This window comes from Molossus molossus, unplaced genomic scaffold, assembly GCF_014108415.1.
Source record: "Molossus molossus isolate mMolMol1 unplaced genomic scaffold, mMolMol1.p scaffold_m16_p_10, whole genome shotgun sequence".
NCBI classification, from domain to species: domain Eukaryota; kingdom Metazoa; phylum Chordata; class Mammalia; order Chiroptera; family Molossidae; genus Molossus; species Molossus molossus.
This window is the reverse complement of record NW_023425345.1, coordinates 52,828,991-53,784,608: the sequence shown is the minus strand read 5'-3', so window position 1 is coordinate 53,784,608 and position 955,618 is coordinate 52,828,991. Positions and strand designations below refer to the sequence as shown.

General features: G+C 36.8%; 3 protein-coding genes, 2 non-coding genes and 2 pseudogenes across 13 annotated transcripts; 3 read left to right on the top strand and 4 right to left on the bottom strand.

Annotated features, from left to right (window-relative positions):
* Window positions 1-47,832: 47,832 nt before the first annotated feature.
* Window positions 47,833-196,477, bottom strand: LIN7A (lin-7 homolog A, crumbs cell polarity complex component). Of its 2 annotated transcripts, none has more exons than XM_036252719.1 (6): window positions 196,388-196,477; window positions 148,364-148,456; window positions 89,968-90,039; window positions 87,457-87,666; window positions 58,877-59,092; window positions 47,833-51,781 (listed from the first exon to the last, which is right to left on the bottom strand). In XM_036252719.1, exons 2-5 carry the CDS (start codon window positions 148,454-148,456, stop codon window positions 58,877-58,879), a joined length of 591 nt encoding a protein of 196 aa, XP_036108612.1. In that variant the 5' UTR covers window positions 196,388-196,477; the 3' UTR covers window positions 47,833-51,781. The 2 variants fall into 2 exon arrangements, with proteins under 2 accessions (XP_036108612.1, XP_036108611.1); XM_036252718.1 differs by lacking the exon at window positions 196,388-196,477 and adding an exon at window positions 149,085-149,159.
* A 110,435-nt stretch (window positions 196,478-306,912) lies between these two features.
* ACSS3 (acyl-CoA synthetase short chain family member 3) lies at window positions 306,913-464,548 on the top strand. The gene is made up of 16 exons (XM_036252870.1): window positions 306,913-307,440; window positions 338,659-338,803; window positions 364,341-364,529; window positions 369,212-369,346; window positions 373,148-373,288; window positions 381,937-382,017; window positions 382,098-382,193; window positions 403,938-404,089; window positions 414,159-414,262; window positions 428,580-428,675; window positions 431,439-431,502; window positions 447,013-447,094; window positions 449,277-449,399; window positions 462,066-462,165; window positions 462,251-462,426; window positions 463,265-464,548. The coding sequence occupies exons 1-16, from the start codon at window positions 307,133-307,135 to the stop codon at window positions 463,331-463,333; spliced, it is 2,061 nt and encodes a 686-aa protein (XP_036108763.1). The 5' UTR covers window positions 306,913-307,132; the 3' UTR covers window positions 463,334-464,548.
* On the top strand, window positions 329,474-330,328 carry LOC118624512 (annotated as a pseudogene).
* LOC118624898 lies at window positions 371,722-371,786 on the bottom strand. The gene has a single exon (XR_004958553.1). It is a non-coding gene; the product is annotated as a small nucleolar RNA SNORD64 (small nucleolar RNA).
* Window positions 464,549-466,326: 1,778 nt separating the features above from the next.
* On the bottom strand, window positions 466,327-903,550 carry PPFIA2 (PTPRF interacting protein alpha 2). 8 transcript variants are annotated; one of them, XM_036251326.1, is made up of 34 exons: window positions 903,519-903,550; window positions 902,702-902,808; window positions 898,398-898,648; window positions 826,351-826,404; window positions 646,657-646,758; window positions 643,478-643,642; window positions 635,867-635,941; window positions 596,813-596,929; window positions 578,259-578,480; window positions 569,471-569,617; window positions 568,326-568,460; window positions 563,421-563,504; window positions 563,038-563,169; window positions 561,209-561,271; window positions 556,794-556,885; window positions 552,394-552,529; window positions 550,185-550,405; window positions 545,519-545,756; window positions 541,769-541,798; window positions 539,471-539,601; window positions 537,186-537,340; window positions 526,693-526,786; window positions 512,212-512,220; window positions 506,250-506,331; window positions 501,522-501,722; window positions 493,490-493,552; window positions 492,126-492,155; window positions 489,982-490,157; window positions 488,578-488,675; window positions 475,538-475,713; window positions 474,590-474,658; window positions 470,935-471,094; window positions 469,670-469,761; window positions 466,327-467,695 (listed from the first exon to the last, which is right to left on the bottom strand). In XM_036251326.1, the coding sequence occupies exons 3-33, from the start codon at window positions 898,644-898,646 to the stop codon at window positions 469,703-469,705; spliced, it is 3,765 nt and encodes a 1,254-aa protein (XP_036107219.1). In that variant the 5' UTR covers window positions 898,647-898,648; window positions 902,702-902,808; window positions 903,519-903,550; the 3' UTR covers window positions 466,327-467,695; window positions 469,670-469,702. The 8 variants fall into 8 exon arrangements, with proteins under 8 accessions (XP_036107219.1, XP_036107220.1, XP_036107221.1 ...); XM_036251327.1 differs by lacking the exons at window positions 826,351-826,404; window positions 903,519-903,550 and having other exon boundaries at window positions 489,982-490,175; window positions 902,702-902,831; XM_036251328.1 differs by lacking the exons at window positions 469,670-469,761; window positions 826,351-826,404; window positions 903,519-903,550 and having other exon boundaries at window positions 489,982-490,175; window positions 902,702-902,956.
* Window positions 903,551-912,966: 9,416 nt separating this feature from the next.
* LOC118624580 lies at window positions 912,967-913,700 on the top strand (annotated as a pseudogene).
* Window positions 913,701-915,128: 1,428 nt separating this feature from the next.
* Window positions 915,129-915,290, bottom strand: LOC118624909. The gene has a single exon (XR_004958562.1). It is a non-coding gene; the product is annotated as a U1 spliceosomal RNA (small nuclear RNA).
* Between the last annotated feature and the right edge of the window lie 40,328 nt (window positions 915,291-955,618).

The following is a 955,618-nucleotide window of genomic DNA, read 5'->3' as shown; positions in this document are numbered from 1 at the left end:
TTGGTTAATCTACAAATTTTATTAAAATCTTACTTTCAACACCAAAGACTATCTTTCCAGCCCACTTCCCTTTTGAACTTCGGTCTTCATTCTTTGATTAATAAATGAAGATATAATTTTAATGTTTTCACAATACAAATTAGTTTCTGAATATTAAATATGTGTGAGAATATAATACAAATTGCGATGAAAACTATTTTGTAATCGTCTTTATTTATTTATTTTTTTTTCTTTTATTGATTTTAGAGAGAAAGGGAGAGGGAGAGAGAGATAGAAATATCAATGACAGAGAACATCAATTGGCTGCCTCCTGCATGCCCCCCCACTGAGGATTTGGCCCACAACCTGGGGGTGTGCCCTGACTGGGAACCGAACCAGTGACCTCTTGGTGCATGGGTCGATGCTCAACCACTGAGCCACACTTGTAATCATCTTTAGAGAAAAACATTTGAGTTATACTTTGAAAGTATGTTCCAGTGATTGGCATACATGATCTACAATTGTTGTTTCAAATACAGTGCTCTTCAAAATATCTACTTATATGGCTATTTCAGCATATGAAAGAAGACACTTTTTAATTCTTGAGTGTGGCAAGCAAATTCATCTTTTTTTTTTTTTTAAATCAATGTATAATAAAAGTAGAATGGCAAGACATAGCTCACCAAAACTTACATATATAGGATTCTAATTGTTAGCATAATCCTCTCTGGAGGTTAAATCTTAAACTGATGGCTATTAAGTTTCATGTGTTATATTTACTGTGGCGCTTGGGAACACTGACAAAGGATTGAGTGTCTCTGGTATGTCCATTCTAGCTTTACTCACTGAGCAACATCACTTGCTGGTAAGTTATATCAAAGACTTCTATTTTTATGGGTGGTGTGTTTTTCAATTACTTTGTATATTCGCTCCCAGTAAATGTCCAGTCAGAAGTAATGACATTTTCTATAATGTTCAAATCCTTTCTGCAGTACTTGAACTATACACTCCCAGCTATTAAGGGACAAAGAATGACAGTGTATATGGATGAGGGTGTTATGAATATAATTACCCCATTTTTACTTTTTCTAAATTTTCTAAATGGACACTTTTACAAAGAAGATCAAACAATGCATGGCAATTTATACAAACTCTGCTTGTATAACTATTATCCAATCTGTAATTTCTTTTTTAGCTAGCTAGTTGACCTTTGAAAGCAGCTCTAAAGATGCACATGGGTGCATCTACTCTCATTAGATTTGCCATAAGAGGGAAGGATAGGTTGGGAGAAAAGGGAGATGTGAATGAGGGCAGGCACTGGGATACTTACCACACTTACAGTGCTTAGAAAGAAGCCTTTGTGAACGCTAATGTGAGTGTGTCTCTTCCCTCCTGCCCCAGGGACCATGCAGACCATCCCCTATGGAATTGTTCCACCCCACTTATATTTACACTCAAGGCCCCTTTAAGAAATAGCACACTAATTTAAAGACAGAGAAAAAATACTGATCTCAATGAAATAACTCCTTCCAAGTCTATTTCAGGGCCAAAAATAGGTACTGATAATTGTAACTCCAGCATCTCTGCTAGACTTTTAATACAATTATGGGTTTTAACTTACTATAGTATAATAGTTCATGTTACTCCCCTTTGCATAATTTTAATTTGTATTAATTTTTGAAATTTAGGACATTTATTCATAAATCGAATCAATATTAATTAATTAATTTATTTATATATTTATATCTTTTTAGAGAGAGAGGAAGGGAGAGGGAGCAAGAAACATTGATGAGAAAGAACATTGATTGGCCACCTCCTACATGCCCCCACTGGGGACCAGGCCCACAACCTGGGCATGTGCCCTGACCAGGCATCTAACTGGTGACCTCTTGGTGCATGGGAGGACTCTCAAGCACTGAGCCACACCGGCCAGGCTCTAATCAACATTTAAATGTTGGTTTATTACTAATGTATCTCTAGTATATTTTTTTGTAGACAAAGCTTTGTCCTCCTGTAAAACACAGATACTTAGAGTCACTTGAAGAATATCCCAGAGGTCCTAGAAAAATATTACTCTTTACTGAAGGCTAGACATGAATGACTTCTAAAGCTTTAATAAAATCCACAAAATAACACGAGGACACACACTTCATGTGCATTTTCTAATAGATGTGCAGAAATTTTTCTTTCTAATGAAAATGATAGTCTGGCTATAAGTGATGAAGAGAAGCTAAATGAAGAAAATATTTTAGTGAGATGTTGCTGAAGCACAAAGGTACCTGGAACACATTCCTTTATTTTTCCTCTCTCCCTCTAAGTCCCACTCTAGTTTTTTTGCTCTTGTTATTATAGAGGCATATACCTTCATATTTGAAATATTCTCGCAGTGAATTATAAACCCCAAATAACTCTGAGTTATGTCTGTAATGCTTACCTCCTAAAGGACTTCAGCCGGGCTGCATAGTTTATAGCTGATAAACTGGGAGTCAGTCTTTCACTGCAATGATGTATTCACTGCACTAAGAACCATTTCCACTGTAAATTAATTCTTGAAATGCTGGGCCATAAATGTCATCAGTATCATTACCCAGTCTGCGCCCAGAAGCAGCGACTCTGTCATTCCGCTGCAGGTGCTAGCGTCTAAAAGTAAGGTGCTCCGAACCAAACACATTAAACCATGACTCTGTTCTTAAGGGCAACTCCTTTCAAAGGTCTCTTTACTCTACGCTGCTTGGCAAAGAGATTAATGGATGCCATTTCTGATATGCAACTTGCTTCAGGGTTTTTCTTTTGCCCTTTTAGAAGGAGGCAGCCTTGAGTGCCTCTTACAAATATATTTCCCAAATGTTCCTCCTTTAGAAGAAGACGCTAGTTCAGTCAGAATTCATCCTCCTTATGCCTCTGTTTGGAATATTTGGACTTAAAATTTGTCAGGTCTTTATTGAGTAATCAGTGTGCAGAGAATTTACTCAGGATTATGTGCAGGGATAAAAGAACCAGACAATACTGGGCTGCCCTTGAGGAGCTTAGGTTTTCTTTTCATAGGGTGAGAAAGAATCCTATCACGATGAATCAGGGAGCAAATAAAGAAGTAAAACAACTTTCAGGTGTTAGTTACGTAGGGCCCTCATTGCACATTTTCATGTTTATTGGGGAAAAATATTCTTGAGGAAATAACATATTGGCTTAAATCCTTGAGATACATTTTGTTGAATAGTACATCATTTGAAATATTACATTGATTCCATAATTGCTATACAGAGCAGAGAAGAATTTTAAAAATTGTGTTGTTTGTCTTGATATGTTCTCTTTTTTTTAAACTGTCTGAGTTAACTCAGTGCATAAGATCTAAAGTTCGGGATGTATCTCCCTGGCGAAGAACCTTTGGAGCTGCCAAAGAAAACTGTCATTTTTTTTCATTTGCCTCAGATTTTGTACTCAAGGAGAGTACCAAAAAAGTGTTTTGCTCCTTTAAGCATTCTATAATCTTATGATTAAGTCTCAATCTCTGGGTTTGCCTATATCCCTGGGCTGTGACCTAATTCTTATATTTTTTTACTTTGTCTCCCTTCCACTTAGGTAAGACAGCTAGAGGAGGCTAGAATTGGGTAATTGTTCTTCAGCCTACATGGAACACAGCTCTAGAAACTTATTTTTCACTAAAGAGTAAGCCTTTGCATGGAGCATTCTCTGAGTACATTTTCAAAAGGTAACACAGAGGTAGATGTGGGGCATTGAGGGGCTTGAAATTGCCACTCATTTGTTAAACTGAGTGAACACCAATTTAAAATTATTCAGTCAACATAATAATGTCAGGTGAATGGCTTCTAACATTTCCCTACTGACTGCTTAAAGAAGCAGAACATTGCTTTAGTGTCCTTGTTTTTGCTTCTTCTATTGTCATATTTCCTGAAGAATCCCTTCTTAAATGGGAACTGAGCCTCTGCACCTGTTAGCTGTCCACCGAAGGTAAGGTTTCTCTCTCTCTCTCCAGTTTCTTTGAAGAGTTTCTCTTCATCTTTGGTTTTCTGCATTTTGAACATGGTATGTTTAGACATTGAAAGTCTGAGCTAGCTGGATCTGTGTTTTGGTCTCTGTCACTAATTTTTAGAAAGTTCTTGGCTATTACTAATTCAAATATGTCTTGTGTTCTATCCTCCCTTTCTTCTCCTGGTATTTCAATTACATGCATGTTCCACCTTTTGAAATTGTCACAATTTCTAAGACAATCTGCTCTTTTATTACTATAAATTTATAATTATTTTATCATGACAGAAAGAATGAATGAGGAATACTCTGTTATAAATTATCTGCATCATCACTACCTATGAATTAAAATACCGTTATTTGAAAATACACTTAGATTAGTTGTAAATGTATATTGCAGAATTTAGGGCAGCAACTAAAATTTTTTAAAAGCATAATTGATATGCTTTTTAAATAAAGTATAAATGGTATCAAAAGGGAAAAATTACAAATACAAAATTAGGCATAAAAGCAAATATTTGTTTAGAATGAGAAAATGAATTACAATAAATTATGCAAAAAGCTGACAAATGCAATAATTATCACTAAAACCAGAAAAATAACACTATTTCTGTCAATTAACTATCTTATACTTTTTATAATATATTTTTCTGACATGTCTTTGGCTGCACACATTTTCATTCTCTTCTCATTTGTCAACAACTTTGTAAAACAAGCCTTTGTAGAGAAAATAGAAGACAATTTACTCTTTCTTTTATTATAGCTAATAGAATTCTTCATCAATTGATTACAGAGGAGCCTAAAAGATATGACCTTACACACACAGATGGGCTCACCAGTTGTAGTGTGACAATAAGTAGTATCTTTCAACATAGGGATTCTGATAAATTCTGCTATACTTATTTTAAAATATAGTATGTATTTATTTTCTTTTATCTTTACCCGAGGACATTTTTCCATTTTTTGTTCAGATAGAGTGGGAGGGAGGGAAAGAGAGAGAGAGAGAAACATCGATGTGAAAGGAACACATCGAGTGGCTGCCTCCTGCACGACCCAACCAGCACCAGGGACAAACTGCAACCGAGGTACTCGCCCTTAGCAGGAACCGAACCCAGGTCTCTTGGGACTGCAGGCCAATGCTCTAACCACTGAGCAAAACCGGCCAGGGCAGTATGTATTTTTAAATTGTATATAATGCATTTCTATGTACATTCCTTACACGAGAGAACTTCTGTTTTGTGTAGGTCTCGATGAGAACTGAATCTTCCTGACAATTTTGCTGGTCCAATGAGTAAAATAATTTTCTGCACTGAATATTTCCAACTTCGTTTATGCTCCACTGTCTGTTGCATCTTCTACTGGGACATCATTAACTGTATGACACGCTAGTTGAACCTCTAGCCTTGGACCTTTGTGTGACTGTGCCAGGTAATTTGGCATAATAAAAGCCTGCATGGGGATAGCAAACAATAATGGAACTATTCCCCAGTCCCAAATTAAGCATATCTCCACCTCAAATTTCCATTAGCCAGATCATACAAGTATCAGCAGACACTCCAACTTACCCCAAAGGAGGGGCAGTAAGATATTGTAAACGTCAAAATAGAGACAGCAATCTTAATGAATTGTAGTTAAGATAGTTTACTTTTGCGAGTGACCATGTGAACACATTGCAATAGCGTGTGTTAGGACTTTCTACAGGACTTATGCAAGGGAAAGGCTTTGAAACTTTAACTTCATTGTCTTCACTATAAATCTACCTCTGAAGCAATTATTAGCTGCTGATATTAAAACCTTGAAGTTCTTGTTTGAATCTTCTTATTCGCTCTTTGCCTCAAAATTCCAGTCTACTGCCATGTTCTCCAATTCCTCCTTTGAAATATTTCTTGCAGAGAGTAAGTCTTGTATCTACAGGTTCTAGTGTATAGGCCCATTTGTCATCTCTGTCACCTTATTGTAGCAGCCTAATTTCCCGGCACCCGGTATTCTCCTAATCCTAAGCATCCTTTAGTTTTTAGCTGAGCTAACCAAAAAGTCTGGCAAATCCTTGGAGTCTAGAAGCAAAGTAAGAATCAAAATCCACAGAATTCTCAGGTGACTGAAGAGTATTTGGTGATCATTGCCATCTTGCATAGAAGAGAGAATGATCTGGTAAGAGAATGAGCAAATCAAAACAGGGAAGGGGAACAGTCCATGAAAGCATGTGATTTCTGCTAGAGCTCTAGCATCAGCCAGATCCCACAGGGAACTCTGGAGTATAAATCCTAGCTCAGACTCTGTCCTTAGAAAGGAAAAAGAATTGAGCTTTCACATTTATCAAGACAGTCACTGCCTAAGGGCCCCTCTGGGGACCTCCCAGAAATGTCCCGCTCTCTGCATTTGTAGGCAAAGTGGCTCCAAGTGCAGCGTTTTGCATGGTAACAAGGCACACGGACCCTGGACATGCACCCACAGATGAGATCAACGGGATGTGAGGGGAGCTTTCTCTCAGTAGGAGACAATGCTGTCGAAAGAGCCAGTTAGGGTCTGTCAGAGGGGTAAAGTGAGCATAAACAAGATGGTTCCTCTGGTACATATATACAATGGAATACTACTCAGCCATAAAAAAGATGAAATACTGCCATTTGCCACAGCATGGATAGACCTTGAGAATATTATGCTAAGTGAAATACGTCAGTCAGAAAAAGCTAAGAACCATATGATTTCACTCATATGAGGATGTAAAATTGAAACTCATAGACACAGACAACAATGTAACGGTTAAGAGAGAGAAGGGGTAAGAGTGTAGAGGGGTGAAGGGGTGGAGGGGCCCAAATATATAGTGATGGAAGATGGTTTGACTTTGGGTGGTGGGTGCACAGTGCAATATACAGATCACATATCATAGAAATATACATCTAAAACTTAGATGGTCCTATTAACCAATGTCACCACAATTAATTTTTAAAAACTAGAACCAGAACTAGAGGTTTTTGAGATACATCATTGTAGTGTTCTTCATTTTATTTACTGTTATAGGGATGAAATAACTTTGGCATGCCAGTCCTATCGAATAAACATGCTTTGATTAAATTGCACTTTACAAAGTTTAAGAAGGAACTCTTTGGCATAATTCAGAGGGCAGGGGAAGATATAGAGAACACATTTCTTGAGTAACCTGAGCCTCTGCTATGCTGATTCTGTCAGTTTACTGACTATATCTCTAGCTAATGGAAAAGAGCATAAGTACAAATATGTGCTTTTCCAGGTTTACTGAGGCATAATTGACAGATGAAATGCGCAGATACACATTTAAGGTGTACCACTTGATGTTTTGAGATAGGTAGTCATTGTGAAGTGGTCACCACATCAGCTAATTAACGTATCCATCAACCCATCACCTCACATAGTTACCATTTTCTTTGTTTCTTTTTTTGTAGTGACAATGCTTAAGATCTACCCTTTTAGTAGATTTCAAGTATTTCAATGTTTCTTGGCTGCTGTCAGCACCAAGTGAAAGAAACACATCTAGAATTTAAGGCTTTATAAGAATGCAGATATAAAAATGAAATACCAATGAGCGTTATGAACCAGTAAAGAAAAAGAAGTAAGTAATAATGAACAGAGAAAGATGAGAGTAAATAGCAGTTTGATGGAAAGGTTTAAAAACTCATTTTCTTTGAAAGGCCCAACTATAATTTTAAAGTGACCCAAGTTGATCATTTCAGTCATATATTAAATAGAAATGCTTTGGGCAGAAAGTTTAGTAGTTAAACAAATAAGATTGCACGGTGGTTAGAGAATAGTTTCTGAAGACAGATTTATAGATTCAAATTTTAGAAAATAAACTTGAGCAAATTATCTATTTCTCTGTACCTTTATCTATTTAAAAAATTATCTTTATTGCTAAACGTATTACAGCTGCGCTTCCATTTCTTTCTCCCATTGACCCCCTTCACATTGACTCCTGTTCCCTCCCCTCCACCACACTATTGTCTGTGTCCATTGGTTATGCATATAAACCAAAGAACTTATTTCTCTGTACTTTTAAATATAAAGCATCTATTTTATAGTTACTTGTGAAAATTAAAGTTAATATATGTAAAGTATCTGAAATATACTTGCACAAAAAAAATGTAACTGAAACACAGTAATATATAAATAAATAACTTAAAATTTGTTTTGAGGTTACATACGTAAGACAGAAAGATGATTTTATTGTCATGGATTTTTATTAATTCCCTAGAATAATTTACCAAAGAGGTAGAGACTGACTCTCCAACAACCCAGGCTTTATTTGTAGTAGAGGGATAATTAATTTTGTATCTATTTATTTTTTATGCAAGTGGAACACCACCTGTTTTTTCTTTGTTTTGTACCCTGCTTTAAACAAAATTCAGACATCTTTTCATATGAGCACATGTAAGTATCCCTCATGCTTTTAAAATTCAGTGTAGAGTCCCATTATGTGACTAAAGCATCATAGAGTTTACACCACCTGTAACACATGGGTGAACATATAGGTTGTTGACAAACAACACTGCGAAGAATGTCCTTGCATATGGAATTTTGAGTATTAAGTGAATACATTTGGTAGATATATAAGGTAAAATTAAGAGGTGAAGCATATGATGTAGCCTTGCTCTGTGTAGACCATTATAGCAAAGATTACAAAGGATTCAGGAAGATGAGAAAAATGATAAAACATGTTAAAGCTAGGCATTTAAATATACTTCACATGGTTTTGAACACTCTGCAGTTAAATCTAACTGTATGTGTGTTAAAAACGGGGACTGAATATTTAAAATTCTATTTGACTAATCCGGTAAAAGAAACCCACTGTCAACAAGTTCTGCCTGTGTATATAAAGCATCTGATTAGAGGCTTTTAAATAAGAGCAGACAACCAAGAGTCAGCAGATGTACATGAAAGAAGCCAAAATAAATAGAAAACAAAAATCTATAAAAATATCCCCAGAGAGATACGTTTGACAAATATATGAAGATCTACTATGTGCCAGACACCAGGGATTCAGTGGTAAGTAGAACAGACAAAAAGCTCAGCCCTTGTGGTACTTAGCAATTATTGTATCATGGAATAAGAAAGAATTCTATTTTTTTTTTTTAAAGAATATTTGGACAACAAAAAGGAGCTCATGGAAATAATGAAAAATTTAAGAGAAGAGCTGAACAGTAAAGTTCAAGATACATCCTAGAAAATAGAAAAGAGAGAGCAAATAGCGGAGGAAAGATAAGACATTTTATTGGATCGGGCCAAGTGGCTTAATATTCGAAGAACAGGAGTTCTAAGAACAAAAAACTAAAAAGCAGTGGAGAGGAATAATTCAAAAAAATTCAAAACATTTCCCAAAAGTTAAGAACAGGATTTGTCAGATTAAACGAGTACACTGAATGCCCAACACAATGGGTTAATACTGACTCAAAGCAAATAACATTAATGTGCAATTTCAGAAGATTGAGAACAAAGAGAAGATTCTAAAGCCTTCCAGAGAGAAGAACACAGATTTTGTACACATGACCAAGATCATAAACCTCTCAAGTGCAATACTGAACCATAGAAGGCAGCAAAACAATGTCTTTATAATTGTGTGCAAATTATTTCAATGTATACTTTCTTTCAATTAAGTGTGAAGGTAGGAGATTAAAAAAATGTCCTGTTAAAAATAAGGATGTTTTTAGCAGAAATGCATGGTTTCAAAAAATTTCTTAAAGAAAGTTACTGGAGGATGTATTTCACTAGTAGGAGAGAGTTTACAAAGAACAAGTGAGAGCCCGGCTGGTGTGGCTCAGAGGTTGAACGTCGACCCATGCACCAAGAAGTCACCGGTTTGATTCCCAGTCAGGGCACATGCCCAGGTTGTAGGCCTGATCCCCAATGGGGGGCATGCAGGAAGCAGCCAATTGATGTTCTCTCTCATCAGTGTTTCTATCTTTCTCTCCCTCTCCTTTCCTCTCGCTCCAAAATCAATAAAGAAAATAAAATTGAAGAACAACAAGTGAGACAGAAAATCCGTGAAGCAAACACAGGAGTAGGTTAATGGGAATTTTAAAGGGACAGCTAGCTATTTAGCGGGCCAATCAGATTGGAATAAGACAGAAGTCTCCACAAGAAACATGTTCAGGAAGAGAAGACTGAAGAATAGCCTCACTTTTAAAATGTATCACGAAGAGAGTAACAAAACATTGGGGAGAGTTAGGGGATGCTTTAATATAAATGTCCAAAAACTCACAATAAACAAAGAAAACAAAAATTAGTTCTATGGGGAAATAAAAAAGGTTGTGCAGGAAGGAAAGAATAACCCATATAATAACACATGGCTCCTCTGTGAGTGACATTTGCAGAACCCTGACCTAAGACTGGGAATAATCTGGAGCAGGATGACATTATAGGCTGGCTGGTGGATTTTGATTCATATACTTGAGGTCACTCAGTTCTCAACTAAATTGGATCACAAAATCTCAAAAGCTTATTATTTCATTGGGTGGACTGAAAAATATGGCCATAATAGTTCGCTGCATGTTAGCCATGGGCTGAGCTTGTGGGTGGCGTTGCCAAATATAACGTGGTGTAAGTCATGTTGCCTAGGTTCTTAAACCCAGGACTCAAGAAGCCTTGTAGTCGTTGCACATGGAACACTGAGACAATCATGCTGCAAAGAGGCTCAACCAAACCTTCTTGAGTGCAAAAGAGTACGCAGAGAGAGACTGCCATTCCTGCCCCAGCTGAACACAATCCCCAATCAACATACCAGCCCCACCAGAAAACTCCAGTGAAACCAGCAGGAGAGCCAGCCAACCAACGCACAGAGCCATGAAAAATGATAAATTGTTTTAAGTTACTAAGATGCTGGGCACATTGTTGTGCAGCAATAGATGATCGATACAATGTACAATGTTTATTTGCTACTTCCAGTAGCGCCTCTTCTCTTGGCAGCTCATTTCACCATTCTTATCATGAATACTGCTAGCTGCTGCTTTTCCTAGGACACTAAATCTTTTCCTCATTAAAACATATTTTTAAAACTTGTTTAGTTGCATGTCTCCTTCTAACATATACTTGGTACCTACTATGGATCAAACTTTTTTTTAAAATTCTCACCAGAGGATATTTTTCTATTTTTATCTTCAGATAGAGTGGAAGGGAGGAAGAGGGGAAGAGAGAGAGAGAGAAACACTGATGTGAGAGAGACACATTGATTGGTTGCCTCCCACACAACCCCAACTGGGGCTGGGGCTGGGGCTGGGGCTGAACCACAACCGAGGTACATGCCCTTGGCCAGAATCGATCCTGGACTCTTTGGTGTGAAGGCCTATGCTCTAACCTCTGAGCCAAACCAGCCAGGGCTTGCTTGTTTTTTGTTTTTGTTTTTTTAAACATAAGATCTGGCCTCTGACTTTATTTCTGGCCATTGCCCGATTCCATCACTTGACCTAGTGGCAATCCTCCAATTGTGACATTTATCTCATGCTTCTTAGTCTTGAAGACACCTTCCCTCTCTCTGAGAATAATTCTTCCTAATCAGCCTGACAAATGCTTGTTTAGACATATTGTAACACCTATTGCCTTGCAGATTTTAAAATTTGCAGTGTGGCTCCCCTGTGACCAGGTCTTACTTGTTTTTATTCAGCATCTTCAAAGCTTCTTTATCTTCATCTCCTGCTAGAATCTGTGCTTCTTATGCTGTGGCTGTGCATTAATTGACAAAACCTTCACTTTCTCCTGGGTACAAGTTCAGTGACTGCTCTCCTGGCTTTTTGTTATGTTATTTTTTAGGCTTGTGAAAACAGCGTGCTTGGGAAGGATTTCACTAGTCTCCACATTTGCTCAGCTGTAGACTCACCTTCAGCAAATTTCTGGGCTGAAGACTATATCTCATTATTGCAATTTTGAAGCCTGTGTTCCAGGGTCCAATAAAGACCAATACTTCTGCTGTGTGCTCAGCAAGACCTTGAATGTTTCAGACTGTTCTTGTGCATATTTTTTGCATATGTTTCTTATTTCCCTTTGATGTTCCTTTACTTATTTTATTTTATTTATTTATTTTTAATTTTTTTTTTCTTTATTGATTTTAGAGAGAGGAAGTGAGAGGAGGAGAGAGACAGAAACATCGATGAGAGAGAACATTGATTGGCCGCCTCCAGCATGCCCCACACTGGGGATCAGGTCCACAACCTGGGCATGTGTCCTGACCGGGAATTGAACCGGCAACCTCTTGGTGCATGGGTCCACACTCAGCCACTGAGCCACACCGGCCGGACTCCCGTACTTATTTTAGAAAGGTTCAATTCAGCTTTAACAGCTTATCTGATTCTTAAATTGCTCCCTTTTCTAGTTTAGGCAGATAGAACTAACACTATTTGCTGTTGGATTTTTTTGTTGTTGTTGTTTGTTTTTAAATCCACATCTGAGGATACCTGAGAATATTTTTTATTGATTTTTAGATAGAAAGGGAGGGGGTGGTGAGTGTGAGAGAGAAACATTGATGTGAGAGAAACATTGATTGGTTGCCTCCCAAATGTGCCTAACTGGGGATCAAACTCAAAACCTAGGTATGTGCTTTGACCAGGAATAAAATCCTCAGCCTTTTGGTGTGACCCAGGATGACCCAGGAGATAACCTTCCACTGGACAAACATTCAGGCCAGGCATGGGTTCTGCTGTTGATCTGCCTGGCTTCCTTTGGAATGCCTCATCATGTGTGTGCCTTCCCTGGGTTCCTAATGTCAAAACTTCCTCTCGAATATTCCTTCAACACATTGGCAATACACATGCAAGCCTGTGGCAGTCACTGTCACCTTGAAGGTTCTTGATATCTCCCTGGCCAGTTTGGCTCAGCGGTTAGAGCGTCAGCCTGCAGACCTGAGTGTCCCGGGTTTGGTTCCTGCTAAGGGCACGTGCCTCGGTTGCAGTTTGTCCCCAGCCCCAGTTGAGGTCGTGTGGGTGGCAACCAGTCAAAGTGTCTCTCTCTTTCTTCCTCCCTCTCTCCTCCACCTCTATCTGAAGATAAATGCAAAAATGCCCTCTGGTGAGGATACAAAAAAATAAAAATAATAAAAAAAAGAAAGTTCTTGATATCTAGATCAATCTTCTTAGTTTTTCTTTCTCAATAGGTCCAAACTTTCTATACTAAACTGTTTGATATAGTTGTCCTTTTCTTTTCTTTTTTATCCTCACCTTCCATTTTTTTTTTTTTTTTTTCAGATAGAGTGGGAGGGAGAGAGAGGAAGAGAGAGAGAGAAACATCGACGTGAAAGGGACACATCGAGTGGCTGCCACCCGCACGACCCATCCAGGGCTGGGGACAAACCGCAACAGAGATATGCGCCCTTAGCGGGAACTGAACCCGGGTCTCTCTGGACCGCAGGCTGACGCTCTAACCACTGAGCAACCCGGCCAGGGCTAGTTGTCCTTTTCTTTCAGAGGGTTTCCCATATGTGTTCACGTTGACTCAGCAGCTTTACTTGAATTGACTGCACGGTTCTAAGTCAGGAATTTCCTGGATTTTGCTCTTTGTGGAGCACGTCTCTGTAATCTGATTTTTAAGGTCTGGCTTCTTTTCCTCCACTAGACATTATTGGACCTTATTTACCCTTTGTGAACAACTGAAATAATTCTTCTAGTTTATATACTCTCTTTAAAATAGATGAGATCTGGAAGAAGCATTTTCTTTTCTTCCTTTCTATCTGTTTATTGTGGTTTTGATGATCTAATGTTATTTTCCTCTTCGTATCTGTCTCTAATATCATCTAAGATCTGAAAATTAAAGAATGCTTTCTCTCCCTCGAATTTCATTATTTGCTTCCCTTTATTTATTTTCATTCTTCTCCTGCTCCTTTCTGAGTGTATGGCTGAGACCTACATTTTTCAAATAATTTCTTGGTTTCCTGGAATCTGATTCTATGAAGCATGTTGTTGCAGGCATACATCTCTGTAATTTCTTTCACAGACTCCAGTTTCGTCAAAGTTTCATTGGGTTGCTTCTGTTTCCAATCAAGAAGAAGGGACATCCTCTTTATGATAAGGAACTACATAATTTTATTTTCTCATAATTATCAAAATTGACCATCCTAATGTAAGTAAAATCATAGCTTCTCTGACTATAACTTGTGTAGTGAACAGAGGCACAGCTATTTCGGGACCACATGGTGATAATAGTGAAGAGGGTACATGGACGGACATGTGGACACAACACGTGAATCAAAGATGTTAGCTCTTTGCCAAGAACGCAGTTTCAGAGAACAAAAAGAACAAGAAAATTTTAGGCAGCTGATGTTTGGGCCTGGAACTAGTAACATCAAGTTTGCAAATCACTAGTAGAGTCTACTTGCAACTCAACAGCTTGTGCTGTTTAAAGTCCTGATCTGAGAGCCTGGCTCAAACTCATAGCATAAGCAGCAAATATTTGTCTCCCTAGCAATGTTCAAAGGGAATGAATCCATTTTTCTGTCTCTTTTGCAGGGTCAAGTCAGAATACAGTTTACCATTAAGCTACTACAGCTTGCATTCTAGAGCCCAAGCCGCCAACACCTGGCAAGGCCATTATGGCCCATTTCTTGCTGAGATTCAGTCAAAGCCTGAAGATAAAGCTACCCTAAGCTATGATAACCTGTTAAAGTCAAAATGACCATGTAGCTTGCACTCACAAAATTCCAAGTCCTAAGGCCACTCACTTAAATCATACATTTTAAGGAACTACAGAACCTTAAAAGTATGCCATGTAGCCTGGCTAGTGTGGCTCAGTAGTTGAGCATTGACCCATGTACCAAGAGGTTGCTGGTTTGATTCCTGGTCAGGGTAGATGCCCAGGTTGTAGGCCAGATCCCCAGTGAGGGGCATACAGGAGGCAGCCAATAGATATTCTCTCTCATCGATGTTTCTTTCTCTCTCTCTCTTCCTCTCTCTCTTCAATCAATAAAAGGGGGAAAAAGCTAAATAAAAAAGTATGCCATATAGTACAACTTTGACCATCATCTAGTTTTTATGTATTTATTTATATTTTTAAAAATCCTCACCAGAGGATATTTTTCCATTTATCTTCAGATAGAGTAGGAGGGAGGGAGGGAAAGAGGGAGAGGGAGAGAGAGAGAGAGAGAGAGAGAGAGAGAGAGAGAGAGAGAGAGAGAAGCATCGATGTGAGAGAGACACATTGATTGGTTGCCTTCCGTACAACCCTGATCAGTGCCAGGGACTGAACTGCAACAGAGACACGCCTTGACCAGAATTGAACCTGCAACCCTTTGGTCTGCTACAGCCGATGTTCTACCCAAACTGGCCAGGGCAGACCATCACCTAGTTTTTAAAAAAATAAACACTTGATTAAGTAAACCACCATAAAAACTTTAAGGTCCAGGTAATATATTACCAGAAGCCCAAGACCAGACAATAGTATCTATTTACTGGAGGCAAACAGATCGCAAAGGGCCCAGAAGGTGCTGGGCCATACCAACTCAGTCCCTTCCTTCACATTCTCCAAACACATGCCACTGCTCCATCACAGAGGCCGCGCATTTTACTCTCGGGCAGTCCACTGAACTGCTAGTTCTCCACTGGGGACAGTTTTGCCCCAGTGGCAATGTTTGGAAAAAATTTTGGCTGTCGTAATTGGAGGGGTGCTACTGGCATCTAATGGGCAAAGGCCAAGGGTGTTGTTAAACATCCTACAAAGAGGAGGAAAGCTCCCACAACACGAAATCGCAGGCTCAAAATGTCAGTAGGGCTGAGGCTGAGGAAGACTGCTCCATAGAGAAATATAAAAGTTGAAAAGAATATTTTTCCTTAACACCTAGATTCACCATCACACCAAAATTAAATACGAGGTAGGTAGACGTGATATCCCATAGGAGAGCAGTGCTGATAGGCACGGGAAAGATACTAGAGGATAAAATGACAGATGTCATTTTGAAAATGATGTGCATCTGTGTGTATGTACATGTATTTGGAATTGTTAAGAGTAACTGTCTACATGGCAGTATTTTAGGTGATTACATTTTTTTTTTGCGTTTTGCTTTTATTGATTTTAAAGAGAGAGGAAGTGAGAGGGAGAGAGAGATAGAAACATCGATGAGAGAGAACATCAACTGGCCATCTCCTGCACGCCCCCCACTGGGGATCGGGCCCACAACTTGGGCATGTGCCCTGACCAGGAATTGAACCAGTGACCTCTCGGTACATGGGTCGACGCTCAACCATTGAGCCACACTAGCCAGATGATGATTTTCAATTTAATGTCTTCTTTTTATTTCTTTTTTAATGTTTTATCAATGCTCAATTAATATTTCTGCAGTGATCCATTTTAAGGAGAAATGACTTTGTTTATTTGAGACACCCAGCCTGAGGCCAAGTCAGGAGAAAGGAACTATGTCCTATGACATGATTCTGAGCTTCCCAAAGACACCAGGGACTCTGTGTCCCTCAGTTGCAATATTACAAAAAAATACTCTTCAGATTCTGACAGTCCTGCTGGGAATAGAGCAGAACTTGTTACAATGATCATTATTTATCTTTCATGTGGCAATGGACTTCCTACTGCTCTGTAGAACAGAAAGGAACACATGACTCGGCAACTTCTTTGTCATGAGCTCTCTGGCCCTTGACTTCTTCCCTTTGTGTCACATGACAGGGAAGACAGAGTTGCTTGACTCCTGCCATATTATTATCTCTAAATCACATCTGAAATGGGAGCCCAGCAAGGAGGATTTAGATAATGACACATCAAAGAAAAAAACACGGTCTAAAAATATTTGGTTTAAAACCTCATTCACAAAGTGCCAAGTATTATTTTCTTTGACATGCTCTCTTGCCTGCCTTTGCAAAACTATAATCAGAATAATTTCCCACTGGGAGAGAGCATGGTGGTTTTGTGACCCAGCTGGCAAATTTATAGAAATTGAGGAAAGTGTAGTTCAAAAAACTGGAGCATCATAAGATTCTGGAATAAAAAGATAATCATTATGATCATTCAAACTAACTTTCCTATTTAAAAAAAAAAAAAAAACACGCAAAAAAAACGCAGAAACTGGAACTTCCAAATAGAGGTATATCTTGTTGAAGATCATATTGTGTGTTAATGAAAAACCAGATATCCTAACTCTTGTCATCAGTCCTTTCTCTGTGTGGTGACACTTTCTCATCTACCGCATTATACTTTCATCAAATATTCATTGAGCATTCATTATAGGCCCTTTGGTAATCCTAAAAAGCACAGAATTCTTAAAGGGCTAGAAGTTGAGTAAGAAAGGACTTGTATATTGATATTTATAGAACAGACATAAAGTGATACATGCCCTAAAAGACATATAGTCACGGTAGAGGAGGTCAGAGAAATGAAACTCGAACTCCTGTTGAAACTGCACAGATCACATACACACGTGAAAGAGGCTGTGTGTGATGAAGGGATGAGCGGGGACCAGGGAGAAGAGCGAGTCCAGGTCAGCTCTCGCTAATTACTATCAAGAAGGTGTACAAGCCCATTTCTTTCCAAGAGCAACTATGACTCTTAACTTTTTTATAAAATGGTTATAATTTTGAACGGTGTCAAGTGAAATTGTTTTCAAGTTCCTACTTTTGTATGTGCATTTGTGAGGAAATGGGGGAATAAGGAGAAGAAAGAAAAGGGAGAGACTAGAAAGATGACGAGAGGCTTTGGGGTTGAGATGGTGGTCAAGCTAGAAGGCCAAATGTTATGTAGGTTTGCAACCGATAACCTCTCTCCTTAGGATCCTGTTATATTCTATATGATTTTTTGGTTTGGTTTTAGAGGGAGGTAATAATTATTGAACTATCTATTTTGCATATATTTTTGTTATCTCAATAACTGGTACCTTTTCTGACTCTAGCAGGCTTTACATGTACCCTGGGTTCTACCATTTGCATCTTTCTTACAAATTGAGATGTGAAATATCTCTGCAGCTTTTGTGCTGCTCCTTTGAATCTCGTAGGGCAGTGAATCTCTTTTGTGACAAGGTTGTATTGAGACTACAAAACAGATGGGAGTTGGCCAGAAACCAGAAAGAACAGAGAAAAGCCAGCCATGAATTACGATTGCCAAGAAATGATCCAAAGTTATTCTGTATTAACTAGCATGGAATATACTGAAAGACCCAGACTACTGAAGGCTAAGTTCTTTTTTTTTTTTTTTTTTTTTTGCCAAAGAGTAGTGAAAGCTTCTTGATAAATTTTAAGCACCTGCATTTCTTCTAAAATAGGAGGGGGAGGATTTCCTTTCAGACTTGAACTGGTACAGAACAGGGAGATGGTTGGTTCTTGGGTCATTTTCCTATCCACAGCAGAAGTTGTTGTGCCACTAAAATAGAAAGTGATGGGCAATAATGACATTGCATAGAAGATGTAGATTGTCTTTTAAGGTACTTAAAACACACTATGTGTAGGAATGAATACTATTTCATCCATATACTGATGTGATAGGAGAGAGAGATTATATTGCTCTTAGATCAAGTAAGGAAAACACAGAGCTATTCATTATGGATGCTTTTTCTAGTTTTCATAATTACTCTGTTTACCAGTGGGATAAACATTTATTCAGTACTCACTTCGTGCAGGGCATGGTCTCCTCGCTGGGATTTGTCAGATGAACAATGTAGTTGCTAACATATGCCAATGCCCTATTTTAGCTTCTAAGCCTGGGAAATGCCATTGCTTCTTTCTGAAATGCAGTTCGCTCTACTCATTCATTCTTCAGATCTCAGCTTAAAAGTCTCTTCTGTCGAAAACCTTTCCTGACTTTGCAAGGCTGAGTTAAGAGCCCCTCCAATACACTCTCCTAAAAGTCTGTGCACTTCTCAATCTTAACTCTAGACTTCCTGTCCCCTCCTCTAGGCTTAACATGAAGGCAGAGTTTGATTCAGTCTTATAGTTTCAATGCCTCTCTCAGTGCTTCGTGTACAGCACACACCCAGTGAATGCTTGTTGCATGAATATAGAAATGAATGAAAAACCAGATGAATGAATGGATGAATATACTCCCAAGTACAGTGTAAAGGAAGTGACTAATTTCATGTAAAGGAATCAGGAAGGACTTTACAAAGAAGGTGAAATATTTGTTGGAACTTTAAACATTCTTTAAGTGATTTAGTAAAGAGTTCTTGAGGATCTAGGCAGTCTATGTGCTTTCTAGATAGTAAAAACACAGTCTAGATCAAAACTGTCAAGGTCTCTATTCTCAGATTTAGAGAGTAGGGCCAGTGAGACTATAAACAACAAAGAAGCAAATAAATAATAAATTAGTTAATAACATTGTAGATAGTAATAAATGTTACGATGAATACAAAACAGTGTTATTTGAAAGGGTGTGAATAAGGGTAACCATGAGTACAACATTTCCAGAGGTTAGCTTAAACAAAACTTCATAATTTTAGTAACTGATTCTGTTCAACTCTCCAACTTCTGGCTTATGAGAGGCGTCAAGGCTGTCTTCTGGAAGGCACATACCTCTGGTTGGGAAAGAGCTCTAGTCCTGTGCTGCTCCTTCCTCTCCACACTCAAAACTTCTGCCCTGTTCCATTGCACACTCAACAAGACCCCTTTCTTCTGCTCATGTAAGTTGAAAATTAAAGTCTTAGCAAACAATGTGAGCCCCCTTCTGTCTCCCTAGCTAATTTATTCAAGGAGAATGAGAGGAAACAGAGAAAAATTGGTGTGTTTTGTTTGAAGGTAGAGTGCACAGTTTAGGTTGTAGGGGCGGGTGGAGGTCAGCAGGCACGGGTGGGAAGGGCAGCGCTGTGAACAGCCTTGTCTCTGAGGGTTCCACATGGCTGTGTAATGAGTCCTTGGCTAGCAGGAGACAAATCCTGTAAACCTACTTCACTGATAAGCAAGGAATTTAGATACTCGTCAACTGAGAATATATATTACAATTAAAAAATATCCAGTGGAGGCTTTGAAGGATCAACAGAGTTGTCAAAATTCTTTCTTTGATTGAATGTGAGCATATCCAGTTCAGGCATTTCATAGCTCATACCCATAGGCATTATGGCTATGTTCCCCCAAAATCCCCACATTCATCAGAGGAACTATGTATGCTTAATGAGTCAAATCCCATTCACATTTATTGCTTAGTAAACTGTGCTCTTCCAATAGTAATACATAGGTCTTAGATATTAAGAATAACAACAGGTCACATTTGTCATCTAAAACATCACTAAGCATGAATTATAATTTCCATTATTCTAGCATCTGCATCACTATTGCCCCAAATTCAGTTTTATGGTAAATTTAAGATGCAGAACTATATCACTGGCAAAACTTCTCAATATAACTTGAGTTTTCTAACTTGGATTTTTTTTAAACTGAAAATAAACACCTTAAAAAGCTGCCCTGTTCCACTAGAACCTAGTGACAAGTACTTTCTATTTATTGATTCACTTAACAAATAGAAATGAAAACCTACTATGTAATGGCATTGTGCTAATTGATGGAATGCAACGGAGTGTACTTTCTAAGTAGAAAGATGTTAATCAAATAATTATACAGAGAAAAATAAATTACAAATGATCCAGTAGTTGCAAAGGAAAGATGTATGGTGCTTTAAGAGTAAGTGATAGGGACCCTGATGTAGTCTAGAGAGTCAGGGAAGGCTTCCCTGAGGAAGAGATAAATAATGTGAAGTTTAAGGGAGTTAACTGGGTGAATGGGGGATAGCTGGGGAGTAGGCTTGAGGAAGAGAGTTCCAAGTAGATGCAACTGTATGCAAAGTCCTCTAATTGAACAGGCATTCAATCAGAAGGGCCGCTGTGGGTGAAGACAATCGCTTTGAGATAAAACTCGGAAGGTGGGTTGAGATCAGGCCTGTAGGACCCAGGTGGCTATTTTAGATAGTTTGGTCTCTATCTTAAGAGCAGTAGGAAGCCCTTGAAGAATTTGAAGCAGAAGAATGATGATGTCAAGCACGTGTCACATCTGAAATAAATTTAGTTGAGTATGCCTCATCCTTCATTTTAATAAGAATGAATGAAAACCTGTTTTGCTATGTTTAAAGGTGGTAAAAATAAAAAGCTTTCCTACCAGATGTGTTCCTTTACATGTAAACATGTTTTTCTTACTAGTTGTTAAAGGCATAAACATATTTATTCCATTTTGGATACACGTTAAACACCTCACTCAAAGGAGCTAAACACCTGTTGTGCCTCAAAGATATAAATATATTTTGAAAAGTAAAGAAAGTTCTGGTACATATTCATGAGGAATGGCATAACTTGCAAAAATATGATCTAATCCATGATGCAATGGTTTATGGGACTTTGGGTCTAACTACTCAGATTGAGGTTGACACAACTGCAAACCAGTGTATGTCAGGCACTTTCAGAGTGCCCAGGGCCCCAGGTTAGCACGAGGCACATTGACTCCCTGTATCCTTGAGTGTGTGCAGAGCTGGCTGCAAATTGCCGCAAGCAAACCATTCGGTAGCTTGTACTCTCAGCAAAGACATCTGCAAATGAGACCATGGGACACACCTGCTGGTGGTGAGCAGTGATTGCACTAATGAGAAGGACTGTCAATCACTGTGCATGCAGCATGTGCCTTCCCTTCCCATCCCATCTTGCTTGCTTGAAGATGTCTCTTAGTTTCTTGAGAAAATTAAAAAGTGAGAGCTGTTTAAGCTAAGTGGCATTTATGTACAGTGTTTTGTGAGGGGGGAGGGTATTTTCAACTCCTCAAAACCTCAAACTTAGATTTTTGTTTCGACCTGCTGTGTATTTCAGTAGATCAAAACAAACAAACAAACAAACAAACAACAACAACAACAACAACATGCTTTTTGAAGTAGGAAACTGCCTCTCTGGATACCTTCTAGCTTTTTTTTTTTTTTATTGCCAGCTAGCTACCTAGTCTACAAATGTTAGTGCGACTCAAGCATTAGTTCTTGGGTGTCTTCTCTGATCTTGTTCTACATGTTCCCTTAGTGAACCTATTCAATCTCATGGCTTTAAATATTGTCAAATGTTGAAGACTCCCAAATTTATATCTTTAGCCTAGATTTCCCCTGTGAACTATACACTCATAAATCCAACTGTCTGATCAATCACTCTACTTAGATGTTAATTAGTCATCTCAAACTCCACATGGACAAAATTGACTTTTTTATCTCTCCTTCAGTAAATGACAATTCAATATTTCAGTTTCTCTGGCCAAAGCAAAACAAACAAACAAAAAAACCCACAAAAAACCTTTGTGTCATCTTTGACTGTCTTTATTTCGTGCACTATTACAATTTATCAAAAAATTCCATTGGCTCCTCATTCTTTGTAAAAACCAAAGGCGTCACCACCTCCACTGCTACCACATTTGTTTACCACCAGTTTCTCACACAAGGTTAGTGCCAGACTCAGCTGGTCTTCCTGCATCTGCCTTGCCCCTTTCAGTCTCTTCTCAATGCCCAGAAAGATCCTGATGAAATACACGTCTGATTGTATTATTCATCTGCTCGAACACTTTATTGTGTTTCATCTAACTCAACACAGAAGCTGAATTCCTTAAAGTGATCCACAAAGCTCTATAAGAAGTGTTTCAATATCATTTTCCTAATCTCACCTCTAATGTTCTTCCCTGGTTCACTCTTCTGTAACCTCATTGGACTTCCTGCTGTTTCTTTTCTTTTTTCTTTTGTCCTCACCCAACGACATATTTTTGATATTTTGTTCAGATAGAGTGGGAGGGAGAGAGAGAGAGAGAGAAACATCGATGTGAAAGGGACACATCGAGTGGTTGCCACCCGCACGACCAACCAGGGCCGGGGACAAACTGCAACCGAGGTACGTGCCCTTAGCGGGAACTGAACCCGGGTCTCTCCAGATTGCAGGCTGATGCTCCAACCGCTGAGCCAAACAGGCCAGGGCTGTTTCTTGAACACATTTTTCCATTCCTACCTCAAGACTTGAACCTTGTTCACTCTTTCTGCACCTGCAATGCTTCCTCTACATATCCATGTGGCTCACACCCTCATTGCTCAAATTCACCTTCTCTGAACACAGAGGGTTAATTAACCATCCCTTATCCTTGCACACTTCTTACACCTCTTGTCTTTCTCTTGTGATTACTACCATTCAACATAATCTATGTTTTACTTATCTTGTTTATTACCTTTTTCTACTAATAAAATATAACCTCCTGAGAACTTTGATTTTGGTCATTTGTATTTCTTATTATCTCCATAGTTTGGATATTTTCCTGATCCCTAGTTCCTGCTCAGTAAATACATTCTGAATGAAAGAATTCATATTCATGGCATGATGAGTAAAAATGTAGTGACTTCATTCAATAAAATAGTAGGCAGTGGGCAGAAGTACTTACTTAGACATACAAAGAGTGTCAAAGATAAATTTTAAGAGCATATGTTGAGTGAAGATAAAATAAGATACAGAGTATAATTTTTTGCATTGTAACATTATATAGCTTTTAGAGCCATTATGCTTGAATAACATTTTTCTTACAAGTATATCTACCAATACTAATAAGCAGAATGAAAGGAGAAAAGAAGGATGATGGGGAGTACAGGCGGAAATTAATAAAACAAGAGAAGACATTGCACAGACTGATGAGGACAGCATGCCATGAGTTAAGAAATATGAATAACCTGGCACTTGAGGTCTGAAAATAAGCACACATATACACACAAGAATCATTCTTGCTACAATGTGTAGAATGACTATTAAAAGGGTAAGAGTCCATGTGGTATTAATCCACTGTGATTGTCTAGGTGAGATATGGTAGTAGATTGAACTGAAATAACAACAAAGATGGAAAGAAATGGATACATTTGAAAGATGCTGGGGAGGTAAAAATTCCTAAGATTCGATGCTGCATTGGTATTGGATGACAGGAAAGATAGAGAGCTTTCAAGGACAATCCCTAGGTTTCTTGTTCTGATGTGATCATTCACTAAAAAGGGGAATATTAGTATAGGAATTTCTTTATAATTTTTGGTTTAGTGTATTTTCATAAGTTTTATGATCTAAATAAAATATATTCCGATAGCAGTGTTCATAAAGCTAACACCACAGTATTTTGATAGCTGAATTATGTTTTATGGAATTCATAATTCTTATTTTCTGGTTCATTTTAACTTCAGATAATAAAATGAATTGAGTCCAGTTAGTACTCCAGATTATGTCAAGTTTTCTAGTTTTAGAAAATAATCTTTAAAGCTTCAAGATTCAGGGTTTTGTACTTTGCAAAGCATTACTCAAACAAACTGAGATAGCGACAAATTAAGAGCAGAGAGTCTGATAACATAAAAAAACTAAAAAAAAAAAACTATAGCAATTATTTGCAGTTGGCTGAGGTCAATTTAGTTGAAGCATTTTGCAAAAGATAAACACACATAAATTTAAAATGAAACTTAAATGTAAGTATCTCTAAGTATTGAAATGAATCATTCCTATTCCTGTCTTTCTATTGTGCTCTGTACCTTTATGATAACACTTATCACATTCTGCAGTGAATTATAATTATTAGTGTTACATGTCTTGTGTCTCCTACCTAATTATAATCTCTTCCTGAACAAAGACAGTATCTCATTTTTTTTTATCGACACTCACATTGCTTAGTGCATACTGTTCACTAGATATATGTTTGTTGAATTTAGTTATCTTTTAAATAACCAATTTTCACTTCTCCTGAGACTTTTTATAATACTCTGGATCCAAACCAGTTTTCCTAAGAAAATTACTTACAAGCATCAGCATATATTTGATGAACTTGATTGCTAGACACTAAAGCATTGTAAGGGCTTTACTTGCATACCTTCTGGAGCATCATTGAAAGAATTTGCCATGTTCTTTTCTATCTGATTTCCCCCTATGCTTATTGTTATTGTCCTGACTCAATTATATGCAAAGGGGTAATGATATGACTATTGTATTTCAGCATCTACTCCTGGCATCTGAAAAGCAACTAGTAAGCAAGAAATGATGATACAAGCCTGTGGTAACAGAGGCTTGATTTTTTTTGCCAATTTCATACAAAAGAAAAAAACAAGTAAATTTGTATGTGAAAGTGCTTAGAACAGTGACCAGTAGATCTTCAGTATATCTTTATTCCTATCTACACACTTCTTTTCTTCTCTCTCTCCAATTTAGTCATTCAGCAAATATGTATGGGCACATATTAATGAATAAAACAGCCCAAATCCCTGCCCTGGAGGAGCTCATATTCAAGTGGACAGAGACAGACAAAATAAACAGCGTAAATGATAGAGAGAGAGAGATGTTGGAAGGTGATGAGTACTACGGAACACAAGATTCAGTAGAACAGGCTGACATGGGTTGGGAGTGTGAAGGGAGTGGACAGCCAGGTTGCAATGTAAGGTGCGATGGTTGAGGTAGACCACATTGTTACAATAAGACCTGAACAAAGCTTTGAACGATCTGCAGGAATTACAACGTTGCCTTGGGGAGAGTAGTCTGGCAGAGGGAAGAGCTAGCTCAAAGGCCTGAAGAGGGACATGCCTGGTATTTTTGAGGAACTGCACAGAGGCCAAGGTGACTGGAGGGAGTGAGCTAATGGAGTTTGGTAGGACACAAGGCAGAGAAGTCAGCGAGAGCTGGGTCACAGAAATCCTGAAGGACGTTGTATAAATCTTGGTTTTTAGTCCAAGTAGAGTCATTACAGAGTTCTGAGCAGGGGAGGGACACAATCTGACATATTTTTAAATAATCTGTCTGCTGACAACAGTTGTCTAGAGTAGACCAGGGGTGAGAGTGTGGAGTAAGGGAGACCAGTTAGGAACATTATTGCGATAATTCAAGGGAGAGATGGTGGCTGAGAATTAGATGGTGGCAATGTAATTAGTGAACAGTGGTGTTTCTGCATATCTTTTGATGGTCGAGGCAACAGAATTTCCTGACACACTGGATGTGGGATATAAGAGAAATAGTGGAACTGGAGTCCATGCCAGTGAATATTACTGTCAGCATGAAGCTGCCACTAGTTGAGATGAGAGGATGCTGAATATGGGGGTGCAGTGGGGTGGGGGAGGTGGGGTGGTCAGGAATTCAGATTTGGATGTGCTGGATTTGTAATGTCTATTCGTCATCAAATATTATCTTAGAACTTCTGAATTGAGAAAGAGCTTTGAGACTACACAAAGTACAATATTTGTCTGTCTATCAGTAACATCTCTCCAAAGTAAGAGGAGTGTTTGTAGAAAGGATAGGATGACTTGCACAGGGCTACACAGCATGACTATTATTGTCATAGGAGTGTTGTTTTGTAACTACAGTCCAGGCATTCAGTCTTAGACAAGCTCAGAATCTTCTGGTCCATTTCAAAGAAAAACCTACCAGGGATAATTATTCCAGTCACCTGAGAAGAGGCTTATTACAAATCTTCCTGCCCTGGCCAGTGTGGGTCAGTGGTTAAAGCGGGGGCCTGCACACTGAAGGGTCATGTATTTGATTCCTGATCAAGGGCACATACCTGGGTTGCTGGTTCAATCCCTGCTCCAGTTGGGGTATATGTGGGAGGCAACCAATAGATGTGTCTCTCTCACGTTGATGTTTCTCCCTCTCTCCCACTCCTTCCCTCTCTTCCACTCTTTCTAAAATTCAGTGGAGAAAATATTCTCAGTGAGGACTAACAAAATACAAACAAACAAATAAAAAGGAACCTTCCTTGTAATGAAGATACACACTTAACCATCATTCAGAGTGTGCATCGTGTCAGACACACTGTCCCATGACCTCACTTAAGGCTCACAGCAGCCCCATGCGCTGAGTCTTCTAACTGTTTTCCCTATTTTTCAAAAGAGGAAAATAAACCACACAGAGGTTGAACAATTGCTAGTAAGAGGCAAAGCTCAGATTTAAAGCCAGGTTTCTGATTTGAGTCTAAAGTTCTGTATCTTCCCCCTTCAGCTTAAGCATTCAAGCCCTAAAAATGCAGTCAGTTCTTGGAAGGATAACTTTGAAAGCCAGTCACTATTGTTATGGCAATTAAGATCGTGACAACAGGTGTTGGGACAGGGAGGGAAGAGCAGTCGTGTGTACACTTGGCTCCCAGGAAAAACGGGGGCTGGGGTTACAGAGTGCATAACATTGAAAGAATAGGAGGGGGAAGATTAGGACCCCCAGATTTCAAAGACAACTTTTCCTGCTTCATGCTACCTAAGACTAATTATCCTTTGGAGTAAGCCTGTTTAAATATATCCCCAGGGAGGTTTTTACAACATTAAGTGATTACTTTAAATTAAAGAAGGTATATATTATGTTGATTTTGCATATTAAATAATAATTTGTTTAAAGTTGCCTACCAATAAAATGTTACACTGAAATTTTATTTATTTTCCTGTTGATGGACTAGGGTTTAATTTAAAATGTGCCAATGACTATAAAAAAGAATGAAATCTTATCATTTGTGACAACACAGATGGACCTAGAGGGTATTATGCTCAGTGAAATAAGTTAAACAGAGAAACACATACCATATGATTACTCTTATATGTGGAATCTAAAGAACAAACAAAACAGAGACAGTGAACAAACTGAGCATCTCCAGAGGGGAGGGAGTGGGGGATGGGTAACAAAGGTGAAGGGAGTAAGACTTTACAAAATAGTCATGGAGATGTAAAGTACAGGTAGGGAATATAGTCAATAACATTGTAATAACCATGTATGGTACCAGGTGGATACTAGAATTATCAGGGGGATCACTTTGTAAATTATGTAATTGTCTAACCAATGTGCTGTACACCTGAAACAAACATAAAATAAAATAAATGAAATATGCCAATGACTAAACTAAACTCTTTATTGGCACTTACTAAGTTAAACTGAAAACTCACTTGCCTTTTTTATAGCTAGCTTTGCGATGACTGAAGAGAACTTCTAGGACAGTCTGTCGTAGATTAACTATGGTGATGGCTCACAATGTTCACTTTCTGTAGTCTTGTCAAGTAATTCCAGGAAGTGGGCAGGATACACATGTAATCTTTAGTTTCATTAGTACTGGCTCACTTTCGGAGAGAGGAGACATTGCCTTCTCTGTCCAAACCCACAAAGTAGTTGACAGTTGATAAAATCTTTAAATATACTGAGTTGAAAAATGACTGAGATGTTTTCTTTTAACATGTGCCTTCTGGCATCCTTTATTCTTCATACAGAAGAACCATTGTGTTTATCAACACAATTTATTTCTTTGGCTTTATTTATGTTCCCTTTGTGGTAAGTTGCTATGTTCGTGTCTAAATGATTGAAGAGCCTTTCTTTCAAGGCATTTGTCTGCTACCTGGTGGTCAGATGGAAAACTGCACATCCAAGCACCGGAAAACCATATGTAATTTCCTGGCCACGTCAAAGAAACAATAAGAGTATTTCAAATTTGCATTCAAAAATCCAGTGTCTCTCATTTTACTAGCAGATGGGCCTGGCATCAGATTAAATAATTGGTTTCTTAATACCATTGAGGTTTCAAATATCCCTTTTTTTATAACATAAATATTCTAACACATACACAGAGAAATTTCTATTTGTTTAATTTCTTTTGTACAGAGCTATAGTCTTCAAGGTCATTTGTTAGGCAACAAAAATAAGGAGAAAAAGCAAGATTAAGAGTCATTCTTGGAACTAGGAGGAAGACTGGTGTTTCCCAAGATGCTTCTGAATTGCTAGAGTGGTAAGACGATGGCTTTCCCCTGGTTCCTCTTCTCTTTTTTCTTTAAAGCGTGCATGAGTGCACACACACACACACACACACACACACACACACACACCAGAAGAAAAGGATAGGCTTCCCTTGGTAGTGATTGTTCACTTATCATAATTTTCTATTTTGATACCCAAGCCCAGAGCAGCATGGCTACTGTTCAGTCTAACCCGGAATGACAAAAAAGTCTGCATCAGCTTCTCTTTCCAGTTTTTCTCTTCTGCACATTAAGTCCCCAAATCCCTTAAAATATGTGCCTACCCCACCAGAGGAAGGTTTACCTTATCCATCTGCAAATTAACTCAGAATGAGCCTAAAGCTGTGGACCCCTCGCCTCCAAAGCCCCTAGAGAGGCCCCAGCAAATGTTTTCATATTATCATATGTTTTTATACAATTTACACACACAAATTTTTTTTTTTAATTTGTCAAAACTATTTTTTTTTAAATATTTTTTCTTTATTGATTTTAGGGGGAGAGAAATGGAGAAGGAGAGAGAGATAGAAACATCAACGAACAAAAACATCGATTGGCTGCCTCCTGCATGTCCTCCACTGGGGATTGGGCCCACAACCTGGGCATGTGCCCTGACCGGAAATCGAACCAGTGACCTCTTGGTGCATGGGTCGACGCTCAACCACTGAGCCGTACCTGCCAGGCTGTCAAGACCATCTTTTACTGTGAAGGACCCAATTCATACTTCCCCTACAGTACCCTTGGGCACTTCGAGTTTGGGGCAAGAGAACATTGAGTTGCAGATACTCCACTTTAGTTGCAATTTAGAAAGACAGCTCAGAATGTTTTAATAAAATAAGTGAGACATAAAGTCTTTATGTGAATATATATGAATTTTTTAGCCATTTTAAAATGTATTTACTAATGAACTAAAAGAACATTCAAATTTACATGAGTGAAATATGAAAAGGTCACAAAATAACTGACCTTTATATAAATAGAAATTAATCCTATAGAGAGAAGTAAATTATAACAACAAAAATAAGATAGTTCCCAAAGTGTAGCTCATTAAGAAGAGAAGGAAAGCTTGGCAGGAAGTCCTGGTGGCTCTGGGCTTCAGAGATAACCGAATCAACAGGAAGTGTTTCACAAACCCACTTTGTCCATGTGTAACACTTTGTCTATGTAAATTTCTTGTTGGTTTTACAAGAAATACTAACAGAAGACATAACATTAAAATCACTCATAATGCTGACCTGGCCAGTTTGGCTCAGTGGTTAGAGTGTCAGCCCACGAATCCATGAGTCACCAGTTCAATTCCGGCCAAGGGCATGTACCTCTGTTGCGGTTCCTCCTCAGCCCTGGTGTGGTCATGCGGGAGGCAACCAGTCGATGTGGCTCTATCACATCAATGTTTCTCTCTCTGTCCCTTCCACTCTATCTGATGATCAACAGAAAAATATCCTTGGGGGAGGAATAAAAACAAAACAAAACAAAACAGAAAACACTCATAATGCACTACCACTACAGTGAGAATGTCAGTAATAAAGTGTTTAAAGTCTATTGTCAATTCAAAGACAATTAATATTAAGATAAGTTATTGAGCAAAAATAGTCCTGAAAACTTATGGCTTATATATGACAGTGGGTTTTCCAAGTTTAGCCACAATCCTAAAAAATTAATTTGACATTCCAAATAGCAAGTTATGAAGTTGTTAAAAAAAAAAAAAAAAAAGGCCCTCGAATGACATATCAGAAATAAAAAACACATTGGAAAGTCTAAATAGCACAGTAGAGGTAGCTGAGGACAGGATCAGTGAATTAGAAGACAGGGTAGAAAAAACAACCAATCAGAAAACCAAAAGGAAAAAATAATTAAAAAACAGAAAAACAGCTTAAGAGAACTGTGGGACAACTAGAAATGTAATAACATTTACATCATAGGAGTCCCTGAAAAAGAAGAAAATGAGCAAGGGTTAGAGAATATATTTGAAGAAATAGTGACAGAAAACTTCCCTAATTTGGTGAAGGAAGAAGGCATTCAAGTTCAAGAATCACAGAGAGCCCCAAGTAAAAAGAACCCAAACAGGCCCACACCAAGACACATAGTAATCAAAGTGCCAAAAATTAAAGACAAAGAGAGAATCCTAAAAGCAGAAGAGAGAAGCAACAGGTTACCTACAAAGGAAACCCCATAAGGCTCTCAGCTGACTTCTGAACAGAAACACTACAGGCCAGAAGGGAATGGCATGAGGTAATCAAGGTCATGAAAAACAAGGATGTGAATCCAAGACTACTCTACCCAGCAAGGCTATCATTCAAAATAGAAGGTCAAATAAAGACCTTCTGAGAAAATAAAAAAGGCTAAGGGATTACATTAGCACCAAACCAGCACTGCAAGAAATGTTAAAAGGACTGCTGTAATTAGCAGGAGAAATAGGAAGAAAAATTGAACCACAATAAACAAAAATGGCAATAAATAAATACATATCAATAGTCACCTTAAATGTAAATGGACTGAGTGCCCCAATAAAAAGACACAGAGTAGCCCTGGCCAGTTTGGCTCAGCGGTTAGAGCGTCGGCCTGCGGTCCGGAGAGACCCGGGTTCGGTTCCTGCTAAGGGCACATACTTCGGTTGCAGTTTGTCCCCGGCACTGGTTGGTCGTGCGGGTGGCAGCCACTCGATGTGTCCCTTCACGTCAATGTTTCTCTCTTTCTCTCCCTTCCTCTCTCTCCCTCCCGCTTTATCTGTACAAAAAATGGAAAAATATCCTCGGGTGAGGATAAAAAAAATAAAATAAAATAAAAGACACAGAGTAGCTGATGGGATAATAAAGCATGACTCATCCATATGTTGTTGCCAAGAGACCCACCTCACAACAAAAGACTCACATAGGTTGAAAGTGAAGGGATGGAAAAAAATCTTCCAAGCAAACGTAAAGAAAAAAAAAAAGCTGTGGTAGCAATACTCATATCTGATAAAATAGATTTCAGAATGAAGGCCATAACTAGAGACAAAGAAGGCCACTACATAATATTGAAAGGATCTATCCAACAGGAAGATATAACCTTGATAAACATATATGCACCCAATATAGGAACACCAAAATATATTAAAAATCTTCTGGAGGACTTCAAAGGAGAAATCAATAGCAATACAATCATAGCAGGGGACTTCAACACCCCACCGACATCACTGGATAGATCCTCTAGACAAAAAATTAGCAAGGAAACAGAGACTCTAAATGAAGCACTAGACCAAATGGATTTAATAGATATCTACAGAGAATCACACCCCAAAACTACAGAATTCACATTCTTCTCAAGTGCACATGGGACACTCTCCAAGATAGACCACATGTTAGGGCACAAACTAAGTCTCTACAAGTTCAAGAAGACTGAAATCATATCAAGCATCTTCTCAGATCAAATGGCATGAAACTAGAAATCAATTGCAAGAAGAACACACAAAGACATTTGAACACATGGAAGCTAAATGGCATGTTATTAAACAATGAGTGGGGTCACCAAGGAGATCAAGGAAGAAATCAAAATCTTCCTGGAAACCAATGAAAATGAACACACAGCACCACAAAATCTATGAGATGCAGCGAAAGCAGTTCTGAGAGGGAAGTTCATAGCACTACAGGCCTACATCAAGAAACAAGAACATTTCTAATTGACTGTCTAACCTCACAACTTAAAGAATTAGAAAGCAAACAAAAAGAAAACCCCAGAGCAAGTAGAAGGAAGAAAATAGTAAAGATCAGAGCAGAAATAAATGACATAGAGACCAAAAAAACAATTCAAAGGATCAATGAAACAAAGAGCTGATTTTTCGAGAAGATAAACAAGATTGATGGACCCTTAGCTAGACTCACCAAGAAACAAAGAGAGAGAACCCAAATACACAGAATCTGAAATGAAAGAGGAGAAGTAACAACTGACACCACAGAAATACAAAAGATCATTAACAACTACTATGAACAATTATATGGCAGCAATTTCGACAATCTAAGCAAAATGGACAAATTTCTAGAAACACATAGTCTCCCAAAACTGGACTGGGAAGAGATAGAAAACTTGAACAGACCAATAACAACAGAAGAAATTGAAGATGTAATTAAGACTCTCCCAGCAAACAAAAGCCCAGGCCCGGATGGCTTCACGGGGGAGTTTTACCGAACATTCAAAGAACTAACACCCATTTTCTTTAAACTATTTCAAAAAATTCAAGAAGAAGGAAGACTTCCAAACTTGTTTTATGAAGCCAGCAAAATTCTAATTCCAAAACCAGAAAAAGACTCTACAAAAAAAGAAAACTATAGGCCAATATCCCTGATGAACATAGATGCCAAAATCCTGAACAAAATACTAGCAAATCGGATCCAGCAATATACCAAAAAAATTATTCACCATGACCAAGTGAGATTTATCCCAGGGATGCAAGGATGGTACAATATTCACAAATCAATAAACATGATACACCACATAAAAAAATTAAGAATAACGACCACATGATCATATCGATAGATGCCGAAAAAGCCTTTGACAAAATCCAGCATCCATTTCTGATAAAAAAAAAACTCAGCAATGTGAGAATCGAGGGATCATATCTTGACATAATAAAGGCCATATATGAAAGACCTACAGCCAACATCATACTCACTGGGCAAAAACTAAAAGCATTTCCCTTAAGAACAGGAACAAGGTAAGGATGTCCACTTTCGCCACTCTTATTTAACATAGTACTGGAAGTCTTAGCCACAGCAATCAGACAGGAAGAAAAAATAAAAGGGATCCAAATTGGAAAGGAGGAAGTGAAACTGTCATTATTCGCAGATGACATGATGCTATACATAGAAAACCCCAAAGACTTCATAAAAAATTTACTAGACTTAATAAATGAATTTGGAAAAGTAGCAGGATACAAAATTAACATCAAGAAATTGATGGCATTCTTATACACCAATGATGAACTCACAGAAAGAGAAACTAAGAAAACAATCCCATTTACCATTGAGGCAAAAAAATTAAGATACATTGGGATAAACTTAACCAAAAAAATAAAGGACCTATCAAAGAAAACTACAGGTCATTGAAAAAAGAAATAGAGGAAGATATAAAAAAGTGGAAGCACATACCCTGTTCTTGGATTGGAAGAATTAACATCATTAAAATGTCCATACTACTCAAAGCAATCTATAGATTCAATGCAATCCCCATCAAAATACCAACGGCATACTTCACAGAATTAGAACAAATACTTCAAAAGTTCATATGGAACCAAAAAAGACCTCAAATAGCCACAGAAATCTTGAAAAGGAAGAACAAAGTTGGAGGGATCACAATACCAGATTTCAGGTTATACTACAAAGCCACTGTAATCAAAACAGCCTGGTACTGGCACAAGAACAGGCATATAGACCAGTGGAACAGAACAGAGAACCCAGAAATGGACCCAAGGCAATATGCTCAATTAATATTTGACAGTGGAGTAAGGACAGCCTCTTTAACAAATGGTGTTGGGAAAACTGGACAGCTACATGCAAAAAAAATGAAACTAGACCATCAACTTATACCCTACACAAGAATAAACTCAAAATGAATAAAAGACTTAAATATCACTCATGAATACATAAAAATCATAGAAGAAACTGTAGGTAACAATTTCAGACATCATGCGCAGCAGAATTTTCACTGATACATCACCTAAGGCAATAGAAACAAAGGAGAAAATGAACACATGGGACTACGTCAAATTCAAAAGCTTCTGCACAGCGAAAGATACAATCATCAAAACGCAAAGGCTATCCACTGTATGGGAGAACATCAATGCCAAGGATATATCAGATAAGGGGTTAATTTCCAATATATAGAGAGTGCTCATACAACTCCACAAAAGGAAGACAAAGAACCCAATTAAAAAATGGGCAGAGTAACTAAATAGACACCTCTCCAAACAGGACTTACAAATGGCCAAGAGACATATGAAGAAATGCTCAACATCACTAATCATCAGAGAGATGCAAATCAAAACAACAATGAGGTATCACCTCACACCTGTCAGAATGGCCGCCATCAACAAATCATCAAACAACAAGTGTTGGCTAGGGTGTGGAGAAAAGGAGACTCTAATACACTGCTGGTGGGAATGCAGACTGGTGCAGCCACTGTGGAAAACAATATGGTGTTACCTGAAAAAATTAAAAATTGAACTTCCATTTGACCCAGCGATCCCACTTCTAGGAATATACCCTAGAAGCCTGAAAAACTAATCAGGAAGAATATATGTACCCCTATGTTCATAGCAGCACTATTTACAATAGCTAAGATCTGGAAACAGCCAAGTGTCCATCAGTAGACGAATGGATAAAAAAGCTGTGGCACATATACATGATGGAGTACTATGCAGCTGTAAGAAAGAAAGATCTCTTATCCTTTGAGACTACATGGAGGGACCTGGAAAGTATTTTCCTAAGAGAAACAAGCCAAACAGAGAAAGACAAGTATCATATGATCTCACTTATTTGTGGAATATAATGAACATAACAGTCTGAGGAATGGGTTAGTTCCAGAGACATGGAAGTGGGGTACAGACTGACAATCCCCAGAAGAGGGGGTGGTGGGGGAGAGATAAACCACAGAACTTATATGCATGTATGCATGAACAATGTACATGGACAACAAAGCTGGGGACAGGGCAGGGAGGGAGGGGGAGGGGGGAATCAGTGGGGGGAAAAGGAGAAACATTTGTAACAAAAATAAATTAATTGATAAAAACAAACAAACAAACAAAAAAACAACTCTCTCTTATGAACTACCAAACATAAAAAACAAATTTTGATCTACCAGTTTAGAGAAAACTACTACATTATTGCTCTATTTTCTCCTTCAAAAATATGATATTTTACTAAAAAACGTAGGAAGAATATGTACATTTTCAGGTCATTAATAAATAAAATTATGTAGCACATCTAGATTTTGTGGTATTTGTCACCTTCTAAAAATTTATTATTTCTTGTGATTTCTATTTCTATTCTAAATAAATATTCCCTTTCACACCTTTGTAAGAAATTACCTTTGTAATTTTTTTTTTTTTTTTTTAAGTATTAAGGCTTTGGGTCTGTCAAAACCAGAATTTACCCATATATATACCTGCACTGTAACTACAGTATTACCAATTGTGGGTCCCTTCTCAATTCTTATAAAGCAAGGTCTCAAGTATAGGTAATGGCTTCAGATTTATCTAAAAGTCCACCCTCTCACCAGTCCATCTTCAGGGTGAATTTGTTAGTGGAGGCAGATAATTTAGGAAAGAGAGGGGAGCTAGACTGGCTGGGCCTATTTGAGTCTGGAAATTACAGTTCATCTGGCTGAGGTCTGGGAATTATAGCTTCAGACACCCCAGGGGATAGCCAAATCCCTGCCAAGGGGATTAACATCCCTCCCCTGCCTCCCTGCCCACCCCCCAGTAGGGAGGAAGGATGGGCTTTCCAGTTTCCCCAGGGAACCACTGTTTGTTCCCGCAGGTTACCAGGGGCAGGAAGACCAACAGATAGGAAACTCCTCTCTGGGTGCATTCACAGTGAAATCATGATGGCACAGGGGAGGAAAGTGCTTGCAGTGGAAACCAGTTGTCGCAGCAGAATTCTGAGGCATGGGTACTAGGGTCCAAGATGGCAACCATAAAGGGGAGGAGTCTAGCCTGGGAAAACCTGCGGAAAGGATCGGATTGGAGGAGGACATGGAACCCCTGGAAGTTCCAGGATTGGTTGGGACGGGGGTGGTGATGGGCTTGCATAAGCCTGCAAATAATTAGGAAGAAGGTTGCACAGTTTGAAAGGCAGCTTGCTGGTTCCCCCAAACCAAAGAAATATATGGAGGATAATCAGGATCAGCATCAAACTGTCTTAAGAGCAAAGCCTCAGATCTGTTGACCACAGAAAGAGTTTTTATGTTTTGTTTTGTTTTTTTAATCCTCACCCGAGGATATTTTCTTTTCAATTTATCTTCAGACAAAGTGGGAAGGAGGGAGAGAGAGAAACATTAATGTGAGAGAGACACATCAATGCTGCCTCCCGCACAACCCCGACCAGGGCTGGGATGAACTGCAACCAAGGTACGTGCCCGAGACTCTTTGGTCCCTGGGCCGAAGCTCTAACCACTGAACACCCAGCCAGGGCAAAAAGACTTTTAATCAAGCTAAAGCTAACATGTTGACTTGAGTTCTGTTTCAGCCCCAGGCCCATGAAAGCAGGGCCACCCTACAGACAAAACCCTCACAAAACCAAAGAGAACACTGCCATCGCTGACACCAGGACCTGATACAATAATCAACTACTCCCCATCCTGCCCCAACCAACAGTAAAGCCCATGATCCAACTCCTTTAGCCACCATGATTAATGATTTTTCCTTATTTTCTGGAAGCCATCAGGGAGTCCGGTCTCTGAGCATTACCTTACCCGTGACTCTGGGTTTGGCAGTTTCCTCAATTAATAAACCTTTACTTTCTTGGCTGCAAATTCCTGTTGAAGTTTGATTGGGCTTTGATGCATGCAGGCAACTGGACCCTCTAGTCTGGTAAAGTCATTGAGAAGGTATGGGCCTGGAGAGGGCCTGTAGTGTGTGGGCTCTCGACGTCATACTGGAGAGATTTCACAACACGGGTCCAGAATATTTTGAGAATATGTTAATTAACGCTGAGGACAGTGAGATAAAGGAAGGCTTAGGTCAGAAGAAGCAACAGGACAGAGCCCATGTGGTGCTGCTTTGGCTCCCTCGAAATGTTATAGTGAAGAAGCGGGGGGCTGCATGGACTCACTGAGAAGTAAAGGTCACAGTGACAGAAGTGAGCCAAGGCGGGGCTGCTTTTAGCTCACCAGGAAGTCAGAGAAAAGAGGGCCTTACAGACAGGTTTGGGGCGTAGCCCAGGATGAGCTGCCACTTTTGGCTGCTCCCATGGTTGCAAGTTTTGTGGAGACCACTAGAGTTCGAGAGAAAGAAAGCAGAACTACATGCCCAAGAAAAAGAAGGGGTGAGGGGGTGTTCCAACGAGAGTGTGAACAGGCTACTTTTATCTTAAGGGTTATTATGTTTTCTAAAGGCAGGAATATTAGGGGAGGTCTTAAGGGAGAATCTCAATAGAGTATTCATCAGGTGTGCCCTTCAATATGCTGATTTATCAAAGTGAGCCTATAGAGGGGTCAGAGTCATTCTCTGGTCAGTTTCACCTTCAGAGAATGTCACTGAAAAGGGACCAGTGGGACCAAGGTGCATCTGCCCCAGCACGGTCTGGAATATATAAGCCATTTGCTCCATGTTGTCCTTGGTGAGGGAACATATGACCTTGTGATTTATTATCTGGCTGTAAATTGCTTGACCAGTTTGTTCAGGGATCTGCCTCAGTTTTCCCATTCCACTGGCCAAGGAGTTTTCTTAGCTTCTTACTAACCTGCCTCAGAAACAAATTCCCCCTTGCAACCCTTTTTAATAATATCATGGACCACTCTTGGTTGCTTATATTTATTGAAATTAAATCCAGTTCTATTTAAAATGGAAATCTTTATACTTGATTCAAAGTTCTTCTCTAGAGTATACATAAACTGTGTTATTCAAAGTGTGGTCCACAGACTTTCTGGCCTATGAATGTGCTACCAAAGAGAAAGAGTTTGTACACCCAGTACTGGCAGATTCAAACACTGGACACTAAGAATTTCACTGGAGGAATATAGGCTATTTTGTTATGAATTGTGTCATCCAGGGGAATGACAAGCTGATGTTCAAAGCCAAACTCCCAGATGGGGTGTAGATTACAGATTATATAGAGCAAAATCACAGGACTCGTGGGTTCAGGGGTTTGGGTTTGTGCTGGGAGTTGATTGGTTGTAGGTCTTGAGGATAGTTCTGAGGTGTGTTCTAGCATTCCTATTTGGTTTCTTGGGAAAGTAGCCAAGGGATTGTTTCACCTTAGGGCTTAGGAGCTAAAACATAATTTACAGCAAGATGTTATCTTTAGCCTGCCAGAGGTTCTGTCTTTGTGACCATTAGTCAGATCTGAGCTACTGTCTTCTGCTGCCTAGGGGGTTGCTGAATATCTGGGGGAAGGATAGGTCTCTGAGAGATTCATACAGAGAAATATTATTTCTAGAGCTAGATTTTAAAGATAAATTTATTTATTTATTTTTATTAAAATATTTTTGTTACAGATGTTTCTCCTTTTTCTCTCATTGACATCCTCCTCCTGATCCCGCCCCTACCCCCATCATTGTTGTCTGTGTCCATTGGTTACGCAGGTATGCATATAAGTTCTGTGGTTTATCTCTTTCCTCCCCCTAGTGTCCCTCCTCTGAGGTTTGTCAGACTGTACCCCACTTCCATGTCTCTGGGTCTATTTTGTTCATCAGTTTGTATTGTTCATTATATTCCACAAATAAGTGATATTATGTGATATTTGTCTTTCTCTGACTGGCTTATTTTACTTAGCATTATACTCTCCAGGACCCTCTATGTCATCTCAAAAGATAAAAGATCTTTCTTTCTTGCAGCTCCATAGTACTCCATTGTGTATATGTATCACCGATTTTTTATCCACTCATCTACTGATGGACACTTGGGCTGTTTCCAGATCTTAGCAATTGTAAATAGTGCTGCTATGAACATAGGGGTATATGTATGCATTCTGATTGGTGTTTCAGGCTTCTTAGGATATATTTCTAGAAGTGGGATCACTGGGTCAAATGGCAGTTTTTAATTTTTTCAGGTAACACCATATTGTTTTCCATAGTGGCTGCACCAGTCTGCATTCCCACCAGCAGTGTACTAGAGTCCCCTTTTCTCCACACCCTTGCCAACACTTGTTGTTTGATGATTTGTTGATGGCAGCCATTCTGGCAAGTGTGAGGTGATACCTCATAGTTGTTTCAATTTGTATCTTTCTGATGATTAATGACGCCGAGCATTTTTTCATATTTCTCTGGGCCAATTGTATGTCCTGCTTGCAGAGGTGTCTATGTAGGTCCTCTGCCCATTTTTTAATTAGTTTATTTGTCTTCCTTTTGTTGACTTGTATGAGTATTCTATATATTTTGGAAATTAACCCTTTATCTAATACATCATTGGCAATTATGCTTTCCCAAATAGTGGGTTTCCTTTCCATTTTGATGCTTGTTTCTTTGCTCTGCAGAAGACTTTTAGTTTGATATAGACCCATTTATTCATTATTTTCTTTGTTTCTTTTGCCTTAGGCATTGTATCAGTGAAAATTCTGCTGTGTGTAATGTCTGAAATTTTGTTGCCTACAGTTTATTCTAGGGCTTTTATGGATTCATGGGTTGCATTTAAGTTTTTATCCATTTTGAGTTTATTCTTGCGTATGATGTAAGTTGGTCTGGCTTCATTTTTTTTACATGTAGCTGTCCATTTTTCCCAACACCATTTATTAAAGAGGTTTTCATTACTCCATTGTATGCTCTTGCCAACTTTGTCAAATATTAATTGAGCATAATGTCTTGGGTTAATCTCTGGGCTGTCTGTTCTGTTCCATTGATCTATATGCCTGTACTTGTGCCAGTACCAGGCTGTTTTGATTATAGTGGCTTTGTAGTATAACCTGATATCTGGTATTGTGTTCCCTCCTACTTTGTTCATCTTTTTCAAGATTCCTGTTGCTATTCAGGGTCTTTTTTGGTTCCATATAAACTTTTGTAGTATTTGTTCTAGTTCTGTGAAATATGTCATTGGTATTTTAATAGGGATTGCATTGAATCTATAGTTTGCTTTGGGTAATATGAACATTTTAATTTTGTTAATTCTTCCAATCCAGGAACAAGGTATACACTTCTACTTTTTTATATATTCTTTTATTTCTTTTTTCAATGTCCTGTAGTTTTCTGAGAACATGTCCTTTACTTCTTTGGTTAAGTTTATTCCTAGGTATCTTAGTTTTTTTGCTGCAATGGTAAATGGGATTTTTTTTTTAGTTTCTCTTTCTGTGAGATCATTATTGGTGTATAAGAATGTCATTGATTTCTTGATGTTAATTTTGTATCCTACTATTTTGCCAAATTCATTTATTAGCTCTAGTAGATTTTTAATGGAGTCTTTAGGGTGTTCTATGTACAATATTTATGTCATCTACAAATAATGACAGTTTCACTTCTTCCTTTCCAATTTGGATCTCTTTTATTTTTTCTTCTTGTCTTATTGCTGTGGCTAAGATTTTCAGTACTATGTTAAAAAAAAGTGGTGAAAGTGGGCATCCCTGTCTTATTCCTGTTCTTAAGGGAAATGCTTTTAGTTTTTGACCATAGAGTATAATGTTGGCTGTAGATTTTTCATATATGGCCTTAAAGATAAATTTAGTCAAAGTGATAAGGATGTTTGGTTTCAAATGGTATGCTACTGGTCAGAGATAAGTAAATTTAGGGGAGAATAAACATTTAGAAGTTTGCATAGTAACCTGACACTGATGTAATGTCCAAGCCTATCTGAGCCCCTTCTCCAAGTTCTTTAGTTCATTTCATGGACCCCTGTGCATTGCTGAGGCCCTCTTCTGTGAACCCTGAGAGACAAAGGGAATTGAAGTGATGATTGGTCCCCATCTTTTTCCCAGGCCCACAATCCCTTTAAGCCCTGCTGTCACAGGCTCTACAAGAGGCTTCCCATCTTTTGCCTTTTTGCTCATGTATGCCCTCACACCTCAGGGACACATCTCAAAGCTCTGCTATAAACCTTCTCATCGCCTCAGCTACAGAAGCAGTGCTGTCATCCAGGAACAATAGATTTCTGCCGTTTAGCAAGCATTCAGCTAGGGAGTGAGTTCCTAGCAATGTTTTCTAATAGTTACCCCTACATGTCTATGAGAGATTGTCTTGAAGCTCCCCCTCTCTTATGTGGTTTCAGATGAATGAAAGTGGAGGTGCAGAAGGAAAACTTTCTCTCCAAAAAGCTGCATTCCTTACACCTCTCTCACTCTCTCTCCCATATCAATCTCTATGTGTATCTCTCTCTGCTGTTGTGATGCTTGGTGGTAGAGGAGGGGCTGAAGAGAGTGAGGCCAGTTGCACTATCTTCTAGAAATTCTAAGGCTTTCTTTAGATTATGTAATTATAAATTCTGATTCTAGTCTCTGGTCTTAGCCATAATTCTGGCTGATAGAAAAAGAAATTATTTCAACATTATATAAAATCTACCTTAGATTGCATTCTGTTTGGGAGAATAAGATTGAAACCATCTGTGATGGTTTATTTTGTGTGTCAACTTGACAGGGGTAGGAGATGACCAGATATCTGGTAAAACATTATTTCTGGGCATGTTTGTGAGGGTGTTTGTGGAAAAAATTAGTATGTAACTCAGTAGACAAGAAAGTAAAGAAGATCACTTTTATTAATGCAGAGGATGGGCATCATCCAATGCATTAAGGGCCTAGATTGAATAAAAAGGCAGAGGAAGGGTAAATTTGCTCTTTTTCTTTATCTAGGACATTTATCTTTTCCTGCTCCTGGTTCTAAGGAGGCCTAAGGCCTCAGACTAAATTACATTATCAACATTCCTGGTTCTCCAGTTTGAAGATGGCAGATTGTGGGAGTTGTTGGCCTCCATAGTCACATGAGCCAATTCCTATAATAAATCTCCTCACATATATCAATTTCTATATAGTATCATCTATCTTTATACTGTCATCTATCTATCTATCTATCTATCTATCTATCTATCTATCTATCTATCATATATCTATATCTATATCTATATCTATATCTATATCTATATCTATATCTATATCTATATCTACCTATATCTATATCTGCTATTGGTTGTTTCTCTGGAGAACCCTGACTAATATACCATGCTATTAAGTGTTGCATTATACACGAGCAGTTAGAAAGCCAAACAGCAACTATGCATAGTGGTCTGAGTTCAGGGAATGCCTGACCTTGGACTCAGCTGTGTTTCCTTTACTTCTATGTGCAGGTGGTCTATTGCTCATAAATAAAGGATGTTGCAAGAATTAAAATGTGTTGATATACTTGCAGTTCTTAGAACAGTTCTTGGCACATAATACGTAATTAATGTTAGCTATTAACTATAGCTTTGACTACCCATCAAGAAATAGAGACTCTGTCCCCAGTCCTTGAACCTGAGCTGGCCTTATGACTTGAATTGGTCAATAGAATGTGGTGGAAGTGACATTGCGTCAGTGTGAACCTAACTCTCAAAAGGCTTTGTGAACCTTTGCTCTTTCTTGAACTCCTTCTTTAACCGTAAGAACAAACTCAAACTAGCTTGCTGGAAGGTAAGAGACCATGTAGATGCTTACTGAAGCATATCACTTGGAAGTCAGTCAGCCCCAGAAACTGAGCTGTTGAGCTGATGTGCAAATGATTATGAACACATGGAGAAGCCCAACCAGCCAAACCCACAAGAACTGCCTGTCTGAGCCCAGCCTACATTGGGGAGCTTCAGAATTAAGAACTAAGTAAATATTCCTGTTTCAATCCGAGATTTGGGGTAGTGTTCATTCTCCAGTCAATATCCAGCTCAATGTTATTCCAGACTCTGTCTATACCTGTCAAGTCCCACTCAACTTTCAACACCCATTTCAATTGGTATCTCTTCCAAGGAGATTTTTCTGATTTCCTCAGATAATGTGTTACCTCACCTGTAACTGAACCCTCATTTTGATAATTGTGTCCTTTTGTAGTTGTTTTCTTATGTGCCTTGTTGAACAACTGTTAGTGTGTTTCTCATCTTGGTTTCCCTATAGCTAGTAAGTGGACAATCAGTAGGCATGAGAATGTGACCCACGCATAGCCAATCATGTTATTTTTCTCATAGTGATTTGCCTTAAGAAGTGAATAGCAGAGCCAAGCAGGACCATTCAGAGTTTGCCTGTATGATATCGACTCTGAAGAAGAGACTCTAATTTTCCTTTTTGATCAGGAGCTCTAAGGATATAAATCGGGTGCTGCAAGACACTAGGAGAGGAACAGAAAAGGGAGAGAAACTGACTGTAGCCTAAATAACAAGGGCCACAAACAAAAAGAACAGAGACAAGTGGAGCTGAGGGAGAGAGAGAGGTAAGAAAAGGCAGAAATTGTATTAACATTGAGACCCTGAATCTGGCCTGCTTTGGTGGTGGTTAATTTTTGTTTTTTCACCCAAGTTCTACTGAGTTATGTGCAACAAAAAAAGAATGCTTCCAATTATCTGGTGAATTGAAGAAGGTTAATGTGAACCATCATCCCAGTGCTTTATCATTTCTAGGCAGGTTGACACCATAATGTGTTTTCTAAATTGAGGCACTTCTGAGAGTTAAAGAGGGTGCTATTAATAATTATTCTGAGAAAACAGATATTAACTGAGACTGTCTCAGGGTTTCCTAAAAAAAAAAAAAAAAAAAGTAAAAAAAAGAAAAAAAATAAGAAAACAAGTGAGCTTGTATGTATAAAGCTGAAATCCAGCTGCTGGAAAGTTGTATTTCAAAAAATCCAAGTACAGGCCCTCTATGGGTCTCCAGTTGCAACTAGTCAACTTCTAACCCTTAAAACCCTTTTAGATACAACAATGCCGTTTTAAAAAATACTCACAGGAAACATGATTTATTGAACAGGTAGCAATTAAACCCTGAAACTGTGTTGTGTTCATGTAGATTATTTCTTGAAGTTCTATTTGTAATTATTCTAACTTAACAAGTGAAAATAAGGACATCTTAGTTCATGTGTAGGAATTTTCCTTTAGGATATTGTGTATCCTATCCTTGCAAGGGAGGGGGGAGAACTAAATTAATATTATGTTTTTGTTAGATGTTGAATTCGTTTGGTTTATAAATGTCACATTCAGATCAAACTTTGTGTTGGCCACACAATAGAACACAATGCATGGCTAAGGCTGGTGAAATGTTTTCATTACTATTAACTTTTATTTTTCTATATAGGCTAAGACAGTTGAAATAATAGTGATTAGTCTCCCAATCCCCCATTCCTGATGTTAAGACCTCAGGGACTTGGGGTTAGGAGAGGACTTACGAAAGATAGATGGGTCTGTGTTCCGATGGAATGCAGCAAGAAACAGTACCATTAACACAATTGGAAGTAACATTATGATGCCCAACTTGCTTGTTTAGTTGCTAACTGGAAACCCAGTTTTACTCTTTACAGTTTCTCCCATAGCATAAGCAACCAAATATATGGAGACAAGTCAGCAGTAAAGTCTTGGTGTGTGTGTAGATGAGATAATGGTGGTTGTCATCTAAAATGTTTACATCAACCTTCACATTCACCCTCAGAACAAAAATCATACTAGGAAAGCCTAGGAAATAGATGAGTTACCACTTTTATCTTTTCATTCTTTTTTAAAAATAAAAATATCCGATAATTAAAGCTCTTTTCTCCTTTAAAAATGTCTAGTATTGAGTTCTCTATTCTGATGAACTTCCTGAGTGAGCTACAGAGAACTGAGATAGACCTTAAAATACTCCAGAATCCATTCTGTGAAGTTGACAAGTGAAAGGTAATTTTATTTAAGAAATATTAAGCACTCATTCCATGTATATTTAATAACTATGGGGGGACTTGAGATGATAAAGACACAAATGGGTATACTATAAGACAAGCTAAGAAAAGACCTAAAGAGGGGTTCAGCTATCATAATGAGGATTAATGATGAGATAGATAACATCAGGCCTGGACAAATTAGAAAAGCTTCTTGGAAGAGATACCATTGGAAATGGGCCTTTAAAATTTAAGATATTTGGGGAGGAGGGCATAGGTAAGGAAAGAGGTAGTTTGAAAATAATCAAATCCCCAGGGGAAGGAAAGTTTGGACAGTTTCCAGGAATAGGTGGTGGTCAACTTGAACTGAAAGATAAAACAGGAAGAACGGTGCTATATGGTGGAGAAATACCTCTTCCTAATGTTAGCACATTTGCCCACCCCCATACATTCATACACGTACACATTCACACACACACACAAGCAAATGCTTTGGAATTGGTGGGTCATAGTAAGATGCAGTCTTGATATCTTCACCACTACAACACTATTCTCTTTGTATTTAATTTCATATTGAAGAACTTGTGATATTTTCAGTGTTATGGAACCTCATGATTCTATTTTATAGTCCAACAACCAGATTTCAATATCGCATTTCACGTTTTGTATGTTGACTTGTGGATCGGAGGGCACTATAATGTCCTCCTTCCCGAATACTATACTAGTGTTTTGGTTCAAAGAATCTTGCCGAAGAATCCAATGTGTGTAAAAGAATAGCTTCAGGGCAATTTATCTAGAATTAATAAATAGAAAAAAAATGGGGAGATGAAGTTTCTGGGAAAACAGTTAAAAGCTCACAAAAGTCCTAGTAGGGTCTATGCCTAGGTAGGAATAGTGAGAATAAATAAGAGAAGATAGTTTTATGAGATTTTGTCAAGGTAAAATGTAGACTCTAAGAACTGACGTGAATGGCAAGTGAGAAGGATGACTACATTCGTACAGGGAATGGTAATATTGGTAGAAACAAATGTGTCAAAAGGGAGGTAGGAAGAAGTTCCCAAGTATGATTTTGACCATAAGGCATTTGAATTTTTTCTCCTGGTATATTATTGGTAAAATTAATTCTCAACATGTCAGTCATTTAGGAGGATCTCATTGGTAGTAGGAAAGAATGAGATAAAAGTTTTTCTTAAGATGATCCCTTGCTTCCACCAATATGAAACATCACTTAAGTTGTGTCACATGCCCACTTCACTGGGAGGGGCTGGGAGAGAACAAATGTAAATAATGCCTGTGATTCTTCTTTGTGAAACGGGAGCCGTGAGTTTACGGTTCCACAGCAGGTGTCAGGTCCTGCTGGGCTCTGAAGATACAGACACTGAGCTACCAGGTTGTGGTCAGAACAATCTCAAATTTGCCTTAGAATCTAACCTCTAAATACTATGACCCCACAGTGTCATCTGAAATAGAGAAACACACATGCGAAGATATTCAGGTGCCTTCAGCATCTAGAAATCCTTCCACGTGCATGCTCTAAAATCATGTAAAGTCATTTGACAATGAAGACAATACTTCCAGTCTGGTGTTCCATATTTTTACTTCCCAGCAGCATAATACCACTTTGGTCAGGTTAAACCACTGCACATTTTGCAGGTCTTTCAAAATAAAAAATAAAAACAATTGGAAAGACACGATCACATGCAATGGGGAGAAAATACTACTACTGCCCAATCTTTCCCTGTAAATGTGAAATATCCTTGGTTCATCTCCACACTGTGTATTTATTATAAGCCCTTACAGCAAGGGATTTTGTTTATTTTAGTTCTTTTCTTCTTTTTTTTTTTGTAGCACCAAATAGACACAGTGGCTAACAAATAATTCCGAAAAATCTTTAAAATATTTATCACATCAGAAATTGTCTGGATCTGTACTTTTATCCACGTCTCTGGCTTGATGTGTTCTTCATGAGAGTAAGCTACAACATAAGATTGTGTTCTGTTTCTGCCACTGATGTGGTTTGTTGACTGTTAATACTTTACACATATCTTTTTGTATACTATACAATTTCAAAGTACTTTTATATACAGTGACTCATTTAATGTAATGGTGTCCCCCGAACCTCGGATGATGGTTAGATACATGGGCTCGTGTGTTCCACGCCATGGGTTCAAATCCTAGTTCCACCTGCTAGCTGTATGACTTTGAGCAAGTCACATACATATCTATGCTTCAGCTTTCTTGCCTATGAAATGGAATCTATTAAGTTGTTGAAGGCATTCAATGAGATAGTCTATGAAAGTACTGAGCACAGTAGAACTCAGTAAGAGCTAAATGTTGGTTATGTATAAATTATCACTTACATACTTCATTGGGATATAACTATGATGTATGGAAAAACTAAGCATTTTTGAGGCATGTGTTTAGAAAAGCAAGCTCATATAAATAGATGCATGGAGTCTTCATGATTTCCTAGGGGTTAGGTATTTTAGTTCCTTTATAAGCTGTGAAAAGGGAACTGATGAACAGGAAACTCTAGTTACTGCTAGAGTAGGTGTTGAGTAGTTCCTCCCACTATGCCCCATGAGGGCACTGTGTCTGTCTTGTTTGCCATTGTATTTCCAGAACCTAGCACATATTAGGTACACAATAAATATTTGTTAAATGAATAAACACAGGGAAAAGTCTTAATAGCTATTTGATTAATCTTAAACTTGGGTACATTCTAGGATTCAAATATGAGTGATCTTGTGAAAGCAAGACAAGATTTAGAGATGGTAACTCCAATTACTATGAACTCCTTAAAAATAAATATCTAAGGGAGAATTAATAATATGCTTGATGATATGACTTTTCTTCTTTTAAAAAATAAAAACATTTATTTTATAAAACTTATTAATGAGGTTCCATTTTGGATGATCCTTGTCAAGGAGCTTTCGTAAAGAACCAGAAAGATTGGATGTTATTCACTGTGAAAACTCTGAATCCCCAAAACATTACTCCTTATGTAAATGTCCTCAAACCTTTGAAGACTTTGAAGTAATTGATTCCAAACTCATAGATCTAGGGAGTGTTTATAAAGAGTCAGTTTCTAGTTCTCACTATAAAATTCAGAAATGATAGTGCCAATTAGCATAAGTTGGTAAAAATTTCCAAGTTATCAGAAGGCAAATTTATTTCTTTGTGTATTCACCTGTTCTGTCATTCATTCATTCAACAAATACTAATTGGCCACTTACATTGTGCCAGATATTACATCAGATGCCAGGATACCGCAGTCCACAGGACAGTTAGTCACAGCCCTCTCTCGTTGAGCCGGTGACAGAGAGAGGGCTGAGATGGGTAGGACTATCCCGAGTCTGGGGAGATCTTGCCTTATGTTGGCCCCCCGAACCTGTAGAGCATTGATTTTCACTTCACAGTGCTGCCTAATGCTTGTCTAACAAGCTGTGTCTGCATGATAAACACAAACCAGCTAGGAGATGAGAAATTCAGTATTATTCACATATCCACAATAGATGTTTAAAATAATGTCGACAAAATGTTACAACATCTCAGAGTCCTACAGGCACAGCTGAGTAAAATACACTGTGATCAGACCTGTTTGGTTTGTCCTGGTTGAAAGCTGCATTTGTAAACTGGTGAGATTCATCTCTGAGCAAGTTCTTGAGTCAGCCTCGAAGTCCCTGGATGCTAGATTTTGTATTTAGATCTTAGCATTGTCTTCCAAAATAGCAGTAATTCACATAGAGAATTTCCTATTGATTACATGATGAAGCACGGAAAACCTGTTATTCTTTCTAAAGTCAATTGTAATTTAAACTCATTATCTCCCCTGAGGATCTTCTATTTCCATTTCAAATGGTACCAGAGTCAAAATACAAATGCCCAATGAAAAGTTTCGGGCATGTGTATTTGCCTTCAGTATCATAGCAGGAGTTTAGGAAAATCTGTCCACTAATCTAACCAAGAGAAAGAACTAAAATTCACCAAGATCACTGGTGAACAGTAACAACAGATTTTAACACCTAATTTGTTTATTGTATTAAAGACTGAGCTTCATGTAGGAGAACTGATATGTCTTTAACATGATTTTGGACATGTGAGTAGCTCTAATGTGATCATTAATAATAAAGAGCATTAAAACAAGTTGTAGTAATTTTTCCCATTCTCTCTGAGTTCAGGGAGACTTGAGAGAAACACAGGTGTCATTTCTAGGTTTTAGGAATGGTTGCTTTTGATAAAAACTTTAGGGGAAGACTTAACATTTCAACAACTAGATTTTACCGAAGAAAATTGGCCATTTGACTGGTCACTTGTATGCAGGATCATTGTGACAGGCTATCTGTCCTTAGGTGTCTTTGGTGCCCCTTTGCTGTGACAAACGACCTGGCTTACATTTATTAGCACTTAACAATATGCAAATGAAACACAAAAATACAAAGACTTCTAGAAAACACAAATGTAGGTATCTGCTCATTGGATCATTGTTCTGTAATTCCATAACAATATTTATACTGATGATAAAACATGATCATTTAACAAGTAACAAACACGGCTAAATAAAAACATACTCACCTTAAGCTCCAAATTTATACAATGTATTAAAATGTGTCGAAATGACCATTTTCTCATTACAAGGGTTCGATGAGTTTCCCTTTCTGAGAATCTGTGGCATCGCCTGAATAGCTTTAATATTTCTTTGTTACATGATAACTAAAATATATGTTTTGTTAACTTTTTCTTATAAAAATGAGAACCACCTCTTTCAAACTGAATAATACTCAAGCAGTCTCTATTCGGTCCTTTAGTCATGCTTGCTCTCTTGTAAACCTATTTTACAGAACATTCAGGGTCCTCCCCCTTTCCCTCCCCCCAGTTCTATCTAATAAAAAATGCTAAGTTTCCAAGGATGAGAGTTTGTTACCACAGTAGAACCTTGTTGAAACTGACGTACCTCCTAGATCCCTTGCTGCTTATACTCTGCTGGGTGATAGACTACCAAGAGTAGGCAGACTTGCCATTGACAACAGGATCACCTGACAGGGCCAACAAAAATGTGCTGGATGATTCTGATTAGTTTTCAAGAAAACAGTTCCTACACTGAGCTTTATAAATTTTTAATTTGGAGGGTTTCCTGAAATGTACAATTTACTATACCTTGGGGAATCAATTTCTGCATTTGAGAAAAGGGAATATTCAAATATTTGCCTCAGTTTCAATGGTCTATCTAGAATGTTTCAGGTGGACATTTATTCTTTGTTCAGGTACAGTTGTAGGTTTAAAGTATTTAAGTGCCCAGATCATTATTACTTCCTATTCATTCCTTAGAGTAAAATCAGATTTATGTGCCTAGATTTACCGCCAGTCACAAGTTACAATCTGTATGTGTGGCTCTCACAGGTCATTTTTCAGTAAATGACACTTTGTGAAAGATGGTTATCTCATTGTCTGTTTACCTACATGAATCGTGAAATGAGTGAGGTTTCCTTACCCTCTAGAAGCAGCAGTATCTTTTCACTCACAATATTAGTATCACTGGTTTATGTATGCCTAATTTTGAAAGGGATAATACTCCTGATCTTAGATTGCCCAAAACATTGATTTTATATTTGAGAAAACTTATCTCAACTTTGTATGACATACGTATTTGTATATACACGCACACATATCATAATTTTGTTGTGTTTTTTTAAGCCGTAAGCTTTAAAATATCAAATAGACTTCTATGACATCACATCAGGGTAGGTAGAAAGAGCTTAGATTTCTCTAGAGCTTATTAATCAAAAATATAAAACAAAAAAAATACTGAGAGCAGGGTTATATATAAATATATGAGCATCCGTTCATGAAGTTAGGTCCTTTGCTAATTGTTCTCTTACCAGATTCATAACACTTGGTAAGAAAAGACCTAAGTTTGTAACAAATACACTCTCATAATATATATTTTGTGGAATAAATATACATTATATTCTGTTAGACTTAATAATAGATACAAGCAATACTTAAATTAAAAAATATATACAGTACTAGAGTCCTCTATCCTTGCTTCTAGCAAACTAAAAGTTGAGCTATATTGCCCCACTTCTACAAATGCATAATAAAATTCATGGAAACAGAAAATAAAAAGCCAATTGCTTCAGTTACTTGAAAAGAGTATAAATATAGCATATTACTTGTTTTCAAGAGGGGAAATGACCTTGACTCTGCAATTAACAAACTTTCTAATTCTGACAGCTCAGCAGTATGGACGTGACCCAAGTCAGGGTGGGGGACGATGTGCAGGTCTAAGTGGCGACAATATTGAACTGATGCAGTTTGAACTAGAGCCTAATGAGGGATTTGTTCAACTCTGGAAAAGCTAGCGACCCAAGATTCACTTAATCCTGGCCCTGGTGATTTATCTGAAAGTCATGGACTTTATTGTTACACTGTTTCAGTCTGCAGACTGGAAAACATCTCTGGTGGCGCGGAGAATTCCCACCGCAGTGAATGGAAGGTCTGTGTGTGTACAGAGCAGTGAGCAGTGGGCGTTCAGCCCCAGAGAAAGAAGGTGTTGAGTTGCCTTGGTAAAGAATTTATACACCACGTATTCACAGCTTCTTGACAGGTATAATTATCAGTGTTGTCTTTTTTCTTTTTACTAGGTGCTGGGATTCAGAAGCACGGTTCCAAATTTGTGACTATCAGATGTTGGATCGAACAGCTTTTCTTCAAGAACCTGGAAGGAGAAAAAGAGTGAAGAGAAATCGGTGATTAGCATTCATTTGTCAACTACAATATGCTAAAAATATCACAGGCGCATGTGCTCTGTGAGAAGAGCAAGGATTATTTTGGGCGCTATCATTCACGCACAATCTTCCACATGTGAGGAAAGTTGTTTGATGTTTGCAAAGGAAGTAATTGCTGAATGAGGATGGGAGAGACACCGGTTATTCCCTAAAATAAAAAATACAGCACCAGTTTGGAAACATTTTAAATGTAAAACATGCCTTCCTCCCAATTCCAGGCAACTCTGTTTTTCTTTATGAAGGTGAAGAATAGATAACCTTCATGTGGTGCGTAGGGCAGTCCGTAGGACTCTTGTTGAGGTACAGGCAGCAAAGTCTCTCTGACAGGCAGGAGGCACAATATTTCTTCTCCGAAGCAGAGAGGAGGCCTGTTTCTTCTCCCACAAGGTCAGCCGGACATCAAGTTCAACACAGCAGGCGGCTGCCCATAGGGTCAGACGGGGGGGAGCAGCCTCCCCAAACACTCCTCTGAGACCTGTCCCTCTTCCCCCATGATGGAGTCATTTCTTTCAGAGAGAATACTGGTTTTCAGTCTTTGATTTTAAAGCTGCAGATATTTTCATTTAATTGAATGCAGAACACCACATACAAAACAGATTTTAACAACTGTTCTGGGCGATGTGAAAGTGGGGGGCTTGCCCTCTCAGCTGCCATTCAGCAGATGTGCCTAAAAGCCCGGGGCTCAGGGTGGAACCGAGAGCCATGCACAAGGCCACTGTGCTTCTTCAGAAGACGCCCAACAAGACATCGCACATGACATCTGTCATGAACATGTTAACACGACGACACCGGCGACCACGATGACTACTACGTCTGAGTGCTCACTAATTGCCACGTATCTTGTTAAGAGTTTTGCAGGCTTGTTCTACACAAGAGGCTGTTTAACTGAACCTCCGATGAAGTAACTTCCTATTGGTCCCAAGTGACAGAGTTCTAGAGATTCTGTTTTTAATAAATTCATTTATCCTACATGTAGTCACATGTCCCAAGGGGATGGGTCTCAGAACAAGTACATTTCAGTAAGGATCTTGGGTCTCCTCATCCGCCAAGAGGGGGCGTTGGCCAGTGGGACACGCCAGCAGCCAAAGAGCACCAGGCATCCACAGTGTGGGTCACTGCAACTCCCACGGGGAGAACCATCTGCTCCAAGTGATCTCGTTATTTTCTTTGCTCCCAGGACTTAAAATTCAACAGGTTAGTGTTTTGTTTTGTTTAAAAAAAAAAACAAAAAAAACAAAAACAAAAGTTTTTTATATTAGTATAAATGTTATCAGTCATATTGCTTTGTCAACTTTTAAATTGAGCCACTGTGGCAGGCAAAATAATGGACCCCAAATATGTCCCTATCCTAATCCCCAGAATCAGTGAATATGTTAGATTCTATGGTAAAGGGAAATTGAGGTTGTGGTTGGGATTAAGGTGCTAAACAGCTGATGTTAAAATAGGGAGATTATCCTGGATGGTCCCGGGGGGCCCAAGGCCATGAAGGGGGAGAGGGAGCGAGAAGGGAGTCAGGGAAGGGGTGGCGGATGGAAGCAGAGGTGAGCCATGCAGTCTGAGGACTCGGCAGGTTTGAAAGAGTGGATGATGCGACCACAAGGCAAGGAATGTGAGCACCCTCTGGGAACGGGAGAAGACAAGGAAATGAGCCTCCTAAAGCCCAGTGAGACTGTGTTGAACTTCGGTCCTACAGAATTACACAATCACTAATTTGTGTTCTTGTAAGTCACAACATGTGTGGTAACGTTCCAGGGCAGCTGTGGGGGACTGATATGGCCATGATAATGAAGTTCTTTCAAGTATGGGGCACTGCTCTGAAAGTAAGCGGTGAGGGGAGGTGGATGACTCCAACTCTGAGCAGTGTGACAATGAACCTCTGGGACGCTCACGTGAGCGAGTCTGTGAGGAGGGACAGAGGAATATGAGGCAAGTGCCCTGGAGAGAGGCCAAGCAGCACAGCTGTTGAGAAACAGAGGCTCCGAAGGCCGGGTTTCTAGGTTGGAATCACTGCCCTATGCTAATTTCGAAACACTGTGTCAACTTCTAGAAATCCTACATGACTCAGTTTCCCTCTTTAAAATGAGATTAAAAATAGTACCTAATATTTATACGATTATTGTGACGGTTAAGCAATTTGATATATATGAAGTTCTCAGCAGAGTTCTTGGCACAGCCTAACTGTTTAATAAACTGTATTCAGCATTATGATGATGATTTCTGGTCGAGTTTTCCACTTGGTAACCCTGGGTCCCTTGGTCCTCCCTGTGCTTGGCTGGCAGCTCTGGCAGGCAGGGTTGCCTGGATGAGATCATCCAGCCACGGCCATGGGAGGAGAAGGTATAGAGCAATCAGTAGAGGACAAAACAAGGAAAAGGAGGACCTAAAGGGCGGGAGGGAAAAGAGTCGTGAGGCCTCTGGCAAATGCCAACTGCTTCGTACATCTGCTGAGATCCTGCCCGGGTTTGAATGTGAGTGGATTCTCTATCCTTGTTCCAGCAAGAGGACAGAGGAACGAAACAGGCTTGTGGTCTCGACGTGCTCAGAATGCTGGCATCTCAAGAAGTAGTCCTCTTTCTTTCCTCTTTTATTCTTTGGGAATCTAGGTAAAATATAAAATATATCTTTCCATAGTTTATGGATGTATATAAAGTCAGTCTTTAAAAAACGAGATGCCTGAAGCTGAATGAGTGTAATACTCTCAAAACACTGATTCAAAAGAGTGTATGCACCTCTATGTTTATTGCAGCAATATTTACAATAGCCAAGATATGGAAGCAGCCCAAGTGCCCATCAACAGACCACTGGTTAAAAAAGCTGTGGTAGATATATACAAATATTACTCGGCCATAAAAGAGAATGAAAGCTTATCATCTGTGGCAGCTTGGATGGACCTAGATGGTATTATACGAAGTGAAATAAGTCAGAGAAACACAAATACCATGTGATTTCACTTATATGTGGAATCTAAAGAGCAAAATAAATGAAAAAATAGAAACAGACTCATAGATACAAAGAACAGACTGATGGTTACCAGAGGGGAGGAGAGTGGGGAGCTGAGGGAAAAAAGATGGAGGGATTAAAAACTACAAATTGGTAGTTACAGAAGAGTCATGGGGATGTAAACTACAGCATAGGAAATATAGTCAATAATGTTGTAATGACTATGTGTGGTGCCAGGTGGGTACGTGAAATATCAGTGGGACATTTTGTAAAGTATAGGACTGTCTAACTATTATGCTGTACACCTGAAACTAAAACAAAATAACATTTAATGCAAACTGCAATTGAAAAATAAAAAAGGGGGTATAGCATAAAAGAACCTATATTTATATTCTCCACATACTAACTGCATGCAACATATTTTTCCATTTTCATCCAGCAGTTACCATTGCTAATTACTCCATAATTTATATCATCTCAGATTTTTTTAAATGTTCTTTCTAATTTAGAGAATATGAAATTATATATTTCATGATACACAATAATATAATATCTGACAAGTATTTGCTTTACCTGGTCTTTGCGTGACTTGTCATTCTTAAAAAATAAAAATCAGAGATCAGTTCAAAGTAAGTATGTCAAATTAGCTTCAAACGTCTTCACAAAAACAACTGGCATGAATTAGCAAGTGTAGCAAATCTCATTTAATCCTTAAAAATCTTAATTAAAAGTTGAAGAAGAGCTAATGAAAGTCTCTTTGACTATAAATTCAACATAAAATCCATAGGTGACATGGCTTGGCTGTATTCAACTTGTACTTGGAATGGTCACCACAGTGTTAATCTCAGGGGCCATAACTGTGCTGATTGAAAGTGTTGTCTTGGTGGGCATAAATATAAATTTAAAATTCACTCAAATACAGCTTTACCATACCCTGTGCAAGAAAAAAACATAGTTTGTAAATCCCATTTATTATAAATGTTAGTCTTTGGTGGTGAGACAGTGGGGCATTCTGAAGTGCTTTAATGAGGGTGGATGGAACAGAGAAATGGAATTGAGTGTACGGCCCAGCAGATATGTACGGCCATGCTGAATGCTGCCAAAGATGACTGAGTGAGCACAATGGTGTAAGTTTTTAGTAAGACCTCAGAAGTCAGATGGCAATATCTTTTTTTAAAAATACTTCAGAAAAATTTTACTATGGGCCAGTGGCATATCAATGTAATACTGAGGATAGAGGGAAAAAATGGCCTGTGTTGCTCAGTGGTTACAGCATCGGCCCATGCACTAAAGGGTCGTGGACTCGATTCCCAGTCAAGGGCAAGTACCTGGGTTGCAGGTTTGATCCCTGGTCCCTGTTGGGGCTCATGCAGGAGGCAACCAATAATCAATGTGTCTCTCTCACATTGACGTTTCTTTTTTTCTCTCCCCCCACCCCCTCTATCCCTTCCACTCTCTCTAAAAATCAATGGAAAATATATCCTCAGGTGAAGATGAACAACAACAAAATGAGTCAGTGGAACAAGTGTCAGTGTTTGACCAAAAAATAGTGAGTTGTTATTATTAGCAAAAAGACCTTGGAAAGGACTCTGAAGGTACACATGTAAAGTACCTTTACATTTGGAATGGATGAGAGAGAAGAATATGGACAGAATGACTTCTCCACAGCCATCCATATCATTCCCTCTTCATGGTATCATCCTATTGCAAACCACCATATCTCTTGCCTGAACTTCTAAATAATAGCCTCCTAATTGGTCTCTGTTTTCACTCTTACCCTGCAATGATCTGTTCTCCCGATAGCAGCCAGAGTAATCTTTTCTAATACCTAAATCAGATCATGTCACTCTCTTGCTTAAATAACTTGAGTGGCTCCCACTGTAATAAAATCTAACTTTCCTCAGTGGTTTAATCAGCTTTCTGCGACATGGCCCCCATCCATTCCACTGTCCTCTTCATTATTCCCTAACGACCCTGGCTTTCCTTCTGCTCCTCCGACACCAAGCAGCTCGTCAGCCTCAGAGCCGCTGCACCAGCTCTTTCCTCCTCTTCTGCTCATTGCCTGGCTTCGCCTAATCATTCAACCTCAACTTTCATGGCACCTCCTTTGAGACGTTTTCCCTGGTCACCTAATTGAAAGTCATGATCTAACCAATCTCCATCAAAGCACTCTGTTTGAATTCTGTGAAGTCCTGGTCCCTGCAGGATATTTAAACTTACTTGTTTACTGACTACCTCCTCTCACCAGAATGCAAGTACCATGAGAGCAGGACTTTGCTTTGCTCACACTGGGTTCTACAGCCCATTGGACAGTACCTGGCCCACCACAGTGCTAAATATTTATTGTTGAATAAATATAGTATTTAGAGTGGAATGAAATTTTAAATAAAGGCACCAAAGTAAGGTGTATATATAATAAGACTAGCAGGCTAGAAAAGAAAGATTGTTAAATTCCTGTCTCTCAAAGGACAAATCCCATAATTTTTTTTTTCCTTATTGATTTTAGAGAGAGAGAGAGAGAAACATTAATGAAAGAGAACATTGACTGCCCCCCTCCTACATGCCCCCACATTGGGGATTGAGCTCACAACCTGGGCATGTGCCCTAACTGGGAATTGAACTGGCGACCTCTTGGTGCATGGGTCGACGATCAACCACTGAGCCACACCAGCTGGGCAGATCCCATACTCTTAATTTCTCCATGTTGCTTCTGCGTTTCATAAATGTCACACACAAAAAGTGAAAGTCTCATTTCATATTCAATGTTTCTGGTTGTGCAAATAATAATTTGACAATGAATGAGTTAAAATCACCACTACTCATTGTCATTGTTCTAAGAACATATTTGAACCTCATTTTAAACACACATTTGCAGAAACCATAGCATAGAGAGATGACTTGTGGCTTCCAAAAGATAGCAAGAAAAATATATATGACTCCAGAATATCTGATGTTGGCAGATGAAATACCTGGCAGAGTAAGATGGAAAATAATTCTGTGCTGGTTGTAAATATGGTTGTGGGGAATCTGCTGAAGTGATTGCAGCTTCACCTAAATTCTAAAACATGGGGTTTTAACTTACCTTAAAATGTTCTTCTGAGGATGAGGGATAACAGGTCAGAAAGGCCTACCACATAGCAGACATTTCAAAGATGGCAATTCTTACTCTTAAGATTTTTTTCTTGATTTTTCTTAATATATAGAAAAATCTAACTTAATATTCTTTGCCATAAAGTGGAATTTAGAAAAAGGCAGGTGCATCTTAGACATATTCTAAGTGACATCCAAAGAGAATTTCAGAATCTTTCCTAGTATGGAGACTGACAGGTGTATATTCATTCTGTTCAAAGAAGTTGTTTTCTAATAAACTGTATCCTAAAGGGGATCTTCCCATGATCGGCGCTCTGTGGTTGTTTAGTCTGTACACTGTGCTAAGACAACTGGCCAAGGGAGTGAGTGGGGAGCTGGATTTCAGCCCCCACTTTTGTCAACTAGCTTTGCGCCTGGGGATCTGGGTTTGCACAGAAGCTGCATTTTCCTAATTTGTATAAAGGCATCCAATAGTCTGTACCTGGCCCTCCCAAAGTACACTATTTTCCAAAATATCTTACCATTGCAAGGAATATGGCTGAATTACACACAAAGCAAGCATCTATCATGTTTACATTTTCTTTTTTTTTTTTTTTTTATCCTCACCCTAGGACATTTTTTCCATTTTTTGTTCAGGTAGAATGGGAGGGAGAGAGGAAGAGAGAGAAAGAGAGAAACATCGACGTGAAAGGGTCACATCGAGTGGCTGCCACCCACACGACCAACCAGGGCCGGGGACAAACTGCAACCGAGGTTCCCTTAGCGGGAACCGAACCCGGGTCTCTCTGGACCGCAGGCTGACGCTCTAACCGCTGAGCCAAACCGGCCAGGGCATGTTTACATTTTCTGAGATCATTGTTTTCATTTGTCTAATTGTTTTTTTATTATTAAATCTAATATTTTTGTTCCAGATAATAAATTATATTAAAACAACAACAACAACAAAACTCTACCAGGTAATGGACTTTCCCTGTACAGAAGAAGGCACTTCTCACCTATGACATGTGGTTTTGTTGTGTTTGCTGCTGCTGCTGTTGCTGCTGCTGAATTAGCAGTTGCTGCTGCTGCCGGCGGCGGGCTGTCCGCAGCTTCTCAAAGCGAGCCTCCATTTCTTCCAGGACTTTCGGGGTGTACCGCACCACCAGCTTGACGCTGTCCTTCGCAGCCTTGAGTAGCTCCACAGCTTTCTCGTGGTGTTCGCCTTCCACGCTCTGAAAAGAAGGTGACATTTCTTAAACGGAAGAGCTCCCATGTTCCTTTTCCTGAGCGACATATCTGAAATTAGTATCCTATTAAAATCCCCAAAATTGAAATTTCATGAAGGCATGGCAAATAGGATTTATTACCATCATCATTTTTCTTTAGTACTTTTGCAGCTGAACTCTAATCAGGTTAGGATTCACTAGGGTACAGAAAGGATTGAAGGGGCTTCAAGTGAAGAGGGTGAGAATAATGAAGGCCTAAAATATAATGCTTACATTTAAAGAGGGATTTCTGCATTTTATCTGGGAGAGTAAATGTACTGGTCCAGAAAATTTTGGAAAAAAAAAAAATAGTAATGAAGGGTGACTTTCCCATCAGATACTAATATTGATTAAGAATCTACAAAGAGTCAAGTTGAGTCTTACTGGTGCAGTGAGAGACAGAACAGAACAGAGTCCAGAAGCAGATCCATTACAGGTAAATTTCATTATATGATAAAGGTGGAATTTAGATCCAAGGGGAAAGAGATTATTAAATAACGATGCTGGAACAAATAATTAAGTGACTCCAAACTTATAGTCAATGCTAAATATAGCAGATTGATTATAATTTTAAATGTAAAAAATAAAACTATAAAACAACTAAAATACAGCATAAGTGAATAGTCATCATCTAGCAATGAAAAAGTAATTAAGTAAAAATACCAAAGATTAAAATCTCAAAATCAAATTTAAAAATTGTAAGTTTCTGTTTCTCACACACCATAAAAAGGTAAAAAAAAATTCCCCCAGAAAAATGTATTTTCAACATATGACCATCAATTTGTTAATATTATTCAAATGAAAAGCTCTTAAAAGTCAATAAAGTCTGGCCAGTGTGGTTCAGTGGTTAAGCATTGACCCATGCACCAAGAGGTCACCAGTTAAATTCCTGGTCAGGACACATGCCCAGGTTGTAGACCAGATCCCCTGTGGGGAGCATGCAGGAGGCGGCCAATTGATGTTCTCTCTCATTGGTGTTTCTGTCTCTCTCTCCCTCTCACTTCCTCTCTCTCTAAAATCAATAAAGGAAAAAAAAAAAGTAAAAAGTCAATAAATTGCTGAGCAAAATGGGCAAGTGAATTCATAGACAAATAGTAACTTAAAAAACCTGTATGTTCAATAAAACTATGAAAACATGTTCAGGTTCCCTAGTTATCAAACAAATATAGATAAACACAAAATATTTTATTTTTAATTTAAAAATGGTAAATATGTATTTTTTAATATAATGTATTGACAAGAATGTAGGAAAACTGACTCTCATACACTGATGATAATTTAACAAAAACCAGCATAAGTTTTTTGGAGGGTACTATTGTTATACATTGAATAAACCTTTTATAATAAGTAATTTTCCGAGAAATTTACAAAGGATATAATAAAAGATGCAAGGCATATCTATAAAGTAGTTATAATATAACAGGAAGCAAAAAATAAATTGATTCTTGACTTTTGAATTTCAAAATAATCATTTGAACACAGTGGCATACACAGTAATTGGGGAAACTATATTCACTCTAAATAATCACAAAGAAACTTCTCCCAAACCTGTTAATACTTCTCCGGGTTCGAATTATGCAGGAGCAAGACCAGGAAAGTTGTTATCAGACATTTTAGGGCCCTAAGAAAAGGAGACAATGTCCTTCCCTCCCCTCTGTTCCCCAGGGCACATGACATAACACCCAGTTTACAGGATGGACGTCCAAAGGCCTTTCTGATTTGCTTCCTGGATAAAGCTCAGAGAAGAAACACCTCTGTGATGAGACAAACAGGGACTGAGACGGGTTTAAAGACTCCCAGCACACCTCAGAGTGGCACTGAAGTGGCAGAGAAGGTCACCCCAAATTGGCCGAGGTTACATTTTCACAACCCAAGCAGAGGGGGAACTAAGAATGGATATCATAGTGAGTTACAAAAAAATAAAGTCGTTTGCATTTCAAGGCCACTTCATTTATATTTTGAGATTCATAATCTTATTAGTACACAGATTTGTTTAAAAGTTTTAAGAGGTTGTGTTCCATTCTGCGGTCTGCAAGGTGGATGTGGACTGAGATAAAAAACAAAAAGGTTGAATTCGGCAGTGAGGCCGTCAGTCATCGGTGACCCTTAAGAGCACTGCTTCAGCCATTTGTCAGCAAACAGGCAGACATCAGAGGGTAAGAAATGACCATCAGGAGCCCTGCAGGCACCTTATATAACCGCTCCTTCACCAAATCTGGGTTACAATGAGAGCAAGGGGTTATAAATAACTGATGGGGAAAATGAATTTTTATCTGTGGCTGAAGCCTAGGAAACGAGGCTTGTCCCCTGATTAATTCATTCTTTTAATTATTCGCTCCATCACTAACTTGGTCACTCAACAGATATTTATTAAGTATTTATTTTTACTAGTTACAGTTATAGTTCTTTGGAAGAACATGAAGGACAGGAGACATTTTGTGCAACAGAAACTCTATTTTCAGCGTGCCTGTAATTTCTGTCATGTGCCTCAACATGAATTGTTAACGTATGGGATTCTCCCTTAAAATAAAACACTGGGTGATTTGGTTGTCCATTCCCATCTCTCATTTCTTTTTGAATATTAAAACTTAGGTGTTTATATGTTTCAGTAACAATGGCTCATTATTTTCTAGGCCTGACGATGAGTCTTGAGATTTCTTTTTGGCTTTTGTTCTATTTGCTTTCATTGAATAGGGTTGGAAATTCTAGGCCAGACCTACAGAGGCCCATTATCCCACTTAGGCTCTATGCCTGCAATTTAGAGTCACCACAGGAGGGCTGTGGTACTAATATGTGGGACCATTAGGCTCTCACCACAGTGAACAGCTGAGAGGCACATGGCCAGTGTGTCATACCCAGCCCTGCAGAGTGTCAGGGTTACCCTCTCCCACCCCCAACTCTGCTGTCCCCCAAACACAGTTAGCAATTTATGAACAGCAGACTCCACGGTCTCTGAATGCAAAGGTTTTGCCCGGTGCTCTATCTTTGGTTTAAACAATGACTCGGATCTTTCTGGCTCAGCAGGTTAACAGGTCTCCTGTTTTAATCTACCTTTTACTTTGTCTTCTTCATCAGAGCACAGAAACACCACCTAAGGTCTGGGCAGAGTGGCACACTTCTTCATTTCTACCACCGAAAATGCTTTTTTAAAATAATATAAATTACTACACGGTTTAAACAGCATAATAGAAACTAAGAGGTATCTCTTACAGAGAGATATGAAGAAATATAAACATGTTTGTAGAATGTATTATTTCTAACACTCTTTAAATTTGTTTTTAATTGTTTTCTGAAAAATGCTCTAACTCTTGTCTCAAAAATTGTTCTGGGTGCCTCACTTTTTCTGTTTGTTTACTGGCTTTGCCTATGTTAGGAATATTTTTGAGTGCTTATGCTTGTCTCCTCAATCTAATCTATTATTAATCTCCGGAGTGCTATCAGTCCCTCGGTATAACTTTTTAATAAGAGAGAAAGTAAGTTTTCTCTCTTCTCCCTTTCCCTGTTGAGGTAAGAACCAAAAAGCAGACTACAGAACCAAAAAGTAGACTACAGAACCAAAAAGCAGACTACAGAACCAAAAAGCAGACTACAGAACCAAAAAGCAGACTACCTCTCCATGGAGTTCCAGTTCCCTGCGTCAGAAGAGGCCAAAGTGCGTGTTCAGTTACGGTGTCCACATTGATACACAGACACTTGCCAACAGGACTTCCTTCAGCCCTGAAAGTTTATCATTTATTCCTACTGTTGGCTTAGTCCATTTCTCACTCTTAATAAAAGTATGTCTTATCTCAAGATAAATATTTAAAACATGTCTTGAAATACAATAGTGTCTTTGTAAACAGTTAGGTTATTTCTATCACACCTGTATTATTTCTCTCACAGCTGCGTTGTGTGCCAACGGGCTGCTTCTGAGCACTCACCGAGAACTCGGAGCACCGCCTTTCACAGGGGACCCCAATGCGGCCCTTACGCGACTTGAGGGGACCCAGGAAGTCTTCTAATTTTGTCGTGAAAAACCTTCCTCCATTTAAAACCTGAAAGTCTATACTTTAAGAAATGTTCCCACTTCCTAGAAGAAACTCTGTGCTTTCAGATTGTATCCCCCAAGGTCTGGGCAGAGCGGCACACCTTCTTCATTTCACAGTTTTATTGCACATTCTACGGTCTGAGCAAGTGTCGGGCACGGGTTGACTTGACAAGACTTTCCAACAGGCATCTGGTCAAAGTTGGATGCTGTTAAGGAGGTAAGGGATGGTGAAAAGGCTGGTGGTATGCTAGGCACCCAGGAGTATTTAGAACCAAAAGAAGTGTGGTCTTAAAAAGGAAAAGCCCTGAAAAGAAATATAACCTACCTCACAGTTGTGCCCAGTTTTCCCGTGAGCATTCACTAAAATACATTAAAACACACCAAGAAGACTAGACATTCTTATCCTGAAACTATTTCTATCTTTTCCTGCTAATTAAAAAAAAAATACACATAGAAATCCATATGGGCAGAAGAATTAAAATAAATTTACTACCATTTCCAAATGCATAAATACAAACTAATAAAATACTATACTGATATGAAACCATAAGAACGGAATCTTCTGTAATAATACTATATAAAAGAATATGTTTTCACTAAGGAAGCTTGGAAAAAAATAGCTCTGTAAATAACCAGATGGATTTAATTAGCAATCCCATGCAAGCCTAGGACGCTTTAAAGTTAGTTAACTTGATGGAAGTTTAGCAAATCAGTGGCTGGTAAATTAATCATGGACACATTTTGATTTTTCAATCTTTTTTTGTTGTTGTTGTTCAGCTAGAGTAGGAGGGACAGAGAGGAAGAGAGAGAGAGAGAGAAACATTGACGTGAAAGTGACACATTGAGTGGCTGCCACCCGCATGACCAACCAGAGCTGGGGACAAACTGCAACTGAGGTACGTGCCCTTAGCGGGAACCAAACCCAGGTCTCTCTGGACTGCAGGCCGATGTTCTAACTGCTGACCCAAACTGACCAGGGCGATCTTTCAATCATTTTTTTCTATCTCCACACATTGTGAGATATCAAATGGATGGTATTTCTTGGTACACCCAATTTTCTAGTTGATTACAAATCCTCTTTAAGAGAGAATTTTGGATTGTGCTGCATATGTGAATTTGTTCATGACATGTGCTCTCTCCCCTCTGATAGCTGTTAAATTTTGACCCTTGCTAGACCTCAGATGGGAGAGATGCCTGCCCTGGGGAGGAATATTGTTATCTGTGCACAATCACTGCACAAGGGCCTATGCCCAGGTCTACATGCAGGTCTTTCTCTGTGGGATTACACGAACACAATCCTGACCTAGCTTGCTGATACACTGCTTCAACACTGTGTTGAGTAACCAAGAATGGGCTATACCTATCAGTTCTTCTAGGCATATCTAATCTAGGTTTCTGCACAGGCTCCTAAATGACCCTAGCCAGTTCTTTCAATTAAGGGCCAAAAGGTGTTATCAGGGAATGAATGTCACACCAAGGGTACTTGGATTATGATATATCTTTTTTTTTAATCCTCACCTGAGGACATTTTTGCATTTATCTTCAGATAGAGTGGGAGGGAGAGAAGGAGGAAGAGAGAGAAAGAAACATCGATGTGAGAGAGACACATCAACTGGTTGTCACCCATACGACCCCAACTGGGGCCGGGGACAAACTACAACCAAGGTTTGTGCCTTTAGTGGGAACCGAACCTGGGACTCTCCTGTCTGCAGGCTGACACTCTAACTGCTGAGCCAAACTAGCCAGGGCTATGATATATCTTAATGCAAATAAGTAGCTCAGAAACTCAGAACATTATACTTGTAAAGGCCCTTAGAAACACTCTTGTTTTTCTCCTGGCAACTTACTGTATAAGGAAACAAAGACCAAGAATGGCTGTGACCTGGTCCATTTTATAAATGTGTTAGTTGTTAGAAGTCATGATTCTTGATGACTACTCTTTCAACAACCTCATTCTGCTTTTCTAGATTAACTCACCTAGACCGTGGTAGGTTGTTTTATGAGTGATGTGGAAGCATGACAATGAATGACAAGGACAAATCTGTCAGCTCCCAGCTCTGACCAGTAAGAGTTGGCTGGTGACAGAGCAGCGTGCGGCTCCCTGCCGGGCTCACTGTGAGTGGGTTATGATTTCCAGCTTTGACAAGGTCCGGAAGAGCCAAAGACAGACCTACTTCTTTCCCACAACGGTAGTGGTGATTGATCATTTTGTTCTTCATGATAGTTTGGCTTTTAGTCCATCAAGGTGTTCTGATATTATTTTAAGTGTGTGTGTCTAAGCATATAAATGTGTGTGTGTGTACCCTAATGTTTACTGAGTGCTTACTAAGTGCAAGGCACTGCTGGCGGCTGTGTGTGCATTATATCTGATCCTCATAACAACACTATAAGAAACATAATGGGGAACTTAAGAAATTTATACTCGGTCCCCGAGTAGTAAGTAGAGCAGATGGAACTGAACTGGAGACTCTGCTCTTACCTACCAATCCACAGCCTTCAACAAAATAATAAAGGGAACATTAACATCCTGTGATGGCTTTCCCTGTTCTTGTTTTTTTTTTTGTTTTGTTTTGTTTTGAGAGTAGAAAGAGGGCTGGAGAGGTAAGAAAATCTTATAATTGTGCCTTAGTGTAGCTCTACAGTCAACATTTTGGGTCATTTAAAAAACATTAATTGGGTGTTAAATTAAGAATGAAATATCTCTGCACAAGGTACAGGATATATTCAGGAAAAAAAAATCCTTTATGACTCTGATCTTTTCCTAAGCTCAAATATGTTAATTTCCTGTTCTAAATGTTCTGTATTATCTTTTGCTGAAGAAAAGTGGCAAGTGTATAACAAGTATCACAATGATTGTTTGGAAAAATGTGCTAATGCTCTTTCATAGTAATTTGTTCCTGCCTAAATATTAATATCTATTTCAGTGCACAGTAATTTATCGGTTTATAATCATTCTGCTGCCATTGGACTGTCCAAGGGAAGGATGAGTCTTATTATTGTGTGCTCAGTAGTCAGCGAATAAGCCATCTCTCTCTATACAACCCTGGGTTTGCATTTGGGCTCCTTCACTTATCAGCTTTGAGAAACAGACAAGGTGCTTAGTGTCTCCAAGCTTTAATTTGCTCATTTGTAAGATGGGTATCACAGGGTATCTACTTAATAGGATCATGATGGGCATTAAATTTCATGTGCACAAAGCACTTTGGAAGAGCATCTGCCCCTTCAGAAGGGTCCAGTAAATGCTAACTCTTTGTTGAACAATTTCCTCTCTGATAATCTTGCTTTAGGGCTTCAGGTGCTCAAGGACAACAGGAACCACAAAATGCAATTTGCCTTTGCAGTAGGAGAAAGTTTCCTTTGTATTTTCTAGGAAGCAAAAGTTTACTAAATAAATCAATAGCTTATGGAGTTCAATGGAAGAAGGTTAAAACTGCTTAGGTAAATCAACTGCTTCTAATCACAGTCAAGTAGTTTAGAAGCATCATTTCCAGACATACAAGTGATGTGCTAATTACAAATGAGCATTATTTGTTCCTGGAAAACTGTTCCTCAGTCTCTCCAGTGTCGCACTCAGTTAAGGAAAGGAGCATGCACAGGAGGTTCACTTGATAGATCATGCAGAATGTAAGCAAACTTGAGAGGGGAAAATCATCAAATAACCAAACACTGCAAAAGAGCAAAGAGGTTAATGGGGAAAAAAAGCATATTTAATCACACATATTTTTATCCTGTGGGAGTAGTTATAAATATAAAAATGTGGAACATGAAAGTGGAGAGTAGCAGGCCCAGGGACAGAAAACCTAAAGGGAGCAAAAGCTTTAAAAAAACAACAACAAAAACAACAGTGCCTGAAATCACAAATCTAACATTCGGTTGATCTCAGCCCATCTTTCAGGTCAGGAGACTGACATGGGAAACAGATACAGCTACATCTCAGTCTTAATGTAGGGACTCTGCTCACCTCCAAATGTTGTAGCATCGAAAGAATGAGAAACAATTCCTGGTTGTTGGAGGTGGTTGCATGCTGTGCCCACCCACTCTCTCCCAGCTATGACACTATGTGACACACACACACACATATGCAAATATACACACATGTGCATATGTGTACACACACATTCGCATACATACATACACATATGCACACACATGCATATGTATATGTACATACACACATCCACTTACACACACACAAACCATTGTCAGTAGTACAAATGTGAGCACTCGAGATTTAAAAACAGAACAAAGCTGCGTGGGAAAATATTCCTGGAAAATAAGATCTTTACATCAGTTTCTTATTTTTGAGTGGTAGGTTTCATCTTCACTCATGATTCACACTGATTTGTGCCTCTAAAATGCATGCTGTGCCCGCCCACACTCTCCCAGCCATGACATTGTGTGACAGTACACCCCCAAGAGCAAAGCCTCTTGCAAATGTTCCGAAGTGGGAATGTTGAAATTGGCAATCCTCAGCATTTGCTTGCAGGTCTGGTTCAGCACAGGGGAGGGGTTGTGGGGGTGTGAGGACCACCATCCCCCACAGACCCATGGGGAACCACCTGTCCCATACTCCTCACTTTTACTGCTCCGCTGAACCATGCAAATACATCTCAGTCACTAAAATTTAGTGTTATTCCTTAATCAAATCAATCATCAAACTGACCCTTAGTACAGCCAGAGTGACAGGACAGAAAGGCCATGATAGGGGTCAGGAGATCTGGATGGGATCAGTAGACAAGTCACTGAAGAAGAGTGTGACCTCTAGAGTATGACCTCTGCATCAGTTCATCGAGACTGGAAGTCCCAGGAAATGCCTCAGTCCTGGGGAAACCGAGAGAGTGGGTCACCTATGAAGACACAGCAAAGATTAAAGAGTGCAGAGTAGTGACTGGAATGTGATATTTGTTTTTAGTGAGGTTTTTTTTTTTGTTTTGTTTTTTTAAATCAGCAGCCCTTGTGAATTTTGAATTTTCAGGGGACATGAGGGGAAACAATTTTTTCGAAGAAGGATGGGCCCTGGCCAGTGTGGCTCAGTTGGAGTGTTGTCACACACTCGGAAAGGTTGCGGGTTTGATTCCCAGTTCCCAATCAGGGCACATAACTAGGTTGCAGGTTCTAGCCCGGATCAGGAGGGAGGCAGCCAATCGATGATGTATCTCCCACATTGATGCCCCGCCCCCTGCCCGTCCTCCTCCTCTAAAATCGATTCCAAAAAAAAAAAAAAGGGATGGAATTTGTTGAGCTCCAAAAGGCAGCATGAGAAAGGGGAAGGCACGGAGAGATTGAGAGAAGAGAAAGGTCTGAAAGAGTATCTCTGAGGGAACCCACTTCACTTTTGCTCACTGGGTTCTGCCGAGGCCCTGGCAGCAGACCTCCTACCGGCGAGCATCATCTCCTGCCACTGCAGAAGCCCAGGGCGGATGGAGCTGGGATTAAACTGCAAAGCTCATTTACAGGAATTACCCAGACTCGGAGGCTTTTAAATGCTGATGAACCAGTGCTGCAAACCGGGACACCGGCTGAGATGCCCGAGGACCAACTCCCAAGCCCACCCTTCAAACAGTCCCCGTGGTTTTTATGGCAGGTGTTTTTTATCGTGGTGGGGACAGGCCTAATGCTGGAAGGTTCTATGAAATTTTTCAAATTACAAATACGCAACAACAAACGCTTAGCTTACACGAAGTTTGTGGGGAAGCTTATCTTACTAATAAGCATGGAATTCATTTTTTTTTCCAGAGTAAAAATAGTTATCGATCTAAAAATTGACAGAAGAATCAAATCTCCACACCCAATTAAGATTTGCACAAATCTGACCCGATAGAATTGGAGTTGACAGAAATCGTGGCCAGAGTGGGAAGTCCACGGGGAAAAGTTGTCTCGGATCCTATCCCCTCTCCCTAGACAGTGTGCGTTCTGCTGCAGGAACCAGAATTCTGTCACCCAGAAGAGTTGCTTGTGTATTTTTTCCCCTTCAGCATCTTATTCTAGTCATCTCACAGAGACCATCGTTTTCTGAGGGCTGTCAGAGAGACATTAATAGGTTCCTTAAATTATTCAGCCAAACCCTTCAAAGGATACACTCTATTACTTAACCTGCTTCAGAATCCCAGGTGCTCAGTCAATTAACCTAAAGAATATGGGAGAAACCCCATAAATCTAGGCAGGCGTTTCCGAGTCGAGGGCTGTCAGATGTGTTTCCTGTGAAGTGTAAAGCAGCAGGGACCTTCATGTTGCTGTGTGCCATAAACTCAAGACGTTAATAATAGCTATAGCGTTTAATTAAATTGCAGAGACTCAACCTTACAGGTGCCTCCTTGCAGAAGAAGTGAACATTAAAAAAAAAAAGAAAATTCAGGTTTACTGTCCAATCTCTCTCTGGCTCTGCATATAAATGACTTTTCCAATTACAAGCACATCCACAGAATATTCTCGAGATTTGTCACCAGTGACTTATGCTACGATGTTCAGGTAGATCTACAAAATAAACTTAGTTACTTTAAGCGCTCTAACTGGACCTCAGCTGCAGATTTCTGTCACCCTTCCTCCCTGGTTCCTGCTAGCACTCGCCATGCAGCCACCCCCACTCGACACCTGGGGATATCGTTTTTCCTCCCTTGGGTGCACAGCCAGTCAACCACAACACTGGCTGCTATTCATTTCCCATTGACTAGCTCATCCTCTTCTTCTTCTGCCTTATAATTTCTTATCTGGATTTTAAAATGCCCTCTTGCTTCTCTCTTGTCTAAACTCTCCTCCAGATTGTGGTCTGAGTTGCTTGGCCTTCCCAGGCCCTGCGTTATAATCTAGTGAAGAGCAGAAAGAACACAGCGGTGGTGGACACTGACCTTGAGGGCAGGGCCTGCACTACCTTGATTGTTTCTCCCCAGGATCTACCACAGTGCACAGCGTTTACTTAATTACTCTGGGGAGAGCTGGCCTTGAGGCTTAGACCCACAGATTACCAGCTGTATGATTTAGGACACGTTATGTCATCTCCCTGAGCCTCAGTTTCCACACATGCAAAACAGTGGAGTAACATTTTCTTCAAAGATGTCCTTTAAGATTTAATGAAATACCCATGTTAAGTGCCACGTACTAAATCCGGCCCACAGATTTCACCCAATAAAGGCAGGTTTCTTTACCCCTTAAATATTTCCTTATTTTCCAGAAATGAAAGCTAATAGAATGTCATTTTCTTGCTCAAAATAAACTGCTTACACCTTACAATGGCCTCCAAGGACCTTCACAACCTTCACGCTCCATCCCAGCCACCCGCCCTGCAACTTCACCTTCTAAGACTTTCCCTCTCATTCATGCCCAGAATCACACTGGAGGGTGGTTTTTGTCGTTTGATATTGAACATGCCTAGGTCATTCCTGCCAGAATTTTGTAGCACTCGCTCCCTCTCATGAAGTTCTCAAATAAAAGGTGCTCAACTTTGCTCTTAGTTAGGGAGATGAAATCCAGAATGGAATAAAAATGATTCACCTATTTTTAAAGAGTATAATGCATTGCCAAGGATTTGGTGAAATTTATATTATCAGACAATATAGAAATAGAACTTGGAGTTCAATTTGGTAGTATCTATTAAAATAAAGTATGCTTATGTCCTCTTATCCTGGCTAGCCACAGACCAGTATTTACCCCAGAAAAATAGTTATTCATACACATAAAAATTTTCATCGAAGCAGTGTTCACAATAACAAAACACACCAGGAGCCAATTGGGTAGCAAACTAAATGTCCATCAGTAGAATGGTTAAATTAAATGAGGTAGCCACATACAATGGAATACTATAGAGCAGACTGCATAACCTAGCTACGTACTGACTAGGCACAATATCCGAGACATACTTCTGAGAAAGCAAGTCATAGAATAGGTATATGAAAATATCTGTATTTTTAAAACGTACTTAAACCAATAATAATAATAACAACAACTAACATTTGTTGAGTGTAACCTATCAGGTACTCCTCTATCTGCTTTAAATGTGTTAAAATTTATCTTCCTAACAACCTGGTGGAGGACATGATGCTGTCACCCCAGTTGCGTAGACAAGGAGACAGGCACAGTAAGTTTCAATGAGTACACCATTAATGCCTAAGGTATCTGTCTCCAAGCTCGACCTCTCAATCACTGTTGTATCATAAGTTTACCTCGAAAAGTTAATAAGTAACTGAATAAGTGCATGTTTGTGAGTGAGTGTGCGTGTGTACTTGAATGCAGAGAAAAATGTTTGGATGAAAGCACACTATGAGCACGATTCTTCATGGGGGAGAGGAAGGAACTGGAACAGAGTGAAGGAGAAGCAAGTGGTTTAAGGAACTTTACTTTTTCATTGGTTTCAGTCATTTTACCCCGAATTTTATATAGACACGGTCACACATTTCTTGCATAATTTGTTTTAATACAATAGAGCAGTATCATCATGAGGAAAATGAGAGGGAAAAGTCTTAGAACAGACTGGAGAAGGGGACAAAAGGTAATTTTCTTAAGAAGCGCTTTGAGGCACAACTTTGAAGTGATTTGAGCAGAAATCAATTATAACTGTAATTGCCCAGGTAATTTAAGTGAAATGAAGGGATTTTCAGCTGTATTACCTAAGAAGTTATGAATGTGGAAGTGTGGGCTGTGAGCTCTACAACCCCAATTACAAGGGAATGCCGCCGAAATCCTGTCGGAACAGTCGTGACCGAATGCTTTTCTCCTGGCATCCTTAATTTGTTGAAACTTGACTTTTCCTTTCCTCCGTTTCTTCCCATTTGTTTATTTACCTGTGCTCGCATTTCAGCGATATGGCCTGGTAGATCATTCATGCTTAAGTGTGAGCCCTATAAATTCGGGCTTTCAGGGAATGATGTTTGACCAAGAAATGGGGAGAAAGAATTATGAAATACTGCATGTTTAAATTCCTGCTTTTCCTCTAATGGCTCCTAAGATGAAAAACTGCAGTGACTTCGAGCGTGATCAATGTGAGATCCCAGAGAGAGTTACAAATCAGTCAACTTAGGAATAGTTTTGAAAATGAAATGAGTTGGCTTTCTATTTCTCCTTTGCTATGATGATTATTGATCCTCTCTGTCCTTTCCCCCCAAATAAGTGTTGTAAGAAAGAAATAGCTATTCCCTACATAATGAGATCTGTTGCCTCTCTCACTAAACATTAAGTTATACCTATGCCTGGTTTCCCTGCCTCTAGTTCAGGCCCCTTCTAAACCACTTCACACTGCAATCCCAATAAGCATTCTACAATGTGATCATGTCACTCTCTTGCTTAAAATCCTTCTGAGTCTCTGTATAGCTCAGAAACAGCCCAAAGTCTCCAGCCCAGTGTGCCTCATTACAGCCTGGCTCCTGCTTCTATTTCTGGCCTTATTTTCCAACTCTTAAGTCTCCAAACAGAAGAATTTCCAATTTTCTGTAGTGTCTGGACTCTGATATTATTTCTTCTTAATGTGGCTCTTTCAACTCCCTCACTGCCTCCCTTCACCTACTTAACACCTGCTTGCCAGCTTCATTTCAGACCCATTGGTGAACTCAAGAGTGGACTCCAGTTAGACTTTAACTGGTCAAAAAAAAAAAAAAAGTGGTGAGCACTTAGCATATTTCTGTTTATGACATCGGTACAATATTTCTACAAATCACCCAAAGCTAAAGCTAAGGCAAATTATGAGTAACGTAACCACTTCTATTTATGAAAAACTTAACAATGTTTCTAGGAGAATTAGATAAAACTAAGCCCCTTTAGGATATGATCTGTGTTTTGTTTAAACTGTTTCTTCCTCAGTACCAGGCATAGGGCACATTGATAATTATTTTTTGACAGTCTGGTTAAAGCCTTTAAGGTGGTATTCTTAAAATACTGTTTGTGCCCTGGCTGGTGTGGCTCAGTTGGTTGGGCATCATGTGCACTGAAGGGTTGCTGGCTTGATTCCTGGTCAGGGCACATGCCCAAAGTTATGGCCTCAATCCCAGGCTGGTGGCATGTAGGAGGCAGCTGATTGATGTTTTGCTTTCACATCAATATTTCTCTCTCTCTAAAAGAAAAAAAAATCAATTAAAAAATCTTTTAAAAATTACTGTTTGCCTACAGAGATAAATTCAATAGTAAGGAGCTGTCAATCTCTTGGCCTTTGCCATTCATAGCAAGTAAGGCCACTGCAGGGCTCTTTTCCACAGACCCCTCAATGCAGAGACAAGCCTGGAAGGAAGGCTCTCCCGGAATGGGCCATCTGTGCAATTCCCTATGTGCTACAATTTTGTAGAAGGCTATTCTAGTCGCATACACCATACAATGTATAATGTATGCAATCCAGATGTTAACAGTGCAGCTCCTGTTTGGTTTGTGTCAGCCTCCATGAAATTGGACTAATTTAGGTTAAGGTAATGGTTCTCAAACAGGCATGATTTTTTCCTCCTCAGAGGACAGTTGACAACATCTGAAGACATTTTTGATGTCACCATTGGAGCAGGGAGTAGCACCGGCCAGGTACGCTGCTAAACATCCCACAATGCACAGAACAGCCTCCTCAAGAAAGAATTATCCAGTTCAAAATATTAACGGTTCCAAGAGAACTCTGGTTAAGACAAATGCAATTTAGTGAGGAGTTTACAGAGTAGAAATTTAAAAAAAAAAGTTTCCTGCTTTGAAATGCTCTCAGTTTGCTAGAACTCAGTTAATTCATTTAAAATTAACACCTGTAAAGCTAAATTAAAACCTATGCCCTTATCCAAAACCAAAGGAAATCATTCAGTATTGTACACTTTCACCTGGATGACACACACATACCACAAACTACTAAGTATCAAGCTCCTCACTTTCTCACCTGAGCTCTCTTTTCTCCTGTATCAACAGGAGATGGGATCCATGCCAGGAACTTGGGATTGCCTTGGTAATTCTCTCTCCTTTATCGCATATCCAATCAATCACGTGGTCTTGATTATATACCATTGTCTCCAAAAGAGTTTTCATATCTCTTCCTTCCCCTCCATCCTAATTCCTCTTCTTTCACTTAAGACCTTCACCATGTCTCTCCCAAACTCCTAGAGAATTCTAGTTGGTCTCCCCACCTCCAGTTTTCCTACACTTCTACACCCCCACAAGCTGGCAGTTGCCGGAACAAAACCATTTCTGTTTGCCATTTCCTACCACCTTCAGTGGTAAGTCCAGGCTCCTTCTCAAGGCTTAGGGGGCCTGCTGTGACATGGCCCTGTCCACCCCTCCAACCTCAACTCCACCACACCTGGCCTTCTTCAGCTACACATGACATGCTGTTTTTTAGGTTTGTGCACACCTTGTCCCCGTTGCCTGCAGGATTCCTCCACCAGCCCACTCACTCTGACATGTCCCTGGATGACCACTATTTAACCTTTAAGATCCTACCTATCCTGTCATCTCTTCTACAAAGCCAGAAGGTTTTTGTTTGTTTGTTTGTTTGTTTGTTTTTTAAATTCTGAATCATCTGCCAACATTGTTCACATGCCTCAATGGCAATAACTGGCTAGATCTGGTGTTTCCTCTTGAGATGGACACAATTCCCACTTGGTCATCTCCACCCTTTTATATAACCTCCTCTTCGACCCACGGTAGCGAAATGTATCACTGCTGATTCAAGGACAGCCCTTGGCAAAACCAAATCCAGTGAAGCATTACGCTTCCTGGGCTTTCAGAAATAGAAGCTCAGAGACAGTCTAGAACCCTCAACATTTCCATCATCACATTTTACTATATTTCTGAATATGTAATGACTAATGGAGATATAGCAATGAGTTCAGAGTGAAAAGGCTGAGCTGGGTGATGAACTAGGCTAGGCCAATGCTAGGGGATCAAATCTGGTGCATGCCAGCCTTGCCACTTGATTCAAAAATATAATGACAACATACGTAGATGGAAACTCCAGGATGTAAAGTCTCATGCCTGGGTTTGTATTCAAAGTTACATTCTTGAATCTTAAGCTATGCTATATTTACACAGTTGTTGGTGATAACAGGCACACCTATGAATAGAAATATCACTTCTCTTGAGAAGAGTTTAGATGCCACCAAACGACTGGAATGTAATTTACATTTTAGAGTAAAGTCAACAGTGATTAAAATTACCAACTAATGATTCTGCATCTGACAGAAGAGAACAAACCAAGCAGGTAAGGCCTATGGTTCAAAATGACACACCATACAACCATTTTTAAACCTAGATTTATATTTTATTTTATTATTTGTATGATCAAGTTTTGTTTGTTTGGTTTTTGTTTTGTTGTTTCAATTATTTTTATTAATTTGTTTTTGTTACAGCTGTTTCTTTTTCTTTTTTTAAATTAATTAATTAATTTATTTTTGTTACAGATGTTTCTACTTTTCCCCCCACTGATTCGCTCCTCCCCCTCCCTCCCCGCCCTGTCCCCAGCTTTGTTGTCCATGTCCATTGTTCATGCATACATGCATATAAGTTCTGTGGTTTATCTCCCCCATCCCATCCCCTCTTATGGGGACTATCAGTCTGTACCCCACTTCCACGTCTCTGGGACTACCCCGTTCCTCAGAATGTTATGTTCATTATATTCCACACGTAAGTGAGATCATGTGATATTTGTCTTTCTCTGCTTGGCCTGTTTCACTTAGGATAATACTTTCCTGGTCCCTCCATGTTGTCTCAAAGGATAAGAAATCTTTCTTCCTTACAGCTGCATAGTACTCCATTGTGTATATGTACCACTGCTTTTTTATCCATTCCTCTACTGATGGACATTTGGGCTGTTTCCAGATCTTAACTATTGTAAATAGTGCTGCTATGAACATGGGGGTACATATATTCTATCTGATTGGTGTTTCAGGCTTCTTAGGGTATATTCCCAGCAGTGGGATCACTGGGTCAAATGGAAGTTCAATTTTTAATTTTTTGAGGTAACACTATATTGTTTTCCATAGTGGCTGCACCAGTCTGCATTCCCACCATCAGTGTACTAGAGTCCCCTTTTCTTCACACCCTTGCCAACACTTGTTGTTTGATGATTTGTTGATGGCGGCCATTCTGACAGGTGTGAGGTGATACCTCATTGTTGTTTTAATTTACATCTCTCTGATAATTAGTGACATCGAGCATTTTTTCATATGTCTCTTGACCATTTGTATGTTCTGTTTGGAGAGGTGTCTATTTAGTTCCTCTACCCATTTTTTAATTGGGTACTTTGTCTTCCTTTTATGGAGTTGTATGAGTACTCTATATATTTTAGAAATTAATCCCTTATCTGATGCATCATTGGCAATATGGTCTCCCATATGGTGGGTTCCCTTTTCCATTTTGATGATTGTTTCTTTTGCTGTGCAGAAGCATACAAAATTAATGTCAAGAATGTATAAGAATGTATAAGAATGGCATTCTTATACACCAATGAGGAATCACAGAAAGAGAAACTAAGAAAACAATCCCATTTACCATGGCAGCAAAAAAAATTAAGATACCTAGGAATAAACTTAACCAAAGAAGTAAAGGATCTCTTCACAGAAAACTAAAGGTCATTGATAAAAGAAATAGAGAAAGATATAAAACTGTGGAAGCACATACCTTGTTCATGGATTGGAAGAATTAACATCATTAAAATGTCCATACTACCCAAAGCAATCTATAGATTCAATACAATCCCCATGAAAATACCAACGACATATTTCACAGAACTAGAACAAACACTCCAAAAATTTATATGGAACCCAAAAGACTCCCAATAGCCATAGTAATCTTGAAAAAAAGAACAAAGTAGGAGGGATCACAATACCAGATATCAGGTTACACTACAAAGCCACTGTAATCAAAACAGCCTGGTACTGGCACAAGAACAGACAGATCAATGGAACAGAACAGAGAACCCAGAAATTGACCCAAGACAATATACCCAATTAATATTTGACAAAGGTGGCAAGAGCATACAGTGGAGTCAAGACAGTCTCTTCAATAAATGGTGCTGGGAAATTTGGACAGCTACTTGCAAAAAAATGAAGCTAGACCACCAACTTACACCATACACAAGAATAAACTAAAAATGGATAAAAGACTTAAATTTAACTCATGAATCCATAAAAATTCTAAAAGCCAGGCAACAAAATTTCAGACATCATACACAGCAGAATTTTCACTGATATCACACCTAAGGCAAGAGAAACAAAGGAAAAAAATGCACACATGGGATTTTATTGTTTTCAAACTAGTTGCTTTTATTCGTTTTGGGTCCTTTAAATTTTTTAATAGAAAATATATTTATATTCAATATTGTTTTGTATTAGTACCACACAACTTCTTTAAAAGTGGCCACGCCCCATGGCTGAACTAAGAAAGGCGAGGTTGTGGCAATATAACTGCCAAGACTCTCACTGCGTTCCTCGCATCTGAGGCTCAGCACCTTCCAGTGAAGTTAGAGTTGGGGCATCTCATATGAACCTCCTAGTAAGCACACATGATGTCTGATATGTTATTTGAGTCCCATTTGTATCAGTGTCTTTTCTCTTTGAGAAAAATCAAGAAAAAAACAAGATCAAAATCCATTATAGAAAACTGGAGCCTTAACTCGGTTTGCATTTCATTAGGCATACTTATGCAGCTGTGGTATAACAACATTGCAACTCTGCTTTAGGTGGGTGCCGGCAGTCTGTAGGCCAACTTTGAATAAGTTAGAAGAATGTTCCTTCTCCAGCAAGTTAGGCATCAGCTGAATCATAAAGCATAGCTTTCAGGTGATAGAAGTTGGCTTCTCTACCAAAGGTTAAAGCAATAACCAGTAATTGGTTTTGGTGAGTTCTACAAAGCATCAAGGATGCCAGAACTTGACCTAGCACAGAACTTGAAGGCAAACACTGTATTCTCTGGAGATGAACCACATATTTCTCAGCCAACAGAAAAAGGATGATTGCTATATTTACATTTTCTGCTTTTGTAGATTGAGTCTTTGTCGCAATAGTAAATATAGAGAGACCCATCTGGGAGTGCGACTTAAAAAAGCTGTTTAAGAATAATATACAGTAATACTGCTGTGTTTTGTAGAAATATAAGGTCTCATTTTTGCCAATGGTATATTTATTAATTCTCTCTTTTATCCTCATAAGTGTTAAGAAAGGCACATAGAACAGGTGTCGTTACATCAGTTTTGCAGGTGTAAGGATGCCAAAGAAATCAAGGGCTTGTCAAGACCTTCCAATAAATGGGATCCAACTGCCTCTGAATTTGAATATTCAATGGGGGATTTTAATAGTTGTTAAGTCTAAACTTAGTGAACTGGTTTAAAGTATAGAAAGAACATTTTAATATACAAAATAATAATAAAACACTAAAATAGAGGAAAAGTATTTTCTCACTACTTAATGAACAGTCATTGAAGGTATCAGAAATTCTTAGCACATCACCAGATTTAGAGCTGATGGACAACACTGAGATTCATTTTGTATTTAAAATAAATAAAAATGGAACCTCTTTGGTAGAGCCTATATGAATGTGCCTCATCTGGCTCCCAAACAACTCCTCAGCTCTCATGTAACCCTCCAGTCACTCTCCAGTGATGCCCCAGTCACTCTGTTCTTCATTCAGCCACTCCTACAAGGCCAGCCATGGACTTCCTTACCTGGGGAGCTTCTCACAGGCTCTTTCTTCTGATGATGCCTGGCTCTTTCTTGCCCTCAGTCTTGGCTTAAATTTCACCCCTCAGAAAAGCCATTCCTAATGCTATTAATAGCATGCCTCTTATTCTTTTACATGACACCTTATTTCCTTCTCCTTTTCCCCTTTGACACTTGCCATAGCATTTAATTTTAAGGCAGTGTTATATCCTAACGTGTAGATTTGTGTTCTTTGTGTATTTCCCCTCCCCCATTGCTTCCTTCAGCCCACACCTAGGGAACAACAACAACAAAAAAGGACTCAAAATTAATTGAAAGCCTGTGGCTGTAAGCTAAAAAGAGATGCTTGCCTTTTTTCACCATCCAAAGACTAGACAAGGTTGGGGCTGCAGGAAGGAGGAAGATGAGGCTGAGGGGCTTCATTGACTATAAAGGAGAAAGATACCCAAAGCAGGAGGGGAAGAAAGAACTTGCATTGTCAGAACCAGGAGCAGAGTGGAAATGCTCAGCATGTGCTGTCATCAGAGTGGAAAACCAACGTGTCCATGGTCTGTGGACAGCTGGTCCCGTTTGTTGTCCTGGACACTTGTAAACCCTCTGGATTTGGGGTATTAACACACTAGGAGGCTGGATAATGGTCCTTAAAGACATGGGGTCTTACTTCCTGGAACCTGTAAATGTTGCCGTATGAGGAAAAAGGGGCTTTGCCAATGTGGTTAAGTTAAGGATTTTGGGGAGATTATTCTGTATCATCTTGGTGGGCCCTACATGCAATGACAAGTATCCTTACAAGAGGGAAGTAGAGGAAGATGTGACACAGAGAAGAAGGTAATATTCCTGTGGAGGCAGAGATTCGAGTGAAGAGGCCATAAGTCAAGGACGGCAGGCAGCCACCTGCAGATGGAAGAAGCAAGACAGGGATCTCCTCTGGAGCTGCTTGAGGGAGCATACTCCTGCTCAAACCTTGAATCTGGGCCATTCAAACTGATTTCTGATTTCGGGCCTCCAGGATGGTGAGAGAATAAATTTTTATTGTGTAAGCTAATAAGTTTGTGATAACTTGTTATAACAACCATAATAACCTAATACACACAGGGAGTAAAAATCTCATTACTTTGGCCAATGTAGAACTGAACTGAATCACTGAAGGACTTTCCTTTAGGGTGGGATAAGGGGTGGATATATCATGTTACATATACATTCATATGCATATATTTATCATCATTGTCATTTTCTTACCCTTGACCAGGCAGAACGTTCCAAGAGGCTTAGAACCTTTGCTGTTCTGTTCACCATCTATAACCAGGGCTTAGCTCAGCAGCTGCCACATAACAATTGCTCTACAAATAATTGTTGAAGGAACAAAAAACTTTGTGAAAATAGCACAAGATGAGGAAAATGCAAACAACAAATGGTAAGAAAATGATGGTAATAACTATGAAAAAGACTGCACCAGCAACTAAATTGAATAGTCAGATATCCATGATCAGTAATCTAAAGAGAGATTGAGGTCAGTCTGACCCCATGTGTGAGACTGCTCCCTAGCATCTAGAGATTTGTACTTTAACAGTAGCTAAATGTGAATGTGTTCTGGCAGTGATACATTTTCAATCAATTTTATCAACACCATCTCAGTGTGTTGCTCAAAGCTCGAGTTGGTCTAGCAATGTCCAAGAGCTAATATACCTGGTGCTCACTGCTGCTGGCTGAAATCACAGGGTGAGAATGTAGCACTTCCAGCCGGTGAGCTATTGTTACTGGTTCTATTAGGATAGCACAATATCTTCCTGTTCCATTTTTTTAAATGAAAAGAACTCTTATCATGAGCGAATTTAGAACGAAGGGGACTCGATGCCACCTGCTCAGCATTGCAAAATATACCCGAGTATGCTGCCTTGTCTGTTCCATTTCAAAAGTGAATGGAATAAAACAACCTAATTGTACTTGTCTTGGCTCCTTCATAATCTGGAGTGGAGTGTCACATGATGTCATTCAGTGAACAAAAATTTTCAACACTTAACTGCAATTCCAGTTTGCACTTCTATTTAATTATAACCCAAACAACCTCCCACTCAGATGCCAAGAAAGGTAAAGGATCTGGGAATGACTCCTAGGCAGAGAGAATCTGAGGGGTATTGCTCTATTTTCGACCTCAGTAACGTTTTGAAACATCTAGCACAGGTGGGATGCTCACCCCAGGCCTCTGGGGCAACCGAGGCTGTGGCTTGCCTTCCTCCTCTTTATGTCTGCCTGTGTGCCCTTCTAAGTCAGCGGACCTGGACAGTGAGTGTGCACCAGGGCTCTGCCTGGCTGTTCAGGCCACTCTCTGGTCCCTGAGGTTTCTGTGCCTGGCTGTTCAAGCCACACTCTGGTCCCTGAGGTTTCCGTGCCTGGCACAAAGTGGAGAGATGAGTTAGGTAGACAAGGCACAACTCAAATGCATTCAAAACAAACTCTTTATGCCCTCTCCGTATTCTGAGCCTTTTGAATGCTGGTAATCTCCTCCTTTTTCAAAACGTTACTATTTTTTTAGACTATTTCTCAACTTTTTAAAGGTCATAGCCTCTTATGAGAACTTGAGAAAAACAATAGACCCTTTCCCCACCCAAAATGCTCTTATGAAAACCCATAAAGGTGAAGACACCTTGATCTTTTCTACGCCATACATGAAAAGTCTAATTTATGAATGGCTAAGATACTGATTTACCCTTCAAGTATGACGAATAAGGCCAAAATGCCTGGGTTAGAATGTCCAGCTCTGTCATTCAGTAACTGTTTAACCTTAGGCAAGTTGCTTGATCTTTCTCTTCCTCAGTTTCCTCATTTGTAAAATGAGAGTGCTTATAACAGAACCCACCACAAAAGATCATTATGGAGAAATAAACTCATTATGTAAAATGTTTACAGTGGAGCCTTGAGTTAAAAACTGTATATGGAGCTTCGACCACGTGCAGGGACTGGTCTAAGACTAAAGACAAGGCAATGAACAAACAATTACTGCTGTCAATGGGGCAAGCATTTTAATGTAATATTTTCCATCCTCGCTTCACACCTGACCGTCTTTCTCCATAAACAATGTAGGCTGTGAGTACTCACTCTTAACTTGGCAAAGATATTTATAAAACGGAAAAAGGCTAGATTCCAGGAAAACAATTTATTCTGTTCTATCCCCAAATTTTTACTCATTTGTCTGTTACGCTTAAAAATCAATTAGCACTGTGCATACACTGTATCGAAAGTTTTATTTAGGATTAACTACAGAGCTGGGCGAATTTAGCAGCAATTTTCCCACCAGTGATGCTTTAAAACTATGTGTGGGTTTCAAATGCTAATGAAAGACTCTCTGCTCTAGGACATATTTTTAAAGTTCTTGTGATTTTATTTTATCTTTCTGTCCTCTGCTTCCTGCTCCCCACCTGCCTCTCTCCCTTCAGTCCTGGTAGGATGTCATATTTCAGGTTGATTCTTTTCGGCTTTCCTCCTTAAAAAATTATCAGAAAACAATGATAAATACACAGGAAGTTGAAAATAAATGTATGGGGAAGTCCCAAGCACCCTTCACACAGATTGCCCGAATATGAACATCTTATAGAACTACTGTATAATAGTGAAACCAGAAAACGGACATTGGCACAGTCCACAGAGCTTACAGACTTCAGTGGGATTGACTTTTCAAATAATAATTACATTTGGTAAGCATCAATGATGATCATGATAAAGGTTGAAATTTACTTCATGTGTATATAATTGGGTGTGGGTTTGTGTGCACATTTGTGTGTATCCGAGAGAGAGCGAGAGAGAGAGAGAGAGAGAGAGAGAGAGAGAGAGAGAGAGAGAGACAGAGCGCGCGCGCGTGTGCAGGCTGTGGCCCTACCCATTTCATGAGACAATTTTGAGAACAAATGGGAGAATCTCTTGTGAATATTGCTCATAAACAATAAAGCACTAAGTAGCCCTGGCCGGTTTGGCTCAGCAGTTAGAGCGTCGGCCTGCGGTCCGGTGAGACCCGGGTTCGGTTCCCGCTAAGGGCACGTACCTTGGTTGCAGTTTGTCCCCGGCCCTGGTTGGGTCGTGTGGGTGGCAGCCACTCGATGTGTCGCTTTCACGTCGATGTTTCTCTCTCTCTCTCCCTCCCACTCTATCGGAACAAAATATCGAAAAATGTCCTCGGGTGAGGATAAAAAAAATAAAATAAAGCACTAAGTAAATAAAAAGTATTCTAAGTATTATATTATAGTGTATTTATAATCTTTCTGTTCAGAAAAAATGTCTCAGTAGTGTGTACAGAGACTAGGTAGAGCCTCCTTAACTGTATAAGGGGTGTGTGTGTGTGTATGTGGGTGTGTGTGCGTGTGCGCGTGTGTGCGCGTGTATAGGAGTAAATGGCAATCTCATCAAAATCTCATCTGAAGACATAGATCAGAGTCACAGGGTTAGACGGAGCCTTGGGCCCACTGTTTCAGCTCTACACAGTACACATATTTTGAAATAGTCTTGCCAGTGGTCTTCTAATCTCTGATTAAAACCTCAGACGATGGATGCATACTATTTCATGCTTCAGTCTTTCCCTATTTATAGAGCTCTAAGTGCTTAAAGACCCTTTGTTATAATAAGATGAAATCTGCCTTCCTTGTGATTTTCATGCATTGGTCTTGGCTCCGCCATCTGGTGCCTCACACAACGTAGGAAGACTGGAGACAGCCATCGTTCCCGAGGTTTTCTTCTCTCTCCCAGACAGCTCCAGTCCTTCTTTAACAAGTTCATCGTATGTAAGACTTCTCATCTCTGAACTAGCTTATTGTTCTTTGTAAGAATGGAAGCAGGGTCGCGTAGCACCCTGGGCTGTGAGCTGACAGAAGGGTCAAGAGCTGGACCCACCTCCTCCCGTATCTGTGCACATATTTGTATTCACGGCTCCTACTATCACATTAACACGTTTTTTTGTTTTGTTTTGTTTTTTCCAGGGTTTGATATTTAGCCATTCCTTCCTAATTCTGCACATAAGTAGCTGGTTTTCTGGGTGTAAGAGCAGGACTTCATATGGATTCTCATTAAATTAAGCCATTTGTGCAATTCTATTGAAATACTTTTATATCTGGCCCTGGCCGGTTTGGGTCAGTGCTTAGAGCATCAGCCTGTGGACCAGAGGGTCCCGGGTTCGGTTCCCGCTAAGGGCATGTCCCTCACTTGCAGTTTGTCCCCACCCCAGCTGGGGCTGTGTGGTGGCGACCACTCGATGTGTCTCTCTCCCATTGATGTATCTCTCTCCACCCCCCATCTCTCCCTTCCACTCTATTTGAAGGTAAATGCAAAAATGTCCTCTGGTGAGGATAAAAAAAAATACTTTTATATCTGGACTCTATCACTAAATGCATTTACTGTCCCTGCTGGCTCCACCTTGGCTGTTGTCTTTATGAAGAGTCCTTTAGTCTTTCCTCAAAATTGTTGATAAAATACTTGGACATAAAAGGGTGAAAGGAGATCATTCAAAAGCTATAAATTCTACCTGTAACATCTTGACTTACTGTTAATGTTAAATTTTCATTGAGAATTCAGCTCTAAGTTTGTACTGAGGGTTGACTTAAGCAGCCATACACAAAAGGCCTCTGTATTTTCTATAAAATTCAATTGGGTGATTCAATGTCTCATTAGTGGAAATCCCATAGGAAATTTCTCTTGGAGCTCAGGGATAGGAAAAAATAAATTTCTCCCAAGGATAGCTGAGGTGTTATGAGTTTCCTTCTTTTTGACTTCTAAGATGCTCTATCTTTTCAAATGTTTAGAGATGCATGGAATTATTTCTTTACTTTCTAAGTAGGGCATTAGAAAGCTTTCCCTAGAGTTCTGAAGTAGTTAAGGTTTTTTTTAGCCCTACAGATCACGTCCTTCCAGAATTTGTTCTCAGTTTAGAATGGTATGTTCTGAAAATTTTCCATATTCACTTCCATAAATGATTCTTTATTTTAAGTGTAAACAGTAATAATTTGATCATCTGCTAATGTTTTCTCTCTTTATTTATTTATCTTTTGACCCTTTCATTAAAGAGTAATTTTTTTTCATTAAGTACTTGTGTTTGACTGGAATCATTTATACTGAAAACACTTCTGAGCTGGGTGTTAGAAGCCCAGGGTCTTTGCTTAGATTAACTACTCTTTGTGTGACCACGGGAAACACACTGGGCTGTACAGTTTCTCATCTGCAGAAAGAAAACTACCTCTTGGTGAACATCTGATAAATATTAGACACTTAAAATGTATACAACTAACTTTTAAATATTTAAAAATAGGTCATTTATAATACATGGTCTGAGTATATGGATGTGCAATATTTTAAACACCAAATTTAGGAGCTTTTAAAGCCAATCCAATGTGGTCAGCAAGCATTATATCAGAAAGGCAACACTTTAGAGGTTGGCCATTATAAAAATATTTGTTATACCTATTTCAATGAACAAATAATGTTTTGCTTACTAGCAAAAATATGGCAGAAGTGATTCTCATTGGCGAAATTAGTGACTCATCAACAAGAACGATAAATAGAATTTATTTAATGAATATTCTACTTAATCTCGGTGGAATACTAAAGACTTCTGGAGACATTCCCCACATGAACAGGGTACAAAAATCATAAAGAGGCCCATGGCCTGTACCATAGGATTAGTGGCATAAGTTTGATTGCTAAACTTTCCTATTAACAATGATCAGTTTAATACAATTTCTGGTTGTCTGATGCTGAACATAGAGATACCAAAATTCTGGTCTTGAAATGTTTTATCTGCCTCCAGAAAACCTTCTTTCTAGGGTAATGATTGGAACATCTGAATGGACAGGAAACTATGATTTCATCTAACTTATGGAAGAGGCTGCATGAATCCATTTAATGCCTTTTTGCGAAAAAAGTATTTGCTAAAATGTGCCTGTAAGTATAGCAGAAGTTGCTTTAACATAATTAGCATGAGCATCATCATAGGAGGACTTCTAACCCTCTTCAACCTGCATCAGTAACCTCCCTTACCTACCAAAGATGTGTCTGACCAAACTATCACTGGATAGTTCTCAAGCGACATTTTGTCTTATTTTAATTGTCATCAGCACCCTTCAAGTTACTATCCCCCTTATCCCAATTAGAAAATTCAAGTTGAGGGGATATTAATCCATAATCATATGGATATTGGGTGGTAGAGTCATTGCAAGAAATGGATGGGTAATTATTAAATGCCTACAGCTGTGTTCCTTGCAAATGTGTGGGTTAAATAAAGCCTCTTTAGCTCACCTTGACAGGTAGCTAAAAGTTAACTACCTATTAAAGTGATTTAATATATATTCATTGTTGCTTTATATAACTACAATTACTATTAATATTAATATATTTTTGGTTCCTTTTTGTACTTTTCATGTTTTAAAATCTCTAATTTGTTTAGGCCTCCCCAATATATTCAGAAAAATTGTAAATTTATACACTAAGGCACAGATTAATTACTTTGTGACATAATTACATGACCAAGCTCTAGAGCAGTCTACAAGAAAGTTTGACTCTGAAATTATCAGTTGAAACATGTTTTGAAAAAGTCATAGTTATCTAAAGGTCAATAAAGAGCTCATCTCAAAGCATTGTTACATAGAGAAAAGTAACTGAAATGGTAATTTTAGAATTGGAATGCTGAAATGATAGAGATAATATTCACGGACTGACTATTTTCATATACATCAGAGATCAGCAGAATTTAATGGATAGTTTGGGGGTCTATAAAACTACTAAAAAGAAATAAAATACAAGATACAAATACAGAACAATTCCCCTCCATAGTTACCAATAAAATATTACATTTTAAAGTAAATTTTATTGTAGATAGTCTAAACAGAAATCATATGTCGACAAAAAATATCTAGTTTATTAAAATCTTAAGTTCTTAGGAAAAAGAAAGGTAATAGAAAAGTAATCGACATGTTACTATTTATACTTCTGAAATGTGTGCTTTTAGGTTATTTACTTTTGCTGTATGTAGAAGATATGAAGAGAAAATTATTCATTTTATAATAAGGTATTTCTTTGGTAATTCATTATTACATGCAGAAGTAATGGCATCCAAAGAATATAAGGTTATAAAAAAAGTATGTTCCAGCTTTTAGTTTGAAATATTATACATTTTAATTTACTTTAACTTCATATGAATATTAAAATATATATTGAATAACAGATAATGTAATCAAACATTTTTGTGGGGGAGGCTGACATTTTTATTACACTATAGCTGCCCACTAGGCTTAAAAATGATCCGCGCAGTAGCCTTTTCCATATGTATTATATATACATTAGAATTATCCTTTTTCTTTAATTAAAATAAAAAATATAGGGTAATGAGTTTTATCTTTATTTTGAAAACGTATTTTCTTATAGCAATTTTGAATAAAAACTGCCTAGAAATAAATATGTTTTTCTAAACATTAATTCAATTAAAGTATATATGAGAAAAATTCTACCAGTTGGGATGATTTTCCAGATAGTTCACACATACTGTATCTGAACAAGATGAAATGAGACATAAAACTGTAAAATTACTGCTTTGGCTGGTTTACTATTCATCAAAGCTTAGCCATTTGGAGCCCAAATTATGATTCGTTCCAGGATTTCAGCACTGACTTCAGGAACAGCGGGGGCGGGGGAGGATGTGCTTAAGGAGCACACCTTGGGATATTTTATGAACATACCACTCCGTTCACCGATAGCAGCTGGTCTCCTCTTTTGAGGCCTCCGTGTCTTTCCGCCACCCCTCCGGGAATGATGCGAGAGATATAAATGGGGGAATTTTGCTCCTTTCCTCCCATCACGTTAAAACCAAGGCCTTCATCAGTCTTTGGCAGTTCGACTACCCGAGGGTGGGAGTGACCTTCGCTAGCAGCAAAAGCTGCAACTGTTGCCTGAAAGAAAAGACGGTTACTTGGTAATAAAACGAGGGAAGTAAGGCGAAGCATAGGCTTTGCGGTGGGGAAATCAGGCAACTCCTCCTATTTTTATAGCCTTCTCCTGTGAAGGAAAGAACACGAAATGGAGCGGTGTTCTTCATCCAGATGTGAGTCCTTTTCTTTGGTAAAGCGCAGCCCAGCCCAGCTATTTATTTCTAGCTCTCTAGACATTATTCATTACGATAAAAACGTCCCTTCTTCAAAAAAAAATTTTTCCAATTCCTTCAGTTAGATGGAATTCCTCCTATTCTTGTTCTCCAAATAGGTTTGGGCCAAATGCTACCTACATATGGCACATATACTGTAATTATTATGTATGTACAGTGACCACTGTCACCTGAAGGGCAGAGTTTGTGGCTTACACTTCTTTGTATGACATAGTCTACCCTGGTGCTTGTACACAAATCTTTATAAATATGTATTCAATACACTGAGAAGCACTTATATGTATATATACTGGTAAATACATCTATAATTTTGCTATTGCCAGACCACTGGCTTAGCAAAAATTATTTTCTGAGGATGCCTAAAAAAAAAATAAAAGCTATAATACAATAATAGATTAAAACAGATTATTATTACATGTCAATATTTCATATTATTTTGAGAGGTCCTCTTCTCTCCGGTTCCCCCCCCACCCCGACATTTTACATTACTATTTCAACGACTATAGCAATGTAGGCACAATGAGCAGTCTATAGTTTTATACCTAGACTCACAAAATATGGACATAATTTTATTTTAAAATTCATACATTAATTTTTAAAAAATATGTTGAAGTCAACAACTTACCATTAGTTCCCACCCCTCATGGAAATAAAATTACAGCATTTAAGCAGTTTCTATCAAGAAAAGATTCTCTGCCTGCTCATTTTCCACCTCGATTAACCTTTCTTAAGCAGAGTTGATTAGATGCCTACTATAAAGTGATTTAACCAACACTATAAAAATATTGATTCCCAAGTACTGTACATTCTTTTCCACACACAGCATTATCATGTCAATTTAGCATTATGCTACTGTCTGCATTTAGTGGAAGACAGTGAATGATATGGAAATAATGGCTTATTTTCAGCTACATGCATTTGCTCATGCAAACCTTGTCATCATGCATAGATTTTAATGGCTGACATGGATGCAATGCAGACAGCCCAGAAACAACCAGAAAATATTGTGCTATTGCAACATTATGCTGCTCTCCTGCTGTTCTACATGAATAAGAAATGAGAATGTTAAAACACTACATAATTCACTCTCCCCTTAATTAAACCATGTAGGGATCATTTTTTTTTCTGTGTGTGTTCCACTTCAGTACAAGCAAAGCATGATATAAAGATAATAATACCCTCTTTTTTGCTTAGGTTAAAAAAAAAAAAAAAAAAAAAAAAAAAAAAAAAACCCTTACCAATCTACAGTGTTCTGTTGCAGGATGATATCTAAGACATCAGGAGGGAAACCAAACAAGGGGTGATGTAACACAAAAAAGAATTAAATTCAAAATTCTGACGATTTTCACCAGTTCTTAGTTCTCATACATTATTAAAAACAAAAACACTTTAAAAAAGTAAGTGTCTATGTGTTATGACATTTCTGTATTTGTACAATAAGAACTGCACTGGCAATTTTAGCTTAAAACTATTATTTCCTAATGGACTATTTTCCAGATAATTTCCTGATCCTGTCGCTGTAACGTTTCCATCAGTAGGGTCTCTACAATATCTGGATTTAAGTTTTTAAAGAGCAAATGTGGTTACTACCACAAAAGGTGACAGGCCTTCCTTTTGGGTTAGCATCACATTCTTTCAGCTACGCACTACTCTGCTGGACACCTGGAAGAACCTGTATCACTGAGTGTCAGGTCAGTTCTCTTAACGATTAACTTAAATCAAATCTTTAGATTTGTGCAAATGAATCTTCATGCACTGAACAGGGAACAGGTTCTTTTGGATCAGAGGAATGTGTCAGAAAACCAAGTAGTATTTCATAGAATGAATCAGTAGATTTGCTTGTGCCAAATGGACATTTAGTGAGTTTAATGAAATCATTCTCCTTTCTTAAGCTACAGAAGCAGCAGAAACGTTCAATTTTCCGTTAGGATTTTTACCTGGGAAGTAGTACTGGTTCTAGACTCTGGGCTGCCACTGATGTCTAAATTCTCTTACAGTGTACACACGAGAATACCTGAAACACACACGCGCACAATCAATTACTAGATCACTGGGGTTAAATATATTTTTAAAGTTACTCAAGCCTTACCTTTGCTGTGGCCCTGGCACGGAATTCGGGACAGCCATTAACAGTTATCGTTTCGTGCATATATTGATACACCTAAAATGTTCACATAAAAAAAAAAGAATGTGTAAGACATTAAGCATATTAATTCTTTCATTGAAGATAGGACGATACATTTTCATCGCAATACAAAAGTTTCCCATTACAAAGTGAAATAGGCCTGAGTCAATTATTCTGATGATTTGGACCAAAAATCCCTTGTATTTTTTTTGAGGGGGGGAGTTTGGGGCAGAGAAGGCAATCACCTTTATTCATAAGTTTTTAATTTGGCTTTCCATGTTTATCAAATGTAGAAACTCAGTTTTCTTACATATATTATACAAAGTACTTTGGTGGTAAAAATATTTTAGCATCCTATATAGCTCTGTCTGTCAAATATGTGATAAAAATATTACTTCCTGGATCCATATAACACTTTAGAAATAGTTTTCTGAATTAATATTCCACAAAACCAGGATGACTATCTTTTCTTTGCATGTTGGAGAGTATGTTACTATTCATAGCATACTCATAATTTATAGATAAAAAAAAGTATTCAGGAGCAAAAACAAGACAAGTAAGAGATTCTTAAAAGCAGTAACACACTAAGATATCAACTATGGGTTCATGTTAACATTTAGATGAAATAGTAAGAAAGGGGGTGAACTCTGGACCCAGAAATCATGATGTTGTCGAAAGCATACAGGTTATACTGACTAAGGGACCTAAGTTTGAGCCTTATATGAATACAATTGGGCCAATTATTATTATTATTTAATGTTTCCCACATTATTTGACTTCAATCTTTTGGAAAGAAATCTTCTAGGATTGTAAATTCATCGACACTTTTCGTGAAGAAGATTGAAAACTGTAGTGCTCACCTGGGGCCAAAGCTCCCCCCAACCCCCAGGCCGCATTTGGCCACGTCTGGAAACATTTTGTGTGGTCGCAAACAGGGAGGAGGGCAGTGCTCCTGGGGTCTGCCCAGTGCTGCGAAACACCCCACAGTGCTCAGGGCATCCCCGCCACAAAGAATTGTCTGCCAAAATGTCAGGCGTGTTGAGACTGAGAAAGCCCGAACTAAGGAATTGTTCCTTAGTTCCTTCTCATATGCAGTAATTCGTAAAAACACACTTGTATAGCACAGAGTAAAGGGTCTTGGAAAAGTTCCATAAATAGTTTTTGGAGTAAATGTATCATGATTCTGGTGTGCATTTAATGAGGGCTTACTCTAAGCCAAGTGTACTGCTAAGCACTTTATATCTATGAGCTCATTCATAGATATGTGATTCAGGCGCTCTACACCCAAGGAAACAGCCTGTGATCACACAGCTACTTAGTGGCAGATTTAGTACAGAGATTCACACCTCACGGCCTCCAACATCTTTCCTCTTTCAGCCACGGCAGACTTTCTTCTATTAGGACAGCATCAGACCATTTGCTATTCTGGCAGCATGTGTGGAAAGGAAACCTTGCAGGTGTCAAAAGTATTTATTTCTATTTTGAATAAAGGTATTGAGGTTTCATATGGCGCCTGCCCTAACAGAAGTGGTGGTTGTCAATGTGTGATACAATTCTGAAAACAACACATTCATCCCCCCGAAGGAAAGTGAAGTAGGATTTTGATCCTCCTTTAGGAACACAATATACAAAGATTAAGTGAAATAATTCCAATATTATTGCCGGTGTTCTTTTTCCTTTTTTAATGAAATAGTAGATTCCAATTAGTTGATTTTCCAAAATGGGCTGAAGGGGACAAGGTCTGGTGACAGAGTCAAGTCAAAACGTAGAGATATTAATTCTATTTCTAATAGTTGTATCACCTTATGAGAGTTTTGTAGCCTCTCATTCCCTAAGGGATAAAATATATCTTTGCCTCTCTTACTTTACAAGGACAATTGTAAAAGTGTTTGTGAAATATTGAATGCGTTTTTTCACGGAAAGCTAAAGTATCTTACCAGATATCCTAAAGGATTTCTTACGGGGAAAACTAAAAGTGAGCTAAACAAGGGACAGTGGGGCTTACAGTCTACAGAATCCTTTGGGTCCCCAAACTTCTGGCAATCTTTAGCGACAGCGTTTCTAAACACATTCCACTGGTTAAGATGGGTTTAGTTCCTAGTGAAAGTCCAACAACTGATAGACACTCTAACAGTTTTACCTGACATTTTAGTGTTAGTAATTTCCTAACTTTGAGTAATTACCACAGATTCAATGGCACTTTGCATAGTTAGAACATATTGCAAGCTATTGAAAATGTATAAATACATATTAATTCAGTAAAGGCAATGGAAGTGTAGTGAGTTGGTTCAGAAGGTTCATTCATTCATTCATTTGTTCTGCTAACATTCTAGTTAGGATGTTAGGCACCTAGGCCAAAATAGGAAAGAATACTTCTAAAACTTTGAATTAACATTAATGTTCATGATAGAGCGGGTGTCGTACATTAAAAAAAATAAATTATTTAAATTTTATTTTTCTTTGTATTCGAAAGCAAATAAACTCCTTTTCCTGGATGGAAATTTTATCACTGAGAGAATAACAAACACTAATAAAGTAAAAGCTTTGTTTTAACTTCAATTTATTTACCAATTTTACAATAGAATTCCCATTTAGATAGAGTTTAAGGCAAAGAGCTAAAATTCTAGTGCAAGAGGATTTTTGCTTTTGATATTTCATTTATACATGTATATATAGGCTATGTAGACAGTGTCTCAATATAAACTTTACACTAAATCATTCTTGATTTTGAAAACCTTGATTGCTACAAAAAGGAAGGTAAAGCATAACAATTCTATATCATGAGTTTCTTGCCCTGGATCCCTTTTTTAAGTGACTTTAAACTCCCTAAAATCTATGTATCTTACTTTCCAGGTATATAAAGCCCCAAAGAAGCAAAGAAGATAAAGCATGTGGCCTCATAAGCCATAACCCATTATTCTTATAATAATAGCTACTATATTTCCATTATTACTTTTATATCCATGCTTAAGATGCAGTTGGAACGATGCTTTTAGAAGTTAGCTATTTGGCCAGCAAAGTGTGGAAAAAAATCCCTGTGTTAAAACCTAGATTTTGATTGTTATGTCTTCTGCTCTTATAGTTTTATTATCTTTCATATTTTGATGTTATTTCAAAACTGTGGTGGGAGGAAGACGTTAGGCTGGCCCTCTTAACCCAACCTGCTCGGCTGAGCATCACCTGGCCCTGTGACCCAGTTCTGCCCAATGAGAATTCAATTAGAAATAGCAGAGAGGCTTCTGGGAAAGCGCTTCTCTCTTGGTACAAGTTCTGTTCTTTTTCCATGTCTACTTCTCGTCCTTAGTGTGGATATAATGAATCCTGGCAGGTAGCTGCCTTCCTCTCAACTTGTAACAAGGAAAAATCGTCCTATTTGTTTAGGCCACAAAGTTAGATTTTTTTCTATTTTCAGCCAAGAGAATTCCTGATTGTTACATTATTCAAGTAAATGTTATACAGAACCATGCTATCTTTAAAGTCAGGTATCTTCTAACCCCATACATTCCAGAAGTTATACTGTAATTTGTTCATTAAGAATTGGTGCAAATTTGTTAATCTGAGGGCTTAGAAATGGAAAGAGGATAGACTAAAATTGAAGTTTAAAAAAAGGAGACAGAGACGAACTCTTAGAAAAACACTGTTAAAAAAATAAAAAGACAAGCTGACTGGGAGAAAATAATTGCAAAACACATATCTCATAAAGACCTCATACCCAGAACATACAAAGAACTCTCAAAAGTCAATAATAAGAAAACAATCCAATTAAAAATTGGGTAAAGTATTCGAACAGGCATGTCATCAGGAAAGATACAGGGATGGCAAATATAAAAAGATACTCAACATAGTCACTAGAAAAAAATTGAAATTAAAACCATAATTAGGTATATCTATACCTAATTATGGGTATAGAATGTCTAAATTTAAAAAAAATATTGACAAGACCTAGTAAGGACAAGAATGTTGAACAGCTAGAACGCTCATATATTGCTGGTTGGAATGAAAAACTGCACAGCCACTTGAAAAAACAAGATAACAGTTTTCTACAAAGTTAAAACCTATATTTACATTAAGATTCAGTTATCTACTTTGAGCTACTGATCCATGATAAATACAATGTATACGCATACAGAAACGAGATGCAAACACTCAGAGCACCTTTATTTATGATTGCCATAAACTGGAAATAACTCAAATAGCTTGCTACTGTGAATGAAGAATCAAATGTAAGTACAGCCACACCAGGGAACACTGCCAGACAATAAACAGGAACAAACTACTCATATTTGAAACCTGTGACTGAATCTCAAATGCATGTTTCTAAGTGAAAAAACAAAACAAAACTCTATGATGATTTTATTTACATGACACTCTAAAAAAGGCAAGTAATAGGGACAGGAAACAGATTAAAGGTTGTCAGAATCTAGGGGTGAGGATGAGTTTCTACCAGGAATGGTGGAATTTTGGGGGGGCGTTTGAACTGCTCTATATTTTAATAATGGTGATGGGTACATGATTTTATGTGATTATTAAAGCTATACACTGAAAAGGGGAAATACTACTCTATGTAAGTTATACTTTAATAAATCTAACTTTTAAAAAAGCAAAATATATTTTTTATCCTCACCCGAGGACATTTTTTCCATTTTTTTTGTTCAGGTAGAGTGGGAGGGAGAGAGAGGAAAAGAGAGAGAGAGAGAAACATCGATGTGAAAGGGACACATCGAGTGGCTGCCACCCACACGACCAACCAGGGCAGGGGACAAACTGCAACCGAAGTACGTGCCCTTAGCGGGAACTGAACCCGGGTCTCTCGGGACTGCAGGCTGATGCTCTAACCGCTGAGCCAAACCGGCCAGGGCCAAAATAAATTTTTTAGAAGTGAAAATATTTATAAACTTAATAATGATTTTAGAAAGTAAAAATAAAGAATATAAAACACAAAGACCTACATATAATTAAGAAATTATTTAATATCATTTAAAAATGACATTAGCCCTTGATTTTCAAAGTTTGTAAATAGACAAAGCAACAGATATACTTTAATGTATGGTAACATCTCTTTCAAACATAGGATGGTCCAGAGATTTTGTAGTGCTTCATTATGAATAGGCGGGTTGCTAAAATGTCAATGAATTACAATTAGGATATAATAAACCCTCCATATCGGTGACTGGCAAAAAAGAAATAAACCTTTTGGCAACATTGTGAAAAATGAAAATAACATTAGACCAAGTTACCTCAAGAGAGAAAAAACAGGAAAGGCATATGATCAAACTTATTAGAGAAAATGAATAAGAAACAAAGTCCAAATGGGAAAATGATATGGTCCAAATCCTACCACATTACAGTGTAGATTAAGGTTTATTAAATGTATGGCCTTTATTAAAAAACAAGCAAGTCTTGGCACATTGGCTCAGTTGGTTGGAGTATCCTCCTAATGCACTAGGGTTGTGGGTCTGATCCCAGGTCAGGGCACATTCAAGAATCAATCAACGAATGCATAAATAAGTGGAAGAACAAATAAACGTTTCTCTCTCTCTCTCTTTCTCCCTCCCTCCCTTTCTCCCTTCCTCTCTCTCTCTAATTCAATCAATACTTTTTATAAAACAAGTAAAAATGAACTTTATGTTAATAAGAAAACAATGTAAATATCTGATATCTATCAGATATCAGAAAAAACTGATATCTATCTTTATCTATACTTTTTAATGGATTTCTTGTTTTTCAGACTTGGAAACTCAAAAGTTATTTGATGTAGTATCTGACTTTAAAATATTTAAGTATTTTCATAACAAAAGTAAAGACTGAGCTCTCCCTCACCCTTTTATAATTATAGTCAACTTGAGAGATCAGACAACATTTACAATATTATGCCACAATAATTTTATCATAATATGATAAATACATGGCAATTTCTGAAAGCCGGGTTTAGGCCAGGACAGTTATCTAAAATGAATTTGCGGCTCTAAATTTCACTGCATTCAGTAGATTGAAGACTAGTCATGCAAAACCAGAAGGCTCTGATGTGAATGTGCCAATTGCACTCGACATGACCTGAACGACGTAGAAATAGCACTTGATTCACTGAATACCTGCTTTCCTTATTTTATTTTTTTTAATCCTCACCCGAGGACATTTTTCCATTTTTTTACAGATAGAGTGGGAGGGAGAGAGAGGAAGAGATAGAGAGAGAGAAACATCGATGTGAAAGGGACACATCGAGTGGCTGCCACCGCACGACCAACCAGGGCCGGGGACAAACTGCAACCAAGGTACGCGCCCTTAGCGGGAACCCAACCCGGGTCTCTCTGGACCGCAGGCCGACGCTCTAACTGCTGAGCAAAACCGGCCAGGGCTGCTTTCCTTATTTTAGAAGGTTTTGTAGAAATAAGTCCAGGTCAACTGAAAGTTGATTCCTCTATTAAGAAAGATATATTTCAAAAACATCAAATTTTGCCTTGAAATTTTCTTCCATTTATTGAAAAATAGCAGCCAGAGAAATTTTGATGTATTTAAAGCTATCACTATCTATGTATTTATCACATATATTTTCCATATGCTTTTGTGACTGTGGAAACATTCTGTTCAAAATTTAGTGTCACAATTTATATAAACTAAGTAATTTGGGATATGAAATTTAATGTCTAGAACCCACTATTAATTGTAAAAAAAATTTAAAGGCACGTACTGGTTAAAAGTCATGTCTGCTATAGTAAGACCATCAAGGATCAAATCAATCCTGTAAAAATAAAAGAAGGTAAAATTTCCAGAGTAAAGTCTTTTTCTACATCTCTATATGGCCATCAACTTTGATGACAACATGCCACCACAGACAAGGAAAATATTTATGGGTGTAAAGAAGCAAAGGACAATAGATTTCTGTTAGGTTGAAATGATTTACAGAAGAGGATTCAGTCAGTAAAGCAGACATTTGATATTACTGGTAAAATCAATATTGTGACTGACATTTCTTTCAGGAATCAACCATGGACTTGAAGAGGAAGCATTCCTTCTTTGTTCAGTGTCAACTGTGCCATGGGAAGTATTTTTTATTTTATTTTTATCTTTATTGTTGAAAGTATTACAAATGTCCTTCCTTCTTTTCCCCCTTGACCCCTCCTCCCCCTCCCCCACTCCCGCCTTCACTGTACTATTGCCTGTGTCCATTGGTTTTGCATATATGCATAGGACAAAGCACCCAAAAGACCTTTTAGGCAGTTAGTTTCATTACTTTATTACTATTATTTTCAATCATGCTGATGCAGAATATAGTAAATGCCTTTGACAAGACAAAGAAAGAAGAAGAAACCTCAGTTAACATTTCTTGATACAAGTATTGTCTTCAAGAAATACATTTGGTCATACTACAGTCTCCTACGTCAACTATATCTGGACAGAATACATCTGACAACCAAGTCATCACAATAAAATGGCATTACTTATTTTGTTTTGTTTTTTATTTTTTACTTTAAATATATTTTTATTTTTCAATTACAGTTCACATAAAATATTATATTAGTTTCAGGTGTACAGCCCAATGATTAGACATTATATAATTTACTAAGTGATCACCCTGATAAATCTAGTACCCATCTGGTACCATACATAGTTATTAAAATAGTATTTATGGGTTTTGTTTCTTTAGATTCCACCTGCAAGTGGGTGCTTCCCATGCTAACATCAAAGTGGTCATTGTTTCCTATTTGGTTATTATTCCTTCACCTAGCTTCCTTGGTTGGTAGCTCCCTGAGAAGGAAGGACAGAATGAAGACGAGGATTGAGCACTTTAGACCTCTAGAGATACAAATTTTTTGTTGTTGTTGTAATTTTATTTTATTATATTTCTTTTTATTAACCAGTGGGGTGACATATAATAGGTTTTTATATATATTATAAAATATATATATTTTTATATATATTATAAAATATATAATAGGTTTCAAGTGTACATTTCTATAATACATGATCTTCATATTGCATTGTGTGCCCACCACCCAAAGTCAAATCATCTTCCCTCACTATATATTTGATCCCCTTTGCCCTTTACCAAGCTTTCCACCCCTTTTCCTTCTGCTAACCACCATACTGTTGTCTGTGTCTATAAGTTTTATTTGTTGTTTCTTGTTTGTTCATTTATTGCTTCAAGTTTTATATCCTACATATTAGTAAAATCATATAGTTCTTAACATTTTGTGTGTGACTTATTTCACGTAGCATCATATTCTGAAGATCCATCCATGTTGTTGCCAATGGCAGTATTTCAGCTTTTCTTGTGGCTAAGTAGTATTCCATTGTATATATGTACTACATCTTCTTTATGCAATCATCTGAAGCCCAATATTTTAAAGAAATAAGACAAAAAATTATGAGCTTTGTGTGGAACCATAAAATACCCTGACTAGCCAAAGCAATCCTTAAAAAAAGGGACAAAGCCAGAGTTATCACACTCCTTGACTTCAAATAATACTACAAAGTGACAATAATAATTAAAGAAAAACACACACACAGCATGTTATTGGCAGAAAAATAGATACATAAACCAAAGGGATAGAATTGAAAGCCCAGAAAACAACTAACATGTTTACAGAAAATAATTTTCAATAAAGGAGCCAAAAACATAAAATGAAGGGGAAAAAAGCCTCTTCAGTAAATGGTGCTGGGAAAATTGGAAAGTCACCTGCAAAAGAATGAAACTAGACTACTGTTTGTCCTTACATACAAAAATAAACACAAAATTAATCAAAGGCCTAAATATAAGAGCTGAAACAATAAATTACACAGAAGAAAATATAGGTACTAAACTTATGAACCTTGGTCATAAAGAACATTTTATGAATTTGACCACAAAGGCAAGGGAAGTAAAGGCAAAAATAAATGAATGGAATCGTATCAAATTAAAAGCTTCTGCACAGCAAAAGAACCACCAACAAAACAAAAAACAGCCAACCAAATGGGAGATAATATTTGCAAACAACAGCTCTGGTAAGGGTTAATATCCAAAATATATAAGAAACTCATACAACTCAACACCAAAAAACAATCCAATTAAAAAGTGGGCAGAGGAACTGAACAGACACTTCTCCCAAGAAGACATACAGTTGGCCAACAGATATATGAAAAGATGCTCAAATTCACTAGCTACTAAGGAAATGCAAATCAAAACTACAATGAGATATCACCTCACACCTGTTAGAATGCCTTTTATCAACAGGACAAATAATAACAAGTGTTGGAGAGGTTGTGGAGAAAAAGGATCCCTCATTCACTGCTAGTGGAAATGTAAACTGGTACAGCCACTACAGAAAACAGTATGGAGGTTTCTCAAAAAATTAGGAATAGAGTTTCCATATGACCCAACAAACTCTATTCTGGATATCTATTCCCCAAATTTGAAAACATTTATTTGCAAAGACATATGCACCCTCTACGTTCATTGAAGTGTTATTCATAGTGGCCTAGACATGGAGACAAATGGTCCTTCAATATCTTCTTAACAGCACTGAAACCTCTATTTATCTCCCACAGCCCACATGTGTGTTTCCAAGATCAACTACATGAGTCAAACTTTCTGCTGCAATGTGGTAAATGCCATTTATAAATTGCTTTATGGATATTAAGGAGACGACAGCAGTAGAAAAGTTGAACTGAAATGGTCGATAATTTTTGACCAGTCTCATGCCTTAAACTAAATTTATGTGAAAATAGATTCAAGGGAAATATAGTCTCAAATTGGAAGTAGTCTCCAATGCTTAGATTTAGATGAAGATGAAGAACATTTTGGACAAAGTGATGCCTTTAAATATCTACCCATCTACCTAGCCAAGTTACAAGGGAACAGGGACTCTTCTGAAATGTGGTTTGTAGGTTAATTCTAATGAAAAGAGCACATTAAGAAAGTTGTTTGTTACTCTACCTCCTAAATGATGTGAGAGGGATGAGAGGACCTTTAAGGAAGGTATTCTGGAATCATTTAACAAGGTGGGTTTAATGACAGTATATTGTACATTCTTTTTTTTTTTTTTTTTTTTTAATTATTTTCTTATTCTATTGTTGACACTATTGCAGATATCCCCCTTTGCCCATCTCCACCATTCTTTAATTTGTTTTTGGTTATGTAGGAACTCAGTAGAAAAGCATCAGGACTATTGATATGTTACATAACACAGTCCTCAAAATTTCTATCAATTTTGAAATTTCCAGAAGTTATTTATATCACTTGTTTTAAATGAATTAAAGTGACTATGCCATATACTTAATTTTTCAAAGGGAACAGAAAATATGCTGTTCAGTGTTATCATTTCATAACTAATTAATATATTATATAAAAGCAGAATAATTAGTTGTGTAGCTATAAAACTAAATGACTATAATTTTTAAAGCTGTGTCATTAAGCATTAATTTCTCTGCTTATTTTAGTAATTGGTTTATATTACCTAGTGGATTAACGCATAGAATTTTCATAAGGCAGTACAAACTAAATAGTTTTTGCAAATCATTTAATAACCACAAGGAAAAAGATCACAAATAACAAAGCATTTCCACAGGGTCCACATAGCAGGTAGCCAAGACACCAGGGAGAAATCTCTTTCCTTACAGTTGTCTAAAAAAGAATTCCCTTAAGGCAGCTGTTCCCATCCTGTCCTTGTTACACAACCAGAGTCTCCTGTGAAAGGAAATGCCTGAGCAAAATTTTGGAAAGATGTCATTTCCAATTAGTATAGCACCATTCAAAGGGACTGGGCTATCTGTATTTGCTTATTTTGGGTAAAATTCAAACAAGGTTTGGGGCCTAAATTTGACTCTTTTTCTTATTGGATTAAGATGATGGGAAATCTCATGAAGGATCCCAGTGTAGGACATTGGCTCAGCAGGGATTACCAGTGTAGCTAAAAGTTTGCAACAGTTGTAAAATAAGTTTCTATTTCTTAAAATAAGTCTTTATCTGGAAAATATATTAATCATTTTCAATCAATTAGGTTTATAATGTCATTGTCATATTGGTCATATCAGCTAAACAATGAACACTAAGGAAAAATTTAGCTCACTCATTAAGAACCAACCTGATTAGTCCATTGATTGAATCAAAATGATAATAGCTAATAATAAGGTTACCAGAGGCAGCAGTAAAAATACAGGATGGATAATTAAATTTGAACTTCAGACAAACAATGATACATTTTTAGTTTAAGTATGTCCCACACACTATTCCGGATATCATGATGGATTATGGTTGAAGGGAGACTATTTTGGTTTAGTGGGCAGGAGCTGTTGGATACAGTTCAGCACAGAACAGTGAATATATATTTTTTTAATCCTCACCCGAGGACATTTTTCTATTTTTTCTTCAGAAAAAATGAGTGGGAGGGAGAGAGAGGAAGAGAGAGAGAGAAACATTGACGTGAAAGGGACACATCGAGTGGCTGCCTCCTGCACAACCCCAACCGGGGCTGGGGACAAACTGCAACCAAGGTACATGCCCTTAGCGGGAACTAAACCCAGGTCTCTCTGGACCATGGGCCGATGCTCTAACCACTGAGCCAAACCGGCCAGGGCCAGAATAGTGAATTTGATTAAGGAGTAAACTGAACAGAATTTGGTGATGGTAAGCTGATGGGATGAATTTTGGTTTGGTCATGGGAGCAGAGATGGGGGATAATAAGGTTGACTTTGGATAATGCTGTTTGAGTTGTCTTATCATCTCCAAAAGATGTTCAGTATTCAGCCAGATACACAGGCCTGAAGATCAGAAGAATATAAATTCATGAGGTATCTATTTAGTTGGCAAATGGAGGCCATTGTATATATGTTATTCTCTAGCAGAAATTTAGAGTGAGAAGAAGAGGGGTTACTGTAACTTATGTAACTTATAAGCCAAGCCTTACTCTTATATTTAACCTACAGAAAGCCAAGGCATAGTTTTAAAAATTTAAATAACTTACACATACTTCTTTTTAAGTTAAATATATTCAGGAGAAAGAGAATACAAAGAAATAAAATTTTTAAGGTGATTTGACAATAAAACTAATTCATACACACTACAGAAAATTTATATAATATAGAACTATTTACAAGCAAGATATTTTCAAAACTGTATAATTTCATACCAGGATACAACCACTGTTAATAATTTCGGGGGTTTATTCCTAGTCTGTTTTATTGATTTTTAAAAAATCAGTATTAAATCAGTCATTATATACTTTTTATAATCTTATCTTTCACTTAATATTTCCTCATGTATTAAATACTCTTCTATATTATTTAATGGTGCCATCATATTTAATTTTATAAATGTGCCATAATGTATTTATGAAAAGATGATTGAGAGATGAGGGTGCTCATTGGGTGACTCAAAGTTTTCATAGCTCTGCACATATTAAAGAATGACCAAAAAATAAAATTTAGCAAGTAGGTGAATCATACATATAGAATCCATGAATAATGAGGACTGATGATATAAGCTTAATTCATTTAAGAATCTACAGAATGGAAGACTTCCAGTCAAGATGGTGGTGTAGGTAAATGCGGTATTGCGTCCTCCCACAACCACATCAAAGTTACAACTAAACTACAGAACAACCATCATTCAAAACCACCTGAAATCGAGTTGAATGGAAGTCCTACAACTACGGATTTAAAGAAGCAGCTGCGTCGAGACTGGTAGGAGGGGCGGAGGTGAACGGGCTGGCCCCACACCCACATGTGGCGGATAAAAGTCAGGAGGACACCTCGGCTGGGAAGGTCCTCTCTGAGGACTGAGGGGTCCCCATCCCACACCAGATGCCCCGCTCAGGGTCCCAGTGCCAGGAAGAGAAGTCCCCATAACTTCTGGCTGGAAAAACCAGTGGGAACTGAGGCTCAGGGAGGCTGAGGCAGCTGGAGGCCCAGGCAGCTCCTCTTAAAGGGCCTGCGCACAGACTTATAGGACTTGCTCCCTCTAGGCTTGGAGGGGAGGCAGCTTGAGGGGCACCAGAGACATACAGGGAAGGGCTAGAGAGGTGGCCTTCTCCAGGACAGACGTACTGTCAGAGGCCTTTGTTTCTTTGATGAGCCCTTTCTTGGGGCGGCAGATAGCCACCATATCTGGGACTCTAGCAACCTGGCTCACACTGATTGCCCTGCCCTGGTGATTCCCTAGGGCCCCGCCCCACCCAACTTTCAGGCCCACTCAAGCTGTTGCCAGTTGCTTAACCATAGGATTGGCCTGTCTTGGATCCTGCTTCAGGTTTTCCTAAATTCTTTCAAACAAGCAGCATCTTGTTTGATAGCCCCATACCTCTCGTTAAGTAATACACAGAAACAAACACAGGGAGGCAGCCAAAATAAGGATACAAAGAAACAGGTCCCAAATGAAAGAACAGAACAAAACTCCAGGAAAAGAACTAAGCAAAATGGAGATAAGCAACATAACAGATGCTGAGTTCAAAATACTGCTTATAAGGATGCTCAATGAACTTAGTGAGGGCCTCAAGAGCATTAAAAAAGACCAGTCAGAAATGAAGGAGGCACTAACTGAAATAAAGAATCATTTACACATATTCAATAGTAGAGTAGGTAAAGCCAAGAAGCAAACCATTGATTTGGAACACAAGGAAGCAAAAAACACCTAATTAGAACAGCAAAAAGAAAAAAGGATCCAAAAAAATGAGGGTAGTGTAAGGAGCCTCTGGGACAACTTCAAGCGTGCCAACATTTGCCTCTTGGGGGTGCCAGAAGGAGAAGAGAGAGAACAAGAAATCGGAAACCTGTTTGACACAATAATGACAGAAAACTTTCCTAACTTGGTGAAGGAAACAGACATACAAGTCCAGGAAGCACAGAGAGTCCCAAACAAGATGAACCCCAAGAGGCCCACACCAAGACACATCATCATCAAAATGCAAAAGGTTCAAGACAAAGAGAGAATCTTAAAAGCAGCAAGAGAAAAGCAGTTAGTTAGTCACTTACAAAGGGAGTTCCCATAAGACTGTCAGCTGATTTCTCAAAAGAAGCTTTGCAGGCCAGAAGAGAGTGGCAAGAAATATTTAGAGTAATGAAAAGCAAGAACCTACAACCAAGATTACTCTATCCTGCAAAGCTGTTATTTAGAATCAATGGACATATAAAGAGTTTCCCAGACAAGAAAAAGTTAAAGGAGTTCATCACCACCAAACCATTATTATATGAAATGTTGAAGGGTCTTTTTGAAGAAAAAGATAAAACATATGAACAAACAAAATGGCAATGAATACATATCTATCGGCAATGGAATCTACAAAATGAACAGGCAGAACAGAAACATTCTCATAGATAACAGAGACTATTTTGTTGGTTGCCAGATGGGAAGGCGGTTGGGGGAATGGGTGAAAAAGGTGAAGGAATTAAGAAGTACAAATTGGTTGCTAGACTGACAAACCTCAAAGAGAAGGGGGTTGGGGAGGTAGGAAGAAATAAACAAAAGAAGTTATATACATAACCAATGGACATAGACAACAGTGTGGGAAAAGGTGGGATAGAGGTGGGAGTGGGGAGGAGGGAGTCAATGGGGGAAAAATGAGGAACATCTGTAATACATTCAACAATATAGATAAAAATAAATAAATACATAAATAAAATGTAAAAAAAAAAAGAATCTACAGAATGAAGAGTAGCAGAATGGCTTGCCTTTCCTGACAATGTCCTGGCTCAATATTATGAAAACACCAGACTATACTCTTTATGGAGAGGTGTTTTCCATTTCATCTTTTCTCATGTGTTCTGTTAAATTAACTTGGTTTCAAGGCATCAGGCTTGGTTCTGTATACGTAATCTCATAAAGTGCATGTTATGACTAAAACAATCACTAGGTTCTAATTTGTGATCAAAGGTGACCTGTAGCTTTTAAAATGTGCAGGTTTTATAAAGAGAAAGAGGGAGAAAGAAAGGGGATGTAAAAGCTGCTGGCATAAGGCAGACCTGTGTTAAGGGTTCTATTTCAAATTCATTCATTCAAGGACTAAATAGACACTCAGAAATAATGACTCTGTTCTCTACTTTCTTAAGAGTAAAAAGGTAATTGAAGTAGGGCAAGTAAATAAACATAATTAGACATACTTATTTATCAAGGTAAAGCCTAAAAATGTTCTAAGGTTGGAAATACAAAAGGGCAGACAATGTATCCTCTTAAAGATAAGAGACAGAGCAAAATCACCTATCCATAAGTGGACATAAACTTAACCACACTGCTATTAATGACAGATTTTCTTTGGCTTGAATTTTCCAGATTGCTCAGTCCATTCCTTCTCTAATTTGATGAACTGTTTACTCATATGCCCTAACACCTCTGATGGCACAGTCTTCCAAGAAGGAGAGAGCAGAGGCTCATAATAACCGCCAGGGGTTAAATAAGTTTTGAAATGAGAATATTTTGATGTGGCCTATGTCATGTGGCATTTGATTCAGTCCTCTTAACACATACAAGTATATTTAAAACACTACTGTTTTACAACCAAGCAATGGGTACAACAAACATCTCTTATCCTCACCCCATTCTGTACCCCATCTGGTGGTGGGGGTCAGGCTTTCGGTGAGGCTCAGGACTAAGGCTGCCATGACGTTTAGGGCATACATGATGCTTAAGAATAGGGTAAGTGAGGGGATGTAAGTACACCATAAGGAATATGGTCAATAATATTGTAATAGCTATGTACAATGCCAGGTAGTTACTGGAAATATCAGGGGAAACACTTTGTAAGATAGGTGATTGTCAAACCATTATGCTGTACACCCAAAGCCAACACAAATAATATTGGAAGTAAAAAAAAAAAAAAAGAATAGAGTAAGTGCTAATATCTCTTCAAGACTCTGATTTCAATTCTTTTGGATAAATACCCAGAAGTTTCCTCCATACTCTTTTCTACAGCAGCTGTACTTTTTTGCATTCCCACCATCAGTGTGCAAGGGTTCCGATTTCTCCACATCCTTAACAACTCTTGTCTTTTGTTTATGCTAAGTAAAATAAGCCAGTCACAGAAAGATAAATACTGCATGAATCCCACATGAGGTATCTGAAATAATCAATCTAATCGAATCAAAGAGTGGAATGGTGGTTGCTTGGAGCTGGGGGATGGGGACATGGGCAGTTACTAAGCAATGGGCATAAAGTTCCCATTAAGCAAGGTGAACAAGTTCTAGATTTCTGCTGTACAATACTGTACCTGTATTCAACGATACTGTGTTGCACACTTAAAATGAAATCTCATGTTAAGTGTTCTTACTAAAATACACTCAGGATTCCGGTAAATATATTTCTTCTCCATATCAATTGGAAATTCTTTTATAAAAGCTAACTGATAAAAGGCTTGTTTTGGGACTACATTAAGCAAACATTCTCTTAAACCACCAAATATATTTATAGTTTAGTTTTGCAAAAATCTCAGCTGCATTTTTGCAAAATTTCACATTAATAAAATAATTTGTTAAATACATGTCAATTATACCACAACTTACAAAATATCGATTAAATATTATTTACACAAATCTTTCATTATTTCCATCTATGTGAATCTCAAAAGACAAAATTACATTCATAAATTTAAGGGTACTGTATAATAATTATAGCAACTATATTTATTTATTTGTTGAAACCAATTCAGCTGACCTAGACATATGATTCAAGATGACATGACAAATCAGTTTCAAGAATCACTTTATAAGGCTTCACCCCTCTGCTCTGAATACCCCAGCTCTACTTGGACCTGCTTAAGATTTTGTGAAAGTTGGATTCATATCAAGACCAGAAACAAAAAAGAGGTCAAAGAAATGGATCACTTTACTCCTGCAACAGAACACAGCAAGAAAATAATGCACTGTTTACATTTGCTATCTTAGAATGAAAGTATTTGAAGTTTTTGTTTTCAAGAATGAGTTTTGTTATTTGCCAAGAAACAGGCCTGTGTTTTCATTAGGGATATTGTTGGAAGATCCCTACAAAGGAAAACATCTGCATCATTATCACAACTGTCAGAAAAATTATCTGGCAAGCCAACGCTGTAAATGCCACTTGTCTCAGGCAGCAGAGATGCTAATGCATTCAAAAGCCCAGACCTGAACGTGAACTAAAGTTCATTTAACTTCTGAAAGTGATATGCCAGGTTTGATTATGTAAGAAGTAAGACGTCAAAAATGCAACATTTTTATATGAAAATATTTCAAAAGACATTTTCTCTCTGGAAGGAAAAAGTAGGTCAGTTTTATCAACATGGAAGATAATATGAATTCGAATGTATTATTAACCTGTCCTCAGGCATGACAAAAATCTGCCTTTGTATTTCCATATCCTTCAAATTCTATCTTATAAGAACCTATGTTTGGAAGGGTGGGGGGGAGGGCTCAGAAAGTTTTAATTAGGTTGAAGTGCTTCATTACTTCCTACCCTCAGTCAGGTAAATGCTATCAGTCCAGATTGATGCAAAGAATCTCTCTCTCTCCTGGTCAATAATTATGCCTGTCACATTGCCCATTTATTTTTATCAGAGATAATTGTCAGCATAGCTCACATTAAAAAAAAACAAAAAATCTTCTGAGTCCATGCCTCTTTCTAAGTCTATAGTGTTCTCTTTATATCCTTACTGCCTATGTAAATGCATATTTTTTAGTCTTTTATTTAAAGAACAAGATTAGGTTGTCACTTTTTTCCATCTGTTAAGCAAATTATCTCTCTGTATTATAAGATTAAGGAAATTCTGCACTGATATGACCAATGAACTGCAGAGCCCATTCACTTGTCAATTGCCCAGGCTTGCGTTTTAAACTGAGTGGCCTATCTTGCTGCCTGCAAAACTAGGGATGCCTGTTTATGTAGCATCTATCTAGCTTTTATCATCTTGCTTGGAGACAAAATAGGAAATCAAAGTCCCAGTCCAGCGACTGAGCAGTGGAGAAGAGGAATGTGGTCAAAGAGAGCTACATGATACTGAGAACATTTCCCCCCAAACTGGAAGTTTTCTTCGGTAGCTGTCTTATTAGATCAGAATGTAGTGTGATCACAAACAGCCTCAGGACTCAAGGCACCAAAACTATCCCCTCTTGGACTATGAGGTGACTCAGATTCTCAGCAAGATCCAGAGTCCACTGCATTGTAGTTTATGAAAGTGCGAGAAGAAATAGGCCATTGCTCTCTGGCTATGGGCAAGGGGTCAAACTGGTAGGTCACGGCTCTCTGATGATGACCCTTAAGAGGTGGATGAAGAGAAGGTCCCCTTCTCAAAGTAGGAGTATAAAATGTTTCTCCTGTAATTTGGTTGAGTCATAGAATTGTTGCCAGGATTCACGGGGAGCTATTAGGTTTGTTGCCGGTGTTTCCCTATGTGGGGTCAAAGTCGCTATGGACCATTTCTTAGGTCAGAGATTTTCACCTGGTGTACCATGGCAGACACCGGTGTGCCACAAGAATTTTGAAAACATGCAGTACCTGACTATTTAGTCAGGGGCACTGACCTCTTTTCCCTTAGATTGTTAAAAAAAAAAAAAATTACAACAGCCAACACAACAATAACCATTCAGTGAGAATGAAGTAAAATTATACCTACTTTTTTTTGTCAGATTGGCAAAAGTATATTTTTCAGTGTGCCGTAGAATTTTAGTAATGTGCTGTGTTATGAGAAGAAAAAGGTTGAAAATCACTGTCTTACATGGTTTCCTAAATTCAATATTATAATAATCACGAACCAGGCAAGAAGTTTAGATAGCAGAGGGTCTTAATATAGGATTCACCAGTGGTTTAAAAAAAAAAGTGTGTGTGTGTGTGTGTGTGTGTGTGTGTGTGTGTGTTTGCAACATGTGACAAGGATAATAAATCTTCCTTTCTTGATATTATGCATAATAGAAACCAATATTTGTTTCTATTATGTCAACACATTCTTCAAACAGCAAATTTTATAAAGATAGAAAGATTCTCTTTGTTTTATGTAAATTAAACTTCAGGTTATTAAATAGATACAAAGCTTTACAAGAGAAAATAATCAGTAAGACTACCAAGAGTAGTAGGTACTTATTGTATTTGAATATGGTTCAATTAGATTGCTAAGTAACTGACTTAGAGTTCCTTCAGAAAACGATTAAAGCATTTTTCTGATTCTTTATTGTTTCTGCTTTGTTTTAATCCAGTGTAGTTACTCACACAAATAATGGTTTTAGTTCTTTTTTTTTTAAACATTAAATTCTTTTGTTTCAGATAGGATGCACTCAGATGGAAATACCAACAATAAAATTCAAAATGGCTCATACCAGATGGTTTGCAAATGTTGCTGCATAATGGAATCACCTGGGGATCCTTCAAATACACTGATGTCTGGCTCCCACCCAACATTCTGATCAAATTGCAAATGGGTGAGAGCTGGGCATCAGGGTTTTAAAAGCTCTCTCATGTGCAGTAAAATTGGGGAACCACTGGCTCAAGCTCTGAGAATAGCTAATAGCAAGAAAATTCAAGGTAAAGCAAATCAAGAGAATTCATTTAGGGGCTTAATCTTGTCTTCCAGGACCCAGGTTTTTCCTCCTCTGAAACACTCAGAAAGTCAGCTTTGTCTTTGGAAGCCTGTTCTCTTTGTGGCCCTCAAAGACTGTCATAGTTCCAAAAGTCACATCCGGACAGGGCAACATCCAGTGGAAAAGGGGAAATTATGTTTCCATGTCTCTTCCAAATAGCTCTCATATATTTCTCAGAAACGTGTTGGGACGTCCACATCATGGCAAGATGAAAGTCATTTATTTTCCCCCACTCTCTAAATTAATCTCTCACAAGGCGATTGGACTGACACCATGGCACCAGCCTTATACTAAACCAATCAAGATTTAGCTGAGGTTAGGGTCACCCTTCCTTGAGTCATGTGGAGTGTAGGGATGAAGAGGTAGTGGGTGTAGGCACCTGAATAAAATCATATTTCTTTCTGTTAGGAAGAAGTGAAAGAATCTATTTGGTAGGAAATCTAGAGTACCTATTTGCTCTGTTCTCCTCTCTGTTCTGCAGTTTGCCATCTATTTGGATAGGTTCCTCCTATGCAAGACTTCTGTGTATTTTTTCTTACACTCCTGTCTTCATATGAACAGAATACTCCATAGAAATGAGAAATCACGATGATGTCAGGGCTCAGAGGAATATCAACTGCAAACAACCCCATTCTCATAGCATCTTCTTAGTGGTAGGGCTGATAGTGAATTTTAATTGTTTTTAATTTACAGTTTGCTAGTATTTACAATCCATCCAACTCAGGCCCAGAAGTGTGTTAAAAAGTTTCTTTTGCAAGTGTTTTATATTGCCAACTTAATATATTCATATTATTTCTATTTACATTTAAGTAGACTTCAGATTTAGAGTCCACATAAAAATACTTATCCCTGAGGTGTTACTACACTAACCAGAAAGCAAAGGGAGAGTTGCAAGCAGCTATTTTGGGCCTACTGCAGTGAAATAATGGATGGTTAGCAACCTGCCTGCATCTTGGTAGAGTTTCTTCTCCCTAGTAGTGCAGAGGTGGCCTCCAGAAGAGTGCAGCAGTAATGATGGAGGCCATCTGCCTACACCAAGGTCATCATTCACAAAGTTCTTCCAGCATGTCAGTGCTTGTCTACTCAAGGATAAGGAGACATCAACACTGCTGGTAAGGGGAAAAAAACTGACAGGCGTTATACCGCTCTTCACAGCTGTGTGTTATTTGTCTTCCGGTATAATTTAGGTAAAGTTCCCAGGAACTAATCAAGTCAGAAACCAGGAAGTGGTGAGTATCTCACTGAACTGTCCCCTGAATGAAGATCTGAAATGCTGCCTGCCAAGCTGCTCAGCCGACTTTAATGAACAAAGTGAGCATAGACCACCTCTCGGAGAAAATCACTGGAGGCCAGTACTGGCATCTGGGCTGGTTCTGCAAGGGGCTCCCATAAGTTATAATCACGCGGGTGGCAGGACAGGCTCACCCTCGAGGAAATCCTTCAGAAGAGACTGTCTTCGGTGTTGAGAACCAGACCCATTACATTGCAACTGCTCTGCATTCCACACTTAGAAGAGATGGGTCATGATGGGACCCCTTTCTAAACAACGACACAATTGCCAGCAAAAAGCGACAAGGTGAGGCACAAGGTGAAGGTAAGGTGGCTCAAGTTTTGGCTTAGATGGAGAAAAGGCGTCAGCATTTAGCAACTGAAACCATGGCATATTAAACTTCACTAGAAGTGTCATATCGTTCATGAGACAAATGAGCAGAAGCCCACAAAGCTCACGTGAAGGCTTCATAGCAACTGGCTTTGGTATTTAACATGCATGTATTTTCTGGTCACATATAAATAGAGTATTTCAACCTGAATGAGAGAATTCCTCAGTGGAGGCCCTTCTGTGGACACCTGGACATGTCTGTCCCTCCTCCCCAGTTCAGCAGCTTGGGTAGACTGCCTAGCTAGCTGGGCGAGATGTGGTCTTCAGGCAAAGGGCGCGGCGCCCCATCAGAGCACTGTGGGAGAGCCTCGTAAACCCCGAGATCTGGGCTGAAAACAATGTCCACTGTCACCTTCCAAATTTATTTTCTTATCACATTGCAGAAATAATTAGAACAGACATATCTTTAATTTTTAAAGGGTTGGGTCTGGCTGGTGTGGTTCCGTGGTTGAGCATCGACCCATGCACCAAAAGGTCACCAGTTCGATTCCCAGTCAGGGCACATGCCCGGGTTGTGGGCCTGATCCCCAGTGGGGGCATGCAGGAGGCGGCCAGTCGATATTCTCTCTCATCAATGTTTCTATCTCTCTCTCTTTCTCCTTTCCTCTCTCTCTAAAACCAATAAAGAAAAACAAATTAAAAAAAAATTCTTTTCAAGGGTTGGAAATTATTTCACTAAAAACATATATTTTTGAAGATTCTAAGTAGATGGCCATACAATTATATATATATGTTGCTAAAACTTCAAATGACTATATAGCTACTAAAAGCATAACTCAACTGCATTATATCTAAGGTAATCTATGTATATACATGCACGCATACACACACACACATATATATATGCATGTGTGTGCACACATACACACACACTTTTTTTTTCAAATTGTCTTCTTTTCAGTCTAAGAGGAAGCGACACTTGAATACTGTCACATCTCGCCCATGGGGAACTGAGAGTAAGTGGACCTGAATTATGTAACAGTATTACATGCAAACCAATACAAAAAGTATAAAATGACAGAATCAAAAATTTTCCGTAAGCATTTCTTATGAACTGTGTAATTTGTTAAGAGGTCACCAGATGAGTCAAAGAATGGGAAGCCACCCTGCATGAAGGAAATGAAGGATAAGAGAATGATTAAGTCAGAGAGAGGAACCTTGCCGAAGTGTAAGGCTCTGGGAACTCCTAATAGATTTGGGGTCTCTCTTAGAATTTCAGCGTATAAAGTATTGCCCCTCAGTTATAAATGTACAAAATGATAAAGAATATGCTATGGAAATCCAGTCCTGTACTTAGCACTTTGGTGCCTCTATGTGCAAAAAAAAAGGCCGATCCTTCCTCAAGATACAACCATCTCTCGGGAAGTTGTAATTATATATATTCAAATCTAGATGACCATGAAAATTGTGGTCCTAAAGCGTGCAGTGCTCAGTCTTGCTTGGGGCCCTTGAGAACTTCCAGAGGAATTACTAAAGTAAGCATACTCTTCTTTAATAAGAAGACAGATAAATCCTGCAGTTCAGGTGATCAGAACTGCTGCTACATGCAAGTACTGAACAAGTCCTGGGCAGAGGGGGCAGGACACTCAACTGCAGTAAAATAAACAGAAGGGGTGAGCACAGCAGGCAGAGAGGACTGAGGACACGTTCCAAAGATGCCCAAATCACCACAAACACCTGCTAAGAGTTTGGCACCATTGTCTATGGCTCACTGGGAGACCACAAAGGAAGACAATGTCTCTTGTAACTAGACATTATGAGGAGAAAAGGTGTTGAGCCAAGACTAGAGCCAGACTATGTTCCTCAGAGTCACGTCCTTCCCAAAGAGCTCCTCCAGGTGCTCGCTGCCAATTGAAAATTAGTATTTTTTGCATAGGGGAAACTATTTTTGTTGCACTATCATAGGTACATTCAGATTCACTAATTTGGGGCCTCATTTACCACTATTGTACATAAAGACTACATATGATATATTTATATTATTTTTAAGCAGCAAACAGGACTCTAAAAAATTACACACACACACACACACACACACACACACACACACCCCACCCTTAGGAAAGGTCAATGGAAAATTCTGCTATGGAAAAAGCATTCTCATAGAAATAATCTAAGCCCTAAGGTCATTTAACTAGCAACTGCTACGTTTCTAAAAGAACCAGTATCATAGACAGAATTAAGACTCTGAGGCTGAAAAAAGTGGGGGCAATACATGAATCCATCTCATTCTCCTTCCAGACACACTGGACATAAAAGCAGTGGGACGAGAGAAGGTAGAGCGAACACATCAATGGTTACTTGGTTTTTAACGGCCCTATGAAATAGAAGGTAACAACGAAGGTATTTTAATGGAAGGAAATAAATAACTTACTACATTAAAATAAAAAAAATATATATTGAATTGCAGTGTCTGAAATCATATCCCTAAAATTTTACATGTCCATTAGCAGAGCAAGTCAATAAGCTTAATTACAATGCAACTGCCTCTAAATCCAATGAAATTGTTTTATATATGTGTGTGTGTGTGTGTGTGTGTGTGTGTGTGTGTGTGTAAACTTATAATCCTCACCAGAGGACAGTTTTGCATTTATCTTGAGGTAGAGCAGGAGGGAGAGAGAAAGGAAGAGAGAGAGAGAAATATCGATGTGAGAGAGACACATCGACTGGCTGCCACCCACACAACCCCAACTGGGGCCGAGAACAAACTGCAACCAAAGTATGTGCCCTTAGCGGGAACCAAACCCAGGACCCTCTGGTCTGTGGGCGGACACTCTAACCGCTGAGCCATACTAGCCAGGGCTGAAATTATTTTATATATTAAAAAATATTTAGCTACTGTATTGAGAAAAACAACTCTCCTTTTACTTTTTTTTGGCTGCCGTTATGTACATCAATATCAAATACAATGAAATATAGTTCATTAAGCATATCTTTTCTAGCAGTTATAAATACTGCTTTTAAAAAAGGAAATCAGTATTTGTGAACACCTAAACATTGGCAGTGAATAAACAAAATAGTCAAATGGATATTTAGCTTATAAATATTTTGCTTGTGAACTCATGTTTAATTAATCATCCATTGTAAAACATCTTTCAAATCAAATATAAGTAATGGTCAAAACGTTCTAGAACCTTTTAATAAATGAACAAATATAAACCTTTTATTACTGGGAACTGAATGACAGAAAATTTTTATTTTATCATCTGCAAAATTTAAATGTTTTAAAAAGTATCCTATTTTTCAACATTTATTTTTCTCACTAGTAGGTCATTATAACTATTTAGCTAACTAAATTAAAAACAAAATAAATGTTCTGAGATTTTTACTATTTTTATTAAGGTATAACCTAACAGGACCCAATTTTCAGTATATAGAAGTTTAATCTGAGGAAAATTCTTTTTCAAATTCATAACTTCAAATATGAATGTGCTTCAATTTGTCTTTGCACTTGGCAATGCAAATATTATAAAGCCATAATTCTAATAATGCTCAATTTCTTTGTTTTTATTTTTATACCATGATGATTAAATCAATATTTTAAATGGACTCTTTATTACTCAAGTTTATCCTTTCTAACATGAAAACCTGAGTGTTGTGTATGATTCAGTGGTTCTATTACTTTCAGTCCATAAGTCATGAAGATCTTGGACATTTCTCCCTCAACTGTGATAGTGTGCCAAAATTAATTAAGGCAAATGAACATTCCAAATGACCCTCTTACTCTGAACCACTATTTGAGTAATTGCCTATGCTTGACAAGGTATTTTGCATGAACTACTAACAATGTGATTTGAATTACACTCCTAATTTTAAAATCTTCAATCATAATAATTAGTAAATTATTGTCCTCTCATGGAACTATCTTCAAACACTTAAAATATTTATTCTTGAGATGTTCTTTTGAACTAGTATGGTGTTTTTATAGTTTCCTAAGACCTTGAATTTCTTCCAATCTTATTTGGATATTTTAATTTTTATTGAAATGAAATTGACACAAATCTATGTCATATCTGTAGGAAGGACATATTTTATGGCTTATGTAGGGATGTCTAATTTACTTAGCAATCACAATTCTCTCAATGTATAGTGGCAGTTGGTTACACTGTGTCCTGGACACTGAAGTAATTACTGTTTCATCTGTGAGGAAATTGAATGATTTTCAATGAAATTTTAATAGACTCCAGTTACAATTCACTTTCTGAAATAAAATGTCACAAATATCTGGCAGTCAAGCAGATGCCATTGAGGAAATTGAAGGGAATATCTTTCCGATCAGAAATTCCAGGAGATAGGGTTCTTTAATATTGTTACAGTCTCAGTAACCTTGACTCCATATGGCTTTATATTCCTCAGAATAGTTAGCCCTGAAAATTCTTTAGAGATATGTATGTGGCACTGTCATTCTCGTATGGCTGCATGCCTGTTCATATTTAGAGTAGGACCTGAAAATTGTTTAGAAAAGTGTGAGAAAAGAGTGATGTCAAGGAAATCAGTAAAAGAGAAATTAACTATTTAATTTTAGAAAGACTAATTTCCCTCTCCTTTGCTGACTTTAAAGGAAAGGGAACATATTGCAGTTAACATAAAAAATACACATTTGCCCATTGTCATCAGGGTGGCTATCCAATCCTCCAAGCTATCTTTGTCACTGGTGTCCCTGGTCACTGGCCCCATATTTCCAGAAGCAAGACTGAGGAGAGGAGAAGTATCTGTCTCTGTTGGCCCCTAACCCCTCACTCAATGACTCTAAGGTAAATGGTTTGTTGTGTTGTTTTTGTTGTTGCTTGGTTGGTTCTTTGTTTGATTTTTTTCTATTTGTTTATTTCTTTGCATAGCCTCTGGAAAACGTGGAAAGATGCTTTTCAAAATGACTGCCATCTCTTGCCTATCAACTCCTAGGTCTAAGTGCTCTGACTACACCTCCAGGTGCTAGGCAATGAAGAAGAGACAGTCAAGTAATTTTGGGCTGAACTGAGGACAAGTCTGAGATGAACCACTGCTGACATACAAAAAACAGCAGCAGAGAGAAAATACAGTTCAAAAAGTTTCCAAGTATCGGGCTTAATACATATTTGGGGTCCCTCGTATGGTCAATAAGTAGATGTGGAAGGACAAGGTAGTTGGAGAAGACAAGTTTACCTATAACATATCTCTTTTATTTCTACCAACGAGACCAGGCCTTTTCCCTAAAGCTGTGCTTATGGGTTTAAAAAGTTTCCTTGGCTGTAGAGCTAACTTATCAAGAGAAAGACTATGGGTATTTTTGAATAGACACACATATTTGTAATAGATCCTGAAACATACTTGCTAAAGTTTGGTCTTAAAAATACTAAATATTGCAGAAGGGGCTGAAATTTTCTAGAACTGTCATAACTTGTTTTGATGATATAATGACAACTATACAGTAATTAGTAATTAATTTTTTTACATTGCCTCCTGGAAATTTGAATAACAAATATATGAGAGAATATATTACTAAAACACAATACATTGTTTTGTGTTAAATGAGGAGAAGAAAAACTAGAGGGCAAAAATTCAAAATAATGCTGTTGGCACACATGAGACACTGACTGACATAAATAGGAATTATGGAAACGGGAATCATCATGCAATTTTTCAATTATTTTAGCTCAAAACCGATCAGTGGTAAAATAGTATTTCATTGTTTCCACATTTCAGAATGTTCTGTTTTTGCCACTCTTCTTAGCAGGTGGAACTAGAAAGACACCTTCCAGACCTTATTTTATCATCTGTAAAATTAAGAGGTTATAATAGGTCAAGATGCCAAGTGAATCAGTTTCCGAAGATTTTCCAAACCCCTAAATTAAAATTTAAAAAAAAGCACATGTACATATCCCAGGAAAAACAGACCATAATATAACCTGATTTGTAATCATCAGATTCAGAGAAGTTTTTGACTCCTAAAAGGCTAAGAACCACAGGGCTGGGTGCTTTCTAAGGTTCCTTTTCCACCCTTTACACATTACTAGGTTTTATTTCAAATATGATATTTACACACTTACATGAAAACCCGTGTGTTACATATTTGCACATTCATAACAATGTATACAAATACATAAAACCTAGAAATTTTTATTCTAATTACAGGTCAAATTGTCAAGGTTAGGAACAATGTTTATTTTATTTTTTCTTTTAATAAGTTCATTGGGGTGACATTGGTTAATAGGATCACATAGGTTTCAAGTATGCATTTCCCTGATACATCATCTGTATGTTGCATTGTGTGCTCACCACCTAAAGTCAAATCATCTTCCATCACCATACATTTGGTCCTCTTTACTCTTTACTGACCACTTTCCCTCTGGTAATCACCATGCTGTTGTCTGTGTCAATGAATTTCAGTTTTATACCCCACATATGAGTGCAATCATATGTTTTTCTGGCTGACTGATTTAGCTTAGCATAATATTCTCAAGGTCCATCCATGTTGTTGCAAATGTGGCAGTATTTCATCTTTTCTTATGGCTGAGTAGTGTTGCATAGTAAATATGTACCATGTCTTCTTTATCCAATCCTTTATTGAAGGACACTTCGATTGTCTCCATGTCTTGGACACCGTGAACAATGCTGCAATGACCATAGGGGTGCATATATCTTTGCAAATACATGTTTTTGAGTTTTTCTGGTAGTTAACCAGGAGAAGGATAGAAAGGTCATATGGAAACGCTATTCTTAATTTTTTGAGGAACCACCATATTGGTTTTCATAGTGGCTGTACCAGTTTACATTCCCACCAGCAGTGAATGAGGGTTCCTTTTTCTCTCCAACCTCTCCAACACTTGTCATACTTGTCTTGTTGATACTAGGCATTCAAACAGGAGTGAGGTGGTGGTATCTCACTGTAGTTTTGGTTTGCATTTCCCTTATAGCTGGTGAAGTTGAACATCTTTTCAAATATTTGTTGGCAGTCTGTACGCTTTTTTTGGGAGAGGTATCTGCCTATTTTTTAATTGAATTATTTGTCTGTTTGTTGTTGAATTGTATGCATTCTTTATATATTTTGGATATTAATCTCTTTTTGGAGCTGTCATTTTTAAATATCATCTCCTATTTGGTTGGTTGCCTTTTTGTTTTCCTGCCAGTTTTTTTTTGTTTTTTTTTTTTGCTGTGCAGAAGTTTTTAGTTTGAAATAGTAGGAATAATTTTTTTTTAAGATTTTAAATTGATTTTTAGAGAGAGAAAAAGGGGGAGGGAGGGAGAGAGAGAGAGAAACATTGATGTGAGACTGAAACATCCATTGGCTGCCTCCTGCGTGGCCCCTACCAGGGATCAAGCCCATCACCCAGGCATGTGCCCAACCAACAGTCATACGAGCCAGGACAACAATTTTTAAATGTAATAAAATTTTGATTATAATTACTATCACATTTCAAGTTTAGAAGCCATTTTAATGTAAGTAAAATCTTATTCTGAACTAGAGCTGTTTTAGGTTTTGTCTGGGATTTGTATGAGCTCAGAGTCCCATTTAAAAGTAAAAGCTTATGAGAAAAATTTTGTTTGCTAATGAAAATGAGCCATTTTAATGAATTTCTTCATGCATCCAACAAATATTTATTAAATGCTCATTATTTGGCAGACACTATGCTCGGTGCTAATTTTGCTAAGATGATTGAAATACTCTCTACCTTCAGTCAAGTAAGATAGATGACTTTACTTAAAACATTAATTAACCTTGATGAGAAAAATTGAAAGAGGCCACAAATCAAGAATGTGAAACTATTCTCTATTTGAAACATTAGACTAGTTCTTTTTTTTTTTTTTCTTCCCCGATTGGACCTCAGGCGCAAGAAAAACATAATTGGAGTTATCATCGTCTTTAGTTTATAATACATATTCATCATTGCTCATTAATTCATGGATGGCTTGCTTGTATTTACTTACTTTTACACACACGCACACACACATACACAATCACACAACGAACACCCACAAATCTTCTAATGAAACAAAAGCTAGGATCACAATTAGCTAGAATTAGCACTGTGCTCCCCACCCCTGACTCCACACTCATTGCCTTGGCTCTCCCAAATGATACACATAGGGCAATAAAGGAATACATAAATTAACCAATTTATCAGAAAACCCTGAAGCAGATTTGTGTGTATAGTCTTTGGTGTATTATTAATGTGACAGATCAGGGAGGAAATTACGGCTTATTCCATAAATAGTTATGCTTATAGATAAAAGCCAAAACTGAATCCCTACTTTATACTCTGTACAAAAATCAACTCTAGGTGGGTTAAGAACAAAACTATCCCAAATAAAGTTTTTTACTTTTAGTCAAAACATAGGTGGATATCTTTTAAAACATTGGGGTAGAAAAATATTTCTTAAGTGATATACCAAATAAGCATTGATTATTTTTAAAATGAACAATATAAATATTTAAAATTAAAAGTTGCATTCATAAAACACATATTAATGATAAGTTACAAAGTAGGAGAATGTGTTTACTGTACCACCAGGAGAGAATTAGTTACAAGAATACATAAAAGAAATATAAAAATATATATAAAAGCACAAACCAGTAGAAAAATACATGAACAGATATTTTACAGAAAAATAAACATACATGAATAATAAGTAGAAGATAGTCAACAATTTAGTAACCAATGAAATGCAAATAATGACTACAGTAAGATCATTTTATTATATTCAATTGGTAAACGATTCAATGTCACATATGTCAAGTGTTAGTGGTAATGTGGATACATAACTTCTATATTGCTTGTTGGAGTATAAAATGGAATGGTTGAGTTTGCAACCACTTGACAGTATCTTGTAAAGCTGAACATCTTTACACCTAATGATCCAGAAACTCCACATCTAGATATGTACCCACTGGAAGGTTCAGTCATCTAAAAGAAATGGATGAATCTTAAGAACAGCTCCGGTGACCACCATGTAAACCCAGAAACAACTCAAATGCTTATCAGTGGGAACACAAATTAATTTTGTGGTATATTTACACATAAATGGAATTTCATCCAACAGTCTAAACAAATGAATTACAGCAATACAAAAAAAACAAAAAACAAAAATACACCATGATTGAATCTCAGTAGTATGATATTAAATTTAAAAGCATATCCCCAAAGATTTCATCAACATACCTTTTTGTAACATTCTAAACAAATTAAATTAAAATAGTATATTTGAGGAAAATATACAAGTACACAGACTATATAAAAAGCAAGGAAAAGATGAATAGAGATGAAGCAGTCAGTTTTCAGCCCTAAATCTTGTATGAAAGAAAAAATGGAAGGAGGTTAAGAAAGAAAAGGAGGAAGGCAGAAAGTTAATAACTGCCCTGAATATATTTTAATTATGGGTGATACTAATTTCATTTTCTTTCCCATGTACAAATCACACTGAGAGAATAACAGCAATCTTGTTAAAAATGCCTATTTGTAACTTAAGATTCATTTTAGATGCCTTGTACAAAACAAGAAAAGGTTAAATGCCTTGTTTACTGGAAAAAAAGAAAATCAGTTGTCATGCATGCACCAAAAATAGAAGTTCTGACTTCCACTTCTGTGATGTCAGCAGAAGGCAGAACATTCACTTTATCAGACTGACACAAAATTCAACTTCTCTGAGAACTCTATTATTTCAAACTACTGTGTAAGTACACGTAATTACAAGCTTCTAGAAAGATGTACTGTTTATTTTATCGTTTGTAATAGCAAATTGAAAAACTTCAGCTGAGTATTTACCCAACAGAAATGCTAACAGCCTTCAGAGTCATTAAGACTATTTATGAAGGTCCGTTTGGATATTTTTAAGATCAGTGGCCCATTAGTGCAATTATAGTCCAGGATGGTTCCTGCCACCAAGCACTGTTCTTGCTACCAGAAAGTGACATGTTGACGATATAAACATGCCTCACATTGTAAAAATGTGTCTTTTCTCTGAAAATAAAAAAGCTGCAGAAATAAGAATATAACTATGGTATAAAAACTCTGTTTCCAGTGAGTGATGTAGTCATTTTGTTTTTGCAGTTTCCTCTCATAAAATTAAAGATTATGCTCTCCAAAAGCTCAATAAAATTACTACATTTACTTTTTGTTGTTATTTTTATCAGTTTAAAAAGATTCACAGCATCTATCTTCCCTTCCCATTCATACAGTCTTACATAGTCACATGTTCCTACCAGCCATACATGCTCAGCTTTAAAAAATACTATGTAATCTACGTGAAAAAAACAAACCAACAAAAAACACATGGATTACTTGCTATGTAACTACAGATTCATAGAATTGGAAGGAGCTTAGAGAAAGAATCCAACTATTTGAGCAATCTTTCTCAATTGATACCAGAATCCCTTATTAGGAAGTAGTCTTCATTTTAGGGTTTTGGGTAGAGATGGGAGGACATATCACAGATTCTTGACAATCTAATGAAGTCAAGGTGTTATTCTAAGAAAAATACACTCATGTCTAAATATTCATGACATTTTTTTGCCTTTGACATTGAGTAATTACACACATTACAAAGGACTATGTGACTTTTTTTGGTAAAAATTAATGGCTGCTTCCTGGAAAAAAAATAATTCCAAATTAACTAAATCACATAAAAAAGAAAATTCTGTGTCAGCTTAAAATATATTTCAACGAGAAGGCTATTTTATTTGGTTTGAAAGAAATTAAATTTTGGAGTTACCTTTTACATGGAAATAGTAATGTCATTTTTAGTGCTCAATCAGTTTTGAGTCTATTGTAATAACATCAAGTGTTCAAAGTTGTATCTTACATCGCTTTCAATAGCAAACAGAATTAAACTCCCTGTCAGAGCGCAGTAGGCTTGTGTCAAGACACCTGCACTTTCTCCAAGACACTTTGAGCTGAATTGAGATTCTACCAAGAGCGGAATGAAGTTTGCTTTTTTGGAGAGGTTGGCATAACAATGCAGCCCATATCAGCAAGGAAAGGCGTTTGAATCCCTTTCTCAATTTTAAATCATTCTCAGCAGAAGTACCATTTAAAAGAGTTTTACAGTCTTTCCAGTGGTAGATATCACCCATGGATAAACTGACAAGGCTTTCTCTATTCTGACTCTCTTTCCGTCACAGGTGTCCACCTTCCAGCACCGGAAAGGTCAGCATGTGGGCTCCAATCTCTCCCTCCAGAGTGGCAGGTCTTTACAGCAGCAACCACATGAGATCAGCAAATCTGGGATCTCACCACTAGCCTCCTAATATCTACAAGAAAGTCAAGCCACTAATAAACTTATCTAAGATATTGTTCTCACATTGTTCTACGATATACAGCAATATTTTAGTTAAAAAATAAATCAAGTAAATTTTTCAACCCCAGTTCAGCCAAGCACATTGTCATATTCTCTTGGAAAGCCAAGCAACATTTGACAGTAAAAAGAACACACTTTACTCTATTTTTAAATAAAAACTTGAAGATACAAGTTCCAGGTTCTGGCTGTAAAATTACTAAACCAGTTTTCACAAAGCAGGCAAGGCATCTTTTGGGATAATTTTCAGAGTCTTTGCCACTAATGCATTCTAAAAGTAGTAAGTTTCTATGAAAAGTAGAACCTCTGTCTGCACCAGAGGAATCAAGCTGGATGTTAGACCCAGAAACTCCATGTGTGCTTTCCATGTACATATAGTATCAAGATTATTCTTCTATTAGGAGTTCTGATAGACCAAAAAAATTCACTTTTGGAACAACTTGGCCTTTAAAGTATCCATAGGGTCTTCTCTCTCTCTCTCTCTCTCTCCCTCTCTCTCTCTCTCTCTCTCTCTCTCTCTCTCTCTCTCTCTCTCCCCCCACACACACACTAAGATATCAGCATTCACATGAGAGATAAAAATCAGTTTTACTGAAACAATCATAGTTTTCATCAAATTGCATGACAAGTGGAAATGGCACTGCTTTTATTTTGACCGTAACTGGCTTCGAAACATTAGCAAAATGTCAGAGGTCAGAAGTAGGTTACATCAAGTGAACAGAGGCAGTCTTTTATTTTTGTTTTGTTGTTGTTCTGAGCAACCAACCAGTTGAAACACTTCTAGGGCACATGATTTAATCAAGTTTTCTCCACTTATTTATGGTACTTTTGCTAGGAAACATCTCAAGACATGTTGGGGCAAATGTAAGTTGTGGTAAATTTCTACGCTCTTAAAATTGGACTTTTTCCTCAAGAAAATTAAAATTCTATATATTGTGTGATAAGTTTTCAGGATTTTCAGAAATAAGCTTTTCTGACTTCTTGTTGACAGGAGACTTAGCACACAAGGAAACAGTCTGGCTTTTGTGTCAAATTACGTTTAGCAAAGCAAATAAAATCAAAGGAAATATAAGAGCCATCAACCTTTCTTTTCTTTGTCATCTCCCAACTTCATCTAAATTCAATATGAACAAAAAAGAGGTATACATAAATGTACTGTTTGATACATTATTGTTAATTCTGATGACTGCAATGCTATTCTAGATGTCATTCTATAACAAGGATGATAATTTTATGTAATGGATTCATGCCACTATATTCATGTTTAAAGTAAGACATTAAAAACATATTTTGCGGCGAAAAAAATTTTGCTCACAGAGGGGAAAAAGCAAAAATAAAGCAAATATATACTTGCTATACACACACACACACACACACACACACACTCACTCACATATTTGCTTTTACAAATATATATTTACTTGTACTTCACCTACAATATGAAGCCTATATATGACCAGAAGTTAAAAACTCTTACTCTTAGGAGGTTATTCTACCTGAAACAAAGAATAAAATGCCACAAAACTACCACAGAAGCAGGATATTACAAACCTTTTTTAGGATAGGGTACTGTACACTTAAATATTGCATAAAGGCTAAAGGAGGTAATAGTATTAAAAATGAGGAACAAAAAAAAAAATAGTGATTGCAATTTGGAAATGAACTCACAGCATAACCAGGGATAATTTGTGACAACAAAAAATAAAAGGGAAGGAAGTAAGGGTCTGAATTTACTAAAGAAATACAATTAGATGTATTCAGAAAGAAAAAAAACCTTTCTTTTACATAAACCTAATGGTAACCACACACACATACACACAACCCCAAAACGAAGACACAGAGGGAAAAGCATAGAATACCACCAAACTAAAACAACAGACAGAAACACAAAGGAAAAGAACAAATGGAGGCACAGAGCTACAAGAAAAAAAAGATAAAATGGCTATAAGAAATCCCCATACACCAATAATTACCCTAAATGTATACGGACTGACTTCACCAATAAAATGGTACAAAGTAGCAGATTAGATCAAAAAACAAAACCCACCATACGCTGCCTTCAGGAGACACATCTAAGCTGCAAAGACAAATATAGACAAAGTGAGAGAATGGAAAACAATTTTCTAAGCAAATGGCATCCACAAAACAGCCATATTTATATATGACAAAATAGATCTCCAGATAACAAAAGTAACAAGAGACAAGGATGGACATTTTATAATAATAAAGGGAACACTACATCAAGAAGACATAATACTTCTCAATATATGCACCCAATTAAGGAGCACTGAAATATATAAAGCAACTATTAACATAACTAAAGAGAGAAATTAGCAACACAATCATAGTAAGGGACCTAAAAACTCCACTGACAGCTCCAGATAGATCATCCAAACAGAAAATCAATAAAGAAATATTGGTCTTAAATGACACATTAGACCAAATGGACATAATAGACATTTACAGAGCCTTTCATCCCAGAACATCATATTATACATTTTTCTCCAGTACACATGGAACATTCTCAAGGGTAGACCATACGTTGGGACACAAAACTAGCCTCAACAAATTTAAGAAGACTGACATTATACCAAGCTTATTCTTCAATCACAATGCTTTGAAATAGAAATCAACTGCAAAAAGGAAGCAGAAAAACCCGCAAAAAATGTAGTGATTAAACAATATGCTACTAAAAAAATGAAAGATTCAAAATAAAAGTTGAAATTAAAAGATATACAGAGATTAATGAGAATGGCAACACAACATATCAAAACTTCTGGATGCAGCAAAGGCAGTAATAAGAGGTATGTTTATAACATAACAGTTCTGTCTCAAAAAGATAGATAGAAAGAAAAATCCCAAGGAAGCACCCTAACATTACAACTCAAATACTAGAAAAAGAACAGAAACAGCCCAAATTCAGAAGCAGAAAGGAAATAATAAAAATTGAGGAGAATTTAATGAAATAGAAAAAAAAAAAAAGACTATGCAAATAAGCAATGCAACAGAGAACTGGTTCTTTGAAAAGATTAATAAAATTGAAAAACCTCTATTTAGACTCACTAAGATAAAAGAAACCCGGGTGGTGTGATTCAGTGGTTGAGCGTTGACCCATGCAACAAGAATTCGCTGGTTCGATTCCAGTCAGGGGATATGTCCAGGTTGTAGGCCAAATCTCCAGTGGGGGACATGTAGGAGGTGGCTAATTGATGTTTTCTCTCATCGATGTTTCTATCTCTCTCTCCCTCTCCCTTCCTCTCTCTCTCTCTAAAATCAATTTAAAAAAATGAAAGAAAAAAGATAAAGAATTCAAATAAACAAAGTTACCACAGAAATACAAAGGATCATATAAGAATATTACGAAAGAATATATGCCACCAAATTTAATAATCTAGAAAAAATGGATAAGATTTTAGAAATATATAACCTTCCTATACTGAATTATGAAGAACTAGGAAATCTGCCCTGGCCGGTTTGGTTCAGCGGTTAGAGCGTCAGCCTGTGGTCCAGAGAGACTTGGGTTCAGTTCCTGCTAAGGGCATGTACCTCGGTTGCAGTTTGTCCCCGGCCCGGTTGGGGTCGTGTGGGTGGCAACAAGTTGATGTGTCTCTCTCACGTCGATGTTTCCCTCTCTCTTCCTCCCTCCTTCCTCTCACTCTATCTGAAGATGAATGCAAAAATGTCCTCAGGTGAGGATAAAAAAAGAAAAAAAGAACTAGGAAATCTAAATAGACTGATCAACAGTGAGGAAATTGAAACAACCATCAAAATCTTCCCAACAAATAAAAGCCCAAGAACAGATGGCATCATTAGTAAATTCTATAACCCTGAGACAAAAATCTGGCAAGGATAACACAAAAAATAAAACTACAGACCGATATCTCTGATGAATATAGATGCAAAAGTCCTAAATAAAATACTAGCAAATCAAATACAATAACACATTAAAAAATAATACATCGTGATCAAGTGGGTTTCATTCTAGGGTCTCAAGGATGGTTCAACATATGCAAATTGATCAATGTAATCTACATTAACAAAATAAAAGATAAAAATTATACGATCTTATCAATAGATGCAGAAAAAGCATTTGATAAAATACAACATCCATTTCTGATTAAAACACTCAAGAAAATGGATATAGAAGGCAAGTACCTCAACATAATAAAGGCCACATATAACAAACCCTCAGCTAATATCATACTCGGTAGTAAAAATGGAAAGTTTTTCCTCTAAGATCAGGAACAAGGTAAGGGTGTTCACTTTCACCACTTCTATTCAACATAGTACTGGAAGTCCTAGGCAAGAAAAAGAAAGAAAAGGCATCCAAATTGGGAAATAAGAAGTAAAATTTTCCCTTTTTGCTCATGACATGATTCTGTATATAAAAGACCCTAAAGATTCCAACAAAAATCATAAAAACAATAAAAAAATACAGTAAAGCTGAGGATACAAAATCAATGTACAAAAATTCACTGCTTTCATATACGCTAACAATGAAATTTCAGAAAAAGAAATGCTAAAATAATTCCTTTTGCAATTGCAACAAAAAGAATAAAGTACCTAGAAATTAACTTAGCAAATGATGTGAAGGACCTATATATCCTAAAAACTACAAAGAGTTATTAAAAGGGATTGAAAAAGACACAATGAAATAGAAAAATATTCTGTGTTCATCAATTGAAGGAATCACCATAGTTAAAATGTCCATATTACCACAAACAATATTTTGTTTGTCACAGATTTAATGCAATCCCCATAAAGATTGCAGTGATATTTTTTAAAAAGATATGGAATTAAAAAATCAGAGATTTGTGTGGATCCACAAAAGACCCCATATAACCAAAGCAATCCTGAGAAAAAAGAATAAAGTTAAAGGTATCACACTCCTTAACTCCTAACTTCAAATTATACTACAAAGCAACAGTCATCAAAATATCATGGTATTGGCAGAAAAACAGACACACAGACCAATGAAACAGAATTGAGAGCCCAGAAATAAAACCACATGTTTTTGGGCAAATACTTTTTGATGAAAGAGCCAAAAAATACAGTAAAGGAAAGAAAGCCTCTTCAATTAATGGTGCTGGGAAAATTGAAAAGCCACATGCAAAAGAATGAAACTAGACCAATAATTTCAACTGGTGTTCCACAAGAATTTTAAAAATATGCAGTACCTGACTATTTAGTCAGGGCCACCAATCTCTTTTCCCTTAGATTGTCAAATTTTTTTAAAATGACAACAGCCAACACTATAGCTATAGCTGTCCAGTGTGAATGAATCAAAACTATACCATTTTGTTTTTGTTTTTTTTGTCAGATTGGCAAAGAATATAATATATTTTTTGGTGAGCAACAGAATTATAGTAATTAGGTTATGTGTTCTATGAGATGAAAAAGCTGAAAATTGATGAACTAGAGTACTGTTTGAACCCATATACAAAAATTAACTCAAAATGGGTCAAAGAACTAAATATAAGACCTGAAAAAATAAATTACGTAGAAAAAGACATAGGTATTAAACTTATGAACCTTAGTCTCAGAGAAGATTTGGGGAATTTGACCCCAAAGCAAGAGAAATAAAGGTAAAAATAAATGAATGGGACTATATCAAACTAAAAAGCTTCTACACAGCAAAAGAAACCACCAACAAACAAAAAAAAGCAACTAAACAGGAGAAGATATTTTCATTTAACAGCTCCAACAAGGGGTTAATATCAAAACTACATAAAGAACTCATACAACTCAACACCAAATAAACAATCCAGACATTTAAAAGATGGTGGCAGGCAGGACCAGAGGGAGGGTGAGTGTGTGAGAGAGTGAGCTAGTGTGTGAGAGAGTGTGAGTGGATGTAAAGGTGGATGACCAAACTCCTGCAGTGCAGAGACGCGGAGCAGAAGGTTCCTGTGCTGTGGACAGGAGCAGCCAGCTACCTCGGTAAGTGGCTTTTCAGGGTGCTTCTCCCCGCACCACGGGGAGGTCCCACCATTTTGGAAGATCCCAGGTCTTCCCTGGGAGGAGGCAGTGGGAGCGGCTAGGGCCCAGCAACCTGAACCCACCAGCGCATCTGGCACCATCAGACCAGTGGACACTCTGTGTCAACACAGATCAGTGCACAGTAGTGGAGCTCCCAAGGTGCCGGTTGCAGAAGCCGCGGAGAGCCTGGAGCCCAGCACCATTCCCCATAGTAGCAGTCCAATCAGAGTTGAGATATACCCCCAGAAACAGAGGCTGGGGAGCAGACATCCATTCCCAGGCAACAGAAGCACAGACCAGCAGCTGAGACCCATCCCCAAAAACTACAGCAAAAGCTGAGCAGAAGTTGAGCCCTACAGGACAGCAGCACTCCCCAGCTGCCAGCTGTGGGACCTGGGGCTCCACAGAGGCCTGTGCAGTCCAGTAGCCCACAAGAGCAGTGGAAAGCTGGAGCTCGAGAGAGACTAGTGAAATCCAGCAGCCCGCCCATGGGACCTGCAGGGTGCAGGGACACCAGAGAGGCCTGTGCAACCAAGCAGGGATGGTGCCATTCAATTACCCACAGAACCTGTGGGATGCTGAACCACCAGAGAGGCCTGTGCCACCCAGCAGGGACTGTGCCATCCAGTTACCCACAGGACCTGCGGAGTGCTGAAGCACCAGAGAGGCCTGTGAGACCCAGCAGCCCATAACATAGGCATAGAGCTGGGTCCCCAAAGGGACTGTGCAGTCGAGTTACCCGTGGGACCTGCAGGGTGCAGGGGCACCAGAGAGTCCTGTGCAACCCAGCTGCACACAAGATAGGCATAGAGGATGTGAAAATGGAGGCAGAGTGAATAGAAGCTACACAGATGATCTCCCAGGACAAAACAAGAATTACAACTAAAATAAAGACAAATCATCAGAAAAAAGCAACAGAAAAGCAGCAGGACAAGACCATATAACCAGGGACACTGGTAGGATCTGCAGAGGTGCAAGAGGGTGGCAGGCTGGGAGCCCATGGACAGCAGCAGTCTTAGCTGTGAGCAGCGCCCTTAGGGAATAAAGACCAAGCCTGCTCCATAGCACAGAGAGCTGAGACAAAGTGCCAAAATAGCCACAGCCACTCACCTGGGGGCTATGGCAGAGGAAAGGCAGACTGGGCTGGAACTCTGAGGGGACACCCAGGATTTGGAGGGCACTCGAGTTTTTGCTGAGTTGCAACCACAAAGGACAGTGGCCAGTGTGCTCCTTCCCCAAGCTGTGGGGAAAAGCAGCAGCTCCCCCTCCCTCCATCCCGGAGATTCAGCCTTTCCCAGGTGAGGCAAAGAAATGCAAATTGAAGCTCATTAACAACCAGCATCTATCCCACCCTCTGGAAATCCTCTTATGCAGAACACCAGGGCTACATTCCAAGGCACTGAGTAATGGAGACTACTAGCCACCAGGAAAAAGCTAGAGGATAACTAAACCTTTCCTGGGCTTGCAAATCTCCCCAGGAAAGTAAGACTTGATAGTGGTGTTTAACATGGGCCCACCCAGGCCCATCCAAACCCAGTAGAGAGAGCCACAAACAGTAGAACACCAAGACCAACAGGGAAAATTTGGCACGCTGCAAACCCAATGAGATAGCCAAAATGGTGAAACAAAGAAACAAATCCCAAATGGAAGAACAAGAGAACTCTATTGAAGATGAGATCAATGAAATGCAGCTAAGCAAATTATCAGAGGTAGTGTTTAGAGCCATGATCTGGAGGAAGCTCGACAGCATGAGTAAGAACATCAGCACCATGAGTAAAGATATACAAACATTGAAAATCAACCAAGTGGAAATGAAGAATGACATAGCAAAAATAAAGAACACATTGAAAGTACTAAACAGCAGAGTAGAGGAAGCTGAGGACCAGGTCAGTGAATTAAAAGACAGGGTAAAAAAAATCAACCAATCATAAAACCAAAAGTCAAAAACAATTAAAAAACAAGAAGACAGCTTAAGAGAATTGTGGGACAACTGGAAACGTAATAATATTTGCATCACAGGAGTCCCCAAAGAGGAATAAAATGGGCAAGGGTTAGAGAATGTATTTGAAGAAATAGGGACAGAAAAATTTCCTAACTTGGTGAAGGAAGAAGGCATTCAAGTTCAAGAAGCAAAGAGAGCCCCAAGTAAGAAGAACCCAAACAGGCCCACACCAAGACAGATAGTAATCAAAATGCTAAAAATTAAAAACAAAGAGAGAATCCTGAAGGCAGCAAATGATAAGCAACAGGTTGCCTACAAAGGAAACCCCATGAGGCTATTAACTGACTTCTCAACAGAAACACTACAGGCCATAAAGGAGTGGCATAAAGTAATCAAGGTCATGAAAAACAAGGATCTGAATCCAAGAATACTCTATCCAGCAAGGCTTTCATTCAATATAGAAGGTCAAATGAAGAGCTTCCCAAACAACAACAACAAAAAAGGCTAAGGGAATATATTAACACAAACCAGCACTGCAAGATATGCTAAAAGGACTGCTGTAATTAGTAGAAGAAATAGGAAGAAAAATAGAACCATACTAAACAAAAATGGCAATAAATAAGTACATATCAATTATGACCTTAAATGTGAATCGTTGAATGCTCTAAAAAAAAGACACAGAGTAGGTGACTGGATAAGAAACCATGACTCACACATATGTTGTTTACAAGAGACCCACCTCACAACAAAAGACTCACATAGGTTGAAAGTGAAGGGATGGAAAAAAATCTTTCAAGCAAAGGGAAAGGAAAAAGAAGCTGGGTTAGCAAAACTCGTATCTGATAAAGTAGATTTCAAAATGAAGACCATAACTAGAGACAAAGAAGTCCTATGTCCAACAGACATAATATTGAAAGGATCTATCCAACAGACAGCAAGATATAACCTTGGTAAACATATATGCATCCAATATAGGAGCAGCAACATATATTAAAAATCTTCTGGAGGACTTCAAAGGAGAAATCAACAGCAATACAATCATAGCAGGGGACTTCAACACCCCACTGACATCACTGGATAGATCCTCTAGACAAAAAATTAACAAGGAAACACAGACTCTAAATGAAGTGCTAGATCAAATGGATTTAATAGATATCTACAGAAAATTACACCCTAGACTTGCAGAATTCACATTCTTCTCAAGTACACATGGGACATTCTCAAAGATAGACCACATGTTAGCACACAAACTAAGTCTCTACGGGTTCAAGAAGATCGAAATCATATCAAGCATCTTCTCAGATCACAATTGCATAAAACTAGAAATCAGTTGCAAAAAAACATGCAAAGACATTTGAACACATGGATGTTAAATAGCATGTTATTAAACAATAAAGGGTTTACCAGGAAGATCAAGGAAGAAATTAAAAACTTCCTGGAAATGACTGAAAATGAACACACAATACAAAATCTATGGGAAGCAGTGAAAACAGTCCTGAGAGGGAAGTTCATAGCACCTCAGGTTTACTTCAAGAAACAAGAAATATTTCTAATTGCCTATGTAACCTCACAACTTAAAAAACTAAAAAAGAAATGAAAAGAAAACCCCAGAGCAAGTAGAAGGAAAGAAATGGTAAAGATCAGAAAAGAAATAAACAACATAGAGACCAAAAATCAATTCAAAAGATCAATGAAACAAAGATCTGGTTCTTTGAAAAGATAAACAAGATTGATGGACCCTTAGCTAGACTCACCAAGAAACAAAGAGAAAAGACCCAAATAAACAAAATCAGAAATTAAAGAGGAGAAGTAATAATTGATACCACAAATATACAAAGGATTGTTAACAAATACTATGAACAATTATATAGCAACAAATTGGACAATCTAAGTGAAATGGACAAATTTCTAGAAACACACAGTCTCCCAAAACTGAACCAGGAAGAAATAGAAAATTTGAACAGACCAATAACAACAAAGGAAATTGAAGATGTAATCAAGACTCCCAGGAAACAAAAGCCTGGGCCCAGAGGCTTCATGGGGGAGTTTTACTGAACATTCTAAGAGGAACTAAGACCCATTCTCCTCAAACTATTCCAAAAAATTCAGGAATAAGGAAGACTTCCAAACTTGTTAATTTGAATTCCAAAACCAGAAAAAGACACTACAAAGAAAGAAAACTACAGGCCAATATCCCTGATGAACATAGATGCCAAAATCCCTAACAAAATATTAACAAATCAGATCCAGCAATATATTAAAAAAATTATTCACCATGACCAAGTGGGATTCATCCCAGGGATGCAAGGCTGGCACAATATTCACAAATCAATAAATGTGATACACCACATAAATCAAAGATAAGAACGACATGATCATATCAATAGAAGCTAAAAAAAAAGCCTTCAACCAAATCCAGAACCCATTTCTGATAAAAATACTCAGCAATGTGGGAATAGAGGGGTCATATCTCGACATAATAAAGGTCATAGGTCATATATGAAAAACCTACAGCCAACATCATACTCAATGGGGAAAAACTACAAGCATTTCCCTTAAGAACAGGAACAAGATAGGGATGCCTACCATCACCACTCTTATTTAATGCAGTACTGAAAGTTCTAGACATAGCAATTAGACTTGAAGAAAAAATAAAAGGGATCCAAAGTGGAAAGGAGGAAGTAAAACTGTCATTATTTGCGGATGACATGATATTGTACATAGAAAACCTAAAAACTCCGTCAAAATCTACTAGATTTAATAAACAAATTTAGCAAAGCAGCAGGATACAAAATTAAAATCAAGAAATTGATGACATTCTTATACTCCAATAATGAACTCACAGAAAGAAAAACTAAAAACAAAACAAAACAAAAAAAACAAACAAACAACCCAATTTACCACTGTGGCAAAAAATTTAAGATACCTAGGAATAAACTTTGCCAAAGAAGTAAAGCACCTATTTGCAGAAAACTACAGGACATTGAAAAAAGAAATAGAGGAAGATATAAAAAAGCGGAAGCACATACCTTGTTCATGGATTGAAAGAATTAACATAATTAAAATGTCCATACTACCCAAAGCAATCTATAGATTCAATGCCATCCCCATTGAAAATACCAATAACATATTTCACAGAACTGGAACAAACACTTCAAAAGTTCATATAGAACCAAAAAAAAAACAAAAAACAAAAAACAAAAACCCGAATAGCCACAGCAATCTTGAAAAAAAAGGACAAAGTAGAAAGAATCATAATACCAAATATCAGGTTATACTACAAAGCCATTGTAATCAAAACAGCCTGGTACTGGCAAAACAACAGGTATATAGATCAATGAGACAGAACAGAAAACCTGGCAATTGACCCAAGACATTATGCTCAACTGATATTTGACAAATGTCGCAAAATGGAGTAAAGACAGCTTCTTTAATAAATGGTGTTGGGAAAATTGGACAGCTTCATGCAAAAAAATAAAAGGAGACCACCAACTTACAGCATACACAAGAATAAACTCAAAATGGATAAAAGACTTAAATGTAACTTGTGAATAAATAAAAATTCTAGAAGATGTAGGCAATAAAATTTCAGACATCATATGCAGCAGAATTTTCACTGATACCTAAGGCAAGAGAAACAGCATAATTGCCAATGATACATCAGATAAGGGGTTAATTTCCCAAATATGTAGAGTACTCATACAACTCAACAAAAGGAAGAAAAAGAACCCAATTAAAAAATGGGCAGAGCCCTGGCTGGTTTGGCTCAGTGGTTAGAGCATCGGCCTGCAGTCCAGAGAGACCTGGATTTGGTTCCTGCTAAGGGCACGTACCTCGGTTGCAGTTTGTTCCTGGCCCTGGTTGGGTCATGTGGGTGGCAACCACTCGATGTGTTTCTTTCACTTTGATATCTCTCTCTCTCTCTCTCTCTCTCTCTCTCCTTTCCACTCTATCTGAACAAAAAATGGAAAAATGTCCTTGGGTAAGGATAAAAAAAGAAGAAGAAAAAAAAATGGGCAGAGATCCTAAATAGACACCTCTTCAAAAATGACATACAAATGGCCAAGAAACATATGAGGAAATGCTCAATGTCACTAATCATCAGAGAGATGCAAATTAAAACAACTATGAAGTATCACCTCACACCTGCCAGAATGGTTGCCATCAACAAATCATCAAACAAGTGCTGGCGAGGGTGTGGAGAAAAGGGGACTCTAGTACACTGCTGGTGGGAATGCAGACTGGTGCAGCCACTATGAAAAACAATATGGTGTTTCCTCAAAAAATTAAAAATTGATCTGCCATTTGACCCAGTGATCCCACTTCCAGGGATATACCCTAAGAAGCCTGAAACACCAATCAGAAAGAATACGTGTACCATTATGTTCATAGCAGCACTATTTACAATAGCTAAGATCTGGAAACAGCCCAAGTGTCCATCAGTAGATGAATGGATAAAAAAGTTGTGGCGGAAGACCGAAAAATGGCGGCGGAGTGAACGGAGCTACAAAGACCGTCTCCCAGAACCAAACTGGAATTACAACTATAACACAGACAAATCGACGGGAAAAACCAACAGAAAAGCAGCTTGCGAGGACCATACAACGAGGGACACTGACTCCATCCCGGTAGGCTTGCGAAGGCGCGAGACGGGGCTGGGAGCCCACGGTCGGCAGCTCGGCAGCGGCCTCAGCTGTAAGCGGCGCCCTCGGGTTACACTCCCAGGCGGCTCCACAGCGCAGCCAGGACAGAGGCTGAAACAGCAACAGCCACTCGCCTTGAGCTCCGGCGGAGGGAGGGCGAACTGGACTGGAACTGTGTCGGGACACTCGGGGTTTGGAGGGCGCTCAGAGCTTTGGCTGAGTGCAGCCACTCAGGACGGTGGCCACATTGCTCCTTCCCAGGGCTCTGAGGAGAGGCAGCAGCCCCTCCCTCGGAGATCCAACCCCACCCTGTGGGCCACTGAAGTGCTAATTGAGGCTCATTAACAACCAGCATCTGCCCCGCCCTCGGGAAAGCCCCTTGGCTGAGCACCAGAGGGAGTTTTTCAATCAACTGATAACCCAAAACTCATCAATTAACCTAGACTGCTAGCCTCCAGGCAAAAAGCTAGAGGATAACAGTACCTTTCCTGGGCTGGCAACTTTAACCAGGAAAGTAAGACTTGACAGTGGTGTTCAACGCAGGTCCTCCCTCGCTCATCTAAACACAGGAGAGGGAGCCACAAACAGCAGAACACCAACACCCACAGGGAGAACTTGACAGGCTCCAAAGCCCACAGTGATAGCTAAAATGGTGAAACACAGAAACAGAAGCCAAATGAAAGAGCAAGACACCTCCACCAAAGATGAGATCAATGTGGAGCAATTAGCATGTTAACAAAGCTAGAATTCAGAGCCATGATCTTGAGGAAGCTGAACAGCATGAGTAAGGACATAGAGACACTGAAAATAAGCCAAATGGAAATTAAAAACCAACAAGAAGAGATAAAAAATGACATATCCGAAATGAAAAACACATTGGAAGGTTTAAAAAGCAGAGTAGGGGAAGCTGAGGACCGGATCAGTGAATTAGAAGACAGGGTAGAAAAAATCAACCAATCAGAAAAATAAAAGGAAAAAACTATTAAAAAACAGGAAGACAGCTTAAGAGAACTATGGGACAACTGGAAACGTAATAATATTCGCATCATAGGAGTCCCCGAAGAAGAAGAAAAGGAGCAAGGGATAGAGAATATATTCAAAAAAATAGTGAGAGAAAACTTCCCTAATTTGGTGAAGGAAGAAGGCATTCAAGTTCAAGAAGCACAGAGAGTCCCAAGTAAGAAGAACCCAAACAGGCCCACATCAAGACACATAGTAATTAAAATGCCACAAATTAAAGACAAAGAGAGAATCCTAAAAGCAGCAAGAGATAAGCAACAGGTTACCTACAAAGGGAACCCCATAAGGCTCTCAGCTGACTTCTCACAAGAAACACTACAGGCCAGAAGAGAATGGCATGAAGTAATCAAAGTCATGAAAAACAAGAATCTGAATCCAAGACTACTCTACCCAGCAAGGCTATCATTCAAAATAGAAGATCAAATAAAGAGCTTCCCAGACAAAAAAAAGCTAAGGGAATACATTAGCACCAAACCAGCACTGCAAGAAATGTTAAAAGGACTGCTGTAATTAGCAGTAGAAATGGGAAGAAAAATAGAACCACACTAAACAAAAATGGCAATAAATAAGTACATATCAATAATCACCTTAAACGTAAATGGATTGAATGCTCCCATAAAGAGACACAGAGTAGCTGATTGGATAAGAAAGCATGACTAATCTATATGTTGTTTACAAGAGCCCCACCTCTCAACAAAAGACTCACATAGGTTGAAAGTGAAGGGATGGAAAAAAATTTTCCAAGCAAATGGAAAGCAAAAAAAAGCTGGGGTAGCAATTCTCATATCTGATAAAATAGATTTCAAAATGAAGGCCATAACTAGAGACAAAGAAGGCCACTACATAATATTGAAAGGATCTATCCAACAGGAAGATATAACCTTGATAAACATATATGCACCCAATATAGGAGCACCAAAATATATTAAAAATCTTCTGGAGGACTTCCAAGGAGAAATCGACAACAATACAATCATAACAGGGGACTTCAACACCCCGTTGACAGCACTGGATAGATCCTCTAGGCAAAAAATTAGCAAGGAAACAGAGACTCTAAATGAAGCACTAGACCAAATGGATTTAATAGATATCTACAGAGAATTACACCCCAAAACTACAGAATAAACATTCTTCTCAAGTGCACATGGGACATTCTCAAAGATAGACCACATGATAGGACACAAACTAAATCTCTACAAGTTCAAGAAGATTGAAATCATATCAAGCATCTTCTCAGATCACAATGGCATGAAACTAGAAATCAATTGCAACAACAACATGCAAAGACATTTCAACACATGGAGGCTAAATAGCATGTTATTAAACAATGAATGGGTCACCGAGGAGATCAAGGAAGAAATTAAAAACTTCCTGGAAACCAATGAAAATGAACATACAACAACACAAAATCTATGGGATGCAGCGAAAGCAGTTCTGAGAGGGAAGTTCATAGCACTACAGGCCTACCTCAAAAAACAAGAAAAATTTCAAATTGACTGTCTAACCTCACAGCTTAAAGAATTAGAAAGCAAACAAAAAGAAAACCCCAGAGCAAGTAGAAGGAAGGAAATAGTAAAGATCAGAGCAGAAATAAATGACATAGAGACCAAAAAAACAATTCAAAGGATCAATGAAACAAAGAGCTGGTTTTTCGAAAAGATAAACAAGATAGATGGACCCTTAGCTAGACTCACCAAGAAACAAAGAGAGAGAACCCAAACACACAAAATCAGAAATGAAAGAGGAGAAGTAACAACCAACACCACGGAAATACAAAAGATCGTTAACAACTACTATGAACAACTATATGGCAACAAATTCGACAATCTCAGCGAAATGGACAAATTTCTAGAAACACACAGTCTCCCAAAACTATTCCCGGAAGAGATAGAAAACTTGAACAGACCAATAACAACTAAGGAAATTGAAGAGGTAATCAAGACTCTCCCAGCAAACAAAAGCCCAGGCCCAGATGGTTTCACAGGGGAGTTTTACCGAACATTCAAAAAAGAACTAACACCCATTCTCCTCAAACTATTTCAAAAAATTCAAGAAGGAAGACTTCCAAACACATTCTATGAGGCCAGCATAATTCTAATTCCAAAACCAGAAAAAGACACTACGAAGAAAGAAAACTACAGGCCAATATCCCTGATGAACATAGACGCCAAAATCCTGAACAAAATATTAGCAAATCGGATCCAGAAATACATCAAAAAAATTATTCACCACGACCAAGTGGGATTCATTCCAGGGATGCAAGGCTGGTACAATATTCGCAAATCAATAAACGTGATACACCACATAAACAAAATGAAGAATAAAAACCACATGATCGTATCAATAGATGCTGAAAAAGCATTCGACAAAATCCAGCATCCATTTCTGATAAAAACGCTCAGCAGTGTAGGAATAGAGGGATCATATCTCGACATAATAAAGGCCATATATGAAAGACCTACAGCCAACATCATACTCAATGGACAGAAACTAAAAACATTTCCATTAAGAACAGGAACAAGACAGGGATGTCCACTTTCGCCACTCTTATTTAACATTGTACTGGAAGTCTTAGCCACAGCAATCAGACAGGAAGAAAAAATAAAAGGGATCCAAATTGGAAAGGAGGAAGTGAAACTGTCATTATTTGCAGATGACATGATATTGTACATAGAAAACCCTAAAGGCTCCATCAAAAATTTATTAGACTTAATAAATGAATTTGGCAAACTAGCAGGATACAAAATTAACGTCAAGAAATCGACGGCATTCTTGTACATCAATGATGAACTCACAGAAAGAGAAACTGAAAAAACAATCCCATTTACCATCGCTCCAAAAAAATTACGATACCTAGGAATAAACTTAACCAAAGAAGTAAAGGACCTATTTGCAGAAAACTACAGGTCATTGAAAAAAGAAATAGAGGAAGATATAAAAAAGTGGAAGCAAATACCCTGTTCATGGATTGGAAGAATTAACATAATTAAAATGTCCATACTACCCAAAGCAATGTATAGATTCAATGCAATCCCCATCAAAATACCAATGACATATTTCATAGAACTAGAACAAATACTTCAAAAGTTCATATGGAACCAAAAAAGACCCCGAATAGCCACAGCAATCTTGAAAAAGAAGAACAAAGTTGGAGGGATCACAATACCAGATATCAGGTTATACTACAAAGCGACTGTAAACAAAACAGCCTGGTACTGGCACAAGAACAGGCATATAGACCAGTGGAACAGAACTGAAAACGCAGAAATGGACCCATGGCAATACGCTCAATTAATATTTGACAAAGGTGGCAAGAGCATACAGTGGAGTAAAGACAGCCTCTTTAATAAATGGTGTTGGGAAAATTGGACAGCTACATGCAAAAAAATGAAACTAGACCATCAACTTATACCATACACAAAAATAAACTCAAAATGGATAAAAGACTTAAATGTGACCCGTGAATCCATAAAAATTCTAGAAGAAAATGTAGGCAACAAAATTTCGGACATCATACGGAGCAGAATTTTCACTGATACATCACCTAAGGCAACAGAAATAAAGGAGAAAATGAACACATGGGACTACATCAAACTAAAAAGCTTCTGCACAGCAAAAGAAACAATCATCAAAATGGAAAGGCAACCCACTGTATGGGAGAACATCATTGCCAATGATGTATCAGACAAGGGGTTAATTTCCAATATATACAGAGTGCTCATACAACTCCACAAAAGGAAGACAAAGAACCCAATTAAAAAATGGGCAGAGGAGCTGAATAGACACCTCTCCAAACAGGACATACAAATGGCCAAGAGACATATGAAGAAATGCTCAACATCACTAATCATCAGAGAGATGCAAATTAAAACAACTATGAAGTATCACCTCACACCTGCCAGAATGGTTGCCATCAACAAATCATCAAACAAGTGCTGGCGAGGGTGTGGAGAAAAAGGGACTCTAGTACACTGCTGGTGGGAATGCAGACTGGTGCAGCCACTATGAAAAACAATATGGTGTTTCCTCAAAAAATTAAAAATTGATCTGCCATTTGACCCAGTGATCCCACTTCCAGGGATATACCCTAAGAAGCCTGAAACACCAATCAGGAAGAATATATGTACCCCCATGTTCATAGCAGCACTATTTACAATAGCTAAGATCTGGAAACAGCCCAACTGTCCACCAGTAGACGAATGGATCAAAAAGCTGTGGTACATATACACAATGGAATACTATGCAGCGGTAAGAAAGAAAGATCTCTTATCCTTTGAGACGACATGGAGGGACCTGGAAAGTATTATCCTAAGTGAAAGAAGCCAAGCAGAAAAAGACAAATACCACATGATCTCACTTATATACGGAATATAATGAACATAACAGTCTGAGGAATACAGTAGACCCAGACACATGGAAGTAGGGCACAGACTGACATCCCTCAGAAGAGGGGATGGGGGGTGGGGGGGTGGGAAGAGATAAACCACAGAACTTATATGCATGTATGCATGACCAATGGACATGGACAACTAAGCCGGGGACGTGGCGGAGGTGGGGTGGGGTGGGGGGTGCCAATGGGGTAAAAAGGTAAAATATCTGTAACAAAAAAATAAATAAATAAATAAAAAAGTTGTGGCACATACACACAATGGAACACTATTCAGTTGTAAGAAAGAAAGATCTCTTATCCTGGGAGATGACATGGAGGGACCTGGAGAGTATTATGCTAAGTGAAATAAGCCAATCAGAAAAAGACAAATGTCACTTTATCTCACTTATTTTTGGAATATAATGAACAAAATAAGCTGATGGACAAAATAGACCCAGAGACATAGAAAGGAGTATGGTTCAGACTGACCTCAGAGGAGGGGGACGAGGGGAATGGATGAGAGAAACCAAAGAACATACACACATGTATGCATGACCAATGGACATAGACAATAATGCTGGGTCAGGGGAGGGGAAGGAGAAACATCTGTCACAAAAATAAATTAAGGTATCTGGCGGAAAAAAAAAAATGGGCAGAGGAACTGAACAGACACTTCTCCCAAGAAGAAATACAAATGAACAACAGATAAATGAAAAGATGTTTAACTCAGCTATAAGAGAAATGCAAATTCAAATTACAATGAGATACCTCCTTATACTTAGAATGGCTATTATCAAGAAGACAATTAATAACATGTGTTGGAGAGGTTGTGAAGAAAAATGAACACTCATTCCCTGCTGGTGGAAATGTAAACTGGTACAGCCACTATGAAAAATAGTATGGAGGCTCCTCAAAAAATTAAGAATAGAGTTACCAGCAACCCCTCTTGTGGGTATCTACCCGAAAAATTTGAAAACATTTATTCACAAAGATATATGCACCCCTGTGGTCATTGCAGCGTTATTCACAGTGGCCAAGACATAAAAACAACTCAAGTGTCCTTCCCTAGATGATTGGATAAAGAAGATGTGGTACATATATATAATGAAGTACTACTTAGCCAGAAGAAAAGGTGAAATATTGCATCTAGAACAACATGGATTAACTTGAGAATATTTTGCTAAGTGAAATAAGATAGACAGGAAAAGTTAAGAACCATATGATGTCACTCATATACGGGATATAAAGTTGAAAGCAAGAAATGAACAAATAAGAATAACAAATAAATAAAAACTTATAAACACAGACAACAGTGTGGTGGCTACCAGAGGGGTAGTAAAGGAAGAGCAAAGGGGGTCGAACATATAGTAAAGGAATATGTGCCTTCAGGTGGGCCCAGAATCCAATATACAGTTCTTGCATCATAGAACTGTATACTTGAAATATATCTAATCTTACTAACCACTGTCACCCCAACAAATTTAATGGAAAAATAAAACACGCCAAAGCAAATAACAAAACAAACAAACAAAAAAACCCACTCCTGCTCTAAAGTGATCCAAAATACGACGATCTAACCTCTACTGTTGTTGTAGGAACTTCCTACATTACAAGTGAGCCCCTTGCTGAGTATTGATAGTTATCTTTAGTTGTCTGCATTTTTCTATTTACAGTACAGTTGTCTAGCATGGTTACTTCCCTTTCCCTTTATCCTACCAAATAGCAAATGACAAATATCATATTAAACACTATTTTTCTCTTTTTGTGGCTAAATATCACCAAGTCCTTAACTTCTCGTCTTATAACAGGTTTCCAGATTCCTTACTATATGGAGTGGCCTGTTTTCTTTTATTTATCTTATTTTAAAACCACTTCATATTGTCAACTTCATTCTTAAAGTTTAGAGCCTCCTCAGAAGAAATAAAATGAGAAAAGGAGCAAATGGGAGATAATCTAGAAACAAACAAAAATTATGATCCAAGTGCCTTAAAAGTAAAAAAAAAAATTATGAACCACCTGATGGGCATGGGTATTTATATTGGTTGGCAATTTCATATAGTTTTAAAAAGATTGATCACAGCTTACTAAATATATAACAGTTTTTAAAAAATTAATTTTGCTTTATAGCAGTTAAAGGGTTGATTCTGCTTATAACCTTTATCCGAAGCAAATGTGGCTCGGTGGTTGATTAGCGTCTGTCAGAATAGCTTGGGTTACAACAACCCCAATATCTTGGAGGCTTAGATGAAAAAAGGTTTACTTCTTGCTCAGGTAACATGTTAATGAAAGGTTGGCTAAAGCCTACAGTTCTCATTTTCTCACTCTGCAACCCAGCCTGATTGATATTTATCTTATAAAACGTCACTAGTCAGATGGCTAAGGGAAAGGAACATAGCAAAGCATGCACTGATTCAAAGGTGTCTATGAGAAAGTGGCACAGATCACTGCCACTCATATTTCCTTAGCAGAAGCAGTCGTCATCACCACATCTAGCTTTCAGGAGGATGAGAAAATCCGATTATAACATGTGCGCTAAGAAAAGAACTGTAATATTTTTAAAGAATCCTATCACAGAATGATAGATTCCATATGGAGTTGGTTTATTTTCTTATTTTTCAGTTCTACTACACTATAAAATACGAACAGACAACATCTGGTCATTGCCCAAGGAAGGCAGTTTTTGGTGACTGTGATTCAGTTCTGCATTTTTGGGTTAAACGTGCATATGACAGTCATATGTGTGGGAGCTAGTCCTCACCACAGACCACTCTTAGCAGTACCTCACACACCAAATCAATGAGCATATCACCCAAGAAAAAGGAAGCCTTGATGTTTTAAAAGTTGAAAGATGATGAGAGTAAATAGACTGCTCGTTCTGTTTTAATTATTTTAGTTTCAGAAAGAACGTCTTTGTATTCTTTTGGAGAAATTAGATGTCCTCTAAAAATATGACGACTCATATACTATTGATGTTTTTTCTCTGAGGCCCAAAGAACAAAGTGTCAGGAAAAGTCCGTCTCTTGGCCATAAAGCCATTTGAACGGCAATTCAATTCTCTTACAAAATTCTTTTATCCAAAATCAACATTATATAATCTGTATATTTCAATCTTTAAATTCCCTTATTATATTCAATGTATAAGTTTGGATCATTCAAGCTAATTAACACAGTGATAAACAGAAACTTAAGGAAGCCACTTAAAATCACAGAAATGGTCATCACTGGGACAATCAGTACCATTTTTTTATCTTCACCCAAAGATATGTTCATTGATTTGAGGCGGGGGGAGAGAGCAACATCAATCAGTTGCCTTCTATATGCGCCCCAGCCAGTGCTTGAACCCACAACCCAGGTATGTGCCCTAACTGGGAATCAGACCTACAACCCTTTGATGTATGGGGTGATGCTCCAGCCGATTGAGCCACATGGGCCAGGGCAGTATCATAAAAATGTTTTATTTCATCTTTCATTAAAAAATTTGTCAGTCAGTACCTCTCACTATGGGAAAGCAACATTGTCAGCCCATTTATCTGCTGTGCTCCCTGAAATTACCTGCACAGAATGGGAGCGATTTAATTATTAATCAGGTCCTTTCTAGCTCCTTCAGCAATAAAACACAAGCAATATAAGAACTGCCTACTATTATCTATATTCTATGAATAAAGCTGTGTGTGGATTGGCATTTAAGTGCAACATATTCATTAATAGATCAATGCACAGATGGTTGTGCTTCGATGCTGATCTCCACAAAAAATGATTTCTGTCTTTATTACAGATTACAGAAAAATAGTTAAAGAGACAAAACATCTCATCTCTTTTAATCATGCATTTGCAGTAAAAAAATAAATAAATAAATAAATAAAATTTCATTAAATTATTCTTCCCACATAAGAGCTGCACCTATGCCAAGAGCTGATTAAGTGGTTTCATCAAAATGTAAAACAAAATATGGGATTGCTTCAATATGTAACAATAACTACTGTTATGCTTGTGTAAGGCAATTACAAAATTGGCATTTATTGCCCTACTTGCTTTTTGAGCGTAATTTGAATTTTACAGGCTTGTTGGCAATGCCATGACCTGTACCTGTTTCTGCTCTGGTGAATAAAACTAAGAATAATGCCACTGTAAGTTCTTGTTCTCTTCTCCGCCTGTCATGAAAAAATTCATAACTTTCACACTGGAAAGTATTAACTTGCAAATATTTCTGGAAAACTCAAATAATTTAATGACAGATTCTGAATATTACTTGAATAAGAAACCAAAACTTCAAAGGTTTCATGCCAACATAAAAGTACCTAAGAGACCAAGAATAAAAGGATTCTTGGATCAACAGAATTTAATTTTCAGATATTTGCCACTGAACATGATCATATTTCCTAATTATACTAGAGTGATTCCTCCAACTTTGTTCTTCTTTCTCAAGATTACTGTGGCTATTTGAGCTTTTTTGGGTTCCATATAAGTTTTTAGAATATTTGGTCTGGTTCTGTAAAAAACACCACTGGTATCTTGATAGGAATTGTGTTGAATCTATAGACTGCTTTGGGTAGTATAAACATTTCAATGATGTCAATTCTTCCTATCCATCAACATGGCATATGCTTCCACTTATTTGTATCTTCTTCAGTTTCTTTCTTTAGTGTCTTAGCATTTTCCAAGTATAGTTCTTTTACATCCTTGGTTAAATTTATTCCTCTGTATTTTTTTTTTTTTATGAGATTGTAAATAAGATTGTTTTCTTAGTCTCCCTTTCTGATAGTTCATCATTGGTGTATAAAAATGCAACTGATTTCTGGATATTTATTTTGTATCCAACTACTTTACTGAATTCATTTATCAGTTCTAGAAAATTTTTGTGTGGAATCCCTAGAGTTCTCTATATACAGTGCACACACACACACACACACACACACACACACACACACACATAATCTCATCTGCAAATAACGACAGTTTTACTTCTTCCTTTCCAATGCCGTTGAATGCCTTTTATTTTTACTTCTTGTCTGAATGTGGTAGCTAGGATTCCTAGCACTATATTGAATAAAAGTGGTGAAAATGGACATCCCTGTCTTGTTCCTGATCTTGAGGAAAACATTTTTAGTTTTTTCCCATTGAGTATGATGTTGGCTATGGGTGCATTTTTCTTTATTGGCCTACAGATTCACCTGCCTGACAACATGTATTCATATTTTATGTTTCTATTGAAAAACTTTGACTACATTGATTCAGAGTATTTTATGATTCAGAATTGTTGTATACATATTGCTAATTTTACCATTACTTCCCACAATTAATGTAAAGTGACACAAAAAAATAATAAAGGAAATTCCAAACTTAATGAATATAAATAATACCATGCAACTCATTTGAAATGTTAGCCAAGATGAAGTCACCAAAATAATTTCTGTATAACATGCATTGCCTTGAAGAACAAAATAATTATAAGAACATTACACTGCATATAAAATTAACCTTACTAGTTCAACTTTTAAAAATGTAAGGCAGATAAATTGTATCATCTTTTTCCCTCTGACACTGTTGGACTGCCTATGCCTACACGTTTTCACTGACCTCTAATGACACTCATACCCCACTTTAACACAGTGTTTGTAAGGTATATTTATAACTCCTATATAATGTCTCTATATTTATTTTTTACTCTCATTCTCTCTTTTGAAAAAGGCTTGTGTGTTGATTTGAACAGGTATCTATACCACAATTACAACTCCAGACCCAACTTTCCCCCCAAGCTTCAGACTCAGATGCCTGCTAGATATCTCTACATGGGTGTCTGAAAAGTACCATCAATTCATTATGCCGCAACAGAACATATTTGATGTGTCCTATTGTTTAGTTAGTCCTGTGGAAAGTAAAAGAGGTGACAGAATGTCTAAAAATGAAAAGCTGGATACCAGAGCTCAGGGAAGTAGCACTCTGTGGAGAAAGAAAAGAATGTATGAGAGATTTAACCTTTGTCTGCAGAGTGGCTGCAGCAGTTTGACCAGGAGGAGACCCACAGACTTTCCACACATCTTTTACCTTTCCTACTGAGTAGCTGGTGGCCAAGAGTTCACACACTGAGAAATTTCCCTGTAGCCTTTGTTCAACTTTATACATTAGAACTTGGAGACACAATTATGGTTATTTACTCAAGCTGTATTCATTATAAACAAAAATTAAATAATCAGTAACTTCATATGACAAAGATTTAGCACAAGTACAGCCTAAAGCTGGCAAAAGCCAAATGTAACCTCATTGGGTAGGCTACAGTTTAATCTACAGTGAGAGAGGTGTTACATGTCTCCACCTTAGTCACCTGGGTCTTTCCCACCTAGTGACTACACATAAACTAACATTGTTGCAGTAAAAGAATGTGCGTTGCCCTGGCTGGGTGGCTCAGTTGTTTGAAGTTCATCCCTTACACCAAAAGTTTGCAGGTTCCATCCTCAGCTGAGGCACATGCGGGAGGCAGCTAATTTATGTTTCTCTCTCTCTTTTTCTCTCTCTTCCTCTCTCTCTAAAAATCAATGAAAATATATCCTTGGGTGAGGATTAAAAAATAAAAATAAAAGAGTGTGCATTAGCTGCAAGCAGAGTTGCAGAGAGGGAGGTTGATACAAGCATTCCCTCTGATACAAGGAACTGTCCAGGCCGTCACTAGGTTCAACTCTTTGGAGAAGATGATGGTAGGTAATTCATTATTGGAGACTTCTAGCAAGGCAGATATACTAGATTTATGGACTTTAGGTTCAAATTAAGAAATAATTACTTAGTACCTGATGGGGAAGAGGTGATGGGCTTACTGAATATTATTTTATTCAAAAAGCAACATAGCATATATCTCTCATATGAATTTTTTTGTAAACAATTCAATTCATTCATTGTCAAGTCAATTCCACCACATAAGTCAATACAAAATTCAAATAGTCATTACTATATACTGTTTTCACCTTAGGAATCTTAAAACCATTAGCCAGGAGAGCATTACAGAGATGTGTTAGAAGGGCACCTGTCCAGATTTTCCTTTATTGCACTAAACCAGTGATTTTTTAACCCACGTGCTGTAAGAATTTTTAACACATGCAATACCTGATTATTTAGTCAGAGGCACTGACCTCTTTACCCTTAGATTGTCAAAATGAAAAGGACAATAGCCAACACAACAATAGCAATCCAGTATGAATGTCCTGTCTTGAACAATAAATATATAGGTCATAATAAAGTTGAATCTTATTTCAACTTTATAAGTCACCTCTCATAATAAGGTTGTATCTCATTGGTTAATTCTTACATACAAGTATAGGCACTTAATTTTTTTAAAAGTCACGTTGGAGAAATAAGGGTAGGTAATTACCACTATTATTATTATTTATTGTAAACCCATCAAAATTATACCTATTTTTTAGTCAGATTGGCAAAAAATATACTTTTTGGTGTGTTGCAGAATTTTAGTAGTTAGTTTGTATGTGCCATGAGATGAAAAAAGTTGAAAATCGCTGCACTAGACAGTAATGTTTGGATAACTATAACTAGTCAGTAGGAGGTTACTCTTTCAGATTTGCTTGTGAAAGATTTAGCTGAATGTTTTTTTTTAAAAAAATCTCAGCCCTCATTAATTATGACTATTTCTAACTGAATTTCCAGATGACTTCATGTGACCACTGAAAAGTTTAAACTATATGTAACAGTTACCTGCTAAGCCAGTCACTTTATTGGTACCATAAGGTCAACATTTGGTTTTATGTGAACATACAAATCCTGATTGAATCTAATTCAAGAATTTAGCAGACTAAATTATATTTTATCATCTGTCCAAGGAGCTAAAAACAGAAGGCAGAAATGTAGTTCCAATCTTAAGCATTTCAACTGTTTGTGTGGAAAAGACATGTTTTCCACTCAGAAGATATATGGCTGAACATAGTTATTAGAATCTGAGTATCATACCTCTCGAATAGCAGTACAAAACTCACTCTGAAGCACTTTTTTAAGGGATTGTAGCTTGTGCACTGGAACTTCTCCAGACTCCTGTAGTTTTTCCAGTAATTCAATTGCTCTGGCAACATCTGAATAAAAAAAAGAAAATCAAAATGAAAAGACCTAGAGTAAACTGTGTCTCATCAGCAAAGCACCATCACTCCAACTGAATTGTGATGATGACAATTAAGTGGAATTAACTATAAAATCAGAATTTACAATTCATAGTTTATTGATCTACTACTCTTTTGCTAAAAAGCCATTTTATTCTATTTCACACATTTTGTCACTGAATACATCTTCTTTGGTGTCATTTCATACATAATATATATGGATATATAATATAATATATGGATGGGCAGTTTGACTGTTCTTTCAGACAAAGAGCAGGAAATGTGTCTTTTATTTATTCTGATACCCCAATAAGCAAATGAGTCCTGTCAATTCTATTTCTCAGATGGTTTTCTCAGTTTGACTTTTTCTTAACCATACCACATTTATCACATCTGCAATTTTACATTTATTAGTATAATGATTTGATTAATGTACATCTCTTCATCTTGTCTATAATCTCCTACAGGGTAGAACTTTATCTGGTTTGGTCATCACTGCATCCCCAGAGTTTGGTATAATACAGTGAATAAATGTTTGATAATGAATGAATTAATTGATGGGCTCTCTCCATTTAACTGCCATTGAGTTATTCCAGGCCCTCACCATCATCTCTGTTCTATCCAACTGGAATCATTTTTTCTCCTCCAGCCTCTTCACGGGTTCACAAAGTTATCTTCCTAAAATAAGAAAATGATCGTGTAACCACCTACCAGCTTCTAGGACAATACCAAGCAAACGAGTTTTTAATAACAATTAATATAAATGCTTCTCTTTCACTGAACAGTATCAAAGGTTCATGCATCAAGAAACACAGTATTTTATTGCCATAGCTTCAAAATTCCCAAGTTGGTTTTGCATTGCCAGGAGAAAATGTTATGATGAAAGGCCATTTTAATAATGCCTATGGCGATCTCTTCTACCTCTGTGGCTGTGTACAGTCAACACCCACTGAACGTTCTCTTAGACATTTATGTATAGACCAGAGGTTTTCAATTCCTAAGTGATTAGTTCCAGAAAGTATTCCATAGCCCTGCCATCAGATTATAAATTCATCTGTCCATCCATCCACTAATCTGTGTTCCTAGTAGCTGTGGCACTAAATTTAATAAGAAGAATAAGACACTTCCTTTCTGAATTCACCATCAGACGAGAAAGGAATACTACAGCCTAGCTACCTAAAATAAAATCGTTTCCACCCCAGAATTTGGGTGGGGTTTTCATAGGTGAATGTATCTAAACAATGAACATACGCAATAAGTGACTTAAATGAAGATTTTTCCTTGATGTATTGCCAAACTGATTGCCAATCGTGGCCAAAAGAAGCACAAATCATGAAATCAATACGACACTGCCATTTTCAAAAGTTTGTCTTTTTGTACATAAACGGGAAGTCAACATAGTCAATTGGACAATACCAGCCACATCCACAATCAATAAGGTACCAAGCTAAGAATTTTATGCATATCTAATTGCACAAAAGACTCTACACTTAGATGTCCTCAGTTAAATGAAATTCTCATCATGTTTAACAATGAGCTTTTTTTTTTTAAAAAAAAAAATCTTGACACTAGCTCTTCTCTTCCTATATTCCTATTTCCACTACAGCATCCCCAGCTTGTCTTTTAAGCTAGGCCATGGCATCCTCTTTCACATTCACCCTTGCAAGCAGCTAGTCAGCAAGTACTATAGATTTTATCTCAAAAATGCTTTTTGAATGGAGCCTCTTTGCTTCATTATACTTCAGGGAAGCCTTTATTATTTTTTAGCCATAGTATTGGAACATTCCCTAACTGTTCTTTCAATTAATCTTTTTTCTTTTTCAGTCCATACTCCATACTGCTTCCAGAATGATTGTTTTGAATGATAAACCTCATTGTTATACTCCCCCACATAAAGCCTTCTCTGGCTTCCCACTGCCTACAGGGTGAAGTTCAGAACACTTCGGGTTACACACAAGGTCCTTAACAACCGGCCTCTTCTGACTTGGCTCTAGAAACCTCCTCCTGCCCATCTTATACTTTGTCCGCCCGACATTTTTGTTACTCTAGGACATGCCACAGAATTTCATGCCTCTATGACTCTGCACATGTCACCCCCTGTGCCTGGAATACAATTCATTGACTCATCTAGGAGTGGCAGGAACACATAGTGTCCCAGGAGACAGCTGGTTGCTCTTGCTTTCAAGAAATTTACAGATTTAAGGGGTCATAGATGTGCAATAAAGTGGGTGTGTGCTGTAAAAGAAGTACTGCAAGTCAGTGCATGGACCTATACCAGACATTTATCATCATCCGTGAGGTCAGAGAGGACCTCTTTGTGGCAGTAACAACAGCTAAGCAGAGTCTAGGTAGGAGGTGCAAGTGGGGAAAATGGAAGAATGTTCCAGGAAAATAAATGCAGATTGAAGTCTTATCAAGAGAGTGTGGGCATTCAAAGAACTGAAAGGAGTTCAGTATGGCTGAAGTTGCAACCAGGGCAAGAGAGCAAGAAAGGAAGTGGAGAGAAATCACATCATGGAGGGTGTTTTATAGGTCATGTCGGGAAGCCTTGGCTTAAATAGCACCTCCTTAGGCATGTCTTCCCTGTTTCTTCAAGGCAGATTTAGCTGCTTACAGGCCTTTTTTCATTCATCCACAGTAATCATGTCTTCTCTCTGCAATACCTGTTTGCAAAAAAAAAAAAAAAAAAAAAGAAAAAGAAAAAAAAAATACCCTTGCAAATCTATAAGGCTCTTGAGGTGTCAGAACAATATCTTATTTGTCATTGTATCCATAATATAGTGCAAGTACTTAGCAAATATTAGGGGTTTAATATATGTTTGTTGAATGAGTGATAGATTAATGAATGAGAAAGGCTCAGAAAGGAAGGGGTTAGAGATTTATGTCTAGGTAGACACATAACTTCCCATGAGACCAGACCTATCAGCCTTGGTCAAAACTGACTTGGGTCTGGTGTGGGGCAACCCTGGAGAAAGTTCAGAAAGGTGAAAACCTGTGATATTCATCACTTTTCAACCTTGGCTGCACATTAAAACGATCAGGAGTGCATTTAAAAATGATTAATGCTAAGACCCACCCCAAACAAAATGAACCAGAATATTCAGAACATGGTTTTCACCCTTGGTTACAGATGGGTATCCCTGGAGAGATTTAAAAACCATAGATGACTGGGTTCCACCCCTAGAGAGTCTGATGTGACTGGCACAGGGTGGGGTCTGGGCATGAGGTTTTGTAAAGCCCTCCAGGTGATGCTCAAGTCCAGCCAGGGTTGAGGACCACTGGCCTAGTTGGCATGGCGATTTTTATAGCCTCCATGTGATTCTAATTTGCAGTCGGGGTTGAGAAGCTCCTGTACAGAGTAACGGTTCTGAATCATGAATGTGACAAAGAACAGTCTAGGTGAACTTACTAAGGTTCCTGGTGCCTCAATTCCACCTCAGAGAGATTGATTCAGGAAGTGTGAGAATAAGACTCAAAAATGTGTCTTTTAAACAACTGCTTGGTGATTCTGAAGTTGGTTCACACACCCCATTTGGAGAGAAAGGAAACAAAACGATCCTTCAGGTTCTTTCAGCCCCAACATTACAGGAACGCTTGCATTTCCTCTGACTCTATGTAACAGGACACTAAATGGGATTCTTCCAGGAGAAAAATTAAAAGCCCGTGAATAAAATTAATTAGACTGGTTACCACCCACATTCGGAACCAGCATTCCTTAGCCAAGGCTACTCATAGACACACTTGTGGAATTCTTAAACCAGCCTGCTGCTCCAGACCAATTAAATCAACATTTCTAAAAGTGGGATCTAGTCAGCAGTTTTTTTTAAAAGCTTCCAGATGACTCCTATGGCATCCAAAGTCTAGAAATATTGTTTAAAATAGAGTCATCAAGGAAACCAGACACACCCCATGAAGACGTATTAAAAGCCGGGCCAGACCTGTTATATTATACTACAGGCCTTTTCCAAACCTTATTAACACATTGTTGTAAGATGAACAAAAAATTTATGGGGAATTGCTAAGTCATTAGCTTGGGACAGAGAACGAGGTCTTTTGTTTCCCTTCCATCCACTAAATGAGAAGTGTTCCTCCAGAACAAATTGTAGGCATTGGGGTGCCTGCACGGGGCAGACAGATCTCTTTCCTGGTTGCACAGGCGATGGGCTTGATCTGCCTGCCCCTCTGCCCCTCTGATCAGAGGCACAGAACTGAGGAGCAGTGCCCACTTGGGCCTGAACCATCTTGCTCGTACCTACCCAAGGGAACCTAGCACGATGAGGTTATGGAATATACAGCAGGTGCTAAAAAGCCAAAAGAAATCTAAAAACCAAAAGTGATTTTCAGGTCCGTCCAGCCCAGACCTGGCTGGCGCTGCAAACAAAGCGGTGGTGAGTGAGAAAACAAAGATGCGACGGCAGTTTTAAATGGAATTCACATTCCCTTTAGCTCGGTACAGGTGCCAGAAACCTGCAAGGCCTGAATCTGGAAGGCAGCAAAAGAAACCTTTGAGTCAGCAAAAGATTTGTTCTTAAAACTATTGCACAAAGTGTGTGTAGTGTATTCGTGAGTTCCCATGAAGTTCTTTTTTTTGTTTTTTGTTCAGGTAGAGTGGGAGGAAGAGAGAGGAACAGAGAGAGAGAGAAACATCGACGGGAAAGAGACACATTGAGTGGCTGCCACTCGCACGACTGGCCAGGGTTGGGGACAAACTGCAACCGAGGTACGTGCCCTTAGCGGGAACTGAACCCGGGTCTCTCCGGACCGCAGGCCAACGCTCTAACCGCTGAGCCAAACCGGCCAGGGCTCCCATGAAGTTCTTATTCAGAACTTCCTTACACTTACTTTATGAAACTACCAAGTTTGGTTGCTAATGTATAATAGTCTGGGTTTACTGGTATGGTTCAGATTATAAGGAATATGAGGATAAGGACTGGGGAGGCTGATTTACAAACACAACAAAAGCATGAAGATCTCAGAAACCAACTCTTCTCATCCACCAACTCTCAGGTTCATACCGCTACCATTCATTCCATTATCTAATCAAACTACTTGGGTACTGCCCTTGACTCCTCATGCTTTTTTTTTTTATCCTCACCTGAGGACTTTTTTTTTTTTTTGCATTTATCTTCAGATAGAGTGGGAGGGAGAGAGGGAGGAAGAGAGAGAGAGAGAAACATCAATGCGAGAGAGACACATCGAGTGGCTGCCACCCACGTGATCCCAACCGAAGCCAGGGACAAACTGCAACTGATGTACGTGCCCTGAGCGAGAACCGAACCAGGGTCTCTCTGGTCCATGAGCTGACGCGTTAACTGCTGAGCCAAATCAGCCAGGGCTTCTCACTCTTTCTTACACTCTGCACTCCACTTCTAAGAATCCCCACTTCTAAAAGCAACAACAACAATAAACGTTTATTTAATGTCTACGAAGCAGGGGCCATTGTATGCTAAACACTTCCCATCTTTTAACCCATTTTATCCTTATGACAACTTTATGGATAGTAAAAACCCATGACATTAGGTGATGAAAAAAATGGAGGCTTATAAGAATGTAAGTCTCTCGTTAACAAACAGGAGATGTGGGCTTGGGAATCTGAATCTAAGTGATTCTAAGCCCGGCGCCTTTTATTTTCATTCCGATCACAGCGTTCTTTTAGCAGCTTTTCCCTTCAGCATTCAGTACTTTTATAATTGCCCTGTGCTCTGCAGGCTTTCTTGGTCAGAGGCTGAGCTCTTAATCTTTCTTAATATCCCTCAATAAAGATTAACCCCTGTTCCATTTACCGGTACAGGCATGCCTCTGAGATATTTCGAGTTAGGTTCCAGATCATTGCAATAAATCGGGTATCACAGTAAAGTGAGAGTTATCATCGTTTTGCCGGTGGAGGTCCTTGCCTTGTTGGTAAAAACACCGATATCTGCGAAACGCAATAAAGTGAAATGCAGGAGAACAAGGGATATATGTATCCCTTTCTACAATCGCCTGGAGAGTTTTTCAATGATATGGAGGAACGGTTCTCAGCCTTGTCTGTCCACTGAAATAACCTGTGAGTACTGGAAAAATAAAAATAAAAACAGATACCTAGATCCTTCCCACATATATTTCTGATTTCATTGTTCTGAGATATGGTCTGAACGTTAGGCTCTTCAGAGTTCTCAGTGTTTATAATGCGTGACTATGTTGAATCACTGATATGGACTCTTGAGGTACACCCCGGGGTTCTAATAACAGTGCCACTCATAATACTAATTGCTGTCCATGTAATGTTCAGTATGGCATTGATCTAAACATCTTCCTCCTCTTAACGGCACTATGAAGTAGGTACTATTATTATCCCCATTTAATATAAAAGGAAAATGAGGGCCATGGAGTAAAAATTACTTCTCCAAGGAAAGAGCTAGTAAGTTGGAGAGTTAGTATTTGAATCTTGGCATTAGGACTCTAAAATCTGGGCTACATTTGAGATGTGGCTCAGGAATCCATATTCTTCCAATCATTCCCAGCACCTGTTCTCCAAGCATCTTTGTTCGCAGAGATTAAGTGAATCTGATCAACAAATCCTTGCTTGAAGGCTGAAAAATAGTGGTTCTCAAATTTTAGTCAACACACAAATTTAGCCCTGGACTATTTACTAAAAATTCAGATTCAAAAGAAAAGCAGCAGCAGCTCTGGTCAGTGTGGCTCAGCTGGTTGGCATGTCATCCCTCATACCCAAAGTCTGAGGGTTCAATTCCCGGTTGGGGCACCTGCCTACGTTGTGGATTTGGTCTCCGGTTACGGTGTGCAAGAGAGGCAACCAATCGGTGTTTTTCTCTCACATCAATGTTTCTCTCTCTCCCTTCTTCTCTCTCTAAAATCAATAAACATATCCTCAGGTGAGGATTAGGGAAAAAAAGAAGCTGAGCACGGGGCCTTGAAATCTGCTCTTTACTAGTCATCGCAGATGGTTCTGAGGCAGGAAGCGGCTCCCAGATGCACTTTTACAGGGTGCTGACAGTTTAATGTATGACCCAGAACAAAGTAAGTTGATAGGCATCATTTATTCAGTGCTTACTTGCCTCATTTAGATCATCTTATAAAATTCTCACAGTATATAAAAAGATTACTACTGTTTCCATTATATAGTTAAAGTAAAAAAAATAAATGAATAAAAACAACAACTAAGGCTCAGAAAGATGAATGATCTGGCCCAAGGCTACACAACTAGTAAATCGTAGGGCCAGGATTCAAAACTATATGTGTTTGACTCCAATGCCCATGTTCTGATTTATTTCTCTATTCTCTCCCACAAAATGGATTAGAAATAAAACAATATGGCAAATTTAAGTTTTCAATAGAGCATCATAGACCATTGTAAGCTGGGGCAATCAGTCATAACAGTGTCCAAAGTCCCATACAGTAAACTTTCAATACATGATGGTATAATCATTGTGTTCATATTGATAACACATTGAAAAATGATCAAATCATCATCAATTGCCTATGATGGCAAGATAACATATTTTGGAAAGATTATCTTTAAGATGTTGAATGCTGTAACCAGAAATAATGACAAAATGTTGCAACTTAAATGAGATGAGCTTCCAGAGATATAGAATAGTTCAACTATCATCTTCTCTTTCCTTAATGATGAATTTTGATTAACTTGATTGACGTTCAGACTTCCAAATTGAATCCATGACTCATCTGAATCTGGAACTTGGATGAAGATGGAGCTGGGTCACTTGAAACATATTGCTTATTAATTTCATAAAAAATATCAAATACTATGGCAAACAATATAAATTATCTGACCCAAAGCCATCTAAAACCATAGTATTCCTTGCTTTCTTCTACTGCAAAAGCTAGAAACCAAACATACTTCTGTTTCCAGACTCTTTTGCAATTTAGCTAAGCTGTTGCAAGTGTAAAATGTCACTGGGTATGGCTTCTAGTATAGTTTTTTCTTTCTTTTTTTCTTTAATTTATTGGAGTGACATTGGTTAATGAGATTACATAGGTTTCGGGTGTACAATTCTATGATACATCATCTGTATTGTACTGTGTGTTCACCACCTCAAGTCAAGTTTTCTTCCAGAAAGTTATTTATTTATTTATTATTATTATTATTATTATTTATTTTTTTTTATCCTCACTTGAGGACCTTTTTCCATTTTTGTTCAGGTAGAGTGAGAGGGAGAGGAAGAGAGAGAGAGAAATATCGATGTGAAAGGGACACATCGAGTGGCTGCCTCCTGCACGACCCCAACCGGAGCTGGGGACAAATCGCCACCGAGGTACACGCCATTAGCAGGAACTGAACACGGCTCTCTTTGGACCGCAGACCAATGCTCTCTAACTGGCCAAAGCCAGAAAGCCTTTTAAATGGACAAAATGCTGGCATATGCCTTCAGCATGCTGGTCTTTGCACCCTTCTTGTTTCCCCTTTCTTTTGCCAGCTACAACATCTTAAAGTGCCCAGAGGTGAAAGAGCCATTTTGTAATTATGACAATGACCATGGTATGCTAAGAAAGGTGGAGCAGGAAGAAGGAAGAGACCTAGACCTTGATGTCATCACTGAGCTGCTATACTGGCTTTGAACTTCTCAACCCCATGACTCTCGTCTATGAGACAAATATATGCTTTATGATGTGATTTTTTTGTGGCTTGAAACCAAATATACGCTGATACAAGAGCACATGATTTTAAAAGCACTATTCTAGGCTGTAGGGACAAAGTTAATGTTATAGAGAAACTGGAGTCACATATGGTGGTCCTTTGACAAAGGGAGTCATGGGAAGTCTCTTGAGAAGGTGACATTTGGACTTAGAATGATGAAGAGAAGCCACAGTCATATGGAAGTCCAAAGGAGGAAGATCCAAAGAGAATAGCAAGAGCAAAGGCCCCACAGAGAGTAGCATGCCTAGATGTTGGAAGAATAGACAAAACCAGGGTCATGGAACATGGTGAGTAAGACAGAGAGCAACAGCAACAGTGGTGTGCTGGTAAATGATTAACAAACAGATCTCCTAAATACAAAAAAAACAAAGTTTTTTAATTAAAAACCCTGATTTGTAGTATTTGCTGATTTCTGTAATGTAAACATTCCCACCATGGTCTGTTTCAATCTATCAACATGACATCACTCGCTTACAAAATTCTTGACTGTTTAACAATTAATTCTTACAAACCAGAAAGTACCAGTCCCAGCACATTGCCAGATAGGAGACAAAGTCTGAGAAGTAAACAAGGGCCAGAGTTTGTGCAAATATTTCATAAGAAGGTTACATTTTAGTACAATTGCTAAAGAAAGCCATTGGAGAATTTGGGGCAGGAAGATGAAATGATCTGATTCACATTTTATAAATATCACCATGACTGCTATTTGGAATATTAATTTTAGTGGACCAAAGGTATATAGAGGAAACCAGTTAGTAAGAAGGTTATTACATTAGCCTTGGCAAAAGATGGTGGAATCTTAGACTGGAATGGTGGCAGTGGGGATGGCGGGACATGGGATGGCGGAACATGAACAGGTTAGGTAGGTAGAAGAAGAGTCATCATCACCCTGAGGGGTGCACAGCTATATGGTGAGATCTCAAAAGAATGCTTCTTCAGTACAAAAAGATGTATTAGTAATACAGTCAAATGCCTTAGTGTTTCATCAATAACTGTGGCTCTTACTTCATGTATATGCAAATGGTGTCAACAAACATATCTTTAACTTTATTTTTATTGTTGACATTATTACAGATGTCCTCATTTTCTGCCCCTTTAAGTGCCCCCATCCCCACACTGGCCATCACCACACTGTTGTCTGTGTCTACGGGTCATGCGTATATGTTCTTTGGCTAAATTTGATAAGTAGCAGGAATAATCACTACCCTGAAGCCAAATTATTTTTAAAAAAATAAGAGGGTGGTCCTGGCCAGTTTGGCTCAGCAGTTAGAGCATTAGCCTGAGGTCCGGGGAGACCCGGGTTCGGTTCCCGCAAAGGGCATGTACCTCAGTTGCACTTTGTCCCCAGCCCTGGTTGGGTCGTGCGGGTGGGAACCACACGATGTGTCCCTTTCACGTCGATGTTTCTCTTTCTCTCTCTCTCTCTCTCTCTCTCTCTCTCCCTCCCACTCTATCTGAACAAAAAATGGAAAATGTCCTTGGGTAGGAATTAAAAAAAAAAAAAAAAATAATAGAGCCCTGGCCGGTTTGGCTCAGCGGTTGGAGCGTCCGCCTGCGGTCTGGAGAGACCCGGGTTCGGTTCCTGCTAAGGGCACGTGCCTCGGTTGCAGTTTGTCCCAGGCCCTGGTTGGTCGTGCGGATGGCGGCCACTCGATGTGTCCCTTTCACATTGATGTTTCCCTCTCTCTCTCTCCCTCCCACTCTATCTGTACAAAAAATGGAAAAATGTCCTCGGGTGAGGATAAAAAATAAAAATAAAAAATAGAAAAGAGGGTGGCACTTTCCCCTGTTAATCTTTTTCTGTCCATATAAAATCCAGGAATTCAGGGTTGATAAGGGATTATATAAAATGTTTTATCACTGCACCAAGTAGTTGGAGTATGTGGGTATAACCTGAAAGTCAAAGTGACCTGGGAAATAAAATGTGGCAACGATGACTTTATGCACTACAGTCACTGTGAGGTCTAAATGAGAATGTAATGCTCATTTTAATAGAGTGTCTGGCATATGATCTACATATAAGACCTATACCATCTTTTCTCCGAAGCCTTTCTTCCTGCGAGTGCTCACTTCTTATTCTATTTGTGACCATGTTTTGAGAGGAAATGTAAAATTATAGAAAGGAAATTATGCTGCCCAAATTTCTTTTGATGAGATGACCAGATGTCCTCTTTTGAAAGACATAGTCTTACATTTTTTTCAATTACAGTTTATATTCAATATTATTTTATATTAGGGGTACAGCAAAGCAATTAGATAATCATATACTTTACAAAGTGTCCCCCCTGATATTTGCATGACCCAGTGGCAGCATAGTTATTACAATATTGTTGACTATATTTCCTATGCTGTACTTTACATCCCCAGGACTATTCTGTAACCACCAATCTGTGCTTCTCAGTCCTTTCACATTTTTCACCCAGTCCCCTAACCACCCTCCCCTCTGGCAACCATCAGTCTGTTCTCTGTGTCTGAGTCTGTTTCTATTTTGTTTGTTTGTTTATATTGCTCTTTAGATTTCATATATAAGTAAAATCATGTGGTATTTGGCTTTCTCTGACTGACATATTTCACTTAGCATAATACCCTCTAGGTCCATCCATGCTGTTGCAAATGGTAAGATTTTGTTAAAAAGCACACTCTTATATTTGAGCAACCAAAGTTTAAGTGGAACGGCTATAAACACTAAATCTAGCCATAAGTCAGAATTTCATGTATAGTATTATAGAAGCCACTATTAAGACTACAGTTTAAATAGGGTACATGAAATATTGACTCATCACTAGCTTTTTGGTATATATAAAAAGTGGGCCAAAGGATGCTCAGTTTAAAAATCTAATGCTGTAGAACGGAGCATGTGTGTCAACAAAATAAAATAAATGGCCAGTAATGCTTTGCACCCCCATTGCTGCAATATGAAAGGAAGCTCTGTCAATTTGCAGGTTACTAATGAGACATAACAATCAGCCTGTCCCTCTCATCAGACACTCATCTCTGCTTTGATCTAACAGCAACTTGCCATGTTCCTTAAATGCAGACTAATTGGTATACCCTAAGAGGAATGGCTCCATTTAAAGGTGCTCAAATGGAAAACACAAAACAAAAAACAAGCAGAAAAAAAAAAAAAACTTGACTCATTATGCTGTTAAAATTATCCCAATTTGTGCTTATCAAAATCTGAGCAACCTTTCCTTTCCTTCATGGGATTTGGGACAATGACATATATCATAAAAAAAAATTTGACCATGTTAGAATTTTTAAATTATAAATTTATAGAATAACAAAAACCCTGCTCTACTCAGTCTTTCCCAAAACCACACCCACCAGGAGAACCATTTAGCTACAAAATGAAAGGCTGGAGCAGCTAAGAGATTCTCTTCAATGGAAGGTGGCTATTTCATTCGAAAGTGATCCTTACATAATAAACAAACCTTTAGTTATACAAAGCTTAAGCTATGGCTTTCTTTGGTAAACAGTCCTTGTTATGTTATGTGGTTGGAATGAGTAATGTGTTCCTAGTTTTTCTAGAAATTGTATTCAGAATTTTTTGCTTTTTTCCCTTCCTTAAAAAATGAAAACAAAAAATCATCTAATTTTCCCAAGCAGCTACAGTCGAAGCTTGATTTGCCTATCATTACCTGAGACCTTAGGAAATCAAAGTTTCATCTTCATTTTTGTTTGAGCTTTCTATTATCTCTATTATATTTGACGTCTTTTCTTCTCTTCTATAGTTTCACCTCACTTTTCTATTTAATCTTGCATCTATGTCTTTATAGCATGATAGCCAACTATAATCTCCCTGATCACAATTAAGTTAGCTTATTTCATTTTCTCTTGTTTCCAGACTTCATGGCATCCATGCAAACTGTGTTTTGGGGAGTCTATGAGGAATTAGACCTGGCCAAAATGTAATTTGTTTCTTCATGCCCAAAAGGAGTTGCCCTTTTTCTTTTCTTTTTTTGCTTAATACTGGAACACCCATGTCCTATTAATTTTTGTATATGTCACTGTTTCCAATACAGAATAATGACAACTGTAGGTACTTAAAAATATTGTCCAACAGAATTAATTAATTGTATGGAATTATATTTTCTCATTATATTTATATAGGTATTTGTATTCACTAGTTAACAATGATATTTGTTTAGCCCTATTAGACAAGATTTGGATTTCTTACAAAATGTGAATTTTGAGAAAATGAGAATTTAAGGGACTGGCCTCCATTTTACTGTAATGATCAAATTTTATCTACAAAAGTGAGAACTTACTGGTATGATTTGAAAGTGAATCAGAGGTCATTTTAGCACCCGTGAATATTTTTAAAGAAGTCTTATTTTCAGCTCTCTGGGCAGGTATTTTAAAGTACATTGCCCAACTACAATTTGTATGCAGACACATTGTTTCTGAAGTTTTTTTGGGAAAATATGCCTATAATGAGCACTAACTCATTAGCTAATTAAGTACACTGGAGGTATTTCCATAGAAATACAATAAAAGTACCTCATACAGACTAGCAATATGATACCTCAATAGAACACCACCAGCTACGCAGCCTGTTCATCCACGCTATTCCTTGTTTACTTCATCTATGAGCTCACTTGATTTTACATACAGCTGGATAAAAAACAAAGAAAGAAAGAAACACCTTACACAGAGCTTTCAGTTTAAATTGAGGTCTCTGTATTATATCTTTCCTTCCGTAACTCGCTATCTAATGGCTTCTCACTAAAGGTTCGTAAAAATTTTATTATCTGGCATCTTAAAATATCAGACATAAAAAGATGCACACCTTTAGGCTTTGTGAGTTGTGATATTTCCCTCAGTGAAAAACAACCCAGCTTTTATACCAGTAGTGATTCCACCTGTGCATATCATAAAAATGGGAGTTTTTACTTGTAATTATTATTAGTAAATCCCAATTCCCTTTCTCACAGTGCTTGGGAAATTGGAAGGCAAAGACTTTCTCAGGAAATTACCAGAGAGACAACCAAGCAAGTTGGGTGTTTTCAGAGAGTCATTAAAAAGAAACCTTACAGATTTAACTTGCATGTCCTCAAATAACTTTCATAAGTCCATCTACTATACTAGAAAATGAATGAATGTTTTTTATCTAAACTGACACTTTGATGTATTATTCTGCTATCAAACTACTTAATAATATGTTTCCTCTTTTACCTTATCACTACTATATCTTACTGTCATCCAGTTTCTTAGTTTCTTCGAGAATTGTGTGGTGAAGTTAGTGTGGTGCTATCTACATCTTTAGAAGATGCTGAGGAAACAAACTGGAGCTTGGTGTTTGCAGAAATTGTTATGGTGAATATTTATATATTTTGTCGAGAACATGATTACCATCAAGTTGAATAGAAGATGATTTAAAATTCCAAGTACAGATCATGAAATAATGAGTTTCTCATTATGTTAGAGTCCTAAGGGCTGTTTTCTCAGACTTTCTATTGATGTTTCTTTTATAAACCAAACATTGAGGACAGAAAAGGAGGAAAACCCTGGCTTATCTGGCTCAGTTGATTGGAGCACCTTGAGGTGGTGTGTTTGATTCTCGGTTGGGGTGCTTTTGGAGGCAACAAATTAATGTTTCTCTCTCCCCCTTCCTCTCTCTCTCAAATCAATAAAAACATACACTTGTGAGAGGATTAAGGGGGGAAAAAAAGGAGGAAAAGGAATTTTCATAGCAAACTATTGGTAATTAATGAAGTGTTATTTGGTCATAAGTACAGTTATATGATGGATTGAATAAATGTAAAGATCATCAAAAACAAGCTTGAGTACTTTTTTTAAATTAGGAAATTATTCCATCTTGATGAGTTTATAGGGTAAGTATGAATCCTAGTTCTATGCTTTAGATAGCTTTTTCTTTGCTTAAAAAAATCTATTAACACTTTTTGTATGTTATCAAGACTATTACTAATCATTTCTTTCTATATTTAAAATAAAAATTTTCAAAGATGATTCAAAATGATTTAACTAAATGAATTACTTTAGCTTAAAATTGAAGTAGCTATTATATTAATTTTCTCTAAGTCCCAAAATTAATTATTTTACTAAGAATTATAATCATGTATATACAGTGATTCCATTTCTTTAAAATTTTCATTTTATGATAATTTTCTTTGTTATAAGATTATTCTTTATATTAGCAGTAATAGAATTCTGCCTTATGAGTTACCAAATATTTTTCTCCTAATTTTAGCATGTGCTCTGGAACCGTAAAAATATTTTAGAAGTGTCCATTCTGGACCTGGGGCCTTTGTTAGGGATACATTCAGCTTTCCTTTTCAACTTTTGTTTTGGGGTTTTCCTCATACTCTACCACCTCATAATCAATTTTAACCATTTCTATGGTCTTAGAATGTGCATTTCACCTCAATTTTTTTAATATACTCTCAAGTAGTATATACTTTTATACTTTTTTAAAAAAACCTCTTTTTGCCCAGCTGGGGTGGCTCAGTGGAATGAGTGTCATCCCATGGACTGAGAGGTCCTGGTTGGATTCCCAATCAGGGCACATACCCGGGTTGTGGGCTCCATCCCCAGTGCGGGGCATGCAGGAGGCAGCCAATCAATGTTTCTCTCTCACATCGATGTTTCTATCTCTCTCTCTCCCTAAAAAAAAAAAAAAAAAAAAAAAAAAAAAAAAAGCCTCTTCTATATCTATAGCTATTTTCTAGTTCTCATTTATTTCAAAGCTGTTTATTTTTATCAGTGTTCTTTTTCTTGATTAAATATGAAAAAATTTTATTCTTCTTACTGGTCTTTTCAAAGACCCAGCATTTAGCTTTATGATATTAATTTTGTTTCATGGTCATGAAACAAATTTATTTCATGATAATGTATTTTAATTTATTTCCTGGTACCTGCTTTTATCTATATTACTTTCTTCTTTGTAGCCTGCTTATGTTTATGTGTGTGTGTGTGTAAATGAACCTACATTTTCCTCAGAATCCCACTGTAGCTACATCTCGTGGATGATTTCTCTTTAGTCTACCACTTGATTTTTATTTCGTAAAGTAAATGCTTTTTAGAGGGAAAAAAAATTGCAAGGCAATGGTTTTTAGAGGATTATACTTTATTTCTACACTTTTTGATTAGAAAGTATTACTTGTGTGATTTCTCATTTGATTTTAACACCATTTTTGGATTCATACATGGCAAACATTCCATAGATGTTTGAAAATAATAAAATATGTAGTATGTGTGTTCAAGTTTAAGTGAGTTATTGAAATCTTAGTCTTATTTTTTATTGTCTATTTGAACTGTCACTTTCTGAGAAGTTGTGTAAATTGCTAATTTCCCCCACTAACAATGCTTGCCTCATGAACATATATTTCTGAACTATCATGCTAGGTACATCAAGGTTTAGGGTCCTGATAGATTCTTGATGATTTTTCTTTGTTAAAAATCATCCTTTGTCACATTTAATTTTGGCTTGAATTCTATTTTGACTGGTATTTTAATATTATTCTGTTATAGATTTGTGCTAACTTTCCCCCGGTATTTCATCTCTTTATTTTCAAACTTTTCCTTTATGATTGTCTCTTTTTCAGGATACCTTATTATTTTCTTTGATATTTATTTTTCAAAGCATGTATTCTTTCTTTACCCTCACGCAAGGATATGTTTTTATTGATTTTAGAGAGAGGAAGGGAGAGAGAGAGAAACATTGATGTGAGAAATATCGATCAGTTGCCTCCCCTACGCATCCCAACCAGGGAGCAAACCTGCAACCTAGGTATGTGTTATGATGGGAATGGAACCTGCAAACTTTTGGTGTATGGGACAATGCTCCAACCAACTGAGCCACCCGGCCAGGGCATCAAAGCATGTATTCTGTTTGCTCTATTAATTCTATTTTCTCTGTGATAATTTTTTTTTGAGATAACCACCTTTAAAAAGATGCTCATTCTCAAAAAGTTAGTGGTATTTTTTTATTTAATATTTATACTTAAGGATTTAGATTAAACTGTATGCTTCCATAATCAAAGGTATTTCCATCCAGCTGTCAGTGAGTACAGTTTTTAATAATAAGAGCTTATTTCCAAGACTAGGAGGTATGCAAGTAGCAAAGGAATAGCCAATTCAGCAAGGAGCAATAAAACGATGGTTTGTCACCAGGTTTGATGGTTCAGTCACTCCTGGTCTTGAACATTTCTTAGTAGTCTGAAATGTCAATGAAGCCAGAACTAGGACTAGGGTACTCTGAAACCCAGGTCAGATCTATTTCCTTTACACTACTTAATTGAAATTGTTCAGACTTGCTTTTGTCATTTGGTTCTCATTAAAAATAGCTTGCTGTAATCACAAATGTGTATCAATTATGATTCCAGCATATTAAAAATCAACATTCACATATATACTATATCAACGCTTATGTTTTATGAAATTCCATTATATCAGTATGTAATAAGAGTTACAATAAAATTTTTGACTCATGGGGGGAAAGTAATGAAAATTATCAAAATAAATGCTATAGTTTTAATATGCTCAATTGTATGTGGAGTATGTCTCACCAGAATAGATAACTGTATGCATCTATTGATGCCACAGATAGGTCAAATGTAAATGAAACATGCTCATTTTGCTTGACTTCTATCAAAGAGTCATCAAATGTAGGAAAGTGACTAGAATTACAGAGTTGGAAGGGACTTCATATTCCAGCCTCTACTTTTTAAGTATAAGGAAATTGAGGACAAAGGACATCAAATGATCTACCTGAGATTTCGATCACAGAGATAATTTAGGGAGGGTGAATGTTTATTATCAAATGAGAAATAACTGCAGGAGAGAGAAGTCTGAAGGCATCGAGACCAGGTAAGAGATCTTAGAAAATGAGAAAAGAGCCCTTTCTGTCCTGTTCTGTCCTGTACTTAAGACAGTATGATGCTGAGTAAAGTTTGCTTTTTAAAAAATCATACACAGAAACAAGGCCTTTAAAAAACATTCTAATAAAGGTATCTAAGTGTATTTTTAATTGGCTTTTCCATAAGTATTAATGATATTGAATATCTTTTCATACGATTATTTACCATCTATTCATTTCCTTGGTGGAGTGTGTATTCAAATCTTTCATTTTTTCAATTGGGTCATTTATTTTGTTTAATTATTGAGTTTTATGAGTTCTTTATATATGCTAGATACAAATTTTTCATCAGACATTTTGTAAATACTTTCTCCTAGTCCTTGGCTTGTCTTTTAATTTTCTTAACACTGCCTTTCAAAGACCAATAATTTTAAACTTATGATAACTTTCCATAATGGTTCTTGCTTTTTACATTCAATCTAAGAAGTCTGGATTACCCCAAGGTCTCAAAGATTTTCTTCTATAAAGGTACTTTCTTCTAAAAGAATATATTTTAGGTCTTACTTTTAGATTTATGGCCCATTTTGAATTGATTTTTGAGTATGCTGTGAAGGGTTGAGGTTCAATTTTTTTTTTTTTTTTTTTGCCTATGGGTATCCAGTTTTTATAGTACTATTTATTGAAAGAACTAGCTTTTCTCCATTGAGTTTCCCCAACACAATTGTTGAATATCAATTGGCTACATATTTATGGGCCTATTTCTGAACTCTATTCTATTTCATTGATCTGTATATTGATATTTACATTAACATTATACTTTCTTGATTACTCTGTTTCTAGTAAGTTTTGAAATATAGTACTATAAACCCTCCAACTTTGTTCTTGTTTTTCAATTTTGCTATTCTATATCTTCTTCATTTTCATATAAATTTTACAATTAACTTGTCAATTCTTACAAGGAAAAAAAAGTGCTGACTTTTTAACTGGAATTGTGTTGACTCTCTGTAACAATTTAGGAAAAACTGACATCTTTACAATATTGAGTCTTACAATCCTATGAACATAGTATACCACTTCATTTATTTAAATCTTTACTTTTTCTCTGCAAGACTTTGTAGTTTTCAGTATACAATTCTTGCACACCTTTTGCAAAATTTGACTCTACATATTTTAAGATTTTGATGCTATTGAAAATATTAGTTTTTATTTTAATTGCCAGTTGTTCATTGCTGGTGTGTAGAAATAAAATGGATATTTTTATATTAGTCTTTTATCTTCTCTCCTTACCAAAGTCACTTATGAGTTTTAGTAGCTTTTTGTAGGATTTTCTACATAGACAATCATTTTGTGAATAAAGATAAACCACTCCAGCTTCCTCTAGCACCAAGTTCTCTTTTTGAACTCTTACTACAGGCTCATTCTTTTTTCTGTCATGCTCTATCTTGACATAAAGCCTTGTTTTTCTTTTCATTTGGGACCTTTTTCCTACACTCTTGACCAACTGAATGCTTACTCATGCTTCAGATTGCAGGTCAAATAATACTTTCTTAGGGAAACTTTCTCTAGAATACTTCTCCATGATATCCTTTTCATTATTATTTTTATTAATCCAGCCAACAAATATTAACTGCCTACTATTAAATGCACACTATGTGCCATGGTTCTTTCACAGTGCCACCTATCTTTGCTTCCTAGTATTTGTCATTATTGTAACTTTACATTGATTTCCATGATTATTTGACTATTATCTCTCCTGTAGATTGTAAGTTTCATGAGACCAGGCCATGATTATTTCTCATTCTCCCCTGATGTCCCTGCCCAGCTGAAGGCCTGTCACATGTCAGGCCTCACTAAATACTTAGTGAATAAATAATGAGCCAAAAGAAAATACCAGTCCCGAAGATGAAGAAAATATTTTGAGGTAGGGCTGGCTGGCTAAATGCTATTCAATGCACACTGCTCAAAAGATTGTTCACCAGCTGTATAGTCATAATTGAACCTCTTACATAAAAATGTATCAGAATAATTTTTTAATGTAATTTTTAATAAGTTCTAGAAGATGGAAATTTAGAGGTTGGGTTGTAGACACTAAGCATGAGGAATTAATTTTAAAATTCAGAAGTAAAACATGTATTTGGGTAAAAACATACTGTAACTTCATATTAGATTTTTGAATAATTTTATATTTTCTTGTCAGATAAAATAGATCTAATCCCATGACCACTAGATGTCCTTATAATTATACTTGTACCTTTTCTAGTTCATGAACCATTAGGATCTAATTGACTCAAAATAAACAGGCAAATGCAATAAACTTGAAATGATTTGTTCAACAAGGTCTTGAATTTATAATAAATGGTTTGGTTTTGTTCTATTTTAGAGAAGATTAAATAAAATAAGCTTAGCTTTGTTTTACCTTTTAAACATGAGAAGCAAGATCCAAATGCTTAAATCTGAGTATAAATTCACATTTTTAAATGCACGACAAATTACTCATACATAAACAGGTTGAATTAGAAAGGCATTATTTTTCAAGTGTTATTAACATAAATATCTCCTGCCATAATTTACTGAGTAGTTTTATTTTATCTTTAATTATATATTCACTGAATGAATACCTTATCTCAGGTGCAAGTGCTTCATCGTATTTTATTAATGCCTTAAACACACTTATTTTTCTGTTACATTTATCAAGGGTATCTCTAACAGATATGGGAATAAATTAATATGTCTCTCTTAGGAATCCCTTTTTTTCTGTATACATCTCAAAGTCAATACTTATCAATGCATATAAACAATGCAAAAGAAAGAAGAAATTATTGGGCTGATTTATTAAGCACTGATTGAGGTAGCAGTACTATTTTTCTGACACTTCAAGAATAGAGTGCTGGTTTAAGTGCCATAGAAGTTCAAAAGTAGTGAGTGAGAAGAGCACAGTGTGCATCTGAGAATCACTGTTTATTTAAAAGCACTGTTCTTCTCATTTATGGGGGTAGATGGTGTACCTACATGTGGCTATTACATTCAAGACATTTTAAACAATTAGATATGAAATCAATATGACTATTCTTATAATGAAGGATAGATCTTTCAAAAATACATTATAGAAAACTTGTAATATCCATATTTTTAAATTAAACAAATCTTAAAAATTACTCAAACCAGTATCCTTAAAAGGGCAAAAAGAAATATTCTGCATGAATTGAACATCTATACTTGGATTTCTGTTATCACACCAGCCAAAAAATTATAAAATTTTAATACACATTTTAAAAATTCCCAAATATGAATGTGTTATTGCATTCCAAGAAAAAAATAAGACTAAAAACATGGGGCTTTTTGTGGGGGAAAAAAACCAAGGCTTATTGTTTTTATTTGCAATTAAAATGTCAAATGCAAGAATTCGCATGGCGGGAGTGAGTTGAAGAAAACACAGGTGCCTAATTCACAAGCTACAAAAAACAGTATAAAGGTGACCATCTGGGAGAGCTGGCTGACTTAATTTTCCTATGAGCCTACCGTCTGCTCCATATTTATCTTCCAAACTCCACATTCTGACCTTGAAAATGCATCTACATGTTTTGTGACATGGATTTCCTTATAAGCATAAATGCCTGTAGACCTAATTAATACAATGAAGGATATTAATACAATGAAGGACATACTACGGTGTATTTTATTTCATCTCCGTTTGCTGATTTGTTGAAAAAGTTTTGTTTCTGGTGGTGATGCCTTTTCAGCCTTCAGCCGTTCTGTACATTCCCACACTTTCCATGACACACCTGCACACCCTCACAAGCACACTTCTGAGAAACAAAGGCCTCTCTGAAAATGGTGGTTCAGGACAAGGCCCAGAAAGCAAACCCCTGAGAAGGTCAAGGAGAGGAGACGGGAACCCAGGACGATAATCCCGATGTGCACGCAATGAATCATCGTGAGCAATACTCAGGGGAGGAATGACAAAACTAAAGCAGTGAGTGGTCTCTGGCCGGTCACACAGCACTGACTACCCAGGCATCCTGAGGGTGTCAGGATTTCTGAAGGATGTGTCACACTTTCCTGCCTTGGCGAATTAATATACCGAGCAGAAAAACATTTTTTTTACACCAGTTTTCTTTTTATATCTCAACTTGAGTACTGAAAATTATACTCCTCATTCTAACAAAAAAGTACTTATTTTCAGGGCCTTGTTGCCTTGCCTTTTCTAAAACCAGTCTTTTGTTTGATCCTGCATTTTTATATGTATATTAAAAGTCTATAGCTATTACTTCTGCAATATCCTCAATATACTCGTGCTGTAATCATTTCAAGACTGTTCTCCAGCACTAAATACTTTAATAGCATCTGTGCTTCTGAAACTCGTTTCCGGCCTTACATTCTCCCAGGTCAAAGCTCCCTACTTTTTACTTGTTCATCCCCCAGCATCCTAAAGCTCATTACGTGCTCAGCTAAACTCATCGACTTCTAGAACAACATGTTTCCTTTCTGTTTTTTTTCTTTCCTTATTTCACCACCTATTAGTCAATAAGGCATGCCTATTATTATTTCTTCCTCCTTTTCCGCTCCCACAACTCCTCCTCAAGTCCAGGTCAAGTCATCCCGGTTACAACAATAATACAGTACAAAATTGTCAAACTGTTCCAAAGAATAATAAGGTCCCTGGAACAGAGTTCCATATGCCACAGGACTGGGAGACTCACCAAGCATATCATAGGCTACAGTGAAGGAACAGCTTTAAGTTTGTTTAACCCAATGTTGATAAACCTGGTATTTCCCACTTTATTTACCATGGAATCTTTTTCAAGGAGCACCCAATAAAATACCCCAGAGTAAGGTTTGAAAACACTGATCTTCCCCATTAATTCAATTCTGTAACCAGTTTTCATACTAGTTAATACATGGCAACTCAGATCATTTCACTTTTCTGCTCAAAACTTTCAGACACTCTCATTTACTCATCAAAGAAAGCTAAGCACCCCTATCTATCTGCAACCTACATGTTTCATCTTATCTTTCATGACTTCATCTCTGTAGTTAGCCAGATGTCAACTGTGGGCTCTGTTGTACTGCAACTGCTCATCTCCATATCAAATAAACATGCAGAAACAAATAAATGTGTGCCGTCTCTTAGCAATGAATCAACATCTCTTTAAAGACTTAATGGTTTCCTGATGCTCACCAAACCTAAATCAAAGTCTACTTTACTGAAGAAAAGTATATTTACTTCATTTTCTCCAGTGTTTGAAAAACTCTGCTATAGATAATTAAAGCTACCTGCACTGAATATTTCTAGCAAGTTAATTTGTCATATTGCATGGCTTTTGTGAAATAAAGATGGCATGTGGCGCTTAGCAGAATTGAGTCAGCTGGGGACCTGGTGAGTAGGTGTGGACCAATCATATTACCTGCCATCACTTCAGGCTTTTACTAGTGTCAAAATACATATTCTTGCTCAATTAAAAAAAAAAGTAACATTTACTGAAGATATTTCTAAACCATAACAAATTTTAGGTAATAATTTTAGCAGAAATGTTACTGATTTGTTCAAGAAATATTTCATTGCTCATAAGCTTTGGGTCAAGCATTGTACTAGGCAAAAGGCAGTCAGCAAGATGGACAGAGTTGTTACACGGTATGCAGTTCTTACTGTTCTTATAGACACAGGAGTTTCAAGCATGTTGATAATTATCTCTCCCTCCAGCCTAGATACTATTTCCACACTCCCTTTAAAAGCAAAAGTTCTTGAAAAAGTTGTTCATACTGCCTTTAAAATATCTGTGTCTATCCCTTGTTGAACCTACTCCAGTGAAGCTCTCATCTGCTATTTCAACAAAGTGTCAGGAACACCAAGCACCTTTGCACTGCTAGACACAATGACATCAACTCCCAGATGACATCTTACCTCACTACGAGCATTTTGCCCAGATAATCCGTCCCATCTTCTTAAAAGGCTCATTGACTTGGTTTCTGATCACTACTCCTTTTTGATTTTTCTTCCTGGCTGTTGCTTCCTCATCGTCTCTATCTTTAAATGTTAGAATTACCCAGAGCTGAGTCATCAAACACCATGTCTTTTCATCTTCCAGATGGCTTTAAATGCCGTCTATATATGTTGATAATTCCCCTATTTATATCTCTGTCCTGGACTTTTCTCTTGAGTTACAGAATTTTATCTCCAGCTGCCAACTCAAACTCTTCATGTTGGTGTCTGGTATCTTAATATGACCGAAATCTACAATCTTCCTAGACTATCCCTCCTTCCCCCCATGCTCGTCTATAACCTTCCCAATCTCAGAATCCTAAGTGAAGCTTCACCTTTTTAGATGCTCAGGCTAGACACCTGCTTCATCTTCAACGGCTTTGTTCCTCTCACATCCTATATTCAATCTTTCATCAAATCCTGCTGGCCAAGTCTTCCAAATGTATCCAGAATTCTCCACTTACCGTTACCTCTCCTGCTACTTCTACGCAGGTCCCAACCACCTTCGCCTCTGATCTAGATTCTTTTCATTACTTTCTAACTAATCTCCCTGTTTACCCTTTATGTTTTGGTCAACATAGCAGAGTCTGCTCAAACTAAAATGCCCTCTTGTGGCTTTAATATATTAGCATAAAATTCAAAGTCCTTAAAAGAGCAAACCCCAGCCTCATCCAGTCCGTGGGCACAATGGCCTACCTCGAGTGCTGGGTTTAACTCTACCAGAACGTCCACACTGTCTTCCAGGAGGCCCTGAGGTGGCCCTGAGCAGCCACAGTCGAAACTTCTGGAGGCAGATTATCCAAGGCTTCTGCATGGCAACCCCAATGCATGGAGCCCTCCCTGCCCAGACAACTGCAGCAGGGTGGGGAAAAAGCTAGGTGCTGACCCTCTGCTGGGGTGGCGGGGCTGGACCCAGCTCCCAGCCCTGGACCCAGCTTCCACCCTGGACCCAGCTTCCACCCTGAACCCAGCTTCCACCCTGGACCCAGCTTCCACCCTGGACCCAGCTCCCAGCCCTGGACCCAGCTTCCACCCTGGACCTCACTGCTGGAAGCTGCCCGTGCAGCCTGGCTCCACCTCACAGCTGTTGCTGGGGCTGCACCTTCAGGACCTGGGGCTCCTAGGACCATCCTGCCTAAGCCTGCAACCTGCCCCTTTCCCTCTCCCCCTGCCCCTCCCAGTGAGAACTGTGAAAAATAAAATGACATCACTTGTTGAAAATCAAACTTTAAAAAAAAATCTCTCTTTGACTTCATCTGTCACTACCTACCATTATCCTTATTCACTCTGTTCCAGCCACACTGGGCTCATTCCTATTCCTACAACACTTTTAGAGCTTTATTGACTCTGCTGTTCACACCTTCTGGTTTTCTCAGTTATCATCGGACCAACCCCTCATTCCCTTACAGTTTCTCTTTTAAAACATCTAATACGTGACAACTTCCCTGGTGCTCCACATAAAAGGGTGACCCCTCATGTTCTTGGCTCCCTCATCGCACAGTGCTGCTTCGTGTTTTCTTACGATACTTAGGATTCTATGAAACACTACATCCTTAACTTGTTAATTTACTTCTTGCCTGCCCTCCGCCCCTGCCACACTAGAAAATAAGCTTCATGAGAGTTGAGATCATGTCTGTTCTGTTCACAGTTACATCCCCGGGGCCGAGAACAGGGGTGGAACACAGCAGTCACTCAATAAATATTTGTTGAGTGAATGATTGAATGAATTTCAAAGAAGGCATTGTAAGGTGCTTCAGAAGCATAAAACAACGAGATCTAACCTAGGCCGAGGGAACAAGAACAGACTTCTTGAGGAATCAGAAATCTGAATGCTAAGAAGACAAGGAGGAGTTTGCCAGGAAAAGGGAAGAGGAGGAGGTGAAGAGAACAACATTCCCCAGAAAGAGAGCACCTGTGCCCAGACCCTGAGTTTATTTGTTCATTCAACAAGTATTTATTGAACACGTATGATGTACCAGGCTGTGTTCTAGGCATTTCAGACATATGGAATAAACAGGAAAGGCCATATGCAAATAAATATTGCATCTATGGTCAGTTAAAAAAATGCTATAAAAACAAATGTGGACGGGAAAAATGGCGGCGGAGTGAACGGAGCTACACAGACCGTCTCCCAGAACCAAATGGAATTACAACTATAACACAGACAAATTGACAGGAAAAACCAACAGAAAAGCAGCCTGGAGGACCTTACAACGAGGGACACTGACTCCATCCCGGTAGGCTTGCGAAGGCGCGAGACGGGGCTGGGAGCCCACTGTCGGCAGCTCGGCAGCGGCCTCAGCTGGGAGCGGCGCCCTCGGGTCACACTCCCAGGCGGCCCCGCAGCGCAGCCGGGACAGAGGCTGAAACAGCCACAGCCACTCACCTTGGGCTCCGGCGGAGGGAGGGCAGACTGGACTGGAGCTGGGTCGGGACACTCGGGGTTTGGAGGGCGCTCAGAGCTTTGGCTGAGTTGCTGCCACCCAGAACGGTGGCCACATTGCTCCTTCCCAGGGCTCTGGGGAGAGGCAGCAGCCCCTCCCTCGGAGATCCAACCCCACCCTGTGGGCCACTGAAGTGCTAATTGAGGCTCACTAACAACCAGCATCTGCCCCACCCTCGGGAAAGCCCCTTGGCTGAGCACCAGAGGGAGTTTTTCAATCAACTGACAACCCAAAACTCATTAAGTAACCTAGACTGCTAGCCTCCAGGCAAAAAGCTAGAGGATAACAGTACCTTTCCTGGGCTGGCAACTTTAACCAGGAAAGTAAGACTTGACAGTGGTGTTAAACGTGGGTCCTCCCTCGCTCACCTAAACACAGGAGAGGGAACCACAAACAGCAGAACACCAACACCAACAGGGAGAACTTGACAGGCTCCAAAGCCCACAGTGATAGCCAAAATGGTGAAACACAGAAACAGAAGCCAAATGAAAGAGCAAGACACCTCCACCGAAGATGAGATCAATGTGGAGCAATTAGGCATGTTAACAGAGCTAGAATTCAGAGCCATGATCTTGAGGAAGCTGAACAGCATGAGTAAGGACATAGAGAAACTGAAAATAAGCCAATTGGAAATTAAAAACCAACAAGAAGAGATAAAAAATGACATATCAGAAATGAAAAACACATTGGAAGGTTTAAAAAGCAGAGTAGAGGAAGCTGAGGATCGGATCACTGAATTAGAAGACAGGGTAGAAAAAATCAACCAATCAGAAAAACAAAAGGAAAAAACTATTAAAAAACAGGAAGACAGCTTAAGAGAACTATGGGACAACTGGAAACGTAATAATATTCGCATCATAGGAGTCCCCGAAGAAGAAGAAAATGAGCAAGGGATAGAGAATATATTCAAAAAAATAGTGAGAGAAAACTTCCCTAATTTGGTGAAGGAAGAAGGCATTCAAGTTCAAGAAGCACAGAGAGCCCCAAGTAAGAAGAACCCAAACAGGCCCACACCAAGACACATAGTAATTAAAATGCCACAAATTAAAGACAAAGAGAGAATCCTAAAAGCAGCAAGGGATAAGCAACAGGTTACCTACAAAGGGAACCCCATAAGGCTCTCAGCTGACTTCTCACAAGAAACACTACAGGCCAGAAGAGAATAGCATGAAGTAATCAAAGTCATGAAAAACAAGAATCTGAATCCAAGACTACTCTACCCAGCAAGGCTATCATTCAAAATAGAAGATCAAATAAAGAGCTTCCCAGACAAAAAAAGGCTAAGGGAATACATTAGCACCAAACCAGCACTGCAAGAAATGTTAAAAGGACTGCTGTAATTAGCAGTAGAAATGGGAAGAAAAATAGAACCACACTAAACAAAAATGGCAATAAATAAGTACATATCAATAATCACCTTAAATGTAAATGGATTGAATGCTCCCATAAAAAGACACAGAGTAGCTGATTGGATAAGAAAGCATGACTCATCTATATGTTGTTTACAAGAGACCCACCTCTCAACAAAAGACTCACATAGGTTGAAAGTGAAGGGATGGAAAAAAATTTTCCAAGCAAATGGAAAGCAAAAAAAAGCTGGGGTAGCAATTCTCACATCTGATAAAATAGATTTCAAAATGAAGACCATAACTAGAGACAAAGAAGGCCACTATATAATATTGAAAAGATCTATCCAACAGGAAGATATAACCTTGATAAACATATATGCACCCAATATAGAAGCACCAAAATATATTTAAAATCTTCTGGAGGACTTCCAAGGAGAAATCGACAACAATATAATCATAGCAGGGGACTTCAACACCCCATTGACAGCACTGGATAGATCCTCTAGGCAAAAAATTAGCAAGGAAACAGAGACTCTAAATGAAGCACTAGACCAAATGGATTTAATAGATATCTACAGAGAATTACACCCCAAAACTACAGAATACACATTTTTCTCAAGTGCACATGGGACATTCTCAAAGATAGACCACATGATAGGACACAAACTAAATCTCTACAAGTTCAAGAAGATTGAAATCATATCAAGCATCTTCTCAGATCACAATGGCATGAAACTAGAAATCAATTGCAACAAGAACATGCAAAGACATTTCAACACATGGAGGCTAAATAGCATGTTATTAAACAATGAATGGGTCACCGAGGAGATCAAGGAAGAAATTAAAAACTTCTTGGAAACCAATGAAAATGAACACACAACAACACAAAATCTATGGGATGCAGTGAAAGCAGTTCTGAGAGGGAAGTTCATAGCACTACAGGCCTACCTCAAAAAAACAAGAAAAATTTCTAATTGACTGTCTAACCTCACAACTTAAAGAATTAGAAAGCAAACAAAAAGAAAACCCCAGAGCAAGTAGAAGGAAGGAAATAGTAAAGATCAGAGCAGAAATAAATGACATAGAGACCAAAAAAACAATTCAAAGGATCAATGAAACAAAGACCTGGTTTTTCAAAAAGATAAACAAGATTGATGGACCCTTAGCTAGACTCACCAAGAAACAAAGAGAGAGAACCCAAATACACAATATCAGAAATGAAAGAGGAGAAGTAACAACCAACACCACGGAAATACAAAAGATCGTTAACAACTCCTACGAACAACTATATGGCAACAAATTGGACAATCTAAGCGAAATGGACAAATTTCTAGAAACACACAGTCTCCCAAAACTATTCCCGGAAGAGATAGAAAACTTGAACAGACCAATAACAACTAAGGAAATTGAAGAGGTAATCAAGACTCTCCCACCAAACAAAGCCCAGGCCCAGATGGCTTCACGGGGGAGTTTTACCGAACATTCAAAAAAGAACTAACACCCATTCTCCACAAACTCTTTCAAAACATTCAAGAAGAAGGAAGACTTCCAAACACGTTCTATGAGGCCAGCATAATTCTAATTCCAAAACCAGAAAAAGACACTACAAAGAAAGAAAACTACAGGCCAATATCCCTGATGAACATTGACGCCAAAATCCTGAACAAAATATTAGCAAATCGGATCCAGGAATACATCAAAAAAATTATTCACCATGACCAAGTGGGATTCATTCCAGGGATGCAAGACTGGTATAATATTCGCAAATCAATAAACATGATACACCACATAAACAAAATGAAGAATAAAAACCACATGATCATAGCAATAGATGCTGAAAAGGCATTAGACAAAATCCAGCATCCATTTCTGATAAAAACGCTCAGCAATGTAGGAATAGAGGGATCATATCTCGACATAATAAAGGCCATATATGAAAGACCTACAGCCAACATCATACTCAATGGACAGAAACTAAGAACATTTCCATTAAGAACAGGAACAAGACAAGGATGTCCACTTTCGCCACTCTTATTTAACATTGTACTGGAAGTCTTAGCCACAGCAATCAGACATGAAGAAAAAATAAAAGGGATCCAAATTGGAAAGGAGGAAGTGAAACTGTGATTATTTGCAGATGACATGATATTGTACATAGAAAACCCTAAAGACTCCATCAAAAATCTATTAGACTTAATAAATGAATTTGGCAAAGTAGCAGGATACAAAATTAACGTCAAGAAATCGACGGCATTCTCGTACACCAATGATGAACTCACAGAAAGAGAAACTGAAAAAACAATCCCATTTACCATTGCGCCAAAAAAATTACGATACCTAGGAATAAATTTAACTAAAGAAGTAAAGGACCTATTTGCAGAAAACTACAGGTCATTGAAAAAAGGAATAGAGGAAGATATAAAAAAGTGGAAGCACATACCCTGTTCATGGATTGGAAGAATTAACATCATTAAAATGTCCATACTACCCAAAGCAATCTATAGATTCAATGCAATCCCCATCAAAATACCAACGACATATTTCATAGAACTAGAACAAATACTTCAAAAGTTCATATGGAACCAAAAAAGACCCCGAATAACCACAGCAATCTTGAAAAAGAAGAACAAAGTAGGTGGGATCACAATACCAGATATCAGGTTATACTACAAAGCGACTGTAACCAAAACAGCCTGGTATTGGCACAAGAACAGGCCTATAGACCAGTGGAACAGAACTGAAAACCCAGAAATGGACCCAAGGCAATACGCTCAATTAATATTTGACAAAGGTGGCAAGAGCATACAGTGGAGTAAAGACAGCCTCTTTAATAAATGGTGTTGGGAAAATTGGACAGCTACATGCAAAAAAATGAAACTAGACCATCAACTTACACCCTACACAAGAATAAACTCAAAATGGATAAAAGACTTAAACGTGACCCGTGAATCCATAAAAATTCTAGAAGAAAATGTAGGCAACAAAATTTCGGACATCATACGGAGCAGAATTTTCACTGATACATCACCTAAGGCAACAGAAATAAAGGAGAAAATGAACACATGGGACTACATCAAGCTCAAAAGCTTCTGCACAGCAAAAGACACAATCATCAAAATGGAAAGGCAACCCACTGTATGGGAGAACATCATTGCCAATGATGTATCAGATAAGGGGTTAATCTCCAATATATAGAGAGTGCTCATACAACTCCACAAAAGGAAGACAAAGAACCCAATTAAAAAATGGGCAGAGGAGCTGAATAGACACCTCTCCAAACAGGACATACAAATGGCCAAAAGACATATGAAGAAATGCTGAACATCACTAATCATCAGAGAGATGCAAATTAAAACAACAATGAGGTATCTCCTCACACCTGTCAGAATGGCCGCCATCAACAAATCATCAAACAACAAGTGTTGGCGAGGTTGTGGAGAAAAGGGAACTCTAATACACTGCTGGTGGGAATGCAGACTGGTGCAGCCGCTATGGAAAACAATTTGGTGCTACCTCAAAAAATTAAAAATTGAACTTCCATTTGACCCAGTGATCCCACTGCTGGGAATATACCCTAAGAAGCCTGAAACACCAATCAGGAAGAATATATGTACCCCCATGTTCATAGCAGCACTATTTACAATAGCTAAGATCTGGAAACAGCCCAAGTGTCCACCAGTAGACGAATGGATAAAAAAGCTGTGGTACATATACACAATGGAGTACTATGCAGCGGTAAGAAAGAAAGATCTCTTATCCTTTGAGACGACATGGAGGGACCTGGAAAGTATTATCCTAAGTGAAAGAAGCCAAGCAGAAAAAGACAAATACCACATGATCTCACTTATATACGGAATATAATGAACATAACAGTCTGAGGAATACAGTAGACCCAGACACATGGAAGTAGGGCACAGACTGACATCCCTCAGAAGAGGGGATGGGGGGGTGGGGGGGTGGGAAGAGATAAACCACAGAACTTATATGCATGTATGCATGACCAATGGACATGGACAACTAAGCCCGGGACGTGGCGGAGGTGGGGTGGGGTGGGGGGTGCCAATGGGGTAAAAAGGTAAAATATCTGTAACAAAAAAATAAATAAAAATTCATATAAAACTTAAAAAAAAAAAACAAATGTGGATCTTATTGATCTTATGAACCAATGTCACCCCAATAAATTTAATTAAAATGAATTAATTGATCCATTAATTAATTTAAAAACCCAAATCTGGGATTGAGAATAAAAAATGGTGGGAGTAGGAAAAGAAGGCTGTTTAAATATTGTGGATAACATTTCTGAGGAGGTAAAGTTTGGGGCCACAGGCCAAATGAAGTTCAAGAGAAGTTATTAGCTAAGGAAAAAGCATCCCAGGCAAAGGAATAGCAAATTCAGGAGGGTATGTTTATAAATGGAGGAACTCTAAAACACTGGCCATACAGGGTGGTAAGAAAACTGAAGAAGAAAACTCTAGAGCCCCTCTCTAAAAAACCCAGCGCGCCAGTCATATTAAGAAGGTTGGACAATGGGAAGCCACCAAAGAGTTTAACGCCCTGAATGGCATGATCAGATTAATATATCTTAGAAAAATCAAAAGCAAACATCAGCCTCACGACTGGTTCCTGGATATTTTAATACTTAACCTACTACAGCTTCCGTTCAGGCTCAACAGTCATTTCTAGTGCAACCCTATAAGCATCAGATAAAGCGAAAACGGTGCCATTACGTGATTATTTCCCTGTGTGCAATGATCTTGTAAGTAAAAGTTTTTAAATTTTTCAGAATTTTAATATAACTGAATGTCATTTTAAAAAAATCTTTTTTTTTAGACTTCTGTCCCCATATTTTCGATGATCTTTTTAAAATTCACCCATTTTTTTTGTGTGTTACATCCTTTTCTTATAGTTTCTATGCTCTTGAAACATATTTTTAATAATTATACTAATTATTGCTTATTTACATTGCTTATTTATAGCTGCTTTCTGATTTCTTCTTTGTCAACATTTTTTTTTTTCATTTTTCCGACATACCCTCTTCTCTCTCCATTTCTCTTCCCTCTGCCAGAAAGGCGGGGCTCATTCCCACTCTAGTCCATTGTGGGCTCCAGTGTTCTCTGGCTTTCTGTCTCCAATGTGTAACTGACTGCGAGCAAGCTTTGTGAGGGATTCTACATTCCACAGGAATCCAGCGTAGCTAGAAGTTTCTGAAGAGTGTTGTCTTTCGTTTTACTTCCTTTCGTCTGTCCTAGTTTAGGATTCACTTTATGTAAGTTTCTTGAGAGAGATTTTCCTGAACCAACCCTGCACCGTACATGCAGACCTCAGGCTAAGGAGTGCGTTCGGGGTGTGGGGGTGTGGCGATAGCACAGGTCTCACCCCCTGTTCCCGCACTGCCCCCAGCCTCGGGCGTGTTTCTAAGTAGGGGACCATTTGGCACCCTTTTTACCGCCCTCCCTCCACTTCTACCAAGGTGTCAGCAGTCTTCACTCCCCTTTTCATTTCTGACACCTGGAGATTGCACGTCTTCATTTGCAATCTAAAGCTGTAGATAGTTTTTTAATTGTTAAATTTTATCTAGCACATCATGATGTTTGTAATGAGAGAGGCTCTGTGTTAGCTCAGTCTGCCATGTTACAGATGCACTCAAATTAGTCTCTAAATTGGAATTTAATTTGAAATGTGAGCAACAACATAAAGACAGTCTGCCTGACCAAATAGTTGCTCAGATGTGCAAATAAGTAGCAAAAATTAGTCAGACTGCATAAATGCTTTCCAAGTCTGTCTTCCCAACTGGGGACAACATTTCTTTCTCAACTAGGTTAGTGTGAAGTATACAGATCACACAGGATGAGTTAATTTTGCAAAACAGTAATAGTAAACCATATAGAAGCCGGTCTAAGCAGAGAGAGAAGTGAGTATGTGGCAGAACATGGGCAGAAGAGACACGAGACGCCATATAAGTTGGTAAGAAGAATTCAGCCAAAATTTTAAACAAGTTGATGAAAGTCCAAATGTGAGCTAGCATGAGAGTACACAACCTCTGTGAGTAGCACTTACAGGCTTTTTCCCACCAACTTTCACTGTGACCTCATGAGAAAGAATGGATCAGGGCGAGACTAGAGGTGAAGACCCATTACAACTGGGAGAAAGTAAAAGAAACACCTTCTATCCCACCAGCAAGGAAGAGGGAGACAGAAAACAAACCTATTTCCAGGATCCTATACCAGTACCATTGGAGGTCCCCTACCACTGGCAAGGGGTCTCTCCCACACAAGGCCCTCCAACCACGAGGGCTGATGTTGGTCGAGTAGACCAGATGGAGGCAGGATCACAAAGAAAGCCACATCCTTGTGTCCCAGGCATAGGGCCTGCCTGAGATTGAGGTTGAGGCAGGACAACAGAGAGGCCCCTTTGTCCCCCACCACCTGGCTAGTAAGTACCAAGTGATAAGCACCAATACTCCACCCCCGGGGGAAGGCTGAGAGCAGAGAGAGAGCACCATCTGGGACACAGGTACTCAAGGAAGAATGAAAGGGGAGCATGGAGCTCCTCAAACAAATTAAAGGTAAATGGACAAGAGACTTTCTTTTCTCACTTTTTAATGCTCAAAAAGTAGGGGTCGGTAAGCATTTTCTATGAGTAAAATAGTACAGAGTTTAAGCTTTACAGACCAAATGGTCTTTGTTGGAACTGCTCAACTCCACCATTAAAAGCAGCCACAGACAATATGTAAATGAATGGGCATGGCTAAGCTCCAATAGAACCTTACTTATGGACACAGGAATTTGAGTTTAATGTAATTTTCATGTGTCACAAAATATTCTTCTTTTCCTTTTTTCAAACATTTGAAAATATAAAAAGCATTCTTAGTTCATAGGTGGGATTTGACCTGTGGACTATAGCTCATGACCTCTGGTTAAAAGCAAATTAGTAGCAATGAGTGATGGGTTTACAGACTGAGTACAACAATAGTGCAAACGATGAGAGGACACAAGTGAAAGTTTATTGTTGGATATAAGTAATATCTGAAGGGAGACTTTGGTAAACATATATACTCCCCACCCTAGGTCTACCACTACAAACAACCAGAAAAAGACATAGCAAGATTAGGAAGGTTCTACATCAATATTAGATGAGCAAAGTATTAATTGAATGTAAAACAATCAGTTCTTTTACATGATAATTTACAAAAGGAAATGTCATCTTGAAAAATATTCAAGAAAAAAATTAAATGTATTTTCTTTTAAAGCTTAAAACAATGGAGAGCAATCTAAATGAAGAAGTTTTGAAAACTTGTTAGTACATATAAACAGAGAATTGTAAACATGGGGGTGACTCAGGGGGGGAGTAAAACTAAGCAGGAAGTTAGGCATACTTTAATGTGTATCTACGACTAATCTTGTTTATGGCTAATTTGTTCAACTACTTAAGGTATAGGACTGCAATGGCCAAGATCAGGTTGTGATTGCTATAACAGAATACCACAGACTACATGGCTTCAACAGTAGACGTTTACTTCTCACAGGTCTGGAAGCTGGGAAGTCCAAGATTAGGGAGCCAGTGGATTCCGTTTCTAGGGAAAACCCTGTCCTGAATTGTAGACTTCTGCTTTCTGAAAGTGTCTTGACATGATGGAGTGTTCATCCATTCTGTTTTCTTCTTTGTCCAAGGACACCGATCTCATCACTAGGGCCCACCCTCATGACATTATCTTAAAGGTCCAACCTCCATATTCCATCACACGGGGACTTAGGGCTTCAACATGTGGATTTTGGAGGGGTGAGGTGGGGAGGGGCACACAAACATTTACTCCATAACACGCACCCAGTCTTAACACTTTGCTATTCCCAGTTATCATTTGGATGCCAAACTGGCAGCACTTGGGAAATGTGTGACATCAGAAGAAACAAGTGTCTGCATGGCCAGAGAAGACCTAATTTATCCAGAGGCGTGTATCTGTCAACCTCAGGCGTAAGGTAGGTCTGAGAAGCTGAAGTGAAGCCGACTTTCCCTTTGAGCAATCACAGTAAATGTCCCAGCATTCCTTCAGGAATATGCAGTAAGTTTTACTGCCTTGTTTGTTTTTTCAGGTCCACTATTCCTTTAGAAAAACCTATTTTCTAGAGCACATATGCTGTACCAAAGAAGGAAATGGATAATCTATTTTTAGGTTAAAATGTTTTAAAATTAATAACTTTTGGCTTAAAGAAGTAAGCTTTAGTTATCTGTCGGTTTTAAGTGGAAACGCTTTCTACATTTAATGCTAGACGAATATGGAATTACTTGGCCCACTGAAATCTGTGTTGAAACCTCATGGTGGTTATTTTAATGGTGATGGGTAAGCAAAGAGTGTTCTGCCATTCAGGACATTTAGAGCTAATCCTTTTTGTTTTTAATCCTCACCGGAAGATATGTTTTTACTGATGTTCTGAGAGAGACAGAAAGAGGGAGAAACATCAATGTGAGGAAAAAAACATGACTGGTTGCCTCCCCAAAGTGCCTCAATGGAACCCACAACTTAGGTGTGTGCCCTGACTGAGAATTGAACCCACAACCTTTTGGTGTACGGGACAACACTCCAACCAACTGAGCCACCCGGCTAGGGCAAGAGCTAATCTTGAAAGAAGCCAAACATTTCTATTCATGCCTGATGTTTGGGTTCTGCTATATTCCCAAATCCCTCTCACTTATCCTAACATAAGGCAAAGATTGTAGGGAAAGGGGATTTCGGGCACGGTTATCATTTTTTCACTCCTTACGTCAGCCTGTCGAAAGTCCAGGTTTGTGAAGTTCTGCCTGTGCATTACATATCATTGAAAGGGAATCTGAATGTCACAGTCATTATCTTTGGGTCACTGGCATAGCATGGGAAGAAGGAACAAAATATTGCTAGTGCTTTCTTATAATTCTATCTGTGGGCGTTTTGATTTTTAGTACTAACAAATTAAGTGCCATGGATAATAAGCACAACCATTTATTAAACACCTGCTATTTTCTAATAACTCCACTAGACTTTTCAAATACATCACTTAAATTAATCTTTACCAACACTTAATATACATTCCTTTTACAAGCACTGGACAAAGTTCTTTCCCTTTCGTCTTGGCAACATGCTGTCCTGTTGTGCCTCCTACCCCTCTGCCTATCCTCTGAAGCCTGCATGCAAGCACTTCTGTGTCTGCTGCCCTTACAAGTTTAAGTTCTCCAAGGCTGGTTACAGACCCTGCTACAGACCTATGTACTGGCTGTCCACAGTGCAGTATGGTGATTAAGCCCAAGGCCTCAAGAATCAACCAACCTGAGCCCCAACTGCTTCAATTGCTTTTATTTAGCTTCTTTATGCCTCAATTCCTACATCTTCAAAACACTAATGGCATCTGCCTCAAAGAATTGTCATGAGGACTAATTGAAATGAAACATGAAAAGCACTAAGCACAATGCCTGGCATGTAGTACATGCAGATTATGCGTGAGCTGTTGCTAAAATACTCAAACTATGTTATCGTAAATTATCTGTTTAATGTCTATCTTCCCTAGACTTCAAGCTCTACCCTAGCCCTTGATGTGAGACGTGACACACAGTAGAGTCTCATTCACTTGAATGGCTAACTGAAGGAAGAATCAGAGGAGTGTATCACCATGCAAAGTGGGTGTCTCAATTCCCATACAAAGAATGAAATACAATGTGGAGAGAGTACGCAACACTCTGAGCTTCCCTAGATAGCAAGCAGCAGAATTGCAATTCAAATCCATGTCTGTCTATTGCACTTTCCATTTATTGCTCTGGGGGAAGCGCATGCTCTGGGGAGAAGTGGTGAGCATCATCACTCATTACTGAGCTCTTACTGTGGACCTGGCAGTGCTCCTAAGCACTTGCATATGTTTTCTCAGTTAATTCTTACAGCAACCTGAAGAGGTACAGACCATTATTACATTCAGTTTTACAGCTGAAAATGAAAGGGCAGAGAAGACAGCAACAGGCCAAGGTTAAATAGCTAAGGAGAGGCAAGGATAGGTAGGATTTGAATCCAGACGGCTGGATCCAGAGCTCACACCCTTGACTGGCACACGTCTGCTTATTTTAGCATCTCATGATTTTTTTTTTCTTTTACTGATTTTTTAGAGAGGGGGAGAGGGAGATAGAAACATTGATGAGAGAGGACATAGACTGGTCTCCTCCTGCATGCCCCCAACTGGGGATTTGGCCCACAACCTGGGCATGTGCCCTGATCGAGAATTGAACTGGTGACCTCTTAGTGCACGGGTCAGTGCTCAACCACTGAGCCACACCAGCCAGGCTCTCGTGATGTTTTGTAATTAAACCATAATGGAGAGAAAAAAATCACTCCATTATATTTTTCCCCTTCAACTTCTTAGTGCACTTTTGATATCTGCATATAAATAGAATAAAAACACTGAACATCTACCTAAATTCTAATCCCCATCCTAAACAGTTACTGAATCTTAAAATCTATCTGTAACAACTTTCCCAATTTGTCATTCAACTTTTGCCTTTATGTTCCCAGTAATCCAGTAATAGGATGTTCACTAATTCCTGGAAGGCACTCACTCTAACTTTGAAGAGAATAAATGTAGAAAATGTTTTCTTGAGCTAAAATCTGTCATCTTGTATATTCTGCTCTCTCACCTACTTTTAACCTTAAAATGATGCGATATTTGAAGACAAACCATGAATATGTTCAGCACACATTTGAGGCACTGCGATAGGCAATGGGTACACAAAGATGACATTAATAACTTAGGGTGTTAGGATGACAGCAGTGTAAAAGAAAAATTCAATCTTGGGTAGTAACTGCTTTCCTAGAATTATGAAAAATAAAAATATTATTGAAGCATCAGGGAAGAAGTGATTTTGGGAAATGGTAAGTTGGCAAATGAGGTGTGTATACAGGAAAAGTTTTGTTTTGAATTCCAAGCATCTCCAAATGCTTCCTGCTTCTAGACAATACAGTGATACCTCGGTTCTCGAACGCCTCGGTTTTCGACCAAATCGGTATTCGACCAGGAGATTCGAGAAACTTTTGTCTCGGAATCCGAACAAATATTTGGAACTCGAACTTCCGAGATGAGCCGAGTTGAGCCGAATGGCGTTCATTCGGCCCAGCGCGCCTTGCTCGCGTCATCAGTGTGCGTGCAGAGAGAGAGTCACGCTTTGTGGAGTCACGCGTTCCTATTGGTTTCATTGCTTCGGTTCTTGAACAATTCGGTTCTCGACCGTCCTCCTGGAACGAATTATGTTCGAGAACCGAGGTATCACTGTACTAAAATAAGCAGTTCCCTGCTTCTTAGTATGTCTGAAGGCAAAAGCATTCCCTGTCCCTGCCCTCTGGCAGGAGGGTGGGAGAACAGGGCTTCTAGGACTCAAGGAAGAAATCATTTTCATTGTTGAGTAGTTACCATGGCAAGCCTGTTCCAAATACTTTATATACATTAACTTATTTAAAGCCAACATCCTATGAAGTCTGTCCTATTTTTATCATTTGCCATTTTACAAATAAGAAAACAGATTAGCAAACAGTCCAGTAATGTTGGAAGTTGCAGAACCAGTAAATGGTAAAGCTGTGATTCTGATCCAGACAGGCTGGCTCTGGAGCGCATGTTTGCCATTCTAAGTCACCCCTGCCCCGACCCAGGGCTGGGTGACGATGGCCTGACCTAGGTCCAGGGCCTGCCCGAGGTTTCTGAGGCGCGTGAGTGGAGTCCTGGGGGGCGGTGTCCACCTGGCACTACAAACGAGGGAAGTGAATAGCCAGGGCTGGCTCCCTTTCCCCGACGAATGAATAAATGAAGACCACATTAATTTCCACTAAATTTTATCTCTTTTATTGTAACCTGCTGTTACCAAAAAAAAAAAGGGGGGAGGGCAAAATAAAGGCAGTTTCGCTAAACTATGTCACCAAACAAACACTTAATAACTAACCTAACTGCAGCTTCAGCCTCTCGCAGAACTGGCATTTTAAACCAATCAATCCAGAATTTCCTGATCAACACTAGGGCGGTAATCTGCCTGGTTAAACCCCCTTCCTTCCCTTAAAGGAAGCTGTCCCTGCCTAAAATAGTCCACTCTTTTAACTTCTTAGTCACCCTCTTTCTGCTTATAAAGACTTTCCACTTTGAACTACTTGTAAGGGTGCTTTTCTAGTTGCTACATGGGATGCTGCCCGATTCATGAATTGCTTAATCAAGCTAATGAGATCTTTAAATTACCTGGTTGAATTTTGTTCTTTAATATTGTCATTCAAGTTAGGCATTATTTTAGAATATTAATATGGTTGGTCAAAGCTCTTGCTATTCCTTCTAGTTCTAGGTCACCTGTAAACATCTTCTATGGCCCTCACACATGATTCTGGCAATAGTGTTAAAGAAGGCAGGGAATGAAACTGCTTTGGTGTCCTGTTTCAAGCACTTGAAGCCCAAGAGTGCGCCCATCCCCTTCATACACCTCCCCCCCCCCCCCATTTTCCACAAGGCTTACACGAGTTGTGATGTCAGGAGCATAGTATGGCTATGGCATGTGTTTCAGATTTGACAAGACCTGTTCTTAGTGATCCCATGTAGGCTCTGTGGGATTACCAATTTCTTTTCTAAATGCAAACACCCCACTCTTCTATTAATGTGCCTTAGATTTTTCTGCCAGGTAGGTCAAACTACAGTGTCCTAAAGTAGCTTTCTCATCTGCAGGGAAGCCGAATATTTTCTATCAACAATTGCTGCTCTTCTCCAACACGCCTCGGAAATCACTTTCGGCAGTCTCTCAGCCATGTTCTCCAAAACTCAGCTGTGATTGGACTTTTTCCCATCTAATTCGGGAGTTTAAATTTTATTACAAGTCTGTGATTCCCACCATTCTATCTTTTTTTCAGGTTAAAGATAACTCTCTGTTAGAAAACAACAGATTTTACACTGAAATATCTTAACTATTACCACACAGGGGGAATAAACAAAGATAACAGAACCAGTGGGTCCTGAAATAGCTATAGTGTTTTTAGGGGGAAATTACCATCAGTTTAAATTAGAAGTCTTAGTTTTCTGTCCAAGACAAATAACTATCTGCAAAATAATTTTCAATCCACGTGATTTCCAAGTCGTCTTTGACCATACTTATTTTTATTAGGCAAGACTTCAAATCTGGCTAACACATTACTTAGTAAAACTCAATCATAAAGCATTGATGTGATCGATATGACTTGAAGGTTAGGTTCACGTTTGCAAACAAAGAGTGATTTCAAATTAAATCTGCTTTTGCTTATCAGGACATAACTTTATTATTCATCTGTATGTGGTTAAAAAATAAATAAGATGAGGCCAGCCGGTATGGCTCAATGGATTGAGCATCATCCCATGGACTGAGAGGTCCTGGTTCGATTCCTGGTCAGGGCACATGCCTGGGTTTCAGGCTCGATCCCCAGTAGGGGGCGTGCGAGAGGCAGCCAATAGATGTTTCTCTCTCATATCGATGTTTCTGTCTCCTTTTCCCTTCTTTTCTCTCTAAAAAATCAAATGTGTGTTGGGGGGAGGAATTCTGCTGGAATCCTACCCACCTACTTTTTTTTTTTTTTTTTTAACTTTTTCAGTTGTATTCAGGCATTAACTTGCTTGATTTAATGAACAAGTTAAGATAGCATGGGCATTCAGGCGCTGGAAGTCGAGCTACAAATACCAACACCAGCACCTCACCTCTTTTCTTGGCCCTGGAAAGCTTTCCACTTTTAGGAGTCTGCTGCTATGCATACACACAGAGGCAAAATGCTAACCTAGATAGATAGCCATTGCTTTCGCATTATTATAGATTAGAAGACTTTATTACTATTATTATTATTATTTGCTGTAAGAATGACTCTCTGGATACTGGATCCAACTAAATCAATTTCATTCATTCATGCAACCAATGAATAAATGTTGAGTGTGCCAACCATATGCCAAACAATGTGTTGGGCTCTACACATTTCTGACCTGATGAAAACTGTATCTTAATAGAAAGATGTCAAGGCTTAAAAATAAATAAATAAATAAATAAATAAATAAATAAATAAATAAATAGATAGATAAATAAATGAGCAAATCTCTAAGAGGTATTGGCTTTGCACCTATAATATACTACTTAATGTCCAATATGCATCTCCGCATTTGATACTACTCTCTAAATGCTCCCTGTGAAAAGGCTAAGCCAAGCTGTGATCCCTGAAAAAGCACTCCAAAAGCAAAAGCATTAATTTCATAAATGACCAGAGCACAGCAAATCCATCTCAGGACTTAGATAACGGACACACCGAATTAGAAGGTATTCACTAGATTTCTATTTCTTTTTCTGGAAGCTCTGTCATTAATCTCTCAATTTCTTTCCAATTTCAAAGCTGTGTATAAGACTCATTAAGTACAAAATACCTTTTCTTCTAATAATCAAACCACTTCGGAAATCTGGGTGTTTCCCTTTCCAACTTTCCATTATCAAAAAGAAAGAAAGGGTAAATGTGACAGAATTCTGACTCCTGGAAAATGTCCTAGAACTATATAGGGCAACGGGAAACACTCAACTATTGGTTGGCGAAAATATGTTCAATAATTGTTTTGTACTGTTTAGTGACTCCTACCACAAACATGAGAATGCAGGCAAGCACGTACTGTTTGTAGACTACAATATCTCTGACTGCTGACGTGAGAAGGCTGTAGGGCAAGAGCCATCCAATATAATCAGCCCCTCTCTCTTTCCTGCCACATCACAATCACCAGAGGACACATCTTTAAAACAACATAAGAACTAGCTTTAATTTTTACTTTCCTTCTTCCTTGATCTCTCCTTGTTTTATATATATAACAAGGAAAGAGAGAGGGGAAGAAGGGGCAAGCCCTTTTGGACTGTGAGCAAAAGCAATTTTCAGGTAAATACAGGTTTTATAAAAACTAGTGAATACAGCTTATTAGGCAAGCTAAGGGCTGTCCAAGGCTTGCATTCGGAGATACATAAAGTAATAAGCGCTGCATGCCTTGAAAAGTGAAAGGAAGAGAGAAAAATTGTAATGTGTCACAAAGTCTGTGAAAAGGGTGGCACCGTGGGGTCTTTCATTTGCGTTCAATGTTTGCCCTTATGTTGTTTTGTCCATGAGGTTGCAATCTACAAAATTAAAGCTCTTGGTTTTAGTGTAGAATATTTAAAGGACAAAAGTTTTATTTTTTAAAAGGGGAAACACATCAAGGGTTGTTTAATCAATATTTTAATTTATGACATTTTAGAAGCCAAGAAATCAAGATTTACATTTACATTTATGAAAATTATCCAAGTTGAATTTAATTCACAGAAAAGTTGACACCAACATTTTCTCTTATATAAGCACCAAATGCAGATTGTAAGCTACTGATCATTTCATAAACAAAGTCTCAAATATTTGAGATAGCACAATATTAATTACTCCTGGAAATTGCTTTAATTATACATTTCTCTCCAAAAATTGGCTTTGCATTATTTCATTATAAGCCATTTGCTTTTAAAGCCATTCTGCCTAAAATTAGAGGAACATATCAGCAGAAGTGTTGGAGCTACTGGACTTAAGAAAGTGCCTGAGCCCATGAAGTCCTTTACATAGTAAAGTATACCCATGCTCTTTGTTATGAAGGTGTTAAGTGTCATGGATTGCACCCTGTTTATTTCCCTTGAGTTTAACTGAAGGTCATTTCTGATTTCAGAGACTAAAATCTGGGCAAGCTAACCTCTGCTGTAAGGAAGAATTGCTATGAACATTTTAAATTCTGGAAGAGAATATCCATACTAATTTACTTATCAGCATCTTTTCTTTGCCACAAGGGTAACTTTCAAGAGCTACTTTCTGCATCACTGTCTAATATAAAATATTAAACTGAAAATGAATATATCTCATATTCTGACCGCTTGGATTCAACATGTAAATTTATGCACAGTGATAGATATGTAAATTATATATCAAATTACATTAGAAAATCTAAATATAATAGGAAAAAGAAGCAAACTGATGATCTATAGATTTTCTTGGTATATTTATAACCAAATTTCTATCGCAGGATACATAGCTAGAGTGTTATTATTTCTTGGTAATTTTTTTCAATCATTCGTTTGGTTCTAAATGTATTAACGGGATGGTAGCCAAGTTGTACATGTGAAACTGTTTTCATGTGTATTCTTCCCTCTTTCCAGGATACTTTTTTCCTAGGGATCTTATTAATCAGCAGAACTTCTTAAATTTTGCTTTCTCGCCCTGGCCAGTTTGGTTCAGCGGTTAGAGCGTCGGCCTGCGGTCCTGAGAGACCCGGGTTCGGTTCCCGCTAAGGGCACGTACCTCGGTTGCAGTTTGTCCCCGGCCCTGGTTGGTTGTGCGGGTGGCAACCACTCGATGTGTCCCTTTCACATCAATGTTTCTCTCTCTCTCTCTGTTCCTCTCTCTCCCTCCCACTCTACCTGAACAAAAAATGGAAAAATGTCCTCGGGTGAGGATAAAAAAAAAAAAAATTTTGCTTTCTCAGTGAGCCTTCCTTGACCAACACTATCTAAAAAGATCCTCCCTATTTTTCTCTATTCTCATGCTGTGTTTCTTGTCTTGCAAGAACTTCTTCTTTTCAATGAATCTGAAAGCCTATGTATAATTTACAATATCTAGCCCCATCCTGGTTTCTCTAGCACTTCTTCAGGCCAACATACTTGACGGTCCCAGTATGCCCATGGGAGGTTCTTCTCCTGAGCACTCTGCAAAGTCTGCTTTCTGTTTCTTCAGCTCTCGTTCTCCAGTGTCACCAACAGCAGCTCTGACTGCTTTCCTTGATGTGGTCCTCTTTTTCTCACTAGCACTTACAGTTGTATATCTATGTGTTCAGTGTGCAACACTTTCATTAGGATGTAAATTCCATTAGACTTTATCTATTTTGTTTATTAGTACTACCACCTTATTGTTTAAAACAATGCTTGCCACAAGCTGTCACTCAATACTTATTTGTTGAATTAATTAAGTCCTTACTTATTACCTGTTTCTCGCACTAGACTCTGAAGGACCATTAAAGCAGGAACATTGTTTCTGGTATTCCTATAGCATCTAGAATAACGTAGGTGATAAATAAATACTGAATAAATGAATGAATGAATGAATGAATGAATGAATGAACTGTTGTGCGTGTGTGTGCGTGTGTGTGTGTGTGTTGTGTGTGTTTAGTCTTTCTCTCCTGATAGACTCTAATTACAACAAACACTAAAATTATGTTTGTTTAGCTCACCAATGTATGCCAATCCCACAGTAGGGTCTTGCACATAGTAGGCATGCAATAAATAAAAGACAAAAATCCCCAGGATTGGGACCTGATTGAATAGAATCTACTCAGCCAACAGCCACCTAGAGTTCTCCACAAGGTTAACCTGAGGTCTTAATGGCAGATGGAAAAGAGTTTAAAATATGCACAGAGCAGTGAAAATCTTAAGCTACCACCCTGTTTACCTTTCAGGGCCCAGCCTCTTCCTTGCAAAGGCTAGTTTTCCAGACAAAATGCAAGAAACATGCACATACTTCTGAGCATTTTTCTTTCAGGTAATATCCTTTGTATTCTGGGAGAAGTAAAACTTAATTTCAATCCATATCTTTGATTTGTGTGCTTAAAACCTTTGCCATGAAGATTCCAGATAAGTCAATTTATGGTGCCAAAGGGCATCAAATAAGAAAAAATTAGACTGTAGCATAAAATCTCCCAATACCTAGAATAGTAACCTTGAAAACACCTCTTATCATCCTGTCCCTTCTTTCATGTTTTACATTTGAAAAATGAAGATGCTAAAAAAGAACTGGTTCTCAAATTATGGATTATGGATTCAGGCTTGCTGAGATGTTCTTGGTAAGTTTTGTCAAACATCTTCTTTCCTTCCTCTCCTTTGCCCAACTGCTACAATCCCCCTTGGCTGATAATCACAGCTTTGTTGAGCTATGGTAACTGATAGAAATAATCAAATATGTAGGGGACAAAAAAGGTTAACAACTACTGGCATAAACTCTCCCTACCATCCTTCCAGGGCCAAAATGCTGTGAATCCATAAACTGTACCTCAGTTCACTACTAACTCTCTATATGTTAACAGTGCTAAGTTACTGCAGACCTTAGTTCACTTACACTAACTTACATTAATTTGTGATTTTTCTACTGTGATCAGGGACTATGTTAGGCACTGAAAATACAAAATGAGTTTAGAAATGGTCTCTTCCCTTGAGGAGCTCTATTTAATGAGGAGACAAGATGCAACAGAGTGTGAGAAATGTTTTGATGGGGCCAAAGCAGCAGGTGACCTCAAAGCACATCAAAGGACATCCAAACAACCTGCAAAACTGGAGTGAACTTAAAAATCTTCCAGTAGGTGACCAGAAACTGAGTCCTAATTTTAATGAATCAAATTAAAGCTGCACAGTGTCAGAATCATCTCAGCCAAACTCCTTATGTCACAAAGAGGAAACCTGATGCCCAAAGAGACTAACTCCAAAGTGAGTATCAGAGTTACAACTAGGACCCAGATAAGTAGTATTGGGCTTCATCTTTTAAGAAACTCTTTTTTTTTTTTTTTGGTAGGACAATTTTCACAACTCTTTTATTTCATCAGTTTAATGATGCAATTAATTATATTTTAATAAAAGGGATAGTAAAATGCTCTTATATTGACTTCATGCACAGCAATGCTGCCAATAACCCATCATCAGTAAATTACAGACTTTGCAGAGAGCAGCTGGTGAATTTATTCAGCTACAGTCACTGTCTCTCCCAGCTTGCTTCTTGAGCTACTTAACTGCAAGAAACTAATCACGCTGAGAAGGATGGTACAGTCTGGGTGTGAACAAGAACAAACTTTAAGAATAGATCTTGGTCAGATTGTATTTCCTCTCCACAACTGAGGGAGGCATCTAAGGGCTAAGATAAAACCAAAACGTGAAATTTTTTTCAGTAGTATGTAGTATATAAAATTGCTCAGGAATACAATTTTCTTGGAATTTTATTTATTATTATGATGTTTGCTCCTACTGTAGTCGTTTCACTTGAGATACTTGAAGACTGATTTAGTAATGGGACAGTATAAGCGTTCATTATATTAAAACAGAAATACTTAGGAAATCCATCATTTCTTGTAGCTTGCCATCTGTTTGGCTCTTAGTGGCAATGGAGTTATCCTGCTTAGTGCAGATGATGATATTGGGGTGAAATCATAGATTAAAGAATGGATTTCTGAGTTCCTTAACTACTGTTATTAATTTACTAGCTTACAAATCAATATTTCCCAACATAAAATCATTTTTTTCAACTCTTACCCCCAAGTAAGGTTGCTAGGAGTGCCACATAACATCTCTTCTAGCGCCAACAGATTGCGTTAAAGTCACCCACAATCTCTCCAAATAAAAACCTCACTGGCTTTTTCACTGTACTCGCAGCAGGATGCTCTTTTGCTTTACCCCACATTCCAGGTTAATTCGCTAAAAAGAATATTTTTGGAGGCACATCGAACTAAATCATTTTTGTCTGAACACACCATTTCCAAATGGCCGCCCAGGGTCCTAAATCCGGCCGCTGCGGACGGGGACAAGCAGGTGTCCTCCGATGCAGGGTCGTGGGACTCCAGCGCCTTCGCCACTGGACACTGGCTGCCAGAAAGAACACCCGAACACTCGGGGACAGGTATAACCGCTCACGGGTGCAGCAGAGAGGCCCGGACCGCAGCGGAGGACTTCATCCTGAGGCTTGGGGAGGTCTCAGGGGAGGAAGCAAACACTGCTTCCCCATCAAGTCAGAGCAGAGCGCACTAGGTCGCAGGTCAGAAGTTGAATTTCAGCCCAGCCTGCGCTGCGTCCCAGCGCGCCCTGCAGCCAGGGCACCGCGGTGGCAACGGGTGGAAGAGAACGCGGCTGGCCGGGGCAAGGGAAACTGTGGGTTGCCACTGCAGAAGAGCACTCGGAGGCAGGGACAGACTCGACCCCCTCCGCCTTCGGAGCGCGGAGCCAGGAAGAACCGGACTCGGCAGCCGCGACGATGCGCCCACGGCCGGGACACCGCGCTGCCCGCGCTCCGCGTTGCTCTGTTGGCCGAGAGCAGCTCCCCGCCGCCGCAGCCCAGCCAAGTGCGCCCTGGCACCGCTGACCCCGGGCGCGCCTCGCCCGCCCCCGGGCGGCTGCCTGGGCTCCCGCAGCGGGACCGCCCATCGCCCCCAGCGCCGGGACAAACTTCCTCCTTCCTGGGCCCCCGGCCGCGCTTTCCTGGTCTCCGGCTGCAGGCACCCGCCCGGCGCGGCGAGCTTCCTCCCTGCCCCTGTGCAACCCCGAGCCCCGGGCGCCTGGCGGTCGTCGCGCATCCGCTCCAACAAAGCCGGCCGCCCGGAGGCGACCGGGCGAGGGGCTGGGAGTGGTGGCGAGGGCGCCACTGCCCGGCCAAGGCACCTCTAGGCCGGGCGAGTGCGGCGTGAAGGGGCAGCAAGGACGTGGCGGGCAGAGAAAGGGGAAGAAAGTATCCTGCTCTCGGCGCGAACGCCTCGCCTGCTCCGCTCCCCCGGCTCGCCCGGCTGCCCTGCCCGAGCGCGTCCGCCTGTCCCGGGGGCAGTTGGCAGGGGCAGAAGGGGAGACAGAGGGGGCTCGGTGGCCTGGCGGACGAGCCGCTCCCTTACCTCTGTCCAGAGTGAGCGGCTGGACCACTGTCAATGTCGCCATGTCTGCCGTGGGAGCCGAAGTGACGCTCGGCTTCAGCAGCAGCAACCGCTTGTAGTGAGAAAAAGAGGAGGAGATTGGGGGCGGGGGTGGAGAGGGAAGACGGGAAGGAGGGGGAAGAAGGGGGAAGGAGGGAAGGTGGTGGTGGTGGAGGAGAAGAAAGCTTGGGTGGGTTGGCAGCCAGATGGAGACGCAACTGTTTCGCTGCGGACAGACCTTCGGAGTCGGCGTGAAGCTGAGCAGGTATCGGAGAGCAACTGCGCCGCCGGCTCTGGGCAGGGAGGCGCTGCCCGGGAACTTCGCTCTTCCACCCCAAGGAGAGCTACGTGGGTGTAGCTGGTGTGTGGCTTTCTTTCAACTTTCCAGTCAAATAAAAACGGTCAGAGTATATAAGATTGAAAGGGGATTTGGGGTGGGGGGAGGTAGGGAGATGAATTTTTTTTTTAGGTTAATGGAAATTGTCAAGCCTTGAATCCCATTCCCTGGAGAGAAAAATGCTTCTAGCTCAGAAATGCTGGGATTCAGATATAGTTGCTGTTAATTTCTGTTGAAGTTTTTTTTTGGAATGTTGATTTGTAACGGTATGCAAGATAACTGACTCTAACACCAGGGTTCCATCACTAGGTCTCCATTAAGGACCTGAGTATATTGCCTAGAAAATAACTGACTTCAAAAGCAAACGTCTTTAAGATGCTTTTAAGTAAAAAATACACAAATGACTTTCATTACTAAGTTTGTAAAACATACGTAGCACTTTTTCAGGTTGATCTAAATAGCCAGTGGTTATGTAGAGTTGCCACTATTAATATGTATATTAGGAATTGAGCTAGGAGTGTTGCATGCCATGTGCCAAGACCCGATTTAAGAATTCAGTACAGTTCCTGTTTTCCTGGAGCGTATGATCTAGTGGGACGTGATGGTATTAAAAGGGTGACTTTAGAGTCAGTTGATCAGGATTCAATTACTCGAACCTTCAAATACTGGCTGCGACCCCTTCAACTGCTTTCACTATCTTGCTACTGTAGGACTCATTTCCTGATGAAGAAATTAAGTATATAGAAATCTTGTAACAGCAGAATGGTGATGACTGTGGCTTTAGGATTGCAAAGGACAAAGCTGCCTCCATTCCCTCCCCTATGACAGGGCAGAATTGTTTTGGCTAACAATACATTCTGTTTTACAGTGAAATAAATGGTATATGATCTGTACCATTGTCTGGATGGATGACAATATGGATGATTTCTGGAGATCTTTTTGATCCATGGTCTATATTTTTTAAAAAAGGAAGCAAGATTTCACCAATGATTTGAAAAAGTAACAATGATTGGCCATACATCCAACAGACCTTAAAGATATCCCTGAAATAATTCAATATACCTATATTTTCAGAGTGTTTTAGAAAGAAATTGATGTTGAAATTCAAGTCTTAGTTATGTGTTCTTTTTTTTTTAATCCTCACCTGAGGACATTCTTGCATTTATCTTCAAACAGAGCGGGAGGGAGAGAAGGGGGAAGAGAGAGAAACATTGATGTGAGAGAGACACATCAAGTAGTTGCCACCCACACAACCTCAACCGGGCCGTGACAAACTGTAATCAAGGTACATGCCCTTAGCGAGAACTGAACCTGGGACTCTCCAGTCCGCAGGCCAACGCTCTAACCACTGAGCAAAACCGGCCAGGGCAAGTTATGTGTTCTTGAGAAATGGTGTAATTCCTCACTGACCCCCAGTTTCTTCATCTGTCAAACAAGGGAATAACCCTCATTCTTATTGAGAGTCTCTCAAACAAGGAAACAAATTCTACCCTTCAATCTTGCTGAGTTTTGTGAGAGTCTGAATGTGCTTTGCAAACAGTAAGGAATATATACATGTATTCATACAACAAACATACATCCCACCTGAACTGTGTGGCAAGCACTCTGCTAGGCACTAGCCTTGCAGAAATTCATGAGATGCAACCCTGTGCCTGGACAGTGTTGGGTCCAAGCTAGGAGACAAATGAGCAAGCTATGAGAATTTCATGCAGTAAGTGTTCTAAGCACCACAGAAAGGAAGTACTATGGGACTGAGAAAGAAGCCACAATTTTGTTTGATTATCTTTATTCACATTCCCTAAATCAAACAACAGAAAGAAGTTGAATTGTGCACAATAAAAGCAAAGTATGTTATAAGGCTTTGCACAAAATATCAAACCTCATTCAATAATTGAGGATGAAAAGAGCATGCAAATCCTTTGGCCACTAATGTAGTTCTTATAAGAACATATTTTATTATGAATATGTATTTGAGCAGCTTCATTCATAACTTTAAAAGCCATAATAGTGCCTACTTCAACACAAATCTGCAAATATGAGCTCCATGAAGGTAGGCTTTTTGACTTTTTGTTTCCTGATGTATCCCCAACACCAAACATTTAATCGCATGTTTCTGGACTTATGTGTTGAGTTCCTTAGTTGAAAATCTGTTCTATCATTCTTTCTGTGTTGACTCTGTAGGGTTTTTATAAGAATTAAAATAGAAAGTAAGAGGGAGCACAAATTACCATATATTTGTCGATTATTATTTCTAATAGTGGCAACTTCAGTGCCTTTAGTTTGTGCCTATGCAGGTGTAGAAAATTAATAATAAACAATTCATTATGTTAGAATTTTTTTTATGAAGTATGAATAACAACTATTGTCTCTTCAAAAACACATGTGAATTTCTATGTAAGACATACAGAGACAAAAGAAAACTTCCGAAATCTCTTCTTTTGCTTAGGTAGATGTGGCCCTGCTTAGGTCTCTTGAATAATTACCTGGACCACTCCTATGCCACCTGTAGTATTTCAAGGTCAATATTCTTGATCTATTCATGTGCGTGTTGATTTGTTGATTGTGTATTAATCAGATAATTATAAAAACATCTGTGGTTATACTTTTAGCTATTTGGTTACACAATTACTACAACTTTTCATTAAATGATATATAGTAATTTAGTTCTTGGCACCTGTATTTTTAATAGAATTCATTAATTCAACATATACTTACTAAGTACTTTAGATGTGCCAGGTTTACTATTTCCTCCTCTTTTTAGCCCAGAAAATGTAGGTATTGTTATTTCATTTTATAGGTAAGCAAACTGAGACTCAGAGGTTAAGTAACACCTGCTTAGTAGCGCTTGTGCTGTTCATTAAGAAACAGACTTTATTTTGTACTTTTGAAGACTTAGTGATTTCAGCATTGTATTCCAGAGTTCCAGATATATAATCTATATACCTATATCTATATCTCCTTTCTCTTTTTTGTTATGCCTGAGATAAACTCAAAAAAAAAAAAAAAGGAATGTATAGAGAAAATTTAAGTCAAAGTAGAAAAAAAGAAACTATGATGCTGGTTTCATTTTGTAAAAATATAGGTTAACATTAAAATGACTACCTACTTTGAAATATAAAATCTGTTCTTGTTAAAAATTTTCATTCAAAGCTACATTAAGATCTGTTTCACTTCATTGAATCTTTTTTAATTATGTGACAAAATCAAGAGAAGGTTTGCATAAAGCATTAGCATACCAAGAACATGTGTTTAGTTAGATTATAAATGGATTATAATAAGCACAGTTACATATGAGGAAAATAGCACCTTCAAACTGGAATTCTTTCAGCCTTTGGTGTTAGAAATTATTTTTGACTGATTCAAAGTATCATGTTATCTTCCTTTATTCTCACAGCTTTGTCAAAATAGCACTAGATTAAGCTGAAGTGCCAACCTATACTTTGGAACATAAATGTTTGTGGGTTTTCAAAAAATCATTATCTATAGAGAATCTTACTGTATTTATTTTATCCTTAGATTAGTTTGATAACTAATTTGTCTGCTCATTTAACAAGTACTTAATGTACTTAGTACACATGCACTGTTCTAGGTACTGGGATTTCAGTGAATAAGAAAAGACCCTGAGTGTGCTGGGGAGAAAGAGGCAGTAAACAAAGTAATAAGCAAGCAAGAAAGAGATTAATACATAACTAAGTACTATGCAAAGAGTGAATAATTTGACATTTAACTGGGGTCTAGAACAATGTCAGAATTACAAAAGACAGGGCTAAGAAGGACATTCCCAGGAGCAGGAGAGCAAAGCATGGTGCATGTTTGAGTAAAACAAGCAGTTCAATTTGGAGTATAAGGAAAACAAGGCTAAAGATACCATTGAGAGTTGGGTTGCGAAAGATAATATCATTAGCAGAAACACAATGAACCTTTTCATGAATAACTTTGTGTCCATCACACCACCAAATGTACAAATACAGTCTGTGCTGAGAAAAATAAAACTGTTGTAGCATCTACATTAAAAATTACTAACATCAGAATGAAATGAAGAGTTACTAATTCAGATTTGGATGGTAGAAAATTAAAGATTAAATATAAATATTAAAAGTCAATTCTAATTATTTTTTATTTCTTTCAAAAGAAATAGAAAATAACTTTGAGAGAAGAAAATCTGTAATCTGAATAATTCCTCAGCTGTAGGGTCTTATTTGCATTATTTTACATCATCAGTTATCATGCAAATCATACATATAATAATTTACTTTGATTCTGCCATATGCAATAGCACATATAATAAGCAAAGTCTTTCTGATATTGGGGTGTTTTATTTATGCCTATTTAACTCATAGAATATAAAATGATGTTTTTGTTTCCATTTGAAATGCACATTTTCCTATTTTCACAAGAAGTTATGATAGATCCTTTAATAATGAAATTTGAATTTGAAGCTTGCAATTGTTTTCTTATTCTTTATGCATCCCAGCCTCATATTGGCAGCATTGGGAAAGCCCAAGTGATACAGGAGAGGCAAGATAAAATGATTTTTAAAAGTGATACTGGACTCATTATTTTTCTCACATATACTCAGGAGGTATGTCCAAACTTACAGAACTCACAATTTTAATGGTGTTAGAAATATTTTTATTGCCATTGTACATTAAAAATTAAAGATATAAGATATTCAATTTTGTGTCAAAATTTGTGCTTTTATCCAACAAATGTTTATTATGCATGTGCTATATGCTAGACGCTATTCTGTGCCTGGAGAGATTTAGTGTTAAACACGGAAAGAGTGCCTGTCCTAATGGAGCTTAGTTTTTATGAAGGGAGACTTAAAATACAAATACACAATAAATCAGATAATCTTAGTAGTAAGGACCACAAACAGTGATATGCTGATGCCTGTTTACACTGTTATTCAAACCCCAATTATGTGCATCTTGTCTCAACATCACTTTTAGTGATATCACATTGCTATTTTTAGATTGCCCATGATGGGAGTATTTACACTATGGCTATTGGCAAATACTATATATTGAAGTCCCCACCCCCCACTCCTTGTCCACAGAAAGCCAGTTGTTAAACCTTTACCAGCACTCCACAAAGACAACAAAGAAAATGACATAAGACGTTGTGATGAAATATGCAGCAGGGGAGGAAGCTACTTTGGAATGGTCAGAAAACAAGTCACATTGTACTTGATAGAAAAAAATCTACACTCTATGTGATGAAGTACTGACTAGGATGCTGTACCTGAGACAGTGAAGAAATAGAGACATGCATGTGACTTTTGAGAAGTTTATAAAATATTTGGAAAGGAAATAGGAGCATCAATGACAAGGCATAGAATTAATTTTGAAATGATGTATCAGTAAGAGTAAGTGAAGTTATACATCTCTGTGTTAAAGGTATATAGAAATAAAGGAAAGTCTGGATTCTGTGAAGGCCTGATGGAGGCCGCTTATATTCACCTGCAGAAGAAATTTGGAGATATATATGTCTTTCCTGCATTTAGATGACAAAATATTAAACCTTAAAGCAGACAGTTACTTGTTGCAATTTTGAATCGAACGATTGCTAACCAGGTGAACTAAAATCTTCAAAGAGATTTCATAAGAATCTAAAGGAAAAAGAGGGACATGATCATGATCATTTTATTTGAGTGTCTGTGTTGCTAGAGAATCTTACCATGGTGAACTGAGAACTGGTACCCTGACCTTGAAAAAAAAATGATGGGCATTTGTTTGGGATTTTAGCTTCCTTCACAATATGGATTAAGTGGCTTTTTCTTGAAAATCACCTCAATTCCTGACTTTTATATATATTTTTAAACATTTAAAAAAAGTTTTTTTTCTTTATTGATTTTAGAGAGAAAAGAAGGGAGAGGGAGAGAGAGATAGAAACATTGATGAGAGAACATCGATTGGCTGCCTCCTGCATGCCCCCCACTGGGGATCAGGCCCACAACCTGGGCATGTGTCCTGACCAGGAATCGAACCAGCGACCTCTTGGTGCATGGGTTGATGTCGATGCTCAACCACTGAGCCGCACTGGCCGGGCCTGACTTTCATATTTTTAATGCAGCTGAATTTATCTATTTCTACTTCTGGTACTATGAAATTAATTAAGGATATTGAGGAGAAACAGATGAAAAGGCCATCTTCGCATTCTTCCCAGATTGTGACACAGCATAGGAATTGAGGCTAGTAACAGAATTTAGCGGTGCTGACAGACATGCCTGTCAGTAATTAGTCAGTTTAAGAGCAAAATGCATCATTAGTATGGACAGCACACTCAGAAGAGATTTCCAAACTCTTATTCCCCCTGTTGCTCTAATTTAAAGCAAAACTTACTATAATTTTAATTAGTGTGCATTTAAATATGATCTGTGGGGCCCAACCTGAAGCATAAATTGTCTTTTTTTCTTAAAACTTATCAGTGGAATCAAATTATGCTGTTAAAATAAGTTCCTCACTCTCACCTTCTCTGCCTTCCCTGCCTCTTGGTGCTTAACCCCTTGCGCATGGAGGTGGACCTCTCTGAGGCTTTTGCTCTTATGCCATTCCCCACGTCGCAGTTATGCCAGGTACGTCAGCTTCTTGAAATACGTTGTCTCTGAGAAGTTTCCTTTTTCAACAATTTCTCAATTTTCTTCATGCCAAAACCATTTATTTACACAATACATGAAATCACGGCTTTATTTTGACCTCTTGAGGATTGAACTGAAATGAGAAAAACGGAGACAAACGAGGATGGTTTAGACACTGACTGTCTTCAGGTTCCTGCCACCTGGGATTTTGCATAGATCAGTAGTGGTAAATCAAGACAAACATTTTTATCTAACCTCCAAATCAAAGCAGTGTCAAGCAAATGGAGAAAGTGAGCACATCTCTGTCATTTTTACGTAGGATAGGCAAGTAAATTATTGTATTAATCTTCTATGTGTATAGTTTATATATTCTCTTTTTAACAGGATATTTTTTAGATGTTTTAAGTGTAGAATAATGCACATGGAAAATGATTCTCAAAAGGTATTACAAAAGCCCACTCAATACATGTAACCAGTGTTAATAGGGTTCTTTTTGTGTGTGTATTTCTTCAGAAAATCCACACATGCACATAACTTTTAAAAAACTCATAGCATTACCATACACTATATTTTACACCTTGGTTATTTTATCTAGTGATATTTTCATGTCAATACATAGAGATTAAATTATCCTTCTTAACTTCATAAAACTCCATCAGAATTGTCTCATGCAGGTATACTTTCAGGTGGCTTGTAGGTTATTGCCATCTCAAACAGTGCTACAAATGAAAATTTTTCATTGTTTACATCATCTTTAAAAGCATGAATTCCATTCAGTTCTGGCCTTGTACTTTTGTGTAGTCCAGTGCAAATATGGCCACTTTCAATGATATCTTCCAGATTATAATGCCTGTGACCATTTTATTTCTGCCTTATTAATGCATTCTGTCACATTCCAGTTGATAGATCAATAGAAATGTGATATTTAATTGAGGTTCGAAAACCTAAAATGCCAAAGTGATTAAAAAAAACAAACAGCCCTGGCTGGTTTGGCTCAGCGGTTAGAGCGTTGGCCTGCGGTTCTGAGAGACCCGGGTTCGGTTCCCACTAAGGGCATGTACCTCGGTTGCAGTTTGTCCCTGGCCCTGGCTGGTCGTGCGGGTGGCAATCACTTGATGTGTCCCTTTCACGTCGATGTTTCTCTCTCTCTCTCTCTCTCTCTCTCTCTCTCTCTCTCTCTCCCTCCCTCTTCCTCTCTCTCCCTCCCACTCTACCTGAACAAAAAATGGAAAAATGTCCTCATGTGAGGATAAAAAAACCCCAACTAATTCCTATACCACTTTATTGTGTTTAAATATGTGGTGTGATACACCATCTAGCAATCCAGTATATCAACAATGATTACCATATTTTTCAACTAGGAAGCCAACAATATATATGTCTAAAGCAAGTTAAAATGTTTTAAAAAAAAAAAAAAAAAAAACCTAAAAATTCCACTTTTAGATATTTGATTAGCTATTTTATTTTCACCAAATGAAATAAGATAGGAACACAACAAAACACAAGGAGATGTTTAAGTACTTTATTTTTCAAATAAAATAACATATTGATTGCTAATTGTTGCAAATATAAGTAAAACTTAAAATAAGAAACATTTTTAAATTAAAAATTGTTACTATTTAGTACTTGAAAGAATATTTTTTAAATGCATGTAGTGCTCTCTACTGGTCTTATCTTTATTGCAACTACAATCAACATCACACTTTTATTTACAGGGCATTCATGAAAATGGTCTCTATCCCAAAAGACTAGTATTTTTATATTTATTTGACTTATCCTTTAAATGCGTGTGTGTGTGTGTGTGTTCACGTGTACACAAATATTCACTCTTGAATTTCTATATTGAAGTCAGTTTTGAACTCTGCAAATGAATTGTTGCAATGCATTATGACCAATAATTATACAATAAAATGTTAATAAAAAAGATGGATGTTGACCTTTAACGTAAGGCGTAATGTTTTTCCATTCAGTTAATAAGCAGTGGCAGCATGTAAGGTTCTTGCTTTCCCTGGTCCCTGCAGATGACAGGTGAAGTCCTCCCAGGAGGAAAATAGGTACATGTGTGTACTCTGTGATTCACAGGAGACAGTGGCCACCATCGGGGACCCTCTCTTTCTTTTTTCTCTCAGTCACTCCTTCCTGCACCACTCCCCAAATAATAAAAAATTAGCTTACTGTTGCTTCTTCATAACCAATAGTTATGAAAGCCATTTGTTTTAGAAAAGTTTGTATGGGGTGGAGGGAGGAAGGGAGGGAGGGAAAGAGAGAGAATATACATTCATTCATTTTTTTCTATGGTTGCATGTCAAGTGGCTACTGGGTACCAAGTACTACACTTGATAAACACCAAAGATAAAACAGTATTCAAGACCTTCAGTACTCTACTGCAATTATTGCCATTTGTGGAATTATTTCTCAATTAAAATAGTTACGTGCTCCATTAAGGAAAGTAAATTATGCATATAACTGAGATACTTAAATTAATCCGGGAATTCAGAAAATAGTTCTCCAAAAATGGGACATTTATGGTGTGTGTAAGGAGACACTTGAGCATGTTTACATACTGGGGAGAAGTAGCTAGCAGGAGTGAAGGGTTGAAGATACAGAAGAAGCAGTAAGAGAGAGCATGTGCTGACCAAGAAGGCAGGTGAGGGTAAGAGGGATTTGAAGAACAAGCGGCACCACAGGCCTTGGTAAGAGGAGGATGCTTTCCTAGGAGCCCGAAGGTGATTGACAGGACTCGAGGTAGGACTGGGATGAGGTTGAGAGAGATTCCATTGGAAGGCTTCTGTAATTTTGATGATGTCCTACCCGTGCTAGGACCAAAGAACATCTGAGAAGAGTAGAGAGTGTTTGAAATAACTATTGAATAGAGTTAATAAATGTGGATCAAGGTCCAGGTTTAGTCAGCCTTTCAGGGATTTTTCTCCTCCTGAGGTGACTGATAACGCTTCAGTCATGTAACTTCTCGGGAAGCCCCAAAATACTGAACTATGGACTCCATGAGTGACTTTGTGAATAACTCTCTTTAATATTCCTCAAAGTAAAAATGACACTCTAGTTTAAACAATTTTTAGTGTCTTCAGTTTCAGGAACACTGAACTTATTTGGGGAAAGTTGTCTTTTTTATCACGACGCCTGGCTGAGTGAACATGGATGGAGAGAGCACTCTCAACTCTGGGGACATCCTGGCCAGGGTTCTCCAGTGTGGCCCTCGTTTACCTAAAGCAGATATTTTCCACTGATGGCTGCAAGAATTTTTAAAACATACAGTATCTGACTGTTTCGTCAGGGGCATTGACTTCTTTTTCCTTAGATGGTCAAATGAAAGTCAACAGCTAACACAACAATAACTATCTGGTGTAAATGAATCAAAATTGTATCTACTGTTTTGTTTTGTTTTTGTCAAAACGCTGTGTGCCACAGCATTTTAGCAATTAGCTTAAGTGTGCCAGGAGATAAGATTAAAAATCGCTGATCTAAAGCAATACATTCTATTCCTATATTTTGTAGTATTAACTTTTAGTAAATAATACTAGGTATATTAAAATACTTGTTTAGAGTTTATTTCTATTTCTTTATGACTATTTGATAATACTTAGTAAACACCTACATGTGCTTTTACCATATTTGGTCTGCACATAGAGAAAGTAATTTAATTCTTTAAAAAAACCAGCATTGATATTGACATACATATAATTGAACAGTTTGCATCCACCCAAATATGTTTTTCTAGAGTGAGAAATAGGGCTCAAACTCAAACCCAGGTGACAATCAGTCCAGTGCTTTATATGTTATACTATATTATTACACTAGATTGTAAATTTCACGAGCAGACCATGTTTGGTTTGCCACTGAATACTCACTGCCTGGCATATAATTGATGTTTAGTAAGCATTAATGAATTAAAGAATGGGTAAAATAACTACCACCAAGCAGATAATATTCATTTTCAATACATTTTACAATGGAAAATTAGTTCAACTATATTTATTGGTTGCTTACTTTGTATAAGCATATTTGTACATTCTATTGAGATTTACAATAAAAGAGCCCTGGCCGGTTTGGCTCAGCGGTTAGAGCGTCGGCCTGCGGTCCTGAGAGATTTACAATAAAAGAATAAATAACATGTGGACCCAGACCTACATGAATTTACAGCTGTCACAGTGATCTGCAAAACAGGGCAGGGCATGGTAAATGCCATAACTTACAGGCTTGTGAACAAAGTATTACGTGGAATATGGAAGCCATCCTGCAAAGGTGGCATTTATACTGCATCTTTAAAAACAAGAGGATATTTTAGGTGAAGGTAGGATTGAAAGACATTTCAATCTAACTGAACAGACTGTATAAGTGTGTGGAGTCAGGAAACGATGGTTTGTATTTATTTTTGAGATAGTCCACTCAACTGAAAAGTAGGAAACATGAGGAAGTAACAAAATATTAACACTAGAAAGAAGCTGGTAAAGAAGCGGGGTACTGTAGGAGGCTTTGGGTGTCACCTTACAGAGTTTGGGATTCATTCAGAAGACCTTTCAAGCTTTCTAGTCAGGAAGACACTATAAGGTTCTTTTTGAAATAGTATATTAAAATATAAAATAATGATTATAAGTCTTAAATATATATTAACAGAAGGTCAAAATTATTCATATGAACTGATGATGTTCTAGTCACATCTGAAGAGAACAGATCCATTCTGAGGCCATAGAGATAGGTCTTCACATCAAAAACTTGGTTCCTTGGTTTTGGGGCACCATTTTCTTCAATGTTTATCATGGTAGACATGAAAAAAAAATTACTTTTTTTCAGAGCTGATGACTTTGGCTGTAAAAGAATGTTAGCATACAAAGAAAAAGCATACAGTGGCTTAGGTTTGAAATTCTGAGGACTCAAGATTTCTTAACACCCCACGTTATTCTTAAAATGTCATGTATATACCCTCAAATAACTCTGCTAATTTCTGAACTAATAGTTGTAGTAGCTTATTGTATCTCTAAGCAATATAAAAAGAACAATGGGGGGGAAGGTGAGTGATGTTTATGTGACTAGGATATAAACAGATACTGGTATTACATCAAGGATGAGATGTTAGGGGAGGCTTTCAGGAATTATTGAGGAAACCTCTTCATTCCAAGATAAGTTTTAAAATAATGATGATTTGTTAATTCAGTTGGAATGTTTTAAAGAACATGAACTAAATGAGGACAGAGTGGTTCCAGAGATTAAAATCGTGGCACACTGAGTCAATCATGTCCTTTCTGTTATAATTACTGTTAACAACCATTTTAATATTAGAGATGAAGCTTGGAAAAAAATGGAAAATGTCACTGAGCCTACAGAAATTATACAGGGGTTGGCAAAAGTAGGTTTACAGTTGTAGGTACTAGAAACACAAAGTTTGTTCTTGTGTTATTACTTATTAAGTATTATTTATTTGGCCCTGGCCAGTTTGGCTCAGTGGTGAGAGTGTCGGCCCAAGGACCAAAGAGTCTTGGATTCGATTCCAGTCAAGGGCACATGCGATTCGGTCCCAGCCCTGGTCAGGGTCGTGTGGGAGGCAACCAGTCGATATGTCTCTCTCTATCTCTCCCTCCCACTCTGTCTTAAGATAAATGGAAAAATATCCTAAGGTGAGGATTTTTTAAAAAGTATTATTTATGTGTATTACAAGGGTAAACCTACTTTCGCCCACCCTGGATTATCAGGAGGGAGGAATCTCCCCTTACCTCGTGTCTCTATGTATACAACATTCCCACTAAACATTTTCAGCATCATGACGTGTTTGTACAACGTGACTGGCATTTTCATTCAGACTAGTGGATGTACAAAAGACGGATTCATATGTGTGTAAGACATTTTAATCATAGATGTGAGATTCATCTTTCATGTTCATGTGGGACGTATAAAAATGTTATAGCTCTTACAGCAAAGTATTTGCATTCGATGTCAGTGGAACTTTCACATTAGTAGATGAGATAAAATATTCAGGGAATAGGAGAGATGGTAAATGAGCACGTTAACAATTTAGTGTTATGTGCTGCTCGTAATTGTAGCTCTGTAAAGAGCTCCCACTGAGTCCACGGGACGTGTGGGTGGAGGTTAGTGCCAGGTTAATCGTTGCATTCAACACATTCAGGAGAAAAAGTGGAGATAAAATTGCAGCATTTATATTTCTGCCCTCCAATTTTCCTTCATCGCTGTGCTTGTTATATTTTCTTCAGTTGTTATTATTTATATTCCGTGTCTGATTATTTTTCCCTCCCCTGACTCCTTGGGTTATTAAAGAAATATATTCTATAAAGTTGACTTCCAAGGCACTTTCAAAATAAAGGAAATATCATTCATCTATTCATGTTCAATATAGACTAAGGAATATCGTTCCATGGAAAATATTACCAAGTAACCTCATTGAAAAATAGATTTGGGGGAGGAAAGAGGCATTTTACTAGATGTTTCCACCGCATGCCAGGGACTGTGGTACACCACCCATGCTAAGCCTGCAGGTAATTTTAATTATCATCTGACAGGTCATCTTTCTTTTTTAGTAGTTTTCTAGTCCTTTGGGAACCACCAACTCAATGATTAGAGAAGTTTTTTTCTATGTAAGGAACAAACTTCTCATTTTAAATACGCAGCTTCAATAACCTGGTTTTCATATTCCGAGTCCTCATCTTTAGGATGTGGTTTAGATCTGGGTTATAGTATAATACGTTAAAATAATAACTTATAGTATAATAATTTAAACCTGGAGTTGATAACAGTTAGGTAGTAGTAACCTAACTATTATCAACTCCAGGTTTAAATTATCTTTAAATTGGAAGCTGCAGAATATTATCAACACTTTTTCAGTACTATGTTCATTTGGAAAGTTAATATTTATGTAAATTAAAAATGCCTGTATTTTGTTTCTCAGCTGCTGATATACTCTTTTTTTCATGCTATCATTCTTCAAATTGTCCACTTCTGTGTTGGCTTTTATTTTCATCCTTTTTATCAATCTTAATATTGCCTTTCAAAATTTTATTTTTCAATATATTCTTTTGTTAAATTTGGAAAGCATTTACACAAGTCATGAAGGAACTGAAGCTAGCAAAAATAAATATAAAACAACCATTTGTGGACTATAAACTGTCTTGCTTATTAAATGCAAAAATCCTTTTAAAAAAGGAACACACAAAACTTGACTGTTGGTCTTCAGTTTTCAAAGAGAGTTCTGTAAAACAACCTTCATCATGTCACAAATTTTATTGAATGGTTTAGTGAATCAAACACAAATTAAATTTGTAAGTTTTTGTCATCACATATACATTTAAAATTGTGGGCAAAGGAGGGGAAATGGGGACATATGTGATAGTGTAAACAATACAAATAAACAAATTCACTTTAAAATTGCCATTGCCGCCCTGGCCGGTTTGGCTCAGCGGTTAGAGCGTCGGCCTGCGGTCCAGAGAGACCCGGGTTTGGTTCCCACTAAGGGCACGTACCTCGGTTGCAGTTTGTCCCCGGCCCTGGTTGGGTCGTGTGGGAAGCAGCCACTCGATGTGTCCCTTTCATGTTGATGTTTCTCTCTCTCTTTCTCTTCCTCCCACTCTGACTGAACAAAAAATGGAAAAATGTCCTCAGGTGAGGATAAATAAAATAAAGTAAAATAAAATAAAATAAAATTGCCTTGATTACTCCACTTAAAAGGTTTTTTTTGACAGAAAAAGCCTATTTTGTTTTTAAAAATCACTTAATATTGTCTTTTGATTTTTACAAATTCAAATGCATTCTGTAGTAGAAAGGCTTCATTTTGTTGTTCATAAGCTTATTGATGGTTTGGATTTTTCTTTTTAAAAATATGTTTTAATTGATTTTTTAGAGACAGGAGAGAGAGAGAAACAATTGCTACCTCCTGCATGCCCCCTATTGGGGATCAACCCCCCCAAACCCAGGCATGCACCCTGACCAGGAATCAAACTGAGACCTCTCAGTCCATGGGACGACACTCAAGCCACTGAGCCACACTGGCCTGGCTTGATTTTTCCTTTTTTAATAGAAATCATGACTTATACATTCATTTTTCTAGATATGCCAAATATATGTCTTTATAAAATTTAAACTAATTAAAATATGTTAAGATGTCTTTCTAAAACTTGGCAACATCCTTATCTTCATCACATGAACTCTTCTCACTGGGCAATACCTTACTGCATTGAGGGGACTATAAATGTGTTTGCTTTAGAATGAGAGGTAGGTTGAACTTCTTCATCTTCTTGGCCTGGAATCTCTACCTCCTATAGGATTCATTTAATAATGTTCTGGTGTTACTCATGACTTAGACATTTTCATTTAGACAGTAGTGGTTAGGCATCAAATTTTTCTGTAATTCTATTGGTATCATTGGATTGTTTAAAAGTTAACATCCAGGCCTGGCCAGTACTGTAGCTCAGTGATTGAGCATAGACCCATGTACCAAGAGGTTGCTGGTTCGATTTCCAGTCAGGGCACATGCCCAGGTTGTGGGCCTGATCTCAAGTAGGGGGCGTGCAGGAGGCAGCCATTCGATGTTCTCTCTCATCGATGCTTCTCTCTCTCTCTCTCTCTTTAAAATAAATAAAGAAAAAAAATTTTTAAGTTAACATGCAGGAATTCTTTTAAAGAAAATTTTAAATGTGGAAATATAAAAATAGAATATAGACCACTGTGATTGATCCCCCAGCTTTTATCTAGCAGTAAAAGAAAGTTTCATGCCAGGCCTGAGTGGTGACTCAGTTGGTGAGCATTATCCCGTGCACCGAAGGGTAGCCAGTTTGATTCCCAGGCAGGGCACATGCCTGGTCTGTGTGCTCAGTTCCCGCTTTGAAATCAGTCTGTGGATCCATTGCTTACTCCTTGTGTGGCCTTGGCCAAAGGACCTAAGATCTCTTGCTCTGTTTCCACATCTGTAAAACTGGATTATAATTGTACCTATGGAATAGGTTGTTGTGAAGATCGAATAAGAGAATCTGTGTAAACTGTTTGAAACAGTGTCTGGAATACACTGACTTTATGTTGACTATAAAGTTCCTAACAGAGAACAAATGATAGATGAGAATTATAAAATGTTTCTATTTGCCTGAAGGATTTACTCAATTCTGCTTTAATAAATCAGCTTCTGTAAACTTAATAAATATAAGTAAATTGTTCCCCGGGAGGAGGTAACAAGATTAAACGTCACCTGTCACACAGTAGGTAATGTGCATTTCCCTCTGAGTGTGTGTGATCAGGTGGATTTTCAGACTCTTCTTGGAAGAGACATGGAGGTGACCTTGACTTCCTGCATCTATCTTTTTAGTCTGTCAGTATATTTTAAGGCCCCATTGAAGAGAAATCAGTCTCATGTTCTTAAGCTTTAATTAAAAGTTAAATGAGGATTAGGTTCTAAATCCAGCTGAAAAGTTAAATGTATGATGGAAGTCCACTGTACTAAGATCTACCTACCAGTTTATTTCTACGGTATAAAATTTTTTTGCTACTTGGCCAAAAATACTCCCTGACCATTATACCTAGCCAAGTTTCAATTGCATATCTAACCCAGATAAGCTGGCATTCCCAAAGGAATGGTTTCTCTAGATGCTCAGCCTTAAAACCCCTGGTTCCATTTTCTACCCTGCCCTTCCCTAAGGCGCGTGCACACACACACACACACACACCACCACCACCACCACCACCACCACCACCACCTCTGTAACTCCAATTACTTAAACATCTAGCCCCTTGTCGCCAGCCCCTCCATTGAGCTTTTGGCTAGTAGAGACATCAGATATGGGCAGTCCTTGTTCCTGCTTGTGTAAGGGAAAGTTGTATCCTTTTCTACTGAAAAGTGGTGGCATATGGATTCCTCTCATTCCCAGTCTGAATATATCAATTATTCAACCAATATTTATCTAGTATTATAGCATATTAGAGATGGTGAGGACACTTAGGATACTAATAGGTAAAGAAGATACACTGATTTCATCACACTTCTGAGTTGGCAGAAAATAATGAAAATTTTCTGTAATATATATCACTGATAAACTCGAGCTAACTTTCCTCTGTGGGATGGCCAGACCAGAATACATCCTACATAAATATGAAAGACTAGTGAGAATTCAGATATACGTACTATTGTATCTGAGTGGAAGTACAGTTGTTTGAAAACAGTCTCTTTTTCCTATTCTACTTTTCATCTGTGAAGGACAGAAAGTACAAAATGGTCTGATATTTTTTCTTCATTTTTCTCCTTGTTCTACAGTTGCTGTATGATCTCATTTGAGGTTAATCTTTTATTTTTAAATTAGAAAATGAGGGAAACAATTTCATAGGCACTGCATCTGTGTGCCATATTTAAACAGAGATTATTATTTTTTATCACCTTTTCTCAAAGCTTATTATAATGATTTATAAATATCTGGACATTTTATTATATCACAACAATGTTGCTTTTTTCCTAATGTTTTCATTGTTATAATATAAAGTAAATTCTATAATAACAAATATACTGATAGGTACTGGAATTGAGAGCCTTATTATGTGCCAGACACACATAGAGTATTTACTAACTTTTTAAAATTTTTTTTTCCTTTATTGATTTAGAGAGAGAGGAAGTAAGAGGGAGAGAAAGATAGAAACATCGATGAGAGAGAACACCGATTGGCCGCCTCCTGCATGCCCTCCACTGGGGATCGGGCCCACAACCTGGGCATGTGTCCTAACCAGGAATCGAACTGGCGACCTCTTAGTGCATGGGTCGATGCCCAACCACTGAGCCACACCGGCTGGACTTTACTAACATTTTAAAATTTAATCTCTCCTGCATCTCTACGAGGAAGATATTATTACACTCTATTCACATATAAGAAAATCAATACACAGAGAAGCTAGAGAGTATAACTACTCTCTCTCATAAGCCTGATTTCAAAGTCCACTTGGCCTTACCTATAACTCTCAAAAACTACATTTAAAAACCCACCATGGACCATATCAGCTTTTCATGTACTGTTCAAAAGCTAAGTCACTCATCACGAACGCAGTCTGTTCCTTGTTGGTAGTTCTGATATTTGCATTCAAGGCTGGGAATTGTTTAAATGCCATTGGGCCAAGATCACTTCTTTGAATAAGACTCTAATGTGGACAAAGCAAGATAGAGAAACTATAATTATATAAAACAATGTAAATCAATGAGGAGGTTGATTTCTTTGATGCTACAATATATTTCTTGTAAAAATCATCACACTCAAAATGTTCACTTTAGCTTTTCTTGCAAATGCATGTAATTGGCCCTAAGGATTGAGTAGTGATTTGAATGGACCATATTTGTGAAGTAAAATGTTTCTGTTTCATTTAAATCTCTTTCCTCTTTTCATATAAACTGTGCCCATCTCTAGCTTCTCTTGATTAACCTTCAAGCATTCTGAAGGCACAGAACCAATGTCTTAAACACTATCTGCCTTTTACAGTTGGCTCTTTCAGTGACTATGAATAGCTCTTTTTAGTTCTTATTGTCTTATGCTTTGTCCTGTTATCCAAATGCCTTTGAGAACTTTAGTAGTTTGGGAAACAGCAAACTACTTTTTTCTTTAATCTTCTTAGCTGGCAGCTTTTCTTTTAATAGTATTTCTTGATTGGTTTAAAAGTAACTTTTGCATATCTGTGTTCTTTGACACGAGAACTTTAAACCAGTGTAAGCCAAGGACATTTATGCAATACCTCTAGAATGTTCCCTGCAATCATTTCCTCATTGAATCTCGAACCCCAACTCTCTCTTACTTTATTTTTTATATTCATTTTTGAAATTGTACTCTGTACCTTTATTATTGCTATGGACTGAATGTGTCTCCCCAAAATTCATAAGTTGAAATTTGAACCTCCAGTGTGATGGCGTTTAGATGTGGGGCCTTTGGGAAGGGACCAGGCGATGAGAGTGGAGTCCTCATCAGTGAGAATAGGGCCCTTATGAAAGAGATTCCAGAGCGCTCCCTCACCCCTTCCACCTGTGAGGACAGAGCCAGAAGATAACCATCCAAGAACCCGGGAGCAGTCCCTCATCACACATAAAATCTCCTGGTTGCCTTGACCTTGGACTTCCTGGACTTCAGAAGTGTGAGAAATACATTTCCGTTGTTTGTAAGTCACCCAGTCTATGGTGTTGTGTTATAGCAGCCTGAACTAAGACAATTAGAAAACTTTCCACTACTCAACATATTTAAAATAGTGACAGAAAACTTTCCAACTTGCATCCAAAGGTATTATCCTCTCTATAAACACCAGACATCCAGGTTTACTATTTCATCCTTTTTATGTTTTTTAACAACTTTGTTTAGATATAATTCACAAGCCGTAACACTCACCCACTTCAAGCATACAATTAATTATATTTACAGTCATCACTGCTGTATAAGTTTGTAATAGTATAATTGTCCCTAAAGAAAACATCACACCCCACCTCCACTTCCTCAAATTCCTAGCAAACACTAATCTTCTATGACATAGTCCAGACGTTTAATATAAATAAAATCAAATTATATGTGACCTTTTGTGTCTGTATTTTTTGTTCACTTACCATGATGTTTTAACGTTGATCCATGTTGCAGCATATATCAGTACTCAATTCTTTTAAATGGACAAATACTAGTCCCTTGTATAGAGATATATTTTTTATCCATTCTTCAGCTGATAGTTATTTGGGTGTTTCTGATTTTTTGCTGCTTTAATTAATGCTACTGTAAATATTCATGTATGAATTTTTATGTGGATATAGGTTTTCATTTCTCCTAGGCATATATCTAGGAGTGGAATTGCTGGATCTTCTGATAAATTCATGTTTAACAATTTTTTTTTTTTTATCCTCACCCGAGGATATTTTTCCATTTTTTGTACAGATGGAGTGGGAGGGAGAGAGAGAGAGAAACATCGACGTGAAAGGACACATCGAGTGGCTGCCACCCGCACGACCAACCAGGGCCGGGGACAAACTGCAACCGAGGTACGTGCCCTTAGCGGGAACCAAACCCGGGTCTCCCCGGACCGCAGGCCGACACTCTAACCGCTGAGCCAAACTGGCCAGGGCCATGTTTAACAATTTTAGTACCTGCTGAAGTGTTCTCTAAAATGGCTGCATCACTCTAAAGATCCCACCAGCAAAGTGACTTCCTTGGGCTAATTCAATGGGTTCTTTGTTGTGTGCAGCCAGTGAAGTCTCTTCTCCGTTAACTTAGGGATCAGCTAATGATTAGACAGAGATTTTTTTAAAGGCCCTGAACCAAACAGTCTCCCAGTCTTTGCTGAAGGTCCCTGCTTGAATGTCAGGTAAAGCCTCCAATGCTCCAGCATACAGTTAAAACTCCACCTCAGTCTTTACTTCCTACTTGGGCACAGCATCAGTAAAATCACATATAAGTATGGCCTTCTAGATGTTCAGGACTTTACAAGTCCTCCAATGGACATCTCATTCTCCCATTTCTCTTTCCAAGAAATTTGATCAACCTCTTGTTATATGCAACTAGTATCCCTGCCTCAGTCAGCTGCAATGTTGAACAATTACCACAAACTGTTTTCCACAAATTCACTTGAGATAAGACACACAAGGGAGTTGAGAGTTAGGTCAAATAAAGGCCAGTCCTAAGAATGTAGCTTCATTTTTAGCAGCTGCTAGGAAGGTCAAATAATAACTATTCTCTGGAAATAGGGCTTTAGGAAATTCTAAACCCGCTCTGTCCTGTCCAGTGTCTGCGAGGCTGCTGCTGGTTACAGCTGTGAAATTGTGAGCCTAGGTGTTTTCTATGCTACTATGGAGCTAGGAAGAGGGTGACAGGAGTAAAGCGAGTTAAAATGCCACAGAGCTCATTATTCTTACTGTGATTTAGCCATTTTTCTTTCATAAACTCTTCTGTAATTGTTGCAAGCCTTTGGTTAATTTCCAGTTTAAAATACGTTAATTTTAACAATCATTGCGGTATTCTGGTTGTTTTCATAGGAAGCAGATTTTCAGAGATTCTTACTCTGCCATTTTGGTAATGCTACTTGGGTCATCCCTTTTTGTATGTCTCAGTGATATCTTAAGGTCAGCATCCCAAAATGTCCTCATTCTAACTCTACATAATCCTTCTCCACATTTTAATCTTCTTTTCTAGCTTGTCTCAATGAATAGTTCTACTGCCCTTTAGGTTGCACTAGACAGAAATCCAGAGGTTAATTTTTATACTTATTTCTCTTTTTTTCTTTTATCTCCCAACTCATATTCAACCCATCACCAAGACCAGTGTGTATTACTTCCTAAATGACTCTCAAATTTATCCATGTTTTAGTATCTCTAGAAAAAGCATCCGTTCTCAAAAACTGACTCCTGGATTTTATAATAACCCTTTCACTAATCAACTTGTATCCAATCTGGACCCATCTATCATTTATCTACATAATAGATAGTAGACTGCATGCCACTTTTTAAATGCAAAAGTAGTTACATCACTTTTGGTCTAAACCCTTAAATGCTTTCCTACTCTCTTACGATTGAAGCAAGCATTCTCCCTATGATCTTCAAAGCTCATTCATGGCCCAAACTATGTTCTACTATAAGGCAGTAGTATACATTCTTCCCTCTATCTGGGAAATCCTCCTTTTTCTTTTGATCTAGTGAACTTTTATTTACTCTTTTAATCTGGTCTCAAGTGTTGCTCTCAGAGAAGCTTTTTACAACTCTCTGGCTAAATCACAAAGTACCACAAATTTTTCCTCCCCAGCAATTACTACACAAGCAATTTCACATTTGTTTATACGATTATTTATACAAATCAATATATTGTTTATTTGAACATTAGTCTGTTCTATCAGCCTATAGGTTTTTTTTTTTAATTGTTTATTATTTATTTATTTTTGTTACAGATGTTTCTCCTTTTTTACCCTATTGGCAGCTCCTCTCCATCCCTCCCCCGCCCCGTCCCCGGCTTAGTTGTCCATGTCCATTGGTCATGCATACATGCATATAAGTTCTGTGGTTTATCTCTTCCCATCCCCCTACTGCCTCTTCTGAGGGATGTCAGTCTGTGCCCTACTTCCATGTTTCTGGGTCTACCGTATTCCTCAGACTGTTATGTTCATTATATTCCGTATATAAGTGAGATCATATGGTATTTGTCTTTTTCTGCTTGGCTTGTTTCACTTAGGATAATACTTTCCAGGTCCCTCCATGTCGTCTCAAAGGATAAGAGATCTTTCTTTCTTAGAGCTGCATAGTACTCCATTGTGTATATGTACCACAGCTTTTTTATCCAATTGTCTACTGATGGACACTTGGGCTATTTCCAGATCTTAGCTATTGTAAATAGTGCTGCTATGAACATGGGGGTACATATATTCTTCCTGATTGGTGTTTCAGGCTTCTTAGGGTATATTTCTAGAAGCGGGATCACTGGGTCAAATGGCAGTTCAATTTTTAATTTTTTGAGGTAACATCATATTGTTTTCCATAGTGGCTGCCTACAGGTTTTTTGAGAACAGAGACCCTTTCTGATTTTGCTCACAGTTTTATCTCCAGAGTATTAGAACAATGCCTGGTGCAAATTTTGCGATCCATAAACTTTGTTAAATAAATGAATCTTGATAAATAATCTATGCTAAGGAAAAGCATAATTAAATTCTTACCTTTTAGCCAAGCAGTCAGACAGGATAACTGTCAAGCAGTCAAAAGAATCAGTCTACTTGTCTGTTTCAACTTTAATGTTTTACTCTTTATTGAAAGAAATAGTAGTTGCTTTGAAAAAACATCTAAACTGTGGACATCAAGCCAAAGCAAATATGGGTAGAATTTATATACTCAATTTGAAGTTCATCAGTATATCAGATTTTGAAAGTTATTTTGACAGTGGAGTTCTTAATAGCACATTGTATTGATTTTCTATATTTAAGTATTAACATAGAGTACCAATAAGCTAATCAATATTTTTCTATTTAACAGATATTCTCTGATCTAGAATAATGGAATAGATTAGTTAAATTACTTTATTATCTTGAGTTGTTTGTGGACTCAGTTTAAAAATTATTTTCTGAGCAAGGTTGGAGTGATTCTTAATGTTTTTCTATTATATCAGGGTAAACCACTGAAATAATTGATTTGTGGTTAACTACATTCACAATAATGTGCCTTTTGAAGGGAATATCATCAGTCTTCTAAAATATTGTATTGTTTCCTTAAATTTGAATAGATTGAAAAGAATATTTTCTGAAGATTGAATCAGGGTTTATTAATTTGCTTCTAGCATCAGAGGCCTAGTGTATCAATAATAACTTATCCCAACATGACCTGACCCAGCCCTTGGAAAATATCAGTTTCTCTTTCAGCAAGATTCTCTTTCAGCAAGATTGCCAGTATGGTTTAATTTGACTTAGAACCATCATTTTATAACTAAGCATTTTCACAAAATGCTTCAGATGACAGCCTGGATTTCTTTGCTTAACTTTTTAAAACATTCAAACTTGAATAATCTCTAGAATAAACTGTGTCCATTTTAATTTCTTCTTGGCATAGAATTGCCCTGCGGTATAAGCTGCACATTTTCTACCTAGAGATAGTTCATTTCTTTGGAAAGTATGTTTGTGGTTTGGAGTATCTTTTCCATTGAATAACAGAAAAACTTGTCTTCTTTCTTAGTATGCCGAGTTTTCCCTCCAAGTATACAACTGAACTGCCGTTCTATTGTATTGCTCACTCTAATCTCCCAAACGTTGTGCTAAATCTCTTACTGTTTTTGGGTCATTTCCAAAATACAACGCCTGAATTAAATATGTCTCCAGTAGATTTTATCCTTTAACTGTATCCTTCTCTCCTTTGTACCGCTATTACATAGAACATCTGAATGACTTTATTATATGAGCATGACTGTTATTTTCTGCTATTTTGTCTCTTCTACTTGAAATAGTTTCTTATTTCTCTAGTACTTTTTAAGATCAGAGCCCATCAGTTACAAATGCAAAAGTTGCAAAAATTTTCCAGTAAAAGTACAGCATATTACTATAAGAGAATAAACATATTTGGAGCTCTTTTGTTCATTTTATTCTGCTTTCATTAATATGGTGAAATAATTTCCACATCTAAATGTGAAAGATATGATTATCTAAATACAACAACTTTTCAAGTGTATTCTGCCAAATCTTCAAATAAACATTATATTTAAGAATAGTTTTATATTTACACAAAAATTACTAAAATAGAACAGAGTTTCTATATACCCCAAACTTAGTTTTCCCTGTTATTAACAACTCATATTTGTATATTTGTTAAAATTAATGTGGCAACAATATTGATACATTATCATGGACTGAAACCCATAGTTGAGTCATATTTCCTTAGCGTTTACCTACTGTCCTTTTTTTGTTCTAGAATTCTTTCTAGTAAACCACTTTATATTTAGTAGTTAGGTCTTCTTAGCCTCTTCTTGCCTGTTATGGTTTCTCCGAGTTTGCTTGTTTTTTGATGACCTTGACAATTTTAAGGAGTACTTTTTTTGGATGTTTTTCACATGATTAGATCTAGTTTACACATTTTGTGGAGGAAGATCACAATGTAGCTTTCTCATCCCATCACATCAAGGGTACTTACTCTCAACCTGACTTATCACTGTCGATGTTGACTTTGATCACCAGGCACAAGTAGTGTTTGTCAGGTTTCTCCACTATAAACTTACTCTTTTTTCTCATTTTTATATTGTACTTTTTGAAAAAAGTAATTATGCACAGCCCAAGTTAAGGAGTGAACAGGTATGTTCTACCTCCTTGAGGGCAGAATATCTACACCGATTATTTGGAATTCTTCTCTGTTGGAAATTTTTTTATTCTCTCCTGTTATTTGTTTATTCAATAAACTATGCATATTTATATGGACTCATGGAGATTTATTTTAAACTTTGAGTTATAATCCAAAAGAATTATTTATTTACTCAAGTTGTTTCAGCTTTAGCCATTAGGAGCACTTTTATACTTTTGAGCACAGTAGATGCTCCAGGTTCATCCTGTATATTTCCTGCTCCAGCCCTAGAATCAGCCATTTTTCTAAGGAGTTCTGGTTCCTTTATGCTAGAAAATGGTATTAGAAACCAAGATCTGGGCACTAGATGTTCTGTCTTATTTTTTCAAGCTAAAAGGATGGAACTAATATTTCTTGGGCTTCTACTATAATCTAAGCCAGAGCTCAACAAATTTTTCTATGAAGGGCCAAAGAGTAAATATTTTAGGCTTTGCAGCTATATGGTTTCTGTCACAACTACTAAACTGGCTTTGAAGTGAAAAAGCAACCATAGACAATATATAAGCAAATAGGTATGGCTGTTGACCAATAAAACTTTATTTCTAAAAATAGGTGACAGGCTAATTTTGCTGAACCCTGATATAAACCATATGTGTGGCTCATGTGTATGGGAGGAAGGTGAAGGGGAAAGAGAAAGTGAGAGAGAGAGAGAGAGAGAGAGAGAAAGCACTATGAATTAAATGAATTAATCCTTAGAGTAAAAGAGTTAAGAATTGATCTCAAGTGGTCTGAATATAAAGCCAGGGTTATTTTTAGTTCACCTTACTGTCTTTCAGTTGACTCTGCAAATTATATCCCTGCAGTTCTTTGTATTTTCTTTTTCCGGTTTCCGAAAGCAGTAGACTGTTTCATGTATAGACTAATCAGGTGTCAGAAGCAATGTAACTGTGACAAAGAGGTTGGTTCTACATGTTGTATTTGGATATTAATCTTATTTACTTTTGATCAAATGTTGTATAGTTATAAACTCTAGGTTATTAATAAATAGATCAACCTAGACAACAAAGCTGTTTGCTGAAATATGCTGTCGAAAAGAGTCATTCAAAGTAAAGACATTTTCCAGCTAACATAGTTTTTGGCCAGTTATGTATCAGTGTTATTCTGTAATGAGGAGCCTCTTGTTTGCCAGTAAAAACCAGCATGCTAAGATGACAAACTCAAGAACAGTCCTCTCCGGAGACTAGCAGAGGAAGACAATGAGGAAAGACGGATAGGACAATATCAAGATAGACTTAAACCATCAAAGAAAGGGAAGAAAGAGAACCAAAGAAAAATGAAGACACCCTAATGTGAGCCAGATTGATTTCTTAGAACATTTTAAGTCCATTGCTGAGCCAGATGCTTTTCCTGTATATGTTATGTCATTTCCAGACCATTTTATTTGAATTGTTCTCTAGTGTTAAGCCCTCCCATTCACAAATTTTTTTATGAATTTATAATTCTGGATGCAAAGTTTCTCTTACCAAGGCAGTCCAGCTATTGAAAATAAACTACATTTACTTCAACTCTGTAACAACATTACCTGTGTGATGCATATTTACTTCCTCAAACTATTATAAGTCATGAGTAATCAATAAAGAGCTGGAGAAAGATAATATATTAAAGGCAAATCACACAATATTTCTAGATTTATTTGCCTTGTACAGAACATAAAACTCTACTATTATTGATTACACATTTTTCTAATTGTTCAAAATCTGTTCTTCAATATATCAATGATATTTCCTAGAATGGTATCAAATGAAACAAATTTCTCCTCCCACTAAGCCATTAATCAGGAATAAATACAAACTGATTGTAGTGTATTTAAATGACACACCAGTTTGTATAACTATTGATCATTCATTATGTATACCTCTGGGTCAAGGACAAAAAAAAAGACTAGAATAGTAGATTAGAAAAGATGCATAGGAAGGTCACATGGTTAGATTTTTATTTTTTTGGTTCCTAGATAATGTTTCAGAGAATATTAATAATATTATTAATACTACAACTGATATTAATAACAAATAATATTTAAAAAATAATATTATAAAATGTAAAAATAATAATAATTGTATTCACCAGTCAGGAAAACATAAACCACTCTAGACATTTCAAGTGCAAAGGGATTTGTGCATAGAATTAATTACAAAGTCATTGGAAAAGCTTGGTGAACAAAAGAGTACAAAGGATTGCCCTTTGATCCAGAGCTGGCACCACTCTGTGCTGACACACATCCTTACTCTGCTGGAGCTCTGTCCCTGGAGTTATTGCAACTGAGGGGGAACCTGGGGACCATATTCCCACAAAGAGCCCCTAGGAAACTGCTGGTGCCACTTCTGCTGAAGGCACCCCAAAGACAAGAAAATGCCACCTCTTTTCCTCCTGCTATCCAGTCTTCTGAACCTATGTAGAAAAGAAATATAGTTTGCAGGATACTACTCTTACAATTCAAAAGTGAGTATAGAAAGGCAAAACTAGAGCTTATGTCAACAGGAAAGAACTAAAATACATACAATATGATAAGCAAGAATTTTAAGATAGATAGATAATTTATGTAGTTCTCATAACTGTGTGTAGATATGCTTTATGCCTATTTCACCAATGAGGAAACTGAGGTATAAAGAAGCAGAGTGATATCAAATTCCCATAGCTATTAAGAGGTGAAATTTAGATTTGAATCCAGGAAATATGATTTTACCTGCAATCCTTCTACTATAACTTAACTAGCACAGGTGCTCTGGACCCTCATTCATTTGTTCAAAGGAAATAAACTAGTTTTTTCCAAAGCCCCCTTTCTGAGTGCACATGACCTGTTCTTCATGTGCCACTGGCATTGGCCAACTTTGGTCTATATAGCTCCTCCCCTTTGTTTAACTAACAATCTCAATGATAAGTAATTTCATATAGGTTTTCTTGCCAGGTCAGCTTCTTTTGAGCCCCAGCTGCTACCACTATACTGGCCTCAGCATGAGGGAAAACACTACCCCTTCTCTTTTTCATACTTAACATGAGCACCTCACCCAGACATGGAGCAGTCCACTTTTTCCCACAACACCGCTAAAAATGAGGCTATCACTTGGCAAGATTTTATCGAAGGCTCTAAATAAATTTAAAAAGGCTATCAAAACACAGAATAAATTACAAATATAATGAAATGAGGCTATTTTTGGAGTGCATCAGTCTAGGCCAGTGGTTCTCAACCTTCCTTATGCAGTAACCCTTTAATATAGTTCCTCATGTTGTGGTGACCCCCCCAACCACAAAATTATTTTTGTTGCTACTTCATAACTGTAATTTTGCTGTTGTTATGAATTGTAATGTAAATATCTGATATGCAGGATGTATTTTCATTGTTACAAATTGAACATAATTAAAGCATAGTGATTAATTATAAAAACAATATATAATTATATACTGTGAAATATTTATTTCTAATTACAAATAAATGAAGTTTTGTCTTGAAGCATGGTGTAGCATGGGTAACAGTCTTAATACAACAACAGTAAACTACATTGCTACATTTTGCGTCAGTATGCATAAAAAGCCAACGTCAGTACAAAGGTCGAGATTGCTTCTTTCTCACCAAATCAGAAATTTGGGGGGCAGTCTCTGCAAGAACACAATGAAGATCATCTTCCACAAATCTATTTCTGTATTTAGACTTGATAACCAACAAGCTGGAAAACCCTGTTTCAGCTTGGAAATGGAAGAAGGAGTAATACAGTCTCAGACAGAACAGGATATGATTGCAAACACTTGATCCAGAATTTTGTAACTGGCATTGTAGAGAAATCAGTTCTTGCTGCATCACTGTTAGTAAGTTCAATGAACTCCTCTTGTGCTCTCTCAGTAACATCTTCACCTTTGACTGTGAATGGGCTTCTGGCAAGTACAAATGGGGTGTCAAGTAGATTTTGAAAGTATGATAAAATTTCATCTGCAAGCATGTGCAAGTGTTCTTTCACAGAAATGATCATTGTAATCCTTTTGTCTGGTTAAATGTCATGTTCCTCAAAGAAAGCAGATAAGGTAGGCAACATGTAAATTTTATTTTCATTTAATTTTTTTTTTTGCCAAAGCTGAAGTTTCATTTGGAATGATTGGATCTTTTCAGACAAATTGAGGCATCTTGCATTTGGTCCTTGCAGTGATAAATTTAACTCATTCAAGATGGCAACCAAGTAAGCTACTTTCTGCAGTTCACTTTTATCCCTGAAAAGTGCTTCGAACTGCGGTCTTGCTTTCTGATTAAAAAGTGTTTTGAGTTCATCACGAAGCTCAAAAACACGTTTTAAAACTTTTTCTGTCTACAACCATCTCATTTTAGTGTGAAATAGCAGAGCACTATTTGGTGCATCCAACTTGTTGCACAGTTGCGAACAGTCAACTGTTTAAAGTGCTCGCCTTTACAAAATTGACAGAACTTATGACGTTTTTCATTACTTCTTATAACTCTTGTGGCAGGCAGCATCTTTGTTGCTAATATTTGCCAATGAATCATACAGTGAGTTCTGACAACTTTTGGTGACTCATTCAGTACCAAACATTGAACTCCAGATCAACATCCTAGCATAGCTGGAACACTCTCTGTGCAAACATCACAAACCTTTCCCAAGAGAGCTTATGCTCTTTCAGAAATGAACCAACTGTGTCAAACACATCACATGCAGTAGTTGTCGTTTCAAGAAGTTTGCAAAAAAGGTACTCATCTTTTAAGTCACCATCATTAATATACCTCACATAAACCAGTAACTGTGAACAGTTTGCAACATCTGTAGATACATCAAGCTGGATGCTAAATATTGGAAGTGGAGCAGATTTAATTTCCTGGATTACCTGATCAAGAATATTAGCAGACATGTCATCTATTCTTCTGTGGACAGTGTCATTAATAAGGAAATTACACTCAATTTCATAACAAATTCATCTCCAATCATAACTCGAGCAATATCTTTGGCCGTTGGCAACAGTAAATCCTCAGCAATGGTATGAGGTGTCATAGCTCTAGTGATGCTAAGTGCCATCAAATATGAAGCTTCAACAGCTGCTATGTTTTGTTTGTGGTACTTGCCACCAGTGTCAAGTATGGCTTTCTTGAATTCAGCTTTGCTTCTAAAGTAGTTGGCATCCACCCTGCCCAGTTTGGCTCAGCGGTTGGAGCATTGACCTGTGGACAGAGAGTCCCGGGTTTGGTTCCCCCTAGGGGCACGTACCAAAAAAAAAAAAGTTGGTATCCTTGCCAGCAAAGCTCAAATGCTTGATATCAAAATGGCATTTTAGTTTGTTCAGCTTCATAGATTCAGCTGATAGATCTTCACAACAAATAACACATTGCAGTTTCTCAATTCCTGCTGTAATTATTGAGGTAAAACCATACTCTAAAAAATCTTCACTATATTTTCTTAACCTTCTTCTCTACACAATCCATTGTCATGGGATGGTTTGCTAATGAAAATAATATATAACAATAGCTTTAATAATACAAAAGATGATACATGGCATAGTTTAGTCAATGCAGTTCATTAAAGTTTCCTATGATTTACCATTCTGTGTTGTTTTTTATATATACCTGTTACTATCACAAGAGGGCAGTATTCACATCAACCACAGCTGAATATAAAAAGACCGATCAGTATCCAGATTAAGTTCCCATCGTACAGATATTTTTTTTAGCAGTAGTTGATGATTTTACAGTACGTGATTTTACATTTACCCTGTAATTATAATTCATGACATGTCGTTTTACCTTTAATACTGCTGCTTTCAATACAGTAGCTGATTTTAACAGAGTAGTTGCTTTCTACACAGTAGCTGCTCTCTACATATGTGTGACTGGTTTGCATAAGTACATTATAGCACCAACCCTGTCACATACACAGGCATTTGTATGGAGTGTATGTGATGGGGTTGGCGCAATGATGTCATCACGCTGGGTACTCGTATGTGGGCGTATTTGCATGTGGATGGACCTGCCTGGAGATGGATAGAGGAGTGGTGTCTCGGTTCCTAAGACCATTGAAAATATGTGTTTTCCTATGGTCTTAGGCGACCCCTGCGAACAGAATTTGCCTGGTTTTATTTCCTTTCCCTTACTAAGAGAAAGTATTCAAAACTTGGGATGCACTGGGGTAAGTGTATAGTCTTTCTGTGGTATACTTGAACGCTGTCCAATGGGTCTGTACACAGCTTACTTAATTCTTTAAGATGATTCAATTTGATTTACTATTGATAACGTTTCGTTCTCTGTGCAGATAGATGTTAACCTTTAGAAGACTGTTAAATTGCCAATGACTTTTATCCAATTAAAATACAAAGTATTTCTGTCTGATAGAAAAGATAATCCCAAAGGTTATATTTTATAGTCCTGGAAGATATTAAACAGTTTAGTATTTAATTTAACAATGTTATATCAACATTTTTTTTTTCTTTCTGTTCTTATTATACATACTTTGGCCTTTCCTATACTCCATTGGACTGGGTTCACCTCTGGCTTAATTCTTAAACAAGGTTTTCAACATGAGCTTACTTTATATTTTTAAGAGTCTACTCACTTTGGTAGCACATATACTATTTTTCTATGAATTATGTTTTTAACTTCTAGAACATTATATTTTCATACTCAGATTGGCTTGTTCACATGATTAGTAAAAATAGAAGGGTCCACTGGCAAATCTTACCACCAGATCTATGCCTAACTTGTGGATGCTAGAAAACATTACAAATATAGGTTCATACATAATAAGATTAAATATGTAAAAATTATAAATCAAGATTACAGACAATTAAATGAAATATATTCTACCCATCTACCTTGACAAGTGTTTCTTCATAATGAATACATTGAGAAATATAAATTAGGCTTCAGTAATTTTTATTATTGAAGGCCAGAAAAATATCAAATAATAAGTAAATTTAATTACTACAGTACATGCTGGGTTGCTCCATTCAAAGAAGTAAGTATAGCCCTGGCTGGTTTGGCTCTGTGGTTAGAGCGTCGGCCCACGGACCAGAGAGTCCCAGGTTCGGTTCCTGCTAAGGGCATGTATCTTGGTTACAGTTTGTCACCACCCCGTGTGGGTTGCAACCAGTTGTGTGTCTCTTACGTCGATGTTTCTCTTTCTCTCTTCCTTCCTCTCTCCCTCCCGCTCTATCTGAAGATAAATGTAAAAATGTCCTCCAGTGAGGACAAAAAAAAAGAAAAAAGAAAAAAGAAAAAAGAAAGAAAGCATTTGGGTGAGTAGTACAGCAAAAGATACATAAAATATAAATTATTATATATTCATTTCAAATGTATATTTCTAGACTTCATGTCAGCAAAATCACTCATTATGGTGTTATAATCAAAGTTCTCACATAATTTGTATTCTATTGACAGTAATGTCAAATTAGACAACCTCTGTTGAATCATCATAGTGTTTAAATAGGGTTTATTTGATGTAGAACTTGAATTTTAGTAAATTTGTCTGGAATTGTTTATAAATTTATAATGTGATACTTATATTTGTGATTATTATATAAAGTTATATGTTCAAAAGTTGTAATGGCTGTAATATTTGAAAAATTAATACCTCACAGAAATTATATAAACTAATTTTATATAGAATTTTATATTACTTATGTCAAGAATTTTACGCCCTGGTCAGTTTGGCTCAGCAGTTGGAGCATTAGCCCATGGACCAGTCTTGGGTTGGATTCCAGTCAATGGCACGTGCTTCAGTTGTGGTTGGTCCCCGGCCCTAGTTGAGGTCGTGCAGGAAGGCAGCCAGTCAATGTGTCTCTTTTCACATCAATGTTTCTCTCTCTCACCCCCCTCTCTCCCTCCCTCCTTCCCTTCCACTCTATCTGAAGATAAATGGAAAAATATCCTTGGATATTGGATATATGTATTTCACATACTAGGATATGTGAAATACAGAAATTCCACAAAAGTTTCCCAAAACAGAGTAAGATCTTCAAACATCCTTTTCTCAGCACTCCTTGAGCATAGGGTGTGGTTTCATCATTCACTTCTTATTTGAGAACCTCACTGTTTTCCTTAACTCCCTCCTCTAATGTATCTGGTTTTAACAGCATGTGAAATGTACATCCCTCTCAAATGCTGCGCCTAGCATTCAATTCCTGGTTAAAGGTCAGATACTTATAAGCATGACTGACTGAGACTCAACTCTTTTTATTTATCAGTAAATTCCCAAAGAAGAATACACAATCTTTACAAAGGCAAAGACTTTGCCATTGCAGGACATCCTTTGTAACCATATGGGGGTGGGGGGTGAGAGAGAGAGAGAGAGAGAGAGGAGACATTTTGGAAAAAGAAACAAATATTCAGATATAGAGCTTAAAAGGGTCCAAATAATTGCCCCAGTCTTTGTCAAGGACAAAAACGAAGAGGCAGAGCACTTGTTTTGTTTATGTTTAATTATATAGCCTAAAAGGTGTTCCTCCTTTCTAACAAAGCAGACTGTGCTTTAAAGGACTACTCGAATTCCACCATTTTCTCTCAAGTTCCTTTCTGAGCCCGTTTTTCTAACTTTATCTGACCTCCGAATACAAGTAACATTTTTCAAAATTGAGATTGAAAGTGGTTAGTGAGTATTTTTTCAAGGCATTCATTTATTCATGTAAACATAATTTATAGTACATCTGTTCCATTCCAGCCACTATTCTAGTTGCTTGGGGTAAAAGTGCACAGTTCATGCTTTTGGTCTTTCAAGGGATACATGCAATTGTCTAGCTTATTTATTTGTCCAAGCGAAAATATTTCTGTAGGCAAAGTGCCTTGGGACCAGAGGAGAAAGATCTATTAGACAAGTAGGCATAGTATCCATTCCCAGTGCTATTTCTCCAGAGTAATGAGAATTAAATTCAATTCCCAATATTAATCTATATTCATTTTCTGACTGTTGATGACCTTGAAACCATGAATAGCCACAATTTAACTGGGGAACTAGATTGCCCAGCTGTGACTCCCCTCCAATGATATACTAAAGCCATAGAAAAAATAAATTCAACCCAGTTACAGCCACATTTTTTCAATTGCCACAACTGTCCCCATTGCACACAACACAGTTTATTCTGCTGGAGGGAATCAATGGATTATCTGTTGTTTCTAATAACTTGCATCATTACTCTTCTCTATTTACGGATAAAATGGTGGATTGAAAATAGCACAATTAAGATTGAAGACAACACAAAGGCTTCTAGAAATGAATGTGAAGAATATAATTTGTTAACTCCAGATGGCAATTGACTTAACTGTTTATAGTTGTAACACAGGGTAGGGGTAGGTGTGTTCCTGAGTTTAGTAAACAGATCAGAAAATATGCCAGTGAGTGTTGGTTCATGAGGAGTTACTAGAGAAATAAAAAATAATAAAGTCAAAAGGGAAAAATCAATAGCACTTAGTCTAAATCACCTGAATCATAGGATGTGGTAAATCATTGATTTCTGTATTGAGAATATATAGAATATATTTATGAAATTTTATTTGAATTAAAGTATTAAAATATTATTAAATATTCATTATATAGTTCCTCAAAAACAATTAATGTTAGCCAAATTTTAATTTATACATATATTCTTTCAAGTCTCTCTATATATACTCTTTCAAGCAGCCCAAAGCATGCTCACATGTATTATCCCATTTATCTTTATAATGGCCCCTATGAGATACAGGGGGTTTTTATTGTCACCTCCTTGGAGATAGGAAAGTGAGGGAACAATAGATTAAATGAATAGAGGCAGGCATAAATTGATTTATGGCTTCAAAGCCCTGCAAAATAAAATCATGCTTAGTTTACAATTTATTTTTTTAAATTATGGTCTCCCAGGTGTTTTAAAGGCAGCATTTATTATCTTAGACTTTATCTGATACTTGTAAAATGTAGTGGTTTTTCAATTACCCTGGAGGCTCACATTTTATCTCTGGAGTTATGTTCCACATAAGAAAATAATTCCTGAATAATGTGTATCTAAATATTAATATTTTGGTCAATAATTAATATATGAAGAAAATTCAATAATTTCTACTTATACAAAAATACTCGAGTAACTAATTTATGGATAAATATCAACAGTGCAATTTGCATTTTCCTGTATGGGTTTTACTATTCTAAGTATACCTCAGATAATCACTCACTTTCAGGTGTGTCATATTGAGAGATTTCATGAGGATGTAAAATGGCTAATGTACAATTCAGATCACTTTTATAACCTCAGTTCAAATGAAAATATGGGGTGGGATGAGTCCAATATACTTTAGTTGCAAAAAGGAACACTAAAACCCAGACAATAAGAGTCTCTAAACCTTGCCTTAATAGGCAGTCTGCTCTTGTGCCAGCTCTGGGGAATGTTTTAATGTATGTTCTAGCCTAAGGGGGTGCTCCACAGAAGCACCCAACTTGTGTTCCACTATTTGCCTCTTCCCTTCATCTCCTTCCAGTATTGACATTCTTTTTTTGTCGTCGTTGTTGATCTTACCATGTAAAAATCTTTTTTTTAAAAAATCAGAAGCAAGAAATTAGAGTCCTTTATTTACTTTCTACTCTTTTTTTACTATTTTTTTTAATGGAAGGTATTGTGTATGTATAATTTGAATACAGTGACAGCATAGGTTCTCCATCTCCTGATGATAGTTTCTAGAAGGGGGTTCAATCAATATGCACCTCTAGCCACTTAATCTTGCATTTACTTCTTTTATCAGGATATGCACACTGTTCTCTTGTACTGATAACTATACCTATAGCTGCGGGGTTGTCTATACCCTGCTAAATGCTGCAGAATGACTTGAACAGAACTGAAGAGTGTACATCAAGGGCAGAGGTTGTTGCCCTGGCGAAGTATTCCAGCTGGACATGAACAGCACCTGCAATGAGGAAGTACCTGTAAAGGAGTCAGTACCTTGCCTGAGCAGCCATCAAAGGCACTAAATAAACCATGGTTACCTTTTCTTCCTCCCCTTTCAGACTGTAGGTGGCAGCTGAGCCATTGTCCAGTTTTCGGTGTGTCAGCCTCTGCATTAGCATGTGTGAACATCTCAGAGGGAGAATTGTTAGCTTTCTGTGCACTGAGGCTCAATAATGACCCTTCTAGATGGCAATGAAAGACTCAAATCCACTGTGCATTAAGTCTTGTTGACCACTTAACTACACACTCTTAGTTTCTCTAAATGACTGTTTCATTTGCTGTCAACAAAGAACAAATGTCTTTGGTACTACAAGGCACTTGAACTTCTCATTGACTCTTTTTAAATTTTGGTGTTGATAAGAATAATTCTTTTTTTCGTATCTGTCAATAAAAGCACTGTGATAAAAATAAGGCTGTTGAGTGAGTATAATAGTGATGATATTTTCAGATCTGAAATGAATTGGATCTATGTGTCTTCATGCCTGGAGCGCCACTGGGAGCCAAATACAGAGTCAGATGGCGGTCTGATTCACCACTCTCGTAAGCCCATCTTCCTCCAGTGGAAATGCTTTGTCTGGATTTAGACCAGGCCTGAATATTGGAAGGGGCTATGTGTGAATGGAAAAACAGAGGGAGTGGATCAGGCTCTCTGAGGTCAATTTGGTCATCTTCCTTCCCAAATTCACTAATATCTTTGAGGGCAATTTTCTGTTTTCTGCTACTTTTGTTTTTGTTTTGCAGAGCACGTAGGGTAATTTGAGCTCACCCAGAAGAGCAAACTGAGCTCTCACTAATAAAAAGGAGTCTCCCTGACCACCTACTCTAAATGACCCACTTCCCCAGCCATTGACAAGCCCATCACCCTATTTATTTGTAGCCCTTATCATAATGCAGTATGTAGAAAACTGCCTGAATTACTACCTTCATAAGGTAAATATTTGTTCAATGAATACAGAAATGAAAAATACTAAGGTTTTTAAAGGTTTCTTCTTCAGGAGAGTAATTACTGTTGTCAAGCTGACCTGTTTAATTTAGTTTAGAACTATCCATATGTCCTTGGGAAATAATGAACTAGTTTTGCTTCTATCTCCCTTCATTCTCTGAAACAGAGAAAAGGAAATCAGAGTGATCCAGCTTCCTGCATTTCTTAAACTCTATGAGCACTGTGAAGCCAAAATCAAAAGAACTCTGGACTGTGTCAGTTATTAGGTGAGAACTGAGTCAAATTAGGAACACAATGAACAAATAAAATTCGATTAATAACTATTATGTTGAGGAGGTAGAACTGATTTTGTAAGAAGGGTGCTGGCCTGGGAAAGAATAGAGTCATTAGAATTTATCTTTTATTAGTATAAAAATAAGAATAGAAGTAGTCGTTCTCCTTGTCAGAATCATCTACTGTAAGCCAGAGACGATTATTACTGTTTCGCATGGGACATGGAGCCTGGAAGCTCTTTCTTTTTATTCATAAGTGTAGAGATCAATAAAGAACTTCTGCCAAGACACTGAGATACAGACCAATAACATTATGAGTTCAGATAGAAACTCATTGTAGATAATGACCTGTATAGCCACAGTGATCAACCTTATGACAAAAAAAGAAAAGAAAAAAGGTGTATCTAGTAAGTTCTCTTCCTCTGTGGTGAGGTTGATATAATTGGATCTTTTATTGAACTAAGAGGAGTGACATCTGTTTCCATGTGTGTAAAGAAAATGTGTGTTTGTATTATTCAGAATAGACAAGGTTATGTTGCAGTTGTAAAAACACTAAGATCTTAGTCACTTAAAATGCCATTTACTACTTTTATGGGAACGTGAGTTAGTCACTTAAAATGCCGTTTACTACTTACATGTGAACGCTGAGAGCTGCATGATGTGGTGACACAGGATCCCGACTAAAAGACCTGCAGGCTTAGGAGTGAAGTCACTCTCTCTTTCTTTCTTTCTTTCTTTCTTTCTTTCTTTCTTGTTTTTGTGTTTTTTTTTTTAATCTTTACCCAAGGACATTTTTATCATCACCCGAGGAGCTCGGTGAACTCTCTCTCCCCTCTGAAATGCTTCTATCCAATGAGACAAAGGCACTCTACTGTTGTTCACATTTAATGTACCCAAGCCAGTCACATGGGTTTTCTTAATTGTAAGAGCATATATTTTCTTTTTGTCCTTCCAGGGAAGCTTTAGTTATGTATTCCACAATAGCTTTGAGTATAAAAGCACGGTGACAATAGAAACTGGTGGGAGCAGGGCAAGGCAAGTAAGTGTGGAGATAAATACGTTTTAGCAGAAAACAGTCCAGAGAAATAGGCGGCAGGAAAATGAAAAATGGGTTTGGTATAGTCACTAAAAATGAGAAACTTTACTTCCAACCCTTCCTTCCTTTTGCTTTCTTCCCATTTCCTTCTTTCTCTCCTTCCTTCCTTCCTCCCTTCTCTCTCTCTCTCTCTCTCTCTCTCTCTCTCTTCCTCTCCTTCTCTTTTTCTTTCTTTCCTTTTATCTTGTACACAGTGTCTGGTATGAGACAAAAATACTGCTAATGATTTGTGGTAATAAAGATAAAAAGTGCAGCCTGGCTGGTGTGGCTCAGTGGACTGAGCATCGTCCCATGGATTGAGAGGTCCTGGTTCAATTCCCAGTCACATGCCTGGATTGCAGGCTCGATCCCCAGTGGGGGGCCTGCAGGAGGCAGCTGATCAATATTTCTATCTCACATGGATGTTTCTATCTCACCTGGATATTCCCCTCTCTCTAAAATACCAATAAAAACATATTTAAAGAAAAAAAAAGATAAAGCGCATGACTAGTGCCTGAGGGTGTCACTCCGATCACAGACCTGACGCCATGCCTGTCTGGTTCCTTTCTGTTTGAGGATGACAACAGACACAGTCACATATTCCCACTTTCAGTTTCAGAACAGGAGGCCCCTTCACAGTTGTGTCTCACTGAGATCCCACTGTAGGAACTATGCTGACAGAGGGTAGGAAGGAATTAGACGCATGTTGTAACAGTCTGTCTCCCCCTCCCCCGTCTGTGGAGAGCTGGCATCTTCATCAGCACTCACGGCACCAATGGAGCAGGAAAGTGTCTGTGTGGATCCGCAAATGAAGGCCCAGCACCACCACCTGCTAAGTAGTTGAGCGACGGAAACTACGGTTCTTCTCTATCATTACCAGAGATTCTCAGCTGGTTCACTTCAAGTTTGTTGTTGTTAACATTTATTTTGCAGACTTTTGCAAGGCAAAGTTTTTTGTTTTTGTCTTTTAAAGACCTAGAGAGTATTATGTTAAAGGAAATAAGCCAATCAGAGAAAGACAAATATCACATGATCTCACTTATTTGTGGAACATAATGAACAAAATAAGCTGATGAATAAAATAGACCCAGAGACACAGTAGTGGGGTACAGACTGACAAACCTTAGAAGAGGGTAACAGCGGGTAGGGGATGGCGCAGGAGGGAAGAGATAAACCAAAGAATTTATATGCATGTATGTGTAACCAATGGACATAGACAACAATGTTGCAGGGGGTGGGGATTGGGAGGAGGGTGTCTGGTGGGAAAAAGGAAAAATATCTGTAACAAATAAATTAATAAAAAATTTAAATTCATTGAAATAAAGAGATATAAAACATAGAAAAAGAATAGTTTATTGATTTTTAGAGAAAGGGGATAGGAGAGGGAGAGAGAAAATCGATGTGATGCATCATTGATTGGCTGCCTCCTACATGCCTCCTACAGGGATCAAGCCCACCACTCGGGCACATGCCCTTGACTGGGAATCAAACTGACGACCTTTCTGTGCAAGGAGAAGAGGCCCAACCAACTGAAACACACTGGCAAGTGCCACTTGAATTCTTTGCAATCAATTACACTATTTAAATACAAAGCAACATGTACATCATTCTAAAAATTACGTTTATTTTGGGCCCCAAAAAGTTTTCAAATTTGTTCACTTACCAACTAGACAATCTCAGCCAGTAAATATTATCTTAGAATATTTCAGGATTTTCTTTGGTCATAAGCACAAACACTACCTAGAGGATTTACAATATAAAAGGTAGAACAGTAAAAAATGGAAAGCTATAATAAAAATAAATAAAATTATAATGTGCTATGTTTATATATTTGGATAATGCTTGGTAATACAAGTAAAAAAATAGTTAATATTTTAATGTGCATTTCCTGTGTGCTGGGCATTTTGTTTAATCTTTTACAAGGACAATTTTATTTAATCTTCACAGCACATCTATGATAGAGGCAGACTTTGCCAACACAACAATGAAAGAAGCTATGAGTGCAGAGGCAAAGTTCTGTCCACATCTTCCCGAAGAAATCAAACCAACAGAACCTTCACATATGGTGATGTTTGGAGGCCAGACTTGAAGAATGATTAGGAGTTTGCCAGACATATAAGCATTCCAGGCAGTGGGAAAAACAAGTTAAAGAGAAAATATGAAGGAAGTAGAGGTACAAAGACTCAATAGGTTCAAATTATCACATCACAAAACTCCTTTTGAGCCATGCCAAAAAGTATAGATTGCACAGTGTAGGAAACCATTGAAGAATTATGAGCAAAGGTGACTATTATTTGATTATATTAAAAAAAAACACACACACAACACACAACACCCTGTGGTAATAGAGGGTGGATTAGAATAATGCAGAGGGAACTACAAACTTCTTTAATATATGCACAAATATAGGTCACAGAATTGATTAGTATAAAACATACAAGCTTCAGGGCCACACAGAACTGGATTTGACTTCCAGCTCTGCTACCCAGCAACACTGCGACCCTGTAAATATCATTTACCTTTTTTTGAGTGTATTTTTTCATCAATGAAATGGAAGTGATAACAGTGCCTACCTCTAAGACTTGTTTAATGATTTAATAAGGTAATGGTTATAAACTCCTTAAACATAGTATACACTAAGACATATTATCTTTTATCATTTAAAATACATCACACAGTATCTGACGCATAGTTGTTTCTCAGACAATAGAAGTCTTTACATGTGTATTTAGAGAGATCGAGTCTCCGTCAATCTATTTACTTACACGTATAGTAAGTAATCTATTTACTAAAACATATAGTCTATGACGTCGTCGGCACTGTGATGGTGACCCTCAGCCAGGAGCACAAGTGGAGAATTTTCTGTGTGTTGTAGATATCCCAGATGAAGCCACAGCAGCGCCAAGGCAAAGGAGAAGGCAGCAGGAGAAAATTGCTTATGCTAGTTAATGTTTCAAAAGGAAAGCTCTTGAATGTGTGAATATAATTTTGACTCCCTAGTACTTGAAAAAATATGTGTGTGGCATATCCTCCAACATAAATATATCACTTAGGTTTTAATAAGAGAAAACAAAAAGTATTCTAAGTAATCCAAGAAGGAAAAGACGTAATATAAGAAATTATAAACCTCAAAAAAACATTGGCTATATTGGAAGAGTAAAGGTGGGAAAAAACCATCGTAAGGCTCAGGTTTGCTGCTAGCTGTCTGAGATGCAGGCAATTTCAGGAAACGTAGGGATCCACTTCCGTATGTCTATGGCCACCTGGAGCCCCAAAGTGGATAATTTGCAGGGGAATTCTCAGGAGCTATTGCAACACTTCGCATTTTCTGCTGAAGCTCACATATATTTTACTGTTAATCCAGGAGCAATGCTTTTCATTTCTCACATGAGCGTTTTTCATTGGTAAATCTAGGCCATAATCCTGTTGGCAAAGAAAACAGAGAATGGAATGATTCAGAAATGGTGCTAAGTTGCTAACAATCAGAGATGATAATGAAAAATAATTTTTTTATTGGTCTAGGTAAGTATATGCTAATGAGACAAATACATTCATAATAATTTTAGTTTGGATTCTTTTTATTTTGTTAAAGAATAGAATTTATTTTATTTGGGTACTTTTAGTATATTTATTTATACTGATTTGTTTCATAGATGAGTTATAAGCAAATAGAAATGCTAGTTGTAGGCATTAACAACCTGGATGGTCTTTTCAACAAACAGTGCTGGGAAAACTGGATATCAACAGTCAAAAGAATGAAGTTGAATCCTTACCACACAACGTATACAAAAATTAATTCAAAATAGATCTAAGACCTAAATGTAATGATTAAAACTATAAAAATCTTAGAATGCAAAAGAGTAAATCTTTATGAATTTGGATTAGGTATTGGTTTCTTAAATATGACACCAAAAGCACAAGCAACGAATGCAAAACTAGATACATTCATCTTCATCAAGTTAAAAACTGTTGGCTTCAAAATACAGCATCAATAAAGTACAAAAGACAACTCAAAGGAAAAAAAAATGTTTGCAAAGTATATATTTGATGAGGGACTTGTATCTAGAACATAAAAAGAATTCTTACAATTCAACACTAAAAAGACAAATCTTTAAAATGGGCAAAAGAGATATCAAATAGAGATATTCCCAAAGAAGTTAAACAAATGAAAATATATGACAAGAGGCTCAAGATCATTTGTAATTAGGAATATGCAAATTGAAACCACAATTGACTATCACTTCACACACACCAAAATGACTAAAACAAAACAGACAGACATTACCAAGTGTGGATTAGAATGTGGAGAAATGGGAATTTGCATACATTGCTAATGAGATTGTAAACTTGTGCAACCACATTGGAAAACACTTTGGCATTTCTCAAAATGCTAAACATAGAGACACCATATGACACAGCAATTCTACTCCTAGGCATACACCTAACACAACTGAAAACTTATGCCCACACAAATATTAACTTATATGTTAATGTTTATAGCAGTAATATTCATAATAGCTAAACTGTGCAAGGAAACTCAATATCAATCAACTGATGAATGGATAAAAAATATAGTCTGTTCATACAGTCCTAGTTGTCCATAAAACAAAAAAGTATTGTACATGCTACAACATGGATAAATCTTTATTTATTTATTTATTTATTTCCTCACCTGAGGACATTTTTCCATTTTTTGTTCAGGTAGAGTGGGGGGGGGGGGAGAGGAACAGAGAGAGAGAGAGAAACATCGATGTGAAAGGGACACATCGAGTGGCTGCCACCCGCACAACCGACCAGGGCCGGGGACAAACTGCAATCAAGGTACGCGCCCTTAGCGGGAACCGAACCCGGGTCTCTCAGGACCGCAGGCCGACGCTCCAACCGCTGAGCCAAACCGGCCAGGGCTAACATGGATAAATCTTTAGAATATCATTGTAAGTGAATGAAACTAGACAATAAAGACCACATATTATATGATTCCATTTATATGAAATGAACCGATCCAAGTAGGCAAATCCATAGAGACAGAAAGTAAATACTGATTTCTAAGGACTAAAGTAAAGGAGGAATGAGGAATTGCTATGGGGTTGCTTTTAAGGGTGATAAAATATTCTTAAATTAGATAGTCATGAATGTATTAAAATGACTCAATCATATATTTTAAATGGGTAAATTTTATGATATGTATATTATATCTCAATAAAACTATAAATAAATGAAGAGTGAAATTTGAAACAAAAATAAAACCCAAAAGCCTAAGAGTAGACTGTTAGCCATTTACCTTATGGTAACAAACATGTAGAAGTATAAGTTATAAAACACAAAACAAACTATAAAACAATGAAATAAGATCAAATGTTTTATTCACAGAAGTATAAAATAAGTAGGAATTTGGAGTGGTTTATGAAATTAGATTATAAATTACCAGTTGACACAGCATTTTTGCTTTGTACTATAGCAACATGATGGCAATTTTAATACAAGATAGATTCCTAATACATACTTTTAATAATAAAACATACTTGTATTAATATAAATAATATAAATGTTAATATAAACATACTTTTATTAATAAAATGTTAATAAAATAAACATTTTAATAATGTTTCTCTATCAATTGTCTTCCAGCATTACAATATTAAGAATGTGTTATGTGCCCTGGCCGGTTTGGCTCAGTGGTTAGAGCGTCAGCCTGCGGTACAGAGAGACCCGGGTTCAGTTCCCGCTAAGGGCACATACCTCGGTTGCAGTTTGTCCCCGGCCCTGGTTGGGTTGTGAGGGTGGCAGCCACTCAATATGTCCCTTTCACGTCGATGTTTCTCTTTCTCTCTCTCTCTTCCACTCTATCTAAACAAAAAATGGAAAAATGTCCTCTGGTGAAGATAAAAAAAAAGAATGTGTTATGCTAACACTTTAGACTCAGTGAAATTAAAGAATCTGAAAATATATTCTGACTTTTAAAAATCTGTTGTATGGTCTGAGGAATACAGTAGACCCAGACACATGGAAGTAGGGCACAGACTGATATCCCTCAGAAGAGGGGATGGGGGGTGGGGGGGTGGGAAGAGATAAACCACAGAACTTATATGCATGTATGCATGACCAATGGACATGGACAACTAAGCCGGGGACAGGGTGGAGGGGGGTTAGGGTGGGGGGTACCAATGGGGTAAAAAGGTAAAATATCTGTAACAAAAAAATAAATAAATAAAATATTATTCAAAAAAATAAAAAATAATAAAAAAAAAGAAAAAGAAAAAAATAAATAAATAAATAAAAATCTGTTGTATGTATCACCATAAAATAAAGGTAATAACATGTGAAATTTAGAATGCTAAAATAATTATTAAATAATGTTATTAGAATAAATTTTGGAGAAATATAAGTTTTTGTAAATATTATGTTTCAATTGAAGCAAAGAAAATTATTTCTAGAACCAGAAATATTGTTCTAATTTATTACAGTAGCATGAAGGTGACTAACTTTACAAGGTAAGAATGATGAATTATTCAAAAGAAATACATAATTTTTTTCACTAAAATGCCAACTAAGGAAACAAAAAATAATAAATCAGCATTTAGAATTTTAAATATTTACATAAAGATAAACATCGGGCACATTTAAAATTCAGATAAAATCCATTCTTTTCCTGTGAATTGTCATTTTTCTTGTATACCAGTCATACATTCTTTTACCACTTAGGATATTTCTCTTTCATATTTGCTAATTTAAAAATCAAAATAATTAAGGTAGATAGAATAACACACCTATGGATTACCCTAGCATTCTATATAATCATTGCTTTTTAAAATCTGTACTCATGTCTCACTCATTATCTCTCTAAAATTTGTTTTTTAATTCTTACTTGTTCTATCTTATGATTTATTTCATCTTGCTACTTCTTATATAATTATGTGCTTTTTAACATAATAATTCTATTCTTAGAAATCACTTTTATTCATCTGCTTTGTTATATAAATCTGCTTGTTAGATATAAAAGTATTTCCCTTTTAATCCAATTTTATGTTTTTTTTAAACCACTAATTCACACAAATAAAAAACCTAGAGCTGGTCTTTGAAGTTAAACCTATTAAGTACTATTACTAGTAGAAGTTTTCTCTTACTTACCAGAGTTATTTTAATTGTCCTCCACATGAATCTTAGTCATTTCTCCAACCCACAGGATTTGGGGATTACTACATTAATGACATCCTCTTTGGACCTGTTTGGCAAGAATCAACAAATATCCTAGACACCTTGGCATGTCACATAACATGCCGGAAGGTGCAAAGTCATCTCCATGAAAATTCTGGAGCCCGCAACCTCAGTAAAGTTTCTCAAGTGCCAAGTGCCAGTGGCCCATGTCACGTTACTATATTCCCTCCAAAGAAAAACATCAGTTTCTACACCTGGTACTCTGCTACTGTTGAGAAAAAGGCCCCTTTGGATCCCTCAGGCAACAAGCATTACCTCTTCCTCAGCCTATAGCTGTGACCCCGTGGGGAGTTTCTTAAAATCAATAGTATGAGAAAGAAAATTTTCAAGGCTGGCTTACACATAAAAAAATTTTGCAACCAAACAAAACTACACAATTATAGCATAACCACTCCACTCAGTTAGGATCTGGGAAGACAGTGAGAAAGAGAAATCTTCCTAGTAGACAGAACCTTGAGCAGTGTCTACATATAGTGTTTTATTTTGTTGGTAAAGAAGCTGGCCAGATATATGGATTAGATACTAATAGAAGATGATTTCCATGAATGTACTGGATAGTGGTGAACACGGAAGGGTCTTAACTAAGCATGAGTGACAGGGAAGTCAGAGGAGGAGGTAAATGGGAGATCAGCAGAAGATACCTTTTAGGTCATTACTGAGTGTGAGGATATTTGTATCTCATATATATACTGGTTCAATAAAGGGTATACACAGCAAAAAGACCCTCACAAATGAGGTGGAGAAGATGACTGATCTGCGGATGTTAATCGGTCTCTTTCAACAATTACCCCAGTGTTTGCTCAGTGATTTCAAAAACAAAGTGTCCAAGACAGTTCATATGGGAATTATGCAAAAGTTAAGTCACATGGATATAATTTCTCCAAGATGAAACTGGTCAATGAACACTGTTGCTGTATATGTAGTTTATCAGATAAAAGCTGAGTCCCCAGTATGACACCGTACCCTAAGAACAGCCAGTCACCAGGCGGCGAACAGATACATTGAATGTTTATATCTTATGAACTGCAGCAATTTGAACTCTGTGGAACAGACACTATGGATATGGATTTCCCTTCCCAGTCCCATAGACTTTTGCCAGCAACATCAACCTTTGACTTACTGCCATGGGATCCCAAACATTGTTTTTCACCAAGAAACTCAGTTACTGGGCTACAAGTGAGGAAATCAATAAATACCCATGGGAGTCCCTGGTCTTGCCAGGTACCCAATCATCTAGAAGTACAATGAGAACAAATGCATCTGGAACTAAGCAGAGAGGCTCAGCTCAGCACTGATGTCCCGTTTTCTGTACTAACAGCATTGGCTCCCTGGTTCCTGAGGGAGGAACGCTTCTACCAAAGGACAACATGAAATTTCAATGAAACTGGAAGATGAGATTCCCAGTGAACCAATAAGCAAAGAAGGAGTTTATTAACAGTTTGGAATGAATGGTTTGATTATTAAGGAAAAATAATGTCTCTGCTAACCAATGGAGTGTTGTGTAAAGCAGACACTCTGGAAGTCTTACTGTGTCCATCTATGGTGGGAGGTATTACTGAAGGACTATAACAATGAAATTCAGGTGGGACCATTAAGGTTTACAGACCATTACAAGCCAACTGAGCATAAAGTTGACATTGAATAGGTAGCAGAAAAAAGAAGTTATTGTTATTAAGTACTGGTTCCTATTTAGGTTTCGAAATCACTGTCTCCCCAGAATTACTTTCTTGCTTAATTTGTTTTAATATACAGGGTGGGGCAGAAGTAGGTTTATAGTTATTTGTGTGGAAAATAATACAATAATTAATAAATAATATAAGAATAAACTATTTTGTGTACTCACAACTGTAAACGTACTTTTGCCTCACCCAATAGTTGTGTATATTAACATATCATTTTTTCTTTCTCATACTATTTTATATAAAATATTTTGGAGGTGGAAAGCTTTATAATTGTTTAGGTTAAAGTTTATCTAAAAAAAAATTGTGACCAAACTGGAAGGATAAGTAACATCATCCTGATACGAATAAAGTAACTAATGGAATTTGCGATCTTTATAGGGAGAGAGTGATCACACTTGTATTTGAATAAGAAATAATTGCAACATGCTAGCTTTAAGAATGTTTTTTTGTTTGTTTGTTTTAAAATTTCAATATGGATAGAAGGTCTACAGGGATGCTGAACGACCAAAGGAGTGAATATATTGCATACTATTGTTTCTAGAGCAACCAGCATGCACCCTTATTTCCTTTTCTTGATGTCTTCACATCACAATGACTGGAAGTTTAGAAAATACATTTCCCAGAATCTTTTGCCAGCATGTTTCTGGTTTAGAGTCCACCAAGTAGAGGCCACAATGTTTGCAAGACGCAGAAACCATTCTTCTTTGTAAGGAAAATGTATGCTTTTCAATAGATGTGATGCTTTACAGCTCCTCTGGATGCCCAGGACGGTGCATCTGGAGCAGTGTCGAGCTGAGCTCACTAGTTTCCTGTGATTCCTGGAATGTCCTCATCCTCTTATGGTTGGTGGTGATAGTGAGTAACAGTGAGTGACAGTGAGTGCTCTCCACTGTTGCCGCGCCTCTCACCCTACAGATGTATGTTTAAGCCACTAATTCACTGCATTAAATTCCCTCCTGCTTGAAATACCAGAGTGGTTGCTTTATTTTTCTGTCTTCTCATTGATACCATGAAATGGTTTAAATCAATTATAAACACTTAAGATTTGACAACACTACTTATTTTAGCCTGAACAGCATATGAAAATGTGATCAAGCCCTGGCTGATTTGGCTCAGCTGTTAGGGCGTCGGTCTGTGGTCCAGAGAGACCTGGGTTCGGTTCCCGCTAAGGACACGTACCTCAGTTGCAGTTTGTCCTCAGCCCTGGTTGGGTCATGCAGGTGGCAGCCACTCAATGTATCCCTCTCACATCGATGTTTCTCTCTCTCTCTCCCACTCTATCTGAACAAAAAATGGAAAAAATGTCCTCGGGTGAGGATAAAATAAAAAATGTGATCAACTCTTACCACACTGAGCAATATTATCTAGTAGGCTTTACTGAGTTAGAATGAGAGAACCTTATTGATTTGGGGGGAAGAAAATCATAAATCTATGATTGTGTATAACAATTACATTAAGCTAATATTTCTTGAATGTTCACCTAGTGCTAGACTCCGTTCTGAGAACTTTACATATCTTATCACAGTTAATTCTTACAACTCTATGAGGTAGGCACTATTATTACCCTTATTTTAAAGATGTAAAAACAGAACTTCAGAGAGGCAACTTGTCTAACATTGCATAGCTCAGAACATTTGTATCCAGGCATTCTGACTCCAGTGACTTCATTCTTAAACACTGCAGTGTGCTGCATTGTAATGCAATAAATAAAGGTCAATCAAAGATGCATAGTCAATAAAAGTGGTTAAAATGAATAATGTAGGTGAGCATAGGTTTCATATAAATTACAATGTTTTCAGAGGCTGCCTATGTGACATGAATATGCTTCTTTCCTCATATATCTTTCTGTGCCCCCCAGTGTCCAGTGCTCTCCTGGTATTTGCTACTTTTGAGAACTATGAGGATGGCTATGTTAATAGCTAACATTTATTGAGCAGATAGTGGCCAGGCAATGTGCCAAACACTTCTGAAATGTATTTCACCCACTCCTCACCAGAATCGTATTATTGCTCACATTTTACAGACTGAAAAGCTGAGGCTTAGATGATTAAGTGATTTTTCCATGTAGGTGACAATAATAATAACTTAGCCTACTCACTTCAGAGCCTGGCACTTAGTCACCAGGCTACCACGTTCAGGAAGCTGGCACTACTAAGGAAGTGCATTCATGTTCCGTAGAGAGAGTCCTGATATCCTGAAGGCATTGGAAACATTCAAATCTAAACTTCTCTCTTTTCTTCTTCTCTCTGTAAATATCTCTGTGAAAATAAACATATGCATAGGACCTAAATTAAACTAAAGTGGCAAAGAAAATGAGGCCACGAGTCTAAAAGAAAATTTACTTCTTGTTTTGTGGACAGTGGATTTTTACGGCCTCTGCTTCTCAAGGAGAATTCTGAACTGATTTTCTGCACGTTGAAACCTTTATTCTCTTCGTTTGAAAGGAAATGGAACTAAGGAGGAGAAAAGGCTGTGTACGTGAAAGGCTGAGGCTGAAGACATCTTGATGTTTGAAGCAGCCAGAAGATATTTATTTGCCTCTTCATTACTATCTTTCTCAAGTGACATGAACATCTACTTTGGACGAGGGAGGGGAGGAAAACTAGATTCAAGCCCTTTGAGGTTGCAGGCTCCAGAACTCCAAGAAGAAAAAAGGATTAATAATCATTTTGATGTCAGCAGGCTGACACACCACACTTGATCCTGTACTTCATTTTGATCTGAATTAAACACATCAGCTAGGGAACAGCTCTGTGCCCATCAGCGGCTAGACTTAACATGATCCAGATTCCATCTCTAACACACCTCTGAAAAATACACCTGCTTCTCTAGGGCAGCTACCTGCCAGGTGTCTCGCTATGTATTCTCATAGCACCCTATTAGACTCTGTGGCACGAAACACAATGGTGATATATTTGTAAAAGTATTCCTTTTATATTTGTCCTCCTCTCTGGCACAGTGTTTATGTTATATTATAGACTAAAGAGGTTGGCTTAGTTGCAATTGTTGTAAATTCATAATCAAAGTCTATAGCCACATGGTTTAAAGAAAATAGGAAGAAACACTTTTTTCAGGAGATAAGCTAGTGAATGTGGTTTTATATTTTAGAACTTTGGTGGATATATCACTGAGCAGAAAAATTAAAACACACACACACATTCAGAGCAGGCTTTGTCAATAAATCTAATTCTGTTGACATGAATAATTGGGCTGGGAACTGTCAAACCACTGGGTTAAATATAAATTTAGTTTGGAGGCATTTACTATATGTAGATTCAATTAAGATATAAAGAATCAATCCAAATGATAGTCAAATACCCTAATTTTACAAGTGAGGAGGGCGAATGCTCAAAGCCACACAGTTATTTAGTTTCAAAGCTCGAACTAAAACTAGGCTTATTCTCATCAAGTCAGCACCCTTTCCAATAAGTGGAAGACATTACGAAGTTTCATAAATGCATATCAACTAGTGAGTGCTGTCTGTTGCAAGTAATAGAAATGAACTCTGGTTAACTTCAGCAGAAATAAAATTTATAGAATAATTTCAGGAATTGTGAAACAAAATCACTACAAATTAGGCTTCCATTGAGTCAAGCGAGAAGTGGACTTTGGTCAGAGCTCCACCAGCTTTCTGACTGCAGTCCACTGTCCAGACCACAGGGCCACCGTGTGATCCTGGGAATTACCTGGACTTGCTGTACCAATTCCATGAGAGTCTGGACAAGTTATGTGGGTAATAGTCACGCGTCACTTTAGGAAAGCGAATAATTAGAACCCTGTCTGCTGACTGAGCTAACACACCGAATCAGGAATCTATGGGAGGTGTGTTCATATTGCCTCCTGCAGCTCAGTTTCAAATTATATCACTCCTTTTTTTCTCCCTCTTTTGTTGAGCAGCGTTAGAATCTATTTTCATTCATGTTTTTGTACATTTACAGACATAAATATCAAGTTCGGAAATCAGTTAAGCTTGTAGGAACCATGTTGATATGCGGTTCTGATTGGAAGCCTGGAGACTATGAAGGATCGACCACTGGATATAAAGGAAATCAGTTTAACTGTCTGTGGAACACACTCATGCAAGAAAGTTACTGTGTTTTAAGCAAATGGTAAGGGTTTTTTTTTGTTTGTTTGTTTGTTTTTGTTTTTTTCAGAGAGAGAGAGAGAGAAACAAGTAGGAGAGAGAAACAAGTAGGAGAGGGAAACATCAATCGGCTGCCTGCTGCACACCCCTTTCTGGGGATCGAGCCCACAACCCAGGCATGTGCCCTGACCAGGAATTGAACCTGGACCTCTCAGTCCATGGGATGATGCTCAATCCACTAAGCCACACCGGCCGGGTAGGAAAGGGGTTTCTTTATCTGGCAAGAGAAGGTTATTGTGATTGGAGAATGAGGTATTCCAAGTCATCCCAAATCTCATCTGTCTAGCTATCCCTATCGTGTCCTCACTCTTTTTCAACCAATGCCATAACCTGTGAGCCAGATATGTGAGTCATATGCAATTTAATTTTTTTCTAGTTCTCACATTTTAAAAAGTCAGAAGAACCAAATGAAACTAAATTTTATATTTTATTTAACCCAATATACCCAAATATATTATAATTTTAACATATAAAGGACATGCATATTAATAATGAGATAATCTCTCATTTTAAGCAGTAAGTCTTTAATATCCAGGGTTTATTTTGCTATATGAGGCTAATGGTATCATAATAAACAGCAGAGGTCTTATTCTGTTTCTCTTTCTTTAAGCTTTCTATAATTATATGTAGTCACCTCACCCTACAGTCTTGAATTCTTCATGCCTTGCGTAGATGTGTTGCCAGATTCTACCCTTTAACAGTCTTTAGGCCACAACCAATTCAAGAATCCTCATTTCTCGAAGCATCTGCTCTCTACCATCTATTCCCAAATACCAATTTCTTCACCAGAGTTTCTATCGTAAGCAACAGCACCAGCTCTGAAGAACTTAAGAAGAAATTGTGTTCCTGAATGAACAATGATTAGTTCAAGAATGTACAGAAAGGAAGGAGAGTACGTATCAGAAAATAAGCGGGCACTAAACGGTCAAGAATCAGGGAATACAGTCAAGTTCAGGCTAAGGATACCATTCTTGGCACTTCTTCAAGGTTCTCAGTACTGCTCATTAAAGGCTTTAACTGTACCTGTGTCTTTGCAGATTCAAGATCAAAGCTGAAGAATTTCATTGGTCCCATATGGCGAGCTGGCACCCTGGGAGTCAGGGGGAGGTGGTTTGAATCCTTCTTCTCTCATGAGTTGAATCAGGAGAATTCCTCCCAAATAAGATGGATGGCAGGAGAATAAATGGTAGGATGATAGGATTAAGACACAGAAGTCACTGTCCGTCACACAAACACCCAGGAATAAATACAGTGGGATATGTGTGTTTTCTTGCTTATGACAAATAAATGTATGACTCTCATAAATGTACTCAATAAAAATGAAGGGCTTACTACATAATTTGAATTGAGAGTTTATTATATTTTGTGATCTAATTTATGATAAATATTTTAAATTTCAAAAAGTAATATTTCTGATTTTAACGTCAAATTTTTTCAAAAGGCATAGTTTTTTCTGAGGTAGTCATTGTTAGTAGTTTGAAAGTTTTTAGTTTGTTTTTTTCTGTGCCAGTAGTGAAATTTTAGAGGCTTCTCTGACTAAATTATTTTGAAACGATAAGGAAAAGTCTCCATCAACAATTATTCTTTTAATTTTGATGTTGTCAAAGTCTTATTGTCCCTAAGAAAATAAATCACTTAGTTCTGAGAACAGCTTTTAAAATGCACGAAAAATTTTTGTTATGGTATCAAGGCAGTAGTATTCAACATTTGTTTTTCATTTTATTTTATTTCTCCCTTCACCAGTTGTCCCCTCTATGCCCTCTTCCACCTCCGCAATCACCACACTGCTGTCCATATCCAAACCCTCCACACTCCTGTGAACACCAACATTTTTTAAAATATGTTTTTATTGATTTTTTTTTTTTAGAGAGGAGGAAGGAAGAGAGAGAAATATCTATCAGCTGCCTCCTGCACGCCCCCTACTGGGGATCGAACCTGCAACCCGGGCATGTGCCCTGACCAGGAATCCAACCGGGACCTCTCAGTCCATGGGACTGGTGCTCAATCCACTGAACCACACCGGCCAGGCTCTTTTTCATAAAAGAGGGAGACAGTCACAGAACTCACTATTTACATAAATTTTAATGTTACTATTACTAGGATTTAAAATGCATTTTTGTTGCCATTTGTCATGTCATCCATTTCAAAGTTTAGAAAAATGATGTATATTCTGCCCAATCTTGCCTGTTTCATTTTCTCAATGTAATGAAATGTGAAAATGGCAAGATAGCAAACTCTCTGGGATCAAGGGACTGTGTGAAACCTCTTCGCAACCAGCCAACAAACCTCTTAATGAAGAGGAATGTGTGCAGGACACAGCACAGCTGAACTGCCATGAGGAGCTGGCCAACTCATAGCAACGAGAACTACGGAAGTTTAAAAATAAGGTCTAATCTAATTTTGATGGATTTTAACAGGAGAATGACACAAGAAAATTCAGTGCTGAATGTTATAGTTTGCAGTCTATTTTTCTTGATTTTCTCAGTTGATATCTCAGTACTGATGTTAGGCTAATCAAAAACATTCATTGATAACTAACAGAGTTTATGATTAGGACAATGTTCCAGGGTTAGAATGTAAAGATAAGTCTTATATTAAAAAAAAAAAAATTCAGCTATGATTTTAATTGTTCTATTTTTTCCTCCAAATATAGTAATTAACATTTTAATTAAGTGCCTACTATGAGCACAATATTAAGCCATATAACTAGGTAATTAATTCAACTTCTTTATAATGATTTGAAATGCCAATTTGGTAAATGTGTCCCGGCTGATTATATTGGAAGCTATTTGATGTAATCAGCCAGCTAAGTAACTTATCTCCACCAGGCATATTGCTACTTTCTTCATTCTACATTAGGCACTGGTGCCAAACTGAGCTATGAGTTCAGCTGCTTTGATATTGTTAGCCATAGCTACTCAGTTATAGGATACTTTGCTCCATTAGACACTAAGAAGCACCTTGACTAGTAGAGAAACCAACTATATTGGGAGTCTTTATTTCCTAGACCACTGTGTATTCCAGCCAGAAGATAGGAGGAAAAAAAAAAATCAAGAGACAGAGTTGTCTACTATTTTACATGCAGAGTATTCTTGGCAGTGAAAAGCAAGTCACAGCAAGGACAACTGAATGAGACACAGCATCTGAGGGGAAATGGAGAGCAAGCCCATCGCTAGCACATCTGGTTCAGTTTTCTAGCTTCTACAATATTCGCACTTCTCACACCATATGCTCAGCTCATCATTTAATATCTTCATGGTAAACATGAATCCAGACTACTGAGAGCTTCATTCTTATTTCCTGTCTCAAGAGTCTGCCAGGTATTATTTCTAAACAACTGTATACATACAACGAGGCAATACAGAAATTCCTATAAACTGACTTTTGCTGGCAAATCTTACTTAGATTATTAAATAACATATTCCATAATATAAAAACACATTTTATTAAAAAACAATCTCTATTACTCCCTGTAACCTGATACTTTCTATATATCTTCTCTTATAATGTCCTTATTCCAGGTTCTGTTTTTTGTTTATTCAACAGATATTTATTTATTGAGAACCTACTATATTCCAAGAACTATTCCAGTAGCAATGACTACAGTATGAACAAGGGCACACAGCATCCCTGACACCATAAAGCTTAAATTCTAAAGAGGGGAGGCAGACCATAAACAAATAATACAATATAAAATATCAGAGTATAAATGATATGCAGCAAATAATCAGGTTAGGGAGCAGGGGACATTGGAAGTATATTTTTAAACAGAATGGCCAGGGAAGTCCTTGCCAAGAAAACATTTTAGTTAAGACCTGAAAGAATAGAAGGATAAAACTATGTAGAGATCACAATTAAGTTATTAATAAGGAAATGGGTTTGTACTATTGGAGGTGAACTACATAAAAATGCATTCATGTAGGTATCAAAATTATTACTACAATAACCACAATGTTGTCATACTTTTGACAGAAATATTCAGTTTAAATTTCAAAGTGGATTTCATATAGCACCTGTAAACTATTAAATAATAATGGAACATTGAATTAAAACTGTGAAATAAGAGTGTATAAAAAACACACACAATATGCTGTGTTAAGATTTGCAACCAAAATTAACAAACAGAAGATAGCAATATTTAAAAGTAATAATGTAAGATAGTTTGAAATACACATGCAGCATAGCATCATGAGACAGGTTAGTCCTTATTAATATAAATATACCACTAGAAATTTTAGAGACAGTTTTGTTAGCAGGAGGAGAGACTATGCAACTGTGATAAATAATAAGTTTAACCCAGCCAGTGTAGCTCAGTAGATTGTTATCCCATGGACTGAGAGGTCCTGGTTCCATTCTTGGTCAGGGCACATGCCCAGATTGTGGGCTTGATTCCCAGTAGGGGGCGCCCCATGGGGGAGATGCCAATCAATGTTTCTCTTTCACATCGATGTTTCTATCTCTCTCTCCCCCTTTCTCTCTCTCTAAAAAAATCAATAAAAATGTATTTTTAAAAAGTCTTTAAATGATAAGCTTAAATGTAGAAGGCTAACGTGCAGCTTGGATAAGAGTGGATCTTGTATATTGATCATTATTTAAAGCTTATTACCAAAAACATGAAAATTAAGAACTTGAAAAACTTTTTTATTGAGATATTTTATACTCACATTAATGATATTAATTTCCTTCGTCATTTAAAAAATTGAATAGTCTTTCATTTTCTATTTAAAAGCTAACAGAGTCCAATATACAATTTTTATTTGATCATATAATTCATACAAATTAATTGGATCAATCTCATAAAAAAGTCATAGAATAGTTCATTAGGTCATATAAATGGTAAGTTGATGATAAAAAAAAATAGATCATTCTAGTAATTTATTTGTTTACTAAATTCACTGTGTTTTTCTTTGGATTTATTTTACTTTTATCATTATCCTACAAAATACCTTCTAATCCAGCTACCACTGTTGGTACAATTCCCTAGGTATAAACTCAATTCATCTTTAAAAATATTAATCACTCATTCTTTGAACAGACACAGGATGCCTGAACATTGATTAACTTAAATTTAGATTAGTTGATGAAAAAGTTTAATTTAACATTAACTTCCGTAGTGATGAGGTGCTATAAAAAGTACATTCCTATATTTAATGAGCAGAGACTTTAGTGGAGAGAAAAGATCCTTTCTGTCATAGCAGATTTATTGAGTCACTATAAATATTTTATATATTCAGTCTCTAAAAAAAGAAGCAATGGCTTATTACTTATCTTCTCATTGCTCTGCTAAAAGAATCAAGGGGAGTGAGGAGGACGGGGTAAATTCGCACACTATACATTCTACAATACATTCTAGAAAGCACGGAAGTTCTGGAAACTGTGTGTACGTATAATAAAGCACATGAAACCCACAGAACTTGCAGGAGAAATTGCCGTTGTAGGGTGTGAGCATTCTAATGGGCAAGTACCAGACATAAACAGGAGGTAATCTTTCTCAGGAGAAGTAAAAATGTAAAACCTTTATTTAAAAGAAAATCCCCCTGCCCTGCTGGTGTGGCTCAGTGGTTGAGCGTCGACCCATACACCAAGAGGTCACCAGTTCAAATCCCAGTCAGGGCACATGCCCAGCTTGTGGGACTGATCCCCAGTGTGGGACATACAAGAGGTGGCCAGTCAATGTTTCCATCTCTCTCTCTCCTTCTCCCTTCCTCTCGCTCTAAAATTAATAAAGAAAAATAAATAAATAAATAAATAAATAAATATCCCCTAAGTAACTATTTATTAAAATAGAAAATAAAATTTCCATTAATAAAATTCTTATCTATAAAGAAAAGAAAAATGAGAATATCCTTGTGGGATACTACCAAATAAATACTCAGAGGTAAGTCATATTCATCAAAGTGGGAAGTATTTTAAAAAGAAAGAAGAAATCAATAAGGACTACAGAAGGGATAGTTTACAGAATGTATCAGAATGGAAGTAACTGGGAACAAAGCAGAAAAGTGGTAATTTATAAAATTTTAACAGAGAAACATAATTCATGAATAAGTCCAAAAATTGTGTTTCTATTTTGTTTGTTTTTTTGCGTGTTTTTTTTTTTTTTGCATGTGTGTGGAATATGGGGAAGTGTGGGGGTGTGAATAAAATATAAACTTTCTGATAAATGTAATAAAAGAAATAAATAATTTTAGGCATAAAACAGGAGGTACAATTGAAATGTTAATTAGTTTCAAAGACTACTTTTCATAAACTTAACAAAAGATTTGAAAATATTACTGAAATAAAAAACTTTCTGAAAAATTGCCAATATTGACTCTAGAAGTAAAAATGTAAATTCTGAATAAACTAATAACCACGAATAAAATGAAAATAAATTGTTAAATTTATTAAAGAACTTATTAAATATGTTAAGGAATTCTTCCTTTACTAGTTATAAATACAGATGCAACTGACACTATATAAACTACCAGGGGCGAGAACAGTGGTACATTTTTTTCTATCATTTTAAAGTTAACATACTTCTGAGGTCAAAATGTATTAGAGATCTCTCTCTCTTCATGCATACCTGCTTATGAATATGTACTATTGAATATCCTTTGGAATTGATTTAAAAAAATCATAATACACTAATAATCCTCTTCAACCACATAGTTATTTACAGGAATTCTAGGAAATATTAATATTAAGAAATATACTGATATCATAGATCAATATATTATAGAAAAAAATACAACCACCATTTCAACAAATGGCCAAAAATGGATAAAATAAAATTACATACCTAGAAGCTGATGAACTAGGGGGAAAATTAGACAAGGGTGATCATAGGAAACTAGATTAAAAAAAGAATTTATTGATCAAGTTAGGTAATGTTGGTAGTAAAAGTTGGGATATAATGAGGACAGAAAGAAAGTCACTGTATTCAGTAAATTGGAAATCATTTTGGCCTTGATAAATGAAGTTTTAGCTGAAGGTGGGGAGGAAAAGAAAGACTAGAGAGAAAGGTGTTGATTGGCTATGAGGTCAACACCATATAAATTATTATATTGTGTGACAATATAATATTAAAGAAATTATGGCCAATTTCTTTAATATCAACTTTGGAGTAACTAGAATTTAAAAAATTATACACCCAAATAGTGACTCTATTATTTAAAATTAATTAATTCTTTCTTTGATTCACCAATAGCTAAGCAGCTATTGGGTAGAAAGCGCAGTACCAAAGGATCCCAAGAAAAACCAAATTTCACTGTATTGACGAGAAGTTTGTATTCTAGTTTTGAAAATTAAGACAATTAGAATACAGAATGGAAAGTTTAGGACTGTAATAAATGTTTTTCTTGCAAAAAGAAAACAAATAAAAACAAAAACAAAACAGCCACTCTAGAATATTGCCAATAATTTTTTCTTGCAGGCCATAGTTTAAACCATATCCCAGAAAAATGCATGTCAATACTTTTTAAATTGTATGGTGTCTGGAAAATAAAGGTAACACTGTTTAGATATGTTATACCATGATAATGTTCATTGTCTCTAAACAAAATGAAATTACTTGTGTGCTTCAGGCAGCAACAATAAGAAATCCCAACTCTTTCAAGGAAAAGAGTTGGTTATTCAGAATTTCTGTTTGGACACAAGAAAGTCTCATTCCCTCTCTCAATACTGACCAAATTTTACTTAAATTTCTAGAGAAGAGAGCTAATCTTTTGTCAGAATCCTCAATTGCCAGGGAATACAAAACAGAACCAGATAAACAAACATTGCAAAAGTAACATTGGAGAATGAGGCATTGATAGCTCAGATAATTGGTCCAAAAGTTTATTTTAACATTTATTAATTACAAACAGGAATTTTGAAAAACAAAATTTGATTGAGCACTACCTTTTACAAGGTATTGTGACATGCAATGGGAGGAACGCAGAACGGAACAGGCACAGTCCGCACAACTGCATTTTAAAATCTGTCTCCAACATTTCTTGAAATTCAGACCTCTGAGATTAATTATCTCAGTTTGGGCTGATCTGAAAAATGCCTTGTATTTTATCTTTATTGTTAAATAATGGTTTTGCAAGACATAGAATTCTGATTTCTATTAATACATTAAAGATGTCATTCCATTTAGTTATTTTTTTCCAGTGAGAAATCAGTCCACTTCATTTATATTGCTGTTTTCCTGAATGCAATACATTGTGCCCTGGCAGGTTTGGCTAAGCAGTTAGAGCATCGGCACATGGTCCAGAGAGACCCAGGTTTGGTTCCCACTAAGGGTACGTATCTCGGTTCAGTTTGTCCCCAGCCCTGGTTGGGTCGTGTGGGTGGCTGCCAGTCGACGTGTCTCTCTCACATCGATGCTTCTCTCTCTTTCTTCCCCCCTCTCTCCCTCTTGCTCTATCTGAAGATGAATGCAAAAATGTCCTCGGATGAGGATTAAAAAAAAAAAATGAATGCAATATATTGTTTTTTGTTTTTTCCTCTTGCTATTTAAGACACTGCTTGTCCTTGATATTGATTTGTGGTTTGATTATGTTGTCCCGCAGTGTACTTTCTTAGCATTTATTCCATGTGGAGTTAGCTGAATTTCTTGTTATTCACCAAATTTGTTAAAAAAAAAAGTTCTCCAAATATTTTCTGCTCTATACTTTCTCTTCTTTTTCTGGAACTCTCTTCACATGCATGCCAGACCACTTTTTCTTTTCTTTTCTTTTCTTTTTCTTTTCTTTTCACAGTTCACTAAATGTCTGCTCATCTTTTTTTACACAATTTGGATAATTTAAATTGATATGTTCAAGTTCAGCGGCACGCTTCTATTGTCTCCAATCTGCTGTGAACCCCATTGAACAAATGTCCTGACAATGTTCCTGCTTCATTGAAGTCTAGTACTTTCTATTACATTAGACACTGTGAGCAGATTTTGTAGAAACTGTGCATTGTTATTTTCCTCAGAAAATGTTTCTTTATGTTCTAACAGTTAAATTACTGGTCATTCTTCTTGACCTTGTGGAGGCTTGGTTTAATGCTTTGCTTATAGTTTTAACATCTGAAATGTATTGTTTTAATAACTTGCATTTCAGTAAATCTAGCTGAGATATTGTAGGGAGCAAATATAACCGACACCAACAACAAAAAGCAAAACACTAATGAATTCATACATAGAAGATAGATTTAAGCAGCAAGAGAGAAAAGAAGAAAGCAAGCCAGCTGCCCCCCCCCCCCATTGCCCATAGAGTTGAATGCAATCTCCTGAAATTGAGATACATTGCCCTTCATTGTGGCAACCCAGATGAATTTACCAGTTTCGTCATTTCTACTATATTCTACCAACACCCAGCAGTAGAACCCAAGTCGGTTCAAGACAGGGCTTTTGCAAATACTGTTTTCTATACCAGGAATACCTTATAGCTAATATCTTTAAATACTATTCACACGTTACTCATAAAACCTGCCCTAATTCTATCAGGCAAGATTAGGTCCTGCATCCTGAAACCTTCTTTTCAAGTCTCAATTACAGATTCTATCTCAGCATATCACTTCTCTAGAGGAATTCTACTTGAGCAGTCTCTCACTTAGTCAACAATAGCTACTCTGTGTATAAAATGTACCAGGCATTGGTTTGGGTGCTCAAGATGTGTGATAAAAACAATATAAATGATTTCTGGCCTGAGAGTTTCATGAATGTTGTATCCTGATTTTATCTTGAGAAACAGTTCTAGATAGTAGTTAAAGGAAAGGACTTTGGAACTAGATTGCATCGTCAAAGCTCGTCTCTACCATTCTGGAGCTGTGTGCCCTTAAGCCTGTTACCTAACTTCTCTTTGTCTCATTTTCCCCATTTGTTAACTGTAGATAATATTTCATAGGTTCCTTGAGAAGATAGAATTAATTCAAATGTGTAAAACATTTCAAATGGTACCTAGCATATAAGAACTCAATAAATATTTGATATTATTATGTTTGTTTTTCATACCTAATGTGATGTCTAAAAATAATAGTTATAAATGACATACTATTGAATGAATAAATAAATGAATATCTATGCTTCTGAATTTAAAAATTTATCATAGATTAAATACATTTTATACTACTTTTCTCTTTTCTAACTATGTTTTATATAAAAGTTCTGGCTAGGAAATGTTACAAGTGTTAATGCAATAACTGTATTTACCCCTTCCCTACAACCACTTTGACTTTCTTGTTCATTCATTCAACAATTTTGTGTGTGTGTTCTTCTTCATTAAAAAAAAATAATGTGGCATTACTGTTCCTCAGACATTTACCAGCTAGATGGTAAAATGATATCTATTTAATTACATATAATAAAATGCAGTATATGATGAGCACACGAGGGAATGAAATGAATCACACATTTGAAAGCATATACAAACTGTTTGGCAAATGTTAATTTGAACTACATAAAATTGCTAATATTTTAGTGGTTTTGATCATTTAAATGGAAATTTCCTATGGTTAAAAATAATAGTCGATAATACAAACACATATTCCATGTCTCAGAATAATATGTCAGTTTAGAAGAGGAGAAACTTTCAATCAAGATGACCAAATAAAACTTTAGAAAAGGAGGCAAATGGAATTTGAAGAAAAGGTAGAGGCAAGTCAAAGCAGTGATTCTCAAAATTTGGTCCCACAATGTTAGATGAGTATAGAAATTAATGACCGAAATATAGATAACCTGAAAGAACAGTGGTGAGATATTTTTGAAATAGTTATTTCATTTATTTTATTCTTCATACACATCCCATTTTCTAAAGTTGGAAGGTTGAAAGAAAATTGCTCGAGACAGAGTATCTCTGATAAACATTCTTAGAATTAAATTTTACAGATATACTAATTTCATAGATCTAATAATTTCAAACCTCTGAGTCTATGTACAATTTGATATTTCCCCCCACATACTTTTTACTTAATATAACTTTTAAAATTCCATGTGACTTCCCTGGCCAGTGTGGCTCAGTGGTTGGTGCATGGCCCCATGCACTGAAGGGTCTTGGGTTCCATTCCCGGTCAAGGGCACATGCCTGGGTTGCATGTTCAATTCCTGCCCCAGGCAGGGTGCATGCAGGAGGCCAAGGATCAATGTGTCTCTCCCACACTGATGTTTCCTTCTTCTTTTTCATCCCCACCCTCTCTCCCTTCCATCTCTCTAAAAAGCAACAACAAAACAGTGTCTAAATAGTCCTATATCTATTGTAGAAATTGAATCTATAACTTAAAATCTTCACAAAAAATAAAATAGCATCCTTTACTGGTGAGTTCTTCTAAACATATTAGGAAGAAATAATATCAATTAAAAACAAACTTTATTGGCATATAAAAAGAGGAAATATTTCCCAACGTATTTTATTAGAACCAAATTAATTTGATATCAAAATGTGACAAGGACAATATAAAAAAGAAAAATTACAGGCCAGTATCTCTCACGATATGTAAGCAAAACCTTTAAATAAACAATAGCAAATTAAACAAAGTAATATATAAAACATATAATGTATTATCATGATGAAGAGTAATTTCTATCAGGAAAGCTTGGTTGGTTTAATATTAGAAAAGTTGTCAATATAATTAAATACATTAAAAGAATAAAAAATAAAACCAATCATATCAATATATGCAGAAAATTATTTTATAATATTCAACACTCAATATGATTAAAAACACAGACTTTTCACAAATTGCAATGAAAAAGAAATAAACCTACTCAATTGGTAAGGGATATATATAGAAAATATACAGTTAGCATCATACTTAATGGTGAATTTAACATTTTCCCCTTAGACTAGGAACAAGACAAGAATGCCACTATTACCACTTCTATTGAACTTAGTACTATATGTTCTTTCTGGTGAAATAAGCATGAAAAAATATAACAATGGGGGGTATTAACTAACATGATTGTGTATATATAAAATTTAGTAATATTTATAGATAAACTAGTAAAAGTTTTTTTGTACATTTACCAAAATTGCTGGATTCAAAATTAATATGCAAAATTAACTTTTATGTCTATATGCTTAAAACAAGAGTTAAAAAGTAACATTAAAATATAATAGTAAAAAATACATAAAATAACTCCTAGGAATAAATCTTCCAATAGAGGTGCTAAACCTCTGCAAAGCAAATTACAAAATATGTCTAAGGAAAAGTTTTAAATAGCATAAATAAACACAGAGAATAAAATGTTCCTGGATTGGAATATTTACTGCTTTGTACTGTGTAGAATTTTAAAATGAGCCCTAATGATTCACACTTTTTCATGATCTTCTCCTCTCGACTTTGGGCAGGACCTTTAACTTGCTTCTCCCACAGACTATGGCAAAGGTGAAGGGATTTTACAGGTAGAATTAAGGTTTCTAACTATTAAAGTTAGGAAAAGGGCAATTACCCTAGGTGGGTCCAATTCATCACATGAGCCCTTTAAAGAGGCTCTCGAAGCAAAGGAAGAACCTAGAGATTCTCCTCCTGGTCTTGAGAGGCAAGCTGCCATGAGATCTACATAGTCAGGGAACAGATGCTGACATCTGATCTCTGAGCCAGGCCTCAGATTAATTGGAGAGAAGTCACATAACCAATGAACTGGTACAGATCTTCATGGCCCTTACCATGTTTAATGCAGGGGTCAAGATAAATTCATACATACAATGAACCAGGCTACAACCAACTCCAGGATTCACCCTGCACAGACAGACTAGGAGATCCCAGAGCTGCTCGACAACATTGTGGCTGATGACTGCATCCAGCTCCACCTGTTGTGTGCCTTTAACCCTGACTGTCAGCTCTTCGGCCAGTCAGGTCTTAGACTGCCAACTGCTCCCCCAGTCATATAGTCTTTCTTCTGGAAGCCAATATTGTTCTCCGGGTACTTGCAGTGTCAACACAGACAGCAAACTTTACCACAGGCATCAGCTGGTCAACCCCATCTACCTCCAGTCTCAGGCTTCAGCAACATTAAAGGAATCAATGAGAAAATCTGAGTCCAAGCCTACAAGCCACAGGTGAATTTCACGTTTGAGTTTATCCAGAATGCTGACACAGACCTAGGTCCAGGTTTTCACCTACACAAACTGTGAGGTTGAGGAGCCAGGTGGATTAGGTGTGTCTGACCTGGGGCCAGGACTCACCCAAAAGGGAAAACCAGTGTTGATGAAATTTCGGGTAAAAACTACATTGTAACACATTGCACACCTACCTTGCTCACTCCTAAACTCAGCAAAGAACAAGGCCAGGGGGTAAGAAAGAGCCAACAGGAATGTGGTTCTCCCTTCCTCCCAACATCTCCATCCCTCTACCAACAACTCTTGTCCCTACTATCTTAGAAGGTATCTAGGTTGTCTGTCTTATGCTGGTTATTTAACTAATACTCCTCCATCCAGGCCTGATTTACCGAATGCAGATTTTAAAAATCTCTATCAAGTTTTACCTGCTGGAAGTGTTTAATTTAGGGCTGCATCCCCCTGGGCTTATCTATTTCTTCTTGCTGTTTCTTCCTTTCCTCTTTCCCACTCTCCTCTTCTTGGATTATTTAACTGTCTCTTCATCTTACCTTTTATGTCCCACAACCCTTTCTTTAACCTCCAATGTATTTTACATCTGGAGCAGGACGTAGTCAAATTGTTGTGCTACCATGATTCTCACAACAATTAATCAACCGCTCTGTGCAGTAAGAAAAAGGCACAGACACGTCAGACATCAGACCCCACCAACAGTTTGACTGCAACCTTGTGAGCCCTGGCTCTGGACAGAAAACTCCCCAAAAGACATGCCTAGACTTGGGAGTATGGAAAATGGGATAATTAATGTATTGTTTTAATTCCCAAAATTTGTGGCAATTTGTTAGGCAGCAATAGAAAACTAAAACATTAAAGGTTTTATATCCTACCAAATTAATCTATAGGTTAAACAAAATCCCCAAATCCCAGCATATTTTAAAATAAAAATTAACAAGCTTATTCTAAAATTTATAAGGAAATGCAAAGGATTTATGAGTCAAGGAAATGTTTAAAAAAATTTTTTTTCTTTATTGATTTTAGAGAGAGAGGAAGGAAGAGGGAGAGAGAGAGGGAAACATCAATGAAAGAGAACAGAGGTTGGTCACCTCCTGCATGCCCCCCACTGGGGATCGGGCCCACAATCTGGGCATGTGTCTTGACTGGGAATCGAACCAGTGACCTCTTGGTGCATGGGTCAACTTAACCACTGAGCCATAACAGTCGGACAAGTCAAGGAAATCTTGAAGAAGAATAAAGCTGGATTACTTTTTTACTATATATTAGACATATTATAAAGGTACAGTAATTGTGAATTTGGCACAGAAATAAACATATAGACTAAGGAAACACAATAGAGAGTTCAGAGATGGATTCACACATATTTATTCATCAGTTTTGTGATAAGAACAACCCTGGCGTTTGTAACATAAAGATGGTCTTTTCAATAAATGGCACTGGGTCAGTTGGATATTTATAAATAATGCGAATGAACCTTGACCCATATATATGAACTTGAGATAGATCATAGGTGTAAATATAAAAGGTAAAATAATAAATCTTCTGGGATAAAATATAGTAGAATGTCTATGTATGCTTGAGGTATGCAAAGATTTCTGAAACAGCTCACAAAAGCAAAGTTTAAAAGAAAAGATTGATAGCCCTGGCCAGTTTGGGTCAGTGGTTAGAGTGTCAGCCTGTGGTCCAGAGAGACCCAGGTTCGGTTCCCACTAAGGGCGTGTGCCTTGGTTGCAGTTTGTCCCAGGCCCTGATTGGTCGTGCGGGTGGCGGCCGCTGGATGTGTCCCTTTCACGTCCATGTTTCTCTTTCTCCCTCCCTCTCTCTCTTCTTCTCTCTAACTCCCACACTATCTGAACAAAAAATGGAAAAAATGTCCTCGGGTGAGGATTAAAAAAATAAAAATAAATAAATAAAAGATTGATAAATTTGTTTTTATGAAATTAAGAATAGCTATTCCACAAAGGACACAGTTATTAGAGTGAAAAGATAAGCCAGTGGCTGGACCAAGATGAATAATTTACATACGTCCATCAGAAAAATTGTGTAAATGGGATTTTTCATAGCCTCAAAGTATCTCCCTTCCCAAATATTTATTAACTTTCAAGGGAATACAGTAACATTATATTGAAGAAACCTGCCAGACACTACCTTACCTGAATGATTAAGTTTAACATCCCCAGTAATAAGACAGATCGACATTATGCATTCACTGATAGGACCCACTGAGTAGGGCACATCCCCTCTGTGGTAAACTTCCCCTAGGTCCATAGCTTCACCCTAATCATGGGAAAACATCAAACAAACCAAAATTGGAGGAGATTCTACAAAATACCTGACTAGCACCTCTCAAAAGCTTGAAGGTCAAAAATGACCAGGAATGACTGAAAACTATCACAGACCGGAGAAGACGAAGGAAATCCAACAATTAAATGCAGTGTGGTATCTTGGATTAGATGCTAAAACAACAAGAAAAAGGGACATTAGTGGAAAGATTGGTGAAATCTGAACAAAGTCTGTAGTTTAGTCAGTAGTATTGTGCCAACATTTATTTTTAATTTTTTAAATATGTTTTTATTGATTTTAGAGAGAGAGAAAAGGGGAGAGAGAGAGATAGGGAGAGAAAGAAGAGAAACACTGATCGGCTACCTCCTGCACAGCCCCTCCTGGGGATCGAGTCTGCAACCAGGGCATGTGCCCTGCCTGGGAATCAAGGCAGGACCTCTCAGTCCATGGGACTATGCTCAATCCACTGACCCACATTGGCCAGGGCTATATTTTTTATTTCTAATAATTGTATCATGGTCATGTAAAGAAAGCTGGATAAAGGGTAGACAGTAACTGTGTATGTTTGTAACTCCTCTGTAAGTCTAAATATTTTTCAAACTGAAATGTTAAAAATCAACTAATAAAATTTTTAAAAATGCCTTCAGAATATAAATATTTTTCAATAGGTAATCAAGAAAAATATTGTGAAAATCAATAAGGAAAACATAAATCTCAAGGTTATAAATGAAGGAAAAAAAAAGGCATAGAGCTCCGCCAGTGTAGCTCAGTGGATAGAACGTCCACCCATGGACTGAGAGGTCCCAGTTCAATTCCCAGTCAGGGCACAAGAGAGGGTTGCATGCTTGATCCCCAGTAGGGGGCGTGCAAGAGGCAGCTGATGAATATTTCTGACATTAATGTTTCTATCTCCCCCTTCCTCTCTCTTTAAAAAATCAATAAAAACGTAAAAAATAAAAAACAAATAAAAAAGACAACGGCATAGAAAAGAGAGAGGATTCAGTTGGCCAAAAAACATGAAAGCACATTCAGCAACATTAGACCCCAGGGAAATGCAAATTTAAACTGCAATGAAGTATCATTGCACAGCTACTGGAATTGTTAAAATTAAAAGACTGATAACTCCAAATGTTGTCTTCTTACAATTTTCCTTTTAAATGAACCTGGATATAATGTACAATTCAAATTCCTGATTTGAGATGAAGTTTGAATTGATAATGCGGGGTTCTATTCTTTCCTTTACTCTACCTGTTAAAATTCACAGTGGAAATTACAGATATTAACTAGTTAGCTTCTTGAAAGAAAATCTGTGGTTCTTCATAACAAACAAAACTATGGTGTTCTCCAATACTCGTACTTCTGGCATGAGTCCTTGGTTTTTATTTTGTTTTGTTTCTATATTCGCTTTCACTTCTTTGCTTACAGAAAGAACATTTTTTAAAAGAAGTGTAACAGCAGAATACTTCCACACAGCAATGTCTCATTATGGCAGTATTCTGTAAGACTTGCTAATTAATCTGGTCTCCCCTCTCTGAGTATAATCATCTTAACTACAACTTCTGATTAAAGTGCCTATTCCCTTAATAATATTAGGAAGGTTTCTTTGACTCAAATTATAAAAATTTGAATGAGAATGATTCAACTCACAGTAGAGAAAACCAAGTACTCCATGGAGTTAGACATAATTAAATAACTATAAATAATTCATAAATTTTTCATGTTCAGACCCTTAGACATAAAGCCAAAGAACTGTCTCTGTAAAGTATCTTTTCTTTTTCTTTGTTCAGCCTCTGCTGATCTCTGTATGTCCCAAGGTCCTCCAATCCCACTAGCACTGATATAATGCTGCTTCCTTCTGTTAGGGAAATTATTACTAATAGCAAAAACAGATCAGTGTATGCCACGTTTTATCTTTCTCCCTCCCTTTCTCTTCCTTCTCCTCCTTCTCCTTCTTTTAAAGTATAAGATTCTCTCTCTTGAATGAATCATTTATGGACATTTAACCCTAGTTGGGCCCATCAGATTCTCTCTTTCAGGAATGTGAACCGATGACTCAGAGACAGGAGGGCCGTCTTTGTGTGTCCAGGAACATGCCACTGTAAACTCAGGAGCTGGGGAGCTCCTGTGCATGAAGACTCAGGATAGTTGAAGAGCTCTAGATTTATCACATAGCAGTGGTGTGTGAGAGTGTGTGTGTGTGTGTGTGTGTGTGTGTTGAGGAATGATAATATAAGCATTCTTTCTTGTGGTGATTTATTCAAACTATAAAAACAACTCCTTGAAGAGTAAATTGCTATAAAAGAGACTTACTCAAGTGTTCACCATAATGTGTGCTACTACATAAAGGACCAAAGCAGTCCTGCCACAAGAAATGTCTCTATTTTGAGGCTGAACAGAGTTAATGCATATAAAAAATTTAGAATGTTGTCTGGGAAATAATGAGAACTCAATAAATGTTACCTATTATTACGGTTATGAAAAGATGAGTTTGGTGAAGTGACATAGAATCACTTACAATTAAAAGAGAGGTGCAGGGAAAGGAAAATGTGAAGAAAAGAGGAAAAACAAGTGTATCAGAATATGTGAAAACTCTGTCTTGAGAGTTCATGAAAGTGTGGTTAGAATAGGAAATAAAACCACACAGTGGTTTAGTTCTGAATAGGATGGTTGAGTAACTGTACAATGAGGAGTTTTATTCTCTTGAATGTTATGAAATGTGTATTTTTAAAACAGCCATCCTTTAATCCATTTAAGTATTCAGCCACACTTGATGCATTTGAAAATGTATGCCAAATACATGCAGCTTGAGAACCAATGAACTAGTTAATGAAATGAATGTAGTTTTTGTTGCCAGATCAACAGTTGCTGAATGATTAGTTTAACTCAGAAATCATTTTCATGGAAAAAGTGTGCGAGAGTAAGAGCAAAGACTGTTTGAATCAAGTTATATGATTTGGGTCTCTGGACAGGCAAATTCAGCACATAAAATACAAACAGTCCAATCCAATCCTGTATTTTAGAAAAAGTATTTATTTCTTTTTTATTTTTATTGTTGAAGGTGTTACAGATGTCCTCCCTTTTTTAGAAAAATTATTTCTAAGATGCTATATATAATCTTGCATTCTATATTTTATTTTTTTCTGCTAATAAAATCATCAAATGAAATAAAAATTACATTCCAAAAGCATTACAATAATGTTATCTAATGTTTATGTATATTTTACTGTGTGTCAGCAGCTCCGGTGGGCTTGTAACATAGAGTATTACTTTCCATTCTTTGACCACCCTGTAAGGCAGGCTGCAGGGGGCACTGCTTCTGGCTTCCCCAAACACTAGTCCTGTCTTTTTCCTCATTATGAAGTCACTATGTGGTTTAACACGGAGCCAACCCAGCTCCACACATTGGCCTAAATCAGTAAGAGTACTCTTTCCCATTCTTTGTGCTACAAAATCACTTTAAAGGGTAGGCATGGGCACCTAAGCTGGTTGAATCTGGATGAAGCTTAAAGGGCTTGTATTTGATGTGTATGAGAAGAGAAAGGCTCTCTTACTTTGGAGGGAACAGTGTGAGCTGGGAGCTCACAATTAAAGCAGCCATTTGGTTACCCTGAAGTGAGCTGACATTGGCACGAAACCTTGGAAAAATGGAGCCAAAGCTATGATAAAAGCATTCTTGAAACTTCTGAATTCTTCATTTTCATGAGCCACTAAATTTTGGTTAAGTTTGTTTTGAGTAGTTTTGTGGAACTTTTATAGACAAGCATCTTAAATGATTCATAGGCATATCTTATTATCCACATTACATGAGGAAAATTAGATTCAGAAGTGTTACATCATTGCCTAAGAAAATATTTTCTAGAACTTGGATTTGCATTCTGGAAGTCAGAACTATAGAGCCCTGGCATTTGACTGGTAAGATAGATGGCTTTCCTAAATGATGAATGGAAACATTGCGTTTATTATCAGCACAGTCAAGAAATTTTTTAAAAAGTGTTTATTATTTTTCATCTAATTGAAAAGGTTTCCATGGTGGGTTTTCTTTTTTTAATTAATTTCTTTGGGCAAAGTGAAACAATTGAAATAAATATTTGGATGCTTTGGAATCCAAATATTTGCATTACTCTGTATAAAAAAGGAATTTTGGAAGTTTGAATAATCACAAGAATTGTTTCACTTATCTAACTTTATATTTTTTCTTTATTGTTGAAAGTTTTACAGATGTGTCCCTTTTTGCCCCATTGACCCCTACTTCCTGCTCCCATCCCCCACTTGCCTTCCCAGCCTAATGTCTGTGTCCATTGGTTGTGCATATATGCATATCAGTTCTTTGGTTTATCTGTTTCCTCCTTCCATGATTCTGGATCTCTTTTTTGTCGACAGCTTATTTTGTTTATGTTCCACAAATAAGTGAGATCATGTGGTACTTGTCTTTCTCTGACTGGCTTATTTCATTTAGCACAATACTCTCCAGGTCCCTGCATGTCGTCTCAAAAGGTGAGAGATCTTTCTTTCTTATAGCTGCATAGTATTCCATTGTGTACATGTACCACAGCTTTTTTATCTACTCACCTACTGATAGACACTTGGGCTGTTTCTAGATCTTAGCTATTGTAAATAATGTTGCTATGAACATAGGGGTGCATATGTCCTTCCTGGTGGGTGTTTTAGGCTTCTTAGGATATATTTCAAGAAGTGGGATCACTGTGTCAAATGGCAATTCTATTTATCTAATTTTAAATCACAGTTGGGCTCTTGAGTCTCCTCTGTCTCTAATGTTTTGAACAGTCTGCCTGGGGTAGTGGGAAGAGTAAAAATTTAGGAAATCAGAAGTTTGGAGACCTTGTACTAAACTTGGGAATTTCCTGAAGGACTCTGTGCTATTGGTCAGTATTTGAATCTCAGTGTTTTCTTCTATAAAAATTGGTTAATAATACTTCCCTTGCTGGCTTGTTGAACAAATAAAATGTGACAATAGAACCATGACTGGCAGAAAATAATCCCTTAAAATGATATCTAAATTATATACAATATTTTTGTAAATTCTATAGCATTATAGAGCCTATTAGTATTATCCAATGTTCTGTACTTTTCCAAAAATTGGATTCCTTAGATAAATGGTGTTGGCAATACATTCATTCCTCCCTTACAACATAGAAGAGCACTAAAAGTAAACTCATAGTTCAATTGGATATTTGCACATCTTATGATCCTTAGTCAAAATTCCCTGTTTACTGCTTGATGGATTGTGTGTTGGAAACAATTTTGACTCTGAAATCTTGACCTTGACATGGCAACCATACAAATTGATGTTAACATCTCTCAGGTCATTTGGCAAAAACAAAGTAGAACTTTTTTTATTGTTGTTGTTTTTAATCCTCTTCCAAGGATACTTTTCTATTTATCTTCAGATAGAGTGGGAGGGGGAGAGAGAGAGAGAGAGAGAGAGAGAGAGAGAGAGAGAGAGAGAGAAATAGTTATGGAGAGAGACACATCAATTGGTGGTGGAACTGAACCGCAACTGAGGCATGTGACCTTGACCGGAAGGGAACTCGAGACTCAGGTCAGCCGGCTGACACTCTAACCACTGAGCCAAACCAGCCAGGGCAGAAGAATGTTTTTTTAAAAAATGCAATAAGCCCTGGCCGGTTTGGCTTAGCAGTTAGAGCATAGGCTTGCGGTCCAGAGAGGCCCGAGTTTGGTTCCCGTTAAGGGTATGTACCTCGTTTGCAGTTTGTCCCCGGTCCTGGTTGGGTCGTGTGGGAAGCAGCCACTCGAAGTGTCTCTTTCACAATGTCAATCTCTCTCTCTCTCTCTCTCTCTCTCTCTCTCTCTCTCTCTTCCTCTCTCTCCCTCCTACTCTGTGTGAACAAAAAAAAATGGAAAAATGTCCTCGGGTGAGGATTTAAAAAAATGCAGTAAATGAGTGAGTGGATTACAAGAGATAACATCAACCACAATAATAATATAAATAATATATGTAAAGTGCCTATATAGATTAGCCACTATTTTAAGGTTCATTGCCTTTTGTCTCTCTTGCCTATGTATACCCTTCTGTCATCTCTTGGCCTGCTGGGATCAGTGCAACACAATGAACCTACAACCACACGCGGGTTGGAGTGAGAGGGAGCTTTGCAAAAGAGCAAATGCTGCAGAGCTCTGGATGTAGTCCTTTTTATTTGCAGATTGGTACCCCCAGGTTAAAATTATTTCCTTAATGCCAAAAGATCACAAACCCTTATTCACATGAAAAGGAAGCACCCAATACACCTAGGCAGGCCAGGTTCCCCCCCAACCCTGGGTCAGGTGAGAGTCCTTAACATAAGGTTACAAAACGTCCATCTTCCAACCTCCCAACCCCATACTCTTCCTAATTATCACCTGAGCACCACATCAGTATTTTGTTGTATGAGTGAAGAACCAGCACTTTTCCACTTTAATGACTGAAATTTATTCTTTTTGAAATCAGAGGAAATTTAGAGAGTACCCATCTGAAAGTGCTAAATATAATTTAAAGTGAAATTTAAAACTAAATCCAACAATATTTTCCCCTATGTTTCATTCAAATTAATGAAATCCTTTTAAATACCATTAGAAAAATATTACAATAAAAACTTCATCTGGCTTAAGAAATTTAGGGTTCTTCAAAAGTTTCTAATTTTTACTGTAAAATAAAGACCAAATTTTTCATGAACATTAGAATATCTTATAATTCCATGTATTTTGCTGTGTGCACACACACACACAAACACACACACACACATGCACACACAGAAACTGTACACAAAATAATGTGTCTAAATTATACAGATTCAAATTCTTTCTTTTTATTTATACATATATTGGAATTTTTAATCTGAAAAGTATGAATAATTGCTTTAGTTTTCTATTTTTCATGGGCTTCATAGATCAGCTTTAAATTTCACTCTTTTAAATTAACTTTGCTTGCTGTCCCAATAGACTAGCACTAAAGAGCATATATTAAATATGTTAAAAATAAAAAGGTGCTTCATAATGCATTATCTTCACCAAAGCAAATTAAGGGTGTCTTTCAAAGAAAAACAATGTCTGTGTAGAATGTTAATAAGTCAAATGTTTATTTTTATGGCATCCCATTTCTATTACAAATAACAATGGTTCTTTAAAAAAAAAAAAAAAAAAAAAAGGAGGAAGAAAAAAGAGAAACAGAACAAAGCAAGAGTTTAAAATAAAACCTGAACAGGTGCAGAGTAAGGCAGTATCCAGAGTAGAGTAATGGCAACCTCTCCCTTTGGGTATTTGTCATTTATATGATTAGCATTTGTGTAGTGTCTGTAGATGAATTTACACAAAGTAGACCAAATAGGAAGTACAAGCTTCTCTAAAGGAGATGTATATTGTGGGAGGACTATCTATCATCTTGTGCTTCTGAAATTGGTTCTAACAAGGGGCCCTATTAGTATGCAGGCACTTGTGTTATATTCCTTTTCCAGTTTTTGTTCTTGGAATGAGGTATCCCCATGAAACTCATTAAACCTCCTATTTCTGCAGCTGACACTCCACTCAGGCATGAATAATCTAAGGAGTAAACAGAAAGTTGATATAAATATGCAGGCATTTTTGATGAAACACTAAATAATAGGTAACTAAAGAACTGAAAGTGGCTCATCAACAGAAAAAATTGTTTTACTACTTTTATTATGTATAGTTATGAGAAACTCTAATCTGAGTTTTAAATGTTTGTTGAAAATTACATTAAAATAAAAATTGTCAGGTGTTCATACATATCTAAGGTATTACTAGTATTATGAATATTTAAAGCACGGTGATGAGAAAATTCAAATAAATAATTGTAAATTTATTTTCCTTGATCATCTTTAAGATGGTGTCTAACATACAAGGCAACAATGAGAGGAAGGGATCATTATTTAATAAGTTCTTTGGGGATATTTGATTATCACTCTGAAAGAAATAATGTAGGAATCACAAATCATGAAACTCAGAAAACAGGTCATCCACTTTGAACAAGTAATTGTGTAATATATCCCAAGTAAACAAACTGAAGGGAAAGTATCTTTGTTAAATGACTACTGATAGAACAATTAACATTCATCAGATTGGTACAAATTAATGTTTGATGATATTTGAAAGGAGGCAGAACTCATACTTTACTGTTGATAGTGTCAACTCAAAAATTTTCTTAGAAGAATAACTTGGCAGTAGCAAATGAATACAACAATGAGCATATTCTTCACCCCAGTACCTGCACCTCTAGGTGCTATGTTGGAGAAACACATGCTCCTCCTGTGCACAAGGATGCAATTTGCTGTATTGTTTGTATTAGTGAAAAATTGGTTTCAATGTGGTTATTGATACAGCAAAAATAATTAGAACCATACCTCACATCATTTCTCATAAAATTGAGTCCGCATGGATTAAAGATTCAAAATAAAAGCAAAACTTTATAAAATGTTAAAGAAGGTATAGGATGATTATTTTCCTTATTGGGACAGGAGAGAGAAGACAACACAAAAATATAACACTGCAAACAAAGTATTAAAACTTCTTGAAATACATACTACATTAAAATGGCAAGTTAGGTTTCAAAAAGAGACACTGAAATCTAAAAACACGTATCTTGAATTTACAAGATACCTAAACATGCATATAGCAGAGAACTGTTTTTCAGAGCAGATGAAAGAGGTATTATGATCAATAAAAAGAAAATAACCAACCCAGAAGGGAATAGGTAAAGGATGTGAGTAGATAATTCAAAGAAAATATGATAAAAATCATATTTAAAATTCTAAACCTCATTAGTAATCACAGAGATAAAAATTTAAACACAAAACAGATTGGCAAAATTGTAAGTCTGACCATAAATATGTGGGTAAGTATAAGTAGAATGGTTGACTCTCTTAAAATACTGATGTGGATGTAAATTAACATAACCATTTTATAGCAACTTGCCAACATTTGGTCCATTTAAAGATGTGCACACACTTCGATGAAACAATTGTATATCTAATCATATACCTCAGTGAAGCTCTAGTACATATGTTCCAAGTTACAGGCACAAATATTCCTAAGAGCATTTAAAAATAAAATATTAGTTTTAGTTCTATCATCTCATTTTTAAAATTTTTTTGAAGTCAGCGTTTATGTGATATTTCTATATATTTATTTCTTCTGTAATTTTCTTGATACCTTTTATCTCATTTTGAGATACGTGTGGTTTTAACATATATTTGTTTATTTGTCTATTTAGAGCATGTCATTTCTGAGGTTCCTTCACTGTATGGGAGTGCCTTTGATCTTTATTCTCTTTTTACTTACGGAATTCAACCTTAATATTTTTCTCATGCTTATTTTTGTGTGAATCAGTGTTCCTAAACTTTCAAAGGGCGGCTTGATTCAGACGCGTTCTCTAATTTCACAGAGCTTTCTCTTCTGTAGCATCTCGTAGGAGCTGGCTTCCCGACATCCCTGGCTCCACTCTCTCCCCCCCTCTCACAGGACACCCCTTTGCCTCCTCTCTGCTCCCTAGGCCATGCTAAATGTGCGTCATCACTATAAACAGTTGCTTTCTGTGATCCTGCCCTGAAAATCGGCCTTGGCAGGTCAGTCTTGAGCCTTGTTAGGACTAAAATGTCCCTACTCCTTTAAGCTTCCCGCTGCAAGCCCTGCATTTACCTACCTCTGGACCGTGCCCAAACCCCTCCCACTGCCAGCCAGGTTGTTACTGTCTTGCGGTGCTTTCTAGTGAACATATGTTGGCTGCTCCACTGTTCTCTTTTCACATCAGTGCATATGCATCTATTATTTTATTTCCTACTCTTTGTAGCTCTCTGTTCCTATTGGATTCTCTCTTTCCCGGCGCCCTTGCGGTGGAAGAAGCAAGCTGCCATGTTGTGAGCTGCCCTATGGAGAGGCCCCTCTGGCAAGGCAGTAAGGAAGGCCTCCAGCCAACAGCTGGTGAAATAGAACACAATGCTGCACGAAGAAAGGACAGAGGATGCTCTTTATGCACTGATGTGAAAAGAAAATCCATTTCTTATAAGTTTAAAAAAGCAATGTACAGAACAGTGCCTGGCATGCTACCATTTATTTACACATTTAAAACATTTCTGGAAGGATACACAAGAAACTAGTAACCATGGGTACCTATTTTTGGTGACTTAGGTGGGTGGATGGAAACTGGGTGGCTAAAGTACAGAGGTGGGAGGGAGACTTCAAAATCTGTAAGTAGTGTTTTACACTTATTGACTTTGAAGGCATGTGAAAGGATTAGCTATTCCACAAATTAGTTAATTGTTAAAATGCTTAAAGGAAAAAATAAAATACGTTACCAGGATGCATTTACTTCTTTGTAAAGAAAACTAAACATAATTTGAATAAAAAAGCAAATTGATTCCCTGGCTGGTTTTCTCAGTGGTTAGAGCATCGGCCACGGACCAGAGAGTCCCAGGTTCAGGTCCCACTAAGGGCACATACCTCTGTTGCAGTTTGTCCCTGGCCCCAGCTGGGGTTCTGTGGGTGGCAACCACTCGATGTGTCTCTCTTATGTCGATGTTTCTCTCTCTCTCTTTCTCTCTCCCTTCTGCTCTGTCTGATTTAAAAAAACGCAAATTGAATTCTGTATGGTGCACATGTATGTTTCTAAAGCAGGCAAATCACTAATATGTAACTTATTGATACTTGCTTATTAGTAATAATTCAAAAACATGCATAATAATGATAAATTTCAAATTTAGGCTAATGGTTATTTCTGGAAGGAGAAAGAGATAGAGATGACTAGAATTGGGGGAGGGGCACTGGCCGGAGGCTAAGTAGGTTAGAGCATTGTACCATACCCAAAAGGTTGCCAGTTTGACTTCCAGTCAGGGCCATACCTAGGTTGCAGGTTCAATGTCTGGTTGGGGCATGTGCAGGAGTCAATCGATCTATGTTTCTCTCTCACATTGATGTTTTTCTCTCTCTCTCTCTGTCTGTCTCTGTCTCTCTCAAATCAATAAAAACATACCTCAGGTGAGGATTAAAAATAATAGTAATAAAGTTAGAGTTGAAGAAAGGGAAGCCAGGAGACTTTAACTATATATTTTACATAGTTATTTCATATTAGGTTATATAGACTCCAAAAGTTCAGAGATAAGCAGAAACATGGAAATACTTGGTATTTTCAGGTAAAAATTATTTTAGGAAAGTCATTAAATATATTTTCATAATAGCATTAACTGGGATTCTCTAAAAATTATATAAAATGTAAAGATGACAGAAAAATTGATTAGTCATTGAACCTATTAAGAAGGTTCATATAAAACATAAATAAAAGCTCATGTATCTATCTTCAATATTAGTTACAATAAAAGTAAAAATACCAGCATTATTAATCCCTATTGATTACTAATTACTTTACCAAGGCAGTTTCATTTTACATTCATAACAACCTATCAATTTGTAACATGGCTGAAAATCACGTTGAAAAAACAAAATGTTGTAAGTCACTGCAACAGTAAAAACTAAGCCAAACCACAATAAAACAAATATATTTCAAGGAAAGCAGAAACACTCACATATAAGATGAGTAATTTTTTTTATAGCACCAACTTAATAAAATCCAATAACTTTTCTGGAATTTAGAAGTCTTCTAATTCAACCTATTAACCTAAAGTAAGAATAACTTCTGTATGTCCTGGAAGATGGTATTTCAGTTGTTTTTATCCAGTTGGTCCTAATTGACTCTCCAAAGCAAGGCAAAGAAAACTCAAATCCTTGTTGCATAAACCCTTTAAAGTATTTCGACATTATTTAAAGTATATTTCAAATCTACCATTTCTACGCTGTACATTCTTGATTACGTCCATTTCTTTTTTATTATTATTACAAGCAATTCAGGCCTTGGTAAATTAATTTTTAAATGCTTCAGTTTCTCAAATTCCTTTGAAATTTGATCTCCAAAATTTACTACATTACTACCCTGGCCCTGGCTGGTGTGGCTTATTGGTTTGGGTGTCATCCTATGCACTGAGGGGTTGCCAGTTTGATTCCTGGTCAGGGCACATGCCTGGATTTCAGGCTAGATTATGCACACAGGCAGGAGCCGATCAATGTTTCTCTCTCATTGATGGTTCTCTCTGTCTGGGATTCAATAAAAAATCTTTTGAAAGCGTGGCCAGTGTGGCTCGTTGTCCCATGAACTGAGATGTCCTGGTTCCATTTCCAGTCAGAGCACATGCCCAGGTTGCAGGCTCGATTCCCAGTAGGGGATGTGCAGGAGACAGCCAGCCGATGTTTCTCTCTGACATGGATGTTTCTATCTCTTGCTCCTTTCCTCTCTCTTTAAAAAAATCAATATTGAAAAAAAAAAAGAAAAAAATTTTACTACATCCCTGGCCGGTTTGGCTCAGCAGTTGGAGTGTTGGCCTGCAGACCAAGGAGTCCGGGTTCAATTCCAGCCAAGGGCACGTACCTTGGTTGCAGTTTGTCCTTAGTCCTAGCCAGGGTTGTACAGGAGGTAGCCAATCGATGTGTCTCTCTCAAATCAATGTTTCTCTCGGTCTCTGTCTCTCCCTCTCCCCCTCCCACTCTATTTGAAGATACTTGAAAAAATATCCTCAGGTGAGGATTTTAAAAAATAATAATAATGATAAATAAAAATTTTTACTACATTACTACTCTAGATGCATAATTTAAGTCAAAAAGTCAACTTCTTACCAGAAGTAGGAAGATAAATTGGGCTTGATGGAGAGCATGGTGAACTAGACTGCCTGTCCTTGTCTAAAGTGGACATATCAAATGTTAGTGCAAGTTTTATAAATATATTTCCTCCTTTTGGTAACTACAAAATAGCAGTTATTTCTTTCATATGAACTGGCCAAACTTATTGTCTAAAATATCCACATACATTTATTTGTTTCTGAAGGAAATAAATCATCTTCGATGGCTGTAAAAAAAAAAAAAAAAATGACAAAATGGGCTTATCAATCAGGTTAGGTTAAATGATGTAACCAGGAATCCTCAAATCCTTATAGGGGATAAATAAAGGTTTATTTATTGTTTATGCAATGAAAATTAGCATGGGCACTCTACTCCATATAGTAGTTCAGGGATCCAGTCTTCCTCTATGTAGTACCTCCATCATCTCTTCTGACCTTGAAGTCTTCCATCTATATTCTCTGTATCAGTTAGACATACAGGGTAAGAACCTAAGCAATGAGCAACGTGTCATATGGACAATTTTTTCAGCATTCATTCCTTGAAGTTGCATTCATCACTTTTAACTGTATTTTATTTGTTGAACTCAGTCAACCACTTATACCTAATTTATTAAAAAATATGAGATGGTTATATGCCCAGAAGAAAGAAAGAAGAAAGGGAAAGAAAGATTGATTTAGTGAACACATAGCATTGTCTCTTCCAAAGGGATGACAGGTACTCAACGCATGTCTATTAATCACATGGGCATGTTGGCCCAAGTTGCTAGATCTTTGAATTGTTCAACAGAATCCACAAATTCAATTTTTTTAACATGACATCTCCTGATTATTTTTAATCCTTACCCAAAGATATTTTTCCATTTATTTTAGATAGAGTGGGAGGGAGAGAGGGGGAGAAAGAGAGAGAGAGAGAGAAACATCAATGTGAGAGAGGCACATCGATGGGTTGCCTCCCACGTGACCCTGACCAGGGCCTGTATGAACTGCAATCAGGTACATGCCCTTGACAGGAATTGAACCTGAGACTCTTTGGTCCACTGGCCGATGCTCTAACTGCTGAGCCAAAACTGGCCAGGGCCATCTCCTGATTTTTAAATGTTGGCTACTAAATCATTTTAATGACCTAGTATGAACCAAACAAATTAAGTCTGAAATTAGATCAAGTCTATAGGCCAACAATCTGAAAACTTTGACTTTATTAAAACCTCATGTGATCCTGTAGAGAGGATTACAATTCAAGATTTCTTCTACCATGCATCTTGGCTACACAGTGTTCCAAAGCTAACGTGTTGGTTAGCATTCATCAGAGTTACTGTGTGGTTCCACAGGAGCCAGATGGGTAGAATGAGTTTTGGTGAACAACCCAGGAAACCAGGATGAAATCTTAAAGGTCATTCAATGTAGCAAATAAGAAACTAGGGCCAGCTACAACTCTGTAGTAAAGTTGTGCTCCCTGGGCTCTTGGAATCTGTAGTGCAGATGCAGAAAGACTACATACAAACGAAAGGCAGTGTCTGCTCTACAATGTAAACCGGACTCTGTGGTTTAGATGGAATACATCACAATTCAAAGGGCTAAGTCATCATTCTTAGGTAGGGTAGTTAGGAAAAGGTTTGTGAGGTAGGGACGACTAGAAGTAGGGCATGACAAATTTAATAATGGGGAATTTGAGAATATTCACCTAATAAGTGGAAATGGAGTAAAGAAGAATTCTAAAGAGCTTAATTAACTTTTAAGTTCTGCCTTAACTAGCTTCCTGAGTGGCAGAGGCTGCTAATGATCTCCTAATCACTATTCCCACTTTCTTCTTAATTTTTAGCTGGGCACATACCTTCCTTGCCTTTAGGTTTGGCCATATGTCTACATTCCAGCTAATGAATATAAGAAAAGTAGGTTGTGCAACTGCCAGAAAAAATGCTCTTTTTTTAAAAAAAATCCTCACCCCAGGACACCTTATTCCATTTATCTTCAGATAGAGGGAGGGAGGGAGAGAGAGGGAGAGAGAGAGAGAGAGAGAGAGAGAGAGAGAGAGAGAGAGAGAGAGAGAGAGAAACACCGACGTGATTGAGACACATCGATTGGTTGCCTCCCCCACAGCCCTGACCAGCACCAGGGACTGAACTGCAATGGATGTACATACACTTGCGAGTCTTTGGTCCTCAGCCCCTGACACTGAGCCAAACCAGCCAGAGCCAGAAAATGGTCTTAAAGAGCATCCTTTCATCTCTCCCTCCTTGTTGCTGGTTAGAATGAACACCTGAATGCTGAAACTGCAGAAGCTCTTAAGGGACCATACGTGGCCTTGGAACAGAAGCCCTTTAGGGTGTTAACAAGGTAGAAGCCTGGGCTGAAAATCTTTGGGCCCCCTAAATGGGAGAAACAAACAAAAAATCGTCTCATATTTCCACCACAGATACTCTGTCTATTATTGTTTTATCTTAATTTCTGCTTTCTTTTCCAATACTCAAATTTGAACATATTACTTTTCCTCCTGAGCTAGACTTTCCTTAAAATAAGAGAGGTACATTTATTAAATGATCCCTTTGACATGTTCATACTTTAACATTCTGTATGATTCAGAAGGAAATTTTTAAATAATTTATTTAAATAATTGTATCATGTCACAATTTGCACCAACACATTTCATATAGAAATGTAAATAATTCACTCATTATCTGGGTGCTCCCTCCAAAAATAAAAAATAATAATAATAAAAAAGGAGAATTCAGTCATTTACTCTATTTTAAATGTAGGCATTTCTGTTTGAGAAAATGAGTGATGATATGCATCATACCTAAAATGAAATAGACTATTTTCCAATAGAAATTAGAATAAAAACATATTCCAAAGTTGCTCATTTATTAATATGGCACTCAAAACAAAAACATATACCATTAATGAAAGTATTGAAATTTTTGTAATTGATTCTTTAAAACAAGTGATTAACATTAGTTTCTACTAAGCCAACATTTCCCAACATAAATCTTCATAAGAAATCAACAAAATTCATATGCTGGGGTGAAATAACAGTTTATACTGCTTTCATCTATATTTCTTTTTGAGACATTCACCAAACATTAGAACAGGAAAAGCTTCGAGCCATCTCAAACAAGCAGATAAACAAAAACATTTATCTTTGTTTAATCAGTTATTTCTATAATGTATTTGACCACCACGATATTTATCTCCAGAAGAGGTTTTGGGAAACAGTTCTGGAAGGTATTCTTTTCCAGAATCCTTTCTTTATATCCTGCTGCGTCTCCATTTAAGAAAGGAAACAAAGCCCCAAGGTAACAGATCGGTTAAAATCCATTTGCTATTTCACAGCACTTTCTGCAAGAAAACTGTTCGTAAACCACAGCTTGAAGTTCTCGGAGGAAAACCAGAATGAGCAGGGAGCTCTGTTTAAACACTGCACATATAATTTTGCCTTTTGGGCTGTGCCTTTTGTAGCAAAACAGCTTTGAATCTGAAGACTCATTATCATGTTATGAGCATCAATCAGACATTTGACATACAACCCTGGACTTTATGTCCTTGGAAAGAGATTTTAAGAAGATAATTTTAGTGCTTGCTTCTAGGCCTTTCTGTGGTCGTAAACCTTATAAGTTCATGTAGGCAATAAATATTTGAGTTTTTTAATATTGGTAAAAAATGGAAGCAAGGGACTAACTTAAATGAGAATAGTACAGGACAAAAATAAGCAGTTAGTAGTTGCAAACATAATTTTTGGTGTAGAATGATTTTTGTTGTTGTTGTTCTTTTAAGTGTTTTGTCTACCAAGAGAACAGACATCTTCTACAAAGACCAGGAGATGCCATCTGGTGATTTTATACAATATTACTATTTAAAAAGCTCTATTTTAAATCCTCAACCCAGGACACTTTTTTCCATTTATCTTCAGATAGAATGTGTGTGTGTGGAGAGCGGGGGGGGGGGGGGATTTTTCCCAATCGTAAAACATTTAAAGACTCGTTCTTTTGAGTTTTTGTGATTGTGCCTAGGGAAACAGATTTTTAATTTCTTTTTAGCATTAAGAAAAATAGGCTAAAAGCTATTTCCATTATTTAAAACACTTCCATAGATTTGTAACAGAAAAGTAAGGAGAGAGAAGAAATACTGACACATATCAAGATCTGGAAATCCATAAAGTTGCAGAGTCCAAAGCACATATTTTGAGAAGTGCTGTCAAAAATTATCTTAATATGTTTCCCCTGGAATTATAACTATTAAAAGGCTACAGAGGACCATGTTATAAACATTTGGGTTTTGAATAATAGAACAGATGACAGATTATCATTTTATTCAGTTGCTTTACAAATGGATGATTCAAACACTTGGTAGAATTGTTATTTTTATTTAATTTGCACTTATAAATCTCATTACATAAAATGGGGTGCTAAGAACAGTTAACAGAATGCTTTTATAGAAATATAACAATGACAACGAAGGATTATTGACTTAAAAAACTGCCATTCCTGGGGAAAGCCCGGAAATCAGTAAATGGCAAGTAAACTATAAAACATTTGCTCAGAAATAATGATCAGCTTTACATTTCAAAATATATGGCGGGTCACGCATAGTTGTTTTGGGTAGTGATTGGCATTGATGTATGTTGATAGGTCAAAACAAAGAGTAGATTGTACAGGGAAGAAAGAACATCTGTAGGAGCTCAGACAAGAGACGACCAATTTTGGTTGTTAGGCAAATTGAATGTCACTGGGCTGTTATCTTGATTGGAGGTGACCATTTGTGCTTAGTTTTGAAACCTGTGCATTTTATACGATAACAAAATGCGATAGTGCATATGTAACACAGACTGGAAAATACATTCAGTCATAAACCTGAAGGTTGGGTTGTATTTTCAATTTTGATTGAAATGTGCACTTGCCCACAGCAGTATTTCATGAAGCCCTTGAACTTGTGAACCCATGGGATTCTACATGGCTGTTTTAACATGTGCAATGTTTGATTGTTTCCCTGACTAACCACTAATATTAATTTGTGTACATAATTCACAATACTCTATTTTGGAATTCAGCATAATATTTTGTTTCTATCTACAGATTTAGTCCTCCAGAGAGGACAGAGACTATTAAATTTTCAAAGCTCCTCAGTGCTATTCCTGTATCTAACAGAAATAACCAACTGAAAATAACCAGTGGGGTTTCTCCAGGGAATCTAACTGTACCTCATTACACAGTGTCCATTTTCCGAGACATGATGCAATCATAATTAATCTCCAGCTTATTAAATTGCTGTCCTGGCCTTTAGAGATGACTATTTTTATGAGAAGAAATTCAAGAAACAGAGAGGTACTAACGGTTACTATTGCCATATGCCTGCTGCTATTGTAAAATACATTGCTTCAGTAAATGCATTTCAGATAAACTGTTTCCTTTTTTTTAACTTATTTTATTATTGAATGTATTATAGATGTCTCACCTTTTTTACCCCCATTGACCCCCTCCTCCCCAATCCCACCACCTTCCTGCCATCCCCACACTATTGTCAATGTTCATCGGTTATGCATATATGCATAGAAGTTCTTTGGTTTACCTCTTTCTGCCCTCTCTCCCCTCTTCACTTTGAGGTTCATCAGTCTAACAACCAATTTGTACTTCTCAATTCCTTCATTTATTTCACCCATCCCCTCATCCCCCTCCCATCTGGCAAGCAACAAAAAATTCTCTGTATCTATGAGTCTGTTTCTGTTCTGCTTGCTCATTTTGTTTGTAGATTCAATTACTGATAGATATGTATTAATTGTCATTTTATTGTTTATATTTTTGTTCTTCTCCTCCAAGAAGACCCTTCAACATTTCATATAATACTGATTTGGTGGTGATGAACTCTTTTAGCTTTTTCTTATCTGGGAAACTCTTTATATGGCCATCAATTCTAAATGATAGTTTTGCAGGACAGAGTAAGGTTGCAGGTTCTTGCTTTTCATCACTCTGAATATCTCTTGCCACTCCTTTCCGGCCTGCAAAGTTTCATTTGAGAAATCAGCTGACAATCTTATGGGAGCTCCTTTGTAGGTAACAAACTGCTTTTCTCTTGCTGCTTTTAAGATTCTCTCTTTGTCTTTAAACTTTTGCATTTTGATGATGATATGTCTTGGTGTGGACCTCTTTGGGTTCATTTTGTTTGGGACTCTCTGTGTTTCCTGGACTTGTATGTCTGTTTCCTTCACCAAGTTAGGAAAGTTCTTTGTCATTATTTTTTCAAATAGGTTTTGAATTTCTTGCTCTCTCTTTTCTCCTTCTGGCACCCCCATGATGCAAATGTTGGTACGCTTGAAATTGTCCCAGAGACCCCTTATACTATCCTCGTTTTTTTTGAAGATTGTTTTTTCTTTTTGCTGTTTTGATTGGATGTTTTTTACTTCCTTATATTCCAGATCAATGGTTTGCTTCTTGGCTTTACCTACTCTGCTATTCATTCTCTGCAAATTATTTTTTTATTTCAGTTAGTGCATCCTTCATTACTGACTGGTCCTTTTATATGTTGTTGATGTTCTCACTAAGTTCCTTGGAGTTTTCCTTAAGTTCCTTGAAGGTCTCACTAAGTTCCTTCAATGTCTCATCAAGTTCCTTGAGCAAAACCTGTGTTTTGAACTCTGAATCTGATTGATTATTTATCTCCATTTTGTTTAGCTCTTTTCCTGGGATTTTCTTTCATTTTGGACATGTTTCTTTGTCTCCTCACTTTGGCTGCTTCCCTGTGATTGTTTCTATGTATTAGGTAGAGTTGCTATGTCTCCTAGGCTTCATAGGGTAGCCTATTGTTGTAGGTATCCTGTAGGGTCCAGTGGCACAGCCTCCATGGTCACCCAAGCTGGGCCCTTGAAATGCACCCCTCATGTTGCACCCCTTGTGTGGACTGTCCACCCTTCTCTTGTGATTGAGTCTTGATTGCTGTTGGAGCATCAATGGGAGGGATTAACTCAGGCTGATCAATTGCAAGGACTGGCTATGTTCACTGACCACTGGCCTCTGATGACCTTGCAGGATCAGCTGTGTAGAAGCCCACCACACAGAGCAAGACGTATTTCAGCAGGGTTCTGGTACCCACTGAGTCCACTCATTGAGTGTGTCACTTGTGGAGGTGCTTGGGTGGTGGTGTTTCTGTGTAGCCTGAAGCTGTCCACTGGGTGTGCTGGCTCTGGAGCAAGGTCAGTCACTGCCTGTGTTCTACCTGAGGCCACCAGCATAAGCTATAAAGTGATCTGCAGGTGGCTGCTTCTGTGCTGGGCTTGGAGGTGCAGGAAAAGCCAAGTTGTGAACCAAGGCTGGCTGCTTCTAGTGCCAGGCCTGGGGCTACTTAGTGAGAGGTACAGGGCTTGCTGAGACCAAATGCTGCTTGTTTGAGGAATTTTAGGAAAATCTGAAGCAGGATCCAAAACAGGACAAAGCCATTGGAAACAGACTGGGTGGGCCCAAAAGTTGGGTAGGGGAGGGCCTTAGGGAATCACCAGTGCAGGGCAAAAAGTGTGAGCCAGGTAGCTGGAGTTGGAGGCCTCTGACAGCAAGTCTGTCCAGGAGAAAGCTGCACCTCCAGCTCTCGCCCCAATACCAAACAACTCAGTTCTTCCCTGTGTGTCTCTGGTGCCTTTCAAGCTGCCTCTCCCATGCTGGAGCCCAGAAGGAATGAGTCTGAGTAAGTCCATGAGCAGGCCCTTTAAGAGGAGCTGCCTGGGGCTCCAGAACCCTCGGCCTCTCTCAGCCTCAGTTCTCACTGGTTCTTACAACTACGAGTTATGAGAATTCTTTTCCCGGCACTGGAACCCTGAGCTGGGAACCTGGTGTGGAACAGGGACCTCTCACTCCTCAAGGAGGATCTTCACAGCCGAGGTATCCCCCTGATTTTATCTGCCACACGTGGGTGTGAGACCAGCCAGTCCGCACCTTTGCCCCTCCTACCAGTCTGGGTGTGGCTGCTTCTTTAGTTTCATAGTTGTAGGACTTCTGTTCAGCTCAATGTCAGGTGGTTCTGAATGATGGTTGTGCTGTGGTTTAGTTGTAATTTTGATGTCATTGTGGAGGCGATACCGCATTTACCTACCCACCATCTTGACCGGAAGTCTAAACTGTTTCTTTAAGTATCAAAGGTAATATCTTCAACAATATGTATTTTAAGTTACAATCCTATTAAAGTGAAAATTTAAAAATTTATACTAAAATAAACACACTTACCTACTTACCTACTTACTTTCAGAAACAGAAAATATCAAGCATAATTTAGCTCTTCTTTTAACACTTTAGAGTAATTTTCATGATCATCAATTTTATTCCTGGCTTTAGTATGATTATGTTTTTATGTCCTCCCTTAATATTATTTATTTATTATATAGTGTTTTAGTTTTCCAGTGCAGTGCTAAGCACATAATTAGTTTTTTTTTTAATACTTATGAAATGAATGCATGCATTTTCAAATGAAGCTTTCAATTCTTCACTTTCGAATTTAATGTGGACAGAACTTTTCAAACTTGTTGGAAAAGTGCTTTCATTACATCTAATGTTAAATCACAGGTCTAGCCAATAAACAAAATCCATGAATCTTAGAATACCAGATATTTCAATGGACCAAAACATTTCCCACTTATTATCAGTTCTCAGATTGGTTACAGATGTTGAAGTTGTACCAAGATTGACCACTAAAAGAAAAAAAATATATATATGTTCTTATCAGTGAACAAATAACATGGATAATAATGTATTGTGTTCTTGGGCAATCTATTATGCTAACAAATATAAACATCACCTTAAGTGGTTTTTATATTCAGTTATAATATAGAGGAAATGTCACATATAAACTTTAGAATCTGCGATCTTTACACATGTAAGGCCAGAATCAGCCCTAAATAACAGTGCCCTGTGCAGATAATAATTGAGAACTGTAAGATTAGTGAGCATTCCCTTGGGAACTCTCCAGGGCATGTTATATAATCCCAAACTGTCATCTGTGATTTTATTTTTACCAATATTACCTGAGCTGACTATATTGATACTGTTATCTACATTATAGAGAACCAAGATTATCTCTAAAGTTCATTTGTTTTCATGTACTCCAAGTCTCTTCCTAGCCCTCAGTGATGTTGACTTGATTAGGTCAGTGATAAAGTAGAAAAAGGTGATCAAAAAGAAACAAAAAATGAAGCAATGTTGTTAGATAATAATTTTTAGAGATTATCTGGATACTGGGGCAATGGTCTTTACATCCAGATTGTTTAAGTCCTTATAAAAATATAATTTCATTGATATAATTATTGTATTTCTTCTTGTGTGTTTTTTCTTTTCTTTTAGTTTTGGTACATTTATTCTGTAATAGTTTTAAAGAGTTGATGCTAAAATACTAAAAATGTTCTTAATTTTAACCTACAATGCTGATTGTGATCATCTTAATTTTATTTCATGATTTTTTTTCCAGAAATTTCTAAATTAAATGACAGATAATTTAGAAATGGGCATATGTATTTTGATTTTTTAAGTGGATCTCAGTGAAATTTGTTTTATGAAGTATAGGATTATAGACATTCTGTGGTGTAGATATAATCTCTAGTCGACAAATTGTCTTAGATTTAGATGGCACCTGTCTAAAAAAAGCATACTGCTTATAGAACCTCATTTTGGTGTCCTTGGCCCCCTAAATCTGTGGATGTTTTTTGTTATTTTTACAAAATCTACGCTTCATTCTCTGTGTGGGTGCTGAGTGTTGATTTGCTTATTAATAGTCTTCCATTCGACAACTAAAAATCCAAGACCAAGTAAAAAGGGGGGTCAATTCCCTGCATTCTAAAGAATGCTAAAAATAATGAAGAGTCCATGATCTTCCTGAGCTTACTACAAGGCAAATAGCTCAGTCATTCCAGATTACTGCCCTAGTGTTGATCCCAACCTCACTTCCTTTGAAGCAGAAATTGAGGGAGTAGGGAGACCTGGAATTTATCCAAGTTATGAATTATTAACCCAGGGAAGATACTGGTTTTTCACTTCTTTGTTTTAAGAGTAAAGAAATGGTGGTGACCAAATCCAGGAGAGAGGCCTGAGGAAGCGCCACCCCCAGAAATGACATGTCAACACTGGTGTCTCATTGCTCAGCTGCACGTGTTCTTGTGCAGCATGCTCATTGACCTATGCCTATCTGTTCAGGTGCAAGTGAATTAGGTTATGGATATGAATTGAATATGATCTATTAAAAACATCCTATAACTATAGATCTAATATGTATTTTTTCTGAACTGAGTTAATTCAATAGGATACACAATTCATCAAAAACAACATATTCAATAAATGTTATCCAAAAAACTAAAAGTAGACTTCTATTAGAATTATAACATAATTTATTAGAAATGAATCTACTAATGAGATTAAACTATTTAAAATAAACTGATTAATATATGCAGAGATGTATATTACTTAATGTTAGAATGCAACAAGTTCAGGATTACCTTTATTTTTATTTTTCATTTTTTTAAAATTTTACAGACCAAAATATGGTTTCATTAATATCTTGATGAGGATGACAGTATTTTTAAATATAACTCAATTTTTAAAATTATTTCTGTTATAAGTAAAATCATAATAATCTATCATCAAAAATCATTATTGCCCTGGCTGATGTTGACAAGTGGTTAGAGCATCAGCCCTTGGACTGTAGGGTCTTGGGTTCAGGTTCAATTCCTGGTCAAGGGCACATACCTGGGTTGCAGGTTTGATCCCTGTCCCGTGTTGGAGCAGGTGAGGCAACCAATTGATGTGTCTCTGTCACATCAAAGTTTTTCTCTCTCCCTCTCTTCCACTCTCTCTCTCTCTAAATAATAATAATAATAATAATAATAATAATAATAATAATAATAATGGAAAAAATATCCTTGGGTGAAGATTAACAAAAACAATCATTATTAATAATCTATTTCCTAGTAGCTCAATTAGGTCCTCCAATTTTTTGAAAAGCAAAGAGTTTGAAAACCATTAACTTGCAAAATAATTTGTCACACAGTGGTCGAAGTCATTAACTTTTTTTATTTCTGGAAAGTATTCTGAAATGGCTTTACCAGGATTTATTAAGCAACTATTATCTGTAACTGTTACACTCCTTAATGGCATCTAATTTAACTGAACAAGAGCTAAGAATTATACAGTGTAGTCTTCCCCATAAGCCAGGTACCGTTTGTTCCAAGAAGTTTCTATATTAGTTCGAAACATATAAAACTGCTGTCTCTATTCAAATGGTTGAACATAGAAATGTCATACAGTTTAATCTATCTATCAATCACTCAATCCTCATCACAACTTTATGGCTAGGTCTTGTTGATATCCCATTTTAAAGATGAAAATTGAAGCATGAAGACGTTAAGTCACTTGCCTAAAATCTCTTGGCTAGAAACTGGTGAAGTCAGAATTTGAATTCAGGTCTTCGCTCTCTGGGTGATCTCTTAACTACTAAATTAAAGCTAGCCCCAGCCCCAATGTACTCAGCAAGATTTGGAAAATAAAAACATTCCCAATTTCAACACATATTTGTCAATATAATATTTTTAATAATGTTTTTATCTTGCCATATGCTTTAAATAAAATTTATAAAAACTTTGGAGCTACAGATTTATCTAAATTTAATTACCATACAATTTAATTGGTAAAGCCAAAATGCCATTATCAAAAATACTTTCTGACAAGGAAAGTCTAACTTCATTTTTCTATTTAAATAAGCATGTTAATACTCATTTTAAAATGTATTACAAAAACTACTGAGAAATATAGTATAAAACATGTCTTCTTAATAAGAGGATATAATGAGTCCTCTTAATCAAGATGTGATTAGTCATACAATATTATAATAACTTAATAAACAAAATTATAAATCAATATATTTCTCATTGCTTATTTTTAATAATGCAATGTAATACATAACTCATATAATACATTATTTATTTACCCAGAATTAATTTGATCATTAAATATGTTCACATACATGGATCAAACTCTCATGCTTGGTCACTGGGAATAATTAGATTAAAATAATATATCAAGTCAGAAGGAACTCTATTAATTTTGCTAGAGGATTAAACTTTTCTTATATTTAAGTAAAGAGAAACTTTTCTGTTACCCAAAACTGAGCAGTTGGGCAACTAGCATATGTTTTTATTTTTTTTAATAAAAAATAGAGAATGTAGTTATTTTAAAAGATGAAATAAAAGGTGGATTAAATAGAGTATTTCATGATATGACTTCATAAAATTTCTCAACTGCTTTGTTGAATAATACATACCAAATCAGAAATGAATTATAAAATTTTTATCCATAAGTTTTACCTAATGTATCTTGAAATTTTTGGTGATTTTAAAAAATATCCATTACATTAAAATGATGTCATTCATTAACCTATACTGCTTCAATTCTCCAAAGTTTTTTTCCAGATACTTACAGCTTCCAAGGATGTGTTAAGAATAGTCGAAAATGCCCTGGTCGGTTTGCTCCGTGGTTAGAGCGCCAGCCTGCGGTCCTCAGAGACCCGGGTTCGGTTCCCGCTAAGGGCACGTACCTCGGTTGCAGTTTGTCCCCGGCCCTGGTCGGTTGTGCAGGTGGCAGCCACTCGATGTGTCCCTTCACGTCGATGTTTCTCTCTCTCTCTCTGTTCCTCTCTCTCCCTCCCACTCTACCTGAACAAAAGATGGAAAAATGTCCTCAGGTGAGGATAAAAAAAAAAAGAAGAGTCGAAAAGGCCCTGGCCAGTTTGGTTCAGCGATTGAGCGTTAGCCTGCGGGCCAGAGAGTCTCGGGTTCGGTTCCTGTTAGGAGCACATACCACAAAAAAAAAAAAAAAAAAAAAAAGCTGAAAAGAACTGCTTATATTTAAATAATATTTAAATTCATAAAAAAATTGTTTTCAATATTCCATATTTCTTACCTATATGTTATTTGCTTAGCTCTTGTGGAACTCCCTCAAAGTTGATGAATTTTTTTTGACAATAGTGGGAAGATTGAAGAGATGAGATATTTAAACCACAATCTGTTTTAGATGCCAGTGTTTCATCTTCAACAGAAATAGCTATTAAAAAAGACACAAGTCCTAAGATGGCTTATTCCTTCTTGATTATTTATTGACAATGACTTGTTTTCATTCACCAATAATACTTTGAAGTTACTGTGTTTGATGTCCACAGAGGTTTTTGAGGTGTGCATCTTTCTTTTGTGAAGCAGAATAGAAAAGATAGGGAGAGGGAGGTGGTTTAGGGGAACCTGCTTTTACATTTCTTCCACAGATTCACTCTCAGCGAAATCAATCTTAGAAAAGAACACATATGGAATTGAGTAACTGGAAATCAATACTCTTTAAACTATCCTTGCTCCTTTATTCCTTTTAAGGTCTTAGTGTTATAATGGTTTACATATCTAGGTTGAAAGACTGTTCCAAAAAGTATTGTAAGGCAGTGTTTAGAGAAAACTAAAACTCTCTATTTGTACCAAGCCAAGACCAAACCCTTCAATAACTTAATGAACAGATGGATAAATAGATATGCATGTGTGTATAAACATATTCTATACTGAGTTCATTCATTAATTGTAGTATTTCTCAATCAAGTGTCCATAGATCCTTAGGGATTCATAGATACATTCTCACCAGTGTATTAAATTCTCAGGTCTGAGAAATTCTGATTAAATTTTTATCTGGGTCAAATTACAGCTCCCCACTTACTAGCTGTGGATCCTTGGGCAAGTTACCTCCCCTCTCTGAATTCCAGTTTTCTCATCTGTAAATTAGAAATATAATGTAATGTAAAATGCTCATTTCCTCCTAGGTTGAATTAATTAAGAGAAACATTTCATTCACCCATAAAGTTGGTAAGCCAAAATGTTATTTCAGAATAACAGAGACTCCTTTTAATTCTGATGTTTGGATTCTGGGTATAATTAAATAAAAATAATGAACAATACTTCAGAAATAATTGTACTACTTCTGTCAGCCATCGTGATCCAACTTTTTCTGTGCACTTAAAGAATGTGAAACTTTATATTGCTAAAAGCTAATTAGTCAGGTAGCTAGAATATAATTTTGGATTCTTAAATAGAAAGCAAAAATATGTATTTTATAAGATGAAATACAATGAGAATTAACTCTAATTGGAATGAGTAATTCATGACATGATTTGATAAAATGGGTTTTAGCTACCAATATAGATTTTTATTTAATCAGACTCCCTAGAAGCCCAAAGTGCCAGTAGAAATACCTTAGCAGGAAATATAGAGCATGTGGGGGAAGAAAATATTACTAAGCATTAATAAAGGTGTGTTAGTGTTTTGTGGGAAAAATAATATTTTAGCTATATGGTAAGCACTGTATAAGTCTAATTTAAACTCATATTTCTTACTGTAAAAATGCAGTACGCAACTGATAAATAGATTTTCAACAATATTCAGAGCAAAACCACCTTTATCTAGACCAACTGGTACACAATTAATGATAATTTAATATACATCGAGGTAGAGCATGTTGGGTGGTATTAAGAGAGGAAAGAAAGCACGAGACAAGTTTGGGGATTTCCTCAGATTCTCAGTCCAGGTTAGACTCCCTAGTGTAACACAACATCCCTAAATTTTACTGGTGTAAGACAATAGAGATGTATTTCTTACTCACATCACATCTCACCCAGAGGGTGGGAGACTGTTCATTATGGTTATCAGGGACCTGGGCTCCTGACGTGCAGCTAGCTCCACCATATTCTAGAGTCCTGGAGCCTTCCACAGGATTTTCTGAAGCCAGAAGCAGAGGAATAGAGAAAAGAATCTGCAGTACAGTATCTCATTCAAGGGTTTAGGGGCCAGGCTAGGACAGCACACATCATTTAGGGCCACATCCACAGGCCAGAGCTTGGACTCTTCATCCCACCTCATAAGGAGTTGGAAATGTAGTCTCTCAATGCACCAAAAAAGAAGAGAACATAGATATTGGTCAACAACCAGCTGGGCTCTGCTAATTCTCTACAGAAATGCAGAAGACTGGGTTTAAATTCACAGATTCTTGCTATGTTAATGACATTATTTTTGCAAATGTTTCGGTTAGATTCACATACTACTTTTATTTAATCATAATGGACATTAATTCATTAATTCCTAACTTCACGAGACTGAACAATCGTGTATACATAGTGACTTAATTCTATTGTAAAGAAATTGAGTTAATTATAATAAGAACAATTAAATGATTGCCAGCAGAATAAATTTAAATGCTTTTAATCTCAATTTTCTAAAACAAAACAAACACTCCACAACAAATAAGTACAGTTTTACATGACAAACATAAAAATCTTGAGGTTTATAATAAAAATAACAATCATAAAACTAAAATCACATAGGTCTTCTCACAAACAAATGATTAATTTATGGGTGATAAGATATAAATCTTATGATGACAAGAACTAACAAGAAACATCACCCAAACCTTGCTAATGTTACATCGTACTGTCCTCGACTATATCTGACTTGTAATCATTCTTCAACCTTCTATTCTATTTTTTACTAAATGTTAAAGCTTGGCCCATTGCTTTGTATTTTCAAAACACTTATCAATAACTTTAAGTTTCTTATTCTCTCAAAATTCTAGTTACTCAAGCTTGGTCTGTGTCACTTTTAATTTGATTTAATTAATGCTGCATTAAAGACATTGAGATTTAAATTTTTAAATTTCAACTCCAGTACTATTTTTCTCTGGGAGAGCCTGGGCAACCACTGCTGGTCCTAAATGCTAATATGTAACAGCAGATCCAGGATGCTTGGAGCTGAATTTTCAGCTCTCAGCTCTTCTAAAATGAAACAAATCATGACCACATGTCCCAAGCAGAAAAGTATACACTTTATCCAAGCTTCAAATATTAGTTAGGCCACCATACTTTTACACCCAAAATTTCAAACATTAAGAAAATTCAGTTATTACGTCAAGTCAATAAAACTGCTGAACATCAGTAAAGTTTTTACTAACATCAAAGGTGCCCCTATTGTTTGCCTGCAAATATCCAGACTAGTGAGTCTATCCAGTAATCTATCTTCTACAACCCTTTAAAAATGTCTCTGTGTTTTCACATTACTCTCTATCTCAAAGTCTTATAATTTCTGATTTGGTTCTCCAAACTCTTCTATATACTACCAGTTTATATTTTAAAAGACATTAGTTTTTCTGAGCCTTTAATTCTTTGCTTATAAATCAGGGATAATTATTTGGATTTAGCAAGGTTTTGTGAGACTTAAATAAGATAATAATTTGAGTGGTAAATTCTTTATTATTTTATTTATGTATTTATTTCGTTAATCCTCACCTGAGAATATTTGTCCATTGATTTTTAGATAGAGTGGAAGGGGGAGGGGACGAGAGAGAAACATCGACATGAAAGAGACACATCAATTGGTTGCCTCTCCTATGACCTTGACTAGGGCTGGGGATTGAACCTGCAACCCAGATATGTGCCCTTGACCTGGAATCAAACCTGATTTCCTTCAGTCTGTGGGCCCATGCTGTAACTGCTGAGCCAAACCGGCCAGGGCAAAAAACTCTTTATTTTTATTACTAATATTTTTAATCCTCACCTGAGCATATGTTTATTGATTTTAGAAAAGGGAAGAGAGAGAGAGAGAGAGAGAGATTGGTTGTCTCCCATACACGCCCCAACCAGGGGACTGTACATGCAACCTAGGAACCTCTCCTGACCAGGAATCAAACCCTAGCCTTTCAGTGTATGGGACAAGGCTCCAACCAATGAGCCACACTGGCTAGGGCTAAACTCATCATGCATTTATTTTTAGCTTCTTTTTAAATTTTTTACTTATATTTATTTTTATTTTTTTAATTTATTAATTTTTTTATCCTCACCTGAGAACATTTTTGCATTTATCTTCAAATAGAGTGGGAGGGAGAGAGGGAGGAAGAGAGAGAGAAGTATCGCCGCGAGAGAGACATATTGAGTGGTTGCCACCCACACGACCCCAACTGGGGCCGGGGACAAACTGCAACTGAGGTACGTGCCCTTGGCGGAAACTGAACCTGGGGTTCTCTGGTCCTTGCCTACGCTCTAAGTGCTGAGCCAAGCCAGCCAGGTCTATTTATATTTTTTATTGAATTCCCTGGGGTGACATTAGTTAACAAAACCATATAGATTTCAAGTGTACAACTCAACAAAACATCATGTGCATACTGCATAGTATGCTCACCACCCAAAGTCAACTCTCTTCGTCCCATTTATCCCTCCTTTGCCCACTTTCACCATTTCCTCTGGCTGTCACCATCCTGTTGTCCATGTCACTGTGTCATATATATATAATTTTTTTGCTTAATTCCTTCACCTTTTTTACCCAGGCCCCCAACTCTGCTCCCATCTGACAACTATCAATCTGTTCTATGTATCTATGCTTCTGTTTCTATTTTGTTTGTCAGTTTATTTTGTTCATTAGACTCCACATGTAAGTGAGATCATATGGTATTTGTCTTTCTCTGATGGGCTTACTTCACTTAGCATAATAATTTTCAAGTCCATTCAAGCTGTTGTAAAAGATAAGAGTTCCTTCTTTTATATAGCTGCATAGTATTCTATTGTGTAAATATACCACAGCTTTTTTATCCTCACATCTACTGATGAGTACTTGGGATGTTTCCAGATCTTGCCTATTGTAAATAATGTTGCAATGAACACAGGGGTGCATATATTCTTTTGGATTAGTTGTTTTGGGTTTCTTAGGATATATTTCCAGAAGTGGATCGCAGGGTCAAAAGGCAGTTTCACTTTTAATTTTTTGAGGAAACTCCATACTGTTTTCCACAGTGGCTGCACCAGTCTGCATTCCCACCAACAGTGCAGGAAGGTTCCCTTCTCTCTACATCCTCGCCAACACTTATTGTTTGTTGATTTTTCAATGATTGCCATTCTGGCAGGTGTGAGTTAGATCTTATTGTGGTTTTAATTTTTATCTCTCTGATTACTGATGTTGAGCAACTTTTCATATGTCTATTGGCCATCTGAATGTCTTCTTTGGAGAAATGTCTATTCAGATCCTTTGCCTGTTTTTGAATTGGGTTGTTTGTCTTCTTGGTGTTGAATTGTATAAGTTCTTTATAATTTTGGAAATTAACCCCTTATCAGGTGTATCATGAGTGAATATGTCCTCTCATGCAGTGGGTTACTTTTTCATTTCTTTAATGGTTTCTTTTGCTGTGCAAAAGTTTTTTAGTTTAATGTAGTCCCATTGTTTATTTTTCCTTTGTTTCCCTCACCCAAGGGGATATATTGGCAAAAATATTGCTATGAGAGATGTCTGAGATTTTACTGCCTATGTTTTCTTTTAGGATTTTTATGGTTCCATGACTTACATTTAAATTTTTATCCATTTTGAGTTTATTCTTGTGTATGGTGTAAGTTGGTGTTCTAGTTTCATTTTTTTGCATGTACCTATTCAATTTTTCTTACATCATTTATTGAAGAGATGCTCCTTATTACATTGTATGTTCTTGCCTCCTTTGTAAAATTTTAATTGACAATAAAGGCATGGGTTTATTTCTGAGCTCTCTATTCTGTTCCATTAATCTATATGCCTGTTCTTATGCTAGTATGTACCAAGTTGCTTTGATCACAATGGCCTTGTGGTGTAGTTTGATATCAGGTAATGTGCTACTTCCAACTTTGTTCTTCTTTCTCAAGATTGCTGTGGCTATTCAGGATCTTTTTTGGTTCTATATAAACATTTGGAATATGCCATTGGTATTTTAATAGGGATTGCATTGAATCTATAGTTTGCTTTGGGTAGTATGGATGTTTTAATGGTGTTAATTATGCCAATCCATTAACATGGTATATCCTTCCACTTATCTGTATCTTTCTCATTTTTGTTTTCAGTATCCTATACTTTTCTGAGTATAGGCTCTTACTTCCTTGGTTAAATTTATTCCTAGGTACCTTACTTTATTTTTATTTTTTGCTATATTAGTGGTAAACTCTTTATTACCAATATGGGTAAAGCATCAACACAGTATCCCTATTTTCCTTCTTTTTTCTATGCATGCTCTTGAGGTTTATTCTTGTTTTTCTGATTGTTTTTTTTTCTGTGTGTTTTGTCATATGCACTCACTCACTAGGGCAACTGGCAAATCAGGTACAGTCTCCACAAAATATTTATTTATTTATTTATTTTTATTTTATTTTTTCTATCACCATTTGTCTCTTTATACCGTCTTCCACCTCCACCGGCCCCTCACCCCTCAATCACCACACTGTTTGTGTCAATGAGTTCTTTCTTTCTTTTTCTTTAAAAAAATTTTCTTTTTAATCCTCACCTGAGGATATGTTTTTATTGATTGTAAAGAGAGAGAGAGAGAGAGAAAAAAACACATCAATGTGCAAGAGAAACATCAATCAATTGCCTCCTGCATGTGCCCTGACTGGAAATCAAACCCGTGACCTTTTGGTGTACAGGATAATGTTCCAACCAACTGAACCACACCAGCCAGGGCTTTTCTTCTTCTTTTCCTCCCCTCAATCCCTCCTCAAAATATTTATTAAATACCTACTATGTAACAGTGCTATGCTAGATATCATGGATACAAAGGCAGGCCAGATGCTTACCCTCACAAGTTGAAGCATAGGGTAAAGTGTGATAAGTGGTAAGAAAGTCAAATAAGATACACAGAGGCGCATACTATGTTTAGAAAAAGCTCCCTGGAAACTCAATGTACAAGGAAAGATCTGAAGGTTGTAGAGGAATTATCCAAGCAAATAAGTAAAGAATGCACCAGCAAAATGAAAACAATGTGTATAAGCAGAGGTGAGTGAGAACCAGTCATAAAGAAAATGGGTAGAGATGAAGAAGAGAAAACCATGCCAACCTGAATCTCTGAAAAAAAAAAAAATTAAAGCCATTTCATATGTTTTTCTTGTGTCTGGAACACCCTTCTACCTCTTTCTTGCTCAACTCCTACCTATTCCTGAGTTTCTAATAAAATGTATCTCCTCTAAGGAGGCTTTTCTCTCTCACCCTTTTCACAGTACTTTCTTGTAATTAATTGCTAAAGTTAATTTTCTCTCCTTCTTACTAAACTACAAATTCCACGACAATGGTCTTGCTTTTGTATTTCTATTAGCAAGTGGGATGCCTGGCATATACTTGATGCCTAATGTATACGTTGCATGAATAAATGGAAATGACCTCCTGTTTAATACCAAGTATGCATTAAGCACTGTACCAAGAACTTTGTATACATTATCTCACTTAAGCTCCCCAGATTATTTCCATTTTCTATATGAAGAAACTGAATCTTGCAATAAGAGATTTGCCCCAAATCAGACAGCTAATAAGAAACAGAGCAAGAACTGAAATCAAGGACTAACTCAAGAGCCTGAACTCCTAACCTATGTATGATAATAATTTTTCCTCGGTTTTCCCTATTATATTTACTCTTTTGTTTTTGATGACCTGAGATTTACAATTTGGCTCACATAAAAGGTTATAATCGCAAGAAAAAAATTATACAACTTTAAACATCCTTAAGTTTCTTTTATTTTTCACATGTGTTTTGACCAGATGTATTTCCAAATGTGCACTTCAAATTTTGTTAATTTGACTCTGCAGTATAGTTAAAAGGCCAGTTGGGTCATTTTTTTAAATAAGAGGTGAGGTTACAGATAGGTCTAAAGTAGAGTTGAAATAGCTATGCTCTTTTGTTCTTAATACATCTGTTAGATTGCATGACAATGGAACCATTGTGGGTTTTTTTAATGTCACTTTTAAAAAAACTGTGTTTCATCTCTAAACAAAAATTTGAAGTGCGTGTGTTCTTTCCTTTGCAAGCTCATTGATTGTTTTCTAACCTAAGCTGATTAAGTGTATTTTTTAGAGGTGGAGGAAGAATATTGCCTACAAAATCCAAGTCTCCTAGATCTAGATCTTGTACAAAATCTTCATCAGACTACTGAAATTAAAATTGCAGCAGTTCAGTTAAACATTCACATGATTTTTTTGTTCTTAATTTATTTAAATATATATTACAAGAAGTCACTTAAATGTTATTTTCTAATAATATTTATAGAGAAACAAGTAAACTTGGGTGTTATCATAACAATGATGAATGAAATTTGATTGCCATTCAGTTATATACAACATAACCACATCTCTAGGCAAGATTTAATTTAGTTTTTATTATATTAGTCTTTGCTTTGTTCTAAATAGTTATGCTGGCTTTCAGAGAATTTTAAGAATTTGTTACATACCTTAACTATAACAACAATTTGGTCTTTTTAACTGCCAGATGCATTTACAATATTGAGTCTTATAGAATGCTATTAGGTGTAGCACTGTCAAAATCCAAGGGCAATGCACAAAAGGTAGATAACAAAGTAGCATATAGGAGCAAAAGTCAGTCACTTTTCTATTAGTGCTTGTCTAATCCTGACAAGAATGAATGTTCATGTGTAAGAAAATTTTGGTATTTTAAGCTAAATCTTTGACCCAAATATTGATCGTGGGCTGTGTTAGTACTGAAGTTCCATGAAAGATAAAACAGACAGTGTACATGTTGTCGGCAAACCCAAGCCACCCGTACCTTTGGATGCTTCGAAAATCTTTTGTCACGGTTGTCAGATTCAGGAGCTAATGATCATAGCCATGATTTTCAACCCTTTTTGTCTCCCGGCACACATAAACTAATTACTACAATTCTGTGGCACACCAATAAATATATTGTATTTTTTGCTGATCTGACAAAAAAAAAGGTATAATTTTGATTCAATCACACCAGACAGCTATTGTTGTGTTGGCTGTTGTCATTTTTTTAATTTGACAATCTAAAGGAAAAGAGGGCAGTGTCCTTGATTAAAATATCAGTTATTGCATGTTATAAAAATTCTTGTGGCACACCAGTTGAAAATCACTGGGTTATAGTAAAGACCATAATAAAAGGGTCAAAACTCCAAAACTTTATAAGCATAAATCAGATACCATTTTTGTTTTGGAAGTTCATTCAATGACTGTCAACTGTATTTAAAGTAAAATCTAAACTCCTTTCCACAATCTATCAGGTCCTTCATGATCTAGCTCCTCTTATCTCTTTTTCTAAATCTCTCAACCTTCTAACGTTTCAACATCACTTGTTAACTTTCTAACTCCATGTACCCCGCTTGTTCCAACCAGAGACCTTGCGCTTCTGGTTCCCTCTGCTCCTGCTCTTAACGGAAGTCACTCACTCACCCTTTACTTTGTTCAATTTTCTATAAAATGATATTTATCTGCTATTATAATGTGCTAGGATATACATATTTATTTTTTTAAATTATCTTGAGATGTGAGTTATGTGAGGACAGATTTGCACCTTAATAGGAAACAATGGATCAAGCAGACTCTGGGTTAAAACAGAGCAAATCAATCTTTTATATTCTACAGTTTTCTCTTAAATGGCACTATCCTTGAACACCCATGTTCACAAATACGTACAACATGGCACTACTTTTATTATTCATTCAACTAACTTGTATTAGGAAGTGTTTACTATGTGCAAGGACTGCGTAATGTATGGGGCACTGAGATTAAACTAGGATTATAAATATAGTCCTGCAGTGGTTCAGAGTCTTCTTGGGGAGAAGGGTTGGGAAAGGAGTAATTACAGTAGTATAATAGAGCTTTAGCAAAGATATGAATAGAGCAGAGAGAAGCAAGGGCTCATCTGTTTAATGTGTTCAGGGAATGCATCCAGGAGATGAAGATATTTGTACAAAATCCTAAAGAGAGTGTTTGAAAGATTGCCAAGGCAAAGAAGCCGCTGAAGCCAGAAGGAAGATCTGTGGAGATCAAAAGGAATTGGATTTTACAGGGTATTGTGAGAAGCCAGACATAGACAGAGCACAGATGTGTGCGTGCAGGAAGAGCTAGTGGGCACAAAGTGCGGAAGAGCTATTTGGCAACACTGTCGGTGACTTGGTGGGGGGGCTGCAGTTCTTTATTGTGCAAGACTTTGATATCCTTGGACCCTGCTCATGCTGGTAGCAATCTCCAGTCATTATGACAAACCAAAAGTAACCTCGCTTTTGGTAGCCAGCTTCCAAGCTGATTGCCAATCAACCAGACACTCCTACATTGTACAAGAGTTTGTCTGTGTTACCAACAGACAAAGCAGAAATGATACATTGCCCTTCCGAGACTGGGTTATAAAAGATTGTGGAGTCTGGTGTGTGTTGCTCTCTCTCTCTCTCTCTCTCTCTCTCTCTCTCTCACACACACACACACACACACAGGCACACTACTCAACCACTCTTGTCAGTCTGAGAGCCAGCTGGCTCTCTGAACAGCCCTATGAAACTGAGGCCTCCTGCCAACAGCCACATGAGTGACAGTGAACCAGGTTCTCCTGCCCATTCCGATAACGGTAGTTCTGACCAACAGTCTGACTGTTCTCATCAGAGCCAGAACCACCCAGCTAAGCCATTCTGATTCCTGATCCACAGGAGTTCATATGAGATAATAAACATTTGTTGTTTTAAGCTGCTAAATTAGAGTATGATTTATCAGACAGCAATACCCTACTCACTTGCGAATGGCCCTAGGGGAGCAGTGTAGATATCAAGTGAAACCAAAGGTCTATGCTAAGGGCTCTGGACTTTTCACTATAGGAGGTGGGGAATGATGAATAGATTTTAAGCAAGAGATTTTGATTTATACTTTAGAATGATTCCTTTTGTTTTGAACATAGTGTCTTCTATTCCACTCCTTGGTCCTCCACTATTGCATTTTCATCTACCTCAAAAAGGCCTAGCAAACTACATGGTATTTTTTGTATTGTTCCCTCTTACTTAGACCATTTGTTTCTTGCAAACAGAGATGGATTCATTGTTATTTATAAACCATCCTTTGTGTTCCTGGAAACCTGTTGAGCATGGTGAGAGATAATCAGTAAATACTTGTGATTAATTGATTGATGGGAGGTAGGCGAACCTGCAGAAAGGGTGTTGGGTTAGCAGGCTATTATATTAGTTCACTGGAGAAGTCCTAAAGAAATGTTCTTTAGAGATAGTATAGAATGAGAAAGCAGAAATCAGTCATTTTACACACACACACGAACATTTACAGTTAGTTTCGCAGTTATAATCATCTATCAAAAACAAAACACTAAAATACTTAACCCTTTGCACTGCTTGCTCGTGTTGTCACAGCTCTTAAGCAGAGGTAAAAAAAGGAGAGTCTAGTGGACGAAATAGTTTGACAGAGCCCAGTGATATTACTTGAAGTTTATTGTTACAAAACAACAATACAAAAAAAGAAGAAAGAAAGAAAGAAAGAAAGAGAAAGATTAAATAACCAGTAGATTTTCTCACTCTTTCAAATGTGATGAGTTGGTTCATATTAGGCTGCTATACATTTCAGTGGGAATAGCAATCAAATGTTATATAGAAATAAACTCCATATCTACACAGAGTTAAAAGTACTAGCTATAAAGAAAGAAGCTTTAGTCTAGCCAGTGTGGCTCAGTGGTTGAGCATCAACCCATGCACCAAGAGGTCATTGGTTCAATTCCTGGTCAGGGCAAATGCCCAGATTGTGGGCCCAATCCCCAGTGAGGGGCATGCAGAAGGCGGCCAATCAATGTTTCTATCTCTCTCTCCCTCTCACTTCCTCTCTCTATAAAATCAATAAAGAAAAAAATATATTGTTTTTAAAAAGAAGGAAACTTTATATTCATATGAAGATATTGCAGTATCTCAATTAAACAACAATGAAAGTTCAAGCAAATATCAAAGAGATGTCAGTTAAAATCTCTCTCTCTATATATATACACACACAAAAATTTTTTTACTAGAAAATCTGAATACATTCTGAAGCACTTGATAAAATGTACAAAAATCTATTTTAAAATAAGTATCCTAAACAAGTGTAAATATGTACTTTTTCAAATCTAAAATCAGATAGAAAATTGTATCAACAGATAGAACATAAAGGTATCACAAAGGTCATCTAGCGTCTTATCATTCAAAATAATGCAAAAAGGTGTCCAAATACCCAACACATATTTCAAGATTTTTCTTTTCTTTCTTTTTTCTTTTTTTGTCTAGAGTGCTTCCAATATATAAATGAGACACCTGATTTCATGATCTACCTAAAGTCTTGTCTTTATTCCTATATTTTATTTCATTTTATAAGAGTACTTCAGTTGAAGTCCTTGTTTTGTCTTTAAGACTCCCAAATTAATGCCCACTTTCTTGTTACATAAGAGTAGCTCTTGTTTTGACAAACGGGCCTTGAGTTTCATTTTGTAGTTTAATTTCATATCTTTGCACCACACACACATGCACACACACACGCACACACACACACACACACACACACACACACACACACAGAAATTGGCAACCTAAGGTGATGTTAGGCAATCAACTACCCTTCATGAAAAATATTACAAAACATATTTTTTTTTTCTTTTTGTTGTTTGTTCCCTAATAAGAAGCTCATTTGCTATACTTAACATATTATTACAAATATTTAAGTGCCACATAGTGGTTTTAGTTTAGGAATATGAAAGAGAAAAAGGGTAATTTCTTAGGAATTATCTATGCAGAAAAATTAAAGTGATCTCTCAAGGACTTTGATGCTTAGATTAAAATGTTATTAATTTTTATTGGATTCTTTATCACAACTGCATAGATGAGATATTGTTTCCTCAATGGTAAATTGCTATGCTGATGCAGAGAAAAAACCCCAAGAATTTGGAAATCTTTGCGTGTGTTGTTCCTTTCCAGTTTGTGTGTGTGTGTGTGTGTGTGTGTGTGTGTTTTAAAGGAGCAACTAAATACTTTTTTTAAACTAGAAATAAATTTTAGCTACTTCTTTTCAGAAATAACAATAAATTTGGTGGATGAGTTCCTTTCCTTACTTTTTTTGGTCTCTAGAATAAACTGAAGTTGTACATAGTCTTCTAATCAGTTGGAATATGATTCGTTTTATTTAAAAAAATTTTTTTACACACATGCAATTCAATTTATTTATTTTTATGGCTTATAATTCCAAAGGCTTAACTTGTTTCTTGGTATAACAGCTTTATTAGTTCAAATCAAAACATCACATGTTCTAGCCTATCATGATGATGCAACATGATTTAGCTCTTCTTTGTAGCTGTAACTCAGTAATCCGTTTCATTCCGATGATTCCTGAGACACTCTCTTGGATTCCAATGGCTCCTGCTCAGCAGTGGTATGTTCTGTCAGGGGCTTGCTAGAAATGATTTCACAGTCCTCCTTTCTCTTCAACACGCAAATCAAAGGCTGTTCTCATATTCAGCATACTTATTCTTGCTGTTATTCTTATTTCAGGAGGGCCAGACAACTTGGAGATAAAGAGAGCTCTCTGACAACCTAGTTGCCCTGCACACCTTATAATAAACTCTTTCTTTAGAACCCAGACTGCTAACTTCTTCAAAGGGTCACTCTGCCCCAGATAATTCCTCAGTGGCAGGAATTGTGCTGGATTATAACACAAAGGGAATATAGGTCTTTGGTTGGGTGTAGGGGGTAAAGGGGAACAAAGAAGCCAGTATACTCACTGGACACCCCTGGACATAGAAAATACAGATTTCCTTTTCAGAATCCTGCCTAGTTAGGAACAGAGAATGAATTACAGGCAGGATTCTGGTACCAGAAACTTGGGTAAGGCTGCTGGGCCATGCCTTCTAAGCAATAAAAGAGTCTAGAGTTATTTATCTCAAAATGTGTGGTCTGGCCAGTGGCTCAGTGGTTGAGCATCGACCCATGCACCAAGAAGTCGCCGGTTCAATTCCAGGTTGTGGGCTCAATTCCCAGTGGGGGGCATGTAGGAGGCAGCCAATCGATGTTCTCTCTCATTGGTTTTTCTATCTTTCTCCCTCTCCCTTCTTCTCTCTCTCTAATATTAATTAAAAAAATAAAAATGTGTGTTTTCTTCTCAGAGTTCACTTTTTAGGCTGCTCTAGTTCAAAGTCTGCAACTGGGGGCGTCTACAGTGGCACACTGACCTGCTTCTAGCCTGACCTCTGCAACTCTGAACTTCCTTCAGAATGTAGACTGTTTTGAAACAATTCTTTCATGTGCCCTTTCCTCCTTGCCTTTATTGCAATTACTATGTGAGCAAAAGGAAGTTTTAAAATAAGAGTTTATAGTGACATTATTAGGCACCATATCACTTTATAAAAATTTTAAAAATATTTTTTAGGCTGTGAAAATCAGCACAGTTTCCAGAGTCCCTTTGTTAAATGGGAATAAATGTACAGTGTTTCTGGAGGCTCAGATTTCAGCTCAGCGTGCCTTTGCTGCAGAGATAAAGTACTTGGAGCAAAAGTTTCCTTGTTTACTTGACACATTTTCACAATAACCAGGAAATTAGATGTATAGGAACATTCTTGTTTTTGTTATAAGCAAAATCTCAGGAACTCTATTATTTACCTACTTACTCAAAGTCAAACATTTGACCCTTAGCAAAATTATGTGAAAATATGAATTACATATGAACAAGGTAATCTACAATTCTTTTAAAATTGTATCCTCTTTAATAACGTTGCTTCTCTCTGGTAAGAAGGTTTGCTTGTACTGGGGATGACCAAACATAGCAAAATATTATAAAATGGGAAAAATAAATTGTGGGATTTCTGTATCATTTTGTCTCCTTTAATTCTAATTTCAGTCTGGTTTCCTCCTATTATTCTCAATATCTTTCTCTTAGGCATTAAGTATTTTGACCCCAGCTTCCTTCTTTCTTAAGCAGGCTTCAAACCTTTTTATCCTATACTCTAGTTTCTCTGCATCCTCTCCATCATATGCTTTTTCTATTTACTAGAAAGCTCTTCTCAGATAATCTGATTAATTAATATTTGCTCACGGTGTTTAAAATGTCATCTCGAATAGCATATTAATATATATCATTTATTAAAATACAATAAAATAAATATTGTATATTTAAATGCTGGAGTTGTATAATGCTTAAACTTTTAAAAGATCATGATTCTCTATCCCCAAATTAATTTAAAATGTAATACTATTTGTTTTGAAATAGTACAGATACACATGCATGGTTAAATTAAAATAATTCCTTTAGAAATTATCTGATTGTCTCATTTTAAGTATGGTAAGATAGCTGAAGGTTTTGGGGGGCTTATTTTTTGGCTCAGTTGTTTGTTCACAGGCTTTGCCACTGTCCTAAATTAGCTTGTTTTGCTACTGCCCCGATGCTAAGCAATTTACAAATATTTAAACTGTGCAACAATCCTGTGAGATAAGTGATCTCAGAATACAAGTACTGAAATGCCAGTGTAGGGAAGTTCATCTATTTTCCAAGTTTTCCCACTTATTAGTTACTAGGATTCAAATGGAGACTCAATGAATAATGATTTTAAGCTTCGCATATGCTTAGTGACCAGTCAACAAGTTTTTTGTGTTTTAATTTATAGGCCAGTGATCTACCCTCAGGCCCCGCAGTGCTGACGCTGTTTTGCTCTCCCTGTCTGGCTCCCAGGAAGGTTTCTAGCCCCACTGCGCACTCCTGCGCTGCCCCTGCACAGCAGCCTTGCCTCTGCCGGACGGAGCCCGCACGCACGCTCTTCCCCGCCTGCGACGGAACTTACATTAACAGTCTATTTTGTACAATTACTTAAAATAAGACAATGACAGTAGCCACCGCCCCCATCCGTGATTTTGCTTTCTGGGGTTTGTTCCCTACATTCAAAAGTAGCCAAAGAAGATTACGTGGGAAATTCCAGAAATGAGCAGTTTGTAAGTTTTGAATTCTGAGCTGTATGATGACATCTCACACTGCGGCTCCGTGCTGCCTGGGATGTGACTCATCTCTTTGTCCAGAGTATCCATGCCCTACATGCTTCCTGCCCCTTAGTCAGTCAGTTGCTATCTTGGTTATCATGATTGTCTCGGTATTGAGGTGCTGGTGTTTCAGTAACCCTCACTTGACTTAATAATGGCCCCAAAGTGCACAAGCAGTGATTCTGGTGATTTGGATATGTCAAAGAGAAGCCAGAAGGTGTTTCCTTTAAGTGAAAAGGTATGTATGTATAGCAAAAACATTGCATAGATAGGTTCGGGGATCATCCCAGGTTCCAGGCATGCCCAGTGGACTACTGCACTGCTGAGTCCAGAGAAAATGGTTTCATCTGACAATGTGGATGGGGGGATGGGGGGTGTCTAACTTTACCTTAACCTTCCATTTGAACCTTGACAAGAATCCCAGGCCTCAAAATCATGAGACATTCCAGGTTTCTAATGAGAAAATAGTTTTCTCCTCTAAAAGCAGTTAAATTCAGCTCCTACCCTTAAGTCATAGATTAAACATCCACCTTTTCCCCAACCTCTTATTTGGTTTCTTCTCTCCGTCTCTTTGTCTTTGTGGGTTTTTTTGTTTTTGTTTTTGTTTTTTTTTAACCATCATCACCACCACCACCATTCCTCTTTGGTTCTTTTTCAGTAGACTTTCTAGATAAAGAGAGATCCATCTGCGTATTCAGTTTGTCATATTTCATTGGAAGTCTGAACATTTTTAAAATAAAAAGATAATCAGCCTGGTGGGGAAATCCTGGACTTTGGAGTCAGATTCCCCATTTTATTCAAGTCAGGGCACAGAGAGAAAGAAAATGGTACTATTTGTGCAGTCCGCTGGGGTAAATGACAGCACTGAAGTAGATGTCCCCCAGCAAACCCTCCACCTTGAGGCAGTGGTGGTCCCTTTCATGGCACACGTGGCTCACAGGGTGGTTGGGCTGCCAAGCTCTGAGCATCAACAAGGTTTCAATCCTGTTTTGCTTGGGAGCTGCACAGCCTTGAGCAGGTTAACCTCTCTCAAGCTCCATTTGTAAACACAGGAATTATAGTTCGCACTTCTTAATACTCCTTTGAGAATCAAGAGGGCTAACATATTTGAAAGTGGGAGCACAGTGTGTACACATAGTAGGTCAATAACTGTCTGCTTCCTTCCTTCATAGCTCCCCCAACAAACCACACCTTGCAGTGTGGGTGCTCACATATTTGTTAAGCAAATGCCTGAGGTGAATGTCACTGTAATACAGTAGGGAATAATTTGGGGTCAGGGGATCATGTATACCAGAGAGAAGCATTAAGCAACTTGGCAGAGTAAAGGAGGGTGCCCAGTAGGTTAAATGGCTTCGTAACTTTCTCAGGACTCCAGTGGTGACAGATGTCTTTGTTGCTGGAAATCATTTGATCCGAGGCCTTTGGAAGGAATAGAGTAGGCTGCAGGGGTCAGGAAAGTCTAGTGCCTTGTTTCTCAGTTGAAAGGAAATAGCCCAGGTGGTTAGTTAAAGACATTTTCTTTGTTTTACAATGGATTTATCTCTGTTCTGCTTAACTTTTATCTCCACATTCTTCTTTTCCTGAAGAATAATCTGTTTACAACTTCTCAGGTTTACAATTCTTCCTAGGGCCAGGGGCATTCCACTAACTCTCACTTCAGATTTGGGAATACACATTTTTGTTGTTGTTGTTGTTAATCCTCACCCAAGGATATTTTTTCCATTGATTTTTAGAGAGAGTGGTAAGGATGGAAGAGAAAGAGAGAGAGAGAAAACACTGATGTGAGACACACGTCTATGGGTTGCCTCTCACATGCGCCCCTATCTGCAGAATCAGCCTGCAACCCAGATACATGCCGTTGACCTGGAATTAAACCAGAGACCCTTTGGTGGCACCGACGCTCTAACCATTGAACTATACTGGCCAGGGCTAATGCACATCTCTACATTTAAACTGCAAATGCCGCCACACCAAAATAGAATGTTTGGCATACTCCTAAGGCAAATGAGATTGACCCTGAATTTCACTAATATGTAAAAAACAGGGAAGGAATGTGAAGAACGTTAAATCCAGATACTAGTTTATACCGCCCTTCTCTTTTAATTTTCTTCAGCTTCCTCTTTTTCTATTTTGAGTCATTTCTTTTTTCGAGTCAAAACAAACAAAAAAATCCACAGAAACTCCAAAGAGGCAATTGGAAGGAGGATATGTAACAAGTCCATTCTTCTCTCTGCCTCTAGTCCTGGGGGAGTCCGGTCAGCCGGTGAACCCCTTATCTCAGTGGGTTACCTACCCCACAGGCCGGCCCCAATCGCCCCGGGACGCTTTTCCCAAGTCTGCCTGCGAAACCTCCTTCCACGCCTCCTACTCTCTCAGCTGTCAGGAAATCCTGGAGCAGTCTTTGCCCTGGAACCTCTTGTGTTTTCAATAATCAGGTTTTGAGCTGAGTTTTAAAAATACGTAAATAAAACGAGCACTTCGGGGACCTCGCAGCGAAACCTGGGGTTGCTGGTTCCCGCTGCAGGCCGGAGGCGTCGCCGCCCCCGGCTGGCTTTCCAGAGGTTTACCCCGAGAAGCTGTCACAACTTGCTTGAAAACAGTGACATGGGTCCTTGGGGCTCATCCTAGGTACTTGTGTGTGAGAGACAGGAGGACGATCTGCAGTTTGAGGGCGCTTTTCGGGGCAACCGCTGGGTGGGCAATGCGTGGAGGGACTGATGTCTTGCAGGGCCCAGGGCCCCGGCGCAAGGGCGCTGTGCGCCTCACCCTCCGTCCCCCCCTCCGGCCTGTTGCTTCCCCTGCAGCTCCAGGTCGGTTTTTCCCGGCGACTCTAGTGTGACTTCCGAACTCCTAGGCTCTTGGCTCAAGTCGGCATTTGCCCCCGCCCCCCGCCTGCTCCCCCAGAGCCTCAGGAGGTCTCCAGCACCCCAACTGTCGCCTGAGAAGTCCACTCGGGGGCCGCAGGTCTCAGAGCTGCAGGAGGTGGGGGCAGCTAGCGGCGATGAAGCCGTCTTGGCTGCAGTGCCGCAAAGTCACTGGCGCCGGAGGACTCGGGGGACCTCTGCCCGGGTCCTCTCCGGCTCGCGGGGCAGGCCCGGCCCGCAGGGCTTATGTGGCCCCCGGCCCGCGGGGCACTCTTGGGGGCCGGGGCTGCCGCGCGCTGTCCTCGGGCGGTGGCGGCGAGTACAAGACCCACTTCGCGGCCTCGGTGACTGACCCCGAGAGGTTCTGGGGCAAAGCTGCAGAGCAGATCAGCTGGTACAAGCCCTGGACCAAAACGCTAGAGAACAGACACCCTTCCACCAGCTGGTGAGTGACGCCGACCCCGATCTCTGGCCTCGACGTCCCCTGCACCGGGTACCTGGAGTTCTGCTAGGAATAAAATCGAGACTGGAGATGTGTGCGCAGATCTTTCCATTTGTGTTTAATTTCCTTTTCACAGCTCTCTTGCCTTCTCTTGAGGGATTCGGTTATCTATTGTGAGTCCAGTTTTCCTATAGACAGAGATTTACCTCTAGGACAGGGCTCTGCTTGGCACTGGGGATGTTAAACGGACTAAATCAAGGGCCTGCTCCAGCGACAGTACAGCCTAGTGTGGCAGAAAGCCACGTTAACGAAGGCAAGCAGTTTATTAAACTAGGGAAGTTTTGCTAAGTTTTGCTGTGGGGAAGAAAAGGGTAGAGGAAAGACGTCAATAAAATCACACCTAAGTAGGGTTTGGAAAGACGGGTATGTCTTCTCAAAGTCCTTGAAGACCTAATTATTGAAGATCAGGAGGTGGAAAACAGGTTGAACTTTGATTGTTTCTGTGATTGTGAATAGTTGTGTTTTCCGGAGAGATGGGGGAGGAGACTGTCAGTCAGGGGCTGGGTCCAGAAGGGTTTTGTGTGTCATGGCAAGGAGCTTGGATTAGGTCCATTGCCCTGTTTTGTATATGAAGCTGGAGTATGCCAGGTGGTGCTAGAAATGATGGTAGGAATAAAGGCTTTCTCCTACAGTTGCAATTATAAGTAGTTTTAAACATTATTTTTATATTACAACAAACAGATACATTAGAAAATAAATGCTCAACTTGTTAGAATATTAAGGGTGAGGCACAGTCTGTGAGAACTCAGAGTTGTGGTTACTTTTTGGGCTCTATGCCTAGCCCTTAGAACTGTGGTTGCTCTCATCTGCCAGCCATTAGGGAGAGATGTTTCCTGTAAAAATTCAAAAAACACTGCAGTAAGGTTTCCCATCCCCATTTCTAAGTTCCCAGCAGTGAGATGGGGAAAATAACCTGGTCAGGTTTGCATCTGACAAATGTCTTTTTGTTGAGGCCAGGGAACCTAGAACAGGAAGGGCAAGTCGACCAGAGCGGATCTGTGTTGCCACCATATCCTGTCCAGTCCTGTCCTGTCCGAAAATGTTTGCACGGGGTTCCCTTTAGAACTGTAGTGTCTTTCCTCTTCCAGTTCTTTTTTGTGTATGTCATCGGTCATGTTTGACTCACTTTCTTTTACGTGCCTGGCAGTGACCCAAGCACTGTGTGGCCCCTGCCTCGGGGATCATGATAATGAAGAGTTGGAACCAGAATGCTGGGTTCGAGTCCTGGCTTTCACAGTTACTGTCCGTGTACACAGGCATGTTTCTTAATCTCTCTGTGCTTCAGTTTTCATATATATAAATGGAGAAATAGTGTGAGGATGGACTGCGTAAAGAAGTAAGACCATGTCTTGAATGAAACAGACCCTATACATAGATGTTAGAGAAAGAAGAGCTGTCTTCACACTCATACCACAATTATTTTAGGAGCAGGCAACCCTAGGGTTTCTCAGATCAAAACACAGATTATTTCCTCTCCTAAGAGTGTGTTCTCAAAGTGCTCTGTCACATATCTGTCAATAGTATGGTATTGAAATGATTTATATGGCTATCTCTCCCACAAAACTGTGTGCAAATAAATCAAATAAGAAGTCACTGGACTATTCCAAATAAAACCAATGAGAGCCAAATCCAAGGCAGTAGCCAAACATATATGGAAGAAAAAGGGCAGGTTGCTGGGGTTTGGAGGGCCCAAGGGAGGGCAGGGGATGTGGATGACAAAATGTCCATCAAATACACACTTAAGTCCTGAAGATTTTCTCTCTAATTTGTTTTTCTTCTTAAACTCTGGTTGCTTGCCTATACAACTGAAGTAAAGATGGTATCTTTAGCTTGAGGTAAAGATCTTTAGTTTTAGTAAACAGACCTGAGGCTTTGTTCTTTTCTTTTTTTTATAATATGTTTTTATTGATTTTAGAGTGAGAGTTAGGGAGAAGGAGAGAGAGATAGAAACATGGATGAAAGAGAAACATCCATCAGCTGCCCCTTGCATGCCCCCACTGGAGATACAGGTACCCTGACTGGGACGATGCTCAACCAACTGAGCCACACAGGCCTGGGCATGAGGCTTAGTTCTCAAGACACATTGATATTGACCAGAATCTGATGTCCTAAGGACTTAATGATTCAGGAAGGGAGTAAACAGACAGAAAGGAGAAAGGACCATGTTAAAGAAATGGACTTTCTGCATGGTTACAACCCTCGCTCTGCCACATACCCTGGGCAATGTTCAATATTCTCATTTTTTAAATGAGAATAATGGTAGTATCAATTTCTTAGGATTATGGGGATGGGGCTTATGTAATGACCAGGACTGTGTCTGACACACAGTACTAGAAATTATTGTCTTTTGACTATGGGAGAGAGAGTCTCATAAGCTAATGTGGTTTGGGAAGTTTTCAGATAAATGGTCGCCTTTGAACTGGATCATAAAGTGAGACTTAGGAGGAAAAAAAAATTTTTTTTTTAATTTTTTATGTGGGGAACAAACATGACAGACATAGAGTAAGCAAGAACCATGGGTGCTTGGAGGATAGTATAGTAGAGTGGTTAGCTAGCCGTGGTTACTTTGAATTACTGGTTCTGGAACCCAGAAGGTAGCTTCAGGATGGTTTCAGAAGGCTTGGCATCGCAGGCTAAGGCGTAGCATTCACTTTTCAGGCTCCATGGTCCAGTCTGACTGGAAGACTGCAGACAGGTTTTGTTTGACCCAGGTGCTGGGTGTTTCATGTTTGCTTATAAAAATTAGTTGTCAGTATCTAACTCTTGGAAGAGTTTATCTAAAATCTAAATTCCCTTAACAATTAATTTTTTGGGTTTCTCTTGGAAAAAAGAAAAAAGGCAGAATATCTGTCAGCAATGGGTCAGCGGTCTTCTGTGGCAACACTTGGCTGGCACCGAGTAGCTGCTGTCCCAGGCTAAATTAGACACCGTGACCGCCTGGCTGGGGTAAAGGGAAGAAAAGAGGTTATGTTGACTGACTACAAGAATATGAGTCAAATGTCCAAGTGGAAGAACTGATCATGGAATTAAAAATAATGGACCGAAACTGTGAGAAAGCTTGACGTAGAATTATGGATTTGACTCTAAATTGCAAAGAGGTGAGAGTTAAAGCCTAGTGAACATTGAGTGTGGGGAGGGGGAGAGATGGAGAGGGAGGGAGAGAAGAAAGTGAAGGAGCGGGAGAGACCAAAGGGAAGAGAAAAATACAACGAACTAAACTTTGGAGATACGTAGAAGAGGAAAAAACTGTGAGAATGGTTGGGAAGTGTTCAAAGAAGTAGGAGAAGGAAGAATAGGATATTTTAGTGTCACAGAGTATGACAAAGAGAAGAGATAAAAATAGGGAAAGTCAGTAGAGGTCAAGGGCTCTAGAAACGTTTTGAGGCCATTGAGGATGGAAAGATCAGTTTTGACTCAGTGACTTTTAATACTGGGATGTCAATGGAGAGATGAAGGCCAAGGTCAGAACAATGCATTTCAGAGTGGGCTAATGGTGTGCAGAAACATCCCACGATGTGTTTGACAGTGACAAAGGGGAGACAGGATGGCAGCATGTGAAAGTGCCTAGGTTACCCGAAACAGCTTCTCCCCTCCTCACTGTCCCCTCTGCTCCCTTTGAGAAACCCATGTTTAAAGGCAGAAGTGAAGAAATCTGTGAAACAGGAATAAAGAGAATTTTGCTGATTTGAAACTTATGCCTCATCAGCAGGACTCCCTGTAGCTGCAAGTTGAACTTTGTGTAGCTTTTTTTTTTTCTTTACATAATAGAAGATCATGAAAAAAGCAAGATGGGCAAGTTTAAAAGGTAGAATAAAGAGCTACTCAACACATCTATATGTCCCTATTATAAACTATTCAGCTAGATAGCTAAACATCTGACTGTGAGATGGACAGCGAAGATGAGACAGTGGAAAGGGGATGAACAAATATTTGATCAATTATTCTGAGGTTATCAGGCATCATGTCTGTAAGTTGTTCAGAGGGGAAAAGTTCTTTATCTTGAACCGGCAACTTTTCTGTGAGTTTGACATTGCTTCAAAGGAAAACAAATAAGGAAAATATAATGTGAATTTTATATAACCAGAAAGTAGTTTAATCCCCCTATTGAATCTTGGTTCTTTGGCAAATGATTAGTCAGGCACATTAAACTGGGAAATTCAACCTTTTTTTAAAACTTAAGATTCTGTGAAATGTTTTTGTATGTCTCAGATTTTAATAGTTATATTCAATTATTTTGAAGGTGAGAGTTTTAGCTAAGGATGAAAAATATGTCCCCTTTTGACAAACTCTAAAGGAAATGAATTTATTTATAATATTGTGTACAGTACAGGTATATATATATATATATATATATATATATATGATCATTTTTGTATAAATATAAAAAATATTTTAAGAAAGTACATGGTCAGCATGGAAATGGTCTGTTGGAAACACAGTTCCTCAAAATAACCTCATCAAAAAGACCCATTGTAACAGATGGGCCTGATTTTATTTCCGAAGGTCAGCAGCTTGGTGCTGTGCTGCATCTAATTTTCTCAGTGTGTCGTGCACCTGAGCCTCCGGGACAGAACAGAGCGAACTACAGGAATGCGCGATTACATAAGCAAGGGTAGATCACCTGACAAATGGCACAGTCAATGAACAATGGAAATTCAAGCAGCTCCTATCAATCCACTACCAGGGGTAGGGGAAAAGCCAGGCTCTGAGCACCTGGAAGGTGGCTTACTTTTCGTTTGGTCATGCCATATACTGTTATTGAGAAAAAAATCCAGTGGTTTAAGTTACCTCCTCCTTTTTCTCCTCCTCCTTCCTAAGAGAGCAATTTCCACTTTCATAAGCAACAGCAGCAACTTCACAAAGGAAAGTACTGTTTTCCATTGTGGTATTACATTTGCAAGAGAAATGTGTGGGAAACTAAGGCATCTTCGTGATAACGTATATGATTGTAATAACTTCTTAAAATTGCAATAGCAGGAAGCACCTCTGAATGTGGAACTCAAATGCTTGACCTAAATTATGTGGGTAGAGAACTTCTTATAAAAGGTTTAATTATATTTGCTTTTTATGGTATTGTGGCTGAACAAGGGAAGGGTCAGTGAATAGAAAGGAGAGGCGCTATTATATAATGTAGAAAAATTGAAGTTTAAGAATTTTGAATTTAAACAGTCCAGTTGACCATCTCAGAATAGCTAAAAAAAATAAACTATTTTATGTTCTAACTTAGACAGAGTTTAATTTATGACTTATAAACATTAAATGGTGAATTTTACTAATTTAAAATATGACTTGCTAAGTGGGAGAAAAACAATTGAAGTGTATAGGGGTTTGTTTGACTTAAGAACTAACTCTGGAAAATTAGGAACTCCTTCTCCTTAGATTTTGATGTTAGAACAACATTTCCCAATCTTTCAAGATTTCTCTCCTAAATTGATACATTAGTTAAGTAAAATAAATTTGGGGAGATTAGGAAAAAGAAAGAATGCTAAGTATCTACTGTGGACGTAACCAATATAGATATTTGTAAAAAAAACAAAAACAAAACAAAACAAAGAAAACAAAAACAAAAAACAACAATTTAGGATGATAGATTGCTTTTTAAAAAAAATTTAGTAGCCAAAGGGATATAAAATCAGTTCTAGTGACATTTAGCTAAACAACTGTAAGCAAAAGCATTGGAGCTTAGAAAAGTCTACTTTTGCACTAATTTCACTTTGCTTTCTCTACAGTTTTTCTGATTTTTATAGAGCTTCATTGATTCTCAATTGAAAGTGCTTTTCTAAATCACAAATGCCCTGACCTTGCCTTTCTCCCAACTCTCCCCTTAATCAAGGCTGAGTGAAATTAGCCACTATTACCAATGGAAATTTGTCAGAGCCCCTATTTTGGTGAGTAGAAGAAAAAAGTTGAGGATCATTACTTGTAGAGAGAACAAACTGATTTCTGGGTTAAAATATTGGCTTCACTCTTTGAACAGTACCTTGCCTCAAATAATCATAAAGTAGGGGAATTATAAAATGTAGACTGTGATGGGTATTATTGTTAAGCAGTATCTGTTCTCTACTTCTGAGCACATGGGAGGCTCGGGTTTGCACACATAAGCCTGGTTATGTGGTTCGCTTTGGTGGATGCAGTCGGAGGAGGAAGGTGTGCCAGTGCTTCCGGCTGTACTGCACTCTGGTGGGTCACAGCTGCGGTGAAGCATGTGTAGGATGGAAGTAGTCTGGATTGCTGGGCAGAGATGTATAGGTGACAATGCTTTGGGGAGTCAACTTGAACCCACAGTGAAGTTGTATAAGTGAGAAATGAACATTTATTTTTGCGAGTTACAGAGAATTTGCAGTTTTTATTACAGTAAATCCAGTCCATTCTTTTTTTTTTCCAACTTTTTTCTTCTTTATTGATTTTTAGAGAGAGAATAAGGGAGAGGGAAAGAGAGATAGAAACATCAATGAGAGAGAACATCGATCGGCCGCCTCCTGCATGCCCTCCACTGGGGATTGAGCCCAAAACCTGTGCATGTGCCCTGACCAAGAATCAAACTGGTGTCCTCTTGGTGTATGGGTTGACGCTCAACCACTGAGCCACACTGACCTGGCAAATCCAGTCCATTCTTACTGATTGACAAGAAAATAATAACTTTATAGTATATTTGAAAGGATTAAGTGCTAATGTACCTAAGTAGTGCCCAGCATATTGCTAGAACAGTGTTGTTTGTATCCATGCTATGAGCCAGGTACAATATTTAGTTCTTTAACTTATTTAATATTTATAACAACCCTCTGAGGTAGGGTCAATTTTTATTCTCAGAATGGGGGTAGAAATGAAGGTACAGAGAGTTTAGGAAACTTGTCTAAACTTATAAAACTACTGAGTAGCAGATCTCAGATTTGAACCCAGGCTGTCTGAATTTAGCATCTATATTCTATCTAAATACTACATTATTTTGTTCTATAATAATAGTCTCAGTTAATTTTAATTTTTCTTTGTTTTCTGAACCTTTCTCCATTGAAACCACTAAAAGTAATTTAAAAAAAAGCAAACTAGACTGCATCTTAGTAACATTTGGAAAGCATCCCTAACAGATACAGAATAATAGACTGATGTTTTTTGAAAAAAATAAACTATATTTTATACTATATATATATTTAATCCTCACCTGAGGATATTTTTCCTATTGATTTTTTTAGAGAAGTAGAAAGGAGAGAGAGAGAGAGAGAGAGAGAGAGAGAGAGAGAGAGAGAGAAACAGCAACATGAGAGACACACATTGATTGATTGATTGCCTCCTGCACTCTCCCCGACTGGGGCAGAATAGAACCTGCAACCCAGATGTGTGCTCTTGACTACCAAATGAGCCCATAACCCTTCAGTCCACAGGCTAATGCTCTAACCGCTTAGGAAGGGCTACATAAAATATTTAAAATGTGTATAACAGTCCCAAAGGTGAAGTGAGGGGATGGAAGCTTTATATTAATTATTATTTTAAAAATGTTTCCTGAACAGTAGAAAGCAATATTAATCTCCTCTTTTAAAAATGCTCTGTTTTCTGGCTTAAGGAAAATCTATAATGGCCACATTATTCATTGCTTTCAGTAAGCTTTAATATTATTAAATATTGAGAATATGGTGAAACATAACCTAATTAGTTCATCTAATTATGAATATTTGAAAAAATTTTTTTTTCTTCCAACCTCTTAATAAAAAAAAAATACTGGGAATTGTTGCATGTTTGTAATTATGGAGGCTATTGATTTTATTTACTTTTTTATCCATTCATATACAGTATTCTTTTCTCTCTTCCTTTCACTACATTTCATCTTGATCCTTGTGCAGGTGGACAGACCTGCATGTGTTCAGTACAGAGATTAGGTTCTTAGGAATCATATTGTGTGTAGTTTTCTTACTTTGAATATGAACATCTCACTTTTTGAAATTCAGTATAAGAACAATGAGTTGTGGGCTCTCTCACTTTTCTGTATTGTTCCATAGATGTTGCCAAACTTTGGGGAACAAATGATCTAAAAATGTTCAATGCTTTCTTTGAGTGTTCAGGAGGTTAGCCACAATAAGACTTGGGATATTTGCAGAAACTATACTGGATTAGGGAGGAAACTGGTCTGTGATTGTTCTGTAGTTTATGACAGAGCTATTCCTTTCTTTAGAGCTGATTCCTTGTCTCTCAGTAATGATAATGACAACAGCAACAATGACAACCATGGCAATGACAATCGCAGTTATTAATTGTGCACTTGCTCTGGGTTAGGCCCTATGCTAAGGCTATATAAGCATGTTTCTTTCAATTCTTCCAATGCCTTATGAGATAGGCATAGTGAAAATGCATTTTTATAGCTGTGTAAACTAAAACAGAGAGATTAAGTGATTTGTCAAAGAGTGGTGGACTTAATTTTTCAACCCGTTGGGTCACATTGTACAGCTTAATTTTTGTATTGAGCTGCAACTACACTTTTAACTTCTGTCTGGTGTCATACGACTATTTAGGTGCCAGGACCTAGAGGATACAGAAGAATAAGAACAATGTTAGAATTCTACACATTTTTAATCAGAGATGCCACTTCTCTTCATTTGTTGTCTGTGTTTCCATGTGTCTTCCACTCCCCTCTCATTTTAGAGAAGTCTGTTCTCATTGTTTTCCCAGAGTCAATTTAGTCATGTCTTCTTGACAAATGGGTCTTTCCTAAAAAGCACATCACCTTGAATCTTATTTCCCTTTGAGCTAGTTTGTCAAAGAATGCTCAGTGTTCATCTCCATTTTGTCACTATGCATCCGCTATAAGAGCTTACCCCCCATGGTGTTTTGTTCTTACCAGTAACTTAACAAATCACCATGAGGTCATGGAATGGCCAGGATCAGGTCGCAGCCACCTCTGTTATTTCCATAATGGAACGCACGGAACTGTGTATATGCATTGATCTGATTTTAAAACTTCAGCACATGCAGATTAACCTTCTTAATCTAGCTCCTTAATCTGGATTTGTACATAAATTGCAGCTACATATTATTTGAATTATCCATCCCACTAGAACCCAAAATAACCCATAAGTCTTTGTTCTAGCAAGGCATCAAAGGGTTGGAAATTCTTTTGTCTTCATGGGTCTAAATTTCATTACAAGGCACTTGGATCCCTTTGCTCTTCTTTAGCTCATTTGTCTTTAAATTGTAGAGTACTTTACATCAGCATGGGTTTCTAGTCAACAAGCCAAAGACAAATGTACTGCAAGGAGGGAAATACTTTGTTTCTATGGGACAGACCAAGCACCCATGTGAGTGTACACTGGAAAAGTTGTCTCTTTGGTACATATCAGATTCTAAAAATTTCAGATTTAAGAGTTGGATCAATATTATGTTACTAGATTGTCATTTTGTAGTAAATATGTTAACCAAATATATCAATTTTTATTAACTAAATGATGATCACTGGTGAAAAGTGATTAAAAGACAAATACCATATGATTTCACTTATATGTGGAATCTAAAAAGTAAAACAAGCCCCCAAAAAGCAAAACAAAACAAAAAAAAAACCAAGTTTATAGATATAGAGAACTGATCTATGATTGCCAGAGGGAAAGAGGAATCTGGGGTGGGGGAATAGGGTGAAGGGGGTCAAAAGGTTCAAACTTCTAATTATAACATAAATACATCATAAGCTCTGGCCAGAGTGCTCAGTTGGTTGGGGTGTCGTCCTATACATTAAAAGGTTCTTTTTCTCACTAAATATCTAGTTATTTCAAAGACTGTAATTGAGGGAAATAACACTCTTACATTAACATTTCTAAACTCCTAAAGGATGGTCTCTCTCTATATGTCTCTATTTATATGTGTGTACTTTTTTGTGTTTGTGAGTATGTGCTAAAATGTTACAGGATACCAAATATATTATCATGATAATAATAGCTACAACAGTACCCCTTAAGATAGTTTTTTAACTTCTCAAGAACATGCTTTCTTAAAGAAGAATTTAGGGAAGGTTAAGTAACTTGTTCGTGTTCGCTTGGAATGCAGGGGACAGATCTGGCATGAAAAACCAGATCTGTTAGACTTCAGAGCATATTAGCTTCTCATTGTGTCATATTTCCTCTCTAATCAATCCTGTTTTATCCTCGTACTACCAGTGTTACAGATTTAAAATCAAGCCACACACACAGACACAGATATGTGTTGATCTGTTATATTTATAAAAGTGAAGTTTTGGTTATAGAGTTTATTCATTCATTAATTCATTTGTTCCCTTATTCATTCATTCTTTCTTTCTGTTGGTCGTTCAGCAAATGTTTGCTGACTGTCTTCTGTGAGCCAGGCACTAATCCAGGTGCTGAGAGTCTAGATAGTGTATACCTTTAAAGAACAATGCCATACATCAGAGGAAAAAAGTGTTTTTGCTTGTGGTAAAACCTGTTTTTGTTTTCCTGTTTAATAAGAGAAGAGTAATCATGAGTGGCATGGACCACTTAGCTATTATTTTCTGAATATATGGGTTATAACATTTCTTTTATTTTACAATCAACCTTACTTCGGGTTGTCTTTGTCAAGACATGAATGACTAGAGCACACAGCCTCACATTTTGGTGAACAGTGGCTGTTCTCTAACTAATGAATCCTTTAATAAATAAAAGAGGCAACCAATTTAATTTTATCCCTTTATGCAGACTCTCATTTTCTCTCAGAGGTGCTAACACACTGGAAGGTGAGGAAAAGACAAGGAACAGACTAACAAACAAAAGAGTGAAAGGAACTGATGGGCTGGTTAACATTATCTAGATAATGCACTTTCGGATAATCAAGCAGGCTGCCCTGGTATTCAAGTTTCAAATTATTGAATGTTATGGAAAATGGTTAATTTGTTAATGCGATGTGTAGGCAATGGGGGAATTGGCAAAGAGAGCAAAGATGTATTCTGTGACATTTTTCTCAGATTAGTTTGAGGATGAGGCCAGGAAAAAAAGGCATAATAAAACTGTGTCTACTTTGTTTAGCATTTTAAGTTATGCTCAGTGATATCTACTTAGTTATGTAGGTTTATCTTTGTAGATATGTCTATCTTATGTTTGTATCTGTGTGTACGGCTGTTTGGTGAGAGGTGAAGGTGTGAAGTTGGATGAGAGACAGAGTGTGGTTTAGTTGAAAGAGCAGAAGCATAAGACTTAGTTTGAGACCTAGGTTTGAATTACTTTTCATTGACATTTATTTATTCAAAAATAATTCAGATTGAACTTTAGGTTCATGTTTTCGTTTTACAAGGAAGCAGTATTACTTTATATTTTAATTAACTAAACTTAGCAAGCCAAAATAGATGGAAAATCAACTGTAGTTTAATATTTAAATACATTTTCTATATCTTGGTATATTTCCCTTCAATCTTTCATTTAAAATTTTTATTTCGGAATAATTACAGACTCACAAGAAGTTATAAAAGTAGTACAGGGATGTCCTCTGTACCCATCACTCAGCTTCCCCCACAGTAACATATTTTTTTTTAATTGATTTTATAGAGAAAGGGAAAGGGAGAGAGAGATAGAGACATCGATTGGCCACCTCCTGTATGCCCCCCACTGGGGATTTGGCCCACAACCTGGGCATGTGCCCTGACCAGGAATCTAACCGGTGACCTCTTGGTGCATGGGTCGATGCTCAACCACTGAGCCACACTGGCCGGGATCCCACAGTAACATCTTATATAACTATAGTACCTTATCAAAACCAAACTTGACATTGGCAATACAATTCACTAAACTACAACCCTTACTCAGATTTACCACTTTTTAAATGCACTCATATTTTTTGCATGTGTATATGTTTGCCTTTTTAAAATCTATAATCTATGCTTATTTACCAGTTTGTTTAACTCTCTAGGTCTCTATTTTTGTTCGTACAGAAAAATAAAATTATATTGCCCATACCATGTGCTATCTCACTTTTTTTATTTGTAATAAGTTGTGATTTTTAATGTATGCAGAATATTTTAACATATTCTTTGGTAAATGTAAAAGTATTTCACAATCCTATTATGTTGATATTTAAGTGGTTTTTCTTTATTTGCTATTATGAGCAGGCAGATAAACTTGCATGTTTGGATGCAGAATTCCAGATTTCTCTCTGTATCTGTCTTCTGTTTGTCTGTCTCTTCCTCTCACTCTATTTCTTTCTTTCTACTGATAAATTCTTATATTTCTGGGTCAAAGATAATTTATATACTTTCTCATGTACATTGTCAATTTTTTTCTCCAAAAAGATGAATAAATATTGTAAATAAGGTCCTACAGCCTTTATATGTAGAGAATCCATAAAAGCAATAATTTAGTGGGCATAGAACACTAGAATCTGTAAAATCTTAACATTGTGTCATATTTTCTTCAGACCTTTTTATTTTAAGCAATAAAACAAAATTGATGCTTCCTTTGTATTTTCCCCAATTACATAGTCTTTATGGAAATAATCTCTGAAGAATTTAAAGGGCTCAACAGGAAGAAAAAGCTCTTCTTAGATATTCTAAAATGATTGATTGTGTCCCTCCTCTTTAATAAGAGCTTGTATTAAACATCTCTCCGTGGACATGAGCTAAGTGTTCTACAGAATGAGTTAATGAATGATGTGTCTGCCTTCTGGGAGCCTCCGCTGTAGAGGAGAGTTTCATCAGAACATAGCAGTGTGTCATTCTGCATAAGTTATAACCTTAAAGACAAAGCACTGGATAGCTAAGACAAAGATGCCATATGAAAATAGAAAATACACACCCAGCCGGTGTGGCTCAATGGGTGAGCATGAGCACCAAGAGGTCATCAGTTTGATTCCCGGTCAGGGCACATGCCCAGGTTGTGGGCCAAATCCCCAATGGGGTGCATGCAGTAGGTGGCCAATCGACGTTCTCTCTCATCAATGTTTTTATCTCCCTCTCATTCTCCCTTTCTCTCTCTCTAAAAATCAATCAATCAATCAATCAATCAATCAATAAAGAAAACATGCAGTCCTAAAGTCCTAAGGTTTAGAGCACCATAGTTTCAATCTTGACATATTCCTCCCCTTTCTTCCTGTTTCTCCTTCACCAGAGGGAAATGACACCATGTCAAAAAATTGGCTTCCTCCTCCCCTGCATGGTGCTAGAGCTGCTCTTTCTTTTCCTTTCTCCCTCTCTTCCTTTCATTTTTGTTCTTTCTTCATCACTTCATTATTATTTTCATCAGGATTATTTCTTCTCTCCAAGAAATACCAGTTGACAATGGAGAGTGTGCCTCCTCTTTGCCCCTCTTCTAGTTCTCTGGATAGCTTTGAGGTTCGCGGGGTTACCTCCTTGGGCCTCTGTGGGCATTCTGGTCCGTAGGCCTGGTATTCTAAGAATCTGCTCTGGTTTGGAGTGTGTTTCCTTACGAGCTCATTGTAACTTCCTTCTGTGTCGGTTGATTGAGGACCACTGCTCCTTAGAGTGTCTTAAGTTCTCTTGAAAAGGGCTGACTAATGAAGTTTACTTTCTCTTAAGATGTACTTTTTAAGTTCATATTTACTTAGGATTATACTTAAATTTTATTAAATGTATCCTTTGACATTTAAATGTGTCTTGCTCTTATCTCTTACATTGATCTTTAATATTAATTTAATTGCAGTTTTATCCTTTTCTTATATTAAACCAAGTCCTGTTTACTTCTGCTTCAGTTTTCTGTTTCCTGCATTTTCTCTAGAATAAAAGTAAAACAAACAAGATAAAATGGTGTTCTCACCTCCTGCTTTGAATGGAACTGTCAAGCATGACTCACAGCTGGAGGATCCTCATGATGATTCATGTATGCCTTTTCTCTTCATTGACAGTGCATCCAGTTCAGATAGCAGGTATTGATTTCCTGAAAGCCTTTCTTTCCTTTCTTTTTCCTGTTGGCTGCATGTCTCACTATTGGCAGTTCACTCAGTTTTAATCCGAGATGGTCTGGCCAGGGTGCAGATGCCTGGGCGGTCCTTTCTTGTCGAGATGGGGCAATCTGTGCCCAGAGCTGGTGGGATAGGGCCAGGTCCTGAGTGTATGTACTCATGGATGCAGGATCAGTGGGGCTAAAGAAGTCTCTCTCTGTGTTAGGTTTCTCTGTTAACATAATTGTCCTATGGAGAGATGCGCTTTCCAGGTGCTTTATCAAAAACAATATCCCTAGTGGTTAAATTACCATAAGGTTATTATGCTGCCCCAAGTAAGCAATTACCCAATTTGGAGGATTTCCTGGAACAGTCAGTTGATACTGTCCAAGGCCAAGTATCTAATTTAGATGGGATGTCATTGTGTGAATAAAGCAATATGATGCCCTCTTAAAAATGTTTAAAGCCTCCTCTGTTTGTGGGCAATAGTAGTCTTTTGAGCTAGTCATTGTTTTTGCTGAGCGTTTACCTCATGAGACTTTTCCCCTTATCTGTGTCAATGTGTCAGAAGAGTATTATTTCAATTCACGTTCATTCACACTTGCAGACATTTATTTAAAAATAATTATTGAACATTTGCTGGGTGCCATTAATGAGCTAACTCATGGTCTCTGGCCACAGGAAACAGTGTCCAGTGAAGGTATAAGAATTTCTCAAATAAGCCCACAGTCATATAGAATTGGAGATTCATTACATTTTCCTTGGAGTTAAAAAGCACTAGGTTCCAGTCTGCCATGTGTTAATTTGATAATTCTGGGAAGTTACTTGACCTCTCTGAGCTTCATTTCTTAAGGTAACATGGGAATGACATTCTTTTTCTAAATGGATGGGGTGTAAATCAAATGATTTGGTGCATATAAATTACCAGACTCAGAACCTGGCCCATTGTTGGTGATTTAAAAATGTTAGTTCCTCTTCTATCTCAAAACTGTTTTTTTCCTTTCTTTTTTGCACATTTTTAAATCTTTATTGTTGAAAGTATTACAGATGTCCCCCTGTACTTTCCCCCATTGGCCCCCTTTGCCCCACTCCCACCCCCTCCTGCTTTCCCCAAACTATTGTCTGTGCCCATTGGTTGTGCATATGTGCATGTAAGCTCTTTGGTTTATCTCTTCCTAATACCCCCCTGCCCCCTTTTCCCTTCCCCCTGAGATTTGTCAGTCTGTTCCTTACTTCCATGTCTCTGGATCCATTTTGATTGACAGCTTACTTTGTTCATGATATTCCATAAGTAAGTGAGATCATGCCGTACTTGTCTTTCTCTGTCTGGTTTATTTTACTTGGCATAATACTCTCCAGGTCCCTCCATGTCATCTCAAAGGGTAAGAGATCTTTTTTGACACTCAGAGGTGAAAAAAAAAAAACTCCATTCCTTTGATAGCATCCTTCGCCCTACTTCTAGTTCCTTTTGTTTCGTTTCTCTAATAGTTCCCTCTCCCCACCATTTCATTATTTACCACGACTTCCCAGGCTTTTCAGTAGGTCATAACTGATTCAATTTCCTTGTTTGCCTCTCAGGTGCCTCTCAAGTGCCTCTCAAGTCTGACTTGAAATCCATTTCTGAGCAGGGCATTCCCCTGCCAAAACCCTTCAGTGTCTCCCTCCCCTTAACAAGGCATTCAAGGCTTTTAAGACAAGGCTTGCACTGGTCTTTCTTGCCTTAGCTCATGCCATGTTCCCACCCCAAACACACATCTCTCATTTTAACAGCACTAATGAACCTGTACTTCCAAAACAGAACCTGAACTTTGCCCTATTTTTGTACTTGTCTCACTTGTCATTGCCATTGATAAAACGAGCAATATTCTCATTAATTTGCCACCCCCCTTCCCTTAGCTACCTTCACTTTTCATCCTTCTCTTTTAATAAAACAAAACAGTTGAAAGATTTGCACAAGCTAAAGAGAAATCAGAGCATCCTCCTTCTTTTTCTATCCTAACTTCTTGGCCATATTGTCTGTACTCCAGGTCCTTTCTCCCTGATACTCCTGCATCCACTACAGGGTCACTCTATCCAAATTGCTCTCCCAAAGGCCATAAATACCTATTTGTTGCTTAACTCAATAGATTGATTTGGGTCCTTCCCTTAGTTTATCTCTCTTTCGTATTTGACTCTTCGGAGCATCTCTGTGTCATTGAAATTCCTTGGACTGTACTCACCATCCAGACTGGTAGCCAGTAGCCAACGTGGCTATTTAAATTTAAGTTTAATTTATTGTGAATTAAGTAAAATTTACAATTCAGTACTGCAGTGCCGTCTGTCGGCCTGCCGGGATGGGTGCAACGCAATGAAGCTACAAGCACACGCTGCTTGGAGTGAGGGGGAGCTTTACAAGGTAGCAAATGCTCCCGATCTTTGGACACAGTCCCATTTATTTGTGGATTGGTAACCCCAGGTTACAAGTGGATTTATGTAAAATATTTCCTTGAGATGGCGTCTCTGTCAACTGTACATCCTAGTTTTGTCTCTTGCTTTTTATAGTGGAAAGAGACTTTGAAACTAAAAGATAACAAACACAGACATTCTTGAGTCCTAGAACCCATTAGTCCACTCACGCAAACCTTATCTTAGTCACATACAAATGAAGCACTCAGTTGTACCTGGGCTGGCCAGATAGCGAGAATGCATTAATTCAAGTTTACAATTCGTCCATCTTCCAAACCCCTAACCCCACACTGAAGTCACCTTAGTCAAATGCGGCTCTTGAGCACTTGAAAGGTGGCTACTGTGATTGAGGATGTAGATTTTAAATGGTATTTACTTTCAATTAATTTAAATTTAAATTTTGCCAGCCACCTGTGGCTAGTGGCTACCCTACTGAGCATGGAGATATAGAACATTTCCATGATCACAGAACTTTCTATTGGACAAGCCTCTGGAGCAAGGTTTGCTAAAGTTTTTAAGAGGCTAAGTAGTAAATATTTTCTTTGTGGGCCAGATAGGTTCCACAGCAGCCTCTCAGTTCTGCTGTTGTTGTGCAAAACCAATCACAGACAATATATAAACAACTGAGTGTAGCTGTGTTTCCATAAAGCTTTTTTTATGCATGAAGGTGGTGGGCCAGATTTGTCACGTAGCTGTAGTTTGCTGGCCCCTCTCAGAGCCCTGGTTTCTTCATATATACTTATTTCATTTTCTTCCTGATTTTGTCTAAAATTTTACTTTTTTAGTCTTCCTATTTCTCAAATCCCCCCCTTCTTTTCATCTTTATCACAACACGTTATTGTTGTGAAATATCACTAGTCACACTCTCCTTGTGTCACGTTCCAGCTTATTGTACCCGTTGCCTGTGCTCTCGTATCTTGTTTAAGCCAGTTTCCTCCTTTGTAAATGAGTCTAACAGTAAATGCCTGATAGGGTTATTATATAGGTAATACCTATCAGGAGCACAATTTTATACACAATGAAATGTGTATGCACAATGCAATTTCATACACAATGAAATGTGTATAAGATTGTGCTCACAGTAGGTATAAAGTACACTCACATTAACTCATCGACATAGAAGAGGGGCTGAGACTTGGAGCTTGACTGCCTGACACCCAGTCCCAGCTTGTCACACAGCCTTGTGGACCTCGGGTAGGGCCACTCACCTCTGTACCTCAGGTTCCTCATCTGTACAATGAGGATGTTATTAGTAGACACACCGAGTTTGTTAGGAGAATTAAATGGATTAATTTGTATTAAATGCTCATAACATTGTCTTGGTGCAAAGCACTACGCTGTTGGTTTTTATTTTATTTTACTAGTTTTATAGATGAGGGAAGAATGCTCAACAGTCGCACAGCTAGTAAATGACATGTCTGAGATTTGAACTCTGGTCCTTTGACCTTAAAACCCAGGCAGGTATACTTCCCTATATCCCTTTCAACATCTACTGGCTCCTTACCATATTCCCTTAGTCAAAATTAATCTCTTTTTTGCTTTGTGCTTTCATTATATGTTGTTTACACCTCTACCAGGACATTGGCCACATGTTCCTTTTTATTATAGTTATTACAAATCACTCTATTTTTGAGTGAAAAACATGTTCCCAGTTATATTTTTCTCCATTCCTTCACAGTCTCAAATTTAATCAACAACAAATTATGGTTAAATTTGTTGAGTAGAAAAACTTTCAAAGAGAAAATCAGTATTGTAAATGTATCAGTAGATAAGGTGTTGTAATCTGCTGAAGCCTGCTAATAAAGTAATTAATTATTTCTTTTAAAGGTTACATATTTATCACTAGTATAAAGATTTAGTATGTAGATAACCAAATGTACTCATCATCTTTTTCTTGACCTTTATTAAATTTTGAAAAAGAACTTGACATTTGTTTTTATTTTTTTATGAAAGTGTGATGAAATGAATATCTAAATAGTAAGTCATCAATGAAGGAAATTATAATATGATCCAGAGAAGGAAGATCCTATTCAAAGGTTAATTATGAGTCGGACTTTCCAGTTATTTAACAATAAATATGTGCAGACGACAGAAGTCAGTAGCTGAGAATACAGAAAGGGTTTAACCCTGTGACTACTGAATGTGGTTGTGCTGGAGGAAGCTTTGGACTCTTATTTCATGCAAATTGAAATATGACCATTTGTGAAAGAGTTACATGGGCCACACTGTTTAAAATACATTACATTTTATTCTTGGAATAGCAGGAAATGGTGGAATTGAGAGGAACGTTGTAGATTTTATTAATTCAACTTTGCTTAGCTGGGTAATCAAATGCACAGAGTAAATGCTATCAATTTCTCCTTCTAAAAGAAGTAATATTAGTTGAGTGTCATGTTTATCTCCTTTTATAGTGTTTAAATATTGATATCATAAACATGTGCTTAAATAACAACATGTTAGCTCTCAACAAAGAAAAAGTTGGTGGTGATGGGAACTGATGAAAACAGAAGAATCATGTGCACATTTGCCCCAGCTCCTTCTGGCACCCAAAGACCAAGACTGTGGAACTTATCAGGCCCCAAACTTCTTAAAAATCCTTCAGACATCTACCACATTCATTGACCTAGCCCAGTATGTGGGCCAAATACACACTCCGGTGTAACTTGACGAACAAGGCCAACACAGAACGGGTTAGAGTCTGGCATTAGATACTGTGAAGTTTGAATCAGGGTAGGCTAAGGTGAAGAAGAAAAGAAACCAAATGCAAACAAGATTCCAGTTCCTCCAAAGATCTGAGTTTAAGTTTTTATGTTGGATATAAGCTAGCAGGGGTTAACGAGGAAAGGCAAGGGAAAATAGAAAATTATGTACAAGAAGAAATGCATGTAAGGAATTTCAAGAACTTTGGAATTTCAAGAACTTTTCTTCTTTTTTTTATCCTCACCTGAGGACATTTTCCCATTTTTTTGTTCAGGTAGAGTGAGAGGAAGAGAGAGGAACACAGAGAGAGAGAGAAACATCGATGTGAAAGGAACACATCGAGTGGCTGCCACCTGTACGACCGACCAGGGCCGGGGACAAACTGCAACCGAGGTACACGCCCTTAGCGGGAACCGAACCCTGGTCTCTCAGGACCCAGGCCGACGCTCTAACCGCTGAGCCAAACCGGCCAGGGCAAGAAATTTTCTTCTTTACGAAGCTCCTTCTGAAGACCCTCAGCAGTGCCTTTGTGAGCTCAGACCTTGCTGATGGCACATCTTGCCTCCTTCCATAGACATCTGACATTACTGCAGTGACTATAGACTAGTTGAGATTCCTCCCATTGCATTTGCTCCCATTGCATTTGCCCTGAAATGTATTCCATTGCTTTTCAAACTATGATAATTCTAAAGTTTGTTTCAATTTGCTAAAATTTATGGATCTTAAGACTTTTGTATCAGTCAGGATAGACTATATTTTGCTACAAGAAAAACCAACCTTCCAATCTCCCTGGATTAAAAGGTCCAGGTATGTGTCACTCATCCGAGTTTATCTTGGGTTACCTGAGAGATTTGTTCCATGTCATCCATCCTTAAGCAAGGATGCGTGCTGATAGTTACCACTTGGAATGTCACTCATTCTTGTCACAGAGACAAGGGAATGTGGTAAACATGCATTAGATCTTGAAGACATCCTTGATTATTTCTGTGGTCATGTCATGGGTCACAGCAAGCTTCATGGCCATGCCTTATTTTAAGTGAGTATGAAAGTGCACTTTTGGAAGTTCCTGGAAAAAGGGCAACCAAAATCATAGTAGACAGCAGGAGCAATGATGACAGATCTATAGCAAATCTCTCCATGTTATTTGAAGTTTCTATGTAGCCCTTTTTTATGACTGTTCATTGCTTAAGGTTAATTTTGATTTAAAAAATATAAAGAAGTAAAAATTTTATGGTCCAATTTTTAGTTTCTTGAACCTGAGTTTAGATGTTGTCATAAGTATAGAAAATGCTCTTTTTTACTAGATGAAAATTGAGATGTTTTTATTTAATTAAATTTTTTTTCATTAATGATAATTATACTGATAGTTTATATTTAAATCACCCATTCAATACACATACATGTTCATAAAAGTTAAATAACATAGAAATATTTATTCAATAAAAATATAGACTAGCCCTTCTCCATACTGTCTCTCAATTTTTCTCTTACCAACACTTTACCACTACTAACATTTTCTTCTCATATTTCCAGACTCCTTCTTGTTCTTTTATGCAACACAGACATTAACACACAGGCACCTTGCTTTGAAAAGTACATTTTGGAGATATACATCTCCTCCTAAATTGTTGAACTAATTTATTTGGTCATCAGCATTATATGAGAATATCGGTTTCTCTTTACTCTCCCCAACACTGTTTATTATACCTTTATATCAATCCAATGGTGGAAAATGGCATCTCATTATTGCTTTAATGTTCATTTTCCTGATTTTCTATAAGGCTGGGCATGACATTTTGTTTGTTTCTTTATTGGCCATTATTTTCTTTTTCCTCTATAGATAGTGTACTGAGATTCTTTGCCTATTGGATTTTAATTGTTTTCTTATTGATTTTTAGGTACACTTTAAATGTTATTGAAGTTGCAAATATCTTTCCCCTTGTTATTTATGTTGACAATATGTCCTTCCCACAGCTTTATGTTCTTCTATTTCTCATATATATATAATGTCTATATATTATCTATATCTACCTACCTACCTACCTACCTGTCTATACACACATGAACACGCACTCATCTAAGTGTGAAATGCAGATAGCTGAGTGGAATAAATTTCAGAACCCAAGTAAGAATCCCTATTCACTTGTTAATTAATTCAGATTTTGATGACCAGAGTCTTTCTTATGGCTTAATTTCCAGGGATTATTTAAGGAAGAAGAGGGGATTTCCAGGTGGCAATGGTATACAGGGATTTTAGGTCCCCTGGAAGTTATGTAGAGCCTGTTCCTGTTCTAAGGTCTTAAAACTCCTAGAGGGTTGTCCATGCAGAAGCTGTCTCTATTTCAGAAAGTTAGAATCCAGGCTGTTAAACGTTTGTCTGATATGTATGTGTGTATATATGTGTGTGGGGGAAGGTGGTGTTATGTTTCAATTTTATATCCAAACATCCATGGCCCATTGTTTATTTCTACCTGCCTCTGATCTTGGAGTTATTTCAGAGTTTTACTGAGTGAAGTTTTGTTTGCTTTTGTTTGTGAGTCGTTTTATTTCGTGTTTAGTTAGGGTTGATTGGTTTCTCATGAATGTATTCTGTGGTATGGCTGTATAAATTCTTCCACACATATCTTCTTTGTTATATTTTGACTTTACAGTGTATAAAATGTTACGGAAATCTTTTCATATTTGTATACTCAGATCTACCATGTTGCTCATGACTTCCAGACATAGTCATTCTGCTCCTGTCTGCTTTATATTCCAAAAAGGTGCCACTGTCTGACCAGTGGAAGCACCATTTCTAGTGGTTGCACTATTGTTAACAATTTAATTTGTTTTGTTTTTGTGGTTTTTTTTTTTCCGTTTTCAAATGGGCTATAGGGTACATTTCAAATTACCTAAAATTTTCTGCAGGAGGAATTTGGGGCAGGATGTGTAGGAAAAAGAATATGCAATTGTAACCTTCAGCAGGGCAGATACCACCATGTTTTCTCAGGCAGGCATTACTGGGGTTTTGGCCTGGGCTGTGCAGATGCAATGGATCCAAGTTCGAAATATGGCAACTTTGAAAGATATTACCAGGCAACTGAAATCCATCAAAACATCCAGAAAATTGTCACGCCTATGAAAATGATAGCAGCAGCAAAATATGCCTGAGCTGAGAGGGAGCTGCAGCCAGCTCAAGTGTATGCAACACGATCTTTGGCTTTGGATGAAAAGGCTGATGTGAAGGTGCCTGCAGACAAGAGGGCACACTTCCTTATCGGTGTGTCTTCAGATAGAGGACTTTGTGATGCTATTCATTCCTCGGTTGCTGAACAGATGAGAAGTGAGGTGGCTATACTCACAGCAGCCGGGACAGAGGTTAAGATTGTTGGAATTGGTGATAAAATTAGGAGTCTACTTCATAGGACTCATTCTGACCAGTTTCTGGTCACGTTCTAAGAAGGGCGAAGAAAAGCCCCACATTTGGAGATGCGTCAGTCATCTGATGAAGGATCTATCATGTTTAATCCATTCAGATCTGTCATCTCCTATAAGACCGAAGAAAAGCCCGCCTTTTCTCTTAATACCACTGCAAGTGCTGAGAGCACGAGTATCTATGATGACATTGATGCTGACATGCTGCAGAATTACCAGGAATATAGTCTGGCGAACATCATCTACTGTCCCCTGAAGGAATCTACCACCAATGAGCAACATGCCAGGATGACGGCTGTGGACAATGAGAGCAATAATTCTTCTGAGATGATTGACTTTGACCTTCAACAGAACCCGCCAGGCTATCATCACAAAGGAGTTGATTGAAATCGTCTGTGGTGTTGCAGCTCTGGATTAATGAAAATCAAGTTTATCCTCACACAAGAGGCAAAGAAGGAAAATTCAGCCAGCTGATTTTGTTTTTAGCTTACTGCTGCCCTGGTCAGAAGATATTATTGGTCCATTGTTTAAGTTACTAATGACAGCAAGATATTTGTAAATTATCTTACAACAAACAATTTAGAATAAGAAGAATAAAGCATATGAAATTGTTTTGTTTCTTTCCTCAATAGAAGTTTAATTTAAAGAGTCATTCACAAGATTATATTGACCGAACATTCCAGTAGTATATCTAAAAACTGAATAGCCTTAACAAAGATTCTGATCTATCCATCCATTCATCCATCCATCCATCCATCTCTCCATCTATCTGCAAATATATAATGCTAATAATACATATGGGAAAATAGAACATCACAATCAAATGAGGACAGTAAGGATTAGTCAAAAAATGATGCTTAAAAAATTGACTACTGATAAACCAACAAATCTAATTGTACTGCCACATTGCAATGTGTATATACACACATATATCATACAATACATATGTGTAATATATTGTGTACATACATGAATAAATTATTGGCACATTTAAGAGAGCATTAAAAAATAAACAAGAAGAGAGTAGAATTAATTATGTTAGAGGAAAAACTTGCAAAGGAAAAAGATGAGTTTATTTCACTACATAAAAGTTAAAAAATATTTTATCTTGAATATCATGAATTAAAATTAGTAAAAAAAATTAGAAAATAACTTTTTAGAATGTAAGACTTAAGTTCAATGTCCTATATAACAGTTTTAAAATACTGGAAAGACATTGTTCTTAATACTGGTAATCAAAGAAACCAAAATTAAAATACTTTTTACTTCTCAAATTGAAGACGATTGAGAATGATCTGTGTTTAGAGGAGTGTGATGAAATGCATTTTCAGGTAATGCTGCTGGTAATATAAATTGATTCAGTATTTCCAGGAAGCAATTTGCTTATTTTATTTGTGTATGCATGTGTGTGTTATTTGATTGTAGGAATCTAGCCTGCAAATATAATAAAAAACAATGTGACCAATATTTCTCTACAAGAAATATCATCCCAGGTTAATTTAAAATAATGACAATGTTGTTAAAGGCAGTTTGAAACAATGTAGATTTAAGTGGAATGATAGAAATTCATTGGATATTAAGATTATTTCCAAACAAGATAATATACTGAAACATTCACTACAAAACATCGATAAATCCATTGTTTACTTTCTTTTATAGAGAAATTAAAGCTATTTTGGTCTATTAGTAAACATGTTTTGTGCCATGCTCAGAGATTTTCTATGAAAAAGCCTTGCTTTTAGAAATCATAAAAAATATTTACGTCTGCCAGTCCACAGAATGTTACTGTAAAAGACACTGCACAATTGCTTAACTCTTAGTTTTCATTAGAAATTGAGGTTTCTAGGGGTTAAGCATTCTGACTAATCATATATATATATGTATATATACTATATATATACATATATATATACTATATATATATTAGCAATAATACAAAGAACATCTTTGTGTGCAAGGAAAGTAAAACACATGTTTCAATAAAAGACGCTATAAGGAATGAAATACATTTTGTTGAGGGAAAATAAAGTAATTTTGTCCTCAAGAAAGACAAAACCAAAAAAACAAAACACCCAGAAATCAAAACCAGACACAATTTGAATATGACAAAAAAAAAATAAAGGTATAGAGGTTTATGAAAAAATAATCTTTGGATAGGAATTTATACATGGACAAGTTGATTAATTTAAAATAAATTATTATTTTTTAAAATATCAAAAGTACCCTGGTATAGGATTCGAGTTGGCCCTCCGTCTTTGTTGAAAGAACAAAGCTTTGCTGCACTTTCGATCTGCTTTTGATAACAAATTGAAAGTTCCTTTATCTTTTAAGTAGCCTACCTGAAAAACAAAGGTGTTGTGTTTTATCAGAATAATTTCTGTGCTTCATGGTATCTCTATCATCAAGTCTTTGATTACTTGAGTAAACCTAGTCTCCTCAATATTAAAGGCGCTATCAATTTGCTAATAATTATATAACCTTTTGTATTCACCTTTGAAATCTTTTATTGTCACTTTGGTTGTGTAGATGATTAGGTACTGGTTTATAATGATCTGTGACCCTATTTGGTCTAGTGTTTTAACCTCTTGTATTTTTGACAAATTAAATTCTAAATTAAGTCCTTTGGACTTTTAGCTAACTTTGGGATTTTTAAGAGGGTCCCTAGAACATTTCAAGAGATTTGTTCCTTCACCTTATAGAAGAGAGATATCAAATCAGTTAGGCGTACTTTATATGTTAGATTACATGGGGAACATTGTCAAATAAATGATGATTCACTTTCCTAGGTTGTATTGCATTGTGAACACTCAGCCTTGTATTCCCTGACTCTGGTGATGAGGATATTTCTCTCAGTACCTAGGTGCAGGGACAGCACCTTTCATAGGGGAGAGCTATTTCCTGCTTCCGGGAGGCAAAGGATGGTTAAGGTATCTTTGTATTGACTACTTTTCAATTAACTTTAATTCAAAATAATCAATATGCCAAAGTGGTATTATTTTGGAGTTGTCTGCCTTATGCTCCAACATTTCTAAAATTCTGATATGTCCTGATATCATATCAGTCATAATTCCAGTTATCTTCTTATAATGGGCATATTACAGAAATAACCAAATTTGTTCATTTAAATGTGATGAACACTCATCAGATCTTTAAGAATGGGCATTTTTAATCTTTGTCATTTATAGACAGTTACTGTTTTACTTTGATGCTTCATCATTAGGGACATTCTCGGAAAGGACTCTGACAAATACTTCAGAATGCACAACTCGGGGAACTTTCAGGTCATACCACTGAATTCCATTTAAGGAAACTTTCTTTCTTAAGCTCTCTATGACTTAGTAATTTGTTAAAGTATATCTTTGTGAACAAAGGTGAAAGAGTCATTTTTCACTCTACCTTACCCTTCCAGAATTCAGAAATTGTCAGTTAGTGTTTTTATTTTCATAGCAATATTGTCATTTGAGTGAGTTCAATAAGAATCTGTTCTCCTCATAGAAAGGCTACTGCCTCTTCTGTGGCTCAAATTCTATTGCAGAAAAGTATTTCTACCCTCTTGTACTTCATGACTAGTGAACCCATTTCACCAGTCAAGTGATTCAACCGGTCTACTAGTTCTGCAACATTTCTGGCTAGTTTTACAACATTTTTACTGTGCCTACTATCTTCAGATCTTTGGTTCAGGCAATCTCATTATCATAACTGCATGACTTGTACTCCATTAGGATTTATTTTCACTTGCACTTGGTGGAAAAATCTATGGGGGAGTTGCTTAAATTCTCATCTATTGGGAAGTTACTGCACAGCTGGATTATTGGTTACATCTATTTCATTACGTAGTCAAACAAGGACTCAGCACTGGTCATCACCCTTAAATTTACATCACAGAATAAAATGAGAATTGCCAGGTGATGTCTCTGGCAATAAAGGAATAAGATTTTTCAGAATTTTACTTCAATGATGGGGTATCGATATATATTAATATATGGTCAGAAATGTGTCTAACACTTGAGGGGAGACCAGCTAGTGTGGCTCAGTGGACTGAGCATTGCCCCATGGACTGAGAGGTCCTGGTTCGATTCCCGGTCAGGGCACATGCCTGGGTTGCAGGCTCAGTACCTGGTGGGGGGCATGCAGGAGGCATCAATGTTTTTAGCTCTCTCCCCCTTCCTCTCTCTCTAAAAACCAGTAAAACCATATTAAAATAAATAAATAAAAATAAAACTTTAGGGGATATTGCTGAATTTGTCACCAAAACCATGGCTGCTCTAGAAATATCTTTACATTTACTTACTCAAGTTGTTTCAGATAACTGAATTGCTTTCAACTATAGTCTAGCAAAACAAGGTGGTGTCTGTGTCACCACTTGTGTATTTGAAATAAGTTCTTCAGGATTGATTGAAACACTGTGCAAAATCATAAAATAAGCCCACTGGTTATAAGTACCTTTAGAAAGTTTTTGGTCTTTTGACCTGTTTAAAAGGGATAGCTTTATGGTTTAGAATTATCCTACAATTTGGAATTAGTGTCCTGTTCTTAATATTAGGAATAATCACTATCATTGTGCATCTACTGTCTTCATAATGCTGTACGAACTCCACAAGAGTAATGGTAGTACAACGTTTTGAATGTATTTCTAATCCATATAGGACCTTAGATGGACAATTAAAAGACAAATTGAAAATTACTTGAATACCTATGATGAACTTCACTAGCTTTTGTTTACTTTATAGGACTGGAAGGCAAGCCTTCCTCTGTTCTGGAGCTCTTGTTGCTCAAATGTGGCCTAAAGCTACCAAGAAAACCACTTTTCCTTCCTACATGGACTATGACATACCAGGAATGAGTCTTCCCGGTGACAGGGGATCACAATGTGAACACATGAGAAAATCCACTCCAATGATTGATCAGTGATGCTTTTGAAAAAAATACCTGATCTAAAGAGAGAAATATGAAAATTGACATAATTGGAGTCATTTTAAAATGTAGCTGGAGGAGCCACTACCGAGGAACTGCCTTGCATGTCTGCTTTCTGAACCTCTGAACTGGGCCAAACCACTCACATTCCATATCCACCAGAATGAAAGTTTCCTGTTGATATGACTGATAGAAGTGAACTTTTACCTAGTGACCACTTCACCCGACTAATCAATGAAGTACAAATCTAGCTTTGTCAGTACCAATGGACTCTTTTAAAAACAACTTACCTCAACTTTTTCTTTTCTTTTCTTTTTTTTTTTTCATAAAAAAACATGATTCCCTCTTCTGTAATCCAGACATTATTTGTGTTTCTACCTAAATCTGTTTACCCTGAAAACTGTAATGCTTGCATCCCAAACAAATACTTTTGCCTCTTGAACTGGTTGTTGTATTTTAGACTGACAGGATGGGTTGTGAGTTGGAGGCTGGCTGAAAATGATTATAATTAGGACATATTCTTTCCAAGGATAAATGTCCAGCAGGCAATTGGCTATAAGGGTACAGAACTCAGAAAGGAGATCAGGGCTAGGGCTAAAGTTGGAGGTTGAAACCTTTGAAGCATAGAGATCACTTAGAGAATGTATGTAGAGTGAGTAAAAGAATGGATATAGAATGTTGGAACGTACTATTGAATTTGACTAAGGAAGAAGATTCCATGAAAGATATTGTTGGTTTGCAAACCGACTCCTACACACAGAAGGCAGGGAGAAACCAAGAAAGAGGCAGGTCATTCCAGATTGGTCGGTGGCAGGTTTAATAAGCAAGGGAACTTACTTACCAGGCTTTTCTTAGGTAGCTCCAAGATGAGTGGATCTCTACACCCATCCACCAGAATCTTAAACATGTATATAGAAGCATTAACTGGGGTCAGTCATGTATTTAGTACGAATGATCTCAACACCCTACTTTCTCAAGGTTATGTCCTTAAAAAGTTTCTCTCAAGCTTATGGCTTTGAAAAGGCTGCTAGTTTGGGAATAGTAGGTGTGACATACATCGCAGAGACAGGGGAGAGAGTGAAGAGCCTCCGATTGTCTTGGTTGACCTCCAGAATCAACCAGCAGTCTTATCCTCTTGATGACCTCCTCCAAAAGATGTTGATAAGGAGCAGGTGAGAGATAGGAGAACAATAAGGCAAATGATAAAGTAAATTTTTCATGAATATTTGGGTTTGAGAGGGCCTCTTTTTGTGACATGTCATAAACATGATTAAATATTGAGCACAGCCCAGCCCTGGCCAGTTTGGCTTAATTGTAGAGCATCAGCCCATGGACCAATGAGTCTCGGGTTTGATTCTGGTTAAGGGCACGCATCTCAATTGCAGTTTGTCCCTGGCCCTTGTTGGGGTTGTGCGGGAAGCAACCAGTTGATGTGTCCCCCTCACATCAATGTTCCTCTCTCTCTCCATTTCTCTCCCTCTCTCTCCCTCCCACTCTATCTGAAGGTAAATGAAAAAAATAAAAAATAAATAAAATATAAAAATAAGTAAATATTGAGCACAAAGAGTGGTAGTGTAGAAGCTGTAGATAAAGGGAAAAAGAATAATGACATCAAGGCATGTTCCAGCAAGTCAGTCTTCCATGTGTTCTTATCTGAAACAAAAGCAAAAAATAAAGAGAAACCACATAAATATCTTGTCGGAAATTTTTATAAAGCATCTTATCTTACTTTTGCCATAGACATTGAGTAAACTTTACTGTTTTCTTGGTGTATTAGTTAATTATGGTTACAATCATGCTGCATATCAAATAACCATAAAAATCTCCAAATCATGAAATGTTCAGCAGTTATATCCACATAGCTGTAGGTAGTCATGGGGTCAGCTGATCTAGGATACGTGTAACTGAAAATTTTGCTCCAAGACATGTATCTGGCTGGGTGAGCTCCCTGCTTCTTTTGGGCACTGTTTCCAACTGCCAATATTCATTCTGGGCTCCAGGCTGAGGAGGAGTCAGCAGTAATACCTGGAGACTCTTCTCCTGGAGAAAGCAGAGGTGCAGGAAAGCAAACTCAATTGTTCACGTGCTTTTAGGTCTCTGTTTGCTGATTAGCCAAAGCAAGTCAATGGATGAGCCCAAAACCAAGGGAATTGTTCTTCACTCCAGGAGGTGGGGTGAGGGGAAGAGAATAGTTTTGAACAAATAGAGAAGCTCTCACACTTGATAATTCAGAATGATTTTATTAATTACTTCTTGTGCTGTGCTGTAAAGTAGTCATATTCAGTATTATTCAAATATTTAGTGTCATTTGATTGTGATGAAATGATCCCTCCTCCTGTTGCCTTCCGAATCTATTACTTCTTCATGCTACTGCTGTGTCTGTATCTGTTCTTTTTTTATTATTATTTTAAAAGTATTACAGATGTTTGCCCTTTTACTAGTTGTTCTTAATTCCCTGCTTAAAGTCATACGAGACTCTTTGAGTGAAGACCAGAAGGTGACGCTCAGCTATTTAACAGGACTTTTACTTGTTGTTTTAATATTTATTTCCTGTTATTTGGCATTGTTATAATGTTTGCTAGTCTAACAAATAGATCATTGTTGTGCTTGTATTTTCATTCTAATCCCCACTGCCTCAAAAAGTAGTAAATAATTAGTTTTTCTTTTCATAAAAATGAGTTATATTTTCTTAAAAAGTATCCCCATCTATCTACAGGATGTCTGTATTTTCAAAGGAAGGCATTGGTCAATTAACAGGTGAAGAGTACTGAATTGCAAAAAATTATTTTAATTAAAATTGTATGTGCATATCCATTCTTTATTCAAATTACAAAGCATTTCCAACATGTGGAGAGAGATAGAATGGGAGGGAAGGAGGGAGAGAGAGAGAGATAAATATCGATGTGAAAGAGACACAACAACTGGTTGCCTCCCACACAACACTAGGGCCAAGGAAGCACCATAACTGAGGTATGTGCCCTTGACCGGAATCAGACTCATGACTCATTGGTCCAAGGGCCAATGCTCTAACCACTGAGCAAAACTGGCTAGGGCTGGAGGCAGTGTATTTAATTGAAACTAATGTATTATCTGTCTATCTATCTATCCACCTATCAATATAGATACTTTTCAAAGAAGACTTGAATTTTCCAGTAAGTTGTTTTTGTTTTTTTAAACAACAGGTACCCAACCTTCAGTCATACATCTACCATTTGTTTGCTCCCTCAGCCCACTGTTTCTGTGCTACATTTATATATCGCTCATTTCATCCATGTAGGTAATTTTATTGCTCTATACTCTAGTTTCATCCAAGCAATAAAAACCACAAAGATGTCACCTAGATATAGTAGGTGTTTTTTTTTAGTGCCCATCAAAATAAATACCTATTTATTAAAATAAAAATGTCACTTTGGTACCATCTTACCTATCTAGTTTATAGCTATCATTTCCTGCCGTAACATGCACAAGGAAGCACTGTTTTAAGGGCAGTTCTGCCAAACTAGAAATATACAAACCTAGTTAAACAACTACATTTTTTTTTTTATATCCTCATCTGAGGACATTTTTCCATTTTTGTTCAGGTAGAGTGGGAGGGAGAGAGGAAAAGAGAGAGAGAAACATTGACATGAAAGGGACACATCGAGTGGCTGCCTCCCGCACGACCCAACCAGGGCCGGGGACAAACTGCAACCGAGGTACGCGCCCTTAGCGGGAACTGAACCTGGGTCTCTGTGGACCACAGGCCAACACTCTAACTGCTGAGCCAAACCGGCCAGGGCGCAACTACAACTTTTGAAAAGAGTCATTTACTTTTACTTTCCAATTATTTTTCAGGTTTGTGGAAGGGATGCTTAACATTTGTTATAATGCCATTGATCGTCATATTGAAAACGGGAAAGGAGATAAGATTGCTATCATCTATGACAGTCCTGTCACAAATACGAAAGCAACTATTACCTATAAAGAAGTCCTGGAGCAGGTAATGTCATACATTTTCTGTACAGTATATGTTATTCAGTAGTCCTACAGAAATAATTTAAATAGCATACAGGATCGTTGTATAACCTTTAATTATCTAAATCCATTGACATGTTACCATATGTTTCTGTTCATGCACTTTGGACACAGGACTGCAACTCATTTGAAGTGCTTTTATCTCTTCCATTGATATGTTACAGTACTGGAAATCTCTAAGAAAATGTTCAGTTCCTCTCTGGCCTCTGTTTTCCATCTGCACTGCCATCGCCTTCATCCAGTCATTCTAAATTTAGCTCTTGTACGATTGAAGCTGTCTCCTGACTTCCCTGTTAGCAGGTCTGCTCATGTCAGGTCTTCACCAGAGACTTTTCTCCCTAAGCAACAACATATTTCTGTACCCCACTTACAATTTTTTTCTTAAAGAATTATTGTTATTCAGAGAGTAAAGTGTGAACTTATGTGATGTATAAGACACTTTGGATTCTGAGCATAGCATTTTTTATAGTTTTATTTCCCAGCCTTTGTGGCTATGGACACAACAGTGTTCACCCTGGGTGGCCCGTCACTCCCTCGGGTCACCGGACCCTTCCCAGCTCTTTGCCCATGCTCATTCCTTCTCCTTATTTATTCTTATTCAGTTTGTTTCCCACCTGTGTAGTTCTTAGGTGGATTGTGATATTGACAGATGCATTCTGAGACTCTCTTTGCACATTCGGGTAGAAATGCGGTTTCAGAGGCAATTAGAACAGTATTAGGTATTGCGGACTCTGGGAGAGTTCTAGCTCTGGGCAGCATTTATTTACACCTGCTTTAAAGGGAGATAATTGTGTAGGGCAGGGTTTTCCAACCTTGGCACTATTGACATTTTCAGCCAGAGAATTCTTTGTTGTGGGGTGCTGTTACGTATATTTAGGATGTTCAGCAGCATCCTGGTTTTCTACTCATTAGATGCCAGCAGCACCCTCCTCCCAGCTGTGATGATCATCAAAGACTCCACATGTTGCTCAATGTCGCCTGGGTGGCAAAATCATTACTAGCTGAGAACTACTGGTTGCGCAGAGCCTCTCATACTTGGGTTTGCAAGCATTTGCTTTTAAATTAAGGCCTTTTGAGTCACATTGTCTTCTTTTGCTTTTTTTTTTTAAACTTATTTAGGGTTTCCATTCAGCTTTTAGAAAGTTTCATTAACTTTCCCTGATTCTCTGAAATTACATCCTTTTGCATCTGCAGTGTTCCTGTTTAGCCTTCTAAGAGAATTCAAGAACGGCAACTGAGACAAAAGAGTGAACTCCCCATCCTGAGTTATTGCAAATAATCAAGAGACAAAACAGAAGCCAGTTTTGCTCAGACTGGGTCACAATCCCAGCGTAAGCTGATTAAACATTGAAGGATCTATGAAAAGGGAAGACTGAAGAACCAGACTTAGAAAAACGGCATACCTATTCCCATTTCATTGAGTGGAGAAAAACAATTTTACTTGGCTAACCAAAGTTATAATTATAAAAACAACAAACAAGCCCTGGCCGGTTTGGCTCAGCGGTTAGAGCGTCCGCCTGCGGTCTGGAGAGACCCGGGTTCGGTTCCCGCTAAGGGCACGTACCTCGGTTGCAGTTTGTCCCCGGCCCTGGTTGGTTGTGCGGATGGCAGCCACTCGATGTGTCCCTTTCACATCGATGTTTCCCTCTCTCTCTCTTCCTCTCTCTCCCTCCCACTCTGTGCAAAAAATGGAAAAAATGTCCTCGGATGAGGATTAAAAAAATAAATAAATAAATAAAATAAATAAATAAATAAATAAAACAATAAAAAAAATAAAAACAACAAACAAACAAACAAACACAAAAACAAAACAACCACAGAGTACCGTGTTCACTGTGTCATAAGCCTCTATACCTAAGTTTTTGATATGCTAAGATATCAGTTCAAATCACTGTAAAAAAAAATCAATCATCCACATCATTTGTCACCTAACCAACATAACTATAATTTTAACTAAGTTAAACATCAAATCTCTAATTTGTCCTTCTTTCACATTGTTATTTTAAATTTTAATTCCTTTTTTCTTTATTGATTTTAGAGAGGAAGGGAGAGGGAGATAGAAACATTGATGAGAGCCCTGGCTGGTTTGGCTCAGTGGTTAGAGCGTTGGCCTGCGGTCCAGAGAGACCCGGGTTCAGTTCCCGATAAGGGCATGTACTTTGGTTGCAGTTTGTCCCTGGCCCTGGTTGGGTCCTGTGGGTGGCAGCCAGTCGATGTGTCCCTTTCATGTCGATGTTTCTCTCTCTCTCTCTCTCCCTCCCGCTCTGTCTGAATAAAAAATGGAGAAATGTCCTCGGGTGAGGATAAAAAAAAAAGAAAAAAAGAAACACTGATGAGAGAGAACATCAATTGGCCGCCTCCTACATGCTCCCCACTGCGGCTTGGGTCAAACCTGGGCGTGTGCCCTGACAGGGAATCGAACTGGCGACCTCTTGGCATATGGGTCAACACTCAACCACTGAGCCACTCTGGCCGGGCTATATTCCATGTGTTATTTTAGCTTTGCATTTTTTGCTTTTAGACAAGGTTTATTTTATTTTTTTAATTAAAATGTGTTCCTATTTTGGCATACTGTCACTCTCTCATTTTAATAATTTTAAGGCCTAAGATACAAGTCAATCTTAATTGGTATACAGAAGCTAATTTATGTATTAGAAAAATGTTATCGGTATCAACATATTATATTTAACATGTAACCAACGTCAGAGTCACGGAGAAATCTTGAGAGAAACCCCAAATCAGGAAAGTTAAATAATGGTTGTTGCTCTTCTCATTTTCTTTTTAATCAGGTACGTAAGCATATATGATACATGCACATCCACATTTGGCTTAGGAGCTGTTTGCTCACTCATCTTGATTTTCTAAGTGTGGATTCAGACCCTTCTGAGGTTTGTGCTGGTTCATCGGTTTCAGTTTAGCTTGTCATCAAGCACTTAAAAGGTCGGCTTCTCTCACCTGCTGACAGACAGCTGACGCCCTGGGCTTTTCTTCTCCAAAGTACTAAAGGAGGAGCTGCTAGGAGCGAGGAAGGCATTGTGCCCCACTTTGATCACCCACTCCCGCTGGTTCCCTGTGGCCTTCATTTTATTGAGTAGAGAAGACAAAGAAAGATTTAATGGATGATGCCATTGCGAACCAACAAAAAGTAGTGCCTTGGCACTTGATTTGTTTTACTCTGCCCTGTCTTGTTTCTACTGGGAGTTTCTGGCTAGGTAAAACTTTAGTTAGCATTTCTTATTTAATTATCGAACCAACTAGTTTTAGGCTAAACTGTTTCAGTGACATGAAAGAACTGGAGATTTTACAGGATGATTCAGAATTAGAGCTTTTTCTAAAATGGCCGTCTTTTATGTAGATCTAGTCATTGAAATGACCCTTTAAGATTTTTATAGAGAGATTTGAGCCTGGTTTAAGATTCATGTGTCATTTTCAAGCGGCTAAAGTAACAGGTAAACAGTAAAGAATATGATGGGGGCTGGGCTGTATCTGTGGGAACACGGGAAGCCCCGGCTCAGCCAGGGGTTAATAGTGCTGGCGGTGGTGAGAACAGCTCCAGGTGTTCGACCAGAGGGTCAGACCAGACCTGGGTTTAGCAACCGCAGTACTTGAGCTCCAGCTAGGAAAGAATTCAGAGCCAAGACTCAGACTGTAAGAGAACATTTATTTAGAAGATCACAGAGGTGGAAGGCATGAGTGGTAGAAGAAATGGGCTCAGGGAAAAGTTACAGAGGCAAAAGAAGGGCCTTGGGGGAAGTGGAGGGGATGGGGTACCGGGAGGGGATGGGGTACCGGGAGGGGGAAGGCGTGAGGGCACTCCCGCGAGGAGCAGTGTGCTGGGTCCTCTGTCCTAAGGGTTTAAGGGGGAGATTTTAGGGGAGGTCCCAGGGGAGGACCTCAATAGAATATTCAGCAGCTTTCCTGGTGTGTCCTTTCAGGGTTGGGGTCTCCACTGATTGATTGGTCAGCGCCAGGGCAGGGGTCATGATTCAGTGCTTCTGGTTCTTTGCCTGATTTTGCTGCTGCTCTGGGCCTGGAGCTGAAACACAACTGAGCCTAGATGTTCTCTCTAGGGAGGAAACGTCAGGAGGTCTAAAGCATATGCTAAGGGAGGGAAGGTTACCTTGGGGGTGAGGACCTTCTTTTTCCAGTTTTTCCCATTGTTAGGCACCTGGGGCTTCCCGCCCCGGTGACCTTCTGTACCTGGGGCCTCCCGCCCCGGTGACCCTCTGTACCTGGGGCCTCCCGCCCCGGTGACCCTCTGTACCTGGGGCCTCCCGCCCTGGTGACCCTCTGTACCTGGGGCTTCCCGCCCCGGTGACCCTCTGTACCTGGGGCTTCCTGCCCTGGTGACCCTCTGTACCTGGGGCTTCCTGCCCTGGTGACCCTCTGTACCTGGGGCTTCCTGCCCCGGTGACCTTCTGTACCTGGGGCTTCCTGCTCTGGTGACCCTCTGTACCTGGGGCCTCCCACCCTGGTGACCTTCTGTACCTGGGGCCTCCCACCCTGGTGACCCTCTGTACCTGGGGCCTCCCACCCTGGTGACCCTCTGTACCTGGGGCTTCCTGCCCCGGTGACCTTCTGTACCTGGGGCTTCCTGCTCTGGTGACCTTCTGTACCTGGGGCCTCCCACCCTGGTGACTCTCTGTACCTGGGGCCTCCCGCCCTGGTGACCCTCTGTACCTGGGGCCTCCCACCCTGGTGACCTTCTGTACCTGGGGCTTCCCGCCCTGGTGACCCTCTGTACCTGGGGCTTCCTGCCCTGGTGACCCTCTGTACCTGGGGCTTCCTGCCCCGGTGACCTTCTGTACCTGGGGCCTCCCACCCTGGTGACCTTCTGTACCTGGGGCTTCCCACCCTGGTGACCTTCTGTACCTGGGGCCTCCCGCCCTGGTGACCTTCTGTACCTGGGGCCTCCCACCCTGGTGACCCTCTGTACCTGGGGCCTCCCACCCTGGTGACCCTCTGTACCTGGGGCCTCCCACCCTGGTGACCTTCTGTACCTGGGGCCTCCCACCCTGGTGACCCTCTGTACCTGGGGCCTCCCGCCCTGGTGACCTTCTGTACCTGGGGCCTCCCACCCTGGTGACCCTCTGTACCTGGGGCCTCCCACCCTGGTGACCTTCTGTACCTGGGGCTTCCCGCCCTGGTGACCCTCTGTACCTGGGGCCTCCCGCCCTGGTGACCCTCTGTACCTGGGGCTTCCTGCCCTGGTGACCCTCTGTACCTGGGGCTTCCTGCCCCGGTGACCTTCTGTACCTGGGGCCTCCCGCCCTGGTGACCTTCTGTACCTGGGGCTTCCCACCCTGGTGACCTTCTGTACCTGGGGCCTCCCGCCCTGGTGACCTTCTGTACCTGGGGCCTCCCACCCTGGTGACCCTCTGTACCTGGGGCCTCCCACCCTGGTGACCTTCTGTACCTGGGGCCTCCCACCCTGGTGACCCTCTGTACCTGGGGCCTCCCACCCTGGTGACCTTCTGTACCTGGGGCCTCCCGCCCTGGTGACCTTCTGTACCTGGGGCCTCCCACCCTGGTGACCCTCTGTACCTGGGGCCTCCCACCCTGGTGACCCTCTGTACCTGGGGCCTCCCACCCTGGTGACCTTCTGTACCTGGGGCCTCCCGCCCTGGTGACCCTCTGTACCTGGGGCCTCCCGCCCTGGTGACCTTCTGTACCTGGGGCCTCCCACCCTGGTGACCCTCTGTACCTGGGGCCTCCCACCCTGGTGACCCTCTGTACCTGGGGCCTCCCACCCTGGTGACCTTCTATACCTGGGGCCTCCCACCCTGGTGACCCTCTGTACCTGGGGCCTCCCACCCTGGTGACCCTCTGTACCTGGGGCCTCCCACCCTGGTGACCCTCTGTACCTGGGGCCTCCCACCCTGGTGACCCTCTGTACCTGGGGCCTCCCGCCCTGGTGACCTTCTGTACCTGGGGCCTCCCACCCTGGTGACCCTCTGTACCTGGGGCCTCCCACCCTGGTGACCTTCTGTACCTGGGGCTTCCCGCCCTGGTGACCCTCTGTACCTGGGGCCTCCCGCCCTGGTGACCCTCTGTACCTGGGGCTTCCTGCCCTGGTGACCCTCTGTACCTGGGGCTTCCCGCCCCGGTGACCTTCTGTACCTGGGGCCTCCCGCCCTGGTGACCTTCTGTACCTGGGGCTTCCCACCCTGGTGACCGTCTGTACCTGGGGCCGTCCCGCCCTGGTGACCTTCTGTACCTGGGGCCTCCCACCCTGGTGACCCTCTGTACCTGGGGCCTCCCACCCTGGTGACCTTCTGTACCTGGGGCCTCCCACCCTGGTGACCCTCTGTACCTGGGGCCTCCCACCCTGGTGACCTTCTGTACCTGGGGCCTCCCGCCCTGGTGACCTTCTGTACCTGGGGCCTCCCACCCTGGTGACCCTCTGTACCTGGGGCCTCCCACCCTGGTGACCCTCTGTACCTGGGGCCTCCCACCCTGGTGACCTTCTGTACCTGGGGCCTCCCACCCTGGTGACCCTCTGTACCTGGGGCCTCCCGCCCTGGTGACCTTCTGTACCTGGGGCCTCCCACCCTGGTGACCCTCTGTACCTGGGGCCTCCCACCCTGGTGACCCTCTGTACCTGGGGCCTCCCACCCTGGTGACCTTCTGTACCTGGGGCCTCCCACCCTGGTGACCCTCTGTACCTGGGGCCTCCCACCCTGGTGACCCTCTGTACCTGGGGCCTCCCACCCTGGTGACCTTCTGTACCTGGGGCTTCCCGCCCTGGTGACCTTCTGTACCTGGGGCTTCCCGCCCTGGTGACCCTCTGTACCTGGGGCTTCCTGCCCTGGTGACCCTCTGTACCTGGGGCTTCCTGCCCCGGTGACCTTCTGTACCTGGGGCCTCCCACTCTGGTGACCTTCTGTACCTGGCCCTCATCCTTGCTCTGCTTATGAGTAACTGCCTACCACAGCAGGGCCTAGGAAGGATTTCTGGAAGACTTCGTACCTAAAGTTAGCCCAAGGGACCAAACGTTGGAAGGGAAAGACTGTGGGGAGAAGGAAGCCTTGCAGACGGAAGGAATAGGACCTGCAGAGGTGCTGTGGGAAGGCAGAACCTGTGTCCCCTCAGTGGCTTCGGCTGAAAGTCCAGCACAAGGGGCGGGAGAGCCCGAGCGGAGGGCCGAGAGTGCCACACGCTGCTTGAACTTTCTGCTGTGGGCAGTGGAGACAAAAGAGCAAACCCAGCTCTGGCCTGTGGGTCGTGATCTGGCTCCTGTGACCTACTCCTGTGACCACCACAGGGCCCCGCCACTGCAGGCCGCTCTCCTGGCCGCTCCAGTCCCCCTGCGAGCTCGGCACACCCCTGCTCTCTGCTGGGTGGAGTTCGCACTGCTCTCTCCTAGAGTGTACGTCCGTGTGGGCCGGGCCTTTGTCTTGTTCACAGGAACAGTGTTTGGTGCATAGTAGACATTTGTTGAATGATGAAGGGATGGATGAATGAAACTCCACTTGAAATTTCTAGGGGACTCTAGTTTCCTCCACCGCAGAAACGTCTTGTTTTTAAATTGTATCAGTAATAGAACGTGATCTTTCCAAGTAAATTCTAACTTCTTAATATCTGTAAAAGGTTTTAGTTTTATATTTGGCTTGAGAGTTCAAGATGAATATCTCCTTGAATATCCCACCTATACAACGCAGATCTGTATTCCAGGGGACAGGCACACGTGTGCTGTGTTTTTCTCTTCTTAGGTCTCTTCAAGTTAGTAGTTATGTAAAATCTCAGTGAAATAAAAGGTGTGTGTGTGTGTGTGTGTGTGTGTGTGTGTGTGTGTGTGAGAGAGAGAGAGTTTGTTTGTTTGTATGTATTATATGTAGTGTTTATCTTTTTTAGAAATTCCTACATTGAATTTAATTTCTCCATCTCTAATTTTATTTAAAATTTCTCTCTCTGTATATGGTAAATTTATTTTATTTATAGTCATACAATTATACATTTTTATTTACTAAATAAGAATACGATTCCCTAAATAGCCTTTGAGAAATTTTCTTGAATGTATGTATACAGGGAAAAATTGATGAAGCCCAGTGTGTGCTAAATTTTCCTGATTTAATTTAAACTGATAGAATCTATTATCTCTACTAAAGGTAATTTTTGGAAATATAATTACAGCAGTTGTTGTAATTATGAAGGTTGAATAATTTAGAGGAAAAATTTACTCTGATATCTAGGGTCATGTCTCATGAAAAGTCCTCCTTCCACACTGCCCTTTGGGCTGCTCTCTTCAAAGTATGAATGCCATTGTGTCAGAAATATGTCAGGGTGAGAGAATATGATATTCCTCTGTCTGTCACATCATCAGTATTTCCTCAAGTAAAAACCTAAAACACAAAAACCGGATGATGCAGAAAATCAGTCCTGCCAGTGGGTGCTGTGTTGAGAGGAAAACACAACAGTGCCTATTAACAGTTTCCTTTCCTTCAAGTTCCTGAAGAAGCAATAAAAACTTCATTTGTGTTACTGTCAGCTCCACTAAAAACTACCTCTGTAAATTACCCTTTTCAAGCTTGGTAAACAGGTGAGTGATGCTCATATGAGATTGAATGTACAGTGGTTAATATATGATTTTTCCTAACATAATTTTAAAAACCCTTTCTTTGAAAGGTAATATACATTCAGATTGGTGCATAGACCCTAAGTACAAAGCTTGTTAGAGTTCCACATAGAACACCCCCATTCGACAAGATCTGTCACATACCCAGAGACAATTCCCAGCCCTTACTATGCCTCCCTTTAGTCATTTTTCCTCACCCTCATGTAATTTTATGCGCAGACATCAAAAGACCATTTATGATGAGGTTTACCTGCTTTTGTATCTGGCTTTTTTCACTCAGTCTTTGTCTATAAGGTTCTTTCATCTCAACAAAAGAAGTTGTTGTTTGGTCATTTGGGTCATGACTAGTTCGGGGCTGTTACAAATGCTGCTGCTGTACATATGTTTGTGCACTGAATTTTGTGATGAAACGTATGCATTTCTTTTGGGCATGTGCTTAGGAGTGAGAGTGCTGGTTCATGGAATGTGTACATGTTCAATTTGAGTAGATAGTGTCAAACAATTTTCCAGAGTGGTTGGACCGATGGGTTTCCCGCTTCTGGTATCGTGTACTTAGTATGGAGAATCCCGAGCCTTAATATTGGCCTTTCTGATGAATGTGTTGTGATATTGCATTGTGATTTTAAGTTGCTTTTTCCTAATGACTAGTGAAGCTGAGCACCTTTTCCTGTGCGTCTTGGCCAATTTTTGCTGCACTTTTCTCAAAGGCCCATTCAGATATTTTGCCCATTTGTTCTTCTATTGCTTTGTTACCATGTTCCAAGCTAAGGGGGGAGACTTTCTCACATTTAAAGAAAATACCTTATCAATACCTGACAACCTTAAGAAAAAACGATGATGATGTTGTAACGCAAGTGTTGATGAATTAAGTGGTTTTTAAGAAACTAAAGCTGAGAAGACAGTTTCCCCTATTTAAAATATAATTAATGATAAAATCGACCCTGTACTCATCTATCCTGGAAGGAAATTGGGAAGCAGATGTCCTCCAGTGGAACAGCTTAAAGCAGTATTGAAGCCCCAGTCTTGAAGGCTGGGAATGATCTACTGAAGACGGGGCTGTGCAAGTATTTTTATTTTAGATATGTTGATTTTGAGTGGCCTGGCTCAATCTTATTTTTCCATAAGCCTCACTATTTTTTGTGATCTATTTTGTGTAATACAAGGTTGCATAATGAGTTTGAGCAGAAACACTTGTATTTAGTTTGAAATGGGAGATGAATGTATACCAACCATTGATTAAATTTTTTATCAAAATTGTAACTGGAACCTTATTTTGAATAACTTTTAGACTTAATAAAATTTAAGTTCGATTCTGAGAGTACTCCATGTTAAAAAAAATAAGTATTAGACCAATTTAATTAAAAAATAAAACATTTTAGTAATTCTAGCTTCATTTTTCCATGTTTAGAGCTGTGTATTCAACAATAAAGTTGTCTAAAGATAATTTTTACATCAACCCAAAACAACAATGCAACCAAATCGTGGTATTTTTAATGGTGCACTCCAAGGGAAGGTTTCTGTATAATTTCCACATAGAATCCCAGGAAAAGTGCTTTAGTTCTCTTTCTTTCAGTCATATGATATACAAAATCTACTTGGATGATTTTCATCATTTAAAATTGCCTAATAAATGATGTAATGCTTTTAAAATTTTTTTTAATTTTTGTTTTTTAAATTTATCATTATTTTTGAAAGGATTACAGATGTCCTTCCTTCCCCCCACAACCTCCTCCCCACTTCTACCAACCCCTGCCTTCACCTCACTATTGTCTGTATCCACTAGTTATGCATATATGCATATAAGTTATTTAGTTTATCTCTTCCTGCCCCTTCATATGATTTTTTTTTAATTCTTTTTTTTTTTTTTTATCCTCACCCGAGGACATTTTTCCATTTTTTTTTTATCCTCACCCGAGGACATTTTTCCATTTTTTTGATCAGATAGAGCAGGAGGGAGAGAGAGGAAGAGAGAGAGAAACATCTATGTGAAGGGACACATCGAGTGGCTGCCACCCGCACGACCAACCAGGGCTGGGGACAAACTGCAACCGAGGTACGTGCCCTTAGCGGGAACCGAACCCGGTTCTCTCTGTACCGCAGGCCGACGCTCCAACCGCTGAGCCAAACCGGCCAGGGCTTTTTTTTTTAATTCTTAATGTTTAGGTTGAAGGCTAGGCTGCTAAAACAAAGGTACCCAATAATATAGTGGATTAAAATTTTTAAAAAGCATTTCTCATTCAAAAATAGTGAGATTTAGTTTGCTATGACCCCCAGATAAAATCTTTTTGTCTCTTCATCCCCAACTTCATTGCTTTCATCTTCATCTTTGAAGTTGTGATAAGGTGCATGTGAGATGCCAGAAGAGAATGCAAAAAATCTGAAATGCTTTTTTTGAGGCCTGTACTCAGATTTGTTCTACATGACCTCCCAGCACATCCCATTTGGCCATCAGCTGCAAGGAAAGCTTCTACCGTAGGAGTTTCTACCATAAATATTCCTACATATCATAAGCAAAATAAATACCAGATCTTACACATAAATGAATGTAACCCTTTAATGTCAATACATAATGAGTCTAGGGAAGCAAATAAAAACTAAAAATAAAGTCTTATAGGTAGTGTGCTAGAGATAGAGAAGGAAGACCTCCTCAGTGACATGTACTCCTCAGACACATACTGAGTGTTTATGGTGTACCATTTACTGTATTAAGAAGTGGGGTCAGAACAGTAATAGCTCTCTCCTTGGCAAGCTCCCCTTTCAGATGTAATTGTAGGTGGCTGAGGAGGGAAGAAAGAACTTTTCCTAAGTCTGCTGGATTTTTATTTCTTTTAGCTCAAAATAATCCTCATTCCAAAATGACATATTTTGGGGTGGTCATTTCTGGTCCTCTTCACTTGTACACAGAAAAGCCACAATCTGCATTGTATTTGAAAGCTCCATCGTCAGCAAGGTGATTTTGGAACCAGGCTAACCAGAGAGAGAGAGGAAAGGAGCAAGAGAGAGAGATAGAAACATCAATGAGAGACTTCCGGTCAAGATGGCGGGTAGGTAAACGCGGTATCGTGTCCTCCCACAACCACATCAAAGTCACAACTAAACTACAGAACAAGCATCATTCAAAACCGCCTGAAATCAAGCTGAATGGAAGTCGTACAGCTACGGAATTAAAGCAGCAGCCACATCCAGACCGGTAGGAGGGGCGGAGGCACAAGGGGCGGCTGCTGCGGCGCGACGGGCTGGTCCCACACCCACGTGTGGCGGATAAAAATCAGGAGGCTCCCGCGGCTGGGAAGGTCCTTCCTGAGGACTGAGGGGTCCCCGTCCCACACCAGGTGCTCCGCTCAGGGTTCCAGTGCCAGGAAGAGAAGTCCCCATAACTTCTGGCTGAAAAAGCCAGCAGGAACTGAGGCTCAGGGAAGCTGATCTGGCTAGAGCCCCAGGCAGCTCCTTAAAGGGCCCGCGCACAGACTTATCGGACTCTCTCCCTCTAAGCTCGGAGGGGAGGCAGCTCGAGGGGCACCAGAGACATACAGGGAAGAACTGAGCTGTTTGGCACTGGAGCGAGGGCTGGAGAGGGGGCTTCCTCGGGGACAAACGTGCTGTAAGAGGCCTTTGTTCCTTTGGTGAGCCCTTCCCGGGGGCGGCAGACAGCCTCCATATCTGGGACTCCAGCAACCTGGCTCACACTGGTAGCCCCGCCCTGCTGACTCCCTGAGGCCCCGCCCCACCCAACTTTCAGGCCCACCCAAGCTGTTGCCACTTGCTTAACCATAGGATTGTCCGGTCTTGGATCCTGCTTCAGGTTTTTCCTAAATTCTTTCAAATGAGCAGCATCTGGTCTCAGTGAGCCTCATACCTCTCATTAAGTAATACACTGAAACAAACACAGGGAGGCAGCCAAAATGAGGAGACAAAGAAACAGGTCCCAAATGAAAGATCAGAACAAAACCCCAATAAAAGAACTAAGCGAAATGGAGATAAGCAACCTAATAGATATTGAGTTCAAAATACTGCTTATAAAGATGCTCAATGAACTTAGTGAGAACCTCAGTGAACTTAGTGAGGGTCTCAAGAGCATAAAAAAGGACCAGTCAGAAATCATGGATACACAGTTAGAATTGAAGGAGGCATTAACTGAAATAAAGAATAATTTGCACAGCTTCAATAATAGAGTGTGTAAATCCAAGGAGCAAACCATCGATTTGGAATATAAGGAAGCAAAAAATGCCAATCAGAACAGCAAAAAGAAAAAAGAATCCAAAAAATATGAGGATAGTGTAAGGAGCCTCTGGGACAACTTCAAGCGTGCCAACATTCGCATCTTGGGGGTGCCAGAAGAAGAAGAGCGAGAACAAGAAATCGAAAACCTGTTTGAAACAATAATGGCAGAAAACTTTCCTAACTTGGTGAAGGAAACAGACATACAAGTCCAGGAAGCACAGAGAGTCCCAAACAAGATGAACCCCAAGAGGCCCACACCAAGACACATCATCATCAAAATGCAAAAGGTTCAAGACAAAGAGAGAATCTTAAAAGCAGCAAGAGAAAGGCAGCTAGTTACCTACAAGGGAGTTCCCATTAGGCTGTCAGCTGATTTCTCAAAAGAAACTTTGCAGGCCAGAAGGGAGTGGCAAGAAATATTCAGAGTGATGAAAACCAAGAACCTAAAACCAAGATTACTCTATCCTGCAAAGCTGTCATTTAGAATCGATGGCCATATAAAGACTTTCCCAGACAAGAAAAAGTTAAAGGAGTTCATCACTACCAAACCATTATTATATGAAATGATGAAGGGTCTTTTTGAAGAAAAAGATAAAATATATGAACAAACAAAATGGCAATGAATACATATCTATCAACAATGGAATCTACAAACAAAATGAACAGGTAGAACAGAAACATTCTCATAGATACAGAGAACATTTTGTTGGTTGCCAGTTGGGAGGGGGGTTGGGGGAATAGGTGAAAAAGGTGAAGAGATTAAGAAGTACAAATTCATTGCTAGACTGACAAAACTCAAAGGGAAAGGGGTTGGGGGTGGGGTGGGAAGAAATAAACCAAAGAACTTATATGCATAAAAAAAAAAAAAAGTGCGGTCAGAAAGACGAGTAAGACACAGTTTCTTTATTCAAGGAGTTCATAGTTTGCCTGGTGAGAAAAAGACAAGACCAATTGTGTGATAAAAGGGCGAAAAAGCATTGAGCATTTGTAGCATGGAGGAAGAAGGGACAGACTGGGCCCTGACAGGTCAGAGAAGGCTCTGCTGAGGTAGTGCTGTATTAGCTAAGACATGAAAGAAAGACAGAAATATGTGCTGCGGTGTCCCCAAAGGACTGCAGCAGACCTGTTTATTCAAGAGAGTTGACATCATTATGATGAAGGTGTGCACTCTGAAGACAAAACTGACTATCTTTGCTGGCCAAAGTTCTAGGCCAGCAAGAGAAGTTAAATGGGAAACAAAAGAAGATGGTTGAAGGGTAAAAAAAGGAGACAGGCAGTTTTTAATAATTTTTTTTGGTTCTTTTTTTAATTGATTTTTTGAGAGAGAGAGAGAGAGAGAGACATCGATAAGAGAAAACATCAACTGGCCCCCTTCTACATGCCCCCCACTGGGGATCGGACCCACAACCTGGGCATGTGCCCTGACCAGGAATTGAACCGGTGACCTCTTGGTGTATGGGTCGATGCTCAACCACTGAGCCACACTGGGAGGGTGAGACAGGCAGTGTTTAAATTTTGGGAGGAAAGAAATAGAGAAAGAAAACAATTGTTCCTACAAGTGGAAGTGGAAGGAATTGGCAACATTTATTCTTTGTTCTGTTGACTAGCATCTGAACCTGTTATACAGTCAGCAACTTTGGGACAGCTGAACACACTCCACTTTTAGTTTCTGACCATTGATAATGTATGAAACTGAAGTTATTGGACCTGACAATTTTACAGCAGTAGGAGGATAAAGCTAATTAACATCAATTGAACACATAGAGTAGCGCCTTGAGTGATACAAATAAAGATTTAAGGGTAGAATCATATTTTGAATGTATGAAACAAAATATTTTCCATATAAAATTTTGAAATCAATAAATATGTAGATATGGGAAGTGATGCTGGTAACATTTTTATTTTATTTGGCAGTTTTATGCTCACATATGTGCACTTGTAATAGTTAAGTAAAATAAATTTAAATAAATCAATGGAGGCTTACATTCAATAGAATTATTGTCCAGATTAGAGAACTTGGGGAAACTATTTATTTTCTCATGCCATACTTGATTTAAGATAATTTTGTTTCTATTACAAAACTGAATTACATTAACTTTATCATATATAGTTTTCACGGGAAATTTGATCTATTTTTAAATATTTATTACACATTCTTGGCATGTGTGATGAACTATGTTTGCTTTGTTTATTAGTTACTAATGTATGCATTATATTTGGGAATTTTTCATTTTTATAAAGATGTATGGCTCCTTTCGTTGAGTGATGTTAATGCTATTGGAACATACCCAGCTACTGCAGTGATCTCATGTCCTTGTACCCTCTTGGGCATTTCACACGCTGTCTGTGAGTCCTTTATATATATTGATTGACTTTCAGGATATATTGACCAACAAAACCATAAAGGCTAACAGGAACATAGCCGAATGCTGGGAAGTATGGTTGATGTAGCTGGAGTAGTTGTCATCTTTTATGTACTGTTTGTAAAAATGCCAGAAGTGTTTGCTTAATTAAAGCTTTGATTAAGTAATCAGTGCAGAATTGATGTAAATGATGCGCAGTTCCTGGTGACATCCTGTGCTTTTTCATATTTGCCTTACTTTATGAGGAAAAACTCAAAGAAACCATGGTTTCTCAAAATTGTGAAATGTACAAACACGTCCTAAAGGAAAAACGTTCTTACATAGTTTTTGTATTGGCTTAAATTGTTTCTATTTTAATGTACAGTTAAAACTAAGCCTTGATATTCTCTATAAGCTCAATAAATATGCAAACCATATCCGATTTATGAACAGGATAAAAGCAAATCTAACAAAGTCAGTCAAGCTTAAATTGACAATATTAATTTCATTTAGTGAGTGATGTTTTGCTGGAGCTGAATGACTTATTGCAAAGAGCTTATGTTTCTGAGTGCAGATCCTTTAAGTCTGACAACATGTTTCCTATGATGTCCTCATTCTCTTGTCATAGTGTTAGAGAAATGTGTGGATGGTCTTTCTCTGTTGCTAGTGGGAGTGGGGTCCTTATGATATCTTGAGAAAAAGAATTTTCTGAGACTCTCATGGGAGGATGAGTGATTTTTTATTTGCATAGAATTACATCCTTGGATTTTCAAGGTCCCATTTGCTTTAATCCAGTCCTGGAAGAGGTGCAGCTGGGGATTCAGTAGAGCTAGAAGCAAAGCCAGTGTCAGAGTTTCTGTTCTATGTTGGAACTGGGTCTGGTTTAGGATTAGGCTACTTATAGACCATTGTGTGTAGGGGGACCACATGGCTGTGAACCACATGGGTGAATGCAGGAGCATGAGAGCCCCCTTAAGCCAGGAGCACAAGAGAGCAACCAAGCAAGGGAGGAAACTCCTTTGTTTAGCAGCTTAAGTATCTCAAATCTTCCAGAGTTTGCAGTGGCCACCCCCACTCTGGCCAATGACATGTTCCCAGGTGTGACTGACAGGCAAGTACCTTCCCTGTGTCACCTAGACTTCTCTGGGCATATGTCCATTCTTCTCCTGTCCTGCCCCGTGGCTCCCTGGGGAGTGTTCAACTGCAGCTTCCTGGCAGAGCTGCACAAATGACATGCCTCTGGTATGTGGCCTTCCCTTTGCTCCTTTTCAGTTTTTCATAACTAGGTTAAATTACAATGGTATCAATAGTAGCACTGGCTGGTAAAGCCTTTTATTATACAGTGCACCATGACATCATCTGGCCTTTATATGAGATTATAAAAACAAGTACAAAAATACAGTGAAATTGTATGGGTTCTCCAGAATATGCTGTATTAATTTTTTAAATTGGCAAAATGAAAACACAAAGTTTAAAAATTCTCATGGAGCCCTGGCCGGTTTGGCTCAGCGGTTGGAGCGTCCGCCTGCGGTCCGGAGAGACCCGGGTTTGGTTCCCGCTAAGGGCATGTACCTCGGTTGCAGTTTGTCCCCGGCCCTGGTTGGTCGTGCGGGTGGCAGCCACTCGATGTGTCCCTTTCACATCGATGTTTCCCTCTCTCTCTCTTCCTCTCTCTCCCTCCTAGTCTATCTGTACAAAAAATGGAAAAATGTCCTCGGATGAGGATTAAAGATAAATAAATAAATAAAAATAAAAATTCTCATGGAGAACTCATGGACCCTGAAAATATCTCCATAGACCCTGGATTCAGAAACACTACATTAAACAATGTATTAGATAAAGTGAAAGGAATTTGCCTCTAATTGACAGCATGGATTAATGCTGCTTTAAAAAGGATATTCTCCATTTAGCCATTTAATGTAGTAATTATAGCAGCCACACTGTAATTGTTTTAAAATAATAACTGTTTTTCATTTTACGTGTTTATTACTATATAAACAGATATGCAGGGAAATATTAATTACCACAGCCTTTATGTTTGTGGAAGGAATATAGCCATATTTAGATGACTTACTTATGTACCAACTGAATTCTCTTTATTAATAGTATGTAGTAGATTCTGTAACTTGAAACGAAATTTGAAAAAATTTGCATATTAACCATATTATGCTAGACTTTTATTTTTTTATTATTATTTTAAAAATAATTTTTCTTTATTGATTTTAGAGAGAGAAGAAAGGAGAGGGAGAGATAGAAACATCGATGAGAGAGAACATCGATTGGCCGCCTCCTGCATGACCCCAACTGGGAATCAGGCCCACAACCTGGGCATGTGCCCTGACCGGGAATCAAACCAGTGACCTCTGGGTGCATGGGGCGATGCTCAACCAGTGAGCCACAGTGGCAGGGCTATGCTAGATTTTTAAAGATATCTACATAAAGATATTTCCATGCAAAGTTGTGAAAAGTAGCTTCTGTAGTAGTTGAACTTTGTTTTATTTTAGTCCGGGTGGGTTATATTTTTGAAAATATAATAAAATTTGCTTAGGGACTTGGAACATTTTCTTCAGAAACACTCTAGGAAACATAGTAACTAATAACTTTGAATTGAGCTATGTTTTAAACATCCATGTGAGAACTGTTTAATTGGAGTTTGTACCGTATTTCCTCATATATCTGTGAATAGTACTTTTCTGAGTGGTGCTTGGGTTCCAATCCAGCCACCAAACTGCTTAACACACTTAATAGCTGGAATAAAGTGCATTACAAATGAAAAATAATAAAGTTAACATTCTTGCAATGTTCATAATTAAGGGCAGAAGGGAGGGAAATAAAATGAATACAAGTGAAAATGTATTGGAAATATTGGTGCTAGAGAAAACCAGCTTCAATTCGAGGAAAGTGCAGAGATAAAGACCAATGAGGAAATTCTGAGAGGCCTTTCTGAGCATTTTAGAGTTACAGAGATTGATGTCACTGTGAAGGAGGCACGTGCAGGTGGTCTGTGAGAAACAGATTGCCTGAGGTGGTGAGCGATGGGGTAAACAGTTGAGGGAAAAGGGGAACATCATAGTGTAATTTCCCAAGGACGAAAGAAGGACGTTTGAGGATCAGCCCGGCACAGGTGCATGAAGTAACCTTAGAGCTTGGTCTTTCTGTATATGGAGGTGGGGAAAGAGTAAAGACCATGTGTAAACTGGAGCTTATAACTTTCAGCTATTTTAAACCTCAATTCTTACACAATGTAACAAAACCACGCTTTCAGACAGCTTGCATTTTTAGACACAATATTCACTTAAATACTATAGTTTGAAATGGTTCTGCCTTTGTGCAGTCACCCCCTAAGGGTCCCTTCTGTTTTCACCTCTCTACTTACCCTGGTTATTGGAGAAATGCCTTCTCTGTTGCTGGTGGGAGTGGGATTCTTGAGGTGTGCCTGGACTAAGCACTGCCGATGTGGCCGTGCCGGGAATGCAGGGGCAGGACAGCGCCCGCAAGCCAGGAGCGGGAACCAAGAGGCAAGAGAGCAAAAGCGGCAAATTCCTTTGTTTAGAAGTTTAAGTATCTTAAATCTTCCCACGCTTGCAGTGGCTACCCCTACTCTGGCCCATGACCTGTTCCCAGGTAGGACTGACAGACAAGTACCGTCCCTGTGTCACCCAGACTTTACTGGGCATGGGTGTATTTGGTCTTCCCTTTGCTCCTTTCCAGTTAATTAACAACCAGGTTATTTACAAAGGTGTCAGTTAGATTCTTCAGTTGAACAGCATGACTGTCGTGCTAATCTCTTCACCTGTCTTGCACCCGTTACCTTACCTCCATGCCAGAACTCCAAACCTGGATCAATCCAGTTCTTTCCTTCCTTCATCCCTGGACCTTAATATGCTGAATCCTGTTGGAGAAAAACAAAAATAATTTAACATCAGATATAGGTTTACTATAAATTCATGGTTTGCCATATCCACTGGGACTTCAATGCTGCATTTTAGTTTTACCTTTAGCACATTTTCAATATGTCTTATGTCTGCCCTCCAACAGCTATTTTGCACTTCCAACCTTTCCACCTCCGTGCTTCATGCTTAAGAGGGAAACATTCATTCAAACCAAGGAACCAACTTTGTGAAAGGCCCTACTTTTCCAACCTGTCCCTAAAACCGAAAACCTGGACTCCAACTTTCCTTCCTCCCACTACTTCCCTGTGCCCGTCAATCAACAGCCTCTCTACAGTCTGAGTATTTCTCAAATCATACCATTTATTTTTATCCCCATTGTCACAATCCCATGTCTTGAAATAATTATTTCATTGTAAGAATATGGAAAGTGCCTACTTCTAAAGAGGACTTAACACATTTACATTATTACACATTGTTCTTAGATGAATCTAAGGGCTTAACAAAGTTCTAAATGATATGTGATATTGAGTATCTTTATACCTGTCCAGCCCATCTCACAACCTCCTTCACCCTGGATTCTCGCTCTGTGCATTCTGAACTTCCTGTTTTCTCAGGCAAATACCTGATTTAGATGACAAATGCCATGAGAATTAAGAATTTGGTGAAATTATCAAATGAATAAAAGCAGGAGAAAGTCATTATTATTTGACCATTAACACCTAGAAAATTAACTGTTCTGTTTCCTTCTTCTCACACACCCTGCACCGTCACGTGCTGATGATAGGCATCAGTTACATTCTTCATTTTCATTCCTTCAGACCTTAGACTTCTCCTTGATGTAGGATTATTTTCTCTGTCAACAATGGCCGGTCTGTTGAAAAAAAGTACAATATTAAAATTAACAAGATGTTCCTTTCAAGATGTGATAAATTCTGATGACCTATTCACAACATATGAATCTTAAAGAAATGGAAGCACACATTCCTTACCAAGTCTCTGAGCTCATATTCTTAGAGAAATGTAGGATTAGACTAATATTCTATGAAATATAGTCTGAAAATCACATTAGTATTGAAATTATACAGATTATTGTGGTTATTTTGAGCCTGAACTAAATGGATTAAACAATTCTCCTTCATTTTGCTTGCAAATACATAGTCTTAAAATGACCAAATATTGATTGAAACCCACTTGTGAAGAAAATGGAAAGAGGAAAATGATTATCCTGAGTAAAGGTATTTACTCCTCCATTTGGAGAAAATTATTTGATCAGAAGTTTGTTAGTAAATGTATTCTAGTGCACTGGCAGATAACTGTTTTGAACATAAGATAAAATTTTACAATTTTTCCCCCAAATTTCATAGAATTCCATTTTTAAATATGAAGTATATTTTCCTTTGTGTTTTAGATAGTAATAATAAATTTTACTCTTGAATATAAAGGAAAGATTTCTCTTCTTTTAATAACACCAACTCTACTTTTCTGCTGTTGAACAGCTTATCTCACAATTGAATTACTTAGTATAGTATCATATTTAAATAAAAATGATCTCACTGTCATCCCCAATAAATGGTCACTGTCTCTAAAAGTTACTTTTCTAGAAGCTTCGCTATAAATTTTTGTCTTTTTGATAGTTCTGTATGTGTATCCAAGTGGGAAAACCAAAACGTGATATGATGTGCCTGTGTATACATAAAGACATGATTAACTTAATATATTTAAAAGTAAAATGCAGGTATTTTAGGTAATAATCTCTTTTTATGGAAAATTCTATACTTCTGAAGAACGGGTCATTTATCCCTAATTTTAGTAAATTCTTTTCTCAGATATTATTATTGATTTTTAAATCGTCCTTTTTCCCGTGATTAGACCAGGGTTTGCAGCGTGACATCATTGCAGCTTGAAAATATGTGTTCTCTTTCTTCTCTTTCATATAGTTTTCTTTGACATGGCTCTGAGGTTGCCCATCATTGTTGTCTGTTTACTATAATTTGGACACCAACATGATCTTCGTCATACAAACAATTTTCTTTCAAAGGACACATTTGCTGTTTGTGAAGCAAGTGCTAATATTCTCTATAGAACATAGTCTTTGGTCTGTTTCCACTAATGTTTGTGTTTGTGTTATGGACATTTGCTCATGAAATTATACTAACCCACAGACTGCTTTTGAATGGCGATTTTGCAGAATGAATAAATAAAAATCTATTGAAATCCTTTTCATTATTTATACCAGTATGTTTTCACTTTATTATTCTAAAATTTAAAGTTGTACTTTGTATCTAAACCAAATATATATGTATACCATTTTCCATTACATGAATATTTATTGTTACATTGTCTTATTCTGTCATTATTATATTTATGTCTGCTATTGTCAGTGTAAGAAACATCCAAACCTATAAGAATGTTTATGAGTTTATTTGAGCCAAACTGATGACAACTGCCAAGAAGCAAGATTTCAAAGGATTGAGAAATGCCCCCCAGAATGGCAGTTTCACTCCTTATTTTATACATCAGAATCAAAGGAGGAGGCCCAAGGAGGGCTCCAGGAAGTCCACTGGTGGCAGATGAGGGAGGTAGGAGAACACAAAGCGGGGACATGTCTGAGACTGGATAAAACATAAAACGGAAATACTCATACTTCCTTCACATTGGTGGAGACAGCATAGAAAACAATGAGCATTTATAGCAGATAGAGATGGTATGAGGGGAACAAGGTAACAATGAGAGGTTCTGTGGTCTCCTGCTTTGGTGGGAGATTGTGCCTTGAAGGGTTTGGAAAGAAGGACATTACTCTGGCACTTCAAAGGTGTGTTATCATAGATGTAAAAAGACCATAGACAGGTTCAGTTAAAGTAAAGATTGACCTTTGTCAAGAAAGATACCAGCCTAAGATAAAAGCTTGACTGCTTTTAGTTAGGAAGTGTTAGTTTTAGACCATCCTATGAGGTTACTTTAGGTCTCTGAGTTTGTAAGTCCCCCCTGAGGCCTCCGCAGAGCCGATCATGTTTAGTATGCGCCTCCTTTTTTTGGCCACATTATTTTTTTCCTGGACTCTGAATTTCTTGGCTTTGGGGATTATGTCTTCTTTATTTTTGCATCTGCAGACTTGACTTCCTATAGGACACATAGCAGATACTACATAAAAAATGGAATCCATGACAGGATACTTCATATACTCATTAGTGAAAAGAAGCAAACAGTGTTGCATCCACCTAAATGAATATACACATTTGCTTTGTTTCTCCAGCTTCCTTCACAGCTCAGTCATCCTCCCCCCGGCAGAGTGGCATGGCCTGGCCTTGACTGCACAGCATATGCGTTATCTTTGATGTCAGAATGAAAACCAAATTTAGTGGTGTACTATTAAGTATTCTGCTCTTGGGCTCTCATATTAACCAACTCTAGATTTAATATTCATAAGGAATATTGTAATGAAACATTAAATATTTTAATATTAAATCAATTTCCATTTATTTTTTTCTTGCTGTACGCTAATGTTTTGTTTTTCATAAGCCTATTTATTAGAAGTATCATCAGAAACATTTTTTCCCATACATTTTCTAATATGTATACATAATTTAGGAGATACAATGGGTAATTTTACTGGAGTGACATTTAGCCCTAGAAAGTGCTACCAAATAAATGTCCTCCATTGATCATATAAAACTTTTGTCTTTAGCACATCTGTGGTGTGGTTAGCCAAGTATCAAAATATTTAGGAGCATCTGCAAGAAGCAAGGTAAACTAGGCCTAATTTCCGCCATCTAGTGGTTTTCTAGATCTAGTGCAGCCTAAATTGACAAGGTTGTCTCCAGGGCCCTGGTTAATAACTCAGATGCTTACAGGAGCCAAGCAGATAATATAAATGGAAGAAGTGGTTGGGAGAAAAATAAATTAATGGCATATATCTTATTCTGTGGTTGTGGAACTATGGTGTAAGCACATAACATAAACAGGATGTAGAATAATATGTCTTAAATTCAGAATAGAAAGAAAAATGCAAACTCTGTGATAAAGGCGAGTTGTATGTCAACTAAGCAGCTAGCGATTATTATCAGGTTCAGTTGGTTGTTGTCATTTAAGAATACAAACCCAGTGCTGTGTTCTTGAAAAGCCTTTCAGTTTACAAAAACTAGGAAGCTGGATTTGTATATGGAACCATCTAGTTTTAATATGTTGGCTCATTTTTTTAAAAAGTTGCCATATGACCCTACCTTAAATACATTTTAGAGTGACCTTTAACCATTTTGAGATCTTTCGTTCAAAAGAGGTCTTGAATTTATTCATTTTATCTGTTTTAGAGGACAGAAAAGAATTTGGCATCTTTCAGCAACGTTGTGAATGAAGTAGGACTGAATATAAAGTTACTGAATTATTGCTAGCTTGGGTCTTGTCGAAGATTATTTTTTATTCACGAACACACAGTATCGAGACGCGGAGGTTATAGCTGTAAATAGGATACTCTTCTCATTGGCCTCACCCTCTGCCGTACCTACAATGGGATACCCAGTAATGTGACCACGAAGCAGGGCCACTTTCTGAAGAGATTGCACTCAGGTGTTTGGATATGACTTTCCAGTATTTATCTTGGTTCTGAACTCCCTATAGAATTTAAGTTCATAATTTATATTACTTTGATGTGTCTTCCTTGTAACTTAACACAGGGCAGCTCTGAGTTCTTAAGAAGTAACACTAAATTATAGTTTACAATATAGGGAGACGAAAACACCTGGCCAGTTGTTACTTTTTTTCACTCGCATTCTTAACCTTGACTACCTCTCTAAGCTGCACAGAGGAATTGAATCAAGAGAAAAAAATAATAAGAATGATCAGGATTCAGATCCTTTAAATGTGTACAAAAAGCAGGAGATGCAGAGTGAAATGAAAGGAACTACAAATAGCTGTGTGGCCTGATTCCTTCTCTCTGGCTTTCTCTGTTTATTATCTCGAACAGCCTATTACCTGCTACAGGCCCTTTAGCTCTCTGACCTGACCTAAAACCATATTTTAACTTGTTTTTTTTTTTCTGTTCTAGATCCCCTAGTCTCTCCACCATTTCCTTTTCACATCATATAGGATCCCCCTTACACTTTTGTACTGCTGCTTTCTTTGCCTGAAATAGTAGACTCACCGATACCCACTCATTCTCAACCTGCTACATGTCTTTGCTAAAATGTCACATTATTAGTGAGGTCTGTGCTGTTCACCCCATTGAGAATTATATCCCCTGTACTTCTAATCCCTCTACTTTGCTCTACTCCCCCCTACTCAATAGCACTAATTACCTTTAACATAATGCATAATTTACTTATGTGCATTATAAATATTTTCTTTGATAAAGCACAAGCACTCTGAAGATAGGGGCTTTATCTTATTCTTTTACTGATGTTTCAGAAAACAGTGTCTGGCATATACAGTACTTTATACACACACACACACACACACACATACACACACACACACACACATATATATATACACATATATATGTACATATACATATTTTTTTAATGAATAGAGGGGGAATGTCTTATTCACTTAGGTCTGGGCATACGTCCCACAGTCGGTTATAATTACCCATGGAAAGGTTTCTTGCAATAAATTATAGCATGTGTGTAGGCTTATGATTTATTTTGTCTTTATTACTAGAAATTGCAAGAAATACATGTTAAGAGAATAAACACATTTGTATGTTTGTTCTCCAAAACATATGTTAAAAGTAAAAATAAGTTTGTATGTTTGGTCTCAATATAGAGGGCAGTCACTTTGTATAGATAATTAGCATAAAAACTGTAAAGAAAAAATATAATTGACCTGAGGTGGTAGAAAGGGCAAAGAACCCGAAGCTGAAAGAACTGTGATGGTACCTTGGCTACACCAGTTTCTAGCTCTCTCACCTGTGGTTAGCTATTTATTATCTCTGAGCCTCAGTTACTTCATCTTTAAAATAGGAATAATAATAATAGACTGTCTTTCTACCATATAAGTGTGTATTAATATTTTTTTCGAAATACCTACTTTTTTCTTCAACAGTTAACCCAACATATATCCAATGTATAATCGTTTTATTTTTCTGTTCATGTGATGGATTCACCCTTTAGAATAAAAATTTCACAGAGACATGTCTGCCTTCATTTTTCAATGTAGTGTTCCAACTCTAAACACAGTGTATGACATGTAATAGTTGCTCAGTAAATATGTTGTTGAATGAGTTATTAGGCAAATTTAAGCTATGATGTTTGTATGGTATAATAATAGTAAGCTGGTTTGTAGTCCATGATTATAATACAGATGTCTGTTATTATTGTCACTGTCTAAACCCTTATCATCATCATTATCAAACATGTGTTACTCAGGCTTCTTTAATTCACTACCAAGACGGTGATCACCTTCTTGCATTACTGACTTAACATTTTAGTGAAACAACACAGAAAACACTTTGCTGATATAATGATTTTGTTGTAGGTCTCTAAGCTGGCTGGTGTGTTAGTCAAGCATGGTGTCAAGAAAGGTGACACTGTGGTCATCTACATGCCCATGATCCCACAGGCGATATATACCATGCTGGCATGTGCAAGGATAGGAGCCATCCACAGTCTCATATTTGGAGGATTTGCATCCAAAGAACTAAGTACCCGCATTGACCATGCAAAGGTAAGTACTTTATTTGGAGAAATCAAGCAGTAGTATGTATATAGTGCAGCCATATCTGTGGATGAATCAACCAAGAGTGATCCGTACTTATTAGATCCTCCAAGAGTGATCCATACTTATTAGATCCTCCAAGAGTGATCCGTACTTATTAGCTCCTTCCAAATAAACACTTAAAGTATATTTTCTCTTTAACATATATCTATTAACCAAAATTTTATTTTTGAGTCAGTCCCATGTGAAAGGCACTTTGCTAGGTGCTGTGAGGAATATAAAATGTAAGTTAGCCTTCCATGTATTTGGGTGTATAAGACTGGTAAAATAACTAATAACTACTTTATTTATTCAACATAGATTTATTAAGCCCCCATTATGTTCCTGGTACTATCCTTGGAATGGGCTAATAAATAATACTCATCAAATGGGGGTGTGGGGGGACATCTAACGAGTTTTATTATCTACACGATTCCAGGAATGGTGGAATAGTACAGAGGTGAAGAGGGTGTCAGTGAGGAGTGGAATCACGTGTTTAAATGAGATTCTAAAATAAAGTTGATAAGGTTGTTATGAAATATCGTTGAGATATTCAATTTAAAACACTTAATGGAGTGCCTGGCATGGAGGACTCATTAAAAAAAAAAAAAAAAAGGTTAGGTATTATCATTCTATGAATTTAGAGTAGGGAACAGAAAATAATTTTTCGTACGTCACCAGATAGTGTTTCAAGCATTGTGGGCTGCATGGTTTCTGTTGCAGCGCAAAGGCGGCCTTGATGCTCCATGAACAAAGGCCACGGCAGTGTCCCAGTGAAACCACGTAGAAACATGCCTTGGGCAGGGTGTGGCTTTCAACCATGGTTTGCAGACCCCTGATTTAGAGGAAGGAGAGATTTCTTTTAGTTGGGTGGCCAAGGATATGAGATTATAGTTAGAACTTGGCTAAAATTCAGCTCATTGAAGAGAATGGCATTGTGGGATTCAAAAGGAGAGAAAAACAACGTAAGTTTAGCATTAGAGGTAAGAAAGGTTAAAATTCATTTGGAGGCCAATGAATAGACAGATGTGACTGTAGAGAGCCAGAAGATGACTTTGCAAAGGAGTTTATGTCTGAACTGGATCCTATAGACCTTGAGCAGTCAAAGTTTCTGAACAGATGAGTGTCATATTTTAAGCAGTGTTAAGAGGTTAAGAGGAGGCAAGTCTTTCAATATGTTGTGAGTGGGTCAGAGGCTAGAGGCTGGAATAAGACCCTCTGGTAGGTGGTCTGCTTGCGAAGCAATGGGCCATGTGTAGGAGAATAAAGATGGAGGAAGGAAGGTTGTTGTAAGAGTGAGATGATTACTCCGGCTGGTGTGGTGCAGCTGGTTGGGTGTTGTCTCATGCACTCAGAGGTTGTCAGTTCAATTCCCAGTGAAGAGCACATGCCTGGATTATAGGCTCGATCTCCAGTGTGGAGCAGGCTGGAGGCAGCCAATCGACATTTCACTCTCACATTGATGTTTCTCTCTGTCTCTCTCCCTCTCCCTTTCTCTCTGTCTCAACATCAATAGACTATTCTTAAAAAAAAAAAAAAAGTAAGAGATGATTGCCGTTACAAGTTTTATAAATCCACAATGAAACATTCTTTTTTATTTTTTTCTCCCCCATTTCAGGAGACATTCTTAACAAGGAAGGGAACTAATATACATTGAAGGTTTCCTGAGTGCTAGGCATTTAGTGAGGTTTTGCATGTCTGACTTCATTTGGAATAGATTATTTATTAGAACTAGAAGCTGGTTTGTGGACTAACTGGCTGGATTTCTCTCTTTCTCTCTCTCCTTCTAACATGTTGAGTTAGTGCTTTTGAACAGAAATCTAGGGGGAAATATCAGTCAATCATTGACCTGCAAATCAGTGGGCAGTGGGGACCTCTCTGAGGAAGGCATAGACTCCAGTTTTTTACCTGCAGAAATCTAAACATCATTTGGATAAAGGTATGAGATGTATTCTTTCCTTTTTGTAAAATTTTATGTGCTGTGGGGAAATTGAGCTATTTAAAAAATAAGTATTTATAAAACTTATGATGTATCAGTGGAGGAGTTTTCATCTAACACACACATTCAACATTTTTAAGGAGTTTGGGTAATAAATGCCTTCTTTTGGGGGCAGGACCTTTAATCACATCAAATTAAAGGCAAGATGATGGAGAAAGAGATGTATATCTGAGATATTTGGATACAATTAATAGTTGAAATCACTATTTTCAAATAAATAGGTCGAATGAAAAGTTTTATTTTAACAGAAGATAAGAAGAATATAATGTAAGAAGTCAATTGAGACCAAACAGTGATGTCAGCTCTCAGTTCTTGAGTTTGGCAAAGAAAGAATTCAGAGCCAAGAACTCTAGTGCAAGAGGAAGTTGATTTAGCATGCAAAGCAAAGGCACTCTCCAAGAGAAGACTTGAGTGGGCTGCTCAGAGAGCTGCCTTGGTCTTTTGGAAAGAAAATCACAGAGGCCACAGAAGTGAGCCAGCTGGGCTGTGTGGACTCAGGAAACATGTTACAAAGGCAAAAGAAGAGCCCTTAGAGACAAGTTCGGAGGGTTAGCCTGGGACAAGCTGCCGCTGCCCACCGCCCCACTGGTTGCAAGTCTTGTGGGGACCCTTAGAGCTTAGGAGATAGAAAGCAAAGATACCTGTCTGAAGAAAGAAGGTGCGGGCACGCTCAAGAAAGAGAGCACCCACTGGATCCTTTGTTTTAAGGGTTCTTTAAAATCTGTTTCTAAAGGCAAGAATTTTAGGGGCTGTCTCAGGATGATCTGAATAGAATATTCAACAGCTTTCCAGGTGTGTCCTAAAATGTGCTGATTCGTCAAAATGAGTGTATCAGGGCCATTTTCTGGTCAGTTTCACCTTCAAAGGATGTCACGAAGAGGGCCCAGGTAACGTCCGCCTCAGCACAGTCTGTAATGTATAAGATAAGACCTTGCAATTTATTATCTGGCTGTTAATTGCTCGGCTAGTTGGTTCAGCTATCTGCCTCAGTTTCTCCATTCCACTCTCAAGGAATTTCCTTAGCTTCTTACTATCCTGCCTCAAAACTTCCAGTAAAAGGCCAATAGAAATGTGAAAAGGGTTTATTTCTGTAGGGGGAGAGTCTAATTCTGACTTTATTAAATTATCCAAGTTTTGATATGTTCTAGATGCTTTTAATTTGATAAGTAACTTTTATTTATTCAGAATTCTAATCTTAGGAAATGTTATATAGAGTTATTTTTGTAAGTATTACAGATATTAAAATGTGAATTATATTCAAATGTATGACCTTTAAAAATATAATCAAAGGAAACAAGGCTTACTTTTTTATTCTTTTCTCCTCCCCACCCCTTTTAAAAGGCAGCTTGATAGACTAGAAAGAGAAAGTTTCTGTAATCAGACAGAAAGAGCCTCTCTCATTTCACCACTTGTAACCTGGGGCAAGGGATGTAACTGCATGAAGCCTCAGCTCCATGAATATTAAATGATATTCAAAAAGCAGAAAGTACTACAGATGCATATATTTGGCATAATATAAACCTTCTCTAGATGAAATGTATTGTAACCAGAAATCAGAATTCAGGAATAGATGCACTATCTCGGATTGATTACCTATCTCCTGAATAATGTATTATCCGTTTCCTTTTCTATGGATTTCTTGGTGAAGAAATAGTGTACTTAAAAGAATAATGACACATTTGTTTTTGCAAATGAAGGAGAATTTTGGTTCAGCTCCACAAATCCTTAGTGAGAGCTTATGGTATGGCAAGCATTGTACCTGCCTAGGAGACAGGAAGATGACTAGAACCCATGTGCAGCCTGGGAGAACTTCTGTGCAGGTGCGGAGGAAGGAACATCGACGACAGTCAGGCATCCGAGGCTTGCCCAGAGTGTACCGAGGAAGGGAGATGAGCCCTAACTTCTTCAGCCCCTTTCGGGGATGTCTTTTGACTTCATTTTTGTACATCTTGAATAATGAACAAGTTGTCAGGTAAAGGAAAGTGCCAAGTGTGTCTTCATGACAGAGGCGGGTTTAGGTTTTGGAGGGCTTGCGATCTAAACCATTTGGGGACCCTTTTTAAGAAAAAAAATATGACAAAATTACAAATCTTCATTGAAAATGAATATGTATTTAGAATGAAAAAAAAATCATACAAGAATGATCAGAGATTCGGGTTCCTTCCTTCTGTGGTTTCTAAGCATTTAAGCAGAGACGCTTACATGAAAAACCTCAAAGTTGCTTCCTGATAGCAAATGGGCTGGTCCTTACCTTCCCCACCACAACCCCAAGAAAACGCTCCAACTTCAGCAACAGCAACTGTTCTGGGGCCTCCGCAAGTGAGGGGCCCCTGGACTTACATTTTATTGGTTCACAGCAAATCTACCAGCTACATGAATTCTTTGAAAAGTATTTTTTAGCAGCTCATACTTATTAGCCAAAAGCATGTTAATGTGTAATTTTGGACAGGCAAGTGAGATTTATGTGGAAGTGGTTAGGTTTGTAACACTTTGAAGGGGCTTATTGGTCTTCAGGTCCTTTATTCAATAGAGAACAGAACTATTCAAACATTTCTTTAGAAATGTTAAACTGCTTGTCAGCACCTGAAATACTGTGATTACCTTAATTAGGTTTGTTAAACTTTCTAACTCTTTTTTCTTTTTTAAATTGTAGCCCAAGGTGGTTGTCACAGCATCATTTGGCATTGAACCTGGAAAGAAGGTAGAATACATGCCACTTCTAGAAGAAGCGCTCAGAATAGGACAGCACAGACCAGATAAAGTTCTCATTTATAATCGTCCGAATATGGTAATCTGAGTATTGAACTTGGTTCTTGCTTATAGTGATGGGCTAAGGATGATTCTAGTTTTGACAATTTAACACAAACCCTTAATTTATGAACCATTAAATGTACTTCCCAAATGTCAGAGTTTTGGGGGAAAAAAAAAGATATTAAATATGAATGGTATTTTCTCTCTTTATAAAAAAAAAAAAATACTAGCTTAAAACAAAAAGATAGAAACACAGAAATAGCCACAATATTAATGAGTTGGATTCTGTGGATAGTCTACTGTGATGCCATTTATTAATTTGCATCATCATAATAATAATAGTACTAGCAAACACTTACTGACTTCCTACCATACGATTTTTAAGACACTCCATTAGTGGATCACTTCAAAGAAAATCATCTGGATAACTCTGTGATCTAGGTGATAGTGTTACTCTTATTTTAGGGAAAAGGAGTCTGATGAACGGAGAGAAGCTTGCGCAGCGAGTCAGGGTCAGGATCTGAGTGCACGCACTCTGCCTGCCTGCTTCATCCCTGAGCTACCCTGCCTCGTGGAAAGGTGTGATTAACTTGTACGGAAATACCTTTTAAAGACTTCAGGAAAGATATGTAGTCCAGAAGTAAAAACTATGTTCAGGAAAACAAACTTTGAATATTCTAAACAGATACATATTCTGTGATCCATAAAGGAAGAAAAAGCAGTATAATACATCAATGAACATATTTTACAATTGCTTTCTCTAGTAAATTGGACCTAATTATCACCTTCTTTCTGCACTCAAGTAAGTATCCATGTATTTATAGTAGAACCAACTTGAGTTTCTAGCAGATTAAGATTTTTTTGCAGAAGAAAAATTACAAGAGTGGAAATAATCATGTATAATTTTGTGGAATTCTTGAGAGCTTAGCTGCAGAAAATGCTTAAATGACAAGATAAAAGAACAGAGAACATTAAAACTATGTCATTTTGATCACCACCTAGCAATTTCCATCACCACATTAAATTCCCGTGTTAAGTTTTAGTTGTCTGGGGTTCATGAACTGCTGCACTCAATGATTTTAATATTCTTACTATCTCAAAAAAAGAATTTTGAGTTTCTTTTAGATTACCTCAAGCATATTTTTGAAAAGGGTTTGTTGTTCTTAAGTCAGGGAGTGCAAAGTCAGCAATAAAGAAGGTTTTGGGTGGGAGAGGGTTAGAGAAGGGTGGGACCACACACACACACACACACACACACACACACACACACTCACAAACACGTGTTTATGTGGATATGTGTGTGTATGAATTCATGTAGAATTTATGAAGAACTTTTACCAGGCCTGATGCTAAAAACTTTCAAATACCTTTTTTATTTAATTTTCATAAACCCATAAAGTAGATGCTATTCCTGGTTCCATTTTGCAGATGAAAAAAACAAGGCATTTGCAGTCCGGAGAGACCCGGGTTCGGTTCCCGCTAAGGGCACGTACTTCGGTTGCAGTTTGTCCCCGGCCCTGGTTGGTCGTGCGGGTGGCAGCCACTCAATGTGTCCCTTCACATCGATGTTTCTCTCTCTCTCTCCCTTCCTCTCTCTCCCTCCCACTCTATCTGTTCAAAAAAAAAACAAAACAAGGCATTGAGAAATCATAAGTAAAAGTCATACCTAGTACATGCTGGAGTCAAGATTTGACCTTCAGTTAAATGACTTAACCAACACATTTCTTTTACTTTATAACAGGGTGGTATGGATATGAATGTTTACTATTCAGATTTTTCTAATGCAAATATCTTCTCTTTCCTCTTAATACGTAGAGATACATTCACCCTTTCCCCTTCCATATATGACTCTCACTCTCTCCCTGTTCCTTTTTTTAAATACCCTTCCTTCTGTTTTGACATATTTTTATTTTACACATGAGGGCTTTGGATGTCTCTTGTCCTTCATGTTAGAACTGCTGTGCAGGCAGTAATTAAGCCCAATGGACTGGCTTTGCTTTGACTTTATAGAGACACAAATTGAAGCTAAGTGAAGTCTTTCATTAACCAGATTTGCATTTTTGCCAGAGGAGGCAAAAACCTGGCTGCTATTCCTAAACTTCAGGCAAGCAAATCAAGAGAATATCACCTCAGTCAGCTCCAGTGCTGTTCCAATTATTGCCTTTTAAGAATGATAACAACCAGAGAGGACATGACTATCGAAGTAAATGTGTATATGTAAAAGCTATTTTCCCTCTCTTCCTTTCATCGAATCTTCTTTACACACATGCTTATATTTCTTAGCCTGAAGAATAACCATTCATTCAAGTCCACATTTCACTTAATCTATAATTACTTTTGTGATGACTCAATTGACATTTTTAATTGTGCAGTGTGATGATATTTATTTATTTATTTATTTATTTATTGCCTGGACTTCAGAGTATTCAGTTGACCATCATGTCATGCTGCTCAGGAAACACGCTCATCATAAGTCTGTGATGATTTTTTATAGGTCTGTAATATGATGTCAAGGCTTGATCATTTGTAATTTTTATGTTTGTCTGATGCATAAAAACAAATAAAAATATACAATTTGGTCATAGTTAACTATTTTCATTTACCTAAGTGGCATATCTAGAGCTCGTCAAAGTGAGGCTGGAGATGCCTACAAGTTCACCTTCATGAAAGTTACTCCGATTATTATCGATCACTGTGTGTATTCATACAGGCCTTGAACTTGTGATGTTACATTGAAATGTTAATTTACAAAAGTACACATTGAAAAATATGACCATTTTTTTATAGCCCTGATCAATACATTAAAGAGCCTGACAAATAACAATGACCTGGCTTTTGTAAACCTCTCAGAGTCTCTGGGCTTAGCTTTACCTTGATGGATGAATGGTTACCTATACTGTCTAGGTGGTAAATCTTACTAACTTTCACTGAGGAACATGTAGCCTTGTGCCTATGCTAACAAGTTCACAACTATAAGCTTTCTAAAGTGTCACCTTGAGCTTAGTCATCATTTCAGAAAATAACTAGACATGTACTGGGTCTTCACTCTATTAAATAGATGTTACTCTCCCTTAGAGAAATTTTCCCATAAACCACTGCCTTTCTCTTCCCTTGTCTGGCCTATTTCACAGGTACAAGTTGTAAGAGGTCTGTCTACCTTCCTTTAAGGTGTGTCTGTCTAACTCATGACTCTGGTGTCATAAAATTTATGACACAGAACTTGGTTCTATGAACAAAACAAAACTCCAAGCATTTATACCCTATCAATGGCCTAGATGGAGGGAAACTTGGGCAGCATTTTAGATATCACACATACTTTCATTAATTTCCAAAATGAATTTTCCTTGAAAAAGCAAAAGTAGATTTTCCTTCCACTCTGGAAAATGATTTAAAATTATTTTATTTGGAAAGATGGCCACCATATTATTCCTAAATGGCCCTTGTATAGAGAGAAATTTTAATGGGTTAGTTGACATTTGATTGTAAAAAGGATAGTTCCTGTGAAAGAAATTGGTTACAAAAAAGAAGAAATGAGTTTATAAAGTTAATAGTGTATGTACATTTATGAAAACATGAACCTCTGAGTTAAGCTCTGACTGTTGATGAAACCATAACAGCATCACGTTGAGTTTCTTAAGGAGAGGTCCAGATTTTCAGTTCAGTTGAAGCCAATGTCAAACTGTTGGAATTTTTATGAACGTTTATCTGAGATATTTATAAATCTGATATTTAATGCTGTATAAGTAGCCTAAATTGTAAGTCAGATGCTCAGACTAACATTGTTCTCCGAATTTAATCTCCTCTGTTCACTGTGTATACCCCAATGTTTGCTCTGCAGGGGACAGTTCCTTTGGCTCCGGGTCGTGACCTTGATTGGGATGAAGAGATGGCAAAAGCACAGTCACATGACTGTGTTCCTGTTCTTTCAGAACATCCGCTATATATTCTTTACACATCTGGGACAACAGGTTTGCCGAAGGTATTCACTCTCTTAGGGAAAAGTACATAGTGGCAGATTTCTTTTGCATGGGAAACATTTGATTACTGACTGACAATGCTGCAGACTTTGCCTTGAGGTTTAGACTTAGGTACTTTATATTGTTGTGTTTTTAAACAGAAAAATATGAATGATATTTACGGGCAAGGGCTTTGCCCCCATTTCTTCTAAACTCTGCACATATATCAGCAATATACAGTTGCTTAAGTAAGCTATTAAAATTAGACATTTGATTGAAGATCAGTTGGTTTAATAAAATTGTATAAAAATATATTTTAAATGGAATATTTTTAAATTTGAGATATAACTTTCATACAGCATGGGATTGATTTTTGATCTAAGGGAATTTCATTCTCTGTTATAAATGCAAGTTTGAGAATTGGTTTGGACAGTATGAACAACAGGCAATTTATCCTGAGTACTGAACCCTCTGATTTGCAGCACAGAAGACACTCAGGATTTTTAAATCTGCTTACCATGAAAGTTGTCTTCACCAAACGAAGTTAAAATCATCAATATTTATGAAGGTGCCAGATAACAAATTCCACTCCCTGGTATCTCCGAACAGTATTGTTTCTTTACACAATTTCATAAAGGCTTGCAATATCATGTTCCCATTCATCTTTATTAGTGGGTTCAATATTCATTGAGTCACAGAATTTTAGTGGGGGAGGGGACTTTCAAAATCACTCACATCCTAGAGGGCAGTGGCCTCTTTATTAATATTAGATCTCTGTAGCATCCGAGTTCTGAAAACACAATCAGTTAATAATCTTAAAAAAGGAAAATGAAGATGTTCCATATAAAACTCACTTGCTGTGAAAAAGAAAACATTTGGTAGGGGAATGTAAGGTTACCAAAGAGAGAGACCATGTCTTCTGGCACGTTAGACTCCCTCTGCGCTTTGTGTGTAGTTGGTGCTCATAAATGTCTGTTGAGTGCATAAGTAAATAAATAAAGCTATTTGTGTCACTGTAGAATCAGAGCCTTATGTTTCTGTTTTTGTTTTAATTTGGTCACAGAAAAATGAATGTTTGTTCTATTGAAGACTCTTTAGACTTATCTAAGCAGTCCAAATGATCTACTGGGCATCATCTTATCCTCCAATTTTTGCAATTTTATACTATGCACCAGTTACATAGAGTTCAACTGAATGCTTGACTAGTAAAAGTAAGTCTTAAGCTAACATAAAATTTTCAACTTGAAAGGAAATCCCTGACCCTGAAAAACAAAACACACATGTGTGTACACACACACACACACACACACACACACACACACATGCGCGCCAGAAAGTAATTTAGCTTCTTAAAAGCCTGAAGGAATTTTATAAAAGTGTTTACATCACCTCAAGATTTTAATTTACTCTGAAATTCACTGTGGCCTGGATGGGGATCTTTGTGGGAGGATCAGAAAAAGAGCACATCAGAAACTCAAAACCAACTCAGCCAGTGAAGTAGAAAGAAAAGAAAATAATAGAGAGCGTTAGCGCTGACAAGTGGTGGTTCCTAACAAGGGAACATGCTGGCTATTCCAGGACTTCTCTGGGTCAAGAATTTCTCTTTTAGATTCCTAGGTGCGCAAACTGAAGATCATTTGAAGTTTTAATTATTCCCATTTTCTTCTTTTGTACTATACTGAAGATAATCTAGTTCAGTAGATTGGCGAAGGCTTTAATTGTTTGGTGATCTTTAGTCACGTTTAATTTAGCTCAATTCAATATCCATTCATTGAGTGTTCATTCCGTGCTAAAAGAGATAAAAATATGAGTAAACCACAGTCCATTCAGTCTAGTGGGGTTGAAATACACACACACACACCCCTAATGACTGTGATCTTTTTTTATTTATTGGTTGATTTTAGAGAAAGAGGGAGAGAGAGAGAAAACATTGATTTGTTATCCCATTTATTTATGCAGTTCATTGCTTGATTCTTATATGTGCCCTGACTGGGACTCAAACCTATAGCCTTGGCATTTTGAGACGATGCTCTAACCAACTGAGCTACCGGCCAAGAGCTAGACTGTGATACTGCTCTAAGAGGGCAACACTGTTTCTCTCAAGTAAAAAATGAGATCCAATGGTATTGGAAGGATTAAATTCAATTAATTCATCAAATATTAGTGAGCACACACATGTGTGTCTGACTCTCTTTTTAGAAGTTTATACTCTATAGCTGGGCCGCAGGCACTAAAATAAAGAACTCTAATATGTGGTAAGTGTTATGAAGGAAAGTACGGCGGGGTAAGGGGCAGAGTGATGGAGTGCTGTTCTATAAGGGAAAGCTCTTGATACGGCGACAACTGAAGGATGAACAGAACTTCAGACAGTGACTTGCAGGCGGGAGGGCCTTGCAGGCAGTGCGGATCAGCATAAGCACAGGCAGGAGCGTGGGAGGGAGCTTCCAGGACAGCTAGTGCATGTGGTACAGAGGAAGAAGGAATGGCTAGATATATGGGCAAGAGCCAAAGTTACAATTTAAGTAAGAAACTTAGGTTAATATTTTGTATGTAAAGGATGAAGGGCACTACTACTTTTTAAGGAGGAGAAAAAAATTTAAGGAAGGTAACACTTGCAACATTTTATTTGGAATGTAAGCATGTATAAACTACGGAGGCAAGAATGCTTCAGGTTGTTTAATTGGTTTAGAACTTAGCACACTTAATAGGGAGGAATCAAATTTGGCTCAAGGATAAGAGTGAGGCAGAGGAGGAGTCCAAGACTTTGAACCTGAGAACGTGGGAGAACATTTGAACACTGACTGAAAAAGAAGCACAGTAGGAAGGTTTAGTGCTGGGGAAACTGAGAACTTTTGAACACACTGAGTGTGATATATCTTTGGGACATTAACATGGAGATGCCTAGTCAGTAATTGGAGGTGAAGATCTGGATTCAAGGAGTACATCTGGGTTTGTAGATAGACCCTTGTGGGTCATTATTGTGAGGTCTGGTGTTTAAAACATGGAAATAGGTAGATTTTGCAAAGTTGGATATGTAGAATGGCAAGAGAAAATAATCGTCTCTCACCATCCCTCAGAAATACTTCCCTCGTCTCTTTAGTGGACTTTAGAATCTCAAGTGCCTTGAAATTATACATTGTCAAAAACCTTTATGACACTTATTTTGTTCTACCTTATACATATACGTTTTTATTTACTATCTTCTTAACATTGCATGTTCTCTGAGGTCTTACAATATGTTCCCATACTGTATCTTTAAATCCACTACGTCACTAACCTTAAAGTTGGGCCATGGAAAAGCCTCAGAATATTTGTTAAATGATCTCTTACTTCTCCATTTAGCTCCCAGCATCCTCTTTATTCATAAAATGCTCACTTCAATTTTGGTAGGTATAATCAGGATCAATGGGATCTGAAAACTCAATATTGGGATTCCCAGAATAGAAGTACAGGGAAGATGAGGCCACGTTTGTTTATGCAGCATTGAAATAAAAACTTTATGTCATCATATAGTTCCTTTTCTCAATCTTTAATCTTCTTCATGAGGGAAAATAATGTTAGCCTATAAAAATATTCTGCTTAAAAATGCTCATTTCTTATAGGCACGTGTAAGACACGCATAAGACAGTCTGTTCTTTGGTTAGAATTTGCAGCTATATTTAGGGCAAATTTGCATCTCGGCATCTGCCAACCCTGGATTTGTCGGGTTGCTGTATGACAGGTTAATCTGTTAGTTGCTGCAAGTATTCCAGCAACCGCAGCTGAGCGGCTTTGCATACATTTAGGCCCTGTTGTGGGCCTCTGTCCTGCTTGGTTTGGGTGCCAGCATTTAAGATCCTTCAAAGCACTTCATAACAGAATAACCCTTCATCTGGATGGGGTGCCCTTTGGGGAGTGGGAGAGTTAGTGACGGTCACATTTATCTTCCTGTTTGTTACCATGGGGGATAGTGACCCCCCTTCCCAAATGACAGGGAGGTGTAGGAAAGGCCTTTTGCCTTACCCATTTACACACATCATGTCACTTTTATTCCTGCATGTCAGGTGACTTACTCATAGTCCCTACCCAAAGGGAAAAAAAGAAAAAGTCAAATTAAAAAGCAATGAACGTTTTTATCTGTGTTCCAGTTACTGCAGTTAAAATGCTGGCCTTGTTCCGCCTTTGCGATGACCTCACGGTTGTCCAGATCAGTGAACGTGTATACTGTTGCTGAAGTTCCCCCACAGAGGTAGCATCAGAGCTTGTAGCTGGAGATGTTACATTTGATGAAATATCCTAAGTGGAACCATTCCATTTCTACTGATATGATTCACTAAGTTCTACAAGTTTCTAAGGTTTCTCCTGAACAAAGAAGAGCATTTGTAAGAAGAATATTTTTCATACATGGGCTTAGTTAACTGTTTAGTCATCTACTCTGTCAACAAATGTATTAAAATATTGTCCTATGCCAGTCACTGTGCTGAGGAGACAGAGGCATTGTCCTCACAACACCCCAATGATGAAGAACTCCCTAGGCTGGGTTGTGGGTGCTCGGAGGAGGTGTGCAGGCCCTGGGCCCTGGGGAGCGGGCGGGACACGTTTGCTGTGGGATCCTGGCCGCATCCCGCAGAGGTGATACTTTCATAAGGTCTTGAAGTATTTCTGCAAAGAAATAGGAGCTAACCAAGCTCAGAAAGGGGTGAGGGTGGGGACTCATTCCAGGAAGAGAGACTATCGTCCGTCAAGCCCTCCTAAGACAAGAATATTGTTGATGTGTTAGATTGTTTAAGTTACCAGAACCATACATTTTACTTCTCAACGCACTGACTTCAACCATTGTTTAGTGCATTGTTATTTTTCTTCAGGCAAAATATTTATTCTTTCTTCTTGCTTTATTTTTTTCTCAACTTGTCAGGCTGAAATTTATATACTGTGTATGAAATACATATAAACACACAATACATGTAGACCGATAAACGTATTTACATTTATATGTGTGGGAATAAATATAGATCTTATGTGTGTGAATATGTGCATTTGTCTTGTGTAAGTCTTGTGTAAGTCTTGTGTAAGACTTGGATGACTGAGGAGCTCAATTTAGGAAGCATAGAGTTTCACCACAGATTCCAAACTTCTGTTACCTGAGTAATTCGAGATTTTTCTTTCATATTTTTATAGAACAATTAAAAACATTTTTAGAGTGAAGTATTCCAAGCTCTTATTCTTATTACACACCTCAGTCTCTCTTTCTCTTTCCTTATGACTGGTATTGTTCATAGTGTTCTACCGTATTTCTCTTAAGTTGTGGCAACCAAAACTGTACATGGCACTTGACGCTGACTTGTTTTCAGTTTCACTTTAGCGGCCCCATTTGCAATGTTTTGTGGCTGTTCTCGTCTCAAAGACAGCTCATTAAGCTGGATATCATAAAGAGCCATCTGTGACATCTCTCTGGTCCTGTCCCTGGGCAATTAATGATCAGCCTTTCATTTTATTTGTGCGGACTGAATTTTTGAAAATACCCTTGTATGTTAAAAGTGGGGTTTATGGTTTTGTTCTTTTCTTCTTTAAAGAGAACCTTCACATTGTTTGCTTTCCCGTTTCTGAGGTCGAACTCATATTTGTGTCTTTATTTGTGGAACAAAGTGCTATTCCCACCTGGCTGTCTTCCAAGTTCTCCAGAAGACTTTAAGTATAATGGTGATTCCACAAAAACCAAAGCAGTATATTGGCAGGTGGCAGGGCTTTTCTGAGAATATATTAGGTCATCGACTGTCTTTAATTTTGAGGTAAATAGAGCTTAAGTACATAAAAAAAGTAATAACAGATTCACAAGGGTAAAATGCAGCCAACTTGTGTTTTAGGGTTAAGCATTGATATTAAATAAGTATTTTTATCTCATCCTCAAGTTTCAAATATGTTTTAAGATACCATTTTTAGTTTCTGATTAATTGGGTGTACTTAGAATATAATGATTTATTTAAAGCATGACTTATCTGTTTTCAGAGGCTGAACAAGCGTTCTCTTTTGTATTTTAAGTAGCATTACCTGGAAAATAGAATTATAAACCCAAAAATGCTTTATTATTAGTCGCATATTAATATCAATATTATAATAAACTCATTTTAACATGATTTTTTAATTTTTTTTAACTTTTAAACTTGTAAAAGATCTACATGGAAAATATGAAATGATGAAGTTATTTTTTCTGTACCATATCAAATACTCAGAAAATTGAAACTATTACCTGAATATTTTGGAGGCAAAACCAAATTTCAGATCTAGAGTCTAAATTAATAAATTGTTAAATGATGCTAGATGGAAATTTTTACATTCATCTTTTAAAGAAAAAATTAAGTGGGCATTAAAGACCAATAAAAACCAATACAAATTTTCCCTCTCCTTTAGCTCCATATTAATTGTTTTTGATGATAATCTTAGTTATTTTGACACTTCTGCCTCTTGTGTGATATTAGCATGGGAAAAATAAAAATCAATAATTGCTAAGTCTAAGGAAATAATTTTGTTACTAAAGTTTAAAAGTTTAGCCTTGATAATTTTAAATGTGTTTCCATGCATGGTCTCATTTTTAAGCCTTACTTTTTGGGGATCACGTACATTTAACTATCTTCTATTTTACTGGCAGAGCAGCACTGGTAAATATACTTTAAAGAAGTGTTCACTTGAGAGGTAAATAGAAATTTGGTAACCTACCCTTTAAATTATCTTCCAAGTTTTCCAAATGAACTACTACTTATTTATGTTCTCCCAAGCCTTTAATTCCCTTTTAATCATGTCCAGTTGATTTACTTCACCCTCCATGCTACATAATCTAAAATTTAACCCGGTTATGATAATATTTAGACTAATTGATAAAAATGAGCTCTAAATGCAGGGACAGGGGGTGGAGAGAAAATTCTAAAACATCTTGAGTGAAATCATTACTGACATTATCTCTGCCTACCATCATATATGGATAGCATATTTTCTATGACAAAAAAATCCACTTTTTTTCTACAAAACAAATAAAAATTTTTTAGAAAAGAATATTTGCAAATTGATTGATATCTAATTCAACAAGGTATTAAACCATAGGAAATGACCCTCTCAATCGGACAAAGAAATTAGCAAAGTACATGAAAGAGCTGCCTGGTTTGCAGGGGAAGGTGCTCCGGGTTTCTCGTGCTCCCGAGGTAATCAAGAGAGCCAGCTGCATGCTAACTATGTCATACAACCGAGAGAGTAGCTGTCAAATGCCAAGGCAGTGATATTTGCTAAGAGACCAGGTGTTGCTGCTGGTAGATAAAATGTGTTCCACAGCTTGATACCTATGTTTTATTAGTGGTACCTGAGGAGAGTAGAAATTTTAGTAACTGAAAGAAAGTCAATTTCTTTTTATTTCCACTAACTTATGTATGTGTGTTACAGAGGTACAACTAGCAGCACATTTATTCACTAGGACCACATTTGCCCTTTGGGTAAAGTATTTCCTACACAGAGTAATTTTACTGCTTTACTAAAAAACGCTTCAAGCCCTGGCCAGTTTTCTCAGAGGTTAGAGCATGGGCACCTAGGATGGAAGGGTTGTGGGTTTGATTCCCAGTCAAGGGCATGTACTTGGGTTGCAGGTTCTATCACCTGCCCTGATCAGGGTCATAAGGGAGACAAGCAGTTGGTGTGTTTCTCTCACATCGATGCTTCTCTCTTTCTCTCTCCCTCCCTCCGTTCTACTCCATTTAAATATCAATGGAAAAAATTCCTCTGGTGCATATTACGAAACAAACAAACAAATGCTTCAAAATACATCTAAGTGAAATACTAAATGTTTCTTAGCAAGGATTTACTTTCCTGCTCTAAATACTCACTTCAAATGTTTTTAGCCAATGATGATTAATGTTTATAGTGAAGCAATAAACAAAATTATTAAATTTACCATCAGTTCTTATTTATCATGACCCTTATGCCCAGTTTTCAAGTATGACTCTGCATGAAAGTTGAATATGTTCAATATTGTAGGAACTGATTCATGAAAGTTGTAGTAGAACAATGTAACAATCCCTACTTTCGTCCCAAATGTAATATAAGGGAAATCTGTCAGCCTTAGATCCAGCTCATCAGAATTGATTCCCCAGAGTTCCAGAATTCACCATTAAAGAACTGTTCAGCTCAGACCTTATACTAGCATGGCCCTCAGTACGGCATTACAATGAGGCCCCCCGTTAGAAAGTGGCTTTGTTTCTCCTAAGCATCCTAAAATTTAATGCTGTTGGGGAATAAACAATCTTATGTTCATCTGTATTTTAGACACACAGCTACCTTTGATCTTTCTGTGCACTTAATTTTGAGTTTGCATTTTTGTTATGGGAATATTTCTGAAAATGTAATGTTAATTTATGTGACCACTGGAACACATTTTTATTGCATGTGATTCTGTGAAATTGTAAGTTTTCTTTAGAAGGTCGGGAATGGTCTGTGAGAATGGATTCTACAAGTGGACTCATGTGGAAAATTTATTCTGTGTTTATTATTGGAGGAGTCAAAGAAATAATGATTCAGATACAATTATATAAAAGTCAAAATGATTTGTAGCTTATAAAATATAAGATATTTTAACCAGAAACATTTTTTAGGTAGATAATAGAGAATCTTTTAACATGATGTTGATTCTAGCTTTTCTTTTTTTCTCCTTTAGGGTGTGGTTAGGCCCACTGGGGGGTATGCTGTGATGCTGAACTGGACAATGTCTTCTATATATGGACTTAAACCTGGAGAGGTAATCATGGTTTTAAATTCACTTTACATGAGATTTCTCTGTTTACAATATATGCATTTTATTATTTGCCTATTTTTTAGGTGTGGTGGGCAGCTTCTGACTTAGGCTGGGTTGTTGGACATTCCTATATCTGCTATGGACCTCTTATTCATGGGAACCCAACAGTTTTATATGAGGTAATAAAATATAATTAATACAACATGTATATAACATTTATTTTACTAAAATATTTTTGAGAAGTAGTTCTAAGTAAGAATAGAAAAATTAGAATGGGGGCAGGGGACATTTTTATATCTTCTTCTTCCAGTTACAAATATGATTCCAAAAGAGAAAGGAATATATAGAAAATAACGGTCAGCTAATTAAATATGTTGAACAATGCCATGAAAATTGTATTCTGAAAAACATACATTAAAAGCTTGATGTCGCCCGGCCAGTGTGGCTCAGTGGTTGAGCATTGACCCTTGCACCAAGAAGTCGCGGTTCAATTCCTGGTCAGGGCACATGCCCAGGCTGTGGCCCAATCTCAGTGAGGGACATGCAGGAGGCAGCCAATCGATATTCTCTCTCATCAATGTTTCTATCTCTCCCTCTCTCTAAAAATCAATAAAGAAAAAAAATTTTTTTTAAAAAAGCTTGATGTCTATCCCTAACAGATTTCTACAAAATGTTATACTGATACTGATTTTAGAATCCTAGTAGAGAAAATAGTTATCATAAAACAAACAATATAGATTCACCATTTTGTTCTTATGGTATTAATGGGTTTCCAAGTGTCTTGATTTTAGCTAGATATTTTTGGTGGTTTCTGATTACAGCTTTATGTATAAGGAAGAGAATTATAAGCTGACCAGATTAATAGCTAAATAAATAACAGCTTTAAGATTCTGTTGCATGGGTTAATGTCACCCAGGAATAAGATTTCTGTGTGGACACCAGAAAATTTTGCTCACATGTTCATTCTGTTTAATTTTTCCAGTGCTTTTTATGAATACTTGAAACACATACTTGTCAGGGCTGTAGGAGGCCAAAATTTTAGAGGAACAGCAAAATGATAGTTTATTAAATCAGTGTTGAAGATAAAATTGGACTTCTGGTACAAAAAGCACAAGATGGGAAAGTATGGACATCTTTAGTCTTATTTTTATATTAAAAATAATTGCAGGAGTGAAGTATGGGACACTTGAGTTGGTTGCACTCTATGTGGTTAAGTCCCTGTGTGTTCCAGTTGTTCATAGGGCGAACATAAGCAGGTGGTAAGTTTCTTAAAAAAAAAAAAAAAAAAAACAGAAAGAAAGAAAAGAAAACCCAACCATATACAGTGTTATAATCTTATTTTATTCTTTCACATTTGGAAATTTGTGTTCAGTTTAATGGGGAGGAGGAAGAGTAACTAACTTAGAACACATCTGGAAGAAGAGGGCTATGATGAAAATAATGTCATGAGAAAGGAATGAAGGATTGTGAAAGGCTAGTTTCAAAAACAATATATTTAGTGTGCATAGATGTCCAGTACCTTTTACTATTTAAAGAATTATGTATAGCCTAGCTAGTGTGGCTCAGTGGTTGAGCATTGACCCATGCACCAAGAGGTTGCCTGTTCAATTTCCAGTCAGGGCACATGCCCAGGTTGTGGACCCCATCTCCATCCCCAGTGGGGGGCATGCAGGAGGCAGCCAATTTATGTTCTCTCTCATCAATGTTTCTATCTCTCTTCTCTCCCTTCTTCTCTCTCTAAAATCAATAAAGAAAAATTAGTTTTGAAAAAAAGTATTTCTATATATAAAGAAAATAGTGTAGCAATGCAGAGTACAGAGACCAATATTTTGGGAATAATTAGATAAATTTAACTGTCCAGTAGTAGAATAGGCAACTTCTCAAGTAAAAGGTTCTCTTTCATTTAAAGTCTCTCAATATCAGTCAAGGAATGTGGAGAAGGGAATTTTATATGTGGGGTGTGGATACTAGTATTAGATTATGTCAAGGTTCTTTACCACCTTAAAATCCTGAAACTTAAAGATTCTGAAAAAAATTCGAGACTATTCTTTTTCTTTGTGGAATTCTTCCAATCATCACTTGAAGACATCGATGTTCCTTTATTTTTACTTGACCTGACTGATTTTCTGTCTCTAAATGGTGGGAGATACTAAGTCAGAATATGACACATTAAACCACTTCATAGTACTCTACATCTTTGTATTATACCTTTTTACTTTGTAGTCTTAATATGTAGTGTGGTGTTTGTAATACTTAAAACAAAATAATATTGACAAATCTGTTCCATATAGAAGTCCTTGCAAAGAATAAGTATTTTTATTGAAATAATCATTTCCTGTGAAGTAAAAGAACTTCAACACAATACTTACAAATTGTGATAGTGCTAACATACATGTGACAGCAAATGGTGTCATTATATTTATAAGTATTAAGCTGCCTTTGAAACTGAAGTACACACCACTGAGCATTTATCATAGGCCTTTTGCTATTTCCTAAGTTTATTTAAAACATAATCTTAACACCATAAAAGGGACTTGGCTGTTTGTCTTTATGCAAAATGATGTGCTCAAGAATAATATGGATGCTCCCTAAACATTTGTTTTGCAGAAGAGTGAATGAAGTAAGCTACACTTTTAAACTTTTCTCTCAGCACCCTGGTTTCTTTCCTACGACTTATAAACATACTCAATTCTCTGTAATCACAAAACCAACCCTGTTAGACCTTTTTCCACTTCTAGCTAGCCCATCTTCATTTTCTTCTCTACTACAGTCTTTGAAAAAGCACTGTACCCACACTGTCTGAACGTATTCTTCCAGCTACTCCTCATCCCACGGTAGTCCAATTTCTCTCCACATCACTTCACAGAAGCTGCTAAAGCAGAAGCCAACAGTGACTTCATAAGTCAAAGGGCCTCTTGGATCTGATTTTATTTTCCTCTCAGAAGGACCAAACCTGACAGCTCCTTGCATGGAATTCTCCCTCCTCTCCTGTGCTCCATGCCCTTTTGCTATTGTTTATGCTGTTTCTGTTGCCTGGAATGACTTTCCCTCCTTTTTTTTTCCATCTGGTTAATTCCTACTAACCTTGAAGACTCCGCTTATAAGTTGACATCTCTCCAAAGGTTCCTCTCACAGTCTTTGGCTGTACTTAGTGTCCCATTCCATTGAGTACATTCTGTCACTGAGCTGACCACATTGTACTGAAATTACCTCGTCGAATGTGAAAGCCTCAAAGACCAGTCCCTTAGCACAGTACACAGCACACACTAAGCACTCAACAAATACTTACAGAACCAAACTGAACTCCAATTTTCCTAACTTTTTGAAAGAGTAGCTCATCCTTCTTATGCTGTCTTGGATTCTCTTACCTTGATCCTAAACATTGGTTTATTAGAGTCTTGTTTTTAGTCTCCTTTTCTCCATCTGCCTGTATGTCCTTGTTATCTCCATGCAGTTGGATTTGAGTATTACTAATAAAACCAAGGCTCCTCATTCCCTATGTCTGACCATCTTGCTGAGCATCACCTTGTTGTTAGATAGCTTCAGAAGGTCTGTCCTCATCTTATGCTTATGCTTATGAGCTCCCTGTCACCACTGTTCCCTGCAAAACATGATTCTTGTTATGTATTCTGTAGTTTTGTTGATGCTACTTACATCCACTCAGTCCTCAAAAATAAGAAACTTGTAGTGATTCTATCTTGATTATCTTAATATATTATACTCTATTTGTCATTATATTCTGTTGAATCTACATTTTAATACCCATCAAAAGTGTTCTCTTTTTTTCCCAACCCCTCCTGCCTTATATTCAAGGCTGATATCAGCTGATATGCACAAGTATGTCTGTCATGTTGACTGATGTCCTTCCTATATTTGGGAATTGGATGTGATTTGTGCCTGTGTGTTACAGAAGCATATTTTAGATTATCATCAGATAATTGATCTAGAACATTTACTAAAAAATTCCCCTGCCTTTAATGTCACTACCTCCTAGGCCATCTCTACCTCCATTCCAGTTTCCTAGCTCTCCTCAAGTACAGTTTGTTATCTTTCCAAAATGCACAGTCTGACATCGAACTTTGTTGCTTAAAATCCTTCAAACGGTTGAGTTCTGCTTTCAGGACTATGGTGATGACATACTTTTCCTTATTCCTTCTTCAAGTATAACGAAATAACTTAGGCATTGTGTCTAAGACATATATAAGAAGACCAAAATATGGAGAGAAGAAGGAAAATAGTCTTTAGGGATCTTTGGAGTCAATGAAAACCATGGCAGTGAGACCCTGGGTTTTATTTTTTCCTATTTATCCTGTATTTGTTGCTGAAGAAGCTGAAAACCTAGAAATGACAACAAATGCAATCATAAATAAATACAAACCCTTAATCTTTTGAGCCAAAGGAGTAGCAAGGAGGCAGCCTAAGCAAGACATAAAACTTTCAGATCACTCTACTCCAGACAAACACTATAGAAATATCTATCTTCCTACTCCCATTCCCAACAGCAAAGGTTGAGTGGGCAGCTTAGACTTCCGCGTTTGTTAGTCAGTAAGGAGAAACCATAACCCTCTCCCCACAAGTGGTATCAGAGAAAATAGACTAGGGAGCCAAGACTTTTATCCCTGCCAGGTGATACTGAAGACCTCTCAAATCTGTAGTAAGAGTAGAGCCTAGACAAGGAGCTGGACTTATGTGTTCCCTCATCAATAATGGCACACTCCTCCACCTTCCCATTGGGATGGTGTCCCAGTAGAGAGTCAGTGTTTTCACCATTGATAACAAGGCCACTTTTACCCCCTGCAGTGTCTATGGAGGCCATGTTGAGAGCAATGACAAGATACTCTGACCTCACCAGCCAGGGAGGTATTATTTGGAGCTGCATTAATGAAGGACATCCTGCCAATTGGGTATCAATGGAGGTCAAATGAGGAACCTGTGTTTGTTTTTTTTGTTCTTTCCATCTCTCTTTCTTGCTAGATTAGAATTGAGGTAAGTCATCTGAAACAAATTTAAACATGAGATGATCTCATAATATAATACACAAAATGTCCAGGATTTGATGAAAAAAAAAAAAAATTCTACCATATACCAAGAACTAGAAACCTCAAGCTGCCTGAGAAAAAACATTTGATGGATGCCAACACTGCGATGACAAAGATGTTAGACTTACTTGACAAAGATTTTGAAGCAGCCATGTTAAAGATACTTCAATAATTAATCATGAACATTCTTGAAACAAATGAAAAAATAGAAAGTCTCACCAAATATATAGAAGCTCTAAAGAAAAACCATATAGAAATTTTAAAATGGAAACTTACAATAACCAAAATAAAATCTCAGTGAATGGGCTCAATACCAGAATGGAAGAGACAGAAGGAAGAATTAATGAACTGTCAAACAAATCATAGAAATTACCCAATCTAAACAATAGAAAGACAAATTTACAGAGCCTCAACAACATGTGGAATGGTAACAAAAAAATCTAACATTTGTGACATCAGAGTCATGAAAAGAGGGGGAGAAAGAGAGTGGGGCTAAAAAGTACTCAAAAAAATAATGAAAAACTTATGAGCTTCTCAAATTTGGCCAAAGATATAGTCTCAAGCTACAAAAAAATCTGTAGATTCAAGAAAGTCAGGCCCTGGCAGTTTGGCTCAGCAGTTAGAGTGTTGGCTTGTGGTCCAGAGAGACCTGGGTTCCATTCCCGCTAAGGACATGTACCTCGGTTGCAGTTTGGTTGGGGTCGTGTGGGAGGCAGCCACTCGATGTATCCCTTTCATGTCGATGTTTCTCTCTCTCTCTCTCTCTCTCTCTCTCCCTCCCTCCCTCCCACTCTATCTGAACAACAACAAAAAAAATTTTTAAAAGAAAAAGAAAACAAAATATTTTTTTAAAAAGTCAGTAAACCCTCAAATAAGATTAAAGAAATTCACACACACCAAAAACATCATAATTAAACTTCTGAAAACTTAAGACAAAGATAATAATCTTCAAAGTAAAAAGAGAGACAGCATACCTTATCTGTAAAGGAAAAAACAAAACAAAAAACGTTGAGACAGTATTTTTCAGTGGAAACTAGGGAGATCAAAAGGAAGTGACACATTTTTCAAGTGCAGTAAGAAAGACATTGTAAATTCAGAATCTTATATCCAACCTATATGTCAGGGATGGAGAAGTTATAAAGACATTCTGAAGATGAAGAAAAACTTAGAGAATTTGTCACCAGTAAGCCTCCCATAAAAGAATAGCCATTGGCCAGTCCTTAATGATAAAAGACTATTACTTCACCCTATGTCTGAGAACAAGGCAAGGGTGTTTACTTAGAAGTCTAACATAATTCTGGATATTCTAGCCAGTTTGATAAAACAATGTCTAAAAACAAAAACAAAAACATTTCAGAAAGGAAGAATAAAATTTTTTCTATTTGCTGATGGCATGATTAACTATGTAGAACACAAAAAATTTCATAGTTAGTTAGTTCAACCAGATCTCAGGATACTAGATAAACACACAAATAGTAACTGTATTTCTATATACTACCAATGAACAACTGTGGCTATAAAAGGACAACATGAGGGACTTTTGTGGAGATAAAACTGTTCTATAGCTTGACTAAATCAACATCCTGATTGTGATATTAAACTATAGTTTTGCCAGATGTTACCACTGTGAAAAACTGGGTAAAAGGGGAGGATGTAAAGTTCAGCATAGGGAATATAGTCAATAATATTGTAATAACTACATACAGTACCAGGGGGAATCTTTTTTAAAGTATATGATTGTCTAGCCATGTTGCTGTACACCTGAAACTATTACCAGATTGTATTAAATATAAACTATAATTTACAAATTTTAAAAAACTAGATAAAGGGTACATGGTATATCAACATTAGTTCTTCTAGTTGCATGTGAATTGATGATTACCTCATATAAAACATTTATTCAGAAATAAATAAAAACCCTTCAAAGAACTCCTCTCTCTTGAAGAACATCATTCAAAGTCATTTGGATGATACAAATGATCTGCCTTCTGCCCACTTTAACATTTTGTCTCCGGTTAACATTTTGTCTCCGGTGCCCGTCTCTGACTGAGCTGCTAATCCTAACACCCTTATTATTCTGGCACTTGTACCAGCAGTGCCAACGATTAAATTGTTCTCACTCTTAAAATCCCAATCCTGTTCTAATAATGTAGCAGAGTGGGTTTTTTTCCTTAAGGGGCCAACTTAAATTTGTCTTTCTCTCTTGCTATTTTCTTTGCTTTCCTCAGGTTGATTGAAGTGTTCTTTATACATCCACTACACTATCTAGATTCCTCTTATTTTTGCAAATACAGTGCTGAGATATGCTGAAATCTTTGAGAGCAGAAGATCTTTCTAATTTTTGTACCCCCAATGCCTGGCATAGTACTCTCCAGGAGGTAGGTAAAATTTGCGTGTAAATGAAGCATTTCTAAGAGGGTTAATTGACAACTTGAACATGCAAAATGCAGGAGAAAAACTTGCCTGATTGATTAAAACAAAAAAAGTTCTGACTCATCACTAGATCAGCAAGTAAAAAATTAAAATTATTCTGAACAAACTAATTGTCCCACTTGTGACCCAGTTTTAGGTGGATTGTCAAATTAACATTTATTATTATTTTATTTTAGTATTAATAGTATTTTCTCTTTAGGAAGCTAATCTTTTTCTTTAAGAAATAAAAATGAAATTCTTTTTTTTTTTTCCATTTTTTTTTTTTGTTCAGGTAGAGTGGGAGGGAGAGAGAGGAACAGAGAGAGAGAGAAACATCGATGTGAAAGGGACACATCGAGTGGCTGCCACCCGCACGACTGACCAGAGCCGGGGACAAACTGCAACCCAGGTACATGCCCTTAGCGGGAACCGAACCCGGGTCTCTCAGGACCGCAGGCCGACGCTCTAACCGCTGAGCCAAACCGGCCAGGGCATGAAATTCTTTATATAATGAACAGAATAATTAAGCAAATCATTTATGTACTTCTCATAGGATTATCTTTTCTAAAGAGAAATAAAAGTATATACATCTCAGTACGATCAAAGTTTTAGTTTTACTCTGAATAAATTATAATATTTCAAAGCTATAATATGAGGTAGTTAATTGGTATCTACCATTATATTTTTTCTTAATGATGCATTTTTATTCATTTAACAAAAGTTGATGTTCTGAAGTGCTAGGAGATTTGCATTTCATTTATGTGCCAAAATTATATGGAATGAGACGATAAGTTCATAAAACATTTCTCTTCTTGAGTGTAAATGGATCATTGTATATTATGAATAAATAATAAATGAATCCTTTTTTCTCAGCAAAAATAAACAATTTATATTCTGCAATTTCATACAAATCTATAACTTGAAAAACACTAGGAAGATGGTAATAGATACATAGGATATTCAGTTTAACTTCTAGATACATAAGAGTCACCCACTTAAGACAGTCTATGTTTCAGCGTGAAAGCATACATGGATACCTAAATAAGATTTTATTTTCTGCCCGAAAAGAACATACACCTCTACATCCGCAGGGTGAAACATATCAGAAATCTTAGTTGTCTGCTTTGCCTTTCTGTTCCTGATAATCACCATAATTTTAAACATATTTCTATTTTTTTCATCAAAGCAACAACAATTAAACACACACAGAGAGAGAGAGAGAACCTTGATTCCCTTCTCTCCCTCTGAAGGCTTGCCTGCACCCAATAGCTGTTTTCTAACCTGCAACTCTGCAGTCCCCTCATTTGGCCTTTGTCATAATCATTCCATGATGATAGCTTTTGCTGATATCCCAGTGATCTCTATTTCTCCAATTAGGACATGTTCAGTCCTAATCACACACACTTGGCTTCTCAACCTTTGCAAGTTGACCGTTTTCTCCCTCATAATCATTCACTTTCCTCCTAGAGGACACAACAGGCTCCTAGTTTCCTGACGTTCTTTTTTTTTTATCCTCACCCGAGGACATTTTTCCATTTTTCATTCAGATAGAGCAGGAGGGAGAAACAGGAAGAGAGAGAGAGAGAAACATTGACGTGAAAAAAACACATCGAGTGGCTGCCACCCGCACAACCCAACCAGGGCCCAGGACAAACTGCAACTGAGGTACATGCCCTTAGCGGGAACTGAACCTGGGTCTCTCCAGACCACAGGCCAACGCTCTAACCACTGAACCAAACCGGCCAGGGTTCCTGACGTTATTCTTAATGCTCATTCCTCCAACAGGAATTTGCCAATTTGTTGCCTGAAATCAATTCTTTTAGATCTCAGCTCCATGTCACTTCCACAAGGAAGCCCCCCTTCACCTCTCTAACTAGGTCAAAGTGTCTCTGAAGCACCTTGATCTTTTCCTTCTTATTGGTGTTACAGTTGCCGTTTCTCATCTGTTTACAGGATCTCTGATTTGTTTTGCCCTTTCCTGCTCTAAACTCTTCCAGGGAAGATCATCTTAGTTCATGCTCACCATTGCTTCTCAGCTCCCAGCCTTGTTCTTGACACATATTCGGCTCTCGATAAATATTTATTCAATAAATGCCTGAGTGAAAATAATCAGAAAAAAACAACTTGATTTTTACGTATATACTTTTTCCCTGAAGGAGGAGAAAGTAATTCTAATTTTCTTTTTACCAGAGAACTTCATAAACAACTTAAGTAACAAGTGATCTATATTTTTAATAAGCAAAGATTTAATTTTATTTATTGAACTGGACATATTTAAAGTATGCCATTCTGGAAGCCAAATTGGACTGACCAGTTAAGACATGCAAACCAATTATGAATAATTCAGTTCTTACTTTTGAGAGGAAGAAAATAAACAGTACCTTTGGAGAAATTTACTTTATTAATGGGGCACTGATTTACTTTATTAACAGCACGTGGACCAGGGCATATTTAGTACAGTGGTTTTGTCAAAGTGGAGAAAAGAAACAACACTTGAATATAGGAACTTTAATGTATGAACAAATTTAGCAACCAGGTGTGTCTGTGAGGGTATTTATTTGTGTGTGATGGTGAAGGGTGGTCATACACAGATGAGCTTTCTGGCCTCTCTCCTGTTTAGTGTTTGACTCCTTTTTCGAAAAGCCTGCTATCTTCAGAATCAAAAGCCAACACTTCTCAATGGCAAACAAATCGTCCAGGCCCTCCCTTTCTCTGTACCTTTGCTTGGGTACCAATGTACAAATGTGTATGTTGTACACACACTTCAGTTACATAATACTGGAGCCCAGGTTCCCACAGTGGCAGTGGTGTAGGTAAGGAAAACAATCGACTTACTTGACAAACACCTCCCATGACAGTCCTTTCTGATCCTTTTTATTTCTGAGGCATCCATTATATGGTGCCCTCTTTCATTTCTGATTTTATTTATTTGAGTCTTTTCTTTTCTCTTTTTTTCCTAATTAGTCTAGGTAAGGGTTTTTCCTTTTGTCTTCTTAAAACACCAACTCTTGGTTTTTTCTATTGTTTTTCTGTTCTGTTAGATTTATTTCTAATGTTTATTATTTTCTTTCTTGTGCTAAATTTGGTCTTAGTTTTTCTTTTTCTAGTTCCTTGAAATGTAAAATTAGTAAGTTTACTTACGATCTTTTTTAACTTAATGTCAGCATTTATCACTATAAATTTTCCTCTTAGTATTGTCTTTTGTTACATCCCCTAATTTTGTATGTTTTGTTTTTATTTTTATCTGTCTTGAGACACTTTTAAATTTTTTCTTTAATTTCCTTATTAACCCAATAGTTATTAAAGAGTGTTTTGTTTAGTTTTCATGTATTTATGGATTTTTCTGTTTTCTTACTATTACTGGTTTCTAGTTTCATTCCATTGTGGTCAGAAAACATACTTGGAATTATTTCTTTCTTTTTTTTTTAATTTAAGACCTGTTTTGTGACCTAACATGTAATCTATCCTGGAAAATGTTTCATATGCTCCTTGAGAAGAATGAGTATTTTTCTTCTGTTGAGTGGAAAGATGTTGGTTAAAAGGTACAAAGTTTCAGTTGTTCAATGTGTATAAATTCTAAAGATCTAATGTACAGTAATGTGATATAGTTAACAATAGTGTATTGTATATTTGAAATTGGCTGAGAGGGTAGATTGTAAGTGTTGTTCCCACCAAAGGGAAAAAAAGGAAGAAAAAATGCTAACTCTGTGAGGTGGTGAATATATTAATTAGTTTGATTGTGGTGATTATTTCACAATGTACACATATATCAAAACATCAAGTACTACATCATAAATATATCCAATTTTTATTTGTTCATTATACTTCAGTAAAGCTCGGGGAAATGATGTAAAACACAAAACAAAATAGATTTTACTTCAAATTAAAAAAAAAAAAATCAGCTTACTGCTTTTTGCCTAAGTTATTACCTAAAATGAAATATTAGGTATTGGTCACCTTAAATCTAGCTTGACATTAAGTCATAAACTGATTGGTATACTTGATCTTGATATGGCAAATGTTATTTCTGTGCAATAAAAAAGTCTTTTTGAGAGTCCTCAAGGAATGAAAGCTTGCTTTCATTTTACATTTGTTTGCATTTCACAAATTGTTAACTTCAAGCAGCAAACCATTTCAATAATCTCTTCAGAGTATGCTCACTAGATTAACCAGGGCAGATGGCTGCCTGTTAATAATTCAACAATTAGCTTTGAAGATATATACTACATCTGCCTTCTCAGGCAATAAATTAGTTAGAGGAAGTAGAGGATTTAAGATTCTGAATTGCAGTGTGGGAGCGTAGTCACTGGACTGGAAATGTCAATATTTGTGTTATTTGTCTCCCTCTGCTTTTACCTACCTTAGGCAAGCTAACTCAGCCTCTTCTGGAATCCATGCCTTCATCATTAACACTAGAGGGTTGCACGGTTTCTCCCAGTTCAGTACTTCTGTAAATCTGCTCCAAGTCCATTGTTTTTCTTTTTCTAGAATAAATCTATTATTTGATAACATGTTTTAATTTTTTTTAACTCTGGAATTTATTCCAGTTTCTTTTTATAGTAAGTGAAGCTGACTCTCCAAATACATTTAGTGAAGAACATTTTTATTCTAAATGAGTGAAAAATTTTAGTGTTTGAGAGGAAGCAGAGCTGTTAAGACGTCCATACTATGACTCCTGAAATGTCCACATATTGTTTGGCCTCAGACAAGTTACTTAACTGCTTCTCAGCCTCAGTTTCCTCATCTATAAATATCAGTACTAATTATACTTTTCTTATATGGCATTGAATTGGTGAATCCATGAAAAACCCTTAGAAGTACTGCCAGGATATAATAATACAATAAACAATATGAGCTACTGTGATTATTTTTAAAGTATGAATTTATACTTTCCCAGAATAAAATTCTACAATGTAAACACCAACCATTCATTCCCATGTGATCCAGTCACTGTAACGTTTGAATTTCCAGGTACTCGACATTTCTTCTTTCAAAGTCCGTTTGTCCTCACAACTCGAAGCAGTCCTCACAGGGCAAGAGTAGCTCCCTCTGCAGCTCACTGGTTCTCTTCTGAGCACCGGGCAAATGAATCAGCACACAGGCATGTGCTGATCCTGCCCCTTCCAGCTTTGAAGCATGAGCATGTGGAAAGTAACCAGTGGTCTCTCCCCTCAAGAATCTGTTCTTTTAGAGTAGAACTTGTGAGTGAAATAATAGTGGCCTCGAAGTCTTTGATCCGTGAATAACACATTTCATGGTTCACCATTATCCAAACATTTATAACCTTTCATTTTTATATTTTGATAGACTTTATCATTATTAGTTTTTATTTTATTTTACTATTATTTTTATTTCAGAGAGAGTAAGGAAGAGGGGGGGATAGAAACATCAGTGAAAGAGAAACATCGATCAGCTGCCTCCTGCGTCGCCCCCTACTAGGGATTGAACCCACAACCTGGGCATGTGCCCTGACCAGGAATTGAACCAGCAACCTTCTGGTGCATGAGAAAATGCTCAACCACTGAGTGACACCAGCTGGGGTCATTACTAGTTTTTATACTGTACATATATTTTAAAACTTCAGAATATTCAGTTTGATAATATCTTATTGAATGCTCTTTTCCTGAATTCATGGGAGGAAGAAATAGTTTAGATAGTCCTGTCTTTTCTCTCTTTATAAATGATTAGTGTGAGCCCCGGCCAGTTTGGCTCAGTGGTTATAGCATTGGCCTGCGGTGCAGAGAGACCCGGGTTCAGTTCCCGCTAAGGGTACATACCTCGGTTGCAGTTTTTCCCTGGCCCTGGTTGGGTTGTGCAGGTGGCAACCAGTCGATTTGTCCCTTTCATGTTGATGTTTCTCTCTCTTTCTCTCTCTCCCTCCCACTCTATCTGAACAAAAAACAAAAAAAAATGTCCTCGGGCGAGGATTAAATAAATAAATAAATAAAAATAAATGATTAGTGTGAAAATTACACTCTCTTTTATTTGCAGAGGAATCTAATAAGATAATGTATATGAAATGAGTTTGAAATCTTCAAAGAAATATAATATATATGCATATTATATATAGCAGAATATGACAGAATAATTTATACACACATATTTGCAAAATATTAATAATTATTATCACTTTGTATTCATGGACATAACTTTCAGCATTTCCAAATTTGGACATTTCATGTTTCAGAACACTGAAGATAAGAACTACTTTCAAATTGTTTTTTATTGAATACTTTTGTTAAATTATCCCCAATGTATCTTGGATGAAAAGTCATCTATTTCTGTAGCTGCTGCACCAGCTTTCTAATCTCTATGAAGTCATCCAACATGGACCCTCTGAGTTCTTAGCTCCTCCCAGACATCATTTTAACAATTAACTTTACCTGTCTGTATTATAGTTATCTTTTTTTACAAGAATTTTACAATCACACTTATGTTTACCTGTTTTGTCTAGTTTGATTATCCCTTTTTCAAGGTCAGAGATTTGTCTTTTTCAGGCAGAGGGATGTGTTACTTCATTTTAAGCCCAGTAGCCACAAGGTTGCTAACTAGTGCTCTCAGTAGGCACACATCACAGTCCTTTGTTTCGCCCTTCGGGTAATGGAAAATTATTTTTTAAAAATCTGGTATATCAGCAATGTCCATTTCTGTATGTATGGAATGAGAAAAAAATGATGACTCAGTTTTTCCTATGATTCAAGCTATATAATGTGATTTTCTCAATTGGGAAAGACTTTAAGCTGATGCCAGCATCTTCTAGATTTCTCTCTCACACGACCAGTTGTTCAAATATATATATTTTTTAGTTTATCTTTCTCTCTGTGTGCCTGTGTTTTATGTTGGAGCAAGCAAGTTCAGCTATTGTCATAGCTCCATCAGTAATATTTATTGGTGCCTAGTGTAGTTCAACATCTTGCTAGGGGCTGGTAGGGAAACAGAATAAATATCAGATGCACTCCTTGCACTGAAAACGCAGATGATATAGTTAGAGAATGAAGATCAATGTAGAGGACAGAAAGCAAACAAATTAAGACTAAGAAAAATTTTACTCTGTGTAAAAGATATGAAAACATCTCAGAAACTACAATGAGCCATGGCCTCTGAAAAATATTCTACTGTTTAGTCTTTCCCTTGTTTGGATGCAGTTTTCTGATGATAGAACTGAGGACCAAAGGAATGCAATACGTTGCTTTAGATCACATAGCTGGTAAATGGCAGAGTTGGGATGCTACCCTGGTTCACAGATATGTCCACCAGTCCCTTAAGGGAAGTTTAGGACTATAATAGACAGAAGAAACATTGTGGCTGAGACAGTACACATCATAATAATAGCTGCTGTTGATTGAATATTAGGTAATAGGAACACTTCTCAGCACTTATATACAAGGCATTAATTAATTCTCTCTATAAACCCATGGGGTAAATATTTTTAGCCCCAGAAACTGAATATCAGAGACATTAAATAACAATCTGTAGCACAGGAGTGATGGAGCTGGGATTTGAGACAAGGTTTTCTTTATCCAAAATCAGTGGTCTTGCCATGCTGTAGAGGCAAACAATTGGCAAGCTGTTAAGAAGTGCAAACTACATGGCCATGATCTGAACATTAAGGAGAAGGCAGGAGAATAGGGCTTCCGGTGGATATTGCAAGACAGAGGTAAGCAGGAAGTTGAACATAGTTATGATGTTTCCAGCTAGGACAACCGGTATGATGATAGTTATCTACTGAAGTACTGCAGTAGAGCCACAACTGTTGTGCTGGGAAAATGGCACTTTTAGTTTTGGTAATATCGAGTTTAAAGGTACTACTCAAACATTTGCATGATGCTGTGAACCAGGCTTGAAGCTCAGAAAAACTTTCAGAATTAGAAATGTAGAAGAGTTAATAATTTCAGGCACTAAGGTGGTGAAGACACCCAGAGAGGTGACGGTTGAGAAAGGGACACTATATAAACTGAAAATGAGAACTGGAGAGGCAGGAGGAGAATCAGAAAAGCAAGGTGTCCTGAAGACCAGTGGAGAGGAGGTTTTTCAGATGATGAGGGATCTGCAGTGCTGAGTGCTACAGAGAGAAGTCTGTTCGGGCAGCAAGGGGAGAGAGTTTTGGAGATTAGGTGTCATTAGCCGCCTTTATGAGAGCAATTTTATAGGAAGGTTTATTGTGTTTGTTTTGTTTTTTAATGTGGGGATATATGGCTATGTTTAAAGTCTGTTTTATGTAAAGGATTTGATGGTATGGAGGAGCCAGGCTTTGTACAACTTCAGGCTGAATTGCACTGTACGCATGGAATGGCCACACTTTATTTTCTGGGTGGAAATCTGGAAATGTAAAAGCAAGAAGCCATTTAATTTCTCTGGTTACAGCTTAGTCTCACTATTCACTATGAATAAAGAAAACCTTAACTGGTCCCTCTAGCAGAGGATAGCAGAGAGACTATGCATCGGCGTGGAGGAGTTCAGAGATGAGAGCTAGAAGCCACGAGCTAGCAGCTCTCCTAGTGATAAACTCTCGTTGTGACCGCTGAGAATGGTGAGCGTGAGTGCCTAATGAGCCCAGCACTGGGTCTGCAGAATTACCAGTCCCAGTGTTCTGCTTCATTTACTTGGCATCAATACTTCAGAGTTAAGCATCTTTTTAGTGGGACAGGTAAACGTATGACCGAGGTGGAAGCAATGGCCTGTTCACTGGGAATGGCCTCATCACGAGGCCCAATATGGTCAACTCCCAGAGCTGGGAGAAGCAGGGGAAGAACTGAAGTAAGAGGAATAGATCTATTTTTTCTTTTAAAATTTTCAGCTTCATTGAGGTATAATTGACAAAAAAAAAAAAAAAAATTGTAGAATATTTAGGGTGTACACCGTGATGATTTTATATACATGTACATTGTGACAGCATTCCTTTCATCCAGTTAGTAAAACATCAATCGCTTCATTTATTTATTCATTTAGTTTTGTTGAGAACATTTCAGGTCTGCTGTCTGAGAAAGTTTCAATTATACAAGACAATGCAAGAGACAGTAAAGAGAGATTATCAGAGTAGAAAGCTTGTACAAACTATTAATTCAAACCATGTAAAATGGCTGATATTTAACTGGTTTTGTTTTACTAAAATGGCAATTTCATAATATGTAATAGGAAGGAGAAGAAGACAGGCTGGTTAGGGAACTCAGCTTGGCCACCAGGTCTTTAGTTTTTCAGTCTATTTGTAGCCCTTTGTTAGAAGTGGGTCAGAAAGGTCCTACTACATCCATCCTGTGGAGAAGAAAATGAACAGATGTTACGGTCTGCCTATCCACCTGCATTCTAGCATCATCCAAGCTGTTTCTCAGAGTTAAACACGAAGAAATGTTTTGGTAGGCTTTCGTGTACCTAAAAAACTTTAGGTTACGGAATCCCTTCCAGATCTGACAAAGCTATTGACTTCTCTCACTAGGAAAATGAATATGTACACGTTTAAAACAAAATTCAGAATACTCATGAACTCCCTTGAAGTTTAAGTCAGGAACCCTTCATCTAAAAGATTAAGATGAAATCCTACTGGACAGGGATACAACCATACTAAAACCCCCAATGAGAATGATGGGCAACACAGAGGAGCTGCCAGGCCAGGCGAAGATGGGAAGGTTATTATGTCTTTGGAGAAATGGCAGGTGTGCTCAGGGCACTAGGTCCTACAATTCATATGTATGTTCAGTCTAGTCTGGTTTGTAGATCAAGGCATAAAAAATGTGAAACAATGAGGCACTTCTCCCAGTTTATTTTCTCAGAACATGGCCCCTATAATCAATTTGCAATTATCAGTATATTCTTTTATCAATATTTAGATTGGCTCACTTATTTATAACAGACAGAGAAAACCAGCAAAGGCTAGTGTTAGATTCTAGGCTCATCCACTAGGGCAAAGGCAGGTGGGTATTGGAAAATTTAATGTAGTTTCAGTCGACACATTGGTTCTCAATCCTGACTGCAGATTAGAATCACTTAGGCACACATAAACCACAACATTGCCCAGCTTCAACTCAAGGCCAATTAGATTAGAATCTCTGGGAGTGGGGACTGGGCATTGATACCTTTCAAAAGCATCCTAAGAAGTACTGATTGATGTATATTCAGGGGTGACCATCACTGGATTAGATGGTGGTATGGATAAGATGAAGGAAGTTAAAACAGTACAATATCCTCACAGCTGAGGCCAATGGAATGATGGGAAATTTTTAGCAAATAATCAAGGAAGTCAGTCTGGTAGAAATTCTTAGTCATCACATTGTACTTATAAATGAGTTTTTACCCCTTGAAAGGGAGCCTGCTTTAGTAACACAAAGTCTAGATCTGGGAGTCCTAAGGCTTAGGGTTATTATCCCTTCTAGCTTTAGCAGGGGAGGAGGGGGTGGAGGCAGAAGAGGGCATAGAGGGAATAAATGGTAATGAAAAAATAAAATAAAGCAGCAATAATGTTTTCAAAATTGGACAAGTTAATGTGAATTATTGAGAGAGGAATGTCAGAGAAGAAAAAGCTCATTTTTGAAACAGGTTATATTGGGTTCATATTTAAAAACTCACAAAAGAGTGAAGAGTGCAAATCTCACTCCACTGTTCCCAGCTATTTAATTTCTCTCACTGGGAAGCAGTGAATCATATGTATTCAATAGTTAATTCATGCATAAGCACTGTCTTTTCTCCTTTTTTATACAAATGGCATTGCACAAATGGTACGCATACTATTTGCATTTTGCTTTTTCCAGTAAATAATACATCCTCAAGTTAGATGCTGTACACCCAAACTCTTATCTATTGATAAAGGCACCAGGCATGTAGTGGGAAGTCAACAAATGCCATTACTGATTTCCTAAATAAACAAGCCAATGCTGCTGCACCTGTCTGCTGAAATGAAATTCAGTACTAGTCCATAAGGATGTTGCTGTCTTCACCTTAGAACTGCTGTAGAAACATGCAGTTGGTAACATTCTCAGAGGTGTTCTAAAAAAAGGACCAGATGTGTTATTAATCCTGCCACAAAAAAAAAGGCAAAACCCTCACTGGCTTGGCTCAGCCGTCAGAGCGTCGACCCTAGAACCGAAGGGTCAAGAGTTTGATTCCCAGTCAAAGGCATGTATTTGGGTTGCAGGTTTGAACCCTGGTCCTGGTTGAGGTTGTGTGGAAGGCAACCCATTGATGTGTCTCACATCAATGTTTCTCTCTCTGTGTCTCTCTTTATCTCTCTCTCTCCCTCTCTTCCACTCCATCTAGAAATCAATGGAAAAGTTTCCTCAGGTGAGGATTAACAAACAACAACAACAAAAGTCAAAAACTGCAGTTGACTCAAAAGTTTTTATGTCAAAATTTGAGAAACCACAAGTAGCTTTGACTCCAAATCTTAGATAAAGCCAATGATTTTTTGCTCAAAGGTTTAGCTCTGATGTTTTACATCTTTGTTTTTGCTAAACTACTATATTCTGTTACTGTCCTGTGTTGAAAACTTAACCTCATTGGGAATTATAAGAGAAGGCAAGACATTACCCGGTTTTGTAACTCAGGACTTGTCATCTGTGGTACACTAATATTAACACATTGAATCATAAGTAGTAGAAAATTGTAAGTGCAAGTTAATTTTAAGATATTTGGTAACTGTCTTGTTTTCTGTGCTTTGTAACATCACTAACCATATTATAAATATTAACAATTGATATTTTATGAATCTCTGATATAAAAAAATTATGATTTATAACAGCTGAAAGCTTATAATCTCGCCATTGCAGGGATTGCTCTCTGCCTTTGTTTTCTGGGCAGCAACTAACAGGGTAGAGTTTAGAGGGAGAAAATCAAAACAAATGGTAAGGACATGGACTTGAGTTTTAATGGTATGTTATGAGATTTTTATGCTCAATAAATATAATATTGATGAAATTTTTTGGTTCTGTGTCAAAATTGCAACAGTGATTATAATTTATATTATTTATAAAAAGTATGATAATGTTTTTAACTAATATTTCTAATACTTACACCATCATTGTTGTTATCATTAAACATCATTAATTAATGTCACTGTAAAATACATCTAATTGTGCTCTCTATGGAGGTAGTTATTATGGGATAGCCTTTTCATTATGACGCTCGCATCATCTTTTAGTGAGTATATATTATCATTGTCCCATGACGCTGGCACTGTAGTGGAATTCAAGTTCAATTGGCTGTAAAATATCTTTTTTCATTGGAGGTCAAACTACTTTAAAATATTATCTCAGTGCTTTTAGCTTATTGAGGAAATATTGGAAAATTGATTTATTCTTATTTAGCAGGCAAGAAAATGGCAAGTCAATTGCATAAAGCCAGCTAACAAATCATTTTTATGAGATTGAGATCAAGTTTCCGAAAGTCACAATTTAGCACACAAGGAACTGATCAGTGCCTAAGACAGATCAAAGAAGTAAAAGTCAAATGTTTACCTTGCTTGGTTAGAAAGAATAAAGTTGCTGATTCATTTATTCATATTTGTTTATTTATTTATTTATAATCCTCACTGAGGATATTTTTTTCATTTATCTTCAGATAGAGTGGCGGGGAGGTGAGAGAGAGAGAGAGAGAGGGAGAGGGAGAGGGAGAGGGAGAGGGAGAGGGAGAGAAACATCGATGTGAGAGAGACACATCTATTGGTTGCCTCCCCCATGACCCTGTCTGGGGCTGGGGATCAAACCTGCAACCTAGGTATGAGCGCTTGACCAGAATCAGATCAGCAACCCTTGGGTCAAAAAGCCTCTGAGCCAAACCAGCCTGGGCATTGATTCATTTCTAGACTGATGTGCTTAAGGCTTCAAAATTTGTTAGTCAAATTATGTACATGAGTTGTCAGATTGTATACTATGTCAATGTGTTGATCTATATGAGGTGGTAATGAAATAAATTGTGATCAAGTGTTTTGGGATAGTTGGGATAAAAAATAAATTTCTAATTGCAAAGAGTACTTTCTTTGGTATTAAAAGAGCAAAGGAAAAAGCAGTAGAACATACAAAAGTCTTAAAGAGTTTTTTTTTTCTTTTCTTTATGAATGTAATTACATTAAAGAATATTAAAAGCAATCATGAAAAACTAAAAGTAAAATCGAAATCATGCCCTATCAAAGATCCAGTTAGAAGTTGATAGTGAATCTCTATTATAGAACAGTTATGTTGTGCCCCAGATGATTATCAATTCACTTATTATTCTCTATGGGGAGATCTCTAAGTTTACTGCCAGCAAATTCTTCCCTCTTTTCACTTTAGTTCAGTGTTTCCCAAGTTCCAGAACGTAAGATCCATGGGGTGTTGAGATGAGTGATGTGGTCAAAGATGTTTAGGAAACAGAACATATATAACATATAATAGCATCCCAGGCACCTTGCTTTAGAAACACAGAAAGAAGCAGCGAAGATGAGAATGGATAGAAGAATAAAGAGTATGGCTGAGCCAAGATAGATTTTTGTGGGTCATTTCAAATTTTTGCAGAATTACTGATTTGTGTAAATGACATGCTCATTTTCCACTTTGTAGAAACATCAATTAAAAATGCTTTGTGTCTTTTTAATTGCATGGTTTGTCAAAATTGTTAGATTTGTATGCATGATTTTCCATTGGACATGTATAATGTCATTTTTAGGCTGCAGAAAACATGCATTTGGGAATATCTAATTGGATTTCTTTAATTCATAGAAGTTGCTTTCCTTGGAGTGAGACATTTAATTGAAAAGGCCATTGCTCAGAAATCACTGTTATTCCAGAGTTTTCTCTCTTCTCAAGTATTTTGAGAATTTTTATTGTAACTTTTAATAGTGATTGATCATGAAAAAAAGATGTTAGCAGTTACTAGCACCTGTATTTCTCATTTAGCCTACCATACAAAACCATATGTTTAAATTCTTGTAAAATAGAAGGCTGTTGGATACTATGAATTTGAGTTACATATATATACATATAGATATATATGTGGCTTTTATCTTTCAAAACTTGAGAAAGAAAACATTGCAGTTTGTAAAGCTTTTAGGCCCTGGCCAGTTTGGCTCAGCGGTTAGAGAGTCGGCCCCTGGACCAGAGAAGACCCTGGTTTGGTTCCCACTAGGGACACGTGCCTCGTTTGCAGTTTGTCCTCAGTCCCGGTTGAAGTCATGTGGGTGGCAACCAGTTGATGTGTCTCTCTCACATCAATGTTTCTCTCTCTCTCTTCCTCCCTCTCTCTCTCCCACTCTATCTGAAGATAAATGTAAAAATGTCCTTGGGTGAGGATAAAAAAAGCTTTTAGCATGCTGTAATGGGACAAATGTCCTTTCTGATGCCTGGGCATTTGCTTTGTTGCATTTATGACAGAACATGGGAATGTTTTGAAACTAAGATTTGTTGAGAATCCCACTTTATTAACATTTCTGTATTACATGTATAAGTATTGACCCGTCAATGAAATATGAGGCATTTTATCCAGTGACATCTTAAATGAATCTCATTGTAGGGGAAGCCTGTGGGAACACCAGATGCTGGTGCTTACTTCCGAGTGCTGGCGGAGCATGGAGTAGCTGCCTTGTTTACAGCGCCGACTGCAATTAGAGCTATCCGTCAACAGGACCCTGGGGCAGCCTTGGGGAAGCAGTACTCACTGACAAGGTGAACAGGATGCACAAGGCAAATTACGTTAAAAACTGCAATCAGAATGAATAACTGAACATTTTATTTTTTTTCTGGCGCTGCACTATCTCATATGGAAAGAGCCAAACGATTCTGACCATTATTAAGAATGACTGCTCTATACATATCTTTGAAATACTTGGCATTTTAACTATATCATGGATCCTGTAAATATCATATCATGTTTATTTCAGTTTAGATATTACCCAAATATTTCTTTTTTAAATTTATTTTATTTTTAAAAACATATTTTTATTGATTTTTTTAGAGAGAGAGTAAGAGAGAGAGATAGATAGAAACATCAGTGTGAGAGAAACATCAATTGGCTCTCTCCTGCACACCCCCTACTGGGGATCAAGTCCAAAACCCAGGCCTGAACCCTGAACCAGAATCGAACCAGAACCTCTCAGTCCCTCAATCCACTGAGCAACACTGTTCAGGTTCAAATATTTATTTATTTTTTAAACTATGCTGCTTATATTTTTCCTAAAGTAAAATGCTGACTATGATTTAAAATGCATACACACACACACACACACACACACACACACACATTTTATATCTATATCTATAATTATACCTATATCTGTGTGTGTGTGTGTGTGTGTGTGTGTATCTTTTGAAAATAAAAGAATGGTTTAAATAGAAAAAAATATTATTTTATTTCACATATACAGAAAAAATTTTATAGCCCAAATTACCTTTGTTGAAAAAATGAAGGAAATTATTTATTATTGTTTTAAACATGCTCTGAATAGTTTAGATATTTTTGTGTTCACTTATTGACATCTTCTTTAGTTTAATGATATGTATATCCAAAGATAATTATAGCAATTTGTATCTTCAACACCGTTTCCAGCATCAATTCTCAGTGAACCTCCTTGAAACAGGTCACTGCTATCATAAACTAAAGGAAGATTTTATAGTTTTCTCAAGTCAGAAAGTGTGTTTGAATTAAGCTGGTTTGAATTTTTTAAATTAAAAGCCAGATGTTATGAGTTTTATGTTGCAAGGGCCCAACAAAGGAGTTAGAAATAGATATCACACACCCATTACAGAGGTAAGAAAGAAGTTTTCAGTTGGGGCGGGGTCAGTGGTTTTATTTGTTTCTTTTTCCTCTGTTTTTCATTTTATAGATATCTACAGATGCAGATATATAGACATGAAAAATATAGATCTGGATTTACATCTAAATTTGCCTATCATCTAAAGAATTCTCTCTTACTGCCCCACCAGTGTGGCTCAGTGGTTGAGCTTTGACTCATGTACCAAGAGTTCCCGGTCAGGCAAGTGCCCAGGTTGTGGGCCCGATCGGGGGCATGCAGGAGGTGGCCAATCGATGTTCTCTCTCATCGATGTTTCTATCTCTCTCTCCCTCCCCCTTCCTCTCTCTCTCTAAAATCAATAAAGAAAAAAATTTTTAAAAAGAAGTCACTCTTATTAAGATAAAAAGTGTTCATAAAATGAATCTTCTGTTATAATATTTCTATTCACTCTCTATTTCTTCATTCAGTTACAACATTTCAATTACATTTCCATCAGTTTAGTCAAAAGAATAGACATATAAACTTTGGTAATACAGTTGAGGCTGTGTATAATCTTTATGTTGTAAGACAGTTCCAGGGCTTTTGAAGAAACAGTGATTGCAGTTTCTTGCAGTGTCTTTACTGACAAACGCATTCTGATTGCAGGGCATTCAGTTGTGTGACCAGCAAGCTAAGGTTTCTCATTTGCTGAATCAGCTTCTTTTCCCATTTGTATGTGGGTTTTTGATGCTATCTTTTCTGTAAAGGCAGGAACTGTTTCTAGTTCACCTAATGTACAAAGCATCAAACAATACTAAATGGCTCTTAAGTCATCATTTTTCAAACCAACACATAAAGACATGAAGTCCGATTTTAGCGGAAAAGAAATTACAGCAAGTTCCTCCTGATTATGGTCTTTTCTCTTTAGGCACGTAAAATATTTATGATGATGTGCACATGTGTTTCCTTCAGGTATTTAGGAATGAAGACTCTACAAACACCCTCAATTATTCAAGTTATTACTACTAATAAATGCACATGTTTACTGAAAGTCTCCTATGCTCCAGGTATAAGTGGTCTACAGTTATTTTGCTTTGTCATCAAATAAATAGGAATTGTGATTATCTTCATTTTACAAAACAGCAACATCAGTCCCAGAGAGTTTAAGCGACTCTTCAGAAAGAAACTAACTCAGGCGATTTGACTAGACCCCCACACTCTTAACTAAATACCACAGACATTCTTTTACTATGAGAGGTAAATTAGGAAGCTAACAAAACCTAGAAAAGTTTGCCATTTGTGGGATAAAGGCAGCTTTTACTTTTCATATGTTTTTAGTCTATTCAGAGATAATACCCTCACTGAACTACTTTAATGGATTCTCACTTGTGGACTATGAAAACGCTAGAAATAGAAGGGACCTCAGAGATTCAACCATCTTATTTTAAAAACAAGGAAACTGAGGTCCAAAAAAGGTTAAGTTTGGTCTGGAGACAGAATAAGTACCAGAACTCAACTCTTTTCATACAACTATATCTTTGTTTTATATTTTTGTTCAAGACATTTCGTATTTACACATCGAATTGACATCCACTAGATATTTATTTGCAGGATTTATTTTTCTGTTATAGAACACTCCAAGTGATTAATTTTTTTCTCTTTAAATGTATTACATGTCTCATTAAAGACTGTTTTAAAATAAGTTTGGAAATTTTCCAAAAACTTCAGCTCTCAAAACAAATTTAAGAGGGTTCTCTGAAATAGGAAACTAACCAAAACTATAAATTCATTTTATCACAGATGACTAAAGTTTGGAAAAATAGATTAGAGGTCATCTCATATAATCACTGTATTTCACAGTTGAGAAAACTTTGTCATCAAGAGGTGAAACAGCCTTCCCTGGATTTCAAAACTACTCTGGGGCAAAGCTGGAACTTGGCAGTACAGTATGGAAGTTAAGATTCTGACTCTGCAATTAGACAAACTGGGTTCAATCTACCATTTACGGGCTTTATGAGACCTTGGAGTAGTTAAATAGACTATCTCTCTCTCTCTCTCTCTCTCTCTCTCTCTCTCTCTCTCTCTCTCTAAAGATAGTAATAGTGCAAGAATATAATAAAAATAAAACGTATCCAATTCATGCAAAGCACCTGAAACAGTTCTTAACATAGACTAAGTCTTAGCTATTATTATCCTCTCCTTTCTAATTCACTGCTCTTTTACATCATATCACAGTGGTTTATTTTCCCTTGATTTTCCAGTTCAATCTTAAGTTAATAAATGCAGGGGTGGGCAAAAGTAGGTTTGCAGTTATGTTGAGTAGTATAGCAAATAGTCTACAAGGATGTGTAAATAATAAAGGCCAGCAATTTGAACACTCATGAAGTTTTATCTAAGTGCACTGTGCCATTGTGACATGCATTTGAATTCATGAGGCTATTGTAATAATCATGCCCTGCATGTCTTTTTCCATACTGACAACTGTAAACCTACTTTTGCCTACTCCTGTATTCAGTGCAGGGATTGCTGTTTAAGATATCACAGTACCTCACACTTAATACAGCCCTTCTTTTCCAACTACACAGCAGTGAGAGCTAATACAAAAGAGGAAAAGCAGAGCATCAGCGATGAGCTTTAAAAAAAAAAGAAATTTATGTGGACTGGAAATAGAATAGATTTGCCAAGTGGTAAGGCTGGTTATAGTCCGATGGATCCCGGAAAAAGTGCCATCCAAGTACTAAGCAGGTGAAATAGAAGTAAATTCTCATTGGGCATGCCATTCAGAAATTTTAAAACCGAAGTTGAGGCTGTAGATAAAATCTATAAAGTACCAGAGAATTAACAGCACCAAAGAGGAAAATCAAACTGATGCCAATAGATTTCAGATGACAGTTGTGAGAGATCTTCAACGTGCTGAAGGAGATTGTCAAACTAAAAAATTGTGATTAAAGACTGGGGGCAAAATAGACAAATGTTCATATGGACAAAGCTGAAAGAACTTAAACTCCAAAGACTTGCATAGAAGGAAAAGTACACATGGGGAAACGGTGTGGGCTATATAGCATAAGCAGCTGCCCAAACTGACGAAATGTTTTGTTGAATGTATATAGTTGGCATAATCATCATAATGGGATATTGTGTGTAAAGAGAAGCCAACATTCAGCCGATCCATGTTTCTCTCTCACCTCGACATTTCTATATCTCTCTCCCTTCCTCTCTAAAAAATCAATAAACAAAGAAAAAAATAAAGAGAAGCCAAAATTAATGTGGTAAATAACAGTAACAAAATGGTGGAGAGTTTTTCCAAAAGGTAATTTGAGCTTTCTATTGGGGAGCAGTAGGAGAAAATAAAGCAAAAGAAATGTGGAGGAAACCATAGGAACATTGATGGCAAAAATATAATGATGTTCTGTCATGTGAACTAGGAGTTGATGAGGCATCACTGAAATAATCTATTTTTATGTTACTTCTTTTGGCACAAGTAAGGAGTAATTTTCACTTGTTTGGTGGTTTATGAACCTTGAATAAGATATTCATTTCGTTTTCTCCTGTCCATATTTGATTACCTGGAAATTCTTTACCAGAATTTATCTTTAGCTCTTTATCCTTTTCTGTGCAGCTTCCTGTCCATTTTGGACTAAAATTAATTTAATAACACTACCATTTTCTGTTTCTCTTATGCTTAATTTTCAACTTTATTTCAGTCTTGAATTTTACACAGTTTTATATAAAATTAGGGAAAGGTATATAGGTATCATTCCCATTAATGCCCACTCCCCCACCTTTTTTCCTACTCTGAATATTGTTTATCATTTTTGTTTACCTTTTTAGTATTATAAATTTGCAAGTAGATTCATTTTTCTGTGTGTTACCATCATCAGAATATCACCTAGATATTTAATTAGTCTATAGTAATCCAGGGTTGCACTATCCAATAAAACTAAATACTAGCCACAGGTAACTACTAAACTCTTGACAAAGGATTAATACTACTAAGAAATTGATAGTTTTAATTTTTCATTTTAATTTAGTTTTAAATAGCCACAGGTGGCTGGTACCTACCATACTGTACAGTGCAAATATAGTACACATGTAATTATTATGGATAAATGTAACCTTCACAGAGTGTCAGATTCCTACGAAAAAAGGGCTAACTTTAACTTATAAATATTTTAAACAAAAATATAGTTTTGATTTTCATATTGCAAAAATATGTAAAAAATGTTTTTTGAATTTTCAACATGGATATTTATCTCTTTGTATTATAATAAAAATAATCGCAAGGTCATTGGTGATAAATTAAACTGCTGAAAAATATTTGTGTTTTTTTTTGGCAAACCAATAAAGTGCCCTTTAAAAGATAAGAAGACAACTCATACCCTTAGGCATCAGTTTATCTTTAAATTATCTTATAATTTATCTTTTAATTATGGATTTATACTAAGACATTTTTAGTAATAATTTTATTATAAAAATATCAAATTATATAGCATGGCTATGTTACTATAAGGAATTAGGAGTTAAATAATATTGGTTAAAATTTATTAAATGATTTAAAATTATTTCATTAGTCATGTCTTATTCCTAAACCTTATCTTTGTTTATGTTCATTAATATTATATAGTTCAGAGTCTGTAATGGATAAAAGGAAAACTTTGGGGCAGTTTTGAGAATTTGAATACAAAAATTGAATGATAGTTTGTAATGTATTTGAGAAAGGAATCATCCATACTTTGACATTTTTCTAAATCACCAATGATTTCAAAATTTTTTCTCATTTTAATTTTAATGGAAATGGAAGAAATTTTTTAACTTGTAAAAAAGCCAGCGGTCCCTTTTACCATTTTTTTTTATGGAATAGCAAACATTTCTATTTTGCTTTAGTGCCAGCATAAAGATTGCTACCATAATAATGTTAATGTAATTATAATCTAAGAAAAAAGTAATAGAATTATAACAACCATAATAATAAATACTGAGTTTTAAGATATGTTATGCTAAAATTTGCCATCAGATACAAATTCATTGCTAATGCATGGTTTATTATTGTAATCAAATAATTAGTTAATTGTGATTTACCTGGCTCAGAAATAATGCCCAAAAATAGTTAAATAAAAAATTATAATAAAAAAAACTTGTAAAAATGATGGCTAATATCAAGGTATTGTTTCTTCATTAGCCAAAAGTTATTTTGTATTGTGTGCTAACATTTTTTAATTGAGAATACTTTGAATATTTTTTTCAATCTTTATTAATTTATTTTTGTTACAGATATTTCTCCTCCCCCCCCCAGACATCTTCGTCCCCAGCATCATTTTTATTAATAAAAATGGCTCATCTTCTATTAAAGTTCATGCCATTTATGTAACACTTCCTCTTCAGAGCTCTCTTCAGCAACTTTAGTTACACAGTCCTGGACTTCCTCTCTCCTCTTGACTGCTACTATCATTGAGTGATACTTAATATCTTGACAATAAATTCTTCTATCAATACACTCTTATTTTTTCCAGCGTCTTTCAATGTTAGATTCTCTCTGCTACCATAAACACTATCACCTTTCAGAATAGACACATTTTTTTTATATTGAATTTATTGGGGTGACATTGGTTAATAGGATAACATTGGTTTCAAGTGTACAATTCTACAATACATAATCTGTATATTGCATTGTGTTCCCACCACCCAAAATCAAATCATTTTTCATCACCATATAATTGCCCCCCTTTACCCTTTATTACTTCCCCACCACCTTCTATGAGTTTCAGTTTTTGTTTAATTAATTTATTTATTTTTGTTACAGATGTTTCTCCTTTTTTCCCCACTGATACCCCCCTCCCCATCCCTCCTCACCCTGTCCCCAGCTTTGTTGTCCATGTCCATTGTTCATGCATACATGCATATAAGTTCTGTGGTTTTTATCCCCCCAACCCCCTCTTCTGGGGATCGTCAGTCTGTACCCCACTTCCACATCTCTGGGACTACCCCATTCCTCAGACTGTTATGTTCATTATATTCCACAGATAGGTGAAATTATATAATTCTTGTCTTTCTATGTTTGGATTGTTTCACTTAGTATAATACTCTCCAGGTCCCTCCATGTTGTCCCAAAGAATAAGAGGTCTTTCTTTCTTACAGCTGCATAGTACTCCATTGTGTATATGTAGCACAGCTTTTTTATCCATTTGACTTCTGATGGAAATTTGGGCTGTTTCCAGATCTTAGCTATTGTAAATAGTGCTGCTCGAACATGGGGGTACATATATGCTTTCTGATTGGTGTTTCAGGCTTCTTAGGGTATATTCCTAGAAGTGGGATCACTGGGTAAAATGGAAGTTCAATTTTTTAAAATTTATTTATTTATTTTTGTTACAGATGTTTCTCCTTTTCCCCTCACTGATATCCCCCTCCCCATCCCTCCCCGCCCTTTCCCCAGCTTTGTTGTCCATGTTCATTGTTCATGCATACATACATATAAGTTCTGTCTTTACCCCTCTACCCCCTCTTCTAGGGATTGTCAGTCTGTACCCCACTTCCACATCTCTGGGACTACCCCATTCCTCAGACTGTTATGTTCATTATATTCCACAAATAAGTGAGATCATATGATACTTGTCTTTCTCTGTTTGGCTTCTTTCGCTTAGGATAATACTTTCCAGGTCCCTTCATGTAGTCTCAAAGGATAAGAGATCTTTCTTACAGCTGCGTAGTACTCCATTGTGTATATGTACCACTGCTTTTTTATCCATTCGTCTACTGATGGACACTTGGGCTGTTTCCAGATCTTAGCTATTGTAAATAGTGCTGCTATGAACATGGGGGTACATATATTCATTCTGATTGGTGTTTCAGGCTTCTTAGGGTATATTCTTAGAAGTGGGATCACTGGGTCAAATAGCAGTTCAATTTTTAATTTTTTGAGGTAACACCATAGTGTTTTCCATAGTGGCTGCACCAGTCTGCATTCCCACCAGCAGTGCACTAGAGTCCCCTTTTCTCCACACCCTCGCCAACACTTGTTGTTTGATAATTTGTTGATGGCGGCCATTCTGACAGGTGTGTGGTGATACCTCATTGTCAGAATAGACACATTTTAAAGATCTCAAAGTTTGAAATTGCCCTCTCACAACTGATCCGCTTTTTCCTAATTCTATGGGGCCTTTGCTTTCACTGAATTTTTAATTTATTCTGTAACACCACTATAATCATTTTTTTTTAATTTCTCCTAGTCTCTTACCCTACTAACTCATGGTAATTTCCTCCATGGTGATTATTCCTACTTTGCTTCCCCATTTCTGTTGCCTTGTCTAGATTCCCCAGCCATCCCTTTTACCATTGATTTGCCATCCCTTCTTTTCTGTACTGCACACAACATGTGCTATCTTGACCTAGCCTCTTAGGTTATTAGTTGAGTTTATAAAAGCCAAGTGACTGCTTTCTACTTCTTTCACTTTTATGTAATACATTTAAAATTTCCTAAAATAGCCAGGACATTTCTCCCTTCAAGTCATTGTTCCTTTGTCAATTTTCATGCTCATACAAAACAACATACCTCCTCTTTGACCCAGTAGAATGAGTCAAGCTGACAAACTTTGCCAACTCCCCACCTCTGCACTTCATCTTTCTAAGCTTCTGGAATGTTTCAGTACCTAAAATTCCCAAGTATTTTTTACTGGTATTTAGGTATAAAGATGAATGCTCCTAAGGAGCTCACAGTTCACTGTGGGAAATAAACAAGAAATAGATTAATTATAGAAAGGGATACGGCCTTGGCCGGTTTGGCTCAGCGGTTAGAGCATCGGCCTGTGGTCCAGAGAGACCCGGGTTCGGTTCCCGCTAAGGGCGCGTACCTTGGTTGCAGTTTGTCCCTGGCCCTGGTTGGTTGTGTGGGTGGCAGCCACTCGATGTGTTCCTTTCACGTCGATGTCTCTTTCTCTCTCTCTCTCTCTCTCTTCCTCTCTCTCCCTCCCACTCTATCTGAACAAAAAATGGAAAAAAAGTCCTCGGGTGAGGATAAAAAAAAAAAAAAGAAAGGGATACATATTCATAGAAAAGATAGGAAATACATGTTGTTAGAAAATAAAGGTAAGACTATTTGAATCTCCATGAATTTTCATGAGATAAGATAAGTTAAAGGAATGCTAATGTCTTCTGTGGCTGTATTACATTGTTCAAGGTGCGTGAGCAGGTTTTCATTTGTTTGATTGTCCTTTTACTTTGATGATAGTGAATTAACTGTTTGTACACACATTGCTTTTACTTGACAGGTCATGGGCATTGAGAATGGAAGAAAAACAGTCATTCTCTCAATGAAGCACCAATAGTATCAAAATAATCCTATTTCTTTATTTCATACTTTTTGTTTTGTGGCATGTTGCTCCCTGCCAAAAATTTCGCATCTCTTAGTCACCTTGTATACCTTTCCATAAGAGCCTTTTTTTTTTTTTTTTTACTTTGAAGGCCATCATGTTATTTACTTTTTAGTCACCTATCTTTCCAATATATGTACTAGGAACAGGGGAAATATGTGCTTGAAATCAGAGTACTCTTTACCAAAGGAACTCAGGAGAAGAAACAAGTGCATCAAATTGATGAGCATATGTGTTGTCTTAGCTGATACTTGAGAGCATATTTTGTGTATGGACCTATGTAGAACATAGCCATCAAACTTGGATAGCGGAGATAATGTCAAGAAGGAAAAAGTTTTCATCTTGGATCATTAGATGAATATGACAGATATATTATAAAGATCAACTCAATAGCTTTCTTCCGAACTGAGAAGCTGTAGCCATGAATTACACTTTTGAAATACCTCTCTTCAATGCCGTGATGCATAGTCAGTTACTCTTGGGTCAAAACAAATCATGCCTCTAACCACTTTGTGGTATGACATACTGCCATCACGGCTGCTTTCCTCGGAGAGAATTCATGTGGTTAGATCCCACAATGTTTAAAAGAATGTACATGAAATTGTTTAGATTTATTTTCCAAGAATAATTTAAATTCACTCTCCCTCTCATATTTAGGTTTAAAACATTATTTGTGGCTGGAGAACGATGTGATGTGGAGACCCTGGAATGGTCCAAAAAGGTCTTCAGAGTACCCGTCTTAGACCATTGGTGGCAAACCGGTGAGCATTTTCTAAGCAGGTACATAAATATTGCAGACATGCTCAAAAACACTGCAAGAATTGGAGGAAATTCTCAGGATTCAGGTAGTTCTGATTTCAGTAGAAATGAGCAATTGTTTGATTATACTATTAAAAATGCCTCACAATCGAGATTGATGCCACCATTCTCTTGGTCCCCAGGTGTACAGCACTGAAGACTTCTTTTGCTTCTCTCCCTCTGTATTTCCTATATCCAGTAAGTCACTAAGTCTCTGATTTTTCTTTGAAGTGTCTGTTGCATTCATCCCACCTTCAGTAGCCCCATTGCCTCTGAGCTGTGGAAGCCTCATTATCATCTGCACTGATTTAAATTATTCTCATCACTCATCTGTTCTCTCTGCTTTCCTATGCACCCTGCACACTGCTCCAAGAGTCATTTTTTTTACAAGCGCTGTTTCTCTCATGGGATTTCCGATGGTGCTCTGGCTCCCTTCATATGTTCTATAATATTGAATATTTCTGCCCAGCATTCAAGAAGGAAAAATGTATGTTCTTTTTTATCAACACACACACACTCTCACACATATATATATATATTTATTTATTTATTTATTTGGTTTATTCTCGATTTTCCTTCCACTAAGTGATCCTTGGGAAGCAATTTATCATATTAAGTGGATAGAGTGTAAGCTTTGGGAAAAAGAAAAGACAATCCTTTCTGCTTCTTCTTTTGAAGAACGATTGTGTATATATGTGAAAGTAAGCAGATTGTTTGGAATCTGTTTTCCTCCTCACTGAGAGTAGCTTTGAGCCATGAGAACCTTGTAGTTTTCATGTGTACATGTTTCAGTTCAATTCTACCTAGATCAACACATCTGATAAACCCTTTATACTAGTGTTTTCAGAATTACCATCTTACGAGCAACCAGGGAAGAATATCAAATTTAGCTTTAAAATTTATAAAGTTTATTTGCACAGATTAGGTCTGATTTTAAAAATGTGTATAATGCAGAAGACCAAGTGAATGACTAAAACTGGGATTCAGTGTTTGATATTTTAGAACTCTTTCATTCTGATAAATTATACTTTTTATATTATCTTCTTGGATATCAGTATTTAGAAAAATGTGTTTTTTGTATCCTTTGTAATGTGTAACATAACATAAATGATCAGAGCAGAATACACATTCCTTCAATAAAATGAAAATCAGAAAGAGTTTCTATTCCCTTTAGTTTGATTTGCTAACTAAAGGAGAAATTTCTTACCTAAATTTAGATTTCTAACTATTTAAGAAATAAAAAAAGGATAACTGAATTTGGAGAAAGAGCAACGTTAGGTATAGAAAAACATAAAAACAAGTAAAGAATTGTTGCCTCTGTAAGGAAGAGTATTTATCGAATTGATGCATTCCTGATTTACCAGGAAAGTTCTAACGGTTATTTTCCTAAGCTGAGAGACAGAAACATATTGTCAGCTTCGAGATGTCCTTTCCTGGTCAAATGGAAGTGTTATTTCCAACTGACAGTGACTTTACACAAATGTTTGCAAAGGGTTTTGTTGTTGTTGTTGTTTTTCTCCATAAATTTGACTATGCCAAGCTTTCTAAAGGGAAGCAACACATTAATAAATAAAATTATAATTCTTTTACTTTTTGTTGTCATGTGTGTGTATAACAGGCTGTGCAGATGGATGTAGTTAGTGCATTCAGGCTTACAGGAAAGCTCACTCAAGCCTGAGACACAAGCATATGAAATCCCTGGTGGGTACTGAGTTCCCTGTGAATTCAAAATTTTTCTTTAATGTATTGTTCAGAGGGAATTAATAGCCACATTATGTCAGTGTGCTGTCACTTTAATCAGATTTGAATGGCTGCTCATTACTGTGGAAAACAGAGTGGGTTTCTGCTTACTAATGACTGATTCTTTCCATCCCCCTGCCTCATTCAACTGAACGGCGTTTGATATTGTGTCCAATTAAAGCACACAAATACATGCATATGGATAGGTAGGTAGGTCATTTGCTGGCTAGCTGGGTAGTTTTGTACTTTACAAAATAAATTCATCCAAGGTGATGCAGATGTCAGCTACTAACATAATCTGGTTAGAATCTTTATTTATTTGCACTGGGAAAGAAGTTGTTGTGGTGCATAATTGTGGAGTGATGCTGAAGTTGGCCATCGCGGCTGTTCACCCTTCCTAGAGGTGAAAGAGACAGCAACAGTGTGAAACCACGGGGTGGGGGACACACACACTTGGTGGGTTAGTCTTAAATCTTAGGAAAAAGAAAGAAAAATTCAATATTTCTAGCACACTCATGAATTTCCTAACGTTTTACATATCAAATAGTTGGTGGAACACTTCCCCAAGAGGTGTGCCAATGAAATTGGATAACATTTGAGGGAATGTTAAGCTTTTCACAAAGGAATACTTTATTTCCAATTTCAAGTTTTTTTTAACAAGGTCTCTATCTTGTTATTGACTTAGAAATTGATTTTTTAAATATAATGGCACACTTTCATAAGCCTTCCATACAATGTATAATTTATGAATTGGTCCTCTTATTACATTAATATATATGTACACATGAGCTGTTTAGAAACTGATGTGTAATTGGAATTAGTAAGGGATATATTAAGTAACTAAGCTGTATGAATAAAAATTGATTAGTTCCTGTGACTTGGATTATAAGAAGGCATACCACCATCAATCCATTTTATTACTGTGTTGGTTTTGTTATACATTTCCAGTGACTAACATCCTCTTTTGGCCCATTAATATCAACTTTGATATCTGATTTGAATAATATCTAAGATTCTAAATTGAGAACCAGTCTATGGAAAATTCAAAAGCAGATCAATTCTTCACAGGAGCATTTTAATAAAGAATCATCCCTGTCCAGCACCACTGAAGCATTAGCCCTTGTTCTGGATTGTAATGATGGAAACATTCAATGCTCTCATGAAGGAAATTTGTCTTGCTAAGTGTAGGTAGGTGGGATGTATCTGTTTGATTCATAAACCTGGATGAAAGATGAATTGTTGTCACTCATTCAGATGTTTACCTCCACAGTAACTTATAGATAAGGTGATTGAAAGCATCTGGATTATTGAATGAATTTTTCATTTTGTTTTTTACATAGAGAAGCAGAGATGCTACGATCATAATTTAAAAGGGGGAAATTAAGAGAAGAGATCATTGTTCCATCAAGATATGGCCGTCCATCTGCCAAAAAATAAACAGACAGAGCTTCATTATCCTCAGGTAGACACTGTGCTGTTGTAGATCATTTTCAGTGCTAAGTGCTGCTTTTCCACAAGTCAGACAGGAAGCACAATTTTAGAAAGGAAAAGCTGTCAGTTCAGTGCACAGTGTCCTTCAAAAGAATTGTTTTTTCTTATTTAAGATGACTCTAAAGGAATTGTTTTTCTTATGAGTGAATGACCAAGTGCAAAAAAGGATTAAATTTCAGAAACTAACTACTAAAACTGAAAACATATTAGAATTTATTCTTTTTTAAGGTTTCATGTTTTTCTTCCTTCCTTTCTTCCTCTCTCAATCTCTCTCTCTTCCTTTCTCCCCCTCCCTCCTTCCTTCCCTCCCTCCCTTCCTTTCTTTTTTTTCTACCGATTTATTGTACGACAGGTACTGGTTTAGAAATGATTGTAACAAAACAGTTTGACAGCCACTTTTTAATGTTATTTAATCCTAGGTAGAAACGCTTCATTTATTCACTTGCTATCAGTTAGTTAATCAAAGACAACGGCTACAAAGTGAGAATATTCAAGTTCCATAATGACATTTATAAGGGACAACTTGGTAAATGGTTTAGATCAAAAGAATCCATGATTCTTTCTACCTTCTGGCAGGACATATCTGTGTGATTCCCATGAGAAGATATAAAGCTTATGTTGAAAGTGTTTCCAATGTCCTTGTGACCAGGTAGCGATGAAGTGATTGATCGTTTGTTTTTATTTTTCGATGAAGTAATTGAAATGACCACCAAGTTGAGCAGCACTGGGTGATTTTGTTGTTGGTTTATTTGTTTTGTTTCCATCACTTCAATGGAGGACTAAACTTATTCATAGAATTTTTAAAACCCTGTGTAGGGATTTCAATGAAAAAAACATAGTCACCTAATGGATTGAGACATTGGTGACGATTGAAGTTATTGATCTTACTTTATCTGCCTTGAGCCTTCTTTGCAGTAATCACAGTATTTCTCACCCTGTTTGATTGAACTGCTGCAGTTTTAATTGCAATGGGTAGTTCTGAAATATCTGTATTCTATATATAGCCTAAATCCTCCTCCTGTGAGGAGGAATCTGATAATTTTGGATTTTATTAAGTGGACCCAAAGGCTCCAGCAAATTCAATCATGCCAGTTTTAAATCAAAATCATTGATCCTAGAAGCACACAGATCCTAATACCATGCTATTAAAATGTGTCAAGGTTACTTGACGTGATAATCCTTATTTTTGCAGTTTGGTAAGATATATTTCCTGAGAAGGGATAACTGGGACAATAATTGTGAACTCAAAAATTGGTTGGGATGGCTCAATTTAGTCCTCATCCTTTGGTTTTTCTGTAAAAATCCATTAGCAAGGAATTTTTTAAGAGACAACAATAGATTTTATTTACTATAATCAAAACCACAAAATGGAATAAGTAACCAAAGTTGAATAATAATTGTCCTATGCAGAGATCTCTACTGGAAATGGAACAGACTCAAATATAGTACTGCCTCATTCCACCCTAAGTAGACTAATTGAGAATACTTCACCAGGATTTGAATATTTGATAGCTAGGGTATCAATGTTTAAGCTGCTATTTTTTTTCCTGAATCATTCTTTTCCTTTGTTACCCTTCCATTCTCTGACATTCCACTTTGGGGCATCTCAGTTGATATACTTATTGCAGAAAGGTTTCAATCTGTCAGTCTATAGTTCTAAGTTTCATCTATAATAGGGAATGTTTTTCATCCCTGATATTCAACATTGGAAGCTTTAACACACTCGTTACTTCTGTCTTTTTAAAAAAAAAAAAACACAAACATTTTACAACTATGTGCTATGAGACTTCCTTCTAACTTATACATGCTTAGCTTGTGCCCCCTGCAAAGTCCTGTAGATTTTCCTGCAAAATGCCTTCGTAGGGCGAACCCACAAGAGGCTCTGTATGACTCACAAGACAATAAGGAAAACATCTTCTTGATGACTTTACCTTTAAGTCTCTATATTTAATGATTTAATATCTTTCCTCTGTGGTTTGGGGTCTAATAGTCACTAATAAATGTTCCTCTGTTAGCAGATCCTGGAGTAAGTATTTCTTGTACAATTAAGTTCTGCCTTCCTAGGTTTTACTTTCCAACTCTTGGTCATTCCTTGCTTCTGGGTTTTATCTAATTTCTGAGTCCATCAAATTTGGGCTAAGGCAGTAAGTTTTAATTCAAGTATGTGCCTGAATTTTCAAAGATGGTGGCTGGAATTATACACTCTGGAAATGCACACTGTGGAACTCAAAGGGCTGGGTTGGCCTGGACTGGCAAGGCATTGCCCCAGGAACTGAATTGTTCAGAATATATAGCTTCCTAATAGTAGAATACGGTTTTGGTAATATGAATGAATCACTGCTGAATTTTTCCTTTTCTCAATGTAATGGTCAAAAATAAATGGATCTCTTTTTTTATTCATGGATAGAAAAATTTATATAGTTTAGCATGAGAAGTTATGATTGAGAGAAAGAGTTATATAGACGCAGTGTCATCTCAGCAATGGTCAGCTAGCGATGCCGACAGTATCCATCTGGCGAGAGAGAAAAAAGACCTGATGTCATCTTTGTTGCCTGGCAACCACTTTTTTTATTTTATTTTTTCATTTAGAGCATTTTTTTTGTGTGTTTGTTTTTTGTTTGTTTGTTTGTTTGTTTTTTACTTTAAAGCAGGAAAGTTTTACTGATAATTTGAGAGGCAGAGTTTAGAGGTAAGCTATGTGAACTTGGTTTGTAGAGGGAATAACCTTTTGTCATATATAAGGCGGGTTTGATGAGGCTTCTCTTTTTGAAGGTGAATAATTGTTTACAAATTGTTAATCTATCTGAAAATAATTCTCCACGTTGAATAGCAGTCATTGAATCAAACATTTTCATCTTTATAGCATCACAACATAGAAATAACTTTAAGTGAGCTATTTTTCAAATGTGGTTACCATACACAAAGTAGTTAGGCTACATATAGTTGCTTTAAAGAATCTTTGTTTGTGCTCATTATTATATCAGATAATGTTTAAACAACAGACTAAACACTGGGACATCAAATAATAATATTGTTGGTTTGGTCTTTAAAGGGTCGTCTATTGTTCTTCCCCTGCCTTTGGCAAGAATCACATTTAATCATACTCTAGAAAGATAAAAGAAATATGTCATGTTTTTGTAGATCTTTATCAAGAAGAATTCCTAAACCCTTCCTTGATAAACCTTACTCTCTGAAAATTTGGTTTCTTCCCATTGCATATACACTCCTGCACTGTGGGTCTATTTGGCCCCCACGAAATAGTTCCTGATTTCTCTTCTGCTGTTAGTTCTTATTTGGAAAACAACACATGGCTATTCTTGGAAAAGTGAAAAAGTAGTGAAATGTGATGCTGAATCCTAACAGGATTGTGCATAACTCCTGGTTCGACCACATACGCTGTACCCACAAGCAAGTCCTCATCTGCTCGGGTCTTTTCTCACAGGCCTGTAGAAAATCGATGTGAAGTGCGCTATGTACGGACCATGCAGCAGAGTTGCTGGTGTCCAGTAACACTCAATAAGTATTTTTCTTTTACTTTCCTCTCTGAGTAACCCTTCGTGGATGTAAAGGCCATTTGAGCATCCTGGTTTGTCAGTATATCAGACTCAAGAAAACTTGGAACGTAAGAGCTCAAGTTATAGATGAGAAAAAGTAGCCATAGATAAAGTTTCCAATGTCCACTAGCTAGTTAAGATTAGAACCAGAACTCTCCGTGTTCTGTGTTGTCAGGAGTGCTCTCTTCATGTCTTATCCTGTGCCTTCATTAGTTCAGTATTCTTATCTAATCCAACTGCAGGTTATTTATGAGTTTCACCTCCATCAGAAGCAGTGTGCTGGTAAGGGGTGGGATAAACCCAGTGTCTCACAGTTTGAATTAATGGTCTTCTTCCAGAAGGAAAAGGTAGGCTGCTTTGAATTAAGTATTTTAAACTGTAATCGTACCATCTCATGAACACAAAGATTAAATTGATTTTCCTTCACTGGTACATCTCATTTTTTCTGCTTTCTTTTTGCTACCACCATTCAAGTTATTTATAGCTCACTGTATAGATTCAGAGGTGGAGAGAATGGTTTCTTTACAAATAGTTTCTATGCCCATCACGATGCTGTGATTAATGTGACTCGGTGGTGCTAGGTTGCTGAATTGATTTTTTTTCTAGGACTTCAGCTCTGCATGTGCCACCAAATTCTAAATCTATATTGCTTAAATGTAGTGTTTTTAGGACCACAGTGGGGGCAGATGGCAGATTTCCAGATGCCACAGGAGCTCTTATTTACAGAGCTGGACTTGGGGACCTGCCTCCACTTTCTTCTTAACTGTCACTCACATGTACTCTTCTTTCTGTGTTAATTCTTACTTGTAGACCAAAGCCTGGGGCTCTTTTCCCCATATCTAGACAATCACCAAGACCTTCTGATTCTGAGTATGCCTCCAGTTTAGTCTCATCTTCCACTACCGCTCACCTGCATCAGAACAGCAACACCTAACTGATTTCCTGCTCTGGGTTGGGGCCCTTAGTCTAGTGCTCCACTTTGCAACTGAAGAGATTTTTCTAAAGTGCAATTCTGAGCAAACTGCCTCTGCTGAACCCCCCGGGTTTCCTATTGTTCCTGGAATTACATCCAGATTCCTTAGTATTGCACAGAAGGCATGTCAGGATATCTGCTGCTGTTCATCTCTCTCACTTGTTTCTTATTAACGTTTAGTCCACCCACCACCCCCAGGCTTTGCTCTGCTGAGTGACTCGCAGGCATTCCCTTCACGGTCTAACTTCTCTACCTTTGAACAGGCTGCTATTTCTGTTTACCATATCTTTTCACCTAGAACACCCCCTTATGAGATTGGATCTGTGATTTGCTGGATTTTTTTTTTTTTTTTTTTAAGAACCCTGATCTCGCCTGGCCTGTGTGGCTCAGTGGCTGAGCGTTGCACCAAGAGGTTGCTGGTTCAATTCCAGGTCAGGGCACATGCCCAGGCTGTGGGCCCGATCCCCAGTGGGGGGCATGCAGGAGGCAGCCAGTCGATGTTCTCTCTCTTCGATGTTTCTATCTGGCTTTCCTTCTCCTGTCCTCTCTCTCTAAAATCAATTAAAAAAAAATTTTAACAAAAAAAAAGAACCCTGATCTCAATAATAGGAACTAAAGCCTGAACTCATCTAAAAAAATATGTATTTTCTTGTCAGCAAACATGTCCTGAGCATAAAGTATCAGGGACTGAACTGTGTTTGGTTTTGCTGATACAAATGATTTTCAAGCACACAGGATAAATCTGGTTTTATCTGTAGGCTAGGAGAGTGTTTTTATATAATTATATGCACAGTTGTTTTTGAGAAGGCCACTAATTCTTTTTTAAAAGATTTTTTAATATTTGTTATGGTAAGTGTCCTAAGTATTATTGTGCAGAAAGAAAAAAAAAAATCCGAAACCTAGTGTCTTCAAACAACCGTATCTCATGATTTTGTGTATCAGGACTAGGGGCAGAGATCAGCCAGGGACTGTGCTCGAGGTACTACTGTTGGTTGAGGCAACCCAGATATACTTAGCAGTGAATGGGCTAGGCTGGTAGATCCAAGGTGGCTTCACTCTCCTGCCTGGGAATGGCTGGAGGGAGGGCTGTCCTCAGCTAGGACTGTTGACAGAAATACTTGCAAATGGCATTTTTATCTTAGAGGATTCTGAGTAGGGGGCCATCTTACATGCTACTCAGAGGTTCCAGAAATAGCGTTCTAAAATTCTGAAGGCCTGTGCCCGGAAACAAAGTAGCACTTCCATTATTTTCTATTAGTCAGATCCATCTAAAGGTGACCCAAATTAAAATAGAGAGGACAAGGGTCCCCTGTGTTAGGAGGAGTATCAGAAAGATTACAGCCTCTTTAATCCCCACTGTGGACAAATTTCAGTGTTGCGGGAATAGCCTTTTGAACTCTTCAGCATAATATCCCCTTAACTTCTGTTAAAATTTTAATGTGTGTCTTACCCGGATGTTTATTTTTGCTCAATGTATATTATTTACAAAAAAAGAAGAGAAGAGAAGAGAAGAGAAGAGAAGAGAAGAGAAGAGAAGAGAAGAGAAGAGAAGAGAAGAGAAGAGAAGAGAAGAGAAGAGAAGAGAGGAAGGAAGGAAGGAAGGAAGGAAGGAAGGAAGGAAGGAAGGAAGGAAGGAAGGAAGGAAGGAGAAGAAAGAAAGAAAGAAAGAAAGAAAGAAAGAAAGAAAGAAAGAAAGAAAGAAAGAAAGAAGAGAGAGAGAGAAAGAGAGAGAGAGAGGGAAGGAGGGAGGGAGGGAGGGAGGGAGGGAGGGAGGAAGGGATTATACTGGGTATTCTGTTTCACAAATTTTCTAAACAACATTTTATGAGAATTATTTCCACTCAGATATTTTTATCATATTTAAAAGGCTTTGCATTACTACTTAATATGGACTATTCCCTATTTTTGACAATCTTCTAAACTTTAATGTAAGTAATACTGTGATTAATGTCTTTGATGATTAATATTGGTGACCTACAAATGTTTCCTTATAACCCTTAAGTGGAACAATGGGTTAAAAGGTATGTTCAATAAATAATTGCCAAGTTGCCATTCAGAAATGTTCTATTGATCTATTTACACAGTAACACTTATATAACAAGAATGATCATCTTTGGTTTGTGTGGGCTGTCTCCCATATACCATCTAACTGGGCCATAGTATTTCTGGAAATCTAGTGATTTCTCATGTGACTTGGTTCCTGATGTTGAGGAAGCCACAGGAATCTCTACCAATGATCAACTATTCTATTACAGCTTATGTCTGTCCATGAATTTCTTCCCATACATCTCCCTCAAAACCCCAAATAAAATAAACCTGGTCATAGAACCCAAATGATGTGCAAATGTTTAAGTAAATATTATTTGTTTTGTTGTGATTCATTAGCTTCTTTGTCCAAAAGTCCTCACTAGCTTGTAACATCACCCAGACTTAAAGCTTAAAGTCTTACAAGGACTTTGAAGTAGTCTTATGATCTGTCTCCTCATTACCTCTCTGGCCTTTTTTCTTGTTAACACTTTCCTCATTTATTCTGCCTCAGTCACATTGGCTGCCTTACTGTTCCTCAAATCCCCTGGGAATAAACCTGTCTCAGGACCTTTACAATTACAGTTTCTTCCTGTTGGATTCCTTGATCCTTGATACACAAATGAAACATGTCCTCTGTGTTTGTTAGGTCTTTGCTCAAATGTCACCTTTTCAGGGAGGTCTTTTGTGGCCACCTAATCTAAAACTACTGTCTCCATTACATCTCATACCCTGTCTGTGCTTTCTTTATATTCTTAATGCTTACTCTCTTTAATGTGCCTTTGTTTTACTTTTGTATGTTTTTTATTGTTTATTTCTCCAACTAGAATATGAGCTCCATGACAGTAGAAATTTTGGTGACTTTTGTTTATTGCTGTAGCCCCAGTGCTAATGACAGCACCTAACCTATAATAATTGCTCAATAAATATTTGCTAATAAATGATATGTGCCACCATGACTCCATTTGCAAATGTGAGAGACTGGGCTCACTCTCTGGCACAAGGACTATTCTTCCCCTGAGACACTGTCTAAAAGATTTTCCTTCTAATTCTCTTCATTCTACATTAGAACCTCAAGAGATACACTTGTCATGTCCGTTCTTCTCTGAAAGAACTATGCAAACCACGGCAAATGGTCTAAATTTTCTTGCTTAGGCCTCATTATGTTTATATGCATATTTACACAGCATAATTTATGTTTGAAAATATAATATATATTAGTTCTCTTTCCTTCCCTTCCTTTAGAGTGACAAGTGTTAAGGGAAATTCATTTAGGTAACAACTCACTAATGCAATGAGGTAAAGTGAGGCAGTAAAGACACATACAAAAAAGTGAAGTATTTTATTGGCTTTGAATGCAGTATGAATATAAATGCACCAAGGTAACTTATCCTTCATATTCTTCTCCCTGGTTGCCTCTTGTTTAAAAAAAAAGTGCTGGTAAATTGCTAAGCATTGTGTATTTCTAAGGTTAGGGGTCTTTGGAAAGATTTCTCCAAATGTAGTACCCTATTCTCTTCTTCAAACTGAATGTTCTGGTTTGTTTAACATAGCTGTTTCCCAACCACAGTGTCACATCTGGATTTCCTGTCTCCCTAAACAACTGCTCACCTGCTCATTGTAGCGTGGACAGTGTGAAGCAGAAGTTTTAAGAATATCTTTTAAATGGGGCTTTTGGAGACCTTTGGAGTTTGGTTAAGAGCTGCAGCTCGCCTGGGGGCTTTCCCCGACCAGAAGTCTATTCTCCACGTGCACCAGCCTGAGAGCTAAGGTGGCTACGAAGTGTGTGCATGAATGTGTGAGCACATGTGTGCATGCTTGTGTTACGGATGGGTCAGTTTGGGGGCCTCAGAGCAGTCAGAGGTATAAAGACAGAAAACCAAAGTTTTCATAACAACCATTATGGTCGTTCTCTTCTAACTTTTGTCCTAAGAGTATGGCTCCTTATTATGCTTAGAGTCCTAGGAACTGTCCTTTTGTCTGATTGTATCCTTTGCATGTGAGTACCTACTGCTTTTTCTAATCCCCTAAATGCATATCCAAATAAGGTCAATGAGATACTCAAATTGTGAACGTTCAAAGTATAAATATTATACATATACTTTAAGTAACTGACTGGATAATTCTTTTCACTGTCTTTACAATTCATTGAAAATAATCATAGTTGTCTTATAATCGTAAACTATAACAAAACAACTGAAGGTTAAAAGATTATAGGTGTGTAATCACTATACAAAGATGCTTAAGAATCTCAGGAAGTATGTAAAGCGTCAGCTTACTCAGGCCGTCGATATCGACAGTGCTCCACTAACCCGTCCTTGTCTTTAAGACAAGGTTTCATTGTCCCTTCCTGTCCCCACACTCCCTGATCTTGCAGGAACAACAGCGTGTTGACATGTCTGTACGAATCCACAGTAGGATGGGCGGAAGCAGGGTGCAGTTGTAGTTTTGCTGCGGTGGTTCTGTGCTTGCTTTTCTGTTAGGCGGCAGGTACTAGAGCCGTTGGAATGTAGGACCATTTGTAGGGTCTATGGCCATGTGTTGTCAAGTTGCTGAGAAGCCTTCTGTTGTTAAGAAATGTGGTGAGCTTGAACTTCATGTGATTGGAAGTACCCCTGCTGATAAACTAAACTTGATAGAAGCATCTTGAAGGGGATCTCTCCTTTTCCAAAGTGGTCCAGCAACTCTTGTTTCCTGTTGCTGCGTTGCTCTGTGGACCTGCCTTTAAGACCCTTGCTCTACGGGGTTGCTTCCCCTGCTCTTGTCTCTCCCATCAGTTTTGAAGGACAGCGGAGGTGAGCAATACGTCAGTTTTTAAATTTTTTTTTCTTTATTGATTTTAGAGAGAGAGGAAGGGAAGAGCAGAGAGAGAGAGAAATATCGATGAGAGAACATTGATTGGCCGCCTCCTGGCCGACTAGGGATCAGGCCCACAACTTGGGCATGTGTCCTGGCTGGGAATCAAACCGGCGACCTCTTGGTTCATGGGTTGATGTTCACACTGAGCCACACCGGCCGGACAGCAATACGTCAGTTTTTAAAAATCAAAGGGAAAGATGCTATTATCTCTTCTAAATACGTGGATCTCCTCCGATGCTCCGCCTGTGCTGGAAGGGGACTGGCCAGGCATTGCATGGCTGATGAAATGCCATTTCATAAAATACATTCCCATTTTCTATCGTGCTCTGAAAATATTTGAGAATTCTTTGTTAAACATCAAAAATGTCTGCTCTGGGTACTTGCTGCTTCTCCTCAGTGGTGACCATATGGCTTAGGACCTTAAGCACTGGGCTGTGACTTAGGGACTGTGTTTTAATGTTCAAGAGTGCATCTTCTGTTATCGATGCCAGCTGAGCACCATCCATAAAATGTGCATAATAAACTGAATGATGCGGGAAAGTAAAGAACGGTAGTAAATTCTTCCCATCGTTCCAAAGTGATATAACTGTGTGATAAATTATGGCGGAGACCACAGCGGAAGGAACACATTCTGAGTGCTTAGGAAGATAGATGTTTTTAATATTTTGGATTACTTTGGATCCAGTTGTTTTGGCAATTAGTCCCTTGGGTGTATGCATGTGTATAATATTAAGCTAGTAGTTCTGAAAATTTTCACTATTAATACCCTCTCATCCTGCCCTTCCACAGACACAGATCTTATACGTAAAACATTCTGTCAAATTTAAATTTGTATTTACTAATAATAACAAATGAATTCTTTTATAAAATATTCATTTTCATAACTATGGCTTTATGTCATAGCTGCTATTTTTCTGACTGTTACAGCTGGACACAGAGAAAACAAATTTAACATTTTTGTTAATCAATGCAGGCTAATTGTGGGTAAGTCTCTGGTCTTGCTGAAATAATCAGCATAGTATAAATATCTTTCTTCCCTTGTCCTGGGCCTTCTCAACGTCCAGGAAAAGCAGACGGAGAGCAATTTGATAAAGCATTGGTGAATTCAGCTTCAGATGCCAGGGTCTCCGGGCAAGTGTAATTCTTCAAAATATTAGAGTATGCTATTGTTCATATTGTTTTAAACATTGTTGGGTTACTTATTGCGGAGACTAAGCTATGCTTAACAGAAATACTTTGCACATAGCTGTTATTTACCACGATAAAATAACTTTAGGTGAGTTAAAAGCATCTTTTCTAGAGACTTTTTCATTTTTAACGTGTGTTATGAACCTCTCCCAATCACACAACTCTGTTCTTCACGCCTGCCATTCACAACTGAGAGCACGAGAGAGGACTTCGTTTTCTTTGAAAGAAGCACTACTATATATAGTATTCTAAATGTGTGTCCTTAAGTTTTAAAACTGTCAGTATGGCATGGATTGTGTTTCATTTTTAAATATTGCATTTGCACTGTTGATCTATTTCTCATGCATATAAATTCTGTGACAAACTTTGTGGAGAGGGACAGTGAACACACTGAAGAAATCATGATCTCACATTGAAATATTAAATGATACGTAATATTTCTTTTTCCAGAGACTGGATCCCCAATTACTGCATCGTGCATTGGATTAGGTAATTCTAAAACACCTCCTCCAGGGCAAGCAGGAAAATGTGTTCCAGGATACAACGGTAGGAAATGACCCTGACTATAAAAACTATGTGAGGCTACTAAATTTGAAATTTTTGTATGTGTATAGTGTGAATGTTATTGCATGAAATATGTTATGTGCTTAGTAAGTATTTCATTGAATGAATACCTGTATTAATAAGAAACGCCTTAATTTTATTAGCCAATTTGATTTTAAAAATGAGATTGTAGACGTCTAAGAATATGTTCTAAATGACATCATAATCAAGAAAATAATATCATTTATAAGGCATGTTGAAGATATGGATATGATAGACACAGAGAACAGACTGATAATTGCCAGAGGGGAGGAGGATTGGGAGACTGGGTGAAAGAGCTGAGGGGATTAAGAAGTACAAATTAGTAATTATAAAATAGACCTGGGAATCTAAAGTATAGCATAGGGAATATGGTCAATGGTATTCTAATAACTATGTATGGTGCCAGGTGGGTACTTGAAATACCAGGGGGAATATTTTGTAAAGTGTATGATTGTCTAACCGTGATGTTGTACACCTGAAACTAACACAAATAATATTGAATATAAACTGTAACTGAAAAATCAAGTTTCAATTTAAAAAATATACAGATGTGAAATTAATATGTACGAAACCTGCTAGGTATCAAGTACATAAAGAGTAAGAATTCTAAAAACAAGGATCTTTTCATCCCGATGGACACTGTAGGACAATGGGATACCCTATCCATCAGTATTCGTTAAGTTGTTGGTAGTGCTTACAGTGGTTCAGTAAAATCCCTTGGACTCCATTCCCTACTTGCATCATTACAGAAGTTGTCTAAGTTTTCAAATCTTCCATTTCCTTACTCAAGCCCTGTGTCTCATAGGGCTGCTGTGTTGTGATGTCACACAATGAAGCAGTAACACAAGCCACTGCCCGTTGAACGACTGCACTTAGTAACTAGTAAGCTAGTAATAGCAGAGAAGCCAGGTGCATGGACTTGATTTAGACTCACGTATTCATTTTATAGACAAGAAAACTGAGGCACAGAAGTTATTGACATTAACTTAGCTTCATGGATTTATCCCAGTTCTGTGGGACAGAATATGATTCCTCCATATAGTTCCTATTTGCATGGAAATTATACAATTTAGACATTTGTCTTTTGCTGCTCTAACATTAAAACATTGTATTATCCTCCTAGGACGATGACTGGTTAAGAAAATGTGGATCATTTGATTTAACCCAGTAGACGATATTTATAAAAAGACACTTAAAGTTTTTTTAAAGGTCAGAAATAGATACTCTGTGCCGTCAGTGACATCTCCAGGCATGGAAAGGCGAATCCCGTGTCAGTGAAACCCTCCCTTTGAACAGTTCTGTCATCTCTGCTCCTTTTGTCATAAAAATTGCTTTTGTGTTGGGCCATTTTTAGGGGCTGATGATTGTGGGAGATGCTGAACGTTTTCTTTTCAGTGGTTCGGTGCCATTTTTATATCCAGTTGTAAGAAGAAGGCAAGCTTTGATGCCTTATGGAATTTCAGGACAGAAGTGTCTCACTGTCTGAAAGCCATTGTATGTTAGACATTAGAGCTAAAGTATTTATAACCAAAGAAGTAGTGACTTTATGACTCTTGATCTTTATATGCCTTGTGGCTTTTCAGAGATTCAAAAGTGTAATGTTAAATGTAATATTAGAATTAAAAACATAGTATTCTTTTGAGAAAAGAAAGAAAACCATTTTCTGAGTGTGAAAAACATTTAATATACTATAACACAACCTCACATTCATGGAATACCTTAAACAAATGTGTCGCCTTATTTATTTATTTATTTTTCAAGCAATTTTTATACCAACCCTATGAGAAAGGAATTACACTCAGTTTTTAGATGGGGAAATTGAAGGGGTAATAGATTGTGCTCAGGGGCACATAGTAAATTGGCCACTGTACTGGGAGTCAGGAAAACAAAGATGAATTAGGGTTGGCCTCCACCCTTAATGAACTCACAATGGAGTGAGAGACAGATAGCTACCCTGCTAATAATTGTCAGAGTAGAATTTTAAAACAAAGTGCTCTGGGCACACGAAGAAGGGAGTGATTAGTTTTTTTCTGGGGATAATGTTCCATTCTCATAGCTTCTTTCAGTAGAATAACCTGGATGGATGAAGCCACATAAAGGATCTATTAAAGCTTAAAACATGATGATATATTCTCATTTCCAGTTGGTGCTAAGGGTTACTGAATGTGGATACAAGCTTTGATCTCCCCGAATCCTGCAGGATTTAAACAGTGTAACCGAAAGCCCTGGGATAATGTTTGGGAAGGTTAAATTGACCTATGAGGCGGATAAGTGGATAGGAAGCCTTCAATCAGAAAAACGGGGTTTCCAGGCTTTTAAATACTTTATTTTTAGTGTTTGAAATATTTTCTGGTGTATTTTAAAACGTGTTTCCTTTAATTTTTGAAAAGCTGAACATATTTCTAATGTTTTTTGATGGAGTGGAAGAATATGTTTAAATGGATATGAGCATAGATTTTGAAATTACTAGCATGTTTGAAATATGACGTCCTTAAGGGTGAGCCTACTGAAAGTACATGATCTTGTTAGAAATCAAAAGCATGTACTCTTTATATTTTTTGTGAGATATTTTAGCTTATTTATATATGTTTATGGTCTCACAGGAATTACAAGACGCCTTTTTAAAGCTTGAGTCTTGAATGTTGAATAGAGAAAATATGGAAACATTGAAGCTTTGAGGTCATGCATTTTTATTCAAAGTATTTATTTAATTTTATTTTGTAGTTATGATTTTGGATGACAACATGCAAAAACTGAAGACTCGGTGTTTAGGAAATATTGTGGTAAAGTAAGTAAAATTTGCTCTCCTAGCAAGAATTGATATATAATTTGAAGAAAATGAAATGTTCACAATGAATGATGTTAGCAGTAAGGAAGTTGCAGAATGAGCTTGTATAGTGTTTGAGAACACACATTGCCAACTCTTATAATTTATACATGTTTAAGTCCCATAAAGTAAAACAAATTTGGATACAATTTTTTAAAAAATAAAATTTGCATCTTTTTAATAATACTTTTCTGATTATATAAGTAATGCATGGACAATAAAAGTAATTTAAATACCAAAAATACAAAGAAGTAAATAAAATTTATATTCTCTTGCCCTTCAACGATCCATTGTTAATTTTGTAATATATATATACATATATATATGTATATATATATTTGACTTTCTTCTTTGTGGCAACTATTTTAGGTGGTTGAAACAATTTGGTTCATCCTTGTGTGTTGCTGTTTTTCCTTAACCCTGTTTCATGAGCATTTTTAACTTTTACTCTGCTTCTTTAAAATGTTTATCCCCATTCTAAGCCTCTTAATCATTTTCAAATATTTATAATTGTATATAATTCTGTATTGAACATCTTTTTTGTGTTGTCTTTTTTCTCTTTCAGATAATTATTATAGTGTTGAATGCATTTCTAAAAGTGTAATTACTGAGTCAAATAGTAGCATAATATGAAATCCCTGACTCATCAACTATAATTTGTTGCTAACAATTTTTGTCATTATTCATTTGCTAGACAAAGTGCTAAAATTTGAAAATATTTTAATGGACTTTGATTAAATCAATTGTTATGCTTGATGCCAGCTGAAATGGAAGCTGACTAAGTTGTGAGACACACAGAATGTGCCATTTTATTTATTTATTTTCTTTTTTTTAATCCTCACTCAAGGAATGTTTTCAGTGATTTTTTTTTTTTTTTTTTTTTTTTTTAGAGCGAGAAACATTGATGTGAGAGGTACACCTCAGTTGGTTGCCTTCTGTACACATCCTGATCAGGGATCAAACCCACCACCTTTAGGTGCCCAGGAAGATGCTCCAACTAACTGAGCCACCTGCCCAGGGCATAATGTGTCATTTTAATAACTGACACAACTCAACATGCTACATAGGTTGCTTTTATTAGTGCCTCTGATTTTGGAATTTTCAATAAATGGTTTAATTAGTAGAATGTACTGATATAGTTTAAGTAGAATGAACTTCTATCAATAAAGGACATGGCATGTCAAGTCTTATTAACAGGTTTCTTTTCCCATTTATGTGAAATAATTTTTATTACTGGCATTCTCATATTGGTAGAAGATTGTCTCAGAGTAGTAAAACATTTTAAATTATGTAAAAATTAAATAAAATAGTAATTTTTTTAAAAAGTATTTTTCAGGTAGAGATATTTTAACATTACAAAAAGCTAACAGAGGAGATACGCATTCTGATGCAATTCTTTTCAGATTTTTATATTATCAGTAAACATGTAACCACTATATTACTTTTTTTTATTTTTATTTATTTATTTTTCTAATCTTTCAGATTTATTTTATTTTTTAAGTATTTTTTTATTATTATTATAATTTTTTTTTTGTTACAGCTGTTTCTCCTTTTTTACCCCATTGACAGCCTCCTCCCTATCCCCCCTGCCCCGTCCCCGGCTTTGTTGTCCATGTCCATTAGTTATGCATACATGTATATAAGTTCTGTGGTTTATCTTTTCCCACCACCCACCACCTCCTCTTCTGAGGGTTGTCAGTCTGTACCCTACTTCCGTGTTTCTGGGTCTACCCTTTTTCTCAGACTGTTATATTCATTATATTCCATATATAAGTGAGATCATGTGGTATTTGTCTTTTTCTGCTTGGCTTGTTTCAATTAGGTTAATACTTTCCAGGTCCCTCCATGTCGTCTCAAAGATAAGAGATCTTTCTTTCTTACCGCTGCATAGTACTCCATCGTGTATATGTACCACTGCTTTTTTATCCATTCGTCTACTGATGGACACTTGGGCTGTTTCCAGATCTTAGTTATTGTAAATAGTGCTGCTATGAACATGGGGGTACATATATTATTTCTGATTGGTGTTTCAGGCTTCTTAGGGTATATTCCTAGAAGCAGGATCACTGGGTCAAATGAAAGTTCAATTTTTAATTTTTTGAGGTAACACCATATTGTTCTCCATCGTGGCTGCACCAGTCTGCATTCCCACCAGCCGTACACTAGAGTCCCATTTTCTCCACACCCTCGCCAACACTTGTTTGATGATTTGTTCAAGGCGGCCATTCTGACAGGTGTGAGGCAATACCTCATTGTTGTTTTAATTTGCATCTCTCTGATGATTAGTGATGTTGAGCATTTCTTCATATGTCTCTTGTATGTCCTGTTTGGAGAGGTGTCTATTCAGCTCCTCTGCCCATTTTTTAATTGGGTTCTTTGTTTTCCTTTGGTTGAGTTGTATGAGTACTCTATATATTTTGGAAATTAACCCTTTATCTGATGTATCATTGGCGATGATGTTCTCCCATACAGTGGGTTGCCTTTCCATTTTGATGGTTGTTTCTTTTGCTGTGCAGAAGCTTTTTAGTTTGATGTAGTCTCATGTGTTTATTTTTTCCTTTGTTTCTGTTGCCTCAGGTGATGTATTAGTGAAAATTCTGCTGTGTATGATGTCTGAAATTTTGTTTCCTACATTTTCTTCTAGAATTTTTATGGATTCACATTTAAGTCTTTTATCCATTTTGAGTTTATTTTTGTGTATGGTGTAAGTTGATGGTCTAGTTTCATTTTTTTGCACGTAGCTGTCCAATTTTCCCAACACCATTTATTGAAGAGGCTGTCTTTACTCCACTGTATGCTCTTGCCACCTTTGTCAAATATTAATTGAGCATATTGTCTTGGGTCCATTTCTGGGTTCTCTGTTCTGTTCCACTGGTCTATATGCCTGTTCTTGTGCCAGTACCAGGCTGTTTTGATTACAGTCACTTTGTAGTATAACCTAATATCTGGTATTGTGATCCCACCTACTTTGTCCTTCTTTTTCAAAATAGCTGTTGGTATTAGGGGACTTTTTTGGTTCCATATGAACTTTTGAAGTATTTGTTCTAGTTCTGTGAAATATGTGGTTGGTATTTTGATGGGGATTGTGTTATATCTATAGATTGCTTTGAGTAGTATGGACATTTTAATGATGTTAATTCTTCCAATCCATGAACAAGGTATGAGTTTCCATTTTTTATATCTTCCTCTATTTCTTTTTTCAATGTCCTGTAGTTTTCTGCAAATAGGTCCTTTATTTCTTTGGTTAAGTTTATTCCTAGGTATCTTAATTTTTTTGCCACAATGGTAAATGGGATTGTTTTTTCAGTTTCTCTTTCTGTGAGTTCATCATTGGTGTATAAGAATGCTGTCAATTTCTTAACATTAATTTTGTATCCTGCTACTTTGCCAAATCCATTTATTAGGTCTAGTAGATTTTTGATGTCGTCTTTAGGGTTTTCTATGTATAATATTATGTCATCTGCAAATAATGACAATTTCACTTCCTCTTTTCCAATTTGTATCCCTTTTATTTTTTCTTCATGTCTGATTGCTGTGGCTAAGACTTCCAGTACTATGTTAAATAAGAGTGGTGAAAGTGGACATCCCTGTCTTGTTCCTGTTCTTAAAGGAAATGCTTTGAATTTCTGCCCATTGAGTGTGATGTTGGCTGTAGGTCTTTCATATATGGCCTTTATTATGTTGAGATATGATCCCTCTATTCCCACATTGCTGAGCGTTTTTATTACAAATGGATGCTGGATTTTGTCGAATGCTTTTTCAGCGTCTATTGATATGATCATGTGGTTTTATTCTTCATTTTGTTTATGTGGTGTAACACATTTATTGATTTGCAAATATTGTACCAGCCTTGCATCCCTGGGATGAATCCCACTTGGTCATGGTGAATAATTTTTTTGATAATTTTTTTGACTATGTGTTGCTAGAAATTTGTCCATTTCACTTAGATTGTCGAATTTGTTGCCATATAATTGTTCATAGTAGCTGTTAACGATCTTTTGTATTTCTGTGGTGTCAGTTGTTACTTTTTCATTTCTGATTTCGTGCATTTGGGTTCTATTTCTTTGTTTCTTGGTGAGTCTAGCTAAGGGTTGGTTCATCAATCTTGTTTATCTTTTTGAAAAACCAGCTCTTTGTTTCACTGATCTTTTGAATTGTTTTTTTTGTTCTCTATGTCATTTATTTCTGCTCTGATCTTTACTATTTCCTTCCTTCTACTTTCTATGGGGTTTTCTTTTTGTTTGCTTTCTAATTCTTTAAGTTGTGAGGTTAGACAGTCAATTAGAAATTTTTCTTGTTTCTTGAGGTAGGCCTGTAGTGCTATAAACTTCCCTCTCAGAACTGCTTTTGCTGTATCCCATAGATTTTGTGTTGTTGTGTCTTCATTTTCATTGGTTTCCAAGAAGTTTTTAATTTCTTCCTTGATCTCCTCAGTAATCCATTCATTGTTTAATAACATGCTCTTTAGCCCTCATGTGTTCAAATGTCTTTGCATGTTTTTGTTGCAATTGATTTGTAGTTTAATGTCATTGTGATCTGAGAAAATGCTTGATATGATTGCAGTCTTCTTGAACTTGTAGAGATTTAGTTTGTGTCCTCTCATGTGGTCTAGCTTTGAGAATGTCCCATGTGCACTTGAGAAGAATGTGAATTCTGCAGTTTTGAGGTGTAAGTAGATATCTATTAAATCCACTTGGTCTAGTGCTTCATTTAGAGTCTCTGTTTCTTTGCTAATTTTTTGTCTAGAGGATCTATCCAGTGGTGTCAACGGGGTGTTGAAGTCCCCTGCTATGATTGTATTGCTGTCAATTTCTCCTTTGAAGTCCTCTAGAAGATTTTTAATATATGTTGGTGCTCCTATATTGGGTGCATATATGTTTATCAAGGTTATATCTTCCTGTTGGATAGATCATTTCAATATTATGTAGTGGCCTTCTTTGTCTCTAGTTATGGTCTTCATTTTGAAATCTATTTTATCAGATATGAGTATTGCTACCCCAGCTTTTTTTTGCTTTCCATTTGCTTGGAAATTTTTTTTCCATCCTTTCACGTTCAATCTATGTGAGTCTTTTGTTGTGAGGTGGGTCTCTTGTAAAAAACATATAGATGAGTCATGCTTTCTTATCCAGTCAGCTACTCTGTATCTTTTTATCGGAGCATTCAGTCCATTTACATTTAAGGTGATTATTGATATGTACATATTTATTGCCATTTTTGTTTAGTTTGGTTATATTTTTCTTCCTATTTCTTCTACTAATTACAGCAGTCCTTTTAACATTTCTTGTAGTGCTGGTTCGATGCTAATGTATTCCCTTAGACTTTTTTTGTCTGGGAAGCTCTATATTTGACCTTCTATTTCGAATGACAGCCTTGCTGGTTAGAGTAGTCTTGGATTCAGGTCCTTGTTTTTCATGACCTTGATTACTTCATGCCATTCCCTTCTGGCCTGTAGTGTTTCTTGTGAGAAGTCAGCTGAGAGCCTTATGGGGTTTCCTTTGTAGGTAACCTGTTGCTTCTCTCTTGCTGCTTTTAGGATTCTCTCTTTGTCTTTAATTGCATTTTAATTACTATGTGTCTTGGTGTGGGCCTGTTTGGATTCTTACTTGGGGCTCTCTGTGCTTCTTGAACTTGAATGCCTTCTTCCTTCACCAAATTAGGGATCTTTTCTGTCACTATTTCTTTGAATATATTCTCTAACCCTTGCTCATTTTTCTCTTCTTCGGGGTCTCGTATGATGCAAATATTATTATGTTTCCAGTTGTCCCACAGTTCTCTTAAGCTGTCTTTCTGTTTTTTAATCGTTTTTTCCTTTTGGTTTTCTGATTGGTTGATTTTTTTCTACTCTGTCTTCTAATTCACTGATCCGGTCCTCAGCTTCCTCTACTCTGCTCTTTAGACCTTCCAATGTGTTTTTTTATTTCTGATATGTCACTCTTGATCTTTTCTTGGTGGTTTTTAATTTCCAATTGGTTTATTTTCAGCATCTCTATGTCCTTACTCATGCTGTTGAGCTTCCTCAGGATCAAGGCTCTAAATTCTAGTTCTGTTAATTTGCCTAACTGCTTAACATTGGTGGAAGGTCTTCGGTGGAGGTCTCTTGTTCTTTCATTTGGCTTTTGTTTCTGTGTTTCACCATTTTGGCTATCACAGTGGGCTTTGGAGGCTGCCAAGTTTTCCCTGTGGGTATTTGTGTTCTGCTGTTTGTGGCTCCCTCTCCTGGGTTTAGATGAGCGAAGGAGGACCCACGTTAAACACCACTGTCAAGTCTTACTTTCCTGGTTAGAGTTGCTAGCCCAGGAACGGTACTGTTATTTTCTATTTTTTTTGCCTGGAGGCTACCAGTTCAGGTTACTTGAAGAGTTTTGGGTTGTTAGTTGATTGAAAAACTCCCTCAGGTGCCCGAGGGTAGGGCAGATGCTGGTTGTTAATGAGCCTCAATTTGCACAGGGTGGGGTTGAATCTCCAAGGGAGGGGCTGCTGCCTCTCCCCAGAGCCCTGGGAAGGAGCAATATGGCCACTGTCCTGCGTGGCCACAACTCAGCAAAAGCTCTGAGTGCCCTCCAAATCCTGAGTGACCCCACACTCTTCCAGTCCAGTCTGCCTTCCCTCTGCCGGAGCCCAAGTTGAGTGGCTGTGGCTATTTTAGCCTCTGTCCCAGCTCTGCACTGTGGAGCAGCTTGGGAGTTTAACACGAGGGCACTGCTCACAGCTAAGGCTGTTGCCGAGCTGCCGACCATGGGCTCCCAGCCCCCCGTCTTGCGCCTTCGCAATCCTACCAGGATCGAGTCAGTGTCCCTGGTTATATGGTCTTCGCAAGCTGTTTGTTGCTTTTTCCTGTCGATTTGTCTGTTTTAGTTGTAATTTCAGTTTGGTCCTGGGAGACGGTTTGTGTAGCTTCCATTCACTCCGCCGCCGTTTTGGAATCTTCTCCTATATTACTTTTTTTAAAGTTTAAATTTTAAGACATCTTTTTGGCAAATAGAAAAGTCAAGTATTAAATGTACTATTTTTTGTCATATTTTTCTGAATCAGAATCCATATTAACATAGAGCTAGTTGAAATGTGACCTGTACGGGAGGGAAATGCTAGCGTTGGCTGGCGGGCTTGCAAAAGAATTAATCTGAACAAGATAGAAAGTGGATGTTTAGCTTGCTTAGGGAAGCACGTGGTTTTTGAGAGCCTCTAACAGCACTCTAGAAGCATATATCTTTATATAACCTCCTAACTACAAGTGAGTCATCTATTTCATAAAAGCAACTTTTGTAAGTTCTCAGTGGTGGCATGTGATTTGAGCACAGTTTTAAACCCTGCATGTGCTCTGCCCTCTAAATTATTGGTAGCTTCGCCCACATCTGTTCAAAAATAATAAAAATATAATAATACCCCACCGAAACTATAATTTTTCTTGTAGCCATTAGTGTTCCTTCAGCTAATTGAAAGTAACACAACTACTGCCAGAAGCATTCTGTGGTTTGGATTGTCACCAATTCAGAATGATTTTTCTCTCTCTTTGTTCCAAAACAAGGAATGGTATTGTTCAGATCTGGGATTTTGAGATTTCATTCTAAACTAGTTGAGGATAGAGTATATTATGACATGCAGTGGACTTTGATTCCTTCCTTAAGTTAATAGTGAAACTAGTCCTTTGAAAATATTATCTGTTATGTATATGTAGTATATATAAAGTATTAAATTATATTTGAAAGGTAAGGTAAAAGTATTCAGAAAAAAAAGTTATTACCAAGATATTTCTCTCTCTCTCTCTCTCTCTCTCTCTCTCTCTCTCTCTTTTAATAGAAAAGTTCTTCAAACCTTGTTTTAGGGACTCATTTTTATCTGTGAGCAAGGATTTTGTTTTAAATCCACTGGTCCAATATCCACTCCACTCTAACTCATTGACCTGACAGTTACCCCTGCCTCGCAATGGCTGCTTGCAGTATTCATAAGATGTTTTCCTATTCAACATCTACCAAGAAGACTTGATTGCGTCAGTCCACTAGTTGTTTGGTATGCCTTTTCTAAAATGGAAAATGGCCAATGAATTCTTTTTAAAAGTATATAATAAATAAATGCTTAATTGAATTAAGTGAAAGGAAAAAGCACACCTTCTTGACCTAATAAAAAATATTGTGATTTAATAAACAAACAAACAGTATGTAATTTGAGAGCTAATCATTCTTTCCCTGTAAACCACATTGTAAAGAAGGAGGCCAGCTACAGAACCACTTGGCCTCAGAACCACTTGGTGGCCTGTAAACGGAATTTGATTAGGGATTATATACAGTGTCCAAGGTTCCCACAACATCTGAGATTCTAAACTTTAAGAAACCTATTGATCCCCAAATTTGAGAAATGTATCATCAACATGAATACATGCATGCTTAAATACCTATAAAATTTTATATCATAACAACTTCATTGTCAATGTAGTCTTCATCAATTTTCTTATTTTATTTGTGAACAGTTTTTAGGACATGCTTTCTCACTTCCCATGATTCCTGAATATGTCCAATGATAACTGGGAAATAATAACCAGTGATAAAGTATATGTGTGGCTTCTTATCATATGATTTCAACAGCAAAATTACAACCTTTTTATTTTTCAGAAAATGTTCTAGTTGATATAGTGTATTGCTATATTTTATTTTATTTTCATGGATAAGGGGCAGGGCCACTAGTTATAAGAGTACTCTGTCCATGAGGGGGTTAAAACAAGCTCGCATCAAAAGCTACCGCTGGGTCTGTTCTGTATAATAATTAAGTGCAATAGTCTTTAAAAGAGCAATATTTCGTAATGCCAGTTATGTTCACTAATTATACTTACAGTGATTAGAAAGAATAGAGGGAAAAAATCTGCATGGAATATTTGAAAAATATTAGGCTCAAACTACAAGTCAATAAAACATAAGGACTCATTGTTTTAATCCCAAATTTGTTTGCCTTTTGTAGGTACAGCTGTAGCTTTTTATTTTACTATAAAATCTGTTGTAAATGGTATAAAAACAATGGAAATTATCTCTAGCAGTCTCTTTATAACCTGAAGCTATAGTCATATTTCCATGCTTAATAAGATACTAAGTGTAGTTAATTCATTTTATTATATTAAGATGACTCATCCCTAAATCAGAAAAGTGTTACATAGTAATTTTGAAAAAAAAAAAAAATACTCTTGATCCCCTTTGGATTTTCAAACTCCTTTGTTAAGATGTCTAGAAAGCCCAGCTTTGCTCTCCTGGGGAGTCCTTAACTGGAAGGTAGGCATTTTAGAGATTTATAAACCACTATTGACTTTAGGGTGCAATAAACATGCATCTTGCAGTTTTCATAGATACCTTGCATTCATAGGATTGACCTCTTTAGTAGAAAGCTACATGTCTGCACAAATGTTAGAAAAGTCCTTTGATTTTGAAACTTACTCCAGGCAGTTAATTGAGTGGGAAAGTTATGATATCAGAATTGCTATGAATACAACATGTTCATGAATTTTAGAAGCTGCTCCTGCAATTGCATCCAGAACTCCAAACTGCAGAAATAAAAGTAGGGTCAGTAATTTCCAATGAATACTGGGCACGAGAGAAAAGTTTAACTGCAATTGCCTTCCTCAGTGCCATAGTGCTCACTGTTATTGAAGCCAGAGGTCTCTGGCTCTTCCTCTCCTGGGCATACATTTTCTCTGACCAGATCCAGTTGTTGCTATTGCAAGTGTGGCTTGTCTGCCTCCTGTTATTTCAGTGGCCTGTGGCCTGCGGGCAGTGATGGGGTGAGAGGGAGCTGTATGCAATTGTCCACGTGCCTTTCACTCTGGTGCCTGCCAATTCCTCGGCCTCCAGATACTGAACTCTTGGCCCTTAAAGATGTTTGTTTACATTTTTATAGTTTAGAAGAGTGATTCAGTCACTGTGCTGCTGCCTTGGAAGAGAGTCAGGACAGCTTTCTTTCTATCAGTGTATCCTTTGAGCAAAATCAAGAATGTCATATAATCGTAATGGCATTCTTTTCTAAATCTCATATACAGATTTTGGTACAATCTTTTAAAGGCTTTTACAACATTGTGAGGTGGGCAGTGGGACAGATACTATTCTCATTTTAGACATGGGGCTCTAAACATCATTAGTTGTTATACAGCTAAAACTCACATTTATTACCTTCTCATTTGTCTGCCCAGAGAGAAAGAAAGTATGGCCTAGTTAGTTTCTTCTGGGGAGATTAAAAATTGCTTCGTATGAAAACCTCAAGCAAAGCCTGAAGACACCAGAGGAGATGCTGGGAGTGCAAAGTCAGGATCTAACTTCAGGATTCTCTAGGAAACAGGAGTTATGTGTTCAATTTATTTGTTACCACAGGGGATCCTGACGGAGCAGTGAATGTAGAACATCTTTTATCTGGTGTCTAGGGTTTATATTTCAGATTGGTAAAGAATGTGTTACCTTTCACAGTGATAGACGGTCTCCTTCCTCAGCTATTTAAAGATTTCTCTGCATTCTGATGCCTCCCCCTCACCACACACACACACACACACACACACGTCACTGCTGCCTTAGTTATTCCTCTTTCCCCTTAAGATTGGTCTGTTTGGAAAGGACCTATGCTAAGAGGAACTGATTCACTGCTGGACCAGTTGTAACAAAATTCCCCTTTTACTTTGCTTGGAAGATTGGAAGAGCTGGGTGGTAACATTTGATCTTGGATTGGAAAGTTGAATATAGACATTAACCAGCATATTTCATAGTATTGTCATAAATTTTCCTTCCTTCTCCCAGTCCAGTGCATTTCTGTAACTACAGGGGAAAAAAAATGTCCTTTTTCTGTCACGTGCACCCACTATTCCAGAAGGAAGGCCTGCGCTTAATACAAAATAATGATTCGGTTGCCATAAGGATAGTGTTCACTTGGAATACTCTAAAAGAGTTCTGCTGTCTGCTCCAGAGCTCATACATACCTCGCTTCTGTCTGGAGCAATAGTGCTTCTCTCCTCACATGTTTTTCTACTTCATTGATATATGTTCACAAATACTTCCAATTCTGGAATGCTCTCTTTTCTGCTTTTCTTTAGGACTACTATGTAGCATCTTCCAAGAGTTTTCCTTTAGAGTTTCTTTTCCACATTCAAATAACAACATCTGGATTTTTAAAGATACCAGAGTTTATTCGTGAAGAACATACAATGTTTGTTTATTTTATATTACCAATTACCAAATGCAATTTCACATCTTGCTTTCCAGCCTGTTCCTCAGGGGATAATGAAGTAATTATCCGGAGGTAACTTAAAAATTACTTGGAACAGACACTTAATGCCATTTCCAGCAGGTTTATACCTTGGCTAGTGCTAAAATCTTTTCTTCAAAGAACTCTTGGCGGTACAGGGTTTAACCACCTGCTGTGAAACTTGTGTGACAAACATCTTAAATATTTACACTTTGTCGTTATTTCATTAACTCGATGGAATAAAATGACAGTCATCTCCCTATCTATATTCTAAAGAATACTCGTTGTTTGTAGTGCACAGTATACCAGGATCTTCTTGGGTCTGAAGCCAGAGTTTATATCTTTGTATCATCAATGTCTAACACAGTGACTGGGGAATACCAAGTACCCAATATTATTGATTAAATCAAGGATATAAATGCATGGGTTAATGCATGAATGAATAAATGAATGAATGAATGAATGAATGAATGAATGAATGAATGAAACCATTGAATAATTCCTCTGCTGTTTTCTTATCCACCTTTCATATTTTTTCATCCTCCCTCCACTGGCTACTTCTACTCAGATCTTTGTTGTTCTTAGTCACCCTGCCTCTCTGCATTAAACCACTGATTTATATCTCTCATTCCAGTAACCCACACTTTTCAAAAGTATAGTCTAACCTCACTGCATCCACTTCCTGTTTACTCCTTAACCACTCCAGCTACTGCTTCTTTCAGTCTATTGAAATGGGAATACTGAGGATGTGCAAAAGATCTCAATTACTGAGTGCCATGACCTCTGTTGAACCCACTACCAAACAATATTTGCACTTCATTTGACCTTGTTGAACACTCAGTCAGTATTAAAACTCTAGTGGCTCCTAAGATACTGTTTCTCTTAGTTCTCATACATCTCTGACTTTTATTTTACTTTTGCTCAGTGGTCTTCTTTTTATTTTTACTTCTTGGTTCTTCTTTAATATCAGTGTTTAACCTTAGTTTTCTCCTTCTCATTGCTGACTGTCTCCTTAGATCATACCTTTGGTACATTAATGTTAATTTCCAAGGTCTACAGGTATATATACTTATGTAGACCTTTCTCACAGGAATGAGGGATGGTATAAAAAGCCATACTATTCCTGTTCTTCAGAAAATTTATGCAGATATTTAAAGTTTGGTGTATAAGCTAAGAAAGCCTGTGTCCTTAAAGCTTATTTTTGTCTGAGGATGGCTACCTATACTTTTAATCCTCTATGCTTTTATTAATTATAATAATATAATCTATCCGTTACCAATTCTTAGTACCATATTTTTCTCAGGAAGAGAAAACACAGATTATCAGGCACCTTCTTTGAAGAATAGAGATTACAAATGTATCCAATTTCTGGGAAGTATAAGATATTCCCTTTCTCACCAATAAGACTTGTACTGGAAAATGTTAAAGTCTTGGTCCCATGCATACTCACTGAATTAGGTACATACTAAACCACCAGGAAGTGTTCAATACACTATGTATTAATTATTGCATACACTTAGGTATCTCCATTTACTGTGAGGAGACAGTGTGAGGATAGCTGGTGGACTAAAGTCTTGAATTTGGGGTACAGAAAATGAAAGAGAAGCTTGTTAGACAGTGTGCCCTTCTATATACATCGCTCTTAGTATGGACAATAATCCGAATGTCTGTGTACCAGCAATCATGTGGAACTCAAAACAGCTGCTCTCATTAAACCTGCCATGGATATTCTAATTTGCCTCAGACCCCACTACTCCCTGTTGTCCCCAATCCAGCCTGTCAGTTGCCATTCATGATCACAGTTACCTTTTATTTTTCTTATTGTAGGGAGATATTCTTATACTCATGTGTCTGTTTAAAAAATGTCACCAAGAAAGACAGAATGAACTCTATATGATGATATATTTCTTGAGAACAGCTGAAAATTATTTCTCACTTAATGTGCAAGCAGAATGCCTCTCCATCAGGTTTATTGTTGTTGTTTGCATATAGTTGGCTTCGCTTATGAGCGATATTTCTTTTAGTTCATATAATTTGTCACCTCTTCTTAGCGTCCTCTTCACTTCTTTATCCTCAGCATCTTGAAACTGTGGCTAATAAATTTAGAATGATTTTTAGTGGTCGCCATATTCCTAATTTAGTTCTGTGTTTAATAATTAATGTTTGCCCACTGGTTTGTAGAATGTTAACAGTTCAACTGATGCAGTGAAATTATTTGCATGGTGATTTAGAAGGATTAACATAACAAAGTCAGTTAAAAGGGCCTGAGGGGATTACCTACTTTCTCCTGCTGCCTTCAAGCAGGTGTCCTGGTGAAGAATAATGCTAACAAGGCAACAGCAACAACACAGCGGCATCTCTAGGTTCTGAGCAGATTACAAAATGCTTTCACATACATTTTTAAATGCTACAAAAAGAAGATCTAACAAGGGAGGACCTACTGGGACGCTGGACGCGGTGGAAATGGGCAACTGCCGCTGGGCTGCTGGTCCCACTTGTGAGCTGCTCTCTTCTGCCTGGCAGAAGGTGAGAACGCCAGGTCTGACCGGTGGAGCACCTGTGCCGTTGCCTCCTGTGAGCAGCAGCCCTGCTGCTTCCTGTCCAGTTTTCTCAGCAGCAGCACTGTGATGTAACTGTTTAACTTAGTGGTTTTATTGTGTGAGTACAGGAGGAAAGGTTTTTGAAAATCCTTAAGTTTTACAGTCTCTAAACTCACAAGCTATAAAGCATCTAAAAGGCTTCTGTATCCAAAAACTCATTAGGTGATTGTTTTTTGTTATTTGGCACTTCCTCCAGGGAACCGATATAAGAATTTATTACAGATAATAGATAGATGATTGATAGATAGATAGATAGATAGATAGATAGATAGATAATAGATAGATAGATATTAAGCCCTTGCCATGTGCATAATATCTGTTTGGTAATATGGAGGGAAGAAGGAAATATAGGCGTACTATTGGTGGAAGTGGGGTTCGTGGGTGCCACTGGATAAGAATTACAGAAGCCCTCCAAGGAGGATGAAGTATCATAGAAAGTTTTGTTCCTGTGGAATTATACCTCTGAGTTTCCAAGGTCCCATTTCCCCCAGTCCCAGCACCGAAGAACTGTCGCTGTGGCTTCAGCAGAGCTAGGACTAAAGCCAGCGTCCAGAGTTTCCGCTCCATGTTGGAGCACAGGTCCAGTCCAGCATCAGGCTGGCATAGTTTGTTTTCCCTGCTGCAGTTCATCAGTCGATTGCTTGTGGGGTCCGCGTGGCCATATGGCTGTGGAGGGAACACGGGCAGGAGCAAAGCCACAGCAACCGGAGAGCCAAGAGCTGAGAGGCCACAAGAGACACAGAGAGAACAAGTTCCTTTGTCTAGGGCATTATATAGTCTCAATTTTTTGCAGGGTTGTAGTGGCCCTGCTTCCTCTAGCCAATAATCTCTGTTCCCAGGTTTGACTCTCAGTCATTTTTCCTATGTTACCCCAACTTCACTGCACACATGCCTGTCTCTCCTTTGTTAGACCCCTTCCCCAGTAATCTGCAGGGAATGGGCTGGTGGTTCCCTGGGGAGTATGAAATTGCAGCTTTCTGGTGAAGCTGCCCAAATGACATGCCTATAATGTCTCGCTATCTTTTTCTCCTTTCCTATTCTTAATAACTAGCTAATTATAATGGTATTAAGAGGAAACTGGTTGGAAAAAAAGAGATGTATACTACCACTCTGTTTTGTTCATCGGAGTGAGATATCACATAGCTCTGTATGGTCATGAAAAGAAATAATTGAAGAGGGATCAGTGAGAGAGAATTCTCAGAGTGGGCAGGCACATTGATTGTGAAGATACAACTGTTCATGAGATGTTTAATTGGAGCATTCAATTACACAGGCAGTTGGTACCTTAATATTTTAAAAAGAACAGAATTGATTTGCCCATGGTAGAAGGAGATTTCTCTTAAAAATAACTCAGTGAAGCATTTTGGTTTCTTTTTGCCAATGTTATGCTTCCTTTTGAAACAAGTGCTGCTGATAATTATTTGAAAGCCAAATGTGTGTGCCTTGTGTGCCCTTTGCAGAAACTCCAGTCATCCCTCAAGGGCTCTGCAATGTAGAGGTCAACTGCTTCAGCTTCCATTCAGCATGATCCATCCAGCAAATTTAGGGGTTACATTTTAATGACAGGATTTGAATTGTAATTATCTATCACACTAAAACGTTATTCTAATCGATGTGCCTTTTTACCGCCTTCATCGTAACCCTAACTGCTCTGTGTTTATGTAAGGTTGCCGTTACCACCTGGGGCTTTTTCAGGACTCTGGAAGAATCAGGAAGCCTTCAAGCATTTATACTTTGAAAAATTTCCTGTAAGAATTTTATTATACTTTTTTTTTTTTACCTTTGTATAGACTTCTCTATAGTTCTTGGCAACTTGCTCCTAAAATTATAGATGACAAAGCAACTTTGAAAGGTTACCGGGACCTGTTTCCAGACTTCAGGGATAATAATACCCAAACCACATAAATAAGTCATTTTTATATGTATTTTTAGAAGTCTCTGGACATAAAATTTCTCAGTTTGTTTTAGCAGCTTTTTCTGGAATTTAACAGCCCTCAGTATCAGGAAAAATTTTGTGAAAGTGAAACTTCTTTGGGCTTTTCATATTACTCTCTCCGTTGGACGCCACAGACTGCGGGCGCCACAGACTGCGCGCACCTGATCAGAATTCTGCACTGTCATCAAGACCCCTTCACCTCCTTGGCTCCTGGTTATGTGAGCAAAATTCAGTTGGCCTATCAGAAGTTGTATTTTTCCACCTTTTCACATATTTTTTGACATTTTTTCTTGAATGTACTCTGAGCTCTTTATTTTAAAATCCCATTTTAAAACACAGATACAGGAAAGAGACAGTGTTCTCAATACCCAACAAACAGTGACCTGGATGACAAAAAGTGTCTTCCTGTTTTCTGTCTTATAACGGTACCTGTTCCCCTGAGCCACGGTCACGTGTCCTGTGCTTATAACAGAACTTGGTTGATGATGCTCATCAGGATCCCACAATCATCTTTTTGCTGTCTTTTTACTTCTGTTTCCTGCCATGAGAGAGAGACCTGGTCCTTGTGCACTAGATAAAAAGAAAGATCAAAATTTCATTAAAAAGAAAAAGTGAGTCTAAGTATTAGCATTCTATCTTCTTTATTTGTGAGTGAAGGACAGCTAAACCTAATCAACTAGACAAATGACAAGAATTCAAATAGCTTCCTTTAGAATGAGATCGCATAGTTAAATGACCTCACTAGCCAAGATTAAACCTGCCCCTGAGGATTGTGGCAGGGAAGATTTGTCTTACACTTCAGTCAGCCCAGTCTGCCTGCCTGCGGGGCCAAGTTAAATCATCAGAATATGAGGATGATTAATTACAACCTGCCAATGGCAAGTAAGATGTGCTTGTGGATTTAACATGATCACCTTTCACACCGAAAGCTCTTCCATGTCCCAGTTTGTGTTTAAACTAGAGGAAGTGAATCTGGACTCTGCCTCATTGCCCGGACCTCAAAACTCTCATCTAAGGGGTTAATAACAGCACAGGAAGATTTAGTAACTTGGCCATAGCTTAGAAGTAACAGAGCTAACATTTGAACCCATATACTTTGGCTCCAGAGTCCATGCTGTTGAACGGATACTACACAATGTCTCTCTAATAGTAATTGCAGTAGCAATTGCAATGAGTGCCAATTATTGTGGGCTCATGTTGTCCAGGGTCTGCCCTCTTTCTATACACTAACTCCTTTATGTTTCATAAAAGCCTTATAAAGCATAGTTTGTTACCCCATACAATAGATGAGTATACTGAGTGTCGGAAAGATTAAGAAACGCAAATCGTGACTCACTGGGATTCGTCCCAAAGCCCATGCTCACAAACGTAGGTATCAAGGTAACTCAGAAGCATTTGGGAAGTAACATGTCTGTCTTTCTACTTATCCTTCCTGATTCTTCATTCTGTTGTGACTTCTGGACCAGTGAAGATGTGCTGCTCCTTTGAGTTGATTAAAAATTTAATTTCATACTGACTAATTAACTATGTTTCACTGAAGCTCGACTTCAGTTCTAGTCCATGTTAATAAACTGTGCGCTATTTGGTAATTATTCATAGAGAGCTTTAAAGCTTTTAAGTATTAACACAATTAGAGAAGAAATCTACCAAAGAATTACTCTGCAATACCAAATTGGAAATACTGAGCTATTACTTTTCACTTTAAAAAACAAACTAAAGTAATTTGGTTCACAAACTTTACAAATCTAAGTTCAAAATGCTTACCTCGAACATACATAAGAACACTTTCATTTATTCCTGGTTATTAGAGGAGCAAAGAGTTTCTATTAAGCTTTAAAAATCAAAAGTAATTTAATTCAATAAGCTAGTTATGAGAAAAGTCAAATGTATACAGTAAATTTATTTCTATGACATTTTATATTTTACCAAGATTAAAACTGATTATGTTACCCAATAGTATAGCCTAATTAGACATTATTTATTCTTATTTTCAGGGGTATTATGACACCATGGATGCTGGTTACATGGATGAAGAAGGCTATTTGTATGTTATGTCTCGAGTTGATGACGTGATCAATGTTGCAGGTCACAGGATTTCTGCTGGTGCCATTGAAGAGGTACTGACAAATATTAGTCGTCTGTGCTAGGGAATGTTTAGGAACAGAGCTCAGCTGACGTCAGTATTAAGGTTAAGTCATTCAACCTGGAACATCACCACACCCTTTACGTGAAGCAGAGGCTAGGTTACTCTGGCATCTCACCTCTCCCGTAGGTTTTCATGTTTCCCACGCACTCTCCCATTCCTGTCCGGGTGGCAGTATGGAATTCTAAGCACTTACATATATCTGTTATTTATGGGACAGTACATATACCATTACTTCTTCCTACTTGCTATTTGACTGCTTCTAGCTTCCTGATTTGCTCCTGCTTGATATAGTCTTTAAGTGGTGAACATTTAAACATTTTATTGTACTCTTAAGTCCTGAGAATTTTCTGCCAGTGTAAGTTATACAAAGTCTCCAGAAGAATTTTTTTTAAATGTCTTTAATTTATCATCTCTACATGGAGTAAAATCCACTTTTTCATTGTATAATACTCTGATTTTTTTACTTGTATAGATTCTTGTAACCGTTACCACAGAGAGGATACAGAAAAATTTCAGCACTGTCAGAGAATGTCCTCATAATGTCACTTTTTGTATTCTGACCCTCTCTATCCTAACCCCTGGTAATCACTGGATTTTCTTTGTTTCTGTGTTTATGTCTTCTCTAAAATATCATATACAGAAATAATACAGTATGTAACCTTCTGAGATCAGGTTACTTCATTTAGGAAAATACATTTGAAGTCCATCCGAGTAACTGTGTATATCAGTAAGTGCAGTATCCCATGGTGTGGATGTGTTAACCAGCTTATGTATCCATTCACCCATTAAGGGATATTTGGGTTGTTTCTAGTTTGAGGCAATTATAAATACTGCTGGTATATATATTTAAGTACAGGTTTTCTTGTGTGCAAAAATTACTTTTTATTTCTCTATCATAAATACCTATATGTAGTTTATGGGGTTATATGGTAAGTACATGTTTAGGTATATAAGAAACTGCCAGACTTTTCTACAGTGGCCCTGCCATTTTACGTTCCCACCAGCACTGCCAGGGTTCCTATTTCTTCCTATCCTCATAAGCACTTGGAATTGTCATTATTTTTTATTTTCATCATTTTAATAGATATGTAATAGTATCTCACTGTGCTTTTAATTTTTCTGTTCTATAATGACTAATATATTGGACATCTTTTCATATGTTTATTTGCCATCTACATATCTTTTACTGGTGAAATATTTGTTAAAATCTTCTGTCCGTTTTTTTGTTTCTTATTACTCAGTTTTGAGAATTCTTCATATATTCTGAATACAAGTTATTTGTCTGATATGAAATGTACAAATATTTTCTTCCAGTCTGTGACTGGTCTTTTTATTCTATTAAAAGTGTTCTTAACAGGTCAAAAGTGTTTTTCATATTAATATGGTCCGATTCACCAATTTTTATTTTCTTTTATAGATAATGATTTTAGTGTTGAATCTAAGAATGATTTCCCAATCCAATGTCATAATATTTTCTCCTTTGTTTTCACCTAAGAGTTGTATAGTTTTACATTTTACATTTTGCTGTATTGGTTTACATTTTAAATGAGTTTACATTTGTGTTTATAGAATTTTTTTTATATATGATGCAAGATTTTTAAATTTTTATTTTTATTTTTTATGGATGCTGATTATGTCAAGCATCATTTGTCGCAAAGACTGGCCTTCTCCCATTAAACTGCCTTTGCACTTTTGTCAAACATCAGTTGACAATATTTGAGTGGGTCTATTTTTAGAGTATCTCTTCTGTTTCATTGATCTATGTGTTTATCTTTGTCATCAATACTATTCTGTCTTCAGACTGTAGCTTTATAGAATGTCTTAAATTTGAATAGTATTCACATTTGCTCTTTTTTTCCACAAATGTTTTGGGTATTCTGCTTTTCATATATATATTAGACTGAGCTTTTGACTTACAATAATTTCTGCATGGATTTTGATTGGGATTATGTTAAACCTGTATAGATTTATTTGGGAAAAATTGTTATTTGAATTATACTGAATCTTCCAATTCATAAACTTTGCATGTCTCTCCATTTATTTAGGTCTTTTAGATGTTTTTTCAACATTTTATACTTTTAATTTACAGAGTCTCATCGTTTTTTGTTAGATTTATACCTATGTATTTAATATTTTTAACTATTATAGATTTAAATTTTTGTTTTCAAATTTTCATAGCTAGTTCATAGAAACATTATTGGCTTTTATAAACTGATGTATATATACTGTGATCTTATTAAATTCTTATTACTTTTAGGATTTTTGGTTGTTGTCTGTTTTTGTAGATTTCTTTTGATGTCCTGTGTGGACAATATGTTTGTGAATTGAGATGGTTTTAGGATTTTCTTTCCGATTTGAATGTCTTTTTATTTTTTGCCTTCTTGAAATGGCTAGAATTTCCAGTATGATATTACATAAGAGTGGTGAAAGCGTACATCCTTGTCTTGTTCATTATCTCAGGGTAAAAGAATTTAGTAGCTTAACATTAAGAATGATGTTTTTCTGTAAGAGATGACCTTTATCAAATGTGAAAGTTCCCTTCTGTTACTAATTTTCTGAGTTTTTTAAAAATCTTAAATGAATGTTAAATGTTGTCAAATGCTTTTTGTGCCTCTATCGATATGATTGTGTGACTTTTATTTTCAATCCTGTTTACATGGTGAAGTATATTAATTAATTTTCAACTGTTGAACCAGCCTTTCATTGCTGGGATAAACCTCACTTGGTTATAAGGCATTATTGTTTTTGTACATTGATTTTTTTTTAACTATGGTAATTTTTTTTGTTCTGAAATCAGCTTTGTGTGGTAATCTTAAAGCAATTTCATCTTTTACAGATAATATTTAATCATTTATCGGTTTCTAGTCTTTCATTTCTAATCTATCTGGATCATTATGCTTCCTGTGGATTTCCTGTAGATATGAAATAGTTGTGTCTTCTTTTTATTTTTATCCTATCTGACAATATCTATCTTTTAACTGGTGTTTTTATATCAGTTACATTCTAATCAATTATCGATACATTCATGTTTATGTCTACTACTTTATTAGGTTTATTTATTTGTTTTTTGCCATTTCTCTTTTTAATTCCCTCTATATCACCTTTTCTCTCTTCTTTTAAGTCATTTGGTTCTTTATGTAACATCTGCTTTTTTTCCCTGAGAAATTTGGTTTCTATTTATTCTAAAAGTGTATGTCCATACTTCCTGGGCCGATTATTAATTTTATCCTGAATGTGCAAAGATGGCTCTGGGTAAAATATTTCTTCACCCAGATCTTATTCTTAGGTGACCCGTGAGAGCCGATGGACAATTCCCTGCATCAGTAGCCAGACACTCCTCAGATGAGAAGAAAAACGGTTCCCCTCTGCTTACAAAGAGGAAGTAGGCAGCTCCCCCCCCCCCCAAAAGTCTCCTTGGAAACCCGATGGTGGGCTCCAAACTCCAACTCTTTGATATGTAAATAAAATCTCTCTAGGAGCCAGATAACCCCATGGGTTCAACGTTTACAACCAAGGAATGTTTCCGAGGCTTCATCTTTTTAACATGTAAATATCTAGGAAAATAGTGAGCCTGTCTCCCTGGCACATAGGGATCCTCGGTGGGCTGCAAGCACTTTACTCTCCCAGGGAAACTGGAAATTTTATTATCTTGTTAGATAACAGCAATTAACCAGACAAATAACTATAGCTCTAGTTCTCATAATTTTTGGAAATTCTCCGGAGGTTACGGCTTTTTTAGAGGAGAAATTCCGAAAAGTTGTATTTCCCCCACAGTTGTAATAGCGACATTAAAATATTTCGTGATTCTAATGTTTGGGTCACCTTGGGTTTGCATCTGTTGTTTGTCTTTTTTCTTAAGCAGTATTTAGTTGTTCCTCGTTTTTTAGTGTCCAATAATTTTAGATTTTATCCTGGACATTTTGAATATTACATTATGAGATTTAGGATTCTGTTGAAACCATCTGGACTTGTGGTTTTTTTTTTGTTTGTTTGTTTTTTTAATTTTAGCAAGTGGTCAACCCAGTGAAGATTAGGCCACATCTCCTTACCCACTTTCTGTGGACTGTGGTTTCAAAGTCAACTAAGTGTTCAAAGACTTTGTAGAGCTACTCAGTTCATCTCACGTGTGTCTCTCTCAAAGGTCAATGTGAAAGTCCAGTTAATGTGAAAGTCCAGTTAATAAGTGTTCTGAATCTTCTCTGTGCCGCTTCTGTTACTGAACTAAAGGAGTCTGTTGGCCTGTGCACAAAGCCCAATCAAATGTGAACAGCAGTTTGCAACCAAAAAAGTAAAGTTTTATTTTTAAGGAAATGATGCCAGAGTCACAGGTGAACTTGGCTCAAAGCCCTGGCTCCCCGGTGGCTTCCTGGGATGGGTTATTAGGGAAAAATTATTAATTGTGGTGACTAAGAGAGTTAGGGTCATGGTCTCTACTGCTCAGTGCTAGGGTAGGGGGCAGTGATCATTGCATCTGGTTCTGATGTCAACCATGGTGTAGCTTGTCTGGTTTTGCAAAGACGTGGTTAGTGGGGTCGTTCCACTTTTCTGGATCTGGAACTGAATTTCTCCTGAGGCCTAGATGTTTTCTTTAGTTTGATTGAAACAGTCTCTATGGTCAGTTTTATTGCTAAGGCTGTCCTGCGGGCTTAATGATGAAGGGCGTGAGCCTGCAGGGGAGAAGGGGACGGGAGTCAGGGTGCTGGGTGAGGCCAGTTGGAGTCAGAAAGAAAGAAAGGAGAAAAGGTCATATTATAGAAATGTAGTTTCTGCACAGGGTTACAATTCTGGTTGGATTCCTGCATACCCAGATTCTGGGGAGGGTCAGGACTTCATACACAGAGATCAAGTATCTTTTTCTCTAGCTCCTGCCTTTACCTGACCTATTTCTCAGTTCTTTATTCCCAAGGCTCCCCTTTCTAGTGCTCAGTCCTGCAAGGTCTACCTGTACAGTGTCCTGGGGAGAGAAAGGGAGTCTGTCTCCTTGCTCTCGCGCACCTGGGACAGGGCCAATGACCCGGGTCCGCTCTCAGGGACGGGGAGCTGCTGTGGGGAGGGCAGGTGGTGCCGAGTGTTCCCAGGCTCTCTTGGTGCAGGTGGTGGAGAGCCAACAAGGTTGCCACAGTTCCGCAGGGAGGAAGAGGGCTTCCTTGCTGTGTTCACCCAGGGTAGGGAGGATAAAAACAGAATGATTCTGTGTCCCAGCTCCTCTGCTGCTTTTTCCTGGACCTCTGGCTAGACACAGTATGCATTTCTTGGGGCTTTTCTGTCTGTATTCATTGGCCAGAATATAATGGAGGCAAAACCAACCAAACAACAAACTGTAAAAGCAACAGAAGTTTAAAACTCTCCAAACCAACCAACCAAACCGGGCACTCACTCTCAGGTTGTCTCTCCTGTTCTGACAGTTCTGACAGAATCTTCTGATCTGTAATTTAGCCCAGAGTTTACTTATTGTAATTCGTGGAAGTGATGAGGTGGAATGTATTTATTCTATCTTTTCCAGAACCAAACCCAGGATAGTTTATTCCTCACCTGAGGATATTTTTCTATTTATCTTCAGATAGAGTGGGAGGGAGGGAGAGAGAAAGAGAGAGCGAGAAAAAAAAATATATATATATATGTGAAAGAGACACATGGACTTGTTGCCACCTGCACGACCCCGACCAGGGCCAGGGATGAACTGCAACCGAGGTACATGCCTTTGACCGGAATCGAACCTGTGACTCATTGGTCTGCAGGCCAGCGCTCTAACCGCTGAGCCAAACCGGCCAAGGGAAACCCAGTTTAAACAGAGTGGCACAAACTTCAGTTTAAATGAAAGCAAATACCTAATGTAGTGTGATTTAAAATGCAGTGGGATCAGAGTGTACAGAATCCAAGTTTAGTTCCCTCCCTCTGATTAAAAGATGGTCACCTAACTTAAAGGAGGTACTTATCTTCAGCCTAAATTTAACAGCTTAACACTTCTTGTCATATTTTAAAAAATATGACAATGAGCCCTGGCCAGTTTGGCAAAGCGGTTAGAGAGTCGGCCTGCGGACTGGAGAGACCCGGGTTCGGTTCCTGCTAAGGGCACGTACTTCGGCTGTAGTTTGTCCCCGGCCCTGGTTGGTCGTGCGGGTGGCAGCCACTCGATGTGTCCCTTTCACATCGATGTTTCTCTCTCTCTCTCCCTTCCTCTCTCTCCCTCCCACTCTATCTGTACAAAAAATGGAAAAAATATCCTCAGGTGAGGATTAAAAGAAAAAAAAAATATGACAATGAGATGTTATTTGAGTAAAAGGAAAGAATTTTATAAAAATGTTTTGGAATATGTGACTTTTATTTAAAAAATATGTTTTTATTGATTTCAGAGAGAGGGGGAGAGAGAGAGAAACATTGATGTGAGAAAGAAACATCCATTGGTTGCCTCCTATATATGCCCTGATCGGGGACTGAACCCAACACCTGAGCACATGCCCTGACCGGGAATTGAACCAGTGACCTTTCAGTGCATGGGACAATGCTCATGCACTGAGCCACATCGGCCAGGGCTGAAATATGTGACCTTTATGTGCAGGCATAATATTATCTTGTTTTTAACTGACTCTGGATTTTGCGATAACCTGAAATTGAAATTTATGCTTCAGGTATTTCAGTGTGTTGGCAAAAGATGGTTCTGGTTGCATGAACTTTTAATTTCTTGCTTGTAGGAGATTCCTTCTAATATTTGCTTGCATTTCTCACAGAGTCAGCTAATCAAAATATGGAGATTGCATATGCACAGACCTTCACGTCAGCCAAAATTCTTTGTTCTTTCTTCTATTTTTAGAATGAAAGGAGAAGTGTTAGCCTATTTAAATATATATTGTGCTTTAATATATTTCTACTGACACTCTTATCATAACATGTAACAGCAGAGTGAGGCAGTTAAAGTCGCAAAATTGAAAAACTGTGCAGGAATCAGTGGCATTTAACAGCAATGTTGTCACCAAGTCTTGGAGTACTTACAACACATTACAGGATACCTCTCATCCTTCAAGGCTTTATATGAATTAAATGATCAAATCTGTATAGTATATTTATGTCTAATAAGAAAATTAGTATCTCAGTTCATATCAGGTTTATTTTTTCCATATTGGAATCAATTAGAGAGATGTACATCAGAGATGTTAATGTCCATTAACATTATTGTTTTTTCTCAACTCCTAGCACAATTGCTTACCACAGTGATAGTATGTATGTGAAATGTTTATGTTGATGCCAAATCTTACTGGGTAGTTAAATGCTTTTCCAAGGTTCTCAGTAGTGGATACTAGATTTCATCCTGACTTTTTAAAATAGGACTTGAGAGGCTTAATCTGTTGAAAGTCTCTTTTGCAGAAATTAAAAGTAGATGGAATGTTGTTTTATATATAGTTGTTTTATATAATGTTGTTTTCCTATATATATATTTTCTGTGCTTTTCCAATTTCTAAAGTAAAATTTGACAATGGCATTACCTTCCATAAGACTTAATCAAACAGAAATTCTATTAAAATTATATCCAAAACATTTCAGGAAACCCTATGTTATTTTCTGTTCTCATGGTAAGAAAATAGAGTCCAGGGAGAGCTTTTATACCTTTAAGAGGACAGATCCCTACACATGCGATGGCCTTTTGTAACTATTAAGTAATAATCATATTTATTTGAACAGTTGATTAATCTTTAAAAGCCTAGCACCTAGCTGGACATTTGGGACTCTTTGGTGGGAGTTCAAGATGTTCTTAAGGAAATTAGATCTGAAAACTGCTAGTTCAGGACTTCTGGGCCAAAATGACTAGGAGTCAATGTTGTCCTTCATGCTTGGTTCTCTTTCACAGTTGTGAGCAGACCTTTTCATGCAAAGAAATATCTCCAAGGAACAACAAATTGGGCTTTCTGTTTTATTCTTTTTCTGGTCGCTTAAGTTTCAGTTTGTTAAATAATCCTGGAAATAGCTTTGGGAACTTGGAAATTTGGTGTTAAATTATTGCATTTAAAGCCCAGGGCAGTGTACACGTATAATTTGCCCTTTGAAGGTTGTTCTGACCAATATGACATTGTTTGTTTGCCAAGTAAGCTATTTATTTTAGGAATGATTTCTTTGAAACTGAACATATTTCTATAAAGTGCATGCTCAACAAAGATGCTGTGCAGTTTCAGTCTACCCAGTGTTAACTGATTCCTGGGTTTACATAGTTGTAAAATAGCTGAACATTTTCCATAGTACATCAATGTGACTGTTGATGAAGGTGTGGAATCTGGCCATTTTCTAGATAACTCTAAGGTCAAAAGAGATGGAAAAAACATTTCTCTTCTTCAGCTCTTTACATCATCGAGGGTGCTTGATTTAAATCATGTTCTCTAGCCCGGCTGGTATGGCTCAGTGTTTGAGCATCGACCCATGCACCAAGGGGTCATTGGTTCGGTTCCTGGTTGGGGCACATGCTGAGGTTGTGGGCCCAATCCCCTGTGGGGGGCATGCAGGAGGCGGTCAATCGATGTTCTCTCTCATCGATGCTTCTATCTCTCTCTTCCTCTCACTTCCTCTCTCTCTAAAAATAAAATAAATAAACAAATCATGTTGTCTTATATGAAAATACTTCGAAACAGAATTAAGAAGCAGATATAATGTAGCCCACTAAAGGCACAGACTTTAAAATTCATTAAAACATACACAAAGGTGACAGTACACCTGTAACAATGAATGGCAGACATTTGCCAGACCTGTTCCGTAACCTTTATACGCTCACTCTTGGTGAGACTATTACAGTTTAAGTTGTATCTTTTTTTGTGACGGAGAGGGGTATTTGCCTATTGTTAACCACAGATGCACTATGGAATTTATATGAAGGGAGTATACAAACATGGCTTTTAATTGTTTTTCTCCACAAGACATTTGGCTGGCTTCTGTCCCTCAAATGCTGCTAAGGCACATTTTGATGCTTTCTTTTTTTAACGACTCAGTTGTTGAAATCATTGTTTGGCATGCCAGCTTTGTTGGAGGGGCCAACATAGAAAGTTGCCTCCCTTCCTTGATGGTATCTTTTTAACACTGACAGATCAATGTAATTTTATCCACTATAATAATGAACCTCATTTACAAATGACATGCAGTTATGGAAAGGGATTGTTTCTCACAGATTTTTAAGAATTTATGCAGAGTCGGCAAAAAATGGGAACATTTGATAGCAAAGATAGCTGTGTTATGTATTAATTCTGATTTTAAAATACTTCCTACCCTTACAGAAAGCCAGTCAACATTTTCCCATTTACTTCTAAAACACTAAGACTGAGGATGGAAACATGGTGAAATTAAAATAACAATGTGAGCTCAGCTGGTGTGGCTCAGTGGTTGAGCATCGACCCATGCACCAAGAGGTCGCCAGTTCGATTCCTGGTCAGGACACATGCCCAGGTTGTGGGCCCCATCCCCAGTGGGGGGCATGCAGGAGGCAGCTGATTGCTGTTTCTCTCTCACATGAATGTTTCTATCTCTCTCTTCCTTCCTCTCTCTCTAAAAAAAAAACAAAAAAAAACAATAAAACATATTTAAAAATTTTGTTTCTACACTCCACCCACAAACCTAAAAAAGTAAATAAGACGTTAACAAATGGGAAAGCTGTTGGAAGCATCGTGAGAGTTCAAGTTGCAGCAGTGGGACAAGGTGGTATTGCAAGGTCTCTGCAGTCTGTGTTTTGCAGAAGCTTTTTAGTCAGGCCTGACTTATGGAAAGAGGGCATGGATGTCATTACCTTAGCAATGAAGCTGATAAAACAAAAATTATTTATTTAACACATCCTACTCGCGGCACTGCAGAAGTCAAAAACGGTGGATGAGAACCCTTACAACTCAGTACTTCACAGTGGGTGCTAGCGATAGGGTAGAAGAGAAATGTTGACTTGTATCATTAATTAGGGCCCTGTGAGATGATACACTGGGTTTGTATCACATTGTAGCAGTTCATTGAGTTTTTCAGGAGTTAAGAGGAGAAAAATATATTTTCAACTTGGCTTAATCAAGAGAAAAAAAGTTTCTTTATGGAAAATTTGGGGGTTGGAAGTGAAATGTCCCAGACTGCTGATTTTTCTCCTACCTGTCTGGTTGTGCCTTCTTTAGTCTAGTTTGCCAGCTTCTTCTGTGTGTGTGTGTGTGTGCGTGTGTGTGTGTGTGTGTGTGTAGGCATCAGGTACTGGCGTTCCTTCGCTCATTTCTTCTCACTGTTTTCTCCGTAATCCCATCCACGCCCACAGCTTTCACGAGCATCTGTACGTTAATGACATTCAAATACGCGTCCCCGAGTCGAGACTCTCCTCAGCTCCAACTGCTTCGACTCGGATGTATCAAGGGAGCTTCAACAAAACATGTCCAAGACTTATTACGTGATCTTTCCTCTCAAGCTCAGCCCTCACTATCATTTTCTTGCTTAGAAAATGACACCACTATCCAACCAGCTGCTCAAACCAAATACACAGAATCATTCTTAACCCATGCTCCATCTCCAGTTTATCACCTGTATCCATTTTACTTCACCCACTACCGTCCTTGGTCTACGATAAAGCAGCCTCTCAGATGGTTTCACTGCACAGAAGGTGATACTCTAAGCAACCCTCTGATTATTCTCCACAATGAAACAAGTTTGTGTTTTTCAAAATCCACTCTAAAGTGAAAGAAGCCAATCTGAAAATGCTGTACACTGTATTATTCCACCTACATGGCATTGTGGAAAAGGACTCTGGAGACAGTAAAAATCATTGGTTGCCAGGGGTTAGAGGGAAGTGAGTGATGAACAGGCAGAGCTCAGGGGATTTTAGGGCAGTGAAGCCTGCCTATCAAATATTATAATAGTGGATACATGTCATAAAGCACATGGAATGGCTGGGCCAGTGTGGCTCAGTGGTTGAGTGTCGACCCATGCACCGAGAGGTCGCCAGTTTGATTCCTGGTCAGGGCACATGCCCAGGTTGTGGGCCAAATCCCCAGTGCGGGGCATGCAGGAGGCGGCCAATCAGTGTTCTGTGTCATAGATGTTTCTTTCTTTTTCTCCCTCTCCCTTCCTCTCTCTCTAAAAATCAATAAAGACAAAAAAACAATAAAGCATACATAATGTACAACACCAAGAGCGAACTCTAAAGTAAACTATGAACTAAGGTGATCATGCTGTGTCAGTGTTGGTTCATCAGTTATAACAAATATACCATGATGGTGAAGGCTTTGATGGTGGGAAGGCTGTTCTTTGCAGGGGCAGGAGGTACACGGGAACTTTCTGTACTTCTGCTCAGTTTTCTGCGAACCTAAAACTACTCTAAAAAATTAAAGTAGATGTAAGAAGTCCACCTGATCTTGCATCTCTTCCTGAACTACGGAAAGTGCGTACTACCTTCCCAAAGCTGCTAGAACTGCAGTTGGAAGCTCTTTGCGCAGCCTCTCATGACTTCTGCAGCTCCTTTTTCTCAGTCTGGCTCTGGCTTTCTAGCCACACGAGTTTCTTTCAGGCGTGAATGGACACGCACTGCCCTTCCACAGGGCTCCTCCTCCTCGCCCAATCAGCGTCTACTAATCCTTTAGACCTGAGCTTGTCATATCTTAAGGGAAAGCTTCTCTGACATTCATATCCTTCTGCCAATTTGGTTACTTTTGTTCTATTTTGCACATGAAAACCCAAGTTATTTCCCCAAAGCCCTCACCACTCTTATATTTAGACATTTATAATAATTACATATTTATGATTGATTAATATTGGTCTCCCCTGTTAGACACTAGGCACCATGAGATCATGCTCTGCCTATTTTGCTCACCACGGAGCCTGGCGCAGTGGTTGGAACACAGGAGGGATTTAGGAAATCTTTGTTGAGTGAATACCTGGAAGGAAGAATGAGAACTGCTAAATGAGCTGTTGGAGTATTACTGTTTTCTCTAGCCATTAGAGATTTGCAGTCACTGAAATATGTATTTTTCAGATAAAGACTTTCTGGATATGCATTTACAAAATCCCATCACAGCAGAAATGGCTTTTTATATCCTCAGCCTGTGTTTCTTGTGGTTACTCTGCTGGTTCTTGTGATCGCAGATAGGTAGCTGCTTTGTTCTGGAAGACGCCGAGAGCTCAGGGTGAGCGACATGAAAAGGTGCCTCGACCATGGTTATTCCTGACGCCAGGACTTCACCCCATGTCCAGTCTCTTATTTTGCTTTGGAAAGTCCTCTCTGGTTGGGTGGTCACTCAAGAAAATAAACGCTCTCTTCTTTGCGTAGTAACAGGTGCAAACATAAAAGCACTATGCATTTAGTCCTGGGCTGCCATGGGCTCCTCTGGTGGGCCTGTTGCAATTTGTTTACATGTGGTATCCACTGCATATTTTCCCTGACTTCATTAATCAATAATTGAGATGAAAAAAGCAAATCCATTACTTTCCAGGTAAGCTAAGCAATTTTTCTTAATTACTGTCAGCCTTTCGTGAGTGACCACCTTGGGGCTCCTAACCATTCACCCCAGTGGTAATGATATGAATTGTGACTTAGTCATCTTCACACAGACAGCTATGGGTTTTTAAGTTCTCTAACATGTACTTATACTCCCAACTGAAATAATTTACACACAGGCACACGCTAAATGAATGCCTTTCCTTATTGCAGTCGGTGCTTTCCCACGGCACCGTGGCCGACTGCGCCGTTGTTGGCAAGGAGGATCCTCTGAAAGGTCATGTGCCCTTAGCCCTCTGCGTGTTGAGAAAAGGTAAGGGAGCTTTGTCCTCTCCGTTTGGGTTCTGAATGATTAGCTAGGGTTAATTCCATGCTTACCATCTTAACTTTCCCCCTAGGTATAAACACAACCGAGGAACAAGTTTTGGAAGAAATCGTGAAACATGTCAGACAAAGCATTGGCCCCGTGGCTGCTTTTCGAAATGCAGTTTTTGTCAAACAATTACCCAAAACTAGATCTGGCAAAATTCCCCGCTCAGCTCTGTCTGCCCTCGTCAATGGCAAGCCTTATAAGGTAAAGTATCAAGGAGGTTTAGTGCTGAGTTCTGAAATGGTTTATCCCCATTTCTTGAGCATCAGCAAAGCTCTCAAAAATGGTTCCTAAGCATGACTTTGTATCCCTAAAATACACATAATAGCACTTTTTAAATGTTGAATGAGAAACTGCATAGATACTCTCTCTGTAGGAATAATGGTTTGGGAGAAACACAGATTAATTGAAACCATATGCTTTGAGAAGACAAGAATCAGTGTGTGAAAATATTTTTACTATTAGTAAATATGTCAGTTAAATTCAAACAAACTTGTGAAAATGCAGTTTTATTGAATTAAAGGTACATTTTTCTTCATTGTAATTATTAATGGCTATTAGTGAGAAAGCATGTAATTGAGGCTGGCTGTATGTGTTTCAACACTTCTAATCAATACACACGCTAATTGTACTATTTTAGAAAACTTTAGGCTGATGCAAGCATCTGTATTTTTAAAATTTGTTTGCATATTGTATACGCATAGATATACATATTTTAATAGAGCAGTTGCACGAGCAAATGAGAAATCCTTTCATTGTCTTTTCATAGAGGCACTTGGAAAGTCTCATAAGAGGAATTCTGCAGAAAGTAGCATTGAGGACCAAGAGTTTTGCTAATAGAACAGTTTATTTTATCATTCTGGAAAGCTGTAGATACACTTTTAAATATTAGGTCCAAAGTTTCCTATTTCTAAACACTTCCACACGAGTATTATAAGGTAATATTCATATAAGATAAAGGGCGACACAACATGGCACGTGATTCCTTATAGGGAGAGTGAGTTTCTAGGAGGGGCACTCATATTTCTCATTTCCTTTCCAGGTGACGCCCACAATCGAAGACCCCAGCATTTTCAGGCACATAGAGGAAGTGCTGAAACAGGCATCCTGACTCTTTTCCAAGTCAATTTTCTAACCGAAGCCAAGTTTTTTGAATTATTTCCCAGAAATAAATATTTAAATAGAAAGTACTTGCAAAGTGAAATGTGAATTGTGAAGCTTGGTCTAAAAAATGCACTGGAAGAGTAGCGATTACACCCAATTAGCATTGTTATCCATTACCTGAAACATGGCTCATTATAAGTTGTCTGGCACTTTGCTTTTAGAAAAATAGATTGAATGTATAATTTTTTAAATAATTGTACCCTCCCCTAATAAAAGCATTTTCATTGAAAAGGACATGAATATAGAGCCACTTCCTAAAAATAGGAACCTGCAGGTTTGACCCAAAACCTGAAGCTCAAGTTTAAGTCAGAAAACAATTACAATTTTTCTTACGGAAATTTGGAATGCTTTCTAATACTCTTGAGTTGCCCACATGTGTGGTAATCACCTAATCAGCCGATTCTCTCGGTAGCAGGGCCTGTCTAGTCATTTCCTGAGGGAAGGCTGGCTTCCTGGGTAGAGCTCTGAGGTCAGGTCATTTGTCACTTAGGGGAAAGCAGGTGCCTGGAGGTCACCTAATGCTTTCTCTTTGTCATGGAGATGAGGGCCTTTCATAGCCGCTCCTCCTGTCGCAAGGTCTTAGCTGACTGTGCACTTGGTGATTTCAGCTTCTATGGAAACAAGGAGATGGTGTGGAAATGGGGTAGACTGGCAAAGAGAGCTCTTCAGGAGAAAATGTTCAAGTTTTTATTTTGTGCTATGAGAAACCGAAAAAATCAGATTTTTTAGGTAAAATCTCTCATTTGTAAATAACCCACTAAGAAAACATGGTGACATCTGAGCACACCTTTCCATTTAACCTTCTATAAAACGATTGAGAATTTTTAAAAATGGAATATGAGTCTTTGTTAATAAGCTTACGGTCCTGTGCCAATTAACCAAAATAGATATAGATAATTAAATATTTGATTTGCATAGTGTTGGACATATTATCAGTAATCAAAGAATAAATAAATTTAAACACAAAAATATTAACCATGCCCATTGAATCTTTGAGGGGACTCAAAGTATCCCTTAGTCTTTCAGTGCATCAGGAACATTACTTTGAAGAACCGCTGTCCTGATATAATAGTTTGGGTATAAGAAATATGTCTAGATAAAGAGAAGATTTACTCGTTTCTTTTATAAAATTGCTTACAACCTGTATCAAGACATTTTGAAAATGTGTGCTTTTTACTTGGACCATAGGCTATGAAAATAAATGACTTCTTCAAGTAAATCTCTATTTGCTTAAACTGGCTTCTTGATTGTTACACCTGGAAAAATTATATTTATCTAGTTGTTTTCATTAATTATTTTAGTAGGCTAAATTAAATTAGATAGACATTCAATTTATAATTTGAGCCTGTAGGGTTCCTTAAACTGTAGCTTCTTTTGGGCACATTTAATCCATTATCACATCTGTAATCTTAACAAATAATCTATTTGTTATATCTTAGCATTCAATAGTATTACCTTACTTTTTCATATAGAATTCAGTTCATTTGAGATGGCAAATTTTTCAGCTGAAAGTGTATCATTTGTAAGGCATAAATATACCTATATTTACCTATACCTATAAGGTCTACTTGAGGTATATTACACAGGAGCAAGGAGTGTGTAGAGGTTATATCTTTGGTCCTCTTGCACATTTTTCCTGGTACTCACATCTAAAGTGACACTTTGGCAAGCAGGCTTGAGCTATTTTCCAGTTGAGTGAGAAAAAAAAACAATGCACAAGCCAGGAAAATCAGCTTTTTCTTGTATCTGGTTGAGGAAATTCATCTCTTTTGCAGGGTCAAAGGATGTCACTTTTATATTAATAAATGTAGGGTAAAGGATACACTTAAGTCATCAGATTGCTTAAATTTTGGAAGAAAAAACTGAATTTTCTATTTTAATACTTTTATCATAAAGCACTTTTACTACTTAGTACCTAAAATATTCAGAATAAACGTTCCTTTATTTTTATTTTTTTCATTAATTTTGAGAAAGAGGAAAGGAGAGAGAGAGAGAGAAAGAGAGAGAGAGAGAGAAACATCCATTGGCCGCCTCCTGCATGCTCCCCAATGGGGATCGGGTCCACAACCTGGGGATGTGCCCTGACTGGGAATCCAGCTGTCGAACTCCTGGTGCATGGGTCGATGCTCAACCACTGAGCCACACTGGCCGGGCTAAATGTACCTTTAAAAATGACAGTATAATGTTACTAAAAAATGCAATCACATTTAAATTTGCTGAAATTAATTCTGTATTATCATTCATATTTTCGTAATTTTTTTTTACTGTAAGACATTGGAAAAATTAAAATATAGAGATTTTCTTTAAAAATCTATAAATGTGTTTTTCGAATTATTTTGCTTATAAAAATATACTGCATGTATACAATCAAGACCTGTTTTGCATTTAAAAAGCAGCTTGATTTATATAAAATTTTATTTGTAAAGGCTTTGACTATTAAATATGTGAAAATTCATAATATTACTAGATGGTCATTAAATGGTTTAAGTGGATTTTAGAATCGGGCAGATATTATTCTATACATTAAAAGGTACTTTATGCTTTGTTGAGACACATAGCTGGCTCTTTTTACCCCTATATATTTGAGTCTATTATAAATTATTAATATTTCTTGCTGGTGATCTCTAACAGGGAGAAAATTTATGCCATTAAATCCTGTATAAGAGTAGACACAAATCTAGGTTATATTGTTATAATATCATAGTTTCTACATTACATTTGACTTCTGTAGGTCAATATCCCCATGTTTAGATGAGCTTAAAAGGCTCTTTGCATCTTTCCTGCCCAGGCAACATTCTAGCACATTTAAAGTCACTCTCATCAGCAAGGTGACTGCTCCCTCTTGTGGCCAACTCACTAACCGAGACAGTCCCTAAAAGAACAAGTTTAAGTCAATTGTTAAACTTTATGTGACCAGAAAACAAAGCTTAAACAGAGAACTGGAAGTATTCCTTTTTTATTGACAATGGAGAGAGTTTCTGTTACCATTATCTTTTGACTGAATCGGTTCAAACAAAAATAGACATCAAAACAAATGTCATGTACGTGCAAACATAGTAAATTAAATACAAAAAAATGAAATTACCAATGACAGGTCTTGCGCTTAATAAGATTAAACAGCAGGAAATCAGCAGATAGATAAATGTATTTTTAAATAGGTTTTACTTTGAAATCTTCCATAGAAACAAAGAATAAACAACAGTAACACCACCAAATAAAGCCACAGGGAAGAGATTACTCTTCTATACTTTATACACTATATATGTTAATCATTCTGTCTTTCATTTATTTCCTCTGATAAGATTGACTTCAGGGAAGTCGAAACAAGGCCATCTCGGCTAAAAGCTCATAACGTTAGACATGACTCTGGCTAGTGCCCTGTCGCACTGACAAAGGGGAGGGTGCGGGGTTTGTTTCCTTCCAGTGGACATGAACCTCAGACTCTGCAGTGGTTGGCGTTCACTGAGCAGTGCTGGCTGGCGGTTCAAGATATTTGAATGAACATGTGGCTCTTAGGAAAGAAAAAAAAAATTATATTGGTCCACAGGTAACAAGAGAAGATCATGATTTTTCTTTATAAATGTTTTTAAATAGTTGTTTTGACTCTTGTAAACAGTTTGGCTTTGTTTTGTCTTGAAAAGGAGATCGAGCCGTCACAGTGCTATTTCTAAAGAGAGAGGACATCCCTGATTGCCTTTAAAGGTCTGTTTTTGGCTCCGGTTCCAGGTTAAATCATTCTTTTTTACACGATCAGAGGCAGGTTTTCAGCTTTAAGTATTGACAGACTGGAAGGTGAGACGTGGAAGCATGAAACATCCATTTGACCTTTAGAATTCAAAAACTGTAAAAATGGCAGAATGGTAAAATACAAACAGTACTTGGTATTGTCAAATGTTTGCACTTGAGACTCCATGAACCATATATTTTATTTTTTTAAAAATCATATTTATATCCATTTACATAAGACTTAGACATTTAAAAGGAAATACATACACAGTAATACAGAAATGCCTAGTATATTACAATAAAACATGAAAAAAACAGGTGGCTCCGTTTCATAAAAGCATCTGTTGTACAGAATTTATGATGTGGATGATGTCTATTATTCACATGACTTAGCATTTTCTTACAATTGTAGTAAACTAATCAAACTTAGTATCTGACTTCCCCCCACCCCAAATCACATTTTCAGTTTAGTGAACCATTACTCGTGGTTATTTCCTTAAAATTCAGCCTCCGCAGAGGTGTTCTCTGCTCGTCTTCTTGGATGGTAGTGCACTTTAGGTAGGGTAGACTGAAAAGACGACGTCTAGAATATTTAAAGGACAGCGTTAGTTTACTGCAAGGTTGCAGACTGGAAGTCCCCCTCCCTGGCTACCCTCGGTGCCCAGCCATGCAGCCTGCCTCTTTCTGTCCTAAGAGAGGATGAATAGGATATCATCTAGCATGTAACCAATAGCTGTATGTAATGAACATTTGCTCTTCTCCAATTTTGTGCAGGCAAGCTTAATAAATAATATTTGCTCAATTTTGTGGAAAGCATGGCAGTAATTTTTAAAAAAGGTGTTAATAGAAAATATCAGCAGTCCTTTTCAGACATTTACAGCTTGCTTATCAATGAATTGGGTGTAGTTGACCTATTCCTTGGAGTAGATTTGTATTCTAGCTCATACAGTTTAGAGCTTTTATCAAGATATGTTGACAAAAACATAATAATAATAACTAACCTATTTTAAAGAATCTGGGTCAGTGATGTGGCATCACTGATTTTTTTTTCCAGTCATAATATATTTAGGAAAAGTTCCCAATTACTATTCCTGACACAAAATAAAAAATAAATAATATGTTCTAAATTGTTTTAATAACAAAAGTGCTAGTGTTATATCAAAATAAAAATTGGTTGTCCTAGGTTAACTTATTGTAAATGAATATCTGTATCTCATTGAATGGTGAAAACTAGGAAATATGAACTTGAATGCCATGCACAAAATATAGATTGCAAATAGTTAAAGAGTTATTCTACCCATCAGTCAAGAACTAAGAAGCAAGTACTACCCAACATATTAAATAGTCATTTGTTAGTTAGTGAAGTATTCATTTCTGGAAAAATCATCATGTTATGTGTAGAAGCTGCTACAAACAGTACTTCGTAAAGCTTCTTATTTAGCCAAATTAGCCAAATTATTATATACTTTAGATCATGTTTAATTAGATGCCAAATTGTATATTGAAATTAAAATGTAATGTTAAGGTTTTATATTCTGAAATTAAATCTCTTATCTGAAGGCTTTTTGTTTTATCAGCAGCAACTTCAAAGGGTGACCTCAATAAGGCCACACCAGCTCCCATATTAGGCCCCAAAGACCAACAATAAATTGTGTGGAGCTTTTAGTTCAAGACAATGAATAAACAGCACAAGATGAGCTGTTCCTCTGCCGGTAACTGCTTCCTCTCCCCCTCTCTGTGCGCATAGTTCGTTCTAATCATTGCTCTACAAAGTATTTCTTCCAAAATATTAATTCATTGTAAATGGTAAAGTACTTTGCTACACCACAGTTTTACTAAGACTGCCAATGAAACTCCAGTTTGGTGCGGATTTGCACGTCAGTTCCACCGATTGGTATTTCTGTAAATACAAATGCCTTATAGCTTATGATTATGCATCAATGCTTTCTGTTAGTCCTGTCTGCCATCCTTACAAAGTATTTTTAACTTTGTTCCTATGCCAAAACCCCAAGATATTAAAAATTCATATTTGTTTTCAACAACTATAAGCGATGTTGATGAAAAACAACATACCAAATGTTCAAAATTTTCAGTTATACTTTTGTTTTTTAATACAAAATCACCTCCAAATCATTTTCCTGTCTCTGCCACTAAGTGACTTTGAAAATCACTCTCTGCCTATTTCAGGTTCCCCTATATCAAATACCCACTTAAAAGGGTATTATTCTGAAAGTGCCAAATCTCATCAATAAATATTGCTATGCAGGCTGATATAATATGCTACCAAAGAGTAGAAGACTGTGGTAGCAGCCCATTGATATGTACTCAGGTGGTGACAGGCCAACAGACAGACCTTCAACCACAGCAGACGGATGGTGATAGCAAGTCCTAGATTAAGTGAAAATAGAGATTCCTTTCCACCCTCTAGCAATTCAAAGGGGTTCTCTCACTTCCGTTCCGCTAGGCCACACCAAAGGGTACTGTGTCCGTTTACTAGTCTATGTAGCTTCCATTTTTGTGGTGGGTTGTTTTTTGTCAGCCAAGGAAAACTACTCACAGCAAGTCAGTGCTGCCTCCTTTGAGTGGCTTGTCAACATGAGTATGTGCGAACAGTGGAGTTGTCTAACCTCTGCAGTCTTGAAGACGCAACTGCAAATGGAGAAAAGGGCTTTAGAGGGACTTGGATGGTCGCGTACAAAATTTCAGATGAGAAAGATTTTTTTTTTTTCCTGCATAAAGGGATCCTGAACATACTAGTAGACATTCTTTCTCTCAGATATAAGCCACTCACATTTTTTTTCTCTAGACCAAGTTACTAAGGAAAATGTATTCCCATGTGATGCAACTGAGCTTCAGAGCTGTGTGTTCTCCTGAGAGGAGATCTGTAGCAAGAGCAGCTCTCTGGGGTGTTTCTGCTTTTGAAACAAAGACAGCTCTTAGAGAATGTGGTGGTGGTGGGGGGGGGATGTTGTCCCCTCCGAGGGCTGAAGAGCTTCTACACTAATTTTAATCATGTTAAAATCCTCATACATTTTGTTAGCATGTCCCATAATATTAACAAGTAGGGAGAAATGTAAATCAAAGGTCACAGTTTATTATATCAGGACGAGTTTTAAAGGCTGTGATAACTATAAACTAGAAGACAAATAATGATTCTAAGTGATAACCATAATAGAGTGGGGCTGTTTGTTTTCTTAATGCTTACCAAACGGAAATAGCTTTGTGGCTATCATGTCTGACCGTCTCTCCTCTTAGGCCATTTTCCTTGGGAAGCACGTGACACAATTCTAATGTCCACAGAAGGAAATACTAACTGGGAAATGACTGTTGGCTTTGTGTTTGTTTAATTCTCTTCTCATGGTTGTGCTTGTTTATTTAAGGCCTTCTACCTTGGTCCAAGGGGAGAATATCTGATGCTCTGAGTTTCGGAGATGAAGTATAAAATTTTAAATATTCAAATATGTGGGATGACAGCGGAGTTCATTTCCATTTACTACCGCTAACTAGACAAATTGTTCAGGAACAGAAGAGTAAAGAAACACACATCATGCAGATGTTTATGGTTCTTCCTAGATGTGGACATTAGCCAACACTGTCCTCTTTAGGATAATAGAGATCATTTTTTAATGTGAATAAAGTGCCATGAATTCATGCATTAGCAGTTTACGTAAGAGACTGGTCTGATGAAAGCAAAGTAAACTTCAAGCAGAGCAAACCAACTCAAGAAAACAATTCCAAAAAGCTATGCAAGGGCAGACTATGATACCAGCATTTGCTAAACAAGCTTTTCACTTTATAAGCAGAAATGAAAAACTTTTGTACCCTCCGTTGTCATTTTTCTTGATTGCCCAGATGTTGTGGTTAACCTAAATCCAGCCGGTAATGTTTCCGAGGACCCGGGCATCATGCTGATTCCATGCACTTCGCGGGGAGGGAACTGCCTTCTCCAGGTTGACCCACGCCGGAAATTCTTGTCATCGCTCTGCCGAGAGAGTTAAAAACATGTAATATTGATTACTTATGTTCAGCCTATCAAGTATACATATAGAATATTATGCTTTATTTTAAGAATTCTATCAATTACAAAATGAAAATGCAGAAAGTTTAAAACAATTGTTTTTATTAAAAAATTTTCATATGATTTCACATGTAAAGGTTGTCATCTATAAAAGTAAACATTTTTGAAAACTTAAAATAAAACCCCAACATTTTCCCAAAAAGTTTATATTGGAGATACTTTATTGCACTTTAAGCAAACTGGTTTTATGGTATAATATACTTAGTGGAATAAGTGTCGGCTCATACACTTGAATAACTGTTTCATAAATTTTCCTTCTATGTGCACAAGAGATATATGTTATAGAAATCTGTATCTGATATAGCCTGGCTCATATAGGATACTATAATCTATATTCTCTGTAAGAAACTCAATTTGTCACATGTTATATTTTAGCTGATATAGAATTCATTTTTAATTTGTTGAAAAACCTGTGCAGCCTGGACACATCCTTTTAATAAACACTTGTATTCTTTAGATGCCACTAAAAGCATAATGTACCTGGTTGCTGTTTTATCAATGTAATTGCTTATTCTATTATGTATTGATGATAAATTTTTTCCCTGTCTGGACATACACAAAGTACCTACACAGACACAATTATTTTCTCTATATCAATAAGCAGCAATTTGTAATTTAGCATTTAATTAATATTGTTATTACTAATTCTAAGGAAAATTATTAATCATTCCACATAAATCTTATCTTCTTATATTACTAAGTTTCTCATCTAGAGAAGAACTGTCTATTTCCTGAAGTTATAGCTAAGTATGTGTGGTTGACCCTACTAACACAGGTGACTTAATTTTAGCATACAGAATGATTGATATTCAACTCAAATTATCACTGTTATAAATAAGTAACACTATAGAGGATTCTCCATCATAGATTGCTAATTTAATTAAGTGACACACAAAGTCACTTGTAATTACATCTATCCACTGTTCTCTTAGAATTCTTATTATCAATCTCTAAATTTTGTTCAGATTTGGTAGGCATTTTACAGTTTAAGAAAGGTCTGCTACTCCTCAATTGTTTGGTTTTACATTACACTAGATCTCCAAATGTTTACTGATACAGAAAAGAAGCAAAATTTCACAGTTGTAGCCTCTCTGCCTTCTTGAACCTTGGAGAAGTTGTTGCATAAACACAAATATTCCTCAGCTCTAGTAACAGTACATTACATCGTAGGGATATACAACTCCTACAATATATGAGTTAAGGGCTCAAAAATAAGCCAGAAATTTAAGAATTTAAATCATGATTCCTGACTTCTGCTCTTTCAACATAGTGTTACTGCAGAGAGTTTATGGGAACTATAAAGCAGCAACATCATGGGGAAAAGTTTCCATGAGATGAGGCTAAAATATATCCTCTTAATTAAAGTCAAAGTCTGTAGAAACACATGTGCTCTCAATTATTTTAGTGGCATCTGAAGGTGATCAACCTCAGAAACAAGTCCACTCTGGTTCTGGGCACGATGTTTAGTTATTTTTATTTACACTAAAAAAAAAAAAGAAAAGAAACAAAAAGTAGGACAAAAGGGAATAGAGTGCTTGAATGATGAAATCATTTGCTGTGTTTTTAACAATAATAAAAAGCTGTGTAATTTAAAGGCAGATAGTTACACCCCATATAGAACTTTCTGCTTGTTACTTTCAGGAAGCAACACTATAAATCATATAGGCTTTGTCTCTCGTTGGACAGCTCCTTCAGGTCAATCTGCATTTTAGAATGCAGCAGTATGACAGATCTTTAATAATTTTTATTAAATTTTTTTGCAATTTTTCAGCAAGGGGAATATTGTATTTAAAAGTGTATGTGGGTGTATGCAGACTATCATTCATTCAACAATTAAGAATACAGATGTAGCCCTGGCCGGTTTGGCTCAGCGGTTGGAGCATCGGCCTGTGGTACAGAGAGACCCGGGTTCGGTTCCCGCTAAGGGCACGTACCTCGGTTGCAGTTTGTCCCCGGCCCTGGTTGGTTGTGCGGGTGGCAGCCCCTCGATGCGTCCCTTCACATCGATGTTTCTCTCTCTCTCTCTCTTCCTCTCTCTCCCTCCTGCTCTATCTGAACAAAAAAATGGAAAAATGTCCTCGGGTGAGGATTAAAAAAAAAAAAACTATAAAAAAAAAGAATACAGATGTAAAAGATCGTCAAACAACGTATACAACTAAAATCAGTTACATATTAACTGACTTTAAAAATACTACTGGTGCCCTGGCTGGTGTGGCTCAGGTAGTTGAGTGTTGACCCTTGCACCAAAAGGTCACCAGTTCGATTCCTGGTCAGGGTTCATGCCCAGGTTGTGGGTTTAATCTCAGGTCAGGGTACATACAGGAGGCAACCTATCAATGTTTCTCTTACATCCATGTTTCTCCTTTTCTCTGTCCCTCTCCCATCCTCTCTCTCTCTAAAATCAATAAAAACATACTAAAATAAAATAAAACATTGCACATTGTCCTGATTATACAGGAGTATGAACTTATAGGAAGTTAGCCAAGGCCAAGACAGTAGAGTTTATCTGCCTATAACTTCCTCCACAAAGGACAGCTTGGTTTTATAATGCCAGGATCACTACACATTTGAATGTGGAATTATTGCCTCATTTTAGGATTTCCTGGGTTCATTCACAAAACTATTTTAATCAGCTTTTCTTTATAGCCAAGAAACAGCTGCATTTTGCAACACAAAATTATGCATCTCTTCCTGCTCAGGTTGCCTTCTTGCTATTTCCAAAAAGACTGTGTAAAACCTCGGACGGACTGTTGAGGTCCATTGCGTCTATCGAACAGAGTTTGCTAATCTCTCCTCTATTTCTTCATCTCAAGAGGCTACTTACATGCTTATTATTTTCAAAATAACTTAAACATGCATGTGTGATGTACCAGGATTCTTACCCTCAAGAGAACCTTCAAATCCTACAACCGGTAAAATTTTATTCACATTTTTAAGGAAGACTCAATATTGCTATAAAAAATAATAAAAAGCTTTTCATTTGTTGAAAGCAAGTTTCTTTTCATTTTAATATCATAACATGTCCTGTGAAGATATATTGCTATTTAAGAAATAAGCACATTTCTTATTAAAAAGCTGAATTTATTAGGATTAGTGTTATCATTACTTACAGTTTAAAAAAAAAAAAAAACCTTGCTCAACATTATGTTGCATTCACAGCTCGTGACAAAAGTCTGTTTTTGAATTACATCTTAGTGTTTCTAACTGCTGATATGACAATGTTTATGAAGTTCTTTCAAAAATAAAATGAGTAATAAAATGTAATATTTTGGAACAACACTGGAAAAATGTCTAGATTCTCTCCATCGAGCAAGCATCTGATTAATTTTTGTGAACTACTCCTTGAAAGTCGTTTTGCTTGAACCCTCAGGTTCTCCTGAGAGATAGAGAAGGACTTACTTCGTCCAGTCGCCGTTCTGTTCCCAGCGCCAGGAGGTTATTGTATTCCCGTTCAAGAATCTGCCTGGCCTGTCGACATCAAATAATAGTTACCAACACGGAAGTCACGTTTTATTTTTAAAAGAACAGAGATTGTATTTATCTGAGAAAGCATTGCAAACCCCGTTTTACTTATGATGTCTTAAACTTTTTAGTCCTCCCTATCTGCAAGCCACTGCGAATTTAACCTATAAATAAAAGGCAGGGCAATTTGCTCTCATCTTCGAATAGTAGAGAAATAGACTCATATAAATGTCTGAGATCTAGGGGCTTTGACCTCACTTTGCTACTTTATTCAAATGGAATATTTTCTATACAATTTGAAATACACAGAAACAAAATAAAAAGTGAAGTTAGACTGCCAAGTCTATGCAGGTAGTTCTCAAACCTGTCAATGATCGCCATTTGGGGAAACTTTAGATAATTAAGATTCTTATGCCCTATCTCTTGATACCTGATTTCTTAGGCCTGTGATATATACATAGGTTGCCGGTTTCATTTAAAAATGTTTAAGGACCTCTGGTGATTCAAATAATTATCCAGATTTGGGAATCAAGGGTATACCCAATGCTAAGTGTCTGTATAATTCAATATGTAAATAGAAACAGCTGTCTCTCAGAGAGGCAGAAACTAAAGGCCATCTGTCAGAAATATTGTTTTGGGGAATCTGGCATTCAGGTGGGAGGTTGGACTACATAACCTCTAAATCCCTTCCTGCTTAATTTCATGATTTTGTTTTGGCTAGAAAATCAGTAGCTTGAAACGAAAGCCCCAGTGACATATTTCAAAGGTTGAGCTAACTCTAGTTAGGAATCGTTAACACACAGCTAAGTTTTTTTCTCCCCTAGAAGTTGAGTTAGTTGCTATATAAATTAGGACACAGGGCAACGGCAGCACAGAAAGGCTTGCCTGGGTGTTCTGTGTTGGAATCTGCAGCAGTAAAGCTAAGCTGCTGTAGTCAAAGTTCTCATCCAGGGCTATCAGTGAGCCATGCACGCCACTCTCAAGAATGTTATTTGCATATTCTCGAAGTCCAATTGCTTGGATCCAGCGAATAACTCGATCATTGCTCCACACCAACACATCTAGGAAAAGAGGTGCAAATTTTAGGCTGCAGTATTTTGCATAATAAAAAAATAATAACAATAATAATGATAATAATGGTTGGAATGGGCCACAGGCATCTATCTGGCCAGGCCAGCATTTATGCTGGCTTTGTTACGCACGCTCCCTAACGCACCTGGACCCCCTATGTGCATGTATGTACTGTTCTGAGAACTAACCTTTTCTACTTTTAGCTCAGAAAAAAAGTTGTCATTTTGATTGTTTGTTATCACTGAAACGAGAACACAATGTCTCCAAGTGTTGTTTCTTGTTTTCATTTAGAAGCTCTGGGGTCTGTCTGAAGTTCAATATTTTTACCACCAGATGGGGACATTTCTTATTTGTGTCTTGATGCATAGCTTCAATAAAGAGAGCAAAATGAGAATCTTCATCAGTGTTTTTTAACCACTATTTCAATATTTCACATAGAGACGTTCAGTGGAAGAGACTTTTTTTTTTATCTGAAGTAATAAATCAAAGACCAGAACAAGTAAGATAAAACAAGGACTAAATAGTTTAATAGTTCCCTACTATTTTGGCAATTCATTATTTTAAATCACACACTAATGCAAAAATCAAGCACTTAGCCAAATCAAGTTGATTTTTCTATTAGCTTATAAAGTAGTATTTTATTGAGGTATGAAACACATTAAATTTTATTTTCCGAAACTAAAACATTTAGGGAAAAATATAATGTATACCTTTTCTTAGATGAAGACATACCAATGTGTTTTTCCCCCATTTCTTTTCATTATGAGTTGACAGAATGCTACATAAAAACCAGTAAAATCAGCAGAAAAACTAGAATGTTTTATAAAAAAGAATTTTAAGGAATTTAAGAGAAAACTTTAAAAACTTGAAACATTTTCCTAATCCTATAGAAAGAAAAACAAAAACGCATAATTTGTTATTACAGTAAGAAATACTTACAGTAAAAGTAAGTATTTCTGTTAATTTTTTGCTTTCTAAATAAAATTTATACTTCACCAGAAAAAGTATAAGGAATATTTTGGGAATTATTCTTCAGCTTCAACTGTTTATTTTCTCCCATTTAATTTATCTCTAAAAAACAAGATGGTATTTTTGGGGGGGAAGTGGTGAGAAAGTGTATTTATATACAATATTTTAAAAAAGTATTACTAATTTGTCTTAATGCACTCATTTAACCAAGTTAGGTTTTCTTGTGTATAATGTTAAAGCAATAAAGTGATACCTCAGCCCCACAAAGTTCCCCTCATGCCCTTTCTTGGTCACTATATTCACTGCAACAATAACCAATCTAACCAATATACTGACTATTCTCACCACAGATTAGTTTTGCCTGATTTTTTTTTTTTTATCCTCACCCGAGGACATTTTTCCATTTTTTGTTCAGATAGAGCAGGAGGAAGAGAGAGGAAGAGAGAGAGAGAGAAACATCGATGTGAAGGGACACATCGAGTGGCTGCCACCCGCACGACCAACCAGGGCCGGGGACAAACTGCAACCGAGGTACATGCCCTTAGCGGGAACCGAACCCGGGTCTCTCTGTACCGAGGCCAACGCTCCAACCGCTGAGCCAAACCGGCCAGGGCTGCCTGATTTTTTTTAGGTGTTCATAAGTAAAATAATACAATATGTATTTTTGTGTCTGTCTTTACTCAATATGGGATTCATCCATGCGGTGGCAAATAGTATAGATTGTTCATTTTCATTTCTATTTAGTAGTCCATTGTATGATTATGCCACAATTTAGCCATTCTGTTGATGGGCATTTGGGTGGATCCCACTGAAAATTATTAAGGATAGTGCTGGTTTGAACATTCTTACATATCTATTTTGTTTTATATATTGCTATTGAGTAAGTAACAAGGAAGAGAATTGTTGAGTCATTTTTTATACATACATTTAACATGAACAGATATTGCTAAATAAATTCCACTCACAATTTAAAGCTCAGTAGCAGTGTATGAAAATCTGCAGCTTTACCAATATTTGGTATTTTTTATTTGCTTTGTTTTGTTTAATGTGCTTGTTTTTAGCCATTATGGTAATTTTGTGTCATTATGGGTTGAACTGTGTCCTCCCTGAAATCCGCATGTTGAAGTCTTAATCTCCTGTACTTTGGAATGTAACCTTATTTGGAGATACAGTCTTGATAGAAGTAATCACATTAAAATGAGATTATTAGGATGGATCTTAATCCAATATGACTGCTTTCCTTCATAAAAGGGGAAAATTGGAAACAAAATATGTATACAAGGAGAACACCATGTGATCATGAAGACAAAGATGAGGTGATGCTTCTGTAAGTCGAGGAACACCAAGATGGCCAGCCAGCCACCAGAAGACAGGGGAGAGGCCTGGATCTGTATTGCCCTTAAGTTTATTTCATTTTACTTTTCATATTTAAATCTACATTGCATTTTGAATTAATGTTTGTTCAGCAGAAGGTAGGTAGGGTCAGTGCTCCTTAAAAAGAAAGTGAATACCCAACTGATTCAGCATTGTATACTGAAAAGACCACTCACAACATAGTCATCTCTGTCATAAATTGAGAGTTCCTATAAGTGTGAGTCTGTTTCTGAACTTTTGATTCTATTCCATTGCTATTAATCTATTCCACCAGCATCACTCTGTCTGATTTACTGTAGCTTATTTACTGTTTATAGTTTGCAAAGGTATTAATTTTTAATAAATGAGCTTTTCTTAATCTATTTGAGAAACTGATTTTTTTAATGCTGTTAATCTGGTCAAGTACATTGATGAAATTATCAAATGTTAGTCATAAAATTCTTGATATGCAGTAGCCTATGTCCTTGAGTTTTATTTTATATTTTTTTTTACTCAAGACTGTCTTGGCTATTTGTGGCCTTTGAATCTCAATGTACATTTTAAAGTCTGATATAGTAAATTGATTTTATTTTTTTATTTTAATTTTTTTCCTTTATTGATATTAGAGAGAGAGAGGAAGGGAGAGTGAGAGAGAGAGAGAGACACTGACAAGAGAGAACATTGATTGGCCACCTCCTGCATGCCCCCACTGGGGATCAAGCCCACAACCTGAGCATGTGTCCTGACCAGGTCGACACTCAACCACTGAGCCACACTGGCCAGGCTGATGTAGTAAATTTGAAACTCCCCTCTCTTACCTAATTGGGTTTTTGTATTGAATCTATAAATCCATTTTAAGGTTTTATCTGATTTCCTTCAATAACTTTTTTAAATTTTCTGTGTAGGAGTCTCATAGTTCTTTCATTTTATTTGATGCTTGATTTTTCTATTCTATTTGATGTTAATATCTTGTATACTAGAAATATTATTGATTTTTCTGTTGGTATTTAATTTATTTTTTAGAGTATTTGTAAGTTCATAGCAAAACTAGGCAGAAAATAAAAAGTTTCTGTATGTCCCTTGACCCGCATAAGTGCCTCCCCCACTATAAAGTCCCTCACCAGAGTAGGACATATGTTACAATGGAAGAAACTTACATGACACAGAGTCCATAGTTAACAGTGGGGTTCCCTCTTACTGTTGTACATGCTACAGGTTTTGACCAATATATAGTGACATGGACCCATCATTATCGTATCACACAGAATAGCTTCACTGCCCTAAATATCCCTGTGCAGTCTGTTCATTTCTTCATCCTGCTTAACTGTAGGCAACCAGTGATCTTTTTACTGTCTCCATAGTCTTACCTTTCCCAGAACACCATGGAGTTGGAATCATACAATGCAGATTTTAACATTGGCTTATTTCAGTTAGTAACATGCATGTAAGTTCCCTCTATGTCTTTTCATGCTTTGATAGTGCATTTCTTTTTAGCCATATTGAATTTTTATCTACAGATTTTGCTAAAATCCCCCATTCAAATCATTTATCATTAAATCATTTGGATTTTCTGTGTATCTTTTCTAAGTCTTAAAACTTTTTAAAGAGTTTATTTATTTGCTTTTCTTTTTTATTACACTGATTGGAACTTGTAGTTCATCTTGAATAAAAGTCGTGGTAAAACTCTCAATATTAACATTAAGTATGGTTTTATGATTTTTAGTAGATACTCATTTATTAGATCAAGAAAAGCCCTTCTGTTTCTACTTTGCTAAGGTATTGATTTTTAATAAATTAGCTTTCTTCATCTATTTGAGGAAGTCCTGATTTTTTTCTTTATGCTGTTAATTTGATCAGTAACATTAATGGAATTACCAAATGTTAACCATAAAATTCCTGGTATTAAACCATCTTCTTCATGGTACATTATTCTTTTATTTATTCTTATATTTTGTTTACCTGCAATTATCCTTTTTTTTTTTTTTTATAATGCCCTTATTAGTTATTGCTATGAAGTTTATGCTGGTCTTATAAAATGAGGGTGGATATATTTTCTCTTTCTAATTCCTGAAATAATATGCATAAGATTTGTTATTCTTCTCCTTAAAATTTGGAAGAACTCATTGGTGAAGTCATCTGCCCATGACATTTTTTTCATAACATTCTTTAAATGTGATTTCAATTTTTTTTATAATAATTGAAGAATTATTAAGATTTTTTTCTTAAGTAATTTGTTTCTTTTCTAGGAGTTTGTCTATTTCTAATTTTTCAAATATTTTGCCATAAGTTTCCCTAAAATCCTCTAATCATTTTAATATGTAAAGGACTTGTAGCTATATTGCCTTTTTACTTCTTATATTTGTTATTTGTACCTTTTCTCTCTTCTTCTTATCTTCGGCAGAAGATTGCCAATTTTATTAGCCTTTCACAAAACCAGCTTTGGTAGTGTTCATTTGCTCCATTGTGTGTTTTTTGTATACAATAACTTCCACTCTTATTTATTATTTCCTTCCTCCCATCTTAAATTAATTTCTATTATTTTTATAACTTATTGAGATGAACACATAAATAATTAATGTGTAGATATATTCTTTTTTTAAAAATTATATTTTCTTTATTGATTTTAGAGAGAGAGGAAGAGAGAGAGAGAGAAAAATTGATGAGAGACAACATCGATTGGCTGCCTCCTGCATGCCCCCCACTGGGCATTGGGCCCACAACCTGGGCATGTGCCCTGACCGGGAATTGAACCGGTGACCTCTTGGTGCATGGGTCGATGCTCAATCACTGAGCCACACCGGCCGGGCATAAATATTTTCTAATAAATGTAGTCATGACTCTCATAGAGTTAGCTGTAGCCCCCAAACTTTGATACCTCAGTTTCACTATCATTCAGTCAAAATAGTTCCCAATTTCTTTGTAATTTCTTCTTTTGATTTCTATTAGCTTTTAAAGCTTATAATATGCATCTTTGATTTATAATCTACTGCAATAGAATGATTTTATCATTCCTAGATTATGCAAAGAACGTCAAACAATTTAATTCCATTTATGCCCTTCTTGCCTTCTGCATTATAGTAGTTATATATATTATTTTCACATAACATTTAAATGCCACAGACATTATTATTGCTTTTCTTATCATTATTAAAATTTCCCACACAGCCCTGGCTGGTTTGGCTCAGCGGTTAGAGCCTCGGCCTGAGGTCCAGAGAGATCCGGGTTTGGTTCCCGCTAAGGGCACCTGCCTAGGTTGCAGTTTGTCCCTGGTTGTGGTTGGGTCGTACAGGAGGCAGCCACTCGATGTGTCCCTTTCATGTTGATGTTTCTCTCTCTCTCTCTCTCTCTCTCTCTCTCTCTCTCCTTCCCACTCTATCTGAACAAAAAAATAGAAAAATGTCCTCGGGTGAGGATAAAAAAAAAATTCCCATACATTCCTTCCATTCTCCTTATACTGCCTGCATTGAAAACATTTTCTGTATGATGATTTTCTTTTGGCCTGAATAATTCATTCTAATATATTGTTTGTCTTTGGACTTTCCGGTAATGTAATTTCTCAGATTTTATTTGCCTGAACCTGTACTGTATTACTTTTGCCTTCAATATTGATAAACATACAGTTATAACTTTTAGGTAAAAGGTTAGTTTTAATAAACATTTTAAGAATGTCATTCCATTTCCCTCTTGCGTTATTTTAATTGTGGAGTCAGATATTTCAGGCTGCTTCTTTGAAAGTAATGTGGAGTTTTCTCTGGCAGATTCTAAGAATTTTTTGTTTGTTTGTTGTATTTTTTTGGGGGGGAGGGTCACAGTTTTCAGCTTTACCACAATGTGTCTAGATGTGTTCCCTCCTCACCTCCTTTCTTATTTTTTCTTCCTTTATTGATTTTAGAGAGAGAGGAAGGGAGAGGGGGAGAGAAATAGAAACATTAATGACAGAGAACATTGATTGGCTGCCTCCCGCATGCCCCCTTCTGAGGACTGGGCCCACAGCCTGGGCATGTGCCCTGACCGAGAATTGAGCTGGGACCTCTCGGTCCATGGATGATGCTCAAGCAGTGAGCCACACCGGCTGGACACCCCCTTTTCCTTTGAACCTTGTTTGGCTGCATCGAGTATCACGAACCTGTGCCTGTGGCTTGTTTGATTCTTTTTCCCCCGACAAATTTCCACCATTATCTTCAAATATCACTTCTTCCTCATTCTCTCTTACCTCTTTCTGGGATTCCAATTACACCGGCACTAGACTCCTCAATGCATTCAATTGTCTCTCAGGACCTCACCCATCCTCTTGTTTCTTTTCATGTTTCAGCTTTCAGGCCATAAATTTTCAAGGATGGGTCTTTTATTTGATTAAAATTCTCCTTTATTGTTCAAACACCTATTGAATTCTTCATTTCAGTTTTAAGCTTTCTGCTTCTTTAAATTTCTAGGTATTTCTTTTTTTTTCCATTTTATAATCATTTTTATTTTTCAATTACAGCTGACATACAATATCATGTTAGTTTCAGGTGTACAACCCAGTGATTAAATATTACATAAATTACTAAGTGATCATCCCAATAAATCTTGCACCCATCTGACACCATACATAGTTGTTAGAATAGTATTGCCTATATTCCCTAAGCTGTACCTTACACACTGTGACTATTCTGTAACTACCAATTTGTACTTCCCAATCCCTTCACCTTCTTCATCCATCCCCTCAACCCTCCTCCCATCTGACAACCATCAAAATATTCATTGTATCTATGAGTCTATTTCTGTTCTGCTTGTTTATTTTGATTTTTAGATTCAATTGTTGATGGGTATATATTTACTGCTATTTTATTGTTCATATTTTTTTCTTTACTCTTCTTCTTCTTAAAGATCCTAGAACATTTCATATAACACTGGTTTGGTGGTTATGAACTCCTTTAGCTTTTTCTTGTCTGGAATGCTCTTTATCTGTCCTTCAATTCTAAATGAGAGTTTTGCTGGGTAGAGAAATCTTTGTTGTAGCTCCTTGGTTTTCATCACTTTGAATATTTCTTGCCAATCCCTTCTGACCTGAAAAGCTTCTGTTGAGAAATCAGCTGACAGTTTTATGAGAACTCCTTTGTCATTCAGATAGAGTGGGAGGGAGAGAGACAAAGAGAAACATTGATGTGAAAGGGACATATCAAGTGGTTGCCATCTGTACGACCCAACCAGGTCTGGTGACAAACCACAACTGAGGTACGTGCCCTTAGCAGGAATCGAACCCGGGTCTCTCCGGACCGCAGGCTGATGCTCTAACCGCTGAGAAAACCAGCCAGGGCATTCTCTTGTTGCTTTTAAGATTCTCTCTGTCTTTCACCTTTTGCATTTTATTTTACTTATTTATCTTTTGAAATATTTTTTCTTTATTGATTTTGAGAGAGAGAGGGAGGGAGGAAGAGGAGGAGAGAGAAAGAAATATCGATGAGAGAGAATATCAATCAGCTGCCTCCTGCATGCCCCCCCACCAGGGTTTGGCCTACAATCTGGGTATGTGCCCTGACAGGAAATCAAACTGGCGACCTTTTGGTGCATAGGTCGATGCTCAACCACTGAGTCATACCAACCGAGCTAACCTTTTGCATTTTAATTATGATGTGTCTTGGTGTGGGCCTCTTTGGGTTGATCTTGTTTGGGACTCTTGATGCTTGCTGGACTTGTACGTCTATATCCTTCACCAAGTTAATGAAGTTTTCTGTCACTATTTCTTTAAATAGGTTTTCAATTTCTTGCTCTTCTTCTTCTCCTTCAGGCACCCCCATTATGTGAATGTTGGTAGTCATCCCAGAGGCTCCTTAAATTATCCTCATTTTTTTTTTATTATTATTCTTTTTTCTTTTTGCTGTTCTGATTGGGTGTTTTTTGCTTCCTTATATTTCAAATCACTGATTTGATTCTTGGCTTCATCTACTCTACTGTTGATTCCTTATAAATGATTCTTCATTTCAGTTAGTGTATCCTTCATTTCTGACTGGTCCTTTTTTATGCTGTTGAGGTCCTCACTAAATTCATTGAGCATCGTTATAACCAGTGTTTTGAATTCTGCATCTAGTAAATTGCTTGTACCCATTTTGTTTAGTTCTTTTTCTAGAGTTTTGTTCTGTTCTTTCATTTGGGACATGTTTCTTTGTCTACTCATTTTTGCAGGCTTCCTGTGTTTGTTTCTATGCATTAGGTATAGTTGCTCATGTCTCCTGAGCTTGGTAGAGTGGCCTAATATAGAAGGTGTCCTGTATGGTTCAGTGGCACAGTCTCACTGATCACCCAAGTTGGGTACTCAAGATGTATCCCCCATGTGGGATGTGTTCACCCTCCTCTTATAGTTGAGCCTTGATTGCTGTTGGCAAGTCAGTGGGAGGAATTTATCCCCAGGCCAATCAGCTGCAAAAACTGGCTGTGACCACCAATCTCCAGCCACTGGGGGATCAGCTGTGCAGGGGCACACCTCACAGAGCAGGACTTACTTCAGCAGAGTCCTGGTGCCCACTGAGTTTGCCCCTTGAGTATACTGCTTATCAGGTAGTTAGGTGATGATGCTTTGATGTGGTCTGAAGCTGTCCACTTGGTGAGCTGGCTCTAGATCCTCTTGGGAGGTGCAGGCCTGCGTTCTGCCCGCGGCCACCTGGCATGAGCTACAGTTATTTGCAGATGGCTGCTACTTGTGCTGGGCTTGGAGGTGCCCAGGTGAGACCAGGCTGGGAACCAAGGCGAGCTGCTGCTACTGCCAGGATTGGGGCCACTTAGCAAATGGTATGGGGCATGCTGGGGCCAGATTTTAGGAAAATCTGAAGCATAAGCCAAGACAGCCATTTGTATGAAAAGGCCACTGGGAACAGCTTGAATGGGCCTGAAAGTTGGGTAGGGCAGGGCCTCAGAGAATCACCAAGGCAGGGCAATAATTGTGAGCCAGGTTGATGGAATTTCAGCTATGGTGCTCACCTGTGGGCTATTGCAGGGGAGGGGGCGCTCATTCAAAGGAATAATGGTCACTGTCAGCAGTTCTATTTGGGAGAAAGCTGTCCTCGCAGCTCTAGCCCTGATGCCAAGCACTTCAGTTCCTCCCTGTATATTTCTGGTGCCTTTCGAGCTGCTGCCCCATTGCTGGAGCCCACAGGGAGTGCGTAGGAGTATGTCTGTGAACTGCCTGGTACCCTGGAAGCGCTCTGTCTCACTCAGCCTCAATCTCCTCTGGTTTCTACAGCCAGAAGTTATGGGGACTTTTCTCCCTGGAACTGGAACCCTGGGATGGGAGCACCTGGTGTATGGCTGGGCCTCCTCACTCCTCAGGAGAAACACCTGCAGTTGAGGTAGCTCGCCTGATTTTACCTGCCACATGTGAGTGTGGGACCAGCTGGTTCCGAGTCTCTGCCCCTCCTATCAGTCTTGATATGGCTTAATTCTCCAGTTGTAGGACTTCCGATTAGTCAGATCTCAGGTAGTTCTAAATGACGGTGCTCTGTAGTTTAGTTGTGACTTTGATGTGCTTGTGGGAGGAGGTGAGAACCCTCTCCACCTGTGTGGCCATCTTGACCAGAAGCCTCCCATTTTTCATTTCTTACCATTTGATTCTAGCTATATACTACATTTTTCCACTTTGTCACTTATTTTTTTTTATAACATTAATCACAATTGTTTTAAAGTTCATGTCTGAAAAATAATTATTCAGGTTCACCTGTGGGTATGTTTCCATTTTTTTTCCTTAGTTTTCTTTATTTTGCATATATATGTGATTGAAAATGTCTCGAGAGGAAGGTTGTGTAAAATGTCAGGCTTACTTATTTCCTTTTTGTCCAGGACCTTGGTTCCTTGATGCCTGACAGCTTTGGTAGTTCTAAATCACACAGTTTTTCTTTCTTGTTCTGTGAGACAGGGACAAGCAGTAGAGAATGACAGGCTTACCTCTACATATTTCTCTTTTTTCCAGGACCTTAGCCTTCTAGTCATAGGTGTTTTGGGTGCTTTCTGCTGCCCTCAAACAGCTGTTTGTTGATTTCTCTAGCCCTTTACTTGTTCTGGTTGAAGATTGGTCTGATTTAATGTACTCCGTAACAGTCAGAAGTAGAAGATCCTCAGATTAGTTTATGCCCTTTTAGTCTCTGCCAATTCATAGCAATGGTAAAACATCTGCATATGAACCTGGACGCTATATCTGCCTCACATCTCTCTCCTGAACTGCTGTGGCTTGAACAACCCTATTGCAAAAGAAAGACCTTAAGTCTCTCTTTGGATTTAGTTAATGAGGAACATGTGAGGAAAGACTCAAACTGCCCACTTCCTATAGTCTTATTACTGTTTCCTGACGCAGCCAAAGTAGAACGAATTTCTTCTGCAAGTAGGAGAGTTATTGTCTCCCTCAGAGTTTTGGCTCTTTCTCCATGTTTTCAGCAAAGAAAAACTTCCCTAATAATCTAAGATGTAAAATATCTGAAAATTTTACATTATATATTCACTAGGTTTACCTGGGTCAGTCCTAAAGTATACATTTTCCTCTGAGTTTCCATTATCTTGTTCTATTGAGGGACAAAGATCTCAGCAAATAGAATGTAAGTTGGTTAGTATTATACTTCAGTTATATGAATCAGCTGCTGTTGAGAGCAACTGATTAGTTCTAACCCTTGGTTATAGTACACTTTTACTTCAAAAGTTGGACAGGTGTGTATAGCTGACAGCAATGGTTTTCTAAGTGTTTTCTCTAAATGCCACATTTTAAAAATCTAATGGGTTTGCTCAAGAAAACAACAAAACTGTCCAGTTTTCTTTGCATTAAATGGATTTGTGAATAGGAAGTGTTTGTTCTTTTCTAGGGCTGGGTTTATATTTTGATATAGTCTAAGACATATTATATGGTCACCTTTTTTTCCTGCAAATATATTGAGATAGGGTATGCAGCAAAATGGCTGTAACCCATGAGGGCTACAAGGACTATGGTAGAGATAGTAAGACCAATCCCCCAACAGATCTATGCCTTAGAACAGGCAGAAGACCAGCTCAATCCAACGGTGACTAATTTCATCTTGTGGTAACCCCGGGCCTCATTATTTGCTCATTGTAATACATTATTAGCATGCTAAACGATACATCCCCAGCCACCATGAGTGGAAGCAGAAAGTCCATAGAAGGACACAAAATGGCTGGTGGGGCTGTTCCGAGAAGTCTCCGGCCCTATCCCAGAAAAATCCTGAATATTCCTCCCCGTTACTGAATGTCCAACCCCTCAAGTAAATGAGCCTCAATAAACGAAGTGAGTCCCCCTGGGCAGGGGCTGTCTGTCTGTGGCGTGGCCTTTCTCTGTCTCACCACTTCACTAATAACTCTCGCTTTAAACTCCACCCTGGCTCGTCTTTGAATTGTTTCCTGTGAGAAACTAAGAACACACAGCGGGTTGTGGACCTTTGGGCCCCTGGACCCATGGAACACCTGGACCACTATGTCCAGTCAAAAATTCCATTGCCACACCCATAGTTAAGAGTCATCAAATATATAAAATAAGCCATTTATTCACAGGGTGAAGAGAAATAAGTTACTGAACCAAACTTTCTTCTTCAGAATAGCAACATATCTCTCTTTCCATTTTGTACATCTGAACTCCTTTTATAAATCTGTTTCCAAGCAAAATGGACGCCCTGACTTTAATCTTTGTAGAGATCTTCTGGACCTAAACAATTAATGGCCAGAGACCAGTGTTGACTATTTCCTAGCAACAAATTAAATGTTAGTACATTCTTGATAGTCATGTGGCCTCTTACTTTAGAAAGCTGTTTATTAAGGTCAAAGTTAATTAACACTTCAGATAATTACAGAGATCCCCTAGTCACAGACAAGAGTTATTCCTGTAAATGTCGTCAGATCAGTTATAGGAAACAGGGGCTATTTATAACCTCACTCACAGATACTTATCCTATGAAGTTGTCCGTCTTTAATCTTAGTGAATTATGGAAGTTTTTTTTTTTTTCTCAGAGCTAGACTCCAAACAGCAACTGTCAAATATTAATAAAATATTTGATGTAGGACCAAATGTGTAATTCCTCTCCTTCCAGGTGGTGAGATCAAGCATAATAAAATCTAATTGGAAAACATACTTCAGGAAGAAAACTACAAAGTGGTATCCCTTAAATCCAAATGATAGAAGCTAAAGATGAGCTATAAGAAATAAATTATACACCATATTTCTCTGAATCATGATGAGAATATTCTATTAAATATTTGACGAAAAAATCTACATTGAGGCATTTCTAGAACAAACAGAATGTATAATTAATAGGTTCAGAGGAATACATTTCAATATTAAAGATCAAGAAGATGCCCCAAATGAGATGTTTACCTTGCAAAATGATGATCTTCTTTTCTGTGTTTTAATAAAAAATGTAATGAAAAAGAAATAAGGATGACATGATTCTAGCCATATACTTATGTTACTTAATGATCATTGTAACACACATAGCATTTTAGGTTTATAAAACTGAGACCCAAACCCCACTCCCAAAAGGCATTTGATATGAAAGAAAGAATATTACCTTTTATTTCATGTTGGCTTGCTTCTCGTCTTCTTTCCAGTTCTTTTCTGTCATAATTCAACCTTTTTAAGCACATAATTCCATACTGTAAACTTGTTCTGTTGTTGTTGTTTGTTTTTTTTAAGAAAAAAAAATTAAATTGACTCAGCAGATGAAGAATGAAGAATGTTCTTTGATTAAGCACATTCATAATTGTGCACTAACACTTAGAGACACGGGTTAATAAGTTACATTTGTAATTAAATCCTTTAGTATTGGTTAATCCAGTCTGACTGGTGTCTTTATAGGAAGAGGAAATTTGGAGCCAGGGATAGAAACTACGGAGGTGCACGCACACAAAGACAAGGTAGGGACACAGCGAGAAGGTGGCCATCTGCAATATGAGGAGAGACCAGTCCTGCTGCCACGTGGGTCTGGGGTGTTATGATTCAGAACTGTGAGAAAATAAAAATCTTTTGTTTAGGCCAACCAGTCTGTGGTATTTCGTTATGGCAGCCCTGGCAAACCAATTAGTTTAACCCAACAGTGTTAATAACTGTATTAAGATTCAAAGTATCTGCATAAGTTTGATTAAACAGCCCCAATTATTTTCTTTTTATCCTAACTTATGTCATCATCATATCTGATTTTTATGCCATTTTTATTTTAGTCCCTAGTTTAATGTTGGACAGGATGTGACCAAATATTTCCCAAGCCAAAATCACCAAGATTTATCTGTATTACTTTGCCATCATAATCTACTATAAATAAAACAATCACAAAGCAACAATTATTCACATAACCTACAAAGATATCAGGCTACAGCATAACATTTGTGACATGGTATTAAAACAAGCCTTTTTTTACTGCCTAAATGGTAAACAACTTGAAAAATAAGTTGCATTTTATTCATCTGTGTCCTTAGGGCTGTCTCAAAACCCATTCAGGTTTTTTTCTGAAAATTAATGTACAAATAAGCAAACACACTAAAAGATTTATACAAAAACAAAAATACAAAGTATTCTTCAGAGAAGATTTCCTTCTCAAATTTTTTTCTAGTATATCCTTACATTATATAATTTATAACCACGTATATTTATACTTAAAGCTGAATTAATTTTATTCTTAATAAATAATTTTCTATTCTAAAAACATACACAGATACAAATCACAAACACAGGATTTCTTTATGCTCTATAAGAATTTTTTGAGTGTATAGTTTTACAAGTTTTGGGCACCTAATATGCACACAACTCTACATTGGAGAGGCCCTGTAATTTGCTCCATGGAAATATTTTGCCAAGTAGATATTCACAAATGTTTTGAATAGTACATATTCTCTATTTCCTAAACATCTTTTCTTTTATTTAGTTATAGGCACATTATTTATTATTTTACTTGAATGACTCTTTGGAGGAAACCTACCGATGGAAACTATCCACCATTTTTAAATGAACACGGAGATCCTTTTTTGTTAGGTGATCTAACATTCTTGCATCTACCAAGCATTCCATAAAATAACTTCTGTACTGAGGTAACCCCAGGCTGGGAAGCCATTCATTTCCAATCCACTCGTGGTTCATATCTCCATATGCCAGGGTCTGTAGAAAAACCGGACACTAGAATTGTTTTATAGCAGTCAAGTTTCTTAGCCAATAAAATAAGATGGTAAATGGGGGATATTGCCTATTATTACAACTGATACTTAATTACTATGATATATGAAAACAAAGCAGAAATAATATTTAGCCTCTAAAAATTTTGTTTACTTTGGTACAAAATGGGACTCTGTATATGTATCAAGGTATTTGTCTATAGAAAAGGATGATATTCATTTTGTATTCTTAGAGGAAACTAATTTTATGCAAATATGCATTTTTAATAAAAATTAGAATTAATGGTATAATACAAATGCTGAGCTTCAATATTCTTTATGTCAATAGATTTAATGTATTTTATTTTTATCTGCTAACTAATATTCCACCATTTCCTTCTCTTCAGTTGTATGACATTACTATGGTATAATGGCAAATCTTGAGGTAAAAATAGAAAGTAGTAAATAAATAAAGGAGCCACAGGCTAGAGAGAGAGAATGGTGAAGCTTTATATGGACGATTGTCATTACCCAGTGAAGCATGAGCCATATTTTATAAAGATTTTTGGGAAGAATCTTTTTTTAGAAATCAATCAATAGAAACGCCATACTTAAAGAAGTAGGGCATGCCCTGGCCGGTTTGGTTCAGCGGTTAGAGCGTCGGCCTGCCGTCTTGAGAGACCCGGGTTCGGTTCCCGCTAAGGGCACGTACCTCGGTTGCAGTTTGTCCCCGGCCCTGGTCGGTTGTGCGGGTGGCAGCCACTCGATGTGTTCCTTTCACATCGATGTTTCTCTCTCTGTCTCTGTTCCTCTCTCTCCCTCCCACTCTACCTGAACAAAAAATGGAAAAATGTCCTCGGGTGAGGATAAAAAAAAAAAAAAAAAAAAGAAGTAGGGCATGATCAAAAACTAAGAATGATCATCTAATTCTTTAATACAATATAAACTGGTCTCATCAAACGCTGTTCGTAACAGCCAAAATGAAAAGTAGAATCAGCCATCACCCCTAAACCAATTTTTAAAAGGGATTATTACTCTTAATTTTATAGTGTTGGTCTTTATCAAATGTGAATTGCCATTATAATATATATTTCTAATGAAAATCTAGGTACTTCCCTTTTTTGGTGTGTTCTTAAAAATGATAAAATTCTTACCAAATCAAAACCTAATGCAATGCTAGTTTACTGAATGAAATATAAATCTTAGTAATAACTACTGAAATTTTCCTTACAGTCCAAAGTTTGCATCACATTAACTATAACACACATTTCAGGCACACACTGCTTAATAATAGGTATATGTTCTGAGAAATGTATCTTTACACACTGTGCAAATATCACAGAGTACACACTTACACAAACCTAGACGGTAAAGCCTACTATATATACACCTAGGCCATGTCGGGTAAGCGGGCCATCATTGACCAAAACATCATTATGAGATACATGACTGTAATTCTCTCAGTTTGAAACATGTGGAAATGCTAGAAAATGCACAACTTCCTTGCAAACATGTTTGCTCAGAGTGTGTATGTGTGTCTTGTACTGCCATCTCAATAAATGGTTGTAACTTTTGACTAGCAGTCACAATGCTGACAACATCCGTCCGACGCCAGTCCTCACACACTGTCCATTATACTTTAAAGCAAATGTGACTGCAAATAAATTTTTTAAATACCCTTTTATGTTCAACTTGTATGGTTCCTGATTAAACATATTCAGGGATGGTTTTAGAGAAATTTAAGTTATAGTTGATTCTTTTGAAGAAGAAAGGAGAGTTCCCTTTAAAAGAGGCCAGGTGTAAACTATGGTGATTTAAAAAGATATATATAATTAAGCATAATAAATTTAAATATACATATTAGTCTAATCTTAAGCAAAGGGAAAATTTATAGTATTGTGACATAAAACAGTTTTTTACTTTATATCCTCGTAGCATACTAATAATATTGTTTTAAAGCATTTGAATTTCCTACCTGGGCCCAGCTTCCTTCCTCAGATTCTTTCTGTGTTAGCAACAGGGAATGATTAATAAAGCAGATAAGTATAAATTAATTTCAAATGAATATAGTGAAATTTCTAGCAGAAGCAACATTGTTATTGAAAGTGTTAATTATACATAGGAAGCTAAATAAGCAGATTCTTATTCAGATCCACAGGAATCAATTTAGCAATTCAAAGGCAACTACATCATTTTTAATTAAACACACACACATGACACATGGAATTTTCATGATACATCTCATCTGGTAATTCTAATGTTTAAATGTGTAATCTTCCAAATGTAATGAATTACAATGAAAATTTCTGATTATATACACAAAATCATATAATATACAAATATGTATATATACATATATTATAAAATATAAATCATATATGTTTAGCCTACTATCCCCCTTGGCTACATGGTACATCATGTTGTGTATATGGTCCCTTGTTTTACATACATACACACACACACACATGTACACACACATACACACACATGATGGCGTAATCTTACACAAAGTAAATTAATGAAGTGGAAATGTAATTGCATTTTTCTAAAAAAGTTGTGTGGTAATCAATTAAATTTCAACAACAGCCAAAACAAGCAAAACTAAAAAACACAAAAAACAAACAGAACAAGCTAATCCAGAAATGCAATTAGTACACAACATGGGCATTTTTATCCATCATAAACCAGATAATCAATTTTTCAAATAGAGATAAAACTGAAAGCACAATTAATTTTTTAAAAAAAAAAGTTGCTAAGAATAAAATGCATGCCATGCTCAACTTTGCTACTTTAAATAAAAAAAATTTATGTAATATTATATTTTTAAAAGTAGACAATTACAATCTGAGTCACTAACAATTTTTTAAGCCTGGTTTTTGAAGACCAAATCAACAGAACATTTTTTTGGAAGGAGGGGGGGGGAGGGTAAAGCGCCCTATCTGAAATGCTAAACTACAAGAAATGAAATGATTATATTAAAAATGCGTATTCAACTTACACTTTTCTATGACAAGTTTAATGAGTTTGGTAATATGTATTACTGGTGAACGTGCAATTTGTTACCAATATTGCAAAATGGATACATAAGTTGTTACTGATTCTTGTTTGCATATTACAGATGCTTTGGGCATTAACCACACTATCACCATCTAGCACTGCTTCCCTGAAGAATGTCCAAGTGCAGTAAACTAAAACCATAACAAAAAATGTTAGTTATCATTGCATAACACGGTGGAAACATAGCCCATTACTTCCACCTATTGTAAATGACACAACTTTATCATTCAAATAGCAGCAAAATAACTTTTCTTCATGTTCAACAGAACTGTAAGGACTAACCGTTTTCGCGGGAGCTGCGAGATTTTCCATTTCTTCGTGGGTCACCCAGACGTTGCCTGAAGGCTGTGCGGAGGCCCCAGGGCGGCCAGCCATCCAGGGAGGGAAGCAGTGGTAGAAAGAAGAAAGCGCCAAAGTAAGTAACATCCTCACGGCAGCACGTGCCCCTGCCTCTCCAGCATGCACGGAGAGACAGCCTTGCTGGCTTGCTCATCGCTCCCTTTTCTTCTACTTAAAAAGATTAAATAGAAAGAGGCAGTCTGTGAAGCTCATGTGAGATCGGTCCAAAATAATACTTCTGTGTTTATTAACTAGAAAAAGGCTGAATCAAAATTTCCATTTCAAAGGTATGTGGCTATTGGATCCACGGGAGAATGGATTCAATTTGAACTGCAGGAGAGTGTTTTTTCTTTTTTTTTTTCCCTTCAGGAAACAAAGGCATAAAGATGTTTTCTTGTGTTACTACCTGTATTTCATTCACAGAGTTTTGATTCTTCAAGGTCCTTGGAAAGAGAACATTGGTGGTCCATACAAAGCTAAAAGTGCTGTGATAACCTGTCTGGGAACTAATGTCAGCTCTTCCCAAAGGTGTCCTGCCTTTCATCATTCAGTAAATATGCTGTTTTCCTCTATTCTTATAGAGAAAAAGGAAGTGAAATGCTATTTTTATTAAATAAAAGGTATTTTTCAGCCTTACTAAATACTGTCAGAAATGACAAAACCCAAGTTTCCTAATTTTTCAGCAGTTTCCTATATCATTATAGAGAAGAACAAGATGTAAAAGAAAATTTTCCCTCCAACAGGCACCATTCTATTATGACACATCATTTACTTTCCAAATGAAACAACCCATGATATTTGTTTTATACACTGAATAATGTACAATTTCTAAGCCAAAGTCTACTTAGTAACGCAAAACATTAGGCAAATTGTTGGTGGTAATGGCCAGTGGGAACCACCTCTCATCACATTCCACCCTTTCACTGGGAAATCTCTATGAACCTTGCAAGGTCGTCCAAGTACATCAGTCCTACAGTTACAATGGAGTTTATATCCTACCTATTGCTTCTTACTTTCTTGAAATGTTTCAAATAATTGAAAGTAGCAAAGTAGATACCCTAACATAAGTCAACAACATGATTTTCTCTAGTCTTTGCTACCATTCACATAAGTACCATGTTTAAATTTCCCTCTATTTATAAACAATACAGTTTAATATAATTTAAAAAGTAACTATAAAGAGAATTACATACATAAACTAAAAAGAGAATTATACACATAATTGAATAGCAAAAGGGAGTTGAGTAGTAAATATCCATAATTATAAATAAATCATAGGGGCATGAAAATCCCCACAATTATTCATCATATGTATGTTTAGAATTTTTATTCTCCTACTGTTTGGAAACGTTAGTACATCTGATTTTTTTTCTATAGGATATAAGTGTGCACATCTATGAAATATACTTAGAATACAAGAGCCATCCATGTCCTTAAAAGCCTCTCCTTCTTCCCCCCCAGTTTTTGGAAATGATCTTCATTATAAAGAGAAAGTGACACACAGATATATGAATCATTAAATGATTTGGAATAAAGCCCAGCTGGTGTGGCTCAGTGCTTGAGCATCGACCCCTGCACCAAGAGGTCGCTGGTTCAATTTCTACTCAGGGCACATGCCCAGTTGTGGGCCAAAACCCCAGTGGGAGGCATACAGGAGGTGGCCAATCGATGTTCTCTCTCATGGATGTTTCCATCTCTCTCTCCCTCTCCTTTCCTCTCTCTCTAAAATCAATAAAGAAAACATTTTTTTAAATCATTTGGAATAAATTGCTTTTATTGACTTTGTGAGGAGTATTGTGCTAACAAGAACTTTCCACTCATTTGTCACATTCTCTTTACCCCCAGTGATCACAGAACTTTGCCTGTTTTCAGAGTGAACTTCAGTGATGACCCGAGAGGAACTTCACTAAGCCAGCCTGAATTTATAATGATTTCTGTAGCCTCTACTCTGATTGTGAATTCAAATAATAATCTCCCTTCTTGTGTAAAACTTAACCCGTATTATCTCATCCTAAAATGTATACAGATATAATTTCTTTCACAGGTTATCTTAAAGTCTACATTTGCCTGTCTGCTACCGCATTCTGAAAAGGACAAAGTCCTGGAAGCTATGGTTTGAATCTATATCTTTATATGCAAAATGACTATATATCCAGGGCAATTTTCTACAGTATGGTTGACCAGCTTTCTGAAATTTTGTTAGTTGCTCACCTTTAATCTTTAGTTTTACATGTGAGGAGCACCACCTACTCTAGAATCTGGTCAAGTTACTCTAAAATAGTTTTACACAGCTCAATCAATTAGTCATTTGTTAAGGTTTTAACAAGTTTATTTTATAAGCAAACCCATATGTAGTAAACTATTCAGATTTCTTTCTTTTCACCACCAATTTAAGGGATGGAACTTCCATCTAGGTAATTCGTAAAGGGGTGATGCAGGGCACGAGGGTTTCAGCAAAGAGCCTCGCTTAGAACAGAGCCAGAGTGGGAGCTTAGAGCAACCACAGGTGGTGAGCTCACCGGCGCTTCAGCCCAGGGCAGAGAGTGCAAAACATAGGCTGGAAAACATGAAGGACAAGTGCCACTTTAGTTGTGGGTCTCTGAGAGGCACTGAAAACCACCTACTCACTGCCCTTGGAGCTGGAGAACACAAACCAGTAGTCATCGTGTGTGTGTGTGTGTGTGTGTGTGTGTGTGTGTGTCTAATACCATCTGAGTCTAAAGGTGATTTATACAATTTCAACTATCTGGTAATTTAGCAAATTATAATCAGGAGGCTTGAGTTCCACCAGTTTTACTTCTTAGTAACTACCCTAAACATTTCCTAAACTTCTCTAAATTTTAGATTTTACTTCTGTTAAGTGGTTAAAACTACATACTTCATACTAGAAAAGCACTGGAAAATGTACATGATGATATACTATATTCTGAAATGTGCTGGGACTGCGATGAGGCAGGTGAGTGCCAAGTGGACTGAATTTAAGGAAGCCTCACCTTCAGGGTTCTGTAAGTGCAGGGTTGGCACCTGACATTGAGGTGCCTTAAGTTGGGTGTTTGAGGTGCCCCCTTGCTTCACCTTAGTCCAGATGGAGTAGAATATTTAAGTAGTAGTATCAAATGAGAACTGGGAGAAAAATTCTTAAAGGAGTAAAAGACTCACCTAATTAAATCATTCAGAAGGAAGTTATGACATAAAAAGAGATATCAACATGCCCGGCTGGTGTGGCTCACTGGTTGAGCACTGGCTCAATTCCCGGTCAGGGCACATTCCCAGGTTGTGAGCCCAATCTCCAGTGGGGGGCATGCAGGAGGCGGCCAATTGATGTTCTCTCTCATCGATGTTTCTATCTCTCTCTCCCTCTCCCTTCCTTTCCCTCTAAAATCAATAAAGAATAAAATCTTCTTTAAAATAAATATCAAAATGAACTTAAGAATTAACTCATAAAAATTAATTATGGGAAAAGAATTTATTCTCTTGCTGTCAAAAAATAAAATAAAATAAATAAAGCAGCCAGACCTCAGAACAATCCTTAACCTTATCCAGTGGGAAGGAACCTCTGTTACTACTTATGTCATTTTGAAGTATTTGTTACTTTACGCTTGAATTCCAAAGTGCATTGAATCAAAATTTACTTTCCACAGTGAATGGCCTAGATCCACATTTTTCCCTTTTCTAAATTTATGTTTCTCGTGATAAGAAAATAAATAGTTCCCATTCTAACAAGACTAGTATGTATATAGTTCTGCCTCACCTATTTACACTACACACTGGGGTTTCTGAGGCTAACAGTAATGAAAGGGGGCCACAGCAGACTGCTTCAATGCTGTGCAAGGGCAGCTGGGCGAATACAGGAAGCAGAAGATGTACTTGTTGGATCATAGTCTCTGGGGCAAAACCACGTAGGAGTGCGACCTTGGACAAGTCAGTACCTATTTCACAGTGTTGTTAGGCGTTTATGCTTGACACATCTGCTCAAAATTGCCGAATTATATTTTTACCGAAGATCATATTTATTTGTCCCCAAACTTACTCATTTTCATTGCACTTTTTAAAATCCATTCATTGAAATAATATTAATTAAAGAAAAAATAAAAGATCTTTGGCTCACATATGTATAAAACTAAGTTAAATTATTTGGAAAGACTAGATATAGGCAAATCTTAAAACACACTGTCAAGGAGATACAATTGGGTCTAAGTCAGGGAAGAAACTGTAAATGTCCAGGAGTTATTACTTTAAAAAGAAATTCAAACTAGTGAAATTGAAGATGTTTTATGGATGAGGTTATGAAAAAATAATAACGTGGATCTCCAGGCAATGGAATCATATTCAAAGAGAGTCTTAGGTGTTTCATCTAAATTTGCAAGTTCCTGAACATTTATATATTTTTACTTAAGAAAAAATATTGAAAGAGTGTAACTTATTCTTTATGACATCCTTTTTTTAACCAAATATTAATTGAAATTAATTATGGAGAGGTTAATTAACTGACATCTCCACCCCTATTCTATCAGGTAAGAGGACTTCTAAAGTAACACCAGTTTAGGAGGAAGAAAGAAAGCTGGCCCTGGCTGGTTTGGCTCAGCGGTTAGTGTCAGCCCGCAGACCAACGAGTCGCAGGTTTGCTTCTGGTCAAGGGCACAGACCTCAGTTTTTGGTTCCCCCCTGGCCCTGGTTGGGGTTGTATGAGAGGCAACCAGTCGATGTGTCTCTCTCATGTCAACATTTCTCTCTTTCCCTCCCTCCCATTCTATCTGAAGATAAATAGAAAAATATCCTCGGGTGAGAATTTAAAAAAATAATAAAGCTGGAAGATGAAGAAGGGACAAAGAAAACAATCAATGTAAGCTTTAGATTTTCCTTTTGATGGTTTAGTCCATTTTATCTTCACAAAAACGGAGCAGAATCAGGAAGAAGTTCCCAATCAGTTGGGGATAAAAGAGCCCGAGAGCCTTGTCGTTTTCTCTCGAGAACGTGTGTGAATGGACAACACACCTGGCTGAGGGACCCAAACCCTGACCTGCACCTACAGAAGAACTCGAGTGATCTGGACTAATTGCACTTTTCTGGAAGACATGCTAGCATTTCTTTTTAAAAAAATGCTTTTGTACGTTTTCATCTTCACTTGGTGCAGTGGATTCATTACTAGAAGTTTACATGTAATTTCTGTTTTTCAAAGAAAATCATATATGAAATATACTAGAAATGAGTAAATATTTCCATGTAGGTGGAACAAAAGGAAGGCAAAGCATTCAGTGGGTCATTTTTAAAGCAAATAGACAGAACTTAACTCTATCTCACATTATGAACCAATATTTGGCAAAGAGCATATGCCTGTGGATAAAGAACTCTTAGACATTACTAACGATATGAAAAATTTTATAATCCTACAGAAAAATGGAAACGATTATAAATAGGTAGTTCATTTAAATACTAAATTAATAAACATATAAAAATTTAACTTCCCTGGTAATTTTTAAAATGTAGATTTAAACACTGTGATAATCAATGTTAACAAAGGGAGGAGAAAATGCTATCTAATACAATTTGGCATAAAGGTTTAAAATTAATAAGAATATAAATGCCCTATACTCAAATATTGCTTTGGTAATAAACACAGTTTATGTATAACATGGCTCCATGCATATCCACTATGGTATTGTAAACACAATAAAATTGTTAAATAAGCAAAATGTCCACTATTAGTAATCTAGTTACATAAGTTATGGTATGTCCGTGAAGGAGGTATATAACAATTAAACATGATATTAGAACTATATATTTATTAAATTGAGGAAAATCTTTATGCTACATCACTAAGTTTTAAAAGAAAAGTACAAAACCATTCACTTTTATAAAAATATAAAGCAAACAGACTGGAAAGGTCTCTATCAAAAAGTTAGCAGTGAAAAAAAATGTAATAGTTAACTAACAATATATGATCAGTCTTTCAAATGTTAATTCGTCTTGGAAGCCAATTGAACCATAAGTGATTTCTCCTCTCTTGGAATTCCACAGCACTTTGCTTCCATCTCACGTTTAGAAACTGAAATATATCCTCTCCTACTAAATCTGCTGGGAAGCATGTCTTAGTCCCTCACCATACTTGCCCTCTCCGAAGACAGGGTCATACTTATTCCAGATCCTCTGCGGTGACGGGTGGGGTGACTTGTACAAGCATCACTTTTAAGAAGAATATTTACTCATTATCCGCAATTTGCCAGGCACTGAGTTAAGGCTCGGGGACTATGGATAATCTGTTAATAATCTTGCTTGGCCTAGTGTGAGATAATTTGAGCAGAGAAAATTCTAGAACGTTTTTTATGCGTGTCCAGAGTGCTAACGCAAAAAGGGAAGCAGATGCAGACGTGAGAGCTTAGAAAACAGACATTCAGGAATCAAATACAGGGCGAGCTGGAGAAGGGTGGTCATCCTGGAGCAGGAAGACTGTTCCAGGCGGAAGAAAGATCAGATACAGAAGCTGACAATCAACCAGGAACATAACAGTTTAGGAAACTAAAAATAGTTCTGTGTCTTTGGGACCCTAACCTGAGGGAACAAAGCCTTTGAGCTGAACTGAGGGTAGATGAAGTGTCTCTTGAGCTCTTTTCACATTTGTCCTTTAAACAACTGAGCACTCTCCCTTAATTGTTTTAAAATTCCTTTAGTTCGCTTAGACCTTGTTAGAGAAATAGTGCTTAACTATTTAATTTTCCATTCATGATAAATAGGATGCTAAATAGAAATGGTAGAGCATATCTGTTTTCCGACTTGACGCTGGAACTTCAAATGCTCTTCATTTTGCAAGGCTGGACATTTTGAGTAATGTTGTAGGCATTTGCTCTTGGGAAGAGAATGTTGACATAAGCCAGTTGTGATGCTTCTCTCAGTTAGAAATTGTTCAGGAAACTATCAGATTGGAACTTGACTTACAATAACTATTTTAATGTCCTGCTCAGTTTCTGTTTTGAATTATTTTTTAACTTGAGTAGTCCTTCAGCTATAGTATACAGCCTTTTATACAGTTGAAAATATGTTATACATGCGGTTGTTAAATTATATTTTTCTATGTGTTATTTGAAAAGAACACATTATTTAAAGTGGAATTATGACAGAAAGATAAGCGTTTTTAAATTGGATGTATTTCTGGCATTAGAATCTAGTATACTGGGAAGGAATATTAGGGTAGATAGAGTAAAAATGAAAGAAATTCTCTAAAACTGTTTTAAGACCACATGTACAAATTGCATTAACACAATATCCCTTTTCTATCTTTTATCCACTACTCAAATTTATCTCCTTCTTCCACATTTTATTATTCTGTATAAGACACAGGGCCAGAGAAATCCAGTTAACATCTGAAATTGTATCATTTATCTGCAAAAAGATATAATTTAGGAACAGACAAAAAAAAGAATGAATATCTTTCCGGACTTTTTCTTAGTATTTACATATGTCATCTGGTGTGCATTTTTTAAAGACATTTTGTTGTTTCCTAATATTAGCACAGGGCAAAATTATGAGGATAGCTATTCCACTTGGTATTTACAAAACATCAGATATTTCTGTACTTGCATAAATATGAAAACTGCTTCAGAAGTTGTGAATTAGGCATCCCATCTTCAGAAAGCACTCATGCCAACAGCTAATCACCTGAGATGCTGAATTACATTAAAAAAAGAAACATACTGAAAATGAGTAAGCTTGGAATCTTATTGCTTGGGAAGAAAAAAAAAATTAAACTGTAGTCTAAAGACTAGATCAAAGTGTATCTTGGCTGCAGCCTTGAAATCTGATAGGAACCACAGCTCCTCGTTGAAACCCTGTTGGAAGCAGCAGCAAGGTTAACGAAGAGCTAAATCTCTCCAGGAGAATTCATGCTGACAGGACGTGAGCTGCCCCCATTCCGCTGTGTGGACTCAGAGGTGCCGTTACTCGCCCAGCCCGTGAGAGGGAAGGAGACAAAGTGACTCACAGTTCGCGATGTTGGAGGAGCTGAAGGACTTGTTAGGGAAACCATCTCCTGGATTGCTAACCGGAGCTTTAAGCGATGCAGAGGATTGCTGATTCCAATTTCTCTCTGAATCTCCGTGTCTGACAAGGCAGACATGATGGCACCGCTCTTCACGTTGGCTCTGCAGGCTGCCACATACCAGGCAGGCATTCCCAACCAGAGCTGTTGCACAGGGGAAAAATACATACACAGATTACAATAATAATTAAAATGTCAGTGTCTCTTGTGTACTAGACACTGATCTAAGTACCTTACATGTATGAACCCTTTTATTGCCACCATCCCATGACACAGATGCTCATTTTCCCCAGAAGAGACAGAGGTACAGGGACATCAGTAATTTATTTAAAAATACCAGGTAGACAGTGAGGGAGACAAAGATTTAAAATTGAGTTTCTGGGGTCTGCAATTGAACAATGGATTTTTATGATTAGGCACAAAATTAATAGTTGTGTAAAACCAAATCTCCCCTTGGAGTTAGGACAAGTACAGCTACAAGCTGCATTTGGTAAAGGCTCAATCAATGTTTGTTGAATGAGTGACCTTGATTTATAATTCTCCTTTGGAATTCTGAGTGTGAGGAATTCTGTCACAGAAGGGCCAGCTCTATCACCTCCAGCTTCATGATTTTGATCAAAGCCTGCAGTGTAGCTAAGTCACTTTTTTTTTTTTTATCCTCACCCGAGGATATTTTTCCATTTTTTGTACAGATAGAGTGGGAGGGGGAGAGAGGAAGGGAGAAAGAGAGAGAAACATCGATGTGAAGAGACACATCGAGTGGCTGCTACCCACACGACCAACCAGGGCCGGGGACAAACTACAACCGAAGTATGTGCCCTTAGCGGGAACCGAACCCGGGTCTCTCCGGACCGCAGGCCGACGCTCTAACCGCTGAGCCAAACTGGCCAGGGCGCTAAGTCACTTTTATCACGTACCAACCTACACCATGTGATACTTGTGTGAACTTAGTTTTGCCCTGGCCGGTGTTGCTCAGTGGTTAGAGTGTTGGCCCGTGCATCAAAGGGCTGCAGGTTCGATCCCCAGCCCTGGTCAGGGCACATGTGGGAGGCAACCAATCGTTGTGTCTCTTTCACATTGATGTTTCTCTCTCTCTCTCCCCCTCCCTTCCTTCCACTCTCTATAAAATACAATGGGAAAAATATCCTTGGGTAAGGATTACAGAAAAATAAATAAATAATATCAACTGGTATGGCTCAGTGGTTGAGCATCAACCCATGCACCAAGAGGTCTCTGGTTCCATTCCCTGTCAGGGCACATGCCTGGGTTGTGGGTCCTATCCCCAGTAAGGGGCATGCAGGAGGCGGCCAATCGATGTTCTCCCTTACCAATGTTTCTATCTCTCTCCCTCTCCCTTTCTCTCTCTCTAAAAATCAATAAAGAAAAAAAATTAAAAAAAATAACAAACTAGAGATTTCAATTTTTCAACTTTGCTGTGATGTTCTTGAGAGACAATCAGTTCAATGGTGCAAGGAGCACGTGCACGACCGGCACGCACCTGAAACTCTGGATGAATGCCAATGCACATGTGTGTTGTGGCGTCTGAATCACACATAGAAAGGAATGTCCTCTCCACTCTCCCCATCATGAGTTATGGGTAAGAAGCTACACTTTTTACTTAGCTATGAGTATGCCAGTGAGTGGTCTAAACCGTGTTTTTTCAACATGCAAAATACTAATTTTCAAGGGCTATTTATTGATTGATGTGAACAGACTGAGCAAATGGAGAGCATGCGAATGAGAAAAGCGAAGAGAGGAAGAAGAAAAACTATAAATCAGCAAAATACAATGCCAAGAATCAAAGGTCTTATACTTTTTACAGTTTGTATGTGGATAACGGGTGTGTGAAGCATCAGACTTCCCTTTCCACATCGCTCTCAGAAGACCCTGTAACCCTCTGAACTTCAGCTTTACTTTTTCTCCTTTGTAAAGTGAAGGGATTCAGCCTTACTCTTCTAAGGCATTGTGTTGGATAGCTTCTAACACAAATTCCAATTAGCCCCCCTCCTGATATCCCTGCCCTTGCATAATCTTGTTTCCTTGAGTCTGGGCTGGACTCAAGAACAGACTATGATAACAGTGAAGGGATGACACTGTCCAGATTAGATTGCAGAAAGACTGAGGCTCCGTTCCTGCGGATCCTCTCCCCTTTTCTCTCGGAGCTCATTCGAGGGAAAGCCAGCTGCCCTGTTGGGAGTAGGCCCATGAAGATGCCCACGTGGCAAAGAAAAGATGTTTCTGGCAAGAAACCAAACCATGCCTGTGAAAACACGAGTCAGATAGAAAGTGTATTCTCCCCAAGTCAAGCCAAGAGAACTCTGCCACTCTGGCTGATGCTTCCATTTACAGCCTTGGGAGAGACAGGACAGAGATCATAACTAGGCCATGTCCCGATTCCTGACCCACAGAAGTCATGAGGAAAATAAATGCTCAGTCTGGGGACCATTGGTTATATGGTAGTGGATAACTAATGCAAATACCCTCTATTTTAAAAAAAAGTCTGCCATACTGGAAGGCTACTTGTCTCTGTAGTGAAAAAAACAAAAAGCCAAATCTTTGAGTCAATGTGGACTGGGCTGTGACTGAAATAAGAGAGAAGAGAGAGGGGATCTAAGTTCAGTGCATGACTGAATCTTTTTATTTACTTTATTTTATATCTTCTTTATTGATTTTAGAGAGATAGGAAGGGAAAAGGAGAAAAAACATCGATTGACTGCCTCCTGCATGCCCCCCACTGGGGATCGGGCCCACAACCTGGGCATGTGCCCTGACCGGGAATCAAACCAATGACCTCTTGGTGCATGGGTTGATGCTCAGCCACTGAGCCACACCGACTGGGGTTGAGTGAATCTTTTACATACTCTTCCAGCAGGTTATGCACAAGAAATTGATCTTACCTTGACAGGTATGATTAGATATGACTGAAGACAGGACTTGACTGTCTTGGTTTATAAACACAAGTGGTTCAAATAACTAAACATCTACATATACCTTCATTGGACTCTAATTATTTCCTACTTCCTCTCTTTTAAGTAAGTTATTTGGATTTCTACACACACACACACACACACACACACACACACACGGAAATGTTTGGATTTACCCAAATGCTTGCCAACACATTGTTATCAGCATCATCCCTGATTAGACTTATTAGGGTTTTTATGTGGGTAAACGGTGTCGAAGCATCAGACTTCCTTCTCATCACTCTCAGCAGGCTGTGTGCGCAGGAGGTGCTGATGGAGGTGAGAGCTGGGAGCTCTCATGCACTGGTCACCTGGCTCATTCGCCCTGCTTATTCCAGTGCACAGTGTCAGTCATTTTAGAGAGCACCTTGTGAGCAATTTTTGTGTGCTCAGGATAGGTTTACTTTGCACAAATTTTACTGCCTGTCATTTCCTAGCCCTTAATGTTAGTACATAATTTTGTTTGTTTTTAATTTCCATTTTTTTAAAATCAAAAGGATTGTTCATCACTTGGAGAAATAGCAGCTAACTCTCTGCCCAAGGGTAGCTCATTTTATTGGATTGAAACTGCCCTAAGAGTGCTATCAAATTTGAAGTATGCTTCCTTAAGCATTTTGTCTTATAACTTATTTTTAAAATATAGTAATTTTAAAGACTTGTTTGGAAGCAGCAGCTCCGATTACTAAAATGCTAAAAAACCCTGCTAAATACAATAAAGGAAGACACAGCTTCTTCCCCCGAGTCCAAGAAAAAAAGCAAAGCATGTTTTTATATTTATCTATATAGGGCCATTTTTAAAACTCATATGGATTTTAATTTTTCTTCATTGGTCAACTCTTCCGCTCTGGATAGGATATGGCAATGAAGGGGGGTGGGTTTTTAATCCCAAACCATTTAAAACAATGAATCTAATCGCCTCTGTCAGGCAGGAAAAGCTTGCAATCTTCGCAAGCTCTAGAAGCCCACCCTAGAAAACTAAATGGAAGGGGCAGTGAACACTGCTGATAAGTAGCATGAAAGTCCCTTTGTGGTCAAATATGTATTTCCTTCATTGTCCGAGTCGGCCCTGGATGCCCTCCACCCTGCTCAGGTATACCTGAATTTTTCCAGACCCCTGTATTATGCAGGAAATAGTGAATGTGGTTGTTGTTTCATTACCACATTCAGTTAGACACAGAAGGGAACATGTCCCGCTTTATTCCAAGTGTTTAAACCTAGCTGGCCCCTAGGTGTTCGAGAATTAAGTTCAGGAATTGTACTATAAGCAAAGGGACAGTTCTCTATGCCGTTAGGGGGTAGTGATATCTTGCAAAATGCGGAAGTGTTAACTATGGAGAGGGCTCATTGCTGACACCTGCTGATGAGAAAGGACCGATGGACTGGGACAGATGTTTTCTTGCAGCAACAGAAGGGTAGCTCAAAGATTGATTCTTCTCTTCCTCTAGACATAAAGATGGTGGAATTTAGAGAAACTTCCTTGTATCCCACTGGGTGTGTCCTTCCGTCACAATCACAAGAAAGCAATAGAGTAACATCACCATGTCCACAGGTCCCTAGATAAAGCAAATACTTTCTTTAAGAGCTATTGCAGGCTATTGGAAAACTATGCCTTCAGAGACTGCTTTTACCTGACTCTCCCTCTCTCTAAAAAAAAGATCAAATTAATAGTGATTGAATTAAGAGCCTTCTGGTTTAATTCTCTTACCTCTAGCCATGCCACAACCGTGGGCCCATCCCACTGGGCAAAAGGTAATCCCTTTCTTCGAGCTTCTTCTAGAAGTTCATGCCTGAAGTATATAACAAAGATCATCAGTCAGGTAATGTGATAATAGATGGACGTGATTATTTTTAATTACATTATTTTTTAAATTAATTAATCCTTTATAAGCCTTTTATGAGCTAATAGCAGAATTCTTCCTTCCTTTGAGTAATACATGTACATCAGTCACTGATTTTATTAGAAATTAAACAGTGACATCTAAAAGTAATTTTCCCTAAAATGTATTCACTAAAATTCAACCATTAAATGTTAATGGACTAAGATGCTAAATAATATCATCAGCAAATATCTTATCCCTTTAACAAGAAAATGGCCCACATATGCATATCCAAGAATACATTATGGATTTAAATGCGGCTGCTCCCATCTGCATTGCTTGTTTTTCATTGTTATTCCAATGGTAGGGGAAATGTCTATACATAAAGGCAGAAGATAAATTTGGGCACTTTAGGCCCATTCAAAAGATGTGCTTAGCTTTACAATTCTCTCTGGGTTCTGTGGCTATCTTAGGAGTTAGTTCTTTGTCCAGACAACAAAATTACTTCTCATTTGAAAATAACGCTAAGGTAAAGTGACTTCTGTCACAACAAAGCTATGTAAGGTGTGAAATTAAATAGTACACTTATGTCCATTTATAATCACTCCTGTTGTTAATAAAAGTGAAATACTTCAATGAAAAACAAATGTTTCTGACAATAAAATGTTTCAAACAGCCCTGGCAAATGCGTGTTTAATCACTGTCCCTGCTACTGAGCCTTTAAAATCGACATCCATTTACAAAAATAATTTCAATTTGTTCATTAGTGAAATAGCAAGTTTGTTTTCTTTATATACACCTGGACAGGATTATATTTAAAAATGTATTCTCTGTTCCTTAGCATACTTTGATCTTACACACAAATAATAAAAATGTATATAATAATTGTTTTAAAATGTATTTTGTGCTTAGGAATCCATAATTAATTTCATATATAAACACCAAAATAAAGTATTTAATTATTTTCTACTATCAATAAATTACTTGCTTATGATGTTGGACTATAATATGTTAAAATACATAATCAAAAATGCCTTTCAACACGAGAGCTTTTCGTGTTTGCAAAGGATGTTATCAATACAAAAAACCATTGAGAAAAATAAGCAAGAAGACAAAACAAAAATTGAAGTTATAGTGGTTGAAGATACACATAAATCAACTGTTGTTTCATGTGATGGGATAGGAAGAAAATCATGGGCAAGTTCTGCATGTAGGATATTCAGCACCTGCAAAAGGGAACAGCGACCTGATGCCCAGAATCCAAAACACAATAGACTTCCTCTCCTGGCTTGTTCTCTCTCTCTCCTCCCCTCAGGCTTCCCTCAGCCATCCCTTCATGGAAACCCAATTAGCCTAGTCTCAATGTGAAAGATATATTGATAGAAATAGGGTGAAGAGTCAAACAACCAAATATCAGGTACTTATTTAACACCTGCTGTGAGAGACCCGAGGAAATAGCCATTTTCCAGGAGATCCCTGGTTAGACAAAAAACAAAACAAAACACATCATGCAATATACAAATACATGCTAAAAATCAGTAACACACATTCTGAGTGTGAGGATTTTAGAACGAAGACTAATAGCAATGGAAATAATTGGTGAAGTCTTTGCAGCAACTAAGCTCTGGGAGGCAGGTGGGAAGGAGATGGGGATGGTGTTCCAGGCAGGACAAGCACGCAGTGAGGGTGGAGAGGCAGAGCGGGGACTGAGCATAAAATATGTGCAAGAAAATTTAGCGTAGACCTCCGTTATAATAGACCTCTACAGAGGTGAGGAGCATTATTGAGAGTTGTCATGTTGTATCCATTATGGAAAGGAACACTTTCACTTATGTGACAGGTGAGCAGCATTAAAGTTGAAGTAACAAGCATACATTTATAATTTTTTTCCACATTTAATAAAAAAGCAAGTAAATGTGCACTAAACACTTAGAAAGCACATAACATTTTCACAAGTGAAGTATATGAGTTTTCCAAAGGCCATTTTTAAAAGTTAGAACATATTAATTGCAAAAGTTCTAGTTCCCGAATAAAAAATGCACCACACAAGCTAGAGTGATCCTTTAAAACTTAAGTCGAATGACGTAACTTCTCTGGTCATAAATTTTCAATTATTCCCTGTATCACTGAAAATAAAAGCTAAAGAAGTTCCTAGAATCTACTCTACTCTATTCATCTCTTTGATTCAACTGCCATGTTACCCAACAACATTGGTGTCTTTGCTGTTACCTGAAAACATCCCAGGCCTCTTTCTGCCTCAGGATTTTGCACGTGCTGTTTCCTCTGTCTGAAACTCTTGTCCCCTCCATCTCCACATGACTTACTTCCTTACCTACTTTAAATCTTTACTCAAATGTCAACTTCTTTCTGAATCTTTCTTACCCTCCTTCCCATAACCCCCACCAGATACTCCTTATCCCCATTCCTTGCTTTATTATTTTTATTTTCTAACATAGAGTGTCATTTATTCCTCTCTCTCATCTCCCAATAGAAATTAAGTTCAGAGAGGACCGAGGTTCCAGATATTCTGTTCAGAGGTAACTGTGGAGCATCTAAAACAAAGTCAGGCACAAAAGAGTTGTTCAGTAAATAACTGTGAGTGTTGAATACATCAGCCAGCCAGTGCTTACATTCAGGTACTTTTGTTTCAGTAAATTGCAACCCATAATGTATTTTTGTAGTTCAATTCTGAGCCACTTTGTCAGAATAGTACCCATTCCACATGATTTTAAGAGACAGACCTGGTTTGGGATTCATGATGGAAATCTGGTTAAGAGTCAATTCAATGTGCTCAAATAATTCAGTTATCTTTCTGAACAGTTATTTAACCATATAGTTTTTTGAAAAACCATTGGACAATGTGGCCCTTCAAAAAGTTCATCTGTTTGTTTTGTTTGTTGTGTTTTAATCATAGACTCTCATAACAACTTTAGCAAGAGTATGCACTTCAACTTTCCTTTTAACATCTGCAAATTGAAAATGTATATCTTAATTAACATAATTATTCCAAACAGAAATGTGTTATAAATCTCATTCAGTAGCTTCAGAACATTGATTACCTAAATATACATGTTTAGCTCCATAAAATTAAGGGTTTCAAACCCAACATTAACACTTTGACTTGATTTGGAAAGCAGAACATGCTGTGATTTTGTGTGTATTCAAGTGTGTGTGTTTGTGTACCAGATTATGGGCCATTCTTACGTACAGTGTGTAAAAAAGCCCATTACATATTTCAGCAGTGTTTTATTTAGAATCTAGGAACACATGCTAGAATGTTCAGAATTGCAATGATGTGATTACATTAAAACCAAAGTTCATTCATATGGAAACCTTTTCTCTTCAAGCTGCTTTGAAATGAAGAGCATAGTTTCTGACAAGAAATCTGATTTATTTGTGAATTTGAGTTGGGATTTACATAATTTTCTTCCTCCCTTTAGTTTGAACTTAATCAAAACCATTAAAAAGGTATAAACACACACAGGCACACATGTGATGGAACAATACAAATACTCATGCTGTTATTGAAAACCGAAGGGGCTTGTTACCTTCCCTTACACACTTCCACTTTTGCAAGACACTGTGGTCTGTTTCCCCTAGTGGCTTCCTGACGGTGAAGGGGAGCCTGACTGGAGGAACACTGGTGATTTTTTTAGGTTATTTGCATCCCCGTTAGACTAGATTGCTTTTAGTTCTTCATCTAATTTAAGCCCTCTTAAACTCAGATCTGAAGTTTATAGTTTCCATACTTCAAGGTTATTAATATTTTCTTATATTGCTGTGAGGAGTGGGAATTTGAGAGTTACATTGGTGCGTACAGAGAATATATGTCAGTCACTCAAGGGTATGCAGCATACAAGAGCAGACTCTTGTCTTCTGATCCCAAATTTTCACACATCTTCACTTTGTTTTATCTCCTCCAGACATTTTAACCTCCTAAACTTCCTTCTGGCAACTGTACTAAGGAGATGACCGTGAGATACAAAATGGTTAAGTTCCAGGAGCATGTACAAGACAAGAAACTGCATTTTAGAATTAAGGTAATTATGTTGGTTCCTTAAAGTCCATAAGTAACAATGCATCATGCATTTCTTATTTTTCAAATTTCATTCAAAAGGTATACGAAAATGAAGTTTTATTTCTTGGGATTATTTTCCTCAGGAAACTAAATAATCATTTATAAATGGAGGACTGATTTTAGGTAATGACATGAAAATAATGCTTTAAAACCCAATGCCATGATATTTATTATTTAGAAAATGTAAGTTCATTCAACTTGCATTTGGCCAGTCTAGTTAAATAGTACGCGCACCATAGCTTGCCTTGCATTTTCAAGAACACTAATTCGAACTTCCACTGGTATCATGAATTATCCTAACTGGAGTAAATATTGCATGTTACATAAATAGTAGTAGTAATTATAATGTGGAATTAGAGTAGGAGGAAATAAAACAAATATACACTGTGCTAGAGAACTCAGTAATATTATAAAGCATATGACCTTATATCAGTATAAAAAATATCCATGTAGCCAATTACTAACATTCTCCTTAGCTTCTTGGATAATTGCATCTCATTGGAGCCATTTTATTTACTCCCGCCCCCCACACACACACACACAACTTTTGGTTTTGAATTTAAGAGCAATACATCTCCCTATCTAAAGTGTTTTTTTCCCCCTATATTGATTTTAGAGAAAGAGGGAGAGAGAGACAGAAACATCGATGAGATAGAACATTGATTGGCTGCCTCCTGCATGCCCCCTACTGGGAATCAGACCCACCACCCGGGCATGTGTCCTGAATGAGAATTGAACTGACGACCTCTTGGTGCAACCACTGATCCACACCGGCCGGACTAAAGTGTTTTAAATAGTTCACCATGTTACCAATGCAAAAGTTTACACCAATGTAAATATTTTATAAAAATGATTCATAGCCCAACTAGTGTGTCTCAGTGGTTGAGCATTGACCCATGCACCAAGAAACGGTCACCGGTTCAATTCTCAGTCAGGGCACATGCTCAGGTTGTAACCCGATCCCCAGAGGGGGGCATGCCAATTGATACTCTTCTCTCTTATCGATGTTTCTATCTCTCTCTCCCTCTCTCTAAAATCAATAAAGAAACAAATATATATTTTTAAATAATGCATAATTTGTTTTACTTTGAAGCCCAATTTGTTTTAGGAATAAGTAATATACTCTAATTTTAGGCCAAAGGGCAAAATTTGAAATTTGAAGCTATAATCTGAATAGTATCCATTTATAAAGCTTTAACAATTAACCCATGTACAGGAAACAATGGAAAGAACACAAAATGAAAGGGTTCAGTCGAAACCAAGATTGGCTCTGGAGTCTGAGTGCAAAGTTCTACTGGGGAAGGTTTGGTACTTTACCCTCTTCATGTAGGTGCCATTGTAGTAATTGTTAAAAATTGTTTCTTGAATACATTGTTGGTGCAAAAATGCAAAGCACTAGGGAACACACAGGCAGAGTCTGTCATGCAGCACAGTCAGAAGTACCCAAACGGCTAGTAACTGTTACTTAGGTCTCTCTGAGAACGACTTGAGAACTAGGGGATATGATGTCTGGAATGCCTGTTGACATGTGTCTAATGGAATGGAAAACACAGAATTGCCTGGAAGGCCAACATCATTCCTTTAAATATGAACATTTCTCTGAACCAATGATTCCTTTGATGATGTGGAAATAAACACACTTCGCAATTTTTGTTTTAGGTCAGAGGCAGTGCAGCTTGTGTTACAACCAAAAAGAGAAATACTAAAGAGAAAAGAAAAAGAGGATGGTGCTGAAAATAAACATGTTCAGCAGCCATGGTGATTCAACTTACCCCGATGTGCTTTTCATGAGATGGAGAAGGATGGATGGAAAAGAAAAGCCCACACATGTTAATGAATACATTTCAATCCAAAGAAAGCCGTGGAATAAAACAAGAGCATTATTTCAGATGTGTAAAAGCTCAGATATGAGAAAGATGTGGTGTCTTATTTTTATTTCACCACAACACACATACTCACTGCGTCCAAAAGCATGATCAAACTGAGGAGAGTTCTTATAGTTGACTAATAATTCTGTCTCTTGAAAATGAGCCACTCTGAAACATGCTTGGTCACATTTTCCCAGCCTCTAGTGTACCCCGGGAGGCAATCAGGCACCTGTTAAAGGCCATTCTTTGCCTCAGGGCACTCCTGAGTTATTTTACAAATAGAAGCAAATGACTTTCTCAGTGGCACTCAGATTCTCATACAGCCACAGAAGCCTACTGTTAGAGCTCAAGCCAAAGTAGAGCAGACTTCTGGAGAGGCAGAAACTTGAAGAAGGAACTGGTTTTAGTGTCAGAATATCTGTACTGTTTTCATACTTGATTTGGTCACAATTACTAGCAGGTTCTGATTTTGAATTTCCTCAACTTAATTTGGGGCAGAAAAAAAATTTGTGCATTCCAGGTTCATAATTTTATTATTCTAACAAGTCCTGTCATGGTAATAGTATTTTTATTTTTGTAACTATGTAAGTGCCAGCGATCAGCCGGTGAGAAAGTATAAACGAATTCAGGCTTCTTTCTCTCCTTGCCACACTACTTCTTCCTTTATTTGAACTGGAAAATAAGTGTTGAGTGTGTGCCAATATAATCTCTTTCAATAGAAACATTTATGTGAACAGACCTTTATAAATGTTGCTACGAGGAAAAATAATGAATGTGATTGGTTCACCAACATTATCAGAAACCATCAGAGAAACAACACTGATTTAACTGTAGTGTTTGAAGGAGCCTGCTTGTTCCCTGGATAGAGTAGAGGCACTGGGAAAATATGGAATTTAAATAATTCATCCAAAAGCCATGGGAATATTATTGAACATTTTCTAGACAAGCATAATAGACTAAATCTTAGAAAAAGAAAACTTTCACTTCAGCTCATAAAATATGTTCAATGTAACAAAATATGAAGCAGAAATTCCTATCTCAGAAATAAGGCAAATCAGCTAGTTTTCTTGTTTATCGCATACTCGTTAGAAAGAAAAGCTTGACGTTGCAATGGAACACCCTGCACATGCCTCCGCTGAGTGCATTCATTCAGAGAAACCTTGTATCATCTTATAAAATGGGCATCACAGAGAAAAGTCTATTCTTTGACCTTAGTACTGGAACAGCTGTGGCAAGCTCTTTACATTTTCAAATGAACACAGAAAATAATTGTCCATTCAAATTGGCATCAAACTGTCCTAAGAAATGTAAGGTGTACTTTTTACATCATACATGCAACAGAAAGAAAACTAAGACCAAAAAGAGATAGCTTTTAAGTGATTAAGGTGGTTTTCCTGTCAACATACCTGTGAACATTTTTATGACCTTTGAAAACAAGGCAATTTCTAAACTTTACACAAAAATTGCCCAAAGAATTTGGGCCAGTTATTGCAATGGATAAAAGAGTCTTTGTAGCCTACCAATTATCTAAGAATTGTTTTCCAGTGAAACAGGTGGATTAAATCTGTACAAAGTAGAATGTTAATATTCTTCACATCTTCATTTATCATTTTTGAAAAAAGGATATTTGTACCAGGAAAAAAAACCTTAAAATAAAACATGAGAAATGATGAAAACAAACAGGAAACACAAATAAAAAAAGGGTTGCTTTAAGTTCTAATATATTTGTTATCAATTTATGTAAGTTATCTGTCTTCTCATAGTTTTAATAAACTTTCTTCTCCTCCACAGTCAATTAATTTAAGGGCCACAATGAGGAGGTATCCCACTTCAGAATATTAAGTATTTCAGCTTATGACTTTCTAAAAGATATGCTCTGCAAGAAACAGAAAGCTATAGGCATAAGTAACTCAGATTTCTGTGGTAATAGATTATAAATTTGTATCAAAGTTGTATATATGCAAAGATTTATTTTTGTTTGGATCTGTTGTTTAATTTTATTATAAAAATTAATACAGTCTTTCCTACAAGCAGTTGTTTCCAGTTAAATGTAACCTCATTATTCTCTTCCTCTCCAGTCCAGACTGTCAAGGTTATGATAATCGCAAGAAAGATTCTGTCAAGAATAATTGTTCTGCCCTGGCTGGTTTGGCTCAGCGATTAGAGCGTCGACCTGCAGTCCCGAGAGACCCAGGTTCGGTTCCCGCTAAAGGCGAGTACCTCGGTTGCAGTTTGTCCCCGGCCCTGGTTGGGTCATGTGGGTGACAACTACTCGATGTGTCCCTTTCACGTCGATGTTTCTCTCTCTCTCTCTCTCTCCCTCCCACTCTATCTGAACAAACTATCGAAGAATGTCCTTGGGTGAGGATTAAAAAAAAAAAAAAAGAATAATTGTTCTTTAGTTACAGACTATCGTAAGTAATAGGCAAATAACAAATTTTAATTGACATAGAAAAGGACAGGTTAAGTTACCATCTAATGAATAACATCAAATCCAATTGGCATAATGTGTTCCTTGGGAGCATCAGCTCAACAAAAAGACACTACCAGCTAACACGTCTTATATTTCAAACAGGGGCCTGAAATTTTCAGTTGTCTTCCTTTAACTTTCCAGATCTCCTACTGAATGAATGGGCCTTCACCTGTTCATAAACTAGTCAACTGTGGATGTAAAACTTTGCATGAAATAATTCACTAATTGAACTTTAAATGTAGAATATAATTGCCTCTTGTTTTTGAAGCTTCAAGTTGATAACTCAGAAATAGTTTGAAGTCAATTACCACCCCAGACTGAGGAATGAATGGGTAGTAACTGAAGGAAAAAAGTGGAATAAAGACAGAATTTCTTTTAATATGTTAAAATTGAGAATATTTCAATGGTGATGGCCCTGACACAGAAGAGAGCAGAATTTGAGGCTATAAAAGTAAGTAAAAAAAGAAAAAAGAAAAAAAGTAAGTGGGAATCAGCACAACATAACTGAAAAAAATGGGATGGGGTGGTCTTCAATAAGAAGACAAAAACCTAGTTGTCTGTAATAATAAAAAGACAGAGGAGGGCAAGTGGTAATATGTATTGGACAGTATATAATCCAGTGTTCTCTTTACTCTCTCTGTCCAAGGTAGAATGTGAGCTCATGCTGTACAAGATGCAGGTTTAAGGAGAGTGGAGTTCTCTTACTAAAGTGGGGGAGGGCAGTCAGGAAGAGATCAACCAAAGAATTATATGCACATATGCATAACCCATGGACACAGACAATAGTGAGGTGAAGCCTAGGGCAGGGCAGGGACCAGGTAGATGGCAGAGGAGGGGGTTGGGGGGAGAATCAGACAAGAAAGGGGGAACATCTGTAATACTCTAACAATAAAGACTGAAAAAACGTTGCAGAGACTAGAAGGGAGTTTGGAAAATTTTGAGGTTACTGGGCAGTGTTGAAATCCCAGAAGAAACTGGTGCCGATTTCCCTGCTGTACTTTTCTCCCGCAGCACAGAAGAGCCCAAATATAGACACGGCAAACAAAAATTCATCGGTGGCTGTGGTTATGACACATGGGTATGAGCAAATGAAAGAGGGGTAGGAAAATTTAGAAAATTTTGCTTGCCTTGAAATTACGGACATGGAATCTAAGCTAGATCGGGAGAGAGGAGAGGACAGGAAAGGGCTAGTGGGAGAAGCTGACAAAGCACGTCGAGAGAAGACTCCAGTTAGAAAGGAATGATGTACTTCAGTCAGTAATTTTGGAACAGGAGAACTTGGGGTGGTGACAAGATTCGGAATATGACCATGGGAGGCATCTGAGTTGGAGTAGAAACAACATTGAAAGCTGTGAAACTTAAAGGTTAGGCTGTGACGGGGTGGGCTCCGTGGATATGAGGGCGCCCCAGGGTAACTGGCAGGAATGGTTTTATATAGGAAGTCAGATGATGGGATTCAGATAAAAATAGACAGCCAGGCACACTTATACTCGTTCTGACAAATGAAAGCAAATGGTTCAGAAGTTTTAAGTGTGGTTCATCATGACATTACTTTAGAAATAACTTTTCTTTAAAGTTAATTCTGACTTCAAATCACTTTTGGAGATATTTTTAAAAGAGATTAAGAATCTTGATTCTTCCAAGAATTTCTTTATTCATTTGCCTAGCAAACTTAACCCAGTGAGGCAGTGAGGCCCTAAATGAAAATTTTGACAATGTAGAATCTGAAAGAAGCACATTTAATTGTATGTTTGTATATGCATATGCATAAAATACACACATGTACACATACATTTTTTAAAGAAATATCTTTTGGTAAAGACTATTTTTTTATATTTTTTATAAAACCCTGCAATAAGACATGGATGATCACTGCCCTTTTTGAAAAGCAGAGACAAGGAAAATAATCTTGCTTCATGAATGGCTGATTTTAAATAACTATGGAAAGAGCCCTGGCCGGTTTGGCACAGTGGTTAGAGCGTCGGCCTGCGGTCCGGAGAGACCCAGGTTCGGTTCCCGCTAAGGGTATGTACCTCGGTTGCAGTTTGTCCCCGGCCCTGGTTGGTCGTGCGGGTGGCAGCCACTCGATGTGTCCCTTTCACATCGATGTTTCTCTCACATCGATGTTTCTCTCTCTCTCTCTCTCTCCCTCCTGCTCTATCTGAACAAAGAATGAAAAAGTGTCCTCGGGTGAGGATAAAAAAAAATAAAAAAATAAATAACTATGGAAAGAAACCATATCTTCAATGATCTTATGAAAAATACAATATGAGCTAATGCAACATCCTATTTTTATGAAACAAATATGGAGAATTCTTTCTAGATTAAGATGTCAGCGTTATATTTAATTAATGACTTTTTTTTATTTTTGAAAAGGAACTAAATCATCCTTGTTTTTAGGCACTGACTTTGTAAGTTTAACTGGGATAATGTTAGATTGATTCAAGCACACATTTAAATTTTTTATATTGCTTATTTATTAGTGATCATTACTACTGATATATCAAACTTTGGAATATTATGTGAGGTTAATTATATCAGGAAAAGTCAATTTTATAATGTGGTTACATCTTGTGCTTTGAAATTACCCACCCCTCCCAGTCGTAAACAAAAAATGTACAGTATTTGGTTTGAATATATTTGTTGCTCATTTTGAAGGAAGGAATGGGTTTAGATAAGAAACTATTCTCTAAGGAAAAACATATGCTACTTCTTTCAGAGTATAAAGAGAATGAGGAATTCTTTTTTTTTTTTTTTTTGATTCCCTATTTAAAACATTTAAAATTATATAGGTTATTCAAGGTCCAGCTGAAAGACTAAACTATATACTCTTTAAGTTGTAGCCTCATCTGAAATCCTAAATCATTCAGATGTAATCTGGGCTCAGGAGACCTGCACTTTTGTACACCACAGTGCCTGGAAAGTGATATGGAAAGGAAGTGTGTGGAAGAAAATAGCAGTTTCTACCTCAAAGGTGTTGTGAAAATTAAAAGCTATAATACAACATAAAATGTGTAGAAGAGCGGCTAGTATACTATAATTGCTCATTGTGATTATTAAATAACTATATATAAAACAGATTACTATCATTACTCTACAAAGGATGAGGAGGAAGATGGACTAGAATACATGCATGCTAGAATACAGGAGTAATCATAAACAAGAACTAGAAATTAAGTATATTAAGACCATAATGTGCATGGTGAGAAATAGAGAAACAAAGCTGGTGAGATAAATAGAGACTAGATTATGTAGAAATTTATGGGCTGCATAAAGGCATTTGGCATGTATCCTAGGGTTGCTAGGGAATGATTGAGGGATTTTAGGCAGGTTCCAAAATATGATTTAGATAGATCTCTTTAGCAGAAGTGTGAAGAATGGGTTACAGGAAGGCCAGCCTGGAAGTCTGCAGATTGTTTTGGATGGTCTGAGAAAGGGAAGAAGAAAATCAACACACTTAGAGATTTTTACAGAGCTAGTACACGAAGGGGGTGGATATACAGAAGTTAAGAGTGACAGCGTACAGTAGGTGAGCGTGACAGTGGTACGTGAAGGTGCAGAGAGGAGGAGGGAGAATATGGGCAGAGATCAAACCCAGGTTTCCGGTTTGGTTTTCTGGGTAGAGGTCACTGCCTTAGTCCCTGTTCCATTTTCTTAGGTTTTCCTTTTTACCCTAGAGTTCTTTCCCCACCGAGCTTCTAATCACACACTTAGTTATTCAGAAAACATAATTTGAATGCCTACAATATGTCAACACTGCAAGTGTTTTAAAAAGCAGAGGTGCTCCTGAGTTGAGTTCTCTAAACTATATAGAAGATCACAGAATCCCAAGGCAGGGACAACTTAAAGAGCATGTGATCCAATCTCGCAGCTGAAATGGAATCTCCTATATATAATCTCACATACATATGCTCAACAGGTCCATACTGAACAGAATGAGAATCCATTCCATGTGGTCAATTCTTTCTTTTTTGATCTGTGATCACGAACAGTTCTCCCTTAGACTTAGCTCGAATTTATTTGTAACAACCTCTGCTTTGGGCCTGAAATCTTATCACAAGCTGTAAATAACATGTCTGACTGCTCTTTTGCTTGGCAGCATCTGGATCTTTGTTGTCTACACTCTACATATTCCTAAGTAGTTCTTGCACTCTGTGGAGAAATGATTTGGTGTCATTTTGCTCCACTGGTCACATTCCTGTGACTATATGCTGCCTCAAATACATCTTCTTCAAGTTTATTTCCCAGAAATTAACATAATGTCCAGTCACGACCTGGCCAGTGCATAGATTTCTGGCCTTATTAACTGCTTTTATGGATATTGAAAATCATTAACTTCTTTGTCAGACATTGCTAATTTTTCCTTTTTGCAGAAACATTTTTCTTAGGAGCAGAAGTTAAATTATACACATCCTCCTGCACACAAATAATATGCATAGTAATGAAGTTGGATGCATACTTATATAAATGCCTTTATTAAACTTCATCTTGTTAGATTTGGATTTCTCTATATAGGTCTTCCTTAAACAAAAGGATTTACCTAAAAACTTAATGATATCTCCCAGCTTCATGCTTTCACGAAACTGTTATTCTAATTCAAGTCACTTATAAAATGCTGAGCTGGCCACCCAGCTTCTATTTCACTAAGTCATCGACTCATTTCTTCAGTCCCTCTGATTACAATGGTTCCATTCATTATAAACGCATTTTGTTAGTCTCATTCCAATGTTATGTTTAGAAATACCTTTTAAAAAGTATATGAAATACCTTGCTGAACTCAATATATGGTATTTCTACAGCATTTTCCCTCATCTGCATGTCTAAAACACGTTTGAAAAATTTAAGGGCACAGCTTATTGTTAAGGAACTCCATTTACTCTTGCTGATCATCTAATACATGTTTTACATTTACTTTGAAAATTAACAGTGAAGTGACCAGTCTTAAACTTGGGGAACATCTTTTAAATAAGAACATTAGGTGGCTTTCGGCTTGTGGCACTTTTCTCCTCTGTTCGAAGACGAGTTAGAGACGAGAAGACGTCTCCTGAAAGATGAAAGTGCAATAATCTGTCTTCATGTCTGTCTCTCTAATATTAATCAAGACAAACAATATAAATTTATTTAGAAAAAGAGGTCTTCATTCTAGTACCTGTAACCATTGTGAGTTTTAATTTCCTATTACTAATTCTTATTTTACAGTTTCTGTGGACAGAAAGTATGGAGACTCTCTAGGGCTTCTGTTCTATTTACTCTGTGATCTATTAATGGTGTACTGTGGATTCAAAACAGAAAGCCTATTTCTTCCAAATAGATGAACTATGTAGGGAGAACACTTTGGTTTTCCTTAGCTTTATTTTTCCTAATAAATTTCAATGCATCTTGACCTTTAGCCTTTGGGTATTGTTATTTTTTAGGTTCAAGGAATTCTTACAATGTCCTTGTTTGGAGTGAGGCACGGCTAACGGTGATCAGATGGCAAGGCCACGAGAGCCCCAGCTCAGTGTGGGCAGAGGAGACACACTCCCAGAGTTCCAAGTAGGGAACTGGGACACATTTTACGAAAGAAAGATTGAGAACCTTGTGTTTAGGTTCTGAAATATTCTACACTATTACATCCTTTTGAGTCATTGGCCAGGAGTGTTCCCCTATCACATTGCTTATAATTAAATGAACTCTTGACTCTAACTAATTGACCTGAGTACACATATCTTTTATACATTAGGCCAATTGGATGCTTTCACCTAGGAATTTACAAATATGAAATAGACCATATGAGTTACTGACAATACTCCAGAGAAATATATTTCATAATTAGTTATTACTGAAATTTTGAGGTTGTCCTGGCTCTGTTGTTTCTGCAGTCTCTAAGATCTCTAATATCCTACCAGTGAATCCCCCTTTTTGCTTAATCTAGCAAGATTTAGTTCCTCTAGCACGCTCACACAATGGATATTTGTAGGGGGAGCAAAGACATTTACCTTCCATGTATATAGCATTACTTAGATGGGAGAATGTATTCAAAGTTTCTAACATAGGTCTTACAAATTAACCTCTGAAATACAACCTGTTTTTAAATTTAACTTGACACATAGGCCCTTAATAAATATTTATTAAATGAAAAACTGTTGTGGAAATTCTGTGATCGCTTTAATTATGAATATTTTCTGTGACATTTATTTGCTAAGAGGTGGGCAATCTCTGAACCTTCCAAATGCCAAAGATTAAAAGTGCAGAGTCTCAAAACACACTAAAGATTGTGCACTGAAGAAGACCCTTAAAATTGCAATGGAAATAAATTAACTAAATCTTCAGAGTTTCACTTTTATGCCTTTGAAGTTCTAACATAAAGATTCATTGGTAGTGATTAACTGTGACTGCCATGCCCCACAGATAGAACTTCTCTAGAGGATGCTGCTGATAGCTGGGTTGAAATGTTAATTTTGCTTTAATGATGTCGAAAAATTTATTTAAAATATAAACCCATTTTTATTTAGCAGTGATATCCATTCAGGAGAACACAGTAAATAAAACATATAATAATAAATTATCTATATTATAACTAAAGATCGAAAATGATAAGTTAGTCAATACATTACTAGTCAATGATAAATGTATTTCAATTAATCTCAAGATACAGATTTCAGCATGAATATATGTTTTCATAAAAATTTATACAGTGTTAAAAACGCAGGAGTGCCCTGGCCGGTTTGGCTCAGCGGTTAGAGCGTCCGCCTGCGGTCCGGAGAGACCCGGGTTCGGTTCCCGCTAAGGGCATGTACCTCGGTTGCAGTTTGTCCCCGGCCCTGGTTGGTCGTGCGGGTGGCAGCCACTCGATGTGTTCCTTTCACATCGATGTTTCCCTCTCTCTCTCTCTCTTCCTCTCTCTCCCTCCCACTCTGTCTGTACAAAAAAGGGAAAAATGTCCTCGGATGAGGATTAAAAAAAAAAAAAAAAAACGCAGGAGGAAACAATTATCAGATAAAAATTGATATAAAATTTCAGAATTTAAATTTCTGGAGATAAGTAACCATTCACTGGATATTCATGAATTTTAATATGTTCACTGCCTGTCAAGGGCTGTTATGAGTGTTAGACAGGTGTAACATCATTAATGTCATAGTAGCTGTAAAAACTGGCTACTTGGAAACAAAGTTGAGTCTAGAAATAACAGTCCTTTGGGTCAATACATGTAAGACAGTCAAGTCAAACACATGAAGAGTATAAAATAGACAAATGAAACAAAACCTATTTGACTAGAAACACAAATTATAACATTTCTGAACCCCAAAGATCAAGAGAAAAATCTTAAACTATCAGAGAGAGAAGGAAAGTGTCTAAAGAAACCCTACATGTTGCATACGAAAGATGAAATCAGTTGACAGGGGACAACACTGGAAGCAGGAAGAGAGGTATTTTCAACGTTCTGAGGGAAAATTATTTAAACCAATACTTTCACACTTTGAGCAATTATCAATTAATTTGAGGTATGAAATATATGTTCAGATCTGTAAGTATTTAGTAAGTTTGCCACACACCTGTCATCACCTTTCTAGAGAGGTGATACAAGTAACTGGCAGTTAAATATATTCCAGGGGGGGAAAAAAAGGTAAGAAATCTGGTGAGATAGCAATACAAACATATTTCACATGGATATTTCAAAAATTCTTCTTTAGGCAAAGATGCTAATGACCTAAAATTTCATTTTCTTCCTTCTGAGTTGATGGTTCTTGATTACAGAGTAACATAGTTATGAAATCAGAATATTGTAGATGCTATTAAAATTTATTTTTTCTTTATTGATTAGAGAGAGAAACATTGATGAGAGAGAACATTGGCCGCCTCCTACATGCACCCCACTGGGGATTTGGCCCACAACTTGGGCATGTGTCCTGACCAGGAATTGAACCGGTGACTTTTTGGTGCATGGGTTGATGCTCAACCACTGAGCCACACCAGCCGGGATGTAGATGCTATTTTTAAGAAGTGGTGGGGCTTAACTTGTGCATCCTGGAAACCTGTGACTATCCAGCTCCTTCTGTGTCAGGCAAGTTTATGTAATTTGGGGGCTTCAGGTTTAGGAAACCCCCTTTTTCCCATATACCTGAGTCATATTCTAGTAGCCCTTTCAGTAATAAAGCTGACATTTCGATCTCTAAGTGTGTGACTCAAATAGATTAGAAACTTAGTCAAAGAGCAGAATTCCTATTTACTGAGTTCTAAAAATACTCATATCTATATTCTACATGAAAATCAGAGATTTGGGGAGTCAAAGAACAGTCAGAAATTGGGGTTTAAATTTTGGGCCAGACCATATAAGTTTTGGGCTTTGCAGTAGCTTCTACTACATCATGCAGTTATTTTTTGTGGTTGTGGTTTACGAGGCTGAAAGAGTAGCTTTAGGTTTTAGCCTAAAACATTAGCTGGAGAGCTAAGAAAGGGAAATAAGGTTAAGATCAGGTAGCAAGTATAAAAGGGAAGAGGTAAAGTTCTCAGATCTTGTTTGTAATGTGAGCCTCAGAAATAGGGGAGATGTTTAGTTTGTGTTAAATCAGAAAAGGCGCTTGTAGTCCAATTAAATCAAACAGAAGCTGATGGACAAGACCTCAGAGAGTAGTGACACCCTAGAGGGAGCCCACATGGAGAAAATTGTGGGAAATAAGAACAATAAGTGACTTGATCCTTAAAGATTAGGAAAGCTATACCACGAAGCACAAAAAAATTGGTCAAATTTTAAGGGGGAAGACCAGAAAAATTAATGTAAAGTACTCAAAGGCATACTCTCAGTTCGACACAATTCTAGGTATTAACAGCACTCTATATAAATCTTCTGGAAAAAAATTAAGGAATTGAGGCTTAAAAGAAAGTACAGCAGAAATAAGGCATAGTGAAAGTGAACAGGAAGAACAATAGTAGATTGACTTTAGGCCCAGGTTACATGTTCTGATGAAGACCAGCACCTGTGTGATCACACACAACTTAGAAAGGTAAAGGTTGATAAGACTTTTTTTGAACAGTAGGTGCTTTAGCAGATCCAGTATTGCTGATTTCTCATTTCTCATCATAGGACAATAGCTAGAAACATAAGAAAAACACATGCCTGTACCAGAAAGTAAAGTAAAAGTATAATAAGGCAGGAACGCAGGTCTAGTAAGCTGCCCTGACTCTTGTGCGTTCAATTCGCTGGATAGTAAATGTACCTCAAATTAGACCTTCTTTGCGACTGGCAATATTACAAACTGCTGAACTTTACAAAAATATGGGATGTCTTTAATGCTGTTCTGGGAACGTATGGTTTTTTAAAAATGTGTCATAACTAGCGTCTTTAGAGAAAATTATTCCCAATTAAATTTAAAATCACAGATTGCCAATTGTAAACACCCTGATATTCTAGAAAAGTTAAAAACAATTTTTTTTTTCTCTAGATCTGCCAATTCCCACAGAGACTAATGAATCTCTGATATTAATTTTGGGATAGTGACTATAGATATAAGTTAAATACTGTGTCCTGGAAACATTAATTTTTTGGCCAAAGACTAGAATAAAAATCTGATAGGAAACCATAGTCATTGCAACTAAACATGTTCAACTTATAGTGTTCAATTTTTTTTTAAAGAAGACGTTCCATTTTATGGTTTTGTTTATCCATCTAATAAAATATACTTGGATTTTTTTTCATCCTGAAAGAAGATGAGTATAAAAACTTAACACAGAAAATAGTATTCCTTAAAGCACATTTAAAGAGAATAAGGTGTCTTTAGAAAAACAGAAAAATAGACTTGTTTAAATAAAAATTTAAATACTTTAGAAAAACTAAGAACAAGTGGCCAATGTTTAATAATTGATAATAAAAATTGATATAAATGCATTTTTAAATTATATAAATAAAAAATAATTTATCTGTGTATCTTATAAAACTCATTACATGAGAACACTTCACAGTTTGGTAACCCAGAAACCACGATATAGGGTCATGCATGTCCTGAATAAGTGTTAGCACTATGTATACATCTCACAAATCCTGGTTACATATTTATGCTCAGACAGTTCTTGGTTGGGGATAAACTATAATAAAATAAATACTCTGTGTTTTCATTAATTACCTCTTTTGGGTACATTTTAACCCAAATACTGTTATTTAGTATAGGAAATAATTATACTAAGAAATGTTAGATTTTATTATATTATAAATGTCCTTAATGTTCTTCTTATATTAAAGACAAGCATTCAATTTAATACATACTTTTAAAATCATATTTTGCCTAAATATATTGCAAAATGAAATTCAAAAGTCAAATATCATAAGACTTTCAAACTCAATCCACAACTAAAATCAGCTCTGACTGTGAGAATACATGGATTTAAACAATAATTCCATAACATTAATATCAAATCAATCTAACAGAGTGTGAAGTTAATACTAGCTAAATGCTACCTCTAAATGTTTCATTTAAAAAATCATTCCATAATTAGGATGGTAGCTGTCAAAAAGGACATTTAACTTGGTCTCATAAACAACCAATGAACTATGTAATGCCTGCCTCGATATGAGCCTTGTATGCAATGTGAAAGCCAGCCAGATTGCCATTTTATGTAACTATTTCATTGAGGGAAAAACAAAAATTAACTTTTGAGACAAATAAACCAAGTCCATTAGCCAGACTGGGTTTTGACTATTCTTATTTCTTTAGATGTAAAGTAATTTTCAGGAAATAAAATAAAAGTCCTTTAGACTTGAAATAAATTTTAAAGAATCTATCAAAGGAGATTAAAACAAATTTTTTTCTCAATAAATAATCATAAAATTGAATATAACAATCTTTGATAGTGATAAAAGTAAGACATTTCAAGCATAGTGTGATAATTAAATATACATTTTGAGTGATAATTAACTAAAAAATATTTACAAGTATGGAAAGTTACTGAACATTTACTTGTATTTAAAAATTAATGCTCTCAATATTACTTCTATTTTCTGCACAGTATTTCTACTGAATTTGGGTAAATACCTAATTTTTGTAAATAGAAAATTAATGAAACAATTTGGCAAGGGAGTTGTTCTGAAACTTTTAAGTACACATTTTCTCCTTAGTAGTAAACATTTGCAAAGCAAGTGAGATTACAAAATAGTAAGTAAATTCATTAGTTTGAATGCTATAACCATGAGAGCATCTATCTCTGTTACAATAATGACAACTAGAACCATGAACAGTTGAGAGGGAGGAAAAGAAATAACCAATAGACTCTGGAATAAAAAGAAATTCTTTGGCTTTTAATAACATGTTCTAACGGTGCTAGTTTGTCACTAAAAAAATGTTACTACGTATTCAAAAAATGTTATTTATGGATCCACTTGCATTCCAATAGTTGCTGAGACTCAAAATTTGCCAATTTTGCAAGTTATTTGAATGTTCCATATTATATGTGAATGAAAAGATGCACTATCAGTTTCCTGACAGATGCAAAACAATCTGTTGTGGGTCTAAAATAACTTTGCATTCAGTCACTCAGAGGAATTTCTCCTTTTAAATACTCCATTGTAAGGGGAGATACTTTAACTGTCCTGAGAAGAAATACAGAGATGAATGGTATACTCTCTCATTTTGTCATACCAACACAGTACTGGATTTCACATCAAATAGAATATAACATTATTTGTAAGGCTGCATTGAAATATTTAAATATATTCAGAGAAACTTTATATCTACTACAGGTAAAATATGTCAAATACTCATTTCAAATGATTGCCTATCAGAAGTATGAAACTTGAGCACTGAATAGTTTTAGGAAACACCAGGGCAATATCTGCATCAGTCTGCTGTTTTCTTTCCAACTAGTCTTTTTAAATTTCCTACAAGCAATGACAAAGTGTAAATTAAAGTTAGAAAAAGGAGAAAAACAATTTCCAAACCTACTTTTTCTTCAGTCTTCTATCCTTCTCAGCTTGAGTTCCAAGTTTGCCTAACCCCAGGGACTCCTGAGCCGCAGCCTCAGTCTCCATGAAACCTCCTGTGAAGAAGTAACTTTTCACATCAGGTGGAATGCGGTGTGTCAGTTCTGAAATTAAATTCTTAAACATTTATTAGGGCAACTGTTTAGTATCACACCCCCCCTCCTTTTTTAGTGTGATAATACTTCCAAAGGAACACAATGGCATGGGTACACACATAAACATACACTGAGAGAATGAAAAATATAGTGGCTACTCTTAGACTCTTCAATGGCACCTCATAGCAACATAAAATATGTGGCCTGTACACTGATAAACCTGTGAATATATACTTTGCAAGTCTCATGGTTTCCTTTCCTGCATTTTTAAATAAAAAATAAGAGTATATTTCTGTGGAGTATTGGGTTTTTTCAACATTTAAAAAATTTTAAATATTTTATATATAATGGAATAATTGATCATCCAATGAGTAGAAACTCAGGTGCATGTCTTCAATTCCAAGTCAAGAGAATGGAGAGGCATTCTCTGACTTCTAGAAACTTTTCATATCCAGCTTCTGGAACCTTCTTTTGTTCACCTGTATGACCCCTGTATTGAGAATAAACCTTACTTTCAGAATCTCATATATTCTGGCAGGTTATGTTTTGTAAATGTTTTAATACCTGAAAAAAAGTCTAAATCTTTTTTCAAAAAGACCCTTGTGAGAACTGTTTTTACCCATAAAATCAAAAATTATTTGGGTTAGTGGCAATTTTATTGACTTTGGAATATACACAATATATGTAACCTTGGCATGAAAGGAGAAAGAAAGAAAATGTTAAACATCAAACACAGAATTAAATATTTTTCAGTGTAATTATTTAATTCAGAATCCCTAAACATAATTAATTCATACATAATTTGTTAGAATTGAAAAATGAGAACTTAATTCTGGGTTCTGTATTCTCTTTGTAATTTATTATTCTATATGAAAAATACTATTTTTAAGTGGGTTAAGGTATGTGTGTGTGTGTGTGTGTGTACTTGTATATATAAATATATACACAAATATATTAAGGTATTATATATATTTTTTTAAATGGAAGAGATTTAGACTCCTATTAAGCTCAAGATTAGGTGCAAATATTTTTTTAAAATATTTTTATTAAATTTTAGAGAGACAGGAAGGGAGCAAGAGAGAGAAACATCGAGGTGAGAGCATCGATTGGCTGCTTCTTGCACTCCCTCTACCTGGGATGGAGCCAGAAACCCAGGCACGTGGTCTGACTGGGAATTGAACTGACAACTTTTTGGTGCATGGGACAATGCCCAACCAACTGAGCCACACTGACCCGGGGCAGGTACAAAGATTTAAGTTAATATGAACTCTTACAAAGGCTACACACACAAAAAAATTTACCAATAAATCAACAAATAAGAACTATTAAAGACAACTTTTATTCTCAGTCACTGTAATGGACATTTTCTTACTTAACATTTGCAGGACTTGAGCAGAGGCAATTTTGTTGTTACTGTTTTTCATAATTTATTTTAGTAAATAATTTATAAATCTTGATACTCTTAATTTTGGAGCATTGATATAACAAGTTACTCTCATAACCTACTAACGCTATTACTGAACTCTATAATTATAAGAAACTTCCATTTGATTGAAAGCACATTGATTGCTATCTAAATCTTATGCATGGCTTTATAGTTTGGGGACCAACATTTATTTTATTCAATTATGCATATGGGCAATTAATACTTAAAGAACTTTTTTATTATGGAGGATTTTCATTGTTGGTGTCATTACAAAAGACATCCAATAGCTAACTAAGGCACTCTTGGGGATCATTTTCAAATGTGGGGTTTTCTGTTATGCACAGTGAGTGAATATTTTCATTTTATTTCTCTCATTGGTATATTTGCCTTACTGTACATTCATAAATTATTATTCACAATTTGCAATTAATGATAAAATTGTACTCTCTAAATGGAAATGGAAATGATAGATTCGCTTTAAAATTACAAAAAAAATTCAGCAGTACAGATGGGCACATAGAAACTGATGAGGTAGAACCATTCAAAACAGTGAGACATTTTCAACCACCAGGTGGTTGGATCAATTAGGCTTCTTAGTTTCCAGAACAAAAAATAACAAATTCTGATTTTGAAAACTTAATACAAAAATATATAGACAATATCTAATTAATAATTTTATATTGATTACATGTTGAAATGATAAAGTTTTCATATATTGGTTTAAATAAAATATATTATTAAAATTCATTTCACCCATCTCTTTTTACTTTTCTTAATGTGGCTACTAGAAACGGAAAAACTACATATATATGTGACTCACATTTGTGGCTTGCATTATATTTCTGTTGCCAGGACCATATACTGGTGGTCTTAAACTGGACATAGTACTCATCCTCCAGAGAGTGCAAATATTTACTTATGTTGGTGGAAAGAAGAGGCGACATATTTAGATGTCACTATGGCTGCAAGTGTAACTGATATATAGTAAGTAGGGGGAAAGGATCTAACATCCTCAAAAAATACAGAACCCTTTAGTTTGTCCTTCTGAAAATAACAAGTGCCCCTGATGAGGAACATGGCTTGTGGGTGACTCTTTCTCTATAGGATCCATTGGGAATGTGGAGAGAACATTAACTCCACCCGCTTCATGGCATAAGATACTTAGGCATAGAAGAATTGAGTCTCATGACTCGGTGAATACTCAGATAATACGTTGTGTATCACCTTGCCCGTGACCCCATAGTAGTTGCACATACAAAAGCCGAAGCCCATATCCTTGCCCTTGAAGTTCTCCGGGCTATTTATCACCCAGGTATACTTTTGTAAAGACTTTAGGACTTGGAACTGTAGCAGGAATGATCACTCATAGAGTGTGAGGGGCCTAATTCAGTATTTTGCTTTCAGCCCACTTTCTATATAAATATTTTGAGTAACCCCAAATCAATGTGACAACAATCTACCGGTTCAATCTCATAGGATAGATATCATGTTGGCCAGTGAAAGTGAATGATTGACTTGCCAGAGCACCTTCTGGAGCCAGGGGCATCGTGCAAGTCTCAGGCTCAACATCTTGTCAACAAGAGGCATGGGGTGGAGAAGTAGGGAGCACCCTGCTGGGGAGAAGCAGGGACCCAGGTCCACATGGTTTGGTTAGATTAGATAATACTGCCTCCCCATCTGGTTGCAAGGTCTGAAATGTAACAGAAATTTCAACGCTGCCGCCATTGGACCAACACAGGTCTAGAGCATGGCTGAGGGTGCCCTGCACGGATAGTGATTCCAGCCCCAGCCTCTCCCGGGCACCAGTGGGAAGCTCTTAGAGAATTTAAGTGAAGGTTCTGAAAAGTGTGATGCTTCCTAAGACCCAGACTGAGGAATTCAAGGAAAGGCCCTCTTATGCCGAGATCTATGGGTAGTACTGGTTGGAGATATTTGTTCATTTTGATTGTGAAGGCAATTATCTTTAAGTTGCCTGGGCCTTAGTCTCCATTCAAAACAATGTATGTCATGTTGGCCCTTGAGGTACACATCTGGAGAAATTTCTGGCCCAAATCTACATTTTAAGATCTCTGCTTCTCTATTTTTCCAACAGAAGAATCTATTATTGTATAAAAAAAAGGGGGAGCTCTAACTCCAGACAGATTAAGGTGATATACTGCAGCTGATTGGTTGTTTCACCTTTCGTTTTTTGGACCCCTCTTCAGTATTATTTTATACCACTCATTTCTGTTTACATTTGAATTGATAAATGGTCACTTAATTGTTTCCATGTCTGTTAGCTCCCTGGAGGAGGCACCTAGGCAGTGCCAGGTCCTAAAGACTACAGAATCTGTAAACAGTACACTCATAACTGAAGCTAACTGCGGCTTTCTCCAAAGAAAGCCTTTCACCATGCAGAGAGTGAGTCATCCCTAATTGATACCTTGTGGAATTTAGATTATATCAGTTGGTTCCATAGCATCTAGGAACAATCTAATGTTGGGGGCGAGCACAGCCACACCAATTTTATGTGCAGAAAGGTGCTTGCTAAATAATGCTGGTGCAATGTTGATTCTGTTTTTGTCACAATGAAATTATTTTCTTTATTATGCTAATTATAACAGGTCAGTGAGTTCAGACAATTGTAATACAATCCGATAGCTGACCATAAATAAAAGGACTATGCAATTCAGTGGGCAAAATAATATCTTTGAAATGTATTGCCTTTCATATGCATTTAAAAATATATATAATCATTTTTTAAAAAATCAATAATATATTCATTTTATATATCTTTAATTGGGAATTCTGCCTGTTCAAAATTAATATAATTTATGCTTGTATTTTTACATTAAAAGAGAAAGTTTATTTAGAAAGTTACAGAGATAGTAGAGTGAGCCTGTGAGCTCAGGAAACAAGTTAACAGAAGCAACAGAAGGGCCCTAGGTGCTGGGGAGAGGGAAAGACCAAGGTAAGGAGCCTGGGGGGGAGGGGGAGGAGGCACGGCTGTGCTCCCGAGAGGGACAGTACTCCTTTTTACTATTTTTTCATAGCTTTGCTGTCTTTGGTTCTATTTGTTCAATTCTCCATACTCGAAGATCTTTTTGTTTCTGATTTTGGTTCCCTCTCTTGCAATGACTGTCAATGCCCTCTTTTCTTTATCATCACGGTTCACTGTTAGCATCAGCTAGGCTGGCCATGTGTGTGCTGTTCTGTTTTCCTGTGTAGCCATTATGATGAGGGCTCTCTGAAGACCTGGGAGAGCTGATGTTTCCCATGAAGTAAACCAATGAACAATGAACGTTAAGATCATATGGAGCAGAAGGTTCCCCCAGAAACAGTAAATGTCTTAACACCTCTATCTTGTCTCCACATTCTATCACCATTTTCATAAGCTGTGGGAAAAGTGCCCCCTAGCATGGTATTTGGTTGTTCTAACTCCTAGCTTCTGCTTAGATTCTTGACCCTGGAACTTAGATCATTTCATTTGTGTGCTTGTCTCAGCTTTAAATTGCTGCCTTCTGAGCTCTGCATTTCCAATCTCTCCACAGCTAGGTAACTGGATCTTTTGTCCTGATAATTTCCTGGGCTTGAAAATTGGTTTCACATTCCTGACCCCAGCCCATAACCCACTTCCAGACTAACCACAGTAAAGACCTAAGTTCCTTTCCAGCGTGTTCCCTCTGGAGTTTGTTCTTTCATTTGCCTTCAGTACCTTTTCCTCAGGCATCAGTTCTAGTTGAAACTCTAACTTGACACCTTTCAATTCTGTAGAAAATCTGCATTTAGATGTTCCTAATAGAATCAAATGTATCCATGGAGAAAAATTTTAATAATCTGAATTCTTTACTTATATCATATCCACATTTTTAATAAGAAAATTTATACTGTATTCTGTGATGTCTTTTATACTGTTGCCTTAAATTGGGTTTTAATTTTTATGCATTTTTGTGTAATATCCTCAAAAGTTATGGAATAATCATGTTTTTAATTTGTTAACTTATGAAACTTGTCCCACAGGACTAAGAGCTCAATGAGGGTTTTTTTTGTTTGTTTTTTGTTTTGTTTTTTTCAGATAAAGTGGAAGAGAGAGAGGGAGGGAGAGAGAAAGAGAGAGAGAGATGTGAGAGAAAGACATTGATGGGTTGCCTCCCACTTGAACCAACCAGGACCAGGGATTTAACCTGCAACCCAGGTATGTGCCTCTGACTGGAATTGAACCCTCGACCCTTCAGTCCAAAGGCCGACACTCTAACCAGTAGCCAAACCGGCCGGGGCTCAATGAGGTATTTTTGATTAAAACAGTTCCAAGAGTATATTGTCTGGAGCACCAGACAGGAAGTGAGAGCGGGGAACCAATACCAACTATCCTACCAAACAGCTGCTTTGCCTTAATCATTGTTAAACTCATCTGCATTTCTATATGCCATAGAATGTGGACCACTACATGATCTTTAGATATTGTCTAACTCTGAAAGTCTGTAATTTAAAAATGCAAATGCATCTTAGAAGAAACAATTCATAGTCCATGTTTTATAGAAAAAGGAAAAAAGAGTTGCTCAACATAAGCTTAAATATTCGTTTCACAGATTCAGTATTACTAGGGTTGAAGTACATTTTAGAAACCATCCAGCCCAAACAGGTCTTTCTAGCATTTACCTTGCTTTTGCTTTATAAGTTACCTAGTTTTCAGTGACAAAGAAGGCATTACCTCATAAGCCAGCTCATTGGACGTAATTCTGACACTCCAGTGTTCTTCTTTACACTGAGATGAGTCAATCTTTCTACAACTTTAACACTGGTTCTAGTTTTATATTCTCACTCAACAATGAAAAAGCCAACAGTTCTTCCACATAATAGCTCTTCAAATATCTATAATCAGCCATACTGGTGTGCCAGCAAGAATAAACACGCTCATCTACGTATCTACTCCTCACATGAGTTCAGTCTTCTACATCAGCTTAATCCTCCCCTCTGGCCTTCCTCCAAGGTTATGATATGTCTCTAAAGTGCAGTGAACAGAAACAGACACTGTTTCTTGGCTGATATCTTACCACCGTGGAGTAGAATGAAAAGTCTTCTTTTATCCTAATACTATGTCCATAATGTGGCCAACATTTATAACTAACATTGACTTTAGAGTCACATAAAATTTCTAAAATTTTCTTATAAAAAATGTTTAGAGCAGAGTATTTTGGAGTCTCTATTTTTCGCTTTTTTTAAAAAAAAATATAGTATTTAGGAATAAGACTAATTTTAAAAATTTGTGATTCCTACCCATATTTGCAATCCATAAATCAGACATCTGTGGGGTTGAAAAGTTCATGAAGTGATTGGCAGACGTGCTGACCAAGGAGGGAGTGAGTCCTAAGTAGGCCGTGAGAAACCTTGTGCGAGGTGGCCTCGCTCTACTCATTGGCACTACTACAGTCCTATCCAACCAATTACCACTCCCACCTAATTTTTCCATCACCCAGGCCCCATTTTGATACCTTATCCACAGGGATGTCATGAGTCACAGCTTGTCCACTACCTTTCCTGTTGTGTTACTGAGCAACTCTGTCAAGGAAACAAAAGAGCTTTTTGCTTGATGTGGCTATTTTTAACACAGCTTAATTTGTTTTGTTTCCAAATTGGCTGATGCTTTCTGATAAAATTAAAAATCAAGCCAGTCAGGATTCTAATTACTCTTGCATAGTCATGGATAATGGGTTTCAGAACCCCTGTTTCTAGCTGTTTGGATAGGAAAGAAAACATAGCAGCAAACTTCTCTGGGCCAGAAACATACTGAAGGTTTTGTTTTGTTTTAAATTAAAGGCTGTATATGTTTATGTGTAGGGGTTTCCATATTCATATTGTCCCTGCTAATCATCCTTTTGTAAAATATATATTATGTGTAGTATATTGAATTTGGTTCTTCATGGGTTATCAATGTAGTCACATTGACTGATCTGTCACATCTGAAGTTTACCTTATTAACCTAGATTTTAGTTATATAAGTCAATAATGCCACCTTTACAAATATTCTTCTTTATGAATTATTAAATATTCTTTCCTTGTTGTTTAACATTTCTGATGAAACCAAGTGAACATTTTCATAGTTTTATTTAGACAGTTTTACTCCTGCATACCATGTTTTGTTTAAAGACATCTAGCATAGTTCCTTGCAGGTTAATTTGTATTTCTCTTCCCTTATGAGATAAACTCTTCAACTAAGAGTTCCAAATCTTAGGACATGATTTAACATTTCCATTTGGTTCTTCGACACTATCATTCCTCAACTATGTTACTTTCTATGCCGGCCTTTCTTATCTTCCCTTTTCATTGGTAAAAGATTGGCACACAGCTGTGTCTGAGTTTTCCAGATCAAGATATTAAAAATCATAGTCATTAGAGGTGCTTCCCTAATTTCTATTGATGCATGAATCAGCAGCACCAAGTGGCTGTGCCTGAGGTCTTTCCCTCACAACCTGGATTTTCCTTCCAGGTTAAAAGTAGACTGGAGTCCATACCCCTCAAGCAAAATACTAGTGATACCATGTGCCATTTTCTTTGGAAGAAATATGGTTTCTTGGAACCTATTTATGCCGTGTTGTCTTCATGGTTACTCAAATCTTATTTTGAATAAAGGCTTTTTAACTTTGATTCACCTTCAGTGTAGCATATCTATAGCTCCAGAGGTGTAGGTATTGGTTCCCATCTTCTTTTCCAGTACTGCCGTCCTGACCATTGCTGCTAATTCTGACTTTGTTTATACTCGATCTTTGTTGAGCTCAGGAATCTTATATAACTATTGCCAGTTTCTGATGCCGATGGAGTGGATAAGAATGTAATTGTAATTGATTTCCTTTTGTTCTGACAGACACACACCACCAAAAGTGGGTAAAAATATCTAGGTTCCTAGAAGAATCTTTATTTTTTTAACTTTTTTTTTTAATCTTCACCTAAGGATATTTTTTTTCCATTTATCTTTAGATAGGGTGGGGGAAAGAGAGAAAGATAAAGATAGAGAGAAAGAGAGAGAGAGATCAATCTGAGAGAGACACATTGACTGGTTGCCTCCTGCATGACCCCAACCAGGGCCAGGGACCAAACTGCAACCAAGGTACAGGCCCTTGACCGACATCAAACCTGCAACACTTTGGTCCTTGGGCTGATGTTCCAACTGCTGAGCCAAACTGGCCAGGGCTATTTTTCTAACTTTTAACTATATCTTGGATACCCTAACTTTAACACACTATTGTTGGCAAAACTTCTAGTGATAAAGTAATTACTCATCTAAGTTAAATGTAAAATAAAAAATCTAAGTGAAAATGCAATTAAGTACATTTTAAAAGGCAAAAATAAATTATGAAAACTAAGATGAACATCCATGTTGGAATACAAATATATAAAACTATTACTTTGTTAGTAAAATAAATATTTTAAAACAGTTAACTATCAACACTATTGTGAATTATACTATAATATACGGGGAATGACACATAATTTGCTAAGACTATAAACAGTTGTGAAATTAGAAAAAACAAAATTTAAAACAATGTCTTGAAACAGACATTTTGTATCCCAAAAGTAATCTCCTTCATTCTTCATTCATTATGCAATAATATTTTTTGATAGTTTAAGGGGGTCCTCTTTTAAGAAATGAAAATCCAAGAGTATTTAATTCTCCTGCTAAGTAACAGTTAACCTCCCAGCGAGCTCACATCAGCTTCCCACAGGTTCTGATGCATTGAGTGGGTTTCACACTGTGAAAGTTGGAAAAGGCATTTTTAAATAACATACAATTACAGTTGTATATCTGAAAACACGAAGACTTTCTCAGCAATCACGTTGGTGCCAGGGCAGGAAACGAACCCTGGCAGCTGAGGCATTGCTTGTTAATAGTCATTCCTTTATTCGAAAACCAAATGGAGTCCTCAGAAATTTGTATTATTCTGTTTAGCACTTACTCCTCAAGGTAGGAACTAAATCTCTTCCCAATAATTTAAGTTAAGTTAAATAGGAAGAGAAGAGGAGAAAATGGAAGATGTAATCATGAGTTACTAAGACGATGGAAAAAAACTTCGGAAGAAAAAACAAATATATAAGAAGGACACCAAAAAAGCCAAATGTATATATTATCATTCCAGAAGCTATATTTCACATATTATTTTTGTTTCAGACAATTATATATATGTATATCTTTCTTTCTCTCTCTCTCTGTATCCATTCATCCATCCAAACATATATGTTTATATAATAACCTAAGGTCATTTCAAATGTACTGATCTATATTTTTATTCAATTAGTCATTGGCAATAACTAATTCTAACGCAATCTCTGTTGCCTATTCCTCCTACCTACATGCTGCAGAGTGTTAGTGAAAAGCTGCGATAGCTTTAAACAAAGAAACCCTGTCCTTTATATTTTATGCCCTACATATAATAATGCTTTATTTTGACTTAAAAATTCTTTTTTTTTTTGTATGCTTCTGAATTAAAAAAAAAAAACTTTTAAATTCACATAGCTAAGCTTTTATACACATCCATGCTCTAAGCGGCAGTGTACTCAATGGTTTTTTTTAAAGCTGGTTTTGAAACACTGGCATTGGATGACTGTCAGTTTTGCAAGGTACTAAGACATTGTTTACTCATCAATAAATAAGAATGGCTGTAATTACACTTGCCCACAGGATTCTTGAGTCTGTCACAGAGTTTGCACTAAATAAATTCTCACTATGCTTATTATTAAAGAAATCATACGGGTTGAACATTTTACAATACACTATTTTTGTGTGTGACTTTTGTCAAGCATTTTTCAGCTAAATTGGATTTACAAAGCTGAGTAAAATGAAAAGTTTGTCAGGTAAGAAAAAAAAATAGAAAAACTGGGAAATGAAATGAAATAAAACGCAGGTGGACACTCGGCGTGACTGGACTGAGCAGCAGTGGGGAGTCGAACACGCATACTTACGGAGCTGCCCGAGCCGAGCTTTTTCTTTTTTACCAAACAAACGTCCTATTGAAGATTTGATTCCCTTCTTCTTGGGGGCTTTGTGAAGAGAGTCTTGGCTGCTGTTGGCACTGCCAAGCCCAAGGCTTTCTGGCTCGAGGGAGGCAGCTAAACTACTGCAAAACACAAAAGAGGGCAAATACGTATTTTGATGCAACATCCACCAGGGACATGAGACTTGTTTCCTTCATTAAGGTATGAAAGGAGAACCAGGTAGAATTTGGAAGTTATGTTGTCCCTTTCTGCCTACTTTCCTCTTAAGCATATTAAAGTGTGGTTCCCTCAGTAGTAGGGCCTTGAGCCTCTAAATTTTCTCTAGAAAAAATATATTTTTGTTCCAAATGATTTTTCCCATATTTTGTATAATCTCAAACTAATCAATGAACATAGGTGGTCTTATTAACTACATATTAAATGGCCTTCTATTATTTAGCACATGGCCCTTTTTTTCCCTCAGAGTGCTTTTAAAATCTTGAACATAATGGCCTATGATAAAAAATATAGATATAACTAATCATGAAGTCTAGCCAATGATTTCACTGGATTTTCACTAGCCATCTTTTTCTCTGTTTTGGAGGTAAATTCACTTAGTTTAAAATCATCTGGTTGGGATTCAGAAGTAACAAACCGTATACCCTAGTGATCACTGTATACTTTTTCTATAGTCCTCAGGTATTCTTTTATGAACATGATATGCTAAAATGACTTTCAAGTAGTTGGTCTAGGTTCCATTCCTGGTCACTGTATTTGACACTGTATTAATAGCAGACGTTCAATAGATATGGCTATGATTCTTTTCCCACACCTATTAAATTGACAATGACATAATTAATTATTTAACTTTACTTACTGCTCTTCATAACTTGAGTTCACATTCCCCGAACTTCAAAAGGTATTGTTTTTTATATATTACAATGTAGTTCAGTCTTTTTTAGACAGGAAAGCTGGAGTAATTTTTTTTTTCACATTAGAAATTAAAAATAAACAAAACTAAAAGAATGCTTGCCAGAACAAAAAGCTCTTTTTTCAAAATTATTTTTTGTAAAACACATAGCATTTAGAAGACAGATTCTTTAAGTATCACTCATTGTTATATTCAGTTATATCAATTAGGTATGTAGAGATGCTGCAATTGATGACAGTAAAGGACATACATTTAAGATTGCATTACATGCTTAGATGCATTTATGTCATTAATTATTATGGAGAACTGCTTGCAATTTTTCAGGTGGATGGAAAGGACAGTGTGGAGGGTCATTATAACAGACGGGATATTTCCCGATGTAACCTTATCTTTTCCATTAGTATTTTGTAAATGTGTTTGTTTTTTCCCTTCTAAGAACTTTCTGAGGAGCAGCAGTACCCAAAGGATTGTGCACCTACCAGTCTGCTAAAAGTAAATGGGGCACAATCATGGACTTTTCAGACATTAATTACTCTTACACTCCAAGTCAAATATATATGTCCTTGAGGGAAGCAGAATACGCCACCTTGGAATGCGCCTCTTGGCATGTGGATTATTTTAAGCTGAAGACAGTCTGAGTCGAGCACTCTCAAAAGAAACATTATACCTCCCCTTTAACTGCCTAAAAGAAGGTGGATGGTGGAAGGTACTAGGAAGAGAGAGAACATTCTATACTGATCTGCACAGCATGGTAAACATTTATGTACCAAACAGATGATCTTCTCATTTTTCTATGAATTGTCTCCCTCCCCTTTGAAGCCACGGCCCCTTAACCTTGTTTTAGCCCAGGATGGTATATAAGCCTCAATATGAGCCTGCTTGCCAGGGAGTCGCATAATTTTATGGGGCTCCCATATGAATAAAATGTGTTTCTCCTGTTAATCTGTTTTATGTTGACTTAAGTAAGAGCACCAAGGAATTATAAAGGGGAAAAGTTTTCTGCCCCTACATTCTAGAATCCCTTTAGTTTTTCTTACCATTCCTACTAAGTTCTTCCTCTAGCCTGATTAATATCATTAGGAAATATACACCAACAGTAGAAGAGCTATTCTTATAAATATTGGTTAGCAACAAGACCACGGATATAAAGTTAATTTTAAAACTAAAAATTTGATTTCAGAATGAAAATGTATTCTTTTCACAATTAACATTGCTTTTATATATTTCACAAGTTGAAATACAAAGTTTTATACAAAAACTTAAACAGTCTATTTGACCACACTGAAAGGAAGAGGGATGTTTTCAGGAGCGCATGCACTGTGCAGGGTGCTGGGAGTCATACCTCCTGGCCTCGTTGTGGTAGGAAGAGGGGAGGGTGTGCGTCATCCTAATGGCTCTAGGTGTCGGGGGAGGGGAAGTTTCACATTTAATTGTTGCTTTATCCTCCCGACCATCTTCTTCCACAACTGCAATCTAGAAATCAAAACAATATATTCAGATGAACTCTTTCTAAATTTCAACAGAAATTAATAAAAATAGAGAATCATCAAAGCAAGGCTGAGTAAAGGTAAGACAGACACAAAACAAAATACTTGGCGCATATAGGTTTTACATGTATAAATTTACATTATTAAAGAGTGTTCATTTAATAACTCTTCAAAAGGGAAGACACTCCAATTAAAGTAACCATGAACCCACTACAAAAAATACTTAAGAATAAATAAACACCAAAGAACAATATGCAGGGGCCAGGCCATCATTGTAAGTAGATAGCCAACATTAACAATAGAAAAGGAAGTTCAATTTTTAATTTGACCCAGTGATCCCACTGCTGGGAATATACCCTAGGAAGCCTGAAACACCAATCAGGAAGAATATATGTACCCCCATGTTCATAGCAGCACTATTTACAATAGCTAAGATCTGGAAACAGCCCAAGTGTCCACCAGTAGACGAATGGATCAAAAAGCTGTGGTACATATACACAATGGAATACTATGCAGCGGTAAGAAAGAAAGATCTCTTATGCTTTGAGACGACATGGAGGGACCTGGAAAGTATTATCCTAAGTGAAAGAAGCCAAGCAGAGAAGGACAAATACCACATGATCTCACTTATATACGGAATATAATGAACATAACAGTCTGAGGAATACAGTAGACCCAGACACATGGAAGTGGGGCACAGACTGACATCCCTCAGAAGAGGGGATGGGGGGTGGGGGGGTGGGAAGAGATAAACCACAGAACTTATATGCAGGTATGCATGACCAATGGACATGGACAACTAAGCCGGGGACAGGGTGGAGGTGGGGTGGGGTGGGGGGTGCCAATGGGGTAAAAAGGTAAAATATCTGTAACAAAAAAATAAATAAATAAAAAAAATTTCAAAAAAAAACCCAAAACAATAGAAAAGGAGCGAAGGGGAGGCCAGACATTACAAGCACGGTCATCTGAGCAGCTCTCCCAGGAAGCTGCAACTTCGCACTCCCCAGGGAACCACCAGTCCGTCCCTGCAGATCCCTGGGGGAAGAACGCTGACAAAGGGGAAGATGGACAAATGTGCAGTGAGTCGGGGTGATGCACTGACCCATGCACCAAGAAGTCGTCGGTTTTATTCTTTCTTATACCCACTGAAATTCTACTCAGATTTTTTCTATGCTCCCAGAACTGGAGTCCATTTGTTCCCTATATGTAATGTTTATACTCTTGATTTCATTCTGAACAGTAAAGCAGTGTAATTACTACATTTGCACATTTTCTATGGGCTTGATGCTCTGGTATCTGGGGTCATGCTGAGCCAGGGGAGACTGCCCCTTCCAGGGCTAGCTAGTTCCCAGAGACAGCAAACCCCTCCCTGGAGAGTGTCTTCCACAGGAAAATCAATCAATCCAGACCTGGATCCCAAACCATCTACCTGTCTGGCTGTGACCCCTAGGAAGAAATATTCCTCTGCCATAACCATTCCAGGACAGGTGTTAGACAACCAGAGACAGCCCCTATACCTGGAGCCCGCTGAAATGATTCAAAACAGCCAGTTCCAGTCCCACCTACCTTGCCTTTCCCACAGAAAGCTATAACGCCTCCTGCCCATGCTTCCCCTCACTCTCTCCGTCTCCTGGCCATTCTGCCTTCCCTGTGGCCTGCATAGCATGGTGAGCCCAGTCTTCATGGGATAGTTAACAAGTTATCTTTTGTTTTGTTTTTAAGTTATCTTTATTGTTGAGAGTATTACAGAGCTTCTCCCTTTTTCCCCATTATCTTTTCATTGCAGTTGTCTCCTGATCTGTTGGCCTCCCTATACCTTCGTAACAGTAAAACCTACATTTTAAAACATGAAACATTGTTCTAGAAGAGAGTGTAAACTATCTCATTCTTTATATTAACAGTGCTCTATATAGTCTGTAGAAAATCAGGATACTTAGTCCCCATGATCTAATCATTGCTCCAAAAAGCATCAAATATTTTTGTTTTTAAATCATCTGCTCTTATGATCATATATAAAGAATTCAATGACACTTAAATACTTTTAATATTTCCTTTTTATATTAATAAAGTATTTCAACTACAGGGAATATCATTTTAAAGCTTTGATAGGAAAGAAAAATATTCAACTAGTAATCACAAGTTATTTACAGTACCTTTCTCCGGTGTTTCCTTAGGTCACTTGGCTGTGATTGGCAGTAATAAAAGCAACATAAAACAGAACTAGTTAATGATTATCATTTGACCATGTTACAAGTTTAAATAGTATCTATAACTTGGTTATTTTTTTTATTCCATTTCTTTTCTAAGTAAATGTGCTTATATTCATTTGTTTGTAAGAGCAACCCTCTTGGGAGTTACTTTAGAGAGGGAACTCCCTGGACAGCCTGGGTGGAGCACATCACCAGGGTACATGCCTGAGCTATGAGACAGGGGCCCCAGGGAATAGTCAAATATGATGGTAACAAAAAGATTATGCATAAACAATGATCCAGTGCATGTATATGGAGTTTATAAGCATTGCCAATTGTTCATCTCTGCAGAGCCTTGGGCCTCCTTGGGGCAGGAAGACTGTTCCTGAGGATCTCCATCTTCCTGGAATCTAACAGATCCCCCATCCCCAAATGCCAAAAGCTCCGCCCTCAGTATAATGTGTTTCTCAGCTCCTGTTTTCTTGTCAATGCTCTTTTACTGAATTTTTAACAAAGCCAGTTATTTATAATTCCATATGAACCTTATTCATTTAATATCTTTGTTTATTTTTATGTGAATAAAATAATTTTTGTTAAATGATTCCATTATACTTTACACATTAGTTGTTATCACAAAATGGGTTGATTTACCCATCCACTATTCTAACTAGATATTGCTAATATGTCATTTATGCTTATATATTTGTGGTGAGGTAAAAGTTTAAACACAAAAACAAAAAAAATCACAAAAATGTTTGCAAAATATATAAACGTATACAACCTAACAATTACAGTATCTTTGCAATCTGTATTTTCTGTCCCTAAAATTTTCAATGTTACTTGGACTATTCCAACATGAAATGTACCCAACATTATTTTTTCTCCAATATTTTTTACATGTGAAAGAAAATCTACCTGTTTCACTATAACAATAGTGAATTTGATGACAAGGTTTCATTAGGTGATAAGGACTTTCTTGATTTCATTTCTTGTTTTTCTGAGTCAGATATTGAACATTTTAAAAACTTTTTAACCCTCAGAAAATATTCTAAATATTTTAAGTACTCTAATTATAGTGCAATAATGTTTGTTTACCTCTGATTTATTTATGGCTGACTACTCAAGAAAATGCGTAAAACCACTGGTATCCTTGTCTCTCTCTCTCTCTCTCTCTCACCCCCACACATACACATACACACACACACATCACATTTATTTTATTAATATAGAAAAAATAACAATGTTGTCAAAGATTATGATGCTAATGTTTATAAAAATACTTAAAAGTTCAAAACACTATGTTGTGAAAATGTAAGGAAATAATAGTAGTACAGAAATAACCAGTTTCCTTGCCTTGAAAGCTGACTAAATTATGCTCTGTAGACCAAGATTCTCACTTTGCTTTAGTGACAAGTAGGTCATCACTATATGTAGCATATATTAAATGTGCATAAATTAAGCCAGACACAATATCATTTTAGTTAATAAGATCAGAAGGATGGTTTCTAGGTTTCTAAAATAAGTAGATCATAACGTAGCTGAGTTATTGCCTTTGTCTATCTCAGTACATTGGCTAAAATCTTGTGCTATATCTGGGTGGGGTCCATTATGATTAGTTGGTCTTTTTTTCTGATTGGACATTGTGCTCTCTATTTTAAAAGCATTGTTAACATCAAATCCGGAAATTAGCAGAGTAGAGGACTCATTGGCCTAATGGCTTCAGGAGATAAATACCCCCCCTTTTTAATTTCACCATTTATTACATGGAAGTGCCATAACCACAAGTCTGCTGTGGGAAGTACTGCCTCACCATGTGAATAGTTTCCTGTTTCAGGTCTCAATGTCATAAGCCAAGGAAAGAGATACCTAAATTTATACACATAACAGAAATGTGTGAAGATAAAATTAAAAACTTTAAAAATCAATTATTTTCAAGGTAGTTTTTCTCTATATAATTCATTACCATGTCACAAATTATCGCAACACATTTATTTTAAAAGGTCATTTAGAAAATGAATTAAACTTATTTGAAAGATACTACACACACACACACACACACACACACACACATAAACACATTGTGAACTTTTATAGAAGCTTCACAACCTTCTCACCAGAAACATACTATACACCAGATTTTTTGTAGTATTATTAATTTCTCTGTCATTTGTTATATTTGCACTACATTTTAGAGTGTATCAACTATTATTTTACCTGTTTGCATTTTAATTAATCTCATTTTTAGATAAATGTCATTGTTTCAATAATACAGTTTTAATATTCATTGTAAAAACAGAATTTTACTTCCATAAATAATTCAGAATATTTAAATTGTCATTATTACTGTCAATTCAACATATGCCCAGCTAACCACAGATTTTAAAACAAGAAGAAGAAGACTATGTGCTTTTGAGTTAGCAAATTTGAAGAAAAATCCAGCTCCACCTACTAGCTGTTTTGACATGGGCAATTTACTCATACTCTCAAAGCCTCAGTTACCTTTGCTCTCTAGAGATGTAATACCACCAGAATTTCAAATGTCATGAGAATTAAATGACTAAACATAATGGCATTTAATAGTTATTACAACCAGGTTTTCCCAAATTATTTTTAGCAAGGGGATCTTTGATTCTTACCAGTTCATTCTTTCAATATTTAATTCCAAGTATGAAGCTAAATAAAATAAAGAATTAAATAATAGCCCTGTCTGGTTTGGGTCAGCGGTTAGAGCATCTGCCGGCGGACCAGAGAGTTCTGGGTTTGGTTTCTGCTAAGGGCACATGCCTCGGTTGCAGTTTGTCCCCGGACCAGTTGGGGTCGTGTGGGTGGCAACCAGTCAATATCTCTCTCTCACATAGATGTTTCTCTCTCTCTCTCCCTCCTGTAATAATAATAATAATAATAATAATTAATTATTATAATAATAATTATTATAATATTTATAATTATTAATAATAATTAATTATTATTATTATTATAAAGATGTGCCTGGCTAGTGTTGCTCAGTGGTTGAGCACTGACCCATGTACAAAGAGGTCGTTGGTTCGATTCCCGGTCAGGACACATGCCCAGGTTGTGAGCCAAATTCCCAGTGGGTGGCATGCAGGAGGTGACCAATTGATGTTCTCTCATTGATGTTTCTATCTCTCTCTCCCTCTCCTTTCCTCTCTCTCTAAAATCAATAAAGAAAAAATTTTTAATAAAAATATAATAAAAAAGGTGAAATTATTGACATCAAATTCTAAAACAAAATTGGGAAATTGCTGCTATTGCCCTTGATGGTTCTTCTTACTAAAATAATTTAATAGTATATATACCTAAAATTATAACATTCTATGTTAGTGTATTGAAGCAATTATAACAAATAATTTTTGTTATTTATTATGGTAGAGACAGTCTCACTGTACTTCATCAAGATGTCATTAATAAAAATGTACTGCATGGTTTAGGTGATACAGATTTCTAATGTGCTATTTAGATTACTATTCTTCCAGTTGCTTATTACATGACCTTGGGAAAGTTACACCTATGTAGCTTACACATCCTCATCTCAAAATAGGATTAATAATTGTACCTACCACATAGGGTTATTGTGAAAAAAAGAAACAGTAAAACACACAGAAAACCCTTAGACTATCAACTAACCCAATCAGTATCAACTAATATATCATTAATCCTAGTGGTAGCAAAGTTTATCTGGACACATCATCATACCAGTGTCATGACTCCCATCCGATCCATTTCCCGGGCAGGACTCCGAGGGGTGAGCTTTGGCGTTGAATGCCCACTCGGGGGAGACGAGCTGGCCAGTGAAGAGGCTGTCACGGAGGCAGTGATGGAGGTACCTGGGTGGACTCTTGCTAAATTCAGGCCTTCCAGGCTCACACTAGCTACTCTATTCTCAATTTCTTCAGCTCGTAACTCTGTCGATTCTTTTTCTTCCTGAATTAGCCTGAAAGATACAGTTTAATTTTGATCCATTATATGCTCCAATAATGCTGTAAGTCAATAAAAACTTCTCTGTGAGCATTTTATATCAAATCTAATAGTTTCATCTTTATTTTTCCCTGGGAAATATAACTTTCAATAAATTCAAGGGACTTCCTGGCTCAGATTTAGAAAATCCTTCTTTCCAAGTGATACGTAATTCCTCTCCACTTTCAGTTTGACACTCTTTCTATATTATAACCTGAAAAAAAATCCTTGCTTGCCTAATTAACTTATGCCATTAATCCTAAACTTACATTTGAACTCGAGTGCTGATAAATGAGAGTTTTAGAAACTCAGATTCCAACAAAGTTATTAAATCTTACCTCTGACCCAATAACAAAGTTTCATTGGTAATCCTCAATAAATGGTCATTCATCATTATCATTTGGAAAAATAAATCCCTGAGTCCTTTTTAAAACATTAACATGTGTTTAGCCACATCACCTTTAAATAAGCACCATCCAGTTAATAACGTGGAGATGATAGAGAGATAGACAGACAAAAAATTAAACTGTTGCTATAGAACCTTTTAAGATGACAAAGCATTGCTCTTCACTTTAAATAGAAACAAGCTTCAAGAATGTGTATATATTAGGTATACAAAGACTCAGAGAATAAAGAGCTTTAGCTGGGTTACAGAAAGTTCCTATTTAAGTTGAATCTACATATATTTTACATATTGTTATAATAAAACTGTGTACCAGTATAGTTTATTTGAAAAAAGGGGGACAGAAATCTCCTGAGAAACTTTCTCATAACTATAAATGGCTTACTGGGATCTCCTATGACATATACTTTTTAACATCAAGGTTATGATCATTGTAAAGTTTCTTTTTCCATTTTTACTTTGGAAGACAATTTGGCAATTCCTTACAAAACTACACATACCCTTACCATAGGATCCAGTAATCATGTTCCTTAGTATTTATTCAAAGAAGTTGAAAATGTATGTCCATACAAAATCCTGTACATGGATATTTATAGCAGAATTATTTAAAATTCCCAAACTTTGAAGCAACCAAGATGTCCTTCAATAGGTAAAGGGATAAATAAACTGGAATATTACTCAGCACTAAAAAGAAGTGATCTATCAAGCCATGAAAAGACACTGAAGAACATTGAATGCACATGACTAAATGAAAGAAGTCAATCTGAAAAGTCCACATCATATGTGATTACAACTATATGACACTGTGGAAAAGGAAAACTATGGAGACAGTAAAAAGATCAGGGGTTGCCAGGGGCTGAGATGAGAAGAGGGATGAAACAGGCAGAGCACAGTGGATTGCAAGGCGGTGAAAATACAGCCAGCCGGTCCTCGTTTATCGCAGTCAATCAGTTCTAGGCTGTACCGTGATAAATGAATTTCCGCGAAGTAGGACTCTTTATTCATTTGAAAAAAACCGTGATAGAGTGAAGATGCGAAAGTCAAAGCACAAAGTGCGAGGGATGACTGTACTTTATTTGATACTATATTGATAGATGTCATTATACATTCTTCCAAATGTATAGAATGCACAACAGCAGGACTAAACCATAATGTACACTATGAACTTTGGGTGAATATATGTCAGTCTAGGTTCATCAGTTGTAACAAACACACTACTGTGGTGGAGGATGTTGGTTATGGGGAAGACATGCATGTATGGGGTCAGGGGATATTTGGGAAAATCTCTGTATTTTTCCTCAATTAAATTTGCTGTAAATCCTGAACTGCTCTAAAAAATATAGTCAATAAAAATATTGAGAAGCACATTTAATCTTAATTATAATTTTTTACTTGCACAAAGAATTTAAATTCTGTTACTTTGAAGTTTATTTTCATGGGTGTGTTTTATCTTGAGCCAAAGATCAGAAATCTAAAGAAAAGCTTTATCAGGTATCAAAGTATAGCATCATTAACGTTTTAAACACATGCCAATGGAAAAACTTTCTCTTCAAAAAAATATTAGAATTTTTTGTACACTTAAAATGATTGCTGGAAAATAACTGCAGAAAATCTAGTAATGTGGTTCTGTTGTACAAAGAACTTGTAGTTACTAACTCTAGTATTTGATTCGTTGTAAAGGAGAGTCAATCAAACCTAGAGGAACAGTTGAGTAAGAGGTAAATCAAAGTTTAATCAAACAAGAAATTCAATGTTTTCAATTTATTTGGAAAAAAATAAATGACAATCCATTGATCTTTTGAATCCTGATGTAAATATGGAAAACAAAGAAAATAACAAAATATATTCCTTTTAGAATGTTGCAGAGTGTTGGGGAGGGATTCTCATAGGAATCATAGAGAAGGCTGAAAGAATAAATAAAACTACGAAAGTAAATTGGGCTAATAGTAGCTAACTATAGATGAATAGATTAATGAATGTTGCAGCAACAAATGAGTTTTAAGTAATTTGATCTCTCCCTTTAAGAGAATCAATGAACTTCAAGAAGCCAGAGAAGAGGGATTTTTTTAAAAAAAATAATTTTGTGCAATAATTAAATTAATTTGTGAAATAAAAATATCTTAATCAGAGATAAATACTGATTAATGTTAGCATATTAGCACAGTTTATATCAAGATGCCTATTTCTTTTAAATGTTGTTATGTACTCAAATCTTATGTATTTCTTAATTTCTTACAATCATCCACAATCTACAGTAAGGGGGTCAGTAGTATATAACATATTGAAAGATAATAGTTTGAATTTATTATTTGGGTATCAATTTAATTAGTCTAGGTCAAGACTGTTATTGAAAATTACTACCCCAGTGCAAGAAGGCTAAGTGTTCCTGGAGGGACTTAGGTTGTTATTGAGGGTGTGTGTATTTGTTTTTTCGTGAAAACAAATTTCACAACGGTGTATATTTGATTTCCAGTCCATTTAGTGAGTTTAACCATTAGCTGCACAGTATCAGGAAGTGTTATTCATTTGGAATTCATGTTTTATATACTTTTCTATTTACAGTAATCAAATATTTATGAAGCACTTTCTATTTATCGAGCAAAGCACTAAGTTCTGAAAATAAAACAGTGAGCAAAACCATATATACTTCTTGGCTCTCATATAACTTATAATCTAGTGAAGACAGAGAACTAAAGGGGTAGAAAACTAAATTGAAGGACAGAAAAAGTGATGGCGGACCTGTTCATGGTGAGTAAGTGTACAGCAGGCGGAGAGTTAGGGCAGAACAGTGTGGATTGAGGAGAATGCTTGAGAAGAAAGAAACAGCTACAACAAAGGGGACAACGTGGAACGTTCAAAGAACTGGAAGTCACATATAATGGGAACATGGACTGGAGAATGTTCAAGTAAGTGGGCATTGCAGGCCATCAAAGGATTCTGATTCTTAGCTTAAGAGAAATTGAAGGGCTTTAAATGGAAAAGTACATAAGTACATTTGGGTTTTAAAAAGTCTGCTGTGGCTGCAGTGTCAGTTTGGACTAGCTTGGGAATCCAAACAGTACAAAGAAGTCAGATAAAACTATTACTGTCATCCAGATGAGAAACTATTACAATGTGCAATATGGTGAAAACAGTGGAGAGCCAGATAAATTTGAATCAAAGTACAAGGTCATCAGATTAAAGCTAGAGTCAGAAAGAACAAATAAAGGCATTGTTCAAAATAGTAAAAATTGCTCATCAGTTGAAAAGCAAGTTAAAAATAGTTTCCTGACATTTGAAAGAAAACAAACCCACCTGACACAGTAGGGTTCTTCCCTGGGGTTAGTCAAATTAATGACAGAAAAAGGCCATAGATCTCATTGGAATGCAATAAAATACATATGTTAAAATTTAAGTTACCATAGTGGAAACATTACTCAATATTTGAAATGTTAAGCTGTACAATTTCTATTCTATAATGTTATCTACTTTTTTGAAATCATCTATTATCTAGATACTGTGTAGTGATAGACCCTTTTTCAGATCTACTTTGAATAATTTAGTCATAGTTCATTTCATTTCAATGTCTAAATACTTTTAAGAGGCTGGTTGCACAATAATCTGCACGCTATTTAGTACCTTTACTGCAGTATTAAATATGCCTTAAGAATGTGTCTTATCACCACAAACACCATCTAAATAGTAAATTTCAATTTAAAAAGTGCTTTAAAATCCATTGAAGATTTTATCTTTACCCCATTCTTTCTTATTCCTCTCATATCATGTCTGTATGTTTCATGTATGTTCCTTCCAAAAGCTACCCTCATTCTGTATAGGACATATACAGATATTCAGGGACTCTTGTGAAAATGCACATTCTGAATCAGTAGGTGTGAGGTGAGGTATGAAATTCTGCAGTTCCAACACCCTCCTAAGTGATGCCAATGCTTCTGATCTGATGACCCTGTTGTTAGTGTCAAGGTCTTCTAATTCCTTGAAACCATGAGTAATAATGGAACTCACCTGATTTCTTTGTTGATGGCATCTAATTGTTCCTGAAGCATCATAGCTAGAGTCTGGGCATCAGAATGGCCACTTGGAGAGAGAAGATCCATTGAGCTAAAAATTGTTTCTCTGTCATCATCATCAATATCAGATATTTCTGTGTCACTTTCAAAAGGGTGGCTGCTTAGGACTCCAATTTGTTGAGTTCTATTCCACTCATGATCCCCAAGAGATTTTACCTGAACAATAAAGGAACAATTATAGCATTTATCATATTGTTCATTTTCAAAGCAATATTCTGAAAAACAACAAAAAAAGCACACATGCTTTTATAGATTATTTGGCAAAAGCTAAACTGATTATTAACATTTTAATGTACTGGTTCAATAAAATAGTTCCTTGGCATTTTATGCAATGGGAGGTATTGTAAGCATAAATATCAAGATTTCAATTGAAATAAAAACAATGAATTAAAAACTTCTCCATGATTTCTAGCTTAATCTCAGATATAGGTAACAATTACTTCAAAGCATTTGTATGTGCAACATTTCTCCTTGTTTACAAAGTAACCCTTTCTATCAACTTGTACTCAAACATTCTCATTTCTTGTAGATAATTAGTCTTATATACACTTTTGTATTATAGACTGGGACTATGAATATTGTCACACAACAAATTATACAAGAATTCTCTCTCCAACAGTCATTTACATAAATTCTAATTAAGTGTTATTTTAAAATATTACAATGTAATTTCATTTCATTTCCACTGGTCCAGTCATGTAAATGCCCAGTTGATTTTTTTAAGCCCAAGGTATACTAATTTACATGGATATGTTTTAACTGGTACAATAAAACTTCATTTGAATGCAAGTCTTGATAACCAATAGACCAGTGTGTTTCAAGCTGTAATCTCAAAGTATGAGAGGTTTCAGAGTAAAAGGGAGTTCCTAGAGTTCTCTGCTATTTTTTAAAAACAAATTTTTCATTTTTGTGATGATGTAAATAATTTTTTGGGGGGGGAATCACATGATATTGCCTTGAGTATTTATTTAATATTTGAAAACCTTAATTAGCTTATGTGTTAAAAATTGTTTTGGTACAAAGTAGCACTAATTTATTTTTCATTAAAAAATAAGAAAAGAACTGAGGTGAACTTAATGTATTCTTCATGTGTTCATTTATCTATCCATTCAACAGCTACTGAATGACTACTGTAGGGAATTAATTTGTACGTGGCACATCACATAGGTGCCAATTAAAAACTAAAGGGTTAAAAGAAAAAAAAAAGAAAGAAAGAGTTTGTTCAAATAAAGACAAATAGGTTATATAGTATTCTGTACACATACAAGTGGTTGGGAGAACAAACTATGCTTAGGGTACCAAGGAACTGTATTTTCTACAAAATACAATGGCATACATATTGAACATGCATAGCTTACAAAGTCTAAGTTATTGAGTGAATGAAAGTCTGATACTGCAGTTGATCATGGACAGTTCTCTACAAACACCTTCAATGGTCTGTGTACATTTTCCTCAAAGTGCTTTTAAAGTAATGATTAAAAATAAAATAATGAATTAATTTCCATCAACGCTATGAATGCCATTGCTTAGGTGCCCAAGCAAAGCAAAAATACATTTGTTTGGCAAAATAACATAGTGGATAAAAGCACGGAATTTGAAATGACACAAACATAGGCTCACGTTTTTATTCTATTAGTACTTTGCTGGCTGGGTAGTTGAACACTTAAAATTTCTGAGCGTCAATATTTTCATATCTGAAATTAGCATAAAAATAGTACCCAATTCACAAGGTTATATGGATAAATACATGAGAAATGCTTAGTTGAACTTCTGGCATATAGTAGCAGCTTTATGTTAGTTATAGTTTTTTTAAACTATGTTTTTATTGATTTTTTTAGAGAGAAAGGGAGAGCGATATATAAATACTGATGTGAGAGAGAAACATCGATTAGCTGCCTCCTCACGCCCCCTACTGGGGATGGGCTTGCAACCCAGGCATGTGCCCTGACCAGGAATGGAACCAAGACCTCTCAGTCCCTGGGACGATGCTCAATCCACTGAGCTACACCGGCCAGGTATTTTAGTTATAATTTTTAAAATATGTCACACTTAAAATTTTGAATCTTCTCGGTATTGTAATTCTATCGAAAATGGAATAGTGTATTTACTTAAACCCATCAGAGACTTGAAATAAAACATTTAACCTTTGGCTCGTCTCTTCGCACACCCATGCGGCCCCTCCTTGGTCTCCGTATCACTTTAGTTGTTCTGTAGTCAGACTGGCTGTCCACGAGGGATCCCACTGAATAGCGCAACTCTGCGGAGGTGTCAAGATGAGTCCTGGAAAAAAGGAAAAATATGAAATAGAGCCAGTCTCCAAAATTAAACTTAGCAGCAAATTATTACCCACTGCTTAACTGGCAATAAAGCATTAACCCTCAAGGAAAGAAACTTCGAGAAAGAAAACTATTCAATTGTAATGACCCTCTGAGGTCTCTTCAGGGGTTTATGTCAGAAATCCCAGGTTCAGGTTCTTTCCTGGTCTTGTGTACCTTCTCTTTTTAGAATATAAAAAACCTTACTGCTCATGAATTATTATTTTCAAATACAGTAGCACAACAAAACATGTTAAGATTGACAACCAAGCTTCAAAGGCTTAAATTCTGGCAATTCTATTTAGTTTGAGCTGGTTAGTAGATATCCCAAGGCATGTTATTTGTTACTGTATTTGCTTTAAACATTCCTCATTAATCTAACAGAAGAAAAAAGCATAAACTTTTGTTTTCCCAGAATTCTGTTTTTCAACTTAGAAAATCAACAAAATGCTTAAAATAAGGTTGACCCAAGGTTAAAGGTATTTTTAAAATAATACAGGATATACTATCAAAATAATTTCTTAGCTTTTAATAAGACATTGATAAAAAAAAAGAAAATTTTTTCATAAGCGCATCTGATTCTAAAATCTACTTACAGATGAAACAGAACATTCCAATTGAAAGATATTGTCACACTGTTCTTCAATAAGCATGATAATAAAGTACACTGAAATTAAAGTGTAGTAAAAGTTTCTCCAGGAACATTATTTATATAGAGATTTACAGCAAATTCAGTTTATTACTACAATAATAATGATAACAGTGGCAATACGCTGTCCTACAAAATAATTTATTATAAGTAGCAAATACACTTAAAGCTCTGTTTACTTTTGAACTCAGGGCTCCTGCTGATCTATGTTTTTGCCCTTAGTTCTCTTTGCAAATGAAGCATTTCCAAATATTTGGCTAGATTAAACAAAAGAGGGTAGATGAAGTCTGAGTGTTTACAACAGAAGACACTGACCTAAAGTCCTTGTTTTACCAAATAGGACATTAAAAAAAATGAACTAAGGAATCCTCCCCGGGATAGAGGGCGGCAATTGTTTTCATAGCAGTGACGAGACTTAGTCACACAAACTTGTCTTCACTGTGGATTAATCATATATAAAAACTAACCAACAAGGCCATGGTTATAAATGGTACAATTATTTTTGACAGAGGATATAAATTTCATGAAAACAAATATACTTTCGTCACCCTTGTATGTTCAAGAAGTTGGTGAGTACTTAAATATCTGGTATTTAAGATAATGAATGAAATTGATTGTAATACATTCCAAACTAGCTCAGAGTATTCTAGGTTCCTTTTGTCTGTGGCTACTTCAGGCAATGTTTCTTTGGTCATCTGAGTGGGTTTTCTAAAATGACAACCTATCATCAGAAGAACATTGTTTTTCTGTTTTATCTCTCAACTCTAGGTCATTTATATAAAAACAAACAAACAAACAAAAAACATGAAACAAAACATAGATCTGGTCCCATTGACAATCTGCTTAAAGATCTGCAGTGTCCTTAAAAGGCTCCCTACAATGAAGGCCCTTTCAACTTTCCAGCTTCCCTCTACTTACTCTCTGCATTTCTCCATCTGGCTGTACTGACTTTCAACTCCTTCAATAACTCACACTGTTTCACTTCTGAGCCCTTGAAAACAGTCCCTGCCCATTTACATGGGTAGCATTCTTGAAGTCTGTTTAAAAGTCCCATTGTCATATACTATTCCAGCTCCTCACACCCCTTCCATTAAAATAGTCCTCAAACTCTTATCCCTCTATTTTACATCTGGAACACGACCTCTTCCTCAAAATCACCGTTGTGTCTCTAATGTTATAGTGTCTGGCAAGTGGAAAGTTCTTAAATGATCTTGAAATAACAAAAGACCTGGGCCAAGAGCAATTGTAGAAGACCCCATTGCTTATACTTTATCCTTTATTCTTTCATTCAACTTTGTGAGCTAGTTCTCTAACAATTGAAATCAAAGGTAATATTTCTATACATTTAACTTTTTAATCATTTTGCATTATTTTGAGAAGCATGAGGAGATCTAAGTTACAAGTGTATGCAAAATCACCGATTCATTTAGACAAGGAGCCATCATGTGGTTTTCCCTCCTGAATCTCCTGTGACACTTGCACATAATCTCACGGAAGAACATCCATAGATACACCAAATATGAATTTTCTTAGAGTAAGCTTGCAATCCATCCCTCTGCTTCTGGAATGTCCTCCATTGTACTTTTCAATTATCCACATCCTACCTTTTGTTCATAGTTCAGCCAAATCAGCCACTCAAACTTATTTTACTTCCTTCTCAGATGAGATAATAGTAAAGGATATTAGTTTCTGATAATCGCCAACTTTAGCTCATCTCTTCCTACCTCCCCAACTGGAAGGTCAGAAACAAGTTGATGAAGTTCTCATGCACTATTTTTTCTATTGTATCTTTCTTAACTATGTGCATTCAAAAGCATGGATGTTCAACAAATCATTGTCATTTAACATAAATTCAGTTATCCTGTAACTTACTATAAATTCCATCAGTTTAGCTTAATAATTCCGATACTACTTTATACTTCTGGTGTGATTTACTGTTTACAACATCCTTTTGCTTACTTATTTTATCTGCAAAGTAAGCTTGTGAGATAGTTAGGAAAATAGTATTGTATACATAATTCATGTAAAATATATACAAAATTAGAATCGTATTAAGAAAATGGGTTTTCCAAAATCAAACAGCTAGTAATTGTATGTCTAATACCTATGAATGTCAGGTTTATTACACTTGGTGTTGTGTTGTTTCTACTGCATTCTGATGCATCAGAGAAATTGTGCTGTGTGCAATTCAGTTATTGTGGACAAATGTCACACTCTTAGGTGGCCCATGATGACTCACTGTTGCTATGAACTTTTAGACAGCATGCCCAGAACTCTGCATTTCTGAGACTAAAGGTCAAAAAGACCACAAAATAGCCATTGGTCCTATTAAAATATATTTAATTTGTTAACTTAATAATGTTTATTCTATGTATTTACTCCTTTGATATTGTATTAGCTCTTTTTCTCCTTCTCCATCATCATGATCATCATCATCACCATGTGAACACATGGACTTGAATTAACATTTTCAGTTCAGATATATGTCAGAGTAATTTTTTAAATAAACATGATTTTCTAAATTAAAAACCTACCTATTTTTAAAAATTTAGATGTATTTATGGCTGTAGAAATGTGTTTCTTATGCTCATCAGAAGAGAGAAATACTCATAATATTGAATGTTTTATCAGTACTCATACTGAAAAATACAAGCTCCTTCAGAATTGTTTTTTTTTTTTTAGATTTGGATTTTTAATCTGAGCATCTGAAAAATACTTTATCAAATATTTATTAATTCAACAATATCTATTGAGAGAACACTACATGCCAGTTTTTGTAAGGTGCTGAATTTATAGTAATTAAAAAGACAAAAAGTTCTAGCCCTTGTGAAGGTAATATTCTTAATATAAGCATAAGACCATGAAAAATGAACTTCTAGAAATTTGTGGTGGTCAGAAGTTTTAATTACCTAATATCATTGTATTACTTAATAAATAAATGATCAAATGAGGAGTCCTTTTAGGGTTTCTTATTGAATTTGAATATAAGGCTTAAGCAAAAAAGATAATTATATGTGAATTATTGAAGTCTATCTTGAGAGAGAAACAACTGTCTCATTGCTTCTTTTTTTAAAGATGAGGTATTGAGTCAAAGTAGATGAGTATGGCTACATTTATTTGAATTTTTTAACAAGTATAATTTCTCTTTTCCTCTTTATTTGCAATTACTTTACCAACATAGCTATAAGTCCTTTGGACAAGAGTGACCATAATCGATGAGGTTTCCTTAATAACATTAAGCATTGCAAACATTTTTGCATGTAGAGAAAAGGGCTGATGTAATTTCCTACTACACAGTTCTATTTCTTCATTTAAGATCCTTTTTACATATTTTATCTGTGCAATTAAATGCAGAATATGAAAGGTAGTGATTTCGATTTTTATTGCATATCTGCGAAAGGACTTCTGAATTAGAGAATTATTTTTGAGTGTTGAAACTAAATTGGTGAGGAGTCAAAATAGGGCAATGATGGCTGAGCAATAGGAGGTACTTGTTAACTTTATTTGAGGAGATATTAACCATAAGGAAATTCATACTGATTTTTAATCAACTGGAGATAAGCTTTTAATTTAATGTTACCTTGATATTGTGGGTTCAATTAAAGAGCCAGTTCTCATTTTCAATTGGTCAAGTTCAGATCTCAGCTTTTCAATTTCTTCTGCTAATCTTTCCTAAAAATCAAAGAATTGTTATAAAATGATATGCAAAACCCAATAATACCGACACTCAATTATGATAAACCAAGATACCAAGTTTAGTGGCTTTTTAAAAATGAAAAACTAATGGATATAATTTCATTAAAGATTATTAGTCATGAAAGTAAAGCATCCGTGTTTCCCCCCCTTATAATGAAAATGTGAATAATAGAAAAAAATAAAAATCCTGGAATTCATTAATCCTAAATTAAAAAAAAAAAAAATACCGGTGTAACTCACTGGTTGAGCATTAACCTATGCACCAAGAGGTCACTGGTCAATTCCTGGTCAGGGCACAGGCCCAGGTTGTGGGTCTGATGCCCAGTGCGGAGCATGCAGGAGGCGGCCATTCAATGTTCTTTCTCATTGATGTTTCTACCTTTCTCTCCCTCTCCCTTTCTCTCTCTCTAAAATCAATAAAGAAAAAATGAATAAAAATAAAAAATATGGGAACACTAAGGTCATGACCAACTATGTATACATCACGTAAAAATGTGGAGTAGAAATCATAGCCAGTTTAAAAACTAAAGCAAAGGTCTCATTTATGCAGTAAGTGAAGGATTTCGATTATTCTGTAAGGGTTGAAGGACACATGGGTGAAGGAGAAAGAAGACTGAATTCACAGGATGAGGAAAAGTCATCATCTAATATGAGATAAAATTATTAGTTTGATAATAGTACAATTATTTATGTGACTGATAATTTTCTCAGATTGGCATTGTCAGTTTCAGTCTACACATTTATGAAGATAAGGGCTGTCTTATAGCCCTTAAATGCTCATGGAAGCGTTTACTTTTGTTTTCATAATTATAATTTTTATAATATTATGAATGTGTAAACATGTCCTGCTGGATTTTCTATTGCTGTTTTTCCCTCTCCAAGTGGCCTATGCTTGACATTTTATTTCATTCTTACTTCTTTTCTCAGCACACTATTTTTTTGTCAATGTGATCTTTGTAAAGTTTCTCTTATCTGCCCTTTTTATTCTTACTACCACCCTTTTTACTTCTTTCCTGAATTATTTTACCAGCATCCACAGAGGTGATGCTCCCTTCAATCTTTTCTCCACATACTCTTCTGTCAAATCTGTCAACATTGTTAAAAAAATATATGTATGATCAGATCAATCCTTTCCCTAAAAATATTCAACAGTTTCTTATTGTATTTTTTAATTCATTCATTTGCTATGACCACAAATATGCATTAAGCACCTCTTGTGTGCTAGGCACCTAAGATATAGTAATGAACTAACAGATTTTCTGCTTTCCTGTAATTTACAATTTGGTAGAAAACACAATAAACAAATATGGTCTAAGGTTGCTGATAGAAAGGAGAAAATAGGAGAATTGTGGAAGGACTCTTGAATTAAGTGATATTTGTGTAAAGACCTGAAGAGAGGGAGGGAGTTACAAAAACTGGAATATTTTAGGAAAAGGCATGGCAGAGAGAAGGAACAGCAAATGCAAATGCCCCTTAGTGGGAGTATATTTGGCGAGCTAGAGGGCAAGGAGGCCAGTGATGCTGGGTTGGAGAGGTTAGCAGCAAAGGCAGATAAGGGATGGATTTCCTCATGGACCTTGACAACAGAGTGGTGATTGTGGGGTGGGGGGAGTGGAAGTGGAAGAGGGCATAGAGTAGAGACACAGTGATAAAAAAAATAAAATTTAATGAAATTTTAAAAAGAGAGAGAAAAGTATGATTGCAGGGTTTTAGAAGCGTAGTCCTAAAAGGCTGGCAGACCATTTTAAAGCTGTGGTTTTACTCTGAGTGAGCTGGGAAATGACTAGAGGGTTTCTGAGTTGAGAAGTGGCATGCTTGTTCTAATGGCTATAAAATGAACTGTTGAATGGGATTAGGAAGAAGGGAAGAAATAAAGTTATTTGTGTTCTTTCAAAAATAGAGGCAAGAGAACTGTGGCTTGGACGACAATGTACTAGAAAGAGAATGGCTGGAACTTGGGTACATTTTGAAGATAGAATTAACAAGAATTTGCTATTGGACTGAAGGTGGAGTATAAGATGAGAGGGGTTAAGAATAACTCCAAGGCTTTTAACCTGAGTAACCAAAAGAAAGAAGTTGTGAGTTACTGAGAAAACTGCTAGTGGTGGTGGTCAGGTTAGGTGGTGGTGGTGTTTGGGAGGAATTGACCTGTTAAATTTGAGATACCTAGGTGTCCAAATAGAGATATAAAGTGGGCTCTTGAATACATGAACTTCCTCAGGATAGAGAACTCAGTAGGAGATCTAAATTTGGAAATACTCAATTATAGATGGCATTTAAACCCATGAGATCAGATGAGTTCACCAGGGACTAAACACAGAGAAGAAATCCAAGGACAGTCCTTCGAATTTCAAATTTTAGAGATCAAGATGAAGAAGAGAAACATTGAGAGAAGAGGTTGAGTATACAGAGGATTTCAAGTAGAATGCAGTATAGACAATTGAGTGGAAATTTTAGAAGTTACAGGAAATATGTTTAGATTAGGAAATATGTTTAGCTGCAAGAGATGATATTGAGGAATGAAGTATGACCTGGGATTTGCTTCCTTCTGGCAACTGACATGAACAAGGATGTGAAGCATGGAATGATTAGTACTGCTGGTAGCTTGGGCAGATTGTTGATGCTACAAGGGTAGGTTGGTGGTGGGGGAGTGGGTTCTGGGGATCTTGCCAGGAACACACAGAGTTTTGGATACCATAACATTGCACAACAGAATTAAATCCAGAATTTACAATCTGGTCAAAACCTAGTTCTTTTTACACATATCCCAGTCTCAGCAAACTTCTGATGATACAACCAATCAACCACCTTTATTTTTTTTCACTGTGCTATTGCATAGGCTCTGTCTTTGGTTCTCCCTTCTCTATATAAGAACATATCTGCCTTCAAAAGCCTGAAGAAGTGTCCTGTCCACCCTCCATGTAGACATTCTGAACTACTTCAAAGAGAATCTGATGTTATCTTCTAGGCACCATATTATATTAGTATATATATCTTTTGGGAGACTGTGTATGCCAAAAAGTTTTCATTGAAATTAACATCATAATGCATAGTATTCAATAGGATTGAATGTATAATTTTCTTTTTTCTGGTTTGTTTTTTATAGGCTCTGTCATCACTTGGATTGTTGTTAGAACAGACATTTTAAAAGGAATATTTTGGTATGACTGTATTTATTTGTTTAATTTCTTTTTACTTATTTATTTTAATTGTTCACTCTTATCTTTATTCTTTTGTCTTTTCAAATACCTTTTATATGCCATACTTTGTCCTTTCCTTCTCTTAGTCTTTACTCTTTCTCCCTTCTCTTTGTCTATTCCTTCCATCTTTTGTTCAACACACATTTATAGATCACTCTGTAAGTTAGTAATTTTATACTATTTCATTTGCCCATGCCAAACAAAATGAAATTAAGACAAAATTGCTAAAAAGCATTAGAACAAAAGAGGACAAAGATATATCAGCGATCACAGCTTTTAACATTTCATAATCTGGTCCTGCTCTTCCTCTTCTACCACATAACTTACAACAGGGGTAACCAATTCAAACTGAACTATTATGCTGATTATTATTTAAGATATCAAACTCATTAATCACACCCTCCCCCACAAAGCACCTGCAATCATGTTACATGCACTGTATTTGAAAGGCTTGCAACACAGTCTTACTTTTTCTTAAAATTTTAGTAAAGATTCATTTCCCTGAAAACTTCTTAATAGCAATAATGTATGGTGGTCGTTTCTACCTGTAGTTCTTATTATCTATTTTACTCATTCAACACTTTGCATCTGCTAATTTTCAACTCATTTGCTTTGTCAAATGTGTGTTCTCTCTTCTCAGTTAGATTTTTCAGCTACTTTGGAACTAGGATCATGTTTGAAAATATATAACTTAATACAATTCTTATGCATAATAGGTATTTAATAGATTTCTGCTAAACTGATATATCAAACTAGACACAAATTAGTACATACATTTTTACTCCATTTATATCAAGCACAAACAAGTCAAAACCAATTATATTTTTCTGTAAGAAGTCAGGATGGTGATTAGCTTTTAGTATAAGTGTAGTGATTATATATTAACAAAAGGGGGGCTTCTAGAGTGTTGATTTCTAATGTGTTTAATTTATAAAAATTCATCAAGTTCTCCCTAAAAAGTAAACTCTTTGTATGTATAACATAAAAGTTAAAATTGTTTCAAAAAGAAAATGTTCTAAAATTATTTGTATTTAAATTTATTTTATAAAATATTTACCAATGTGAAATAGACAAATGGGCAAAATGTGTTCCATAATACCTTATCATGTAGAGATTCTTCCAAATTCTTTCTGAAAGTTTCTGATTCCTGAATTAAAACATTCTACAGAAGAGAAAAAAAGAGAAATATTTAATAAACTAAACAGAAAATAATTAAATATGAAGATTATTTTTATCACTCAAGAATCTTCAATGATTTCTTCCATGATGCATCTATGTATTGATTTCCACAGAAACCAAGTTTCAATGGAATCTTTAAACATGACACTTTAACATTTTGAGAAATATATTATTTAAATGAGATATGTTATTTTGTAACATTTGAATTGACAGGTAGACTGAATATTATCTTTATATCTCTGTTTGCCTCCTCTCAGCCTTTTAAAATGTTAAATAATTAGGTTACTTTTCAAATAAGAAAAGTTTTATATTAACCAGAGGTATTATTGACAAATAATTCAGATGAAATGATTATTATTATCTGAAAAAGGAAGAAATGATAAGAACATATTTTTAAAAGTTCAATTTCTGGACTTCTAGTTCAAACATAGAATTAACGATTTCTATGATAGTTCAATTTTAGAGAAATACAAATATAACTTTAGTGATTAAAGAACAAATGTTACACATCATGACGTGAAAATAAGTTGCATCATAAATATTTTTTTTAAAATCCTTGTCATAAAAGTATTATTGTTGTAAAAGCTTTATAATTTTCTTATAGTACTACAAAACATGATTTAAATAATGTATTTTTGCCCTGGCTGGTATTGCTCAGTGCTTATAGTGTTGGCTCTCGCACCAAAGGGTCAGGCGTTTGACTCCCAGTCAAGGGCATGTACCTGGATTGCAGGTTCAATTCCCAGCCCCAGTCAGGGCACATTTGGGAGGCAACCAGTTGAAATGCCTCTCTCATATCAATGTTTCTCTCTTGCGCCCCACTCCCTTCCACTGTCTCTAAAAATCAATTTAAAAACTAAAACAATGCATTGTTTTCAAGTTTACAGAGTAAAATTAAATTAAGAATGTAGTGATTGGCATGGCAGCCATGCACTTGGAGTTGAATAGAAAGAAGTCATGCCTTATGATTTCTTAATGGGTATATTAATCAAAATAATTTAACTTTTTTTTCTATTTTGGTTTATTGTATGGGGCAGGGAAAAATTTCTAGCTTAAGTAGTGACTGGCATTTAGCCTAAATTTTGAAAATGATTTGTGCAACGAGGTTTTAGCCCCTCCTTTTGTTTATACCTTGGAATTGGAAACCAGCTCACATAACTCTTGTTAGTTGGTAGCTACCAACTATCAGTGAGACACATGTAAGTGTGAATGAAATTGCAGAATGTACAGAAGTACTTTTTTAAAACAATGCAGCTAAAAACATTGCATGCCTAAAGTATGTAGTAGGAGTGTCATTATTGGTGATATATACTCACTCACAATTTGAGTTTTAGACCAGTGGTATTGCTCAGTTACTTAAAACATTTGAATAGTTCAAAACAAGCCTCCTGTACACCCCACATATTCATTTTTCTCTGAATCATTATTTTTGTTGCATGCCAGGCAAAGAATAAATGAAATATTTTTATCACAAAAGTACAGCTTATTTTCATATATTTGTTTCATATGATCATGTTAATATGCAAGATTTATATACTATAAAGAATATTTTATTCATTTAAAAATTGATTCTACACATTTTTATAGAAACTGTTCATTCACTTCTAAGAATATCAGGCTTTTTTTTTTTACTTAATAAGGAAAGTGAATGACTCGGTTGACCAATGTAATGGTTACAGCAGGTATAAAACAAACATGATCATAAGAACACTGTTAAATGTTCCTGTGATTTAACTTCTGTTATTTTACCTTCTCTTCTAGGGCCGCCATCCTTTCCTTTAGGTGTAACTGTAAACGTTCATTGGACTCCGTGAGAAGTCTGTCCACAGTGTCGGATAATCTCTTGTTGTGCTCCTCGTTCATTTTCTCTCTTTGCCTAGCCTTACGTGCAAGAAAAAAATATAATACATTTGACATAAAAACCATTTAAAAAGTATTTAAGTTTGTTTTACATTTATTCCGCTTTAAAATTGGATGCTTATTTTGATTAAATTGCTAGAAACTTTTTAATGCACAAGGCATATTCATAACATTTTAAATATAATGCATAATCAAGAAAGACATCCATTTCTCATATGTAGAACATAAATCTGTGAACAGATAATTGAGGGAGAAATTCTTGGTGTACATACTCTTTGAAGTTCTTGATTTTTCTCTTCAAGTTGACCTTCTAGATGTCTCATCCGTTCTTCAATATTCCCATGTCTCTCTTCAGCCTATTAAGAAATATGAAGAATGCACCTGACATGTAAGATTTGATGAACACTTTTCCTCTAAATAAACTGAAATAAAATGTAAAGCAAGCTACTACCAACCGCAAATGTAGTTTTCAAAAAATAAATTTTCTTTAAACAGGCAGCTGAACAGCATTGCTTGAAATGTGTCAGCTACAAAGGCCTGTTACATCCAAGCATCAGCAAAACATTGGAGTTATTTATGAGCAATGAAATCAGCCAAATGTAACATGCAGACTGTGCATGGTTTGAACACAAACCTGCCATTGTCCAATCTTAAGCTCCTGAAGCACTGAACTGCACAGATGGTCGATTATCAATAAATAAAAGTAACATAATTTTTATAAATGAAAAGAAAAACTTAGATGGATTCTATTTAGCAATAGAAAGTAAAGTCCAGTAGGACTACCTTCCTACGTATGGAGATCATTTCTTGTAGTTTAGCTTCCATAACATATTGATAATCATCAGATGAGGTAGAAGAGGTTGGATCAGACTAACAAGTCAAGGAAAGGAGAAGGACAAAATTGAAAAATCAGAACTAAAGACACTGACACTGAACAGAACATAGCACAGAATGCTTAAAAGAAAAGTGTGACGGCAAATTTAATACTTTAATAGACAGAACTTTATGTGGAAAGATCTACACCGGTATCTGGTGAACATGATGCAGTTGATGGTTATAATTGAAAAACAATGGTATGTTCAAATAAAAGGCTACCAACCTAAGGTATGGGAGGTTAGTGATGGCTGGCGGTGACAGACTACAGAATGAATTAAAGCAACTCTGAGAGACTCATGTAATAACTGGAATTATGAGAAACCAAACACTAGAACATGTCTCTGATAGACTGTTAAAAGTTTTGTATTTTAGTTTGGCTGTTTATCATATTACTTAAGAATAATGGAAACAATGTATCTCAATGTTGAGGAATATGCAAAGGCAATGGCTCAGGTGAAATAAATTTGGAATAAAGTTGATCATAAACCCAACTCTGTAGAAATCAGAGAAAAGCTAAGCCACTGGGTAATTATTAGTAGTGCTCTTCCATTCAAGCAGGACTGCGTTTCCTCGGCAACAGCAGAAACTTCCCAAATGACCTGTGGTCTCTGAGTCATCTTATGGCTGTATGTTCTCAGATAAAGTCTTAATTCGAAGTTTCAAATGAATATTATTAAAAGTCCTCAAATTATCGAGGTGACAATAATGCTGTGAGGACAAGAAAAATGACTTGTGAACTCTCCTGAATGACACTAGTGACCACTCCAGAATAGTTTCTGCATTGATTTGTTGCTAGGGAAACAAAATCATGCCCTAAAATGTATAGGCAGCATCTTGCCTTTGTGAACTTAAGTGTCCCAGTGCCAAGGTTAGTTACATGTCTTAGAGGTGACTGTTAGGCTACCACAGACGCAGACTTTTTAACACATGTGACATTGCTGATAGCTGAATTGGATTGGTATGCTATACACAGGTTACATGTAAAGTTACATCAACATTTTCATGATAATTACAAGTTAAGTAATTATAGCATCAACAGTATATATGTCAGGATGACAAATTTTAACTCTAGAGCATATTTTATTACATTTTATAAGTTCATTCTAAAACTGTAAAACTTACTGTATGCAAATATAAAACTATATATAAATATGTCATGCAGTACCTGAAAAGAAATAGTGACCTATTCACATATTGGTTCACATGCATATGTACTATTTTATGCAACCAATTCCAATTTAATCTATCAAATAACATTTAACATTTGACTGGAGTGCTTATGCAAGTTACAGTTCAACATTTACTGCTTTTTATTTTCCTTCTGATATTCTTATTTCATAAATAGAAAAAATTATGAAGAAATAACAAATTTTCTCCCCAAATTTCCAAGCAGAAGCAACACAAAAAGCTGTCATAGTCCCCAAATGCCATAAAGTTATTTTAAAAGAGCATTTAAAACTTAGAATTGAATTAAGAATATAGTAAATGGGTCGAAATGTTGAAATTATATAGCCTATATTCCACAAATAAGTGAGATCATATGAAACTTGTCTTTCTCTGTTTGGCATGAACAGTGGACATGGACAACAAACTGGGGAAAGGGTAGGGGGGAGGGGGAGGGGGGAATCAGTGGGGGGAAAAGGAGAAACATCTGTAACAAAAATTAATTAATAAAAAAATAAATTAAAAAAATTATATAACCTAAATTCATAAAGGGATCTGTAATCTCTCAAAAGTATAATTTAACAGACAGTGGTGTGAAAATTAATCAGGTGACTGATTCAAGGTTGTCAAGACATGAACATTTCAATTTCTAAAACCGTATCTCCAAAAATACAAGCCAAGTTCAGTAGGTCTTAAACTTTCTACCTGTTTCCATCTTAACTACTGAAAAGACACCAAAACATTGTGAATAGTCACTTCAGAGAATGAACAAGAATTCTGTCATGTTTAAATTATGTTATTGCTCATCTTTTTTGGGTACTAAAAATAAATAAAATACATTATGGAATTTAAGACAAATTATGTCCTTGCTGAAGGAATATGCATTATAATTAAAGAAGCAAACATCATAAATCATAAGATTGGGAACACAAAACCTTGATTAGTTAATTATGTATATAATTACAAAAGCCACATTTTTAGTTTATCCATAGTCATTCTTCTGACGTTCTAAAAATCTTAAATGAGATTTACCTATCTATCTAAACACACACACACACACACACACACAGAGAAACGTGGCTGAGATAGAGCCTGCCAGAACAGAAATCGTAAGAAGAAGCAGAGTAAACTCTAGCTTTTAAGCTTAAAAAGAAAAATAAAACTCTACTGAAAAAAGAAGAAATCAAAAAGGTCCAGAACAAATGAAATTTCAGCAATATTTTATTAGGTAGGAGCAAACTGAGGAAATCACTTGGGGTACACAAGTAAATATATGTATCAAAATAAGAGCTCAAGAGGATAAAACAAAAGGCAAAAAAAGGTGAGATACCTATTTCACGTTTTAAAAAATATATATCCTAGCTCTGGCTAGTTTAGCTCAGCAATTGGAGCGTCGGCCTGTGGACCAGAGTCCCGGGTTTGGTTCCTGCTTGGCCCTAGTGGCTAGGGGTACATAAACAAACAAACAAAAAATATATGTGTGTGTGTATTCTAAATTAAGAATTCTCATGAATATTTAAAGTCTTACAAGTAAAGTATTATATTTTAAATTATGTGTTGTTTATTTCAGTCTATCAGAGGTTAATTTGGGACAATCATTTGCTGAATTTTAAATCGTGTTTGTTTGGAAGAGATTCTAAACTTTCTTATATTTTACTCAGGATAATATTAATGATTATTTCACACTAAAATTTTACAAAAGTTATTTTTATTATTTAGCCACTTAACTACCTGTAAAATAATTCAATTCAATAAAATAACTCTTTATAAAAGTTTTTCATGTTCAAAGAATAAAAAGACTAAGTATACATATCTTAATCTAGATTATAATAATTTAAAATATCTTCACAAGAAAAAAATAGAATACTATTACATTTGCACAATTTTGTATACTTTAGAATTTTTTTCTTAATTAAATAACAAATTTACTTTTATCTTTAAAAAAATACACTTGTAGAATTGCCAGAGGTATTTATGGCATGATATGTGATTACAGAAGGATCCTGATTGTAACATTACTCTAATCAGACTAATGTTTAATTCAGCTCGTTACTCCAATACTGTATACATAACCAACTAAACCAATACTTTCTAACCCTGCAATACATTGCCAATGTCTGCCTTTTTACTACCCTATTAACTACTTCCCTATTTTAATTAATAGGCATCATTTTACTATTCTTTAAATACTTACTTTTTCAGGAAAGCAAATGTCTATGCCTGCTTTTATATTGCCACATCAATTGCTTCGAATAATCCCTAATGCCAGAATTTGTACCTTGCAGTTCACCTACCTATCTTTCCCACTTCCTGCAGTGGAGTGGAGAACTTAGCACAGAATAATGGCTGTGTGAACATCTAAAATATATGTACATTTTGAGTGGATATTGAAAGTCAAACATGCTTTTAGTAAAAATCTGGACTTTTATTCTAGAGACTTGCCTATATACTTTGAAGCAACGCCATTTCCATTTGACTGTGAAAGGTAACAGTCATTTTTTAAAATATTATAATGATTGTAAAATTATAAAATATGTAGATAATTGCAGAATCTAATGGCTATAACATGGCAGATAGTATTGAATGTTCTTCAGACTACTATGAATTTTAGTTGGTTCAGCAGAAATTGCATCTACTGAAAGCATGGTCTATTTAATTGCTGGAGACTTTAGTCTTCTACAAATCAAACTTCCAACTTCTAACAAATTTTTTTCATGCTGTAGTCACAAAGGAATCAATTGCTTATGATAGTTCCTATATTTCTAATACTAATTTATGTTAAGCCTATTAAATTATGTCTCATTTATATACATATTAAATATCAACATTGTACGTTTATATCAAGTGATTATTCTTATGTGCAAATATTACCATGAAATATTAATATAAGGACATGAAATTTTGTTTGTTTTTTCAATGTTTAAATAGGCAAGGGAATCATCACAGTCATATATTAATCATTCATGCCAGCATAAATATGCAAAATATGAAAAATTCACCTAAATAAGAAACCAATGTAATAAAGATTAAATGGACTTAATTTTCATAAAGCCTAAAGAAAATCTTATGGATTCCATTTGGGTTACTGGTCATTTCTAGAAGTACATCTAGGTTGTTCAATTGTTTTATTGCAATACCTTTGTCAGGGCTGCAATTCTCTGAGCCAGTTCAGCCTCTACTTCAGGTAAGGTCTCGGCTTTTCTCATAGTCTGTTGCAACTTTTGTTCAGCCAGCTCAAGGCGCTCTTGTAACTGTCTGTTCTTCTCTTCCATCTGAAATAGGGATAGAGAAAGAGACACGTAAAGGGCCACAGTGAGGATAGCAAACAGCAGTCACTAGGGGTTTGGACTTCAGCCATTATCTCAGACCTCAAATCAGCAATTCCTGCCACACCTACCATGAAAAAGATTGTTGTCCACAGGTTTTACTGTTACTTATTCACATTTCTTAATTAAATCCAACACATTAAAAGAAACAGAAACGCTCTTACCAATGGCAGCAAAAATAAAAGAAGTTAATAGGGGACATATACTTGGACAAATGGAATACAACTCAGTACTAACACTTCAGATGTACCATGATAGCAAAATACTGAAAAGCATAGCATTAGCTGGAGAGGGACGGTAATGTATCATAATGGTTAAGAGTGCAGGCTCTAAAGATGGGGTTGGCAAACATTTTCTGGGAAGAGCTAGATGGTAACTATTTTACGCTTAATGTATCATATAGTTTCTGTTCTAAAAATTTGAACTGTGGTAGCACAAAAACAGTCATAGACAATAATTAAATAAAAAGGTATGACTCTGTTTCAATAAAACTTTATTTACAAAACCAGAGCCATAGTTTTGGTACATGGGCCATAGTTTGCCAACTCCTGCTCTAGAGTGGAATAGATTTCGGCTTCCATTATAGACTCTGGCAACTGTCAGATGTATGACCTTGGGAAAGTGTTCAGGTCTCTGAACCTTACTGTCTTCCATATAATAAATGTGCTTGCTTCACGGGTGGTGGTTAGATTTAAGTGAGGAAATACATGTAAACTGTCTAGGGCAGTTTCTGGTTCATGTCTAGATCCAAAGTAAATATTAGTCGTTACTTTTATTATTATTAAGACACACTTCTAAGTGACACACTGAAAACCACATCTTTTAGTTCACTCCATTCTAAAATTTAGAGAATGATCAACTGCCAAGAAAGAATATATTTTATTTACTCCATATTTTGTGAGAATGATGAGAACATCCACATGGGCCAGAACAAAACCAACATAGAGATACTGAACCTGCCGTAGGATGGCCTCTTTATTTGCTAACTCATTTTCTAATTTATCATTCATGTCATGTATGGAGGTAGATTCTCTCTGAGCACTGAGATAACGCTTCTCAAGGGTTGTGATCCTTTCTTCCATATCTTCCTTCTGTGCCATGGCCTACGATTAAAATAATAAAAACATTCAAATCAGATTCTCGGGTAGTTCAATGTTATTCAAATAAAATGGTGAGACATAAAAACCATTGCATTCCTGAAGGAAATATTAATGTCTTTCTTTTCATGGAAGGAATGTAAGATTTCTTGTGAGTTTCCCTACTGTACCTGTTAGAATTCTTCCTAGATCTTGGGCTAACCAAGAGCTTTCTTTCTCTGAGAATGTAGTAAGTACATTTCGAAACTGCCTACTGCAGAACTGGCATTCTCAGAAAATATGTGGCAGATAAGTTCATTCACTACACAATAAAGATAAGTATAATTTGGGGTAGAGTTGCATACAATACAATTGGTGAAATGGTGTCTACAGTTCAAAATTACAAGGTAATCTTCAGATAAGGATTCTCATTTTCACATATAAGTGTAACTCAATGGTTAAAAGAGGAGAAAAATTGGTAAATTTGAATCTTATATGCAAATAAATTGATCATTTGACTTTGGAAATTAATTATTTCCAATTTTCCCTAGTTGCATATATTCTAAAAAATAATAATTTAAAGAACTCAGTGAACACATAACTCTAGCAAGAAAAATTGAATATCAGTGCAAATGCAGTAAAACCATTGCATTAATAATATTTCAACCATCTAATTCATAAGTAATTCAGAGCTCATTGTACCTTCCTAAAAGATCACATGGGAATGAATTAGTTGGTCTATAATCTACCTTTAGACATGATGTTGGCAAAGGTCGGCTGCAGAAGTGAGCCTCATGGGCCTGGTGTGGTTTCCTGATAATGTGGGGGGCTACTTTGCAAAAAGAGCCAGAAATTGAGGAGATGTTGTTGTTTTTCACGTATTATCCAGATTCCTTGATCACTCATTCCTAAACCCTTTATTACTCTCCTCCAGGATCCAGACCAACCCTGCCATACCCACAGAACAGATACATTTTTCTCCAATATCCCAATAGAAACAGAAGCTCCTAAATGGATAGACCTTCAGCTTCCTGATCTCCCTTACCACCATGTGGAAATCTAACCTCATGTACACAGATTCTTCACCTTTAGCTTTTAGTTTAAAATAGGTGTTCCACCTTTACTCAAAGTTTAATAGTTATCTGTGCTCTGGGTTTTATGCGTCTTCTTCTTTAGGGTACTTGATCACTCTTCTCTCCTGAATTTTCAAGGTAATAGTAGAAGTAAATTCCATAGCAACAGCTGAAACAATGAAAGAAGCTCATAAAGAAGCTGGTACAGATCACTGGTAGAAGGCAGAGGAAAAAGGGATGATTCAGAGAAAACAAAAATAAGAATGATGAATTATCTGCTTGACCACTGACCATAATTGAATTGAAATTATGGAATTTTGCCAAACTCTTGGAGTGGGTGGAAGACTTCCCATAGTTTTAAAAATAAGTAAGCAAATTAATATATTAGGCAATTAATAAAATCATAGAAAAACAGAAAGCTGTACAACAAAAGAAAATACTATCATAAGAAACTCTTACTTGGATGAGTTGTGGAAATTACTTACATAATCATACTAATGGCAACAATGAATGTGATTTTGAGATCATTGTAGTGGAAGAATGGGAAGAGAAAGTAAGGGAGAGAATAAGAGAGCTAACATTCCCATATAATATAAACAAAGGTTAAGTTTAAATAAGAGAGAAAATAAAAAAAGTAATGGCTAGAAAAACTGAGACTCTTGGGGAAGTGAGATGGAGGTGGGTGGGCTGTGTGTGCGTGTGTGCGTGTGTGTGTGTGTGTGTGTGTGTGTAAGATTTATACTCTCTAGATATGATTTGACTTTGAAAAATTATATAATATCAAAATTAAGTAAAAAGTAATATACCATGAAACGCATCATGCTGTCCTCAGTCAACCTAACCACAAATCAGCTCTTTTTTATTACTTAGCCATGGAATGACACCACTCTCCACAGAAATTTAGAATCATTCTTGAAAATTTCTTCTCCCTAACTCCCACTTTAATAGCCTAACCTGTGGTCTTGCTATTGGTCTTTTTTCCCTGATTACTGATTCTCAACCTTACTGTCCAAGAGAGAATTCTAAACGCCAATCTGATCATATTGCGTCTTGCTTTGTGTTGTGCTCTGTCTTTAATGTAAAATCTGAGCTACAAAGTCTAGGAAAGGAGTAGCTTTATGACCTGACACTTCTCTATTTCCATGTACTGGGATGAATCATGTCTCCCCTTCCTCCCCTCAAATTCGTGTCTGTGAATTTAACCTTATTTGTAAATAAGTCTTTGCAGAAGTAATCAAGTTAAGATGAAGTCATACCACATTAACAAGGACCTTAAATCCAATGACTGGTGTTCTTCTAAGAAGAGGGAGATCTGGGACCCAGAAACACACCGGGGAAAAGGCAATGTGAAGAGGGAGGCAGAGATTGTAGTTATACTGTGACCAGCTAAGAACACCAAGGAATCCCAGCAACCACCAGAAGCTGGAAGTGGCAAACGTTCTTTACTAGATAAAGCCTTCAGAGGGAATGCGGCCCTACTGACACCTTGATTTTGAACTTATAGCCTCCAAAACTATGAGAGGATGAATTACTGTTGTTTTAAGCCACTCAGTTTATGGTAATCTGTTACAGCAGCCCCAGGAAACTAATACACTCCATGACTTCATTTCCACCTGGAATGTATTTTTTTTTTTTTTCCTTTATTGATTTTAGAGAGAGAGGAAGTGAGAGGGAGAGAGAGACAAAAACATCAATGAGAGAGAACATCGGTTGGCTGCCTCCTGCATGCCCCCCACTGGGGATTGGGCCCACAACCTGGGCATGCGTCCTGATGAGAAATCGAACCGGCGGGCGACCTCTTGGTGCATGGGTTGACACTCAACCACTGAGCCACACTGGCTGAACTGAAATGCATTTTTGTTGCCTTCTTTGTCTAGATCAATCCTGCTCACCTTCAAGTCCCAGTTAAAGATGACTCGCTTAATTATGTTATATTAATTTCAAATTTATAAAATCTAATTAATCCATCAATTTGGCAAAAAAATATATATATACATATCCAGTAAATATTTTGACATTAGGTACACATCCATAGATTTTAGCCATCACAAACAACAGTTACTATTTAAAAAGCATTTATTTTAAATTTTGACTTTTTCTATTTTATATGTATTTTTAGTCCAATGATGGTAGGGTATTTATCTCAGAGGATCTCTTCAGAGTACATATAATTGTTAATATTGCATTCTGTTAGTTTTGTTTTCTACAGAACTCTGGGAATATCTTGTCAATGTTTCAGCTCAAAGAGAAAATTCTGAATCTAGCCTGCATATATAAAATTTTTGCTAAATTTTAATAGCAATGAATTCAGTAACATATATATATTTCTTCACAACATGAATTCTGGAGTAGTATATACTTGTGCCAAATCCTAGTTTTAATACATATTTTCTTTGTTATCATGTAAATGTTGCTTAACCTCCTTTTTTTGTGCATGAGATATTAATACTCACCATACAACATTGTTGGAGTATGTTGTAATGTTTAAGTGCTTTGCATGGTGTCTCATGCAGAAAACACACTCAATAATTAATAGCTAATTTTTATTATTAATTAGTATTAAGGCTACAATTAGCTGATATGACTGTGCCATACATTAAATGCACGAGTTCTTGTACGTGATTTTCGTGTTGCATTTTTAAGTCAGTGATTCATGTGGGAGATTCAATTTTTAACTGCAGGCTGTGTTGACAAAAATAAATTTTGAATTTACAAGTTGAAGTATCTTTTCCCTGTGTGTCACTTAAAATTTCTAAAAAAGAAAGCTTTTTCTTGTCCCTGAAAACTGCTGTATAAAAAAGGAGAAAACAGAAGAAAGATTCAATTATCTCTTGACCTGAAGTTTATGTATAAACTGCATGTTATTATATCAAATAAATATAACCCTATACATCTAGCAAAGTGAAGAAGATAACTCCATGTTTAGATAATAAAAAAGACAAAATTTATTTAATCACTTGGCAATCTTTTGAAGAGCTTTTAATGGGATGTTGGAAAGATATGCTGGTTTTATTCATAAAACAAAATATAATTTAAATACTTCACAGGAAATTCTAATTCTTTCCATATTTAAATATTTAATGAGCTATTATGTCCAATACCTGTAGTAGCCTTCTTGATTAAAAAGTGGAGAGCTATACTTCTGTTATAGACTGTCTGTTTACTTTTATTTTTTTTCCTGTTTTTTTTTTTTTTTTTTTTTTTACTTTTGGAAGCTAAGGCTTAAACAGATAACTTCCCTCCCATTTTTATGTGTTAGTACATTTTTGGATTTGTTTGACCATTTCCTTTTCAAATATTTCAGGAAAAATAGGTTTAGCTGAACTTTCAGGCTGTGCTTCTGGATCAAACACTTGAAGATATTCTATAATAGTTGCTCTTAAAAACACTTTCCCAACACAAAGAATCAATTCTAAGCTGCCTGTGTTTTCCAATGCGTGTGATGTGCCTTGACTGAGCCCCTCAACTCCACTAGGTCACAATCCGTTTGTAAGCAACTAAAACTAAACTTTAAATAAAAACCAATGTTAGATAGATTTGTTTCTTGACAAAGAATAATTACAAAAGCATCATTTGAAACCACTAATGAAACACACTTTTAATATTCATTTTAGATAAATTACACTGTTCTCACATGCAAAGCAAAATACATTTCAGTTTTTAATGATATGGTTAGTTTTTCCTATTTTTATAATTTTTTTAAATTTAATAAATATTTATTGCTTACTCAATATATAAATCATGCTGGCCTGGCAATGCTACAAAGGTGGCAAGATAAATCACCTTAAATTTTTTCTACTAAAATACTTACAATCTAGTAGATTTTATGTGTCCACAGACCAAGAGTATATTATTACTCAGGAAAACAAAAGCTAAGTCTGGGGCTTTGAATGTGAGTAAATTTTTTTTTTAAGTGTGTGATTTTTATATCTTCATGCTGATTGGGAAAAATGATCAAATGATTATTTAGGGGGCAGTTATATTGCAGCCACGTTTTTATGACAGTTTCTATCACTGAAGCAATGCTGTATCGCACTGATTTTGGAAGCTGCTCAAAGTGGAAAAGTACAGGTTTGATATCAGGCTTGTCCTTGTCTTCCTGGTACTGGAGCCTGAGGGGGTGGGGAGGGCAGTGCACAGGCCTTGGACAAGTCACTTTACCTCACTCAACCTTAGAATGTTCACAGAAAAGTGGGGATATGACAAGCACAGTTCTCTATTGCACAGTTGTAAGGACTTGGAGGAATTAGATATAATGCACCTAAAATAGTTTTCTTCAAGAAATTCCTAGCAGCAAACCAGGAGCTTGTGGCCTGTGAGCTGAATCTTTCTGAAAGTCAATCTTTTTGACTTTCACGTTGTCTCTCTCTCTCTCTCTCTCTCTCTCTCTCTCTCTCTCTCTCACACACACACACACACACACACACACACACACACACACACACACCACATGTTACATCCAGAAAGGCAGACAATGTATAGGCTCCTTGTGCAGATTTCATTACCTCTGTCACTTTCTACTACCCTGCACCTGGCGCTTCCTACTTCTATACTGCCGGCCTGGCTCTGAATGTATTGGTTTTTGCAACCTCCTTTCATAGGTGAATGATGACAGATATTCTTTTCTCATGAAACTCTTCTCAGGTACAATTATATAGAAATTATAGAGCTGATAAGAATACTTGTATTATGAAAGAATTCATGTGAAGGTAGAGTACCTTACCCATTAGGAGAAGGGATTCCCAATAAAAGAATACCTGGTACCAGGTGATTACAATTTTTTGTCACCTGTATCTAAAGACTATGAGAATCAATGAACTATTTTTTTAATCCTCACCAGAGGATACTTTTCCATTTATCTTTAGATGGAGTGTGAGGAGGAGAAAGAGAGAGAGACAGACACAAACAGACAGAGAGAGACATTGATGTGAGAGAGACATATCGACCGGTTGCCTCTTGCACAATCCCACTGGGGAGGGGGACCAAATTGTAACTGAGGTACATGCCCTTGACTGGAATAGAACCCACATCTCTTCGGTCCATGGGCTGACGTTCCAACCACTGAGCCAAACTGGCCAGGGCTCAAGGAACTATTTTTACATCAGCAGTAAGTCAGAGAGAGCTGGAGACACTGAGCTCTAACTGTGACACTGGATTAAATAAGTATGAATACAAGAAGTGAATGTTCAATGAAAGGAACACACCTAGCTCTCTAGACTAAGAGAATAAAGAAATATACAATGAGTAAAACGTCAAGAAATCTCCTTGGTGGTTTCCTAGTCAGAAATCTCAGCATTCCTTAACAGCGATATAGGAGAGGTTAAATTCATTTACTTTATACATTCTCTGAGTTTGGGCTCTGAGGAGGAGTTAAGATAAGAGATATGTCTGTAGACTCTTAATTCATATCAGGGTGTAGACAGCTCGATATTCTTATCAGTGCAGTGATAGAGCAATATACTACTTCATGGGTCATGTATCTTCTTCTGAGAGAATACTTATTGTTTTAGTGCTTATTCTAATCTCACCCATGACTTTTGATGTTCAAACATCTATAAGCATTCATTGTATCAACAAAGATTTTCTGAGTGTCCATCATGTCCTCAGTAGTTATGTAGGTGACTTAAAAGGAGTAGTAAACAAAGCAAGACAAAACAGATAATTCCATCTCTTATGAACTTTTATGTACAGCTGGAGAGGGAGGCATATAATACACAAGTAAATCAGCAAAATACATACTGGTGCAGGTGGCAGTAAGTGCTGAGAGACTTAAAAAATGGGAGAAGAGGGAGGGTGTATATGTGTAAACAGCATGGTGAGGGAATACTTCACTGAGAAAACATATGAGCAAAAGGCAGAGGGAAAAGAAAAAAATAGCAGAAGAGGCCGGGCTTGCTTAACAGGCCACCTTAACTGAAGAGTGAAATAAAAGAAAAGACTGGCAGATGAGTCCCAAGAGGCCAGTAGGAGGGAGTGGAGACAGGACATGGCTTGTCGGTACTGCACAGCATTTGATTTTAGTATAAGTAGGATAGGTCGCGATCGAAAAATTTTAAGCAGATAAGTGACTTGAGCTGACTTAAATTGTAACCAATTACTCAGGCTGCTGTGTTGAGTAGAAACTATTATGATAACCCTCTGAGAGATGATGATTCGGTGGAATAAGACAAGCCATGAAAATCACGAGACGGGTTCACATTATGGAGATACAGTGATGTTGGAAGGAACAGGATTACCACTGAATCAAATGCAGTGCGTGAGTGGAAGAGGCACCACGGAGAGCTCCAAGGCGTTTGGTCTGAGCAACAACACTGGAGCTGCCCTCAATTGAGATGTGTAAGACTTCAAGTAAATTTGGCTTCCTGGCAGAATAGCAGGAAAACAATCTTGAGAAACCTAATATTGAGATACACACGGGAGATTTCAATACAGACATTGAAAATTTGGAGAGAAGAATAAGTTGGAGATTTAAATTGGGAGTCAGAAGTCACTGGGTGCTTTCTGAAGCTATGACACAGCATGAACTTGCTCGGGGAGTCAAGGTAGATCCAGAAAGAAAGGCCCTCCAAGATTGGCACTCCAGGACTGGGGAGGGAGTTAGCCAGTCAAGGAGGCTGAAATGGGACGAGTAAGTCAGCTGGGGGGAAACCAGGACGGTGTAGTATGCTGTTAGTCAAGTGAAAAAGTGCTCCAGGGAGTGAGAACTGGATCAGGTGCTTCAAAGAACTGAGAAGTAATCCCTGGACTCAGCAGCATGGAGATCAATGGCAGCATGGACAAGAACAGTTTTGATGGGACAGTGAAGGCCAAGTATGATGAAATGGGTTCAAGAGAAAATGAGAAGAAAAGAACTGACTACATAGAGTAGGGTCAACTCCAATAGCAGCTAGTAATTATATACAAAGGGATAAAAATTTATGATTTAAATGAACATGTAAAACTGGAAACAATATGTCACAAAATAAAATGTCCATAAATTAAGATAATTTTCTTTTTAATTGAATAGAGTGAGAAAGTGAAAACATTCTAAATTTTTACATTAGCTGGTAAGATGATTTGGCAATGTTACAAATAAATGATCTTGCATCTTTTGTAGTAATTTTCCAGCACTCTCTTTTTAAAATAGATAGCATGATGTTGAGTGTGGCAAGAACTGGATATATAGAAAAAAAGAAGGTCCCCACATTCAAACATATACATTCACATTCATAGTCACAAAACCAAAATGAAAGGGGACATTTTTAAATAATGTCTTTGAGTAGTCCCATATCTAAGAGCATTGCAATTCATTATACATACATATATCCAGGGTTAAAATTAACAGCTCAAAAAAATTTGTTTTACAGCTTTAAAAACTGTCAAAACTTTTTATTATATCTGAGATTTGCTATCAAAATTTCTTTCCATATGTATTTAAAGGGATCTTGAAGTGAACAATTTTTGCCTTAGTGAACAAGTTTCATAACTAAAATAATGCATCCCGAATTATGGTCTTTTCAGATGTAAAGAGGATTGCCACTAGGGGAAATTATGGAAAAAGCATCTCAGATATAGGGTTCAGGAAGTAAAGATTGACAGTATTATTAATCACTTACCTCCCTGATGTCCCTTTGATATTTAGTGTTCATTTCTTCTGTTTTAATGAGATCCTTTCTTGCTGTCTCTGCTTCTTGTTCCACCTCTCCCACTCGGGAGGAAAGTGCTGCTAAACGTTCTTTCATTTGGGCCATTTCATAGTTTTGCTTTTCAAGCAATTCTTGTAGTTCAACTATTTGACTAGTTTCATCAGTTGAGTCTATAGAACCATTGGATAAACGCTGCAGGGGAAAAAAAAAAAAGACATGGCACTTAGGATTTTCTCATCTTTAACTTAAAATTCACAAATGTAAAGAAATGAAACTGGCCTGGCCGGTGTGGCTCAGTGGATTGAGCATTGTCCCATGGTCTGAGAGGTCCCGGTTCCATTCCTGGTCAGGGCACATGCCTGGGTTGAGAGCTCAATCCCTAGTAGGGGGCGTGCAGGAGGCAGCTGATCGATGTTTCTCTCTCACATCGATGTTTAAAAACATATTTAAAAAAAAAAAAGAAGAAACTGACATGGCTTTCACACTGAGAACTAAGAACTCTAAGAGAATTCATTTAAGAGGAAATCTAAGTTTCTGAGAAGATCTCTTAATTGACATTAGAGTATAGAGGTGGATCCGTTATTTTCAAACAGGTTAACAGAGGCATTTGAACTAAAGGGTATTATCTATTTACTACACGTAGTTTCACACCAAATCCTGGTATATCCTAAACATTTCATAAGTGGCAGCTATTATGTTATCAACTATACATACAATTTATTATAATATTACATTTATGTAACAATATATTATTATTAAATAATAAGTAAGGGTACAGAAACTATGTAATATTTTCAATTTTTATTCAAGATCCTGTGTGCATCTGATTTTCAATGATGCTCAGATAAAGAACTGATGCATCATTTTTCTTTTAAAGCAGGTTATTCCAGCTGTGAATGTGACCTAGCTGGGACAAAGGTGTAGAATACAAAAGTCTGATCTCTATATTGCTATCAACATAAAAGTCATGAGTACACACAGCCCATGTGAAGGAGGCTGAAAAGAATTAAGTACTTTGAGACTGAGTTTTCCCTTTCCGAAGGGGCTGCCTAGAAGCCAGGGTGACCCATGTCTTCAAAAGCATGCCCTACAGCCTTGCTGCACTGAAGAAGTTTTGTGGTGACAGAAACAACTGGGCAGAGATAAGTGCTAAGAGAGAAAGAGCACAACCAAGTTGAAATAGCAAAATGAGAAAGAGCAAAAAAGTACAATCAATTCCATTGTAATGCTTGTTTGGAACATATGAATTTGTTCCAACACAATAGATATATTAAGAAACACTTTGAACATACATAAACTATGTTTTCTTATGCGTCCTTTCATTTCTGAGAATCACTTGCTACACACAGAATATTCCATTTACCAGAACCAAGCCAGGTAGAAACACATGCACAGTCCCCAAACATCTAGCGCCGACCTCGGTTCATCGTTTTGAGACAAACCTTCTACATCTGTGTTAGAAGTTTCTGTCTGATTTCAGAGAGTCCTCTTTCCATCAGCTCACAATAGTTCACAGCTATAACTTTTCTGACAACCATCCCATAAGCAAACCTCAGGTCTTTTTCAAGGTAAAGAGTTCTGTTTATGATTATATTCATACTATGCTTGACCATGTACCATTTTATTAGTTTTCTATCTCTTTTTTATGTCACTGATAAAGTTTTTAGTGTGTGCTGCAAACCCATTTCCCTCCATAGACCTGTATTTTTTTATTGTGCAATTTTGTATAACTTAAGATTTTTAGGAATGAATGAAGGGCACACAGGATATCTTTTTATTATTTCTTTCAACAGCATGTGAGTCTACATTGTCTCAAAATAAAAAGTTTAATTTAAAAAATGTTATGGTTCTGGCAGGGTAGCTCAGATAGAGTGTCATTCGGATACACCAAGGTTGGGTGTTCAATCCCAGGTGAGGGCACATACAAGAAACAACCAGTGAATGTGTAAATAAGTGAAACAACAAATACATTCAATGTTTCTCTCTTTCAAAAAAAATTAATGTTACAGCTACTGACTAATGGAGAAAAGGGGAGAGCAGAAAATATGTAAAAGCAGTGAGAAAGATGGGCAGAAAAAGATGGAGTCAGACTTAGGATAGTATTTAAAGATGCCAGTCAGCTCTACGGACCTAATACTTTGAAGGCATTATTGAACTTTGGTATTGCAGATACTGGGCCTTTAATTATCCAGCAGAATGATAAGAGATATTACAACTGCGTAGGAATCTGGAAGGACGCTTCAGTAGGTTGACCAGATTTCCCTTCAATGTCTGTTCTCGTCTGAGATTGATGCTAGCTGCAGAAGCACAGCTGAGAATGTCCCCAGGATCACTCTTAGAGGAAGGGAACTGCCTTTCCAAAGTTATGCCCCTCCCCTCAGGCTACATATAATGTAGCACGGTATTATTGTGAAGCTAATGAAAAACATTTTTGACAGCTTTCATGGATACAAAACTGGAAAACATTGATAGTGACTTTTATGCAGGTCACAACTATCTGTACATTGAACTGAGAAAAGCCAGCAATTGAGAACTGGCTCAGGGAGGAAGGTGAGAGCCAATTTCCAGTCAGTTATGTGCAAATTGGAGGTAACTAAGCTGTAATATTAAGGGTTCTTGTCATAACAGCAGATATCCTCTGACTCTGAGCACTACTTACAGGTAACTAGGCAAGCTTAAGCTTTGCTAGAACTCCTATCCTCTCACACTGAGAACTTTCTGCCATCAACTTAAAAAAAAAGCAATTTTTAGAAACTACAAACATTACTAGAAAACAAACCTTTACTTTGAAAAACTGTTTCATATAATTTAAAAAACATTTAGAATTTTAGTGCCTTAAAATACTGGGGAGAAATTCAGACTCAGATAATCATACAACACTGATCTGAATTAAAATGCAGAACTTTGACTCCCCAGTTCAGTTCATCTACTCTTGACTAGATTGCCTGTAATCAGAACATATAAACCAACATGCTGAAGTCATACATGCTGTATGTTATGAACAAGTACCAAGAATGTAATGTGTATCTGTGTGTGTGTTTATATGAATATACATACATATACATATTCAACAAATATTCGTTCAGTGCAACTGAATGATGTTAATTTTCTAATTAGAAAAATGATTATTTCAATTCTGTGCACCTGAAATCTATTAAAATCTTGTTTAAAAATTGCGTATTTTCTAATGGGCTCAAGGTAAGAAAAATTTTAACCAAATATAAACAGCAATCAGAAAACTAAAATAAAACACTTTTAAAATGTTAACCTCCTTAATTCCTTTAAGGAACAGATGTGTACTGCAGCTTTTATACTACTTTGGAATTTGGGACTTTTCCACGGGAAAATTTTTAAGCTCAATTTGTTTCTGAACTGTTTATGAATCTTTTGTTTAAAAATGTGTAACATTTCATTGGTTCAAGTCACTTTCAATATATTTTTAGTGGGCTTAATATGTTTTCATAATTTCAGAGTAGGAAGGCCATATAAAAACTGTTTTTTAAAAAAAATCCTCACCCTAGGATATTTTTCCATTTATCTTCATATAGAGTGGGCAGGAGGGAGGGAGAGAGAGAGAAACATTGATGTGAGAGCCACATATTGACTGGTTGCCTCCTGCACGACCCTGACCAAGGCCAGGGACTGAACGGCAACCAAGGTACAAGCCCTTGACCAGAATTGAACCCTCAGCTCTTTGGTCTGTGGATCGACGCTCTAAGCCAAATCAACCAGGGCTAAAAAATGCTTTTTATCTTAGAAAAGGAATATATAACTTCTTTATTATTATTTGTAATCCTCACCCGAGGATATGTTTTTCCCTATTTTATAAAGAGGGGAAGGGGGTGAGAGGGAGAGAAACATGAATCAATTACCTCCTATATATGCCCAAACCTGGGCTCAAACCCACAACTTAGGTATGAACCAGCAATCTTTTGGCACATGGGACAGTGCTCCAACCAACTGAGCCACAAGGGCCAGAACAAGAATATATAACTTTTGTTCCAGATCATTTTTATGTAGAATTAATTTAAAAATAAATTGTGATACTTTAACCTAAATGAAAGTGACTTAATTAGAGGAAAACCCAGTGCTTATTTAAAGTAGCTTCATTGAAAAAACAAACAACCTTGCTGGTGTGGCTCAGTGGATGAATGTCAATCCATGAACCAAAAGGTCGCTGGTTTGATTCTTGGTCAGGGCACATGCCCAGGTTGTGGACCTGATCCCTAATGTAGGGCATGCAGGAGGCGGCCAATTGATGTTCTTGCTCATCAATATCTCTATCTCTCTCCCTCTCCCTTCTTCTCTCTCTAAATCAATAAAAACAAACAAAAACATAACATACCAAAACAAAAAACAAAAAAAAAACCAACAACAACAACAAATAGTATATTTAGAGTTGTGCAACTATCAAAACAATTTAATTTGAGAACATTGTCATCACTTCAATAGAAACATCTTACCCATTAGCAGTCATTCCTGTACCACTAATCTATTTTCTATCACTACAGATTTGCCTATTTGATACCTTTCACATAAATGGAAGCACAGAATAGATAGCATTTTGTGGCTGACTTTATTCACAAAACACATGTTTTTTGAGATTCACTAATGTTGTAGCACATAAACAACATTTCTTTTATTGCAGAATAGAGTTGCATCATGTGGATGTACTACATGTTATTTATATATTAACCAGGTAATGGACATTTAGATTGCTTCCACCTTTTGGCTACTATGAATAATACTGCTAGGAACAGCATATGAACATATGTGTGTAAGTCTGTGTGTGAACATATGTTTTCAATTCTCTTGGAGAGAATCTTAGGAGTAGAATTGTTGGATTATGTGGTATTTCTAAGTTTAACATTTTGAAGAGCTGTTTCCCATAGTGGTTACACCCTTTGACATTCCCACCAGCCATGATGAGAGTGCCAATTTCTTACATCCTCACCAAAGCTTATTATCTGTCTTTTTATTATAGCCTTTATAGTGGGTATAATGTGGTCTTTTCCTTATGGGATTTTTTTTTTTTCCAAAGGTACTTCACATTTATTTATACATTTGTTTCAAAGAGTGTAAAAGATTTACTTTTCCTATTTGTTCAGGTCTGCACACTGGATTAAGAAAATGGGAATTAGCCTTGCTGGTGTGGCTCAGTGGTTGAGCATCGACCCATACACCAAGAGGTCACTGGTTCAATTGCTGGTCAGGGCTCATGCCCAGGCTGTGGGCCCAATCCCCAGCGCAGGGCATGCAGGAGGCGGCCAATCGATGTTCTCTCTCACCCATGTTTTATCTCTCTCCCTTTCCCTTCTTCTCTCTCTCAAACCAATAAAGAAAAAAAAATTAAAGAAAATGGGGATTAAAATATAGAAAGATGTCAAAGCTTCTCCAAACCTGCTCTGAGAATTAGCTGCTTAGAGAGACAAACATGCAGCACCCATAGCTCCCACTAGCCTGAAAGCATCCATTCCCTTATATTTTATCTTAATAAAATGCCTGTAATTATGCTTCCAATAGGAGGCAAAACCAATTAGAAAAATATTGTAACATTTCACTGGCAGTTGAGATGAAATATGAGTTCAATAATCAGCTCCTGCAAACACTCATGAACAGTGACAGGGAGAAACCCGTCATCCCAGGCTGCTCAGCCGTGTGGGTGGGCTGCTGAAGTCAAGGTAAAGCAGCGAGGATGAACAGGATCACATTTTCAAAACGCTTTTTCAAGGTGAGCTGACAAAGGCAGATGTAAGTAAACATTCCCATATATCCCTGCTGTTACCAGTATTTATTCATATTCCAACAGCTTCCAAAGTGTTCCCAGCCACCTGGTTGACTTTTGCCTTGGAGTCCTCCAGAAAAGCATCATTTATCCTCCTGTGCTCAGCTGGTGAGTTTTAGTTCTTTCTTCCTCCTATTGCGATTGCTTAAATTCCAGTAATTCACTCTTCCGTGTTCCTCTGTCACCTTTTGAAAATCTCTCTTTTCTTTTTCCCTTAGAGAATCATAATAACCCTGGCTCCTGGCTCAAGTTGAAGACTGTGGGTCACGGAAAGCAATTTGACAGGGACTTCTGTTAGGCAACTCTGTCTCCAGTCTGCCCAAGAACTTGGTCATTTTATATTCTTTTTTTTTTTTTTTATTGATTAATTTTTGTTACAAATGATTCTCCTTTTTTCCCCCACTGATTCCCCCCTCCCCCTTCCCTCCCTGCCCCTTCCCCAGATTGTTGTCCATGTCCACTGTTCATGCATACATGCGTATAAGTTCTGTGGTTCATCCCTCTCCCACCTCCCCACTCCTTAGGGGATTGTCCTCAAACTGTTATGTTCATTATATTCCACAAATCAGTGAGATCATATGAAATTTGTCTTTCTCTGTTTGGCTTGTTTCACTTAGGATGATACTTTCCAGGTCCCTCCATGTAGTCTCAAAGGATAAGAGATCTTTCTTTCTTACCGCTGCGTAGTACTCCACATTTTATATTCTTGAGGCTCTCTAAATGCATCTCTTCTGAGCTTTCCTTAAAGTCTTTTTTTCCTCCTCTAGTTTTTTGCTCTTCTCTTTCTGAATTGCCTTCAGTTTTTAGATTTCAGCAATCTCTTGTATCTGATGTATTCACTTTTCACGTGGTGCTATCAAAGGTCTGCTCCTGTGTGTCTCAGGTCCTCTGTTCTCCCATGAAGGGCTCTCAGAAGTTGCCTTGGAACCCAATCTGGGGCCATGCAGTGGGTTCAGCTCCAGGATGCCACCCAGTGGGGTCCAAGGCCCAGCAGGAGGCTGAGGAGGTGCAGAGCCTGGAGCTCACCACTCTCCTGCTGGGGCACATGGTTTAGAGCCCGTGGGACCGGCTGCTAACGGTATGAGAAGGATGGGGGCTCACCTTCTGGTTCTGACTTGCATATCCTAACATTAAACATCTTTTCATGTGCCTATTGGCCATTTATAGATCTCCCTTGGAAAAATGTCTATTTAAAATTTTTAACCATTTACTAATTGGGTTATTCATCTTTTATTATTGAGTTATAAGAATTTCTTATATATATTTTGGATATGAGCCCCTTTATCAGATATATGACTTGCAAATAGTTCTTCCCAGTCTGTGGAATATCTTTCCACTTTTCTGGTGGTGCTGTTTGAAATGCTAGTGTTTTTCATTTTAATTAAGTCCAATTTATTAAATATTATTTTTTATATTGTTTGTGCTTTTAGTGCTGTCAAGAAATTATTTTCTATCACGGGTTATAAAGACTTTCAATTATTTCTTTCTTTTAATCTATAAAAGTATATGTTTAAATTATTACTTTTACATGTTGTGTTTTAATCACACAGATTTTGCTTCATTAAAGAAATACTTATTGAGCACTTACTATGTGCCAGGTGGGTGGTATTTGGCTTTAGTGTGTTTTTTGTTGTTGCTGTGTGATGATACATTCCTGACATCAGAGAAATTCTCAGCAAGCAGAGGAGTGACATACAGATAAGCAGCTATTAAGAATTGCAATGCAATGTTCTAAAGTCATCTTTTGATTACACGTGTATGTTATGGGAGCAGAGAGAAGATGCGTGCTGTTTGAGTTGTCTTTAAATATGAGTAATGACACACTGCATCTCAAGTACAATAAGGATAAGGGAGGGGATAGTGTTCCGGAAGGGGAAACAGCATGAGCAAGGGCAGGGAGGCATTTTCTGCAGGGAAAGTACACATTGTGCCATATGCAGGGTGTAGACACGTGCTATGGGGAAGCGGGGAGACACGAGACTTGAAAAGGAGGACAAGCAGAGATTGTGATGGCCTCAGCTTTTCATATGAAAGAGAATGAACTTTGTGTGTTAAATAGAATGACAGAGAGTCATCAAAGGTTTCTGAAGAAGAAAATAACAACAATCTGCTGTCCAACTACTCATTTTTCCTCATAACCCTGGTAATCTATGTAAATATTTAGATGTAAATATTATATTTACAATATATATGTAATCAATATATATATTGATTGATTAGAGAGAGAGAGGAAGGGAGAGGAGAGAGAGAGAAACATTGATGAGAGAGAACATTGGGCTGCCTCCTGTATGCCCCCCACTGGGGATCGGGCCCACAACCTAGGCATGTGCCCAGGTCAAACCGGTGACCTTTTGGTACATGGGTCGACGCTCAACCACTGAGCCACACTGGCCAGACTAAAGCCCTTCTTAACTTCCTGTAAGAGGCAAGTTTTGCTTGCCTGCTCAGCATCCATGTTCCTTTCCCTTTCCCTGCAGCTTCAGCTGCTAGATGAAATACAGGATGTCCCGTTATGTTTGAATTTCACATAAACAATGAGAATGTTTTCAATACAAGATATAACATGCAGTATTTGGGTAAAAGTTTCACAAGGGCAAAACAATGAGCCAAGACTAATAGCACAAGTCAAATGTTTATCTGGCAGAAGGGACAGAAAAATCAAAGGTTGGGATACACAGTGAGTTTAGGAATTTTAAGACCAGTGTGGCTAGAAAGGAATAGGCTTGTTTAAATGGGAAACATCTGCAGAGTTTTGAGCAGACGATTGACATGTTTAGATTTGTTTTAAAACATCACTCTGATTCATGTGTTGAAAATAGAACATAGAGTGTCCATCTATGGGAGATGCAGAGGGACTGGGTGGGAGGTGATTACAAAAATCCAGGTGAGCCCTGGATGGTTTGGCTCAGCGGTTAGAGTGTTGGTCCGCGGACCAGGGAGTCCTGGGTTTGGTTCCTGCTAAGGGCACATACCTTGGTTGCAGTTTGTCTCCGGCCCCAGTTGGCGTTGTGTGGGTGGCAACCAGTCGATATGTCTCTCTCGCATCAATGTTTCTCTCTCTCTTCCTCCCTTTCTCTCTTCCGCTCTATCTGAAGATAAATGCAAAAATGTCCTCAGGTGAGGATATAAAAAAATATAAAATCCAGGTGAGAGGTAATAGTTGTTCATATCAGAGTGATTAACAGAGTTAGTGAGAAGTGGTCAGATTCCAGATATATTTTCAAGGCAGAACAAATAGAATTATGTATAATTTCATGTGGGGTGTGAGAAATAGGGAAGTCCTTAGGATAACTCCAAATTCTTTAGCATGAGCAGCTGGAAAGGCATGGATTTTATCCTCTGAGATGAAAAAGATATAGCAAGGTTTTGGGGGGAATTCAAAAGGTCAGTTTTTCACATTTTAAGTGTGCAACTTTCCTTAGATATACAAGTAGAGATGTTCCGTAGGCAGTTGGATATATGTATTTGGTTGTAGGGTCCGAACAAGAGGTAGATTTGTAAGTCATTATCATATGGATAATATTTAAAGCTACGAGGATGACTGAACTCACTGAGAGAAGGTATAGAGGACTGAGCCCTGAATCACTTCGACGTCAAGAAGTCAGGAAGAATAAGACTGACACAGAGCCGCTGGTGAAGAGAAAAACAAACGGGAGTATGGTTTACTGTAATGCTGTAATGCACGTGGAGAAAAATGAATCAAAGAAGAAAAAATGCTCAACTATGTCAAATACGGCTCAGACATCGACTTCCACCGGGACTGAAGATCGCCCATCGCATTCAGCAATGTACATGTAGTGATGACAGAGATGGGGGGGAGGGGGGGGTGTTCTGTGGCACAGTGGTGCGAGGACCCAACCCGCATAGGTTTGTAAAAGAATGCAAAGGAAGTGATCGGAGACAGTGGGTCGACGACCCTTTGGAAGAGCTTTGCTGCAAAGAGGGGTGGAACATGGAGTAGGGTCAAGAGAGAATTTCTTAAGTTGGAAAAACTTGGTATGTTATAGGCAGAATGAAAAAGAAAAGAAAATATTGATGACAAAGAACTCAGTAAGAATTGCTGGAGAAGTATACAAGATGACTGCTGAATACGTCAACACAGGTGTAACAAAGTTTGCTTTGTGTAAGTTGTTTTTGTTTTTTTTTTATTTTAAGGCGCATAGCTAGTCATCAGCTCTTTCATCCTCTTAGAAACATGGGAAGATTTAAGACTTTTCTTAAAGTCAATACGCTTACATTTTGAAATCCATGAAATCGAGTATTCTATATTCTGCTTGATTCCTCCCATCTTCACTTCCACTGTGGGTATACTTGGTGCACTACTTATCTTGGTCCCTGCTTTCATGAGCTAGATGACTTTAGGCCAGTCATCTTCGCTCTACACATCTCACAAGGTTATTGCAGGGATCAAATAAAACAACTTTCTTAAAATCATTTTGGAAAACTGTAAAGGACTTTCTACCAATTACTTATCTTGTTCTTATGGGCGTGCAGCCCCTTTGTTAAATGAGGTTTCCAGACAGGCTTGAAAAACGGTTTGCCTAATCCGAAAAAACCGAAGCCAGCATTAAGAAATAGTCTGTATAATACTCATCCTGGAATCTGAAATTCCCCTTCAAATAAAGGGAATTTCTGGTCCTGCATGTTTGGGAAATACTACGTACTATGTTCCCGCTTGGGGCTTGACAATATTAACAGATAAAAATTCTAATCAATGCTAAAGTAAAAATGCCAGTTCAAAATTGTATAGCAAAAGATCCTAATATTCTTGTCCTGGGAATTTTCTATTTTGCAGGAGCTGGTTCTGTAGAACACTCATTAAATTCCCGAGGAACTAGTGCTTCATGAGAATTGATACATTCTACCAAAGTGAAAAAGGAAATTAAGTCAACTGCAGAATATCTGAATGACAGACATGGACATTTTCCTGAATTGGTTTAACAGATCAGACAAACCAATACACGAGGAAGGACAAGTACATGTTCTTCTCTGTGTCATTCCCTGGCATAAAATGACACTCACATTATGCCCATAGGATAGAGATAAATGAACCAACTTCCTGTCAAACTCATGTGAATCAGTCAGTCATCTTTTTTCCCTCCTTAATTTTATTTTATTATTATTTTTCCCATGACCATTTATTCCTCATATGCTCAATCAGTCAGTCTTTTAACGTCTGAAGACATCCTACATCAGCAAAGATGGGCTTGTTTTGCTTTCCTCAAATGTAAGCTAATGGTATAAATGATATTGAATCTAAATTCATAAAGATAGATGAGTCAATTCCACACCTCCTATCTAGTAGAGTCATTATAAAGCATAAAAACCCAGTCACTGCATTTAGAGAGATTTGTTTTGAATTTAATGCATTCCCACACAACATTAGATTTTTATCACTTTTGTCATTGCATATAGAAGATGGGTGACTTTTAGTCACAAGCTTCCTCTCCAGCTCAGCTCCTATAAAACTGACATGAGATCACTCTGTGCACATAGGGATGAACCACAGAGCAGCCTAACCTTGTCTCTTCGGAGCCCTTTTCTAGCCGTAGACCTCCAGGCCACTTCAGCCATGTATCTAGGGCTCCGCCTGGATATTCTCTCTCCTGGGACATGCACCAATCCCAACGTGGCAAAATCATAAATACCATCCTCTTGTGTGGTTACATTGCTTGAAAATTCAATTGAAGAATAATAAAAAAGAAGTACACATTTTATTATGAAAAAGTAGATCACAATATGTGGGATCAATGCACAGAACAAAATATTGTTAGTGCTATTCAGATGTAAACAAATCCAAACAATAAATATCTCTGATATAGAGAAGAAATTAGAGGTTAATCGATAATGCATAAAATAAGCTACAGTTGACAAAGACTGAATTTTTGGCAGAACAGCTGTTGGCAGTAGTTAACATGTAGTGAGGAGAGCATATAAAAATGGGCAAAATGCAGTTAATACACTGGACACAGCCCCATGGATGATGGCTTTAAGCTGGAACTTACCAGAGGTTTTTAAAGGAATGGTATTTGTAATTAATTACGTTTGTTAGAATTTTTAAACAGAAACATGGTATATTCATAAGTCAAACATTTGAACGTATGGTTAACGTAATTATATGCAAGATATTTATTATGTAAGCCTGTACAAACCCTGGAGGCCAGCTAAGGTCTGTTTGGGCAGAAAGTGTAAGCTTCTAGGTACCTGGCATATGGATACAGTAAGAAGGGGTGGTGGTGTCGATCATGGCTGTATAATTTCCTTTGGTCCCATGAACTTCTCACCCCCTAGAGAGAAGCACACAAGGCTAAAGCAAGGCTCCATAAATTGTGGGCCCAGAGCATGGACCCTCTTGCCCAGGTTTAAGAGCCATATTCATAGAGGATGAAAATGTTGAATGCCACTGACTTGGAGAATTGGTTCAGAGTAAAAGTTAACTGGGAGAAGTTGTGGGAAAAATTAAAGAATTTTCTTAAAAAGTATACTCATGTCCTGGCAAGTTTGGCTCAGCGGTTAGAGTGTCGGCCTGCGGTCCAGAGAGACCCAGGTTCGGTTCTCGCTAAGGGCACGTACTTCGGTTGCAGTTCGTCCCCGGCCCTGGTTGGGTCGTGCGGGAGGCAGCCACTCGATGTGTCCCTTTCACGTCGCTGTTTCTCTCTCTCTCTCTCTCTCTCTCTCTCTCTCTCTCTCTCTCTCTCTATCTCTCTATCTCTCTATCTCTCTCTCTCTCTCTCTCTCCCTCCTGCTCTATCTGAACAAAATATGGAAAAGTGTCCTTAAAACAAAAAAACATATACTCCTGACCCAGTCGGTGTGGTTTAATGGTTGAGCATCAACCCATGTACCAAGAGATTTGATTCCAGGACAGGGCACATGCCCAGTTTGTGGGCCAAATCCCCAGTGGGGGGCATGCAGAAGGCGGCCAATCAATGTTCTCTCCCATCGATGTTTCTATCTTTCCCTCTCCCTTCCTCTCTCTCTAAAAATCAATAAAGAAAAAAAAAGCACACTCTTGTATATAATAAAATAATCAACCCTAGGAAACAAATAAATATGCATAGTTATGAAAGAATAAATGATCCAAAACAATCGGATTGGGTTAGAATGAATTTTTTAGAACCAGCAAAAGACCCAGAGAAATCGTCCTGGCATGAAGGCATGTGAGAGCACACTGCTGTCTGAAAGTGGGAAGACCAGCATCCCTGTCCTGCTTTAGCCAGATAAGTCATTTAATCTTCCTAAGGACCAATCTCATTATCTATGAAATTAAGAAAAAAAAATATCCACCTAACTTGGAATTCTGATATGTGAAAGAAATGACAAATCCACATAAAACTGTAATGTAAATGATAGCTTAAAAAGTATTTAATCAGAATGCTTCTCTGTTTAAAACACTATGTCTTCCCATTGCTCTGAGGATAAAATCGGACTCCTTACCACAGCCTAAAAGAAACGGAAGGATCTGGCCCCTCTCGCTGCTCTGTCCTGTCCCCTGCTGCTCTCTCCCCTGATCACTAAGCTTCAGTTACCTTGTCACCTTTCCTTCCAGAGAATGTGACAAAGACACTCTTTGCTGTCCTTAGTGCACCTTGGTACATTTTGTGTTTCCTTTGTTTCAGAAACTCTAAGGTTTTCCCTACAGTTGGCTCCTTGCCTTCTTTCAAGTCCCAGGTCAAACCCCAACTTGGTCCTAAAGAAAGTTCTTTCTTGCCATGACTATTTAACACCCACCTTGCGCTTGCCCTTCGATCACAGTCACTCCTTTTTGAAACACATTTTTTTTTTACCCCCTTTCCCCATGTATATGTATTTGTTTATTGGCAATGCCTTTATCTGTCTTGTTCATTACTCTGACCTAACCTAGAACAGGACCTATTTCCTAGCACCTTTAATGAGATCATCACTAAATATTTATTTAAAAATGAATGAACATAAAAACCCATATTATAACCACACTATTCAGTGCTTGTCATCAATGTGCCAAGACTTTTGTCATTCATAGTTAGTGTTTTTTATTCCTTGCAACAAAGCTGTGAGTGAGACGTGTATTTCCCTGTAACTGATGCTCGGGGAGGCTGAACCCTAAGGTCACACACTGCTAGTAATTGGCAGAAGTGGAATTTACATCCAGGTCCACTGACTTCAAACAAATTACTATGCCTCACTGTCTCTCTGGTACCCCCTCCCCCCGAATCAGACAGAATTTATCTCTTCTATAAGCTCATTTTGACTCCAGTCTATCATTTTTTGCCATATTAATCTGGGCATGTTTATTTCCCAGTCTTGTTTCCTGGTGAATTTATTACAGGGACTGTGTCTTCTGTGCCTCCACCACACTGTACCATTCTACATATCCACATCACTTAGCAAACATTTGCAGCTGGGAAAAATCATTGGAAATGCAGAATATACAAGTCAGGAGCATTATTATCTCCTTCATGAGAGCAGCATGTTTACTGAAAAAAAAAAACTCACAAATTAACTGTCCTCTAGGAAGCAACAGAAAGGAAATTGTTGAGGTCAGTTCTGAGCTCTTAACGAAGTAAAGTTCTGTGTTCAGCAAATTCTTGTTACCCTAGGAATACGTATGCTCTTCTAGAAGAACTGATTGAATGCATGGCATACAGAAACACTTAAACTTGTTTCAGTTCAGCTTATATTTTCTTTTCATGTTTTGTTTTTAAATGTTAATAATTACACAAGTTTTCCATGAGCAATAAGGCCCATCTCTGAGTGTGCTTTTATGAGACTATTTTTATCAACTATTTTGTCAGCAAGGTTCTTAAGTCACTGACATAAAACATTTCCTGTTGGCTAATAACCCACCCAGACTATGTAATTTAAGGAACTTCACTGCCCTAAACTAAGGGCAGTCCATGTGACCGGGATTTACAATCACTTCTGACAGCTCCAGGGCACCTAACTATAGTTTGGTGCTTCCCCCACAACAACCTCCTTGCAGTTTACACACCAACAGGCAGTCATCCTACACTGATAACTTTCACTGCACAGACACTCCCGAAAATAATATGCTCATTTGCTTTGTTTGAACATACTTTTGAAGCAGTTCTCAATAAAAACTAAGGGTTAAGGACTTAAATTACAATTCTATGATATGTGTTATTCAATGGTATTGACATACTTTAAATAATCATGTTATGAGGATAATTTTGAGAAGAAAAGATGCTTTATACTGTTATATGTGTATAATTGAGGGGTATTTACATAAGGATGATAAAGTAATAACTAGGATATTATTTCATATTTTATTAAGAAATGTCAGCAGTTAGGACTTGAATAGTACTGGGAATCTAATATACAACATGGTGATTATAGTTAACAATAATGTATCATATACTTGAAAATTGCTAGTAGAGTAGATCTTAAATATCCTCATCCCCCTGCTCCCACAAAAGATAACAATGTGGGATGATAACTGTGTTAACTGATCTTTTTGGAGTAATCCTTTTACAGTTTTTCCATATATCAAATAATCAAATTTTACATCTTAAATTTATGCAATGTTATATATCAATTATGTTACAATAAAGCTGAAAGAATGTCAGGCAAAGAATTATGATATAAGTAAAGCTTTTGAAGTACTTTCTTGAATCATCTCAGGTGTAATACACACTGAAACACAGTTCACTTTAAAAAATTTTTAAATATATACACATGACATTTTAGGTCCACTTGGAGGATAGGGGTATAGTATATTAAGCAATATTAGTGTATCATATTCCAAAGCATTTAGAAATCACCCTTCCTACAATTCTGGGAAATTGAAAGAAAAAAAAAAAGAATATCAGTAATTAAAATTTTTTTAAATCTTTACTTATATCCCTAACAAAAAGTGAGAGAGTTTATTTCTGGGCTATGTACAGCCAAGTGCCCATCAGCAGATGAGTGGATAAAAAAGCTGTGGTACATTTACCCAGTGGAATACTACTTGGCTGTAAAAAGGAGGAACATTTTACCCTTTGTCACAGCATGGATGGACCCAGAGAACATTATGCTAAATGAAACAAAGCAGTCAGAGAAAGACAAGTTCCATATGATTTCACCCATATGTGAAATTTAATGAACAAACTGGACTAACAAGCAACATAGAGACAGACGCATAGACAGAAATCAGGCAGACAGCTCTGGGGCGGGGTGTTGGGGGTGGTGGTGAAGGGCTTGAGCAAAAAGGGAAAAAAAAGGGAGAAAGAACTCATGGACAAGTGTGGAGATTGTGCGGGGGCAGGGGGTTGGGTGGAGGTGGAAGAGGGTATAGGGGATAAATGGTGATGGAAGTAAAATAAAATTAAATAAAGAGGGAAAAATTGAATGAGACAACAATATCACAGAGTTTCTCTTTCACACTGGTTGAAATGCCTTCACTAAAACCTGGAAAGCAAAGAAAGTTATAGACAAGTGCTTCAGGTCACCACCTGCTCAGAATCATATATATATATATATATCTGTGGAGTCCAAAAGACACAAACATCAATTGTACACAGATCTTAGACCTAATTCTGTAGCCCATTTCTGAAAATTAATCTGACATGAATTCTTACCTTCTATAATGCCTGGATACTTAGGATGTATATCTTAAAGAAACAGTACTTGAAAAAACAAAACTTGTATAAGCACTCCTCCTACTCAGAAATACTAGACGTGTTCTTTAACATCTAATAGTTTTTCATAGTAAACTAGTTCTCAAGATTTTATGCCTTTGAAAGGCATGTTTCTTTCATTCTTGTCTGGATGAGCATAAATGCAGCATTGTTATAGAAAACAATAATTTTTAGATGTCTAATAAAATAAACTAGATGATTATAAAGTCCGTTTTTAAACACAAATGAGTGTGATTCTATTATTCTCTGAGGAAAGGTATGGGGAATGGTACTGTACTATTGATTATATAATTAAAATAAAACAGCAATGAAATGAAATGAAATAAACATAAAATAAAACAAATATAGCATTCATAAAATAAAATGAAACAGCAATAGAAAATTACATATTAGTTTCCTAAACTGATTTTCATGTGCAAATGCCTTTTTCTAAAGAGCTTGGTGGTTTTTTACTGAGTTAATGTCAGTTTATTGATCTGAAGAAAAGATAAATAATATTTATTCAGATTTGAAATACAGTTTATGAAATCTAGCTTTCAAATTATAGTTTATTTTCAATACTTAGATTAAGATTTTTATAAAACACATAGATAAAGATTAAATAATTAAGCCTTAAATAAAGACTTGTTTGATTCTCAGTCAGCAGAATTGATGGCAGTCTCAGACATTAGTTTATTAGTTGATTTTGCTTCCTTTGCTTTTTTATCTGAATTTAGAAACAGAAGAAACCCCAACATTTGTTTCAACTGGATAAGAGAGGAAGTGCTCAATTTATTTTCTAGTAAAAAGTCTAGTGCTATTTGTTTTGTGGCTTCTTAATCTCTGTTTTAAAACCTCTTGACATTTACAATGGCACCAATTTATCTACCTGATTCATGTGATCTTGATGATTAAAGAGTTCAACCACCCAAAGATAAAACTTGTTAAAGGCAAATACCCAGGAGATTGTCTGAGCCTCATGCACAGAAAGAGCACATGACTGTAATCTTTATCTGATTCCAGGTCTACCAGCAGCTAATCTTCTTCCTCTTGCACTAGGTACAAGTGGGTCAGCACAGAAGAGGGCCAGATTGCTGGTTTCCCTGGCCTGGGGCTAAGCCCCACTGGAAAGGAGAATCACCCCCCTCTACCCCACCCTCAAAAACCTATAAAAATGCCATGACTTCATAGTCTTTTATGTAATTTATCATTAATAGGAGTACTGCTAAAGCCTTCCCAAACAAACAGAAAATACTAAGTCAAATAAGAAATGATCAAAAAGTTTTTGTAGTGATAAATCCCAGATTATTCGACAACTGTACACAATATCACTTATAAATCAAAATTAATCGTTTGTGTACTTTAAGAAGTCCTGGATATGTATAATTGATATATCTATATGGGTATATTTATTCAATTACATGTGTTCAATTGAATACACGATTGAAATATTTTTAAGAGAATCGAGTTAACAGTAAGTAATAAGAAGTTCAAATATGTATATGCCTAAACACAAGCATATTATTTTTAATACTCATCCTAGGATGCGTTTAGAGAGAGAGAGAGAGAAATATCGATGTGAGAGAGAAACATGGATTGATTGCCTCCCATATGTGCCCAGACTGAGGATTGAAGTCACAACCTAGGTATGTGCTCTGACCAGGAATTGAATCCACAAACTTTTTGGTTCATGGGACAATGCTCATCCAACTAAGCCACACCAGCCAAGGCATAAACACACAGACATATTTTTAAGAGAATCAAATTGAGAACAATAAATGAAAAGAAATCATCATGAACTTTTTTTTCTTTATTGATTTTAGAGAGAGAAAGGAAGGGAGAAGGGGAGAGAGAGAGAAACATTGATGAGAGAGAACATCGATTGGCCATCTCCTGCATGTCCCCCACTGGGAATTGGGCCCACAACATGAGCATGTGCCCTGACCAGGAATCGAACTGGTGACCTCCTGGTGCATGGGTCGATGTTCAACCACTGAGCCACACCAGCAGGGCATCATGAACTTTTGACAAACAAATCAAAATATAATAATGTTTATTACACGGATTCTATATTTCATATTCCTGTCAAATAATATAGTAAGTAAACATTTTCCTGTAAGAGCATGGCATATGGGTCGTACCTTTTCATGAACTTTCTGGCTTGGTTCCATCCCGTCAAGATGTTCTGACTCTGTGGATCCCTCACTTGATGCCATTTTTCTTTGAATATGAACATTTTGTTCACGCAAGGCAACAATCTGTAAAATAAAAGCATAGGCTTTTAAAATCTAAAGTACAGAATAAAATATAAAAAAATAAAATTTGCTTGAATGTGGTTAAGAACTAGTAAACACAATCAGAAAAAAACATTAAATTTTACTGATTATTTCAAAAAATATTTTAAAAATTATTATTTTGAATAATATTTATAGGAATTTAAAATTTACTTTCAAATTTTTCTGGTTGCCAAAGGTATCTATCAGGTTGGAAATATATCCAAATCAAGAGTATGATCTATGTGTTCCTAAATCAGAAATTACCTTCAAAATTAATTTATGAAATGTAATAAAATTTGCACTGGGCTGTATTTTAACGTATAAAAGAAACATAAATAAAAACATTGAAGGCTGAAGGCTAATTAGTAGCACATTTATTTACCCTAAGAAATAGTGTATCTGCAATTTAAAAACTAATTAACAAATAAGCTGGACTTAAATAATTGTGGCTCTATCGTGGGTACTTAAAATTAAATTGATCTCACTCTGGTCAGTTTTGCTCAGTGGTTAGAGCGTGGGCCCACCTACTGAAGAGTTGTGAATTGGATTCTGGTCAAGGGCACATACCTGGGTTGCAGGTTCCTCCCTGGCCCTGGTCGGGGTCGTGCGGGAGGCAACCAATCAACATGTCTCTCTCACACTGTTGTTTCTCTCTCTCTCTCTCTCTCTCTCTCTCTCTCTCTCTCTCTCTCTCTCTCTCTCCCTCCTTCCACCCTATCTAAAAATCAATGGAAAAATATCCTCAGGTGAGGATTAACAACAACAAAAAATTAAGTTGGTCTCATTGTCATTATTTTAATGACCATTGTCTTAGCACAGCTAGTACAAATATAGTAGTTAATTTACAAAAAATGTCAATGAATGCAATTAATTTCTGCAAATATTCAGCTCAATTTTACAGATATACTTTCAACTAAGCAAGACTCTCTGATAGTTGTAGATTAACTGATCTTGGTAATATACAAAGTAAAAAATAACATTCTAGCATTTTTTAATGGTGTTTTAAAATATACAGTTGACCCTTGAACAACATGGATTTGAACTACATGAATCCACTTATATGCAGATTTTTTTCAATAAATACTGTAAATGTATTTTCTCTCTTATGATTTTCTTAATAACATTTTTTCTCGTTTACTTTATTGTAAGAATATAGTATATAATGCATATAACATACAAAATATGTGTTTATCAACTGTGCATGTTACCAGTACGGCTTCTGATCAACAGTAGGCAATTAGTAGGTAAGTTTTGGGAATCAAAAGTTATACACAAATTTTTTGTTTGCTGGTTTACTGTTCAGTGGTCAACACCCATAACCTCTGAGTTGATCAAGGGTCAATTGTATTATCAGTTCAGACACTGAATCGGTATTGGTTCTAGTCAATGTCCATAGTATTTAATACACAACAAATAGTGAATCATATAAAACTTACATGTTGAAATTATGAGGCTAATTTGTCATACAAATTATAATCATCAAATAAACAAAAGACATAAGGGAAGTGGGTGTTTATCCTGCTGCCTGTCACTGCTTCAACACCCAGGTGGACCAGGATGTGTTCACAAGATCAAGTGACCTTGCATATGAGTTCCAGCGTCTGAACACATGGCTTGTTATTTTGTAAGGGCATGTCACCACATACCGAAGAACAATGATGTAAATGTTCTTTCTGGTAGTACTGCAATCACCAACTAACGTGTTCCCTTGCTCCCATTCTTGGTCATTTGCAACCTATCATCCATGAAGCAGCCAGCTTCCTCTTTTGAACATTATGTCATTCCTCAGCTTTCTACAGAACTTCAATGTCTTCCCAACTCATGTAGTACACACTGAAACTTCTTAACAAGGTCTATAACATCCAACATGATCCCTTTGGCTACAATGACCTCCTTTCTGTCCCCTAAATGTACCAGGCAATTTCTTAGCCAGAACTGAGAAACTTGATCTTCCTGCCTGAAACAGTCTTCCCCAACTCAGACCTAGCTGACATAATCCCAGCTTTTGAAACTCAGTTTATTTGTGTGAGTGTTTAATCATCAAAATATAATATTTTATTCCTTATTTGCTTATTTATTTCATTAGCAGAAGTACTAATATCTCATGGAAAAATAATTTTCAAAGGAATACCTTATTGGAAACATTTTCATATGAATCAATACAGTATATTATTATGTGCATGGTAGTCAATAAAAATGTGTTGAGTTAAATAATGAGTGGGCATAAAAAAAAAACAAAGAGAGTAAACCTAACTCATTTAGAAATAACAAAAGATAAAGATTTAAAATGTTTGGGAACTCCTTCAGAGACACTGCTTTTATGTTAGTGTGGACGTGAATTAAATCAAAGGAAAAACAAAATAAAACAGTTTCTGCATATATAATTTTATATTACATTCTTAAACTGTTTATTTTGCATAAAATAATATTACCATCAATACATAATAAGATTTTATTATGAGCTTTTAAAAATTTAATTGTATGCCAACATTTCACTAAGATAAATTAATGGTTTAACGGTTTAACAGATACATCGAGACAAAGGTAAAAATACAATTTTAATTCTATGCATACTATTTCATTTTTTAATCTACTTAGAAATAAAGAGAGACCTTTTCAGGAAAAAAAAACCCACAAAATTTAACTTCCAATTTAGAGATTAACTTTCAATTTTTTAGTAAGTCATATAAATGTCAAGTACGTCCTACTGCCTAAATAAAGAGACCATCTATAAAAGTTTACTGAATGAATCAATGAAAGATGAATTAAGATTCTTATTTAAAAAATGAAAATACCAAATTCATGTGGAAAACATTATTTGCAAGCACACATTACAAAAATATGAATATCAAAGTTTCACAAAGTATATGCATGACAATCAGTTCCAAGAAAGAGAATTTTTAACTATTAACATACAAACTATACTTCTAAAAAAAAATCTAGCCCCCAAATCACATTTTTGAAACAGGAGACTGGATGTATGCATGTTATTCTATATTCTCTGTCACTCTAATATAATTTTATTCCGTTCTATTTTTGCCCACTAACAAATTAGCTTGGGTAGTTATGAAAGCACAGTTTCAGCATCTGATTTAATTGCAGGTGTTAATAAGCTTGATTCTTCCTTTCACACTAGGAAGAGTGAGAGCTTCTCTCCCAGAAATGGGACTTTGGGGGTTGGGCCATGTCTTCAATGTGTTCAAATGGGTGGAGAAGTTCACCTAGAAATCACGGGCTAAAGGTGGCACAGTCCTCTTTAGGAAACCCTAGTTGCTGACTGAGCAGTAAACACAGGGGATGACTTGAGAACCAGTCTGCACTAGCAAGCAGAATAAAAAGCAGCTGATTCTCTGAAAACATTCTCTGGGCTCACACTGAGAGAGAAGGCTGTCCAAGGGAGGGCCCAGTGACTTCTCTGGAATGCCAAGGTAAGCGCGGATTCCTTACTGCTAAATAGCATGAAGTACCACTAATAGGAGGTCATGGCAGGTAGAAGGAATCACTTCTGGGTAGTCTCTGTTTCTTACCCAGTTAGTTACATAACCAGAAGTAAGTACTGGAAATGCTCTCTGTGCCAAGCACTGTGCTGAACTATTTTAAACTGTGAATTAGGTATTATGACCCACATTTAACAAGTGATTAAACAAAATAAAGAGAGTTCCAAAATACATAAAGAACTCATGCAACCCAACAAGAGGAAAACAAATAATCCAATTTAAAAATGGGCAAAGAATCTGAAAAGACACTTCTCCAAAGAGGACATACAGATGGCCAGGAGACATATGGAAAAATGCTCCAAGTCCCTAATCATCAGAGAGATGTAAATAAAAAGCACAATGAGGTATCACCTCACACCTGCCAGAATGGCTACCATCAATAAATCAACAAATAAGTGCTGGTGAGTATGTGGAGAAAAGGGAATCCTAGTAAACTGCTGTTGGGAATGCAGACTGGTGCAGCCACTGTGGAAAATTGTATAGAATTTACTCAAAAAATTTAAAATAGAACTGCTGTTAAACCCAGCAATCCCACTTCTAGGAATATATCCTAAGAATCCTGAAACACCAATCGGAAAGAATATATGCACCTCTATGTTCATAGTAACATTATTTACAACAGCCCAAGTGTTCATCAGTAGATGAGTGGATAAAAATGCTGTGGTACATTTATATAATGGAATACTATGCAGCTATGAAAAAGAAGGGTATCTTACCCTTTGCAACAGCAGGGATGAACCTGGAAAGTATTATGCTAAGTGAAATAAGCTTGTCACAAAAAGACAAATATCACATTATCTCACTTATATGTGGAATCTAATGAACAAAATAAACTGACAAAATAGGTCCAGAGGCATGGGTGCATGGAACAGACTGAGAGCTGTCAGAGGGGAGGGGTATGGGGGAGAGGATGAGAAAAGATTAACCAAAGAATTTATATTCATAACCAATGGACACAGACAATAGTGTGGTGAAGGCCTGGGTGGGGCAGGAGTTGGGTGGAGGGAGGCAAAGGGGGGAAAATGGGGCAGCATCTGTAATACTGTCAACAATAATATATATATATATATATATATATATATATATATATATATATATATATATATGAACTAAGTAGGAATCCAGTAAAATTCAGCTCCTTATCTTTACAATGTCTGCTCTGTCAAATTGTCTCACATGGGCTTAGCATTTGGGCTCTATAAACTCAGAGGAAGTTACTGGTGGGTGAGGATGGGGAGGAAGCAATTCCTTTCCAAGGGCTGCTGTCTTCCCACCCTGGAATCCTCTGTGCTTCATTAAGGAATCGGCCCTCCCTGGAAAAATTCACATATAGACACATTGTACATTCTTTTTCAATCCACTGAAGGCCCATGGAGCTGTAGTCAAGACACATTTCCACAATCATTTTAGCTGATCAGCCAGGACTTGTTAAGTGTTGGCATTTGTTTCTAAATGCCCACCATCCCTTCATATTCCTTTTGGTAACAACATCTTACATTTTCAATGGGGATTTCTGAATTTCCCTTTCAACTCTAATCCTAGAGGGGCTGTCAATCAGGTGGCCAGAGCTGATGGCAAACAGGTGGGCACATGATCCAAGCCAGGGCAACTGGCACACTCCTTGAGATGTTTCTGGCAGAGGTGTGGGGGAAGAATCTCTCTAGTGTGGAGGAATAGCGAGTAGGGTAGGGTCAGGGTGCTGTCTGTCATTACCATATTCTGCCTCACGGAGAAAGCAGGGGGAGGAGATGGAGCCCCATGAACTGCTTCCGCTCCTGATTCTAGCCATTTTGTTTTCTTTCGACATTTCTTTATCATCCATGTTTTCTCCTAATTTCTTTTTAAATCTTATTTTTCAGTTACAGTTTACATTCAATATTATTTTGCATTAGTTTTAGGCCTACATACAGCATAGTGGTTAGACCGTCACATACTTTTTAGTGTTCTGCCTGTTATTTCCAGTACCCTCCTGGCACCACACATAGTCATTACAATAGTATGGATTACATTCATCTCTACCTCTGGCATTTCAGTAATAAAAGCCTAAACTTTCCCTTTTGTGCTCAAACTGGTTTTGATTAGTTTTCTGTCACTTGCAAATAGAAGTGTCCTTGCAAAGATAGCAGGGAACGTGGAAGGCAGCACAGCACACGCAATGGCTACGTGGAGATTTGGGAGAATTACTAAGAATTTACCAGAGACACAATGGGAGAAAAATCTTCAGACACATAGAAGAGTACAGCTCTTTGTGTTCCTAGTAAAAAGTATCTGGAAGAAGATGAAAGTATGACTGAAGACTGCAGAAAGTAAAGTCGTTCAACTAAAGCTCCGGTCTCTTGGTGCTTCTATCTTCCTGGCGTTTTGCTTTGTCTTGACCCTTGTCTGTGTCTCCTGTTTGCGCATTAAACTTTTGATGGCCTGACCCATGGCTTCTAGTCATTCCCAAACACACTGTATTTACAAGCAAATCTTCCAGATTTTGTTCTTGCCTTTGCGTCTGCCAGGTAGTTGTTGGCTCTTAGGGATATCTGACCAGCTCTGACTTCTGGTGGTCTTTCCAGTCTGGAAAATTCCCCAGCTCGCATTCTTTTTTTCAGCCAGACTCTCTCTGGGATCCTATCCTGTCTTCCAACAGGCCCTCTGCTCTCCCTTTGTCACTGAAACATGGTTTCCCTGCTAGCTTGGAGAGCTTTATTCATTTCACAAGTATTCGTTGAGCACAGGCATTAGAAATACAAATGGAGGGAAAAGAAGAAATCCTTGCCCTAAGAAAACTTTAATTCTTATTGGGGGAGAGAAACTATAAACAAAATAAGGAACATGCACTTTTAAATGGTGATAATTGTACAATGAAAATGAAAGCAGGGGAGAGGTGTTGTGAGGTGCAGTTTCATTAGAAGTTAGGTGCTTTCTGAGTAAAAAGGACGCAGTATGGCTATGTGAGAGAAAAACTTTCCAGGCAGAGGGTGGGGAAGATGTAAATTCTTATTGAAAACAGAGTTTGAGATTCATGAAAATGCTTCAATGAGTTCTTCAAATGATGTAAAACATCCTCTTAAAAAAAAAGCTAAAATATTAGTGAAAATCGAAGTGTCAGGAAATGCACAGAAGCACATGATTCTTAAAAGAAACGTAATTTTGGATAAAATAAGAGTCTATTCAATATCTTTATATTCCCAAATTTGGGAAGTTCTCAAGAGTTTAAGATATATTAATCTGTCTACTCAAATACTCATTAATCACTGTTCTAAATATCAGACACCACTGGGGAAAATGCAGATTAAGCAACGAGATTGCATTCTAGTAACGAAGGAAAAGAGAAAAGGGAGAAAGCAGTAAAATACCAAAATAGCAATTATTAAGCTCTTAAAATGGGCTTGAAATTGTGCTAAGCACATTATAGAAATTTGTATGTTTACAACTGTTCATCTGTGCTTTCTAACCAAGTCTGAGACTTCTTCAAAGCAGATTTGAGACAAGTAATAATGTACATGCAGTTTATTTATCCTCAAATAATCTTGAAATGCCTGGGTTGAGTCCTGGCCCTTTTAAGTGTAACTGGATGTAGGATCTTGTACAAATTACTTAAACTCAAGTTCATGCTTCTCTGCTATAAAATGAGAGAAGATAATACCTACTTTTTAGTGTTTGTACTGTAAAGTATTTAATCAAACATTATGTACATTAAACATTCGTTACTTAATGACAATAACAAAGACCTCCATTCACCTCTTCAACTTTATCTTCCTAATTACACTTTGTGCTCTAGCTTATTGAAGGAATTACAGTCACACACACACACACACACACACACACACACACACAATGCTATCTTGGCTGAGTTTTTCACCTGGGTTGCCCTTTATGAGATGAGAGAAAAAATATATATATTGGTCTCTGCCTCCAATGTCTGGCATAAAGGTCCTAAAACCCTTGTAAATTCCTAAGTGATAAGAGCACTAGGAACATCTTATGTTCTACTGAGGTGGCTCTGGGTGGGCTCCTGGATGGCTCCCGTGTGGAGGCTGGTCCCCAGAAGAACTAAGCTATGATTGGAAGCTTGGAATTTGCAGTCCCATGCCCCATTCTCCAGAGAGGGGAGAGGGACTGGAAATGGAGTTGTTTGATCATGCCTATGTGATGAAGCCTCCATAAGAATCAAAAACTAGACCTGTCCGGATTGGCTTAGCAATTAAAGTGCCGGCCCATGGACCGAAGAGTCACAGGTTCAATTCTCATCAAGGGCATGTACCTTGGTCGTGGTTCGGTCCCAGCTCTGCTTGGGGTCATGCAGGAGGTAACCAATCGATATGTTTCTCTCACCATCGATGTTTCTGTTTCTCTCTCTCTCCCCCCCCCCCCTTCCTCCCTCCCACCTATCTGAGGATAAATGGAGAAAAAGCTTCCAGTGAGGATTAAAAAAAAAAAAAAAAGAATTCTAAAACTACAGGTATCAGGGAACATTCAGGTTGGTGCTTATATCCATGTTCTGGAAGGAAGATGCACCCCAGTTTCACAAGGACAGAAGCTCCTGCACTCAGGGTGCTTCTAGATATTGTCCCATGTATTTCTTCACGTGGTTGTTCATCAACATCCTTTATCATATCCCTGCATAAACTTGTAAAAACCTAAGTTTTAACTGCTTTCCTGAGTTCTGTGAGCTGCTTTAATACATCCATCAAACCAGAGAAGGGGGTTGTAAGAACCTCTGATTTAAAGCCAATCAGTCAGAAGGACAGGTGTAATTTAGACTTGCCAATGGCATCTAAAATGCAGTGGGACTAATTGTGAGACTGAGCCTTTACCTGTGGGATGTGATGGTGTCTCCAGGTAGATAGGGTCAGAACTGAGTTAAGTTGTAGAATACCCAATTGTTGTCTCAGTGAAGTGCTTGGTGGAAAAAAAAAAACTCCGAGAAGTGTTGTGAATGAGGTAGGAATGCAAGGGTAAAGTAGAAACACAGGAGGTAGACTGTGGTTTCTCTACATACCTTTCTACCTTTTAACTGCCTTTTAATCATCTTTTAGGTCTTAATTTATATGTTACTCACTTTGAGATGGGTTCTAGCACCATCCTACTTTCCAGGGATTTAAGTTATATAATTCTTTAGTATTCTTCAATAACTGGTGTCATACAAATCATCAATCTTTATCACAATTGGCTGTTATTTTTCTTTCTGCCCATTTTGACATTGAGACCAGAAACTGCATCTGATTGATTATTTATTCCAGTTCTTAGGATAATGGTTGACAAGTAGGAGGCACTCTAGAAATATGATGATATGCAGACTATGTGAATGAAAAAGACCAGAAGGGAATTGGATAAATTAGATGCAAAAATACTCAAGAATTTATACATGAAGAAGAAAATTAGTCATCCACACAGAAGACTATGTATGTAAACTTAAAGTATTTCTCAAAGTTCATATTACATGATTTAAGGTTAAAAGGGAGCCATGAACATGGAAGGATTCATTGGGGAAATTAAGAAAAAAGAACATAGTCGTGTAGGATCAGGAAAAAGCAACTTAATAAAAATCAGCAAGAGATATGATGTAAATACAAAATAGCAGGCAATTTTATTGTGTCTTAAAATTTTTATAAGTATATTGCAGCCCAGTTAATGTTTTAGGTGCATTGAATTACATGCTGTGTTTGTACACTTTAGATTTAGAGTAGATTCATGATAGATGGAAAAATGGAATTCCAAGGGTCTCTGGAAATTTATTTCTGCTAACATAATTCTTAAAGTGGAAAAAGAAAAGCAATGTAAGTTATTTTAGTTTTAAATTTTCCCCCTCTTCTTTATTTTTGAAAATATTAATGTACAGGACATTTCATGAAGTTAATTAAGGAAGAAAGAAAAATAAGAGACAGGAGTTTAGAAAATAAATGAACTACTAGCAATAATACTAGCTGATATTTGTTGAACACCTATGATATGCCACATCCATGCAAAGCAATTTATATGTATTATCTCATTTAATCCTCCCAATAACTTTAAAATTGGGGATTTTGTTTTTATTTACAAATGAGGAAACTACCATAGAAAGAATAAGTGAAATACTTGCTGTCATTAAAAAAAAATAAATTACTGAGACAGATTTCCAAACCAGGTCTGATAGCTTCAAAATTTATGTTTATAAGCATTACACTAAAATGCTATTTTTAAAAATAATAAAATAATTCACAGGATACACAATCCAAATATTTATCTAGTCACGACTACAGTTCTGTGATCTGATAGCAGGGCAATTTACCTGCCTTGATTTGGTAAAATAATTTAGACATGGTTAGAAGATGTCTTCAATTATTCCTAGGAATCAAAATCATACTGTTTACATTATTTATTATTTTAATTTATAACTTATGTGCCACAGGCATTTCAATTTACCTTGCAAATGTCCCAACTACTTTTAAAATAAATCATGTCTAGCCCTTATTTTAATTCTTCAGGGATCTTCATTCTGAGGTCTTTAAATTCATATTTGCCTTTCCTATTTAACAATGACTTCCAGACATACCCACATCCAATTAACAAATATTCTTTTCATCTATTTTTACCCCAAGCTCAATTAACAATTCCAAGAGTGAGACTCACAGAAGTCTCACTACACCAACACATAATTTGCTTCTACACACATACTTATTCAAATTTAGCTGAATTCCATGCTTAGATTACACTGAGGTTGCAATATGAAAAAAAAAAAGCAACTAGAAAAACAGTAGGGATTTATAATTTCCTCTTAAGTAACTCTACAGACACAATAATTTGGATTTGTGTTGTTATATATTAATTGAGAATCTATAAAAATTGAGAAATTTATTTAAATAGAATTAAAGACCCCAAGCTAATAACTATTTCACTTTCCATCTCTGGCTTTCAAACAAGATTTGTAAGCTTCACTGAAGCATATTAAAACCAGTGAAAAGCAACATCATGTAGTCTATACAATGTAGTTTGATCAGCTCGCATGTAATCTTCACTTGCAGTGTTTTTCACTGAGCATGGATACAATCTGAAAACTTGTGAGACTGAACTGAACCAATGAATGATAAAATTGTTTTGAGATAGAAATTAGAAGTTTCCATGATGGGAATGTGTCTCTTGTCAAATTCAAAAACATAGCTTTTTAATTAATGGTCTAATGAATGAATCCATTTATCATAATGAATGACCAAATAGCTTGAAGGTGTGAAACACAGGTTCACTTGGTGCTTTTTAAAGAATTTTTACCACTAGCTACCTCTATTTAGCCAACAAAAATTAGCTACATGAATGAGACATACTACATACCTTTATTTTTAATCTCCTCTCTTTGGCTGATCAGCCTTCCCAATTTCTGTTAGATGAATTGACTGGGTGCCAAAATTTAAATGCACATCACCAGTAAGTTTCTGGTGACCCTTTGACAGAAATATAGTACAGTAAATGAACAGTACACAAATGACTAATTCTAAATTTTGCATTTGAACCGATTTTATTTATAGTGAAAAACATAAGGATACCTTGTCTCACCACAGATTCTAAGTTTATCTACTTTTTAATAGTGAAAACAATCTTTTGAAAGTAATATTAAAGCCCTGGCCAATTTTGCTCTGTGGTTAGAACATTGACCTGTGAACCCAGGGGTCACAGGTCTGACTGCTGGTCAAGGGCACATACCTGGGTTGCAGGTTTGATACCTGGATTGTAGGTTCGATTTCCTGATTGGGATCTTGTGGGAGGCAACAGTCAATGTGTCTCTCTCACATTGATGTTTCTCTCTCTCTTTCTCTCCTTTGCTCCCTTCCATCTATCTAAATAATCAATGGAAAAATATCCTGGAATAAGGATTAACAACAACAACAAAATTAAAGGGTTTTAAAGACTATTCTTAAAATGCTAATGGCATGCAAAACTGACATTTTTAGTTGTAAGTTTAGGACAATGGTTATAATAGCCATAAAATTCCAAATGTTTTCTTAGGTATAGATTTTTTTTCTTAATTGATTTTAGAGACAGAAAGGAAGGGAGAGGGAGAGAGAGATAGAAACATCGATGAGAGAGAACATCAATTGGCCACCTCCTGCATGCCCCCCACTGGGGATTTGGCCCACAACCTGGGCATGTGCCCTGACCAGGAATCGAACCGGCAACCTCTTGGTGTGTGGGTCAATGCTCAAGCAGTGAGCCAAGCCGGCCGGGCATTAGGTATATTTTTTCTGCAGATGTTTAGGATATACATTTTCAACATTATAATATTCATCAAGAGTAATTTTAGCAATAAGTATTTTTTAACCATAGTGATTGATATAAAGTCTAAAATAAATTACAACTCTCTATCAAACACTCTATTCTGTTCATCTAATAACTGTTTCAGTCTTTGCATTTTTTGATATTAGGTTATTTCATTTATTTCCCCTATTCAAATATTTTCTAAATATTAAAAATAATAATAAATTCAAATGCTGGTATTTTCAAAAGAAGCATATAAATGGCTACAGAAAATACAAAACCACTTCAATTGGACAGAAGAATTAGGTGGACATTACTAAGTCACGAGACTGCTCCTGTTGTAGGTTAGCAGGTAAGAGTGACCTAAGGTGGACTAATGGTAGTAGCAATGACCAAGGGAGTTAATATGGTGAACTACAGAAATTAATCCAGAGAACAAAAGCAAAAATAAATCTTAAAGTGTTTTCCAAAAGTATCAATATAGAAAAATGCGTTCTGAACAAATTATGTTTATCACTGCAAGAAAACAAGCCTCAGTTGAAAATACAAATAAGCAAATAAATGAATGAGGGGGTGGGGAAGAATGGTTGTTAAGCAAAAACAATGACACTGAGAAGTGCAAAACCAAGTGTAAAACAACTGCAATAATTCAGTGTTGAGTGCTGACAAACTTGGCAGTGATTTAGTTGAAAGTTTTGAATTTCATGAAAAAATAAATTACAACTCCATCACCCAGGAAGATTTCATTGCTAAATACTTCTCACTTCCCTGAAGAAGACAGCAGAATCCTATTTTTAAAATAATTTGATGTCTGTTAAGTTAATTAAATGAGGAGGCATTAGACTGAGGTGGCTCTACTGTCAGAGTGACCTAGGAGAGGAAAAATGGCAGCTGACTGAATGGGCTCTACACTGACCATCGCCTAGGACCAAACTAAAATTGTAACTAAAATAAAGAAAGGTCATCTGGAATAACCATCTGGAGAGAACCCTTATAACCAGGGATGTAAAGAGGAGCCCAAATCAAGACTTGTAGGAGGTGTGAAGGTGCGAGGGCTGGCTGGGCTCCCACAGGCAGCAGCTGAAGGTTATCTTAGCTGGAAACATTCCCTCTGAGAAGTCTGGGGTTTAAACCTCAAGCCAGATTCCCAGCAGAGTGGCGGAATAGGGAAAGGTGCACACATAACATTTGGCTATGAAAAACGCCAGACCACAGGTTCTGTCTACAGGGAGAAGAGCTGGGAACATGGGCACTTGCCTGAAGGGCCAGCACTCTAAGTTACAGCTACAGCCACTCACCTTGGGCTCCTACAGAGGGAGAGTGGACTGGACTGAAGCTACATGAGGAGAATTGAGGGTTCATGACGCTGGGAAGTAGGCCTTTAGGAGACCTATGTTGAGTTATTCCCTTACACTACAGAAACAATTTTGTCAGGTAGTCTTTTCCCAGGAGAGCAGCTTTAGCCTAGAGGGGAAGCAACTGCCCCACCCTTTGGAATTTAACCCCGCCCACTGGGAGAAATGCAACCTGAGGCTCATTAACTGTCAGAGTCTGCCAGTCAGCCAGTAGGTAGAGACAAGTCTCTGAATGCTTTGTGCCTTGGACCTGGCTATAGGTTGTTGGGTTTTGTGGATCTGGGAACTGAGCTATGAAGGTGTCTGCTTGGGACCCTGGGCTGAGCCATTAACCTATACTGGAGAAAATATTTTTCTCAGGCAGTTTTCCCATCAAACATCTATAGTCCAGTGGGGAAGCAACTGCCCCACCCATTGGAATTTAATCCTGACATAATGGGTGGAGTCAGTACCTAGCACAGAACTGCAATTTAAGACTCATTAACTGTCAGAGCCTACCAGACAGCCTGCAGGCGAAGAAGAGTCTCTGAGTACTTTGACCCTTGGGCCTGGTTCGGGTCATTGGGTTTTGAAGCTCTGGGGTCAGAGCTGTGAAGGCAGTTGCCTAGGGCCCTATAATGAGTCATTAACCTATGCTACAGAACCATTTTCTTCAGGCAGAGTTTTCCTCTCATAGCAGCTTTAGCCTGATGAAGCAATTGCCTTACCTACTGTAAATAGACAAGACAGTAGTGTTCAGCTTGGTCTCTTCCATACACATCTAAACCCAACAGAGGAAGCCACAACCTGCAGAACTTGATATCTACAGGGAGATGTTGGCAGGTTCTAAGCCCTGCTGAGAGAGCCAAAATAGTGAAACAAAAACAAATCCCAAATGAAAGAACAAGAGAATTCTCCAGAAGAAGGGCTAAATGAAATAGAGATAAGTTCGGAAGCTAAGCAGGGTTAGTCCTGGTTAGTACTTGGATGGGAGAAATGGAGATAAGCAAATTATCAGATATAGAGTTCAGAGTAATGATTATGAAGAAGCTCAATAACATGAGTAAATATATAGAAACAATAAAAATCAACCAATTGGAAATGAAAAACAATCAAGCGGAAATGAAGAATAACATAGCAGACATAAAGAACACATTGAAAGGAATAACCAGCAGATTAGAGGAAGCCAGGGATTGGATCAGCAAATTAAAAGACAGGGTAGAAAAGAATCACTTCATCAGAGAACCTAAAAGAAGAAACAATTAAAAAACAGGAGGTCAGCTTAAGAGAGCTGTGGGACATTATGAAACAAAACAACATCTGCATCATAGGAGTCCAGAAGAAGAAAAAAGTGAGCAAGGGTTAGTTAGAGAATCTATGTGAAGAAATGGTGGCAGAAAATTTCCCTAGCTTGGTGAAGGAAAAAGGCACACAAGCTCAGGAAGCACAGAGAGACCCAAGCAAGAATAACCCAAATAGGCCCACACAAAGACACATGATAATTAACATCCAAAAATTAAAGACAAAGAGAGAATCATAAAGGCAGCAAGAGAAAAAGCAACAGCTTACCTACAAAGGCACTTCCATATGGCTGCTAGCTGATTTCTCAACAGAAACACTAAAGGCCAGAAGGGAATGGCATGAAATATTCAAGGTAATGGAAAACAAGGATCTGAATCCAAGACTACTCTATCCAGCAAAGTTATCATTCAAAATAGATGGTGAAATAAAGAGCTTCCCAAAACAAACAAATAAACAAACAAAACCACTAAGGGAATATATTGGCACCAAACCAGCATTGCAAGAAATGTTAAAGAAACTGCTGTAATAAGCACAAGAAATATATAGAGAAAAACAAATAAAAATGGCAATAAATAAGTACCTATCAATAACTTTCAATGTAAATGGTTTAAATTCTCCAATCAAAAGACACAGAGTAGCTGAATAGATAAGAAAGCATGACTCATATATATGCTGTCTACAAGAGACCTACCTCACAACAAAAGACTTACACAGGTTGAAGGTGAAGAAAAAGAAAAAAATTGTCCAACCAAATGGAAATGAAAAAAAAAAATAAAAAAAGCTGCAGTAGCAATATTCACATCTGATAAAATAGACTTCAAAATGAAGGTCATAACAAGAGACAAAGAAGGCCACCACGTACTATTTAAAGGACTGATCCAAGAAGAGGATATAACCTTAGTAAACATATGCAGTCAATATAGGAGGACCAAAATATATGTAAAGAGTTGTGGAGGACTTCAAGGAAGAAATCGACAGCAATACAATCATAGTAGGGTACTTCAACACCCCACTGACATCACTGAATATATCCCCTAGACAAAAAATTAACAAGGAAACCAAGACCCTAAATAATGCACTAGATCAAATGGATTTAATAGCTATTTACAGAGAATTACACCCCAAAACTGAAGAATACACATTCTTCTCAAGTGCACACAGAATATTTTCAAACACAGACCACATGTTAGGACACAAACTAAGTCTCTACAGGTTCAAGAAGACTGATATCATATCAAGTATTTTCTCAGATCACATTGGCATGAAACTAGAAATTAATTACAATAAAAGTACTCAAAAGGTTCAAACACATAGAGGCTAAATGGCAAGTTACCAAATGAATGAGTTACCAAAGAGATTAAGGAAAAAATAAAAATTTTCCTGGAAATCAATGAAAATGAACACAAAAGAACACAAAATCTATGGGATGCAGCAAAAGCAGTCCTGAGCAAGAATTTCATAGCATTATAGGCCTACCCCAAGAAACAAGAACAATTTCTAATATACTATCTAACCCTACAACTTAAAGAGCTAGAAAGTGAACAGAAAGAAAAACCCAGAGCAAGTAGAAGAAAAGAAATAGAAAAAAAAAAAAAAAAAGAAAGAAAGAAAGAATCAAGATCAGAGCAGAAATAAATGACACAGAAACTAAAAAAAAAAAAAAAAAACAATTCAAAGGTTCAATGAAACCAAGAGCTGGTTCTTTGAAAAGATAAACAAGATTGATGATCTGTTAGCCAGACTCACCAAGAAACAAAAAGAGAGGACCCAAATAAACAAAGTCAGACATGAAAGAGGAGAAGTAACAACTGACACCACAGAAATACAAAGGATTGTTAGAAAGCACAATGAATAATCATCCGCCAACAAACTGGACAACCTAGGCAAAATGGACAAATTCCTAGAATCAAATAGTCTCCCTAAACTGAATTGGGAAAAATTGAAAACTTGAACAGACCAATAACAACTAATGAAATTGAAGTTGTAATCAATAAACTTCCAGCAAACAAAAGCCCTAGAGTTTTACCGAATATTCAAAGAAGAACTAACGCCTATTCTCCTAAACCTATTTGAAAAAATTCAAGAGGAGGGAACACTTCCAAGCTCTTTTTATGAAGCCAGCATAATCCTAATTCCAAAACCAGATAAAGACACTACCAAGAAAGAAAGCTACAGGCCAATATCCCTGATGAACATAAATGCAAAATCCTCAACAAAATATTATCAGATTGGATTCAGTAATTCAGCAAAAAAAAATTTCAGCAAAAAAATTATTCACCATGACAAAGTAGGATTCTCCCCTGGGATGTAAGGCTGGTATATTATTCACAAATCAATAAGTGTGATACACCACATAAACAAAATGAAAGATAAAAATCATATGATCATATATCAACAGATGCTAGAAAAGCATTTGACAAAATCCAGCACCCATTTCTGATAAAACTTCTCAGTAAAATGGAAATAGAGGGATCATATCTCGATATAATAAAGGCCATATATGAAAAACCTACAGCCAACACCATACTCAATGAGCAAAAACTAAAAGCATTTTCCTTATAAACAGGAACAAGACAAGGATGTCCACTCTTATTCAACAAAGTACTGAAAGTCTTAGCCACAGATTTAGACAAAACAAAAAACTAAAAGGCATCCAAATTGGAAAGGAGGAAGTGAAACTGTCATTCACTGATGACATGATAGTGTACATAGAAAACCCTAAAGACTCCATAAAAAATCTACTATACTTAATAAATGAATTCAGCAAAGTAGCAGGATACAAAATTAATATCCAGAAATTGATGGCACTTTTATACACAAATAATGAGCAGTCAGAATGAGAAGCTAAAATAAATTTCCATTTACCATTGTAACAACAACAACAAAATAAGATACCTAGGAATAAACTTAACCAAGGAGGTAAAAGACCTGTTCTCAGAAAACTATAGGACATTGACAAAAGAAATAGAGGAAGATATAAAAAAGTGGAAGTATATACCATGTTCATGGGTTGGAAGAAACAACATCATTAAAATGTCCATACTATCCAAAGCAATCTACAGATTCAATGCAATCCCTATTAAAGTACCAATGGCATATTTCATAGATCTAGAATAAATACTCCAAAAGTCTGTATGGAACTTCAAAAGTCCCTGAATAGCCACAGCAATCTTGAAAAAGAAGTACAAAGTTGGAGGGATCACAATACCAGATTTCAAGTTATACTACAAAGCCATCGTAATCAAAACAGCCTGGTACTAGCACAAGAACAGGCCTACAGATCAATGGAACAGAACAGAGAACCCAGAAATTGACCCAAGATATTAGGCACAATTAATATTTGACAAAGGAGATAAGAGCATAGAATGGAGAAAAGAGAGTCTCTTCAATAAATGGTGTTGTGAAAATTGGACGGTACATGCAAAAAAATGAAACTAGACCAGCGACTTACATCATACACAAGAATAAACTCAAAATGGATAAAAGATTTAAATGTTATTCGTGAAACCATAAAAATCATAGAACAAAATATAAGTAGAAAAGTCTCAGACCATCACACAAAGAACTTTCACTGATACAATGCCTAGGGCAAGAGAAACAAAGGAAAAAATTAATACATGGGACTACATCAAACTAAAAAGCATTTGCACAGGAAAAGAAACCAGCATCAAAACAAAAGGAACCCACTCTCTGGGAGAACAGATATGCCAAAGATACATCAGATAAGGGGTTAATTTGTAAAATATCTAGATACTCATACAACTGAAGAAAAGGTAGACAAACCACCCAATTAAAAAATGGGCAGAGGATCTGAATAGACACTTCTCCAAACACTTCTCCAAATGGCCAAGAGACATATGAAAAAAATGCGCAATGTCACTAATCATCAGAGAGATGCAAATTAAAACAACTATGAGATATCACGTCACACCTGCCAGAATGACTGCCATCAACACATCTTCAAACAAGTGCTGGCAAGGATGTGGAAAACAATATGGTGTTTCCTCAAAAATTAAAAATGGAATTGCCATTTGGCCCAGTGATTCCACTTCTAGGACTATATCCTAAGAAGCCTAAAACACCAATCTGAAAGAATATATGTTCCCCTATGTTCATAGCAGCACTATTTATAACAGCTAAGATCCAGGTACAACCCAAGTGTCCATCAGTAGATGAATGGATAAAAAAGCTGTGGTACATTTACACAATGGAATACTATGCAGCTGTAAGAAAGAGAGATCTCTTATCCTTTGAGACAACATGGAGGGACCTGGAGAGTATTATGTTGAGCAAAATAAGCCACTCAGAGAAAGACAAATACCACATGGTCTCACTTATTTATGGAATATCATGAACAAAATAATAAGTTAATCTAAATAGATCCAGAGACATGGAAGTAGGGAAAAGACTGACAAACTCAGAGGGAAGGGGGTGGGAGGATTTGGGGAAGAGATAAACCAAAGAGCTTATGTGCATATATGCACAATCAATAGACTCCAACAATAGTTTGGGGAAAGCTTGAGGGGGATGGGATTGAGGAGGAGGGGGGTCAATAGGGGAGAAAGAGAGGGACACCTGTAACACTTTCAACAATAAAGATAAAAAAATAAAGAAAAATAAAATAAAGTCAGGGCAACCTACAGTCACAAACCAAAATCTAAGCCTATAAATGCCTCAAGGTTACAAAATCAAAACGCTAAGAACAACCAATCACAAACAGCCAACTAGGCTTTAAGGTACAGGCAAATAATTTGCTTTCTTTACTTCTAAACTTCTGAAAGTATGCATTAGGCCATTCAGCTTTTACCAAAGACTGCATTAATATGCTAAGGGCCTTTTTCCTAAAGTGAAATGCTCTTGGGACTTCTTTCAGTTAGCAGAAAAGGTACTAGGGCATGTCTTTCCAAAAGCGAAGTGGCGTAAGCGGAGGCGTTCAGAGGAACGCTGTCCTGTCCACCAGAACGCTCTCCTGTCTTTTGAAGAGGGGGAAACCTTCAAGTCTTTCCCGGCTCCTATCTGGCAGTGGCGGTAAGGACCACTTCCGGTTTGACTCTGCTGGATGTGAATGTATTTGTGTTCAAATAAACTCTCAAACATTTTAATATGCTTCTGTTTATCTTTTAACATGTCTCACGGGGAAAAAATAGGACTCATTAAAGGTATTGATTATTGTAAATGGCATCTTGGCATAGAAAGAGGCTTCTTTCATTGTACTCCCCACAATCGCTCCCACTAGGCCCCTAACCCTCTAATTTGACTTGGCCTTCAGCTACCCCTGGAACAACTGACTGCAGTAATTATCCCGCCCCCTCCAAATAAGAAAGCAAGTTCTGCCCAGAGGAGAGTCACAGCCAACTCTAGTCCAATAGGTCCAGAAATGCTCAGTTCAGAGTAACTCTGTGAATGCGGCCTTTTCTTCAAAAATCTCAATCAATGTTTATCTTTTATGAAATATGTTAAGACATAAATATAAGTTTCTACTTTAGTTATTTTCTGCATACTAAGAAGTATTAAAATGCTTTGAACAAATACTGATTATTAGATTAATAAAGGTAATTCTATATAATACTTGTCATATCTGGGACATCTGTTTATTTAAGTGAGATTTAGCCGCTGTCAGTAATTTGGGGATGTTTTAGAATGAAAATTCCTCTTTGATCATTCAAACACGCTACATTGCCATAAATAAATATTCTAATTTTTTTAAATGTCACATTAAAATTAATCTCTCTTATCTGAGTACTAACCATGCCCCACCCTGATTAATCTCTGAGATCAGACATGAGATTTGGCGCATTCAGGGGGCTGAGGTAAGGGGGAAACAAAAAGCTGTTGCTCAATGGATATAAAGTTTCAATTATATAAGATGACTGAGTTCTAGAGATCCGATCCAGCTGCACAGAACAGTGCCTATAGTTAACAACATGGTATTATGCACTTTAAAATATGTTAAGAGGATAAATGTTATATTATATATTCTTACCATAAAAATAAAAAACAAAAAGATGAACAAACCAAAAAAAAACACATTTTTGGAGGTGAAAGATATGTTTTGTACTTTGTGGTAATGTTATAATGAGTGTATACATAAGTCCAAATTTATAGAAATGTATGTATTACATATGTGCAATTTTGTTTATCAATTATATCTCAATACCACTTAAAAAAGAGATGGCCAACAAGCATATAAAAATAATGAAATTAACCTCTTTGAAAATAGACTGTATTCCCCTTTCAAGACTCTGAGATTTGACCTCCTCAGCCAGGCATGGCTAACACTGTAAGTACACACTTGAGTTTGTTCTTTTTCTTTCCCCAGTTAGAGCTGAAGTGACAAAATTATAGGCTGTGTCTTGGAACAATTCTTTTTACTCTCCATGCTAAAGGAAAGAGTCTTAAGGAGGAGGGGGGTAAGCATTTCAAAGTGCTTGAAATGTACTTGAGAAAATGCAGAAGGCAGAAACAATATCTGTTAGTCATTCTTGCATATAAAACAGCAAGCCAAGGCAATAAAAAGAATTTATCCATTTAATTTGTTCCTTAAAAATAACAAAAGAAGCACACTATACACAGTATTCTGAACAATTCCTTTCAAAGTAATCCATTTGCTTGGGTTTTAGAGGCATTAATCATGTGTTGTATTCTTTTGCATGCATTTCAGTTTTATTTTTATGTGATTTTGAAATGTGTACATATTACAAAATGTCAGAATGTAAAGGGACCAGAACTTATGTGGTCTTTAAACTTTATTTTTTTGGTGAAAGATAATGAAGTTTACAGAGAATAAATGAATGATAAACCATTTCTTGTCCCCAACAAATTGCCAACTGTCAGTCCAATGAGGGACGCACACTTCACCTCTTAGATTCTAGTTCAATCATCTTTAAAATAAGTTGCACAGTATCATAGCTAAAAAGATCAACATCAGCCCGGCTGGTGTGGCTCAGTGGTTGAGTGTCGACCCATGCACCAAGAGATCACCAGTTCGATTCCCGATTAGGGCACATGATCAGGCTGTGGGCCCAATCCTCAGTGGGGGGCATGCAAGAGGCAGCCAATCGATGTTCTCTCATTGATGTTTCTCTCTCTCTCTCTCTCCCTTCTTCTCTCCCTAAAATCAATAATGAAAAAATATTTTTAAAAAATCAATATCAGCATCAATAACAACAATATTTACTCTCTGTCAAGCACAGTTTTAAGTACTTGGCATGTATTAACTCATTTAAACCTCACAACAAACTTGCAAGGTAAGTTCTGTTATTAGAATTGAGCTAGCACATGGCAGAACTACTAGGGAGAAACAAAATTCCCCTGGATTGTGATTACAACTCTGGTTTGCAGTTTCTTTTTTTGCCCTCAGCCCTCTTTTCTTAGCCAGAGCACAATGTATTCACAGCACCCATTAAATATCCTATATAGAATAAAGGTTTTATACCTGCCATTTTCACCTACTTGTCCACATGAACTCCTAACTACTCCTTACTATCCACTTTTCGTAGAAAATTCTATATTCCTTTGCTCCTTCTTATTTCTATTGTGATACTTATCTCATTGCTTTGTAATCTCCAGTTTGTGGGCTGTATGCTTTATGTTTATGTTTTATTTAGGTCAAGGTTCTTATTAGTAGTTCAAAGTCACTTGCATTGAAATCACCTATGGTGCTTGCAAAAATATAGAATCCATTTTAATGAATCTGAATTTTAATATACTTCCAGGTGACCCTTATACATCCATTAGTCTGGGACTGATACATATAAATTTTTCAAGCACAGTTTTCTTTTGTCCCTATATTGGAGGTAGAGGCAGCAGCCCAGCGCAGGGGTGACCCATTTCACGCTGCCTATTTTTGTAAGGCTGGCAAGCTAAAAATGGTTGCACATTTTTGAATGTTTGAAAAGAATCGAAAAAAGGGGAATACTTTGTGACATAAAAATGATAAGAAGTTTAATTTCCAGTGTCCACAAATGCATGTTTATTGGAACATGGCCAAGCTCATTTGTTTGTTTAACTGTCTATGATTGCTTTCACTCTACAGTGGTAGAGTAGTTGTGACAGGGACCATGTGGCCACCGAGCCTAAAGTATTTACCAGACAGCCCTTCAGAGAAAGTTTTTTGATCCCTGATGTGGTAGTTCACGTGCATCTCTTTAAAAAAAACCCTGGCCAGTGTGGCTCAATGATTGAGCATCGACCCATGCACCAAGAGGTCACCAGTTTAATTCCCAGTCAAGGCACATGCCCGGGTTGTGGGCTTGATCCCCAGTAGGGACCATGCTGGAGGCAACTGATTGATGGCTCTGTCTCTCACATCGAGTGATCTCTATCACTCTCTCTTCCTTCCTCTCTCTCTAAATATTATATATATATATTTATCTACTATATTATATATATTATTATATTATACTACATTATATTATATTATATATATAAAACTGTACAAATGAACACAGTGAAACTCAGAACTATAATTCTACTTCCTGATTTTGAGATTTATGCTGTCTATTAACATGAACACATTTTTTTCTAATTTCATTTATATTAGTAGAAACATCAGATAACTTATCAATGAAAATGCAATACCTGACTGAGTGAATGTATTTTTGCATTTTTGACTTGGTATACTTGTGTCTAAATAGGAATATTTTGAATGACATTGATTAATAATATTATAAAAGTAAATGGATTAAATGTGCAATGGTCTCTATCCACAATTCTGTAATTTGTTTCACAGAATTTATCACTGCCTAAAGTTATTTTTAAACTTATGTTTCTAATATAAGCTCTTTGAATTATTAATCTTTATATATTTTTTTTTATTAAATGTTTTTCATGGTGTTCAGTTGTTTTGTTTTGTTTTGGTTTAGTTACTTATATTTCTACTTATTTACTGCTAGTGTGGGAATGCTACTGATATTTGTGTATATATATTTATATAACTTTATTAAATTGATTAATGAATTCCAAGCATTTTTGCAGTTTATTTTTTCAGCTCTATTAAGCTATAATTTACAAATAAAATTATAAATATTAAAATGTTAAAGTGTTTTGATATACATGTACATTGTGACCAAGAATTCTTTACATTCTGTATTCTAGATGCTACTTGTTGCACTTGAATATCCATTCTCTTACTCTTTAGCAATAGAAATCCTTCCTATGGCCATGTAAATAGAGATTGTACCTGCTGGTCTCTTTTACAGCTAAAGGGATTGTGAGACCAAGTTGTGTTCAATGAAAGTAAGCAAAAATCATTGGTACTACTTCTTTATCATGCCACTATAAGTTATAAGTTATCCCCATATGTTTCTTGATCCCTTGCTGGCTAGAAGTGGACAGGCACTTCAGCTCAAATATAGCAGGCGTGTATGTGTGTGTGCTTATGTGTGTATGAGTCGAGCTAATAAAAATTCTGATAAACTCTATCAGTAAGAAAAGATAAAAGCAAGTTGCACAAATGGATTTTATGATTTAGAACCAGCTACATCATTTAGAAGCACCATATTGAGTTTATGTGCAGAAAAAATTTGTTACTTTGGTTGTTACAGGAATGAAGAAAGTCTAAGATTATGTACTCAACTTGTGATGTGAATAATTCTGATACAAATGGAATGTGCTTACTTAAATTTCAAGGGGTCATGGTCCTCTGCAGTAAATTCAATAACCATAGGGTTTTTCCCATCGTGGTAGGAAGTGTGCAAAGACAGTGGAGCACCTTGGTCTGAGCACTGTGTTGGACTGGGGGTTTTGCTCTGAGGTGGTTGTGATGGACAGATGGAGCTTAATATTCTACCACAAATACCTAGTGAAGCAACATGACGCAGGGTTGGATGTTAGCTCAATCATGCACATATCAGAGTCCATTGGAGAACTGGGTTATGATCTGAATGACTAAAGCCAGGAAATGGGACCAGAGTATAAATTGGTCCAAACATTTAGATTATCAGTGTCTTTCTGCAACAAATCCAGGATTTAGTCCTGCCCTCATAGGTGCTTCCACATTGAGCCTAAATGTGTTATCTGCTGAACCATGTGTTTGATACCTGAAAAAATATTTTGAACATGTTAAGTTCATTTGTAAAGAAACATTTCTGGTGAAACTTAGTCCTACTTTCCAAACCATTTTCCAGGAGTTCTGAATAGCACTGGGCAAAAAACTTCCAAACACTTGCATGTTTTAACCACCCTTTCATGGGAAAAGTTCTATGTGTCCCCCAAATTACATTCATTAGAGAAGAATCATAAACACCATTTTCATTATTAGCACACTATTTATCATTTACTGAATGATTGTTATAATTATTTTGCTAGATTTTTTTTTTTACTTTGCATTATCTCATTTCATTATTACCACAGACTTACATATAGACATTGATCTCATTCATTTTTTTACCGATAGGTATTTACCGGTTTAAAATGCAAACTGACTTATCTAAAGTCACATAGCTTGAAAATGGCAGGCTAGGGAGCCAAAGCCCTGTCTGTCTGCGTCAAAGACTATAACTTTTCTCTACCATGTCTCCTCTCTAGTTCTTAACTAAAAGCTCATATGAGAAGCAATTATATAACTTATTTATTTATTTATTTATTATTTTCATTTAATTTTATTATTTTTTAATCCTCACCCAATATTTTTCCATTGATTTCTAGGTAGAAAAGGAAGGGAGGGAGGGAGGGAGGGGGGAGGGAAAAAGAGAGAGAAACATCTGTGTGAGAGAGACACATTGATTGGTTGCCTCCCAAACTGCCTCCCACAGGACCCTGACTAGGGCCAGAGATCAAATCTGCAACCCAGGTATTTGCCCTTGACTGGGAATTGAACCCACAACCCCTCAATCCATGGGTCAACACTCTAACTGCTGAGACAAACCAGCCAGGGTTCTTCTATTTTTTTAAGTTCAGATAGCTTGGATACATTTTCATTCTTCAAATGCTTTACAGGTGATGCTAGTATACAGCCAGGCTTGAGAACTACTCCATTCTGACCTATACCTTCTATCTATGTCTCCTCTTTGATAACTGGCTTCCATGTAGCAAGAATAATTTTTTTAAAAGCACATCAAAGATTCAGTAGATTGCTCTTCTTCTAATATTGTAATAACTTATTTTCCTCCCCAAGCCTTTTCGTTCTGGATACAACAAAAACATCAGTGAGTGTACAACTCCATCCGATCCCATGGAGAGATAATAGCTCTATTTCTGGGACCCAGTGGATAATAGCCCAAACCGTGTGAAGAGGTTTTAAAAGGAATGAACAGAGCAGAGACAAGGGCAGCAGCTCAGTCATTTACTAGTTGTATTTCAGGTAGGTTGCTTCAAGCTTCAGAACCATATTTTCTGCATGTTTGAAATGGTGATAGTACTTGCTGCCTTACACATTCTCACTGTTAATCAGAGTAATTATGATTACGATGTGAGGATCTGCAGACCTGAAGGGGGTGGGGGGGGGGTAAGTGATGGAAACTGTCTGGCAGAGTGTGAAAAAGTCACAATTCTGTAGTGCTTGACCCAGCCCAGCACCTCAAAAATAGTAGATCTCCCAGAAATGTTTCCAATGACATTGTAATCTAATTGTATTGCATTTTCCTCTTAAAAACTATAATTTTTCCTTTCCTGCTCTCCTCTTCCTTTTTTTTTTAAAAAAAAAACTGATGTTATAAAATTTCCTCAACACATATTCTGATTTTACATATAGGCTTTTTTCCTCCTTATTTCCCAATTACAGTGCTTTTTGGGTGGAAAAATAACATATTGATTCTATCAACATATTATAAAATGAGATATTCTCAATACTAAGAGTTCATAAAGAAATCTTCAATTAAGATAAAAAGTTAAGATGATTTATAACTGCATAGTAGAGATTTTGGCTTTGCCCAAAGAGAGGTCAGGCCTTTGTCCTCAGCTTTAGGAAGAATCTATGTCACGCCTGCCAGACATCTTTGTTTAGGGTCAGGTCTAGCCACAGTGGATCTTAGGATGAGGCTAGCCACACTTAACGCTTTTACCTGAGGGGCAGGTTATGCCAGAAAGACCTACCATATGATTTACAAGGCTTTGTGTCTTAAACCGGAGGCTGAGATCAACGACATGGACAAACAATTGATTATTCTTCTATAATAAAACCTCAGTGAGAACTCTGGACACTGAAAGCTTGGGGAGCATTGGGTTGGCAGTACTCTGTGTATACTCTCACATATCAGTTCCAGGAAAGAAATGCATCCTAAGGACAATGGAAGTTTGAAACCCTCCCAGACTCTGCCCTATGTGCTTCTTTCCTTGGCTAATTTGGTCTGTATCATTTTCCTAGAATAAGCCATAACTGCGTAGACTGGCTTTCAGTGAGTCCTGTCAGTCTTTCTCATGAATTGTAGAACCAGAGAGTAGATTTGGGAACCCCTGTACTTGCTGTTGGTGTCAGAAGTGAGGCCAGTCTTGTGAAGGATCACACCCTCAGACTTGGTAGATTGTCTCAGCACTAGTAACGGGATATGGATTGAATTTCTGTGTTCATATGTTGGATCCTAACCCCGAATGTGATGATAGTAGGATGTGGAGCCTTTGGGATGTGATTAGGTAAGGAGGGTGGGGCCCACATTGGATTTAGTGCCCTTATAAATGAGACCCCAGAGGTCTCTCCCGCTCATTCCGCAGCATCTATGAACCAGGAAGCAGGCTCTCACCAGGACCGAATTTGTCAGCACCTTGACATCTGACTTCCCAGCTCCCAGACTCTGAGAAATAAGAGTTTGTGGTTTAAGCCATCCAGTCCACAGGAGTTTGTGATAGCAGCCCTCTCCCAAAAGGCTACGACAAATAAATAACATACGGCAGATACCAGCTGATCAAATTTGTGATGTTTTCTACTACAAAATTTTAAAAAATTAAAATCCCAAACAGTCAAATTACTATTTACAAAAATAATTTTAAAAAACGCCACAGATTAAAGCATTTCATGCCCTTTTGGTCCTTCCAGTTCCGTTTCGTGTCCCAAATGTTCACGCATTTGGAACTTCCAAATTTCTCAACATTTGAGATCCACTGTTCTTCCCCTTTAAAAATGAAACAGAAATAAAGAAATGCTGCAGAAATCCTCTGATCTTGCTGAATATAACTTGAGGTCTCCCATTTTCTACACTGAAAACATAAGGACCACTACAATGCTCTCATGAGAAACATGAGGTGCAGAGAGGTTACATAAATTACCAGGGGTGACATAATTAGCAAGTGACAGATAAAGGACTCAAATTGCAATCTTTTGACTTCAAGTTAAATATTCTTTTTTTTTTTTTTTTTTACTTTGAAACAACTCATCTCTCGCTAAATTTCATAGAGAGAGAGAGAGAGAAGCAGAAAGAGATAGAAACATCAATATGAGGGAGAATCATCAATCAGCCGCTTCCTCAAGCCCCCCACTGGGGATCGAGCCTGCAACCCGGGCGTGTGACCTGACTGGGAATCGAACCAGCAACCTCTTGTTGCATGGGTCGACGCTCAATCCACTGAGACACACTGGCCGGGCATATCCCATTTATTTATTTATTTTTTAAATTAATCTGTGTCATAAGGACACTATTGTAAACATATGGGTAAAATAAATGGGCCAGTTTATGATGCTTATGATCAAAGCATTAATATCAAGGATGATCTTATTACTAATATGAAGAGAAAAAAAGCACTTCAAATCTCCATGTGCAAAGATAAAACAACCATGTCTGCTATCACAAGGAGAACAAATCCTATGTTTTTATAAAAAAAAAAAAAAAAAAAAAAAGAGTTATTCAAAACAGAAAAGAGAATCTGAAAAGATTTCAAACAGACTTCAAATGTCTCACACACAACAGGAGACCATTTTAACCTATATTTTAAACAATTGCCTTACACAGGTCTTGGAATAGTAAAAATAGTGGAAGTAGCAAACAACAATTTCTTTAGCTCTCTTTTCATTGTTGGGTTTTAACACAGTTATTGTAAAACATCTTGATTTCCTTTTATTTGGGAAAGATTCTTTGTACTAGAACAGTAAAATTATCAATAGCAAAAAAGACACTTCCTATCGATAATAACTGGCGTAATTTAGTTTCTACACTTATCTTTACAATGCAGTATTATTATGAAGGATAATCTAGAGGTAAAATAAGGAATTCATAGACATTTGTGAATAACTGCCAGTTCGACAGTGCTGAAAACTTATGTGTACAATATAAAGCAAAAAAATAATAATAAAATACATTATTCAACTATCATTAACGTCTTCCATGAAATAAAATCAATTAAGAACGATACACTATTCTACTTCAAGATAATACAACACTAACAGAAAAAATAGGTTCCTACAAAGTGGATCCTTTGGAAACTCATAACAGATTGCTGGCAAGCTAAAAACATCACATCAGAGAATGTTACTTTGTCTTCAAGGGATGTGTGTTCAGAGTTGCAAGGATGTCAGTACTTTATGCAAATATTGTTGTCATTAAACAAATACTAATTTCCGGTAAGTTTAGCCATGGCGATTTGCTTCAAATGCTAATCAAACAAAAAGCTGGTATTTGACTTTCTGTTAGAGTGTTACATCAAAGTTGGCCATGGGATTTACGAGTAATAAAAACAGTTTCATACATTTAGTAATGATGCATATAATCTGCTGAATTAGGATATATGGTATATATATAAACATAAGGAAATTAGAAAGTTGTAAGATTTGTCATTTTTATAAAGGCAAATTATGCCTGCTTTTATCTCAGAAACTAGAAAAGAGAATTAAAAGAACCAAAATAATTGAGTAATTGACACAGGGTCTGTCAAGATAAATCACATCAATTTTGAGATTCTGAGGTAATTGAATAACTTCAGATGGGTATTGCTATCAGTTACCCCAAGGCTAATTCCTTTAATAAGTACTGCTCAACAAGTTTCCCATATCCTAGATGATCTTCTGGGTCATTTTAAGCCATTAAATTTCTTTCTGTTTAAATATAGCTGAGTTGCTTATGGAATTCAGAAGCATCCTGATTTTTATACCGGTTAAATATTAGGGAATCATTTACCTCTGGATTTATTCCAAGTGATTAAAGTCATCTGAGACAACTTTAATTTCATATCAGTATCTCTTCCTTTCAAGTTATAATGAATAACAGAACTTCATAGATTTAGACAATAAAATACTGTGGTAGAATTCGAGTACTTTCAGGTGGTTAGTGCTGTGAAAACTTAATTTAATTTGCTGGGCTAACTTCATGGGAAGCTCCTTTGGGTCTACCATCCCACACTAAAGTTTCCTTGCATCGTTTTATTGTCCCCTTGCTATATTCTACATTATCTTATTCTCAGTTTCCTTAGGTTCATAAGAAATAACTCTGGTCCACCTTCCTTAGAGATAATACCTGTTTCATTCTGAACTCTCACTGAAGAAATTCCTGTCTTCTTTCCTCTCCAAATCAGAACCCTATACATCTCTACACTACACATCCTGTTCTCCTTCCTCCATTTCTCAGAGGAGGCAGTTCTACTCCTTGCTACTGATTTTGAAACCCTGCTTATCCTCTGCTGTGTCGCCCATAAACAATCCCTTGTCCTTTGCGTCTTCCTTCTTTCTTCCCATTGGCCGTAAGCATTTTCAGTTGGCTCTCTTACTATTTATTCCCTGCATTCTCGGCTTTTCTTTGTTGCAAACTTCTTCCATTTTAAAATTTCTAATTGACTCAGTTTCATCACAGCTATTCTCCTTGCATTACTGTTCATTGAAACTATCTTTGCAAACATTTCTAGTGATCTTCTAATGGTGAGTCTAGTCACCTCATATTAGATACAATCCTCCATGCCTTCATGAAACTTTTGACACTGTTCATCACCTCCGATCCCTACACGTAAAACTGCCCCCTATCTCTTTCTCTGTCTCTCTCTTTCTCCCCCCTCCTTCTCTCCACTTTCTCTCCCTCTTCCCTTCCATCCTTCCCTCACTTTCTCTATCTCTACCACCTCTATCACTATATTTGCTTCAAAGAGTCTTGGGTCACTTGAATTTCCAGCTTTCATTGCTCCTTCCCAGCCTCTAATTGGCTTTTTAAGGTAAGTTCCACCTTTGCTTGTATCTATTCGCCCTTTCCGTTCATTTCCATGAATTCAGTACCTGTTTTTAACCTAAATCAAAGGGTTGTTGTGATCATTAAATAGTGAAATGTATTTAAAGCAATAGCCATGGTGTATCTGTGGTCCTAGAAAACCTCCTCCCACTGTCCTGATCTAATATTATTATGTGAATGGTACTTTATTTCCAATGAAATTTCTTTATTTTTTTCATAGGAAATTAGACTTAAGGGATAAGGCTGGTTGTAGATAAGGTCATATAAAATGTTAATTTCTTTAAAAAAAATTTGAATTGAAAGTTAGTAAATAAAGTGGTTAGAATAAACATAGAATATATAACATATAGTTCAGCCTACAACTATATATACCAGTTCTTTTTTGTGTATGATGAAACCATGTAGCAAAGCTTTTAAAATAAGCACATCTGTGTGCTCACTGAAAATTAGTCTATAAATTGAATTTTTACTGTAGTTTCTGAATAATCCATTTGTCTGGCTTAATTAAATAATTATAAAAGTATGCAGGCTTCTTCTAAAGGAGAATATATTGTTAGAATGTAATCTATTCCTCTTTTCACTTGTTTTCATTGTACTTTCTTTTGTGGTTTCCAATTTTAAGCATTAACAAAAATACTCGAAGAGTATAAAGGCTTTATTATATTTTCTGTCTAAATAACCTGTGCTCACTTTTTTAGGATAATAGCCTGTAAAATGTATTCACGGCTAACAATACAATCTGCCATGTGGTCTATTCAAAGAGGAAAAAAATAAAAACAAATTTTGATTATGTATATATATTTATTTATAATATTGCTTTGACTCTTTCATTTATATCTGTATTTTCCAGTACTAAAAGAACATAAGAAATGCCAGACAGGTATAACACCCCTGTTCTACACTGTTCAGTATCTTCTCACACTAGCCCCTAGTTTCTTATAAGAAATTGTAAAAACCTGAACTATAAACATGGTACCTTTACTATCATATGTATTTTTTACCTTTAACTTTGGGAGATGTCATTTGTCTCCAAAATTAAAAATATGATCATATCTCCTCCCTCCTTCAGAGCTCTCTGTTGGCTCACCATGTGCTATAGGCGAAGCCCACCCTCTGGCCATCCCTAGCTCAGACCCGCCTGTCTCCGCAGCTGCTCCCCCTTCCCTGATCCTGACGGCCCTTTTCTTCTTCCAAGTCCCTCTGGTAAGATCTTTATAGTCACCCTTCAAATTGTGGGCAGTTTTATTCTCTAGGAAGATTATGAAAAAATATTTCCATCCCTAGTAAGATGTAATTAACAGCCCTGGCTGGTTTGGCTCAGGGCTAGTGTTGGCCCATGTACCAAAGAGTCTAGGGTTCGATTCCAGTCAAGGACATGTACCTCAGTTGCGGTTTGGTCCTGGTCCTGGTTGGGGTCATGAGGGAGGCAACCAATTGATGTTTCTTTCACATTGATGTCTCTCTCTCTCTCTCTCTCTGTCTCTCTCTCTCTCTCTTTCTCCCTTCCGCCTTTCCACTCTATCTAAAGATAAATGAAAAAATATCCTTGGGTGAGGATTTAAAAAAAGATGTAATTAACAAAAATATTATTGCATAAGCTTAAAGTGTAAAATGGGGTGATTTCATACATGCATGTATTTCTAAATTATTACCACAACAAGGTTACTTAACACAGCCATTACCTCATATAGTTACCCCCCAATTTTTTTTTTTTTTTTTTGGTGGTGAGACCATTTAAGATCTACTCTCAGCAAATTTTAAGTATGAAATGTAGTATTGTTAACTATAGCCACCATCTTGTAAATGAAAGCGTGTATCCTCTGACTAATATCCTCCCCTTTCCCTCAACCTCCCAATCCCTGGAAACCTCTAATCTACTCCATTTACATGGGTTTGACATTTTTACATCCTACATATAAGTGAGGTCTTACAGTATTTGTCTTTCTTTGTCTGTCTGACTTATTTCAGTTTGTATAAGACCCTCAACATTCACCCATATTGTTGCAAATGGCATGATTTCTCTAGGAAGATTTTCTTAAGCCTTCTACGATTCCCCCTCCATACCCAAATAATTACTCTCTTTTGTAATACTAAAAAAAACAAGTAAACTTTCTATTTATTAGACCTTGTACTTACTTTCCTTTTCACATTAATCATATTGTATTATAATTACTTTTTATTGTGGTAAAGTGTGCATAACATTAAACTTTCTATTTTAACCATTTAAAAAAATTTATTGATTTTAGAGAAAGAGAAAGAGGGGTAGAGTGAGAGAGAAATATCGATAAGAGAGAACATCAATTGGCCACCTCCTACTTGCCCCCCACTGGGGATTTGGCCCACAACCTGGGCATATGCCCTGACCAGGAACTGAACCGGCGACCTCTTGGTGCATGGGTCGACACTCAACCACTGAACCACACCGGCTGGGGAACCATTTTTCAGTGTACAGTTCAGTGGTGTCATGGATGTTCACATTGTTATGCAACCATCACCACCATTTGTGTTCATAACTTTACTCATCTTCCCAAACTGGAACTCTGTGCTCATTAAATAACTCACCATTACAATTACACACTTATTACCATATCTATCTCCCATACTAGACTTAAGAGAACAATGATTGCTTTATTACTATCTGGGTTTCATTATTATGTATTGATACCAAGTATTGAACATAATGCCTTAATAACAGAATATACCCCATAAATGTTTGTTGAATTGAAGGGTTATGATCAAAATTACATATCAGATCATCACATCAACCAGCCATAACAGATTATGTCAACTTTCCACCTCTACTCCTCTCTAACCAAACACTTCACAAAACAAACAAACCAAGAAAACCCATTCTATGATGGTGTTCACTTTACAAAACACAACAATACCTCCATGCTTTCTCCTTTCATAAAGTAAGAATTTCACATTTTGATCATGGTATTCAGGGCTCTCTAAAATCGGAGTCCTATCAATATCTCTATCCTCCACTTCTGCATCTTTTCACAACTTGATTCTTACCAACACAACATCATTCGTTATTACTGAACAACCAATTTCAGGTTTTCTTAATCATACCGGCTGCTCAGCCCGAAACGTTTTCTACCAGTTTTGAAGTCAAATCTTACTCTTCCTTCACAGGCGAGACTTCCCTAATCCTTTGGTTCAGAATAATACCCTTCTCCTCTCTGCTCTTTTGCACTTTGTTTGGGCTTGTAATTTTGAATTTCTTTAGTTTTGCACTGAATTACATTTTACCTACCTGATTATACATTTGTCTCTATCACTTGATGGCAAATTACATGAAAATTTGCATAATTTTAAACTTATTTTTTCCTATTCCTTTCTGTAAGAGACTCATAATTTTTTGCATATGGTAGTTTCTCAATAATTATAATTTGAAAGAACAAACATTATATTACTTTGATGCATCTGATCAATGTTTTGCTGTTTATTAACATGTCTAAAGTTGTTCAAACTCTCTATTAAGAAAATAGCCAAGGAACAATCTGAAAACACTGGTCAGGACAAACTCTATACAGTGAAATTTGACAAATATATATTGACCACAAGGTTGATATCACTGTACTGAGTGAAATAAATACAAATGAGCAAGATGCAGTCCATTTTTCTCAGGGACCTAACGACCTAGGCTCAGACAGGTGTATAATTAACCCTAATGCTTGTTGTGCAGTCATAATAAGTGCTGAAGTAATAAGCTTTAGCAATTTGAACTAAAGAGCAATGACTGTTGGCAAGAAACCATAAAATATTCCATTAAAATTATGATGATGTCTGAACTTGAGTTTCAATGGCGAAGTGTAATTTCAATGGATGAATTGGAGTTGTGGATCTATTCCAAGAGAGACATTAGCATAAGCTTTAGAGGCAGGAAAAATGTTGACTGCTTTCAAAACAGTGAATACCACAATTTAATAAGACCTTAGTCAGGGGCAGTAGGAGTACTGGGAGTTAGAGCTTGATTTGAAGGTTAGGACATTGAAAATGCTCTTGATGGTATATTACAGGTCTATGTAATATATATCATTATGCATATCTTAATGTAGTACATTATATCATTATGTTAACATAGTAATATGGTACATATTAGATGTAAGTATATATTACATATTGGGATATGTTATGAAAAATAATCAATATGATTGGAGCTTGGCTTGATAGGTTTAACTTTGAAAAATCACAGAGCAGAAAGAGATAGAAGACAAGAGCAGACAGAAATCTAGTATAAAATCCCAGGTGTGAAATAATAAAACTTGAGGTATGGTGTTTATAATGTATATGGAAAAAGATGAGAGTTAATATATTGGGGAGGGTAGATTGTGGAACCAGTTGAATATATGGTTTAGAACTGACTGAATACATAGAGTTATGACAAATTCAAAGATAAGCACATCCAAGTTGGACAGAATAGTGTCACATTAGGATAAATAACCTCTCTGGGCTCATCCGTAGTATAGTAGTATGTCACTCCCAGTATTATTCTGCTGGTATATATGTATTTAGAACAGTGTTCAGTAAATATTAGCTATTTCTATTATTAAGTGATCAATAGAATGATTAAGAATGGAAAATGACATCTTACTATAAAATATGCTAGTTTTATTTGTTTATAAGTTATTAAAAATTCAAATGCTATAGAAATATGTAGTACATACACTTGCAAATACCAGAGACAATTAATAATAACAGATTGATATTCACATATAAACATATTTTTAGTTTCATAATGACATATTATTATTATTTTTAATATTATTATTATTATTATTATTTGGGTTTATACAAAATTCAGATTATTTTATGCATCTTCTTCCTTTTTGTAGAGTGGAATATTTTGGAGCTCTTTCTAGAACAGAACATATATATATAGTTGTCACACATTCTTTTAAATAATGCTGCTTATTTCATTGCATTCATGCGTCACAGAGAATCTCAGAGACACGTGGGAAAATTAGGTGGAGATTCAGGCCCCACTGTACATACGGTGCCTTTGCACATATTAGAATAACTAGTCCCTGTAGGTGGTTACAGCCCTGCAAGTGCACATCTTGACTAGAGAACCCTGAAGTGGATTTCAGTCTCACCCTTGGTCCCATGCTGGGCACCTGTGGCAGAAAACAATCTATACACCATTAGCAAAGCTGGGTAGAAATGCCAAATCAGTGTTTAAATTCTTCTGTGCAGCTAAGAAAAGAGCACACATTTTGAGCTAAATATCTGGTTTCTTTTCCACAGAAGTCATGGTTGAAGCCTTGGATGGATGAGAAATTGATGAGGCCTTCGTGGGAGAGACTATATAAAGAAAAGGTATTAAGGGAAGATAACTCCAAAACTACCTGTGAGAACGGGGAAAGGGAGAAACAACACGAGACAGAGACAGACAGAGGGAAACAGAGAATAATGATGCATGGATGAAAGAATAAATTCTATCATCTTTTAGACTCTAAATATGCATATATATTGTTATATACATATATGCATACATCAAGGTATCACTTGCAGTCTGAACCCCTGAATTCTCCTTCTGAATTTGGGAAGTGAAACACTTCAGAAAAATGTTTGGATAAATTCTTTGCTATCTAAACTCTCATTATCACGACCAAAAATTCAGGAATTAAACAAATGCTGATAATGTAATATCTTCACTCTCCAAGCTTGCTAGATGAACTCAGGGGGGGAAAAAAGGTTTGAATTATAAGGAACTGTTGTAAATACACTGTCATTTTAATTTGAAATCTGAAGCATCAAATGAATTTTCCCTAACCCCTGACTCAATTAGTCATTTGCAGAAATTTTGTTCTAATAACTGATTGTGTTTTGCCTATCTGACATATATTTATTTGGCTCTTAAGAATGTGCTCTTAAATAAGTTTTCATTTTTTTTTTTTTTTTTTTATCCTCACCCGAGGATATTTTTCCATTTTTTGTACAGATAGAGTGGGAGGGAGAGAGAGGAAGGGAGAGAGAGAGAAACATCAATGTGAAGGGACACATCGAGTGGCTGCCACCCGCACGACCAACCAGGGCCGGGGACAAACTGCAACCGAAGTATGCGCCCTTAGCGGGAACCGAACCCGGGTCTCTCTGTACCGCAGGCCAACGCTCTAACCGCTGAGCCAAACCGGCCAGGGCAAGTTTTCATTTTTTAAATAAAAAATTTCCCTTTATTTTCTAAAATAACTTCTTCAATGACTTCCTCTAATATCCAACTTTATCTGGTTCCACTTTCTAAAGCTGCAATAGCATGAATTGTTCTAACTAATTTTGTCAGGTTTGTTATCAATAAATGATGCCAAAATATCTGGTACCATTTGCTGTTACTAAAGAGAATCAAGAAGTCAAACTGATGCTTCTTAATATTCCATTTTGAAATATAAATAACATTATGAAGAAAAGTTGAGTTTTCCTATGTACTTTCTTTTAACATCATTAATTATCTATAAATGATTTATTATTAGAAAGCTAAGATACCTTTATTGATTGACTTATTTATTTGTTGAATCTGTGCATTCCTAAACAGGAATTCAGACCCATGGAAATGAATTACAATCAACAACAAAAAAATAGATTGAAATTAATAATGAGTATACAATTATTTTTCTCTTATTTATATCAATAATTTAGAACAAAACAAAAGCATTCAGAAAGGCTACAGTCTTTTGCGACTAATTTTAATGATTTAAAATGTACTTAATCTATGTGCAAGCGATCAAATGTACCACAGTGCCTACAAGAGACCACAGCGATATTTGAGCCTAAAATCTTCTCTCCACTTTTGTTCTCAACTGCTGTTTTCCCTTGCCATGTGTAATTGAACTGTTCACTTGCCATTTCTGGAGCAAAGTTTCAGAGCTTCATTTCAATGTATGGAACATTTTTATTTCAGTATAAATACTTCAGCCAAGTAAGTGGTCCCACTACACCTTTGTTTATGACAAATAGAAAATTCATCAATGCTATATTAAGCAAGACTTTCAAGTTAGTAGTCACCAAACATTGTGTTTATTTACCCTTATCAATAAAATATTTTGATTCACCCAAAATAAATATAAATATAGATGAAAATAAAAATTAACAATGATAAAATTCAAACATTTAATATTTTCTTCCTGTACACTCAGAATGAACACACCTGCTTTATAGATAATTTACATATTCTCTCTCATGAAAGGACTAAGTTTTTCTTGTCCCATTATCATAGAGGTTCTTTGACTCAATGACTGGGAAGTACCAATCTCTTCCTTTAAAAAAATATCATCCAGTTTGCTAAGCTGATCTGGTTACCAAAAAGCTTTCTCTCTCTCTCTCTCTCTCTCTCTCTCTCTCTCTCTCTCTCTGTATATGTATATGTGTATATATATAGCCATCATTTATGCTTTTAACACTGCTAGCCTTTAATTCACATAGAAATCATTCTTCTTGCAGTTAAAAGTCCATTACTTCTAAAGTTTAAATTGTTAAACCTGGAGCAAACAAAATCATATATGAACTGTTCAACTGCCCAGCTTATTTTAAAGAACAGGGTGTTTATACTACATAAGATTTTTAGCTAGTTTTGAAAATGTGTGAATTTGAATGTGTAATGTAAATGTAAATACTATTTTGTTAAGAATCCCTTGATAATAAATAATTAATTGCATTAACTTCCCAGTTCTTGAGTTATTTTAGAACATCTACTACCAGTGATAACAATATTTACATCACTGAAATAAAGTTCTGGAAAAATTTGCCCCATTAATAAAATGTGTGTGTGTGTGTGTGTGTGTGTGTGTGTGTGTGTGTGTGTGTAATAGAGACAGACAGAGAGAGAAAGAGAGGAAGGGAGAGAGAGATGGGGCTATTTTAGTGGACAACACAGATTAAATTGTTATATATATTTATAAATTTGTGATATATTCTAATGATCCAAGTTACTTTGTGCACTAATAACCAAAAGAAGTAATATATTCTAAAGAAAAACGATTCTTTAAATCTGAGATGATTATAAAATACTTTCTTAGAGTCATGGATGAGATCAAAAGAAATGGATTCCGTGATGCCACTGAACATGGGCACAATGCTTTTAGAAGATAATAACAAGGACCTGAGGGAAAATATGTTTATGTCTCAGAGGAATTAACTTCTTCTGCAACATTTTCTAAATTTAGCAGACATGCTAAACGTTTTCCAATTCTGGAGCCTGTTTTACTTCTCAGAAGGATTAGCATTCTGACTGCAGTCTCTCCAAACCCCCTTCTCACAAGGTCCCATGTCCCTAACTCTTGCTTAGTTTCCTTTCATCTCTTAGTGACAGATCTGAATCACCAGAAATAAGAGAACATGACTCTGGCAACCAGTTTCAACAAGACTTAGTCAGTGGCAAATACAGAATGTAATTTATTTTTTGTGACAGTTTTAATAAACATGACGTAAAACACAAGGGCTATAATGTTAGCGATATTGCACCTCAGAAGAGGAGAAAGTTTGGTGTGTTACCTCCTGATTAGCAGCAGCTAGTTCTTCTTCCAGTGCAGAGACTCTTTCTAAAGAAACCCTCAGTCGCTCCCTTACCTAGAAGAAAAAACAAAATGTGCAGTAATGTATATCCCATAAATGCTAAACTGTTAATCCATCATTAACATTATCGGAGACAGTCACCCCTAGCTATTCTCCACTATTCATAGTCCTAAGTGCTCAAGAATACTGTGAATACAATGACATCTCATAATGTCCTTGTATCATGAGATGTCTTTGTAAGTAAGTCCTTTTAGTGCTTCAACGATAGATTTTCCAGTGGTGTTGGAGATACACCAGTCTTGTTCTCAGTTCTGATTCATAGTAAGTGGGAAAAAAAGTTCAAAAGTGTGTTATGAATTCGCCTGGGAGATGGTCACCATTCTTTAAAAGAATAAGTCCATTTTCATTTGGCATTTACTACCTAACTACAAAAACGATATGTCTAAAAGTAAAGGATTCTTAGAACCTGAAATACGTTGTCCATTGCTCATATGTTTGTACTACTTAGAGGTCTACCTTGTTATTGAGGGACTGAAAACAATTACTCTGGAATTCCTAACTAGTTTCTAGATACTAAAGGTTAAGCCATTATATTTTGTAGAACTAAAGACTCTGCACATTTAGTTTGAAAATACTTACAATTTACTAATGTTTCATATACAAATGAAACTAAAAGTGTTTCTTTTATTTTGCTTTAGAACTTCTAAATTGTTATATTTATTACATGTTCAGATGCATAGATATGCTCTATATTTATTATATTTATACAAAAGGATAAATATTTTTATCATGTAAAAGTATTACATTTATTTAAAAACACAGAATAATAAATTTGACTGAATTAAAACAAATGACTATAGCTGCTTAATTTTCTTTAAGAAAAAAAATCAATAAAATGTATAGCTTAGATTTAAGATGCAATTTATGGCCCTGGCTATGTGCCTCAGTTGGCTGAGCATGGACCTGCGTCAATGATTCGCTTCCTAGTTGGGCCATGTGCCCAGTTTGTAGGTTTGAGCCCTGGTCAGGATGCGGGCAGGAGGCTATTGATGGATGTTTCTCTCTCTCTCTTCCTCTTCCTTCCTCTCTCCCTGAAATCAATAAAAACATATTTTTTTTAAAAGATACAATTTATGGTGAGTATTTATTTATGAATTAACATAGATTTTTTTAAATTGGAATGTTACAGTATTTGCATAGTGAATATGTATTTAAATATATAACTATATATTTATAAACTTTAACTTTACTAAATTTTGTTAATTCATCGAGAGTGTATTTTATGATATTCTCTTTTTAGTACTATTTAATGAAGAATATAGGTTAAATACTATATGAAATAAATAAAACACATGTAAGTTTATAGTTGCAGTTATAACATTCTTTCCCAATTATCAAATAAACAAAAAACAATAGTATCCTATAAATCTATAATTTAATTAAAAATTTTTTAAAATCTCAATCACATTTTTGTACTGTATAATGATAGTATAATTCAGGTGACTAGGTGCACTTTACTGAAATAATCTTGAGTAATAAAGAATAAATATCTGAGTGGATTAACTTTAGTTGTATTTCATTAAGCTCAAATTCTCTGAAATTGGTAATATAGCCTGGCTGGCATGGCTCAGTGGATTGAGTGTCATCCCATGGACTGAGAGGTCCCAGTTCGATTCTGGGTCAGAGCACATGCCCGGTGGCCTTGATTCCCAGTGAGAGTGTGCAGGAGGCAGCCGATGGATGTTTCTCTCTCACATTGATGTTTCTCTCTTTCTCTCTCTAAAAAAAAATATATATATATATATATCAATAAAAACATATAAAATATTGGTAATACATATACATAAATAAACATTTGATATCAAAGAAAATTATACAAATACTGTCATAATATCTAGGTGTGCTAGATGAATTGCCAGGTACCAGGGCTGTTAGACAAATATCTAATTGTTTATAAAAATGCATAAAGTTAATTCTGATTAATAACTGAATAAGAGTTACTTGGAATGAACTCTTTGATGATTTGATTTGAGTAATACTCTTTTATGAACATCTTGGAAAGATGCCAAAGAAGCAAATATCTGCAGGGCATGAAAATGAGGGAACTGTTGATATGTTGAACGCAGATATGGACAAAAATTATCGTAGATGTGCTGGATATTTACCAAGGATGATTGTAAAGTTTTATGCCCACTTCCTAAAATACCAACTATAAAATATGGGTGTTTTGATAAAGGTCTAGGAATCCTGGTTAATGAAAACAGCAATGTGGAATGTTAAATATAAGTAAATGATCTCACTATATGTAACATTGATTGGTTCACCTTCAGACTGTTGTTGTGAAGGGGTTACAGTACCATATTTTATTTTATTATTAATTTTTTATCTTCACCTGAGGACATTTTTCCATTTTTTGTTCAGATAGAATGGGAGGAAGTGGGAGGAAGAAAGAGAGAGAGAGAGAGAGAGAGAGAAACATTGATGTGAAAGAGACACATCAAGCGGCTGTCTCACGCAGGACCCAACCAGGGCCAGAGACAAACTGCAACCGAGGTACATGCCCTTAGCGGGAACCAAACCCGGGGGTCCCTGGACCACAGGCCGATGCTCTAACCACTAAGACAAACCGGCCAGAGCTACAGTACCATATTTTAAAAGATATACTAACATATTTGAATGTTTCTAATAGGGTCGTTTGAGTCATAGGAGGAGTGGCTGAAACCAAACCATCTTGCAAGTTAAAGTATCTTCCTGACTTTCTTTTCTCAACCGAAAATCACAGAAATGATTTCAAACTGCTTATTTACAAGTTAAGCATTTATATTCTCATTACATTGAGTCTTCAATAAAATAGAATCACCCCTCAATAAATTTATAACAGCAGTTATAAATTGAGATTATATTATCCACCAAGTGATGAATCTGAAGCTTTCTTTATAAGAAAATAAAAACCATTCCTGAATATCTTTTGAGTTAATGTTATACATGTAGAAAATGCTGGTATAAATATCAATATATTGTATGAATTTTTATTCACATTTATTTCAGGATGAATTGTTCTCTGTATTTAATTCATCACGCACTAATTTCTGCTAAACTTAGTAAAGAAAAAATGGATAGGACAAAAGAGTAACTTTTCCAGGGTTTAAAGAACCCTACATTTTACCTTGTGTGCAATGCTGTAATTCCACTAATAGAAATAAAATAAAAAGTATTGCCCTGGCCGGTTTGGCCTGCGGTCTGGAGAGACCCGGAGAGACCCGGGTTCGGTTCCCGCTAAGGGCACCTACCTCGGTTGCAGTTTGTCCCTGGCCCTGGTTGGTTGGGTCGTGTAGATGGCAACCATTCAATGTGTCCATTGGGTCGTGTGGATGGCAACCACTCAATGTGTCCCTTTCACATCGATGTTTCTCTCTCTCTCTCTCTCTCTTTCCTCCCACTCTATCTGAACAAAAAATAGAAAAATGTCCTCGGCTTAGGATAAAAAAAAAAAAGGATCTCTGAGAAACCTTTTAGCTCTTTGCTCTGCTCGGAGATGCCATAATCACCTTTATTTTTCTTACTGGATTTGATGTTCTTTTTTCCCCTAAACGTAAGTACATAGTTGATAACCTTAGCTTTATATTTATTTTTTTCTAATTTTTTTACTATTTAAATCATGTTTAATTGATCAATTTCTGCATAGTTTTTAAGTTAAGATATATTGCTTATTTATAGAGCTATAGTGTAACACCCAAAATATATTTAATGTACATCTAGTATCTTTGATATATAATTTCATCTATTTGCTTCATAAAATATAAAAATAAAGGTAATTATAAGTTTTTTTCTTCCCAAAAGATGTTTCAAGGCCAGAGAAAATTTATCCCTGGGTATTAAAATAAAATTAGTTCCTAAAAATGACAAATGTGTTTCAAAAGGAAAAGGAACTTTGGTGAGATAAGCATCCATTTTAAATAAAAATTAAATTATTGCAGGATTTTATTTTGGAATTATCAATTCTATAACAACAACCATTATGAGGAAATCTCTAAAGACCAGACGTTCAAACCCAGTTTTGGCACTGAGATATTAGATCATAAAAATAAATGGGGAGTCCATGTATATTTAATATTTTTCCTAAAGTTCACATACAAACCCTATAAATATTTTTTAAAATAGTCAATGCATGCAAAAAAATAAAACTAGACCATCAACTTACACCATACACAAGAAAAAACTCAAAATGGATAAAAGACTTAAATGTGACTCATGAATCCATAAAAGTCCTAGAAGAAACTGTAGGCAACAAAATTTCAGACATCATACGCAGCAGAATTTTCACTGATACATTACATAAGGCAACAGAAACAAAGGAGAAAATGAACACATGGGACTACATCAAACTAAAAAGCTTCTGCACAGCAAAAGAAACAACCACCCAAATGGAAAGGCAACTCACTGTATGGGAGAGCATAATTGCCAATGATACATCACATAAGGGGTTAATTTCCAATATATATAGAGTGCTCATACAGCTCAACAAAAGGAAGACAAAGAACCCAATTACAAAATGGGCAGAGAAACTAAATAGACACCTCTTCAAACAGGATATACAAATGGCTAAGAGACATATGAAGAAATGCTCAACATCACTAATCATCAGAGAGATGCAAACCAAACAACAATGAGGTATTACCTCACACCTGTCAGAATGGCCGTCATCAACAAATTATCAAACAACAAGTGTTGGCGAGGGTGTGGAGAAAAGGGGACTCTAGTACACTGCTGGTGGGAATACAGACTGGTGCAGCCACTGTGGAAAACACTATGGTGTTACCTCAAAAAATTAAAAATTGAACTGCTATTTGACCCAGTGATCCCACTTCTAGGAATGTACCCTAAGAAGCCTGAAACACCAATCAGAAAGAATATATGTACCCCATGTTCATAGCAGAACTATTTACAATAGCTAAGATCTGGAAACAGCCCAAATGTCCATCAGTAGACAAATGGATAAAAAAGTTGTGGTACATATACACAATGGAGTATTATGCAGCTGTAAGAAAGAAAGATCTCTTAACCTTTGAGACGACATGGAGGAACCTAGAAAGTATTATCCTAAGCGAAACAAGCCAAACAGAGAAAGACAAGTATCCTATGATCTCACTTATTTGTGGAATATAATGAACATAACAGTCTGAGGAATGGGGTAGTCCCAGAGACGTGGAAGTGGGGTACAGACTGACAATCCCCAGAAGAAGGGGTTGGATGGGGGAGATAAACCACAGAACTTATATGCATGTGTGCATGAACAATGAGCATGGACAACAAAGCTGGGGACAGGGCTAGGAGGGTGGGAAAGGAGGATATCGGGGGGGGGGTAAAGGAGAAACATCTGTAACAAAAATTAATTAATTAATTAATTAATTAAAAATAAATAAATAAATAAAATAGTCAATGTGAAACCAAATATATTTCTCATTTCCTCCAGCCCTCAGAATTGGTGAGCATATTGGAGATTGATGTCAAAATTACTGTTCGTCTTAGCTAATTGTAAAAATCCTACCCTCCAACTCAGTGGATGTATTAATAAGTATATCCAATCACTGTTATTGTCCATAGCCTGCTCAATCTTTTATACTGTATTTAGCTCTTCAGGTGTTCCCAAACCACACATTCTCAAGTACCTTCATTCAAGACATACAAAATTTTCTCTGAACAGGTCATGTTTTTCTCTGGTTATTCTATATATTGGTCATACTGTTTAGAGTATTTGTATTTCTCTGCTTTAAAAAATCCTGACACATTTTTTATACCCAGATCAAACGCCATTTCCTCTGTGAATACATTCTTGACTTCCTTGCCTCTTTTCAAGCAGAATAAGTCACAACTTTTTTGTGATTCTGTATCACATTGTACATGTCTTCTTACCAGTGCCTGTGACTGATCTGTGAATCTGCAGCTTTAATTATAAACTCCTCAGTTGTAAGAAGAATGTACTATTTCTCTTTCTCTGCAAAGTATCTGCCAAGGAATCTGACACATAACAGATATTCTGCAAAGTCTTGCAAATTCTTAACAATGTACTTTTGTGATAAGAAAGGGGATATAGCCCCGTCCAGTTTGGCTCAGCGATTAGAGCGTCGGCCTACGGTCTGGAGAGACCCAGGTTCGGTTCCCGCTAAGGGCACGTACCTCTGTTGCAGTTTGTCCCCAGCCCTGGTTGGGTCGTGCAGGTGGCAGCCACTTGATGTGTCCCTTTCACGTCGATGTTTCTCTCTCTCTCTCTCTCTCTCCCTTCCACTCTATCTGAACAAAATATAGAAAAATGTCCTTGGGTGAGGATTAAAATAAATAAATAAATAAATAAATAAATAAATAAATAAATAAATAAAAAGGGGATATAATATGGAACAACATTAAATATATTAAATGATTATTTGATAAGCAATATTAGTTGATGTTTATCAGGAATCTTTATATAATTTATATTTTGTTTTATTCAACTTTATTCATAAACTAATAGTTGCCTCTCATAGCTAAATAAAAAATAAAATAAATTTTTCTTAATCTGAAAGACAAAATTAGAGTTATCAATATGTACACACTCCAGATAATCCTCAGCTCAAGGAACATCTGAAACCCAATGATAAAAATATAAATGTATATAAATATTAAATAGAGCATGAGTGTCTGCATGTTAAAACCTAGATATAATTTGGTAATAATCCCTAGTTTGCATTTTAATGTTCAGAACTTGTCAGGTAGTTTAACTGAAGTGACCCAATTCCACTTTACAAAATCTTAACACTTTATTAATTTTAAAATGTTCATTATTTAAAATTTATAAAATGGAAATCATGTCATAAGCCTTGCTAATCTTCAAAGGATATTATCATCATATTGGCTTATTTATGTCAGTAGAATTTATCTGAAGAATAGCCGAAAGAAGTTTATATCTGGTTTGAAAAAGACCTAAAGCAGGTTTTTCTACTAATACCTTATGCTGTTACATGCAGAGATTTTAAAATGCATATGCAGAATGATGGTATTAGAGACCTAAAAACTTTGTAGGGTTCTAATATACACTTCAAGATATGCTTAATTGACAATTAGTAGTCTCCAAAGTTGGCCTCTATATACATGCATTTCAGAGAGGGGTGTGGCAAGAGAAAATGAGAGAGAGAAAGAAAGAGCGAGAGTGAGAGACAAAGAGGCTAAATGACAATATTAAATTTCAACTGACCATAGGGAGTAGGACCATAATGTACCATAACAGAAGTATAACTTGATAAGCCATAATTCAGTGCAATTAATAAAAAACATAGTTATGAATATTACCAATATACACACAATAATCCTGTTGCATTTATTAAAAATGATTTTCCTGTAACTCGAATGTGTTCGTCTGAACTGACTTTGGGAGCCAGGTGCATCATGAGGACAAGGAGCAATGTTGTGTGATCCTTAGAAAAGGCACAATGAAGCTGACATCTTTTGCCAATACTGTACTATACCTTTTTCTTTTTAGTAAAGTTTTTTAAAAATCAGCTTTTTTGAAGTAGAATTGACATATAAAATTGTAAGAATCTTTTTACAATACTGTACCTTTTCATCCAAGGCCTTGTGATGCTCAAACAAAGATTTCAGTGCCTTGAGAACCTCAACTTCGCTGGAAACTCCCGAGGGGGACTGGGCTTGTCGTTTTACCACCGTCATTCTCAGTGACCTTTCATGCCGTGACACAAGGCACTCCAGATGCTCCAGTAACAGCTATTGGGTTTAACAGAAAATATAATTATTTTAACAGAAAATATAAGATTGTAGGTATACATAATATCTAGTGATAACCTCAGATTATAATACAAGTAAGCAGCACAAAGTACAAACCTGTGTCTAACCCAGGGTTCATAAAATACACTCAAACTAAATTGCCTTCATATTACATAAAAAGATACTAAATTTTAAAATATAATGTTAGTTTTATGCATTCTTTTAGTATGCATTCAGTAGAACACAACATAAAATGTGTGACCCAATATGAAAATTGTTAAAGACTATTGCGCAATGCACGATGATTTTATTAATAGTGTTTAAAGTCAAAATTAATTTCATTTATATTTGGTTATTTAAATTTTTTTAGTTGAAGGAAATGAGCATAACCATCACGTGGTTTTAAATGTGATTGTAATGATAAATAATCACATGTTGCACAGTGATGGTCACTAATAATTTTATGTACAATTAATTCTTAAATTGTAGCATTAAAAAATGTATGCGATAGACTGGAATATAATAACTGAGATTTGCAACTTTCACTTTGGGAAAAACAGTTAAAGGATATTATTTTATTTTAAAATCTTTTTTTTCAATAATAGTTGACATACAATATTATATTAATTTCAGTCGCACATAATGTATAACCTGTGTCTACCCAGAGTGGACTCTGGGGTCATGATAAAGGTCAGGAATAGTTGGAAGTCCAGTGGTTTCAGTATGTTCCAGACTCTATGCTATGAGTTTTTCCAGAGAAATTTTACTTTTAAGTGTCTTGTTACTTGGGCTATCATCTTTGTTTTATTTCATAAGGGAGCTCTGCCACTAAAAACAAAGATACATGAAAAGAAAAATTTTATAAACTACCGGGTTAAGTGATCAGTTATTGAAATGTTGGTATTGAAGAAAATACATGACCAGTTAGTTTTATAGGAGAGCTTTTCAGAAGGAGGAGGAAAGCACAGACTAATGAATGGTGTCTACACAAAATAAAAAAGTCACTCCAACAAAAGGAAATAGCAAATATAAGATTCTGGGGTGGAAAAAAATAAGGAAAACAAGGTTGCCCGGCTGGTGTGGCTCAGTGGTTCGATTCTCCATCAGGGCACATGCCCAAGTTATGGGCCCAATCCCCAGTGGGGGGCATACAGGAGGCAGCCAATCAGTTTTCATTATCATCAATGTTTCTCTCTCCCTCTCCCTCTCTTTCCAAAAAAAAGCAAAAAAAGAAAAACAATTTTTTTCCATGATTTTTTCCTAAAGCTTACACTCCAATGAAAATTTTTGATTGTCACAATGCCACTCTTAGATTCAGTGTCACATATTAGTATCACATTTCTTAGAGCTTTATAAGTTAATTTCTCTCTATTTACTGTTTCTCATTATGGTTCAAAGTGTCAGATAACTTTGCCATGCATTGGCACAAAAAAACACAAATACCTGAGAAGAAACATATATAGATCAGTAGGTAGAAGTGATATTTAAGGGTCAAAATAATAGTAATAGAAATTTCATATGAAGATAACACAATTGTCAATATTTCAAGTTTTCCTTTTTTATCTATCAACCTCTGATTAGATTCATGGTATTGTACTCTTGAATTCTATAGGTACATGCCAGTATTGAGTAAATCCAAGCTGCTTCAGGTAGGTTACGTGTATTGTATGATTTTAACCCTCTCTGTTTCTCCAATAGCACCTGGTGTTAGTCTTTCTCTGGCAAAGTGTTTGAACCACACCAAAAACTTGTGGTTTCTCAGTGTGCCAAGTTTTTGCATATGCTGTAACCTCTGGCTGGAATACTTTTTCCTTTGGCTCCTCATTCGGCCAGCTCTTTCTCATTCTTTAATCTCAGCTTAAATAACATTCTCTCAGACAAACATTTGCTCAGTACTCTACGTAAAGTTGGTCTATCCACGTCCCAGCCACCATAATTCTCTATTTGAATCTCTTGCTTCATTTATTCATAATATATCATGATATATAATTTAAGAACAGTTTCTCTAAATTTTATTGTTTTCTCATTGAAATATTAACTCCATGAGGGTGGGTACCATGTCTGTCTTGATCTTTTTGAGCTCTGTATCTGAATATTGGCTTAGTTCCTGACATCTATAGATAGGCAACAAGTATTTGTTGGGTAGATACATATCAGTATTACTGTTGTTTAGAATTTTAATATGGAAAAGCACAAGACAAAAGTTGGATTTTAGTGTAGACTTGAAATTTGTGGTTTCCCCAAATCTTCTGAACATGCCCACCATATTTAATAGTTCCCCACATCTTGAATGGTATCATCTCAATAATATAGGATCCAAAAAACATTTCTCAGACGTGCTTACCACTAGGTGGCAGGTATGTGACTTAAGAGTCCACCAACCAGAGCCACAGGCACAGGACAGATTCTGAGAGGGTCAGATGAGGAAACATGCCAGGCAAGAGTGTCTGTTTTGCTGGCACAGATAGTAGCAGAGGCTGCACATTACTGGACTAGGAGTGTGAGGAAAACTTAAAAGACTGAAAAATGTCCTAGAAATTGTGCCTGGAAGCACAGCCTAGAGATTTCTTACACGCCTTAGTCAACGCCTTCTTGATTGAAACAACTAGGCTGTACTGTTATGTGCAACTAGGAACTCCCATCTGTTAATAATAAAACCAAATGTATTTTGGTTAATATAAAACGAATTCCAGTACAGCAGTTTGAAAGTCTGAAACCCTGTATTGAAATCCAGCCTATCCTTCTAAAATTAAAAAAAAAGCAAAGGCCAAAAAGGAAAAAGAGCATTTCCTAAGGCAACATAGTGATTTTAGTAGCAAGACTATAATTTAGGTTTCCCATAGTCCTGTCTTGACTTTTGTAGTATATTGTCCTTTACTTGAAGTAACTGAGTGTAAGTGATGTCTTTAAAGTCTTCCCGAAGTTTTAAAATATTTATTTTTATGCACATACAAGAGATAAGGTACTGCACTATATATGGAATTAATTCCAAGCAGGGGCCATTTCATACTTACTCTTGTGTTGTTTCTTTCAGCTTTAAGTTCAGAAATTTCTTCTTCCTTTTCTAGAAGTTGTTCTCTACAGGCATTTAATTCTTTCGTCAGTGCAGCAAATTCCTGAAAGAGGAATAAAAATATTTGAAGACACATTTCAGATATTAAAAAATATATATTCCAGCAGAAATAAAAAAGAAATCACAATCTAAACTTTTGAATGAAAAGAGTGAGAAAAAATGGCTCAGTTGACTGGCAATATATATATATATATATACACACACACACACACACACACACACATACATTGCCATTATTAAATTAACTTGATTTCAATGTTCAAAAAAAATGCTAATCCATGACATATGCATTTTATTATAATATGCTGCTTGGATGAATGGATAAAATATATTTCAAAATGTATCAGATATAGCATACTGAACTTAACATTATTATGATAACATATTAATACTATAGAATAATTTAAATTTGGTTAATTTTGTTAACTACTCGAAAAAATCTTACACTTTTATCCCTATAGAGCAATGTTGCAACTGTACATACTAGGTCATCAAAAAACCAACCACAGATACTGCCACCAACACCAAACAAAAAAATCCTACTAAGTGTGCTAGTTAGAGATTAAGAAGTTAATTTATTCATTAACAAGATGAAGAAAGAGGATGTACCTCTTACACACTAATACATGGACTTAAGATTTATCAACATTATCAGTCTCATTAATATATGCATAGCTTTCCTTCTGAAATGTCAGTTCCATGTGAAATGGGTCTTAGTCTGACTTCACTGCTACACTCCCAACATCTAAGACATATTGGGTGCTCAATTAGTATTTATTTTCAATAAATAAAAATGGTTTATATTGTTATAACAAAAATGGAAAGTTTTGAAGTATTTCTCTATGAGACAAATGACACTTTGGAGGAATATTCAATGGCTTCATTGTCCAAAATGAGATCAGATAGCATAGGGTGGGGTGGAATTAGGTTTAGGTTTAGCTGTGAGTACACAAAAAACAGGGTTTATTCTTGTATCATTATTTATTAATTATTGTATTATTTTTTATACAAACAACTGTATATAATATAGGTAGTTTTACCACTAAGCAGAGTTTAGACACCGTAAATTTTTCTTTAAAAGAAGATCAAGAAATCTAATTTGACTATGCTGCCACTCTTATAAGCAAAGATTATTTTTAAATATATATATATATTTTTATCCTCACCCGAGGACATTTTTTCTTTTTTTTTTTTTTCAGACAGAGTGGGAGGGAGAGAGAGGAAGAGAGAGATAGAGGGAAACATCGAAGTGAAAGGGACACATCGAGTGGCTGCCTCCCGCACGACCCAACCAGGGCCAGGCACAAACTGCAACCAAGGTATGTGCCCCTAGTAGGAACCGAACCAGGGCCTCTCTGGCCTGCAGACCAACACTCTAACCGCTGAGCCAAACTGGCCAGGGCATTTTGAATATGTTTAAAAATAATAAACAACCATAGCATCATTAAATCATTTAGAGTGGTTCTTAGTAATAAAATGGGTGCTTTCAAATATTTAAGTATTTGGGGAAATGTAGCTGCAGGCTGAGAAGTCACTGTCAGAAGATTAAAGAAAAAAATGGTTAGACAGGCTTGATTAACCTTCCCTCCACAAAGGCAATTTTAATATAAAGTAAATGAAAATGATGATTATGCAAAGCTGGGAAATGTTGAGGGTTTTTATTTTTGTTTGCTTCAAACTACTTATTTTGCTGAGCTTTTCTGAGTGGCTGCAGCCCAGGTGGTTACTTCAAAGCCCTCAGAGTAGACCTGGAGCTTAGAGTCAAGGTGAAAGATTCCATCATTACGTCGGGGCTGGCATTACAGATACAGGTTTTCTCTCCTAATTGCTGCCTGCTTAAATGTTATTGATATTCTGCAATATATTATTTAAGTGGAGAATGGAGATAAACAAGTAGAAAACAATAACCATTTCCATAAAAAATGAAGCCTTTATATAAACTTCATAGTTTTGATGGAGAAAAGAAGAAAGTGACAAAGATTCTGTATTGTGTATTATTAATGTATAGTCACTTAAAAGAAACCCTATACTCCTGAATACTATAAAATAAAACATAACCCAATCTGTATACTTAACATACCAATTTAAGAAATATATATCTGGGTTGATCTTTCTGGAGATATAGCTTGCTATCTACAGAAAGATAAAAACTAGAAGGAATTGGTTATTTCCAGGTAGTGAAATAATAAGTGATATTTTTTGGCTTCCTCCTATCTATTTCTATTATCGAACTCTCTACAATGGAGAAATATGCTTTTATGTGTAGAGAATAAGAGAATATACAACTCTGTAAGTGCAATCAGGTATTCAAACCCGAGTGATGATGTGTCAATGCAGATGCATCAGTTGTAAGAAACGTACCACGACAGAAATTAGGATGCTGTTGGTGACTAATGACTTTGCATTTTTATTTATTACCATGGCACTGATTATGAGCAAACTATTCAGCGACTCCATGTATTAAAATTAGACTTACACTTATTAACTTCTTGCAAATTTCAGGCACTACTTTCATATTCATTATCTCATCTTGCTCTCTTAATAACCAGCGAGGGAGTCTCATTCCCATTTTATGGCAGAGGAAACTCGATTACTGAGAATTAAGCCCAACTTCATGAAGCTGTAGAGAGTGAGTTAGGCTGTGAACTGGGTTCTCCAGACAGTTTGTCTAGCACTTTCCCACTATACCATTTTGACTTTAGCTGTTCATCAGGTTTACATGATTCAAACTCAGGGTGCATTTTAGCAATATTCTTTTTCCTTATCTGAAGAATTAGATGACCATTACTTACCATTACAGGGCATGATCCTTCGCAATGAGTTCAAAGGGAGGGTGGGGAGCGAGGAGGCCCAACAGGGTGTTCCTCCATATAGAGAGACAAACACATTTTGCATATCCGGAGTTGCGATAGATGCAGAGACCTCATGTGGAGTTCATTTTCAAAAGATTTTACACTTTTCCTCTGATATTTCTCTCTTCTGTACCCACCTTTTGACACTTACTGTTAATCATTGTGTTTTATAGCATCTTTTATGAGATAATAACAGCAAATATAATTAACACTGATTGAGTCCTTAGAATATGCCAGGCATCCTGCCAAGCCATTTATATTGATTATCTAAGTAATCCTAGTAAAACCATAAAAAACACAGTATCTCACTAAATAACACTATATACTCTTATCATATAATCCAGCAATCTCACTCCTTGGTATTTTCCCCAAAGAGTTGAGGACTATCTGCACAAAAACCAGCACCTGGGTGTTTGTAGAAGCTTTATTCATAATTGCTAAAACTTGGAAGTAACCAAGTTGCCCTTCAGTAGGTGAATAGATAAATAAGTGGTGCTACATATCAATGTTATATTATGGAATATTATTCAATGTTAAACACAAATGACCTATCAAGCCAAGAAAGAAACATGGAAGAAACTTAAATGCATATTACTAAGTGAAAACAAAAACAAAACAAAAGCACAACAATCTGATAAAGGCTACATTCTGTATGATTCCAATGGTATGATGTTCTGGGGGGAGAAAATCAAAATGATGGAGACAGTAAAAAGATCAGTAGTTTCCAGGAGTGCTGTGGAGGTGAAGGGGAGGGTGGGCGGTAAATAGACCAAACTCGGAATATTTTTAGGACGGTAGAATACTCTGTGTGATATGACAGACACATGTCATTATACGTGTTTCAAACATAGAATGTCCAACACCAAGAGTGAACCTTAATGTAAATTCTGAACTTTGGGTGAACTTTGGGTGTAAATGTAAGTTCATTAACTGTAAGAAATGGACGGCTCCAATGGGCGATGTTTTTGATGTGGGAGGCTATGCGTCTGTGGTTACAGGGAGTAGAAGAGAAAGCTCTGTATCTGCCCCTCAATTTTGTTGTGAACATGAAACTGCTCTAAGAACATAAATTTTCTTTTTTTCAATCTCACTGAGGCCTAGAGAAGTTATGATATTTCCCTAAATTTAGACACTTAGTCAATGATATAGCTGGGCTTTGAACCCACACAATCTATTTCATACTAATGATGACAATAGGTTGCTGTTTTTCCTCGTGATCATGAGCTTTCTTTCCCCTTCTAATTGGTCTTTCCTTCAGTCTTTGTAAAAAAAAAAAAAAATTCAAGATCACAAAACTTTTCAGAGCTTCCTACTTTCAAACACATTAAATTTAACCAGACTTTAACTTTTAAATCATTTAAAACATGGCCCTTTAACAATGAATTAGCTTTATTTCTTGCTAAACAATAGCACTGATCATTTTTGAGCAGGAGCTACCTGAATGGATTACTTCATCTCGTCCTTATTTTGAAGATAAGGATACTGAAGCTTAGCATGGGTAAATAAGTTTCTCAAGGTCACACCACTAAAAACAATTCACCCTGGGTCCAACTCTTTAATTTCTGCAACACTGTTTTCTTCTGGTTGAAAGTGAAAAATCATCCAATTCCTCAACTGTAAAAATTATACAGATTTATCATCCCATACAAACAATATTTATTGAGCACCTACTACATATCAGAACCCTGCTAGGTGCTGAATATACAGAGACAACTTAAACATAGTTCTCATACTTGACCCCCAAAATCTTTCAAAATTCACATTTGAGGCACATCAGGGATTTCCATCACTAACAAACATTCAAAACTCATCACCAAAGTACCACACACAAGAATTATTATATGCTTAAAAACACTGTTGATATACAGGGGACAATGACCCTCTAAAATCTCTTTCTTACAAGGTGTATCTTCTGCATCTATCAGATGTTTTTCTTTCCTATTTGTATTTCCATCTTTCTAGTTACTTATCTCTCTTGTTTTCATTTTCTCTCACATACTATTTATTATACCTGGACTGCTCTTACCCATTCTCTCTGCCTAGCCAATTTACTCTTAAAGCACCAGCTTGCCTTGTTAATACTCTGTAATACCTTGTTCAAAATCTATCAGTGCACTTACCATATTGCTTTTATGTTAATTGAATTATGTGTTCATCTTCTCCAAGTAAACAGTATGCTCTTTTAAGGCAAGGTTTATTTTTATAGTCTCAGGTCTTCACATAGTTCCTAACAAATTGTATACACTCAACAAAGCGTTGATGAACAACAAACAAATGGTTTACTTTCCCTAAACTTTTTTACTTTAATACCAAAATGATTTTTAAAAGATATAATTAAGAAGAGTTATTTTTGTTTCTGAGTGAGATTATTAAAATTTGCTCAATATGTCTGATATTCATTTTATTTTGTATCTATTGTTTTTGTTTATATCTGAAACATTATATTATCGTATTCTATAACATCAGACAATGATGTTACTGTCTGTTATATTTATATGCATGTATGTAAAGTGATACTATTGTTCCCAATACTTTGGTCATTCAGATTTATCATTTATTTATTGGATACATTATATTGATCTTATTCATTATAAAAGTGAAAATACATTTTTAAACTATATGTTATTTCTTTATCCTTTCTTTTTCTCAAAATATAATCTATAGAATAGAATTTCCACAAGATTCTCAGAAAAAAATTTATAATCAAATGGATGTGGAAAATATGTATGCTAACTTTCGTTAGCTACAAGTATCAGAATATAAAATATTCTGAGGAAAGTTGGGTTTGTGGTCAAGAATTGGGAACAACTGCATTTCCATCTACAATAAAATAGATGAATTAAATATGCTAAATATACCCAATGGAATATTGTACAAAGGGTAAAATAAGTAGGCTAGATTTTTATATAGCAACATGGAAAGATTTCAAAAACATACTTTCTGGTAAAAAAGGAAAGAAACAGACCACAGTGTATCACACAGAGTACTGTCAGAAGCTGAAAACAGCAAAGGATACATGTTAGAAGATAACTTCATTTATACTTCACCATGTCTGAATTCAAAGAAGCTGAGTTTGCTTTGAATCACTGAGACAGGAGTCATAGATCAGTTCCTGACCACAAATTATAATGAACAACTTTCAGGCTAATCTTTGTGTTCCCCAACAGCCTGCCAAAATTTCAACCTTGCCAAGGACCAAAATTACTTTCCCTACTTTGTATTTTTTTTCTTGGAATTTTAAAGTGCGGTCAGGACACAGAGTACAGTGTGAGTACCACAGACCGTAGGGAATGCCCTGTTCTTGCCAGCATGTACTCATGCACACCACACACACACACACACACACACACACACACACACTCATGAGTACTCCCAATGTATTGGGCACTATTCTAAGTGCAAGGCAGAGAGCAATGAAAGAAGCAGGATCAAGTCCTTGTGCAGGTGAGTTTAGATGCAGTCAGGCACTCACCACACAAACTTTTTACTCAGGAGGGGATCATTTTTAGCTACATCAATCCCCCTCAATTCTAATTCAACTCATAACGTAGAGCACTTGTTCCTTAAAATATACAGCAATACGAAATAACTTTCTTCCTGTTAGTATCCTTTTAAAAGCCTGTCATTTCTTATTAACCAACACATTTTCTTGTGCTCCTAATTATAAGTTACAAGTTTCTTAAATTACGTAAAATGTAAGCTTCCCCAATTTCAGCTAAATTCCTAGTCTGACTGCCTTTTCCCTCCTGCCCACCTCATCCTTTTCTTAAGGTGTTGTTTCTTGAGCATTTATTATAGGCCAGGGATGTTGCTAGAAACTTTACGTCTCATTCATGATTTACTATCATGGCAGCCTTATTATTCTATAACACGGATGAGAAAATGTGGATAAAAGGGTTTAACTCGAGCAAGGAGCCTGCTAGTCTTCGGCAATGTCAGTGCTGGTATCTACATAACTCGGGCTTTCCAGACCCTACAGCACAGGTGACCTTCCTTCTGTCTTCATGGTGGTTTCGCTTGTGCATGCTGGCATCTCAACCAGGGTGAACTTGAGTAATTCAAGTGGCTGAGCTACTACAGTTTCAAACAATAGTCCTTGGGTCAGTGGGTTATTCTCAATCAGTTCCATGCAACAATCTTCTGTTGGTCCCTGCATATGCTACTCTCAAAGTGAAAAACAAAGGAGCAAAGTACAGGTTCACTCAGCCTACACAGATTCTATAGATGTAACCGGGTCAGAGTGTCTGGATTCAGAGCTTCCTCTGGACATCCTTTCTCTTGTCTCCTCCTCATGCCTCCTTCCACACAGGAAGTCACCACAGCCCACCAGGCTGCTCATCTTTGGACAGACATAGAACATTTGATTTTTGTATATGTTTACCTTTAAGTCCATTTTCTGATATTTAATATTAAATATAGAAGGACTGAAAGAGACTGTTAACTTCCCCGACTCATTATAGAATGGTGTGCTAATGCTGTGAGATTTATTGGGGGGTAGGGGAGATATATATTCTTATTAATGAAATCTTTGAAAGGCCTTGGTTTAATAAGTGAGTCCTCCCCTCAGAAAAACAGGAGAAGCTGCATGACAAGAAGGAAAATGAACCTTTGAAGTCATTGACACCAGGCATCGGTCTCAGGAGAACTCTATGACAGTCTGTTCATCATCGTTACAATGTTAACACTCTTTACCTAGTAAGAAAACCTGCACTCTCTAATCTTGTGGGTCACTAAATTAATGAACTGACAATGGCCTTGTTTCTGCAGCCGTATATCTGAGTAAGCGCTGGATGAAGAATCCTGAGTGCAAAGCAGTCTGAGAGAGAAGAGAAAAACTAAAGGGTGAGTCGGAATTCAGCTTCACTGAGCACCACCAACACCCTGACCAACCACAAAAAAAGCATCCTTTAAGTTTATTCTCCAACCATCTAACATTTGTGCAAATCAAAAATAACTCTGAGGAAAGCATATGGCATGGAAGCATGCTGACTTGACCATCTAGCACTTAAATTAGACAAAATGAACTACTTCAGAATGTTTTTATAATGATTTCCTTCGGCTATGCCCCCAAATTTACTACATTTTGCTGTCTCCTGTTTTGAAAATGAAAAATTATTCTACCAATTCTATTTGTAATACTTGGTAGGAAGTTTTGGATTTTAAATCTGCATATTTTTGGACAAAGCTGCACATAAATTTACATATATAAAATACATACCTCCTTCCGCACATCATAAGACATACTTTCTAGAATAAATTAATGTCAGAAATATTACATTGGAGAGAAGAAAACAAAATAATAAAAGATAATATATTCCTTAAATTTTATATGTATACATATCTCAGAATGTTAGTTATAAATTCACAAGAGACTTTAGAAATATAGTTTAGAAATCATTTAGTTTGGAAACAAAAACGCATTTGTTTCATAGAAATCAAAACCCCATCAGTGTGTGTGTGTGTGTGTGTGTGTGTGCACGTAATTTTTTTTCTGTATTGTTATGTAATCAAATGCAGTGTTAATGACCTCTGGTCTTATTATTGCCTCCTAGACTTGCATGAGATCAGGGTAAGCTGTCATCCAAAATTACTGTGTGACACAGCCATGTCTCATGGTCAGCCCTGGGCTAGACAGCTGGAGGGCAGAACTGCTTGCATAGCTAATACAATTTGACAGGCACCACTGGACTCCCAGATTTTCACGGAAAATGTTGAGTAAGGATGCTCAATTCAAAAAGAAGATGAGATTTAAACTCCACAAGAATATTTTGTGTCGCCTTGTTTTTTTTTGTTTTTTTTAATGTATCCATATTCCAAAAGAACTGTTTTGTCTTTTCCCTAAAACGGCATAGTAGATTATTTTAATGCAATAATAATGACCTGAGACGTGCAAGTTTATTTCAAATCAAGCATGCTACCACAGTGATGTAAGGGTATGTGGACATAGGTGGTGGGTAACTTTTGTTTTAAAAAAAAATCTTCTAGTCAAGGTAGCTGACATAAAAAGTCCAAAACGTGGATATTGGTTGAAATCAAACATACATGCTGTCAGGCGGCCTCAGGCTGTCTGACCATCAGGTGTGTTGCTACCATCCTTTACTTTCTACACTCCCCTGAACTGTGCCATCTTGTATCTTATCCTCACTTTGCTTTCAGACTTCAGTGTGTCAATGTGCACAGAGGTTCCCTGCTATCAGGTGATCTTTAACAGCAACTATGAGAGATTCATCTTGATTGTTGAATCCGGGAGGGCAGGCAGTGTTATTACAGATTGGTTGGAAACATATTTAGAGGCAGAGTTAATTTTTCTCAGTACTCCCAAGTCAACATCATGACTTCTGTGGGTCCTAAGAACTTTTGCCTTTGTGGACCCTTTTGTTCATAAAAAAAAAAAATATTAAAAATTACATTTTATTACTCTGCTGATATAGAGATAAATATAATCCAGACAAGTTTATATTCATTTTAATTTTAATTTTAAATGTAATAGAAACACTTTCATGTTGCCCAAAAAGCATCATGAGCCCTAAGCAGTGCATGCACTGTACCTTATGGGTAAACTGGCCTTATACTCTGCCTGCTCTGGGAAGTCCTGTGTGCCATGGTCTGAACAGTACTAACTTCAGGGTGAAACAGAGCTAGGTTCCTACCCAGCCCAAAGCCTCAGTTGTCTTTCTGGGAAATGTAGATAACATGCGTTCTTATTCGATGGATACAGGTAAAAAATGAGACCATTGGTCCATATGATTCAGTAGTCATGCTTCTCGTTATTTATCCAAAGGAACTGAAAACGTGTATCTACAACAAACCCTGTATATGGATATTATAGCAACTTATTCATAGTTGCCAAAACCTGGAAGCAACCAAGCTATATTCAGTAGAATGTTATTCCATAAAATGGAATATTGCTCAGTGCTAAAAAGAAATGAGCTATCAAGCCATGAGATGACATGGAGGAACCCAAAATGCATACAATTAAATGAAAGAAGCCGATCTTAAAAGGACATATACAATATAATTCGAACTACATGACATTCTGGAAAAGTTAAAACTATAAAGACAGTGATTGTCATAAGTTGAGTCAGAGGGGATTGGGATAAATAGACGGAGCACAGAGGACTTTTAGGGCAGTAAAAATACTCTGTATAGTACTATAATGACAGACACATGTCATTATACAATTTGCCAAACCATAGAATATATAACACCAAGAGTGAACCATAATGTAAACTATGGATTTTGGATAATTATGTGTTAATGAAGGCTCATAAATTGTAGGAAATGTGCCATCTGATGGGGGATGTTGATAATGAGGGAGGCTATGCATGTGTAGGGGCAGTTGGTCTATAGAAAATATATGTACCTACCTTCCTATTTTGCCGTGAATCTAAACTGCTCTTAAAAAAGGAGTTTTCAAATACAAAAAAATGAGATCCTTAGTATAAATGTCACTAGCATAGTTTCTGATTATAATAGATGTCCAATACATGATATACATTTAGTCATTTTTGAGCTACTTGTAATTATTTCACATACAATTTTGTTTTCTTCCAACAACCAGTTTTCCATATCAGAATAGTATATTTCATTAGATGCTTCAGGAAATACAAAACTCATGCAGTGTTTTTTCTTTTTTAACTTGCCTTTATTTATTTATTTTTAATTCTTTTCTTTATTGACTTTAGAGAGAGAGGAAGGGAGAGGGAGAGACAGAAACATCGATGAGAGAGAACATCAACTAGCTGCCTCTTGCATGCCCCCCACTGGGATTTGGCCCACAACCTGGGCATGTGCCCTGACCGGGAATTGAACTGGTGACCTCTTGGTTCATGGGTTGACGCTCATCCACTGAGCCACACTGGCCAGGCCATGCAGTGTTTTTTCACTCATGGTAACAGACATGTAGCTCAAGAATCACATAACTGGCCCTGGCCGGTTTGGCTCAGCGGTTAGAGCGTCAGCCTGTGGTCCAGAGAGACCTGGGTTCGGTTCCCACTAAGGGCACGTACCTTGGTTGCAGTTTGTCACCGGCCCTGGTTGGGTCGTGCGGGAGGCAGCCACTAGATGTATCCCTTTCATATCGATGTTTCTCTCTCTCTCTCTCCCTCCCACTCTATCTGAACAAAAAATAGAAAAATGTCCTCGGGTGAGGATTAAAGAATCAAATCACTTACATAAATCTCATTAATTATCCCTCACTTTTGGGGGAAAGTTCCTAATATCACTCCTACTAATAATCAGGGACAGCATGATTGTTCTTAAGAGTAACAATAAAGAAGAGAGAGTCTCACGGTATCATTAGCAGACTAGCATATTAGAAGTGACTGACATTAATATGACAGAGTCAAAATACCCAGCACATTTTTATTAGAGAAAATGACGTGTTGTTCCCCTTTGTACTGAGTAAAGTCTTGCTGATCAATTAATTAGGTTTTTATTACCTAGAGCACATCAAATACCACTCTATGTTCTCTTTAAAAAAGAAAGCATCATATTAATGTCTATAAAGATATAAACGATGAGGACATTCTCTGGATATCATAAAACTGTTCTTAAAAGCCCCCTAGAACATGTCTCTGACCTTATCTGCCAGTATTCCCTCCACATGTGTCTGATTGCATCTATTACTATCCTGGGGCTCACACAACTCTCAAGATGTTGTCTGGAGAACAAAATAAAATGACAGGACAAAACATATTTGAGGAGTTTTCAGTGAACTCCTGCGTTGGTTGCTATGAGATGCTGTTTGCGAGGAGCCCAGCTGCCTACAAGTCTGGGCAGAATCCAGGGTTATGGCCTAAAGCCTACCCAGGTGAGTAGGGTGGACAGTGTTGAACTACGTGTCCTCTCCTTGGAGCTCTGGCTCTTTGTGTGAGTAGCTTCCCACAGCTTAAATGTGAGCAGCTTCCCTAATTCCCAAATCCTGTCCGTATGTGTGTTATTATTGGAATGAGAAACACAAACTCGATGGCCCAGAACAAATACTGACATTACCCACATGAAGTATCCTTTCCCTTTAACTTGCTCTGCTACCCTGTACTTTGCCCCAAAACAGAAAAAGCCCTTAGGTTTGATCATACAGTATTGGACACATGAAATAAAAGAGAGAAGGATCATCAGTGACAAATCCTTACGCAGGAACCGCGCCTTCCAGTTCTGTAACCCAATTAATGATGTCTATAATGTTGAGTCGTCTTTATAAAAACAGGACAAATGTCATGTATCTCTATTGATCCCCAAAGATATTTTTGCTCATTTGATGTTCAAAGCATTTGAAAATGTATTAAAACGAATACATTAGCAAAATCACCTGGCCCAGTAAGCACTGTAGCTAAAGCATGTCAGGGCCGAATCATGGCCAACTGAAAAGTCTGTTGGCAGATAAAGCTGATTTTCAACAGCTCTGACGGTGGAAAGCAGGAGGTATGTTTGACAAGATGCTGCATATTAATTTCAAAGGCTTTAGCATCTGGTTAGGTAACACCTGCTGTGTCGAACACTCCCAGGCACACAAAATAGCATCCAAACTGAATATTTAAATCTCCCAACACAGCCCAACAAACTCAAACTCTAAACAAAGTCAAATCACATCTGTCTAGTCATCAACACAGTTAAATAACCAAAAATATTTGGACTGTGACTTTTTTTGTTATTCACTGAGTTAAAATGGTGTAGTGGGGCCCTGGCCAGGTGGCTCAGTTGGTTGGAGTGAAGACCCGTACGCCAAAAGGTGGAAGGTTCGATTCCCAATCAGGGCACATACCCAGGTTTCAGGCTTGGTCCCCAGGCCAGGAGCATGCGGGAGGCAACTGATTGATGTTTCTTTCTCATGTCGATCTCTCTCTCTCTCCCTCTCAAAAAAAAAAAAAAAATGGTGTAGTGGCTGCTATAGAAGTTATAAAGTATATGAAAACATAATGTCCCTACTTGGAGAATGTTACTGCATGCAGCATTTACAAGAGTAGACCATGGCTCAGAGAATAACATTTTGTGCCATATTAATGTAGAATTAAGTAGACTCCGTCAATGAGAAGGGGAGGGATGGCACGACATGACGGAAAAGCAAGCCATAGAAGACGCAGAGCTGGCAGGGCGCTTTGAGCAATGTGTCTGAAGGGCGTCCAGGCTCAAGGCTACAGCCATCTGGGCCGAGGGGTGGAAACAAGCACAAGAGAGCTCTGGATTTGCCAGGACACAGCTACGGGACATTGTGTCATGAAATGTTCCAGGAACGTCACAAGTTTCTTGCATACCAAGAAATGTTCTTAGAATAATTGACTTTTTGGGGTTGTTTCTTTCAAAGAAAACACTTGCCCTTGTCAGCCCAGTTTGGATACGCGGTCTGCTTGACAATTCCATCTTTTACTGTAAATTAAGAAGTCGGTTTTATCATTTGTTTTCTGACTCCACAAAATATGGAATGCTAACGTGTAGAAGATCTTGTAACTTTTCCAGATGTTATAATGTGCACAGTGGTAAAAAACAAACAAACAAAAAACATAGTACATAATGGCAACTGGAGCAATTGCAATAAAACACGGGAACTGTGTTAATGGGGCTATACCCAGGGAGCTCATAAACCCAGGCGCAGTCCGGCTAATCCACGTAGAGGGCATGTGTCTTCAGGGAGCATCTAAGACAACATGTGAGAAATGAGCAAGAGCCAGCTCAGCTGTATAGATGTCGAATGAAACATTTTCCTGATAAAGGGAACAACAGAAGGCACCACTTCTAAAATTAAAAAAAAAAAAAAAATCTAAATACACTGAAACTGTGATACTTTACAAAAAACCATAGGGGTAAATCATAATCTTGGATTAGGCAATGGTTTCTTAAATATGATACTAAAAGCTCCAGCAACACAAGAAAAAGTAGATAAACTGGACACCATTGACTGTGGCCTGCATTTGTCTTCCTTCAAATTAATATGTTTAAACCCTAACCCCCAATGTAATAGTATTTGAAGATGGGACCTTTGAGAGATAATTCAGTTTAGATGAAGTGATAGTGGTGGGGCCATCATGATGGAATTGTTGCCCTTACAAGGAGAGGAAGAGACACCGCTCTCTCAGCCATGTGAGGACACAGCTAGAAGGTGGACATGTATGAGCCAGGAAGAAGACTTGGCCATGCTGCTGCCCTGAACTCATATTTTTCAGTCACCAGAACTGTGAGAAAATAAATCTGTTTAAGCCACCCAGTCTCTGGTATTTTGGTATGGCAGCAAGAGATGACTAATACACCATCAAAGTTAATTTTGTACTTCGATCATCCAGAAAATGAAAAGAAAATCCATAGAGTGAGAGAAAAATGTTGATTTGTTTCTTGACTATACATTTACAACTCATTAATAAAAAGACAAATAACCCGATTAAAAATGAGCAAAGGATCTGAATAGACAGTTCTTCAAAGATATACAAATGACCAATAAGCAAATGAAAAGATGTTCAGAGTCACTAACCACCAGGGAAACACAAATTAAAATCACAGTAACACATGACTTCACACCCACCAGGGAGGCTATCATCAAAAGATAAATCATAAGTGTTGGCAAGGGTGTGGAGAAACCTCCTACGCTGCTGGTGGGGATGTAAAGTGACACAACACTTTGAAAAACCGTCAGGAAGTGTCTAAGACTACAAAAATGAACTCATCCTATGATCTAGCAATCTCACTATTGGGAATAAACCTAAGAAAATAGAAAACATGTCCACACAGAAATTTGTACAAGGATGTTTATGCCAGCATTATTCCCCAAAGCTAAAAGTAGAAACAACCCAAATGTCCAATGTCCAACAATTGAAGAATGAATTGTAAAAACTATAAATAGATGATAGATAGATGATAGATGATAGATAGATAGATAGATAGATAGATAGATGATAGATAGATATTAGAATATTATGCAAAAATAAAATAACTGAAGTTCTGAAATATGCTATAACTATATGAACCTTAGAAATATTATGCTAAGTTAAAAAAGCCAGTCACAAAGGACCATGTATTATATAATTCCATTAATATGAAATGTCCAGAATAGGTAATATGTAGAAACAGGAAGTAAAACAGTAGTGGCTAGGGCGAGTAGGGAAGATAGGGAGATGGGAAGAGGTAACAGCTAAGGAGTACTGATATTTCTTTTGGGGGTAATAAGAATGTTTTAAAATTATTTGTGGTGATTGGTGCACAAGACAATAAGTTGTACTTTAAAAGGGTGAATAAAATGGTATGTGAATGATGTTTCAACAAAGCTGTTTTAAAAAGGCAGTTCAGTATAAGTGTAGCAAATGTACACAAATGTATTGTGGTCTTTGGTAAAGGGCAATGGGAGCTAGCGAAAGGATTTACCAGGTGAATGACATTATTAGCTTTATCTTCCTTCTTATATGTTTAGCAACCACTGAAAGACATTGAAAACACCTGATTTCTGGCCAAGCTAAGAGATGAATTCTGGACACTGTTAAATGTATCAAGGTAGTAACATCCTGCCATACTTCCTATTTTGATGTTCCTCCTCCAGAAACATAAGATATTAAAAACAACACTTTACATAAGAAATATGCCATTTTCCCATCTCCTACCAGGAGACTTCTCTGACTCCAAAGATACATCCTGTTTGCCATCCTGTTCTAGAATGGCACTTTTTAAAACATCTCTAAAAAATAAATATTGCAAATAGTCCAAGTTAAAAACTTTTACTGTAGAGAATTCAACTGAAGAACTATGACTTCATTGTCATTGTTTGTTTACATGCACAAATTGCATTAGAGTGACTGACCATTGTCCATGTTATGCAGAGAAATCAACACAAGAAAGCCACTTTCTTTGTCTGAGGGTCCATAGCACTCCTTACTCCTTTTTTGTTTACTTAAGCTCGTGTTACTTGGGAACATGGAATGTATCTAGAAGTGAATGTATATATATTCCATGAGTAAGAAAATGTTATACCAAAAAAAGTAAAAGCAGGTTGTAACTCTCAAGGAAGAAAACATTTTCAATACTTCCTTCATGCTGAGTTTTTACATTCTTTTTTAAACAAACCCATATTTATAAATATATACCAACAAAAGTATTTTATAATAAACTAACTACTCTGAAATGAATTATTTTCTTTTATCTTTCATTGAATCTATTGGAGTGACATTGGTTCACAAAACCATACAGCTTTCAAGTGTAGAACTCAACAGAATATTGTCTGCATACTGTATGGTGCACCCATTGTCCCAAGCAGTTTCTTTCTATCCCCATTCGCCCCCCCCCCCTTTGCCCATCTCCACCTACTTCCCACCCTCTCTGTCCCTCTGGTATCTGTGTCTTTGTGATATATATATATATGTATATATTTTCCTTAATCTCCTAACCTTTTTAACCTAGTCCCTCAACCCATCCCTTCTGACAGCTGTCAGACTATGCTCTATCTATGAATCTATTTCTATTTTGTTTGTTAGTATATTTTGTTCATTAGATTCCACATATAAGTAAGATTATTATTTGTCTTTCTCTGACTGGCTTATTTCACTTAGCATAATACTCTCCAGGTCTATCCATGCTGTCGCAAAGATAAGATTTCCTGTTATGTTTGTTTGCTTGTTTTTGTAGTCAAGTAGTATTTCACTGTGTAAATGTACCATAGCTTTTTTACAGTCTTTTGATTAGTAGTGTTCTTTAAAAACTATCTATACTTCCCAAGTAAGCAAAAATCTAGTGTTTCTACATCTGCTTTCAAGGTGTAAAAGGTTTAGACTCCTCCAGTCAGTCATAAGTTTGCTCATTGTGCTCTACTGCTTTCAATAGATCGCTCAGAAGGTCACTGGGTGGTGCGCCAGTGCATGGTACATACAAACGGGGACCCTGTCAATGTAAAATATTGATAGATGTTAAAATGTGAATTGTTTAGAACAAAATGATAGTTAAAAATGAAATAGTCTTTTCAAATTAATGAGATTGTTAGGTGAGTTAGCTCTCGTTTTAAATGATTCATGCCACTCTTCCTTTGACTTTTGTTAATCTAGGGTAGTAAATTTCCAGATCCCAATAAAGCAGAAGACCAGAAGTTTTCATTCTAATCTAGTATAAAACTCTCTGCATCTAGATGGTCAACTCTGGGAGGGCCAGAACTTTGCCTTTGTTATTTTGCCAGTTCCTCCCATTTTTTCCTCCCCAGAGGACATTTTTGCATTTATCTTCAGATAGAACAGGAGGGAGAGAGGGGGAAAGAGAGAGAGAGAGAAATATCGATGTGAGAGAGACACATCGAGTGGTTGCCACCCACATGACCCCAACAGGGGCCAGGAACTAACTGCAACCGAGGTGCGTGCCCTTAGCGGGAACTGAACCGGGTACTCTCTGGACTGCGGGCCGACACTCTAACCACTGAGCCAAACCAGCCAGGCAGTACAGTGTTAAATATATTGTTCACATTTAGTGATGAAAACCTTTTAATGCAGATTACTAAACATTTAAAAAAAAAAAAACAGAACTAAAATCTTGTTTCTGACACAACTATTGAGGAATACATTTTAAAACACGGCATCCCAGTTTCATTCTTTTGTAAGTGTTATGCTTTAAACATTTTAAACTTACTTTATATTGTGAGTATTATAATTATAATAATTAATATCTATGAGAATAGAATTTGCCACTTACTTTTTCTTCTGACTGTAGCACAAGGCAATTTAGTTATCAAGATTTAAAACAATGACGGCAATCTTATATTTGGTTATCTGAATCTGTGGGAATTCTGTAAGATCTGACTGAAAGAACTCCCCTTAGAAAGAATGAACATATTTCTCCTTCTGCTAGTCAGTGCAAAGAAGGGACTACTAAGAGTTCAATAAAAATTTGAACTCAAACTCTTGTCAAGGGCAGCACAATGGTAACCCTTGTTTTTGTTTTTGTTTTCCCCTAAACCTTAATTCAAATTTATATTGATAATCGTCCTGACACCTTTTTGCTGATGGTAGATTTCCTCTAAGCTATCCTGTCTCGGAGGGTGGTTCTGGATTTATGCAGGGTTTTAGTTCCGATCCTCTGTTTTTCCTAGGTTCAAGACCTTGTCTCCTTCCTTGCTCCCAACATACCCCATTGACATTAAACCCCAAGTTTCTAGTTCCTGGAAGCAGCAAATGTCTTCAATATGCTCAAGTCTTCAGAAAATATTATACTGGCTTTTCAGTGGCCTGTTGCATTTGATCTCAGTGTTTGTACCGGGAAGGTGTTTCAGACATTCACTTTTTCCACATTGGCAGAAAGTAGAAGTTAAAATATGTTTTCTTATGACTTCTTATGTTGAATTAACATTAAACATGATTCAGGTCATCACGAACTATCCTTAGGAAATTTGTTTTTTCTAGTGTGTGAGACACAGGATTAAATGTGACATAAAAATATTAATGAGTTCATAAAAGAAAAACACAAGAAATCTAGGTTGATAGTGTGTAAACTGTGTTTAAAATAATTCAGTTCACTAAAACATTCACATTTCAGCAATGCAGTGCTTTCTTTTAGTCTGGGCTGCAGAAAACCTCAGGCCTGCGAGGAGAGCAGATGAGCGCTACCTTTAACCATCTGAAAGGCTTCCACTGGGAAGAGTTGCTTCAATCAGACAAAGAATGACTTTAAGGAAGTTAGGAAATCTATTACATGATACATCCACATCACCATTTAATTATTCAACATTTTAGAAGTGGCTGTCAGGTGTGAAATTGTGCAGGCATCACAAAGATGGGTAAAATAGGATCCAACTCTAAAGTGCTGCTCACAGTCTAAGGATATGTTTTGGATATACTGTGATATAGACTATATCGTGTTAAAATTAAAATTCATTGTGTTAAAATTAAAATTCATTCTATAAACGTGGAGACAGAAGTCTACTGCAACTCAATTATGTATTGTAAAAAGGTACATAGAACATTCATTGTTTGGGTGGCACTGAAAAAGGATGCAGTTACTTTGGAAAACCGTTTGGAACTTTCTCAAAATGTTAATCGTAGATTTACAATATAACCCAGAAATTCCTACATGTGTCAGTCAAGTCCCTGTCCTTCTTACAGTCAGATAATGAATCATGTAAAACCCTGGGGCCATATCTCTTTTTTAAAATGTATATATTAATGAATTGATGTATTAAATGGATATTCATATTTTGCAAAACATAACGTGATCCCACCCCTAGGGAGCTTCTCTTTGGAATGAAAACCATGTGAACAGGCACAGAGCCCTATGTTAAGCTTGAAGAATCTGGAACCTCAACTGGCCATGGCTGTGCTGATCTGGAATGTCTGATGGGGTGAGTTTGTCACTGGTCTGTTCACATGAGGGAGAAAGGTGGCCCCTGGGATGGTGAAGTCACACGGGGGTTAGACCTGCCAGCTTGAGGCAGGTGTGTTTGAGTCTCAGCTCCATCACAGAACCAAACACACACTCTCGTTAGGCTGTTGTGAGACTTAACTAAGTTATTCGTGTCAAGTGTTTCGACAAGTATTAAGTACTTGCTAAGTATTAACTATTTATTATTATTATTATTGTTATTATTATGACTATTACTGGAACAAACTCACAGGTCACATCTTTAGGATGGGAGGCTCGTGTCACAGGTGATTCTAGGAGTCAGCTGTATGTCCCCAAACCTCACCAGCCCGAAGGTACTGACCTTGTAACATTAACTAACCTCAGCTACTATGGCTGGTATTTTACATCCATGTCCTCAAGTTCACCAAGAGAATTCTATCATCATCACTTTTGGTTATTTTGGCAAGAAAAAAACAAACAAACAGTGGCATTTGGGACTAATATTGTAATAATGACAGCTGTTTGATAGCGGCTGATGTTCAAAGAATCTGGACAGAATTAGATGGAAAGAAAAATGTATACATGTGACCATGGAAAACAAAAGATAAAAAATATATCATACAAAAAATTTAAAATGTGTGTGAGGGCAATAAGTCCTGTAATCTGATTTCATGGTTAATATCTGCATTTTCGTTTACATTTTTATTCATTTTGACATTTAAATTGGTGATGTAAAAAACACGTAATAGAGTTAAATATTTTGTGAATACACCAGTCACTGCTGAGAATTTCAGCACTTATCCAAAGCAAAGCTCTCTTAAGTAACATAGCATCCAGAGTAAACTAGAGAGCTTTGATGGTCTATCTTTACCTGGAAAACCCTTCCTCATTCTCTAAGACTTAGATGGCATATCTCCTATTCTAAGAAGCTTATCTTCTGCAGAAAGGATCTGGAAACCTGTCCTGAGGTTTCCCGTTGACCAGAGTTATCTATTCATGGTGCTGTAATTATGCGTGTAGCTGTCTAAAGACCCACAGGAGACCACATAACTGAAGAGCAGGAATTGTGATGTTTTTATTTTTGTTTCCTTCTCACAACAAGGTATTTGAACAGAACAGGATCTCAACATGTTTGGATGAACAAATTACCTAATGAAATAGAAATGGAGGTATATAGCTGAGCACAGCACAGTGATTCTAAGATTGCAGAGTTCAGCCACCTAAACAAGTACTGGTGCTATTTTCACAAATTGGTCAGACCAGGTCACCAATGCCCAGGTTTGCTCACATCACGTATATTGTTTATCATATTTTTAATCTATTTTACTTTGGTAACACTGACAGTTACAAAAATGGTAAATTATAGTAATGGGCATTGCTAATTAACCGGGTAGCTCCTGAATTTTCAGGTATTCAAAGTGCTGAAGTATTAAAGAAGGTTTAAAAAAAAATAGTTCCCCCGTACCTCAGTATTATAGTAGTAGTGTATAGAGAAATTACTAACACATTATAAGATTTATAACATATGATTATTTTAAAAGTATTTTACCAAATGTTCTGGGGTTCTATTTATTTTGATGTTTGCATCTGTAAATGTTTCAAATTGCCAGTTTCAAGCAATCGAAATAACACAGAGAAAAAAATATTAACCAGTTTTGATTGTGTACTAAGATCCAAAAATATTTTTTAGTCTTTTAAATAATAATTTCTCTTAAATAATCACCATACTCAATTAGTACACAATCCTGAAAAAACAATCCCAAATTTGTTTTTGATAAAAGTTTGATTTTCATATCATTTCAAAAAATTCAACTGCTAGTTGTTACTGCCTAGACAGCTGTATGTGCAAAATATAGTTTCCATAAGCAAATCTTAAGGACTTTACAGTATTTAAGCTACATATGAACTAAAGAAAGTAGCCTGTATTACTTGAAATTTGTCTATGCATCAAAACACTGCACAAGTGGAGGTGAACAAAAAGGTCTTTCTTACTTACTGTATAAGTTCCTATTGATACACCACCTATCTTTCAAGATTCACTTTGTATTTTACCACTACAGACAGAAAAGGGTGTTCAGATATTCCCCCAATTAGAAATAAATGACCTCGCTCTCTTTTTCTTTCATCTACCTATCGGACTGTCACCTATCTTTCTATTATCTATCATCTATCTATCTATCTATCTATCTATCTATCTATCTATCTATCTATCTATCTAAATCTGTGTTGTATCACTTGTTCTTACTTATTTTATAATCTTTCTTTTGTATGTAAGAAATATTTATATCTATATCTATATATTTCCAGGTTCCCCATGATAATATCTTCCCCATTATAAGACAAAATATTCATTTTGGTATCATGAATAAACACCTTAGCAGTGTTGAGCACATGGTAGATGCTTTACAAATTCATGTTGAATTAAAGGGGTTAAGTAGTTTGGAAATGCCAATTCAAACTTACAATGTCCAGTAGGTCACAGATGGTTCTCCCCAGGGAATTTTAGCAGCTATAAGGTCACCCTTTAGAAAACTCTGATTTTTTTTCTGTGGTTGTTAATTCTTTCCTGGGCATAATGCTTTGTGGGATATTTCTAGAAATGCAATCTACTGAAAACTGCAAATGCAAACTCGGCATAAACATCAACACCTTCCTCAGTGGAAGCTCATAATTGCCAGAGAGAAACGCACCCAGGCTCTCAGCATCCTTCTTTTCCATGATGTCTCTACACCATTTACCATCACTAATGCTTCTAAATGAGCAACATACTATTTCTTCTAAATTGGATGTTTGTGTCTAAGAAAATGCAAAAGTAAGAGCACTAAATGCAATTGGAGGTGTGCTGAAGTTTGTATATTTAGATCCCATAAGAGTTCCGGGTGTCAGATTCACATTCATCAAATCTAAGTAAACGTTGTTCAGTAGCTTTGACCATGCAGGGGAAAACACAACAACAAACATCTCTTCAGACGCTAAGGCTTCCTTCCCCCCACCCTGGCCCCCCATCAGACTCTGTTGCAGTGCCCAGCTCCACCTTCCAGTGTGCCGTTCCCCTCAGTCCTATCGCTCTCCTCCTGCTGTGTTCTCATTTCCCAGGGCTGCCTGTGGCATTTGCTTGTACATGTCCCATTGATTTTCCTCATGTTCAACATTCCCAATCATTCAACCTTCTTTGAAGCATAAATCCTCTACTAAGTATCCTTCAATGAAAGACAATGACACCTACATTCGTGAACTGAAAGCCATTATCTGACTCTGTTTCTTCAAGGCCACTGACTTGATTTCTGGCCTCATCCTCTGGCAAATCCCACTGGAGCATAATGCCACTTGTACCTGTTCCTCTACAACACGCAACACACGCACTTACAGATGGACTTTGCTTGCTTTTTATTAGGCCAGGACTGCTCTCCGCTCTTCAATACCGGAGGGAGGGCTCCCCCCTCTGCCCGTGCCAACACAGGTTTCTGCAGCCCCTTTTTACCAGTGACTCCGTCCCCACTCTATCATGCTTGAGGAAATTACCTTCGGATATTTCCCCTGAATTAAGCATTACTTTTCTTTTTTTTCTTAATCCCTACTCTACTGAAATAATTGTTAATCCGGGCTCTCTACCTTCAGTTTTAAATTTAATTCACTTTACAGCTAGAATACCACTGATCCTCATGCCTTCTTTAGCAATTTCATCCCCGCTTCTCCCACCAAATAGGTCACCCCAACATCTGATGAAGATTCACGCCTCGGGGATAAAGTAAAAAGTCCTTGGCCTTTTGTTCAAGGTCAGTATGTGCTAATCTCTACCTATAGCCCTAAGCCACTCCTCTAATTCTTTAAAAGGAATGTTCTGCCTCAGGGAACGCATGTCTACACCGCCCTGCCTGCTGGCTTTGGTTTCACATCAGTTCTCTTGCCTGGATCATTCACCTGTTCACCTCTCTACACCTTCCAAAGCCTGTGTTTGTTTTTTAAAGCTTGGGTCACGTCCCAGTACTTCAGTGAACACTTCTCGAACTATCCCAGGATTTAAGGAGAACCTATTTTTCTTCAGATCTAAGCAGGAAGAGTGTTGTGCTCCTGATTATGAAGACAATTTAAAACTGTCTCACCAATTGTTTTAGGAAAAGAAGTGTAATGTAGTATGCTGGTCATGTTTGATATAATAAAATCCGCAAAAATGGACCAAAGAAATCTACCAGTTATTTCTTTTTGAAAAAATTCATCCCATTCATTCACACAGTCATTCACTCAAAAACACTGATAGACTTCCTAGAAGAGGATCCGGCACTCTGCCAAAAAATGAAAATATCATGGCAGACCCTATTTAGTTAAAATTGACAAAAAGCCTTGCCCTGAACAGAGCTTGCTTCTTTGTAGGGATGGTGGTGGGGGCTGGGAAGACAGATAAAGAAGACAAATAAGTAAATATAGGTTATGTTAGATGGTGGTAAGTGCTAATGAATAAAACAAAATGCAGTTTAGATAGGTGGGCAGGACACACTGGAGGAGAGTGTGCCATCTGACCAAAGGCCTGAAGGGGTGAGAGAGTAAGACGTGTATCTAAGGGGTAGGTAGGAGGAGTACTTCTTTTTTTTTTTTTTTTAATCCTCACCCGAGGACATTTTTCCATATTTTGTTTAGATAGAGTGGGAGGGGGAGAGAGAGAGAGAAACATTGACGTGAAAGGGACACATTGAGTGTTTGCCACCCACACAACCCAACCAGGGCCGGGGACAAACTGCAACCGAGGTACATGCCCTTAGCGGGAACCGAACCCGGGTCTCTCTGGACCGCAGGCCAACGCTCTACCCGCTGAGCCAAACTGGCCAGGGCAGGTGGAGTACTTCTGATGCAAGGGAAGGCCTGGTATAGATGTCAGGGCATTTCGAGCAGAGTGAGGAAGGAAATGACCAGATCCCAGAGCTGACTTCAGCCTCCAGTGTGTGGGACCCTCTACAGGCCATTGTGAGGACTTAGCTCTTTGGAAGGCACTGGGAAATGCTGGGAGGAAAGTGACGGGATCTGATTTATGCGCTAATATAACCCTTTTGGCAGCTGCTTGAGAAGTGGGGCAAAAGAGGAAGTGGGATGATCAAGGAGAGAGCTACTGCAGAAATTGGGAGAGGGATAATGATGACTTGAACCAGTGTTCGCCATGGAAGTGACTGAAGTAGCCAGATTATATAATTGTATGATAAAGCCAACAGGGTATGTTGAAAACGTGTATGTCGCTGTGAGATAAAGAGGAAATGTAAGGATGATGGCCGGTGATTCAGAGAATTTTGTCTAAAGCAACTAGAAGAAAATGATGGAGATTGAGAAAATTATGAGAAGAGCGGATTTGGAGCAGGGGCCAGGAAGTCAGGAGGTCAGTGTTCGATGTGTTAAATAAATTGAGATGCCTATTAGAAAACTAAGTTAAGATGTATTTTTGAAGTCTGGAATTTAGGGAAGGGGGTCCAAGTTGGAGATGTTAATTTGGGAGTCATTACTTATTAAATGGTATTTAAAAGTATAATTCAGTCAAGATTACCAAAGATACGAGAAAGAATGAATACACAGAAGAGGCCCACGGAACAAGTCTGCTGCACTCCTCAATGTTCGGATATTGGGGAGAAAAAACTGAGAGAGAGTGGGCAGAGAGGGGGAAGAAACAGCAGACAGGTGCATTGCCAGAGGCTGGACCAGGTTTAAGGAGGGGGTAATGACTCTGCCAAATAATGCTGAAGACTAAAAATCAATCACTGCATTTGGAGACCCAGAGATCACTGATGTTCTTAATGTTATGTTTCTCTGGAGAGTTGGGGGCGGAGCCTGAAAGAATTAGAGGATAGAAATTGGAGAAAATCAGCATTCAAAAATTTTTGAGTCATTTTCCTGTAAGGATATGAGAGAAATGGGAGTGGGGGGGGGGGGTGTAACTTGAAGCACAAGTGGTATGGAGGGGGGTTTGTTATATATTATTACTAACATCAGAAAATTTTGAACATTGATGGAAAAAAAAATAGAAGAGGGAAACTGATCAAAAAGAAAGAGAAGAATTATTAAAACTGTCTTTGAGGAGGAGAGAGGGGAGCAGGGGGAGGGGTTGGCCTCTGCCAGGGGCGGGGCCAGCTCTCCAGGAGGAGATAGAGCAGACAACATAGCGAGCAAGTGGGGGAGTCAGTGGGGAGACAGGGTGTTGGAAAATCCTATTTCAGTTAGAGTAGGAAGCAGAGTCAACGACCGAAAATGGGAAAGGTTGTATGGAAATTTGAGAGAAACTGACGGTGTGAAAGTGTTGTTTAGGACACCAGTCTTCAAACATATTTGCTCAATTATTCCTTAAAAGACATATAAGGAATGTAACTCCTCATACATCTTTAAACTTAAATATAAAATTTGTTACTGTATGTTCAATTGGAAGCAAGTATATAATTTTTAATATGTTGTAAACTTTGGCATATTAAAACATAACTGTTACATCACTCTTTTAAATACATCAAATTGAATCACAATGCCTTTATAATTTTATACTCACCATTATCCATAAAAACATAAAAAAAAAATTCTTCTTTAAGACGGATATTTTGCATTTTTGTTCTGCCTGAATTTTATTTCCATTTTTTTCCTCAACCACATGAAATGTATTTTTAAACTTAAAGTCACTTATTAATCACCTAATATGCTTGTCTGCGATAATTATATTTAAGTAAATTAAGTTAAAGTATGTAATATCAGGCTTCAGCTTTTTAATTTTTCTTCTGGTTTTAATTTCATGAATTATTATTAGTCAAAATACTATTAGTCAACATTATTGACCAATTATTGTCAAGTTAAAATAGAAAAACACACATTATAATGTGTGATGTTTGATTATAAAATACAGAAAGTACATTTTATTAGCACTGCACAGGAAAATAAAAATGACATTATAACTTGACTAGGAATACTCCACAGATGCCAATTTTGCATTTTGTGTTCTTGTTTGGTGCCCCCTGGGATTTCTGCAACAGAGCAATGCACCATGGGAGAATTGTGGACAGATGGGAGCGGTCATGTCCTCTTCCCATCTTTACTCCTTTCCTTCTCTCTTTCATCTTCTTTTTTATATCTGAATCGAGAGAGATGTATTTGTAGCGTGAGATGCGATAAAGGAGAATCAACTTGTTTCTTCAATAGACAAATCAGTTTTAGGAAAGAGAGTTCATGAAAAATCTAATCACAGATCAATGTATAATCCTTGGTTAAATTCTGGACTGAATCAAAAGCTACGAAGAATAAGAGTATTTGGGGGGTAATTGGAGGAGACCAAGTATGGACTGTGTGTTAGATAATACTTTGGCATCATGTGAAATTTCTTGGGTATTTTAATTATATTATTATAATAAAATAAAGTCTTCATTGTTGCTAAATCTTTAAGGTGAGGCACCGTGCTATCTAACACTTACTTTCAAATGTTTCAGATGAGAAGTTGGAGAAAAAAATAGATGAAGCAGATGTGGCAAAATAATCATAAACAGAGATGAAGGAAAAAGTGACAACAGTAAAGTTTTTCTAGGCACACTTTGTCAGCTTTAATGCACGTGGTCAGAGTTCAATGTGTTTAGTCTATAACCCTCTGGGATACGATGAGATAATTCAACACTTAGGAATAAAACAGAAAGGACATGCTGACATATATGTATTTACATGAGTCAGGCTAGAAGGAGAGTTTAATCCTGTAGAAAGGAGAGCCAGCATTGAGCCATACAAATAAATGAGAAGGTGGGTGTCTTATGCCACGTGCCACAGCTTGCTCTTTCTCTCGACTATAACGTGCCTCAGAGCAAGTAGATTTTAAAATGGCTTTATCCCTATTGGAGCTCCGGCGCCCTGCAGAGTGGGGTTACAGATGTTTTGTTTGTTTGTTTAAACTCATCAATCGGTAACAAAAACTAATGAATAGTACAAAATAATAAAGGTCAAAAATATGTCCTCACCCACGCTTAGCTCCTCACGCATGCGGGTGGATGCGCGCAGGGGTCTCACTTCTCTAGATACAACCAAATGCTTTCGTCACCGGTGACAGCTTTTCTACAGAAATAATCCTCTTAGAGGTTGTTCTTTGTGATTAATAAAAATGGGAACAGAAGCAATTGCACCAAGACCACATCTTCAGGTCATTTCGTGATTATTTTTGGCTCAACAATATTGAAAATTAAAGATTGAAAAAAGAGATGCCTTTGAATTCTGGATGAGGCCAGTGACTTAATATCTGTTCCTCCCATGGTTATTTGTAAATCAAGCCATGTATTAATTTTCTTTTTATTAGAGCACAGGTTTCCTTACATGCTTTTGGAACATAATAGAGATGAGCTATAAAAAGGGGTCTCCCCGCTTCCCTCATGTTGGACTTGCATCTAAATGAGTTCCTATATCTCATAGGTCCTGTACACGTCTTCCAAGCTGCACCATTCCACACCTGCTCGTTATCTCCCATTATCAACAGCTCTGACAACTAGTGGGAGTCCCTGCCTGTTACTGTTTCCAGCTAAGAAAATTTCTGATAACCTCAAAAAACAGCAACAACAAAAAAACCATTACTCTCATTCTCTCTTTCATTTTCTCTCTCCTCTCTCTTTTTTTTTTTTTCTACACTTGAGCAGAGGGGTTCAGTCTAAAGCATCTCCCAGGCGAGTCCACACTCTTTCCTCAGTTAATTCTCACCTGGGAGGTAGAGGTTCAACTAATAATAATGATAATTTTGAAGAACAGGGAAAGAGGGAAAAGGGAAGACAAATCAACTGTTTGTAATATGCTTTCCATCAGATCCTTCAAATCTGAGAAGCCTGTGAGGTAAATAAATATTATTATCTGTATTCTACAGTGAGGAGCATGGAATTCAGTAGGATTTAAAAAATTCCTCCAGGTCAGCCAGGTAGTAAGGGGTCATAGCATGCCCCTCTCCTCCTCACCTGGAGGTGGAAACCACACATGCTTTCTGAGTCTGTGGTTGAAAGTCACACATCGTCCTGATATCGCCAATGAAATCCAACTCCGATCCCATTCTCCTGCAGAGTCGATTGCTGGGTAATTGCCCTGAGATAATTGGTAATGATATTTCTGTGCCTCTTACTGCTTCTGAAAATCAGGAATGACGTGAACAACCAGATCCACAGCACACAGAGTTTTGCAAAATTCTTATTCAGTACTATTCAGCTGTACAGATTGGAACCTATTGGAGGTCAAGACGATTTCTGTTTGTCTCCTTCAAAGAGCTTAGGGAAGCCTTTCACGTGGCTAGTCCTACTCTACTACAAATGAGTAGTCATAGAACATGTAATCCTAAAGTACAAACAAAGCATGTTTCTCTGTTTCTGATGGTTCTTTGATTCACACTCGACAATCACTAAGAATTCCTTGTAGGAATGTAGCAAAATTAGAAACTAAACACAAAGACTCTGACCTTTACTCTTGGCTTTAACTCTGTGTGCAAAGATCTCGAACTTACAGAACAAATTTCTTCATGCCCAAAACCTTAGGGTTCCCTATTAAAAATGAAAAGTTCAGCCTGGCTGGTGTGGCTCTGGTTGAACATTGACCCACGCACCAAGAGGTCTCCGGTTCGATTCCCGTGGAAGGCATGCAGGAGGCAGCCAATAGATGTTTTCTCTCATCGATGTTTTTTTTTTCTCTCTCTCTCCCTCTCCCTTCCTCTGTCTCTCTAAGATCAATAAAGAAAAAAATTTAAATCAATTTTTAAAAGTAAAGTTTAAAATAAATAAATAAGTAAAAATAAAAAGTCCAGCTGATAACAACTCAGACGGATGCCTGGGCACTTTTCACTTGTGTGAGATGCCCTACCTAAGTGCCTACTTGATCATCTCTCCAGACCACTCTTCCAACACCCTACATTGCTCTTTCCAGCTCTCACCAGGAACCCTTACACAAAAGGACATACTCCTTCCACAGACTGACTCCAGCAAATCAACTGTGACCAGTCCCTTAAAGCAGGGAGTCATCTGGGGTTGTCATCAGAGATGCTCACAAATATTCCAGGTCTCCTTTCCTTTGGTCACACAGCAATATGAATTTCCTTTCTCACGGTGAAGTTAGCTGTGACCATGCTCGAATCCTAATTCTTCCCTTTGCTAGTTATGTGACTGGAACCTATTTTCTCACCTGTCAAATGAGGAAATGTAGCTAATTCAGAAGGTTGTTGTAAGGATTAAGTGGGCATGTCAAGCACCTAGAACAGACACCGGCAGGATTTTCTTTTCATTTTCCTTCTCTCATTACTGAGAACAGAAACAACTTTTACCTTCTCTCCACTCTCGGAGCATAGAGAACAAATATTCACACAGTAGAACAGCTGATTCTAACAAGTGGGCGTTTGCTGTCATAATGGAAAAGGGTAGGTGAAGATTATTTCTCACAAAGGTTGTTTGTGTTTTCTGTTTCTAGCACAGTTCCAGGATATGGTAAACAATAAAATGTGTATTAGTTGACCAACAATTAGTTAATTAATTATGGCCTCCAGTAATTCTTCAAAATTCAGTTTGTTTGCTCCCTCACCTATATGACATTTTTCATGATTCCCCCAGATACCTTTAGTGGTTTCCTTTTTGAAATTACATTTATCTATCTATCTATCTATCTATCTATCTATCTATCCATTTATCTATCTATCATCTATTTATCTATACACTATATCTATTTTATAATACATAACATTGCAAAACTTAGAGATTGCCATCCTAACCTGTAAATAATTACACTCATACATAAAACAGCAACAGAGGAACTACCATCATTAACTGAGTCCTTATTATGTGCTTGACTCTCTGCTAAGCACTTTATATAATTATTTCATTTAATCTTTCACCAGCTCTACTATGGAGCAGATACTGTGATCACCATTTACACGTGAGGAAACTGAGGTTTAGAAAAATTAAATTCCTCAGTGTCACAAAGCTAGCAAGAGATGGCTAGAATTCTCTTCTCTCTGACCCCAAGCCTGACCTCAAAGCCACCACGACAGTGCACACCCTCCCTGACCTATGTATCTCTATACCGCTCACCCCTGCCCAGCCCCTGCGTGTAGTCAAGTGCTTGAACACAAGGAGCACTCCATCAATCTTGTTGAATTTGAATTAAATAATATCCATGAGCTTTTATTCATTTTGAGTGCATTTGCACATTTTACCCAAATTCCTAGGCACTTCAGATTGGAAAGCTTCCAGATCCAAGATTGCAATTCATACACGATGGTCCTTTTGGCACAAAGCACCCAACATCTTAATCTAACAACATGCCTCCACTGATACACAATAGACTCTGCTCAGTTTCTATGTTTAAAAAACACAGTAAACTATTTTTAAAATATAAGTTAAACTAATATCCTCAAATTGTGCCTTACTTGGGTGTTATGTAGTATTCAATTGCATTTAGGGTGTCAAATGCTCATTTATTCATTTGTGCTAATCATTGCTCATATCTCAACTCGCTATGTGATCCATATTTTCGAACTATGGGCTTTTCAGAATTGTGTCCTAATCTGACCCTGATTTCTCAACCACTGCTTCTGTTTGTCTATTTAACTCTTGTACTCCTGACCTCTGCTCCTCATAATCAGATTAACTTGGACAAAGCTGCCTCAGGGAAGAGGTCAAAACCATTGCTAATAATAGTAGTTGGCCTACTTCAGTCTATTTTCAACACAGTAGCCTGTTCACACCCAAGTCAGAGCAGCAGCACCACCTCCTCATAATCTTCCAGTTGCTTCTTCCTCCCTCCCAGTAAATGCCAAAGTCCTTGCTGTTGCCTGCAACACCCCACACTGTCCACACTCTTCTCCCCTGACTTCCTTAATGCTTATTTTTACTCTAATATAGTCTTTCGTGGCAGAATTGTCTTCTTTGCTCAAACATGCCAGGATACTTCCGCCTCAGCGCCTTTTCACTTGTGATTTCCTTTGCCTTTTCCTAGTTTCTCCCTCATCAGAGTCAAATCTGTATTCAAATGCTTCCTTGTCACCAGGGCATTCTCTGACCACCTCACTTACATTTGCAACACCAGTACTTTGCTCTATTTTCAACCAGGACCTTTATCACCATCTAACATATTTGCTTACATTGTTACGTTTATTGTCTAGTCCCTCTGAACACTGTTTGCTAAAGGAAGGACAGAGGCACATTTTTCTATTTTGAGTATTGTTAGATTATGAGACCTAGAGACATAGCCGCCACCTACGTTTCTCAAAACATACTTATCAAATGACCGAATAAATGAATAGACACACCATTACTGGCTTTTGCAAATGTTTTGAAGCATGGATTATGATTACACTATAATAACAACCAGTTTACAAAAACTAATAGTATGTGGTTATAGCTTGTTATCTTTTTACACATATTGTTAGAAGTAAGTCGTTCATATTTTAATTTTTTAATGAAAAATTTAAAAGAAGATGCTAAAGGCAGTGTTGCTTCCAAGGTAAGGATCGGCTCTTAAATATATATAATGTCCTTATTTTCAATCTTCTGCGAAAGTAGATCAAAGAACCAGAAAATGAAAGGTTAGGATGCACAGAACTGATGACGGTACTGTGGTTTTGAAGGGGAACATATCTGAGCATTGACAGGAAATTACTTATAAGAAACAGTTCCTCCCAGGAAAAGGAATGAGCATTTTTGGAGTACTTCTCTCTTTTCCAGTGGAATACCATGTTTTCCTGAAAGTCATGCTCTGACCTGATTTTTAACTTTAAGGAAATAGATCAAATAGACCTTTTCTCATGATGAGCAACCTTTTCAATCTTTCTTAACCTCAATCTTAGAAAATCTGAACTCAAATTAATCTAACTTTATTTTTCATAATTAATCTAAATCATATCTAAGACGTAGTAAAATTCAGCCACCATCTACTATCTAATGCAACTGCTCTCTTTATTTGGAATGTTTCCTCCAGGAGAAAGTACAGCCGCCATTGAAAGGCCAGCCTTCAGAAATTTTAAGAGAGAAGCAAACAGAGAGAGGGGGAGGAAGGCAGAGAGAGAGAGACAGAGACAAAGAGAGAGAGAGAGAGAAAGAATTTAATTTGAAACCAGAGAGGAGCTCTTCAATTACTTTGAAACGCTGTGTGTTTTTGGTTATTCAGGCCAAACATTCCCACCCACCGTAACTTCTGATTAGTCCTTTTCTCTCATTCCCTCCCTCCCATTGTCTTGCCAAATCAATTCCTCTGGCAAGGACTATGGTTACAGCTTTCTAATTTCCTGCCATTTAGAATCTTCACTCTCCAGACATCCTTCAGAGCTCCAAAAAATATCCCTGAAGCTCAGAGCTGCTCATCACACTGTGTGGAAAAGAAAAAAAAGGCAGACAAATTTCCATTATCTGCATGGCAAAGATCACATTGTTTAGCATGGCATACACACTTTTTCACAGCCTGCCACTGATCAATTTATCTGGTGCATCCCTAGCCAGCCAAGTCTAGATGCACAAATGACCACACGCTCTTTTGTTGTTTCATGAAAAGAATAAGCTTTAATAAATGAAGAAATAAAACAAAAAGATGCAAGCTGTTTTCATCATTTATGCAGCTTTTGACCACCTTATGGGTAAAATATGAGCCAAAATCTATAGTCTTTTCTCAGAAATTAATTTCTCTGGGTCCCTAAGTGGAGTAGGTTGTGTATTTCCCTCTATTTATAAATCCTACATTTTAAAAATTGACTTCAAAGCTTAAATAGTCAAAGGCTATGCATAAACATCAAGAAGTTATTTTAAGCAGAATCTACAATATATAGAAAACTAGGGCAAACTATGAAGTAACACTTGGTTTAAAACTCATTAAGAAGAAAGTCTTTTGAATTGTAGTTTATGAAAAATAAACAAAGAAGGTCATTTGAGCAAAAATAACACTGTGTTTAATGTAAGATCATTAAAGACAGTGATATTCTGGAGGCAAGTTCCTATTCGTTATGAGATACTCATGCAGTTTCGCAATAAATAATTTAATTATGAGCTAACTATAATTACATCAGGTATTTCCCAAGTTTTTACATCTTAATCAACACAGAATCCTTTCTCAAAAGGTAAGTGAACCACGGAAAGAAAAGGGAAGAAAGAGCTAAACTGTCCAATGCCAACAAGAAGGTGCTCCTGAGTGTGTTGAGAGCGGTGTTGGGGTAGCTGCTATCGTCCCCTTCGTAAGGAAGAACCTTAACAATTAATCAAAAGGCCAGGATCTGGCATTCTGTTCCCTTTAGCCAAGTGTTTTCCTCATGATGGTTTCTATTTGGTGAATTTGCTGACAACTCCTTATGCAGGTAGGTCTGACCTGTCCCCTGACCTACAGTGGTGGCCAGCAACTGCACCTTATTTCCTGGCACCTGGCTAAGGCTTGTCCGTCATGTTCACAGGGTCAATGACAAGAGTACAAATGGAGGCTCGATCTGTTACCTTCTCTTCCCACCGGCTTTGTCCTACACAGTGAGGGGACTCAGACACCTGTGTACACATGTACAATTTGACCCAAGGTCCAAATTCCTCTACCACAAGCAGCCTTCCTTTGGCCATGGTCCTGGGGGTGAACATGTCAGAGGTCAAGTCTACAGACAAAGCAAGAGGTCAGTTCAGTGAGGCGTTTTGATGCGTGGATGGTGAAAACTCAGGTAGTGCCTCTCCACGGTGATACATATTAGATATCACACAGGAATTAAAAAGTGGTAAAGAAAAAGAAGGTTCTCAACCCTGGCCCTTCTGTTGATGAGGGAAGACCTACGAATCACATCACTAGAGGTGCCTGTTCCATCCTCCTGTTCTCCCACTTTTGGTCTGAGATCACATGTCAGGGTCAAAAATCACCTGTAGAGCCAAGGTGAACAAGCTTTTAATTGCAGGGATTTGCATGGTCTTCTCGTCCCAAGGATCTTAGGGCCCTCGACAGCGTCCTCCCCTTCACCATGTCCTCCTGCTTCGTGGAATACTTCCAGGCCTCGCTTTCTGAACCTGCTCACTCCACCCAGTCCTTTTTGGGGACCCTTCACTTCTATTTTAGCTCTTGATTCCTAACGTTCCCTTTAAACTTGAAATTGTTTCAAGTCTCATGTGAAATTCAGTCTTTGTTTCCTCACGGCGCCCAACTCAATGCCGAGGTCACCTCTACTCCCTCCCAAATCAGATGTGGGTTCTGTGCCTCACAGCAGGTTCGGGATCTGGAAATCTATCTGGAACAAGAGAGTAAGGCAGATACCACCTTTAAAGAAAATATTCTCCTTTCCCCCCCCCCCCGACAACCAAGGACTCAAGATAGTTTCCGTGGGAATTCAACCCAGTCTTTCTTCATCAGAAGTAGTGTGAACATTTACAAAAGTTTAGAACCATGCCCTGGCCGGTTTGGCTCAGCGGTTAGAGCGTCGGCCTGCGGTCCGGAGAGACCCGGGTTCGGTTCCTGCTAAGGGCACGTACCTCGGTTGCAGTTTGTCCCCGGCCCTGGTTGGTCGTGCGGGTGGCAGCCACTCGATGTGTCCCTTCACATCGATGTTTCTGTCTCTCTCTCCCTTCCTCTCTCTCCCTCCCACTCTATCTGTACAAAAATTGGAAAAATATCCTCGGGTGAGGATAAAAAAACAAAACAAAAAAACAAAAGTTTAGAACCATTAAGGGAGACTAAAAGAAGAAACAGAAGGGCATATATTCCACAGAGAAAGAACAACCTGGCCATTCCAATCACCTAATTACCTATGCAAACAGAGTACATAGAGGACACTGAGCAGAACATCTCTTCTGTAGGCCCTACCCACATGTACACACTTACTGACTTTATCATTTAAAATCCTTACCCTCCATTTACATCAAGGGCAGACTAATTTAAGTGATATGCAACATTTAGAATGAAGGCCTTGCCCTGGCTGGGTTGGCTCAGCGGTTACAGTATTAGGCCTGTGGTCCAGAGAGACCTGGGTTCGGTTCCCACTAAGAGCGTGTTCCTTGGTTGCAATTTGTCCCCGGCCCTGGTTGGGTTGTGCAGGTGGCAACCACTTCATGTGTCCCTTTCACGTCGATGCTTCTCTCTTTCTCCCTCCCTCCCACTCTATCTGAACAAAATATGGAAAAATGTCCTCAGGTGAGGATAAAAAAAAAAAATTAGAATGAAGGCCTTGATTTTTACATCCAATAATGATAATTCACATGATGGGTTGCTAAAGAATAATAAATACCTATAACTTCCTGTTTGCAATTATTTGAGGAAATGAATTAATTGTAAGTGAAGATATTTTACTTAAATCCTTTAAGGAGTATTTTTATGAGCATTTTTATCCATACAAAGTTAGGATCTTTTTAGAGCTCTGTACTCTCTAATTTTTTCACATGTAAGTAAACTCTTTATTAAGACCATGCAATTAGAAGAAAAAAAAACTTTAGAGAGGCACCATGGTATTCTTTTCTTTATTGAATTTATTTGGTGACATTGGTTAATAAATTCAAATAGGTTTCAAGTGCACAATTCTACGATATATCATCTATGTACTGTATTGTGTGTTCACCATCCCAAGTCAAGTCTCCTTCCATCACCATTTATCGCCCCTTTACCCTCTTCTACCTCCCTCACCCCTAGGCACCACGGCATTCTGATAAAACTATAAATATATTGTGACACCACTGGAAATTCAAAATAATTACTTTTATACAATAATGAATTTAATTCTATTTCTTAAAGTAAATACCCTAAACTACCCTGCTTGATTTAGCATTTTTATTTTCTTCAATCCACTGTCCTTTCCTTGATAACAGATTGTAGAAACAAATGAGCTCATTTGTTATTTTATGACAGTTTACTATTTAAGCTCTCACTTACGCTTTTATTACCAAGAAGAATCTCTCATGGACTCCTAGTGCCTGTCTTCTGATACTTTTTTTGTTGTTGTTGCATTTCTTCAGTGTTTTTTTTTTCCTGCTAATAACATTAATCTGTAAGATCACACATGAGAAAACTAAAAGGAATTTAATAAGAATGTATAATATTTTCCTATTACTGACATCTCCATGAATTTTACAGCATTTGTTTGCTTTTAAAACACTATAAAAATGAACTATGAAAATTATATTTTATTTTTAATAAATAATAATTGGCACCTGAAAAATTAAAGATAATGCTAACTCAGCTGTAATAAAACCTATAATAAGGCTATATTCCCCCTTCCTACCAGCTTGATGTACTGAATTGCTGGCATAGGATAAATCAAAAGGAAACTTATTTATTTATTTTTCTTTATTGATTTTAGAGAGAGAGGAAGGGAGAGGGAGAGAGAGATAGAAAGATTGATGAGAGAGAACTTCAATTGGCTGCCTCCTGCATGCCTTCCATTAGGGATTGGACTCACAACCTGGGCATGTGCCCTGACTGGGAATCGAACCGGCAACCTCTTGGTGCATGGGTTGATGCTCAGCCAGTGAACCACACCGGCCAGGCCAAAAGGAAACTTATTGTAGAATATAACCTGTTGTTTCTCAGAAATCTTGAGAATTATCGAACATGTTTATAAATACTCTCTGATAAATGCAAATATTACAAAAATCCAAAAGCATATTATTCATATTGATCAACATATTGTGCTTTCATAATTAAAGTAATAAAATGTAAATAGCAAATAATTCTAAATATTGTGCCATGATTATTTCAGCGTCATCATCCATTTGTCTGATTTTGGATTCATGTTTACATCTGGCTGCCCTCCAGCATTTATTCTGATGTTTGGTCCAGGCTTCATCCATCAACTCAGATTTTCATATTTGAACTTTTCAGTGCCCATCATCTGGATGTTTCAAAGTCACCTCAAACTCAGTATCCTAAAAACTTGCGATATACCTTCTTTTTCTTTGAATATTTGTTTATATTCACATAGATGCTTTTCATGCTTGACCTCTTTTCAAATCAGAAATATAGGAGTTATTCTAAATTTCTTTTTTTTTCTCTCATCATTGGCATCTAATGAATTATCAAGACTTATACATTCTGCTCCAGATATATTTCTGGTATCTCCTTCCTTCTCTCCTGTCCCACAGTCCTCATCATCTCTTACCAAACTCTTACCAAAGTTTCCATCATATGTACATGGAAGGTCCTTAAATTTCAAGCATACCAAGTTTTCTGTTACTCATGATTGAAAGTTATTATAAAATTGTTCTTAGCAAATAATTCTTATAAAATAGTTCTTACGATGTAAATATTTTCTTGGTTGTAAAAAAATCAAGGAAAAATACTTCCTGGGTTTATAATTCTTATGTAGCTTTTCTTTGGGGAGAAAACAGTATAGAAGAATGGCAATGTGCATTGGATAAATTTCAAATAGATTTGTTTTAGAATTTCTTCATGCTTCTTTATACTTGGCCAAATTATACAACTACTCAGAGACAGTCTGCTCATTGCTACAATGAGGATATTTCCTGGTAGAGTTATTGCTGAGATTAAATAAGTAGTAAATTAGTTACAATGTAAAAATCTTCTCATCCTTATGTATCATCTCTACTAAACACTTAATTTGCAGCTACCAGACATTTATATTTTTATTTGGTTGTTTTTATGGGTTGAATTATGTTCCCCCAAAGCTGATGGAGTCCTAACCCTCAGTACCTGTGTGTGACCTTATTTGGAAATAAGATCTTTGCAGATGATCACATTAAGATGAGGTTATTTGATTTGGGCCTTAACTCAATATGACTGTGTCCTTATAAAGAGGGGAAATTTAGACAGAGGGACAGACAATACACAGAGGGAAAACAATGTCAAGACACAGGGAGAACACTAACCACAAGGAATGCCTGAGGCAACCAGAGGGAAGCAAGAGGCATGAAACAAATTCTTCCTTACAGCTCTCAAAAGGAATCAACATTGTCAACACCTTAATTTCAGACTGAGCATCTGTAACTGTGAGACAATCATTTCTGTTGTGGAAGCCACTCAGTCTGTAATACTTTATTATCGCAGCCTCAGGAAACTGATACAGTTGTTTCACTGTTTTATGTAAATGTGTCTGTTCTTGTGTTAACTCTTTTAGAAGGATAATTAAGAAGAGACATGCTGCTGAAACACATAGATTCACTTGTATCACTTAGTAAAGTACCATGAGTAACTAGATAATTAATAAAAGATATTGATAATGCCAAACACGAAGTTCTGTTGAACCCAGAGGAAAACATGTAAAATAAATTGTCCTTATTTTCTACAGAGCTCAAGGGAAGGTTTCATGGGCAAAAGAGAAGCTAAATTAAATCATTTATGTAACATGTGTCCTGAACTTCTCCCTGTATGTCTCTCTACCATATGGAATTCTATGTAACTCTTTCTGACTAACTGTTCTGTATTATTCAGATTCTATCAGAGAAACCAAATTTCACTCTAGATGGGGGAAAGGGGCGAGGAGATTTGTCAGAACATATTAAATGACTGAGTCACTGGAAGGATGCAAGAAACTGACTTTAGGTTAAATAGTTAGTAAATAATACCACAGAACCCGGATCCAGGGGAACTGCTCCTTTCCCCAGTCAGAACATCTCCCGCTTCCCAGCACCACCAGCACCAGCTCCAGAGCCACAGCGTGCCGCTGCAGCCTGCCCCAGGGGGTCTGTGCCACATGGCTGGCCTCTCAGTGTCCTCAGAGTGGCAGACAAGAGGCTGAGAGCTCTGCTAAATCTGCCACAGGGGCCCCACACACTTCTCTGTGTGCTGTCAGCCAGACGAGCAGAAGCCCAGGAAGAGAGCTTTCTGAGAGAACACGAAACAAACTAAGCCTAAATCACATCTGGAGCCCTGACTGCAAGAGAATCTTGAAAATGTAGGTAGTAGCTTTCCACATGATGCTATTAGAAAGAGGGTGAGATGTTTAGAACATCCACCCTACCCACCAGATAAACTAGTAAGGGTGGTTTGCTGTGGAAGTACTTAAGTGCCCAGTGAAGTTTCTAGTAGAGGAGCCTACTCTCCATTGCCACTTCCAGACTATTGCCTTCCCAAACCTTCCACTTATGAAATCCAAATTCTCAGATTACACTGCCTGCTACCTTTCTTTGTTGCAGGAAAGTAAAGATATAATTTAATTTATTTCCCTTATTCCCTAAAGATTTTAACACCTGTCTTACCACAACTTTTGTTTTTCTAGTTAGTTTTTGATGATTTGATATTCGTGCAAAAGTATCTTAAATCTTTTCTTTTTCAATGATTTAATCCTCAATCCTATCTCAGACACCCACTTTCAAGGTCATGCAATGTCCTGGTAATAACAATCGCTACATCTTAATTCCCATAATCTTAATGTTAAACTTATTTTCTATACACTAACTTCCAATTTCTAAGTACTCCCTCAAATACCCAAAATTCAGCAATTCTTCAAAGCGAGGAGGACTTACATCCACTGCATATCATCTCTTTATTCTCTCTCACGTCCTCACAGCCCTAGCTATCCATCTTAAATACTAAATCCATCATTATAATCACCATTATAATCTTGCAAACTCCTTCACCTTTCCCAGTATCTTCTTCTCTTCCCCAACACTCTAAAACTACTTGTCTTGCCTTGTAATTTTTCATAACATCTATCATCTATCTATCTATCTATCATCTATCATCTATCATCTATCTCTTTTCCTGCTTGACTATAATTTCCATGATGCCGAAGACACTTTTGTTCACTACAATTGCCCCAAAATGTACAAAAATGTTTGGTATATAATAAGAGCTCAATAAATATTCATTTATTAATCCAAATTAATGACATAATTATTTTGTAATAATGCCTTTGTTTAAGTAGAACACTGACTGCCCCATTATAGGTGCTCAAACATTGTGTTGAATAAATGAGTCAAAAGCGTATTGCAATTCTAAGATGAAGCAAACCCTTAAAAGTCTAGTTGACTTACACCATCCACAAGAATAAACTCAAAATGGATAAAAGACTTAAATGTGACTTGTGATTCCATAAAAATCCTAGAAGAAAATGTAGGTGACAAAATTTTGGACATCATACACAGCAGAATTTTCATTGATACAACACCTAAGGCAAGAGAAACAAAGGAAAAAAATGAAAATGTGGGACTACATCAAACTAAAAAGTGTCTGCACAGCAAAAGAAACAATCATCAAAATGAAAAGGGAACCCACTATATGAGAGACCATAATTACCAATGATACATCAGATAAGGAGTTAATTTCCAAAATATATACAGTACTCAAACAACTCAACAAAAGGAGGACAAAGAACCCAATTTAAAAATGGGCAGAGGACCTAAAGAGACAACTCTCCAAATAGGACATAAAAATGGCCAAGAGACATAAAAAATGCTCAACATCACTAATCATCAGAGAGATGCAAATTAAAACAACAATGAGGTATAACCTCACACCTATCAGAATGGCTGCCATCAACAAATCATCAAACAACAAATGCTAGAGAGGGTGTGGAGAAAAGGGGACTCTAGTACACTGCTGGTGGAAATGCAGACAGGTGCAGCCACTATGGAAAACACTATGGTGTTATCTCAAAAAATTAAAAATTTAACTGCCATTTGACCCAGTGATCCCAATTCTAGGAATAAACCCTAAGAAGCCTGAAACACCAATCAGAAAGAATATATGTACCCCCATGTTCATAGCAGCACTATTTACAATAGCTAAGATCTGGAAACAGCCCAAGTGTCCACCAGCACATGAGTGGATTAAAAAGCTGTGGTACATATACACAATGGAGTACTATGCAGCTGTAAGAAAAAAAGATCTCTTATCCTTTGAGATGACATGGAGGGACCTGGAAAGTATTATCCTAAGTGAAACAAGCCAAGCAGAGAAAGACAAATATCACAAGATCTCACTTATTTGTGGAATATAATGAACTAAACAAATTGATGAACAAAATTGACCCAGAGACACAGAAGTAGGGAACAAACTGACAAACCTCAGAAGCGGGGGTGATGGGGGGAGATAAAGCATAGGACTTATATGCATGTGTGCATGACCAATGGACATGGACAACAAAGCTGGGGATGGGGAGGGAGAAGAGGGTGTCAATGGGGGAAAAAGGAGAAACATCTGTAACAAAAATAAATTAATAAAAATATTCTTTAAAAAAATTCTACTTGGACAACCCATTAAAGTTAAATGGAAAAGTCCATTTTGTAAATGAAATATAAGAAATACAAAAGCATCTATTCTTTTTTGTTATATATCATGAAATCTGATTATATTATCTTTGAAGTTTTTTCTTTTATATTTTCCCTTATGAAATCTTTGACATTTTCAATAATTACTTCAGCTAAAGTAACAATATAATTTTTTAACATTAAAAATATGTGAGATAACTAATTAAATAAATTCTTAAATTGGTCAATTAATATAATGATAGGTTATATTAATAGTGCACTAAAACTATTATTCTCTTCAAATTGATTTTACTCTCTTCAATCTGTCTTTCAGGAAGAAAATCAAATAGCTTGAAAATATTTAAAGATTTATTTTAATGATGCCTTTCAGCAGTCATAATGCAGTTCCCAGGTTATTAATTACATCAATTAAATCAGCCATGAGAATCTATTAATAAGAAATGGAGAAGAAAATTAAATTAGTAAAAACTATTTAAACTGATTAGCTAATTATAGAGAGACCCACACTACATACACATAAGATTGGAGAGACTTCTCCATACACTAACACACAGGTAACATCATTCAGCAGGTAACTTTGATGTTTACAGCAATGCTGTCGTCAGAACTATAACGAACCATTCAGATGTCTACATTATGTCAAATCGCATGAAATAGTATACTTAAAGAAATGCTTCAGGCCTGGCTGGTTTGGCTCAAATGTTTCAGTCCTGGCCACTTGGGACTGAAGGGCTGTGGGTTCAATTCCAGTCAAGGGTATGTTGTATCTGAGTTGCAGGTTTGATCCCTTGCCCTGGATGGGGTCATGTGGCAGGCAACAAATCAATGTGTCTCTCTCACATCAATGTTTTTTTCTCTCTCTCTCTCCCTTTCTTCCACTCTCTTTAAAAAATCAATGGAAATAAAACAACAATGAGGTATCACCTCACACCTGTCAGAATGGCCACTATCAACAAATCATCATACAACAGGTGTTGGTGAGAGTATGGAGAAAAGGGGACTCTAGTATACTGCTGGTGGGAATGCAGACTGGTGCAGCCACTATGGAAAACAATATGGTGTTACCTCAAAAAATTAAAAATTGAATTGCCATTTGACCCAGTGATCTCACTTTTAGAAATATACCCTAAGAAGCCTGAAACACCAATCAGAAAGAATATATGTACCCCTATGTTCATAGCAGCACTATTTACAATAGCTAAGATCTGGAAACAACCCAAGTGTCCACCAGTAGATGAGTAGATTAAAAAGCTGTAGTACATGTACACAATGGAATACTATGCAGCTGTAAGAAAGAAAGATCTCTTATCCTTTGAGATGGTGTGGAAGGACCTGGAGAGTATTATTCCAAGTGAAACAAGCCAAGCAGAGAAAGACAAATATCACATGATCTCACTTATCTGTGGAATATAATGAACTAAACAAACTGCTGAACAAAATTAACCCAGAGACATGGAGGTGGGGTACAGGCTGACAAGCCTCAGAGGAGGGGGTTTGTGGGGGAAGAGATAAACCACAGAACTTACAGGCATGTATGCATGACCAATGAACATAGACAACAAAGCTGGGGATGGGGTGGGGGGGCGGGAAGAAGGGTGTCAATGGGGGAAAAATGAAAAACATTTGTGACAAAAACAAATTAATAAAAAAAACATTTTTTAAAAATATCAATGGAAAAAAATATGTTATAACAAACAACAAGACAGACAAGCTGACTGAGGTCTCAAAGATAGGAAGCAGTCCATCAAGAGTTATGAGGGAGGTGGTCAGGAGGTAGTAATTGTCCTTCCCAAAAGCATCCGCAACTTTTCTCTGGTGGGAATAGCATATTGTTCTTAGAGCCAGTGTGCTGGGAACAGAAAGGTTGAGTGAGTGTGCTGAGAGAAGAGGGAGTCAGGATCACTCCATGCAGTGCCTGGCAGCCCGGGGAGGGAGTCTGGCTTCTGCCGCAAGGGCCACTATAGTGCTTTTCTGGGAGGGGGGAAGACGGGGAAGCATTGAATTACTAAAGTATTATAAGAGCTAATTGTAGAAACCTTTTAAAAAAAAATTTGTAGGCCATCCTAGTTTGTATATAATGCTGGAAAATAATATAAATACCAAAATTACAGTACATTTTTTAAAAAGGGCAGTGCTAAATATTCAGAGAAGAAGTATCAAAGTATAACTAAATGACTTGCACTACTGGAAGAATGTATTTTCGACACTTAGACATTTAAGGAGTCATAAGAAAGGAAGTCTGGTCTAATGATTACTAACAAAAGATGAAAGAGAGTTTGAACGTCCTGTGGCCCTTAATAATGCTACATAATACAGTAACTCTGGTGAATGGTCATTTGACATATTAATCATCTAATTGAGTGGATGGAGGTTTATTCTGATCTTTACTAATCACCAGTTCATTGGAAAAAAGCCAATACATCGCAAACACCTTCAGTGTATGATCCACAATAGTAAGTGCAGTCTATATGCAGTGAGTGCTTATTGTGACTATTTTAATTGAAATATGATTTTGAAGTTATAGGTGGACTTCTGGTCAAGATGGTGGTGTAGGTAAACGTGGTATCGCGTCCTCCCACAACCACATCAAAGTTACAAATAAACTACAAAACAACCATTATTCAAAACCGCCTGAAATCAAGCTCACTGGAAGTTCTACAACTACGGAATTAAAGCAGCAGCGACATTCAGACTGGTAGGAGGGGCAGCGGCGGAGGCTGTGACACAACGGGCTGGTCCCACACTTAAGTGTGGCGGATAAAAATCAGGAGGACACCTCGGCTGGGAAGGTCCTTCCTGAGGACTGAGGGGTCCCCGTCCCACACCAGGTGCCCCGCTCAGGGTTCCAGTGCCAGGAAGAGAAGTCCCCATACTTCTGCTGGAAAAACCAGCGGGAACTGAGGCTCAGGGAGGCTGACGCGGCTGGAGCCCCAGGCAGCTCCCTAAAGGGCCCGCGCACGGACTTATGGACTCTCTCCCTCTAAGCTCGGAGGGGAGGCAGCTCGAGGGGCAACAGAGACACACAGGGAAGAACTGAGCTGTTTGGCACTGGAGCGAGAGCTGGAGAGGGGGCTTTCTCAGGGACAAACACATGCTGTCAGAGGCCTTTGTTCCTTTGGTGAGCCCTTCCCGGGGCGGCAGACAGCTGCCATATCTGGGATTCCAGCAACCTGGCTCACACTGGTAGCCCCGCCCTGGTGACTCCCTGAGGCCCCGCCCAACTTTCAGGCCCACCCAAGCTGTTGCCACTTGCTTAACCATAGGATTGGCCTGTCTTGGATCCTGCTTCAGGTTTTCCTAAATTCTTTCAAACGAGCAGCATCTGGTCTCAGCGAGCCCCATACCTCTCATTAAGTAATACACTGAAACAAACACAGGGAGGCAGCCAAAATGAGGAGACAAAGAAACAGGTCCCAAATGAAAGATCAGAATAAAACCCCAATAAAAGAACTAAGCGAAATGGAGATAAGCAACTTAACAGATGCTGAGTTCAAAATACTGCTTATAAGGATGCTCAATGAACTTAGTGAGAACCTCAGTGAACTTAGGGAGGGCCTCAAGAGCATAAAAAAGGACCAGTTAGAAATCATGGATGCACAGTTAGAATCGAAGGAGGCATTGAAACACCAATCAGGAAGAATATATGTACCCCCATGTTCATAGCAGCACTATTTACAATAGCTAAGATCTGGAAACAGCCCAAGTGTCCACCAGTAGACGAATGGATCAAAAAGCTGTGGTACATATACACAATGGAGTACTATGCAGCGGTAAGAAAGAAAGATCTCTTATCCTTTGAGACGACATGGAGGGACCTGGAAAGTATTATTCTAAGTGAAAGAAGCCAAGCAGAAAAAGACAAATACCACATGATCTCACTTATATACGGAATATAATGAACATAACAGTCTGAGGAATACAGTAGACCCAGACACATGGAAGTAGGGCACAGACTGACATCCCTCAGAAGAGGGGAGAGGGGTGGGGGGGTGGGAAGAGATAAACCACAGAACTTATATGCATGTATGCATGACCAATGGACATGGACAACTAAGCCAGGGACAGGGTGGAGGGGAGATAGGGTGGGGGGTGCCAATGGGGTAAAAAGGTAAAATGTCTGTAACAAAAAAATAAATAAATAAATAAATTCATAAAAAAAAAAAAAGAATCGAAGGAGGCATTAACTAGGAGGCATTAACTGAAATAAAGAATAATTTGCACAGCTTCAATAATAGAGTATGTAAATCCAAGGAGCAAACCATTGATTTGGAATATAAGGAAGCAAAAAATGCTCAATCAGAACATCAAAAAGAAAAAAAAAAATCCAAAAAAATGAGGATAGTCTAAGGAGCCTCTGGGACAACTTCAAGCGTGCCAACATTCGCATCTTGTGGGTGCCAGAAGGAGAAGAGAGAGAACAAGAAATCGAAAACCTGTTTGAAACAATAATGGCAGAAAACTTTCCTAACTTGGTGAAGGAAACAGACATACAAGTCCAGGAAGCCCAGAGAGTCCCAAACAAGATGAACCCCAAGAGGCCCACACCAAGACACATCATCATCAAAATGCAAAAGGTTCAAGACAAAGAGAGAATATTAAAAGCAGCAAGAGAAAGGCAGCTATTTACCTACAAGGGAGTTCCCATTAGGCTGTCAGCTGATTTCTCAAAAGAAACTTTGCAGCCCAGAAGGGAGTGGCAAGAAATATTCAGAATGATGAAAAGCAAGAACCTACAACCAAGATTACTCTATCCTGCAAAGCTGTCATTTAGAATTGATGGCCATATAAAAACTTTCCCAGACAAGAAAAAGTTAAAGGAGTTCATCACCACCAAACCGTTATTACATGAAATGATGAAGGGTCTTTTTGAAGAAAAAGATAAAATATATGAACAAACAAAATGGCAATGAATACATATCTATCAACAATGGAATCTACAAACAAAATGAACAGGCAGAACAGAAACATTCTCATAGATACAGAGAACATTTTGTTGGTTGCCAGTTGGGAGGGGGGTTGGGGGAATGGGTGAAAAAGGTGAAGAGATTAAGAAGTACAAATTCATTGCTAGACTGACAAACCTCAAAGGGAAAGGGGTTGGGGGGGTGGGAAAAAATAAACCAAAGAACTTACATGTATAACCAATGGACACAGACAATAGTGTGGGAAAAGGCGGGAGGGGGGCGGGAGGGGGGCAGGAGGGGGGAGGAGGGGGTCAATGGGGGAAAAAATGTGGAACATCTGTAATACATTTTACATCCAACAATAAAGATTTAAAAAAAAAATAGTTATAGGTTACCTAAACCAAGAGGTTTTGAAATGCTAAGAGAATTTTTTTTTTTCAAATCATTGCACATTTTTATGTACAAGTTAATTTTCTTATATTATGAAGAAACATCGCACACACCACTGCCTGGTTTTGTACTATAAGGTTTACAGTGTAGGCTGTTATAGAAAGATAAGAGCAAGATTGATTTTTGCAAGTGTTCTTATTTCAACCAAACATCATCAGAGATTTTATATAGGGGAATAACTTAGGATGAATACAGGAAAATATTTAAAATATGGCTTTTTATATATGTTTGTTCTATAATAGCTTTCTGAAAATATTAAATCCATACATTTAAAAAAAGAAAAAAAATGTGAACTGAGCTGTAGACATTCTTTAATTGCTTCAAAATAATTTGTTGCAGTTATATTTTTTTCTTGATTCCACTTTCTATACTTTCCTAAGGAATGAATAAGTACTGTCATATGTACACAATACCTTATTTTTAGAAATATGCATCGACCATCTACTATGGATTCTATACATGCAATAAAATATAAACAAATTCAATGTAACTCTATATGTCTTATGTTCAGACACATGACATTTAATTAGAGGATTATATCTATCTGAAGGTTAGCTCTTTGAAAAAAATCTTTTCAAAGTCCTTGTCCAGAATTCTTTAGATATAAAACTTGAATCAATCAGTACTACATCTCTTTAAGCATACAATAGAAATATTTTTGAATAGGAAATCACACAAGCTTTCTGATTCTAGGTTTCTGCTAGTTCAGTACTACAATCCTTAATTCTTCCTACACACTGACGCACGACTTATCTTTATAAGCTACATCACTTAATCATTTTACCCCACTTGGTCTTCCGTAAAGATTTTCCTCAGAAGTCACTTTCCATGACAAACAACTCTCTTATTTACTTTAATTCTTCACAGAAGCCATTCCATCGGTCTGCTTGGACTGAAACCAAGATGTATTTAGGATGCATCACTCTTCTATGCCCTTCCTCATGGAAACCATATTCTGTATTGGTTAAGATAATGGTAGCTTCTATAACAGAGAAAGCCTTAAATCTCAATAGAATTTCTTCTAATTAGCAACGTGGAGAAATATGCTCCACACACTCCCTCAAGTACCCAGGCTGGTGGAGGTTCTATGGTCTTTAACATGTTGCTTCCAATTTGCTTAGAGAATCAACATCCATCTATCAGAGGATTACATGGCATTTTATAGGCCAAGTTAGAGACTGGTGTGTGCTTTTCTGGCCACTATTTCATTGGCCATAAATCTGTCATAAGGCTGCTCTTAAGAGGAAAGGAAGATGGGAAATATACTGTAGTCGAATGCCCTACAGGAAAGGAAAACAGTTTTGCAGAATAGCTAATCAGTCTCCACAGGCTCCCATGCTTCATGTATAAGAAGCACAGGACTGTTTCTAGATCTTAGCAATGGGAAACAGTGCTGCTATAAACATGGAGGTACATATATTCTTTCTGATTAGTGTTTCAGGCTTCTTAGGATATATTTCTAGAAGTGGGATCACTTAGGATATATTTCTAGAAATGGCAGTTCAATTCTTAATTTTTTGAGGAAACACCATATTGATTTCCATAGTGGCTGCACCAGTCTGCATTCCCACCAGCAGTGTACCAGAGTCCCCTTTTCTCCACACCCTCACCAGCACTTGTTGTTTGATGATTTGTTGATGGCAGCCATTCTGGCAGGTGTGAGGTGATACCTCATAGTTGTTTTAATTTGCATCTCTCTAATGATTAGTGACGTTGAGCATTTCTTCATATGTCTCTTGGCCATTTGTCCTGTTTAGAGAGGTGTCTATTTAGCTCCTTGGCCCATTTTTGAATTGGGTTCTTTGTCTTCCTTTTGTTGAGTTGTATGAGTATTCTATGTATTTTGGAAATTAATCCTTATCTGATGTTCATAGTAGCACTATTTACAATTGCTAAGGTCTGGAAACAGTCCAAGTGTCCATCAATAAAGGGGTGGATCAAAAAGCTGTGGTACATATACACAATGAAACACTACGCAGCTGTAAGAAAGAGAGATCTCGTATCCTTTGAGATGACATGGAGGGACCTGGAGAGCATTATGCTAAGTGAAATAAGCCAATCAGAGAAAGACAAATACTACACGATATCACTGGTTTGTCGAATATAATGAACAAAAAAGCTGATTAACAAAATATACACTGAGACATAGAAAGGAGTGCGGTTCAGACTAACTTCAGAGGTGGGAGGCGGACGGAAAGAATGAGATAAACCAAAGGACTTACATGCATACGTAACCAATGGACATAGTCAACAATGTTTGCAGGGTGGGGGTGGGGGTGGGGGTGGGGGGGCGGGTTAGGGAGGAGGGTGTCTGGGGCAAAAAAGGAGAAACATCTGTAACAAAAAAAAGAGGCACAGGGTATGTTGGCATTTTTCTGGTTAGTAAATAGTTCTTTATTTATTGAGACACAGAATCAGACCTTCTTAGAACTGGCCACCTTCTATATTCTCATCACTGTGAGAAGTTTTAGTTGTGATGCGGTTGGCCTATTCCAAAACCTATCTTCCTATTTTATTTTGTTTTTTAAATTTATTTCAACTCAAATGTTTGTTTTTTTTTACTTTACACCTCTATTGCTACTCATATCCATGAACACTTATGCACATTGCTTAACACATTACTGTCATTCAAACATTTGAATTATTTGAATTTCTGAGTATTGCATTCTTTTTTCATCTGCATGCCTTTCAAAAATGCTACTCATTTCAGTAAAACTCTATTTACAAGGAAATCTTTTCTTGCCTTCCTTTCCCCAGTCTGGGGGTGGTGTCTTCACTCTGTATTCAAAGAACCTAGAATTTCACTCTTTAATGTGAAGGATACTGAAAAAATGAAAATTCCCATTAACTTAAGCAAGACCTTTGCTGGTTAGACCTTTCCACCCACACCTCTTGCTAAATCCAGATCTACCCACCAAAGAGCCTTTAAACCATGGCCTAGCCTGCTCTCTCCACACCCAGTTCCATGATTAAAGCTACAGCCATTTTCACACACCTTCCAAAAATATGGAAAATGAATAATTCTCAAAGCAAAACTGAACTTTGATCGTCCTTCATCAATGTATCCTCTAAAATTTTAAGCATCTTAGTCCCCAGAAAACTCTCATCTTCAGCCGTTCTCACATTGCAAAGCTCCTAGATGAGTGTATGATCTAAGGGTTAAACTAATATATTTATCTCCATGAGAATTTAAATTAGCCTTTGATCAGAATAAAAGCTATATATAATAGCAAACTGGTGGGAAATTAGGTCAATTCTGTAAAATGGTGAGGGCAAAGAGGATTAATTTGGAAAAAATCTATGCCAATTATATAATCAAAATGTTTGTGTCTTAATATATTTTTTGAACCATGGCATTTTCTTTGCCTGTAGGAATAGAGGTAGTCAATACCTTATTTTAGTGTCAGCACTGCATAAGCAAAGTGTGAAAACAGACCAAGAAAATAGAGTTGGGTATCTGATATATCATCACTTTTCTCTTCCCACTGGACTGGCCCTATCAGCATAAAATCATGCTGCAGTTTTAACAATCCTGAAAAACACAGTATTGTTCCTTTCATCTCCTTCTACATCCCATTTGTCTGCTTCTCTTTAGAATAAAATTATTTGAAAACACTGTATCTACTCATGGTGTTTACTTCCACTCATTCTATTCTCTCTCAAACCCTCCTGAGTAAAACTCCTCTTGACAAGGTCCACAGAGACCCCACCCCCCAAATACCCCAAGTATCTGTACAGACCCTTCCTCACCTACTTTGAGTTCTTGCCCAAATGTAACTTTCTCAGAGAAGTCTTCCCTAATGCCCCCAGCATCCCCTGCTTAACTTTCTCTTTAGTGTTTAATGATCATCTGCTATGCTATGTATTTTATTTGTCATCATCACCAGGCACTTGCACTAGAATGTAAGCTCCACAGGGAGGGTCTTTTATTTTATTCATTTCAGTATCCCAATTCCTAGACTAGTGCCTTAGGAGATACTCGGTAAGTTTTGTCGACTCAATGAGAGAGCAACATTGATCAAATGAGTAAACCTTGACCATCAGTAAACATGGAATGTCAGGGTGCAGCCTTAAAGTAAACAGGCTATTGAAAGGATCAAGAACCCAGACACTGATATAGATAAACAAAAGATGCAGCAAAAAAACTGGGTAAAATTTTAGGATAGAACGAGATGAAGCTTCACCATTCTGCTGAAGAAAAAACCCATACATACTTCATGTATTCCAGAGACATGACTCATTTTGAGCAGAGCTGGTTTATAAGTGGAAGCAGGCAAACATAACTTCTAGGTATAAGGTGAAATACAAGGAGTTCCTGTCAATAGGAGGGATCTGCATTCCACTCAAACTACTGAGCACTTACATGGTCAGCCCTAAGCAGCCGTGCTTTATAATTGTCTATGCTCACAAAATATAATGTAACTTCACCAATAAAGAAGTAAATAAACAGAAATATCACTCCAGCAACACAATCTACAAAAAGTGTCACCAAACATATCTCCTCAGCAACTTTAGAATAATCATGTCTCTAATCAGCAGCGGAAGAAATGTGCTAAAGCCCACTTTGTTTTTCTCAGAATGATAGGACTGCAGTGCTCACCCACACAACAGAATCAGCAGCATGGACAACAGAAAATTCTATTTTACATAGAAAACAGGCACTGTGCACTCCACACTTATTTGTAAATCAAAGGATATGAAAACCATATTTTATAATAATTATGAAAAGAGACCATTGTGCCATTGTGATATTTTATTACCAGTAAAATGTGTCATATTCTAATTTTATATTGCTTTTCTAAAATTAAAGCATAGCAGTCAGAGTTCCAGTTTTAGAAGAAGAAGAAGAAATCAAACATCTTATCACCCTAATGAAACTGTTTTCTGCTCAACACTAAGAAGAACTCATGTGGAACCAAAAAAGGCCTAGTACGCCAGATTCAATGTATCCAAAGAAGATCAACTGACACACAAATGAGTTACTTTTATTTTAATGGACCACATTACAGAAAATACCAGCAAAGTCAACACTTTCTTATATTAAGCATTTACGTCACAAAATATAAAATAAGGTCATTATAGATTTCTCTAGCCAACCAAAAAAAGATAACCGAGTCTAAAGCTAATGTTTTATTTACCTTTCCAGCATCAAGTAATAAGGTAATATCTTAAATTTCTGAAATTTATTTATTCTTGCTATTTTCAATCTAATATTAACTTTTGTTTTACGTTGTAGAATTCTAGAAACATAAGTAATGGTTCAAAAAATATTGTGAAGGGGTAGGAGGGAGAGAAAAATGATGGGAGAAGAGCAAATGAGAGAAGTAAAACCCAAATCCAATGGTCCACCATGAAGGAATAACTTTCAGAAAGAATATCAGCTTTGCTCTAAATGAGTAGCTCAGTTGATTGGAGCATTGTCACAATGCCCCAAGGTTACAGGTTTGATCCCTGGTCAGGGCACATACAAGAGGCGAATGCATGTATACATGGAGCAGTGATTTGATGTCTCTCTCTCTCTCTCTCTTCCTTTCTCTCTGAAATCAATAATTTAAAAAAAGAATATAAACCTTATATTCATTCCAATTATAGTATAGACATATGGATGTAGGTATAGAAATAAATTATGTATGTATCAAGATTTTTCTAGATACTAATAATATAATGGTAAGCAATGTTCAGTGTCAGTTGATTTAGAACTGTGATTTTAGGTTAAAATCTTACTAAGTATGCAGTACTGAAATATTTAAGAAAATGTACTGAATATATTACATGTATTAACATTTAAGAGTAATATAAGCTATTAAAAAATGTTATCTGTAAGCAATTTAAGCCTTTAAACACAAAATCAATTGCAGCACCTATATAAATGGAGACCAAATATAAAAAGGTATTAATTAACTTTGTAAATGACAACATGTAGAGTTAACAATAACCCTGTAGAGGTGAATGTCAAAATTTGCTATGTAACTTCAAAGCATTGAATATTAATTCTTAAAACTAATCATCTAATAAATATTGCCTACATGTTAAAATAAACCTCATGGATGTATGTGAAGGGTGGAAATGGGGGGAAAAAACCATGAATACACAAAATAATTTACACACTAATAGATATGAAAGGAAAGTGGGTCATAGTATGGTGAGAAAACATGAATGGAACTCTTCAAAAGGGAGGCCGTCAATAAGGAAGTGACATTTCGGACAAAGCTCTGGGTCAGAGCTCTGCAGGTAGGCTGAGTGTAGGAGGAGGGATGTGGAGGCCAGGATGGAGATTTAAAGAATTTTTTCCCCAAGTACACAATAAGACCTTAAAGTTTTAAATATGGAAGATATAAAATTTGATATGAATTTTTCAATGACTGCTTTGGTTGCTAAGTTGGGGGGACAAAAGTGGAAACACACAATTAAAAGACTATTTTGTATTTCAGTTTCAGTTGATAGTGCCTTACACAGGAAGAAAATTAGGATACTTGGATGTGTGACATCAAGTAAAGCTGAAAGAATTTGCTGATTTCCATTCAGAACTGGGGTGGGGGAAAATGATAAGGGAGAGATCACGAATAAATCCTAAAATTTTGGCTTGAGAATCTGAATAGATGGTGGTGTTATTTATTGACATTGAGAAGACTGCGGAGAAATAAGTTTTGAGGACGGAAAACCAAGACTTCTCTTTTGAGAAAGACTAAGTTACCTGTTAGAAGTCCCAGTGGAGATGGGAAGTAGGCAGCTGAGTGTATACATTTTAGGGATCTGTGGATATCAGGGCAGGAGAAATTAATTTAAGACATGTACCTGTTTATCTGGCTTCTTATTTTGTTTTAATATTAGGTGGTTAAGTCTAGCATGCAATTATCCACAAACGAATATTTATGATGGAAAAAATGATGTTACTAACACTAAAGAGCAAATATTGTTTTTATAATAACTGTATTAGTATTTTAGTGTTGAATACTTATTGGACATGATTATTCCTTGTTCTTTATTTCATGGGTGAAAAATCAAAGGTGCAAAAAGCTATACCTCTTTGGTCAAAGAGTCAAAAACAATGTCAAAGAAATAAATTATTTTCCTACTATATCATTTATCTTTCTCAAGGGAAAATTTTCCAGTTTTCTTATATATAATAAATAGAAGCCATATCAGCATATCAAAGTGGCATAACTAGTACAGTATTTATTCATTAAAATGCCCATTGAGTAATTAGGTATAATGTGCTTGGAATTCAGCTAGGTACTACATATTCGGAGATGAAAGATAATGCCCGAACCTTCAGAAAGCCATAGCATAGCAGAAAAGACAAATCATTAAATAATAACACCAGGGAAGGAAAAGGATGATAGTGTAAGCTGAGGAAAGGAAAGGAAAATGAAACACAATCAAAGGATCATAGAGGACTTGGGGTGAGTTAATGGTTAGATGATATTTTGAATAACAAAGAGTTACCTAGGCTATGAATGGAACAGTTTTAGTCAAACTGAGAAAAACAAAACAAACTGAATTACCACATATAATTGGCAACCAGGATGTGATCACGATGATTGACATATTGGTATATGAGGATATGGTAATGCATAACATAGGAAGATCTGTATTCCCTATACCTTGTAGGATATGTGAAGTAAAGAATATTTTCTCCTGCCCTGGCCAGTTTGGCTCAGCAGTTAGAGCATTGGCCTGCAGTCCAGCAAGGGGCACGTACCTCGGTTGCAGTTTGTCCTTGGCCCTGGTTGGGTTGAGCGGGTGGCAACCACTTGCTGTGACCCTTTCACGTCGATGTTTCTCTCTCTCTCTCTCTCTCTCTCTCTCTCTCTCTCTCTCTCTCTCCCCCTCCCACTCTGTCTGAACAAAAAATGGAAAAAATGTCCTCTGGTGAGGATTTAAAAAAAAGGAAGAATATTTTCTCCCAAGGGTAGAGGTGTTGAAGAATTTTTTTCCCCAAAAAAGGAAAATGACACAAGAGGGTACACTGAAATGGAGTTAAGACTGGAGGCAAGGAGATTAATTTAAGGGTTATAATAGCAACAACAAAAATTTGAAAGAAACTGGAGGTCAACTGCCAGGTTTATGAAATTACTTCTGGAAGTAACTAAGAATTAATTAACTACATATTAATTAAATAAATGCAATGGACAAGTATCCTGGTAACTGAGCTGTTCAGTTCCCTAAAAGGTCAGCATTATCTTCGCAACCACAACCTTTGGCCACAGTTCGCTGGATCAAAATAGTCTTCAGAAATAACAGCAGTCATGACATTTGCTAGAAGAAATTTATGACTCGGATGGCATAGCTATAATATACCAGTAATCCAGTCAAATGAGAGATTTAGAGATGTTGCTAGTGAGCTGTAGACTTTACAGTTGGAAGATTATATACCCTGAAGTTCTGGGGTGGATATTTTCAGGCTTGTGCAAACTGATGACTAAGCCAATTTGTAGAAAAAGAAGGACAGAGAAGATGTAAAAAAAGAACAGTAAGATAAGAACCATGCACTACCTAGTAGCTCAGCTCCCAGAGGCCTGCCCGTTCTCATGAAGTCAGATAGTCCTTTCACTCCATTTTTGGATTTTGTGAGGCCCTTCCAAGCTTTACAATGAAGAGTCCCTGGCCTTGATCTAGTTCACATACATCTGGTGCTTCAACTGAAGGAGCAGTGGGTGAGAAATGCACTAAATCAACAATAAAAAAAAACAAAAAAAAACAAATAAGAAACTATGCAGTTAGAAACTTTTTTTACTCGATGTACAGAAGAAAAAGAGAGAGAGAGAGAAAACTATTTAGCTTCTCTATAGATATCTATCAGAATCACATGTATTTTAGATACAATCTATTTCATTTTCAGATTTTTAGGTATTAATTATTAGCTAGTTCTTAGTATTATGTTGAAATCTATCTTGAGCTTCACTTATTAGCAAATCAAGAATTATGCCTACTCTTTAGTTTCCCCTCATCCCATAACTTCCTTCTTTTTAACAGAATGCCTAAAAAATGTTTATACATTTCTTATTAGCATCTTGCTCTTTCTCAACATATTCACTGAAGTAGCTTCTCACTTATAGAAGCAAAAGCCCTTTTATCTCAACCAATAATAACTTGTCTCCATTTGTCAAATATCACTTAAGAGTTTTCTATTAATAGTGTGTGTTCCTCGTGTATCTGGCTTTTTGCTAGAATTTAGCTGACATTCCAACTTTGTATTGTAACACTGATATGAATGCTGTGAAGCGGCACTTAGCCTTCCGAGCAAAGGGGCTCAGTTTCAGATCCAATGTCACCAATACCCTGGCTGAAGAAAGGGGTTTATATAGTTAAGTGTTGTAACCATGATGAAAAGGGCATTCGTTAAAATGTTCAAAGTGCTTATAAGTATTCAAGTATGATACTGTTATAAATAATGCTGTAACATTTTAATATAAAAAGAGATGTACTCTGTAACGATGCTAATTTTCTCCAAAAATGTCATGATTCTAGGGTCTAATAAATTTATACATGTATTCTGTAAATGGTATATGTCTTCAATACCCTCTTTTTATTCTACTCTTTATGCTCAAGTTATTTTTTTAAAAGTACTACTGAGCAAACCTCAAAATCTACAAGGAAATTAGTGCTGATAGGTTATATTCAGTTATAGACTTTCCATAGTGATTTTCCGGTGCTTATTAGTTTTTAAAAGTTGGAGTTTTGGGGTGAAAATGAAATTTTATATAAAAATTACTCTGAATTATAGTCCTAATGATAAATGGGAAAAATATATATTAGAGCTTATCAATGTTATGGCAAAGATCCTCTTCAATTATATCTTTCTTTTTTAAATCCTCACCTGAGGATATTTTTCCATTTATCTTCAGAGAGAGAGAGAGAGAGAGAGAGAGAGAGAGAGAGAGAGAGAGAAACATCAACATGAGAAAGACACATTGATTGTTGCCTCCTGCATGACCCCAACCAGGGCTGGGGACCAAACCGCAACCAAGATATGTGACCTTGACTAGAATCAAACTCATGACTTTTTGGTCCACTGGCCAATGCTCTAACCACTGAGAAAACCGACCAGGGCAATATTTTTCAATTGTTACTATCTCTCTGGACTTTTTACCAAGTAAAAGAAGGGACACAGTGAAAGAGGCCAATGTTTTAAAATGTTGCCAATGCATTTTTCTTCTTGGAAATTAAGTTGTTTTCTTGTTACTTTTTAGCCTTAGAATTCTTTTAGAGAAGGTCAGGAGTGGATGTCAAGGACTGAAGTGCATTACTGAACTTTGAGTTTCAAACACAAGAATTCATAGGAAGGCAGACCTTCAAAACAGAGAGTAAAAGCCTTTCTAAAAACAACCAAAGCAGAGTTTACATCTGTCAAGAAACAAAGCTGAGATGATAGACCATGAAGTCAGGAGTAAGAGCAGATAAAGCAACTGATATATAGATAGGTTTGGATGGACTGAACTGATTCAGGTAGATTGGAGAATGGATCATCTTGGGGTACTCTTGGCAATCCCTGGTGCTCTCTGAGAATCCCCCACTTTAGCAGGTGCTTTGGCCTCCATAATATAACAAGTAATGATGAAGAAGTTGTCCAGGTGAACAAAGATGAGAGCAGCCTCAGAAGATCTGGAACACTCCAGCTTGGAGTATTAAATCTGTGGTTGAAATCTTCAAGACAATGGGCACCCCAAGCTATATGGAGGTTCTGAGAGTTCTGTGGATTTCAAAAGGCCTGGTTTCACGGTAAGAGGGTCTCAGAGCTTGGGAGCTTGACTAGAGACCTAGGTCTACAGTCAGCAGCACTGGGTTCCAGAATTCGTGGACACCAGATCACGATACCCAGTTTCCTAGAAGGTGACATTACTGCAGGTGAAGCCGTGTGATCATGGTGATACAATAAAGCTGAAGAAAGTCTAACTCAATACCACAAAAATACCCAACTTCCCCTCTCCATCCCGATACTATCTGGGCAAGGAGAGAAAGAAGAAAGTTCATAAGCATAGATAGAAACACTGCCCATCCCTCCATAAAAAATAAAAACTGACTAAATATGTAAAAATGAGACTATTTTAAATTAAAAGAGACTGAGATCACATTTAAGATACTGTCACATATTTCTTCATATGAGAAAGTGAAGGCTCAAGAACAAAAAGATGTCCATTGTAGAAAATAAGAAAATATATAGGACTTTTTTAATATTTAGGAATTGAATAAAAATTTTAGTTCCATTATAATCTTGTAAAACTTTTTCATTCTTGCTGCCTTTGTTGTAGCTGAGTACAAATCCACCATGAAATGAGAATAAAATATAAGGTTAAAAACTAGTAAAACACATCGGCAAATTGTGCTACTAGTTACTTTGCTAAATCAGTCAAGTCATAAAATACAAAGTCAGATTTTCACACTTGTTCCCAAATTCATGTTCACACATCATCAAAGCAAAGTCTTCAGTGAAAATATGAGTGCTATAAATATAGTCAGCATCTCAGCATACATAGAATGCACTAAAAAGAATTAATTATCATAGCACTTAAAATTCATCAATCACAACAAGGCTGACAACTATTATTTACCTCCCCATCAGGTCAGCTGACGATAAACATGAAACGAGATAAATGTATCATCTGTTCTGAACTATCAACACAGTAATCCTCAGTGGCTCAGCAGAATTTCCAAAATGTATTCTAACATACTCATAAGTATTTAATATTACATATAAACTGTAATTTTTTATTTAAGACTTATAATGCTTAACAAATAAAGCTTTTAATTATATTTTCTAAACTATTTAAGTAGCATACTACAGTGTATCAAAAACCTTATTTTAGATACCAACTAAAGATGTCTTTCTCCATCATGAGTTAATCACAGAAAACCAAAAGTAGACACTGTCTCTTAAAGTTCCAGAAGTTTATATTAAAAAGAATAAAAGTGTTCTGTTTCCATTTCCCTAAGGAATAATGAAAAGATGTGAATGATATATTGACTACTGCAGTTCACCCAATTAATAATATGCATTATGTAATATATATTAAATGTGAAGGTTAAACATCTTTGAAAAGTCATGAATGGTGGCCTGCCCATGCCTGACAAATTCATGGTTTTACATCAGTAAACACTAATTTACCCAGTACACACTATCTGTAAAATACACCCTGAAACCTCAGTTGGAAGCATAAGAATAAATAATTAAAAATACATATCTTCTGTAAAGCACTTAAATACACTTAAATGCATTTTAGAGATAAAACAAAAATTTAATCTGAAACAGTCACCGAGAAGCCAGGCAGCAAAGGATTTATTTAATGTGATATAAGATTAAAAAAATAAATAAATCTCTGCTGGGACAATTATGTAGTAGATAAAATCTAATATTTAAACATTTGACTTACTTTTCCTTTTTTTTTTTTTTCACAAATCCTCCCCAATGGTAAATCAGGCACTGTCCCCCAAACCCCTCTCTCCCTAACTTAAAAGAAGGAAGGAAGGGAGGGAGGGAGGAGGGAGGGAGGGAGGGAGGGAGGGAGGGAGAGAGAGAGAAAGGTCAGGAGAAAGAAAAGTACAGTGTGGCCAAAACTAGAATAAAGATATTCGAGGATACATAAGCTCTTTCGAAATCTCCTGTGCCGTTGCCCACGCAATGTCCTGTTACTGGATTCACTCTGTCTCCCCACCACTGTTTTGTGGATAATTCACTCATCTAGCCCAGATCCGAGAAGTCTCCCTACACCTCCTGGTAAACTAAGATGCTCTTGATAGACCATTTATCCTACTGTTAACATACCTCTACTAGAGTGCAGATCATAAATTATTTTAAAAATCCCTTCTTCCCATTAGGGAATGAGTCCTGTGTTTAACCAACATTTTCCAGGCCCTGGTACAGTGCTTGGCCTGTGCAGATATTAATCAGAAGGAGAAACTTGAACTCTGAGTAAGAAGAGAGCTGACTGGCTCTCAGGGATCTCAAGCTATGACATTTCCTTACTGAATTTTCCTTAGATAAGTATCCTCCCCACAATCTTCTAGGGTTAAATTTTGATTTTGAACAGCACATTAAAAGTATGTCTACATCTTAAACAGAGACTCACAGCACCCATGTTCATAGTCAGATGATAAGCTCAAGTCCAGTACAGTGGTTAAGGTTACAGCTCTTGGATCAGATTTTATTGGATCAAACATTGTCATGCCTAGTAGACGGTAGTGTTAGAAAGTTACTATATCCCTAGTAGCCTGTTCTTTCCTTTGTAGAATATGCATAATAGTAATAGCTACCTCAAAACTTGATTTTGAATGTTAAAAAAGACAAAGTAATAAATATATGGGACAATCAGTAAATGTTGATAGTATCATGACAATAATGAGGCAAAAAAGGAAGATGAAGTGGTGGGTCTTGATGATTTATTCATTCATTAAATATTATTACTGAGCGCCAGGCACTATTCTACATGTTTGGATATATGCATGTATAAAATATCACTATGAATTTACATTCTGGTAGAGATAAATATACATTTTAAAATCCAATAGATATGTATTTTATATAATAATAGAAGATGATAAATACTTCGGGGGAAAAATAGAGAAGGTACAGGGAGATTGGAAATGTTAAGAAGGAGGAAGGGGGAGAGAGTCTCAACTTTAAATTGGAAAATCCCAGTAGGTATCAATAAAATGATGTTTTTAAAAAATGTGCTTTTATAATTTTTCAGAGAGAGAGGAATGAGAGATAGAACTATCAATGTGAGAAACATTAATTGGCCGCTTCCTGCACACCCCCGACTGGGGATCGAGCCCGCAACCTGGGCACGTGCCCTCTCAAATCCATGGGGTGATGCTCAGCCCACTGAGCCACCTCAGCCAGGCTAAAATGTGATTTGAACAAAGACTTGAAGGAGGTAAGCATGTGGATTTCAGGCATAAAAGCATTTTGATATAAACTGCAAGTGCAATGGTTCTGAGGTATAAAGTCCTGTTTTGTGTGTGTGTGTGTGTGTGTGTGTGTGTGTGTGTGTGTGTGTAACAGAATGAAGGCCAATATAGCCAGAGTGGAGGAAACTAGGGAAAAGATAAGTATGGAGTGAAGTTAGAGAGTGAATTTTGACTTGTAGGTCATTTAAGATTTTGAGGTTTTATTTGGAATGAGATGGGAGCTTTAGGAGAGTTTTGAGTACTAGAATAAAAAGAACTGGCAGTTTAACATCCCTCTGACTTCCTTGTTGAGAAGAGACTATAGAGGGACAGCAGTAGAAGCTAGGGTTAAGGTGTATTGTTAGAAGATTATTACAATAATCCAAATAAGAAATTTGCTCAGGGAAGAGGGTGTCAATGGGAGAAAAAAGAGAAATGTCTGTAACAAAAATAAATAAATTAATAAAAATCAAAGAAAGAGCCCGGCTGGTATGGCTCAGTGGTTGAGTGTCGACTCATGCACCAAGAGGTCGCTGGCTTGATTCCTAGTCAGGGCACATGCCCATGTTATGGGCCGGATTCCCAGTGTGGGGCATGCAGGAGGCGGCCAATCGATGTTCTCTCTCTCTTTCCCTTTCTCTCTCTCTCTAATATAAATAAAGAAAAAAATTAAGAAAGAAAAAAAATAAATGATTGCCAAGACCAGTGTGGTAACAATTCAAATGATAAAAATGATCCTCTTAAATATTAATCAACTATTATTGAGCCTCTGAAGAACCAGACACCCTACTAGGTATAGTCCAAGTAATCACTCAGGGAACTCACACTTTAGTGCTCCAAGATGTTACTACACACTTAGATCAGTACTGTGGCATGCTTTTACGTTCTTTATTTTCCTGTTCTTCCATTTCTTGTAGGCATGATTGCTTGGAGCAAGTTCTATCCTCCCACCTTGACTTCACTGACTTCAATTGATTTCCATTAAGTTTGATTAAAGAAACTAAAATTTGACTAAGGTTTTACCCACCCAGAGATAACTAGAATTCTGAAAGAGGACTTATTTATCCAAATGAACTCCCACAGTGTAGGGGAGGGGGGGATAGGGAGAGTGAGAGAGGGAGCGGGCAGGAGGGAGGAGGGAGCCAGCTGATGTCTATATTAGTTGCCTATGTCAGGCAGATTCTGCGCTTCTTACCAATTCCCACTCCTGCCTTAACAAATCAAACAAACCAAATAAAATAATAAATAGCAAGAGAATGATCTCACAAATCTGGGAGTAAATACATGACAGATCTTTTGAAAGTATCTTTAATATTTAAGAAAGGTAAGCAAATGTAACATAAGATTTAGCAATTAAAAATGGAAAGAACTGTGTTTGATACTAGCCCAACAACTAATTTGGGGAAAGTAATTTAACCCCTCAGAACCTCCTCATGTTCAACAATAAGTATATATACAACCAGAAAACCTTCCCTGTAAACTCACCATGAGGACTAAAATTGACCTCTCATAGGTGACAATGCTTTGTCAAACTAAAACCTCAGAAAAGATTAAGTTGCTATCAAAATAGAAGGAAGAAATTATCTCTCATTAAAAGAAGTAACTTTGGGACTAGGAAAATTTATCAACCATTTAATTTTAAATAAATATCTCTTTAACTACGGCTTTAAAAATATTTTAAGCGCAGATTGCACATGTCTATATATTCTTTTGGGTTATTATAGATAGATAAAACAGGAGTATTTAAAATAAAATTTTACATACTCAAATAATTATCCCTATCCATATATTAGCAGAGTTTACAGCTCTAAGGTATTTGAGTGCATTTCAATAAAAATAACATATAAGAAAGGATAGAAATAATATGACATACAACTTGCACCTATCAAGATTTTAGAGATGTTTCATATTGCCACATTAATTTTGATTCTCCCCTTCAAAAAAAGTACATTTTACAGATACAATTAAAGCCTGAACCTACTCATTGAGTCTTCCTTTGTTTCTTTCTCCAGGGATATCCACTATCCTCAAGTCAGAATATATTATTCCCACATGAGTTCTTGCATATTATACATATATGTATGTATCCATACAAAACAGATAGCATCATTCTGTCTATAAATAACTTGGTTTTTAACTTAAGATTAAATTTTTGAAATTTGTCAGTATGCATACATCTAGCTGTAGAACATCTATTTTCATTGCCAGTCTTTTCTGATAAAGAACAAAACCGTTTGTTTATTCTCTTGCAGAGAACCACATCATTTCCAATTTTTTTCTTGCATTACAGTTAATTAGCAGGCTTTATTTTATTTATTTTTAATAACTGCTATTCAAATGCATTCAGCTGTAGGACATTGTCCATGGCATAGTAAAATCTGAGAATCTTGCTCATGAGCCCCTCCTTGACAGCTGTCCATATTAATGCAAGATCATTTTATGTGAAAATTAATGTTTTGCAAGAAGTCCCCATGAGAGAAGTTGTCTTTTCTGGTGGAAAATCAAGTACCCAAAGAAAATCACAACACCGAGAAGAAATACAACAAAGTAAACCTGTTGTGGTAGCTCCCTATGTGATCTTTTGAGTATCTAAGACAATTGGAAAAGGCTCTATTTTCTCTTGTAAAAAATAAAACAAACTTGTGAAAACAATTGCTATTACTCAACAAATAATTCCACTTCTTTGTGTTAATCAGATAGATTATGTCTTTAAAGTGATTAGTAAACAACCCAGCCAGTGTTGCTCAGTAGTTGAGCATCAACCTAAGCACCAAGAGGTCACCGATTCCTGGTCAGGGCATATGCCCAGGTTGTGGGCCAAATCCCCAGTGGGGAACATGCAGGAGGCAGCCAATTGTTGTTCTCTCTCATCGATGTTTCTCTCTCCCTCCCCCTTCCTCTGTCTCTAAAATCAATAAAGAAAGAAAAATTGTTTTTAAGTCATCAGTACACAAAAGACTAATAGTTTCTTGAATAGGATATCTGAGATCAGGTTTCGGGGATAAAAAGACACATTTTCTTGAGTTGTGTTTTGCTCAGGGGTTGACTTTCCCCAGGCTAAAAGTTAACAATTTTGAAATCACTGTGGATCAGCAATTTTCTACTCCTGTGCCACGATAATTTTTAAAGCATGCAATACCTGAGTATTTAGTCAGGGACACTGGTCTATTTTGCCTTAGATTGTCAAATAAAACAATGACAACAGTCAATACAATAGTAACTTTCTGGTGTAAATGAATCAGACCGACAAAAAATATAATATTTTTTGGTGCGTTACAGAATTTTAGTAATTCATTTACATGAGCCATGAGATAAAAAAGTTGAAACATACTACGACAGGTGTATAATGGACTTGAACAGTTAAGTAAAAGGTAGGCTGATGATGACAGCCGGTTTCTCTCTTGGAGTGGTAAGTTTCAGACAAGCAAGAGGAGAAAACTAGAATGATCAAGGTGATACTGAATTAAGGTTAGAGACAGAAGTTTGAGTTCATGCTTAGCTTGATATAAGTATAGAGGAACACTGTAGTGAGCTGACTAATGACCCCTAAAAAGATGTGCCTGTCCTAATCCTTGGAACACCTACAATTATTACCTCATGTGGCAAAAGAGTGAATAAATTACCTTATTTGGAAAAATATGTGATTAAATTAAGGGGCTTGAGAGGAACTGAGCTGGTTTATCCTGGTGATCCCTACCTTATAAGAGAAAGGCAGGAGTTTTGAGACAGAGGAGGAGGCAATGAGACCACAGAAGCAGAGATTGGAGTGATGTGGCCAGAAACCAAGGAATGCCTAGAATCACTTCAAGGTGGAAAAGGCAAGGAATGGATTCTCCTCTAGAGCCTTGGGAAGGAGTGCAGCTCTGCGAACACCTCAATTTTAGAATCCTAGCTTCTAGACTACGAAAGGACATATTTCTGTGTGTGTTTTGTATGCTACCCGGTTTGTGGCAATTTGTTACAGCAGTCACACGAGACTAATACAAATCTATCCATCTATTATCTACCCATCTTATATCTATCTGTCATCTATCTATCATCTATCTATCTATCTATCTATCATCTATCAATCATCTATCTACCTATAATAGTATATATACATATTTAATTGTTCTGTCAGCTGAGAGAGCCTAGAAGTAATGAGACCCCAGTAGCAAAGGAAATATTGACCAGACTCTATTTTATTTGAGAATTTTTTGGAGAGCCCTGCTACCAATGACTCAATTTGCCAATATGTGATATGTTAATATCTCATCTGTCACATTCACAGAAATCATGTACATATGTAATAGCATCTAAGTGATTATGTCCAGACATGCTTACACATTTACATATCAAAATACATGTCATTTATTAGGCATTAACTTTCTCTGACAACTCTTTTACACTCAGAGTATTATATTGACTTATAAAAATTATATATTTAGATGAATTATATTTTGCATGAATTTCACTTTAGAAAATATGAAAGAGTATCACATTGGAAAGCACTAGATTTATTATCAGTCAGGATTAGGTTCTGGGAATTTTGAGCACCACTAGTCCTTGGAACTTCTGACCCTGTGACTGTTTTCTTCTCCAGTGTGGAAAGAGTTCGCAGGTTGTGACTTCTCAGTTCCTAATCATGCCCTAACTCTAGCATTGCAAAGTGTGGCAGATGCTGGGGTGGGTGTACTGGAAGAAAAAAAGGAAATAATATTTTTCAGCACCTAGAATTTGGTGTTGGCAGCAAAATTATTTGTCCATGATAAATTGCACTTATCTTTTATGGAAATTGTGTTCATTTTATGGAATTATGCTCACTTTAAATTAACTACACACCTAAATTATAGCATACAAGTTTTATTTGCATTCTTATTTTATTTCCAAAAATTCTTATTGATTAATTACCTATTTTTGAATGATATTAAATCCAACTATCAAAAGTCTACCTCTGACTTTCAGTCTAAAATGAAATTCTATATTCTTCACCTTATGGTACCTGTTAACTTGTTAACTAACATGTAAATGTGTCAATAATATATTTATTTGAAAAGCCAACAGAGAATTAGAGAAAGAACAAAGAATTACAGATTTGAGCTCAATTCCACCATGATTTTCTGTAGAGTCCTTTCAAAATCTATGTAAATCCCAGGTGACTAATATTTTAATCAGAAAAATAGAAATAATAACTGATCTCTATAGTAATTATAAAATATACCTAGGAAAAATGTAATAAGAAAAGGAACCAGCACTTTACTAAGGTTTTTCTGGCCAAGGACTATTCATACTTTGAAAAAGTGAGAAAAGCCCGGCCAGTGTGGCTCAGCGGTTGAGCATTGATCCATGCACCAAGAGGTCACCAGTTTGATTCCCAGTCACAGCACATGCCAACAATGTGGGTCTGATCCCCAGTGTGTGTATGTTGGGGGGGGGTGCAGGAGGTGTTCAGTCAATGTTCTCTCTCTCATCAATGTTTCTCTCTCTCTCTCTCTCTCTCTCTCTCCCTTTCCCTTCCTGTCTAACACCAATAAAGGAGAGAAAAAATTAAAAATAAATTAAAAAGTGAGACGAGAATTAGAATATTTACACTTTTAGATAATGACAACATTAATTCATGACTCCTGTAGCCACAGTTAAAAATTATGAGGGTAATCATTAAAATAATGTTACAATAGATAATATGATTTTACACAAAGAGACTACAGGTGTTTATTATGGAGCCATAATATTACATTTGCAAAGAAAATATTTGTGTTACTCAAAAGCTTTAGTTGGTAACTTATTATTAGCAAAAATACAAGAGGGTTTAGTTTCCCACAAGAGAAATAAATTGTAGAAATCAATGTCTTTGAACCATAGCTTCCCTCCACACAAGTAGTGAATCATACTCTCCCATCTGTCCCAACCCAACTGTATCTTTTAGTAACACATGTCTCTCTGGAAAGAGCATTGGCACATGTATTTATTATTGCTTTCATTTATATATAGTTCAAGCTATGCCTCTATTTTCCTAGAACCTTCTGCCCTGTAATGGTGTTGAGAAAAGAGTTACATACTTTATTGGAAAGATACCAGTCACCACCATTCATAATTGGAAATAGTAGTTCAACCAACAAATGGAAAATTAATGCATATTCTAAGAAAAAGTCTATTTTTAAAATATCTAATGATGCATATTAGAGACCCTATAGAAACTGATAGAAATTTTAGCTTCTATGAATATATGACCTTGATGCTAACAGGTCTCCTTTATTTGAGATTTAAATAACATTGACTGCTACTGTTACCATAGAAAGTCAGGGGGCACCGTGGAGTCTCCCCACTGGCCAAAACGGTTCATGGGGAGGATCTCACACTGAATACACCAAAGGCTAGAAGAATGAATGGATAGGCTCACAGCTTTCCAAAAGCTAGCAAGATAATTAGATAGAGAAAAAAGCCCTCCCCACCATATCCCTATAGAAACCTGGCTTGAGTAGGAAGATTAGATAGTCGGTCTTTGAGATGGGAGTGAACCGTTCTCCCAGGTTCCAGCACCTTAATAAATCTCTTCTTGCACTAGCACCCAACTCATGAGTTTGGCTTTCATTGTGGTGGGCAGTCAAACCCACTTGTTCGGTTTCACTACCCCCACATCATGTCCTATGGGAAATCTAATGCATTCCTCTTTGATGTTTTCAAAAACATAGGGGTGTTCATTCTTGTAACTACTTCACTCCAAAGTCCTTGTCTCACTGAATTTCTGAATATAGTCTTTTTCCCCTAAATAATCTCAAAACATCATTCATATAAAGCATGTACATGTTTAATAGATAATAATTGCAATCTCAGAATGAATAATAGTAATGCATAATAACAGCAGAATTAACAAATAGTAATCTGAATATAAGGCATTGTCATTTTATTTTATTTTATTTATTTTTTATCCTCACCCGAGGACATTTTTTCATTTTTTGTTCAGATAGAGTGGGAGGGAGAGAGAGAGAGAGAGAAACATCAATGTGAAAGGGACACATCAAGTGGTTGCCACCCGCACGACCCAACCAGGGCCGGGGACAAACTGCAACCGAGGTACATGCCCTTAGCGGGAACTGAACCTGGGTTTCTCTGGACCGCAGGCTGATGGTCTAACTGCTGAGCCAAACCGGCCAGGGCAAGGCATTGTCATTTTAAACAGTTTCTTTAGTCATCACTTCTTCACAACATTGCTAATTTTGCTGTCCAGCAGACCATTTTCCTGCTGGGGTCCCACACCCACAGATCCCAATTTACTTATTATGGAAAGCAATTTACTTGCCTCTGTCTCTCAAAGACCAGCCTTAGAGAATTTATCTTAAGAAAAAAACAACTCATTAAGATATATTCCAATGAATATATCTTCACCCTGATATATTTCATCCTGAGAAGAGTTTGTGAACTTCTTACATAAAAAAAAGCTTTTCAGCCTAAATTTATTATCTTTACTCTCAAATAGACCAATTAATTAGCACTAGAAAAAGGAGATATAGAGTAAACAACAAAATTGTTGCCCTTCAAAATTCACAGTCTAGGCAGAAACACAGACAAATGAAAAAAGTCGCATACAATGCACTAACTGCTATAACAGAGCTATGTGAAGTGTATAAGCAGCAGAAAAAATCCAGGGATTGTAGAGCTCATGGTTCGGGGGAAGATGCACACAGAAGAAAACAGCTGATCTGAGTTAAGTCTCCAAGTGTGGATAAGCATTTGCTAGGCACTTAGGAAATTAAGGCATTTCAGACCCAGGGAAGAGCATTTGCACAAACATGGAAGTAATTTATTTAAAAAAAAAAATAGTAAAGACATAATCTTTGACAGGGTATATGCAGAATGATGCAATATAATTACACAGAAGATAGGGTATTAAAGGGATATGTTTTGAAAGGGGTTCGGGGTGTTGGGTGAAAAAGGTGAAGGATTAAGAAGTACAAATTGGTAGCTACGAAGTAGTCATGGAGATGTAAAGTGCAGCATAGGGAAGAGAGTGAATAACTATGTACGGTGCCAGGTGAGTACTTAAAATATTGGGGGAACCACTTTGTAAAGGATATGATTGTCTAACCACTATGTTGTACACCTGAAATTAATACAAAATAATATTGAATGTAAACTATAATTGAAAAATTAAAAAAAAAAAATTGCTTACCTAAGAAGCCATAGTTCAGTTGAGACTTCACATGACTCTAACCCAACTGCTTTCCAACTGAAACTTCATGAAAGACTCTGAGTGAGAATCAGCCAGTCAACTCTCAGGTCATAAGAAACAGTGATAACTTGCTTTTTTAAGCCACTATATTTTAGAGTTTGTGTTCAGCAATAGTGGATAACTGAATCATAGCATGTGTATTTTGGTGGTGATGATGGGGTAGGTGGTAAGAGATGGAACTGGATAAGTAGCTGGGAACCAGATGAAGTATGGTCTTTACGACATTTAAGATTTTGGTTTTATCTTAAGGGCAGTGGTAAAACAGAAAAAAAATTTAATTGGTTTGATACATTTTTTTGTTAGAAATTGACCTGATATGATTTACATGATAGATATTGCAATTTAGATTTTAAAAGGCTATCACTAGCAACACGGTAGAAAGATGCTTCACTAACTGAAGTAAAAAGAATGAGCCTGAACTGAAATGGCAGATGGGAGGAAGGGGGCTGCAAGTAGTGTCGAGAGACACGAGGAGAAAATGTGTATAGGACTTAATCAGTCAGATGGGAGATATAATTTCGAGAACTCAAATAGTAAAAGTGACAGAAACCCAAATTAAATTTGCTTAAGCTGGAGTGGGACATATTTCCAGGATAGAGGGGTTTCTCCTGGAACTCAAAGACTGGCTTGTGTCTGCGTCTCTGGGACAACTGGAACGAGGAACTTTTCTTCTCTACTCCTTCCTAACCCTTCTTTATTTTCATTCTCTGAACAATGGCTTCTTTGTGTGGAGGAAGACATGGCCTCCAAATTGGCTAACATTTGCATCGAACAGTTCAAAATGTAATGGAAAGCCTACTTTCTCTCCCTCAGATCCAGGAACAAAATGTTTAGGAAGTCTGGACAGATATTTGAGAAAGAATTCACTCCACAGTACTCGAATTCTCCTGAGAGAGTTTTTTTCTGATGTGGTGAATAGTCTGACAGAAGAAAATAGTATGTTCAAGTGAAAGGGCAATAATGAAGTAGAAGTTATTAGTTCTATTATTTGAATAGAAATGTTTTCTGAATCAAAACACTGTAGAATTTTTCAGCAAAATAACTGAAGGCTGCTTGAAAAGTATGTCAGGACTTTTCTAGTTCAATGCCATGTGAGTCAATTTCAAACTCAGTCATAAGGCTAGGGGAATATTATGGTAACTAAGGTTCTTCGCTTTTTTTTTTTAAAGGTAGAAGTTCCTTTGAGGATAAGATCACAGGGTATATAGTTTGTGAGCAAATCTTAAGGAATTTTACTGGATTTAGTTTAGATTCCAAAAGTGCTCCTCTACATACTTTAAAAACATAGGGTTTTGTGGTCATATACATTTTCAAAGTGTTACATTCTATGTCTGCCTTAGGCATTTACTACATAGATTAGAATATTAGAAACTCTGAAAAAACCCTCTTTATATTCATATCTATACACACATATAGTATTTTCTAATATATTTGACAATATTTTTCCAATAACTTTTCTAATATTCTGTACTACATGTTGTGGGAAATGCATATAAAATAATGGTGATTTAAAAATCTCTTTCTGTGATTTCACAACAGGAAGTGTTTAAATTCTAATTCCAATTTAGACTATATGGTGAATGACATAGTATATTATAATATTATATTATGTATAAAACAATTATCACATATATTACTAGCTAAATACAATTTCATTAACTAGTACAACTATAAATAAAGGATAATGTTGGCATTAACTCTTATCCTATTTTTCTCAAATGTGTTTATACCTTATTAATATGAGATTCTTTGATTTGATAATCTACAAATTTTAATAGGCATAATTTTCAGATTATGACAGAATTTCATTAGGAGAAAATAATACTTATTTACTCATGGGTTTCTATAATTTAATTTTTTACTCATATTTTGGATGGCAAAACATTATAATTAATTCCAGAAAGGACATGACTAAGATTAGAGCACAAGTTAGTAAATCAGTAAATTGATGAAGTTGAGGTATTTAAAAAAAAAAATTGCAAATGAGTAGGAGAACATATCCAGAATCCCAAATCATGTCTCCAGAACAAAAATCTTAAGGCCCAGAGATGTACATACTAATTATACTTTTTCTGGATGTTTGAATAGGGTTCTTACAAAATATAGTAGAACATAGTCAAATACAGTGGCTCCTCCATCTTCTTGCCAAAAGGATAATTCAAATCGTTTTTAGAAGTAAAGACCACTGGGGTGTAGCCTGAATTATACTGAGTACAAATGAATAAGAAGTTTTTGGCATGGGACCAAGAAGTGGTTTAAAAAAGCATCCCTGTGACTCTCTGACCCCAGTCTGGCACTAGCCATGATAAGTGAGAATCACTGGACTGGGTACACCTAAGTTACCTGCCAACTATTTTGAAATACTCTTATAATGTACATTATATGTTCACACTTTCTGGTTATCATTACTTATTCATCATAATAAAAATTTACTAATTTGATCAAATAGTTGGTAATGCTAGTCCAATAATTATTCATTGATAAATGTGTGGTAATTATTTTACCAAAATTAATCCAATGAATAAACAAGAGTCTGTAGCTACTGTAGAGGAGGAACAAACATTCTTCTACCTACAATGTTCTTTTGGCTGGTCTTATGATCAAACAGACATGAGACATATTAGCACAAGAAAATAACAAAATAACATGTGTATGGGAACCCCACATACACGAGATAACCAGAAACCTCACATGCAATAGAGGTTCAGAGATCAAAAGGGGGATTGAGGTATATAAATCATCCTGAGCTAGGGATGACTTAATGTATCTTTGGGGCTTCAAAGGGTCATTGCAGGGTAATAAGAAGAGCAGATGTTTAGTAAATAAATGGAAGTTTGCCCTGCCCTAGAGATAGGTCAGAAGTTATCACAGATAATCTCATTATGGCCAAGGCTCCTAATTCAAATTATTTTAGTTAGAGCAACAAAGGAACAGACGTTTCTCTTGAACCTGAAACTAAAATTGCCTTTTGCTCAAAGTAATCAGCTAACCACTGAGGCACATCTTGGGGTGACTTGTTCTGAACCCCCACACACTATCAAATGTCTTATGAATAATAAGGTGGTATTATTGAGATTCTAACATTTTAAACTATCTCCTTGCTAAACTTGGTTTTGTGATCACCTAAAACATATTTCTTATAATTTTTATGCATATTAAATGATGCAAAGCTTTTCACAAACTAAATATAAAATGAGTTGACTGGACTTAGGCAATCCTATCAGGGAAAACCTGTGGTTGAGGTGAGATCAGGTAGGTGATGTAGTGGGATTTCTCACCAAACAGAAGTGGGGAAATTTGAGCCATTTTGATGCAAGCTTTGTTAGCTTGTTTAGGTCAATCTATCTACCCAATACATTAACTTATGGGGTTGCAAGACATCAAGCAAAAACCTTATCAATGACAATAAACCAATTTAAGAGAGAAATTCAACATAAGCATGAATCCTGGGAACTTATTACTGAAATTTATGATAAATCTAAGAGAAGCTTAAAATGTAAGGTATACATTAGGCCTGTAAATCTCGCATTTATTCATATATTTTTTATTTTAACAAGAATGTGGCAGGCAGATTATCTAATTTTCAAATTCATCATAAATTTTAACTAGCAGCCCTAAATTTATTTAATTACTGAAAGAAATTGTATGCTTATATAAATGACCTAAGTTATCTTGATAGCACCTACAAAAGTAAAGAAGAAATTAAATAAGAAGTGGTTTATCGGTTCTGTTTGATTTCAAAACAAACATACACAAATACAATAGTAGTGTTTTACACAAAATGAAGTTAAAATTATCTAAATAATAGGTGAAGGGATTAAGCAAAAAAACAAAACCTCGTAGACACAGACATCAGTATGGTGATTACCAGAGAGAAAAGGGGTTGGGGGCAGGCAAGGAGGGTAAAAGGGGGACAAATGGTGACCGAAGGTGTCTAGACTTTGAGTGGTGACCACAATACAATATGCAGATGATAAATTATAGAACGGTACACCTAAAACCTATATAATTTTATTAACCAAGGTAGTCCCAATACATTCAATAAAAAATTAAAAAATATATAAAATTATATTCACCTAGGGAAGCTTCTCTATCCTCTTCCCAAGTTGAAGGGTAGCCGTTTTTATGCTTTTATAGAACTGTATGTCTGTCCTTGATCTACAGCTCTACAGTAGAGGGATTACTGGTTCCTATTTGTCTCTCAACGGGCCAGCACGCTCCACAAGTGGAGGAATCAGTTCTGCTTTCATTCATCATGATATCCTCAGATCAGCAGTTTCTTGCACAGGAGAGACCTTCAAAATTCCCAATCCCCCCAAACCTTAAAGAATATTTAAAATCCTTTCTGCTAGAGGCATATTTCAAACTCACTCTTTTTAGAATTCCTGCATATTTTATTTCTGCTTTCCAGAGACCAGAAGAATCTTTAAAACTGATGAACCTTAAGAATCATTTGATTGCTAGAATTAATGCTTTCATATTCATATATCTTATCATAAAGGTTATCCATTGTTCTGGGAATAAGCATTATTTCAGCAATTTCCACCAGCTATCCTAAAAGTTACTCTTTGCATAGGTGAATAGCTACAGTAATCTCCTTTCTCTATTATTTAAGCTAATTGCTGAAAATACAGTAAGTCTAGGCCATTACTCAGAGTTAAATAATTTCAGATCATAACTGAACCATCTCAAATGAAATAACATTTAGCTCACTAAATGGGTAATTTACTTGGAGTATTAATAGTCAAAGAGAATTAATGCTTAAGCTAAATGTACTTACAAACTCCCTGGCCATTTCTCTAATATCATTTAGATTCAGAAAAGGTGTCTGTAGAAAATCCAAGGCTTAATTTATATAAACGTTTACATGAACAATTTATAAATGCACTAAGCTTTAACCATTGAGATTTGATTAGCATATTATGTTTTTCAATTGCCAAATGAATTATCATAGGAAAAGGAATCAATCATCAAAGTCCTTGAAAAATGGTGGTTTTCTAGTTGCAAAGCATGTGCTTGGGAATCAGTAACCCTGGATAATTTTAAAATTATATCATAATTTTCTTTTAATTTCATTAATTTGGTCTATATAATGTAGTTGGGTGTACCATATGATATTTTCTTTTACTTTATGAGAGATAAAATATTTTAATGATATTATTTAAAAATATGCCCTGCCCTGGCCAGTGTGGCTCAGTTGGTTGGAGAGTCATCCCATGCACTGAAAGGTGGCAGGTTCAATTCCTGGCTAGTTGGGGCATGTACAGGAGGCAACCAATTGATGTTTCTCTTTCAATGGATGTTTTTCTCTCTCTCCCTTCCTTTCTACCTAAAATATCAATATAAACTTATTAAAAATAAAAATAAAAAAGAACTCTGCATAACTAATAGAAACAAAATATAATGTACATCCTGTTTTTCTATCTTATTAGCCCATAGGTGATATTTTTTCTGTTTCTGTTCTTTAAAATATGAAAGGTAAGAATATGGAATTGTACCTGAGTCAAATTTTATGGCACAGTTCTCTCTATGTAACATTCTCTAATTGAAGAATTTATTATCTTAATTATAATTTAATTTTGTTAAAGCATTGATATGTAGTAATATAATACTACAACATTTTGACTTACCTTGAATAATAAAATAAATGGTCTTCACTGGATTAAAAATATATTTATTTAATTACCTGAATCTAAATTTATCTAGATTTAAAAATTATCAATATTATGATAAAAAATATGTTGCAAGGGATTAAGCAAAGCAAAAAAGAAATTAATTAATTAAAAAACAAAACAAAACTTGCCCAGCCAGTGTGGCTCAGTGGTTGAGTGTTGACTCATGAACCAAAAGGTCAACGGTTCGATTCCTGATCAGGGCACATGCCTAGATTGTGGGCCCAATCTCCAGTGGGGGGCATGCTGGAGGCAGCCAATCAATGTTCTCTCCCATTGATGTTTCTATCTCTCGTTCCCTCTCCCCTTCCTCTCTCTCACTAAAAATCAATAAAGAAAAATAAATAAATAAATAACAAAACTTGCTCTGGCTGGTTTGGCTCAGCGATTACAGCATTGTCGGCCTGAAAACCAAGGAGTTGTAGGTTCGATTCTGATCAAGGGCACGTACCTCAGTTGCAGTATATCCCTGGTCCTGGTTGGGGTGGTGCAGGAGGCAAACAGTCAATGTGTCTCTCTCGCATCAATATTTCTCTCTCTCTCTCTTTCCCTCTACTCTGTCCGAAGATAGATGAAAAAATATCCTCAGGTGAGGATTTAAAAACAAACAAACAAACAAAAAAGCCTCATAGACACAGATAACAGAATAGTGATTGCCAGAGGGAAAAGGGTGATGGGGGGAGGTAGAAGAGGATAAAGGGGGATAAATGGTAATGGAAGGAGACTTGATTTGGGGTGGTGAACACACAATACAATATACAGATGATGTATTGTAGAATGTACACCTGAAACCTATAATTTTATTAACCAATATCACCCCAATAAATTCAATTAAAATTATGTTGCACATTAGTGTTAGTGTTAGGGTTAAGGATGGGTTAAGGTTAGGGTTAGGGTTGGGTTAGAGTTAGGGTTAGGGTTAGAAAAAAAAATTATGTTGCATAGATTATTGGTGCTATCTGATATAACATGCAAATGAATATTTTAATATAAAATCCACACTGAATTTTGAAATAGTGAGACAGAATATTATGTTTTAAAAGTATATATCACGGATATACATTGTAGAATAAGAAATATAAGTTGTAGATGCTAACTCACACTCACTGACAAGAAATGTACATATTTGGGCAAACTAAAACTTCTTATGTCAGAGTCACCGAAGGGCAGAACAATAGGCTTCTCCCTGGAACCAGGCATCTTCCCTTTCTAGTAGGAAGAGTAATGTTTGAAAAGATTTTGACTCATTATCTTGTCATTCTAAAGATATCCTAAATCTAAATTTGTGTATAAATCTAAAAGTGATTTATACACAAATCACCTTTGAAAGATAAGATTTTACCAGCTTTATCAAATATAGCTCTTAAGGATCCATAGATTGTGGCTCATTTCTCAAAGGAAATATTTGATTCACTTTGCCTTGTACGTACAAAACATTATTGCATCACGCCTGATTCTTCTCATGACTAAGTTGAAATATATAGAGAATCATATTCATGTTTTTCTAAATGTTCTATGCACTTCTCGGTGGAGCTTGGACCTTAAACTAGTATTTAGAAGGAATGGAAGACTGTTTCATAGTTACTATAATGGATATATCCTTACACTTATGCAAATATATTTTCATATGTAGTTTGATATAAGCTCACTGAGAAAAATTAGGAAATACAGATAAGCAAAATACAAATAAATCACCAATAATTGCACCACCCAGAAAGAGCATTTCCACACTTCAGCCTGGAATATAGTGATGAGAAGCCCGTCATAGTGTGATCCCGGAGCTGTAGAACAATGCAGATAAAAGAGACCAGGGTAGTCAATGAAGATAACAGTAGCTCCAAGGATTTGTTTGGAAAGACCCCTGAGACATTTCTGGAGACTTGGAAAATACTTGAAAATATGGCCGACCTTTTGCTAAGTGTTTAATGTCCTGCAATGGTAAAGTGGAGTAGCTAGTGAAAATTGGGTTACTATAGGTTACTACCGTGCTTGCCAGTTTCCACTCCGGTTAGAGTGCACCCGGAAACACACACTGTGTAACACATTATGGATATACACACAATGAAGTCAGTGCCATTTCTAGATGAATATGTTGTGTATTTAAAAAATCAACATATAGTCTTTCTTGTGCTAGACAATGCATGAGACTTGTTTTTCTAAATTCTTAAATTATAATTTAAGGCTATTTGCCTAGCTTAATCTCATCTCTTAATTTCACCCTAGAGTTAATAGTCTTTAACATTAAAAAATGTTGAACCTTTAGAAAACAATAGTTTATGCATTAGATAAAAATATCTTAAAACTCACAGAGAAAATGCCATCCTTTATTTCTCTAAAGAAGTCAAGAATTGCTTCAGATACTCTAACTTCTATAAAACTTGGGTAATAACAGACAACTACATTTTAAAATAAGTGTTAGAGCCTGTCCCTCTTTAAAAAAAAAAAAAGAATGTGAACATGTTGGCAGCAGGGTGTGTGTCTGCTTGTGTGTACATGTACGTGCACAGATTTTAGATGGTAAGAAAATTAGATGGCAACAAAAGATGATACAGGATTAGAATTCTATGGAGTTGTATGTTATGGGTTCCCCAATGTTCTAGTCATTTGGGAGAAAAATTAATTTTATCCCAAAGTTAAATTTAGTGTTTTTCTGGTGTAACCTAAGGGAATTTTTTGTATACATAAATATGTATTTCAAAATGTACCCTAGATAACATTAAACTTTTTTTCTATACTTAAGTAACTATACTTAAGAATGAGTTCAAGTGCTACTGTATCAAACAGTTCACAGAAATATTTTTTAAATCTTTATATTTAAGCAGGGTGTTGTAAATCTCTTTAAAATTGCAATGGAAAGATAATTATTAAATAATTTTACAGTTCATTTATTTCTCTGATCCAGTGCCTTCCATGATGCTAAGTTCTTTTGCAATCTTCTGGCTCATGTTTTTCCCCAGAGTGACAGTGACATACATACATCTGTTCAAATTATTTAACATCCTATCTCAGTAGACTCTTTTGGCCTGAATACAAAGTTCAAATGCTAATTTATGAGCTGGCCCATGTGACCTCCTCCATCAAAAATATAACACATGGTATTGTTATACTTCACAGCAAGAGAAGCAGAAGAGCTGGGAGCCTTGTTTCTTGTTCTGTTCTTGTCTTTTTTTTTTTTTTTTTATCTTCACCCTAGGACATTTTTTGATATTTTGTTCAGATAGAGTGGGAGGGAGAGAGAGAGAGAGAAACATCGATGTGAAAGGGACACATCAAGTAGTTGCCACCCGCACAACCCAACCGGGGCCGGGGACAAACTGCAACTGAGGTACCTGCCCTTAGCGGGAACCGAACCCGGGTCTCTCTGTACCGCAGGCCGACGCTCTAACCGCTTGTCTTTTCAACGGACATTTATTGGGCTACCCCTGTGATCCCGAGGAATACAAGGACTAGATACCAGTGTGCAAGCAGGCAAAATATGGTTGAAATGGTAAAGAAATTACAAGCAGTGTGGTTAAGATATTTAAAGTAATATCAAAAATATTGGCATTTCACTCTTAAAAAACAAGACGTGTGTGCGTGTGTGCGTGTGTGTGTGTGTGTGTGTGTGAGAGAGAGAGACAGAGAGAACCCTTTAGTATTAGATGTAAAATTATATATCAAAAGCAATATATAATCACCCTGGCAGGTTTGGCTCAGCGGTAGAGCGTCGGCCCGCAGACCAATGAGTCATGGGCTCGATTCTGGGCATGTACCTCAGTTGCGGTTTGTTCCTGGCCCTGGTCAAGGCCGTTCAGGGAGGCAACCAGTCGATGTGTCCCTCTCTAATCAATGTTTCTCTCTCACTCTCCCTTAAACTCTATCTGAAGATAAATAGAAAAATTTCCTCGGGTGAGGATTAAAAAAAAAAAAAAAGCAATATATAATCAATATGTAATAAGCAGTATTAACTGACATGACCTCACCATGTGATGGTTCTTACAAAATATTAGCAGAGAATCATGTGTGTTTTGAAATAAATCTAGAAGATTTATTAGGATGTCTTAATTCATTTTTAAATAGAAACTGGATTGACATCTTTAAAAGCCTACTATTTGCCAGGAAGAAAACTATGCTCACTCTCTCAGAAAGCTTTTTCAGATCTTAAATTTATAGCTCTAAATACTAATTTAGCTTAAACATGTATACAATTTGCCTTAACTGTGTTTTAATATTTTGTAACCTTAGATAAATAAGAGAAAGGATAGGACAGAGGTCATAGTTGGAATCAGAAAGACCAAAATTATAAATTCAGCTCTAGTACAGGTGCCTCAGATTTTATTATTATTATGGGAATGATTTCTTGATGAACACAGAAGCTTAAATTCAGAAAATTTAACAAAATGTATTGATCAGAAAACAGCTAATACATTTAATCTACTGAAACTTCAAATCGGGAGCATAGTCATTAATAAACCATATTTTATGTAATAGATATTCTGCACAAATTATGATAAATGAGCTTTGATTCTAAATGAAAAGCTAATTGTATATATATCCATATATAAACTTTATATATATATATATAAACTTAGCTATGTAACAGCAATGATTTACTTAATTCAATAATAAATTTAAAAGGGTAATAATATGCCAAAATTATTCAAATGATTCATTTAAGATGAGAATATATTTGTACTGTGACTTCCACAGGAAGGAAGACGGACACAGACTGTGTCCATTACATGAGAGGTAAAGAGGAAAAGGCAGGAACATAAGATACTGTCTCCTGTGTCTTTCTTTTCCCTTATACTATTGAAACTAATTTAATCTCACTAGTTTGAGGCATAACGTGTCAATTAAAATACAAGATAATAATTCCTAAAATAGTTTTGGGTGCCTACTATGGGACAGGCAACTACAATAGAATAAGCAAGAATGAATTAGACACTGTTCATGCTTCAAACATTTTACAATCTCTCTGGTAGAGCAAGTAGAAATAATAAATTAACAAGATTAGGGCTGACATTGAGCTGTGTAGACGGTCATATAGCAGTACCAAAAAAATGTTTTCATCTCTCTCTCCCTCTCCCTCTAAAATCAATAAGAAAAAAAAATTTAAAAAAAGAGATTAATTGGAGTTTTTCTGGTGAAGGTGGAATACATTCAGCAAATACACAGGAATAAGAAACAGATTGTAATGTGCAGGGGAACTAACGCAACATAGATGTAATAAAACAGCAAGAAATTATGCCAAAAAATGTCCCCAAAAGCCAGCCTCTACGCTCTTTTAAACTGTGTTAGAAAGAATGGACAGCCTGGCTGGTGCGGCTCAGTGGACTATCGTCCCACGGACTGAGATGTCCTGGTTCGATTCCCGGTCAGGGCACATGCCTGGGTTGCGGGCTCCATCCTGAGTGTGGGGCATGCAGGAGGCAGCCCAACAGTGTATCTCTCTCACAGGGATGTTTCTATCTATCTCCCTTTCTATCCCTCTAAAAAAATCAATTAAGACATATTTTTAAAAAGAGAGAAAGAATGGGCAGTCTTCTTTTAGCAAAATTAGGAGCCATGGAGTGATTTTAATCTGACAAGTGTAAAAGGGCAAGTTTTGCTTTGCAAACAGTCGATTCTGGCAACTTCTACAGGATCAGTTATAGGAAGGCTAGGTTTCATGCAGAAATGACCACAGTGAAAGATGGAAAAGACAACCCTTAAGAAAAAAAAATCCTAAATGCTGCAACCCAAAGATAACTACTGTAAATATTTTGGTGTTGATACCTGATAATTAAGAGGAGGTATGCATTTTAGCCTTCTTAGAATTGTCAAATTAATAAATTCCCAATTTCACACAAATTGCCACAGAAAACAGATTAATTTTATATGAAAATGACATCTTTGGACAACTGAGAATTTTACCAATATACTACTAAACTTATACTTAGGTAAAACCTTGATAGGAGGTTTACTTAGGGTATGATGATTCACACAGAAAAGAATGGCTTACTGAAATGTGATTCCTGGGAAAACCACCAGTGCATAGAAATATTGCTGAAGGTACTCCAGGGGTTTCTAAACCCATGTACACAAAAGGTTCGTCTTCTACTGAATAGTCTTTATATTCTCTGGAACACTGACTAAGATCATTTAATGAATCCCTTTGTCTCAATTACAACACAGAGTTCTAATGAAATTAGTAACAGATGAAAGCCATCAACTTCTGTTTTCCATGTAAAAGACATAACTTTCCAAAGCTTCTCCACTTTCTTTTCAAACATATATTTATTATAAATTATATATGAAACATCACCCATTTGGTGCATGGTTTGGTTAACAGCAAGTAAATATTCCTGCCTTCAGATATTTATGTACATCAAAGGGAGAGTTTGTATTTATTGAGCACCTAAAATGTCAATTATTGTACAGATTCTATCTAATTTCATGTCTGCATTACCCCTTTTGAGGTAGATATTAGAAGATGGCTAATAAAGTTCAAGGAAAGGGGAGTATAGAATGGGGGGTACTCAGGGGTGACTCACAGGAGGCAAGAAGACATACTTTCCCACTGAGGTTGGAAAAGGCACTCACTGTGTTCATAAGTGAGAAGTCACCAATCTGATTTTTTAACAATTAAAAATGAATAAATATGGTCAAATGTTATAGTTTAAAGAAGAATTTAAAGATACTGAGTCTTCTGATCACATATATAAATTAAAAAGCAATAACTTTAATAAAAATATTTATTGTGCCAATAATTCAGGGACTGTGATTATAATTCAGAATTACATTTCAGGCACTGTTGCATTTTTTGTGAAAACTAGCTATTCTACATCTGGAATCAAGAAGATATTAAAAAAAAACACACACTCATTTTATTTATTTATTTTTTAATTCATTTATTTATTTTCATTACAGATATTTCTCCTTTCCCCCCACTGATCCCCCCCCAATAAACACTCATTTTAATATCAAAAGTTATCTAATTAAAAGCCTCTGCTACCAGTATTATTCTTTTTTGTTGTTTTTTTTTATCCTCACCCGAGGACATTTTTCCATTTTTTGTTCAGGTAGAGTGGGAGGGAGAGAGAGGAACAGAGAGAGAGAGAAACATCGACGTGAAAGGAACACATCGAGTGGCTGCCACCCGCACAACCGACCAGGGCCGGGGACAAACTGCAACCAAGATACGTGCCCTTAGCGGGAACCGAACCCGGGTCTCTCAGGACCGCAGGCAGATGCTCTAACTGCTGAGCCAAACCGGCCAGGGCACCACTAGTATTATTCTTAAATTAATTGTATGAATTTGGGACGTATGTTTTGAAAAGTTCTTAAAGAAGGTCACTAAAAGCTAGAAAACGTTCTAGTGTGAAGATTAATTACAAATTTTAATATGCAACACAGGAAAACTCTCTACTTGAACGTGGAATTTTTTATTCCTTGTACTACGAATATAGACATAACAAGCTAAAGTATTTTCAGGGGGGAAAATTCACTCACGTAAGCAATTTTTTCCATTTGTTGAAATGGAAATAACCTATTATTAGATGTTAAAACATCATAGACTAATTCTGTCTCTGAGCAAAAAATTTAGGCTTTTTCAAAGGTGCAATTCCTTTGTTTTCTCTACTTTTTCATAACATTTGTATATTAATGTAACAGCATTATTTATGGTAGAAGTTATTTCAGGATTTTAAAAGTTTCTAAATATCAAACACTATATAAATATTTGACATTCTCATCCATGTAAAATCTCACCATATTTTATCTCATTTTAATTGGCCTGCAAATAAGGAACATATTAACAACAACCATAGTAAACAGGTAAGCAGCTCGGATAAAGTAAGAAGCATAAATTATTCTAAGGAGGAGTGTTGCGTCATAAAAGTCAGAGACAGGAATAGAACTGGGTCTCAAGAATGAAGACAAGAAAGGGTACATGAATATGAACAAACTCCCTCTTATCTCTCCTCTTTTAATCCTCTTGGTTCCCTTCTATTTAAGCTCTCTGAAGTTCTGCGTTTTGCCCTTTAGTTCCTTCCGTTTAAAAAAGAAATAAAAAAGGGATTTTATACAGCTCCCAAACTTTATGTGTACAAATACAAAGCTTCCTCTTTTTCTGATTCTCCAAAAGTTTCCTAGAAAGATCTCATTGGCAAGTTTAGACAAGGTGGTCATTATTGAACTAAGTAACTGAGTTGGGGAAGGACATGGTTGCGGGATGGATGGTAGGTCTTGGTGGAAGGAAACATCTGTATTTCAATGCTAAACACTAGATGCTTATCCTAATCCTTAGCACCTACACATTCAGGCATGTGCCTGCTTCCACCTGAGTTTTATAATCTAAAACATGATAAACAATAATATGAACAAAGCCAGTTCATTTTAACAAAGTGAAGGCAGTAATATTCAACATTCAGTGACAGCCTTTTATGCCCAGTGAATTCTGGCTAGACTTTCTTTTGACTGTAACAAATACTCAGTGCTCACATTTTTTTATTTTTGTTAGTGACAGAAAACAGAGATATTATCAAAGGTAAAAATCATTTAATAAGTTATATTGACAGTAGTTCTTTAATTCTCAAGTTTTTTTAATCTCTTAAGAATAGAATGGGCCTGCAGGTTTTTCAGACTTAATTTTATAGCAGTTGTCTGTTGCCTAGCACTGCAGAAAACACAAAGAAACACAAAGAAAAAATTATGAAAACCCAGCGAAAGAAACATAAAAATTGAATGAATCTAAAAGTGGTTACCAAGAATAATGCATGTTAATATAAACCAAGAGTTATTTGCATAGATGTTCTCTGATCATAAACTTATAACAAGTAAAAAGTTACTAATCCAGCATGTAAAATAAAAATTATTCAGAGAATGTTAGTGCATTGTTTTTATTGCCAATCACTAATTTGTTTTTATTATACAGATAATTACAGGGAAAATACTTTAAGGAAAAACAGTGAAAATACTTATATAGTAAGGACCAAATGTGACAGCTGAATGAGGTTCTCTGAGGAATATTTCAGGAATATGTAGACCCTGGCCAGGTAGCTCAGTCAGTTAGACCATTGTCCTGATACATCATGGTTCGATTCCCTGTCAAGGCACATACAAGAATCGAGTGCATAAATAAGTGGAATAACAAATGGATGTCTCTCTCTCTAAAAATTTAATTTTAGCTCAGCGGTGTGGCTCAGTGGTTGAGTTTCAACCCATGCACCAAGAGGTCACTGGTTCAATTCCTGGTCAGGGCACATGCCCAGGGTATGAGCCAAATCCCCAATGGGGGGCAAGCAGGAGGCGGCCAATCAATATTTTCTCTCATTGATGTTTCTATCTCTCGCTCCCTCTCCCTTTCTTTCTCTGTAAAATCAATAAAGAAAAAGAAAAAAAAGAGAATTCCACTATGGAGATACAAATATGACTGCAGGGTATTAGACACAAAGAGATAGTCCTGCAAGTCATTATACATGGCAATGGACAAGGAGTGCTCTCTATACACAGAAGTCACAGTTTCCATTTTTTTTTTTTTTTTTTTGGTCTTATTTGTTTAGGAGTGAGGTGTGAATTTCCTTATCTTGTCCTCTTTTCTATACATGCATTCATTTTCTTTTTAAATGATTTTTTCCCCAAAGAACTCAACCATCTATTTCTTTCCAAAGATATGTTTGTCGGTGCTATTACTTTCTATCTTCTTGTATGCCTCTGATGGGTCCCTACACTGCTCTGCTGGGTGTGTTCCTCCCCACCTCTCCACTAGATCCTTCAGCATGACTGTCAAACCCTGTATGCCACTGACACATTTAACAATTTAAAACAACGCCTTTAATATATTCACAACCTCTCTTCTGCTGCCTTAGCCTCCTCCTTATTACCGCTCTGCTTAAGTGGTCTCACTGCTTCCGTTGGTTTTAATTTGTTCATTGCAACCTGGCTTCATGTCTAATGAAATGAATCCAATGGTCCTTTCAGTCTACATCTAATCTGTCTATTATTTGACATAATTTATGACTCCTTTCTTTAAAATTGTCTCCATTCTTAGCTTCTACAATGACACACTATTTAGTCACTATTCATCAGTGTGTTCACTTAACAGATATCAAACAGTTATCATTTGGCAGACATCAATCATTGTAGATACTAAATGGCAAAGTAGAAACCTCAGTAAAATATGGTTCCTGAACTTTTGAGGGAATAAAGTACACAAGTAATTGTTATAAAATGTGATAAATGCTATAATAAATATGATATCATGGTAGAGGGCTTATTTAAAAAACTTTATATAAATCACTCTTTCAATTCCAGTATATAAAGTCACTAAGAATTACTCTATATAAATCTCTTCCTGTAAGTGAAAATAAGCAAAAACAGCTTCTAAGGAATTCTGTGTGCATGACATAAAACATTATTCATTTTGTAAAACAGACTTAAGTATGAAAGGTAATTATTTTGAACGATATTATTAGTTTTGATTAACATTGTAAATAGAAAACATTCATCTTCATTGAATAATTATGAAGCTAATCATTAATCAAATGGTACTTCACAGGCAGATTATTTGAACTGAGAAAACTTATAGAACTGTACACTTTTAAAGGTGAAGGGAACTTGAGATCATTTGGTCCAAACTCATTATTTTATGGAGAAGGAACTGATTCTCTGGAAGACATTTGCTCCAAAACATACAGAATTCATAGGGGCATCACTGAATTAGAAGCTAAGAAGCTCTGTACCAAATGACCTTTCCACAAAAAAGCAAATTGAGCACTATGGTAAATCTGTACAGTGAAGGACACATCCCCCCTTTCTGAAAGTACAATAATAGTATAAAGAAAAATATTTTAATAAGCATTATGTGTTTTCCCACCCTTTCATTTACTCTAATTATAAAATGACAGATCAACTCCTAAACACAGTGCTGAACTCCATGAAATGCTCAAATGGATGTTACTTAACCTGAGAGTGTGTTGCCCTAAAAAACAAGAATGAGAAAATCAGATTCTTAGAAATGTCTTTTTTTTTTTTTTTAATCCTCACCCAAGGACATTTTTTCATTTTTTGTTCAGATAGAGTGGAAGGGAGAAAGAGGAAGAGAGAGAGAGAGAGAGAGAAACATTGACATGAAAGGGACACACTGAGTGGCTGCCACCTGCACGACCAACCAGGGCCGGGGACAAACTGCAACCAGGTACACACCCTTAGTGGGAACCGAACCTGGGTCTCTCTGGACCACAGGCCAACACTCCAATCGTTGAGCCAAACTGGCTATAAAAGAAATGTCTTTTATACCTTATAAAAAATTGCAATCTGAACCTCAAAAGATGTCACCAAAAATGCAATAAACATTCTAATTTTTTGTCATCTGATCACTTCATTTTAGGATACATCTACAACTATTTACTTTCTTCTGAAAAAATTATAGTTGCCAAAGGCAAACTTGTATCTGAAATCTGCCTCAAATCTGTCACATATAAATGTTTACAGGGAGATTACATTTTCTCTGTGGAGTGTTAAGTTTTATTTATTTATTTATTTATTTATTTATTTATTTATTTATTTTTATTTAAAAAATTTTTTTCCTTTATTGATCTTAGAGAGAGAGAGGAAGTGAGAAGGAGAGAGACATAGAAACATTGATGAGCCCTGGCTGGTTTGGCTTAGCAGTTGGAGCGTCGGCCTGCGGATCAGAGAGTCCTGGGTTCGGTTCCCGCTAGGGGCACGTACAAAAAAAAAAGAAACATCGATGAGAGAGAACATTGATTGGCTGCCTCCTGCATGCCCCCCACTGGGGATCAGGCCCACAGCCTGGGCATGTGACCTGACCAGGAATCGAACCGGTGACCTCTTGGTGCATGGGTCAACATTCAACCACTGAGCCACACCAGTGGGACAGAGTGTTAAGTTCTAAAGTCAATTCATAGAGCAAAACTCAATGTATTCAAAACCACTCTAGACAATCACCTAGGGAGTGTGAGTCATTGCACTGCTGATCAACATACTACATTCCACTAAGTGCTATCCAGTCAGTTTTCTTCCCCAAGTTAGAACACATCGCTGCTACTGTGGACGAGAACAAGATGGATGACCTGCCCTGACATAAGGACTTTCTTGTATTAAAAATACAGTGTTTTCTTTCAAATGTATGAGAAGGAGCCTTAAAAGCTGGGATTACAATCAGCATGACGAGGTGCTCACACCATGAGAAGCGCAGGAGTAACTTCAGGAATCATTCGGGTTTCCCATCTCACATTCACGTGGGGGGATATGCTCATTGCGTGGAGTCTTCTGTAACTTTTACATGGTTACGTGTGTCCCCTTTTTTTGGTGTTGCAGTACATGAGCAGTTGAATTTCCGTAAGATACATGTGCAAATGGTGCCACTATACTTCAATATATACTTTCTCATTCATATGAGACATATCTGTATACATTCTATACAGATATAAGATATATATGTGTATAAGTATTCAACTATTCACATATACATAGCATAAGAAATATTTGGTGTTTTTTTTTGTAAGAGAAAGTTTATTTAGAAAGTTACAGAGGTAGAATTGAGCCAGTTGGGCTACATGGACTCAGGAAACAAGTTACAGAAGCAAAAGAAGGACCTGTGGAACTTAGGAGAGGAAAAGGCAAAGGTCATAAAAAGTGGGGATGAGAAGGAGAGAAAGAAATAGACCACTTTTTTCTTTTTAATATATTGATTTTTAGAGAGAGAGAAACATCATTGTGAGAAAGATACATCAATCGGCCGCCTCCTGCATGCCCCCACCGGGGATCAAACCCACAGGGGCATGTGCCCTGACCAGGAATCGAACCGGTAACCCTTTGATACATGGAATTATGCCCAGTCAACTGAACCACACAGGCCAGGGCTGTTCGCCCACACCTTTTATGGATAGCTCCCTAAATTTAGTTCTGTGCTCAGATAGCACTTCCTCAGGAGGCTTACCCTGCCTAAAACCGTTATCTCTTCCCACCTTAAAGTCTCCTACTCTTTTATCCTTCTTTACTTTTTTTAAAATAATTTTTTATTTATTTATTTGTTACAGATGTTTCTCCTTTTTCACCCCATTGGCACCCCCTCCCCACCCCACCCCCACCCCGTCCCCAACTTTGTTGTCCATGTCTATTGGTTATGTATACATGCATATAAGATCTGTGGTTTATCTCTTCCCATCCCACCCCCACCCCCTCTTCTGAAGGATGTCAGTCTGTGCCCTACTTCCATGTTTCTGGGTCTACTGTATTCCTCAGACTGTTATGTTCATTATTTTTCGTATATAAGTGAGATCATGTGGTATTTGTCTTTTTCTGCTTGGCTTATTTCACTTAGGATAATACTTTCTAGGTTCCTCCATGTCGTCTCAAAGGATAAGAGATCTTTCTTACAGCTGCATAGTATTCCATTGTGTATATGTACCACAGCTTTTTGATCCATTCATCTACTGATGGACACTTGGGCTGTTTCTAGATCTTAGCTATTGTAAATAGTGCTGCTATGAACATGGGGGGTACATATATTCTTCCTGATTGGTCTTTCAGGCTTCTTAGGGTATATTCCTAGAAGTGGGATCACTGGGTCAAATGGAAGTTCAATTTTTAATTTTTTGAGCTAACACCATATTGTTTTCCATAGTGGCTGCACCAGTCTGCATTCCCACCAGCAGTGTATTAAAGTCCTCTTTTCTCCACACCCTCGCCAACACTTGTTGTTTGATTTGTTGATGGCGGCCATTCTGACAGGTGTGAGGTGATACCTCATTGTTGTTTTAATTTACATCTCTCTGATGATTAGTGATGTTGAGCATTTCTTCATATGTCTCTTGGCCATTTGTATGTCCTGTTTGGAGAGGTGTCTATTCAGCTCCTCTGCCCATTTTTTAATTGGGTTTTCTGTCTTCCTTTTGTTGAGTTGTATGAGCACTCTCTATATATTGGAAATTAACCCCTTATCTGATACATCACTGGCAATGATGTTCTCCCATACAGTGGGTTGCCTTTCCATTTTGATTATTGTTTCTTTTGCTGTGCAGAAGCTTATTAGTTTAATGTAGTCCCATGTGTTCATTTTTTCCTTTGTTTCTGTTGCCTTCGGTGAAGTATCAGTGAAAATTCTGCTCCGTATGATGTCCGAAATTTTGTTGCCTACATTTTCTTCTAGAATTTTTATGGATTCACCTGTCACATTTAAGTCTTTTATCCATTTTGAGTTTATTTTTGTGTATGGTGTAAGTTGATGGTCTAGTTTCATTTTTTTTGCATGTAGCTGTCCAATTTTCCCAACACCACTTATTAAAGAGGCTGTCTTTACTCCACTGTATGCTCTTGCCGCCTTTGTCAAATATTAATTGAGCATATTGCCTTGGGTCCATTTCTGGGTTTTCAGTTCTGTTCCACGGGTCCATATGCCTGTTCTTGTGCCAGTACCAGGCTGTTTTGATTACAGTCGCTTTGTAGTATAACCTGAGATCTGGTATTGTGATCCCACCTACTTTGTCATACTTTTTCAAAACTGCTGTGGCTATTCGGGGACTTTTTGGGTTCCGTATGAACTTTTGAAGTATTTGTTCCAGTTCTGTGAAATATGTCATTGGTATTTTGATGGGGATTGCATTGAATTTATAGATTGCTTTGGGTAGTATGGACATTTTAATGATGTTAATTCTTCCAATCCATGAACAAGGTATGTGCTTCCACCTTTTTATATCTTCCTCTATTTCTTTTTTCAATGTCCTGTAGTTTTCTGCAAATAGGTCCTTTATTTCTTTGGTTAAGTTTATTCCTAGGTATCTTAATTTTTTTGCCGCGATGGTAAATGGGATTGTTTTTTCAGTTTCTCTTTCTGTGAGTTCATCGTTGGTGTATAAGAATGCCGTCGATTTCTTGATGTTAATTTTATATCCTGCTACTTTGCCAAATTCATTTATTAAGTCTAGTAGATTTTTGATGGAGTCTTTAGGGTTTTCTATGTATAATATCATGTCATCTGCAAATAATGACAGTTTCACTTCCTCCTTTCCAATTTGGTTCCCTTTTATTTTTTCCTCATGTCTGATTGCTGTGGCTAAGACTACCAGTACTATGTTAAATAAGAGTGGCAAAAGTAGACATCCCTGTCTTGTCTCTGTTCTTAATGGAAATGTATTTAGTTTCTGCCTATTGAGTATGATGTTGGCTGTAGGTCTTTCATATATGGCTTTTATTATGTCGAGATATGATCCCTCAATTCCCACATTGCTGAGCGTTTTTATCAGAAATGGACGCTGGATTTTGTTGAAGGCTTTTCAGCATCTATCGATATGATCCTGTGGCTTTTATTCGTCATTTTGTTTATGTGGTGTATCACATTTATTGATTTGCGAATATTGTACCAGCCTTGCATCCCTGGAATGAATCCCACTTGGTCATGGTGAATAATTTTTTTTTGATGTATTGCTGGATCCGATTTGCTAGTATTTTGGCGTCTATGTTCATCAGGGATATTGGCCTGTAGTTTTCTTTCTTTGTAGTGTATTTTTCTGGTTTTGGAATTAGAATTATGCTGGCCTCATAGAACGTGTTTGGAAGTCTTCCTTCTTCTTGAATTTTTTGAAATAGTTTGTGGAGAATGGGTATTAGTTCTTTTTTGAATGTTTGGTAAACCTTCCCCGTGAAGCCATCTGGGCCTTGGCTTTTGTTTGCTGGGAGAGTCTTGATTACCTCTTCAATTTCCTTAGTTATTATTGGTCTGTTCAAGTTTTCTATGACTTCCCGATCCAGTTTTGGGAGACTGTGTGTTTCTAGAAATTTGTCCATTTCGCTTAGATTGTCCAATTTGTTGCCATATAGTTGTTCATAGTAGCTGTTAACAATCTTTTGTATTTCTGTGGTGTTGGTTGTCACTTCTCCTCTTTCATTTCTGATATTGTGTATTTGGGTTCTCTCTCTTTGTTTCTTGGTGAATCTAGCTAAGGGTCCATCAATCTTGTTTATCTTTTCGAAAAACCAGCTCTTTCTTTCATAGATCCTTTGAATTGTTTTTTTGGCCTCTATGTCATTTATTTCTGCCCTGATCTTTACTATTTCCTTCCTTCTACTTGCTCTGGGGTTTTCTTTTTGTTTGCTTTCTAATTCTTTAAGTTGTGAGGTTAGACAGTCAATTAGAAATTTTTCTTGTTTCTTAAGGTAGGCCTGTAGTGCTATGAACTTCCCTCTCAGAAGTGCTTTCGCTGCATCCCATAGATTTTGTGTTCTGTGTTCATTTTCATTGGTTTGCAGGAAATTTTTAATTTCTTCCTTGATTTCCTCAGTAACCCATTCATTGTTTAATAACATGCTATTTAGCCTCCATGTGTTCAAATGTCTTTGCATGTTCTTGTTGCAATTGATTTCTAGTTTCATGCCATTGTGATCTGAGAAGATGCTTGATACGATTTCAATCTTCTTGAACTTGTAGATATCTATTAAATCCATTTGGTCTAGTGCTTCATTTAGAGTCTCTGTTTCCTTGCTAATTTTTTGTCTAGAGGATCTATTCAGTGATGTCAGCGGGGTGTTGAAGTTCCCTGCTATGATTGTATTGCTGTCGATTTCTCCTTGGAACTCCTCCAGAAGATTTTTAATATATGTTGTTGCTCCTATATTGGGTGAATATATGTTTATCAAGGTTATATCTTCCTGTTGGATAGATCCTTTCAATATTATGTAGTGGCCTTCTTTGTCTCTAGTTATGGCCTTCATTTTGAAATCTATTTTATCAGATATGAGTATTGCTACCCCAGCTTTTTTTTGCTTTTCATTTGCTTGGAAAATTTTTTGCCATCCCTTCACTTTCAACCTATGTGAGTCTTTTGTTGTGAGGTGGGTCCTTGTAAACAACATATAGATGAGTCATGCTTTCTTATCCAATCAGCTACTCTGTGTCTTTTTATGGGAGCATTCAATCTATTTACATTTAAGGTGATTATTGATATGTACTTATTTATTGCCAATTTTGTTTAGTGTGGTTCTATTTTTTTTCCCATTTCTCCTGCTAATTACAGCAGTCCTTTTCACATTTCTTGCAGTGCTGGTTTGGTGCTAATGCATTCCCTTAGCCTTTTTTTTTGTCTGGGAAGCTCTTTATTTGACCTTCAATTTTGAATGATAGCCTTGCTGGGTAGAGTAGTCTTGGATTCAGATCCTTGTTTTTCATGACCTTGATTACTTCATGCTATTCCCTTCTGGCCTGTAGTGTTTCTTGTGAGAAGTCAGCCTAGAGCCTTATGGGATTTCCTTTGTAGGTAACCTGTTGATTATCTCTTGCTGCTTTTAGGATTCTCTCTTTGTCTTTAATTTTTGGCATTTTAATTACTATGTGTCTTGGTGTGGGCCTGTTTGGGTTCTTATTACTTGGGACTCTCTGTGCTTCTTGAACTTGAATGCTTTCTTCCTTCACCAAATTAGGGAAGTTTTCTGTCACTATGTTTTTGAATATATTCTCTATCCCTTGCTCATTTTTTTCTTCTTCGGGGACTCCTATGATGCGAATATTATTACATTTCCAGTTGTCCCACAGTTCTCTTAAGCTGTCTTACTGTTTTTTAATCGTTTTTTCCTTTTGGTTTTCTGATTGGTTGATTTTTTCTACCCTGTCTTCTAATTCACTGATCCTGTCCTCAGCTTTCTCTACTGTGCTCCTTAAACCTTCCAATGTGTTTTTCATTTCTGATATGTCATTTTTATCTCTTCTTGATGGTTTTTAATTTCCAATTGGCTTATTTTCAGCATCTCTATGTCCTTACTCATGCTGTTGAGCTTCCTCAAGATCATGGCTCTGAATTCTATCTATGTTAACATGCCTAACTGCTCCACATTGATCTCATCTTCGGTGGAGGTCTCTTTCTCTTTCATTTGGTTTCTGTTTCTGTGTTTCACCATTTTGACTATCACTGTGGGCTTTGGAGCCTGTCAAGAGTTCCCTGTGGGTGTTGGTGTTCTGCTGTTTGTGGCTTCCTCACCTGGGTTTAGATGAGTGAGGGAAGACCCACGGTAAACACCACTGTCAGGTCTTACTTTCCTGGTTAACGTTGCTAGCCCAGGAAAGGTACTGTTATCCTCTAGCTTGTTGCCTGGAGGCTAGCAGTGGAGGTTATTTGATGGGTTTTGGGTTGTCAGTTGATTGAAAAACTCCCTCAGGTGCTCGGCATAAGGGTATTTCACGAGGGTGGGGCAGATGCTGGTTGTTAATGAGCTTCAATTAGCACTTCAATGGCCCACAGGGTGGGGTTGGATCTCCGAGGGAGGGGCTGCTGCCTCTCTCAGAGCCCTGGGAAGGAGCAAAATGGCCACCATCCTGCGTGGCAGCAACTCAGCAAAAGCTCTGAGCGCCCTCCAAACCCCAAGTGTCCCAACACAGTTCCAGTCCAGTCTGCCCTCCCTCTGCCGGAGCCCAAGGTGAGTGGCTGTGGCTGTTTCAGCCTCTGTCCTGGCTGCGCTGTGGGGCCGCCTGGGAGTGTAACCCGAGGGCGCTGCTCCCAGCTGAGGCCGCTGCCGAGCTGCCGACCGTGGGCTCCCAGCCCCGTCTCGCGCCTTCGCAAGCCTACTGGGATGGAGTCAGTGTCCCTTGTTGTATGGTCCTCGCAAGCTGCTTTTCTGTTGGTTTTTCCCGTCGATTTGTCCATGTTTTAGTTGTAATTCCAGTTTGGTTCTGGGAGATGGTCGTTCACTCTGCCGCCATTTTGGAATTATAAGAAATGTTTTGATGGTATAAAAATTTGTTTCAGGAAACTGTGGAATTTTGGCATAAATCCCAAATTCTAACAATAAAACAACTCAAATATGTAACCTATTGTATAGAAAAGAATTTGGTCTTTATCCTGGTTTCTAAGAAGGGTCTTCTAAACCCTTGGAATGTCCTCAGTGCTGAAGTGTCTATCTTATTCTTGGTGGGTCCTTCAGACCACACCTGAGTTTATGCCAATGAGGTGACTTATAGCAGGCACTCCGAAATTCAGTTTCAGGACAGGGTCTGGGCAAGCCAGAGAGATCAACCATGTGATAAGAGACTGGGGCTCTGAGCCATGCAAAATCAGCCTGATCTCGACCTCCAATGAATGGAGAGGACTAGTGATGGAGTTCAATCACGTGGCCAATGATTCAGTTAACATAACCTGCACGGTAACATCCCAACAAAAACTTTAGACATCTGGAGCTTGATAAACTTCGTAATTGGTAATACACATCAGTGTGCCAGGAGGTTGAGACATCCTGATAACAGAGCAGCTTTACATTTGGAACCCTCCCAGATATCATCCTGTGTGTCTCTACTTTTGGCTTGTCCTGATTTGTATCCTTTATAGTGAAACTTTAATTGTAAGTATAGCCTCTCCCTGCGTTCTCTGAGTTTTTCAGTAAATTATCAAACCTGAACGGGTAGTGGAAATCTTCAAATTTATAACCAGTTGCTTAGAAGTTTGGATGGGTAGGGAACCCCAGAGCTTGTGGCTGGTGTCTGAATTGTGGGATCTTGTGGAGGACTCTGTGCCCAGTCTGTGGAAGCTGAGCCGACTGGGTGGTCGTGTCAGACCTGCATTGCAATAGCCATGTCATAGTGTGACTAACGCTGACTATGTTTGAACAGAGTGAGCTGTTTGTTTAAGATGGAATTCATATCATCTTCCTTAAGAAGGTACAAACACTGGGTAAAAGATATGAAATTAACTTAATCCAGTCTGATAACTTAAACAGTTCCTTTAGGTAAATCTCTGATTCCCCCCAATTTTTTTATCTTGTGCGCTGGCTTCTCTCTAAGATGACACCTCAGGGTAGTGGGGCTTATTCAAATTCAAGGAAAACAACAAGGGTCCAGGGCCTCAAAGGACACTGTCCTCTACCTCCTCCATCCCTTGTCTGTTTGGTAGTGGGTCTTCCTTCTTTTATTCAAAAACTGTCTGTGGTTATGTAACTTGAAATCTCTGTTGGAGCCTGGTCACCACTGCCAGCCAGCTTATCCTTACCTACGCCCCAAGTTCCACTGAGTTTCCTCGGATGGGTGGTCCACCGCCCTGCCTTTACTGATGGAGCACAATGATTTTCCCCATTGCTGGCCCAACTGCAAGCACGGGTACTCAAATCAGCTGCCTCCAGCATGTCTTCTCGGGGAGGCTTAACCTGAGAGCTCACAGGTTTGTTCATCCTCCAGGGAAACGGGGAGCCTAGGAAACCAAACTCCCTCTCCTTCTAGCTCTGGGTAAAGGAGTCTCATTTCTGAGGACCAAACCCATTATGGTCAAATCTTCTGTGGGCTATACATACTTTTTATTTTATCTTATATATCTTTAACCTACTCAATTCCTGTCCTTAGTTCTTCTCATTACCCCTCTGGCTAAAGTCAGGCTGTACCCCATCCTCTACCCAATGCCTGAGGTCAGAAGCTACAGATGAAACCATAGTTTAATGGGAAAATCAAAACAAACCAGTTTAATTTTAAAAAAAACAACACTATTATCCTTTATTAAATAAGAATACAGATTTATCATTATTTATTTAAAGTAAAAAAATATGTATATGTGGCCAAAAAAGAAAACCAAATTAGGTATTATTTAGGTAAAACTGAATTAGGTTCTTTTTTTTTTTTTTTTCTTCATAATGACATTGAAATACAACTGCTGAAGTCAAAACAATATTCAACTATTTAGTTTGGTCATCCATATGCATTCATCTTGAATCATGCATTTTTAATGACACTGCTGAAAATGTACCCACATGTTGACATGATTTGTATAAATCATGTCGTCTTTCTATGCTTCAGTTTTTAGATTTATTCAGGTCAGAGCCAAATGATAAACAAGCTCACAATAATTTCACTTAGACCAAAGGAATGCACTGGGGATAATAGAGATATATTATTTTCTTTATCTTTAACAAAAAAACATCTGATAAATACCTAGTATTAGACGTCCCATGATTTGAAAGGACTTTGTAGCATTTTTTTTTATTTATTTTATCCTCACCCGAGGATATTTTTCCATTTTTTGTACAGATAGAGTGGGAGGGAGAGAGAGAGAGAAACATCGATGTGAAGGGACACATCGAGTGGCTGCCACCCGCACGACCAACCAGGGCCGGGGACAAACTGCAACTGAAGTATGTGCCCTTAGCGGGAACCAAACCCGGGTCTCTCCGGACCACAGGCCGACGCTCTAACCGCTGAGCCAAACTGGCCAGGGCCTTTGTAGCATATTTATTAGCTCTGTTGAAAAAATAAAAATGATGTTTTCAGACAAGAATTATATATAACTATTATCTTCCTTAGCAAAAAGAAGTAATATACATTTACCAAAGAACAACTTGAATGCACAAATAAATAATTTTTTTTTCTTTTTTTTTGGTACGTGCCCCTAACGGGAACCAAACCCGGGACTCTCTGGTCCGCAGGCTGATGCTCCAACCGCTGAGCCAAACTGGCCAGGGCACAAATAAATAAATTTTAAAAATCACCTAAAATCTTACATCTTTGACAAAAAAAAAAAAAAATCCTGAATATTTACAAAATGTAAAATCACTTAAAGTCCTACTTTTCAGGGAAGCAAATCATCTTTTGGGGTATACTGTCAGAATTTTACAAATGCATTCACTCAAAAACATTTATACCAATAGAATCATATTGTACATGGAACACTGTCTTATATTTTTATTTAACATCAAATAGCAAACATAAAATTAGAATAGTGAACAAGTTTAGAATATTTTCATTGTGGAATTAAGGATAAACTAAATAATAACATCAATTTTCCACTTATTGGCCTTGAATGAATACAAGAATTGTGCAAAAAGCTTTAGCTTTATATATATTATTTTATTTAATATGCAAAAATCTATAATTAGGACACTCTCATTATTTTTTTATTAATTTTTTTATAGGTTTGGAGTGGATAAATCAATCACCCAAAGTTACATAGCTTGTAATAGGTAGTAAAGGTATTTAAGTCAAGTCTACCTGCAATATAAACACTATGTTTAAAGTTGGAGTTTAAATTGCATCCCTTAGTTCAAAAAATATTGAGAGAATGAGCCATATCTATCAGCTCTTTCACCAAGTTTCCAAATCAGACACATTAGCTAGTTTTCCCAAACTGTTCCAAACCTCAGCAAAGCAACTGTTCACTCTTTTCCCCTCTTCTTTTTTCAACCCATTCCTATCACTACTTCCTGGTTCTCAACTATACGATGACTTCCTGTATGATTCACATCAGGAGACAAAAGTCACCTGCCAAAAGTCAAGACTGCTTTGACTGCATCCAGTAAAAATGCGACGAATCACATAAAAACTTATTTTAATGCAATTGTGAGGTTCAAAAATAGTATTTTTTTATGTGATTCCAAAATGGTAAAATTTTAGGGAAGAATTTTCAAAACCCATAGGCCCCACTGATTCCTTGCAAAGTCCATACAAAGTTTTTTTTTGTTTGTTTTTTTCTTCACTTCTTGCCAACTTAAATTTAGAGAAAGACAACTGCTGTTTCCAAATCGTGAAATGTGCTCAGGCAGGGTGATGGGAGTTGGACAATGAGCAATAAGAGATGCTGCTATTTTTAACAAGACAAATACAGCATTCATGACTCATTAAAAATAATCTAGTGTGCATCTTTATGCTATTTTGTTTTGTTTTCAAAAATTGATTCATTCTTTAACATTCATATATGAAGTCCTGGCCAGTGAGGCTTAGTTGGTTGTGCATGGTTCCAAGCACTGAAAAGTTGCCAGTTCAATTCCTGCTCAGGGCACATGTCCGGGTTGAGGGCTGGATCCCCAGTAGGGGTCATCCAGGAAGCAGCCGATTGATGTTTCTTCATTCTCACATGGATATTTTCTCTCTCTCTCTCTCTCCCCCTTCCTCTTCCTCTAAAAATCAATAACTTTTAAAAAGTTTGTATATATTAATATAATTTAAAAGCACAAAGTTATTTATTAATTATAACATACCAAACTGCAATGCAGATTATAAAAACAGCTCCACAGTGCATAGCAGGAGATGTCATTCCACCATAGAAAGACAGTTTGAAACTCACTGAAGGTAAGTTTTCCTTATGGTTTTTATTCTTCTAAGGTTTTTATTGCGCTACAAATGTAGATTCACAAAGTATCACTTACAGAGCCAAGTTTAAGTTGCCTCTTCTAGTAAAACAAATTCTTCTAGAACATTTATTGTATTCAACACGGAGAACATTTCTTTGTGTTTCTTTATTCAGTGAGAATTTATTTTTCCACATGGCTGTGCTGTGAATATACAAACTAGTTACGATCTCACCAGCATTCACAAAACCTAATTAGGGCATGTCTATGTTGAGGATGACTCCAGGATTGAAAATTCCTTGGGTAAAAAGCTATAACATAGCCCTGGCCGGTTTGGCTCAGCGGTTAGAGCGTCCGCTTGCGGTCCGGAGAGACCCGGGTTCGGTTCCCACTAAGGGCATGTACCTCGGTTGCAGTTTGTCCCCGGCCCTGGTTGGTCGTGCGGGTGGCAGCCACTCGATGTGTCCCTTTCACATCGATGTTTCCCTCTCTCTCTCTTCCTCTCTCTCCCTCCCACTCTGTCTGTACAAAAAATGGAAAAATGTCCTCGGGTGAGGATAAAAAAAAAAAAAAGCTATAACATAGTCTTTCATATAACCCCAGACTTAGAGTTCTGTGGAGCGATCAATTAACATATAACATATCTGCAAATAACATATCTGAACTACATTTTGAGCACTGTACAAACCAGGGCATTGGGGTAGGGAAAAAAATCAAATAACATAGTAAATACATAAAGGCAAATATTAGAAGAAAAAATATTCATATATACTGCAAACTTTCTCTCTCCCTGTTTTACCTTGTGACTAGCAACATAGCAGCCCAGCTTACTCAGAGGAAGTCTAGCATATTGGTTCAAGGACTCAGAAGCAGGCAGCTTGGGTTGAAATCACAGCTCTTCCACTTATTGTATGACTTTGAGCAAGTTATTCAGGTGAAAATAGAATAATAACACTACCTGTCACACTGTATTATTATAAAGGTCAACTAGTTAATACATTGAGCAAACAGTTTTGGACAGATCACAGACTGTGCCTCATGTATGGTTTGTAAAAAAAATTACCTGGTTCCCTGTGCTTTATAACTCATGATAATTATATAAATTTAATAATTTAGTCATTCAGTTATTTAAAAAATATTTATAGAATACTATAATTGTTTCCCTTATTTTTTCCTGGGTCTAGAACATTTTTGGTCAAGATTATACAAAACAGTATTTATTGACGCACTTGATAGGCATTAAGATATTAATAAAAGGGAAATCCAATATGGATACACTTCTTTCCTCTACGAAGTGGCATTCCAGCAAAAATATTCTCTAATTATGTCATCTGCTCCAACATGGATTCTAAGACTTGACCATTAGGGAAGCTGAGGGGAGAACCTGTTTTAGGGTATCCCTCAGAACACGCCAGATATGCAGCTCTGTCTGACCCTGTCAGCACTCTGGCTCCAGCCACATTGGTCTCCTCACTTTCTTAGGACACGTCAAACAACCTTCCACTTCAGATTTGTATTTGCTTCTCTTTGTGTCTAGAGCACTCTCCTTTCTAACCCTGCCTCTACCGCCAACACACAACCTTAAATTAAAAGTACTTATACAATATGCAATGGGAATTAATATGGCTTGGTTGGTATCACAAGAAGGTGAAAATACATTTTGATAAACAAACAATACGTTTAATTAAACACTGGGCTCCAAATGTCAATATGACTATCTTGAGTTTTTAAGATTGTGTTGATTGGTGGAAAGGAACAGCACAGGTATGCAAAGTTCCCAATTTATATGGTGACCTTAAGAAAAGAGGGGTACCACACAAACAGCAGAATATCTTGGCCTTGTCCATCAGTACCCTAAAAGATAGGGACCACTGACATCACATTCTCTGCAGTAGTAAGAAAGCAGAAAAGTCCTTGCTAATAACAACACATAATGTTTTATGCTTAGACCTTATATCACCATTTTGGAATGCTAACGTCTAGAATGCCCACTGAGAAAAGGTCTACCAACATCCATTCTCCTAATTCTTGTACCACATATGGTGTGAGCAACACAGCATCCTCAAAGGGGGAACAGCAGAGTCATAACCAGGCTGTGAGGCTGTCTCGATGTCCAGATTCTTCTCAGGTAAACCTGAATCCCCACATTCCACTCTCTGCCTCTGATTTCAGTGCTTTCACCAGCTGGTTCTGCTCTTGCTTTGGGTCTGACAACCACAATCACACATCTTTCTTCACCTCCCCAGCTAGGAGTTTGTGACTTCCCTTAAGGAAGACAGAAAATGAGCAGCATGGGTTCAATCACTGATGCCAGGAGGTGCAAACCTGTTATTTACAATGCTCCTCCGGCACAGCAATTAACTATTGTCCTTAACTATGTGAAATTATTTTTTAATATCTATTGCTATTGAAGTTTTGGTTGACCCTAAGGTCATAGAGAGGTCAATATTTCTTACTGACTTAAAAAATACTCTCATAACTGGCATAACAAAACAAAACCACAGCAATCCAATCTGTTCTAGGCTGAAAAGGTTCTCAGTAGGAATTGTGCCTCTTACTTTCACCCTCTCGTTAGAGCTTTTCTTAATACATTAGATCTGTGATCGGGCTTTTGGCTTGCAAATAGACAGATGGTATTCAATTGCACATTTAATGTTATATTTTCTAATATCACAATACAGAAATAGTTATCATGGGCTGCATATCCATTTTCTGTAGACACTCAGGGAAAATAACATTCACATTTCCTCTGTTAGCATCACTTCTGTGCAGCCAGAGCTTCACGCCACGCCTTGCAGTCTGTTGATGCATTGCTTCTTCATCTATTTTTGTTTTAATCAGGGAATTAATGGAGAATTCTAGATAGTATAACATTTTGTTAATAGCAATGAAGGATCCGTTTCTAAAGAATTAGGATATATCTAAAACCAAAACCACAGTGACCATTACTGACTGTTTTCTCGATGTTTCAGAAGGCCCATTAGAATTTTGAAATCCCTTCCATTAAAAAAATAAAACGTATACAAACTCCATTAAATAGAAAATGGTCAGAATTAGAGCACGTGATTTTTACTACTATGCCACTGTGTTCACAGTCCCAGGGATAACATTTTTCATTAACACTAAATTAATGCAATGAGAAGTTGCACAACCCACCAATTACCTTTTAGCCATGTAATCCCTAGAATACCCTTTGACTTTCCAGTCCCTAGGAACAAAATACGTGCAAATGTATTTCTACCTGTAGTTACCATGTTGGTCCTATAGATTTTTTTTGTTTTCTTGGAAAAAACCTCCATTTTCCTGAGGGGATTTGCATTCAGTGAGTCAAATGTCCATTTATAAAAAGGAAGTCCTAATTTAATTGATTCCTTTGTGGTTCACATTGCTCTTACACTTGCCAAGTTGAATTGTGTGCTGGTAAGGCTTTGCGTTTCCTAAGGTTAATGACGTGTAACCAAAAAGATTTAGATGTTTTCATGGGAATGTATTAAGACTAATTTGAATACTAAATAAATTGGTGTGTTTTTTGTTTGTTTGTTTTGGTTCTGAAAACTGGCAGAATATTATGAAGCAAAAAAGATTCAAATAATATATGTATTTAGGGATTTTTTTCCAAATCGTATAGGAGGTTGAAGAATAATCATTTGAAAAGGATGTCCTCTAAAGTTCAAAATGCAATATTTGTGGGATCACTGATTTTAAAAATCACCTTAAAATTGTTAAATTTCTATCTTCCTGTGGATTTGTGAACACACCCTTAATAATTACTTTTCAACACTCTCATATCCACAATGGAAATAGTTCCTGAAGTTAAAGAGAAATGGAAACAAATACCTAAAACTGTGGATTTCATCACAGAGTAATGAGAACAGTGAATTTCATCATCCCACCAAAACAGCATACTTCTGACATCACTCCTCTCACCAGTTAAGTCTTATGACAAAGTAAGTAGTTACACATCCATTACTACTGCTGAACAGAGGGCCAGGGAAAGCATGGCCCAGAAAATAATCATTATTCACAGTATTTTGTGAAAAATTTAAAGTCCCTCTTCGGCTTATCTCAGCTCTTACAAGTTGACCTCGTGATCATCCCTTATTAAACAAATGTTTATGAAATATTGACTTTGTGGTCAGTACTACAATAGACTTCAGTGCATAAAAGTGAGCAAAACTATACATGGGCCCTGATATCTAGAATTTCCATTAAAAAAGAACACAAAGTCAATACATAAATGTGTAATTATATATTGAGTTAACTAGTATGAAACAAAAGAATATGGCGCCATAAATTGACAAAGATGAACTTGACTTTACGTAATGGGTCAGCAAAGACTTTTATATTAGGACAAGGTTCAGTTGGATATAAAATTTATAACTTAAAAGTGACAGAAACGAGAGAGAATTTACTGCTCCCTCATATAAAAGACTCCTAGACAGACATGGTCCAAGGCAATTAGTGGAAGAAGCTCTAAGTGAACAGAGGCCCAGATTTTTCTCTTTTGTTTCTGCCAATTTAAGCATGTGCTTCACCTCATTATCAAAGATGCTGTTTGCGACCCAGCAATCAGCTTTGCATTCCAACCAGCAGGAAGAAACGGTGGATTCCATCTCTCTCTCTCTCTCTCTTTTTTTTTGTTAATAATTTTTTAATTGATTTTAGACAAAGGGAAAGAGAGATGGAAACATCTATGAGAGAGAACACTGATTGGTTGCCTCCTGAATGCTCTCCACTGGGGATCCAGCCTACAACCTGAGCATGTGCTCTATCAGGAATCTAACCAGTGACCTCTTGGTACATGGGCTGATGCTCAACCACTGAGCCACACCAGTTGGCTGTGGTTTCCTTCTCTTTTAAAGAGCTTCCTATAAAGTTCACACAACATGTCCCTTTATGTTACTGAGAACTTAGTCATAAGCCATACTTAGCTCCAAGAGAGGATGGTCTAATCATATAAAATGTGTCCAATGACAAACTTGGAATATTTTTATAAAGAAGAAAACCAGACATTTAGAGGCAAGTAGCAGTACCTACCTTAGCTTCCCTGAGAAAAATGACTTTAGATCTGAAGTTTGAAGGGTGAATAGATATTATCCAGAGGGTGGGAGGAGAGGAGGGGTAGATTATATTCCTGGCAGAAGCAGCACAATCCACATGACTACACCTAGCCTCCCTTGCAGTTGGACATGGATCACTTATATAGAGTAGGATTTTATGTGAGAAAGAAATAACTTCTCTCTTGTTTTAGTCAACGTTGTTTTGAATTTTTTAAAATATGCAATGTTATCCTAACTAATCTTATTTAATATAACAGTCGTTGTTAACCACTTAGAGAATGTCTAATTTCTTTACTTTGCTATTTTTCTTGAGCCTGGTGCATGATTAATGTTTTCTTTTTGTTTATTAGTGATACAGTTTACATTTACAATGAGGTTGTGTAAGTTGCCAATAGTATTACACAGATGTAAATAAATCTGTCAAAATCATTATAATATATAATATATAAACATATTTTATAAAAGCTGCTTGAAGTATTATTTTGTTGTGCTAATGCAGAGATTTTGAAATTATTTAGATAAGTAAATCTTATATTTAAAAAATGTGTCTGAAAAAATATTTTAAAATAAGCCAATTTAATGCCTATACTTTCATGTGATATATATTCTCTGAAAATATCTCCTACCCATTTTTTTTAGGAGGGGGCATTGGCAATTTATCCAAAACCACTTCATATTTTAGACCAGTCTTTTGTTTTTTTACAAACTCAGACTTGTCAAGAACAGCTTTAAAACACAGCTGAGGATACTAGAATTTCACATAAACATTATACCTCAAATGTGAGAATTAATGTTATATTCAATGCTGTTAGAATAGTAAATGCATTATTAACCAGGCCATAATGATCTATATATTTACTTAATAGATCTTTCAGTATAAAATGGTATTTCATCCAAGAAAGATAAACAACACTGTATCTTATCTTTCATAAAATAATTATTTTAACTATAAGGCTTTCTAAAATTAACATTGCTCTCCTTAGAAGGGAACTTTAAATTATAGTAAAACATTTTAGTTTTTTACAAAATCTCTATATATTCATTGAACCTCCATAAAATGAGATTACCCTACATCAGCTATCAAAAGATTCCAATAAGTTAAGTTATCTGCTCACCAGCAACTAATGAGTATGTGTACACATCTTAGAAAAGAATTACAGAAGAAAGACCCATGAAATAGGTTTAGTGTGAAAGATACCGATCTTCTGAGACTGATTTATTCACGAAGTAAAAACATTGGGATTAAATGCGAAGCAAATATAAAGTAGGTTGACAAAGAGAAAGTCAGTTTGGCTAGGAAGGCTATATTAGGATATATGGACAGACTCTATTCCCATGAACTTACTTAGAAATGACAAAGTTGTCTTTCAACACTGGCAGTTGTATTAGTCATCTATTGTTGCATAACAAGTTCCAAAATTCTGTGGCTAAAGCAACAATGATTAGTTATTATCTCTCATTGTTTTGGTGAGTCAGTTTGGTAGTTGCCTTAGGACCTCTCTTGTGGTTGCAGTCAGAGGCTGGTTGGGGCCACAGTCGTCTGAAGGATTGGCTACTACTCAAGGATTCACTTCCAAAATGTTTCACTCTCATGAATGGCAATTCAGTGCTGGCTGTGGGCTGGGGACATTCATTCCTCTTTGTGTGGGCATGTGCACTGGACTTCTGGAGCAATTCCAAAGAGCAAGGAGGAGATGCAGTGCATTCACAATCTCCTTTCAGGAGGCACCCTCTTTGAGGTGCACCTTATGTTAGGGGTCAGTTCTAATTTAGCGAGGAACCAGTATACGCAAAGGCATACATTTTAGGAAGTGAGGACCACTGCCAGTTATCTTGGATGTTAGAAACTAAATTGGGTATTATTAATATTGTCATCATTTTTTATTGTAAAAAGCCTGCCATGTACGTGGTAGTTTACTAATTTCTAATCTTTATAAAATTCTTTTACTTTACTTCTAATCTTCACAAAATTCCTATGAGGCAGGTTTTATTATTTTCATTTTATACTGAGAGAACTAAAATTTAAAGTAGTTAAATAACTGGCCAAAAGTCACATAGGTACTAAGTGGCATGATATAAGTTGATCTGATTCAAATCTTATAGTCGTTCAACCGTAACATGGTGCTTTTCCAAAAATATTGTCTGCTCTGGGCTGATCTTGCTAGATATTAAAATGCTCCCATAGTGACCATGGCACCTCTTAAATATAGTACAAAGTGCGGGAGATGGAGACATTAATAAACATTAATAACACCGGTACTTTAATAATTACTTTCTAGATAAAATATATTTCATATCAAAGCTTATTTTTGCTCTATTAAATTAAGATTTGCAATTCTCTTCTCACTGAAGATAAATTCAAAAATATCTTGAGATAAGTAATTAGTGAATTCATAACCAGTCACAGAGTAGGGCCCTTTCATGAATGTTTTAACATTATAATTTTCTAATGAATCCATAATTTTGAACTTGAAAGTATACCTTGGCATACAGAAAGATAATTATGAAAGCAGTCACAATTTGTAGGCATTAATACTGAGATTCAGTTGAAAGCTTAAAAATAATGATCAACACTCAAGATGGATTATTTTTGACATTCAAAAAAATTTATAGTACAGGAATGTCAGCCACCTAACACCCATCTTCTAATAAACATGAATTATTTTAATCAAGATATAATTTGAAATCAGAATTTTAAAACTGGTTATTTACTCTAGTGATAATTTAAAGATTTTGTTTCATTCTACAGTTTCCAGGCGATGGGTAAATCATTAACAACAGATGAATATTATTCTTGACATGGCAATATATTAGGTCTGAATTTGGAAATTTCATGACAAACATGTTCTAAAGGAGGGATAAGCTAAAGGTCATCATTACTGAGAGCTGGTCTTCCATTTAATCAGCTCATTTTAGTTATAGTTTGAAATCCTAACAATTCACTCATCAATTTAATTTAAAAATTGGCCCATGAAAGTAATAATTAAATGTCTTCATTACAACAAATCAAATTATGTTTTTCTAGAATAGAATAATTATTTAAAACTAGAGGAAGCCCTGGCCGGTATGGCTCACTTGGTTGGGCGTTGATCTGTGCACTCAGGGGCTGCCAGTTCAATTCCTGGTCAGGACACATTGTAAAAAGCAGGCTTGAACCTAGGAGTGGGGGGCGGGGGGTGTTGTGCAGGAGGCAGCCCATCGATGTTTCACTCTTGCATAGATGTTTCTCTCTCTCCCTCTCTCCCTTCTTCTCTCTCTAAAAATAAAAAAAATCTAAAAAAAAAAAAAAGCTAGAAGAAAGCATTGTGGATATTTAACCTCTGCTCACCAGTTCTCTTTCAAATAAAAGTATCTTTCATAGTGGTAAAATTTCTCCATCTCTGGCAACATTCCCCATTTGCAACATTTCTACATAGCTATCACCTGGAATTGTTTTAAATGAAGATTCATTGGTTCTTACCAGATTTTCTGAATTACTCTGGGGGTGGCAAACCTACATTTTGGATAATTATGTATTCTGAAGCTTAAGAATATCTATAAAAATTCTAAGATCATTTATTCCAACCCACAAGAAAGGAGGGATAAAATAAACTCTAGTCAGTAACATAAAATCTGAAAGTCCAATTTCCATTCCCATACAGAATTTGCATTGACTGTAAGAAGTAAATAGACGCTTGAGAAACAAAACACGTCATTCAAATATTTGATACTTTAATAATAATATTAATGAAGAGAATGCTGTAGGTCTACCTGTTTTATCTTTGTTCATGTTGAGACCCATGGTAAGCACCTCAATTGGCCTTAATGGTTCTTGAAGTTGTTAATTCTGCTCATCCCATTGCACAGATAAGGAAAAAGTGGAGTTAGAGATTATGTTACCTGTACCGTCGGTGGCAGAAGATGACTAACATTCCAGTCTGTCTGACTTCAAACTGCTATACTGTATCATTATAGATTAAAGAAGATTTAGTATTTAATAGTGATAACTTTAGAAAAAAACATTCAATAAGAAAAAAAATAGAAACGGATTTATATAGCCTCATAATGTAGAACATTATACAAATTGAAATGGAGCAACTGAGTTTTATATAGTGTTCATATGAAGTGTATAGATCCTGACATAATTCAGTGGACATTACATTTGAATAATTATATTTATTTAAAATTTAGAAATATTTTTATACAATTCTTACAAAAATAAATTATGACCTTACTTATAAAGTCACCACCAAATGAACAAAGATAACATCAACAATCATACACATATACACACATACACACGCACACATACATAAACATGCAAGATAATGAGGCTAGTCAACTATCTTATGTAAGATAATTAATATTTTATAGTCACAATGTCAAGTTTAATCAACATATTCTCAACATAAAGATAAGTACAAAATGCATTTTTGTGTCCTTTGGGATAATGGCAGGCATTTTTTATATATTTAGACATTCATTGGGCACTTACAGTTTGTTCACTTAATATATATATATAGTATATGTATATATATACATATATGTGTGTATATATATGTGTATATATAGTATATGTATATATGTATATATAGTATATGTATATATATGTATATATATAGTGTATATATATATATATAATATATACTGTATCCTTAAAATGGGGAAACAGCACAGCTGGTGTGGCTCAGTGGATTGAGCATTGTCCCATGGACTGCGAGGTCCTGGTTCAATTCCCAGTCAGGGCATATGCCTGGGTTGCAGGCTTGATCCCCAGTAGGGGGTGTGCAGGAGGTAGCTGATCAATATTTCTCTCACATAGATGTTTCTATCTCTCCCTTCCTCTCTCTCTAAAAAAAAAAAAAAAAAATCAATAAAACATATTAAAAATAAAATGAAGAAACAAGTATGCATACTAAAATTAGATTTGTGTTAATAATTATTATGATTGAGGTAAAGAATACGTTTCATGAGACCTTAGCATGATGGCAGGTGAACCTAACTAGGGACTGAGATACAGTCATAAAAGACATATATTGCACTGAACTCAAAAGAATTAGTGAGATTTGGGGCAAAAAGAAATTGAAGAGAAGATGGGGTATGAAGGAAATTCTAGGAGCAGTGAGAATATAGAGATGTAATGAATACTTTCTTATGTCTTAAAAGAAGTCTAAAATCTGTTGAAAACCATAGCCTGTTTACGGTGAAGCTCATTACAGTAAGGTAGGAAAGCTTTGGGAGGGAGGCTGGGCGAGCCAGTCAGAAGGCAAGCAGACGCCGAGCACAGGTATGATCTAGGCAGTTTCAGGTGGGGCCAACCAGATGTTCTCTCTCTTGAACTTGAAACTCGAGTAGTGGGATGCAAGTAGAGTTAACTTATCTGTGATGGCGCTGTGAAGAGACTGCCCTTCCACTCATTCTAGCAGGGAGATGTGAATGCAGCTCCTATACCTTCAGGTCTTCATTCAAATGATCTCTTCTTCAGGACACCTTCCCTGCCCCCGTGGTTCGAACTGCGTATTGCAGCATTTCCTCCTCCACTTCTATGGCCTATATTGCTCAGCATTTAACATACTATACAGTGTCCTGTATAGTTTTTTATCCCATTATAATGTAAGCTTCATATTTCACTTCCTCACTAAAATGCAATGCCTAGACCAGAACCTGGCGCATAGCAGGCTGCATGAGTCAATAACATCCTGAATCTTTCCGTTTTCTTTTGAAGTTTCCCATATTATTCCAATACATTTTTTCTTTTGAAAATCTAAGAAAATTCTAAAAATCTAGAAAGAGCGGAGTTCTATCTAGGATGGTCACTTGGGTAATGTCCCCTTGGCCATTCACAGAACGTGGCTGCTATATGTGAATTGAAAACTAATTTTTTTACTTGTCTTTCTGTTCTAGAGTTATTCTGAATATCCTTACTCTTTTTTTTTTTTTTTTATCCTCACCCGAGGACATTTTTCCATTTTTTGTTCAGGTAGAGTGGGAGGGAGAGAGAGGAACAGAGAGAGAGAGAGAAACATCGACGTGAAAGGGACACATCAGTGGTTGCCACCCGCACAACCAACCAGGGCCGGGGACAAACTGCAACCGAGGTACGTGCCCTTAGCGGGAACCGAACCCGGGTCTCTCAGGACCGCAGGCCGACGCTCTAACCGCTGAGCCAAACCGGCCAGGGCTCCTTACTCTTTTTTTAAAAAAAATGTTCTTTCTTGAAGATACATTTTAAGTTACCTCACTCTTTTAGCACAGTATCACTGTATTTTGAATGATACTATATTATAATATTTATTTTGACCTAGCATGTATTGAAATAATTGCTCCTTAAAATTTAGACCACATGTAAAGTAAGTTATTAATAAGTGTTTCCCGAATGAAAGAAATGTATATGCAAATATTTGAATTGAATTATTGTTAAAACATCTGATTCTTTATGCACACATTTCAACATCTAAACAAAATGTTATTAACACAAAAACAGTTAAACAATAATAAAGTATAATTCTTCAAATACAGTGAATTTGTAATGTTTTCTTTATGATAATTTATCTTTTTAGGGTTTCAAAGAACCCTTCCTTTTTATTTAGCTTCTTTGTAACATGAATCAAAATACTTTTGTGGCTTCTCATAGGCCTACTGTAATTTCAAAGCTAGGTCATCTTAGAAAAAGCAGATTAATGATGTGCTAAATAAGAAAAATAAAATATAGGATAAAAGGAAAGAATATGTTATAGAACAGTATAACATGACACTGTACCTCAGGACAGTCCATGGGATGCTCAATCCACTGAACCACACTGGCCAGGCTGATTTTATTGGTAGAAAACAATATTATTTTCTGATTTCTGTACTTTTCCCCCCAACATAATTAAAATTGTGAATATTTAAGCTATAAGAACTAGGTTATACTCATTTTTTTTAATGATATTGCTGTTTTTCATTTCACTTTGACAACTTCTGCTTTGTGACATCACATAAAATATTTTGTGACAGTCTTTAAAAACGTTATATACTTTTAACATTGTCAAAATGCCTAATAATTTTTGAGATGCTCAGCAATTCTCAGACAGTTCTGCTGCAAATAATGATAGCATCATATCTTGTTGACACTTAATAATGTACACTACTTTAAATCTTTACATGCTATACAGAGCACCCAGGACACAAAGGGTGCTACCCTTTTTTAATTTGTAGATGTTTTGAATCATACACTAAATTAGCCAATTTCACAAAAGGGTAATTTTAATTTTGCATTTGCATATGTGTAAAACTTGAGATGATCATAAAAGTAATAATGAAGATCCAAGGTGAACTTAAAAATAAATTTTGAAAATACAAAATAAGTATTTATAAAAGAAATCCAAATATAGTTCCAAAAGGATACTTAATATCAATGCTCTGAAAGTTTATATTCTATAAGCACAAAAACAGCTTATGCAACATTAAGATCTTAAAAAATTCATTAAATATATTTTAATAAGCTCTCCTACGTATAAAGTGTTTCAAATGAAGTATTTAAAGTGATGAATTTGCTTTCTTAGACATTTTTTCTAAATTAAGAAAAAAAAGAAAAGATCATTTGTGGAATAAATTATGCTATTATTTAGAAAGTACATTAATCATTAAAACAACATTAGCTAATTTTGACTGAGTGCCATCTTTACTGAGAGAAAATGCTGTATATATGATTTCCTAAGTAATCCTTTTAGAGTTCATGATGATCTCATGACCTACTCTTATTTCTTTACATTAGTCAAGGAAAGTGAAAATACAGAAATAACTGCAATTGCTCATAGCCACACTCTCATTTTGAATCATGTGTTTAATTCCAAAAGAGATGCTCTTAACCATTATGCAATCTTATTGTTACCACTAGGGTAACATTGCAAAAATTAACTGCGAACTAGAATTTAAAGTGGATGTGAAAATAAAATGACTTAATTAAAGTTACCACATTATAATAATAATATCTATATGTACCTTTGAAGTCAAACCAAATAACCTGCTATTGTGATTTTTAAATAATTTTCCTTGAGGTGACTAAGATTTTTGAGAGCAGAAGCCAATTGTTTTCCTCAACATTGTTGAAGTCCAGCATAGTGGGATTATTCAACAAGGTTTGTTGAAAGATTTCACAAATTAATAGAAGAGAATTAACTTTAGGCAGTCTTCAATTTAAACATGAACTCATTCATTCAACCTAAAAGCACAGACAACTTATATTTGACAGGCATTAGGCTAGGTGTCAGTTAACAGATACAAGTTCACAAATTAGTGGTAAAGAGAAGTGGGAAAAAAAAGGAATGTAATAAACAGTACATTGGGCACACACTAATTACTTGATTGAGGTATAAGGACAGGAGGCTTTAACTTGAATTAAGGTTCAAAGATGATATTCATGGAAGGAGTTAAAAGGAAATGTTAGCTTTCAAAACACATTTACAAAATAAAGCGTATTCACACATAAAGAGGCAGAAATATCTAACTTGAATTAGGTTCAGGGTAAATATTCAAGGAGGGGAGATAAGGAAAAAGCTTCCCAAACGTGTTTGCAAAGTAACCAAGCACACATGCTTGCAATGATAATTCTGGGTAAGTCAACGTGTTCAAGGATTTGTGGTCCAACCCCACCTGCCCCATTCTCCTCATTCTTTGCCAAGGTCATTTATCCATTTCTATAGTGTTCCCTACCCTGTAAGCAGATGCCTCCCACTTTTACATTTGCTACTCACAGACCTCTCTCCTGAGAGCCAAACCTGTGTTTCCAACTGTCTACTCAATCTGTCCAAAACTGAACTCAATATATGCATTGTTTTCCAAAGCTGCTCCTCCTCCATATTCATTCTCTCCCTCCCCGGAAACTTCAGAGGTTAGCTTGCCTTTTTCTTTTTTGTGTCCTTTATTCAGTAAGTTAATACATCTTTTATATCTCTCTTAACAACTTTTCTCTCATTTTTAACTGCTGTTAGCTCACATTCTTGCCACCTCTATGTTCTATTATGGTGTACAGACCCAAACTCTAGCTGCTTCTACTGTTGCAGCCGCTGCTTATTGAGCTCTTACCAACCACCAGACACTGTGCTCAGTGCATAAAACGCTTTCTCTTAAGAGTCTCCTCAATCATTTCCCAATATCCTATTTCCCTCCCTTGAGGCATGACCTGAATATAGAGCTGTTCTAGCTAGGTATAGGTGAAATATATCTGTGGACTTCAGCCTGGGACTCTTACAACCAACCATTCAGGTGTTCCTAGCAGGAGGTCATTCGAAAGCAGGATTATCATCAATGCCTAGCAAGACATTCTTATTTTCAATTTGTAATTTAATTTAATACATATTTACTAATTATGGCTATGTGTCAGGCACCCTGCTTGAGTCTACTGATTTAATAGTAAAAAGAAGGACACAGGACCTGTCCTCACAGAACATAGAGCCTAGTAGAATTCTATTCAGCAGAAACCTCTGCAATCGGAAGAGTTATCAGTTCCTACGGAGCTCTAGGAGGTACCCAGGGATTCCTAGGGTCGGCCTCATTAATGTAAAGAGCATTATTAAGTTAACAAAGGTGTGTATTTAGAAAAGCTCTTCCCCTCAATTTCCCTTTTTGTCTTTCAGTGCGATTCCAGGATATAAGTTTACTGACAATTCAGTTACTATAAAAATGTATTTGCAACTAGGATAATATTGTGTCAGAAAAGACAGAATGAAGAGGTGTAACTAAATAAAAACCTTAAGTTTAAAAACTAAATGAGTCTACATAGTATAATGCTTTCATGTGGTAGAGCCACATTTCTATAAATTGCAAGATTTAGAGACAATCAAGATCAGAAATGATGTAGCTGGGAATATTTTTGCTGCTGTATTTAATCACGAACACTTCAGCCAGTATAATATGGAAGGAGGAGCATGGACTTCTGGGTTCTGTAATCCTGGATTCAGGCAGGAACTACATTAATTACTCTCTACGTTATTAACAACTACTTGGGTATCTTTTGTGAGTATCAGTTTTGTTTTTGTTTTGTTGCTGTTGTTGTTTTTTTCCATCTGCAAAGCAGGGACATCACGACAATTTGCCTGTATATTGTAGAAAGCTACCGAACTGTTCTTTCTGCTCCAGTCCCAGCACCCAGCCAAGGCACAACCCAATATTCTAATGAAACAGAAAATACTGTTCATCCTCATTGAAAATCCTTACATCTCAAGTCCCCAATCCTGAGGATGACATTTAAATGTATCTATATTCTTGAGTTTGAGCATTTCACGTTTAGTTATTTACTATCTCCAGCTGAAGCTCCAGTTATACTAAACTCTGTCTCTCCCACACACCAGCAAGGACCTTTGAACATGCTGGTCCACCTGCGTCAGGTAGCTCTCGTGTTATCTCTACCACTCATACTCATGCCTGCACACATGGGTGGAAGAGAAACCTCCATTCTCTCTTTCAGCTGCAGACCCCCGCCTATATCACTGTGCAACCTCAGAGCCAAGGGCTCTGTCTTTCTTAGCATTTATGCCTCATTCTTTAAAGTAATAATTATATATGTTCCAAACATTCTGCTAGATATTTCCAATGCATTTAACAATTATCAATAATAAGAAGTTATAATGTGTCCCAAATAATAGAAAAATAACGGTGGGTTTCTAGTAGTACCAACATGACAGAATATAAAAAAGTCTGGTTCTTTGCTGAGCAGACAGAATGACCTAATCTCATTTGCTCACAAAGATAATAGTGTTCCATACTGAAAACCAGCAATACCTTTTGAGTGAAATTCTTCATGTATTTGAGATTTCCAGCTTGCCTATTAGTTTTCTATATATTTCAAATGCTAACCCTATCTACTAAATTGGAAAGTGTGAACTAATCAAATTTTACATTTCTCTTGATGAAATGTGAAAAATGTCAAATAATAAGGGACACTAAGATATAAAGAAAAAAGTCTCAAAAGGTTCTGTCTAGCTGTCATAGAAATATATACTTTTTAATTTTTAAATGTATTTTTTATTAGTTTTTCAATTACAGTTTACATTCAGTATAATTTTGTATTAGTTTCAGGTGTACAGCATAGTGGTTAGACAATCATATACTTTACAAAGTGTCCCCCCCCCCATATTCCTAGTACCTGCCTGCCACCATAGTTATCACAGTATTATTGACTATATTTCCTATGCTGCACTCTTATCCTTGTGACAATTTTGTATCTACCAATCTGTACTTCTCAATCTAAAATATATTTTTAAAATAATAAAATGAACGCATTTCATTGATTACTTAGGGACTATTACTTATTTTGAATAATCCAACCATGATACATATAGGCTGAATATAAAACAAATTTACCTTGATAGATCTTTAGACATTTTCTTTAATAATATATAGTTATGCCTCATAAACTTCCCATATAGTTAAAAGAAAAAGAATTTGTTGCCTATTGTGTTAAATATTCAGATTTTAACCACTTAACTTAAATATAAGCTCTCAGTTTACGACAGAGACATTGGCAGTATCCATGTGATAGAGACAAGGATTGATCAGATGTTCTCCAGGATTAAATCAAAGCAAAAGAGCTTTGATAGTGGCAGGAACAGGCAAGGATCAAGGAAAAGCACTCACTAAGGCATGCAGAAATGAGGGGACTGCGTGCAGGCTTCACGAGGGAGGTGGCATTTACGATGAGTCTTTAGGTAAAAACAGTTTTCCGTTGGGCAGGAGAAGACCACAGACGCACACAGGCAGCTTTCTGAGAAAGCAAAGCCAAGCAGTGTGCTGCTTGGGATCCAGACCTCAAAGGGCTTCTCATGTCAAGTTAAGAAAATGAACTTTATCCTTCAAGGACAGGGGCTACATGAAGTAGTTTAAACTGGAAAATGGCAGATGACTATGTTTGCATATGTTTGATAAGTGTCTTTCTCTTGTTTCCAGTGGGTACAGGGGGTGGGGGACAGGGGTCAATAGCGTCAGCCGTATTTACATACAGGCCTGGCAGGAAATGTTATTAATGCTGGGACTGAATGGCAAAGAAATGTATTTTAAGCAAAAATGATTCCTCTGTGGGTTCAACAGATAAACGTGCTCCTGTCAGAAATCAATTCTTTTGGTCTGAAAAGGTGGTTTGCAAACTTTGTTTTTATATAGCCCAGTATTTGTTACTGTCGTTCATGAAAGCACAGAGCAGGTACATGTAGAATAAGGAAACATGAAGGGCTTCGAAGAGTCCATTCCTCATCCCTACTGACTCTAGCAAAAACTGACAAGCTCTCATGAAACCTCAGAGCTGTGCAGACAGTTTGAAAACCACTAGGTCAAGATAGTTAATCTCTAGGAATGAGAGGTAGTGTGCTAGTCACCAATACCTCTGGGAAGATTAACACACTAAGTGACGATTAACCAATCTAGGGGTTTAGTAAAGCATGTCAATGGTTTATTTGCAAAAATAGAGCTAAATGGAAAATCATATTGAGACATCATTTTGGGGACATAAAATTAAGGAGAAGTTACTGCTTTCATATATACTGTATTATATATTACATGTATATCCATTTAATTTTGTTTTAAAGTAGGTTTCCAATTCGTATATATTTGAGCCCCACAAATTTACAGTTCTAACACATAGAAATATTATAATTAATCTTTTCTTACTGTTGGATTTAATCTTAATTTTTGTCAGTCAAAGGGCCTTCTAGGCAACTACATTCTAGAACTTAATTTTGATGGTAAGTAATTTACTAAACATATAGTGCAAATTAGATGGTGGCATAATTCATGGTTCAGGAAACTCTGAATAGAAAAATGCTAACAAAAGTGATTACTAGTAATATAGAAGTGAGAATGCACACATAAGGAAATTGATTTAAATTAAGTGTTAGATTGACTATACAAAAAAATATTTGCATGTGTATAGAAGTATAAAGGCATTTGACTAAATTAAAATGCAGTGAAAAAGAAAATCTTGTAATTAAAATATCCCTCAGCTTCCCATTTGTTGCTTTTTTACCTCTGAGCTACTCCAGTCAAATACATTCTAAATCTTATTCTTAAAACTTGATAATGTACAATGTTAGCAAAAATGATAGGATAGTTTAAATATTTAATGAGAAGATGAAACTAAAACTCAGTTTTATTCATGCTAAGTTATCTTCAAAGTTTTTTGCATATGTTAACTCTTATGCTAGAATAATTTTAAGAAAGTAAACATTAAAATCTCAACTCCTTGATGCAAAATCATTTCAGAAATGCAATTATGCCACTCCATAATGAGAACCACTTTTGAACATTTAACTAATCATTTTCACAAGATATGTATTTTTTGAGAATGATCTAATACTTGTACAGCATCTCATTTCTTATAACAGTATTTCAACCAAAGAAAATATGTTGCCTTAAAAATAGGTTAAAGTATGTAAGTAAGAAAAATGATCATGTTTAATTCTGTCCTTGGAAAATAAAACCAGAATCAACTTTTATCATCTTTTACTTTGATACTTTAAAACCATATTTCTTTCTTCATTCTCTTCCACCAAAAACTAACAATAGCAACTAAAAGTTAAGCACATTTTCTGTTATCATAAATGTCAAGATCAAATATTATTTTATAAAATAAAAATGTAGAATAGAGTTCACATTTGCCAAGATTTCTACTTTATCTGAAATCCTAGAATTTTTACACACATTGTTACAACATCAAAGGGGTGGTTAAAAATCATTCCAGTGCATTTTCAAAGAAAATCGCCTGCCAAGAAAGGTGTCAGCAAGATCTTTACTGAAGGAATTGTAGAAAGCCTGTCATTACTGAGCATACGGAATTTACTGACCCTTAAACTTTAAGAGGCTGAAGTAGAATACCTAATGTCAAAACCTGCCCCAAAGAGCCAGCTACAGGATATTGTAAAGTGTGTTTATATCTCAGTGCACGGAGAAGGAAAAAAAAGTAATAATTCTGCAGAACAGCCCCAGGGCACTTGCATTTTGAGTCGCTGCCACAATAAGCAGACGGCCGCTGGGAAGTGAATACATTCTGTAACAGCACAGACTTGCACTATCAGTAGACATCAGTGTAAAGCAGGAGAGGAGACAGGATTAAAAATAGAAGTATAAAACGGGGAGAGAGAGTAATTATATCTACCGCTTGTAGTTTGCAAAGGCAAGAGATTTTAATAAATAAGATGTGCATTTATTCAGAGCCACGTTTTTAAAGAATTCAGACTACCTCTACTGTATTAATTCTCTAGGTCTTTATAGTTTTTCCCCCCAGAACATTGTAACTATGTAGCTAAAATAATTAAATGCCAGGATGTTTATATTCCCATCATGTAAAATATACAGAGAGAAGAGATTCACTTTCCCTTTTCATGTAACGATGACATGACTGAATTACAAAGTAAACCTTACTACAGAAAGATGCAATTTAAGGATAAAAAATGAGGTAGAATCTGATTTAGTTTAGCCTTAACCATTTTCTAGATGGATGACTGATTTAGTCTCAGGCAGTTGAAATACATTTAGTAGGTAACAACTCAGTAACTCACTATTACATATATATTATAAGTCATTTTGACCTTTTGATAACACAGAAAATCTTCCATCTTAATGAGTTTTTACTTTACTTCATTTTGAAAAACATATTAAACATGGTACTCAAGCCTCCTATATTACTAATTGCTCGTATACTGCACACATAAAAAATTAAATAACAGAAATCATGTTAAGCTATGTACATAAAACATAAAACATTTTTTCTAAGCCCAGAGGACATAGTTTGCAAAGTTCCATAAAATGCCATTTAATTCTACTCTCTGTGATATATAAGGGAAGTAAATCTATAATCTTCACCATATTATATCCATAAATAACAATATTAGGAGCACATCTCATAAACCCTCTTGGATGATACTGTAGAAATTTAAAAATCCCTGTGAAAATTAAGTGTTCTCCACTATTCTGTTTGAATTCACAGAGAATCCTAATACCATCTTATTTCCATATTTAAAACACAGATTAATCTGACATGCATGTTACCCATTTCTTACATCCTCTTTAATACTTTCATACTTTGCAGTTTTATTTTTCTTATTTTCCCTTCATTATAAGTTTGACTATATATTGGCTTCTTAAGTAGTAAAGTTATTTAAAGCACACTTACTTGAAAAGTGTAAAACCGGGTCCCATTAGGAGGATGCACTTTAGGGGAGCCAGAAACGGTGTTCATATCCGAGAAAATCATTTCTGATCACAGAGACAATATAATCCACAAGGAGCTACAGATGTAGAGCAGCAAGCTTAGCGTACAGATAAATCCGTGCATGCATTGAGGGAGGCTAGAGGGTAAAATGAAATCTGCCCCATCCTTCATAGATACTCAGTGATAGCATGTTGAATCTTTCTTCTACATCTGAAATCTAAGCTGAAAGGTCTTCAGCCACTGACCTTTTGTGTCGCTAGTTCCTTAGAACATACAATGTTTAAAAAAACATTTTTAAACACAGAAGGAAAAAAACAAGAACCAACAATAAATGGAGCTTGTGCAGAACCTGGCAGCGCTGTGGACCTGCCCATCTGTTCCCAGTGATAATCACCTCCCTCCACCACAGCCTAGCAGAGTGATTATGCTAAATATCCTGGTTAACCAATAACACAGTTTCATTTCAGGGAGCGTGTACAGTGTAATTCAGGGGACCTCTTCTGACTAACCTGAAGCATGTTTCAAGCTGTATTTAGTAACAAATTGTTGTTCCATTGCTCTTATTTCTGTATGTTTCTAAATCTATTTGTCACTCCCAGTATTTTCAACAAGATTTTTCAATTATTGTACAAAGCCTTTTATTATAAAGTAAAGAGTTCTTTTTAAATTTATAGATCAAAGCATATTAGAGCTGGCTAGGACAACGATGCCCCTGGCGTACAGTGCAGAAAGGCTCTATAATACTAGAAATATAAAATAAAATGCACCAATATTTCTACTTTTCTGAACTCCCAAAGAACATCATAATAAGAACACAATCATTATTCTATTTTCCCATCTTAATTCAAAATTATTAATTTCATAGTCAATGCCTAAAAAGTACATTTTTTAAAAAATCAAACTTTATTTTTTATAGATAAAAATTAATATATATTTTTTATACCTAGATTTTTGATGCAAGATGAAAAAATATTAATTGCAAGCATCTAGGCTGTATTGCAAAGAATGTTCATTTTTTATGTCTTTTAACACAAATTATTCAGTCTGTAAAAAAGATCATATTGAGCCCTGGCCGGTTTTGCTCAGTGGTTAGAGCGTCAGCCTACGGTCCAGACAGACCTGGGTTCGGTTTCCACTAAGGGCACGTACCGCAGTTGCAGTTTGTCCCCAGCCCTGGTGGGGTCGTGAGGGAGGCAGCCACTCGATGTGCCCCTTTCACATCAATGTTTCTCTCTCTCTCTCTCTCTCTCTCTCTCTCTCTCTCTCTCTCTCTCCCTCCCTCCCACTGTATCTGAACAAAAAATGGAAAAATGTCCTCAGGTGAGGATAAAAAAAAAATCATATTGAGATGACTTTACACTTTTTAGAGGTAAAAATAGATGTTCCATTTACACATGGTTCCAAGGTGGAAACTTTGGGAGGACAGAGATAGAATGAGCCAGAAGTGGTGTCTTTGTGAATGTATCTAGGATGACGTAGTTATACATAATCAAGAACCAGAAACCACCTTCTTTGAATCTGAAGACTATATAACAAATGTGATGATGATAGGCTCTTAAAACTTATTATTCATTTTTACTTTGATTCTCCAATTATGATTCAAATTTGTAATATCAATGAGGAAGCAGAAAATTTATTCTTAATTCTTTAGATGGGATTCCTACATTCTGGTAAATGACGAGAGTAGGTAATTGTTCACCTAGCAAACTGCTAAATAAACTGGAAGATAATTGTTAAATACATGTTTAATTTGGGGATAATTTTAGATTTATATTAAAGTTGCAAAGATAGTACTGAGTTCCCATTAATCCCTCACCCAGCTTCCCCAATTAACCTCTTACATTACTGTGGTGAATTTATCAAAACTAATAAACTGATATTGGTACATTATTATTAACTAAACTCTAGACATTATTTGGATTTCACTAGTCTTTCTGTTAATGTCCCCTTTGTGTTCTAGGTTCCAACCCAGGGTACCACATTTATTTATATTCCGTGTTTTCCAGTTTCATTTGGTCTGTGACAGCTTCTCATCTTTTGCTTGTTTTTATTATCCTGATAGTCTTAAAAGACTATAAAGAATTATCTGTAGAAGACTATTAAGAAGTACTACCCAAGTACTCTATAGGGTGCTGATATTAATTTTGGTTAATGCTTTCCTTAAACTAGGCTAGGGCTATGAATTTGGGGGAAGAATACCACAGAGGTGAAGTGTCCTCATTATATCATATCAGTGAAATGATCTCATTACATCATATTGGGGGTACATGATATCCACATACCAATAGTGATATTAACCTTCATTACTTGGTTAAGGTAGAGTTTGCCAGTTTTCTCCACTACAAAGTTACTGTTTTTCTCTTTCCATACTCTACTTTTTGGAAGTTAGGCACGAAATCTAGTGCATCATTAATGATGTGATAGGGAGGGGTAAAATTAAGATTTACCGCCAGGAGAGATTAGTGTCTATATATATTAAATAGAATTTTTGTGTACAGAAAATTTGCCTCCTCTCCTCTAATTATGTTTTACTGATTTACTTATATCAGTATAAACCATGGTATATTTATTGCATACTTCAGATGATAATACAGTACAATATGATTTATTTTGATGTTCAAATTGTAGCGCCTGTTTCCCTTTGACGTGTTCCCATTCTTTCGTTTTGTTGAGCACATACATGATTTTTTTTAATGTATTTTTCTTGACTCTGGGCTAAAAATTTTCACCTGTGTGGTTAATTCTGGCGGCACAGGGGCCTCAGGTATTTGGCCAGGTCAGAGCCTGGGTGGAGGACCTGCCGACTGGGAACCTGCCTGCGGAAAGATTGGAGAGCCAAGCGGGGCTGAAGGGCTGTCAGTCAGCCAGGAAGACCTGAGGCCTTTGAGGAAGAGGAAGTGCCTGCTTTCCGCAACTACAAGCTACAGGCACCACTCCCAACATGAGACTGTTTCAACTATTCTGACCAGAACCCAGATACACCAGCAGAGCCCAGTTCCATGGGGGAAGGGAGAGCAGCTCAGAACAGGGATATTTAAGATGTGAGACCAAAGGCAGACCCAGACTCTGGGATAATGATGCCCCATCCACTGAACTACTTCAGGCTCAGCCCTGCCATGCCTCGGTCAGGTTGCCCAGGAAAAGACAGGCACAGTGACTCACACTGGTTTGTATCATAGAACTTCCCAGAAGACCGGGGATGAACACATCAAGAGGCCACATTCAATAATATTGGAGCAAAATCAGCGAGCTCCACAAATAGCAGATCCAAAGGTTGGGTTTTTTTTCCCTTTCATATCTCTTATTTCATTCTTTCCTTTTGTTCTATTATTTTTTCTCTTTTCTATTTTTATTTTTAATTTAATTTATATTTTTCTTTTCTTATTCTATATTTTCTGTTCATTATTATTACTTTTTAAAAATTTATTTTTATTTCATTAGTTTTTTCTTATCTTTTCTTTTAAAATTCTTACTCTATTCTTTTTCTTTTTTTCTTTCATATTTCCTTTTTCTATTTCTTCTTTTTTATCCTCTAATTATTGTGGCCTTGTGTCTTTTGGTATTCTTTTTTAGTTTCTTGGTTATTTTTTCCATGTTGTTTTAAATTTGGTCTTGTTTTGTTTTGTTCTGTCAACACCTGTATAACAGTTGGCACAATGTAGTTGGGGTTGAGCCTCACAGTCAGCAAGCCTGAGGGCTGAGCCCACCCACAAACAGGACAACAACAATCAAGACCCTAATACAACAGGAGGGCACACATAACCCACACAAGGAACATTCCTAGAGCACTTAGCTCACAAGATCAAGAAGACCACACCACTGCATCCCACAAGAAGGCTACCCCATCAAGGATAGGAAGCATAGCTATTTTATGCAATACATAAAAACAAACACAAAGAAACAGGCCCCAAAGGAAAGAACAGGAAAAATCTCTAGAAAAATAGGTATATGAAATGGAAGTAAGGAATTTATCAGAAACTGATGATAAAGTAATGGTTTTTAGAATGCTTAACAGCATGAAAAAGGACATAAAAACCATAAAAAACAAAGTCAGAAATGAAGAATGAAGAATTGCAATACAAGATAGAATAAAAGCACTCAATCAAAGCAGCAAAAAGAAAATACTTAAAAAAGCATGAGGAAAGTTTAAGAAAACTTTGTAACAATATGAAACAGAACAACATCAGCATCATAAAGGTATTAGAAGGAGAAGAAAGTGAGCAAGGGATAGAGAACCTGTTTAAAGAAGTATGGAAGTGGACATGCCTAATGTGGTGAAGGAAAATGTCACACAGGTTCAGGAAGCACAGGCAGTCCCAATCAAGATGAACCCAAAGAGACCCACACCAAGAACCATCATAACTAAAATGGCAAACATTAAAGACAAAGAGAGAATCTTAAGGGTCGCAAGAGAAAGATAGTCAGTTAACTACAAGGGAGCTCCCATAAAGCTGGTATCTGATTTCTCAACAGAAACTTTACATCCAGAAGGGAATGGCATGAAGTATTCAAAGTAAAGAAAAGCAAAGATCTGAAACCAAGACTACTCCATCCAGCAAGTCTATTATTCAAACTAGTAGGTAAAGAGTTTCCCAGACCCCCCCCCACACACACACACACACAGAAAAAAGTAAAAGGAGTATGTTACCAACAATCCAACATTGCAAGAAATGTGAAAGGGACTGCTGTAAGAAGAATAAGAAATATATATAGAGAGAGGAACAAGGCATAAAGAATACAATGTCAATCAATAAGTACTTATCAATAATAACCTTAAATGTAAATGGATTAAATGCTCCAATGAAAATACATAGGGTAGATGAGTGGATAAATAAACATGGCCCACATATATGCTGTCTACAAGAGACCTCCTCAAAACTAAAGACTCACACAAAATGAAAGTGGAAGGATGGGAAAAAATTTTCCATGAAAATGGGAATTAAAAACAATGTGGGGATAGTAATATTCATATCTGACAAAACAGACTTCAATAAAGGCCATAACAAAGAAGGTCACTACATAATACTAAAAGGATTAATCTACAAGAAGATTAATCTACAAAAAGGAATAATCTACAAGAAGATATAACCCTGGTAAACATTTATGCACCCAATATAGGAGTACTAAAATATATTTAAAATATTTTTTATTATTTAAATATAAAAATATATTTAAAGTCTTGGAGGACTTTAAGGGAGAGATTAACATCAATACAGTCACAGTAGGGGACGTTAACACACCACTGACTTCTCTGGATAGATCTTCCAGAAAAAAATAAACAAGGAAACAGTGACCTGAAATGACACACTAGATTATATGGATTTAATTGATATTTATAGAATATTTCATACCAAAGCTGCATAATATACATTTTTCTAAAGGGTATATGGAACATTATAAAGATAGATCACATATGAGGACATAAAATAGTCTTTACAAGTTCAAGAAGATTGAAATCATATTAAGTATCTTCTCAGATCACAATGGCATAAATTAGAAATCAACTACAATAAAAACAAGCAAAAATATTTAAACACTTGGAGGCTAAATAGCATGTTATTAAACAATGAATGAGTTGCCAATGAGATCATGGAAGAAATATAAAAACTTCCTGGAAATAAATAAAAATGAAAACATAAAATCTATGGGACACAGCAAAAGCAGTCCTAAGAAGGAAGTTCATAGCATTACAGGCCTACCTCAAGAAACAAGAAAAAGCTCAAATAAGCAATCTAATTCTACAACTAAAAAGAATGAGAAATAAATCAACTAGAAAAGTCCTGAGTAAGTATAAGGAAGTAAATAATAAACATTAGAGTGAAAAAAAAATGACAAAAAGACTAAAGAAACAACACAGAAAAATCAATAAAACCAAGAGCTGTTTCTTTGAAAATATAAACAAGATTGATGAACCTTTCGCCAGATTCATCAAGAAACAAAGAAAGAAGATCAAATAAATAAAATCAGAATAAAAGAGGTGAACAATGGATATCACAAAAATAAAAAGGACTGCAAGGAAATACCATGAACAACTATATGTCAACATGGGCAAAAGGGACAAATTTTTAGTAACATACAATCTTCCAAAACTGCATCAAGAAGAATCAGAAAATCTGAATAGACCGATAACAAATAATGAAATTTAAGCAGTAATGAAAAAAACTCCGTAAACAAAAGTTCTGGACTGATGGCTTCATAGGCTAGTTTTACCAAACATACAAAGAAGAACTAACACCTATCCTCTTCTATCTATTCCAAAAAAAATTCAAGAGAAAGGAAGTCTTCAACACTCTTTTCATGAGGACAGTGTTATTCTAATTCCAAAACCAGATAAAGTCACTACAGAGAAAAAATTACAGGCCAATATCCTGTACATAGATACTAAAATCCTCAATAAAATATTATCAAATCAGATTCAGTAATACATTAAGAAGATCATATAATATGACCAAGTGGTATTTATTTTGTGTATAATATTCACAAACCAATAAATGTGATACCTCACATAAACAAAATTTTTTAAAAAATCACATGTTCATAGCAATAGACACAGAAAAAGAATTCAACAAAATCCAGCATCCATTTTTGTTTTTTTGTTTTTTAGCCTCACCCGAGGACAATTTGCATTTATCTTCAGATAGAGCAGGAGGGAGAGAGGGAGGAAGAGAAAGAGAGAAACATCGGTGTTAGAGAGACACATCGACTGGCTGTCACCCACATGACCCCAACCAGGGCCGAGGTATGTGCCCTTAGCAGGAACTAAACCTGGGACTCTCTGGTCCACAGGCTGATGCTCTAACTGCCGAGCAAAACTGCCCAGGACTAGCATCTATTTTTGATAAAGACTTTCAGCAAGATGGGAATAGAGGGATACCTCAATATAATAAAGGCCATATATGACAAACTATAGCTACAATCACACTCAATGCGTGAAAACTAAAAGTGTCTCCCTTAGATCAGAAACAAGACAGGGATGTCCACTTTTACCACTCTTATTCAATGTAGTACTGGAAGTCCTACCTACAGTGATCAGACAAGAAGAAAAAAAATAAAAGGTATCAAAATTGAAAGGAGGAAGTAAAACTGGCATTATTCACAAATGACATGATATTGTAAATAGAAAACCTAAAGACTCTAACAAAATACTATTAGATTTAACAAATGAATTTATCAAAATAGCAGGATACAAAATTAACATTCAGATATTGATGGCATTTTTATACACCAATAATAATCTCTCTGAAAGAGAAACTAAAAAAAAAAAAATCTCTTACAATTGCAACAAAAGAAAATAAGATACCTAGGAATAAACTTAACCAAGGAGGTAAAAGACCTGTACTTGGAAAACTATAGGGCATTGCAAAAAGAAACAGAGGAAGATACAAACAAGTAGAAGCATATTCCATGTTCATGGATTGGAAGAATTAACATTAAAAAGTCCATACTATCCAAAGCAATCTATAGATTAAATGCAATCCCTATTAAAATACGATGGCATATTTCACAGATCTAGAACAAATAATCCAAAAATTTATATGAAACCAAAAAGATCCCAAATAGCTACAGCAATCTTGAGGAAAAAAGAACGAAATTGGAGAGACTACAATACCAGATATAAAATTATACCACAAAGCTATTGTAATCAAAACAAACTGGTACTAGCATAAGAACAGGCATATAGATCAATGGAACAGAACAAAGAGCCCAGAAATCGACCTAAGCCATTATGCTCAATTAATATTTGACAAAGAAGGCAAGAGCATACAATGGAGTAAAGAGAGTTTCTTCAGTAAGTGGTGTTAGGAAAATTAGACAGGTACATGCAAACAAATGAAACTAGACCAACATTATGCACAAGAATAAACTCAAAATGGATAAAAAACTTAATTGTAAGTTGTAAAACCATACAAATCATAGGCCGCAAAATCTTAGACATGTCATGTAGCAGAATATTTTTCAGTACATCTCCTAAGGCAAGAAAAACAAAGGTAAAAGTAAACAAATGGGACTACATCAAACTAAAAAGCTTTTGCACTGCAAAAGAAATTATCCTCAAAATGCAAAGGAAACCCAGTCTATGGGAGAACATCTTTGCCAATGGTATATTGGATAAGGCATTAATTTCCAAAATATATAAAGGACTCACACAACTCAACAAAAGAAAGACAAACAATCAAATTAAAATATGGGCAGAGGACCTGAAGAGACACTTCTCCAAAGAGGACATAAGATGGCCAAGAGACATATGAAAAAATGCTCTAAGTCCCTAATCATCAGAGAGATGTAAATAAAAAGCACAATGAGGTATCACCTCACACCTGCCAAAATGGCTACTGTCTATAAATCAATGAACAAGTGCCGGCAAAGATGTGGAGAGAAGGGAGCCCTAATATCTGCTGGTGGGAATGTAGACTGGTGCAGCCACTGTGGAAAACAGTTTGGAGTTTTTTCAGAAAAACTAAATATGGAACTGCCATTTGACCCAGCAATCCCACTTCTAGAAATATATCCTAAGAATCCCAAAACACCAATCAGAAAGAATATATGCACCCTTATGTTCATAGAAGCAATATTTCCAATAGCTAAAATCTGGAAACAGCCCAAAGGCCCATCAGTAGATAAGTGGATAAAAAAGCTGTGGTATATATACACAATGGAATACTATGCAGCTACAAAGAAGAAGAATCTCTTAGCCTTTGCCACAGCATTGAGAGACCTGGAGAGTATTATGCTAAGTGAAATAAGCCAGTCAGAGAAAGACAAATATCACATGACCTCACTTATGTGTGGTATCTAATGAACAAAATAAACCAATGAATAAAATAGGTCCAGAGGTATGGACGCATGGAATAGACTGACAGATCTCGGAGGGGAGGAGGGTTGGGGGGAAGGGAAGAGATGAGCAGAAGAACTGATATGCACATATTCATAGACCCTAGACACCGACAATAGTGTGGTGAAGGCCTGGGGTAGGGCAAGGGCTGGGTGGAGGGGGGAAAAGGGGACAAAATGGGAGACATCTGTAGTATTATCAACAATAAAAACATGGCCCTGGCCATTTTGGCTCAGCGATTAAGAGCATGGGCCTGCAGTCCAGAGAGACCCAGGTTCAGTTCCCACTAAGGGTGCGTTCCTCGGTTGCAGTTTGTCCCCAGCCCTGGTTGGGTCGTGCAGGTGGCAGCCACTCGATGTGTCCCTTTTACATCAATGTTTCTCTCTCTCTCTCCCTCTCTCTCTCTCTCTCTCTCTCTCTCTCTCTCCCCCTCCCTCCCTCCTTCCCTTCCTCCCTCTCTCTCCGAACAAAAAATGGAAAAAGTGTCTTCGGGTGAGGATTTAACAAAAACAAAAACAAAACAATAAAAACATTTTTTTTTCTCCTGTATAAATCACCTATTTGCTAAAACTACTAGTCTCCTTAACTATAATTCTAATTATCATTGTATGTTAACTTGAAAAATTATTTTATTTTTTCAGCATTATTTAAGCAGACATATTAGTTTATTTTTCAAAATAATATTTTTTTATCCATTTTGATTTCTTAAAAGAGGCAGGAAGAAGAACCAATATTTATATATAATCAATATATGTATAGTGTTTTATTCTAAATGCTATTGAAAATTGCCAAAATATACATTTTTTTTCTAAAACATTTTTTCTATGTAAGCTATTTATGACAATGATGTTATTTCATTTTTCTGATGGCCTATTTGAGAAAAGTCAACTTTCTCTTTTGGCCTGATAGAAACAGGAAAAGTGGTGTCCAGGTCTGAAAATTGCTAAGGATATAGAATCCTGCCTTGTTCATTATGTTTGTAGAGAACAGGCATGGTTTCCAGGCCCTGGAGATATAACTCTACAATATACGGTCTCTGTCCTTAAGAAACTTTACATTTGGTGGGAGAGAGATCAACTAATGCGAGGTAGATAGCAAGTACGACAACTGAAATCCGGTCTACTGAATGCTTAAGACCGACTTTACCTACAAGAAGACTAAATGAGTTCATCTGACAGCACCTAACTCAAGGAACATATCAGGGTGACCCTGGCAAGAGCAGGAAGTTAAAAGCCTTTCCAAAGAGAAGGATCAATGTGTGAAAAGATGTAAGACGGCATGGAATGAATGGTTGGGGAAATATGGCTTAAAACATTTCAGGGAGTAAAATGCAACTGTGCTACATGTGCTTTTGCATGTATAAATATTCAGTGAAATTAGTAAAGAGACTTAATCTGGTCAACACCCTATTTCTATGAAATTGTGTAAAATTAGAACATCCTTGTCTTAAAAAATATATGAACTATAGAGTCATATTTTCTTGCTTTGGGTTAGTATATTTTGGTGTTTTTAGTTTTCCAAATAGCTATCCAAGATTATTTTGGTTTGTCAAGAAACATAATTCTTAGTTTGATTGCTTTTGATTTATACTAAGACTATTTTAAGTATTAACTTGAAAGTGAAAGTATATAATACATTATTAGTAAGTAAAACAAAATTTAATGTGCAGTCGGTTTCCAGACAATGTCTACCACTTGGAGGGTAAATAACATGTCCATTTCAATCGCTACATTTAGAATAGCCCCCCAGATCTCTCAAGATGTGTTTTTCACCAAGAGAAATGAGTTAAAAATATGAATTCTAGAAAGTTTAATATCGGCTACCTCAACTACTTTAATCTTTACAGAAAGAAATTGAAAATGAAAAAGTTAAAGGATGACTAAATCACATGTTCTTCAAAAAAGGGTAAAATGAAGTCCTAAACCCAGATACTTGTTCCTGATAGACTATCTAATGCATCCTTGGCCTTCTGAAATGTATGTTATCAGCTTGGTTTTATAAAAAGTTCAAAAAATTAGTTTAGAGGCTACTATTTAAAATTCTATCTGGAAGATTCAGGTCAAACATTTTTTTTCCTATCATTTCAACATAATTTTTTAAGCAAATAACTATAGATATATTTTGTTTAAAAAAATTATTCAATATAACTTTTCCATCATTCCTTTATTGATATCGGATAAAAAGCTCAAAAATGTTATAGAGATGAGAATTTGGGGAGTTAAAAAAATACACTGAAAAGGGCTTCTCATTTGCTGTTAGTTTCTGATAAATGCTAAGAGAAAAAAATTGCTATACTGGACAAGAATAGGAGAGAGAGGGGTTGGGGGAAGAGGGAGAAGAAGAAGAGGAGGAGGAAGTGAAGGAGAAGGAGAGTGGAGAGATATCCCTACAATTTACACTGTATTATAGGGAAGCACTGCAGGATAACAAAGAATTTTATAGCCACGTATTCAGTTAGAAGTCATGCCAGATGGAGTGAAATTTGCAGCCCAGGTGGGCAATATATCCCAGTGAATTCATATGTATGGCATATGGAAGCTAATTAAGTATATAATGCCAGCTAAGTTATCTATCTAGCTAACATCTGCCTAAATATATTCATATTTATGCAACTTTATCTATATGTGTATCCTTATTCTTATATCACCAGTTCTGCAAAATGCAGCAAAGACGACCCTCCGTAGATAGCAAAACCCTGTTTACTTTTACATCCTGTATCTGTGTCTCCTACTTCCTGACAGTCAGCTGCTTCTACACAAGTTTATAGAATCTGTTCATTTGTTCACTCACTCATGTGTTCAACAAATCCTTATTGAGGAGTGATGTTGTGCCAGACACCTGCTACATTAGAACAGAAATGAAGACAGGTGAACCTAATGATAAACACTTTGCTTTTGTAGTAAGCCAATGAGAAGCTCCATCCAACTGGTGTAATGAATCTAGCAATGACCTCTTTTCTTGGAGCATCCAAAACAAATAAATAAGCAAACAAACAAAAAAAACACACAAAAACTCCTAATGTCTTGGTCATTTTCTTTCAAGTTCAAGTGATTTATTTGTTAGCAAATCATTCACTGAGATTCCCAAATAAATGAAGATAATATTTAGAATCCATTGGGAATCTTCAAGCCATGTAGACCAAAAACAAATCGAGCATATTGAAATTTGAAGTTATAAGCTTCCACTTATAACAAGAAAAAATATTAGATTTGGTTTCAATCCACATCTTGATAATAAGGTTTTTTTTTCACATAATCTATATGTGTATAGAGTTAGGCATATGTGTATATGTGTGTATATGTATTTGTATATGTGTTATGCACATAAATACAAACATGTGTCTTTGTACCCATATATACTTATACATATATATATACATACATACATACCTACACATAAACTGTCTTCAGAACTGGAGATTAGAAAATTTTAAAATAGTATCTTATTTCCATATTCCACCTTCTCTTTTACTTTAGTTCCTCTTTGCTTAAAAAACATTTTCCACAAGTGTTTACACATATAATGATAGCCCATGAATACCTTTATGTAAATTACAAATATTCAATTGTATAAAATTCAGGATTGGGTTTTGTTTTTTGTTCCTTTCAAAATATTAGTTGATTATAACTCTATAATTATACAACTCAATAATTTTATTATATTTTGTGGCTTATCTCATGTCCTGAAATGTGTCAACAGCCTGATTTGACAAAAATCACCAGATGTTCACATAGCTTAAGTTTTTATAATAATACATAAAAGGATTTCTGAGCTCTGACTTTTATAAAATATATAGAATTAGTTGAGAAATACTGGGTCTCTATGGCATAAGAACTACATATAGAATATTATATGTTGAATTTAAATTTGGTTATGCCCTATATACTCTATTGTATAGAATGGGTTTGAAGTTTCACTTTTCCTCAGAAATTAGTAAAATTCCTAGCCATTTGTGACCAAAAAAATATTTCTACCCTGGATAAGTCTATATTCTCTACTTTAGTTACTGTCCAGTTTCCATGTATGTTATATGATACTTTGCACTAGAATTATTGTATCAGAATACAAAGAATTCTCAGCCACTTATATAAAATTTGGAATTTATTTATATTTATCAGGAAGCAAAATTTCTAGCTAAAGTTAGATATGAAATATGCTTTCTTAGTGCAAAAATTATACCTTAAATAAAACTTCTTGTCTATCACTATCAAGAACCAGCACAATGCATGGCATAGAATAGGCATCATTAAATATTTGGGAAATGCTTGAAATATCTTCCTCTGGTTGTGTTGCTTCTCTCTGTTCCTGGATTAAATTGTAATATTAATTATCTCATTTTGACTTGCTGGCTAGTCCAGAGGATTCAAAAATTCTTATTCCAAGATCCTTATATTTACTATGTGGTATATATTTTACATTCAGACTTTGGGGTGGGTACATGATAGGCAAGATTTGATGAATGAAGAAAGAAATGAATGAACAAATTCCAATATTCTAACTACCAACCATATTGTTTTTTATTATATAATGCTGCCTAAGTGGTTTAGAAAATAGATTTTTAAGAATATTGAGACCTGTAATCTTTCAGTTTACATGCATTCATCCACCCAAATGCACACACAGCTCAATTCATTTCCATGCACCCATTCACAGAGCATTAAAAGAAATATCACATTGAAGGGAAAAAATGGTATATTCTAAGCAAACAAACCAGATATTCTAATGTTTTTCATTTTGCTCACTTTATTCTAAATACTGATAGCATGAGGGGAAAAGAATCATCATGGTAACTTTTTTTTTCAATCCTTACCTGAGAATATTTTTCTTAAAAAAAAGTTTTATTATTATTTTTGTTTTTGTTAATCATCCTCACTTGAGGACATTTTTCCATTGATTTTATTTTTATTTTTAGATAGAATGGAAGGGAGGGAGGGAGAGAGAAAGAGAAACATCAATGCAAGAGAGACACACAGACTGGTTGCCTCCTACAAGACCCCAACCAGGGATCAAACCCACACCATGACGCTTCAGTCCACGGGTCGATGCTCTAACTGCTGAGTCAAACCTGCCAGGGCATGATGGTAACTAATTCTTTGAGAGATCTTTTAGGGTAACACCACCATGGGTAGCTGAAAATAATAGAAATAACTTAAGAAACGATTAATTTTTGTGGATGGACATGTCACAATAGTACCATGTTTAAGAATAAAGAAGATTGCAAGATTACAGGAACAAGGACAATATTTGACAAAACTGTGGAGTAGTACTTTTCAAAATCGCTACTGTCACAGTTGCCATGGGAACAAGTGCATTATTTTCTTCTTAATTTTACTTTTGCCAAGAATGTTCTTTGGAAGACAAAACCAATCACTATTCTGTGTTACTTTTTATTAAGAGCAAGAACAGCAGCTCAGTAATGACCATTTATTGAATGATCTTTTACGGCAGCCATCGTGCTGCCTTTTAAAAAGCCCTCTAAGGAAGGTAACTATTCCTCAGTTACATATAAAAACACTGAGTCTTAGATCAATTATAACTTGTCTAAGATCACACAACTGGGAAGTGGAAAGTCTCGTCACTGGAAATCAGGTCTATCTGATCACAAAGCTGCACTGTAAATCAAAGTTGCATCTTGGCACTGCTCTATTTGCCAATGACGTTGATGCAGTTCATTCAGTGCAGAATGTGAAGAAGGGATTAATAAATACCTGACTGATTAATTGCTTTCATACATCAAAACATTTTTATGTGACTATTAGATGATGACGTCCGTATTTTTTATTTTCTGGACATAGGTTTTCCTAATGGATCAGACTCGGGCTGTGAAAGACAGAAGGGAACTCAGAATAACAGAACGGTTATTGGTCTGAGCAGTTGTCCAAGTTTTTGGCTTGAACAGGGGAAGATGAAATTGCCACCAAATGAGACGAAGAAGTGCAGAGAAGCAGGTTTGGGAAAAATTCAGTTGCTCGTTTTTACACATGTTGAGTTAAGGTTTCTATTACTTAGCTAAATTAAGATATCACATTGCAGTTGAATTTACAGACCTGGAGACAACATTAGAATACAGACTAAAGACCACAAAACCAGGAATGAAGTCATCAGGAAGTAAATGCAAATAGAGAAGAGAAGAGGTCCAAGTTCAGGCCCTAGTACACAAAATAAGAGTCCAGGGAGACCAGCAAAAGACAATAAGTAGAAAAAATCCCTGAGGCAGGGGGAAGACCAAGAGAGGAAGTGTCCTTAATGTTCGGGGATTAACTTGAATTAAGTAGGTAAGAGTGATTATCTTTATCAAATGCTGCTGAGAAATCAAAAGATGCAGATTGAAAACAGGCCACACTAGATTTAGCAATGTAAAGGTTGATCTCAGTGGATATTTAGGAGAAAACCAGATTGAAGTAAGTTTTTGATGAAATGGGAGAAGATAAGAGTGTTCTTATACAATAGTCTTACAGCATATATTGTTGCCAAAAGAACCAAGGAAACAAGACAGTAGCTGGCAAGGAAAAGAGGAAGAGAAATAAGAACAAGCTGCTGTTCTGAGTAAAAGGCTCTAGGAGAAGGGGAAGAATTGGTGAGGTAGGATGGAAAGAGGCCAATTTCTGGAGCAACATCCTTCCACAGGTGAAAGGAAATAGAATCTATGAGAGAAGAGGTTGGCTTTAGAGAGGACGAGGATACCATTTCTGTTAATAGGTGGGAAGGCAGAGCATGTGGGTCTCCATGCTGATAATAATGATGATGGAAGTTTGTGCCGGTTATCAGGAACTTAGAAAGCAAAGAAATCAGCTGAGAGTAGGGTTAGGGAGAGAGTTGTGAATGTTTGAGTAGTGAAGGAATGATATGAAACAGTTACATAGGAGAAAAGAAAAATATAAAAATATAGCATATTAGTCCGGCCAGTGTGGCTCAGTGGTTGAGTGTTGACCCATGCACCAAAAAATCGTCGGTTCATTTCCTGGTCAGGGCACATGCCCAGGTTGTGGGCCGGATCCCCAGTGGGGGCATACAGGAGGCGGCCAATTGATGTTCTTTCTCATTGATGTTTCTATCTCTCTCTCTCCCTCTTACTTCCTCTCTCTAAACTCAAAATCAATAAAGGAAAAAAATTATGTATAGCATATTAAAGAACATAGCTTAGACATGCAAGCAAATCAGTTGATGTTACCTCCTTCAATGAAAGGCTTTGGCTGTAGATGAGTGGGTTACAAAAAACTATAGTTTTTACTGCCTGGCCAAAAGCAGTCTAGAATGCATGCTGTCCGGAGGCAGGCAGTTCCATACACTGATGACCAGTGAGGGAAGGGACGAGCCACACATATCCAGTTCATTAATTTCCAACTCACTTATCAAGGAAACCATTTCTTCCTGGGGGAGTGCAAATTATGCCCATATTCATCATGACATAATACACTCTTAATTGTGTGTCTTTATACTTATCTAAAAATCAAGGGTCTATTGTTTCTTCCCTTTTCTTATCAATACCCTCATCTTAATTTTCTAATATACTCTGTTTGACCCATTCAGTAAAATGTTGGATTAATCCGATTGGCCAGCTTCTTTGCCACAATCTGAGTTTGCATATGTTGTTGGCATACATCACAAGACCAGTGCACTGACTCTCCGCCACCCCCACCCCAGCAGTGCCTCTGCACTGCCCGACCCTCATTCACTCCCACTTTCTTTTCACAGTCTGTTTACAGCTTCTTTCCATTGCTTGTTCATTCAATCTCCACAGATTAACGGTTCGTGGTTTTATACAGAAATCCCTTTCTTACAAATTTACATTTATTTGCTCCTCTCCTTATCTTTCTTTCCTCTCATCTCGAAGTCTGAGACTGAGATTTCCACTTGAATTTTGTCACAAGGAGAAAGAGAGCTTCCTAGCAATTTTAAGTTCACATGGGATCTTCCTATGAGTCATTAGCCATGGCTTCCAATCCCTTTTCTAGAACAATCTCTTTTATGGGTTTTCCTTGATTGTTCCTTTAGAGTATTTACGTATTCATTCTATAGCAACTTAGGTTGCTACAGAATACCCCCTGACAATACTTAAAATCCCAGATGGTTAGAGATAGAGAAGACCCTAGAGATCATCTAGCACAGTAGAACCTTAGAATCCTCCAAGGTGCTTTAAAAATACCAATGTTTATACATCCCTGTATACTGGTGAGGAATCATGCTCCAATAACAGAACATTAAAAACAAAAAACAAAAAAACACTGTTCAGGCTTCACCTCTAATGATTTTGTTTTAATTAGTTTATGGATGCTAAATGGGCACTTTTCTAAGTCTCCCCAGATGTTTTTCAATGTGCAAACAGGATAAAGGCGTCTCTGATGTAGCATAATTCCTTTATTTTTATAGTGAAACTGAACATAAGAGAGATAAAATGTCCTGCTCTTCTTGGTCATATAATGAATCATTCTGAGCTAAGTAGGGCAGAGTTTTCTGACTAGTGTGTTGCAAGTAGGTTATAGGTGTGCTAAAACGTCAGTCTCTAGGCTTCAGGGTGACTCCTTAAATCCTGGGACTTCCTGAGCTCTTGCAGTACTCAATTCTAGGTTTGAGCATACTTCTATGTCTTCATTGCTCTGATGCAGAAATATGATGATTTTCTATTTGTGCCAAAATGTGGAAAAGTTTGAGAAGCACTAATCTGGTGTACTCTTCTCCTCAAAAAAAAACTCTGGCTAATATTTCTTCTTTGAGAAGTTTATCTTTTCACTTTTTTCTTCATTAAATTCCATTTTTAAATGTTGACCCTCTCTTCTAAGTGTAAGTCATGTGACCAGTTTTGTGTTACTAGTATATTCTTCAGTCCAAAAGCTAAATAAAGAATAAAAAGTTAAATGCCACTTAGGAAATGACCACAGCATAACTTCATTGTGAACATATTGATAGTGAATTATTAAAAATGTCCTGGGTCACACTCTTAGATAGAAATGTAGACACCTGAACAACTATGGTCAAATCACAGTTTTGCAGTTTGTGGGTAAGGAGGCCATTGCAGACACACAATCAAGATTATGTCATGATAAATTATGGGCATACATTAGTTTTTTCAATTTATCTGCTTTGTACTTGACATTCACCACACAAAAATAAATGACAAGAACATACATGTTAACATTTCATAACAAAGGCAGAAATTTGTATTATAACTGCCTTCCTTTAATATATAAAAAAGCACATAAACAGTAACCTGATTACAGTGCCAGGGGCAGCATTATATACACTGGCAGCCCCAGTGCAAAATAAATATTAACTAGATTAAACTGAATAGATGTACAAGATATTTTTTAATCTCATTGGATTATTACATCATCAACTCAATACATGGGCTCTAGTGTCAAACAGACCCCAGTTTAAATCCCCATGCTTCTACTTACTTGATGAATAAAGCTCTGATTTAGCTTCTCCAAGCCTCAGTTTTCTTCTCTGAGAAGTGAGGATTAAAATAGGTTTTAACTCATTGGGGTATTGTAAAAATTAAGTCAGATAATGTAGTAAAGCACTTACAGTTACAGTCACCCTCTCAATCACTCAGAATTAAACTTAGTTTCCAAATTTCTTTTCACCAATAGATTGCATTGCATCTATTCCTTTCTCAATTCTTTTCTGTTGCCCAGAATTCTCTTTTTACTCATACCCAAGACCAGCTCTAATGATCCCTCTTCTATAAATTCTCACTGGTCCACAATCCTTTTATTCTCAAACAGCTCATCTGTACTTCAGGTTTAGCCCTTATTATGTTCTGCAACAGGCAAGTTATCAGCAATTTGGTGCACCTGTCCACTCAACTGGGAGCTCTTAGAGAATGTGCATTGTGTTCTCCACACAGCAGCTTACAAAATCTGTAAATGTGTAAATCAGACCATTTCACTCTCTTACTCTCAACCCTCCAATAGCTTCCTATTACACTTTGGGGAAAATCCAAAGTCCTTTCCATGGCTATAAAGCCATACAATATTTCATCCTGGCCCTCTGTGTCCTCATTTTGACACTATGCTCCTATACACTGTCCACTGGCCACACAGTCTCCTTGCAGTTCCCAGAATATAATGTCAGTCAAGACAGGGAAGTTCTGTTGAGCACCAGCTATAAACTGGATGGCATTCGAGGCATTTAGAGTACATTGGTGAAACCAACAGACAAACACGCTTCCTTGTAGAGCTTTCACTACAGTGGGGGAAAATGCAGAGACCACCCGCATTATAGGAAGTAAGTTCAGAGAAAAGAAGCAGAGCCAGGAAGTGAGAAAGGAACTAGAGCAAGGGAAAAGGGATCAGTGAGTTGTGCTTTCCAATCCTGCATTAAGCATATTCTCCCCTTAGCATCCTGTTCCTTTTGCCCAGCTCTCTCCCCAGCCAACCCAATATTCACATGGTTCCCTCCATCAGTTATTTAGGTATCTGCCCAAATGTCATCACTTCTTTAACTGAAGAGAATATAAAATGTTCGCCTCCACTGACACACTGCAATTCTCTATTCTCTTGATCAGTTTTATTTTCCTCATTGCATTTTCACTACATATAACATTTAATCATTTTTTTAGGGTAAATATTTTTTTCTGTTTCAGTAACTGTTGTATTTCCTGGGCTTAGGATACTGTTTGGCATACAGTTGTGAGAAAATATTTATTGAATAAAAAATGCAGGTAATAATTAGCTTCAGCTAGTGGTTATTGAACATGAGTAGAGTTAAGAAAACTGAAATTTAATCAATATATTATTTCTCAATAATTTGAAAAAGTTTTCATATTTAAAAATTCTGCTTTTGATGCCCATGCCACTTCTATAGATAACAATGATCTGCCAAACTTCTCTAAATGAGACCACTCATTCCTTAACTTGACAATTATTAATTGAGTGCCTACAATGTTCTAAGCTTTGTAGTACACATTGGGGATATAATTATTTTTAAAAAGGCATCTCTAATTATTAAAAACGTTGAATGTGTATTCTTATAAACATTAAAATACAAAGACAGTTTGTGAAGATCATTACACTACTTTTTTTAAGTTAAATCATCATTCAATAATAGTCATACTGGCTTGATTTCTTTTTCTGTTATGCTATTTACTATATTCTTTTCTTTGTCTTTAGAGTAAAGCAATCTGTGTGCCTGGTAAAGGACTGGGAGCATCTGAATTGGTTCATGCCCCTTCTACTCTTAGGAGCCTTGGTACTTACTAATGATCATGATGCTTAAGGAGTTAGTTAAATAGATGTGCAACCATGGTTAATCATGTATGTTGGATATATAACTTTATAATCCCAAGTAGTCATAGATGTCAGCAAAGCAGTTCACCCAACTGCTACAAGATGCAATCATTCATTTTTTTCTCTCTTTAAATTTCTACCTGGATATGGCAGGTTTAAGACAAAAATTACACATCCTCTTTGAACAGTGACTGGGACTAGTTAACATCCAGACTTGATATAAATTTACTGCAAAATATTAAAATATATATATATATATTTCCACATATAAAATATATATATTTCCCACATATAAAAAATATATATTTTCTTATAACAAGAATTTTGAGAACGATCTTTTTTATTTTTTATCCTCACCCAAGGACATTTTTGCATTTATCTTCAGATAGAGTGGGAGGGAGAGAGGGAGGAAGAGAGACAGAGAAACATCAATATGAAAGAGACACATCAAGTGGTTGCCACCTACACGACCCCAACTAAGGTCGGGGACAAACTGCAACCAAGGTACATGCCCTTAGTGGGAACCGAACCTGGGACTCTCCGGTCAGCAGGCCGACACCCTAACTGCTGAGCCAAATCAGCCAGGGCTTGAGAAAGATCTTTATTATTTTGGCAACTCAAATGTTAAACTGTTTTTCTGGTTAGTTAGAGCTTCTCCCAGAGAAATAAAAGGCAAACACATTGTAAAATCCATATTTTGGTCACTTAGTTGTTAAAGTTTAATATTCATATTACAAAATATAACTTCCCTTATGACCACTAACAAAATAAAGCTAACCATTAAAAAAACACACAAAAAAACTGCTCAACATTAAAGATAAATATTGATTAGATAAATACAAATTCTTTGTTAAAAGAGAATAAAACAGAAACATATCAATGGTAAATATCTTACAAATAAATGTATAATTTATATTTCAAAGAATAAACGTTTGTTAATAAAAGTTTCTAACAAAAAAAGAGATTCATGTGTTTCAATTTTTTCCTCTGGATACAAAATAAATATGGAAACAATTAAAACTACCTGAATAATTTTGATAATCTATAAGTTTTAATGTACCAACTTTTATAGTTTGATAGTTAAACTATAATTAAAACCTAGAATTATAAAGGTATAAACAAACATCAGGTGAGAGATAGCAAGAAAGACATCATCTGAAGCAAAGGACGGCCAGTAACTTTTATGAACCATTACGTGTAGTATTGACTTTAAAGTGTTTTCTGTTTGGCAATGTAATCTTTTATCTTAAAATCATCCATTAAAGCCTTTATTAATAACATCTTGGGGAAGAGAGGTGCTGGGGGGCGTCCATGCATGAGTCAAAGTTTATGCAGGGGGCAGAATCTGTTCGGAGTGGGCCTGAGAGTATCTAAGGTCGTTGGAATAGAGCCTACAGCATGAATCATAAGTAAGACGTTTGAGGCAAATGGCAGACAAATTTAAAATCCCCTTGGACATCTTCAGAAATGTTAAAGGCACTGAAATGCCCATAGTAAAGTAGATATTAAAGGAAAGAACTTAAGGAGAGACCAGTTATTCATTTAACAAATCTTTTTTGAGCTCCCAACGCTGTTCGAACTGCTAAAGATTCTACTGTGAACAACACACACACACAATTTCCTTTCTGCATGGAGCTTACCTTCCAGTGGAATAAATAAGACATGTATACAGTGTACTGGAAGGTGATGGGTGCTATGGAGTGGAAAAAAGAAAAGTCAAGAGGAACAAGGAACTACATTTTCAAAGACAGGTAGAGAAGGCCTCAGTGAGAAAGTAATATCTGAGCAGAAATAGACTTGAGGTGAGGGAGTGAGCCACAGAGATAACAGAGAAAGAGAACCAGGCGGAGCAAAGCAGATAAAGATGCTAAGGAGGTAGCACGTTTAGAGTGTGACTGAAAGACAAAGGAGGGTGGTGAATCCAAGCTGGGTATATGAGCAAAAGAGTAGTAGGTGATGAAGTGAGAGAGAGAATAACAAGCCAGATTATGGCGAATATCACAGGACATTACATGAGCTTTGGTTTTCATCCTGAGGACGATGAGGAAGAAGGATTGGGGAGGCCCTGAGAGCTTTTGAGGGGAGGGGAACATAATTAAATGACTGAGCAACATTTGAAAAATATCATGCTGGCTTCTGGATTGAGAATAAAGCATGGTGAGGGGTGGTTAAAGGGGAAAAAAGGAAGCAAGCTGGAAGGATATGGAGCTGGAGGTGGCTCAGACCAAGGTGGCCATGGCGAAGGGGACAAGACATACCTAGACTCCAAAAATATTTCTAAAGTAGATCTGGATGTGAGGGAAACAGCAAACAAACACAACTCCAAGCATCTTACCTACACAAAGGAAGAATGGAGTTTCGATAAACTGTGATGGGGAAGATGATGGTTGCATCAGTCTCAGAAGAAAGATCTAGAGTTCACTTTTCAACATGCTGAGTTTTAGATACATATTAGACACCCACATGGAGATGTCAAATAGGTTGTTGGAAATATGAGCTTAAATTTCAGTGTAGAGTCCTGGAAAGAATTACAAATTTGGGAGTCTTTGGGGAGTAAACATAGGGAGTTAGGAGAGGTCCAATGACTGAACCCCAACATTAAAATGTCCAGTGAAATGTGGGACTGGGTGTTCACTACTGAAGCTCGTGACTGAAGCAAGAGCTATCTAGAGAGAAAGCTTCTCTGTCCAAGTTGATAACTTGAACAGCAAGCCAGGTGGTCTGAGAAAGGAGGTGGTATTTTCCTGCCAATGGAGGTGGTATTTTCCTGCCAATGATCACCAAAGCCCACTATGCTGGCCAGTGAAGTGACAAATCACCACACTGCTATTTTCCCATTCTGAATTGACTGGAGGGCCAGGATGGGAAGATAATAACAAGCAACATGTGCTTTCAGTGGGATACAGGGCTCCACACCAACACCCAGAGTAACCTGGGCACTCCAGGTGTCAGTGCTAGGGGGTTCAGTACAGATTCTTCAAGTAAAATGTTAATAAAGCCAGTGATCAGGGCTTTCAATGCTTTTTCTCAACAGAATACATTTCAAATAAAATGATATGTGGAAGTACAAGATATAAAACATATAGAGTGGCGTTTCTTTGCTTGAGGCAGAAGTGACAGAATCACAGACTTGCTATTCAAGAATCCCTGCTGGAACTCTCCTTGAGGTATCCCGGCAGTTCTAGAGCCCTGGTAAACACTTAGAAAACACCAGCAGAAACATTAAAAGAAAGAAAGAAAAGCAGTTCGGAGATGAAAATAAATAGGATTTGAAACAGTCAGGGAAGGTCTGGGGGAAATGGACTTGAGAGAATTGAATGTGTCCTGGTTGTCAATGCTTTGTTCTCCTCCTGCCACAGACGATGATATCTCAGTTGCAAAACCTTCAAAACTACGGACAGCGTATGGGGGATAACCAGGACCATCTAGCAACAAAGTTAAATAAGTTATAATTTATGAAAGAGAAAATCTCTAGTTTAGAAGACAATTAAACTGATACGAATGAGAATACATGTATACAGCAAGGTTTATCCATTTCAGAAATAACACATTAACTCTAAAGTAAGGGGGTTAAAAGATGCATGTAAGAGGTTTTCAAGGACAAAACACTTTCAATTAAGAGCTATTTTTCTTTCTCTTTTTACCTGTTGACACTATTACTGATATCTCTCATTTAAAAACAAGCTAGTGAATATGCTCTCCCACAACTGCCCTGGGAAAGAGGTTGCAATGAAGAGCAGGCATAATAATGAACCTATAATTACATCCAAAATAAATCTATTTTGATCAAATGGGAGATTAGCCTTCCAGCCAGCTGTAAGTGGAAGTGTAAATAGGAAAGCAATCTTATGGGATCTCTCGAGAGGCATAGTACAGCGTATTTAGAGATGTGAGACTTTCAGAAGGTATTTATAACAGTGAAAATAGAGATGCTCAAAGCATGCAAAACTAATTTAAAAGACTAGATAAATGTCATAAGAAATACAAACCGGTATTTATAAATGCTCATTAAAATGATTAGTATCTTAGGCAATTATAATGACCTAAAATGATATATGCTTTACTTCATCAATCTGCTATATAGAATTGAGATATTAATATTTCTGTCTAAGCCTAAAAGATGCATCACTAGTTTACAAATGTGAGCAGTTAAATAATTGGCCAAAGATGTCAGAGTAAGTTACATTGACAATATAAGACTTCCACTACAATGTTTTCAGACTGCATGCCTTATATCTGCAATTGTATCCTATGGGTGTGCTGGTACAGTTCCTAAAGCCAGACACTCAAAAGAACAAATTCCTAATGATCTAGATACATCATCTCTGGGCTTTTTTTTTACACAAATCAGATGCAAAAAAGACCTGACATTGAATGAAACTAACTCATATTTTTCTCCTACTAGAATTATGTAAATTCTATAATGGCAGGGGGGTTTGTTTCAATTACTGCTTTAACTTTAGTACTTAGAACAGTGTCTCACATAAAAGAGCTACTCAGTGAATATTTGTTGAAAGAATGAACACAAGTTACCATCCATAAGCCAAAGTACAACACCCTTCCTGGGAGTAGTGGGTAAAATGTCTACTTTAAACTAACAACTTTGCATAGTAGAATTATAGACTTGAATAGGTAGAAGGCCCAAAAATGTATATTCACTTTTTAGACAAGAAAAATCAGTTACTCCCCAATTATAGATAATACATTGTGGGTTTGGTCAAAACAGAAAAATAACAATATTTGGTAATCAAAACAAACTGGAATTAAGGAATTGATTTTTCTAATTTACCTAAGCTAATAATCATCAGGGTGATTGATTAAGGAAAGAGAAAAGCCTTAAAACATGGTTATGTGGCATTAGGTTTTTCCACTCAGATTAAAGTATGCAAAATAGCAGGTTAAAATAAAACAAAGCAAAAAAAGCATACAAGCAAAATGGACCATGGAGCAGTTAAAACCCAGTTTACAGGTGACTCAAAAGAGAGATGAAGATTCAGCTTTGAATTCTTAAAAGGGCTATGTGTTCATGTGCATGCAAGATGGGAGAGAGAAAAAGTTTTGCATTCTAAATAACTCAATTTATCATAGTTGCAATCAATCCTTGCATGATTACTATGTTATAATTAAAATTTGTTAAAATACAAATGTTCATGTAATAATTATTCATTCTTATATTCAAACCTCCAGCCATGCTGGTATAATTTCTCCCTCTCATATACTCCCAGATTGTTCTGTTTATAGTTTCATTAGAAGGGTTATAACTGTATTTCTTACATTAGTATAATTTGCATACTCTTCTCTTCAATGAACTGTCAGTTCTCTTCTAGAGCATGAGTAATAGCTTATTAACTTTTAGCACTAATATATAGATATTTGAATCATAAAATATGGCAGAAAATCTATATTATTGTTTTTTCATCTATAAATTGAGACTGTAAGTCATATGACAGTAAAAACACTTACTCATGATTACATAGTCTATGCCTGGAAGGGAGTAAAATAATACTTATTAAATGGTTCATCATAAAGATGCATAATGTTTGCATCGTTATAAAGAACAATAAACATCAGGACATATAGCATGTGTAGTAATGATACATAGTTAAAATAACATATAAGGATATTTAAACAATTACATTCCAAGTTACATAAATCAGGACATTGGAAAAAACTTTAAATGGAAGTTATGTGTTAGTTTAAAGGTATCATGTTTTTGAGTTTGGAGTCTATTTTGAATAGAGAAGTGTTAACCACATCATTTTCCACCTAAGATGTGATGAAGGTAAGACTGTGATATTGGGGTTAAAAGGCAAATTTACTTAGTACTCTTTTATCTCCTGTAAATAAGGCAGCTATATTTGGGCCACTACTCAAATAGCTGCGTAGAGAGAAAAACACAAACATGCCAAAAACCAAATTTCACTGTATTCTTAATCAGAACATATGCTTTTATAGTGACTCACCTGCCATTTTATTTTGTACTAAGTGGTTATCGTAATTAACCTACCCTGCCCTTGCCAAGAGAAACGATTTCCTGTGAAATAGTAACAGAAAAAACAGGTGCGATGGAAGAGGTAGGTGGGTTGGAAAACGGATTTTCACATCTATAAGCACTTAACATTAAAATGTTACACTCTTAAAGTAGTCGACAATCATATGCCAACTCGCAAATCCAGGAAAATAGAGAGTGGATGCATGCTTGCTCATTTCCGTATAACCCATGCCTTGTGTCCTGGGACAAGCACTAAAGCAGGGTACAGATTACTGGATATCCTCACCCTGATCCTGATCTGTACATTGCTTTAGCACCTGTCCAGGGCTCAATTTTATATATAATACCTAATCATGGTAAGTATGATGATAAACCACCCAAGATTAGCCTCTCCAATTTTTTTTTATCCTCATCAGAGGACATTTTTGCATTTATCTTCAGCTAGAGTGGGAGGGAGGAAGAGAGAGAGAGAAACATCGATGTGAGAGAGAGACATTGAGTGGCCACCACCCACATGACCCCAACCGGGCTGGGGACAAACTGCAACCGAGTCTTTCCAAATTTTAACATAAGACATCAACCCTATTCTTGACTGGTTTTAGTCTTTCTATGAATTTTGATAGAAGTAACTACTTCTAAGTTATAGGTTACATACATTTAAAAATCTTCTCATATGTTAAATATGATATCAATTTGCAGAAGTAACAAAAGTTAGGCCATCCTACAATCAACCACGTTATTTAAAAAATTATAGAATAACTTAAAATGTCCAATAAAATGTGAATAATTGGTCAAATTTCATGTAGAATATTATCTCAGTTGTTAAAGAACAGAGGTATGAATCAGTTTTATTTCTCAAGTGGCACTAGAATTTACCTCATGCTGAACACTGTTTTGGCAAATAGTTGTCTTTAGCTATAGGGGGACTTGGCTCAAAAATATGGTTGTTTAAGTGAAAATTTATAATATAAGAGATGTCACTACTATTACTAAAATAAAGTAAATACAACTATGATTTTATTTTTCTAAGAAAAAACACTCTACATTACATATGTCTGTATGAAAATGCTATGTACATATAGTCAAGGTTGTCTGTGATATGTCCAATTTGCATGGACATGTCCTAAACAGTTGGAAACAGCAGCGAATGAAGAATTCAAAGCAGAAGTTTGGCAAGAAAAATTAATTGACTTCAGATACCGTGCTCAGATTCATTACTGAAATCCAAACTCCATTCAGACAGCACCCCAAAAAAGGCAGGAGAACTGGGTCTGATAGGAAAGACCAGAATGCTACAGGTCAATTCCCAAGGCTGGAAGTGATCTTCCTTGGTTCCTTGGCTAAGCTTAGCAAAAATCTTTCAGTTTAAAGTAAGAAGAAGAACAACAACAACAACAATAAAAGAGCCTGAAAGGAAGCCTGGATGAGCTTTAGAAATTCAGCCCAAGTTGACTAACATTGCTGTGCCTTCTGAGAGGAAGCCTTACCACATTTGGTGAGACGCAGCTCACGCACAGAGCACAAGAGCTCTGGTGCCTCTCAGACACGGAACCCACATTTCTCCACATTCAGTCCTGGCAAATTATTTCCCTCTATCTGCTTGGACTCTGTTTTTCCTCCTTTGACATCCTTTCTCTCTCTGTCTCTTCTTTCTATGAGGCATTATGAATATCCAGAAAATGTGATGCTCTCAAGTGTTCTGATTGTTTAGTGATTTCCACTGGAACGAAATGGTATGAGTTGAATCCTGGTTTTGCCACTTTGTGTAGTGGATATTAGGTGTCCCTGAGAGAGATACTTAGCTTTTAAAGTCACAGTTTCTAAGGCTTTAAATTAGCTATAATAGCAAACACATAAGAGCATTGTTGCAAAGATTATATTTGGATATAGCATTTGAAAATAAGTAGCACTACAGGTACCTAAATTAAGTATTTATTAATTTTATTTATGTTATTTGTATTATTCTCTGGCATTTTTCTAAACACTATGGTTATTTTCTGATTTTCTTCTCTCTTCTATTTTTAGTCCCCTTACTTATTTTGTGTATATAGCTTACATGTCTGTGATAAAAAAAATAAAAAAAAATACATAAGTTACAGAAAGAGGGACATATAAATTTCAATTGCAGTTATTATTAATTTTTATTTTAAAACCCAACCACAAAGCCATACTTAATTCATAGAAATGTCCAGTTTCCAGAGTAGAATATGTAAAGCTAGTTTTTGTCACTCATTTTCTAAGTGAGTAGCATCCTGTGTTGATATCATTTATAGCAAGTTTAGAAATGTAATTTACACATCCTACCCCAACTACAGGAACATTAAAGGTAGTAGAGAAAACTCATTCTAGGTCAAAAACGACTTTAAAGCTACCTGAAAGAAATGTTCTCCGTGAGTTGAAAAGAAGCTATTTTCGAGCTTTTTCCATTGCACATCAAAGGGATATTTTCTGCTAATGTTGCCTATTTTGACTTATAAAACCTCAAATTCCTGCTAATTACATGATCTGAGGCACCACCAAAAAATATAATTCTATAACTATTCAATCCAGTATTATATTTACATCCTTATTAAATTTAAAATGGTATACTATTAAAAATTAAGGCATGTAACTAAATAGACACATTGTTGGGTATAAATAGAAATTCTCTCTTGAGCTGTTTGAGTCGCCCTGCAGTATGTCTGGTAGAATGGTCAGAGTTCTGCAAACAATAATGAAATTAATAAAACTGGAACTGTGTCCCGAACATCATGTTCTTGACAGGAATTAAGGTGATGCTATCATAAAGGACACCTGCTTCCAGAAATTCAATTGGAAGACTCTATTGCATTATTTCCCTAAGAACAAAAGCATTTTAGATGATATGAATTATTTTGGGATGGGGTGGGAGGCTAAGGTAAGCAGAGATTTTGAAGTAATCAGTATGTCAAATCATTCTTTATCATCTAAGCACATTTTCCTCTTTGATTCGGTAAAATGTAGTCATTGTATGCTATATTACTTTGAGTCTTGAAATGGAGACAAAACTAACAATCTACTTTTATCTATCAAAAGAGATCTTAATTTATAAGGGATCCTTTTTCACCTTAAGTCTTAGGTGATGTGCTTGGAAGCAGATAATCAATATTATCAATGATTAGGCAAAGGTCGTTAAGATTCATGACAATCTTTAAAAATGAGTCATTTTGATCACTGAAAGACTGTCACTCTCCTAGGACAGTCTTGACTTTACAATTTTTTTAAAAAAACATCATTACTACGGGGATGTAATCTTATTCCAGCGTCACGCATGGGATGCACCATTGCATAGCTGTTGACATCATCAACTACAGGGAGATTCAGAGCTTAATTTATCTCAGTCCATTTTCCTGTTTAGAAAAGTATTAAACACTATGTAGTTAAAAATGAATTATGTTTATATATTTTGACAATAATGCTAAATTCACAATCAAAGTTACTGTATAACAACCACATATTAAACGTCTCTCAAGTTTTCCTTGGAATTACAATTATTTTCATATATTGCCCTCTTGTGGCCATATATGATGCTACTAATGTCAAAATGACAACGTCTCTATCTAGTAAGTACTAGATAGAATATCCATAAAACCAACATAAAGGTTTCATTTCATAAAATGAAATTCTAGAGCTGCTTTTAATATAATGTTTAATATAAAGAGAAGTTTTAGGATATAATACTAATATCTAGAATTAGAAAAGAACTAGTATTAGCATTGGAAAGGGCTTTCCTTTTGGTTACCTAACATAATAAACTAAGCTCTTTGACTTTCAAAGACGGCTTAAGAAATTAAACAAATACAATCATGCAATTAAGCTGTTAACATTGTATTGACCCTGAGCTAGCTATTTAAGCTTCCTGGGCCTCAGTTTCCTCCCTGAAAAGTTTGAGCCAGGTGATCTTGATTAATACCCATTTTAGATGTGTCTTATTAGCAAGAACTAACAATCAACAGCTTCATTCTTATTTTTTACTTTCTGTACCTGACTTTTGGAATGTAAATAAATTTTCTACTAAGTCATCTGTTTTTGAAGCTGCTGCCTCCTGGTCACATTTGCAAGCTTCAGAGGTAGTTCTTTATGAAGCAAAGAGACACAGTGACACACACTGTTTATTGTCTTCTGTTGTTTTCAGTGTCAGAATAGCAAGGGGAGTGACCCAGAGCCAACAGAATGGAAGAAAAGGACCACAGGTAGAGCTGCTGAGTAAGCTCCCCTGGGTACACTAAATTACTTGACCTTTCTAACTCTTCCAGAGGGATACATGCCAAGAAGAAAGGTAAAACAAGCTCTGCAGACACCATCACAATAAGAAATGGACATACATTAGATCATGCAAGCTTTCTAAGTGGTTATGTAACATATATTTGAGGATATATATATATTATTTTATAATGTAGTGATTACTTTAAAAAACGTATATTGCATTGGATGAGCTTTGATAGTGTAATTTAACTAAATAGCTACTTAAAATATAGGAGTTATAAAATATAGGGTGGGGCAAAATGTTTACAGTTGTTCATATGGGAAATAATATAATAATGAATAAATAATACAAAAAAAACTGTTTTGCATACTCACAACTGTAAGCTTACTTTTGCTCCAGCCTGTATTTTATAGATGAAAAGTCTTTAACATTAAAGATAACTAATTAGTCACTACATTTATTCAATAAGTCAATGATTATCCTTTTGAACAGCTGGAGATTCTCTTTGTTTTTGTTGTTATTGTTTGCCTGGACCTTGCATCCTCAGACATCATGTATCTCATCTAGTCCCTCTATATGGTCTGCATATATCAAATATTCAGAGTTCTAATTAACTTAACCAAAGAAAGAAATTTAGGAAAAGAGTACTTAATAGTTCATAGAAACATCCACCCCCAAAAAAAGGAGGCATCTGACACCTGAAAAATACAAAGAGAAGGCTTGGAAGTTAACTGGGATTCATCAAACATCAAATTTCCTCCCTAGGACCCATCCAATAAAGACACTGTTGTCACAGAACACTAAATGCCACTATATTGACAGCTTCCACTGGGCTCTAGGATTTAGGTCACTGCTGCTCCTATGAAATATATATTACCGCTTCTGGTGAGCCACCAGAAAGGATTCTTGTGATAGGCAGAATAATGGCTACCCAAACAGGACAATGCACACAGTTCACACACAGGCGCACCTGGAGTGCCCAGCTCAGGTGATAAGAGAGGATGAGTAACTGGGCCCTCTAGAAAACCTACTACAGAAGGCCACTCAACCAAATCTGGAAGACATAGCAGCTTTACCTAATACATAGGAACAAACACAGGGAAGCAGCCAAACTGCAGACACAACGAAACATGTTGCACATGAAAGAACAGGAGAAATCTCCAGAAAAAGAACAAAATGAAATGGAAACAAGCAAATTAGCAGATATAGAGTTAAAAACAATGGTTATAAGGATCCTCAAGGAACTTAGTGACAACTTTAAGGAACTTAGTGAGAACATCAACAATGTAAAAAAGGACCAGTCAGAAATAAAGGATACACTAACTGAAATGAAGAATAATTCACAGGGAATCAACAGTAGAGGACACTAAGAACCAAATAAAAAATTTGGAATATGAGGAAACAAAAAAACACCCAATCAGAACAGCAAAAAGAAAAAAAGTATCCAAAAATGTGAAGATAGTATAAAGAGACTCTGGGACAACTTCAAGTGTGCCAACATTCGCATCATGGTAGTTCCAGAAGGAGAAGAAAGGAAAAAAGAAATTGAAAATCTATTTGAAAAAATAATGACAGAAAACTTTCCTTACCTGATGAGAGAAATAGACATACAAGTCCAGGAAGCACAGAGAGTCCCAAACAAGATGAATCTAAAGAGGCCCACACCAAAACACATCATAATTAATATGCTAAAGATTAAAGACAAAGAGAAAAATTTTAAAGCAGCAAGAGAAAAGCAATTGGTTAGTTATCTACAAGGGAACGCCCATAAGACTGTCAGCTGATTTCTCAAGAGAAACTTTGCAGGCCAGAAGGAAGTAGCAAGAAACACTCAAAGTGATGAAAAGCAAGGACCTACAACCAAGATTACTCTACCCAGCAAAGCTATCATTTAGAATTGAAGGTCAGATAAAGAGCTTCCCAGACAAGGAAAAGCTAAAGGAATTAATCACCACCTAACTAGTATTACATAAAATGTTAAAGGGTCTTCTTTAAGAAGAAGAAAACCAAAGATAAAAAATATGAATAATAAAATGACAATAAATACATATCTGTCAATAATTGAATCAAAATAAAAATAAACAAACAAGCAGAACAGAAACAGATTCATAGATACAGAGAACATTTTGATGATAGCCAGAAGGGAGAAGTGTTAGGAGGATGGGAGAAAAAGGGGAAGGGATTTAGAAGTACAAACTAGTAGTTATAGTGTAGTCATGGGAGTGTAAAGTACAGCATAGGGAATATAGTCAATAATATTCTAATAACTATGTCTGGTGTCAGATGGGTATGAGATTTTTCAGGATGATCACTTAATAAGTTTTATAATGTCTAATCACTAGGGTGTATACTGGAAATTATATAATATTGTATGTCAACGGTAGTTGAACAATTAAAAATGATTTTTAAAAAAACACAGAGGCAAAAGGCAAATTTTAAAATTAAATTTTTTATTTGGAAGATACCATCCAACCAAATTACAACATAATTACCACAACGTGCACTATTCGGTGTTTATGATTCTGTAAACACTTCCATCCCCATATTGCTTCACAGTGGCTCCTTACCATGGAGCAATGTAGAACTGTGTTGAAGAGCAAAGCCTTCATTCCCAAGAGACCTCATTTCCAGTTTGGGCTCTGACCTGTTCTAGTTACAATCTCCAAACAGCCCTCTCCGTGTGCAAAATGGTAGTAATCATAGTACTTACCTCATAGGTTAGTAATGTCACTCAGAGGCATGGCATAATGCTTTAGTGACTTGGCACATTAGCTCACACAAAACAAGTACTCAGTACATGTTAGTTATTAATATCAGTAATGATTAGTCAAGGGCATGTCAAATGTGTACTGAGTGAATAATACTATATTTACTTAGTTCATGTTTTTACTGTTGTAAACCATTAAAATGTACAAATAGTAGGGGTTTATAATAAATCACACTATGTGTGTGTGGGTATATTTGTGTGTAAATATATATGCTTATATACAAAAATATTATCATCTACCAGGAAGTATTCAAGTATACATTGCAATAAAATTGTTAGAAATGCAGAAACAGCAAATAGATCGAGGCAATACAAAAGTACAATTGGTAGATAGAGAGGAAAGCACGACATTGGTTGGAAATCCTTTGCTACTTCATTCTTGCTCTTGCCTTTCCCATTCTATTGCTTTACCATTAGCTTTCTTTAAATGGTCATAGGAATTACATAGTAAATCTAAGCTCTCACCTGTCACAGGCATAGAAAGGAAACCTTCAAACTGCAGATGCAGTTCCTTCTAGTCTGAGGCAAAGAGAAGTGAGCTAGGATGTGTGTGCTGGGTCCCATTTTTACAGATGGAGGCTCGCTCTTGTGCCCTGAGGGCCTCTGTGGCCCATGGATGCTCTGAACTGCTGTGTTCCTTTCCGGTCCCGGCCACATGGGCTCTGGCAATGGATAGGTCTCTATGAAACTTCTTGGCATTTTGATTTTCAGTGGCACCGGAGACCTAGCTGGAATCTCGTTTTTTTCTGACTAGGAAACGTAATGATTACTTACACCGTCTAAAGAAGAACTCTAAATATTACATTTACTTGATTTATCACAGTTTCTAGTCACAGCAACTCTTCAGAGGTAATTAATATATTAATGAGAAAATCTTACAGAGGTTAGAAAATTGGATTATGATTACACATATACTAAGTAATAAATGTGTTTGTCTAACTTCAAAATCTGGTGGTGTAGCCCTGGCTGGTTTGGCTCAGCGGTTAGAGCGTCGGCCTGCGGTCCTGAGAGACCCGGGTTCGGTTCCCGCTAAGGGCATGTACCTCGGTTGCAGTTTGTCCCCAGCCCTGGTCGGTTGTGCGGGTGGCAGCCACTCGATGTGTTCCTTTCACATCGATGTTTTTCTCTCTCTCTCTCTCTGTTTCTCTCTCTCCCTCCCACTCTACCTGAACAAAGAATGGAAAAATATCCTCGGGTGAGGATAAAAAAAAAAAAATCTGGTGGTGTTGCTATTTTAATATATCATCTTGCTGCCTTCATAGTCTTACAGGAAAAGAAAACACTTTCCAACTTTATACATTTGGAACAAATCTAGGATTTCTTCTTTTTCAATGCAAGGAATAAAAGAATGAACTTTAGAACGGTTTAGGATGATTAGATACAAAAAGGCTTGTTTTCCCTTAGAGAATATTCAATGAACCAAAAGTCACAGTTATGTGTTAGGTATAGGACATTTGATGATAAATTTCTCATTGTCCCCACTTTTAGTTCCTGACAACCTTATGTAAATAACAGATATGTAAATAACTCTAATACAAGGTGATACAGACATTATGGAGCTCACCTGGGAACTCAGGTTAGAAAACAGTGCTGGAATCATTATTAAGGTTTTTTGTTTTTGTTGTTTTGCTTCTTTTGTTTTTCTAACAAAAAAAAGAATAAAAAAATATCTGCAGAGGTTCCCAGAGGTGGCGACTTATCTTTCATTCTTGAAAGATAAAAAGGAGGTTGCCAGTATGGAAGGATATGGTAGATATAGGAACAGAGCATTTCAGGCCAGAAGAATTTTATGAGTGAAAGAAAGAAATCTTAATAAACTAAAGATCACACATTTATTTAGATAAAAACTGTATAATTTAATTTAAGAGGATAACAAGAATAAATGGAAACATTAAACAAGTTAGGATAGTTTAAAATTAGCCACAATCCCCCATTAGGATGGTATATAAGGTAATTGTATTTTTCTTTTGTGTGGGAAAAGGCTAACAGAGAGGTTGTTAATATTTTTATTAGGAGCTCAGGAAAATATAACCCCCAAATGAGAGAACCAGGTACGTAAAATGCTGCTGGACTCTTTGGCAAAGCTTGGAAGTAAAAAAAAAATCTATTTAAGCCCTGGCCGGTTTGGCTCAGAGGTTAGAGCGTCAGCCTGCGGTCCGGAGAGACCTGGGTTCGGTTCCCGCTAAGGGCATGTACCTCGGTTGCAGTTTGTCCCCGGCTCTGGTTGGTTGTGCGGGTGGCAACCACTCGATGTGTCCCTTTCACATCGATCTTTCTCTCTCTCTCTTCCTCTCTCTCCCTCCCACTCTACCTGAACAAAAAATGGAAAAATGTCCTCGGTGAGGATAAAAAAATTTTTTAATCTATTTAAGAATATGCTCTATGTTAAGCTGCTTGCTGTCCACTTTGCAATATAAGTAAAATGTTATTATTTCATTTTTTTTCTGGAAAGCAGTTTTTATGTCCTGTCACACCAAATATGGATACAAATAAAAGTTGGAGATTCTTCTATTTCTAGAAATTTCTGTAACCTATGCAATAGCAGGTTTTGTTCTCCTAAGCTGCTCCATATAAACTGTTGGCTTGAAGGGAGGCATCTTTTTTTGTAGCTTACAATACAAATTTTATAGCTAAGGGTTTAAAGTCGTGGCTAAGGCAAAAAGCCTTCATTCTTTCTTTGAATGTTCCTGCTGCAACTCAATAGTCCCGTTTTTCATGAAACCAGAGTTATGTCTGTAAGCTCACTCTGTGGAACGAGAAAGTGTTCAAGCTTTTTGTTTTGTATTCCTGAGAGCGGAGGGCACATTTCCAGCCTTCAGGTAAATTAATGAAGTGACCCCACTCGATTGTAACCGTGTTGTTCCCCAGAGCTGGGAAGGCTGTTAATAACTTTCTGAAATTGAGTCATTTTCATGTGTTACACGTTAATTCTCCATGACTAAAACCAGTTCCTTCCCCCAGGGACTTTGTCATTACCCCCTTGTGAAGAAAAGGGGGTTATTTCCTTGAAGGAACATGCTGTGCACAATAACACAATCTTCACAGACAATACTTGGCATCATAATTAGTTTTGAGAACCACATTAGACAGTGTAATATCTTTTGTTTCAACCATTAACCATAATTTTGAAAACTCGAGGGGAAGGAATGTCTACGTGTTTTATCTTTCTGTTTTTCCTTTTTTTCTTGATGTTCCAAGTTTCCTTTTTTTATTATTATTATTATTTCCTTTCCATTTAGAGAATTTATTTATTTTTTTTTTTTTTACATTCTTTTAGAGTACGTTTTTGGGTGTCAACTTCTCTTACTTTGCTCTCAAATGAGAATGTCTTAATTATCCCTTGCATTTTAAAGGATATTTTCATTGGATATAAGAGTCTGTGTTGATAGTTCTTTTCTTTCAGCACTTAATACTGTACCATTCTCTCCTGACATCTAAAGATTTTGGTAAAATTCTGTCATTTGAAATGGTTTCCTCACATGGATAATGTTCATTCCTCTCTGGGTGCTTTTAAGATTTTTCCTTTGTCTTTGTTTTTGGGAATGTGACTATGATGTGTCTTGTTGAGGATTTTTTAAAATTTATTCCATTTGTGGTTTGCTCACAATTGGGAATTTTTAGCCATTATTTCTTAGAGTAGTTTTCCAGCCCCCCCTCTTTACCTTTTCTTCTTGGACTTGACATAAAAGATCAAGATTTTGTTTCAGTTCCATATGTGTGTGGCTGTTTATTTTGTTTTTCAGTTTGTTTACTCTTTGTTTTTCAAATTAGGTAAACATATTTTTTTAGGTTTTTTAAAATAACATTTAGCTATAAAAGTTACTATGTACATATAATAGGAAACCGGAAAACAAAAGAAGCAAAGAACAAAGCCACCCATCATTACCAGCCGGTTACAGTCTGTCTCTCTCAGCCCCGTGTGTGTACACAACTAAGCTTCCATTTTTATGTAATTAAGGTTGCACATTTATGTAGCATGCTTTTTCACACATGATGAATATTTACCATTTCAAAGTCCCAAAGCTGTTTTTGTCTCCAACTTCAGTGAGTCTTTCTCTGCCTTCTCCATTTTATCCTTGAGATTTTATCCTTGTTTTTGTGCATTTTGGTTCTAAAATTTCCACTGGGTTCCCTTTATAGCTTTGATTACTTTATTGAAACTCTCATTCTTTTCTCCAGTATATTGTATTAATTTATTTTTCTTTTTTTATTATTTTACTTTATTGCATTTATTGGGGTAACACTGGTCAACAAAGTAACACAGATTTTAGGTGTACAGTTCTATAGTACATGACCTGTACATGGTATTGTGCATTCACCGCCCTCAGTCAAGTCTCTGTTCATCACCATTTATCCCCCTAATATCATCTTCCACCCCTTCCCCCCACCCCCATCTCTGGCAAACATACACATTTGGATGATTTTTATGTAGAGAGATAAATAGAATGCTAAGGATGAATCTTGGAGCAATGCTTGTTTAGTTGATTTTATCCACATAAGATCTGTGCAGCATGATAGTCATTTTATAAATTTGACATCTCTATACAGGATTTCTGAGAGCTCCATATTTAATATGCTAAAATAGATACAACAATTCCATTTTTTTTCTTTTTATGCCTTAAATTTTCTTTCTCACTTGAATACATTTTGGAGATTCCTTCTCATCTTCTCTAGTTTTCTGTTGCTTATTTCTTCTCTCCTTTCAGGGAAGTACTTGTTACTAACTTGTTACTAAGGGAATTGTCAAAGCCCATAGTATGTCAAATACAAAACCCAACAATCTTGTTCATCACTCAGTATCTGCCTCATGAAGAAACAAAATATAACTACAAAAGCAATAAAAGCTACCAGATGAGTAGTGTGGGAGTATGTTTGACTGGTATAAGTTTTCCCCACTATTTTTCTGTTAAAACATGTTCCTCTGGATCAAATCTCCAAATACTACCTGCAACAAAAACAACATTTGGAGCATCTCTGAAAAAAAGAAAATAGAAACTACAATAGAACATGCACTCCCAAGCCTTGAAATATCCCCAACATATCAAAATACCGCCTACAGCCTAGAAAAATAAAATACAATCACCCACTCCCCTCCCACCTCCAGTATGACTGAACCACACACATTTGTCTTAACTACACTTACAAAGAATGTCTATTCAGTTGCAAATTTGTTTTCCTATGTCAGCAATAAAATATAATATGCAAACAGATTCTACTGATGCTGAAATGTGTTTTTAGCTTAAACTAAGAGTTAAAATATGTGTTTTTATAGATTATAAAAACTTTTCTTAAATGAGAAACAAGAACATCCTTCACATAATATATACTAAGTAAATGTCTACTGACTAGAATGTCTACTGACTAAGTAAATGTTTACTGACTAGAATGTCTACTGACTAAGTAAATGTCTACTGAATAGAAATAATTCATGAAAAAATCACACTAATATCATAACATCCAATGACACAATGGAGGCCAAAGTTGCTGATAATCCAGGCAATGAATGCTCTGCTCTTTGGTAGGCCATTGGAAAAATGAATGTCAAGCCCTGGCCAGTTTGGCTCAGCAGTTAGAGCATCACCCGCAGACCAGAGAGTCCTGGGTTCGGTTCCCGTTAAGGGCATGTACCTCAGTTGCAGTTTGTGCTCAGGCTCAGTTGGGGTTGTGTGGGTGGCAACCAGTCGATGTGTCTCTCTCACATCGATATTTATCCTGTTTCTCTCTCTCTCTTCCCCCCGTCTCCCTCCCACTCTATCTGAAGAAAAATGCAAAAATGTCCTCGAGTGAGAATGAAAATTAGTAAATAAAAAAGAATGTCAGGTCGCTTTTGAAGAAACCATATAATTCCATGATATCCTATCTACACAGTAATTAATTATAACCATTTTTTACCTGGTAGTGCTAAGTTTATACTGAACTATCAGGAACTATTAGTTGTTTTTTGATATTTGAATTTAGAAGAGGCTTAGCTATGATTGATGATCCTTGAATGGGAACATGATTATATATACTTATATATGGTTACATATGTTTAAATTTAATGTTTATATAATATTAGGATTATAATAAAATTTTAGAATTGCATTTATATTCTAAATGTTGCATCTCCTTTATATTCAATTGAAATAGTTCTTAAACTATTATTTTTAGCCTACACTACACTTCAGGCTAAGATAATTAAGCACAGAAAGCAGGGGAATGTATAAAATAAGTCTTTGCAAAGGAATAGAATTCTAACAATTATTAATTATAGTAATGATTAAAAATAGAATGAGCAAAAACTTAGTGCCGGAAAAGCAAACAACAAAAATGTCATATATCTTACATATTTGATATAACATGCTATCTTAATCAGTTTTGGCTACCTACTTCTCCTTACGCAGATTTTTGTTATATATTTTCCTCAATCCCATGGTTTTAGCTATCATCTCTGTGTGGACATATCTACCTGTGATTTCCACCTATCAGTCCAGTTTTAAATTTCCCATGCCCCAACAAATATTTCCATTGACAATAAAATCAAACCTTGTCCAAAACAGAATTACTTTCAAGTGAGCTTTCCTTCTGAGATATATTTTTGTTGTAAGCAGAATACTACTCATACTACTACTAAAAAACTATGAATTTTACAAATAAAAAACTAGTGACTACTTTGAGTCCTCACCATATCATAACAAGCATGTAGTTATGTACCTTATTTGCAGGATTTTATTTAATTCTCTCAATCACCCAATGAGGTAGTTGTTAAAATCATCAGGGGTTTTTTGTGTGTTTTTATTGTTGTTATTTTTGGGGTGTTTGCCGAGGAAGAAACAAATGGGAATTTAACAAGAAAAAATGGCATACCTAAGGCCAATTTTTGGAGAAGAGAACTGGCGGTAAAATTAAATGGACTTTCAATCCAGATCTATATTTCTATAAATCATAAGTCACATAAATTATGTTGCTTCTCATTAACTAAGTCACCTAGTTCAAACAACTGAAGTTGACTCTTCTCCCTTCTTTATTTATTTCTGTGATTCCAAGTTCCACTGGTTATAATCTCACAGAGTATACCATTTCCATTTCCATGGCTAAATTCTGGTTGTGACAGATGACAAAAGTGATCACAGTTCTTTGCAGATCCACCCACTAACAAATAGAGTACAGTTACCCACTCTTTGAATCTGGGCTGGCTTGTGATTTATTGTGAACCACAGGATGTTTCAGAATTTAAGTTGTATGACATCTGAATCAAAGCCTTAAGAAACATTTTATGCCTGCTCTTTTTCTTGTGAGACCTCTTCCAACTGGCCCAGCCTGCTGCAAGATGAGAGACCACACAAGACGAGCCATCCCAGCTCATCTAGCCAACATCCTTGACCTGACAACTGACCAAAGTCATATGAACAAGCCCAGCCAAGCTCACTTGAACACAGAACATATCAGCAGGGGTGCCCTGTAGAGCCCATCCCAAATTGCCACTCCATAGCATCCTAAACTAAATGTTTACTGTTTTAAAACACTGTGTCAGGTGTATGCATTGAAATGTAGCCTATTCACTTAAGAAAACTCTGCTTTAGTCAGACCGGCCTACTTACTATTCCCCCGCTTTTATACTTGCATAATGGATTTCAAACTTTCACATTTTTTCTTGTAATAATATTATATGGATTAAAGACATTGACATATTTTACCTTCTGATAAGACATTAGGGCAGTTCCCCTACGCTTGCTATTTCAAATATTGGAGATTTTATATATATTGTGATTATATATATATAATCACAAATTCTTTTATAATAAGAGTTACCAGAAAGTTGCATATAAAACTAAGAGCTAAAGAGATACAACCAAAAAAAGTAGAAAAATAGGTTAGCTCTTGTTATAAAATAATTTCTACACAGAATTATATAAGATTTATATATTTTGCCCTGGTCAGCCAGTGCGACTCAGTTGATTGGAGCATTGTCCCATGAAGCAAAACATTGAGGTTCAATTCCCAGTCAGGGCACATACCCAGGTTTCAGGTTCAATCCCCAGTTGGAGTGTGTAGAGGAGGCAAGCAATTGAAGTTTCTCACATCAATGTCTCTCTCTCTCTCTCTCTCTCTCCCTCCCTCCCTCTCCCTTCCTTTTTCTCTAAAATCAATAAAATAAAACATATCTTTGGATGAGGATTTAAAAAAAAAAGAAACTTCATACTTATAGCATTCTTATCCTTCTATTTGCTACAAGACTTTCTTAGGGATCTGATAATAATGTTAGTAAGAACTGCAAACTTATCAACTCCTTCTATTTGCCAGACACTGTACTAAAGCTTTATATGCATTTGTTCACTTGATTCTTAAAACATACATATCCAAATTATTTAAAATGTCATTATAAAAATACAGTATGCTGTCATTCAACACTCTGTTCAGGTTGGCTAAAATAGCAAAGAAATTATTGATTTGAAATTTATTCAAAATAATTTAATACCATATGGCATCTCTCTGGACAAGCTTCCACTAAATATACCATACAGAAGATATCTATCTAAACGTTAAAATATAAACATCAAAGGTCCCTCAACCACAAAATACATGCACAGATTCCTGACCCAAAACTTCTATTAATTAACCTGTATGATTTCTTAAAATTATGCAAAGTCCAATAAATCTGTGACCTCTAGTTCTTTGCAGTCAGACTATTATTAGATGCAATATATTATCGATGAAAACCGCTATAAATACAATATTTATTTAAATTATATTTGGTTATAAGAATAGAGAGACAAATAGTACTAAAACCCAATAATCCTGGTGGGTATAATTATCTAAGTTGAGGCTCTTTGGAGAAAAGAGAAGGACATGCAGGATGGATGATGTCATGGTGAGATGGTTTCTATAAGAACGAATAACTGGATTGGGAGTCACCTGAATGTAAGTTACCAGATGAAAACTCAAATTTTTGTTACTGATCCTTTATAATTTACTGTTATATATGAAGACACAAAAGTACATTTACAAATTGTATTTATCACTCAAAAATAGAGAAACAAGAAACAAAGAAGAGAATCTGGATACATTCAGATGCCGACAAACTGCAAGAATCAAAGCCAGATTGCTTAACCTCACTAGAAATAATTGCCCAACTCAAACATGTTAGAAAAATCTTGGAAAAACCTGGCTTAAGAAAATGCTATGCATAAACAATAAACAATCACAAAAACAAAAATCAGAACAGATTTTTTTTCTTTTGCAATTTCAATATAGAACAGTGATATAAATTGTTATTTAAAAGTAGTAAGGTAATTTGGCATTCCAAATCATAAGTACAGGGTTTAATTTTGCAAGATGATGAAACCTACATTCTTTTTATATTTGGGAGGCAGATTACTTTCTAGCTTTGGGCTCCCCATTGTAAGAGGAATATCAACAAACTTTAGCCCAACCTTTAAAAGTTAGTTGGGATGAAATCATGTAAAATTTGGAACTTTAAAAAGAAACAGCAACACTTGAATCCTAAAATGTTAAGATTTTTTCAAATTAAATTCCATGAAACACTAGATGCATTCATTACTGCTGTTTAAACATGACTCTAGAAAGACTTTAGAACAAGTGAATATTATTTTGAAGCAGACAATAGTATATGTAGTGCATTGTTCTATTATGATAACAAAATTTACTTTTGTTACATAATTTATTCCCAAGTACAGGACAATGAAGCATTGCTATATTCTAATGTCTGACAATTGATCAAAGACTAGTCAGACAAACAGAAATGATGCTTCTATGAACATATCTAGCCCATCATTTGTCATATGTAAGTTGGTAGACACACAAATACATCTTTGATTTTGGTTTGCTTATTTTTAAAGTAAGGCTTTTATTTATTTTTTTGAGTAGGTAGTAGTAATAGTTTCTTAAAATGGTATTTATTGTTTTATACCAAAGATTAGTTCTAACAGGATGTTTGTATAAAAGTGCTCATTATAAATTATAATTTTGCAAGGATTTTTTATTATTTCATGAAATATGAAAAAAACTGATATATGATTGCACAATTAAAAATGACAAGTCTATATCTCTATTTTTAAAATTTTTCTCACAAAGAAGTATAGTGTTTTCTACGTCCATAGATAATTTAATATAGTATAAATTAAAAGTATTTTTATTGATTTCTTTTTTTTAGAGAGAGAGAGAAGGGAGAGGGAGATAGAAATATGGAAAGAGAGAGAACATTGATTGGCCGCCTCCTGCATGCCCCCCACTGCGGATTTGGCCCACAACCTGGGCATGTGCCCTGACCAGGAATCAAACCAGCAACCTCTTGGTGCATGGATCGACGCTCAACCAGTGAGCCATACCGACTATTTTTAAATGAATTATTATTCCTTTAATATTCTTGTCTTTCATTTCATATAAGCGTATATTCCCACAAGGTGGTGCTCTTTATTTAAAAATCATACCAGAAAGCAGTTTTGTTCTATATTTGCATAGTTCTCAATAACACTATATAGACATCAGCATATCGTAAGTGATCAAATGAGCACTAAAAGTACATTTGTCTCTTAAAATTTATCTTTATTGATCATGCTTTTTCACTTATTGGATTAAAGATAGGTTTTTATTTTTAAAATGCCACTCCTCAGCACAAGCCAAAGACTTTATCTAGTAGCCAAAGAAGAATAATATATTCTTTATCTAATACTGGAAAAAATAACTTAGATGAGGAGTTCTACTTCCACTTAGAATATAGAAAGTATTGAGAGAGCATTGTTCCCATGCTAACAATGAAAAAGAAACAGGTAATCTAAAAAAACATACATTTTTATTTAATAGTCAGAGAGCTGAGGATATAAGACTTCCAGATGAACTAAATTCCCAAGTTGACAAGTTCCTCTGAGGAAAGACACGATATATGTTCAACCTGTTTAATTATTGGCAGAACATGGGACACAAGTGAAAGCAGCCATAAAAATAGGTAAGAAATAAACTCATATTGTAACAAATTCTTTAAAGCTTAGTGTGGGCTATTATGAAGAAATCAGAATTCCTGGGAGCCCCATGCCCAAGGGAAGTCTACACCTGCTTGACTAACAGCTCTTTTGCAAACTGTGTTCAGCTACTGCTTGGGGATAGGTATGAAAAGAGAAAAAGATATCTGCCACTGGGGTAAGTGCAAGAATTATTCTAGCATCTAACATCTGCTCCTGCTTTGATAAGAAATGTCATCCGTCTGTGAGAGAGGAAGGAAACCCTTTCACAAATCCCAGGCAAGGGTTGGCCGCCACTAGGGGGACACAGAGGATCCTCTCACCCCTTACTCCCAAACCAAGGTCACCTGCTAGTGGGAGTGGAATACAAATCCACCTCTTCCAACCAGGACTCCCAATGGGTTTAAATAACCCTGCCATTAGGAGAGGAACAGGGAACCCAGGACTCTTCAAAGGTATAAATAAGAGGTCTATTGCTGTGGGAGAAAGGCAGGAGACTAGCTTGTGGGAACACCCACTGATTCAACACAGAGATCTGCTGCCTTGGAGAAAAGGGAGAAAACTCTAAATCCCCTGGGAAAGGGCAAGAAAATGGAGAAAGGCCAAGTCTTGAGGCTTGGTGCACAGACCCAACTTAAGGCTGAAGCTGGAGAAGCAGAACTACGAAGTCCTAGTCTCCTCTCCCCCTGACTCCTACCACGAGCCTTGCAATGAGTAAGTAACAAGCTGCAGTAGTCTACTGCTAGGGAAAGCACAAGAAAGTGCAGAGTTCTCCCAACCCCTTTTGTAGGAAAGGCATGCAGAGAGAGTCTTCTGAATATTGAGGGGGGAACAGGAACACTTAGACCAACCCTTTGGCATTTCAAAACTCATACAAAATATAACACAGGTGCAGGTGCAGTTCAAAATAGAGGAATTTTAAGCTTCTGTTGCAGTAAAAGTGTCATTAAAGCCCAAATCACACTTTACTACCAACTCAACCTCTTAAATTAATGGCCAGGTAAAGACAGGTGACTATTTATGAATATATATATATATAATTTACCTCCGTTTATTTTCCACACGATGTTTGGTATTTAACCATAACTGTAAGCCATACAAAAAGAAAAAAGAAGTCCCATAGAAGCAGACACAGAGAAATGCAAGTAGTTCAAATGTTAGGGTTTTCAGAAAGAAATTAATTCACTCCTAGTTCTGGAGGCCAGAAATCTGAAATCAAGTTGTCAGGAAGGTTAGGTTCTTTCTGGAAACCCTGAGGGAGAATCTGTTCCCTGTTTCTCTGCTAGCTTCTGGTGGTTCTTAGCAATCTTTGGCATATAAGTGAATGACTCTAATCTGTCTTAATTTTCACTGCATTCTCCTCTGAACATCTCTAGTGTCCTATCCTCTTCTTAGGAAGACACTAGTCATTGGATTTAAAGCCCACCTAAATCCAGGATGATTTGATCTCAAGATCCTAAACTAATTGCATCTACACAGACTGTATTTTCAAAAAAAGGTCCCATTCCAATGTTCTGGACAAACATGAATTTGGGGTCACACCATTGAACTCACTACACTCCTTATGCTATTACATCTGCCCAAATTATTCATCTTCTACTCTTCCAGTGGTTTATCTTTTGGAAATCACTTCCTCAGGGAGTTTCTTTGACCTTATCTTCCACTCTTAATAATAGTTTCCCATTGTTTCCTTCACACCAAATGCGTATAAATTCAGTGGTATATTTTACTGTTTTAAAATGTTTTTGGTGGTATATTTTATATATATCATATTATATATAGTTATGTATATATAATAAATATAAATAGATTCATTGAAAACCACATATAGTAATGTGTTTGTGTGTACACACATGCACACAGTCTGTGTGATCACTTAAGAACATGTGAATGTTTCTTCATTTAAATTTGTCATGGCAGAGGACGTTAGCAGAGACAACTGAAGTATTTAAGGAATGGAGAAGGATAACAAAACCATCTGAAGAATGAAGAGTACAGTGAAGAAGAAAAGACAATGAACAGACATCTGTAAATCTAAGTAGGTATTGATGATAAAATATGAGAAAACAATGGAAAGGGAAAGGAAGGCAACAACACTTTACATTACATGAGCTGTTAAGAAAAAAAAAATCTAATGATTTAAAAAATTAAACGTAAACTATCAGTCTAGCCCTGGTTGGTATGGCTCAGTGGTTAAAGTGATGGCCCGCACACCAAAGGGTGGCAGGTTCAATTCTTGGTTAAGGGCATGTACCTGGGTTGCAGTTTTGATCCCTGGCCACAGTCTTTGTGGGTGCTGGAGGCAACTAATTAATGTGTCTCTCATATTGATGTTTCTCTCTCTCTCTCTCCCCTCTTTCCTCCGTCCTTCCACTCTCTCTAAAACTCAATGGGGAAAAACCAATCAATAAAAAAGACATCCTTGGGTGAGATTACCAAAAAAAAATCAGTCTACTATTTGGATTATAAGGATTATAGCATTTTCTGATAGAATGAGCAAAAAATAACTTTTTTTTTTTTTTTGCTTAAAACACATGCGCGCGCGCGCGCGCGCGCACACACACACACACACACACACACACACACAGACCTAGCTTGCCAAAGGCAAAAGCATCTTAAGAAGTGAAAAGAAAGGAAAGTAGTCTTCTCAGTCATTCCTATTAAATCCAATCTTGACAGCAAAAGATAGTTAGATGACTAGCTACGGCTACCCTGCTTGATATGATATCTAAATAGAAACCTTCACACTTTGCAAAACCTGTATTTTTATAGTTACACTTTAGAAATACAGTATATTTGAATTCTTGGCAAATCTTCAGTGTTACTATAAGTGAAACTTATCAAGCATTTGAAGCAATCTTTCTTACTATATCTTGAAAATGGAAATCCTTTATGGCCAAATAAAAATTGGATGTGACCTTAATGCCTTGACAATGTTAGAGGTACATTTCTTAAGGGCTAGAACATGGCATTCTTCCTGTATCCTATGACATCCCACATCATTTAGTTTCGATAGACAAATCAAGATAGCCAAATAATCCAATCCAAAGAACTGATTAATGCTCCAAAAGAAATTGATTCATAAGTAAAAATTTTAAACGGAAAAAGGAGGAAGGAAGGAAGCAAGTCTATCATATGATCCAGGATATCAACTGTACTCTTTAGCTTACCAAGTAAAGGCTATTTTATACCTGATTTTTTTTTTTTTTTTTAGGATGAGAGATATTAAGTCCTGATATTTAAAAGCAGAACATAATTATAAGAAACAAGTTCCAGACATTTATCAATATTTTCACACCACATTAACATAATTTCGCTAGCTAATTTTTAATAATGATGTATGCATTTGGGTGATTTGTTTTTTGAATTAAACTTCTGCAGAGTAACAAAATAAAATAATATTACTTTTTAAATCTTAATTCTGGTGCTGGTCATCTTTCTGTATAATGAATGTAACACTTTTTTTAATTCTGTTTCATAATAATTTTAAATATGTATAAGTTTTTACAAAAATTTCCTACTACTAATATCCAGGAAGTATAATATATTACATACCTTACTTATGATAATCTATCTTCTTTTCACTTTTAAAAAATTCAAACTAGGATGAAAGTCACATTTTCTTAAAGATATTTTATTTCATTACTTTAGTATGGTTGGCCAAAAATAAGTTTATATAATCTAGCTATTAAAAGGGAGTAATTATATTAGATGGATTTTGAAAATTAGATATGACTTCAGCTATTAAATATAGAAAGATCTGAAAGAGCTATTATGTTTGGTTAAATAAAAAGGAAGGAAAGAAACAAGGAAGAGTGAGAGAAAAAAACATTTATTATTAAATAGAAATAAATACAAATATACATTTCAATAAGTGTAGAGTACTTTGTGAGTACTTTTGATGTATAAACACTTTGAGGTATCAATAATTTAATAAGTATAGAGTAATCTTCTTTGCATAAATAATGCATATGAAGAGCTGCCAATATTTTAAAAGAAGAGATCCTCATGAGTGCACATGAACAGGGAAAACAGTTCAGTTCCTGGCAAATATTACTTAATAAATATTTGGGTAAAATAATGACATTGATTAATTAATTAATAAGGAAATTCACTTCTATTTCACTTCTAATATGGAAACATTACAATTAAAATAACTAGTATATCAATATCTAGTGATATTAAATCATTACATAATTTAATCATTAGATGACCAGTATATGATATGTAATATGTAAATTTTTATCTATATTTTGTCTGCATCTATGTAGATGATCGTATGTTTTTTCCCTATTAACATGGTGAATTTCATTCATTGAATTGTAAACGTTAAACTAATGTTTAAAAATTTTTAATTTTACATTTAAAAAATTTTTTAATTTCACTTAAATTTTTTCTGGCCTCTTATGTCATCAGACAGAGGTGGGCCACATGTTCATGTGATTTGCTTCTAACTAAATAGAATATGGTAAAGCCAACGAATGTCATTTTCATCATTAGATATGTATGTGTATATGTATGTACACACACACACACACACACACACTCACACTCTAACCCACACCTTGACTGCAGCCAGTTAAACCCTGAATAGAGGACCCATCTAAACTATTCTCAGACTCTTGTGCCACAGAATTCAAATAATAAGTGTGTTGCTTTAAGCCTCAAAAGTTGTGGTAATTTGTTATGCAGCAATAGAAAACTAATAAAACTTGGGAAGTGCTTCTTCTTTTTAATTGATTTTTAGACATTTTGATAGTTGGTATAATTCCTTGAATGATTGTTGAGTTCACTTGTGAAGCCATCTGGTCCTAGAGTTTTCTTTATGAGAAGATTTTTAATTGATTATTCCATTTCTTTAATGTGAAATTGTTGTATCTGCATTTTTCATTTTTTATGTTAACTTTGTTAAAGTGTGTTTTCTATTTCATCCATAGTTTTAAATTCATCAGCATAAACTGTATTCAACTTATCCTTTCTATCATTTTATTTTTATTTACTGATTTTAGAGAGAGAGGAAGGGTGCAGGAGAGAGAGAGAGAGACATCCATGAGAGAGAACATTGATTGGCTACCTCCTGCATGCCCCGCACTGGGGATCGGGCCCACAACCTGGGCATGTGCCCTGACAGGGAATCAAACCAGTGACCTCTTAGTGCATGGGCCGACTCTCAACCACTGAGCTACACCAGCCGGGCATCTTTTCTATCACTTTAATATCAACCTTTCTTTATTCTCATATTTTAGATGTCTTTTTATTTTTTTAATTATTTTTATTAATTTTTTTTTTTTTACAGATTTTTCTCCTCTTTCCCCCATTGACACCTTCCTCTCAGTCCCCTCTAACCCTGTCCCCAGCTTTGTTGTCCATGTCCATTGGTTATGCATACATGCAAATAAGTTCTGTGGTTTATCTCTTCCCTCCCCCACCACCCCCTCTTCTGAGGTTTGTCAGTCTGTACCCTACTTCCATGTCTCTGGGTCTACCTTATTCCTCAGAATGTTATGTTCATTATTCCACAAATAAGTGAGATCATGTGATATTTGTCTTTCTCTGATTGGCTTGTTTAGTTTAGCATAATACTCTCCAGGTCCCTCCATGCCATCTCAAAGGATAAGAGATCTTTCTTTCTTACATAGTGCTCCATTGTGTACCACGGCTTTTTTATCCATTCGTCTACTGATTGACACTTGGGCTGTTTCCAGATCTTAGCTATTGTAAATAGTGCTGCTATGGACATGGGGGTACATATATTCTTTCTGATTGGTGTTTCAGGCTTCTTAGGGTATATTCTTAGAAGTGGGACCACTGGGTCAAATGGCAATTCAATTTTTAATTTTTAAGGTAACATCATAGTGTTTTCCATAGTGGCTGCACCAGTCTGCATTCCCACCAGCAGTGTACTAGAGTCCCCTTTTCTCCACACCCTTGCCAGCACTTATTGTTTGATAATTTGTTGATGGCGGCCATTCTGACAGGTGTGAGGTGATACTTCATTGTTGTTTTAATTTGCATCTCTCTGATGATTAGTGATGTTGAGCATTTTTTCATATGTCTCTTGGCCATTTGTATGTTCTGTTTGGAGAGGTGTCTCTTTAGACTTTTTTTTTTTTTTAAATAAACTACACATCATTTTTAGAAATTCACTCAAGACAACCTTTATCTCACATGAACTATTTCTTCCCACTTATATTTAATGAAATTACTTATATACCTTTATTTCAAAGTTACAATGACATTGTGTGATATAATGTCAAATTTTAGTTAGGTTCTTTGTCTTTTAGAGAATGATGATATATATGAAATGAAACCCAGTGTTTTGGGATAGGCCTACTAACAAGATTTTTTTTAATTGCAGAAAAAAAAGTTGTCTATAGAAGAACAGTCATTCATGTGGATTACTCATTTTAATCTCTAATAAAGAAAAGTAAAAACAGAGAAAATAACTGGCATTACCACAAAACTCATCATACACCTGTAACAATATAAATGGTTCCTATGCAAATTAGTTCTTCACAACCTGGTTTAACATTCACCTTTTAAAATAAGTTTTCCCAGAAAATAAAGATAAAATCTTCCCAACTACACTTACCATCATTATTTTCCTATAACACAAAAGTAAGCATTTGCCTATATACTCTTTTTTTACTTATGAATCACGTTTTTAAAAGAAACAATTGTTAACCAATTAGAGCGCAAATATCTATAGCATTGAGTTGTTATCTTTTATTTTTTTTAAAGAGTCCAGAATAGTATTAAGAACACAATGGGCAAATAAACCTTTATTTTTACTTTATTTTTCACATTGTAATGAACAATGATATGCAAAGGCTGTACTCATTTGGTTTTTTTTTTTCAGATAAACATCCTAAATTAAATGTATCTTTGATCAAGAATAAAAATAGATCCACTTTATTGTGTTAGATAAGAACAGTCTAATTAGAAACACCCTTTTGTTTAGTTGAGGATTCAAGACACTAAATATCTGTCCTCTTTTGTATGAGAAAATACATAATAATAAATATATGTATTATATATGTTTTATATATGTGGCATATATAAGTATATGCACACATATATACAAATGAATCTATGTATAATAAAATTAAACAGAAATAGAAATGGTAAAAAAGAACAAAGTATGTATAATATCTACAGTTGAAATTATATTATTTTGGACAGAATTATGATAGATATTTTGGGGAGCAAAGAGAGACAATTAAAATAATGTATATTAAATTTTAAATTATATGATCAGGAAACTAAGTATATTGTAATATATATATTTCAAAGTTGTATTATTAACAAAAATAATATATATTTGTAATAGTTCAAGTTCCTGATATATTATACTTGTTTTTTCATTAACATATTTGTTTTCCTTCAAAAACTTCAAGTACCTTTATTCTTATAGATTGATTAGAAGTTAACAGTAAGTAACAAGTAAATATATTTCCAGTAAGAAGTTGTTTTATTACTCTGAACTTCCCAATACTTGACTAATACTCAAAAGAGCATTTATAAAATGTTTCCTATCATATTAACCAGTGAAATAATATGCTGACATCTCAAAAATGCTTCCCACATTCAGTGTTATTCTAAACCCAACTTTCAAGTGTCAGCCTATAAATTCATATCTCTTTGCTCACTTTTATATTTAGCATAATTTAAACTCATGAATAAAGGAACCCACATTCTAATGTGCCCTTCATTTGAGTAGTTTCATACTGTTGAAATATAGATGCTTAAATAGTTCTAATCAGTAATGTATTAATGAGTAGGAAATGACCAATTATAGAGATCTTTTGCTACCATATATGCTAAGCATCCCATCCTGCATATGAACAATCTTTTATTATTCTGACTAGATAATCATGCCACCAACATTTTAAGTACCTATTTTGACAAGCTAAAATATTAATAAATAAATTAATTAAAATGTTGTTGTTGATTTCTTTCTTTCCTATCCCCTATCGACACTGGCATATAGGAATATCTGATTCAATTTTATGCCTGTCCCCAAGGAATACACATTAATTTCTTTCTGCCCTCACATCTCTTCCATGGAATCACATGCTGATTTAGCTGTTGAATAAATATACAAATACAGTGAGATCGTCTGTGAGTCATTGCTTTGGATGCAACCTCGTTTGGCTTTGGAGAAGCACACCCTTGTCTATTTCACAAGTAAAAACCCTGAAGGACTTCCCTATGGGGAAGTTGAAATTCTGCTAATCAGTCCTTTCTTGTCTTGTTTCAGAGAGGCTGAAAGTGGTGATTTATACTTTCAGGGCTGTTATTACTACAGTTATTACTTACTAAGTCTGTAGTGAGTACATCTAGCACTTCTCCATAGAACATGGGGATACTTATTACCAATAGTACTATGCTTTGAGTCTTTAAATAAAATTCTAAATCAATAATGGAAGTTCCATTTCACATCTACTACTCTTTTATTTATTGAAGTTTGGAGTAGTTTATCTACATTTTTTTCCGTCTGAAGACGTATTAGTATTATCATGCTTGGTTCACTTATTTGTTCACCAAACATTTATTGAAAGCCTACTATGTGCCAGGAATGTTCTGAGCACTGGGGATGTAACTATAAAGCAGATAGAAATTCCTATTTTCAAGAGACTGATATCTAGTGATATTAAACATGATGAATAAATAAGATATACAGTATCAAAACTCTATCCTTCTGATTTTATATTGCTGATTTATATCCTATCAGTGGCCAATATTTGACATGATCCTTGAATTCTATGTTTTCCCCACCATAAGATTCTACTAATAGTGCTTTTGTACATTTGTATTTTCTGCAATTATCATTCTTACTACCACTACCATAGTCCAGAGTAAATCCATGTAATCTCATTCAGAATTATTGTAACTGCTTCACTCTCTTCATGCAGTATTCTGCTAGTGTTATCATCTTAAACACATAAATATAATCGCATGTATTATGTGCTTAAGAATATTTGTTCCCATTCATTCATTCAGCAAATATACATTGAGAGACACATAAAACAGGTGTTATTCTAGACCTTTGGAACATAGTAGTAAACAAAATAGACAAAGGCCCTACTCATATGGAATTTATACTATAGTAAAACAAAACAAACTATAAACACATAGGAGCAGGAAAAGAATATTGAGTAGTCATGGGCGATCTCTCTGTTAAAGTAGCATTTGAGCAGAGACCTAAAGGAAGTGAGGGAGTAAGCCATGGGGAGAGAGCACGGTGAGCAGAAGGAATAATAGCCAAGTGCTTGTCTGGGTGAAGAAACAGAAAAATCGTTAGTACAACCAAAGTGAAATGAGCTAGGAATGGATGGTAGGAGATGAGTTCCTAGAGGCACTGTAAGGAAAAGAGTCATAAAGGGCCTTAGAAATGTGAACTTTGGAAATTTTTTCTGATAAAAAGTGAACAAAGATTTAAGCCAAAATATGACATAATCTGACTTATATTTTAAAAAATTTATCCTTCTTGGTTCACTGAAAAATGGACATGTGAGAAAGAATGATGGCTTTTGTCAGTGATAGTTTTGTAGGGGTGGTGAGAATTGGCTGGATTCTGGATAAATTATGAAGATAGAACCTACAGGATGACTCTAAGATTTTGACTCTTGGAAAGGGTAGTAGCGTGAAGTAGCCATTGTCTGATACAGGGAAAACTGCAGGAAATTTGTGCAGAGTGACAGAGAAGATCAGCTCACTTTTTAACTTGTTATATTTTAAATTCCCATTGGATATACAAGTGGATGTGTCAAATATTTAGTTGAATACAAATTTCTGAAGTTCAGGGGAGTGATCCAGTCTAGAGATGTAAATTTTTCAGTTATCAATGTCTAGATGGTACTTAAGTTGTAAAACAGGTTATGATTATCAAGGGAATTAATATGGGTAGCAAAGATTGCAGGGCCCACATAAATGATCCATCCAACACTGATCTCTCTGCTCCTTGACATCAGTTTTAGAGTTTCATTCCTTCTGTCCTTTAGTTATTTCCATCACAACAACCTGGATCTTATAGCACCTGGAAATGTTTTGGTCCTGAAATGCTTATTATCAAGCATCCTCTCCTCTCACCAAAATCTTCTATCCTTCTTCCTATATCCACTGCTCCTGTTTTTCAAATGTATTTAGACTTAATTTATCTGCTTCATAAATCTCTTCTTATCTTCACTGTAATTGTCATTCAGCTTAGACTTTATGACATTCTTGCTAGTAATATTATTATCTTGTCTCATTAGCCTTCCATAGTGATGATCTAGCAGAACCACCACCTGAAATCACAATGGCTGTAGGCATTCTCCCCCCATACCTGAGCTACAGAGCACTGTTGTAGGGAAAAAAACAAAACAAACAAATACCTTTGAGTCATTTATAACCACTACAATTTCACTGGTTACAACCACAAAATGGACCCCAAACACTTGCCACTAATCATCTATGGTTTATCTAGTTCTCCCACAATCCATCATGCTAGATAAATCTTCTCCATATCCCTGAAATACCTGATCCCATCCTCTCCCCCATCACTCTCAGCTAATTAACCTTTTTACTTGTGGGGGAAATAGAAGCCATTAAATGGAAACTCTCGACTTTGTAAGATCCCTACCTACAAATAGGTTTTCATCAGCTTCTATCTTTTTTTCTACCCTTATTTCAAATTTGAAGAGACATTGCTCTTTCTAGACAACACACCCTGGAGTCCATTCTTTTTGGCCTCATCTAGTGCTCTATCAATTAACTTCTCTTCCTTCAGTGCATTCTTCTTCCTCTGTATGTGCTTTCCACGTTTCAACACACTCAAATTTTCTGTTTAAAATAATTGTCTCTCAGCCTCATGTTCTATATTGGCTATTATTCTCTCCCACTTCTTTTCTAATTAAGTGCTTTGAAATTGTTTTCTATAGCCAATGAATCCAATTCTTATCTTCCATTTAATCTTTCAGACAACTGAAAAATTGATTGTACCTGAATTACTCTACTAAAATTATTCCCACCCAGATCATCCTTTATCTTCTTGCTGCTAAATTTCAATGGATACTTTGAACTCTCAACATCATGAAATTGTTAATAAATCATTTTGCCTCCCTCTCTTGACATTTGTGTGGTGTTCCTTCCTTGTGTCCATCTCTGTATTGCCTTTTTCTGAGGCATACATTTCTTTCTATCTTTCCCCTTCCCCTGATTTTATTTAACACTTTTCTTCCTCAGGAAAAAACTCTATTATCTTCTCTCTCAGAATACACTTTTTTTGGGGGGTGACCTCATCATCTTCAATAACTTCAATTAACTACTCAGTATGTCCAAATCAATGGCTATAAATAAGATCTCGCCTTTAAATTCCAAAATCATTTATGTACTGCCAAATCCATCAGATCAATTTATTGTGTCCAAAACTGAATTTATCATCACCTTTCCAAAAATTATCTAGCTTATAGGATTCTTATTCTTATGTATGGTACCTTCATCCATTCACCTGTCAAAACAAAAAGTTCAAAAAGCAACCTTGACTTCTCAATAAGTCTCTTTCTCCTCCCTCCAAACAAACACCAATTCATGTGTTCATTATGTTTTTAATATCTCAAGAATCAGTCCATTCCTCTCCATTCTTACTGTCATTCTAAAGGTTTATATTAATAATTTAGTTTTTTACTCAAAATAAAATGATGACTTTCTCCAGGAATATTACCCTCAATTAGTTGTATAATGCAGTGTGATAGACACCAAAAAAGTTCCTATAATCATTTTCATCATCTCTGCTTTGGATGACTATAAGAGTATTTTCACTGGTCTCTCTGCTTTAGTGTTTTCTCTAAATCACTCTCTAACCAGAGCCAAGAAAATGTTTCTAAAGGAGAGGGCTGATTAAGTGATTCACCCGTTTAATTTTTTTAATGGTTTCTCGTGATCCTTAATATGGAACATAAATTCCTTCCTTTAAATATCTTATTTCTTGCCCTGACAATTTTCTACCTTGTATCTCACCACTACTTCTTATCATCCACTTATTTCAAACTCTAGTCACACTATGTTATTTTTTCATTTTTGACCTATGCAGACACTATTTCCTCTGCTTAAAATACCACGTTCCACCTTCCTCAGTGGACAAACTTCAATTCATCCTGCAGTTATAAAGTTATTTCTTTTTATTTACCTTCTGTGATTCTCCAGCTCCTTTTCATTTCCACTGATTGGATTACTGGATCCTCTTATTTTCATCTCATCTTTTGCTTATAGTCTATTGTAACTGGTTTTTGCTAACCTCTCTACTTCACTATATCCTAAGATTCTAAAATATAAAATTGTGTATTTTTTGCCTTTTTATTTCCCAAACCTAAGCAAATGGCTAGTACATAGTATACACTGAAATATACACTGAATTCAGACAAAAAAATGGGACAATAAAGTAACACAGCAGCCCTGGCTGGTTTTGCTCAGTGGTTAGAGCATCGGCTGTTGGACCAGAGAGACCGGGGTTTGGTTCCTGCTAAGGGCACATACCTTGGTTGCAGGTTGTCCCCAGCCCCAGTTGGGGTCATGCAGGTGGCAACCAGGCGATGTGTCTCTCACATCCATGTTTCTCTCTCTCTCTTCCTTCCTCTCTCCCTCCTGCTCTCTCTGAAGATAAGTGCAAAAATGTCCTTGGGTGAGGATTTTTAAAAAGTGATATAGCAATATAACATTCAGGTTGAAACAAGTTAAATTAGACCATGATTTAGACTCACCTTTTTTATTCCCTCATCTTTTGAAGCAGATGAGTAGAACATTGGCATTTTTTGAGTATTCAAATTAAAATCAGTTTTGAAGACTTTTAAATTGTAACATCATCTAAAATTTGAAAAATATATAATCTGGTCTGAAGAGCACCCTCAGGAAATTAAATCTGTTTTTAATTCTGTGGAGTGTTTATTCACATTGCTAAGAACCAACAGGAAGACCATTAAAACAAGAACAGAAAGTACAAAAAATATGGAATGTACAATTCCGGTTCCTCAGTGGGGAAAAAATTAATAGAGCTGGAGAATGTTCAAGACATTGTGCATATCAAGCCAAAGGACAGGAATTAGATAGGGAATAGCTTTTTAACCACACTTTGAAAATAAAGAGAACCATTAGCATTTGGATAAAGAAAACTTAGAACAATTAAAAGTGCCAAGTTTTGAAAGAAGCAAATTTATAGATCTTATTACTCTAAGGTAACAAATAGAAACAAAAACAAGGGAAGAACTGAATACCCCTAGTGGCATTCTTGCTGTCAATTCTGGATGAGGCGATGAGGTTAACTTAATTCAAACACCGATAAAAGCACTCTGAAATATCACACTTCCATGTTTGACCAATGTGTTCAGGGATGTTCCATGTAATCTAGGACTTGGCCCACATTATTCTTTACTCTTTATTTTGTCTCTGTGGACCCTTAAAACAAATCAGAAATGATAAGAAAGTAAATAGTTACTTAATAATCAGAATGTTTCTTAAACCAAATGAAACTCAGGTTCTCTGTCCATTTTTATATAGATTATTGGTTTATTTGTTGTTAAGTTATATGAGTTCTATACATATTTTGGATATCAGTCCCTCATTAGAGGTATTGTTTGCAAATATTTTCTCCCAGTCAGTTGGTTGCCTATTTTTGTTGTTGATCATTTCTTGAAACATTTCTCCCAAGAAGACACCCAGATGGCCAACAGATACTTGAATAGATGCTCAACTCCATTAACTATAAGGGAAATGAAAATCAAAACCACAATGAGATACCATCACACATCTGTTAGAATGGCTATTATCCCTTATCAAGTGTTGGAGATAGCAAGTGCTGGAGAGATTGTGGAGAAAATGGAACCCTCATACTGTTGGTGGGAATGTAAACTGGTATAACCACTATGGAAAGCAGTATGGAGGTTCATAAAAAAATTAAGAAAAGAACTATCGTATGACCCAGAAATTCCTTTTCTGGGTATCTGCCTAAAAATAAATAAATAAATAAATAAATAAATAAATAAATAAATAAATAAATAAATTTATTGGTAAAGATATATGTACCCCTATGTTCACTGAAGCATTATTCACGGTAGCCAATACACTGAGTGTCCTTTGATGGATAATTGGATAAAGAATATGTAGTACATATATAAATGGAATATTACTTAGCCATAAGAAAAGATGAAATACAGCCATTTGAGACAACATGGATGGATTTTGAGAATACCATGTTAGGTGAAATGTCAGACAGAAAAAGACAAGAATTCTATTATTTTACTCATATGTGGAATATAAAACAGAAAGCAACAAATGAAAAAACACACATTTTTAAAAAACTCATAGACATAGACAAGAGTACAGTGGTTACCAGAGTAGAAGGAGGTGGGGGGCGGAAGAAGAGGGTAAAGGGCACATATATTGTGATGGAAGAAGATTCAAATTTGGATGGTAAACACACAATGCAATATACAGATGATGGTATTATAGAACTGCAGTTGAAAATTATATAATCTTATTAACCAAAGTAACCCCAATAAATTTAATAAAATTAAATAAAAGAGAGAAACTCCCCTCATTGTGTACGTTAGTCAGTTTGGGTCTATACAACTAAACTTAATATTTATGCCAATCTGAGCTACTAAATCCCACTTTAAATCTAGCCTAAAGTCTGGGAAAAATCCTGGCTCCTGTCCAGGGGTTGGCCAGCACCTCTATGTCACTGGTTCACTGGCCCAAGACAGGAAAATAATCTGTCACACTACCAGTTCCACATGGAACTGCATATTCACAGCTCTCCAGATATCAGGCACAGCTGGTACAGTTCAATAAAAGTGTTCATGCTTTGTACCCCTCTTTCTCAGTATCCAAAATGCTCTTGGCCATTTGAAGCTAAGTTTCTTAGACCTTGTCCTGGACTTCCTAAAGGCCGGATGACAATTTGATCATGTGAAACACCTCTGATAACATATAGTCACAAGTTTTTCCCATTCCAATATTGTTAACATTTAACATTTAAAATTTAAAACACTATGGCAAAATGGTGTTTTAAGTACTACTTAATAATGTTTTACCATTTAGACTTTAATTACCTATTTTCTTTCCCTGTATTGTTATATATGAATGTATGCTCTTATTTTACACTGAAGACTAATCTGTGATTCAATTTTTGTGAATGAAAAACATATGCCAAATGTAGATTATCTGATACATTTTTCCAAAAAAAAATTCTAGGTTAACACTTAACAAATAATGTTCTTCTCACTAATGGAAGAATTTATTTTCTATGATAACTATGTGATTTAGAAAAATCTGCAAGTTCTTTCTGCTGCAGCAACTAATTTCCAGTTTCTGAATTTAAAAACATGCTTTTAAAAATCATTTTCAGAAGAAAACCATTAGAAAACTTCTTGAATTGCCCCTGAAAATCATGAATGAGTAATTCTTTCATGATTGCCATTAAAACTGAGACTAATTGAATTTTTAAAACACCTATTTAGCACTTACTGTTAAAAATATTAATGCAAACCATATTTCTTGAAATCCTCAAATTTATTCTTACTAGATCTGCAAATTTATTTATAATGACATCTGCAAATTTTGACACAACTTTTATACATGCTTGGTATTTTAAAAAGTGCTAAATTATTTCTTATGCTTCAGGAATAATATTTACGTCTACCCACAGAAAAACGTACAGTTTTAAAATTCACATTTAAAGATATATCTAAGATCTCACTATATTGGTAAAGAAATAAGTCCACAGCTATACATCCTTTTAAGTGACCATTCATTCAGCACTTTACATATTCTGTTCAATGAGTAAATAATCATAGAACCCTCCATCTCTTACCAATGAAAATTTCATCATAGAAAGGGTTTAGAAATACATTATAAATATTTATACAAAAGACATATCTTCAGAAATGGATAATAAATAATATTATTTAGATGACTTAATAAAAAGGCATTTTTCAATAAATAAAAAATATAAATCTTCAAATAGATTTAGGTTATGTATAATTTAGCCAGACTTTCACTTTCCTAACTTAGGGGCCAAAATACTACCTTCATTAAATTCCTTATTTTTTTAATGACTGAAGTAACCCTAGAATAGTATTATCATTTCAACATCATACTTAAGACTGCTTTATATAAGTTTTAGGGAAGACTGAAATGTTTTCATTACATAGACCCAGATAATATTGTTCTTTAACAATGGGAGACACTGATTTATGTGTGCTTTTACCTGCCCTCTGCCCCTAGATTACCTGAACTCCTAAATACTCTGAGATCTGCATGATGTCCTCCACTCTACAAAATGTTATAAAGTAAGCACAATCATTGAATTTCAGAAACTGTTGGCAGCAGTATAAAATACCCAGTATCGTAGCAGGGCACAGCAAAGAGAGACACTCTATCTTCATAATATTATAAATATGTCTAAAGAAAAAAATCATACACATATGTATAAATATACATACACATATGCACTTCACATTTAGTTCATGGGGATGAAGCTGATTAAGTTGGACGTCAGGACACCATCTTGCCTTCCGGTGACCTTTTCCCCTGTTAGGGGCATCTTTCAGTAACTAGGCTTTATGCTCATTCCATCTTCTATGTTTGGAAAGATGCTTTCTTGACAGGACAGTTGAAATAAAATTATCTTAACATGTAAATAATGGGTAAGAATTTTATCACCACTTGCAGAAGAGAGGTGTTCAGTTTTGTTTTGAACAAGAGACAAATCCTTTTAAAACCCATTGCTCTTAACTGTAGAATTCTTTCCAGAATCAGCGAATAGGGGAGAAAGACATCTTGAAGGAAATGGATTTACTTTCTAATAAAAGTTGAATACTATGTAGAAACAATGTGCAAGGCAGCAGGGGTGAAATTACATCCCATAAGCAGGCACCTACACTACTTACATATAGGGTTGGCCATAAATCCTATCACAATATTACTTCCTGGGCTGACTTGCATTTCATCTTGTCTTATACTGCAATCTAATAGGTCCAGGAACAAAATATAAGCAGCTATTTGAAAGCAATACATTTTTTAAATTCCTGCATAAACTAGACAACAAAAGGAGGAAAAAAGAACTGAAATATGTTGTTTAGCCTATTTTAGTAGCAATTTGATGAAGATTAGATAGCATGAGACACATGAGGGAAACAGAACAGAAAAGCTACAGCTGAAAGATATTTTTCTAACACCTCCCTGGTGTTTTAATTTGATAAATGCTCTTCACCTGGATGCCTCAGATGACGTAGAGCTAAACACTGAACACTGGATTCTGTTCCACATTAAACCACACAGTGCTAAGTAAAAAAGCAAACAGTGATAAAAATTACTGCATTGACTATTTGTTGAAATAAATTAAATCTTATTACTTGAGACATATAGCATGAGTTCATGTTTGTACTTCAAACATGAAATCACAGGAATGTTATAGTAATTGATGTTTTCTGAAATCAGTCATCACAGAAAGGAGCAAAATGTTCCAACACTAGGCTATTGCTTAAAAATGATAATTCTCTAAAACCTTTGAACACTTTTTCTAATTTTCTAGAAGCTTCCTAGCTAAAATAGGAAGCAAACAGCAATATCAAGAATCCATACTGTTGACTAAATAGGCTGAAAAAATAATTTTTCTCAGTAACTAGGAAATATATTGCAACCCAAATCATATACTCATATTTAGAATGATAAACTTTCAAGTTCCAAAAGGTTTTAACTGTTGGTGTAACCCATTAGTGGGACATAAAAGTATTTACATGTTCTAATGAAGCCTTGATTCTTATTTTTAGAGTCAATACATGGAGAAGAATTTTATGAGTTATTAAAACTTTTTAAAACACCAAATGACACCACAAAGCAAGTTCACACTTTTGCATTAGTTGCTGCGACAGCTATATTTTTCAAAACGTTACCTATGTGACAAACTGTATAAAAGTAACTGTCTGATGATCTGGTGTGTACATAATTCAATTCATCAATATTTAAATTTAATGAAGAAGCTAACTTACCGGTGGATCAGCCCCCTTAGAACCAGTCAGACCTCCTGTTAGGGATTCGATATCCTGAAAAGGGGAGAGGTGTTGATTGTAAAATGCCACTCAACGTCATGGAGAACTTCCCAGTCCCACAGTGTAATATTTTCTTTAGCTACAAACTTAGATCACTCAGCTACATTTGTTTTGTTTTGTCTTTAGGCCCTCTTGCTGTACAAATGCTCTACAAATAGCCTGTATCTATAATTTTAGATGATTTTCTCCCACTCTGTACATCTGTAAAAACAAAAAATATAAATAGACTAATTATTCCTGAAATACGCAAAAAAAAGGCTCTAGGTGGAAGAGCAGATGTTTAGCTCTCTGAGAAACTGAAGCGAGTGCAGAAAAGAAATTAGAAAATGTTATAATTTGCAAGAATTCTAATCCCATGGAAAACACTGAACCTACAGAAAGTTTCCAATACCTATAGTCCATCTGTTACTATACGTGATAGGGGTGCAAGGGTAGAATAAAATATGATTTTTACTTTTTCCTCTTCTTCTCTTCCTTTCCCTCCCTTTCACTAACAATGTGCAAGTACAATGTGTAAGTAATTGATTAATAAACTGTATATGTTTAACCTTATGTTCTGGCTAGGATTTTGTTGCAGTTTTCGATTAGGTCTCAGAAATACAGGGATGATGCACACTCAATCACAGCTTGACTGGTTTCAGAATGCAGACCATCCTGTTCCAGGGACCCGTAATTAAGACATTCGTCAAGACCCGAGACCCCACAGGGACTCAAATTCTAGGACTGCAAATCATCGGAATCCCTCTGTACTCCCTGCCCACATTCCCTTTCCCCGACTCCCCTATATGAGCTTTCTCCTAGCAAGCTCAAGGGGAAGGTAGATGTTAAGCTTTTTAGCTGTCACCTTCCCAGATTTCTGGCATCTGATATTATTAAATGTGCACTTATTATCCAGTCCCTGTCTCTCAGAGCACTGAACTTGGTTGACCTCAGGTCATACATTGATGAAAATATAATAATAATAGACTAGCTAATATTTTACAAAGATCAATTTCTAATCTTGAATCAGTAACCACAGAAGATCACGTCTGAGTCACAATTATGACTGTCAAAGGTATTACCAGTGGAGAAATGAGTGATGCTGTGTGATAAACTGGAGATCATGTGCACTGCTGATAAAGAGTATAGCTCAGCCATCATTGTAGGGCTTTGGTTCCAGGGTTCCTAATCATCTGACTTTTTCAAAAGAAGCCAAACTTCAGATTTTTTAAATAAAATCTCTCAGGATTTTATGTTTGCAAGTGTTTTTATTTTTAAACCATGTTCCCATACCTCTAAAATGAAAACAAACAAACAAAACTGCTCAAGGGCTGCCAGATAGGAGTTTGGGGCTACCTTGAAGAGTTACACTATTTGCTAAAAGTTTCTTTCATGTGACCTTAGTCACTCCTTATATGTCTGCAACTCATGCGCATAGGGTCGAGGAACCAGGGTAAATAATGTTGTAGTAGAATATCAAATGAAAGATAACTGAGTGAAGATAGAAAAGTAGATACCCATGATCAGAGAAACAGCCATCAACTTCTTGATATCATTAAGAAGATTCATGACACTAGTTCACTTGGAACTTAATTACATCATTTCCCAGGTTATCTAAACAATGGGGAATCTTAACGAACATGGGGCTCAAATGAGCATGTGCAGAAAACAGTAAAGGCAGGGCAGGGGAGAAGGAAGGGGTGGTGTGAGGAAGCACCACAGGCTGGTGGAATCCCCTGCGAACCACCCAAGAAAATGACAGGGTAGGCAGTTTTATGAAGAGCTTCCATATAGCTGATTATTGTTCTCCTCCCAGTGAGGCATTGAACTTTCCACCTCACTTTTCCCCAAACCAGATCCATCTGCAGGCTATAAATGGCTTAGGTGCAATACGGAATTGGCCCTTCCTAACAGAGCAGCCTGCCAAGTCTATTGTTTGTTATCTGACTGATCCAGTTCATGGTAGTGCTGTAGGACTAGGGACCAGGGCAGGAATTAGAGGGAGGCAAGTGATGTGCAGAAGGTGTAAAATTTAAGGAGGCACTTCTTCCCAGGGTCATATAAGTGCTGACCCTACACTAGCAGGATCTTGAGATTTAGTGCCTCCTTAAATATCGTGCCCTAGTAACCTCATTCTTAGATTCCTGCAAGAACAGGCTTGGCAGTTATACAATCTTGGAAGTGAGTGACTCCTTAAACATTATGCCCTATACGCCTTACTTGGCTCAGCCTAGTCCTGGCTCTTCTAGGGACATAGAGAGCTGATACCACAGTGACTCTGTTTATGTAATAAACTCTAAGTCTATTTGGACTCACTCTCTCCTTCCCAGTCGAATGTATAGAAGTGTGGCATGACAACCTGGTACCTGCCTGCACGCTGCTGCTCACAAACTACTCGCTGCCTAATACACAGCCTCCACTATATGACTTGTTATCACCTACACAGAAAACAAAACAAAACAAAAAAGAGACAAACAGAAAAACCAACAAACTAGGACCTAAACATTATATAATCAACTTGATTTCTTGAAAACAAACTTTAGGTAATGAAAGTCTCACTTCTCTCTCCAAGGTGTCAAGTATCTAAGTGAGGTTGTTATTCCGTCCTTGACACAAGTTAGTCTTTGGGCAGCTCTGCTCCGGAGATGGAAACCTGGTAATCCAAGGCTGCCCCTGAAGTGGACGTCTTAAAGCTGCGGAAGGTTGACCAGCAGGTGGAGTGAGGCAAGCAGCGTGAGAGTGTAGTTAGAAATTTGGGGGGATCCCGGAGCCTGGGTGTCATCTCAGCACAGGTTTAAAATAAACTCCACATTACACAGAACTGACGCTGTTGGTTTTCCAACTGCACCCCTTTCCCATGGCCCCATGCTGTAAGAGTTAACATACTTTTCCCTTGACAGACAATTTGAATGATGGAGCTATAGGGATTAATTATGTGGTTTTCAGTGCAAGTCATTAAGTTCAGATGTAAGTCCTGCTTCCTCTGTGTAGAGGTAGGAAGAAGAGGATATTGGGATTTGAGGTCTCCTTCAAGGCTATTGCTAGATCCTTATTTTTATTTTAGGATCAGCCAGGTATGGTCAAGAAAAAAATGTCAAAATTGTTTCAGTGTCAAATACATTAAAAATGAAGAAAATAAGTAGTACATTGAATCTAACATTGCATACGCCATGAAACCAAGAACATCTTTAAACCTGACAGTCACATTTAAAGTTAATATCAAGTTTTCAAGTATTACTCTTCCAAAAAAATCACTTTGTATAATATAAAAATACTTGAGCCATACTAACATTACCAGCTAGGGCTATTTTTAAAATTTGATTTATGCATATTTATAATTTCGGACTATTTTAGAAATTCTTTGGAGGAAAATGATTATATTTCAAGATAGAGTATATTTTAGTGCATTCAGACAATCTAGCAAAATTGTATCAGTGCAGTGACATCAGCGTAAAATAGTAAAATATCAACCATTTATTGAATGGTTGTTTTCAAAATTTGTTTCAAGGCCTTTAAAAATATTTGATGAGACATTTTATGTTTGTAGAGATGTTTACATGATTTATATTTAAAATATCAAAATTAAACATTTCCCTCATCCCTGTTGGAGAAAAATCCCTGGAACTGTTCACCTCTCATTTGTCCTCACTGCCTCTCGGCACCTTTGATACCAAGGTTGCCCACGATACCGACTGGGCTGCATCAATTGTCAGCGTTCCATTACCATTTCTCTTCATCTCTGGGCCGCATCTGACACAGTGGACCACGGCATCCTCCTGAAAATACTTTTTTTCTCTTGGCTTCAACTTTGTTTCCCCCTCTATATCATTTTATTTAATACCATGGTTTTAAATACTGTGTATGTGGATGAATTATGAATTTATATCTTCGGCCTCAACTTGCCCTCTGTGATCCACCCCGATCTTCACTTGCAAAATCAAACCTGATTTCCACCTCAATCCCGCCTCCAAATTAGGAGCCGGTCTCAGTGGTCTCCTTCTTGACATCACCATGCACCCAGTTTCTCAGATCGAAATTTATCAGTAAATCCTGCCAATTTTCTCTCTAAAATACAGTGTGAATTTGACTATTTCTTACCACCTACATTTATACCATCCTAATGCCTTGGACCATATCAACAGCATGTGGACTAGAGAAATCACTTGTGTCCTAACTGTTGTCCCTCCATCTGTCCTTATCTTTCCTGCCCCCATGTGCTCTCCATAGAGAACTACCCATTCAAAATACAAATTAGATCAGATTATTCCCTGACCCAAACCTTCCAAAGGCTTCCCATTATTCTTAGAATAAAATACAAACTTATTACCATGTCCTGCAACACCCTGTAGTGACCTGGCTTTAGCCATAACACTGATCCCTTTTTACCATGCCCCCTTTATTAAGGCCTCATTGCTGTTTCAAAAACAGTCCAAATATTGCTCCTATTTCAGGGCCTTAGCACATGCTTTTCCTGCTGATTAGGATGCTCATTCTTTAGTTATCCTTCTAGTTAACCTACTCACTTCATTCAGATCTCCCAGTTTAAGTATCAAAATCTCAAACAAATTTTCTCTAACTAGTTGTCTAAATCAGTGAAGTCTCCACCCAGGAACAAATGGCAAGCTCAAAAACACTAGAGAACATTGACTAAAATGATATTTTATAGATGTATGGGTGTTTTGGGGGGTCAAGGGGGATGCTGAGGCACAGGGACTAGCAACAGGTAGAGATCATCACCACCCTTCAGCCCAAAGAATTAAAGCAAAAGAACAATGTTGTGAAGAGTCCAGCAAAGGGTGACATCCGCCTCAAGGACAGCTTACCACATAGTGGAAGCTCAATAAATACTTTTTGAATGGATGAATAAAGGATTGAATGAATAAAGCACACTCTACCATTTTTATACACAAAAAAGCTGAGGCTCAGATTATATAAACGATGAAGTATTTCTCATTTTTATATAAATGCATCACTTTGAGAGCATGGCTCAGGGCAATAGTGTTTACATAACAAATCTTTATAGAATGCCTGAATGAACAAACTAATGAATGACTTGCCCAAGATCACACAGCTGGTGAATGCTGGAAAGAAACTTTGAAATCCCTAGTGCTATAACCTCAAGCCCAGGGTACTTTCTATTCCATGCTTCACTAATGAGATATTCTCCTAAAGGAAAATGCTCTCAAGTCTGTATAATCTCATCTGGAGGCAATGGATTTTATATATCCCAGGATTTCTTGTTCATAAGAAGGAAATATACCAAATAATTTAATAGGCAATAAAAAATACATTACATCTATTTTCTGGTGAAATGCTATCAATACATCAGAATAAAGACATGATACCTTAATCATTATGCAATGGATAAATCAATGCTTAAAAATTTTGTTCTTACTATTGCTCAAATACATTAAAGATCAATAGTTTATTTTTATGTAAGATCTCATAGTAAGTAGTTTCACAGCACTGGGAATGAATAACAGAAGACAAAATTCTCTTAAAAAATCATTCCGTTTTTCACATAATGCTTGATAGAAACAATCTTTCATCACATCACACCAGCTCCTTGAGGCAAGCATCCAAATGATGAAGCTTAGCTTGTTAATGAGGCATCTTCCTACTCTACTAGACTTAAGCTGTTCGTGTTTCCTTGGCTACTTTACAGAGTAAATTTCCTGGGAGGCAGAGAAGAAGCAGGAAGCACACACACCACCAATTTTATAAATCTTCTTTCCTATGGAAGCCAGAAGGAGCCCTCTTCAGTCATTCTTCAAAATTAAAACAAATAAAACAAACCCTGCACTTTTACTTTGGGTATAGTCCAGCCCAAACCTGAACTTTCCTAGAACCACATAATTAATTCCTTCAAAAAGGAATGATTGAGCATCTGCTGTGACTGAGGCACTGTGCTGGACCCTGTGAACATGATGATGAATAAGGCAAGGCCACAGCTTTCAAAGGGTTCAGTCTAGTACAGACTCAGAATGGCCAAGACAATTTAGTCAACAAGCATATAGTGTATACATAAGATGGGCAAATTACCACACTGAACCTGGTGCATGGAATCCAGACTCTATGACATGCTCTCTGACTTCAGGGATCGTTCAGTCTATGAGTATAGCAAACTGCAGAACAAATGAGGCAGAATTCTGAGAAATAAGTGTTAGAATTATAACAAGGGTTGCAGGGGTACATTTTATAAAGTGAAACAAGTTTGAGTATTTCATGTTGCCAATATTTTACTTCATTTTTTAATGCATACTGGGTAAACTTGGTTGGGTAACATAATAATTAACATTTATTGAGCATTTATTTTACCAGTCACCACACTGAGCACTACTGCCTCACTAAATAGCATCCTAGCTCCTTTACCTGTTATTATTTTTACCATTTTTAAGATAAGGAAACTGAGTCTTTAAGAGTTTAAATGATTTGACAAAAATCACAGTTAACAGGTGTTCAAATGTAGACAGGCTGGCTCCATAGGCAATTCTTTTTTAACTATCGTGCTCTCTTGCATAAGTCGGGGTATAGAAAAGAAGAGGATGTCTTGGCATTCCACATAGTGACTTGAGAGAAAACATACTCATTTAGTATTTGTACAAGAAATGAATGAAACTGCAAGCAGAATTTTTCTGAAAGAAAAAAAAAAAATATCCTTGTTTGACCTACAGATAGGAGCTAATGCTCTTCGATTTAGCAAAAAAGGTAAGATTCCAAAGATTTTTGCTATATATTTCTAATTTCAAAATACTCTCCTCAAATTCAAACCTAAACAGGCAATCTAATATGTATCAAAGACAATTGTGTCATTGTTTCAACAGAGCTTTCTGAAGAAAGTGCTAAAGAGATTCAAGGCTCTGTCTTTTTTCCCTGGGGTGCTCTCTTCGAAGCACTTTCCTTTGTGAAATTTTTGAACTGCTTTTATCTTGTCTGTTTTCTTCCATATGGCTAAGGTGATAAGGGAATTTTGGGCTAAGTTCTGACTCAGTATCATTCAGTTCCTCTTCGCCAGCTTTTACACATTGATGCCTCCTTGTTATCTCAAACTCAAAGTGTCCAAATCAGACATCATCTCCTCTGCTCTGCCACTACTATGGCCAACTGTCTCCCATCCAATTTTTTCCTCCAACATGTATCTCTGTTGGTATTTCCAAGGAATAGTCACCCACACTAGATTTCTGGAGGTCAATAGAATCTTCTCTCAATCTGGTATCCATATACCACACCAAGACAATTTTTCCTTCTAAATATCTGCTCAACCCAATCTATTCCTTTCTTTCAATAACCAATGCATTCACTACCTTAGTTCAAAACCTCTTTATCTTTTTCCCCATCCTTGGCTTTCTCCAAAATAGTTTTGTGAGTTATTTTTCCACTCTCACCTCTCACCTTCATACAGAGAAATAGTTTTCAAAGTGTGTCCTGGGGGTCAATAGCCTCCGTGTCACTGGGAACTTAGAAATTCTCCCCCTCTCTCCCTCCCCCCCTCCCTACCCCTCACCCTCTCCCTCTCCCTCCTTTTTTATTTTATTTTATTATGTATTGGTTTCAGGTGTACAGTTTAGTGGTTAGATAATCATATACTTTGCATAGTGTTCCCCTGATATTTCTTCACCCCAGTGCTGCCGAATCAGAAACTATGTTGAACAAATTCTCCAAGTGAGTCTGATGGAGGCTGAAGTTTGAAAACCACTGCTCCAGAAGGTTGTGTTTCAAGTGCAAGTAGGTATAGGTTACTCCTACACTCAAAATTCTTAATAAGTTCCGCATCTTCTTAGGAAGAAAAAATATCAAGGATCTCTATGCATGAGGTCTTTCATAATGTAGGTCTGAACTACTCTTCTCATTTCAGCCTTCACCACTTCCTCAAAAGAAACCTAATACTATCTCAATACACCCTCTACCTCCTTTTTATATGTTTTGTTTGTTTTTTTTGCATTTATGCTTTTGCATCACAGATCCCTCTGCCTAGAAATTCACCTCTCTCTTCTGGATAAAACTTAGTCTGCCTTTGAGACGTATTCCAGGCATTACCACCTCTCAGGAGACTTTCTTGAGTTGCTCAGGCTAGGGTAATGGTTCTACTTACTGTCACCGCCACAGCATCTTGAACTTAACTCTATCATGACTCTTAGGACACCATTTTACAAATTTCATTTTACTCATTTGTCTTTCCCAACCATTTAAGGGTTAAACAACTTAAATGTTTAAGTGGTGCATTGATTGGCTCTGTATCCCCAGAAGTTATTACAAAGAATGACCAATAAATGTTAAAGAAATTAATCAATGTTGAATTTAGCTTCCCATGAACTCCTTCTACAGGAAAGGGATGAGCTGATTTGTCTGACATTAGTACTTGGTACCACTTTGAAACATGCATTATTCTATATGAACAGATTTGCATTGTGTTTATATATTGGTTCTGTTAGTGTAAACCAGCCATTGAGAAGCTGATTATCTTTGAGTTTACTGCAGAAATTGAAATTCTGAATGACAAGACATATGGTCAAGGTTTTTTTTTGGGGGGGGGCGGGGGGTAGTTGTTGGTTTTTTAAATAACAGAAATACTGCCCCAAGGGGTCCTGCCCGAGGAGCAGCTAGCAGCCCTTCAGTTCTGCTCAAGCCTGCAAGATGCAACACAGGCAAGAAAAAATAGCCTAGAGATCAAGAGAACAGGTTCAAGCCTGGCTTCACTATTTACTAAGTGACCTTAGGCAAACTGCTTTATGACCCTCATATAAAATAAGCTATCTATGTCCTAGTACCTATCTTAGGAGGATCTTAGAATATTATGATAGTTCATGGGAAGTTACTTGCTGATAACTTATAGTAAATTTTTAATTAATTTTAGCCATTATTATCCATGGACACAGGCACAGATTAGATTACACATCCATAAAATGAAGACATGCTAAAGACACATATTATAGGATATGTATTGAAACAGAATGCATGAACCTAAATCCCAGATATAGATTAAATTTTGGTATAATCTCCATTAGATTTCTATGTGTTTTCCCTGAAAGGCAAGAGATCTTTTGTATTTTACCTCCTTAATTAGCCCTATAATTTTCTGTATTTCTATGACATTATTGTTATAATTTTTTGACTGTCATTTAAAAATAGATCATTATTATTCTTCCTACTAAAAATTGAACAATCTTTTTGCTGTGGAATAAGAATCATTTATTGAATAAAAATTTGTACCATGAACCTATACACATTTTACTTCTCTTCCACTGTATCACTGAAATCATGTTTTTATGTACCAGGGTGAGCAGCTTTGGGTCTGTTTGAAATGTGCTACAGCAGCTGAGAGGAAGCATCCAACACTTAAAAGAGAATATCAATGTTATAATCCTAGATACACATAATTTATGGGAGATTTATCTATCAGCCTTTGTTGGTTGAGAGTCAGAGAGGATTAATTACTGAGATCTTAGTTCACCATTAAACCTTCAATTAATTAATGATGCTTGATCTTTTCCTATCTGACATGAAATATAAGTAAACAACCAGGGGAAAAAATGCAACACCTCACTCTTCTTTTAAAAATCAGGTTTTATTTCTAACTCATTAAATAATAACCTAAAATATTTACTCAGTTTAAAAAAAAAACAATATTATCCTTTCTGAGGTGATTTTTTTAAAGAGGAAAAACTAAAATATGTCTGTCTTTTCAACTGTTATTATCTGCAATTCCACAGAATGTAGTACCTTAGGGCCATTTATCATTATGGTTTATAAAGAAATGTGAAGAAGAATTACTTGTTAACTGAAAACAAACACAGAGCAAATTATTTATATATATATAAATATATATATATAAATACACACACACATACACATAATTTCTAATAAATAATATCTATCTCTCTTACTAGATTTTAGATATTAGGCCAATTAACATAGTTTTTAATGTGATCATGAAAAGCTGGTAAGAAACAGATTAAATATTTTCAAATTCATCAAGTTTATACTTTCAGAGAAATTTGGCATGAGATTTCCCCCTAAATATTAAGTATTTCATGCTCATATCTTAATTTTGGGAATAATAGCGATGCGGAATCAGAAGGAGCTGTGGGGAGAGATGAGGACTCGGAAAAAACAGCAATTAGCAGCACTATGTAAAATCAGATATGCAAAAATATAAGAAAAAGTCTAATTTGAATATATGAAATATGCAGACAAATTCCCCCCAATTGTTATTTTCTTTCATTGGGAGAAAAAAACATTACTACATTTAAAATCACAGAAAGTAAATTTAAAATGTATTTCCTATTTCTTCTGTTATTTAAATGATTAATGAAGGTGATAATGGTAACCAGAAATAGCAATAGACATATCATTTCTCTATTTTTCATCTGGGTGATTCCATTTGAATTGATGCTACCAGGATTCTGATATGAATCAATGTTTGCAATATCAACATCACATTCTCAAAACATTATTAAATAAAAGGAAATAAAACTGACTAAAATAAGATTATAAAATGCACTATTATGCCACTAAACTAATTCAGACTATAGCATAATGGGAGAATCTTCCAAACTGGAGACTTAGAGTCAATGCAGAATGTTCAGTAGTCAATATATGTTGTATAGACAGTCTTGCTTTCTTTTAATTATCCAATCAAGTTTCAAAAAAAAAAAATCAACCAAACCCCTTATACAGGATTCTTCTTTTGTAAGTCATTGAAACCTTAGGCATTATTAAAAGATAACACCTATGGAATTAGTCACTAACTAAATCATTTCAACAGATTCTACCCAATTTTAGGCACCTCCAGTATAAACTCATTGGAAGGAACTACATTAAATTATTCATTCTTTTATTGTATGCTTTGCATTTGCCAAATGTTTTGCACATAAAATAAGGTAACTTCAGCAAATGCCTATTGGCAGATAATAGCTCAAAGCAAACTTTAATCAGTCATGGAAAGGAAATAGTAATTTCAGACCAGAGGTAACACTCAGGGAGAAAATTCCATAAGAATAAAAATTATCAAAAAGGAAAGAGAAGGAGAAGATACATCTTATTTATTTTACAATATTGTTTAAGATGCCTTTGAAAACTATGATTGGAAGGCTCTAAAATGCCTCTCAATGATTTCCCTGGAATTCATGCCCCTGTGTAACCCTCTCCCCTTGCGTGTGGGCTAGACCTAATGAAGACGTGATAAAAAGGATAGGTTATTTCCAAGTTAGATTACAAACACCTGTGACACCCCTGTATCTTCTCTCTCAGAACCCTCTGGGGAAGCTGACACACTGTGAATATCCTTATAAGGAAGTCCATGTGGCAAGAAACGAATGTCTCATGCCAATAATCAGCCAGGAACCGAAGATTGCTGAGCTCATGTACGTGAATGTAGAAGCCCTTCCTCCCGCGTTTGAGCCAGAAGTGACCACAGCCCTAGCTAAGACCTAAATGGAAGCTTTGTGAGAGATTTTGAGTCTGAGACCCCAGGTAAACTGCACCAAATCCCTACCCACATATATTGTAAGGTAATAAATGCTGTTGTTGTAAGCCTGTACGTTTAGAGGTTTACAAAACTGTATAATTGTTCATAAAGAAAATAGGAAAGTATTATCCTAAGTGAAACACGCCAAGCAGAAAAAGACAAATACCACATGATCTCACTTATTTATGGAATATAATGAACATAACAATATGAGGAACGGGGTAGTCCCAGAAACATGGAAGTAGGATACAGACTGACAACCCTCAGAAGAAGGGGTGGTGGGAGGAGGGAAGAGATAAACCACAGAATTTATGTGCATGTAGGTAGCACCATTGGACATGGACAACAAAGCCAGGGACGGGGCGAGAGGGTTGGGGAGGAGGGTGTCAATGGGGTAAAAAAGGAGAAACATCTGTAACTAAAATAAAATTAAAAATAAAAAAAAATAGTAGTAATTAGTACAAGCAACTAAACTCAAATTTCATACATTTCTAATCTACAATTAACTTTTGTATATGCACCATATAAGGGCTCTATATAAAATTAAAATATTTCACAGCATTAAACTTTTTTACAAATATATCCATAAAAACTAAACATTCTTCTTGTTCTAATTTTTATGCATTTGCACAACTCTAATTATATTTCTAAAAGCGAAGCAATGTTGGGAAAAAACACTAAGTGATCAGTAAATTGCATTATTGATAATTATCAGTATGAATCATTTTATTTATTTATTTATTTATCCTCACCCAAGGAATTTTTTTCATTTTTTGTTCAGGTAGAGTGGGAGGGAGAGAGAGGGAGAGAGAGAAACATTGATGTGAAAGGGACATATCGAGTGGCTGCCACCCGCACGACCCAACCAGGGCCATGGACAAACTGCAACCGAGGTACATGCCCTTAGCGGGAACCGAACCCGGGGCTCTCCGGACCGCAGGCCGATGCACTAACCGCTGAGCCAAACCGAACCAGCCAGGATGAATCATTTTAAACAGTACACAGGACTCACAATGTATTTTCTTCCACACGTTTCCATTGTCTTCACCATTTCTAAATATTTAAGGATCCTTAAATTTCTAAGAAAACATTATTTTCGTGATAATTAGTATAAGGTTGAGTTTTGGTACCTCAAAGTCATATAACTATCAGTTATTGTGTGAAATCCCATAAAGAAAAGCAATTTTTTTTATCATGTATGAATGACTTGATAAAATTGACACAGAAGAATGTTTAAAAGCACTATAATTTTTAGCTGCTGAATATACCATCATAGCAGATGACTCATACTTTATTTTTAACCTAAGATATTTTATAACACAGATCAGTCATTCTATGTCTGACCACATAACAAAAATATAAATATATATATATATATATCTTTGTTAGAAACCTTAGCTTTCTGCTCAAATGATCGCCACTCCATATCAATTGATGTCTGCTCCTTCTAAATGGTTTTGCATTTAATACTACCCAACTCTAGTTTCCTTAGGCAACTCCCTGACCTCATTCCTAATTCCCAGTGCTGTTACATAATTGTCTCAACAAGCATGGTCTCCAAAAATGAGAGAGAAAGTTATCCTGAATTTTGCAATGAGAAAATCAATGAAGAAGCTAGTTTAGTTTCAACATATTGTGGTTGTGTCATGCAGTTCAGTGTCACATGGGCTGCATGGCTTAATTAGAAACAGGAGCTTTAGAGCCAGGACAGCTAGGTTCAAATCCTGCCTTTGTCCCTGATTAGATATGTAAATGTAGTCTAGTTACATAACATTTCTGTGCTTATTGTATCATATATAAAACATATAACGATAGTATATATCTCACATGGTTTTTGGAAGAGTAAATGACTGTATATAGCAAATGCAAACAAGGGTTAGCTGATAGCAGCATCAGTAGCAATAGTAGTGGCAGTAGTAGTTATATTCAATTTTGTGTTGATGTATTTTGCTTTAAATTTTAAATTATGTACTGGAAGGGGGGAAAATCTGGCTTTTCAGTTCTTCTACCAGGTGTATGGCCTGTAGGCTCTCCATTCTCATAATCTAATCACAAAGGATGTGGTAGCCCAATTTTAGCAGGAGACATTGTGACTGTGTGAATGGTAAGGAAAAATTCTGACATCTTGCATATTTGCATATTTAAACTTTGCATATTTGACTTACAAAACCATGAAGCAAACAGGCTTCTCTTGTGAAAGAAAGACATAAACCAAGGTTAACAGATCTCATTATATTTTTACAGGTTAAATAGGGACCTATTAATAAGCAGGGTCTCTAAGTATTCTTGTATCTAAAGGCTTCAGCAAAACTTTTTGTTTCTAATACATATTACTGTACTTCCATTTCTTCAGAGTTTATTTTTAATCAAGATCAAACAATTTCTCAAGCCATAGCCATATCATGAATTCTTCTCTCAGGAACGGAATTAAAGATTTTATGGACAGTTTTTGAAAATAGGCAATAAAATGGGATCCAATTAGTCCTGACCTATTTGATCTCCTGCTCTGTTTTTCTCCACTAGATGAAAAGATACTCTTTTATCCTTAAACTTCATACACTTAAAAGGAAATAGAGTTTTACCTTTGACCTTGATTTTTGTCTCTTGAGAAGTAAAACAATGTTTTGCATGGTAAGGTAAAAGATTTTAATTATAAATCTAGGTTTATTATGAATCTAGTATCACTCTGTTGTTTAAATGAATCATAGACATTACCTAATGAGAAAAGTGGACGGCTAAAATAGGAAATGTATATTTCCCCTGAATTTCTAAATTTAATGAATATATTTTAATTGTATAATAAATTAAATAGAAAATTGAAGAAATTGTTCCCTTTCTCAATTGGAGTTCTTATCAGAAAATGTACAATCCAAATGAGATAAATTCTCAGTAATTATTTTTAAGGTCTTAGGCTATTCTAATTTACAAAATGTTATACCATATAATAAGTTATAAAAAGTTATACTAAATTATTTAAAACATTTACAAAACACAATTATTTACTCTTGTTACAGTTCTTTTCCCTTGCAACAACTTCTCAGCTCTGACTAGGACGATATGTCCAATTAGTTTGGGAAAGGAAGGACGACAAAGCCGGGAAATGCATACTTATAATTATGAAGAGTTTTATAGGCCACATCAGCTGAAAAATCTATTCATAAATATATAACACTATTGAATACAGATTTATGTTATTCAGAGGAGGAAAATTTATACTACAATTTAGCAATTACATTAACTTACAATTAATGTTAATTATATTAACATTAATGTAATTTAGCAATTACATTAAACTATAAGACAACCTGGGTTCTAGTCAGAAATGAAAATCAACCCATAGAAAAACTTCCAAAATGTTACAAGTGCACTTACGTTGCCTCTCTCCCTTGCATTCTAGTATGTTTTCTCAAGGCTAAGACTTTGTTTTGTTCACCACTCAATTTCCAGGCCCCTAGGTCAATGCCTGCATATGATGAGCACTCAATAAATACAATCGACTGACTGAATGAATAAACTCTTTGAAATCAAGTCAGGTTGGAATGATTAATCAAGGAAATATTTCACATTATATTTTAATAAAAATTTACATGTGGTGTTTGGAATCTGAAATACAGAATACTACAACCAATATGATAAAAAATAATCCTATTCAGAAACATTTGTTGAGCAACATTTTAAAATAAGATATGTAAAATATATCTAAATAAATGTTACCATGGGTACCACTAATCCAGGAAAGAAACATGAAGATGACAACAATACAGATTCCATGCCTTATTCTGAGAGTTTCTGATTTAGTAAGCCAAGGATTGAAAATATTTATTTCTAAGAAAAGATATTTCCTAATGTAGGATGGCTGTGGATGAAGTGTCAGAAGGAATATGAACATGTAGGATTCTGAGGGGAAAAAAAGTCTGTAGACTGAGGCAAATTCTTTTAAATTTTAATTAATTAATTAACTAAAATGAATTTGTATAGCTTTTATCATTCCCTGTGCCTGTAGAGGGTTTATGTAATATGCAGTTAAGAAGTGTTGTTAATTTCAACTTTACTTAGTCCTTTTAATATATATGTATTAAACACATATGTATGTATGTATATTTACACACACACAAATACTTATAAAACACATACACACAAACAGAAAGTTAGTGGAAACATTCATTGATTTTTCTCCTTTAAATTAGTGGATTTGAGGGGAATGAATATAAATTATCTGTTGCATGTTCCATGACAATTACCATATATTGTAACAAAATACATTTGAGCACAGGGCCTTTATTATAAATATTGGTAGAACTAAGATATTTGCTATTCAAAAGAAAATTCATCCAGAAACGCCTTTAGATCAGATTTTCTACTATCAAAGGATATGCAGAATCAGGCCGTAAATCTATAATAAAACCAGAGAAAGACTTCAGAAAAAAAACATTATAGGATTTAAGAAATTATAAGAAGTTACTATAGGTGGTATATAGAATATAAACCTTTTTTAATGCACAAATTATCTAGATGTCCTGAAACATTAATAAAAGCTAAAACAAAATCAATTGAATAGTGACTTGAATTTCATTTGTTTGTATAGCAGTTTAAAAAATTCTTGGGGTTCAGCATACCCTACTCTGGTATTCATCATATATGTGTGTGTGTGTGTGTATTAAACATAATAATACTTGAACATTATTTTAATTTTTTAATCATTTTAAGTTTGTATAAACATGACTTTTGCAGAAATATTTTCTTCTTGATTTAAAGTTTTTTTAAAAAAACATTATCATGACTATTTTATGTAAAAAAAAAATTATGTAGTGATAAAATTACTTTGTTCATAGTAGTATTATAAGCACTTGTTAAGAACATGTAACCTTAAAAATATGAAATATATCCTAAAACAAAAGTTAGCATCTTCTTTGAATATTAAAATTAGTGTAGGTTAAAGGTAAACAAGATTAAAAATAAATAAATTATTGAAGTATATGATCATTTCATTAACATAAAAGTTCTCTTTTAGTGGACTTTGTTGTCATGTTTTATCTGTCTTATAATTTTAAATAATATTAATTATTGTTTGTGAATATGCATTTCTTAGCCTGGAATCATTTTCCAAGTATCTCCCTGTCTCTCCTCTTTTTAATCCACCTTCTAGGAGTAATATACATTTTCCTCTCTCCGTATTTTTACTTATCATACAATTCCAAACCTGTATCTGCTTCCCCAATTCTATTGAATCCTATCTTGCCAAGGGCACAATTATCTCATTATGTTGCTAAATTAAATCTTATTAGATGTCAATAGTACAATAACATAGTTTAATCTTCACTCCTTAAAATTTTAATCCATAAAACTGTCTTTCATGAAAAATTGGACTTTCTCCTAGTTCTACTCCTACCCTGACCACTCCTCAAATTTCTTTCTTTTAACTGTTATTAAATGTATTGGGTTGACACTGGTTAATAATATTATATAAGTCTCAAGTGTACAACTCTATAGTACATCATCTGTATGTTGTGTTATGGATACCTCTCTACCTGAGCTCCTCTGACACTGGTATTCCTCAGGTTCAACACTTGACCCATTGTCTTCTTACTCTGTGATTCCCTTAGATAATCTCAACCATTCATAGAGTTACAACCACAAACAATAACATACAGGGTGGGGCAAAAGTAGGTTTACAGTTGTTCACATGGAAAATAAAACAATCACTAATAAATAATAATACAAAAATAAACTGTTTTGCATACTCACAACCGTAAACCTACTTTTGTGCCACCCTGAACACTGATGATTCCTAAATCTTTAGCTGTTCTGATGCCTATCATCACTGAGAAATCTCAAATATAATGTATCCAACTGAAGTCTTCATTTTTTCTACTCAACTGTCCCTCATGCAGATCAGACTTTGACAAACCCTCAGATGATTCTTTTCTCCATCACATCTACTCAATCACCACACCTGCTAGTTTTACCTCTTAAGCAAGTGTTAAATTCCTGTGCATATACAGTAACATGTAAAGCTGATGAAAATGCAGATCCTACACCTCATCCATAGTTTCTGATTCAGTGGGTCTGGGAATAAACATCTGCATTTCTAGCAAAGGAGGCTTGTTTTTATAGAATGGGCAACATCTGAGCATGTTTACAAACTGTATATAGGCTGTGCATAAGGAGTCCAAAGTAGAAAATGGGGAACTGATAAAATTCTTAGGCATATAGACATGCCCCTGTTGTGAAATTAGTCCTGTAACATTTGGTAACACACTGTGACATGGTGGTTGGGGTCAGGGGATATACAAAACTTAAAGATCTCATTATTTTCACTCTATCTAGTCTTTTCTTTGTTACATGAGTCAGAAAAAATACCTTTACTCGCTCCTTTTCAAAATATATTATATTATATATTATAAAACATATTTTATATTTCATTAGAAAAAATGACATCCTTTGTTAAAAACAAGACAATAGGAATAAAACGGATTTATGCACATTCATTGTACCCCACCTCTCCAGGACCAGACTTATTTTACAGTTTCCAGGTCATCAGGAATCACCTGATCAGCACTGTTTCAGTAACTGCCTCATAGACCCCTGCCAGCCCCTAAAGTAACCTTGCAATAGTCAACCTGCCTCTTTGCCTCGTCTGTTTTCTTTGTTTCCGCTCCCTTGTGCCTACAAAAGTCTTATTGTGCACAGCTTCTCAGAGCTCCTTTCCATCTGCTACATTGGGTGCTAACCAATTCAAATCCATTTTTGCATAAATAATCTCTAAAAATGTTTATATGCTTCAGTTTATCTATTGATAGATCTGATGTAAGAAGATGGAACCTAAGGAGACCCGATGGTCCCCAGGAGCAATGAGGAGCAACCAGATGTAGGAACCTGTTGAGCCCCTGGAGCTCACTGCTTTCTCATTGCTCAGGAAGTGGTAAGTCCCTCGTAGCTTCACAGCTTTTGCCTTTTGAGCTTTCAGACTTTATTTGAATATGTATTTCCTGCACTGAGTCCGGAAATTGCTGGAGTCAGACTGGTCCGACTTAAAAACCAGACCAGGTCCAGGTTTGGACTGACTCAGACTCAGACATTGGACTGGTTCCAGGTCAAACTGGTCTGACTTACGCTGGACAGGAGTCAATGTGAGGCCTTAGGTGAGGAAGTTTGATTTGAGCCTGAACAAGCAGGTTAACTTTACCAAGATAATTGTGAATTACTGCAGCCACAGTTGAGAACATTTAACCTTGATACACTTACCCATTTATGAGGTGCCCTAGAGAGAATGGAGTGGTAGCTAAGCACTCACTGTAAATGGTGGAGGGGAAATTGTTTCCTCTTCTACAAGTTCTCATTACCAGGATGAGACTCACGGGGACACCCCACTGGCTCCCAAAGCTACAGACTGGTCCTGGGAAAACTGGCAGGAGACTACAAAGGGTAAGAATTCCTACCAAAGTCAGCTCTCCCAGATTTCTACCTGTGGTGCCTAATCAAGAGAGGAATATTTCACATTGTCCCTTCCTATCTAAATTTAGGATGGAAAAATAAAAACATTGTAAAAATTAGATCTTGGAATTTCGACCAGTGAATTTGTGTTTGGGTACTTGCTGGTGGTCAATTATTATTTTCCCGGGACAACTATTGCCTTCTTGTTTGTCTCACTGTGTGTCCTTTGAGAACTTGGCTTGGCAACTGTCAGGCTGGGGGCCCCCAAGATATGGCCAGACAGAAACATGGGTTGCATCCCATCTGAGGCTGAATATGGCTGGACAGAACTGGGAGTTTCACTCCATTTGTGACTAGGGGCCCACTGACTGCTGCAGCTCTCAGGGAAATTGTCTGAATCGTTCTTTCTTTTGGTTATCTTAGGGGGTGGCTCTGGACCTTCAGAGGGTAGTGTCTTTTGCACTCTCTTTGGGGATGCCTCTTGCATCCAAGGGGTTGTTCCATACTGTCAATGAGTCCCTAAGTAAGGGCCAAAATGAAAACATAAATTGGATATTCTTCCCTGCCACTTATGGTAATTATGACTTTGCAATAAAATTATTTGGCTCTCTGAGGATAGCCTCTGAGGACAACAGTTACCTCATTTGGAAAGCAGAGATAAGCCCATCTAACTCTAAAAGGAACAACAAGGTCACACTTGAGATGTATGTATATATAGATATATAGATATATAGATACACACACACACACACACATATATTTGTATTTTAAAAATTAGTTTTGCAGTTGTTAAACACAAAGTTCTATCAAGGGTATGTCTATCACTTTCAAAATTAAAATAATAAAAATTTCTGTTTTTATCCTTGTAAAGATATTTTCTTCTGACAAATATAAAATTTGTTATAGCTTGTGAAAAAATAAGTTAGGAGCTTATCAGGATAAAATAAGAAACATGAGAAACCTTCTCTGCCCAAAGGGCTGTCTTTTGTTATTGTTGTTTACTTTGTAGAACCCAAAGCATATGTTTCTGGGACATGTATTCCAAAACAATTTTATATCACTGTATAAAAGATTGCTAGTTCTACTGTTGAGTATTGGGTTTGAATTTACATTTTAACTGCATTCAGTATTAAAAATGATATAAAAAGTAAAGCAGCCCAGCCGGTGTGGCTCAGTGTTTGAGCTTTGACCCATGCACCAAGAGGTCACCAGTTCAATTCCCGGTCAGGGCACATGCCCAGGTTGTGGGCCTGATCCCCAGTGGGAGGCATACAGGAGGCAGCCAATCGATATTCTCTCTCCTCGATGTTTCTATCTCTCCCTCTCCTTTCCCTCTCCCTCTAAAATCAACAAAGAAAAAAAATTTTTTTTAAGTAAAGCAAAGGCTAACAATTACCACAGAAACATTTCTGAGGACAATTACCAACAAAGGCAACAAAGAAGGAAAAAAATATATGAAACCCAAATAGATAGTTGGATATAAAAAACTGTTTAAAAACAAAAATTTTGAATGGAAATAAACTTCACTGAGAATGCTCCAAGTTTGGGTTTCCTGTATTTTATATACATTAGGTAGTAATAAAATGTCACCTACAAGTTGCCCCCAAATTGGGTAAAAAGGTGTGGAAGATAAAACAGAGGTGGACTATGAAAAACTGGCTATATTGCACAAAAATTTTTAACAAGCACAAGTGTTCAAGATTTTGAGATTGACAGCTTAGACTCCGGAGTAATGTCACCTCTTCCCACACTGACGGGCGAGGTGGCAAATCAGTCAATGAAATAGAATTTTCTTCATTTATGAGACGAGGACCATCACGCACAGGGTTGTTGGGAAGATTAAATAAAATGCTAGAGTAAAGTAGTTGCCACAGTGCCTGACAGTTAGTCATCCACCATTCAGCACAGGTCATCTCTTAAGTGAGGTTGTTGTAGCTGTGCTATTACTACTGCTATTATTATTACTACTATTACTACATGTTGGGTAAAGGCATAGTGCCCCCCTTTTGGACCTTAGGTCAAACTGAGCCATACATGTAGAGGGAGTTGGAAGGCACCAGCACAAAGGAACCACATGATGCTGGAACTCCATCAGGACGCCATCCACACCATTCATCTGGTTCTGATGGCAGCAGAATATAGCAGCTAGAGCTTAGGCTCTGGTTCAGACTAATGGGTTCAAATACTGTCTCCAGGACTTTCAGAATGCCTGATCTTAATTGAGTTACTTAACTTCTTTATCTATAAAGTGAGAAATAAAAATAATAGCTGACTAAATGGGGTGTGTGAAATTTACATGGCACATTTTACATAAAGTACTTACACAGTTTATGAAACATGGTCAGTGCTCAATAAATAAATATCAGTTGCTGGCTAACACACTACCATTCTTGCATTCAGTATGTTGTAAAAAATGGTAACGTGGTTCTCCTTTAAAACAGAAGCTCACTGCATATGCTTCATTTTATTGGTCACATAACTGTTCTGATAAACCCTGATCTAAACTCCCTTTTGAAATTTCAATTAGCCTCATAAGTGTAAGCTGTACATTCTAGGAAAGGTAAAAAGAGTAAAAAGGAAGCAGCTGAGAGCTTAGATTTATAAGAGTTGGATAAGTAAGGAGAGAGAAAGGGAAAGAACAGCAGACTGGCAGCTGGAGAAAGGGAGAGAACATGTGGGAGGTAAGCAGGAATTTCTTATCACTTGCTCCTCAAGGTTGGTTGCTGGAGAGAAATATGGAAAATAAAGTAAATGACAAACACCTGGGCTATAGCTTCCTTTTCTGAGACCCACCCCCCACCACAAATGACTACTCTGGCTTAGTGCCACACTCAAGCATAGATTTTGCAAGCAGATGTAGTTCATGCACACACACACACACACACACACACACACACACACGCACACAGAGCACACAGAGCACACACACACACCCCTTCAATATACAAATGTGCTGCAGCATGTCCCAGACTAAATGTATCTTTGGACTATTTTCGATCCCATCTAATACTCTGTTTCTCTCTTACCACTGACAGCCACGTTTTTGTGTTTTTTTTTATCCTCACCCAAGGACATTCCTCCATTTTTTTGTTGTTGTTGTTCAGGTAGAGTGGGAGGGAGAGAGAGGAACAGAGAGAGAGAGAAACATCGATGTGAAAGGAACACATTGAGTGGCTGCCACCTGCACGACCAACCAGGGCCGGGGACAAACTGCAACCGAAGCACGCGCCCCCAGCGGGAACCGAACCCGGGTCTCTCAGGACCGCAGGCCGACGCTCCAACCGCTGAGCCAAACTGGCCAGGGCTGACAGCCAAGTTTTTAACATTGTCTTCACTAGTTTCCTCCACTGGATTTCCTCCACTCCAATCTGACTTCAAATACCACCACTCCAGGAGAGCCAATCTTGTTGACATTACCCAATTATTATTAGTACTGTTTTTTAATCCTCACCTGAGGATATTTTTTTTTTTTCTATTTATCTTCAGATAGAGTGGGAGGGAGAGAGAGGGAGAAAAAGGGAAAGAGAGAAACATCGATGTGAGAGGGACACATTGACTGGTTGCCTCCTGCACGATCCCAACCAGGGCTGGGAACGAACCCAACTGAGGTATGTGCCCTTGACTGGAATCGAACCCAAGACTCATTGGTCCGCGGGCTGACGCTCTGCCGCTGAGCCAAACTGGCCAGGGCAACATCACCCAATTATTTAAATTTATTTTAATTATATGTCAGTAGGATTTCCTGGAGTTGTTCACAACTTTTTTTCAAAACACTGGGATTTATATATCACAGTAAGGATTTAGAGTTTCATCCAAAGTGTCACAGGAAGCCACAAAATGTTTTTTGGGGAGGGACGTCTCTGAGGACAATACCCATCCTGGGTTTTACTCCTAGTTCTTTAGTGTTCCCTCCAAAAACAAAATTCTAAATGGTGGTTGTTATGGATTGAATGTTTGTGTCTCCCCAAAATTTATATGTTGAAGCCCCAACACCCATAGTGTTTCTTAGTCTTACCCATCCTAAAAATAAAGTTCTAACATCCACACGTTACAAAACAGAAAAACTGCTAACGTTCGTTCTTCACCCTTCCTCAGCCCTCACGGACCACCCCTCGATCAGTATTCCTCAAGTCAACCCAAAACCTGTCACCATCTTCATCACCACAGCTATGACTCTGGCTCAAGCTGTCGTCTTTTATCATAGGAACTCCTACAATGCAGCCCTTATTTTTGTTCCATATGCCCTCTGGCTCTACTCCATTTGCTTCTATATTTCCATGTTAAGTATGAATCATGCCCTTCATTATTCAAAACATTTTAAGTAAACCCCAATTCTTTATTGTGGCCTATAAATCTCAGCTCAATTCTGTGCCTTCCCTATCTGTTCAACTTGATTTCATGCCACTCACGCTGGCTCGCTAGGCTCTAGCTGTACTGGCCAGATTTTAAATCCAGTGTTGCACCATGCTCTGTCTTACACATGTTGTGCCCTCTGCAAGAATGCTCTTTCACCCACTCTTCTTACACATAGTAATTAGACATTTATACCACTGATGAAGTGATTCCCCTAGATAGGTCTAGTACTCACCTGACACCATACATTGTCATTACAATATTACTGAGTCTATTCCCTACACTGTACTTCACATTCCCGTGCCTATTTAGTAATGGCCAATTTGTACTTCTTAATCCCCTCACCTCTTTTCACCCAGCCTCTCTACCTCCATTCCACCTGGCAACCATCAGTTCGTTCTCTGTATCTATGAGTTCGTTTCTGTTCTGTTTTTTAATTTCTTTTGTTTTTTAGATTCTACATATAAGTGAAATCATATGATATTTATCTTTCTCTGGCTTATTTTACCTGGCATAATACCCTATAGGTCCATCCATGTTGTTGCAAATGGTAATACTGCATTTGTTTTTTTGTGGCCAATATTCCATTGTATATATGTAGTACATCTTATTTATCAAAACATCTATTAATAGACACTAGACCACTTTCTTATACCATATATAAGAATAAACTCAAAATGGAGTAAGGACTTGAATGTAAGGCCCCAAAGCATAAAACTTCTAGAAGAAAACATAGACAATAAACACTCTGACATTGCTCTAGTAATATATTTATGGGCTAGGTCTCTTCAAGTGAGGGAAACAAAAGAAAAGATACACAAATGTGACTACATTAAACTAAAAAGTTTTTGCACAGTAAAGGAAACCATTGACAAAACATAAAAACAACTTAATGAATGGGAGAACATATTTGCTGATGATACATCAAATAATAGGCTAATGACCAAAAGTTATGAACAACTCATATAACCTAACACCAAAGAAACAAAAACATAGTTTTAATATGGGCAGAAAACCTAAATAGACACCTACACAGAAAACATACAGATGGCCAATAGATATATGAAAAGATGCTCAATGTCATTCATCATCAGAGAAATGCAAATTAAAACCACAGTGAGGTATCTATTCTATGCCTAGAACACTGCTTGGTGTTGTGAGGAAAGTTGAGTAAAAGTAAATATAATTTTTACTTAAAAAAAAAAAAAGGTTAAAATCCTGAGGATCTAAGGTTCAGATATACAAAGCAATATGAAAAGAATATATACAATAATTTCATGATGTGAAAATCACTGTAAAATATTTAATAAAACTTACAAATGAGTCTCTGTAATGACAGTGACCTCAAATCCCACGGCCCAGCAGAAAGTGAGCTCCAAGGAGATGAGACATAAAAAAGGACTATAGCAGATCCCATTAAAGAGGCAGAATCAAATTACATCCATATGTGCATATACAAGGTGTGTGTGCAGTAGGAATTCTAAATAGTTGCAAATATGCCCTGGCCGGTGGGACCCAGGTGGTTGGGCATTGTCTTTTGCACCAAAAGGTGGCCAGTTTGATTCCTGGTCAGGGCACATGCCTAGGTTGCGGGCTCAGTCCCTGGGTAGGGGACATGCAGGAGGCAGCCAATCCATGCTTTTCTCTCACATGGATGTCTCTCTCTCTCTTTCTCTCTCACACTCTCCATTTCTTTTCTCCAAAAATCACTAAAAAATCTTTTAAAAATAAAATAAAATAGTTACAGATAACAGATAAGAAAAATTGGAATTGATTTAAAAAATCCAAGGTACATAATACTTTGGGGTAACAATTTAAATATACTATATAAACATTTATTAAGAAATTACCTTGTGTCTATCCTCTAGCTGGTATCAAATTGTCAAAAATGAGTAATACATAGTACCTACTCACAGTGTCCATAGTACAATTGGAAGGAGAGGGAAGAAAGGTGGTCATATAACACACTTCAGCAAGTGGTATAGAAAAGACATCAGTGCAATACAATGGAAGCCCCAGATTAAAGAGTCAATCAATTTTGCCTGGTGGATTCTAAGATGAATTTACAGAGAATGTGCCGTTTGAGTCAGGCCATGAGTTTAAGTTGAGTTTTGGCCACTCCTAAAGAGAGAAGCTTATTCCAGATAAAAAGAATGGCCTGTTCAAAGTTATAGGCCTGAGAAAATAACAGGGTATCTGTGAAATATGGAATGTAAAGCAATCTTAGTGAATTAATACAATATAGGTTCTCGGATCATATAAGACATCCTACTGAAAAGTAAAAACACAAAAACCCAAATCAAAAAAGGTGATACAGTTGGTTGGTTTGTCATGATGCGATACTGTCTAATCATTTGTTTAACTACTTTTTACTGTGTTAATCATTTTGTTAATTGAAAAGTAGTTTATCTTTTCATAAACTACTGTCCATATGTACACTTTTAAGTCATAGACAGTCCTAGCCCAGGCAGCAACTGAGTACTTGTAATGTGGCTACTACCACATGTTGAAATCATATTTTGGATACATTGGTTTAAATAGGATACATTATTAATATATTTTTTGTTTGAAAATGTGACTTCTAGAAAATTTTCAGCTACATATGCAGCAATTTCTCTCAGACTGTGCTGTTCTGAAGGCTTATAGAGCAAGTTAATGGTATTCTCCAGGAATGGGCAACAGTTAAGAAGACTAGACATTATTCAACACTGGGCCCATAAGTCCTCTCTAAAATTTTGTATTTTCAATGAAAAGCATAAAAGTTTAGCATTACATAAAATGGATGTATTTTCATATACAGGTGAGAAAGCTTTAAAAATGTGGTTTCACCAAGGGAAACAATATTTTATAATTTTAATTAAATGTGAAAAGCTTCTACAGTATTTTGCTACTCTAGCAGAGAGTTTCATAACCACATTATTTTTTAATGAGGCTATTTATTGTGTTACTTTTGTTATTTCTACAACCCTAGATAATTAACATACAAAAATTCTTTATTTTTCTGATTCATGTATAATATCCTTCAATTGAATCTATTGATTTCCAAGTATATGTTAAACTAAATCAAAGACTAAATCAAAATATAAACATCAAGTAGAAATGCACACAGCAACATATTAATGGTGATTATCTTTATGCTTTAATTTTAAGAAATATAAAAGTACAGAGAATGAAAGCATAATCTAGAAGCAAATTGAAAATGGCTTTAAATCGTAAGTACCTATTTGTCAGAACTGAAGATTTTGGGATTCATCGAGAATTTGCTGTAAAATTAAGAAAAATATATTTAGAAGTTACTTGTAAGTCAGTGAACTTATATGAAAAGTTTTTCGAAGTAATTTTGATAAAATTATCACTTGTATAAAAATTACAACTAATATTTATTTAACTGAATTAACATGAAGCAATAGTGGCCTTCAATAACATTAAACTAATTACATAGTTCCACTAATTTCTGTGAAGTGTCTTAAAATAAAATGGATTGTTACTCTTACCTGTGTTTAGGGAATCTCTGTTAATATAAGTGGCTCAGTTTATAGCCTTCCTCAAATGACTGGGAATAACACAGCTGTTAAAATGCATGAGATTACACTGTAATAGTGTTCTGTCCCTAATAACAAATCAGGCCACAAATACTAATAAACATAATCACTTGGCCCTTAATGGAAATTTTCTGCTAATTTTGAAAGCTTTACAATTAACTGTGATTCAATGAACCTGATTACCTGTTAAATTAAACTGTGAGGGAAGGCAAGTCGTGTTGTTTTAGGAAGTCAATATGAAGATTCTATCTGAATTTTTACTCTTCAAGGCAAGGTATTTAAAAAAATAACATTGTTTTATTATTTTTCGTAACTATAAAATTAAGTCCTGCTTAATTCATACATTGCACTAAGATGTCAATACATTTTTAATTTATTTTTTATTATTATTTTTAATACAAATGACCCACCAAGGCCCTAGACGACTAGCATCCCAGACTTTCTCACCCCCTTTGCTCACTGCTCAGGTCCCTCCATCGCGTAGCTCCTCGTCATGCGTCAGCCCTGCAGCCCTGTTCTGGCCTGATCGTCTTCGCTCATGCTGTTCCCTCCTGCTAGATGACTAAGCTCTCAGGGTCTCAGAACAGCTCCTGCTTTTCATTTAGGTCTAAGTTCAAATATTACTACGTCACAGGCATCTTTCCAAAGTTCCCTTTCTAAGAGCTCATCATTTTCCCCCAATGCAAAAAGTATTCCTTTTCCTCAGAACAACCATCAAATGTGAATGTATCTTGTTAATTAAGGTGCTCCGTTGTTTATTGTTGGACTTTCCTCTGTGGAACATACACTCCAGGAGAGCAGAAACATATTTGCTTGCCTACTGCTATTAACAAACTACCATTAACAAACTAATGGCAGACATACTCAGTTTCAAAGTCCATAAGCATATCTCTGCAGCATATTTTTCAATGGTTACAGGGTGGTCCACCATTTGAATAAACTAGACTTTATTATCAAATCCCCTATTATTGGATACTTAGATTAGCACCATTTTGTACTATCATAAAAAAAAATTTGATTCACATCCTTGTACTTAGATATTTGATCATTTACCTGGTTATTTCCTCCAGATATTCCCCTAAATTAAATTGCTAAGTAAATTAAGATGTTCACATTAGCCCTGGCCGGTTTGGCTCAGTGGTTAGAGCGTCGGCCTGCGGTCCTGAGAGACCCGGGTTCGGTTCCCGCTAGGGGCGCGTACTTCAGTTGCAGTTTGTCCCCAGTCCTGGTGGGTCATGAGGGTGGCAGCCACTCGATGTGTTCCTTTCACATCGATGTTTCGCTCTCTCTCTCTCCCTCCCACTCTACCTGAACAAAAAAATGGAAAAATGTCCCCGGGTGAGGATTAAAAAAAAAAAAAAAAAGATGTTCACATTAAAAAGTGTAAGTGGCCAACTTCTACAGTTCTACAGCATTCCAATTTCAATTCCCCCTAGCAAGTTCTGGAAAACCTAATGTGTTAACTCTGTGTTATGGACTTGCCAGTGTATTTATTCCACAACACATTTCCCATGATATTGACACGAAGTTTCCTACTGTCTAATTTAACTCTCAGCTCAACTTGATTAATTTATTGATCAAATTTTATTGAGTGCTTATTAAGTGTCTGTTACTCTTCTAGCCACTGGGAAAAGAATAAAACAATTTCTCTATTCTTATGAAGCTTATATTCTAGATAAAAATGGCGAATGATAAATAATTTGTCACTTAGCCGTAAGGATGTGGATGCAAAAGTCAAAGATAAGGGAAGACATTTTATATAGGATGGTGGGCATAGCCCTCAACACTATGGTGCCATTTTAGTGAAGTCTTAAATGCAGTGAAGGAGTGATCCATGTAGATCTCTGAAAGAAAACCATTCCAGGAAGAGTTCTGAGGAACATCCAGGGTACCAGTGAGACCAGAGGAAAGAAAACAAAAAGGGACAGTAGTCTGGGTTACAAAGAAAGAGAAGGAGGAGATGTGTGTATATAAATATGTATGTGTATACTTATATATACATACACACATACATTTCTATGCTTTGAAAGTAGAGCAAAGAAGATTAAGCATTGGTTTAGATGTACATGTGAGAGAAAGAAAATTATAGAAAAAAATGAAATATGTTACAAAGATGTGGAAGGCAGTTGAGTGAGCAATTTTGGGGGTGTCTGGGGTAGAAATCAATGTTTCAACTTACAGATATGTTGTATTTCAAATTTCTATTCAGTGTCAAATGGGAGCCATCGAATAACCAGTTTCAGGTGTGAGTCCTCCTTGAGGAAAAGTTACTAGCTGGAAATGCAGTTTGGAAGTATCACACTATGAACTGTACCTAATGCCATGAGACTGGATGAGCACACCTTGAGTCCAGGTAGAAAGAGAAGACAGAGGACCAACCATGGTGCATGTTGACATTGAGAGGATGGGAAGATGGGAAATAATTTACATTGTTCAAATCAAGAAAAAAAAATAGAATACAGAACCTGAAGAAACAGAGGTTTTAAATATCCTTCAGATAATATTGTATGACAGTATTATGTTTCACAAGTACATGATTGATAAAAGATACACACTAAAGGCCTTGTGCCCTAAGTTTTATATTGATAGCATTTTTTTCTTCTTTTGAAATAAAGGATATAAATAAAACAATTTCTCAGATAATTTTATGTTTAAGCCTCAGGTAAACAAAATCTACTGGATATAGGCTGATTAGGAGATAATCAAATATTGTGTACTTTTCTCAGCATTTAAAAAAAGTAACATTAAAGTGGAAGTAGTAACATTAATGAGAAGAATGCCACATTGGCTCGAAGGCTTTATGAGCATAAACTGTAATGCTAGGATGAATAATAATAATAACAAACACTTGTATTGTAAGTATAATGCTTTGCAAGTTGGATGTACAAAAACAGACAAGCAAATAGAAATTATATCAAACAAATGAGCAATTACTGACAAAATAATATGATTCACAGGCATTTGAGAAGCTAATGGGCTATATACCCTCATTTTACCTTGTATTTTTTACCTTTTATTATTTTTATTGAGATATAATTCACATGCCATAAAATTCACTTTTAAAGTATAAATCTGAGTAGTTTTCAAGTACATCTACAAAGCTGTATAACCATCACCACTATCTATTTTCAGAAAAATTTTATCATCCCAAAAAGAAATCTTATTATCCATTAGCTTTCAATCCCTATTTCCCCCATACCTCCTTTTTCCTATTTTGGAATATCTTATTTTTATTTATATATTTCTAAAAAAATTTATTGAATTATTGGAGTGACACTGATTAATAAAATTAGATAGGTTTCAAGTGTATAATTTTACTATAGCTTGTATTTTTACTAATTGAAAATAAATAATTTAAAATTAAATTTAGTAAATTAATTTTATATAGTTATATATCGTTCATTACATGACTGACGGTGAGATATATACAAATTTTAACTTTTTCCAGCTTTTTAAAAATATAGTTGATAAATAACACTGTAAGTTTAAGGTGTACGACATGATGATTTGCTACACATATATATTGTGAAGTGATTACCACAATAAGGTTAGTTAACACATACATCACCTCTCACATGGTTACCTTTTTGTTTTGGTGAGAACATTTAAGATCTATTCTCTCAGAAAATTTTAGGTATACAATACAGTATTAGTAACTACATTCAACATGCTTTACATTAGACAGAATTCATTTTATAACTAAAAGTATATATCCATCCTTTCACCAACTCCCCTATTTCCTCTCTCCTCAGACCCTGGTAACCACCAATTTATTCTCAGATTCTATTAATACAATTATTTTAGGTTCTACATATAAGTGAGATCATGTAGTATTTGTCTTTCTCTGACTTCTTTAACATAGCACAGTGTTTCAGGGTTCATTCATGTTATCACAAATGGCAGGATTTTTTTCTTCTTATTGCTCAATAATACTGCATTTTCTCTCTCTCTCTCTCTCTCTCTCTCTCTCTCTCTCTCTCTCTCTCTCTCTCTCCCTCCCTCCTCCCCCTCTCTCCCTCTCCCTCTCCTTCTCTGTCTCTATCATCCATTTGTCCACAAACAAACAATTAGGTTGTTCTATATCTTGGCTATTGTAAATAATTCTACAATACACAAGGTGATGCAGCTATTTGTTTGAGATATTTATTTACTTCAGATATATACCCACAAGAGGGATTGCTGGATCATACAGTAATTCTATTTTTAATTTTTTGAAGAACCTCCATAGAGTTATCTATAATGACTGTATCAATTTATATTTGCACCAATAGTACACAAGGTTCCCTTTTCTCCACATCCTCACCAAAACTTATCACTTATGTTTTTTGACAATAATCACTCCAACAGGTATTAGGTGATATCTCAGTTTGGTTTTGACTTGCATTTCCCTTATGCTTAGTGACACTGAGCTCCTTTGCATGTATCTGTTGGGCCTTTGTATGTCTTGTTTTGAAATATGTCTATTCAGAACTTTTGCCCATTTTTAAATCAAATTGTTTTCTGCAATTGAGTTTATGAGTTCCTTATGTATTTTGAACATTAATCCCTCATCAGCTATATGGTTTAAAAATATTTTCTCCCATTCCATAAGTTGTCTTCATTTTCTTGATTGTTTCCTTTGATATGCAGAAGCTTTAGTTTACTGCAGTCCTGCGTATTTATGTTTGCTTTTGTTGCCTGTGCTCTGGTGTCATATCTAAAACACACTGCCAAGACCAATGTCAAGGAGTGTTTTTCCTATGTTTACTTTTAGGAGTTATACAGTTTTAGGTTGTGCACTAAGTTTTTAATCCATTTTGAGTTAATTTTTGTGCTACAAAAATAAGGGTATATTTCATTCTTCTGTATTTGACTATCCTGTTTTATTAACAATATTGAAGAAACTATTCTTTCCCCCATTGTTTATTCTTAGTTTCCTTGTCATATGTGTGTGGATTTACTTTTGGACTCTCAATTCTGTTGTATTTGTCTACGTGTCTGTTTTTATGCCAGTACCATACTGTTTTGATTGTCATAACTTTGTAATATAACTTAAAATCAAGAGTATAATGCCTCCAATTTTGTTATCTTTATCAAGATTTATTTTTGGCTCTTTGGGCGCTGGCTTCACTGGTGAATTCTATCAAACATTTAAAGCAGAATTAATGCCAAACCTTCTTAAACTCATCCTAAAGACGAAAGAGGAGAGAATACCCTCATTCATTGGAAGAGGAGGGAATACACTCATTCATTTTATGAAGCTATAATTACCCTTACACAAGGGCCAGCTGAGGACACTATAAGAAAAGAATACTGTAGGTCAACATCCCTGATGAATATAGAGGCAAAATTCTCAACAAAATTTAAGTGAACCAAATTCTATAGAACATTAAGAGGATTATACACATTGATAAAGTGGGGTCCATTTTTGGGCTGCAATAATAGTTCAACTTACACAAAGCTATAAACGCAATACTGCCCAGGCCAGTGTGGCCTCAGTTGGTTGTATCATCGTCTTGTACTCCAAAAGGCTGCAGGTTCTGCTCTGGGTCAGGGAACATTCCCAGGTTGCAGGTTCCATCCCTAGCTGGGGTGCAAATGGGGGGCAACCAATAAATATTTCTCTCTCACATTGATATTTCTGTTTCTCTCTCTTTCACCCTCTTCCTTCCTTTCTCTCTAAAGTAAATAAAAACATATCCTTGAGTGAGGATTATAAACAAATAAATAAGTAAATGTGACACACCACCTTAATAAAATAAAGAATAAAAACAAAGGGATAAAGCTCCAGGATACTCACTCTCACCACTCCTACTCAACATAACACTGGAAGTCCTAGCCAGAGTAATTAGTCAAGAACAAGAAATAAAAGTCGTCCAAATTGGAAAGGAAGAAGTAAAGTTATCTCCGTGTGCAAATTACATGGTCTTGTATGTGGAAAATCCTAAAGACTCTGTCACAAGACTATTAGAACTAACAAATAAATTCAGTAAAATTGCAGGATACAAAATCAATATACAGAAATCAATTGTTTATAATAACAATAAACTATCTGAAAATGAAATAAAGAAATAATCACATTTACAGTATAATAAAAACAATAAACTATGAAGAAGTAAATTTAAACAGGTAGGTGTAAGAGCTCTATACTAACAATTATAAAACAGTAATAAAAGAAATTGAAGACACAAATAAATGGAAAGATATCCCATACCCATGGATCAACATAATTAATAGTGTTAGAAAAAAGTGCATACTATCTAAAGTGATATACAGATTCAACACAGTCTCCATCAAAATTCCAATGGTATTTTTCACAGAGATAGAAAACACAATTCTAAAATGTGTATGTAAGGTCAAATTTTAAATTTTAACTCACGGTTCAGTTAAAAATTTTAGGCAGAACCACAAATATTTTCTTTAATAAATCAAACAGACTCATTGAGTAAATAAAGTAGTAACATTTAACATTGATATGGTTCCCAAAATATTTGATTTTTAATATTGATTGTCATGGCCTTAATTAGTAATAATGACTAATAGCTTACTTTTACATTGAGTTTATGTACATATAATCAAGTTTCATAAATACTAAAATGTAATATAAATTTCTAGCATAAAACAAGGCTTCTTCTAGAATGTGAATAAAAGCCATGTATCTTAAATTGTATTGATTTTTACCTACTCTATTACTTTATTCTTTACACCAACAAAGAGCTGTAGCAACAAAACGTGTCACTAAACTGAAGTTTATTTGTCCAGAGAAATGGATAAAGCTAATTTGTGTAATCAAGAAATAAGTTCATCCTTTTCAACTCATTAGAAGTATGGTCTAACTGCAAACTAAGATAGTTAAATCATAAAGCAGTGATACAACTGCAAAGACATTCATTTCTAATACTAAGTGTAATCCATGGATATTGGTTGAGATTTTATTGTTTACATAACAGTTCTTCAACTAGATAATAAACTACCTCTTAGTTGGAAAGCTCCAACACACACACACACACACACACACACACACACACACACACACAAACTTTCTTTCCTTTGTATACTGTTTGTAGGAGGAAACACACACACACACACACAACGCCTATTATCTAAGCAATGCAAATTAGAAGAAATGCTGCGAAAAGTAGTTTCTTCTGGAATAAAGGATTAAGACTTGCACCTGCTAAGTAATAAGGCCTTCTTAGAAGAAACTGCCACAAGTGGGAGTCTTACTATGTTTTAATGTATTTTTTTATTTTTGTTGTTTCTATTAGCAAAACTTATGCAGGGAATGTTTGTTTGTTTGTTTGTTTTGGTAAGACCACAAATGTACTCAGAGTTGTGGACGCTTTGGAGAACTAAGAAATATTACTATCTGGACCAGTAGCAGCTGGTAACAAGGAATATTGTCCTCAGGTGAAACAGGAGCTCCCTGTCCAGTGAGACCACATCTACCCCAAGCCAAGAGTACAGAAGTCTAGACCCTTCCCTCAAGGTGTAGCCAACTGGGCTGCATTTGCTACTTCACATTTTCTCAATGGGATCAATTTGAAGCCTATTTTTAGTTAAGTCTAAATTCTTACTTAGTTCTTAAGAGCTCCTGGGAGTGATCAATAGAGGAATCCAGACAAGGAACAACACTATCCATTACCAGAGAGAGATCAACATTCAGCCCATAAACATTCAATATTTCAGGTGGTGTCATGGCTATGTGGGTGGAAAATGGCATTGGTAGAGAAATTGTTCTTTTAGATAGGGTGAACAAGGAAGGTATCTCTGATGTTGTGAAGTTTGAGAAAAGACCTGAGGAAATTAAGAGTCCTTGTTCTGCACTTAGCTGAGGGAAGAGAGACTTTAAATCAAGACAGAACTAACATTGGAATGTTCTAGGAAGAGTGAGAAAGTGGATGTGGCTGAAGTGTGGTTAAAGATGCATAGAGAAGTAGGAGCTGAGGCTACAAATGAAAGGGATAGTGACAGATTATATAGAGCCTTGAAGATCATTGCATGGTGTTGCGCTCTTAAACTAAAAAAACAAAGTACCAAGTTCCACAAGATATCTGCCTCATAGTTTTAAAACCAGAAGAGCTCTCAAATGCCATCTGGTCTAACTCCTCAATTTTAAAGCATTTCTATACATAATGAAAAAAAAATTTATTGAAACTAAAAGACAAGGATAGAATTTTAAAATGTATGAAAGTGACTTGCCATTGAATACATTTGAAGGAAATTCTGCTAGAAATTTTTTAACAGTTTTTGCATATTAGGTTCCATTTGTTTAAGTCCCGAATCTTAATGTCATCTCATCAATGGCAAAACTGTGAGAGGATGAGAGCTAGCTGGCTGATGTGTGGATAATGCGTGCTCACAGTCTGGCACTGGCTTGGCACTTATCCTAGCTGTAATTTCATCACCTTGGGGGAAAGAGAAATAGTGATAACTGTTTTAAGCAAGTGAGCCATATTTCCCTTACATACAACTGCCAGAATGACTATCCTCCAAAAATTGTCAATTCCACTAGGGCTAAGGCAAAGTATTTTATGTTCAAGTTGATGAATGAAGAACAGCAGACCATCCTGGCCAGTGTGGCACACTAGTTGAGCATCAATTCATGCACTAGGAGGTTGCTGGTTCGATTCCCGGTCAGGGCACGTGCCCAGGTTGTGGGCCCAATCCCCAGAGTGGGGGCATGCAGGAGGCAGCCTATTAATGTTCTCTCTCATCAATGTTTCTATCTCTCTCTCCCTCTCCCTTCCTCTCTCTCTCTAAAATCAATAAAGAAAAAATATTTAAAAAACAAAAAGAACAGCAGACCATTCTTGAAGGATAATCAGCACGTAGTCATAAAATAGTTTGAAAATCACTTCACAGGAATACCCAATAATACTAATGATACCCTATTACCCCTATTAGTTAAAAGAAATATTCCATTTCATATTAGTAATGGGCTTTAAAAATATTTATTAATGGCTTCAGCCCTGTGTTGTTGTTGCTATTATTTTTTTAAGTGAAGAACAACTGTATCCAATGCCTCTATTAACTAAAAACAGTTGTATAGGCTCCAACACAAAGCCATACCTTGTTTGTTTTCTGGAATCTATTTCTTAAGTTTCTGGCTTTACCCTAAAGAGCCTATATCTTACTCTGATGTCAATTCTTCTATATGCAATTTTCTAACTCTAATACAGCTCCTTAATTATTTGCCATTCAAAACTTTTCAGTGTGGTGATTACCCCTTACTGAGGAAATATCCTTTAAATAAAAGTCTAATTTTCATTTTTTAATTGTGCTGAGATACTAATGATATCCAAAAGAAATAGAAGCCCCATTGACATCAATGAACAGATTTTCTAGACAGAAAATCAAGGAAAAGGCAGCCTTTAATGACACTAGCTCAGATGAATTTAATTGATAGCTTCAGAGCATTTCATCCCAAAGCATTAGAATATATATTCTTTTCAAGTGCACATGGAACACTTTCTAGGGTAGACCACATGTAAGGCCACAAAATAAGACTCAATAATTTAAGAAGATTTAAATCATACCAAGCATCTTCTCTGACCACAATGTTATGAAACTAGAAATCAATCACAAGAAAATAACTGAAACACACAAAGACATGGAGGTTAAATAACACGCTACTAAGCAATGAATGGGTTAACAATGAGATCAAGGAAGAAATCAAAAGTTACCTTGAAGTAAATGAAAATAAGAATACAACAACCCAAACGGTATGGGACACAGCAAAAACAATACTAAGAGGGTAATTCATAGCATTACAGGCCTACCTAAAAGAAGAAGAAAAATCTCAAATAAACAATCTAACTTTATACTTAAAGGAACTTAAAAAAGAACAACAAACAAAACCCAAAATGAGTAGAAGGAAGGGCATAATAAAGATTAAAGCAGAAATAAACAAAATAGAGTTTTAAAAAATAATACAAAGTATTAATGAAACTAAGAGCTGGTTCTTGGAAAACATACACAAGATTGACAAACCTTTATCCAGACTGAGCAAAAAAAGATGACCCATATAAATAAAATCAGAAATGAAAGAGAACAACTGTCTCTCACCCTTCCTTTCTCTCTCTGTCTTTCTCTCTTTCTCTTTCACTCCTCTTCCCTCCCACCCCCTTCCAATCTCTCAAAAAACGAATGGAAAAAATATCCTTGGGAGGATTAAGAAAAGGGAAAGAAAGAGGAACCCGCATGCACTATTGGTGGGAATGCAGATTGGTACAGCCACTGTGAAAAGCAGTGTGGAGTTACCCCCCAAAATTAAAAATGTTACTGTCCTATGACCCAGTGATTCCACTTCTGCTAATATATCTGATGAAAACTGACACTACTATAGTCTGTAAGAATGTATCCACCCCTACGTTCACAGCAGTATTCTTCACAGCAGTGGTTCTCAACCTTCCTAATGCTGCAACTCTTTAACACAGTTCCTCATGTTGTGGTGACCCCCAACCATAAAATTATTTTTGTTGCTACTTCATAACTGTAATTTTGCTACTGTTATGAATTGCCATCGAAAATATGTGTTTTCCGATAGTCTTAAGTGACCCCTGTGAAAAGGTCATTTGACCCACAAAGGGGTCACGAGCCATGAAAAAGAAGAAAATCTTACCTATTTTGACAGCATGAATGGACCTGGAGAGTATAATGCTAACTGAAGTAAGCCAGTCAGAGAAAGACAAGTTCCATATGATTTCACTTATATGTGAAATCTAATGAACAAAATACACTAACAAACAAAATAGAAACAGACTCATTGATACAGAGAACAGACTAACAGCTGTCAGAGGGGAGGGGAATTGGGGGGCTGGATAAAAATGTGAAAGGATTAAGCAAAGCAAAAATAAATCTCATAGACACAGACAACAGTATAATGATTACCAGAAGAAAAGTGGGGTGGGGGAGGTAGAAGCGGGTAAAGGGGGATAAATGGTGATGAAAGGAGACTTGACTTTGGGTGGTGAACACACAGTATAATATACAGATGATGTATTATAGAACTGTACACCTGAAACCTACATAATTTTATTAACCCATGTCACCCCAATAAATCCAATAAAAATTTTAAAAATTTAAAATAAGTAAATAGCATAAGAAGAAATCTAAGTCAAAGTCATACATTTAGAGGAGTTAATGCTTTTAGCTGAACATCTCTATCTGTCTTAGTTTAATTAAGTTTATATTTAAAACATCATTCAACCACAGATCTTAAGAGAATCACTGAGTAAAAATGTATTTTTACAGTCATATACATATTATGATATATATTTATTTATTTTCATAACTTGGTGGGATGAAGTCACTTCTAAATTCTGTGCATGCCTGCTGACTTTTACAAAAGGATATTTCCTATAAATAACATCATGGCATACTTAGTTTAATATACTTTGAAACCGTTTTTTAGAACATATACACTATTTGAGCATGAAAGAACATTTGTTTCATTTGCTTATAGTTAAAGAGTGATGTTTTTATTAACAAATTATATCCATTCTAAATGTATTTAGAGTTAGTAAGTCTCAAGAAAACTAAATGCAGTTTTAAAATAGTCTGGCATTTCTCTACTTTGAGAGGTCAAGTATGATTCTTATGAAATAGCCTGTGATATAACTGGTGAGAAGCATGGCCTACATATGCTCACGTCTTAAATTTCAAATAGAATCAAATTCCTAATTGTAACTTTCTTCTGTACAGACAGAATTTTCTCTCAACAGAATTCTTTAATTAGGAAGAGAAATTGTTCTTGCAAAACACTTCACTGATTATAAAACAGGGAGGAGGTGATTGATCGAAATTACTGGCACTAAATACATTTGGGTCTTCATGTCAAACGCATATACTAATTTCATTCTTGTATGGCTAAGAGCTATACATATGTCAGAGAACCTAAAATGGACAGAACTTGAGACTTGTCATCTATTGGTTTTGCTGCATAGCATTTATTCCTCCTCTCTGTTAATGAGATCTCAACTTCATTGGAACAATATTTCTCCCCATCACATTAGGACTGTCAATTAAAGTACTGCTCCCCACGGCCAGCCAGTGTGGCTCAGTGGCTGAGTGTCGACCCATGCACCAACAGGTCACCAGTTTGATTTCCAGTCAGGGCACATGCCCAGGTTGTGGGCCAAAACCCCAGTGGAGGGCATGCACGAGGTAGCCAATAAATGTTCTCTCTCATCAATGTTTCTCTCTCTCTCTATCTCTCCCTCTCCCTCTCCCATCCTCTCTCTCAAAAATCAATAAAGAAAAATATTGTTTTGAGTACTGCCCTCCTCTGGTCAAAGTGTGGACTTGGACTAAATTTAGGCTGCTTCAGATCTCTTACCTCAGAATAGGAATTCTGAACAGAGTGTCATGAGGCTGAAAAAAATTGGAGGTGATTCAGCTCATATGCAAACATCCCGTTGATGTCCCTTAGTTTCTGCTCACATCCCTAGATTTTCCTTGGTACCTATGCTTCCTGGGACCTAACTTCTTCTTTCTGAGACTGTAAGCTGCCTTATATACTTCTAATAAATTTGTGTTTGGCTTTAGTTAGCCAGAATCAACTTCTGTTACTTACAAAGATTCCTGACCAATGAAAGCTAATAAAAATGATAAAATATTATGTGTTCAGAGAAAATGAAATGTTTCTGTGTGGTAGTAATACAAAATAAATTAGAATTGACACATAAAATGTACCTTAAATCTCAAGTTGGAAAAGGCAACAGGCAGACAAGTGATAATTTAATGGATAAAATATAACAACCGAGCAAAACAAAAAATGACAGTTTTTATTACCTCGCTGCAGCTATTAGAAATTTCATTAGTACTACCATAAAGAGGGAAAGTATAGGGCCTGTAATGAAAATGGGAAGCAGGTGTAGATGGGGCCAAGACTGGAGATTCTTTCATGTTGATACCAGGATTTCCTAGAAAAATTCCCCTGATCAATTTTGCTTAAACATGGTCTGCTCTCAAAGACTGTATTTTGCTTTGCATGTGTTCTAAGATCTACTGAATTCCTCAATGCATTTATAAGCTCCAAATGGACAGGGCTTGTGTTTACTATGTTTTCTATATCTGGTAGAGTGAATTGTGCAGAATATTTATTTTATTAATACATGTTGACTTCATTCCAGTTAACAACTGAATGTATACACACACAGCATTTTGATCTTTAAAGCTGCCCCCAATGATTAGGTAGCTGCCTCTGCGACATGATTTAAAATAAATTGGGGCATCCCAGGGAACACACTCCCACAAGCTTTATCATTAGAAAAAATATTATTTTACTCTAAGTCTTTTCTAAAAGCAACTCTACCTCTTTCTTTATAATCTCATAATGTAGCATTGGCGTTATACCATCCATACATGTTTTACTTCCATAACCATCAATATACTTAAGGAAAACATAGATAAATTATAGAAGCTCTAACACACTTCTATGGACATCTATTTAAATCCTTTATGTCTATTTAAAAACCTATATCTTTATACAATCACAGAAGAGATTTCAGCACAATAGTAGAGTAAAACACTCAACAAAGATTTTGACATGCCAAAAAAAAAAAAAATGGGGGGAAAAAGGAGGGACATCTGTAATACTTCCAATAAAGATAAACTCAGAAAACAAACAAACAAACAAAAAAAAACAGAAAGAAATGAATACAATAAAATAGTGAACTATAAAGATAAAAATCAATACCAGAAGGAAAAAAATATTTTACTACTCAGTCACAAAGGTAGTTCTGAATATCCTGGTGATCAAAACAAAGAAAAGAACATAATTACTTTTACAGTTGGGGTCACAAAACCCATGAGCACGAACAACTGGAACAGCCCTACTGAAATGTGTCTAAAGGGTGAGTTGCTGTTCAGCTGAAATTCATTGTTTCTATGAAGAAATGCAAATGATCTAGTTACCAGATTACCTCAGTTTTTTTTTTGTTTGTTTTTAATTTTTTTTTTAATCCTCACATGAGGACATTTTTTTGCATTTATCTTCAGATACAGCAGGAGGGAGAGAGAGAGAAACATCGATGTGAGAGAGACACTTCGAGTGGTTGCCACCCACATGATGCCAACCAGGGCCAGGAACAAACTGTAACTCACGTACGTGCCATTAGCGGGAACCGAACCCAGGACTCTCTGGTCCACAGGCCGATGGTCTAACTGCTGAGCCAAACCAGCCAGGGCCAGATTACCCCTGTTTTAATAGAAACTGGAATTATAGATTTTATGTAAAATATATCAAATTTGAAACTTGGAAATTATAGTTGGGAGATTTTTTTTTTTAATTGTCTCAAATCAGACTGCCTGGGTTGATGCCTTCGCTACATTACTTACTGTTGTTTGATCTTGGATATGACAACCACTCTCTCTATGCCTCACCTGAAAACAAAATAATAATAGTATCTACCTCATATGTGTTTCATGAAGATTGCAGTGGAATAGCAGAATGTCTGATATAAGTACTTAATAAATATTAGCTATTATTTCTATTTAAAACAGTGAGTTATAAAACCAAAATATATCTGCAGTGGCATGTGTAGGTCAGTAGTTTAGACCTGTGATTTAGACCTGTGATTTTGCTATAGCATTCTTCTCTAAAATAACAATTTTATGCAAAGCATCATATAGATAATGTTCAGATATGATCTATATGAAGAGTAGGTATAGAGTATGTATAACCCAGAGAGAGTTCTGCAATGAGATACTCTTCTTCAGGCTCCCTCAACTTCCACTTTCCAGTCAAGTTTAATCTTAACCAAAAATCAAGTAGTGCCACGCAATCATATTAGGAGACTGTATATAATAACCAACAATAAGAACTTGAGGATGTGTCTCTCAACCTTCCTCTGATACAAACTTTTCTCTAAACAAGATACACTATCCATCAAATCATGTTTTAACAGAATCCTCTTAATATGCATATCACACATCTATTTCCAAATGTAAATTGGCTATATCTGTGATTGACCTTCGTAATATATTTGTTAAGGTAACAATGCCTATGTAGTTTCCTTCAAAAACTTTTAAAAATAATTCCTCATTTATCAACAAGGAATTGCCTAACGTTACATAACACCATGAAAGTGCACCCATCTCACTTCTTATAGTAAGCTTCAGCTTCCCACAGTCAAGTCCCTTGAGGAATAGTTTATATGTTTTCTTCCCCTTGTCCTCTCGCATGCAAATCCGGACACCACCTCAGGCAAGCTTCAGCTTTCACACAAGAAGTATTTTTATCATGCGAAAGTCAGGTCTTAATATTGACTTGCCAGATCACTTCATTCTAGCCCTCCTAATAAAGAAACCAGTTTTGTAAAACCTGTCCAGTTGGTGCTTATCTAAACTGGTCTTGCTGTCTTGCCATGATATGTTTTATTTTCAAATTTCTCTTCTGAGATGTCATGAGGGTGCATGTGTCAAGCGTAAAGGATACTAATTACCTCTTCAACTTGTCAGGTCTCTGAAATACATGAATTACATCCCAACTGGCAATATATAACACCAAGCAACCGATCTTAGCCCGGGATAGAACCTCTGTCACCGATGCCTAGCTTTAATTAAGTTTAGTGGCACATGTGTACAGGTTTAAGCATAGAGGCAAACATGTTCAATAACATAAAGGTTATAAACATACCGTGCCTTTATTTCACTGCTCCACTAGCTACATGCAACCTCTTTGAAACTTATAATTAACATCTCAAAATACTGACTAGTTCACTACATCTTTTCTGCTTGCAATTGAATGTAAAACATAAAGAGGACATGCTTTGTCAGTCTGCAGAGATTGCACAGCCAAGTCTACACAAGCTGCCTCATAGTTTATGGTGACAATTAATTGAAATGATATCGGACAAAATAAACTAATGAATTAAATAGAACCAGAGGCATAGAAACATGGAACAAACTGACTAATCTCAGAGGGAAGGGGCGAGGAAGGGTGGGAACAGATTAACCAAATAATTTATATGCATATATGCATTGCCCATGGACACAGACAATAGGGTCCTAAAGGCCTTGGGTGGGGTAGAACTGGGTGGAGGGAGGCAATAGGGGGGAAGAGGGGAGGGGGAACTTCTGTAATACACTCAACAATAAAGATTTTTTTTTCAAGTTTTTTTTTTCTTTATTCATTTTTAAAAAGAAAGAAAGAGAGAGGGAGAAAGTTAGAAACATCAATGACAGAGAATACTGACTGGACACCTCCTGCATGCCCCCCACTGGAGGTTGGGCCCACAACCTGGGCATGTGCCCTGACCTGGAATCGAACCTGTGACCCCTTGGTGTATGGGTCGACACTCAACCACTGAGGAACACCAGCTGGGCAACAATAAAGATTTTTTAAAAACAAAATGATATAGGACATACCTATCATTTGTTTTAAATATATAAAGTTAAAAGAATGTTAATAAATAGAAAGTTAATAATTTTAGTTTCTTGAAAACCGTGAGCAAAGAAAGACTATCATTCTGTAGAAAATTGTCTATATTGAGGTACTTGGGGAATCAATGAGATATAATGTTACTTATCATAATAGTCATCTGTTCTGTCCTAGGTATTCCAATTCTAACATATCCCCAAGGTGTCCAAAAAAAATAATTACTCTTCTTCATAAAGAAAAAAATCATGGCATCACTTAACAGAATACAATTCCCTGTACACACTGAAAAGCTTCCAATGGAGTACATTAAGTTCTTGCAAAAAACATCTATTGTAATGCAAATCATGAAATATAAAGACACTCTAGAATTTCTGTCTATAAAGCAAGCTCATTCAGAAAGTTCTGCAATTTACAATGGGATAATTTCCCTACTTAAGGTGCTTTATTTCTGAAAGCACAAATTAGAGGGTAAAATTAATAAGCATTTCTCCTTCAAGGCTGTAAATGAGATAAATTATGTGATATTTTCTATTAATTTTATCTAAATTGTCAACTAAAATGTCTGATATTGAAGAACATGTTAAAGAATTTCAAGCTATTATTACTTTGCTTATCTTAAATAATGGAGCTATCTGCAAATATACGGGGGAAAAAAAACAAAATGTCCCTGTTTCATATGAAAGTATTTCTAGTCATCTTTCAGCTTGGCTGCAACTGTTTGTCTCTAAGTTTGAATAATGTTAAAAATAACTTTAAAGGATTTGTAGAATATCTTCTTTAAATAGGCTGTATTTAACATTGTTAAGAGTGACTGTTAATTGTTCCACCTATAAGTTGCAAAATGACATTATGTTATGCCTGGATAACTTGAAAGCTCTATAATTATAAGGGATGACAAAATATTATTAAATTGCCTCTATAATTAATTCAGCTATTTTTTTTTCAGTTCATGTGAGATTAAGTAAACAAAATTAAGAATTTAGAAAAGCTTAATAACATAATAATATAAGTCTACATGATATGTACATTAAGTTCTATAAATTAAAATACAAAGAATAAAATTTTTCCCAAGTTCTTTTTAGAAAGTTCAAATATTTTATCATATTAAAATATAAGAAAATAATTTAGAAAAGACCACAATTTCTCATCATACTTTATTAAAGATAGAAATATTAATAAAATTAGAAAATAAACCAAATAAAATCTTTTCATCCCCTAAAAATCAAACCTATTTAACCAATTATTTAATTTTTAAATTGCAGAATATTTTAAACACAGCATATTAGAACCTGTTGGAGAGAAACCAAACAATTCTCAGGGGGAAAAATGTTCTTTTTTTTTATCCTCACCCGAGGATATTTTTCCATTTTTTGTACAGATAGAGTGGAGGGAGAGAGAGGAAGGGAGAGAGAGAGAGAAACATCGACGTGAAGGGACACATCGAGTGGCTGCCACCCGCACGACCAACCAGGGCCGGGGACAAACTGCAACCGAAGTATGTGCCCTTAGCGGGAACCGAACCCGGGTCTCTCCGGACCGCAGGCCGACGCTCTAACCGCTGAGCCAAACTGGCCAGGGCGGAAAAATGTTCTTAATAAAAATATTAATAAAGAAAAACTGATCCCTGGCCGGTTTGGCTCAGCGGTTAGAGCGTCGGCCTGCAGTCCAGAAAGACCCGGGTTCGGTTCCCGTTAAGGGCACATACCGCGGTTGCAGTTTGTCTCGGCCCTGGTTGGGTCGTGTTGGTGGCAACCACTCAACGTGTCCCTTTCACATCGATGTTTTTTTTCTCTCTCTCTCTCTACCTCCCACTCTATCTGAACAACAAATGGAGAAATGTCCTCGGGTGAGGATAAAAAAAAGAAAGAAAGAAAAACTGAAAATAAATGAAATTAAACATCTAAGTCATAAAGCTAAAAGAAGAAGATAATCCTACAGAATATAGAATAAAATATTTTAAAATGATAAAAAATAAATTGATAAATACAGAAACAAATATTAAAAGCTGATAAACCAAATAAAAGTTTTTAAGCTGAATACCAAAAACAAAAAACTTGACAATGTTTTTGAGACAGGCCAGTAAGCCACGACAAGTGGAACAGGGAAACAGAGCTGAGACAGAGCTGAACACGCTGACAGCAATTTACAGCGATGATACAGAAGTTCACCTCCCTAGAATTAGCATCTAGGCCTCAGTTGTATTTCTTCTCTAGAACCAGAAAAGCATGGAAACCAGGTAGACAACACCAGGACCAGCTGCAATGACCAAAGATCCCCCGCCTTGACCCTGACCAATCAGTGAGGACCAGGACCCTGAAGGAGCACACCTAGAAAATTAATGCATATTCTGTTGACACCCTCCCCTGAGACCTGCCCTGAGAGTCCTGCCTGCAAGAGAGAAATAAAAGCCTCAAGACAAGGGACCCAGGGCTCGCCCTCCTCCCAGGAGCGCGCCTGTGCACCTCCCCTTTCCACTCCCCCCACAGGCAGCATCTCCTGGACTCTAAGGGTCCCCATGAGACTTGCAACCAGGGAGCCACGGGCAGTGGCAGTTCATCCCAGGCAACCCCCCTGAACCTGTCCCCAAGGCCCGATTTTCTCTGACTTCTCAGTGAGCCAAAGCAGAGCAGCCTGGGCTCAGCCCGCCCTTCCTTGTTTCATGTCCCCAGCTCTACTAAATGTCCTCTGAAATTCACCTGGACTGGTCTTGTGAAACTTTTTCCTGCACAAAGTCACGAATACACACACTGCCAGCTGCTCCTGGGCAGACCCACCAAGGGCCAGGTCCCCTTTCTGTTAACACTTTTGAGTATTCTAATCAAGAGAAAAAGGAAGAAGAACAAGCACAGGTACCCAAAAGAAAACATGATAACAGATAAATAATAGCTACTTTAACAAACCTTAACAGAATCCTTCATTCTTTCAGTAATCATATTCCACACCCTAATTCATTTTTCTTTCACTCTCTTAGAAAACTATTTCAAATCTTCTCTTCTATCCAAAAACCTCCCACTTCTCCCCCATATTCAGTCTCAGCTGATGCCTTTACTCAATACTATCCTGCAAATTGAAGGAACAGGCTCCCTAATCACATCAGCCCCCTTTGCAGTATTTGTTCTGACATACTTGAACATCCCAGATGCTACATAGAAAACACTGTGTTCCCTTCCTGAAGTCATTGCCACTACCCTCCCTGCAAACCTTCTCAAAGACATAAACTCCAGGGAGTCTCCCCTCGTCACATACCACACATTTATGAATAACTTCCATCAGCATAAAAAACCCGTTATTTTATTTAGAAGGAAAAAAAAAATACTTATCTTGATTTTAATTTACCCATCACCTACCACCTATTTGTATCTTCCTATTTACAGCCAATGTCCTGAAACACCTCTTAAATACTTGAAATCTCTAATTCTACTCAATTCACTTTCTCTTAAATTCACTGAAACTGCATTTTGACCACCCTGCTTCACCAAAAAGGTGCAAAAACAAAACAAAAAAAAGTTACAATATGTTAGGTAATGTACAGTGTTGAGCATACTCAAAATTTAATCAGATCCAGGCTTTGCTTCTGAGACATTTCTAATATAAAATAGTCATTGCTTTCCCTAGGATTACAAACAATGAAGAACTAGACACTATCAACTAGAAGAAAACAGTCAAAAATTAAGCACTCCAATGGTACTCTTTAATGATATAAAAAGGAGTCAGTGATTTTGAACTGTTACATTTCTTTGGCTCCTGCCATCCTGGTATTGTTACTCTGCAACTCCCACAGGTTAACAACATCTGCCACCACTGCTACAAAGTTCAGCTGAAATTCAGCCCTTGCCTTCAGTAGTCTTGCTTTGGATGCTGCTTTGACACGTGGTGCTGGCTGCTCAAAACATGTTTTCTCCTCTTTCATCCCCTTTTCTTATTTTCTTCTCTGAACCCAGCAGTTAAATGAAGGCTGTCTCTGGTCTGTCTGGGAGGATTGAGATTAGAACTGAAACTTTCCAGTGTATCTTTCCACTTTCTACGTAACAATGGGAAATACTTGAATCTGCAGGTGAAGTCTTTTTTGCTAATTCAGACATGAAGACCCTGAGGTTCCAGGTTGACGTAACTTGAAATCTAAACATCAAATTTCACAGGCAATGTTTTCTCTTTGTACTGAGGACAATATATCTTGGAGTAAAATGATTGTATGAAAGTTTCTAAAAATAAATATCAATTTATGTTAGCACAGAGGGGGAAGTTCAGTATGAAAAAACACAGTAAGAATAGAGGTTTTCAATTTTTCATCTTTATAGGCTGTACAAAAATGATGCGATTAAATTCCCAGTTTTGCTAAATAAAATAATATAGATAATAATTTTTTCAAAGAAAAACAAGATATTCTAGTTTAGTTACAAATAATTTTTATTTCTTACATATATCGCAGAAAGAAAAAACAAACAACCCCAGTTAACAGCCAAAACAAAAAGCAATGGCAACATTAAAGCAAAAAAGTGAAAGAAAAATTAATGACATGAAAAATTGTTTATGACATGATAAAAGAGAAAAGCGTACATAAAATTCCATATAGCATGATTTCAATTTTGAGAAAAGTATCTCTCCTTTAGAGTAACAGATGATAAAGATCTACTAAAATTGAACTATAAGTAATTATAGATACCTGAACATTTACTATAAAGCACACACACAAAAAAGCCAGCCAGACAACTACTTCCAAGAATAGGCCACACTTGAACAAGGTCCGTATGCGACTAAAAGTGGAAAATGAGAAAAATATGTGTCAAAAACTGTGTTGAGTCTGGCCAGTGTGGCTCAGTGCTTGAGCATCAACCTATGCACCAAGAGATCACCAGTTTGATTCCCGGTCTGGGCATATGCCCAGGTTGTGGGCCTGATCCCCAGTGTGGAACATGCAGGAAGCAGCCAATCGATATTCTCTCTCACTGATGTTTCTATCTCTCTCTCCCTCTCTCTCAAATCAATAAAGGAAAAAAAAACATTTTTTAAACCTTACTTAGAGTTCAATTTTAATTTAAAAAAAAAAAACAACTGTTGAAAATCAGCCCAGAGCATCACAAAAATTTTCTTAGCTATGTCTGGTCTTATGTTTTTGACATTTCTTTTAATGAGGAGATTCTTTAAATTAATACAGCCATCCCTTTGTGGTCTTTATAGAGTAGAGATCACATAAATAAAAATACATTATTTTTAAGTTTATGATGATGAAATACATATAATTCCAGTTCTAACATGTAAGTTATGATTCCTAAGAATTTTTTCTTTTTCTCTAAGTTTCAGGTTAAAGAATTCCTCCAGAAATGTAAAACAACTAGTAAGTATTACATGTTTAATATTGTTCTTCACTACTTTGCTTTTGACTCTTAACATCTCAAGTGCTTTTAGAGGCTGTATTTCAACAGTGTAATGGTATAAAGTTTCAGTCTGTATGATGAATAAGTTCTAGAGATTTACTGTACAAAAAATGCTGTCCCTGTAGTTAATACTGTGTATTGTGCACTTAAAATTTTTAAGAGGATACATTTTGTTAAGTGTTCTTACAACAATGAGAAAAATAAAATTAAAAAATAAGATAAATCAGGGAAACATATATTTAAATCCTGTTGCTGACACCAGTAATATGAAAATAGAAAACAAACTTTTCTGAGACTTTATCTTACTATATATAAAGTAGAATTAAAAGGATTCCTTTCATGCCTTGCTGGTGTGGCTCAGAGGTTGAGCATCAAAAGGCTGCCGGTTCAATTCCAGGTCAGGGCACATGCCCAGGTTGTGGGCCTGATCCCCAGTGGGGGGCATGCAGGAGGGGGCCAATTGATGTTTTCTCTCAATATTTCTCTCTCTCTCCCTCTCCCCTGCTCTCTCTCTCTAAATTCAATAAAGAAAAAAAAATTTTTTTTAAAGGATTGCTTTTAGCACCACAATGAGGATAAAACATTTGAAGGAGTCAACTAACATAGTGCTTGGGAATGTAATCCATGATCAATATGTGCTCTCCTCTCCCACCATCCCACTCTGTGCTCTTCCCTCATTCATTATCTGAATACTTCTAACATTGTCTTACTTTTACCACAAATCATCTTAAATATAGGTTTAACCCTCAGTCACCTCAAATAAGCTAAGCATTTCTTGATGGAGAGGCATTTTTCATTTGTCTTTTCCATTTCTGTAAGCCCAGTACAATGAACCCCCAGGATAACCTAAATGCCCATTCTGTGTGTTCCCATATTAGCAGTCACATGCCTATTACATACCCATTGTACAGAGTGGGGGGAAAGTAGGTTTACAGTTGTGAGTACACGTAACAGTTTATTCTTATATTATTTATTAATTATTATATCATTTTCCATATGAACACTGTAAACCCACTTTTGCCCTGCCATGTAATATAATCTTATTAGGGATCTGTGTCTTCTGAAAATGTGTAAAATTACTAAGAGCAGTTATACAGGTTGAAGATGATCAATTCGTGTCCTAGATAACACCATGCTCTCACATCACCCCTGTCTCTTATTTGAGGGTTTCATACAGTGCCCAAATCTGAGAAGAATGGTGAAAAGTATAGGTGCTCCCCCCAGGACTAAGGAGCTCAAAGTTTGAGTTTCTCTTTAACCTCAGGTGAACATCTTCAAACATCTAACAACTGATAGTTGCAGATAAAGCCAGGTTCAGCACTGCATGAGTCGTTTGGGGAGATAGGAAAATATAAGATATAATCTCTATATTCTCAGAGATTATATTGCATTCAGAGAAAAAAATACATGAAATGACATTGAGTAAGACAGCATTAGTAAGGAAGTTTAGACTTGTATTTTAAGTTATGAGGCAGAGAATGAAAGAATATGCGTTAGAGAGAGACAGCTTCAAGGTAGGACTTTGGAGATATAGTAAGAGCTTAATAATTTATATTCCACATTAGTTTTCCAAATTTAACTATGTGAATTATCCGAAGTGACTGTTAAAAATATAAAATCAAAACCTCCAGAGAAGATGATGTCATTGTCAACAAGCATCATGAGTGATTCCTATCTTTAGTCAAGTTTGTGAAAACTGTTTTTAGATGACTGGGAGCCATGAAAAAGTATTCTTTTAACCCTTTGATTGAAAAATAATTTAAATATCATGTCATTCATCTGCTTTCAGTGTGCAATGGCATAATTTTAATAAATTTATAGAGCTGTGCAGTCATAAATACAATTTTAGAATGTTTCCATTACCCGAAAAAGATCCCTAGTGCTCAGTTGCAGTCACCTCATATCTCCACCTCTACCCCTAGACTATCACTGATAGACTCTCCAACACTATAGCTTTGCCTTTTCTAGATATTTCATATGCATAAAACCATACAATTGTGAATGGTTTCTTTCTCATGGGATAAGGCTTTGAGTTTCATTTAAGCTGTGGTATCAGTAGTTTGTGTATTGGCATTGTTAAATAGCATTTCATTGCATGGATATTTGTTTATCCATTTGCCAGTTGAGGGACGTTTATGCCACCGCCATTTTTGGCTATCATGAACAGTACTGCCATGAATATTTGTAAACAGGCTGTATGTGGACATATGTTTTCATTTCTCTTGGGTAGATTTCGAAGGATGGAATTTATGCTTAACTATTTTAGAAAACTGGCCTCCAAAAAAGTTTTTCACTGTGTTTATGCCATATCACATGCCAGTTAGCAATTTATGGAAGTTCTAGGGTCTCTGCAACATATCAACACTTGGTATTAGATTTTATTTTTGTTTATAAATGTAAAGTGTAACCTTGTTGGGCTTTTCATCTGAATTCCTAATGCCTAAAGGTGTTGAATGCATTTACATGTGCTTATTGACATCTATTTATCGTGCTTATTGACATCTATTTATCATTGTTGGCAAAACATCTATTCAAAGTGTTTGCCCATTTTTTAATGTTCCAATACTTTTATTTCTTTCCAGCTTTATTGAGATATAATTAACATATACCATTGTGTAGGTTTAAAGTGTACAACAGGATGATTTGATACACTTATACATTGTAAAATGATTGCCATAGTAGGATTACTTAACACCTCCATTATCTCAAATAATTATTTCTTTGTTGTGATGAGAACATATAATCTATTGTCTTGGCAACTTTTGAGCATACAATATGGAATTATTAACTATAGTCACCATGCTGTAAATTAGATCTTCAGAAATTATTTCTCTTATAACTCAAAGTATGTACCTTTTGACCAATATCTCCCCATTCTCTCTCCACCACCGCCACCTTACACCCCAGGCCCTGGCAACAACCATTCTATACTGTTTCTCTGATTTTGACTTTCTTATATTCCATATATAAGTAATATCGTACAGTGTTTGTCTTTCTATTTCTGACTAATTTCACTTAGCATAATGATCTCCTTTTCCATCCATGTTGTTGCAAGTGTTGGGATTTACTTCTTTATCGTGACTGAATAATATTCCATTATATATATATATATATCTCCCACATCTTCTCTACCATTTCATCTATTGGCAGACAATTAGATTGTTTCCATATCTTGGCTATTGTGAGTAATTTTGCAGTGGGCATGGGAGTGCAGAGTGCTATTTGAGGCCCTGATTTCATTTGTTTTAAATATATACCCAGAGTGGATTGTTGGGTCATATGGTAGTTCTACTTTTACTTTTTGAGGAACCTCCATACTCTTCCATAGGGGCTGTATCAATTTTGTTGGTGCTACAACTTCACCATAAACCTGGACTTCCAGAAAGACTTTCTCGACCGGGGATGTTTATCTAAGATAGTGTTCTCCATGAGCTCCTGGACCACAGCTAAAAGGAGCTGGAGCCAGTTCCTGGGCCATTGCAGAGTTCACAGCTCGCCCAAGTCGATATGCCTATTACCTTATACAGAGTTTAATGAGACGCCTTTCAGGTCCCTTTGCACATGGTATGGATCCCACAGCACCCACAAAGGTACTCTGACCATGAATAGATGCCAAACTGTTGTTGAGTGAGGAATAAGAGTGAGGGACTGTTATTTGACTATGTTCCTGACATCACTTGCTGTTTATCAATATTTTAACTGAGTTGTTTTCTTATTATTCAGTTGTGAGATCTTTATATATTCTGAATACAAGTCTTTTACCAAATAAGTGATTTTCAAATATTTTCTCCTAGTGTCTTTGTCTTTTCACTTTCTGAATGGTGCCTTTTGAAATATAAACGTTTTTCATTTTGATGAAGTTTAATTTATCTATTATTTTCATGAATTATGTTTTTAGTGCCATGTATCCCTGCTTAAACCAAGGTCTCAAAGATCTTATCCTATTTTTTCTTCTAAGATGTATAAAGTTTTGCTCTTGTATTTAGGTCTCTGGGCCATTTTGAGTTAATTTTTGTGTATGGTGTGTGATAAAGTTCTAAATTCATCTTTTTGCATATGTGAATATCCAATCATCCCAGCATCATTTGTTGAAAAGTCTATTTTTTCCACATTGAACAGTTTTTTATTTAATTAATTTATTTTTGTTACAGATGTTTCTCCTTTTTTCCTTTGACACCCTCCTCTCATTCCCGCCTCCGCCCCAGTATTGTGGTCTATGTCCACTGGTTATGCTTATATGCATAAATTATTTGGTTTATCTCTTCCCTGCCCCCTACCCTTTCCTCTGAAGTTTGTCAGTCTGAACCCTGCTTCTATGTCTCTAGGTCTATTTTGTTCATCACCTTATTTTATCCATTATATTCCACAAATAAGTGAGACCATGTGATACTTATCTTTCTCTGACTGGCTTATTTCACTTAACATTGCATAATCTTGGTATATTCCCAGAAAAATCAATTGACAAAAGTACAAAAATAAACTCTTTATTGTTTTCCATTGTTCTATCTTTATGTCTATTCTTAAGCTGTATTAAGAATATGCTATCTTTAAGCTTTTCAATCACTGCATTTTAAAATAAGTTGTGAAATCAGTCATTTAAGTCTTCCAACTTTGTTGTTAATTTCAAACATTGTTTTGGCTATTTGTGGTGTTTTGCCTCTTCATATAAATTTTAGAATTATTTTCTCCCTTGCTGAAAAAGAGCCATCTGACATTCTGATAGGAATTGTGCTCAGTCTATAGATCAATTTATGCATATATGCTATCTTAATTTTGAGTCTTCCAAAACATGAACATGGAATGTCCATCCATCTGCTTAGAATCTTTCATTTTTCTTTGTAACAATTTGTCATTTTCAGTGCATAAGCCTTGCATGTATTTTGTTAAATTTAGTGTTAATGATTTTCTTAATTTTGATGCTATTTTGTATAAAATTATTTTCTTAATTTTATTTTTGATTGCTTTTTGATACTATATAGAAACAATCAATATTTATATATTCATCTTTTATCCTGTGACCTTGCTGAATTAGTTTATTGGTTCTAGTAGTTTGGGGTTTTTGTTTGTTTATTTTTTATCTTCTTGTGAACATGGAAGTATTTTAAGAAAGGGAGTAGCATAGTCAATTTTGCATTTTAAATAGATACTTTTGCAGCTGCAAGGAGGATGTATGTGAAGGAGGAAATGCTGAAGAAAGGAGATTATTTTTTAACTTTGTTGAAACAGTTACTGACATCCAGAATTTTAGCAAGAATATATAACAAGACTAGAGGACCAGAATTAAGAGAGATGATTGCTATTTTTTACATAGAAATTGACCTGTTTATCGTAAGAAAATTGCTTTAAGCTATCTTTAGGATTAATTACATTTATTGTACTCATTAAAGCTTATAGAATTCTGCTTCCAGTAATGGCAGACTGTGCATGATGTACCATCTCTGTTGATTTAGAAAACTATAAATATTGAATAATTTTTTTATTCACTTATGACCTAATACAAAAAAAAAAAAAAAGATAGTGAAGAATTGAGAGTTTAAAATTGAGGGAAAGTTAGGTCTCAGACATTAAGGTCTGTTTTTCCCATACTTTTAGAGGGAGGGACTAGCTCAGCCCATTTGGCGGTGTCATTGGACTAGAACAGTGATTTTCAACCGATGTGCCACAAGAATTTTTAAGACATGCAATACCTGACTATTTAGTCAGGACACTGACCTCTTTTCTCTTAGATTGTCAAATAAAAAAGTGACAACAGCCAAAACAACAGCAGCTGTCAGGTGTGAATGAAACAAAATTATACTTAATCAGATTGGCAAAAAATATAAGTTTTTTGGTGTGCCACAGAATTTTAGGAATTAGTTTATGTGTGCCATGAAATAAAAAAGGTTGGAAATTGTTGGCCTAGAGAGGAACAGTAATTGTCCCTGACAAAATGGTGTGGGCTCAGACAAATCCACCTCATTTGGAATCAAGTATGAAGGCTCATACTGATTTCTAAATGGGGGATCTTCTCAGGAATTATTTGGATAGAAGTGATTGAGGATTGCTATTTTCCCAGCCACATGGCCAAAACAAATAGTTATTCCCTCTGAAAGAAGATAATATAATCCTAGAACTAAAATGACTCCTACTAACAATTTTACAAATAAAATGACTGACACATATACAAAAATAACCACATACATGACATGACAACAATAAAAATAAACAAGTAAAATAAAAACTGACTATAGGAGTTCCAGATATTAAAGTTACCTAAAGACTTAAAATAACTATGCTTGCAGTGGTCCAGGTGATAAAAGACAAGATTATAAATTGTCACAGGAAAATGGAAATTAAAAAAAAAAACAAAACAAAACAAATTGATATTGTAGAATTGAAAAAGACAATAAACATAAAGGGAACCAAATAAGTGGGTTCAACAGCAAATTAGATAGAGCAGAGAAAATTAGTGCAGCCAACGGCAGGTACAGAGAAATACCTAGTTAGTCATAGACAAAGAGAAGTTACAGAAGAGGATGTAAGAGGCATAGAAGATAAAATAAGAAGAAAGAGCATATGGAAAGTGGAGTTCCAGAAATAAAGGAAAAATAAAATGTTATTTTTTTTATTTTTTTTTTTATCCTCACCCGAGGACATTTTTCCATTTTTTGTTCAGGTAGAGTGGGAGGGAGAGAGAGGAACAGAGAGAGAGAAACATTGATGCGAAAGGAACACATCAAGTGGCTGCCACCCGCACGACCAACCAGGGCCGGGGACAAACTGCAACCGAGGTACGCGCCCTTAGCGGGAACCGAACCCGGGTCTCTCAGGACCGCAGGCCGACGCTCTAACCGCTGAGCCAAACCGGCCAGGGCAGGAAAAATAAAATGTGACAGGAGCAATATTTTTAAAAATTAGTAAAAAGTTTCCCAAACTAATAAAAGGCATTAAGTTACAATGTTCATACTCCCTATGATCATAAAACAGGAAACATTTAAAAAATACATTTTAAGTAAATCATAGCAAAACTTCTTTAAAAATTATTTAAAGCAGCCAAAAAGAAAAACAAAGGAAAAAACAGATAATTTGACCCTCAAAGAGGCAACAGTTTAATTGACAACTGCATTCTCAATAGCAAAAATGAAGGTTAGAATAAAATAATATGTTAAGAGTGCCAAAAGAAAATAACCACTAACTTAAAATGCTACAACAAGTGACAATATCCTTCAGAAATAAAGGTGAAATAAAGACATATTCAAAAATATCTAAGCTGAGAAATTACTCATTTGTAGGCTTTCACTAAAGGGAATCTGAAGGCTGCTCTTCTAGTAGAATAAAAATGATCCCAGGAGAAACAGTCAAGATCCATAAAGAATAATTAGTAATACAAATAGTAAATGTATAAATAAATCAAAAGACCATTGACTTATACAACTATGAAATAATATATTTCACATTACACACTGGGAATTAAAGGCAAGAAAAGGTCACATTAACACTGCACTTTGGTGTGCTGAGGATGCACATTGCAATTTATATGTTAAATGATAAAAATATAGCAAAAGAGTATATAACTAACTGCCAGAGTAACAGAGGGGACAACTGATTTTTTTAAAAAAAGCATATTCAATCAATTCAAAAGGAGGCATGAAAGGTTAATAAAAGAAACACAATACAGGGAAAATAGAAACCTCTAGTAAGACAGTAGATTAAGCACAAATATACAAGTAATTACAGTAAATTTTGAAGTAAATCTAATAATTAAAAAGGAAAGATTGACAGGCTGCATAAAAATAAAATTCGGAAACTATTTGTGGGTAATCAATGTAAAGACACAGGGAGAATGAAAGAAAAAGGATAGAGGGAAGGCATACAGTGGAAACACTAAAAAAACACAAATTCTATAGTACTTAAAGCATGCAAAGTAGACTTTATGACAAAATGTCGGTATGAAAATAAAAGTGGACACTTCATGATGACAGAAGGTTAAATTGGCCATGGAGATATAACAATGACATGGTTGAATGCAATTAACAACAGCCTCAAAACATATGCAAAAATTAATAGAATTACAAGGGAAAATAGATCCATTCCCCATCAGGGGGGAAACATGAAAACCTGTGATTATACTAACATTGAACTTTAGATTTAGAACTGTAACAGAAAGTACACTTTACAAGAAAAATTCAATTTATCTTACAATATTACTAAAAAATGTGATTTCAGAGGTCAAATCTTTTCTACAAAAAAGATCCTAAGAGAGATGTTTCTTCTAACTCTATGAATGTCTACTCCCATGGCTCATTTTGTATTGATTGAACATAGTTCATGTGACCACATTCTAATGACAGTAGCTGTTCGAATTTTTAAATGACATTTTTATGAATATTGTTAAATAATATTTATCATGTACAAAATTAACAAAGGTAAAATAATCTTGCCATTATTTGAAAGTGTATCTCCTTTATCTTAGAACTAGATCACTGGGCAAGACCTTCATTATGAAAAACTTTCAAATTAATAACCAGTGTTATTTCTAAACTTGGTCCATTACAAATATATTGTCAGTCACCAAAACATGTTTCTTCTAAACTCTCACAAGTATAGATAAAATTTTGAGCCAATATATTACATATCCTAACTGAAGCAGATGACCCTGCAAGTGGGCATTACAAAAACAATCATAGATCAGAATACTCAGGAAAATTAGTTTACTGTAGAATAATGTAGTGTCAGACTCTAATCACATTCATTCTTGAACAATTTCCTCTAATTAACAGCAAAATCTTCTTTTGCCAAATACTTTAGGAATGTCAATCCTTACACCTGCCTTTGGAAGGCAACCTGAGACCTTTTGAATATCTCCAGGTATGGAAGGGGAACAAGAATCAAGTGGAATGAGATCTGCCTGATTCCCATAGCATGTATTCCAAATTCTAACATCATGGATCTCACTTCTTGAAAGGCAAAAAAAATAAAAAGGATTAAAAATGTTTTGAGGGAAATTCATTCTAATTCAAAGTACAGGGAAAAAATTAACAGTCACTCAGAACCTCAGTCAATAAATTCTGTCATGTTCGGGAAAAATTACTAGATCTTAATGTAAGACAAACAAACAAACACTAGACTCACAAATAAAACTTGGGTGCAATGCAAAATTTAATTTAAAATTCAGGACCTTTGTACCTTTGGCCTACTAATCTTCACTAAGATTAAATTACAAAATCTTTAAGCCGAAGTAGTCAGATAAAAAGTATCAGGGGCTTGCCAAGGGCCATGCAGCATAAGCTAAAACAGAGCTACTATTTTGTAAACTAAATTACAGGGATCAATGCAAAGATGTATGATAGGCTTAACGAGAGTGTGACAATCACATTTTTAAAAATTCCACAATTAGCCTGGCTGGTGTAGCTTAGTTTTTTAGCATCAACCCATGCACCAAGAGGTCACCAGTTCGATTCCTGGTCAGGGCACATGCCCAGGTCGTGGGCCCAATCCACAGTTGGGGGAATGAATGCGGGAGGCGGCCAATCGATGTTCTCTCTCATTGATGTTTCTATCTCTCTCTCCCTCTCCCTTTCTCTCTCTCTAAAAAAAAATCAAAAAAGAAAAAAAAATTTTTTTAATTCCACAATTATAATTTTAACTCTCTCTCTTTTCCCAAACTAGAAGATTATGATGGTTGCTACCTAGATTTGAGCCATAAGGCCCTGAAGAGAAATATCTAGGAAAGGTAAATAGTATAAATGTTAACTTTTCTGTTACTGAATCTAGAATTTTCTTCAAACATTAACAAAAAAAAAATGAATCATGTGTATGCTAATGCTAAGTTTACGGAATTAATCTATGAAGTTTACTGGAAAGCAGGTTAGACATTCATCTAACGGCTGTTTTTCTGTTGATATCATTCCTTCTGAGAGAATAAGAATAAAAACAAGTTAAAAAATCAATAATTACAACAATCTAATCCAAATATAAAAAACAAAAACATTCTTTTACTTTTGTCCTCCTATAAAATGATAGTTAGACATAGATCTCAAACACTGGTTGTAACATCACAAAACTATCCATATCATTTCTTTTGTAAAAACTTTCTTAATTTGACAATAAACTCTTTTGTATAAAAATATGAAAAATAAAAAATAAAAAATTGGAATTTGAATTTTTAAAACCTTGAATTAATATCCTTTCTGCATATCTTCAAAGCAAGTGATATACATCCTAATCTTTTTTGTTCTTGATATAAAACTTACTTCATATTAGCAGGGGCTTTGAGGTGCAATATCAATACCAGCCTTATATAGACCATGACTTCAGTATAATATAAGGCTCTATAAATTGTATTTGTTTCTTGTTTTATCCATATATTTAATATATACTGTCTAATTATTAGAATTATGTGACTTGCCAAATAAGTACAGAGTAGATATCATGGAAATGTTTTCAACATGCAAAAGAATAGTTTTTATTTTTATTTTATTACTTAGTAATTTTTTTAACAACAACTCAGCTTCACAGAATACAATCTAGTGGAGCGAGAAATAATTAATAAACAAGACAAATAAATATACACTGTGTTGGATGATTATGTGCTGTGGAGTGAGAGCTGAGAATAGGAATTGGGAGTATTAAGTGGGCTACTACAAGTTTAAATAGGGTGATCAGGCATGGCCTCGCTGAGAAGATGATATCTGAGTAAGTCTTGAATGAGTTGAGAAAGCAAGTCACATGGTAGGAGGACAACTTTCCCAGTCACAGGAAAGAGCCAGTGCAAAATCCCTAAGGCAGTTGAATACCTGACATGTTGAACAGCATCAGGGTGGTGGAAATAGACTGAGTGAGCTAGAACATAGCAGGAGATGATATCATTCAGATAAAAAGGAAGGAACCAATGTTAGACCTTGTCCAGTTTAAAGACTTGGGCTTGTACTTTGAGATGGACAGGCATTGTGGAGATTTGAGCAGATGTAAAACAAACATGAATTACCCTTTATCAGAATCAGGATCTCGCTTGCTGTTCTTTTGGCAACAGACTGATGAGGTACAAGGACCCAAGCAAGGAGATTATCTAGGAAACGCCTGTCTAATTCCCAGGTATGAGATGGTGACTCTGACTAGGATAAAGTTGCAGAGGTGAGTATAGTGGTTCAATTCTACATATACTTTGAAGATAAAACTGAGTGACGTAACTGCTAGATTAAATACAGAATGTGAAAAAAAAATAAGGTGCTAATGCTCTGGCCTACACCATTGGAGAGTTGGCATTGCTATTAATTGGCATGCAGAAGATGAAATTCATCTCCAGATCATGAACTCAGTTTTGGACATGTTAAATTTCTGCATTCGACAATATGAGTCTGAACGTCAGGGAAAATATCTGGATTAGAAATGTACATTCAGCCTCATCAACATTTAGATGATGTTTAAAGCCAGGAGATGGAAGAGATCATCAGTGGTATCAGTAGAGACTTGAGAAAAGGTCCAGGAACTAAGTCCCGGAGTAATCTGGTATTACTGAATCAGGAGGATGAGGTGTAACTAACAACAAAGACTGAGGAGTAAGCAATGATGTAGGAGAAAAACCAGGCAAGTGAGATACCCCAGAGCCCAATGAAAATGTTCTAAGAAATGAGAAATGTACTATGTATATTGATAAACAGGAATGTGATGATCATTACATTTAGCAATATAGAGGTTATAGATAATGTTCACAAGAGCAGTTTAGATAAAGTTGATTGATTGAATACCTGACTGGAGTGGATTCAAGAGAAATTAGGAAGAAAAACAAGTGTATGTAATTGAAAAAACATTTTTTTTTTTTTTTTTTTTTTTTTTTACTTTTGCTGTACTGGGAAAGATAAATGGGGTGGTAGCTTGATAGGGCAGGGTCATTAATCAATTTTTTTAATGGGAGAAATATAAGAATATTTAATGCTGTTGGCTATAATCCATTACAGATAGAAACATTGCTGATGTAGAAAAGAGAGGGGGAATGTTTTGTCCTAGAACAGCAAGAGAGCATGAGATCTAGAACACAATGGAGATAGCTGGCCTTTTCTAGAGACTTGGACAGTTCATAACAGTAGAGGATTAAAGACAATGAAATAACTAGAAATAACAGTCTAGTTTCAAAAAACTAGAAATATATGTGCTAGTCAGTGGATTATAGGCATTGCCTTCTTATTGCCACAAGGCATTCCAAGGAGCCATAATTGGCCAAGGTCTTAAGATAAAATAAAGCATGGACATCATCAGCAACATTATACTATAAGCACAGAACCCAACCCAGAATAGGTCCTAAAATATTTGTTGAATAAATAGTAATTGTTTATTAAATGGCTATGATTAAATCAATAAGCTAAGCTGTATGCCCTTTATAATCCTTTGAAATTAACAAAAGTTTAGAACATATTAGAGAGAACTTGAATTCCCTCACATATATATAAGTAAATACTGCCAAACCCATTGTCGAAGGATTTGGCAAAATGGAAAGTAAAATCTAGGTATTATAATTTCTAGTTAAGTACTTTTCCATGAAACTCATACTCTCTTGCATATTAAAAGGACATAATGGGTTATCAAGTATGCTAAGTACATAAAAAGACAAATTCATAATATCATAAATATGAGGATTTGGTATCCTTTAATAACTGTGTTCAGTATAATTATACTAATTTTAATAATCATTTCACATTTCATTAATAATTATTTTGCTTGCCTTATTAGAACTTAGTCATGAGAAATGCTTTCAATGGCCCATGTCTATTTAAGGTTTCCAGAGCAGTTTAATACTTCTTTAAATCTAGATGAACGTAATGAGATGAAGGAGATGGCTCAGAGTAAAACAAAAGGAAGATATGAATGGAATCCTGGTGAGTACCACTTACTAACAGCATGGTGTTGAACAAGTTACTTAACCTCTCTTTGCCTTAGCTTTATCATCTGTAAAATGGGAATAATAATAATAACAACCTCATTGGAATGTTCTGAGGATTCACAGAGATAATGCATCCAGCCAATTGAATGAATGATCTAGATTCAGAAATCAGCATTATTATATCTCCTCTGATTCTCTCAGATGAAGAAATGAACCTCAAAATAAATTTCTGAGTAAGTCTTGAATGAGTTGAGAAAGCAACTATCTGTCTTTTTGTTTTGAAATGTAAGTCTAACTATTTCATAGTTCTAGTTCAATATAGGATTGCATCATATACAAAGCCCTATCTTCTATCCAACTTAAAGCTTCTTCTCTCATACTCAGTTCAGGCTTGTTTCAAGCTTTGAAGTGTGCACTGAAGGGTGGGGCATGGTGGTCTCTCTTTACTCTGACATCCTTCACTTACAGCAACAGTGTCTGAGTCTTTCAGAGTCAGGGCTGATAAAGGGAAACAGGAGAAAGGTCACAGTAGTATGTGACTTATCCAGTTGTCAGGGTTTTCCGAATAGCAAACATACAGTCAATGACCCTCCTTCTGGAGTATGTCTGTGGCTTTCTCAAGTAAAAATGATTCTCCTCTCTTTTATTGACTTTCTCTCAGTCTCTTCTCTGGTACCAATCTCCCAATCCTCACTCATTGTTCACATTTAGGTACCTGGGTTTCTAATAAAGTACTCACTCTGTGGGTTTACACAAAGATAACCCTAAGCTAGCTTCCTTTACAAAACAAAAACTACAAATGTTTTTATTGATTTCAGAGAGAGGGATAAGGAGACAGAGATAGAAACATCCATGAGGGAAACATCGATTGGCTGCCTCCTGCACACCCTCTACTGGATGGAACCTGCAACCCTGGAATGTGCCCCGACTGGGAATTGAACAGGGAACCTCCTGGTGCATGGGACAACACCCAACCAACTGAGCCATATTGGCCAGGACAAGTTCCCATTTTGAGGGTTCCATTAGCTCTTCAAAAATCACCAACTTTTGTCTTGACATTGGAGTTCTTACAACTTGCCTGATATATAATTCTTTAATTTAGCATAGAGGCAGGATATATCAAGCCACAGTTGACTTCAGACTCTATATCTTCATCTTCTGGAGGACACAAACATATCACGCTCTCTGGATGTTTTCCCTGCATATCTTCTCACTTAGCTAAATTGAAGGGGAACCAATTAGCCCTCACACATGAAGTGGTAGATTATGCATAGCAAACCAACAGCTCTCCAAGAAAACTCTGTCTCTCTCCTAGCTTTACCACCTCAAACTTTTAGAATCTTAAAATCGACTTCTTAGTTAGACTATATCTTAAGTGCCTCCTGCAAGTAAAGTTCTACACCTCACATTTTTAGCCTCCCCTCAAACAGAAAGAAAGACTCCCACTTTATTATGGATACGTAAATGAAACATTGCCTAGCATAGTAGGAGTGTGCAGAAATGTTAGCTATTGCTATTATTCATTTTAACTTTATTGTTTAACATTTAAAGACTGGGTAGATGAGGAATTGCCCACATAAAAAAAATTAGAGGAAAAAGTCAAAATGATTTAAAAACCATGACAGTTTAATGTTATAAAAGTCAAGAGAGTAGGCGTTTCCTTTTGTTTTGTTGAGAATCATAATGTCAAATTTCGCAGTGAATATTTTTAAAGATTTTTTAATTGATTTTTAGAGAGAAGGAAAGGAGAGAAACATCAATGTGAGAGCAGACCACTGATTGGCTGTCTCCTGCATGCCCCCTACCAGGGATAGAGCCTAAAAACTGGGCGTGTGTCCTGACCAGGAATCAAACCAGCCACAGTACATGGGAGGATGCCCAACCAACTGAGCCACACTGGCTAGGGCTGCAGTGAATTTTAATAAAATAAAACAACTGTGTTCATCAATTAGTTACTGGTGACTTGATGCTAAACAGCAAGTCAGAGAAAAAGCCAGACTGCATTTGCTCTAAAAGTGAATACAAGGCGAAGAAATTGAGACAGTGAAGACAGACAAGTTGGGAAATAAGTTTACAGTAAAAGAGAAGTTAGATTGGTAGCTATGCAGAGACAGCATTTTGTTTTTGTTGGTTATTACTGGTATTGTACTTGTCATCATTTTACTTTTAAGGAATAGATTTTAACATGTTACCCAAAAAGCTAGATGTGTGCGTGTGTGTGTGTGTGTGTATGTGTGAGTGTGAGTGTGTAACAGAAAGAGAGAGAGAAAAAAACTAAAGATATTAGAAACAAAAGAAAAAAATAATTGAAGGAGGAGATGAGAAGGAGGGATCAAGGATTTAGAGTGAAATTAGTCCTAAGTGGGAAAGGCAATGCTTAAGATTAGAGAACATAAATAAATAAAGACAATTTTGGGTGTAAACAAATATATAGTGGTATGTGAGAAAAAATATGTATATTGAAGGAAAACATACCTAGTAGACTAGGAAAGGAATAGTTATGGAGAATTAAGGACATTAGAATTTCAAGATAAAATAATTAATAGAACTGCTTGACACAAAGATGCAAGGGGCATGAAGAATGAAAGAGGATCAATAGATTTGAAAAAGATGCATCTGCCCAGCTGGTGTGGCTCAGTGGATTGAGGGTCCATCCCATGGACTAAGAGGTCCCTGTTCAATTGCCAGTCAGGACACATGCCCGGGTTGTGGGCTCGATCCCCAGTAGGGGACATGCAGGAGGCAGCTGATAGATTTTTCTCTCTCACATTGATGTTTCTAACTCTCTCTCTAATAAATAAATTAATTAATTAAAGATTCATCCATTGGTAGCATACAGGAATGCATTTTAAAAAGGCTGGTGATAATAGAAGTCTGATAGTAAGGGTTAAAAAGAGAGATATAAACAAAAAGAAATAAAAGATATAAATAATGAAAAACAAAAGCTGCAGGTGAATATCATTTCACTTGGCCATGAGAAAAAATAGATTTAAAAAATCACTTCATGTGTTTCAGATGGCCAAGAGACATATAAAAAAAGGTAAAAAGTCACTAATTATCAGAGAGATGTTAAATAAAATGACCATGAAGTATCACTCACACCTGCCATAATGGCTGCAATCATTAACAAATCAACAAACTGCTACTGCTGGAGAGGAAGTGAGGAAAAGAAAACCCTAGTACACTGCTGGCAGGAATACAGACTGATACAGTCACTATGCAAAACAGTATAGAGTTTCTTCAAAAAAATAAAAAATGGAACTTCCATTTGACCCAGTAATCCTACTTCTGGGACTATATCCCAAGACTCCTGAAACACCAGTCAGAAAGAATATACACATCCCTCTGTTTATAACAGTGCTATTTATGATAGCTAAGATCTGGGAACAGGCCAAGTGTCCATCAGCAGATGAGTGGATAAAAAAACTGTGGTACATTTACACAATGGAATATTATGCAACTGTAAAAAAGAATAATATCTTACCCTTTGAGGCTGCATGGAGGGACCTGGAAAATATTATGCTAAGTGAAATAAGCCAATCAGAGACAGACAAGTATCACATGATCTCACTTATATGTGGAATCTAATGAAAAAAATAAACTGACAGTCAAAATAGATTTAGAAACATGGATGCATGGAGCAGAATGACAAATCTCAGAGAAAAAGGGGGAGTGGGGAAGGGAAGAGATAAACCAAAGAACTTATGTGCATATATTCATAACCCCTGGACACAGACAATAGTACAGTGAAGGCCTGGAGACAGGGTATGGGAGCAGGGTGGAGGGGGTCAATGGGGGAAAAGGGCAAGAATATCTGTAATACTTTCAACAATAAAGATGAATTTTTAAAAAAAATTTAAGAAAATAAAATGACTACAATGAGAGGTAGCAAAAGATACAGCATCTTTCTCTTGACAGGACTAAGGGATAAAATGCTTAGTGTGGTAGTATTAGGTTTCTCTGAAATGCAAAAACTTCAATCTAGATGTTATATTCTCAGCACAATAGGAACGGAGGTTGTTTGACTTAATCAAGGAATGCATGAGAGTGGTCTTTGAGAAACTGGAAAATGTGGAAAAACTATTTTGAAGAGTGTAGTAAAGAATTTATAAAAATATAAATAAAGAAATAAATAAATAAAAGGACTTGCAAAATTTGATTAAGATTTTGGAGAGTAAGGATTTTAGTGCTTTCAATGTGTGCTAGTATTCATTATTACCCAATAAAATTGTGCAGTAAAGGTTGGCTAAGAATAATAATGATAATACCTATGGTAATAATAATAGCATCAATAGCTGCATTTAACATTTATTGAGCATGTACTATCTATGAGGCATTGAATTGATCATTTGACATGTTCCAGCTCATTTATTTCTCATAATGATCCTATAAGGCAGGTTCTATCATTATTTGAATTAACTACTTTGACCAAGGTTACTGAGCTAGTAGGTAGCAAGCCAAAATGATACGTAGATAGTGTGCCTCTAGAATAAAAGTAATTCTGTCACTCTCTGCAAGTTTCACTGAAATAGTTTTCATTTTCAAATGGAAAAATAAAAATCTGGAGACTCTGATGCTAAGTAATATAAACCAGTCAGAGAAAGGCAAATACCGTAAGATTTCACTTATATGTGGAATCTAATGAACAAAATAAACTGACTTACAAAATAGAATCAGAGGCATGGCTACATGCAACAGACTGACAGAGGTCAGAGGAGAGTGGGGAAGGGGGACTGGATGAAAGAAGGTGAAGGGATATGCTAAAGAACATATATACCTCACCCATGGACACAGACAACAGTGTCTGTGGTGATAGAGGGAAGGGGAGTGGGGGCTGGGTGGAGTTGGGCAAGAGGAGGGGGATGGGGACATCTGTGATAGTGTCGACAATAAAAATAAAGTTAAAATAAATAAATAAAATGTCAAAATATAAACATATTCCTCTTCTCCACAAGTAGTCTCTTTTAATTTAATTCCTCTTTAGAGTGTATACTAGGACATCCCGGTTTATAAAAAAAAAAATACCTCCTGACATTTTATAATGTTCAGGGTTTCTGAAGCACATACATACATCTCTTTTCAACCACTCCTAAGGAAAGCTATCATCCCTTCTTCCAATTGAGGAAACAGAGTTTCAGAGAAGTCAAGCTATGTACCAATGGGTCCTCAGCAAATAAGTGGAAGGACTCCAGCTTAAATTTAGATCTTTTGACTCAAGTTCAAAGCCTTGGCCATTCAGTCCATCACCAGTCCTTGTCTCTTTTGTCTCCTCAATATTCTCGCCATTTTTATTGTCCCTATTACATTCAAGGTTCACAATCCTATTTTAAATTGTCACATTTCACTAAAACTCTTACATTATCATGGTCAAGTTTCTCTAACATAATGATGACCCAAGTGAATCTTAGCTTAGATTCCATAGCATTATTTTAGCAATAGATGTACTGCACTTAGGTCCCGTGTTTCATCCCTCCCTGTAATTTTGCCATATAACTTTGTATTGCTTTCCACCCAAAAAGAAACTTAAAGAGCACTTGCTTGTTTCTGCTTTGCTCTTACTCCTCTGCCATGACCATGAATAATCTGGCCTATTGCAGGATTAGACACATGCATAGAGCTGAGTGACCCCAGTTGATCTAGCTAAGACCATCCACATCAGACAATGGCCAGTATAGCTAACTATGCAAACTTTATCTACCAGTGGTATACGTGAGCCCAGCCAAGACCAACCACTCCAAGTCAAGATCAGCTGAATTTCATGCACTCATATTTTTGCGTGACCACTGAGCTTTTGCACTGTCACACAGCATTATTTTAGCAATAGATAGCTAATGTATGAGTATTATGCAATCTATCCTAAATTAAACATCACAATAATATTTCTTCATTATTACCTTATCATGTCACCAGTTCACTCAAAATTCTACTGATTATCCTACAGACAAACTCCTGTCCTTAGCTGTCACCACACATATTAACAGGCCACACTCCTCCACTGCCACGATATGAAATTTCATTCCTACTGTACAACCCTTCAATAAACAAATCTGTCAGTTATTCTCTTTATTTAGTTCCTATTTAGTCTTCTTCAAGGGGAAATAAAAGGATACTGCTAGCTCATCTGTCTTTGTGAATATTAGGAACCCCAAGCCTAACCTAGAAAGCAGAGTATCGGCTGAATTTCTGTCTCCCAAATGTCCTTGAGAGCGTCCTATACAAAACTCTACTACTTCACACGGATCACCCCTGAGTTATTTCCAACCTTTTCTTAAAAATAACTCCCCAAAATCACTTTCCACATAAAAATTTCCTTATGATAGTTAATCACAATCAATATTATAACTCAAATGTTTTCAGTACTTCTGTAATCTTGTACTATATTAATTTGGATCTATTTATATATTTTTTGCTAAACAACTTTATTCCCTAGATTTTCTGGGAGCCAAATTATATAATTTTTTTTCTATTCTCATTACAAATATATGTAACCATTTAATAATACACAGAAGGCCCTCGATATATATTAAATAAGGTGATAAAAAGGAATTTTAAACTTTTATATTTTTTGCAATGGAAATCTCTCTGCCTTTAATTTTTCTTTAAATATTCTTAATAAGCATGTTAGTAATTAACAATTATTTTCCCTGATTTCAAAAATGTTAGACTGTATATTTTATCAATATTCCTAATAAATTGGTCTAATGCTCACCGAAATATGTGTGTGTGTGTGTGTGTGTGTGTGTATATATATATATATATATATATATACACACACATATATATATCAGTTTATATTTTGGCAATCTGGATTAAAAAATACAAACATTTTTATATTTAATGCTTTATAAATTAATGAATTTTGCTTATATTATTACTTACGTTATTTTCTTTAATCATCATAAACTATCCTGTGAGGTGTTCATATTAACCACTTTTTGTAGCATGGAAATACGAAGTCCTGAGTCAAGGTGATGATGGAAGGTAGAGTCACAATACAAACCAGATCTTTCTGTTTCAATTTTATTCTTCTTTGTACATCAAAACACATATACATTTAGTTCTGGTTTTACCTTAAAAACCCTTACTACTGGGACTCGACTGCTTTAAAAGAATTGTAGATGATTAACATATGTTCCTGTTCTCATGGAGCTTACAACCTAGGTTGGTAAACAGGCATCTTAATCAGATAACATAATGATAACATGGTAAATTAAGATACATGAGAAGTGGGTCGGACAAAGATATTGAGGCAGAAAATAATGGGCAGAGATAAATATGCACAAAAAAGACTGGAATAGATGAAGTTTGTGGGAACTGCAAGCAGTGAAGTATTATTTAAGCATGTATCATGACACAGTCACAGAAGTGAAAATGTTAGGTGATAGAATAACGAAGAAGTTCAAGGCCAGGTGCAGAAAATAATAAAGAGATTTGAGAATTATTTAAGAGATTAAACACTGTATGACCCAAAGAGGACTAAATTCAGAGATGAGGGAGAAAGCATCATCTAAGAGGACTCTCAGGAGTCTGGGTGAGACATTTGAGCAGATTTGGTTGAGGAGCAGAAAACAGATCGATGCCTGAGTTTGGGGCATACTGAGTCTGAGATTCTGTGGAACATTTAAATGGATCTGTGTAAGGTACAAAATTGAGTATGCAGTTTAGTAACATCAGGCCCGGAGATGTGGAATAATTTAAAATTATCAGTACTCTTTAAACACATTAACGCCCACTCACATAATGAAGAACTAAACACTATGGTTCAAACACCCTTCACATGATTAGGGCTGCTAAAATCACTGCTGCATTTGTTCCTAAGAGAATGATAGCAGAGAAAGTGACTAAAGCAAAGTGCCAAGTCATCAACCTAAATGTTTTAGGCAATTTTTATGACAATATGTCACAGAGTTTGACACTGCTTTGAAATTTCTCCCATGTTTGCTAAAATAATTTTCATTTTTATGTTATTATAGTATTCAATTTTACATGCTTCATTTCTGCCTCAAAACTCACATGTATAGTAATCATTTTCTCCTTTAAGCTAAAGGTCAAATGGAGTGCCACCAAATGGTGCAGGTACATGGCTTACAAAATATTCAGAAAGATTCAAAGATACCAATTAAAGAAGAATACTCCCCTATTACTTACAGAAAATCTATAGCCCTTAAGGTACACGTTAGGTGATTAAAAATCTACTTTAAAGAAGTGACAGGACCATCACTGTCCTAAGAACCTGTGGATTGCAAAGAGTATTCAATATTTATAATAGTAAAATACAAAATATTGAAAAAAAGTGGCAAAGTATTTGTAAAAGAGATTGAAACCATATGCATCTAAAAGTACAGGTTCATAATCCCTAGTATATAATTCCCACACTTATACACTCTATAAACTGATACTTTATTTGTAAGTGGATTACAACATTGATTGATGGCAAAACCAGACATGTACTAACATGAGACATTTCTAGTCTTTGTTTTTTTCATGCAATAGAACTATTCATAGAATTCTCTTCAGATATGAAAATATATAATTATGGGGTGCTATCCAGAATCCATCTGAAGGAGTGTTTCTTTTATACATTATATACATACAAAAAACTCAGGAAAATTTTGGACTCTAAAACACAACTAACCCCAGGAGTTTAGATAAGAGATTGACTCAAATTCAAAACTTGAAATTTTAGGTCATGTTATAAACTAGATAGTCAACAAAACCAAATTTCTAGAATTAAAATTTTTTATTCTTGTACTTTTAATAAGGGATTTATCTATACAATATCATTATGTATGAAAACATTTCCAGTTTTTTCTTTTCCCCCCAAAATATATTGTTCTAGTACTTTATATTTATAGCATCCTTATGTAATAACCACTCATTTTTGTAAAGATACAGAAAACAATTTAAAAACCCAAATTATTCCTAGAATTGCTTTGATAGAATTAGGATCCAAATTGACATCAATCAGGCTTGAATAAAATATAAAAAGATAAATGTAAAAGAGATACATGCATATTTCTACACTTAGGACCAGAGTCAACTTCCAAGAAGAGTAGGGAAAATGGGAATACATGTAGCATTTATGCAATTCAGTTATAAACTTAATTTGACTCCTGTCAAATATACTGAAAGTATGTTGAACTTGCCCCCAAATATAATACAGTCCTATGCTTCTTCAATGAAACACTTTGTCCAGAATGAGAAATGTCCCATTCTATGCTTGTCACAGAAGATAATGAATAGTACAATTGGTTCAGGAACCACACTTTAACAACAATAGCATGACCAAGTCAAATAATCCTAGTGAAGAGTAAATACAATGGTGATCATTCTAGAAATTACCTTATGAAAAACAATTCAAAGACTGAATTATCTAGCTTAAAGAATAAAATTATTGGTGAAGATATTTGAAATTACTCATTCGGTGTAATTGAACAAACCAATGTACCAACAGGTGAGAATTACTGGAAATATTATTGTATCTCAGAACAAGTCAAACTGACTGAAAATGAAAAAATGGGGACAGGAGTTATCCATATAGAGTTATGGGATTACCTAATGAGCATGTGAAAAAGGGTTCTAGGTGGTCCTTTCCATTCTGAAAGTGATCAAACTCTCAACATCACAGTGCAAATAAATAGTACAGCTGGGTTTATAATTTTTTCAACTTTGATTATATAACTTTTATATTTATGAAGACATAATATTTATAAGATATAATTTCATGGACAGAAGTCAACTCTTAAATATTTGCTGTATTATACTTAAAGCAGAGGACCAATCAAACTTGTATTTATTTGAAAAAATATTGTATTGGAAGTGATTATTTAAAATTTATTCATATTCTATGCTTTTTTCCCATACCTAAAATAAACACAATTATGCTATTCTTAAATGAGAAAATTGACTTTCATTACTAACTTTGTATATAAATAAACTGGAAATCCTTAAAATATTATATTCTTTTTCATAAAATAAGACTCTTGACAAAAATATTTTTAAAATAACTCATCTAACAATTTTAAGTTTGTGAAAATAGGGCTGAGAAATTTTGCCTTTTTCTAATTTCCAAAATAGTTTATTTAAAAAAGAAACTGGTTGAAATGTGTTTGAGTGGAGAGGGTAATACAGCAATAATTCCCAGAATTTTTAAGCAGGTGTTAGGCATTTTTAAGGAAAGACAAATAAAAATAATTAGACAGTAGACTTCCAAATTATTATCACTTCCAAAGACAGAACACACAACTGAAAATAAAAAGTACATACTTTCAAATGTCATGATTGTGTTTAAAAAGCAAGAAAGAGAAAATCAACTATTCCCATATTCTGGCGATTAGCTCAACAGGTGATTTTCTAATCCCAACAAAACATATAGATAAATTTTTCAAAAAAAAAAAAGACCAGATAGGAATTCATGCTTCACCAACATACCACAACTTTCTTTAGGCAAGGTTTTATGTGAATTATCTATGCTTAAATTTTTCTCACCAAAACATGCACATCATATATTATAAAGGGAAAAGTAATCCTAAGAATGGGAATAAAGCAAAGCTCACTTAAGTCTTAACACACTTTCAATTGCAATAAAAAAAGACAAGGCTACCAGGAAGCATACCTGGGGCAGGGCCGAATTGAGCTGTCTCTGGAGCGAATCTCTGTCATAGATGACATCCTGCAGTCTTTGCTGGGCAAGTGAAAGACTCTCTTGGGTCTCCCGAAGGGTGTCCAGAAGACGGTCCCTTTCATCTAGCATATTCACCATCAGCTGCTCAAAATGGGAGTCTGAGTCCGAGCCACTGCTTTGGGACCCCCTTTGGCTCATTGGGGTGTCCTCATTAATCGTAGGCATCACTTCACACATCATTGCTTAAGGAAAGTAAAGGGGAGGAAAATTTTAGTAAAGAGTGGTTTCCAATAATGCTGCCCAGCCCTCAACACACCAGCTAGCTCATTAGCCTCATCGTCTCTTTTTCCCTTTCTCCAATAAACTAAATATTTTGACCTCAAGGAAAAGGTTTCTTTTTTCATGATTTATCCCACCTAATTCAATTTATAGTAACATGCTAATACACTTATTAATTGATCACCTTTTTTCCCTTGCAAGTTTACAAATCCCTTATTGCTAATAACTCCATGTTACCATTAATTGTTATATTGTTAATGACAAACACACTCTCTGGCACTTAATGAGTGGGCAGTAAATTATTTTTAAATGACTCAAATAAGTCCATGAACTAATGTTCACTCTTCTATTTAGGAACATTTACACATAAGAGAGTATTTTGTTTATATAACAATCAGAGTTTACTTTTTTATTTTAACAACAAATTTTTTCATACCAGTTTAAAGCTTCTTGACTTTCCACGTCCCATTTTATTATTTTTAAATGTGTTCTCTTCCTAAATTCCTGCAGTAGTCTACACAGTAAAGTGACTGAATTAGATATATGCTTTATGAAATAGGCTGAGGCACATAAATTTGTTTAGGTTAATATACTACTAATTGCTCTAAATATTCCTTTGCTTCCTGTGAGCTACATTGTCTGGTTTTCATCCAAACAATACAAACTAACACTTTCAAATATTCTACACAACAGATGACATAAATTATATTAGCTAATGTAGTAACTTCACATCTCAGCTGCTAATCAGAAGCTCCCAGTCATGAAATAAATGAACTGCTCAGGATATTTTTTAAAATAATGTGTTAATTTGATTTAAAATAGACAACACAGACATTAGGACATACCATTGATCTATTTTGTGGCATTTTAAAAATCAGAAATTATCTCATTTTCTCTTTTATGCTCTATTTTACATTTAAAAAAGAATCAAACACATCTCAATTTCAGCTGTTGTACTGAGGCCAGGAGCTATTAATTAGAGGGCTTGGTTTTGTAAAAGGCTGATGTGGAGAAAGGCTGGTTTGGCTGTTGATCCTGGAGCATTCTTTGGTTTTAAAATGCAAGGTCAATTCATTTTTCTGCCTACATATCCCTGTCCTTGGGGAAAATGTTTATGGTGATATTTTCAAATAAAATGTCAAGACTTAACAGCTCAATAGTTAATCGCTTTTTATGTAATTCTTTGTATAAATTTAGTTATTGAGGAGAGAGATTTAATGACCTGTGAATGATTTGGTCAGGGCTTACTGAAAACTAGGAGAAACTTTCAGAAACATAAGAGGAAAGTATTTTTGTGACTGATACCCTATGTAAACAAATTAAGCAGGTGACTTTTAGAATAAGTCAAGATAATGCTTTGAATTGTTGCTCATCATTCAAAACAGTGGGGTACATGAAGGTAAGAATTTGACTTGTTCAATTTCTTCTTCACCCTGAACTAAATAACAGGGTAGATACAGAGGACATATTAATGCACACGTGTGCACGCGCGCACACACACACACACACACACATATTGTAACTACCTTTAAATATTTAATGATGAAAATATATTTTTTCAATTTGAATTATATTTGAACACTATTACAAAAAAAAAAACAGCAAAAAAAGAGACTCTTCAAACTGCTACAAATTTTCTGTACATCGATTGAAAACAAATTGCAAAACAGAAAAGTGTTCCAACACATTTGAATATTTAAAACAATTAGCACACTTGCCATGCATGAAATACACACAATGAACAGCTGTGTCATTCTGAGAAATCATTACCAGGAGCCAATGTGTTGTGTGTTTTTGTTTGTTTGTTTGTTTGTTTGTTTTTGACATTTAAGGTTACAACAAAATACTGGAAAAGGAAATGGTAGCATTGTGACAATTTATGGCAGAACACTTGCAAGGTTTAAATTTTAGGGTTATTTAAACATTATTAAATCTGTATTTTAAATTATATCCTTCATGAAAGAAAGTCATTAGCCCATCTTCACTTGGAATTACTTATAACAACTTTAAATTCCAAGGAAACATATAACTTCAATGATTACCTTCATTATAATTTTCTTCTAATATACTACCCTAATTCTACAAAGGCTTGTCGTCATGCTCTTAGATCAGTATAAAAGCTAGTCTTTGATTTAATCCAAAGATGCTATGATAAGAAGCACCTTAGGGATTTAGGAAGTCTATTAAATCTACCCTCAAGAGAACTCTGTTCAATTTCACTCCTGTAGCATGTAACCCAGGGCAAGTCACTTCACCTGTCAAAACTTTAGTTTTCTCTTCTGTAAAGTAGGATTAATAATCCATGCTTTTAAAAATAAAACACAAGCCTGTTCTAGGGTTCTGATAGTACATCCGACTGAGATTATACAGTACAATAGTAAAGAGGTGTCACAATTTCAAGTATTTATTTCTATTATAAAGTGACACAACATTCATCTTTCCAGAAAGAATCTATTTCTTTTATGATTCATTCTGCTTTCATGCCTAAAGGTTTAATTCCAGTGAACTCTTCACATCCAATTTAAAAAAATCAAACTGTGCAAAAGTTACTTAGGAAATAAGATGAATACATGCTGCTTTTCTTCACCAATAGTCAACCCAAATAAGTAAATGTGAACTCTTCTCAACAAAACTAGGGAAAATATTTCTACAAAAAATAAGGCCACTTCAATGAATGACCTTAACTTCTTAAAATAGAACTCAGATTCTGTCTAATATAAATTACAAAATACTTGCATAATCCTTAAAATATAAAGTAATATATTTCTTAAATGCACATTTTAGGTATTAAAATCTATTTAAAAATCTATATTCAGTGTAAGAGTTAAACACTTCTTATAGACCCGATGACACTTGAAGCGACTTGAACGGTCCAGAAGGCTATGATCATTCAACCTCTAGTATATTTCATCCTCATATACCACTTTTAACTTTTATAATCATTTTCAAAATTAAAATTACCTTGAATAGCATAATTCCTGAAAAACGAGGAAGGGATTACAAATAGTTAGCTTTCATGTTTGCCTTTCATCTCCTCCTCTCCCAAATCAATTGGATACATGAATTACATTATCCTCTTCTAGATGTTTATGCTTTGTTCATTAAATTTTATTTTAAAAGGAAAAAAACAATAATAATAAACTCGGTTGGTTTAATTATCCCAGTGCTTAAAATTAGCTTGAATAATTTTATACAAGGAAAACCAACTCCCTTATTCTTAGCACATAACCTTGACTGTCTTCTAAATCTCTCGGATTTCAAAATAAAAGTTTGGATGCCCACTGGAGTCATTACCCAAAAGGTTTCAAGAACCAATGTGTTTCTGAGCACTATATACCCTTAAAGCAGTACCTATTCAGATATAATAGTGCTGCAAAAGGCTTTTTTTCCGTCAGTGAATCACTTTCTGTCAGGCAGATCACTAGGATTTGGACCCTAGTAGAGGCAAAGATGAAATTATTTTTGGTAGTTAGTTTCTTTTGCAAAGATTTGGTTTCAAGAAGTAACCCACCTCCATCTCTGTCAAGCCACAAAAAAGTAATTCAGTGAGAGAAATCCTAGCCATTGTCTGATTACATTACATGAATATTCCTCCTCCTATTTAACTCTTTGAAATCCCCTGTCCTCGGGAAACAGTATTATCATCTCTAAGGGAAGCATTTTGCACTTTCTCCACTCCAGCGCTTTTACAGATGGCCAAAGGGCCAGCTCACCCCACATGGCTGGACAGTTATCTCTCGGCCACACCCCCCACCCCCCCATGAAGAAGTTGACTTCATAATTTCCACACTTAAAATTCTTCATTCTGCCCAACAGGAGAGAACCAAGTAGGGAGGAGGTAGAGCAATTGGAGGAGGGATAGGAGCATGGTGGAAAGCAAAAGGTACAGAGCAGTAATTGGCAAGGAGGAATTTGCATCTAATCTTCCCTGGGGGCGGGGTGGGGCCGGGGGTAAAAAAAAAAAAAAAAAATTAAAGCGGTAGGGAAACCACGTAACTCAAATTCGGTTTTTGTACCTAATGCCAGTAATTTCGGGTCCTGCTTCTTCAATTGATCAATGACAACCGCAGTCTCCGGCTCCGCGCGAAGGGAGGCTCACGCCCGGCGCTCCTGGACCATTTCCCTAGCAACGGGAGGAGAAAGGCAGCTCAGCCACCCGCGAGCCCCGGCGCCCTCCCGGAACGTGCCCCGGCTCGGAGGGCTGGCAGCCGCTCCGCATCTTCCCGCGGCTCCGTCAGCAGCCAAAAGGAGAAGCGTCCATCGGAAAAATGGCATATTACAAATTTTGCTTTGGGAAGCAGAGCTCGGTTCAGACCATTGTCAAAGGGAGGAGAGGGGGAGGCGGCTCTTAAAGCAGCAGCATCCCCTTTGCCGGAGCCTCCGCAGCTCCCCGCGTGTAGCTGGAGACCCGGGGCAGGGAGCTGGGAACCGGGGGCTGGGTGTGACTTGGAGAAACTTAACCTAGCGGCGCTGCTCCCCCTTCAAGTCCGGGCCACCCGGAGGGTATCTCCCCAAACGTGAGCTTTGGGAAAAGGCATGAAGAGTATCTGGAAGGGATGTTCTCCACCTCGTCCCCCGCCCGGAGCCCCTCCGGAGTTCCTGGCCCATGCCGGAGAAGTCGGAAAGCTAAAGGGCTGCGAGTCCCCAGGGATGCGAGAAGCAGGACAGGTCCCCTCCTAACCCCCAGCCTATTTCCGCGCTCCGGTGTCTCATTTCACTTAAAAGGGCGCTTCTCCTCGGGAAAGGCGAGCAGGCAATCCCCCCACGCCCAGTTTCTCCTCCCAGCCTCTTTGCAAGCCTCCTCGCCTGCAGCAGTGGGCCGGGAGAACCAACCTGCTGGGAGCCGGTTTGGAGGCTACATCTTCCCTCCTCACTTGCCTCGTGCTGTTGCTGCCGCCGCTCCTCCTCCTCCGTCTCTCCCCCCTCCTCCTCCTTGGCAGCCGCCACCTCCTCTTCCTCTGGAACAAGGGCTTCCCCTGGAAGCTGCTGCAGTGGTTTCCACCGGCCCTTAAATAAATTCTGAAGTAATCACGTCTTTGCTCTCTCCTCCTCACGCACACGCGCTCGCGGATACACACGACTGCCCCGAAGCCGCGGCCGGGCTGCTGGGGCTCGCGCTGGTCCCAGTGCCCCCGGCGCAGGCAGGAGCTAGGGGCCGGCAGGTGTGGGAAGGGGATAGGTTCGTCCTCGCCCGAGCGTCCCCCACCCAATGGTCTTTGCAGGAAACCGTGTATCGGCCCGCGCTGCTGGGGAGGGGAATGGGCTTGGGCACCTTCTGGCTCTCTGGCCTCCTGTGCTTGTCATTTCTTTCAGCAGTTTCCTTCTCCCAGGACTAGGGAATGATAGTCATGGTTGTAAAGAATTGAGTCAATCCGGGGTGTGGCGGCATCTGTTACTTCTCGGTACCTCTCCAGCTCTTCATTCATTGCTTTGGCATGAGCATTGTGCGTTAAGTACTTACTCCCTGACCTAGTAAAATTCAGCTTTGAGCAAAGTCTGGTCTCCATAGAGTTCTAGTTCCCCGACACATCCTTTTACCTATTCTCCTTTCCTTCTTCATTCACACAAACCCATCCTATCAGGAACAAGAAGGAAGCCAAAGACAAAACCACCAGTACCTCCTTTCAGCAAAAAAGCAAACGTTTCAGTATGGGAAATTCACATATCTTAGTTATAGTGAAAAGAAAGAGGTCATGCAGAAGGGAAATGGGAGAAGGGTTAAACATTAGGAATAATTTGGGGGGTAGTGTAAGTACCTTCCGGACATAGTACAAGAAATCCAAAAGGCATGTTTTACTTTTGTTCAAAGCAAAGAGTCCCAAGCTAACAAGAAATAGCATTCAAATACCAGCTTCCTTAGGTTAAGTACTTCAAGAAACAGATCTTTCATTTTGAGGCTAGCATTTAATTTATTTAGTGACTCCACAGTGAAATGTGAAGTCAAGTATATATGTTTACTCTCTTCTCTTCTAGATTGTTATTCAAATCCTGCATCACAAGAAAACTGTGTAGGAATTAAGTATAAGGATGATATGAAGATTCATTAGATGTCAATGGGAATACTTTCTCAAATATAATGTACATATAGATCATTAATGGATCTTGTTAAACTGTAAATTCTGATTCACTAGGATATTGGTGGACCCTGAGTTTCTGCATTTCTAACAACTCCCAAATGGGAACCACACTTTGAGTAGCAAAGATCTAAACCACCCAATCAACTCTTCACTGTGGCTTAAATACTCTTAACCATAAGAAGCCATTAACTCACAATGCAGCCCAGTCTATTTTAAAATAGACGATTATATAATAGCTTCATTATATTAATCAGATATCAATACTCATATCTGGAATTCCCTAGAAGACATAAAATGTCCTTATATATGACAGACCTTCACATTTTTAAAGATGGTTAATATGACTCTTTGTCCAAGGATTTCTTCCTATTTAAATCTTAGTTCTAATTTTCTTGATAATTAGCATTTGGCAAATATGGGCTCAGATGTTCCTACCATTTCCAACAAAAGTCTTGATTTGCCTGATTCTCATTCACATACCAAATAAACATTTTAATTGTAAGTATAATCCCCACACATTCAGTGGACACAACAGAGTTGAAAGTCTACCCCATAGTTAATATCACAGAAAGGAAGGATTTGATAAAGGATGGCAGAAAATGATAATGGTGGAGTAAAGGATATCTTATTAAGAAGATACAGTCTTCATGGTTTGCTCTCCGCTTAGAAACTGTATATTTAAATGTTATCATTCTCAACACCACGGCCAGGAGTATAAATAACATTTTCTATCAAACTGAGAGGCACTATTAAGCAATTTTTCAGAAAGCATCAGGTAAACGAATTCACATGAGAAGACTCACTTCCTGCACCAGTTATTAAAGTTTAGTGACTTAGCATGCAAGAGAATGTCTGAAAAGCTTGTTACAATACAGATCTCTAGGCCTGTCACCACAGTTTCATATTCAGTGGGTCTGTGGTATGATCAGAGATTTGTGCATTCTTAGTAAATTCCTAAGTAATGCCAATAACATTGCTAGGTCAGAAATCCCACTTTGGAACCACTGTTTAAATTAATCTGAACAAGAAATGTTTCTTGTTCAGTACAATAAGTACTTATTCTACAGAACAAGAAAAATAACTCATAAATATTTTGCACTCAAGGCAAAAATCTCTTGTACAAATATAAAACCAATTATTATGCTGAGGTTTTCATTTGCTCTGATAACCTCAGCATAATAATCAGATGATAACCTTAGCTAAGAATCAATGAGTAAGATGAAATAGCTTATCTCCTAAATAGTTAAGTAGGTTTAGGCAGAGGTAGCAAAAGCCCCCTCTTTCATTAGTCTTAGTGCCTAACATCAATGAAATGATTTAGTCTGTAGAGACTTGCAATATTGCCAGCCATACTTACTAATGCTTCTACTGCACATTTTATTTCAAATGTGAGTGTTTTTGTCTCTGTACTCTTTTAAGTGGTAAATGTCACACAACCACTCTTATTTTTACTATGATGGTTAGTCTTTCCATCTCTTTAGATGTTCTGAATATTGCATGTTCTATTAGTAATAAAATGATAGCAATAATAATAAAAAGCACTTGTTTTATTTAAATCAAGGGTAGTTTTGCTTGTAAAGATAAAGTTTACTTAAATCAAGCACCAAAGAAAATGGGTAATTAAACATGGGCCATGACAATAAAAAATATTTAGTAAATGGTAGCAATTTGTCTTTTAAGTGCAAGGGTAATTTTTCATGCAAAATGAAAGCAAGTATTAGGTTGTACCAGACATGTTGGTATCAATATCACCTCATTATATAGTTACCCATTTATGAAACTATTTTGTCTATATTCAGAATAGTTTATAGTAACACTAAAACAATTAAATGAATTTTCTTTTTTTTAACAATTTTTTTATTGATTTTTAGAGAGAGAGGTAGGGAGAGGGAGAGAGAGATAGAAACATCGATGAGAGAGAACATCGATTGGCCGCTTCCTGCATGTCCCCCACTGGGGATCTGCACATATGCTTACTGTTGAATTAAAATTTTAAGATGGATTTTAATAGATTATAGAAGTAGCTCCCATGATACATTTTACCTAAAGTTCTGTGGGAACATGAATTTTATTTTCATTGAACAATAAGGCCATGCAAAATATTATTACACTGTTTATTTATAATAGGCAACAAACAACCTCAAATATATAATGAATTGAATCCAACTGAAGTTTGTTTTTCACTCTCTCAATATTCCAAAATGAGAGTTGGTTAGTGGGCTACTTTCTTCCACACAGCAATTTAGGCTTTTTTCTTGTCTGATCCCTGCCATCTATCTCTTGAGTTTTCTATGCTGATGGGGGGGGGGGGGGGGAGAGAGAAAGAGAGAGAGAGAGAGAGAGAGAGAGAGAGAGAGAGAGAAGCTGGAGGAAACACACCTATTTCTAAAAATCTTTGGCCTAAAAGTGACACAACTTTTCTCACGTTTTAGTGATGAAAACAACTCACAGGACAATATCCAATTTCCAAGAGAGGCTTGGAAAGTAGTCCAGCTTTAAGGCTGGAAAACAAAGTTTTGCTAAAAACTTAGCCAGTTTCTCCCATATAGTGCTTGTGAAAGTGATAATAGAAATCAAAGGTATGTAAATAATATGTTATGTTTAAATTTTGTATTTTGCATACATTTTAAAAATAGATTAAATGCAATGAATTGAAATCAATGATCATACAATTTATAATCAATTCAATCACAAAGAGTGAGCATTATTTATTATGTGGGTTTTATGTTTTTTTTGTTCTTTATGCTGCACATTACTCTTCTTACTTGTCTAAACAAGCAAACTACAAAATGTGAAAGCTATACTAAGCACATACTTGCTGACTCTGTGTCTCCACATAAATGTATAAGTATCAATTCTCTCAAGATAAATTGTTGTGCAAGGTTACATTAATCAACCTTTATCTGTGCATTTATAAGGGATTACTGTAAAATGTAGCAATTTGACAAATAGTCACTGAGATTTCAACTCATAACTAAGAATATCTTAGTGTTATAGAAGAGCAAAAACTGTTAGTTATTTTTTGAAGTCAGGTGTGATAAGAAAAGACAAGTTTCAGAGAATTTTTTTTTGCATTACTCAATGCTATTGAACATCGATCTAAGAGAAATACAAGGGCACTAAAAATAAATTAAAATAGTGATGCCATTTGAAATAACTTTTTATTATTTTTAAAGAAAAAAGTAATATTTCATAGCAAAAAAAATTATTTTCAGCCCTATGAGATAAAATATTAAGGGGGAAAAATATTCTAATTATGTTCTCCTATTGTTTTTACCTAGAGAGGAGATTTATTCTAACATAAATCTTCATAATAAAGGTTTTCATTTTTGCCCTTGCTCCAATTCAGGCAACCTAGCTTTGTAATTAAAGAATCATAAATTATTATGTTGAGATTTCTAATCTAATTCCATTCTTATGATGAGTAAAATAAAAGTCAGTAGTATTAACACCTGGGTATTTCAATTGAGGTACTGAAGAAACTAGGCAGGTATTTTTTAACTTCTATCAAATATAAATCTTCCAGAATTTGATTCAGAATTATTAATGATTACCTAATTACTTTGATCATTGACATCACTGATACCAATCCAATATTTCTTTGTCAATTGTCAACACAAATGAAGTGGGTGAAGTTGAGATAAGTGAGTACTGCTATTCTTCAGCTAAGAACTCATTGGGGAAGACAGTCACCAACATAAAAATAGGCTTTTCCTTAGTGTTCACCATTCAATGACATGTAAGCAGTCATGGACAATAAATTAAACCATAAAAATAACTGATATGGATAATCCTTACTGGACATAGTTTAAAAGATTCATAGAGCAATGACGAATACAAATGTATGCTTTAGAAAGACTATGAATAGGAGACAGCATCTTCAATATTAAATTAATAAGAATTCCTAGACAGTCAATATTATGTAGAAAACTCTCTTCAAATGACTGTTATATATAATGTCTTTAGTAACTGGCACAGACTTAAATGGGGGTGGGCCTGAGTTTATATCTCATGACTACTGAGGAGGCAGATGGGGAAGGGAAGTCAAGACCAAATGGAAAATAGCAAGTGTCTTTGAACGTATTAATGGAGTAAAAAAATGATTTCAAAACTTAGTAGCTTAAAGCAACAGTCTTTTTCTTATTTATTATATTATTAGTGGTCGAGAATTTAATAATAGCTTGCCTAGGTAGTTCTGGCTTAGAATCTCACACGTAGTTGCTAAAAGCCACTTTTAGCAAATATAATCAGCTACAACAGCCTACCTTTGTGAAATGCAGATTTTTTTTATTAAAAAATTAAATTATATTCAATGATTAAGTTTATAGTTAATTTATATATTTTAAGAATATATAAGTACCTGGTAAGCAAAATGTTTGTTAGACATGGACAGAATTATAGGAATTAAGTACAAGATAAGTAGTTGGAAAGCAGATCATGTGCGTGTCAAACACAGAGGGAGATGGATAGATCACAGATGCCTCATATTCATGAGACACCTGGCTACTATGTATTTATAATATATAAATGTATCTAAAAATAAACATATAAGAGCCTGTAAGTGTTCAGGTAACACTATATAAGGAAAATTATCACTGGCTGGAGTGGCTCAGTTGGTTGAGTGTCATCCTCTTCACACAAAGGTTGTCGGTTTGATTCCCAGTCTGGGTTGTGAGTCAGGCACATCCAAAAGACAACAGATCAATGATTTCTCTTTCTCTCCCTCTCTTGTCTCTTCTCTCCCTTTCTCTCTCTAAGCATGTCTGCAGGTAAATATTAAAAAAAAGAAAAATGATCATTCATGAAGTCTTTTTTTGACCATCCATTGGTGACCTCAATTATAACTTTATGTCCTCCACTAAGTAACACAAATGAAGGCCATGACTGTTCATTAGCTAACTGGAGAGCTACATCTATTGACCAGGTGTATTTGTTCCTGCATCTCTCTAGTAGAAAATGTGTGTTATTGCCTAAGAGTGTCTTCTGCCTATTGATCTCTAGCGCAAACTTCAGTGTGGCCCTTGTAGCCACACCATCATTGTGGACGGTGGGTGTGACAGAGGAACAGGACCTGTGAACACTGCATGCCCCAGGATTCAGAGGGTGGTGTCCTTCCTCACTGGACCTTATCATATGTGTGTTAATTACCCTATCTCTTTTTCCTTGCTTCTTTGTGTTTTCAATAGACTTGATGAAATGTGTGGTTTGAGTATTTTAATTTGTTCTGTGAGCTGTTCTTTTTTATGACTTCTGGTAGAGCTTGCTGATAATATATTTGGAGGCCACCACTGTATCAAGGTGATGTCCCATATGACACTTTATCTTGAGAAGTGAAGAGGCAAACTGTGTTCTTTATAACCTCAAATATTTCCCTTTGTTATCTCCATGGGTTGACCCCCAAACAAAACAAACAAACACACACAAAAAAAAACTGATACTAACCAACCAGATGCCCACCAACTGGATGCCCCCTGGAATCTATGAATTTCCATTCAGCCACAGAACCTAAAATAACCTCACAGAAGTGTAAGTTATGTCAGACAACTATCACGAAATGGTGCCAAACTGCAACCAGGTCCTGATTAGATTTGTGTAGGAGAACCAGAAGCTGGACTCCTGGCAAGCTGGCAATAAAGGTTCATTACAGTCCTTTGATTAATCTTGAAATTATTCAAACCTGCATATTTTGTAATTAAGTTTATTTTAGTAAACATTTTCCCATAGTTAGTGAATATTCATTGCAGTATATATCTGTGTTGTACTTTCTTTTCATTTACTTCCCTATCAATTTTAGAATTTGGGGGTTATAAAATTGGTCTTTGGGTATTGAAAATTATTTTACAATTTATACATTTGTAAATAACATCTTTACTTATAATTCTAGATGTATGAATCATCAAGGAATCAGCTGTGTAAGGGGTCAGGAGTAACACGGTGTGATAAGAGATATAAGGCTTTGGGAGCACAGAAATAATCACCTAATCTATTTATAGGACATTAGAGCTGAGGATGAGAAGAGTTTACTAGGTAAATCTATGAATAAATGGTGTGAAATTGCAACAGCAACAGCAAATAAACAGGGACAGATAAACTGTAGCTTCCATGGACCAGGGGATGTTGTACATTTGGCTACTGTGTATAGATGAAGGAGACTTAGACTGGAATAAGAGAATGAAAATCTAAGGCCATACACTAAGGATATGTAGCCTAGCCGATGTGGCTCTGTTGGATGAGCATTGTCCTGTTCATAGAAATGTTGCCAGTTCAATTCCCACTCGGCACAGTTTCAGTTTCTGGTTGGGGCATGTACTGAAGGTAACTGATTGATGTTTCTCTTTCACATCGATGTCTCTCTCCCTCACTTTCTCTCTCTCTAAAATCAATTTTAAAAATGTACTACAAAAGAAAAATAAAGAACATGTAAATCTTGTTAAAGAGTTTAAAATTTATCCTGAGAGTAATAGAAAGCCTAGAAAAATTTTAAATCAAGGAAATGCCACAAATTTATAACATATTTTAGAATGGATAGGATAAACATTGGGGAATGAGAAAGTTACAAGTAAGATATGAAGATTGAAATACACACCAATGGACTATGAAATAGGCAGGTGTATGTTAAAGTTTAAGCAAGATGAAGTCCGTTTTGATCATGTTGACTTTTATTATTTGACTGTGAGCTATCCACTTAAAGGTTTTCAAAAGGAGTTGTTAATGCTAATCTACACAATGAGAAATCTGGGCTGATTAAATGTTTGGAAGTCATTGGTGGCATTTGAAACCATGGAAATAAACATTGACAAAGAAGAAAGTGTGGAATTAGATGGGATGAGGGCAAAATTACATAATCTCAATGCTAAGAAATGGTTCTAACAAGGGAGGGAAATTAGGAGGTATATGTCACAGATACCAAGGAAAGAGAACAAACATTGCAAGAATGGGGGAGGGGAAGGTGACCACTGTCAAATACTCCTGAAAAATCAAGTAAGATGAAAAATGGAAAGTATCCTGTGGATTTAGCAAAAATATTATCAGAATCTTTGGCAGCGTTACACAGAAATGTTAATTACAGAAGACAAATCACACAGACTTAAGGAACCTAGATGTTGAAAAAGTGGCTGTCCAAGAAATGAGGCTCTAATGGTGTGAAAAAGATGGAAGGAAAATGAAAAGAGATAATAAGAGTTCTTGTCTTGGAAGTCAATAGCATTCCAAGTGGTCATTAGGTGGAACTTAATAAATTCCAGAGTCCCCTGAAATTATATGCAAAATTTATATGCATATGAATATGAGCATTTCTTTAAGATATTTATAGTATGAGGTTCTTAAGTCGGAGATCAAAATATTATTAATGAGAGCTCTATATAATATATTAGATACCCATTAGTATTATACACTATATGTACAATCTTTATGACTTGTATAGACCTGAATTTATATATGAGGACACCATATTATTGTGATTGGTTTTATTTAGAACAGGAAAGCAAGTCTTATTACTTTATTATAATGCATACTGTGGTATATTTTATTACAGTTTACTATTATACACAATAGTTTCTGAAGAAGATGATAAATTCCCACCTGTGGTAATACTAATTGAACTACCTTCTGTAGGAGGGGTAAGTGCCCTTTCTGTATTGACATAGACTGGGTCATGTGACTTTTCTTTGTTCACGGGATGTGAGCAGAAGGGGCCATGTCATGACCTAATAGAAATGTGGATGTCATCACAACTTTGCCATGGCCTTTTTCTCTGCCACAAATCCAAGATAGTTGCTATTCCGTCAGCCTTTCTAATATATAGTCATCAAAATCAGATCTTGCCTAATATGTTCACGTCACTATTTTTTAAAATAGTGTTGCCATTTTCAGCCATTCCTTCTTTTCCACTCTATGCAAAAGAAGAACTGCATTAAGAATTTTATTTTTTTTAAACAGAACATGTATATATTGGGTGATGAAAGTATATTACTTAATATGAACCCTGTAAAAAGAAAAATGAGGCTGTACTCCTAGGGGCCTTAAGGAATAAAAAAGGCAAAAATCACAATGGAAAGATTCTGCACATGGAAACTCAGGTGCTCACAGAGGCCTGGAGGTCCTGAGCCTGTGGACCACTCCAAAGAGCTCTTTAAGTTTCCCCACTACATGACAGCTGACTTCCTTCAGAATACTTTTGTCATATGAAGTTGAACAAGTTGAATATGTCTAATTCCTTCATTAATGTCCAAGGAGATAGACTGGGATTGCCATTGCTGAGGCAAATTCGAGAACCCGTCGAAAAGAACAAAAGCAACAAGAAGCTAATTTTAAAAATAGGCAAAAGAGTTTAAAAGAAGAACAAAAAAGATGTTACATTGGATTGAAGACTGCACTAGGCTGTGAAAACAAAGGGTTTGCTTTGCTCCAGAAGATGGGATATAAAAGTGGTCAGGCCCTTGGCCAGAGTAGAGATGTATTGTTGAATTAATTCCTCTCAACACCAAAACAGGAAAAAGTGGCATTGGTCCTAAGGCATTATTGAAATGGAAAACAGAGGAAACATTAGAAAGCTACAAAAGAAAGATTCACATGAAAAACCAAGATAAAGAAAAAGTTGCAGAACAGTTCCAAATGTGACTTAAAAATAAGCAAGATGAAATGAAGCTAGAAGATCTTTGGAGAAGCCAGTGAGCCTATCAACAGTTGGATACTCAGAAGAATATTCAGGTTCCCAGGGAGGCTGGGTACTGGCTGAGGCTTAAAAGGGAGACTGAAGAAAAGGAAGAGGAAGAAAAAGAACATGCTGAAGATGAATATCAGAGTGAAAATTTAAGTGTACTGGACAAATTACAAATATTGGCTGTTGTTTAAGAGGAGAACATCTGTATTCTATTTGGTGTGGAACAGCCTATGAAGATAAAGAAGGCCAGGACCCACTTCTGCAGATCATGACTAAGATTATTCTCAACAAAGTAGAAACTTGGAAAATGCTGTTGTTTTCTAGGCAGTTAAGCAGTTAGAATTTCTCAAATTTTTATGCCAATTTTTTTTTATGTTTTGTTCCTTTTGTACTTTAGAAATACTTTGTACTTTAGAATATAATTGTCACTGACTTCAATAAATTAATGGAATGCCGTTTCAGAACACAAGTATTAGAGACATGAGCCATCACAATTTATGACTCTATTGTGATGCTTATGCAGTTTAAGGACACCAACAGGTAACTCTCTTATTCCCCTCTTCACTTCAGAACAAATTGAAAAATAAGACACGTGGTTCAGATATCAAAATATCAGCTTTATAGTGAGGTCAAGGCCTGGAGTGGGGTGGGAGCTGGGTAGAGGAGGAAAAGAGGGGAACATGGAGAACATCTGTAATACTCTCAACAATAAAAATACATTTAAAAAAATATCACAACAAACTTTAGCATGAAAAAGTAAAGGTATACTCCAGTATAATTTTGTACAAATTAAACAGCATTGTTGTCAAAGAAGGTAGATGTGAATTTGGTTTTAAATGTTCTTTATGAGTTACATTAAGAGTAAAAAGCATGAGTAAATGGCTTGAACAAATATACACAATTTATTTGGGCATGAGGGAAGTGGGAAAGAGTTAAGGGTTGAGAAGAATCATCTGACTACAGAGATGTCCTAGGTACAGAGAAGTAAGACATCTAAATAGTTAGACGTGAGATTAACTTGCTCAAATAGGTGATGCTAAAATTTTCTCTGGTGAAGAAAGTAAAGACCAAAAACAGCATTATGCTAATTGCATATGGAAATAAATAACAGGAAAAGAAGGAATGAAGTAAAACATCTGTTATGTACCTGTTACTTTGAGTTACTGAGCTTCAACTATACCTAACTATGAGATATTTTCATTTATTTTTTTCAATCCTCACTCGATATTTTTTCATTGAATTTTCATTGTTTCAGATAGAGTGGGAGGAAGGGAGGGAGGGAGAGAGAGAGAGAAACATCAATGTGAGAGAGACACATCAATTGGCTGCTCCCCCCATGACCCCAACCAGGGCCAGGGATTGAACCGCAACCTAGGTATATGCCCTTGACCAGAATCAAACCCAAGACTCTTTGGTCCTCGGACCAATGCTCTAAGCACAAAGCCAAACCAGCCAGGGCTCACTATGAGATATTTTAAAACTAAAAAAAATAATTATGATGTCATGAATAATGATCAAATAAACATGTAGACAGAGTAATATCAAAATATATCTCTTTGTATGTTTCTCCTTCATCTGCAGACAAAACTATATTTCTTTTCTTTTTATCCATAACTCCTCTAAGTGTACATTTTCTTTGTGTGATGCATCCTCCCAGTAACGAAGGCTTATTATTTATTTATTTATTTATTTATTTATTTTTGCCAGGAAATAGCACCAATGTGGTCCCCCACTACAACAAATTATGCAGTCGAGTTTCCCACATTTGGGGAAATCGCAGAGGTCTACATCCAGAATGAAATGGGTGAGCCTCGCCCTGGGAAAACCACTTCCGTAATCATGCTATCTCCCCTACCAGGTAAGTATGAGGCTCATCATGTTGGAATCTCCATTTCATTCATCCTAAGTTGTGACCTTAATTTAGTATGATACTGAGATTTGTTTAATTTAACCACAAAATATTTTCAGTTTTTCTTTCTTTCTCCCATTGTGACTCAATATTTTATGTAACATTATTGTAGAAGTTATTTCACTGAGCTTTTTAAATAATCTTAAAGAAGTTCAGCAAGAATAAGAGAAAGTCAGGATATAAAGAAAGTCTTGGGGCAAAATAAACGGACAGGGAGTTGTACTAGGGAGTTGCAGTGGTAAATTATACGTAAATATTTCAGCAAGCAGAGCATTCGAATCCTTGTCCACACATAATAGGCGAGAATCCAGCAGATGAGTAGGGGTGAACGGAATGCTTGGAAGCACGCAAGGTTGATTCGGATATGGACAGAAGCAGAACTTCAGCTCGTGGGAACTTGCAAGAGCAAACAAGGACACCTGCCCGAAGTAAGGAAATAAAATGTATTATTAAAAGTATTAATTAAGCAGATTGCCTGGTTTCAAATGTATCATAGGCTAGGTGACCTTAGGCAAATTATTTAAATTTTCTATATTTCCCATTTCATTGTGTGTAAAATAGGGATAAAATAGTACCTACATCACAGAATTAAAAGAGATCATTTATAAACAGAGCTAAATAAATGCCAGCTATTATTAGAATCAGTAATTTCAGACCTGAGAAACCAGGCAAAATCTAGTACTGTATTTTCAAATGAGATAAAAATTAGAGGTCACAGTAGATCAAATTTGTTTAAGCAGATGAAAGTCAGGGATGGTCTTGATAGATAAGCATACTTTGATTTTCTCTCTTAATTCTGAGGTTTCATCTAGAGAATATATAATTAAATTATATAAAATTTGTTAACATTTTTTCCATCAACATTCCATTTAGTTTATTAATGAATTTATAAAATACTTTTTAATGTAGTTAGTTATCTTCATCAACTCTTTATCAGAATACAAACATATGGTTAGATTAGACTATTAAAGTAGGAAAATCTTTTATGTGTCCATTATAAGGGAAAATGTATTGGAATTACGCCTTGTTGGACTTCAAATTGTATTCCTAAATCACATGGTATGAAGCTAAGACAGCTTCTGAAAAAACAGCACTACAAATCATTTCCTCAGATGATATCATTCTTTGATAAGACTAGAGGAGAGCTCTCTTCAAAAGAATAAGAACACATGGTAAAATATTAATAATGCAATTATTTTAGGATTAAATATGTTTCAGATCTATAGAAAATATTTCTGTGTTTAAAACAATAAATTATTAATTCATCCAACAAATATTTATTGTTCCGGACACAGTGGATACAATAAATAGAACATACTCTCTTTGAGCAATTGACATAATGATTGTTAAGTTTAGATGAGCAACCTGCCAAGTCAAGCAACAAATATCTACTTAAACTCTTCTAAAGCAGCGATTTTCAACCTTTTCCATCTCGTGGCACATAAACTAATCACTAAAAGTCTGTAGCATACCAAAAATTTTATTTTTTTGCCAATCTGACAAAAAAAAAGGGGGGTGGTAATTTGGACTCATTTACACTGAATAGCTATTGTTGTGTTAACTGTTCTCATTTTTTTATTGTAAATTCTAAGAGAAAAGAAGTCCATGCCCCTGACTAAAGAGTCAAATATTGAGTGTTTTAAAATGTGTGTCTGTCAGGGAACACAGTTGAAAAGCACCATGATAAGGTCTATTTTTATTTTAAAAAGGTAAAGAGTTGTACTTGCTTCAGTGGCAATTTAATAATGCATGCAGTAGCTGGCACGCTGGACTGACTCATGAAAAAAGTTATATATTTTTTTAATGTTAAACTAAAATATGCAAAGATAGCTTGTTCACTTGAATAACTTCTCATACATCAAACACAATATTGTTTACTTGTTTATCCCTCCAACTTCACCAATATGTCATCTATTTGATAGAGTATTATAATATTCTCAGATAACTTCTGATATCAACTATAGTAGTTATGAGAAAATGTTTACATCTCCAAGTATTTGGCTTTTGCATTTCCTTAGGAAAAAAACATTTTATTTTTTATTGTTTAAGACACATTTTTATTCAATTGTTTAATAACATTTGATGAACATTGGTTCTAAGCCTACTGTATCAATTTCCCCAAGTCTGGCTATGGGGGGAAACTGAGGTAGCAGGCTGTCAAGTGAGGATGTAGCAGGAAAGACTCAGGGCAGAAAAATGTAGAAATTTCTAAACATGAATTCTTTGTTGATGTGCAACATTTGGGAAGGCTTTTCCAGAGTTCTGATAAGACTTCAGGTAGAAGGATAAATCCTGCCAAGGCAAGAAACCATTTTCAAAACCTTAAATAAAATGTGAGCTACTAAAAATAATTAATTTCCAGATACTATTTATGGTACAATGAGACACAATTTCCAAACAGAAGGCATATTACAGGAAACTCTTTTAGTATTCTAAGATAATTTGAATATTTGGGTGCATACTATCAAAAATTGAATATTAAAATATATTAGGATTCAAACTAAGAGCTTGTTTTTATAATATGAGAAAATACAGGATAAACTTGATGCTCCTGTCAGACAGTGTTCAAGAATATTATTATATCCTGTTATGTTTACTACCATAAATTTTACATTTTAAGGACTTAATGTGTAATTTATAATTTAGTTCATTTTAGAAGACATTGCTTTATACTTATATCAAAAGCTCTAATTTCAACAAATAGCTCATAATATTCCATATTAAGTGTACTCTAAATATAAGTCCAAGATGCACAGAAGGATTATGCACATTTAAAATTGGCTAAATAATGGAAGATATGACTAATAAAGTAGGTACTGTCAAAACATTGTAAAATAAACATATACATAAGGAATATTTGCCATTTATCAAGTACCATCTCCATGAAATGTTTTAGGCCCAGTCATTCCATGAACAATTGCTGCTTTAACAGTTTCTTTTTGTTTCTCTCTTTCCTCCTCTTTCTTTCCTTCCTTCTCTCTCTCTCTTTTTCTTATCTCTATTATTTATATTTATATGAATTAGAGATGTTATTTCTCTAATTAATTTTTATACCAAGTATTTAAATTTTAGTCTTGCTTTATATTATTGTACATACCTATATTACTTTAAAAAAATTTTTCTAGTTATATTTGTACGTATTTATTTAATTGTCTTTTACTGGAATAATGTATGTACCATGTAAATTAAAGTCTGCATCTCTACCTAAAATTACTTCAAATGATTTTATTAATTACTTTTCTGTCACCTAAAGATATCTTTAACTTATTCAAGTGGGAAGACTATTCAAGCCTCCAGGGTTATCTCCTTAAAACACTTTAGTAAAAACCTATACTTGGTGAACAAATAAGCACATTATATATATATATTTTTTTTTATCCTCATCTGAGGACATTTTTGCATTTTTATCTTCTGATAGAGTGGGGTGGGGAGAGAGGAGAAAAGAGAGAGAGAGAAACATCAAACATGAAAGAGACACATCAACTGGTTGCCACCCACATGACTGCAACCCAGGTGTGGACAAACTGCATCCGAGGTACGTGCCCTTACCGGGAAGTGAACCCAGGACTTTCTGGTCTGCGCGCTGACGCTCTAACCGCTGAGCCAAACCGGCCAGTGCAATAAGCACATTTTAAAAAGGACTAACCACGTCAGCCAATTTGGTAAAGATTAATAAAACACCACTAGCTTAACAAAGCTGTACATGTTTGTGGGTCAGGTACTGTGGGTATCAGCAAAAGTAACCTAATATTTTCTTGCTTTGTCACTTACCTATCATAGGACAAAAGAACTGGATAGATGCACAGGTGATTTAGTGGAGACTAATTCACAATTATTATTTTGTGATTACTTAGACAGTGGGTATTAAAAGAAGTAGTTTGTCCTTTAAAAATTATATCAAGATATTTAGGATAACCTTCAGATGGTGACCTTTGTTCTTTGTCAACTTTGGCTAATTATAGGTCTTGGTTTCAAGGTTAAAAATGTTGTATCCATTATGCTGTCATTTTTCTGAAATAAATCAGTTCTTAAATGATACCCCTGTAGTGAAAGTTTTTCACATCAGGAACTGTTCTGGCCATGCAGTTCACAATTTAATTGTTGTGAAAGGAAAGTATATTAAAATATAGTCATATTAAATGACACCTTTAAACTAAGTGCTACCACTACACTTTCATTTAGAACTTTGAAAATAGAGTAAAGTCACTTTAAAAAGTAATGTAAAAAGACAAAAAGAAACAGAGTAAAACAAATCATTTGCTTATCTTTGTGTGATACATTGAAAAAATGGTTCTATATATTTATCTAGACAGTATATATACACACACGTATATACACACACACACACACATACATATATATTCGTGGAAGACAATAAATTTAAGCATGCTACATTTCTCCAAAGAATTTCAAAGTGGTCAGATCAAATGATAAGTAGAAGGTATGCTGAGCAGGGCTTAAAATTAATTTAAGTTTCTTACTCCTTTTTGTACTGGTAGTGAATTCACATATAACAAACCTGAGAATAATATATAATTTTCATAGTAAGACCAATTCTTGTCTTTCATTACATATGACACCATTCTGTGAACCAAAGAAAAAAATAATCCTTAATAATAATATTAATACAAATAATAATAAAATCTTTCTTGTAAGATAATCAAGCCATGAGTATTACATTCCTTTTTCTGTTTCATATAGTAGTTTAGAATAAAAGCTAAAACTAAACTAAAATATTTATTCCTGTAATCTGCATCTCTGATTAGTTAGAAAATGTTTTCTAATACTAGACAATAAAGAAATGAATATGGACAGTCCATAGTAGCTCAACAAAAGTCATAAAAATTATTTTTTAAAATGACATTCTGAGATCTATTTCAAGAAGTTCTTTATCTGAGAGGGTCATTAGTTCATCATTATGCTAGTTGAGTTTAAAGAATGTATACAAGTTTTTTAAAAAATCTGCCAAAACCCAACTAGGAACTCTGATGTAGCATTCTAAAAAATGAGATAGGAGATTTTTGTTTATTTGAACATAATTTGATGAACCTAAAGGTAAAATTATAAATACAAAAATAATATTCTCTTCTATGACAATCAATGTTTGGCTGACAGATTGAATTAATTCATTGACTTTGAAGGTTTAGCTCTGGGAGTTTTTAAATTTGAACTTTACATTATGACAAATAATTTAATAAATTATGTCACATCTATTGATCAATATAAATGATGTATAATGTAACTTCACTATCACATAAAATTGTTCAATATTATTTAGCAAAGGAGCTAATATCTCTCGTTATTTTACACCTTTTTTAGAACATTTGCTCTCTTCCAATTATAAGAAAGGTGGAACATCTGAAGCTGGTGTCTGCCTTGAAATTTCTCTGCCACTGAGTGAATTAAAAGCATATTCTGTAATTTGCATCTTCAACATGTTTCCCACTGGTATGCCCTCTTTATTTTCCTCATTCATAGCGACCTGACTGAAAATTTCTACAACAGATGAATAAATCATAAGTCTATTGATTGTAGCTATCCATTTTATACCACATTTAGGGACCATATTATTTGAACAATAAATTTGCTAGCAAGGAATTCAGCAAAATGATCCGCGCACTCGAATAGCAACTGTAATCACAACATTTAAGCATCGGTACTGACAGTTTGCCTTAACATTTCATCATGCACTTCATTCTTCACAATGAATTGAAGTTTAAATTAGAGGCATTGCTTTGGCATAGGAATTCATATTACCTTTTGGAAATTAAGATATATATTTAATTCAATACTCACATAAAACTCAGCTATCTTCCCTTTGTATTATATTCTGTCATTTTACATTCACATTATCCTGATATCAAAAAGTCCTGCTGTTTTGCCTTTCTCCACTAGAATAGGGAACTAACAATAGAAATGTTCAATGATGAAACCATGGTTACACTAGAAGAAGTTCTGCATTAGTCAGAGATTCTATTAATTTGTGTTATGTCCATCATTTGAGGCATATTTTAGTGTTTTAAAGCAGCATCTATTCATGAAGGAGGTACAGTAAGAGACAGTTTTAAAAGATCAACTACTTACATTAAACAATATCAAAGGCTCCTAAATAAAACAGATATAAAGTATATACTCTTTCATTTAGCATATATGTAAAATAGCATTCTCCAGATAAAAGTCATCATTATATAAGCTTATAATAGTCCAAACTGAAAAACAAAACAAAACCTAATGATCATTCCTAAGGGACTGTTTAACCAAATCAAGGTTTTAAGATACAATTAATATTCTGAAAGATTTGAAAAGGACATGATATAAAGGGGATGATTCGGCTGCTGTCTGTCTGGCCCTCCAGATTCACTCTCGACCTCTCTCCACTAAGTCTGAGCTACCTAGACTTGGGATTACTTTTAATAATTAAACTGAAGTCATACATTAAAATGTATTTGAGTAAGTTAATAATCATATTCTCAATATGTATGCAGACACGGTGCCTTTCATGTGCATTCTTTCACTACATGACAAAAATGCTAGTTTCTAAGCCATTTTATAAGTTTTCACCACTACCAATAAAAATCAGTTAAATTATTTTGACTAACTCTGACAGCAAGTGAGCTATTTCATGAAAAATATTAGAACACATAGGATGAAATAAAGGGTAACATTAACTAGATTATATCATTAATAACCATAGTATTGCTAAAATGCTATGGAAGACAGGGTAGCTATGTCTATGAAATTTGTTCTCTTGCAAATATATAGAAAGTTTCTAAGAGACATATGAAGAAATGTTCATCATCACTAATCATCAGAGAGATGCAAATCAAAACAACAATGAGGTATCACCTCACACCTGTCAGAATGGCTGCCATCAACAAATCATCAAACAACAAGTGTTGGCGAGGGTGTGGAGAAAAGGGGACTCTAGTACACTGTTGGTGGGAATGCAGACTGGTGCAGCCACTATGGAAAACAATATGGTGTCACCTCAAAAAATTAAAAATTGATCTCCCATTTGACCCAGTGATCCCACTTTTAGGAACATACCCTAAGAAGCCTGAAACACCAATCAGAAAGAATATATGTACCCCCATGTTTGTAGAAGCACTATTTGCAATAGCTAAGATCTGGAAACAGCCCAAGTGCCCATCAGTAGACGAATGGATCAAAAAGCTGTGGTACATATACACAATGGAGTACTACGCAGCGGTAAGAAAGAAAGATCTCTTATCCTTTGAGACTACATGGAGGGACCTGGAAAGTATCATCCTGAGTGAAACAAGCCAAACAGAGAAAGACAAATTTCATATGATCTCACTGATTTGTGGAATATAATGAACATAACAGTTTGAGGACAATCCCCTAAGGAGTGGGGAGGTGGGAGAGGGATGAACCACAGAACTTATATGCATGTATGCATGAACAGTGGACATGGACAACAATCTGGAGAAGGGGCAGGGAGGGAAGGGGGAGGGGGGGACCAGTGGGGGGAAAAAGGAGAATCATCTGTAACAAAAATTAATCAATAAAATAAAAAATAAAAAATATATAGAAAGTTACCTCATTCAGTTTCTCTTGCAGAAATGAAATATAAAAAGAGATAGACTGGTTTTATATTGTTAGGCAGCAAGAAAGCCGTATTTCTATCATAGAATATAGGTTTTCTCATTTTTAAGTTTTTGCTAGTCACTATATCATGTACCTTAATAATAAAGAAACCTTATTTTTATTAGCTATAGTATATAAACAAGCATTGATTCATTACCAGTAGTGGCACAAATAATGAAAAGAAATAGCACAGCCAAATGTAGAGAATAAATGAAACCTTAACAAGTTACAATTGTTATGTGAGAAATGATGCAATGACTGAATTGAATCCAAGTTTTTAAACAGATGAGTTACTTAATCATATCTATATATAGCAGTTTCACTGGTCTACAACTTTTTAAAAAATTATTGTTCAACCTTCGAAGAGTTTCAGAAATTCTCATCCAAAAACTGTAAAAACTATTACATAGAATTTTAGTTTCCATAAAAATATTTTGAGCTAAATTTTATTGAGATTCTGGAAGATAAATGAAAGCTTATTATTTTGACCCAGAATTACATTTATCTGAACACTTTATTAACATTCTTGTTATAGGTTCCATGAATATTTTGCATCTCTAAGGATGATCACTCCACTTGAAAATTCTGACCTAATTATCACAGCATTTCATAAAACTTAAAACTCATTACTACCATGATACCTTCTTAATATTTTCTCATTTATTTAATGTATTTCAAAATTAAATTTATTTCAACTTACTGAAGACTTTGTCTTCATAACTTATTTTATCTTCTCTTGGTAAGAGAGATCTAATCCACTTTAGGTTTGCTTCACCCAATTACAAACGAACTTTTTATAGCAAGTTCAAATTTATTTAAATTGGTTTTAAATATAGGCTTGGTTTCTGGAGCTCCCTCCATGTTTTATTCTATTGATCCATCTCTCTTTTTTATTATCAACCTCTCCTTTCTTTTGACACCTTATGATTACAAACATATAAACCTACTTGGGTCTAATCTATCTTTTAACTCCCTCCTAGGACCCATCTGCTCTACCAGTTACTACTCTTGATCTCTTCCCATTTGCAGCCAATCTTCATGTCCTATTCATCCATAATCTCCATTTCATTAGCTCCCACTCATTCAAACAACACGCACCGATATTCTCAAACTGAGGTCCACTTGGAGCTTCTTGTTGCTAAACCCAACGCAGTTGCCAGGCTTCATCTGACCTGAGCCGCTGGAGACAGCAGGCAATGCGGACAACCCTGTTCCTCAGAACTCTTCCACTTCAGCGTTCCTAGAACCACGTTCCCTAATTTTACTCCTAACGATAATGACAATATTTCCTTGTTTGCTCAAGAAAACTTTGGATTATGCTTACTGTGATGGTGCCCCATTCATTTTTATATTTGTCCAAGATATTTTATTTTTCAATAAAATTTTTCTGTTAACTCTTGCAGTAAGTGTGGTGAGATGTGTTCAGTAAACAGCTACTTCAAAATGTCCAGCTTCTGCTGTGATGTTGCCTAGCATGTGAAAAACATGGCCAACACCCAGATCCCTCATTTTAACAATAGTTTAAACATTGTTATGATGATATTGTCATTAAAATAGCCTTGGACATAATCTCATGTAGACCGTAGATTGAATTTGCACTCACAATATATTTGAACAGAGCAAAAGATAGAGATGGCATGATTAGTTTCTATTATTATTTCTGTGCCTTCCCTAAATAGGATGCTTCAATTCTTAGAAAAGGTAGTATTAAATGAACCCTTAGACTCATTTCTTTGAAATACACAATTTTTTATAGCACTTAAAAAAAAAAAAAACAATTTATTTCCAATGTTGTTTTATTTTTTGTTTTTCTTTCTCTTACACACTCACGTAAAGTCTCTTCTACTATTTCACTTGTTTGGGGCTTATTGTGCTTTATCAATGATTTCCTATAGTTGAAGGGTAAACTCATCTACTCAGGGCACATACAAATTAAAAATATATACATTTTCTTGTCAGAAATACTGGTAGACGAATTGTAACGTGCCCTGCTCACATTCATTTGAATTGATAATGTGCAATGCATGTTTTTTGACTTGGACATTTGTCCTTGAGCACACTGTATTTAAGTGGCACTTTTAATACCCAAAGGATACTTGCTATTCCCAGTGTTTGTGTTTAGACTTCTGAAAACTCTAATCTCTTTCTCTAAAGATTATATAGCCATATTAATGCTAAACTGATGTGTTCAAGAAGCTGGACTGGGGTATAGGAGAAAATGTTACTCCTTTTCTGTTGCTCAGCATCTTCAAGGCCCTATTTCAAACGATTTATTTTGTTTTCTTAAACAAAATCCATATTCTTCACACTCTCATTTCCTTTCCTACCAAGAGACATAATTGTCTTGACCAACCTTCTCATATTTTTATTCATCTAATATCTCTAAAGAGATTTTAAAATATGGACCTTTTTAAAAATTTTTTTAAAAAATTAATTCACAGACTTCCCTGAAATAATGTGAATATCTGCAATTTTTGAGACAACAAAAATGTATTTTTAAAAATATATTTAGAAATTTAGAAAAGATAGCCAATAAAAACTGCTTTAAGATATATGTGATTTCATTATGACAACTCTGAAGTACTAAGCCAATATAGAATGTTACAGTTATTATTACTCTATTGGGAAGTCAAAATTTTATCTTTTCTGTATCTATATGCAGGAGGCCAAGAGTGAAGGGAAGACGAGGACTTTGGAAGGAAGCAAATCCTGAGGTGCTTTCTTGGATATTACATCTCTCCGAAATGGTCTGGATAAAGCCCTGTGTGCCCTCCCTCTGCTCTGCAGTTAAGCTACATGCTTCAATTGCCACAGCTTCTTTGGCCTTGTTTTATTAAATTCAACACCAGCACTAGGGTGTGAAGTTGCTAGGGAAACAATTTGGAAAGATACTTATACATAGCTGCAGTTGATTTTCTCTGGATTAATAAGTAGCTCAATGCAATTTAACTCATTTCAAGTCAATGATGCTACCCAATCTATCTGTGGAAGAAAATTATGCTTATCTCTATTTAACATTTGGTGAGCGAATTACCTATTTGTGTTGCTTGCTCCCCTCAGTCCTTAAGTGCTTTTAATTTCAATGTAAACAGAATTATCCGTCCGTACAGTCCCACCCTTTAACACATTGTTAAATTTTTGCAATAGCTTTGTAGCCTCCCCTAGACACTTCTGGTGTCTTGTGACAACGACTGTCAAGAGGACCTACCCAGGACAATAATTTTATGGTGGTGCTCTTGGCTAGAAAAGGTCACTAGCTTATTAATGTCATGGAATCTTTCACAGGTGCTTCTAAAATTCTCTATTAATGATTATCCCAATGAATGATTTGTAAAAATTATATATTGTATTGTAATACATAGTGTGTGTGTGTGTGTGTGTGTGTGTGTGTGTGTGTGTATAACATGTATCTCCAATTATATTCTAAGGACAGAATTGCTTAAGGACAGAGACCTTCGGTTCTACTTTTGACACCTAGCTATCATTTAAGTCATGCCTCCTATATTCTTAAAACATTCTATGTCTCATATCCGCACATCCTGCTAGGTATTGTTATCACCATCTTATATCAGGAAAACTAAGTCACAGAGAGACATGTGACTGGTGTTTAAGTCCACAGTGCTGAGCTAGTGACAAAACCACGACTCACACTGAAGATACTTGGCTCCAAAACCCTCTCTCTGCACACCACAATGTGCTGCCTTATAGTAAATTAGGTTTGTTCTTGATGATGTTTGGCCTCAAGGACGCAACTAATCAACAAGAGGATAGGTTCTGGATGAAAGAAAAACAAATGAGATTGCTGCTACCTTCTGTTTGCTTGATTTTTAGAGACGGGTAGGAGAAGCAAAGTGAGGAATCATGAAGCAGATGGCAGGAAACGCATCCTGCAGGACCGGGACACTCACACTGCTCCTATATGACACCCTCCCTCACTCAGTAGAATATACAGAAATAGTAACAGTAACAAATAGTATTAGTAACAAATCTGCCTTTTTTAGACAGCAATTTGTAAGGCAATTGAGGAGGGAAAAAAACATGAAGAGAATATTACCTGACTATTAACATTCTCTCCAGGCAAATGAAAGAAGTAACATACTCTTTAGGCCATTTTCCTTGGGTGTTGAAATTCATGCAGAGTAATTTTTCTGATAGGAAATGCCACTGGCTGCTGGGAATTTTGAGTGGTCTTTGTTCATAAACATGGACTTTTTAAAAAAAATTTATTTTCCTTTATTGATTTTACAAACAGAGGAAGTGAGTGGGGGAGAGAGAAAGAAACACTGATGAGAGAGAACATCGATTGGCCGCTTCCTGCATGACCCCCACCGGGAATCAGGCCCACAACCTGGGCATGTGTCCTGACCAGGATTCGAACTGGTGACTTCTTGGTGCATGGGTCGACGCTCAACCACTGAGCCACACTGGCCAGACAACATGAACTTTTTTGATGTCCTGAGTTCATACTACACAAAAGAGGCACTCAACATATATTTTCTACATGTCTATTAAATGTTTTGCTTTGTTTCACATGTAATTTGTTTTTTAAAAATCCCTTTGTCCTATCCTACCAGCAACAGAATAGAAATCTTGTTTGTTCTAGAAGGTTATAGACAAAAATCCTTTAATTTCAAAAAGGAATCTTTTAGTATTCAGCTTCTGTGCTACCTAATCAGCCTTTGGCAGTCCAAGACAAAAGGTGATTTTTTTTTTTTATAAAAGATACCACACAAAATGAGTTATATGTCATTTTATAAAATGTTAGACTTACAACATCTAAACTTTATGACTCTAAAAAATTTCTGTTGAAAGTCTCAACCAAGTATCCCATCAGACTGTAGTATTAACACTCAGGTTCTTGGTAGAAGTCATCTTACCCTTTTCCACCAGCAGGGGCATTGACAAATCTCCCAATTTAATCAGTTCATGCCAATAATAATTTTAGCAGTATGAAGGATCTTTGTGAATGTACATATTACATGAATTTTACATGCATGCAAAATTGTACTGGTTTAAAAATGATTTTGATGGGAATTTTATGTGAAAGCCTTTCTTTTGCAGGAAAGAAGACAGGAGTTATCTGTAGGGGTTAGCAGTTCAGTGAATTTCGAGTAATAGCACTAATAGTACCTCCTAAGGGTGCAGCATTCGCTGTCTTCAAAAAGAAGTGTCAAAATAAAAAATAGGCAGTCATTACTATTACTGTTCATTTTTGCCAGTATCTTTTGTTCTGGAAACGCTAAAACCACATTTCTCCCAAGTTATGTAATTTAGGTGAAAAAACAAGGACATGGTTCAAGTTTGTCAAACAGGACAAGACCTACTTTGTAAATACAACACGGCAAGCATCCATCTGTTACCAATGTAAATTTGATTAACAAAATGAATATCATGTAGCAAAGAAAATGGCTAATTTTCAAAGAAAAGCCCAATTCAGATATATTCTGATATAATTCTCACATGTCCACGATTTAGAGAACTATAATAGATTAGAAATATATAAACTTGTTATACATATATTGCAGTAAGATTATATAAATCATTTTTTTCTATTGTTAACTGCAAATGCAACTTAAAAAACAGCATCAATTACACTGTGAAGATGTAAATTAGAACTGTGGGTAACCCAAGTGTGGTGGGGTCCTCTTGATCAGCACCTCACTTATATGTGCCCATTCGCTATACAAACTCTTTGCAACACTCTTCCCCAAAGTAGATACAATTCTAGAAAGCAACAGCTTGCCATGTAGATTTTATTGGAAATGGAGATTTGCCACAACCACACACCAGAATTTAAGAAAAATCTTCCCAAGTACCTTCATCCCATTCCCCTCCTGTAGCTCTCTGCAGCCTCAGCCACTGCTTTAAACCTCTGGAATCTGCCCTCAGGGTCTCTTCCTTTCACTTGTTTCCTCCTTAGCAGAATTCACTTATCCCTTAACCTTCTAAATCTTCCAGATTTCCTCATTCCTACCACCCAATTCAGTAAGCAAAGTATGTTATAAAGCTTTGGGGGCTTAAGATGTTAAATATTTTTTTCTTATGACAAACAATGTTTTTATTCACAAATGAAATCGATATCTGAAAATAAAAGATTTATAGGAATATATGGCACAAATTGATTGAATATGCCACCAAAGAGGGGAGGGAGAAGAAATACTAATGGAACCCAAGTACATAACCTTGACCAGGAATCAAACCTGTGACCCTTTGGTCCTCAGGCCAACACCCTAACCACTGAGCCAAACTGGCCAGGGCAGTACTTTTTTTGTTTCAAGTAAGGAGTCATTTAATGACTGTAGAAGAGAAATTTTAGAGCTATACTTTAGGACAATTATAGTGATATAAAAGGTTAACTTAGTTGGAAAAAAAGAAAGACTAAAATCACATATTTTCTCTATAAAGGGAAAAAGGTAAATTTTTCCCCCACCCCCCGCGCAAATAATGCTACCTCAGAAAAAACATACCTCAGCACCTTCAAATCAAACTCACTTGTAAATAGATATTCATATCCTGAGACTGATTATTTAATGACACACTATTTAGGTTGATACTTTCTTCCCAACACAATAGCATATGGCAGTTAAAAATTAGTTTTTAATTTTAAGAAGATCCTATCAGGAGTTTAAGGAGCCTTTAAGGAAAATAAAGTATTAATATCACTAGTGTACACAATTATTATTGCGGCTTATCTGAAAAACTGAAGAATGTATAGTCCATACACAACCCAAACAACCAAAATCAACTCTCACTCACCATGGTGAATAGCTCGTTATTTCTTAATACACCTAAGGCAGTTCTTTACAGCCATCTGTGAAAATGAAAATTTTGCTACTAGTAAAAGACATATATAGATACAGATATTGACATTAAACATATATATAAAATTGGCATATACATTAAATTGATGCCATATGTATTTTAATAATACATATATATTTATTATATATATATATATATCTCAAACCAAAATCCTCCTCATGGCAGAAGAGGAAGCATGTGCACCCCAAAAGTATGTGGAGTTATATATTAAAGTGACATTGCCAAAGGATACAATTTCTTCGTATTATCATGCTTCATCTAAACATTCTTGATATTTTATATTGTACAGCACAGCACAATGTATCCATGTTTCTTTTAATATGCACTTTAATATTCTCAGTTACTTAAATTTGCTTGCCAAAAGTTTAAAGTAAATTTTTAAAATTTCTTAAAATTGAAGCTGATGCGATAAGAGACTCCGAATTTGCTCTCAACAATTGTGATTCCTCCCTTCTGTCTTAGAACACACTCTGATTTTGTTTGTAGTAACAATTTGCTGATTACAAATACTCACTACGCCAGACCTTCTCCCAGTCAAGGGCCCATGGGACCCATTTCAGTTCCTATAAGGTGTCTCGTGGCTGGGAATTCTAGAAAAGCTGTTATTTTTCTGGGGGGGGGGGGGAGTAGGGAGAGCATGAGCTTTAATAAGCTTTTTGGTTCTTGTTTTTTCCCTTTTTCCTTCCTGGAGCATAGCATGAGGCCTGGGACAGGAGCAGTTACTTTGAGCTGTGGCCCCATGGACAGGTACACCTGTGAATAAGCTGGTGGGGATCTAGAAGGAGCCCGAGAGTCGCCAGCGCTGTGACTGCCCAGCTCTGCAGTGCTGTCCGGTAGAACTCTCCACAGCGCTGCGTGCTGCCCAGTCCAATCGCCGCTAGTCCCATGTAATTATAGAACATTTGAAATACAGCTAGTAAGATTGAGGAATGAACATTTAATTTAATGCATTTTTTAAATTTAAGTAGCCGCACGTGACTAGTGGCCAGTCTATTGGACAGCACAACTAGACTTATACCTTGTTTAGGAAGGCTGCTTTAACATGCAATTGACTGCACTCCACTACATGTACTATGTTTATACTGCAGCTTCATGTTTTCTCTTTACCCCTTGGTACACACACGCACACACACACACACACACACACACACACACATCAAATCATACCTTGGTGGGACTGACCTACAGATAACTGAGAGTCTCTTTAGAGTGGCACACAGGATGAAGCAAAAGAATGGAAGCCTGGAGTACTGAAAAGAGACTAATTTACCACAGGCAGGCTCCACGCAACATCCAGCTTCTCCGTCTGCCCTTCTCAAGGCCGGCAACCGAACGGCGCAGAAGGACGTGTGCGCGGGCGAGTTCAGCCTTTCCTTCTCCGGGAAACGGTTCTGCTTTCCCGCAAGAGAGAGGTCACGTGCACCTGTTAGCGGCTCTGGCTTCTCTGACTCCATATTCAGACACGGTGCCTCGCCTGGCCCGGGTGTGTTCTGTGTTAGGGCCGAAGAGAATAATGAAGAGGCAGAAAGCCCTGGCGGATGGTAAGCAATACACATATGTTCAATTTCTTCTTGTTTCCAGATCACTGCGCAGATCAGAGGATGAACAGGGATCGATGGAACGACCACCAGAAGGAATAGGAGGCTAACACTGAACAGTTGAAAGGATTCACTACTGCTGCCATTCTATAAGCAAGAAACAATGTTAAAAAAAAAAAAGTCTTGTCTTTGAGTGGAAGGAGAAGGATTGGACTTCTGGAATCCCAGTTACAGCCATAACTATAACTCCATGAACACAAAGTATTAAGGATACCTCTGTGGTGGTGATTTTCACCCTAGATTGCTAATAGAGGTACAGCCCAATAGTCTTTCGTAATGAGAAATCGTTAGGCATCTTTTGTAAAATAAATAGATAGATAAAGTCCTACTGTATTTATGAAATAAATTACTGCTGTCTTTCATTTTGTTATCCAACTATGGCCTTACTGTGCATTTAATATTAACTGAAGCCATATTATTAAATTGCAATTGCTTGCCCTGGCCAGTTTGACTCAGCAGTTAGAGTGTCGGCCTACAGACCAGAGTCTTGGGTTTGATTCTGGTCAAGGTCGTGTACCTCGGTTGCAGTTTGTCCCTGACTCTGGTCGGGGTCATGTGGGAGGCAACCAGTCGATGTGTCCCTCTCACATTGATATTTCTCTCTTCCTCTCTCTCCCTCCTTCACTTTATCTGAAGATAAATAGAAAAATATCCTCAAGTGAGGATTAAATAAATAAATTATAATTGCTTATTTTCAGTCAACAGGCTTTCATTTTATACACTCCTTGTATAAGAAATATTAGAGCATAAAAAACATTTTAAAGGGGAAAAAAATTTTTTTCAAGCAGAAACTATGGTAAAGAGTCAAAAGCAGACCTATAAGAGCATGTTTCTTCCCAGAAAATGCAGTTCTGGACCTGATCAATTCACAGTAGCATGCAACTAAAGGAACATAAATAGATGAAGAAAAACACACTACTCTCTGACATGTAAATTCTAATCATACTGAGATATAAATTATACTGAAAATAATAGTGGGTAGATATAATAAACCCAAGGAAAATATCAACACCTAAAATAATCCAGATAAATAATTTCCTTTATAGTCTTCCTTAGCTATAAAGTAAATACCAGCTCATTTGGAATCTATTAGTCACCGAATAAACAATGATAGGCAAGATTCTTTGAGCACCTACTATGTGCCAGACACTCTGCTTACCACTTTATATTTGTTGTCTCATTTACTCCCTTAATTAATTGTTAATAAAATTGAATATGATCAAGGCAACATTTTATTAGCTTTATAAAAAATTTATATTATGTCATAGCTCAGCAAAATATATTTTATATTAGTTTTATATTACCTATAAAATTAATAATTTATTACCTATTTATAAAATAAATAATTTGTTACCTATTTATTAATAATTTATTACCTAGTAATAATTTATTACTCTAATCTATATTACCTATAAAATAAATAATAACCTCCTATGAAGTAATGAGTATAATAAGAAGACTTTTAAACTGTAAACCCATAAGATTAACATCCTCACACCCACTTAGGGCTCTATCACTGATTTATCAGGTACATGGGTAGGAGCAAGCCATTGAAATGACTTCTAACAATTGACCTTATGAGTTCTGAGAAATTGTTTCAAGTAAATGTAAAATAATAACCAATTGAGGAAAAAGAAACAAAACAGAAGTTACTCTTGAACCAAAAGGTTTTGTGTCAAGAAAACAGGAACAGGACTTTGTTATGGGTGTTTCCTAAAGATAAAGATGTAGAAGCAAACATGGAAAATGGTTCAGAAGTTTCAGAAGTCCATGTAGCTGTTTATGGAGTTTCATGTACAAAAGCATAACAGCTAAGTAGAGGTGGATGAAAACAATGAAGCAAAATGTTAAGAGAAGAAAACCTAGTCAGAAGCATCCACTTATGTGTCTCACAATTGCTACACAGCACTGGTTCTATGAACAGAAATAGATAGGAACAATTACAAAGCATGGCGAGAAACAAGTAGAACTTGCCCATTAGCTTGCTGGAAATCATGTACTTCAAGAACAGGGAGATGGGCTGAAATGAGGTGTTACAAGTCTGTAAATCATCATGGTTTGTATAGTGTTAGAATTCTTAAACCACTTTATGGCTTCTGTCTTTCATTGGTGAATAACACTTCTCATTGATTGACCCATCCACCTGCTCTGCTTTCTCCTCAAATTACCCATGAAATCACAAGTGTCCGAGTTTCCATGGCCCTAAAGCAGCGATTTTCACCTGGTATGCCACAAGAATTTTTAACACATGCAAGACCTGACTACTTATTCAGGGGCACTGACCTCTTTTCCCTTAGACTTTCAAATAAATAAATGACAACAGCCAATACAGCAGCAGCCATCGATGTGAATGAACCAAAATTATATCTATTTTTGTGTCAGGCCAAAAAAATCTATTTTGGGGTGTGCTGCAGAATTTTAATAATTAATGTGTGCCATGAGATGAAAAAGGTTGAAAATTGCTGCCCCAGAGAGAGTACTGAATGTGATTTTCCCCTTTTAGAGAGGAATTTCCTCTGCTATCCAATCGTTGTGCCCGATCCTACAAGCACTCAGAGCTCCTCTATATTTTGACCAGTGAAACAAACAGAACCACTTCGGGAAGCATGAGTATGACACCCAGGCACAGTCACACGGTGCAGTGAGTGCCCTTGGAGAGACAGGATCTGCATAACAATTCAAAATCTTTCTTTACTTTCAGGTGCTCCCTCTATACTTTTAGCATGTGTCCTGGAGACTAAGCACCCAGTAATGTAGTTTGGCCAGGTGAGAACACTTCCAAACAGGGAAACCAGCCCCAGAATGTGAACATTACTCTGTATTGAGAAAATCATTCTTAGGCTGGCATAAGAAGGACCATTTCTTTCCAAATGTTCAGGAGAGGAAAAAAAAAAAAATCCCATCCTTTAGAGTTGGAAGCACAGGCAAAATGAGAGGTACATTATTTCTTAGACTTGCAGAACTATCCTAGCTAAATGTTGCCAGACAGTAGAAATTTGGCTAAGGCTTTGCACATTGAACTGTCCTGAAGCTGAAAATCTGAGTGTGTTCTGGTAGCACGCAGATGGACCTGAGGGGTTTCAAGAGAAAAACGTGCATCCTATTGGTTCTGAACAGCAAATCACTGGGATAGAGCTGCCATTATTCAAGGATAAGGACACTGGAAGAGGGCAGAGAGGAGATAAATAGAGATGCAAAAAAAAAAAAAAAAAGAGAGAGAGAGAGAAAAGAACAAGGAAACTGGAGAAAGTGTAAAGTGGAAGAAATGGCCTTGGTTAATGAAAAGACGAGGCAAGACCTAATGGGAACGTCGCCTGAAAAAGAGAGCGTAAAGTTGACTCCTCAAATGTAGTGTGACAAGAAACATAAGACAATGTGAAAATGCACTAACTATGCACAGTCACTAAAATGTAAGAAAAACATATGCTCTCTGAAATAAGGGGGAAAAGACAGGAAACCAAATGGAGACACACCAGCATGATAGCCATACAGCATTCACAGCTTGAAAGCCTGTGTTCAGATACGGCTTCATCACACCACTTACCAACTCTGATGTTCGTTTGCTATTTAGCTTCATAGAATCATAAAGTTTCTTGTAAATAATAAAGAAAAACTAAAATCATGCTAAAATTGATATAGTTCAATTGATAAAATACGAAGAGAAAAGTGCAGGATAACATCTACTGAAGGGACCCCAGTTTTGCCACTCTGAAGCTGCCTTTTGGGGATATTGATTTTAAGCTGTTTATTAGAGAAACAAAAGAATCAGAACCTTTGACTCTCCCCCATTTCCTGCCCAAGAGATTCAGACAGAGAACCTCGTTTCAGGAAGGAGATCTAGAGAGGTTTGCTCTAGACTAATTGGAATTAAGTGTGGTGAAGAGAGGGCTTCAGGCAGGAGGACTCCAAACCTGTTAGCTAGGTGTTCTCTGTGTCCCACTGTTTCTGAATCACCTAGCAAGAATTTTCCTGCCATGCATTTCTGGCTCTTTCTCAACTATCTGTAATCGCCCATTTTACTTCTGAAATCTAATACCTCAATCTCCCTTTTTCTCCTTTGTCCAAAATGTCGTATATACCTAATGCTGCCTCACTGTCTTTGGAATTCTCATGCCTATGTGAATTCCCCATATGAATGTATTCAAACTTTGCTTTTTCTCCTATTACTGTTTCTGTTTGTTTCATTATTAGTCCATCCAGAAGAATTTAGAAGGAGAAAGAAATATATATTTTTTTTTTTTTAGCCTCCACACTATAACAAAGGTTTAAGGGCTCTAATAAAAACTATAATGAATAGCCTAGCTGGTGTGGCTCAGTGGATTGAGCTCATCCCATGGACTGAGAGGTCCAAGTTTGATTCCTGATCAAGGCACATGCCTGGGTTGCAAGCTCAATCCCTAGTAGGGGTCATGCAGGAGGCAGCTGATTGATGTTTCTCTCTCACATCAATGTTTCTATCTCTCCCTCCCTTTCTCTCTCTAAAAAATCAATTAAAAAATACATATATTTTTTTAAAAATTAACAATAGCCCTGGCTGATGTGGCTCAGTTGGTCGAGTGTCATTCTGTGCACCAAAAGGTCACCCATTTGATTCCCCTGGCAGGGCACATACCCATGGGACAGGAAGCAACAAATCAATGTTTTTCTCTCTCTCCTTCTCCCTTCCTCTCTCTTTAAAATCAATAAAAGATATTTTTAAAAAACTACCAAGAATAAATAATATATGATACATCTACATATATTTTTTACTTGAAAAAAAAAAAAATTATATCCTAACCTTACACCATATACTATAATAATGCCAATCAGTTTGAAGAATAGTATGTGAAGTGTACAACAGCAAATGGATAAAATAAAAATACAGATGAACCTGGGTGTGTGATCTAGGGCAGAGAGCTAATAAAGCTCAAAATTATAAAGTAAATCATAAAGAAAAAAAATTAGTATGTTGTTATTAGACGTGTTAAAAAAGAAACAACGGGCCCTGGCAGGTTTGGCTCAGCGGTTAGAGCATCAGCTCGTGGACTGGAGGGTTGTGGATTTCTGGTCAAGAGCATGTATCTGGGTTGCAGGTTCAATCTCCCGCCCCTTGGGGCTATGCAAGAGGCAACCAATCAATGTGTCTCTCTCACATTGATGTTTCTCTCACTCTCCCCCTCCCTCCCTCCCTTCCTCTCTTTTTCTAAGAATCAGTGGGAAAATATCCTCTGATGAGGATTAACAGAAAAAGAGAAGAGAGAGAGATGACAGGCCCAAAATGGAGTCATTAGTGCTAAGTCCCATGTCACCAAATTGAGACATAATACTTAATTACTGTTCAACTTCTTCAAGGAGTAGAATTGCTAAGTAGACAGGACGTGGTCTCATCTCCCCTGGTTGCTCAGAAATTTTCTGAGACTGAAGCAGGAGAATGAATGATTTTTATTTGCATGGAATTAAATCCCTGAGTTTCCAAAATTTAATTTCGCTTAGTCCAGTCATAGAAGTGCACCTGGGGTGTCAGTAGAGCTAAAATCAGAGCCAGCGTCCACAGTTATTTTTCCAGGTTGGAACCAGATCCAGTACAGCATCAGGCTAGCTTAGGTTGTGCTCCCCACTGCAGTCTGTCAGTTCATTGCACATGGGGAATCCAGATGGCCGTGGGCCACAGAGACAATGAGAGAGAACCAAGAGTGCACTCTGAGCAACAAGAGCCAAGTGTCCCAAGAGTCCCAATAACAATTAGTCTCAAAAGAACAAATTCCTTTTTTTAGGGATTATGTATTCCCAAATTTTGGCACACTTGCAATGGTCACGCCTTTTATGGCCAACCATCTCTGTCCCCAGGTTTGATTGACAGGCAAATACCTTCTCTAGTCCCCCCAACTTTACTGGACATGCATTTATTTTCCCTTTGTTGGATTCCTTTCCCCAATGTTTTTTAGAGAATAGACTGGTGTTCCCTGGGGAGTGTGAAATTATAGCTTCCTGGTGAAGCTACCCAAATGACATGCCTATAATAACTGTCCTTTCCTTTGCTCCTTTCCTATTATTAATAACTAGCTAATTACAATGGTATCAGAATCTTAAACTAGTCAATTACCTGGTTAGCACTAATAAGGTAATTTGCCCCTAAATAAATCTTCTCTTTGCCACAAATAATCTGCTCTTTGCTAGCATAACTTCTTTGTCCTACCCTTGTCTGCGTATAAGTCTTTTATTTTGTATGGTTCTCTGGATGGGATGATGCCCAATTCATAAATTGTTCAATAAGGCCAATAAGATATTTGAAGTTCACTACTGAATTTTGTGGGGTTTTTTTTTTTTTTTTGAACACACAATTACCTATTAAAAAACAACAAAGCCACTATAAACAAAATTATAAGCAAAAATTAACCAGAGAAAACATAACATTTTAGAACCAAAGAGATATTTCCCACAAATCAATTTCTAAAATTCCATTAATAGTTCCAGTGCTATTTTTAAAAGATATGAATAAACAGTTCATAGAAGAAATATGAATATTTAATAAACACACTTTTCATCCTAATTAACATTATTGTTAATTAGGTAAAGTAAAATGCCATGTTACCTATTAAATTCACAAAGATGATAGTATGGCTGAAAGTGCACAAACTGGGTATTCTTACATCTGCTGGAAGTAAGGCCCAGAACAACCTTTCTGTGAAGCAATCTAATGTATTAAAAAGAATCTTTAAAAAATATTACATACCCTTTGACCTAAAGTATTACTCTCTACTATTCTATCTAAAAGTAATAAAAATTCTGACAAAGATTAATGTACAGTTATATTTATTGTGGTGTTACTTTTAACAGCAAGATATTGGTAAAAAAACCTACATGTTCAACATTTGGAAAATGATTAAAAACATATTGGCACTTCCATCTGCTGTTGGGTTGTTAGGCATAGATTTAAATCCTGATTCTCTGTCTTCTCTGCATCTGATGGTTTCTAAGTTAGTTATCTTATGCTTCGTTTCTTCAAAGGCAAAATGAGGTTAATAATACCTATCTTAGGGTATTAGTATCAAGAGTAAAAATTATGGTACATTTAAAGTGGAACAGTGAAATGTTGTGCTTGAGAAAAGTTACCAAAACAATGTTTGTGCAAATCAAATTGTATGAATTCTTCTGAATATTTTTGAAGAAAATTTCATACACAAAATTCAAGATATTATTTTTTAAATTATTTTTATTAATTTTTTTGTTACAGATGTTTCTCCTTTTTCCCCCATTGACACTCTCCTTTCCATCCCTCCCCCGCCCCTTCCCCAGCTTTGTTGTCTATGTCCATTGGTTATGCATACATGCATATAAGTTCTGTGGCTTATTTCTACCGCCCCCAACCCCCACTCTTCTGGGGTTTGTCAGTCTGTACCCTACCTCTATGTCTCTGGGTCTGTTTTCTTCATCAGTTTGTTTAGTTCATTATATTCCACAAATAAGTGAGATCATATGATATTTATCTTTCTGTGCTTGGTTTGTTTTGCTTAGGATAATATTTTCCGGGTTCCTCCATGTCATCTCAAAGGATAAGAGATCTTTCTTACAGCTGCATAGTATTCCATTGTGTACATGTACCACAGCTTTTTTATCCACTCATCTACTAATGGACACTTGGGTTGTTTCCAGATCTTAGCTATTGTAAATAGTGCCGCTATGGGCATAGGGGTAAATATAGTCTTTCTGATTGGTGTTTCAGTTCTCTTAGGGTATATTCCCAGAAGTGGGATCACTGGGTCAAATGGCAGTTCAATTTTTAACTTTTTGAGGTAACACCATATTGTTTTCCATAGTGGCTGCACCAGTCTGCATTCCCACCAGCAGTGTACTAGAGTCCCCTTTTCTCCTTACCCTTGCCAACACTTGTTTGATGATTTGTTGACGTCAGTCAGGATTTTATTTTGTTTTTTCTTTCTGGCCTTGATTCATACAGGCTTGTGCTGGGTGATTTGCTCTTTCCCCATACCTGAACTGAATTTGAGCCAAATTCTGTGAGCTAAGCCAAAAGGTATCTGCCTGGGGCTGTGAGGGCAAACAAGGCTCCTTTCCTAAAAGTGAAAACAAATTTGCACAAAGTGCCAGCCTGGGGATGCTGCCCCAAGGAAGCTTTCAGAATTAGAAGCCTCTTTGGTGATCAAGCACTGTGACAGGGATTGAGCAAATGGACCACTTAATAGGGGATTTTCCCCACTGGTTTACCAGATCTAGGCAACATTGTTTGGTGTGAATAGTATGACAAATGGGGTGTGACAGGTTGGAAGACAATTATGGAAACACAACACCAAATTATTCAAGTTGCCTCTACCCACATATAAACAAATAGAACTCCACAACTGAAAAAGTGAGACCTTCAGCTGTGGTGATTTAGAGGATTAAAATCATTTCTTCAATAAATAATATTAAAATTTACTGAGCTTTTAGGTGCGAAACATGACTCTATGTTCCCATTCATGAATTTATCCAATAGTTACAACATTCTGTGACTTGGTTCTACAGTAAAACCTCTTCATAAAGGAAGAAACAGACGAAGAAATGATAAATGCCTTGTCCAGGATCATACACTTAATACGTGTCTGAGCTGGGACCAAGGTAGCATGACCCTCCTCCACAGGCTTCCTGTTCTTCCACACTTGTACTGCTAGATCAGAATGAAATTTACTTCAGACCAATTTTTGTTACACGTCAGACACCAGTAAATAGTCATTAGAAAACTGGCACAGAACAGTTCACACAAACTATTCAGTAAATCAAAACATTCCAGTTCTCTGTCCTTTTAGGAGCTCTAACCACACTTTGCCCAAAGGGCAGATAAAACAATCTGTTCTATTAGACTCGTGGTCCTCTTTAGGCACTGGCCAGAACCCTGCCTGAGGCTGACTGAAGGATAAAGGATTTGTTACATTCTTATGCCTCTTTGTGCCCAGCAGGGAGTATTTCTAAAACACTTTAACCAATGGATATTTACTGAATGTTCTCCACTGAGAATCCAAATATAGCATTCATCATAATGCTCAAAAACCACTACTTTCACTAATATAAACCCAGTGCTGATAGCCTTATGCAAATTAGAAATATAGCATTCATCATAATGCTCAAAAACCACTACTTTCACTAATATAAACCCAGTGCTGATAGCCTTATGCAAATTAGAAAATCATTTGTTGTTCAATACACGGATATCCAAAGCCCTTGTTACAGCTACCACTAGAGTAGGTCTTCTGAAACAATGGGATTGACCACCCCAGACTGAATTCTTGATTACAGAAGCTAATGGCTCCTAGTTACCAGCCCTTAAAATAAATTGTGGACAGAAATCTTATTCTCTCTAGGCTCATACTATTTAAAGTATGGGTTAAACATTTTAACATCTATCTTGTTTATGACTGTATTCTCATCACATAGAATTGTGCCTTAGTATAGAAAACCCCAGAGCAAGTAGAGGAAGGAAATAGTAAAGATCAGAGCAGAAACAAACGACATAGGGACCAAAAAAACAATTCAAAGGATCAATGAAACAAAGAGTTGGTTTTTTGAAACAATAAACAAGATTGATGGACCCTTAGCTAGACTCACCAAGAAACAAAGAGAGAGAACCCAAATACACAAAATCAGAAATGAAAGCGGAGAAGTCACAACGGACACCACAGAAATACAAAGGATCGTTAACAAATACTATGAACAATTATACGGCAAAAAATTGAACAATCTAAGTGAAACGGACAAATTTCTAGAAACATATAGTCTCTCAAAACTGAACAGGGAAGAGATAGAAAACTTGAACAGACCAATAACAACAGAAGAAATTGAAGATGTAATCAGGACTCTCCCAGCAAACAAAAGCCCAGGCCCAATGGCTTCACAGGGGAGTTTTACCGAACATTCAAAAAAGAACTAACACCCATTCTCTTCAAACCATTCCAAAAAATTCAAGAAAAAGACTCCCAAACTCATTTTATGAGGCCAGCATAATTCTAATTCCAAAACCACATAAAGACACTACAAAGAAAGAAAACTACAGGCCAATATCCCTGATGAACATAGATGCCAAAATCCTGAATGAAATATTAGCAATTTGGATTCAGCAATACATCAAGAAAATTATTCACTGTGACCAAGTGGGATTCATCCCAGGGATGAAAGGTTGGTATAATATTCGCAAATAAATAAATGTGATACACCACATAAACAAAATGAAAGATAAAAACCATATGATCATATCAAAAGATGCTGAAAAGCATTTGACAAAATCCAGCACCCATTTCTGACAAAAACACTCAGCAATGTGGGAATAGAGGGATCATATCTCGACATAATAAAGGCCATATATGAGAGACCTACAGCCAACATCATACTCAATGGGCAAAAACTAAAAGCAATTCCCTTTAGAACAGGAACAAGACAGGAATGCCTACTTTCGCCACTCTTATTTAATATAGCACTGCAAGTCTTAGCCACAGCAATCAGACAGAAAGAAAAAATAAAAGGGATCCAAATTGAAAAGGAGGAAGTGACTTCCTATTACACATAGAAAACCCTAAAGACTACATCAAAAATCTAGATTTAATAAATGAATTCAGCAAGGTAGCAGGATACAAAATTAACATCAAGAAATCAATGGCATTTTTATACACCAATAACGAAGTCACAGAAAGGGAAACCAGAAAAGAAATCCCATTTACCATTGTGGCAAAAAAAATTAAGGTACTAGGAATAAACTTAACCAAAGAAATAAAGGACCTATTTGCAGAAAACTATAGGCCATTGGACAAAGAAATAGAGGAAATTATAAAAAAGTGGAAGCACATGCCTTGTTCATGAATTAATATCATTAAAATGTACATACTACCCTAAGCAATCTATAGATTCAATACAATCCCCATCAAATACTAATGACATATTTCACAGAACTAAAACAAACACTTCAAAAGTTCATATGGAATCAAAAAGACCCAAAATAACCACAACAATCTTGATAAAGAAGAACAAAGTAGGTGGGATCACAATACTGGATATCAGGTTATACTACAAAGCACTGTAATCAAAACAGCCTGGTACTGACACAAGGACATGCATATAGATTAGTGGAATAGAACAGAGAACCCAGAAATTGACCCAAAACATTATGCTCAATTAATATTTGACAAAGGTGGCAAGAGCATACAATGGAGTAAAGACAGCCTCTTTAATAAATGGTGTTGGGAAAATTGGACAGCTACATGCAAAAAAGAAAAGAAAAGAAAGAAACTAGACCATCAACTTACACCATACACAAGAATAAACTCAAAATGGATAAAAGACTTAAATGTGACTCATGAATCCATAGAAATCCTAGAAGAAAATGTAGGCAACAAAATTTTGGACATCATACGCAGCAGAATTTTCACTGATACATCACCTAAGGCAACAGAAACAAAGGAAAAAATGAACACATGGGACTACATCAAACTCAAAAGCTTCTGCAAAGCAAAAGAAACAACCATCAAAATGGAACGGGAACCCACTGTATAGGAGAGCATAATTGCCAATGATACATCAGATAAGGGGTTAATTTCCAAAATATATAGAGTATTCATACAACTCAACAAAAGGAAGACAAAGAACCCAATTTAAAAATGGGCCGAGACGCTAGATAGACACCTCTCCAAACAGGACATACAAATGGCCAAGAAACATATGAAGAAATGCTCAAAGTCACTAATCATCAGAGAGATGTAAATTAAAACAACGATGAGTTATCACCTCACACCTGCCAGAATGGCTGCCATGAACAAATCATTAAACAAGTGTTTGCAAGGGTGTGGAGAAAAGGGGACTTCAGTACACTGCTGGTGGGAATGCAGACTGGTGCAGCCACTGTGGATAACAGTATGGTGTTTCCTCAAAAAATTAAAAATTGAACTGTCATTTGACCCAGTGATCCCACTTCTAGGAATATATCCTAAGAAGCCTGAAACACCAATCAGAAAGAATATATGTACCCCTATGTTCATAGCAGCAGTATTTACAATCGCTAAGATCTGGAAACAGCTCAAGTGTCCATCAATAGATGAGTGGATAAAAAATATGTGGTACATATATACAATGGAATACTATGCAGCTGTAAGAAATAGATATCTCTTATCCTTGAGACAACATGGAAAGACCTAGAGAGTATGATGCTAAACAAAACAAGCCAATCAGAAAAAGACAAATACCACATGACCTCACTTATTTTTGGAATATAATGAACAAGGTGGGCTGATGAAAAAAATAGACCCAGAGCCCTGGCCGGTTTGGCTTAGCGGTTAGAGCGTCGGCCTGCGGTCCAGAGAGACCCGGGTTCGGTTCCCGCTATGGGCATGTACCTGGATTGCAGTTTGTCCCCGGCCCTGATTGGGTCGTGCGGGTGGCAGTCACTCGATGTGTCCCTTTCATGTCGATGTTTCTCTCTCTCTCTCTTCCTCCACTCTATCTGAACAAAAAATGGAAAAATGTCCTCGGGTGAGGATAAAAAAAAAAATAGACCCAGAGACATATAAAGAGTATGATTCAGACTGACAACCTCAGAGTAGGGAACAGGGAGAATGGATGAGATGAACCAAAGAACTCATATACATGTATGCATAACCAATGGACATAGACAACAATGCTGGGGGGGGGGGGTCTAAGGGGGGAAAAGGAGAAACATCTGTAACAAAAATAAATTAAGCCAAGAACAGGTATAAAGTCAGACTATCCTGAGGAAAGTGGAAAGGATGGTTACTTTTATCTCCCTTATTTCAGTGAAAGCTTTGAAGCATGTGGATTGGAGCTTTGATTTTGGTAACTTAGGGTAACTTAGTAATAGTCATTAAATTCAAATAGAGGGATTAAAATTAATTTCTTAGAGGATTGCTTTACTTGTTAATTTTAGAAACTTCTCTTTACTGAACTCTAACTAGCTTATCTTTCTAGTTTATGGATGTCAAGTCATGACATGGACACAATTCATATACACAAGAATTTCATAGGCTCTATAAGTTAATAAAACTTGTTCAATTACTTATTCTATAAAGACACACAGAAACACTCCTATATAAGGTGTGCACACACATATAATTATGAGCAAAGTTCATGAAACATATATTTTTCCTTTTTAACTCGATAGGCCACATGCTAAATTTGAAAGATTTGGATCTAAAAAAAGAACTTAACCAGTAAGATTTATTAAACTCAATGGACTTTGAGGAAACTCAGAGTGGCTCACCACATTTCAGAAAATCATGATTATTAATTTTATTATCTGGATTAAGTATTATTCTAGTTGATATACTAACTAAAAATATATTTCATATTTTTGTCATTAAAAATAATGGTAACAGCCCTGGCCGGTTTGGCTCAGGAGTTGGAGCGTCGGCCAGCAGTCCAGAGAGACCCGGGTTTGGTTCCCTCTAAGGGCACATACCTCGGTTGCAGTTTGTCCCCGGCCCTGGTCGGTCGTGCGGGTGGCAGCCGCTCGATGTGTCCCTTTCACATCGATGTTTCTCTCTCTCTCTCTCTCTGTTCCTCTCTCTCCCTCCCGCTCTACCTGAACAAAAAATGGAAAAATGTCCTCGGGTGAGGATAAGAAATAATAATAATAATAATAATGGTAACATTTTTTTTGTTTTATATCTCTAAAAGATTATATAAAGAAATTCAAGAATTGTCTACAATCTCACATTGAACACATTATGCTATTATTTTTGAATTCAGTTTGGCTTTGCCTAAGATTGTGATATTCATTCTTGGATCCATTATGTGATATTCTTACTAGGTTTTTTTAAAACTAAGTTTTTATTAATTCATAAATATTGATAGCTCATTTTAATTCATGTAAAGTAGGTCATTCACTGTGCTATAACCTGAGGACAAAACAATGAAGATGAAATATTTTATCAGTAAGGAACAGCATCTTAATTATATTTTTTAAATCCTTGCATTGGGATCTAGTTTTATTTTTGGAGATATAAAATTTATGAATAGTAATGTTAGTTTTTAAAAATAATATACTAAGCTAAATACTGTTAAGGCACATTAAGTATATACATGATTTTTATCCCCATATGATCAAAAAATATGCAAATATAAAGATGTCATTTAACTTTCTTGTTCATCAGTAGAAGAGCATGTAGATTGCTATGAAAGTTTCCAAAAACAAACTTGGTTTTTCTTGGAATAATGTTACTCTTTATTATGGCTGACTTTATCAGGTCACAGAATGAATATTCAGTTTTTTCCAGTGTAGTATTTAATTTCAAAGATGTCAAGATTCAGAATATTTTCTGTGGCCACTTAGCTTCATATTGAACACAATACTATAGGTCATATGACTAACATAGATATATAATATTGAAATTCGACCCATATAAACAAAAATATATCATAGTTAATGTGTAAGTCAGGTGCCAGCAGGAAACAGATGTTATATTCAATTAGGATAACTTGAGGATAGTTCATCGAAGAGATTATTTTAAAAGTTAGTGATGTGAACATCTTTGAGAAACTCCACAGGGAAAGGACTTGTGCACTAAATACCCACTGTATCTGCCTTGCTTCCTTCTGATCATCTATCAGAAATTCTTCATTGGCTAATTTCAATGGGAAGTCAGAGGACAAAATAGCATGTTGACATAACCACTGCAGGTACACATTCCAGGAGGGTGAGCAGGGTAGAGAGTGGATCTAAAAGGGCAACAGAAGATCCAAGGCACAGTTCATCCTTTGGTTTATCAGCATATGCTGTTGTCTTGGCCTGGGTAACAGGTGCATTCCAAATACAGAAGACACGAGGAAGAAAACAGGGAAGATGGCGATAAGCAGGACCAGAGGGAGGGTGAGTGGACGAGAGAGTGAGCAAGTGTGTGAGAGAACGTGAGTGGACTTGAAGGTGAATGACCAAACCCATGCAGTGCAGAGACGGGGAACAGAAGGTTCCTGTGCTGTGGACTGGAGCCACCGGCTACCATGGTAAGCAGCCCTTCAGGGTGCTTCTCCCTGCACCGCGGGGAGGTCCCACCATTTTGGAAGATCCCGGGTCTTCCCTGGGAGGAGGCAGTGGGAGTGGCTAGGACCCAGCAACCTGAGCCCACCAGCGCACCAGGCACCATTAGACCAGTGGACACTCTGTGTCAACACAGACTGGTGCACAGTAGTGGAACTCCCAAGGTGCCATTCTCGGAAGCCAAGGATGGCCAGGAGCCCACAGTAGCAGCCCAATCAGAGCAGATATATACCCCCAGCAACAGAGGTTGGGGAGCAGACATCCATCCCCAGGAAACAGAAGCACAGACCAGCAACTGAGACCGATCCCCAAAAACTACAGCAAAAGCTGAGCAGGAGTTGAGCCCCATGGGGCAGCAGCACTCCCCAGCCACCAGTAGCGAGACCTGGGGCTCCACAGAGGCCTGTGCGGTCCAGTAGCTCACAAATGCAGTGGGAAGACTGAGCCCTAGAGAGACTGGTGCAATCCAACGGCCCGCCCTCTGGAACTGCAGGGTGCAGGGGCACCAGAGAGGCCTGTGCAACCCAGCAGGAACTGAGCGATCCAGTTACCCGCAGGACCTGTGGGGTGCTAAAGCACCAGAGAGGCCTGTACCACCCAGCAGAGACTGTGCAATCTAGTTACCTGCGGGACCTGCGGGATGCTGAAGCATTAGAGAGGCCCCTGCGACCCAGCAGGGACTGTGCCATCCAATTACCCACTGGATCTGCAGGGTGTGGGGGCACCAGAATGGCCTGTGTGACCAAGCTGTGCACGAGATAGGCTTAGAGGATGTGAAAATGGAGGCGGAGTGAATACAAGCTACACAAACGATCTCCCAGGACCAAATGGGAATTACACTAAAATAACGACAAATCCTTGGAAAAAAGCAACAGGAAAGCCGCAGGACAGGACCATATAACCATGGACACTAGTAGGATCTGCGGAGGCATGAGAGGGTGGCAGGCTGGGAACCTAAGGACAGCAGCAGTCTTAGCTGTGAGCAGGGCCCTTGGGGAATAAAGACCAAGCTGGCTCCACAGCGCAGAGAGCCAGGACAGAGCACTAAAATAACCACAGCCACTCACTTGGGGGCTATAGGAGAGGGAGGGCAGACAGGGCTGGAACTCTATGGGGACACCAAAGATTTGGAGGGCACTCAGAGTTTTTGCTGAGTTGCGGCCACAAAGGACAGTGGCCAGCGTGCTCCTTCCCCAAGCTGTGGGGAAAAGCAGCAGCCCCCTGCCTCGGAGATTCAGCCTTTCTCAGGTGAGGCAAAGAAATGAAAATTGAGGCTCATTAACAACCAGCATCTATCCCACCCTCTGGAAATCCTCTTATGCAGAACACCAGGGCTACATTCCAAGGTACTGAGTAACTGAGACTACTAGCCACCAGTAAAAAGCTAGAGGATAACTGAACCTTTCCTGGGCTTGCAAATCTACCCAGGAAAGTAAGACTTGACAGCGGTGTTTAACATGGGCCTACCCAGGCTCATCTAAACCCTGTAGAGAGAGCCACAAACAGCAGAATACCAACACCCACAGGGAAAATTGGGCAGGCTCCAAAACCCACTGAGATAGCCAAAATGGTGAAATAAAGAAACAAATCCCAAATGAAAGAATAAGAGAACTCCATCAAAGATGAGATCAATAAAATTCATCTAAGCAAATTATCAGAGGTAGAGTTCAGAGCCATGATCTTGAGGAAGTTCAAAAGCAGTAAGGACATCAGCACCATGAGCAAAGATAAAGAACATTGAAAACCAACCAAGTGGAAATGAACAATGACATAGCAGAAATTAAGAACACATTGGAAGGACTACCCAGAGAGTAGAGGAAGCCGAGGACCGGATCAGTGAATTAGAAGACAGGGTAGAAAAAATCAACCAATCAGAAAACCAAAAGGAAAACACAATTTTAAAAAAAGGAAGACAGCTTAAGAGAACTGTGGGACAACTGGAAATGTAATAACATTCGCATCATAAGAGCCCCGGAAAAGGAAGAAAATGGGCAAGGGTTAGAGAATATATTTGAAGAAATAGTGACAGAAAACTTTTCCTAACTTGGTAAAGGAAGAAGGCATTCAAGTTCAAGAAGCACAGAGAGCCCCAAGTAAGAAGAACCCAAATAGGCCCACAACAAGACACATAGTAATTAAAATGCCAAAAATTAAAGACAAAGAGAGAATCCTAAAGCCATCAAGAGAGAAGCAACAGGTTACCTACAAAGAACACCGCATAAGTCTCTCAGCTGACTTCTCAACAGAAACACTACAGGCCAGAAGGGACTGGCATGAAGTAATCAAGGTCATGAAGAAAAGACTGCTCTATCCAGCAAGGCTATTATTCAAAATAGAAGGTCAAACAAAGACCTTTCCAGACAAAAAAAAAGGCTAAGGGAATATATTAGCACCAAACCAGCACTGCAAGATATGCTAAAAGGACTGCTATAATTAGTAGAAGAAATAGGAAGAAAAATAGAACCACACTAAACAAAAAAATGGCAATAAATAAGTACATATAAATTATCACCTTAAATGTGAATGGTTTGAATGCTCTGATAAAAAGACACAGAGTAGCATGACTCAATAAGAAAGCATGACTCACATATATGTTGTTTACAAGAGACCCACCTCACAACAAAAGACTCACATAGGTTGAAAGTGAAAGGATAGAAAAAAATCTTCCAAGCAAATGGAAAGGGAAAAAAAGCTGGGGTAACAATACTCATATCTAATAAAATAGATTTTAAAGTGAAGGCCATAACTAGAGACAAAGAAAGCCACTACATAATATTGAAAGGATCTATGGAACAGGAAGATATAACCTTGGTAAACATATATTCACCCAATTTAGGAGCACCAACATATATAAAAAATCTTTTGAAGGACTTCAAAGGAGAAATCAACAGCAATACAATTATAGCAGGAGACTTCAACACCCCACTGATATCACTGGATAGATAATTTAGACAAAAAAATAACATAGAAATACAGACTCTAAATGAAGCAGTAGATCAAATGGATTTCATAGATATCAAGAGAATTACACCCCAAAACTACAGAATTCACATTCTTCTCAAGTGCACATAAAACATTCTAAAAGATATACCACATGTTAAGGCACAAATTAAGTCTCTACAAGTTCAAGAAGATTGAAATCATATCAAGCATCTTCTCAGATCACAATGGCATGAAACTAGAAATCAATTGCAACAAGAACATGCAAAGACATCTGAACACATGGAGACTAAATAGCATGTTATTAAACAATGAATGGGTCACCATGGAGATCAAGGAAGAAATGAAAAACTTCATGGCAACCAATGAAAATGAACACACTACAACACAAAATCTATGGGATGTAGTGAAAGCAGTTCTGAGAGGGAAGTTCATAGCACTACAGGCCCACCTCAAGAAACAAGAAAAATTTCTAATAGACAATCTAACCTCACAACTTAAAGAACTAGAGAGCAAACAAAAAGAAAACCTCAGAGCAAGTTGAAGGAAGGAAATAGTAAAGATCAGAGCAGAAATAAATAACATGGAGACCAAATAAAACAAATGAAAGTATCAATGAAACAAAGAGCTGGTTCTTTGAAAAGATAAACAAGATTGATGGACCGTTAGCTAGACTCACCAAGAAACAAAGAGAGAGAACCCAAATACACAGAATCAGAAATGAAAGAGGAGAAATAATAACTGACACCACAGAAATACAAAGGATTGTTAACAGATATTATGAACGATTATATGGCAACAAATTTGACAATCTAAGCGAAATGGACAAATTTCTAGAAACACATGGTCTCCCAAATCTGAACTGGGAAGAAATAGAAATCTTGAACAGACCAATAACAACAGAAGAAATTGAAGATGTAATCAAGACTCTCCCAGCAAACAAAACCCCAGGCCCGGAAGGCTTCATGGGGGAATTTTACTGAACATTCAAAGAACTAATACCCATTCTCCTCAAACTATTTCAAAAAATTCAAGAAGAAGGAAGACGTCCAAACTCATTTTATGAGGCCAGCATAATTCTAATTCCAAAACCACATAAAGACACTACAAAGAAAGAAAACTACAGACCAATATCCCTGATGAACATAGATGCCAAAATCCTGAACAAAATCGAATCCAGCAATACATCAAAAAAATTATTCACCATGACCAAGTGGGATTCATCCCAGGGATGCAAGGCTGGTACAATATTCACAAATTTAAAAATGTGATACACCACATAAACAAAATGAAAGATAAAAACCATATGATCATATCAATAGATGCTGGAAAAGCATTTGACAAAATCCAGCACCCATTTCTGATAAAAGCACTCAGCAATGTGAGAATAGAGAGATCTTATCTCAACATAATAAAGGTCATATATTAAAAACCTACAGTCAATATCATACTCAATGGGCAAAAATTAAAAGCATTTCCCTTAAGAACAGGAACAAGGCAAGGATGCCCACTTTAGCCACTCTTATTTAACAGTATTGGAAGAATTAGCCACAGCAATCAGACATGAAGAATAAGTAAAAGGGATCCAAATTGGAAAGGGGGAAGTAAAACTGTCATTATTCGCAGATGACATGATACTATATGTAGAAAACCCCAAAGACTCCATCAAAAATTTACTAGACTTAAATGAATTTGGCAAAGTAGCAGGATACAAAATTAACGTCAAGAAATCAATGTCATTCTTATACACCAATGATGAACTCACAGGAAGAGAAACTAACAAAAAATCCCATTTACCATTGCAGCAAAAAATTTAAGATACCTAGGAATAAACTAAACCAAAGAAATAAAGGACCTATTCACAGAAAAGTACAGGTCATTGAAAAAAGAAATAGAGGAAGATATAAAAAAGGGGAAGAACATATCTTGTTCATGGATTAGAAGAATTAACGTCATTAAAATGTCCATATTACCCAAAGCAATCTATAGATTCAATGCAATCCCCATCAAAATACCAATGACATACTTCACAGAACTAGAACAAATACTTCAAAAGTTCATATAGAACCAAAAAAAACTCAAATAGGCGTAGCAATCTTGAAAAAGAAAAAGTTGGAGGAATCACATTACCAGATTTCAGGTTATACTACAAAGCCACTGTAATCAAAACTGTAATCAGCCTGCTACTGGCATAAGAACAGGCAGATAGACCAGTAGAACAGAACAGAGAACCCAGAAATGGACCCAAGGCCATATGCTCAATTAATATTTGACAAAGATGGCAAGAGCATACAGTGGAATAAAGACAGCCTCTTTAATAAATGGTGTTGGGAAAATTGGACAGCTACATGCAAAAAAATGAAACTAGACCATCAACTTATACCATACACAAGAATAAACTCAAGATGGATAAAAGACAAATTTGACTCGTGAATCCATAGAAATCCTAGAAGAAAATGTAGGCAACAAAATTTTGGACATCATACGCAGCAGAATTTTCACTGATATATCACCTAAGGCAACAGAAACAAAGGGGAAAATGAACACATGGGACTACATCAAACTCAAAAGCTTTTGCACAGCAAAAGATACAATCATGAACATGGAAAGGCTACCCACTGTATGGGAGAGCATAATTGCCAATGATACATCAGATAAGGGGTTATTTTCCAAAATATATAGAGTGCTCATACAACTCAGCAAAAGGAAGACAACGAACCAAATTAAAAAATGGGCAGAGGAACTAAATAGACTCCTCTCCAAATAGAACATACAAATGGCTAAGAGACATATGAAGAAATGCTCAACATCACTAATCATCAGAGAGATGCAAATTAAAACAACAATGAGGTATCACATCAAACCTCTCAGAATGGCCACCATTAACAAATCATCAAACAACAAGTGTTGGTGAGGGTGTGGAGAGAAGGGGACTCTTGTACACTGCTGGTGGGAATGCAGACTGGTGCAGCCACTATGGAAAACAATATGGTGTTACCTCAAAAAATTAAAAATGGAACTGTTATTTGACCCAGTGATCCCACTTTTAGGAATATACCCTAAGAAGCCTGAAACACCAATCAGAAAGAATATATGTACCCCCATGTTCATAGCAGCACTATTTACAATAGCTAAGATCTGGAAACAGCTCAAATGTTCATCAGTAGACGAATGGACAAAAAAGCTGTGGTATATATACACAATGGAGTACTATGCAGCTGTAAGAAAGAAAGATGTCTTATCCTTTTACACGACATGGAAGGGCCTGGAAAGTATTATCCTAAGCAAAACAAGCCAAACAGAGAAAGACAAGTATCATATGATGTCACTTATTTGTGGAATATAATGAACATAAGTCTGAGGAATGGGGTAGTTCCAGAGACATGGAAGTGGGGTACAGACTGACAATCCCCAGAAGAGGAGGTGGTGGGGGAGAGATAAACCACAGAACTTATATTCATGTATTCATGAACAATGGACAAGGACAACAAAGCTGGGGACAGGGCTGTTAGGGAGAAAGAAGGGGGATCAGTGGGGGGAAAAGAGAAACATCTGTAACAAAAATAAATTAATTAATTAAAAAAAAAATAGAAGACACATAAAGTCCCACAGCACTTTTATTCAATCACACTCCTATCTGAAACCTAAAATAAACCACAACCACTGTTTATATAAGAAAATGGGTGGAAAAGAGGGAGGAAAAAAAGGAGTTAAATAATGTGAAATACAACTAAGTCCCCACTTCTTTAGCTGCTTATTTGGTTGGTGATCGTAACTGCCTTAATCTAAAATACATTCCCGATTCTCCTTACCCTGTACCAGTAACCTTTCTGGACGGGGTTCTTCAGTGTGGTAACCCAAATCATCTTTCCTATAGAATCTGACATCTTTATTTGTCACAATTTCCCACTGATCAGGGCTATTAACAAGCACCAAATAAGTAATAAGAGGTGCCCTAATGAGCCCCCTAGATTCCAACAGTAGCCCTCTTTTTGTTTATTGTTCAGATACATCCCTTATAAAAGGATTTATAACACCAGTAAATTCTCTTCTTGTTGATTTGGATGTATGACAAGCCCAAAATGGCCAGGAGATTTGCCTCCAATTCATTGGAACCATGACTACACACACACACACACACTTTTTTTAAAGAAACATTCCTGCTTTGGGCATGAGACTCCTCACCTTATAATGTTCAAAGTTAGACTGACAGAAAGAAAATGTTCACAAAATGTTACTATCTGTAATAATAAAAATGACCATTTTCACTGTCATCTCTTGGTTCTCATATCTATGCATACGATGCATGTATAAGCTGCTGGTTTAAGGCATATGTCACATCCTGTAAGCCTATGGTGTCCTGTTTCCTCCAACGAGCAAGCTGCTTCCTTATATGAATATGTAATCCTCAAATCCAATTAGGCTACTTCTGTTACCAGTTACTCCAAGCATTCTTAAAAGGGCTGATATCCCTCCCCCGAGTGGGGGAAATTAAGTTTGAGTGTAAAATAAATCTGAGACATTATAATTATATATTTTTAAATTGAGGTAACATTGGATTTATAATATAATATATTTCAGGTATACAACATTATAATTTGTTGCTGGGGCTACTACTTGGTCAAGCCTGCAATATTCTGTAGTAATTGCCTAGTTTCTTCAAGAGCCACAATGGCAAATTAAATCAATATGTGATAGCGTCTACTATCTCTGCATTTTTTAGGACCAGAATGGTGACCCTAATGTTCATCATACTCCTAAGCAAAAAGTATTGTTTTCTTGGATGGGTTTGTGGGAAGGAATAGTTCCAAAGTATTCTATTTGGCTTTCCCCACTATATTGTCTCTTACTCTATAGGCCAGGGGCTCAATGTGGAGTCACTTCTACAGTCACGCATATCAATTCTAAATATATGCCCAGAAATCGAGAAAATGGCCACTGAATGGGTGTGCAGATACAGTGAACTCACTGTGAGCCACATTTTCAATGAAACTCCATTTATGAGCTGACCCCCATAGTTTCCCATTTGAATGAGGGAGAGAGAAAGAGGGCATAATAGTACTTTGGGTCTCTCATATGGATGCCAACTCAGAACCTGTTTATAATAGTTCTTGAACTGTTTGTGTAGAGGTAAGGAAGGGTGGGAAAGTTGTCAGACTGATACAAGGAGAGAGAGGAAGAAGATTGGATAGAGTTAAGGTAGGTTCAGTAAAGCCATTTGTAAACCTTGAGCCAAAGTTGGTCAACGGAATCCTGTCTCCTGGAAGGGATCTGCGTTAACATTCCTTATCCACTGGAAGAGAGAGCAGCCTGTGGAAGGCGTGGCCTCAGTCCACATGTGGGAATGAATTTCAAAGAGCAAGATATTGTTCCTTATCCTCACTTGATTATCCGCCCTATAGTAGGGGATCTGCTAGGCACCCTGTCATGTCTATCACATTATCATAATGTGGAATGCATGGAATTGTGAAATGAAAAATGGGATTCCAAATAGAATCAAATCAGGGCAGCCTCTGAAATCTATTTCTTCAAATTTTTTTAAATTTTGAACTCGTGTTAAGGCAGAGACCTAAGAGTGGCACTTAACATGAGAAATCTAGGAAAAGCAGGGTAGAGAACTGGGTAACGGAGTAGGAATGCGGAGTCTAATTCTACTTTTCTAAGACTTCAGAAGAACCCTCTTTTTTTATCTTCTCAAGTTCATTTTATCCTCCATCCCCACAGCTCTCTTAATATAAAATGTGGTAGATCAAACCAGAGTGTGTGTATAAAATTGAGATTTGTTGACTTTCTGAGATTATAGTTCTCATGGATCTTCTAATAAAAAGATATTTCCAGTACACTTATGAAAATGAAGACATTAGGGGGCAGCCGCCCTTGAAGAGGTTACAGAACTCTTATAGTTACCAATCTAATCATATGTATATTTCTCCCTTTTATAGAAAAACAAACAAAAATAAAAACCATTCAAAGTTATCTTTACTTAAATTCCTCTTATTCTCTTTTTAAGCCAATATCTAATTGAGTTTCCAGCAAAACCAAAACTATTATTTCAAAGTCACCAGTTGTTTAATCTCATAGCCAATTCTTTTATTTTTTTAATATGCTTTTTAATTGATTTTGAAGAGAGGAGAAGGGAGAGGGAGAGAGAGAGAAAAGAACATCAATCAGCTGACTCCTACACGCTCCCCACCAGGGACTGAGCCTCAACCCAAGCGAACCAGCACCCTTTGGTGTATGGGACAACCCTCAACCAACTAAGCCACACCAGCCAGGGATCCTGGTCAATGCTTATTTCTTATCTTACTTGATC

Coding starts and splice junctions, on each gene's coding strand:
- LIN7A (XM_036252718.1), bottom strand. Junction 90,040..148,363: donor CCTTAAAAAAGTGCTTCAGA/GTGAGTTTTGTA, acceptor TGAACATTTTAG/GTGTATCAATATATGCACGA. Junction 87,667..89,967: donor GTGCCAGGGCCACAGCAAAG/GTAAGGCTTGAG, acceptor CTTTTCTTTCAG/GCAACAGTTGCAGCTTTTGC.
- ACSS3 (XM_036252870.1), top strand. CDS start 307,133: ATGAAGCCGTCTTGGCTGCAGTGCCGCAAAGTCACTGGCGCCGGAGGA. Junction 338,804..364,340: donor ATAAAGAAGTCCTGGAGCAG/GTAATGTCATAC, acceptor ATTTTGTTGTAG/GTCTCTAAGCTGGCTGGTGT. Junction 428,676..431,438: donor ATGTGTTCCAGGATACAACG/GTAGGAAATGAC, acceptor TTTATTTTGTAG/TTATGATTTTGGATGACAAC.
- PPFIA2 (XM_036251326.1), bottom strand. CDS start 898,646: ATGATGTGTGAAGTGATGCCTACGATTAATGAGGACACCCCAATGAGC. Junction 826,405..898,397: donor TCAATTCGGCCCTGCCCCAG/GTATGCTTCCTG, acceptor TCCCCTTTTCAG/GATATCGAATCCCTAACAGG. Junction 569,618..578,258: donor ATCAAAGGGACATCAGGGAG/GTAAGTGATTAA, acceptor TTTTAATCGTAG/GCCATGGCACAGAAGGAAGA.